Raw genomic sequence first — 1,153,433 nt, 5'->3', positions numbered from 1 at the left:
GATTCTGTGAACGATTAGGTGTAACCACATTTTAAACATATTATTTTCCCAAGGGCTCAAGGGCTCACACTCAGTGAATGACAGGATACAGCTCATAACTTAGGTTTCCTGAACTTCTGCTTTCTATTCAAACATTGTGTCAATATAGCTACTTTCTCTTCATACATGTGGTCAGAGAAATTGGACTATAGGATAACCTCTGGAGGAATTTCACATCAATCTACTCTACAACTTATAAATTGTGCCTTTAAATCATATGCCTTTATGCTTTAAAATCATTTTAAAATGACTTTTGGATTACACATGTCTGCCTTAGCTCTGTAGTTGCATGAGTATCTTATAACTAGCTCTTAAAGAGCAAATGCTCCTTTCTCTTTTTAATTTCCTTGGCCATCAAATTTCAGTGTTCTTTCTTGTACATGAATAATCCATGAATGAACTTCACATGAGGCCTGACTCCTGACCCCATAGTGCTCCATGCTCATCTGGAAGAAATGCTTGGTGAACATTCTCCACCATTAATTTTGTGGCCTTACCTTTTTGCATGGAAAATATTATGTCCAACTCTTAACATTTCAAGTAAAAGAAGCGACTCTGATTTTATCTTTGGTTAAAGTCTGGGGAGAGTAATTTGATAATACACATGTTAAAAATCATTGCTTTATTTTTCTTTGCTCAGATAGAAACTATTTCTGTTTGGTTTAAGAGCAGGTTGAACCTCACCCTTCAAAGGAAAAATAAACATATTATTTTGTTCTCCATTTTAATTGATTTTCAAAACCTGGGCTAAATAAAATCACAGAGAAAATGAGATAAAGTGTTCTCAGCAGCTCTACTGCAATACTGAAGTGTCTCTAAAAGTTGCTGTTTTCAGACCAGCTCATCACTTTCTATCAAAGGTTAAGAAATAATTGTTTGAGAACTGAATAAATGGATAAGAAACACAAGTAAAGGAGAACAAAACAAGATTGAAATGTCTAAATCCTATGTTATTTCTAAAGGTTAGGAAATAATGCATATTTTCTTTCTAAATGTCAATTTAATCTGAATGGCAGTGAACCTCGAATAACATTTGAATTTAATGTAGAACTTTTGAAAATGAAGCAATTGCCTAGCTAACTGCCTGTTTGCTTTGGGGTGAACTTCACGTTTGGCTAGCTGAAGTATCATTTCCATTTGGAAGTATAAACATAATAGTTAGCTATTATAAGAAAGGAAGAGAGGATCTTTATTTGTTAGCTAGCAATCAATCTGGGATTGCTGAGGCTCAACAGGCAGGATAAGGAATGCAGCTATGCAGTTCATCTGACTGATGCCTATTTAGGATTAGAATGGACCAGGCATTGAACATTATTCTGGACACTCAGTATTTCCAAATCCCAACTCTATTTTTTTGTCTACAAAAATAAATGCTTCTTTCAAGGTAAGTTTCAGAGAGAAGCTAAGTACAACTGACCCTTGAAAAGCATGGGTTTGAATTGCACAGGTCCACTTACACACAGATTTTCTTCCACCTCTGCCAGCCCTTAGATAGCAAGACTAACCCCTCCATTTCCTCCTCCTCCTCAGCCTACTCAACATGAAGACCACAGGTGAAGTCCTTTATGATGGTCCACTTCCACTTAATAAATAGTAAATACATTTTCTCTTCCTTGTGACTTTCTTAACATTTTCTTTTCTCCAGCTTACTTTATCATAAGACTACCATATGTAATACATATAACATGTACAATATGTGTTAAATGGCTGTTCATGTTATTGGTAAGGCTTCCAGCCAACTCTAGACTATTAGTACTTAATTTCCTGGGGAGTCAAAAGCTGTATTTGGATTGAAAAATACACAGAAGATCAGTCTCTGCTAATCTCTGTGTTGTTTAAGGGACAACTGTATATTACAGAATTCTTCATAGGCCATGCATAAGTGTGAAGAGTTTGGTTAGCCTAGGAAGAGGACAATAGACTGTAGGACAGTAACTGCCTGTTAATCCTAGGAATTAGTTAAATATTAATAGCTTTTTTTTTTCAGATTTTTTTTTTTTACCTTGACCAACCTATCAACTGAAGGGATCTGGGCTTAGGATTATACAAATTGGGGTCTGGAAAGTCGGTCATTAGGAACATTGGCGGTCAGAGAGAGAAGTTTGAGGTCATAAGTGAAAGAACATAAAACCAAACAGGCACTATCCCCACAGATAGGGGGAGGCAGAATATGACAATTCCCTCTTCATTCTCACTGACCAATTATTATTTCTGTGTACCATCCCTCTGATTCACCACTAAACTCTCCACAAGGCCTGTCCAATTTTTTCCTCTTCTAGTGGAATTTACTGGTTTCTATTTTTTCATATTAGTCTTTCTGAAAATTGTAGGCACTATCGCTAATAAAATTTCTGCTGGAACAACATTTCAAAGCTCATAGGCATATGGACATTCTTTTGACTCTTAATTGTTAAACAAGTTTGGAGGAGCAGCCTTCTTTCTCCTTATCAGAAAATGATGGCACAGAATTGAATTCCCAAGGTCCTTTAGGGTTCTAACATTCTGGAAATACAATTGTTCAATATCTTAGAAAATCCAGAACATAAAAAACATTGATTTCAAAAGTCTATACACTTCTAGATAAGCAGCCTTTCTAATAAACATGCAGAGCCAAAATGTTTAGTGAGATTAACTTATTTTGACATGATATTAACAAGTTCTCCCTTTAATTGGTGACTTTTTTCTACCTTAGATAATACTTTTTATCAATAGTTTCTTCAATTCCCTTAGCTCTAACAATTCCAAACAGGCTGTTCATAGTTTATGCATCTGGTATCAAATAAAAATTGGAAAGAGAGTTATGGGGAGTAAATGGCCTATAAAGTACATTGATATTAATGCTGTTCTCAAGAGCTAGTTATCTTTTAGTCTAATTGCCCTTTTAGTGAAGGAAGAGAAAGTATACAGCCGATTTCAGGCCCTATAAAGAAAACTAAACACTATAGTTAAGTGCAGAATCTTTGGCCATATCAATGTAAAGATGCTAGAATAAACAGCCACTTCACACTCCCCTACCTACTATAGAGTAAAAGTCTCCAAACTGCCCTAGGTCAGATCTTTCTAACTACAAATTCAGAGAAAAATGAGAGTCACATAATAAGGCATTATGTTATTATGGCAAAACTTTTGTAGTTAATTATCAAGACTACTTCATATATTCTTTATTAGATATGTATCAATGACAATGTACATAGTCGATAGACCTTCAAATGAATTCAGCACATTGTTCATCCTTATATCTTTTGATATTATCATTTCTCATCAATGCCCTATCTTTTCTATGTACTGATGCATTAATAACTTACCAAAGATGATTAAATTGTATAATTTTCTTCTCTCTGAGTTCTCCTAATTCCATATCCCATTTCTTCCCCACCAAGAGGAGAAAAATATTCTGGGGCTTAGTCTGATTTACTCTTCGAGATCGCTGGTTTTCCCAGTGTGCTTGTAAAAGGAAGGTGTCTGTGGATTCAGATTGGAATGGATAGCCATGCAATTGATATTCTCCTCCTTGATATCAATTGTCGTCTACTTTGCGCAACTCTGCTTGCCATGGTTACATTTTCAGCAAGTCTCTTGTCATAAAGCTGTTGCTGGTCTTCTCACCTTAGTGAAAAAATGGTGCAGAATAAAGATTAGGATTAGACTGGTTCTCTAATCTCCTAATTCCCCTATTCCCTGGTATTCAAATGGACTTAGTGATCAAGGGTTTCTTTTGAACTAGTGCTGGCAGTATCTACTGTTGGTTCCTCTTTGATTCTTGTAAAAAGTAAAACATGGCCGGGCGCGGTGGCTCAAGCCTGTAACCCCAGCACTTTGGGAGGCTGAGATGGGCGGATCACGAGGTCAGGAGATCGAGACCATCCTGGCTAACACGGTGAAACCCCGTCTCTACTAAGAAATACAAAAAAAAAACTAGCCGGGCGAGGTGGCGGGCGCCTGTAGTCCCAGCTACTCGGGAGGCTGAGGCCGGAGAATGGCGTGAACCCGGGAGGCGGAGCTTGCAGTGAGCTGATATCCGGCCACTGCACTCCAGCCTGGGCGACAGAGCCAGACTCTGTCTCAAAAAAAAAAAAAAAAAGTAAAACATGCCTGGATTCTGCCTGCCCATGAATGACATTCCTAAAGTTGCTGATTAGCTATAATCCAACAAAATTCTTGGAAAGAATTCAAAAGAATTTGTAGCAGATTATCTAGATCTTGCTTGTTCTAGAATACAACTTTATGTTTTGATTGTGTGCCCAGTTACCAAAGTTTTCATGGCCTTTAGCACTTTCATGAGTGCATTAGTCCATTCTCACACTGCTGATAAAAACATACCTGAGACTGGGTAATTTATAAAGAAAAGGAGGTTTAATGGACTTACAGTTCCACATGACGGGGGAGGCCTCACAATTGTGCCTGACGGCAAAAGTACTTCTTATACGGTGGTGGCAAGAGAGAATGAGAACCAAGCCAAAATGGTTTCCCCGATAAAACCATTAGATCTCATGAGACTAATTCACTACCACGTGAACGAGAAGGGGGAAACCACCCCAGTGATTCCATTATCTTTCCCGGCGTCCCTCCCACAACTGATGGGAATTATGGGAGCTACAATTCAAGAGGAGATTTCGGTGAGGACAGAGCCAAGTCATATCAATGACCTGGGCTGTCACCACACTACTTCTTAAGTTCAGTCCCTGGTAAATGTAATTCTAATGACACAGGCATTTTACTTGGGGGTATAGCTCTGACTGAACAGACCCAGCAGACTATTAAGATGAACAAGCCATTATAAAACCTTCAACTCTCAACTCGTAGTTGAGTTTTTTCCACATTTTTCTCAAATCTACCATCCAATAGTTGATACTGTTCAATCAGAAAACCAATGCAATGGGAAGACAATTATTTCAATTAAAATACAAAACCTTAGTCATCTAAAGGTTATAGAGCTAGATAGATAAATGTAGCAAGAAGATCCCAGACTGATAGTTTCAGGAGATCTGAGTCCTAGACCAGTTCTGTCACCAATTAGCTTCACAAAAGTTCTTCAAAGCAAGGAACTAAAGGCCCAGAGACTTAAGCCTTTTGCCCCAAATCGTATTGCAAGTGCTTTGACAATACATACAATTAGCATGATGACCTGGAAAAAGCATACTTAAAGTTAATCAAAATTATAATCACTCCATGTACTGTTCGGTCTACTTTCCCTAATAGCAAAAGTAAATACTCTCCACACGCTGCTTTTGACAACATGTCAAACAGCAGCTACACCCATCTGGCTCTAGCTCTGACAGTCAGGCTTTCTGCATTTTATAGCCTCCATTCAGTTACTTGGGTATGACACTGCCTCCTCCTTTCTTCCCTCCAATCTAGGATAGCTTCCTGATGCCCTGAATCTCTGGGCTGATTCATTGCCTTCTTTCTGTCTTTTTGCTACCTGTGTGATCCACTCCTTGCGTTGGGTAACCTGTTTTTGTTTTCCTAGTGGGACCATGCTTGGTACATTAATTGTGATTTTGAGCAAGTTACTCAAGATTATGGCTCAGTCTTTTCTTCCCTCCTCACTTTACAAATGGAACTAAAATAGCTCCTGCAATGGACTGAATGTTTGTGTTCCCACAAAATTCATATGTTGGAATCCTGATTCCCAAGGTGATAGTATTAGGAGGTGGCACCTTTGGGGATAATAAGGTCATGTGGGTGAAGCCTTCATGAATGAGGTTAGGGCCCTTATAGAAAGGAAACCAGGGAGCTCTTTTGATTTATTTCTGCCATGTGAGGATGCAGTAAGTCAGCAGTCTGAAATCTGGAAAAGGGTCCTCACCAGAACTGGACCAAGCTGGGAACTTCATCTCAGACTTCCAGCCTGCAGGACTATGAGAAATAAATATCTGCTGTTTATAAGTTACCCGGATTATGGTATTTTGTTATAGCAGCCTGAAATAAGACAACCGCCTATGTGCCTGCTGTAAAGATGAAAGATAACTTTCTCCGATACCTACAAAATTGGAGCTTAAAAACATATAACTGTTCTGTGACTGGTAACTGTGTTGGTATTAGTTTTGTTAGCTATATATACTGTTGTTAATAAGAATGAAAATTAAGACTCTTAACTCTCTAAGTAATGTGTTTTCCCCCTGCCACACCACTGTTCAATCCAAAGTAGCAAGACTTTTCTCTCAAACATGTTGTCATTTGAAAGCTCAGTGAACAAATAATGCAGGAGGACAGGCTTGTTTATGTTCTTCAACCAGTGAAATCATCTATGGATCTTAAATATTTGAGAACATTTAGTTGTAAATAATTTGGGCTTGTAAGAAACATAACCTAACTCATGTATATGTTATGCACAGAAAAACCCAATAGACATCTGTCATGAGTGGGGAGGAATGCGGAATTCCATGAGAAGGACTAAATAGTATCTTTTCTTTCCAATTCAATATTGGTTATATTACCATATAACAGTATATTTACATATTATATGATATTTTACAGATTTTTTTTTTCCAGTCTGCTCTGTTTACTACCAACATGAAAAACTGCTGCTTTATTTCTCTGGAAGGATTAACTTTTTCCTGAAGGATTTTAAGTGCTTAAATGTCAGTATCTAAGGTGAGTAAAAAATCCAGGACACACGGTGTCAAAATACCTATTGCTGAGTGTCCTAGGATAGTGTAACCCCTGCACATGATCAAGCTACTAGAAAACCACATTTTTCCAACTGTGGTCTGAAATCACTTCCATTTTCTTGGTGAATTTGAGTAGACAGGCAAACTTTTCAGCAGAATGATAATGTAAAAAGGTCAAAGAAGTTAAAGCCAAGAAAGTCTGGATTCTAAAAGCTGTTGCGCTACTTCCTGGCCATGTGACTTTGTGCAATTCACCTAATTTCCCTGGGCATCAGTTTCCTCATTTGTTAAAAGGCTCTAATAATAGCTGCTGCAAGACCCATGTAGTGGTGACAATGACATGTCTTAGGAATATAGAAAAAAAAAATAAACTTACTGAGAGTTAAGTAATGAGAACAACTCACATTTACACAAATGTTAAGATCTCAGGCTCTGAAAACGGATAGAGCCAGATTCTTATCCTTACTCCTCTACATAATCCTTGATGTTCGTGAGGAGGTTATGCAAATTCTTCAAGACTTTGTTTCCTTTATGTATAACACGGATGAACAAAAAGTATCTATCTCAAGAGTTTTTGTGAAAATTAATTTTTAATAAGAAAAATATGTATGTTGGTACAAAAGTAATTGTGGTTTCTGTCATTACTTTTAAATGGCAAAAACCTCAATTACTTTTGCACCATGTAATATTTCATACAAAATATTTTGTAACTATGATAAATGCCAGCTCATGTTGTAATGGTTTACAATAGAGATATTCAGAATTGACTGCCTTAAGGAGATTCCTGGCCAGCAAAATGTGAGGATAAACTGAAGATATTGTCATACCAGAAGAAGGACTCACCATAAGGTGAGTAGATCATCACTGAAGGGATAAATATAGAAGTGAGTGACAAAGTAAAGCATTGGCAATGAATATTCAAACTGGCCAGCGGGAGAGGCTGCCCTTATCAGACTGAAGTTATTAGGTGGGCTGCCTGTCAAGCCCATTAGAATCCAATGCCATTAATTATACAGTGCATATTGTAATTCCATTTTTCCTTTATTTAATTTTGATCACCAAAAACACTTTTGACACTACTTTGGCCTTTATGTAACTAGCTTACAGGAAGACAGTCCTAGTTAAACTGACATTATTGTTGATTCACGCAGAATATTGCATATCTCATGGAAAATTAGCTAACGTTGACTCTGGTTTGACATGTTGATTTGTTTTTGGTTTGGTTAGCACGAGCCAGCATCTCTGAATCTAAGCCACTCTAGTACTCCAACGAGGTTATCGGTAGACGCAGCTAGACTTAAGAACCAGCAGCATGAACCACCTGGGCTCTGATGCTTACGAACTCTTTAGCACTTGTCAGGTTAATAGAACTCTTATCACAAGTTGCTGTAAAAATTAACTGCTTCAAAACGCATAGCATAATACACAGTATTAATTATATGCTATTTAATAACAATAACAACACAATTATGATAAAGTACTTGAACTTTACGAAATAAAGATGCTCTCTGCATTGGGATGGGGGACATGACAATGTATTTGGTGTATACCTTTCCATTTTTAAAAGTTTTTTTTAAAAAAAACTCTACAGATAAGTAACAGGGTCACTGCCAAAACACAATATATGGTAAGCTTTTCATCCCCAAGCAGAAATGTCACTGTGCTGATCCTGTCAAACTTTCTCTTTAAATCAACTCAATACTAATAATACAAATTCAGTTTTTAATTTATTAAGTTAGTCAATCCATCATCAAATATGTAATTCCTTCCATTTATTACTCAGTGAGTACACATTAGATGAGAAGTAATATCCTAGGACACTGAGAATATAAAAATAATAATATAGTTCCCCTCTACTAATCAACCTAGAAGAGGAGAAATATGAAGTAAAACTTCTATAAAATAGAAATATAAAAAAGAAAATTATAACACAGTAGAATTGATAATGTACTGGAAGAATACATTTAGTATTGCTAAAAACTAAAAGGCAGCAATACAAAGTGACAGTCGTACAGACACTAAAACTGAGTAGTGGGCAGCCATAGGAAGAATATTCCAGGGAATGTAAGCGGCATATATGTAGGCAGAGAGTTCTAAAAGGGCACTTCCTGTTTGGAGGGTAGAAAGATAGATGACATGGTTTACATAGGCATTTCAACGCCATGCGTGCCAGAAGTTGAACTTTTGCCCCCCAGGTTGTGGTGTACCAAAAAATGCTTTAAAAATATTTTCTATATAACTTTCTTTCCTATATTGTATATATGTTACAGCTGGTCTTGCAGAAGCATACATAAGAGAAGAAACAGAGGTTTTGTTTTAGTTAAATTTTTCTTTTTATTTCTCAAACTGCAATCATATTGATTATAAGGTGATAGGAGCAGAAGAAATTTTAAAAAGATAAGAGAAAGTAGAACAAATTAAATGAAAGAAAATAATAAAAATTACAGCCAAAATCAATGCCGTGGAAAACAAACTATAAAGTACAGAAAATAAATATAAGATTAGGAGTTAAAGCAGGGATATAACTGTCAATGTTATTGGCATTATAATGAGTATATAGCTCAAAAGTTGTGAAGAACTGACATATTGAAAATATTGAGTATTTTTATGAACAAGAAATATCTCTCTATTCAGATCTCCTTTGATTTATTTTACAAGAAGTTTGTCATTACCCTAATATAGATTAAGTATGTATTTTCTTTGATTTATACTTAAATATTCTTTGGAGGGAAGAAGTAATGTACATGGTATGGTATTTTAAAATTCAAATTTCAATATTTCATTGCTGGTACAAAGAAAAGCAACTAACTTTCATATATTAATCTTGCATCCTGCAAACTTCTTATGATTACTTACTAATTCTAAGAGGTTTTTTTAGTTGATTATTTGGAATTTTGCACATAGACGAGCATGGCATCTAAGAAAAAGTTTATTTTATTTTTCCCTCCTTATCTGTAAAATTTTCCTTTCTTTTTCTTGTCTTATTGCATTAGCTAGGACTTCCAGTATAATGGTAAGTGTGGGCACCCTTGTCTAGTCCTTTGCAGGAAAAAAACTAATTTCTTACCGTTAACTATGATTTTAATTATAGGTTTTTTTTGTAGATGTTCTCTATCAAGCTTAAGAAGTTTTCTTTTATTTCTAGTGTGCTGAGTGTTTTTATCATGAATGAATGTTGTATTTTGTCATTTTTAAATGAATCTATTGATATGATCATGTAATTTGCTTTTCTTTAGCCCACTGATGTGGTAGACCATATTAATTAATATTGGAATGTTGAACCAGCTTTGCATTACTGAGATAATTAACACCTGCTCATGGTGTATACTTATTTTGCTAATACTTTTTTAAAAATCACATTTGCATCTATGTTTATAAGATATATTGTCCTATAACTTTCTTTTCTTGTAACGTATTTGATTTCAGTATTAAGGTAATGTTGGCCTTAAAGGAAGTGACATTTTTGTTTGTTTTTCTGGAGCAGACTGTAAAGAATTGATATCAATTCTTCTTTTAATATTTGGTAGAATTCACCAGTGAACCCACTTGAACCTGAAACATTTTGTTTTGGAAGACTAATAATTAGTGATTCAATTTATTTAATAGATATGGGCTTATTCCAATTATGTACTTCTCTTTGTGTGAGTTTTGGAACACTGTGTCTTTCAAAAATTTGGTCTATTTCATTTAGATATTGAAATATTGGGGCATAGAATTGCTCAAAACACTATCTTATTATCTTTATAATGTCCATGGCATCAGTAGTAGTGGTCCCTCTTTAATTTCTGTTGTTACTAATTTGTGTCTGCTCTCACTCTCTTTTTTGTTTTATTGGCATTTTGTTCATTTGTTACCTAACTAGAGGTTTTCCAATCTTATTATTTCTTCAAAGAACTAGCCTTTGGTCTCATTGATTTTCTCTATTAATTTTCTGTCATTGATTTCATTAATTTCTGATCTAATTTTATTATTTCTCATTTACCTGACTTTGGATTTAATTTCCTCATTGTTTTCTCATTTTTCAGGTTAACGCTTAGATTACATATTTGGATCATTCTTCTTTTCTAACATTTAAATTCAATGCTCTAAATTTCTCGCTAAGCACTGCTTTAACTACATCTCACAAATTTTAATTTATATTTTCATTTTCATTTAATTCAAAATATTTTCTTTTAATTTCTCTTGAGACTTTTTCTTTTAGCCATGTGTTATTTACAATTGTATCATTTATTCTCTAATTATTTTGGGACCCTACATTTATCTACTATTGATTTCTAGTTTATTGTGGTTTGAGAAGATGCCTTGTATGATTTATTTAATTTGTCAGCGTGTTTTATGACCTAGATAGTGTTCTATCTTGGCAAATTTCATAAAACCTTGAGAAGATGTATTTTGCCATTGTCAAATGAAATTTCTATAAATGCTAATTATGTCCAATTAATTGAGTACTGTTTAGGTAACTCTATCCTTACTGATTTTATGCCTGCTAGGTCTGTCAATTACTGTTAGATGAGTGTTGAAGATACCAACTATAATAGTGGATTTATCTATTTCTTCTTGTAGTTCTATCAGTTTCTGCCTCTTGTATTTTGATTGTTTTTATGCATATACATATTTAAGATAGCTTTCTTGGAGAATTGACACTTTTTTATTATGAAATTTCCCTCTTTATCCCTGATAATTTCTCTTGCTCTAAAGTCTACATTGTCTGAAATTGATGTTGGTTACCTCAGCTTTCTTTTCATTTCTGCTAAAATGATACATCTTTCTACATATCATTCCTTTAATCTGTCTTTATCATTACATTTAAAGTGTATCTCCTTTAGACAACATATAATTGGGCCTTGTTTTTCTTTTTAATCAACTCTTATTGTCTTAGCATTTTAATTGATCATATTTATACCATTAATATACAGTGATTATTGATGCAAATGATTTAAATTTACCATGTTGATAACTGTTTTGTATTAGTTGTTCATTTTTTTCTACCTTTTTTCTGCTTTCTCCAGTTTTAAACGCATATCTTTTATGATTCTATTTTCTTTTCTTTCTTAATACATATAAATTATACTGGTTTTTATACAATTTTTGGAAGCTTCCCTAGAGTTTGTGCAGGTACTTTGGGTAGTGCAGTTACCTTGTAACAGAATTCCTAATTCCTCCCTCCAATTCCTCATTACATTTATGTCATCATTTCATTTATCTGTAAGCTATAATCACTGACCACATTGTTGACATTATTTTGTTGAACAAGTTGTTACCTGTTAGCTCAATTAACAATAAGGAAAAGAAAAGATTTTAGTTTACCTTCATTTATTCCTTCTCTAATACTCTTTTTTTCTTTATGACTATCTAAGTTTCTGACCTATATAATTTTTCTTCCCTCTGAAGAAGATCTTTTAACATGTCTTGCAAGGCAGGTCTAATGGTGAGAAATTCCCTCAATTTTTATTTGTCTAAGAAGTTGTTTATTTCTCTTTCACTTTGGAAAGGTTTCTGGATACAGAACTTTATGTTGGTAGATTCTGTCTTCCAAAACTTTAAATATTTCACTCTATTCTCTTCTTGCTTGCACAGCTTCTGAAGATAAGTCCAATGTAACTCTTATCTTTGTTCCTCTATATGTAATGTGCATTTTATTCTCTAAATTCTTTCTAGATTTTCTCTTTATCTTTGATTTTCTGCAGTTTGAATATATGCCTGCATATATATATATATATGTATATATGCCTGTGTGTGTATATGTGTATATGTGTAAAGGTATATATGCCTGTGTGTGTATATGTGTATAGGAGGAGAGATATATATATATCTAAAATTAGATCAGATTATATATATAGATATCTCCTCCTATACACATATACACATATACACACACAGGCATATATACATATATAATTTTAGAACCTATACACATAATTTTAGATCAGATTATATGGTTTTGGTTTGGAGGCAGAGGGAAAGGAGTCTGCAGAGAGAGACTAGGAAGGGGCTTGCATGCCTGGAGATAAATATATATAATATATATATAAAATATCACACAGGAGATATATATATATATAATCTCCTGATTGGTATATATATATATGTGTGTATACATATGTGCATATATATGTATTTATGCCTGTGTGTGTATATGTGTATATACATATATGTATATGTGTATGTATATGTGTATATATTACTAATATACATATACACACACACACACACAGGAGATATATATATTACACATATACACACACACACAGGAGATATATATATATAATCTCCTGATTGGTGTTCTCAGGGATTTCTGGTTCTGTGGGCTGGTGTCTGTCTTAATTTTGGAAAATTGTTTGTGATTTTTACTTTAAATGGTTTTTCTGTTCCTTTTTTATTGTCTTTATGATATTTCAATTATGTGCACATTATGTTTTGTTTTAAATTGTCCTTCAATTCTTGGATATTGTGTTCCTTTTTTTTTCTGTTCTCTTTTTCTTCAAGATCATTAATATTTTTCCCTCAGCTATATCCAGTTTATTCATTAATTCATAAAAGTCATTCATTATTTCTCTCAAAGTGTTTTGTATTTCTAGCATTTTCTTTGATTCTGTCTTACAGTTTCCTATCTCTGTTTACATTAGTCATCTATTATTGCACGATATCCACTTTTTCCATTAGATGTCTCAGCATATTAGTCATAGTTGTTTTGTATTCCCAGTCTCATAATGTCAAAATATCTGCTATATCTGATTCTGGTTGTGATGCTTGCTTTGTTTCTTCAGACTGTGTGTATGTGTGTTTACCTATCAGCATGCCTTATAATTTTTTCTTAGATGCTGGAAGTAATGTATTGGGTTAAATAAACTATAGTAAATAGGCCTATTGTGTGTCTTTTTATATTTTTCCAGGTAGGAGTTGTGCTGTGTTTACCGTTTGCTATAACTGTGATACAAGAGACTAAAATTATTCTAGTGTTCTTGTTTTTGTCTCTTTTATTGTCTTTGGTCTAAGCCTTGGAGTTCTTTCAGTTGCAGTACTTTGTTACTGTACAGGAGCCCTATTGATATGGTGGCAAGTAGTGGGAAAGAGAAGCATTCTATAATCCTATGAATAACTTTGCTGTATCCCTGGGCTGTGACCTTTATAAGTGCTTATTATTTCTTTTTCTCCCCCTTTGGTGAGACAGGAAGACTAGAAGTTGCTAGAAGTGCATTTTTTTTCCAAGGTTTATGGGCCTCTGGTAAAATAGTTTCCCTTGAGGACAGGCTTTTGTTAAGGAGAAAATAATGTTCTAGGTATATTTTAAATTGATTACTGTTTCCCCTCTTCTTGTGAAAAGCAAGAGAGGATTTTTCTTTTATCTTTACTCAAGGAACTTGGTGGGCTTGGAAGTAAAACTCATGATAGTGTGGAAGTTCCTCAGGAAATAAAACTCCTCAAAGTGTGGGTGTTCCCCAAAGATGGCTCCTCACTCCCACCTGGAATTTAACTCTTGAGCTACTCCACAATTTCCTCTAGAAATTTATCAGTCACAGTTTTGGTCCTACCAGTACTTGCTCTAGTAGCGGGCATCTTCTACATCCAGAAAGCTCTTGTTCTCGGTATGTACCTCTCTTCAGTTTTTTCAGGACAGCAGTTTTCCCTGTGTCCTCATTCTTCTAAAAAATATAAGCAAAGTTGATGATTTTTAATGTGTTCAGATTTTCTTCCTCTGAGAATGAGAGTGATGACTTCCAGGCTCTTTACTTATATGACTAGAAACTAGAAGTCATAACATTTTGATGATAAGAAACTGTCATGAACAATTTTAGGCCAATAAATTTTACAACCTAGATAAAGTGAGGGACATGTCCCTCGAAAGACATGAACTACCAAGGACTACTCAAGAATAAATAGATAATATTAACTGACTTATATTCATTATATGAAGGACTTTACCTCCCATTCTGGAGAAGGAATTAGTGCATTTTAAGTTGCATGCAAGATAGTTATATCATATTAGATGGAATTACGACCTTGTTATTGTCTTTATTTTGATATTAGATATTATTTAAGGTAATGCATATGGATAGCAAGATAACAAGAAGTGGACTTTTGATGGTTAATTTTATATGTCCACTTGACTGAGAAAAGAGATGCTAGTAAAATATTATTTCTGAATGTGTCTACGAAGGTATCTCTGGAAGAGACTAACATTTGAGTTAGTAGACTGAATAAAAAAATTTGCCTTCACCATATGGGTGGACATCTCCAATTTGCTGAGGGCATGAATAGAACAAAAAGGTGGAGGAATGGCAAATTTCATCTCTCTGCTTAAGCAGGGACCTCTATCTCCTCCTGCTGTCAGACATTAACACTCCTAGTTGTTTGGCTTTTGGACTTAGATCAGGACTTATACTGTTAGAGCCCTGATTCTCAGACTTCTGTGTCTGGGATAAGTTATGCCCCTGGTTTTCATGGTTTTTCAGCTTGTACATAGCAATATGTGGTACTTCCTCGCCTCTATAACCATGTGAACTATTTCATATAAAATATATACATACACATGGTTACATATGCATATATATACTTATATATTATATAGTATGTATGCATATATATTCATATATGTATTTGTATATTATATGTGTACATATATGTGTGTATTGATTGTATTTCTCTGGAGAACCTAATACACTAATGTCAAACAAAATAGACTTTAAATCACAAAATGTTTATAAGAGACACAAAGGACATTAAAACAATATATTAATAAAAGCTTCAATTCAGCAATAAATGTTGAAAATATAAAGATTTACATAATTAAGAACAGATTAACATTATATAAAGCAAAAACTGAAAGAATGCAAAAGAGAAACAGTTTTACAATAATAATTGGAGATTTTGATACTCAACTCTCAATAATGAATAGAACAGTCAGATAGAAGGTAAGTAAGGAAATAGAAGACTTAAAGAAAGCAATAACCCAACTAGATTTTACAGACACATGCACAACATCTTACTCTAAAGCAACAGCATACACATTGTTGTCAAGTATACATGGGACATTTTCCAGGATAGACCACATATTTTTTTAAGCCAGAAATTAGGTCTCACTATATTTGAAAGGAAAGATATCATACAAATTATCTTCTCTGGTCACAGTAGAATGAAGTTAGAAATTAATAACATAAGTAAAACTCGGAAAATTCATAAAACCGTGGAAATTATACAAGACTATTAAACAAACAATGGCTAAAGAAAGAATTAACAAGGGAAATTAGAAAATACTTAAAGATGAATGAAAATATAAATATGACATATTAAAACTTATGGGACACAGTGAAAGGATTACTAAGGGGGAAATTTATAGCTATAAGTGTTTATGCATTTTTAAAAAACAAGAAATATCTCAAAACGACAAAACTCTTTACAACTTAAAAAACTAGAAAAGAACAAACTAAACCCAAAGGTATATAGCATAAGGAATGAAATAATAAAGAGTAGAGCAGGGGTAAATAATATAGAAAATAGAAAAATAATATAGAAAATCAGCAAAATCAAGAGTTGGCTCTTTAAAAAGGTAAACAAAATTGAAATAATTTTAGCTAAATGGACTAAGATAAAAAGAGAATACTCAAGTTACTAAAATTAGTAATGAAAGTGGAGACATTACTGCTTTCTACAGAAATAAAGATTATGAGTACTGTGAATAATTGTACAACAAATATTTGGACAAAGTACATGAAATGAACAAATTCTGAGGAATACAAAGCCTCCCAAGATTAAGTTATAAAAAATAGAAAATATGAATAAATCTATAACTAGTAAAGAGATTGAGTCAATAAAGAAAAATTCCCAGTGAAGAACAGTTCTGGACCTGATGGCTTTATGGGTGAATTCTACCAAAGATTTAAAGAACTAACACAAATTTTTCTCAAACTTTTCCAAAAAATTTAGCTGTGTGGGCACACTTTTTAACTTCTTCTATGAGGTCAGCATTACCATAATACCAAAGCCAGACGAAGACACCACAAGAGGAGAAAACTACAGATCAAATACCCCTTAGGAATACTAATGCAAAACCCTGAACAATATACTAGCAAACTGAATTCAGCATATGTTAGAACAACTATACACCATGACCAAATGGGATATTTATCCTTGGGTTTCAAGAATGATGTAACACATGAAAACCAGTGTACTATCACATTAACAGAATAAATTTTAAAAAAGCATAGCCTTGATTGGTGCAGAAAAGTCCTTTGGCAAAATTCAACACCATTTCAGGGTAAAAAAAAAAAAACTCAACAAACTACAAATCAAAACAAACTATGTCAACATAACCTTTGGTTCAAAATTAAAAGCTTTTTTTTTCTAAAATCAATAACAAGAGAAAGATGGCCATTTTGCCACTTCTATTTCTAGTCAACATAGTACTGGAAGTCCTACACATAGCAATTATGCAAGAAAAAGAAATAATAGACATCTAAATTGGAAAGGAAGAAATAAGATTATCTCTGTTTGCAGATAGTATGACCTTATATGTATTTATATAAATTTAGAAAATTAGCAGGATATACAGTTCACACCCAAAAATCAGTTGCATTTCTGTGCACTAACAATGAACAACCAGAAAAGAAAATGACAAAAGCAATTCAATGTACAACATCCTTAAGAAAAATAAAAATTTTAGGAATTAACTTAACCAAGGAAGTAAAAGACTTGTAGAAGAAAAACTATAAAACATTACTGAAAGAAATTAAAGATGTAAATAAATAAAAACTCATCCCATATTAATGGATTGGAAGAATGAATAATGTTAAGATGTCTATACTACAAAAAAAATCTATAAATTCAATGCCATACCTAACAAAATTCCAAAGATATTTTAAAATTTTGTATTAATAGAAAAACCCATCCAAAAATTTATATGGAATTGCAGGAGACTCTAAATAGCTAAACAATCTTGAAAAAGAGAAACAAAGTTGGGGGGACCCACACATCCTAATTTCAAAACTACAAAGCTACAGTTATCAAAACTGTGTAATCTAGCATCAAGACAGACATATGCATCAATGGAATGGAATAAGGAATTCAGAAATAAACTCTCACATACATGGTTGAATGATTTTGGACAAGGGGGCCAAGATCAATAATGGGGAAAGGATAGTCTTTTCAACAAATGGTCTGGGAAACTGGATATCCATATGCAAAATAATGAAGTTGGACTCTTGCCTAACACCATATGCAAAAAATTAATCAAAATGAATTAATGACTTAAATGTAAGACCTAAAAATATAAAATTCTTAAATGAGAACATAGGGCAAAGTCTTCACAACACTGAATTTGACAATGATTTTTAGGGTACAGCACTAAAGGCATAGGTAAAAAAAAGAAAAAATAAACAAATTGAAGTTCATGAATTATTTTAAATTGTGCATCCTAAGACACTATCAACAGAGTAAAAAGGCAACACAGATAATAGGAGAAAATATTTTCAAATCATATATCTAATAAAAGAATAATATCCAGAATGCATATAAAGAATATCTAAATGTCAAAAATGTAATATAATGCTATAGTAATCAAGACAGAGTGGTATTGACTAAATAATAAAATATAAATCATTGTAAGCTATGGTTCTGTTGTTGTTTTAAAAAAACGTAATCAATGGGACAGAATAGAAAATCTTGAAGTAAAACTGTAAATATATTTAATCAACTATTTTTTAAACAAATGCTCAGGTAGTTAATCAAGGAAAGGCTAGTCTTCAACAAATGGTGCTAGAATAATTAAATAAGTTGCAATTACAATTGCAAAGACTTTTGCGAAAACATTCAATAAACCATGTCCTATGGCTTATATCATATATAAAAATTAACTATAATTACATTATAAACCTAAATATAAAACCAAAACTGATAAATCCTTCAGAAGGAAACATGGTATAATGTCTCTGTGACTTTGGTTTATGCAGATATGACTTAGATGAGACAAAAATGGCAAGAATCATGAGAGAAAACAACTTGGTAAGTTAGACTTCATCAAAATTAAAACTGTTCTTTGAAAACCAGTATCAAAAAATTGAAAATACAACCCCAAAGCTTGGAGAATACATCTTAAAATGCATATCCAATAAACATCATTATCCAGAGCATATTAAAAACACAGCTCAATAATTGTAAAAAGTACAATTTAAAATGGGTAAAACATAGTTAACTATAGAGAACCATGGTCATACACTAGTGCTTCTGACTCTTAAATGCACATTGAATCACTAGAAGTACTGTTAAAATATGCACTCTGATTCAGTCTTGGGAGAGAGCCTAGAATTCTGTTTTCCAACAATCTCTACTGTTATTGGTTCATGAACCACACATTGTGTGTAAGCCCTTTGACATTATGCAGTTTCTAACTAAGTTTCTCATAGATGGAAAATAAAACTCATAGAATAAGCAACAGCCACTGAGTGAGAAAGCAAGCACCAACGCCTTGAGCTTCTGATTCCTGGTGAGATGTGTTTGGCTGATGTAAGGATAAGTACAAGTTAAAAATGAGAAGCTTAATTCTCCCTCTGGAAAATAAGGGAAGAGCCTTCACCCCACTCACTTTTCTTAGAGCATTTACTTTAGAAGACTTGTAATTGTAAGCTCTATGTCTCTTTGAAATGCATGGAAATCTTTCTATAGACTAAGTAAGCCTCTCACCAGCTTTAGGGTCCAGGAATATCTTTCTCAAGAATCTGGGAACCACATCTTTCAAATGTAATCATCAAAGAAGATAGTGCCTCTACCTCTTAGTTTGTGGGAGGGCAGTAGCCTAACTTCAGGGGCCAGGTGTCCTTCTATAAAACAACTTCCTGTCATAATGATATGAGAATTTTACTTCTCCTTTAGATAAAGCCAATTAGCTAACACAGATGGCCACCCCAATTACCAAGCGAATCTAGAATACACTATGTGTGACAAATGGTGCTGTCAAGTCCTCTTCCTTGAGAACTAGTGATTGTTTATCTTGAGAACACGTATGTAATGTGTTCTGTCTGATTGGCTGTATAATACTGAGATTTATTTCTGCATTTGCAATCTCTTCAGTGGATTGCCTGTGATGCACATCACATTTTTGGTTTAATGCTTATTCAATAATAAAATTATTTTTTGTTCTTGTGGAAAACCATATGTGGAGAAGTTATTTTAGATTGGGAGGATATTTTGCTTTTAATCATATTTTCCCAACACTGACTATATCCATGTAGTTTGTTAATGAGATGAACAGTTATTTAGTAGTTGAGGATATCTCCCCTTGAAAGAGAAGACTACATGCTTAAAAAGAAGAGATGTGAACGAAAAAAAGAGAAAAAAATCAGAAAATGCACCTAGTCACCTCTACTAAATAAATGGATACCTGAATGCACAAAATATGAACAAGCAGATAAATAAACAAATACATACATACATACAAGACAAAATCAGTATGGGCAGAGAAAAAATAGCCCCTTTACTTTGTAAGAGCACTCAGTCAACAGAACAGCTCTCTGAAGTAGGTGTATTTTTCTAAGAATAATCTTATTTTTTAATCCCTGCAGTGGGTGGGGTGGGGGTGGGAAGAGTGGTAAGGGAGAATGACTCACTGAGTTTCTGTAACATTCACCTGATGCTTCCTAAAGCCAAGGCCAAATATACTGCAAAAATAAATGCGCACTGATTTCCAAGACTCTCCATTTGGGAAAGCAGGTGGTTTTGCTTTAAAAAGGATTGCTCATCATCACTCACCATCAGAGAAATGCAAATCAAAACCACAATGAGATACCATCTCACACCAGTTAGAATGGCAATCATTAAAAAATCAGGAAACAACAGGTGCTGGAGAGGATGTGGAGAAATAGGAACACTTTTACACTGTTGGTGGGACTGTAAACTAGTTCAACCATTGTGGAAAACAGTGTGGCGATTCCTCAAGGATCTGGAACTAGAAATACCATTTGACCCAGCCATCCAATTACTGGGGATATACCCACAGGATTATAAGTCATGCTGCTATAAAGACACATGCACACGTATGTTTTTTGCGGCACTATTCACAATAGCAAAGACTTGGAATCAACCCAAATGTCCATCAGTGACAGACTGGATTAAGAAAATGTGGCACATATACACCATGGAATACTACGTAGCCATAAAAAAGATGAGTTCGTGTCCTTTGTACGGACACGGATGCAGCTGGAAACCATCATTCTCAGCAAACTATCGCAAGAACAGAAAACCAAATACCGCATGTTCTCACTCATAGGCGGGAATTGAACAATGAGATCACTTGGACACAGGAAGGGGAACATCACACACCGGGTCCTATTGTGGGGAGGGGGTGGGGGGAAGGATAGCATTAGGAGATATACCTAATGTAAATGACGAGTTAATGGGTGCAGCACACCAACAAGGCACATGTATACATATGTAACAAACCTGCATGTTGTGCATGTGTACCCTAGAACGTGAAGTATTTAAAAAAAAAAAGGATCTTTAAGGGCATTTGATTTTTTTTTTTCTTCATAGTGCTTCATAGTGCTTCCAGAGGGTCTTATTAGTGCAGTTTATCATTGGACAGTGTGGGCTTTGGTTATTGTATATTGAAATATGGATTAGATTGTGTTCTGAGAGGGAATTCCAATACGAAGCTAATAAAGTTCATGTGGCTATTTTCTACACAATATCCTTTTAGGATATATTGAGAAAGTTTACTTCTGGAGAAAAAAAAAAAAAAAAAACCCAAAGCATGACAAATCAATTCAAACTGCAAAAGAATACAGCTCATGGAGAAATTCTGGAAAATAGGAAATAAGATGATAACTCAATGAAAATATTTATTTTATTTATTTATTTTTTTTGAGATGGAGTCTCACTCTGTCACCCAGGCTAGAGTACAGTGGTGGAATCTCAGCTCACTGCAACCTCCGCCTCCCGGGTTCAAGCGATTCTCCTGCCTCAGTCTCCCGAGTAGCTGGGATTACAGGTGCCCACCACCATGCCCAGCTAATTTTTGTATTTTTAGTAGGAACGGGGTTTCTCCATGTTGGCCAGGTTGGTCCCCAACTCCTGACCTCAGGTGATCTGCCTGCCTCAGCCTCCCAAAGTGCTGGGATTACAGGTGTGAGCCACTGCCCCAGGCCGAATATACTTTAAAAATTTTTCCAGGACAGAAATTCTAGATTAATTCTCTAAAAAGTTAACACACTAAGATGGATATTATCAGTCCTATCTCAGATTTGGACCAACTCCAAATTAAAAGAGCAAAGATCTATAACAAAGCTGCAAACTTGCAGAAATATAATAAAGTTAACACACAAATCAACAGCTTATTAAAGAAAGAATACCAAATTACCAGAAACATTTCAAACACAAGTAGATTAATTAGGAGACTTATCTAAGATTAAAGAGTACCCATGAAATAGACACTCTAACATCAAATAATTATATTCTGATAACTGTGGTACACAATTGACTAGGGTGAAGTTCAGGCTGCTGCTTCTTTTTTTTTCGTTTCTTTCTTTTTTTTTTTTTTTTTGAGACAGTCTCCCTCTGTTGCCCACGCTGGAGTGTTGGCTCACTGCAACTTCCACATCCTAGGTTCAACTGATTTTTCTGCCTCAGCCTCCCAAGTAACTGGGACTACAGTGCATGTCACCACACCTAGCTAATTTTTGTGTTTTTAGTAGAGGTGGGTTTCACCATGATGGCCAGGTTGACCTTGAACTCCTGACCTCAAAAGATAATCCCGCCTCGGCCTCCCAAAGTGCTGGAATTACAGGCATGAGCCACCTTCTTGGGCTGTCCACAGGTTCCCCCACAACCTAGCCTAATATTTCTGTCCAGCCTTGTCCCCACTTAGCATACAGGACCATGTCACAGCACTTTCTTCCCATCATTTATTCATTGCACAATCACCTCCCCAACTTAGGAAAGAAGAAACAACTAGATCAGTGTTTCTCAAATTTAAAAGCAAATAAATCTGTGGATTTGTTAAAATACAGATTTGGATTCAATAATCCTTAGACTAACACCTAAGATTCTAAATTTCTAACTTCCAGTTGATGCCATGTTGCTGGTCTGCAGACATTTCCGGCAGTAAGTTCCTTAACTTGATATTTCTTCTTAATTTCAGTATATTTCATTTATTTGTTGCATCTTTCATCATAATATAACTAACATTGAGGAAAGGTTCCCATAACCAAGGCCATTGGAAATGGTGTCTGGATCTCAAATGGACTTTCTATTCCACATGTTTGAATTGCATTTATATTCTTGTCTCACCTTGCTTTTGTGTCATGGGAGTATAAACACTTTATGTTCTGCCTCTCTTCATCTGATCCATTGCTTCACATATCTACCCTGAAATCAGTGATTTCAAATGTTCATTTTTTAACAGATATATCGCTATTTTTACCCTTTTCGATATAAAAGATTTATCGTTCAGTAAGTCCTACTTAACTTTCCTATAAAAATAAGTATTTGAGTTTTCCTTTGTCTTTGTTCTCTGAGAAGTTCTACCAATTATTATGCAAGATATCTTCCATTTGTCCCTCTAGATCCACTTTCTTACCATTTTCATCCTGCTCTGTGTCCTGAGTTTACCTACATGGACAGCATCAACATGGTACTGTCCTTACCCTTGAACTTGAATCAAGAGAAAAAGAAGAATGAAAAATTAAGGGGTGTGGCTGGAGGAAATTGAGTTCCAGGAATCTATTACCCAGCTCCTTCTCTGGCAGATTGCTGTTAAGCAATCCTCTACCTCTCATTAAGCAGCAAGAGTTCAGGTCTTTGCTTCTTTCCCTTGCTTTTTCAGGTATAAAGGTGTTCATGCCTACCTAGCTGATACTAGCCCAGGGCTACTGCGCTATTCCTTGTTAGCTTCCTTAAACACTGCTCATACCTTTATACATTAGTCTTTTATTAAACTTTTCTTAAATTACCCCCATTTGAAACTGTAATCAGTTTCATGCTGAAATTGTGAATATTATAATCAGTAACATCTTTTCATTGAATTTTTGGATGGCATATTATAGGCAAAACTCACCAAGCACTAGGCAGTGGTAAGACAGTCTTCAAAATACACTGAGAAAACTGTTTTAGGGTAAAGAAAGAACCTTTCATATCATCTGGGACAGGATAAGGTTCCAGCACACCTATTCTAATCAACATGATTAACATCATTTTTATGAATTCAATTATGAACATGAAGATTAAAATTATTATTATGCATCAGACAGAGGGCCTACAGTCTCAGCATTGAACAAAACAGAATTGACTGTGGGACTACTGATCTTTGGAACTCAAATGTCTAATAAACACTAAATCCTGATGGGGACTAGAAATAAGAATTAATGGGTTAAGATTCCAGTTAGGGCTTATTTAGGATATTAGAAATACCTACCAGTTCCTAATTTAGACAAACCTAATTCCTCACTCCTAAACTGGGGAGGAAGAGGGAATGTCTTCCAATGCCAACTTCTTCCATTTCTGCCAATCAAGCTTTCAGGTAGTCTACTACCTAGTCATAAGATTTTCTTTAGTTCTTATTATATGTAACAATTCCAAAGACTCAATTTCCACCACCCAAAAATGGAAAAAAAATAAGTAATGCTATAAATGTGATATTTAGAATGGACAATAGTTAAGTGCAGAGTTTATCATGAAAGAATCAGAGAGGAAAAAAAATAAAAGGATAAAGTCGTCAAGAAAAACTGAGGGGAAATAGCATTTTATAATAGCAGCACACTTTAAAAGCAGAGTCCAATCTAGTCATTTGTTAGGTATGAGATTTGATCTGAGAGTTAATGAATCACTTTATATACATACATAGCACTTGACACTCTGCAGGATTTCAGCACAGGGCAGCCTTTTCTTCCTAAGTGGGTACTATTATGCCAAAAATGTAGAAAGAACCAAATTATGATGCTAAGCATTATATATAAGCTTATATGGTTATATTTCATTTAGTCTGATTTCTAATAATTGAGGAATGGTCTCTGTTCTCCAAAATTGTCAGCTAAAGTTGAAAATGGCTCTATTGAGGACACATCTTTCAGATCCAAAATAATAACACTTACTCTAGGATACATTTATCAAGGGTTTATGATATGCTCAGCTTTTCACATTTTTCAACTTTGTTTTTCCTCACATGTTAATTAGGTAGGGACCATTATATGGTCAATTTATGGATCAGGAATCTGAGATTAGAGAATTAAAGTGACTTGTAAACCTTAGAGCTAAGACAGAAGATAAGACTTTCTGGCCTTTGAAAACTGCTCACTTCACCAGAAAAAGCAATGTACGTAAATATCTATTTAAGTGGCCTTATACTTGGCTTCTAATATTGGTACAATCCAGCTATTCCTCAAAAAAATGTGGTATAGGAAAATTTTCTTCTAGCTAAACCATTCTGTAAAATGCCCATGCACATTTTCAAGGCCCTGTGATTTGTGTGCTCTGGAAATCAGATCCATGTAACAAATTGAAGCTCCCGATCTGCAGAAGAATGCCTGTGGAATGTTTTAATGCCTGTGAAGAAAAAAATGTAGTCTTTCTTGCTAAAAGTAACCTAAAGCTCTAGGTGGCTGATAACATAGAGTGTAGCAGGGCACTCTGTGCTAAAGATACAAATGCTCTCCAGACATTCTTTGAAATTGAGCTCCTTTCTAGTTTGGTAAAACTATTTCCAGCAGGTTCAAGGCCTCAGCAAGTCTCACTGTGTTATGAAGAAGTACTAAAGGTTGTGTTTAATAAGTCAACCTTCTCCCCTGAGCCTTAGTTATAACTTTTTAAAGAGTCTTGGAGGAACAGTTGAGCTTTTCCCAAATGGGGGAGTCTCAACTCATGTTTACCAAATAGAAAAGTGAAAGGAGCTAATTTTGCATTTCCATTCAAAGTTAGTGTGGTAGAGGAAGGTCCTCCCTCAGTCAGGTTGTTTTTCCTATAATGGGTAGAATTATCCAGAGATACATTTAAAAAAAATATCAAATGCATACATTGACTGTGCTTTGACTTAGAATATCATAAAAATTAAGAATGCAATTGAACTTGTTGAGTCTTGGCATGAGTTATCTACTCAATGCTGCTGCATGATAAGTGACCACAATATATCAATGCATAAAATAATAGGCATTTCTTTCTTAGTTTGGTATCTGTGAATCATCTGGATTTTGGTTTACCTAGGATAGGCTCAGCTTGACTTGGCCCCAGGTTCTGAGTTGAGTCCAGTTCCAGTTCTTCTTCACATACCTTCATTCTCTTTGGACCAGCAGATACTCAAAGCATGTTCTTCTTATGGTGAAAATGCAGGAGTGAAAGACAAGGGTAGAAGAAAAGTACCATGTTTCTTAAGTCTCCCATTAAGAATTGTAAACTCACTTTTCTCTATATTCCTTTACCTAAAGTCAGTCCTATTGCCAAGTTCAACATTTTTTGGATGGGGAAGCGTAATCTTCCATTAATAGTTGAAGGAAAGGATAAATATTTGCTCATTAGTAATCTAACCTTTCATAGTCTTTAAGTTATTATTTTCAGTAACGCTCTATCAGTCTACCACCATTCAAACTTTAAGGATAGAATTCACTTGTTTTTCTCCTCTTGTCAAATAAATGATTCAACATATTCAGTAGAGTTTCACTACTTGGTCTTTCCATTCTCTAAGCATCATTATATATGTGACCACCAATGAATCACAGCTATCAGTGACCTGGGAAAGGAAAAGTGAGTCATGTAAATAGTGAACAAAGAACTAGTATTTTGGAATCACAGAATGCTAAATATTTTAAATAAAGAGATTGTATTCAATAAATACTATAAAAGAGGACTAGAGAACAATAGAGTTTAACCCACTTATCCAAGTTACCCAGCTAGTTAATAGCATAGCCATAACCCAGTTTATTATCTTCACTATCACGCTACACTTCCATGGCCTTTTATAAACTTTCTGTTTAGTTTTACACACACACACACACACACACACACACACACACACACACACACACACATCAAGGTATTACAAAGGAACTAGATAAAACTGCTTCTGAATCGCAGTGATATTTTTGGGGATTCTATATTTTCTTTTTAATTTATTTTTTAACTGACAAGTAAAATGGTTTATATTTATGGTATTTATGGTGTACGCCATGATGCTTAGTTATATGTATACATTGTGAAATGGCTGTATCAAGCTATTTAATGTCTGCATGGTTTCACATTTTTTTGTATGTGATAAGAACACAAAATCTCTTTTTGCAGGCTTCATATACATTATACATTGTTATCAATTGTAGTCACCAAGACGAGCAACACATCTCTTGAACTAATTTTTCCTTTCTAAAAAATTTATGTCCTTTGACCAACATCTTTCCAATCTCCTCCCTTAAGCCGACCTTTGGGAACCACCATTTTACTCTCTCTTTGCATACTAACATTTTTACACTTCACGTATAAATGAGATCATCTTCCCGTGGCTGGTTTAGTTTGCTTAAGATAGTGTCCTCTAAGTTCTTCCATGTTGTTGCAAATAATGGGATATTCTTTTTTCTTTTTTAAGGGTAATACCTATTGTGTATATATACCATATTTTCTTTTTTTTTTTTTAAGTTCTGGGGTACATGTGCAGAATGTGCAGGTTTGTTACATTTGTAAAAGTATGCCATGGTGGTTTGCTGCACCTATCAACCCATCACCTAGGTTTTAAGCCCCGCATGCATTAGCTCTTTCTCCTAATGCTCCCCTGACCCTTTCCTGTCAGGCCCCAGTGTGTGTTGTTGCCCTCCCTATGCCCGTGTGTTTTCATTGTTCAGATCCCACTTATAAGTGAGAACATGCGGTGTTTGTTTTCTGATCTTGTTTTAGTTTGCTGAGGATGATTGCTCCAAGCTCCATCCATATCTTTGTAAAGTACACGATCTCATTTCTTTTTATGGCTGCATAGTATTCCATGGCATATACGTACCACATTTTCTTTATCCAGTCTATCACTGATGGGAATTTGGGTTGATTCCATGTCTTTGCTATTGTGAATAGTGCTGCAATGAATATATGCATGCACATATCTTATACCACATTTTCTTGATCCATGCGTCTGTCAATGGACACTTAGCTTGAGTCCGTATCTTGGCTATTGTTAATAATGCTGCAATGAACATAGGAGAGCAAATATCTGTTCGACATACTGATCTCATATCCTTTGCATATGTGCCCAGTAGTGGCATTGCTGGATCGTATGGTAATCCATTTCTAATTTTTTGAGGAACATTCATATTATTTTCCATAGTGGTTGAACCTTTCACAATCCCATTAACAGTGCATAAGGGTTCTAATTTCTCACATCCTCATCAACACTAATTTTTTTCATTTTAGTTAGTAGCCAACCTAATGGGTATGAGGTGATATCTCATTGTACTGAATTTACTCCCTAGGATACTGTATCTTCTATAACTTATGTGTAGTCTGCATTAGTCTGGATTCTGTATTCTGCATTAGTCTGGATTAAATGGGAAGGCATATGGAAGCATATGAAACATAAAAACAGAAATATCATCTGTATGATAGATAATACTGGTTGTGAAATTTGGCTTAGGTCTGAGGGACAAATTGGCTTTCAAAAGCTTCTTCCTCTCCTGAGCTTGATCTCCAACAGGTGGGGAACAGGCCACACCTCTTCCCCTATCTATCTTTGGGGCAATCCATCTCAGGAAAAATTTTCAGAGCAGATCTCAAATAAGTATCCTTCAATGGCCCAGATAAGAGATGGAAGAAAAGAGACTGAATCTTCACTGCCTTATAATAAATTATCTCTTCCCAACTGAGAAAAGCGTACCCACAATATTGTGTAACCCACAATAAGTAGCCATGCGTGGAGAGTGAGTTAGGAGTGAAATTCTAGGCCATGTGTGCAGGTTTGTTACATTTGTAAAAGTAACAAGTTGCTCTTGGAATATTCCTGCACATGGAAACATTAGTTCAGAGCACAAAAACACTCTCCCAACACTGACTGAGAATTTTTCCTTTCACTGATTTTTGCCTTTGAAGAATTTCAATAGAACATATGTGTCTGTCAATGTTGAAACTACAATAAAAGCCACTTGGTAACACTTAGGTGATTGTAGCGCTATGATTCCTATGCCATTTTGATTAGTAATGCATATTGATCTCCAGGACCAGGCTGAACACGGATCGAATGACATATGCACAATAGCACAGGACTGCGCTCATTTAGCAACAAATTGCCTTTGGAAAGTCCCTTTATGTTTATTCTCCTCATTTTGGTTCCATTTGATGCTTCCCTTTTGTTGATTGTCTTTTGATCACTGTAGGCAACAAAGCCCCAAGGGAGAGTTCTAAAGAGCTTTGTAAGGAGAGGATAGTTTTCTGAATATGAGAATTGGAGTGATACATCAGAAATTGTGGGTCCTCTGGATCAACCTGCTAGTAAATGGAGGCATTCCATTTGTCATCACTGTGCATTTAGAGCAGATACAGCATTCGAGGGGAAACAGAATCATTTGGCAGACCTCATGTATTTGTTTACTGATTTTATGTTTTCATTTTCTCTCTGTACTATCCCTTCTGGGGAAATCTGCTTATGAGCTTTCTTCTTCCAAGAACTAGAGTTAGATTCAGTGTACATACTTGAACGTACTGAAATCTTTTTCACTTGCTTTCACTTGAACAATTATACAAAATAATTAATGGTAAGGTATTGCTGCTCTAATGCAACTGGACAGAGCCAATGAATTATTTTTCAGCCTGAAGTCAAAGATAGTATTGTTCAATAGAGAATTTTGATATTCAAAATTCTATTCCAATCCTAATGAAATTTCTCTCTTCTTCCCAAGCCTCAAATCTAGAGATTTCATGGTTTACTTCTGAATTTTAAGAAGACTGGGGGCCATATTGAAAAACTTTTCAGGTTGAAGGAGGAAAACATCTAATTTTAGCCTCGTGCTTGGCTGGCAAGGTGTTACTTGTAACATCTCCAGACATCTCATTAAACGTCATTCCAGATTCCTTGGCATGGGCTTCAGTGCCCTTCATAACTAGATTTCTTCCTTCCTTTTCGTACTCAATTTTTTTCTATTCATTCAGTGGATAGACTTGCCACTCCCCAAACACAGCAGGTTACTTCACTTGCCAGTGTCTTTATGCATGTACCACTCTATCTCAGGAAAATCTGCACCTCCTTCACTTTACCTGTCTCATGTCCACTTGGCAAACTCCTACATAATCTTAAATAACCTCAAACTCCTACATAACTTTAAATAACCTATCTCAGTGTTAATTTTCTTCTGCAATACACCCATTTTCCCTTATCTTCAGACACATTTGATTTATTCTATAGTTGGAGTTTCTGGGATTTATCATCTATTTAATTATAATTTTTCTTATAATATAGGAATTTTCACATGTCTAATTCTTTCATTAGACTGTGGGTTCTGCAAGGACAGAAACAATGTCTTAATCTCTCATCCCCAGAGCAAAGAAGAGCTACTGATGTACAGAATATATTCAATACAGGTTTGTTGAATTAAATAGAACACAAAAGTAATAATGTCATATAAAAAGGATGCATGGACAGATGAATAATCACTGCTGAGATGCATAAATTTTTAAATCACAAGAGGGTCAGTCACTTCACGGAGGCTACTTGGCAAAGTACTATATCAATCAGGGCCCCATTTTCAATTGCATGGTGACAGGTTTACTTTCTGGCTATAAGGATATGAAATATGTTGTATGTATAATTTATTGTGTTTCATAAAAAAATGTGAAGCCCAAATTCCCTGACAACAAGAGATACATTCACAGAGCATAAAATTGGCTAATATGAAAGATGCTTACAATGAAATATTTTAGTACAGATAATGTTATTGAGAAGTTCTTGTTTTTTGAGAAATGCTAAAGCTAACATAAATACACTTTTAGATTTGCCCAGACTTTTAGAGGAGACACTATGTGTTGCAATGAGGGCTGGATAAAGAGCAATTGTACTGTACATCAAGAAAATAAAATCCAGGTTTCCCTATGGCACACTCAAAATATCAAAGTTCCCATTGTCCAGAGGGGACAATTAGTAAATTTTTTTTTTCTCAAAGAGAAATAATGAGGAAACTGCGTATATATGAGTGTATCCACGTCTTACATGCCCCTCCCTTGCCTGAACCTCCAAGTCACCCACAGTTTCTCCTGTAAGTACAGTTTTGAGAGTTCTTGGTGGGCACTTGCTTATGCTAGAGTTTTTCCCTCCTTTCTAGCGACACAGCCTGGAATTTAGTTCCATTTTGCTAGTTTATATAGCAAGGTTTAAAAAATATTCACCCACACATAAACACAAAGATAATGTAAATTGTCAACTAATAACAACTCACACTCTTTCTCTACGATACTGTTGTTCAAATATATTAGTCTCTTTAGGGTAAATTAGTTTTAGGTTTTAAGAGTTCCTCTTCATTCCATTGTTCTTCTAAAGATGGTATCTGGATGTTTGAGGGTAGGATGTATGGAGCTGCTTTACTTTAGAAACCAAGTGAAGAGACCTGTAAGTTTTCCTCTTCCTAGGTGTTGCTAGTCTAACCTGAGTTGTAGGTGGATTTGCAAAGGGACAATTGGCCCTAACTGTCTCTTCGGTGCATTGAATTAGTACCCATTGTGGAATTTCATTGTCATGATCATGTCGACTCTCTGGGAAGATCTATGTTTATCTCAGACCTCTGTTGGTTCACCTGTGTTCTTAGTACTTCCCCAAACCTTCTCTGGGCCACCAAGTCATTTCTGGATGCTTTATACACATATGGAGGTCGCAGAAAACCAACAGCTTGAACTCAGGGCTGTTGACATAGAGCACTGTGCCTGGACACACAAACACCACTCAAATCAATGTCCTCAATAGAGATGCCCTCTGATTACTCTATTAGGCAAATATTTAACATTTATGTAGATTAGTGACACAAATGGAAATACATTCAACATTACGTATTGGTAGATTTTAAAACTCTTCATATCTCACCAGATGCCCTCTTTCCATTCTGCTACCCCACTCAACAAACACTTTTAATGTTTCATGTTTTAAGAAGAAAGAGTTGTAACTCAGAAGGACAAGGAAGAGATGGAGAAATCTGATACCTCTCTAGTGGAGTGTGATGATATATCTTCAGGGGCATCATTTTAAAAGTTTTCCTGGTGCAAGCAGAGCAACGAGATTGGGAACAGGAGAAGATTTTAATTGTCTACTCTCATGCTGACATTCAATTTCAATAGGGCAACTAATTAGCAAATTCCATTTGCAGAAGTCGTTTTAAAAGAACTACCGTCAGTGACAGGAAAAACCCTAGTCTATTAAACACTTTCTGTGCACCAGTTCAGATCGTCTCAAATGCCCCTCTTATTCCAGACACTATTTCTGCAACCAGTTTTATGTAGAATTTAATCAGATTTCTTCAGGTTAAAGACTACAGACTTCCAGAGTGTCTCACCTGGTGTCTCTTCTGTTTGCCTCTGTTTTCACCAATGGTTTCTTTGACACTGTACCATGGGGCTCTTATGAGAACTCTTCCAGCACTCAGATACGTGTCACTCAGAAGCATAAGAAAAATGGTAATTGGGGAGCCAATCTTCAACCAATGTAAACCATTGGATGAATGTTTCTCTCTCTTGTTCCCTGAGTGGAAAGTTCTAAAATACATTTTATAAACCTGTTCAGAATGTTTTGGAAGAAGAAGCAATAGTTGCCAATAGTGGTAACAAATGGAGTAACATATTTCTATCTTGGCTTTCCATCTTTCCAGTGTAACTTCTGTCTCTTGCTCCCGCTACCCAGTTTCAATCCCTCCTCCTCCAAGGAGAAAACATATTTGCCTGTAAATCTCTGGCTCAGGTTTAGCTTTGGGGGAATCTGGGGTAAGACACCTATGTAACAGTTGACTTGAAATAATTTTTTATTATTTTAACGTTTGTATTGTTTTTATATCTTGTGAGGTGCTTCCCTTGAACCTGTTATTAACCTGTTCAGGGAGATGTTCTCTCGCCCGTCTGCCTTTCTTTTTTCTCTTTCTTTCTTTCTTTCTCTTTCTTTCTTTCTTTCTTTCTTTCTTTCTTTCTTTCTTTCTTTCTTTCTTTCTTTCTTTTTCTTTCTTTCTCTTTCTCTCTTTTTCTTTCTAATATAGCAGCAATTGTTTTTTCATTGTCATGGTTGTCTGCATTTTTATTTTATTTTATTTATTTATTTTTTAGTATACTTTAAGTTCTAGGGTACATGTTGCACAACGTGCAGGTTTGTTACATATGTATACATATCTTAAGGGTGAGGAAGAGGCAGGTACTGCAGGTACTGCATCATCCACAACCAGGGGGCACCCAGAGTCCTTTCCTTTAGGGGGCTGAGATAAGGCATACTGTTTAAATACTGAGCTCCCCTAACCTTAAAAAAATATGTTATTTACTAATGTTTCAGGTTCTGGTTCAAATAGGCCAATTTTAACATAAAAGATGAGAATGGAGTTTTGTGTCAAGGCATACAATTGTGTAACTGGGAATATTAAGGTGGGTTGAAGAACAAAGTTTTCAGGGAATGAGTTTTTAGTTAGGAGTGGGGAATTGAAGAGACTGAGCTAGGATGACTGGGACTCTACAAAGGTTTGATTAGATAATCCAGAATAGAACCACTGTGGGGGACTGGATTTTGGTGCAGGCTGGAAGGAACATCACTTTTAAATGGACAAGTCCCAGGAATGTGAAATGGAGATGGAGGATCTCCATTCTTATGGATAACATTATGTGAAATTGATGTTCAATATAAATACTGAAATTAATGTCACAGAACTGATTCTGTTTTCTCAACAATCTTCTTCATGTCAAGAACTGTGATAGGCACTGTAAACATAGCATCCCTGATGCTCTTAACAATGCTCTCTTACTTTATAAATGAGAAAATTCAGGCTTAAGAAAGCCTTCTGACCCCCAGCTAGTAAGTACTACTGGCATTAACTGAAAGTAAATTCCTTTTGAGTTAAAGTCCATACTTTTTATACTATGTCATAGTGGATTTCCTATTCATATGGATGGCATAGAACAGGGACCTTAAATAATGGACTATTAAAGAAAGGTATTATGAAGAGCATAAAAAAGGCCTGTATCGGTCAAGAATATTGGGATATATTGCCGGAGAACATTTTATTGAGAATTATTACTAGGCTCAGGCATTTTAAGAAACTCTGAATAGAACAAAATAGTACCAGAATAGATAGGATTATCAATGAGAAAAAATATACATAAAATCATATGTGGTTATTATCAATGGCTACTTATTGCATTTTCAATTAAGATGGCCTTATTAGGTTTAAATGAGGTGTAATTTGGTATTATAAAATGTAAAAGCGTCTTCTTAGAGCTGTCCGTCTCTCACCATGATGGAGCAACTGATACCAGACTAACCCTGCCACTGTAAACAAAAATAAATTGGATGATATATATGAGGCTTACTCTAATGACTCTTTTTTAATATTTAACTGGAGGCCTCAGCCATTTTAGTAGAGTAAGAAAAAAAATAGTAAATGGCATAATGAGTAGAAAGTAAGAACTTGTAAAACTCTCTAGGTATAGATAATATGATTTTATGCATAGAAAATTTTAGAAAATATAAAAACCTACGAGAACCAATAAATGATTTAGCCAAGTTGCAGGATATAAAGTCATTATAAAAATTAATTGAATTTTGATATATTAACAACAAATGATTAGAGCATAATACTTAAAAATATTAGAAGTTAAATCAATAAAACACAAACTATTTAGGTATAAATTGAATCAAAGATGGGCAAACTACAAAAGAATAATGATAAAAGTTAAAATAAACTAAATAAATGAAGTGATATATAAGTTTGTGGACAGAAAAACAATGGGGTTATTATTTTCATTCTCTCTAAATTAATCTATAGTTTCAACACAGTCCCATACATAATTAGAGCAGATCTTTTATAAGAAATTGACAAGTTGTTCCTAATATTCATATGAAAATTCAAAGGACCTAGAATAGCCAAAACAAGTTTGAAAATAAAGGACTAATTTAGAGGAGGTACACTACTGATTTTATGTCTTACTACAAAGCTACAATAATAAACATAAAGTGGTACTGAAATAAGGAATCTAGAAATAGACTTACACATACATGGTCAAGGTAAGTCAATAGGGAAATATACCACTTTCATAAATAGTCCTGGACTATCCACACCAGAAGAAAGAAGCAAACCCTCCACTTCTAATTCATAGCATATGCAAAAATATTTGAAGTGCATCATAAACTTCAATGTAAAAAATAAAACTATAAAACATATAGGAGAACATAAAAGAACATCTCTGTAATCAAAATGAAATGATTTTTAAATGTAGAAATGTTCTTCCTGTTTTTTCTAGTAAATAAGAGTAGTAAAAAGTTTTAGATAATATAATTTACTTCTAAGTAAAATTTCAGAAACATACTTTCCTTTTCTAAGATAATTTAGTTGCTACAAGACAAAGAGTAAGATAAGTGGTTTTGCATTACAATGCCTATAATTTTCTGGTGAAAATGCGATATATTTTACTCTCATTCTGACTTTGCCTCTATCTAACTGTGACTTTGGATAAATTACTTAAACCCTCTCAGATTCAGCTTCCCAATTCTAAAAATGGATACAGTATTATTATCTAACTCTTTATGGGGTTTGGATAAGATAATATATGTAAAACCTATAGAATTGTGCCTGGACATGTTGACATATAGTATATACTCAGTGCTGCTGCTACTGTTTTACTGATGATTATGCTAATATTAGTTATCATTCCATTATTTCATTAGATGAAAGGCTATATTATATTGTGATTAACAGCACATTCTCTAAAGCCAGAGTATCTGTGTTCAAATTCCAGGTTTGCCACTCATTAGCTATGTGAGTTTAGACAAGCCACTTTGTTTATGTCTCAGTTTCTTCATATGTTAAATGGGAATAATGATCATGATCTATGAAAGCTTTTAAGAGGTCAAAATAAGTTCACATTTAAAAAGCACATAGGAAAAACTTTCTGACATTGTAAGTGCTATATGGTTTGCCACTATTATTCTCATAACATCACTGTCTTCTCTCTAATGGAAGATTAATTCTGAGAGAGGAAGCCATTCCACTGCCACCAATGGCACGTCCCTTCCCCATATGTGTGCTGTTTTGGAGGCGATTATGTAAACTGATACATTTTTCTGGACTAGGTTAAGAATTTGACACTCCGAACTCTTGTCCTAGAGCTAACTTTAACTGCTCAATCATCTTTAACCAATAACATAGAACCAAAGGAAATTTTCATAAGTCATTAAGATAAGCCATTTGTTGACACTTGTTGACTCAGGGAATCAGTGACATTATATTCATTAGCTTGTTAACCTTTTCCTGTTGAATGTTTTCTTAGGGTGGATTCCCTGGAAATAGATCCTGGGGTATGAATTTCATGTAAGTGAAACATCAAGAAACAGTTCCCAGCCTGGTGACAGAGCAAGACTCCATCTAAAAAAAAAAAAAAAAAAAAAAAAGAAAAAAAAAAAGAGGAAAAGAAACAGTTCTCCAGGAGAAAAGAGTAAGAGGGATAGAAGTGGAATAGGAAAAATGAAGAAACCAAGCAAATGTATGATTTCAGGCCAACAGTCCACTTTAGAATTTCTCCCTGCCTTGAACAAGGTATCTGGGGTCTCATAACTCTGGTAGTTCTTCTACCAGAATGTAAGCCAAATAAGCACAGAGAATATATCAGTCTCATTCATCTCTGCACTCCCTGTGACTGAAATATTGCCTGCCTAATGAATATTTTTTGAATAGCTTCAAGGAAAGAAATTTGCTGTAAAATACTAAAAAACACATATTAATTGGATAAGTAATAACTTGTAGATCTTTCTGAATGAATCTCTCCATTTGGTAAGACAAAGCTTGAGGCATGAAATACATTCCATCGTCAGATATCTGTATAGCCCCAGGAGTCTTTAGTTGGCTATGAACACATTCTCTCTTAGAATACACAAGTTTCTACCTATTCCACAGATTAAGGGAGTAAGGAAAGTTTAGAGAAAGGGAATATAACAACTAAACAGGAATTAAAAAAGAAGACAGGGCCAGGCATGGTGGCTCACGCCTGTAATCCCAACACTTTGCGGGGCCAATGTGGACAGATTACCTGAGGTCAGGAGTTCAAGACCAGCCTGACCAACATGGTGAAACCCCGTTTCTACTAAAAATACAGAAATTAGCTGGACACGGTGGCACATGCCTGTAGTCCCAGCTACTCAGGAGGCTGAGGCAGGAGAATCATGTGAACCTGGGAGTTGGAGGTTGCAGTGAGCTTAGCACACCACTGCACTCCAGCCTGGGCAACAGAGTGAGACTCTATCTCAAAAAGAAAAATGAAAGACAAAGGAAATGGGGAGACTAAAAGGAGAAGAACAAAACGCAAAAAAATCACATTTCTATAATCTTCAACATCAAAATAATAATTCAGGTTTATTGAGGGCTTACCCACTGCTACAAGTTTTTATTTTTAAAAATTTGACAGATAACATTGTATGTATTTACATATTGTAATGAAAATGTACATATACCGTAGAACATAATCATGTACAACTTAATGTTTCCAGCATATATATACATTGTGGAATAGTTAACTCTACTAAATTAAGAAATGCATTACCTCACATGGTTATCATTTGTGTGGTGGGAACACTCAACATTCACTTTCTTTGCTGTCTCTTAAACTTATTCCTCCTATCTAACTGTAATTGTGTATCTTTTGACCAACCTCTACCCATCTCTCCTCACCTCCCTGCCCCAGCCTCTGATAGCCAGTCTTGTGCTCTCTTCTTCTGCAAGATCAACTTGTTTTTAGATTCCACATATGAGTGAAATAATATAGAGCCAAAGGAAATTAAGATCATGTGTTTTCTTTCTGGGCCTTGCTTATTTCACTTAACATAATATCTTCCAGGTTCATCTATGTTGTTGCAAATTCTATGTTGAAACAAAGAATTTCCTTCTTTGTTTAGCTGAATAGTGTCCCACTGTGTGCATATATATTTGTATAACATTTTCTTCATCCATTGAATCATTTAGGTTGATTCCGTATCTTGGTTATTGTGAATAATGCTGCAAGAAACATGAGAGTGCAGATATCTCTTCAACATGCTGATTTCATTTTCTTTGGATGTATATACCTGTTAATGGAAATGCTGAATTATATGGTAGTTCTATTTTTAATTTTTTGAGGAACCACCATATTGTTTTCCATAATAGCTGCACTAATTTACATGTGTTTAAATATTTTAATCAGAGATTATTTTGAATCCACTCCATGATGTTAATAAGTATGGACTATTATTATTTATATTATAAATATGTGAAAACTGAGAAAATTGCTCAAATCATATTGTTTCTAAGCAATACAGTTTGGCTTTGAACCCATGAGGTTTGATGGTAGATCTTAACAGAATTTAACATTGCACTTTGCTGTTTTTTGTACTTTCTGTCTTGCAAAGAGCTTTCATGTACATTTTTAAATGCATTCAGATTTTACTCTTTACAGATAAGACAAACAAAGCTAAATGAGGCAAGTTAATTAGCCCAAAGTCACAAACCTAGTAAATGATAAGCCTCAATATAAATCCAAGTATTTGTACTTCATGGGACTTCACAGCTCACATTCTTTCTAGTTTATGGAAAGAAGTTAGAGAGAAATAGAGAAAAAGAAGCCTCCTTTTCTTCCTGTACTCAAATGTGAATGAATCTCACCTTGTGTTACACAGAGGCAATGGTCCCTTCCCTGAGGAAATTAGCTCCAAAGCCCCAAAGCTTTTCCTCCATGCAGTGACCAATATAAGGTGATATTCTTGGGGATTAAAAGACTTCCTGGCTTTTTCTTTTAGTACTAAGTATAGTGATTTTTTTTTTCAGGTTGAAATAAAAATGGTTGGCATGGATTCATAAACCCTGTTAAAAGTTATTTCTGTTTGCATTGCATCCTAGATATCAGTACATGGATTTTTTTTCAGAGGTATTAAAATAGCCTTTTGAGTATAATGCCTATTGTGTCTTAATCACAGGTTGCAGTTCATCCTCAGTCCTATTTGCTAGGAAACTGTAAAGATGAAATTTTGACCACCGTCTCATTCTCTATAAATGTAATCAAATGAAATGCACTGGGATTTCTGTCACTTAGAACAAGAAAGAACAGAAATCCTCTTAATTTTTCAGTTTCTGTATTTAGTCTTCTCTTTCTCTGAGATTTAGGTCATTTTGTGGGATTCTGAAAAAAAATGTGGTAATTGTTTCAAGTGTAATGACAGCTATTAAATCCAATGAGCTACCTGTTACTGCTAGTTGCTGCAAAACAGATTTACAAATTTAAAGCTTCTCTAAATATTACAGGCAGAAGCAACTTCCATTCTAGTAACAAATTTCTCATACAAGCTAAGTTTAAATATGAGATCTAAAGGACATGAGGCTTCATGGTACACTTTTGTGTTATAACATGACACACCAGCTAATGTACACGCACAATGCCGATGGGTTCCCTTTCTCTATCTAGACAGAGGCCGTTGTCTTAGAAACTGAACCATGGTTTCGTTAGGTTTCAGTGGTTGCATTTTCCTCTACATTTAAGTCCATTTTCATAATGCTTTGAATCTATATAAGAAAATCTGATCAAGCTCTCAAATTTCAGTGCTAGTCTGTGTTCATAGGTACACTGAAGCTTCCATGAATACTCAATTTATTCCTGACAGGAGATTTATTCAGTGTCATCAACTAAAACCGAAGACATTTTGCCAGCCTTACCCAATTACGTCAGTAATACTCCACTCCATGCACCGAACAAATCTATTTTCTGATTTTGTAGAAAGGCATATGTCACTTAGAGACAAAAATTCATAAAATGCTCAACTTTCTGAATCCAATTCAGTGTTTCTTTAAATTGCATTTGGGGCAGTCTCATGAGGAATGCATAAGTGTAAAAACAGACTTTGGAAATAGGCAGAGATTTTATGTGCCCTTTCTATCATTATGTTCTTTCTGTCATGATTTCCTTGGATTTTTTTCCCCCATTTCTATTCCCTGAATAATGTCTCCCAATTTGGAATTCCGGAAGAATACGCATGCATAGCTGGTGACTCTCAAAAGTGCAGTCTCTAAAAAAGATCAAGTTATAGATTGTTAGAGTTTAACAGTGCCCTGGAGCCTACTTGATCCATCCCTGCCATCTCTTAGATGGGGAAACAAAGTTCTGGAGAAATGGAGAGAGTTATCTAACCAATATTGCAAAGATAAAAGCAGAGCTGATATAAAAATCAGAGTAGCACCCTAATAAAGATAATGATGTTAAAGGTAATATTTGCCAGGGACTATGATAACCATGTTAAATGTAAAATCATTAAATGCTATAGTCCAGCTTTGTTATTACTATTGTTATTTCATTTTAAATATCACAATAACCATATGGGATAGATACTATAAATGTACCATGTGTACAGATGCAAAATAAAATTCTGGAACTTAGTTATAAAATGCGTCTGAAGCCATAAAAGTAGAGTGATGGGGCAGGCAGTGAAGCTCCAGCTGCATTCTTCCAAAGTCTGAGCCCTTCATCACTCCACCTGTTTCCTCCTTCTCTGCTCTATTTTTTTCTTTCCCTTTGTTTCCCCATTAAATACCTCAAAAACATTTTCCAAAAACCATTACCGAGCAATGGCAAAGCCAAGCTTGATTATGTTCCCCAGCTTGGTTCCCTCCCTCTTTGCTCCCCATCTGTGTTGAATAACTCTTCAAAATGCAGGATGTTTTCTGAATGAACTCAAAGTTGGTCAACATTACACTGTGTGGGATGGAAGTCTCCTGCCTTCCTCTAGGGCCCACCAAGTACCTTGTTGCCTTATAAGCTAGTCCAGACTTGGTCCAAGGAACCCCAGAAATCCAAAGCTCATAATGTCACAACAAACTAAATTTAGGAATAAACCAGGACAAGGAGCTTGGTGGCATCACAGCAAACTCACCCTCATGCCTAGAGAATAAGCCATATTGTGGAAGAAGTTAATATGAGGATAGATTTTCTTGGCTGGAATTGAGCTTAACTTCTTCTTTTATATCCTGTTTGCTTTCCTGTTTTGCCTGATTCACAGTACAGGAAGGCATAGGGGCACTGAGATGCTGAAATAAATGGAACCTTTTCCTGTTGATTCAATTAGTCAGAGTAAGACTGTATCTGGTTTGTGGTATTGGCATTGTGGAAGGTAGCATCACAGAGAAACCAGTGTTTATTGAATTTACAAAATGAAGAATAAAAACTCAATTAGTTGAGTTTCTCATATCTTAATTTAAAGAGTGCATGTGGGAATAAAAAGGCATACCTATATTTATTCTTTGAAAAGACGAATATTTTAAAAATTTTAAATCATATATGATGATGACTTTATCTTTCAAGGTTTTCTTCTTCTGACTATATGAAAAGAAATATACATTTTTTTCCCTTTCAAATTACAGGGGATAAACTTCTCCCTGTCATTTTGAATCATGCAAAAGCTCAGTGCTATTCTCTTAGAAGTAATTAATCTTTGACATTCTCTTTTGAAAATTCACAATATTTCAGATTTATGATTCCACATGGATCTCTACAGTAGGTTACAGAAAAGAAAATCTATTTTTATGTTTGACAACAAAAATTCATCTGCCCAACAAATGTTAACTTCTATAATATTGTGAGGTTGCTGAGTGTGCTAATTCCTACTCCTATGAGACTTTCGATCTCATAAGCTGAATCAAATAGCTCACATTAGCTTCAGATAAGGTGTTGAAACTTGTACCAACGTCCCCAGATTCCCAAGGACTGTCCATCACTCGTTTTAAAGCACTCATCACTTACAGTGAGTTGGGTTCATTTAAAGGGTAAATGCATTTGTTATCATGCACATGTTACCCAATGAAGTCAGAGGGGAGTTTTACTTCAAAAATGTTAAAGTCACTAAGTTTTCAACAATCGTGATATGAACTATGAAAGAAATGAAATATGCAGGACCCATAGACACAGTGTATTAATTTTCCCTCTTTTTTATTCTTGTTAAGTGTTTCCTTGGGGGATTTTTGTTTTCTCTATCTAATGTAGGAGATCAATCAGCTTCATCCAAAGTGGTGTAAAACTACTGTGCAAAACTTTATTTTTATGTCTCTTTAAATGAAGCTTGAACCAAATGCTAATGCTGAAGTCATTTTGATACGTACAAATCTATTATCAGCTAAGAGCCCCCCATTTCCCTCACCCTTTATGTAAGTGATCTAGATTGTAAGATAAATGTGATTCTGTCACTATTGTCCTAGTCATAACTCAATCAACCCTTTAAGTATCTATAAGGGCTCATTTAGCAAGTTTAAAGTCAACAGGAATGCCTCTGTAATATAAATTATGATTATGGTAAAAATTGCTTAATATATAAAAGTTCCCTGTCTCTATCTGCTGAAATAGAACTTAAAATGTAAAATAATAATTTAAATAATTTCCTGGATGGGCAACAAATGTAAAAATAGATAAGTGTGATTACATTAAACTAAAAAGCTTCTGCACAACACAGGAAACCATCAACGAAATGAAAAGACAACCTACAGAATAGGAGAAAATATTTGTACACAATATATCTGATAAGGGGTTAACAACTCAATAGCAAGAAATCAAATTACTCAATTAAAAAATGGGCAAAGGCCTTGAATAGACATTTTTCAAAAGAAGACATACAAAAGGCCAAAGGTATGTGAAAAAATGTTCAACATCACTAATCATTAGGGAGATGCAAATCAAAACCACAATGATATCATTTCACTCCTATTAGGATGGCTATCATAAAAAATGCAAGAGATAAGTGTTGGGGAGGATGTGGAGAAATGACAACACTTACACACTATTGGTGGGAATTTAAATGAATCAAGCTATTACGAAAAACAGTATGAAGGTTTCACAAAAAATTAAAAATAGAACCTCCTAACATATGATCCAGCAATCCTGGGTGTATATCCAAAGGAAATGAAATCAATATGTTGAAGAGATATCTGCACTCTTATGTTTATTGCAGTGCTATTCAGAATAGCCAAGATATGGATTCAATTTAAGAGTCCATCAATGAATGAATGGATAAAGAAATGTAGTATATAATCATAGTGGAACAATATTTAGCCATAAAAAGAATGAAATTCTTTTATTCTTTTGTTTGCAACAACTTGAATAAATCTGCAGAATATTGTGTTAAGCTAAATAAGCAAGGCACAGAAAGACAAATACTGCATGACCTCACTCATATGTGGAATCTTAAAAGTTGATCTCATAGAAATGGACAATGTGGAATCTTAAAAGTTGATCTCATAGAAATGGACAACACAGTGGTGGCTTACCAGAGACTGGGTGGTTAGCAGGGATGGGAGATAGGGGTTATATTGGTCAAAAATACGTATTAATAGATAGGAGAAATAAGTTCAAGAGATCTGTGGTGACTGTAGTTAATGTTGATATACTGTATTCTTGTAAAATGCTAAAACGATGGATGTTAAGGGTCTCATCACAAAAATGGTAACCATGGGAGGTGATGCATTGGTTAATCAGCTAGGGGTAACCATTCCACAATGTATATATACTTATAAACATCATGTTGCATATGATTAATACATAATATTTTTATATGTCAACTTGAAAACTAAGTAAATATTAATAAGACAGTCCTCAAAGTAATAGAGAATTGGAGTACAAAAAAAAGATGAATCTATAAGGGAGAGAAAGAAGATAAATTACCTGACTGTGCTTTTCATATCTTTTCTTATGAAAGCCATACAGAAACAGCAAGCCTTTACTCTCCTCATTTTCTCAGAAGGCCCAGTGACTCTCCTACCCTTTCCTCAGCTCCCTGTGCATACTTCTGCCCATAATGTCATCACACCATTGCGCAATATGCACTTGTCTATCTTTCCAAACAGATTCCCAGGGAGACTAGAATTTATTCAACTCTGGATTTCCAGAGTGTAGCATAATATTTAGCATGGAGTATAAACTTGGTAAATACTGGGAAGAAGGACAGAGAAAGAAAGAGAAAATAAAGGATATAGGAAAGAAAAATAGAAAGAGAAGAAAAGAGAGAGAAAGTTCGTGGATCATTTATTTAGAAAACAAATTCTAGTTTTTCAGAAGAAAATTAAAAACACCAAAGTATATTGTTATAGTACACTGATTTGAGAAGGATTATTTAATATCTAAAAACACATTTTCATGATCACAGAATAAAAGATTTGGGCTGACTCTAACACTTTCTTTTAAAAATATTTATTTTATTTTAAGTTCTGGGATACATGTGCAGGATGTGCAGCTTTGTTACATAGATAATTGGGTGCCATGGTGGTTTGCTGCACCTATCAACCCATCACCTAGGTATTAAGCACTGCATGCATTGGCTATTTGCCTGATGCTCTCCCTTCACCCACCATTCACCCTCTGCATGGCAGGCAACAGTGTGTGTTGTTCCCCTTTCTGTGTCCATGTGTTCTCATTGTTCAGCTCCCACTTATGAGTGAAATCATGTGGTATTTGGTTTTCTGTTTCTGTGTTAGTTTGCTGAGGATAATGGCTTCCAGCTACATCCATGTCCCTGCAAAGAACATGATCTCATTCCTTTTTATGGCTGCATAGTGTTCCACATTGTATATGTGCCACATTTTCTTTATCCAGTCTATTATTGATGGGCATTTGGGTTGATTCCATTTCTTTGCTATTGTGAATAGTGCTGCAGTGAACATACGTGTGCATGTATCTTTATAACAGAATGATTTATATCCCTTTGGGTATATACTCAGTAATGAGATTGCTAAGTCAAGTGGTATTTCTGGTTCTAGGTCTTTGAGGAATGGCAACACTACCTTCCACAATGGTTGAACTAATTTACGTTCCTATCAACAGTGTAAAAGTATTTCTATTTCTCCACAGCCTTGGCAGCATCTGTTGTTTTTTGACTTTTTAATAATCATCATTCTGACTGGCATCAGATGGTACTTCATTGTGGTTTTGATTTACATTTATCTAATGATCAGTGATGTTCAGCTTTTCTCTGTATGATACGCTTTGAGAAGTGTCTGTTCATGTCCTTTGCCCACTTTTTAATAGGGTTGTTCTTGTAAATTTGTTTAAGTTCCTTGTAGAATCTGGACATCAGACCTTTGTCAGATGGATAGATTGCAAAAATTTTCTCCCATTCTCTAATATGTCTGTTCACTCCGATGATAGTTTATTTTGCTGTGCAGAAGCTGCTTAGTTTAATTAGATCTCATTTGTCAATTTTTGCTTTTGTTATAATTGCTTTTGATGTTTTCTTCATGAAATTTTTGCCCCTGCCTGTGTCCTGAATACTATTGCCTAGATTTTCTTCTAGAATTTTTAGAGTTTTGAATTTTACATTTTAAGTCTTTAATTGACTGGAGTTATTTTTTAATATAAGGCATAAGGAAGGGGTCCAGTTTCAATTTTCTGCATATGGCTAGCCAGTTTTTCCAGTACCATATATTAAATAGGGGGTCCTTTCCCCATTGCTTTTTGTTTTGTTTTTCGTTTTTTGTCAGGTTTGTAGAAGATCAGATGATTGTAGACGTGCGGTCTTATTTCTGAGATCTGTATTCTGTTCCATTGGTCTATGTGTCTGTTTTTGTACCAGTACCATCCTGTCTTGGTTACTGTAGCCTTGTAGTGTAGTTTAAGTCAGGTAGCATTATGCCTCCAGCTTTGCTTAAGATTGTCTTAGCTATACAGGCTCTTTTTTTGGGCTCCATACGAATTTTAAAGTATTTTTTTCTAATTCTGTGAAGAATGTCAGTGGTAGTTTAATGGAAATAGCATTGAATCTATAAATTACTTTGGAAAGTACAGCCATTTTCACGGCATTGATTATTCCTATCCATGAGCATGGAATGTTTTTCCATTTGTTTGTATCCTCTCTGACTTCCTTAAGCAGTGGTTTGTAGTTCCCCTTGAATAGGTCCTTCACTTTTCTTGTTACCTGTATTCCTAGGTATTTTATTCTCTTTGTGCAATTGTGATTGGGAGTTCATTCATGATTTGGCCTTCTGCTTGTCTATTGTTGATGTATAGGAATGCTTATGATTTTTGCACATTAATTTTGTATACTGAGACTTTGTTCAAGTTGCTAATCAGCTTAAGAAAATTTGGGGTTGAGATGGAGTTTTCACTTATATAATTACACAATATTTCATGATCAATGTAAGAAAACAGAAAATATGATAGGCAAATAGAAGAAAAACAATACTCACAGGCTCAGAACAGTAACAAAGTCACTCTTAATGTTTTGCTGCAGAACTTCCCAGATGTTTGTTTCTCTGCATATATAAATGTGTTTATTCAGAAAACTTTAAAGAATATCGTATATTTCATATATTTTTGAGACAACTTTTTTCAATTAATAATATACTGTTATCAAGAAAAATAGGCCGGGCGCGGTGGCTCAAGCCTGTAATCCCAGCACTTTGGGAGGCCGAGACGGGCAGATCACGAGGTCAGGAGATCGAGACCATCCTGGCTAACACAGTGAAACCCCGTCTCTACTAAAAAATACAAAAAACTAGCCGGGCGTGGTGGCGGGCGCCTGTAGTCCCAGCTACTCGGGAGGCTGAGGCAGGAGAATGGCGTAAACCCGGGAGGCGGAGCTTGCAATGAGCTGAGATCCGGCCACTGCACTCCAGTCTGGGTGACAGAGAGAGACTCCGTCTCAAAAAAAAAAAAAAAAAAAAAAAAAAAAAAAAAAAAAAAGAAAAAGAAATCTCTGACTTCTAATAATAGTGGAATAGTTCTATCACTCTAAGCCTTACACAGATAACAGTTATATAATGTAGCAAAACATTCATAGGACTATTTTTTCAGGCACCGGAGAATAACAAGTATGAGACAGAAACTGGATGGAGACTACCTGTCTTAGTCTGCTTCAGCTACCATAACAAAATCCCAAAGACTGAGTGGCTTAAAAATAGACTTTCATTTCTCACAGTACTGGAGGCTGAAAAGCCCAAGTTCAAGGTAGATTTTATTCTGAGGCTTCTTCTTTCGGCTTGTAGGCAGCCACCGTCTTGCTGTGTGTTCACATGATCTCTTCTTTGTGCACTTTGGAGAAGAAAGTTAGCTCTGATAAAAAGTTGCCTCATCTTATAAAGACACTGATTACATCACAAGGGTTCCACTTTCATGAGCCTATCTAAACATAATTGCTTCTGAAAGTCCTCTCCTCCAAATAGCATTACATTGGGATTTGGGGCTCCAACATACATATTTTGGGGAAATACAAACATTCAGTCCGTAGCACTATCCCTGCAAGACAGGATTGTACCTGTCGAGACAGTTCCGAAAATGTATGTGGCTCAGGGCAGCTATTGGCCTGAGGTTTCACAGGACAGAGTTCAGTGATAAAAGCTGGCAGACAAAAGTTAGTGGAGAAATTCAGGAAAAGGGGGAAACACAGAGGGAGTGTATATAAAATCTGTTCAAATTGGACAGCTGAGCAACACAGGTGTCAGCAAGACCCCAGTAGGTCAATTGAGAAAAGCTATGCAGAGATTTTAGTGGCAGCCCACAGACCAGGGGACAGAGTATGAAGTTAAAGTTCAGTCACATGAATTTCCTTCTAGAACAAAAACCACTCTTCAAAGTAATCTAACAGTAGCCAGAGTCTCTGGAGCTGCAGTGGCTTCGTACAAGTCAATTTAACTAAGCTGAGATTACATTTTCAGAATTCCCTTCGCTACGTAGCTCTGAGTTAGTGTTGGCCACAAGAGCAATGTGCATGGAATTTGGAAGGCATGCGTGAAGAAGTAGATGTGTTTTATGCTATGAAGGTCACTAAAGGCAGGTACTATTACAGATCACACATTTTCACTAATCTACTGCTTACCTTGTAAAATGAGGCAGTTGATGGGCCCAAAGTTCAACCAGCTTCCACTCTATTTTGTTAGCTTCTCTGAATCCCAGGACAAATGTGTGTACATCTCTGTGGTGAAGGGCACCTGTTTATAGAAGGTGAGAAACATACACAGTTCTCATGGTTTCAGACTTGTCCCTGGCATCTGTCACTTTGTGTCCATCTTCCTTTCCTGACTACTAGCCTTACTGACTTCAGTTCCATAGAAAATAGTCTTAAATAGACTGCTTAATCAACTACCACAAATGGAGTTACATTTAAACTCTTTAATTATCTAGTTTCTCATTGACAAAATAGGAAAATTGTGTCTGTGCTAACTGATTTATAGGGTTGTTGTAAGAATACAGTTAAATTAAACAATGTTTCCAATTATGTGGCATGTTTTCCTAGGTACTTTTGCAGCTACACTTTTGTCACCCATCTTCTAATTACAGTGGAACACTCATCATTACCTGCATATAGATTGAACTACCATTTCTTATGCCTTTGACATTCCAAGATATGAGAGATGGCATTCCAGGCAGGTAGAGAGGGCTAATCAATGAGCCCTTTTAAAGTTGATTTCAAATACCAAACTTCTCCAAGATATTTCCTTGAATGCCTCTTGTTCATAATCAATCATTTATTTTCCTGTAACTGCCTAGGATTCTTGTCAAAACGTCAAACTAAGCATCCCATACAAGACTAACTACCATAAAGAGCCTGTATTGTGTCTCCCTTTGCCCCTAGATTGTGTGCTTCTTAAAGACAAAGACTTCAATCCCTGTAGCTCACTGCATGGTCTAGCACAGTATCTTTATAATCACTGGCACTCAAGATGTGTATCTTGGCTTGAACTGAGTCAATTATAAGCACAGAATTATTCCAAATATATAAGACACACCTAAAAGCAAGCCTATTTTGGAACCTTTTACTTTGTTGTTAGTTTTGCCAATTATGCAGGATATATCAATGTAATGATTTTTAATAAGATTCCTGATGTAACTATTTGACAGTAAAATTGGGGCAGTCAAATACCAAGTGTTTTATGCCTCAAGATTGAAAAACATGAATATTTATATTACAAGGAGGAAATTGTATGGAAATTGTTAGACAAAGGACCACAATTTATGTCAACTTACATGGAAACTTGAGTTCCTTCCATTCTCCGACAAAGACAACCTTCATTATAGGAACTTGAATTGTTAAATATGAATTCTTGACAACCCAATCAATTTTCCTTTGTTAAGAAGCAGATAGGCACTCTCACCTTGACTGATATTATTATCACTATCATCTGCATGAAATCCTCCAAAAAGCCACGCTATGTTCCTTCTCATTCATCTTAGTAGAATCAGAATTTAAGGGGGGTGTGTATGTGTGTGTGTGTAACATTAAGCACTTATTGCATCAGCCAATTCCTCTCTTAGATTTGTGATGTTGACAGGATTGTTCTATAATCTTTGAGTATACAAATAGTAAGCTAAGGCTCGTACTGTTGTTCTCTGCTACTTGCAGTGAATTTTGCCTCACATGGTAATTCAGAAAGCAGTAACAGTGGTAAAACTTAAAAGTTTAAAAAAGTACTTAAAGATAACCTCTCATTATCTTTTGCTCAATCTAAAGAAGCCCTTAATGCACTCAATAACAACATGATTATATGTAAATTTGGTATCCACAGATTTTCCTAAAAGCCTGAAAAACATCACCTAGCACTCTATCTCTCTTTTTTCTTAATCTGTCAACCCAGATGCAGTGAAAGCGTTCATTAATTACTGTTTTTAATGCACAAACATGAAATGCATGAAAGACATTTTGCCTTGCTGTAAATGTAGAAACTAATAATCCTCCACTTCTTACACATTTTGGAGTATAACTAACTATAAGGCAAGATGCAGCCCTTTTTTCCATCACTTGCCTAAGCTGCGTTTACTCCACCAATAATTTTAAATATGCTCAGTGTTCACTTACAGTAGATTCACCATGGTACCACTGCAACTGGAAATAATTACTTTCATTTCAGCAATTCTAGAAAAGAGTAGTTTATCCTACCATGCAAGTACACTTTTGACACAACCTTAACTATGCCATTTCGAGACATGATAACAACCCACCCACAAAAGGATGCTTTTAAGGAAGGAGCCTGTGCGTAATGGTTAGAGGAATGAAGAGACCTGAAAGCAAAAGCAGAGTTTGAATCAAATGGAACTAAGTAAACAATCTGGGGTAATGTAAAATAAAAACAATTTAAAACAAGAGCTTTAACTGAATTTTACAGAAGCAAACTGAATAAAGTACTTAGGAAAATGGATATGGTGTTTAGCAAAAAAAAAAAAAAAAGGATATTGGCACAGATAAATTAGGCTTGTCACATGTAGTTTCAATTTTTCATCTCTTGCTTAAAGAGATGAGCTATGCTTTGTTTTATTCACAAGTTCAGAGATAAGCAGACCAGTGTCTTGATTTTATTTGCCTAAATAGTTGGTCATTAAAGGAAGCAGGTATCTTTTAAATCCATTGGCATCGTGATAGTGGAAAGTACTTAAAATGTTAGAGAACAATCTTTACCATGTAAGAAGACCTCTAAAGTTTAAAGTAACAATTCTCTCTAGTTCCCTGTTCTGGCATTGCCCTTCTAAATCTGCAGTACCAGAACTGACAATATTTGAACGTTAATGTAAGATAAACCAACAAGAGACTGATTGTCATCAGTTTACTTTGATTGGGAATGAAATGTGAAATCAGGGGGTTTCTCCCTACGTGGCCCAGATTCTCTTCATCTATCAAGAATATGTTCATTTTACTTATGTCTTATTCCTTTTAATTGTCTTGCCCAAAATAATTTTTGAATATCACTTGCTTAAGAGTTGGGCACAATAGGTACTATGGGATCTTATAAAACTATTTATCTCATATATGTGATTTCATTTATGGGAAGGAGGAAGGAGAGAGAGGGAAAGAAGTGACAGGGAAAGAGAGAAAGAGAGAGAAAGAGTCTTTCAATAGTTTAGAAGACACTTTCTGCTGTTTCCCCCAGTGAGTGTCTGAGTTGGAGCAGTGATTAGCCACATGCTGTGTCTTCTGTTGATCAGCAGCATCACCATCACCCAGGAGATGAAATGCAAATTCTCAGGACCCACCCGACACCCACCAATTCAGAAATTTTGTGGATGGAGTTCACTAATCTGGTTTGCAACAAGCCCTCCACAATGATTCTGACCCACACATAGCTATCTCTCTCGGTGCCATTATGGGGTGAGTCTAATGCCATTTTCACATCATATCCCATAAAATATTAATATCTTCATGAATATTCTCTTTTTCCAGTTAAATATCTTCCATTTAAAATTAACAGTTTTCAAAGGCCTTCTCTCTTCTGGCTACTAACTTAAAACATAAGCAATTGCCTTCTCTCTCTTAAAAAAAAAAAAAAAAAGACATCCAAAACTAAAACAGTTCTGGAAGTATGTTCTATCCAGTAGAATTGGAAAAAAAACATTACTTTCCTCATACTTCCATTTAATAAAGTTTAAAGTTACATTATTATTATTATCATCATCATTTTTTGGCAGCCACTGTTTCCTGATTATTTCTGTGAGCTCACTGTTCTTACAAATTCATCATTGATAGAAACTCCTAAATACATACAGTCCGTGACTTATGATGCCTTGATATACAGTCTTTCAATTTTACAATGGTCCAAAGTGATATCCATTCAGTAGAAACTACTTTGAATATCCATAGTATCATTCTGTTTTTTTGTTTCCATATAATGTTCAATAAATTACATGAGATATTCAATACTCTATCAGAAAATAGACTTTGTGTTAGATGATTTTTCCCAACTATAGGTTAATGTAAATTTCTGAGCATGCTTAAGGTAGGCCATGTCAAGCTATAGCGTTTGGTAGGTTGCATATATTAAATGCATTTTTAACTTATGATATTTTCAAGTTACAAAGGATTTATTGGGGGTGTAATCCCATTGTAGTTAAGGAACATTTGCATGCATCAAATATTCCACTAAGACAGACTAAATCAATCCTGGTTCCTGTTTTCTTTTGCCCAGTTTTCCCTTTAGCTCAGTTTTTCTTCCATATTTATATGTGTATGCTTTTCATATGTTCATGTTTCCAACAAAATCAATGTACTCTTGACTCATATAGGTATAAATACAATTTTGTAACTATCTTAGCACTAGAACAGGGTGGAACACATTGACAAGCATATATGAAGGCAACTATATGCACCTTTTATGATATATATATTTTTTGTTTCCTTAAGTGATGAACTAATTTCTAATTCTCAAAAAGTTGACACAAATCTCCCAAACTTTTCATCAAAACATGCCCAACTTTGGAAGTTTCAATCAGTCTCTAAAACCAGGTGGGTTTTAAAAAACTCTCCTAATTAACAGTTCCAGGAACCATGTCATTAAATGTATTTATAAGCAGAAAGCTTTTTCTCATGATGTGAACCAGGATGAGAAGAGATGAAGCCCTGGTGTCTATTTCTGTCTCTGTCACTGACTCACCCTTCATTGCAGTGGAAAGCCAATTAACCTCCCCCAGTTTCTCCATTTGTGAAATTTTAAAAACATCACTGGAAGGCTGAGAAAATGGAAACTTTAAATATGTGTAGATAAATATGTGTAGATAAATATGTGTAGATAAATTTTAAGTATGTGTAGATAAATATGTGTTAGTAAAGTATTAACATAAATTCTAATATTTAAAACAATAGAAGTAGACTAAATTTGGGTAGGAATTACATATAACTCTCCAAACCATCTAATCAGCACTAGTATTTGTTTGGACTTCTATTAAACCTTTAACCTGAAAATCTTCAAACAAGTTGTATGTAAGTAATCACGTACCTAACTCTTGCTTAACTCTTTAATGAAATGATGAAACTGTGGTAAAAATGTATTGAGCATGACTAGTAGGTGATGTCACAGCATAAAGCTTAAAACTTGGTGAAATTCAGATTGGAATACTTTATTAGCCATGCCTTAATTTACTGAATTCAAAATCATGAGTGTGCTGACAATGAACTGGCAATTCAACTCACTTAGCATACATTAAAAGGATATTAAGATCAAAATATCATCAGAAGACACGGATAGAGCTGTTTGTGTCACAAAATTTGGTTAAATCTCTGTCTCGCATTTTGTTCTTACTAGAGTTACATTTTCAAGACGTCTTTGTAGCCTTAGGCCAACGTAGATTCTCTCACAGCATTCGATTTCATTATTTTAGTTATTTTCAGGATCTGTATGCTTTAATATCTAGATTTATATACATTGACTAAGTAATCAAGTCCTCCTCAAGGATATCTTCTTTCTGAATGTTTCTTCACCCTTTCAAAAATGAGAACTCTTGGACACAGGAAGGGGAATATCACACACCAGGGCCTGTCTTGGGGTGGGTGGAGGGGGAGGGATAGCATTAGTAGATACACCTAATGTAAATGATGAGTTAATGGATGCAGCACACCAACATGGCACATGTATACACATGTAACAAACCGCACATAACACATGTGCCCTAGAACTTAAAGTATAATAAACAAACAAACAAACAAACAAATACTACAGGCAAGTGTAAAAAATAAAAATAAAAAAATAAACTAAACAAACTCTTTGATCCCTTTATTTCAGGTCAGAGTGATTCTGTGCAAGAATGTGTCTCTTTCAAACACTAAACAACCAGTTAAAATGTTCACCTGCCTCTAAACTGAAGAAAAAAGTTATAAAATCAAATTCTATGAATAAATAAACTGTAAAGTGGTAAACTAAAAGATTTATCTAAGACCATTAATATAGTAATTTTTTTTTAAATGAGTCTTTTCAGTTCTAGGGTTTTTGTGTAGCTTCACATAAAAGTTCTAATAAGCTCAATGATATTAGCTTAGCCAATTTCTAAAGGAAAACTACTGCAAACTTATGATAGCTCCTTCTCTTACTGAAAGCAGATTTTTAAAAATACCAGATGTAATCAATAACATATGATTAAATAAATTTCTCCTGGGTCAACACTCATTTCTCTCTTTCTCTGACACTCACTCCCTCTCTCCCACTCACACAGGCACACACAGCTAGAAATGAAAAGTCTAGACAAATCCTGGGAATAAAAGTCACAGCATGTATTAAACCCAAAGCAATAGCTAATTGAAAATAGATATTACTTAATCCTTTGCTCTGAATAAACTGAATTAGAATAGTTTAAGGATTCAGATCCAAATGCCTAGGAACACTTCCCAATGCAGGAAACCCAATTTCAGGCTTGTCTCTTTGAAAGCTCACACAATGGTCTACCAACTCTGGGAAGATTTTCTTGATCAATTTAGCATGCGAGTATTAATAGAATTTGCATCATATTGACTCATAAGTAACCACTATCACCAAACACTACAAAACAAGAAGCTCATCTGAACATTGAATAGTCATGCTTTCTGAGCACGTAAACTTTTTTTAAAAAAATTATGTATGTCTTTCAGGTAGAGTGTAGAATAGCACCGTATACATTTTAGAAACATTGTAGATGCTTCCTGTCACAACTTATTTAAACTTTAATTTTAACTTTCATGAGTCATAGGAATTCTACTCTCATCCAAGATAAGCAACGCATAGGTGAATACTGTTAAGGTAAGCCAGAGAGATGACAGTATGTGTTGGGTTTTTTGTTTCTGCTTTTAATTTGTTTGGTTTGTTTTTGGATTTGGAATGAGCAGGAACGATGGCAGGATGAAGGGGAAAGGGATTTGAAAGTAAGAAGCAGTTGGACTGATGGATTATTCAGACTCTAGGTTGAGTCTGAAATTAAGTGAGGCAGAGATTAAGATATTGGAATGACATAGTAAAAAATGAAAAGTTAGGAAAGTATGCTGCAATTTTTTAAAATAAAGGAGCTAGGTGGTTAAATGCTAGAAGAGTTAGAGATCCTTGTTTTTGCTGAGACTGACACACACTTAAAATCCTTCTTTGAAGAGTATTCCAGGCAACCACATCTGATTGATACAAGTGTGCAATTGAAATGAAAAAATCTACTTGGTTTCCATGTTTTGATTTAGATCCTTGGATGGCTAAGTCTCCTGCCTTTGAAGGCAATCTGTTGAGTCATTTCTCAGCAATGCATGTCAAGCAGTGGCATATAAGAGCTTGAGTGATTATATCTGTATCAACTGCCTTATATGAGAGAAAACAATCTCACTATGAGATCAGCGAAAATCAAGACCGTGGCATTTAAGGAGCAGCAGGAACCTACGAGTTTGTGACAACATTTTATTTTGCTGACAAGAACATGCCTAGTTGTGTGTCTTAGGCACTTAAATGCTAGCTTATTTATCTTCCTGAAGAAAAAAAAATGTTTCAGGCTGATGATTTGAGGAGACATCTATGTTATTGTATCCCACCTTAGTTGTGTCAGCTAAGATGACATGGTTTTCTACAACACAGCATGGGTCACCATCAGCCCCACAAACTACAAATAAAATGCCAGTGCTAATTAGAAACAGGTGCTGCTGTCATAGCATGTGGAACCTCTTATCTGCATAGGTTGGCTGGCATGCTTTCATTTGGGGCCACCCTTCACATAGTGCTCCTCCAAAATGATAATTTCTGGTGTGGCAGGATTATGTACTAGGGTAATATTTCGATGCCTTCATTCAACAAATATTTCTTGTTTATCATGTGACTATCCAAGCTAGAAGCTAATATAAGAGACTAAAAGACAAAGCACATAAAGTTCTTGCCTGAACAAAGTCTATCAGAGGAAATACTTGTATTGATCCATCCTTCATATCTCAATAAAAACATGATTTCTTTAAGACTAGTTTCCTTATTAGTTATCATACGCATTTGTTGCTCTGAGAACTTTTGACAGTAGGAATATCTCCCTCCCACTGGCTCTTGAAACTTATGTGGCTATACTCTCAGTCTCTTTGTTTCACCATTATAACCTGAAACCTAGTAGAGGCTCCATAAGTAATTTTGAATAAGTAAAATCATTACAGAAAGATAAGTATTTATACTCATCATGTTGGCACAATTCAATGTGCCATTGAAGTTGGAGAAGAAAGGAGTTGTTTCTGACTGCATAGATCATAAAAATTTTTATGAAACATTTTCAAAACATTTATTTAGGTAGAACTGCTATACAAAGAACTGTACATGTTTGATGTGTACAATTTGGAGAGTTTGGACATACGAAGACGTCTCTGATTCTATCACCAGAGTCAAGGTAATATCTAACCAAGTGTTGAATATGCTGTGAAGCATTTTAATTGGGTTTTAAAGGTACAGGTCATGAGATGACATGGTATGACAGAAACTGGTGAACAGTGGGTGCAAAGGCAGAAAGAAGGCAAAGGCACAATTGTATCCATCTGTCTGTCATCTATCTATCTATCTATTTATCTATCATCTATCTGTTTGAATACAGGCCGAATAAGGCTAATGGAGGTAGAAACATGGAAATGTGTATTGGGTCCAGGACATGAAAATATGTGGTAGAATGATCAAATAAAAATTTTGGGCCTAGGAGAAGACATAGTCAGAGCTATGCTTTAGTTGCATTAACCATAGATAGTGTCTAATAGGTGAAGACCCTAAAGACAATGAAATCAGGTAGAAAGCTATTGCAATATAGACAATAGGTAACTGTCAATGGCAATAGGGAGAAAGAAATCACCAGTTCAAAAGATACTGTGGAGGGACTTTGAATTAGTTTAATATGGAAGTGGTGATATAAGGAACAGGTAGGTCTTTAAAAGTATTGGTATTTTCTTTCTTTTTTTTAAAAAAAATGAGCAGTTACTATTTGGCAAACAACACAGATTTTAAGCCAGAGCAATGATGTTTATGGTGAAGCATTTATAGTAATGGAATACAATAGGCTTAGGAGTGAGTTTTGTAACGGAGACCATAACTTTAAGATGATGAGGGAGCATTCCAATTGAGACATCACCTGAAAAGGTAGAAAGGGATGCCAGGAGAGGCCAGAACTAGACAAACTGAAGTGTTGGAGATAAATTAGTTGTTAGGGAAAATAGACAAATAATGAGACATGTTTAAAGACAAAAGAGGCAACAGAACAGGATTCAGTGAAAAGATAGGAGTTGAGACAGTGACAAACTGATTTTCAGGTTCAAAAGAACTACCAGAATGGAGGCTCACATTAGGCTGAACTGGAGTTCAACAGAGCAGTGGGACAAAGATATGGTCATTGTTACAGAACATCTGTTACAGAGGAATGTATAGAATCTAAGAAGAGAAGTCAAGAAAGACATACTCCAGAGGATCACTGCCATTTGAAAAAAATACAACAAAGGGGAATGTGGAGAGGTAAATGTGATGGGCTATTCCAAAAAGTGAGGTAACAAAGAGAAAAAATGCATGTTCAAGCAAAAGGAGATAATTTCAAGAAAAAATAAGTTGTCATCAAAAGCTTTATTTGATATTTGTTTGGTATTTGCCATAATAATGTCTACTAAACTAAGGGCTCTTCAGTTTCCATTTTAATTGGAGAGTCAAAAGGTCATTGGTATCCTTAGAAGACCATTTTTTTAAGGGGTTGTTATTAGCTAATTTTTTGCCATTTCTTTTTTTTTTTTATTATTTTAATTGAAAAATCATAATTGTATATGTTTTATGAGGTACAATGTGATATTTTGACTATAGTCACCCTGTTATGCAATAGATCTCAAAACTTACACTCCTTGTATCTACCTGAAACTTGGTATCCTTTGACCAATAACTGCTCATTCACTTCCTTTACCACCACCCTTTCTTAATAGAGCTTTTGCTGACTAGACCCATGATCTTGGGTTTAGGAGAAAGAAGTCACTTTAAAAAAAATTTAAAGGCTAGTGTTTCTTTATTGAGTGTGGTCATGATGGAAAAACTGATGGCCAGATCGGAAAAGATTGTGTTTCCTTAGAGCAAGAGTTCACTTTTTTTTTTTTTTTTTTTTGAGACGGAGTCTCACGCTGTTGCCCAGGCTGGAGTGCAGTGGCGCGATCTCGGCTCACTGCAAGCTCCGCCTCCCGGGTTCCCGCCATTCTCCTGCCTCAGCCTCCTGAGTAGCTGGGACTACAGGCGCCCGCCACCGCGCCCGGCTAATTTTTTTTTTGTATTTTTTAGTAGAGACGGGGTTTCACTGTGGTCTCGATCTCCTGACCTTGTGATCTGCCCGCCTCGGCCTCCCAAAGTGCTGGGATTACAGGCTTGAGCCACCGCGCCCGGCCAAGAGTTCACTTTTAATGATGAGGAAAATTAGTCATAACAGAGGGAGAAGTAAGAGCACTGGGGGTAGGCAGGGAGAGAGAGACTGAGAGAGAGAACAGTGGCTAATGATGTAAAAAGATGTCTGGAAAGTAAAAATCACTGGCCTCAAGACAGTGGTAAGAGAATTATTTGGAAGGACTTCTATTTCTGTCTGTACTCAACTGTATTTCCTTCATTATTGTCTTCAGAAAGAAAAAATGCACATCCCAGAGTTTTTAATCCAAGCTTTCAATTTCCTTTGTTAGGAAAAGATAATGTGGTCTGCTGGAGAAGAGGCCTGAGGAAACAGAAAGGTTCGAAATAACTTGTCATCTAAAATGTATGTTAGTGCAGTGGTTCAGAGCATGAGCCTCTGGATAATGAAGAGAAAGAGCTCCTCCTTCAACTCCAACATACTGCTTACTTGCTATGAAGTCCTTGGAAAGTTACTTCACAAACTAAAGCAGTTCCATTTACAAAACGGGTAATAATCACACCATGGAATATGGTTTCTGTGAGAATTCACTGAATTAAGAGTTAAACTTTATTGAGTAATTTCAATATTTCAGATTGTATGGCAATATCTTTAAATGTATTTTCATTTATATTTCCATATTTTAATTTCTTAACTTGATTTTAAGCATCTGTAAAGGTAGGTACTGTACCTTATATCTCCTTGTATACTTAATTGTGCTCAGCATGGAGTACTGCACAGAACATATGCTTTAAATATAAATTCATAGTAACTTTGAAAATATATCTTTCAGTCAGTCTATGAGTTAGTAATACCAAGGAATTCTTATCATAAGAAAGAGACCAGAGTTGAACAACATATCCAATGACTATATTTATTTTTAAAGCAATGTCAAAAAATGCTAACTTATCTTTGTCATCTATAGCGGTTTTATCATGAGCTTATAAATAGTTTAAACTTATGTTACCTCTGCAAAATTTGTAAGGCTTAAAGGCATGTATTTCTACTTAATTTTTATCTGCATAAGATACGTATCTTATTTGCCTTGAATCTAAGCTTCTTTGTTTCTATACTTCAACTGTCCTCTTTCTATTAATCCTTTTCCTAATTTTATGAATTCTAATCTTACTCACTCTTGGTTGAAATATATAAACTTGGGTATCCTAACCACTTTAGTCTATCCCCTATGGAATATACTCCATTCGCTTGGATGATTTTTAGCTACTCTCTCCTAGGTAAGGAAATGAATCATAACTTATGTTGCAATCACAAGAATCGGAGTTGTCCTCCCTCAGAATCCACTGACATTTCTAACAATAAGTTTTTAAAAATAAGTAAGAATTCAGATCCAAATGGCATATGATTCAGTTCTATGGTTTTCTGGGATATTTTCATGTCAAACACAATTAGAATTAGAAGTCTTTGGGTCTCGTGGGAGATATATACTTTCATTTCTCTTCTAATTTATATATTGAAACATAGCCTACCAAACATATTATAGATGGAGAAGGCCAAAGAGAGCCTCTTTCCCAGTGATTTTTAAAACATTTTAAATAAAATACAACATATAGGCAAGTGAAACATTGGTGGAATCTCAACAAATAAGTCAAAGCAATTCCTCCTTCATCTGTTATAAGTGGGGGTCATGTTCCTTCCTTTTTAGATTCTCCTTACTCACATTTCCATGGGGAACACTCCGTATTTCTGCAGAACTTCAGATGTGAAGAACATAGTTTGAAATCCCCTATCTTTTCCAACCTTTTAAATTTTATAGATGAATTAACAGGCCCTGAAAAAGGACTGATTTTGATGTGCTAGCTCTTGAAATAGTTGAGACCAAAATCCAAATATCCTAACATCTATGTCAGTGTTTATTCCATCTTATCACATGATTCATTGGCTTGGTCATCCCCAGTGGCCTCTTCTGGTTTGGCTTAAGCACTGGACTCCTATGAACCAACCCAAGTTTTTGTTACCAATGAAGGAGGAAACAGGCAAAGATGTTGAGCAGACAATTGGCTATGTCTGCAATGAAAAACCCAGAACCCAGAGATGAATCACTCTTGCTTTAATCCATCATTCCAATATTTTATTATTTTACAGCATTTTAAGATTCTCTTCAGTTAAAATACACCTAAATAGCCTAATTGTTCAATTATAATATATGCAAACTAAGTAAAATTTGGTAGAGGTTTCTGAGAAAACTTTTGCACTCCTAAGCAAAGGGTATGAAAGCACTGCTGTTTTCTCCCGTACTTCTATCTTAAATATGTATAGGATGGCTATCACCATCACAGGTCTCCTGCAAATACCCTTGCAAACATAAAGGAGTAGAAAAATAGAATATGTCTTGGTCTTTGACATTATTGACTGACATAAGTAAATAATCCTCCTAGTCATTTAAACTGTGATAATCCAAGTTTTAATTTTTATTGTTGTTATTTGGATCACTGACAAGTAGCATGAATTCTACTAAATTTTCATTTTTCCAAAGGAAACCTGTACTATAAAAAGATGTTTTTGAATTATCGATTCCTTTCACACTAGTACGTTCTCTATTTAAAAAAAGAAAAAGAAATAACGCGATGTATATTCCCTTCTATTATATTGAATTAAAACTTGGTACAAGCCAGATATGGTAGGTCATGCCTGTAATCTAAGCATTTGGAAGGCTGAGGCAGGAGGATCACTTGAGCTCAGGAATTATAGATCAGTGAAGGCAACATAGTGGTACCCCAACTCTACAAACATAAAAACACTCTGGTACCCCAACTCTACCAACATAAAGATACTCCAGCTACTCCGGAGACTGAAGCAGGAGGATCACTTGACTCTTGGCATTCTAGGCTGCAATGAGCCGTAATTGCACCACTGTACTCCAGTCTGGGCAAGAGAGCAATACCTTGTCTCTAAAAACAAACAGCAAAATAAAACTTGGCATGTCATACATTTGTAACTTGCATCAACGCTGACAACTTCTTGGATTGAAAACACGTATGTATTCATTCCAGTATTTTCGAGTATTCTCTGATCCAGAATCTAGGATATGTGCTGGGAACTTGTTACTTTGGTCAAGGGGGTCATGATCTAGCAAACAATAGATAGAGAAAGACACTCAAAATATATTTGCGTATTAGCTACAATCTTTGGGAAAATCTACAAACAGTTTTTCAAAGAATAAACTTTAAAACTATAAATGCTAAATAAATATGTAGAGATGAAATAATTCATACTCCTGTATTTTAATTGGTAAGTTAGTACCACCAAATTTTCTGTACTTCATTGTCTTTGTCCATACATAGGTATTCCTAATTGTATCTAGATTGAGTATATAAATTTTGCATATGTATGGTTTATTAAACTTTTCTTATCAGATAGAGATTTTTGGATCAATTGCAGATGTCTGCAATGGGAGCCTGGAAATTTATGTCTGTAACATCTCTTGGCCAAGTCATCCTATTGTAAACCCATAAAATTATAACAAACTCTTTATGCATATTCTTCTTTCATTGTATCTAGGAGGTTTGTTATTAATCTATCTTCCTCTCTTAAAAAGTGTTCCTCAGGCACATTTCTGATTAAGAAAAATTTGAGCACTTACTGAGTCAATTGTATTTCTATTCCCCATTAATCCATGATTAATATATAACAAGTAAAGTACTTTATTTGTTCAAGTGCTAATTTTGATATGGATGGCTCCCTATAGTCTACATACTTTTGCTAGTAGAAAGTCCAAAGCAAAAATAATTTAGCAATAATGAAGATAAACTATAAGTAGTTGTCTCAAAACTGACTGAATAAGGCTAACGGAAGAAAAATTATACATTTTTAACTTATTTATCTGATAGTGACTTCCTCTTCTAAAGAATCATGCACAGACATATTGTTATGAATATTCAAAAGGATTTTTAATGGCTTAATAATTTTTCTTCCTTTGTTTATAGGAAAAGTAGTCATAACACACACTGAAATAGAGTATTACACTTGTCAGAAGCAGATAAAATAATGTATCATTTGACATGTCTATCTTTCTTAGCATTGACTAAGGCAGACCAGCCATCAAAGAAAAGCATTACTCCCATCTGGATTTTCATATAGAAATATCATAGAACTTGCATAATATGGACTCCCCTGATTACAGTTAGAATGTCCCAACTATAAATGTCACTTACCAGGAGTCATCACTATCAAAAGCTTGTCTTAAATCTATTTGAAATAGATAATATATTAGCTCCAGATTTTCCCAGCATGATGTTAATATTCACTTATATTCTCTGAGTATATAGACATAGGTAGTTGACAAAGTTACCTGGAGGAAAGAGGAAAAAGCTGATTTTTCTCATTTTATTTTTGCTTCACATGTAACAAAGTGATCCTTTCTCCTCTCTGACACACCCTCTGGTCTTTTCCTGCTCTGTGCTCTAGAGTGCTGACCCCTATAGACATCATTTGGAATTTTTTCCTTGCATTTGGCCAATGGGAGACACCGGCAGGAATTGGAAGGCAGGAGACTGAGATTGGGGTATTTATTTCCTCTCCTTCTTTCTGCGTCATCTACAGCTTTTGGTGGATGCGCTCAACATTTACAGCTTCTAGAGGATGCTTCCTCTTCTATAGTTCAACATTTTCTGAAGGCTCCTGTTGTACAGTTCCCTCCTCTCCTTTCATCAGACTAGGGATGGAAATGACTTTCCTTTGTTGCTAGTCCCTAGATGTATCACCATTTCCTGTGGTTTAATTAACCTTATCTACATCTCTGTAAAGTTCTCTTAATAGAGAACATTAGAACCAGGAAATCAGTAAGGGTTCCAGGAGGAAGCAGAAAATTCTAAAGGTTCAGCTAAATAGCCCCAAGAAAACTTTCAGGCCTCTTAATTTTTTTTTTTTTTTTTTTTTTTTTAAGATGCAGTGCACTGTTTCCCTGGAAAGAAACATTGAAAGGATTTATTACTAAACTAATTATCTTCCCTTTTGAATGTGCAGAAAGCAGAAATATTACATACATTTAAATTATTTGTAGCCATTTTTTCTTGCAATGACATACACCTTACATAACTGTCACATGTTCAATTCAGAACTATACACTAGATAAGGATAATATTTACACAAATTAAGGATTTGCACTTTCCTTTCCTGCTTAAAAAATGATATCATAAAGCAAATGTGTGAGAATAGGGTTGTCATAGGTACAACCTTGACACTCTACTTCTTTATTTTTAAAGAAAAGCATTTTCAAAGTTTATTAGCAGTGTCCTGTGATTTTCAAAACACCACAGATTCTCTTGGTCACACATACCACAGCAAAGAACAACTTTTCTAGAGACACAGAGGGAAAGATCACTTTTATTCCAAGAACTTCTACTGGGGGATGAGTGACAAATTGTCTTACTGCTTCCACTTGTTAAAATAGTCCCTTAATTCCAAGTTAAAGAAATGTGAATTCAGCAACATTGACATGAAAGCAACTATGGTAGCCTTTTCAAAACTATTTTTGAACTATGTTGAGATGATTTAGTTACCTGGAATTAAATTGAACTTCAGAAATCATAAATATTGTTAGTTATTTAAGAAGGCAAAAAAAAAAAAAAAAAGTAGAAGTGATGTCTTTTTAACCAATCACCCTAAGATTCACCTCTGTAGATATTGATAGCTATCATAACATTCTTTAGTGTTTGTTGATCATCTACTAAAGCCAGGTTCAGAGTAAAATATGCATTCTAATGAGCAACTCATTAATGATAGCCAGCAAATAATCCAAAGATAAATCATCATTCTCTAAACAGGAGTTTTGGTTCTTAGTCAAGAAATAAGAAAATAAATTTGATTAGTATTATCTTTGTTAGTGAACACCCTCATAAATACAGTCACGTGCCACATAATGACATTTTAGTCAATGACAGACCACATATGGAATGGTGGTCCCATAAGACTACAATGGAGCTGAAAAATTCCTGTCACCTAGTAATGTAGCTGGCATAACATTGTAGTACAAAGCATTACTCACGTTTGTGGTGATGCTGGCATAAATAAATCTACTGTGCTCCCAGTCATATAAAAGTATAACACTTATAATTAGGTTGAGTATTTAGTATTTGATAATAACGAATTACTACATTAGTGATTTATTTTTACCATACTACACTTTTTATCATTATTTTAGATGTGATTGTTATATACAAAAAAGAACTATAAGAAAGCCTCAGGAAGGTATGTCAGAAGGTATTGTCGAAGAAGGCATTGCTATCATAGGAGATAATAGCTCCATGCATATTCTTGCCCTGGAAGGCCTTCTAGTGGGATAAGAGATGGAGGTTGGGAGACTGTGACATGGGTGACTCTGACCTTGTGTAGGCCTAAGCTAATATGTTTGTGTCTTAGTTTTTAACAAAAAAGTTTAAAAAGTTAAAAAAATATATTTAAAGTAGAAAAACTTACAGAAGAGGGATACAAAGAAAGAAAATATTTTTGTATACTTGTAAAATATATTTGTGTTTTAAGCTAAGGGTTATTATAAAACAGCTAAAAAATTTCAAAAATTTAAAACCTTATAAAGTAAAAAAGTTATCGTAAGTTAAGGTTAATATATTATTGATGAATGAATAATTATTTTTTATAAATTTAGTATAGCCTAAGTGTACAATGTTTATAAACTCTACAGGAGTGTACAGTTATGTCTCAGGTCTTCACATTCACTCATCATTTACTCACTAACTCACCCCAAGCAACTTCGTTTTCCTGCAAGCTCTATTCATGGTAAGTCATATAAAAGTGTATCATTTAAAAAAAAATCTTTTATACAATTTTTGCTGTACCCTTTCCATGTTTAGATACGTTTAGACAAATAAATACTTACCGTTGTGTTACAATTGGCTAAAGTATTCAGCACAGTAACATGCTGTACAGTTTTGTAACACAGGAGCAATAGGCTACGCCTTATAGCCTAGGTGTATAGTAATCTATAACATCTAGGTTTGTGTCAGGACACTCTCAATGTTTCCACAACACTGAAATCACCTTAAGACACATTTCTCAGAATGTATCTCCATTGTTAAGCAACTCATGACTGTATATTGTAATTTTTATATTTCAATGTCATATGATATTTCTTTTCTTGATATCACAATACTCTGACATATTCACCAATGGAACTGTACTTACATCTTTATATCCTTAAAGGGTTCACATATAGCTCAAGGTAACCGTACATACTTGCACACATTTTTCCCCCACAAATTTAAATTTCACCATCTGTTAACCATATTAAGACTAATTAGCAAAACTCACTGCATGCTACATCTTCAGCAATAGGAGACACCATAGAGACATTCAGAGCTATTTTAAAGAATCAGCTCTGCAAATCAGGCTTTAATGTGAAGGAATGCATTTATTAGAAAGTTTTACACACTACTCATAGTTTCAATGTTTCTTGTTTGCTCCTACTTTAGAGAAAAGTGAACGATTTTATGGAAAAATAAGTTGGATTGAATCTTCATTTTTCCCTGCATGTTTTCCTCAACATATAAGGCAAAGGAACTCAAACAAATCCCAACATCATAAATGCTATAAAACAACCACTTTAAATAAAAGGTATTATTATTAATTAACCCCATTTTCAGATAAAGCAGCTGATGTTTCAAAAGTTTTTGTCTAGCTTGTTCATTTACCAAGCTAGTAAGCGAGAGAGTCAGGATTTTGAACACCAAATTCAATTCCCAATCTCCTTCAACTGTACTAGAAGCAACCCATCCAACATTACGTAAAAAAAGAAAAAAACTTTTGACCAATTAAAGTTTTATTTTTTTATTTTTTTATTTTTATTTTTATTTTTTATTTTGAACAAAGAATGATTCATCAATTGGGCAGCCCTCAAAACCAGAAGAGGTTGAAAGAGCTTCTCTCTGCAAGGTGGGCAGACAGTATTTATAGATATAAAAGGAAGTGAGGTGCAAAAAATAGCATGGTCTGATCAGTTGGCAGCCTGTGATTGGCTGAGACTCAACTATTTTTATTTTAAAAAACTCCTAAATTAGGCTTTCAGTCTGTGTACATACCAAGTTAGGTTGCAGTTCCTTGAGCAGGGACTCAAGCTATGGAGGCAGCCTCAGGCCAAATTCAGTTTAACAATTATACAAGCAAAGACATGGCAGCATTGAGAGCACTGGCAAATCCTAAAATTGATTTAATAGTCAGCATAACTATATGTTCAGAATAAAATGGGTTAAGGTATGATTTATTTTAGCCCCAGATAACTTCTTTGCTAATGTTAGTCAGCAAAATAATCACAAAAGAGGAATGCATATTAAATGCAGGTTAAAGGCAGATTTCTTCACACCTTTCCCCAAGAATCTGATTAAATGAGTCCAAAATGCAGTCTAAGAAACAGTTTTTAGTAATCACACTGGACAATAGCATGCAAGAGCTCAGAGACAACTTTGAGAAATATTGACATAGAAAATGAAAGGGTATATCCTCAGATTTCCTATTGATCACCTAAATAATCACAGTATTTCCAATTCAAACAAATCAGATAGCTCAATAAAAAATTATCACTGATAATGTTTATTAAATCTAATCCTAAAATTATTCAATATAAAAATCATTAAATTAAGAAGAGATTGGGGGCTATTAAGAGATTTGCAGATTTAATAACCTGGTATTATAAATAAAGAATCTTAGATTTGTTACTAACTGAAGATATTACCAGTGAATATTGTCAAGATGATAAAGGAGTGCCAGTGTCTGGCAGAATGCTCCAGAATTCAATGAAAGAAAATTTCTTGTTTAACAAATTAGACACACACTCCAAACTAATCTCTCACTTAAAGAAAAAGTAGATAAAGGAAACTCAAAGAGGGTGGAAAACGTTCTTTGGGTTTCTTTTATCCTTATAAGCTGCAATTACAAATTTCAATAAGTAATCTTCCTGATCCCAGTGATAGTTCCAAAAAGACAGCAGCAGGATTTCCAATATTCTGCACCCCCCACCTCCCCACAGGTGCCATCTGGGGTTACTCCCCAAGGGCAGAGGTTCTTCAGGCAATTACTTACTGCCTGTGGCTAGTAGCATAACTAGGAGAAGCTGATCTCATGTACATTACTTTTTATCTAGAAGTCTCTTGAACTACAAAAGAGATCACTAACACACACTAATTTCAGTTACTTTATTCTCCTGACTTTAAGGACAGGTCATGAAATGCAGGTTATCACAGGATATGGAGGTTAAATAATGGAACTAAGTGATTTATAAAAAGAAAACTCCTCAGCTTATAATGTCTATAATCTCAGCACTTTGGGGGCAGTAACAGGTGGATCGCTTGAGGCCAGGAGTTTGAAACCAGCCTGGGCAACATGGTGAAACCTGCTCTCTAAGAAAAATACAAAAAATAGCCAAGCATGATGGTGTGTACCTATAGTCCCAGCTACTTGGGAGGCTGAGGTGGGAGGATCACCTGAGTCCTAGAGGTTGAGTCTGTGGTGAGCCATGATTCCACCACTGGGCAACAGAGCAAGACAGTGTCTCAAAAAAACAAAGAAGAAGGGCCAGGTGTGGTGGCTCATGTCCATAATCCCAGCACTTTTGGAGGCTGAGGTGGGCTCATCACCTGAGATTGGGATTTCAAGACCAGCCTGACCAATATGGAGAAACCCTGTCTCTACTAAAAATGCAAAATTAGCTGGGTGTGGTGGTGCAAACCTGTAATCCCAGCTACTCGGGAGGCTGAGGCAGGAGAATTGCTTGAACCCAGGAGACAGAGGTTGTGGTGAGTCAAGATTGCGCCATTGCACTCCAACTTTAATAGAGATTAATAGAGATATATGTAATCTGTGTCTATACATGTGTATCATGATGGGGCGGGGGCAGTGACTGGTGCATGCTGCTGACTTAAGGTATTATGAAATGAAACCTATATCATTTGAGGATCCTCAATTTGTAGGTTTGGTCTGAAAAATATTATTTAGCTATATAGAGCATGAAGAGTAAGTTCAGTAAGGCAAAATCCAAATAAATCTGTAAAATCTGTAAAGTTAGGGACTATTGTCTCAGGATTCAAATTGAGTTTGATACTCATTCTAGTGTTGCTGAAAGAGGACAGTTACAGCTGAACTCTCTTTCTCACTAAAAAGCTCCCAGCCTTCAGTAACATCATCAAATCATCTAGAAACTTTTAATCTATGAAGTTTTGATAATCTAGACTATTTGATGTATAGTCTATTTCCTTACTCAATAAAGAATTTAAATTATAGATAGGGATCTCACCAAAACTTGACCTTAAAAAGTTAAAAGCCCCTTATTCAACCAGTTTGTTTTAGTTTCTGGCAATGTTATCCATACACAGGTAAGATGAGTTTTAAAAAGTTTAAAAAGGCTTTACTTTAGTGATCAGTCTTTTCCTCATGCACATTCACATTATATCTGAATGAATTTCTAAGTGATACTACTTTGATTTATTGTTACAAAATAAAAGCCCACATAGAGGGCTGGCCATAAATATAAGGTAGAAACACTACACCTTATTTTTCAGTCCTGTAAAGAGAGTCAAGTTGTTTCACCTCTATGCTGTCACAGTACCTTAAATCCCAGTATATCTCTACCTTGTCACAGTGCCATGAAATGCCCCCAGTTATCATACTTAGGACATCTTCTCCAAAGCTCCAGGATAGAAACGCACATATGAATGGTAACTTATCCAGCTAGGAGCACCCAGTACTCCGTACTGGGAGTAAACAATCAGACTGGGATCCAGCAAAAGTGAATTCTGATTGACAGAATATAAGGAGGAAGAACAACGAAAGTAGGGATGATCAGAAGCTGGAGTAGAGCAGCCTGAATGGCACACCAGAGCAATATCCTGTGCTGCAGGACAGACAATAAAATGGTCCTGTTGATGAGGACATGGTGTGCAGAGAAAGGGGCCCAGAAAGAACAGAAGGTAAGAGATGGAACCAGAAGTACATACAAGTATAATGCAGAATGTTATAGGCAGCCAAATCATGTTGAAGAAGAACATCTAATAATGTGGGCTTGTAATTAAAATATATCAACTGCAGAAAGCTAGTACAAATGAAAATGTAGAGTCTGATTTTATATTTGTATACAATAATTATTAAGCAAATTTCTAGGAGATCTTTGGCCAATTAGAATAACAAGTAATTGGATGAGTACGTGGCTTTAGATTGAATTAGAAATACATACATACATATACGTGTGTGTGTGTGTGTGTGTGTGTGTGTGTGTGTGTGTATGTATACTCTCATTCTGTTAATTTCTGAATATCTTTCTGGTTCTGATCCCACCATTTAGAAAATAACAAGAAAGTAAGAGTGCAATAGTAGGGTTTAATAATTTACTACTGCTGCAAAGACAATGAGAGCACTAGCTCTCAAAAGCAGTGTTGAATTCTGAATGATCATTCAGATCCCAAGGTATTTTTCAGGCTCTTAGAGGCTTTTGATGTCTATTTTCCTGACATTGAAGCATTTCTTGTATTCTTGTATGGCTGAACCATAGTGCTCAGGGTTCTTAAGTTTACATAAACCCTCAAATGCCTTTTACCACATATTTCCAATTTTTGATTTCCTGGGTAAATCCCTATTTCATGCACCACAAATTTTAATATAGGTGTGGAATCAGGTATAAATTCTCTTGTTATAGATAGACAGATGTAGTTTAAAAATTAATATACAAATAGAGATATAGACCTATAGATCTATAGATATTTAAATAGATATCATATCTCTCTATATCTATCTATATGTATTATCAGGTAGATAAGTAAATAGATGTAAGGCAATTAAATAGCTCCAAATGTTGATAAAGATATAATGCAATGAGAACTATTACATGAATAAATCTAAATCAGTACAAGGACTTTGAGAAATAATATAGCATATTTTATAAAGTTGAAAAAGCACATTCTCACCAATCATTATTTTCACTCTTAGGTATCTACACTCTGAACAAATTCTTGCATCACTGCACCAAAAGACACAAAAAAATGTTTGTAGCAGCATTCCTTATAATAGTTAAAATCTGAAAACAAACTAAATGTTCACTGACAGGAGAAGGGATAATAAATTTTGATACAGCTTTGGAAATGAATGAGCTACCTGTATCAACATGAATGAATCACATCAACGATGTTGCTTCATAAAGTAAAGTCACAGAATAAACCCAGTCTAACCCCATTTATATAAATTTCAAAACATATAAAACTAAAGAGCACAGTGGCCTTCTCTTATCCACAATTTTGCATTTTGCAGTTTCAGTTACCCGTGGTATAATGCAATAACCTACTGTATACTAGAGAGAAAGACCTCACTCACATAATTTTTATTGCTGTACATCATTATTATAATTGCTCTGTTTCATTAGTTATTAATGAAACAGTATAGTTAGTATACTGTGCCTAATTTATAAATTAACATTTATCATATGTATGTGTGTGTAGGAAAAAACATAGTATATATAGAGTTCATTCAGTACTATCAGTGTTTTCAGGCACCCACTGGGGATCTTGGAAGCATGCCTCATGCCCCATATGGGAATACTCGCCTATTTTATAATTATTCTTTAAATAAAAGAATGATCATCATACACCCCATATAGTGGTTATCCTGATTGGGAAGGAAGGGAGGATGTGATCAGGGAAAAACACAATCTTCAATAGTGTTCTGTTTTATAAGCTGTGTGGTTGTTTAAAAAAAAAAATAGACAAATTAAATTTAGCCAAGTTTATTTGAGCAAAGAAATGATTCATGAATCAGGCAGCAGTCCTGACCAAAAATGGTTTGTAACGATCCATCCCACCCACCACATGTGCAGGTTATATTTATAGCCCAAGAAAAGGTAGTGACATACAGAAATAATCTAAATGGTTACAGTCGGCATTTGTCTTATATGGTAATGTTTCGTTAGCCTTCAGCCTCTGATTGGCTGGGGGCTTAGTGGCTATGATTAGCTGAGACTTGGCTACTTGTTAGAAGAGTCTACTTTCATGTTGTGTTACAGTCTGTTTATATATCAAGTTCACTACCTACAAGTTCACAGTTCACCTACAGAGAAACCTTTACGCCAAACTTAAAATATGTATGAAAGCAGGTTTAGGTCAAATATATTTCAATTTAACAGTGGTGAAGCATATTTGACCATTTTATTACATTTTATAACATATATATTTCATTTATATATTGAATAGTTCAGAATAAACAGATTTAAGACATTATAAAATGATTTTAAACTGAGCCAGAAATCTCTGTGCCTTCAAGAGAAAAAAATACTATATAATGTGAATACTCATATGTATGACATTTGATTAGGAGAAAAATGGTACTATTGACAGATAAAAGTAGAAACTACTTAATATTGCTTATAATAATATGATATAATAATAAGATATATGTCAAATAATCATAGTTAATTGTTAATCTCTTAATGTGCCTAATTTATAAATTAACCTTTATCTTATGTATGTGTGTATAGGAAAAAACATAGTATTTTGAATAATTAATATATATTAACTATTCTCTTCTTGTTCATCATCACAAAATAAACATTTGGCTTTTGAAATAATAATTATGAGGCCATAGAGCATAGTGATTAAGAGAGAGAGAGAGAGAGAGTGTGTGTGTGTGTGTTACAGAACCTGGGTTTGAATCTCAGCTCCAGGTCACTAGCTATGTGACTTTTGCTAATTTTCTGCTATGTGACTCAGTTTCTTTATTTTTAAAATTGACATAATAAGAAATCTTAGTGTGTTTGTGAAGGGTAAATGAGATAAAATGAGGCAAATAACATTTATTTAATAATTTGTATTTGCCAGGTACTGTGTTGACTCTTCATATAAAATAACACAAATATCAAATTGAAAGCCTGACTAGTTTCCTGGATTTTTCTACTCATGTTCATAAGCAGCTGATCAAGGCATTAAACTCTGATAGGAAAATTGTAAAATCACTGCATCTAATATAAGTGGCTCTGTGTCTTGAACTCTTGATTCCAGGCTTTAAAACAAAGCAAAATATACTTAAACCTAAAAGGTATTCACAATATTTTCATATAATCTAAGCAAGTTTTATCAGCTCCTTATCTCTAATTTTGATGTCATATTTCAGTCACTCTGGTTCTTGGTATAGTTGCTTTGATTCACTAAGGCAAATGCTTTTTTTATGTTTACCAAGAGAAATATGTTAAAGTCACTTTTTAATATTGTAGCTTTTGCTTCAATATTTATAAGTTTGTTATGAGGCATGTGACAATATATTAGATATATAAGAATTGATATGAAGCATGTGGCAATTTAGAATTGATATATTATTTTTGTGAACTGTACATTTTATTGTTATGGCATGCCTCTTAATCTATAGGAATACTTCTTACCTTGAAATCGGCCTTGTCTTTGGTCAGTGTTTGAATGGTATGTTTTTTTCTTTTTCCATACATTTTATTTCAGAACATTTCTGGCTTTTAATTAATGATGTCTTTTGTAAGCATCATATTGTTGAGTTTCATATTTTATGTAGTCTAATGATTTTCTTTTTGGTAAAATAGTTTGTGTACATGTTATGTAATTATCGATCTATTTGGTTACATATCTACCATTTATTACTTTTTATGTGTTTCATTATTTTTCCCTTTTTGTCTCCTTTCTTGTCTCATATTAGATTAATGAAGTATTTTTCTTGCTAATCCATTATCTTTTCTGTTTGCATATTATTTATATTTTTAAAAAGTTTCCTTCAAAAATACCCCAGAAATTATATCATGCTTCCCCAAGTGGAAACCTAAACTTTATTATTTTATTACCTCTGGCAATACTGGGATACTAAAATATTTTTATTTCCTTTCACCATCACCTGTGGTGTTCTTGTGACGTATTTTATTTTTATGTATATTTTAAACTTGATCAGACAGTAAGAGTATTTTGTACAGTCAACATTAATTTAGATTTACTTCATGTGGTGATAAATAGATACTAATCATAATATCCAAGGCAGCCACTAATAATTAAAGATATGAACAAAAGAAACAATGAGATAATTTAACGTAATTATTGATAAATTAGGATTCATGTCTTCCAATTTCCAATTGTTTTCTATATGTCCTGCTTTTTTTGTTTCTCCATTTCTACACTACTGAATTTTTAAATGTCAACTAGGTATGTTCTAGTGTACTATTGGGGGAACCTGCCCCTGACAGCTAACATGGGTTTTTTTCTATTTCCCTAAGCATCGGCTGGTCTGAGAAATAAAGGGAAAGAGTACAAAAGAGAGGAATTTTAAAGCTGGGTGTCCAGGGGAGACATCACATGCCCGCAGGTTCCGTGATTCCCCCTGAGCCGTAAAACCAGCAAGTTTTTGTTAGCAATTTTCAAAAGGGAGGGAGTGTACAAATAGGGTGTGGGTCACAGAGCTCACGTGCTTCAAGGGCAACAAAAGATCACAAAGTAGGATGTCAGGGTGAGATCACAAGGTCAGGGTGAAACTAGAATCACTAATGAACTTCCATGTCCAACTGTGCATGCATTGTCATTGATAAACAAGGTTCAAGAGCAGAGAACCGGTCTGACTAGAATTTGCCAGGCTGGAATTTCCTGACCCTAGCAAGCCTGAGGGCACTGCAGTAGACTAGGGCGTGTTTCATCCCTGTCTACATCTGCATAAAGGCAGACACTCCCAGGGCAGCCATTCAGAGCCTTCCTCTGGGAATGCGTTCTTTTCCCAGGGCTGTTAATAATTAATATTCCTTACTGGGGAAAGAATTCAGCGATATTTATCTTACCCGTTTTTGGTAATAAGAGAAATATGGCTCTGTTCCGCCTGGCCCACAGACAATCAGACTTTAAAGTTATCTCCCTTGTTCCCTGAAAATCATTGTTATCCTGTTCTTACGGTGCCCAGATTTCATATTGTTCAAATACACCTGCTCTACAAACAATTTGTGCAGTTAACACAATCATCACAAGGTCCTGAGGCGACATTCATCTTCAGCTTACGAAGATGATGGGATTAAGAGATTAAAGTAAACACGGGCATAGGAAATCACAAGAGTATTGATTGGGGAAGGGATAAATGTCCATGAACTCTTCACAATTTATGTTCTTCTGCCAGGGCCTCAGCCAGTCCCTCTGTTCAAGGTCCCTTACTTCCCAACAGTGTACCATTTTAATTATGTTGTTTCTTTTATTCTGTATATTTTAGTTATTTTCCTAGTTGTTGCCTTGGGTATTACAATTAGCATCTTAACAAAAAAAATCTAGTTTTATTACTAACTTAATTTCAGCAGTATACGGAATTTTTTCCATATAGCCCCATTCCTTTTAATTTCCTTAGGCTGTTTTTGTAATACATATTGCAACTTTATACAGTAGAAACTCAACATAGTTTTATAGTTATTGCTTTATACAGCTACCTTTTAAATCAGACAGAAGCGTTACAAATATATGTTTATACTTACTCTCCTTTATATTTACCTATATTTACCTGCAAGAAATTGCCACAAACTTGGTGGCCTAAAACAACACACATTTGTTCTATCGCATTTCTGGAGATCAGAACTTGAAGTCAATTTCCCTGGCCAAAGCACATTTGTTGGCCGGGCCAGTTCTTTCTAGTGGCTCTGAGGTGAGAATCTTTTCCTTGAGTTTGTCAGCTTCTAGTGGCCCACCCTATTTCTTGGCTTGTGGCCTCTTCCTTTGTCTTCGCAGCGCATCATTCCAATCCATTTTCCATCATTGCATTGCCTTCTCAGCCTATGTGGTTGAGTCCTCCTCTTCTTCCCTCTTATAAAAATACTCGTAATTATAGCCTACCTAGTAATCTAGTATACTTTTTCCATCTCAAGATTCTTTATTTAAACACATCTGCAAAGTCCTTTCGTCAAATACAGCAACATCTACAGGTTCTAGGGGTTAAGAAATTGGTATCTTTAGGGGCTATTATTCAGCCTGCCACACTGATATGTTTAATTTTTATCATTTGGATTCAAGCATATTTTCATGTTGGCTTGAATCCATTAGTATTTGAATCCATTAGTATCTCCTGTAGGGAATATCTGTTAGTGGCAGGAATGTCATTATTTCTGTTTCATTTTTCAAGGATAATTTTCTGTTTCATTTTCCCAAGGATAATAGCTGAGTACAGAATTCCTGATTTTTGACATTTTTCTTCAGCATTTTAAATGTTTTCCCACTTCCTTACAGCCTTCATGGTTTCTGGTTATAAATACCTGCTAATCATGTTAAGGATCTCTTGTATGTGATGAGTCTCCACTCTTGCTGCTTTCAAAATCCTTTGTAATTTGTCTTTGGACAGTGGTGATTACGATGTGTCATATTATTCTGTTATAATTCATTTTATTTTTATAAGATTGGTAATGCCCCATTTTTCAAGAACGCATATTTGGTTCTTTTACAAATTTCTGTCTCTTAACAAGATTCTCTTTTTGGTGAGACATCATTGTCACATTTTAGGCAATGTTTTCTTAGCTCTTCAAACATATTTATAAGCATCATATGTAAAGTCTTGTATACTAAGTCCAACATCTGGATGCCTGCTGGGACAGTGTCTACTGATTTTGTTTTTAATTTCCTGAGTTGTGAAAATTTTGATTTTGACAATGTTGCCAGAAATTTAATTGCTTTATGAGGAGCTGATTTTTGAAGATTTTCATTCCACCATTCCAGAAGTTTTGCACTAGGGCCTCATAACTTTTATATGTGATTCTGAACTATATCAAATTTGGGACATTTTGCATATGCAAACCAAATTTTTGATGCCTGAAGATGTTTCTGGAGATAAATACACTAAGCAATCTCATTGTAACAATTACTCAAAGTAGAAAAGGGAACTGGATTTAAAGGATGCTTCAATCTGTCCATTGTTAAGGAACTTAAGGGGTAACTATATGAAGCTCGAGGTTGATAATATCATCTATCATGATGAGGTTTGAATGTTTCTTCCCTTTTCTCTAATCAGTAATTGCTTTGATTTTACTGAAAATAAGGGTTGGATCTCTGTTCTGCCAACTTAATTTTTTTAAAAAAAGAAAAAATTCATAGAGAATTTTAAAGAAAGAACCATCAGAATGATTGGATGCATATTCCTGAAATTAAACAATCTGATAAAATGTCAGGCTAAATTTGGCTTGCGATATGTTAGAACAAGATTATTATAAGGCCAGCTTAAAGTCCACATATTCTTTGCATCTTCAAAGTAGTATCTTTTATCTCAAATAGGCCTCAGATATATTCTTGTGTAAAAAACAGACCTAATGTCAAGTTCAAAGAGGAATGGCAGGCATAAAAGTTTCCTACCAGTCAGATTTTGTTTTCTCAAGTAAATATGGTAACAAGTACCATCTTTGTTTAGCATTTCAATAATGTAACCATTTCAATGATAACTTCTGGGAACTGGTGATTAAGTAAACTAATAATTGAAGCAACACATAATTGTGATATCATTGCGGGTAGTTTTCTTACATTCTTAGCTTGGGTGCAATATATCTTGCCACCTATTCAGAAAAAGAAAGGGGGAAAAATAAACATGCTACAAAACAGCAAATAGACATAAAAGGTTTCCACTTTTTAATAAGTTTTGCCGTTTGACTTTCACATTGACCTGGATATTACCACAACAATATGGTATATACGACTTTTTAAGTGAGGAAATTTTCACCAAAGTTCTACTGGAATACAGCATAGCTTGAGTGATCAGGCATGTCTCACAGCAGCTTAACATAGATTCACTTATCAAGGGCATCATTTTATGCATTTCCCGTGTCCACAGCCATAAAGACCCAGGGCGAAAAAGTCGAACACGTAACAAAATAAATAAAGAAATAAAATAAACAGAAAATAGCACCAGCCTTACTTTGTTTTAAAACTTGTACATTTGCTCCTTGAAGGGAAAATAGAATTGATATTTGATTATAAATTAGGAATAACTTATAACCTGTGAGTGACATATATATGCATTGTATGTACTGATTGTATTGATGCCTAGGTCCCAGAAGAAATAATCTATTTGCATACCAAAGATACTTGTCTCCCAGTCCCTACTTGGTCATTAAGGAGACTCAGTTACTGCTGTTACATCACCTAATAGCCCTAGTTGGTTTTGATTTCTGGTTAGAGTTCTTTTCTGGCATGGTATCCATATGTCCACTCTGGTGGGAACAAAAGTAGCATTAGTAATCAAGCCTGAAAGAACCAGACACACAGAAGCTCCTATTTGACTCAACTCTCAACTCAGATAAAACACTATTCCATTAAGTACAGCATCTAGTTTCCACACTCATATGCAGAGAGGCCCGGTGACACAACTCGGAAACGCAGGAATTTAAAGCCCTGTGGACAATTTGTGAGAGAAATGGAAGAAGAGAGCCGCAAAAGTATCCTGCTACTTCTCCTCAGCAGATTCTTCAATGTATGGTAGTTGTCTGTTCCAAGTCAGCTCACGTGACTGAGTGAACCACTATGGTCTAATGTGTACATTTTAATTTTCACTCTGTGAAGACCCTGATTAAGGCAGACCCAGAACCCTGTGTGTAGCATATTAGTTTGTGCACAATTTTTGTTTCTTGGGCCAGTTTTGATTTTAGCCCCAACTGTGGTAGATAGTTTCATGCATATTGAAAGACTTCCATTTCAAATGATGAAAATGTCTCTCTCCTTTTCAACCTCAGAGAATTTTCCTAAAATTGAGAAACTGGTTCAGTTTACATATTTTTTTCAGTCCTAAAATGCAGAGGAGTTAATGCTTCCAGAAGCAACTCTCAGTAGGCGGGTGCTCTCATGCTTATTGGACATACAATAGTGGGAGGTATTTTGTATGCTTCTCGGAAGGGCCGGTAGAATTGAGTCCCTGTTACCCTCAGACCTACTTTGAATACTCGTCCTTAATTTAAATTTTTCTTTTTCATTCTCTCTCTCAACTATTTTATAGTTCCCCTCACAAATTTTCTTTCAAGCTCTATAATTGAGCATGCCTAAACAAAGACAGTTGTCCCAGAAGTGGTCCTAAAAAACATATTCTTAAGGTGGGATTTTGGAACTGGATCTCTCACTGCTCAGATATCACTTCTTACTGGCAATAAACAGAATGATGATAACCTCTGATGTGTGAGGCAATATCACAACCACCAATAGCCTCACCTATGATGGACTAAAATTAAATACAATTGAAAGAAGACATATTAACTTATTCATTAGTTCCAGCCCTTGAATGGTGTGGGACAATGGTAATAAAAATTAGGAGGTGGGTGGTTTTTGTTAAATTTCTTGAAAGACTTTAAGAAAGAGAATGACAAAGTCTCTCAAGTATCAGAACATGACATAAAAGCCTGAAGATCTTCTTGGCATTGTTAGAGGCCTTTCCGTGAAGTCAGTGCTGTGCTGAAAATTAGGCTGAGAATTTAATTGCTAGCAGAATAGCCAAGTAAATAATGTAAAACCTCGACAGGCAGTCCAGGGTAAAGTCTGGACCTTTATTTGGGACCCTCGGTTTTGTGAGTAATGTAGAAATGCCTGGGTGATTTCTTGGGAACTGCCTAGGTTGCAAGAACTCTTGCTTGGTTCAGGGTGACTATCCTCTGTACCGCAGGGTTGGTGGTGAGAGAGTTTCCTTGGAGCTTAGTTCCCTAGTATTAATGGAAGTAACAGACACCATGTGGTGAAACTCAACTATAAGAGGCAAAGTGGATAGTTTTCTTCTAATGACAGCAAGACTAAAGCAACAACCAAGGTACCTTTTAATGCAGTAGTCTGTGTTAATGGCTAAGAAAACATGGGTTTCTTGGGTAAGATAGAGAAGCAGCTGGTGAGGGTATTGCTTGACTTATAAAAACAGAAAAATGACAGAGCTTGTGAGAAGGCTGATGTTAGCAGTCTTAATAGAAAAGTATTTCCATCCCCAGTTTTCAAATACAGATCCTGCCATTTGGATGGGAGGCCAATTTCTACTTGGCTAGTAGGGACCATGAAGTGCCATTGAAAGTCAATACAACAATCAACCTGCCAATCCTTCTGCAAGGATTCTTCTGCAACTCTTAATCAGATAACTTATGAGAGGTGACAGATACAGAGTTTGAGCTGACATTGATGCCAGGAGACTCAAAACACCATTACAGAGCTCTGATTTTGTGGGAGCTTATAAAATAGCAGGTGATAAATACAGTCATGGTGAACTTCCATCTAACAGTGTGTGCAAAGGCCCCTCAGCTACACTCTATGGTTTTTTCTCCCCTACTTGACTAAAAAATTATAATTGAAGAAGTATTTTATTGAATTTTTAGTAACATTTTTGTATTGTTCTTTTAGCAGATATCCAAGATGTGTATATTTGTCTTATTATTGCTTACTTTTTATTAGTATATTTACCACTTCTACAACAATGCAAGGAACTTTAAAAGTTTAATTCTACCCCCTCCTGATTTTGTGGTTTTGCTATCATATAGTTTCCTTCTATATCTCTTACACAAGGCATAGCTATTATTATTGTTTTATACAGTTAGTGTTCTTTCATATTTACTCACATCGTTTTTAAATTTCACTTTACGACCTGGGATACATGATGTGCAGAACACGCAGGTTTGTTACATAGGTATACATGTCCCATGGTGGTTTGCTGCACCTATAAACCAGTTATCTATTGTTTAAGCCCCACATGCATTAGGTATGTGTCCTAATGCTATCTCTCCTTTGTGTCCCACCCCACAACAGGCCCAGGTATGTGATGTTCCCCTCCCTGTGTCCATGTGTTCTCATTGTTAAACTCCCACTTATGAGTGAGAACACGTGGTGTTTGGTTTTCTGTTCCTCTGTTCATCTGCTGAGAATGATGGCTTCCAGCTTCATTTATGTCCCTGCAAAGGACATGAACTCATTCTTTCCTATGGCTGCATAGTATTCCATGGTGTAATGTGCCACATTTTCTTTATCCAGTCTATCATTGATGGGCATTTGGGTTGGTTCCAAGTCTTTTCTATTGAAAATAGTGCTGCAGTAAACATATGTGTGCCTGTGTCTTTATAGTAGAATGAATTATAATCCTTTGGGTATATGCCCAGTAATGGGATTGCTGGGTCAAATGGTATTTCTGGTTATAGATCCCTGAGGAATCACCACACTGTCTTCCACAATGGTTGAACTAATTTACACTCCCACCAACAATGTAAATGCTTTCCTATTTCTCCACAGCCTCACCAGTATCTGTTGTTTCCTGACTTTTTAATAATTGCCACTTTAACTGGCATGAGATGGTATCTCATTGTGGGTTTGATTTGAATTTCTCTAATGACCAGTGCTGTTGAGCTTTTTTTCATGTTTTTTGGCCACATAAATGTCTTCTTTTGAGAATTGTCTGTTCATATCCTTCAGCTACTTTTTGATGGGGTTGTTTTTTTCTTGTAAATGTGTTTAAGTTCCTTGTAGATTCTGCATGTTAGACCTTTGTCAGATGGGTAACTTGCAAAAATTTTATCCCGTTCTGTTCACTCTGATGATAGTTTCTTTTGCTGTGCAGAAGCTGTTTAGTTTGATTAGATACCATTTATCAATTTTTGCTTTTGTGGCAATTGCTTTTGGTGTTTTAGTCATGAAGTCTTTGTCACAACTTTATTCTTTCTGGAATCCTTCATTCTTTCATGTAGTTCAAAAAAAAAATTATTTTCTTTCAGCCTGAAAAACTTTCTTTAGGATTTCACTTATTTTATGCAGCATGGATCTTCTGATGATCAATTTTCTCAGTTTTTGTTTGTCTGAAAAAGTCTTCATTTTGACTTCATTGTTGAAGACTATTTTCACCAGGTATGGAGTTTAAGATTAGAGTTCTTTTTTGGTTCAATGCTTTAAAAAATGTCATTTTATTGTTTTCAGATTCCATAGTTTCTGTTGAAAAGCCAGACACCGGTTTTATTGTTGCTTCTCTGAAGATAATGTATCTATTTTCTCTAGCCCCCTTAAGGTTTTCTTTAACTATGATGTTTAGCAATTTGGCTATGATCTGTCTAAGTGGGATTTTTCTTTGTATTTCTCCTGTTTTGGTTCCACTGATCTTCTGCAATGTGTGGGTTGAGATTTTTTGTCAATTTTAGTGTATTTTTGGTCATTACCTCTTCAAATATTGCTTATTCCTCATTCCCTCTCTCTTCCCTTTATAGGATGCCAATTATACACGTTAGGTCTTTGACTATGTATCACATATACCTTTTACACTCTGTTCTATTCTTTACATTTTATTTTTCTCTGTGCTTCAGTCTAGATATGTTTCTATTGATCTGTCACTGAATTCACAAATCCTGTTTTCTACTGTGCCCAGACTTTTAAACTATCCATTCAATGGGCCTTTGGTTCTGCATATATGTTTTAAATTCTAAATCAGAGTTTTTTTGTTATCCTCAATTATGATAACCTTTTCCTCTATTTTAATATATTTTAATAGTTCAAATTATGCTTTAACTCTAATATCTAAACAACTCGTTATTGAGTCATTTTAATTGCTTTTCTTAGTTTTAAAATAACTAATCCCTTTCAAAAATAATCATACTTCAGCATTTTTGATTGAATGCCAGTAATGCACAAAATCTAGAGTCCATGACAGATGACTCTTTCTTCTCTGTCCACTAAGACTGCACCATATTGTTTGGGGGTAAAGTAGGGAATCCCCTTAAACAGAAAGGTAGGTAAGTATGAAGCTTACCTAGTGCATCTCTTTTTCCAAGAATCATTTTCCTCAGATTTCTTTCTGCTTTGATTCTTCTCCAGTGTCTTCAAATACTTTTTAAATATTTTGTGCAGTACAGATAGAAGCTTAATTGGCATTGATTTTTTAGCAGCTGCCAGGATTCTCACATTGGTTTCATGATCCCCATATTAATATTACGGTAGGTAGGGCCAACCTCATTCTGACAGCGAAATCTGAAGGATTATGGTACCCCATAATCCATTACATGTTGTAGATGAACACCATTTTCAAAAATTTAAAGAAAGTATAACCCTTGCAAAAACTAGAGGATGGTTTTGGATGACTAGTAATTACTATGTACACTTAATTAACTTATATTCTATTTTCTGATATAGAGGTGTTTTAACTTTTCTGATAGAGGTGATTTATTTTTTGGAATACATCAACAATTTGGTATGGAATTGTTTGCCTGATAGTATGGTCTTTTCGAACCCCATCAATAAGGAGGATACAATTCAGTTTGCTTTTATGTGGTGGAAAAGATAGAAATGTACACTCAGTTGACTCAGGGCTACAGTAAGTCTTCTGACGTCCATCATAATGTAGACACAGGAATGTTAATCATCTTCACATTCTATAGAACACTGTATTTGAACTCTTTATTGATAACATTATGCTACTAAGTAGCAATCTATCATATGATGAAAACAATACATTTAGAATCATACACAAGCAGGTCTAGAGAGTAAAAGTCAGTTTCATGAACACATAAATCAGACAGCCATACTGCTTAAGTAGGTTGCACCAGTGGTCTTGGCCATGGTCTTGTGCAGCATTCCTTATAACCAGGTGAATAAGAAGAAAAAATTCAGGCTTGCTGTGTGATGCTTTGTCTAACTATATCAGGGCAAGCTAACAATGTTATTCTGCCCCTCTACAGCTTGTTCCAGAAGTGGCCCCAAATAACATTAACTGTTCTTAGTGGACAACTTTAAAAGTACATTTTTTTTTCTTTTTTGCCAATGTTGTTTGGTAAGATAATTGATATGAAGTTGGGATGTATACAGACTCCTGAAAAATTGCAAAGAGCCTGGCTGTGGTCAGTGGACTGAAAAAAAAATATGCGAACATCCTATCTAAGGAGCTTTGGGTAGATGTCTATGCATGAATTTATGCAGATGGGCATAAAATGTTTGGGATATTTGTGTATCATATAAATAAACATCAGAGAAATCCCACTGCAAAGAAGGCGCCCAATAGCAGGTATACAGAATTACTCATTCAATGGACTCTAGCCAGCTTTTGTGTTCTGTCACTCTATTGCTTGTGCAATAGGCTTACAAAAGGTATATTTATCTTGAATGAAGTAAATGTATGGTTCCAAGAGCAAAGGCTCCTTCTAAGTAAGTTGATCCAGCTACAGAAATGGCTGGACACCAGGCATAGCAACAGCACTATCCAAGTCTGAGACTTTGATGTGGTAAAATCCCTTGAGGAGACTAACTTGATACTTTATGTGAAGCTGATATTAGATCCTTTGGCAATTATGGTTCCTTATTAGACTTGACACTTACTCTAAGCATAGGTTTTCTTCTCAAAGAGCCTTTTATAAAAGCAGCATGATTACAGTATTTACAGAATATTTGGTAATTGACATGGAATATTGTATAACAAGGGTCCACAACTCCTAGGGGACATCATATGGATGGGTACCTGTCCATGGCCTGTTAGAAACAAGGCTTCATAGAAGAAGGTGAGCAGCGGGCAAGTGAGCAAAGCTTCATCTGTATTTACAGTTATCCTTATGGCTTGCATTACCACCTGAGCTCCACCTCCTATCAGATCAGCAGTATCATTAGATTCCCATAGGAGTGCAAACCCTATTGTGAACTATGCATGTGAGGGATCTAGGTTACACACTCCTTATGAGAATCTAATGCCTGCTGATCTATCACTGTCTCCTTTCACCCCCAGATGGGACTATCTAGTTGCAGGAAAACAAGCTCAGGGCTCCCACTGATTCTACACTATAGTAAGTTGTATAATTATTTTGTTATATATTATGGTATAATAATAATAGAAATAAAGTGCACAGTAAATGTAATGTGCTTAAATCATCCTGAAACCAGCCCCCCAACTCCATGCCCAATCCGTGGAAAAATTGCCTTCCATGAAACTAGTCCTTGGTGCCAAAAGGGTTGAAGACTGCTGTTGTATAACATCATGTCAGACTAATTGGCCAAGTTTAAAGTAAAGAAAAAAATAACAATTATTGCATGATCACATAACTCACTTATCTTACCATACGCCACCTTACGTGAAATTAGTCTAAAAGAATGTTAGAGAGGCCAATTAAAAGCTCCCCTAAGGTTCAAGGATAGCATCCTACAGATTTGGGTTTCTGTCTTCTAGAATACAATATATGCAAAAAATAGTAACCAATATATGATGCTGAGTCTCCAGTAGCTAGAATATATATAAAATAAACAGGTCTGGTGGTCAAGTTTTGGAAGAAAAATTGATCTTTCTCACCATTACTCCTAGTGAGCCACTTTCAACATTTGTATTTATCATCCTCTTTTAGATTAGAGGCCTTGGTAGCCAATAGAGAGAGGGAGAGAGAGGGAGAGAGAGAGAGAGTTGGGAGTGGGAGGTGCTTCCAAAGGAGAATACAACAAATTTTCCTTTAAACCTGTAATTATAGCTGCATTCTGATCACCTTGGGCTATTCATACTGTTTTATTTTTCCTTGCTTTTCATAAGAGCAAGGGTTGCTGCTTCATAATGGGGGGCAGGATAAAACATCTTTAGGACTCAAGAAGTTCACTGGGGAATTTTCTTGATGCTTTGTGTCAGCAACTACAGACAATCAAAGTCAAGGCAGCCTGGTGCTTGGATCTCTCAGGGATGAGAGCTGAGTCACCTCAGCATGCAAGTAATACAGCACAGCTGAAGGGCTGGCAAAATTGTACTGACTGTACAATCAGTGGAAACAGGAAAAGGAGGAGTTTACACGGTTTCAGCACTGTAACAGTAGGGTCTGTAGCATGTGCCAGGAATCCTTCCTTATTTAAACTTATTATAGAGGTTGTGTCTGGCCCCACGTGCAACAGTCAATAAGAAATGTACATAATGTTGAACAAAAGTGAACCTGAGCCATGAAATAATGGGACTATAGCAGATGTTTTTTATGTTCCTTATCCTTTTTGGTTGACCCAACTCTAATTTTTGATGCCATGGTGGTGAACATTTCCACACCTACTGTGTGTCTTTCTCTGCTTTTGTGCTTCCGGGCCTCCTCAAAAGCCACAGAATTCCAGTCTTCCTAAGTGAAAACACAACACAGATCTAAAAGTTAATGTTCTCAGAAGTGCTGGGGCACAGAGAATGATACACTCAAAGTATGGTGCCTTGGCATGCTGAGCACTGTTGAATTGAAGGAAATCGGAAGGTCTTAGAAGCTGTCTCAGAAACAAGGACTTTCTAACCTTGTCTTGCTTGTCTTCCCGAGGTGCAGGGAGGGGAGCTGTCTGAATGTTCCCTTATCTAAGAAAAATTTCTTCTAAAAAAAAAAGCAATTGTCTTAAGACTCTCTCCCTAGGAATCTCATCAAATAACCAGGAAATATTAACTATAGCAGAAAAGACTAAAACACATTATGCCCCACATACTTTTCATCTATTCTGAGAGCAGCTTCAAGAGATTACCTGTGAGACTTTATCTGTGTAATAAGATAATTTTGTTCACAGTGAAGTTCTTCCCCTCGCCTTCTCACCACCTCCCCTAGAGTTCAGAAAAATTTTATTTCAGGCCTGTCTGTTTAGGCCCATTCATTTTCCCCTAAAAATCATTTGCTACCCCTCACAAGTGCCCACCTCTCCCATATCCATCTTCCCTTTTAATGAAGATATTTAAGCCTCAACCATCTGACTTTTCTCTGAATCTCACATTTGTCAGACTTCCAGGTTCATGTTCATGTTTATAAATTTGTATGACTTTTCTTCTGGTAATTTGTCTATTGCTAGTTTATTTCAGCAGAAGGACTCAATCATTAAACTGTCAGAGTGAAAGTTTAAACTTCCCCTACAAGAATCCACCTTTCATCATTGGGGTATGGGAGCCAGTGAACAATTCTGGGAGGCTGTTGCTAATGTTTCTTAGAAATCCCAGAAGAATCAAGCCCTTATTATCAGCAGCAGTAACCCACAATGACACACCATTATATTGTTTTTTTTTTTTTTTTTTCTGCCTCACTTCCCCTACTCCCTCACTCTGGGTTCTTGGGATGACTTCCCAAATAAACCGTCTGCAAATATGTCCTTGTCTCTAACTTTTCTTTTCATGGGAACTTAACCTAAGAAAATACACCATTTGAGAACTGAGCCTAACTGCATGCAAAATCAGCAGTTTACAATCTCAGGTTTATAGTAACCATTTCGCTGCATTCTACAAACACAGTTATTTTAATCTCAAGCCTTCATCTACTAGGATTGGGAAAATGGAGTTTGATGGGAAAATTGAACCACAGTCTTTTTAGAGTGCTTCTGGTATTTCAAATGACTTGAATATGTACTGCAAAGGAATTGACAAATGTGAATTTTTATTTTTCTCGTCATTGGTCTGCACAGATTGATGGTGCTCTGCTGGCAAAATTTGTCTATCAGTTCTCTCTAATGTTTCCCTGCCAATGTTGGTTTAATAGGATTATCTCTACTGCAACTAGGACACACCAGGTATATAGGAATTTCCCGAAGCCTTTCTGTGGTTCAATCTGCCTTATATTACAGGACACACTTTTCAAGAGCTGTGCATGAGAAAGGCAAAGAGCTGCTTTTCCTTTAATACATCAGTGTCTTTCCTTATGTTACTTTTCTGCCTGCTTCATTGGCTAAGCAAATCTGTTTTTCATCTAAAACGGCAAGGCCCTTTATACTCTATGTTTCTCTCCATCATTTCACAGAGGTTCTGAAGGCTTTGTTTCTGAAAGGGTTTATAGACTTTTAGAAACCAAAGCCGGGGGATCTGTACATTTTCTATTTTCTATCATTCCTCTGAGGCAATAAATAAAAAATAGTAAGAAGCGAGAAAAAGAAAGAGGAGAAATAATGGGAAAAATACATACAAACATAGGTAAAAATCTAAAAGAATGTACATGAAACACTCATTAGTGTTTTATTTGTTGTATCTTTATTGGAACCCAATCAGAGAGAAAACAAAAAGGTAATTATTCACTATTTCTACAAACCTGTCTGTCACTATTCCAAATACAAGTATATTCCAGTTAAAAAAAAAAAAAAAAAGTTGTGTGCCTTTGCATGGGCATGCATAAGTACGTGCAAACTTTGTATCCGTGCTGAGAAGGAAAGTGAAGCATGCCTTTCATATATAGCCTTTCAGGCTCAGTCTATATAATCACAAAGCAACCTATTGATTCAGAGAAACCATCAGACAATTTTGTGTTTATTCCAATATATGTTCTGTAATACCCAGTTACCTTTATTTTTACTTTTCAAACTTCTTTTAGAATGATGTAGACAAATTACCTTTTCTTTATTTTATCTTCTATCTAGCACTTATTTTCCTCTCTGCCAAATTTTCTTTGCACCTGAAAAATCTATTTTCATCACAAGATGAATCCTGGTAGATGCCTGAAAAATAAATTCCAGCTTTTGTAGAATTCCAGGTAGTTCTCTTTTGTGGAACTGTAAGATGGGATCTCCAATGATTTTGTCTATTTTTACATTCATCTTTATGTGTTTTTTAGATGGCTGACCTCACCATTTATTTAGCTGCCTTGGAGCATTGTAGTATGATCTACATGTGACATTTTTAATGAGCTTTGATGAAAAAATAAACAATGCAAATCTTACAACCTCTGAAGGTAAAAGAAACCCCGAGAGGAAATTTAACTGTGCTATTACTCCTGCTGTACTCCTTACCAAAGGCCAAATTATGAGTGTAGGAAAGATGAAAAGAAACAGTACCCAATCAATGTTAACACACAAATATCTCATTACATATAGGACCTTAACAATCATAATGGCAAGAGTATGAAAAAGGTCCAGGTAATTATTACTAAATTCAAAATAATTTAAAACATTAAGTGTACCTTGAAGAGCATTGATACAATTAGATGAGAAATCATAGTGATATAACAATTAGCACTACTTCAACATTACTCTGTATGGTAGGTGTTCAAAGTAAATATAGGGTTGTTTGGCTTTGCATTATTTTGTTGTTTTTCTGAATGAAAGCAGTTTGCTGCACAGAAGAAAAAAATGAATGCTATTTGAATTGCAAATTTCTGCTGCAACCATTAGTTTCCCCCTAATATTTTCTAGGGTAACTTAAAATTTGGACTGTTTAATCATTTCCAGTTGAAATACGCTGTTCTTAGTCATCCCCAGGAAACACAGTAAACAAGATCTTCATAATCTCTGCTCTAGAGTATGTAGTAACCAAATATGGGGCAGGGAAGAGTAGAAAATTATTGCTAGATTTTATTACTGAATACTCTTTTGCCACCATCTACTATTTCTCTCCTTAATATATGTATACCTAAATACATAATACATCTGGCCAGTTGTCATTCTGCTTTTACCATTGGGTTAGGATCTGTGAAGCGGAACAGAACCTAGTGCAGTCTATAAGCCTGGTATTTTCAGGAACAAGTTTTCCAAAAGGTACTGCATTCTTTCTACTAAATAAAAAAAAATAAGGATATAACATAAATATTATCAGTCTAATAAACTATTTACCATGTTATCCAACTGAGTGTTTGGTCACCAGAAAGAGCATTATCTTCTTTTGCCTGAAATAATGAAACAGAATTAAAATGGGAATTAATTGAAGTCCAATGAATGGTTGAGGAAAACAATTTGCATTCACTTACTTTTAGATTATTCATCTGTGTTCTCAACAGCTGTATAAAATATCAGCATTTCTTTAACAATTATAGGAAACTTCCACACATACTGGGAAAAGTAGCAGCTTGAGTGAAGGACATACTGCCTTTTAATTACATAGTAATTTAATAAAGCTTCAAGGTATACACATGGTAAATATATTGTAATTATATATTCCTGCTGATAGAAATTGCTGCCCTGCAATTTCATTTCATACTGTATGTTGGCTGGACAGCATGGAACATATTGAATGACCTGTCAAAGTAAATGTTCATTTATATACGGCCAGTTAGGGACATCTATTGACTTCTAAAATAATACAATATCCAAAGCACAAATGTTTAAGTTTTCCCTACATCCACTTTGGTGGATAAAAGGAGAGAGTTTTCTCTTTGTTTGATCATGGATAGTGGGAGGAAAAGGGCACTGCAATGTTTTGGAAAATGATCAGGACTCTAGAATTACCTCCCAGGCATCCATGATATTTCCATTTGTAATAAAAATGATGCTTTTCACTTATAGATTTCTTTCAACCTGGAAATCTCAAAACGCTTCACAGATATTTTCTCATCCTTGCAGCTTCACTGTCAGGTATAGGGAAACAGACAGAACATGCCATCTGGACTTTTTCTTTATAAGACAAGTCACCTGGGGTAGGACACAATAGGTCAGACCCTGATGGAGACAGTGTCTTTTCACCACTGCTGAATTAACCAGGTGATGTAGAATTTTTTAAACGGTTATTTTTGGATCAACATTTCAGTAACCCGATTCAAGTCACTGAAAACAGAATAATAAAGCATCCATCCAAAGTTATGTGAAATTTTATTTGTATAGAGTCACAGTGTTCTTAGGTATAGCCAGAGAGTATTCAAAACTCTTGAGAAACATTTAAGTATTTTTGGAAAACTGCTTGTTTATCAAACTTTTTGGGAATAAAATATTACTAAAAAAAATAAATAACCTGATGACAAAGGCAACAGCTTGCTATTAAAGTCCCTCTCTAAGTAGCTTGGAACAATAAAGGGAAGTCAAATTTTTTTATTGATAGAAAATAAGACTTAGGATAGTGGTAATAATTTTAAACACTTGGTATATTTTCCAACGTGAATTTTATTAATTTTATAACACCAAGATGTCTTATTCCTATTAGATGGAATAATTACACACTCAGCATTTCAAAGTAATAGATATCAAAATATTACTACATCAATTTTAAAGAAACTATAGTCCCTAGTTAGCTCCTGGGACCTCATGCAAAAGAAGTCACATCAGACAATAGGAAATACATCCTATATTGCTTTGCTGCAGGGATTGCCTACTCAGGATGCAAATGAAGCAATACAGACTAATACTCATTATGAAAACTGTGTGAAAGGCGATCAAATGCTAGAATGTAAAGACCATGAAAGTAATATCAAAGACACCAGGGTCATTTAAAGGGCACACAATTCATTAATTAATTAATTTAAAAATGTGGTTTCTACTGTCATGGTTCATTGGTGATTGGCCCAATTATATTGTATGAAGTAAAGTGCTGGTTGGCTTTCTTATTTTACACCACATTACTGATAGACTTCCTACTGTTTCCACTGAGAATACACAATTTGTAGGCACTAAGTTAATCAATAAGATAGCATGGCAAACTTATTAAGACTCTCTTTATTGGTAGATCTAAATATTTCATCCTTATCTACTTATTTGTTCCATTATATCTTCACTTTTAATTATCTCATTTCTAATTCAAATCTTCTCTCAGATTAACACTTTTATTTATCTATGCAGGTCAACCCTTCACAATCTTTTTTTTTTTTTTTAAAGCTTCTTAATCCTTTAGTATTTAAAATACATACAAGATCACAGAAAATGGGAAAATGCAGAATCTTTTAATGTGCACAAATAGAAAGATTTTTGTTACATCTTAGACACCTTCTGCTAAGCACACATCTAACTGAAATAACTGGATTTTCTCATTATATGAATATTTGTGAGTCATTTTAAACTTGAGATAAAAGCAATTGGATGAAATTTGGAGTAATATGCACCACACTTCTAGTATTAAATATTCGGTAAATGAGTTATGTGTACCCATCTAGTTTGCATTTTTATTCATCATCTTTGGATACCAATGCACCAATTTTGATAATTTCTGCCTAAAGATTATAAAGATGTGGCAATGCACAGAGATACACTGATGATTTCCCAATGACTTAGAATCTACTGGGGCTTTGAGTGAGCTATAAATATGAGAGAACAGTATATTTTTTGTGCTCCAACTCCTTTCTCAGGCTATGAAAGTGTCAGTAAAGAGACCAGTTAGAATAATTGCCAGTAGCCATTATTGATTTTAGACACATGATATGGATGAGATACAAACCTTGGTTCTATCTGTCCAAAGACAGGAATAGGAAAATCTAGGGAACTGAGCAAAGCCGTATTGGAACATTAAGAAAATCATGCAGGGGAGGGGCCAAGATGGCTGACTAGAAACAGCTGTGGTAGAGGCGCCCACAGAAAAGTATCAAAATCTTAAGTGAATCCTGCACCGGCAACTGAGGTATCCAGGTTCTCTTGTTAGGAATGACTAGTCAGTTGGCACGACCTATGGAGAGCAAAGAAAAGCAGGGTGGTGCAACCACCCATCTGAGATCCACAGAGGGAAAGGGGAGCTCCTACCCCCAGCCAAGGGAGGCAGTGAGCGATTGTGCTACCCTGCCAGAGAAGCCATGTTTTTTCCATACAGCTGTACAACCTGTGGATTAGGAGATTTCCCTTGTGAGTCCACACTACCAGGGCCTTGGGTCCCAAGCACAAAGCTGTGCTGATTTCCAGTAGCCACTCCTCTGGACACTCCCTAAGGCTACTGCGTCCCCAGGGGAGAAGCGTGTCTGCCATCACTATGGCTGCCTGGTGCCTAAGATGACTGAGTTCCTAGGGAGAGGGGCAGCAGCCATCACTGTATCTCCAGTCTGCCATGTTTTCCCTGCAGGTGCCAGGGGGATTGGATGGTTTGAACCCAGGGGGAATTCCCCACAAGTGCAGCACAGCAGCTGTGGGAGATCATGGCCATACTGCATTCTTAGGCTAGACTCTGACCCATCCCTCCTCACTGGACAGGGCCTCCCTGCAGGGATTTCAGCAACTCCAGCCAGGGACAAAATCTGATCTCCCTGGGACTGAGCCCCTCAAGGGAAGGACAGCCATGGTCTCTACAGATCAGCAGACTTAGTCTTTCCCCCTGCTGGATCTGAGGAATCTGGGCAGCCCAGATGAGTGGAATTCCTCCCAGAACAGCACAACTCATCCACCAAGAGGCAGCCAGAGTGCTTCATTAAGTGAGTCCTGAATATCATGCCCCTTAACTAGGTGAGAACCCCCAATGTACCTTATACAGTAGTGTTACCACTGACATCAGGTCAGGGCTCTGTGTGGACAGAGATCCCAGAGGAAGGAGCAGGCAGACATCTGTGCTGTTCTGCAGCTTCCATGCATGACACCTTCAGGTGCAGGAAGGACCAGGTGAATAGAGTCTGGAATAGAACCCCAGCCAACAGCAGCAGCCTTACAGAAGAGGGGCCTGACTGTTAAAAAATGCTGAGAACCCAAAAAACCAGAGTGCCTCTTCTCCTCCAAATGATTGAAATACCTCTCCAGCAAGGGCACAGAACAGGACAGAGGCTGAAATGACTGAATTGACAGAAATAGGCTTCAGAAGGTGGGTAATAACAAACTTTGCTGAGCTAAAGGTGCATGTTCTAACCCAATGCAAAGAAGCCAAGAACCATGATAAGACATTACAGGAGCTGTTACCATAATAGCCAGTTTAGAAAGGAAGTGATGGCCTGATGGAGCTGAAAAACACAACACAAGAACTTCACAATGCAAACACATGTATCAATAACTAAATAGACCAAGTAGAGGGAAGAATTTCAGAGCTTGAAGACTACCTTGCTGAAATGACAGGCAGACAAGATTAGAGAAAAAAATAATGAAAAGGAGTAAAAAAAACCTCCAAGAACTATGGGATTATGTAAAAAGACCAAACCTATGACTGATTTGGGTACCTGAAAGAGATGGAGAGAATGGAATCAAGTTGGAAAACATACCAGGATATCACCCAGGAGAACTTCCCCAACCTAACAAGAGAGGCCAATATTCAAATTCAGGAAATTCAGAGAGAACCCTAGTAAGACAGTCCATGAGAAGATCAACCCCAAGACACATAATCATCAGATTCTCCAAGGTTGAGATTAAGGAAAATAAAGTTAAGGGCAGCAAAGGAGAAAGACCAGGGCACCTACAAAGGGAAGCCCATCAGACTAACAATGGACTTCTCAGCAGAAACCCTGTAAGCCAGAAGAGATTGGGGGCCAATATTCAACATTCTTAAAGAAAATAATTTCCAACCCAGAATTGCATATCCAGCAAAACAAAGCTTCATAAACAAGGAATAGGTAAAATCCTTTTCAACAAGCAAATGCTGAGGGAATCTTCACCACCAGGCCTGCCTTGCAAGACCTCCTGAAAGAAGCACTAAATATGGAAGGGAAAAACCATTACCAGCCACTGCAAAAACACACTGAAGTATGAAAACCAATAACACAACATCAACAAGTCTGCAAAATAACCAGCAAGCATCATGATGACAGGACAAAATTCACACATAACAATATTAACCTTACATGTAAATGGGTTAAATGCCCCAGTTAAAAGACACAGAATCACAAGCTGGATAAGGAGTCAAGACCCATTGGTATGCTGTATTCAAGAGACCCATCTCATGTGCAAGATACATATAGGCTTAAAACAAAGGGATAGAGGAAAATTTACCAAGCAAATGGAAAGCAGAAAAAAAGCAGAGGTTGCAATCTTAGTGTTGGACAAAACAGACTTTAAGCCAACAAAGATCAAAAAAGACAAAGAAGGGCATTACTTAATGGTAAAGGGATCAATTCAACAGGAAGAGTACCCATCCTAAATCTATATACTCCCAATACAGGAGCACCCAGATTTATATAAACAAGTTCTTAGAGACCTACAAAGAGACTTAGACTCTCACACAATAATAGTGGGAGACTTTAACACTTCACTGTCAATATTAGACAGATCAACAAGAAAGAAAATTAACAAGAATATTCACCACTTGAACATAGCTCTGGATCAAGTGGACCTGATAGATATCCACAGAACTCTCCACCCAAAACCAACAGAATATACATTCTTCTCAGGACCACATGGCACTTATTCTAAAATCAATCACATAATTGGAAGTAAAACACTTCTCAGCAAATGCAAAAGAACTGAAATTGTAATAATCTCTCAGACCACAGTGCAATTGAATTAGAACTCAAGATCAAGAAAGTCACTCAAAACCATACAACTACATGGAAATTGAACAACCTACTCCTAAAAGATTTCCGTGTAAATAATGAAATTAAGGCAGAAATCAAAAAGTTATTTGAAACCAAAAAGAACAAAGAAACAACATACCAGAATCTCTGGGATGCAGCTAAAGCAGTGTTAAGAGGAAAATTTATAGCACTAAATGCCCGCATCAAAAAACTAGAAATATCTCAAATTAACATCATAACATCACAACTAAAAGAACCAGAAATCCCAAAGCAAACAACTCCAAAAACTAGCAGAAGACAAGAAATAACTAAGATCACAGTAGAACTGAAGGAGACAGAGACACACACAAAAAATCCTTCAAAAACTCAATGAATCCAGGAGGTGGTGTTTTGAAAAAAATTAATAAAATAAATACACTGCTAGCTAGACTAATAAAGAAGAAAAGAGAGAGGAATCAAATAGACACAATAAAAATGATAAAGGGGGTATCACTATTGACCCCACAGAAATACAAACAACCATCTGAGAATACTGTAAACAGCTCTATGCAAATAAGCTAGAAAATCTAAAATAAATGGATACATTCCTGGACACATACACCCTCCCAAGACTAAACCAGGAAGAAGTTGAATCCCTGAATAGACCAATAACAAGTTCTGAAATTTAGGCAGTAAAAAATAGCCTACCAACCATAAAAAGACCAGGACCAGACATTTACAGCTGAATTCTACTAGAGGTACAAAGAGGAGCTGGTACCATTTCTTCTGAAACTGTTACAAACAATTGAAAAGGAGGGACTTCTCCCTGTCTCATGTTATGAGGCCAGCATCTTCCTGATACCAAAACCTGGCAGAGATACAACAAAAAAAGAAAACTTCAGGCCAATATCCCTGATGAATATCTATGGAGAAATCCACAATAAAATACTGGCAAACCAAATACAGCAGCACATCAAAAAGCTTATCCAGCACCATCAAGTTGGCTTTATCCCCAGGATGAAAGCCTGGTTCAACATATGCAAATGAATAAGTGTAATTCATCACATAAACAGAACTAAAGACAAAAACCACACAATTATCTCAATAGATCCAGAAAAGGTTTTGATAAAATTCAACATCCCTCTATGTGAAAAACTGTCAATAAATTAGGTATTGATGAAACATATCTCAAACTATTAAGAGCCATTTATGACAAACCTGCAGCAGATATCATACTGAAATGGGCAAAAGATGGAAGCATTCCCCTTGAAAACTGCCACAAGAGAAGGATGCCGTGTCTCACCAGTTTTATTCAACACAGTATTGGAATTTCTGGCCATGGAAATTAGGCAAGAGAAAGAAACAAAGAGTATTCAAATAGGATGAGAGAAAGTCAAATTATTTATTTGCAGACTACATGATCCTATATCTAGAAAACCCCATTGTCTCAGTCCAGAAGCTCCTTAAGCTGATAAGCAAATTCAACAAAGTCCCATGATACAAAATCAATGTACAAAAGTCCCAAGCATTCCTATACACCAACAATGGACAAGCAGAGAGGCAAATCATGAATGAACTGTCATTCACAATTGCTACAAAGAGAATAACATACCTAGGAATACAGCTCACAAAGGAAGTGAAGGACCTCTTCAAGGAGAACTACAAACCACTGCTCAAGGAAATCAGAGAGAACATAAACAAATGGAAAAATATCCCGTGCTTATGGATAGGAAGAATCAATACTGTGAAAATGGCCATATGGCCCAAAGTAATTTATAGATTCAATGTTATTCCCATCAAACTACCATTCACAGTCTTCATAGAATTAGAAAACAAAAAAAAAAACTACTTTAAAATTCACATGGAACAAAAAAGTGCCCATAGAACCAACGCAATCCGAAGCCAAAAGAACAAAGCTAGAGGCATCTTGCTACTCAACATCAACCTATGCTACAAGGCTATTGTAACCAAAACAGCATGGAACTGGTACAAAAACAAACATATAGACCAATGGAACAGAAAAGAGATCTCAGAAATAAGACTGCACATCTGCAGCCATCTGATCTTTGACAAACCTGATAAAAACAAGCAATGAGGAAAAGGATTCCCTATTTAATAAATGGTGCTGGGAAAACAGGTGAGCTATATGCAGAAAACTGAAACTGGATCCCTTCCTCACACCTTATACAAAAATTAACTCAACATGGATTAAAGACTTAAATGTAAAACTCAAACTATAAAAACCCTAGAAGAAAATCTAGGCAATACTATTCAATACATAGGCACAGGCAAAGATTTCATGATGAAAACATCCAAAGCAATTGCAACAAAAGAAAAATTTGACAAACAGGATCTAATTAAACAAAAACCTTCTGCACAGCAAAAGAAACCATTGTCAGAGTGAACAGACATCCTACAGAATGGGAGAAAATTTTTGCAATCTATTCATCTGACAAAAGTCTAATATCCAGAATCTACAAGGAACTTAAACAAATTTACAAGAAACAAACAATCAAATCAAAAAATGGGCAAAGAACATGAACAGACAGTTCTCTAAAAAAGACATTTATGCGGCCAACAAACATGAAAAAAAAGCTCAACATCACTGATCATTAGAGAAATGCAAATCAAAACCACAATCAGATGACATCGGATGCCATTCAGAATGACTATTATTAAAAAGTCAAGAAACAACAGATGCTGGCGAGGCTGTGGAGAAATACGAATGCTTTTACACTGTTGGTGGTAATGTAAATTAGTTCAACCATTGTGGAAGTCTGTGTGGCAATTCCTTAGAGAGCTGGAACCAGAAATACCATTTGACCCAGCAATCCCATTACTGGGTATATACCCAAAGGAATGTAAATCATTCTATTATAAAGATACACACATATGTTATGTTCATTGCAACACTTTTACAATAGCAAAGACATAGAATCAACCCAAATGCCCATTGAAGATAGACTGGATAAAAAAAATGTGGTACATAGATACTATGGAATACTATGCAGCCATAAAAAGGAACAAGATCATGTCCTTTGCAGGGATATGGATGGAGCTGGGAGCCATTATCCTCAGCAAGCTAACACAGGAACAGAAAACCAAACACCACATGTTTTCACTCATAAGTGGGAGCTGAACAATGAGAACACATGGACACAGGGAGGGGAACAATACACACTGGGACCTGTCAGTGGGGCAGGGAGAGGGAAAACATCAGGATAAATAGCTAATGCAGCTGGGCTTAATACCTAAATGCCCGCATCAAACTTGTATAGTATATTGTACTTGTATAGTATATTATACTTGTATAGTATATATCACCTAATACCTAGGTGATAAGTTGATAGGTGCAGCAAACCATGACACAGATTTACCTATATAACAAACTTGCATGTCCTGCACATCTATCCTGGAACTTAAAATGAAATAAATAAAATTTTAAAAAAAGAATGCAGATACATAAAGGGTCTGAGAAATGAGGAGCCATGGAAAACAACAAGTGGCAAAGAGATCAAATACAGTGTTCATCTACTCAGATTTGTGTGAGGACTAGAGGGGGCATAATAATTACTTTAATATGATTCACATGAAAAATATAAAAATTAGATATTTTAAAAATAAAATATGGATAGTGCATTAGTCCATTCTCCTACTGCTATAAAGAACTACTTGAGACTGGGTAATTTATGAAGAAAAGAACTTTACTTGACTCGCAGTTCCACGGGTTGTACAGGAAGCCTGGTTGTGAGGCCTTAGGAAATGTACAATCATGGCGGAAGGCAAAGAGGAATTATGCATGTTTTATCACAGTGGAGCAGAAGAGAGAAAGAAAACTGGGAGGTGCCACACTTCTAAACAACCAGATCTCCTGAGGACTCGCTCACTGTCAGAAGAACAGCAAGGGGGAAATTTACCCCCATGATCCAGTCACCTCCCACCAATACTTTCCTCCAATTTGACATGAGATTTGGGTGAACACACAAATCCCAACCATATCAGGTGGGTAGTAGGGAGTATTTGAAACAACAGTCTGGGCTGCACAAGAAGGATCCAGGTCCGGGTGCAGTGGCTCACGCCTACAATCCCAAGCACTTTGGGAAGCCGAAGTGGGAGGATCAGTGGAACTCATTTGTTTCAGAACATCCTGGGCAACATAGAAGGACCTCATGTCTACTGAAAATAAAATAACTAGCTAGGAATAGTCATTCCTGCCTGTGGTCCCAGCTACTTGGGAGGCTGATGTGGGTGGACACTTAATGGGGTGCAGCCCATTAAGTAGAGGCTGCAGTGGGTGATGATAGTCACACTGCACTCCAGCCTGGGTGACAGAGGAGACTCTGTCTCAAAGGAAAAATGATCCACCTTTACATAATCAGTTAGGATTGACTCTGTGTCTACGTGCATTTTTTTCTGTCTACATCCGAGGTAATCCTTTCCATCATACCAAGGTAATCCTTCCCATCATAATCCCACATTTCAGAGGGCTTCCTGATCAGCCCTGTTTAGCCTGGACTCACCTACATGGGAATAAACCAGAGAACAACCCAACAAGCCACCAAAAACCTGTGGTTCCATCCAGGAATGACAATAGGTTCCATCCAGCATTCTATACAAGTATGGGATTCCTGGCCATGCGTGCTGTTGCTGCCTCTGTACTTTTTGTGGCTTATGTGTTAAAAGGTCCAGCCTAGTGTCTCCCACCTCATGGATGGAGGCAGACCCGAGGCTTCCAACCTGAGAGGCAAAGACTACCACATTGACACTCTCTGTAAATGACAGAAACTTTCTTTCTAGACTTCTTGATTGTCAGCTGCACAAAGGACATTCATAATGTGGTGAAATACAATGTCATCTGACCTTCCAAAGAGGCACCATCATTACTGACACTATTTTGTCACTGCTAGTCATGTCCAAATGGCCAGCATTGTCTGCACTGTCCAACACAGAGGCTGAATTGCTGGGAAGTCAATTGTGTGGTATGTCAGGACAAGCAGTACTTATACATCTCTCAATTCATGCCAGAATGTTGACATTTATTTAAAGTTTAAAAATTTATAAAGCAACTCCAAGTGTGTTCCTCTTTATAGTCATAAAATCCCTAACAGATAGGGTGGGAACAACTGTTTTGCTTCAAAATCCAAGTTTTTATCATTACACAGAACATGTGGAAACATATCTGATCCTGCAGAATGTATTCTTTTACTCTCCATTTAGGCTGCACGTATCATGAAAACGATAATTATCCTTTTTCTTTTAATTTTACTCTATATCATTCCATCAAACAGCTGTCCAAACAGTAATTCTGGCTGATATTCAGTCTTGTATAAATTATATTTCTGCTTGTTTTATCTTCATGTATGTTTTTTCAAAATAAGTCATTATTTACCTGGAAAGCCCTTTGATCCCAGTCCTAAATCACATTTGCAAGCTCACCTTCTACCTTATTCCTAGCATCTATTCCTAATACCCCCTCAGATCCACTCAGAATCTTAATTTGCCTCCTTCAATACCATATTGATTGGAACTCAGATCACCTACCCCTGTCTACCATCTAGAAGTGCTATTTATGTGGCCTTCTCTGTCCTTCACAAGACCATGAACATCCAGAGGTCAGGGAATTTAATGTTTGAGTCCCAGAGTCTAGCCAATAGCTGATATATAGTAGATGCTCAATAAATTTTGGATGAATCAAATTCATGCCACTTTGTCATTATTTTGAAAAAGTATCATAAATCAAAGAAAGAATTATTTACTAGATCATGATCCCCTTAAGGTAAAAAACCACTTTTCTTTTCTTTTCTTTTTTGTTGTTGTTGTTTGTTTTTTAAGACGGAGTCTCAGTCTGTAGCACTGGTTGGAGTGCAGTGGCACAATCTCGGCTCACTGCAACCTCCACCTCGTGGGTTCAAGTGATTCTCCTGCCTCAGCCTCCCAAGTAGCTGAGATTACACCACCACACCCAGCTAATTTTTGTATTTTTAGTAGAGATGGGGTTTTGCCATATTGGCCAGTCTGGTCTGGAATTCCTGACCTCAAATGATCTGCCCGCCTCAGTCTCCCAAAGTGCTGGGACTATAGCTTATAGATAGGTCTCATTAAATGTATTAATTATATAACTACAGATGCACTGCAAACTTTTCATGATGTTTAAATTCCTATATAACCAGGTGAGTATATCTGTATATCTGCTCATTTAAAAAATAATATTGATGTTATATACTAAATAAAAGGGACAGGATCGAGGAGTTATCACCAAGGAAGAACTGTGACCATGCAGAAAAATACCACCGTTTTTAAAAATGCCCTTTCTCATTGTCTCTCAGAAACGACATCATTGATAAAAACTACCTTGATAACTCAGCCTTCAAAATAAATTGCACTGCTCACTGCATCTATTGTTAGTCAACAATGCCTACCTCATGCTCATTGGAAAACTTGTAATTATTTGAGCAGTAACAAGTTTAGGTAATACCAGGGGAGTCATAAATAGTATTTAGAGGTTTCTATAAAAGCTTTTTAATTTGTTACTCCACAGCTCATTTACCTTGTATACTATGTGTCACAGAAAATACTCTTCTAAGATACAGGGACTGGAGAGAAAACATTATGCACATCGTGGTGTGTGTTATAAAAATGTACTTTTTCATCCTCACTAAGGCTGCTATAGAAAGTAAGAATCTAAAGACGTTAAAGCCACAGTACACAATTCAGAAATATGTGCAGCTCTTCTGGGACTGTGGGTTGCCTACATGTGTTTTAGACAGTATGCAAGAGGTGTGGTACTAGGCTTCAGTGACTAATGGAAACAATTCCATAGGCTCTGGTGAACATGAAAATTGGTTGTACTCTAACTGAAAAAAAAAAAAAAAAACTACAGCTTTTTCTTTCCTTTTTCAAATCCCAATGAGAGAATAATTAGTTTTGTGTTCTTAAGATCATGTTTTCCTTAGGGGACCACTCATGTTCCAACTTCCGTAGTGGGAAAATAGAAACATAACAAAACAAAACTCTATGTAAGATATCTTTGTAAATCAGTGGGGCTTTTTGTTAATGGCTGTATGGATTGCTGGATGCTTTGATTATACCAACCTGCAGGGTAAAAAGATTGTGAATCTTAAAGCCAAAGAGCTTTTTTGTCGATGTGTAAGAAGCATTGTTTTCAAACTCTCCAATTTACAGATTCTAAAAAATCCCACACTCTTTCTTTAAATCCATCATTCAATGTATAACAGTCTTTCAATGGTTTGACCTTAACTCACTTGCCTTACAATCTAAGCTCCATGTTCTTTTCACTAGTATCTAATTATGCCAGTGGTTCCTTTATTCCATTCATTGTCTCATATATCATTATTTTTAGGTTAAAATCTAAGTAGTTCCTGAAGATTGGACTCAATTCCATGGCATGTATAAAGTTTTGAGAGTCTACTGAAAAGGTAGTTTGACCCTTTGTGTCTAAAACTACCTGCTTGTTAATATATGCTTACTACTTGGATCCTAATTTTGCATATTTCTTAACATTGCTAACAATAGCTTGATTTAGAAATGTTTCTTTTCCAATCTAAAATGATTACAAATCTGATACTTTGGTGAAAGATACTTAGAATATAGTGACAATTATATACAAGGATGTAATTAGAAGAGTGATTGGTAAATTCTTAAAAATTGCAATTGTAACTCATACTTCAGCTACGTCGGATTTTAAGCATGTTTATTTACATTCATCAAGCATTTAAGATTTCAGACATGGCTTAAGAGTTCTCAGAAAGTTTGGAGAGAGATTTCTACAGCCCTAACAGGAGATTTACTGAAAAATTACCAAATGTATGACTCAATTTGTTCCAAAAAGTTGATAGCAAACAGAGTCATTTAAGTATATGTTTTTCCTTTTAGCGCAGCTCTAAAAATCAGGGTTCAGATACTGGAAGTCTGTTTACTATTCCCCCACATCACATAAATAGCATAGTATTATATATTTTAATTAGCATTCTTTTATTTTCAGTTAAAACTAAACATTACAAGGTTACATATATTCTGTTTTCGTGTGTGTGTGTGTGTGTGTGTGTGTGTGTGTGTGTGTGTGTACATGAACTGGATGCCCTCAGTGAGCGAAGTTCCTAGAACCATGGGTCTAGTGAATTTTGCACTAAAGATTTGTCTTTTTTTTCTAATAAATATTCCCTTAGCAAAAATTATTCAACAGTCAAAGGCAGCGATAGGAAACATAAGGCCTCCAGGCCAAATCTGGCCATCCACCTGTTTCAGTACATAAAGTTTTGTCAGGCCAGCTGTGGTGGCTCGCGCCTGTAATCCCAGAATTTTGGGAGGCCGAGGTGGGCGGATCACCTGAAGTCAAGGGATCGAGACCCGTCTCTACTAAAAATACAAAAAACTTAGCTGGCGTGGTAGTGGGTACCTGTAATCCCAGCTACTCAGGAGGCTGAGGCAGGGAGAATTGTTTGGATCTAGGAAGCAGAGGTTGCAGTGATCCAAGATCACACCACTGCACTCCAGCTTAGGTGACAGAGCAAGATACATCTAAAAAAAAAAAAAAAAAATTATTGGAACACAGCCATGTTTATTTGCTTGCATATTATCTATGGAAGCTTTTACCCTATAATGGCAACGTTACATAGCTGCAACAAAAACTGTATGGTCCACACAGCATAAAATATTTACTATCTGGCTTCATCTAGAAAGTTTGCCAACTCCTGGCTTAATTTCATCTAAAGTAGGAGCACCTGTCTCCAAAAGTACCGTTTTTTGTTTTTTTTTTTTGGGTCAAATATTTATAAATGCCACCAAAGTCTTCAGATGGTGGGTGCTGGATAATGGGGTACACTCTGCTCCTCTTCTGATCATCTTCTCATACTTCCCAGTGCCGAGTGAAAGGGAAGAGGAAGGGAATTCTGAGAAAGAAGTAGGATAAAGAGTAGAGGATCAGTCAGTCTTTTCTTGGCCGCCTTAAAATCAGACAATTTTTTTCTTTTATTTTTTGCCACTGTAGCTTTTCAAACATATACATTTCCAGAACGGTCTTCAGACTAATTGCAGGGAGTAGCTTTCCCTCACAATTATTTTACTAAAAATGTATAGGAATTCTGTGTTTTACACTGGCATTTGCAATTAACCCCTGACCCTCAAAAGGTATAACAGCATCTGTTCAAGAATCATGTGATACTTGTGAAACCACATTCCTTTCTTCCCCCTCTGGACTTGTTAATTTCCAAGAAGACAGACACTGTCTTCACCTGAATTTATTCTTGTTTCAAAGTATGTGATTCCAAGTATACCAAAAGTCTTTCTTTTTAGGAATCCAATTACATAAAATGCGTGCTTTTCAACCCTGTCTTTTTTCCAAGTTGAAAATTGTGTTGGACGTGAAACATTTTAACATAGAGACTAGCTCACTCACTTCCATTCATGAAGTTTGATGATATAAGATAAAGATAGTTGACATTCTATGCATCACTGTTTTATTTTCTTACATCAGAGTGAATTAATTTCTACGTGTAAAAAATGCAAGAATGAAAGCCTCGTAATAAAGATGTAATTCCTCTGATTCCATGTGCAAACTGATTCAGTCATGTTCCCTTTGACCTCCCCCTCCTATGAGGGTTGCTGATGAGCTTGATGCTACATCTGTGGAGTCAGCTGCTCATAATAAAAATTACAGCCATTAATGTAATGGTTTTAAAATAAAAATTGTTCACAGAAGAGGAACATTTTAGTAAAAATATCCTAAGTCTGGAAATGTGTCCTTTTATTTCTTTCAACAATTATACATTAGAATATAATTAGAATTTCATTGTATTATGTTTAATGGTCTCATCATTGAACATACAACATAAAAATATAGTAAAAGTTACAAATCCAGAAGCCTGTTAGGATAATCAAGAAAATGAGACAAAAACTAAGGAGATTAAAGAGATTGGGCCAGATAGATCATTACATTAAGAGCCTCCCACTATTACTGTCCTAAACAAACCATATATTTTGGTTAAAATTAATTGGTTCACATTCTCTGAGATTTGGTTCTTCTTTGAACATTTTGTTCCTATCTCCAGTTTCATTCAAAAGGATTTTAGCATCATGTCTGTCCTAATAAACAAAACTGTATGCAGTAACTTTCTTTTCTGAAACCCTATAGTTGTCCATTTCTTTCACATGAAAATTTATATATACATGTATAATATATCTCAAACTTAATATCCATGTGAAATATCTATATCTATCCCAGCTTGTTGGGCTTCCATGCTAGAGACCATCATTCTCATAATACCTTATGCACACACACCACATCCTAAGTATCTGGGGTTCATTCCTTTCCTTTGATTTTTGTCCTTGATACTTTACTCATTAATCCTAACTGATAAAAATAAGAATCTCCTCTTCAGCATGCAGTGTCTAGGCCATAAGGCAGTTTGAATGAAGCAATGCCAGAACCAGCAGAACCATTAAATTCATTCATATATCTTCTCTCTGACAGCATTTTTCCTAAGCACATCCAAGACTCTCTTCATCAGGACTCGCAGCCTGATGCCCTGCTCCCTCCCCAGGTTGTATTCAGTAGACATGAGGAGGTGGAGTTCAAGCACAGCAGGCATTGGGAGGGCAGGCATCAGTAATTCCAGGTCATCTTTCAATCCTCAGCACAGCGGAGGAATTGCTCTCAGGAATTAGTACAGCCCCAGTGGTCCTTAATGCTCATAGTTACTTGGACATATGGAAAGCAGATGCAATAGAGGCATGGGTTCCAGAAAAACATAGATTTTAGATCTGTGAATAGGCATCTAGAACATTTTTTTGAGACACGGTCTTACTCTGTCACCCAGGCTAGAACGTAGTGGCATGATCTTCCTTCATTGAAGCCTTGACCTCCTGGGCTCAAGTTATCCTCCTGCCTCAGACTCCAGAATAGCTGGAACTACAGGCACACATCACCCAGCTAATTTTCATATATATATATATATATATATATATATATATATATATATATATATATATATATATATATTTTAGAGGTGGGGTCTTGTGATGTTGTCCAGGCTGATCTCAAACTCCTGGCCTCAAGTGATCCTCCTGCCTTAGCCTCCCAAAGTGCTGGGTTTATAGGTGTGAGCCACAACACCCAGCCAAGAACTTTCACTACCCTGAAGAAAACTGTCAGGTTTATGCAAATTGAAAATTAATGTGCCATAGTCCTAGGCCTGAATGCACAGTAGGTACTTAGCAACAAGGAGTTAAACTAGTGACTGGAAACAAAAACTCAGAATGACTGTTCAGGGCACCTAAGTCGGGATTCAGCAAGGATGAATAAACATTCATGGAAAATACATTCACTCTTTCATTTCCAAATATATATTGAAAATATACTATGTCTCTGATACTCTTCTTGGGCAGCTTGCAAAGCAATGAACAAAATGAAAAGGGTCTTCATCCACAGACAGCTTACATTCTAATAGAAAAGACAACTACAATAAATAATTGAAAAAATACATCAGATAATTTTAGATACTGATGAATACAAGGAAGATAATGAAGCCATGGGCTGGGGGAGTGACTGGGGAGGGGCTACATAGGTAAGGTGTTCAGAAAAGGCTTGGTTCATCAGGGAGTGATATTGGAAATGAAACCTGTCTAATGAGGAGCCCGAGATTTGAAGAGCCAGTGGAAGGGGCACCTATCCTAAGCACGAAGGAGAGAATGAGTTGGCGTTATTAAAGATGTAGACTACCAAAGCTGCATGAGGCCAGGCCTTAGATGAGGGCCAGTTCATGTTGTCTTCTCAAAGGTGAGGATTTGGGAATTTATTCTAGGAGTTGTAGGAATCCAGTGACAAGTTATCAAAGGGGAATGACACAATCAGATTTTCATTTTCAAAATATCCCTCTGTGACTGCAGGGTGTCCTGATTTGGGAAGGTTAAGAGAGGAAAACTGCTGACCAGGTAAAAGGCCACTACTACAAATCAGGTGAGAACTGAGAGTGATATGTGGCAGTGACAGTGGAGGTGAAGAAATGGGAACAAATTAAAGGCATATTTGAGGGACAGAACTGACCAGGTTCTCTGAGAAAATGAAAAATAAAGGGCAGAAAGCAGTTAAGTATAACTGTCTATGTTTTGGAGTAAATAAAGAGGGCAGACTGTAGCTCCATTTATGTAGACAGGAGAGAGTAGAGTAAGATGTTTCTGTGGGAAATCGGGGAACATATCAAATTTGAGATTTTTAATGTGTATCTTGCTTAGTTCTTCAATCTTCATTTTGATTTCTAAATCCAAGCTTAAGGGAGAGTACATGACTTTAAATTCAAATCTGAGAGTCATCAGAGTATTTCCAGCTCTGGAACTGAATGAGATACTTAAAGACATATATATGTCTGTCTATAAATATATATATAAATGAGGTACTTAAAGACATATATGTATACATATATATAAAGACATATGTATACATATATATAAAGACATATATGCCTTTACATATATGTGTGTACATAAAAAGTTGAGTCTTATATAAAGACATATGTATATGTAAGACACATATGTGTGTATATGTGTGTACATGTGTATATATATGTCTTTATATAAGAAGACTCACCTTCCCACTATTCAAAGAGCAAGTTAAGAAGGAGCAGCTGTGAAAAGATACTGAAAAGCAAGAGATACCTAAGAACTAAGTGAGCGTGATCTCCTACAATCTAAGAAAAGTTTTAGAAGAGAGAGCGAGCAAGAGACAGAAGGACAGTGAGTCAAATGCCACAGAAAACTGTTTAAAATGTTGCTGCTGAGACTTAAAGCAAGATAAATACAGTAGGAAATGACCATTTCATTTGACCATTGAAAGGAGCAGTTTAGATGGGAGTTGGAACAGAATGGAGCAAATTAAAGAGCGGATGGAAAATAAAGAAGATGTATCACAAATAGTATAGACTTGTTAGAAGATGTCAACTCTTTATAGATCATTTTCACAGAGTCAAAAAAATTAATTTATATCTTACCCCTCCTCAGCCAAAAAGAAAAAAAAGCAAGCAAGCTCAGGAAAAGAAAAACCATAAATGTTAGAGCTGATGTTTAAATTCATGTTCTTAAGGCATGTGGGTGGTGTCTGGGACCACTAAACCCTTCTTGATTGGGGGCTAAAGGATAAACAGTATGTTAGAGGAGGAGACTTAATATGATAATATATGAATTTTTCTTGTAACAGTGCAATATCTTATTGATAATCCAAAGAGGCCCTTGCCTTTGCCACTTATGGAAAGCTATTTAGAACTGTATACAGTCAATGATGGACACAAGATAAAGTCTTGAACGTTACATTCAAGAGAAAAATCATGGAGGGTGAAATTAAATAATCCTTAACAAAAATGTCTTTGTCCAAATGAACAACAGAATACGCGTAAGTGAGGGTAGCAGATTTCAAAAGCACCTGTTCAGTTGTTTTATACCTTATTTTGTTGAAGCAACAGTGTAAGACTCAACTTGAGAAAGTCTCTACAATCAGACTTTTAGTTTTATAGAAGCAACACAGTTTACCACTGCCTTATCTTTATAATGCAAAAACCCCTTTGTAGACACATAACGATATAGTTAGACTACTGCTACAAACATTATGGGTGTGAGAGTCAAAGAACGGCAATTCAAGAAGATGTAAACTGACAAATTTAGGTACTGCAAAAAGTAGGGAAGAATCAAAGGAATTATTGACAATGACTGTAATGTGCAGTAATACATTTTACTATACCGGATTCTGCCAAGGGAGATTCGTATGTGAAACCAGCAAATTGCCTGCAGAAGACTTGAGTAGAGCTTTTAAGTAGATTAGGACTAAATCTGAATTCTAGAGAGAAGAATAAATTTAGTTTAAAAAGTATCTGGATCACAAAATGTATGTGAGAAATAAACAGAATTTATGAACTTGTTTAGTATGGAAGGCTATTTTTCATATAATAGGTGCAATAAAAAGACTAATTTTACAAAATATTCCTTAGGCATTTATTATTTTCTGGGTCTTTTAAGGAGGGTAAATCTGCTTTGTGTCTGTTAAGGAATTATAAATCAGTATATACATTATCTTCTCACAAATCATCAATCTATTCCACAAGTATAGCCTTTGATTTGGTGTTACGGATTGAGAAGCTGATTAGAACCATAGAGAACACTGAAGAATCTATTGGTGAGGCTGCCTCTGTGATCAACAGAGAGGACAGGGGTGCTATTTCTCTGCTGATTGGAGCACATGTTTTTAAATACTTCTTTACGCCTTTATTGATCATGAATATGATACTTGCTGATAAAGATTATGATAATGGTATTGAACTGCTCTCCTTTCCAAAAGGAAAAGATTAACTCCAGATTGATTTAAAATAATATATTCTTGCAGGAAATCTTATCTTTGACTTAAAACACACTAAAATTTACTGTGTTGCTACATTTTTTTCCCCAGATGAGCCTTTTGATAGAACTTTCTATAGAGAAATCAACAAGTTCATTTGGAGAAACATTCTTAACATAGTCACAATAATACTGGTAGGTGTCATGTCAATAGGTAACAATTTCTGATCATTTCCTCTGTTCCTCTATGCATGTGCATAAACTTCCTTAGTCTTTACAAGTACCACATGAAATGTGTGCCTTTTTTAGTCTTAATTTACACTTGAGTACACTGAGGTTTAAGTGGATTCAGCAATGAACCCAAATACATACAACTAATACAGAGCAGAACCCACAATTTGGGACACTTTTTTACTTGAGAGCTTATACTTTTAAACTAATTTGTATACTGTGTAGCCATAACTGGACATTCAGGTTTTGGATTAAGATTGTGTGTATTTGAATCCCAATTTAACCTTTTACTGCTTCTGTGACTTTGAACAAAGTAACTAATCTTCTTGTCATGTAAGTCTTCTTATTGGTAGAGAATAATAAAAAGGAGTAACATTCCATTAATCTCATAACTTTGGAGATGATTACATGAAATAATATATGTAAAATAAGTAATACATAAAAATATATGTAAAATATTAAATAATGTATGTAAAATAGTAAATGAAATAATATATGTAAAATATTTCCTGGTACTTTAAGAAATGCCTGATGCACCATAGGTTTTAACCACAACAATAGTGCTAACACTACCACATAATTTGGAAACATGCCTCAATCATCATAAAATGAGGGTAAATTGGCAGAGACAATCATAAAAAGACATTTACAGATTTGGGAGTCAGTCAATAATATTAAATATGAAGCTCTAATTGGAACTATTTTGTATGGATCTACTCATTAGTCAGCTAAAATAATTTTTAAGGTACAGAAGAGTTTCCCAAATTAAATGTCATCACCATAGGCCTTTCTAGCTTGTAAGTGATTTCAGCCGAAACCTTTCTGTAAGGATTATACTTGTCAGAGGCAAAACATGAAGAGTAACAATTCTCTGAACACATTTTGAAATGGAAAAACGTTTGAAATTCTATGAAAGTAAAGTAAGTCTCCATTCAAACTCAGCCTTAATCCAAATTAGTTAATTTGTTTGACCATGAAACCATATAAAATTCCAACCCATTCTTTCTCTATAACCATAGTCTGACAAATTCTTTTAATTCTTACAAATTTACACTGTCAACAAGCATTAAATGAGTGAAGAAAAATTCAGGTTGTCTTTTTTCCTCTCATGCCCATCGAAAGTTTGAAGGTAACTGTCATCTGTCAAATTGATTTTGACTCATCTGTACAGAACATGCTCACACAGTGAACTATTCAGCAGTAACAAGAGAGGAAGAATTCTCCACAGACACTTTATCAACTCACTATCAACTTTGGAAAGCAGAGGAGGATTAGACTTGGGGGTCAATTTCACAGGCTAGATTTCGTTATCTAGAAAACAATGATTAAAAAAGTATATTGCTAAAGAGTCACGCCAGACAAAGTACTAAACTCTCTACAGAAGTTCCTAATAGAAATAGATTTAATCATGTATTTATCTAGTGTTGATGTATTACCTACTATGCTAATCAATTGTAGTGAGTGAATTTGGAAAGTAAAAAGAGAGATAAGGACCCCCACAAAATATGAAATATAACAAAATATAATTGCCCACATTGTGAAATACTCACACAAAGAAATTTTTAGAGGGAAACTGTTAAAATGTACCAAGTAGTTTTATGGACAACAAGTTGAAAGTCTGCATATTATAGGTCCCTCTTGAAATTTCATGATGGACAATGGCAAAATGTTCTTGATAGGTCCAAAATTAAAATAATCTATTTAATTTTTTAAAATACAGCCATTTCAAAATTGAGTTACCATGGAATCAGTTTTTTTTTTTTCTTTCCACATGACCTAGATTAACATTCCGTGAAATGTGAATTTTGTAAAATGTGTTTTAGGAAATGAGGTTGGTCAACAAAGACATTAAGGCAAGAAGATAGGGAGATACACAAATAACACCTCTGCTGCTTGCATTTATTGCCATAGGAAAGTGTGAAAAGGCACTCAACGTGCCATTGAAGAAGGATTGCAATTTTGATGAGAGAAAGTGACAGGGCTGGGAGAAAGGATTTTCTTTCCAGATGAAGAGAACAGTGCAAGTTAGGAAGAGTTAGGAGTGAGAGAAATAAGCATAGAGCATAATATGAAAACTACCAATCTTCCATTTTGTTTTGCATGCAGAATACTTGTTCATGACTACTGAATGGTTGGGCTAGAAAGGTAGGTTGGCAGGGGAGTAGATATAAAATGAAATAGACCAAAAGAGTTATAGCTAAATTATGAAATAAAATAGTAATAGCAAAAATAAGTATTATACTTATGAAAATAAAATCTGTTCAAAGGAGCTTTAAAAAATAAAACATAATAACCACTGAAAGATTATTTAAAACAATTTATTGTTATTTTCTCTTTCAAAAGTTATAAAATACAGGCCGGGCACAGTGACTCATGCCTGTACACTCCGCGCTTTGGGAGGCTGAGGCAGAAGAATTGCTTGAACCTGGGAGGCAGAGGTTGTAGTGAACAGAGATCATGCCACTGCACTCCAGCCTGGGTGACAGAGCAAGAACCTTTCTAAAAAAAAAAAAAAAAAGGTATAAAATATAAAACCATAGAGATAGAGAATTATAAAATATCCTGCAGTCTTTCTCAGATGTACATAATTTATTCATTGATATATTCTACAAATATTTTGAGCACTTATTAAGTACCACACATTCTTAGATATGGGTGATACAACAACAACTAAGACAAATTTTCCAACTCTCATGGAATTTATATTCTAGTTGGAGAGAGAGGTAGTAAACAAACATGTTAACAAATAAGTATATAATGTGAAGTAGTGAAGTATATAAAATGAACAGCAAAGAATCCACACATGTATTAGATTGTGGTGGGGGAGAACAGCAGGAGAGAAGCCAATAATGCAATCTAGTGTCATATCATAATGAGAACTATTAGGAGCAATAAAATAGGATAAGGAGATTGAAGGAGATTGGGGTTGAGGGAGAAGATTGAATTATTTTTAATATGGTGGCCAGGAAAGGCCTTTCTAAAGAGGCTGCATTTTCAGGTCAGAGACACGAATAAAGTGAGGGAGCAAACTGTTCACTCCTCTGTTGATGAAAATTTAGGTTAATTTTAATCTTTTGCTACTATAAAATGATATAGTAGTCAACAGTTTTTGTCTCTCGTATACACATTGAAACGTTTCTTTAGGGTGTATGATGAGGAACAGGATTGCAGGGCTGTCCATCTTCAAGTTTGCTAGACACTGCATTGCATATTGACCTCCAAAATGATTGTACATCTATCTAGGAGCATATAAACTTTGAAGGAGGAAAATCTTCCTCTCTAACCAGAGGATTTGTGGTCCCAAGAGTGTGCAGAAAACTCCAGTTATATATATTTTTTCTCTTTCTCTGTCTTTGCATAGGCCAGAAAGCTGGAGCTTCAATTACTATGATCTTTGCTACCCCTAATGTTGACATGGTTGTGGGTAGTATATGGCAGCATAGAGTAACTATGCTCTATGCTCCAGCTTTCTGGCCAGAGGACAAAAAATGAAAGCACTAGGGAATTGGAAAATACCTGGAAGACTTTAGGGAGGAGCTCAGGAATATAAATACATAAAGTCATTTATAAACCAATGGGCTCTAAATGATCTAAATATACTAACTAAAAAAGTGAGATGGACAACATAGATTTTTTTAAAATGGATTCAGCCAAGTGCTATCTATGAGAAACTCATGCCAAATGCAATGATAGAGTTAGATTAAAATTAAAGGGATGGAAAAACATTTCCCATACAAATGCTAATCAAAAGAAAGTTAGAATAGCTATATTAATATCAGACAAAGTAGATTTCAGAGCAAAGAAAATTATCAGAATCGATACATTACATAACAATAAAAGGGTAAATCCACCAAGAAGTCATAACAACCCTACATGTACATGAATATAACAAAAGAGCCTCAGAACATGAAGGAAAACCTGAAAGAACTGAATGGAGAAGTAAAAAAATCCACAATTATATCTGTGGATGTATTTATCAGTCATAGATAAACTAGTAGGCAGAATATTGGAAAATATATAAAGGGACCAAATGCCACTGACAATCAACAGGTTCTAATTGATACTTATGTAATTATCCATCCAAGCAGGAAAATACTTATTATTTTCAAGTGTATACCCAACACTCACCAAATAAGGATATCCTGATTCATAAAACAGATCTTAACAAAATAAAAGAATTGATGTTATACAAAATATGTTCTCTAATTGCTGTGGTTTTCCCACCCAAACTCATGCTGAAATTTGATTCTCGGTGTGGTGGTGGTGGGAGTTGGGGCCTAGTGGGAGGTGTTTGAGTCTCAGAGGTGATCCTTCATGAGTTGATTCATGCCCTCCTATGGGAGTGAAATTTTGCTTTCTCAGGATTGGATTAGTTATCAGAGAGTGAACTGTTACAAAAGCAAGTTGGACTTCCTAGACTCTCTCTTCCTCCTGTGCCAAGTGACCTCTTTGCCCATGCCAGTTTCTGACCCAACATGTGGCCCTATGCTCTTGAGTTTCCCAGCCTGTAGAATCCTGTGCTAAATAAATGCGTATAGAAAACAAACTACCAAGTCTCAGGTATTCTGTTATAGACACACTAAACAGACTAACACACTGACCATAACTGAATTAAACTATAAATAAACAATAGAAAGATAGGTAAATTTCCAAACTCTTGGAAATTAAACAACACATTTTCAAATAGTCCATGGGTCAAAGAGAAGATCCTAAGAGAAATTGGAAAATATTTTCAAGAGAAATAAAATGAAAATACACATATCAAAATTTGTGGGATGTTGCTGGAGCAGTGTTTAGTGGAAAATGTATAGGATTAAATGTTTATTTTAGAAAGAATAAAAATAATACAGTCATTTTGGAACAGAGTTTGTCAGTTTCCGGTCAAGTTAAACAGAGACTCTATTGCCCAGAAATTCCACCCCACCCAAAAGAAACAAAGCATGTGCATACAAAGACTGAATGCAAATGTATATAGCAGCTGTATTAATAATAGTCAAACCTGGAAACATTTATATGGTTCATTCAACAATATAAATAAAACAATATAAGCATTCAGCTGGTGAATGTATAATCTATTATGCTATATCCACACAATTAACTAGTACTCAGCAACAAAGGCGGTGAACTATTGATACATGAAACAATGTGGATGAATCTCAAAAGCATTATGCTAAATGAAAGAAGCCAGATACAAAAAGTGAGATCATACATATCCTTGTCTACTTCCTAAAATCAGAGGACACTATTCAATACTTATTTAACCATGAAGACTTATGCTATCTGATGCCTTTGTGTTGAAACTCTTTATCAGATTGAGAAGGTTTTCTTCTGCTTCAAGTACGTTGAGAATATTTATTATATGTGTTTAATTATATTAAATTTCCTTTTTCCCATTGAGAAAATCATTATTACTAATAGATTTTAATATTAAATTCTCTTACCTGGGATGAACGCCATTTGGTTATATTATATTATATCCCCAAATCCAAATCCCTTTACTATCTCCAAATCAAAATCTCTTTAATATTCCTCATTACAGTAATGCAAGTGTTTCCAAAATTCGTTGCTTCACAGAACATTTAATTTTTCTGTTAAGACATTTTTCAGGCTTTGTGTTCCACAGAACTATTTATAAATCACTGACATAAATAAGTTAATTAAAACCTGAAGTATATAGTTAGCAATCATTAATTTCTTTCATCTTTACCCATGTACTCACCAATGACTTCTAACATTTTGAAATGAAAGACACAAGAATTGCAGTTACTCTTACACTTACAAATGATCACTTTAAAGCATAATTTCAAAGAACAGGCTGCATATTCAAGTGGGAACAACTTGTGCATAAATCTTAAGATATTATTTGCTACATATTGATATAATAGTTGTAGAAAATGTTTTACTCTGTGGATGGTAGACTCACTGAAAAGCTCTTCCAACTATATATTGATTCCTTAATGCAGTCATTTCCTTGAAATATATTCACTTGTCTTGATCTGGCTCTTTACAGTAAGAATTTAATCACAGTTTTTCACTGGTTAACCACTTTGCAGTCCTTTAAAATTTCAAGAAGTTCTGGCTACCATCTGAAATTAAATAAGTTAACCGTTGACCTTGGAAGTTACATAAAAAACTTTTTTAAATTGGAGATTGCTTTTTTCTGTAGTCAGAGTTACTATTTTCCCAGGGATACTAAGAAACATTAATCTATGAAGATAGGTGGCTTTTCCCTTTGCACCTTCACACACACACACCCCCCACACACGTGCATGTGCGCGCGCCAATAGATACTTGAATTAGATACTTTTATTTGGAGATATTGGGATTCTTGAACACCTGGGCTCAAGAAATCCATTTGCTTCAGCCTCCCAAAGTGCTGAGATTATAGGAGTGAACCACCATGCCTGGCCAAAAAATATTTTTTAAGCAGTGGCTTAGGTATCCAATATAAAATGAAAAGTATTTTATAAACTGGACTAGAAGATTTAGTAAACTTTTTTTTTTTTTTTTGGAGACAGGGTCTCGTTCTGTTACCTGGGCTAGAATACAGTGGGAGGCTCATAGCTCAGTGCAGCCTTGAACTCCTGGGCTCAAGCCATGCTCTTACCTCAGCTCCCAAGTAGCTGGTCTAACAGGCATGTGTCAGCATGCCTGGCTAATTTTTTTTTTTTTTTTTTTTTTAAAGAGACGGGGTCTCACTTTGTTGCCCAGGCTGATCTCCAACTCCTGGCTTAAAGTGATCTTTCCAGTGTGTCCTCCCAAAATGCCGGGATTACAGGCATGTGGCGCCATGCCCAATCTAGTAAACTTATTTTTAAGGTAGCTTGGCTTAAATAGTGAAGTGCTATAGGCAGGAGAGACTTGACATTCTGTATTTGTCTGGGACTATCCAAACCTAAAACTTAGACCTTACCTTATGACGTGAAGGAAGGACTAGGACAAAGGTAATACTCAGAGACCCAAACCAAGACAGAAAGTTTGCTCATGATAATATTAAGGGAGATCACCTAGACATCTTCTCCAGCCTGGCTGCTGGGGTAGATTCTAGAGGGGAGAGAGGAGGAAAAAGATGCCTGGCTTTTATCTTTGGTGAGTGAAGAATATTGTACTTTACTTACCATATTCTTTTTACTGAAGGGAGAGAAGAAAGGTAAAATATGGGTGGGCTTTCTCCATTTCGAAAGGGAGAAAAAGAAGACCATGGAAATGATGAATTTTCCCTTCTATTAAGAAGAAAGGGGAAATATTGGGAATAGGAGAGAGTAACATACTGGGAATTCTTCCTTTGGAGCTCAGTACTATTTTAATACTCTCCACATCACCCCCACTTTTTTGGACACAGAACTTATTTCAAACAAAGTAAAGTAAGCACTGAACTGTAAATCTATGAATGTGGTCCTCAGTTTTCTTCATATGTAAAGTGAGAAGTCTGGGCTAGTCTCTGAGATGTCTTCTATCCACATGTACCTGAAATGACCCAAGCTGCAGACACTGTTCAACACACCTCGTCACTACTGGACTGGATGGCCAGGTGAATATTCTGGCTTGCTCATTCTGCTCGCAACAGCTGGGGCTGAAACAGCTGAGATTTGCCATCTCAGGCTACAGAAGGCCTGGTCAAGGACTTACTTGCTGAGCACTTCTTCCTCTCCCTCTTGCTCAGTTTGGTAACAGTATCAAGGGCATAGAAACTGCAAGTTCCCCAGGATCAGAAAATGCATTTTGCTCTTTAGGCTTCTCCTCCTGGTGCCCTGCTGCCCTTTCTTCTCAGAAACCCCACTGGTGCTCACACTGGGGCATTTAACAGCTCCTTTCAGTCACTTTTGTGTCCAAGGGCTGATGCCCATGCAGAGCCTGCTGGCTATTGACTAAAGGTTGGTGGTGGCCAGCAGAGCATGAGGTTTGAGTATCTCGGGAGAAAGCTCTGGGACAATGCCCTCCTTGATGTCAGTGTGTGGGGTCTTGTTGAAGATTTGCCAGGCAGCCAAGAGAAACTGTTCCACACATAGAACAGGGGGAGACTTGAATCCCAGAGAAAACAAAACAAAACCTAACAAAACAGAAATGACTCTTGATGAACCTCTTGCTCTGGACTGGTGCCCTAGAAGTGAACGAAATTGTTTTAAAGATTACCAAGAAGATATAACATATCAAATGCAGCATTAATATGTGAGTATTATATTTTACTTTATTCTTAGTGTGGCATAACACATGTAAAATTTATCATCTTAGCTCTGTTTAAGTGCACAGTTGAGTAGTGTTAAGTGTATTCACATTGTTGTACAATCTCCAGAACTCTTTTCATCTTGAAAAACTGAAACTCTGTGCCTATTAAACAACAATTTCTATTCTTCCCTTTCCTGGATTCCTGGGAACCACCCTACTACTTTTGTTTTTAATAAATGTGACTACTCTATGTATCTCATATAAATAATACAGTATTTGTGTTTTTGTGACAGGTTTATGTCACATAGATAATGTCCTCAAAGTCCATCCATGATGTAGCTATGTCACAATTTCCTTCCTTTATAAGGTTAGGTAAAATTTCCTTGTATGTGTATACCACATTTTGTTTATCCATTCACCTGCTTATAGACACTTGAGGTACTTTCACCTTTTTGCTATTGTGAATAATTATGTTATGATAAAGGGTATACAAATATCTCTTTAGGATCCTGCTTTCCATCTTGGGAGGTATACATGCAGGCATGGAATTTCTAGATCATACAGTAATTCTATTTTTAATTTTCTGAGGGATCACAAAAATATAAGTGCTATTGTCTGAATATGTATGTCTCCACAAAATTCATATGTTGAAATCCTAACCCCCAATATGGTGGTATTAGGAGGTGGAACCTTTGGGAGGTGATTAAGTCACATGGGTGTAGCCCTCACGAATGAGATTAGTCCCCTTATAATAAAGAACCCAGAGACCTCTCTGTTTTTGGTGATTGACATCATTTCCTCTATGGAAGTGAATATAAAAAGAGACACTGTAGAGGACCCTGAGATAATATATGGCTAATGATGAGACCCTTGCAGGTGGTATAGAAGCCTCTGGTTTGCCAGGGCAGATTCATATCTAGGATCAAAAGGACGACCCTAGTTGCTTAACAGGAAATAGGGTTTCATGAGAATGCAACAGTTTATTATAATTTATAATTATTATATCATAATAATTACAGGAAAAGTTTATTATAATTTATAATTATTATATTAATTTATAATATGTATAACTTACAATTTATAATTATGTTATTATAAGTTATAACTTATAATTTTAAAATATCTTTAATTGTATACCAAAGTCATTTATATTATATATATAATACGTATATAAAATACATGTATATGAATATTTCTGCAAACAAATCTTTCAAATGTAAAACCAGGAAAGAAGCTGACATTCAAACTCTCAGTTCTACTTCCTTGTCCAGCAAAGATGATATCAAGCAGAGTATATTGGAAATAACCTCATAAAACCTCAAGCACTAGCATACCCTATACCTAGCCCTAATGTCAACAAATAAACGCGCTGCTTGATAGAAGCCCACCAAACAAGTTCCTACATAGCCGACTTTCATTACCTTTCCAGGATGACGAGGAGAAAAAGAGATATCATTAGCTCTAAGATGGATACTTTAGAAGGAACAGTTCTTTCAATGATTCCAGATATCTTATCTGGCTTAACATATCTTCTGATATTTCACAGAGAACCTGTTACTATTTTGCATACGTTTCTTCTGGACCTATGTCTTATTTCTGCCTGCCACACAAATCCAGAGTACCTATGATTTAGCATACTATATTATTTTCCCAGTTGCCATAATATATTCAAACAGATCAAGAATGTGAGATGGGCTCTAACTAGACTCAGAATAAAATCTCTCCAGCTCTTTATTAATCCCATTTCCTTGAAAAGCAAACAAAACCCTACCTGAGGTATAATACAAAACACTTGCTTTGCTATTACTATGGCTATCCTATTTCTTCTATTTCTTCAGGAGTGCTGTTGTCAAAAATGATTCTTCTGATTTTGGTGGTTGTACCCTACATCATCATTTAGAGCTCACACATATGAGAAAGCAATTGAGATGACACTTGTTTTACTGAAGTATTAGTTAACCTGTTGTTTACCTGTGCTACAGCCCTACGCTTATAGGCATAGGAATTTCGATCCATGTCTAGCCTGTCTCTGATCTCTGTAGGCAGAAGCAGAGATTATTTCTCGAAAAATAATCCAGGTAATAAAGGATTTGCTTCAACCTTTGTACAGTATTTTCTCAAGACTAAATCCCATTAACAATTATATCTACAAATGGATACCACATTTGTTTCTAACCACAATTTCAATGACTTCTACATCATCTTAGTGATAATAACGTAGGACAGAATGTTTGTGTCTCCTGATGGAAATCATCACAGATTTTGATAATCCCATGCAGATTGTTTTACAAGGTCCTGGAGAAAACATTAAGACCATTAGAACAGCGTCTATGAAATGAATGCAGTGGAGCTAGTGGCAAGGCTAGGGTCTAGGAAATAGTCGACTCACCCCAAATTTGCTGATTTGTGCCATTCAGTTGACTCTGCCCTTGCCCTTGGCTTGCTCCTTGGTCATATGTTCCTGGACTAAGGCTTTAACATGCCTATAGGAAAGAACTGCCAACATTTCTAGTAGGATATCCAGTACTAGGATCCAAGGCAAAATGCAGGCCACTGAAGAAGCTCATAGCTTCTAACAAAGCTCAATTACGTATTTGTTGATGAGAGAAAGCCCCAAGGTGAAAGACAGAATGTTGACTTAATTTCTTAAAGGAAAAACCTAATGGAAATAGATTCAATCAGATCCTTAACTTACCGTAGAAAATATATTATGATAGAACTACAATTTCAGATGAGACTGAGAAACCAGCTGCTTTCAGCATCTTCTGTGACTGATTTACTCTAAACCAGGAATGAGATCTGCAAACCACCAGGTCCTACTCAACCACCCTTTATTTCCTGCTTTCTTGTGGAACCATGAAAGCTTAGGGAGACCTGTTAGGCTTGGACTTGTGAACTACAGTTCTCCAACAGCAAATGTGTCATGCATTCCCTGGGCAGAAGGGTCCATGATCACAGGCTGTGTTATCAACCTGTCTCCAAGAGCAATCAAAGAATGTGTGGGATGTCTGAGAAGGACACTAAGCGAGCTAACAGCTGGACTGGGAGAAAAAAAAAAACTTTCCATGGCATGTTTAAAAATTATGTGGTACCCTCAGAACATGCAAATAAACAATTATAGATATGTGTGGATATAAGATGGCTACAAACATCTACACGCACTGAAAATAAAATCTGCATCCATAATCAACAAAACTCTGGACTGGGTTCATATTCTTAAACATAAAATGCAACTTATGAAGAAATTCTTAAGTTTTATTCCTCCCTCCCAAAGAAAATCTTCACAACACTATAATCTCTTCATAGATTTTGAAACACTTTTATGAACAAAAATTATAATTTTGTTTTTAGTCAAAATATTGTTTAAGATGTGTTATCAGTACAATTTTCCAAATGACTAATTTCTAACAATAAAGTCCAATTTCCCCTCAACAACTAGGTGTCATGTTTTTTCATCTGCTGAAAGTCAAGCAGGTCCTCTGGTTTGCAGATTACAAGACAATGTTTAGATGAGGTGTCAGGCTGTACTTGCATATGCGTCTTCTAATGTGGTCTTATCATTATCAAAGTAGTGTTTTTGAATTTTGAAATTGTGGCCTGTTTTTACACAACATAATTCACATAACTCCACATAGATATTGAGATTTATGTAGTAGGATGTATTTGTCTAAGCCAATTCCATGTAGGAATAGCATAGGAAACAATATGCCATACTTGCATGCCTGGGTTGCTGGTCCTAGGTTTGGTGAAGTTGACATTGTGGGTTAAGAATTTTCAGATCATTTTCCAGGGAGTACAGCAAGTTTTGGTATATGGGTTGATAAAATTTAAAAGGTGCTTTCAAGGACTTCTGCATTGAGACAGTACAATCAAAAGGCAAAAGTCTGTAGCTTCTAGCTTTACCTGTTTCAACCCTGAAAAATGTTCAGCCTGGACCCTAGTAAGCACAACTATTTGAAATTTTGGAATAGAGTGAAAAGGTCATACCTCAGGACCTCAAAATGTAAAAAAAAAAATACATGAGTCATTTTCACACAACATTGCTCAAATGTTGCATGGAGATTGATCATAGAATATTTGGAAACCATTCTATGAACATTTGTAGGCAATGGCTTTCATTCAGATGTGTTCTGAATTTAGTAAGAAACAGAGACTAGATTTTTTTGATATTATTGAAATATTCAGTAACCACTACTCTTTTGAATGTTAATAGCGTTAAATTTGTATTTGTACTTTGCCAAGGCACTCTCCATTACCTTACCCATATTGATATAACTTTGCTTCTCGTAATATATAAAAATGACCCTTAAATCTGTAGTAACAATGGTCCAAGAATGTAAATAACTGAGTATATGTGAATGAACACATGGATGGACAGATGGATGAATGAAAAATAAAAATAAATAAATGCAGAAACAAACGAATGAATAAAGCCAGTAGAAAGTCAATATAGTTAGTACCTGGGGAGGGACGTGTTCAACTTTTGATAGGGAAGTCAGAGAAAGGGTCTCTGACATGATAATATGAGTGAAGTAAGATCTCACCAAAGGAGCTGAGAATGTAAGCCTCGTGCATTCTTTGAAGAAGAATGTTTCAGACAGAGGAAAGAGAATAAAGATCTAGAGGCAGAAACACATCTGACATGATTGAAGAACAAAGAGGCCGGTGTGGTAGCAGAATGACTGAAGGGGAGAGATGTAGGATATGGGTTATTCCAGGGGAGCCAGATTGTATGGGCTTTTAGAGGCCCCTATAAATATCTTGGCATTTATACGCAATAAATACAAATGTTTACTTAAAAAATTATAATAGGAAATGAAATTTAAGTTCAGCTTTTCTGCATCACTCATAATTTGTCAGGTATTGTTTTTCTAGTAGTGGATGAGTGTTGAAATATACAATTTCTCATCTTATCCTTTTTGTTGTCAATAGTCTTACTTATTGAGACGTGAGGCTTATAGCTGTGTAATAAAAGAAAATTAATTTTAATTGTTAGATTTAGTACCAAACACTAATATCCTTCATTAATGTGTTTCTTCAATGAAGATCTCTAAGAAATTTCTACGTGCTCAGTACTGTGCTAGGAAATAATTGCAAACTCCAGGAGGATTGGGCATGATTGCTTCAAACTGCTCCTTTTCAGGATTAGCACAGCTCAATAACACATGCTCAATAATATGTCCAGAATAAAGAAGTTACTAATACATGAGGATACAACGGTGAAGAGTATATAGTTGGTGTCTGATTTCATGGAACATACAGTCAAATGAAAGAGTGATTTAAAAATAAGCAACTGCAGTACAGTTATGCACCAAACAACAACGTTTTGGTGAAGAACAGACCACATATACGATGTTGGTTCCATAACATTACTATGGAGCTGAAAAATTTTTATCACCTGATATCTTAATCGTCTTGATCCTTTGTAGGTCTAGGCTAATATATGTGTTTGTGTCTTCATTTTTAACAAAAAAAGTTTTAAAGTAAAATATATAAATTTGCAATAGAAAAAGGCTTATAGAATAATGATATAATGAAAGAAAATATTTTTGTACAGCTATACAGTGTGTTTGTGTTTTGAACCAGAAGTTATTACAAGAATCAAAAAGTTAAAAAAATTAAAAGCTTATAAAGTAAAAAATTACAGTTAAGGTTAATTTATTATTTAAAACTATTTGTTTATAAATGTACTGTAGCCTGATTATATAGTGTTTATGAAGTTTCCAGTAGTGTTCAGCAACGTCCTAGGCCTTCACATTCACTCACTACTCACTCACTCATTCGCCCAGAGCAATAGTCAGTCCTGCAAGCTTCGGCCACAGGAAGTACCTTACATAGGGGTACCTTTTTTTTTCTTTAAATCTTTTACATTCTATAATGTTTAGACAATGACAAAATCACCTAAGGAATACTTTTTTCAGAACATATTCCCACTGTTAAGCGACTCATGACTGTGATGAAGGAATGATAGTTTCAGCGTGATAGTGATTAATCATTGCAGAATTCAGTAACAAAGTAACTATTACCTAAAATATCAACACTAAGAAAAGTCATTGAAATACTGACCAGTGTTATTGGAGAAAATTGGAAGAAAAAGACTAAGCATACAAATTGCAGATATTTATTTCTTGTTTAGAATATGATTAGGCTGAATGGTGAAATGCACCTAACAAAATTAAGTCAACTTTATAAATGGTGCCAGGGTGTTTATTAGATTTGCTTGAAAATTTCTCAAAAAATTATCCAAGACTTTGGCAATTTACTACAAAGCCAATTCTATGAATATAATCACTCAAAAAAAAATCTATTGCCTCAGCATCTTCACTAAGAACAAGAGTAGGCACAAAAACTCAAAAGCAATTTCAAAGCATGTTGATTTCTCCCATATTCTTCTTATAGATAATTCATTAAAGCCATGCAAATGTCAATTCACAAATCAAAGACACATTTGCATCTTCACGTTCTTACGTGTAAAAAGAGAAACCATGCACGTTTATGTAAGATATGTCATTTCAGTGTATAATTACCTGTCAGCTTTCAGGAAAAATGAATATTCAGGGACACAGGAAGAATCACCGTACATCAAAAAGGAAAACGTCATTGATTGTTCTGGAAGTCATTAGCTAAATTGTCTATTTACAAACCTTAGCATGAGTCTAAAATTACCTAATGCGTTTCTTGTAGAAAATAAAAAAGAAATCGTATCTAACAAACAGAATCTTGATTATTAGAAGGGATTTTTACAGTTTCCAAAGCAGCAGTTGGCAAACCTTTTCTATAAAGGGTCAGACCAAATATTTCAAGCTGTGCAGGCCAAACATTCTCTGTCACTGCTACTCAGCTCTGCCACTGTAGTTGAAAGCAGGCTTTGTGAACAAATGAGCATGGTTGATAAAACTATTTACAAAAGCAGGCAGCATACCAGATGTGGCTCAGGGGTTACCGTTTGCGGACCCCCATTCTCGAAGATTTTCAGATTAAAGAAGCTCTAGGGGTGCTTAGTATTTACCTGACCACAACCAGATACATTCCAAAGTCGTGAGTGCTATGGTATCTCAGGTGGTATCAAGCCTGGTGAACAAATCCTATTTATGTAAGTCAACTGAAAAAACAAATGGAAAACTTTACCTGAGCTTGCCTGCAGTTGCTACATTCTGGGAGAAATGAAAAATACATTTTTTAATGACAGAAATTAACCCATAAAAAGATGTTTGAGCAAGAAGGATGTGTGAATCAAGTGTGTTCAATCTTTTTCAGCAGAACCACCTGAAATTCACAAAAGCCAAAAATAGATTAAGCTAGACATCAAGATGTCTGGATTCTATTATGGGCTTTGCTAGTAAGAGCTCATATGACCTCTACACTTCAATTTCCCTAACTCTAAAAAAAAAAAGTATGTGAACTTGATGAACTTCGAAATTATTTCAGACTAGAAAAGTTAATGGTATTATGAATGAAATGAACATTTTGATAATATTGCCAATAGGAAAAACCATGGCTGAGAGAGCCAGTGGTGACTAAGAGGACAGGTGTCCCACCAGGCAGATCTGCTATGAGCATTCAACATTTGAGTTGCCAGGGACTTTTTAATGACAATGAAATCAAAATGATGGAATGTCTCATAGAATACATGCCATAAGTTTCACCCAGATAACCAGTAGACAAATGTACACTGTGCAAAAGGTAGAAAGAGACTAGCTGCCAGTAAGCCAAAGCATTCATTGCTTGCAAAGTAGAAGCAAATGTTGCTCACATCAGAGCATATGAAGCAAGGCCTCCTATTTCGGTGTGTGTTGGTATCCATACATTTCTTTTAAAAAAAGGTCAATTTATACTTGGTTATATTTGATTATTAAAGGCTAAGATGCTGCATTTGACTGTGAATCTGGAAAACTCTCAATCCAAGAAATTCTCAAGAAAGGTAATCTCAGATTCCTAGGAGCTCAGGTTTCAAAATTCATCAGAAAGAAAGTACTGGTGGAGGACTGCTTGGAGGATATGCTACCTCTTGATGACACTGGATTCTTTAAAATCTATCCTTCCATTGAGTCAGACCATCAGAGAAACAAACTTCTAAGATGTCTCATATTGTCCAATCTATCCCCCCTACCTGCTCACCACAGAATTGCTTTTACAGAATCAGAGTTTGCTGCAATGCTATAAACATACACTGATGATACTTACTTACAGCATAGCCACACGTTCTGGGGTGCCTGGGACAATCCTAGTTTATGCCTATGGTCCTAACATAATGACTGATAAATGCTTTTCCAAGAACCACTTTTCTCTAAATGAAGGCAACTTAAACAATTCAATCATTTATTTTTTTTTAATCACAAGGAAAAGGAAACAAACAAACAAACATGATTTAGTGGACCCTCTTATTTTTCCTAAATCAAGTGGGGAGAAAGAGAAGCATTCTCAACCAATGGATTTTCACCATTCTAGAGCAGGTATGGCAAATACTGACACTGAAAAAGGAAAATTAATTAACATCTTACTGCTTCTTTGTCACCAAGGAAAGTGGATCTTGACTTGAATCACAAGTGGCACAGTGTTTCTGTGATCAGGGTTCAGCAAATAGATGACAATTGTATGAACTGATACATGCCGGCTCTCTTGCCTCTGGTTGCCCTGGAGAAATGACGAAAGGGCCATAGGTCCCTTACTTTTTGAGGACCACGTTTCACTGCAAGCAGCCAAGCATCTAGCACCCAGAAAGATTAGATAAAAACAACTCACCAATCCTTTTCAAATATATCACTTCCCTTTAAAGTACAGCGATTTGTTCCTGGATTCAATTAGCTACACAATATTCTAGCTATAGCAGTTCACTATACTTTTAATATACCCAAATTTTAACTAATTAGTGGGACACCAAAACGATCAAGTGGAGAGTGCAACATTTGTTTTGGAGGAACCAGACTCTAAAATATTATCATCTACATCCTTTTATTTTCTTTAGTTTGCATTGATTATAGCTTGTCATTTTAAATCATTGTTGGAACAAGGCAGTTTATAAATAAAGAATAGAAAAGTATGAATTAAATAGTGAGATGACATGATATTTCCCAGGGTTCCTGAAATCATACTGAGACTTTCCAAGAGAAGAATGATCCTTGTTTATTTAACAATCAACAAATAGCAATGTGCACTACGTTAGGAAAGATAACACTATATCACCCCCTGAATATTCTATGTAGCTTTAGGTGGTCTTACTATTTCCTTTCCTTCTCTAGTAATAGAGGGCAGTTGCACACAATGAGCATCTCTCCGATGTGCAGCTCTTTTAATGAACAGGTCATATATTTGCTTGAAAGATAGGTCTGTGGAAATATACGGCAATGGAAGATTTTGTTCTGCCCACTAATTTATTTAAAAATCCTTTGGATTGAGTGGAAAGACCATTTTAATGGTCTCTTTTGCATCCTACAAGAAATATAATAATCAACAGCTAACCCAAACATAACTTTTGAAGGAATCATAGCTAAAAAAGAAAATGGGAAGGTAGTGCTGTGGGTTAACTTGTGTCCTCCATAAAGACAAACTGAAGTCCTAAACCCCAGTACCTATAAATGTGACTGAATTTAGAATTAGGGCCTTTATAGACATAACTAGCTAAGATAACGTCATACTAGGTACAGTAAGCCCTATATCCAATGACTGACACCTTTATGGAAGCCCATGTGAAGACACAGAGACACATAGGGAAGAAGGCCACATAACAACTGAATTAGATATTAGGATGATAAACTACAGTTCAAAGAACAGCAAGAACACCAGTAATCACCAGAAGCTGGAAAAGACACAAAAGCATTCTTAAGTAGAGTCCTTAGAGGGAGCAGGAGCCTGTTGACACCTTGATTTCAGGTTTCTAGCCTCCAGAACTATGAGAGAATACATTTCTGTCCTTTTAAGCCATACATTAAGCAGTACTTGGTTACAGCAGCCCTAGGAGACTACAGCAAGGGACAAACGCCCTTTGTTAGGATCCCCTTGTCACTTCCTTTCCAACTTCCTACTCTCCAGGGTAATATGCATTTTATTGAGATTCTATATTTTAAGTTAAATGATGACAGTATAGTTTGCCAGTAAACAGCGTGAGCTTTGGAGAAAGAAAGATCTGAATGTAAATCTGGCTTTACCATTTGTTAATGAAGCATCTTGGCCAAGTCACTTGATCTCTCTAATATTCAGTTCCATTATAATTAAAGTGGGAATAATTACAATGTTTACTTAGAAATGTGATCATATAAGTAAACAATGAGCATTGATCTTACACAGAGGATAAAAGACACAGAAATAAGAGACATTAAAGTCATAAAAAAGAAGTTAAATTGTTTGCAGATGCCATGATATTACATATAGAAAACCCTAAAGACCACCAAAAAACTGATGGAACTAAGAAAGGAATTCAATAACATTTCAGGATACAAAATCAACATACAAAAATCAGTTGTTTTCTATGCACTAACAAAAACTATCTGAAATCTGTAAGATATTGAATAAAGAAATTGAAGAAGACATAAATAAATGAAAAACTATTCTGTGGATTGGATTGGAAGAATTAATATTGTTAAAATGTTCATACTACCCAAAGAGGTCTATATGCCTAATGCAATCCTTATCAAAATTCCAGTGACATTTTTCACAGAAATAGAAAAAAAAATCTAAATTTGGATGTAACCATTACATAGCCCAAATAACCAAAGCAATTCTTAAGAAAGAACAAAAAAGCTGGAGGCATCACAGTCCCTCATTTTAAAATATATTACAAAGCTATTGTAATCAAAACATCACAGTACTGGCACAAACAGACAAATGCATTCATGGACAGGAATAGAGAGCCCAGAAATGAACCCATACATATATGATTAATTACACTTTGACAAGACTGCCAAGAATACACAACAGGGAAAAGATAGTCTCTTCAGTAGAGGGTGATGGGAAAACTGGATATCTATGTGTAAAAGAATGAAATTGGACCCTTCTTATATACCATATTAAAAAAATTAACTCGACATAAAGATTTCGACGTAAGACCAGAATCCATAAAAGTCCTAGAAGAAAATAGGGGAAAACTCCATAATATTGGTCTTGGCAATCACTTTTTGGATATGACACCAAAAGCATAGACAGTAAAAGCAGAAATAAACAAGTGGGACTACATAAAATTAAAACAAAAAACAAAAAACAAAAAAACAAAAAAACTTCTGCATAGAAAAGAAAACAATCCTCTGGGCATGATGTCAAATGCCTGTAATTCCAGCACTTTGGGAGGCTGAGGCAGGAAGATGCCTTTAGCCCAGTCGTTCGAGACCAGTCTCAGCAACATAGTGAGACCACATTTCTGCATTTTTTTTTTTTTTAATTAGCTGGGCATGGTGATGCATGCCTCTAGTCACAACTACCTGTGAGGCTGAGGTGGGAGGACTGCTTGAGCCTGAGAGGTTCAGGCTGCAGTGAGCTATATTCATGCCACTGCACTGCAACCTGTGACAGAGCAAGGCCCTATCTCAACAAAAAAGAAAAAAACATCAACAAAATGAAAAGGCAACCTACAGAGTGGGGAAAATATTTGCAAATCATATATCTGACAAGGTATATGGAAATATATATGGTATATGGAAATATATAAGGAATCCAAGTAACTCAATATATATGGCAATATAAAAATACAAATAAACCTGATTTAAAAATGAACAAAAAACCTGAATAGACATTTTTCTAAAGAAGACATACAAATGACCAATAGGTATATGAAAAAGGTGTTCAACATTACAAACCATCAAGGAAATTCAAATCAAAACCATAGTGAGATATTGCCTCACTCTTCTTAGGATGGCTATTTTCAAAAAGACAAGAGATAACAAGTGTTGGCCAGGGTATGGAGAAAGGAAACCCTTGTACACCATCAGTGGGAATGTAATTTGGCACAGGCATTATGGAAAATAGTATAGAGGTTCCTCAAAAAATTAAAAATAGAATTATTATATGTTCCAGCAATATATACTTCTGGGGATATATCCTGATAACTTGAAATCAGTATAGTGAAGAGATATCTGCACCACATGTTGATTGCATCATTATTCAGAATAGCCAATGGCTACACATAATCCAAGTGTCCATTAATGGATGCCACATGTATCATGGAATATTTATCAGCCATAAAAATAAGGACATTCTGCCATTTGCTATATCATGATAAACCTGGAGGACATTAGGCTAAGTGAAATAAACCAGACAGAGAAAGACAAATACTAGTTAATCTTGCTTGTGTGTGGAATCTACAAAAGTAAAACTCATAGAAACAGAGAGTAGAACAGTGGTTGTCAGGGACTGAAGGGTGGAGGAAGTGGAGAGATATTGTTCACATGGTAAAAACTTTTAATTATTGTTCAGTTTTATTGATATAACTGACAAATATAAATCATATATATGTATGAGCAATGTAATTTTTTGATATGTGTTGTGAAATGTTTAAATCAAGCTAATTAGCATAGTCATCACTTCACGTACTTATTTCTTTGTGTTGAGAACATCTAAGATCTACTTGCTCAGCATGTTTCAGGTATACAATACATTACTATTAATTGTAGTCACCATTCAATCAGACTAAAACTTTGTAAAAAGGGTAATGACTTTGTTGTAAGATGGATATGTTCTGAGGACTAATGTATAGCATGGTGACTATAGTTAATAATACTGAATGGTAACAGTGGATTTTAAATGTCTTCAGCCCCCTATACACACAAATGATTAATATGGCTGATGATGGATGTGATAATTTGATTGTGGTAACATTACACAGTCTACACATGTATCAAGCCATTGCATTGTCCATCTTAAAGATATACTATGTTGTCAATTAAATATTTAAAATAAGAAAAATAATAAAAAACCATTGTGCTGATTAGGTATCCACTAGTTCTCCAGTTTAGGATTTAGGTGCATGCCAGCCAGGAGTATGATTACAACAGATATGAGGTAGAACTGAAATGGACAGCATATGGAAGTCTTTTCTAGCTATGGGGTCTGATGAACCACTTAATACGGCAGTGGTGGCTATAAGGATTCCTGCAGATTTGACAGAAAACTCAGCAGGATGTTGAGACTCTGCTAGAAGCAAGAAACCCTGTTTTTCTTTATACCCCCACCAATCTGTCAAGATTTAGGGTTTGGATTAGAAATTAAGACAAAGATGGTAGCAAAAGAAAGCGCAATGTAATTTTTCATCAAAGGGCCTCAGCTAAACTGCTCTTAAAGACTCAAACTGGAATATGTCACCCAAACTCTCATTCTGTTCTATTTTTAATTTCTCAGCCATCGCAGATGTTGGGGTGTGTGTGTGTGTGTGTGTGTGTGTGTGTGTGTGTGTGTGTGAACTACTTAATTTTATTTTGCATTATGGCACTGCAGCTCTTGTTTTGGCTATATTTCTCCTGTAAGTCAAGAAAAAATAAGCAGAAAACAAAACAGCAAAGTCACACATATAATTACCACTCCTCTAACATTTATCTAAATCAATATTTAGATAAAGGAGTAAAAAGCAAAGAATAAACCAGAAACTGTGGTGTTTCTGAACCTTTCTATTACTACTTCTTACATCCTCTGGTACCTGCTAGAGTTTAGACTTGTGGTCATGGATTTGAGAAAGCAAAGGACATATCCATACATGCAAAAATGACAATGAAGTTCACATCCATGAGATACTATCTTCCACAGTTATTTAGCTGACCATGGAGAAAAAAAAGAAGTCTTAGCTAGATGAACAGGGGCAAGGAGGAAGTGGAAAATAATTTTGCATTAAGGCTCTACAGTGTATGCACCCCACATTATTTCTCTTTTAAACATGAAATTCAAAGCACATAAATCATTAAGATATAGCAAAAACCCATGCTTTACTGGAATTTAGGGAAAATAAATGTTTAAATACCAAGCATTAGTATTCTTCCTTCAGATGATTTATATTTTGAAGTAATCAAAGTAGTAAACGTGCATTCCTTCTCTCCTAGGAATAATTTTCCAAATAACCCTGTCATATTGATTTCTACTTTCTCACACAAATACATATATATACACACACACACAAAACACAAGTAATCACAGAAGTTGATGTCACAGAAATGTGTTATATATTTTGTTCTTTATTTAATGATCATCTGCCATAACTTATTAAAAATTGTATATATTCAAGGTGTACAACATGATTTGATACATGTATACAGATAGTTCCCAACTTATGCTGGTTCAATTTATGTTTTTTCAACTTTACAATGGTGCAGAAGTGATATGCATTCATACAGTACTCATAAAACTATTATGTTTTTCACTTTCAGTAAATCACATGAGATATTCAACACTTTATTATAAAACAGGCTTTGTGTTACATGATTTTCAAACGACGTTATTTTCAAATTGCGATGGATTTATTGGGATGTAGCCCCACCGCAAGCCAAAGAGCATCTGTGCATTGTGTAATGATTATCAAAATCAAATTAAATTATCACTCCAAATACCACCAATGCTGCACATTAGATTGCCAGACCTTGTTCATTTTATAATTAAAAGTTTGTACCATTTGATCAGCATGTCCCCATTTTCCCCAATCCCCAGTTCCCGGGTGACCACAGTTCTACTCTCCATTCCTGTGAGTTAGACCTTTTAGATTTCACATATAAGAGAGACCATACAATATTTTTCTTTCATTTCACTTAGCATAATATCCTCCAGGTGCCATGACTCCTTAAGTAAACTGTGTGTTTCTTGGTGGCAGATGCTCTTTCCTTCTTTTATGTCCCCAATAGTTTCGAAACCAAGACTGCACAGAAGTGCTGCAGGAGTGCTACCAGCGATAGAAGCCATAGTTCCAGTTTCTGGTATTTATTTATTGTGGGTACCACAAAATGTAGATCAAGGATTTATAAAAGAAAATATTAATTCTTGACTTTTAGTGGCTAGTTTTCATCTGACCCCATATATTGAAGGAAACCGTAAATCCAGGATGGAGTAGAGTCTCACAGCATGATATAATCTCAGCAAGGCTATGGGCTCTTCTGAAACTAAACACACAGGCAGCAGTCAAACACAGTGATGATTTGGGGATGTTAGGATTCAGGACATTTTATATTCTGGTTCTGTAATCTAGGCAAAATGCTAAAGATACGTTTTGATTGCTTGGAGAAACAGAACGAATAGAAAGGGCAAGTATCATGAAAACTGAAAGTTTCTAAAAGCTTTCTTCAAATGCAGGAAGGACTCTCACATGGAAATGGACATGCTATTTCATACAGAGCCAAAAAAGACAAAACAGCAATAGAAGTAACCATGAAATGTATTATAATAACTAAATAACTTTATTAATAAAAATATGCTCAAAAGAAAAGGTGGCCTTCAGATATAGCTTACGTTTATTAGAATCAGTGAAATAAAATCTTGATTGAGTACTGGCCAAGGACACACAGGGATTTCAAGTGTGTGTGTGTCTGTGTGTGTGTGTGTTTGTGTGACCTAAGTTACTGTCCAATTCTATGATTTTATGAAATGTAGCCACCCATTGCAATCAAAGGAAAATTTTAAGTGACTTAACAGAGATTAGACACAGGCTCATAGACCATTAAGATATCATCATAAATCTCCAAAGAAAGGAGATAAGTTAACATTAAAAAGATGCTTTGATTTTTTGACCCTATGTCACTTTAAAATTGCAGAGATCCTAAAAGAAACCAAGATCAAAATTCAGGCTATAGACTCTTTCCCGGTGACTACTTACATCTAGACAGTGAAATGTTTCCTGATAAAACACAGTGATTTATGTTTGTCTTTTAATTTTGAAAAATGAAGACAACCCTGGATTTAATTCTGGAAAATCAGTATATATTTGGTCATGCCCAGGTACCCACATCTATATACTATTCATGCTCTGCCATGTTTTACAGTGCTCAAGCCCAACTGGTTTATGGTAACTGGGCCTAGCTCTTCATGGTAGCCTGGAAAAAGATGAAGTGAGACCATTAAACATGGAGAAGAACACTTACTAAGAAATCAAAAATGTATTATAATACAAGTATATTAAAGCTATCCTCTCATTGTGGCCCAACATGACTATCTCGGTTCATCTGATACTATACATACTTTTATCTAAGAAACTTATGCTGGACATGATGATATTAAAGGGAAGGAAAACAGAAAAGTAAGCTTTCCTCTCCAAGTCTTCTTTCATAGCCGGAGATTCTAGACTCTGCGGATTAAGTTGCTCTATATTTTTTCTCTGTTCTAGATTATTGGCCTAAGAAACTTCTAAAGAAGAGTGGGGAATAGGGAAGCTTCTTTGAGATTCCTCAGAGAAAAAAAAATGTTCCTCATATAGCTCCCCAGGTCCTAAGAACCAAGGTCATAACATTCTACTCTCCACCAATACTCAGATGATAGATAAAACCAGAATGATAAAACTTCAGATCCTTTAATATTACCATGATATAAACTCTGTGAGGCCAATGATTATTGTCTAATTTTTCTATAACTCTTTTTTAGGGCATGGGACAGTGCCTATCACATAGAAAGCATTCAATAAATGTTTGTTGAATAAATGAATGAATAACAAATCAATGTGTCATTAAATTAAGTTTGATAACAGCATCAAATTATAGAGAAAGTATTTGCAAATCCCTACACTCAAGAAAAGAAAACATTTTATGCATTAACATGATCACTGAGAAATTGATGTTTTAAAATTAGGCTCCTGCAGAGTTCCATTTTACTTCAAATATATATCTATATACCTCCAGAAAATCAAACATTATCATTGTTTACATGTTATTGATTTAGCTCTCTGGACTACATTTCAGAGCTGATCCTGCACCATCTCACATTCAGGGCTCTTTGCAGGTACAGGTGCAGGTGCAGGTGCAGGTGCAGGAACTGCTCCAAGAACTCCAGAAACAAAGCTGCTTCTTTGGAGCAGGTTTTCATGCTCACATTAAGAATGTGGGAACTTGTCAGATCTTTCCTTCCCACTGTGTTTCATTTGTTTATTTGTCTTTAACTAGCAAAAGTGAGAAACTCTTTATAGGTCAATGGTTATGAGCAAGGCCCCTGAAGTCAGACTGCCTGCGTTTACCATTCACATCACTTAAAATCTGTGTTATTTCACCTTTCTGAGGCTTAATTTCTCCATCTATATAATGGACCCAAAGTAATACCTAACTCACAGATTTATTTTGAAGATTGAGTTTGGAGGTGGAAGTTCACAGCACAGTGCCCGGTATACAGTAAGTGTTTAATGATTGTTAGATTAATAGGTAGTAAGCATGGTGATAACTGTATCCCACCCTTTCTTTTTGCATTCCCTGCTATGTACTATTCTGCTACCCCTGTACTGCCGCCTTACACGAGAATCCCCTGAAAACTTGCTGCTATTTGAAAATTCTGCATTCCAATGAAGGGTGTGCGCATGGAGGATCCTGATGGTACCTGACTATGTGCAGATGCAGCAGCCCAAACTCTGTCTCTGACCCTACTTCTGTATCTTAAGCCCAGTGGATCCCTTGCAACTATATGATTCCTCTGTTAGCAGTTGGTAATAATGGTGCCAGAGAGGGCAGAATTGTTTCAGAATTCAGAGAGAGGATGGCATGTTAAAATTAGAGTAAATATTCTAGATCAAGACCCTTATTCAGTAAATGAGGACAATGAAAGCAGAGAAGCAGTGTGCCCGACCCAGGTCTGGCTTACTGAAATTCCTGGCTGATGTCTCTGTGCCCCTATTCCTGCCCACCCCTCCCACCTCCCGAGAATGTTTAGTCATGACAACCAGAAGAGATTTGTTAATCAGGGGACCCACTCTGGGGAAAGGAGATGATTCTGTATCATTAACGGATTAAATAAAACAAATTCCAGTATAACATTTACTTTTCTTTCTGCCCCCCCTTGGAGGAAAATTTCAAGAAGAAACAAAACTAACTAGCAAACTACATGTTAAGCATTCCAAGATTCTGTTTTTAACAAAATATTTTAGTATTTTAAGGAAAAGAATATGAGGACTTTAAAGTGGGGGTCCAATTTGTCTTTGTTATTTTAACTTTTGATGAGCCACATTGTTCTAGCTATATTAATTTGAATCCATCTGGCTCGCACAGAGAGACATTTCAAGTGCTTTCAATAATATCAGGAAGGAACGATCTCATAAGGAAAGGATTTTTTCATGCTGCTGGATTCTTGGAGGTTTTTGCTGAGAATCATCATGTAGGGTGGGGTGGAGCATCATGCATTTATTTAACAAATATGTATTGAGTAGGTGCCGTCCCAGGCACCGTGTCAACTACTAGGTTTATGAAAGTGAGATTCAGATCTTATTCTCAAGGAGCATAGAATCTAGTAGGAAATACTAGTATGTTAATTAATTACTAATAAAAGTCACAGTAAATGTCATGCTAGCGTATATTCAGTGTGCCCTACTAGTCTTAGAAGTGGCCCCTAGATCATGCTGGGACTAAAATAAGAGATCTCTGAGGAGCTGACTCTTGATGGACAAACTGGGAAAGAAAAACTCTTTGAATTAAAGAACAATGGGAGTCCAAAAGTTTTTATTTTAACTTAGCAGATAACTAGCAAAATCTAATCCAGTCTCACCTCCCTTTCCATTGAAGAATTTATTAAAATCATACAAATTATCACACTCTGGGAATACTCATTAAACACCTGTAAGATTCTATGGGAAATTTTCATGAATCAAAGCCCAGATGTGACCCTATGGTCAAATATTTACAGACTATTTGAAAGAAGGCTGATTTTTCCTTATATCAGTTACCTGCTCCTATCTAGTAACAAGGTTTCTGTCTGTGAGGAAAAGCAAGAACACTGGATATGTTTGTGGCTCTGAGTGGACCTTTCTAATAGTGCTGGCTTTCATCCTATCTTCTGCCCAGGTTGTGACCTTAGTAACTAGCACATTAACCAGCCTCTGCATGTGAACTCCCCTTTCCTCTTTATGGGTATGTTAAAATAATAATCTAACTGCCTGACACTTAAGCAATGGGATATTTTTTAATCCAAAGGGCAGTTGTTTCATTAGAAAGAGCGTAAATCTTAGCAAAGTTAAGGTTTTAAGCAGTGGTGAGTTTCACAAATAGTCGTAGTCCCACAGAGCACCCTCATTCTTGCCATTACTTTACATTCATGGCAGGTTTAGAACATTCTCTGGGTTTCAGTTAGGAAAGGGGCCTCAGGGGCTAGAGCTCTGATTGGAAATTAATATGTGGAATGTCAGACTTTGATTACAAATGTCACAATTATTTCCTTGGTTAGGTCAGTTTCACAGCTTCATGTCATTGTTCAATTTTATTAAATATCCACTTTATGCCAGGCACTGTTCTATATGCTAGAACTTACCAGTAAATAAAAAGCTAGGGGTACCTACACACTGTGATTTCTGTAGAACTTGGAAACTGTCCATCATAATGGCACATGTCAGTCCAATTGCTTGCCAGTTCTATCACTGCTTGTAAGTGATAGTAAATTCAACTTTTCTTTGACTCTCAAGAAATAGAAAACCTTTAAATTGGTAATTTTATTACAACAATGACTAGTGTAGCAAGGAGCTAATAGAAGAGGAAAGTTAACATAACCAGAAGATGTAAATCTTAAATATAGGGCATGCTTGTTTATAAATATTCAGTATAAGTAGCTTTTGCTACCTATACTTAAAACTTCTCTCTCTCTCTCTCTCTATATATATATATATAATATATATAATATAAATATATGTTTATATATTTTTATATATCATACAATAAGTCTACAGATCATAAGTGCACATTCCTTGATTAACAGCTCGTTTTAATTTTTTTTAAATTTTATTTTTGGATTACAAAATAATAAAAATTCCCAATATTCGTAAGACTCAGCTGATGTGTACATCCCCAGCTTCATATATAGAAATTGATAAATATCAGTTTAAGATAATGAATTTTAGATTAAAATATAAAAGGCAAATGGCACAAAAATTCCAGGGCCTAAAATAGTGATCTCTGCAAAAAAAGTGATAATACTTTACAGTTCAGCTTAGGATGTAGGTAGTGGTCAATTCTATACATGCTGCTGCATTTCTAAAATCTTACCTTTTTTACTAGAAAAACTAGAAGGGAAATTGACCACATAAATGCATGTGCACACACACACACATATCAACCCTCCTCAATTCAAAAGGGAATAGAGAAAATTCTGTTCATCTGGTATTTCTCCAGAACCTGAGATGTAAAACTAAAATAAAATATCCCCCATAGAATCCAAAATTGGGATCCAAATTTACACCACACATGGTGCATAAATTATGTGATGAGAACTTATTGTTAAAATAGGTCTAGGCTTATTAAGTTTTCCAAGCTCCTGGAAGAAACCGAACTCCAGATTTCATCAATTAAACAGAAACTACTATAACCCAACATGAGCAAAACTCTCATGGAGAAATAATTCTTGCCAATGATAACCTCATATCAAAAGTCACCCAATACATGAAGAAATGATTCTACCTAATAGGCAGTTTATTGGCACAACACAAAATAACATCACAGAACTTGATATAATGGTACAATCTGAAATAGGTTCTTAAATAAGTATAAAAATGAGATTAAAAGGATCGAAGATAAAATATAGAAAACAAACCATAAAAAGAAGCCATGAATAAACAGAAGAGATTTTGAGAAACAGAATTTCTATAAATGAAGACTAGTCATTTAAATTTAAAATGTAGAAGATGATAAATAGCAAATCAGACATGGCTAATCTGTAAACTGAGGATAAATTTGAAGAAATCATCTGAATCCAGCACAGAGATATAAGAACTAGAGCAGTAAATCTCAAAGTGTAGTCCTCGCATCAGAATTTCAGCATCACTGAAAACTTGTTAGAAATGAAATTCTTTTTTTTTTTAAATTTATTTATTATTATTATACTTTAAGTTGTAGGGTACATGTGCATAACGTGCAGGTTTGTTACATATGTATACTTGTGCCATGTTGGTGTGCTGCACCCATCAACTCGTCATTTACATCAGGTATAACTCCCAATGCAATCCCTCCCCCCTCCCCCCTCCCCATGATAGGCCCCTGTGTGTGATGTTCCCCTTCCTGAGTCCAAGTGATCTCATTGTTCAGTTCCCACCTATGAGTGAGAACATGCGGTGTTTGGTTTTCTGAAATTCTTAAGCTCTATCTTAGATGTGTGGAATCAGAGATTCTAAGGATAGGGGTCAGTAATCTCTCTGATACATGCAAAATTGAGAACTGTACTAGAGAATATAAAAGAGAGGTTAAGAGATATAGAAACATAGAAATTGTACAATGTACTTTAAGTATTCTAGGGGAAATTAAATAGGACACATTTAAAATGAAGCAATGTTATAAACTATATGGCTGAGAATACCACCAAAATGAAAAAGGAGAGAGCTTTCAGATTGAGAAATAAAATGAGCCACCAACATAATAAATGAAAGCAAGTCCAATTATATATATTAGAGTAAGCCTGCAGAGTATCAAAGGCAACCATGTTATTTTAAGGGCAACCAGAGGAATTTACTGTCAAAACAGCGGTGTAAAGAATATAGTGAACCATGTTCCCAGTCGAAAATAAAAATCATTTAGTGAATGAATTTTTTTTTTAACTAACCATGCAAAGTCTTTGGAAATTGTCATCTGGGTATATAGTAAATGAACAACTGTTTATTCAAGAAAATCTACTAAATGTATGTAAGAACAGTCAAAATATGTGGCACTTAAGCCACAGCTCATTACCATTTCTATCCTGCCCCTCCTAGATCTGTGTGATGAAAACACTAGTTCAGTCATTTGAAGACATGGGGCTTCCTCCCTACCTCACTCTCACCAAGGGTTACAGTTTTATTCCAGGAACAGCATGAACATGTCATTCCACTCCATCTCTGAATTGTAGAATCTCTATTCTGGGTACCATGAGTGGGAACACTGATCTCCTTTACCTTCCCCAACACCCACTCCAATTGTTGAAGTTATGCCCCAAGCAAAACACATCAAGGAAACTGGAATCTAAACAGCGCTGCCCAACTTGCTTAGGGTAGAGGTTCAATGTCAAAAAGGACAAGTTCAAAAGTTCAGGCTCCCTTTCCCTGCCCAGAGGACCGCTTGTTGAGCAGAGGTGTCACCCTAAAAGAAGTGGACCACTGTCTTCGCCCTCAGCCCAGCTAAAGTCACACAGAAGTTCTATTCAGAGGAGAGGCAGACAATAAGAATGAAGAGCTCAAATCTCTTCCTAAATGAGTTTACTTAATTTGGAAGAAACTGTGAGTTCGTGACTGAGGGCATTGTTGAACCCAATGGAGATCATGAAATGAGCAATGAAGAGGAGACTTGTAGCTCTCTGACACCCATAACAAAAAGCAAAATTGTAGATGAGATAGATATTTAATAGAGAAAACCAGAGAATAAGATAAGAGCCTTCATGGATTCGGAGCAGCCTTCAAGACTGGAAAGATTCTCCCCCTGCAAAGGGGCCTTACTTTTAACTGGATCACTCTGTGGAACAATTTATGCCTCAAAGCATTGTTTCAAAACAATAGAAGAATTAGAAAGCAATTTGTGGATGCTAAAAGCTAGGTGTGATATTAATAGAAGCAGACTTTCCCAGGTGCTCAGAGAGACTCTGCATGCCAAGTCTGCACATTCTGAGAAGCAACATCAGATGCTGTACACTACTGGGGAAATAGAATTCACTGAAGTAGTCCAGTCATCTCACATTACTAAACAAATAGACACACAAACAAGAACAAGAGTGCCAAAAGGAGTGAGAAAGATAAGAATTCAGAGTTGCTACAGTATATGAAGTAAAATATCTAGTTTTCAATTCAAAATCATGAGACATACAAAGAAACCGGAAAGTGTGAGCCATATACAGGAATGTTATCTGCTTTGAGGCAGACAATAGAATCTGCCTCTGAGAAGGCCCAGATGTCAGATTTAACAGAAAAAAAAAGAACTGAGTCAAAGTATCCCTTATAAATATATCAAAAAACTAAAGGGAACTATGCTTAAATATGTTGAAAGAAGCTATGAAGACAATGTTTTAGCTGAGATTATAAACATAGCCACATGTAAATTCTGGAGTGAAAAGTTCTGTCATCAAAATATAAAATCCACTAGAGAGGCTCAACAGTATATTTGATACAGTTAGCATACTTGAAGATAAATTGATAGAGATTATGTGATCCAAAAAAACAGAGAGTAAATCAAATTTCTAAAAATGTATAGAATCTCAGAGAAATGTGGACACCATTAAGCATACCAACATGTACATAAAGGGTGTACCCGAAAAAGAGAAGAGAAAGGAGCGGAAAAAAATATTTTAAGAATAATGAGTGAAAACTAAAAATTGATGAAAAAATAATCTGCATATCAAAGAATCCCAAGTAGGATGAATGCAAAAAGATTTACCCAGGCATATCAGAGTAAGAATGCTGAAATCTAAAGACACAGAAAATACTGCAAGCAGCAAGTGGAAAATGACTTTGCTTGGATACAGAAACCTTAGTGAGATTAAGATCTTCTCATCAGAAACAATGGAGACCAGGAAAGAGTGGGGTGACATATTCAAAGTACTGAAAGAAGAAATAAAAAACAAAAAAAACTGTCAACCAAGAATCATACATCCAGCAAAACTATCTGTATAAATGAAGATGAAATAAATATAGTCTCAGATAACAGAAGCACTGAGAAAATATATTGTTAGCAAACTCATCTTACAAAAATACTTAGAAATTTTGCCAGGCTGAAAGTAAGTGATCCCAGAGAGTAATTCAAATCTGCATGAAAAAAGAATGATTACTGGTAATGGTAAGTATGTAATTTTAAAAGATAGTATAAATGCATGTTTTGTCTCATTTCTACTCTCAACAGACTGATAAAATAATTGTCTAACACAATTTGTATATAGTTGTACTTTTTATATTGGGCATATACCATGCAGAAATCTGGTACACAGACAGTTTCTAACTTTTGATGGTTTGACTTACGATTTTTAGACATTATGATGGGTTTACATGGACAAAACCCCATCCTAAGTTGGGCAGCATCTGGACTTAGGATGGTTTGATTTATAAATTTTTAATTCTATAATGAGTTTATAAAGATATTAAATGCATGTTTGACTTACAATGGGTTTATGGTACATCCCATTGTAATGGAGGAGCATATGTGTTTGATAATAACAGCACAGAGGGGTCAGGTGGGACCAAAGCTGTTTTGAAGTATAAAATGCCATCAGTTGTCCTTTGAATCCATAGGAACAAAAGAAGACAATCAGAAACAGAAAATAAGAATAATAATATAGCAAACTTTATAAATACTTCATCTTTTTTTCCTGTTTTTAATACATATAAAATTATATGAAATATCATTTATAATAATATTTTATATTATAACATATAAATGTAATATGTAAAATGATAATAGCATGAAAGGAAGAAGATGGAATTGAGATATATAGGATTAATATTTTATATTTCATTATAATTAAGTTAGTATAAATCTGAAGTAGATTCTGATAACAAACATATGGTAAGCCTAGACCAATGACTAAGAGAATAAAAACGTGAAAACAAATGTAAAGTAATTAAAACATTACATCAGAAAATCTTGGCTTAACACAAAAAAAGTCAGTAAAAGAGGAATAAAATAGGAGGAAAACACATGAGACATATAAAACACAAAGAGAAAAATGGCAGACTTAAACCCAACTGTATCAATAACAACATTACCTGCAAATGCATTAAGGGCAGGGTTTTTTAGACTTTATGTATTAAAAAAAAATTCTGACAATATTCTGTTCTCAGGATGGAAAAATAATTTGTATCTTTAGATTCAAATATAGGAACAGGTTGACTGTAAGAGGAAGAAGACAAATATAGCAGGCACACAGCAATCATTTAAAAAAACTGACCTATACTGACACCACGCAAAATAGATTTTTGAAACAAAAATATCAATAGAAGGATATTTTATAATGGTAACAACATCAATAAATCCAGAAGGAATAACAATTATACATAAATATACACGTAAAAACACAGCCCCAAAACTCATAAAGTGTATAAGAGTTGAAGGAGAAAGGGACAATTCAACAATAGTTAGATATTTTAATATTCTACTTCAATAATGGATAGAACTAGAGAGAATAACAAAGATATAGATACTCTGAACAACACTGAACCAACTAAAACTAACAAATATTTATACAGCACTTCACTCAGAATACACATTCTTCTCTGGTACTATGTAATATTTTCAAAATAGACAATATGCTAGACTATAAATCAAACTTCAGTAAATTTAAACACATTAAAATCATAAACCATGTTTCCTGATCACACTGATATTAAATTAGAAATCAATAACAAAAATAAATTTGGGAAATTCACAAATATATGGAAATTAAATGACACACTCCTAAATAACCAGAGTCAAGGAAGAAATCACAAGATAAATTAGAAAATTCTGAGATAAATGGAAACAAAAATACAACACACTAAAACTTAAACGTATAAGTGGAAACTAAAATATTGCTGACAGAGACATTTATAGCTTTAGACATCTATATTGAAAAAAAGAAAGATATCAAAGTGATAACCTATTGTCATAAGTAATTGGAAAAGGAAGAGCAAGCTCAACACAAAGCAAGCATAAGACAGGGAATAAGTATGTGAACAAATGAAATAAACATAGAGAAATCAACAAAACATACTCTGGTTCTTTGAAAATATTACCTAACTGACAAAAATTTAGGATAAGAAAAAATGATAAAAAATTCAAATTTCTAAATCTAAAGACTCAAATGTGTTTGGAACTGAAGCTCTGATTGGCATATAGTTGCAATACTCTTTCCTTATTATTCCTTTATTTCTGTGTGTTTGGTACTGACATTCTCTTAATCAGTACCAAACACACATAATTTGAAAGAAATTAACAAATAAAGTTTATTTTATGCTTTATACAAATAAAAAGTAAACATAAAAAGGAGATTAAATTAATAATTTCAATACTTTTCACAAAGAAGAGCTTAAGATTCAGAGGGCCCTCTTGGTAATTTCTACCAAACATTTGAAGAACAGTTAATACTAGATCTTCACAAACTCTTTAAAAAGGAAGAAATTGTCTGTGAGATCAGTATTACCTTGATATTAAAACCAAAGACATCACAAGAAAAGAAATCTACAGGCCAATACTTGTTATGAATATAGATACATAGACACAAAAAATATTGAAAAAATATTCGCAAACCAAATCCAATAACACATAAAATGATTATACTCTATAACCAAGTGGGCTTTATCCCAGGGTTGTAAAGCTGGTTTAATATCCAAATATCAATAAATATAAAACACCATATTAATATAATAAAGGGAAAAAAACTATACCGTCATCTCACTAGATACATAAAGGTGAGTTCGTGTCCTTTGTAGGGACATGGATGCAGCTGGAAAACATCATTCTGAGCAAACTATCGCAAGAACAGAAAACCAAACACCGCATGTTCTCACTCATAGGTGGGAATTGAACAATGAGATCACTTGGACACAGGAAGGGGAATATCACACACCGGGGCCTATTGTGGGGAGAGGGGAGGGGGAAGGGATAGCATTAGGAGATATACCTAATGTAAATGACAAGTTAATGGGTGCAGCACACCAACATGGCACATGTATACATATGTAACAAACCTGCACGTTGTGCATATGTACCCTAGAACTTAAAGTATAATAAAAATATATATATAAAATAAATAAAAATAGAAAAGAAATCCAATCTCGTTTCACAGTTAGAAAAAAAAAACAACAAACCACTCAACAAGATAGGGAAAAAAGATAACTTGCTCAACCTGATAAAGGACATCTATCAAAACTCTCAGTTAATCTCATACATGAGGGTGAAAGATTGGATGCTTTCTCCTAAGATCAGGAATAATACAAAAAGTCAACTGACATTATAATAAATGAGAACAAGGACACAGACCTTACTTCAAAATGATATGGTTGACCCTAGAAATGAAAGAAAATTAACTTTAAAACTTTAAAACAATGAAGATATAATAGTGAGAATATAATATATACAAAGCTCTTAGCTTTTTATATTCCAAAACTCTTCATCATAAAACAAAGTCTAGAACCAAAATCAGGAAACTATAGAAATTCATCATAAAATGTGTAAAAAGTTCGAATAAATGTAGGAATAGATCAGCCATCTGGTGGGAAGAAGTAAATATATCTAATATTTTCAAAATTCTGCAAATAATATATATGTACCAAACATATTTGAAATCCTGATGACATTTTTTACAAAGTTATCTTACAGTTTACCTTAAAAATTTCACCTATGAACTTTAAAAGATTTGAAAAGAAATACTGAGGGAGTATTTGCTTTAAATATTAACACTATTGTATAGCTTTTATGACATTATGCCTAATAGAAACATCACTAGACTGTATGTTGGCATCTTCATTTATTCAGTGAATAGAGCCAAACATTTCAGAGTACACACTGAGACTGACAAGTCACCTTGAATTCCCTTGTCATCTTCCTTGAGAGGGTAATTGCAAGGGGCTAGTCCTCACTGTCTGGAGAGATGTGTATAAGATGTCCTATGTTTGGGGGATTAAGTGGTTCAGGTAAGGTAGGGAGTGGTTCTTGGCCTGTAGCAGGCTTGGTGCCCAGTCCATAAGGTCACCGCAATGTCAAGGCTGGTTTGCACCTAAGAAGTGACTGTGTAATGGCTAAGACCTCAAAAAGTACGGATCTTGTAACTAAGCAAGATACTGAAATATCTTATTCCTTTAAAGAGCCACTCTGAAGAACTTCCATCAGTAACAAAGGTAGCAGGCACAAAAAAAGACCTGTACTTTGCCACATCATCATAACCTCACCTTTCAAGACTGTTTTCCTGGTAAGGTCACAGTTTATCCCCTTCTAGCTCAAGTCTTCTATGAATAAGATTTCTCTTCATACATGGAGAGAACATGCATGCTATCTCCATGTTTCTCTCCATGCATCTCTTCATGTTTGGGAAGTTCTTGTTTTCTACCAGGGAACCTCAAATGTACTACATTTTATACTTTCTCATACCCAGTGGGCTATGCCTTGATGTCCAACTGAACCAGGGCACCATAGCCAGAACTCTACCATCTTGTTTCCATGAGATAACAGAGACTGTGCTATTCTGTCTAAAACAAACAAACAAACAAACAAACAAAAAACCTCAGTAAGTGTCAATAAACCCATTGAAATGTTCATTTAGAAAAGCCTGGCCTTTATGGCTAGGAACCTTAGCTGCTGAGGGAGATGATTCCATTTTAGCATCCATAGCTGGGACATGACCAGAACTTGATTCATCTACTGTACTTTGAACAGGATATGCCAAGGAGTTTTTTAAACCACAATTCAAGGCAGAGAAAACCTGAACACTCCCATTCCAAGAACTCGTAAACACTATAGAACCCCTGACTAAATAACCAAAGATTAAAATCTTGGGGTGGATGATTTTCTGAACTGTAGACTATTACTATCAAGTTAGAGGTTTTTAGAATTTGTACATTCCTATCATACACCTATAAAAGCATGTCTTCTGAGTAAAATGGGGAACCAGTGTTTATATGACATACCTTTAGTATGTGTATTCTCATTTAATCTTATAACATTTCTGTATTGACAACTTAAATTTTAACTTTCTCTTTTGGTCATATTGGCCTTCAGGTTTAGGAATGCTATTCTTAAATGCTATTTTGCACCTGCATCAATTTCAGTCCTAATATACACACTTCTCGTTTTAGAAAAAAAAATATGTTTTCAAAGAAATTAAAGCCAATAACTTTGTCCTGCAATTCATAAATTCTGAGAACTTCAGTGAAATTTCCTTGTTTGCAGATCTCCGTAAAAATGTTTGTCAAATGCTCCAGAAATTCCTTCCTCACTTCCAAAGTCCCAAATAAATAAAATGAATATTGGCAATAAACATAAAAAAAGCTTTCCCCCCGAGGTTTTGTATCCTCACCTAGTTATTTGGTTCAGCGTGAGGTGGATGCCCAACATCTCTGGGGGTAGAGGTCTCTGACCACAGTCATTGGAAAGGACCAGATTAGACCTTTTACTTTTGCACTGCTTTCAGTGGTAGAAAGTTTTCCTTTGTCTTGTGTTGAAATTAACTTCCTTGTTCTTCTTTGTATGAATGTGTCCTCTGGAGTGCTATTGAATGAACTGATAAAGTTTCTTGCCTCTGAGTTGCTGTAGTTGCCTTCTATCCCAGTCTTGCATATTACATGTCTTTTGTATAGTGACATTTTGAATCTTTCCCTGCGACATTTCTCCCATACCATTGGCCCAGATTTGGTCACGTTACTACACCCTACCTGTGGCATCAGATGATAGGGTACAACTCATAAAACGAGGTGATGCTTTGGGGGTTTTTGTAAATGTATCATCAAGTCGTAGACATGGCCAATAACCAATTCAAGCTATTTCCCTCTTCACCTTTCCTGCCTGTGTACTTAATCGACTACTATAGCCTGAAATATTCATGATTTCTTATTCATAGAATCATCCATCACATGTGATTTCCCGCAAAAACAAGCAGGTTTAAAGGAGCAGCTTTGTGCCAAAAGTTTGCAGAGTAAAGACTATTTTTTCAGTCATTTCACAATACCCTGAGTTATTGCTGTGGTTTATTAATTCTAACTCTGTTTGTTTGACTTCATGTTTCAGTATAAGTTACTATGAGTCGGTTTCTGCAAGGTAGCGATATGTTCTCAACTGCTAGTTATTTTCCAGGAATGTCTTTTCTTGTCATGTGTTCAATTAGTCATTTTAAAAAACACATTTATCACTACAAAGCAAGGCTAGGATTAATGCTGATCTGCTTCTTTTTCCTGGATTAGTGCATTTTCCAACTGTTTGTGCCTCAGCATATGGCCTCTATGTTCTTTTATTAAGAAAAAAAGAAAAACATTTACATTGGCCATCTTCACTGCATTTTGTTAAATGTCATCTAAAAATTCTATGTGTGCTCTGACCATCACTTGTTCATATTTGAAGTGCCCATGATATTATTTACTGAGACATTTACTACAGCATTTGGGATCCTTTTGATCTAAACACCCTCACATATTTTGAAATGTGTTTCATCTTTTTAATTTAGTTGGTTCTGGGACTCAGGTTTTGGAATGCTATTCTTAAATAAATCACAGTTGATGATAAGAAGTCAAAGTTACTTCCTGAATTTGTTTCAGAGCTTTGGAATATGGAAAGCAGAATGCATGCTATATTTAGGGTAGACTATAATGTTTTTCTGTGGATTCAAGTTATTTCGTTCCTCTTGTGAGGAACAAAATTGAACAGTCTCATAGATGGCAGAATGGTCCATGTGTGGTGTAGTTCTGTTGCTACAAAAAAAAAAAACCTGCTTGAGTCTATACTAACAATATCCTATTCATTTCAATCTTATGTGCAACGGCTGAGAGATAACAGCTGTTTCAGTGAATATCAAATCTTGCCCAGAGGAACACATGCATTGCTCTGTCTGTCTATATAGAAACTTATCTTGGCTTTTCTGCCCGTGCACATCTGCTGGTGTGCCATGGCTCAAAAGGCAGCAACCACTCTCACTGAGCACCAAGGGGAAGTGAAGTTGGTCTTGGTACTATTTGGCGTAGAGTCATTGGTCTAGGCTAAAGACAAAAGGATAGACTTCCTAAGATGCTCCTGCTAAGGAAAATCAGATGATAATAACTATATATTTGTAAACCACCTTATAGCTATACTATGCAGAGAATATTCACAAATATCATTTCATTCTTGTTTCACTGCAATCGTATGAAGTCAAGTAGTAGAATTTTTTATTTTTATTTTTATTTTTATTTTTATTTATTTATTTTTTTTTTTTTTGAGACGGAGTCTTGCTCTGTCACCCAGGCTGGAGTGCAGTGGCCGGATCTCAGCTCACTGCAAGCTCCGCCTCCCGGGTTTACGCCGTTCTCCTGCCTCAGCCTCCCGAGTAGCTGGGACTACAGGCGCCCGCCACCTCGCCCGGCTAGTTTTTTTGTATTTTTTAGTAGAGACGGGGTTTCACCGTGTTAGCCGGGATCGTCTCTCGATCTCCTGGCCTCGTGATCCGCCCGTCTCGGCCTCCCAAAGTGCTGGGATTACAGGCTTGAGCCACCGCGCCCGGCCTATTTTTATTTTTTTGAGATGGAGTTTCGCTCTTGTCACCCAGGCTGGAGTGTGATGGTGCTATCTCGGCTCACTGCAACCTCCACCTACCCGGTTCAAGTGATTCTCCTGCCTCAATCTCCCGAATAGCTGGGATTATAGGCATGTGCCACCATGCCTGGCTAATTGCTGTATTTTTAGTAGAGACTGGGTTTCACCATGTTGGCCAGGCTGGTCTTAAACACCTGACCTCAAGTGATGCTTCTGCCTTGGCCTCCCAAAGTGCTGGGATTACAGGCGTGAGCAACCACACCCAGCCGACATTTTTTATTACCTGTTCACCACCTTCCCAGGTGTTTACCCTTTCCAACAGCTTCAACTTCTGCTTGGGAATCTCTATAGGTTCAAAGAAGCTGCTTCCTTTACCCACTCTAGGCTGAAACTCATAACTGAATCTAAGCTAATCCACTTGTTTAATTTCCCTGGTCACAGTGATTGGGACAGGCATGGTCATGGAACATATGCTGATCCAGTCAGGGTGAATCTCAGGAAATTTTCTAAGCACCCTGGAATGAAGACATCACGTTGTTCACATCTCACATAAATGACAATGCATCTTACTGTGGAAGCTTCTGGAATACATTTTGGGATCATGAGGGATAGCAACTATAGGATAAAGCTGGTATATTAGAAGGCTAAGCAAGGTGGTGGAGAGAAATCAAATCTTTGGAATACTGGCACTTTAGTAAAAGTGCAGGAATAAATATTTTCTCTGGGACTTTTAACTGTGTGAATCAAATAAATTTCTTTATCATAACAATCCATTTAAATTTGGTTTTAAGTTATTTACCTCTGAAAGTGAATTCATTAAAAGGGCTGTCTTTGATGAACTCTCCTACAGACAGAGCCTGAGTCAAAGGTTTGGGTGCACATAGATAATTTATGGTAAAATTTAACAGGATGATGCCAGTGGAGAAAGAAATTCAGAGCAGGAGAAAAGCCAGTAAAGGAGGTGTTAGGGTAAGGAATCGCAGTAGGAGTGCTACAGTAGGCAGAGCAGGAATGAGTAACATTTTTCATTTCAATGTGTTTCAGAGAGGTTAAATAAATATCTTCAAATCCAAAGACTATAGGCAGTGGTTATGTCACAACAGTGCTAAAACCTGAGATTTACTGAACATTCACTGTAAGAGGATTATGCTAAGTTCTTATCGTGCACTATCTCATTTAATCTTTAAAATAATCTCTGGAGATAGTTATTATAATGCTTAATTTATTTAAAAAATGAAATTGTGGGTAGAGGAAATTGTGTAATTTGCTCAAAGCCACATGTCAAGCATGTCAGAGTTATATCCCAAATTCAGGTCATTCGGACCCCAACACTCCATGCAACACTGCCTTCTACCCAGCCACGACAGGTAAGCCAGCAGGGGAGGTAGTAGTCACCAACATAAGGAAACACTACTATTATTGAAAGAAACACATCTCTAAATGTCCTAGGTGAATTTATAATCTTATTTAATTTAAAAACAAAGATGTCCTACTTTCTCAAAGATTCAATTTTATCTTTCAGTAAGATGAAAGGGTTCAACCACAGTATCTCTAAGAGCCCTAATAATTCTTAGATTATATAATGGTCTGATACAAGCTTTTCAAATGCGAATATAAGTGAGTTTTAAAACATTGTCCATATGTAAGTGCATCTGAGAATACATTTTATTTAATAAGTAAAATTGCAATGTGTATTTGGGTGTTTTCAAGACTTGAGGGTAAACAAGGGCTGTGTGTGGAACAATCAGATGTAAACACAGATTAATACCATTCAGTCTTTCAGGGACATTTATTGAGTATCCTCTTTAGGTCAGGTACTATGCAGCCATTGAAATATCAGTCCCTGGAAGCAAATAAAAACAAAAAGACACCTAAGAGTCATTGGCAACCAATTTCATGCCACCAAACGAAGTTTCTTTTCTTAAGTAGGATGAAGGTAGTGCAGGCCGAGAACAGAAAAGATAAAACAAATAATCTAATTCTAATTTGCACACACGCACACACACATAGAGGCATCTATAATATGGCAGCATCTCAATATGGTTCTCTCTAAGGAGGCAGCATTCACTGGTAGAAAGAACAATGATTCGGGAAATAGGCAGATTTGGAAATAAACCTTCCCTCAACCATTTTCTAGCTGGGTAATATCACTTTACCTCTCTGAGTGTTTCTGTCTTTTGAATGACTTGTTTTAACTACAAATTTTTCAGCTAGGTTGATGTATACATAGTTCCTGACCTAGGTACTCAAATAGATTAATAATAATAAGAAGAAATAGCTACTATTCATTGAGGTATTTTAAAAATCATTTAAAGTATGGGTTTTGAGAAACTGTTTCCTTGAAAAATAAAATCCCCACAGCCTAAATCACAAAGGAAATTAACAGTTTTAAATGTCACAAATGATTGTACATAATTAATGACCACTGGCAAGATTTAAAAAAGAAAATCTAATGTGAGTGAGTGATTCTCCCTGGGATCCAAAAATTAATTTTAAAAATATTGGTACTCAAGCTAAATTAACTTAAGTATAGAGACCATTTTTCTATTTTAGCATCTTTTTTTCCTTTGCTTTAATCAAATAAACATATAAAAAGAAAGGACTTAGAAAGCATATTTTTCCAAGTTATCAAACATAGCCATTACAGTTTTAAATTGCTGAGCACAAAGGCTGAAGCTTACATTTTGGAAAACCATAAATACTAAAGCAAAGTTTCGATATGCCTATATCATTTACCTTAGCTGGTGTTAGTTCTTATTACCAGAGTTCAAACAGTTGTATAAAAGTGTGTCCAAGAAATTGATATGATATGAATTATCTATTTTTTCCTTTTAATGTCGATGATAAACTCCATTTACAGGTATGTGATTTGTCTCTCTGTAACTCTTCATGTATTATGTTGTAAAAATTTTGTTGTATTGTTAATGCTTGTATTAAACCTAACTTTTTAATGTATTTATATCTTTTCTCCTCAATAAGATTATAATATTATTTGTAAAAGATTCTGTGTCATGCTGTTCCCCTTTGTAGCCTCTGAGGTCAGGTAGCACATATTCTTTGTGTACAGCAGGAGCCCAATGTATAACACATTTAGTGCTGGGCTGAAATTTCGCTCATCTCTATATTCATATTCATCTCTTTATGCTGATTTGTTTCTGCTTTATAACTCCTGTTCCTCCATTTGACTTCTCTATCATAGTCTCTGTTTTATCAAATTCCCTCCTCATTTTAAATCAAATCAAATCCTTCTGTTTACTTTCCACTTACATTACCGCCTGCAAGTGTCTATCAGGTATACTTATACCTAGATTATTTATGCTGGGGCTGTAATGCTTTTCACAATACCATATGCATCAAAGATGCTTCCCAAAGCAAAACTCCCATTTTATTGCATCTAGTCAATTTTGCAAGCCCATAACTCCTCCCAGTTGTCATTTTCACAATAATACAAGGGAGGACATTGTTTGTATGAAAATTTTACAAAATGCCTCTCTCTGTCTAGCCCAATTTTTAGTTAATCAAATTTTTATTTTATTTTATTTTGCTGGTTCCAGGTAATTATTACCCACTTCACATTCTTCTGTATTTGAAATTTCTACAGGCTCCACCTCCTTTCATTCAAATTCGGTTCATTTTATACATGAGCTTCCCCTCATGGACATTTTAATCAGCTGCTCCATGTACCAAGAAAATGCTTTGAAACATAAGCAGACTGCATCTCTAATAGAATCATTAGTAGAATGTAGAATTTGTTGCCAATTTATCTCTACCTAAGTAAAAGGCAGAGATGTGGATTGTAACAAATCTGTTACCTTACTCTAACCTGTCATAGTGGCAACCAGTTACAGTATGACTCGCTTTTCTTTTATATACATAAAGGGGTTGGTGATGGGCGAGAAGATCTCTAATATTCTTATTTGTAGGCACTACCCAGTGTGTACTTAGCAATTGCATGATATAGAAAATATATCATTTTCTCTACTGAAAACCTCTTTATTTTATAATTTATTTAATGGTAAGGAAAGAGGCTTTATAAAATTCTGACTGAAAAACTAGAATGTAGAGCTATGGAACTATTTTTGGAGGATGCTTTCTCTGATTTTTAAGAGTTCAATTTCAAAGGAAGTGTCTCAAGCAAAGGGCATATCTCTTTCCTGAGACAGCTTCTAAGAAAGGCAGTGAAAGCTGATAGGGAGGACATGTTCCTAGGATCTAGCTGCCAGAGACTTATCTTTGTGCATCTACTGGCCAATGAATAGGACATCTCCCAGGGCCAAGATTGAACTTAAAAAAGGACTGAACATCTGTTGTCATGTTGCTAACAGATTCCATGTACACTTGGTTGAGAAGGAAATCAAGACTGTCTTTAATATTAACTATTTTTGAATTTTAAAACATTGGGTCTGGGGACAGTGGCTCACGCCTGTAATCCCAGAACTTTGGGAGGCCGTGGAGGGTGGATCACAGGTCAGGAGACCAAGACCATCCTGATCAACATGGTGAAACGCTGTCTCTATTAAGAATACAAAAATTAGCCGGGTATGGTGGTGGGCACCCGTAGTGACAGCTACTCTGGAGGCTGAGGCAGGAGAATTGCTGGAACCCGGGAGGTGGAGTTGGCAGTGAGCTGAGGTCACACCACTGGACTCCAGCCTGGGTGACATAGCAACACTCCGTCTCAAAAAAAAAAAAAAAAAAAAGGAAGATGTTCTCTAGAAATATGAATATCCAGATATGGTTATTAGAATAGCCCATTTAAAATTATTTTTGTCCAAAAAAACTGGGGACATATGGTCACTGCAATCACAGCACACCAGTTCTCTCCGTAAACTCCATCCTCTGGGCTGTGCATGTGTACTTCCTAAGAAGAAATACTGAATAGAGGTGCCTCAAGACTAATCAGATTTAGTAGGGACAATCTGCTTTCCTGTTCATACTGAGAACAAAATCAGACCTAAATTGACTGATCCAGAATTAAGGACTTTACAAATTTACAATATAAACAGTGACATCTTGTTAGGGATCTATGTGATACATTTAACCATACTAGTTTTCCAAACAGCATTTGTGAATTCACTTTGTTTTTTGGGAAGGCTGTTAACAATGAAGGTTGGTTGAGGAAGATTTCTATTTTTATGTATCTTTATTAAAAAGGCTTGAATTTAGACATATCTAGAGAGTGCCACCTTGTGGGTAAAAGGCAGTAAAGTTAGATGGAGAAAAACATACCACGTGTGCATTTTCACTATTTCTAACTGATTGTTGTCTTTATATTTAACTAAGCCTGACAATCCAAATATTTCTTCAGTCATCCAGAGAGAAAATTATATAAGAAGAAGTGATACAAATTAACCTAAAGATTACAGAGAAATATTTTTCTGCTTCGATATTATTACACAAGAAAAATATAGTGTTGCAAAAATATATGTATATATACTGTCATATATGTGTCTGTGTATGTGTGTGTGTATGCTTTTGCTGGTGGTGTTCATAAAATATACCAATACAAAAAAATCAGCAAACCATCTTGAAGATACAAATATTAAATCTAGCTTCATATTTTGATTTGTTGGCTCATCCTCAATTCTACACAATTATTAATTCTCAGGCACATGGACTAAAAATCTCAGCATAAAAATTGATTTCTTGATATTGAAGAAAAACATGGTTATGGAAAAAATATGGTACTGCAGCATTGCATTGATGGCAACCTCTTATTCTATACACCATGTTAACATTATGCAGCTTTAATGTGGAAATGGAACACATCTCATTTCTGAGGATACCTCGTTAGAGCCAGGTTTTTATACTCTGCAAATCATGTATTGTCATTGATTCTAGAATGATAAGCCAAAAAGAGATCAAAGACAAATAATTTCAAATAAATATCACCATTGATGTTTATGTCTGTAGTTGTTTAAAATTTGTCTCATTTGAAGAGCTAAAGTTCAATTCCTTGACTGCATTGAATTGTTCAGAAGAAAGAAGATTTGGATACAAGGACCTTTTAGTAATTATTATAAAGAAATCAATTTCTTCGTGATTTACCAACTATTTTTGAATCTTGATGAAAGAGATAGTGAATATGCCAGCTGAACTCTATTTCTAACTTCAGATGAAACTAACTGTTCATATATAAAGCTGATTTGTCCCATAAAACTTTTGGTTTAGTTCTTTATTTTCAAAATGTCTATGTTCATGTCCTTTCCTGCCTCATACCCTGACTCTGAGCCGTTGCACATCCATGTCTCCATCTGTCCCAGACAAGTCTCAGAGGTATATGTCACAAGGGAAAAAGAGCAGGTGGTTTAGTTAGGAAACACCTTCCAGTTCTCTTGCTATTTCTCTTGTTTCTTTCCATCTTGTCCATGAAGCCATTCTTGACTTTTTCTTCCTCTCCAATCTCCCTCCACTTAAGTCTCCTGTAAATCTTCACCACACAATTAAACCCTTAATTATATAATGTTATGTGTGTCCTCGAATTGTTTTACAAGTGTTTGTCTTGTTTTTGCACTATATTGTGAGCAGCTTGGGAACAGGAACTATATATTTTACTTCTTCTAAATCCTGCACAGCATTCATCAGAGTGCAGCCCTCCATAAATATTTTAAAATAAAATTAATTTGGAGGATGACAGGGCCTTGGCCTTGTCCTGTTTAATATTTGGGGAAATGACTTAGAGGGCCTAAAAGAAATGCTTTTCGAATTTGCAGATATCCTAAGGTTGGGAGTGAGAACTCAGGCCCTAGTGGGAAAGACAGATATGCATTCATTTAGATTACCATGCATTATCAAATGTTAGACTAAATACTGTCAGAAAAATTAAATGGAACTTCCTGGAGGAGTCAATAGATACTGAGAAGCAGGTTTTGAGCAAGTGAAAGGGTATTCTGGACAAAGATGGCATGCACAAAACAACAGACTAGAGAATGAGGTGGAATTGCTTGAAGAATGATGTGCTCATGGAGGCAGAAATGCATGTGGGTAGGTGAGATTTGTAATCCATTATTGCATGAGTTATAAATTAAGTACAGGTTGTAAAGAACATTATGTACCTTGCAAAATGGCTATGATTTAGATACATGGTTTTTTTATATTTCAGTATTTCTCTCCTTTCTATTCCCAATGCTGCAACTCTAAAGTTTCTCTTTCTATCTTTAAGGAAATAATATAATAACCCCCTAATTAGTCTCCCCATCCCTAGATTCCTTCTAAATAAATCAGTCTTCCACACAGTTGAGTAATATCATACCTTTACATGAAAACCATTTGTAATTTTCCAGTTTCCACCAAATTGAAAAGAACCTCCCTGTAACAAACTAACCTTGGCAATAGAACCTTGACTTAAGTACCCTACATTCTCTATATTATTCCTTATGACACAGTAAGATGTAAATTATCTTGCTCCCAGAGATATACCCATCTTGGAAATTATCCATACTTTCCAGTTACTCATGCTTTGCATTTGCTTCAAGTACCCTATTATCTGCCTACAAAATTCTATCTCCTTCAGGTCCCATCATGAGGGACAAATCCTTCATCAGTCATCCTCGGAAACCCACTAAACCATATGATTTCGATCTCCTTTGAATCTCTTAAGTCTTTGCTTATACCATGAGAACCTGAAACATCTTCTGTCCTATAACTATATAGTTATTTGTGTTCTTGTCACCACATAATCACCATATCTATCTCACCTTGTTGTCTCCTTGACAAAAAAAAATTTTAAAAAGATGTGGAATATAGCAATCTTTGCAGACCCCAAAGCAGTAGGCATTAAGAAGACCTTGCTCATACCAATTTTTAGCACTGTTTGCTCTTTGGTGACCTGCTAACACTAAGAATGTATTACAGAATCTGACACTCTATGTCCTCTACAGAGTCCACAATGTAGAGGGAGAGAGCTTACTAGGTACATACATAATAAAACAAGGTGGAAAAATGAATTGGGGAATATAATGGAATTCCTAAGTATGAATTCAGTATGGAAGTGGCAAGATTCCAGCATTCAAATTGAAATAACGTGGTCAGGTGCAGACTTTGAATCTTATCTCAGATGTATGGTAAGTGGACTAAAGTAACTTCCTGGGCAGTCACATGTAGAAGAATAAATTTCATGAAAAGGGATGAGGGCATCCTAGACTTCCAGGGATGGGTGGGTCCAGTGACATTCCTTACCAGGATCCATAGGCTGGATAAATGGACTGCTGAGGCCCTCTTTAAGAGCAGAGCAGTTATGGATTGTTTTTATGTATTTCTTATAGAATATTTGGAAAGTAGAATTTTGAATACTTGCCTTTTAAACAAATTTATAAGCGTATTATTTGAGATTATATTACATCATGTTTGAATACTGACTTTTTTCCCTACCAAACAATAGATTTGAAAGATTTCTCCTATGTCGTTATAGAGTCTTTAAAAAGAACAGATGCCAGTGCTACACTATATCTTTGCATCATAATTTATATAAATAGTTGAGTGGGACCACTTTTAAATACATCTAGGTTTGCATCAAAGGGTATACAATTAGCTATATTTTTTAAATTAGATTAAGTAGTGGACAACAGCGGTTGGGGAAAACTACTACTACCGCAACTACTTAGTTCCATCATCTGTCGACCTCAAGTTATTTTAATGTTATTTCTGCCTAATGTTCCTCCCCTTCTATTCTGTAACATCACCAAACACAACACATAATTGGGACCTAGGTTGATAGAATGTGTCCTCTTCTGTAGTGAGACAACTTCATTAATTCATTTACTTTCAAAGACGAATAACTCAAAGCAGAGATTTCCCTGAAAAGAGATAACACCTCCTTTCAGTACAAAGGGCCAGCTGCTTTATTAAGGTGGACTTCAGATAGGAAAGCAAAGGAGCAATTCCCAAGGAAGTCACCGGGAAAGTGTCCATTTGTTCTTAAAGGCATCAACCCCTCTGCTCCGAGCTTTTATTCTCCAGAAGGAAGCACAGAAGAGGGGCATGGAGTGGGCCCCGAGTCATGCAGGACTGGGGTCTGCTTCATGAGCAGATTCTTTCGTCTCTGTCTAGATCTTATTTTACAAATGCAGCTGTTATTAATTTTAAATAATTAATGTGGGGTTTGAAAATAAATAATAACAGCAAAAACAACAATAAATCACCCTTAAAACTGATGAGGAAACAATATTCTTGCACAAAGACTGCAAGAGGCAGGTATGTTCTATAGAATGAAATGCAAGTTCTATCTACATGTGGATACTAAGGGAGCCTATTTTTAGATGGAAGGGGGTCAATGAAAGAATGAAAGACTGTGTCTACTGATAGACACAACCTCAAACCTACCTTAATCATGGATTTTATGATTCCTTTAAAGTCCTAAGATATAATCTCATATATGTCAGATAAAGATATATAAACTTAGGCGTAGAGGTATATATAGACATAAGGACATATACACATGCATAAAAAATTTAGTACTTAGCCAGGAACCCAAAAAAGTGCTAAGTACTTTACGTACATTATGTTATTTAATTTAGTAACTCAAAAAATCTATTATATCCCTCATTCTTTAATGAAGAAAATGAGTCTCAGATTTGCCATTGATCTTACACCTAGCCTTTTAAACCAGAAGACCATATTCTCACCATACTACCAGCACTGCAGCTGCTACTTTTTTTTTTTTTTTTTTTTTTTTTTTGAGACTGAGCCTCACACTGTTGCCCAGGCTGGAGTGCAGGGCCGTGATCTCACTCACTTTCTGCAACCCCCACATTCCGGGTTCAAGCGATTCTCCTTGCCTCAGCCTCCCGAGTAGCTAGGATTACAGGCACTTGCTACCGCACCCAGCAGCTGCTATTTTTAATAGCACTGATATTATATTTCTCCCATGCCACTTTATTATCATTCATTACATTATTAGCATCTATTTACTGAGTGTTTGAACTACATACTAAGCTAAGCAATTGATATATGTTATCTCCTTTAAACTCTGTGGTACCCTGTGATTAACGTCTAGTGAATAAGTAGAGATCTTGATTATTGTTGTTTACTTGATTGTTTTTCTTTTCTTCAGGAAATTCCTCTTCCCTATTCTTTTGGCGCTGCCAATGAAACAGACTTGCTCTTCTAGATATAGGGACAGACAGGAGAACAAATTAGCACAACCAGATTCTCTGTCCCAAAAATATGAATCTTAAAAAAATACAAAGGAATGGCCAGGTATGGTGGCTCACGCCTGTAACCCCAGCACTTTGGGAGGCTGAGGCAGGTGGATCACTTGTGGTCAGGAGTTCAAGACCAGTCTGGCCAACATGGTGAAACCCCATCTCTATTAAAAATACAAAAAATAGCCAGGCACGGTGGTGCACACCTGCAATCCCAGTTACTCGAGAGAGTGAGGTAGGAGAATCGCTTGAACCCTGGAGGCAGAGGTTGCAGTGAGCTTAGATCGTGCCACTGTAATCTAGCCTGGGTGAGACAGAGAGACTCTGTCTCAAAGAAATAAAATAAAATAAAATACAAAGGGAGATGAAACATAGTTGAAGCCCAGCTATCTGTTCAGAAACACCCAGTTTTGCTGTGGTTTTTACTCTTCCCGACAATGCTTCATTGCTCAATTCTTCCTTTCATGCTGTGAACTACAGTAAATTCTTTTTCATTGTAACCTAAAAAAAATTGTTTTTCAAATATCAGTCACTTTGATTCCTCTTGCTTGCATTCCAATTACTACCCTCTGACTCACAGATAAGGCTACTGAAGTTCAGAGACAAAACATGATAGCAATGTTTGGAGAGGACAACTGCAGAAACTCATCCAACTGGCAAGTAAAATTTAAATGCATTTCAGGCTGACCCCCAAGCCTGTATTGTGTTGTGCAGGTTTGCCTCTTAACAGGGCTTCTAGTTCTTCTCATGGAATCTAAGCCATTCTCAAAGTGAGGGAAGACTTGACAGTACTATAAAGATACCCCTCCCCTCTTTTTTATTAGAAGCAGGAGTGCTATTCCTAATCTTCAAAACTTGGTCAGGCAGTCACAACAGCTCTCATCCACAGTGTTGAAACAGAGGTCGACAGACCACCTGTGGGGCCAGATACAAACTTGCATCCTGAAAATCAAGTGTTCTGAGCCAAGGTGGCCTGGGCAGCTGGGGAAACTAGGGGGCTCAGGGCATGGCTATTTACCAGCTGATATGGAAATAGTTCTGCTGTGTTTTTAATAAACAAAAAGACCAGACATAGCCAATCTAGTACACATGGTCTGAATATCAGACCTGAATGGAAGGTGATCTTTGAAGGGATATTTGTGAAGAGAATCGTAGTAAAACACATCAGCATGAAAAACAGCAAAATCGGCTCCACCTGTGGCTTCCAGTGTGTATAGGCGGATCTGAAGATTTCTTTACCTTGCCCCCCAATACTGTCATGGGCACAGATGAGAGGCAACCTGGTGGGTGTTCTGAACATATTTTCACTCTTCTTTCTACACCTAGACTGGAATGGTATGGAATATTTATAATTATTTGAGGAAAAATTTGAAAGCCATCTACATAGTGAAACAAATGAGGGGAAAAGTTGAGAAAAAAAGAAAGAAAATGTTCCAGAGATTGGCAGTGACTAATTGGAAAACATAACCAACCTACTGGCGGGCATGTCTGTGCTCCCACTGGCCTGCAGCCAAGGTCTCTGCTGTCCAAGAGGTGGGGAATGAGGAAAGCCATTTCCTCCAGACGGAATAGATGCAAGGGAGCCTCCCTTAAGACTTCTGCCTCTTAGGCTGAACTTGTAGAAAGGAAGAGGCTGTTGAAGGTGTGCAGAAGCTCAAACTATCCACCCCAGAGGCAATTTCCCGCCTAAGGCTTTGTCTGAAGAAACAGTGCTCTCTGTCCTGTTTGAGATCATATTTCTATAGGAATACACATACCCTTTATGCTACACTGATCTCTGGCAAAATAGATTGTCTCTATAGGTTTACATTTATGTATATATTTTTTAATACAAAGTGCTGTCCAATGTCCACATAGAGGGCTCGTGTTGCACAGGCTGAAACTCCCATGCTTCATTAGGCCTATTTAAAATACACAGTTATTGCATGAAACAGAGAAAGCAGACTTAAGCCCTGTTTCCTTTCCTCATTCATTTCTCTCTTGGAAATAACAAATAGCTTGTTCCTTCGTGCGGCTCTGCATGAATTCCCACTATTCTATGTGATTTTCCTACATAAAACTGTTAACTGGAGTCAGAAACTAAAGCAGATGAATTGGACCTGAGGGGATAGCATACAATGTGTTGTGCTCCCAGACAACTTCATTACTTTAATTACCTAAAAAGTATAAATAGTTTGGCAGGGTACGAATCTCATTTCTCAGCCTAAACGATAATAGTTAGCTGGGAGAGATTGTCCCAAATCCTGCTGCTTATAGATTGCCCTATTTTTTTTTTTTTTCCTAAAAGCAGATCCATTGACCTTTATGTGTATGCAGTCTTTGCCCTTCAAAGTGGCTGAGAGATTGACTTTTGAACACACAGGGAGTTGAGAATGGATATTTGGATATTTACTAAAGGCCTATTATGTGCCATTCTTCGAATCAATGAATAATTATGATGTAGCTCCATACCAGGTACTGTTCTGGGCACAAGTAATACAACAGTGAAAGGTAGTTGAGGTTCTTGCTCTCATGAAGTTTATATTCTAACTAAAGTAGGAGGAGCAGGAGAAAATAATCAGAAACAAATACACGGATACACTATTTCTAGATGTCAAAAAGAGGAAAAGGTGAAGATCAGGAGAAAGAACATTCCAAGGATATAAAAGCAAAAGTAAAAATGCCCTAAAGTGGACATCAGCTTGGCATGTTGAAGGCTGAAAAGTAAGTCTGGGCTGAAAAGATGGGGCTGGCATCACATCTGATAGCTTAGCTCTGCCACTTAGTTTTCATTTTCTACTTAAAAGAGTTATGCTCATCTCTCACCTTATGTTTCCATATCATTATATGTGGCTTACAATGCTTCCACTACAAGGTTTTCTAAGGATAAATTACAGAACGTACACTGACCACTTAGTGCTTGGCAAATATTAAAATAAGAATATTAGTTGTCACTGATATTGTTATTAATTTGTAATATCTTGCCTGTCTTCCACAGTATACCATACTCCAAACTGAATCATTATTCTAACTATTATTATTATTATTAGCAGTATTAATATTATTTTGTAGAGGAGGTTCTTGCTTTCTTTCCCAGGGTTGTCTTTAACTCCTGGGCTCAACTGAACCTCTGACCTCAGCCTTCCAAAGTGCTGGGATTACAGGCTTGAGCCATCAGGCCCAGCCTAAATGATTCATTATTCTATAAATGTGATGTTTCATTTTTCAGAAGTGCCACGCCTCATCCTGAACTCCATGCACTGAAACATTCATCACTACCCTCACCATCTTTTCTATCAGCTCGTTCAAAAGTTCCATCTTTCCGGATGGCTCTTGAATGACTCTGTCTTCACATTTGACCATATGTTAATTGATTCAATATATGCCTGTATTACAGATCCAAGCTAAGTCTGTATTGTCTTCACCAGTGTTCAGATACACCTAGGTAGGTATTTGGTAGGGTTGGGACTCCTGAGGTCTATTTACATGGGGCTATATCAGGAAAGTGAAACCCATTCCAGGTAGCCAACTAGTAAGGTTTTAAAATAGAAAACTAACTACAAACATGTGGGAGGAACTGAAATACCAAAAAGTTGATAAAAAGGTAACCCCCAAATTAGCAAAAGCAGAAAGTTGCTATCACCCTTAGGCTATAAGAATAAGGGAGGGAATGGAATTTCCAGAGTCCGAGAGACTGGTTACCTTGGTGGGGTAGAAATGGTAGGAGGTGAGGTCAAGGGGAGATGTCCAACAAGAACAGGAACCATAGGAGACGTGCAGTCCTCTCTAAGAACACTGCCAAAAACAGAGAAAATGGCAACTAACCCAGGTTTTTCTTTTCTCCTTCTGTTCAAGCTCTTGTGAGTGTTCACTGTTGGCGAGATCTAGCTGGAAGTCAGGAGAGGGAGTCCTGGGAAACAGTGTTTGCAGGTGTCAATCCCCTGTGATATGAAACCAAGCAGGGGAAAGGCAGGAAAGGCACCTGAACACAGACAAATGAAACAGACAGCACAGGAACAGACACCAGGACTGCCAAAACACACAATGAACATGCCCGCCTGAACACTCTGATGTGATATTTGTGCAGCACACACAGGCAACTTGGGAATGATCAGACACCTAGGAAAAATTTTGTCTTTGAGTAAGAGTCAGACATTCGTATTTTCCTGAGAAAGGGGACACTGTGTGATAAGCACACATTGCCAGTCACTTAAATTCTCTCTCCAGCCTGAGCTCAAGGACAGTCTGCAAACCAAACCCAAAAGAGCTGTGTAACTAATACATTCAAGTATAAGGAGTCCCAAGCTGAACTGCCTTGAGTTGTGGGCAACAGAGATGATACAAAGGTATAGCCAAAAGATCTCCCACGTTAGCAGAAATTAGACTGACTTTTGTCATAATAAGCTCAAATCACTCTTGTAGTAACAAGCCTTCATGCTCTCCATAGTTACCTTGATGCACCAGAATTTGACTGCTAGACACCCCAGTTCAGGTATCAGCAGACAGCAACAACAACAACAACACAGCAAGAAGTCTTGCTGGGGCCCTGCTATAAAGCCCACATCATGGTGCCTGGACCTAAACATTGGCTCACCACACTGAACTGGATCAAGAAGGAATTGAAAGATAGAAATATTAACATTGCTGATGTGATTGTCTGTGAGCCCATGATACATATCATTTATTGTTGTATAAATTTGTGCTTTATATAATTCTCTCTTTCATCACATCTGAGACATTGTGGATTCTAAATCACATCCCAATTTCAAAGATGCTGAAATAGAAAAAATGCACTTCAGAGCCAATGAAATATACGATACATATAACTATACACATATTTATAATACATAACAATGGATCACTTATTTTACATCAGGCACTGGACCAAATATTCTTATTCTCATTAATCTTTATAACAAATATGTGGGGGAAGTGCTTTGTTTATCTTCATTTTACAAATGGTGAAACTGTGATTAGGAAACTTGTCTATGGTCGCAAAACTATTAAGCTGTGTAGTCTGGATTCAAATTGCAAGCTCATGCTCACATCCATTTTTTTACACTGCTTCTATGTGAATCACTTCTTGAGAGCTTTCAAAAAAGTAATATCTTAGGAAAGATACTAAAAAGAGGATATAGAATATATCTGACAATGTTAAGTAGGAGACAGGAGAATTTAGGCTTTTTGTTTTGTTACTGTGAATCAATAACTACATCCATTGCACACATACACATAGACACGCACACACAAAAACACACATCTCACACATACATACACAGTGGCATGACCTAAAGCAAGCTGGATTACATGTAGGTGCTTAATCATAATGATATCTGGGTTTTGTGGGTGGACCAGGACTACGTATGTCTTATCACTATATACCCCATCGCATCTGTTTCAGTGATTTTCATGTGAATACTCAACATGTATTTTCTTAGTGAGTGAATAAATTAATATATTAAGCATTGTGTGTGTACAGGTTATATGGGTACAGTGATGCTGGGTAAAGAGGGTCTAAGAGACTGTTCCTAGCTTGATTAGGGCTTAGCTAATCAATGTCATCTAGGTATAAGCAGAAAAAGATGCCAATTGAAAGGTTAGATCTCTTTTAATTATACTGGGGAAATTGCAAAAAAGGGGCTGTCTCATAAATGTTTCACTAGCTAAAATGATAAAATATTGATTCAGAACTCACAATTAATCCTCATATGTAGACGAGGCTTTTAATAATTCAGAGATGTCTCTCCACAGTCTTGTTTGTTCCGTACCCATGGCTGGGTAGAAGCTGCTTTCTGAAAAGATGGAGACCATTATTACCCAACAGCATCAGCTCAGATTCCTGTGATTATAGCACAGCATGGTAAATATTAACTAACTCTTAAGTACTTGGCCTCATTCCCCGATCACTTTCTAAAGCAGAAACACAGGTCATTCTCCTTCCATGCGTGCCTACTTGAAATCTGTTTTCTTTTAGATGTTCAATTGGATACTTTCTTCTTTTGACTTCCAATTAACTCTGACACTCTTTGAGTTATAAAACACACTACAGCTTTGAGAATGTAGATATAAAAATGACATGTGGACAGCTTCTCAAAGGGTTGCATACAGGGTGACTGGAGACTTGAAGCCCTGGCTCTGTCATCAACCTGCTTTGAGAAAGCATGGCACCGTACCAGGCATCAGTTTTCTTATTTGGAAAATGTTGGTCCCTCAAGCCCTCTTTTGACTTAACTAACTCTCTTGAGCCAAAGTACTACTATTCTACGCGTACAGGTACTTTTGGTTCACATAAATCCTGTAGAGTACACTTAGTAATAGGGGCAATTTTTTTTTTTTTAAATTGAGATAGAGTCTCGCTCTGTTGCCCAGGCTGGAGTGCAGTGGTCCGATCTCAGCTTACTGCAACCTCTGCCTCCCGGGTTAAAGTGATTCTCCTTCCTCAGCCTCCCAAGTAGCTGGGACTACAGGCACGTGCCACCATGCCCAGCTAATTTTTTGTATTTTTAGTAGAGAGAAGGTTTCTCCATGTTAGCCAGGCTGGTCTCAATCTCCTGATCTTGTGATCCACCTGCCTCAGCCTCCCAAAATGCTGGGATTACAGGCATGAACCACTGCACCCAGCCAAGGGGGGGCAACATCTTAGTCAAAAAAAGAATTTCCTGTTTTAGTAGAAAAGATGCCAGATGTGAGACTCTTCTATTCCTGATGGTTTAAGGGTTTCTATGATATTGTTTTTGGTCCATCTCCAAGGTAAAAAAATTCCCATTTAAACCATGTTCTCTGATGCTGTAATCCAGATGTTATTTTTTCTTTTGTTTCTATATTCTGAAAATCTTAGTTGGCAGACATATCTTGGACCCACAGGGGAAGAACACATATTATAATATCATTTTTATGTTTGTAATTCATATCGAATTAGGGCAATTGCAGAGATACAGTGTTGGAGAGAAGAAGAGGTATACATTTCAAGTAAGGTCTCTATATACAGAAGTACAAAAATGTGTATTTTGATCAAGCAGATGGAATCCTCTGGCTCTGTTTCCTAATTTTCTCTAAACTTCTGCAGTTTCTTCTCTTATTTTCCCTAAAAATATAATTTGTTCCTATTCTTTGGTTTTTGTTTTCTACTTTGAAAACAAACTTTCAATTCCAAGTGACAAGGCAAAGTCACTAGGTAAAGACACTTAAATTTGAGACACTTTAGCTATAAAGAAGTTGAGAAGCAAGTTGAGGTCCAACTATTTAATTGCCATATATTCTTTATTATCTTCTAGAAGTCTGCATTCTTACTTTCTCTTATGGCTTGACCTACTACATTCACCAATGAGTCTGATACTTTTTGCTTTCTTTTCTTATATAAATATAAAATCTATCTTGCTATAGATAGCTTCTTCATCCCTTCTGCCATGTGAGGACACAGTGAGAAGATGGACAACTATGAATCAGGAAGCGGGCCCTCACCAGACACTAAGTCTTCCAGCGCCTTGATCTTGAACTTTCTGGCCTCCCGAAATGTAAAAAAATACATGTATGTTGTTTATAATCACCTAGTTTGCAGTATTCTGTTATAGCAGCCCAAATAGACTAAGACACTAGGTTTTTAACTGTTGATCTTATATTCTTTTCCTCGTTCAACTCTTTATAAATTGTGGTCCACTGGAGATAATATTCTGTAATATATTGATCATGTTCCTCATTGTATCTCTCCTTGCAAAACTAATACAAGAGATAAACTTGCTAAAAATTATATAACTCAACATTCTCATAAATCCTATCCAACTCCTCCCCATGTAGGAACCCCCTTGCCCCAACCATACACACACACTCACACACAAAGAACACTCGGTAACATCTTAACAGGAATGTTAGTATTCTAAGAATACAGTTGGAGGAAGTCACATTGACCATGGCCAGAACACTATGAATTATAGGATAGTAGTTGTAGTACCCATCGTTTTCTGGAGTGCTGACCTGCCTGCCAGTCCTTGATTCAAAAGTCATACTTCTGTTATATATGTCTGGTCAACTCATTCTGGTACGTTACTTAAAATCAAAGCCTGCTTCTTTGTTAGTAAAATGAGTATAATAAAAACCTTATATGGTTGTTTTCAAAATTAAATGGAAGAATACACATAAATAGCCTGACATAGAGTAATAAACTCTATTGGTAATTGTTGTTATTGCTACAACTATTGTTATTGCCATCTGCTGCTGGCCTCTGACACAATGCCATGCGGATGTAGGTATTGCTGCTCTCTGCTGGAATTGTTTCAGCCTCTTTTGCCTCCTAAGACAAATGAAGGTCATTGATCTTTTCACAAAACCTCCCAAATTCTTGTCAGCCCTTCACCCAGTACTGACCTTCTTAGCGGTTGATGCACTGACCTTGCAAATGCTAAGAGGTAGATAATTAGCCATGCTCTTAACTCATACAGATCGTCATACCAGTCACTTTAATGTGGGGTGATAAAATTTGTAATTTTTATGAGGCTTACCCTGCAGATCTAAACTATAAAATATGCCATGGAAAGATAGTGGATAGCTGGGGGAAGTGCTACCTGAGGTTTAAAATATGACCCTAACAAATTCATCTCAATTCCACCAACCAGGCTTCAGAATTCAAGATAATAGGTACCTGCAACAACAAAAGCATCCGCAGAAAGACGTCTCTTCTTCCTTTCTATCTCTTTATTTTTATTTGTGGTTTAAGACACTTCTAAAAGTAGTTTCACATAAGCAATTACAAATGCCATTTAGATACCTCACTTCACATTGGGCCAAACAGACCGCATATTTAATGAGTTACTTGCCGAAGCCATTCTCTCCCATTAATAACGGACAGATGGACCACTAACTCAAATCAGTTTTAATGAGTGTGGGCTAAGGCATAGGCCTAAAATATCCAGACTCCCGTATTTATGTTTTCCTGATATTTTCACCCTCGACATCATAGAGCTTTTTCTTTTTCCTTTTTCTCCCAGAGTAGATTTTTTCCACCTGTCTGCTCACAATTAAATTGTAAACACTCACCAGCTTAATCTGTCCCATTTCCTCTCTTCATATCACCTGAGGATTTAAACGTGCCTTATTGATTCTCAATCATGCAAATCTTTCCTATAAACAAATCTATTCATTCAGCTCTGATCAGCAGCTCTTAGTAAGCAAGACACATTGGTAAGGTAAACTAAACACTGGAGATGAGTTAGGAAAAAAATCACTGATGTGCTTATCCAAATTCTGTGTGGCATGTGAAAATGTTTTTCCCTTACTTTTTTTCCATGATGACAGCTGTATAAGTGCCTAAGTTTCTAAGAAAAGATTAAGATGAAAAAAAAAAAAAAAGATTAAGATGCTGGTGACTTAAAACACAAGATGACTTGGAGCCCAGAAATGGAGCCCAGAAGATTTTTATGATTTCAGATTCCTTTTGAGTTGACAAAACAAAACAAATATTTATATTTAAGTTGATTTCTCAACTACAAATTGATTCTGAAGCTAAGTTCTGCTTATTTATGGGCTAACACAAAGAACTCAAGACAATTCCTGGGAACTAAAAGTTACAACATAACCTCAAAGATCACCCAACCAATCCAATTACCCACTGTCTGGCAAAGGGACTGTCTTTCCAGAAGAAACCCACTCCTCTTCTTGGTCTTGCACTGAGTTTTAATTCCTGGGTCCTGATGATGTCAGAAAATGATTCTCAGCTACGTCTACACACTGGAAACACCTGGCCCTTCCTCATATTAATTCAACCAGAATTTTGTCGAGTTTTTGTTGTTCAGGTCAGTACCTCAAATCAGAAGCATCAGTATCATCTGAGAGGTTATTAGAAATTCAGAATCTCAAGCCCATCTCCAGACTTAATGAATCAGAATCTGCATTTTAAGAGGATTTCCAGGCAATCTGCATGCACATTAAAAAATACAGATGCTTGAGTTCCCTCCTCTCAGAGATTCCCATTGAATTATTTTGAGATGAGGCCTAGGCAGTGGTTCATCACCATCATCACCTGGGGAGGTGTTAAATGCAAATTTTATGTGAAGGAGTACGTATGTTAATTACTCAGTTTAGCTATTTTATAATGTATACACGTTTTATAATGGCATGTTGCATACAATAAACATATGCAATAAGAGAAAAATATATAAATAATTGGATCTCATACCAGCTGAAGCAGAAATTCTGGACATCGGGCCCAGGAATCTGTATTTTAACAAACAATACAGGTGATTCTTACGATGCTAAAGTTTGAAGACTCTTGCTCAGGGGAATATGCCAAATTTATCAATATATTCACAATCTATTTCTGACAGTTTTGGGTCAGGGATGGGCTCATAACCCAGACCTCCACCATTATAACTATCAGGGATAGATATGAAACTGAATGTGGTAAATTTATTGAAACAAACATTTCTTTTGTCTAAATATGAACCAAGATGCATGCAACTCAAGATCAATGCCAACCTACAGTCAACATGAGGAAAGCCAACCTGAGAAATGAAACTTAACCTCTGGTGTCAAGGGTAGATAACCCTCTGGGTCTAAACTATTCCTGAAGCTTGCCCTATCTCCTGACTTCCATTTACATAAGCTAATGAATTCCTTTGTAAGTTAAGCTGGTTTGAGTAGGCTTGGAACATAGAAAATATCGGTGTTAAAGAATTTCACATATCCAATGGAAAAACTGGGAAAGAATAATGCCTCTGATGAGAGGTTGCATAGCATGTTTTAAAATCTTCAGTGATTAGAAATTCATCTATTTCAATGACAATCCATTCTAATGTAGAAGATGATTGTGAAAAATTATCTACTTATATCAAGCTGAACCCTGAAAAAGTTATATTTTGTAATCACTCCAAATGCATATTTCCTCCACTGCACAAATATTCTCTTCTTTAAATACATATCCGGCTTTTTCATTATAAAATGATGTTGTGCCTTCACCATCCTAATTGCTTGACCCTGAGTAACAGGCACTTTATCAATTTATCTTAATTAGTGCCTTGCAAATAAATGATGTATTAAAAGTAGAGAACAGACCATGCAGAAACAGACCAAACATTCTCTTTCTTAGAATACTAAATTGAAGTGAGCATAATAGAAGTCCCCCTTCCATGTTGCTGTCAACAATTGTTTGTCAAACAGTGATTCTCAAATGGGTAAGTAGAGAGGTTACCAAAATCTCAAGTTTTATCCTCCCCTCTCCAAATTGCATACAGATCTCCCGCCTCTCAAGATTACTATTTTCTATAGAAAATCAAGGAAGTTTCCCTCTGTCTTATAACTATATCTGACACTATCACTCTTTTGGATAAATTGTTTCATTGACTATTCTCTTTTTGGTTATTTGCAACTTCATAGCAAATAACCAATACAAACTTCTCAAATTATTTTTAGGTATTCTACTTCCCTAAGGCTTAGGTTTTGCATTTATAGTGTGTGGATAAAACCACCTATATCTTAGGGATAGTGCAAGGATTGAATGAGATATATATATGTGTGTGTGTGTGTATATATATGTATGTATATATGTGTGTATATATGTGTATATATATGTGTGCATATATATAAAAATTGATTAGTTTCAGGGTCTGTCATCTGTTCAGTGCTCAATAAATCTTGGCCTAAAGATAATGACATGCAAGGCTTTCATGAACTTTTATCCACTTTACCTATCTTATGAGCCTTCCTTCAGCTTTTGTATCATGAACTCCAACCATTCTCAATAGGTATCATTTCTATAACACACATATTTGATCTCCAATGACTTAGTTTAGAGCCAAATAGAACACTGGCCTTTTCACATATAATTCTATGCTACAATATCTCTCTATTATGCATTTGGGCTCTAGTTTCTGTGAACCAAAAGATAATACTTTACAATTATCAAAATTTCACCTCATCAGACAAAGTTCAGGATTTCAGTATTTTCTAATGTTGTTTATTTTAACTCTCTCATTTAATATATTAATGATGTGTTTTTCCACCATCAACATTTAACCCCTAAGTAAGTAGAAGATTAATGGAATAAAGCAGGAGTATCCAATCTTTTGCCTTTCCTGGGTCACATTGGAAGAAGAATTGTCTTGGGCCACACATAAAATACATGAACACTAATGATAGCTGATGAGCTAAAAAAAAAATGCAAATAAAAACTCATGATGTTTTAAGAAAGTTCACAAATTTGTGTTGGGCTGCATTAAAAGCCATGCTGGGCTACATTTGGCCCTTGGACTGCAGGTAAGACAAGCTTGAAACAAAGTTTCTGATATTAAGAAGCATATATTCCAAGTAAAAAAGACAATCCCATCCAAGAATAATGGCAAAATAACATATTAGCAAGTTAGAACATATACATACAACAATGATTAGGTATGTACTAAATGTAAATCTAGGTAAAGAAATTTTCAGAGTAGGAAAATCTTGAACAGTAACTTGGAGGAAACTAATTTTGAGGTAGAACTTAAAGTAACCACTGAATATAAACTAATACAAAGGAGCGGAGAAGAGGAAAGTTTGCATGGAAATATGTGAGTAAATGGTCAGAAGTAGGGGTAAGCAAGGCTTATATGACAGAAGGAAAGTTGATACCAGCTTTCCAAGCTTTATTTCCCTAAGGTAAGTAAATATTTTCCTTTAGGTTCTCTACTTACGTTTATCTAAAATCATCAGTGAGTTTGAATACATATCACAAATTTACAGGTAAACCTTCAGCTTATGTTTACCATTTTAGAGATGTCTGGCCTGAATAATTATAGGATTGGTCCACACTATGAATTTGCATTGCAAATAAAAATACTTCCAATGTGGAAAAATATTTTATCCAAATCTTTGGAGGTGGAGAAAGGAGAGTATTAAAGTCATGATTTAAAAAGACACTTACATGTTTTGCTCTTTTAATTAATCTTCTCTGTATTGTATGAATAACCACAATATGCAATGTACCATCTGGAAAACCAAACATTGGAAAGCTGGAGGGCTAGTGTTTTATAAATCTCCTGATTCCAATATTCTCTGGTCTCTAAAGTATTATAAAAAGATATAGAACCAGAGGACTGCCTTCTCTTTTCCCACTTTCTAACTCATGAACTAGTTTCTGTTATGAAACTGGGACTATATCTGCAATTCCCCAAAACACCCATATTGAAATCTTTTAAGGAATTACTTTAACATGGTGTAAAAAGGATAAAAGATCTTTTGATATTCAATATTTTTCTTATGAAAAAATAGATGTCATGTGCAAAGTTCGACTAACTGGGAGTTTATAATGTATTAAGAATCCTAAAACTCATAACACCTATCAAAATTACATGGCAGTATTAGATATGAGAAAATAAATTTAATTTCCAATCACTGTAATTAAGAAAATCATTAGGGAAAATGTGGAATTTAAACAAGGACTAGGTAGAAAAAATATTTGGTATGGGGAGGACTTGCCAGGAAGTGAAAATTGTAGAAGTAAAAAGACATTGTTACCTGCAAAGATTTTTCACAGATTCCTAGCAAAATAAATTTATATAAGTTTGGTAGTCTTCCAGATAACAGCCAGTCAGAATTGCCAACTACAGACTTGTTATTTTAGGATTTTGGATTTACAGCATGTGATGGTTAATGTTATGTATCAACTTGCCTGCGCTAAAGAATGCCCAGATAGCTGTGCCTGGTAAAGTATTATTTCTAGATGTATCTGTGAGGATAGTTCCTGGAGATACCAGCATTTGAATGAGAAGGCTGAGAAGATCTAGCCTCATCATTGTTAGTGGGCATCATCCAATCTATCGAGAGCCCATACAGAACAAAAAGAGAAAAGCTGACTTTCTCTCTCTCTTTCTTTCTCTCTCTCTCTCTCTTTGAGCTAGATCATCTATTTTCTCCCATCCTTAGACATCACAACTCTTATTTCTTGGGCCTTTGGCCTGTGGGACTTACACCACTGACACTCACCCCTTGTTTTCCTAACTTTGGAATAAGAATGGTAGTTGTACTATTGACTTTTCTGGTCCTTGGGCCTTCAGACTTGGACTGAATGACACCACTGTCTTTGATAGTTCCTCAGTTTGCATAATCTCTCAATAGTTAGATAGATATTGGAGGTATCTATCTATATAAAGAGAGAGAGAAGGAGAGAGAAAAAAAGAGAAGGAGAGAGAGGGAGAGCCCTAACAAATACAGAGGATAAGTTTTGTTTGGCAGCACATTTTGATTGTTTGTATTTATTTATTTGCTTTTGGTTATATTCAAGAACTTTAATTTTTTTTTTGTCTTGAGTTCCAAATGGATGCATCTCTTTTTTCCCCCAAGCTTTACTAAGGTATAATTGACAAATAAAAATTGTATTATTTACTGTGTACAATGTGATATTTTGATATGTATAAACATTGTGATTACCACAATCAAGCTAATTAACATGTCTGCCAGCTCACATAGTTACCATTTTGTTTTTTGTGGTAGATATATTTAAGATCTACTTTCCTAACAAATTTCATGAATACACTATTTTACTATTTGCTATAGTCACCATGCTGTACTTTAGGTCTCTAGAACTTACTCCTCTTAAAGCTGAAAGCTTGTACTTTTTACTAACATCTTTCCATTTCTTACGCCTCACCTGGTCCTCTATCACTGGTAGCATTTTTCTTTCTCTGAGTCTCTGAGAGTACATTCCACATGTAAGTGAGACAATTAAATAATTACATTTCTGCCTCTGGTTTATTTCACTTAGGATGATGTCTTCCAGATTCTTCTATGTTGTCACAAATGTCAGGTTTCCTTATTTTTAAAAAATGAATAATATTCCAGTGTATGTGGCTATCATATTTTAAAAATCCATTTAACAATGAACAAGTACTTAAGTGACTTTCATATCTTGACTATTGTGGATAATGCTGCAATAAACATAGGGATGAGGAGAACTTTACCAAATAGTGATCTCACTTTCTTTGAAAATATACCCAGAAGTGGGATTGCTGAATCATGCAATAGTTCTATTTTTAATTTTTTTTTTTGAGGAACAAACATACTGTTTTCCATAATTGCTGTATTAATTTATATTTCCACAAACAATATACAAAGGTTCCCTTTTCTTCAAATCCTCCTAACACTTTTCTCTTGTCCTTTTGATACAGCCATCCTAAGAGGTGAGAGAGATCTCATTATGGTCTTGATTGTATTTTCCTGATGACTAATGCTGTTGAGCACTTGTTCTTGTACCTGTTGGCCATTTGCCGACAGACATTTATTTTAGAATAGCAGGAATTTGTAGTTTTCTTTCTTGCCCTCATAAACTCTCTTATACCAATAATACTATAAAATCAGATTAAGTACAGATATCTGTAAACAAATTAACAAAGAAATTATCATTTACAATAAAATAGTAAAATCTTTACTAAATAGCTAAGAACAAGAATATGGATTACTAAATATTAAAAATTCTAATAACATATGACATATAGATTTCATTCAACTTCCTCAGAGGCTACAAAACCATTTTAGGTTAAGATGTATAAAATTGACTATGTACCCCTAATATAGAAAAAAGTGTTGATATAGAAACTCAATGAGATAAGACTCAGGGGAAGCACACTTCCCAATTCAGACTTTCTTTTTTCTGAATTAAACTTGGACAGATCTATTGCCAAAACTGTCAAATAAGTTTTTAAAATAATTATATTAATATTAGTTAATGAATTCATAGGTATACAATGATCATAAGGAGCTAAACTGGTAACTGATCTCTATGCACAGAAGGTTTGACAGTAGGTCAGTCTCACAGGAATCTGGTTCTGTATGTATGAGTGGACACCTTCTCTTTTTGCAAGGTTCAGGTACCCAAACTGAGTACAGAATCTGACTTCAGGATGTTAACAGAACATTGTTGTTATATTTTTTTTAAAGATTAAATAATGTTTTTTAAAGTTTTCCTTTGTTGTTCTTTATTCTTATTTCAAAGTATTCGCTCTTTACAATGAACAATTATGTATTTTTCTCTATGTAACTGTAATACTGTGACTTCTCCCTCTTCAATTCCAACTTATTGATATAATTGTTTAATATTATACCTATCCATTCATAATAGTTTTCTATATACATATAAATGCAGGTGTTTTTCCTTTATTATTTTCTTCTCTTTTTGATAAGGTTAACTTACATGTTAACTTCGTTATGGTGAATAATCATGGAGTTTACTATCCAAGGATAGTAAATGGTTGTTTAAATTTACACTCATATCGTCTATGAGAATGCAGCTATTCCTAAGCTTTTTTTTTTTAGCACCAACTGAAAATAATCATTTCCATTTCTCCAATAGAAAAAAATGGCATATTTTTGTTTTAATTTGCAGTTACCTATCTACTAGTGAAGTTGGATGTCTTTTCATGGGCTTATTTGATGTTTGCATTTAATTTCTTGTGAATTTCCTACTGAAATTTAGTGTCAATGTTCCTTCTGCTGTTCTTTTTAAAAACAATTTATAGATCTTTTTATATTAAAGAAATTAACATTTTGTCCATTTTTTGTGATATCAATATTTTCTTTTTTTTTCTTTTTTTTTTTTTTTTGAGATGGAGTCTCTCTCTGTCATCCAGGCTGGAGTGCAGTGGTGAGATCTCAGCTCACTGAAAGCTTCGCCTCCCGAGTTCAAGTGATTCTCCTGCCTCAGCCTCCCGAGTAGCTGGGACTACAGGTGCCTGCCACCAAGCCCAGCTAATTTTTTTTTATTTTTATTTTTAAGAGAGATGGGGTTTCACCATGTTAGCCAGGATGGTCTCGATCTCCTGACCTCGTGATCCGCCCGCCTCGGCCTCCCAAAGTGCTGAGATTACAGGCGTGAGCCCAAATTGAGCCATATAAAAATTTTAAGTACAGTGTCATCTAATCTGTCGGGGTTGTTTGTTTGTTTTACTTATTACTTTATGGCTTCTTGGCTTTTTTGCTCCTCTCCACAAAATTACACAAATATTTTCTTCAAAAGTTTTGTCTTTTATATATTATATTTAAAGCTATAACTCCTCTAGTGTGTGTGTGTGTGTGGTGCATGTGATATGAGATGAGGTATACTTTTATGTTCTTCTCATGGAATATTTATATCAATCAGGATCCGGGTATGAAAAATACCAAACAGGGTAAAAGTAGACAACTTAATAAAGGGATAATTTATAAGGGAGAGGGCAAGGTTGAGGGAAACCAAGAAATAGTGAAGCATCCTTCTCCTTCATTAGATTTGGAGAGGTAAGAGGAGGATAGATGTGTTATCAGGACCTTGCAGGAGATGGCCACCTAAATGAATTTATTGCCCCAGGAGAGCAATGAAACAAACTCCCAGTCCAACAGAGAGGTATATGGAGGAATACATACACAACATCACTCTCCTTTTATTCTCTAAGTTCATCTATTTGATGTCTGTCCTTGACTGAATTTAATAAGAAACCAGATAACAAGGGGACTGATCAGTGTAGTCCACAGCTTTGCTCTCAGTGAATGGTGAGGGTTAGAGACAGGATCCAATATGGCAGGCATTAGTTACAGGCAACTTCTGAGTATTTGAAATGTGGCCAGTCTGGAGATGTTCTGTATGTAGGAAATAAGTACTGGAGTTCAAAGAATTAGTAGGAAAAACAAAGAAAATGAATATGCAATACTCACTTATAATTGTTTCTATTCATTGCACTGAAATGGTAATATATTAGATTAAATGAAATATATTAAAATTAATTTCATCTGTCTCTTTTTACTTACAATTGTGGCTACCGGTTTGAAATTACATACGTGACTTATAGCAGCAATATAGAGGGATAAATGGAAAGTATCTAATTATTCTTTAATTATTAAATAATCTATCCCCTTTCCACTAATTTTAATGGCCATCTTTTACATACATTAAATTAGTTTATTAAATAAAAATGTTTCCTGAACTGTTTTCTTCTGCTTATCCACTTCCCTATCCTTATTCTAATCACACACTGTTAACATGAAAGGAACTTTCTAATGTGAGGTAGATACAAATGGTTTATCACTATTGACCACATTTTTGTTCCTTTTCTTGTTTCCATATATTTATTCTTCTATGTGTAATTACATGTGGGCCTACATTTTCTTCTCTTTGCAAAAAATGTCAGCTGGTGATATGATTCAAAGTATATTTTTTAAAGTATAATTAAATAACCTAATGTTAATATATTTAATAGGAAATGTCATTTTCATGTTAATTCATACCATGTAGTAAAATGATCTGTTATTCTACTTATCAAGATCTTATTTTATGCTCTTCTATAGCATTTTTTAGATTGATTTATATTAGGTGCCATATATATATATGTGTATATATATGTGTGTGTGTGTATATCTATCTTAATAAATTCATTTTTAAGTATTTTATATTTTTGTGCTCATTATTATAAATACTCTTTCATTTTCATTCTTGATATTATTTTTGAATAAAGAAAACTTTTTGGATTTCTAGATTTATAATCAAACATCCAATTAACTTATTAATTCCTATATATTGGATTCACTTGGATTTTTCTAAAATACAAATATGTAATCAATTCTTCTAAGCTAATTGTATTTTTTCATGTTATGAAATATTTTGAATTATGTTAATTGGATAAACATCTGTTAAAGTACTGATTAATAGTGACGATATCTATAGTGTTAGGATCCAGATTTCAGTGAAAATGACTTTAACATATAGCTTTTTAAGATGATGCTTGCTATTAGTTTGGGGTTGATAAATAGGATCATATATGGGTAGTTTCCTATTATTTGTATTTTACTTTCATTGAATTTTACTTAGATTGTATTTTTGTTCTTTTACGTTAATCTATGTCTCATTTAATATTTTGTGGATGTTACTTTTTACTTTAATTTAAAGACAGTGTTCACATTTTGATAGATTAACACTGAATATTTTTGGCTCTCCTAGAGTAACCCCAACTTGATGAGAAGTGTCTTATTCTGACATATGATTTGATACTTTATCTTGGATTTTCACACCTATATTTATAAATTAGTTTTGTCTATAGTGTTTGCACTATCTATTTTAGGTTTTGTTAAGAAAATTTATGCTAACCCATAAAATTAATTGGATTTTTATTTGGTATGGACCTATAAGAATCATAAATCAGCTTTAACTAAATTTTTATGTAACTCCTGCGGAACTAACAAACTTTTTGCACTTTTTTTTTTTTTTTTTTGAGAAGGAATTTCACTCTTGTCACCCAGGCTGGAGTGCAATGGCGTGATCTTGGCTCACTGCAACCTCCACCTCCCAAGTTCAAGCAATTCTCCTGCCTCAGCCTCCCCAGTAGCTGGGATTACGGGCACCCGCCACCACACCTAGCTAATTTTTGTATTTTTGGTAGAGACAGGGTTTCTCTATGCTGGCCAAGCGGGTCTAGAACTCCTGACCTCAGGTGATCCACCCACCTCGGCCTCCCAAAGTGCTGGGATTACAGGTGCGAGCCACCGTGCCCGGCCTTGGCACCTTTTAAGTTACATTTATGTAGGCCAGGCATCGTGGCCCATGCCTGTAATCCTAGCATTTTGGGAGGCCCAGGTGGGCAGATCACTCATGGCCAAGAGTTTGAGACCAGTCTGGCCAACATGGTGAAACCCTGTGTGTACTAAAATACAAAATATTAGCTGGGCATGGTGGCAGGTGCCTGTAGTTCCAGCTGCTGGGAAGGCTGAGGCATGAGAATTGCTTGAACCCGGGAGGCGGAGGTTGCAATGAGCCAAGATGCCGCCATTGCATTCCAGACTGGGTAACGGAGTGAGAGTCGGTCTCAAAATAAATAAATAAAATTAAGTTACATTTATTTAACAAATTTCTAAAACTTTCCTTTGATTATTTTTCTGTTAGAGCTTTATAACTTTCTCAAAGTATTATTTATATTTTGTTACAAAATTATCTACTTTTTATGGTTTAAACATATTTTCAAAGAGTTCTACACAAGGGTATTTTGTAACTTTCTATAATTTTTACAGAAATCAGGTTAATACTTTTCATTCTTAATTTTGGATGCATTTATTTCTTTTCTTTAATCAAACCAACCAATGTTTTGAAAAGTAGGTATTTATTGGCTTAGATGTAATTTCTCTACTTCCTTATTTCATTGATTTCTATTTTTATCTTTATTAAAACATTGCTCTCAATATTTTGGTTCATTTTTAGTTTTACTAGGATCTGGAAAGAAATAATTTATTCACAGGTTTATTTGTTAAATTTAAAAATATTTAGAGGTATAAACGTTTCTGAGTGTAGCTTTAGCCTAAATTCATATTTTGCTATTATTTGTTACTTTGTTTCACATCTAGATAATTTATAATTCTGGGTTTAACATCACTTGAATTAGGAAATGTTTATAATATTGTTTCTTACCTTTGAAAGTGTAAAATTTTGTTTTCTTGATATTTTGAGGTTATATGTTTGTTTCTTTGTTGTTATATAATCTGATTTGACTATGATAAAAGAATTTGTCCTATCAAGTACCCAATATTTGGAAGTTTAGATTCTCTGTTACTATTAGTGGGCTTTTCAGTGAATATTTCATCAATTTAAGAAAACAGTATGTATACATGTGATGATCTCTGTGAAAATCCTTGATTGTATTTCAAATTTTGATTTTTGACTACTGGATGTATCAAATTCTGTAAAATACCTTCCTTTATGTATTTCCCTGCTTTGAGGTTTGGTACAAGAAGGCAATGACTAGTATATTCCTATAGATTGTATATATTGGAAAAGAAAGCTATTCCTTTATTATTAAATAATGGAGTTATCATTGAATGAAACATTGTTATTAATAAAGCCAGTTTCTATTTTTGCATTTACATAATATATTACCATATTTATAGTAAATACAAAATATATATTATAAATGAATGCATACATATAAATTTCCTTTATTTTAAATACATGTTTAATTAAAACATAACATTCTTAAGGGGTAAAAATAAAATCATAGTTGGCTAAAATGTTATGAAGTGACCATCCTGCTGTAACCACCACCCAAAAGAAATGCCATATATTCAGTTTAAAAAAAACCTCCTTGTGCCCCATTTCAGTAATTTCCCACTATACAACTTTGTATACATAGATGGCAGACAGACTTTTAGGGGCTTCCCCCAAAACCCTACTAATATGGTTTGGCTGTGCCCCACCAAAATCTCAACTTGAATTGTATCTTCCAGAATTCCCATGTGTTGTGGGAGGAACCCAAGGGGAGGTAATTGAATCATGGGCACCGGTCTTTCTCGTACTAGTCTCATGATAATGAATAAGTTTCACAGGATCTGATGGGTTTATCAGGGGTTTCTGCTTTTGCTTCTTCTTCCTCATTCTCTCTTGCTGCTGCCATGTAGGAAGTGCCTTTTGCCATCCGCCATGATTCTGAGGCCTCCCCAGCCATGTGGAACTGTAAGTCTAATTCAACCTTTTTTTCTTCCCAGTCTTGGGTATGTCTTTATCAGTAGTGTGAAAACGGACTAATAGACCTACCAATAACACTCCCTTTTTGTATTCATGCCTTTGTAGAAACCCATCCTACTGAGTATGGGTAGGACTTGTGATTTGCTTCTAACCAAAAGAACACAATAAAGGTGATGAGATGTCACTCATGCTTAAATTATATTATATATGACTGCATTTGCTAGAAAATTGGCTCTACAGACACTTATTGACTTGATGATGTAAGTGATCATGTTGAGGAAACCACATGGTCAGGAATTAAGGGCAGGAACTGCAGGAAGCCTCTAGGATCTGCGGGCAGCTTCAGGTTAACAGTCAGCAAGAATTGGGATATCTCAATCCTACAATGCCAAGGAAATGAATTCTGCCAACAACCTGGGTGCCTTTGGAAAGAAATTCTCAGCCAGACCTCCACGTGACAACTCAACTGAGCAGACACCTTGATTGCTGCTTTGTGAGATCCTACACAGAGGACCCAGCTAAACCATGCCTGACCTCCTAACCCACAGAAATCATGAAATAATAAATGTGTTGTTTTAAGCCTCTAAATTTGTCATAATGTATTATGCAGTGATACACAAGTAATACACCCCTATTATGAATTCTATCACCATAAATTTGCCTATTTAGAATTTTATATTAATAGAATCATTAAGTGTATGGTCATATGTATTTGGCTTAACTCAATATTATGTGCTCCTGAAGGTTTTTGATGTCTTAATATAAAATTTAAACTTCATCTTTTTTTTTTCCTTTCTTTTTTTTTTTTTTTGAGACAGGGTCTCACTCTGTTGCCCAGGCTGGAGTGCAGTGGGCCAATCACAGCTCACTGCAGACTTGACCTCTTGGGCTCAAGTGATTCTCCCACCTCAGCCTCCCAAGTAGCTCAGACTACAGGTGTGGGCCACCATGCCTGGCCAATTTTCGTATTTTTTGTCGAGACGTGGTATCACCTGTTGCTCAGACTGGTTTCAAACTCCTAGGCTCCAAGTGAGCTGCCTGCCTGGGCTTCCCAAAGTGATGGGATTACAGGTATGAGCCACCACGCTTGGCCTCCATTTGTTTTTATGAGTGTTTTGACCTGTATGTCTGGTACTCCACTAGGCAACTACAGCCAGTTCTAATTATTTTAGGAGTTCAAGTGTCAAGTAGGAAGATGACAAAAGTGCAGATGAGAAACACGTATTTAATCACCCATCTTTCCCAATTCTCCTCCGTTCCATTTTATTACTAAATTATACTAAATAACAAATTATTCCTTTTATTTCAAATTTTGTGTTTAACTTTGAAATTACACAGATAGACTTATCTTTAATTTAATTCACAATTCAATATTTTCTTCAGTTATTTTGGGTGAATGCTACTTACTAAATCCTGGTGATAAAAGAGTTTTATTTTGCCACTAGCTAATATGGAGTGTTCTCATAGAGCTATAAATAAGCTCAATATTCATTATGCAAATGAATAGAACCAGACAAAATTAAATGGGTTCAGCTTGGTGGCATCATTTCAGAGATCTAATTTGGGGGTTTCAGTCCTCTAGGCTGAGAGAGCTGTGGGAGCCACATTAAGTTGCTCTTAATAAATAATAAACCATATCAAGCAGAAATTGCATTGAGAGGGGTATGACCTTAGGTAGTTCAGAGGAAGAGTTACAGGGAGATGACAGTAGGTCTGATGATAACTTCATCATACACTGCTCCACGCCTGAAGGTGACTTACTGCGATCAACTCTTAGCTTTAAGGATGAAACATCTATTTTTACTAGCTTCTTTCTGATAATCTAGGAGGCATATAATCTCATCTATTTAACATTTCAAAAGATAGGCAGAGATCAACAAGAAAATTTACCCAATGTGTTGACCTCGAAACTAAATCTAGCTACTATTCTTGGCTCTGCCAAACACACATACTTGCACGCACATGCACATACACACACACAAACACACACATACACACACCTGTATATCTTTGAGTAGATAACTTCAACTTCATGAGTTTTTATTTCCTTGTTGATTAAAACATAATAATAAGGGTGTGGAGGATGGACCAGATAATCTGATAGGGACAACAAAAATGATAGGCAATGTAATTCACAGTCCTTATTTACAGAAGGGTTAAACTGATGCTAGGTAAGAAAATATAGGAACTCATTAGTGAGTAGGTCTCAGCTTTTTAAATTCAATTTCTGATTTTTATTGTTTTTTTTTTACAATGACACTAATTTCTAAGTACATTTGAGCTACAAAAAGTATATACACGATTTCACATTCTTGTCTAGACAACATCAGAGTGTCCATAGAATCTGTAAGATAATTGCCAGCTATGTTGGAAAATACAGCTGAGACTGCTGTGGTGAGAAAAATAATCTCATCGATGAATAACTACTTTCGATTATAGATGATATGCAGATAAATCTATATATTCTGTAGTCTTATTCAACAATGTTAAACCATGAAGAGGGACATCAACCCCTGGCACAAAGAAAAGTGGAAGGATAAATTGTAACAATGTGGTCTAATTATGTTAGAGTCAATTCTCATTGAGAAACCTAAATATGGTCTAACAAAACAGATTTCACAATAAAAGTTGACTCTAACATACTAAGACCACATTGTTACAATTTGTCCTTCCATTTTTCTTTGGGGCAGGGGTTGATGTCTCTCTTCATGGTTCAACATTGTTGAATAAGAATACAGAATGTATAGACCATATTTAGGGTCTAACAAAACAAAGTTTTCACAATGATGATTGACTCCTGGCCAGCTTCAGAAAAAGAAACAAATTCATAATTTTTACCAACTATATTTTGCATTTAAGAAACAAATGAATAGGTAAGAACAATAATAAAATTAGGCTTTATTTGATGGTTAAGAAAATGCTTTATATATGTAATTTGAATCTTCACTGATCATCCCATGAGAAGTAGATATTATTGCCACTGCCAGATACAACAATTCACCTGCATTTTTCAGGTAGAAAATTTGACTTGAATTTTGTAGTATAACCAAGAAAAATAGGGGAGCCCTATAATTGGCTCAGAACATCTAAATAAGCCCAATTCTTCAAAGAGTGCTGTAATTACTTTGATGAAGTTATCTAAACATCCAGCCATCCTGTCTTTGAAGGATTAGATTCAGAAGAAGCAGATATTTCTCTAATACTTTCTGCTAATCTCAAATAAATATTTTCAAATGGGAGGGAAACGTTCAAATTTTTTTCTTAGAAGCTGCTTTTAAAGCATTATTATAAAATAATTTCAATTTCCAACTAATCAAAGATACGTTTAGGTGCTCAGATAATTTTATATGCAACTCATACTTTCTATCACCAGCCTCACGTGTATAATTTCCCAAAACCTATCTGGAAAAAAAAATCCCTTTTTCTGCTGGGCACTGAGATTCTGAAATAAAACCCACAAAGCCATTGCTGGCTTAAACCAGTGGCAGGTCACTGAGGAAGGTCTTCATCTGCCGGGTAAGACTCAATCTCTCCCCCTTAGATCTCACTCCTGGTATTCTTCTAACAAATAGCCATTTTCTCTATGCTATGTCTTGTACAGCACCTTCAACAGTCTTGATGCTTACTTGAAGCTGAGTGTTATAGTCATAAGACAGCAGTATCATTTTAATGAGACATTTCCACTCCACCCAAACCTTAATGACTACTTTCAGGTATCTTCTATGAGAATCCTGGGCAGATGTTTTGAAGATCACATCCAAGAAAATAAAGGTACTATAAGTCAGAGCAGAGTTTGATGGGTTATTGGGATGGATGTCTTATTTTCTTGGGATAAGGAGAAGAAACTAGTGACTAGTGAAGGCTGCAAATTTTCAAGAATAAAAAACAATCCATTTCGAAATAGGAAGAATAGATAATACTTCTGGTATTAATTTTCATCTTATAGGCAATAGAACAGGCTAATAATATTGTCTAATTAGAGTATTATAAATAAATTATTGTCATTTATTTTATAGCAAATGATTCTAAATTCTAAAAAGATAAATGATTTGTTCAAGCCCACATAACAAACCTTGAGGATCACTCCTACTTAAAAAGATCTTGGGCCGGGCACGGTTGCTCACACCTATAATCCCAGCACTTTGGGGAGGCTGAGACGTGCGGATCACTTGAGGTCAAGAGTTTGAGACCAGCCTGGACAACATAGTGAAACCCCATCTCTACTAAAAGTACAAAAATTAGCCGGGCATGGTGGCGCATGCCTGTAGTCCCAGCTACTCAAGAGGCTGAGACAGGAGAATTGCTTGAACCCTGGAGGCAGAGGTTGTAGTGTGCCGAGATCATGCCACTGCACTCCAGACTGGGGGACAGGGTAAGACTCTATCTCAAAAAAATAAATAAATAAATAAAAAATAAAAAAGATCTTAGAGCAGAATAGCATGGAGCAGAATTGCTGCCACGCTGTCTTATAGTCCACTAGTCCACACCCCCTATAATTCCTGCCGAGCACCTGAAGTTCAACTTTTCTTCCTCCGCTCTTTGCTCTGTGACTTCCTAACATGGCAATGCAGCAAAACTTGATCTTGGCAATACTTCCTTCCTGGATCCTCCTTTATCGAGGCCCAACATCTCATTAGCCTATCAGGATGGTTTCTTCCCTTCGATGATTAAGGTGTTTTTTCCTTTTACTCTAAAGAAATAACAAACAGCTCCTTATCTGCACTTCTTATGAAAAGGCTTTTGCTTAAACACCAGCTTGCTGTATGTGAAGTGTATGTATTTTTGAACCTGAGAGTTAATCATCACCCAATTATCATCTTAGGTATTACTTGAGAACTTTGTTTTTCTTGTTTTCTGTGCACCTGATATATCACGAAGAACAAGTTTCTGTAGGGGAATCAAGGAAGTAGTTGCCATCTATTTATCAGGATAATTAAAAACAGTATCCAAATGGAATCAGGTAATGAATACAAAACAGGCAGATGCTAAATTGATTTCGAAAATAAACTTGAATCTTTGGATCTCTTGAGGTATGGAGTCTCAGGAAAAGAAGACACGCTAAATGTCGAAATACCTGATCCCTCAGTCACTCTATGCTTAAAAATGCTAATGATGGGAAACTTACTATTGACAAAGGTAATCCATTCCATTTTTAAGTACCTCTGACTCTCAACTTGTTTTTGTTATATTTTGTTTTGTTTCTTATATATATGTGCATATACATGTATACATATATGAAATGTATAGTCACAGCAAAATTGAGCAGAAAGTACAAAGAGTTCCTGTGTATTTCCCCCTCCTCTACTCCACCAGCCTTTCCTACCATCAACATCTCCCATGAGAGTGGTACATTTGTTACAGTTGGTGAGCCTGCAATGACATATAATTATCATATATAGTCTATAGTTGACACTAGGATTCCATGTTGGTGTTTTATATTCTATGAGTTTTGACAAATGTATAATGGCATGCATCCACTATTATAGTGTCATAAAGAATAGTTTCAGTGCTCTAAAAAATCTCTAAGCTCTGCTTATTTATCTCTCCATCCACCTCCCCAACCTCTGGCAACTACAGATCTTTTCACTGTTTTGCCTTCTACTGAATGTCTTATCATTGGAACTCTACAGTATGTCTCCCTTAAATGTATATCTACTGGTCCCAGTTCTCTCATTTGGAGCTATACAGAAAGACAGAATAGTTCTTCCTTAGCCCTTCAGCTATTTAAGAAGAGCTACCCAGTCCTTTTAGAGTTTATGATTTTTCAGGTCCAAACCTTGTCATTCTACTGATTATCTTAGGATATGCATCTGTGATTCATCTTAAAACCATGAAAGAAAAGTAGTAAGAGGTAATTACTATGAATGACTTGAGTGAAGTAAATGTAAATAAGCTACTAAGTTGGAGACAAAAACCCATTCAGCTTTCAAGGAAAAATCTAAGGGGCACTTCTTCCAGGAAGCCATCCATGGTCATCTCAGCCAGCAGAGCCCAGACAATTCCCTATGGAATGCCAAGTGGTGTCAGTTCAGATGCTTACACCTTTATAGAATGGTTGGGATTGATTCCTTCTTCTAGGACGATACCATAGAAAGGAAATCCTGGTGGATCCACAGATTTGGATGCATTCTAGCACACCCTCCATGTAATCTGGGGAAATAATCTCCTTTTAACTTGTTAGCTCAACCATGAACAAGGAATTTGTAATACAACAATAACAATTACCATTATTAAATATCTAATATGCTTTGAAGATATTTTCTTGATATTACAAAAACCTTTTCTTGATATTACAATAACCTATACAAGAAGCAACAATTCAGAGACGTTAAGCCACATGCCCAACGTCACCAAACTGGTAATGTGATTTTAAACTCTTCGGTCTGAAGCTAAAATGACAAAACACTATTGATAAAATTATTAAATTATTAAAATATATAGTAGATATCTCAGTTTACACTCCCACAAAAGCAGAAACAAAGCAAAATCTTACTGAGTTGCTTTGTTATTTTGGAGTGCAATCCCAAGGAGCAGGAGTGAGGGACTAGGATTGCAGAGCAGGAAAGGAGGGTCAGCCTGTGACAAGGATGTGCTATAGAGCTCACAGCTCCAAAGGGCAAGTGATTGCTCCGTCTTGTGATCATCCTCCAAGATGTCATGTAAACTATGTCTGATTGTATGCTCTTCATTTTATCCCGCTCCAATACTGCAGGATGAAATTCCCATTTGTAGTAGGGACAGCATGCTTTGTTTTTCCTTGAAAGGTGAATTACAAACCCCATCTGTCATAGAATCCTATTCAAGGTAAGAACAGACACGATATCTGAAAATATGTAAGCCTAGAAGGCTAGTGAAAAAGCTACCATCCACACTGCTACAGTTTGCGCCAAGACTATCTTTGGTATTTATCATATCTGGTTCCATCATCTATTCTCAATTTCCCTCACTTTTGGTTAGCACTTCAGTTTATCTGGATGGCTTATCTGGTGGGGTGACCCAGGCACTTATCCCTTCCATATCTGTGTTTTCAATGGTTTTACTTTTTTTAAAGTCAAGGTTTATCAAGAGTTTATTCTTATCACGGGTACAGAAACACAAGGTGCCACAGTGAACCCTGTGCATTCAAAACAAACCTTCTTCTCATCCCCAACTATGTAGAACCAACCTTAGCTCATCGTGGGAATCAGGGTGTGCTACTCCCAAGTCTAGTAACACTTTTTTTTTTTAAACACCTATTCACTAACTTAAGAATCCCAAAGCAACCAGAAAGTAGCTAAAGCCTAAAATTCAACAGAAACGTTAGTGCCTCTAAGAGAAGTATTTTTTCTCTCAGGATCTATGACCACTGACTTGGCAAAGCCTACAGTCAGGGGGACAGAAAATACAAATTCCACAAGCAGATCATTGGGGTAAGGTAAGAAAAGCCAGCCCTACTTCTACTCCTCGGTTCCCAGGCTTATGTATACCAGTTATTGTGAGCACTTTTGGTCCAGCACAGACTGTGTTCTGGTGAGTAGTACCTCAGTGTCTCAGGATGTTGTTCCCTCCCTACCTTTTTAGCTAATCCTTTAACAATGCATTCTACTGCTTCTTCTGGTTGATGGGTTTATGGTAAGAACAATGCATCTGTTATCATGCAACATTTTTCATAGCTCCTTTGCTGTACAAGAATCCTTTGTTTCAAAATAATGTGTGGGCTACCATGACAATAGGTCAGGCATTTTTAAGTCCTTAAGCTGTGATGGTGAAAACACAGCGGGTAGGGAAGGAAGACCCATATTTGGAGTAGGTGTTGATTCCCATAAGAAGGAATGCTTTGCCTTCTTAGTGGAAGGGATCCAAATTAATTGACCTGCCACCATGGGACTGGCCGGTCTTCTGGAGGAAGGATGCTGCGTGGAGGGGTCACTCTTAGAGTGAGCCTGGCTTTCAGTGCATTCTGTGCTACGGCTTCAGAAGATGAAAGTATCCTTCATAGCTGTCCCAGAGGCTCTTTGGCTTTATAGTATGCTTAGAGTTAGCAGTTGGCTGCCTGAAGCCTATCATGTTCTCATTTCAAGTTTTCCAAAAAAGAATAGAACAAAATCACATTTCTTATGATTATCATTTCCCCCACATCATCCAAACCCTCAGCCACTGCAAAACCAGTGGTTCACCTTCTACCTGCCCTTTGTTCTGATTATTCACAATTGAAAACCTTGATGGTTTTAACCACCCCAATTATCACCAGCAATGATCTTATTGTCACCAGATCAAAGAGTCATCAAGTTCCAAATTTTCATCTTGTTTCTAGAGCTCTTCCACCTCCCCCGCCCCATACCAACTGTCTTAATCTGCCTTCTGCTAGAAAGCAGAGTACAATGCAAAGATGTATAATGTATAGCTTTATTCAGGAATGGCATCCCAGAGAGCAGGATAAAGGTCAGGAAAGTGAAGAAGGAAGCAGGTTTCACTATTATAGTCACAGAGGAATGTCCACCACATGCAAAGCCCCGTGTCAACACAGAAGAACCGGGGCGGGAGGCAAGAAGTACATGGCACAGGTATGAGGCAGACACTGGCAGGTTGAGCCTGAGTGAAGCTGGTCAGAATCCTTTCAGAGTGCATCACTGCAGCCTCTGCCGAAGTAAGACTCAGGTAAAACTGAGAGGCTATGCAGTGGTGCATGAACAGTGCCTGATGCAGTGAATAAGATTGGGAACAAGTTAATGCATTTATGACATACTATGTTCTCCCTAATCACTGAAATCATTTGTCTTACTCACCCAAACTATTTTATATTACTCCCCCTAATCAAAGGATTGAATGTGCCCCAGCCTTCCTGGTGAATGAGAAAGGCCATGAGATCAGCTCTAAAGTCTTCGATTTGTAAGCAGAGTTTCTTCTCCATCTGATTTGTATATGCAGGCATCTCTCCTGTTTATTGCCTGGATGGAAGTGCAAACACAGCAGAGAAACATAATGAATGCCTTATTTTGATTGTCCAAGCTGAAAGTAATGAAAAAGCCAAACTGATAGAAATTAGGAAATATAAATCCAATTTACAAAATTCTGCCAGGGCTAATAAAACAAGGTATAACATCAGTTGCACAACCAAAAGACTGCTATTTTATGGTCATTTTTATGGCGTATGATTTTGACATTGACAACATTCTTTTTTATTTTCTAGTGATATGAATATTCTACTCAATGTTTAAATTTAAAAAGCTGCAGAAACAACGCAAAGAGCATAGCTCTCAAGGACCAGAAAACTGAGGCACTAAATTATAAAGTATGTACAAACAATGATGTATAAAACAAAGAATTTCAGAGGCCATAGAACTACTCCGAACTGCAGCTCAGATATCCTCCTTTCACACTCCCCAGTGCCTTCCACTTCCACCTGGCATCCTATGCATGCCCTAGAATATGCCTTTTACACACTGCTGAAAAGAATGGCACAAAAAATTTTCCCACAGTCTCAATCTAAACAAATAATATGGGCAGTCATAAAGTCAATTATTGTGATAAATACATACATGTTTAAAGATTACTATGTACCAAGTCCTGATCACAAGCAACATAATATTGAATTAAACTGACAAAAATGCCTGCCCACATGAAGATTACATGTTAGATGTGGAAATATGTACTAAACACAGGAGCAAGTAAAACAGAGTATATGGTATGCTGGTTGATGATAAATGCTGTAGATGTGATAAATTAGGGAATGCCAGTAGGGAATGAAGGAAAAAGGAAGAGCATTTGCAATTTTAAAAGTGGTGATCAGCTGGGCATGGTGGCTCACGCCTGTAATCCCAGCACTTTGGGAGGCCGAGGCGGGCAGAACATGAGGTCAAGAGATTAAGACCGTCCTGGCCAACATAGTGAAACCTTGTCTCTGCTAAAAATACAAAAATTAGCTGGGCATGGGGGTGAGCACCTGTAGTCCCAGGTACCCGGAAGGCTAAGGCAGGAGAATCGCTTGAAACAGGGAAGCGGAAGTTGCAGTGAACCAGGACTGAGCCACTGCCCTCCAGCCTGGCAACAGAGTGAGACTTCATTTCAAAAAAAAAAAAAAAAAAAAAAAAGTGGGGGTGTAGTCAAGGTACTCCTAAGAAAGTAACATTTAAAAAACAGACTTGATTGGGAGAGAGGAAGGGAGAGGAAGACGGAGGAGATATTCAGCGATTCAAATGGAAACTATGCTAAAGGGAAGAGACAGCAAGCGTAAAGGCCTGAGCCAAAAGTTAGTTCGTGCTTTCCAGGTTCAGAAAGAAGGCCAGTGTGGTTAAAGCCCAGTGAGTGAGAGGAAAAGTAGGTGGAGATGAGGTCAGAGAAGAAACAGTGGCCTCATCCTATAAGCCACATAGCCCATCCTAAGAACTTTGAAAGTTCTGAAGAAAATAGGAAGCCTTTGAAAGGCGCTAAGCAGCAGAGTAAAATTCTGACTTGCTGTCATTGAAAATAGAACAGATTAAACTCAGCATTTATTGAACATTTAAATGTATAAATCACAGTGCTAAAAAATGCCAGTCATTCAGGACCTTAAGACTCAAGTTCTTGAAAAGCACAGTCTGATGTCTCACTCACTAAATAGAAAAATAAGACAGAGAACGAGAAGGAGAACGAGAGAGAGAGATTTCCTAGACATTAAATAATTCAGAAAAGACTCCAACTCTATCATTTATCACTTTTCTAGAAATTCTCTCACCTCCAAGTACAACATGGTTGAGGTAAGCACAGTTGGATACATACTTTTGCCCCTTGGTCATGAATGTATAATTCGTAGTTAAGTTCTTGGCCCAAAGTGCATAAACGGAAACTTCTTTTAAGCCTTTCTTCCATTCCAAACATTTTCCTGCACATGGGCCAATACAAAAAGAGAAACTTGTCTATAATATGAAAGGGGAATACAACAGGTCAAAATGAAACAAGAACAAGAGATGGAAATAGAGAAATTCTGCTTCCCTACAACTACATGATACATGATTCCAAACTCTGCCTAAAGTCCAGATATTGTGAGACAGGTAGCTTCTTGTCTACTAATTATTGTTTATAGTTTAACTTAAATTTAATAGGACTCTCTTACAAGACAATAAGATTCCTAAAAATCTATTTACGACACATGGCTAAAGTTTATCTCCCAGAAAACTCTAAACTTTGGCCTTTTGAATGGTATAATATGTTTGGAGCTATTCAATGCAGCTTTCCAGAATGAGCTTGTTTCCATGTTAGCACAGTGTAGGACAAATTTTAAGGTGGTCTTCATGGTTCCTGACTCCTATCATTCATACCTTTGTGAAATGTCTTACCTTGAGTTGGGGGTGGGATCTAGGACTTGCTTCTAATCTTAGTGTGGCAAAGATTATGGTGATTACATAAGTCTCTAGTACCTGTCTAGGTATTGCTAAAGTCTCTTCTTCTCTGTTTCTTGCCTTGAAAAAGTAAGCTACCATGTTATAGGAGGGCCTGTAGGGAGGGTAATGTGACAGATTTGCAATTGGCCTCTTATAGATGACAGCAACCCCTGGACAACAGTCAGCAAGAAGCCAAGAACATACACCTTTTAGCCTCAAGGAAATGCATTCTGCCACTGACCTGAGTAGGCTTAGAAGCAGACTCCTCTTCAATCCAGCCTCCAGATCAGAATCCAGCTTGGATGCACTTTAGTTACAGAGTTACAAGACCCTGAGCAGAGAATCTAGCTAAGCTTTACCAAGACTCCTAACTCACAGAACTGTGAGATAATGAATGTGTGTTGTTTTATGCTTCTAAGTGTTTGGTAACTTGTTATGCAGTAATAGAAGACTAATACATATAAGAATAAACCATTCAAATTATAATATCAGAATATTATAATTTGTGATCTGAGTCATTGCATTGCAGAGGGGTATGATAAACAGTACTAGGGTTAATGGGAGGCAGAGGTTGCAGTGAGCCAAGATCACACCATTGCACTCCAGCCTGGGCAACAGAGCGAAACTCCGTCTCAAGAAGAAAAAGAAAAAAAAAAAAAAAAAAAAAAAAAAAAAAAAGATTACTAGGTTAAGATCCTCCCTCATTATGTTTTCTTGAGTCACTCCTTATGGAAAACACCAATGTGTTACCTCTTTAAGGCAGACAGTTAGAACTACAAGTAAGTTCTTTAAAAAGGAGATATTTGTTCATCATAACCCTGAAGCTTTTTTTTGTGGATTCCTCTGAATCTGGGGGGGGAAAAAAAAAAAAACAAAAACTGTGCTTCCTAGAGTTTAGATCAATAACTAATTTGAAAACTAAATCTCTAGGCCTGGTTAGATGGTTTGTAAATGACTGCAGTGACTAAGTGACAAAAGAAATAAATTGTCCAGCTAAGTGTCCACTCACTCAATTGATTCCATTGATGTCACATTTGATTTGTCATGGACTTATTACAGAAGATACACCCTAAACCTTTATGACTTATTAAAGTGAGCACAATAAAAATAGCAGTTCACTTTTTCTAGGAGACTTCATTGTGCTAGTAGATAAAATTACACAATTGATGCCTCTATGTGCTTCTTACTAGAAGTGGTACTGAAGTCCTATTGATGGGTTCCAATTTCAGCTTTGTCCTTTATTAACTTTGGAAAACTGGATGAACTATAAAAGCCTCTTAAGCACCTAAAAAAGCTAGTTGAATACCGATCATCTGGCAAAGGTTAACAGTAAGGATACACATTGGTTAGGATCAGGACTTTTGACATCAGACAAACCTATGTTTGATTGAGAGCTCTATCTTTTGTTTGTGTCTATGTGACCATCTTAACCTCATAAAACCTCAACTTCTTATGTGTAACAAGAGCATTCTAATTCCTATCCCATTCATTTGTTATGACAATTAAGTAACATAATATGCAAAAATTAGATCTAGGGGATGATACATAGTAAATGTTCAATAAATGTTTTCTATTATTATGACTTTTTCTATTATTACTATTATTATTTAATATTACTACATAAAATACCTAGCATCTCATATAGTCAACATTTAGTTGCTTTTTCCATATACTTTTTATCACCCTTCCCTGTGTCTCACTCCTATGCTGCAATTTAAAAATAATTCTAGGAAGTCCTGGGACTATTTTCTTAAAATAGTTTACTGATTCAAAAAATATAACTATTCTGAGAAAATGTCTCAAATGATATCTCAAATATCACACTATCCCATGGCTGCTATGGTTCTCAAATTGAATATATAGACACAAAAATAGGAGAGCGTGAAAAGGAAGAAACCTTCCAGGAAGAGAGACATGTTCTGTGTCTGGGGTTTTGTCCTTGGAGCAGGTAGAAAGCTATTCCTTGGGTAGCACATTGTAGTGAGTCAGAATATTGTTTGTGTGAAAAGACTCTCTGGGTTCAAATCTTTCCTCTGCTGCTCGTGACATGTATGACCCACCGGCAGATTGCCTGAATCAGTTGCCTCACCTGTAAAATAGGACTAATGTTATTTATCGGTATGGTATAGTCATTGTGAGGACTGAATCAGTTATCTACAGGAATCACTTTGGGCTAGAGGGTTTCCACTAGCCTCCATGGGTTTACACTCCACTTTTCTCCCCTCATTTTGGTGCCTGGGGGGCAGGCTTGTGTATTCTGCTGTGATAAAGTCTCCTTCTCTTCTGGCTTCCCAACAGGTTCAGCAAATGCAAGACACTGCAGGAAATCGGAGGGCAGGAGGAAAATGAGGTCTCTGTACTTTTCCCTATGGGCCAGCTCCCTGACAGGCCACAGATAGAGAGTGCTGCAGTTGTCTACCAAAACTGAAGTACTGAGTGGCAGACACTGAGTGGCATTCTTCCACATCTACAGTTTTGCCAAGTGCTGTTAACCTCTGCCACCTTTTGCTCCTTCTAGTTTAAAGGTACCTCACCACCTTCTATTGGTTTACCTTAATCCTGCCCATGTTTTTGTGAATAGCCCCTTAATTAAACTCCCAAATACTCCTTTTTGAATAGGCCATCTCTTTTTTTTTGGGTTCCCACACACTTAGAACAGTGTCCATCAGGCAGTATCTATTAAATAAATGTTATCTATTATTAAATAAATTGTGGAGGTAAAAGTGGTGTTTTTTTCTAAATACAACAATCACCATAATAAAAATAAACATAAATTTTTATAGAGCAAAATAGGGATTCAGAGATTTCAGAGGGCCAGAACTACTACTACTTCATTCTAGAAGCAGTCCTCAGGAAGACTGCTGTTCGTAAAAGGCAAGACAAGTAACAATGATTAAGATATGCAGGAAACGAAGATAAAAAAACCTGTATCCGGCCGGGCGTGGTGGCTCAAGCCTGTAATCCCAGCACTTTGGGAGGCCGAGACGGGCAGATCACGAGGTCAGGAGATCGAGACCATCCTGGCTAACACGGTGAAACCCTGTCTCTACTAAAAAATACAAAAAAACTAGCCGGGTGAGGTGGCGGGCGCCTGTAGTCCCAGCTACTCAGGAGGCTGAGGCAGGAGAATGGCGTGAACCCGGGAGGCGGAGCTTGCAGTGAGCTGAGATCCGGCCACAGCACTCCAGCCTGGGTGACAGAGGGAGACTCCGTCTCAAAAAAAAAAAAAAAAAAAAAAAAAAAAAAAAAAAACCTGTATCCCACTACACTTTTATTTAAATAAAATATACAATACATGGGAAACAAAATATAGAATATCTAAGGGTGAAATTAAAAATTGTTTTTTAAAATGAGCTAAATTAGAAAATAGGCATACTGGAGTAGGGTTAGTTCTTTTTATTTTATTATTTTACTACCCTAACAAACATTATTATTGCGATATATCCAGCTAAATAACTCTGCAGTCATATTAGGGGAAATACCATAATACTGAGTAGGTTTGAAATTGAGTCTGATCACAAGGTGAAAACATCATGCCAACTAACTTAGAGAGCTTATCAAGAAAAAGATTATGTACATAAGTGGTTGCAGAGTTTTTCATCTTTCTTATTTGTGAATTGGAGAAAGGTTGGCACAGTGAATAATAACATCGCAATTTGTGAAGAACAACAAAAGCGATCATAAAAATATTGACAATATGCATTCACGCTTCATCTTATATCCCATATATTTAAATGGCTAATCCATAGCATAGGATTGTATAAACTTTAGAAGGTTTATTTACTAGAATTTTTTCTTTCTTTACAAGCAAAGAGGATGCAAGTCCTTTAAAAGTCTTGCCATCTATTTTAATAAGCTGTACTGAATGTTATCAGCAACTTACTTTAGGGACAGTTCCTATAAGTAGAAATAAATGCTAGACCAAACATCACTGCTGGTTTGTTCTTGTAAGTCTGCCAACAGGATAATATATTTACAAATAGAATGTGTTCTCTTATTAGTTTTTTTAGTATTACTGCAGAATTGCAATGATTTTCCATTTAATAGGGGAAAAAATACTTCACATTCCTAGGAAATTGTTTCTTAAGGGGAAAAGAGGGGGGGGGAAGACTATGCCCTTCTCAGCAGAAATCATTGCCAGGCCGTGAAGGTAATATATTTCATCTCCCAGTCTATTATAATTTTAAAGGTTTTATTTTTTTCCTTATCCTCACTTCTCTTTTCAGCTGCAAGTTGTCTCATCAGCCCTCTGAGCTGATCTGATGTCATGGTTATTTTTCTCTCCCGTTAAAGGTGAGGGATGCTTCTAGGATTTGCCTTTGCTCTTTATATTTGTAGCAAAGGAAATATAAGCAGCTTCTCTTTAATCAAATCGAGTTTAAAGCAAAATAGGAACACAGTTCTACATGCATAGGCAATCGGGATAAGCCAAAAGGGATAGATTGAAGGTAGCATTTAAACTTACAGAGACCTGTTTGGCCTGTTTTTATTAGGGCTGTTCAATGAACTGGTAAGCCATCTATGTGCTAAGAATTCTGTGAACTAAAGTAGCCTTTTTATGTTATGCACAATGGGAGGAAAATAACTATATATTCAATGCTAATACAATTTTTATCTGTAAATTGCTAAAATTATGCATTGGATGCCAATGGGAAAAAAATCTGGAACCATTCCAATTAGTCAAGCTATTTTAATAAAACAGGAGGAAGGAGCTGTTAGCAAGACACTCATTGAGAAACCATGCTTATTTGTAGGGGCCTGCTCAGTTCTTCTCTGTAACCAATCTCTACTCTATTAGATTCAGATCATTCTCTCAGTGTTTGATATTGAAACTGAGCTTAGACTCAGCATAATGAAGTGAAGAAGGAGATGAACTTCGAGTCTTCCTCCATGAAGGCAGGATAATATTTCCTATACAAACACTTGTAATGAAAAATGACAAGAAAGATCACAGCATTAATCAGAAGGCTTCAGTTAGAACAATTTGCAGGAACAGGCGGAGATAAAGGGTTTGATAATAGATTGGGGGCATCTTAAAATGAGGAAACTAGTGATTAAGAATTCTATTTGGTTTTAAGCACATTACTTTTTTATCTTATCAGCATGTGAAGTGGTATAGTTGCTGTGAGTCAATCTAGCCATAGTTTAGTGGTTTATACTATGCACTACAGATTTTCAATGTCATCAGGTTATGGAGCTTTTCCGTATTTGTGACCAACACATTCCCACATTTTCTCCTGCTCATACCTCCAGGGCAGAAGGAATTCTCTTTTGTTGAAGCCCTGGTGCAGTGAAAGACCTTCAGAAGGAGCCAGTGTTCTACCTCATATAAGATTACTATCTCTTATAGATCTAAAGACCCTGTAAGAGCTTTAGGATGAGAGAATAAAAGGCTATTAATGGTGATCTAAACTTGAGGGGCACTGAAAAAGTCATGGTATCTGTCAATATTTTTGCTTTTGACTAAATTTCCAACATAAGAAGTCCAATTTCAGGGGAAATACAACTTCACCTGTGAAAGAATTATCTTAATTTGATAAGAGCTTGTAGTTAATTGGAGCAGATATCTGAAAACATGAGCTATGAGACAGGCATAGAGTGGAATGGGAAATGGGAAATAGGGAACAGAAAGAAGAAAAGCATGCATTCATTCAACACCCAACATGCACATACTGAGCAGCTCATATATCAAGCTCTCTGCTGGACAATGAGATAGAGAACAGACATTCACCAACATACACAGGTTCCTCACTCTGGGAGCTTTCATTTTAGTGAGAAAGTACATACAGTAAACGCATAGATGGTAAATAAAGGAGATAAGGTCTGATAGTGATAATTGGTAATAAGGGAATAAAATAAGATGGTCAAAAGTACTGAGGGTAGGGGAGAAGGAGAGATACTTGAGACGGAATGCTCAGATATAACCTCTCTGATGAGAAGGCATTTAAAATGAGACTTGAATAAAGAGAAGAAGCTGTGCAAACTGTCAGGGAAACAGAGTTCCAGATCAACAAGCTTCACGTGTAAGGATCTTGATAACTACTTTTTTTCCCAACAAACTTTGTCTGTCAAAGGAATTCAAGTCCCTGTGGATGGCATGTAGTAGGAGCAAAGAGCAGGAGATAAGTTTGGAAAAGTGGAAAGGCCAGATACAGGGTTTCAGAGGTCATGTTAAGAAGACTCAATTTTATTCGGAACTAAAAGGGGAGTGATAGAGACTTTTAAGAAGGTTTTTACATTGGCTAAGGCTGCCACAACAGAATATCACAGTCTGGGTGACTTATACAACCAAATTTTTTTTCCCCCACAGTTCTGGAGGCTGGGAAGTCCAAGATCAAGGTGGCAGCACGACTGGTTTCTGGTGAGGCCTCTCCCCCTGCCTTGCAGATGACTGCCTTATGGCTGCATCCTCACCTGGCCTTTCCTCTGTGCATGCACACTCCTGGTGTCTCTTCCTCTTCTTATAAGGAATCCTATTAGGTTAGGATGCCTCCTAATGACTTCATTTAACTTTGATTACTTTTGGAAAGGCCTGTCTTTAAATATAGACATCAGACACTAGAACTTCAACATGTAAATTTGGGGAAACACAACTCAGTCCATTACACAAGTCTAGACGGTATTTATAAAATGCCCCTTTGGCTGCCATGTGGTGCTTGGATTTGGGGTGGGGTTATGATGATGTAGAAAGAGCAGAGACAATGTTCCTTTTCTGTACTTTATGCTAATGTCTTCCCTGAAATTTCGTCAGTGTTAGATGCATGTAAACAGACATTGAATAGCTAATTCGCTAGGTCAGGGTTCAGTCCAAATAAAAGAATCTTGGATGTGCTAAAAAAACAAACAAACAACAACAACAACAACAAAAACATAACATTTTTTGTCAGTTTCTATTCTTCCTGTTTTAAAGATTGCAAGGTCATGGGTTTTTCTGTCTATAAATTCCAAGAAAGACACTGTTGTAACATCTGTAGCAACATCAACATAGTAAAAGTCTCATAGATCATAAAGGTCCTGCCTCCCACACAAGGCAGCTGGCCACTGTTGTTATATGAAACCAGAACAAGTGATTTGTTGGCTGTGCCCCACTTACCAAGGTCTTTTCAGAACTTGGATAATAGCCCTAGACATGTTGAAACAGAAAATTCTTTCCCTTACCTCCATCCAACTGGAGCAGAAAGTAAGAAAAATGGGGATATAATGATGCCTACAAATTTTGAGCCTATAACACATGCCAACTAAGTGCTTTTAAACAGCATTTTCTTTTGAATAGAGAACAAATACATGAGATGGGTATTTTTAACTCAATTTTAGAAATGAAGAAATGAGGCTCAGGAAGAAGCAACTTGTCCATGCTCTTACTTACATGGTAAGTAAGTGCAGAGCCAAGTTCTGACCCTGCTGACCTTCATAAGCCTTGATTCTAAGCTAAGCGCCATGACACATATCTCTGCACACCGGTGGGGCTTCACTTTTGAAGTTATGCAACACAACAAGCATTAGCAAAATTCTCCTAGATTGCAACAATCAAAACCTCATCCAGATGTACATTGTACAAAAGTTCTTGTCCATTCTGATAAAAGATATAATAATCCTTAAGATATGCACACTTTGCATCCTAATCAACAATAGTCCTCCCTTTATGCCTGCTAAGTTTGGACTATACACAGCTTGCCACAATAGAACAATGCAGAGGAGTGCAGGTTACAGAATAAGACAGTACTCTTTGAATGCCTGGTTCCCCAACGACCTCTTTTGTGAGCTTGATTCTCAATGAATAGCAAGGTTTGAGTGAGAGACAGGGGGAAAGAAATTCAATTGTTTTCTTGTTGTATGTGGAGTCTCATTTGATCAATCTATGAAACTGCACACACATACACTTAAATAAAATTAGGAGCATACCATGCCTCCTATTCTGTATTATGTCATGCAAATACTTCCATGTTAATGTACAATCAACTGCAAGGTAATGCTGTTGTTGTCCCTATTTCTTTCTGCAAAAGCAGGAGGGCAGGTAGGACCAGCAAATGTCTTGCTAACTAGTACTAATGCAATCTGTCAGTTGTTTCCTCTGAACCAGGTATATTTTCGGCTAACTCTTTCTTCTCTGTGGTACTTTGTAAGTTCTTCAGAAACATCTACTCCTGAAGATTTCTTCAGAAACAATTACAGTTCTATTGACTCATAGAAATGTGACTCTACCAGTGGGCAGTTTCAGATTTCCCTTCACCCTCTGGCATTTGGTGGCAACACTTTTAGCACAGGTTTCCTTGCTCCTTTAGGCAGCTCTCTCCAACAATGCCGGAGCTGGTCTTTCTCACACGTGGTTCATATCTAGCCAAATGAAAACATGCACAGTTGATCTCTCATCCACAGAAATGAAATTGCTTCACAGATACAACCTCTCCTTTGCTGCCCCAGAACTCTTCATGGGAAAAAATTCGATGCCCTCTTTTAGAGGAGGCTTGAAGTGAGGGAAAAGAACACGCTGACCAAGGCATGCATGGATAGAACCCACAGCACCAACAATTCTCTCCAAATAAATCCTTTATCTAAACTTCAGCATCTTCTTTTTTGGTTTCCTCAGACTTAAAGGATGGAAATGAGTGGCCAATAGCAGAAATTTTATTTCCTTGCTCTTAATCAACTCTTATAAGTTCTCTATAGTTGGTCTATAGACTCACTTTAAAATGTAGAGTTATTGACATTTGGGGCCACAAAAGAATCTGAGAGCATTTATAGTCATATAACCATATCAGCAAGAATAGATAGCTTGCTATGAACAGTAGTTACATCTAGAGAGTTGATTTAGATAAAAGAAACCTTCTGTACTATTTGCATTTCTTCTCATTAAATATTACTTTATAATTATAAAATAAGATGTTTTTATGAAAAAAAGCTTCTACCTTATGAATTGCTGTGAGCACTTATAGAAAGGTTTGGAACAGATTAAATTCTGGTTGAATGTAGCTATTATTGCTATAATTATTATTATAGTATAACATGCATTCAGTAGATACTTAGTGAGCATTTCTTTTATGTAAAACACTGCAATTTTCTAGGCATGTAATAGCAAACAAGACAAACCTCTTTTCAGCCTTAATGTCTGTTAAAGAAGACAAAGTTAAGTAAACGAGTAAATACAAACAAATTATTACAAATTGTAATTAGTGATAAGGAAACAAGAAACAATGAGAGACAGAGAAAGAACTAAAATGATTAAAGTGGTCATCCACTTGTCTTAGCATGGTCATGCGAGGCCTCTCTGGGAATGGAAATTTAGATTGAGACCCAAAAGATGAAATAGCTTTCAAGAGAAAAGCCAGTAGAGGGAAATTACCAATAGAGAGAAGAGCATTTCCCAAGGCAAAAAGGAACTTGGTATGTTTGAGGAACTAAAAAGCAAGACCAGAATTGTTGGAATATAACAAGCAAGGGAGACTGTGGTATAAACTTGATGGTGAAAGATAGCAAGGGTCTCCAAATTCATAGCCTTGCAAGCTGCGGCCTGGACTGGATTTCATTAAATACGTTATGATTGTCTTGCATGGTCCATTATAGCATGTCACACAACATAAACCTGGAGAAAGAGGAGTGACCCACTGAAAGATTTCCTTTGCTTTAAAATCATAAAGATTTATGTTCCTTGTCCTTTAACCAATAAACCCTGTGAAGATAAAGATGGTGACTGTCCTGTTTACTATTGTATATTCAGCGCTTAGAAAACGATCTGGCACAAGACAAGCTAAATTAAATATTTTCCAGATGAATGAATACATGACGTCAATATTACACAGCAGCTAAATGCTTGAGCGTGGAATCTGACAGACCTGTATTTGAATCCTTACTTTCTAAATGTATTGGCTCTATGGCCTTGCACAAATACATTAAATACTTGAGTTAAGGGCTAACTCAGGGAGCCCCTGAAAGATGAGTTTCCTGAAGGATGGCCTCCCAGCAAAACAGTTGGTCTCCTACAGAACAAGGCCATTTGAGAATTGAAAACCGCTCACTGGAAACTGGCCACACCTGGGAGTTTCAGGCAATCAGTCTCTGAGGCAGCAGTGGACTACACTGAAGTTATATCATGTAGTGGAGGGACTTGGGCCTCTCAATAATAATTTGTTGAGGTTTGGGCAAGACAGAAACATTTCAACAACCCAGCTGCAACCAGTGCATGAATTCTTGCTCCTATTTATGCCAGGAGAGTCACTAGTGCTCCACCAACGCTGGATGTCAAGGCACAAGAACAGGGCTTGGAGGCTACTAGTCCACCACATTATAACAAGCCAGCTTCATTTTCATGAAGGAGATCAGTACTGCCCCTAACTTTGCAGCTGGAAAGCCAAAAACCCTTAGCCATGGATCCTTTCTGCGTCTGCCATCTAGTCCCACCTAGATTCCTGTGCACTGCTCAGGGCACAATGGACATTAGGTGATACCTATGTCTATCTCTGAACTTCCAGCAAATGCTCTTCCAAACCTGGGGCTGCAAACTGTCAGGTGATTTGCTCTCTTTTTGTTCTTCATGACTCTAAGCCTCAGGTTTATACTTTTTCTTCTGTTTAAGAATTTTTTAATCACATTTTTCTAGAGAGTGGGTCTCCCCACATTGCCCAGGCTGGTCTTGAATTCCTGAGCTTAAGCAATCCTCCCACCTCAGTCTCCCAAAGCACTAGGATTATAGGCACAAGCCACCATGCTGGGCCTCAGGTTTCTTATCAGTAAAATATGGATAACAATTATACCAACTCTATATGGATGTTTGGGATATTAAACCAGACAATGTAAGCAAAGAGTTTTGTACCTTACTATTAAACCTGCTTTATTTAATAATCTGATATTTTTTCACCATGAAATATTTTGTCTTAATTATGATTTTTTAAAAATACAGCTTTAAAATGTTATTAATTTTGATTACTGACTTTGGCACGTTCCTAAATTTTGCTTCTGAAGTGAGTACCTCCCTTGTTTCACCCTAGTCCCATCCCTGTCTTACCTAATAGATACTAAAACACTAATATTATACATTATTTCTATTATTGTTACTCTTATTATACACACTCTCTTCTCATTCTCTCCTCCTTCATACACATGCATACATGCACATACACATATGCACACCTAAAAAGGCTACTACTATAACTGCGTAGTTATTTATTGATATAGAGCTTGCTTTCTAAAAAGTAAAAAAATACAGTGCATGTATATAATATAGCCTTTTAATTTTTAATACTTCCTATCATAACACCCAGCATGCATTGTTTTAGAAAGGATTCTATACTGGAATTGCTGTGTAATGTGGGCTTAAAATGTTCTGCTGTTCTACAAGACTCTCTCATCTAATTGGATCAACAGTTTTCACAATTCTAGAATTGTGCCTCAGGAAACAGCAGCCGATTTAGAGTGCAGCACTATTTCTTACAATGCCCAGCAAGAGAAAGTAGCCAAGGATAGGTCTGATCCCCACGGGCCTTTTTAACGTTCTCCTACTCCACTGAAGTAGGACAGTGACCAAATTAGAGAAATACACATTAGAGAAGGAGCTACAAACAGCCTCTCTATGCGATATCAAAAGTGTACACATAGCTAAGGAAATGGCCATCTACTTATTACTGTGATATTAATTTTTTTATATTCTAAAAAATATACAGGCCAGGTGCAGTGGCTCACATCTGTAATTCCAGCACTTTGGGAGGCCAGGGCAGTAGGATCTTTTGAGCCAAGGAATTCTCGACCAACCTGGGCAACACAGTGAGACCCTGTCTCTACAACAGATAAAAACAATACAGCTGGGTGTGGTGGTGCATGTCTGTAGTCCTGGCTACTCAGGAGGCTGAGGTGGGAGGATCATTTGAGCCCAGGAGGTGGAGGCTGCAGTGAGCCATGATCATGCCACTGCATTCCAGTCTGGGCAACAGGATGAGACCCCGTATGAAACACACATACATACATACACATACACATACACATACACATACACATACACATACACACACACATACACATACACACAGACACACACACACACACACACACACACCCCAAAACAAAACAAAACAAAATAAAAAATAATAGCAATATATGATTTTCACAGCTATGAGGTTTACCTTTCATTCACCTCGCAATTGCATGCTAATATTTTCAATATGTGCCGTACTTAACTCTTGACAACATGGCCATTGTAAGAAGAACAGAGAATGGTGAAAAGCTGGAGGAGAAAGTAAGAGGAGTAGAATAGAAGGACAGAGTAATATGGAGGCAGAAATAGATGCTTCCAAATAACAGAGCATTTGAGTGGGAACTCTAAATTCTGAAAATCAGTTTTCATCTTACAGAGTACAAAGCAAGTCTTAATAATAATAATAAAAAATTTGAACATCATAGTAAAAATTGTAAGGAAAATGAAACATAAAATCTACATTATAAATGTGAGTTTTCCTAGATTTTCATACTTCCTGCCCTTCCTGCCAACAAAAGGCTTGTTCCATGATTGATGACAGAATCTGACTATTAACTGAGATCTGATTTAAAAAAAAAAATACAAAGTTTGGGAATAATTAGGCTAAAGAAACAAAAGACAAGTGGAATCACTTTCAGCCAAATGACCTTCAAAGAGCAAGAATGAGGAGTCATGTATACACCAGCAAAACATCCTGATCATCTTCAAGTAGGTGCTGTCTTGAGAGTGTGTGGAATTAATGAAGTCCCTTGCTGGATGCTTTAAAAATATATCTTTCTATTATCAGCTTCTATAGAATTGGAAAGTGCCAGATGGGAGAGAGGCTTTCATGAATGATTAAATAATCAAAGAAAATAAAATGAAGATGAGTTGCAAGCAAACCCTGGAGGGTCATATTATGGGCATAATAAAAGTGACTTGATATAAAATTCTTGGGAGTATTTTCCATTTGGGTTTCCAGATAAGCAGGGAGAAGAATTTATGCGATTCTTTTAGTAACTAACTTTCTCTGGACTTTGCATATGGGCAATCTCTTTGCAGACAGTTCTCTCTTTGTATGTATAGAGTCTATCCAGAATAGAACCCTCTTTGTTCGGTGTACTATAAGTCACTGTAATGAGTCAGACCATATTTCTCTAGTGAAGGAAATATTTGTAGTTTCATTTTAGGAAAATGCTAAGCACCAGGTTGATTTTTAAAAGTAGGAGGAGGGTCAAAGGGGATTTCACTGCTGTTAAGGAGCGATGTTTTTGCTTCACATTTGTCATCCATAATCTGCATCTTTCTCCCCTGACTCCAAAGTCACAAACTATGCATTATTTCCTTGCTAATAACTGACAGGCATCCTGCATTCTAGCAGACTTGTAATGAAAAATAATTGTTTATGGATGGAAAAACACCTTAGACAAATATTTTAATAGAAAATTAATTCTAGCAATTTGGATAGTGTTACTTACAATTTTAGATTCAATGTTCTGGTAAAAGAAATAGCTAGCTAATGCTAGAACATTTCGTCTTTTTTAATATTGAGAGGCACAATATTTTACAGCAAATTAAGTGTCTTGCATAGCCTACATTCTTCGGATATTCTGTGTTACAAATCTTGTGAGATCTAAAAACTCTCCAAATTTGCTGGTGAATAATTCCAAAGAAAATATTCTAGCATATGCCACTTCTAAGTTATTGTTGAAAGTATAATAGTAAAAGAACCATTAATGGTTCTTATATAGGCTTCCCATAAAACATGCATAATAACGTAGTCCCTGAATCTAGTACCCAGCTATCAGTAAGACAATAAGGAGCCACTTCCGTATTTGTCATGTAAGTGAGAAAGAATAACCACTTTTATTTTGGTGTGGTTTTGAGTGAACCTGTAGAGTCTTACAAAGTAACTTAGTTAATGGAAGACATAAATTCAATAGTAAAAAAAAAAATACAAAGACAATCGAGGCTTCAAGATTAGGAGGAAAATGCTCTAGGCTTGATATTAGAAGGTAGGATCACACGGTCATTTGGAGAAGGACCTATTGTGAACAGTATTATGGAATTACTGCCTGCAAAGACAGATGTTCATTGCAGAGCAGGTTTTCTTCATCCAGGTCAACAAACATGTTCTTGGGGAATCAAAACCAAATTGTTTCCCTTATAAAAGTACCCAAAACACAGTGGCATTTGGGTATCATTTTGATGGAATAGTTCCAAAAAGACACGCAAATGAGGAGCTGTTGTTATTTTTGTCCTTTATTTCGTGAGACCTTCAGATGCCAGTGAAAAGGTATTGGTGAAACAACAGCCCACACTGACTCTTGTAGCCTCAGATCCCCCAGAGGATTTTTCTAGGTAACAGAGAGAGCCCATGTTGCGCTGGGACAGGTTTTAGGGTACAGAAGAAGGCAAAATGCAAGCAGCTTTAATAGCATTTATTTATGTCTGTCTAAGAGGTTGTGTCTGAGACTCTGTTTCATGGACACATACTTATTAATTTGATACATGGAGACAAAGAGAGCAACGCAATAACACAGGAAGCGATGTTTATCAGAGCTCACTTAACATGAAGAGTGGTGTGCCGTGGCTTAACCAAAGAGTAGGAACAGAGAAGCCTGCCATTCTGTCAAAATATCTTAGGACACTGGGTCCAACATATTCGTGGGAGATGTGGGTGGGGAGGAGGACTGTTAAAAAGTAAACTGAGGCACAATAAAATTTAAAAGAGTTTATTTGAGCAAACAGCAATTCATGATTCAGGCAACTCCAAGCCAGAAGTTGTTCAGATGCTCCATCAAGGAAATACAACAAAAAGGCTGGTTTGTTTGTTTGTTTGGACAAACATGGAAGTAAAGCAAGGAAAATATTTTGATTAGTTATAGTTCTATAGTTGCCTTATTTGATGCGCCCAGTTAGAAAGTCTCTAGTTACATAATTATACATTTGTGGCTGCTTCTAATTGGTAGAGCTTAAGTTCTGTTTTCCTTTAATAAAGGAATTTACAAGAAATGGCCCAGGTTAAGTTTCACTTAACCTTAAGGTTAAAGTCACTTATGAGGCTTAATTGGCCTTGTCTGCTCAGGGATTCTTCAAGCCTGGTCTCCGTTTTTATTTACTTTAACAGGAGCCAGAAATAAACCAATAGAATTAGCATAGAAAATCCAACTTTGCAAAAAAGCCAGGCACCACAATTAAGACTTTCTTCCTCTAGATTTCAAGGTTTTTTGGTGATGATAACCAAGGATTTCAGTCAATCTGAAAATGATGGAAAAATCAAACTTTCCAAAGTACAACTGTGAGGACATCACTGCTTCACTCATAGACTTTCCACATTGGATCCTCTGCCACTTTGCGTTAGTCTAAAATAATTGGCCTGGTATTCAAAGCCTAGAAAAACTGATTTTAACTTACATCTCCACTCTAAGTTATCTCTTGACTATATCATAAGCTTCAATCTTATTGTTCATTCTACATCACTTGGCTTTTTACTCTCTCTCTATTCATATTGCATTTTGACTTACAGCCAATTCTGCCCCTCCTTGCCACATGTCCTAATATCACACAGCTTAAATGCTACCTCTTCCATAAAACTCCACATGATTTCACCCATTGGGAAGCACTGCTTCCTTCTTCGCTGCTTCTCTGTTCTTTGTGCGCTCTAGGACAGGCCACATAACAGAGAAGGAGAAATACAGGCTATAGATCTAGAATGAACTGGGTTGGAGAGGATGCCTCAAGGACATTTTTATCTTGCTGCATATCAAATTTCTCATTGCAACGATGGGAATCACAAGAAGATGTGGTAAGGGTGCTAACACTGTGCATTCCTTTCATCCATCCTCTTTTCTCCTTCCCTTATGGAACCCCCTTCAGAATGATAGCTGGTAAAGCTTTACCCCTGTAAATTCATTTCCTCTTTATGTTAAATCTCTGCCTCCATCCTTAGTTTCAATCCAAAATTTTCCTATCTCTGGTGAACCTCACAATCATTATGTTCCAAATGAAACCCCACCACCTCTCTGTTGCTGTCCTCCATATCTATTTGTCATCTTGCATGCCTATTTCCCAGGGTCTGACCAAAAGAATCACAGGTTATCAGTCAACTAACAGATAAGAAAACTGAACCACAGAGAGGGAATGTAACCTGTGACGTGCATACAGTGAGTACAACCAGAAACTGTTGAGTGTCTGCTCATTGAAGGCAAAGACCCGATTTTTCTTGTTAAGTGTTATATCTCTTAGAGTCGGCATAGGGCCTAGGTACTCAATAAATGTTTTAAAATAAATAAATGGAGAGAAGAAGGAGTATAGAGCCCTTTATTTTTGGCATTTTTTTTCATTATATTATGCCATTAGACTTCTCAGAAGCTATTATATTATATGGATATTTATTGTTATATATTTTTAAAAACAGGGCTTCTCTGGAAAGACGAGGGCAGGAGTTGGCACCATTCTTAAGACATCCTTTCCATCATGAAGTCTGCTGTCTCTCAGTGCCTTCTTGCAATACCAGCATTCTGACATGCTCACTTTTTTACCGGTCATACATCAGTGGGTTTAATTAGCTTTTTAAAATAACACTAAATTTTGCTTCCCCAGGACAGAGCATGGACTCTGTTGGCCCACAGCAGAATCAATGTATATGCCTGGATCTGTTGTGAAATATATAGCCCCGTACTTTGTCTTTCGGCAAGTGATGTAAATGACTTTCTTTGGGTCTTTAATCATCTCCGGATGATGGCATCTCTTAATCTAGCTATCGCTGAGTTCCCTAGAACTCTGCTAACTATAGAAACTGGTTGTGCAAAAAATTTTTCCCCCATGGGGTAATGACAAAACTTCTTTATATTAGAAAGACAAAATACAGTAGCTGTACAGTGAGGGCGTACCAATTATTTAGTGCATATTCTCATACCAAATAATCTGATATTAAGGATTTCAAATTTATAATAAAAATATGTTATCTTGGTAACATCTATTATCCCAGGCAAGGTGGCAAACCTCCCAAAAGTAGACGTATTTGTAAATCCACAATGAGGTGCTTCCAATGTGCCTACGTGCCTTCCTGTCATCTAAAGTCACCACAAGAAATGTGCTCTATCCTTCCTTTTTTTTTTTTCCTTAATTTATTTATTATTATTATACTTTAAGTTGTAGGGTACATGTGCATAACGTGCAGGTTTGTTACATATGTATACTTGTGCCATGTTGGTGTGCTGCACCCATCAACTCGTCATTTACATCAGGTATAACTCCCAGTGCAATCCCTCCCCCCTCCCCCCTCCCCATGATAGGCCCCGGTGTGTGATGTTCCCCTTCCTGAGTCCAAGTGATCTCATTGTTCAGTTCCCACCTATGAGTGAGAACATGCGGTGTTTGGTTTTCTGTTCTTGTGATAGTTTGCTAAGAATGATGGTTTCCAGCTGCATCCATGTCCCTACAAAGGACGCAAACTCATCCTTTTTTATGGCTGCATAGTATTCCATGGTGTATATGTGCCACATTTGCTTAATCCAGTCTGTCACTGATGGACATTTGGGTTGATTCCAAGTCTTTGCTATTGTGAATAGTGCTGCAATAAACATACGTGTGCATGTGTCTTTATAGCAGCATAATTTATAATCCTTCGGGTATATACCCAGTAATGGGATGGCTGGGTCATATGGTACATCTAGTTCTAGATCCTTGAGGAATCGCCATACTGTTTTCCATAATGGTTGAACTAGTTTACAATCCCACCAACAGTGTAAAAGTGTTCCTATTTCTCCACATCCTCTCCAGCACCTGTTGTTTCCTGACTTTTTAATGATCGCCATTCTAACTGGTGTGAGATGGTATCTCATTGTGGTTTTGATTTGCATTTCTCTGATGGCCAGTGATGATGAGCATTTTTTCATGTGTCTGTTGGCTGTATGAATGTCTTCTTTTGAGAAATGTCTGTTCATATCCTTTGCCCACTTTTTGATGGGGTTGTTTGCTTTTTTCTTGTAAATTTGTTTGAGTTCTTTGTAGGTTCTGGATATTAGCCCTTTGTCAGATGAGTAGATTGCAAAAATTTTCTCCCATTCTGTAGGTTGCCTGTTCACTCTGATGGTAGTTTCTTTTGCTGTGCAGAAGCTCTTTAGTTTAATGAGATCCCATTTGTCAATTTTGGCTTTTGCTGCCGTTGCTTTTGGTGTTTTAGACATGAAGTCTTTGCCCATGCCTATGTCCTGAATGGTACTACCTAGGTTTTCCTCTAGGATTTTTATGGTATTAGGTCTAACATTTAAGTCTCTAATCCATCTTGAATTAATTTTCGTATAAGGAGTAAGGAAAGGATCCAGTTTCAGCTTTCTACTTATGGCTAGCCAATTTTCCCAGCACCATTTATTAAATAGGGAATCCTTTCCCCATTTCTTGTTTCTCTCAGGTTTGTCAAAGATCAAATGGCTGTAGATGTGTGGTATTATTTCTGAGGACTCTGTTCTGTTCCATTGGTCTATATCTCTGTTTTGGTACCAGTACTATGCTGTTTTGGTTACTGTAGCCTTGTAGTATAGTTTGAAGTCAGGTAGCGTGATGCCTCCAGCTTTGTTCTTTTGACTTAGGATTGTCTTGGAGATGTGGGCTCTTTTTTGGTTCCATATGAACTTTAAAGCAGTTTTTTCCAATTCTGTGAAGAAACTCATTGGTAGCTTGATGGGGATGGCATTGAATCTATAAATTACCTTGGGCAGTATGGCCATTTTCACGATATTGATTCTTCCTATCCATGAGCATGGTATGTTCTTCCATTTGTTTGTGTCCTCTTTTATTTCACTGAGCAGTGGTTTGTAGTTCTCCTTGAAGAGGTCCTTTACATCCCTTGTAAGTTGGATTCCTAGGTATTTGATTCTCTTTGAAGCAATTGTGAATGGAAGTTCATTCCTGATTTGGCTCTCTGTTTGTCTGTTACTGGTGTATAAGAATGCTTGTGATTTTTGCACATTAATTTTGTATCCTGAGACTTTGCTGAAGTTGCTTATCAGCTTAAGGAGATTTTGGGCTGAGACAATGGGGTTTTCTAAATATACAATCATGTCATCTGCAAACAGGGACAATTTGACTTCTTCTTTTCCTAACTGAATACCCTTGATTTCTTTCTCTTGCCTAATTGCCCTAGCCAGAACTTCCAACACTATGTTGAATAGGAGTGGTGAGAGAGGGCATCCCTGTCTTGTGCCAGTTTTCAAAGGGAATTTTTCCAGTTTTTGCCCATTCAGTATGATATTGGCTGTCGGTTTGTCATAAATAGCTCTTATTATTTTGAGGTACGTTCCATCAATACCGAATTTATTGAGCGTTTTTAGCATGAAGGGCTGTTGAATTTTGTCAAAAGCCTTTTCTGCATCTATTGAGATAATCATGTGGTTCTTGTCTTTGGTTCTGTTTATATGCTGGATTATGTTTATTGATTTGCGAATGTTGAACCAGCTTTGCATCCCAGGGATGAAGCCCACTTGATCATGGTGGATAAGCTTTTTGATGTGTTGTTGAATCCAGTTTGCCAGTATTTTATTGAGGATTTTTGCATCGATGTTCATCAGGGATATTGGTCTAAAATTCTCTTTTTTTGTTGTGTCTCTGCCAGGCTTTGGTATCAGGATGATGTTGGCCTCATAAAATGAGTTAGGGAGGATTCCCTCTTTTTCTATTGATTGGAATAGTTTCAGAAGGAATGGTACCAACTCCTCCTTGTACCTCTGGTAGAATTCAGCTGTGAATCCATCTGGTCCTGGACTTTTTTTGGTTGGTAGGCTATTAATTGTTGCCTCAATTTCAGAGCCTGCTATTGGTCTATTCAGGGATTCAACTTCTTCCTGGTTTAGTCTTGGAAGAGTGTAAGTGTCCAGGAAATTACCCATTTCTTCTAGATTTTCCAGTTTATTTGCGTAGAGGTGTTTATAGTATTCTCTGATGGTAGTTTGTATTTCTGTGGGGTCGGTGGTGATATCCCCTTTATCATTTTTAATTGCGTCGATTTGATTCTTCTCTCTTTTCTTCTTTATTAGTCTGGCTAGTGGTCTGTCAATTTTGTTGATCTTTTCAAAAAACCAACTCCTGGATTCATTGATTTTTTGGAGGGTTTTTTGTGTCTCTATCTCCTTCAGTTCTGCTCTGATCTTAGTTATTTCTTGCCTTCTGCTAGCTTTCGAATGTGTTTGCTCTTGCTTCTCTAGTTCTTTTAATTGCGATGTTAGAGTGTCAATTTTAGATCTTTCCTGCTTTCTCTTGTGGGCATTTAGCGCTATAAATTTCCCTCTACACACTGCTTTAAATGTGTCCCAGAGATTCTGGTATGTTGTATCTTTGTTCTCATTGGTTTAAAGAACATCTTTATTTCTGCCTTCATTTCGTTATGTACCCAGTAGTCATTCAGGAGCAGGTTGTTCAGTTTCCATGTAGTTGAGCGGTTTTGATTGAGTTTCTTAGTCCTGAGTTCTAGTTTGATTGCACTGTGGTCTGAGAGACAGTTTGTTATAATTTCTGTTCTTGTACATTTGCTGAGGAGTGCTTTACTTCCAATTACGTGGTCAATTTTGGAGTAAGTACGATGTGGTGCTGAGAAGAATGTATATTCTGTTGATTTGGGGTGGAGAGTTCTATAGATGTCTATTAGGTCTGCTTGCTGCAGAGATGAGTTCAATTCCTGGCTATCCTTGTTAACTTTCTGTCTCGTTGATCTGTCTAATGTTGACAGTGGAGTGTTGAAGTCTCCCATTATTATTGTATGGGAGTCTAAGTCTCTTTGTAAGTCTCTAAGGACTTGCTTGATGAATCTGGGTGCTCCTGTATTGGGTGCATATATATTTAGGATAGTTAGCTCTTCCTGTTGAATTGATCCCTTTACCATTATGTAATGGCCTTCTTTGTCTCTTTTGATCTTTGATGGTTTAAAGTCTGTTTTATCAGAGACTAGTATTGCAACCCCTGCTTTTTTTTGTTCTCCATTTGCTTGGTAAATCTTCCTCCATCCCTTTATTTTGAGCCTATGTATGTCTCTGCGTGTGAGATGGGTCTCCTGAATACAGCAGACTGATGGGTCTTGACTCTTTATCCAGTTTGCCAGTCTGTGTCTTTTAATTGGAGCATTTAGTCCATTTACATTTAAGGTTAAGATTGTTATGTGTGAACTTGATCCTGCCATTATGATATTAACTGGTTATTTTGCTCGTTAGTTGATGCAGTTTCTTCCTAGCCTTGATGGTCTTTACATTTTGGCATGTTTTTGCAGTGGCTGGTACCGGTTGTTCCTTTCCATGTTTAGTGCTTCCTTCAGGGTCTCTTGTAAGGCAGGCCTAGTGGTGACAAAATCTCTAAGCATTTGCTTATCTGTAAAGGATTTTATTTCTCCTTCACTTATGAAACTTAGTTTGGCTGGATATGAAATTCTGGGTTGAAAATTCTTTTCTTTAAGAATGTTGAATATTGGCCCCCACTCTCTTCTGGCTTGGAGAGTTTCTGCCGAGAGATCTGCTGTTAGTCTGATGGGCTTCCCTTTGTGGGTAACCCAACCTTTCTCTCTGGCTGCCCTTAAGATTTTTTCCTTCATTTCAACTTTGGTGAATCTGGCAATTATGTGTCTTGGAGTTGCTCTTCTCGAGGAGTATCTTTGTGGCGTTCTCTGTATTTCCTGGATTTGAATGTTGGCCTGCCCTACTAGGTTGGGGAAGTTCTCCTGGATGATATCCTGAAGAGTGTTTTCCAACTTGGTTCCATCTTCCCCCTCACTTTCAGGCACCCCAATCAGACGTAGATTTGGTCTTTTTACATAATCCCATACTTCTTGCAGGCTTTGTTCATTTCTTTTGCTTCTTTTTTCTTTTGGTTTCTCTTCTCGCTTCATTTCATTCATTTGATCCTCAATCGCTGATACTCTTTCTTCCAGTTGATCGAGTCGGTTACTGAAGCTTGTGCATTTGTCACGTATTTCTCGTGTCATGGTTTTCATCTCTTTCATTTCGTTTATGACCTTCTCTGCATTAATTACTCTAGCCATCAATTCTTCCACTTTTTTTTCAAGATTCTTAATTTCTTTGCGCTGGGTACGTAATTCCTCCTTCAGCTCTGAGAAATTTGATGGACTGAAGCCTTCTTCTCTCATCTCGTCAAAGTCATTCTCCGTCCAGCTTTGATCCATTGCTGGCGATGAGCTGCGCTCCTTTGCCGGGGGAGATGCGCTCTTATTTTTGGAATTTCCAGCTTTTCTGCCCTGCTTTTTCCCCATCTTTGTGGTTTTATCTGCCTCTGGTCTTTGATGATGGTGATGTACTGATGGGGTTTTGGTGTAGGTGTCCTTCCTGTTTGATAGTTTTCCTTCTAACAGTCAGGACCCTCAGCTGTAGGTCTGTTGGAGATTGCTTGAGGTCCACTCCAGACCCTGTTTGCCTGGGTATCAGCAGCAGAGGCTGCAGAAGATAGAATATTTCTGAACAGCGAGTGTACCTGTCTGATTCTTGCTTTGGAAGCTTCCTCTCAGGGGTGTACTCCACCCTGTGAGGTGTGGGGTGTCAGACTGCCCCTAGTGGGGGATGTCTCCCAGTTAGGCTACTCAGGGGTCAGGGACCCACTTGAGCAGGGAGTCTGTCCCTTCTCAGATCTCAACCTCTGTGTTGGGAGATCCACTGCTCTCTTCAAAGCTGTCAGACAGAGTCGTTTGCGTCTGCAGAGGTTTCGGCTGAGTTTGTTATTGTTTACTGTGCCCTGTCCCCAGAGGTGGAGTCTACAGAGACAGGCAGGTTTCCTTGAGCTGCTGTGAGCTCCACCCAGTTCGAGCTTCCCAGCTGCTTTGGTTACCTACTTAAGCCTCAGCAATCGCGGGCGCCCCTCCCCTAGCCTCGCTACTGCCGTGTTGGTAGATCACAGACTGCTGTGCTAGCAATGAGGGAGGCTCCGTGGGTGTGGGACCCTCCCGGCCAGGTGTGGGATATGATCTCCTGGTGTGCCTGTTTGCTTAAAGCGCAGTATTGGGGTGGGAGTTACCTGATTTTCCAGGTGTTGTGTGTCTCAGTTCCCCTGGCTAGGAAAAGGGATTCCCTTCCCCCTTGCGCTTCCCAGGTGAGGCAATGCCTCGCCCTGCTTCAGCTCTCGCTGGTCGGGCTGCAGCAGCTGACCAGCACCGATCGTCCGGCACTCCCCAGTGAGATGAACCCAGTACCTCAGTTGAAAATGCAGAAATCACTGGTCTTCTGTGTCGCTCGCGCTGGGAGTTGGAGACTGGAGCTGTTCCTATTCAGCCATCTTGCTCCGCCCCCCTATCCTTCCTTCTTTAAAATTCTGTTTAATTGGCTGCTTGGAGAAGTCTCACAGGTGCCTCTACTAATCATGATATGACCAATGTCTGTGCCAAGAGTGCTATATTGTATGTTTCCAGAGTTTGTAATCCTAGTGTCATGAGATCGACATCAGGTTTCATGCACACGATGAAAAATTGGCCTCATTACGCATAAGCATAACCAACCTAATATACAGGAAAACCCTGTTTAATAGCTCTCATATTAGCTTCAATTTACAGAGATTGAACTGGGGACCAGAAAAACTTTCCAAAGTCACACAGTTAATAAAGTGTTAGAACATAGGTAATATCCCAAGTGACTGGTACTTTGTAAATGGTATCATCTAAATAATATTACTTGCCAGCTATGGTGGTATCCACCTGTAGTCCCAGCTACTTATGAGGCTGAGAATGGAAGGATAGCTTGAGGCCTGCAGTTCGAGGCTGCAGTGCACTATGATCACGCCTGTGAGTAGCCACTGCACTCCAGCCTGGGTAACATAGAAAGACCTCGTTTCTAAAACTAAGCAAACAAACGAAACTACTGGGTTAAAATCATCTTCTAACTTAAATGATATTCCTGAAAACACATGACATTTGCATCTATCCTCACACACACATTTTTCATTTTTCATACTGTAAGTATAACCATCAAATTTGAGTTTCAATTAATTAGACTCTGGGTCAATGAATAGGGGAGAGAGGGACAAAGAGGAGAGACAGAGGAAAAACAAAGAGAGAATAGAATACATAAATTACAATGACTTTAAGTTTATAAAATACCTTCTTGAATCTTTTGCAACCAGATTTTTTTTCAACAGTAGAGAAGGCCCTGAACATGTGGCCAGAAAAATCTGGGTGGTAGCCCTGGCTCTAGATCAGTGTGGTTTAAATCTAGACAAGCCAAAATTAGTTTTGCCTTTAGTTCTTTCGTCTGTAGTGGAAAGAAGGGGACATATACTTTTTCTGGTTCCTTATTATAGTGACATTCTATGATGTTATAGGTAATAAAATCGGTAAAATATACATACATATTTATATCACACATACATTCATATATATATTTTCTTTATCAACACTTCTGGTTGAGGGAAATAGGTATGCTTTTAAGTGCTGAGTAATTTCTTGAAAAACTAATATTACTGATTTAAAAGGTGTAATTAGGTGCTTACACAATAGTTGGAAGGGCAGAGTGGTGCAAGTCATCCTCCATCTTATTACATTTAGGAACATTTTTCTGTAGTTACAACCGTGAGGTTAGCAAGTTGCTGCAGCTCCCGCCTTAAAGGCCTCTCACCACTACAATTCTGAAAACTAAACACTGGAGCAAGACATTCAGCTAGTGTAAATACTTACTAGCAGGCATCAAGAAGCGCAGAATGATAGATTCTGGAAGGAACGACTCATAGATTTGCACACATTCTGCTAATAGCTTTACCTGATTCATAACTGGACCCAGCTCCCAGGGAGTGTGGAAAGTGTAGTTTTCAGTTTTCAGCCTCTCTAAAGAGAAAATGGATAGAAAGAACGCCAAGAGAGCCAATGCACATGATTTACCACATCTGGTGATTGGGTTCAACAATTATAGGATAACCTGAAAATTGCTTCAAATGAACACTACCCTTGAGTGTCCTATAAGTTCCACTGAATGACCAGTATTGTATTATCCCTCCCTAAATTGAATATAGCCACATTTACTGCTAGTTTGGATAAAACTGTTGTATTCCAGTTTTGTGATTGGCTTATGTTAAAGACAAGGGCTTTCCAATCATTACAGTCATAGTAAGGGAAACAGAATGCTGAGGCATACAGAGAACAGAGAGCACAGATGTCCCAATGCCCAAGAAGTGAAATACCAAAAAAAAAAAAAAAAAAAAAAAATTGAAAAAATAGCCTAAATCTATGTTCTTAAGAAAATAAAAAGCACTTTTATTCTTTGCTTGTATAGTTGTATTTGCATATGCTTAATGCTCATGTTGTACAATCTCAGCGAACCTATTGTGTATTACGTAGATTTGGTACTATGGTCAGCACTGTGAACATTATCCATATGTGAAAAACAGGGATCCTAACTTCAAGGAGCTAGCATGTGACTTAAAGAGCAAGCATGTTTACATACATGCAAGCTAGAACGAGCTAAGTAAAAGACACAAACAGAAGAGCATTCAGAGAGTTCACAGATCAGAGAAGAGGCCCTCTTGACTGAGAGAAGTTAGCATCTGAGACAAACAAATGAGAGAATATATGAAGATACACAGCTTTTGCTTCTCTGGATGCAAATAATCTGGTTTCTGTCACTATAACAAAATCTGTCTTCTTGACCTTCCCCTTAAGAGTCCGTGGTAACAGGTTTTTCTGATATTCATTTGGTCAAATATTTAGTCAGTTATAATTTTCCTAGTTGTAGCAATTTGAGATATTAGTTTGGTTAAAGCATTTTTCACTTCTTCCCTGTTGTGCCCCTCATCCATGCCATGCCAGTCTTAGTGTTTCCTTGTCTCAGGAATTTTATAGGAGTAAATCAAAAGCTTCAAAGTGAAATGTTTCCTTCATGTCTTTAGTAAAAGTTTAAAATCAGGGAAGAGAACATTCTTGGATTACTAGAGAAAAAGAAGGAGAGTATATTAGCCCATGTTCATGCTGCTGATAAAGACATACCTGAGACTGGATAATATATAAAGAAAAAGAGGTTTAATGAACTCACAGTTCCGCGTTCCATGTGGCTGGGGAGGCCTCACAATCATGGCAGAAGGCAAAAGGCATGTCTTACATGGTGGCAGCAAAAGAGAAATGAGAGGCCAGCAAAAGAGGTTTCCCCTTTTAAAACCATCAGATCTTGTGAAACTTATTCACACCACAAGAACAGTATGGGGGAAACTGCCCCCATGATTCAGTTATCTCAAACAACATGTGGGAACTATGGGAGCTACAATTTGAGTGGAGCACAGCCAAACCATATCAGAGAGTCTCTACCTTTGTAGATTATAAGAGGAGAAAAAGAGATTCCTCCCCCAAAATGAGTAGGAGTTGGAGGTCTCTGGGTTTTGCAGGCAGTAGGAACACATTCTCCACTTCCAGACATCACTTCAGCATGCTGGTGAACCACGCAGAGGTTGAAGTTTGGCATGCTTAGGGAGGCCAGCCCCTGGCCCCTGACTCCTGGCTACTCCTGCTTTAGTGAAGAATCATATGCCATCATGTGTCATGGAACCCCAGAGCTTCCAGTCTTCCAGGAAACACATGGACTTGAACAATAAGGCCAGCAGCAACAACCGTGACAGGATGGAGACTAGAATTTGCTGGATTTCCCTAAAAGCACGGACATCTCCCATAAATGAGTTAAGTATTAATAGAATTCCTACCCTCCCCACACCCCCGCAGTGTTCTTTAGCGCACCTGAGTTTGGTAACTACATCACATCCATCACATGTATCTCTCATGTATGTGTGTGTGTGTGTGTGTGTGTGTGTGTGTATATATATATAGATAGATATAGATATATAGATATAGATTTGCAGGTCTGTGAAAGAGAACAAAATATTTGTGAAGAGAGTTGTATGGACTTAGAGATGAGGAAAATAAAATTCTGCTGACAGATTTATCTCCAGCTGGTGCCCAGCAGAATGCACTGGACCTGGCCACTTCAGGAAGCAGGCACCTTCTCATCTCATTTTATCTCCAGCCAGTTGTCAGACATCATTTCATTTCTACCGAAATGGGTAGACTTTTATCTGTGACTGTAAAGTTTCCCTCTAGCCATTCTGCTTTAATCAGAACCATAGCATAGAGAGAAAGGTCAGAGAATGATTGGATCTATGAAGTCCAGCCAGCCCAATGCACAGAGGCGTGATTTTAAGTAACAATCCCACTTTAGAAATGTGTATGCAGTTCTGAAGCACTGCCGTGAATAGTTTTTAAAAAGTCCAGTGGATTTTTGGCATTCTCCTCTAAAGTAAAAAACACGCAAGGAACATAGTATATATAAAGCAGTTTCTTAAATCATTTTGTACATTAAAGAACTCTTTGGGGAATGCACATTAGACTGAAGAGATCTCAAACAATAATAGTATTGATGACTAAAAATTTGTGGGACAGAAAACTTTAAAAAGAGACTAAAAGTTTTAGATTGGTAATTATTCTTTATAGCTGTGAATGTTAAATACTTCTTAATCAGCAAACTACAAAGCAGTTGCAGACTACTGGATCTCATCACTGTATATGTAGCAAAACATCACTGTACACCTCATGAATATATACAATTATTATTTGTCATGTAAAAATAAAACTTTCTTAAATGTTAAAAAATTTTAAAACCCAGTATAGTAAGTTGTTCCATCATTCAACCAAATTTTTCTATTTTAAGATGAAATTTTTAAAAGGATTTAAAAAATGGTGTTACCTATTTGCAATTTAGTACCATGTCTAAGAATACAAATTTTAGGGACAGCCCCATCAGCAGATTCAAAAGTACCATGTATCAAATAATTTAGAAGAAAATAAAGATGATATGCTCCAACAACTGTGTTAGAGGATCCAAAACGTGACTGTAATAATGAAAACACTGATGGCAAAGGTGATTTAAAGAATTTAAATAGCATTGTTTAATGAAATATGTGAAAATTGTATTACATGTAGATGTTAACATGCATTGGTAACCAAATTAATTAGTAAGTTAAAATCTACTGTAAGAGTTTAAATAATCAAGTATGTAAAACAAAGAAAACCCCTTGAAGAATCTTCTCCACTGAGAAATAGCTTATATTTGATGATTTTACATACATAAAAATATATATACATATTATATGCTGTATATTTATATTTACATATAAATAAAGCTAAACTAAAATATATAGCATTGATATATAAACTGTTATTCTATTCTTACAGGACAACATTATAGAGTAAAAATAGTGGCTACCATCACTTGATTTCCTTTTTAATTTTTACTTTTTGAAATAGCTTTAGATGAAGAAAAGCTGCAAAAGTAGTACCTTTATATCCTTTACTTAGCTTCCCCTAATATATACATCTAACATAGTCACACTAAAGTTATAGAAGCCAGGAAATTAACATTTCGCTGTCTTTCATGGCCCTGACACTTTTAACAGTGATTGTTTCCTGTAAAATGTCCTTCAATGAGGTTTGATGTCTTCTCATTTTTAGAATGAGGTTATACAGTTTCAACAAGAGTAACAGAGGTGGTGTGTCTTTCTCAATGCATCCTATCAGGATATACATTTGTATGTCTTATTACTAATAGTGTTAACCTTGATGACTTGATTAGAGTGCTATCTGCAAGCTTCCTCCATTATAAAGTTGCTATTTTTCCTTTGTAATTAATAAGTATATAGTATAGAGTCAATTTGAGCTATGCAAATTTTCTATTTCTCACTGTACTTTCCCCCACTAATTTTATCATTCATCAGTGTTTTTTGCCTGAAATAATTATTTTGATGGTGTTTTATCAATAGTGACTTTCTTTATTAGTTCTATTTTATTATGTAGCTTTTCTTCTTTAGAGATTCTGTGAATATTATTAATCATTATTATTCATTCTCTGCCTTTTATTTCTCCTACTTTGTCTTCTATCATTTTTAAACTCTTTATTTTCTTTCTCTTGGGTGATTCTCTGACATTCTTCAAAAACTTGTGTGTTAGTTCGTTCTCACATTGCTATAAAGAAATACCTGAGGGGACGGGCGCGGTGACTCCTGCCTGTAATCTGATCACTTTGGGAGGCCAAGGCAGGTGGATCACCTGAGGTCAGGAGTTCGAGACCAACCTAGCTAACATGGTGAAACTCTGTTTCTACTAAAAATACAAAAAATTAGCCAGCTGTGGTGGTGTGTGCCTGTAATCCCAGCTACTCGGGAGGCTGAGGCAGGAGAATCGCTTGAACCTGGGAGGTGGAGGTTGCAGTGAGCTGAGATCGCACCATTGCACTCCAGCTTGGGCAACAAGAGTGAAACTCTGTCTCAAAAAAAAAAAAAAAAAAAAAAAGGCGGGGGAAAGAAAGAAAAGAAAAAAACAAGAGGATGGGCAATTTATAAGAATAAAGGTTTAACTGGCTCATGGTTCTGTAGGTTGTACAGGAAGCATAGTAAGTGGCATCTGCTTATGGGAAGGCCTAGAAAGCTTCCAGTCATGGCAGCAGGCAAAATGGGAGCAGGCACATCGCATGGTGAAAGCAGGTGCAAGAGAGCAAGTGAGAGGGTGCTATACAATTTAAAAGACCTGATCTCATGAGAACTCACTCACTATCACAAGGACAGTACCAAGAGGAGCAGTGCTAACCCATTCATGACAAATCTGCCCCCACGATCCAATCAGCTTCCACCTGGCCCCACCTCCAACACTAGGGATTACATTACAATGTAAGATTTAGGCGGGGACACACACCCAAACTATATCACCTGGTGTTGAATTTTTATTTCAGTCTCTTCTCTCTTGTAATTTATTTTTCATCCTGAAAATAATTTTGTCTTTTCTTCATTTTTTCTTGAATCCAATCAAGTCTCCTTTTATTTCTCTCTACTTTTTGTCTATTTTGATGTTTAATTTTTGAATTTCTCATTCAATATGGTTTTCATATCCTCAAATGCTTATTTCGGTATATTTAATTCTGTTTGGAGTGTTGGCTTGCAGTTTTCTCTGCTTCCTGGATAATTTTTCGCAGCTTGGAATTTTGTTTTCTGAATTTTTACAATAGCCCTATATGCTTTTGTTAATTTTCCTTTTGTGAATTTTTGTGGTACTGAGGTATTTTACAGGATTTTTAGAGGTACCCTATTCTGTCCACGTAGATAGTAATGGATTTTGTTGTCTATTCTTGTGGTAGGGGAGGATTTAAAATTCTTAGATTCTGTAGCTTGCAGATCCTAAGTTTTATCTTAAAGAGTGAAGTTTATCTTTTTTCTTCTTTCCCCCTCATAATCCAACAAAGGGGCTTGTTTCTTACTTTTATTCCCTTTTCCTCCTTCAGAAACTATGCATATCAAAACTGCTGTTCTAAATTATGCATACTTTTAAGTTTCTCCTAACAGTCTATTGTCTGATCTACCTTGACACTTTTTCAGTTTTTTCACACTAAAGGCTGTGTCTTCACATTAAACTTAGGCCTCATAGGTAACTGTGCCTTCTCTCTTCAAAATTATTTTCCATCTGTCTTTCTTTGTTACAAAGTTTTGCAGGGGGCAGGGGTAGAGGGAGAGCATGAGAGAGTATAGAGCTAGGATCTGGTGACTTTTCTTCTTTTACTTTTGAAAGTATTATTTTGAAAATTGAACATGTTATGGTTTTTGAATTATCCAGAGCAATACACACACACACACACACACACACACACGTTGTATATACATATATAATGTTTTATATATGTAAAATATGTTATATATTTATAATATGTTTTTTATATGTATGTAATTCCTCTTTTTACTGTTCTGAATTGTTTTGAGAGGAAATATTGGGTAGGTGGGTCGTCTTCAGCCACCTAGAAAGCTTTCTAGAAGTATTATCTTTTTGTTCCTTTGTTTTCTTTCTAATCTTGTCTCTCTTATTCTTAACTTCCTCCTTCAGGCTATGTGATTAAAATATAAGCTTTAATATTTATGATAGAAATATTTATGCTTGAATTCTTCTTTTCAAAAGAGACAAAATAATTGTGCTATGAAAAAGAATAGAATAGTAGGTTTTCTAATCCACGTGGCGGCCACCTCAGCAAACAGCTGCTCAGGGTTCCAGCATGATGAAACCAAAGTTAAGGCTACAGAGCTAACCAAGGTCAGAGAGAAAACAAGTTGGGAGACAGGAATACACAGAACAGCAGAGCTCTCTGGAGGCAACAACTGCCAGGATTCCTCAGATGAATCGTGACATCACATCCTTTCCAGTCCAGCCAGGAGCTTCTTTTACTGTTTCTAACTATATAATGAACGCATTTTTCAGACAGGAATGGTAAAGAGGTTTCAACTTGTACGGTAACTTTAATCCATCAGCTGTGAATCATGGAACTTATGAGTTGACGAACAGTCTATCCCATTTTGCCTAGGATGTTACTGCCATTTCAGACATTTTATTGAAGCATATTAATAGATTTCACTTTGACTCGCAGGAGGGTACTATTTTCAATCATCAATTACATTGTCACCTCACCTATGAGAAAGACCCTCAGTCTTCCTAAGATTCCATAGAAATATTTTTGATTGATTTGTGATGTTTCCTCAGAGTTACGAATCATTTAAAACCTGATAGAGATGGCTGCAGAGCTTATATACCTCATGTTTGTCATGTCCATATTAATGTATGAGTCCATTGCAAATATTTTGTTTAGCTAGGAGAGTAAAGGAAGCAGATAAATGGGAGAGTATAACTTGACAATATATTCTATATTGGCATATGTAGCTCACATTAATGACAGTGATGATAGTTAGATTTATCAGTTGATGAGGGTAAGTGCTTTATAAAAGTTTTATATCATTGTCTTATTTCCTTGAAAGATGCATATTTTTTCATATTTTATCATTGCTAAATTCAGGAAAAGTCCCATAATTGATGTAGTTTAATTACCAGGATATTCTCTTTTAGTGTCACATAAAACAGTAGTGTGTTGTACAAGCCTTGATTTACTTTCTTTTCCAGTTGTACCTCCATCTCTTTAGGAGGTCTGTCTTTGGACTATAAGAGCTGAAGAGTCTTAGAATTTACCTCTCACTGGAGCAACCCTTATTTCTTAAGGGTTATTCTTAGAGTTATTTCTTAATTCTAAAGTGGATCTATATTCTGAAGTATTTCTACAGGACTTCTCCTGAGATCATATCCTAGATTTGCTTCCTTCTTGTTGGAGGCAGAATGAGACCTCCCCACAAAAGTTTTCATATCCTAATCCTCAGAACTTGTGAATAAGTATGTTATATGGAAAAAATAATTAAGTTCGTAGATAAGATTATGATTGTTAAATTGTTAATAAACTGACCTTAGATAGGGAGATTATCCTCAGTTATCCGGGTGGGTCCATTATAATCACACACATTCTTAAAAGTGGAGGAAGTCAGAGTGATGAAAAGTGAAGACTGCACTCACTATTACTGGCTTTGAAGGAGAGGGAAGGGGCCATGAACCAAGACATGTGGGTTGCCTCCGAGGCCAGAAAAGGCAAGGAAATGGATTCTTCTAGAGCTTCCACAAAGGAACACAGTTCTACCAACACCTTGATTTTAGCCCTGGGAGACTTGTGTTGGACCTCTGATATAGAGAATTCTAAGATCCTAGATCTGTGCTGTTTTAAGCCACTATGTTTATGCTAGTTGATTACAACAGTGATAGAAAACAAATGCACTCTCATTTCCTGAACTGCTTAAAGTCATTTGGTGACTTGCTATTGCACTCAAGGGTTATCTAACATTCCCAATTTAGCTTACAAGGTGCTATATGATCAACTTTGTGCCTACATCTGTCAACTGTCTTCTTTCTACAAACTCCTTTCCTGTTCACAGCTTTTGCACAATTTTTTCTTCTCCCTGAGCCACTCTTTCCACCTCTTTTCTCCTGACCAACTTCCCCTCTTCTTTCAAGTTCTGTTTAGTATTTTTTTAAAGGGAATCTATAATGATTTTCAGACTTCTAAGCATTTCATTAAAATTTGGTAAACATTTAAGTAAATAATCATTATGCATGATTTAATATTTTACTTTTCTCTCCCCTGCTACATGGTAAATTCCCTGCAAGCCTAGATGCTCATCTTGTTCAGGCTTATGAACCAAGACCTAGTACAAAATCTGGCATAAATTATTTCCTGATTGAATGATCAATTTTATGTTACAAACACAGATGAGATAAACTTGAGAATCAAAGAAAATAATAAATTGCCCAAGGTAACATGGCTGGTAAAAGGCAGATGTAGAATTCACATTAAGGTCTTTTTGGTGTGAAAGTTTGAAGACTTATTATAGAATACTCTCTTATATTGCCTCTTATGGACTTTTAAAAATTAACTTCAGAGTACAATATATAAAATTTAAGGTAGGACTAGGTTTGTAAAAGAAGATATTGAATATGTAAGCAGATAATGCACAAAAAAGATAGTTGGGGGACATGTGTGCAAATACATAAAATGAAGTTGAGCCGGCAACTGAATAAAGTGGGCAAAGCACTATCATGAAAGAATGACACTCTGCTCTCATCTGAAATGCCAGAATTTTAATCATGAGGAAGCCATTGTTGATTAGGCTTCTGATTGTTTCTCTGATTTTAAGATGTGTCTCAATATAAACAATAACATCAATGATGTGTTGACCCAGCTTTGCAGGTCCCATGGCCCACTGTGATTGTATTAAATGCTATTGGGAAAGTTAATTTCCCTAAATTATTTCAGTTCAACTTCAGTCCCTGAAAACAAAGTTATCCTCCCTAACCACTAATAAATTGGCGGAATGTTAAATAGCACTTTAATTTTGTTTCATTAATGTTCATTAAAAAACCAGAAAAGGAAGGAAGTTGATTATGTCAAGCTCACAATTTTTAATTAAAATGGAAAGAAGCTGGAGCTCCTAATTTGCAAACACAGAGCTCCAGACAGCAAACAGATAAAGTTTATTGTGCACTGTGAGAAGAAAAAAAAATTACTAGTTAATTAAAACTTTAGTAGTTTAAAATGTCTCTACTTTAGACATAAATTGCTACTTTGCATCTTCCTATAAACCTTCAAACTCCATGGAAAGCATCATATACAAAATCTTAAATATTGATGATGCATTTTCTCATACCTTGAATCACATGTGCTTGAATACTTCATTAGGGAGCACATAGTGGAAACAAGGCTTGCTAGGAGTCAGAAAATATGGTTCTAGTTCCAACTTGAGTTTTATCTGATTCATGGCATGATTTGAAATGTGTCACTAAATCATCATGTGCCTCAGTTTGCTTCATCAGTGAAATGAAATAATACGTGCTCAATAATTTTTATTGTTTGTCTTGTCATTATTTGTTCATTTGTGTATTGTTACACTAGGTGCTTGGGCTGCATTAAAACTGGGTCCCCAGTTCAATTCAGCATCAGGAAAGAATATTCATAGAGTGGCTTACTTTGTCAGCTTGACCCTTGGGAAATTTGATTCAGATTCAAGGTGGCAACATGTCAACTCAAAGTCTGTCTAAAAACCAGACTTCTTTTCATCTTTAGTGTCTGAAAAGAAAAATGAAATACCCAAACCTATCCATTCTGTTTCCTCCAGCCAAGGAAAGGGAGAAAACTTATGATTCCCTGATAAGTAAATACAAGTGAAATTCACCTTACGTTACATATGTGTTCACAGGGAGAAAAAATATGCAATTTGAATCCTATTTCAAATGTATTTGTAGAACTTGTAATTTAAGAAAACCTGGCAAGGAACATGAAAATAGAAAGCTCCATATATATGTATGTATACCACATAGTCATTTTCACTTTACTTAAAAAATCTTGTCTGTACCTTAGGTACACAGAATTAAATTATTCATTCCCACTCTCCTGACTCACCCTTACAAAGCTCCCTTTTATTTCGTTACTTTTCCCTTCATTCTCTTTCCTACTGAGATTCTCCCTCTTCTGAAAGATATTCACACTAGTGTATTTAATATATATTGTTTTTGTTTGTTTGTGACAGTGTCTCACTCTGTCACCCAGGTTGGTGTGCAGTGGCAAGATCTTGGTTACTGCAACTTCCGCCTCCCAGGCTCAAGTGATCCTCCTACTTCAGCCTCCCCAGTAGCTGGAACTACAGGCGGCACCACCACGCCCGACTAATTTTTTGTTAAGATGGGGCTTCACCATGTTGCCCAAGCTGGTCTCGAACTCCTGGACTTAAGCAATCCCCAAACCTTGGCTTCCCGAAGTCCTAGGGTTACATATTTTTACAATGTCCCCTCTTTATACCTATTTAGATATGTGTGTATCCTTAAAAAAATACATGGTGTTGTTTAGCACCTGTGTTTTTAATTTGCATAAATGGGGCTATAAATTTTATTCTCACTACCTTTTGTTATATAACAACATGTTGGTGAGATGTAGCCTATTTACATATATAAATCTGGCTTTTGGCTTCTGACTCTGCATCATATTTTATCTTATGCATACACTATATTTTACTTACCTATTTTCCTGAGAATGGACATATAGATTACTTCCAACTACTAAATTCCAGCATCAAATAAAAATATTGCTATAAAAATTTTGTTTATGTCTCGTAATGAACATATGCAGGCTTCCTCTGGATATAGACCTTGAAATGATGTTTCTTGGTCTTTATGAAATGATATAAACATATATGTGAGGCACTAATAGTGTGTTCCCCACAATGAATGAACAGTTTAATCACATGCTAGTAATAAGCAAGGGTTGATAATATTCTCTTAAGTACATTAATATTTGAAAACGTAATTTTGCCAGTTTCTGTAAAGAAATTATCATTTTTAAATTGTTTATTCTTATCATAAAATCATGAGGAACTTTATATTTCTTCATATTTTGAGATATTTACATACATTTTCACCATGTAGTCTATTATTACCTACAGTTATATTTTCCAATGTTAAAACATAGTTGCATTTCTGGAATAAACCAATTGATTTGTGATAAATTATTTTTAACACATTTTTACTAGCTCTGTTAGATTTATTTTATTTAGAATTGCCACATCTATAAGTGAAATTGGCCTGTGACTTCTCTTCTTGCATTATCCTTAACTTGTTTGGATATCAACATTATAATTAATTTTGTAAAAATTGTAATTTTGTAAAACAAACTGAATAATTTCACTTTGATTTGATTTGATTCCCAAAATTTCTTATATAAAATTTAGATTATATGCTTCCTGAAAAATTAGCAGAACTCACCTTTGAACACTGCCTGGAATTTTTTGGTAGGAATGAACTTAGAGGTATCATTATGAATTAAATTTGTTGTTGTAGTGTTTTTCAAATTTTTATTCCTTATTTTGCCAATTTTGAGATTTTTTTGTTTCTAGAAATGCAGGTTCATATAGATTTTCATATTTACTGATATGTAAATTACTAATACATTTTTTAAAAGATGTAACACATATAATTATTTACAAACAGAAGAAAATACAAATAAGCAAATAGAAAAAACAGAAAAGAATGAGAAAATGTATATGCCACGTTTGTTGACTAAAGTTCTATCTGGATCATCATTTTCAAATTGCCTATATATTTTCTTTTTTGTGTTTGCTTAACATCTTACTTTCAGGAAAGAGTATTTTGCATTACTGAACTATGATTGTTTATTTTTTTCTCATATAGTTCTGTCAACTATTAATTATGAATTTTAAAATATTTTCAACAAATATATGTTAACCATCACTTGTATCTTTTTGATACATTTTCCCTTTCATCTACTCTTATAGTAAATTTGGTTTGATTTTGAATGTCTTAACCTGCATTTCTTTTAGATTGTACATTTTTTTCCAAACAAAAATAATCATTTTATACGCATCTTTCCTATAATAATATTAGAGGTTCTTGATTTTTATTCACCTTGACCATTATTTGAACAATGAGTTTAGCCTATTTACATGTATTATAACAATTCATGTATTAGGATTCATTTCTGAATCTTACTTTTTGTGTTTTCTACTTGCCATATTTACCTTTTGTATTCTTCAGTTGGTTCCTTGTATGTACAGATCACAGTAAAAATGTTCCCTATTATCTTCCTAAACTTGAGAATATTTCTGCCTCCAAATTATAGGCACAAATAAGAATCCAACATAATCTCCCCTTCAGTCTCTTTTACCCCTAATATCGTCTACCTACACCACCATATGTAGAATTTTGGGTTGAATTTTGTCCCCCAGTTAGTATCAGCCCTACCAATTATTAAGTATTGAACTTCAACTTCACACAAGAAAATGAAATGTTCCCATGCTGAGTTTCCTCATTAGTAAAAGGGACCATTTTACTAACACACTCACCTCACACAACTTCTTGATGAATCATATAATTCTAAAGAAAGGAAGAGGTTCATGCATAGTGATGTACCATGTATTAAGACACGTACATTTTAATGCCTGGGGTCATATGTTTCCTAGTGATGTGGAAATATGGCTGATTAGCTTCTGAAAGAAGACAGCAAGCACTTGATAAACAGAGCAAAGATCTATTTTATAATCATTTACTACTTTCAACCTCTGGTACTGCCTAAGAAGGGAAGTATTGGTGTGGCTTATCACAGTTGTGGAAAGCATGTAGCACTCTGAATTTGGGGGAGCACCAAAAGAAAAACTTCACCTAGTTCATATTTTTCTGTAACCAATATACTAGTTTCTCATTGTATCTTAATCATATCATTAAAACAAAAACATGATGTATGAGCAGCTCTTAGTCTTGACTTACCACATTTTATGAAATCAGGTAAATTCAAACAGACTGCTCCTGACATTTGGAGAACTAGGAACAGAAGTATACATGGATAACTCCTACCTTCTCACTTCACTCCAACCACCACCCACTGCCGCAGACCTAGCTGGTATGTGTATGGACATCCATCCAAACATCCACACTTCATACCCACAGGCCCCAGGGCCAGCAGCAATTCTCCTTAAAGGGTTAGGGTGCCTTCAGCAGGATTGATTTTGGGAAAAGGTTCTCATAGACCCTGAAACAAACTTAAAGCAGGTTGAGCAGAGAAACTTCTGGGTTCCAGATGCCTAAAATGTGTCTGAAAGAGAACATAAATACATATCCCAGTTGTTGACATATTTCATTGGCTCCAGTGGAATCCTTGTTCTGGAGAAGGGATGGGCACAGCTGGGAACAGCAAGAGCAGACTTTTGAAAAGCATGGCATCTGGGACAGGGGTCCCAATAGCTCGCATATAAGGATATTATGCATCCCAGATTTCTCCAGAGTCGTATTAGTTGGTAACACCAAGAGGAATCTTCTCCAAAACCATTAAGCCAAGTTTGTCCAACCCACGGCCCACGGGCCACATGCAGCCCAGGACGCCTTTGAATACAGCCCAACACAAATTTGTAAACTTTCTTAAACATTATGAGGTTTTGTTTTTGTTTTTGTTTTTTGTTTTTTTTGCGATTTTCTTTTTTCAGCTCATCAGCTGTCATTAGTGTTGGTGTATTTATGTGTGGCCCAAGACAATTCTTCTTCCAATGTGGCCCAGGAAAGTCAAAGAATTGGACACCCCTGCACTAAACTTTTATTTTATTGCCTCCTGGGGTAGCTTAGTGAAGAGATTTCCATGTGTAGTATAACAGAATAACCCTATGTATTTTGTTAGTTTTTGTTTTTAGACATCATGCGTGGAAATTTTGATCCATTAATTCTAAAGTAGATCTGAGAATATCTATCTTTAAGAATCTCATCTGCCTTTTTTTCTTTCTTTTCAGTGTGAGGAGTCATTAGTTAACTAGATTTTTTTCTAATGGAGATGCTAAAAATCTCTGTTCTTATAAGATGTATGACTACCCTAAGGGATAATTCAGAGATCAACAATGTTCAATATGATTATAAGTGATCAGAAATTTAGTGTACTTTGTTGAACACAGCACCTATCAGAACACAGCCTTAAAACTTGTAAGTTGTCAGGAAATGTATGATGTCATATAAGTTTAAAAGGGGCCATTGAGTTAATGGTTAAAAAACAAACAAACAAAAATATTAAACCAAGGGTCAGAAGAGTTGAAATATCTAAATTGTAGTCCTAAACCTACCACTAATTGTTCCTTTTCTGGACGGCTCACTTCCCTTCCTGAACCAAGTTCCTTCTGCAAAATGTTAGGTTTCAACCAAATAATAATTAAGTCTTCCCCTTATCCCTGAAAGTCCATTAATATTTAGACATGTAGTAGTGGAATGAACAGAAGTCTGCAATTTTGTGTTTCCATCCTGCCAATTGCCACAGCCTTGGTAAGAATTACAGCAAAAAAAAAAAAAAAAAAAAAAAAAAAAAAAAAAAGGCGGGGGGGGGCTTCAGTTTAGAATTAGAAAGGAAGATTATTGGTTGCTATCAACAAATCAGTCTCAAAGGTAAAATTATGCCTGGGAGAAAGTCTAATTATATTTTAATTGTTCTTTCAACCAATTCAATTATACGCATTTAAAGTCAATAGCTATCAAGAGCCACCGATTAATGAATTTTAGCATGTTTTTCCTCTCCAAAACTTTTGGTTAGAATTCCATTAGAATTTTGAATTGAATTTTGGATTTTGCTAAAGGCAATTGAGGGAATGGTTTTAAGTGGAAATAGGATGAAAAACAAGAAAAGATGGAGTAAAAGGAACACCAGTGAATCAGGAGCCTAAATTCTCATCCTCCTCTTCATTGCTCAGTGAACAAAGGAAGTTGTTTACCCTGTCTAGGCTTTTGGGTCCTCATCTTTTGAGAAGGGTAAGGTCACTCTATTTGTAAGCAAAGACTTTTTCAGGGAAGATATAATGAGAAATAAAGATAAACAGTTTTGCATTTTTTTGACAGCGCTGTTGACATTTATGCACTAATGATGACGTTCTTAAATTCTTAAAATCTGGAAACGGTGGTACTTTAAACCTTTCTATCCTCTTTGAGGAAGGTTAGGCATGTACATGCAGTGAAGTGGAGTGGAGAGAGAAGACAGACAATAAAATGGCACTCATTAGAGTCATTAGGATCACAGTAGTTAAAAAAAAAAGAAAAAAAAGAAAAAAAAAAGTCACTGTGAGAGAATAGAAGCATAGGATCAGGTCCATGGCTGTTTTCATTTTCCTAAGACATTCCTGCCATGGTTTTTACCTTTTTCAATGATCAGACATGATTCTTGCTGTCCTATTATTTCTTCAAAGCTATGCTCTGATAGGAGCTACTGAATGGGTAAAGCAAACGTATCCATGTTGGTATGTATTTCTAGAAAATATTAACCCGACCGGACACGGCAGCTCACGCCTGTCATCCCAGCACTTTGGGAAGCAGAGGTGGGCGGATCACCTGAGGTTGGGAGTTTAAGACCAGCCTGGCCAACATGGTGAAACCCTGTCTCTACTAAAAGTACAAAAATTAGCCTGGTGTGGTGGCACATGCCTGTAATCCCAGCTACTCAGGAAGGTGAGGCAGGAGAATCACTTGAACCTGGGAGGTAGAGGTTGAGGTGAGCTGAGATTGTGCGGTTGCACTCCAACCTGGGCAACAGAGTGAGACTCCATCTCAAAAAAAAAAAAAAAAAAGAAAAGAAAATATTAACCCATGTTGTTGGGCGTATTGATGTATCTAGATATATATCTATATACACACACATCTGTCTCTGTATATAGATATATATCTAGATATATACAGATATATCCATATCTAGATATATACATACATCTATATACACATACATATCCATATACACACACATATATATACACACACATCTATATACACACACATATATCTGTATACACACACATCTATATACACACATATATATCTGTATATACACACATATATATCTATATATACACACATATCTATATACACATATATCTATATATACACACATATATCTATATACATACATATATCTATATATGCACATATATCTATATGTATACACATATCTATATAAACACATCTATATACACACATATATCTATATATACATGCACATATATCTACATACACACATATATCTGCATACACACATATATCTATATATACACAGATATATCTATATACACACATATATCTACACACATATCTATAGGTACACACACATATATACACACATATGTATATATAGAGAGATTTATCTATATGCACATAATGCACATCGCATGAAATCAAAAATGAATCTGGGTCATATGAAAGTGAAGTTCTGACAAAAGAAAATTAAAGGTATAGAACAGGCATGTGATTTAAATATAAATGTGATATGAGGGATGAAAGAATAAAAACACTTTTTATTAAGCATTTGTGGTATGATGACTACTGTAGTGGACATGTTTATATATTATTTCATTTTACCCTTCCTATATATTTATAAATCACGATTATGAGACATGCCTAAGGCCATGGAACTATTCCAGTAAACGATGCTAGAACAGAAATTTGACCTAACTCCATCTGCAGTTGAGGACCAGACATTTTTGTCTAGCTATGCTGCCTTCTGAAAGCTATGCTAGTTATCTTCAGTTATGTCCGTGCTGTCTCCCTTTTCCTTTTCCCCAACTATCTCCAAGAAGAAAAAGGTATTGGAGGAGGGTGCTGTCCATTTCAGTTACTTTTCTCTACTCATATTTTATTTTGACCCTTTAATTCAGTATGATGTTTATCAACACAGACAAGTGATTTGCCCATGTTTCTGCCTCTTGTCAACCCAAGCAGAAAACTTTTGTGACAATTAGGACATTTAGCCACTGAACTCTCATCCCTTGTGAATCATACATTAATTAGTGTCAGATAGGATACAGATTGTCAAAATACCCCAGATGCATTGCACAGATACCCGCGCTAATCAACACCTTATTTTACTTTCAGTCTATTGAACTATAAGGTTAACCACTTTCCATGAGAAATGTACTAATTTAATGTAGCTAATGAACTCACCATACTATGTACCAAAGAAAGGTATATTTACCCTATTATTTTCAAAAATATTTACATTTGTTTCAGCCAAACTAGCAATAGGGGTACTTCCTCTGTCTCTTTCATATCAGACACAATTCATGCAGTTATCTTTCAGTGCTTTGAGTATTTTATTGAAGTATTTCTCTGTTCTTATGGTTATGAGTATATAGATCATATGTTCTATTTCTATTATATATCAGGGCCATTAGGTGTATGAATTGTTTCTGAAATTATGAAAATAGTAAAAAAAAATACTTCATTAACCATTGTAAAACCACATTTTTTACAAAAGTAAAAAGCAGTGCAACCCTTAAAATGTATTATTCTTTCTCTTTCAATAATCTAACAAATACAAATCAGATAATTGATTTTTAGATAAATGTATAAATTTAAATCATATATCAAATTATCGTAAACAGAAATACAGATAACAACTGTGAACAATTATGCAGTTTCCTTGCAATTATGTCTCCAAGTGAGGGATACATATTAGAAACTGGCAGCAGGAATTTTTCTTGGAAGCAATGAGATTGGACTGATTTGCATTAGAGGTAATTGCATAAAATGCAGATTTAGAGAAAATCCTTCTACTACTCCAACTGTCAAAACAGTATGGCAATATGAGATAGCCACTTCCCACATTTTCACATTTGGGGTGACAGCTGATTTCAAGTACAGATGGCAACAATTTTTTTTCATATATTAAAGTCAGCAGCCACTCCAGCTAGAAGGAAGGCACCTGCCATCTTTTCTGCCAACATCTGACACTGACTTCGCCATATGCTGCAGGAAAGAATTCATAGACTCTCCTCATGTGGTCCAATGGCTCTCATGCCAGATGAAGGGAGAGAAGTGAAGTAGCTGATGTTGTCTCCCTGCCCTCACCCTCCCCCACCCAGCCATGCACAGTTTGGTGTCATCATAAGGAGGACTGGCAGTGGAGGAGCCGGGAGAGCCAATGGAAGCATTACTTGGCATCAGGAGAGAGCAGTTATCTCTTTTTCCCTACTCACTTATTCCCTATATCAACATTTGTCAAAATGTGTTTTATGGACTAATAGTTCTAGAAGATACTCAATTTCAAAGAGGATTCCGTGAATATGTACATTTGGGAAACACTCAAAATGTTAACTCTCTTTAAACCTATTTGGGACCCTAGGCTATTAAAAGTACCAAGAACTCATGAATTTCTATGTATCTATATATTTAAAAGTCTATAAAATTTTTTTCCACCAAAGATGCTTAAAGAAATATTATCCTGGTCAGGTGCAGTGGCTCATGCCTATAATCCCAGCACTTTGGAAGGCTGAGGAGGGTGGATTGCCTGAGGTTAGGAGTTTGAGACTAGCCTGGCTAACATGGTGAAACCCCGTCTCTACTAAAAATGCAAAAAGTAGCCAGGCATGATGGTACACTCCTGTAGTCTGAGCTATTTGGGAGGCTGAGGCAAGAGAATTGCTTGAACCTGGGAGATGGAGGTTGCAGTGGACTGAGATCACACCACTGCCTGGGCAACAGAGCAAGACTTTGTCAAAAAAAAAAAAAAAAAAAAAAAAAGAAAAAGAAAAAAAGAAAAGAAAGAAAGAAAGAAAGATTATTCTATAAAACTCAAGTATGCATTATTTCTAAATACAAATCTCAGGTTACTCATCCAGGGGAATTTGATTCTTCCTTTCACTTTAATTATATAAAGAGATACTTTGCTTCAGATAAGCTCTATGTGAATAGGGATTTGTTTTGCTATTATATCCCCCACTGTTTATTGTAGCTGTAATGTCTAAAGGAGACTCCAACACATAGTGGTCACTTCACAAGTATTTGTTGAATAAGTTATAAGCTCTTCTATTGGCCTTGGTTCCTTATTTATTCTCATCCCTTTTATCTTCCCCATCAGCACTTATAGCTCTCTTGGTCCATGTCAGTTTGCCTGGCTGTGAGCTCTCCTGCATGTTTGATTTTGGGGTCTTCCTTGTTGTAAGTCGTCAAACTAAATCCTGATCCTCTGTCATGAATCTATTCAGCATCTGTTTTGTCTGATTCGTATTCTGCTCTGACCTCTGATACCCATAAGACCTTTCTGTACTCTGCTTCTTGTTTTCCAGTTCTGACTTTTGTCCTGACAACCCCAATCACCTATGAAAACATATGCCACCATGAGAGAACAAGAATAAAGCCCATCCAAGGAAGACAGACCAGTTAGACATAGTGACACATTTAGACATACTGTGAATCATAAGTTTTCTAAACAGCATACAATCTGGAAGCACCAATGGGACATATTTTTAAACAATGGGTCAAACGCCAGAAGTAAATCAGTACCAATGTGCAAATTAGGGAAGCTTGCTATAGAATAAGATAAAAATAAGAAATCAGCAATCCAGAAAAAAAATAATTTCAACTCACACAAAAGTTAGCATTTACCTATCATATACAAAATTGTCAGAAGAGCCAACGTGAGTAAAAAAGAGGCACAGGCAGGGCACGGTGGCTCCTGCCTGTAATCCTGGCACTTTGGGAAGCTGAGGTGGAAGGATAGCTTGAGATCAAGAGTTGGAGACAGCCTGGGCAACATAGTGAGACCCTTCCTCTACAATAAGCAAACAAATAAATAGCCAGAAGTGGTGGCTATCACCTGTAGTCTCAGCTACTCAAGAGGCTGAGACAGGAGGATTGCTTGAGCCTAGGAGTTTGAGGTTACAGTGAGCTATTACCATGCCACTGCACTTCAGCCTGAATGATAGAGTGAAATTGTCATTAAAAAAAAAAAAGGCAATGATATTGAGATAACTAAATGACTTAGGTTTGACAGTGTCTTAGATGCTTACTGCTTTCTGGAACAGGAACACTCTCTTATCAGGCATCAACTTTTTGGCCTTGATGTATAACTACAGCACCTTGACTCAATTAATTAGAGAAACGTAACAGGTATGCTTTCTGTTATTTTAATTTCTCAGATTTTTCAGCTGTTGGTCAAAGGATATATAATCACAATTAGACAGGTGAAATAAATTCTGAGAGGCCTTTTTGCAGCAAGGTGACTATAGTTAATGAGGATACATTATATTCTTGAAAAATGTAAGGAGAATGGATTTATTATGTTGCTCTCAGCACACACACAAAAGATAGCTATGGAAAGTAAAGAATTAATTAGCTGGATTTAACTATGCCATAATATATATGCACTTCAAAACATCATATTATTGACAAAATCTTATCATGCTATCTGTCCATTTAAAATTAAATAAAGAAAATGCATGGACCAGAAATCCAGAGAGGCCACACTTTATTCCCCAATGCACCCACAGAGACTCTCAGCATCAGACATTGACAAACGCCAGCACAGACTACAGTCAGTAAACAATACTCTGGACAGCGTCTGTGGGAAGGACGCACGGGCAGAGTGAGACAGAGCCTTGAAAGCTTTTCTTTTCTTATATAATTCAGGCGAACTACATGGTGAAACATAATTAAAGTTCAGCCTCATTTCCGTTCCCTTACAGAACCAAGCTGCAATGAGAGACATGGAAACAAGAATAGAAAGGATGATTGGTACCCTTAGGTGGCATGAATATAATGAATTAATTTCCCTACAGCATTCCTATGATTGAACATGCTGTGCTGAATGTGGTGAGTCTGCGACCAAGTGCCAGTCATTCCGTGACTGCCCTAGCTTTTCAGTGTATTTAAAATAGAGTGACTCCTATGCGCATAAAGACACGTGTACTAGGATGTTTAGTGTTTCATTTGTTTCAGTAGCAAAGGACCACAAACACACAACCTAAATATATATAAAAAAATAAGAGATGGGGTAAATAAATAGTACATAAATAAAATACTCTGCAATATTAAAAACAGTTTAACATATTTAAGTGTGATATGGGAGGAAAAGGAAAGCATAGAACAGTCTGAAAAATATGTAAACATTTTTGTGTTTTTTTTTTTTGGTTTTTTTTTTTTTTGAGACGGAGTCTCGCTCTGTCGCCCAGCCCAGGCTGGAGTGCAGTGGCGCGATCTCGGCTCACTGCAAGCTCCGCCTCCCGGGTTCACGCCATTCTCCTGCCTCAGCCTCCCGAGTAGCTGGGACTACAGGCGCCCACAACCGCGCCCGGCTAATTTTTTGTAATTTTTAGTAGAGACGGGGTTTCACCGTGTTAGCCAGGATGGTCTCGATCTCCTGACCTTGTGATCCGCCCGCCTCGGCCTCCCAAAGTGCTGGGATTACAGGCGTGATCCACCGCGCCCGGCCGACATTTTTGTGTTTTTAGCATGTGTGCATATGAAATATATGCTTATGTATACATAATTATCTTACAAAGAAACTGGTAATAACTTTAATCTCTGGGACAGAGGAAATATTCACTGCATAACCTTTCCTACCATTGGTAAATTTTGAATGCACTTATATTAAGAAAAATACTACCCCTCACACATACATCTAGACACTAAAATCTATATTTCCTCTCAAAACAAAGAAGGGGAGGAAGGAGGTACAGACCATAAATCACAATTTCATTTTAAAATGTCTAAGATGTATTACCTTTACAATTATTCCAATTTATAATCCACATGGTACTTTCCTCAGCCTGCTATCTAGGTTTATAAAGGATTCATAAAAATTGAATAAAACATTTGAGTATATCTGCGTATATCCATTTTCCTTAGGACAGAGTTCATAGCTTCCATCACATTCACAAAAGAATCTAAGAACTAAAAAGTGTTAAGAAATACTGTTCAGTTTAGGCCGACTTTATAGACAGCTTTTACTAAATTTTGTAAATTTAGATTACATATGATATTATTTGATAAAATAGCCATGTGACATGGTTTGCTTGGCAGGGTAATAAATATTCATCATTTTTAGTGAATACTATGGTATGTAATCTGATCTCAGTTGGGTGATATAAATTTACAGCAATGATACCTTACTCTGTGCTTTTCAAATGAGAAAACGTTGACTTCTATGCTACTTTCCAGCTGACTAGAGATTCCTTGAGGCACAGAAAAAATGGAGCACACTTTTTGGGAGTACTCAAGTTACTCAGGAATTGTAAAACTTGATTTTATAGTAGAACAAAGTTAGATTGATTATGCAATATTTAAACTTATTTTTGAGACCACATTTGAGATTTTAAAAATTGTGTGCTCCAATAAAGGATACAATTCTTGGTTATAGGCCCCATAGTCCTAGAATTTGCATTTTCTCTCTGCATACTTTGGTAGAAATATTTGAAAATACCTGCCTTATATTAATACTTTACAAATTACAATGCATTTATACTTTCTTTTACTCCTTTATTCATTCAATATTTGAAGGATCAGTAGGTATTAAAAATCAACATATATATTTCTTGCCCTTTTGGAGCTTATAATCTAATTCAGATACATCATTTCCTTATAACACAGACAGGTATGTAGGTGTAATTCTCTGGTAAAATAACTTACTTCACCTGAACACTAAATGACAAGCAATCAAAAGACAAAACCAGGTCAATTTTTACCATTTGTAGCCTAATAAGGCCTGCTATTATTTGCATATACTGAACTTTATTATTTCCTAATGTTTGCTTTTATGGTTGTTCATTCTTCTTCCCTCAAAAAGAAAAATGACATCAAAACGTAGAAATAGGCTTAGAGGCTGGCATATAAGAAGCTTTAGGGTCTGCCCTTACAAGTAAAAACTGACCAAAGTGAAAAATCATCTCTTCTTGGATTCATCAGAGAAATGAGATAATAGGGCAAACCACTGCCCCCAAATTAGAGACAGACAAGTGAATACAGAGAACCACAACCTTCCAACTAGAAATCTGTGAGCAGAAATCTCTATGGGAACCAGGACTGGAACAGAAAAACCTGAGCTGTAATTGATGAATTGCTGGAAGTTCAGCATGGACATTTCTAAGATTTAAAAACTTCATGGAGAACAAAGTCATAGGGACACTCCACAATATTGTGAGATCTACCTGCAGAAGGTCAACCAGATTCTCACAGTGAATATCAGAGAAAAATCCTCCAGTGTTTCAGGCAGGAGGAGGGGGAAAGTAACCGTTTTGGAATATATCACAATTTTCTGTTCTTAACAAAGCCAGACCTCAAGAGAAACTATTTTACCAGAGTCCAAAGAAAAGAAGAGCTTAGGAAAATGAATAAGTGAAGGTAAAATAAAAACTTTTATTTTTATTACTCTTTGTTGATCTGACAGTTAACAGTTTGTTCAAATACCAATAGCAACAATGTGTTGCAGTTTACATATATTTCAAATATATATTTACATGCTTATAGGTAAGTGAAATAAATGACAGGAATGACACAGAAATGAGAGGAAAGAATGAGAACTATTTTATTATGATAAAATACTACTGATGAAACAGGATATTTCTGTTCAAAAGTGGACTTGGATTGGTTGTAAATGTATCAGGTGGGTGCCATTACTTTTAATGGCAAAAAACACAATTATGTTTGCACTAACCTGATATATTGAAAACTCCAGGGCAAGCACTAAAATGGTTTTTAAAAGGTATAATTGATATGCTAAGAAAAGAGAGAATATAGGAACATATACAATGCTTAATTAAAATCACAAGAGGCAATACAAAAGTATGAAGATAAAAATAGGAAAAATGAATGACAGTGGCAAATAGAAAACAGTAACAAATATGGTCAATATTAATCCACCTATATCAATAAACATCTTAAACTTCAATAGTCTAAATACACAAATCAAAAGACAAAGATTATCAAAGTATATAAAAAGATGACTTGATTATATATTGTTTACAAATACAAAGACACAAATAGAATAAAATAAAGGGATGGATAAAGGTACGCCATGTTAACATGAGTCAAAAGAAAGCAGGAGTAGCTTTGTTATCTTCAGACAAGGGAAGTTATCAGGGAAAAGTGGAGCATTACATAATGATAAAGGCTCAACTATCCAAGGAGACATAATATTCCTTATGTGGATGTGCCTAACAACAAAGTATCAAAACATGTGAAGCAAAAAGAGAATATTATCGCAAGAAGTGATAAATGGATCCACTATTATAGTTGGAGACCTTAACACCCCCCTATCGAAAATAGATTAATCAGACAGAAAATTTGTAAGGATACAGTTGAAATTAACAGCACCATCAATCCACTGAATACAGTTGACATCTATACACTACTTCATCCAGCAATAGCAGATTACACAGTCTTCTCAAACTCACATTGAACATTCATCAAGATAGATCACATTCTAGGCCATAAAGTACACCTCATCAAATTTAAAATAATAGAAATCATACAACATCTCTTAGATAATAAACTAGACATCAATAACATAAATACAGCTGGAAAATTCCAAACTATTTGAAGATTAAACAGCAAGCTCCTAAATGACACATAGGTCAAAGAAGAAATCTCAAGAAAAATTTTAAAAATATACTGAACTAAATGAAAATAAAAATACAACTTATTAAAACTTGTGGGATATAGTAAATGTAGTGCTTACAGAAAAATTTATAGTATTAAATACATATATTAGTAAAGAAGAAAAATAGAAAATCAATAATATAAGATTCTACCTAAAGAAACTAGAAAAAGAGGAGCAAATTAAATCCAAAGTAATCAGAAGCAAAATATAATAAACATTAAAGCAGAAATCAGTAACACTGAAAACAGAAATTCATATAGAAAATTGACAAAACCAAAAGCTGGTTCTTTGAAAAGACTAATTAAATTGATAAGCCTTTAGCCAGACTAAGAAAAAAATTAACAGAATTACTGATAATCTCAAGTGAAAGAGGGACCACCACTAAAGATCCCATGGAAATTAAAATGATAATAAAGAAATATTACAAATAACCCTATGTTCACTAATTAGATAACTTAGTTGAAATGAACCAATTCCTTGAAAGACACAATCTGCCAAAAATCACATATGAAAAAAAAACAATTTAATAGGACTATACCTATTAAGAAATTTGATCAATAGTTCATAGCCTCCCAAAAAAAGAAAAGCATTAAACCCAGATAGTTTCACTGAGGAATTCTACCCAGAAGATAGAAGTCGAGGGACTACTTCCTAATTTGTTATCTCAGGCCAGCCTTATCCTAATTCTAAAACTATATAAAGACATTGCAAGAAAGGAAAACCACAGATTAGTATCTCTCACAAACATAGATGCAAAAATCATTACAAAAATTCACAAATTGAATCCAATAATGAATAAAAAGAATAAGACACAATAACCAAGTGAGATTGATTCCAAATATACAAGGCTGGTTCAACAATTGAAAATCAATTAATGCAATCCACCCCATCAAGAAGCCAAAGGAGAAAAAGCACATGATTATGTCAATAGATGAAGAAAAAGCATTTGGCAAAATTCAACAGCCATTCATGATAAAAAAAACTTTCAGCAAACTAGGAATAGAGGGAAACTTCCTCAGCTTGATAAAAAACATGTACCCCCCAAAAAAAATAAAACAGAAGTACAGCTAACACAATTCTTAATGATGAGAAACTGAAGATTTTCTGCTAAGATCAGGAATAAGGCAAGAATGTCAGCTCTCACCATTACTTTTCAACATTGTACTGAAATTCCTAGATAATGCAATAAGAAAAGAAAAGGAAATAAAGTGTATAAAAATTGGGAAGGAATAAAACTTTTTGTTTATATATGACATGATTACATAGAAAATCTGAAATAATTAAAAACTTCTGGAACTAACAAGTGAATATAACAAGATTTCAAGACACAAGATTAATATATAAAAGGTAATTATTTTCCTATATACAAGCAATGAACAAACAGAATTTGAAATTAAAAACTCATTATTATTTACATTAGCACCCTCAAAAATGAAATACTTGAGTATAAACATTCAAAAAGTACAAGATCTATATGAGGGAATCTACAAAACTCTGATTAAAGATATCAAATAAGAACTAAGTAAATGAATAGATATTTCATGTTTATGGATAGAATGATTCACTACTGGCAAGATTTCAGTATTTTCCAGCTTGATCAATATATTAAACACAATGCCAATCAAAGTCTCAGCAAGTTATTTTGTGGTTATTGATAAGCCGATTACAAAATTTATGTGAACAGGCAATAGACCTACCTAGAATAGTCAACTCAATATGGAAGAAAAAGAACAGAGTACTGACACTCCCTGACTTTTTAAGAGTTACTGTAAATCTACAGTAATGATGGGAGTGTGGTACTGGCAAAAAGAAAAGACAAGGAGATCAATGGAACAGAATAGAGAGACCAGAAATTAATATAAATATAACCAAGTGATCTTTGACAAGGCACAATACAATGGAACAAAGATAATTATTTCAACGAATGGTACCAGAACTACTGGACACACACTTGCAAACCAAAGAATCTAAACACATACTTTACACCCTTGACAAACATTAACTCAAAATGGATCACAGATCTAAATGTAAGATGCAAACCTATAAAACTCTTGAACAATAACAGGAGAAACCTAGGTGACCTTGGTTTTGGTGAAAACTTTTTAGATGCAACACCAAAGGTGAATATAATCACTGAAAGAAATAACTGATAAGGTGGACTTCATTAAAATTAAAATTTTCTGCTTTGTGTAAAACAATGACAAGCAAAAAAGACAAGTCACAGTCTCTTGGAGAAAGTATTTTCAAAAGACTTATCTCATACAGGACTGTTATCCAAAATATGCAAAGAATTTTTAACACCTAACAGCAAGACAATGAGCCACCTAATTTAAAAATAGAAAAATGATCTGGAAACCTCCAAAGAAGAAGACATACAGATATGAAGTAAGAATATGAAAAGATGTTCAACATCGTATGTCATTAGGGAATTGCACATTGAAATAAGGATAGCATTACATACCTATTAGAATGGCCAAAATCCAAAATACTGATATCACCAAATGCTGATGAGAATGTGACACCACAGGAAATCTCATTCACTGCTGTTGGGAATGCAGAACAGTACAAACACTTTGAAAGACAATTTGGCAGTTTCTTACAAAACTAGACTCTTACTATATGATCCAGAAATCTTGCTCCTTGATATTTACCCAGATGAATTGAAACCTTTACAGATATTTATCTGTAAATAGCAGTTTTATTCATAATTGACAAACCTTGGAAACAACGAAGTTATCCTTCAGTAGATGAGGGCATAAACTGTGGCACATCCTGAAAATGAAATAGTGCTTAATGCTAAAAAGAAATCAGCTATCAGGCCATGAAAAGACATGGAAGAGACTTAAATATTTCTAAATGAACAATGCCCATCCATAAAAGCTACAACATATTGCACAGTGCTAACTATATAACATCCTGGACAAGGCAAAAAGATTTATGGTTGCCAGGGGTAGGTGGGGAGGGAGGGATGAATAGACAGAGCATAGAGGATTTTTATGGCAACTAAACTAGTATGTATGATACTATAATGAGAGATACATGCAATTATATTTTTGTCAAAACCCATAGAATATACACCACCAATGTAAACTCTAATGTCAACTGTTGACTGGGGGTTATAATGAAGTGTCAATGTAGGTTCAGAGATTGTAACAAATGTACTACTCTGGTGTGGAATACTGATGGTGGGAGAAACTGTGTTTATCAGGAACATGGAGAATATGGGAACTTTCTGTACTTTCCTCTGAATTTTGGGGTGAATCTAAAATTTCTCTAAGTTTATTAATTTTATTAAAAAGTAATATGAAAATTTCTCTCAATAAATAAAGACTCCAATCCATTTTTCTATGGGTGTGTGTTTTTTAATCGATAAAAACTTTCATACTTTCAATCAAAGAGTTTCTAGTGAAACAAAAGCATTTGGTTAACCACATAGAACTTGGTGGAAATGGATCTATTGATACAAAGTTTTTACTGCTTGCTATAAACAGAGAATCTAGCTAATTATATGCAAATAAGGCTCACTAACAAACACCTAAATAACTCAGCCTTGTCTTCATTAAGCTACAAGATATAGCACATTTCTCAGGGAATTAGACAAGGAGTATTAATCAAAGATGCTTGTAAATCCTAATGAGTTTATTGATTGTTGGCCTCAATGCTACCATCAGCCGCAGCAAACCAAATGACAAGCGTTATTCGAGTAAGCAAATGGTAATCTTCAACATTTAGAATAAAGTTCATTGGTTCATTTTTTAGATATTCTGCTCAAAGCTTCTTTTATGAAACTTCTTTTGTAGAAAGACAGCCTATATGTAAAGCTATCTCTCATTGTCTGCTAAATACCAAGAGTCATGAGCATTTTCTATTTTGCAGCAATCTGGAGAGCATTTGTGGCTGGGAGAGCTGAAAGTTACTCTTTGAAGTAAGGGGGGAGATAAACGGCAGACAACAAATAAAAAGGCAAAAGACTGAAAAGCAAAACTGATTTTTTTTTTTTTTTTTTTTTTTTACTAATGGCTGACCTTGAAGCTGATTTCTCCCTTTACTCCCATATTCTCAGATTTCAATAGGTTCTTTTCACTTCCCCTTGGCTAAAGTGACCACTGAGTATATACAGTTGTTAATTGGTCTTAATGTTACCTAAGAGCTTTCCACTCCATCAGGACCCCCTGAAACATGGCAGCTTTCTGTACAATAGTTTCTTGGTTACTTTTCTGTAATAAAATACCCCATTCTCTACTGGCTGATGATTCGATCAAAAATTTTAAAGTGTAATTTAGCCCTTGTTATTTTCCATTTTAAACTTCTTCAGTTGGGCATTTATCTCATTCCTTGATACCAGTGATTTATTTCAATTAAGATTCCCCATCTTCAAGCATCACAATTAGCTACCATCATTATTGATTCCCATCCCCAGGGATTTGTTCATGGTCTCAAAGTTGACCAATGACAGTTTAGCACTAGTCCATTGAGATTAAATGAAAAGTGAAAGTAGCAGGACTCTTCTAGCAAAGAACTTCCTTACAATAGCAATAATAATAAGTACAGATATAGTACTTATGATGTAGTAATGTTATATAAATTTTAAAATTTTATATATTTTAATATTTACTCTTTTAATTCTTACAACAATCCAATAAAGTGGTGCTTTTATTATCTTCATATTGCAGATTAAGGAGCTGTGAAGCACAAAGGTTATTTCCCAATTTGATAGTAAGTGATAGAGCCAGGATCTAAACCAACACAATCCGGCTTTAGATTCTATGTCCTTCACCAGTACAATCTACAGTCCAAATAACTGATATTATTGAATGAGTGATAATACTTTCATTAATACTAGCTGCCTATTCTGATAAAAAAAAAAAAAAAATCTTCCATCTTTGGTCTCTCTTGGCTCTATAATTCTGTGATTCTTGATTTGTTCCAAGCTTTGAAAACGAACTGAGTGATAATAATCATACATCTAGCTAATGGGTAAATCAGAACCAGAACTTGGGTTCCTTTGATTTTTACTCAACATTCTTTCTGTCACTCTTACTAGGGATGTAGAGGTTGAACCATTCTGATAAATTACTATTTTTGTTTCCCACAACAGTAGTTTTCTTATGGTTCAATCTAATGTGGGAGAATGACAGTAGCTCTTTCTTCTGATAAAGAGATTACATTCTCTGGATAAAATTGATAGAGGCAGGAGGCAGAAAAATTCTAAGGAGGCAGGGGCGATCTTCAGTGAAACTCCACCTTCAAACTAAAGTAGCCTGAAACATGAGGTCCAAAATGAGAACTTCTATTCCTATTTGTCCACTCTCTCCCAGTTGTTTTTTCCTGAATGCCTTTTTACCAATCAAATGTTGCCTTTTCCGAAACTACCTACCACCCTGTCCCAATCCTGTGCCTATAAGACCCCAGACTCAGTTGGTAGAGAGGAGAGAGATGGCTTGACTTCAGGGAAGGGATGGCCTGACTTTGGGGAGAAGACGACCTGACCTCAGGGAAGCCTACCTGCCCTTCCTGTCCCCTCTCCAGCTCCCCACTCCACTGAGAGACATTTCCACCACTCAATACAATTCTCTGCCTTCACCATCCTTCAAGTGTCTGTGGAACTTCATTATTCTCGGATGATGGACAAGAGCTTGAGACCCAAAAAGGCTGTTGCACTGGCCTTTTGCACTCACTGGCAGCAGGCAGCCCCCATGCAACAAGGTAAGGGGCCAATTGAGCTGTTAACACACAGCCGTCTATGGATGGTGGACCTAAGACAGCACTGTGAAACTTCCTTTGGGGTTTTGGGGTCACAGGCACCTTCACCTGGGTGCCGCTGTGGGCACCGCATGGAGCTTGCTCCCACCAGCACCCAGAGCAGCTGGCCATGACCCAGGCTTGCATGCCTACATGCTGCATCATGCAACAAGTTCAGTGTGGTGGGCCGAGTAAACAGTCACCCCTGCTGGGAGTTCGACAAAAGAGGCCAAGAAAAATCCTGCATCATCTCTGGGCTTGCCAGGGATTCTCACCTCAGGAGGGTGAGTAAATGCAGGTGTGACTCTTCACCATTTTTTTTTTCCAAGACTTCTTGTCCTCAGACTTTCTTCTGAAGGCAGATGAAGCATCGATCGAACCTTTGAGTGGCCAGTTAAGGGCAAATGACACAGCTACAGAGGACAGGATGCAGCCCTGCCAGTTATCTCTTTATTTTGGGTAAAAGGAATGTTGTTGTTGGTTTGTTTCACTTCATGGAGGTCTAGCCATCATGTGGGACTGGAATCATGTCCTGTAGCAACTGAGGTCATCTGGCTGAGGCCACTCCTCAGCATTGCTGGAAGGCCCCTAGACTTGGCTCCCTCCCCAACCACCCCTTGGGGCATCAGCCCAGACCCCCAGACTATTTTTATAGTATTTTTCCTTCCTTCTTTCATGGTTTAAAATGGCTTCTACCTCTTCTTTTATAATGTTAAGGATGTTACTCCAAACTGTGAAACATTACTAGGTGGAATGAGCATTTGGCCACACCATCAGATACGCAGTACAGAATAAAGCAATTTCCATCTGTTCTTAGAGGCAAGGAGGGTACAATGATTAAGAGTCCTTCCCCTGTTGAAGGAACCCATGTGCACAGAGGAAGATGTTTTGTTTTCTCCATCAACTTTCCCCAAACCCCCTACACTTAAGCTGTGTTTTTTTTGTTTTGTTTTGTTTTGTTTTTTTTCTTTTCTCCACCATGTCAGGAGTTTACATAGCCCTGCAAATACAGGGACTTTTTCTATGTGAGAGGGTTTTCTTTCCTACCTTAGCAGTCTGCTTATGATAGAGAAGCAACAGAGGAGCAACCCCCACAGTTGCCGGCAGCAAATTTGGCGAGGACCATCTGGGATTTAATTTAAATGAATCTATGCACCCTTGAGAGACCTTTTTGTCCCAAACTCAATTCCAAGCTTTGGGTTGAAGCCCTAGAAAGGAAAACTAGAGGCTGGGCATAGTGGCTCACACCCATAATCCCAGCACTTTGGAGGCCAAGGAGGGTGGATCACAAGGTCAGGAGCTCGAGACCATCCTGGTCAATATGGTGAAACCCCGTCTCTACTAAAAATATAAAAATTAGCTGGTGTGGTGATGCATGCCTGTAATCCCAGCTACTCAGGAGGCTGGGGCACGAGAATTGCTTGAACCCAAGAGGTAGAAGTTGCAGTGAGCTGAGATCACACCACTGCACTCCAGCCTGGCAACAGAGCGAGACTCCATCTCAAAGGAAAAAAAACAGAAGAAGAAAGGAAAATTAGATCTGAGGGATCCAGAGGCAGATGACCATGGAAGCAAAGGGATACAGCATAGGTGGGCAGGAGTAATTTCTGCTGCTTAAGCCCTCATTTCATGGATAGAGGTCATGTTAGTATCTATGGAATAAATGAAGTCTAGGGAACTCATAGCTTATTGACAGTAGGGAGGATAGAAAGCATAGGTAAGTGAGAATAATCTGCCTTCTAGGCTTCATGCTTCATGGTTGCAGATCCTATTGGCACCCATGGGTGGCATCTGTCTATGTCGCTGGAACTCAGGGATAAAAAGATGGAAGGAAAAAGGGGACACCCTTTTTTTTCTCCCTCACACACCCCAGATTTTCACTCAAAGAGAGAAAGGAACTAAGGGATGCCTAGTTCCCTCTCTTTCAGATGGGTAACCAACCATCTTCAGTCTACATTCCTCTGGAGTGTATCCTAAACAACTAGGACAGCTTTGGCCCTCAGACTCTGGAGAAAGGATGTCTCATAGCCCTTTACACAAAGGTCTGACCAAAGTATGATTTGCAGGAAGGACTTGCTTTGCCTCAGGAAGGAACCATTCATTTCAACACCATCCTGCAGCTGGATCTTTTCTTTAAACATGAGGGCAGATGGTCCAAGGCCCCATATGTGCAGGCTTTCTTTACCTTGCAGGGTAATATAGATCTTTGCCAACATTGTAGGATTGATCCAACCCTCCTGTTGGCCACCTCAGGCAAGGCTGCAAGGGACAATCCCAGAAAACTAAAGAAACAAAGCCTAGAGGCATCTCCAGCAGGAGAACAAGCTCCCTCCAGCCCTGCTCCTCTGGATCCACCCCAGAGGAGTTTCTCCTCTAGCGTGCCCCCTCCTAGAAATCCCCACTCTAGACAGGCCCCAGTCTCACTTCCGCCCCAATGACAGATGCCTAGTGAATATGGCCCCAGTAACGTCCAGGTCCCCTTCTCTCTACAGGACTTAAGGCAAATTAAGGGGAATCTTGGCAAATTTTCAGATGACCTTGACAGGTATACAGAGGCTTTCTAGAACTTAAACCAAGTGTTTGAACTCTCCTGGGAAGATGTTATGTTACTTTTGAATCAAACCCTGATTAACACTGAGAAGCAGGATGCTCTGCAAGTGACAGAAAGATTTGGGGATGAGCTTTGTATCTCATATAGTATCAGGAAAGGAGATGAGCCTTATCCAATTGGAAGAGAAGCAGTACCATTGGATGACCCTAAATGGGGTCCCAATAATGAAATGGGAGAATGGAAGGGGAAATACTTTCAGGTGTGCCTACTGAAGGGCTTACATAGGACTAGATCTAGGCCTCTCAACTACTCCAAACTATCCATGATAAACCAGGAATTTGATGGGAATCCCACTGCCTTCCTGGAAAGGCTAAGGGGGGCTTTGGTAAATCACATGTCTCTATCTCCTGATTCAGTCAGGGGACAATTAATTATTACTCAGGGAGGCCCTGATTATCAGGAGGAAGCTGCAGAAGCAGGTCATGGGACAAGACAGTGCTCTACAGAACTTCCTGAAAGTGGCAACCAAGGACTTTTACAATAAAGAGAAGGCCCAGGAGAGAGAGGAGACACAAGAAAAAGGCAGAGGTTTTAATGGCCTCCTTTCATGCCCACAAGCTCCAGAATTCCTGGAATGTACCTACCAAGTGCTACAAGTGTGGCAAGCCATGGCATTTTAGGAAAGACTGTACTGACAGCATGAGGGAGCCACCTCGACCCTGTCCAATCTGTAATGGGGACAACGGAAGGGCCGACTGTCCCTGGAGATGCAGGTCACCAGGTCCAGAGCCAGTCTTACAAATGGTCCAGCAAGACCAACAGGTTCCAGGACTCCTCTCCCTGTCTCCAATGGTCCAGATGACCATTACCATACAGGCACCCCCAGGTGATTCTGGTAATTGAAGAGAGGAAGGTGGGCCTCATCCTGGACACCAGAGTGGACCTTTCAGTTCTCCTTCTCCAACCAAGGTCCCCCATCTTCTCTTAGCACAACCATGAGGCACGTCTCAGGGAAGTTGTTAACCTGATATTTTTCCCAAATCCCTTAGCTGTAGATGGGAAAACCTCTTTTTCACCCATGGCTTTCTAATCATGCCTGAAAGCCCAGCTCCTCTGTTGACCAGGGATATTCTGGCCCATATGGGGACCACATCTTGATGGCCCCAGGACAAACTATTTGTCTCCCCCTAGTGGAGAACGATATTAACCCAGAAGTTTGGGCAATTCAAGGTAAAGTTGGCAAAGCTATAACCACCATACTGGTCCAGATCCACTTAAAGGATCCCACCTCCTTTCCACCAGAGGCAATATCCCCTGAAACCAGAAGTTAGGAAAGGGCTTGAAACCATCATTGATAACTTGAAGATGCAGGGCCTCCTCAAATCCCACAATAGCCCTTGTAATACCCTGATATTGGGGGTACAAAAACCCAATAGGGAATGGAGTCTGGTCCAGAACTTCTGCCTTGTTAATGAGACTGTGGATCCAATTCACCCAGTGGTTCCCAATCCGAATACCCTGATAACTCAAATACCTGAGGGAACTAAATGGTTCACAGTCCTGGACATAAAGGATGCCTTTTTCTGCATACCATTACACGCTGACTCCAAGTATTTGCATTTGAAGATCCCTCCAACCAGACCACCCAGCTAACCTGGACAGTGTTACCTCAGGGACTCTAAGACAGCCCCCACCTGTTTGGGCAGGCATTGTCCAAAGACCTCTCTGAGTTCCTTTATCCTCAGGTTAAAGTTTCACAATAAGTAGATGATATTCTCCTCTGTGTCCCAACTGAGGAACTCTCTCAGGAGGTCAGTAAGGCTCTTCTTAACTTTCCAGCTAACAGAGGATATATGGTTTCAAAATTTAAAGTTCAGCTCTGTCAGACTTCAGTGAAGTACCTAGGTCTGGTCTTGTCAGAGGGGACCAGAGCATTGGACAAAAAAAGGATTAAGCCCATCTCCTCCTTTACCCTCCCCCAAACCCTTAAGCAACTGAGGGAATTCTTGGGCATTACAGGATTCTGCAGACTATGGATACCTGGGTACAGTGATATAACTCATCCCTTATATCACCTAATAAAGGACACTCAGGCATCTAAAACTCATTCCCTATCTTGGGAACCAGAGGCTTAAAAGGGCTTTGACCAATTAATACAAGCCTTGCTTGAGGCACCAGCCCTTAGTCTTTCCATAGGGAAGACATTTAATCTTTATGTGTCAGAAAGAAAGGGAATGACCCTGGGAGTTCTAATCCAGGCCTGAGGTCCAGTTCAGCAGCCCGTAGGCTAAGTAAGGAGCTTGATTTAGTAGCTAAAGGATGGCTGGCCTGCCTCCAGGCAGTTGCAGTGGTAGCCTTGCTGGTACCAGAGGCTACTAAGTTAATTATGGAGAATAACTTAAGTGTTTATACCCCACATAATGTGGCAGGACTGCTGTCTTCTAAGGGGAGTCTCTGGCTAATGGATAGCTGCTTCCTCAGATATCAAGCTCCAGTATTAGAGGTGTCTGCAGTCCAACTAAGAACGTGTCCCTCCCTAAATCCAGCCACCTTCCTCCCAGAGTAAGCTGGGGAGCTTGAACATAACTGCAAACAGATAGTAGTACAAACCTATGTGGCCAGAGAGGACCTTAAGGAAACCCCCTTAGAGAACCCAGACTGGATTCTCCTTACTGATGGAAGTTCTTTTGTAGAACAAGGGATCCATAGAGCAGGGTATACAATAGTTATGCTGAATGTTATTGTTGAGAGCACATCTCCTTCCTTGAGTACAAGCGCTCAATTAGCCGAACTAATTGCCCAAACAAGAGTGATCAAGTTAAGCAAAAGGAAATAAGTTAACATTTGTACTGATTCTAAGTGCGCTTTCCTAGTCCTCCATACCCATGCCACTATCTGGAAAGAGAGGAACTTCCTCACAGCTAATGGGTCTCCCATTAAATACCATCAGGAAATTAATAGACGATTATCCTTGGTTTTCTTCCCACAGGAAATGCAAGTAATACATTGTAAAAGCCACTGAAAGGTGGCCGATGAAATAGCCAAGGGAAATAGGTTGGCAGACCAAGAAGCGAGAGGGCCCCAGATTTCTAATCCACTTGAAGCCCTTCTAACTGGGAGGGCTCCATAAGAGAAATAAAACCTCAATATTTCTCTCGCAGAAATAGAATCTCTTGGGGATACATCTTTCAGTCCTCAGGATGGCTGCAATTGGAGGATGGCAAGCTTCAGCTACCAGCCAATGGAAATTTCTTAAAATCCTTCGACTCAGGTACACAGGTCCTGACATTCACAGACTGCGTGCAGTATGTTTTGTAAGAAGATTGGCAAGGAGTAGTACTGCTTTGCCAAAACTGTTTTTGGAAAATTATTTAGATAAAGGGAACCCTTGGTAATTGAATGTTAACATTATCTAATTATTTAGATAAAGTTTTGATGAACATGGAAGTGATAATTAACATGGAAGTAATAGTGAACGTGGAAGTCAGTCAATCAAAGGAAACTTTGGATTCTCTTCTGGGTTCACTGACACAACTATCTCAGTTTCTCAGACCCATACTACAGTACAATGAATCCCAGAATCTATTCCAGTGGCCTTTCTTGCCATAGGAGTAGAAAGAACTTAGTACAGTGTAAGGTACTAACCAGGACTTCCACTTTGGTAAGGATAAAACCCTTCAATTGTCCTAGAGATGGTTCTCAGGTGAAAATCTGCTATAGTCAACAGGTCATTAATGCTTGCAAGATTTCCCTCAAAAATAATCCCCTCAATGGATGGCTTCTTTCCCCCAGAATCCAAAGGACAAGGTGTTATCTGGGAGAAAACTGGCAAATGGATTTTACCCATATGCCAAAGACGAGAGGCATGCAGTACCTCCTAGTATTGGTAGATACCTTCACTAACTGGGTAGAAGCGTTTCTTTCCATGTCGGTCAGAGAAAGCCTCTGAGTTGATAAAAGTATTAATTAATGAGATAGCTCCTCACTTTGGATTCCCCACGTACCTCCAGAGCAATAGTAGCCCCTCATTCAAGGTGGCTGTGACCCAAAGAGTCTCAAAGACACCAGGCACACAATACCATCTTCATTGTGCTTGGCGACCACAATCCTCAGGAAAGGTAGGAAAGACAAATGATATTATCAAAAGGCACATCAGGAAACTGTCTCAGGAGACTCATCTCCCCTAGACTACCTTTCTTCCCATAACCCTAATACATTTTAGAAACACCCCTTCAAAGCTAGATTTAAGTCCTTTGAAATGATGTATGAATGGCCTTTTCTCACCAATGATTTCTTGCTAGACCAAGAAACCTCTGATTCAATAAACATATAACTTCTTTGGCGCATTTCTAATAGGAACTGAAACAACTGTCAGAGGCCCATTCCTGTGAACTAGGGCCACCTCTATTCAATGCAGGGGACCTTATCCTGAAGGTACTTCCTTCCCTTTCTCCCTCTATAGGCCCAGATTGGAAGGCACCTTACACTGTACTAACTTCTTTCTACTCCTATGGCAGGAAAGGCCACTGGAATAGATTCTGGGATTCATTATACCCTAGTAAGGGTCAGAGAAACTGAGAGAGTTGCGTCAGTCAACCCAGAAGAGGACCCAAAAATTTCCTTTGATTGACTGACTTCTGTTATGCCCAGACTGTTTGTTCCCCAAAGAAGACCACGAGAGTCCAGAGTCAAAGCCAAGCGGCAAGGATCTTTACTACAAGTTCGAACTTGGTCCCTCCTTTACACAGTATACAAGAGGGCCCTTAACAATGCGAGCGTTTGCTTTTTATAGCCCGAAAGTTGTAGGGGAACAAAGAAATTATTTTGGCTCCTGCGCTTTCAGTAACCTTGAACGGCTGTCCCCTTATCGGAGACTTTCCAGGTGGTGTTTATACTGGGCTCAGGGAGTTTGAGAGATATATGGTGGTGGGATGGGAGGATGGGATGTGTTTGTGCTAGGCTCAGGGAGTTTTGAGCCCGGGGCTGAGGAATGTGCCCAGCTCCTTTCACTTCCACGTTCACTATCACGTCCATGTTCATCAAACTTTATCTAAATAATCAGATAATATTAACATTCAATTATCAAGGGTTCCCTTTATCTAAGTAATTTTCCAAAAACGGTTTTGGCAAAGCAGTACTACTCCTTGCCAATCTTCTTACAAAACGTACTGCACGCAGTCTGTGAATGCCAGGACCTGTGTACCTGAGTGTGCTCATGCAATTCAAACCTGGAACACACCTGTCCAGAGAAAGTTTTGCTGCTTGAAGGCCTACTTTTATAAATTCTTTCTTTTTCACATATTCCCACTGGGTGACCAACTAATCATCTGGTTGTTTCATGTAATTTGCTCATAGTTGCCAACACATGTAACGAAGCTATTCACAGACATATCTGTGTGCCATAGCTCAACCAACTCTTATCATAAACATGGGATACAGCTTCATGTAGGCGGCACCCATCTTCTCAACTTAAAACCAGTTGTTACTCTGATTTCTTAGTGACATATATTATCACTCCTCCTATCATCACATAACACTTCCCTGTTACCCTCATAACTTGTCTCTTGGGCTCTTGCACCACTTGTCTAAACTACTCCGAATACCCCATCTCTTCAATGCACCCATCACACTGTTGCCATAGTAAGGTTCATGACACATTCTCTTTGTTATTTTTCTATTCAGAAAAGATTGACAGTGAGTCTCTGCTGCTAACCAATGAAAATGTTCTGCTTCGCATTCAAGGCCATCTATTCTCATTCACAACATACTTCCCACTTGTATTTTCCCTCCTCTCTTACATGGGTCAGACCTCTTACTGCAACCCTGGTACGTCTATGTTTGCTCACCTCTATGCTTTTGCTTCAACTCTTGCCCTAACCTATTACCGTTATATTCACTTGTCAAGGCTTCAGTCAGACGTCACTTGCTATTACATAAATAAAGCTGTACCTGATCTCTTATTTCAGAATGATGACTCCTACTCCGAAATCAGTGCATTCTGTGCCTTTCCTAAGGCACTTCCCACATTTTTACATCCTAAAAATCTCTGTAAGTTTCTTGCAATAGGAAACTATGTCATTAATCTTTGAACCCTGACAAGTAAAAAAAAAAATAGTTTACACATGTTTAATAGCAGTAAATAGTAGTAGAATGAATGGGTGATAGTCACGTCAATAAACTTTCAAGTCTTCTTTAAGAACTCCTATCCCATGGGCCTTTCTTTCTGAATCTCCCAAAGTTCTCATAACAGCTCCTATATGACATGTGATTTTGCTATCTTTCATATACGGTGAAGAGAAATCCATAGTAATTGAATGTTAACGTTAGAGATTGGGCCCAATGCAATAAATATCTGTTTTTTAGTTTCTTCTCCAATACTGTTGACCATCATTTATTTTACATAGTATCTACCTGTGGTTATCTGAAAAATCAAACTGTCTCTGTCCTCTTAGCCTGTATGCAATGCTGCTACTTATTCCCAGAATGTCTTTTCTCTACTGGACCCTCAGAATAGATTTCAAAACCCAGTTCCAACTTCTCCTCTACAAAATCCACTCTGAGAATTTACTTCCATGTTCATTATTACTTTAGTAATAAACTTCCACGTTTATTATTACTTCCATGTTCATTATTAGCCCTTCATTGTGGCTCTTATCACATGGTATTATGAAAACCATTATTTTATTGTCTTTGTTTCCCACCATACTATGATTATTTTAGATTAAGAGACAGCTTTGTTTTATTTCTCTATCTGTAATGTCAGCCCAGAAAAGTTTATATATATATATGTGTGTGTGTGTGTGTATATATATGTGTATATATATATCTCTAATGTCAGCCCAGAAAAGTGTATTGGATATAATTTATCCATTATATATCCATGGATATATATATCTCCAAATGAAAACTAGTTAGTACCAAAGTGAGAAATCAAATTCAAGGGGGGAAACACTGACCAGTCCCATTCTCAAAGCAAGTCGCTATACCAAGAAGAGGGAAGGGCTTTAATTTGAATAATATGTTACATTTGCACTTGGACTAACTTGAACGTTTTTATAACCAAATGTGACCATAGGTTTGCAGAGGAAACCTATGCAATCTGCCCAAAATATTGAAAAGATGATTCCATAGAACGTGACTAAGAGATACTATGGGAGTGAAATTGCCTGATGTATGTCATCAAACTCATATCTTTCCAAAAATTCACAATATTAAGATACTTTTATCAAATATGTTAAAAAAAACTTACACATAATTTCTGAGAGCTATTAATCTGCCTAGTTTATAAATGACACAATGTAAGTCATTCTCAGGACACACTTAAGAGCAACTGTGGGGATCTTTCCCACAGATGCAAACACAGAATAACTTTTTGTCTTTCCTAATTTGTAATTTAACTTGCTAAGGAGAACTAAATACATAATTGCTCCTTGAAAGTCTATGCTATGAATAATAATTTATAACATCACTTGGTGGAAGTGCTACAGAACAGATTTTATAAAAGGTGTTTTTAAACCATAAGTTCTTTTTTTAATGCTTTTCAGCTCTGTTTAAAATGTTTGCAACAGCTTTACAAACCTTTAGATAGTCTTCTGTTTACAATATAAGTGGTTGCTATTCAGAAGATCAAAAATACACTGGAATTTGAGACTGCTTTGTACGAAGACCTTTTTGGATTTATGGGAGTGTTTTGCATTTATTTATTTATTGCTATGTTGCTTTCTCATGTCCTTTAAAAATATCTTTAGAATTCAAGCCAAAAGGCTATTGGTAAGTACAGGCCTGAGAGAGAGTGGTGATGGCTATAATTTGGTTCTTCAAAAGAGTGAATAACAAACTACCTTAATACTCTCTTCATCAGGTAATCATCCATCAGAAACGATACACAGAGCTTAGGAATTATAGGCCCATATTTACAAATTGTGGACTTTTAATAATAAATCTCCAAATATGTTTATTATTCTTAAGTCCCAAATGCTTAGATGTTTAATACATAAATCCAGAATTTTTTTACTGATTTGAACTTGGCTGTATTTTTATTTTTGAATTTCATAAATTATACAGGAATAGATTAAGAGGTCAAAAACCTAGAGATCAAAAATCAAGATTGTTCCACTTGTCTTTGTGAATAGAGTACAGTTACCAGTTAACCTCCTCTAGTTAGGAGGACAGAATCCAGGGTCCGATTAAGGCTATGTTCAAGTCCTAGTCATCTACCTTAATTAAGCTGAGAGCTGAGCAAATTGCCTAAATGTCCCGAGCCTGTTTTCCACTTTTGTAAAATGAGGATAATATCAGTATCTGACCCACGCTGAGCATAAAGACTATGATATAACCCATGTAAAGGGTTTAGCATAGTACCCAGAGTAAAATAGATTATCAACAGATGCCAACAACTGTTATATTTCTGACACTAGGTCAATTTGGAGAAATTAGATGGAGCTGGTCAATTTGCTCAACTCCATCTAATTTCTCCCCAGAGTTGTGCCCCAGTTACATAACAGCCAATATTGAAAATGAATATTACATGAAATAACATACATTTTGTTGTGGCTGTTTATCAGTTGTGGGTAACTCAGAATTTGGAGTCCAATACCAGATTGAGAGAATGGTTGTTTTAAGAAAAGGCAGCTACTTTATGAAGAGATCCTATTGCTTAGTATGCTGCTATGTGATGATTCAGAGAAATATACAAAAAGCTAAATTTCTAAACCAGTGTTGCAATACGGTGCTTTCTGTAAGTAGCAAATTAGAAGACTGGCTGTCAGCCCACTTGTAACATGGAGAAATTTATGAAAAAATCTGCCTGTTATTGGGGATGGGTAGTCCTGATTCAAAGCGTGGGGAAAGACTAAAAGTAAGTATTATCGTTAAGGGACTGACTCCCTCTGCTGGGTACTAGTTGGTTCTTGTTTTATGTCTCTAGTGTTTAAATGGTGACGGTTTCCTTGTGCTATGACTCTGTTATTAGCCTCTCTCTGTGGGATTGATATGGTTTGGCTCTGTGTCCCCACCAATTTCATATTGAATTGTAATTCCTAATGTTGGGGGAGGAACCTGGTGGGAGGTGATTGGATCATGGGGGCCGACTTTCCCCTTGCTGTTCTGGTGATATTACATGAGTTTTCAGGAGATCTGGTTGTTGAAAAGTGTGTAGCACTTCCCCCTTCACTCTCTCTCTCTCCTGCCACCATGTAAGGATGTGCCTGCTTCCCCTTCACCCTCTGACCATGACTGTAAGTTTCCTGAGGTCTCCCCAGCCATGCCTAACTGTGAGTCAATGAAACCTCTTTTCTTCATAAATTATCTAGTCTCAGGTAGTTCTCAGGTAGTTCTTTATAGCAATGTGAGAACGGACTAATATAGGGATGTAAAGTAAGTTACATTTAAGAAAAATATCACTCCTGTGTACACATGTCCCCCCACATGGAAGACAGAAACTTAGGGGTCTGGATGATTTCAGCCTGGTCTCTTCACTACTGGAGAACACTTAATGGGTCCTGACATGGCGAGACCCCATCACTCGGGTGGGAAATAAGATGTGTCATACCCTCGTGGAGATCTGACAAGCTGAGAAAGTGGAAGCCCAGGGCAAAATCAGAGACTTTGGCAAACATTTGGTAGCAGAACTCTACTATGTTCATGGGGTGATGGAGGGCAGGGGGATTTGTCTTAAGCCTTATCACATAGATCCTTCTCAGATTCAGACTTCTGGTCTTAGCGTCATGAGAGATTATAAATACACCCATTAGAAACTTATAAAAAGTGCCAATTTCTAATGGAAATGTTAAGTGGAAAATCTAAAGTGTCAATATGTTAAGTAGATTTTTACAAAATTTCACAATTTGTGCAACCATTTTTTATTTGATAATGGAATGAGAAACAGAAAGTGAAAGGTGTGTACCATGGTCTCTCTTGACTCTGAGAGACTACGATTATAGGATCAGCAGATGTTCTTTAGAAACTTGTTTCGGTTCTGTTTGTATTTTCTGTTAGTGTTTTTCTCAGTAGTGAATAAAATTCTTTTAAAATGCCAGTGTCTCAGCTTTTCTAAAGAGAACTGGCTAAAAGATTTCCATTCAGACTTAGGCAGGGGAGGCAGGTATGGTGCTGGTGAGAGGGAGAGCTGAAGACCTAAGGCAGGCAAAAGGGTGATAGTGAGTCTCAATCATTAGGACGCCCCTAATACTACTTTTGCCCATTCAAATTTAGGCGACTTTGCATTTCAGTTTTCAAAAGGAAAGCTGCTACTGTACAGCATCCTTCATCTTCTGAGGGCTCTGCTTAGACAAGATCAAATCCAGTTATTTCATTTGGCAGAGATGGGACTGCATCTAAACTGTCTCTGCTTCTGCGTAACCACAGGGAGCGCAAATCAGTATTCCTTCTTACTCTGCCTTTCTTTGTCAATACCCTGTCTCAATTCAAAGGCAATCAGTAAAAATGGCTATTTTCTGTTCCTTCTTTTCGCCTATAACAGAACCATGGTACTGGAACAGACCAAATCTGCATAATATTACATATGTGATTTAGTTCTTCCAAAGGAAGTTTGGAGTGAGCCGTAGAGTCCATTGCTAGTTGTATTGCAACAAGCGTTTCTTTCAGAGGACTGCTAAAAGGTACATGCTAATTGAAATCTGGAGGATGGGGACTGGGTGTCAGTCAACAGATGCAGTCTGGCTTTGGGGAGGCATTTGTCACAGATAACATTGCTGGAAACAAAGCTTACATACTGATCCTAGAACAAGCTGAGCACGGAGAAGCTCCCTGTCTCCACGGATACACCAAGGGCTGCTTTCCGCCATAAAGCACTTGGGCTCCAGCTGCTGCAGGATAAAGCAGATCAGATGCTAATGCTTCTTGTCTGTGTAGGATGAGTCTGAACTTGTTGCCATGGAAGGACGACAGCTTTCAGCTTCGAGAAATCCAGCTTTATCTTCTCGGCTACAGAGTGTCATTAAATGAGTGCCCTTGTTGAAGGTACAAAGGAGGAAGAGTGAGAAGGGAGGGTAGAAGGAGAGACAAACTGATGAATAAAACCTGTGTTTTCAGACTCAGTGCACAGCATCTGCATACGGTCAGATAAGATTTTAAAAGTAGGTAGAAAGGTAGCTGCCCCCAGGATAAGTTCCTCACAAGGGAAAGCGCAAGGTATCTCACTAAATTTTATATCCCCAGACTATGAGAGTGAGAGTCAAAAGACCCTCAGATATATATTTGAAAGGAATTTGAGCTAAACTGTTTAATGTTTGTTGAGGGACTGCAGGGATTACTCAAGTCAGTTGCCTTTAAAATCAATGTGCTCAAAATGTGTGCCTTTAACTGAGCGTCTCCATCAGCATCACCTAGACCCCAACTCAGCTCTACTAATCATAATTTCTGGATAAGCAACCCTGCAACACCCAACCCACCTCAGCCCCACCTAATGCCACAGGCCTAGGTGAATAATAAACATGTCAATATTTGAGAGATGCATTACCTAGAATTTCCAGAATGGATTTATCACTGAAAAATCAATTTGAACTACCCTTCATCTGAAGCTTCCCTGTCGCACCATGCATTTACTCCCAGTTTGTTATCATCTGGTATTGTTTTCATAATTTCTGTATTTTAAAATTGCTTGTTTGCCAAAAAAACACATTAAAATGGACAATAGACAGCAATAGGCACTCCTCAAAAGAAGATATGTATGCATCTAACAAATATATGAAACAATGCTCAACATCACTAATCACTAGAGAAAGGCAAGTCAAAACCACAATGAGATACTATCTTACACCAGTCAGAATGATTATTACTAAAAAGCTGAAAAACAACAGATATAGGCGAGGTTGTGGAGAAAAGGGAAAGCTTATACACCGTTGGTATGAATGTAAAGCAGTTCAGTCACTGTGGAAAGCATTTTGGAGATTTCTTAAAGAATTTAAAACAGAACTACCATTTGATCCAGCAGTACCTTTACTAAGAATATACTTAAAGGAAAATAAATTGCTCTACCAAAAAGACACAAATAAATTGTTCTACCAAAAGACACTTTTATGTGCATCACAATACTATTCACAATAGCAAAGACACAGAATCAACCTAGATGCCTATTAACATTGGACTGCATAAAGAAAATATGGTACATATACATCATGGAATCCTATGTAACCATACAAAAGCATGAAATTATGTATTTTGCAGCAACATGGATGCAGTTAGAAGCCATTATCCTAAACAAATTAAAGCAGAACAGGAAACCAAATACCACATATTCTCACTTACAAATGGGATCTTAACATTGAGTACACATGGACAAAAAGATGAAAACAACAGACACTGGAGACTAATAGAGGGGTATATTAGTCCTTTTTCATGTTGCTGATAAAGACATACCCAAGACTGGGCAATATACAAAAGAAAGAGGTTTATTGTTCTTACACTTCCACATGGCTGGGGAAGCCTCATAATCATGGTGGAAGGCAAGGAGGAGCAAGTCACATCTTATGTGGATGGCAGGAGGCAAAAAGAGCTTGTGCAGAGAAAACCCTATTTTTAAAACCATTAGATCTCATGAGACCCATTCACCACCATGAGAATAGCAGGGGAAAGAATGCCCCCATGATTCAATCATCTCCCACTGGGTCCCTCCCACAACACGTGCAAACTATGGGAGCTACAAGATGAGATTTGGGTCAGGACAGAGAGCCAAACCAGCTCAAGGGGGAAGATTGGAGGGAGACAACGGTTGGAAAGCTAACTATCCGGTATTATGCCCACTAACTGGGTGACGGGATCATTCATACAACAATTAAAAGCAATCTCATGCAACAATTTGTATGCAAATTTACTCATGTAACAAACCTGCACATTTACCCTCGCAACTAAAAGTCAAATGATATATATTATTTGACTTTTAGTATAATCTCTATATATCTGTATATACATTTGACTTTTAGTTTTGGGGGTACAATATTTATAACAATATAAATACTTAAATTTATAATGATATTGCTTTATATACATACAACAATATAACAATAAATAAATATATAATTTCTTGTTTAGATATGGGTATTCTTTCCTGAACTGCTTTCTGCCCTGTTATTACAATTGTGTTCTCCAGCTCTAAGACTAGTCTGTGAATTTCAGTTGTGTCCTTTTGGTGCCCAAGTCACACTCAGTGCTCTCAATAGGACTCTCTTTAAAGCCTGCCCTGACTTATTACTATTATTCCTCTAAGTCTTAAAAGATTTTTTAGTATTAAAGAGTAACTCTACTCTCATTAGAAAGATATCCTCATTACTGGTGAGCAATTTAGCAATATGAATTAAGCAAGATTTTTAACCATACTTATCCAGTAAATAAACAATGATATAGACTAAAAGAGAATGATAAATATTAATTATGGGGTTATTCAACATATAATGGTAAAATTTGGAAGCAATGTAAATGTCTGTGAAATAAGTTTTACACGCTACATGAAGAAAACTATTAATAATATTAAAATGTCCTGGCCATGTAATATGAACAAAAATATTTAAAACAGTATTAAATCAGATCATTCAGTATGATCTCAATAGATTTTGTCCCTAAAGACTACTTATGCCATTCAAAATTTAAAGTAACCAGAAAAAAAAAGAAAGAAAAGAAATGGAAGAAAATAAAATTGAGAGTGAGCTGGACTGGGGGAAAAAAGAGAGAGAGAAAGGGAATAAATGAGGAAATAAAATCATTAAAAAGACAAAATAGGAAGAACATGATTATAAAGAGTGCACTAAGCAAGGTGAAACCCAGCCTTAGCCTGCTGTCTCCATAGTATTCTCACCAGGTTTAATTTATCAGGGACTCAGTGAAGTCACTGGCACAATTGCTGGCCAAGATAAGAGCTCTAAAATTGTATGAATGTTGCCAAAGGCAGTGGAGTTTTGGAAAAGGAACGTCCCCAAATAAGGAAAAATGCAAGGGAAAAAAAGCAGTTTTGGTTCTTGCCAGATGAAAGCTACCTTTTCCCTGACAAGACACCCTAGTATGATCTTACATATGGGGGAAGCATTAGATAAATAACAGTAGACAATTCAAGTGTAATGAGAATGAATTTTAGGCCACAAACTGAGAGATGCAATGAATCAAAATTCTTTAATTTTTTATTTTGCAACTATATTTCTATTTTAATCCCTTCCGCTGCAAAGGTATTGGAATATTTGATCTATTTCAGTTTATCTACACTTCACAGATTTTTCTCCCTATGCTGACTCTGAATATCAAGGCATGAGAGCTCATCATGCTGTTAGTTCAGCTTTTCATTGTTCAGTCACTCTTTGTGCCCATCCACAAAGCCCCATTCTATTAACCACCTCTTTCTATTAACTTTGTGTCACTTATGGCTACAAAGGAGTCTTCCTGATACTTCTGTGCCTTGCAGAGCCACTGGAAATATCTAATATCTGCAAGACTGCCTAAGGCCTCATTTTTCTAGACACATCATACAGCCACTTCCTCTTTATGGAGCCTTACTACCTTTCCACAAATTCTTTTCTTCCCTGTGTCCATGCATATGCAATGTGACTGACTTAGTTTTTCAATTCCTTGAATACGGCCTTGTAATTTGTTTTAGCCAATGCACATGTACCAACCAAGGTATAAGCAGAAACTTGAAACGTGCCAGCATACTTTTCTCTTACTGGATTGGAAAACTTGATACCATCCTGAAAACGTGAATAAGCCTGAGCTAGCCTTTGGTCACCTTAACTCTTTACTCCAAATCAGAGGCTGGTGGGATTTTAGTCCCCTCACTAGACTGCATAAGACGGAGGGTTTTTTAATTTAATTTTTACATTGTAAATTGTACAGGATAGTTGTGTACTGAGTCACAAAGGTGCAGTACACATGGAAAAAGTGATGATGTTAGAGAAACCAGACATAATAGCAGGAAGTCCTCGAGAAAACAAGCAGCAATGGGGCTTAGAGCCTGAGTGTAAGATCCAGTTAGTAACAGGGGCAGGGATGTCACAATAGCAGTGAGAAAGAATGCTCAAAGTGTGAGTCCAGTTGCACACAGGTTGATAGATTCAATGGTGAAGGAGAATTTTTCTTACTTCCATGAGTTTTTCACTGAGAGTAAAGGTGGTCTGGAGAGAATATGGAGTTTGAAAGAATAACTAAAGTGAGTTCACTAGACAAATGTAGAAGGGTGTCTGGGCACTTCTGAGTGGTCCTGGGTACTCACTTAAAATTTGCTGTTATAAATTAAAATGGAGCCCTAGTGGTAAGGCTGTGTGATTCCTCCAGACACTGGGAGCAGAGGGAGAAAAGCAGGGAGGAAGTTAGGTTTGGGTAGTGCTGGAGTTTTGTGAGACTGTCTGCGGGTGTCAGGGGAAGTTGGAAGGAATTGAAAGTACATTAAACAACTTACTACAATGATGGACCCATGAACCCTAAGTTGGTTAAGAGGGAAAATGAGTACATAAGCCAGGAGAAAGTGGAAAAATTGTAGTCTAAGTGGGTTGGAAGTTCAAATGGAGTTAAATTGTTGTCATGGATGGAATGGAGTAAATGAGCATAAAATATAGAAAATAGTGATCAGAGAGATTTGAAATTTAGGCTTTGGAAAGATGGTATAGCCAGTGCTGATAATGACTAAGCAATTAAGAGAGAATTGGGTAAGGTAAAGTGGTAAAAATATGAGAGCCGTTTACAACGAATTATCCCCATGACTGTTACTGCCCCCAAGAAAGATTACAAGTTAAGGATAAAAAAAGTGACTACAGTGCTAAAATTGGAAGAGTAGTAAACAATAACAATGAGAAGGGTGATATGGTTTGGCTGTATCCCACCCAATCTCATCTTGAACTGTAGCTCCCATAATTCCCACGTCATGGGAGGGACCCAGTGGGCGATAACTGAATCATGGGAACGGGTCTTTCCCGTGCTGTTCTCATGATAGTGAAGAAGTCTCACGAGATCTTATAAAGGGGAGTTCCGCTACCCCAGCTCTCTTGCCTGCTGCTGTGTACGACGTAACTTTGCTCATTCGCCTTCAGCCATGATTGTGAGGACTCCCCAGCCATGTGGAACTGTGAGTCGATTAAACCTCTTTCCTTAATTACCCAGTCTCGGGTATGTTTTTATTAGCAGCATGAGAACAGACTAATACAAAGGGAGAGAAAGTGGCCATGTACGACATCAAATAGCAGGGGTTTTTGAGGGAGAAAAGAAGCAACAGCCACATCAAGAAACAATTTTATTTATGGGACTTGTGTTGTAATGATTATGAGCATCAAATATAGTGGTGACTTCACAGAGCCTCCAGGGAAGCAATGAATTCAGTAGAGATGCAGTGTTCTAATCACGGCAAGGAGAAGAAATAATAACTGAAAAGGTTAAAGAGACAGAGAATTTTTGTGTTGCTAGATTATAAGATTTTAAGGATTCTGAGAGTTTTGGGGGACTAATGAACAGTATAAATCCAATTACAGGATGTACATATTCACACTGGGGGAAATCCATCTAGGTGTAGAAACAAGGAATTTTAGACTTGTGATGATGATTGACATAAGCAAGGACATAGGGAATGATTGGTTCTTTCCAAACTATCTAACAGGGAAAGATAAATTATAAAAATATATTCTCCTTGAGATTGGTTGAAGTGGTGAATTGCAGTCCTTATGATATTGTTTATCAAGGAGAAGAGCTAGGTAAACACATTGTTTCTTACTACATTGTATTTTATAGCCAAGAAGAACATGTGGAGACTTTAAAACTAGACTTTATTCTAGTTCTAAAGAAAGCAAAAAAAAAAAAAAAAAAAAAAAAAAGGATCATGTTCAAAGCAACCTTACAAGAAAACTTACACGAGGGGAAAGGAACTGGACTTTAGTTCTAGAGTTGCCACATGTTCTTCTTGGCTTTTAAATAGCATGTAGTGTAAATTCAGAATGTATTTATTGTTAATAGAGCTTGAAATGCTAGCCCTTCAGAAATGAATATATGGCCATTGTATTTACAAAACTGTCTTAGACTTTGTCAGAGCTCTCAGAATCTTGATGACAGAGATCAGTTCCTTAATTGGAAATGGCTGAGCTTTACTCTTCCCCACTTGGGACGAGTCTAGTTTCTTGCATTAAGATAATGCAAAAGGAACCAACCTGGCAATAGCAGGGTGTTTCAGCAAAATGCCTGTGATGTACTTAGTGCAGTCTATGAAATTTTAAAAGGACCTAGGGATGTAGAAGCCTTACATCTCCTTCCCCTCCTACCTAACACATTCATTTTCAAATGTCGATGTTAATACTTTTCCACCTGAACTTGCTAAAATGGTGCAGAATGATTATAACCTTATCAATAAAGTCAGAATTTTTTAAATGGACGGCAAGATTTAATTTTCAGATCCCATGAATTTCTATTGATTTGGGAGTACACAGCCAGGAGTAGTGAGAAAGTAATCTGCAATTTGTATCAAGGATGCCTATTTCAAATGCCTTTGTGTTCCAAAGTTGTTACACTGCAGAAAAATAGGTAACACTGCTGATGAGAAAAACTCATGAAAATCTTCCTAGATATTACATTTTCCTAAATTCAGTTTTAAATGTGAGAAAAAGAGATCATGGTAACCTACTAAATATGTGAACTTACATACCTTAAGCTGTAAAAAAGGATCACATTCAAAATGACCTTAGAAGGAAATTTACATGAGGGGAAAGGTTTCTATTGTACTTTTGTCTTAGAATTTGTCTTTTCACTTTAAAATGCATGATTATGAGAACAAAATGAGAACTAAAAAAATGAACTATATGAAAAAAGAAATTTGCCTACAGTTATGTCATTGAATATTTCCATGTGTGCCTAATTTTTCACGTTCAACTAGAATAAAAGTATGAGTAAACTTAGAAAAATAAAAAAGTATTATACAAATATTTCTTCAAAGATGGCAATTATTTGGTTTCCTCTACAATGTCTAATTCAGGTGTCTTTAATTCTAGATCAAGGGCAAAATGAAATGAGTGGAAGCACCGTGAATAGTGATGCTTTCTTACCAGATTTACACAACTAGAGGAATACATAGGCAGCAAAATTATGGTCTATGCCAACAGAGAACTTACTCTGAATTTGCAGACAGAACATTTATTAAATGGTACACATAGAAATCTAAACATTGCTCATAAGAGTTCCTACAGTTCAACATTGGCCAAGGTAAATTGGAGAAGGCCATGGGCTAAAAGGGAGGTTGCCTTAAATGAGTAAAGAGACACGATCTAGAGAGGAGATGGTTTTGAGTGCACGAACATGAACAAAGCAGACTTAGTCAAATACAAACTTCAATACACAAGGATATATCATTATTTTTCCTCAAATTATACATTGTAATATGCCTGGATTTGACAAAATATAAACATTTTTTCATTGATTATGTTATTTTGGAAATGCATTTTTTTCATTTCAGTTTCCAGATCACATTAGGAAAATCAACATTTCTCTGCAATCTCTTTTTTAAAAAGCAGTAATGTCTCTGTGTTTTATTTTATACTCTCGATATATTGAATCCTTTGACCTCCAGAATGCAAAAACACAAACAACTAATATCGATTTTGTATATAGTTCTGGGTAACTATGGATTTACTAAATCACTCCTGGACTTATATACCAGGTTAAAAATTTTTATATTGCTACTCTATAATACATATTTTCTACAATAAAATAAAATATTCACAGTGAAATGGACAGATTCGTCTCCCTGGGAATTAACATGTTTGTTTTTGTGAAGAGAGATCTACATTAACATATTGTCTTTCCTTCCAGTAGCTTTCAAATTTTTATGGAGAATATGAGACATAAATTGACAGAATATGTTTAAACTTGCATATGTCCATCACCTAGCTTCAACAATGAACTCATGGTGAATCATATTAAATCTATGACCATTCACTGTTTTTCTCAATTATTTTGAAAAATATTATATACTTATATACCATGTAATTTTCTTCATAAATATTTCAATATGCATCTCTAAAAGACAAGGGCTTTGTTAGACATAAAAACAATAGCATTATCACACCAAAAATAATTTAAAAATCATTTTCAATATAATCAAATTTGCAGCTAGTATTCAAATTTCCATTGTCTTACGGAGTTATTTTTAACATTTATTTGAATTAGGATTTAAATACTGCCCCGACATTGGGATTGTTCGATATATGTTCGAAGTCTCTTTTAATCTATATAATCTTTCTGTTTTTTGCTCTGTACCTCTCGCAATTTATTAGCCAAATAAACAGGGTAATTTTGTTTGTGGACTATTACAAAATGAATATTTTGTTGATTGAATCTCCATAGTAGAATTTAACATGCTCCTCTGTCCTCTGTACTTACTATAAAATGGAAATTAGATATAGAAGCTGATCTGATTCAGGTCAGATTTTCTTTTTTCAATACTATTTTATAAATGATGTTTTTTTCATTAGGAGGCAAAAAATATCTAGCAATCTCTATCTTTATGACATACTCAGCCTTTGTTGCTGAATGTCTAGACTTATTTCTTCAGTGGAGATTGAAAATGATTTAACCCCCTTTCCTCACCAAAGTTCCAGTAAACTTTCCAGGGCAGACAGATAGAAAAAAAAAAAAAAATCTCCTAAAGTGCATAATTCTTTAATACCAGACCTCCCCACCCCATCAAAAAAAAAAAAAAAAATTGAATTATACACCTATCAGTCCATTATGGCTCCAGGAATGTAAAAAACCTAATGCCATGAATCACTCTATGAGGAACAGGTGAGGGATAATTTCAAGTTCACTTTATTTGAAATCTATGAAGGATAATTAATCAGGTGTTTGTTTCAATAGCTTCTTGATTCTTTAATGTTTGCTAACATTTGCTAAAATCCCATCAGTGCTGGAGACTGGTCAGACATTTGCATATCCCAAGCAAGAGCGAATTGGATGCTTTTCAGTACCCAGTTAAGTTGCTTTTTCCATTGTTTTCCAAGCAAGTTGATTGATCACAGGATCCTCTAGGATCAGAGTCATGCCTGAGTGCATTCTGAGTCATGCTGGTTCTGCTACTGATGTTCCCTATGACCTTATCTTTGGTTTTTGGTTTTGTGTAGATGCTCATTCAATGTTAATCTCCAAGTTGAGACCTTTCTTTTTTCTTAGACGGAGTCTTGCTGTCGCCCCAGGCTGGAGTACAATGGTGCAATCTCAGCTCACTGCAACCTCTGCCTCCCGGATTAAAATGATTCTTCTGCCTCAGCCTACTGAGTAGCTGGGACTACAGGCATGTGCCACCACGCCCAGCTAATTTTTTTTTTTTTTTGAGATGAAGTCTTGCTGTTACCCAGGCTGGAGTGCAGTGGCGCGATCTCGGCTCACTGCAAGCTCCACCTCCTGGGTTCACGTCATTCTGTTGCCTCAGCCTCCTAAGTAGCTGAGACTACAGGTGTCTGCCACCATGCCCAGCTAATTTTTTGTATTTTTAGTAGAGACGGGGGTTTCACTGTGTTAGCCAGGATGGTCTCGATCTCTTGACCTCATGATCCTCCTGCCTCGGCCTCCCAAAGTGCTGGAATTACAGGCGTGAGCCATCACGCCCAGCCTAATTTTTGTACATTTAGTAGAGATGGGGTTTCACCATGTTAGCCAGGATGGTCTAGATCTCCTGACCTCATGATCCACCTGCCTCAGACTCCCAAAATGCTGAGATTACAGGCATGAGCCACCACACCCTGCCTGAGACCTTTCTTAATTCAGACATTTCCACTTCCGAGATTCTCTTAATGGAACACAGAGAAAAGTATATTAGGGAGGAGCCAATGTTAATGGGCTCGTTTACAACCACAGTACACGATCTGCTTTGCACGATACCTACTACTGGTAGTAAATCATTACTCATTTAGGAAACAAATGAATGAAAATTTTAGCCTGTCTGCCCCTTTTAAAATATACTTTCTAGCAAAATAGATAATCCACGGGATTTTTGTTTTCCAAAACCCATGGGAATTTGTTATAATTACACAAAACAATTTTCCTTCCCTAATCCCTTCTCCCAGTTACCGCATGAACTGGACACATTAAACAATATGCAGTTCCCAGAGATTATCTGATGTTCTTAAATATCTATACCTTTGCAAATTCTGTCATCCTTTGAAAACTTCTCCTAACCTACCTTTTTTCCTGCCCACCTAATTTTTTAGACATGCAGCTAAACAAGCATTTATTAAACGGGCACAGGCACAGTGAGACACAGACGAGAACAGGTTGGACCCCTCAAAAAATTTGTAGCTAAATCAGGGAAACAGACACGTAGACAAAACATGTAATGTGTTGTGATGCGCACAATCTAGAGATTGTTCAGTGGTGAAATGAAGGGGGCAAATTTTAGCTTCTGAGGCTCAGGAAAGGTTTTTTTGTTTGTTTGTTTTTTGTTTTTTGTTTTTTTTTAAAGAAAGAAGGACTAGGTATCTACTAGGCAGATCGTTGTTGGAGAAAGAGAATTATAGTCACAGGCAACAGCATGTGTGAAGGCACAGAGGCTTGAAATAGTATGGCACAATGGAGAATTCAAAGTAGGTTGCTATGACTGAAGAACTAACAGGCATTTTAAAAAAATTTATTTCTAACAAATATCCACAGATGGGCAGAGGCTAGGACAGGGGATACCTTACATACTATACTAAAGAGTTTGAAATTTATCCTACAGATAAGGGACTAATGAAGTTTTTTTTTAATGTCAGATATGACACTGCTAGATTTGGATTTTAGAATGATCATTTGGTGACAATACATATACTAGAAGTAAATTAAATAGGACTTTCTGAAATTAATTGGAAAACAATACAGATAATATACTAGAAGTAAATTAAATAGGAGTTTTTGAAATTAATTGGAAAACTATATGGGAGTAACTAGTTTACCTTCATTTTAAAAGGCTTTTTCTCATCTCCTAGCATAGGTTGAGTAAGGTAGTCATATAACTTATAATCGCAACCAGGATTCTTTGCAGGGTGAAATTGGCTGCCAATAATAATTACTGAAGGGCATTTGAAGTAAACCAGAATTCTCCCAAGTATAGAGTGATCTTAAGCTTAGGGTCCCTTGAGTGCTCCAATGGCCCACTTGTTGAATGTTCATATTCCTGTGTTTTGCAGTTGTTGTTCTCTTGCCTATTTTTCCAAATAAACTGTATGGTTTCTGAAGACAGAGCTGTCTCTCACTTTATTTCTAGTCCCTTAGGTTGTACCAGCTAACGGGAGGCTCCCAATAAATGTTTCTTAATTGAGTTTGACTGTGAATGAATTGAAATCCAATTCAAATTCAAATTAGGAGAGTTGGTATTGGATTGCATCCCACTAAAAGAGAATTTTTAATGTCAGGATGTTTGCATTCTTGCCCTTGGTTACAGCACATCTCTTCACTAAATGGCCTCAACTTCTCCAAGACCTCAGTTTCCCATCTTTAAAACGGTAGTAGATATTGCTGACTTTCCATATAATACAGAACATCAGATAGGAAAAGAATGTTGTGTAGATATGAGGGTTAATGAATTTTTTCCATCCACTAGGTTCCTAGAACTTTGTTTCAGTTTTATTCTCCATAGCCATTTGTACAAATGTAGCAATGCCTTCTGAATATTAAAAATCAAAAAAGCCTTGGGGAAATGTTTTTTTCTGAATTTTGTCCTCCAGCTCCCTACCAATTTTGTATTTTGCTAACATGGCCAGAATGCCTTACATTTTCTTACAACTTTGAAAAACATGAATTCTAAAAACTCCAGGAGCTAAGCTTTTTTTTTTATTTCATCGACACGTATTCAACCAAAACTACAAATTAATAGCGTCATTACTGCTTTTCTCTGGCAGAACCAGAGTTCTGCATACTGTTCTGCTTCACAAATAAAGCATTTGACTTGCAAGGAAGACTACAAGTGCTGATCCCTGCCCTGCTGTGTTCTCAGACTTTGAGAAACAAAGGTCCCTTTTCAAACCAACTAGTTATTTCTGCTTTTAGATAACATTTTTTAGTACTAGTTTGGGGCTGGGTTTCATAATATCCTAAGGTAGCTTAAATTTGATGGGCCTGATGAGGTTAGTTTGAATGTTAAAAGTATTCCAGATAGACATGAGGAAAAAAGTGTGTATTCACTTAAAGCATGACATCTATATAGAGAATAGAGGACATTTAAAATGGTTATTTTGGCTAACATGGTTTGGCTGTATGTCCCCACCCAATATGGTTTGGCTGTATGTCCCCACCCAAATCTCATGTCAAATTATAATCCTCAGTGTTGGAGGAGGGGTCTGGTGGGAGGTGATTGGATCATGGGGGCAGACTTCCCCTTTGCTGTTCTTGTGATAGTGAGTTCTCATGAAATCTGGTTGTTTAAAAGTGTGTAGCACTTCCCCCTTAATTCTCTTTTCCCTGCTCCTGCCATGTAGGATGTGCCTCCTTCCTCTTCATCTTCCGCCATGATTGTAAGTTGCCTGAGACCTCCCCAGCCATACTTTCTGTACAGCCTGCAGAACTGCGAGTCAACTAAACCTCTTTTCTTTATATATTACCCAGTCTCAGGTAGTTATTTACAGCAATGGGAGAACAGACTAATACAATCCCCATTTGATATTTTAGTGTGACCTAACATCATATGAGCCAATAGTTTTTCCCACCATATTTTCCAACCTTCAGTTTCGATCTGTTAAAAGATAAACTTTGGCACAATAAAAATGTAAAGAGTTTATTTGGGCATTTGGTGATTCATGAATTGGGCCACACCAATTCAAATGCAAGTGATTCAGCATTCCCCTGGAGATGAGGGGCAGAGAGGGCAAGAAAGTAAACTCGTATAAGGTGTTTGCAGAAGCAAGACAAAAAGAAATTTGATTGGTTAAAGTGGAATATCCTAAGTTAGAGGTTAGTTGGAAGTCTCTGATTAAAGTTAAGTTTCATTTTGTTTTACTGTTTACATTGAGCTTCAGTTTGCTTACATAGGAACCAAGATGCCTAATGGTCTCCCAATTAATTTTTTTAACAGATCCTTTGCTTATCTTTGGTGATTAAACGTATGTAGATAGCCATAACTTCATGTTATGAGTCAACAAATATTGATTGCACAGAAATCCTGGAAATTAAAGCAATAAAATATATCTTATATGGTGTTGGTTTATTTTGTTTGTTTTTTTTTGTTTCCAATAATAGCTTTTCTGTTTTCTTAGATTTTGGCATCTCTTCATACTTAGGAACTGAACCACTTTTCTTTCCCATTTGGCCAGCTGAAAATGATGCCATAAGAATCTTCTATCTATCTGTTTCTCTTCCTTACAATGTTTACTCCTGTGTGGTGATGATAGTCGTCACCCTCTGAAACTGGCAAAGAAAGGACTGGTCAGCAATAGTACAGCAAATTATTATTTACTAAAAAGGAGGTTGGGTTGGAGATCTCATCCAACCTTAAAATACATCAAAATTGTTCTGATGTTATTGCCAATTAGGTAGCCAGTTCTAAGCATCTAAGGACTTTGCTTACCTGCAGATCTATTACTTATTAAGGACAAAAGGTTTTGACTCAAAAAATCCTTATAAACTTCAAATACAAGATTGATCTTCGCTTCGTTGTTTTTGTGGCACTTAAGAAGAGGATTAAGTCCTTAAACCCTTCCCCTCTCACAGAACTAAAGATGTGTAAAAGCATAAAAATTCTATCTTACATTTCACAGCAGGAGCAGGGAGAGGAGAAAAGAAAGGAGGAATTTTAAAGGCATCCTTTTAAAAGTATATTTGTATTCACGTGCTCAGATATTCCCTGCCCAGTGCCATAATTTTTTCACATTATCTTATAGGCATGGGTACAGAGGAGAGTGTTAGATATCACAGTCTTCATGACCTTATGCTTTTCCCCACTAACCAGCAATTGCTTAACACTTATATTGAGGAAAGATTTGCACCGCCTAGGAAAAAAATCCCATGAAATTAAACATTCAGTCCCTACTTCATAAAACTTATGATCATTTGGAGAATGTACACATACACACTTCAGATGCTTTTAAAAACTTGTGTTAAAGATAATTCTTAATCAGGTTGTCTTCTAAATTATTTGCATTAAATTGATGTGTAAGTGCTGAAAATCAGTACTTTTCAGCCAATGGAATCACTAAGACAAAGAAGAATATTGAGACCCATAAAGTCTTGATTCTAGCTTCCTTGGCTCTGTCCCAAAATAGCTGTGAGACCTCGGGCCAAGCCATTTCTCTTCCATGGCCTCAGATTGTTATCTAGAGGAGCATGGGTTGCATTTTTGCTTTCTTTGAATTCTAAAAGTTTATGGTACCAGAGGAAAGATTAATGGTATCAGAGAACAATGGGTATTATCAGTCAATGTCCAGGCTACCACTAAGCATTAAGGTCTTTTTAGGTCACTGATGAGCTCCTTCCCCAAAAGTAGGACTGGTTATAAGAGATTAACTATTCCTTCACATTTTGGATGTACTTAGGATTTTCTTGCATTCCACAGTATTTCTAGGTGCTTACATTTCAGTTGGTATTAATAAGTAAAATTTCTGACCTCAAAATAACTGGACAAATATTTTAGAACTTAGTCTACATTATTTCTCAGGGGAAGCAAAGACAGGGTCCCATGGGAGAGCTGACCTTGAAATTCATCTTGAAACTAGGCCTCATAAAACTTAGAAACTAGGCCTCACATAGAAAAAAGTTAACACCAGGTGGCTCTGGATAGGGTCCCACCCTGATAGGGTCCCACCCTGCCAATTCCGGGAAACAACCCCATGGGGTCCCACCCTGCCAATTCCAGGGGTCCCACCCTGCCTCGAAGTTCCCGGAATCAGCAACTCCAAGAAAAAACCTCATAAGGTCCTGCTCTAACCAATTAGAACAAAACACCTTGCTCAGGCCATAGCTAGACCCAATTACCACGCGCCTAAAGCTTTGTTTGAATTTCGCGCCTTAAGCTGTGTTTGAACTTGTGTTTGCCTATATAAACAACCTGTAACAAGCACTCGGGGTCCCAGGGCCAACTTAGAGCTTGGGACCCTAGCGCGCTAGTAATAAATAACTCTCTGCTGTGAATCTTGTGTCGGTGGTCCTTCGCGGCGACCCCTGCCCAGGAGGGAATCAACAGTTCGGTTCCAACAATCTCTGCTTAGACAACATTTCAATATTTTAAATAGATCCAAAATGCAAGCAGAAGGAATATTTTCATCTTCCTTTACCATGTGTAAAACCAGACACCTCTTTAAAAAGAAAAAAACTACTTTGAAATCCTGTTTGCTGGCTGTGGATGCTGATTAGCTCTCTGTGGAAGAAACTTTGCTTCAAGTATATGAAAAAAGTGCTTATAGTCACTAATAAGAACTCACAGAAGGGAATGATAAACATCCCCGTTATATTCTGTCCACAGGCTGCCGAGAGCCCAGGCTGTGTCTTCTGAAGTCAGAGTCTGATATTCCAGACTGAAGCCTGTAGTAATTTAGACCAAGTGTTGGAAATGATCTCAGCCATTCTAATACAAATGAGTTTAATTGAAGCATTTGGTTATGGGGTGAACGCAAATCAAATATTGTGAGATGTTTCAATTATAGTTATTGGTTCTCTTGAAAGAAAGGTTTCACATGCAATAATTTTATCCTGTGTTCCATTTGCTTCTCTGCGCTCTTGGGAATGCTGATTCAATGTCAAGTTTCCTTACTATCACAAGGGCTAATTAAGGCTTACTTAATGGTAGTGTAGATGACATGCACTATTTCAGTGCAGTAAGTGATTAACTGAGTTATACATGGGGGCAATGGACCAAGCTTTTATCTCTGGTGGTGGTCCTCAACCTGGGAAGCACAAGACAGTTCACTAGTATAAAGGAAGAAAATATTAAAACTAATATATTTGTATTTATGTTTACTTTTTAAAAAACATAAGCTTTACTCATATATACATTGCTTCTGTGGTTATTGTTGTGGTTATTGTTGTTGTGGTTATTTATCATAGTCAATAAAAGATGTTTTGATAGGAAAAGTGACTTTAAAACTCAGAGTTTAATAACTGACACTTCAGTGATACAAGATGATTAGATTCTAGAGATCTGTACAGCATCATGGCAAAGTTAACAATTCTGTACTGCACATAAAAATTATGTAAGTGGGTAGATCTCCCGTTAAGTGTTCTTAACACAGTAATAATAATTAAAAAGAATAAGTTAGGCAGCCTTACGGGAGCATTAGTGAATACACTAGTGGATCATCACAAATAATAAACTAGTGACTCAAACATAAAAGAAACCCATACATGCATTGGTTACACAAACAAAAAATTAAATTTCAAATGGTTTCTTACTCAAAACTGTTACCCACATATTTTTAGATAAACGTATTGTACAATATGTGCTTACATATAATTTTTAACAATTTGAATTTAATATATGAAAACATGTTCAATAAAAGAAAGCCAAGGTAATCATTTCTCAGCCTTTTGGCTAAGATCAAGTGTAAAAGAAATTCAAGTGTTTTTTTTGTTTTTTTTTTTTTAAAGAGAATTATTAAGAATATCCTAAAATTATTTTCAACTTTCTACAATTTACATGTATTCCATTTATGTGTCTAGTTAAGACAACTGAGAGAAAATATATACTCGTTTTACTAACCTTCACAGAATGTCTGCAAAGCTTAAAAAATTAAGAGATAGGCACCATGGATTGAAGAAAATATTCCTACTACAAGCAAAAGTAGACAATAAAAAAATGACTAAACTTGTCATAGGTGAGTCCTTCAACAGCTATTGCATAGAAAGAGTATCAGTTAAGTTAGCAGACACTTACAGAAATGATATTTTAATAATGTCATTTTAAAAATAAAAATAATTGGCCTGTAATCCCAGCATTTTGGGAGGCCCAGGTGGGCAGATCACTTGTGGTCAGGAGTTTGAGACCAGCCTGGCCAACATGGTGAAACCCCGTCTCTACTAAAAATACAAAAATTAGCTGGGTGTGGTTGTGCACGTCTGTAATCCCAGCGACTTAGGAGGCTGAGGCAGGAGGATCACTTGAACCTGTGAGGTGGAGGTTGCAGTGAGACAATATCATGCCACTGCACTCCAACCTGGGCAATGCAGCAAGACTCCATCTCAAAATAAATAAATAAATACAAATAAAAATAATTATTGAAATTATAGTATTGAATTTCTCTAAAAGTGTTCTGTTGAGAGAGCATTTTGAACAGGGATTTTACAAATATTTTTATTTGATAATTTTGTTGCAAAAATTAATGTATGTCACTGACAAAATTCCTCTCACCAGTGCATTCTTTCTTAAAAGGTAGAAAACAACCTAATCTACTTAAAAATATCCAAAACATATTTAATGTATTTCAATCATTTGCTTAAAATAATTTGTATTAGTTTACTAATAATTAATAGGAATGAATTACTAGGAACCACCAGAGAAAGTGAAAATTTACTAAATTTTGAGAAAAACACATAATTGGTGATTGAGACTAAAAATTGAGAAGCATTTCTTTTAAATGTAAGTTTCAGGGGTCCAAGAGGTATAATTGATTTTTTAATGTCTGTATTCTTAGGACCTAGGACCAATCATAAATCCTGCAGGTACTATTAAGTTTAGACTCACTCTGCATCTTTGCATATTTTAAGTTCAGCCTAAAAATTTCTCCGTACCTAGTAAATCACAACCTAACTGGATATGTAAACAGACTATAAATTACTCTTGTGCCAATCACTGAGTTTCAGCCAATTAAAGTCAGTCCACTATCACACTGTGCTAAAATAAGGCAATGCCAAGTTGTAGCCAATCTGGTTATTTCTGTACCTCACTTCCATTTTCTGTATGTCACTTATCTTTTTCTATCCTTAAATCTTCTTTCACTATGTGACTGTGCTGGAGTCTCTCTGAATCGATTCTGGTTTGGGGGCTGCCCGACTCACAAATCATTCTTTGCTCAGTTAATCTCTGTTAAATATATTTTATCTAAGATTTTTATTTTAACAATACTCAATAAATATTTGCGAAATGAATGACTATCGCTACACTGGCTAAGTAAAATATAGGACACCCAGTTAAAGTTGAACTTCAGATAAACACCAAGTTGTTGTTGTTGTTGTTGTTTTTAGTATATGCCCTATGCAATATTTGAGACATACTTACATGTTAAAAACAATTATTTTTCTGAAATTTAGATTTTATTTTGTGTCCCATATTCTTATTTGCTGAATCCAACAATGCCATCTCAGAAATTTTTGAAGTTGTATGGGGTGTTTAAAATAATCTAATGTTACAATTCGACGTGAGATTTGGGTGGGGACACAGAACCAAACCATATGAAAGGGTATCAAGTTAGTTCCATTTGTATAGACAGTTTGAAATTTCTAAACAGATATATTTGTGAAGTCAGCCTTGAAGCACCACCAATCCCTAAATCCCTAAGAATTTGTCACTCTGATAAACAATACTCTTTTGTTTTCAGTTTTGCTTAGTACCACTCTTAAAACAAAACATCAATGTTACTATCACAAAAGAGGAAAAGAAGTTAACTTTTAATTTCCATCTTTAAATAATGTAAAAACTCGGCCGGGCGCGGTGGCTCAAGCCTGTAATCCCAGCACTTTGGGAGGCCGAGACGGGCGGATCATGAGGTCAGGAGATCGAGACCATCCTGGTTAACACGGTGAAACCCCGTCTCTACTAAAAAATACAAAAAACTAGCCGGGCGCGGTGGTGGGCGCCTGTAGTCCCAGCTACTCGGGAGGCTGAGGCAGGAGAATGGCGTGAACCCGGGAGGCGGAGCTTGCAGTGAGCTGAGATCCGGCCACTGCACTCCAGCCCGGGCGACAGAGCGAGACTCTGTCTCAAAAAAAAAAAAAAAAAAATGTAAAAACTCGAAGCAGACCATGCTACTCTGAGCAACTGGATAAAATATGAAGCATATGTAAGAGCATCAAGTTCAGCTATACAGGAAAAAATGCTTCATGTACACATGAGATGAAATTGTGACTTCCTAGGCATAGCGCTTGGCACACAGTTGGATATTCATAATCAAAGTTGGACCCTCAAAAGAAAGGGATTAATATTTTGCCTTAAGATATCCCCAAACCTAATACATTATGATACAACCAAAGGTTAAATTATCAATGAACAACAATGATCCCTAGGCTAGTAGGCTATCAGGTCATTCTCAGATTCTTTCAAAAGAAACCATTACCTCTTTTGTCCTTGGACCTGAAGTCTGAAAAAAAAGTATTTCACCCTAGTCTGTATCATCCCATATATAAATTTTCTTTGATGTTCACTTCAAGTGCCATCTTGTCCATGATATCTGAGCTGAAGCTAGAGCAGTGACCATCATGCTCATTCCTTTGCAATATGTATGACCTTATGATAGTTGTTCTTCTGTTATTTAACCTTAAGTGTTTGTGTCTTCTCTCTTCAATTGTGCCATGGAGGATATAAGCTTTGTGTAATCCAACAGAGAACTTTTTGTCCAATAGAACTTTCTGCAATGAAGAAAACAGTTTAAATCTACACTGTCCTATACTTTTTAATGTAAAATGTTTACTATTAAAATTTTTATTTTACTTTATTTAAAACAGTCTAAGTCTAAATATACTCCTGTGCCTAATAGGTATCATATTGGTCAGTCCAGCTCTAGAACATCTGACATAGCTTCCTGAGTATAGTATTTATCTTCTTATTTGTCTTCAAAGACACAGACTCATTCAATTATTCTTCAAGTCTCAATGATGCTCTATTTTACAGTTGGATGCCACTTACTAGTGAATACATTTCCTTACTTGAAAGCTGGTTGGCTGCCAAGGCACTGATCACTTTAGAAGCAAGAAGTCTTACTTTGTCAGGAATATTCTATCATTTTTAGCTCTAAATTTTTCACTATATAGATGACTTAAGGGGAAATGTTTAATTCTAGGTTCTCTTTTGACTCATAATCCTGACTTTCCCCCTCATTTGTTGACCTTGCAAAAACATTTTAATATCGACCACATCAGAAACTTTTAATTAAAAATTAAAATATGGAGCAGCTACATACACACACATTTATATTACAGAGTAAATTTTTTTAAAGACGTGACTCAGTGCAGAATACCTGGACCTTTTTCAGGATAATAATGATAGCTACATTGATATTCCCATACCAATTGTCTGTTACCAAAACAAGTTCACATACCAGTGAAACTGGAGAAAGGTGAGAAGGTGCCAAAAGCAAGACAGGGTAAAATGGCATTTAATATTCATCATTTTAATTTTCCAAAAGGAGAAAACACACAGATATAGATATTGGCATAGGAAAACTTTGAATATACAAGCATGAATATTTTAACAGTAGTTTTATCTAGATGTTAACATTTCTACTGGTTCTTTTAACATGTTCATGAATTTTAAGTGAACTACATTATAAAAATTGAATATACTTTTTGTACAATGAAAACATTCATAAAAATAATGAATTTATCTCTATGTGTTCCAAAAGATTTGGATATTCTGATTTTTTCATTTCACTGATGCTCTGATTTCAAACATTAACACCTTTGACATGTACCTCAAAGAAGCTCATATAGTTTCTGATCATTTGTCTTTAGCAAAGCTTGTCTACTCCTGTGCCTTAGAATCCATCATTTCACCCAATACTGTCAACTGTTTGACCTTTTTCTGTTCTTCATCTCACACTTATGACCATTCCCTGAATTTCCAGGGAGGATAGAAAGAGGATAATATCCCAAATGAAACTCACAGTGAACTAGAACAGGAAAAAATACAAGGAATTAGGGATTCTGAGTACTGGTAATAGCTATGGCATTAAAAAATACATTAGTCAGTTTACTCACTAAATTACAGAGTGCATGAAAAGTATCCCACATATACTAGGTATCCATGCTGTGATGGTAAGGGGAAAAGACAGTCCCCTGTCACATTGTTTGACCATGAGTAAGTCATTTTACTTTTCTCAACTTTGGCTCTCTCTTCTGTTATTTGAAGGGGTTGGGAGGTTCTCAATGGCCCTCTTTAGCTATACATCTGGGGATTTACAGCTTTTTCCTCTCTGTTAACTTGGAAAGGGGAGAATCTTTCTGTACCCACCCTAAAGCAATCAAACAAAAAAAGATTTTGGAGAAAAGAGAAGGGGAAGAAGAATTAACTGAGAGTTTTTCAGTACTGCTGTGTGCCCTGTGTGAGCTCACCACCATCTCTAGGAATAAATGCAGCAATGGTAATGATATTATTCGGTTAATAACCTCATAAATATATTTACTATTTCTTGGAATCCTAGCTATTATTGGATCAATGTATTTTTAAGTATCCCATGCTATTTGGTGTCGGGCTAGGAAAATGGCCAATGATATCTAGGAATGGGACTATGTACCGCATACTGCTTTTGTGCAACTGTCCTTGTATTCCAAGATACAATGGCTTCAGTGACATATACATGTCTCTAAAATCCTGTGTCTTTTGTTCACACACTTTCACATGATCTTCCACTTTTATTGCTCAGAATGTCCATGTGATTGAAAGCATGGTTCCCATACAGGTCATTAAATGAGTTTTTCCCTGCTGATAACATTATTAACAGAGCCAGATTTTTTTGTATTGCAGTTTTAAGAGTTCATGGTTATAAACACATGTCCCAAGGGATCAAGTCAATGGTGTGAGACGTTAGGATGTTGAGCAAGGTAGGGATTGAGGGGATAGAGTAACACACAAGAAAACAAGTGAGATACTGAAGAGTCTGGTAACCTAGTCCCATTATAAAGGAACTATAGTAAGTACACAATCCTAAAATGTAAAAGAAAATGCAATGAGAAAGATCTTCTCATGCCTCTTCATAGTTAAGGGTTATACAGTGTTCATACAGCACTAAAAGGATTAAGGAACCTGCCATCTTTAAGGAATGTTATAAGTAGATCCTTATGTGCAGACTGCCGACTTTAGTTAATAGAGTTGTGCCTTGCAAGACAGCTGTTTCATGGTGGGCAATACTTCAGGGAACTTACTGCATAGAGACAACTTTCAGGACATTTTGGTTTGTGCTGTGTGGTGTAATTTCCCTTAGAAGCCCAGTTAAAAATCTTCAGTAAAGATGTACATGATTTTTTTCAAAGCTTTCAGAGTTGCTATGTACTCCTTTGTATCACTGTGCTGATACCAGATCATTTCTATGATGAGAGCAAAGCTAGCCAGTTTTATTCAGATTATCCATTAATTTTGGTGAAGTGGAACAATGTAGTAGTTTTCAGTACTGACTAAGTTTAATGTGCAAAGCTTATAAAATATCTTGCCTATTACTCTCAGAGCAGCAGTGATTCTTGATCTGAAATTATATGCAATCAATTCAGAAAACTGATTTTATTATTACCATCTGTTCCTGGGGTGTATTGGAGACTGCTTCTGCGCCCCAAATCTAATGATTTCAAATAATTCTGGACCAGCTTACATATTTCTGTCCACCCTGGGGCACAGAGGGCCAAAGCATCATTATTTATTAAGTTTAATAGTATAAAATTAAATAATGTAAAATAATAATTAAGAATATTTCATTTCAAGAGAAAGCATACTTTTGTGCTTTTCAATTTGGGTAAAATAGTTTTGACCTTTGAGGTTATTCATCCAGTTTAGAGGATCTAAAACACACTTTGTCACTTTGCCATTTTGGACTTTTCTTCTATACTAAGTAAGTACACCAGTACTTTTGGGAGCCCTTTATTTGGCTCATTGAAGATACATCTTTGCTTATTTTTGGAAGTGAATTTTATAGCCAAGATTTGATATTCTGTGTGTTGTTTTTTTTTTTCCACCAAATGTCTTAACTATCCGAAAAGTTCTGACACATTTTCCTTAAAACTTTTGTCTTAGGAAGCCATGACAGTGGAAAGATCTCACAGGGGCTTTGGGGTTTTACAGACCCGAGTTGAAATTCTGATTTTAATTTTAAAATATCAGTCGAATTGTTTATTTTCTAAATTATAAAATTGAAGTATATTACTTCACTTCTGTAAGGCTCAGTTTTCTTGTAAAACAATGTTTCTTATAAAACTATTTTTAAAATCTTTATTTTGTGGTACAGAGTAGGTATATACATATATATATATATAGGTATATACATATATATATATATATGGGGTACATGAGGTATTTGAAACCATGCATTTCATAAGAATATTAAATACACAAATAGTTGCTTGAGGTACATGTGTGTTTATGTGTGTATATCTCAAGAAATGATGTTTCAAGAAACTATGCATATGTTTTGATTGTAAGATCAAATTTTTTAAATTCCAAATACTTCTCATACTGTTTACAAAAGATAAAATGTTGGTTTGCTGTTTATTTGATTATATGGCAGTAAAACTAATAAAATTATCACCTTTACAGTCTGGGGGGTATTTCTCTTTCAGTTAAGAATAATTCGGGGATTCTTTTTCCTTTTGGTAAAAAATTACTCTTCTCCTGAAAAGAAGTTGCACAGATGTCTAATGATCCTGTACTTTATACTTGTCAATATACACTATTAGCAGCAGAGATACCCTCTATTTTTTGGGGCCAGAATTGATGTATCCTTCCTGAAGTTTTGTGAGACCACTATATACTGCAAAATAAAAATATATATATTTATTACTTGTGTGCACGTGAGGCTATGGGCATGATTCTGATCTAATCCTCTGATGGGGCATTTAATAATATTATTACTTCACTGATCCAGACCAACATGTACCATGGTCAATAAATTAAATGAGGTAAAAATGTCTGCTCCTCTAGTACCTGGTCAGGTTCCTAGTCTGTAATAATCTAGACCTGAGTAACCAGTTGTCCAAATTAGGACAGGGTTGGGAGAAGGAGCCTAGAGGTGAGTGAGGCATTAAGAGTATGAAAACGAAGGTAACTAATGATGTGTCCAAAGGTAAGGGACAGACAGTTGGGAAGCAAGGACTGGAAGAAGCAGAGAATTGGACTAACTCCCTGAAGCAAACATTCAGATATTCATGATGGCTTTATTTCATAGGTGTCTATGGAGTCTTGGGGGAAAAGTTAAAGAACCTGCACTAAGCAGACACAGACACTACGCAAGCTTAGTAAAGGGGTCTCATCCAATTCTTCATGCTATTCATCTAAGCAAGCATTAATTCAGAGTCTACATAAGGCCCATGGCTACAGATTTCTGCCTTTAGGAAAGCCAGATCCAACAACACAAATATATTTTATATTTATTTCACCAGTGTATAAAGGGAAATCACTGATGATTTGAAGGAGAAGCCACAGATCTTCCATCTTGGCTTGCCTACAAACAACCTCGTATGTACCTTTTTTAGTGGTCTCACACTGACTCCTCTAATGTCTTTTCACCATATTCCTACCTACTGAAAAATCCCATGGACTGTGGGACCATGTGCTCAAGTGTAGCAGTTATTTTCTTTTCTTCTGGAGGGATTAAGGGGTAGAGTTTTAAAAGGCAAATAATTAAACAAAAAAATGTAATATTATGGTCTGTATTTAAGGAACAACAGTGATGTTCATTTTATAAATTAGAGAAAATAAAATGTAACAAAATCTGTGTAGCTGGGGGAAAGGCAGAGTTTTAGTTGTTCCTGGTAAGTGATGGATGATTACTATATTGGAATCTGGAGAAAGGCTGCATTCTAGCTAAGGTTGAGTTACAATTGGATTAGAAAAATAATCCTGTTAGGATACAAGAAGAGGAAACAGAATGTTTGCTGGCAGTTTAGTAATCCAACAATAAATGTGCATGCCTCAAGAAAGTACAAATGTTTGTCTTGTGAAGATATAGCCCCCAGGCCCCATCATTAAATCAAAATCCCAATCAGGGCATCACTTGTGCCACCATCTTGTGATGCTTTAGTTAGTTGGTTGACCATTCTTTTTCCCCAAAATGAATTGCCTCTGATAAGAAGGGCCAAAGGCAGTTTTTAAACTGTCAAAAAGTGATTTTTAGTCACTATAAATGTTTTGCTTTAGAATTTAAGAAACCCTTCCCTACTGGCATTAATATACCTAGGCTTGTAGAATCAATGGTGCTAAGGGACGGAAGATGTGCTTTGGGATTCTCTACATCTGGGTTTTAAACCCAGACTCTCCACTATTTCAACCACTGCCAGTTAACTAATGACGTCACCCTGGGCATAGTACTCACATTCTATTGCCTTATTGTTCTTCTGTAAAATGAAGATAAGAATGCCTACCTCAAAAAAATTTAATCATACATGTGATAATAAATGTAACATTGTCCACCTAAAAGAAGGCCTGAAACATACCAGCAGCTCAATAATGTGCTCTCTGATACGGATCTTAAACAATTCTTGGAGGCTAAAAATACTTCATTGGGTTTTAAGGAAACCTATGTGGACAAGCAATGCTAATGAAAAATATATTGAGATTAACTCTTCCTGGAAAAAAGCAATGATAGCACTTTTCATCATTTTTTGTTGATTTATTTAAAATTCCATGAAAAAGAACAAATAAAAGCATCTTTTCGAGTCTTAGGTGACAATACATTTTAGAAAGATTCTGTGATAAATTTTGGAAAGAGAAAGAAAACTCTCAGGCTAGGGGAAATGCAATAGAAATTAGGAGAACAAATAAACAGAGAAATGGAAACTGAACAATTTTGTAAAAAGGAAGAGAGAGAAGACAAAAAAGCAAAAAAGGGAATAAATGGCAAAGCTAAAATACAAGGTTTAATATCTTTATCAAGCATTAAAAAACAACCTGTGAGTTATAACAACAAATACTCACCTAAAATTCTGGGACCTTTTCCAAGCTACTCTAAAATTAAGAACTTACGGAATTTTGCTCATTACACTCCCTTTGTAAGTCATTAGTAAGGAAAAATAATATGTTACTATTATTTTTTAATCTCAAAATGAATCATTTAAAAGTGAGTCTCTGAAAATAGATTCTGCTGTCTCAAATTAAACAAGCTACTGAAAATTATTATTTTGAAACCTACTTATGCCCTTGTACCAACTGTTCTGTTATATAAAAAAAATTTAAATTTAGGATAAAATAATTTTGGGGTCTTCTTTGGTTTTTTGAAACCAGGTGGCTCATAGTGTAAAAAATAACATCCATGTCCAAAGCTCCTTTGAGAATTGCATAAAAGAACCATAGGATGTTAGTGCGAAAGGGATCTGAGGCACTTGTGTTTTATGGATTAGGTCACTGAAGCCCAAAAAGGCCAACCGTTCTTTCATGTGGGTGCTCTGGTCAAAAAATGTAGCAAAGAGCAGCTATTCAAGGAGGAAAAAAAAAAATCCAAATCTGAATCATAGAAAGTAACTTTATCGGAATTATCAACACAATCAGCCTTTGGAAGAACTGTATCTATGCAAATATGTGTCTGAGTATGGGCAGCAGGCATTGTAGATTGAGTGAAAACATTTGCTTCTCTGCATGACTCTGAGTAGAAATAAAGGAAACACTGATTTTTTTTTCCTCCATAAATGTAGAAAATGCTTGACTAATCTCTGATTGCTATTTTGCCCCCATAGTCTTGCCTATTATTAGGTTTCTTAGCAAATCAGATTCTTTCATTTGCAGTGGCTATAATCACATGAATTACAGGTTTCATTTAGACTCATCTCACCTCTCCCAGTGGGAAGTATCCTTCTATCACTTTCAGCAGAGAAAAATAACAGCTGCCAATATGAATGAGGAATCAAGAATGTTCAATTACACAGCTGATCTCTGTTATTTGTGAACATTCAAGGACCTTGTACCTTGCTCAGAGCTGTGTCCTGCTGAAAAAAATTCACTGTGACTGTTTGATTTCTAGAATGTCCTTTTGGGTAATCTGCATGCTGATAGTTATCAAGCCCTGTTATAACCTGCATTCTGTCTGTTATCAGAAACTACACCTTTGCTTCTCTAGGCTATTAATCTTCATGAGACCTTAGAATTTCTGAACACTATTGAAACTTGAAACCAGCCTATAGTGTTTAATGAAGTTTCATTTCCAGTGTATTTCGACAATTCCATTTCAATTCTGCATTCTAAATGTTTACACAAGAAGCTTAAGAAAACACTTTTAGAATCTAACCATAAAGGTGGACAACATGGAGAAATCACATCTGTACATATATAGGCCATACTCATTAAATTGTTTCGAGGATCAAGGGAAAGAGGAGAGAGGCAAAGGAACATTGATCTGTAAAATATATGGCAAGATGGGACTCACCGGTCCTATCTTGACAGTTGAAGAACTTGATTAAGTAACTTAGGGCACAACCTACGCATCATCTTCTCCAAAATACTGTCCCAAATACCTTCTACTCCAAGCTTTAAACTAGGTTAGGTGTGTCTATTGTTACTGTTCTTTCTTAACAACAATAGTAATAATAATTGTCAGGGAAATAAATAATGAATGTTTCAGGGCTTACTCTATGGTGAGCTCTGTAATTAGCATATCCCATGTATCATCTTATTTGGAGCACCCTCTAGAAGTGATGTTGTTTTCAACAAGTTACAGATAAGAAAACTGAGGTGTCGGGAAGTTAAGTAATGTCCCAAAATTACAAAAGTGGTAACTGGCTAAACTTGGAATTCAAATTCAATTTTAGCCTGGAACAAGTCCTCTTGCCTAATCCTCTCTGATCTCTACATTACACATTCTTTAGAAGAAGAACCCTCTTCCCATTTATTTTTGTATTATTCAAAGTCTGTGAAATGCTTGGCTCATGTGTACTTAATGTTTGCTGAAAGAATAAACAGAATAATTAGAGCAATCTGAAATGCTAACCAAGTCTGTCTTATGCCAGTTTTTCACACTACACACCCTCTAAAATCAATTTTAAAACAGACTTTAAAAAGGGTACATGCTATTCAAATATAAGGTATTAGTAGAAGTTAGAACATTCACATAAAAGGATGCTTCTGAGTTTGGTTATGATTGGATCTTTTCCTCTCTATATTGAGTTAGGGGTTACTTTAGCAAGTTGGATTCTCAACCGTTCTTAGGGGGACAGAACTAAGCGTGGCTGCTCCATATGCATAAATTTGGACTGAAAGATTTAGAGAAAGGTTGTGGTGGAAGATAAAGTATAAGAAAAAAATGAGAAAATATGAATGAGGTGGGTTGTTTTCCTCTTGTAAACTGCTACTTGTTTTATTAAGCATAGGTCTTCTGCAATATGAAATAGTTCACAAAAGTTTTTAAATAGCCTAAAAATTTAAACATTTAATGATAGATAATTGTTAACCTAAGCCATAATCTAAAACCAAAGAGAAAGGTTCCTTTAGCTTCTAAGACTTTGGAAGCTTTGAGAGCTGAACCCTATGGGACAGTAAAGAGATTCACATTTTATATCTGCATTTTTACAGATATCCTTAAGGCATGAAAGTTTATCCTTTCACCAGAGACTACAATTAATATTTCAAGGCTGAATTAGATCTGCTTACCTAAAATGGAACAGAAGACCCAAGGAAAACATTGTCAGGAGAAGGGTATGTAAAAAGACAAGTTACTGCCTAAAAATGTACCCTTAAAAAGTATGAAAACCTTCAACTAGAAAGGATAACACTGCTGACTTTTACCTTAAAAAATGTAATAGAAATTCCTGTCAGGTCTCTTCTGCCTGTGGTGAATATTTAAAATCTAGATACAATATATTCCTTTTGGAGATGGACTATCAAATCACTTGAGAGTCTTTGAATATAAAACACAGAAGCAAACAAATCCAAAGCATAATTTAAGACAGTCTTCCACTATAGCTCAGGTTAGTCTTTCCACATCATCAACTTTACCGAAGGCCCTGGTCCGTAGAAAACAAATCAGATATTTAAATATTGTTCATGAGGAAAAAAATAAAAGAATTTCCCTCCACTCTCCCCTGTAGATAGTAGATTACTAAATGGGGTTCGTATATTTAAGAAACATTTCAGAAATAGTTACAGATAGAGAAAGCTCCAGTTATAACCTTGCTATCAAAGAACTAGGCTAAACCATTTTCAATTGACTATATTGAAACTAAAGTAACCTTTATTGCTATAGTTTAGGTATCTGTCCCCTCCAATTCTTACGTTAAAATTTAATCACTAGTGTGGCAGTATTGGGAGGTAGGACATAGTGGGAGATGTTTGGATCCTGGAGGTTGAACCCTCATGAATAGATTAATGCCCTCCTGGTGGGGTGAGTGAGTTTTCGTTATGTTAGTTTCCATGAGAACTGTCTGCTGAAAAGAGCATGGCACTTCTCTCCAACTCGCTCTGCTCTGTTGCTTCCTTTCTTGCTAGGTGGTCTCTGCACAAACTGGTTCCCCTTTACCCCAAGAGTGGAAGCAGCCTGACGTTTTCACCAGATACCCGATCTTCTAACCAGATCATGAGCTGAATAAACCTTTTTTCTTGACAAATTACCGAGTCTCAGGTATTCCTTTATAGCAACACAAAATGAACTAAGACATCTAGGCCTTTTTATAATTGGAATCAACGTAGTCAGCTATCTGAGCTGGTACTACATCTGTGACTGGTGTTGGTAATCCAAGACCAACGGGCCAAATCTGGCTTGGTAATTGGATATGGCCCTTGAGCAAAGAATTATTTTTTTTTTTTTGGTTAAATTGCTAAAACGTATTCAAAAAAAGAATATTTTATGTTTAAAAATTATGTGAAATTCAAATTTCAGGGCTCTTAAAGTTATGTTGGAACACAGTCATGCCCATTCATTTATGTACTGTCTATGGCTGCTTTCACTCTACAACAGTCAAGCTGAGTAGATAGAATGGTGTTTGGCCCATGGTGCCTAAAATACTTACTACAGTCTTTTTCAGAAAAAGTTTGTGGATCCTCAGTTTATGACATTCCTGATTTTGGAGACAACACCAGTTTCACATATTATCATCTATTATGAGTATATGTGTCCTAATCATTTGAAAAACCTGTTCTCTAACTAGAAATCCCCATCTGAATAGTATAAAATGATTCAACTCTTAAAATAATCAAGTCCATGGAATGAAATAGGCACTTGAAACCGGAATGTATTGCTCTTCATTTTTTTTTCTTTATTGTTTATTTCTTTTGCTCTCCCAGTTCTTGTTTCTCATTCACAGCCCAGTGAAGAGTCCAGATTTTGGCCGTATTTATTTAATACTTGATGATCATAGGATCCTTCACGGTAGAACACCCTTAGGAATAACACGTGGTTCAGCTTATTGGATATGAGCCAGCAGCTGTGCTGAGAATGTCATCGAGGTTCTCTCATGCACATGGGGCTCTGGCAATCCAAACAAAAACGAGACACAATCCCTGCCCTTCCAACGTATAGAAGAACATCACCAAAGCTGGGAAAGCACAAGATGTGTTTGCTAAGTAATCTGCTCCTGCAGTTTCTACACCATTATCGTAGTTATCCATAGGTTCTTGGCAATATATTAAAAAAAGAACAAAATCATTAGTGTTTTATAAAGACAAATTGGTTCATTTTAAAAACAATTATTTTTTCCACATTTGTAATCTACGTTTTAAGTTAAAGCCATATTTATTTCATCAGTGATGACACAGTTATAGCAGACGACACTTGTAGATATTTTAATCCTTTATTGACCTTATTAAGGATATGTCCAAAGCACAGAGCAATAATAATAATAATAATGTGCAAGAAATTCCAAAGTCTGGAAACTGGTTGACTAGACCAAGTAGTGGAATAATGGTTGGAAGAGTTCAAAGGTGAGGTTAGTGTGTTCAAATCACCCAGAGTCATGATTACTAAGTGAAAGAATTTAAATTTAATTTATGAGTCAAAGGGGAGTCATTAAAAGTTTTTGAGCTAGAGAATGACATAATTAAAGCTGTGCTTCAGGAAGATTAATCTGGCAGCAGGAAGGATTGGCTGAGGAAGAGACTGAAATCAGGGAGCACATTTTGAAGACTGTTACTTCCAAATGAGATGTGTAATGAAGTCCTGAAACCAGGAACTGTCACAGTGGGAATGCGGGGAAAAAAAGAAAAAAAAAAAAGAACAGATGGGAGACACACATGTGGGGTCAGACTTGATGGGACGCTGTGACTAATTGGATAAGAGAGGTTAGAGAGCAAAAAGAGTCAAAGAAGCCTCCATGCTTAAGTGCTAGGTGACTGGACCAACTTGGGTTCCATCAACAGAAATAGGAGATGGGGAGAAGGAACACATTTGAGAGTGATTGCAAGATGCAATATTAATTCTAAAATAAAAAGCAAAAGCTAATTGCAAGATGCAATATTAATTCTAAAATAAAAAGCAAAAGCTAATCTAGATTTAAGTCACAGTGTATAGCCACTGAAAACAGGAATTTGACTAGGTAAGTGCTTTAACACTTCATGTCATTTTCACTACACTGCTTAGAGCTATGCCTGCCTACGGCACATACAACAGAAATCTATAGATCTATATTTCCAGAGGACTATAAGTTCACCGTATTTTGCAAATCTAAGCAAGCAGATACAGTGAAGGTTAGTCCCCCTTAACCAACAAAGCAACACAGAGGAAAACTACATTGAAACATCTAACATTCTTACAGATTCCTTAGTTTCAAGACACAAAATTTCATGGGTCTCCAAAATTTCATAGGAAACCTACATTGTTTATGTACATTTCCTGAATCCATCAGCTACTAACTTGGCTCAGAAAAACAGCCAGTATGCTACATTGTAAAATTATCACTGCAACTACCTTAGTTACCAGCACCTAGGACCATGGATCATAAATAATTCTAACAATACTAACCTTCAAGAATGTAATGAATTATGAGCTTTTCATCAGAAGACATGAGGATCAATAGAAGCAGAGGGTTTCTAGATAAGCACATTCTATAATTACTGCTTAGGATTGAATAAATCAATTTAATATCACACTTCAGAAAAGTTTTCAAAATGTATTTTCCCCCAGATTTATTAGAGTAATGGTGTGTGTTGGTTCATGGTTCCATCCCATCTCCTTTTTAATATAACCTTTTAAGGAAATTTAATTTCTACTTCAAAAGGAGTTACATAAAACATCAATTTTCTATAACTGTATTTGACACATTTATGTTTTCTTTTTTTTCCCTGGCAGAGATGAATCAATCATTCAGTTACTTCTCAATTTATCTTATTTTTTTCAGTGAGCCAGCAACTTAAATTTATCAGGCTTCTTTAGCAATTAGATAACAAATAGGTATTTAACTGTTCTTTACTTGCAATCTAACAGTTCAGGTAATGAGGCTGAAATAGACTGCATGATGCATGTCAAGCTGGCCATTTCTTTCCAATTTAATATTCCTTTTGCAGAATAATTAAAAACACACACTTGCTGATCACCTACACAGTCCAGAAAATTGTAAATAATTGAACACATCAATGCTAAATGCCAATAACTATTAAAAAAATTCATTTTGATTATCTCTGTTGTAAAAAGCAAATTAAAAATTAACACAGGCCATAACACAAATGCTTGTATTTGTTTTGAGGCCTGTGTGTATTAATATAAATGATTAAAAATTTGCTGGTCTTTGAAAAAATTGTTTGCAATGGAAATAAGAGGAATGCTTACAGCTCAACATTGTAAACGCCTCAAATATTTAATAACTGATGATGTTTTGAATGTGAATAAAGAATCTTGATAAAACTAATGTCGTCTAGCTCTTCAAATCTTTCTTAGTGTTCCCGTCAACAAGGTATTGTACTCATGACTTTAAAAACATGTGTTACATATTCTATAAGAAAAAAAATAAGAGATGTGTGAATGTACAACAGAAAAAAAATTAGGCATATAAGAGGAAGCTCTTACAGAAGGCGGACTATTCGATGTTAAAGGAAGTTACTCTTTAAAGTTCATAGAACTTCTTTTGCTATTGAATTAAGCTGTATTACCCAAATAGCTTCAAGAACTCAAAGTCAAAAGGGAAATAGCAGACCTTGGTGGTCCTGCAAACTTTTCACCCAAAGACTTGAAAAGAGAAGCAAGTCCCTCTCCCTTCCTCTCTTAGTTCAGAGTGCCCCATGGAGGCACAACGTCCTGAAGCCAGGGTCCCGAGGGCACATCATTATAACTCAACCCCAAGAGTAATCAGGATATTCAGAAGTCAATGAAGGATTTTTTTTCAGGGGAAGATAATCAATAATTACAAAAACAGCACTTTTAGAATTCATTTTCAATCAGGGATAATTTTTAAATGAGATGTTGAAGGAAAAATTTAGAGAGATTACCATGCATCTTGATATCATAAAATTTTTCATCCCTGGCATCTTGTGAATCAGTTTCCCTGTCTTCATTTTTTAATCTTTTAAATTCAGCCAAGTAATTTTCAGAAGACAACATTTCTGTTTTTTAAATATTGGTGATTTAAAAATACCTTTCCTTTTGTTTTTAATCGTATACTTAATGTATAGGGAGCCTGAAAATGGAATGGTGACTGGTCATCTTTTATGAAGTGTTTCTAATAAATTGAGGATTTTATATCAAGAATAGTTTTCCCTATTCCTTGAGCAAAGCAAAGTTACAGAATGAGACTCCAGTCTAACCTTGTAAGCATTAACCAGCATTCTGAATTTTTGCTTGATGCCAAAAGTGTCTGATTCCCCAAATCATTATAATTTGACTTCAGAAATTAAGAACTTGCATTAAACTACTGATAATTCATACAAGTTCTAGCCCCTAAGTAGCACATATATACACAGTACAGTATTATCTCCTTTACTATTGAATATTGGATGTGACAATTGTATTAATCTCTGAAAAGGATGCTTAGCAAAGCAACTGAAGCTATCCAAATATAGAGATGGCTTTGAATTATCAGTGTCCTAGTGATTACAGTTGTGACTAGAGTTAATAACCAATTTCTACCTTGAAACATGTGCTAAAATTGTTTTCTTGTCTTGAAAATTCTTCTAAGCATAATTTATAACTGGGGATCTTTTTCAGATACTCAGTTCAAAATTGCCTATCCGTCCCCTTGTCTGGGCCCTTCTACCAATTGCATAGTTACTTCATGGCAACTTTTCTGCCAATGTTACAAGTGCAACTAATCCTACCAAAGGGAAGATTTGTGTTAAACCTTTTCAGTAAATCAAGTTTCTGTGCCTGCAACATCCCTCTCAGCTACAGTAAACAATCTTCCCAGGGAGAGGGAGGGTGGAGAGAGAAATAGGAAGTTCTTAGCAGATAGTTCCTGCACTCCAGACACACTGATCCCTTATTGCATGGCTGCTTTTGACTTTATTTTAATCCCTCCAGAGGATCCAGGATGATGTAGGCATCTAGCTTAGTACATAACCCAGCCAGTTCAGTAACGAAAAGCTCCTGAATAGCAAACATGAAAATCTTTATAAGTAGTAAACATAGACAGAGACTAGCAGGAGGACAGTAAGTGCTTGATCTCAGACACCATGAAAAATTGCCTCTAGATCAAGAGTGGAATCACACCCCTTTGGAGCACAGACTTAATAACTAAAATAAGTATCCTTTGCTTTTGGAAGGTACATCAACACTAGCCACAGTTATTTAAAAAAGAGAGAGAGAGAGAAAGGAAGAAAATCAAGAGGAAATAAGAAAATGAGAAAGAAAGAAAATGGCAGGTAGATCCTGGAAAAGGCACATTGGTCAAAAAAATTGCAAATAATATTTGTCATTAATACACAGGATATCCTTTTCAGCAGGCTTTAGGATACTCTCAATGGGAAAACTCCAACCTGTCTATAATGACACCCAGTTGTATTTTATCTTGCACTCAATATGGAATTGAATCTCAGTCTCTACAAAAAAAAAGGTTAAATGAATCCCAATTGTTCTAATTATTTTACAGAAATAAGTATGAGCTATATGATCTTGTTTCATAATGTTGAACATATAATGTTTTTGTATTCCTTTTCTACATAGTCTTATCACTATTATAGTAAGCAAAATATATAGTGCAGTAATTAAAACCACTGGTTTAAAGGTCAGAAAAACAGTTTGGTGCTAAAATCACCTATAAGTTATGATCTTAGGACGGCAATTTGGCTTTTTTATGTCTTAGTTTCTTATTTGTAAAATGATGGTAAAAGTATCTATCTATAAGATATTTGTGGGTATTAAGTGAGATAATATAGATAGCTCCTGGAATACATATAATTCAATATAACTCATTATGATGATGGCAATGATAAGATTGTTAGCATTGTTGTTGAAAATCATTTATTATTTCACAAAGTAAGTTGACTCTGCTCCCTGGGCTACTTAAAGAATATAGATACATACTTAGCTTCAGGCTTGTATACCATGACTAGCTTAATATTTTTCTCTTCCATCTTGGAAAATAATATTCATGGCTTGGGGGAGTGAATTTCCGTACTATGCCTTTTTCTTATCTGCATCAGAGCACTTTTAATTATCTCTTGCATTGAAATGGAAGAATAAAATGAAGATATACAGCTCAAATTCATCTGGAACAGGATTAGTGAAAAACACTCATTCTAAGTGATAGAGACTAAAAAAATGTAGGTGGCAACTTGACCTTCCTGAGACGGGGTATATTAGGCAGAAAAACAAAAAGCACTGTAAAATTTTGATAAGTAGTCTCTTTTCAAACTTAGTGTATTATTACTAGGACACCAAGAAATATTTTATTCCTAATAAAAATGCCCCATAAAAACCAAAATCCTTGAGCATGAGAAGGTCTTTGTCCAACTCTGAAAGGACATTCAGAATAAATCAATGCCTGTTCTTACAATTTTATTCAAATTGCAAATTCAAATCCCTCGTCACTGGTTTTTCTTTTTTTTTTTTTTCTGTTTGTTAATATTATCCTTGTTCTAGAAGAATTCATGAGTCAAAAAGCTCTACATGACAAGTAGACAGAGCTCCCCAGAGATTACTTGCAACAGGGCCAGTGCAAAATAAATCTGGAAACAATCTATTTGTTGGAAAGATTTGGAGAACCATCTAAAGATTTAGTGTTTGCATGTGCAGGCTCAGATCATTTTTGTTTCACAGTGTGCCTTTGATTGGCAGTAAGGCCACCTCTAAACATGTTCATCTCAAGAAAGAGTAAGTCAGCACAAGGAATTTATCAAGGTAGCAGTTACTTTTAACACCACAGAACTGGAGACCTGAGCAACTTCAAACAGTAAATCCTAAGTGCTGAGAAAGAAACTCTAGACAGTCAAGTCCAATGCTGCAGAGTCAAGAGAATCTATAACCTGTCACAGACCCTGACAGCTTTAATTTCTCACTAACCTCATTTGATAGATTAGGAAAAAGCAGACAGAAATGGACCACAAAGGAGTTCTTGATGATATACAGAAAGAGTAATTGAAATATAGTAATTCAGTCATTCATCCAACTATCTGACATTTATTGAAGACCTACAAAACGTATGGCATCCACTGAGATAACTGACTTGTGGAACAGACTTGTAAACGTGTAGTTATCATGTAAGAAGATTTTTGTAAGTATAGTTTTTTTTCCACTTTGTTCATCACAAAACTGTCTTTTTCCCCACATTGGTACATGGAAAAAAATTAATTTTTTAATCTTTTTTTTTAATACTTTAAGTTCTGGGATACATGTACAGAATGTGTAGGTTACATAGGTATACATGTACCACAGTGGTTTGCTGCACCCATCAACCTATCATCTATATTAGGTATTTCTCCTAATGCTATCCCTACCCTAGCACCGCCCCCACCCCGACAGGCCCCGGTATGTGATGTTCCCCTCCTTGTGTCCATGTGTTCTCATTGTTAAACTCTGAGTGAGAACATATGGTGTTATTTTTCTTCTGTTTAGTTTGCTGAGATTGATGGTTTCCTGCAAAGGACCTGAACTCATCCTTTTTCATGGCTGCATAGTATTCCATGGTGTATATTAGCCAGATTTTCTTTATCCAGTCTATCATTGATGGGCATTTGGGTTGGTTCCAACTCTTTGCTATTGTGAATAGTGCTGTAATAAACATACACGTACATGTGTCTTTATTGAATGATTTATAATCCTTTGGGTATATACCTAGTAATGGGATTGCTGGGTCAAATGGTATTTCTGGTTCTAGATCCAAGACACTTACGCGGCCAACAAACATGAAAAAAAGCTCATCATCCCTTGTCACTAGAGAAATGCAAATCAAAACCACAATGAGATACCATCTCACGCCAGTTAGAATGGCAATCATTAAAAGGTCAGGAAACACCAGATGCTGGAGAGGATGTGGAGAAATAGAAACACTTTTACACTGTTGGTGGGAGTGTAAATTAGTTCAACCATTGTGGAAGACAGTGTGGCAAGTCCTCAAGGATGTAAGTGTAGTTATTAATTGATTACTGCCTAGGGTTATGACTTCTATTTTAAAAAATCACATTCACAATAACATTAAAAATAATAAAATTAAGATACACAGAAAAAGAAAAAGTGCACAAAGCTTTACAGAGAAAATTATAAAATAATATTGATGGACATAAAGCCATTAATAAAGGTGGAGATACAGTGCAGAGTAAGTACTCACTTAACATCCTCAATAGGTCCTTGGAAACTGACTGTTAAGGGAAACAATGTATAAAACAAAACCAATTTTACCATAGACTAACTGATACAAATAATAATTAAGTTTCTATGGCATATTTCTGGTCATAAAATCACCAAAATTCTAAATAAAGACCCAAAACACTTCTAATATTTATCACTGATATTAATATGAGTTATATGTATATTTAAGAAAGGTTAAGAAAAACAAGGTAATTATTTACTCAAGCTGAATGCTTTCATGGCACAGTGTTTATTGTCATGCATTTGCATGATTATCTTTACGGAAATTTACTTTCACAATAATTAACATTCATTCATTCACCTTCCAATCTGCTTATTCAAGTTAAGGGAGCCCATCCTGGGAGGCTGTCCCAGCAGCTCAGGGCACAGGGCAGGAGCCCACCCTGGATGGGATACCATCCCATTGCATGTTCACACACCCCTTCCCCCAACTCGCTCAGACTGGGACCACGTTCATATGCCAGTTCATTTCACGTGCACATCATTGGGATGTGTAAGGCAAGTGGAGTACCCAGAGAAAATCCACACAGACATGGAGTGAACATGCAAGCCACACAGTCAGGGGCCAGTGCTGGAAATCATTCCTATTTTTCTCGTCAATGTTATAATGAAAGATGTTGAACAAAGTCATGCTATTCAAGGACCTGCTATAATCCTAGAATCATGGATAAGAAGATGAAATATTATAAAGTTACCAGTGTTTTCCTAATTAAAATATTAAACTAAGCTAATGCAAGTTGCATTAAAATTGTAGTAGTGTTTTTCAGGAAACTTTGAGCATCTATCTATTACTACAAGATCAAGAGCAGTAAAGAAAATTTTAAAGAATACGAATGAAGGGAGAAATCTTACCTACTATATGCCAAAATTTATGACATTATAATTAAAATAGTATAACTGGCACATAGACAAATTGACCAGTAATCAGAATAGTAAGTGCAGAAAAACAGATTCATGAATGTCTTAAAACTTGATAATGATGGGAACGGCAGGACATCTGGTGTGGCCACTGCCATCACTCAACTGCAGCGGGGAGGTGTGGGTGCTGGCTGTAGGAGCAGCAGTGGTGGTGGTGGGACCCCTGTGCCCCACATCCCCGATGCAGCTGACTGTATCACTTCCACCCTCGCACAGCTGGGCAGGACCTTCTCCCAAACCCAGAGGCTCCACCATGGCGGGATGAGGGGGTTGCCGGCTCCACCATGGCGGGATGAGGGGGTTGCCGGCTCCACCATGGCGGGATGAGGGGGTTGCCGGCTGGGCCTGGTCCTGCACACTGGGAACTTGCTGTGCTTCTCCGGGCCTACCATGGCCACCCATGGAACAACAGGCATGCACTTTCTCCCCTGAGGCCCATAAAAGCCCTGGACTCAGCCAGACTTGGAGATAACAGGACAGCCAGCTGCAGAGAGGAGCTACTCTCTCTGCTAAGAGCTAAACACTTGTTGGGACATCTTGGCTATGAAGAAGAGCTACCCACTGTGGGTCTCCTCTGAGGTGTTCTATTATTCAGTAAAGCTCCTCTTCATCTTGCTAACCCTCCAGTTGTCTATGTACCTCATTCTTCCTGGACACAAGACAACAACTCGGGACCCACCAAATGGCAGGGCTAAAAGAGCTGTAACACAAACAAGGCCAAAACACGCCCCTTGTACATCACCTTGCAGGTGACAAGAAAGAGAGAAGAGAAGAGCTGCAGCCCTTTGGGGAGCTCAGACCTAGGAGCTCCCTGAGTGAGGGCTGTGACACCCTCTTTAGGGCTCTGTGGTTCCTGGGATGTCCAGGCTTCCAGGTGCCACCACATTCTGCAGTGTCAACGGAAGCTGTTCATGGTAAGTCTGGTCCAGCCACAGCCTCAGAGGGAGCTGACACCCATGTTGGTGCCTGGAGCTGCCCGCCCCACCACAGCCGGTGTGTCTGGCTGTGTGCAGTGGACAGAGCCCATGCTTGTTCACATACCCCTTGCTGCTCTGCACCTGGCTTGCCCTTGGCAGGCACGGGATCTAGGCTGGTACTGTGAGCTGAGCACAACCTGCTAGCCCAAGTGGGCAGAATGAGCCCAGCATGCCAGAGCAAAACTCGAGCAAAGGTGCCACTGGCCACAGAGGTTTCCATCTGGTGAGAAGACACCTCAAGGATCCCCCAACAATAACATACCAGAGGTAAAATTAATTAATAATGCTGAAATAATTTGTAATTTATATGCACGTGTACTTTATATGGTACCCAAAAATAATCTACACACATATTAAGTATCTAATTATAAAAAGCAAACTTTTAAAAACATGTTTCTAAATATATAACAATTTAAATGACCAGAACATTGAGAACAAATTAGACAGTAAAAGCATAAAATATAAGAACAAAGATGGATTTATTGAAATTGTTATGTAAAAGCAAAACATTTATATAATACACAGATAAGTAATAAATAAAAGACTGCAAGTAATATTAAAAGTGAAAATAATAGCAATGCACAACACTGTCGATATTTTGTGTTCGAAGTATATAAATCTCTTTCTCCCCTACATCCTATAAACCAATAGGAAATACATACAATAAACGGACAGAGATTATGAACAGACAATTCACAGAAGAGAAAACACAAATAGAAAATAAAAAATGGACATACGCTCAATTTCACTTGAAATATAAAAAATGAAAATATAAACAATAATTTATCACATCATGCTGATGTGTCCTTTTCTATGTTTGAAAATAGAGAGAAACTGGAACTCACTTTACTGTGGAGAGGGTAAATTGGTATAGCTCTTATTAATGAGTACTATGGTAATATCTTCTAGAGCAGAAGATGTATAACTTCCTTCCACCAAGCAATTCTATTATTCCTAAAAAGCTCAGAAAAGTGAGCAAGGAGTTATATCAAGGAATATTTTTCACATCATGGTTTGTAATGGTGGAAAATTGGAAACGTCTCAATATTCATGATAGGAGAATGGATAAATATACTGTGGTTAAGGCCACACGGTGGATTGCCATAAAGCAGCAATGTAAATGACAGAGCTACAGAGCTACATTCATATCTACACCTAGGTCATTATCTATTGAGCTAGATAAATCTGAAAAAAAAGCGATGTTAAATAAATAAACAAAGTTGCAGATGGAAAATATAGTGTGATATTACTCATATAAAATGCAATATGGAGATTATATAATAGAGTATGGTATATTGTATATAATATTCATGCATATAGTTTGCTTCTTACAGCTGCATGTATATCACTGACTAGGGTTAAAAAATATTTATGAGGACAGTAAGCACATCCAAAATAGTGGTTACCTTTGGAGTAAAGGATGGAATGAGATTGGGAAAGTATCAAAGGCATAACCAGCTGTAGCTATGAAGAGAGCAATAATAGGAGAAAAAAAATGTAATCTAAATATAAAACAGAAAATATAAGATTTGTTTAAATTAGATGGCAGATACAGATGTTAGTAATATTCTCCACATTTTCCTTATATTTAAACTAAAATTATGCAAATGTTAAGTTTACTCAAATTAAGAATTTCTAGCCTAAAACGTTTAAGTTTGAACCACTCAACAGGGAGTCCTTGAATGTTCTGAAATCATACAGTAGTAAAATAAAAACCACTTTCTTCAGCTTAGCAGCAAGAAAACCTCACTGACTGCAAATAAATATAATCAACGTTGACCTATTTCTGAAACTCAGATGTATAACCGTCTTTTTACATGTCTACTTGGATGTCCCAGATGGTTTCCGTAAACTTCCTTCTTAAATGTGCTATGCCTGCAGTCTTCCCATTCTCAGATAACAATTCCATCTATCCAGTTGGCTTATAAACTTTGGAGTCAGCCATGTCATTTTTGTTCACTTGCCATATCCAGTTATCTCTAGATCTTACTGGCTCTATATTGAAATATATTCATGTTTTACCATTTCTCACCACCTCCATTGCTACCATCTCCATCCAAATCACCATTTCTCTTGCGTTACTAAAATGGCCCCTAATGGGGTCCCACTGTTTCTATTTGTGATACCCTACATATTCATACAGAAGCCAGAATAATGCTTATGAGACAAGGTAATTTCAACATTTACTTGAAAATTCCCAATACCTCCCTATAGTGAATGCAATAAGGTGTCACTCAGATATCGTCTAAAGTAAAAGAATACCCATTCCCTAGTCGTTTTGGCTGCTAATAACTGGGTCCCTTTCTAATAATTTTCTTTGGCTGAAGGAAATTGCCTCATCCAAGTTTGTACTTTCTTCCTAGAGGCAGGTCTCACCCAGTGACTGGCCAGTGCCGTGGTACAAAGGTCCAGGCCACTTTAGACAATCTCTGATGGGTCATCTCAACTCTAAAGCTTCCCATGTGATTTTCGGAGCTTCTGTTGCAACTACATTACAGTCGAACCACTAACACTCTGAGAAAGTAGGAATTGATGCCCACATGGGGAAAAAAAAGTAAGTAAAATTTAAGTAATCATAGATCCCTAAATGGGATTCTGCACTTTAGGTAAGGTAAATTTTTATAATAAAGAATCTCCCCTTACCTCCCCGGACAGGAAGAGTGACTTAGTGGAGGTGATTTTTTTTAAGGCCAAGATTAAAGCCATGGGGACAAGGATTGAAAAAAAGGGTAGCAGAAGCTTCAAAGTTGTAAAAGTGTAATGAAAGCAAAGATCCAACCTTTGCACAGCATCTCCTTATTAATGCATTGCCTACAGGCCACAAGGTCATCAAAACCTACATTGCTTGCTCAGTGTTGATTTATGTATTCCTTGCAAGAAAAAAAAATTCTTCTCTAGAGTCTCTTTGATAAGAAGCTATTATAATATTCTGCATTTTGAATACATTTAACGCATGTTCATACCAATTTTATTATCTAACACCTAACGTAATCTTCACACAAAGCCACTAGCGAAATCAGTAGGATCAGCATTATTCCCAGATGGCATGAAAGGACACTCAAACACAAAGGCTTTGCTAAATACCTAAGATCACACTAAATTCATCAAGGAGTTTGAATCTTTTTGCTAAATATAATCACGCTTTTCTGTTTCCTGCAAGAAACTGCTGTGCTGTGAAAAGGGGACTAAGAAGCTTCAGTGGATAATAACGAAATCTGAGATCAAAAGTGTTTTCAAGTTTTTGTTAGAAACAAATCTGTTAAGAAAATGCAAACTGTAAAGGCACTAAAGTAACACACAGATAAAACATAAGCTCATAGTAAGAAGGAAAAAAAATACAAAAACCCTTATTTAAAAGAAGATAATTTAGTACAAGTGACATTGTAGTTTATTGCACATCGACAAAGCATATTTCCTTTGTTTCCCTTTTAAATTATGAGGAACATCAATCACTCAGGAGAAAAGAAGCATGTCAGAATATTATAAATCTCGGAAGTTCAATAAAAGCCTTAATTGTCTTGATTCAGAAAACCCTCCTCTGGGATTTCTTAAAATCTTGTTTCATTATAATTGAAATTTAATCAATATGCAGTTCTGATTACTTATACCCATGAAGGAGTTATTAAGACTCTGCATACAGAATGCCATGACTAGTTGATTAAGGGGAAAGAAAGTCAAACTCACTGTTAGTAGTGCAGAGAAGAAATAACAGTGGATTCACTTAGAATTCCATTTTCAATAATTGTGTAGGTAGAATTTAAGTCATTTCACAGTTATATTCACTCATCTGCTTAAGATACGGAACGCTGTAATTTCTTTGTCACAAATGCACTCAACAAATTGAGTTTAAGTTTTCAAGGTATTCTGCAGTGTGAGCCAGGTTGACGGCAAAAGGTCCTCTAATACTTCACCAAATGGTCCATGATTGTTATTTTGTAAGGATTGTATAGGAAAGTGTACAGCAAACTTTCATAAAACTTTGTGGCAAAATAAAAACAATGAAAAATTGAGGAACACTCCTTACAGTGTGCCCTGGAGATATATGTATAGGTCATGGATATCCTGTGAAAGATAAAACAAACATTGTCAAGAGAGGAGAAAAATCTATGATGGGCAAGAAAACACTGGATTGTAGCTGTGTTATTGTGGTAAGTCCAGGCCAACAATTCTTGGCCAGTTAGAAGAATTAGTATACAAATGGGTATAATTTGTATACTAATTATGCTGCCATAATTCAGTCACCTCCCACCGGGTTCCCCCCATGATACATGGAATTCTGGGAGTTACAATTTGGGTGGGGACACAGCCAAACCATATCACTATGTCTTTGCTATTGTGAATAGTGTTGCAGTGAACATCTGTATGCATGTATGTTTGTAATAGAATGATTTGTATTCCTTTGTGTATATACCCAGTTATGGGATTGCTGGGTCAAATAGTATTTCTGGTTCTAGATCTTGAGGAATTCCTACACTGTTTTCACAATGGTTGAACTAATTTACATCCCCACCAACAGTGTAAAAGTGTTGCTACTTCTCTGTAACTTTGCCAGCATCAGTTGTTTCTTGTCTTTTTAATTATAGCCATTCTGACTGGCATGAGATGGTATTTCATTGTGGTTTTGATTTGCATTTTCTCTAATGATCAGTGATGTTTAACTTTTTTCATATGTTTGCTGACTGCATGAATGTCTTCTTTTGAGAAGTGTCTGTTCATGTCCTTTGCCTGCTTTTTGATAGGGCTGTTTGCTTTTTACTTGTAAATTTAAGTTCCTTGTAGATTCTGGATATTAGACCTTTGTTAGATGGATAGGTTGCAAAAATTTTCTCCCACTCTGTAGGTTGTATGTTCACTCTGATTATAGTTTCTTTTGCTGTGCAGAAGCTCTTTAGTTTAATTATATCCCATTTGTCAATTTTTGCTTTTGTTGCAATTGCTTTTGGTGATTTCATCATGAAATATTTCCCAATGACTATGTCTTGAATGGTGTTGCCTAGATTTTCTTCTAGGGTTGTTACAGTTTTGGGTTTTACATTTAAGTCTTTAATCTGTCTTGAGTTATTTTTTGTATAAGGTGTAAGGAAGGGGCCCAGTTTCAATTTTCTGCATATGACTAGCCAGTTCTCCCAGTAACATTTATTAAATAGTGAATTCTTTTCCTATTGATTGTTTTTGTCAGGTTTATTGAAGATCAGACAGTTGTAGATGTGCAGTCTTATTTCTGAGTTCCCTGTTCCGTTCCATTGGTCTGTGTGTCTGTTTTTGTATCAGCACCATCCTATTTTAATTACTGTAGCCTTGTAGTATAGTTTGGAGTCTGGTAGCACGATGCCTCTAGCTTTGTTCCTTTTGATTAGGATTGTCTTGGATATGTGAGCTCTTTTTTGGTTCCATATGAATTTTAGAAGTTTCTTCTAATTCTGTGAAGAATGTCCATTGCATATTTAATCCTTACAACATTCCTGTAAGTCTTAATTATTAGCCCCATTTTGCAGATGAAAAAACTGAAGCTCAGAAAAATAATCTAAAATTTTCCAAAGCTTTTAATGTTAACTTCTACTTTCTTTCTGAGAACTCGTTTAACTAAATGTCAGCTGTACATCTTCACTTGGAAGTTCCAAATATCTTAAATTCAATATGGCCATAATTGAACACAATCTTTCTTTCCATATATATTTCTTATTTGGTATTGTGTAGTTCAACCTGCAGCCATCTTAGGTGCTACATAGACAGAAGCTACTTTTCAGTAAGACAAGGAAATATTGGCCTAATACTAAGCCTAAATATTAAACCTAATCTGCATGATGCCAGATATATTCCAAACTTCTTGGGTACATGAGCCATGAAATTATATTTTCTTGAAGCTAACTCAAATTGGGCTTATTTGTAATTTTAGATTACTTTTCTGAACTTCAGGTTTTTCATCCACAAAATGGGGTTAATAATTAAGTTTATTTGTCTTAAATTTCAAAGATCACAATATGGGCAGATTTTAATTTTTCAGATTCTGTGTATATTCTAGCAACTAGGTTAGAGTCCCAGGCAAACGGAGGCTGAGTTACAGTCCCAGGTTTCTCTGTCAAGAACAGACACTGGTTTAGAGTTCAAGACTCCTGTGTTCAAAAGACGTAGAGGCTGTGTTAGAGTTCTGCACTTTTTTGCTTGCAAAATATGGTAAGAATGTGGGAGCTTCTCAATTGACTGAAATCTCTCAATACCTTTCAGAACCCCCTAATGTCTATATGCTCTGCTACTATGTCACTAATTTTTTCTGCTTCCTCTCTTACTGGCATGATTTCACTAAGGATAATTTGTAAACATGAATGTCTTCCCTGAACAGGCTCCTTTAAGAGCTCTCCCTTCCATTACTTCTGTTCCTCCTTCCTCCTTTTACCATCTTACCATCTTCAGTCTTTCCTTAAGTCTCTTTAATCCTTTGATCTGCCCCCCTTCAAACATCTACCTCTTCTAATCCTCTGTTTATCCCCTGGAGACTTTCTGCTACACATTCCAGCCCCTCAACTCTCTATGGTCACTTGAACTTTAGGCTCCTGTCCCCATTGGGGGTTCTCAAGGAACTCATGGACCCCCAAAATAAACTATATAGCAGGACAAAATACCTTAAAACTCCTCCACAAACATTGATAAAAATAATTATTTTTAATATTGAACACGTTAACTTTAATTTGTCCCATTTGTCAGAAAGAATTAGGATAAAAATAGGAACTGGGGCAAAGACGAGAGCCAACTATTTTATATAAGCCACTGAGTTTCATATTACTCATTTTACCTTATTCATGGCTATAAGATTTCTGCATCTATCTATATGTTTACATGGGTATGTAAATTTTATGTATATGTGGTATTTTTCTACCTCCAAATGTTATTACCACATAAGTTTATAACATCCTGTAAAGGATCTCTTTTCTGATTGGTTTCAAGATCAATAAGAACTTATGTAAGTTAAATATTTTTTAAATTCCACAAAACATAGAAACTAACCTAAATACTTTTCAAATTTATGTAATTTGGGTAAATCTTTGGCCTCTAAGACTAGTTTGATATTTTTTTTTAAATTATGACAACTAATTTGGGGCACAGACTTCTTATGGAGTTGCTTATACAACTTTGAGTCAATACTGTTGAACTGATGTAAGAATTTTCAAAACTCTAGTAGAAAAACTAAGAGGTTCTTGAAACTACTAAACCAAGATCAAGGAGAACAAGAATTAATTACATAAGACTGAATGAACTAATAAAAATGACTTCTTTGTAATGGATTTTTACGGGGACCATTGCTAGTTTTCTAATTTTTACTTTCTGGATATAAGGGACCCCTTTCTCTTTTCTCTTATTGTATTTGTGTGTGTGTGTGTGTGTGTGTGTGTGTGTGAGACAAAGCCTCACTCTGTTGCCCAGGCTGGAGTGCAGTGGCGTGATCTCATGCCTCAGCCTCCCGAGTAGCTAGGATTACATGTGCCCACCACCACTCCCAGCTAATTTTTGTATTTTTAGTGGAGATGGGGTTTCACCATGTTGGCCAGGCTGGTCTCAAACTCCTGACCTCAGGTGATCCATCCACCTCGGCCTCTCAAAGTGTTGGGATTACAGGCATGAGCTACTGCACCTGGCCTCTCTTTTATCTATCGATTATTCACAGCAATTAGATTATACTTTTATAAAGAGAAATAAAACATTATTTTTCTCCCCTACTGATCTATCTAGAATTCAGAAACTCATATTCAGTGTTCTCATTTTCATGGCAATATAATTATTTGCACAAGAATCTGTCCTCCTTCTAACAAGTCGTAATTGGAAAAACTGGCTATATAACCAAGTATTTGACAAAGTTGTGTTTGAGAATTCCGATGCATTGAATCAGATATAACCAGGCAGTTTTAAAGAACTGAGGTTGAATTTATGAAACCAACACTTATGAAGCTTTATTAGGCAAACCAGCATTGTACCTTCCTATTCCTATCTAACAGGCGAGTAAACAGGGTGACTTCCTGGCAGGCACAGAAATCTTAGGATATTTTGGGGACATAAAGAAGAGGAATTTACCCAAATCTGTAGGTACTGTTGATGAAGTCTCGTAATGAGTGCCATGGCTTGGCCTCCTAACCGTGAGAGACTTTTAAAAGTCTAATCTGAGATTGCTTACGAAATGTTCCAGTAAAGCAAACTTAACAAGGCCTATATTGCCAATTACCATTTTTGATACACTTATGTAAATGATCAGGCCAAATCTATTAAGACCAGATTTGTTTAATAAATGAAAAAATCTCACATTGTTATCTTTAATTAAAAAGAAGAGTGACTATAGAGAGAAATGTTTTGTTTCAGTAGAAAACTATATAGCACACCTTTGTGGGTTGTTAAGATTTAGTTCTGTTCATAGTCTTTGAGCTGTTTTACACCTCCTGTTAAGCTACATTTTGTTTATTCTTTATCTACCTTAAATTAGACTGGGTCCTGCTGTTGTGCACATTTTGTCAGTTCTAACCAAATTCTCAATTTTGTATTTTTCTTCAATATTTTTCTACAACACTCCAAGTTACCATTTCCAATTTGTCTCCCACTCTCCTGATTTAGATCTCTGAGAACTAAACCCTGACTGCCCAGAACTTTACTGGGACTCTAAGTTGTCTTGCAGTTGACCTTTCTCCCAAAGATCTAAAGAAACCTTTGAAGGTGAAGCTGCACAGCTTAATATAAGCTTTAAGAGCTCATTACTACAACAGGTTGGGCAAATTTCATGCCTGCTATTGTGCAGGCTGCTCAGGAAATTCACCAAACACCTGCACTTTCCATGCTCTTCTCCCAGAAATAACCACTCTGTCACTGATGTCTATGACATGAAAGACATTCAAACTTCCAACCAAGAAATCTGTTACGTTGCTACCACTGTCCTCACCTGACCACTTAAAGAAGCTTTGGGTCTGAAATCCAGACATCTTCACCAGCTGCTCTCCAGAATCAGAAACTGGGTTTGTGGTTGGCTACAATCATTCATTTTTGTTTTTATTTTGTTGTCATAGAAATGCCTCTCATTGAATACCTGATGGCTCACACCATCCAGCAAATATCCTCTAATACCAAGTCTCAACAGAGAGTTCAGCTGTTCCTTAATAGATAAGAGAGGACCAAACGGGCCAGGTGCAGGCACTCATGCCTGTAATCCCAGCATTTTGGGAGACCGAGGTGGACAGGTCACCTGAGCCCAGGAGTTTGAGACCAGAGTGGGCAACGTGGCAAAACTCGAGTCTACAAAAAATACAAAAATTAGCTCAGCTCAGTGACATGCAGCTGTAGTCCCAGATACTTGGGAGGCTAAAGCAGGAGAATTGCTTGAATCCAGGAGGCAGAGGTTGCAGTGAGTCAAAATTGTGCCATTGCATTCCAGCCTGAGCAACACAGTCAGACCCTTTCTCAAAAAAAAAAAGAAAAAGAAAAAGAAAAAAGTAGACTTATACTGTTCAGAGGAAGACTGTCTCTTGAACAAGCATCTTGTCCTTACTCAAGCATTAGTCAGGCTCCACTGACCCCTCTTTTCAACTAGGCCTTGACCTTGGCCCTGTCCTCTCTTTGGATGCCCTAACCTAGCCTCAGCAAGAAACCTGCTAAGACAATTTAGTGAGGATCTCCTTACCCTTGAAATCTGAGGAAGTTGCTCATTCCCCGCCTTAAATTCCCTACCTTTAAGTCCTTGGCTTGCATTCAGCAAGAATCTTGTTAGGTGAGGTTAACAAGAACCTTCTACCCTTAATGTCTCATATTAGTGATTTGCTATTCACTGACTCCCTCACCCTGCTCCTTAGCCATAAATCCCCAGCTGTCTTTACTGTATTCAGAGTTGAGTCCATTCTCTCTCCCCTATTGCAATAGCTTTATTGCAATAGGTTGAAGAAAGTCCTCTTTTCCATTTTAAAAAATGTCAGAATAGCTCTTTCTTTAACAAAGCAAGCCCCTACCTATAGAATTCAACAGCTTGCTAAGAAGAATTAAGAAATGGGTAACATGTATTTTAAGTAAACCACAGAAGAGACAATTTAAATATCCCACATAATTGTTTCTCACTGACAAATGGAAACTATTTAATCCTGTTATAAGAACTACGTACCACAGTTACATAAGTTTAAGACCATAAGTTTTGGATACAATTTTTTTTTTTTGTTTCAATCCTGGTTTTGCCACTTACTAACTGTAGGACTTTGGGAAATTAAAGAGAAACTCTAATCTTCACTACCCCATGAGGTTGTTGTATTGGAAGTTTATAGTTAATATGTGTAAAGCATTTACAAAACTACCTGGCACAAAATAAATTTTAACAAGTGTTTGTTTGTTATTTTATTCTTGTCACATCCCTACACAAGTAAGGGTTTCGTATCAAAGGGACATTTGATAACTTTCTAATTTTTTTTTATTGTTACATAAAATCCTGCTCAATCCCAGACTGATTGGGTTAACAATTGGGTTAACCCAATTAGACTGAGTTAGGATAGAAAATATTTCATTGGAATAGGCCTCTAGCATGCTATGCTTGGGATAATACAAGAAAGATTTTTAGATCCTCATGGTAACAAAATAATAGGACTATTACCATAAATACCCCCAAAAACAGCTCAAGATACTTTATCCCACTTCTCATCATCCATGAGCATTACTGATGCATTCTCTGGTGCTCCAAAAATTATCGATGATGTTTTACACTTCTGAAGGGCCAATTATTTCAGGGCATGGCTAAGAAAAGTATGCTTATAACCAATTTTTGACTTTATTTAGTATAAACACAATGCTGCTTTTTTCAGTAAGTATTCCCATAAAGAAAACCAGATTTCAGTAAAGAAAACTTAGTTCAAATCATTATATTAAGGTAACTATCCTTTAAAACATTTCAAAGTACATTTTAGCTTTTGGTAATGTTGCTTAATTTTCTAACCAGAATTGCAGTTTGCAAGCTTCAAAATCCCTGTCAATTATGGGTGAGAAGAAAATTTGCCACATAATTACCACTGAACATGAAATAATTTAGTTCACACAAATAAGCATCTTTTATGTATTTTCCCCTTGTCAGTAACAGTCATACGAATAGAAGTTGTAAAGGTCAAGAAGAAAATTATTTCTACCCACAAAGCTCCCAGACCATTATCTGAAATTCTACAATAGATTATATCCATGTTGTTGAGGGAAAGAGGGTGTCAGAAGTTTGTCAAGCTTCTGTGGTCACTGAACCACACAGAAGCATGACACATTCTATTGTTTTGGTGGTCAGAGACCTCTCATGATGCCCAGATGTGCAGAGAGGTATTTGAACCACACTTGGTATTTTTTTGAGCAAATAACAAAGCGCTGTTTTCCAAGGGACCTGTTCCTACTTTCTTATGAGGTTCAACAAAGAGAATATATTTGTTTCATTAAAAAAAAAATTGTAGGTAACCAATACCACAAGTTTGTATAAGGAGCATTAAGCTCTCTCTGACTCATATTATGATATAAAGATGCATGTTTACTCCTCTATTTGTCTTTGCTCTTTTCCAACCTCAAACTAATCTCTCAGATGACAAAAATCACCTACCCTTTATCTTTGCATCTCTCACACTATCAAAGCCTGATTCTTTGTGACCACCGGCAGTAAATTTTTTTTTTTTTTATTTAGTTGACTATTGTTCATTTCTAAAACCAGAAGTTGTGTGTTTACTTAGGGTGAAATGGGCTTTAATGACTTATTTTTTGATTAAAAATAAGCTATTTTACCATCCTAATTGCCCTGGACTTGAGAATAGTTTCACAGAGGTGACTTTAACATAATTAAAGACAAGAAATAATTGTTTCCTCATTCCCAAATGCCAACATTTTGCAAATTATGTCACAAAACTCACCATAGAAACATGTTTGTTTTCCAAGGGTAATACAGAGGAGGAAGAATACTGTTCAGTTTCTATAATGAAAGTGGGTAGAATTTGTCCTTAAAAGTCATGATGAAATTGTTTTTAAGGTTTGTGTGACTGTAATTACCCTGGGGCTGAATGTAGTAAATGCCATCTATAAAACAAAAAAAAGGCAATACAATTAGCTTCACTCCTTAAATGGTTATGCCTTCTGACTATGGGATGGGGGAGAAGGCATGATTTTTAAAAATCAATTCCTCTTGAATTGTTGAATAGACTAGCCCATTGGAAGGCCTTCTGCTAAAAAGAAATATGTAAATCTTCTGATGACTTCCTAAAGAAAATAAAATTATTAAAAATAAATATTTAAGTGGATTTGTAAATGCTATTCAGAGAAGTAGAATTGGTGTGTCTATGTTCTGATGTGTTTTCTATGATGTTTAAGATTTACCCTATATCCAAATGATTTCTTCTGGTTAAGACGTTATGTAGGCTGAGCACGGTGCCTCACGCCCGTAATCCCAGCACTTTGGGAGGCCAAGGCGGGCAGATCATGAGGTCAAAAGATCTAGACCATCCTGGTCAACATGGTTAAACCCCGTCTCTACTAAAAATACAAAAATTAGCTCATTGTGGTGGCGTTTGCCTTTAGTCCCAGCTACATGGGGGGCTAAGGCAGGAGAACTGCTTGAACCTGGGTGGCGGAGGTTGCAGCGAGCCGAAATCATGCCACTGCACTCCAGCCTGGTGACAAAGCAAGACTCAGTCTCAAAAAAAAAAACCAAAAAACCACAACTTTATGCAACTATATTTGTACCATAAACTATCAACAATAAACATGCCCTTTGTGCTACAGTCGGACAATGCGATAGAAACCATAGACTCTTCTGAGCTAGCCAAAGAGCTTACCAGTTATCAATCTCTGCCTTATAGGAGATCATCTTCATGAGTCTGAGCCATCCTGACCTATTCAAAATTGAGCTGATTTGGGGGTATACTATTGTAGCATACAAATGCACTAAGTCACAGATACTCATGGAAACAAGGAGGCCTTTTTCCTCTTAAATACAGAGATGAGAAACTACAGTCTGTACTACCAGCCGTGGATGAGGGTGAACCAGCCTCACGACACTAAAAGATCTTGGAACTATCAGCACATGTTACTAAGAGGGAAAAATTATTGGTGCGGAAATGATGAAGGAAATAGAGTATTGTTTCCATTGCAACTAATAAGGGGGTATTTTTCTTCATTACAAAGCCTTGACTTCCTTAGCAATGAACTTGTCTCTTAAGCTAACTCTCACCAAGTCAGTAGTATACAATGAGTTAAAAATATGTCTTAACAGTAATGATTCTAAAATCTATTGTCCAAGGAAACTTAGCCAAAACCCATAGTCCTCGACCCCTCCCACTTCTATAGAACCAAGTATCCAGACTTTCTCTGTTCTATTGGTTCATCATTTTGTAAATACTGGGCACCAACTCTTGAGCAGGCACTATGTGTGACACAGGGAATAAAATGATCATTACTCTCTTGTTGCTCAGAATCTTATAGTACACACACCTAAGAAAAATAATTTTAACAATAGAGTATTGTTATAAGAGTCACACAGCAGGAGGTGTTGATTCTTGGTTGGACATCCAAGGAAAACTTCAACAACAGGAAGATACTATGGCATTACAATAAAGTATAAAAAAAGAGGAAAGGGTGGTTCATTAAGTTCAATAGTTTAACCCCAGCTTAAAACTATCCACAACTCTGTATTGCTCTTAAAATAAACTTTAAAGTCCTTATTGACAAGGTCTTTATGGTCTACATGAGTTGACTTCTGATTAACTGTCCAGCATTATCATTGGATTTTGTCCACTAGATTTTCAGAATGTGCATTTTTAAAGTATTGACTATATTTCTACCATGAACCAAGCATTGTGCTAGGCCCTGGGAACACAGTTGTAATGGCAATTAAAGTCCACATGGGTGAGAAAGACAATAAATTAATAACCAAATAAAATTATGGTATGTAGTAAGAACGATGAAATAAAGAAAGAAGGTGTGGTAACAGAAGGATGATGTAGGAGTTAGTCTGGGGTGGGTTTAGGGCTTACTGAACAAGTGATAGTTAAGAATAGATCTGAAGTTAAAGAAAGAACCCGCCTTATCAAAAGCCTGGAAAAAATGCGTAGGTCAAGTTAGTGATTGGAGACAGGAGGGCGGGGTCCCTGGCAAGGGTTCCACCTTCAAGTCTGGGCCTGCAGCCCTAAATGAGAACAGCCACTTCTGTTTTCATGCCTGAATGTTGCCCTTTCCAAGACCACTCTGGCCCACCACACCCCCTATCCTGCGCCTGTAAGAACTCCAAACCCCAGGCTCCATGAGCAGAGGAACTGCAGAGTGGCAGAGCAGCAGAGCGGCAGGGCAGAGAAGGAGAGAAGAGACAAGCAGCTGAATATTGAGAGGAGAAGAGGTAACTGAGTGTGGGAGATTACAGATAGACGCGGCTTAACTTCAGACAGCGCGACTTTGGAGAGGAGCGGCTGGGCTTCAGGGAATGATCGCCTTCTTCCCACTCCTTCCCCTTTCCAGCTCTCCGTCCATCCCACTGAGAGCCACTTCCATCACTCAGTAAAACCTCTGCATTCACCATCCTTCAAGTCCATGTGACCGGATTCTTCCTGGACACCGGACAAGGACCCGAGTACCAAGAGGGCAGGGTTTAAGATTTCTCACCTTGACTCTCCACTGAGCTGGTTAACACATAGCCATCTGCAGATGGCAACTGCTAAAAGAGCATTAATTGTAACACACCCGTAGACACTATCGTGGGGCTGGAGCCAAAGCTCACCCCAGCCACCGCACCTGCTCGCCTGGGTGCTTCCCCTCCCACGAGGGGTTTGAGCGCAGTGGCTGAGTAAGCAAGCCACAACCCTGAAGCAAGTCCGGTGAAGGGGTCCAGGGAACTCCTCCGTCTTACTAGGATTCTCCAGAGGGACAGAACTAATAGGATATATTTATATACGAAAGGGAGTTCATTAAGAAGAATTGACTCACATGACCACAAGGTGAAGTCCCAGAAGCGTCTGCAAGTTTAGGAGCAAGGAAGCCAGTGGTGCCTCAATCCGAGTTCCAAAAGTAAGGAAGCTGACAGTTTAGCCTGCAGTCTGTGGCCAAAGGCCTAATAGCCCCCCCAAAAGCCGAAAAACCTGGAGTCTTGTTGTTCGAGAGCAGGAAGTAGACAGCATGGGATACATACGAAGGCCGGTAGATACAGCAAGTCAGCTTCTACCTTCTTCTACCTTTTTGAAGCCACCGTGGCAGCTGATTGGATGGTGCCCACCTTGTGGGTGGGTCTTCCAGAGGGTAGGTCTTCCTCCCCCAGTCCACTGACTCAAATGTTAATCTCTGCTGGTAACACCCAGAAACAGTCAGGTACAATCCCAACAAGTTGTCGCTTAATATTAACCATCACAGATCATGAAATGGAAAGTAGAGTGATATCACGTCAGGAGGGACGGAGGGGCTTGATGATCCGAGACTTTGCAGGCCCCTTTAAGGGTCTGGATTTTATTCAAGGCACATATAAAATGCATTGAGCTCTTTTTTCACCTCAAGCTTTTGCACATGTGGTCCCTTTTGCCTGATTAACGCTCCTTCTACCTTTTGCACCTGGCTAATTGTTAATCCTATCAGAAAAAAAGTCTGAATTCACTTTTGCATCCTCAAGGATGGCTTCTGTTAGGTGTTTGATGATTGGAGAAAGGAATGAAAATATAGAGACTTTGTTTGCTTAATAAGACATTGATACATTGTGAAATAATCTCTCCTCCATTTCAATGACAAATAGCAAATAAAATTAAGATCTGGTGGAATAGGAGAGAATTAATCTTTAAGTTTGAGGAAAGAATCTACTTGCCTCCACTGAAGAGTACATACAAAGTATTGTATGTAATTCTTTACACTGTGTACTCAGAATTCTAAAAGCCATATTTTGGTCTTAATTTGTCGTGTGTGTGTGTGTGTGTGTGTGTGTGTGTGTGTGTGTGTGTGTGTGTGTGTGTTTGGCTTTTTATTCCGCTTTACACAACTGGTGCTATTTGCATTGAGGGAGGATGATAATTCTGCTAATCAATTGTGACTGGAAACTAGCCCCTATGAATAGATCTCCTTGCAGGTGAGAAATTCCTCAATAACTAAGAGATAGATAGATAGATAGATAGATAGATAGATAGATAGATAGATAGATAGATAGATAGATAGATGTGTGTATATATATATCTTATGTATATACATATCTTACACACACACATCCCAGCTCTCATACAATTACATAGTATGGGCCAGGCATGGGGCTAATGCCAATAATCCCAGCACTTTGGGAGGCTCAGGCGGGAGGATCACCTGAGGTCAGGAGTTTGAGACCAGCCTGGCCAATATGATGAAACCCCATATCTACTAAAAATACAAAAGTTAGCTGGGTGCCTGTAATCCCAGCTGCTCGGGAGACTGATACAGGAGAATTTCTTGAACCCAGGAGGTGGAGATTGCAGTGAGCCAAGATGGTGCCACTGCACTCTAGCCTGGGCGACAGAGTGAGACTCCATCTCAAAACAAACAAACAAGCAAACAAAAAAATACATAGTATGAGGGATGGGAAATGCATATATATCCTAGGAGGAACTTCTATGTGGATATAAACACAGTGTTCATACAATTGTGCAAACACACACACAAAAGCAGGTGTGAAAGAAATTAGTACATATGTGTATAGCCACATACAGAAAAATGCATATATTCATAATGTTAAAAAATGAACAGTTTTGTATTAGGTCGCCAAGGATATTGAAAAATAAAGAACACCAAGGATGATGCAGGTACAGAGAACACTCAGACTGTCTCTCCTTTGGGAAGACAACTGTCTTTTAACAGAGCTATTGATATATGGAGTGTAGCTTACAGGAAGCATGTTGCTAGAACTTTCTAACGATTCTGCCATGGTACTTTCTCACAAGGGGAATGTGGCTATCACTGCTGCTGTTGTCAAGGATATGCTTAACACATCCCATGAATAATTTCTCAGCTGCAAGGGGATCTATTCACAGGGCTAGTTTCCAGTAACAATTGGTTACCAGAAGCATCATCCTCTCTCAATGCAAATAGCTCCAGTTGTGTAAAGGAAAGAAAAAAAGAGCCAGTTGCTGTGAGTAATGACTAATTAGGAAACTTTTGACAAGGGTGTAATTTTAGTTGGTGATTCGCAGCACTGAGATAATTTCATGCTTTGTGAAAATCATTTGGTGAAAAGTTAATTTGAACCTAAACTTTATTTTTGTAGGAATCCAGTCAAATTGATTTGACATTGGCTAATAGTTTTATAACAAGCAATCAGAATGAAAGGACTTTAGGAAAAAATTTAAAAGCCTCTCTTTTTTGCCATGTGATATCTAAATAGCATCAGAAAGACTCCAGCAGCTATCAATAAACACCAAAAATGTGTAATTCAGTTTTGGCTAGGTGGGAATGGGAGAGAGAAGTCTGTATATTTATTTAACCATAATAATATAATTTAGGTAACTGGTGATCTCACTGTTCCAAATGCAAAATACTGGCAAATATTTATTTGGCTCAATTTATCTATTTTACAAATCTGTAAACATTTCAGGGCCGGGCGCGGTGGCTCAAGCCTGTAATCCCAGCACTTTGGGAGGCCGAGGTGGGCGGATCACGAGGTCAGGAGATCGAGACCATCCTGGCTAACACAATGAAACCCCGTCTCCACTAAAAATACAAAAAAATTAGCCGGGCGTGGTGGCGGCGCCTGTAGTCCCAGCTACTCGGGAGGCTGAGGCAGGAGAATGGCGGGAACCCGGGAGGCGGAGCTTGCAGTGAGCCGAGATCGCGCCACTGCACTCCAGCCTGGGCGACAGAGCGAGACTCCGCCTCAAAAAAAAAAAAAAAAAAAAAAAATTTCAGTATGCCACATTCAACACAGTCTTTGAAATTCTTAAGTATGAGATGGATGGACCCTTATAGAATTTGACATCCAAAAGTAACACCAAAGCCTATAAAAGTTATCCATTTCTTCAGATTTCTGAAGGGAATCATAATTTTTACAATACAGCTGGCTAATGTAATTATTATTTCCTTTGTAGTAACTATTTCTCAGTGGTAAACATATCTTTCTAAATCCTTTAATGCTCTGAGGATTTTTATGAATATTTTAAAAATTCACAATCCCACAATGTAATTCATTTTCTATGCTGTAAAATATCCAGAAAGAAGTGTTCTAATCAACAGACTAAATGAATATTATAGGATTAGTTTATGTACCAATAGAGCAGAGATTGACAAACTTTTTCTGTAAAAAGCCAGATAATAAATATTAGACTTGTGAGCCATGTATTCTCTATCACAGCTACTCAACATTGCTATTATAATTAAAAAGCAGTTATAGATAAAATATGTAAAGGGAGTATATCTGTGTTCTAATTAACCCTTCTTTTAAAAAGCAAGTCATGAGCTAAATTTGGGGCATAGTCTATAATTTCTCAATCTCTTCTATAGAGGAATAAGAAACAGTTGATATTGAATATGCATTTTGAAGATAATGCCTTTATCATTGTGTTGAAGCCATCAGCTTTTATATAAGCTACATCAAGGACCAAAAATAACTAAATAATTGCACCCACCACCTCGTCCGGCTAGTTTTTTGTATTTTTTTTAGTAGAGACGGGGTTTCACCGTGTTAGCCAGGATAGTCTCGATCTCCTGACCTCATGATCTGCCCGTCTCGGCCTCCCAAAGTGCTGGGATTACAGGCTTGAGCCACCGCGCCTGGCCCAAATTACTATATAATTTTATAATATTTATTTATAAATATATATTATTTTCCATACAACTGTAAAAATTTAAATAATATGTAAGTAACTATATGTGCATTTCTATAAATACACACATATACCTACACATATACACACACATATAGTTAATTATATTATGATTATGATAAAACATATAACTGAACATTATGGACCATCGTTTCCTCTGTTTTTATACTTTATACACACACACACACACACACAAAAGCAGGAGTGAAAGAAATTAGTACTACTTTGTAGCTACTTCTATTAACTCAGTAAAGTATTACTTTAAAATTTTTATAGATTTGAGAAAATTAATAATTCAGATTGTTCCTTATGTACAACGGCCCGAATGGATAGCCAAGTCTCATGCATTCTACTTTCTTGTCTCTCAAATCTGTTTACTTCTCTATATTCCCACAACTGGCCACGTCATCAGTATCATCTCCTTTCTTGACCACAGCAATAGTTTCCTAACTTATGTCCTAAAGTCAATTATCCATCATGTCTTGCAAGCACGTCCACAAATCTCCATTCTGTTTGCGAAAGATCAGTAATAAAGGAAACTCTAATCATGCTCATTTTCTCTCTTGTTTGAGGCTTCCAAAGCTTCTATGTTTAAGGTAAAGTCTAATGTTTATGTGGCCTACAAAGTCTTGACTTGCTCTTGCCTACACACTTAGGCACCACTATTCTTTCTTTCCATTTATTGGGGTTTGGGGGGTTTTGTTTGTTTTGCTTATAGACATTTGCACCTACTATTCACTAGAATTCTTTAATTAATAATTGTCTCCCTACCAAGTTTCATGAGGGCAGGTAATATACATTTCAGTATCTAGTCTAGTGTTAACATATAGTAGATGATAGATATAGTAAGTGCTCAATAAGCACATGGAAAGCATAAATGAATCAATGAACAAACGAATGGTATCTTAGAAACTATATTTAGACATTTATTGAAAATGTTATGCTTTCATGATGGAAATTGGGCAAAACCATTCATATTACTCTTAACAGTGATTAACTGTATGTATTTCCTCGTTTCCTAGCCTATAACTTTTTCTGTAAAACTTTTCAAGAGCCTCTCCCCCTCCCCTCGCCCATGTAGCATTTCAGTCAGTTTTCATTAAATCCAACTGATCAGGTCTTATGTTTTTTTCAGATTAGTAACACTAATTATCAAGTAAGAGCTTTCATTCCCCTTAAAGCATTCCTAATCTGGGACCCTAGGAGGGACTTCAGAGTAATGGAAAGCTGGAAATGTTCCCAGGTTTTAGATCCAACCTGCTGACAGCTTCTGGTTATAAACTATTCAGAGGAGCAAAGCTGTTAGATCAATTTGTCTTGTAGAAGTTCTAAGACAGCTTGCTCACGCACACTTTCTTTCTGATATGTTCAGCAGTCTACAGCTCTTTTGCTGAGCTGTCAGAAGATGTGACTTTCCAGCTGTTAAAACAGCTGTCATCTTCATCCTTAAGGGAGCACAGCAATTGATAAAGTTTTGGGGATTTTTTTTTTCTTCTGGATAGAATTTGCAAAATGCTTGAAACTTTGTCCTGTGAGAGCTGATCTTCATCATTCGATGTTGCTACAAAACCTCCTGTATATCCATGAGACGTGCAGGTGGAGGAGGAATTGTGGAGCAAGGGAGAAAGTCATAAATGGACTCAGCATACAATTTGTAGAGAGAATGTTATTTCTAGATTTGGTGGGCTAAATGGTATCTTTGTTCCAAAATTCAGTTAATTGGCTCAATATTGAAAGAAGCCTTGCTAGAAAGAAATATGAAAGTACCAGAAAGATACTGACATGTGTTAGTCCAAACTGCACCATTTTGTAAGCGCCCTGCTATTTTGCAGACCTTAGTCAAACTGAAACATTTCACGGGGGTTCGGGCCATGAGAAACGTCCTGCCTAACCACCTGAACACAAGGCAGACAAAGGCCCAACTGAAGAAACATGCCTATCGTTTCTTGCTGGACAAAGATCCAAGGAACACCACGAAGACATCACGCTGGAACGAGGGCCAGAACCGCCTCATCATGGGAACATCTTATCAGTATCCTGCTGGGCAGCAAGTCATACTGCCCAGATCCCTCCCGCCCATACCTCTAAGTACCCCCAGCCTATAAGCAGCAGTGGGCTCTGGCATTAGGCTGGTCCCCCACTTCTGCAGGTTTTATGCTGGGCAGAAAGCCTGCATTTGCTGTTGAGTCACCCTCTTTCTGTGTGAGTGTCTTTCTTTAACCCTCACCTTCCCTTCCAAACCTAACATTATGTATCAGGAGCTAAATGTTTCCCCAAATCCCTATGAATGTCTGAATACGTGCAATCATATAAATTCAATATTCTTGATTAGAAATCTAAGTTCTTGCTAATTTTTCATGATTTTAATGTTATATTTGTGATTGTAATAGGGAGGAAAATTGATGTAAATAGATCATATGTATATAATACCATGCATTTCCCAAACTTTTTGGAGAAAATGGAAATCATTTAATCAAAATACATCACTTTGCAGATAAGGAAACTTAAATCAAAGCAACAAAGTTTCAATAACTTGCCCAATATCCCAGAAATAGTGAGAGTTTAAGCCAGCATTCAGATATCCTGACTTGTTTTCAAAAGTACTTTCTCTTACATCACACATAATTGTATTACTAAAAAACTCAATTTTATCTGTCATTCTACAAATAAACTTTTTAGTTTAATTAAGATGTATGATTTTATTTTTTAACCATGCTTTAAAATTCACAACTCTAAATTTTATACAAATGAGACTTTTTCCCTCTTGTCTTAAAAAGTGGAATAAGATTCACACATCAGCTTATACTAATTAGGTGCATTTGACATCCAAAGGAATAGAAGCTTTCAAGAAATTAAAAAAAAAAAAAAGAAAAGCAAAAGGTTATGCATATTTAATGAACTCTCACATTTTTTTCAGAAGAAATTATTTTTGTGTGCTAAATTCGAGTGAACACATTGCAAAATAAAGGCCCTGCTTCCACTAGATTTTTATCTTCAAATGCAGTTTTAGTCACCCCTCCATTCTGCTCTCCCCAAATCAGAGCAGCTTACTTGCAGTAAACCCAGGTTATCTCCTGAAGGCCCAACTCTTTAATTACTAGTATAAAGTGAACATACATTTCTCCCTTAAGTTTTTTTTCTGTGAAGATACAATGACATAAATGTATGTAAGTTTCATCTCCATAAAGAAGAGGTTTCCATATAACAAGTGATTGATATAATTAGCTATTGTGCTAGCAACTATTAGCTACTGTGATAATAATAACACTAGTACTACTGGTAATAGTTTCTACAATTTTTCCCTTTTTGCCCTAATCAGAAAGAAGCTTTGATGTGCCTATTTGTCATGTGACTCCTGTCCATTAAAACAGATAAAGAGGTTTATTGATCTAAAGGATACTTTGTCACACAATCATACAGTTATCTACTGATTCAAATCCTGAGCCAAAAGAAGTTATCTGCAGACAGGACTCTAGCTTTGCGATCTCCTGGGATAAGAATTCAGCCCCAGCCAGACACGGTGGCTCACGCCTGTAATCCCAGTACTTTGGGAGGCCAAGGCGGGCGGATTGCCAGGTCAGGAGGTCGAGACCAGCCTGGCCAACATGGTGAAACCTCGTCTCTACTAAAAATACAAAAATTAGCCAGGCACAGTTGTGGGCACCTGTAATCTCAGCTACTCGGGAGGCTGAGGCAGGAGAATCGCTTGAACCCGGGGAAGTAGAAGTTGCAGTGAGCTGAGATCATGCCATTGCGCTCCAGCCTGGGCAACAGAGTGAGACTCCATCTCAAACAAACAAACAAACAAACAAACAAACCCTCAACCCCAAAGGACATTCAACATTACATACTGAGCCATTAAGCCCATCAGAAGCTCTGTCTTAGGGTAGCTGAAGGCAAGATTACATAAATGCAAAAAAAATGCATGACACAGTAGCTGGTATAAGGTGTGTACTAATAAGTGAAATGAGTATTAGAAATTGCTATACAAGTAGACTGGGAAGTGCAGAAGCACAGAAAACCTGAGTAATGAGAATAGGCCAGGCATGGTGGCTCACGCCTGTAATTCCAGCACTTAGGGAGGCCAAGGTGGGTGGATCACGAGGTCAGGAGTTCGAAACCCTGTCTACCAAAAATACAAAAATTAGCTGGACGTGGTGGCACACGCCTGTAATCCCAGCTACTCAGGAGGCTGAGGCAGGAGAATCATTTGAACCCGGGAGGTGGAAGATGCAGTGAGCTGAGATCGCATCATTGCACTCCAGCATGGGCAATAGAGTGATACTCCGTCACAAAAAAAAAAAAAAAAAAAAAAAAAAAGCTGGGTGTGGTGGTGCATGCCTGCAATCGCAGCTACTGAGGAGGTTGAGGCATGAGAATCACTTGAACCCAGGAGGCGGAGGTTGCATTGAGCAGAGATCAGACCACTGCACTCCAGCCTAGCGACAGAGTGAGACTCTGCCTCAAAAAAAAATAAAATAAAATAAAATAAAGAAAAGAAAAGAAAAAGACACATTGTTAGAATTGCTATAGCTTTTGGACTACAAGGGTAGTCTGTATGAATTTTTATTTCTCCATAAAAAATCACCAAAAGGTTATTGACATGGCTTTCTGAGCATCCTGACTTCCTCTTATATCCTCAAAATTGATCCCATTCCCTTAGTCAATCTCTATTCTCACCACTTGAAATAGCCTAACTCTATCAAAGTGGCTACCACACATTAGGCACTTTGTATATTTTGTCATACGTAATGGAAGCCATTTAATATGTTTGGGCAGAGGGAACAGTGTCACATTGTCAGCATTTTGTCACCTAACCTTGCTTAGTGAACATGTTAATCACTTTGATGTAACAGAGGCAAATGAATTTCTCTTCATAAATTTCTAGTATTCAGAGGAATGCCTTAATTTCAGGAGGCAATTCAACCTCATGTGCTACACTTCCAATGTGTCTGAATCACCAAGGGATACTTTGAGATGAATGAAAGACTTAAAAAAATCTTAAGAAAACTCAAAACCTAAGAATTAAGTATTGATGGGTCTTTTAAGGATGGACATAGAAATTATTACTGCATCGTTTTTCTTTTCTTTTAGTATTTGTGAACAAAGCTGAAAGAAATAATTAGATACGGTCAAACATCAACATATGCCAATACTTTATGTAATTGAGAAGAAAAGAACAATGCCACTTGGAGGCAAAACTGTAGTGTAAAATGTATCCAAACTGCAGCATGTTGAGATGGTATCAGTGAAGCATACCATATTACCAGGAAGTAGCTCTTACTTCCTGAAAATAGTTACAAAAGTTTATCTCCTTGCTTTTTGTTTTGAAAAAGCAAGAGTTGAACTAGAAGAGATGCAGGAAAGTAAAACCATCCATAAATATGTATACGACACTTAAAATGAAGAGATTTCAAATAGAAATTGTAAGAGAGAAAAGAGCTCGTCCAGGCTTAAAGGATTTAAACTCATGAAAGGCATATAGCAAAATGGCCTCTGTGTGTTTACTCCCCCTCTTTATTTCTCTCTGCATGATTCTAGAAAACTTGAACTGAACATTACTTTTTCAACTCAAAGACCTAACATTCAGGGAAGTTAAAATAAAAAATTTCTGTAAGCAATGTACATTTCAAAGTTAGTACTGGTAGGTGACCTTGGGCCATGGTAGATATCCAGTGAGTATTTACTGATTTGTAACACTTAATTTTAGAGCCTAAAGGAACTTTAGACTACTATCATTTATTGAGTACATATGATAAGCCAGGTCTTTTGTTTAGATTATCTCACTTTATCCTCACATCAACCCCTGAGGAGGGACTCTTCTTATCACTATTTTAAAGTTAGGATAAATGAGGGTTGGAGAGGCCAAGTGACTTACCCAAGGTAAGAAGATCTACCCACAAATGGTGAAGCTGAACTTCACATTCAGGGGCGAGAGCCTGTATTTTAGCCTTTGCCTCTGAGTGTCACTTGTTCTAACCCCCATTCCTTCAACAAGAAAAAGAAAAGAAAAGGAAAAAAAAAAACCCAGATTTTTGAGAGATTAAATATCTAGACTAAGGTCACATGACAAGTCTACACATGGATGGACTTGGAAATGGTCTCAGTGCTATTGGTTCAGAGCACTGACCTTCCTGCCATTCTATGTTCTGGGTTGCTTTTCAGTTTATAGGGGACTGATCTAAAAGTCATGTGGGATTTGTCTTCAGCCCACTAGGTGATTTTCGGCAAGCTATTTTCGCTTTTCTGGCTTCTATTTTCTTCATATTTAATATTTGAAGTTTAGGCTATCAATCAAGATTCTTTCCATTTCTAAAATATGACAATTCTATCTTTCTGTGACCTATGACTCTACTGGCAAACTATATGGCAAATACCACAGCTATGATCCCAACTTTTGATCAAGCTGATCAGTATAGTATAATTTTCAGAACTGGAATCATGGTCTTAGGAATCAGAAAACCTAGATTCAAATCTCAGCACTATTTCCTAGTGGAGAGACTTTGGGAAATGTATCTAATAGTTCTCCATCTCAGATCTCTCATCTGCAAAATGAAATTAAATATTGCCCCTACTTTAGAAGGTGGTAAGGATTAAGTGACATGTCTTACATAAAATCTGAAGAACTGGCAGGGTTGAGCACTCAGCAAGTGTTAGATGATGATGACTGTGATGATTAGGATGGTGATGGCATAATAATGGTGATATTGTGAGATATCCTGTGATTATACGATATAAATTTGCTCTCTGCTATTAAATACAATATAAATTTGTTCTAATAATAATCTTTGATAATGATGTACCATACAGACTAAAATAGAAAAACATAGAAGAAAATGAATTATTGCATTTATACTAAAGGCTGATAGAGTCAGAACTTACACAACTAATGACTAGTGCCTTCCTCTCTCATTCCCCACTCCCTTCCTTCCCAACCCTCCTCACCTTCTCTCTTTTCTACCTTTTCTCTTCTTCTTCCTCTCCCCTAATAAATGTAATTTAAATAGATAATTTCCCTAGCAAGACAATGACAGTGGTTTTATAAGCATATACAATTGCATAAAGGGTTTGATGCCAATTTGGTAGAAAATATAAATTAATATATTTAAATTATGTACTTATGCATGAACATATACATATAAGTATGCAAGTATGTTTTATATGAAAATTTCCCTACATGTTAATATATCTGGATTGTGTGGAATTCTTCGTGATTTTTACTTCCTTCTTTATACATTTCTGCCTTTCATAAATAAGTGTATTACTTGTAGTATAAGAGTGTGAGCCTTTTTAGGTCAAAATCATAGCAAAAATGTTATAAGTAAACATAGTCCATCAGAATCTTATCAATGGTTATTTCTAGGTAGTAGGATTAAAGATAGTATCAGTTTAACTCTTTATCAGCTACTGTCTTCCCAGTTTCCTAATTAAGTATGCACTAATTTTATAATGTGTTTAAGGATTATTTTAAACCATGTACCAATACTCTAAAATATGGTAGAGAGAGTTATGCCTACTATTTAACCATTTGACTTATGGGCTTAAACAGCTCCACCTGTGAGACAGCTATACCCTCACACTTCAAAAGGTCATAATTCTTTTCATATTGAGCAAGTCCTTTAATTTATACCTCATTTTCTTCTTCCAGATAATGAAAGATAAGTATTTCCCTTGCAGAGTTATCATGAAGATTAAATTGGAAAATGTACATGGAGAGTCTATAACAATGCTTGGCACTTAATCGACCCCAAACTACCATCACCCGCCACCAATCCAACATTGTCTTTTATTTTTACTAATGTCTGCAGGGTAAAAAAGATGGAGGCCTCTTGGCCAACAAATTGCTTCTTAATTCTACCTTCCCTTGAGTTCCTAGTATATCTTCACAGTCCCATCCCATTGTAATCTGTTAAGAGTTCTGCCAAAGATCATAACCATTAGGATGGCACCACATAATCAAAAATTACTGCCTAATTTAACAAACCCTGTATGAACGTCCAAAGGAGCAAATAGCAAGTTGAATTATGACCCCGAAGCAAAGAACTGTTCACTACAGTGCTTGTTCATTAGCTAAAATGCAAGACACTTTGTCTACTCAGAGTAGTCTCAATGCACAGTTGTTATCATCAGTACTGGTGCCCTTCTGAAATGATGTGGCTTTGAGTGGAATTGCTTTGGATAAAAAAAAGTCACTTCAATTCACTGTGCATTTGAATTTCATGCTGCTCACCCGTGGTATCTGCCTCACAAACTCTACAACACTGTGTTTACTGACAAGCCAAAAGAGCAGAATAAACTTCAAGGAGACATTTAGATCTGAATCCTCAATGAGAGAAAGTCCTGAGATTTGGTGATCATTTATGGTCTTATGGTATATGCCAGTGTCTGTCAGATCTGAGAAGATGAAAGATGATGGATCACTAACTCCTAGCTAAAAAGGATGGTGTTACTAAATAAGGAAGTACAGCAACTCTTGTGTTAGGTCAAAGGCAAAGCAGACATTTTCCCCATGGATGTTTATCATGAGCTTCATCAGAGGGTCTGGCACATTGTAGGCATTTTATAAATGTTTATTCCAATAAATTGGTTAATAATAATAATAATTTATGTTAACTTTTTATCTGCATTCTAGCTTCCTATCGTATACATATCTGTTAGGAATCAGTCTGCTTTATTGAATATCGGAGCTTGATCTTTTAAAATTCATAGCTTCTATTTGTGTGGTAGTGAGACTAGATGCATGGGTACTATAGAGAAGCCGTAAAAGGAATATAGAACCTGGTTACAATGAACAAAAGTAGAATTAAATTATCACTTTCAGGAAATGTGTATGAATAGCTATAATTTACTGCTTATGATAGATCAGGCATTGTAGCATTTTATTTATGATTTTGTTTAGTCTTCCCAACACAGTTGTATCACATTGATTAATATTGTTTCTCTTTTGTAGATGGCAGAACAGTTTTATTATTGCTGTTGCTAAGCAAACTATCCCCAAAATGTAGTAACTTAAAACTACAAACATTTTATTATGTATTTCATATGTTATAATTTGTGGGGATGACTTTTCTTGGTTCTCCAAAGTCTGAAATCATGTCTGGGAAGGCTTGAAGGCTAGGGTCACTCAAGGATTGAAGGAAGGAATCACCTGTGATCTCCTTTGCTCTCACATTGGGCATCAAGTCAGAAAAGACTTGGAAACCAAGACTGCTGAGTGGATTGCCTTCCTTGCAGTATGCCCACCTCAGTGTTGTCAGACTTCTGACCTGGTGGCTCAGAGACCCAGGTACAAGTGTTCCAGAGACCACGGCAGAAACTTCATCATCTTCTATGACCATACCTACTTCTGCTGCCCCTATTTTTTTCCAGCTTTACTAAGGATAATTGACAAATAAAAATTATATATATTCAAGGTATAAGACCTGATGATGTGATAGATGTGTACATGTAATGGTTACCACAATCAAATTAATCAACATCAGACATAAAAAGGGAGGAAAACCTGCCATTTGTGACAATATGGATGAACCTGGAGGATGCTATGCTAAATGAAATCTGTCATACTCTATTGATTGAAGAGTCCCAAGCCACCCAGTCTCTTCCCACCACTTGATGGGAAGAGGATCAACAAATTTGGGGTAGATGAGACAAAGAAATTAAGAGGTCGGGTGCGGTGGTTCATGCCTGTAGTCACAGCACTTTGGGAGACTGAGGTGAGTGGATCACCTCAGGTTGGGAGTTCGAGACCAGCCTGACCAACATTGGAGAAACCCCGTCTCTACTAAAAATACAAAATTAGCCAGGTATGGTGGCTCATGCCTGTAATCCCAGCTACTCGGGAGGCTGAGGCAGGAGAATTGCTTGAACCCAGGAGGCGGAGGTTGCGATGAGCCAAGATCGCGCCATTGCACTGCAGCCTGGCCAACAAGAGCAAAACTCCGTCTCGGAAAAAAAAAAAAAAAAAAAAAAGAGAGAGAGAGAAAAATTAAGAAACCTGATGAACTTTCAATCCTGCAGTTGGGACCCAGATCTTTTCAATCTAAATAACAGGCCATTAAGTCTTTAATTCAAATGGCAAACTGAGGTTTTCATGGGGAAAATTTTTTGGAATCTGTTTTAACGGCAAACAGAAAATTTTGGGGGAAACATTGTCATTACCAACTTAATTCATATTTTAAGGAGGTTCAGTTGGTAGGGTAAAATGCTTCCCCATAACCATTTTTTCACTATGTACATCTTCAACAAATCCTTTTTTTAAAAAAAGCAATAATGGTATATTGTAGTCCAGTCTGCCTGAATTGTGGGAAATTTCAAGTTAATGAAGTCTGAACTAATCAAGTTGAATGAAGCAATAATTGTGCAGTCCCAGTGAGGGAAAGAAGAATGGTTATTTAGGGTCTATTTTGCTTTAGAAGAAGAGTCTGTGGCTTTTAAGGTACTTGCTAATTGTTCATTCAAGTGCACATACAAATCCCTCAACCCAGTGTTTGTCAAGAACACAAATGTGTCATATTCTGGAAGTCTTTCCTTTATAAATTGCATAATAGACTCCAGCTCTAATTAACATTGGAATGTACTCTTACACTTTGGATTGTTTTAGCTGACGTAAGAGATCATCCAGTCCAGTAGTTATCAAACTCTATAAGGGACAGAGGGAAAAATATTTGTCTTTGCAAGCCATTCAGTCTCTGTTGTAACTACCTAACTGCTATGGTAGCCCAAAAATGGCCATGGGCAATACATAAACAAATAGACATGACTACATTTAACAAAAATGTATTTATAAACACTGACAACAGGTCAGGTTTGGTCCTTAGGCTGTAGTTTTCTCATCTCTGTCCAAACCTTTTATTTTGCAAATGAGAAAACTGAGGCCCAAAGAGAATAGTATATTTTATTTTTCCATGTGAACCTAAAAGCAATGGCTAGAATTATCTAGATCTAGAAAAAATCCAACAATAAAGACATGTATGCTTGATTTCATGAGTTTTAAACCGTCTTCTGATTCTTAGCATCATTAATATTTATTGACTGCCTCCCTGAGTCTCTAAGTTATGTATACTGCATTTGGCTTGCAAAGTATCCATTTAGCTGAGTTACATTGATTATACTGTTTCCTCATTATTCTTACCAAAGCTATTTAGAGCCCTTCTGATTTCATAAGTTTTCAACATGCAACTCTGAATGTGCTTAATTTTCTTTTATTGGAGCTTCTAATATTCTTTGCATCTCTTCATTTATCCTTCATTGAGGATCCAGACAACAAAGGATAGTGCCCTGTTAATGATGCCATACCTCCTCGCTAATGGCAGTTAGTATTTTTATACTCATATCAAGCATCAGATCTCCCTGTGTGAGCACCCACCAGAGAGAAATGTCTGCAAATGTTCATAGAACAACCTTCTTTCCCCCTTCTCCTGCCTACCTCTATTCTCCTGACAACCAAGATCTGAAAACACAGCAATTTTAAAGTTTCACTGAGATGTTCCTCTCAGATGCACTTGACCTTGTAGAGCATGAAGTGTCGTTTTGCTTTGCAGGGATTCATCGGATCAAACAATAAAGAAAGACTTTTACTCCAGCTATGTGTGAAGAAAAATTAATATACAAAAGGTGTAGCTGTTTAGAATAGTTCATCTTTTTCATGTTTGGGGCTATGTTGCCTCTCACAATAGCAATTTCAGTTGCACAGAGAAAAAATTTGTTCTTAAGACATAGTTGAATAAATACTTAACTCACATTTTGCATACTCAGGGTTCAAAGAGGTCTTATGTGTCCTTTTGTAGCAGATTACTTGCTGAAACATCTGATAACCTATTTATTTCCCATCCGTTGAACAAAGAAAATAACCAAAACTCCTTAGATGGCATTCAAGGTGCCCAACACTCATGCTTCATTCTTCCTTTTCAGCTCTATTGTGCAGAATTTTCCTCTTACAATTTTATATTTATTATGGATTTTCCCCAGTGTTTTATGCTTCCATCTTCAGTGTACCATTGCTCTTGCCTATAGTCTCTTCGTCCTTGCCTAATATCCCTTAATCCCCTTAATTTCGTACCTCTTCTTGGAGGAGCATCCCAAATGCCTATTTCCTCATGGAGTTTTTCTTGATCATGAACCTAGCAATTTCTTGAATATTCAACTCAGAAAACTTGTTATTGCTACCTTTATTATGACACTTAGCACATATTCATTTGTATTTTAACTATTTGTATCTTTCTTCTTCTTTAAGGTTATTTTACTCATCTCTGCATCTTATTCAAACACAAATAGGTTCTTTTACTCCTCATTAAGGGCATTTAGTATTTGTTTAAGGATGAGAGGATGGTTGGATGAATATATTTTTTAAATTGAAATTTTGCATCATTATATTTTGTAATGATGAGAAAATCTTCATATAGGCTATATGGTATAGATCATGCTGGAAAGATACATGAAATTTAATTAATATATATTTTGCAAAATACCTGAACATACTGCTATCATTTAAAAACATAATGAGATCACCTCTCTTAGAAATGAGCTATGTCCTGAAGCACCTACAGAATAAAAGAATTTATATGAAACCTGAAACTATTTAACTTAATGCTATAATATATTATATGCACTATAAAAACATGCTCGGCTCTGCCTAATGAGTGAAAAAATCATAGAAATTAAATTTTAATGAATTTCTTCTTTCTCCTTTTTCATATATCATCTCATTTGCTTTTTCTTTTATCCACTTTAAATATACTGAAATTCCTCAAGAAGTTGGCTAATATATAGTGAATAATAATATTTCTGTCACTATTTTGGAATAATAGTCTAAAAAGTGGATGCTTTAAACCTTTCTCTATAGAACAAATGCATGTTAATTAAAGCCAACAAAATATTTCCCAAAATGGCTGGATTTCAAGTAGATGTTTCCTTGTCCTCAATTGAAACTAAGCCCTTGTCCTCTTTAGCTTAGGATATTCTCAAAATGTCTAGCAATTTTAATGATGATACAGAAGGAATTTTAATTATGATACAACATTTAAGTTCTCCTTTCTCTACTGGTCCACAGGGAAGTTTAAGATAAGAGTTTTATTGTTGTTTATTTATTTAATAATCAAAAGAAAGTTAAGTGAGAATATAGAGAATAAGGATCATAAGAATCATAAATATTTTAGATCAAGGAAAATTAAACAACTTCAAAAATAAGAATAGGAGAAGACAAATGCAAGGAACTTTAGATACAAAGTTCTTGCTAAAGAAGCTTCAATTCCAAGTGCAGTTTTATCTGAATGATATACAGTACTGCATGTAGCTGACTGTTTTTCACGAAACTAGAGAATACTCCTTGTACTAAATAACTGGGGAAATGGACTGGTTCTTAGATTGCCTGCAGAGCCATAGCCCCTTTCTGCATGAAACTGTTTCACCCATAGCCCTCATTTGTTGTTTGCAAAACCCTACGCAAATCCTACACCCTTGCCCTATCCCCAAGGAATAATAGGATTTAGGGGGACAATGATAACCCCAAAAGAAAATTTTCAGGCTGGTCAGCAACAGTTGAAATGCTAAATCCTGAAAAATAAATCATGGGCTGGGTCAAGTAGATTCTCAGGAATTTAAGCTAAAAAAAAACAAACAAAACCAGAAAATTAGGCCATTATCAAAAAGAGGGATGATCAAAAAATACCTTGAAACAGAAATTAATCCATGACAGCTCCTAATATATAAAATTGTGAGTAAACCAAGCTTATGGAAAAGGAGCATCATTGGGGGGGGACTGTCAATTTATAGAATGTGTCAAATAACAAAACAAGGCCAGGTGCAGTGACTCATGCCTATAATCCCAGCACTTTGGGAGACTAAGGCAGGCGGATCACTAGGTCAGAAGATCGAGACCATCTTGGCTAACATGGTGAAAATCCATCTCTACTAAAAATACAAACAGTTAGCAGGCACCATGCCAGTAGTCTCAGCTACTTCGGAGAATCGCTTGAACCCAGGAGGCGGACGTTGCAGTGAGCTGAAATCGAGCTGCTGCACTCCAGCCTGGGTGAGAGAGCAAGACTCCGTCTCAAAAAGCACTGAAACTTTTCAATAGCCCTGGGATCTCCAGTGATTCTTCCCTCCTGTTGATCTGTCTCATCAGTTGCATTACATTTTACCCAAAATGAATAAAGTTATCATTTCCCTTAAAAATCCTTTGGGAGAATGGCAATATAGACACAAATACTATTTTTTTTCTCCTAGTTTTGCACTAGTTCGTGGTTTCTTTCATTGAGTACTAGATGAAGTGGCTATCTTCTTTTGTAAGAAATTTCATGTGAAAAAAAAATATGTATGCTTCTTTAAACTCTGTAATCCCCCAGGATTTCATGTGATGTTTTCACTAGGAGAGAGAATGACCAAGGAAATAGCAAATTCCCATTTCCCAGCTGACAGTTACTTCTGGAATATGCTAATTGAGTGTGGAATAGTCACAGAAATGTCTCATGCATTTCAAATGTTTCACCTCTCCTCATAGAAAAGCCAATAAAATGGAATTTGCACAAATTAAATGTGCCTGTCTCAGAATGTGCCCTGAATCTTTATACATGTGCATCTTCTTAAATAATCACCGATGCTTTAAGTGAAATAAGAAAGCATTAGTCTTTTGCAACCCAAAGAATCTAAATAGACTGGAAAAATCTGAAAAGTGTGCTTTATCACTTTGTTTACAGAGAAATTGGAAAGACAATTGGAAAGTACTAAAATTAGCTCTGTTCAAAAATTATCAAAGAGAATTGTAGAGCATGCAGCTCACAAAAATGTTATATGTCAGAGCTGAAAAATCAATGGACTAACTCATGGTTTTATTAAAAATGACCCATGTTTTTCAAGATGGTCCTTCCCATTATAGACTAATTACCTCACTTTTGTTTGCCTTGTCATTCTCTATTGAATATGCCATGTGCCTTCCCTTCTCCAAACTCTCAACCCACCTTGTCTTCCAAACATTTCTGCAGCAACCAACTTCATACAGGTGTAACTACAAAACTTCTTACCTCAGTGGCAGCATTTTCTATGGCTTTCTGCCCCTGTGCCTCTCTGGGTGTGCAGTGGTAGTGTTGAAGAGCTGCTGGAAACCACCCAGCACTCACACATGCTCAAACTAGAAGTGAGAAGGAGTTAGTATGCCAAAGAGTAACCCTTGATCAGTTTGGTGGCATGAAGGGAGATGTCCGCAGATACATTCTTCTGTCCCTCTGCTGGCTAATCCTGTGGCACATTCAATTTGCTACTCAGACCACAGGTGATCACTACAAAAATAGACCATAAAGCACACCTATACACAAGCTTTTCTTCTTTCCCTGATTCCCTCTCTTCAGTCCCTTACTTCTGTTCCCTGGGATCATGTTCCAAAATAAACTACCTGCATGCAAACTCTTCCGAAAATTCTGTTATCCAAGACTCAAATTATCCAAGTGATACTTGAATTATAACATACCCCAAAGTATGGAAAAGAATTACGAAAGCAACTAATATTTATTGGACATAAGCTATGTACCTGGTGATCAGCATATGCTACCTTGTTTAATCTTCATCCCGGGCTTTTGTCGGCGATTTTGATCCCCTTGTTCCACATTAGATATCTGAGGTTCTTAAAGATAATGAACTAGGCAAAGGTTACCAGCTAATAAGAAATCAAATAGGGATTTCAAATCCTGATTGTCTGATTCCAAACCCACCTTCTTTTCACCATACCACAGGGCCTCCCTTTTATAGAAAAGAGCCAAAGTTGCCAGAAAAGAGCCAAACTTTTGCCAGAAAAGAGCCAAAGTTGCTCTTTTGCCAAAAGAGCAAAAGAGCCAGATCTTCACATCTGGATGAGACCCATTAGCTTAAAAGCTCTCTGGCTCCAAACCCGAATTTTGCATGTCCAGTTGTTTCAACACGGCCATAATAAGCAGATTTTTTTTAGCCCTTTAGAGCCTGCTTGTTTTGCATACCCCACAAAACTGTGCCAACATCTGCTAGTCATAGGTAAGGTAAGCCCCTGCTCTATACATACCCCATGACACAGATGCCTTTTGCAGCTCTCTGACCCAGAGTCACCCATGCTGTTGAGGGATATCACGGAGACAGGCGCTCCCTTTCTGATCTGTCTTTCCTTTAGGAGTTCTTTGCCTTCCTGCCTTTCTGGGTGGCACCCCTGTCACGCCCCCTAAACGCAAATTTGTCAAAGGGTCACCTAAAAAAAGCTTGAATTTTCTACTGCCACCTCTTGGCCACGTCTTTTTTCTTGCTCAGACTCAAAATCCCTGGAACCCCCTACACTCCCACTCTAGTTTGACTGCTCTTGTAGTCTGTTTATCTGGCTAGCATGATAAAAATTTCCCTTAAACATAAAGAGAGCAAAATTGAAGACTAATAAACACAAGACTTGTTGGATAGAACAGGGAATAAATCTATAAAATGCATGACCACAAGAGGTGACCCAGCATGAAAATATAAATTGATGCCAAGAAAATTCAGATAAATTCAAAAATGTCAAGGTCATACCGGCTTTTTAAGATTTTGAGTGTCACATGAACTTAATCTTGCAGATTATGGTCAAAGAAGTTAAAAATTTGAAAGAAGAGAACTTTTTTGATTATATAGTTATTCTCCATGGCTACTTAGCATATTTCTTAGTAACTAAAATAGTATGTTTTGGATGTTTATGAAAGTAAAAGCAATGCTTTTTTTACATCCCATCCTTCAGTGTTACTATTATAAGGGTGATCTTCAGCTGAAGACCTCATGAAGCGGAACCAAGGAGATGATTTTAAAGAATTTTTGGCCAATTGTGCTCCAAATATTTAGTATCTGACTCTATTCTAGCTAATGTATTTTATTAATTTGTATAAAGTGCCTGTGCTACCAAAGATAAGACTCACTTGATTCAAGACCACAAGTTGGGAAATTTAAACACTGAACTTTACTAATTTTTGACATTTCTATGGCCATAAATTAATATTTCCAAAATAGTCTCAAATGTTCCTAAGTTTTATAACCTGGCATGTCACAGTCATCCCCAAATTACATATTACAAAGAGAACAATTACTGTATGGCTTTAGAATGAGGCAGTAAAGAAACTGAAATATGATTTAAGTTGTTACAATGAATGAAGCATATGACTGGAAACTAGTAGCTGGGTATTTTAAACATCCAAAATGAGTAAAGAAGTTTTATCCAGTAAAGACTTTCGCCACACACGACATGACTTTCGAGTACCTCTTGCTTGCAAAGACTTCTTGTTACTTTATTTCTTCATTTCTATATTTTAAAATTTATCCTGGCATGCTTTTCCTATTGCACAAAGCATTATCTTTCCTTCTTGTGTTATTCTCAAGTAAGTCCAGTTGGCTAATAGTAAATCTAACATTAGGTTTTATTCGAGCACCTTCTTGTTTAAATTCTACTAACTTCTTGAGATTATTGTATGAATAAGCTTCTGGATTTTTACAAATAAATGTATTTATTATAAGTGGGTTTATTTATTATTATTGTACCTAATATAATCATGCAAAAGTATTCAATATATAAACACATATTATGTCATTATTTTCCTCTTATTCCTCCTTCCTCTTATTTTTCCTCCATATTACATACAAGGTTTTATATTGATTTGCTTGATTTTTATATTTAATTAGGTTATACTTTTATGAATATCATTTTGTGAGTAAGTGGAGTATAAAAATATTGTAGGCCGGGCGCGGTGGCTCAAGCCTGTAATCCCAGCACTTTGGGAGGCCGAGATGGGCGGATCACGAGGTCAGGAGATCGAGACCATCCTGGCTAACACGGTGAAACCCCGTCTCTACTAAAAAATACAAAAAACTAGCCGGGCGAGGTGGTGGGCGCCTGTAGTCCCAGCTACTGGGGAGGCTGAGGCAGGAGAATGGCGTGAACCCGGGAGGCGGAGCTTGCAGTGAGCCGAGATCTCGCCACTGCACTCCAGCCTGGGTGACAGAGCCAGACTCCGTCTCAAAAAAAATAAAAAATAAAAATAAAAAAATAAAAATATTGTAACAAAAAGAAGGCTGTTAGACCTGATGGTTATAAAAACTACTTTTTAGACTTTATTAAGAAAGGGTTGTCTTACCTCTCACTGGCTTTGTAGCCTCTAAAAATTAAGTTTTATCACTTAACCTCAGACTTCTCAGGTGTGAACAGAGAATCATAGTACTTGCCTCATAGGAATAGGTTGAGGCTAAAAATGAGATGATGCATGCCAGAGTGCCAGGCTCATATAGATAGTCCTCCATACTCTTATTTATAGTTTGAAATTATACATTAAAAACAGGTGTTCCCTCAAAATCCAGAACACAAACCACCCACATTTTGAAATAGGCAGAAGATCTATACAGTTAATTAAAGAAAATATACAGGTGGGAAATAAGCATACAGGAAGATGTTCAAAACTCATCATTAGAGAAATACAAATTAAAACAACAATAAGGTATTATTACATACCTATTAGAGTGGCTCAAATCCAAAAATCTGACAATACCGACTGCTGGGGAGGATGTGGAGCAATAGGAACTCTTAGTCATTGCTGGTGGAAATACAAAATAGTATATCCACTTTGGAAGACAGTTTTGCAGCATCTTAAAAGCTAAACATAGTCCTACCATATGATCCAGCAGTTGCCTTTCTAAGTATTTAACCAACTAATTTGAAAACTCATCCAAACAAAAACCTGTACATGAAAACTTGTAGCAGTGTTATCCAAAATCATGCAAAACGGGAAGCAACCAAGATGTTATTCAACAGGTGAATGGATAAACATACTGTAAGATACTGTCCAATGAAATATTATTATTCAGTGGAATACTCATCAGTAGAATAGTATTAACGTTTAATGATAAAAAGAAATATGCTATCAAGCCACTAAAAACACAGACGGATCTTAAACGTCATTGTTAAATAAAATAAGCTAGCCTGAAGTGTTACATACTGGATGAATTGATTTAAGTGACATTCTAGAAAATACAAAATTATAGAAATAGTAAGCAGATAAGTTGCTGACAGGTGGTGAGTAGGTGAAGGTTTGAAGAGATGAGGCATAAGGTATTACACGTTGGCTGCCAACTGTCCCTCCTCAATATATGTGGCTTAAAAGTGATGTTATCATGAAGTGTAGAGAAAATGCTTACTCATGAGATGTTCATCGGATCACTTAAGAGTAAAGATGAAATTATACCTTAATTCCAAACTTACTAAAGCACTGTTATTACCCAGTAAGTTGGTATTAATCATCAGTGTATCTCACACAGATCTTCTCATCTATATCAAAACCTCAAAACAATAGTGTAGGCTTTACTGTTTAAACCCACAGCCTATCTTGATATTAGGTCAGACATGCTTCAACTAATCTATTAGGAATCTTATTCTTTAATTTTATCCCTGGCCATCCACATGAGTTCCATTAGAAGGAATTGTCTAATATGAAAGCCACATAAAATCATCATGAGTCTACATACTTTTGTTTCTCATATGAGAGGGCTAACTTTTAACCTGTAACATTTTAAACCTTTGGAGTCTCCAAAATATATACCGTGGATGCCTCTAAATGTATAACAACAATGTTGTAACCAAACAAAAGTGTGTAAAGGATGAGTGCTAGAGACTATAGCTTTCCTTTTGCCCACTAAGAAGAATTTTGGCGTGACTCTCAATATCCTTTCCATCCCTCCTCATCTCTTGCATGTCAAGGATGGGTGTAGAAAAAACAAGAAAGAAAAAAAGAATGGGCGTAGGAAAGAAGACAGGAGGATTCTGGGAGAGGATTTAGGAAATTATTGGTGTGATGTACTATTATGACCCTCATGTGGTTCCAAAATGCAAGGAAGAAACTTGAGCCACATTCATGTAATCCTGGGTCCTATTGTCTTATTTTGAAATGCAACCTTCACTGAAGAGGGAGCTAAGTTCACAAGATCAGACGTTTACTGAGTAGCACAGTCAGGTCTCAGTTCCAGTTTATACTGGTTACAAAATCTGCCCTACTTCCACTATGCCAAAGATTCATGGTCGGCTTAGATTTTAATTCACCTGCCTGGATTCAACTCTCAGCTCCTACATGGCCTGGATTTGAATCCCAATTGTCTGTCCTGTGGCTAAATTGCCTAACATCTCATGGTCTCACATTCCTCATCTGTAAACTGGCAATGGTAATAATGCACATTTGATAGGACTAATTGTGAGGAATAAACTGTATAATCTGTGTAGAGACATACAAATATAAATTGGCACATAGTAAGCATATAATAAATGTTAACCAAGACTGAGTTTTCCTTTGTATCACTTCTCAGCAACTATGTGAATTGTGTTGTTTTGCTAAATTTTTAAGGAAACAAAATATTTACATTAAATAAATATATTTCCTTTGTCATTAATCCCCATTTATTAGGACAGCAAAATCTTGAAAATCTAGTTAAGATGTTTTAAGAGGTTCTATTGATTATGTTCTTTCCTGCTCATTGCTGGCTCCATAGATGATACATTTTGTATTAATTTGAAACCTAAAAGAACTTATTTCCTGAGGACTGCAATTTTCAGGGATACTTCTTAATTTAAATAAAGTTTTTCCCAAGTCTCCTTGATTTAAAGAAATAATGATATCCATCAAACTGAACACTTGTCTACGTTGCTTACTCTTTCCCATGTGGGTTTGTCATTGACACAAAAAGAAAATCAGTTTAAATGGAGCTATCACAGATAGCTCACCCAGACAGCAAGGATACTTTATAAGCTGAAAAATCATCCAATAGGAAAAACACACGAACAACAATGAAAAGGTGTCTTATAATGCAGATATTATTATTATTATTATTATTAACTTTACAGGAGCAGTTGAACCACATTTTGCATGCAGTCACTAACTTTTTTTCAACCGTATTGAGAATCCTTTCCCCCTACAATCTGCTTTTGCATCCTAATGCTTTTGGGAACCAGTAGACTAAAAACAATATTATTTATGTTAATTGTGCTGTGAACTGCATTAATAAAAAGGCTTAGAAAACATTTGTGATATTATGCTTTTAAAGTCTGTCTATATCTTCACCCTTCGGTGACAACAGCATTTGCACAAATGGTGAAAGATTGAAAATAAATTCATATTTTGTGACAAGCTTGCAAATGTGAAGGCAAATATTAATGGCAAAGCATGAACAAATGGAAAGCACTGGATTTTGCAAAAGAGAATTTCAAGTACACCACTGCATCCAAGAATAAGGTTTAAGGGTAAAGCAGGTAAATCATCTACAAGAATTCCTATAACTTAGACTGGAATAATACACCTGCCACAGGTAAAATGAAGGGCCACACTGTGAGTGTTTCAACAAAGACATTAACAAACATCTATTCTTAACTCAGACAGAAAATCAGGAACTCTGACTGGAGAATCTGTCCACATCAGATGTATTAGTGATAGTGGGTCACAGAGAATGGAGGAGAGCTCGTTTGTACCATGTTGATACTCTCACTTGAATAGCTAGGATTCTACTGTTGGCAATAGAGTCCATGCATAATATGTGAAAGCACTGTACAAGTGTAAACTTGGTTGTTGAATTACAGTGATCTCAATTTAGTCTTATCGCAATCTCCATATACAAAGGACAAATATTATCCCTCTACAGATGAGAAAAAATCTAAAACCAGGGAAGTTGTGATTTGCCCAAAACAACAGGCAACTATTCTTCTACATTAATACAATTGACTCTGTGAGAACACATTGTTTCAGAAAAATGCATGGATTTCCCTAAACCAAGTTTCCCAGGCTGATTTCCGTTTCTCCTGTATTGACCATCCAATAAACATCTTACCCACTGAGTGGTGATACTTCTTGCTCTGCACAGTGTGATTTTGGCATCAGAATCTGTTATTCATCTAGCGTTGCACAACAATATAACCACACACTTAGAAGCTTAACAATCATGTGTTCATTGTCTCACAGTGTCCATGGCTCAGGAATCTGCAAAAAAGGGATAATTTATCTTGGTTGCAGTATTATCTGAGGCTCAAGTGAAGAAGTTTCTGCTTTTCAACTTACTCATATAGTTGGCAGGATTCTATCTCCTGCAGTGGTAGTAAAGAGAACTTCAGTTTCTTGCTGACTGTTTCCTGGAGGTTACCCTCAACTCCTAGAGGCCACCTACAATTCCTTACAACACAAGGTTTTCCAACATGGTCACTTGCTTCCTCGAAGTGAGTGAGGGAGAGACTCCAGCAAGTCCAGCACTGCAATGTTATGTAAATTAACCATATAATTGTAGACAAATAATGATGTACATCCTGTCACTTTTGTTGTTATATTGCTTAGAAGCAAATCACAGGTGTCACCCACACTCAGGGGTAGGGATCACATAACAGCATGAACACCAAGAAGCAGGAATCATTAAAGCTCCTGTCTGCCATTGCATGAAATTGATCTGTGCAAAAATTTAACTGCAAGTGGCCATAGTCACTATTAACTTATACAATCATATTAATAATTTGCTGTATTTCGCCATTCTTATGAAAAGATTAAAAAATTTAAAACTGTGCCAATGCTAGCAATAACAATTATTAGGCTCACCAATTCAATACAAAACTAGAAATTGTTACATAAATATTCAGTCTCTGTCCGGTGTTATGATAACCTGAAGTTAAAAAAAAAAAAAAAAAGGAAATTAAGGAACATATAAACAGTCTAAATATATATTGATAATGGCCATATCTAAAAGACAATTGTGGGCTTTATACTTGGTTGTGGCTCTGTTAAAACATTTCTTATAAAGTGTAAGGGCACAACTAAATTTTTGCACAGATCAGTTTCATGCAATGGCAGATGCATTCACTGTGTGTGAAACTAAGCACCACCTCTGGTTAATAAGTGGTCAGTTGGGAGGCCGAGGTGTACAGATTGCTTGAGCCCAGGAATTCAAGACCAGGCTGGACAACATGGTGAAACATGGTCTCTACTAAAAGAAATGCCATTTTTTTTTTAAAGGAAAAAAGTCGGGCATGGTGGCTCATACTTGTAATCCCAGAAATTTGAGAAGCGGGTGGATTGCCCGTGCTCAGGAGTTTGAGGCCAGCTTGGGCAACTTAGTGAAACCCTGTATATACACAAAAATACAAAAATTAGCAGGGGGCATGGTGGCACATGCTTGTAGTCCCAGCTACTACGGAAGTTGAAGTGGGAGGATCGTTTGAACCCAGGAAGTCGAGGTTGCAGCGAACTGAGATTGCACCACTGCACTCCAGCACTCCAGACTGAGTGACAGAGCAAGACCCTGTCTCAAAAAAATAAATAAATAAAAATAAAAATAAAAATAAAGGGGTCAATAACTCAAAAGGAGATTCTTTATTTGTATTAAACTTTTCAAGTTTAACCGTCAGAGATTAAATCTCACTATGGCAATGTCTGCTTAAAATCCTCCAATGCATTTCATTGCACATAAAATAGTCCAAAAAATCATTAACATGGCCTGCAAGGCAGTGTGATCTGATTTCTGCTCACTCTTCCCAACACTCTCTCCCCATACTCTTATCTCCACTACACAATGCTTGTGTTAGCTTCTCAGACAACCTGCACTCCTCTGTACATAGAGCTGTGGCTGCTCTCCATGTTCTTTCACCATTCGTTGACTCTCTTTTCTATTTATTACTAATATTGCAAGTATTTTTTCCTCAGAGAAGACAAACTGTTTTGTAAGCACCTTGTTGAAGATGGAATTTATCTCAGCTTATAATTGCATACTCATTAAAAAATATATACATTAGTATTTGATGAGTAACTTTCTATTAGACCAAAAGTGAAATCCAATTATGCATATGCTATATGTATAATATCAAAATATGGTATATATTGCTCAGCACCATGCTTGGGACATAGTAGATTTCAATAAATGTGTTTAAAGATGAATCAATTAACCAAAAAACAAGTCAGCCAGAAACGATTACCAGTGTTTCTACACAAGAACTTTCATCTCCCCTTTCCTAATTCAATCTCACATCATTTGCCTCACTTTCATTTTTTATTTTTGTTTTTATTTTATTTTTTATTTGTTAGTGATGGGTTCTCTCCCTCTCACCTAGGCTGGAGTGCAGTGGCATGACCATAGCTCACTGCAGCCTTGACCTCCTGGGCTCAAGCAATCCTCCCACCTCAGCCTCCTGAGTAGCTGGGACTATAGATGCAAGCTATTGTGCCTCACTCTAACTCATTGACTGTTCTATGTACTTGTAGAAGTAAAATGTAATCCATTTCAACAAGTTAAATTAAATGAGATTTTTGCTTTAGTTTGGATATAGGAATATAATTAACACATTGAGAATAAAGAATGTAGTACTTTAGGAAAATTATTTTTGCCTTATTTTCAAAGATGAACATGGTGTTAAGATTCTGGAGGGAATGAAGGCTTTTATTTTCTTTACAGACAAGTGGGGCCCAATCTTCTCTCTTTTGTAGCTTGTGAGTACTTGGTATATAATTTAATGTGTGTTTAGGTGTCCATTGAAATCACACACACATACATAACTTTGATCCTGCAACCTCCTATTTAAGAATCAGTCATAGAGAAGAAATATTAGAAGACACATATATGTAGATAGTTGCTGAGCATTGTTATAAAATCAAATCAGAACTGTCACAAGTGGTGTTTATTAGTAGGAATATGTTTAAATAAAATATGTTATATCCAAAGTATGGAACTATAGTATATACAAATTATTAAAAGAATGGATTCACTGTTTATGGAAAGATGATAATATGTGTTGTAAAATGTCATGCAGTTAAAGAGATGGAGAAGACAATATTTCTTTACAGAGATGCTTCTCGACTTATAACGGGATTATGTCCTGATAAAACCATATTAAGTAGAAAATATCATAATGTAATTCTTACATTACAGGAAAGTTTGAAAAATTAAAAGAAAACAAATTTTGAACTACAGTCTCAAGTATAATCAGCAATTATGTTCAAATTCAGGAGGAAGAAAGAGATTCAAAATGATTCTGAAATAAGTCTTCATGATTTGTCCATTGTTATTTCATTCCAGCCTTGACATGGAGTTAATCTGCTGTAATTGTGTTAGAATTAATAAATGCTGATTGTACATAGATTTGGGGTGATCTTTTTCCCCCTCCTGCTTCAGCTAAAAATTTTTCCATTTGCTGGCTCTATAAGGGAACTCCATGGGCTCTGCCACTGCATGTTGTTTTGTTGACTGGTCTTCAATAAATGTTTGTTAAAATCAAATGAAGATATCACATGGATCCTTTTGGATACTCCCTTTAATGTCTAAGGAACTTCTGCAGAGAAAGCTTGGTTCAACTATATCTATTCGCCCCAAGGTGGATGTTGTGATCAATATTACAAAGAGTGAGCACATCTGCTATTTTAAAGGAGCAGTGGTACATGGAGTATCTGGAGTCAGCCACCCTTTTTCCTACTTCTGCACAGTGGTGGTGGAGTGAGGCTAGTTAGAGCAAGACACCCCATCACCACTACCAAACATTAATGGTATACTCAATCCAAAGAAAGCAAGCTCTTGAAACTTTAAGTCAAACTGCTTGTAACATTGTTTCCTCTACACAAATCATCTCTGCTGAATTTTCCCTATTGTGACAAGCCATCTGAGTCCTCAAATCATTTCTTTCCTATAGTTCAAATCTTAGATCATTAATATTATTTGAAGCAAAAATCTGCACTTTAGTAAAACATTGCAATTATGGCTGAGGTTTATAATGTTTTTGTAAGTAGGTTGAGTTTAGAGCAATCTGGATGTTTTCATAAGGAGGCTTTGTCTTCATTTGTAAGGGCATCAATAAAGCAGACATTTCAAGTTGCCTCTAGTCATGCAACAGAAAGCAGCGTGAAGGCCATTTATCCAGGGCATTCATTCCATGCTGGTTCAACCAAGCTCAAAGCACCTGTTTTCTTTATTAGCACACACACTGCTTGAGTTACCCTGATTATTGCCTAAACTCTTCCTTTTACTTTGCCTTTGGGGACAGTCTGCCAACATCCAGGTCTTCAACCAAGAACGACAAGAACCCACAGGAGGCTGCATTTCACTCTTGCAAACAGAGGGAATAACTGGAGCAGAAATACGAGCTAGTCGCCAGATTTTCCCACTTGATTTCGGTGCTTATCTGTCCTTCTAAAAATACCCATAGGCATTTTTTTTTATCAGTGTATTATAGATCAAACCACATCATTCACTTCAACTGCCCTCTAAGGCTGCTGTATTTTTTAATGGCATCCAAATATCCAAGCAAATGAGAATTTGCTGGATCAAAATTAACAAGTCTATCAATAAGGTAATGTCAGTTTCAGGATGGAAAAGCTCATTTGAGTTTTAATGAGACATTTATCTTCTGATTATTTTTTGTTAGATTCTAAAAAGAAAAAAAGTGGATTATCTTCCTGAGAAATCTATGAGCTGAAAACTACGTAGCTCAACAACATCACTTTCATTGATACAGGCAAGTAGCTAAAAGAGAGCCCACTGTATCCAAGGCATGATTGGGTTGAGGACAGGTCATAAAGACAGAAAAAAATTTGACCTACCCCTGACCCTTTCTCCACTCCAGGAGAATATAATTTAATTAGGAAAGGAAGAGCTCAACTAAAATTACTAAGTAAGGGATTAAGCCAAAAGAAGAAGAAAGAAAAAAGTCTTAAAAGGAGAGCATGGAAAGTGATTTATTATCTGAAGAGAAAGAAACATATTTTTGCCTGTGTCAAGGGGCAAAATAAGAAATCAGGAAGATGTCAGAGGAATGAGTGCATATTTGAAGACTAGATTAGAAAGAAATGGAAAGGGGATGTGTCACAAGCAAAGTCTTCAAAAAATCTAGGGTGTCTTTGAACATGATCATCTTTGCTCAGTTATAGTATCAAATAAGTATGTGTTTTCAAAGACTTTACTCAAACAGGGAAGTGGGGATTCCCAAAGATTGTCCAATGCCAATATAACAAGCATCTGTACACAAGAATAGAGTGATTACCAGACCATAAAATCTGAGGAAAGAGTAAACAGAAAGAAGATAACACAAGAAAGAACAAATGCCCAATCTCCAAAAAACTAATGTATCTGTTATCTTACTCTGTGTAACAAGCTATCACTAAACCTAGCAGTTTCAAACAACACACAATTATTATCTCACAGTGTCAGGAGTCGGGGCATAGCATAAATGGGTTTTCTGCTCAGAATCTTACAAGACTGCAATCAAAGTGTCAGCCAGCCTGTGATCATTTTTGGAGTTGGGCATCATCTTCCAAGCTCATACAGTTGTTGGCAGAATTTAATTCTTTGTGGATGGTAGGACTGAGGCTCTCCTAGAGGCTGTCCCGGTTCCTTGCCATGTAGTCCTCTCCAGAGACTGTTCATAACACAACAGCTTGCTTCTTCAAGACTAGCAGGGAGGTTCATTCTCTCCAGCTTCCTAAGAAGGAATCTTTTACAATATAAGCATCTCATCCTTTTGCCATATAACGTTACCTGATCAAGACAGTAATTTCCAAATACATTTGCAAAAGGCTAACAGTTAGAATTAAGACATGGATCCCATTCATACTCAAGAAAAGGAGAGTATGCAAGGGTGTGGCCATTGGGAGTCACCTTAGAGTGTGTCCATCACACACAGAAACAAATATAAATGTGTTATTTAGGCTGGCATAATATTGTTCCAAATATGAACTGGACATTTCTATTTGTGTAACTACAAATTATAACGAATTTTTCTTTTCTTTATGTTTACAAAGGAATAAATCTTACACACAGTATCAACCTTAGATCTGGGCAACTAGACTGCTGTCACTGGCCCTGTACTATAGAGGTCCCTGCTATAGCACTCTCCCAGCTGTGTCTCTCCATATAAAGCAAGAAGTAAGTGAGGCTCAGGAAATAACTAAACTAGAGTGCTTCTCTGGATTGAATGTTTCTGTCTCCCCACTCCACAAATATGTATGTTGAAACTTTAATCCCCAAAGTGATGATATTTGTAGGTGGAGGCTCTGGGAAATAATTAGGGTTAGATTAGGTAATGAGTATGGGACACTCTTTCTCTCTTTCTCTCTCTGTCCCCCCCCTCCGTGTGTGTGTGTGTGTGTGTGTGTGTGTGTGTGTGTGTGTATACACACCAAGGAAAGACCATGTGAGAACATAACCAAGAAAAGAGTTTTAACCAAGAACCCAACCATGCTGGCATCTCAGACTTCAAGCCTCCAGAACCACGAGACTTGTGTGCTGTTTAAGCCACCCAGTGTATGGTATTTTAATGTAGCAGCCTGCAATGATCAAGACAAATTCATATACCTCCACTTTTATGCTGCCCTCTGGGTACTCAAGTCTGCAGAACTCTCCGCCCAAATAGCCCCATATTTGCTGACAGAAGCATGGAGCCCTCTCCCTCAGTCTGTCCTCCCAAAAGCAGAGCATGCCATCATGATGTATGTACCCTTATATCCTGGGAGTAGTTCAAGGGCCAGCTCTTTAAAGAAGGCGTTAGTTGTCAGAGATGGGACTTGTAGTTTGAGGTGTCCACAAACACGCTTCAGGCTGGAACCAGGGAAAGGAATTTCAGAGTTAGACATTTGACCAAGTATTCCTCACCCATCCTCTTTTCCCAAGTCACACAAATGTTAGAGCTGGGCCTGTTTACATCTAGAAACTCGAAATCCCACTTTGAGCAGATAATTTCATTCATTTTCATGGTCTCAAGTGACAACTCACTCAAATGTTTGCCCTCTTTGCTGAGTGAGGAACAGCGTCTAGAGAAGTCAGAATGCAAAACGCTACCTCATTATAAAAGCAAACAAATTTTTAAAAAATTGACAACCATTCAGGAAAACAGATAGTTATCTGAAGGATAATTGTGACATAACATACCTGATACACAGACGTTTTAAACCACACATTTTTAAGGGCATAAAAAGGTGTGTGAGAAGCAGTTTGTACTCTCATCATGTAATGCATGAGAGATATAATAAAATGTTGGCTGTAAAACTCCAAAGAGCCACTGCGGAAAAAGAAATGAAATTTTTCATACACACAAAATCATTAACTGAAAGTATTGTTCAGAAGATGAGAAGAAGACATTTCTGACTTGAGGTTTTAGTGTTGAGCACAAGCACTTTTGTGCACACTCTATTACCAAAAGATCATAAGAGAATCAGGTATTAATACTACCCCTTGGAGGCTGTCCTGTCTGTTTACAATATGGCATTAGAGAGGTTTTGGAACTCAATAGCTTTCTTCCAAGTTTTCATTTTCCAACTTCACGGCCATTGCAGATAAACATCTGTGCTTCATATCGTGTGCTGGGCACATTGCTACTGAACTGATATCAAATGGCTTTTCCTCCATCTGTTGCCTGCTGAGGTAACACTGGGTTAAAATTTTTCAAAAAGCAATTCAGTCAGACCTCAACTTCCACTGTGTTTGACCCTTAAAAGGAAAAAAAAAAAAATCTGGGTAAAAACTCAGTTAACATTAATAGCAAAATGAATTTGCATAGATGGGGCTTTTTGTGGGTTGTTAAATTTAAGTGTCTTTAGAGGTATGTATCATAACAGATCACAGGTTTCCCCTTGTATATGCATAGTAATGTCTGTAACTTCAGTGGCAGAAATTCATTTAACATAAAGCCCACAAGAGTGTGGGTGTGTATGGATAATGTTCCAGAAATTTCTGCCCCCTCTTTGATCTAGGCCTTACTTGCCAGTGACACCTTCTTATACATAATATGCCTAGGTCATACCAAAGTACTGTGATGGTCAAGAAGATAAAATCAAACAAGGCTGAATTTACTACTTTAGTCCCATCAGCACTGACTTAACTGCCAATGCTGTTTGCCAAATAGATTTTTTAATAATAAAATAGAAAAAGGATAGTAATTTCCCTCATTGTGTCAATAACTACATGGCATTTACTAAGTACTCTTTAAAATGACTATTGTTTGTTACAAAAGCATATGTAATTGCCATTCAACATTACTCATCTGCATGAAATCATTACTGGTTATTGGAGTAAGTTGGTCTATGTCAAGGCAAGGCAAAAACAAAAAACATTGGTCTTTCGGTGGTCTGAATCTCAGATTTTGAAGTACAGTGTTTTTAAGAGACTATCAACTCTTACTGATCTTGGACCAAAGGTTACGAAGAGCTACTCTTATGAGAGGCGGAGTTTTCATCACACCACTGGAAAATAAGAAAAATTAAACAACGTAGTAGATCTCACATTAAATTGAGCACGTTCATGTTAAGGTATCTTTTATTCTGAAATTATGTTCTTTGCACTGAGTTTTTTAAGTATCATTTTTCCCTGCAAAATAATGCTGAAACTGAGAGAGCAGGAGCACTGTCATCTTGGACAAGCACGGCCACTTTCAATTTCCAGCTCCGTTTCTAGCCTCATGCATCTCAAGAAGATCACTTCTCTTCTAACTACTAGCAGCCAGAAAGAGCAGACAGAAAGACACAGATAAAACAGCTCAGGCACAGAGGAAGGTCGGGGGGAAAGTCTCTTAAGTAACTGCCAAACTTTACCCTCATATCATGGGCCCCAGTAAAACAGTGGGCCTTAAGAAGCACATTCCTTTCCCTTCAGGTGCACTAAGAAAGGAAAGCTAGAAACAGACTCTGGGAATATGCTGGCAGCTGCAAAAAGATGTATGGAAGCAGACACACAAATCTCCCTCCCAGATAAGCACAAGAAAAAGACACAGAAGCAGCCCCAGCCTCTGATAAACTCTCCCACCCCAAATCCTTCAAAACTCTTAGTCTGTAAGAAAATGTGCCTCTGACCTAACTTGGCCAGAAGATGCCACTCAGGTTCGTTTTCTCTAAAATAAATCTATCCTGACTGGAGAGCCACCTTTTCGTGTTTCTTTCCTTTTTGTTTAATTCTTATGAAACTAAATCCATTTTTTTTTTGGTATGATTAATGTTTTTACTTGGGTAAATGAAAACAAGCACCTTAATTGACACCTAAAAATTATTTTGAAATTTTAATAGTCTTTGAAATCTAAACATCTGAGGAAGAGTGCTGTATCATTAAAAGGTGCTTTTTGGACTTTGTGGAGAATGTCTGAGGTTTTTTTTCTGGAAAACATGTTCTTAGCATGTCAAATATTCAAGATCTTTACAGTGCTTTTTGTTAAGAATAGTGAAGAGTGGCATTTGGCAGCCAAGGCTCAGTTTCTTACTTGAAATCTATAAAGAAATGAAAGTCAAAGCAAAGCAAAGCAAACCTCACACCAGGATAACAAAGAAAGAAAGATCAAATGAAATAAGTTTCCTCATATTCAGATTATTCTTCCACACAACTCCACTTCTATGTCTTCATTTCAACATCTGGGAGGTATCCCAGATTCTGCATTGCATGTGCATGCTAATCATGTAGATTTCCTTTTATGGATTTAATAGATTTCTATGGAGCATCTGCTATGGAAAGATATTGCTCTAAGCAGCAGAAATATAATGGTCAACATAATGAACAAATTTCATGGCACTAATATTCTTATGGGATATATGTTTCCTCCTGAATTGTTTTCTTGGCAAAAGAATCCTTGCTAAGACCCTTTGGTTATCATCAAAGAAGTCAGAGTTAAACAGAGGTCCATTGAAAGGGTATAAAGGCTGGCTACGCTGGCTCACGCCTGTAACCCTAGCAATTTGGGAGGCTGAGGTGGGCAGATCGCTTGAGTCCAGGAGTTTAAGACCAGCCCAGCTAACATAGTGAAACACCATCTCTACTGAATATACAAAAGTTAGTCGGGCATGGTGGCAGGTGTCTGTAGTGCCAGCTACTTGGGAGGCTGAGGTGCAAAAATCACTTAAACCCAGGAGGCAGGCATTGCAGTGAGCTCGGATTGTGCCACTGCACTCCAGCCTGGGTGACAGTGTGAGATGTTATCTCCAAAAAAGTGGGGTAGGGGGCTTAAGGTATCCATATAATCCAACTGCAAGAACAAAATACCCGAAAATAATCCTATCTACTTTCCCTGGAACTGCACAGATTTTAGTTTCTGCTCTTCACTGCTCCACAGAAACTAAGAACTCCACAAGCTCTTTGTTTTGTTGTCTTTTAATGTCAATATTCTTGTGGTGTTTTCTTTATTTTTTTAACAGGGAGATTTCCTTTACTTTTAAAATTGTGGTAATATATACACAACATAAAATTTACTATTAACCATTTTTAAGTATTCAGGTCAGTGATGTTAAGTATATTTACATTGGTGGGCAACCATCTCCACCGTTCATCTCTAGAGCTTATTACTATATTCCCAAACTGACACTTTGTAGCCATTTAAGTTACAATTTTCCATTCCCTCCTTCCCCCCACCCCTGGTAACTGATATTCCACTTTCTGTCTTTATGAATTTAACTACTCCTGATAACTCATATAAGTGGAATCATGACAATATTTGTCCTTTTGTGACTGGCTTATTTCACTTCACATAATGTCTTCAAGGTTCATCTATGTTGTGGCATGTGTCAACATTTCCTTCCTCTTCAAGGCCGAATAATATTCATTTTCATAAGACTAATTCTAGTCTCACTCCAGATAATTTTTTTGATTTCTATGCCCACCAACTACTGCTTGATCATAGCCTTTAGTCTTCACTCAAATTTTCAATAGGCAATTTAATCAACCAATCCATCAATGGATGCCAAGCCTGAGTCAGCCATTCATCCATGTTCCAATTAACAGTGGCAACTGAGGGCAAGAGCAAGTGCTGCAAAGATATCCCTTGAATGCAATTATTTGTAAAGCAATTTGCAAAACACATGTGTAGAATGCAAATAAGTATGGATGTAATAATCACTGCTTTGTAAGTAAATACAATTATATTCTGAAACCATAACTTAAATTATGCTTCCAGAGGATACAGTAATGCAAAAGGTGCTGGCAATGTTCTTTATTTAAAAATGTGCTGTGTGAATAGAACTGCTTCATTGCACACAGCAAGGAGGATTTCTGTAGAACACATTAGGACAGACAGGATCTCCACTCCACTCCACTCCACTCCACTCAACTCCAAAGGGACACATAGCTTCATATCTTTTTCATCCTCGTTCCAGAAGTATGTAGTTGATAAGAAAAATAAAAAGCAAATAACATTTGAAAATCCCATAGCAGTTGCAGACACTACTTTTACCACATGGTATGATGTAGTGTTAGCCTTTCAGTACTTAGACACTACTTATTTCTCATGGTTAAAGTATATAGAAGTGCATACGGTGAAGGAATGGGCAGGAAAAAAACATCAAAAGAAGATCCAAAAGAATGGTATTTGCTGTATAGCCTTTTGGAAGACAGAATTTATAAGCTACTTTGTAAAAGTAGGATATGTTCACCTATAATTAGAGAAATGCCCAGTCACATACTAAAAGATAATCTATTAACAACAAAATACTATAAATATGAATACAAAATATGCAGTGAATTTCCTGGCATACAGATTGCACCATGTTCCTCAGTATGGGCAACATTATCCACAGGAAGTGAAAACTGGTTTTTGGGAGGTGAAAAAAATGTAGAAATTAGGATGGGTTGTAGCATTCCAAAGGACAGAGTATATAATCAGTTATACAGTATATCAATGACATTAAAAATAATGTTGGGATGCTAATTAGCAAAAAATGTCTACAAATTCTCCTTATAGGAGGATGGTCAATAATTAAAAAAAAAAAAACAGTGAGAAACACTGTCTTATATTCAACACACAGCAGTTATTGTGGCAAAAGTGATAATGTTTCTAACAATAGCACAAGGGAAAGCAACCAGTGTGCAGCTAAATGAAGAGAAAAAGTATAGCAAATACATTTTCCAGGTCAACGTGACATGCTAAATGCTAGTGTACTTGTGGAAGTATTAGGACAAAATATAAATATGGATGTTGAATCTATGAGAAAAATAAAAGAAATAGACAAGCTTTTCTCTTAAAAAGTAGATTATATGCAAATTTTAAAATGGTCTTCCACATGATCATTATCCCATATTATGAACTTAGATGAAATTGAAAAATTTTTTCACGTAATGTTGAAGCAAGATCAGAGGAAGATAGTAGGAATCCTTTCCATGTAGCTTTTCTGAAGAGTGGTCAAAAGTTGGCAAAATATATGGAAGAGGATCAGACAAAACCCACCAATACACTCCAACATGGAAGGAGGAAGGTAAGAGAGCACCACGGACAAGACAAGGAACACATATGTAGAAACTCACATACCGTGACCGATCAGCATTGTGTAAAAGCATCTGCAATGGAAGGACGGAGGCTGCATGAAGTAAAAAGCCAAGCAGGAGGGAGAATGTATCCTGATCCAGCAGGAATCTTTTCCAAAGTATCTGCTTCAAGAAACTGGACAGAATCATACGGCAGGCAACAATAGGAACCAGATAGGGAGCACACTTGGTGTGATCTCCTGATATGGGTGCCTGCAACACTAGCTGCTTCTTCATCTCCAACCAGCTGGGCCTTCAGATCGCTGAGTGGACAGTAAAACTTACATCAACTCTCCATCTATCTCTAACTGCACACATTTGAACAATAGGGAAATTAAGGAGAATATAAAAAAAGACTGCAAAGTAAAGAACTCCATAAATTTTTACTCAATCAATCATAAATAAGCAGGCAGAAATATATGAAGGAATGAATGAAACATTCTGCAGCAGAAAAACAAAAGCAAAAAAAAAAAAGACCCTTAAAATCCAAAGGAAAGATAACTTGGAATAAAGACATATCACAGAAATAAAAAAAAAAATTAAGAAAAAAATCATGTTAGAATCAATAACAGTGCTTTAAAGTGATGTTAGTATGATGATTATATACTAATAGTTTTTATACCTGCCTTCAGTGATATGTTAAAAACATGTATACACGCACCCACACACGTGCGCGCACACACACACACACACAGAAAAAATGTCATTTACAAAATCACTGATATAAAATAACTGGGAACAAATTTTAAAAGTAAGTGCACAATGCCTATGAAATAGCATATTTATCAAAATCCATATGGAAAACTGAATAAATATTTAGGCAAAACAAGGTCATTTTGAAATAGAATAATTATAAAAAGCTTCTTATGCTTTCAAATATTAAAATAGTAATAATAATGTTAACCAGATTAGTGGAAGAAATTTAACATTTCCCAAAGAGAAGTTAGCATATGACAAAATGGTACTTTTTTAAGTGGGGGAAGGAAGGTTGTTTGTATTCATTGGTGTTTCTAGGACACTGTTAATTTGAAAGGTCCTAAGACCTTGTCTTTTTTGAGCAAAATTTTTTTTTATTTTTCTTCTCAGTTGACTGAATTTTGTTTTCATCTTAATTTTTTGTGTGTGTGACTAAAATAGTTATTGCAACAGAGGCTACTCTTGGGTTTTTAAGGGCTTTTAAGGAAGAGTGTAGTTTAATTTTATGTTTAATTTGGCTCACATAAAAATAAAAGCATCTCCCTCTAGCACCACCAGACTTTTTCTGTCTGTACCTTATGCTGTAAATTTTGCTATTTGACTTTCACTTGAGTTGTTTCCCTTAATGTGCAAATTTAAGACTATTTAGCTGACAACTGCCTAGGGTTGTGAAACAGGTTATCAAGAATCTGAAAGTCTAAGACAGGGAAAAAAAAATCTATAAAATGTATTTCCACCATCATGCCTAGTATGTCTTTATATGTATTTACATGTTGTGTACACAGTCTTTCACTACTAAAAATATATTAAAGAGCTCTAATTAATTGGCTTAAAGAAAAATAAAAGCATTTAAATCAGATACTATAAAAGAAAAGACTAGTCAAATGCTTTTTCAACTTTAAGTAAAATCTTTAATAAATAAACTAGCTGTAAAAATTATTGGTAAAGTAATATTAGAAATATCTTAAGAGTTGCCAGCATATATTTTTGTTTGCATTTATTAATCAAGAGTTGCCGGCATACATTTTTGTTTGCATTTATTAATCAAGCAATTTCATACTTTTCCCTGCCATATACCATGAGGTGTCAAAATTTGGCGTAGGGATTACAAAACTCTAAACCCATCCCAACTCAGAATTATCTTTGTTTTTGTCGTTTATAATAAATAAGATGTTGATGTATTTTTATTCTTTTCTTGATTTTTTGGTTAGAAAATCTGTATATATATTTTTTGTTTTGTTTTGTTTTGTTTTATTTTGAGATGGAGTCTCACTGTGTTGCCCAGGCTGGACTGCAGTGGCACGATCTTGGCTCACTGCAAACTCCGCCTCCCGTGTTCACACCATCCTCCTGCCTCAGCCTCCCGAGTAGCTGGGACTACAGGTGCCCGCCACCATGCCCGGCTCATTTTTTGTATTTTTTAGTAGAGACGGGGTTTCACCGTGTTAGGCAGGATGGTCCCCATCTCCTGACCTCGTGATCCGCCGCTTTGGCCTCCCAAAGTGCTGTGATTACAGGCGTGAGCCACCATGCCCGGCCGAAAAACTGTATACATTTTTAAATTAAGTAGATAAATGTACATCTATGTGTTCTCCAATTATTTTAGCTTCATAGTTTACATTTAATATTTTTAATCCATTTTTTATGTATATCATATTATGAACCCCCAAAATTTGAGACAGGTCTAATTTAATTTCGAAAGTTTATTTTGCCAAGGTTGAGAATGCACCCATGACACAGCCTCAGGAAGTTCTGAGGACATGTGCCCAAGATGGTCGGGGCACAGCTTGGTTTAAACATCTTAGGGAGACGTGAGACATCAATCAATATATGTATGAAGTACGTTAGTTCTGTCCAGAAAGATGGAGACAACTGATTTCTAAGGATTAGGAAAACTGATTATTTGTAATTGCAGTTCCTTAGAAATTTTCCTTACGGAAACACTCAGAGGTGGGAGGAAAATTATGTGTAAGATGTTCACTGTAGCACTATTTATAACATCAGAAAATTTTAAATTGTATAAATTTCCAACAATAAAGGACATTTAAAACAAATAATGACACAGCTATACAAAATAAAAGTGCAGTCATATTTTATAAATATTTTTAAAAGGAATAATTTAGCATATATTATTTAAAAAGATTATCAACAATATGTACAATACAAATTAAAATAAATAATTTATGCATTAAAAAAGCTTCACAGAACCCTCATCATTATGTTAATTGACATAATCTTTGGGTGACCTGATTATCACTAATTTCTTTGTTTTTTTTTAAATTCCTATTTACCAAATGTTTAACAGTGATGTGTGAGTTTATATTTCTTTCTAAAATTAAAATAACAATAATAACAGCTTACTATGCACTTATAAACATGGAGAAAGGAGGTTTTAATAAGATATAAATAAGACATTATGAATCAGTAAAATATGTATTACCTTCAATCATTAAAATATGTATACATGTAAAAGATAAATATACACACATATGATTTGTGTGACCTCACCTTTATCTAACCATGTAATCTTGGTTAAGACATTTTGTCATCAGGACCTTAATCCCCTCATCTATTACCATGGAATAGTCTAATCTTCGTATGAATGTTGTAAGCTATTTTAATGTAAGCATACTTAGTTAGATGCATCCAACACATCATATTTGCTAACTGTGCAGCACAGTGCCCTACTGAGTTTTCCCTCATTGAGCTTACAGGCTGATGGAAGCAGAATACATGGAGAAATACAATTTAAAGAAAACAACCACTGAGACCAAATCATTCATTGGCTTCTCAACCCAGCAAACAATGCATGAGATCAAATATTTCTGCCACTCTGCCCACTGAAACATTATGTTCCATGCATACTAATGCACTAATTCCTAAATTTTTCTAGCTATAGAATCTTTGCATTTGCTGTTCTCTATGCCTGAAACTCTTTTTTCCTCAACTTTTTGTGCAGCTGGTCCCCATCTTTTGTATCTGAGTTTAAATATCATATTCTCAGAAAAGCCTTCCCAGACAACCCTGTCTAAAATATCACTCCCCTACATTTATGCACCAATACATAGCACATACCATAAGCAATAATTGCTTTATTTGTATGTGTATTATCTGCTGCACCTCTGGAGCATAACTTTATGTGTGTTTTTTACTAACAATTTTATCCCTACATTTAGAACCATGTTTGCTGCATTATAGGACATATTAGTTATCTATTGCTGCAGTACATTAGTATCACAAATGCAATAGCTTAAAACAGCACACACTATTATCTCACAGTTTCTGTGGGTAAGGAATCCAGACAAACCTTAGCTGGGTCATCTGCTTAGGGTTTCACAAGCTTTTAATCAAGGTATAGGCCAGGGCAGCAGCTTCATTTGAGGCTCAATAGGGAAGGATCTATTTCCTAGCTCACTCATGTTGTTGGCAGAGGACACAGTTTCTTGAGGCTGTAAGAAAGAGGGCTTCATTTTCTTGCTGACTGTTAGCTGGAAGTCCCCTTCAGTTCTAGGGGCTGCCCACGGTTCCTTCCCATGTGAGATTCCCCACTTGCTTCCTCAGAGCCAGCCAGCCAGAGAGAGAGGGGGGTGGTTATAGCAAGATGGACATTACCATCTTATGAGACATAAACACATGATCACACAATCACATACATCCCATCACCTTTGCCATATCTATTGAATAAAAGCAAGTTACAGGTTCTTCCTACCCTCAAGAGGAAGGGATCACATAAGGTCATGAACAGGAAGTAAAACTTATGGGGCTCACCTTAATGTCTGTTCCATAGAGGCAGAGTAAATGTTTATTTATTTATTTATGAGACAGAGTCTTGCTCTGTCACCCAGGCTGGAGTGCAGTGGCATGTAGCACTACCTTGGCTCACTGCAACCTCCACCTCCCACGTTCAAGCAATTCTCCTGCCTCAACCTCCTGAGTAGCTGGGATTACAGGCACCTGCCACCATGCCTGGGTTATTTTTGTATTTTTAGTTGAGACGGGGTTTCACCATGTTGGCCAGGCTGGTCTCGAACTCCTGACCTCAAGTGGTCTGCCCGCCTTGGCCTCCCAAAGTTAGCCATCTTGCCCAGCCATATTTATTGAATACATTGAATTAATGTTTCCATAAAAAACTCTGGCATTAAGCAATTTTTCCTTAAACAGAAAAGTGAAATAGAGTGAGAAGTTTTCTATTCATTCCACACAAGTCTGGGAAGGAAGGATAGAGTGTAGAGGCATTAAATAAAACATATTAGAACTTTGGTTTAACTGATAAAAAATATATTTTCTAATATATTTTTCCACATTATTTTTATTACTTAATCCTAAGAGAAACAATTGAAAGTGAAAGACTGAGTAACCAAGGTAGTTTATACGGGCTTCTGAGGATTTGCTTCAGTTCCCATTATCTCTGAGCACATCTGTCAACATTTTTTATTTCTTTTAGATGAGGTAGAAAGACCTCTGACATTTCAAATGTATCATGCTATTCAGATTCCTATTCTTTGGAATGATTTCAGAGAATGTATTTCAGGAATAAGAAAAGTCATGAAAGTCTAACATTTCAAGCACAATAGACCGACTTGTAGGGAGGGAATCAAGAGGCCAGTTTTAGATCAGGTGGCTTTAAGTTCTTCATGATACAGGTGGGAAATTGTCCATTTATTTTTTGGAGCAAAAGAAAGCATAAATCTAGTCAGGCATTTAGCATCAGGTCTTTGAGTGACATTTTTCAGTTTTTGCCATGTTTTAATGACAAGTCCAGAATTGTCCGGGGCAAAGGAGAAAGAAGTTTTATGCATAAAACCTTTCATTGGCCAGAATATATTCTATGTGTCTGCATATCTTTCCAGACTCCAAATTGTCGTGTTCAAGTGATTCCACTTGAGGTATTTAGGCTGAGGATTTCTAGTTTATGGAGCGTGTGACTTTAGGAAAATTTTTAAAACTCCTTTAGACCCTAATTTCACTCAGTGTAAAGTGAGAACACAGGAACATGTCTCTTATTTCCACAATGAGTCCACTGGTCTGTCAGGCTCTTTAGAGTCATTAATTGGGAAGCTTGTATAAAAATACAGATTTCCTGATCCCTCTCCCTGAAGATTCTGATAGAGCAGTCTGGGATGGTCTGGGACCATGCATTTTAAAAATTTTCCCAGGAGATTACAAAGTATATTTCGAAACTGCTGATTATTAAGCATATTTTGTATCCAACACTCTATGTTTATCCTATCAGAAGAGTTTCAGGTCTTCTAGGTCTTAGGGAGAGATGCTAATCATGACAGCTTGAGCACTAGGTTAATTCTATCTGGACAAGCAAGTCAAGAGGGAGAATCTGACAATATTTCTAGCTGAAACAGGCTTGGCCTCAACTTTCAATTGTCTCTTTTTTTAGACAGGATCTCACTCTGTCCCTGAGGCTGGAGTGCAGTGGCAGGCTCACAGCTCACTGTAGCCTTTACCACCTGGGCTCAAGCAATCCTCCCACCTCAGCCTCCCTAGTAACTAGGACTACAGGTGTGCACTACCACACCTGGCTAATTTTTGAATTTTTTGTGGATATGGGGTTTCATCCACCCTCCTCGGTTTCCAACAGTGCTAGGGTTATAGGCATGAGCCACTGCGCCCAGCTAACTTTCAACTCTTGTCACATATCATGTGTTGTGGTTGCTCTGATTTCTTTACCCATTTCACTGCCTTAACCTCTGGCCAGTCACCACCATCATTTTTATGGAGGGATGTTTCCTGTGAGCTTCTGCTTTACCCCATGGCTGCATGTTCCTTGTGAGTTAGAGCTAATACTTTTATTCCAGGTCTGCTCCTGAGTATTCTAACCCTGGTTTATTTATCTTCAACATTGGTTTAGATGACATGAACAAAGAGGATGTCAAGACTCCCATTAGAAAATTTGTCAACGGTAGGATCCTAGTTGCAGTGTAAGTAGCACAGGTGCTGAATGATAGTCCCAGGTGCTGAAGAATTGAGCAGATGAAGCAGGAAAGTCAGATCAAAAGGAAAAATAGAAATAAATTTGAAGGTTAGTAAAATGATGGAAACACTTTATTGTGTGTGATGATGATGATGGTGGTGATGATGATCTGAGTTGCTTTATGAAACTGGTTCCTCTTCAACAGCTCCTTCTTCCCTAGAGAAGTAGGGAAAATACCTGTATGCAGTGATTCATATTACTCTGCATGTAGCCAATCTATCTGTGGTTGGCAGAATCATGTCTTCCGCCCCAAAGATATTCACATCATAATTCCATAACCCGTAAATATGTTACTTAATATGGCAAAAGGGATTTCATTTATGTGATTGAGTTAAATACCTTGAGATAGGGAGAATTTCTGGATTATTTGTGTATGCAAATCTACTAAAATCAGTTCTTAAAATCAGAATACCTTTGCTGGAAAAAAAGAACCAGAGAGATACAGCATACGAAGGACTACACCTGTTGTTTCTGGCTTTTAAAATGAAGAAAGAGAGCCCTGAGCCAAGGAATGAAACTTGTCTCTAGAAGCCGCAAAAGGGAAAGAAACAGCTTCTTCACTAGAGCCCCAGGGAGAAACACAGAGCTGCCAATGGCTTGATTTTAGCCCAACGAGGGCTTCCAAACCACATAACCATAGGAATATACATTTGTGCTGTTTTAAGCCTTATGTGTGTGGTCATTTGTTAGGGCAGCAATAGACAAGAAATGCAACATCCAAAAAATGTTTATCATTTTCCCTGGACCTTTTTCTCCAGCTGAACTTGTTCACAGACTATACCTCCTTTATATTTTTGCTTTCTAGAATTTTTTGCTTTTGTTCACCATTTTACCACTGGTGAAATTTTCACTCTCCCTTTCTTTCATGTGATCCTACATTTCCTTTAAAGTCCAGGCAACATTCTACCTTCTCTGTTCAGCTTGTTAATGTCACACTAAAAGTTGTGTATATTTTACCCAAACTTTCATAGTATTGTACTCACCATTCATTTACAAGCTTATAGTATTAGTATTTTTTCAGTATTTAACTCTTCAAGCGATACACTGTTTAAATGCAAACATTATTTTACAACAATATAAAATCCCAATTATGTCCTGAAGGGAAATAGTAGCTCTGTATTGTAATTATATATACAACTGCACAGGAATATAATAAAGAAGCAATGTTTAAATATTTTTAAAAAGAGAGACAATATTTTATGACAGCTACTTCCCCAGAAAGGGGAAGGGATCTCTACTGTCTATAATGTTCTAGTCACAGAAGGGAAGTGTAATGGTTAAAGGACTGCTTGCGAGATAGTAAAGGAAATAGCAAGATCTTGACTGGAAATTTTTATCTCCCACAGAGCAACGGAACCAAGTAAGACAGTGGTTCTCAACCAGGATGATTTTCTCACTAACAGGACATTTGACAATATCTGGAGGCATTGTCCTCACTGGGAAATGGTCCTACTGGCATTTAGTGGATATAACCCATGGATGCTGCTATTAAGCATCCTACAGTGTATGGGAATGCACCCCACAACAGAAGTTATCCAGCCCCAAATTCAATCATGCTGAAGTTGAGAAACTCTGCTCAAGGGAAACTCTAACTCCAGCCAAAATAGAATATTGATTAATGCAATAAAAGTGAGAGAACTTCTTAATGGATTTTGAAATGAAAATTGTGAATAAAATTAACAGTATTACTTATTAAGATCTGCTATCTAAAGATGTGAAGTCTGTCTATCAAATGACCAGCATAAACTTTTAGTAGGTAAATTTTAAATATTCAGGTCATAGGAGTGATTCCCTGGCAGATCACACTGAAAGGAAGATGGCTGGAATTATGAATTGTGATTCATAATTGATTGTAAGGTTGTAAGAAATGTAATTTTGACCTTGCAATTGTGAAATACATCAGTGAGGCAAAAAACAGAAACCAGCGTTGTTGCATAAAAAAATTTTCAGGCCAGGCGCGGCGACTCACACCTGTAATCCCAACACTTTGGGAGGCCAAGGCAGGCGGATCACAAGGTCAGGAGTTCAAGACCAGCCTGGCCAACATAGTGAAACCCCGTCTGTACTAAAAATACAAAAAATTAACCGGACATGATGGCAGGCGCCTGTAATCCCAGTTACTCAGGAGGCTGAAGCAGGAGAGTCGCTTGAACCCGGGAGCCAGAGGTTACAGTGAGCTAAGATTGCATCATTGCACTCCAGCCTGGGTGACACTGTGAGACTCCGTTCTCGGGGAAAAAAAAAAAAAAATTCAATCAGCCCAAATGAGTGAGGAAATATAGAGAGTGTATGAAAAACGAAATTATGATAAATCATAATGATCCCTGTCAGCAAAATTAAAGTGGCTTTGTACAAAGTACTAAAGAAACGAGAATTCCACAAAGATTCTCTTGTTGTAATGCTGTTATTGACAGATACTAACTTAGGCTATTCAACCCCCACATTTTCTGCTTTCTTTGATGAACAAAAAATGATATGCAATTAATTATGGTAAATGATTACAGAATTCCGGCTGGGTGCAGTGGATCATGCCTGTAATCCCAGCACTTTCGGAGGCCGAGGCAGGCAGATCACAAGGTCAGGAGTTTGAGACCAGTCTGGCTAACATGGTGAAACCCTGTCTCTACTAAAAACACAAAAATTAGCTGGGCGTGATGGCGTGCGCCTGTAATCCCAGCTACTCGGGAGGCTGAGGCAGGAGAATCACTTGAGCCTGGGAGGCGAAGGTTGCAGTGAACCGAGATGGTGCCACTGCACTGCAGCCTGGGTGACAGAACAAGAAGACTCTGTCTCAAAAAAAATAAAAATTAAAATTAAAAATTAAAAAAATTACAGAATTCCAATATGAATGAAAAACTGAGACAGAGTATAACAACTCCAGGTTCAACCTGCATACTGGGATGCTGAGGGAAATTAGTTATCTGAGTCGTATCCATCTTCTCGGAAGAATCAGATAGAATGGGAATGATACAAAGACATTAAATATGGGCAAATAAAGGTCTTTTCTAGTCTCAGTATGTAGAAGGCAGATTTTACTAACTTCTGACTGGCAAGTTTTGTGTAGGAAGGCTTCTAGAATGATGTTGCAATGGAGTGATTTGTGGGTTTTAAGAGGATGAAATAGGTTTGCTAAAAACATGAGTAATTTAAAATGGGCAGTATCAAGTGAGTCACATTCCATTTTTGTAGAGTTGAAAGATGGCTAAGTCAGACTGATATACACATGATTTAGTAGGATTGCAGTAAGGCATTTGAAAATCCTTTCCCGATAACTGTATATAAAGTATTAAAATAAGTTTAAGACACTAGTAAAATTCAGTAGATTCAGAATTGATTGAAGTACCCTGCCCAAAGAGGAGCAACTAATGAATTGATTCCCTGCAGGGTTTGGTCCCTAGTCTATCTTGATCAATATTTTTGTCAGTGACTTTGGTGAAGGTGTTAGAGGCACTGTTTTTCAAATTTGCAGCGACATAAACCTGAAAGTATTATTGAATAAAATATATAAAAGAATCAGGAACTTAACTCTGAGATCGTAGGGAAAACCCAATAAATATTCATAGATTTATAGTGTATTAGAGTTGCAGGAAATTTTAGTCCAAATCTTCATTTTAAAGGCAAGGAGGCTAGGGGACAGGGTGGTAACTTACACAGCTCACAGATGGGTTTACAGGAAAGTTGCAAACTTATGGGCTTACAGGAAGACTAATATAAAGTTACATGCTGATTATCTCAAGCAATGATCTGAATATTAATAAATTGTAGCACTGGCAAAAAGAAAGAAATAAACAAAACAAATTATCAAAAAGCCATCTCATTCTGAATTAATAAAGCTGTAGTTGTTGATGACAAGGAGGTAATAGGTTCCAGATTTCTTTCCTCTTACTTTCAGTGTCTTTAAAAAGTATTATACAACTACTTATAGACACTAAAAAGAGAAATCAGTTTTCTCTCCATGCTGAAATTTCGTGTCTGAAAAATGTCCTACATGGGACTGACTAAATGTATAAAGAATGCCTTTATAAGGTAAACTGATGTGCTAAGAAAACAAAACAAGAAAAATGAAATTTCAGAGGCTGCAATATTCATTATAGAAATACAAACATATGTGCAATTCAGAGTTTCTGTATAATGTCAATTAGCCTATGCACTGGCATAAGAACTTGCTGTTACCGTCATATAAAGTCAGATCAGATGAGGGTATTAATTTATTTTTCTAAATATGTGTCACACTGCTTTAAAATGCAAAAAAAAAAAAAAAAAAAGTCATATGATGTCATTGTAAGGACAAGGGAAAGTATTGATTATGGCCTCACTCAAAGGAATGACTGACACTTTCATGGCTATCCCAGGGAATCTCAAACCAAAGAAAACTCAATCTACAAACCTATTAAGGTTGGAAAATACAGTTCCTATTACCAGCTCACAGAACTAGGGTTGAGTGGAATTGAATATTAAGGACAGGGGTGATTATATCTATTAATATAATAAAATATTCATTGCAATTACATGGATATCAAAGTTGATGAAATTAATTAAATCATTCATGTATTCCTTCCTGTCTTCATTGAACAAATTTCACTGAATGTTTTATCACATGTCAAGCACAGTGATAAGAGCTGGAGATACAAAGATAAATGAAATTCAGCCATTGCACTCAAGAATTTAGTGTTTAGGAGACACATAAATCTCCACCAACATTTTGCAATGAAGCATAATATACGCTATGAGAATCAATTCTATTAGGTAAATGGTGATCTCATGGAGAAGGGGATAAACAGATTAATGGAGTAAAGAAAGTTTACTAATGAAAAGAGAATACAAAACTGGCCATTAATACTCTCAGAAACTTGTTCAGAAACTTGAGTTTTATAGAAATCTCTTCTTAGAATAGAAGAGCTGAGTTGACGTTTTTCCAGGTACAGTGGGCCCTCTCTATTTGTGAGTTCAGTATCCAGGCAATCAACCCACTGCAGATCAAAAATATTTGTAAAAACATGGTTTCATACTAAACATTCACAGAATGTTTTTCCTCATTATTCTCTAAACAGTACTGTATAACAGCTATTTACATAGCATTTAGATTTTATTAGGTATTATAAGTAATCTAGAGATGATTTAAAGTTTATAGGAGGATGTGCACAGGTTATATGCAAATACCATGTCATTTTATATCAGAGACTTGAGTATCCAGGAATTGGGGTGTCCTAGGGAGGTCCTAGAACTAATCACCCATGGTTACTGGGATGACTGCACTGGAATATTAGTTATTAATCTGTAACTGACTTTCTATTAGGTGGAGCAATAGCCAGAAAATCTAGAAATACTCAAGTCCTATTTCAGAATACATCTCCACCCCCAACTTTCTTAAGAGAACAATATAATCAAGAAATAATGGTACCACAAAGTAGAATAGCAGTGTATCATGATCCCCAAATCATACACTGAAACATGAGTCTCAGAAATTACTGCACTCTAGCTAAACACTGGATATACAACCATAGAAGGAGAAAGATAATGGAGAATAAAATCAGATCCACTCCTGGACTGGATCATCTTACCACTCGGGCAACATGGAATACAGAGTGTGAGAAAGCCAGCTACATCTATGCACAATAATTACAGCCATGCAAAAATCAGACAAATCCATAGCAATTTTTCCTTGTGTAGTTTTGGTGGGGATGAAGACAAGTGAGAAACCAAAGAAACTATTCCTGGAAACCCTTCTCTTAAGGGGAACAGTGACCAACTGAGGATGACATGCCAAGTTGTCAATTAAGAATGCATCTTGAAAGTACACTTTCCTTATCCTTTGTCTTACATTGTACATGCATAATACAGTCTACAGAGTAGAAATACAAAGAATTCCATACCTCTTTCTAGATTCCTGATCATTAAGAACAGCACTTTGTAAACAGCAGTTCCTAGTGTTATGTCATTACCAGAATAGACTTTAAAAAATTTAATGGCACTCAAAGTTGTTTGCTTTAACAAACAAGTTACGGCATTAATAAAACATTAACAGTAATAATAACAACCTCTACCAAGTACCATCTCGATATTTCATAAAAGAAGTAATCATTTTAAAGCCAAAAATATAGGAAGGGGAAATATTATAGAACAACCTTTTAAAATGAATAACAATAGCATTAGGAAGAACAGAAAGCGTTCTTATTGTGGTACAGACCACTGAAACTGCAACTGTACACTTGTACTGGTCCAAAGATGGGTATGTGGAGAAAATTGCTCTACAAACTTTATACTCACTTACTTATACTATTTAGAATGAGCACCTTGAGAATTTTGGAAATTGCCACCCCTTAACCTATTGGACATAAGACACATTGGTACATTATCCTTTCTTTGGCAGAGGGAATTATTTATTAAAACCCACTACTATTGCTCAAATTGTATGTATTTCAAACATTTCTTGGGTTCATAGATTTACCTCTGCTCATACAAGTCTTCTAAATCTCTTCAAACCTTACCTCCCCAGTCCTCAATGTGAGTGACCATGGTCGGCAGGCAAGGACATAGAGTGTCTGAGGGAGATTTGGGAGAGTGAGCCTGCCTTCAAAGTCCATTAGAACTATTTCAGCTATCAGGGATTGTTTTAATGTTGTCAATATTGAAAATTTTTCCATACTATGAGAATAGTAAACTACAAATACTACCTACAAAATTTGGGGTTTTGCTCAGAATAATGAACCTCAAAACAGTGTTAAAGTCATTAGAAAGAAGTTTTATACATACATGGCACAGAGCTGTCAGATTGAAAATAACTTCTGAAATAAAAAATAAAAGGAAAATAGTTGCTTTAAGAGTTTTATGGCAAATTGCATAATTTAAAGCAAGGCTTTCAAAAGCCACTGTTCCCAGTGAAAGTATTAGCTGAATTAGCTTCCTAGTCACAGCATCCCATTGGGAATTCACTTCATCAGCATGACTTTATGTGTAACTAAAACAAGGTGGCTTATGAACAAACATTTAAAGAAAGGGTCTAGTTATGAACTTCAACCAGAAAGGTATTTCCTCTGCCCATTCAATCTCCATTCCTGTGCAAGGCTGGCCTTTATTCAGAGTTATGTGGACAGAGCAGATGTTATTTCATAAATGTTTCTCTCCTAAAGAAAAGGAAACAGGATTCTCTCTAGAGAAGTCCCTGTCACATATTCTCTTCAGGCTAAGTTCTAAATATATTTGCTATGTGCAAAAAGGGAATAATTAGATTTAACCACTAAGCACAACATTATGGCCCTAATCACACAACACTGACTTGGTAAAAAGAATCAACTAAGTCTCATTTGAATGTAAAACTTCAAATTGCTGTTCATCACTTGAAATTAATTAAGGCTGGACTGAGTTATGCATTACAGTTTCAGCCTTCACGCTCAGTATGTGTGTCTTAATGAGTCATCTCTCTTTATAATAGACCTTCAGTATTCTTTGCCGCACTTTTTAATATGCAGGTGGATTTTAGAATTGTTAAGGTCTAAATACCTACTTCGCATAACTAGACAATGCTATCTCAATTCTGTACTTACGCAACACTTTTTGTTTCCCACACACACAAAAAATCACATTTATTCCTATTACAACATGCTAGAGTCATTAACTAATATTCATTAACTCAATGCCTTGTACTCAAATCACTTGGATAACTTGTCCTCATGACTAGATAGAAGATTCCTTGGGCTGGCCGTGGTGACTCACGCCTGTCATCTCAGCACTTTGGGAGGCTGAGGTGGGTGCAGTGGCTCATGCCTATAATCCCAGCACTTTGAGAGGACAAGGCGGGCAGATCACTTGAGGTCAGTAGTTCAAGATCAGCCTGACCAATATGGTGAAATGCTGTCTCTACCAAAACAAAACAAACAAACAAAAATTAGCCAGGGATGGTGGTGCACGCCTGTAGTACCAGCTACTCCGGAGGCTGTGGTGGGAGAATCCCCTGAACCCAGGAGGTGGAGGGAGGCTGTAGTGAGCCCAGATCACACCACTGCACCCCAGCCTGGGTGATAGGGTGAGATTCCATCTCATTTAAAAAAAAAAAAAAAAAAAAAAAAAAGTTTAGAGTGCTGAGTTACCCCCTCCTCTCATTCTCTGCCCTGATCTCTGCCTGGAAGGCTTAAGAGAAAGAACTGCATCCCTCCAGCTCCCCTACCCTCTGCCTGCCCGTTGGATTTGGCCAGTCATGGTGCAAAAGGGGTTGAGGGAGCCGTTAGTAAGAGAAGGAGAGTGATATGAAAGCATGTGTCCCCCCCACCCTGCTCTCTGCCTGCCTGACTGTGGTTCTAAGCACGGCTTACTTAGTTTCTCAGGTGATCACTGCCACGACAATGACTTTCACTCTGCTCTAATCGCTCTATTTCCTTTTTTGCCTGGGGTACTCGTGGCATCTGAGGAGTTCAGCTTCTGGTTAAAACCCTGCATGTGCTTTTTCAGGCCTGCCCCTAGGCAATGACAAAGGTTTTACCTGAGAGGCCTCACGTGGGACAGCTGGTCTCCCCATGGGCTTGGTGCACAGCCAGTGCAGTGCCATCTCTAGGAGGAGCTGCAGCCAAGGACTCGGGCCTCTCTGGCCAGTCACACTGTAACACAGGTTTGCATTCCCAGCCTCAGCAGCTTCAGTACTAGGTTAGTGTCTCAGGCCTTGGGCAGAGGTCTTCTTCAGGTGCTCCGACAAGAGCTTCTTATGTGGGGAGACTCGGGAAATCCTGAAGATATTTTTCCACACTCTGATACAGTATCTAATACTTTTCCACTCCTAGCCCTTCTTCACCACTCTACTCCCTACGCAATCAGGGTTCATCAACGGTCAGAATCTTTAGTTTGGGGCTCCCTCAACAGTGTGAATCTGCCCAAATCAGTGCTGATCCACCTGGCCCTTTCCTGGTGCTCTTTTCCATGGGGAAAAATGGAACAGTAGGAGTCGGTGATTTCTGTGGTTTCAGACTCCTGCTTTTATTATTGCAGTAAGTGATTAAAGTCTTAACTTTCTGATTTTCGGCTTGTTTTAATTGGCTACACTGACACCTGGCAGTTTAGTTCTCCCTTTCCCAGCTCAGCTGAGTTCCTAACAGCATTTCGCTGCCTGTAGCTCTAGATGCTTCGCCATCCTTTATTGGTTCCCATAACCCTGCCCACATCTCTATAAGTAGTAACTTTACAAAATTCTCATCATTTATTCTTGAGTATGCTATTGTGTTCTGAGAACCTGTATGATACACTGCCTGAAGAGTTCTAATATGCAGGCAATGTTGAATAGTGTTGATAGCAACCTTATGTGTCGTTAGAAGGAAGAAGCACTTGGTTTTTGCATTAGTTTCTTAAGGCTTCTCTAATAAAATACCACAAATATATTGTCTAGATAACATAGATATATCATCTTACAGTCCTGGAGGCTAAAAGTCTAAAATTCTAGGTGTCAGCAGTGCCATGCTCCCTCTGAAAGTACAAAGAAAGGATCTGATGCTGTCCTCTCTCCTAGCTCCTGGTAGTTCCTTGGCTTGTGACAGCCTAACTCCAATCTTCCCGTGGCATTTTCCGTGTCTGTGTGTATGTGTGTGTGTGTGTGTGTGTATGTCCAAATTTTCCCTTTTTATAAGGACATTATTAATACTGCAGTGTTATCTGCAGTAACACTACTTCCAAATAAGGTCACATTCTACGGTTTGAGGAGTTAGGAGCTCAACATATAAATTTTAGGGAGACACATTTTAACTCAAAACAACCTTGTAAGGGAAGGATTTCATAATGAATTTCTGTGCTTTTTAATTTTGGCTGTTGTTATTTTATATCTTTTTCTTTGGGAAACGATCCTCCCATACTCGGGAGATGCGGTTTAGGTGGTGCTGACACCACTCACTGGCTCCGGGTAGAACACATGACCCAGATCTGGTTAATCAGAATCCTCCATCTAATTGGCCACATTGATGATAGTTCAGGGATAGGCCAAGAGAAGCCAATGTGAGTAGCCCCCATCCCTGTAATTTGACTGAGGCTAATATGATAAAGGTCTATGAAAATTATGCAAGTCTAGGGCTGCCAGTGCCCCTTTTCAAATAGAGAGAAACCGCCTAACGAGAAAACAACCTGAGAACAGACCCAGGAGCTGCACTGAAACAATGTCTTGATGATGTAATCTGAGATCTAGTGTATGAGCTGCCCATTTTGACTTCTTAGGTAAAAAAGCCAATAAAAATCTGGATTTAAATTAATTTGAATTAAGTTCCTGACACACACAAACAACATGATCTTAATATATAAGCCAGTGTGGCATAAATAGGTCCAGACTCTAGGGCAGTGGTTCTCAAGCCTTAGCGGGTATCAGAGTCACCCGGCAGGCTTGATAAAATACAGATTGCTGGACCCCATCCTTGGAGTTTCTCATTCATTACATTTTGGGTGCAGCTTAAGAATTTCATTTTTAACATGTTCACAGGTGATGCCAAAGGGCTGGTGCTGCTGGTCTGGGAACCACACTTTGAGAACTACTATTTTATTTTTACTTTTTAATTTATAAACTTTTTTTTTATTTGCCAGGAAGACATGGGGAGAACTACTATTTTAGAGAGATCAGTGAGGTGGCAGTTTGGTGACTGAAGTAATTCTAGCAAGCAGAACTGAAAATTACATTACCTTTGTTGTTCTTATCAGTTTAAAAATTACAACTGACGGAATGAAAATGCTATTTGGTCTCTGGCATCTTATAAGTACTTTTCTTTTTCAATGACGTCCAAAACAAAGCCAGTTCCCAGGTTCCAGGGCTTCATCTAATTTCCATGCGAATGACCAGATCTGTGGGTTGTTTTCACAATATCAGAAATAATTTGCACACCTCTTTTAGAGAAGCACTTCGTTGCCATTAGACTGATGAAATTGTCCATGGTAGAACTCAAGCTGCAACAATCCCTTGAGGCTAAAGGAATTTATTATTACCGAGCATCAACCACCACCGAAAAATGTAATCACACGCTGCCTGTTCATGTATGATGGATCGATTTTGACACCAAGCACTCACCTACGACCCTTTTAATGTGAAACTATTTCTCCAGGAATGTTCATTTGGATAATAACCTCTCTTGAACCTTGATCAGGTCAAAGTATTTGCTCAGTCAGTGAATGCATTTCTGGATTCAAAGTGAACAGGCTGTCAGGGGTGACAGAGGAGATAGTCTAAATGGCAAAAATTCCAAATTCTCATAGCCACGACAGTCAGTGGCATGGTCTAAAGGGTCTACAGTCTAGAGGCACAATACAGGTCTGTGAATCTAGAGACATTGGCTTTAGTCGCCTGGTGTTGGCAAAACTGGTATGAACAACCTTGAAAAGTTATTTAACTTCTCCGAGCTTATCTGAAAAGATCATGGATTAAACTAATTGAACTCTACATTTTATTTCAGCTCCCTGTCTACTGTGCATGTGTGGCTTTGATTTCAACTGAAGAAATGACGTTCTGACTTGGAATTCCATCAGATGAAGGGAAAGCACTGTGAGAAAATTCAGAGAAAATCAAACTAGCACTGGATTCAGACACAACTGGCTATGAATCCTGGCTCTGCCACAACATAGTTGTATAGCCCTAGATAGATTTAGTAAATCACTTCAAGTTACAAATTCCTCATCAGTAAAATTTAAGTAAAAATACTTACCTTGAGTGTTCTTATGAGGATTAGAGTTAATATATGCAAAGCATCATGCATCAGTTCTCAATCAAGGGTGGTATAAATCACTTGATGTTTAAAGAATCTCTGAAAGTAAAAGCTGCTGAACGTGGAACAGATTCAAATAACAAGTAAAAATAAAAGCAGCCAGCATCAGGCCCAGCCCAACAGAGTTCTCTCTCAGTGCCCTTTCTTTGCTCCCAATGAAACATCTGATATGTGCTGGGTTTTGACCCTCATTGGCCTTCAAGCTCCTGCTTCTGTACTGCCCTGAATTACTCTTCAGCTGTGGTTTTACCTTGGCTTTGTTCTGATGTCTCTGTTTTGGCACCTGCTTATCACCTGGCTATCCTCTACTCTCTCCAGCTCTGGACTTGTTCAAGTGAGTGTGTTGATGCCTGCTTCTGGCTTATGACATGGTTGCCATATCCCTGTATTCTGTATTTTGCCTTAATTCTAGTATGCTTATACTGATAAGAGTTTACACAACCAGTATTTCTATAAAAATTAACTAAAATGAAACCTTTTGTTTGCAACTTACTTACTCTTGGTACCACTATGAATGTAAATGAGCAACAGCACTGCTATGACAGCAATAGGAGATAATGGAAAATATTGAAAAAGTCCAAGACTGAAAGGGAGTTTTAAAGACAGAGGCACTGGAGCCAACACAAGACAGCATTTTGAGCAATTCTCTATTTCCAAATTGAACAGTAGACACAGAGGCACAGATCTCAGGGGAAAACATTATTGCCGTAATAAATAATAAGAGACCAACATTACCACACCCTGGTAACCAAGACAAGAACGGATTCTGTAAAATAATTCCAGAGCTGGTAAAACTGTGAATATCTGAATAGAACAGTCACTCTGGAATCACCAGACCTAATGTTGCATCCCTGATAGCTATAAACAAATTAGATTTATTCAGCGGGGCAGTCCAAATGCCTGAGCCACTCCTAAATCGGCCTAGAGGTAGAAGGATGATCTTAATGATGTATGACAAGACTTGCATTACAAAATAATTTCAATTACTGGATGTGTTAAAAAGCCACTTTGCAGCTGTTTGAAACATTTACAAATAGACTTTAAATACATTGAATGCAAACCAGGCTTTAACTTTCCTGTTTCAATTCTAATTTCACTCTAACCTGTGGAAACCAGCTTACAGGGAATGGATACAGGGACGAGGACAGAATGCTCCCAAGGAAATTTGGATGCAATGAAGCAAAGAAAGCCTTTTTCCAGTTTAGAGGAATCTTCCTTATCAGAGTGTCATCATGGAAGAAGATGCCTCGTTACTTATGTTATTTCAAATTACACCAAAATTCCGACTCAAAAACCTCACTATGTGGGCAACTAGAAGATTGCCTTGAAGACCCCTCTCGAGCATTCTCACCAGGTTCCTCAGGCCAGCTTCGGAGGTTCTCTGTCAACTGGTACCACTTAGCCTGTGCAACTCTCAAAAGCACAAACTCTGTAGTAAGATCTGTGGTCCATTTTCCTCATCATTGTACCACCTACAAGCTGAGTAATGCGGGCAAGTTATGTAACTGTACAATACCTCAACTTTCTGAACCATAAACTAAAAATAAGGCCTTCTCATGTAAATTTTGTTTTAGATTCCACTAAATCATATTCTGAAAATGACTTACCTGCCATAGTGTAATAAGAATAGCTTGTATTATTAAGGAACATCCACTGTTCCAATCACCTTGTTTTCCAAAGGCAACAAAATTTTGCTATTTGCCTCTCACCAAAAATAGTCTCTGGAATCCTCTCCAACTACACTGAGCCTGCCTATCCCTTAAGGTTTAATTCAATTCCCCATTACTCCATGAATTCTTCTATGGATACCCCAAACCATAGTCATCTATCCCTTTATCAAACTATTAAATTCAATGTTACCTCCCATTTTCACAATTATAGAAAGCTATTTCCCAATTCAACTGCTTCAATATAAGCAATCCTGTCCTTCCAGTCAGAAATGTAAGTTGGAGACAAGAAGACCTGGTTTTTAAACCTTTTTGTTACTCACAGTAAGCCCAATGCCATGACATCCACAAAGTACTGTGCAAAGATAATTATCAATAATATATCCATATTAATAAGTATTTTTGATGTTCAGTGCTCAGAAATATAGTCTGACATGGCCATAGTACCATAAGACAGCCATAAATAAAAACTGGAGATTAATACAAGTCTACATAACTGTGCCTTCAAAATCAGGAGTACAGTAAATCTGTTTTCCTGGATCCCAACCTACAAGGCAAGGCAGAAAGGATGACCACACACACACACATACACACACACACTCTCTCAGAAAACAGGAAACTGAGCCATAAGTTGAATATCTCTCAAGAAGCACTTTCAACACCAAATAACAGAAAATATGACTCAAAATGGAAACGTATTTGTTTACATAACTAAGAAAGCCAGGAATGGGGCCAACTGTAAGTCTACTCTGATTGCTCTGTGTCCCCTGGGCCTGATACTCACACTCTCTTTGGGGTAGCAATATGGTCTAGCACAGGTGTCCCCAATCCCTGGGCCATGGACCAGTATCCGTCTGTGGCCTGTTAGGAACAAGGCCACATGGCAGGAGGTGAGAGGCAGGCAAGCACATGAAGCTTCATCTGTATTTACAGTCCCTCACCATTACTCACATTACCACCCAAGCTCCGCCTCCTGCCAGATCAGCAGAGGCATTAGATTATCATAGAAGCGCAAACCCTATTGTGAACTCCATGGGCACGGGATCTAGGTTTCACAATCCTTATGAGGACCAAATACCTGCTAATCTATCACTGTCTCCCATCACCCCCAAATGGGACCGTCTAGTTGCAGGAAAGCAAGCTCAAGGCTCCCACTGATTCTACATTATGGTGAGTTGTATAATTATTTCATTATATATTACAATATAATAATAGTAGAAATAAAGTGCACAATAAATGTAACGCATTCGATTCATCCTGAGACCATTCGCCTCCCGCTGTCTGTGGAAAAATTGTCTTCCACGAAACCGGTCCCTCATACCAAAAAAGTTGGAGACCTCTGGCCTAGCAGATCTAAGTCCCCATTCTGTCATGATAAGGGAAGGAGAAACAGAAAAGAGTGTTTTTCTGTCAGCAATCCCAACAACAGTCCCATTTCATTGTATTGACTCTGATTATCTGCCTGTCAGTGAACCAATTACCACAGCCAGGGGCATGAGATATTCTGATTGACCAGGCTAAGAAGCATGTCTGCTCCTGGAGTGGTGGCTTAGCTGACTCCACAGAAAACCTGTAAGCTGAAAGTAGGAGAAAGAGGGGTTCCCCCAGGAGAAGCTGAACTGCCATTATCAGGAAAAGGGTGAATAATTTCTAGACAATATAAACAGCACAAACATTTGTGTTCCTGGTAAAAATGACTAGTTGGTTGATATTTAAATCCATAGACATGGAAATCATCTAACTTTTCCACCTCTACACATGTCTTTTTAATTCCTGAAGAATATATCCACGAGTGCAATGTGTAAAACTAAGAGCAACTCTTTGGAGAACTATAGTTCACTGAGTCTCCTCATTACATAGCCTGTTGATTTCCACAGATTATTCAGTGGTAAAAAGTCTCTTCGCCTAGGCTACTATTAAGGTCATGCATGATATAAAAGGACAAAGTGCTTGTCTAGTTTCAATCTTCCTGTAAAGAACCTACCACAGGCCGGGAGTGGTGGCTCATGCCTGTAATCCCAGCACTTTGGGAGGCTGAAGCGGGGAGATCACTTGAGTTCAGGAGTTTGAGACCAGCCTGGCCAACATGATGAAACCCCATCTCTACTAAAAATATAAAAATTAGCCAGGTGTGGTGGCAGATGCCTGTAATTGCAGCTACTCGGGAGGCTGAGGCAGGAGAATCACTTGAACCTGGGAGGTGGAGGTTGCACTGAGCCAAGATCACATCACTGCACTCCAACCTGGGCAACAGAGCAAGAGTCTGTCTTAAAGAAAAAAAAAAAAAAATCCTACCACAGAGCTTTGGAGGTTTACGGACAGTAAAGAGTAAAGATAATCAGACAGTATAATTTTTTTTTCTTTTTCACAAAATGTAAAAACAGGATCCAAAGAACTACGATCATTATAGATTCTCATTCCCACCCCACGTTCTCAAAAGCAGATTTATTCCATTCTGGTTAATTGCATGCTGCCTCCAGAAATATGCAATTTAGGGTTCAGTTTGCTCCTTGCTTTATTTTTAATTGCACTTCTGTATTGTGTCTTAATTACTATAATTCAAATCAAATTGGATGTTGTTCTTTTACTTATTTAGAGCACAAAATAAAATAAGTAAATCCCTGCCCTACAAAACGTCAAAGGCTTTGTGCAAAAACAGCAACAACAAGTATTTATCAAGCACTTGCAGATATAAGACAGGTTCTGTTTCAGTCTCAGGAGATAAGTGCTCTGTGGGTGATGAAAACAGGGCAACATGATAGAAAAGGATTGCATGGTCAGAGGAGGCTTGTTTTAAAAGACAGTAGTAAAGTTGAAATGTGAATTACAAGAAAGGTACCCAAGCAAAAATAAAGTATGTTTCAGTACGCTAGTGCAAAGACCCTGAAAGGGACTGACTATTTATGTACCCTCCGAATTACACATGTCGAACCCCTACTCCCCAGTGTGATATATTTAGAGGTGACAATGGTGGGAGGTTATTAGGTTTAGATAAGGTTCCAGGGTGGAGCCCTCAAAATGGAAAAATGCTTTTATAAGAAGATAACAGAGAGTTAACCCCACCCTGTTATGTAAAAATCCAACAAGCTGGCCATCTGAAAACCAGGAGAGGGTTCTCATCAGACACAGAATCTATCAGCACCTCAGTGATGGACCTCCCAGACTGTAAAACTGTGAGAAACATATTTAAACCACCCAGTCTACAGGATTTTTGTATAGGGACCCAAGCTGACTGAGACACACCCTGAAGTGTGAGCAAGCTTGGTGTGTTGGGAACGGAAAGAAGCCACTACACATATGTTCAGTGTGGTATATTTGTGTGTGTATTAGGGGTGGGAGGTAGGGGGACTGGTGATTTTATTTTGTTTTTCTTGATTACAATAAATTCAGGAAAATCTGGTATAAATAATGAGGTCAGAGAACAGGTCACAGGCCTGGTCATATAAAATTTTATAAATCAGAGTAAGCAGTTAGATTAAAATCTAAGTTCCACTGGAGGGTTTTATTTCCAGCAGGGGGAGCCAAGTTATTGACTTCAACTTCTTAAAAATTTAACATAAAAGGCATATGGACAAAGGGTTCTATTGACAGAAATTGAAAGCCAAGTATTTGTTAAAGACATCCAGGCAAGTTAGGGTGGTGATTTGAATGACAGCAGTAGGAGCAGAGAGACAGAGAAGTGGGTACATATTTGATGCATTTCGGAAGCAGAGGCAAGAAGAATGTGGTAGTGGATCTTATATGGTAAGAGGAGGGGAAAATAAGGTTAAAGATTGCTCTTAGCTTATTGACATTTGCAACTGAGTGAGTGGTTTTACCATTCACTGGAATGGGAAAGAATATAGGAAGAGTTGAGTTAAAATAAGTGGCAGTCAATAATTCTAGTTTATGTACTACATTTTCTTTATCCATTCATCTGTTGATGGATACTTAGATTGCTTCCAAATTTTGGCTATTATGGAATACTCTTCAGCAATAAAAAAGCATGAGATTCTGTCATTTGCATTATATTAAATGAAGTAAGCTAGGCACAGACAGACAAACATCACATGTTATTTGTGACTTTATTCTCACTTATTTGTGGGATCTAAAAATTTAAACAATTGAACTCATGGAGATAGAAAGTAGAAGGATGGTTACCACAGGCTGGGAAGGGTAGTTGGGGTGGGGGAGTAGGTAGGGTTAATGGTTACAAAAATATAGAAAGAATAAGACCTAGTATTTGCTAGCACAACTGGGTGATTATAGTCAAAATAATTTAATTGCACATTAAAAAAATCACTAAAAGTATAAATTAAAAAATAACTAAATAAAATTAAATTAACTAAAATTAAAAATCAAATTAAAAATAACTAAATTTAAAAATTATATATAAATTTAAAAATAACTAGAAGAGTATGGATTGTTTGTGATGTAAAGGATAGATGCTTGAGGTGATGGGTAATCACCCATTTACCCTGGTGATTATTATGCATTGCATGATACATCTCATGTAACCTATACATATATATACCTACTATGTACTCACAAAAATTAAAATAAATAGCTCTAGTTCAGATCTCTTAAGTCTATGATATCTATGAAAAATCTAAACACGTGGTAAGTAGGTAGTTACATATACTGGTGCAGAGTTGTGGGAAGAGGTCATGTTGTGAGTAGTGAACTGCAAGGCGAAGGGCATATGCATGGTATTTATAGGCAGGAGGCTGAGTGAGTTCACCTAAGAAGAGTAAGTACTTAGGGAAGAGAAGGGGGTCTAGGACTGAGCCATGGAGCAATGCAATATTTAAAAGCTGAATAGAGGAGAAGCAGTTAGCAAAGTAGGCCAAGAAGCAGCCTCAAAGGAGCCTCAAAGTAGGAGAAAAGCCAGGGAAGTCTGCTGTCCACAGAAGTCAAGAAAACAGAATGTGAATAGTCATGGAATAAACAGCCACAATCAGTGCTTTTGACCTGAGTTTAAGATAGTTTAATAGTTTAAGACAGTTTAAGAAAAGAATAGAGACATAATCACTGTGCTGGCAACGTGAATGTCATCGATATGAAAAGAGAATAGTCTCAGTGGAGTGGCAGGGACTGAAGTACAATTATAGTGGGTTGATAAGAGAATGCAAGATGATAAGGCGGGAACAGCAACTGCAGACCACATTTAAAGAATCTTACAGGAGAATAGGGGAAAAAAAGTGTTGGCAGTGTAGTCAACAGAATGTACTTTAAGATAGGAAATATTGAGATATCAACAGGGGATACAGTGATAGTGGAATTGTTCAACAGAGAAGGAGAAATTGATTATTCTAGAAAAATAATTCTGTGTACAGTAGACATGAGGTCCTTGAACAGAAGAGGATAGATTCAGGAGACTAAAAGGGGAGGGTTGGTCTCATCTAGGAGCAAGAATACATTCAGCCATGGTAAGAGAAGGACAGTCAGAGTAAGTATGTTACATAAATGCAGGTGGGTTAACAAATATGATGTTGAAAAGATAAATAAGTACCTTTAAATTATGCCCCCCTAAAAAGAAAAAGGTTGAAATTACATGTCTAGAAAGAGAGGCCTTTCTGTGCACTTGCTTTGATTCTTGAGAGCTTTACAGTACCAGGTTTCAAACTACCCTTGGACTTCACTCTACTTCCCAACATACGGTTCTAGGAGAAAGTCCTATATCCTTATAATGAGGTCTGCTCTCTTACCTAAGCATTGGGCCTTTTGTAATTTTGAAACACAGAAATTCCCAAGTCTTAAAGTTAACATTGTGTAAATATATAAACAGTGTCAAGAATCTTCTCAAAATCAAAATCACTTATTTCAGTTTATGTAATTATTCATATAACCAAACAATACCTGTTGCCCCAAAAACCTATTGAAATAAAAAAATTTTAAAAAAAGCTAAAAAACAAAACAAAAAAGAAACTTCTGAAACTCATAAGATGATATGAGGAAAGAATAGTTCAGTGTTGACTGCCATGTGCTTGCTCATAGGATATGAGGAAGAAAGTAAGTATAAAGTGAGGTTCTATCAAAACACGGACTCTTTTCTCAGCTCTACTCAGCTAAGCACTTTTACCAGCTCTTAATTAAAAAGAAAAATGCATAGTGGCATCCCTCTGTGTAACATTGAAAGTTGCCATATTAAACCATGTTAATATAGATTATTATCTATATTATGCTAATATAGATTCTGTTGACTCCACTGCCAACACTTTTTTTTTTCCTATTCTCCTGTAAGATTCTTTAAATGTGGTCTGTAGTTGCTGTTCCCACCTTATCATCTTGCATTCTCTTATCAACCCACTATAATTGTACTTCAGTCCCTGCCACTCCACTGAGACTATTCTCTTTTCATATCGATGACATTCACGTTGCCAGCACAGTGATTATGTCTCTATTCTTTTCTTAAACTGTCTTAAACTATTAAACTATCTTAAACTCAGGTCAACAGCTCTGATTGTGGCTGTTTATTCCATGACTATTCACATTCTGTTTTCTTGGCTTCTGTGGACAGCAGACTTCCCTGGCTTTTCTCCTACTTTGAGGCTCCTTTGAGGCTGCTTCTTGGCCTACTTTGCTAACTGCTTCTCCTCTATTCAGCTTTTAAATATTGCATTGCTCCATGGCTCAGTCTTAGACCCCGTTCTCTTCCCTAAGTACTCACAAAGTGTATATGCTTATTCTATAGCATGGCCTCAATCAGTCTCAATTCATCTTTCTGTTATTTTCATAAATTTCCAAACCTAAGATCCCTTCCAGATAAATTAAAGATAAATAACACAACTGAACTGACACCCTGCCTGGCTATTTCAGACAAGATTCGTGTACTCAGTGTGGATTAAAAGACGTAAACAATACATCTGAAAAAAAAATACGCTGTTTTAACCATACTTATATCCATCCAGGTGCATAACAAGTTGAATTATAATTAAATATTATGATGAACTATGGCACCCTGGAAGAGCAGTGGGGAGAAAGGACCAAAGGGACTGTCATTGCTGCCAAGTTCTACTATTAATTGAAATTTGCTCTTTGATGTCAGCCTGGATGCCTTGAGGAATGTGTAAAGATTCACAGTATTTTCATCACTAGGTCTCCTGCCAGTTAGCATGCCACCTTCCCAGGTGAGAACAAAAGACAAGACAGACTTATGGAAAAACTCCAGAACAAGTATGAGGAAAAAAAAAATACTTTTTTATTCCAGCATTTCCAATACTTCATCGTTTTGGCTTGTATTCCACTAAGCATCTGTAATAACTTGGAAAAATTTGTCACTTGTTCTTAGTCTAAGTTTAGTGTATTCATCTCTATGTGGATTTAGCTAGTTAATCTTTAATATGTATTTGTGCTTTTATAATTTCTGGCATTAAAAATCAATATAGACTTTTAATTTCCTTAACTCAAAGTTGGGAATAAAAATATTTACTCTATATCTACCTCAAAGAGTTGTTACATATGAAAGCTATCAGATTGGCACGGTTATATAAGGATTGGCATTTAACTGAAAGCAGAGAGCTAAGCCTGTATTTCTATTTTAACTATTTTAATGCTTTGTATGAGCCTGCAAATATGGCCTGTTTAATCATTTAGTCAATTTAAAAATCTATACAAGTAAATGAATAATAAATGCCAAGGGCACCATATTGATTCAATTCAATTTGACAAACATTTATTGAGTAATTATTATATGCTGATTCCTGCAATAGGTCCTGACTGTGATATGGTCCCAGATCTTGAGGTGTTCACAACCTTGCAGAAAGAGAGAGTTTTATAAGAAAGGCATATTAAGAGAATGCTGTGGATACTTCAAATAGTAAATTAATATGTATATGCATGTGTGCATTTGTGTGTATTCATATATAATTTCAGATGAAGATAAAGAATGACTAAAAGTAGGTGGATAATGGGCAAAGGAGGTGGAAGTTCTAGCTAGGTGAGTCATATGAGGATTCTCTGAGGTGGTGACATTTGAAAAAGTAAATAAAGTAAGAGGGGTGAGTGAAATGAAGATGTAGGGGAATAGTATTCCAGGTAGAGGGACAGCATGCTGCTGGTCGGGAATAAAGTTGATGTGGACAAGAATCCACAGGAAAGCCAGTGTGGCTGAAGCAATGAGAGAGAAAAGAAGGGTGGAAGAAGATTGGGTCAAAGAGGTGACAAATAAGAAACAGCCTTTTTCAGTCACAGTAAGGATTTCATTCTGAATATGATGGAAACTCATTGAACAGTTCTGAGCAGATCAGTAGCATGCTCTGATGTGCATTTTTAAAATGTCACCCTGGATGCTGTGTGGAGAATTGATGTGAGAAAGGCAAGGAAAGAAACAGGGAAACCAGATCAGAGATCAGCATCACTGGCCAGCCCAGAAAGGACGGCAGCTTGGAGTAGGATGGAAAGTAGAAGTGGTCAGATTGGGGATATGTTTTGAAAATAAAGCTGAGAGAATTTGTTGATTACATATAAGGTATAAAAGAAAGAGGAGGATGGAGGAAAACTCACTATTTATTTTTTATTTCAACAATTCATTTAAAAGTAGTGCTTGCAATTATCCAGAAAGAGGAATTCTTTTAATTCCTGCCTGTCTGTGGGGCAGGTATCAGAAGTTCTGCTTGGGGCATGTCACTCTTGCCATGCCTATTAGATGCTCAATAGACGTCAAGAGGGCACCTGGATTTTCATGTGGGCAGCTCAAGAGAGAGGCCAGGGCTAGAGATAAAGCTGGGGCTTCATCAGCAATACATGGTATTTAAAGCCATCAGTCCGAATTAAATCACCTAGTGTGTGAGGGAAGAATGAACATAAAGAACAATAAGTAATGAAGGCTAAGTGACATCATAGATATAAAGCAGAGTTCGTAGAAGCTCAGTCAAAGATGACTTTAGGAACCTTCCCAGAGACAAAAATATGTCTCATGAGGTTTAATAATATTAGAGATCATGGAAGGTACACACATATGCATATTCACAAACACAAGCAAACACACACACCAAAAATTCCCCAGAACCTTACCAGTACAAAACAGTGATCACTTTTTGTACTGTCCTTTGCTATCTTTTTTCATATACCTTTATTTTTTTCAGAATTATAGTAATATTTTAACCTTGTAGTACTCAAATATACATCATAAGCATATGATAGGTAACTGCAGATGTGACATGCTGAGTGGCAGACATGAGAGAAGGGATCGCCGAACAGTGTAATCCCCATGTGATGGAAGGTACCACAGAGAAGGACACAATAAATATTTGCCGAACGAAGTAGTGAGTGAATATCTGTATTCCATAGCTAGCCTCCAAGTCATAAAAATATATTTGTGGATCACTCAGGGGAAAAATGTCAAAATTGGCCCTATGCTCATTTAAGATCCTTAGGAATATTATTGGGGTGATGCTTCCTCTTTCCTTGGGCAAACGAGCCACAAAGTCACATAAAGACAAAAAGATTGTGCATTTTCCTATTAGGTTCCTCATGACACACTTCATTAAATGAAAGCATAGCATTATAATGAGACTTCTCCAATCTTTTGTTGTTTGACACTGAATTTTCAAAAATTAGACCAAATATCAACCAGCTATAAATGATGAAAATGTACATTCCTTGCATTCTTGCTGCTTTCAAAAGGATCATTCTGTGAAAGAAATTAAAAACTGGAAAGTCTTAGGAGGAAAGGATGGGCTTACTCGTTAGTGTTAATGATGGTTGCCTGCTGACAAAATTCTGTTTTATCCACAGCTGATTCAATTTCTGTTTCTTATTTCTGTAGAAGAATAAAGTTATACTGAATACCAGGTACTCTAACCAAGACAGTCAGACGGAAACTCCCTTTACTAATGATATAATGGCAGCTGCCATTTTAAAAGGCTAGGTTTTCAGTAGGTTTAATGCAATATCTTATTTGATCCACATGGCAACCCGATGATATAGGTAAATTATTATCATTGTGCATGTATATGTGCATGTATGCACATACACACAAGGTCATAAAACTTAAAAGAGCTGGTGCCTGAACTAAGATCTGTCTGATGTCAAAGTTGCAATCTTAAACACTATGCTACAAAAAGGTCCCAGAGACTTCCTGTAGTGGTGATTGGCAGAGAAAGTAATGTAGTATAATGTGGATGGGTCTCAGAATTATGTAATTCTCAATTCATATATCAGTTAGCAAATTTCTCAGAGCCTTTTATTGTTCATGTATAGAAAGTGAAATAATTTGCTTCTCTTGGGACTACTATGAGAATTAAGTAAGAAAATTTATGATAAGTCATGTAGTATTGTATCTGTTATTACTGAATTCCAATCCCCTTGAAAATATGTATTTTATTGTATTGCAAACTCCTAGCACTGTATATGTGGAAAAAGCTAAATATATATATGGTGAATAAATAGCATACAATAGGCACTGCTACAAAAACAACTGCCTAATTGCCTTGGGATACTGCAAAACAAAGTCAGTGGGTTATATCTTTACTCTGTAGAAAAGAGATAAAGAAGACAGAGTTTACTGCTGTAGCTCTGAAAGAACAAGCCTCCTAAATCAGATATTTTACTTTGTGCCCAGCTCGCTGGGTACATCCTAAGGAGACCACAGTGTCCCAGAGTAGTGGAGATCAGCCTGTTTTGGTCTGAGCATTTTCTGGGCAGCAAATTAACATATTTGGCACATAGCCCCACTAAATATTGCTTATTGTAAGTTGCTTTTATGAGGAAAAATTAAATGGGAGTCTCCTGGGAACATTATTTTAGGGAAGGATATCCCAAGTCATGAGAATACTTAAAAGAAATCCATGGTGCTGCCTCTGACTGATGTCATCCCATTTTCACAACAGATAATTTTCTCTGTGAACCCAGAGGAGAAAAGTGTGTGTGTGTGTGTGTGTGTGTGTGTGTGTGTGTGTGTGTGTGTAACAACTGGTACCAACCAAATGAATGAGAATCAAGGATTGCAATTGTAACACTCAACTGCCTTCCCAAATTAATGGAACTCCATATCTGACATTAATCTCCAACAAAGTAGAAGAATCATAGGGTTACCCACTGAATATAGATAAATAAGGAATGAATCAGGACAATAATGAACATAACACAAGGGGCTTGCCATCCATAACATGTATTGGGAGAGGTTCTGTATACAGAGGCAATAACAAGAAAAGTCAAACCATAGTAGACCAGATAAAGGCCAATATTTTCCTGTTGGTGGGAATTTAGCACAACCTCTATGGAAAACGTTATGGAGATTTTTCACAGAGTTAAAGTAAATCTACCATTCAATTCAGCAATTCCACAACTGGGTATCTACCCAAAGGAAATAAGTCAGTATATGAAAAAGACACATGCACATGTATGTTTATTGTAGCACAATTCACAATTGCAAAGATATGGAAACAACTGAAGTGCCCATCATTCAATGAATGGATTTTTTAAAATATGCTATACATATACGATGCGATAGTTTGGCTGTGTCCCCACCCATATCTCATCTTTAATTGTATCTCCCAGAATTCTCATGTGTTGTGGGAGGAACTCAGGGAGGTAATTGAATCACGGGGACTGGTGTTTCTGGTGCTATCCTCATGATAGTGAATAAGTCCCACAAGATCTGATGGGTTTATCAAGGGCTTCCGCTTATGCTTCTTCCTCATTTTATCTTGTAGCTGCCATGTAAGAAGTACCTTTTGCCTCCCGCCATGATTCTGAGGCCTCCCCAGACAATGTAGAACTGTAGGTCCAATTAAACCTCTTTTTCTTCCCTGTCTTGAGTATGTCTTTGTTACCAGCATGAAAATGGACTAATACACCATGGAATACTACTTGGCCATAAAAAAGAACAAAAATGTCTTTTGCATCAACTTTAATGAAACTGAAGGCCATTATCTTTTTTTTTTTTTTTTTTTGAGACAGAGTCTTCTTGTTCTGTCACCCAGGCTGGAGTGCAGTGGTGAGATCTCGGCTCACTGCAAGCTCTGCCTCCCAGGTTCAAGCCATTCTCCTGCCTCAGCCTCCCAAGTAGCTGGGACTATAGGTGCCCGCCACCACACCCGGCTAATTTTTTTGTATTTTTAGTAGAGACGGGGTTTCAACGTGTTCGCCAGGATGGTCTCGATCTCCTGACCTCGTGATCCGCCCACCTTAGCCTCCCTTAGTAGAGACGGGGTTTCACCGTGTTAGCCAGGATGGTCTTGATCTCCTGACCTTGTGATCCACCTGCCTCGGCCTCCCAAAGTGCTGAGATTACAGGCATGAGTCACCACACCCAGCCCTGAAGGTAATTATCTTTAGTGAAGTAACTCAGGAACAGAAAACCAAATGGTATATGTTCTCAATACTGTATGTTTAAGTGAGAGCTAAGCTATGAGTACAATACAGAGTGGTATAATTGATATTGGAGATTCCAAAGGTGGAGGAGGGTCTGGAGAGAGGGATGAAAAATTACCTATTGGTATTGGGTACAATGTACGCTATTTGGATGACAGGCACACTAAAATCCCAGACTTCACCACCATACAATTATTTCATGTAACCAAAAGCTACTTGTACCCCTAAAGCTATTGAATTTTTTTTTAAAGGCCAACATTTTCAGTTTGGTCTTACTAATGTAGGCTATGGAAATCAAGCAGACCTGGGTTTGAGTTCAGCTCTGTCATTTGCTAGTGGAGTGATCTTAGGCAAGTAATTTCTATTCTAAGCTTCAGTTTTGTCATCTATAAGAGGGAACAGTAACAGTACCTATTTTACAGGCTGTTAAAAGGTTTAAAAGGAGAATGCTAACATAAATGCTTTACATTTATTAAACACCCAATAAACATTGATGGAGGTTGTGGTAGTAGTTAGTTCTCAAAAAATATTAGTCTTAATATGGATAAAAAACTGGGCTAAATGCATTGAATTCTTGTAATAACCCTATAAAATAACTGCAATTATTTTCCTCCTGCAACAAATGAAAAGACAGAAGCAGAGAAGATGATGGAGAAACATGACTGTGAATATACAGCTGGTATGTGGTAGGAATACAACTGAAACCAAAGCAACGGCTGTAGTATCTGGGCTCTTACCAGCAATGACAGTAGAAACAGAGGTGGTAATAGCAACACTGTAGAAGTGTAGTAGTATAATTAAAAGTATTAATGTCATCCTTCTTCAATAAATCATTTGGCAATTCATTTATTTATTCATAAAATATGAAATGAGTATTTGCTTCTTGCCAGGTAGTCTGTGACATTTAGAAAGCAGTGACTACTTTCCAGAGAGGCTGAGGAAATGTGTACAGTGTACTCTGAGGTATCAGTCTACCCCACTAGTGTTATGTGACATGGGGAATGTTGCCTAATTTTCTGAGCTTCTTTGGCAAAACTTCATGGGATTCCCATGAAGATTAAAAAGGATAATCATGTAATGCACCCAGAATGTCATGTAGCATTTGATAAATGTTAAACCTGCAGCCTTCTCTTCCCTTAAAGTAATTGGGTAGATTTGTATTTACATTTACAAAGTTAAACAAGTAAAAAAAAAAAAGGAGATCAGTGACACTACAATATGTTTCAATATCAAATATGCAGGCAATATCAAATTCCTTTCTTTCTTTCTGTCTACCATTCCTCCTTCTTGTCTTCCTTCTTTCCATCATGTACCGTGTACTGTATACCCACTAGAGGTTAAAAACCATCTCCAGGTCTCAGCTTAAATTTCTGTAAAATTCACTACAAGCCATTCCTTAATAAAAATGAACCAGACAGTAAACATATGATTAAATGCGATATTTAGCCTTCCAGGGCGATGACTCTGCTGAAGTGATTAGGAACAGTCTCCCACAGAAGATAAAACCTGAGCTGGCCCTTGAGGATGGAGTATCTGGATAGGAAATAATAACCTAGGAAGGGGCAGAAGCAAAAGGTGAGAAGCTAGAATGTGAGAGATGCTTGGTTTCCAGTAAAGGATGCCATTTGGCTCAATACACTGTTCACAGAGAACAGCCATCTTAATTCCATCACATTTATAGAAACTTTGGTTTTGTTTTCTTTTTTAAGACAAGGTCTTGCTCTGTCACCCAGGCTGGAGTGCAGTGGTATGACCGTACCTCACTGCAGCCTTGACCTCCTGGAAATCAAGCAATCCTTCTATGTCAGACTCCGGAGTAGCTGGCCACAGGCACATGCCACCATACCTGGCTAATTTTTTTAAAAAAAGAAATTTCAGAGATGGGGATCTTCCTGTGTTGCCCAGACTGGTCTCAAACTCCTGAGCCCAAGCAATCATCCTGCCTCAGCCTCCCAAAGTGCCAGGAATACAGGCATGAGCCACCATGTCAGCCTATAGAAACTTTTTTTAAAAAAACAATAACCTTGCAGTGAAATCCAATGCATATGCCAGATAAACTGGAGGCACTCTGATTGAAGCTGGAGAAGAAAATCCAGAGATCTTCCCACTAGCTTGCCTTTTGCCCAAGAGGATCTGCAGAGAATCCTAGCATCTTTGGAGAAAGAAACATAAAATAAATAAAAACAAGAGCTCCTTTAAAAGAGTAGTGAAAGTTTAAATATTGATCTGGAAGCAGCCTCAGGAGAATTTTGAATACAAGTCTAAGTAAGCCTGTACACAACGGAAATTGAATGAGAAATTAGAGCCAAAAAAATAACATAATTAAAGTTATGTTACGAAAAAATAATCTGACTTAGATGGAGTCTGATTTGGCAGATTAAAATATTGCCTACACGGTGATTAAATGAATGTAACTAGAGTCCAGTTGTAGTGCCCCACAAAGATTCTTATCGGGAAACCAAGATTATGTGAATGGCAGTAAAGATCTAACCACAAATACGGATGTACCTCTGAGTGTTCCCTTCCAAAGAGAAGGAAATGGAGCTCTACTACCTTTTATCAATTTTAGAAGTTTGAATGCTTTTGTATATGAAATCAAATACACATAACTGTTCTTCCTTAGTTATTTTCACAAATCCATGACAAAGTGAACCTACATAAATTGTTTATATCTTTCACAGTAGTCCAAAATCCCAAACAAAGGCAAAATTATACCTGTAAAATAGCATTTGATTTGACTCAAAACATGTCTCACTAAACAATCTTAATATGTTGCATTAGATGAATGGTGCTGATAGACTTACCTCTTGAGGAATGCTCCTAAATAAAACTTCTGAAATGTTTTCCCAAATTTTTTTCTTTCTATTCTCTGTATAGACCATGTGGTAGGTAGAATAATGGACTCCCAAAGATTTCCATGTCTTTTTTTTTTTTTTCTTTTTTGAGATGGAGTCTTGTTCTGTCCCCCAGGCTGGAGTGCAGTGGCGCGATCTCAGCTCAATGCCACCTCTGCCTCCGGGTTCAAGCGATTCCCCTGCCTCAGCCTCCGCAGTAGCTGGAATTACAGGTGTACGCCACCACACCCAGCTAAGTTTTGTATTTTTAGTAGAGATGGGGTTTCACCTTGTTGGCCAGGCTGGTGTCGAACTCCTGACCTCATGTGATCCACCTGCCTCAGTCCCCTAAATTGCTGGGATTATAGGTGTGAGCCACCATGCCCAGCTGATATCCATGTCTTAATCCCTGGGACCTCTGAATGTGATCTTACATAGCAAAATAGATCTATAAATGTAATTAAGCTAAAGATCTTGAAACAAGAGAGTTTCCTGGATTATCTGGGTGGTGGTATGTAATGCTGAGAGTCCTTATAAATGAAAGAGATAGGAAGAGTCACAGAAGGAGATGTGATGACAAAAGTATAGTCAGAGCGCTGCTATGTGAGAAACATTCCACTGGCCATTGCTGTTTTTGAAGATGGAAGCGGGGTCATGAGCCAAAGAGTGTGGGCAACCTCTGGAAGCTAGAAAAACCAAGGAGACAGACTCTTTTCTGGAGACCCTACAAGGAATACAGCTCTCTTAACACTTCGATATCAGCTTAGTGAAACCCATTTTGTTCTTTTGACCTTTAGAAATTTAAGATCATAAACTTCTGTTGTTTTAAGCCACCAAGTTTTTTTGGTCATTTGTTTTGCAGCAATAGAAAACTAATACAGAACCATTCCAATGATTTGAATGATAGTTTAACTAAGAGGGCATCTTGGAGGTCAAAGAAGTTCATCAACTCATTCACAGAGTAAATTCTTAGAACATTTTTTCTATTGGCCACATCACTCCTCTAAAATTTCGCAAGGACTCTCTACGCCCTCACATTCTCAAATTATCTTGAAAATGCTACTTTAAGACATGAATCAGTTGTGTATTCATGGAAGGTTAAAAAATCATCCCGAGGTCTCAGTTTAAATTTCTGTAAAACAAGATCAATAAAAACACCAATTTTATGGTTTGCTTTTTTGAAGAAGGAAGTGGAAGAGTTAAGCAAAAATCGTATAGTTTAATATGTGTACTTATTTAAAAAAACTGTGTTTGCAAGAAGGATAACTGCTCTGTACTGTGCATTTTGTTAAACTCTCAAGATAAAGACATGGCCTCTACCTTCAAAGAGTTTACAGTCTTATACACTTGGTGCTCAGTACAAATTGACTCTACAACGTTGGCACATAGTAAACTCTCAATAATAATGACTTGTAGTAAGTTCTTATGGTGTTCCCATACAGTAAATGTCAGTAAAGATTTATCAACATTGCTTGTAAAGATACGTTTAGCTAATAAGACATGGTGGGCTACTCAATACTTTTAAGCTGTATTAAATATGTTATATGCATGCAATGATGGTATACAAATATGTATACATTTTCTCCATAACTATATGTAACTTGCTTGATCAGTTATTGGAAATTTGCAACAATATGGCCTGTGAAATATGTCAATTGATAGTAAACCCTAGCATGGTTGTAATTGTCTGCTTAAACCGTCTTGGAAATACTCCTATGTAGTTGTGATGTACTTACGAATTGTCTTTTCTGGTAGCTGATGTTAGGGAGAGGCCTGAATATATAAATATTGCACTAAACCTAAAGCTAATGATCTGTGACACCCTGTCCTATGTGTCAAATTAACATGAGAAATTTAGCAAATGCAGGAAAGTTTCCAAGCAAAGAGCAGATTCCTTACTTTTCTCACTTTTGATTTTTCCAATGTCCATGTCTGCCCAGCAACAGCAACATGCATCATTTAGAAGCTGCCAAATGAAAAAAGGAATACAAATAGAGTGGCACACTGTCACTTAAGTAAATCACACCAGCCTTGAATCCCAGGGAAGGTGACAGGGCAAGCTGAACTTTCTTGAAGACAAGATTAAAGCACAGTTCAGGGAAAAGTCACTGAAATGAATGCTTCATATTCGAAGGCAACATATATTTACAGAAAATGAAATCTTGGTTAAAACATTTTTGAATCATGTCTAAGTGTTCCCTATAAACTAGAAAGATTTTGCTTGATTTACTTGGTTCAATTTCTAGGCTTTTTCCCCCTCTGTGCTAATGGCAAGCTATCAATCATCAAAGCTGCAATCAGATTTTGCAGAAGGCCACCAGCATCATTTTCAATCATTTACACTTTGCCAGCCTGGCTCCCTTCTTTATGAATCACAGAGATTAATGTGAAAGGGTTTTTAAATGCATTTTAGGAAAATTAACAAATTATGATTGTTTCTTCTTTAACTCACAGCTCACCATTTTACCAAACAATATGCATAGTCTTTGTTGTGGCCGCTAACAGTTTTATTACTCTGAGGAAGAAAAATAGTAAAGGCATCCTATACTTAACACTGAGATGGCTCTTTGGATAGATAATACATATATTCAAAATAGAAATCTTTAGGGAAAGGTGTTTTGGGGAATATGTATTTTACCCCCCGTTATTTTCCCAGATAAATAGCTTCCAAATAAGGCTTTGGTTCAAAGAGCAACACAAAAATATGACAAGAATTTTGTCTTCAGGTTGATCTGGTCTTGTCTTCAGGCTGGACACATGGTCACACAAAGGGGTGTGTGTGTGTGTGTGTGTGTGTGTGTGTAAGTTTGTCATTTAAGATATATTCAACTGTAAAACAGAAGATTCTGAGTGAGCTAGCTAAAGCAATATAGTAAATTAATTCTTTCAAATAGAAAGAAGTTAAGAAGTAAAGTGGTATCATAATTGACTAATTCAGAATCAATACTCTTTCATCTGCTCTCCTCAGTGTGTACAATTGACCCTACTCATGGTCACACAATGTTGCTATGGCTCCAAATGATGCACACATGCGTGACAGCAATCAACAGGAGGAATATTCTCTCTCACTTTCTCAATTCAGTGAGAAAACTCTTTCCAAGAAGCTCCAGGAGACTTCCTTTATTTCCCCTTAGCCTACGACTTGCTGAAGAGGTAAGATGGAACCATCATGCTCAGCCTAAACCAATTACTATTTATTCCCTGAGTTAGGAATGGAATTATTTTCTTTAATTCCATGACCATGCAGAAGTGAGTGGATATCTCAATAAACTCACATTTACATTAGAATGTGTGGGGCTTGGAGGCTGCAAATGGACAGGGTATTTGTGAATGGACGTTGGTTAGAGCAGGCATTCCCCAAGCCCACAGTACTGGTCTGTGGCCTGCTAGAAACCAAACTGTACAGCAGGAGGTGAGTGGTGGGTGAGTGAGCATTACCGCCTGAGCTCTGCCTCGGATCAGCAGCAGCATTATATTCTCACAGGAGCACAAACCCTATTGTGAACTGCACATGCGAGGGATCCAGAGTGGAACAGTTTCATCCCAAAACCATCTCCCTACCCCCATTCATGGGAAAATTTGTCTTACGTGAAACCAGTCCATGATGCCAAAAAGTTTGGGGACCACTGAGTTAGAGCACTAAAAGTGTCTGCTATATGAGCAATTGATCATTTTCCAAAATGGAATTGTACTATATATTTTTTCAATTAAAAATATATACCATACTTCAATTAAGTCTCACAATATTTAATTATATGAATAGAAAACATTAGCTATTTTGTGCATTTGAAAAGTAACCCCATTTCAAAATATTCATTTCCATTGTCCAGAATATATATATATATATATATGTTTAAATACTGATGCTTTTTTAATTAAAATATATTTTTTCAATTAAAAATATATGCCAGACTTCAATTAAGTCTCACAATATTTAATTATGTGAATAGATAACATTAGCTATTTTGTGCATTTGAAAAGTATCCTCTTTTCAAAATATCCATTTCCATTGTTTAGAATATTGATATATATATATCTTTAAATACTGATGCTTTTTTAAATTAAAACATATTTTTTCAATTAAAAATATATACCAAACTTCAATTAAGTCTCACAATATTTAATTATATGAATATACAACATTAGCTATTTTGTGCATTTAAAAAGTATCCCCTTTTCAAAATATTCATTTCCATTGTTTAGAATATATATATATATATATATATATATATATATATATATATATTTAAATACCGATGCTTTTATTTGTTTACAATGAAATATATTTGTAGTAGTGAAAACTTTAGGTTAAAAGACATGTAATTTTGGAAACAACAAAGGTATTACCAGATCATTTCTCTAAAATGCTGTAACATTTCTATCCTGCCAAGAATATTTAAAACTACTTTTTTCCTCTGTACTACTACCAGAAAAATAAATTTTCACTCTTTGTTTTGCCAACTGGATGGGTGAGCAACTTGTTACTTCAGTTATATTTTAACTTCCACTAACAAAAATAAGTAACTGTTCATGTGTTTTATGACTATTTGGATTATTACTTTTATAAACCCTCATTGCTTATTTTTAAATAGTTTCCAGACCCACGCCTAAAATCCCTAGCTTGTCATTTATTACCATAAAAATATTAATAATAGCTATTTCGAAAGCAGTATTTGATCATTTCAATATTTGGATTTCCTATCTGCCTGACTTTACTATTTATTTTTTGGCTTGGTTTTTAGTCAGATCTTACCTTCTTATTCATATGATGTCACCAAATAGGAGACAGGGCTAACGTGCAGCTCCTACTTGGATGGATAGAACAGTGTATGGAGATTCACACCATAAACTTTTGCTCCAAGAACTACCACAGGAACATAATAGGAAAACCAAAAGTATTCACAGATCATTTGAAAGCAGCAGCACACTGCTGAAAATTTCACAAGGTTACAGCAGGGGAAGCTTATGCCCTACAGCAAGGTCTGAACGGAGCACTGCAGGAGTGAGACTGGCCTCACCAACTGCGTGGGAGCTAGTGAGATCTTTCACTGCCAGCTATCCCCCACTTACCTGGTGAACTATATGACAAAGTAGAGGCAGCCATAATCCCCTCTGGAACATAATTCCATTGACCTAAGAACCACCCCCAGTCCCCAATGGTAGCTGTGGCAAACAACACCCAGGGAGAGTCTGAGCGCAGACCCACCTAACCCTGCCTCCACCTGACGGTATTTCTTTCCCTGTCCTGGTAGCAGAAAGCAAAGGACATAAACTCTTGGGAACTTTATGGCCCTGCCCATCACGTGAGAAATCTGAACACCTACCCTGGCCAACTTAGGGCAAGCTTAGACCCCCTACTACTAACCCATCTGGTGCTCACTTGAAAGCACCACCTTCTGGCTGGAGGCCAACCAACTCAGGCCATTATAGCAACTAATGACAGAATAACCCTGTTCCCAGGAAAGAGAAAACAATAGCTAATCCCACTGCCTTCAACGTCCTAGCTAACCAGTGGTCCTGAGTCTGTGGACCTCATAGCAACATTACTGCTGGCATAACCAGCTTGAGAAAGCCAGCACACTAAACATATCTACAACCAAGGACTCTCACAGAGTCTCCTTCACTCCCCTACCACCTCCACCAGAACAGGTACTGGTGTCTGCTGCTGGGAGTCGGAGTCGTAAAGAAGGATCACATCACAGGACTCTTTGCAGACATTCCCCAGCACCAGCCCAGAGCCTGGTAGCCCCACTAGGTGGCTACACCCCAAAGGACATTAACATCCACTGCAGTCTGACTCTCAGAAAGCCCCATCCTTAGTGGGAAGGGGAGAACAGCACATCGAGGCATCACCCTGTGGGACAAAAGAATCTGAACAGCAGGTCTTGAGTTCCAAACTTCCACTGAAATAGTCTACCCAAATGAGAAGGAACCAGAAAAGTAACTCTGGAAATATGACAAAACAAGGTTCTATACCACCTCCAAAAGATCGCACTAACTTTCCAGCAATAGATCCAAACCAAGAAGAAATTTCTGAGTTGCTGGATAAAGAATTAAGAATATTTATTATTAAGTTACTCAAGGAGATACCGGAGAAAAGTGTTAACCAACTTAAAGAAATTTAAAAAACAACACAGGATATGGATGAAAAATTCTCCAGAGAAATAAACATCATAAAGTAAAAACAATCCCAACTTCTGGAAATAAAAGACAGATTTAGAGAAATACAAACTGCACTGCAAAATTTCAAAAATATACTAGAACAAGCACAAAAAAAGAACTTGAGATTTTGAAGACAAGGCTTTCAAATGAACCCAATTGGACAAAAACAAAGAGAAAGTAACTCGAAAAAATGAACAAAGTCTCCAAGAAATGTGGGGTTATGTAAAATGGTTGAGCCTAAGAATAACTGGTATTTCTGAGGAAGAAGAGGAATCTAAATGTTTGGAAAACTTATTTGAGGAAATAATTGAGGAAAACTTCCCTGGTCTTGCTAGAGATCTAGACATCCAAATACAAGAAGCTCAAAGAACACATGGGAAATTCGTTGCAAAAAGATCGTCTCCTAAGCATAGAGTCATTAGGTTATCTAAAGAAGGAAAACATCCTAAGAGCTGTGAGACAAAAGCATCAGGTAATCTACAAAGGAAAACCTATCAGATTAACAGCAGATTACTTAGCAGAAACTTTACAAGCCAGAATGGTTTGGGGTCCTATCTTTAGCATCCTTAAACAAAATAATTATCAGTCAAGAATTTTGCATCAACCAAAACTAAGCTTCATAAGTGAAGGAGAAATAAAGTTTTTTACAGATAAACAAATGCTGAGATAATTCACCACTACTAAGCCAGCACTGCTAGAAATGCTAAAAGGAGTCTTAAATCTTGAAAAAAAAACCTCTAAATACACCAAAATAGAACCTTTTTAAAGCACAAATCTCTCAGGGCTTATAAAACAATAACACAATGATAAACAAGATATTTAGGGAACAACTAGTATGATGAATAGAACAGTACCTTACATGTGAATGCAAACATTGAATATAGATGGCATAAATGCTCCACTTAAGAGATACAAAATGGGCTCATCCCTGTAATCCCAGCACTTTGGGAGGCAGAGGTCGGCAGATCACCTGAGGTCAGGAGTTCGAGACCAGCCTAGCCAACATGGTGAAACCCCGTCTCTACTAAAAAGATAAAAATTAGCTAGGCATGATGGTGGGCACCTGTAATTCCAGCTACTGAGGGGCTGAGGCAGGAGACTCACTTGAATCTGCGAGGTGGTGGTTACAGTGAGTCAAGATCACACCACTCCAGCCTGGGTGACAGAGCAAGATTCCATCTCAAAATAAATAAATAAGTAAATAAATAAATAAAACAGAATGGCAAAATGGATAAAAAACCACCAACCAAGTATCTTAAGCCAAGTATCTTCTGTCTTCAAGAACTCACTTAACACATAAGGACTCACATAAACTTAAGGTAAAGGAATGGAAAAAGATAATCCACTCAAATGGAAACCAAAAGTGTATTAGTCCATAACAAAATACTAGCTATAAAGAACTACCTGAGACTGGGTAATTTATGAAGAAAAAGGTTTAATTGACTCACAGTTCCAAAGGCTGTACAGGAAGCATGACTGGGAAGCCTCAAGAAACTAACAATCATGGTGGAAGGCAAAGGGGAAGCAAGGACATCTTACCATGGTAGAGCAGGAGAGACAGAGTGTGAAGGGGGAAGTGCTACACATTTTCAAACAACCAGGTCTCATGAGAACTCTGTCTAGAGACAGCACTAAGGGGATGGTGCTAAATCATTAGAAACCACCCTCATGATTCAGTCACCTCCCACCAGGTCCCTGCCCCAATATTGGAAATTATAATTCAACATGAGATTTGGGTAGGAATACAGGGTCAAACCATACCAAAAACCAAGCAGGAGTAGTTATTCTTATATAAGATAAAACAGATGTTAAAGCAATCACAGGGGAAAACAAGACAAAGAGGGGCATTAGGATGACATGATACAATAATAAAAGGACTAATCCAACAGAAAAATACCAGAATCCTAAATATATATACACTTAATACTAGAGCTTCCACATTTATAAAACTATTACTACTAGACCTAAGAAATGAGATAGATGGCAACACAATAATAGTGGGGGAGGTCAATGCCCCACACACAGCTCTAGACAGGTCATCAAGACAGAAAGTCAACAAAGAAACAATGGACTTAAACTATACCCGAGAACAAAAGGACTTAACATATATTTACAGAACATTCTACCCCAAAACTGCAGAATACACATTCTTTTCATCAGCACATGGAACATTTTCCAAGATAGACCATATGATAGGTCACAAAACAAGTCTTAGTAAAATTTAAGAAAATTAAAATTATGTCAATTGAATATATAATTGTAGAAAACACAATCCTAAAATTCCTATGGAATACACACACAAAAGCCTGCATAGCCAAAGCAAGACTAAGTAAAAAGAACAAATCTGGAGGCATCACACTTCAAACTATACTCAAGGCTATAGCTACCAAAGCAGTATGGTACTGGCATAAAAATAGGCACATAGACCAATGGAACAGCATAGAAAACCCAGAAATAAAGCCAAATACTTACATCCAACTGATCTTTGACGAAGCAAACTAAAACGTAAAGTGTGGAAAGGACGACCTATTCAACAAATGGTGCTGGGATAATTGGCAAACCACATGTAGAAGAATAAAACTGAATCCTCATCTCTCACCTTATAGAAAAAACTCAAGATTGATCAGACTTAAATCTAAGACCTGAAACCATAAAAATTCTAGAAGATACCATTAGAAAAACTCTTCTAGACATCAGCTTAGGCAAAGAGTTCATGTCTAAGGACACAAAGGCAAATGAAACAAAAACAAAAATAGATAGGCCCTAATTAAACTTAAAAGCTTCTGCACAGCAAAACAAAAACAAACAAACAAAAAACCAGCAGAGTTAGACAACCCAAAGAGTGGGAGAAAGTATTCAAAAACTATGTATCAAAAAAAGAACTAATATCCAGAATCTACAAGGAACTCAAAGAAATCAGCAAGAAAAAAAACAAATAATCCCATCAAAAAGTGGACAACGAACATGAATAGACAATTCCCAAAACAAGATATATAAATGGCCAACTAATATATGAAAAAATGCTCAACATCCCTAATTACCAGGGAAATGCAAATTAAAACCGCAATGGGATACTACGCAAGAGTGGCCATAACAAAATAAAAAATTTAAAATAATAGATGTTGGTATAGATGTGGTGAAAAGGGAACACTTTTACACTGCTGGTGGGAATGTAAACTAGAATAACCACTATGGAAAACAGCATGGAGATTCCTTAAAGATGTAAAAGTAAAACTACCATTTGGTCCAGTAATCCCACTACTGGTTATCTACCCAGAGAAAAAGAAGTCAATGTGTGAAGAAGACACTTGCAAACTCGTGTTCATAGCAGCAAAAATATGGAACCAGCCTAAATGCCCATCAACCAACAAGTGAATAAAGAAAATGTGATATATGTAGATATATACAGATATATGCAATGAAATATTACTAAATCATAAAACAGAATGAAATAATAGCATTTGCAGCAACCTGAATGGAGCTGGAGACCATTATGCTAAGTGAAGTAAATCAGAAACGGAAAACTGAATATTGTATGTTCTCACTTATAAGTAGGGGCTGAGCTATGAAGCCACAGATGCAAGAGAATAATAAAATGGACTTTGGTGTCTTGCGGGGAAGGGTGGGAGGAAGGTGAGGGATAAAAGGGATACAAGACTACACGTTGGGTACAGTGTACACTGCTTGGGTGACAGGTGTACCAAAATCTCAGAAATCACCACTAAAGAAGTTATCCATGTAACCAAAAACCACCTGTTCCCCCAAAACTATTGAAATAAAAATTAAAAAGAAAAAAATAAAAGATAAGTAAATTTGTAATTAATTTTATATCATAATATAATTGCATATAATTTTACTAAATTAGTATCCATATCTGTACCTTATACTCACAAATCAAGCAAAAATCTCCTCCTCATCCCATTTTTTAACAGAGCATATTTAATGATAACCTGCCTGTGAAATATTTAATGATAACCTGCCTGTGCTAGGGAAATGATAAACATAACAGTCACAGTTCCTGACCTGGTGGAACTTAAAACCTAGTGAGAGAGCCACAAATCATGCAAATATTTCCCTAAACATTTAAAAACAGAATTGTAGGAAGGATGGGAGGAGTACAAAAATATAGTTAGAAAAAATGAATTACTATTTGATAGCACAATAGGGTGACTGTAGTTAATAACAATTTAATTGTACATCTTAAAATAATTAAAAGAGTATAACTGGATTGTTTGTAACATAAAAGGTAAATGCTTGAAGGGACAGATAACCTGTTCTCCATGGTGTGACTATTATGCATTGCATGCATGTATCAAAACATATGGTGTACCTCATAAATACATACACTTCCTACACCTCTATGGCAAGTGTTGGAAAGAATAACACCATTTTAAAGCTAAAAGAGAAAGAGAGAAAAAGTTTTAATGGATTATGAGAAAAAGGTAAATACTCTGCTCATCACAGGCAGAAAGCAGTGATGAAAACTAAAAGTAACATCAACATTCTGTTTTTGTACAAGTAGCAAAAAATGCTCATTTGTTATGAATACTCTAACTAAATGCTTTTCACATTTAATGTGATGACGTGAAAGATCTACCTAAGGATGGTTTTGTAGAAACAGAAAAATCATTCCTACCAATGCTCTAATCTCCCACTCTCTTAATGTTTTCTGCTATTACTATTATAAATTGCCAGGATTACTATTATAAACTTCTTTCCTCAGACAATACCTGCTCTAAAACAATCTTTCCATATGAAGTGGAAAATGCATAACCTTTATTCATATTTTAACCAGTTGGTTCCTTTCACATATTTGCCATCTCCTGACTAATATCCTCTCTAGATTTGCAGAGCTGTCTTCTGAAACACTAGTTCTAGAGGACCATGACTTTAACTTGCCAAAATTTCTGCACAGCACCTAGATAAACCTTATGTACTAAAGGGTTTTTCATTTGTTGTTTTCTCAGACTCAAAAGGCTCTTCAAAGGGCATTTTAAATTTGATGTTAGAATGAAGCATGCCTTTGAAAAATTAACTTTTATACACAGATGTACCATTTGTTCTTGTTCTGAAGCAATATTGTATAAGCATAAAATAATCTTCACTGAATTCTATTAAGACTATATAACATTCTAGACAACTGAAAAGGCTTTTTCCTGGAATTAGATATGGAACATTAAGAGCATTTTTGTCTCCTTGGTTGCAGGGATACATTATATGTTAGGGCCAACACATTTATATCTCAAGAAAGTCGTGAACCAAATCATATGGAGTTCACAAAGTTGTCTAAACATGTCAGAGAAGGAATACATTGTAGGCAAAATGTATTTTTTTGTGTGAAGGTTAGCATGCAGGAGCTCATCTATGACATTGGTAGTCTCCAGTGTTCATTTGTTTTAAAGATAAATCTAATGTATTACAAATTGAAATTCAATCCCTTTAGCAGAGTAGATGCTGACAATCTAAAACTAAGTGAAACAAACCAACTCCGATAAATTCATCAGTCAATGATCATTATTCTTTCATTTTATCATTATATTCCCAGATACACAGTTAATATTAATTCATGGAACAGCAGGAATCTGATGTTAAAAGAATAAAACCAGAAAGAACCTGATTTTGCAGGATATATTATTCACCATAATAAAATGATGAAATGTTCAATACCCAAACCATGAACATGAGCTCAAAACTGGTCACTTGATGCAATTTAAAAGAAAAAAAAAAAAGAGAAATAGTCTCTTTGTTCACATATTTGCTATTTCAGTAGGAAAAAAAGGAGAGAAAATATTGGCAAAGTATTTTAACGTACTGTTTTAGGTCATTTGTTTTTTTATTTGGAGAGTATATTTTGAAAGCTTGGATCCAATTGATTGAAGCTTTGGAGTCACAAGGAATTCTTACATTTTTAATCTGGAAAAGTTCCTCACAAAGGAAAGGATTTAATATGGGCTTTGGAGTTCATATATGCTTGGACCAGAAGGAGTTTTCTAAAATGTTCATTTTGTTTACTTGTCAAAATGCCAAATTATCTCCCTATTACTACAAGTCAGATAGTAATCCCAAATGAATTCAGTTTCTTCAATTTCTTCTTCAGCTTCCCCCAATTAAAATTAGCATATCCAAACATCAAAATTATTTTTAAAATTTCATCAGAAGTTAGATTTTTTGGTAATTTATCAGCCTTATGATAAGCTAGAGTCAGAAATGGGCCCCTAATGTCATTTATGCAACCGCACTGTTTTGCTTATGAAGAAACTGAAACCCTCAGGCATTTGAAGTCATACAATTAGTCAGTGATCCAATTGGATGGAACCTATGGTTCTCTTATTCTTAGAGCGGGACTTTTTCCATCCTAGCACACATGTTCTCTAGCTCAAACTAGACAAAAATAAAAAATTTCATGCTGAGCCTTCCGGTCTACATTTCTCAGGCTCAAGTTTGATCGGCTTTTGAGAAACTATGCTGTTTTGAGATTTTCATGGGCAAAGATAGAAACAGATTAAGTAATTTTGCCTTATAGTCGTATATGATATTTCTCTTAAAACTTGATCTTTATATCTATGTCCCCATTAAATTCTAATAGAGTCGATTTTTAGAAATTAGTTGTTTGAAGATCTTCTGAGTCAAGACAATGGATTGGGATTCAGAGGACTCATGGTACTATCCTGCATTGGTAACCTCTTCGTTCATAGTACTTACATAAGTAAGTACTTACATAAGCACTTACATAAGTGAGTACTTACATAAGTACATAGTACTTACATAAGCACTTACATAAGTAAGTACATAGTGATGTACTTACATCGCTGAATCATAATGACTTTTCCAATATACCAAAAAATAGCTAATCATTTCATGTGACATGTCAGCAGATGTTTGAGGGTGGAGGATAGGATATGACTATGACCTAAGAAATGTTCACAGGCTTATGTTATATTCTTGGAAAAGATGTACTTTACTATCTCTATCTATTTTCATTCATAGAGTGCTTAATTTTACTGGAGGCAAAAAAAAAGACAATGTGAGAAGAAGAGTTTAGCCATGCATTACTTTTAAAAAGAGAAACTCTGGAAGATTTTTAAGAATAAGATGGCATGAATATTCCTGCTCTATGAAAGCAACAGAACCATTTTCTCTATGACCTCTTATCTAAATTTTACCAGAAGCTTCTGAGGTTAAAGTCAAACTTTATAATTCATTATTTCTTGTCCTTAATTGAAGAAATATTTCTAAAATCTTGAGTCCAAGGCCATAATTTGGAAGTGTGCAAATGTAGCCCACCCTCATTTAAAGTTGATAAGAAAAAATTGAGTTAAAAAAATAGAGATATCCCAAATGACTACAGTTCATTCCTCAATATTAAATAATAGACATATCCTCACCACTCTACTACAGTTTTGTTGGCTATGGGTGATTAATTCATTAAAATAAACAAATATATATTGTGTCTTTGCCATGGCCCAGGCATGGTTCTCCTGATATTGTAGTGGAAAAGACAGAAATAATGAAATACATGTATCATATTTCAGGTGATGATAAGAGAAGAAGAAAAATTAAGCAGGAAAAAGAATATAGGGAAATAACTGTCTAATAGGGTAATGTTTGAGCAGAGATTGGAAAAAAAAAAATGAACCATGTATATCCCTGGAAGAAGAGCATTCCAAGAAAGGAAAAGAAAAGCTCAAAGCTCATGAGGTGAGAGTGTGGTTAGCATGTTAAAAGAACAACAAAGGAGGCCAGGGTAGCTGAAGAAGAATGATTGACAGGGAAAGTGGTAGGAATTGAGGTAGGAAAGATGATAGCAGTTACATCAAATTGGACTTTGGTTTTTACTCTAAGTGGAAAACCATTGGAGAGTTTTGACCAGAGGGTTAACAAATATTTGCTGCTGTATGCAGGATGGACTGCACAGGGACAAAAAGTAAAAACAGGGAAACAAGAGTCTGCCGAAATGACCCACATGAGAAATATGGCAGCTTGGTCCAGGTGGTAGCTGATGAATGTGTGGTCTTTTTTTTCTTCAGCTCTTGAACATTTTCAGTGGGTTCTTTCTAACCTCATAGATACTACCTACTCAGGCAGCCTTCTCTCTACTGAATCTAGCTAGCATCAAAAGATCACATAATATCTCATAAACATATAACTATTATTTGTTAATTAAATATAATAGAGATTTTTTAAATTAACAATTAAAAAAGACCTTCTGGAGCTGGCCATATTCTCTTTCTAGCTTCTGGCTAGGTTGATGAGCGTTGTTGCAGATCTACTGATTCTCAACTTTGTGTTCAAATACACGGAGGCTTCCCTAGGGAGGCTGGTGAGGGCAAACTATTAAATTCTTTCTCTTCTCACTATGCAACACATTTCCCATTTAACTCTGCTTGGGCCTCACATTGTAAGGTAGGGGTCTAGGTGGAAAAATTTCTCCCAGAGTGTGAGGGAAAGCCACTCATTCCCAGAGAGGTAGCTAAGGGTATATGTGGAGCAATCCTTCATACTGCTTTCTCCTCTCTTCCATCATTTTAATCCACACTGGGTTAAAAAGGGTTGGCTTCTTTTAACAGCCTTTGTGTCGTATTGTTCTAGTATTTAGCAGCAAGACTTTGCCTGCATGTAATAGGCAAAAGAACTTTGGAGAAGTCTCTCTGATTACCAAACTGATTGTCTTGCTAAAGAAGTCAAGTAACTACTTTTCCTTATTTGAGGCAAAAAAAAAAAAAAAAAAAAAAAAAAAAAAACAAAAAAACTTGGGAGTTAGGCCTTGGAGATGGAAAGCTACAAGTAAACATGATTTAAGATTAAAATACATCAGTTTGTCATTTGCTAAACATTATCCCTGGAATAGCTATGATAAATGCTGAATATTAGATCAGTGAAGAAAATGATAAATTGTTCAATAAATGGTATATATTAGCTTCCTAGTGCTTCTATAGCAATTTATTTTTTTAAAAAACCTTATGGCTTAAAACAACATAAATTTATTCCATTACAGTTCTACAGGTTAAACATCCACAACTAGTCTCAGTAAGCTAAACTCAAGTGTCCATATGTCAGTGTCCATTTTGGAGGTGCTAGGTTTCCTTTTCCTTGACTTTCACAGCTTTTAGAAATGGGTGGCATTCCTGGGCTCGTAGCTCCTTTACTATCTTCAAAGTACATGACTCCAACTTCTGCTTCTGTTACAGAACAACCTTCTCTGACTTTGCCCCTCTTGCCTCCCTATTATAAAGACCATGATTACATTGAGCAAAGCCAAATAATTTAGAGTAATGTCCCATCTCAAGGTCCTTAGCTTAATCACATCTGCAAAATTCCTTTTGCCACACAAGGCAACATATTCACAAGTTCAGGAGATTAGGGTCTAGACATCTTTGGGTGGGTTCTATTCATCACATGATGCAAGATAAATTGCCCAACTTTCTTTCTCTCTCTTTCTCTCTTTTAACAGTCTCTGTGTCATATCATCTAATTGAAATTGATCCATCAATTGAAGTGTGAAGAATTGAAATTGATCCATCAATTGAAGTGTGAAGAATTGTCATCAATTCTTCAGATTGCCATTGATCCATCAATTTCAATTCTATGAATTTCTCAAACTAATTTTTTAAATGCACAAATATATATTGAAGCTAATTTACTGCCATGATTGGTTGCTAATGATTGCTAATGATCGTGATTAGTGTGAGAAGTCTATAGATCTGATAGCTATGATTCTCTAAATTTATATTACTGTATACATTAAATATAGTGTGTGTATGTCTATAGAGACAGCAATATCTATATGTAGCAAAATATAGAAATATATCTATATATACACACTATAGATATAGCTCTCTCTATATCTATAGCTCTCTCTATATCTATAGTGTGTATATCTATATATACACACACTCAAACACACCTTATTTAAACTTCACACTTATACCTCAGTAAATTATACAGAGATTAAAATTTGAATGTTAATTATGAGAGCATCATTTATAAAATTTTTCTTCCAGGAAGGGTCATGACAGATAGAGTCAAAACATGACAGAAGGCTCTAGAACAATATAACAACCCATGTTGGTTAATGTTGTGTGTCAATTTTCCTGGGCCATGATACCCAGATATGTAGTCAAACATTGCATTGAATATTTTTGTTACATTATTTTTGAATGAGATTAACTTTAAATTGGTGGAATTTTAATAAAGTAGATAGCCGTCTATGATGCGGGTGGGTTTCATCCAATCAACAAAGGACTGAATACAACAAAAGACTGACCTCCCTGCTAACAAGAGGCAACTCTGCCAGCTGATATTCTTCACACTTGGGCTGCAACATCAGCTCTTCCTGATCTCTATCCTGCCAGTCCTCCCTACAGATTTTGGAATTGCCAGTCTCCTTAATCAAGTAAGCTAATTCCTTAAAATAAATCTCTTTCTATATATACGTCCTATTGGTTCTGTTTCTCTGAAGAATCCAAAACTAGCATACAACCTTAAAGGCCAAACAAACTATATGTATAGAAAAAAAGGGTAAATATCCTAAATATATAAAAATTTTTTGCATATTAATAGGGAAAAAATAACCCCAAATGTTACAGGAAAATGAATAGAAAAATATTGGGGAAAAAATAAATCTAAAAGAAAGCAACGGATAAAAATAATTACAGGTGCTCTAGTTTTCAAAGAATTATTGTTTAATAAAGTAAAACAGAAAGATTGGCAAAGATTGAAAAAAGTGGGAACACCCAGTATTGTTTAAAAGGGAAATCAGTATTCACAGCCTATTGATTAGAATATAAATTGCTATGCTATTTTCTAGGAACATACTAGAAATTTAGTTGCACATATCAAGGGTCTAATAAAAGACATTAAATCCATCAATTTCAATTCTATAAATTTCTCAAGGTAAATTTTCAAATATGCAAACATATATTGAAGCTAATTTACTGCCATAATTGGTTATGAACGGTTGCTAATGATTGGGATTAGTGTGGGTCATCTATAGATCTGATAGCTGTGATTCTTTAAATCATAGGAATATAAATGGAATAATACACAACCATTAAAAATGTAAGAATATGTGACATATAGAATATATTTTCTATTAAAAACAAAATAATGAGTTACAGTATAATGTTAGCCGATAAAAATAAGTCTCAATCTATTTAAATGATTGAAGTCATGTAGCGTATGCTCTGCTACCATAACAGAATAAACTTAGAAGTGAATAATGTAAAAAAAGTTTGAAAATTCAGGAAAATGTGGAAGTTAACACACTCCTAAGTAAGCAAGGGGTCCAAAAAGAGATCACAACAAAATCAGAAAACTTATGATAATGAAAACAAAAACACAAAATACTAAAACTTTTTGGATCCAACAAAGACAGTCCTTGAGAAATTTATAAGAAAAAATATAGTAATAAAAATTATAAGAGAAAATTATAGTCATAAACACCACATTTAAAAATAAAGTTCTCAAATCAATAACCTATTCCTTCATTTTATGAAACTAGAAAAAGAAAAGTAGACTAATACCCAAAGCAAATAGAGGTAGAAAGTAATAAATATTAGAGAGAAAATAAATAAAACAAGAAATTGAAAAACTAGAGATAACTGACATAACAAAATATTTTAAATAAATTGGCAGAACTGACAAAACTTTTAGCTAGAATAACCAAGAAAATAAGAGAGAATCAAAATTAGAAATGAAAGAGGAGATATTACTATTGACCTTAGAGAAAAAAGAAAGGATTTTAAAGAATTATGTCTTTTTTTATGTCATCAATTAGATAACAGATGAAATGGATAAATTCCTATACATACACAAACTACTAAAACTGATTTTTAACAGTTGAAATTCTGGATAGACATGTAACAAGAGATTGAATTAGTAATTAAAAAAAACAACAACAAAAATTTCCCACAAGTAAAGGTCCAGTACCAAATTCACTGGTAAATTCTGCCATACATTTAAAGAAAAATCAGCACAAAGTCTGCCAACAATTAGACCAGAAGAAAACACTTTTCAACTGATATTATGAGGCCACTGTTACTCTGATGGGAGACATCAAAGATTTCAAAAGAAAAAAACAGATTAATATTTCTCATGAATATTGATACAAAATCCTCAACAAACAAACTAAATCAAGAAACACATAACATATACCATAACCATGTGGAATTCATCTCAGAAATCCAGGGTTTAGTCCACATATGAAAGTCAACTAATACAATACATCATGTTAAAAAAAATAAAGGACAAAATCTACATTATTAATAAAAGTCAAATACACACATCTCAAAAGGCACAGAAAAATCATTTGATGGAATCTAACATATTTTCATGAGAAAAGCACTAAAAAAAACTAGAAATAGGACATGATAAAGTTTTCTCTGAAAACACACAACTATTAGCCAGGCATGGTGGTGTGTGCCTATAGTCCCAACTACTCAGGAGGTTGAGGCAGGAGAATTGCTTGAACCCAGGAGGCAGAGGTTGCAGTGAGCCGAGATCACACCACTGCACTCCAGCCTGGGTGATACAGTGAGACTCTTGTCTCAAAACAAACAAACAAACAAAGAAAAGAAAACACACAACTGACTTCATACTAAATGGTGAAATACTGAAAACTCTGTTCCTGATCCTCCAAGATCGAGAACGAGGCATAAATGTCCTTCCTCAATGCTTCTATTAATATTGTCGCTGGAGTATCTAGTCAGGAAATTAGGCAAGAAAAAGACATAAAAGATATTCATATTGGAAAGGAAAAAAGAAAATTATCTGTATTTGCAAATGGCATAAACTTATATGTACAAAATCCTGAGGAATCCACCAAAAAAATTTTAGAGTTATTGATCAAGTTTGGCAAGTTAGAAAATACAAGATGAATATTGAAAATTCTGTTGTAAAAAGCGATTCTTTTACAAAACAGAAAAAAACCTCATTTGTATTTCTAAACACTAGCAACTCATAATCCTAAAATTAAATTAAGAAGATAATTTCACATACAATAGCACTAGAAAGAACAAAGTAGAAATACACTTATCAAGATAAGTGCATGGCGTATACACTGAAAACTGCAAGTATTGCCTAAAGGAAATAAATGAATATGGAAATAAGTGTTTTCATGACTTAGGAGACTTAATATTGTTAAAATAGCAATATGCCCAACATTGATCTACAGATTTAATGCAATCCCTAATAAAATTCCAACTTCATTTTTGGATGAAACTCACTAGTTGATCCTAAAATTCATTTGGAAATGCAATGGACCCAAAATAGCCAAAACAATCTTGAAAAAGAAAAAGAACAAGGAGTCACTCTTCCCAATTTCAAAACTTACTACAAAGCTACAGTACTCCGTAAAGCAGTAGTACTGGGATAAGGAGAGATGTACAGATCAATTGAATAAAATTAAGTCCCAAAGGTGTGTGTGTGTGTGTGTGTGTGTGTGTGTGTAGATAGAGAAATCTTCACATACTCATTTTCTCACATACCGCTTACATGTATGTGCTAATAATGTGTATCACTGTCAATGTTTTAAAAATGTTATTTTACTATTTTTGAAACAGTTATTTAGGCTATGACTGAGGAACAATGGCCATCTGGTAGAAGTATATTTAAATTTCAATGTTACTCATTTTGTATAAAAGGAAAGCAGCCCTGTGAGAGGCTATAAGTACTTCTATGCAATTGGTAAAAAAATCAACCTAGATCCTGATCCAAATAGAATTCTTGATGAAATTACATTTTTTCCTGTCTTGATATCAATGGACACTTTTAAGTATTTTTGTTAGCTTTTATATAGTTCCCAGATTATAATAGAAAATAAAATTAGTAGTATCCTAGTAAATATATAAAGAAACAATTACATTACTTTTTAAGAGCAGTGAAACAGGAAAATATTATTGGACAGAGAAAGCAATGAATACTGTCTTTCTAACAGCTGGACTATGTGTATGAAATAATGCAGAGCTTCTTCTTTAGCAACCAATGTGCTTAATTGAATTCCACATCATGTGGGATGCACCCTTTTTTCTATTCACTGATTTGGATTATCTTATATCATTGTCCTATTACAAAGATGGAGGTACCTTCCTTGAGCTCTAACAGCTGAACAGTGAATAACAAGGTGGATAAATTATCAAGCCCCAGAAGCCCAGCTTCTATAATAAAACCCTTTGTTACCTTTCTAAAGTGATCCTTGAGAAATGCAGATGGGAAACAATACTTTCATTGATGAGAAATGAAGATTACTCTCTTTTCTCCATGTTGAAAATTTATGAGAACAAATAGCAAAAAGATAGCATAATGTCAAAGTGTTACAGTGAGAGCAGGTAAGAATATAACAGAAAACTTTATTTCCACACTGCTCCCCTCCCCCAACCTTTGGTTTCTGGTAGGAATGAGTGAAAGTTCTCCCTTTTATTAGACTCCACTGTCAAGTCAGAGGATCATATATTGTTGCAGATTTCAATTGCAATTTTTCTTAATTACCTGGTTCAGATAAGCAAATGCCAGCTAGGCAAACTTTTTCATTTAAAAGCCTCCAGGGGGTCTCTGCTTATATTAGTCTTCTATTGCTACATAATAAATTACCACAAAATCAGTGACTTTAAACAAAACACATCTATTTTCTCACACTCTGTGGAAGTCAGAAGTCTAGATGTGGCTTAACTCAGCCTTCTGCTTTTGGTCTTACAAGGCTACAATCAATAAGTCAGTTGAGCTGTATTCTCATCTGAAGACTTGACTGCAGAAGCATCAGCTTCTAAGTTTTTTCAGGTTGTTGGCAAATTAATTGTGGTTGTATGACTGATGGGCTCAAGCTTTTTGTTGGCTCTTTGGCTGGAGATTATCCTCAACTCCTAGAGGCCACACAGTTCCTAGAGGCCCCCTGCAATTCCTGGACACATGAGCTTTTCCAACATGACTACTGACTTCATGAACCCCACAGAGTTTCAGTCTGCTTAGGTGGAATCTTATGCAACATGAGGTAAATGGGAGTAATAGCTCATCATCTTTGCTATGTAACATAAACCAACCAGGGGAGTGATACTCATCACCTTTGTCATATGCTATTGTTTTAGTTTAGAAGAAAACTACAGGTCCTGCCTACACTCAAGGAACAGGGATCACATAAGGGTATGTACACTAAAAGCAGGGGCTGGGGGTAATGGGAAGTAGTCCTAGTGACTGTCTTTGATCCCTAGTACATGCAGTTGTTGATCGCACCTACGTTCAATATTCTAGCTCCACACGGACTTTAGCAAGGTGTTATTTAATTCATGCTTATAGGACATACCAATAACCAATTCCATGACACCATTTCCACCATCCCACAAAACCACAATAAAAATTCCGCCAAACCCCCCCACCCCCATCTCTGACCTTCATCCAAAACCCACTTTTGCCAAACCCCAAAAACAAAAGCCTCAACTTGCCCGGCCAGAGCTTATATTTTCATCTTTTAGGTGTGCACGACTCCAACTGCCATCCCCTCAACTAATAAATATTTACTTCACCAAACACTCTTGACATCAACCCACGACCCCCCCCAACCCCAAAGAAACCACCCCACAATCACACCCACACCCCCGTTTATGTAGCTTAAACCCGCCTAAAGCAAGACACTGAAAATGCCTAGATGGGCTTGCACACCCCATAAACAAATAGGTTTGGTCCTGGCCTTTCTATTGGCTCTTAGCAAGATTACACATGCAAGCATCCCCGCCCCGGTGAAGACGCCCTATAAATCACCATGATCAAGAGGAGCAAGTATCAAGCACGCACACGCAGCTCAAAACACTTTGCCTAGCCACACCCCCACGGGAGACAGCAGTGACAAGTATTTAGCAATAAACGAAAGTTTAACTAAGCTATGCTATATCAAGGGCTGGTCAATTTTGTGCCAGCCACCGCGGTCATACGATTAACCCTAGCCAATAGAGATCGGCGTAGAGGGTGTTTAAGATCTGATGCAATAAAGCTAAACTCCATCTAAACTGTAAAACCCTAGCTGATGTAAAATAAACTGCGAAAGTGGCTTTAAAACTTCTGAACACACAATAGCCAAGGCCCAAACTGGGATTAGACACCCCACTATGCTTGGCCTTAAACCTCAATAGTTAAATAACAAAACTACTCGCCAGAATACTACAAGCAACAGCTTAAAACTCAAAGGACTTGACGGTGCTTTACATCCCCCTAGAGGAGCCTGTTTCATAATCGATAAACCCCGATCCACCCCACCCCCTCTTGCTCAGCCTATATACCGCCATCTTCAGCAAACCCTGATGAAGGTTACGAAGTGAGCGCAATTGCCCTCCACCGCAAAAACGTTAGGTCAAGGTGTAGCCCATGAGACGGTAAAAAATGGGCTACATTTTCCACCTCAGAAAACCCCACGATAACTCTTATGAAACCTAAGAGTCCAAGGAGGATTTAGCAGTAAATTAAGAATAGAGTGCTTAATTGAACTAGTCCATAAAGCACGCACACACCGCCCGTCACTCCCCTCAAATATACTTAAGGAACATCTTAACTAAACACCCTAATATTTATATAGAGGGGATAAGTCGTAACACGGTAAGTGTACTGGAAGGTGCACTTGGATAAATCAAGGTATAGCTTAATACAAAGCATCTGGCTTACATCCAGAAGATCTCAATATCACTCGATTGCCTTGAGCTAACACTAGCCCTAAGCATAACCAACACTAATACCAAACCAACACACACTAAACCATTCACCTACATAAAGTATAGGCGATAGAAATTTTAATCTGGCGCTATAGATATAGTACCGTAAGGGAAAGATAGAAAACCACCCAAGCACAAAACAGCAAGGATTAACTCCTGTACCTTTCCCATAATGAATTAGCTAGAAATAATTTCACAAAGAGAACTACAAGCCAAATTCCCCGAAACCAGACGAGCTACCCAAAAACAGCTAAAAGAGCGCACCCGTCTATGTGGCAAAATAGTGGGAAGATTTCTGGGTAGAGGTGACAAGCCTACCGAGCCTGGTGATAGCTGGTTATCCAAGATAGAATCTTAGTTCGACCTTAAGCTTACCTACAGAACCACTTAATCCTCCTGTAAGCTTAATTGTTAGTCTAAAGAGGGACAGCTCTTTAGACACTAGGAAAAAACCTTGCGGAGAGAGTAAAAACCCCAATTACCATAGTTGGCCTAAAAGCAGCCACCAATTAAGAAAGCGTTCAAGCTCAACATCAACCACCCAAAAAATCCCAAACACATAACTGAACTCCTCACACCACATTGGATTAATCTATTACCCTATAGAAGCAATAATGCTAGTATAAGTAACATGAATACTTTCTCCACTGCATAAGCCTAAATCAGACCGAAAGCCTCACCGATACTTAACAGCCAGGCATAGCAAGCACAAACAAACCCATGCTACCTTCACTGTTAATCCAACACAGGCATGCTTTTAAGGAAAGGTTAAAAAAAGTAAAAGGAACTCGGCAAACTTAACCCCCGCCTGTTTACCAAAAACATCACTGCTCTTTGGCTATTTTTGCACTCAGCAACTCACAGACAACACTTTAAAGTTTAGAAACATATCCTTGAAATAAGACAGACATTTTCTGGGGCTCGTTTTGTGCTGCAATAATTAAAGGGCATTGTTTCCTTCAAGAATATCACTGCAATAATAACCAGACAATTGGGACTGAAAGGCTGGAGCTCTACAAGCAAGTTCATCATCAACACCCCATTGGTTATATCCATAAATATCACATCAAAAGCCCTTGCAACAGGAATACAAATGCAACCCTAGACAGAGGCCAATTTTAAAGAGACCAAGCACAAGCTGCATTATAATCTCCCATTAAAGGGGGTTGTATGCATCCTTACACCTTGTATTCTGAGACATAACTTTATTTTGTTTCTAAAACTAGTAGGTTCAGCCTTTGGTTCCTTGAGGACTCAATTAATTGAAGGCCAAAGCACAGATTTTCCTCTTTATTTTTTTTCAACTGCAATTGCCTGAAGTTAAAAACTCATGTATCTGTGGTATTCTAGAGATGAGTGGCCCTGTGTTTGTCAACTGCACATACCTGTAAGGAGACAACAGTTCCCTTCACGTTCTTGGCTCACTTAAAAAAAAAAAAAAATAGATACTTTGTTTTCTTTTATTTTGAGAGAATAAATTATGCGTCACACTCAGGTCTCAAATTGATGACAGAATGATTAAAAAGTAAGAGTTTGTTCCTGCTTTTGACCTAGAATTTAATCACTTCCAACGACAACTCTCAATTCTGGAAAAAGTGATCAATTATTAGGAAAGAAAGCACATGGGTCTCCAGTGAAATAATGGCAGTTGTGGATTAAGGGAACAAGTGAGCTTGGGTTGCCAGGAAACAGGCAACATGATTCATAAGTATTTATTTTTCCTTTTAGTTCTTAAAACTACCTTCCATGGTGACCTATTTTAGGCATGCTCAAAGAATTAATTCCCACTACTATGTAAGCCCAGGGAATTAGTTATCTTAGTAACATAAAGCAGTTTTAAAGACTTTGTAAGCTACTTTGCTCATTGAGAAGATAAATAGGATGGTGGAATGAATCATGCTGTAAACACCTCACCACCCATTATCCCTGCCCCGGAGGCCTTCCCAGGTGAACTAATTCCAATAGGCATTTCCATAAAAGACAAACTCATAAAAACTAAGCGGGAAAAAATTCATGCCAGCAAAAAGAAAGTATCTCCTGGCTTGGGTGGGAGGTGGAGTGGGGTAAGAGAAGGCAAAGGAAATGACTTGAATTAGGGGCCACAGAGAGACATTTCCAATAATTTTCATGGATTGAATTTAAAAGGATATCTATGCAATAGTTCTCAATTCTGTCTGAACACTAGTATCACTTTGGGAGCTTTTAAGAATGCGGATACCAGGGCCTAGTCTAGACTAATTATATGAGCATCTCTAGAGGAGAGGCCTGGCATGCATTTAATTTGAAAGCATCCCAGCCAGGTGTTTGTAATGTGCAGCTATGGTTGGAAACCTTTGCCTAAAGCCAGAAAATGACAACTTTTTATGAATGCAAATGCCCACCTCAGTGTTCTTTTGACTACATTTGCAAATTGTGAGACACATCCACAAACCAGCATCAAGCCCTCTGGGACAGTGCTCTGAATTACTTAAGTCCTCAAAATGATTATGACGCAGCCCCTTTAGCTGATCCATGGTCCATAGGCTTTTAGGAACCCCTGCTCTAGGCTGGTGATTTTGCCTCTTCCTTCTTGTCACTCACTAATGATTGGGGTTTTAGGAGGTTCCACTGTGTGTTGGGAAAGTTACTGATTGTTTACTAGATTCACTAACATTTATATTGCTTCTACTTTGGACTTTTATATACAGAGATATATAATCTTCAGTCCTTGTCCACATTTTGCCAACAGTCACGAAAGTTGCACATTTATTAATAAGAGCTGTTCCTACAGGGATTCAAAAAACGAAGAAATCATGGGGAGCTTGTGAAGGCAGAGAGAACTTCATGGAGTCTGCACACATTAAGGGTAGCTAGAATGAGAATTACCGGTGAAAGAAGTGAGTATGGAGTGAGATATTTCTAGGACTGACATAAACAGAGAAATAAAAGGCTAGGACATGTTTAAGAAATAGTAAACATGGTTTATGGTGAGGAATAGAATGAGATGATACTGAAAATAGAGACCAAGAGAGGATTGAATGCGAGCTTTTAGGGTTTTGTCCTAGAGGCAATAGATCATGGTGTCACATAACAAATTAATGAAGACATTTCGATGTTCATTAAGGCGGAAAAAAACAACTCTAACCACAAATAGGCACATTTTGTGATCACTTACTGACAGAGGTATTAGCCAATGGTTAAATGAATATTACACGTAATAGACTCTGTGTAAGTAAACCTGACAATTACTCAGAGTCCAGGGTTTGTTCATTTACAGCATTTTTCATCTGCTTCCCCTGTCATATTTTGGCAAAGTAAATACGCACATATACATACACATACACATAATATCATACATATGCAAAGACACACATAATCACTCATTTGAAGTGGGAAAAACAATTTTCTGTATGTTACTTGTTCTCTAAAGGGATCATGCAAAGAGGGTGCAATAAAGATATTCAAAACTCAACAGAAACATTGGAGATTTTGTGGAAAGATGAGTGGATTTTTAGATTGCTTTTGCTACTAATTAACAGTGTGAGCATGGGAAAATCACTTCCAACTCAGGGAGTAAATATCTCCAGTGACAGAGAGACAACTAGAGCAAGCCAGTGATTGAGACAGAGAATTAAGTCCTTAATATTTCCAGGACTATACAGCATGCAGTGTGTGTTTTTAATAAATTAGTAAATGTAGTTGAGAATTTTTCAATAATAAACTTACTTCCTCTCAACAGTAAAGTAGTAAAATATCTACTATAAAGCAAATTATTTGAGTACAAAATGTGGGATCATCTGGCTGACATCATGATTATTCATAGTTTGCCAAAAATTCAACCTTTGCTCTCACTGTGGTCATATTTTCTCTAACACTCTTGCAAAACACTAAGAGGTGCAGGAAAAAAAGGGGAAAGAAGAAATAAATACCATCTGGTCAGAATTGGTCATAACACATTTTCCTAAAGCAAGTTGCACACTACCAAATTAAGACCAAACCATTTTCACAACAGTAGGGGTTTCTATAGATTTACTTGGAATTTAAGCAGCATTTACTGCTATCTTTTAAAAATTGTATGAAGCAATAATTAAAATGATTGCTTAGCACAGAGAAATTTTTCAGAGAAAGATTTTTATTCCACATACAGACAGATATATATATATATATATATAAACATATCTAAGTATTGGTGAATAAGAAAGAGAACATTAATAGAAACCAAAAATAATTGATGTCTGTTTTTAAAGAAAGATTTTAAGGCTCATTTATAAACAAAAACTCTTTTTGCATCCCTTTCCATGAACTTATTCAGTGGATTATAAATTGGTAGGCAGACCAGGACTATGGATGATTATGGGACAAAAATGTTTTCAATGCAATGGTTTATAAGTAGTCAAATCAAACATTTTCCAGCGACTGAACTTCCCTTTGCCCTCATAAATTATTCTAAATGTGAGAAATACACTTATTTCTAGACATCTGAAACCATTTAGGATATAAGCTTCCTCAACATTGGATAAACTTAAGAGTAAAATTCAGAATGTATTTGCACTACATTCCTTGCAACTCACAACAGTGACTTTTAATTTATACCTAGTAATTCTTTCAATTTCTTCCACATATTGTTTCTCAAACTTAAAAAATAAAAAACCTGTTTTGGTTAAAACATTTGAAATATATACAGAAGTAGAGAGAATATATAATAAACTACCAATACCCATTACCTACTTCCAATAATTACTAACACATGGCTAATCTGCTATGGGCGTCCTGGGTTCTTGCAATCTCCCGGAACAAAAACCAGGAAAGGTCTCCAGACATAGCAGCAAAGAAAAAGAGAAAGATTGATTTAGTTTGTGCACAAGGGAAGTCAGCAACAGGAAAGGAAAAAGGTGAACTCCTCTCCGAGGACAGTGTGGGTTAGTTTTATAAAACTTTCCTATAGGAAGGGATAATGTCGGGGCATGTACAGAAGGGATTTCTCTAGCATTTTCATAGTGGCTTTACATGCTTCAACACACACTGCATGTAACATTAGCATTTTAAATTTCTATGCCTCGGCGTGGTTTTTGTTATTAAAATAAGGAAAAGTTCACTATGAGTTGAAACTTAAGCCTAGCTGCACATCTAGGGCCTCATGGACGTCTCTAGCCCCCTAAAGCAGATACATGTGGTTAATAATTTCTTGGGGCCGGGCACAGTGGCTCACGCCTGTAATACTAGCACTTTGGGAGGCCCAGGCCAACGGATCACTTGAGGTCAGGAGTTCAAAACCAGCCTGGCCAACATGGCGAAACCCCGTCTCTACTAAAATACAAAAAAAAAAAAAAAAAAAAAAAAAATAGCTGGGCGTGATGGCAGGCGCCTATAATCCCAGCTACTCAGGAGGCTGAGGCAGATGAATCACTTGAACCCGGGAGCCAGAGGTTGCAGTGAGCAGAGATCATGCCATCGCACTCCAGCCTGGGTGACAGAGCAAGACTCTGTCTCCAAAAAAGAAAGAAAGAAAAAAATAGCTTCTTGGGCCTTTGATGCTAATTATCTGGAGATTAAATAAGCTACAGTTTGAGTAAGGGGCTTTTGTTCTTTTTCTCCAGACCACATTCAAACAGGAAATCAGCCAACTTGTTTGTCTCATTCCCCCCTTGAGAGATTTTATGCTCCTTATTGTTAAGGAGTGAAGATCTTTTCCTCTGGAGCTACTTTCTGCTGAGCAAGGACGTAGTCCCTGTATCTGTTTCTAGGCGGAGTAGAAATTTCTTGTGGCTGAATGGAATGGGCTATATGACTCTTGGATGGCAGTTTCTGGAACAGGCTGGAAGCCTTGCATGACCATTCGCTTGGCATAAAACTGTTTCAGTCCAGAAGACATGAATTTTACCAGAAAGTTAAACCAGCATGGTTCAAAGATTAAAAGAAGAAAGACAACTAATACAGGCCCTAAGAAAGGAAGGAACCAACTTATAAAGGGTAAGGCTGATTTGACAGCATTCCTCACTGAGTCAGCTCTTGGGTCCCCTTTACCAAAAGAGTATAACTACATTGCCTGATTATACATTGCCTGAGTGTCAATCTCTACTTGTCCTGTAGTATTTATTTAGGTGGATCAGGCGGTAAATAAAAGATAATATATACATGACTAGTACTTAAGGCAAAATGTAGGTGGAATCCGTATGTAACCATTTACCAAAAAAAGCATCCTTTCAATACGGCATGTTATAAAATTTAGTCCACCCAGGTATTTGGGAGTGGAGAGTGTAGGGGTTGGGGACTATAGGATGAATGGGAACAACTGAGACATTTACTGCCTTAAGGTCTTCAACAAAGCAGTATTCCACAGGCAGGATTGGAGTATTACAAGGGGATTGGCAGGGCTGAATTAGCTCATGCTGTAGAAATTTTTCCAGGAAGGGCCATATCCTCTGTTGGGCTTCTGGCCTGCAAAGATATTGGAGTTTGCATGGGTAGCATATGGCTGGCTTGAGTTTTATTTTAACAGGCTTTGCACTGATGGCCTTTCTGGAGAACTGGTGTCCCATACAGACTTTGTCACTTTAGTATTTTCTCTAGGACAGGGGATGGATGCTGACTTTGGGGAGGCAAAAGGGCCAGTAAAAGATGGATTTCTTTCTCAGGGGATACTGAGACTTGGATGTCTTTCTGTTGGAGAGAGACTGAAGCTTCCAACTTGCATAAAAAAGTCATGACCCATTAAAGGAATGGAGCACTCAGAGACATATGGGAAAGAAGGAATGATAGCCTTAGATCCAGTTTCACAAGTCAAAGGAAAGGCCAACATTTTACATTACTATGTTATATTTGTTATCATTAATGAACCAACATTGATATTTTATTATTAGCTAGAATTTACATTTATTTAAATATCCTTAGAGTTTTTCGTAGTATCTTTTACTGTCCCAGAATTTTACTCAAAATACATCATTACATGTAGTCATCATACCTCCTTAGGTTTCTCTGGGCTGTGACCATTTTACAAATTGTCTTGTTATTGATGACCTTGACAGTTTTGAGGAATACCAGTCAGGTATTTTGTAGAATGTCCCTTTGCTAGAATGGTCTAATGTTTTCTTATAATTAGATTGAGTTGTGGATATTTAAGGGAAAATCCCAGAGATGAGTGATGAAAGGTATCATGTTTATCATGTCATATCAAAGTTACATCTCTATACAGCTTATCACTATTAATATTAACCTTGATCACCTTGCTGAGGTTGTGTTTGTCAGTTTTCTCCATCTTAACATTATTTTTTTCCTCTTTTTCCATACTTTTTCTTTTGGAAGGAAATCAGCATGTACAGCCCAGACTTAAGGAGTGGATAATCACACTTTCCCTTCTTAAGAAGTGGATAATCATGCTTTACCTTCTTGAATGCAGAGGATCCACAAAGCTAATTTGGAATTTTTGCATGGAAAATGTGTCATTACTCCCCCACTTACATATTCATTCCATTATTTACTTTTATCAGCATAGACTTATATTTATTTTATACTTTGGGTTATATTCCAGTATACTCTGTTTTGTATTTACAATCCAATACAACTTCATTTTGCTTTTCTAACTGTTTCAGCTGTAGCCCTTGGGAGCTCTTTCAGTAGGCTCTGTGCCCCTTTGATATATACCTTCATCACTGTATTTTATTTTGTTTTTGAGTATTTCCTTACCTTTTAGCACAACAAGATACTCCAACCTCATCTTGTTATTTTCTGCCACAGAAAATCCACGATTTCTCCAAGTATTTCTTGTTCCTTTATTGGAGAATGGTATTAAAAACTAAGCTACTGGGTGTCATTTCTTTTATGCCTTCTTAGCTGACAGAGCAAAGAAACATATATGCATATATTAAATGCTCTGAATTCACATATCTATAAACATATTTATATGTAACCATCCATATCTATATTAAGCCAAACATAAATTTATACTGATGTCTCTAACTCAAATTTATTACCACATAAGTCATTCTAGGCACCTCCCCTTTCTCATCTGTAAACTCCCACTTCAACAGTGACAAACCTGGCTCACACCATCTGCCATCCATTTAATTGTTCAATTCCAGGGTACATGTATAATAAAATTAGATATGTTACCTCATATCTCTATGGAAAACAATTTTTTCAACCAGCATATAGTATTTATGCATAGTTTATTTTGCTTTATTTTTATAGACCCCACTAAGTTCCAAAGTTACTTAATCAGCACCTTTTCCACAAATCCTTCAGTGAGCAGTTTCATATATTTATAATGCAGTTATACATTTTGCCAAATTCTACATTTTATCATGGGCTTCCACCAGCTTCCTAAGTTATTTTTTTAAATTTGCATACATTAAGTTTTATTCTTTGTGCTATAAAGTTCAATGGGTTTTGACAAATGCATACTATCATATATCAACAATTATAGTACACAGAATAGTTTAATAAACCTAAAAAGAAATGCTGTATCACCAAGTCAACCCTCCTTCCTTCCCAAATTTTCTGACAAGCCTTGATCTTTTTAATGTCTCTATAGTTTTATCTTTTCCAGATGTTATATAAGTGGAATCATATAGTATGTAACCTTTTCAGGCAGACTTCTTTCACTTAGAAATGTGAATCTAATATTTTCCCATGGAAAATATTTGCAAACTACCCATCTGATGAGAGATTAATCACCAGAATACATAAGGAGCTCAAACAACCGTATAGGAAAAAAATCTAATAAATTAATCAAAAATGGACAAAAGATCTGAATAGACATTTCTCAAAACAAGGCATACAAATAGAAAGCAGGCATACGAAAATGTGCTCAACATCACTCATCATCAAAGAAATGCAAGTCAAAACTACAATGAGATCGCATCTCACCCCAGTTAAAATGACTTATATCTGAAAAAAACAAAAACAAACAAACAAACAAATAAAAAACAGGCAATAACCAATGCTGACAAGGATGTAGAGAAAAAGGAACCCTCATATACTGTTGGTGGGGATGTAAGTTAGTCCAACCACTGTGGAGAACAGTTTAGAGGTTCCTCAAAAATTTAAAAATTGAATGGCTGTATGATCCAGCAATTCCACTGCTTGGCTTATACCCCGAAGAAAAGAAATTTGTATACTGAAGAGACATGTGCTCGCCTATGTTTGTTGCAGCACTGTTCACATAGCCAAGAATTGGAAGCAACCTCAGGGTCCATCCACAGGTGCACGGATAAACAAAAAGCGGTACATGTACACAATTAAGTGCTATTCAGTCATAAAAAAGAATGAGATTCAGTCATTTGCAACAATATGGATGGAACTGGAGATCATTATGTTCAGTTAAATAAGTCAGGCACAGAAAGGCAAACATCACATGTTCTCACTTATTGTGGGATCTAAAAATCAAAATAATTAAACTCATGGACATGGAGAGTAGAAAGATGGTTACTAGAGTCTGGGAAGGGTAGTAGAGTGATGGAGGGGAGGTGGGGATGGTTAATGGATATAAAAAAACAGGAAGAATGAATAAGATCATCTATATGGTTGCACAACAGGGTGACTATAATCAATAATAAATGTGCAACTTTATTTGTACATTTGCAGAACTTGGCAAAAAATATAACTGCATTATAAATATATGAAACAATTCACTGAATGATATAGTCATAAATGTACAACTTAATTGTACGTTTTAAAATAACTATAATTGGATTACTTGTAACACAAAGGATAAATGCTTGAGGGAACGGATACCCCCATTGTCCATGATGTGATTATTATGCATTGCATGCCTGTATCAAAACATTTCAAGTATCCCGTATATATATACACCTACTATGTACCCACAAAAATTAAAAATTAAATATTTTTTAAAAATAAAATTTAATTTTGAAAATTCAGGAAAAATAAACCTAACAATAAAACCTAACATAGTAGAAACAAAAAAAGATTTGTTCATGTCATTCCACGGCTTAAGAGCTCATTGATCTTTATCATTGAACAATATTGTATGCATGTACCACTGTTTGGTTATGCATTCACTTATTTAAGTACATCTTTCAGTTTGGGATGATTTATGAGTAAAACTGTTATAAGCATTGTTTGCAGGTTTATATGTGCACATAAGTTTTCAAATCAGCTGGGTAAATACCAAGGAGCACAATCACTGCATCATATATGAAGACTTTATTTAGCTTTGTAAGAAAGTGATGAACTGTCTTCCAAAGTGCATGTGTAAAAACAGTTGGAAATTCACCAATTACATTCAGTGGAATAAGCCAGGCACAGAAAGACAAATACTTAATGATCTCATTGATATGTGGAATTTTAAAAAGTTGAACTCATAGAAATAGTGAGTAGAATGGTAATTACTAGGAACTAGGGGGTGGGGTGGGGTGGGGAGATCCTGTTAAAAGGATAAAACATTTCAATTAGGAAGAATAAGAGATCTATTCACAGTCAATAACAATGTACTATATTCTTGAAAATTGCTGAGAGTAAGTTTTAAGTGTTCTCACTGGATATGGTTTGGATATTTTCCCCCTCCAAATCTCATGCTGAAGTGTGATTCCCAGCGTTAGAGGTGGGGCGTGGTAAGGGGGTGACTGAATCATGGGGGTGGATCTCTCACAAATGGCTTAGCACCATCTTCTTGATGATAACTGAGTTCAGACTCAGTTAATTAACTTAAGACCTGGTTGTAAAAAAAGACTCTGAGATCTCGCCTTCTCTCTCTTGCTCCTGCTCTCACCATGTGACTAATCAGCTCCCCCTTCACCTTCCACAATGAGTAAAACTTTTCTGAGGTCCTGGCTAGACACGCATGCTGGCACCACACTTACTGTACAGCCTGCAGAACTGCTAGCCAATTCAACCTTTTTTCTTTATAAATTACACAGTCTTAGGTATTACTTTATAGTAACACAAGCAGACTAATATATCACCACAAAAGATAAGTATATGTGAGATGACATATAGGTTAATTAGCTTGATTTAGTCATTCCATAATGTACACATATTTCAAAACATTATGTTTTACATGATAAGTATATTTAATTTTTAAGTCGATTTAAGGAAAGAAAAGGAAGAAAGGAGGTACAGAAGGAATAAAGGAAGGCAGGAAGGAGGGGACGGGAGGGGAAGGGAGGGGAGTGGAGTGGAGGGGAGGGAATTCCTGTTGCTTCATATGCTCACCAGCAATTGGTGTTTTACTTTTTTTTTTTTTTTTTTTTTTTTGAGACGGAGTCTTACTCTGTCACTAGGCTAGAGTGCAGTGGTGCAATCTCAGCTCACTGCAACCTCCACCTCCCAGGTTCAAATGATTCTCCTGCCTCAGCCTCCCGAGTAGCTGGAACTACAGGCACCCACCACCATACCTAACTACTTTTTGTATTTTTAGTAGAGATGGGGTTTCACCATGTTGCCCAGGATGGTCTTGATCTCTTGACCTCGTGATCCGCCCACCTAGGCCTCCCAAAGTGCTGGGATTACAGCCCTGGGCCACTGCACCCAGCCTCCCTCTTGTCTTTTACTCTATATGTCCCTTTTGTTCCTCTTTTTTTCTTTTCTTGTAGTTAATATTTTAAAGAAACTGAATCTTTGTTTTCTAGACATTTCTATTTTCTTCATTTTTCTGATTTTCCTTCCTGTTTCTCTGTCCCCCATATTGTTTGTATCTGAAAGTTAAATCTAGAAGCATGATCAGATTTAGGTTTAATATTTCAAGATTCAATTTTTTAGACAGGAACACTTTATAGGTGATTTAGTATGTTACCCATTGCATCCCATCCAGGAGCACCTAATTTCTAGTTCCCGCTTTTTGTGATCTTAAGTCTGATAGGTAGGCTTAGGTGTGGTCAGTCTGATGCATCACTTACAATGGTGCCTATCAGCTTGTCTTCTAATGGAAGATCTATTCATAGGATTGTCCCTTCTAACTGGTGCCCCAGTGGAAATAACTCATCTTCTGTACCTTCTTACCTGTTCTTAGGACTTGTCCAGTTTATTTTGCTATTACAAAGCAATAGCTTTGTTAACAATTATTAAAGTTTATTATTTATTTATTTATTTGTTTATTTTGAGAAAGAGTCTCACCCTGTTGCCCAGGCTGGAGTGCAGTGGCATGACCTCAGCTCACTGCAACTTCTGCCTCCCAGGTTTAAGTGATTCGCCTGTCTCAGCCTCCCAAGTAGCTGGGATTACAGGTGTGTACCACCACACCCAGCTAATTTTTATGTTTTTAGTAGAGATGGCGTTTCACATTGGCTAGGCTGGTCTTGAACTCCTGACCAGCCTCAGGTGATCCAACTGTCTTGGCCTCCCAGACTGCTGGGATTACAGGCGTGAGCTACCATGCCTGGCCCCAAGTATTAATTTTTAAATATAAAATAATTGTTTTCAAACTATAGGCTCCTCGTTAGATTCTGATGACAACCTAGATATGCTCCACTATCACCTGATAATTCAATTTCTTCCACCAATTTTACCCAATCTATACTCTAAATAATTTTGCCATTTTATGCTCTTACTTTATCCCTTCTTGACCACATTTATGCCTGACAGAACTCTGTATACACTCTGTCTTACATCATAAATCAATACCTGAAGCTCTTTAATCATTTTCTTTTCTAAACAGTCTCTGATTTATTCATTTGGCATCTTTTGAGCAATATGTTATCCCAAACCCAAAGTCATATTGTGAAGCAATCATTAGAGCTGACATCGATCTCAAATGGCTGTTCTAAGACTAAAGGAAATAACATACATAAAGCCCTATCACATTTTGTCACATAATAAATACTTAAACATTACTCATTCTTAACTCCAATTTTATGTCCTATCCCAGGGGATTTCTAGTGGTGTGCATAAACATTTTATTTTTTCAGGGGGTTGATTAATGCTGAATTGTATTTTCATTGTAGAAACTTGGAAAACTCATTATAAAAAAAGAATATAATGGTCACTTATAATCCTAACATGCAGTAATAATGATTGTTATAATTTTAACATATCTCTTTAATCTTTTATGAATATTTTTACATAGTTGAGCAAATGCTATAATATACAGTTTCACATGTTTTCATTTAATGCATCCCATAATTTTATGTCTTTTGAAATACTTGGTGAATATTATGCTTAATGCTACACTATCTTTCATGCAATGCTGTGGATGAACTTTTTCTCAATTGAAATTCTTTACCTTTCTGATTCTATTTCATCTTTCCCCTGATACAACCCTCTAAGTCCCACCAACGTAAGTCATATTCTTCCAAACTTAAAAACCTCTTTCCAGTCCAACACTTTGGAAGCCCTAGGCAGGTGGATCACAAAGTCAGGAAATCGAGATTATCCTGGTCAACATGGTGAAACCCCACCTCTACTAAAATACAAAAAAATTAGCCAGGTGTGGTGGCATGAGCCTGTAGTCCCAGCTACTCGGGAGGCTAAGGCAGGGGAATCACTTGAACCGGGGAGGCGGAGGTTTCTTTGAGCTGAGATGGCGCCACTACATCCAGCCTGGCGACAGAGCAAGACTCCATCTCAAAAAATAATAATTAAAAAAAATTAAACAAACAGCCTCTTTCCTCTTTTTTGGACCAAATCTTCTCAAGGCAATATCACTTAAGGATTAAATATAGTTAGCCCTCAATTAATGTCGTGCATAGGTTCTTGCAAGACTTGAAGCAAAATAACATTAGATTAAACCAATTTTACCACAGGCTAACGGATATAAACAAGAATTAAGTTCCTATAGCACATTTCTGGTCACAAAGACATCACCAAACTTCTAAATCAAGAAAGACACAAGACAATTCTAATATCAAACATTAAAATAAATGCAAGTGAAGGAATCTACCAAATTTTTGCTCAGTGAGTGATGGCAATTGTAGTGGTGGTGGGTTAAATCAAGGAACAAATGCTTGCAAAGCAAAAATTGGAAGGAACCTCTTCTACCATGCAGTTCCATAACAAACAAGAATAAATATGGCAGCCTTGCTGAGTGCCTTCATACCATATTTTTTATTGTTATGCGTCAGTATAAATGTCATATACTTCAAGAAACTTTATTCTAAAATAGTTTTTATTAATTAAACCATTCATCTGCCACTCTGCTTATTCTAGGTAAGGTTAGCAGGAACCTGTCCCAACAGCTCAGGGCCATGGCGGGAATCAGCCTTCGACAGGACATTATCCTACTCTAGGACGTACTCACACACACACACTTTAACTCAGACTGGGACCATTTAGACATGCCAGGTTACCTAAGGGGCCCAGCTGTGGGATGTGGGAGAAAACTGGACTGCCCAGAAAAAAACCCACACTGAAATGGGGAGAAAGTGCAAACTCCAGCAGACCGTGGCCCTGGCCAGGAATTGTGTTTTTCCCCCTTATTAATGTTATAATGAAATGACCTTGAACAAAACAAAACAACATCACTCAAGGATCTCCTGTATACCCTAAAACTGGAAAACGTCCTTATAAGAAAATTCTCTTTAAAAAAATAGGGGAATACAAAACAGCAGAGAGCCTTCTAAAGCAAAATGCAGTATCTGCAGCTAAATTAAAGTCCAGGGTGAAATTGTTTTTCTTAATTTTAGCTACTAGATTGTTCACCTTCAAATTCTATCACCTTCCTACTTCTTATTTATTTTTTCAAGTAAGAGAAAAATGGCCACAGTGTGCTAGTCTCATTGGCATGCATTAATGTCTTATGTTTTTCATTCTTCTAAACTGATAAAAGTTTCTAGCAACAAAATTGTCTCTTTGAGACCTCAAATGAGTTATTAAAATTCAGCTTTACTTTAAATCTAAATGGATCGGAATAGCTTACTCCTCTTCAAACTAGGTATTTTGCTGTTGATTCTTTACTGTTTGAGACCTTAAGTAGTTTTCAAACCACAAGGTGCTATTCATTTTCCAGAAAATTTGAATTGATGTAAATTTCACTAGAGACTATAACATATAATAAAATAAAAACATATTACAATCACTTCCTTTCCATAGTCTATTAATCTGGTAATCCTATCAAAAAGCTGTTAAACTCCATCTGTCACAATTTTTTTCTTTATATACCAATTCTATTCATTGTTCATGATTTTGTTACCTTTGAGAGGCTTTACAGGTTCTTTTTTTAATAGTTGTTCCATTACTGAAGGATTTAAGTTACATTCACTGAACCATAATTACCATGATAGCGGTTCTTTCTATTCTGGAAAATTGATACAATATTGGCATTCCATCCTATCATTTCCCAGTTCTCAGTAAATTTTCATAAATAACCATCAGCAGTAGTTCAGTAAGTTTTTCAACAAAACCCATTAACACCTTAGATGGTAAATCATTCAGACCCTGCATGCTTATTTTGCCCAAGTGTACCCTTACCCGCTTTTAATCAACAGCTATTTTTGAAAGTATTATGTTACACTGAAATCCTAGAGTGAAAATAATGATTTCGGGTAAAACAATTTCTTTCTGTGAAATACAATTCCTATATTCACACCGTACAATAAAGTAGCAATATTCTAAGAAGACAAACATATGCGTCAGTAACACACAGCGTGAAATCTGTGTTCAGAGACTATCTCCTCCCTTACTATGAGCGCTCCAACTTGTACCTCTTCCTTTTGGTTGCATAGGAGAGACATCCTGTTCAGGTCCTGGGACATCTTCTATGGCTTCTGAATGTGAAAATGAATCACACTTACCTAAGTAAATAATAGACTTTGTAGTTGGTTGAATAGTGCATACTTCACACCCCTCGCCCCCAGCCATAAGAAAAAGATGTCCATGTCCTAACCTCCAAAACCTGTGAATGTGATCTTGTTTGAGAAAAGTATCCTTGCAGATATTAGTAAGTTAAGGATCTCAAGATGAGATCACCCTGATGTAGAGGTCCTTGTAAGAGAAAGCCAGAGGGAAACTTATGCATAAAGACACACAGAGGGGAAAATCATGCAAAGATGGGAATAGAGATTAGAGTTATGCTGCTACCAACAAAGAAATGCCAAGGATTGCAGGCCACCAGAAGCTAAGAAAAGAGAATAGAACAGGCATCCCTGAGAACCTCCAGGAGGAACTAATCCTGCTTACATGTTGATCCTGAAGTCTGTCCTCCAACATTATGAGAGAACACATGTCTGTGGTTCTAAGATACCCAACTTGCGGCCATCTCTTACAGAAGCCATAGGAAATTGGCTCTTGGAGTGGATATGCAAAACTGTAGACAATAATATTTAAATATAAAAATTCTCTACTCTTTCATTCTTTTATAATCAAGTAAAGGAAAAGTGTGAAGTTATCTTTTAATTAGAATCTGCAGAAAGCTATTATTGTTTGTGATGATAGCTTTTAATTTCTTTCAAAGGCAGAGTCCTATCTACAGTGCAATAGTTTTACCTAGAGAATGAGTTGGAAAAATGGATTTTTCCCTAGAACTGGCTAACATTACCAGTGCTCAGAGTCAATTACTTTAACCATTGAAAAGTAAGATTAGTGAGGGATTTATAAGTTTAGCTATTTGTTCCTCTCACTAGATATTGGCATAATTCTGATTACTAGCCAATAGACTTCAATAGAGGTTGACTACAAATGAAGAAAATACTTGTAAAACTTTAAAAGTGATGTGATGAAGAAAAAATAAAGGTCTTAGTTGAATGTAATTGCTCTATGAAGAAACTAAAATATTCATAGGTCATGAGTGGCACGTTTTACGGCAAAATCATAAAGCAACTCATCCAAAACTATTCTTCCAAGCCTTTAAAACATGGTGAATACAATCCCTTCTAAGATCTGCCCTTGATTTATCACAGTTCATTCGGAGCACCACGACAGATAAAGTCATCTAACTACTTCAAAGTCAAGGCACTTTGTCTGAGCAAACACTTCCTATTCTTTCTTATGGGTGAGGAATCCAATAAACCATGTTCAAACTAATATAGAATATTAAGTAAACCAAAAATGACAATATTCAGAGATGGTGAGGGCACTAGGAAACAGGCTTCCAGGGTAAGTGAAGGAAACAGAAGGAGATCTCTACAGATACCCAATAAAAATTACCATAAATTTTAAAGTGATTAATGGTAGTGATGTCCATCATAACATATCAACGTACTAAAAATACAGATATAGAAAAACATAGTACAATACTTTACATGGAATTAAGTTTGTATAGGTAACAGAAAACCTAAAATAATAGTGTTTTAAACAAAATAAAATCTATCTAGTTGGCAATTCAGGCCTGCAATATGATTTGTTTTACAAAGTCTTTAGAGACCCACATTCCTCTAGTTTTGCACTCCTCTGTCATAAAGGAGTGGCATTCATTCTTATAAGATAGAGTTCCAGCAATTATATTCAAATTCCAAATTGTAGAATGAAAAGACTGAGGGAAACAGGCCAAGAATATCTCATATATATCTCTTAAGAAATTCCTAGAAATTGAAAGATGACATGCTTATATCCCATTGACCAGAAGTGTATCATATAACTGTATTTAGGCTGAACATAGTATCTTTATTCTAAGAGATTGTAGGCCAATCAAAAAGTTATATTACAAAAGGGAATAATGGACAAATAGTCATCTCTGCCAAATATATAAATCCTGATATAAGAGAAAATATTTTTTAAGCATCTATGAAACATTTACTAAAAATGACAACATATTTCTTTAAAATACTGATATATTTTCCAAAATGGAAATAAAAATTATATTCTCTGAATGATATTCAGTACAATTAAAACATGATATCAAATGATCAAGTATCAGATAATAGAACTTCTAACTTTAAATCAAAATTTTAACTGCAGTAATGGAAACACAATTTCACTGACCAGCTAAAGCAAAGTTTATTGAAAATAGTGTAGCTTTAAATACTTATATTGTTGAATGAATAATAAGAAATACTTTTTGAAATAGTAAAATATAAAACAAGGAGATAGCTGGAGTGGCTACATTAATATCAGGCAAAGCAGATTTAAAACAGATCTTAAATTACTGATTTAAGAAACCTTTTTGCTAATTGATTTGAGAACTTTTCTAATATGAATTTTAGTGCTATAAATGCCCCCCACCCTGCATACACTGCTCAAGCATCTCATAAAATTTTACGTGGTATTTTCATATTTCTTCAGTTAAAAATATTTTCTAATTTCCCTCAAGACTTTCTCATTGGCCCACAGGTTATTTAAAAATATGTTGCTTGATTTCCAAGTGTTTGCAGATTTTCTTTTTATCTTTTAGTAATTGATTCCTAGATTAATTCTATTATTGTCAGAAAACATATTTTGCATGATTTCAAAACTTGACAAAACTTGATTTTGTTAAGGTTCAGTTTAAGGCCCAGAATATGATTTATCTTGGTGAATGTTTCATTTGCTCTTGGAAAGAATATGTATTCTACTATTGGTTGGAGAATCCTACGTGTCAATTAAATCCAATTGGTTGATGTCATTGTTCCATTCTTCTATATACTTAATGATTTTCTATGTACTAACTCTATTAATTATACTGGCAGAGAAGTATCAATGTCCAACTATAATTATGAATTTGTCTTTTTTCATCTTCTTTTATGGTTTAAACAAAAAACATTTAGGCGTGACTCCAAAAGAATGATGCATTGAACTACTAAATATTGATAAGGCACACTTCCAAAGAATTAAATTTTTTTGCTCTGCAGAAAGATACTGTTAAGAAAATGAAATTACAAATAATTTTTTTTGAGAGAGATAAGAGAATCTCACTCTGTTGCCCAGGCTGGAGTGCAGTGGCACGATCTTGGCTCACTGCAACCTCTGCTCCCGAGTTCAAGCAATTCACCTGCCTCAGCCTCCTGAGTAGCAGGGACTACAGGCGCCTGCCACCACGCCCAGCTAATTTCTTGTATTTTTAGTAAAGACGGGGTTTCACTGTGTTAGCTGGGATGGTCTTGATCTCCTGACCTCATGATCCGCCCACCTTGGCCTCCCAAAGTGTTGGAATTACAGACACGAGCCACCGTGCCCGGCAATAATAGATTTTTTAAAAAATTATAAATCACTCAAAAGAGATTAAAAAAAAAAACCCAGTTAAATAATCAGCAAAATACTTGAACAAACACTTCACCAAAGAGAATATATGGAGAATAAGCACAAGAAAGAATACTCAATACAATTAGTCATTACAAAAATGAAAATTAAAACCATCCTGAGATATGACTACAAATCTATCAGAATGTCTAAAATAAAAAATACGGACAAGACTAAGTGCTGAGAGGATATGATGAAGCAACTGGAATTCTCAAAGATTACTAGTGGGAATCAACCTTTAAGAGAAGCTTTCCAGTTTCTTATAGATTATACATTTACCATGTGGCCTCTGAAGTTTAACTCCTAGGTTTTTAACCTTTGGAAATTAAAACTTAAATTCACACAAAACCTCTGTATAAATCTTTATAGCAGCTCTGTTCCTAATTATCTGGAAATTAGACCAAACTGGAAATAAGCCAAATTGCCTTTAATGAGTGAATTGAGAAACAAACTGTGAAATATCTATGTAGTGGAATATTACTCAGGAATGAAAAGTAAACTGTTGATAGATGCAACAACTTGAATACATCTCAAAGGCATTGTGTTCAGCAAAAGAAGACAGTGTCCAAAGGTTATAGTCTGTTTGATTCCCCTTAGATGACATTCTTAAAAAGATAAAACTATAGTAATTATTTGATCAGTGCTTGCCAGATGAAGAAACTGATCTTTCTACTGACTGTGGTTGTGTTAACACAAAAATATTTGCATGCTAAAATTCATAAAACTGTACATCAATATAAACTAAATTTTATTCTATATTAATTTAAAAATAAAATAAACAGTTTAACAGAACAAACACAACAGACACACGTTCATATATGCATATAAACTTTCTGGAAAGGTGCACAAAATGTGCTAACTAATTGAGTTTTTTGGAAGGGTTAAAGTTTACATTTGTATTGTGTGTACTTTTAAATTATTTTCATATATTAGTACATGTGTATAATTATTTCAATAAAAGTAAAATTTAGGAAACAATATTTGGGTTTGGGTCAAAAGATAAAATAAGATTTATAAAATTGTGCAGAAATCTACACATGATGGGTTCTAGATCACTGATACTGTTTCCCATAGTCTCTTCCTCCAGTTCACACTGAAGTTCTTATCACCCAAAACAGGCAAGATAAAAGAATCAGCCTGCATAAAATGTTCTGAAACTGCATATGATCACCAACAAATGTAAACTGGTTGTCCTTGGCTGGATAAGGTCAAGTTAAGAGCTTTGGAAGCATTTGTGAAACAAAAAAAATCAATAGTTTTGTGTATTAAATGTCTCCACTGCAAGCAAAGTCAGAGAAGAAAAACAATACCACTTTGTATGTAGTGTTCTACAACCCAGGAGATAAATCCTTTCAAATGATCTGAGTTGGAGGTATACATTATCTGAGAACTGGCAATTTAGCACGAGGTGATAAATCATTTCATTTGACCTAAAAAGTGTGGAGAAGATATGATAAAATGGCACCCAGTGCACGCTCTCTTGGCATGCATATTTTACATGGGTGACTGAGGACTTTTTTCACTCCTTTTCTGTATCATAAATCGAATGTACTATTTCAGATATGGGAATCAGAAGTATTTTATTCACGATTCAGCCACACTGAAAGTCTTAAATGTCAACAAGTTGCTTATTTTCTCTTTCATTTTGTAACAGCAATGCATTTCCAATGTAGTTGTCAAATATCCAAGTAATGCCCAGTCACTTCAGGACTTACTTTTTCACATGCAAGTATAGATCTAAACTATTTCAGCAATCAGTATAATCCACAAATTCTAATATACCATCCCTTTACAATATAACTCAAATTTGTGATGTTCTTTATGCCTAACCTTGGTACCTTAATTTGGGTCCTAGACATACTTGCCCTATTCTAGTAAGTGCTTTTTAAGGAATATTTCTAGACGTTATTTTTCAACTCCAGTTTACTATATATATAAATTGCAAAGTTTTCTTTCTAAATCACTGTTCTATTAGCACCAGTCCTTCAAAATTAACGGTTCTCTATTTTTTCAATCAATCATACACACAAAAACATAACACTTAAAAACCTGCCCCAAGCCTGTTCCATATAAACGTATACCCTAAATCTGGCCACACTGGACTCTTTACCATTTCCTGAAGATATATAGTATATTTGCATATGTTGCTCCTATAGTTGTAAAGTTCTCTCCCTTTTAATTTAATCCATATTATTTAGAGCCTTCCATTTCTTAAGGCAAACTTCATATGCCATCTTCTTCTATGAAGCCTGCTCTGATTATTTCATAGATGAAGATGATCTTTCAGGTCTCGGAATACTTACCATTTAAGTTCTGTGGTAACCACTGGTCAAATACCACACAGAGTCAAATTCTTGTCCATTTCTTATTTCCCTTAGCAATTAGAAAGGACACAGTCTCCTTCCTAGAATCTGTAGTACTTAGCCCAGCCCTGGCACACAGAAAATATTCAATAAAAACATGTCAAATTATGGAATATAAGATTTACGATTTGTGGCTATAACATAGGGTTTGTATACGAGAAAACAAAGTGAATTAATTAAATATAAAGACCCACATTAGAGTGTCTGTGCAGAGGACTTAGGCTCTAGCTGTGGCTACAACATAGGGTTTTTAATCCGTGAAATCAGATTTATAGTATATATCATTTCTTTCCTAACACCTAAAATTCTTCCATTTGATAACGTTTGTTTTAGTACCTTTTTCTCACACATAGAAAAGCATTTTAACGTACAGATATCTCTCGCAGGGATGAAAGATTAACTTTCTTATATATTACATTGATCAAATTCCTGTCTTTTCACAAAAATTCAGGGTCCCCTATTAGGAGACTAGCTTTGACTTGCATGAAAGGGAGGAGGTTTGACTCAAAGTAGAGGGCAGGCTCCGAAGACAAATGTCTCCTGATTTCAACACTCATGAGAACTGTGGTGAGCAACAAAAAATGGTAATAATTATATAAATTGGATGGGGAGAGGTACGGAGGGATGGAATGTTAATCGATGGAGAAAGGTAACAAAAGTAAGCCTTGAATTCTATGAATGGTCCACTGAGTGAGCATCCAGCCAAAAATGGCTGTGGAGCCTTGAAACAAAAAAGGTCTTTCCAAGAGATATTAGGGAAATGGAAGGAAGTTAAAGAAAGCTAATGTTTACCAAGTTCAAATTATATACTTACATCCATGATCTTCTTTGGTCACCATTTTGAACATCAAAAGTAGATAGTGTGCCCGCCTTGTGTAGAGACAGTGATGTGTATGTACTTTTAAAATCACACACACTTAGAAATCGTGTAGCAAGGATTTGAAGATGATTCTGTCTGATATTAATCACATGCTGATTTCAGTACAACATATTGCTCTATCAGAGGTTAGTTTGTCAGGGTATTTTACTTTAGGTGTGATGAACTGTTGGTGCATTACAGTTTCCCTCTCCTCATTTTAGCAGACATCAGCAGTTGATTGCAGTACTCTTTGAGCCTAGATTCTATGGTAGCACCTTCCTAACATAGTGGTCTGAGAGGCCTCTAGAAATCAGAGTTCTTTGTCTGAGTTGAAACTTATTAGAAATGCCTAATACCACTGACTTTTATTTGTTAATTCATTTTAGATTTGGGGATACATGTGCAGGTTTGTTACATGGATATATTGTATAATGGTGAAGTTTGGGCTTCCGGTTAATCCATTATCCAAACACTGAACAATGTACCTAAAAGGTAAAAGCTTCAACCCTCACTCCCCTCCTACCCTCCCTCCAATGAAGTCCCGAGGAACTATTATTTCTATCTTTATGTCCATGTGTGTCCATTGTTTAGCTCCCACTTACAATGAGAACACGCAGTATTTGATTGCTGTTTCTGAGTTATTTCACTTAGGATAATGGCCTCCAGTTCCATCCATGTTGCTACAAAGGACATGATTTCTTTCTTTTTTATGGCTTCATAGTTTTCCATGATGTATATATACCAAATATACTTTATCCAGTCAACCAATGATAGACACTTACATTGGTTCCATGACTGCTACTATGAATAGTACTGCAATAAACATACAAGTGCAGGGGCCTTTTTGATAAACCAATTTCTGTTCCTTTGGATAGATACCTAGTTGTGGGATGCTGAGTTGAATTGGTAGTTCTAGTTTTAGTTCTTTGAGAAATCTCCACACTGTTTACCACAGTTTAACTAATTTACATTCCCACCAACAGTGCATAAGCTTTTCCTATTCTCCACATCCTCACCATCTGTTACTTTTTGACATTTTAGTAATAGCCATTCCTACTGATGTGAGATATCCCATTGTAGTTTTAATTTGCATTTCTCTCATGATTAGTGATGATTGTTTTTCCATGTTTGTAGGCCTCTTGTATGAACTATTTTGGAAAATGGCTATTCATGTCCTTTGCCCACTTGTTAATGGGCTTGTTTTTTCTTATTGATTTGAGTTCCTTATAGATTCTGAATATTAGTCGTTTGTCAGATGCTAGTTTGCAAGTATTTTCTCCCATTGCATATGTTGTCTGCTTACTCTGTTGACTGTTTCTTTTGCTGTGCAGAGCTCTTTAGTTTGATTAAAATCAATTTATCCATTTATGTTTATGTTGCATTTGCCTTTGAGATCTTAGTCATAAATTCTTTGCCTAGGCTAATATCCAGAAGAGTTTTTCCTAGGTTTTCTTCTAGAGTTTTCATATTTTAAGGTCTTACATTTAAGTCTAATAAATTGTAAGTTAATTTTTGTATATGGTGAAATGGGGTCCCGTTTTATTTTTATGCATATGAATAGCCAGATTTCCCAGCACCATTTAAAATAGGGTGTCCTTCCCGCATGGTTTATTTTTTTCAACTTTGTTGATGCTTAGTTGGCTGTAGGTATGTGGCTTTATTATTGGGTTCTCTATTTTGTCCATGGACCTATGTGTCTATTTTTGTACCAGTATCATACTGTTTTGTTATGATAATCTTGTAGTATAGTTTGGAGTCAGGTAACATGTTGTTTTGCTTTGTTCTTTTTGCTTGGGATGCTCTGGCTATTCAAGCTCCAATTTTTGGTTCCATGTGAATTTTAGAATACTTTTTTCTAATTTTGTGAAAAAATTATGTTGGTAATTTGATAGGAATTACATTGAATCTGTATATAGCTTGGGCAATATGGTCATTTTAACAATATTGATTTTCCCCACCCATAAGCATGAAATGTTTTTCCATTTGTTTGTGTCATCTACAATTTTCTTGATCAGTACTTTGTAGTTCTTCTTATAGAGGCCTTTTACCTCCTTGGTTAAATGTATTCCTAGATATTTTGTTTTTTGTGTCTTTATTGTAAATGGGATTGAGTTCTTGATTTGGTTGTCAGCTTGGGTGTTGTTGGTGCATAGACATACAACTGAATTTTGTATGTTAATTTTGTAGCCTAAAACCTTACAGAAACCATTTATCAAGTCTATGAGACTTTTGGAAGAATCTTTAGGGATTTTTAGGTATAAGATCATGCCATCAATGAACAGAGATAATTTGACTTCTCTCTTCCTGTTTGGATGTCTTTTATTTCTTTCCCTTGACTGACTGTGCTGGCTAGGACTTCTAGCACTACACTGAATAGAAGTGGTAAGAGTATATATCTTTATGTTGTTCCAGTTCTTATGGGGAATGCCTTCAACTTTTCCCTGTTCAGCATGATCTTGGCTGTTGGTTTGTCATATATGGCTCCTATTTTGTGATATGTTCCTTCGATGCCTAGTTTGTTGAGAAATTTTATCATGAAGGAATGCTGGATTTTACTGAATGCTTTTTCTGCATCTATTGAGATAATATGGTTTCTGTTTTTAATTATGCTTCTTTGGTAAATCACACTTACAATTTGCATATGTTGAATGATCCTTGCATCCCTGAAATAAAACCACTTGATCATGATGGATTATCTTTTTGATGTGCTGTTGGATTTGGTTTGCTAGTATTTTGTGGAAGATTTTTGCATCTATATTGGTTAGGAATATTGTCTGGTAGTTTGCTTTTGTTCTTGTGTCCTTGACAGATTTTGATATCAGGATAATACTGGTTTTATAGAACGAGTTAAAGAGGAATCCACCCTTCTTGAATTTCTGAAATAGTTTCAGTAAGATTGCTACCAGCTCTTCTTTGTAAATCTGGTACAATTTGACTGTGAATCTGTCTGGTCTGGGGCTTTTTTTGCTGATAGATTTTTTCTTACTTATTCAATTTTATTACTAGTTATTGGTCTGATTAAGATTTCTACTTCTTTCTGGTTCAATCATGAGAGATTCTATGTTTCCAGGAATTTATCCATTTCCTATAGGTTTTCTAGTTTGTGTGTTAGAGATGTTCATGGTAGTCTCTGATGACCTTTTGTACTTCTATGGTAATGGTAATGTCCCCTTTATCATTTCTGATTGTGCTTATTTGAATCTCCTCTCTTATATTCTTGGTTAACCTAGCTAGTAGACTGTCAATTTTGTTTATTCTTATAAAAAATAAAAAAAAACTTTTTTTTAATTGAACCTTTGTATACATTTTTTTTGTTTTAATTCCATTTAGTTCTGCTCTGATCTTTCTTATTTCTTTTCTTTGTCTAGCTTAGATTTGGTTTGTTGTTGTTTCTCTAGTTCCTTGAAATGTGACATTATCTTGTTAATTTGAGATCTTTCTTTTTGATGTAGGCATTTATAATTGTAAACTTTCCTATTAACCCTGCTTTTGCTAGTTCCCTGAGGCTTGGCATGTTGTGTCTCTATTTCTATTTCTTTCCATTTTTATTTTTATTTCTGTCTTGTCATTTGCTCAAAAGTCATTCATGAGTAAGTTGTTTAGTTTCTGTGTACTTGGGTGGTTTTGAGAGTTCCTTTTGGTATTGATTTCAAATTTTCAAAACCACTGACCTCTGAACTCATTATAAGAATTCATAATAATAATCACTACCAATTTACGTAGCACATTTGAAGTGCTGAGCATAATACAAAACTTTAAAATATATACCTAATAAAATTGAGTGCGTTTGTTTGTAATATTTGCTACTCCTTGATTTCCAGATGAGCACACTTTCGTTTTTTTTAATTCTTTTTATTTTTTTGAGACGGAGTCTCCTTCTGTCACCCAGGCTGGAATGCAGTGGTGCAATCTCGGCTCACTGTAACCTCTGCCTCCTGCGTTCAAGCAATTCTCCTGCCTCAACCTCCTGAGTAGCTGGGATTACAGGCACACGCCACCAGGCCCAGCTAATCTTCACATTTTTAGTAAAGACAGGGTTTCGCCATGTTGGCCAGGCTGATCTTGAACTCCTGACCTCAGGCGATCCACTCACTCAACCTCCCAAAGTGCTGGGATTACAGGTGTGAGCCACCATGTAGCAGGGTTCCTTTGACAGATCGTTCTGATTACAAAAGTGTTCCTGTCTCCTCAATTTGTTTCCCTGTGTTTTTTTCCAAATCTACACATTTGTTTGAAGAAGAGGTGCTTTCCAAATGGAGAAGAATTATTTGGCCAAAGCTACCCGTCATACACCTGAAACTCCAATAAAGCTTCTTCAAGTTTATTTTTAAGAAATCAAACTAGAGGTCCCATAACAGTCTGTGTAGTACCTGGACCAGCTAAGGTTCCATCCCAGAATAGACCATTATTTGGCAATGACAGAATATATGGCAACTGAAAACTGGGCCCATTAGTTGACCGATCATTTTCCTCTTTATCTTTGTTTTCCTAGGAGTATAGATCACATTTATCAATTCATGTTCCTTAAAATATTTCAATGGATTCCTATTTCTCTTAGAACATCCAAAAAACAAAATGTTTTCCTGATCTAGCATCCCTCCCACTTCTTCCATATGTCTTTCACCTTTTTGTCACCATTCTTCCCATTGCTCGCACTGGCTTTTCACTTTATCATTTAATCTCTGCTGCCATCCCTCTTGCTGTGAGCCTTCACTTCTCTCTGTCACCTAGGCCAGAGTGCAGTGGTGTGATTTTAGTTCATGGCAAACTCCGCGTCCCAGGTTCAAGCAATTCTCCTGCCTCAGCCTCCCGAGTCACTAGGATTACAGGCATGCGCCACTGCACCTGGCTAATTTTTGTATTTTTTTAGTAGAGACAGGCTCTTGCCATGTTGGCCAGGCTGGTCTTGAACTCCTGACCTCAGGTGATCCACCTGCCTCGCCCTCCCAAAGTGCTGGGATTACAGGTGTGAGTCACAGTGCCTGAACGAGTCTTCACTTCTTATTCTTTCTGCCTGGAATGTTGTTTCCTTATTGCTGCTCAGGTATGGTTTATTCTTCTCCGTTTAGGTCTCAACTCAAATGACAACACCCCTGCCGACTGGTGGTTCTACCTCATTAACGTGTACATCAACTTCAGAGAGGGTTTCACAATTTCTATTTTTAATTGGTTTGTTTACCAGTTTAGAGAATTTTTCTCAAAATACTAACCTATTGTAATTCTTTTACAATGAGAATTTCTTCATTTCTTCCTTTCCCTATTTCATTAAATATTTATTGAGTACCTTTGAACATACAGGAGTGAACACAAAGTCCTTGCTCTCATAAGTTTATTTTTTATCAGAGGAAAATAAAGAAATAGAAAAACCAGCTATAATCAGTTCTCATAATTTGTGGTAGTTATGTTCTATAAAGGCATCCCAAACACTGAATTAGTGAATACTAGATCATCACTCCTAAGGGAAATATACATTAGTTTCCTGTAGGCCTCTGGTCACAAAATTTTCATCAAGCAATCAATAAATAACTTTGTTTTAAAGTGTGTTTCTGTTTAAAGGCATATTATTTAATATGTATTGTTGATTTATTAACATTGAACTCATGGCCAGTAGCACTTTAACTCATGCCTGATGAAGCTTGTCTAACACACATAGTTTCTCTGGAAGGCATACCACAGCCTTCTTGCACTTAGAAACACTGGACAGTACTTTAGCACCATGTTTGTGGAGGCCCTTTTTAACAGCAAAATCAAGAAGAAAAAGCACAAAGATGGTAAAAATGGGGCACTAAATAGACTGAAAAGGACATTTGTTTGCAGTATGGGAGCTGAAAAAAGAAAGCAGAATGTCTCCTTGTTAGACCTCAGCTGAAAATGTACACTTTAGCCTACTCAAATTTTTCACCACTGCCCTTGTCTGTGAATAATGATGAAAGTGCCATGATTATTGATTTTGGGGTTACAAATAAATTTTAGCAAGTAAGAAAATTCACAAATATTGAATCCTCAAATAATGAGAATCAACTGTAATGACAGATAACTAGAAGTATAAGACACACTATGAAGAAAAACTTAAAGACAGAATAGGGAGGGTGGATGTATTATTCTACATGGCTTGGTCAGGGAAGGTCACTCTGATAAAGTGAAATTTAAATAGAGTGTCAAATAAAAGGAAAGAGTCTTGCAGGTATATGAAGAAAAGAACATACCAAGCAAAGCAAAGACCACATGCAAAATCTGGGGGAGAAAATGTGCCTGAAATGAAAGGAGTTTGACTGGAAAGCAGGAAATAATACAGAGTTGGGGACTAGGGGACTGATATGTACAGACCATTCTGAGCCTTGAAGTTCATTCTTATGGTGTAGTTTTTAAATCTAGAATGGGATAGAAAATCACTGGAAGGTTTTGAGTAGAAGAGTATCAAGAGCTAACATTTTTTAAAAGGTCCTTCTGGCTGCTCTATGGAAAATAGAATGTATGGGTCAGTATTGGAAGCTAAGAGACCAGCTGGAAGTGATCACAATATTCCAGGTAAGAAAACATGGTAGCTTAGATAGGGTAACAGTGGAGATAATATTTAGGAGTCATGGAATTTGGGTTATGTTTCATGGTTGCCATTAAGAAAATTTGGTATAGATTGTATATTAATATATCAAAGTGCAAGAGACAGATGGCAGAGGAGGTATAGGGATAAAAAGAGAGATTATAGATGACTGTAAGATTTTCTGCCAGATTGACTGGAAGAATGAAGTTAGCATTTTGGGTAGAAGGATAGAGAAAGAATAGATTCTCAGAGACGTGGGTGGTGAGAGGAGAATGAGTTCCGTTTGGGACAGTTAACTGGAGGTACAAAATAATCATCTCAGTGAAAATGTCAATTAGGGAATTAGATATATGATTATGAAATTCAAGGGATAAGTCATAACTAAAGTTAACTGGGGAGCCATTTTTAGGGTTTTGATTTTTATCTAGAATGAGATCAAGAAAATCATTGATATTAAGCTATGAGACAGATGAGCTCAACTAGGGAGTAACTAGAAGTAATGCTGTGAAGAGATCTGAGGACAATAGAATGCACGTTTCAAGAGAGCAGGAATTAGGTGGGGCATGGTGGCTCATGCCTGTAATCCCAGCACTTTGGGAGGCAGTGGCTCAGGCCTGTAATCCCAGCACTTTGGGAGGACGAAGTGGGTGAATCACTTAAGCTTAGGAGTTTGAGACCAGCCTGGCCAACAGGGTGAAACCCCATCTGTACTAAAAATACAAAAATTAGCTAGGCGTGGTGGCACACGCCCGCAATCCCAGCTACTCAGGAGGCTGAGGTAGAAGAATTGCTTGAACCTGGGAGGTGGAGGTTGCAGTGAGCCAAGATCATGCCACTGATCTCCAGCCTGGTTGACAGAGCAAGACACATCTAAAAAAGAAAGAAAGAAAGAAAAAAAAAGCAGGAGAGCAAGAATAATATCATTTTTAATGTCTGTTCAATGATATCCATAGTAAATAACATTGAATTATTTTGAAGAGAACATTAAAATTTGTATATGGATGAAAATGTGTACTGGGGATTTGTTTTCCTTCTTTTACAATTAACTTTTAAATATATATTTCATGTGTCTATGGAGCCAGAAAGAATAATTTTTTAATAGCTAAGTACTTTGAATTAGATTTGAGTTTTCCTTTATTTCATTTTATTCAAACAGAATTCTTACCTTATTGGAACTTGCTTGTGATTTTTCAGAGAGAGATTGTTTCTGCAAATCTGAGCTGATGATTAGGGTAAAGAAGAATTGCTCCCAAAATGTCAATCAAACAGAGGAAGTTTATTCTCCAGTTTGACTTTCCACACCCACTTTGAGACTCACAACTTTCTAAAATAACAATGATAATTACTGTTGTTGTTACCAATGTTGTGAGCTGGTACAGAACAATTTTTAAATGTTAATTCCTGTGTTGGGTCGTCAGCATTTCATCTTTCTCTTTCAAAGCTTGCCGTAACACCTAATTGAGCCGCCAACTCAGGAAAATGAGCCCAACTGACTGACTATGCTATAGTCTCAGAGACATTCAAAGGAGAAATGAAAGAGACAAGGCCACACATGGCCCCGTTGTAAGCTTTCCCCTATTGCATTGTGCACATCAGATAACCAAATTTGCAAAAATAAAAATAGGTGATGTAGGCCAGGTGCAGTGACTCACGCCTGTAATCCCAGGACTTTGGGAGGCTGAGGCAGGCAGGTCACCTGAAGTCAGGAGTTCGAGACCAAACTTACCAACATGGAGAAACCCCATCTCTACTAAAAATGCAAAATTACCCAGGCATTGTGGTGCATGCCTGTAATCCCAGCTCCTCGGGAGGCTGAGGCAGGAAAATCACTTGAACCCAGAAGGCAGAGGTTGCAGTGAGCCACAATTGCCCCATTGCACTCCAGCCTGGATGATTAGAGCAAAACTCCATCCCCCAAAAAATAAATAAATAAAATAATAAAAATAGGTGTTGTCTTGAAGATTTTGAAACCAAATTTAAATTATAGATCTCCCTCATCTCTACATTTGTTTGAGCATTTGGGGACTTTATAGGATAATACATACTTTCATTTAATAACTGTATTTCCAAATCAGATCTCCTAACACCATTGAATTATTTCTCTAGGCCCCCTCACTTTGAAGAAAGGTCCCTGTTCAGTACTGGAGACACATGCCAAAGGTTTACTAGTTTCTATATAGCTGCAGAAATACAGACTCCTTTTGTTTTAATCAAATGTGCTCATTACTGTATTATGTGAACTTTGTCTACTTATAAGCTCTTAGTGGACAACAATATTTTGCTCTTCTACCTCTAAAGCTCATGAAAGAACTTCTGAAATGTCAAATAAATAGCTTCAAATCATCTATATCATAATGTCACTTTGACAGTTTTGAGTTCTTGGGGGAAAAGCGAGTAGCCTAGTTACTATTGTCCAGTAATCCTTGGTTAATAGACCAGCTCTGAAGGTATCATGGGAGATCAGCTAACAACTTGAGAAAGATAGGAGATGATGTTTACATGCTATTTCAATGAGTATTTAAATCGCACCTTGGAGTCACTTCCAAGATGGCCGAATAGGAACAGCTCCGGTCTGCAGCTCCCAGCGAGATCAACACAGAAGATGGGTGATTTCTGCATTTCCAACTGAGGTACCTGGTTCATCTCACTGGGACTGGTTGGACAGTGGGTGCAGTCCATGGAGGGCAAGTCGAAGCAGGGCGGGGAGTCACCTCACCCAGGAAGTACAAGGGGTCAGGGAATTTCCCTCTCCTAGCCAAGGGAAGCTGTAAGTGACTGTACCTGGAGGAACAGTACACCTCTGCCCAAATACTGCACTTTTCCCATGGTTTCAGCAATCAGGAGACCAGGAGATTCCCTCCCATGCCTGGCTCAGTGGGTCCCACGCACATGGATCCTTGCTCACTGCTAGCACAGCCATCTGAGATAAACCTGGGACACTGGAGCTTGGCAGGGGGAGGGGCATCTGACATTGCTGAGGCTTGAGTAGGCAGTTCTGTGCTCACAGTGTAAACCAAGCAGCAGGGAAGCTTGCAATGGGTGGAGCCCACCACAGCTCAGCAAGGCTACTGCTTCTCTAGATTCTACCTGTGGGGGCAGAGCATATCTGAACAAAAGGCAGCATACAGCTTCTGCAGACTTAAACATCCCTGCCTGACAGCGCTGAAGAGGGCAGTGGTTCTCCCAGCATGGCATTCGAGCTCCGATAATGGACAGACTGCCTCCTCAAGTGGGTTCCTGACCCCCATGTAACCTGACTAGGAGACACCTCCCAGTAGGGGCTGACAGACACCTCATACAGGTGTGTGTTCCTCTGGGACGAAGCTTCCATAGGAAGGATCAGGCAGCAATATTTGCTGCTCTGAAGCCTCCGCTGGTGATACCCAGGCAAACAGGGTCTGGAGTGGACCTACAGCAAACTCCAACAGACCTGCAGCTGAGGGTACTGTCTGTTAGAAGGAAAACTAACAAACAGAAAGGAATAGCATCAACATAAACAAAAAGGACATCCACACCACAATCCCATCCATAGGTCACCAATATCAAAGACCAAAGGTAGATAAAACCACAAAGATAGGGAGACACCACAGCAGAAAGGCTGACAATTCTAATACCAGAGCACCTCTTCTCTTCCAAAGGAACATAACTCCTTGCCAGCAAGGGAACAAAACTGGACAGAGAATGAGTTTGACAAGTTGACAGAAGTAGGCTTCAGAAGGTCGGTAATAACAAACATCTCTGAGCTAAAAAAGCATGTTGTAACCCATTGCAAGGAAGCTAAAAACCTTGAGAAAAAGGTTAGATAAATGGCTAACTGGTATAACTAGTGCAGAGGAGAGCTTACATGATCTGATGGAGCTGAAAACCACAGTGCGAGAACTTCGTGAAGCATACACAAGCTTCAATAGCCAATTTAATTAAACGGAAGAAAGGATATCAATGATTGAAGATCAAATTAACAAAATAAAGTGAGAAGACAAGATTAGAGAAAAAAGAGTGAAAAGAAATGAACAAAGCTTCCAAGAAATATGGGACTATGTGAAAAGACCAAATCTATGTTTGATTGTTGTACCTGAAAGTAATGAAGAGAATGGAACCAAGTTAGAAAACACTCCTCAGGATATTATCCAGGAGAACTCCCGAATTCCCCCAACCTAGCAAGGCAGGCCAACATTCAAATTCAGAAAATACAGAGAACACCACAAAGATACTCCTCAAGAAGAGCAACCCCAAAGCACATAATTGTCAGATTCACAAAGGTTGAAATAAAGGAAAAAATGTTACGGGCAGCCAGAGAGAAAGGTCGGGTTACCCACAAAGGGAAGCCCATCAGACTAACAGTGGATCTCTTTGCAGAAACCCTAACAGCTAGAAGAGAGTGGGGGCCAATAGTCAACATTCTTAAAGAAAAGAATTTTCAACCCAGAATTTCATATCCAGCCAAACTAAGCTTCATAAGTGAAAGAAAAATCAAATCCTTTACAGACAAGCAAATGCTAAGAGATTTTATCACCACCAGGCCTGCCTTACAAGAGCTCCTGAAGGACACACTAGACATGGAAAGGAACACCCGGTACCAGCCACTGCAAAAACATGCCAAATTGTAAAGACCACTGATGCTATGAAGAAACTGAATCAATTAACAGGCAAAATAACCAGCTAGCATCATAATGACAGGATCAAATTCACACATAACAATATTAACCTTAAATGTAAATGGGCTAAATGCCCCAATTAAAAGACACATACTGGCAAATTGGATAAAGAGTCAAGGCCCATCAGTGTGCTGTATTTAGGAGACTCATCTCGAGTACAAAACAACACATAGGCTCAAAATAAAGGGAGGGAGGAAGATCTACCAAGCAAATGGAAAGCAAAAAAATCAGGGGTTGCAATCCTGGTTGCTGATAAAACAGACTTTAAACCAACAATTATCGAAAGAGACAAAGAAGGCCATTACATAATGGTAAATGGATCAATTCAACAAGAAGAGTTAGTTATCCTAAATATATATGCACCCAATACAGGAGCACACACATTCATAAAGCAAGTTCTTAGAGACCTACAAAGAGGCTTAGACTCCCACACAATAATAATGGGAGACTTTAACACCACAATGTCAATATTAGACAGATCAAAAAGACAGAAAATTAACAAGGATATCCAGGACTTGAACTCAGCTCTGGACCGAGCAGATCTAATAGACATCTACAAAATTCCCCACCTCAAATCAATAGAATATACATTCTTCTCAGCAGCACATCACACTTTTTCTAAAATTGACCACAAAACTGGAAGTAAAACACTCCTCAGCTAATAAACAGAAATCACAACAAACTGTCTCTCAGACCACAGTGCAATCAAATTAGAACTCAGGATTAAGAAACTCACTCAAAAACCGCACAACTACGTGGAAACTGAACAAACTGCTCCTGAATGACTTTTGGGTAAGTAACAAAATGAAGACAGAAATAAAGATGTTCTTTGAAACCAGTGAGAACAAAGACATCTCTGGGACACATTTAAAGCAGTGTGTAGAGGGAAATTTATAGCACTAAATGCCCACAGAAGAAAGCAGGAAAGATCTAAAATCGACACCCTAACATCACAATTAAAAGAACTAGAGAAGCAAGAGCAAACAAATTCAAAAGCTAGGAGAGGACAAGAAATAACTAAGATCAGAGCAGAACTAAAGGAGATAGAGACACAAAAGACCCTTCAAAAAATCGATGAATCCAGGAGCTAGTTTTATGAAAATATCAACAAATTAGATAGACTGCTAGCAAGACTAACAAAGAAAAAAAAGAGAGAATAATCAAGTGATAAAGGGGATATCACCACCGACCCCACAGAAATACAAACTACCATCAGAGAATACTATAAACACCTCTATGCAAATAAACTAGAAAATCTAGAAAAAAAACGGATAAATTCCTGGACACATACACCCTCCCAAGACTAAACCAGGAAGAAATTGAATCTCTGAGTACACCAATAACAGGTTCTGAAATTGAGGCAATAATTAGTAGCCTGCCAACCAAAAAAAGTCCAGGACTAGACGGATTTACAGCCGATTTCTACCAGACATACAAAGAGGAACTGGTACCATTCCTTCTGAAACTATTCCAATCAATAGAAAAAGAGAAATCCTCCCTAACGCCTTTTATGAGGCCAGCATCATCCTGATAGCAAAGCCTGGCAGAGACACAACAAAAAAAGAGAACTTTAGGCCAATATCCCTGATGAACATCAATGTGAAAATCCTCAATATAATACTGGCAAACTGAATCCAGCAGTCTATTAAAAAGCTTATCCACCATGATCAAGTCAGGTTCATCCCTGTGATGTAAGGCTGGTTCAACATACACAAATCAATAAACGTAATTCATCACATAAACAGAACCAAGGACAAAAACCACATGATTATCTCAACAGATGCAATAAAGGCCTTTGACAAAATTTGACAGCCTTTCATGCTAAAAACTCTCAATAAACTAGTATTGATGGAATGTATCTCAAAATAATAAGAGCTATTTATGACAAACCCACAGCCAATATCATGCTGAATGGGAAAAAACTGGAACCATTCATTTTGAAAACCAGCACAAGACAAGGATGCCCTCTCTCACCACTCCTGTTCAGTACTGAAAGTTCTGGCAAAGACAATCAGGCAAGAGAAAGAAATAAAAGGTATTCAATTAGGAAAAGAAGAAGCCAAATTGTCTCTGTTTGCAGAGGACATGACTGTATATTTAGAAAACCCCATTGTCTCAGCCCAAAATCTTCTTAAGCTGATAAGCAAATTCAGCAAAATCTCAGAATACAAAATCAATGTGCAAAAATCACAAGCATTCCTATACACCAAGAACAGACAAACAAAGAGCCAAATCATGAATGAACTCCCATTCACAATTACTACAAAGAGAATAAAATACCTAGGAATTCAACTTACAAGGGATGTGAAGGACCTCTTCAAGCAGAACTACAAACCGCTGCTCAACGAAATAAAAGAGGACACAAACAAACGGAATAACATTCCATACACATGGATAGGAACAATCAGTATCGTGAAAATGGTCATACTGCCCAAGTTATAAATATAAAACTAATTTATTGTTTCAATGCTATCCCCATCAAGCTACCAATGACTTTCTTCACAGATTGGAAAAAAAACTACCTTAAATTTCATATGGAACCAAAACAGAGCCCACATAGCTAAGACAATCCTAAGCAAAAAAGAACAAAACTGGAGGCATCACGCTACTTGACTTCAAACTATACTACAAGGCTACAGTAACCAAAACATCACGGTACTGGTACCAAAACAGATACATAGACCAATGGAACAGAATAGAGGCCTCAGAAATAACACCATACATCTACAACCATCTGATCTTTGACAAACCTGACAAAAACAAGAAATGGGGAAAGGATTCCCTATTTGATAAATGGTGCTGGAAAAACTGGCTAGCCATATGTAGAAAGCTGAAACTGGATCCTTTCCTTACACCTTATACAAAAATTAACTCAAGATGGATTAAAGACTTAAATGCAAAACCTAAAACCATAAAAACCCTAGAAGAAAACCTAGGCAATACCATTCAGGACATAGGCATGGGCAAAGACTTCATGACTAAAACACCAAAAACAATGGCAACAAAAGCCAAAATTGACAAATGGGATCTAATTCAACTAAAGAGCTTCTGCACAGCAAAGAAACTATCATCAGAGTGAACAGGCAACCTATAGAATGGGAGAAAACTTTTGCAATCTATCCATCTGACAAAGGGCTAATATCCAGAATCTACAAAGAAGTTAAACAAATTTACAAGAAAAAAACAAACAACCCCATCAAAAAGTGGGCGAAGGATATGAACAGACAGTTCTCAAAAGAAGACATTTATGCAGCCAACAGACACATGAAGAAATGCTGATCATCACTGGTCATAGGAGAAATGCAAATCAAAACCACAATAAGATACCATCTCACACCAGTTAGAATGGTGATCATTAAAAAGTCAGGAAACAACAGATGCTGGAGAAGGTGTAGAGAAATAGGAATGCTTTTACACTGTTGGTGGGAGTGTAAATTAGTTCAACCATTTTGGAACACAGTGTGGTGATTCCTTAAGGATCTAGAACTAGAAATACCATCTGACCCAGCAATCCCATTACTGGGTATATAGCCAAAGGATTATAAATCATGTTACTATAAAGACACATGTACTCATATGGTTATTGTGGCACTATTCACAATAGCAAAGACTTGGAACCAACCCAAATATCCATCAATAATAGATTGGATAAAGAAAATGTGGCACATATACACCATGGAATACTATATAGCCATAAAAAAGGATGAGTTCATGTCATTTGCAGGGACATGGATGAAGCTGGAAACCATCATTCCCAGCAAAATATCACAAGGACAGAAAACCAAACACCTCATGTTCTCACTCATAAGTGGGAGCTGAACAATGACAACACATGGAGACAGGGAGGGGAATATCACACACTGGGGCCTGTTGGAGGGTTGGGGACTGGGGGAGGGATAGTGTTAGGAGAAATACCTAATGTAAATGATGAGTTGATGGGTGCAGCAAACCAACATGGCACATGCATACCTATGTAACAACCCTGCACATTGTGCACATGTATCCTAGAACTTAAAGTATAATAAAAATAAATACATAAATAAAAATAAAATAGCACCTTGGCTATTTTTCGACATTAGACATTTTTTCCCATGTCAAATATAAGATCTGGAATGATATATCACTTTTCCTAGACATAAGTATCCTGAGACAAGAATGTTTTGAGTGACTCGCAATTACTGAATTTCATTATCTAGTTTTCAACAAATATCTATTGAGTATCATGGATAAGCCTGGGATGTTATGTGTGCAAGTGCTTTGTCATAGGTATTATTATTTTATGGAGAAGGTATCTCTAACCTTTGGTGCTATCTTTATGAAGGATTCAACAAAGGTTGCTTTCTGCGTAAATACAGGGTTGGCTTATTTGAGATATTAGTATGTCCTTTAAAATCAGCTAAGCATAAGAACGCTCCTTTGAGTAGGAAACCCAAAGGGAGCTGAAGAAGGTCAAGTAGTCAGTAGAGTTAAGATTAGATGTTTATGCTCAAATTAGTTAGAAGTAAAATGAACAACTGACAAACTTTTATGTGGCAGGAAATAAAGTGGACCAGTCTCACAGGGAAATTCTTTGCCAGGAGGGAAAATAATCCAAGAATGGCCCTATAAAGATGTCCTAAGTTCAAAGGCTACATTGCATTTACAGTAGAAGCAGGACCTTCATACTGTATAAGCTTAACTAATTGTATGACTTCCTCATTTTATATCTTTCCCATTGTTACTTAGCATTAAAAATATTTCATTTTGAAAACAGCAGCCTCTTGTGAATGTGGTAGTAGTAGGACAGAAAAGAGCAGGGCATGATGATGGAAATAAAAATCAAAGAGCAAAAAACCCCATACCTACCTGGGTGGCATGTTACAAATTCATATTCCTAGGCCTCTCTGCAGACATACTAAATCAGAATTCATGGAGACAACCCAGAAATTATTATTTTTAAAAAGCATGCTGAGAGATTCTTGAAGTCACTAAATGTTGATCCTTCTGCCTAAGGGGACAATGATGACATCTTCATCATCTTCCCTTTCCATTCAGAGTGTCATTACACTAGACATATAACTCTGCCAAGTACTCTAGATTCAATGTTTTCATTACAAAAATATATTTGTTTCCTCCTGTGAGTTTTTCAATGAACTTTAATTTCACCACATTCTTTTAATTAGTAAGGAGAGGTCATTCAAAACATCAGAAAAATAAATTTGTACAACTCTTTATTTAGCCCACATATACTTACCTTTTGACATTCAGTTCAGTTATCAACTTTTCCTGGAATCTTTCCCTTATATCGCAGCCCAGTCCAGTCTAAATTAGGTGTTCTTCCTCTATATATTAGAATACCTTACATTTAACACTGAGACACTGTGGTGGAATTATCTATTTACATGTCTGTTTCCTAAGCCAAACCTTGTTCAAATCAGATTTTGCATTAATTGTCATCATGTTTTTCCAGCATCTTAACCAGGACTTGGAATATGATAAGTGCTCAATATATTTTGGTTGAAAACAAACATGTATGCATGAATAAATGCATGAAAATATGGTTCTGAAAGGAGCATTGAACCAAGCAAACCTGAAACTACAATTTTAGGAACTAAAGTTTCGTAGTTTAGTTGACACTTAAGGACATAGACAGACTTATCTGGGAAACAGTTCAGATTACCTAGTTGTAGAACTTTGAGAAAATGAAACCTAATACTTATCTTGCCACCACATCTATTTCCCAGAGCAGTTGAAGGGAATAGCTAAACCTATTATTTTTTGCGTTGGTTGTAAGGTGACTAATGTCTTCAGCATTTTACCAACCTCAGCAACTAACAGATGTGTTTTCACTAAATAGGTTTACTATTTGCCATGCAATGTACAGACTGAAAATATAATTAACCAACCTGAAAACTATAGAGAAATGAAAGAACCCAAGAATTGGGGGAAGAAACAGAATTATTAGTCTTTCAAAGGCTATTTGTGCTCTTGGAGCATGATGTCTTGCCAAGTAAGATGGAAAGAAATTTTCCTATCAAGGTGAAAAATATATATATATATATGTGTGTATAATATATATGTATATAATATATATATTATTATATATAATATATATATTTTATATAATATATTAATATATATTATTATATAATATATGTATATAATATATATAATATATACATATATATAATATATACACACATATATACATATATCTCACCTGATATATGATATATATACACACATATATATATTATGTATATAGCAGTACATTTAACTATACATAACACATATATTTAAGAAAAACAAAATATTTTCCCCAGTGCTGAGTTTATTATGTTTGTTTTTACATGTGTTAGATTGTGCTGCGAGAGAACAAGTTTGCAATGAAAGGGCAACTTTTTCAGCTCATTTCCAATGGGTGGCCTCAGAGTCACCAGCTTAGCCACTAAAAAGCTCTAGTCTAGTTGTTTTTCCACAAATCACCAATTCAAAGAAGGCTCTCATTGGTCTAAGTACAACAGAAGAAAATAAATCAGATTTCCCAGCACCAATATGCTGAAATAAGTGAGATATAGATCGGCTCACAGTGGTTCCTTGAATAAATTCATAAATAAAGACTGTTTGTGAAGGATCAAAATGAGAACAACTTATGTTAGCCACCTAGGTAAGGATTGACCTTGAAAGAGTCTAGTTTTTCTGTTTCTATTTTGTGTGTATGTGTGTGTATGTGTTGGGGGGAGGGTGTACACACAATTTAAACACTTTCAATCTACACATAGTGTCTCTAGTGTTTCTAGAAAATTGCTTAACAGAAACAATCCAAGGCTTAAGGGAATCTCCCTTTTTCTGCAACTCTAGGTTGAAGAACCAAAATTAACTTATACACTATTAGCTTTAAAACATGTATCCTTCTTCCGAGATTTCCTCCTTAAATTGAAAACTTTTACCCTAGCATGAAATGGGATTGCAGCTCCCCATTGGAGCCAACCTGTAGACCTTGGGGTCAGGAAACCTCCTGTTAGTGAAGAGTCTCAGGAGGCCTTCTCTAAACTTTTCTAAACCGATAATGTGAAAATGGGTGCTCTGATATGAATCCATGCCATTAAAAGACCAGGAAGCCATGGAAGTAAGCTAACTTCGCCATACCTGTAAACCACACCATGCAAAGTGTGGTTAATCATACCCCCAAGCAACTCTGACAGCATCATTGATGAGCCCAATGCCTCCTTCTTCCATAAACATCCCTTTCTTTAACATTCAATAGTTAAAGATGACTTTATTAATAATAGTAATAATAATTGTAGGGCTTTTTAACTGTCAGGCATAAGGCTAACTTTTATGTATTATTTCATTTAATCTTCTCAAACTATACAACCGAAACTAGTTTTACTCTCCTGGGTTTTTTTTTTTTTCATTTTTTACTTTATTTTTAATTGAAAAAATAATACATGCAAATGATAAAATTTCAAATACAACAAAGAGGAATACAATAAAATATGATGTTTCTTACTCTGTGTTTTCCCACATGACTTCCACAGAGGAACCATTATAACCAATTTCTTGGTCATTCTTTCAGAAATAATCTACATATATAAATCTGCAAGAAAATACATCATTTTTCAAGGCAATGTGTAGATATTATGCACTATCTTATACAACTCTTGTTTTATACTTAACTGTTCATATTGGACTTATTGGACATTTTGCCTTATCGACACATGAAGCCTTACCAGATTCACTTTAATGGTATCATAGAATAGATATACCATGATTTATTTAATCGTCTCCTCTTGATGAATACCCAGCACAGTAATAATTCATGAATAGAAACAACCTAAGTTTTCTGTGTATTAGCTGGTTTAATCTTCATAATTAGCTCAATGAGATAAGTGTTTTTATTAACTTCATTTTATAGATTGGGGAGCAGAGACTTAAAAGAGGTTGGCCACGTACTGACAGAGCTACGGTTTAGAACCTGTGTACTTAGCAATAATGCTGACCAACCTTTGATTTGCTTATTTGTTTATTTTGCTTATTTTCTCTCTGTCTCTCCTCTTCTTTATTCTTTTTATCACTTCTACCCATGGCCTCCCAACCGCATACAAATACTTCCAGATATTTTCTCTTCGTTCTCCCTTGCTTATTGGTCAAGGACACTGGCAGAGCCCAGTTACATTAAGCTCAGAGTGAATGGACTCACAAATCTCAAAGCAAAAGCTCCTCCTTGAAATGAAATTGTGGTGGTAAAGTTTCCATCACACCTTCCTGAGAAATTATGCTGACGTACTGTGTTCGCAATGGAAGGAACTGCCTGAATCTACATGGCTGATTTCCACACACACTCCTCTTTCTCCTCCTCTTCTTTTCTCTCCTTCTCCTATTTTCTTCCCTCTTGTTTTTCTTTTATATTCGTCTTCTTGTAACTGTCTTTGGTTCTGGTCAATACTACGTAACAAATAGATATCTTTGATTCATGTAAAAATAAGATACGCAACCACGTAAGCATCTTATCAGTATATGTTCAACTTCTCCTTCATTCCTAATCAAACCATTAAGTTGTTTGTATTGTGTTTTGTTGTTTTGTTTCATTTGTTGGTTAGTTTGTTTTTTCTGAAGATGTCAGGCCCAGTCTGTTCATATCCAAAGCCTTTGCTTTTTACTCTGCCCTGTCATGTCACCATCCTAGCACTACCTGCGACTGGCTGATAACTGGTTTCAATGCTTCCAGAATGGCCCTGCTCTATACACACAGCTGTAAAAAATCTGTGCATCCCATTCTGCATTACACCTCTGATTTTCCTGTCTGTGACCTATAGAACAATGCGCTCTCATCAAAGGAGCCAGACTGGACAAGAAGAGTCTGAGTAGAAATCTGGAAATGTGATTAAAGCTTAGTATTAACAGCAATAAGAAGGACAGATAGGCCAGGGGCGGTGGCTCAGGCCTGTAATCCCAGCACTTTGGGAAGCTGAGGTAAGCGGATCACGTGAGGTTGGGAGTCTGAGACCAGCCTAACCAACATGGAGAAATCCCATCTCTACAAAAAATACAAAATTAGCTGGGTGTGGTGGTGCATGACTGTAATCCCAGCTACTCGGGAGGCTGAGGCAGGAGAATCACTTGAACCCAGGAGGCGGAGGTTGCTGTGAACCAAGATCATGCCACTCTACTCCAGCCTGGGCAATGAGAGCAAGACTTCATCTAAGAAAGAAAGAAAAGAAAGAAAGAAAGAAAGAAAGAAAGAAAGAAAGAAAGAAAGAAAGAAAGAAAGAAAGAAAGAAAGAAAGAAAGAAAGAAAGAGAGAGAGAGAGAGAGAGAGAGAGAGAGGGAGGGAGGGAGGGAGGGAGGGAGGGAGGGAGGGAGGGAGGGAGGGAGGGAGGGAGGGAAGGAAGGAAGGAAGGAAGGAAGGAAGGAAGGAAGGAAGGAAGGAAGGAAGGAAGGAAGGAAGGAAAGAGAGAGAGAGAGAGAGAGAAAGAAAGAAAGAAAGAAAGAAAGAAAGAAAGAAAGAAAGAAAGAAAGAAAGAAAGAAAGAAAGAAAGAAAGAAAGAAAGAAAGAAAGAAAGACTGATAATGTTACCCATTTGCTATGTGCTGGAGTATTTACGTGAATGTATTAGTTTGCTAGAGATGTCATAACAAAGTGCTATAAACTAGGTGGCCAAACAGCACAAATTCACTGTCTCACAGTTCTAGAGGCTAGAAGTCTAAGATCAATGTGTGGGCAGGGTGGGTTCTTTTGAGAGCTGGTAGGAGCAACGTTACCATTTTTCTGTCCTGGCTTTTAGGGGTTTAATGGCAATCTGTAGCATCCCTTGGCTTATGAATACATTACCCTGATCTCTGCCTTCATGTTCATATGTTCCCCCTGTATACCTTTCTCTGTGTCCAAATTTTTCCTTTTTACAAGAACACCAGTTATATTGGATCAGAGTCTGCCTTAATAACTCACTTTAATTTATTACTTCTGTAAATACTCTATTTCCAAATACAGTCACATTCTGAGGTGTCAGTCTGTTAGGGCTTCAATATCTCTTTTTTCTGGCACACAATTCAATCCATAACAGTGTATTACCTCATTTAATTTTCATCACTGCTGGTCACTATCATGAACTATCACCCAGACTTAAAAAAAAAAAAAAAAAAAAAAAAAAAGAATATTGAGGCTAAGAGAGTTATATAATTTACTCACATTTGAATCTACAGCCTGAGTCCCTAACCGCCATGCTCTATTGTCTCTATGTATAATTGTTTTATTTAAAGCAGGTCCCCAAACCCCAGGCCACAGACTGGCACCCATCCATGGTTTGTTAGGAACTGGGTTGCACAGCAGGAGGTGAGTAGCAGGCAAGTGAGTGAAGCATCATCTGTATTTAGAGTTGCTCCCCATCCCTTGCCCGCCTTACTACCTGAGCTCTGCCTCCCATCAGATCAGCAGTGGCATTAGAGTCTCGTAGGAACATGAACCCTATTGTGAACTGTGCATGCAAGGGATCTAGGTTGCACATTCGTTGTGAGATTCTAATGCCTGATGATCTATCACTGTTTCCCACTACCCCCAGATGGGACCATCCAGTTATAGGATAACATGCTCAGGGCTCCCACTGATTCTAGATCTTGGTGAGTTGTATTATTATGTCATTATATATTACAATGTAGTAATAATAGAAATAAAGTGCACAATAATTGAAATGTGCTTGAATGATCCCAAAACCCCCAACCTGGTCCGTGGAAAAATTATTTCCCAAGAAACTGGTCCCTGATGCCACAAAGGTTGAGGACCGCTGCTTTAAAGCATGGCTTTGGCAGTGCTAATGAATAGTTTCTATTACAGCATCACCAGTACAAGCAATGATGTCTCTACACCAACTGCATAAATCTCCAGCTAACATACACACCATGCATTCATCTTATCTATTTATTTCAGAGATAAGATTGTGAGTGATTGCTGCAAAAGGGCATTTGCTCTTATCTACCACAACAGGAGGAAGAATTATGCCTTTTTCTCTAAATGCAAACTGACTTGATGAGCAAAACATTTCACCACTCAATACTGTTTTGTGGCAATTGTGTGTCATCTTTGATATGGGTGAGTCTAACGAAAAGCTTCTTGCCAACCTTCTCTTTATTTTTAGGACAAAGTCTCAGGTCCTAAATATGACATCCAAAAATTGGCTTCATTTTCCAGACTCATCTCCAGCACCTAATAATATGTGTGATCTCCATAAATATAATACGTCCTTTTAACATGGCATTGCCAGAATCGTTCTCCCACCCTATAATGTCTTCTGTATCCTTTGAATAGCCCAACTCCTAGCTAAAACCCAATCATTTCAGATGGGTCTCTGGGGTTACCTCTTCCAGAATGAATTTCCTGACCATCCCCACACTCCTAAAGCTAGAGTGGATGCCCTTCCTCAGAACCTACTCTGAGCACCTCTCACAGTTTATTGACCAGATTCAGGTATCCATCAGTTTTTTGTTTTGTTTTGTTTTGTTTTTTTGCATCTTTTACTTAGTTAAAAGGATCTTGAGGGCAGGATTCATGTTTGGATCTGAGGACCAGGTGTTCTGTATGTAGTAGGAGATCAGTGCTAAATAAATAGTATAAAAACTAGACTGAATTTAAGTTCCTATTGATCCTAGCACCTCCAAAAATGTAAGAATGATTTTACCTTCAAGACGGCAAAAAATACTTGTTGTCTAATCAAGGGAAGTGGAAGGTGACTTGACTCCAGTTACAGATTTAGCAAAGGCAAATTTGAGAACAGGAAGAAATGGGGGGATAATTTATGGCAGCTAATCTTAAACTTTATTGTGCATAAAATTCAGATTCCTCATTTTACTGTAGTAGTTCTGAGGTGGAAAAAGAATTTTGTCATCTTAATAGGCATCAGGTGTGACTCCTAGGAACACTAAAATCTGAGAATAAGTTCTGTAGGTCTTACAATAAAATCAATAACATGAAAATGTAACGAAATTAATGCCCGGCTTTTTTTTTTCACCACTTTTCAAGACATAGTGTTATTATTTATTTATTTATTTTGAGATGGCATTTCACTTTTGTTGCCCAGGCTGGAGTGCAATGGCGCAACCTCAGCTCACCGCAACCTCCGCCTCCTGGGTTCAAAGGATTCTCCTGCCTCAGTTTCCCAAGTAGCTGGGACTACAGGCACGTGCCACCACGCCTGGCTAATTTTATATTTTTAGTAGAGATGGGGTTTTACCATGTTGGTCAGGCTGATCTTGAAGTCCTGACCTCAGGCAATCCACCCATCTTGGCCTTCCAAAGTGCTGGGATTACAGGCGTGAGCCACTGTGCCCGGTTATAGTGTTATAATTTAAAACAAGGGCAAATTCATAAGTCATTGCATCTCCCCAGCTGTCTCTCTGTCACAGGTCTTTACTTTTCTTTGATTAGAGCCCGGTTAAGTCATTTCTTCCATTTCATACTCAGTACAAAGCCCTCCCTAAAAATTTGAGTTTCATTATCTAATTACATGTCATGGGGATGTGACTGAGAAACTCATCTCAGGTCACCTTATTAAGGCTTTTGAAAATAAAGAAGAGCTATAGCTGAAGTCATGAAGTTTGTGACAAAGCAGGAAATTCATGACAGCAACACTCCCCGTCTCTAAATACCCCCGTTTCTAAGTTTGCACTTAAAAAAGGAAATTTTAGATTTTCCTTTTTAAAATGTAAACTTATTCTCAACCTTGACTGAAAAGTATCATAAGAAAAGATATAAGAGCATTTGTTTAGATAGCACCATGAAAAAAAAAAAAAAGAAATCTGACCTTGTGATGGCCAAACTAAGTTTCCATATCTTAAATACCCTACAAATTCTCTATCTTTCCAGAGCATGAAAATAATCGAATTTATGCCCCGGATGAGAGAGATGGCCATAAAGTGAAAGTGCTGTGTGAAATTTCAGGCCTCAGGGGGCTGCCTGTCTTTTGTGGTGTATTAGTTTTATCATGTTAACAAATCACCTAGTACTTACTCCAGGTTGATGATATTGTCTGAGAGGAATTTCACATCCATAGAATTTAAGAGAATTTGGAGCTCTAACAACCTTCCTGGCTATATGTCTAAAGTAAAATGAGTGAGCTTTCAGGAGCTGAAAACATCTTTGGCAATGAATATAACCCTGATGAAAGATTAAAGTCTACCTAAAAAAATGTTGGCCCCATACCCACAGACTTCATAACGACTCCAAGAACTTCTGTCAAAACTCCGGCTCAGCAAGCTGGCTCTGCTCACCCTCTCAAAGCCATGTATTTATCCCTTGATACAGGATGCTGGGGAGCTCTCCATGGTAGATTTGTGGACTCCTACCCACTTAAGACTGAATGAAATATCATCAAGATTACTAAGACTTATGCCTTGATAGTTGCAGTAGTTCTAAAGAACTGAATGTAACCTATACAAAGCAAAAATCAAAACGATGAACATCTGAGTTAGCTGAGTGTAGCAAACAAAGAGAATTCTTAGTAATAAACTACAGGAACAGATCCATTTGCTGATTTTGAGCATTTCCTATGTGCCAGACCCTTCCTTTATATGCATTACTCTCTTAACCCTTGGAGGGACCCTAGGAGTGGGCATTTTCACCAGCCTCCTTTGGCTTCAAGGCTCAACCTGCCGAGCATCACACTAGCAGCAAAACTGTGCATCCTGCCTCTGGTGGGTGCCTCCTTTGCCCCATCTTCTCCACAGTAAAAGAACAGTGGAAAGTGAGTCTTGATCATCATGAGATCACTGATGGAAGTTACGAACTGTCCATTCTATTTACAAAACACCCTGAATGAGCTTGAGTTAGGAATGGAGGTGGGAGGAAAAAGAACAAATGCTGTCAGAGTCAGTGTAATCTATTTTGAGCTTTAAAATCATTTGCACTCTTAAAGCTTTTCCTTGCTTCCTATATTCAGAGCAGATACTTTAGTTGTGAGTTTTGACAGAAGCCCAATGAGCCAAAATCCTGTTACAGCAGTGACTCTGGAGCCATTTCTACACTGACTGGAACCAGGAGGCACTGAACACAACCTATTCATAAGCAGTGAAAATTGAGCTGTTTATTGTTTAAAATCACCGTGATACCTTATCAAAATTTGCCATTGTGACACATATGAATGGTATATTTCTAGGTTCCTTAAATTTGATTCCTTGAATTAAAATTTACTAGAGCCTATTCCAAATGCTAATAGTGGGTAGTGAATTGTTTTTTTTAAGTACAATTATTTAAAAAAGAGTAAATGTTCATTATTCTCATCATGTGAGGCAAAGAATGCTAATACCCTCTACATTTCACATTTTTAATGATGGATAGGTTCATCAAATTGCGACTGTTTCCTTTAAAAATCTGGTATAGGAACTACTCCTAAAGAATTGAAAGGTTTCTCTGTCCATTCTAGTACTGAATAAATGAAACCCAAAGCTTGCTGATATCTATCAGTTTTTCAAATTACAATCAGCAGCAGATAGCTTAAGTCCATCTTAAATAAATATTTTATTTTATAATAATTTAAATGGATCTAATTGACTTTTAATTGTTCATTATAGTTTTTGGGAATACTTTGCTCACTAACATTAAGGAGCTATTAAATTTATGTGTAGCCTTCCACTTCCACCAAACATACGTTCCTTCACAGAATTAAAAACTGCATCGTTGTAGTTTGTTTCAGAAAGTATATTGGGAGATTCCAGATTTAAAGACATATGGCTGATTCTCTACAATATATTTGGGTAGAGTAAATCAGAATTTTAAAACTTAAAGAAACATGAAAATGCATCTAATTCAGAGGTAATCAGATCATGTTCAGTGGAATTCTGGTTGTTTTGTGGAGTGGCCTCAAGTACAAAGCTAATTTACTGAGAAGTGAAGAACCAAATAATGGAAAGAACCTGAATCTTTAATGTCATGGAATTTGCCTTAGGATCACCCCATCTCTTTATTTATTTATTTAATTTACTTATTTATTTTGAGACAGTCTTGCTCTGTTGCCCAGGTTGGAGTGCAGTGGCACAATCTCAGCTCATTGAAACCTCCTCCTCCCGGGTTCAAATGATTCTCCAGCCTCAGCCTCCCAAGTAGCTGGGATTATAGGTGCTTGCCACCATGCCCAGCTAATTTTATTTTATTTTATTTTATTTTATTTTATTTTATTTTTTACTTTTACTTTATTTATTGATTGCATTTTTAGTAGAGACGGAGTTTCACCCTGTTAGCCGGGAGGGTCTCGATCTCCTGACTTTGTTATCCACCCACCTGGGCCTGGAATTACAAAGTGCTGGAATTACAGGCATGAGCCATCGCGCCTAGCCTCTGTATTTATTTCTTCTCCATTTTGAGTTTCTTCAGTGACCTCATCAAAAGCATTCTAATTGAGATGCCTTCTAAACCTGCGTTGTACAATATGGTAGCCACATTCCCCAGATATAAGATGCATTGACCAAAGCTGAAGACATACTTAAACCTAAACCAAAAAAAGCTCCACTTTTCCCTGAAGTGCAGCAGCAAGTCCCAACACACACACACACACACACACACACACACACCAAATTTGACTCTTTCCTCCTCTCCCTTGCTGAGAGGTTAAATAAAATTTTATAGGAAAAGACACCAATTATCATTTGAGTTCTGAACCTCAATATAAAGACTGTCAAATTAAAAAACAGAAAATGGAAGCAGAGTAAAGTTTTCCCCAATATATTCCTCAGGCTGATACAAGGATTGGTTATTAGTTCTCTTAACTTGCAATTCAACGTCAATGTCATACAATGTTTTGTCTTTTCTTTGTCCTAGATCTCTAGTGTGTGTGGGTGGGGGGGAGCCAGGGGGTTCCTTGGGGTTTTTTTTGTTTGTTTTGGTTTTTTTTTTTTTTACATTTTCAACATAAATCTGGTAAAAGCAGGAGCTTCTATATACATTCTCTACTGACATTATATCTAAGAATGCATATCCCTTTGACCCCTCAGTGAAGTCTTGGAATTTTATTATGAATCCAGTTTCTTTGTAATTATATTTTAACCAGTAATTATACCAGGGCATCATTTAGCTTGCATCAAAATGGCACATCTTTATGAGACAAATTCCAACTCGTACTACTTGTTCTAGTGAAATCTGCCTTCAGAAAGATTAAGAGTGTGTGTTTGTCTGTGCTAAACTACATCTTGCCATAAGCAAGCATGTAGAAACTTATGCTAAGATCACTGGTTTCTGGTCAAAAAAAAGTTCAACAAATTGGTTGAAACCACATAAATCTAGGAAGTTTTATTTATTACTTTGAGTCTTGCATACTCATTCTCTTTTGGCCCCATTTGCTAAGACTCTTATGCCCAGAACCTTCTGCTTTTAGACAGGGGTCCACATTCAAAATCCCACTCAATTCAATGCCTGCAATGTGCTTTAAATAATACTAGTTAATGGTCAGACTTCACTTTAGTTTTCGAAAAGTTTTTCTATGCACTTTGACATTTACAAGTTGTATCTGAGAAGTTATACATGTCAACAAGAAGTGACAGGATTTTTTTCCCCCTGCTTTTAGTCCTCTAACAATGCAGAATATTCTCTGAATCAGTGTTAAAATGATCCAAAGCACTTACCTTCAGATTTTCTTCCTATTCTATCCTACTGACTTTTTAAAGCACATTCTATTGTCTTCTTGAAGAGACTGGACAGGCAAATGATCAGTTAGTATATTTAGGCTAAGTAATAGACAATCCAATTCAAAGTATCCTTAATATTAAGGACAATAACTCACAAGAAATCCCGAGTTAGGGTAGCTCCAAAGTGATTAGCTTTTATCAGCTCAACAACATCATGGACCCATTGTATGTTAGTCTGGGCTCTCCAGAGAAACAGAACCAACACGATATATTAAAAGATAAATAGAAAGAGATTTATTGTAAAGGATGAGCTCAGATGATTATGGAACTTGTGAGGTCCCATGATCTGCCATCTGCAAGCTGGAGGTCCAGGAAAATCCATGGTGTAATTCCAGTCCAAGCTCAAAGGCCCAAGAATCAGGGATGCCAATGGTCTAAGTACAGGTTCAAGTCCAAAGGCCTGAAAACCAGGAGCTCCAATGTTTAAATGTAAGAGAAGATGGAATTTTTTTTTTTTTTTTTTTTAGGTGGAGTCTCACTCTGTCACCCAGGCTGGAATGTTTGGCATGATCTTGGCTCACTGCAATCTCCACCTCCTGGGTTCAAGTGATTCTCCTGCCTCAACCTCCTGAGTAGCTGGGATTACAGGTGCACGTCACCATACCCGGCTAATTTTCGTATTTTTAGTAGAGACGGGGTTTTACCATGTTGGCCAGGCTGATCTTGAACCCCTGACTTCAGGCGATCCACCCACCTCCGCCTCCCAAAGTGCTAGGATTACAGCCATGAGCCACTGCACCTGGCCGAGAAGATGGATTTTTTTTAGCTCAAGCAGAGAGAAAGCTAATTTACCCCTTTTCTGTGTTTTTCTTCTATTCAAGCCCTCAAGATTGGATGATGATTGGTGAGGGAAATCTTTACGAAGTCTACTGATTCAAATGCTAATCTCTTCTGGAAAAGCCCTCACTCAAACACCAGAAATAACATTACAGCAGCTATCCAGGCATCCGGCATCCCTTAGCCCAGTCAGCTGATGCAAAATTAACCATCATATGTCTGTGATATTGGTCCTTCCTCTTAGCCATTTTCAGCTTGTTAGCTTACCCTTGTGGTCACAAAAAAAAGGCTTCCACAATTCTAGATATAACTTTCAGATGTAAAAATTTCCAAAAGAGGAAGGACAATTTCTTAGTATATTTAGGGAAAGCTTTCTTAGAAGTCTCCCTGAGAAATTTTTCCCTTGCCTGCATTTGGCCAGAATTATATTGTAAACCAATTCACAAACCATTCACAGAAAGAAGGGGATGAGATTCCTGGGACTGGCTTAGTGAAAAATTGTCCATGCTTAAGAGAGTGGATTGCCCAAACAAAAGTAGTTCTTTTAGACTCTATTTGTAGGCAACTTGCTGTGTCTATATGTCTGTTGTATTACAGGAGAGTGAAGCTGGACACTGTGCTTTCACTAGATAGCACAGGATTCATGTTTCATTGAGAACTTCAGTAAAAACCACAAAAAATGAAAAAGTCCCCACACAAACAAACAACTAAACAAAACAAACAAACAAAAAAAGCCCAGCAACAATGAATGAATCTACCAAGTTTTAAAATCTCACAGAAGAAACAGTTCTGTTTTAATTACTGGAAGATCTGGACAGTCTAAGAAAAATGGGATAAGGTAATTCATTTTAGATCTTGCAGGGTTGTGGTCAATATTTTCTTAACACTGCTGTGAGTGAATTCTGGAAAAGATGCCAAGAGCCCAGAATTTCTCAGAGGAAGAGTCAACAGGCAACATTTTCCCCCATTACCCAAAGATTATTGTATGTCTCCTTTAGAGCAAGCACAGTCTCTAAGGTGCTGACCATCAGGAAGTCAAGATTCCTGAAAAGAAATGCAATTATGACATCTGTAAACCTAAGTAGTGTCAGGTTGAGAAATGGACCTCACCCCTTATCTTATACCTATCTAACATTTAATGTGCCCAGCTCCTGAATTTTCAATATAATTTTTGATCCAATAATAGGTTGGTGTAAAATTAATTGCAGGCTTACCCACAATTAATTTTGCACCAGCCTAATACTAAAGTACAAGGGGAAAAATGTGGCTTTCATAAATGTTATAGAACCATTTAAAGAATATTTGCGGCCAGCTGCAGTGGCTCATGCCTGTAATCTCAGCACTTTGTGAGGCCAAGGTGGTGGGATAGCTTGAGCTCAGGAGTTCAACACTAGCCTGGGCAACATAGTAACATTTTGTCTCCAGTTATTAAAAAAAAAAAAAATTAAAAAAACAAAGAACATTTGGGGTGTCAGAGTTTATTAGTTCTTTGGCATTGCAAGATTTTTATGAATATGGAAAATTAAAACAAAGCACAAATATGACTATCATCTCGTGGAGTTACTTTCTACCCCCCTACTTACATATTGTATAGATACCTAATACTCCTCTTAGTTTTATCAGGTTATGCCTAGGGCTACCCAGTGATTATGGGAAAATAAAGGGGTACAAAGATAATGTAACGTACTTTTCTTCTTTCCTAATGTGATTTTCCTTGTTTAAAAGAAAGGGAAATGTAATAACCTATAAGCAATCTGTTACATAAAAGAAGCATTTCATAGCCTTTCAATTTGTCTTCTGACTTATCAGAAACAGAAATTCTTTTAAAAATTTGTGAGTTAGTTGAGCAATTGTGGGAGGTCCAAATTCTTTAGAGGTTGCAGTACAAGAATTATGATATTGTTTATAATCTAGGTGGTCTTCATGGGCCAGGAGCAAGAACTGGCTACAGTTGAACAACCCCTCTAGAGTTGATGCTGTGGTTCATTTACTTATGAGTCCAAAGTCCTATCTGAGGAGCATAGTGTGACTCAGGCAAAATCCATCCTCAATTTGTTATTTATCATTCTCAAGGCAAACCTCAGACAAGCTCAGAAGCACATATTTTTTTGGTTTCAAATCTCATTTGTAATCTAAATGCTATTGACTTTCCTACTCTTTGCTAAACCAGATCTTGTTTCATTAAGTGATTTTTAGGGGAGGGGGCAACTCTGAGGCACTTGGTCCTAAATCTCCCTAACTGAAAATTTCAACTAAATCTCTGTAGCATCTGGTCTCATAACTGTTACAAGCTTATTACTTAGATACAATTAGAGTCCCTTTTATTTTAGAAACAGTGACCACCAGAATCCTTTACTTTAAGTCAGATAAATGTTGCCCAACATTTATCCAATGAGATATTATTAAATGTTGTTGATATATAGGTGACTTCACTCATTTTAAGGTTGTGGAGGTCTAATATTAATGTCCAGACAAGAGGTCCCAAGCCATGACGTAACCATTTACTTATCCATTACTACTTATTTATTATTTTTACACACAGCAGCTTGGGGAACTTGGGCAAATTGCTTAATGCTTGGGGGCTTTTACTTCATCTATAAAATAAGGGAGTTGCACTAAGTAATCCCAAAGTTCTCTTCTGCCTCTGAAATTTGATGATCATATGATTAAATGATGAACAATAATTGTGTCTACTAATCAAATGAGTCAAAAATTGTTTTAAAAATGATAATGGAAATGATTTAGAATAGTGGGAATAAAAGAAATATCAAAATATATCCTCAGGCAGGTCTCTGTATTTGACATCCTCTGAGCCCTCAGAAACTGTAATCACTTAAACACATATACTGTGGGCAGAAAGAATAATAAATTTTACAGGCTGCTTTATAGCTTTACTAAGTGCTTCTATGTCTATTACATTGATGGACTTTTACAATAAACCTCTAGATGATTATTATTATTCCCATTTTACAGATGAGTAAACTTGGCTCAGCTAAAATAAATCATTGACTCGGGGATTGAAGCTAGTAACTTGAAACCAGGTTTGAGATTTTGCTATTTCAACACATTCATAACATCAAGGTTTTTCCTTAACCTTATTGTGGTGTTAGAGACTACATATGGTCCTTTACCTGGACTGATCTCTCATGTTTCTCTAAACCCCCTTTGTTTGTTAAGTCATTACACAATTTGAAGGATTTGACATTGTACAATGTCATCTACCCATCAAATAATGCAACCTTGTCTCCATTTTTTAATTGTTTTGTCTCTCAATAGAGTTTTAATTTTTCTCCATGTAGGTAGAGTTTTAATTTTTCTCCACAATATATTAATTTATATTTAAACTTTTTAAAAAGCATTATGGGTTTTTCTCTTATAGTTTCTAATTCATTACAAATATTTGAAAGACCCATGTGTTTTGTTTATTCATATATAATTGGTTATTTCAATTAAACATCTTTTTGTTTTATGTTTAATTTACTTCATTATGGTTAACTTTTTAAAATTTTGTTTGGCCTTAGTTTATTCTACTCTTTAATTGAAAAACAGAATAAAACAAATTTCTTGTCTTGTTGTAAATAATTGCATGCTCTTATTAAAAAATACAAATGCTGCAATCAAACAACAAAATAAAAGAATAAAAGCAAATTTAAATCCCACCAGTCAGAAAGAGATAAGCTTGAAAAGCATTGTGGTACATTATAATATAAATTTCTTCACTTTCAAAAAATATTGTTTAGAGACAGGGTGGTCTTACTCTGTTGCCCAGGCTGGAGTGCAGTGGTATGATCATGGCTCACTGTGGCTTCAAACTCCTGGGCTCAAAGAAACCGCCACCCCCGCCACCTCAGCTTACCAAGCAGCTGGGACCACACGTGTGTGCCATCATACTCTGCTAGTTGTTTTGTTGTGTTGGTTATTTTATTTTATTTTATTTTATTTTATTTTATTTTATTTTATTGGTAGCAATGGAGGTCACACTATGTTTCTAGGCTGGTTCCAAACTGCTGATGTTATGCCCAGACCGTTTATTCCCCGAAGAAGACCACCAGAGTCCAGAGTCAAAGCTAAGCAGCAAGGATCTTTACTACAGGTTCGAACCTGGAGCTCTCACTTGCTCGTGAAACGAGACGGGCAGGAGAGCTCCCCCACTGAGCTCCGAACAATGTTATATAGTCTAAGGAAAGTAGGCATAGAATCATTATACAAATTAGAGGTATGATTGGCTGGAGTTTGAACAAAGCGATTTGGCAAACTATGATTGGTTCCCGCCATTTCTGATATTTCAGTACAACCCTTGAGGCAGAAGAGCAGTTTTACACAAAGGCAGTTAATTATATTGCATCAGGTTGCACGACCAGTTTATGGCTATCTTGCTTAAACACACCTTGTGACCTGGCTATCTTACTTAAACATTCCTTGTGACCTGGCCTCAGAAAGAAAAACATGTACTTACAGAACTTACGAAACCTCTGGTACGTGCAGAGATTAGAAAGCAGAACAAAGAGTTTGGCAACATCGGGGGGGGGGGGGGAAGGGAGGGTACGCATTTTTGTATCTTTGTGTCCTTTCACTGACCTCAAGCAATCCTCTCACTGTGACCTTCCAAATGTGCTGGGATTACAGGTGTAAGCCACCATGCCTGGCCTTTGTCCTCTTCAAAAAAATCTCTGTTTTATAGTTTGAATGTCTCCCCCAAACATTCATGTATTGAAAACAACCCCCAGTGCAAGTGTTGAGAGGTAAGGCCTCTCAACACAATGAGGCGATTAGGTCATGAGGACTCTATTCTCATGAATGGGTTAATGTCTACCTTTATCTTGGGAGCTGGTTAGTTATCACAAGAATGGGCCTGTTATAAAAATGAGTTCAGTCCCATCTTGCTCCTTTATGGTCTAGTGCTCTCTTGCCCTATTCCCTCCCACTATAGGATGAGACAGAAGGCCCTCATCAGGTGTGGACCCCTTAACATTGGACTTTCCAGCCTTTAGAACTGTAAGAAATAATTTTGTTTTCTTTATAAATTACCCAATCTGTGGTATGCTGGATAGCAACACACAATGGACTAAGATGGGGTGCTCATGAGGTGTTTGTATTTTCTTTTTTTTCCTTTAATTTCTTCTTGCAAAATTGGAATAGTTTAGCTTATACAACTATATCTTCCTATGTTTATCATTTTTCCATGACACTCAAATGTAACTTTAATGGCTACATATTTTAGCATATGTATTTACCAAAACACAATAGCTAGAGTGAGTTGAATGGTGACCATGACAAACAATATTTCTAGCTGAGTCCCTGAAACCTGTGAACATTGCCTTATTTGGAAAAAGGGCCTTTACAGATGTAATTAAGTTCAGGATCTTGTGAGAAGAAGATTATCATGGGTCCTAACTCTAAGAGATGTCCTTATAAAAGGCACACAGAGGAGACAAACAGAGATGAGGAGAAGACAACGAGACCTCAGAGCCAGAGACTGGAATGATGTGGCCACAAAAGTGTGAACAGTTTGAGATGATTTTCAGGGAAGTTGTAGTAATTGTATTTCCAAAAGCCTATGATGAACCCACCCTTCCACTGTCATCTTGCCCAAAGCATGTATAACAATCTATATAAATGTATAACAATATAATTTTATAGACTTGATAGGAGACAAACACCTTGATATTTGAATTTGGAATATATAGATTAGTGACATATTTGAACAGAGTTTCATAAGCTTATCAATTATATTTCTTTTTTGAAATTTTCTTTAAATATACAATTTTTCTTTTGGGTTGTTTATGCAAGAGCTCTTTATTTATTAGTGTACCTTGCCTTTAAAAATTTTACAAATTTGCTTTGCTGGTATTTCATTTGCCTTTCCATTTTATCCATTTTATCACAATTTGTAATGCATAAATTTTATTTTCCTTCTTAATGTTGTCAAATATTATGTTTCCCCATTACATATATAAAATTATATTTCCCCATTTTACATATATAATTATATTTCCTCATTATATATTTACATATTATATATTTCATATATATTATATGATATGTAAATATATATATAAATATATATAATATATATTTAATAATAATAATTTAAGAGTAATGTATAAATATATTTTATATATAAATTATATATTATATAAATATACAAATATATTTAATTTAATAATATAAAACTATATTATTGTTTTTTTTTTTTTTTTTTTTTTTTTTTTTTTGAGACGGAGTCTCGCTCTGTCGCCCAGGCTGGAGTGCAGTGGCGCGATCTCGGCTCACTGCAAGCTCCGCCTCCCGGGTTCACGCCATTCTCCTGCCTCAGCCTCCCGAGTAGCTGGGACTACAGGCGCCCACAACCGCGCCCGGCTAATTTTTTGTATTTTTAGTAGAGACGGGGTTTCACCGTGGTCTCGATCTCCTGACCTTGTGATCCGCCCTCCTGGGCCTCCCAAAGTGCTGGGATTACAGGCGTGAGCCACCGCGCCCGGCTATTGTTATATTTATAATTATAATTATAATAATTATATTCCCCTATTATATATTAAATGTTATATATTTGATATATTACATATTAAATATATATAACATAAATATATATTTCATATGTACTATATAATATGTATTTCATATGTTTCATATATTATATTAAATATATAATTTATTATATTAAATATATAATTATTAAATATATACTAAATATATATTAAATATCTTAAATTTATAATATCTACTATAATATATTATAAATTTAATATATTTGATATAATTATATATTTAATATATAATGGGGGAATATAATTATATAATTTATATATTATATAAATGTTATATAATATATATACACACACAGATATATATTTTACTTGTTACTATCACATCTTGCTGTTACACATATCTTGATCCCAAAAAGTGAGATTGAAACATAACAGGCAAATATATTAATATAGTAATAGGCTGAAAAATTATACATTTGCATAATAAGCTGGTTTTGGCTGAAAAAGAGGGGAGGAAGTTTATAGGTACTAGGAAGCGGTATGGCAAACCAAATGAGACAGCATATTGTTCACCTTATTCCCAGTCTAATCATGAGCCCTGTTAAAGGAAGAGTTGCAGCCAACAGCCAGAATTTCTGTTTACATGTAGGTCTTATATTGAGATATGCAAACACAAGTGAAATAGCCTGTGGAAAAGAGATGGTTCTCCATTTGCAGCATGGAAATTTGCAGCCTCTGGCACCTTGAGAGCCAACTGCTTGGGCACATCAGAAGACAGGTCTCCAGATAGATATGTTGGCATTCTCTAGGATACTGTAGAAATAGTAGCCCTGCCGTGCCATGTTCCAGTGAGTTCTTGGTTATTAGGGATCATTTGGGGACAAGGGAACACTGACTGACATCAGAAAGGGAGACAGGAAGATGCCCTGTGAGATATGTGTTGACAAGCCCTCATCAATACGTGTCTATGATTTTCAAACATGTCTGTGTGGGATTTTCTAGGAAGCCTGAGTTCCTATGGAGACAGGGAGAGGCAAGAGCGAACAAAATTTGAGTCAGTATATCCCCATATGAACCCACAAGCTGGTGAGCCCCTAGGAAAACTTGGCCTACATGAACATCATTGTTCCATGGAGTCCTTTCAAACCCCACTGATATGAGGAAAATAGAAGTTTCTCCTGTATTGGCGTATACCCTGTAACACTGTCCTAACAAAAGGTGAGGGGTTGGTATTGAACTACTAATATCTCTAACTCCCCCATCCAAAAATAAAGGAAGGACTATAAAAGATCCAGGTATAGAAATCTGAGGTCCTGATACAAATACTTACACAGAAAAATGAGTGTTATACCAACTCGTTGAATTTTGGTGGGAGGACAGATAATTCCATATATCAAGGCTTATCTCTCTATACTTTCTTACATGCTTCCTACATTTTACTCAAATTTTATTCAAAAAGGACTAATTTCCTCATGGACCACCTGTGGTAGGCAGAATTCTAAAGAAGTCTTCCCACTCCCACCAAGATTCCTGCCCGCTATTTATTCAAACACTAATTAGGTACCTCTGTGAAAAAACTGCAGATGAAATGACAATTACTAGTCATCTGATTTAAAAATAGGGAGATGAGGCCGGGCGCGGTGGCTCAAGCCTGTAATCCCAGCACTTTGGGAGGTCGAGACGGGCGGATCACGAGGTCAGGAGATCGAGACCATCCTGGATAACACGGTGAAACCCCGTCTCTACTAAAAAAATACAAAAAACTAGCCGGGCGAGGTGGCGGGTGCCTGTAGTCCCAGCTACTTGGGAGGCTGAGGCAGGAGAATGGCGTAAACCCGGGAGGCGAAGCTTGCAGTGAGCTGAGATCCGGCCACTGCACTCCAGCCTGGGCAACAGAGCGAGACTCCGTCTCAAAAAAAAAAAAAAAAATAGGGAGATGACCCTGGTTTATCCAGATGAACATAATGTAATCACAGGAGCCCTTAAAAGCGGAATGGGAGGTAAAAGAGGAAGATTCAACACATGAAGCGGACTGAACTCACCAACCCACCACTGCCGGAGGGAGACCATATGACAAGTATGAGATTGCTATTGGAAAGGGGTCCCAATCCAGACCCCAAGAGAGGGTTCTTGGATCTCATGTAAGAAAGAATTCAAGGCAAATCCGTAAAGTGAAAGCAAGTTTATCAAGAAAGGAAATGAATAAAAGAATGGCTACTCCACAGGCAGAGCAGCACCCTGGGCCACTGGTTGCCCATTTTTACGGTTATTTCTTGATTATATGCTAAACAAGGGGTGGGTTATTTATGAGTTTCCTAGGAAAGGGTTGGACAGTTTCCAGAACTGGGGGTTCCTTCTCGTTTTAGACCATATAGGGTAACTTCCTGAGGTTGCCATGGCATTTGTAAACTGTCATGGTGCTGATGGGAGTGTCTCTTAGCATGCTAATGCATATAATTAGTGTATAGTGAGCAGTGAGGAGAACTAGAGATCACTCTCATTGCCATCTTGGTTTTGGTGGGTTTTGACCAGCTTCTTTATGACACAGACTGTTTTATCAGCAAGGTCTCTACGACCTGCATCTTGTATTGATCTCCTCTCTCATCCTGTGACTAGGAATGCCTTAACCTCCTGAGAATGCAGCCCAGTAGGTCTCAGACAGTCCCTATTCAAGATGGAGTTGCTCTGGTTCAGACACCTCTGACAAGAGGAATGCAGGCAGCCGCCAAGTGTAAAAACTGGGCCACACCAGTGTCAGTGTATTAGTCTGTTTTCATGCTGCTGATAAAGACATACCCAAGACTGGGCAATTTACAGAAGAAAGAGGTTTAATTGAACTTACAGTTCTTGTGGCTGGGGAAGCCTCACAATCATGCCAAAAGGCAAGGAGGAGCAAGTCACATCTTACACAGATGGTGACAGGCAAAGAATGAGAAAGCTTGTGCAGGGGAACGCCTCTGTTTAAAACCATCAGTTCTCATGAAATTTATTTACAATCAAGAGAAGAGCATGGGAAAGACTTGTCCCCATGATTCAATTACCCCCCACTGGGTCCCTCCCATAACACATAGGAATTCAAGATGAGATTTGGGTGGGGACACAGCCAAACCATACCACTCAGCAAGGGAAGAGCAGCCTCGGTCTTACAACTGCAAGTAACTGAATCTGGGCAACAACCTGAATGAGGCCTGAAGTGGATACAAGCCCAGATCCTCCAGAAAAGAACACACCCCTGCTGACACCTTGCCATTGGCTTTGTAAGACTGTAAGCAGAGTGCCCAGATGCTAAGCTAAGTGATGCTGCATCCAGATTTCTGACCTAACAATTGTGAGGTGATAAACAGGTATTGTTTTAAGCCACTAAATTTGTGGTAAGTCGTTATGGCAACAATAGGAATTGAATAGATCGCTCTCATTTATACACTGCTTTATTATTCTTGGTGTATTTTGCTTTGTAAAGCTGGGATACTTCTGCATCTTTCCCTTGCCCCTCCACAGTCTGAGATGGAATAAAAGTGGGACACAACCCCTTTTTCTTTTTTCTTCTTCTCATGTCCCCCTGATCACAAAACCCACACCACTACCTTACTGATGCTGTAGCCGCTCACACCGAGGCTTTAGTCATACATACAAAGAAAAATAGCCGTTCTTCAGTGTTCTTATAGTGTTTTACTTAAACATTTCCAGAAACCGGCCTCAGGAGATTCAAATATGGAACCAAGTTACGGAGTGTCCCACATCCAACAGATGTGCTGAACAATTCATTGGCAGCCTTATTGCCTCCAGTCGGACCACCAGGTTGCCCATTACCCAATATGACCATGGCAACCAGATATGCAAACCTGCATACTCCACCCCTAATGTCAATTCCTGCACTTTGCCTCATATAAAAAGCCCTACATGCTCTTTCTGGGGAGCCAGCCAGAGAATCCTTCCATCTCTGCCATCTCCCGTGCACTCGAGCACAAGCCCCAAAATAAAGACTTGTCTGGGAAACCTTCTTGGCCTCTTGTTAATTTCAGTCACATGGGAAGCCTAAGAGCCTGTGGTCGGTGACAAATTTACTCAAAGCTCACCTTCCCTTCAAGGCAACACCATTCCTACCACTCTCATAAAGTCTTTATAAACCTGAGAGCTCTCACCTCCGCCATGTCCCCTCCTCCCTAAAATACTTTATACTTCTCTCAAAACACTTACTCTATTTAATGAGTAATATAGTTATTTAAGCACAAACTATTATGTCCCCTCTAAATTAAAACTTATGGAAGGCAGCCTTAATTTCCGTGTTAGCCCGTTTTTTCTGTGTCACAAAAAATTCCAATATCTTAGTGGCTTATAACATTCAAAGCATTTATTCTTCTGCTCTTGCTCTGCAGGTTAAGCACAAATTAACTGATCTAGTTTGAGCTCTGCTGGGCAGATGTGCCACAGCATGCCCATCCAGCTGTGCTTGGATGCAATCTAAGGGTTGGGCTTAGATGTGCTCCATGTATCTTCCTATTTGGGCAGAAAGGGAAGTACGTAGGCAACCTGCTTTACATGGCAGATCAAGAAATAAAAGAGGGGACTAACCACGGAAGCACATTGTAAGCTTTTGCTTCTATCACATTCATTAACAACGTATTTGCCAAAGGAAGTCTCATGGCCCAGACCAAAGTGAAGGAAGGATACATTCACCCACCACAGATCATAGCAATAGGGTAGACTTATAACTCTGTTACAAGAAAGTGAAAAATTGGAAACTATAATTCAATTCACCTAGGTATTCTTCATGATGATATTCTTATCCTCCCCTTATCTAATATAAACAAAATGTTTAGCACATTGTCTTCTGTGTGTTAGGTGGTTGTCATGACATTGATTTACCGTCCCTCCTTGGCCATACTACAAGAGAGTTGTTCCCTTCCTGGTCATTCAAACACATGTTCCCTTTTATCATTCTCATAAATGCACTTGCCTATGTTCAATTTAGCAGTTGGTTCATTTATCATTTTTTAAACATTATTTTCCACATGTATTTTTTAGCTCCCTGGATAAGTCATGAATTCCTCAAGGAGAAACTACTTCATTTACTTACTCTAAGGCTCCTACACAGTGTTTAGTTGAGGGCTGAATAAAGTAAATGCGCAATAAATGCCAGATGACTGCTATTTCCCATTAAAAATGATAAGACTTCTTCTTTGGGAATTTTCAGAATGTGATGCCCATCTTTCTATACAGAAAACATCAATGGTACTCAGCTTATTACAAACCTGAGTGCCAGCCTTAGTTACATTTTATTTAAAGAGGAATAATGGTACATAAATTCTCTCACAGAGCATTGAGAAGCTGATGTATGACATTTTCTGTCAATCTGGGCTTGTTCTATCAGGGTAACTGACACTGTTCTTGAAATTCCTGTGGATAAAGTGCACATCTGTGCTGTTGGGGGAATTGAAGGAATTCCTCTTTGTTTGTAACAAGTTATTGTTGATAATCTAAAGCTACTATTTGTGTGGTTGCTGGATACTGGTGTTGAGTGTTTAGAGGAATACAAGGCATGAAGAAGGCTTTGAGGTAGAAAGAGTGCCACTGCTGTACTGGATCACATTCTATAGGATAAAACTGCGGGCAGAGAAAGCTCTTCAATATACTCTTTTAGCTGTAAGGTAATATCACCTCCTTGACTTCATTATTATTCATAGATGTACCTCTGACAGGTTAACAAACCATTCTAAAAAACTTTGGCATTGTAAGTCATGCTATTAAGAAGAACCATGACATTAGAAATTAGAACGAACAAGTTTCCTAAGAATTTCCAGCTGGTTTTATCCCAGAGCAGTTACAGGAGACTCTGAGGCATGCTCTGGCTTCATCATAAGATCAGTTGACACCAGAGTCATTGGCAAAAATAATCACTTTGGCATGTATACAAAAAACAAATGATTGTCTGTGAACCAGAGGAGCAGAATCACATGGGCTTAATGCTCTCAACGATACTTAAATGCCTCGTGCTCAAACTAACTTAAGGAGACCCTAACACTGTAACATCACTATACAGTCCTGCAGCTACTACAGAAACAGAAAGAGAGAGACTTTTAATGAATGACTGCCTGCCTACCAAAGTAAAGACTTCAACATGGCTGAAATTCCATAGCATCATTATTTTTGCAGATTCTAGAAATCATGCTAGAAAGTGTACACAGCCGAAACTGCCTTTGCAAAATTATGACACTAAAAGAAATCTGACATAGTCGACTCCATTTTGCTTCTAACTTCTAAGCTGTCCCTGGTCATTCCTGGGTGTAGAACAAGCTAACTTTGAGAGGAGAAATTTAGTTTATAGTTTAACCTTAATGCAATGATGCTAATAACCTTACCCAAAACTAAACTTCCTGTATAAAACCTATGAAAGGCCACAGGTTAGAATTATGAGAGGGGCCTGAATTCTGCTAAGGTATAGGCATAAAGGATAGCCAGCCATTGTTCTGCAGGTCACAAAATTTGTAACGTTCCCAATTATTCCTGTAGATAACATCATTATTGTAAAACCTAAGATTGGCCTTTTGAGATGTCTTTTTAGACTTCTGCATTTCTGAAGATCAGCTGACTCTACTCTGGCTGCAACTCCTGACTCAACATGTCCTGTGGCCTCCATCCAGAGGCAGAAGCATTGCACGAGGACCATTTTCCGCACTGCCTACAATTTCATTCCCAATCAATCAGCATTTCCCACTCCCTAGCCCCCTGCCCATCAAACTATCCTTGAAAAACCCTAACCTCTGTGCCTTTGGGGGGGCTGGTTTAAGTGGTAACTCCATCACCCACAAGGCCAGACTTGCATCAGTTAAACTCTTTACTACAAAGCCACAATCTCAGTGAATTGATTTTGTCTATGTAATGGTCAGGAAGAACTCATCAGGTGATTACAGGACTTTATATCACAAATATTCCATTTAAGTCATGGCAGTACACTGACTTTGGGCAAATCAGTTTATCTTTTGAGGCCTTCATTGTCTCACCTATAAAATGTAAACAAATTTTACCTACCCTCTTTATTTGCTAAAGTAGTTGTGAGGGTTGCGTGGTATCATATTTTGAAATGGTCCTGTAATTTAGAAATAATCATATAGAAAGAGATCAATGATTAATATGCTGCATTTATAGGGGAGGCAACAGGGGTTCAGAGAACCTAACTGACTTTCCGAAAGCAATGAGTTATTACCGATCAGTACTTATGGGATAATGAACATAACAATAGCAATAAACATAGCTAGTACTTACTGAGAATTTACTGTGTGATAACCACTATTTCAAGCATTCTGTATGTTTATATATGTAGTCCTTTCTGAAACAAACTATGAAGTAGCTACTCATTTTTTCAGGTGAGCAATATCAGAGAGAGATTTAACTAACTTGTCTGAGGTTATACAATTAGCAAATGGTAGGGCCAGTATTTCAACCCAGGAGTCTAGGTTCAGAGTCTATATTTACAGAACAAGTTACAATCATATATATGTTTTTTGCAGATATGAAAGATCTGCTTTCAATCAATTCCCTAGTTAATTGAGCCTCAGTGATGAACATTACGATAATACTTGCCACTTTCTGAAAGCCTCATAAGTAAATGTAATCATTTTCTAATCTTGAGGAAGTTGTTCTTTTTTGTCTAGGTCTTCGCATGTAGATATGGTGATGGTATTGGTGTTTTACTTTGTTTTATTCTATTTCCTTTATGGTTCTGTCCACCAATTTGTTGTGTATTATATCTGAGCCCCTTGATCTGTGAATCAGCCCAGCTGAACTCTTATGTCTTGCGCCATAACACACTTTAGAAATGAAATCTCACCCCATGGCTTACATTTCAGTCCTGACTTTAAGTTAACTATCAGGCTAAACTTAGTAACAGTTCTAGCAATTACCCTCATTAAATATATGTATGGGCTTTCTAAGCAAGTCTTGATAATCTGCCCTCGGTGAAAATCATTGTTAGTCTTTTAAAAATGAAAAACTCTGTCTCTCTTTCTGTCTCTTTTTCTCTTTCCCTCTCTTTCTCTCTCACACACACAAATATACATGCTCACACAGAGAAAATGTCTAAAGTGTCTTGCCTTTTGATTATAAAAAAATGGACTTTGTCCTACAGACCAAAGTCTAACTTAGTTACTAAACATTTAAAATACCATATTCTTGGTATTGAATGAAAAGCTCCCAAAATTTAGTCCATGATAGTTCATTGCCAAAATAAAGAAGAGAAAAGGTAAAGCCAGAGTGAAACAGTTCTGCACAGTTGCTTAAAAGCTGAAGATTATCTGGGGATCATTATAGGATTTAGTGTCTGTTTTATCTACACACATATGGATTACACAATTACACATGGATTACAAAAAGTCAACTGTATAGTAGTTAATTCCTCTGATGCTGTATTGTTAGGGTTGGTAGTTAGGTAGACATGAGCAGTGTGGGAGACGGTCTCCCCCACCAGAAATGTCAGGCAACCATCAGGTGATGGCCAGTTAAACTGTCTCTCTAAAATAACTGGTTCCCTGTCAGTGTCAGGGAAAAGAAGTCTCCCAATGGATAGAAAACAGCTGAAGCTGGTGATCAGCAGCTTCCCAACAAGATCTCAGGATTTGGGCAAGTGGGCTCAAGTATGCACACTAAGACGCAAAACGGTGGAGTTTAACTGGTATATGCCCTTCCTCTAGGAACACTTGACTGGTAAGGGAAAAACACCTCAAAGGAGTATGCACACAACTTCAGTAAACACACTGTGAATGGGACCCCTCTCAAGTGCAGACCACTTGCTCCAAGGAAAAATCAAGGGAGGAGAGATGCAAAATCCTGAAATCATACCAATATCTAAAACTCCTAGTCAAAGGTCAAACAGGGCACTTGGATCTCTCAACTTGCCCCACTGGCCCCTTTCCAAGTGTATTTTGCTTCCTTTTTCCTGCTCCAAAACTTAATAAACTCTTATTCCTGTTCAAAAACTTGCCTCGGTCTCTCACTCTGCCTTACGCCCCTCAGATGAATTCTTTCCTCTGAAGAGGCGAGAATCAAGTTGCTGCAGACCCATATGAATTCATTGGTGCCAACAGTATCACAGGCTGGGCTCCTGATACCTATGTTATGTAACTATATAGAGAGAATTATGTTATATAAATATGACTGCTAATATTTTGTTTGACAAATGGTGGAAACATGTGTATCAAAGTGACACCAAATGGCTACTTTGCAGATTAGCCGCAAGAATCCTTTGCATAGGGGCACCATTGTACAGGTACACAAATCTGTAATTTCCTTAGTTTTTTTTTTTAAGTTTTTGTAGAAAGCCCACATATGCCAAGCTTGCTACTATGCCTAGCAAGCTTGGCATATGTGGGCTTTCTACAGAAACTGTAGTAAACTGCTGACTTTACAAAGCCAACTTATTTCCCCTTCCTTTTTGCTACAAGATTATAGCTTTTATTTGAGGAATCACCTCTCCCCAGTTGTATGTGGTTTTGGTGCAACTTCTAGCCAGGTTGACTTTCATGTATTTTGGTGACATGCGTCAGGTCAGGCTGACTCTTTTTCTCTGAAATTTGTCTCTTCAGAAGAATAATACAAGCACGGCAAATGTGTAGAGTTGATCAGTCCCAGCTGTGGAGATCTCAGTGTACTTTCCATTTTAAGGCTTGTTACCTCTACCTAGATTTTGTGCTTTCTAAAAATAAAAACAAGTATTTCATTAACTATCTTATCTCACATGTTTTTGTTAAATTAAAAAAAAATCCAGATTTAGTAAGGAGAGACTTTATTCAAAATGTTTATTGCAGTGAAGGATAGAGGAAGAGAAAGGGTTAATGTAATATGAGGAGGGGCTCTGTTGCAATAAAGAGAAGGCTCTGACCAAAAGATCTGCAAGAATTCTCAAAGGTTAGGAAAAAAGAGTTTTTCTTTTAAATGGAGGAGTAAACAAGGTTAAACAACCCAGATAAGGGAAAGTAGGGTGAGAGGGTGGCTTGATGAAGAGTAGAAGAGAGAATGTTTTGCCCTGAGGCTAGCCTATTCTTAGAGGTCTATTAAGGAGTTGTTTGCTGCCTTAGGCTGACAATAGGACGAACTTCAGGGGGCCTAGGGGAAAGAGACAAACTCAACCAAAGTTTGGTTAACAAACATGTTGTTGAAATTGATCAGTGGGAACAGTTGGTTCAGCTAATTATTTATGAAAGTAAAAAAAAAAAAAAGAAGAAGGAATTTGTAGGTCTATAAAAGGTCTTACCATAGGTAAACAAAGGGGGTGTCCATGAATCATATTTAAGTCATGTGGTGAAGGGTGGTTCCTTGAAGCTGTCTCCCAGAACACAAAAGATTTGGAGGATTTCTTAAACATTGTCGTGTTCAGGATCCCAGGGTTACAGTAAAGTTTAACATTGACCATTTATATTGTTGGCAACAAAAGAATATGAAATAATGTACCACTTCATTCCCCAAATGGTGTGATCTGAAGCTGCTTTTAACATTATATGTCATCTGATGCACGATGCAAGTAAAAGAAGAAAGAGAGGGAGGAAGGGAGAGTGGAAGGAAGTAAGGAAAAGAGAAAGACAAACAAGCTAACTCTATCCATATCATGAGAACTGGAGAGAATAGCAAGTCCACCGAAAACTCATACAAGAAAAGGGCATACTGCTCATAATCTAAAAACATGCAAACCTGGGTTAAATAGGGTCACAAATGACTGCTCGACATGTTTTATCCTCCCTGTGAAATCTTTGGAGATGTTTTCCCACCTCCCTACTGCATCACAGAGAAAGCCACTAAAGCCTGCCTTGCACACTAAATCTGGTGCAAGAACTGCATACACATGATGTAATGCATTGTCTCAAATGCCTCATCCTCCAAGATAAGAAAAAAAAAAAAAACATGAAATGTGAGCTAGATTAATAATAAAAAGAATTTTTTTTTTTTGTATTTTCTAGTCTTTGCTGTGAAGATTTTCACAGAGTTACCGCAAATTTCTCAGCATCATTTCAAATGTGAGGGCATGCTAGATAACCTCAAAGAATTCCTGATGGGCACACTGCATAATAATCCATAATCACTCCAGGAACAAAACAAAGTCCACTTAAAATGTCCTCTTATTTGAAGTAAAATGTATCACAGTACAACATATTCATTGCAAAAGACAAGAATACGTAAATCTCTTCCCCGTCCCTTTGACCATCATGGTTGATGCCCTTATTACAGCAATTGGTCAGCAAAGAGAAAACTTGGTAGTAATACGCAAAGAACCAACATTTAATACTGTTTTTTAACCGAAAGGAAAATACTGATACTTGACTTGAAATGCCTATAAGTTCCTCATTAGGATCTCAAAAATACGTTACAAATTGTCATTTTTCTTCTAGGACATGATTCAGTTGTTTCTGAATTGTAACTGATCATCACCCCTTTATGCCTATTTTATGGAGTGCCCTCATGAACAGCAATCTGCTTCTCTTAATAGCACCTTCTTTATAGAGCACATCGTTTCCATGTACCTGCTCTTGGACTGTGTGTTAAATCCAACTAAATCAATTTTAACAAGCCCCTTCTTCAATTGTGAAGAGGCAATTAGCACCCAGTGATGTCACCCAAATTCCCGTAATTATGAAGCAAATGTCTTCCATCTTTCTTTATAGTTTTAAAATTCTGACAACTTGGCATTGTTACTGATCCATTCGTGAATAGAATTTAATTTGTCTTTTTTTAAAACAGTCCCGTTTCCCCTAAGTTGCCTGAGTTATATAAGAAAATATCCTGACACCCAGAGAAATATCTATGAAATACCTCAGTTTTTATGATGCTCCTGTCTCAGAGGAATTCTCTATTAAGAAAGGGGTTGATTCTAAGAGAATATGGTGTCTAGTTGACAGAAATTTTCTGCTCCTTCTCTCATATTCTACCCTGATCTGTCTGCCTAAGTGTAAAATCTTCTCACTAGTTTCTTTTTTGGCTTTCTGGTTCTTTAATTTTGGTCTCATTACATTATGCTAATCTTCATCTTGCTGAATTTGTTGCCTATTAGACCACATGCTGAAATAATCAAAATCCCTCTGTGTTACAGAGTCACGATCTTTTTATTTCTCTCTTTGCTGAATGCCTCCTAGATCATTTCAGGATGCAGATCTTTCCAGTGACTAGAAGTCTCTCTTCCCATCCCAGCCTCTTCTATACCAAATACCTTAAGAATGGCAGTGAGCTGTTTGAAAATTTGATGCCTTTGATTATTTAAAAGAGACCTGTTCTCAAAGGTCCCCTTATTTCATAGAGGAGACAAAGTTGGTTTCAGTTTGGAAATGGATTTAAAGTTGTCTCAATTCTATGTCCAGGGAAAAAGGCCTATGTTATAAAAGCAGATCCATATATTTGTATATATGGTAATTTCACTGGAAGCTTCCATTTTTTTAATCATAGATAAATGACAACATGCCATGGCTTGCTTTCTATGTTTATTTTTATTATTTTCTTTTTTCTTTTCTTCTTTCCATTTTTTAAATAATAATAATAATAATTATTATTATTATTGAGACAGAGTCTCACTCTGTTGCCCAGGCTGGAGTACAGGGGCACAATCTTGGCTCACTGCAACCTCCGCCTCCCAGATTCAAGTGATTCTCCTGCCTCACCCTCCTGAGTAATTGGGATTACAGGCATGTGCCACCACACTTGGCTAATTTTTGTATTTTTAGTAGAGATGAGGTTTCACCATGCTGGCCAGGCTGGTCTCGAACTCCTGACCTCAGGTGATCCACCTATCTTGGCCTCCCAAAGTGCTGGGATTACAGGTGTGAGCCAACATGTCCAGCCTCTTTCTATTTTTAGAATGAGGAATGAAAGCTATCCTTTCTTTTCTTTGAAAAGCAATACTAAAAATATTTAAAATACTTTGATGCTTAGAAGAAAAGTAGAGAAAATGGTATTGCACATTTAAACATTATTAGACACTGAACACTTATTGTCATATATAAGCTGCAAGATGGAGGGAGGAGTAAAAAAAAAAAGAGTAAGATGACTTAACACTGTCCTACCTTCAATGATACAAATGATCTCATGGGAGAAAAAGAGAAAAACTTAAGAAACAGCATAGAGGTCCTTTTGAAAAACTTAAGAATGTTTAGAAATTCCTTGGGTTAACTAATGAAAGGCAAGGGCAGCTAGCTTGTGAACAATTTCCTGAGCAATGTTGTTCCGTGTGTTTACTAGGCTTCCAAACCTGAAATTGTCTTTCTTCTATACCACCTGAATGTGTTCATTTATCCTCAAACCATCTGAAGTTGCATTAATTAAACGAATTGTGTTAAATAAAAATGGTTCTTAAAAAATAGAAGTGCTATTGGGAGTGTTATCATTCTATCAGTAGCTCTGAATCTTGTGTGAATTATTCAGTTTGCATTTATTTTACAAATAGATAAGATCAGAAGTACCAAGGAGATGGGACATGAAAGAAGGGTGTACTCATGGTGCATGAGACATGGTGGGGTGGAAGATAGGCAAGAGTGGGCCATCAAAGTGGGAGGTTTAGGAACACATAAAAGCCTAGATGACAAGTAGAAGGTAAAAGAAGTAGAAAGACAAAGGAGGCTCCCAAAATAAACCTTCTTCTTCAGTTTGCCTAGAGTCAGCCATCTCCTCTGGAATGGGGAAGAAATGGTGCTACTTTCTTTTTAGACCCTCACACCTTCTTATTCTTTGTTTTTCTTTTCACCTTATCTTTCACTTTCACTTCATCTTCTCCTCTTACTCTTTATCGTCTCTCCATCTTTTGATTATGTGATTCAAAAATTCAACGACCACACCAGTATGATATATATTCAGTTGCATTACATGTTAAATCAGTTTGGGGATCCTGGTCTGACAAAGGAATTATCATTCTAAAATAAATGTGTTAAGAATTTGCAACAACCAAGTTACACCACATTTTGGAACAAAAACAGCGTGTAAATCAGGTCCAGAATACCATCAGCATGCACATTAAGGCACGGATTACACTGCTTCTGGTTATACTGATCCTTACTGATTTCCCAAGCATAGCCAACTCTGGATGGTGTGGGCCTGCTTCCAGCTCAGATTTGTGACAAACGTGCTGGGAAATGATAGAAACACAGAAGATAAAACTTTTCTTCCCTTCCCCAAAATGACATTTTGTGTGTGTGTGTGTGTGAGACAGGTTCTGCTCTGTCACTCAGACTACTGGAGTGCAGTAATACCATCTCAGCTCACTGCAGCCTCAACCTCCTGGGCTCAAGGGATCCTGCCACCTCAGCCTCCTGAGTAGCTGGGACTACAGGTGTGTGCCACCATACCCGGCTAATTTTTAAATGTTTTTATAGAGATAGGGGTCTCTCTATGTTGCCCAGGTTGGTCTTAAACCCTTGGGCTCAAGCAGTTCTTCCACCTTGGCCTTGCAAAGTGCTGGGATTACAGCCTGAGCCACCGCACCCAGCCTGCCACAGCTTTGACTGTGCTCCTGTTGGTTATATCCATTCAGAAAGAATCATATTAGTATCACTGTACCATAAATGCTTCCTTGCTTTCATTTCATTGAATATTTTTGGAATCCATCCAACCTACTTTCTATTCTTGATCACTTCATTAAAACCACGAAACAATATGTTGAGGGTTTAAATGTTGTGCCCTGAGATTTTTTTGTATGAATCCTATGTCCCCATAGTCTGACCAGAGTTGATAGAAATAGATCTTTCCTTTACAGGGAAGGAAATTTTAGTGGACTAGGTCTTTCTTTCTGAATGTAACATTTTCACATGTTGTTTGTTAATTCACAGATGCATAGCTATTCTTGAGTTTACCATGCGATGTTGGTTAAATCATAACTGAAATCTATTCTCTAGTTTACCAAGGGTCAAAGTCTATTTCATTTAAGCCATGCTTGTACTCATCATATATGGCAAGGTATAAAAAGCCAAAAACTCCAGAATTCAGAAATGTTCTATACTTCTATACACTCATGGATTGATAGATAATTACAGGTGTGGTTCCTTTTGGTAAAGCTACCATCTCCATTACAGATCCACCATTAGGCCAATTCCCGATATCCATAGCATGTTTTCTCTCATCCTCATTCAGTGTTTCTATCTTCAATTGCAGAGAAAGTCCATCTAAATTCATGATTTCATTTCAGTCACTTATAATTGCCTATTTTGATTCCCATGAGAACCTGGCATTAAATGATTAAACAGTAGACAGAAGGTGGCATTACTCAAAAAGAGGCCTTAGTAACACAAGAAAATAATGAAACTATGTCTATGGTTTAGTAAATAGAGTCAATATGGTAAATTTTAGTGTTGACTTAACATATGAAACAAAATAAACGCACCACCATTTAAGAATAAAATCAGTCCTCCAGAGAGCTAGCAGATGGTTAAGCTTGGATTTAGAGGTCTTAGAATTGTCTTGTTACTTCTATGACCTTCATGATACCCTCTTACCTTCTCATTAGGTGTGTAAGATGCATCCCACCCAAAATATGTGCTTGCAAGTAATGCTTTACAGAGTAACATGAACTTAGACTAGCCTATGGGCCATCTGAATTCAGAATCTTCTTTTAACTGTGGCTACAGAGGTCTATTTACCTCCAATCTCTGGCAGTCTACTAGAATTAACTCATCCCATTAAGCTGTACCAAAATTATTACAACTCTTCAAATGAAAAAAAAAAAAAAGCATTCTGTTTTTGGAGTTCTACCTCTGACGTGTTCTTCCTACTTCACTCTCACAAATTCAGGGCACATTAACTGTTTCTCACCAGGCTAGCTCAGCTTCTATGATGTACTCTCATAGTATGCTAGTATGCTCTTTGTTTCTCTGGTAACATCCACACACACTGTAATAAACTCAGTTTGTGTAACAGTACAATGAGTTTAGAGATGAGACGATATAAGGTTGGCATCTAGAATGAAACAACTTCCCTCAGAGGTCCTCTGAATTCCCTGGGAGTGGCAGCCTGTCAAGCAGCACTGTCTTGGTACATTCTGTGGCCATTGCGAAGTTCCCCAAACATTCTGTAACAAAGGTTATAAGATGGTCCTTGATTGGCAAGTGTCAATGGAGAACTTTGCAAAAGAATTTTATGCAAAATTGGAGTTGAGTTCCAGGGTAGCCTGGGTACACTAAGGGACCTCAGCCTTGCTGTATAGAAACAATGGAAAAACCCCACGTGGAAAGTCGCTGATTTAACAGCATTGAGGCAGGTTGGATCCCAGGGCCAGAAGAGGAAAGTGATTAAAATAAGATAGGAGATGGTGTCTCCCCATTTCCTTACTAAGACTCTATTTGTATCACCTAAAATTCCTCGGATATACGCTTCCTGGTAAAGTGACTCATTCCTTCTCATGACTCTTTCATGCAGAACACATACTATCTTAGGTAAAGGTAGTAAATATATTTTTAGGTCTGTCACAGAGGGCTGCCATTTTTGCCCTTTGTCACGTATGGTATCATCTCGTAGGTACCAAATTAATTGTTTTTGTTCTCTTTTTTTTTTTTTGAGATGGAGTTTTGCTCTTACTGCCCAGGCTAGAGTACAATGGCACAATCTCGGCTCACCGCAACCTCCATCTCCTGGGTTCAAGTGATTCTCCTGCCTCAGCCTCCCAAGTAGCTGGAATTACAGGCATGCATCACCATGCCCAGCTAATTTTTTGTAGTTTTAGTAGAGACGGGTTTCTCCATGTTGGTCAGGTGATCCACCCACCTCGGCCTCCCAAAGTGCTGGGATTACAGGCGTGGAGCCACCACTCCCAGCCTTTTCTTCTCATCTTTTAGGAATTTACTGGCCACTAAATAATCATGCCAACCAGGCTGTTTTCAACTGGAGGCTTAGGGAAACACCGTGCCAGGAGGAAACAGTCCCAAACTCCTTTTGCTGTAATTTCAATCTTGTTCTTGTTTTATGTGGCTTTCTCTTAATTGTTAGATACTCATATTTCTGGTAGGATCTTTTTCTTCTTCCTTTCTTCTCTACTGCTATTCCAATGACTTAAATTTCCAGTCAAGTACCTCCTAACCCCACATTTCTTTATGGATTAATCTTACAGTATAATCACACATTTTTTTAGGAAGCCTTTCTACTAAATAATAACTAACATTTGTTGAACTTTTACTATAGACTTGGCACCATTTTAAGCACTTTGTATGTTATTCACGCTTTTGATCTTTATAGTAACTCTGTGGAGAAAGGTACTCTGTATGCTCCATAAATGAAGCAATTGAGACACAAACATAACTAGTAAATGACAGACTGGGATTCAAACCCAAAGAGTCTAGCTTCAGAGCCCAAATTCTTAGCTCTATCACTTTAATACAATTCAAGTGTCATCAATGGGGTTAAATATATGCCAGTCCCATCACAAGATACAGCAAAATAATAGCAAGCACTTCATATAAGGCTAAGATCCAGATTAAAAGTTTGTGTTGAAATCACTAAATTAGCAATTTAAACTGCTGAAACATAAATTGGATTTTAATAGATATCAATGGGAAGTCTTTGTTTAATCTGGGAAAATAATTATAGTCACCAATGGTATGGCACCTGCTATAAATAGCAAAAAGCAGCAGCACAGATCTATTGATGACTGGTACTATCGTATTACTTTGGGAGATATGGATTTAATCTTGGATCCAAAGCTGATTTTTAAAGGTCTGACCTTTAAAAACCTACTTTTCTAAGGCTCCTTTTCCTCATGTGAAAATGGTGCTGGGAAAAAACATTTTGCTATAAGTCTACTACATGATAAGCTCTCTGTTGATGATGTGCATGCATTACTTCATTTAATAGTCTAATAGGTGTTTAGCATCATATCCAATACATAGGTTGAGAACTTGAAGGTCAAAGAAGTTAAATAACGTGACCAGAGACAATAGCTATTCAGTGACACAGCTAGAATTTGAATCTAGTTCTACTTGACTTTAATATCTCTCGAATTTCAGCTGCACCACACTGGCTTCTAGAGATAATATACTTGCTTGTAGAGGTAATACACTAGGACAGAATTCTGAGTTTTGAATGTAGAAATATAAAAGAAAAATAACTAATGTTATGACATAGGTGGTAAGCATTCAATGTTAGCTTAGCAGGGAGACAAACTTGACTTTACAAAGTTTCCAAATTTTATATATTGGTTCTCCAAAGCAGAGACATGGTATCATAATCAGCTAAAAAATATTTATTAGTCACATTAAACAGCTTTCAGGATATCTCAGCATCAGAAGAATTGATATGTTATTTTAATTGAGGGGTTCTATGCCAATGATATAATTTACCTAATACCTAATAAAGCCTACATGTCCAGCTGTATAGAAGAAGACACTGTCAGGCCCTATAACATGTCACCCAACTCTTCTATTTCAGTGTACATGGACTAGAATTTCAACTGCTGGCACATGGATACCTTTGCCATTCATGTCTGTGTTGGGACTCTAGAGCCTCTCTGTCTCTCTTCCCTACAGCATGAAGTATCAGGGAATTAATGCCCATTAAGAGCAGCCCCCAAATAATGACTGAAGACAATTGGTGTATATATGACCCAATTTCATCATCTCCCCATTAGTATAACTCTGGGTCCAAGTTTCACACCATTTTTTAGAGTTCCCCAGCTAAACTCACAACGAGTTACCCTAGTTGTTTACCATGGAAAGTAGCTTAATAACACATTCTTTATTTACCTCCTACCCTTTTCCATCTTCTTCCCTGATTTCTTTACTAATCTACTTGCAATCAAATATTTGTCTCAGAATCTGCCTCTGTGGGACTGTAGAATATGACAGATTACTTCAGACAATCACATTGATGGAATGTGAGGACACCAAATAAAAACTCCTCTCTTCCTACAGAGTTCTGTATTAATTAAAAGTTGTTGTAAGGGAATAAACCATGTAGAGACGAGAAATATCTTTATTACTTATAAATCTGTTAAGTATTTGTGGGCAAATGACCATCCTAACAATGACCTTCATAACAATGCAATAGCCCCTTCAGTATCAGGTATCCCTGGACAGGGTATCTCCTGTCCCTTCCGGGTGAGAGGCAGCACCCCTTAGGAAATATGGCAGAGAGAGTAGAAGCAAATCATAAGTCTTTGAGTATATTACCCTGATAGAAGGAAGAGAAAGGGGCTGGGTTACACATACCAAGTTTTCTTCTAACCTCACCAATAAGATACCTCTCCATCTCTCTGGGGCAGAGTAAAAATGCAAAGAGAAATGAGAAATACTGTACTAGTTGGTATTAATCCACATGAAAAGAAACATCAAGAGTAGAGAAAACATGCTTCTAATATGTATTCAAACAATTTGAGCTCATTTATATGTAAGACAATACTTTGAACTTTGATGCTAAGATTTCCTTTTTTCAAAAAAAAAAAGCTAGATTAGAACTTTTACTATATTATTATTATTTTTATTTTTGAGATGGAGTTTCATGCTGTCACCTAGGCTGGAGTGCAGTGGTGCAATCTTGGCTCACTGCAACCTTCACCTTCCGGGTTCAAGTGATTTTCCTGCCTCAGCCTCCGAAGTAGCTGGGATAATAGATGTCTGCCATCGTACCTGGCTAATTATTGTAGTAGTAGTAGTAGTAGTAGTAGTAGTAGTAGTAGTAGTAGTAGTAGAGATGGGGTTTCACCATGTTAGATAGGCTGGTCTCGAACTCCTGAAATCAGTGATCCACCCACCTTGGCCTTCCAAAATGCTGGGATTACAAGTGTGAGCCACCATGCTCAGCCTAGATTAGAACTTTTAATCTAATGTCATTCATAAGGAGCAACTAGTTTTAAGTACAATTTTTTCATCATTAAACATTCCTGCATTTCTTTAATATCACTGAGAAAATGAGTAAGAACAAAGGAAGATTGTTTGTACTGTTACCTAGCCTCTTGTCAGCCTTAGATTCTATAGATAATAGCTAGACCGAGTTTTATAATCTTAGTAAAAATCCTAAATCAGTAATGTTTCTATGAAATTTAATTTAGAATTTAATGTTCCTAAATTCTTCCTATTAAAAAAAAAATTGTCAAAGTCAGAAATGGGCAAAACATCACATTTACAGGTTACATTACAATACAAAATATTTCTCTATATCATATTAGATATAGATTATCATTATTAATATCATATTTTAAAACTTGAAAGTATTATATCATTTAAAAGCAAGCTTATAGCCTTAGCAAAAAAAAAATTAAGAATATTTTAATAATGATTTGTAACTTTACAATTATAAAGTTAGAAAATTTCAAAGTGTTCCAAGATATTGGACTTGGGTAAATTATAGTGAAACAGATGACCTTAATATTATAACAAAAAAAATCACTGTATTTAGTAGTCATTCTCCAAAAAATCAATGACCAATGATAAAAAAAAATTTAATTTTATATCTGTTTAGTATTGGAAATCTAATTGTGATCTAAATCACGCTAATAGGCACCATATATTTTGGAAGTCTCAACGTTTCTATTGCAGATCAAACAGCTCTCATTGTATGCTACACAACTTGCCTCTGCCCACTGGCAAACTCTTACGGCTATTTTTGCCTAATTCATTTACCTATTGCCTCCGAACCCCAAGCCAGCCACCAAAGTCTGTTGAACTACAGTCATTATTGCATTTAACAAACTCTATTATGTTCCTCTACCATATTTTCAGGTTTCTGATGACAGATGCTATGTGTTATGTCTCACCTGTCCCAAGCACCCTACTCAGAGCCAGACGAGTAATAGACAATCTATAATTTTTTTCAACGACCATTTGACATGAGACATCTATATAGTTCAGGCCATGAGTGTGAAACACGTACCATTAATATTGTCATATAAAAACTATCTTTCCTATATTAAACAGCACAAAAATCTATAGTCTCAACTAAATAATTTATCCAGGAAAGTGTAAACTTAATCCCTTTGACTCTCTTATTCCTTTATTTAATCAATAAAGACTAGAAGAGAATATATGAATAAAAATTAAACTTATTCCACCTATACATGTAATACTCTAAAGCATGAATATCTCTCTTTAATCAAAATGGAAGGATAGAAGGCACTTGGGACACTCATCAGATATGTGTATCACAAATTGCCTGTGATACTTTCCTTGCCTAGCATTTAGCCCAGCACATAGGGAAATAACATCCATTATTAGGTCTTCTATTTCTCCACTGAGTTATGATACAATGCTTTAAGATAATCACTCTATTATTTAAATACTATTTATATGTCTTGGGAGAGATATAGGCAAAGAAATTGTTACCTATTGAACTTTACATGGGAATTAATACAATAGTAAATCCAAAAGTATAAGACATTATTAATTTGAAACACCAGTAGTGCAGAATTCGTAACAGCTATGATAAGAAGTTGATTTGTATTTTTTTTACAAACCATATATAATCACACATAGGTACACATACACAAACACACACACAAAAGGATAATTTATGTCAAAATTATAGAATTAGAATTAGGTTGTGCTAGGCCAAATCGACTCCTTTAGAATTTTTTAAAACCTGATTTTTTTTTCTAACAACACAAATAAAACATATCTGTGGTAGAAAACTAGGAAATGTAAGAGATGTCACCCATATTTACCTTCAGGCAGGTTTGACTATTGACATTTTAGTTTATGTCCTGAGCTTGAGTCTTTTAAGCCATTTCAGATTTCCTAATAGATTTTCTTTCCTTTTATTTCTTGTATTCCACACTTTTTATTTATTAAGCAAGCAATGATGTAATTACTCTGAAGAGCTTTGGAAGTATGAGGTAAGATATGGCATTTCAATATAGGTGACTGGACATGATTTTTAAAAACACATAAAATGGTGTTAAGTTAGCAAGAAAGGATATTATTAATTAACACAGATAGTAAAGTCAATGATCTATTGAGAGAAGAGAACCCAAGAAGACTTCTTGGAGGAGACAGCATAGGCTTCCCTCGCCTATTTTATTGTTAATTATACAGAGTAAAGAAAAATCTCTTCATGAATTCTTCTCAGGGAAAAAATAGCCTAGACTCACTATAAGAAAACAAAAAGGCAACCAGAGTCCAATGGTTTAAATCTATGTGAACCAAGTATCATTGCACCATGAACATTTATTGAGGTTCTACTATTTGGACACTACTGGAATTTATACAAGACTAAAAAAAACCTTAATATTTATCTGTCTTTGTTGATCCCACTTTTCAGTGGGAGAGGCAGATGACTAAAAAATAGTAATGTCAATTATAATTATGCAACAATGTAGTGAAGGCCATGGTCAAAGTACATTTGAGTACTATGAAATTACCAGGTGGCGAAGGCTTTGCTCTGCCCAAGGACTAAAAGGGGCTTTGTTTTACAAAGGAAGCCAAGAAAACCCATGGGTTAATACATTTCAAAGACTGGTGGATTTTGGAAATTAGTTGTTTGTGTTTGTTTGGCATCCATTTACCCATATACCAGTAACTGCAATAGCTACATCCTGATTTTTCAAAGGGAACCCATCCGTCTTCTACTTTCATCCCAAATTTTGGCCCATGCCTAGCCAATTAGATGCATGTTAGGCAATCCAGTTAGAGTAACTGATTCAAAGATGGGCCTAGGACCCCAGCCATTGAAATACATGTATGGGGATTGTTTGTTTTGTTCAGCTGATAGGTAAAAACCCAGAGCTGTGTATACCATAAGAAGGTAGAAACATGCTTAGAATACAACCCAAGGATAGGACAGAAGTTACGTAGAGAGAAACAGACTAAGCTCTAATGATATTACTTGAGGTCCTGAGCATAGCTATGCATAGAGCAAACTTCAATACCAGGCTTTATAATAATATGACTTTGAGAAAGGGAGGTGTGCAAAAAAATTCCTATATCTTAACACCCTTGGAATTAGTTTGCATTCATTTGAAGAGTAGGGAATGCTAAGTATTCTAAGGAGTTAATGATGAGCATCTTAATCTCAATGCAGTGCAAAATATAAGGAGATAATGATAGCACCAAGTGAACAAAGAATAACATTTTTTCTCTAAGAAACAACCTATATTTATAAAATGTTGTCCCCCCAACACCTGTCATGTGACAGGATATTCTGCTTTTATAACACCCCTACCAAGAATAAGAGCCTCTTTATTCCTACTTCTATGAGGCATGATCACCAAACTGCTAGTGTTTGTGCTGATAAAAACCATCCTAGGAACCCTGAATTCTTTGTTTGTTTTGTTTCAGACACAGATTTCCACCCACCTGCAATTTCTTTTATTGGCATGCCAGCAGTGTTAGAGACAGATTGGTGTGATTCCGTTCATTGTTACCTTCTGAAATGAAAGCTGCCACATAATAATTACTGGTGAGAAGGTGCCTGGTTGTGGTGTCACTAGTTGCAGCAAAATAGAGACTGGTTTATTTAATCTCCGCCTCTACAGCAGGCTATTTGTCTCATTATGGAATAGGGAAGCTACCTTTTTTTTTTTTTTTTTTAAGGGGACAGGATAAAGACACAGCTAAGTAAAGATCTGCATGTTTTGAGTGATCGTACAATGGGAAATTGCTCCTGAACTGGAAAGCTACCAGAAATGAACAATACTGATTAAAAAAAAAAAAAAAAAGAATGGAAAAGATAATAGAAGGTGTTTGCTGCTGTCAAACAGAATGTTTTTCTTTAACTCGATAATAAATCCTCCTTGTGAAGTATAAGAGTGTCTTTAACTACCAACACAAATCTGGTTAATTCAATTAAGCAATTGATGACATTTAAATTAACTAGATCAACGGCCACCGTTAAAATAAAACTGGTACAAGACATGATTATAGTAGGTTATGCAGACAACCATGTTGACATTATTCACTTAAAGAATAATTTTTCAGAAAGGCCAGAGAAGGAAGCAGAATTGAGTATAACTGAAGAAAGCATCAGCTTAATTATCACAGTTGAGAAATGTTCTCACTGTACAGGAGGACTAGAGAGAATTACAGGCTAAAAATACTAAGTAACAATGCCAGCTGAGTATCCCAACAATTGATTACTAACTAGCTTTGTGAAACTAATTGTGTAGGAAGACATTCCCTGGCTCTGTGTGTGTGTGTGTGTGTGTGTGTGTGTGTGTGTGTTTGCTTTGTTTTGGCGAAGGTTTCTTTTGCTGGGAGGATATGGGGCTGTAGTCACAGAACAATGGTGGATTTAGTTCAATCATTCTAAACAGTGGTCATCACAAGCAGCACCATCCTACAGCCTACTTAACCAGAATCTGTTTTTAGCTGCCATTACATTTCTTAGGCTAGCTGAATGTGCAGGACAAAGCTTAGGAAAAATTGTAGCTTTCCCCAAACAACAACAAAAAAACCCACTAATTTCTCAATGAGATAGGAAGGTGAGATGCAGAAGATTGGGCCACCCAGACATTTTGAGAGGAGTGCATTCCAAAGCCTGTAGTTTTCTAAACTGCTACAGTGATATTAGCAGGCATTTGTTTAGAGAAATTGGCAAGCATGTTGTAGGGAGTCTTGGGTTGTCTGAGACAAAAAATCAAAACAAACATTAAAAATAAAAGAAACATCATCAGAAGATGGTATACGCCTTGGATAAAGAGCCTGCGGTTTTCTAGCAGCTGTAATGGGTCTGGGAGTTTCTTGCTTCCCACTCCTTGCACAGACACACCCTCCCCTCCCCCAAACCTCCACCCCCGCCTTCCCCTTGGTGATCCTAAGGCAGCGGCCCATCAAGTATATGGAATTCCTATTGGGACAAGGACTGACTAGGGAAGTTCTATCTCCTGTAATGATGCTTCCTAGAAGTTGGATTCGAGAAACTCTCAAGAAACTGGAACTTGGAGTCCACTGGTGGATCATATAATTAGTGTGTTAGCAAAACAAAGGCATGCTCTTTGCAGGTTTAAATCCAACCCTAAGATCAACCCAAGCCCTTTTCCTTTCCCCAATCATCTCTTTATGATCATCTCTCCTTTCTCTAAATGTTTTTAACATGTAATGTTCATGTTCAAAGCCCTCCCCATTCCAGAACAAACAACAAAATCACATCTTCTGCCAGCAATTCTGATGTTTACTAGTACCAGCATTCCTCAGGCTACTCGGGCTTAAAAAAATGTAGTGGCCTTTGATTCATATTTCTCACTATTGCTTACTTTTATCTAACCATTTGCTAAGCATTATCAGTTCTACTATTGCAATTTTTCATATATTTTTCTATTATTTGCAACCTTATGTACTACTTCAAGAGCTTTCTCACTTACCTCTTTTTAGTCTCTGCTACTGTAATATGGCATAGGTCACACACTTAAAAAAAATATATGGATGTACAAATACTCATCTTAGAAACTTTTTCTGGTTCACAATGACCCTCAACAATTGCTCCCCATTCATTTAACCTTCTCTCATTTCTACCATTTCTTATGAAACTTTTAATTGACAGTAATTTTTGGAGTACATCACTGATGAGCCCACTATTCCCTAGGAAAAACTACAGAGAGCTATGTGGGCTTTTTGCACATTTTCTCATTTGAATTTTTTATGATTGATTGTTTTGACTTCTTCAAATGTTTAATGTTCATTCTCCTTGAGTAAATTTTTAAAAGCATATAAAATGTATTAACCATGAGATGAGAAAACAGAAAAAAGAAAACAGATCTGCATTACTATGAAATGCAGATCTCATCGAAGAGGTGTTGAGTAAAACTTGCTTAAGTGGTGATAGGTTGAAAAAAATCTTACCCTAAACATAGTAGTTAGAATAGATTAGGGATTTGCTGGAGTGAATTAGGCTTCATGCACAATCAAGTATATGCCTTATCATTTGCTTTGCTGTGACCAAATCTTGAGTCAACAAGAAAGGAAGAGGTAGTTTCTGCACAGAAATTTGTTCATGGCTTTTACGGTTATCCAGTTTCTTAAAATACAGATTCCTCCTTTTTATTCCAACTCCCGGGCACTGAGAATCCCATTTGGTTTTGATTAACTCCCACATCTCCACCTGCCTGCAAGATGGTTCTGTTCTGAATACCTCCAATTGAACACAGTCAAATTAAATTTACCACATCTTCACCATAAATCATCTTGTCCTTGAGAATTCCCAAGTTTTGTGCATGGGTCCTGCCATTGCTCAAAGCTTTCTGTGGCTCCATTTGCAAAGGTATTAGGTCTAAGTTAAATAATGTGTGAACAGGTTTATTAAACAATATACAAGTATGGCATTGACAGACTCATCACCACCTTTGACTTATTTCCAAGTTTTGGCATGTTTCTTAAAATCAGTTATGAATATAAGATGCACATACATCTATAATCACCTTCTAGGGCTATGTTAAACTAGGCAAAGCAAAAAATATAATAATAATTTAAATAAAGAAAAATACTTGACTTTATATGGAACCATAATAATTCCTAACAATTACATACTACTTGCACTTTGCCAGGTCGTTGCTCCAAGAGGCTTACCTATATGAACTCATTTAATCATTCCAACAGCTCTATGTAATGAGTGTAATAAAAGAAAAATACCACAGTTTCCACCCTTTTTAATATATCCACCACTGTCAGATTAATTTTTCCAAATCATAGCTCAGAGCATAGCACTTATCTCTTATAACTTTAAATATGTTTCTACTGATTTATAAATAAGTTCAACTGCCCAAACCTGAAATTCACAGTCCTGCATGTTCTCACTCTAACTTTCCTGCCTGTCACCTTCGACTCCACTACTATAACTCCATGCTGCTGGCTTCTATCTATAAACATATCCAGTGCTTTCCAACTTCCACATTTTTCCCCATACTTTTCCTTCTGTTTCTCCTAGATCTGCAAAATGAAATTATACATAGACTTTAGCTACCAGTTTCTGTTACCAGTTTTTTTCCTGAAGATTTTAATTAACCCACCTGCATATGACCTCCCCATCTATGAAACCTAATATATTGTTGCAAATCTCTTTGCATTTACCATATTCCCACTTGAAATGCAGCAATTTATGACTATATTTTTCTACACTATGGTGAAAATTCATTGAAGAAGAGTATTTGCCACTTTTATCCTTTTTTCAGAACAGAATGAAATAAGTTGATGAATAAAAAATGATTAGAACAGTCTCTCACACATGATAAATGCTCAATGAATAAAAGGCACTATTAGCTAGAGAAACTATTGAATTTTCATGAGAAATCCAGCAGCACCATGGTCTTTGACTTAAGTGTCATTATTCCCATTTTAGAAGTGAAGAAGCTGCATCTCAGGCAGGTTAAATGACATTTCCGTACTTTTATATGGCATATAGTGGTAGTACAAGCAAGGTGTTGAACAACATCTTTTTGATCATAAGACTAATGCTTTCTTTAGTATATTTTGCCATCTTTAAACACAGTGGTTCTCATTTATTAAATTCATTACTGGATTCTGAGACTAAAATAAGTATTAATGCGTTGCTAACTGAAATTGTTAACGTCAGGTCAAGTCTGGCTTAGTGCATCTGGTTGTAAATAAAGTTTTATTGAGATACAATCCTATCCATTTGTCTACATACTGTGTATGTTTGTTTGCATTTATGGCAGAGTAGCTGTGACAGAGACCCGCATAGACTAAAATATTTCCCATTTGGTCATTTATAGAAAAAAATTTCTGATCTTTGGTCTATGCCCACGATTCTTAACTCTGATAGACATTTAAAATCACCTACTGTGGAGTCCCGCCTCTTGAGTGCTTATTAAATTGATACGGAATGGGAACCTGTGCATTTGTGTTTTTTTAAAAACCTTGCAGTTGATTCTAATGTGCAGTCAGGCTTAAACATCACTGGCAGGGAAATGCCTTTACAAACTGATTGTGATGACAATTGATGCCACTGGATACAAATTTAGAAAATATGGCCAACTCGCAATTCAGCATGATTTACTCAGTGACTGTGTGAGGCTTACGATGTGTAAGCACTAATTTTCTGGATTTGATAACAAAGCCTTTGAAAAGAGGAGAGATTGGCCTCCTGATAAAGGCTGGGATGATTCTAACACCTACTTCATTTCCCTAAACAAAACTACATTTTGTTTCAGAGGATCAAACAAAGGCAGTTAATTAGAAGATTATTTGTGCCTTTATTAGAAGCCTCACTTGCTGAAAAATACAGAATGCCACTTATATTAAACACAATTGAAACAAGTGGAATACAACTTATATGCACTTGTGTTGTCAATTATATACTTAATCAGCTTATAATTGTCACCACTGTTGTCATGACTGTCTCATAATTATCCCTGAATAAGTGTACATATACGATCTCCATCCCACATTTAGGTAGGAATGTTTATAAATCATGCCATCACAATTTTTTGGCTGTGTGTGTGTGTGAACAACAGAGGAGAACTATCTAAACACTACTAAGATTAAGTCGTGTAGCTTGCATCCTTCTAATTTTATGGCAATGTGATGGTCTCTGTGAATTATGAAAAGAAAGTCAAAAGAGGGCAAAATCTGTAAAAGGAATGTCTCTAGAGTTTTTATACTCACCTAACTCACTAAAAGTACTTCCACCCAATCCTTCCTACAGGGTTTGTGGAGTTCCTAGGGAGGTAGACTACTAGGAAGAATATTCAGAGTATGGAATAACCAGGGTTCAGAGTTTAATATCTGGTGTCATTAGAATGAGTTATGAAAGCCAGAGAGGAATAATGCTAAAGTTATCACCACTGCTTTTCTAACTCAACTCTATGAGTTAGAAACTAAGCCTGTGCTATAAGATCCTCACAGAGAGCTGAATCTTGTGTCACTGAAAAGAGAGGCCACAATAATAATGTGGAAAATAATGTTAATAGAAATCATTACTTTGCCTCCAGTTTCTGCCAACCTGTATAGGAGGAACTTCTGTATCTCAGCGGTAATGGAAAGAAAGAATCTACCCCTGGTTGCCTGTCTTGGTAGCTTCCTCCCTTTGGAGGGAGTATTAGAGTTCTAATATTATCATCACACGAATGATTTCTCTGGTTGTTGAGGCTGCCAAAGTACAACTGTCATTGATCTTTATTTCTCTCTTGGGGAGGACTAATATGTTAAAGGCTCAATGTGCCACTTGGCTGGCCTTTCTGCACTTGATAAGCTATGAGGTCAGCTACTATCTTCCATGCAGTCAGCTGGTTAAGTGTGTGCTCTGCAGATCTTGTCTTCTCGCTTGAATTTTAGACTTGGAGAGGCAAGAAGAATGTTTTATTAGGAAGCCTATTCTAAGTTCTCATTCCTGCTATGTTCTTTCATCAAAACAGGCAGAAATGAAGTCTCCTCCACTGATTCAGAATTTGGACAGGAGATACATGTGATTAACAGTTTCAAACCCTCAACAGTAGTTTCTGGCATATTTACCATACTTCATATGATTCAAAGCACAGCCCCTTCATAGTAGCCCTGCAAGGTCACTGAAATTGGTACTTGTTTCAAATCTCTTTTGAAAGTCTCTGACTCTCTCTCCTCCTATTGCACTCATAGTGCTGTAAAAGAATCTACTGCAATTTATTTTTCCATCTGTCCATCCTTCCACCAGATTTGTCCCTTTTGGCAACACACAGGAGTGCCCCAAAATTTAGGCGTTCCTTCCTTAACAAGCTCCAACAGTCGAATTATCATCCCCAAGAAGTCTTCAATTCCTTAACTAATCATAAAAGTCACAAACCTGATGGTATGGGCACACCTAGATAAAGAGAGTAAAAGAAAGTGGGACTGCCAACCTCGTTCTCTAAATAAAAAGTATTGACCTGGTACCATGTGTTAGGCACTGGAGATACAACAGCAAAACAGCAGTAGTCTCTACTTTCAGAGAATTTACAGTTCCATGGACAAAGTTTACTGGTACATTATCTTGATTAGCCACTGGATACTCTACAAGCCCCACTTTTATGCATTTGTTTCTTAGTTCTAGTGCTGCCCCAAACCTGTACCATGAAAAGAAGGATACATACTCATAATAATACAGCTACAGGGAAGAAATGACAAAGCTATGAAAAGGCATTTGGGCAATCATCACTAGAGGGCCTGTTTCTCATTCCTACTCTTCTCAGTTTTGTTTTAAACAAGAACGTAAAAGGGATTTTGTGAAACTGGATCCTCTTCTTTCCCAAATCACAAAACCAGAAAACTACGCATCATACGTAAAACAGCAGCTCATTCATCCCCATGGCACCTCATGATAAAAACAGACTTTTTAATTTAAGGTAGAAATACAGTAGTAGGAATAAACTTTTAAAAGTAAAAATTATGTTTCCATTTAACTGACTTATGGAAGAATTATCAGGGAAAAAAAGATAATGAAAATAAGACAGAGAAAACGGCCAGAATTATTTCAAAACATTATAGAACATTTTTAAAGAGATAGCCCAGAATCATCAAAGACTGTTTAAGATTCAGCAATTAAACAAACACAATTTGTACAACACTCTGAATTATTATTATCTCAGTAATGAGGAACATTTTTCAGAGATTTGTTCTGCATTAATATACTGGAAAACAGATGGTCATAATAATTTTAAGAACATCAAGAGTTAATTTTGACCTCGGCTTGCTTCATACATCACAAATCACAGATCCTTAAAATTGGAGTTTGATTGCAAATTCTTTTTATGTTCTTTCCTTTAAAAAAAAAAAAAAAAAGCTCCAAGATTTCCTTCTTGAAAGAATTCATCACTCTCTTATAGTTTGGAGATACAGAAGGAAAATCGGAAGAATTCTAATCAGTTTGGGTATTAAATAATTGCAATGAATATTGCAGTCTTTGCTAACTTAGTCATTATCACTGGTTTGCTTTTCAAACTAAACCAAAACGCAGGTATCAAATTATATAGTTCATAGTATACTGGTATGTTAACAATATATTAGTGCAGTTTTTGTATTTTGGGTGGTTGTTTCCTGCATCTAACTTTTATCATGGTGTTCTTCTTATAGTTTCTGAAACCGAAGGTCTGAAACCAATAATGTTCCACTTCAAAGAGCATGCAAACGAGAAAGCCCTCCTATTTCTCAGCTGAAAGTCCTTGAAAATGTTACTTAACTTTGCCGAAGATTTCCCATCTATAAAATAAGTACAAAAGTACCTACCTAAGGCCGGGCGCGGTGGCTCACGCCTGTAATCCCAGCACTTTGGGAGGCTGAAGCGGGTGGATCATGAGGTCAGGAGATTGAGACCATCCTGGCTAACATGGTGAAACCCTGTCTCTAGTAAAAATACAAAAAATTAGCTGAGCATGGTGGCGGGTGCCTGTAGTCCCAGCTACTCGGGAGGCTGAGGCAGGAGAATGGCGTGAACCCGGGAGGCGGAGCCCAGAGCTTGCAGTGAGCTGAGATCTTGCCACTGCACTCCAGCCTGCGCTACTCCATATCAAACACACACACACACACACACACACACACACACACACAAGTACCTACCTAAAAGTTTAACAAAAAATGAAATAATTTTACAATATTTGTTTTCACTTCTCCAAACAACCCACGTCAACTTAGTCATAGCAATGATTCTCATATTCACCATTTTCCCAATTACTCTTTTCTGACATGTATATTAATCTTTATATAAAGAAAGATAATTTTGCTAAAAGGTATTTGGATCCTGAAAAAAATGCTAGAAACAAAATTATCCATGGTTCTGACACTGAGTTCAGGTTTGGACGTGAGATGTGAGTTTTGGCACCAGGTGTGACAATGGTTAATGGCTGCCAAGAAACTGCTGCTGCACTCTAAAAATATTACCATTCGCCCATGTGAATTATCTCCTCATGTTTGTTGAGAGAACAGTGCTTACCTGAAATGCTGCAGTATCATAAAATCATTCTTCAAAAATACATTCTGGTTGAAGGGGAGATATTTCAGTCAGACAAGATTCTCAGGCTGTAAGGTTTAAGTAATTAAGTCAAGTAATCAATGGGTTTTATAGCTCATAATGGATGAATTCATCTTTCACTTAAATAACCTGAGTAGCTAAAAGCTTTTGATAATTTTCTCATTATAAGATTCAGTTGTTTAAAGACAAACTGTTTTCTACAATCGACCAAGCAAATTCTGTAAATCAAGTTTCTGGCACCTTGCTATTACAACCTCATATAAATATCTTCCTTTCTGAAGAAGATTTTGGGTTCGTAGACTATTCATTGTGTGCCTGGACACTCTATCAAGCAAAAAAAAAAAATTATACATGATTAAATAGAATATATTATTCTGTCTTATTTGCATAATAAATCAGATCTACACTGTGGGTCACTGAGTACTAGTTACAGCATCTAAGAAGTTGTACCTTAAACCTAACCCTCAATTTTCAAATAGAAATAATTGTAAAGGGATATAAAGTCTTTACATTGTGAAATTACAGATGGATCTTCAAGAGTATGTAGCCTCTTTTAATATAACTGTTGCAGCTATGTGCTGTCATAGCAAATAATTCTATCAATTAAACCATGTGGGGTTTGACCCACTACACAATGGCTGATATACCTGCTTTTGAGATTACTAAATATTGTGTTAGGAAATTATAGATAAAAACTTTTCTTGCAACCTAACCTCAAATAACAGCAATAGTATGTCTTTGCTTACCCCACTCTGTTTTCTCCCCATTTGCTGTTTGGATAAGAAGATATTAACTGCCCTATCCTCAATGCAGATGTATACCAAGATAACTAGAACCAAATCAATAGTCACCATTAAATATTTAAATTATTAAAGTATTAAAATGGAAAGTAACAATAATCCAAATTTGATTCCCATTGTGATCACTGTAATTAACCATTAAGTGCATAATGATATATGAAAAAAACGCGGCCGGGCACAGTGACTCACACCTGTAATCCCAGCATTCTGGGAGGCCAAGACAGGTGGATCACCTGAGGTCAGGAGCTCGAGATTAGCATGACCAACATGGCAAGACCCCATCTCTACTAAAAATACAAAAATTAGCTGGGCATGGTGGTGCGCATCTGTAATCCCAGCTACTTGGGAGGCTGAGGTAGGAGAATCACTTAAACCCAGGAGGCAGAGGTTGCAGTGAGCTGAGCTCATGCCATTGCACTCCAGCCTGGGCAACAACAGTGAAACTTCATCTCAAATAATAACAATATATGAAAAGAACACCATTCAGGCCCTCTGTGAGAATATTACAATTGAAATTTACATGCAGACATGTGTACACAATGGAAAAATAAATTGAATGTAAAATACATGCACTAATAATGATGCATCTACATAGTAAAGTGAATGCTCCCAAGTTGGAAAGCTAAACTATGCTCTTCCATTATTTCAGATACATCTGAAGACAGGTGATTCAGGGCCTCCAGAAGCCTATTTATATAATAGATCTGGTGGCCTTCTGAGAAATAACTCATCTCAAGAGAAAAGGAAGATGAGGAACACTGAGTTGGTACCTGGACAATAGAACAATGAAGAGGAAGGTCAATCTTGAGTGGAGAAGAGTATTCATCACCCACAGCTGTATCATCCCATCTTTATAAATTTAGATCTGACAGTTAAGTCCATTAGTTAGAACTTTTTTTAAAAATAAAATCAGTAAAAATAAAAGAGCTGCCTTTACAGAACTTTTTTAAAGCATTGAGGAAATGAGGTAGTTCTATTATGCAAGCTAGGTAATAGAATAAATCAAAAGTAAGGGAGTGAAATATCATCTTTCTTGGCATCATGTATTGGAAAATGTGAAATATGTAAGTTAGTGTGAGCAAAGAGCTAGACCAGAGAAAGAAGGAAATGGCATAGCATATCGAGAAGTCTTTGATGGTCTCAGCAGAAGACACTACAACAGTGGAGGAGAAAAACAAATAAAAACAAGCAAGAGTTCGTGAGCATGTGTCATTCTTACGCCTTTGCGTCCTCACAGCTTAGCTCCCACATATTGGGTGACTGGTTCACCAGGATCTCACAAATCACCACTAAAGAACATACTCATGTAACCAAATACCATCTGTGCCCCAATAAACTACAGAAAAATAACAAAAATGATAAAAAGTAAATACATAAAATAAAAAATATACTTCATAAAGAGAAAAAAGAGTTCAGGAGCATGTAAGATGCCCCTTGGAGACTTCAATAACTATTTGGATTGAGCTACATTTTTGTAACTTTTTAGTCTGATAGTATAAGTGATACATACAGTATAGAAAAAATAGAAAAGGCACAAATTAAGGCAAATATAATTCATGTGCGCCCTCATCAAAATAAGGAAGAATTAGAGGAAAGTGGAGTTCTTGCAGGTGAGCACAGCAAACAACTATAACCATAACAAAATTATGTTATTACTACTATTGTGATCTCAGCTTACCCCTGAACAAGTCTTGTTAATTTTATAAGATCACGTTAGTATACCATATATATGAATGTATACCATACATATGGATACATAGGGATGTCTTATGACTCCTTTATTAAATAAGCCATTTTCTCCTAATTCCTACAAGTCAACTTTTCCTGTTACTTGTATATTTGCAAATCTGGGTAATGATATCCCTAGAAACAAGGAATCATCAGGCCAGCAAAATATCTAGACAGCATCAGATGTATTTGCTCTTCTCTTAGTTGAGTGCTAATAACTCTTGGCTTACTTTCTGTTTCCTGGAATTTCTTTAATAAATACTATAGCAGTTTACCTCCTTCAGAAACAACCAACACAGTGATTAATATTGACCTATGGGATACAGTTTCATATCATTAACAGAGTGAAATCAACATCAGTAGCAAAATGATGCATATTTTAAGCACAACTCAGCCCCATTTTGACAGTATTTAGTATACTATTATAACTGAAGTTTTATCTTTTTTTCAGAAAATTGAATGTTCTAGAGTGATACTGCCTCCATTTATTATTGCTTTACCTAATATTCATGTCTACAATGCCATCAGATGGTATCCTAACTGTTGTACGATGACAGTATAATACAACTGAGAAAAGCTTGATGCCATGGTATTAAAGGCAAAATTGATTATAAGACATTACAAAAGAAAGTGTTCTTTATTCAAAAATTTTGAGTACAAATTGATTAGAGATTTGAGTTTAACATTCTGTGACAGAGTCAGCTCCAGATCCTTAATCAGTTTCTGAACATTTGAATCTTAACAAATTGCATATTCCCTGACACATGATAGATATTCAAGAAATGCGTATTGAATAAATGACTGAATGAATCCTCCAGTTTTGAGAATGCAATAGAGCTGCAAATATCTACTTTCCCCAACCTCTGTAAGATGAGCCGTGAATAGAATCAGATTACTGGAAGTTATTAGGTAACTGCTCTGTTGCTAACATTGGTCACATGGGATCTGTCCAGGTGGCCTTCCCGTTCATTCTGTATCTCTCTGTTCAACCTACATATTTAGTCATCATTCTCACCATCTCACTTCTGACTCCTGTTCCCAATGCTCTTCATTCTTACTGTAAGACCTGTGGATTTCCATTTCTTATCCTGATTTTCAAGAGTTTTCATGATCTATGGCCTACTGAAGCTCATTCCCTATTGTTCTCTTTCCCTCATCTTTATCCTGTTTCTGCTGGAAATACTCATGGTTTCCCAATCCATCAACATTCAACCATCATTTCCACCTCTGTGATTTATGCCATCAAGTTCTCCATGCTGCAAATATTCTTTGCTCCCTTCTTCCCTTTCTAATTCCACTCAGTCTTTGATATCTAGACTCAGGCCCTGTTATGGTTTGAATATGTCCCCTCAAAAGCATGTGTTGAAAACTTAGTCCCCAGTGCAACAGTGTTGGAAGATGCTGTCTAATGGGAGGGATCAGGTCATAAAGACTCCACCCTCATGAATAGATTATTGACAATTATCAAAGGGCTTGGTGCTATGAGTTCGATCTCTTGCTCTCTCACTCTCTCTTGCCTTTCTGCCATGAGATGAAGCGAGAAGAAGGCCCTTGCCAGTTGCTGGTACCTTGATATTAGACATTCCAGCCTCCAGAACTGTGACAATTTTCTTTATAAATTACCACGTCTTTGGAATTCTCTTATAGCAACACAAAACAAAGACAGAAATCTGGTACCAGAAATGGGACGGTTGCTATCATAAACACCTGAAAATGTGGAAGCAGCTTTGGAACTTGACAATGGGTAATTTGCAGAAGCAGGTTATAAAAAGCCTATACTGTCATGGATAGAGCTGTAAGGGCTATTCTGGTGAGGGTTCAGAAGAGATGAGTTGTAGAAACTCTGAAATTTCTTAAAGATTACTTAAGTGATTGGGGTCAGAATATTGGTAGAAATACAGATAGTAAGGCCATTCTGATGAGGTCTCAGAAATGAGAAATAAGATATTGGAAACTGGAATAAAGGCCATCCTTGTTATACAGTTGCAAAGAACTTGGAGGAATTGTGTCCACATCCAAGGACTCTGTGAAATGCAGAACTCAACAGTGATGAACTAGAAGAAATATCTAAGCGGCAAAGCATCTAAGATACTGCATGGCTTCTTTGGCTGCTTACAGAAAAATGTGAGAAAATAGAAATGCCTTAAAGATGGAATTTATAAGGGAAGCAGAGATGAAAGATTTGGAAAATTTGCAGCCTAGTTATATAAATAATAAAATGATGTGTTTAGGAGAACAAACTATGAGTGTGGTCAAACAAGTTTGCTAAGGAGATTAGGATGGATAGAAGAAAGCTAGATTCCATTCATCAAGAAAACAAGAGAATAACCCTGATAACCCTTCAGAGATTTTTGAGGCAAGCCAGAATCTTGAAGGTCAGACTTCCAGAGAGGTGCCAGCAGAACCTCAGCATTTGCTGCCCCTGCACCTTCTCGTCTCTATTTCCTGCATTCCAGCACAGTGCTTTTCAGCCACCCCAGCCTTGGCTCAATGGGCCTAGATATGGCTTGTGCCACTACTCTAGAAGCAAATCCTTAAACCACGGCAGCATCCACATGGTGCTCACTCTGCAGATGTACTGAATGTACAACCTGTGGGGTAATAGCTGCCTCCATCTGGATTTCAAAAGTCACTGACAGCCTGGGGGCCCCAGGCAAAAATTTGTCACAGGGGCAGAGCCACTGCCCAAAGGATCTCACTGACAGTCTGAGGGCCCAGGCAAAGACTTGTCACAGAAGCAGAGCCACTGCAAAGATCTCCTACTTGGGTAATGCTGAGCAAAAACGTGTGGCCAAGCTGCTACACAAATTCACCACTAATGTAATGCCTAGTAGAGCCATGACAGCAAAGCCTATTTTTCTTGTTGGGTTGTGGACTTACTTGGGATCAGTTATCCCTTTCTTCTTACCTATTTATCACTTTTAGAATGGGAATATCTATCCTATGACTGTCCTGCCATTGTATTTTGGAAGCACACAACTTGTTTTGATTTCACAGGCTCACAGATGAAGAAAATTTGCCTCAGGATGAATCCTGCCTTGAGGCTTCCCCATATCTGACTTATATGAGACTTTGGACTTTTGAGTGGGCACTGAAATGAGTTAAGACTTTGGGGCTATTGGGATGGAATGAACGTATTTTGCATGTGAGAAGAACATACATTTTGGGTGTCAGGGAAAGAATGCTATGGCTTGAATTACTCAGAAAAGCATGTCAGAAACATAATCCTCAATGCAACTCTAATGGGAGGATTTAGGTCTTGAGGGGTTCACCCTCATAAATAGATTACTACCAATGATAAAAGGGCTTGAGGCTACAAGTTTGATCTCTTGCTTTCTCATTCTGTTTTGCCTTTCTGCCTTCCACCGTGGGATGACGCACCAAGAAGGCCCTCACCAGATGCCTGTACACCGATATTGGATGTCCCAACCCTCAGAACTGTGAAACTAATCCTTTTTCTTTATACATTACCCAGTCTGTCTTACTCTGTTATAGCAACACAAAATGGAATAGGACAGGTCTTGTGTGAACTCTTTTCGAACTACTGATCTTTTATTGATCTCTTATTCATTCACTCACTATTAACTTACTATGTGCAAGATACAAAGTCACTAGTCAGAGATGCAAATATTAGTATGACATAGGTCTGGGTTTTTAAATTCTTATATTTCAGAAGAAAAGGTCAACATGTAAATAATTACAATGTGAGGAGATAAGCACAAACCTGAGTGTGTACAGACCACTATGGAAATACATTTATAACTCTTATAGTCTTTATCTCATACTTGAGAATGCACTGTACATTTATTGTCTTTATCATTTTTAGATGTTGTGTAAGTATTCAACACATTTCAGTTTTTCAGCTTTTTCTTAAATGTACACAGAACTGAACACATTGCGGAATTTCCATTCCTTGATTACAAAACCGAAGGTCAAACCTTATGATTTCAGTGGCCTTTCAGCCTGTGTGTCTCCCAATTGCAGATGTATTCTCACTTCACTCAGCAAACAAATCCATATTTCTAATCCATAGGCCTCCAAAGACTTTAATATTTATGAAAAATGCATCATTTCTGTATCAGTACAAACCAATTAGTAAACAACTTGTTTTTGAAAGGATTATAGCATTATAAAAGCTTACAACCTAAACAGACATAGATTGATATAAAGAGAGAATATACATCTCTATGGACCTTTACCTGTTTAATCTCACTCCATGCTTTCTTCCCCTGGGCTTTGACTTTGACTTTCTTTATGTGAAGAAGACTGTCTCAAAGAGTGGACAGAATTGGGATCCCCTTTGGTCCCAGTCTTACTTCTTTCACTAACTTGGCAAAAGTGGCATCCAGAAGCCACATAATCATTCACTATTTCTATTTCTTCCCTTTAGAAGGAGATGAATTGGATATATCTTGTTGACTTCAGTGAAGATCATGTATGACTTTTACATGTGATAATAAATATGCAGTGCTTGGTACATAGCTATCATTTAAGTGATAAGTATCATTTTTATTAGTACATTGTACATTTTACACTTATGTATTTTTATTCTCTAGTAACTTAGTCTTACTCATTAATCATGTCTTTCTGAATCATCTCTAAGGTCTTAGAGGGCAAGAAAAACAAAAATATGTAAAAATATTTTTATCCTGCAAATGTCTGGGTGCATATTAATAAATACTAAACACATGCTAAGTTAATGAATAAATATACGAATAAATACAGTGCTTGCTCTGGGTCCCACTTAAATAATGAATAGGTAACACCGAACCTCATGAATCTTATGGGTTAATGGTTCTATAACCATGGATTCTGACTTAATATGAAAATAATAAATTTTATAGAAATCCCTAAGAAAGCCCGGGCGCGGTGGCTCAAGCCTGTCATCCCAGCACTTTGGGAGGCCGAGACGGGCGGATCACGAGGTCAGGAGATCGAGACCATCCTGGCTAACACGGTGAAACCCCGTCTCTAATAAAAAATGCAAAAAACTAGCCGGGCGGGGTGGCGGGTGCCTGTAGTCCCAGCTACTCGGGAGGCTGAGGCAGGAGAATGGCGTAAACCCGGGAGGCGGAGCTTGCAGTGAGCTGAGATCCGGCCACTGCACTCCAGCCTGGGCGACAGAGCGAGACTCCGTCTCAAAAAAAAACAAGGAAAGAAAGAAATCCTTAAGAAAATAATTTGTTTATTATTAAAGCTAAAATGGAAAGAAATAAGCCAAATAATATTAAGAATTTACTCATTTCACAAAGATTGGATGCTTCTTGATGTTGGAATAAAAGACTTTCGCTGATAGAACCCTTTATTAAATATTGTTTCTGAACTATCAGATTTAGACAAGGTGTTTGAAATTAAGTTTGGTGTGGAAATAAGAGGAAGTACATTAACCTAGTTAAGTCTTTTTCAATTTTATGCTAGAAGAATACAAATTATTTTCAGCAAAATTAATGTTCATAGTACTGGGTCTTTGCTGTCAGTGTCAGTTCAGCTGCCCTCCCAAAGCAGAAAGTCAGTGCAGTGGCTTAGAGGTTTGTATTTCCCATTCAATTATCTCTAACAAAGATATATAAAGACATATTTGCATAAGTCTAAGATATATTTACATGAGTGTATTTCGCTAAGGAAGATATATAAAGATATATTTGCATGAGTCTAAGACACCAGATCAAGGGAAAGAAACTGAGGGTCATCTGCTTGTGAACAATGGGCTTTATTTCATATATGATTCTAGTGGGCAATAGGCTTTAGAATGGCAGCTAATTTCTCATTCTAGTCCGCAGGGCACACTTGCTATTAAATGAAAACGGTAAACTGGCATATAAGAAGTATTCAGTGAATCACAGGTAATGTCTTATCTAACCTTAGAATCAGACCTATTTAAGCAGGTGTTATTCTTATTTTGCAGATAATGGAATGAAGACTCATATACATCTTATAAATCTGGGGTCATATAGACCTAGATTCGAAACATGGCTTTGCCAATTTCTAACTGTATCTTTGGGTAAAGTGTGTCCTCTCTTTACTACACCATCTGTGCATTCTCCCCTCCAACAGCTAACTTCGGTGGAACTCATATTTTGTGGAACTTCCTCATTCTTGATCTGATCTTTATTCTTGGACTATACAGGCTGGATGTTGATTAGTACTGAGCTTTCTTCAGGTTTACTGCTTTCGTATCAGATGCATTCAGACGCATAGCCTAGCTCTCGCATTTTTTTTTTTTTTTTTTTTTTTTTTTAAGACAGAGTCTTGCTCTGTCACCCATGCTGGAGTGCAGTGGCGCGATCTCGGTTCACTGCAAGCTCCGCCTCCCGGGTTCGCAACATTCTCCTGCCTCAGCCTCCCGAGTAGCTGGGACTACAGGCGCCCGCCACCGCGCCCGGCTAATTTTTTTGTATTTTTAGTAGAGACGGCGTTTCACCGTGTTACCCAGGATGGTCTCGATCTGCTGACCTCGTGATCCGCCTGCCTCTGCCTCCCAATGTGCTGGGATTACAGGCGTGAGCCACCGCGCCTGGCCGCCCTCACATTGTTAGTGCCAAGAAAGGAATTTAGAGCTTATTGTTTTGCTTATGCATGGTTTAAACTCGTGAGCCAGGGAAGTATTCTAACTTTTCATAAATGATTTGTCTTTTTGATAAAATTTCACTTGGTAATTCAGAAAACTACAGGACACCTTCAGTAGATCAGAGCCCAACACTACACAAACTTTTTTACAGTCTTTTCAGATCATCAGGCTGAATAATAAATCTGAAGTTTCCTGATGTCTTTTTTGCCTTGAAGTTTAAATTAGATGTGATATCCCTTGGGTACCATTCAAAAGAGTTCTAATGACAGTGTAAAAATATTGAAAGAAGCTAAATGAGATTCTCTTATTTAAATATACATAACTATATATGTACTACCTTAACTTCATTGAAATGAAAAGGAAAGAGGTAACTTCAATGTTAATATCATTCTCTCACTGCCTGACTTTATATATAAATGCCAATAATTTGAAGGTTTTGCAAGATAGATATTTATAATTACTGCGGATTTCATTAGCTAAAAAGCCAACATTAGAAGGCAAAAATTAGATTTTAATGAACGATTAAAAGGATGTCATGAATTGGTATCTGGAGAATATAATTATGACTTAAAAATCAAGTATATTAAATGAGTCCAGGAAAGGACTAGATAGAATAAAGCTTAAAATAACTTCAAAGGTAGGCCTCTCTTGAACCACTCTTCCCAACCCCTGGGGGAAAATAAAGTAGAAAGAAAAGAAATAAGAAAGAATAATAAATGTGTGTTTTAAAAATGTAATTTGTATTTTAATGCTTTATAGTTAATGGGAAATACTTGAGTTGACAATTTTTACAGTTGTGATTTAACACAGTAAATTAAAGGCTTTGGTAGCAAGTAAATAGATTCACAGTGATGGCTGCTGAAATTCAATGGCCTTCCACAGGTTGTTGTCCAAACTCTGCCTTGTCAGACTTCATGAATCCAGTGCCATCTTCGGAGCAGTTAATGACCAAGATAAATGGAAGGCATGAGTTTTCCAATGCAGCCTGGGAAGAGATCTGCCACTGATGATGATAGAAATAATAAGAACAAGTAACATTGCTTTTATAGCCAAATGCATAGAGCAGTTTTCCATGCCATGCAGTGTGCTAAACATTCTATATACATAAAATGTGTTTACTTGAAGAGATGATTTAGCAGGCAGGTTTAAGAGCCAAAATATAAGAAAAACCTTCCCTCACAGTCTTAGTTTATTTCTAGCAAGTATTGTGTATTGTGTCATAATAGCTTCACATCAGTTCAACCTGCGGGTTCATTTATATTTTTAAAATAATAATTTTAAAAATAAGTAAAAGGAAAAGAATGACCTACCTCTACTTAGTAGTAATCATTAAGTATTAGCATTTTATTGTGGAAGCTAACACTTATAAGAAGTTCTGAAATCACTAGGTTTATCTAAGAGTATTGTGCATGCAATAGATCACAGAGAGCTAGTGTTAGTCTTGCAGGGGAGAAAGAATCATAATTCAGTCTACGTAGCAGTCCAGTAATTCTCAGTTGACACTTGTGGTCATCCATAACCCCTTCCTTTTGGCTAAAATTTACCTTCCTTTCTATGGTCTCATTCTGAAATATCTCTATCTCCTATGATTTTTATTTTATAAATAAAACAAGGATAATTTTTATAGCTCTTTCTTTGTTTACAATTCTGTTGTAGGGGCAACAATAGGAAACATTTCAAAAATGGACTCTGCTCAATTGCTAGAGCATTTTGGTCCTTCTGAAAACTTCATACTAGTTTGGTCTTATTGTTTTTATGAGAATGCCAATTGTGCATATGTGTGTGTGAGAGAAAGAGAAATGATGATTAAGGAATGGACTCATATAATTATAACAGGGAGACCCAGAGAACACACTCACAGGCACATTTAAGGCCTCAGATACCTTTCTATCTTCTTTTTCTCTCTATTTCTCCACAAATCCTAATTGTAGAATAACAAGGCTATTGCCTGTATTTGCTAAAGTATTGTCTATCCTGCCACAAAATATTTGCTAATACTGACTCTTTACTACCTCCATCTCTGTCTGTTGAAATATATCCTATTTTTTAGAAGTTAGTTGAAATGCCACCATGTTTGTGAAGTCATCCACTATCAAGCTAATCATAATCCCCCCTCTTCTATCAAAAGCCTTAGAAATATCCTATGGAAACCTTTTATATATTGTGATGCTATGTTAGTTATTCATTTTCTCTCTTACTACTTGAAAAACGCTTGAAGACAAGGTCCGTGACTTCTGTCTTTATCCTCATTACTGCTCCTTGTTGAGAATTTGGCATTTTGAACAAATTCAATAAATGCTATTGAATGGTATGTACCTGAAATGAAATTTAGGTCCTATAGAATTTTCTCCTTCAAGATCTCATTTAAAAATAGTTCTTGCAAATAAAAAGAATTCATTACTTGAGTATATATACCTTAGGATTATCTTTTCTTTTTTTTTTTCCGACCAACTCACTTCAAAGAATATAAACTCTAGGATTAAATGCAAACACTTTGCAACCAGATTACCTAGGTTCAAATCTCAATTCCACTGCTAAATAACAGCTTGGGTAAGTTACTTAACTTCCCTTTCCCTCAGTTTCTTCATCTGTAAAATGGACTTGATTATACTAATACTGATTATTATTACCAATCTTCTAGGGGCATTGGGATGCTTAAATATAAGCACACGTAATATAAATATATGTAAAGTGCTTTAAAAGTACCTACTAGCAAGAGTATATGTTGTGTAAATAAATAGTAACTGTATTACTCTCTGTTAGATAGATGAGAGATTTCAAACTGACATCCACAGGCTGAACCTATTCTACAATTATGTTGTGTTCAGCCTAACACTGTTGGCATACACAATACTTTTGAATTTGTTGTCAATATTTACAGAGGGATATTTCACATAAAATCCAGATTTTCTAGATTCTCTCAGGAAAAAAAATGGATAAAACAGAGGTCTTTGTTTCTCAACAGAAAAAAAGTTAGCTGGAAGCAAGCAAATGATGCCTGCCTCGTTTAGACAGGGCATGTGTTCTCTGGTGTTCTGGGATCCACAACTGCTTGCTGCCTCCCTAATCCAGAGCCCAAATGCCACATGCTGTTCCTCACATCACAGCTTATCTAACACATTCATCCAAGCTGTCTAGGTGGATGAGTCTTCTACTGAATGTAGAAATTAAATGTAGAAATTTTTTAAAAAATAAATTAAATTAAACAAATAATAATTCATGAGTATATGATAAGCCTCACCTATAACAAAAGCATACCTAGCCTGTATGGTAGGTGGACGAGTCTTCTACTGAAAGTTACAAATTATGTTAGTGCTATATTAATTAAAAATATTTTTTCAAGATATATTAAATATAGATAAACTGGATACTGCTTAGAAAAAAATGAAAAAATTAAAATATTGCAGAGAAATCTCTTAGAAACATTCTACTGAATGTAGAAGGCTCTAAAATTAAAAAAATATATATTAATTCATGAGTATATGATAAGGCTCACCTATAACAAAAGAATACCTAACCTAATGGTAAAGTCACTATTGCAATGACTATGATCTTGACCACCTCTGTTACTATTAGCCAATGTTTACTGAGTAAACAGTATTTACCAGATGCTATAATAAGCACTTTATATAAATTATTTCTAGTACTTAATGAGAAATTTACAAGCAGGTATTGTCAATTTAGGTATTTTACAAGTGAGGAAACAGAGGTTCAGAGAAATATAGCTACTTGTGCTGGGGTCTGTCCTGCAGACCCCAGCTGTACGATGGTTGAATAACGTACTCAGACACTGATAGTCAATGAAAGAGCGGGCTAGGGGGCCAGGCTGCCGCCCGAAAGAGTTGTAGCACATGTCCTTTGTACAGACATGGATGAAGCTGGAAACCATCATTCTCAGCAAACTATCGCAAGGACAAAATACCAAACACCATATGTTCTCACTCATAGGTGGGAACTGAACCATGAGAACACTTTGACATAGTAAGGGGAACATCACACATCCACACTGGGGTCTGTCCTGGGGTTGGGGGAGGGGAGAGGAATAGCATTAGGAGAAATACCTAATGTAAATGATGAGTTAATGGGTGCAGCACACCAACATGGCACATGTATACATATGTAACAAACCTGCACATTGTGCACATGTACCCTAGAACTTAAAATATAATAATAATAATAATAATAATAATAATAATAAAGAGTTGTGGCAGCCACTGCCCAGAATAGCTGGCCCTGCCGGCATTTATTCAGCACACATTAAATGACAAAGGCTTTGAGTTAACACCACTAGAGGGTAATTAACAAAAGATCAAAGTTTAGTCTTAGGATCACATGAGTAAACAAGCTATTTAGATAAACTCCCTTACATTCCTTTGTACCTACTTTAAGCTATTTACTCAAGGTAAAGATTAGGCTGCCTTCAGCTAGATGTATTACTGAAGCTTATACAACACCCTTGGCTTTCCAAGAAGGTTTGTGACTATTTCTCATAACTATCTTTAAAATGTTTCCCACCAGCCTGCCTGAACTCCCACATACTTGCCCAAAGTCAGTGCTGGTGTCAGCAAGAAAACCTAGTACTATCTGGCTCCACACCCAAAGTTTTTCCATTATGTTGGCTGATCTCCTTGTCAACCTTTCTGGCTTCTCTTACACAATGCATATCCACATATAGGAGAAAACTGAAAGGGGGTGATTTTAGCTCCATTTTACATATGAGGAATTGAGTATAGACAGACCCCTAAGAAAGAAAATGACAGAGGTGAGGAAGCAAAGTCCTGAAACAAATGCAGACCTTGCTTATCTATTAGAAATATTATGAAAACATAATTCAGAAAAAAAGATATTGCCCTCATCTATACTACAGACTGCTCTATTCACAGCTTCTGAAGTGAGACAAAGGCCTTGAAAGATATAATTTTCCAGCTATTGATGCTCAGCTCTCTTTTAGAATATATAAAAACTTATTGTTTGAAAGCTTAACAACCCCTTTCTAATGAGGCAGAGAAACAGTGCAGTTCCATTAACATACAAACTGGTAAGTATATTTCAAGCAAGGGAAAACTCACTGTATGTATATAAATAGTGAATTACGTACCCATTATTTATTCTCATTAAGACACATAACAAACATTTTCATAATTTTCTAAGAATTATCTTGCAGTTGCTTGTTAATTTTTGTTTATATTTTTATTGAGCTCTTTGGAATGCAAAATACTATTGTTTTGCTGAATCATTTATAATACTGCTAGAAATTATACTTTTTGATGTCTTTTGGGGATGGAGGATCCATTTTTGTAAATCCTGATTATCTTTTCTGATTCTCCAGGAAGCAAAAAATTTAATGCAATACTTCAGTTTCAGAATAAATTACTCTGGATGCCCTGAAATTCTGTCTTCTCTCTTTCTTTCTCCAGAAAAAAATAGAAAAGCCATAAATTGCCATAATAATTGTCAGTTTGTTTTGATAGCCAGTGATAAATTGTTAGTGCTATATTAATTAAAAATGTTTTAAGAGATATTAAATATAAACTGGATATTGCTTAGAAAGAAAAGAAACAAAAAATTAAAATATTGCAGAGAAATCTCTTAGAAACCAATTCATCTAAGCCCTAGAATTAAATCCAGAGAATGTATAAGCTCTTAAATGTTCACGATCACTCCACTATGGCAGCCACTATGTAAGTTTACCAAAATTATTTAAAAGAAAATGAGCTGTTACCTCAGAAAAGGGGAAAAACTTGTCTCAAAATCCTTTATATTTGTTCAAATTTTTACACTTGCTAGGCTCCAAGCAAGCATTAAGGGCAGAAGGAAGGGAGAAGAATCCTAATAAATAACATATGGGGGAAGAATCTCTTTATCTCAATTTACATTACAATGAGTATTGACAGCCATAAGCAAAGTGACCAAATGACCAATCGCTGGGCTCTATTGGAATTCACCTGAATCTTATTTAGATTTACCAACCCATTCTGTAGTAATTAAGATGTCACAAAAATAATGCCTTCCTTACTGTAATATGAAATTAGCAATTACTGTAAATAAGGAATAATCAAATTCAACTATTTTAACAGTGAACCGTCACTATGTTGTTTTTAATCTATATATATAAAATAATTCATCATTTATATAGCACCCAATCCCTTGAATATGTCAACACATCAATCTGGCTTTCTGTCTCCTGCAAGTTCTCAATCATCTTTACATGAGCAAACAGTCACATTGTAAGGCGAGCAAACATCCTAATATATTCATGCTATTATTGTTCCTTGGAAAAGATCCAGAGCCTCAATAAGGCAGTGATTGGAAATGCACAAAGTATTTTAATATCCTAATTATTTTGATTTAACTTCCTCTAATAGTTTAAATTGATACTGAATTTATTTAGAACCCATTAGAGGTGTTTTTTTTTTTTTCAACAGATTATAAACATAGGCTGAACTTAATCTCAAGACAAAATTAATTATTCACGCTTCAAATTGCCAATACACTTTTCCAAAAACCTGCCACCCCCTTCTACATTCAGGCTTTTATTTTAATTCCCTTTCCATTTTAGGGAAGTAATTACTGGCAATGTGTATGTCATACTGAAGAGCAGTGAGACCTTTTACCCACTGATCCTAACACAAAACAGACACTCGGAGCTACAGGGAAAGAAGCTGGCAGGCATCATCAATGCAGTATCACCACCACAGGATACCATTCCCTCGCAGCTGAGCTACCAGGGTGAAAAGGACAGAAAGTCACAAGAACCATCTCTCTTGCATTAATGACAAGAGAACCAATCACTAAATTGTCTCCCACACACACAGAAAACTCAAGGCTGTCTTCAAAGAACACAATGCACTTCTTTGTAAGTTAACACTTGCCTTTTTAGTCATTTTACTGAGCGTAAATGGTCGTTTTCCAGAGGAATGGGTTTTTGACCAAATGGAAACATTACATATTCAAACTTGTTAGTAACGCACTGTGGCAATGCAAGACCTTTTGATTCTTAGGTTCCCAAACCTGAGTAGGGTTGCAGAATAACAGTGACGATTAATCAAAAACCTACCAATGCCATAAATGGTGCTAAGCATGTCACATGTATTAATCCAGTTCAAGTTTCAGAGAGGCTTATAAGTTCTATCTTAATTAATTTTATAAATTAGAAAGATGAAGCAATTTACCCCAAATCCTGGAGATGGTAAACAACAGACAGGTCTGTATATTGCACCCCGCCCCCTACTTTTTTTTTTTTTTTTTTGAGATAGACTCTTGCTCTGGCTCCCAGACTGGAGTGCAGTGGCGCAATCTTGGCTCACTGCAGCCTTTGCTCCTGGGTTCAAGTGATTCTCCTGCCTCAGCCTCTTGAGTAGCTATAACAATAGGCACATACCACCACACCCAGCTAATTTTTGTATTTTTAGAAGACATGGGGTTCCACCATGTTGGCCAGGCTGGTCTGGATATCCTGACCTCAAGTGATCTGCCAGCCCTAGCCTCCTAAAGTGCTGGGATTACAGGCAGGAGCCACTGCACCCATCCTGGTCTGTTTATCTCTTAACCTAAGGTTCTTCACCACCATGATGCTACCACTCAGCACCAGTGGCATATGTATATTTATTCCTTCAGCACATAAATCAGAACATTGTTGAATAGGGCCTCAGTTTGTGTTTGAGGCTGTAAAAAATACTAAGATGGTTAAGACATGATCCCAATACTCAAGAAACTTCTAATGTAAGAGGATAGATATATTTAACAAATAAACATTTTGATTATAAAGAATGAAAGCAGCAATTATGATGAAAATTTAATTTTCCTTCAATAAGAGATACCCAAGAATGTATTAAATAAATGGGAATAAAATAGCAAGGATGAATACCTTCTAGGTCAATCAGGTAGAATCTGGAAGACCCGCAGTGCAGCTTAGATCTATCACTAAGTTTGCCTTGGCAAAATCTTTGACTGTCTTTTCCAAGATCCCCCATCTGTGAAGAGGAGGATAGATTATCAGATCAAACACAAAAATAAAATATACCAAAAGTCAATAGAAAATCATACAGAACTATTTAAATGTAAGATGATATTTTCTCCAGTTTCAGACAGACATTTCATCTCTGTCTTCTGATGTCAGGTGACCCACCCGCCTCGGCCTCCCAAAGTGCTGGGATTACACGCCTGAGCCACCGCGCCCGGCCGTCTTTGTCTTTTTCTTCTCTCCAGGCTGATTTTCTTGAGGTGGGAAGGTTTGATTAGTGATGTTACCCAGAACCTTGGGCAGAGGAAATTATGAGATAAAAAACAAATGAGAGGATGGTTCAAGAGGTTTCCCTTTCTTTCATTTTAGTTGAAGGGGCAGATGGAGAGTAGCTCCATAAGTCATCTGTCCCAATAAGGGATGTAATCTATTTCTCCGGTTCCAGGACACAGTATTCCAAACAACCACTGTTCAGTCTTCCTATGTCACACTACCAGCCTGCCAATTAATAATCTCAGTAGATATAATGGCCAAATACATGACAAATTTCTAAACCATAGAGTACTCTGCTCCTTCCCCTTACTCCCTCCAGTGATTTGCCCTTCTTTTTCATACTCATCTACTCAAACTGCAAAGAATCTTTGTTTCATTTCCATACCCTCAATACGGACTTCCTCGGTGAATGCTTGGCAGTTTAATGAAAACCCGTGAAATTGACTTCTGGCTTCAATACTTCATAGCTGTATGAGTTTGATCTAGTTACTTAAAAACTTACCAAGGGGTTGGGCGCAGTGGCTCATATCTGTAATCCCAGAATTTTGGGAGGCTGATGTAGGAGGATCACTTGAGCCCAGGAGTTCAAGACCAGCCTAGGCAACATTGCAAAACCCCGTCTCTACAAAAAGCAGAAAAATTAGTAGTGGTGTGTGCCTGTCCCAGCTATTCCGGAAGCTCAGGTGGGAGGATGGCTTGAGCCTGGGAGATAGAGGCTCCATGAGCCATGATAGTGCCATTGTACTCCAGCCTGGGCAAAACAGCAAGATCCTGTTTCAAAAAAGAAAACAAACATAGAAACAAACCCCAAAAGTTTACTAAGGTTTAGCCTACTATAGGAATTTAAATAAGCTAATGGATGTAAAACATTCAGCACAGTGCTTGGCACATAATAAGTGAATGAGAAATGTTAACTTGTATTGCAATTCATAATCCCCAAAGTCTTAATAAACTCTCTCTCTTCAGTGTGGAAATTTTACAACATTTTTTTTTTCTGTGCCGCTCATTATTTGGTCATTAGCATAAACTTTTTTTGTTTTGGGGAGCCCCTCTTTTAGAATTTTTTTAGGTGTGGCTTTCTAATTCAATTTTGGGGAAAAGAATGCATGAGCTATTTGTTTCTGTGTTTTCCATAGCATCTAGCAGAATGCATTGATATGATGGGCACTCGGTCATATTTGTTGTGTGAAAAAATGAATAAATGGGTGACTCACTTGGCTCCTGGAGTGTGGCCTCTGGATATTTCACTTGTTTGTTCTCTGCCCTGACAAGAGTCTGATATTTGCATTATCTCCCAGTCTGTGGACAGCTCCTGCTTTTTTCATATTCTGCTGCATATTCTAGGCAGCCAGCTTTCAGTTCTACACTCCACTGTGGCTTATTAAGAAAGAATAAAACTCACACTGGCAGTGCTGAAGGCAGTTAGACTCCAGGGCACCCAAGCAGAATAGGAGCCTGAATATTTTGTTGATGGACAAGAAAACACATTAAAAATTCAAGAGCAGCTTTGAAGCCAAGTGTGCAAAAACGCACTCACCAGATGGGTACGGTGGCTCATGCCTGTAATCCCAGCACTTTGGGAAGCGAGACGGGTGGATCACTTGAGGTCAGGAGTTCGAGATCAGCCTGGCCCACATGGTAAAACCCAGTCTCTACTAAAAATACAAAAATTAGCTGGGCATGGTGGTGCGTGCCTGTAATCCCAGCTACTCAGGAGGCTGAGGCAGCAGACTCTCTTGAACCCGGGAAGCGTAGATTGCAGTGAGCCGAGATAACACCATTGCACTCCAGCCTGGGCAACAGAGTGAGACTCCGCCTCAAAAAGAAAGAAAAGAAAGAAAAGAAAGAAAAGAAAGAAAAGAAAAGAAAAGAAAAGAAAAGAAAAGAAAAGAAAAGAAAGAAAGAAAGAGAAAGAAAGAGAGAGAGAGAGAAAGAAAGAAAGAAAGAAAGAAAGAGAAAGAAAGAGAGAGAAAGAAAGAAAGAAAGAAAGAAAGAAAGAAAGAAAGAAAGAAAGAGAAAGAAAGAAAGAAAGAGAGAAAGAAAGAAAGAAAGAGAAAGAAAGAGAAAGAAAGAAAGAAAGAGAGAGAGAAAGAAAGAAAGAAAAAGAAAGAAAAGAAAAGAAAGAAAAGAAAAGAAAAGAAAAGAAAGAAAGAGAAAGAAAGAGAGAGAGAGAAAGAAAGAAAGAAAAAGAAAGAAAGAAAGAAAGAGAGAAAGAAAGAAAGAAAGAAAGAAAGAGAAAGAAAGAAAGAAAGAGAGAAAGAAAGAAAGAAAGAGAAAGAAAGAAAGAGAGAGAGAGAGAAAGAAAGAAAAGAAAAGAAAAGAAAAGAAAAGAAAAGAAAAGAAAAGAAAAAGAAAAGAAAGAAAGAAAGAAGCACTCACCATTCAAGACATTCTTTCCAGAGAGAACACAGGTGGGTCTTCACTTGAAAACAGACCCCATGTCTACTACCTGAGACAGAAGAGCGACACCGAAAATATCTGGGCCTAAAGTGAAAACAGGAAGGATCAGATTCCTATCAGTCACTCTCTACATCAGTTTGGGTAAGCAACTTGCCTATGAACCTCAGTTTCCCTTGTGCAAAAGAGAAGGAACCAGATGTCTTCTCACATTCTTTCAAAATGTACAGTTATGTGAATATACAATGTGTCATACATGGAATGAGACATAGCATGGTAAACCAGACCAGCATGAAGGAGTTTGCTTGAAAATAGGAGAAGCATTTTGATGTTCAGTTTAAGAAAATTGAAGCCCCATTTTAGTGGAGCAGGCACATGTAATTCAGCCAACATTTGGCATTATTCAAGATAATCACTTGATTTGGAGTCAGACTATAGACAATAGAGGGAAAGAAGCTAGGTGCCCTGTGATACAACTCAGAACCCCTCCTAGAGCAGTGCTCAATGTAAACAAAAAGCAAGTTATCTTATTTCTGGATTTTTTAAAATGAGTTTGCCTTAAAGTGCATGTTGTTATGAAGCAAAGAGTACACTTTATTTATTTAATTGCATCTTTTAAAAAGTGTGACCCAAGTGAGAGAGACACTATACAATGTGTCTTTCCGAGTTCTTGGAGAGAGCAAGTTATGAAAACAGGTGAGGTGTTCTTTTTGTTTGTTCGTTTGTTTTTTTTTTTCCCCATCTTTTCTGTTCCAAGGGAATGTGAATTCAAGGACAGGTGTCTGAATTTAAGGAATTCCTTTTCCTGCAATTCTTAAGATATGCAGATTAGAGACCAAGTGCAGTGGCTCATGCCTGGAATCTTGGCACTTTGGGAGGCAGAGGCAGGCAGATCACTTGGGCCCAGAGTTCGAGACCAGCTTGTGCAATATAGTGAGACTCCGCCTCAGTGGGAAACAAAAAAGAATGCAAATTAGAAAAAAATCTAAAAATTTCCTACAATCATCCCATGTTCCTCTGACACCTATCATCCCTACACACACACACACACACACACACACACACGGAGAGAGACAGAGAGAGAGAGAGAGAGAGAGAGAGAGAGAGAGAGAGAGAGATCCAGTATCAGTGTCTCTCCCAGAGGAGACACTATGGGGGAAAGGGGAGGAAAACAGAAGGTGGTGGAAGAAGTTGTGTGCCATTTCTAACTATTTTCCAACAACCCACAAATGTTCCAAGTTGCTTGGCAAGCATGCTACACATAAAATTAAATCAGAAGTGCTAATTTGGCACAATTTTTTATTCATAACATCAATTCTCAACATTAATTTTGACTTTTTTTTTTAAGATTTCCAACTGGAAGTGAAAAATTACTTGGCAAAGTAGTATTCGGTGAGAAATATGATGGCGTTCCTGCTTCTGGCTACAGGTGACTAGTGTTCTTTGGCCTTGCTTGGTAGATGGGAGCTATTTCCTTGCTGGGCCTAGTAGCCAGCTTTTACTCCAACTCTGTGCTATTGACTCTGGAGAGCTAATAAATAGAATTTATTTCCCCACTCATGACTTGGTTTGTAAGCTCATAAATCACAGCAAGCTCTCTGAAATCCATTTGCTCGAGCCTCCTCTTGATAAACATGAGACACCTGCTAGAGGTCAGGGGCTCAGCTCAGAGATCTGGGCTCTATACCTACCTACGCTGTTCGGGTCACTAGTAAGTCATTGCCATTATTAAAATACTGGCCAGTTGGAACATTTGCCATTGGAGGTATAGATGTGTGCATGTCTGTTGTCATAACCAGGAAGGAGGTGAGGGTTGTTTGTGCCTGCAACTGAGTGAGGGGAAGTGAGGTGCAGGGTGGCTGTCTAACATGCCACTGAAAATCACAGTGCTTAAGTTTAGGTAATAAATCTTACTAGCATGTGTCTTAAAGTCGTTTTCACCACCCACAAAATTCAGGCATTTCCATATAATCCTGTGATTTTTGCCACATCTGTGTGCTCATATATTAATGAAAATTTTTATTTACCTTGCTTTATCTTCAAGCCAATATCCATCTTAAATTTTGTCTTAAAAATATAATCCATAAAACTGTAAGATGTATTTTCTGCTCATGTAGTTTATGATGCATAGTAAAATAAACCCAGAAGTATTAACAATTTTAAAAAATTATCTCTGTAGCATCTGAAAAAGTGTTTTCATTGTCAGGAAATTGTATAACATACCTAAAAGTCCTGCTCTATAAGATTCACCATCAGTGATATTAAAGGTCAGTGCACTCGTGCAAAAAAAAAAGCCAATTTCTTGATGAGAATGTTTTTGCCTATTGTACTTTTCAGATGAAACCAAGCACAGCTGGGGTATGTTGCAGAATTCAGGCTTGTAAGGGAACACTAAAAACCTAAAGTCCACTTGGGAAACCACCTCCATCTATATAAGATAACCAGAGTACATTCGTTAATCCAAAAGAAAATGCTTTATGATTGGAAAGATAATATACAACACAGAGCAATGCTATCAATTAATGCTTTTAGACTATTGAGAGAACAAAGCTCAGCCAAAGTCCTTTTCCCTTTGAGGAAGAGAGAGAAACCTAAATGTAGCAATAATCCTGCAAACAAATCTTGGACCAAAATTAACTGTGAAGAACTTTCTAGTAAACCACACTCTATTTAATACATTTAGTTAATCATAAAATTTATCACTTAAATGATAAAGGTAGAGTTTGGTTTACCATCACAGATTTTTTTCAGAGTTAAAGGTACAGCAGAAAGGATCAGGCTCTAATGCTATACTTGGATGTCAGATGTAAGCATTAAGAACTGTGGCTGTCTGGGTAAGTAGGAGCTCCTGAGCTCTAATGATTTGCCTTGTCAATTGTACAGGGCATGGAGGGAGACCAAAGTCCTGGGCAGGCAAGCAGGCACCTTGATCATGCCCTGTTGGTCCATATGATAACTAGCCTTATATATTAATATAAATGTCAACTTTATCAAAAGCAGAACAGAGAGTAAAATGTAGATAGCTCAGCCCAATTTAGCTTTAATCCTAGGAAAAGTTAGAACTCTTGCTCTAGGATCAGACAGTAAAATGAAGAAATTTTGCTCCTGAAAGACATAGAGGCCACTAGAACATATTACAAATTTTACTACAAATACTTGAATGGGCTTTGGCTGTGTGTGTGTGTATATATATAATATATATAATATATATATATTTTATGCTTTTGTTGCTTATGCTTCTGGGGCCATAACTACAAATTATTTGTCCAGACCAATGCCATGGACATTTTCCCTTATGTTTTCTTCTGGTTTCAGAGTTTCATGTTTTCTGTTTACATCTCTAATCCATTTTTGAGTTGATTTTATATGTGAGATAAGGGTCTAATTTTACTTTTCTGCATGTGGCTATCCATTTCTCCAATACCATTTATTGAAGAAACTGGTTCTTCCCTTATTGTGCATTCTTAGCACCTTTGTCTAAAATCAGTTGGCTATAAATGCATACATTTATTTCTGGGATCTCTTTTCTTTTCCATTGGTCTGAATTTCTGTTTTAGGCCAATATCATCCTGTTTCTGTTATTACAGCCATTTTGTTAATTGTTTTCTAGCTGTTCTGTAAATCCTTTGTTCTTTCTTCCTCTCTTGCTGTCTTTGCTTATGGCTAAGTGATTTTTCTCTACTAATATGTTTTGATTCCTTGCTTTTTATTTTCTTGCTCTTGGTTTTTGCTTTGTCATTACCATGAGGCCTGCAAAAAATATCTCATAGTTAGAACAATTTTAAGCTAGTAATGAAGTTGACTGGAAAAAATTCTCTATAATTTTACTCCACCTCTCCCCAAATTTTGAATTTGTGTTGTCAAAATTTACACCTTTTTATATTGCATATCCTTTAACAAATTATTGCAGTTAATACTATTTTTAATATTTTTGTCTTTTAACCTTCATAATAAAGATATAAGTGATTTACATACCACCATTACAGTATTCTTAATTTGACTGTGTACTTATTTTTATCAGTGGGTTTTATACTTTCAGATGTTTCTTCCACTTTATCTCATCTCTTCGTGACTGGTTGCTATAAAGTTTGCAGAAGCATCCAAAATATAAAAATGTATAAGCCTTACAATAATATTCTTTCTTCCGGTCCTTTGGGCTATTCTTATCATCCTGCATTTTTTAACATACATTTTAAAACCCACAATCAATTGTTACTTTTGTGTTAAGCAGTTTATTTTTTAAGACACCTAAAAATGAGGAAAAATGTCTTTTATATTTAGCATTGGTAATTATCTTCATTTATTTATGTAAATCAAAGTGTCCTTCTGTCGTCACTTCCTTCTACCCGAAGAACTTTTGAAATATTCTCATCGTACAAGTCGGCTGCCAGAAAATTATTTTAGCACTTGCCTGAAAAGTTTTCTTTTAATTTAATTTTCAAAGAACTTTTCTCCTGGGTATAGAATTCTAGATTATCAGATTTTTCCCCACGAGCACTTTAAACTTTTGCTCCATTATCTTCTGGCTTGCATAGTTTATGAGATTTCTTTTAATTTTTTTTTATTCTTGTTCCTCTTCATTTGGTGTGTTCTTTTTCTCTGTCATCATTCTTAGCTTTGCTTCTCGGTATTTGATGTGTCTTTTATCTCTCAAAGCTTTTACGATTTTTTGGTTACAGATTTTTATCTTTTTGATTATAATGTGCTTTTTTGTGGATTTCTGTAATGTGTGTGTCTATTATTTTCATCAAATTTGAGAAAATGTACTCGTTTATTCAAATATTTTTCTGTCACTTCCCTTTTTTTCTGGGACTCAGATTGTATGTATGCATATTAGATCAATTGATACTATTTTATAGGTCACTTAGGCAGTACTCTTCTAGTTAGTTTTGTTTTTTGTCTTTTTGCTCAGTTTGGATACATTTATTGCTTAGTGTTCAAGTTTGATTATATTTTCTTCTGATATTTATCATCTCTATTCATTTCATGCTTAAGTGTTTAAATTTGGGTTTTTAAAAAATTTTTAATTTCTACGTGCTCGTTCCACTGGTTATGTATTTTTCCTTCTCTCATGTTAATCTTTTAAAACTTTTTCATACTTATAAAAGCTGTTTTAACATCCTTCTGGACTAGTTCTATTATCTCCATCATTTCTGGTTATGGGTTTTCTTTGTTTGTTGTTGTTTTCTCTCTCGAGACAGAGTCTCACTCTGTTGCCCAGGCTGGAGTGCAGTGGCACGATCTCGGCTTACTGCAGCCTCTGCCTCCCAGGTTCAAGTGATTCCCATGCCTCAGTCTACCTAGTAGCTGGGACTACAGACACGTGCCACCACGCCTAGCTAATTTTTGTATTTTTAGTAGAGATGAGGTTTCATTGTGTTGGCCAGGCTGGTCTCAAACTCCTGACCTCAGGTGATTCACTCACCTTGGCCTCCCAAAGTTCTGGGATTACAGGCATGAGCTACCACGCCTAGCCACTGGTTGTGTTTTTAATGACTTATCTTTCTGCTGGTTATAAAGTGCATTTACCTGCTTCTTGGCATGTCTGGTAACAGCTCCTTATTGTGAATGTCACATTGTTGAGTGCCTAGATTGTGTTGTCTTCCTTTAAAGAACACCGAGCTTTGTTCTGTCAGGCAGTTAAATTATGTATGATCCTTTTGCCATTTGTTTTTAAGCTTTTCTTAAGTGCATCTAAACTAGAGTAACCATTTCAGGATAGTTCGGCCTCACTCTTGAAGTATCAAATTTCTGGGAAATTTACTAATTACCGTGACAGATCACTGAGGACGACTCAGACTGGTTGAAGTTTCAACCTCTCTTTACTTTCTGTGAGCTTTGGGTCTTGCTCAGCTTATTATTCTGTGATTTTTACTTTTTCATCCTTGTAAAGTTTCACCCTTTCAAGAACCTTACGCAGATATTTAGATATCTTTTTCTACATTGCTTTCTGTTTTCCAGTGTTCTAGCTACACTTGTAGATACTTCAGTCTCCTTGAACTTTGATCTCCATTTTTTCCATTTAGCAAGATCTCCGGGCCCTTTTTGTTTTTCCCTTTCCTGTACCAATGGTTCGAAAACTGTCCTTAGGTAGAGAGTCAGGAAAATTGTAGTATTAACTTCATTTATTTTTCATCTCTCAGGTATCATATTCTGGCAATTCCTAGTATCTGAAGTCTGAATACTGATAGTCAATCTATTTTGCCAGGCTTTATAGTTGTTTATGGTGGTTTTTCACGCTCTTTTATGTATAAAAATGGAAGGAAACCCTATACTTTCCGTGTGTATTTTAAATTTTTATAAAGTATACTACGATTGAGCATTTTCACAAGACACTTTGAATTTTCAACTTTCTGAATCTCATATAAAATTCTGAATTTTGTATTTCTGTCATGCCAAATAGCTAATAAATCATAGTCTTTCACTTTTTCGTAGAGCAATTCCATTGTAGGAAAGAATAAAGGAGACTTTAAAGTTAATCCTTGTATGATGTCTGAACAACCTACAAAATATATACAAATTGGGTATACGTTTTGTCACTCTCCCAAATCAGGATCCATATAGAGCTCATTTTATTAGCTCCCAAAACTTATTGTCATGGGCCAAATTATTAGGAATCTCCAGGTTCCCAAGACTCTTGAATCTTTGAACATTAAAATGGGACGGGAGTGAGGCAAATTATTCACATTATGTAAACTCAGTGAAAACCTAACATAGCTCAAGTTGCAGATGGGAATTATTCTTACTGAGTTGTAAATTAGTGACAGAGCAGTTAATGTGCATGAGTGGCTTTTACTAGATCCCTTTACACTCCTTAGAGTAGATAGTGGATGTTGATAATGCATCTAGAGACAATATGGTCTGTAGTCACTAAATCAGCACCCAGGCTGTGTTGACATGTGCTTGAGTAGAATAAAACAGTGCTGGATACTGCCTTGTCTCTGGTCTGTGTGGCCCCTCCAAAGCCAATCTCTAAACAACCCTTGAGTCCCACTGCTCTTCTTGCAGTTTTTTTAATCCCCGTTGTCTCTCTTTTTCTTCAACCCTCCTCCATCCAAAATATCTAGGTTCCAAATTCGAAAGTTTGTCTTCTATTTTATATTCTTTCAAAAATCTCTTATCTATGCTAAGTTATTCTTATTTCCTTGAGTACTCTTTTTGGTTTTATTTCTGCTATGCCGTCTTATAATGGTGAAGAATGATTTGCTGTCTGGGGGAAAAGGTAAAAGGTAGAAAAAATGTAATGCTTTCAATAAAAAAAATACAGCTGACTCACAATAAGTCTATGAAAAGATGCTCAACATGACTAATCATTGGGGAAATGCAAATGAAAACTACAGTGAATGATCACTTCACACTTCTCAGGATGACCACTATAAAAACAAAAAACCCCCACAAACTTCCGTTCATGGTGGCTCACATCTGTGATATCAGCACTTTGGAAGGCTGAGGCAAGGAGGATTATCTGAGCTCAGGCATTTGAGACCAGCCTGGGCAACATGGCGAAATCCCATCTCTACAAAAAGTTAGCCTGGCATGGTGATTCACACCTGTGATCCTGTCAACTCAGGAGGCCAAAGCAAGAGGATCACCTGAGCCCAAGAGGTGAAGACTGCAGTCAGCAGTGATTACACTGCAGCACTCCAGGCTAGGTGACAGAGCAAGACCCTGTCTCAACAAACAAACAGCAATAACAACAACAGAAAATAAGAAGGGTTCACAAACATGTGGAGAAATTGTAAGACTTGTGCACTGTTTGTGGGAATACAATGGTTCAGCTACTACGGAAAACTGTATAGAGCTTGCTGAGAAAATTAAAAATAGAATTACCATATGATCTAGCAATGATCTGTTGCACAATGACATGCATATGGCTAACTTAAAAATGGCTAAGATGGTAAATCTTATGTCGTGTACTTCTTACCACAATAAAAACAAATACAGTGGATACATGTAATAAAGGCATTTGATCTTTTTTTTACAAGATAGTGCTGAAGGCAAAGAAGGAAGCTCCTGCCCCTCCTAAAGCCAAAGCTTTGAAGTGAAGGCTTTGAAGGCCAAGAAGGCAGTGCTGAAAGGTGTCCACAGCCATAAGAAAAAAGATCTGCAGGTCACCCATCTTCTGACGGCCCAAGACACTGTGACTCCCAAAGCACCCTAAGTATCTTCAAAAGACTCTGCCCCCAGGAGAAACAAGCTTGACCACTGTGCTATCATCAAGTTTCCACTGCCCACTAAGTCTACCATCAAGAAGATATAAGACAACAACACACTTGTGTTCATTGTGGATGTTAAAGCCAACAAGCACCAGATCAAACAGGCTGTGAAGAAGCTCTATGACCCTGATGTGGCCAAGGTCAACACCCTCATCAGGCCTTGTATTAGTCAGGGTTCTCTAGAAGGACAGAACTAATAGGATAGGTGTATATATGAAAGGAAGTTTGTTAAGGAGTATTGACTCACACGATCACAAGGTGATGGTCCCTCAATAGGCCGTCTGCAAGCTGAGGAACAAGGAAGCCAGTCCAAGTCCCAAAACCTCAAAAGTAGGAAGCTGACAGTGCAGCCTTCAGTAGGTGGCTGAAGGCCCAAGAGCCCCTGGAAAATCATTGGTATAAGTCCAAGAGTCCAAAAGTTGAAGAACTTGGAGTCTGATGTTTAAGGGCAGAAAGCATCCAGCGAGGGAGAAAGATGAAGCCTGGAAGACTCAGCAAGTCAAGTCCTTCCACATTTGTCTGCCTGCTTTATTCTAGCCATGCTGGAAGCTGATTAGATAGTGCCCACTTAGGTTGAGGGTAGGTCTGCCTCTCTCAGTCCGCTGACTCAAATGTTAATCTCCTTTGGCAACACTCTCACAGACACACCGAAGAACAATACTTTGCATCCTTCGATCCAGTCAAGTTGACACTCAATATTAACCATCACAGGCCTGATGAAGAGAAGAAGGCATATATGTTCAACTGGCTCCTGACGACAGTGCTTTGGATGTTGTCACCAAAATTGGAATCATCTAAACTGAGTCTGGCTGGCTAATTCTAAATATATATAGCTTTTCACCAGAAAAGAAAAGAAGAGAGAGGGAGAGAGAGGGGAAGGAAGGAAGGAAGGAAGGAAGGAAGGAAGGAAGGAAGGAAGGAAGGAAGGAAGGAAGGAAGGAAGGAAGGAAGGAACGAACAAGGAAAGCGGGAAGGAAGGCAGTTGAAACAGTAAGCAAAATTGAAGGTTTCTCCTAGAGCTCATGCGGATATTTTAATTCTATTGATGCCAGTGCTAGATTTTCCCACCAATGAATATGTCTTAAATAAAATCTCTTTTTCAGAGTGGGAGGCAGAGGGAATAAAAAGAGGGGTTATAGTAACCATAGTAGGGGCTCTAGAAATGAAGCTACAATTTAGCCACCAAACTAAGGCAGCTAGGTCTGCAGAACCAAAAATGCAAGTTGTACTATTGCAACTACAGTAGCCAGTGCTTTACAAGTTTGAACATTAGATTAAAGTCAACACCTTGACTTGGACTTGGAAACTGACCAAGAGCCAGTGTAAATTAAAAAGCTAATGTCCTGAGCTGGAAGTCACCCAACTGGCTTCAGAAGAAGCTACACGTTAAATTCAGGCAAAGGAATGCTTCCATGTTCTCCACAAAGTGAGCTGTACCTTGTGAGGTTAATGTTGCTGTGACAAGTCTAAAAGTCACTAAGTATGGCCACACACACACACACACACACACACACACACACACACACACACGGTTCTATAGTCACATGAGAGGGTTCTGTGGTTTCTGCCCATATGGCATACATTTCTCCCTCATCTCATAAGAGCATCTGATTTTCATGTTGGGGAATCACCAGACCTAGTTAAAGTGGTTGGGATGGCCTTTTCAGAGAATTTCTTCCTGCTAGTCACAGAGATGGATTATCAATTGCACATAATCCAAGCCAGGCTTACTTGTGTTATTTATAACTAGGGTTTAGAGAAAGTCCTTTTCATTTTAGCACCAGTGACTAGTAGGGCGGGTAGGAAAATGGACAGTCCATTTAGGAAGGGAATTACTGAGAAAGACACCCTTCTTCTGCTGCAGTTACTAAGCTAAAAGAACTAAGTTTCTAGAAGCCATTCTAGAGTCACAGAGTGAAATAGAACCAAGGGACAGAATTACTTTCCAGATGATACTTTGCAAAATCCTGGATGCAGATGTGCTCATAAAAACCCTTTGGGCCTAAGTCGGTTTGAATTGGTATTCTATTATTTACAACAGGAAAAAGTCTGAAAATAACACTGTACCTAGTTAAATAATTCTATAGACATTTTCTCTTCTTACTATATGTCTATATCTGATATTCTCACCTAATTTGTAAGTTCCCTGAGGCCCCTTCGAAGGACTCAATCTCCTTTGTTATTTATCATAACATGTAGCACTATCCCTGGGACATAATAGATTCTCAATAAATAATTGGTGATTAAGTCCTCTTTCCCTCAACCATCTTCTACCATTGGTGATTAAGTCCTCTCTCCCTCAACCATCCTCTACCATTTCAACATTTGGGACTCCAAGGTTCTAAGTGGAGTATATACTAGTGGGTGCATCCAGTAGTTTGTTTGTTTCCTTTTTCATGAAACTGAGTGTGTGTTTTTAGAAAGTGTATGAAGTTTTTGTTTTGTATTAAAACCAACCCTCCGCTCCCAGACACACAGATACACAAGAAAAAAAGCAACCTCTTCAGACATCTCTATATCTCAGTACGCTCATTAGGAGTGTTTAATTATAAGCTGCTGGGGTTTGAATTACCACTCATTAGCTATGTGACTTGAGTAAAGCATGTCACCTCCCTGTGACTTAGTTTCCTTATATGTAAAGTGGATTAATAACAGACTTTACTTCATCACATTATTGTGATGAAATAATACTTCACATTATTATTGTGACAGTCAAGTGAGTAAATACAGATGAAATATTTAAAACAGTCCACAGAGTAGGTTCTCAACAAATGCCAAATTTACATTGTGGATAAACGTAAGGATGAGTGAAGACTTTTCTTCATAGGGAAAGAAAATCCCTCCAAATGGTAGATGTATAGAACAAACAAGCAAAACACAACAACAAATGAAAACATTCTCATTTTCACTCACAGGTGCCATGTTTATTTTTCTCTGATGATTACTTAAAGGAATCGTAGAAGCCATTATTGGTGGAAACTGAATACATTTTTCTCATTGATGAGGTAGCAAAATGGTACTCACAAGGGTTTAGAGAATGTCCTTTTCATTTTAATATGAGTGACTATCAGGACTGGTAAGAAAATGCACATCTCATTTAGTCCAGATAGTTACGCCATGAGCGCCAGCTCCATGGCTGGCAAAAGACTAGGGAAGAGTCTGTGCCACTCTGAACCTTACTTGGCTCAATCTTGGGCATTGATCATCTATTGCATGGAGCTTTGCTGCTGCAACTCATTAAGAAGGAACCACTAAGAAGGAACCAACCTGCCTTTTCCTGAATTGATCCCATCATCATCACTGTCTCTTTCCATTTGACCCCTAAACTTATACTTTCCTTTTTGCTGTCTCCCTACTTGTTTCCAAGGCCACTGCCTACATTTCAATTTCTCTACTGCTCCCCCATTTGTTTTAACAGGAAGAAACCATTTAAAAATTGGAGAAAGAATGAAAGATTTTTCCAAGAGCGACCATAGAATAGGCAGTAGTGTTCAAACTTAAAAATGGACCACTTATTTTTAAAGGGGAGAAAAAGCTTTCCAAATCTCAGAGAAAATATTTTATATCCTAAAATAAGAATCATTGATTGGTAGGGAAAACTTGGGGACATAAGATTCTTCCAGTTAAAATTATGGCTTTGCTCATTACTTGAGGTACAGCTTTGGGAGAGTGACGTAGCTTCCCTGAGCCTCAAACTCTTGGTTTGTAAAATGAGGATATAGTAAGGACTGCCTGAGAGGATGGTTGTGGTGATCAAATGTGTTAGCATGTGAAGAGGATATGAGTTGCTAGACAAGCAGCAATTTTCTTTTCCCCTCTTTCCTTACACACGTTCTCCTTAGTAAAATATAGTAATTTACCTAAGAATAAATCTGATTAACTTCAAACTCTGCATTCCATCCTAGAATTCTCCAGAACTTCTAAATGATTTTTTTAAATTTGCACACATTAAGGTTCATTTTTTGTGTAGTTAACTTCAGTGGGTTTGGAAAATTGCATAATGTTATTTATTCACAGTTATAGTGTCACAGAATAGTTCCACTGTCCTATTCAGCTCTTCCTCTGTTTCTTCAGAACCCCTTGCAATCAGTTTTTGATGACAGTGAAATAAACTACTATAAACATTTGTATGCAGGTTTTTGTGAGGACATCAGCTTTCAAATCATGATTGAAATACCTAACAGTATGATTTTCAGACACATGGCAAGACTGTGTAGAGCTTTGTAAGAAACTGACATTCTTCCAAATTGCTGTCTTATCTAGTGGACCCTCCAAGGAGTATATGATTCCATAGGAGTCTGAGTCTTTGAATGACTTTGGCTGCGTGACAGACAGACTCTAAGGTATATCACAATAGTGTATACCTCTGGTATTCATGTGCATGTGTAATTTTTTCCCCTTGAGTAATCATGGATCTGTGACTTTCTTCTACTCTCATCAACAGAATATAACCAAATTGGTGGGATATCACTTCCATAATTACTTCATGTTACATACATCTGCATCTTGCTAGCAGCCTTGCTCTAGAGGATCTCCTTTCAGGATTAATGAAGTAAGTGATCATATAATTAAAACTCACATGGGAAGGAATGGGGATCAGCCTACAGGAACTTCAGGTGACCTTTTGGAGCTAAGGACAGCCTCTAGCTGACAGCGAACAAGAAGCAAGGTCCTCAGTTCTACAAGTATAGGAAGATAATTCTGCTGACAATCTGAGCTTAGAAGTAGGTTCCTCTCTGGTTGATCCTCTATGTGATAACCTAGCCCTAGTTCAACACTTTGATTGCAGCCTGTTAAGACAACTACACAGAGGAACTAATTATGCCCATATGTCTGGCCCAAGGAAACTGTAAGTGCAATTTTCATTGTCATCTGTCTTAACATCTTAGTGGTTTACTCGTTAATTAATGAGTTAAGTAAAATATTTGACACTTGTTAATTTGATGTTGTATTAGGATTCTCCAAAGGAACAGAACTGATAAGATGTGTATAAATATGGAGGGAGGTTTATTATAAGGGATTGGCTCCTACAACTATAAAGCCTGGAGAGTTGAAAATCTGCAGTGTTGGCCAGCAGCCAGAGACCCAGGAGAGCCAGAGGTGCAGTTCCTGTCTGAAGGTAGTCTGCTGGATAATTCCCTCTTGCTCAGATATGCCAGTCCTTTTATTCTAGCCAGGCCTTCAACAGATTGAATGAGGGCTGCCCACATTTTGGAGGAGAACCTACTTACTGAAATTCATGAATTTAAGTGTTAACTTCATTCCAAAACACTCCGCAAGTTGACACATAAAATTAACCGTGACAGATATTTATATGAGTCTGAGGATTTTTTCAATAAATTATCTTTTAACAGAAGGGTAAGAAGTGTTAGCAACCATGTTGAAGTGCTGCCATTTCAGAAGACTTCACTGAGATATAAGTAAGAGGACAAGCCCTGTGGAAAATCAGAACATTACAGGAAGAGGTACCAGTGAGTGCAGGGGCCTGGTGTAAGAGTGCACTTCTCTAAAAACAGGCAGGAGGCAAGTGTGGCTGGCACAGTGAGAGCACAGGACAGAGGAGCAAGGAAGGAGGTTGGAGCTATAATGGAGTGACAGATCATAGGCCACTGAAAAGATGCAGGATGTGGGGTTGTAACTTAGAGTGAAATGGTGAGCCATTTCATGGTATGAACAGAGAAATAATTGCAATATGTTTTTTTGATATTATTTCAATTCAAATAGGCCTTAATGGCAAAAAGTCAGGTACTATTTCAGGCATGCCCAAGATGCCATTTAAACTGCAGTTCAAAGTATTTACGTGAATTATTGAAGATCACAAAGGTAGCAAGTGAAGGAGACAGATCCGTTTCTCTTTTCCCTATGATATGCTGACATCCCGGTCACCCTCAGCAGGAATCATCAAATTAGTCTAGGCAGGAAAAGACCCAACTCCTCTTTTCTTTTCATTGAGCTCAGGACTAGGATTTGTGTGCAGTGATGAAAGCCACTTCTGCCTCCTACTAATGCTCTTTGGCTTAAAAATGTCAGCTTGTTCATTTTCCCAGATTTCAATCTACTCAGTGATATAACGAAACATGCTTTTTCCCCCTTTCCTCCAGTCAAGAGGATAAGAAATATTTCCCAGGATGATGCTGTTACAATATTCAACAGCAGCTCTCCGGAGAGAAAGGATAATTCAAAATCTTAAATAAGATATTCAATTTGAGATTAGTTAAGTGGTTATTTGGCTGAAAGGGATTTGACAAACAAGAAGCCCTTGTTATCTGTCTTCAGGTAAAGGAAATATTCAGTTGGATTTAATTAGCAGTGGGATTTTTAAAAATGAGGATTCTAAGATCAAGTGCAAAATACGGGTCTGTGAGTCCCAAGTATATTTTCTCAGAGATCATAGTTAATATACAGACTGTAGTCATGCATTTTATTAACAGTTATGGTCTCGATCAATTCATTTTAAAATCACACAGCTTTCAAGTCTGGTAATTTTAGGCTTGGAAGAACATATATCATGAATAAATGTTGGCACTGAGTTTCTTTAGAATTCCCCAGTAAGCATATTCGGCCCTGCCATGGCAGAAATACTTGCCGGTTAAAGTAAGCCCTTGTCTTTGGATTGTTTTTGTAAGGATTTCTTCATGGGGCCTGGTGGCTGAAAAACAAGGATACCATTGACCAAAATCTCAATGATGATGAAACAAATATACAAGTTCTAGCAGTGGGAGACAGTGAGTAGCTAGTTTTGCACTGTGAATTTTTCACATGTTCTAAGTGTGGGAAGACCTAGGCTACTTCCTCATTTTTCCTTTTGTCCCCCACTATTCTTATCCCTGGTGTGGAAGAAGGCTTTAAGCATGACATATCAAAATTCTACTCTGAAAGACTGTGGGTATTAGAAAGTAAGAGGCTTGCTTGTTTTTGCAATACTTCATCCATGAAGAATGTGAGCATTTAATGCAAAAGATGCGTAATGGAAAAATGTAGCAGCTGTGAGGTAAAGTCATCCCCAAGGAAAAAGCGATAGAAAGGAAGAGAGAGACAAAAGAAGGGAAATGTGAACTCTGGATTGCTATGTGAACCCCAGGTGTCCTTGTAACATTGATGGGAGAGGCAAGAGGATAAGACAAAAAAAAGATTTTCTCTGGCTTCTGAAAATTATGGGGTTTATGGAAAGCTTTCTGAGATGCTATCATGCTTTTCCACATTTATAGGACATAAGTGTATGTTAACATGTTTATTTTTTGTTGTTGTTGCTTTTTGAGATGGAGTCTCACTCTGTTGCCCGAGCTGGAGTGCTGTGGCATGATCTCAGCTCAATTCAACCTCTGCCTCCTGGGTTCAAGTGATTCTCCTGCCTCAGCCTCTCAAGTAGCTGGGATTACAGGTTCCCACCACCATGCCTGCCTAATTTTTGTATTTTTAGTAGAGATGAGGTTTTACCATGTTGGCCAGACTGGTCTCAAACCTCTGACCTCAGGTGATCACCTGCCTTGGCCTCCCAAAGTGCTGGGATTGCTGGCGTGAGCCACTGTGCCAGGCCCATATTTTTTTAAGTTCAAAAGAATGCCTTACATATAATATAAGGCTTAGAAGATGAATATATGCATTTATCTTTCAATTATTCCAGTGATGTACTGTAGCCAGCGCATAAAGGTTTGTGAAAACTGATGACTGAGTTTTTCTGGAACTTGTGAGGCAATTATTAACCACAGGTAGCTTGAAATTGGCCAGGGTAGAAATATTTACACACTGGAATCCAGCAAATGGTACACATCAGGGTTTCCACCCACTCACCCGCATGGAGAGCCAGCTGTTAAGACCTTTCTCAGCACACTACTGAGGTTTTCCTCTGCTCAACTCCATGTCATGTGTTTTTCTTCACTCCCCATCCTGCTTATAACCTTCCCCTAGATATCACAGACAGCACAATCTCTGAACACACTTATCCTCACCCAGTCCAGCTCCTTCCTGACCTCTCACAGCATTTGGCACTGCAAACTGACCTCATCTTCCCTTTCCTCCTGCTATCATGTCGCGTGCAATTCTAAACTATTTTCTTGATTCCTTTCAAAAGTTCTGTTTTTTCCTCCTTCTTGTAAATGTATCCATTTTTCAAGAGGCTAAACCAAAACATCTTCACTCCTTCCCCTTTGGCCAAGCCATTCCTTGCCTAGTTTATATTATTGCTCACCCCCTATTTTTCATGGGTTCAGTTCCAGGTTAATATTTCAACAGCCTGCTAAGTGTTTGCATATGGGAGGCCCACTGATAGTACAAAGTCAATCTTTCCAGAAGCAAACACATTATCTCTCTGTGTCTCCTCAACATGTCCTCTAACTTCTTTATTCTTGCCAATGACGTCATCATCTGACCAGTCCCATCTACCCTATCTGATGACAGATAATTTAAAAATAAGAAAATTTTGAATAGTTCTTAACATCTAATTTACTGAAAGTCTTGCTAAAAACAATCCTCATAATTTACCCTCATATATGTTGCTCCTGACATTCCTCTTGTTCAACACATTGCCTTAGCTGAGGTCTGCTTGTTTGGCCTCTTTACCACTGCACCAGACTTTTGTTTTCCTGCCACAAATATCTGTTGGAATGGAAGGCATCAGAGGTAAGATAAAAATCTCTAAGACATTCCAATGATAAATCATCTATATTGGTCTTATTAATAATTCATGTCCCTAAATTCTTTGCTATCTCCCACTGCAAAAGTTGGAGCCCAATTCCTTCCTCTGACTCCCGCCCCTGTCCATGTTTGAGAGTGGGCGGGACTTAGCGATCCATTTTTTTTTTTTCTTTTTTTCCCCTTGAGACCGAGTCGTAGTCTCACTCTGTTGCCTAGGCTGGAGTGCAGTGGGTGATCTCGGCTCACTGCAACCTCCGCCTCCCGGGTTCAAGCGATTCTTCTGCCTCAGCCCCCTGAGTAGCTGGACTACAGGTGCGCACCATCACGCCTGGCTAATTTTTTGTATTTTTAGTAGAGACAGGGTTTCGCTGTGATAGCCAGGATGGTCTCAATCTCCTGACCTTATGATCTGCCCGCCTTGGCCTCCCAAACTGCTGGGACTACAGGCCTGAGCCACCACTCCCAGTCAGTGGCCCATTTCTAATAATAGAGCAGAAGTGACAGCGTGCAACTTCAGGGACTAGGTCATTAAAAGCACGAGGCTTCCTCCTCATTCACTTTCTCTTGGAATGCTCTAGGGGAAGCTATGTCATGAAATGTCGTGAAGACAATTAGGCAGCCTGTAGAAAAGCCCATGTGGGGAGGAACTAAATGTTCCAGTAAAAGTCATGAGATTGCGCTATCTTGGGGGATGCTGCAGCCCACTCAAGTCCGCCTATGATTGTAGTACTAGCCGACAGTTTGACCACAGCCTCATAAACTCTGAGTCAGAATCACCTAGTTTACTCACTCCTGGATTTTTACCTCTTTGAAATTGCAGAAATAACAATGTTGTTTTAAGCTGCAAAATTCTGGGGCAATATCTTATGCAGTGATAGATAACTAATACACCATCCATCTTACAATCTGCTCCAAAGTAAACTTTAAAAGCGGAGTTCTGAGTATACCACTTCACTGCTAAAAACTAGTTCTAAAGGCTTTGGAATTGAATTTTCTTCTCAATAAAGACCTATCTTTTTAGTCTGTTAAGGCCTTCCATGATCTATCACCAACCCATCTCTTCAGCTTTATATCCCAGAATACTCTCTATTGCCATTGCTGTTTCAGCCAATCTGAAAGATGATCTATTCTCTGTTTAATATGCTCTTTCCTATCTTAATCCTGTTCCTAAAAGAAATGTAGTCAATTTTTTCATGATGATCACAGAGGCTTTTATCTTCATCATAATTTAAAACCTTTTTCCTTAAGGAAATACAGACATGAATGCTTCTCTTAAGTACAGCAGAAGGATAGAGACTTAGGATGAAAGATGAAGATAAGAATATATTTTGGGTCAATGAGGCACAGTGGCTCACACCTATAATCACAGCACTTTGGGAGGCTGAGGCAGGTGGATCACTTGAGGTCCGGAGTTTGGGACCAGGCTGGTCAACATGGCGAAACCCCGTCTCTACTAAAAATACAAAAAATTAGCTGGGCGTGGCGGTGCATACCTGTAATCCCAGCTACTCAGGAGGCTGAGGCAGGAGAATCGCTCGAACCCAGGAGGTGGACGATGCTGTGAGGCGAGATCATGTGCCACTGCTCTCCAGCCTTTGCAGTAGAGTGAGACTCCATCTCAGAAAAAAAGAATATGTTTTGGGTCATCTGGTATTTCTGCAGATGAGTACACTGGAATAACTGTTTTGGTTGGTCAGGAGTGCGACTCTGTCCTCTTTTCTGCTCTCTCTATTGACTTTGGGCCCACTTCTTCCAGAGCTGCTATTTCTGAACTGTGTCAGGGTGTCCACCACTCTGGCTCTGCTTGACCAGGATGTATATGGAACCTCCCTGATATTAAAAAAATTGTTCTCTATGGCATTCATCACCTGGCTAGAGAAATTTATCTCTAATCCTTTTCTTTATTCTCCTTTATCTGTTTATCTCTTTTATCTGTTATATGTGTAAGTGCTGTTCTTCATGCTTTTACTTTGAGGAAAGTGTACTTATGCAAAAACAGTTAACATTTTGAATTTTACTAAAAAAAAAAAAACACACAAAAAACAACTCTATCTCAGTCCTTAGGCACTAGTAGCTGCTTTGGCAAAGGCAGAATTTTGATTTCTCCTGCCTGGTGCTTTTGGGTTTACAATGGGGGCATCTCAAGTCCTGTTACACTCTGTCCATTTAATCTTAATTTAGTCATGTGAATAAATTGAGGCCTGTTCTTGATAGACTCTCCCATGGGAACAGAATAGTTAGGCCTGAGTCAGCCATCTGATATGCCTTTAAAGTAGGCAGTGACTTATAAATGCTTCCATCCTCCTAAGGTGCCAAACATCATTTGATTTTTTTAAATCTGGAAGATAAAATAGTTATATTTTCTTCTTCAAGACTGTCACATAATTGTGTGACATTTCTTAGAAAATGACAATCTACCAGCTTTCCTATGTGAAAAAAGGTCTATAGTCTGGGGTACCGATGACGTGTGCTGGGTAATTTTGTGTGCCTACTTGACTGGGCAATAGTGCCCAGTTGTTTGGTCGAACACAGTCTAGATGTTGCCATGACAGCATATTTTTTTTGTTTTGTTTTGTTTTGTTTTGTTTATTTTAGATCTGAATATCATTTAAATCAGTAGACTTTGAGTAAAGCAGATTACCCTCCATACTGTGGGTAAGCCTCACCCAGTTAAACACCTTAAGAGAAAAGACTGTGCTCCCAGGAGGAAGAATGAATTGTCTTAGGAATCAAGACTGCAACATCAACTCTTGTTGGGATTTGTAGCCTGCCAGCCTGTCCTGTGGATTCCAGTCTAAGGCCCCATTATCATGTGAGCCAATTATTTAAAATAAATCTCTCTCTATATGTATATATCCTATTGGTCCTGTTTCTCTGAAGAACCCGAACTAATACATGACAATACTGCATTTATGCCATGTTTATCGTCTATTAACTTAAACAACCAGGTATAAACACTTGTACTGTTGTACTGCTACTAGTATTGCTTACTACTGCAATGGCTCCTAACCAGCATTCATTGAGTGCTTAGTACATACCAGACCCTTCACTAAATATTTTCTGTAGATTATATATTTTAAACCACACATGAACCATTTGAAATTGCTGTATATTACATTTTATATAATTGGGTTGAAGGAGAAAAAGAAAAATTTTTTAAAAAAAAGAGAGAAGAGGAAGGGCCAGGAAAGAAAAGAAAGAAAAGAAAACCTTGTTGGCCTACAACAATCAGCAAGAGGAAGATCTAGGACATTAATTCAGATCCAACTCCAAAAGGCACATTGGTACCAGTCCCCTGACCTTCGGTGCAGGACAATCCATTAGTAACTTGCGAATTGAGGCTCTGCCATTAGAGACCCCGTGCACATTGATAAAAATCTCCTTTTGTAATTTCATTCACTAGCCTTACTAGAGCAATTTCTAAGTAGCTGGCCATGGTGAGAAATGAGTTAATCCTGAACTGAACAAATAAGAATGGCTAGTTATTACCAAAAGGCAGTCTAGGAATCACATCTCCAGAATGGCCTGCTTCTTTAGAATAATTGAAATGTAGAAGAGTCGCACTCCATTTAGTTTATTTATGTGGCATCATTGGGCCGTTAAGAGTTTTACAAAAATAAGGCTTTTTTTTTTTTCATTTAAAAATAACTGAAGCATTTCACTTTAAATGCCAAAAGCAGTTTAATAATTGTCAATGGATCTTTAGAAAATATACTATACTCATGGCCCCTCCCCAACCAAGAAAAAAAGACTCAACACAATTCAAATGATCTTTCTGAAGTAGAACCACCATTATGACTATATACCTTTTGTTCATAGAGACACCTTCTAGGACTGCTTACATATTTAAGACTTTTTTATTCCTTCATTAAAGTGCCTTTGATGTCTGGGATTTTATATATTTCTCTGCCTCTTGTAACTTTTATTTTTTTGAAACCCAGTTTTACTCTGTCATCCAGGCTAGAGTGCAATGTCGCGATCTAGGCTTACTGCAAGCTCTGTCTTCCAGCTTCAAGAGATTCTTGCTTTAAGAATCCTGCCTTAGCCTCCCAAGTACCTGAAACTACATGCACATGCCACCACACCTGGCTAATTTTTGTATTTTTAGTAGAGACAAGGTTTTGCTATGTTGGCCAGGCTGGTCTCGAACTCCTGACCTCAAGTGATCCACCTGCCTTGGCCTCCCAAAGTGCTGGGATTACAGGCATCAGCCACTACTCCCAGGCCTCTTACAACATTTTGATTACCTTATGCCATCTGCTGGTACCTCTCACCAATGTTATCAGCAGTCCTTATTGCTTCTGTGCAATGTATTTCAATCCAAAACCATTATGTTTACCAACATCTTCTTTTCAAAGAGAATTGTTATACTTCCGACTCCAAATCTCACATTTAACTCCTCTTTATTTCTGGTTTCTCGTGTTTAACATATTACCAAATTTTCCTGATGTCACTTTCTCCAATTATTATTTTTTCAAAGTTTTATTTTGTTTTGACATGTAATTGTACGCAATTTAATTAATTCTTATGTGACATATTCATACATACAATTTTCAGACAAGATTTATTAAAGTGTAAGCATTCCCCTCTCTTCCCTTCATCTAGTTGTTTAAAAGGAACCTTTTGGAATGAAGAATCAGGTGAATGGGTAGAGACTAGACCAGAGATTAGATTTAAGCAGCAATCTAAACTGATTTACACAATAAAGAACCCAGGGAGGTGAGTGCAGGCCTAAGTGGAAGATAAAGAAAAAGCTGGAGGAGTGCAGGTTTGACTGAGAGACTCCCAAGCAGTTGTGAGGGGAAAATTGGGAGGTGTAAAAAAAGGTGCTTTTCAGAATTGTTGCTGGAGTTATGAGTCATGTCCCTAGCAATATTCCTTGAAAGATGCAAGTGAGGGTTAGAGATTTTTTTTTTTAATTACTAGTTGATGACTAGATTGCTACTTTTAAAGTTATACGCTTCAGAGACTGTCGTGTGATTCAGTATTCAGATTGTGTTTGTTGGATGAGTGAATGAATAGACTAATAAACAAACGCTTTCTTTTTCTTTTTCTCTTCCTTTTCATTGATGTATTTATTTTTGAGACAGGGTCTCACTTTGTCACCCAGGCTGGAGTGCAGTGGAGCAATCACAGGTCACTACAGCCTCAGCCTCCCCTGGCTCAGGTGATCCTCCCACCTCAGCCTTCTGAATAGCTCAGACTACAGGCGTGCACCATCACACCTGGCTAACTTTTTCCCAAGACAGGGTTTCGCCAGGTTGCCCAGGCTGGTCTTGAACTCCTGGGCTCAAGCAATCCGCCTTCCTCAGCCTCCCAAAGGGCTAGGATTACAGGCATGAACCACCATGCCTGGCCTCAAAAGCTTTATTTTTCATGGGTTAAGAGAGACATCTCATGGCTTCAAACCATGGATTTTGTGGAAGTTATTTTTCCCACAGTTCTTGAATTTTTTTCTACTCATTCTAAGAATCTTGGCTGCGTTCTGCATAGATGGGGATAGAGGAAGGTGCCATGGAGAAAAGAACCAAGATTAGCAATGTGGGTTAGGAAAGAAGATGCAGGAATCTTTGCTTTGCTGTTAACTTATGTGTTCATGAAGAAATTGTTGAAACTTGATCATATGAGGTGTTGGTCAAGTCGATGGTCTAGCATGATGCATAGCACATAATCAGCACCCAAAAATACCTAGAGAATTACTTCTAATTTCCCTTTGGGCTCTAGAATTCTGTGCATCTATGATTCTACCGAAGCAGTGCTGACTTGATTCTTAATATAGATATCCCCTGAGCTCTGAAAATTTAAACTCACGCTGAATTACTTTCTGCCTCTGCTTCCCAGGAGTGAATGGCAGTCCATTTGTAATACCTCTGAAATTATGCAGAGTGGGCTATTGTAATATGCTTAATAAACCATCCTGGCATCACTTTTGTTTTGTTCCTAGAAACTGCCTACCACACATTCTACCAAAAAGAGCACATCTGCATATACACAAAGTACACAAACCTGCTGGGTTCACCAAAAAGTTTCGTCTGCAAAAGAGTTCAAGGCAAGTTGGTTACATGTTCACTCACTTTATTTATTGTCCCCTAAAACTATGCAAAGCTAGGACCAAGTCAATATTGATAACAAAGAAAAAAAGATAATGTGGAGAATGTGGAGGGAAAGAAAGTATAGACAAAATTTCATTTGAACCTGATAACAAATGGGTGGTTGCTTTTATTTAGGTGGCCCTTCTTCATGCCAGTTTTGAGGGACTGTCAAGGAAGCTCTGAAACTACTAGATAATCAATCCCCAGAGAATCTGGAGGAACTGGAATCCACTGTGTCCCAGAACCAGTGCCACCAAGGATTAAAGCATGTTCGGAGTCACCAGTTCAATCTGGGAGGTTAGGATGCTTTTAGATGTGGGTCTGGTATGCCTGAGATTAGCTCTGAACACATATTTTTGGTGAATCTCAGCTATTACTTTGTCTTCACTGCATGGCTTAGACATGCAGACCTGACACCTGGCCTTCGCCTCAGTTTTTTGCTGAGACTCCAGATACCTGACAATGACCCCTTGAACCCAGATGCCCTGATTTGTCTCTGCCACCTTCTGTCCTACAGAGTTAGCCTTTGCCTACCTCCCATCCCAGGTCTCTTATTCATAACAGACTGATATTGATTATTGTGGATACCCAGGGACCACCTGGCTTACAACCACCAGCTAGATTGCTGACATAATCACTGATTGGAACCTTGAGGTGTTTCGCCTATGGGCTTGGGCGCAGCACAGCCCATGTTTTGTATGCCTCTTCAGACACTACATTAAATTCAAGAAGCAGTCTCTCTGATGGGTCAGTCCTGCCCCACCAGTCCTCTCCTGTCTTGCTTTCTTATTCCTTCCCACTTGAGTTTCAAAATGCCTCATGACTCACCAGGACATCCCAGACCAGTTCTTTGCTATTTGCAATAATACTGTGGGTTCTCATCAGTTAACAAAAACAAAAACAAATATACATATATGAACAAAACCAACCAAACCAAAAAAAAAAAAAAAAAGCTTAGTAAAATGTTTTCAAATATAATAGAGCCATGAGGCTTCATTCTGTATTAAAGAAATTTTCCAGTCATGGACCAAAGTGGAGAAGGAAGTTCTTGCCCTACAATGAGGTCACTGAAGACAAACTTCATGCATGAGCATGGGAATTACGTAGCGGATCCCATCTCTAATAGGTTAAGCCATATCTATATATATGGCTTATATGTAGCACTCTGGGTGCTGTATGAGCTGCTGGGTTTCAGATGACTTAGTGTTGGTATTTGGAGAATACTTACTCTATATCCGCTTGTTTACTGAAGTGAGTAGCAAATATCAGTTCTTTAGTTCAAGAGAGCTTAGATGGCCCACTTCCCCTGTGTACCATATCAACTAAGGTCGAAAGGAATAAGTCTCTATTTGTGTAATTCAAAGTAGGGCTGAGGCAGAATCTGGTATATGCATTTAGACAAATAGCTCTTTTCCTCATGTAAACTCTTTCCAACAACCACATTTGGAGCACAGAACTGCATGAGCATGCAGTTTTGTTGTTTTGAACCACCTCTTATTTGCAGTTTACCTGTAGGAAGACTGGAGGAGTGTATGGGTAGAGTGAAAGAGGATTGGGAATCATGGGTTGAAATTCTGACTTTCCTACTTTACTGGCCATGTGATCTTGGACAAGTGAATTGAACTTTCCAGACTGATGCTTCCACATTATAAAATAACATACCTACCTTAAAGTGTTTGCAGGTTTTAAATCATGTATTCCTTTATTACTTACAACATAGTGAATGTACCACAAATCACCAACTTTAACTCTTCTCCTTTCCTATAGCCCATTGCCCTCTACTATGAATCAAACTATTCATTCTTCTGTCTGTCTCAACACTGTTTAGACTATATTTGTGTAAATTCAAGAGGCTAAAAAGAAGATATATTTATAGTACCTTTGGAAATAACATCTAGAATGATGCACTAAACAAAGTAACTTTCTGATTTGCCTGCCATATTAAAACAAACCAAATCTGCCCTCCTAGATATCCTAGCAGCAATGTCAGACTATTTCTATAGAAAAATCCCATCTCAGGTTAATTATTTCTCATGTGCTTGCCAGTGTAGTACTTTAACCAGAGAGAGATTTTATCAACTTACATCTACCCTCCCTCTCCAGATACCCAGATTTGCTTCCATAAATCCCTAGGGACATCTATTAAATCCCAACCAGGAGAAAAGTTCCGCAGAGCAAGAAGGAAGAATTGAATCTTTTCTGGGCATTCTTCCAGACAGAAACTTGGCCATGCATGTCACTAAGGACGACTGTGTCTGCCTTGCTTTTGTGCCATCTGAAATGCAGCACACTGAAGAATTCGGAAAACAGTCTATGTTGTATTGAGCAGTTTTCTGATTTAATCGAGCACGTACGTGGGCTTTGATATGGAACAGATCCAGTGGGGTTTCTAAGTTTCCCAAGCTTCAGGCCCACCTAGTTTTCAAGTCTTCTTGACCCACTCTTTGAATTAGCCCAATCCTTCAATTATTATATACCCTAAAGATGAGATTGACATATTATTCATCTTTTAGGAAAAAATACAGCACTGAAGAAAAGTGAGCATTTTGGTGTCACACAGACCTGCTACTCCATGATCATGATGAACAACTGAATCATTTCAGTTCTCCAAGCTCCACTTTCACCAATGTAAAAGAAGAAAACCATTCCTACTTCGAGAGTTTGTGTGGATTAAATGAGATAATGGGTACACAGATGACACATTATGTTCAAAATGGTAGCTGCTTTACCTTTACTATTTTTGCATCAATACATTTTTCTTTTTTTTTTTTTTTTTGAGACAGAGTCTTACTCTGTCACTCAGGCTTGCTCACTGCAAGCTCCGCCTCCCGAGTTCACACCATTCTCCTGCCTCAGCCTCCCAAGTAGCTGGAACTACAGGCACCTGCTACTACACCTGGCTATTTTTTTTTTGTATTTTTAGTAGAGACGGGGTTTCACCGTGTTCACCAGGATGATCTCGATCTCCTCACCTTGTGATCTTCCCGCCTCAGCCTCCCAAACTGCTGGGATTACAGGCATGAGCCACTGCGCCTGGCCTCACATCAATATAGTTTTCATTCACAACTTCCTCATTCTACACTTTTGCTTCATCACATCTTTCATTTTTAGGTAACTTTGAACTGTGTGCTTGGGAATTAAAATCTTGGTAGCTTTTGCCCCTTTGCACTTAGTAGTCACATGTGCTCACACCAGTGTTTGGCCCTGGACTTTTCACTGAGACTTTGGTTCACTCACAACCTCACTATCAGCATTGCTTCTGTGCCCCAGCCTTGGCCAAAGAGAACCTCCTGCCTCCAGTTATTCAGCAGACACTTGGTGAGGCTAGTCCCTGTCATTAGTCAAGTATGTATGTATATATGTATGTATGTATGTGCATATGAGTATTATATCTTGGTGCCATTACTAACTAAGGTTGGCATTCTTCTTGTGGCTGAAAGGTGTTAAGGAAAGTGAGTGACTGCTGGTTGGGCAATTAAGAAGGCAATTAAGAAGGCTGCTAGTTAAAGCAAAAGGGTATCTTCCAGCAGGTTCGCATCTTCTCCCCTAGAAATAACTCTTCTGCCTTCACTTCTCTTGCTTACCCCAGTCATGATTACTGAGGAACAACAACATCTTCAGACAGTATTGGTTTGCAATACTCAACACACAGTCAAGCAATGGGTCTAGGCCCATTAATAGCACATGTTTCTGTATGTTTATGACCCATAGCTAACTACCATTACCATATTGCTGTTTTATATCTATGCAAGAGTGTTCACTTCTGTGTGTATGTGCCCATATCTAAATAATGTTTAGGCTGGGTGTGGTGGTTCACACCTGTAATCCCAGCACTTTGGGAGGCTGAGGCGGGCGGATCACCTAAGGTCGGGAGTTCAAGACCAGCCTGAACAACATGGAGAAACTCCGTCTCTACTAAAAATACAAAATTAGCCAGGCGTGGTAGTGCATGCCTGTAATCCCAGCTACTTGGGAGGCTGAGGCAGGAGAATCACTTGAACCCGGGAGGCGGAGGTTGCAGTGAGCTGAGATCGCCCCATTGCACTCCAGCCTGGGCAACAAGAACAAAATTCCATCTCAAAAATAAATAAATAAAATAAAATAATGTATAAACATGTATGTACACATACTTACCTTACATTTATACCATAAAATTGTATTAATTACATAAATGTATATATATGTCTGCATATATATGTGTGTGTGTACATGTATATACATATATACACATGGATCACAGAGTTAAACAGTTTAAAAATTTTAAACATCTGAAATTTCATGAGTTAAACTGCAGGTGCCATAATTGCAAAAAATATTTGTATCTCGATATGAATTTAAATTGATAAACATAAGGTAAAAAATTGTCTTTAGAATCTAGAGAAGTTGTTTTTAACTTATTAAAGTAATTTAAGTATATGCTGTCAATAATTATGAATTTTCCTATAACTTTTATATATTATTTACAATAATTACATAATTAACTTAATTAGCAAATATTAGAATATCTTAGAAAATATATAAACAAAGATGAAGGGAATTAAAACACCAATAGTTTTACAAGTTGGAAATAACTTGTGTTACTATTTTTCATCTCGTTCTGTCCTTATTTTCTGTACAAACTATGATACTACGTAAAGTCTTAAATTCTGCTTTCTCTTAATATCACATGAAAAATTTCTCAAGTCCTTATTCTTTAGAAAAGAGTTTTAACAAAATTATATTTTATTATATGCATATATATTGTTTGTTAACTAGTTTATACATAGTGCTTACTGAATCCTTTTTCTGCATCTACAAGTTGTTATTAATATTTACAGAAACAGAAAGATGTTATGAAGATAAATATAAATGCATATATTGAAATATTTTACTTAGTGTTGTTTATAAAGTGTTTTATGATTATCTAGAGGCCTTGAGTTTATTTTTAAACATTTCAAATCTTCAGCTGTTTTACTTTTCTTCAAATACTTCATAAATGTCTTTTTCACACCATGTTTTTTGTTGGTTTGTTTTTGGAGACAGTCTTGCTCTGTTGCTCAGGCTGGAGGGCAGTGGTGCAATCTTGGCTCACTGCAACCACCAACTGCCAGGCTCAAGCACTTCTCATGCCTCAGCCTCCTGAATAGCTGGGATTACAGGTGTGTATCACCACACCCAGCTATTTTTTGTATTTTTATTAGAGAAGGGGTTTCCGCATGTTGCTCAGGTTGGTCTCAAACTCCTCGACCTCCCAAAGTTCTAGGATTACAGGTGTCAGTCACTGTGCCCGGCCAGCCTTGTTTTTCTTTAACAAGGGGTTCTGACCACAACTTAACATTCCTTAAAAGCCTGTTTCTAAATATTTGTTGCTGGGGTAGGTGGAAATTGGATGATGTTTTAAAGTCTGTGTAAATTAATAGGGCTGCCGATCCCTACACCGAAAGGTCTTAGTCTGAGATGACAATTTTAATGAGGATTGGCACGATTTCCTTATCTTTTTCCTGTGCTGTCAAGTAGGGTTTCTTCCCTCCACCCGTACTTTTAAACTACCACCGAAATTATAGTCAGTTCTGCTATCAAGCAGTTTTGAAAATATAAATTTGTTCTACTGTAATTGATATATTAAGGAAGAATTTGAGGATAATTCAAATGCTGTGTTTGCTTATGCATGATTTTGTCAATGAGAAAAATTAGATGAATGCAGAAAACTGCCCCCAGCTGAAACCAGCTGTGTAAAAGTACGTAGAACGCGCGCACACGCACACACCCACCCCTCAAACATCTACCAGCCCCGTCCACTTGCCTTGTGTATTACAGCTACATTATCTGTATCTGGTGTTGCACATTTCCGTCAGATTTCAGGTAACTTCCCTCCTACCACTTCACAACAACTCACGTGCTGTAAACATTCCAACGCCCACTCTCATAAGCAAACTTCAAGTGTTTTTCAAGGTAAGCATTTTGTGTATTTCTTAACTATTCATTGTGTGTAAAACTATGCTACCATTTTTATTCGGTTTGTACCTTTTTAAAAATGTGTCCGGAGACACATTACACTGAGATATGACAAAGTTTTTGTGTGTTGTGCCCCAGCCTTTTCCCCTAAGCTTTATGGGCTTTATTATGCCATTTGGCATAGAGTGGTAATTTTGGAAACACGTATGTTACATGATAGTACAACTGACTGTACAGATCATCTCTGGGAAAGACCCTGCTTGTGTGCAATGGAAAAGCTATTTTCCCTTAAACTCAAACATTTCTAATCGTTGTTTAGGTTCAAAATTGTTTGTTTTCTGGGCGCGGTTGTTCTAAGGTGGCTTTTGAACATATTGGGACAATGCATTTGTCTAAGTGGCTGTTTCCTTTTTAGCCTTCAGATCCTGAAGAGGTTTTCGTACAGCATCCAGACATTTGTGTTTCCGAGGACCAACTCTCCCCATCTCCCACCCCCACCCCTAGTCACTTTGGCCGCCCTGTCACCTATCATGTTTTATTTTTACATTTTGATAGATTGAAATTCTCCTGTATGTTTGACGGCATTGCATATGTTACATTAAATTATATTATTTGTTCATTGTTCCTACTCAGATATTCATAAATGCAGACATGTCATCTACCTTGTTCACAGAAGATTCTCACTGCTTAAAACAGTGTCCACCACATACTGATCAATAAATATCTCTATGCTGTAAAACACGGGTCCCTTTTCATGTGTTTAACATGAAACTTGTAACAGCCATTTGCTTGTATTTGTCCATCTGGAATTTTTTTGGACTTCCCTACTATACAAGCCCCAGACTAACATGCATTTTCATAGTACTGTTAACTCCTTGGGGAATAGGTAATCAAATCCAGAAATCAAACTTAGACCTTTGTTTTTTATGCTAGTTTCTAGCCTTTTTTTTTTTTCTTCTTCCTAACCTGCAATTATTTCACTTAATGTCTAAGAATACCTCCGGGAATACAGCAGCTTGAGTGGTAACAGAGATGGGCAGGGATATGTTGATTCTTGACAAACACCAACTGAACATGTAATTAGAGGTGCTAGCTGGGTTAGAGGAATCGGACTGTGAAGCCACCTCAGAGATCATCACTGAATAAAATGGACTTGCTCACAACACTAAGCTGAAAATCAAGGGCTGAATTCCAGCAAACATTTATCTAGTGCCCCCTAATGGCAATGCCCAGTCCTAAGTGCTGAAATAATAAAATGAAAAAAATAAAGATGCTTCTTTAAATGAGTGTAGAATTTGGTGAGAAAGGCATAAGTGCCACACATAAACATACAGCCAAGTTCTAAATACGTGATGTTTAAAGAAAAATATGTGAACATAGTCATAGAGAAAGAAGCACCTACTATTTATTATTATTATTATTATTTGAGACAGTCTCACTTTGTCGCCCAGGCTGGAGTGCAGTGGCGCAATCCTGGCTCACTGCAACCTCTGCCTCTCGGGTTCAAGTGATTCTTGTGCCTCAGCTTCCAGAGTAGCTAGGATTACAGGCATGCACCACCACGCCCAGCTAATTTTTGTATTTTTAGTAGAGACAGGGTTTCACCATGTTAGCCAGTCTGGTCTCCAACTCCTAGCCTCATGTGATCTGCCCGCCTCAGCCTCCTAAAGTGCTGGGATTACATATTATTTTTCAGACACAAGGTCCTGCTCTGCTGTCCAGGCTAGAGTGCAGTGGCATGATCGTAGCTCACTGCAGACTGGAACTCCTGGGCTCAAGCAATCTCCCCCAACCCCTCACCTTGGCCTCCCAAAGCTCTGGGATTACAGGTGTGAGTTACAGTACCTGGTGCATTTGGGTTGGGGGAGATATATTGGTTATGATAAGGGCTGGCCATGTAAGGGGTGCTGTGCCAGTCACCTGCCTGTGTTCTCTCAAATCCATTTCCCACTCCCTCCCAGTTCACTTTGTATTCCAGAAAACAACATTTCCCAGGCTCCACTGCCCACTGGCTTGTGGCTGGGTTTGTGCAGTTAAAAGGGTCGGCAACAGAGCAAGGGAAAAAGCAAGCTACTTCTCCCTACCCCTCTGCTTGGGCAGCATCACAGGACAGGCGGTAGTCACGTCTCCTCCATGGCTCCAGCTCCTGCCAGACAAGTCCTCCACGACTGCAGCTTCAACCTGGTAGTCCTGGCTCCAGGGAACTGGTAATATCGGGCTCTCTCTAGCACAGGGAAGTGAGAGGCTTCCTATTGAGGCTGATCTTAGGGTTGCCTCACCTGTTCCTATTTGGTATTTTTGTTCGTCCATTAACCCAGCACACATTTTGTGCATTAACTCCCCTCTGTTTGACATGTATAGGGATGCTTGCTGATTGCCTGACACAGGTGATACATTGCTCCTGATAGGCAGGAGGTGCATGGGCTCTAGCCTGGAAAGGAATAAAGATTCAGGAATTTAGTCTGTGGAAATGGAAAGGTTTAGGGCCACCTAAAGTAACAGGAAGTTTCACACATGCCGACATTGAGCTAATGAGGCAACACCACTCTGTGTCTGGGCCTTCGGGAAGGCTAGGGAGGGTTTTATGCCTGTACAAATGTTTCAGCCAAATATCAACACCCAATGATGTCCACGGAGAAATGCCACTTACATAGGTGAGCCACAGGGCTGAAAAGATGGATCCAGTCTATGACGTTATTTCCTGCTAACTTTAAATCAAATAGTTGGGACTCTTGGGGAATGACTCACCCATAGTATTTGGAAAGGCAGAGCTGGAAGGGATCTTCTTCCAAATTATATGCATGAGAGCACTAAAGCTCTTATCTGTTAAAATGATTTGCTCAAGGTCACACAGCTGGCATAGCCAGAGGCGAACTCCTCGTTCCTGATTCCAGGTTCACAGCTGTTTTTACTCATCTGCTGTTTTTTACCACTCCCCATGTTTCAGTTCATTCCATGCAGGTTTGGTCTTTTGTTAATCACAAGGTTTTGAACAAATTTGAATGAGTTTATGAGTTTGTTCCCCATCCATAATTTCTAATTCTGAACTAATAATAATGAGCATGTACTCATTCTAAAATAACCAGTTTGGACTAATTTTTAAATCAAAGTAATTTAATAAACAGACATTATATAGTTAATTGAAATGCAGGTAGAATTCAGGTAGTACATACATTCTGCCTTGTTAGTGAAAAAAAAAAAAACAGCAAAAAACCTCAAGCCTGTGGTGTTTACTATTTCTTATGCAATTAGCCTCTATGAAATCCTATACATGCAACACTTCTATATTTAGAATGAACACCAAGGGTTTAGGATTAAAAAAAAAATACCTGAGGCAAAGACTTTAGAGACATTATCTGTTTAATAAATATGATTGTAAAAGCAATAAACAAGAGCAATTATACATTACACTACATAGTATTTAACCAAAAATACATCAAAAAAGTCATTTTAAAATTAGAAGTAGTTCCAATACTATAAGAAAACTTTTTTTTTTTTTTTAAATTGGCTTCCTATAAAAATAAGTCGGCAAATGAGAGATTTCAATGCTCAGTTGGATTCCTGGAAAACACAGAACAGCTGCCAAGCACCCCATTGCTCTCAAAGTTGCTGTTTGGAACTTCTGAAAAAAAGCAAAGCAAACCTCTGCATTTTGGACAGTGAATCCAATTAAAAATAAGGCAAGGGAGAAAGTGTTGCGTGGGTGGTTCAGGGTAGAACATGCACAGTTTGCCTTCTGGGATTTTGGAAAACGTTGCAGTATCGGATTTTTAGCTTGCCCTGAATCTTAGCTTCCACATACATTCCTCCCTACACATTCCTCTGACCTTAAGCCCACCAAACTCCTTGTGTGTTTGCACCTGCGATTAGTGAGTAGGTAGGCACTTAGGTCCCTCCCATTTGTAGGCCCTCATTACTGCCTTCTCTTTGTGAGTCAGCCGGAATGGCCTAGTACAATGGTTCTCAAACTTTAGTATGTATCACAATCACTGGGAGGGCTCGTTAAAATAGATGGCTGGGCCCACTATCACTTAGCAATAGAGAACACCACTACTCATCCCCTAGAGTTTCTAATTCAGTAGGTATGGAGTATGGATCCAGAATCTGGATCTCTAACAAGCCCAAGTGATGGTGATATTGCTGATTCAGGTACCACACTTTGAGAACAACTGGCCAAGGTCATAAGAACAATGAGGTCCTCCTCTCTGAGCAGCACCTTGCCTCACTAATCTCCTACAGATGGGAGGAAGCTTTGAGGAGAGGCACATGAGGATCCTGGAGATGCTAGATCTCTAGCTGGCCATCTTTGGTCACTTTCCAAAATGCCAGGCATCTCATGTCTACCTCTATTTTTAATTAGGATTTACAGCCCATTCTTCCCTATGTCTTTCCATTCATTTATTTCTTCAACAAGTAATTTTCATACTACTACTCTAGGCAAGGCACTGTGCTAGAATAAGAGTGTTATTCCTTTTTCATACTTTTCTAATTAAAATGAATTGAACTGCAACTCTGAGGACTCCCTGTGCTGGTCTGAGTGAGCCTCTTTTGGTTTTCCAACACTTTGTCTTCCAGATTAAATTTGGGAGGCTCCAACTGAAGAGGATCAATGAGGATGTTTCCTATGAGATAGGAAGCCTGGCAGGTTGGGGATCAATTGAGTTCTACAAATAGGTGGCTGCCTCAGGCCTAGCCCATTTCTCAGATTCATATGGGGTATCCTCAACCATAAACATCTCTGCCTGATAAACTTCTGACAGCAGCTTTGCTATTCTTTCTGTGCCTGAACTACATGAAGTCATGGACATCAGGATCTTTAGGACACCCTCATTATCACCAGGGCCTGGGTTATACACTGTTGGCTTAGGGACATAGCAAAGAAGGAGGCTGAGCATACTAAGAGGTTTATCAGAACTTCTTTCTCCTATAGTTTATAGTGGTCTCTGCCCAGTCGTAATACTAAAGGGGCCTCTGCTGAACAGGCTTTTGTCTCCCTCTTTCTCTGGGCCTTCTTTCATGATTACCCTGGGGAAAACTGGGGTTTCTTCATGCTTTGCGCCAATCTTTTTTGACAATCAGCTAACTTTTCTCCTTTATACAGACATAAATCTTTCCTTTAATGATATTACGATACTCAGAGGTCAGAGAGCACACATGAAATCACTGGGATCATCCTAAATAATCAAACTCTCACCCTAACGTAAGATAATTCCCCCATTTATTGTCTCAGACTGTTTGACACTCTTAAACACAAAGTCCATTAACCTGTTTCTCCTTCTAGTTAAAATCAGTTTTATTTCACAAACATTTCTATTCTATTGTGAGAGTGGAAATACCGGGTAACAGCAACCATCACAGGAGGAAACTGCCCTGCAAAACTGTCACACATTCAAAACATTTCTCACAAGAATCTTCTGGAATCAGATTGCACGAGATTTTCGTTAAGGTGTGAGAACACCACAATTCATCTCTATGCTTTCTTTTCCAAAGTACATGGCCAGGTTTGAATTGCTTTGCATATATCAACTCTTTCACATACAGTTTGCAGGTGGGAAAAGGCGGGGATATTTGAAAAAGGCAGGTTCTAGAGGAAAAGACAAAGATACATGAAACTGAACCCTGCTATGCAGGATGCAGTAAGGTCCATGGGCACAGAAGCTGGCATGCTTGGGAATGTACAAAACTGACAAAGGGCTAAGAAACTTGCGAGTGGTGGAGGCAGGGGCGGCAGAGGCCAGGCCAGTATTTAGGAAACATCAGGGTTAATGTCCAGAATCTAGCAATATGTTTGGGAAGAAAAATTAAGAACAGTTGAAGGACAACTTACTTGGGGTTTGGAAGGAAGACATTCAAAGATATCAACAGATCAGGGTCACACATGGATGACAAACAAATGTGAAGACAGGACAATGGGTAACTAATGGGATTCCATTTCCTACTGCAGTTGGGGCAGGAGTAGGGAAAGCTGCAAGGGGAGGCAATCATGGTGGAAAGAGGTGAACAGGAAACCAAGGTCCGTTTCTGACATGCTTTGCCTCCCTGCCTTCCTTATTCTACCGGCACAAAGGGATCTTCAACTCGCATCTTTGTTCCTGTGGCCACAGAGAGTGCAGAAAGCAGCCTCGTGGCCACTGCTGACCAACAGAGCTACCAAAGCTAACTTAGAAGGGAAATGACAATATGGAAAGTGGAACAGAGAAACAGCTCAGGGTTTCAAACTCCTGTGCATATCTTTGTGTCTTATGAAAGGAGCTGGGGTAGCTAATCCACCCATCAGCCTTTAATGCTAAAATAGCTGATAATCTGGAGCCAAGAATATTTCCAAAAATACATGCAGATTTCCTTGGCCTATATATGTTATGAATTTTCTACAAACACGACCGATCAGAAAAAAGAGAGAGGAGAAGAAGAAAGAGGGAGAGGGGAGTGTTTTCCATTAAAATAGAGCACCTGTACACTGCCCCTCCAGACATGTTCTCAGAGTATCATCCACATGCACAGGCTTAAAGCTAAAAACCCTTGTTGTCTGTGTCTGAAGAATTAAAAAGTCCCGATGCAGTGAGTGTTTGTTTGTTTGTTTGGATTTTGATTGTTTATATTTTATGTTTTGTTTTTGTTTTGTTTTTTTTACTGGCGTCCTCCATTCAAACATTTACATAGGTAGGGATTTCTTTTGTGCTTTGATTCTCAGCAACTATGGAAATACTTCCTGGCAAAACAGGAAACAGAACAACAAAGGAAAGAAAAGAAACACAAAGTTAGTGGTCATGAAGGATGATGTACTTGACAAGAGCGAAATTCTTTCCTGATCAGCAGGTCGCCTGTAGCCTTTGGGGGTTTTCCTTAAATTGCATACTGTGCCCCAGCAGATCCCCGCTTTGGCGTTGAAGGCGGAGTGGCGTGTCTTGCTCTTTGCAATCGGAGAGATGAGTCACCAGGTTGAGTAGAAGGGGAGGGAGGGGAGGGTAAAGCTACTCTCCTAAGAGAAAACGTGTAACACTTACTCATTTAATGACACTGGAAAGGGAAAGGTGTCAGAGACTTTGCAATGTGCTGCGATATCTTCCTGGTGAAGGAGGAATTACTACTTTAATAAAGCAAGTAGAGGCTGTGCTTCATACCCTACGGAAATGCAGCTGAGAACCAAATGATCCCAAAACATGCACTTAGAAGCTTTAGGAATGAGTAGACAGGGTGAATGCCTCTCTGGACTTGAAGACAGAAAAGGCTTTTATTCTTTTTAACCCCAAGCAATTACACATTTATTACCTTGTCTCCTCAAATAAAAGAAAGTGCACTGTGAAAATTGGACACCAGATGTGACTGCAGTTATCATTATCTATGATAGGAACCAGTCACTGCATTTAAATTTCCCCTTAACACAGCCACAGACCTTTCCCATATTCATTTAAAGAGGGTTATGTTTCCATTTACATACTCATTGTTTTCCAAGTAAGATTAAAAATTGTATGTAAAGGTCTTCTAGGTCTTTATCACATTAGAGTGGAGCATGAATGGTTATATAATAATTTATTCACTGTTGCTAGCAATGCAGGATCTAAATGTAAACATATAAGGCTTCAACTCCTAACACCAACAGACAGGAGGAACCAAAGAGAGAAATGGATCAGCAATAGTGGCTTCATGGGTTTGCCTAGCTTCCTGGAAAATTTCTTCTGCAACAAATAGCAGAATTTAGCAAGTGAACGTCAGATTCTCTATACCTCATTGTTGGATTCCCGTGCCTACTTCACAGGCAGAGAGAGCACCAATGAAATATGACAAAGTCCATTTGACAACTTCTGGTAAGGGACAGTCAAAAAAGAGGAAGAAATTTGCTAATCTGCTCTGTAATAGTCTCACCCACCAGTGGTCTCTCTCAGGATTGCTCCACTCCCTGGATGTCTGCAAACTTTATGCCTCTTGTCCTCAATCTTAGGTTCCAAATCTCCTGAGGGAAAGTTCCTAGACTACCAATAGATGTAAAAAAAAAAATTCCCCGGATGATCAGGCTGGCCACTCTCATTATGTCACTCCTCTACCGGTGTTCCGGAGCAGTCTGCCCTCCTTAGGGCTGTATCCAGTTGAGGTTACCACGTTTCATTCTAGTCAATACATATCGTGTCCTGCAACCCTGCCCTGCCCTCTGGTCCACCAGCCCTAGCCTCTGAGGCCTCTCCTTCTTATACACTATTAAAGCAAATGCTTTTCTGTTTGCCCATAAACATATAACATTTTAACATTTTAAGCCCAATATTTTAGGGAGGGTTTTGCAAAAGGAGGAATAAACTAATGAGAGAAAAAAACTAGATAGAAGCAAGAGGTTTGTTTGTTTTTCCCCCATCCCAATGAGAGGAAGCAGGGAAAAAGCCATCTTAGCTGTTTCTCTCAGGGCTGTTAGAGCAGAAGAAAGTGGTTATGTCAAGCCAGAAAGGGGTTAGAGAGAGAGTCAGCCATTGCCTACTCAGCTGAACAGCTGGTGGCTACTGGGAATCATTTACCTATGAGCTGGGATTCCACCTTCTCATCTATAAGCTGGCCAGGCCTCCTTAGTTCAGTCTGAGGGACATTGGGCCTGCTTTCAGAGTGACTGACTGGACTGATCATCTCTTGTTCTTTCTCATTCTGCATCTGGGCATAAACATTAATCCCCGGGATCTTCCTAAAATATTAATAGAAACCATCACTGCTGTGCACATCACTGTAACACATGCTTCTGAACCTGTCAGGGAGAAGGAAGAGGTCAGGGGTGGGGGGACGTGGAGGGAGGGACACGCACCTTTTAAACTTGTAGATGACGAACACCGCCAGCCCCACAAACACCACTGAGAGCAGCATCAGCATGGCAGATCCACTGTGGGTTGGAGTGAGGTCCACCAGGGGGGCTGGGGACGGGAAACAGAGCAGAGAAAAATGAGTAGAGAACTGGGCAGGTGAGACACTATGAGAGGTTCAAATGGTTCACACGCAAGCATGGTAAGTCCCGGAAAACCATGTGAGGTATACACACAAGAAGCACGTCACATGACTGACATGGGATGCATCTAAGCCCACCCCTACTCCCACCCCAAATGTTCCTGCTCTGCAGCAAAGCAATGAAAACTACAGACCCCAGGGCCAGGCTGTCTGTATTCAAGTCCCACTCTAAGTAGCTATGTGGTCTTGGGCAAGTTGCTTCACCTTAATGTACCTTATGTGGTAAAATAATAACAATGGTATATACTTCACTGGGTTCTTATGAGGATTAAGTGAGCTAATGTATGTCAAGCAGTGAGAAAAGTGCGAAGCACATAGTAAGTCACGTAATTACTAGATTTCATTTCTACTGCTGCTAGTATTATTATCAATTAATATTTATAACAATATAATAATTGTATTTTATTATACTCTGAGTGTAAACTTTTTCCACAAAGCAAAACAGATTGCCACTAAAACCACCTGCAGGAATATATTTGTGAATTCAACCACCCCCTCACCCCTACTCCAGTAGTTGTCATGTGAGAAAAATAATTGGAAAGTTGTCATATGTGAGAGAAAGAAAAGCAAAGTGATGGAGCATGCTTGTATTTCTGTACACAGGAAACCGATGGCCAAGTGAATATTTCACAAGGCCAGCCGCTGACATGCTGAAGGAGGGATATGCCACCTGGCTGTCTCAACAATTTCCCAAAAGCTCTGACAGCCCTCACCAAGATGCTCCAGCCTCTCAAATACAGTGAGTTTTTCTCCCAGACAAAACAGAAGCCTCTGCCTCCATAAAAGAGTCTCCCTCCCTGAGTTTCGCCTTAAAGCGCAGTCTGGAAAACGCTTCTCTCCACCTGTACACCGTCTGCCATCTCACAGTCAAACCTGTTGTACCTGTAGACTTTGCAATTAATTTCTATCCTCTTAAAAGCTGACATTTTGCAAACGTAGCGTAGCTCACGCATAAAAGACAAGCCACATGTACTCCAGGGAAGCCTTGGTGCTGACCTTTACCTTCCATCAACTTAAGCAAACCCTGATACCCAGAAATACAGGTGACCTTTAATCGCCATTTTCTGTGGTTTTCTCTGGTGTGAGCTGAGAGGGCAATGTTCTAGTCACCCAGGTAAAAAAGTTCAACAATAAGTGACTATAACACTGATGGTCTCAGACAAGATTCTCAGTTGCTTCTGCTCTATTTTTTTCAGGATTACATCTCAGCCACTCTGTATTGATACTGGAAAGCATATTGCATCTAATCACATAGTTTTGGTGAAAAATGAAAATAGTCATTTCAGGAGAGTTGGCTTTCAGGAGGCACTGAATATAAGGAACCCCCCACTATTTCCTCTCCCCTGTAAGTCAAGCATCACCTCAGTTTTGAAATGGGAGTATGTGAGTTTGTGTGTAAAGATGAGGTGGGGGGGTGTCCCACTGACGTGAAACATCCAAGGCAAATTTTCTTTTGGTTCAAAATTAGGAAAGAAAGCTCTCAGTACCATTGGTAGAGACGTCCAGAAATCCTTTAGAACTCACCGTGCAACTGGTAGGATGTCATCAGGGGAAGAGAACACCTTCCATTTGTCATAGACATTATCACAATTGATTTTCACAAATGGAAGGCAGTGATTATGATCCCATTAAACAGATAGCAATGAAGTTCTCATTGGTTAGCATTGTTTTAAAAGGACTTAGAACTTACTAGTAAACGGAAGAACTAAGACTTGAACCCGAATCATCATATAAGCACGTGCACACACACACACACACACACACAGACATTTTCTATATACTCAATCCTGGGCTAATTTCAGTAAAATATATATTTCTGAGGATGGGGATTAGGACTAAGACTATACCACAAGAAGCAAATTAACAACTGGCACAAGTTAAAATATTAAGTTTTAAAAGGAGCAGTAGGGATAATAAATCATGTACTCTTAAGTTTGGAAGACAGGTATATGTACACATATATGCATACGTGTGTATATGTGTATGGATATGTGTGCATGCAACCACACACACACACACACACACACACACACACACACAGAATACAGAAATGAAGCCTCTTGTACCTACCACCCAGCTTCAACAACCATCAACCGACAGCCAATCTTATTTTATCCAGTTCCCACAACCTCCAACCACTGGATTATTTTGAAGTAAATCTTGGAAAACGTATAATTTAACCACCTGTAACTCTAAAAGATTTCTCTCTCTCTCTCTCTCTCTCTCTCTCTCTCTCTCTCTCATTATTATCACAATACCATCATCACATCAAGGAAATTATATTAGGAAGATGTTTTAAAGGCAATCTTCTAACACAAATCCTTCATTTTTCAGGGAACAATGGAGGCTCAAAGAGGGGCCACAGATGATTGGAATGGTTAGAGGTTGAAATAAAGCTAAACTTTTCACTCCCAGCTAAATGCTCTTTCAGCATAACCAGAATACCAGTGATATGAAGCAACTAAGAATACTGAGCTTGCTTGAAAAGGTTGACATTTGAAATAAATGGAAAACTAAGAGAGAAAATTACTTTGTCCAAGCTGTCAGCAACACAGAAAGCAAACTCGCATATGCATGCATGCGTGCGCGCGCGCACACACACACACACACAAATGAACCTCTTCCCTTCTCTTTCCTTCCTCCTATCTCTCCCCATCCCCAGGTTAAGTCTTTCAATTCTAAATCATTTACACTTAAATCATCATTCTTCAACAAGCAGCATTAACACTGTTAAGTAATTAGCATATTATTCTGGGAAAATGAACTTCCGTATCCCAGTTCTAAAATGTGTGTTATCCTTTCGCCCTCCCCATCTCTGCATCAGTCAGTCACTTCTCAGAGGCAGGAAGCAGGAAGCAGGAAGCAGTCAGCAGCAGTGGCCAGAGACTGACTACCACTGCCCTCTGTGTTCTGTGGGTGGCTTCTGTTTGCTGATCTGTGCCTGACTATAAACAGACCTATTATTGCTCCACACAACAGCAGCTGCATTTCTTAGTTTGCCCAACACTTCGGTGCATTTGTGTGTGTTTTGCTGAGGAATGGAAACTTGTGATAAATGGGCTTTAGCTTGTTGTGTGGAATTAGCATACATTAATCCCTTTCCAGTTGCAGCTTGAACAAGGTAGACGTGTAGGAAAAGTGCTGAGCAGTTTTTTGCCATTATTCATGCACAAAGTAAAACATGGATACAAGCAGTTCTCCAAGTGACTCAACATTTCTAAGCCTGCGTACTTGCACATATCATTTCTAAAATCCTTTGAGGAGTTTGGAAATGCATTGAATTTTTATATTTTATTCACGAGGACCTGGGATGATAATAACGGGAACACTTACAATAATAACAATTTTCTTGTGAAAAGTGATTGCCATGTAGTAAGTGCTAAATAAGTGGTTAGAGTAGTAGTTATGAGAACAAATTCAAAATTCCACCTTTGGGGTTCAGAAATGATATGATCCCTTTTCAGAATCAGACCTGGCTCCGTCACTTATAGATTAAGTGACTTATATTAAATCTCAGTTTCCTCATCTGCAAAATGGAGATGAAACTAGTGTTTGGTCTAGAAAGTCGTGAGATTAAAATGAGATGGAATTTATAAAGCACTGTCATAGTATTTGGGACAGACTGCATGCCCAATATTTCTAACCTTGTCATTTTAATGCTATCGTATTTCTGAAAGTGTATTCTTCTACAGAAAAAAAATCCTGAAAACTGATGACAGTTCTATGGTGAGATAATTTGGGGCAATGATACATACAGCATTCCTCATGTGGAGATTCACAATGTACGTCAGTATCTTAAAGGGTCACAGCAGCCCTTGCAGAAAAGAACACATTTAACTTTACCATAGTCTTTCATAAACTCATTTGACCACAGACCCTTTGCAGAACTAGGTTCCATGTAACACTCTAGGAAATGCCTCTCCCCAGGCACTGCTTTCCCTGTTGCTGCAGTTTTTTCGTTTTATTTTGTTTTTAGATGAAATCTTGCTTTGTCACCCAGACTGGAGTGCAGTGGCATGATCTCGATTCACTGCAACCTTCTCCTGTGTTCAATCAATTCTCCTGCCTCAGCCTCTCAAGTAGCTGAGATTTCAGGCACCCGCCAACACGCATGGCTAATATTTTTTTTTTTTTGTACTTTTAGTAGAGTTTGGGTTTCACCATGTTGGCCAGCCCGGTCTTGAACCCTAACCTTGAGCGATCCACCTGCTTTGGCCTCCCAAAGTGCTGGGATTACAGGTGTGAGCCATCACACCCTGCCCTCCTTGCTGCAGTTTTGCCCTTTGCTTGGTTTATCTCCAAGTTTTAAGGTCAATAACATGGTAGCATCACCCAGTGAAGCCACGCAGAATAATCTTATTGTTGTCCAGTGTTCACTTTCATTCTATCAAAAGGACCTTCCTGGAGAACTGCTACTTGCACTATGACCCCGAAACTTTCAACTCTAATTCTAATCCAAGAGAGTTAGTGTTGTCAGGATGTTGCAGAAGTAATTTACCATACCTTGATTTTCTTTTTTCCTCTCCTGACCCCAAAGTAGATCAATTCAGGTTTGAGTTACATGCCTTGAATATCACGAAATCCATGTGGTCTGAAATATTTTTTAAGAATTACAGTGATGGGGGCGGAGCAAGATGGCCGAACAGGAACAGCTCCAGTCTCCAACTCCCAGCGCGAGCGACACAGAAGACCGGTGATTTCTGCATTTTCAACTGAGGTACTGGGTTCATCTCACTGGGGAGTGCCGGACGATGGGTGCTGGTCAGCTGCTGCAGCCCGACCAGCGAGAGCTGAAGCAGGGCGAGGCATCGCCTCACCTGGGAAGCGCAAGGGGGAAGGGAATCCCTTTTCCTAGCCAGGGGAACTGAGACACACAACACCTGGAAAATCGGGTAACTCCCACCCCAATACTGCGCTTTAAGCAATCAGGCACACCAGGAGATCATATCCCACACCTGGCCGGGAGGGTCCCACGCCCACGGAGCCTCCCTCATTGCTAGCACAGCAGTCTGCAATATCGCGGCAAGGCAGCAACGAGGCTGGGGGAGGGGCGCCCGCCATTGCTGAGGCTTAAGTAGGTAAACAAAGCTACTGGGAAGCTCGAACTGGGTGGAGCTCACAGCAGCTCAAGGAAACCTGCCTGTCTCTGTAGACTCCACCTCTGGGGACAGGGCACAGTAAAAATAAAAAAAACAGCAGAAACCTCTGCAGACGCAAACGACTCTGTCTGACAGCTTTGAAGAGAGCAGTGGATCTCCCAACATGGAGGTTGAGATCTGAGAAGGGACAGACTCCCTGCTCAAGTGGGTCCCTGACCCCTGAGTAGCCTAACTGGGAGACATCCCCCACTAGGGGCAGTCTGACACCCCACACCTCACAGGGTGGAGTACACCCCTGAGAGGAAGCTTCCAAAGCAAGAATCAGACAGGTACACTCGCTGTTCAGAAATATTCTATCTTCTGCAGCCTCTGCTGCTGATACCCAGGCAAACAGGGTCTGGAGTGGACCTCAAGCAATCTCCAACAGACCTACAGCTGAGGGTCCTGACTGTTAGAAGGAAAACTATCAAACAGGAAGGACACCTACACCAAAACCCCATCAGTACATCACCATCATCAAAGACCAGAGGCAGATAAAACCACAAAGATGGGGAAAAAGCAGGGCAGAAAAGCTGGAAATTCAAAAAATAAGAGCGCATCTCCCCCGGCAAAGGAGCGCAGCTCATCGCCAGCAACGGATCAAAGCTGGACAGAGAATGACTTTGACGAGATGAGAGAAGAAGGCTTCAGTCCATCAAACTTCTCAGAGCTAAAGGAGGAATTACGTACCCAGTGCAAAGAAACTAAAAATCTTGAAAAAAAAGTGGAAGAATTGATGGCTAGAGTAATTAATGCAGAGAAGGTCATAAACGAAATGAAAGAGATGAAAACCATGACACGAGAAATACGTGACAAATGCACAAGCTTCAGTAACCGACTCGATCAACTGGAAGAAAGAGTATCAGCGATTGAGAATCAAATGAATGAAATGAAGCGAGAAGAGAAACCAAAAGAAAAAAGAAGAAAAAGAAATGAACAAAGCCTGCAAGAAGTATGGGATTATGTAAAAAGACCAAATCTACGTCTGATTGGGGTGCCTGAAAGTGAGGGGGAAGATGGAACCAAGTTGGAAAACACTCTTCAGGATATCATCCAGGAGAACTTCCCCAACCTAGTAGGGCAGGCCAACATTCAAATCCAGGAAATACAGAGAACGCCACAAAGATACTCCTCGAGAAGAGTAACTCCAAGACACATAATTGCCAGATTCACCAAAGTTGAAATGAAGGAAAAAATCTTAAGGGCAGCCAGAGAGAAAGGTCGGGTTACCCACAAAGGGAAGCCCATCAGACTAACAGCAGATCTCTCGGCAGAAACTCTCCAAGCCAGAAGAGAGTGGGGGCCAATATTCAACATTCTTAAAGAAAAGAATTTTAAACCCAGAATTTCATATCCAGCCAAACTAAGTTTCGTAAGTGAAGGAGAAATAAAATCCTTTACAGATAAGCAAATGCTTAGAGATTTTGTCACCACTAGGCCTGCCTTACAAGAGACCCTGAAGGAAGCACTAAACATGGAAAGGAACAACCGGTACCATCCATTGCAAAAACATGCCAAAATGTAAAGACCATCGAGGCTAGGAAGAAACTGCATCAACTAACGAGCAAAATAACCAGTTAATATCATAATGGCAGGATCAAGTTCACACATAACAATATTAACCTTAAATGTAAATGGACTAAATGCTCCAATTAAAAGACATAGACTGGCAAACTGGATAAAGAGTTAAGACCCATCAGTCTGCTGTATTCAGGAGACCCATCTCACATGCAGAGACATACATAGGCTCAAAATAAAGGGATGGAGGAAGATTTACCAAGCAAATGGAGAACAAAAAAAAGCAGGGGTTGCAATACTAGTCTCTGATAAAAGAAATGGATAATTTCCTGGACACTTACACTCTTCCAAGACTAAACCAGGAAGAAGTTGAATCCCTGAATAGACCAATAGCAGGCTATGAAATTGAGGCAACAATTAATAGCCTACCAACCAAAAAAAGTCCAGGACCAGATGGATTCACAGCTGAATTCTACCAGAGGTACAAGGAGGAGTTGGTACCATTCCTTCTGAAACTATTCCAATCAATAGAAAAAGAGGGAATCCTCCCTAACTCATTTTATGAGGCCAACATCATCCTGATACCAAAGCCTGGCAGGGACACAACAAAAAAAGAGAATTTTAGACCAATATCCCTGATGAACATCGATGCAAAAATCCTCAATAAAATACTGGCAAAGCAGATTCAGCAACACATCAAAAAGCTTATCCACCATGATCAAGTGGGCTTCATCCCTGGGATGCAAGGCTGGTTCAACATTCGCAAATCAATAAACATAATCCAGCATATAAACAGAACCAAAGACAAGAACCACATGATTATCTCAATTGATGCAGAAAAGGCTTTTGACAAAATTCAACAGCCCTTCATGCTAAAAACGCTCAAGAAATTCGGTATTGATGGAACGTACCTCAAAATAATAAGAGCTATTTATGACAAACCCACAGCCAATATCATACTGAATGGGCAGAAACTGGAAAAATTCCCTTTGAAAACTGGCACAAGACAGGGATGCCCTCTCTCACCACTCCTATTCAACATAGTGTTGGAAGTTCTGGCTAGGGCAATTAGGCAAGAGAAAGAAATCAAGGGTATTCAGTTAGGAAAAGAAGAAGTCAAATTGTCCCTGTTTGCAGATGACATGATTGTATATTTAGAAAACCCCATTGTCTCAGCCCAAAATCTCCTTAAGCTGATAAGCAACTTCAGCAAAGTCTCAGGATACAAAATTAATGTGCAAAAATCACAAGCATTCTTATACACCAGTAACAGACAAACAGAGAGCCAAATCAGGAATGAACTTCCATTCACAATTGCTTCAAAGAGAATCAAATACCTAGGAATCCAACTTACAAGGGATGTAAAGGACCTCTTCAAGGAGAACCACAAACCACTGCTCAGTGAAATAAAAGAGGACACAAACAAATGGAAGAACATACCATGCTCATGGATAGGAAGAATCAATATCGTGAAAATGGCCATACTGCCCAAGGTAATTTATAGATTCAATGCCATCCCCATCAAGCTACCAATGAGTTTCTTCCCAGAATTGGAAAAAACTGCTTTAAAGTTCATATGGAACCAAAAAAGAGCCCGCATCTCCAAGGCAATCCTAAGTCAAAAGAACAAAGCTGGAGGCATCACGCTACCTGACTTCAAACTATACTACAAGGCTACAGTAACCAAAACAGCATGGTACTGGTACCAAAACAGAGATATAGACCAATGGAACAGAACAGAGTCCTCAGAAATAATACCACACATCTACAGCCATCTGATCTTTGACGAACCTGAGAGAAACAAGAAATGGGGAAAGGATTCCCTATTTAATAAATGGTGCTGCGAAAATTGGCTAGCCATAAGTAGAAAGCTAAAACTGGATCCTTTCCTTACTCCTTATACGAAAATTAATTCAAGATGGATTAGAAACTTAAATGTTAGACCTAATACCATAAAAATCCTAGAGGAAAACCTAGGTAGTACCATTCAGGACATAGGCATGGGAAAAGACTTCATGTCTAAAACACCAAAAGCAACGGCAGCAAAAGCCAAAATTGACAAATGGGATCTCATTAAACTAAAGAGCTTCTGCACAGCAAAAGAAACTATCATCAGAGTGAACAGGCAACCTATAGAATGGGAGAAAATTTTTGCAATCTACTCATCTGACAAAGGGCTAATATCCAGAACCTACAAAGAACTCAAACAAATTTACAAGAAAAAAACAAACAACCCCATCAAAAAGTGGGCAAAGGATATGAACATTTCTCAAAAGAAGACATTCATACAGCCAACAGACACATGAAAAAATGCTCATCATCACTGGCCATCAGAGAAATGCAAATCAAAACCACAATGAGATACCATCTCACACCAGTTAGAATGACGATCATTAAAAAGTCAGGAAACAACAGGTGCTGGAGAGGATGTGGAGAAATAGGAACACTTTTACACTGTTGGTGGGATTGTAAACTAGTTCAACCATTATGGAAAACAGTATGGCGATTCCTCAAGGATCTAGAACTAGATGTACCATATGACCCAGCCATCCCATTACTGGGTATATACCCAAAGGATTATAAATTATGCTGCTATAAAGACACATGCACACGTATGTTTATTGCGGCACTATTCACAATAGCAAAGACTTGGAGTCAACCCAAATGTCCATCAGTGACAGACTGGATTAAGAAAATGTGGCACATATACACCATGGAATACTATGCAGCCATCAAAAAGGATGAGTTTGTGTCCTTTGTAGGGACATGGATGCAGCTGGAAACCATCATTCTTAGCAAACTATCACAAGAACAGAAAACCAAACACCGCATGTTCTCACTCATAGGTGGGAACTGAACAATGAGATCACCTGGACTCGGGAAGGGGAACATCACACACCGGGGCCTATCATGGGGAGTGGGGAGGGGGGAGGGATTGCATTGGGAGTTATACCTGATGTAAATGACGAGTTGATGGGTGCTGACGAGTTGATGGGTGCAGCACACCAACATGGCACAAGTATACATATGTGACAAACCTGCACGTTATGCACATGTACCCTAGAACTTAAAGTGTAATAATAATAAATAAATTAAAAAAAAAAAAAGAATTACAGTGATATGGGAATAGCACAGAGAAAGTTTATGCAGAATGCAGAATGGGCAGAAAGGCTTCTATTTACAGAGAACTCTCGGTTGTCCAATGGGCCTTTCCTCCATTTAGAAACAAATCCAATCATGAGAGTCTTAAAGTTTGCTACGTTATTGGTATAAAGCCACAAGACTGCAGAACAGACTAGGTGGGAATTTCCAGGGAAGTCTCTTGTTAAAGTAGCCAATTGGGAGGCCATTAGACTGAGGCAGCTCTGGAGTCCTGGGTTCCTATGTAAGCAAACCAAAATCCAAGTAAACAGTCATATTCTAGGAAAACGAAACTTAAGCTTAATCAATTAGAAACCACTAACTAAAATGTAATGAGGGACTTTCTACTAGAATGATCCAAAGAAGGCTATTGCTCTGTTTTAACCAATCAAATATTTTCTTTGCCTAGCTTTCATCTTCACCCCATAAAAGCTTCATGCCTTTTAGGGAGCCTTAAATCAACTGTGGTCTGGTGCTAACTGATTAATGAATCATTATTTGCTCAAATAAACTCTTCAACATTTTAATGCATCTCAGTTTATCCTTTAGTAGCTCTAATGACTAGTGAAGCATTGTTTCTGAATTTAATCTGAGGGTGAGTCTTCACCTTCAGAATTTAATCTGAGGGTGAGTATCCAGTGACAGGGAGTTGAGGTCACTTAGCCAAGTAATGACAAACATCAGTAACTCCAAGAGCAAGCATCATCATAATAGACAAGAAGAGAAGAATGACTTTTGGTTTTCTAGGGTTGGAAGGTGATGATTCCTGGCTATTATGTGAAATATTCCTCAAAGTGTAGTTTACGGACTACCTGAATCAGAATTACTTGGAACACTTGTGAGAATATTGCTTCCTAGGCTTCACTTGAAAAAAATATGTATAGTCCAAAAAAAATTAGCCGGGTGTGGTGGCGGGCACCTGTAGTCCCAGCTATTCAGGAGGCTGAGGCAGGAGAATAGCATGAACCCGGGAGGCAGAGCTTGCAGTGAGCCGAGATTGCGCCACTGCACTCGAGCCTGAGGGACACAGCGAGAATCTGTCTCAAAAAAAAGAAAAAAAGATGTATAGTCTTTGAGAGTAGGTCTCCAAAATCCATATATGTGACAAGGTACACGGGTAATTATTATGTATAACAGTTTGAGAATACTGCATAGCAGGCCCTGTTATTCTCACTTATAAAACTTCCAGTCCTATCTTTAGGGCATGCCTGACTTTTATATTCTCTGGATCACTAAAACAAAGCAAAAATACCGTCCCCCCGCCACACACACACAAATGTGCCCCTTTGCTGTTGATAGTAGCTCAATCTGGAGATGACTCCAGAAGAAAGTTTTTTAAACTACCTAAAAGCATCTCAAATCTCCCCTAAGTGAGCAGTCAGCCTCATGTAGATATGGATTACATTGCTGGCTCAATCTTCTACCCTTCTCTGTGTCTAAGCCTTGTGCAATGAGTTTGAAACTTGTCTCACCAAGAGGTAAAATCTGTTTCTTCATGCCTTGAATCTGAGCTATCATTATAATCTGCATGTGGCAATGGAATGCAATGGAAGCAATGGTGTGCCTCTGCTTTTTCTCTTGGAATTCTACCATTGCCATGTGTGAGCAAGCCTAGAACAGTCAAACGATGAAAGGCCATGTAGAAGCCAGGTTAATTATTCTAACCAAGGCATGCTAGAGCGGCCTGCAGGCAGCTGACCCATAACATGTGAGACAGACCAGCCAAGATCAGCAGAGCTCCCTAACCAACAACCCATAGCTAATTGCAGACAGACTAGTGAACATAGGTAAGACTAGATGCATAAGCAATAATAAATGTTTACTATTAAGCCACTGAACTTCTAGGTGGTTTGTTACATAGCAACAGCTTATTTACTTTCCTCAAAAGTCTCTTTCAATTGGCTAAACATTCAATTGCCAATTATTACCTTTGGGCTCCACATTAGCCAATTTTTGGTATAGACTTCTATCCCTACTCTCAGGGTGGCAGAGTAAAAGTAAGAAGACCATACGTATTATTTTCGAAGATAAGACACTTTAAGAATGAAAGGGGAGGCCGGGCGCGGTGGCTCAAGCCTGTAATCCCAGCACTTTGGGAGGCCGAGACGGGCGGATCACGAGGTCAGGAGATCGAGACCATCCTGGCTAACACAGTGAAACCCCGTCTCTACTAAAAATACAAAAACTTAGCTGGGCGAGGTGGCAGGCGCCTGTAGTCCCAGCTACTCGGGAGGCTGAGGCAGGAGAATGGCATGAACCCGGGAGGCGGAGCTTGCAGTGAGCTGAGATCCGGCCACTGCACTCCAGCCTGGGTGACAGAGCGAGACTCCGTCTTAAAAAAAAAAAAAAAAAAAAGAATGAAAGGGGGTGCTATTAAAGCTTACGCTGATACAGCATAGATAACCCAGGACAGTCCTGATCACTCTAGGTATAAGACATTTGGTGTCTAAAGGGTAGCTTGTCCTATGTTCTGGCATCTTCCCTGTATTTTACATGTGTTATGCTTCCCCTTTCTTTCACTTTTTTTTCTTTTAACTGATTTCTCTTGACTATCTGCCTTGCCTTCCCCTGGGAAACCATTTCTGATGCATGTTTGTGCCCGTTTCTGTTCATCTGACTGTTCCTTGCTGACCATTCTCTGACCAAGAGTTTCCATACATATCCTCTAGCCTGGCTAACTCAGTCTAGTTACCCTATGGTAATTTCAGCCCCTTTTATGGTCTCCCGTAATCTCAGAAGAAAAAAAAATAGTGAAGAAATAATTTATTAGAAGCTAGACCAGGCATGGTGGCTCATGCCTGCAATCTCAATGCTTTGGGAGGCTGAAGTGGGTGAATCTCCTGAGGCCAAGAGTTTGAGATCAACCTGGTCAACATAGCAACACCCTGTCTCTACAGAAAATAAAAATATTAATTGGGTGTGGTGGTGCGTGCCTGTAGTCCTAGCTACTCTAGAGGCTGAGGCAGGCAGATCTCTTGAGCCCAGGAGTTTAAGGCTGTAGTGAGCTATGATGTGCCATTGCTCTCCAGACTGGATCACAGAACTAGATCCTGTGTCTAAAAAAAGCCAACGAGTAACCTCATTGCTGCACCCTGATAGGTAGATGAAAATATCACATTTAATCATATTGTGGGGAGGGATATATTTAGATATATACCTACATGATAAATCCTAACACCATAATGATTAAATAACTATGAAAAGTCACTGGGTCTATGTATCTGTGAAACTACCCAATTACTTGAAGATAAAAAAATATATTTATTTTGGGGGAAAAATAAAAGGAAGAAAACTATTGGTACCACGGCTTTACTTAAAGAAGACTTGTAAATGATTACTATGTAGATAATACGGTGACCAGAAATTAAAGAGACAGATAAACTTCTTGGCTGTGGAAGAATTTCACCAGTACTAATTTCATCCCTAAATGGAAAATGTTATTGCAACAATTTACTTCTCTTTACAGTTCAGAGTTCCACAACTCCTATTTGGCATCTGCATCCATAATGTTGTGGCTTAGATTATACTGTAGGTTTCTAAAGCTTCTTGACGAATGGTAATTCTCCCTTCAAGTGGAAAGTCTTTTTCTCAATGTGAAACTGTAGTGCAGAATTCATAATGTATCACGACCTAGGTTGAAATTTGAAGTTTCTTATTCCCTCCCAAATTTACTCATAACACATCCAGTGGTAGCAACCGAAGCCTGGAAATATTAATTCTCTAATATCTCTGTGATAACATCTTTTTATTACACCTGCAAAAGAAATTAAACCAGTCAGCAGCAGCCATAGAGGCCAAGATAACACAAGATAACAGTTTTATTAAAAAACCCACACATACCCTTGACAAAGGACAGTTTTCCTAAACTGAGCAGCTTAAATAAGGCAACTGATAGACAGACAGGAGGGGATGGAAGCAATGTTCCTGTGTATCATTTTTGTCATGCTTTTTATTTAACTTGAGGTTTGAGGCTCTTCCTTTGATAAATATTAACCCTTTACCATTTTTTTCACATGTATCCAGAACTCCAGATGAACAGTGACCAAACTGGAAAGCCCAGGATACGGCAACCTCTGAATTCTGAAATATGTACAGAAATATAGTGAAATGTAGCTATATCATTTTATGCTCACACTGGCCCATGCACAGCATCTAGATAATATTATTTGTTTAACTCTCATAAAACTCATGGCTGTTCAATTACATCTGCCATTAAGATTCCAGTTCACACTTTAATCATGTTTCAAATGCTTCATGGCCACAGCTCTTGGCTGGCCTTTGTCATTCATCTAGATTATGGATTTAATATGCCCCAGATTCAGGGGTATGTTTCATTTTCTCCCCCTTACTCACTGTCATTTGCCCATTCTGCCAATTAGGTAAGCTCCAAATATTCCAAGAAATTAGATTTTAATGTTTATTACTAATTTCCTCATGTACTTAATATCACAGGCTCTTCTTGTTTAATTCATGCTTCTGTTTTAGTGGATGCCTTGAGTTGTAAATCAGATTTATTACTGGAGATAGTCGTTCACCTTTCCTTGTTATGCAGATGGATTTCTGTCTGTGAAAGGCTGGTGAACAGTGGTTGCTGAGACTGGTGATGAGGCCACCATCATAAGCATCATTAGGGGGAGCTTGCTAAAAATGAAGATTCCTGGCTCCTTGGGATTCTTCACTCTGTGTGGTGAGGCTTGGAAAATCTCTATTTTTATAAAACATCCTAAGTTAATTGCAATGTAAAGTCACGTTTGAGAACAACTGCTATTTATAGCAGATATCTCCCATCCTGAGTTGGAAAGAGTTTTCTAACTATGGGGTGAGGTTTCACGTATCTCAAATGCTTTGAGGGAACTAGTCAGCTCCCTGACTTTGTACTTGGAGCAGAAGTCCCACCACCCAAATTGCATTTCATTTGCCCAGTACGTAACTCTTACGAAGTGCAAATAATCCCTAAAGGGTTGTTATTTGCTATTCAGGAAGTATCCATCTAGTTAGGCTTTTGCCTTCCCAAATAAAAGGTCAGTGTTGCCCCTTGCTTACCCTCTTTTTACTTTCTGTTCTCATGGAAAACCTTACCTATTCTGCCTTAGAAGAGTCAACAGGTTTTCAGGTCATTCCCCACTCCCTCCTTCTCCCCACCAAATAAAAGGACTAAATTGACTCATGACCCAGGGTTCTCATGAGAACAAAGATACAGGGTTTGATAGAGCTTGAAATATTTCAACCAGCAATTAAGGCTTTAACGTATCACCTGTCTGTAGATTCCCCTCACCTGATTATCTGCTATGACATGGTAAACTAAAGCTCATAGTTGAATGTATATTCTGGTCCTGGTCTTCTCACCTGAGTTTCCACTCCCCATTTCCAGCTTCCTGCTGGGGTTTTTCACTTATATGTTTGAGGACATCCAACCTAACATGAACCACCAGATTTATCTTCTTTGACAACCAAAAAAAAAAAAAAAAAAAAAAGCTCCTCCTTCCAGGTCTCTATCTCAACTAAATAAAATTACCATATCTTGCAACTTGAGTTGTAAATTTCTGTGTGTTAAAAAGAGAAATGATAATGGAGTTTTACCCAAACCTATTATTAAAGGAAAAAAAAAAACACCAAAATCCTTCTAGCAGCCTTTTTTTTTTCATTTTCCAAATTCATTATACCTTATAATCTCAAATTTGCATTGATAAAACTTCTTTTTTTTTTCTTTTTCTATTTGAGATGGAGTCTCGCTCTGTCGCCCAGGCTAGAGTGCACTGGCGCAATCTCCGCTCACTGCAAGCTCCGCCTCCTGGGTTCATGCCATTCTCCTGCCTCAGCCTCCTGAGTAGCTAGGACTACAGGCACCGTCCACCACGCCTGGCTAATTTTTTTTTGTATTTTTAGTAGATACGGGTTTTCACCGTGATCGCCAGGATGGTCCCGAATTCCTGACCTCGTGATCCACCCGCCTCAGCCTCCCAAAGTGCTGGGATTACAGGCGTGAGCCACAACACCCAGCATAAAATTTCTTCATTAGCACACAATGGATGATGGAAAACAAAGTTTATAATATACCAGCATATTATTTTTCCTGAATTGTATCCCTCTCCCTCTGCTCATAATTTTACCCTCAGTAAATATACTAATTATGAATATTTGAGGGTACATATCTAGAAGCCCCAATCCATGTCAGACAACACATAATTTTATACAGAAACCATATAATCCCACCTTTTTGTGCCTTTGTGCCACCTGGCCTCTCAACCTGCAATGCTTATTTGCTCTCTTTTTGGTGAATTCCTATTCAACCTTAAAGACTCGACTTTATTGAATCTTCTGCATAGAATATCTTTTCATTCTCCTCATGTAGAATTTAGTAAAGTCTCATGCAACTAGTATTTGTGCCTCAGGTCTAGCTAGCTCGGTGTGAGTGAGGGCCCTCACTCATCTCATATCCCCTGATAAACTATAGGTTTAAAGGAATAATTGCAATGTAAGGCATAGAGTCATGTGAAGAATAAGATGATAAATCTGAAATGGATCCTGCCCTTGAGTAAATTTCAAGTTACTAGAGGCAATGAGAAAACTACTGGCATTTTAGGGATATTTTGTTAACAGCTCAGGTTTGTTTTTCCACAAGTAACTCTATGGATCAAATGGTTTGCGATGGATTCAGAGCCTTCCAGATTCTTGCTAGAAAACCTCTCTCTAAAATGTCATCATAGCTGTTTTATGTTTTTGTTTCTGTTTTGAGATGGAGTCTCAATCTGTTGCCCAGGCTGGAGTGCAGTGGCACGATCTCAGCTCACTGCGACCTCTGCCTCCTAGGTTGAAGTGATTCTTGTGCCTCAGCCTCCCGAGTAGCTGGGACTACAGCTGCATGCCACCATGCCTGGCGAATTTTTGTAATTTTGACATAGATGGGATTTCACCATGTTGGTCAGGCTAGTCTCGAACTCCTGACCTCAGGTGATCCACCCACCTCATGCTCCCAAAGTGCTGGTATTACAGGCATGAGCCAGTGCACTCAGCCCATTATTGTTTTTAAGACATATGATACATAAGGCCAGGGCAATTGCATACATGAGAGATGGAGAGGACAAGGGAGGCATCACAAAAGATGTGAAGAAGGTTTAGCTGGTTTGTTAAGGTGAAGAGGGTGTAGTCCAAGGTGTGTGACCACGAGCTATGACATGAAGTGAAGCTGCTCTGATACTGAAACCTTGTCTTCCAGCAGCCACAGCAATAAGATAAGGACCAGTGATTCAGTCTCTCCTGGTAACAGTCTCCTGCCAGTCCTTCTCCCATTCTCTCTCAGATCTCTCATTCTGGGACATAGAACCCCAGGAAGGATGGGCCCAATTTTCTTTCAGCTGCCCACTCCCCACAATGTGTATATAAACAATTACAATGTGTATTTAAAGAACACCTGCCGGGGCCGGGCGCAGTGGCTAGCCTGTAATCCTAGCACTTTGGGAGGCTGAGGTGGGTGGATCACAAGGTCAGGAGATGGAGACCATGGTGAAACCCAGTCTCTACTGAAAATACATAACATTAGTTGGGCGTGGTGGCAGACTCCTCTAGTCCCAGCTACTCGGGAGGCTGAGGCAGGAGAATGGCGTGAACCCAGAAGGTAGAGTTTGCAGTGAGCTGAGATCGCACCACTGCACTCCAGCCTGGGCGACAGAGTGAGACTCTGTCTCAAAAAAAAAAAAAAAAAAAACAAAAACAAAAAAACAGAGATTCCCTAGATTCCCTAGATGCTTATTGTATAAATGAATGCAAATCTCCACTCACCGGTTATTTGAAAAGAAGTAGCATGTCTTGGAGACAGGTTCACAAATGAATAAACTGAATAAACTGGATCTGAAGGTTAACTGCAGGAATGGGATTTTAAATATATCTCTGCAAGCTATAAATTATGCATATAATTATTTATAAAAACAATATTTGTTAAGCACTTGATATGTGTAAGTTATTTGCTAGGTATAAGGATGAAGATGATATAAAGATATATGAAGAAGATGATATAAAGATGTGATCACAAGAAATTAAATAGGAGTGATTCAAAAGGTGATGGTAATGATCATTATCATCATCAGACAGATAGAGATCTAAAAATCCATGTGATTTCAGACAAGGGAAAGATGTTGTCTAGGCAAATGTCTCTGGAAAGATGTCATGCAAATGTTGGCATTGAGCTGAGCCTTTTTAAAGTACAGGTAGACAAGGGGAAATAGGTGAAGAAGTGGGGAGAAATATTCCAATCCGGGGCCGGGCGCGGTGGCTCACGCCTGTAATCCCAGCACTTTGGGAGGCCGAGGCGGGCGGATCACAAGGTCAGGAGATCGAGACCACGGTGAAACCCCGTCTCTACTAAAAATACAAAAAATTAGCCGGGCGCGGTTGTGGGCGCCTGTAGTCCCAGCTACTCGGGAGGCTGAGGCAGGAGAATGGCGTGAACCCGGGAGGCGGAGCTTACAGTGAGCCGAGATCGCGCCACTGCACTCCAGCCTGGGAGACAGAGCGAGACTCCGTCTCAAAAAAAAAAAAAAAGAAATATTCCAATCCGGAACATCATGAATAGAGGTACCCTTTGGTCAAGACAGCAGTGCTTCCAGTCTAACACTAGCTTGATTGCTTTCTATTCCCTTTTCCACCTCTTTGTATTGTTTTTGCAACATCATAGCCTTTGTTTGCTAAACATGGATGCCAGCTGCCATCAGGTACTAAAAGTCAAAGGGAGCCACTCAGGCCATAACCCTCCCTCAACCTTCTGGATAACATGCTTTTCGTTTTCCCTTATTCTCATACGGGGTTAAGTCTCTCCTTTCTGCAAAGAGAATTTCAGAAACATACCTGTCAGGAGTGGTTAGACCCTTAAGAAAAACTGCCTGAAAACCAAGAAGCATAGGAATGGCTAGGAACAAAACGAGGACTACATTCAAAATTTAGCTCAGCTTAGATGCCACAGTTAATGAATTCCCAAATGGAACATGTTGGTGGGTGGGGAGCAAACACACTCCAGTCTCTAATGACATTCAGGTATCTGCAAATGCTTTCCTTGTGTTCCCATAAAAGCAAATAGGGAACTGAATTTGAAAACCAAAATTAGGCTAGCAAATTCTTGAAAAGAGACAGTTCTTTTTCCTTGGAGACAAACCAAATTATGCATTTGCTTCTCTCACCAACAACATACTCTGGCTCAAACATTTTTAAAAGAAGGCTGCTGAACATCTGCTGAGCAATTAATGGGATGCAGCAGCATGTTGTAATGGTCCCTGGGAAGGTATTAGCAATCCTGCTTATGAGACATGAAATGTTGCTAACAATGGTTCTTCCTTTTTTTTTTTCCTTTGAATTTTTATTTTCCCCGGCCTACAGGGGGAATGAGAGAAAGAGAAATAGAGCTGAGGCGGAAGTTCTGCATCTAATACTCCTCCCCACTGTTTCTCTCTCTCTTTTTTTTTTTCAGGCTTCCTTCTCCTTCTCTTCCTAGCCACCCAAATATTCATGTGTTAATTTCAACCTAATAAAAGCAACTGTGGTGGCTCATGCCTGTAATCCCAGCACTTTGGGAGGCTGAGGCAGACAGATCACTTGAGCTCAGGAGTTCGAGACCAGCCTGGGCAACATGGTGAAACCCTGTCTTTACCAAAAACACAAAAAATCTTAGCCAGGCATCGTGGCGTGAATCTACGGTCCCAGCTACTTGGGAGGCTGAGGAGGGAGGATGGCTTGAGCCCAGGGGACAGACGTTGCAGTGAGCCGAGATCACACCACTGCACTCCAGCCTGGGGGACTGGGTTAGACCCCATCTCAAAAAAAAAAAAAAAAGAAACAAAACTGTGGTAAGTGTCTCAGCCCACTGATACCCTACCAAAGTGCCAAGCTTTCCATGAGTGAAAGGGGAATCCCCTGCACTGTTTTTTTGTATATGTAGGGTCTACTACCCTATTCAAATAGTTTTTTTGCTTTTTTTCTTTTAATCAGGTAGCTAGAGGTAACTTAGGAGCAATCACCAACAGGAAACAGATCCCAGATCCCTCACATATTTTACTTCCTTATCACAATTGTTGTTGCAGTTGACAGGTGTGTCTTTTGCATATGAAAATCGAGCCCTGAGTGACTGTGTTCCTGTAGACCCTGACAGCTCTAATGCGTTATGACCAGCATAGCCAAACTTAGTATACCAACAGTTTCCAAGACAAAGTTTCCAGTTTTTCCATTAACCCAGGAAATTATCTTTGTTTACTTACCAAACTGGAGCTAATTTTCCACATATACATCTATATCTACTCCAGTTGCTGAACTAGCCAGGACAGCAAACTCAATAATGCCAGTGGATCAGGTTTGGAATTACATAGCCGAAAGACCCTACTATCAAAACTAACAGGAAAGATTTCTACGATGGTTGGAAGTCAAATAATTTTCTCACTCTCTCGAAATTGGTCCAGGCTAAGATTGGGCTTTTACTTGGAAATGGACTTTTTTTTTTTTTTCCTTTGGTGACTTTGTGTTACACACACCTATATTGCAAGGGGTTCTTCATATCTCAGTGTGCATATCTGGGTCCCCAAATTATACCTCCCTTTTGCCAGTCCTTCTTCTCAGGAATCTCAGTCCTGCTTCCGAAACTCCTAGTTATATAATAAACTACAAACATGAATTGAAAACATTTTTCAGTTCTTCCAACTTTGCATTATCTTTTGCAATCTGGAGTTTTTACCAGTGGGATTAACGTCTCATGGTTATCAGGAATTGACTTCCTTTCCCACAGGGAGCTATAAATCCAAGGACCTTTGGATGCCTTTGCTGTATTCAGTTTTTCTGGCCAAGCCTACTGGCCAAACCAGTCTCAGCTAATTACCCACTTTTTGATCTCAATATTTCAGCTTGATCCCAGCTCTAAACCATTTGTCACTGAAGAAAGTGTTCTTAAGTAACATTTAAAATAAGATTTCCTTTTTTTTTTTTTTACAACCCACTTCTCCCTAAAGTTAAATATGGTAACATATCAATCTTTTAAATTGTTTTAAATTCGCACATAACAATTATACATATTCATGGGGTACATAGTGATGCTGAGATACATAAGCATAGTGATCAGATCGGGGTAATTAACACATCCATCATCTCAATCATTTATCATTTCTTTGTGGCGGGAACATTCACTATCTTCCAAAAACGATCTGAACCATCATTAGAGCATAATGCAATAATCGTTAAATAAAAACCAGACACAGATGGAAGAGAAGTATGGAAGGAAGAAAAAGAGTGAAATGTGAGTGGCCTCCAGAATTGAAGAATGGGAGAAGTAGGGTTAGTTCCAGGCCTAGCTTGACCTCCAATGCTCTCCTGTTCAACAGAGGGAGGCACTGTTTTCTGATACATCAAGCCTAAAGATAGTGTTCATTCAAAGGCTGCTTATGCTGTAAAAGCAAATTTTGCATCACGAAGGATAGAAAAGTTGGCCACATCCCTTCAAACCCAGACCTCAGTATGGCTTAGTTGTTTTAATTTCTAAACTCAAAGGGAACAAGTAGTGGCTGATGAAGTTCAGTCAGCTACCTAAACAGGCTCGATGGTCTGATTAGATTAAATAAATCAGTGAATCTTTTTAAACCGATGTTCAATGGTTACTTTCTATTCAGTTGACAACATTTGTCAGTGGCTCGGCTATCAGGATGACTATAACTCTTGTTTCTGGAATCATTCTCCCATACAACTAGTCACGTGTGCCTCTGCCATGTGCTAACCCCACTCACCAAACACCAAAGCTCAACATTCTGGGTAGGAAAGGGCCAGTCAAGACCACCAAATGCCCTAAGTTGGTCTTTTCTTCAGATAATTTTCACCAGCATATGATTCAGAAAGCGGCTTTGACCAACAATAGTAGTTTATGAGGGCAGAGACTCTATCCCCAGTGTTGACAACATTGCTTGGCCCAGTGTAGGCAGGCACTCAGTAAGTGTCTGTTCAATGGATGTGTTAGGATGACAAGATGCAGAATAGGAATTGAGCCCTACTCAATCCTCCTGCTCCTTACAGTCATCTTTTTCAAGGGATGCTCTGAATCATACTTCTGTTCAAAGGTCTCGATGGCTTCCCAGACCTTTGATGGCTTACTCGCTAAAGTAAGTAAAAACGGTGCACCCTGGCACGTTTTCACCCTCCACACCTCCATATCCCATGCTGAGTAACAGTGACTTTAAATAGTGGGATTGAAAAAACAACAAGAACAATAAAATCTTCCATGAAATCCAATAAAGAAAAAATATAAAATCCAAGAGGGTGAGAGGTCAGTGGTCAGCCTGCTTGGCCTTCCGCTAGACCTAGCAGTGCCTCGTGAAATCTCCAGGAAACCAGAGTATGGTGCTGGTAATAGCTACTTTTTATCCTCATTTATTTATTCAGCATGCCCAGAGCCCTTTAGGCTTTACTTCCTTGGTGCTTAGAATGACCTCCTGCATTTAATCCTATCCATCCTTTAAGGTTCTTCCTCGAAACCACTACTCCATGAAACAATACGGTATCATTTTGACAGGATATAACTCATCTCTGCTTTAAATTTCTTATACAGCTTTAGTTGCTAATAACAATAAAAATGAATTTTAAAGCTATCTTTCAGACACTATGCTAAGTGCGTTACCTGAATTAACTTAGTCTTCACACAATCCCACTGGCAGAGATGCTATTACCATCTCTGAGACACACAGAAGTTAAATGTCTTTCCCAGGATTACATAGTCAGTAACAAAGCCAAGATTGAAACCAATGTTCTGACTGGAAAAAAAGAATCCAAGTGCTTAAATATGTTACATAGTCTCTCTCTATATAAGCATGTATGCAGTTTGCTCATTGACTACTCTCCGCTGCCTGTTCTTCCCATCCCACAGTACCACTGCCATTGCTACACCGAACTTCCCCACACCACAACCAGGTTATAAGTTCTATGAAGACGAAGACCACTTTTCACAGGTGTTTGTACTCCATGGAGCACCAGCATGGTACTCTGCAAAAAAAAGTACTCAATAAACATTGTTAATTTATTATTAATATATCACAACAATATCTGTTCCTAAGTGCTTGTGTTATCATTGAAAACTATTCTAAGCTACTTGTGTTATCATCTATTCTAAGTTACTTGTGTTGTCATTGAAACTCTCTATCAGCTTAGAAGGAGGATCCGCCATCCTCACCACCACCTTTTCAGGTGAAGAGATGGAAGCTCAATGACATTAAGTAAATTGTAAGATCCTGACCAATTCCAGGTTCAGTTCCTGGGTATGGCCCTGTACCACTCCTAAGTTCCTGCTATCTCTACTGTGTTACATTATCCCTGAAACTTAAAGAAAGCAAATGATTTGTAATATGAATATGTTGAAAATAAGACTTTGCAGAAAGACCCCCACAAATGTATTTGTTAATGTTATTTTCAAGATTTCTGATGAGATAAATGAAGCATGCTTTCATGTGAGATGTATCTAAGCGGTTCTCTGACAGTTTTTGCCAGAGACTAAGTATAAAATACTACCTTCTCACTGGGTCACCCAAGTTGGAGTGCAGTGGCGTGATCTCGGCTCACTGCAGCCTCTGCCTCCCAGGTTCAAGCGATTCTCCTGCCTCAGCCTCTCAAGGAGCTGGGACTACAGGCATGTGCCACCACGCCTGGCTATATTTTGTATTTTTAGTACAGATGGGTTTTTACCATGTTGATCAGACTGATCTCAAACACCTGACCTCAAGTGATTCACCCACCTCAGTCTCCCAAAGTGCTGGGATCACAGGCGTGAGCCACTGAGCCCAGCCAAAAGTGTCACCTTTTTCTGTTTTTTAACTGGTTCTCCATTGAGGCAGAAACACCAAGCAAGACAACGTTCAAGATCTGATGACTGATCTGATTTCTGACTAGCACTGTTACCATCTAGCCTTTTTATGAGGAAGGAAGCACAGACTGGGATTCCCTTTGCCAGAGCCACCAGCCAGAACCCAGGGACATGGACACTGACCTGCTGTTAAGTGAGCAGCATGGACGAAGACTCGGACTCCTGGCTTCAGCTCGAAGTGTACTGAGTTTTGGTTGAGCTTGTGGATCAGCAATTCTGATATCTGAAAAAAGAAGCATAGTTAGTGCCACCAAAAGTGTTACACAGATTACAAACCAATAAGCTTAGAAATATTTACTATTTTCACTAAGGCATCACAATATTATACCCATGAGTTATATAAATAAGGTTTATATTAATTCCAGAATATGCAGATACAATTATTTTTAAGCATGACCTGTCTTTACGTGCTAATTGCTACAAAATAGGAGAAACTGTTAGTGAATGAAAATAATTATACTCTTTAAAAATTATTCTGAATGATCTTAGAAAATTTACCCCTAGTCTTTTGAGAGAACATTTGTTATGCATAAGGACTTAAAAGAAGTATATACAATTTACACATTCTGATAAGATTCATATATATTCATTTTACTTCCATTCTATTTCCCAAACCATGTGATTTTCACAAAACACTTTATGAATATTTATTGTATGGTAAATATAGTTCTGCTAAAATGTACAATTGAAACAAAGTACAGCTATAATGTAAGTAACAAATTGGCTAACCTTTATTTCATGCTTATAAATATTATCTAAACTGTACCTCAGGCTGATACACGGGTACTGGGCAGACCCATGGAAGTCTGGACTATGAAATATTTATCCCCAAGCATGGGACAAATAACTTCATTTGGGTAGAAATAGTGTAAGGTAAGGTTTTATGGATGAGGTAAACCTGTTCGTCTGTTTAGAGTAGAAAACCTAGCTCCATTTGCTGTTTCCTTTATAATTTTGAGGAATTTCTGAAAAGTTACGGGGATAACAACATCCCTATTATTTTATTATTATTATTATTTGAGACAGAGTCTCACTCTGTCACCAGGCTAGAGTGCAGTGGCACAATCTGGGCTCACTGCAACCTCTGCCTCCCGGGTTCAAGTGATTCTCCTGCCTCAGCCTCCTGAGTAGCTGGGACTACAGGCGTAAGCCAACACACCCAGATAATTTTTGTATTTTTAGTAGAGACGGGATTTCACCATGTTGGCCAGGATGGTCTTGATCTCTTGACCTTGTGATTAGCCCGCCTCAGCCTCCCAAAGTGCTAGGATTACAGGTGTGAGCCACCGCGCCCGGCCCACTCCTACTATTTTTATCTGGTCTGCTAGCCTTATTTTTAATATTCTAATAATCAATTTACTATTTTACTTAACATGTTATTTAAGTCTAATTAGATGCTTTCTGACCATCATTCTGCTAATTAAATTAATTTTTTCCCTTTTCTATTTGTTGAGTTTTATTTACTCCAGTGAGTTGCCAAAATAACACCTTTAATCCCTTTATTTGTTAAGCAGGGCCTGATGGCTTAGTTTGGAAGCAGAGAGTCACCTGCAGAAGCCCCTGATTGGTGATAGAACTGAACTGCCCCACAGATAAGCTTCTCTCCTGAACAACAGGAACAGAGGATGACCATCACTGCCCAGTTGTTGAGCATCTGGGATCCAGTGCAAACCCAGCCTTTCAAATGTCATAATTTAGCAAACAATGCAGAAAAACAAGATTGTGAAAAAAGTATGCTGAAAACAAAAACAACTTTATTCTGTATATTAGGCTACTTCCTTTCTTGGGTGCTGGGAATCATCCAGAACGATCCAGGTGTACAGAAGTGGATTTCTGGCTGGGCACGGTGGCTCACTTTGGGAGGCTGAGGTGAGTGGATCACTTGTGTTCAGCAGTTCGAGACCAGCATAGGCAACATGGTGAAACCCCGTCTCTACTAAAACTACAAAAAATTAGCCAGGCATGGTGGTGCACACCTGTACTCCCAGTTACTCGGGAGGCTGAAGCCAGAAAATCACTTGAACCCAGGAGGCAGACGTTGTAGTGAGCCAAGATCATGCCACTGCACTCCAGCCTGGGAGACGGAGTAAAACTCTGACTCAAAAAAAAAAAAAAAAAAAAAAAAAAAAAAAAAAAAAAAAAAGAGGAGGGGAGGAGGATGAGGAGGAGGAGGAAGGGGAAGAGAAGGAGGGGGAGTGGGAGGGGGAAGGAGAGAGGGAAGGAGAAGCAGAAGGAGAAGTGGAAAAGTGGATTTCTAACACAGATTGCATAGAATGGTTTTCCTCTCTGTTCTTACCTTTTAATTGGCAGAGTCTTTGTCGGAATCAGACAGTGGAATTTTTAGAGGTCTATCACAAAGGTTTTAGCTATGAAATACACACACATACATGCACACACACAGATACAGAATTGCAGAAAAATATTTTTTTATTCAAATATGAAAGACCTGTCAAAAGTAATTAAGGAATTAGACTGTTTTGCCAAATCTATCATATGGACTAAAGGGAAGTGGGAGAAAGACTCTCCACTTTCCACTTTCAACTAGGTGCAGCCATATTTGTTTTTTTTTTCTTTTCTTTTTTTTTTTTTGAGATGAAGTCGGAGTCTGGCTGTTGTCGCCCAGGCTGGAGTGCAATGGCGCAATCTCGGCTCACTGCAACCTCTGCCTCCTGGGTTCAAGTGATTCTCCTGCCTCAGCCTCCTGAGTAGCTGGGATTATGGGCGCCTGCCACTATGCCCAGCTACATTTTTTTTTTTTTTTTTTTGTATTTTTAGTAGATGTGGTGTTTCACCACGTTGGCCAGGCTGGTCTCTAACTCCTGACCTCATGTGATCCTGATCTGCCCGCCTTGGCCTCCCAAAGTGCTGGGATTACAGGTGTGAGCCACCACACCTGGCCGCAATATTTGTTTCTTATCACTGAGAATGTTTTCTCTTCAAGTGAGAGATACAAATAGCTAAACCAGAAAATGGAGTTTATCAAAATACCATATTTTTATTTATAATCTCCAGGAAAGATCCTTGTGAAAATAATTAACTACTTGGTTTTTTTTGGTTTATAACATTGTTTTATTGGCTCTATCTGTATCACTTACAAAATTTTAAGAAGGAAATTTAAATTTAAAAATTATCTGGTAACAGAAAGTACGTTTCATATATTTAACTTGCATCAAAGGACATTCAACAATGAACACATGCTTTGTGAGAAAAAATTTGCATAAGAAACAAAACTAAATGAAATTTACATTGCATATAAGAATAATCTCAATTAGAACCATGTGCTTTTCTACTGAAATAAATGAGTATGAAACTGTTGACAGATTTTGACAATATTATGTTTTCCACACCACTTGTACAAGTGTTTATCCTGTGTTTTTTCAAACGATTACAAGTTGTTACGTATATTCTAAAGTGTATTATATATGCTGTGAACACTATTTTGGTAAAGTTGCTTATTTCTTACTATCTTTTCTAGCAGAGTACATCTTAGGTGTCAGTGCTGGCATCTTCAATGGAAAGGAACATGGAGCTTAAAGGAAATACCAAAGTTTATTCAGTTAATATTTGAAGAGTTGAGACTAGACTTTAGCTTTGTTTGACTCCTAATCCTAAAGTATCTCCATTAAAAATATTTTCCTTGAACAAGCTGACAGACTTCTCTTGGAGAGACGTCTGGCAAGACAGGTTTACAAGATGAGAAAATACAGCACTTTTATTAATTATGCTGCCTTCTCTCATTCATCTGTGAAGTACCCGAAGTTAAAACATCAGTTCCAATATCCAGTGACTGATACGGGCTACAGGAGTGGGAATTTCCTAACACCATCCTCAGAGGGGCCACTTTCTGTTCACCAGTTGCATAACTGGGTAACGTTTGGGAGAGTCTTCGGCTATGGAAAGGAGTAGAATACACTGCATTCTACTGAAAAGTATGGCAATAGCCTAAACAAGAAGAAAAACACTTGCCCGAGAGAGACTCAAGTGAAACACCGTGTGATTTCTAGGAGGAAGACTGAACCTGCTAAAGCAAATTGAATTTATTTCTTTTTCTTTTTCTGTCTGGTGAAAAGCGTGTTGTCTTAACAAATTTCATTTATCCTGTACACAGTCATCCCTCTTCTGCTGCTTTCCAGCACAGTCCATTTTCTATTCCACATCAGCTAAACAATCACCACCATAGAAACAACACATTATTCTTGGTATCTGCCTATTTGGTGAAATATGCCTATTATTCAAGTGCAACCTACATTTCATTTAGAGTACCCCTCAAAAGGACGGTGGAGGCTCAATTTGAATTTTACGAAAGCTACCATCAAAAGGATGTCTTGGGAGGGACCTGCCACAGGGAAAACACCAATGTTCCTCATTGTCTTCTTCACAAAAGATGAAGATTGAATGCAACACTCAGAATCAACTAGATATGGCTGTGGTCAGGGCCTTCAATCAAGAAAAGACAATTTTTTGCTCACACATTGTATTCATGGCAGCTACGCAGTGGTGTTGGGCTCACTGTAGTCACACAGGGACACTGGCTGGTGGAGCGGCCATCGCAAATATTTCCATTCACTACATACAGCACAAGAGGGAAAAGGAGCTAGCAAAATTCTACAATGTGCATTTGAACAATTTGGCTTGGAAGTGGCACATATCACTTCTGCTCCCACAGTCCTGAGGCTCTGCCCCAGCAGAAGAGACTCATGGGTACAGCCCCATCATGTACCCCGAAAGCAGTGGGCTGGAAATATTTAGCCACACAGTGATGACTAACACACAAAGAACATATTCGGCCGGGCGCAGTGGCTCATGCCTGTAATCCCAGCACTTTGGGAGGCCGAGGCAGGCGGATCATGAGGTCAGGAGATCAAGACCATCCTGGCTAACACGGTGAAATCCTATCTCTACTAAAAAATACAAAAACTAGCCGGGCAAGGGGCGGGCGCCTGTAGTCCCAGCTACTTGGGAGGCTGAGGCAGGAGAATGGCGTAAACCCGGCAGGCGGAGCTTGCAGTGAGCGGAGATCGCGCCACTGCACTCCAGCCTGGGTGACACAGCGAGACTCCGTCTCAAAAAAAAAAAAAAAAAAAAAAAAAAAAAAAAAACAAAGAACATATTCAATGCCTAAACAATTTACAATGAAACCAGGAGGGAGAAACACTGCCAGATGATCAGAAGCAAAGTGGCAATTCTTGAAACATGAAAAAATAAAAGTTTTAAGGACAGTAGAGTAGTTTATAAATTCATAGGACATGTAACCCAAATAAGTGGTACAAGGTAAAAATACAGATGCAAATGTGCTTAGACAAATTTATTAATGGCAGAGCGACACTGGACCAAAATACTAATATTTATTCTGAAGGTGGTAGGAGGAATGCAAATCTTACTGAACATAATAGCATTCTGTTGCCATGTTTGGAGAGGGTATTGCCTGGGATGACCTGGGAGCTGGCTCAGTTGGTCAATCTTGATTCCATCACACTATTAAAGTCTCTTCAAGTAGCAGTTGAGGAATACTCCTTTTGTGTTAAGCAGAGGAAGATCTTTCCCAATTCATACACTTTTTGCATTGAATGACAGGGAAGCAATGGAGCTAAATACTAAATTCTAATTAACAGTAGCTCAGTTTCATTCCTTCATAACACACAAACACACACACACAAATTTAGCCTGATTAAAGTGCCTAAGAGGTCTCCTGGATAATGGTGCATGAAGAAACAAATCAGTCATAAATATGTGTTTCCTTTGGATTTCCCATCGCCCACTTTAAGCTTCTCTCTACCTCTTCCTGACACATTGGCTCTCGTCCACCTCTTACCTGCTCCACTTTTGATTATAGCTCTCCTACTTCAGTGGCCTTCCTTGTAAATTCCAGAGTACTTTTATAATTCGACTCCCCATGCTAAAAAGATCTAGACTGCTAAGCAAAATGTGTGGATATGCAGAAAATAGAGATTATTAGTTCCATTTCATAATACATTTCTAATTTCTTAAAAGCTGTCACCCCGCTTCCTGTTCAAATCTGCCTTTCCTTTCTTCCTTAGGTTTCAGGTTCTGCATCTGCCAACCGTGTAGAGTAATAAAAACAGCCAAGGAAGAAATATATATATATGTATTTGTGGTGGACATTTTTTCCACATCTTTTTTGTTCTTTTTAGATGTTCTAATGTCCTTTAAGGATCCTGAAAGAAAACACACCTAGGCTCCTTATCTCCCCAGCACAGCATCACAAACAATTGCGATAGAGCATGGTGGTCTTTCCTCCCTACAGGAGAGACAGAAACAAATTTGTTCACCCCTGAGGACGCCGAGGGGAGCAAGGAAATGGGGTGCTTGAGGGGCAGGGCTTGCTCCACATCTGAGCGGCTGGCCTCAGGACAGCAGCATGTGCTACCCTTGATGAGACCCCCAGCTCAGAGCATGAAAGCCTTTTCTCACTCACTCCAGAGATCCTAAATAAAAGCTGGTGGAACCCTCCCAGACAGAGGTCACTTGATTAACCCAGCCCATCTCACCCTGATAACAGGGTCAAGTACTTCTCACTGTGAAGAATTTTCAATTTATTTCACAGACAAGATAGCTCGATCCAAGTCTGCATTGCTGCTCCCCAGGAAGGCTCTCAGAAGAAGCTAAGGAAGGAGGACTGCGAGTCCTTTGCTGGGGCCCTGCCCTCCTATTCTTTAGGACACATCTGCCTAGGATCCCAGTTCTTTCACTGCAGGGGGATCTGCACTGCACCTTTACAAGAAAGGGGCCAAGGCGTGAAATGAGGGCATAAGGACAGCCCGTCTCAAGTTTCAGCTGAGATTTAGAGTACAGCCTTCAAAGCAGGGGGTTCATTTCTGTTGTTTGGGTTTGCTTTGCATTTGTCTTAAATTTCTGTATAATTTATGACACCGGAAGTCAGTTGCATTTGCCTCCCAGCATTCCCTCTCCCTTCCCCACATTGTTCTTTGAGGAATCCATGTCCTTGTCTAATCCTGGTCCATTTGGTTCAGGGAGGGTATAAAACATCTGAGTTGTCACTGACAGCACATTATCCCCATGACTGCAGGGACTAGCTAAGAGATGCCCACTTTAAACAGGTCAGACCAGTGCAAATTGTGAACCTGGAGCTCTCACTGTTGCAATCAGATCAGAGGTACTGTCTTTGGGGTTGATAAACTGGTAAATAGAAGTTGGGGATGCCTGTGGCCATTCTTGCTTTCCTATGTGTTGGTTTCATTCTCAGGTCAACTTCCCATATGGTAGCCAGGAAAACAGATGGAGACAGAGGAAGAGAGGGAAGTAATTTGGTGACACTTTTGAGTGGCTCTGAATTCATCTGTCTCAACTGTATCTCTGGACTTCTCAATTAAATGAATTCAAAAACTCAGTTTTTTTACCCATAAAGTTAAGTGACTAAGTCAGAGCAGACAATGAAAGGACCCCTCCTGGATTGAAAACTATGGGTCCCCAGGAGATGCCCCTGTCTCACAGGGTCTAGACATGTGCCTTGGTGTAATAAGTTCATTTCATGTGCATTTTTCCATCAGGGTAATAATGTCCTCCACAACTAAGACACTAATTTCTAATGTGCTATGTTTGGCATTTGTAAAGTCACTGTGTCTACTTTGCTTTGAGTCCTGGAATAGGCTGATACACTGGCAATTTCCTTAAACAAATTTACAGTCTCTAGCTTGGTACTTTACTTTCTTTTCATGCTATAAATCTGCATAATTCGCATGAGCTCATGCCATTCAGATACATTCTTTCCTTATTGTCCTTGTTTTTCTCCATTTTGAGTAATTGCATTCATTAATCTGTTTTCTCTTATTCCCACCATCCTCTCTTCCAATACATGCCCTTGACTATACCAGTCTATTTAATACGCCTAAACTTTTTTTTTCATTTTCCACATATCTTCTTATCATATAATGAGCATGAATGTAACCATTATCTCTATACTGCCAGTGAACATTTATAAGGCCAAGTACTTTGCTATATCATTTCTTTAATCCTCTCAGACACCCCATGAGATAAGTGTGACTTTGGCTCAATTATTCAACTTCTCTTGTCCTCACCTTCCTCATCTGTAAAATGGACATAATAAATATCAGAGGTGAAACTAGAAACTGGTTGATATTTATGTAAACCTGTGTTCTAACAAAATAGACTCCTCTACATGTGTGCCAATTCTAGGTCACACAGCCTTCAAGCAAGCTAGTTAGTTTCAGATCTCTGATGACATGGTTCACCGATGACTGACACAGGCTGCCTTGAGGGCCACACTCAGCTCTCTGAGAATGCTTTTTGCAGGAAACACACAGAAGAGATGGAGAATGAAGGGAAACAAGAAGTCTAGAGAAAGCAGATAGTCAAAGCAAGACACATCTGTACATAAATATAAGAAGTTTCACAGAATGGACCCCTCTTCTTTCCAAATTTCCCCTCTAAGAATGAAGTAGAAAATAAAACACTTTTAGAAGAAAATATGGAAAGTGTGAGAAATAAAAGTGCACAGACAATGTGGTAACTAGGAAAAAAGGTGACTCTAAATCTGTACCCTCTTCCATACTTGAAAAGATTAAAATCTGGATTTCATGAAAAACGAGTAAGATTTAGAGGAGGTACAACTGCAAATATTCCTATCTAAAGGCTTTGGATAGGGATCTGCTTTCCCTCTAGGTTCTTGGCAATGCTGTGATAAGAACTAATCTATTCTTTCTCCCACCAAAATGCAGTGCAGATAATAATTTGTAGAGTATGATGGGAAGCTGAGGTGGGGAGTGAGGTTAGATGCAAATCTGAGGGGTTACCAGCAGTCCACCCTTCAACTCCACTTCACTAGGAAATGGGGTTCAACAGGGCTTTCTGTGAGAGCTCTGCTCTTCATTACTTGCACACAGAGAAAATTATGCAGGTGAACCTTCTGCCAAGTTAGAAAGTGGCAGCTGAAAAGAGGGTGTGTGCTAGGAGGTAGGCCATGCCATAATTTGGGGTTGTTTTTAACAAGACTATTACAGAAGGTTCTCAAGTCATCCTGGAAGACTAGAGATCATGGGGCTAGAGTATGGGTTTAGTAAACAGAAAATCTCCAAGTACTGGAAGGGAAACAGCCAATATTTACTGAGGAGCTGAGAAGAATCTTATTTTTAATCTATTTACCTGGAAGAACTGAGAAATCGAAATCATTTGGTTTCTAACAGGGCAACTAGACCAAGACTGATCATTTTAACTGAATGGACAAAGAAGAATAACAACAACATAATAATCCCCACTACAGAGATGGGAGAGTCTTTTAAAGTTAAAAGGAGGAAAGGGAAGAAAAAAGAAGACTAAAGGGGAAAAGAGAAAAAGAGAATCTCACACACACACACACACACACACACACACACACACACACACTCAAATGCTCCAGAAGGTAGTGGAGATGAGGAGGAGGTGAACCCCACAGGGCAGTAGAGCTGCTCTGGAGCCAATGTTATTCATTACAAACACAAATTAGATCATAAAAGGATTCGTTATTTGTATAAAAGTTGTAGCTGTTAAACAAGATATACATATCATGTCATTTGATTCTCATGGCACTCTTGTGACAAGTAAGATATTGTTTAGCAACTTGCCTTTTTTTCCACTTGATATCATGGACAATTTTTTGTGTCAGTATACATAGATTAATCTACTTCATTGTAAACTCCACAGAGTATTCCACACAGTAAATAATTTAGCCATTCCCTGCTGATATGGTTTGGCTGTGCTCTCACCCACATCTCATCTTGAACTGCAGTTCCCATAATCCCCACTTGTCATGGGAAGGACCCAGTGGGAGGTAACTGAATCATGGGGGCAGTTACCTCCATGTTGTTCTTGTGATAGTGAGTTCTCACGAGATCTGATGGTTTTATATGGGGCTTTCCCTGCTTCACTGTACACTTCTCCTTGCTGCCACCATGTGAAGAAGGACAGGTTTGTTTCCCCTTCTGCCATGATTGTAAGTTTCCTGAGGCCTCCCTAGCTATGCTGAACTGTAAGTCAATTAAACCTCCTTTATAAATTACCCAGTCTTGGGTATGTCTTTATTAGCAGTGTGAAAACAGACTAATACACCTACCATGAATGCTCTTGCATGTGCTTTTGGTGAAGCTGTAGTTAGGATCACCAGTTTATGGGTCAGAAATGGAGGCTCACAAAGTTGAAGACTCCACAAACAGTTGGTGCCCTCACTCTTAAGCCCCAGTTCTCCAGAGACCCCTCAGACTGGCAGTGGGTATGGCTTTGACTGCAGAGAGAAGCTGAAAACGCCTCCTTTTTCAAGGGACTCACCTGCTCCAGGTCGTCAGCTGACCTTTTGTTTTCTCCCGCTGGATCCTGATAGGGTAGGACAAAGAGTTCAGCAGTGGTGGGTAAGCCGGGAAGCACCGCCACCAGGATGTGTTGGCCTGGAACCCCTGTGGCCTAAGGGACAGACACCGGGGCTCACATTAGTGCTGCAGACAAGAAAGCTGAGAAGGGACCAAGTATTTGGTGGAGGGATCAGGGGTAGGCAGAAGACACAATAAGGGGCCTGAAAGCAGAGGTCTGGGTGTATCAGGCAGAGGATGTGAGAGGCAGCACTGGGCTATAGGTCCAGGCTCCAGAGTCAGGCTGTCTGTGATTTAATCCCAGCTTCAACACCATGAGACCTTAAGCTCATTGCTCATGTTCTCTATGCCTACATTCCTTTAAATAGAAGATAGGACAGTTGCAGTACTTGCCTTGTGCATGGGTGATTTTGAGGATTAAATGAGTTACACATGAAGCGTTTATGGTAGAGCCTGGGGATTCAAATGTTAGCTCTTCTTCCTAGAGAGCACCTCCAAGGTGGGGACCACACCAGTGAAAAGACCTTCACTTTATCATCTGCCCCTCATGCCTTAGTCCTTTCTAACCTAGCTTCCTCCTTCATCATCCCACTGAAGTTACTCTTCAAGTAGACCCAATCACATCCTAACCACCTAACCTAAGAGGACACCCTCATATCACAACCCTCAGGAGGGCCCTGTTGACTTTTCTGCAGCATCAGACCTGATGAGCAACCCTGTTCCCTGAAGCACCCTGAGTCTTCCACTTGGCCACACTGATTCTTCTGTTAAAATTACAGATATCACTCAAGGACTTCTTGTTTATCCTAGCTCACTGTTCTCTCTCTTGAGCTTATACCCCAGGGTTTCCCCTGAATTCTCTCTCTAGATGCTTCTAGAATCAATAGCTATAATCCTAGCTTCTCTCTCCAGCAGTCCAATTCAGATCATGTTCCCTTGTCCAAAATGCTTGCAAGAATTCCCATTGCTAACAGGATTAAGGACATATTCAAGGCCTTCTGCAATATGGTCCCACGCTTCCTTTCCAAACTAATTAGCCACAACTCTTATGCTCTTGCCAAATGGGATGATGTACAATTTCTCAATATTTCAGCCTTTTCCTGCAAATGTTTCTGTGCATGTTATCTCCACCAGAATGTCTTTTCTCTGCCTTTGCTACTTATCCTTCATGAGTCATCTTAAAGCTTATTTATTTCATTATTTCACAATTAGGTGATTCTTAGTTTTTGAACTCCACTGTGTTGCATTTCTTTGAAGTAGCAAGAAATTCCAGGTATTAGGTCCTCACCTAATGTTGTAAGTTACTTAGCACAATGCCAGGTACTTTCTGGGTATATTGTGCTAAGTAACTTATATTATTTTATGCGACCTCCAACAACGTTATTATGATAAGTAACTTATAATATTATTTTATGCAACCTCCAACAACCCTTGGAAGCAAATAGGATTATACCTCACTTTGCAGTGAGGACATATCACATGCTGGGGTCCTCAGGAAGCTGACCCTGAGTTTAGAATGCAGGATGCTTATTAAGAAGTGCTCTTGGGAACAACACCTATGGGAGCAAACAGAAGGAAACAAACATGGACAAGGGAAACATTGAGCTGCCACGTAGGCCCATGACGACCTCAAGAGATCCCAAGGGGAGACAGAATGGCCCTTCAGAGTTGTCTTAAATTGGGCTGAGATGTCCAGGACTTTATATAACTGCACCAGCCTGTCATCAGACATGAATCACCCCAAGAAGTGACATGACTTGGAACCAGGCTGGTGAAGACTGCCCATAGCTCTTCCAGAAAAGACAGTAAGTGTCTCCCTGAACAGAGATATGGGTGGTGCATCTTAATTTCCACTCCAGGAAAGATGGTGGCTGTAGGAAGATTAGACAGTGGCTCAAGGCCATCTAGGAAGTGACTGTTGATGCTTTTGAAGCCTGGTCTGACTGTGAAGCCTGTGTTGGGACCCAGTGCTCTGTACCTCCCTTCTCCAGACACTGACAATGGCTCCTATTATAGCAAACCCCATACTGTTTTATGGCCTTACTAGACTGTAAACTCAGAGATTGTGCCTGAACAATCTTCATTGTACACAAAAATGTTTATAATGACATTCAATTAAAGATTTCATTGTGAAATGTCAGTAGCAAAAGTCATTTTGATGAAGAAAAGGCAAACAATTTAATACTAAATTTTGTTTCATAATGAATAGGAAGAAAACTGCAAATTAGCTGACTCTCAGTTGTACCTCTTATAGGGTTTATTAGTGTACACTTGGCAATGTGGTCCCTTGGGACTTAAGAAAGTGGTCAAGTGCAATTACTGATCTCAAAGTCAGTGTAAATTGCTAGGAACCAAGCTCTGCATCAGCTGCCTCTTGGGATCAGGTAAGTAGGGAGCCTTGGAAACTGGAAGGTATTAATACCAGCACCACTGCTGATATAACCCTGCCCTGAGGGATATTGAGTCAATCTGTTTATTCTGCATATTCCTGATTATGCTGCACAGCAGGCTAGAAATATTGATGAGCAGTAATTTCTAGCCTAATGGACAGCTGGTAGAAAGGTGGAGGTACAGGGCGTCTGATCTCTAGGTAATAAGTGTGAAGAGAAATCAGCCTGGAAGGCTAAACATTGCTGAGCTAATGCTTGGCTGATAAGTCACCTGGGGGAGGACCTATGGGGACACATGTCCCTAGAATGCTGCAGATGAGAAGAGATGGGCAGTGGGTTGATTAAAGAGCATAAGTCATCCTTCTTGGACAGCAGAGGACAAAAACCAGTTGTTACCCTAGAGACAGATGGCTCAGGGCAGAAAGGCCTATTCCTTTTAGGGTTGTAGTCCGGTAGTTGTGCCTTCTGGTGGTGATAATGTGTAAGCACCGATCACGTCACAGATGCTGAGAGCCACAGAGACAGAGGTGGGTGGCATTGTCCAGAGGCACATGAAGATACCCCTTCTTTACCCTAGTATTCCATCTATCCCTGTTTCTCCTTGGAACAAGGGAAAGGATAGCCCTAGAGTGGATTGGTTAGGAAACCACAAAATCAAGATTCAGGCCTTGATGGTTTGACTCCAGAAGCTGATCTTTAAGTGCATGACCTTGGATGAGTAACCTAATATCTCTAAGTTTCATTTCTTCACCTACAGAATGCGAATAATCACAGGTTCAACATCATAAGCTTATCTGGTGGATTAAATGTGTTAAAATAATGCAAAGCACTGAAAAGAGTACCCAGAATGCTTTAAGTGCTAACTAAATATTAACAAAGGTAATGAAGACGGGGAAGACCAGCTCCTTGCAAGAGGCTGAATGTAAGATCTGTTTTCTGAGCAGGGGTTATCTGAATGCCTTTATTTCATCATCTTTTTGTGTCCTGTGGCACCATGTGTTGGGAGCAGGAAAGAATGTTCAGGAAACCTAAATTGATTTTCATTCTGAGCTAACAATATACCCTGGGAGTAGATAACTCACTTCTGATTTTCCGCGTTTGCACAATAAGCTCAAGCTGCCCCATGAGCGGCTATCCCATTCCTCTGCTCACTCATGAAAGTAGAATAAGGGGCCGGGCGTGGTGGCTCATGCCTGTAATCCCAACACTTTGGGAGGCCGGGGCAGGTGGATCACTTGAGGTCAGGAGTTCAAGACCAGCCTGGCCAATATGGTGAAACCCCATCTTTACTAAAATTACGAAAAAAATAGGCATGGTGGCAAGCGCCTGTAATCCCAGTTACTCGGAGGCTGAGGTGGGAGAATCGCTTGAACCTTGAAGGCAGAGGTTGCAATGAGACGAGATTGAGCCACTGCACTTCAGCCTGGGTGACAGAGTGAGACTACATCTCATTAAAAAAAAAAAAAAAAAAAGTAGAACAAGGAGGGGGAGATGTGCCTAAAAGAAGGTGTCTTCTCTAATTGCCGGTGACATTTGCTCAGGGAGGGATAAACCACAACCACCCTGTTGTTCTCTGAGAAACCTTAGGAAGCTTTCTCAAATACACAAAAGCCCAGACATTGGACTCAGGCCCTAAATTTTCATTTTGCAGCTTCATCCTCTATTAGATGTGAGAGTTTAGGCAAGGGACTTAATCTCTCTAAACCTCAGTTGCCTCATCTACAAAGTGTGGGTAATAATTCCTTTTTGGGGCTGTTACAGTAGAGAAATGTCTTTAAAAACTGGGGAAATAGAAATATGACTAAGTGTCATATGCTGAATGCTCACTGCACTGTTATGCTCACAGTAGTGGAAGCTGGAACCTGGGACCACTTTTACTAATTGTATTCACCTGAGGACACTTACATGCTGAGTCCCTTCACTGGCATGGACAGTAGCTGGTTTTATACTCGTCCTAATGGCCTAACTGTGAACTGTGCTACAGAAATGTAGACAAGGGAGTCTAGGATGTCATTGTCCTCCTTCTCTAAGCAGAATAAGCGTCTCAGGGGGCAAGGACCCCATGTTTGTCCATGGTTCCATAGTTGCATCCCCTTTAGTGCCTTTGATGTGTCTACATGTGTGGGGCTCAGCTATGCAGACATCAGGCCAGTAAACTGAACTTCCCATGGGCTCTAGCTTCTTCCTGCTGGGTTTTTGTTTGTTTGTTTTTTGTACAAAATTCCCCTTTCCGTGAAATTATTCAAGGAGAGAAAAGGTACCCAGGCAAGAGGAGAAACTGTGTGCACTCACTTCCACCAGGGATTTTTTGATGACTCGGCCGATGTCCCTCCTCCACTCAGGGATGTCTGGGTTGTAGTCATCCAGGTTTGGAGAAAAGGACAAGCGAAGAGACCGGAATTCCTCTGCGGATATAACAGTTGATAGATTACTATAAGTCAAATAGTCCTGTCAAGACGTTTGTTAGACTTTTTATTTTATACAAAATGGAGGGTCCTTCCCCTTCACACTTACCATAGAGACCTTTTTAGAAGGCAAGTCATTACCCTGTACATATCTCACCAGCCCCTTCTTTTCTTTTTTGTTTTTTTGTTTTAAGGAGCAGAGAGTTTAACAGGCAAGAAACAAGGCAGAAGAAAGAAGGAAGAAGCTCCTCTGTACAGAGACAGAGGGAGGGGGCTCCAAAGTTGAGAGAGGAGAGCCCCCCAATCCCCCTTTTCCCTCTTCCCCCACTTTCCCCCTTCCTCTCCTTTCCCCTCTCTCCCCCTTTCCCTCTTCCTTCCCTTCCCTCTTCTCCTTTCCCCACCTTTCCCACCTCTCCCCCTCCTCTTCCCCTTGCACTCCCCCACCACAGGCGGTGTGGTCTTGGATACCAGCCAGTTATATGAGGAGGCAGTGTCTGATTTGCATAGGGCTCAGGGGATTGGTTTGACCAGGCATGTCATTCATGATGTAGACCGGGAAAAAACTGGCCCTCCCAGCCTAGCCTTTTAATATGCAAATACAGGGTGCCAGGTTGTCCTACACATGTAGGGATGTGTGGGGGCAACCATGTTGCCAGCCACATGTGAGGGCAAGGGCAAGAAGAGGGCAGGGAAGTGCCATGTTTGGTTAGAACCAGTTTCTGATGGCCAGCATTTGCATATCAAAGGTTGCCAGCCAGCTCTAAGAGCTGGCAGCCCTTTATTTTCTAAAACAAACTCCTAACTTTGTACCATGCCTAACTTTGCAGGCTTTGCCCATTATTCCTAGTTCTAGGTTCTGTACTCCTGGATAATAAATGATCTGGAGCAACCTGAATGCATGGCAGGTTTATGACCCTGGGCCTTTGCATACACTGTTATTCTGCCTAGAATGCCCCATTCTCCCCACTGTCCATGAACAAAATATTCAAGCTCTAGTTCAAGCACTCCCTGGCTCACTATCCTCCCCCATCATATTTTAATTTCCCTTTTTATGGCACTACTCTGTTTTGTACATACTTTTATTATTATTATAGGATTATGGAATAATTATTATGATGATTAGATATTTATAATTATCACTGTAATCATTCTATTGCTATATTTTGTTTGCATGGAAGTTTCATTTAATGGAATTTTATGTTATTCAGGGATTTTCTTCATTGTCTCTGTAGCACCTGAGTTAGTTTGGTTCTCTAGGAAGTAAGATGGTGATTACACAGGCAAGGATTACATGAGGGAAATTCTCTGTGCGAGAAAGTGGGCAGGGAGCCACAGGAGTCAGGGAGAACCATCAGACCACCGTGCATGCATACAGGAAAGTCAAAGAGAGGAAGAAAGAGTGGGTGACTACTCAGCAGTCTGAGGAAGGTTCAGTAAGCTGTTCAGGCGTCTTGGAGCCAAAGTCAGCTGGCAGAGGAGTCCCCTGCGTCCCAGGAATGGTTCAGCCTTAGTATCCCTGCTATACTCTGTCATTGGCAGGGGTAAGTCCCTGGAAGGTGGAGCCCTAGCCCTAGCTTGGTGATAAGCTTCAGAGGACAGCACTGGTGGCCTTGGTCAATTACACTCTCCAGAGCTGGATGTCTGTGAAGCCCATTCTTGTGGCCTTGACACCCCTAACCCAGCATAGTGTTTGGCACATAATAGATTCAGATCATATGGCTCCCCTAAAACCTGCCAGTGCCTCCACATTGCATTTAGAATAAAATTTAGATTCTTACCACAGCCTTCCTGCCCCCACATAACCTGGTGGGGACTTCCTTTCTTTCCTCCTGTCCTAACTGGCTTTCCTGCACTCTCTGTGCTCCAGGACCTGTACTTCCCTGTGCTCCTCAATTCTGCTGGCTCTGTCCATACCAGCTTTCTCTACTTCACTGGACTGTAGCAAACTCCCCTCTCATCATTCAGTCTCACCCCAAGAGGTCTTTCCAACCACCCAACCTCAGGTAGCCTCCCTTTCACCATCCCATGCTCCCCTCATCACTGGACGCTCTGTGTCTTTTTCATACTCAGTGCTATTTAAATTATTTTGTTTTCATTGTTATGTCCTTCAAACTAGAATATAAGCTCAATCAGGATGATGGCTCTGTGTTCCTGGCCCTTGGGACAGTGTCTAGCACATGGCAGGTTTTCAGTTACTATCTGAGTCATTTATAATTAATAAACATTTGTTGAATAAATGTATACTTAACTTATGGTGGAGGTTCCTGGAAATTAATGCATTTATTTATTTAATAAACATTTTTTATGTTAAGCACGCCCTTTTGTTTCATTAGGAGCGCTTAGAAGCGACGTTAGGGATGCCAGTTTACCTTCAGGAAGCATAAAAGCTCACTTGGACATTTCCTAACAATGCTAAGAAGTTATCAAACACATGTTTTGAAGACTCTGACATTATAAGTTATGTTTTCATGGCAGTTAATATATTCCAAAGAGGTATTGTTCAAAGCTTGATTATTTTATGAGTCACTGATAGCCTATGTGAATATTACCTGATGGAGAACAATGAAATGTACATTAATTAAATAGTGTGGTAAACAGCAGTGCCAAAGAATCACCCATTAAGTCCTCACTTTTTGCTATGAAGATACAAGTTTATGTCATTCTCACTTTCTCTGTACCTCTTACCAAACTGCAGAGACTTCATCTACAAGGGAGAATGTTTATCTTAGTAAAAGGACGCAAATGAGAAAATGATGCAGCTCCGTCGGTAATTACTTAGCATACTAAACAGCATGGCAGGGAGGGGGCAGGGAAACGTTGTACTTAAGTTGATTCAAGAAATAGGGGATGGGTGTGGGAGGACTGAAAAGGGTAAACACCAATAATATATATTTTTTTGCAGCTGTTGAGAGAGATGCTATACATTTGCATATTTTAATTTACAAGCAAACCTGTGCCCTGGAGCAAATTAGAAGAAACAATGCAAACTAGATTTTCTTTCTTTTAATTGATTGTGTCGCTTTGGGTAGACAAACCTTCCCCTGTCAATTTCTCAAATGTGATGCTTTTTTCAGTCCTATCATGACAAGTCTTCATGTTCCTGTCAATCTCACTAAACTTCAAACAAGTTTCTGTTTCTTCCTGACTGTAAGCTCCTGGACACGCTTTTCTTCAGAGTATTCTGGAAAACTTACAATTGTAAATTCCTTCTCTGTCCCTTGAGATGTAAATCTTCTACAACTCATGAATGTCCTTCTCAAGGATCTGGGAACCATTCCTTTGAAATGACATCAAGAAAGATAGCACCCCTCCCTATCTCCCTGTCTGTGCTGGAGAGTAGGAGACTGACTTCCTTAAGCAGCGATTAACTCACACAGATGGTCTAATCACACTGAAAACCCACATGCTTCCTAAAGTCCTCCAGTATTTTCCCACTAGCTAACCCCAGTGTTTACAAATCTTCCTGCCTTTTCTTTTAGTTGGGTTCAATCTTTCCTGTTTAACTTTGCCTGGTGCAACTTTTATTTAAGGAGTCACACCTGTCATTAAAACTTTCCGATCATGGAGCCAGGTGTGGTGACTCATGCCTGTAATCTCAGTACTTTGGGAGGTTGAAGAGGGAGGATCGCTTGAGGCCAGGAGTTTGAGACCAGCCTGGGAAACATAGGGAGACCCAATAACTTTCTGATTATGTATATGAATCTCTGGATAACTCATCTGGCCGAAGACAAATTAAGGATGGCTGATGGTGCAGGAATTTGCTTAGAAGAGGAAGACAACCTTGTCCAATCTCTTAATGAAGAGACATATGATAACCTATTTTTATAAAGACGGATTCACCCTTGGGTGATACCTTTAAAGAAATTGTAGAAAGAGGAAGAAGCAAACATAGCAAGGGATGGGAGGTGCTTACAAACATACCCTCTGGATTCAGAATTCTTAGCTTTGTTTATTATACTTATCTCATGTTTTCTCATCTGTAAAATGCATAATTATAGAATATTTCTCATAAATCTGAGCAGACTTAATAAAGCAGATCAAACCAAGTGCTTAGAACAGATGCCAGTGGCTAGTAAAGTCTTCATCAATGTTAATTGCTATCACCACCACCATTGTTATTATCATTATCTGTCACCAAACAGCAGAATGACTTTAATCCAGTAATTCCCTATATCTGGGCCATAATTTCCTATCTATAAAATGTGGGCTGGATGAGATAAGGCCAAGATTTAAGGTTATCTCCATGATTCTAATGACATCACCAACATGCATTACCAAGAGGACATCTGTTGGGCTAATAGGTCAGTGCCCATTAGAGCAACCTGTGACATCCAAGAGGGAGAGAAAGGAAAAAAAAAAAAAAATCCAGTGAAAATAAATGAGAGTCAGTTAAGTAGGATAGTTTCAATGCATAGGCCCTGAGTCTAGATGGGTTGGGTTGCAAACCCAGTTGTACCACTTGCTAGCTGGGGCAAGTTATTCACCACTCTGAAAAAATGGGGGTCATAATATCACCTGCTTTACGCTTCATAACAACTAGGGTTGTTATGAAGAATAAATGCATTCCCAGCACACAGAAAGGAGATGGAGAAGGGAAGAAAGGCAGACTTTGCCGCACTCTACACAGTCACTGTTCGACTGCCTCGTACCTCCCTAATGGGACATTGGTAGGAAAATCACAGCCCTGGTTTATTTCTTATTATCTGGGCTGATCAAGCCTTTCAGGAGGCGGGGAGAGAGAATAAATTATAAAATCTAACACCCAGCCATGAAAGGAATAGTGTTAAGGCCTTTTGATCCTTAGATGTGTTCAAAGTTGCTTACAAATTATTTTCTGATTTTGAACGTCAAGTTCGCAAGATGAGCACATTAACAGAACCTGACTCCTCACAGGACAATCCAGTTCCAAATTATCTCATCAAAATCAATTGATTCTGGAACTGGGCAATTGATATTATTTGGACCATAAGCTAGGCTGTCTGTCTCTCTCTTGCTCTCTCTCTCTCTCTTTCTGTTTTTCTTTCGAGATGGAGTTTCTCTCTTGTTGCCCAGGTTAGAGGGCAATGGCGCAATCTTGGTTCAGTGCAGCCTCCGCCTCCCGGGTTCAAGTGATTCTCCCGCCTCAGCCTCCTGAGTAGCTGGGATTACAGGAATGTGCCACCATGCCTGGCTACATTTTATATTTTTAGTAGTGATGGGGTTTCACCACGTTGGTCAGACTGGTCTCGAACTCCTGACCTCAGGTGATCCATCGCCTCGGCCTCCCAGTGCTGGGATTACAGACGTGAGCCACCACGCCCAGCCTCTCTTGCTCTCTTTCTCATCCTCCTTCCCTCCTCCCTCCTTCTGCCTCCTCCTCTCTCTGCACAGCATTTCCTTTTCCTATGTAATTTCTACTTCTTAGATTTCAAAAACTAATTTTTCAGGATTCATATGTACCATTTCCATATTAATCATAAACATTTTTGCCATGTACTAGTAACACTTAGTGCATATCTATATGACTATCTTTCTATGCAGAAAGAGATTTACCAAAATGAAATCAATCCATCAAGTGTTTTTTTCTTTCCAGTTTTCAATCAATGACTCCATCTTTTCATTTCAGTACATTTTCATTCCATCTAACACTGTGACCATATTCAATTTCCCCAACTGATCACAAAATTGTTCCGTAGAGCCGTTTGTCCAAATATCCAGTCTGTGGCTATGCACGGCATCTAATTGTTATGACTCCTCCATCACTCTCAACGTAGCAGAGAATTTTTTTTATGATACAGATTTGTGGAAGAGATTTTTAAAGTATTTAGACAACGGCAGATTTCCCTTATTAATTGAGAATTTTAAAGTTGAACTTAAGAAAAAGAGATTCAACATTAGCTGTTTTATTTTGTAACTGGTATTCAAATATAAATACCATTCTAAGTGAAATGAGTTAGGCTTACACATCCTAAAATCCACTTTACCCTATGAGTGAGTGAATAGTCACTCTACCTCTAAGAAAACCATTTCTGGATCCCGTCACTGTTTTACCAGTGATTCGAATTTCCCTGCAGGAGGAGATGAGACTTGCCTCAGTTCTTTCTCAACTACTGCCCTCCATTCTCCAGGTAAATGTCACAGCTGAGGGATGGTCTCGGGAATCATGGTACAAGAGAACCTCCTCTGAGCATGAAGACAGCAGCAGATCCACCGAGATGGGCACTCACCATATACTGCGATGGTCTTTGTGTCTTGTAGGATGGCATTCCCAGCTGAGACCTGCACTGTGATGGTATTCATTCCTTCCGAAGTAAATCTGAAAGATATGCTTCCCTCCAAGGTGATCAAAGGCTAAAAAACAAGGGCCCAGAGTGAAGGGAAAGCTCTTTAGTTTAGTTGAGACAGCCGCTAACTCTGAGCCAACAATGGGCTGTCTAACCCAGTGGAGGCTCTTCCTGATGGGAATGGCACTGGGTCCCTCTATGCCTCCCCATCATCTCTAGTCCAAAACAGAAAAGAGGCTATCGGAGCAATGACTTCAAGCAAGTCTGCCTATTCATTGTGAATTCCTGATATCACCCTGATTCAGGGCTGGGGAGATGGATAGGTCTTGCTTGCTGGTGGGATATATGTCTCTCTTTATGCATGACCTACTCATATCAAGCAGATCCCTAATACAAGGAAACGATCAAAGCAAATGAGAATGGGGGCTCATATTAATCCAGATGAAAGCAGCAGTCACTGAAAATCTATAAGCTGCCATGTGTTCATCTCCAGGGTGTACGATTTCTGTAGAATTACAATGGAACATGAATCCGGTACACCAAAACCATACACTAGTTAAACAGCAGTGGCCTTGTGTCCTGGCCCCCTCTGAGAAGCCTCATCAGCAGTTTCCTGGAAGTAGCTGCTGTGGAAACAAGCACTAATTGGATAGTGGTTTGAGGATTCAAAACAGAAAAAAAAGAAAAAAAATTTGGAGTGGTGCCTGCAATACAATCAAATGCTGGGGTCCTAAAGGAGAATATATTAGCCTACTGACCTCCCTCGACACACTCCTCACAAACATTTATTTTCCATCTTTTCTTAATTAATTTAAAAATCAAAATTCATTTAGTTCCCTGTATGGCAGAAAGAAGACTAAAGCCCAGCATGAGAAGCCTTTTCAATGCAGTCTCTGGAGAATCTGGTTTTCTTTTTAAAGGAAAAATTTAAAAAATAAAAAAAAATAGGAGGTACAAAAGAAAGTTGTTCAGTACATTCACCTTCTAGTACTAGTTTTCAAGGAGATGACATAGATTCCTCCTCTTCCACTATGGATAGAGGGCCCACTATGGGCTGAATTTACATGCATAGTTTCAGATGAAATTAAAAAGGGTCTCTTTTCAGTTTAGTTATGTTTGCAGTAGAGGTGAGAGGTTCTTTCCACTGTTTAGGTTCCTCCTGGGCCTGTGCAAAATTACGTCTCCAGCTGAAGCCAACTTTCAGCTCCAGAGTAGAAAAATGTTTTTATTAAAATAAGAGACATCATATTTGAAGAGCAAAGTCACCAAGTGAAAGAAGCTCTGCTAGAAGAAGATGGAAGGTTTCAGCCCAGAGCAGTTCATCCCAGTGTCCTTTGGGGCCTCAGCTCTATTGCCTTACATTTGGAAGCACTTCAATTTCTGAGAATGGAATGAGTTCAAAACTGAAATAGACCATGCAGCCTGGTGCAGAGGCAAGAAAAATTAATGGAGGCATCAGAAGGCCTTAAATTTGGCCTCTTATGAAGCAGCTGGAAGAGATCAAAGCAAACCACTCCAGCTGCATCACCCTCACTTTTCTCATGTGCAAAATGAAAGACTTAGAGTAAATGAGGTGTTAGGTCTCTACTAGATTTAAAATTGCCACTGACTTTTGGGCATAGGGAACATTTGGAAAAACACATAAAAGTTAAAGCTGACCTAAATACATAAGAGTTTGTATTTAGGGGGAGGAGGCCGTCGGGGGTGGGTTGTAATGGAAATCTATTGCTTGCACCTGTCCAGCATCCAGTTGCTTTGTTTTCTTTTGGTAATCACTTCTCCCCTTCTGCAGTTCATGCGCTTCCGAGGAGACTGACTTCCTCACCTCTCTCTCCACCCCCAGCACTGTGATCAAGGCTTGGCCAGTAAGACTCAATTTCAGGACTGCTGTTAGAACTTTCAGGAAATAGAGTTTAATTTCTCTGCTAAGCTAGGGCTGCTAAGAGTCACTGCAAAGACAAGGGCAGCTGGAGAAAAACGTAAACATAGAGGAAGGCAGAGATGAAACGCAGGTGAAGAGGGGACAGAGAGAGAGAGAGAGAGAGAGAGACAGAACATAATGATGAGATACTTAAGCACCAAGGGAGCTTGTTGTCCTTGAAGCTATGACTGCTTCTACCCTCTTGGGTTCATAAGCCATTTCATTCCCTTCTTTGCTTCAGGCAGCATAATTTGAACTTCTGTCCCTAGATCGCACGTGGAACATGTGGAAGGTGAACCCACCTCCGTGTTATTTCCGTACCACCACACATAGGTGAGGGTGCCCACTTGGCTGGGCCACAGCACCGCTGTTGCATTGACCTCTTTGTTCTTTGTGGTGACAAAGGGAAGAGACAGGTGCACGTGCTCCAAGGGACCTAAGGCACAAGAGAAAGAGAGGCCATGGAGGGGGAAGAGCTTCCTCTGCTCTGTCCTCCCTGCTCTGAAGAGAACATACATTTACTCCTGAAGCCCCCAAAACCTGGCTGCCATATTCCCCAAAAGAAGTGTTCAGATGCTTTCCCCACTTTGGAGAAAGAATACATTGAGCACAATTGCACCTTGATATTTTGCACTTACCAATCTTTCTACCAGTTCTAAAGCCTGAGTTAGGTGTGTGTAAAAGTTAAAAAAAATTACAGGTAATTTATGAAGTCCTTAAGAACAGGCATCATTTGAGATTTCACAAGGCGATGCAGTCTTTCCAAGAGGTTGTATCCTTGGGGGTGAACCAGAGTCGTGAAGACCTCATAGAATCCATGTTGGTGAAGGGTGGGTGGACAAATCTTCAAACCACTCTCCATGTAATTACCCTTTATTGTTTATCGGGTTTTAAAGGTCTGTATGTGAATGTGTTTGTGCATGTGTCTGCAAAGCTGTCTAGTTAGGTAAGCATGGCGCACATACTGTTTGCGGTTGAATTAAGTTCAGCAAGGACAGAGGTGTGTGTGTGAGTAGATAGAGAGCTCTATGGTTCTCAGAAGATGCTCACTTACAATATAGAATGATTTTATCTACAGAGGCCTATAAAAACTGGAAACCTTAATTAGATGTACCAACCTCACAAAGATATGAATGCCCTCTTCATAAAGAAGCACTAGGACCTTTCCTTTGACCCTCAATCTTCTCTTTGAGTCACTGTTTGCAAGCAAAATGCAGCTTCCTATGCATTTGCCATCCCCATCTTGGTCCCGCGAGATGGAGGAGAGAGAGAAATACCTTGGTCCTATTCACTTGGTTTATTACCTCCTCTTCTGCTTGCCCTTTAAATGTGTTTCCCAGAGTCCTGTGTTGAGACTTTTTCACTCTCTGCGCACTTTTCTACTAGGCAACACCATCCGTACCTTAACCTTCAAATGTCAAATGCATGTGAAGGGCTTGAACACCCCTTTCTGGGCTCTAGACTCCTTCTCGGGGGGTCTAGACTTCTTTGGCTCCAGCAGTCAAATGTTCTCAAGGACCCTGTTATTTCCCTCTCCTGTATTCTCTACAGTTTGGTGATTAACGTTGATATTCATCCAGGAGCCCACTACAGAAACAGAAAGTCAATTTCAATTTCTTTTTTGTCATTCACGTCCATTTAGGAAACCGACGATTTGGTTCCATAAATATCTCTAAGATATTTATCTCACCCTCCCCAATCTGGCACCCTGGTTCATACTCTAAGCACTTTCTCATTTCTCTTCCAGATTTTCCTGCCTCTAACCTTTCACCACCTGAATCCATCCTCCAAATGGCCACAACAGTAATTTTTCTAGAAAGCCAAGCTGATCATGTTATTCATACTTGTTCAAAATTAAGATTCCCATGATCCGGCTGGGTGCAGTGGCTCATGCCCATAATCCCAACACTTTGGAAGGGCGAGGCAGGTGGATCACAAGGTCAAGAGGTCGAAACTATCCTGGCCAATATGGTGAAACCCCATCTCTACTAAAAATACAAAAATTAGTTGGGCGTGGTGGCGTGTGCCTGTAGTCCCAGCTACTTGGGAGGCTGAGGCAGGAGAATTGCTTGAATGCAGGAGGCAGAGGTTATGGTAAGCCAAGATCACACCACTGCACTCCAGCCTGGTGACAGAGCGAGATTCTGTCTCAAAAAAAAAAAAAAAAAAAAGAAGATTCCCATGATCCATTTATAATAACGATAGCTAACACATACTGATTTAAAATTTGTGAGACAGAAGACAGAGGCTGAAAACTTCTTGAGGGTAAGAATTCTTCATATTTATCTTCATACGCAAAGACTAGCAGAGTTTCTAAGACATAATAGATGCTCAAGTATTCACTAGGTAAAACAAATGATATAACTTCCCATGTCTGCCTTTGTTCACACTACTCCCTCTTTAGAGAATGAAAAGTCTGGTGATCAGCATACAGAATCAAACTGATCTTCTGGTTCATAAAGCATATGTTGAGAAGCAGTTGATTATAAGCCAGAACAGTTCAATGAAATAATAAAAGGGTATCATTTACTGAGTGATGACTACAACTAAATGTTCTGCTAAGGACTCTGTTTTTCTTATTCTATCCTCATGAAACAATCTTATGAAGTAGGCACTCATATCCTCCCCGTTTAGAGATGAACAAAGTAAGGTGACTTTCCCTAGGTCATACAGCTAGGAAACATCAATTCTAGGGTATGAACCAAAGCAGTTTGGTTTCAGATCCCTTGTTCTGGCCAGAGGACAAGTGTTTGAAAGAACCTTTCCAGTCAAACGAAATAGCTATTAAGAGTTGCTGCTTCCTGATCAGGTAAATATGTCCCAGGCATTGGAAAATGCACTTTCCACCTGGTTTCATTTATTGCACAAGTCTTGCTGTTTCCCCATCAAATGGTTTGTTCCAGCAAGCCACGTCCTGGTCCACCCCAGGGCCTTTGATTCTATACACCTTTCTTATGGCACCTGTCAGTCTTCAAGTCTCAGTTCTAGCATCCCCTCCTCTGTGAAATTCTTCCTGAGTCCCTGGATCTGAGTTAAATGAATCCATTAGAATACAATGACTAGATAACCTATGCTAGAAATGCTAGTTCCATTCTAAAGAGGTTCACTTCGTCTCTCACATTTTTTTTTTTTTTTTTTTTTTTTGAGACAGAGTCTCTGTCACCTAGGCTGGAGTGCAGTGGCATGATCTCGGCTCATTGCAACCTCTGCCTCCCAGGTTCAAGCAATCCTCCTGCCTCAGCCTCCTGAGTAGCTGGTACTACATACACACGCCACCATGCCTGGCTAATTTTTGTATTTTTAGTAGAGACAGGGTTTCACCATGTTGGCCAGGCTGGTCTCGAACTCCTGACCTTGTGATCTGCCCACCTCGGCCTCCCAAAGTGCTGGGATTACAGGCGTGAGCCACTGTGCCCAGCTGAGCATTTTTTAAAAGTCATAAACCAGAGTAAGAACAATACCTATATGTCATTGTCTCAATGAAAAAATTCAAATCTTGTTAGTAAAACATGGTAATTCATTCACTCAGTCTTTTTGTTTGTGTTTTTTGTTGTTGTTTTTGAGACAGAGTCTCCCTCTGTTGCCTAGGCTGGAGTGCAGTGGCACGACCTTGGCTCACTGCAACCTCCCCCTCTTGGGTTCAAGCAATTCTCCTGCCTCAGCATCCCAAGTAGTTGGGATTACAGGGATGTCCCACCAAATCCGGCTAATTTTTGACACCCGGCTAATTTTTGTATTTTTAGTAGATACGGGCTTTCACCATGTTGGCCAGGCTGGTCTTGAACTCCTGACCTCAAGTGATCTGCCCACCTCGGCCTCCCAAAGTGCTGGGATTATAGGCGTGAGTCACCGTGCCTGGCCCTCACTCAATAGTTTTTGAGTCCTGTGATCTGTTGGGTACTATTCTAGGTGCTGGGGATACCTGGCATTTGGTGGAGCTTAGGTATTTCTGAGGGAGGAGGGTGCTGGACGCATAAAGCAGAGGTAGGTGATAGGGTGCTATTTTTGAAAGTGTGTTCATGGAAGGCCTCTCAGAGGAAATGGCATTTGAGCAGTGACCTGAATAAAGTGAAAGACAGCACCAAGGATCTATTTGGAAAGTTCCAGGGTGAGGGTAGAGTAAGGGAAAAGACCACGAGGAAGAGGGGTGCCTGCCATGTTTGAGAAATGTTCTTTTTTCCTTTTATTTTCACATAACCTCGTTTTGGTCAGTGACCATTTTTATTTTTTATTTTTATTTTTAGAGATGGAGTTCAGTGGCACGATCTTGGCTCACTGCAACCTCTGCCTCCCAGGTTCAAGTGATACCCCTGCCTCAGCCTCGCGAGTAGCTGGGATTACAAGGACCTGCTATCATGCCCGGCTAATTTTTGTATTTTTAGTAGAGGTGGGGTTTCACCATGTTGGCCAGGCTGGTCTCGAATTCCCAACCTCAGGTGATCTGCCTGACTCAGCCTCCCAAAGTGCTGGGATTACAGGCATGGGCTACCGTGCCCGGCCAGTGATGAATTTTGTAAGAGAAATTCAAGACACACAGTATGTTGGCCTTGTAGGCCCTGAAATACGTATGTGTGTGTTTGTATAAGTTCGCATTTACATGCATATATGTTATATATGTATACACATATGAAATTTATCTTTCAGATTCCCACAGCATCTTTTATTCATTTACTTTTCACGGGTTTAAAATACCTGGTTTCTGCTATCCAAAAGCCTATTCTTTGACCATTTCTGTTCATCATCCATTAGGCAGTATACCCTAATGGAGCCACAGAGGTGAAACTCCAGACCCTGGAGGCTCCCAGCAGGCTGCCTGCATTAAGTAGGGAGCTGAACGGGCAGATATGGCTCCTTCAGACAGGTGCCTGCGATGCACAAAAGGGACAGTAGGTGGCGCTGCATCATTCCATATGAATCTTTCTGGAAAGGTGGTTGCAAGAATTGGGGAATTGTGTGAATTGGGTTTCCCTTCTCTTTTCTTGTTTATAGCCCTTCTGTGCGGCAGGAAACAACTGACTCCTGAGGCTGCACATTGCGTGCGTGTGTGTGTGTGTGTGTGTGTGCGTGTGTGTGTGTACCGGCTGCTCTGGCCTGCCTGCAGCATTTATGTTCCGGAGACCTTTGGCCACCTAATTAAATATTGTGCACATATCATATTGCTATTTGTCTGCAATGTTTAAAAAAGCTACTAGAAGAAATAAGAGTGATTCAAACCATAAAGTTGAGATCCTAAAACAGAGTTTCTCAAACTCCAGTGTACATAAAAATCATACTAATCTGTTCAAAGCAGATTATGATGTCATACTTCCAGGAATCCTAATTCAGTGGGTCTGGGATAAGACCCAGAACACTACATTTTTATCGTTTAATTTGGGGGTAGGTGGCTCATTAAGTCACACTTTACAAAATCCTAGTCTGACATTTGCTGGTCAATAAAATGATGGTGTGAACAGTTGAAAAACTACATGGGTTTTCAAGCTACACAGATAATTTTACTCTAAGATGGGGCCAGAAAGTCTTCTGCACATGGCTCCTACATAACGGAACAGCTAAGGGAAGTGGTTTAGGAAGGACTAGAAGATCCACCTTATCTTTTTTTTTTTTTTTCCACTTCCTGTTCTGCAAGTTTGCAGTCTTCACTGATTTCTTTTTCTGCAAGACTGGCTGCGACAGGGCAGCTTTCTGAGCAGAAATCTGCATGCTCTGTAAATCCTCTGCCCCATCCGACTGAAGGCAACACTGGCTGCAGCACGTGTCTCATTAGTTTGCAAACTAGCAGAGCACAGTGAATACTATCCCCAAGGAATTACCAACTGTCAGGCTACAACAGATTACCAGGCACCCAGCAAGACCGGGTCCACTCCTGAAACACTAGGCAGGAACATCGGCTCCATTTGTTTCAGATGACCTTTGCAAACCCATCTTTTTTTTTCAAACCCTCTGGTCTGGAATCAAATCACCTTTCTGCACTGGAGAGTGGTCAGAATATGTATGTGAGACAGGCAATGGGCTTTCAGGATTGCCCCCAGGGTAGGAATGGGGGAGGGGCAGAGGACAGGCTTGGTGAGCTAAGAGTTGCTGCTAATTCTACTCTCCTTCACAATCCACTAAGTCCAAATGTATATGCTACTTTATGATGATAGAAAAATCAAGTTTTACTAGGTGCCAGGGTACTATATATTTTGCTTGATGGGACTTTTGGGAATGAGATGCGCATCTGCTTGACAGAGGAGAACATCGAGGCTCAGAGAGACGGAGTGACTTCTCCAGGAGTTTGAACCAAAATCTGGACCTAGTCAGAATGCCCGACTCAGTCCAATGCTTTTTTCCCCCTATAAAGCCACCTCTGCACTTTGGCACCTACAGTCACTCATGACACCCTCCAGCTTTAAGATGCTTGAGAGTGTGACTCAGTCATGTTCTTGTTCTGACTTGCTTTGAGCGTAAAGTGATGCCAGAGTCACAGTGCTTCTCCAATCCTTGATTTCTCCATCTGAAAGACAAGGCCAGAAGTCTATTACGGTATAGATGTGAAGATGAGCAAAATGAGTTTGTGTGCATAGCAAAGCGCCCTGGATCCTTTAGGAGGGAGGTACTAACCGGGCATGTCAGAATCTGCTGAAACAGTTATGACATGAGTTTATATGTATGTGAGTTAGCAAACAGCTTCAAACATGACGTTGTTTTTAACACAATTAGTACCAAAGAGCCAGGCTTAGAAAAAAGTTCCATTATGTGAGGCATGCTTATCCAACCACTTAACCCAAGATGAGTCTACAAAATCAAAATCAGAACACGAAACATTCCATTACAAATTATCTTCCTCTAAGATTAAGGTCAAATATTTTATCCAATCAACTAGGCTAATGAAATGAAAGTATTGCAAGTGAATAAAACACTAGTTTCTTTTAGAAGGGTTTCGGCAGTCCTTAATCTTGAGCAGAGACAATCTCTGTGTGTGTTGTTTTCCTCTCCAGGATTTTGTTAACTAGGGAGGAGTCTTGCAGGGGAGCAGTAGACACCTCAAGGGGTATGATCACACACATAGGAATGAGAAAAAGCCTACAGAGTGACAAAGAGGTGAAGCTATGGAAGATTCAATGGGAGACCCAGAAAATTTAGATCAGAAGCTGATACTGGCTTTTAAATCAGTATTTACATATGATTGGACTATGGTAGATGTATAACAAATTTGTGGTGTACAGAACACAATTGTAATTTGTAAGGAAGATAGTTCTCTAGCAAAATTACCCCTTATAGAATAAGCTATGAGATATGATATGATCTAGGTAGGAGCCATTCTCGTCAAATGTGCTGTCATTTTTATTGCAAGTTATTTTTGTTACTAATCATTAATGTTTGTGATGTATTGTTAAATATTTTACCATGACCATTTCTACGATACCATTGCTATCATTTCCCTACATACTAACATATAGGGGGGTATTATGTCTTAGTGAGTGGCAAGTCCTGAATGTCTATATAGGACGAGTCAGGGATGGCAGTTAGATGGAAGGCAGCCCCCGTGGTGAGTCCTGAACTATGTAGTTGTGTAACAAGCACACTGCTTCTATCCAAAATGTTTGTTTCTTCAAGATGATCTGTAAAGAGTAGGAGGTAGATGGTAAAAGCTATGGAGACAGCTCCTCCAATCCCAAGCCACTCTTGGCGCTGACACTGACCTTAGTTAGCAAGAGCTAGGATCCTTGCGGCAGGTGGACCTGAGTCTGAAGCATGGTTCTGCTAGATAGTAGGTTGGCCACTTCAAGCAAGTAACTTAAGCTCTCTGAACCTCGACACTTTTTGTAAATAGGGTTACTAATAGTGCATATTTCATAGGACTGTTTTGAGAAGTGAGATAATATACATTAAGAGCCTGTTTAGCACAAAGTCTGGAACATACTGTAAACTGTAGCCAAAAATAGACACACTGAGTTGGCACACTGAGAATCATGTGTAACTTTGTCTAGACCCCAATAAAGGAGTGCATGTTTCTTTGAAGCACCTCTGCCATGACAGTACAGGAAACAGAGATCAGAATTACTGACATGTTAGGAAGATTCAACAACCAAAACATCTCTTGGTCATTGCTTAATAGTCTTGCTCTCTCACTGGACCACAGCAGCTAAAAAAGAAAATGTTCTAATAGATACTTTCTGTATTCAATTTTGTTCCATGGGCAAGGTGCAGAGGAGAGGCATGGAGTAATGATGCCTGCCTTCAGACTCTTGACTAAAACTTGATATTTGAACGAGGTCATTCATATAAAGGAGCTACTTTCATTTAAAGGAAACAATTTCATTAGTAATCAACATAAGTCCTATGACTGGGAAACCCCTTACACCTAACATATGAATGACACATGAGCACACATAACTTAGAAGTTATTATTGTCTCATCGTACTTACTCACATCTTTAGAATCCTCAATGAGGGAAAAGCTTTAGCATTTCTTGGAACTATTTTCTACCATAGTTTCCTTAACATTGTTTTTATACTCTTTCTCTCTATACCACCTTCTCTCTAACACCAAGTCATCCCAGATAGAAGCCCAGGAAACACATTTTTTTTTTAGAAAAGAAGCAAAACTCTAAAAGGATTATTAATAGCAACATATTATGATAAGATGGAAATAATCAGATGGTGAGAAACTTATTTACTTGGGCTAATTCTCAATGCATTAGATTGAGTGGTGCATGTGGATTGTTTACAACAATTTCCGACCCGCCCAAAACCAAATTTCTTTGTTTCAACCAAATAGCTCTGCAAGTTGCTCAGGCCCAGCCTCCAGATTCAAGTGTCGCATCTTCAAGGCAGCCGGGGTAGGCAGGGGAAATGCAATGAGAATTTGAAGCAATCCAGAGAGTCCAGGATTATTCAAATTCTCTTTGATTGTCTTCTTACTCTTTCCTTATTTTGGTCTCTTAATCATTTCTTCCCCATTCCCCTTCTGCTAAAAGATAACTAGTGCACTTCTTCTAGATACAAAATTGTGAATTCGATTTGAAAGGACACAATGTTTAAGATAGGTCATAAACCAACAACAGTAATAACATACAAGTTACATGTAAGTACAGGACGGCGCTGTCAGAACCCAGACTGTTGTCCACCTGCACGGTCACACGGAAAATGCCCACGTTCTGATAGACGTGTTTGATCCCATCTTCCGTGGAGCTGAGATTGACGTAAGACACTGCGATACCATCGCCGAAGTCCACTTGGATGAGTGTCCGCTGAACATCACCCTGAAAAACAGCCCAACATTAGAGGGAAGAAGTCAGTGTTCAGTTGCTCCTGCCTAGGGGACTGGGGACTATGGCTTGTCCTAGTCCCTGGCTCAGGCATGACAGCAGCCCTGGCTCACTCCTACAGCTAGGAGCATCTGCCTGCCTTTGACAGAATCCCTGTGACATTCCCTGGCAGGCAAGAGTTTGCTATGATGGATACACTCCAAATCTGAAGGACACCAACTACTATGTTTCAGGGATTTGAAAATTAATAGTGCTTCATTATCAGCTGCAATGTGATATTCAGTTCCTCCAAAGGCTTTGGTAATAGTCTTAGCATCCACAAGGATAAAAGTGTACACACACAGCTTAAAAAATTTAGCTTACTGGGTCAGGCGCAGTGGCTCATGCCTGTAATCCCAGCACTTTGGGAGGCTAAGGCAGGCAGATCACAAGGTCAAGAGATCAAGACCATCCTGGCCAATATGGTGAAACCCCGTCTCTACTAAAAATACAAAAATTAGCTGGGCATGGTGGCACATGCCTATAGTCCCAGCTACTCGGGGAGTTGAGGCAGGAGAATTGCTTGAATCTGGCAGGCAGAGGTTGCAGTGTGACAAGATCGAGCCACTGCACTCCAACCTGATGATGGAGTGAGACTCCATCTCAAAAAAAAAAAAAAAAAAAATTTTAGCCTTCCTGACTGACATGGTAATGGACCACTCCACTTCCTGTGTCTTCAGGACCACCCCTCAACCCGAATTCCCCTCGTTATTTCTCGTTCCCTAATTGTATCATAGGAAGGATGGAAGACACTTTGCCTGATATCTGATATGACACTGGACTCAGCACTGTTATTATTTGAGATAATAATGGTTAATTTTTTTATGCTTCAGCATTTCAAACTATCAAAATGATCTCATGTTATTCTTCACAGATTCTTAGTCTAGTCTGGAGAGAGGAGTAGGCAATCTTTTTTACAGATCTACTTTACAGATGAAGAAGCTGAAGTCAAAAAAGATGTCATCACTTGTTCAAGGTTAACACAGCTAGTCAGTGGCGATCCTGGGATTCTAACCCACCTTTCTGCACTTCCAGGTCACTCATTATAGAGAGAATATAGCACTGTGGGCAATCAAGGCTCTCCTGGGCATGAATTCTCATGTGCCATTAACAAGCTGGAAGACTTCATGCAAGTCATTCAGTCTCCTTCAGTCTCAGTGACAAATCTATGAACTGGGTATAATAATACCTTACTGTCTTAAAGAGCTGTTGTAAAAATTATGCAGGAAATTAATTACAGATTAATTAGTCATCTGTAAAATGCTACATAAAAATGACTGTAAATCAATGTAGCTGTAAAAGACCTACTATTGTCCCTTTAAAGCTTAATTGAAATTGTGTGGTTCCAAATTTCCCATGGGTAGGCAGAAGAAGATAAATTCTGCATTATAAAATCCCAGACCTGTAAAAAAAAGAAATGGCCTTTTGGAACAACAGTTTAGATTCTTAAGGAAAAATGTTGCTTAGACCCCATTGACAAAAACCAGCTTCCTTCACACACAGTCCATCCTTTAACAAATTTTGTTGTTGCTGTTAGCCTTTCCCACTTTCAGGAAAGAAAAAAACAAAAACCTTTGAACTAGAAATGTATTTTCGATTAAGTAAGGTTCATATGGTATCATATTTTTTGAAAAGGCCAAGTTTAAAATGTTGACATTTAAAAGATTAATTCACAGGGAAAAGAAAAGTAGTTCAAATCCTATGAATCTGTGTGACCTACTCCTCTGCTCTATGCCCAGCCAAGCATTGTGTGTGGGACTCACAGCAGTGGACTCTCAATAAGTACACAGGCACAAATTCTACCCTAGGGTAAAAAGAGAAATTCCATTCAAAACTACAAAATAAATATCCACAAGCCCAGACATTGTGCACTTACTTGAATTCCCTTCACTAATAAATATAAATGTCAACTATTCTTGTTGATGTGTCCTTCATTTAAACAACCAAAGTGGACTGATCAATTTCTCATTCTGTTTCCAGTTAGTTTCCACTCCTAGTTTTTAACAGACCTGCCAGGAAGACAGCCCTAGGTGTGGGCATGGGGAGAGAGCCCACTTTTGAAGCAAGTATCTGAGGGAAATAGCAAGGATATCTGGGGTTATCCACGGAATAAAACAAGGAATGCAGTTTCCACTAGAGAGGGGGAGGACATGAGGGAAGAGGGAGACAGACAAGTTTAATGTACTTTGTGGCAACAGAGTGAGCATCAGGCAGGGGCCATCATTTGCAAAAGGACAGAGGGGAGATTCACACCTTCAGTCAACTCTACTTCAGCCTCCACTGAGAGAGAGCAGACACACAGGTGGGAAGAATACAACTTTGGCTGCCATTGCTTGAGTCTACCTTGCCTTGCCCTTTCTGTCTGGTCTTCATCACTTCCCTTTTGTTGTCCTGCATCAAGACCAGTTACACAAAAGCCCTTCAATTTCTATCTCTCTTGATGTCTACTGTCTGTCTTGCTGCGTTTTGTTTCATGATAGGATTCTTCATTCTCCATTCATGGAATGTTCTCTGCCTATATAACAGGTGAAAGGATGGAGCTACTCAAAGTTTGGACTAGTGCATTAGTAAGGTTTCCTTTAGAGTCAGGCTATTAGGGTGTTAGGTCAGGTATTTTACATATAATTATATAACAGATCATACTTTAGATGATAGAATCAGGTATTAAGTTTAACATGCACTTGACAGCCCCTGAAGACAAAGGCATGGAATTCTCCAACCAAATGTGAAGTCCCCAGGACCTCCTGATGTTGGGACAGACCTCTGGGCTTGGACTCTGCACTAAGAGATAAGAATGTCAAGGGGCCGTGTATGACAGCAGAAAGCAGCAAATTATATTCCTGTTGTCACTTTCCACTAAAGGTGGACAAACTAGATTCCATGCCTTTTCCTTCAGGAGCTCTCAGGTGAGTGGTAAGACTAATACCACTGTAACAGCTTCATACTGGGGCTCATCTCTCATTAGATTCTGGTGTTCCTGGGCTCAAATGACTGCTGGAAGCAAGGATGCCAGCCACTTTCAGAGAAAAAGAAACCGAGCAAAGGGATGACAGCCCAAGTCCTAATAACTATTGACTAGGCATACTCACCCTACCAACTCTCTGGTCATTCGTTCACCCAACTGTCAGATATTTATTGAGTGTCTATCTCATGTCAGTCACCAAATGGAAAATGTTATTAAGCAAGCAATAGCCAAACAAACAAAACAAATATGGCCTGGGCTTTCATGAGCTTACAGACCACTAGTGAAACACATGTACTTTAATTAACTAATTATGCAAATAAAAATTATTGCAGGGTGACATGAAGGAAAGGTACATGGAGTTGTAAGTTTTTGCAATATGCAGGACTAGAGAGCTGATCTGATTGGGAATTTCAAAGTAGGCTTCCAAAAGGAAGTGATATCTGAGCTGAGAATACCTGAAAGAAGCAGGTAAATTAACCAAATGGAGGAGATGAATGAATGAGGTACAACTGAGAGAGTGTAGGCCAGGGAACAGAGGGAACAGATGTGCAAAGGCCCTGTGGTAGAGGGAGATAGTACAGTTGAATAAATTAAAAAAGAAGGAGGAAAAAGAGAAAGAGAACAAGAACATTTAACCAAATGAGGTTAAAGCAGAGAAAAATACCTTTTCGGACTTGTGAGTCAAATTCCTGATTTTATCTTTCTCCTAAGAGCAATGAGAAGCCATTGAAGTGTTTTAATTTTTTTAATGTTTGTAAAATTTTAATTGATAATAGTCACATATATTTATGGGGGTATATGTGATATTTCAATACATGTATATAATGTGTAGTGATCAAATCAGGGTAACTGTGACATCTATAACCTTGAACCATTTTTATTTCTTTGTGTTGGAAACATTCAAATTCCTTTCCTCTAGCTATTTTGAAATATATGATAAATTATTGTTAATGATAGTTAACACTGTACTGTGCTATAGAATATTAGAACTTATTCCTCCTGTCTAACTGTGATTTTGGACCCATTAACCAATCTCTCCCTACCCAGCCTCTTGTAGCTACCATTCTACTCTCCTATTCTGTGAGATCAACTTAATGATTCAAGTGTTCTAAGTAGGGGTTTAAGGGAAGATGGCATGATGATATTTTTAATTAAAAATGATCACTCTGGCTATGATATGGAGATGAACTGGAAGGGGATCCAAGTGTGCCGGAAAGCCAATTTGGAGGTATTCTAGGATAGATGATAGTAGATTAAACAAAAAAACAAACAAACAAACAAGCTCCAGCAGAAAATTATATGCACCTTTCTGTCAAAATTAATTCTCATAGTTTATTGGTTTTGAAATCAGTAATTCTGAGCCTTTGATATCAACCTCTCTTTTAGGAGTTTTATTTCTTAATCTTATTTCTTAATCTTGATGTCCAACTACTACCCAAGATCCAGCACTGTTTTGAGGCCTCTGAGAGGATGCCCAGTCCTGCTGCAGTCTGAGGTCTGCAGCCGATGCTGGGCTGTAGCAAAGGCTGAGGTCCTCTCATTCTGATTGTTGAATATTAGGTCTTCTTGTGGTCAGATTCATCTGAAGATGAACACTACAGCACAAGTTGATGCTATTCTTACTTGGTTTTAATATGATGAAAAAGCTTTACCAGGATGCTTTAGGATTGTAAATACTAAGGTTGTAATAAGGCTGGGAATGGAAAGACTAAACTCATTGTTCGTGGACTGGAGCATAATCACAAACAAAAGTGTCATAATACATATGCAGACAAGATTAGTAAACTTCGCTAGAAAAATGAGTTGCTGGGTGGTACTAGGGTAGACTGTGTGAACTCCACGGGTCTGAGAAGTGTCTGGTTAATGGCTGTATCTTCAGTGCCTTAATGCAACGCCTGCAAATGATCCTTTTTAGTTCCATATAATTTGAAAATTGCACATTTCTATTGTGTTTGTCAAAATTCTTTCTTATATATTATCTCATGTGGATGCTAGGACCCTAGGAGATAGAAAGGACAGATGTTATTTATGTTTGATACACCAGAAAATCTGGAGTACAGAGGGGTTAAGTAAGATGTATAAAGTCACGCAGCTAGTTAGAGACCTACAAAAGGGTTTAAGAAGATCTGTGCTTTGACTTGACCTATTCAGTTCAGTTCTCTTTGAGTTTCTTTAATTGAAATTCCTTGCAATATTTCTCTCAGATCAAGAGGAAGGTGGTAACAAAGATAAAGTATTATTTTCTTTTCTTGTTTGACTGCATTCCTGGCTTTGACTCTTCCTCTCTAACAATGATAGGTTGGCATTTACTCAACACTCTGCTTCTGTTTACCCGCTAGTAAAACAGTATCATGTTTAAGCCATAAAGAAGATAGAGAATATGACAAACAATTGGTATTCATAATCAGTAGTCAGTAAAGTCATGTGTATAATTAAGTGAAAAATACTTCAATCTAATAAATCAAAAGAAATCATTTCTGAAACTAAATCCAGGCTGGCAAACATCTAGACTATTATAAAATTCTTTAGATCTAATGCTCTTTAGTCACATGTCCTAATACAGACACAGAATTGAGAAGACTAGTTCAAAAGAAGTTCCTGAGAAAGGCACAAAACCCACATGAAGTCCACGTGATGATTCTATTCTCCAAGGGCATTGCTGACTTCTAGAATAGAAAAACAAATATATCAAATGGCCACCAGGAAGCCAATATTAACCTGAGCAATGAAAGGTGTGTGAACCTATCAGTTCCTGTAACACAGATTCACAGAAGAATGGGAAAATAAATGCTATGGAAACTCAACACGGACAGCCTCAGTCCAGAAATGAGACTCCAAGATGTCCCTTAAGGCATCAGAGACCCATTGTAGACAGATACCAGGCTCGTATATCAGAACCTGGTCCATGCAAGCACAGCAGTGGCCCTGACTCAAGCTTTGTATGAGCAAATTACATTGCAGAAAAATCACTAGTATAACCCATTTTTAATTTAAAAAAAGCAACAAATAACACAGTAAATGTAATAAATCTGTGTGTGTTTGTGTGAGTACGGAGAAAGGTGATAGCAAAGGTAGCCCAGACTGTTAATATTGATTACCCTGGAAGTGGAGTGAAGTGAGGGGCAGGAAGGGATCAGCAGGATTAAAAGAAAGGAGTGAATGAGGGGAAATACCTATTTCTCCAAATTTAAAAGCGGGTAGAGGACTGTATAACACAAGAAACATTACAAAATACAACATTATACCTCTATTACTACTGTAAATATTTTAGTATGGATTTACATACATTGGAAATAACCAATGTAACACAGACTTTGTTTTGACTGATGATGGAATATAACCAGCTGAATTTATGTTGTTATTTTTGTGTTCTTTTGACCACAAAGTAAGATTTTTCACACATCATCAAGCAGCATTGAGTGACAGAAAGGAAATCAGATTATTTCAGCCATTTCTTTATATGACTAAGGATATTTAGGCAGAGTAGAGCATATGAAATAAAAGTAACTCACCATTATCCTGCACACCCTACTCTAAGGAGGTAGACTCAGGTTAGCAAGTCTCAATAAGTGGAAAAGGAAATAACATTTCAATGTACCCTGGTATTCAAAGAAGAGATTTCATCAGCCAGTGTAGTAAATACATGGAGAGAAAAGCTATCCTCCTGTGTTTATTCAGAACAGTGAACTATGGCATGTGACTTTGTACACAAAGTGAGAGTGCAAGTAAGATTGATCTAGTTGGGTGCAGTGGCTTATGACTGTAATCTCACTACTTTGGGAGGCTGACGTGAGAGGACCACTTGAGTCCAGGAAGTCAAGGCTGTAGTGAGCCATGATTGCACCACTGCACTCCAGCCTGGATAACAGAGTGAAACACTCTCTCATTAAAGAAAAAAAATAGAAAAGGAAAATAATTGCTCTATAAGATCCCCTGGGTGGTCACTAAGGGAGAAGAGAGAAAACATTTCTTGAAAGTTTACTGTATCAGAAATAATAGCAACTACTTTCTATATATTATCTTCTTTAATCTTTGTATCAGTCTGTTTTCACACTGCTATAAAGAACTGCCTGAGACTGGGTAGTTTATAAAGTAAAGAGGTTTAATTGACTCACAGCTCCACCTGGCTAGGGAAGGCCTCAGGAAACTTACAATCATAGTGTAAGGGAGAGCAGGCATGTCTTGTGTGCTGGCATGTGAGAGACAGCGTGTGTAGGAGGAACTATCAAATACTTATAAAACCATCAGGTCTCTGAGAACTCACTCACTATCATGAAAACAGCATGGAGGAAACCACCCCTATGATCCAATCACCTCCCACCAGGTCCTTCCCTCAACACTGGGGATTATGAGGATTACATTTCAAGATGAGATTTGGGTGGGGACACAGAGTCAAACCACATCAATCTTCAACCCTGAAAGAACTCAGACCTGTTCAAATTTGCCTAGAGTCACAAGACTAGTTTGAATCAGGCTGTTCTTAACTCTGAGTCCAGCACTCTTACAACTCGTTCACAGAAAACACTCAAACTACTCTGGTGCTCATTCCCAGATGGGTGCTAAAGAATGAATTCACTGATGTGTGAAACCAAAGAACTTTGTAAGCTTCGCTAACTACAACCCTTTAGAGGAAGGCCAAAGTGATGTAAGATGATCCCAGTGTAATATGCCAGGCTCTATAAAATACCCCAGAAGCTTCAAAATGTGTTTGTGAGGGTTCCTGGTGGTGTGAGTGTTTGACAAAGTCTAACATGACTAATCAGGAAACAAATGTTGTAATTGTGTTGGACCTTCTCATGTGACATTTTATAATAGTAAACTGAGCTTTTATAGAACAAGAAAAAACCAGTCTAGGATAAAAGGCAGCTACACACAACCTATCTTCTGTTCCCAAGCAAGTTATTTGTCCTCTCTGACTTCTCTTCCAAGAGGTGCTGCCACTGCTGAAAGCCAAAGTTTCCACACCAGAGCAGCTGGGACAGAGTGCTCCCAGGATGTCTGGTTTGAATCATACCCTATAGGTGTTTCTTCAGTTTCAAAACTGAGCTCTGGACAGTGACTTCAAGATGTTCAAATCCCTGCATAATTACAGAGTATTGTCAGCCTTTTCCTCTTGTCTGTTCAAAGATGGTTTTCTAAAGCACATGTCTTTCTCCAAATGTGCACGCCTCCTGAGCTTCTCTGCAAGCAAAACCTACAGTGAATTTGGATGCTCTGACCTGGGAGATGAAGAGTCACCACTGCGAAGAGGATAGTGCAGAAGGTTTTACATTTTTTCTAGAGAACTCAGATCTGTCAAGGCCAGGAATTCCAGAGACAGCACACTTTGAACACACCAAATCATTTGCCTAGATTTATGACATTTCACTTTCTCTCAGATGAAATGAAGATGGCTGTTTTTCGGGCCCTTCTGTGAGGTCTCAGATCCTTGGGACTTGACTAACTAAAAACCCAAATACTTCTGGATCTAATGCCCAGATCAAGACATTCCAATAGCAACATCACAAAGTGGTTTAATCCTTCCCTTGGAAATGGGTGGTAGTACCATGTATTTCACTGAATCCCAAATTTCCCTTTTGTGTGTTCTGTAGTTGGTGTCTGGTTTAAAATGGAACAGAATATATAAGGCAGGAGGAATACTTAGCGTGTGTAAGCAGATAATGACTATGAGCTGGGGCCTCTGTACTCTATCTAGATATTGTGGTATAGAGAGGTTCAGAATCTTGACCCATTGCAGTTTGGAAGCACTTTTTAGATAATAAGGGGCACTGCTATACTGTTACCACTGCACAGTGGCTGTAGGAATTACATCAGCAGGCTCTGGCTGGAAAACTAGGGGGCTGCCAAATGACATAAATCTTATAAATGTTTTTGAATGACTTTTGAAATTCACTCATAAAGTAAAAACATTCAGCTATGTAATTAGAACAAAATTATATATACTTTAAAAATAGGAGGAAGTTTCCTTTAGGAATAAATCTCTAGAGAACCAGGTTTTCCTAGTAGTAAAATATGTAACAGAAATATGTCAGCATGGTTAGAAGAAATTTAAAAAAAAGAGAAAAAAAGGCATGGTATATTCATTGGTAAAATATAGAAATACATAAAATGATGACAAAGAAAATTAAAATCACCCATAATTATATCACCCACAGATTACCTTGTTAACATATTGGTGAATACCATTTTAATCAATGAGAATGCACATGGACACAGATACCATTCCTATAACGCTGGAATCACTATACTGTTTTTAGCATTATGCGGTCAACATGTTTAAATAGCTTAAATTTTTATACCTAGTATCACTTGGTGGTCTTAACCAAGTCATAAGACCTCTTCTATGAAATGGATATATGATTTCTTGCCCTGGAAGTCACTTCATCCCCCTTCTAAATTATTAGGTTGTTGTGAAATTCATTTTAAAGAGGTGCTGCATGTGAAAGACGTGCCCTACAAAAGTTAGGTGGCAACCTGGGAATTAGAAGACCTAGTTTTATGTCCTTCAAAAAACATTGTTTATTTGGACCTCAATTTCGCTACCTGTAAATTAAACATGGGAAGAGCCGATGATCCTAATTGTCACTTCCAAGTCAGATAATCTGTGATTTTTACAATTCTATTATTCTTGTTATTAGCATTATTGTGAATCAACACATACATATTCTAACATCAATTTGTGCTGCTGAGATAAGCTCAGATCTCAGGTAAAGATGCAGAACTTACTCAAGTGCTGCTGTCATAAGGTGGAGACTTTCCACTGCACATTAATGGTAGACCAGCTTGAGGACTGAGCAGCTGAGCAGAGGGTCATAGAGTAACAAATGGCAAAGTGCAAAGCCAGAAGCCTGAGGAAGTTACTCACTCAGATGAGGATTGCATGGTGTGATGAAACCTTGATTCAGGGCTGGTGACCACCCAGGTGGATGAAGTGGGACATTAGTATTGTCAGGGCCTAAAGTAGGCAGACTAGAAGATTGAAAATTCAAACTGAAGACTATTTCATGAATCCAGCCTTGGGATGTTTGCTGAACTGGAACTGTCAGTAATGAGCCAGGTATACAAGTCAGACTAAAGTTCTTAGCAAACATCTTTTCATTGAGATCCTAAAGAACAGCAATACTCCAATATAGTTGCATTTGTTTTCAGGGGAGAGAAAAGTGGAGCCTTAGAAAGGGTTGCTGACCAATCCAACTTGAACTTCAGACATTAGGCTTCTAGCTAAAGACAACCCATATTGCCTGCCTCATTTCCTTCAACAACACCAAGTGAGAAGAAATTAAGTGGCTCAATTTCCTTGTTAGAGTCAAAGAGAATAATGCTGAATGGAGAAAGGAGTAACACACGAGAAAACCTCAAGTCTTCAAGGCTCACTGAAATCAGCTTCCACTCCTTTGTATGGAAGAAGAAACCAGTTGAGGTGTCTATGTCAGAACTAAGCTGACTTAGAAACTGATATCTGCCTCATAGGGTCAGGAGATCGAGACCATCTTGGCCAACATGGTGAAACCCTGTCTCTACTAAAAATACAAAAATTAGCTGGGCGTGGTGGTGCGTGCCTGTTATCCCAGCTACTCGTGAGGTTGAGGGAGGAGAATCACTTGAACGCAGGAGGCGGAGGTTGCAGTGAGCTGAGATCACACCGTTGCACTCTAGCCTGGCAACAGGGTGTGTCTGAAAAAAAAAAAAGAAAGAAAAGAAACTGATGCCTGCCTCAACATAACACTGCTTATTAACCCTTTGTGCCACCACTAAAGGCTCCAAATAACCTTTTCTCCAGATGAGAAAGTAGGTCAAATTGTCATGAATTCAGACGAGTGAGTATCTCGTAGAAATTTTTATCAACAGCCATCTTCTCTACCATCTGATGGTTGACAGCATCCCGCAATATTTATGAAGTGTTATTACACTGTGGGTACTTTAATGCTCCCCTAAGTCTTTCAATGTATATGAAATTATGAATCATTGAAATCTGTCTAACGAGGACACAGTCCTCACGTTTTGGAGTTAAATCTCACAAAAGTGATAATCATGAATTTTCCTTATTAAGTTTCAGTCTTTGTATGTAAATTGAAGTATTAAGACAATGAGATACAGATCAAAGTTTTAATTTTCATCCCTTGCCTTAGATTTAAAAATCTTAAATTATGCAGAGAATTGCATCTCTTTACTCTTACAGCTGTTTAAAACAGATTTAATTATCTTCCTTAACACGCAGATACTACTTCTGCCTACCAGTTCTCTCAAACAAATGCCTCCCAAATCAGTTTTGTTGAGTTCTTCAGACTGATTAGGGCCTTTGCCATCTATCCTGTGCCTTCAGGTCCTTGCATTGGATTTCTCTGGGAAGCTGAGTTATTGTGTTGAAAGTCTATAGGCTCATTAGGTTCTCATTAGTGGTCCAGAGGACATCCATCTTGAGTGAGTCTCCAAGCACAGAGATGCCACCTCTCACTGCCTGCTTGAATCTCAGTGCAAAACACCTTCGATCAGTTTCCTAAAAGTCAGGTATAGTTTGAAAATGTTCAGCATCTTAGACTCAACTTTATGGACTTCTCTACTCCTCTTCCAGTCGGTTCTTGGATTAACTGTTCTTTATTTTTAAGGCAATAATGATGCCTAAATGTATTGTGTGTGCTTGTGTGTGTGCGCACGTGTGTTCTTCTTTCATCTGCCACAGTGAGTCTGGGATGGAAGTACGACTGCTCCTTTGCCTTGTGCTGCTAATGAAGGTTCTGTCATGAGAGTACACTTGGAGAGGACCCTAAAAGCAGCAGGAAATGAGGCAGGTGGTATTGATGACATTGGAATTTTTCATCAACCTCAGAATAGCTATGTGGCTTTCTGAGTAACACATCAGGTGAGCCAAGTTGTGGGATTCTGGAGGAATTGTGTTATGGAAGCATTTCTGTAATCTAGGTTTTGAGGGTGACCTCATATGCTATTTGCAGGAAAGAACCCATTTCTTGCATATATTAAATCTGTAATTTTCTGGCTTGAGCATATACTACTGTATATGAAGTTGCAAACTAGTATCAGTGTACCTAGCCTTTAATTATTTTCTGTCAATAAGAAGTTATCTTTGCTCTGGTTTTAGCAATGTTTTCATTGATATTCTTATGCTAGAATTAGGATATGCACTAGGAAAGGATTAAGGAAGAGATTTAGATTTCAGATGAAGATTTTACCATGTTTTGACTGGTTTTCAAATGTTAAGAGTCTTTTCCTTTTAAGTTTCAGTTTTATCTCTATGCTTCTTGGGGAAGCCTATCCAAATCCAGATACATTTATTGAATTTCTATCAATATGTTAGGTACATTGTACAGAGATGTGGGAACTGCAATCAGGAGTGACATGATTCTTACTTTAAACTATACCCCCAGTATAGTTTACTGGGGGATGCCAAAAATATTATTACAAAATAATGCAATAAATTACTGCATTATAATTTATTATATTTAGATAATTTATTATTAATCTTTTTTATTTCCAATAGATATAAGGTATTGGGCACTTTCTACTTCATGTCATTAGATTTTCATTTAAAACTCAATATAACAGAGGTCCTAGTCAAACCAAAACATATATTCCCACAAACTAAAGTAAGTCCATTAATGAATGAAAAGTACATGATATAAAATTGGCACTTAGTAAAATATTCATCAAAGGACAAATAAACAAACACAAATATCTAACTATTTGCTGAGACAGTTGATGCCTCAGGTCTCTGATGGTTTAGATGAAATGCAAAGGAGATGGAAATTACAAGGAGGGGTTTGTATGCAAGTAACTGGGGCAAAGAAAAGAGGCTTAGATCAGTCCCTAACCCAACCTAGCCCCATAAACGAAAGACAAGACTGTGGGAGAAAGTTGAACCATGATATAAGATGGATAGAGGCACAAGCTTTGGTACTCACATGAAAATAAAAATACTGTAACAACTTGGGGAGGTGAATCTTTTGCATTAATCACACTGTGATGTCCTATCAGAACCTAGCAGAGACCTCTAGGTTTCTTTGGTACCTGGAAGACTTGCTTTTTACAGGCATCAGAAGCATGACTTTAAGATCCCTGTTTTTATAAAGAGTTGGTACCAGAAATGGGGCAAGAGTCAGGCACTATTTTCAAAGTAAATTCAGAAGGATCAAATTTAAATAAGAAATGCACTCATAGTGATTTTGAGGAGAATAAAGACACCATGTATTGCCAGTAGGGGCACATGCCAGGGATTGTTTGTTTTTGTTTTGGATTTAATTAAAAAATATTATAGCCTAATTTATACCCAAGCCTGTAAAGAAATACATGTATTCTAAATTCCTTGGGTGCTGCATTCATATCCTATGTTTTTGCAATATTCTTTAGAATAGATAAACAGTGTCAGGCACACTAGGCATTCAACGAAGGCATCATTTTCCAAAGAGGGGGAACCCAGAGAGGATTTCACATCTCTCTTTGCTGAAGTGTTCTTCCACAAATGGATCCCAAGCCATTAGTATTCTCAGAGAAGCCAGGGGGAAAATTTTGGTACATTTATTGATTAGTGTCTAAGAATGAATATAAGAGCCACAGGCTAAACTGGCTTGGTCATTGATGATTTGGCCTTTTCTTTCTACTCCTTGATCTTTGTGACTACTGATAATCCCAGCCATGGGTTTCTACAGAGGCTTAGGAGCTACATGAAGTTCTTCTTAGAAAATGGTTCCTTCACCATAAAGAAGCAGTAGAAAGACAAGATATCACAGATCCTGGATTAGACCCTAGGCTCTAATAGTCAGCAGTTGTGTGATCTCAGGTAAGTTACTTGCCTTTCTGTGCCTCAGCTGTGCCATCTATAAAATGACAATAATGGTAACACCTACTTGCATAGAGTTGCTGTCAGATCTACATAAGATAATTCATGAAAAGCCTCACAAACTGGAACAGTGGGGCTCAATGAATGTTGGATAACCACATTATTATTAATGTGTCAAGTGTCAATTCTCCTCAACTTTTGAGACACTCTGTGTCTCTTCATTCTGCATTGCTAATCACGTGCATCTCCCATGCCTACATATATAATCCAGAGGGTCACAGAGAAACTGAGGGTCTTTTTCTGCGAGAAGGAGTCTGAATCATCAGCACAGCATCTCACAATCACATGTGAGGTCCCCAGGGTCTCCTGATATGAAGAATGTGCTGTTGGCTTGGTGCTCTGCACCAGGAGAACAGAGCGTCAAGGAGCCAGATCTGACAGCTGGAGGCAGCAGATTTCATCCCTGCTGTTGAAGCTTTGCCCACTCAAGTGGAATGAACTGACTTGTTATCTTTTTTCCTTCTTGTGCCCAGAAGGCACGAATTCACATATCTTCGAACCAGACTCCCCAATCTGTTCCCACATCACTCAACCCAGTGTGAGATGCCTGATGATGATCTTTGTTACATGGAAAGCAGAGTTGAACAGATGAGAACCAGGCCTCTGTCCCTGAAGTGTGTTCTCTATCATTTGCACGAAGGCTGGAGCTAATCAGAAGTGAAAGTTCTTGTTTCAGATCTTGCTATATTGTGTTCTTAGAAACGGAAAAGCTCTCTGAACTCTGCCTTAGTATAAACATCTGCTGCTTCAAAAGATGACACTCCTCTGGGTACCAGGATCAGGTGCCTCACGTCTCTGGGAAGAGAACCTTCACATTCACCGTGCACACAGGGAGGAAGTTTGGCCCTAAGCGTACCAGAAAGGTTTTTCTTATTTTTCCTTTTTTTTGCCCAAAGACGTAAATAGAAAGTACTGTATTTTAAATGGATTTCCAAAATGACTTTTAAGTAAGCTTTTTGTTGAGTAAAAGGTACTTAACATTGTACATTACTCAAATTGTACATTAATGTAATGTACTCATTGTACATTAAAAATGTACAAATCACTGAATATACAACTTGAATTTTGCAAAGTGAATGCATCCATTAACTGCTACCCAGATGAACCAGCTGAAAACTGTCAGTACACCCAAAGTTCTCCAATCACCCTGCCTCCAAAGTTAACAGTAATTCTCCCTTCTATTACATGAATTATTATTATTGAGACGGAGTCTAGCTCTGTCACCCAGGCTGGAGTACAGTTTTGTGATCTCAGCTCACTGCAACCTCCGTCTCCTAGGTTCAAGCGATTCTCCTGCCTCAGCCTCCCAAGTAGCTGGGATTACAGGTGCCCACCATCACGCCCAGCTAATTTTTGTACTTTTAGTAGACATGGGGTTTCACTGTGATGGCTAGGCTGGTCTCGAACTCCTGACCTTGTGATCTGCCCGCCTCGGCCTCCCAAAGTGCTGGGATTACAAGTGTGAGGCACCACACCTGGCCACCATAAATTATTAATAGCTTTGACTATTTTTGCATTTTAATTAAATGGAATAATGCAACATATATTCTTTTTAGTCTGACTTCTTTAGCTCAATAATGGATATGACATTTATCCAAGTTTTTTGCATATAGCTTTAGTTTGTTCTTTTTCATTGCTGAATGACATTCCATTCTGTAAATATACTATAGTTTATGTATTCTACTATTCATGGATGTTTAGATTGTTTCCAGTTAGGGCTCTTACATATACTTTTGCTATGCATATTATCTTACATACATTCTGGTGCATATGTGTATGCATTTCTGATAAGTATATACTTAAAAGTGGAAACACCAGGTCATAGATGGTATACATGTTCAGCTAGAGCAGTTAATGTCAAACAAGTCCCAAATGGCAGTATGTATCTACACTCCAAATAGCATTATATGAATGACCAGCTGCTCCACATTCTCAATAACATCTGATATTATTAGTCTTTTGTTTTTGTTTTTGTTTTTGTTTGTTTTGAGAGGGAGTTTCACTTTGTCACCCAGGCTGGAGTGTAGTGGTGCAATCTCAGCTTACTGCAGCCTCCACCTCCTGGGTTCAGATGATTCTCCTGCCTCACCTTCCCAAGTAGCTGGGACTACAGGCACGTGCCACCATGCCCAGCTCATTTTTTGTTGTTGTTGTTTTATTTTTGTTTGTTTGTATTTTTAGTAGAGATGGGGTTTCGTCATGTTGGCCAGGCTGGTCTTGAACTCCTGACTTCAAGTGATCTGCCCACCTTGGCCTCCCAAAGTGCTGGGATTACAGTTGTAAGTCACCACAGCCAGCCTATTATTAGTCTTTTTAAATATACATCTTCTGATGGTGCACAGTAATATATTATTATAAATTAAGTTGCATTATACAGGGATGCTCAGAATTTTTTCATATGCTTATTGGCTATTTGGTTACCCTGAGTTATCTGTGCATTTTCTTTTTTCTTTTTTTTTTTTTTTTTTTTTGAGATGGGGTCTTGCTCTGTTGCCCAGGCTGGAGTGCAGTGGCACGATCTCAGCTCACTGCAAGCTGCAAGCTCCACCTACCGGGTTTACGCCATTCTCCTGCCTCAGCCTTCCAAGTAGCTGGGACTACAGGTGCCCGCCACCACGCCCGGCTAATTTTTTGTATTTTTTTTAGTAGAGATGGGGTTTCACCGTGTTAGCCAGGATGGTCTCGATCTCCTGACCTTGTGATCTGCCTGCCTCGGCCTCCCAAAGTGCTGGGATTACAGGCGTGAGCCACCACACCCAGCCCCATTTGTACATTTTCTATTGAGTTACCAGTATTTCCCTTATTAATTTGTAGAATTTATTTATACTCTCCTAATTATGATTCCCTCCTTGAAATTGTTTTATTTTGCATAATAAAAATAAACAATAAAAAACAAATAAAACAATTTTATTATTTTATTACCGTAATAATACCTTTTCAGTAAGGTATTATTACAAATACTTTTTTCCCTCTAGGGCTTAATTTAATAATAATAGCTTATTGAACAGGTATTATTACAGATATCTTTTTCCCCTCTAGGACTTAATTTTTATTTTCAAAATAATGCCTTAAATAACAGAAATTCTTAATTTTAATGTAGTCCTATTTAAAATTAGTATAATTAGGCTGGGCGTGATGGCTCATGCCTGTAAATCCCAGCACTTTGGGAAGCTTAGGTGGGCAGTTCAATTGAGGTCAGGAGTTCAAGACCAGCCTAACCAACATGGTGAAACCTTGTCTCTACAAAAAGTACAAAAAAATAGATGGTTGTGGTAGCTGGCACCTGTAATCCCAGCTACTCAGGAGAGTGAGGCAGGAGAATCGCTTGAACCTGGGAGGTGGAGGTTGCGGTGAGCCAAGATCATGCCACTTGCACTTCAGTCTGGGTGACAAAGGTAGACATCATCTCAAACAAATAACAATAAAAATAAAATTATGAAAAAGTATAATTATAAAGAAAGTATAAAGAATTTCTTAGTATAATTTCTTTATACTTAATGGGTTTTCTTTGCTGTTTTAAAAAAAATCTTTGCATAACACAAGGTCATGAAGATACTCTTCTGTGCTTTCTTTTAGAAATGTTAGTATTGCCGGGCATAGTGGCTCATGCCTGTTATCCCAGCACTTTGGGAGGCTGAGGTGGGCGGATCACTTGAGTTCAGGAGTTTGAAACGAGCCTGACCAGCGTGGTGAAACCCTGTCTCTACTAAAAATACAAAAATTAGCTGGGCATGGTGGCATATGCCTGTAGTCCCAGCTACTTGGGAGGCTGAGGCAGGAGAATTGTTTGAACCCGGGAGGCGGAGATTGCAGTTGAGCCGAGATCTCGCCACTGCACTCCAGCCTGGGCAACAGAGTGAGACTCAAAAAAAAAAAAAAAAAAAAAATTTAGTATTAGCTTTCAAATTTTGATTGACAATACAGTTATAATTATGTTTGTATATTATGTGAGATAAAGATTCATGTATTCCCATATGGATATTCAAAATTGTAGCACCCATGTATTGAAAATATTATAATTTCTCCACTGTACTACAGTGTCTCATTTGTCATAAAGTAGATATGTGTCTATATATATATAATACATGCATGTATATATGTTTCTTGACTCTCCTTGTTCAGCTTGTGAATGATATACATATATGTATATATTGATATACATCCATATATGTGTGTATATGTGTGTGTGTATATATATATATGGTAATGTTAGTCATCCAAGTTTGTGAGTCACCTTCAAAAGTATCTTTGCTATTCTTTAGGTCTTGACATTTTGTGTAAATGTTATGATCATATTGTCAATTTTAATACACGAAACATGCCAGAGATTTTTATTCAGACTGCTTTTAATTCAAGTCAATATGAAGAAAATTGATGTTTTTTTATAATATTGAGTCTTCCAATCCATGATCAGGGTGTATCCCTCCATTCATTTAGGTTTTTTCCAAAATTCATTTCCAAATTTGTATTGTTTTCTGGGTAGTGCTATTGAAAATAAGTTTTTAGATTTGAGTGTAAATATTTGTTGTATTTTGATGCTATTATAAATTTTACACACACACACATAATTTTCTACTTGTGTAGAGGATTTACATGTCCAGGCATCAAGACTCACCCTACCTCTAGTGAAAATATAATGTGTTTGAAATTAGTAATTAACATAGGGTTTGAAATTCACACCAAGGGAACAGAATAGAGTGCCTAGAAATGGAACCACAAATAGACAGTCAGTTAATTTATGACAAAGGCTTATAGCAATTCAATGTGAAATGAATAGTCTGTCAAGGGTATTGGGACAATTGGATATGTGTGTGGATGAAATATAGAAACTTGAAACAGTTTTATTCAAGATAAATCATATACATTAATGTGAAACCTAAAGAGAAATCTTGTGGTATGACTGTTTTCACAATGTTGGTTTAGATAAAGACTTCTTAAGCCTGACAAAAAGCACTGAAGTGACAAAAACCACTAATTTTCAAAATGTAATTATTGATACTATTTGAGGATATATCTACCATTTTTAAATTTTAATTTTAATGTGTTTGAGACAGGGTCTCACTCTATCAGCCAGGCTGGAGTGCAGTGATGTAATTATGGTTGACTGCAGCTTTGAACTCCTGGACTCAAGTGATTCTCTCACCTTAGCCTCCCAAGTAGCTGGGACCACAGACACACGACACCATGCCTGGCTATTTTTTTTCATTATTATTTTTTTTTTCTGGTAGTTGTCCAAGCTGGTCTCAAACTCCTGGACTCAAATGATCCTCCCACCTTGGTCTCTCAAAATGTTGGGATTCACCACACCATGCCTATATCTACCATTTTAGTAGATGTTTTCTATTTGTCTCAACTGTATTATGTTCTTTTTTTCTCTTTTACTTGCCTTACTTTGGATTAATGAAACCATTTTAAAGTTACTGTAATTCCCCTGTCAGTAGCTTGATGATAAGATTCTCTTACTACTTCTTCAGTTGTTACTCTAGGTATTGAAGCACACATTCTGGATATGTTGGAGTCTAATATAAATTAGTACTTTTATCTCTTTATAGATGTATCATGAACTTTAAACTACTTTAACTCTATTTAATTCGCTCCACATACTGTGTTATTATTCTAATGTATTTTAATTCTACATATATTTTAAATCCCACAGCTGATTATCATTCTTGGTCTGCACAGTTATTATTAACTTCAATTTACCCCTTTCTTGCTCTTCATTCCTTCCATTATATTGTGCGTATTTGTGTGTGTGCCTCTGTCTGGGTCATTTTCTTTATGTGTGAATAATTATTTTTAGTATTTCTTTTTATAGGCAGTGGTTTTTATGAGATATTGCTATGGAAGGAAGTGTTGGGAAGGGAAGGGAATGGTCCCTTTAAATGATACGGAAGGGGGGAAGGGTGTGGTCCCTGGCTAGGGCTCCACCCCTGGGCCTGTGCCTTGGGACCTAGGTGAGGACAGGCACTCCTGCCTTTGCACCCAAATGTTGTGTTTCCCAAGACCACCCTAGCCTGCCATGCTCCCATCCTGTGCCTATAAAAACCCCCAACACCCTAGCAAGCAGACACACAGGCAGATGGACGTCAAGAGGAATGCACCGACAGGCACCAGCATGCCAGCAGGCCACCGACCAGCAGAACTACACGGAATTTAGCTGGAGCAGTTGGAGGAGAGCCCAGGCCACTGAGCGGCCCGACTCCAGTGGAAAACCTTCCCACTCCATCCCCTTCTGGCTTCCTCCATCTGCTGAGAGCTACCTCCGCTGAATAAAACTTTGCACTCACTCTTCAAGCCCAGGTGTGATGGATTCTTCCAGTGCACCAAGGTAAGAACCCAGGATACACAAAGCAGTCTCTCCTTGCGACAAGGCAGAGGGCCTAATTGAGCTGGTTAAGACAAGCTGTCTATAGACCGCAAAACAGAGAGAGCATACGGTAGCAAACGCCCACTGGGGCTTCAGGACCTGTAAACATTCACGCCTAAACTCTGCCGTGGGGTCAAAGCCCCACAGCCTGCTCCTGTGTGCTCCCCTAGAGATTTCAGTAGTGGGGCGCTGAAGAAGCGAGCCACACCCCCATCACACGCCTGCGAGGGGGACAAGGGAACATTTCTCGTTTTGGTATCTCCATTATTGTTTATCTAAAAAACCATTTGTGTTTTCTACAGCGCTTCAAAGATGTCATTCCATTTTCTTCTGGACTTTTTAAACACCTCTGTCTGATTTGAGATTTCAGCAGTTTGAATGTAATAGCTCAGTGATTTTTCTTTGCACATATTCTTCTTGAGTTTGCTGATTCTGTTAAATCTATGGGTTAATATGTTGATATCTTTCATCAGGCTTGGAAAATTCTCAGCCCTTATCTTTACAAAAATGATTCTTGTTCCTTATCTCTCTCCTCTCCTTCTGGGGCTACAGTTGCATCTGTGTTAGACCTTTTTTTTTTTTTTATCATTTTCCATTTGTCTCTTATTATTTTTTCTCTATATTCTATTTCTTTCTTTTTTGCTCTGGATGGTATATTTCCTGCTGTCCTTTCTTCCATTTAACCTCTATTCCTATGGGTTCAATTTGCTGTAAACCTAAGTTCTTAATATCAGTTATTATATCTTTATTTTTACAATTTCTATTTGGTATTTCTTATTGATTACTGCCCTGGGGTTCAATTTTCCACCTTTTCTCACATTCGTGAACATATTAATCACTGTTATTTTACAGGATATCTTAAATAAACACTATATCTCATCCAACTGTTGTTCTTTTCTGTTTATCCCTCCGTTGGTCCTGTATCTTGACATATTTGATTTTTTCTAAATGCTCAACATTTTATATGAAAAAATATTGGGTAAACCTGTGGTTTATGTTATTTTCCATTAAAGAAGGTTTACTTTGGTTTCTAATAATCATTTTAGAGTTGAAGAGAATCACTCTAATTGATTCAGAGACTGAAGTGATTTCAGACTGGATTTCTGAGTACAGAGGGGCTGTTCTAATTCAGGTTTGCCTTTACTCCTAGGACAGAGATTTCCAGAAGTTCCAAGAACCAAGTCTTAGATAGTTCACCAGGGTCCTCCTCCTTGATAGGTCTTGAATTCAAATTTTTATCTCCCCAAAGAGCAATACTTCTAAAAACTTTGTTTAACTTCTCAGCCTCTGACTACTTTCTATGTTTCCTGTGTTACTTAGGTATCATGAAATACCTCACGGAGGAAAAAGGCCCTGGGTATGTGCTGCTTCCCTGTGCTTTCCTTCTCCCTGGGATATGACCTTATCACTTCCAACTTTGGAATGTCCTCATAGTCCAATTTTTATCTCCCAAGCCTTGAGAGTCTATTAACACCTGTTTAGCCAACACTTTCTACTTGGCCTTTTACTGGAAATCTGAAATCTGTACCTCCTCTATAGTGTGGCATATGAATTGGTAAAGTTCTCGAAAGGAAAATATAGCATAAAATGTTGGACTCACTGCAGAGAATTTCCCATTTTTTAAGAAAGGAATTTTAGCTTCTCAATCCTCTTCATAGTTGTCTCAGCTCCTAGTCCTCCTTTCCTCCTCTTCATTTTTCTTCTTCTTCTCTCTCTGTCTCTGTCCCTCTTGCTCTAAATATATATGCATATATTTGGTTTACTGCATGCTAATCTGCCATAGTCTCAAGCAGAAATCCCCAAAGAATTTATGTGAAAAATGAGCAACTCCAATTTGCCTAAATTGGCCTGTATTTTTCTAGTTCCAACTGAAGAATTTTTGGCACTTTAGTATTTAGAAGATTGAATACAATTGAAAGGCACTCATTAAGGAGATAATCAGGAAAGGAGTATTGGGTTACACAGTGGTTCTGTAAATGGCCCTTGGACCAGAGATATGCACATCATTTGAGCTAGAGTTTCAAACTCGTTATTTCACAGTTATTTTTCCTATGAGAATTAAAATACTACAAATTTTCATCAAACCTGACAAAGCAATCATAAATGCTTCATCTTTCCATCTTCATGTCACACTCCGGAACCTCTGACTTCTCTATACCCCTAGCCTTGCCATGGTTTTTGTTTTTCTTGAGCACAATGCACAACCTGTGAACTTGTTAGAAATATATATTCTTGGGCCCGACTCCAACCTACTGAATCAGAATCTTTAAGGATGTGGCCAAGAGAACTGTGTTTTCACATGCTCTCCAGGTGATTTTCTTATGCCTGGCAAAAACTGAGGGTCCCTGGACTATCAGCAGAGGAAGCTGTAACTCAATGTTATATATTTTAATTCTGGTGTCATTGTTAGCCCTTAAAATCCCTTTGTATTTACAGGGCTTTACATAATGGTAACCATAATTAGGTACCCAGAAAACGTGACTGAGGATAGGACTGCTTGGTTTAATAATTGAGATGATTTAATGTCAGTACTTATCCTTTAGAGACCGTCTTCCTCATTTACAAGATGACAGAATTCCTGTGTATATTCTAAAATATATAAGACAAATTTCATCTTATCCACCATATAAATAGACATTTCAGACAACCACAATCTGGCAAATAATAATGCATGCTTTTAATGATATCCCTGAGGTGCCACACAATACAAACTCTTAACTGCCAGATAAATTACACTCAATTATGTTTAGATTGGCCTCAGTGCTATATGCATGACCATCATGTTGCCCTTGGAAAAGAAAACCCTGCAGGCTGAGAGGGGATGAAAGTATTAGCATCTCTCAGGTTAGTTTAGTATGTGTATGTATTAAATTATTTCAGGAATATTATTTATGTATTCTGAGAAAATGGATTTTGCTAAAATTGCCAAGAAGGCAAGATTAAATCTGACAGATTCTCCAAAAGTAAGAGATTAAGTATGAGTGAAGAACAACTTGCGGTGAAATGTAAGTAATTAAAGAAATAGATCAGGGAAGGTGAAGTGATAACAAAAACCAAGGAACTAAAAGTAAAATAAAAATTTTTAAATAGCATCTAAAATGGAGAAAGTTGAAAAAGATATGGAAACAAAACCATGGTTTATTAAGAAAAATCACTGGCCATAGAAAGTAGCAAGGAGATAGGAATCAGCCCTACCTCTTCTAATTGCACCATGAGAGTGACGTTGTGTCCTTGCTCCGCTGTCAGCTTTCCATCAGCTGTGACTATCCGCAGCCCCCGCGGGGCTTTCCCTGGGCACTTCTGTGGTTTAGCAGTGTACTGTTCCCTTACTCCATCAGTGCAATTATTGGAAACCACCTTCCTGTACCTAAATGGAAAGAAGCTCAAGTTGTAAGGCAGCTCATTATAATGTGAATCATTCCCATGTTTCTAAATTAGACATAGTGCCTAGCCCGGAGGACCATCAGTAAGCATGTAACCATCTTTCATGCTACTATGAGGAGTAGGGTTAATTCATATAAAGCACCCAACAGAGAGAGAATCACGGTCACACGCTGTATCTATTACTAGCATTGTAACTGAGTTTTATTCATCTCTTAAATTAATGAATCACTTCATTGTGGAGTTGTGGGAAATGCGCAGAAATAGAAGATATAGCCCCTACTCTCACTAAGTTTATAAGCTAGTTGGAGAGACATAGATGGCTAATCTAGGAGATAATTCAAAGGCTATATAATTAAGAACTAGAATGAGTAATAAATACTGCAAAGCAATTTACAATTCAGAGAAAGAATAGATTATATGGATATGTGATTCGACATTCATAGATCGCATACAGACTGCTACAGTTATGGCATAGCACAGACAACAATGGCTAAATTTGATATTTCTACTCAATATTTCATGAGAGGTTATACTGGTTAAACGATCAAACTTCACATTAAAGAGACTTCAGTTTTTGCAGATTGATGCTCTTTTGCTTATTTCTTGTTTTAGCTATAATGGGAAAAAATTTATTCTATAAAATTAACTATATAATTTATCAGATTCATAGTAAATTAAAATTTGCAATTTTAGGATGACAAACCTTTAAGATTTTTGAGGTTCAGTGTTATCTAGCCATTATCGTTTTATACTGTTGGGTCCATAGCAACCCCTTTATGTATGTATATATTTGATTTCCCAAGTTTAAGTGCCTAGAGTTAGTGGTAGAGCCCAAATGAGAAGCAATCAAAGCTTACTTTCCACTCTTCTAGACCAGAGGTCAGCAAACTTTTTACAGAAAGAGCCAGATAGTCAATGTTTCAGTTTTGCAGGTTGTGTAGACTTTGTCACAACTACTTAACTCTGCACTTACTGTATGAAGGCGAACACAGACAACACATGAAAGAATGTGTGCAGCTGGATTCCAGAAAACCTTTATTTGCAAAACTGGCATAGTTTTCCAATGTGTTTAAGTCCAGTGAACGCCCTTTCCTCTGCGAGAAAGTCAAACGAGATCCTGTCTGGAAAAGTACTTTGAACACTACGGATCACTACAATGAGTTAATGCTTAACTCATTTCATATGTTAAATGTAAGAATTAAATGGGTTAATAATGTACACAGAGTACTTAAAAGTACGCTAATACTCTGCAAATGCTCATAAAATATGACCAATTATTTATGTTTAATATTATTACTATTTCTCTTCTCTGTTCAAAACCTTCATGGACTTCATATGACCTTAGGATAAGCTGTAAATTCTGTAATCCTGGGCATGAAGCCCTCCACTAGCTAATTTTATTCTACTTTCCTGGACTCTTTCTCCCTCATAAGCCCACGTCCATTCTCCTTTTAATTTTCTTGAGAGTACGTGTTTTTTCTCCTTTTCTGCTTCAATGTCCTCCTGCATGTCCTATCATCTGCCTAAAACGCGCCCACCTTTAAGGTACAGCTTACTTCTTGTCTTCTTTAAGACAATTTCTCTGAATATAAGAGTAAAATGGCAGGAATTTCATATTTAGAGTGCTTACTATGTCCTAGTTATTGTGCTAAGTTCTTTACATAAATTAACTCATTTATCTTTGAAAGTATCCATAATAAGATACTGTAACTATTCCCAATAAACAGATGGAGGAATTGAGATTCATAGGTGCCAACCAGTTTTCTCAAGATCAAATAGCCAGGACCCTAGACAATTTGTAGCACACATCCCCTCTTTACTACTGCACTGCTGCTTTAAATGGAGTGAGATTATCCCTCCTCTAAACCCTTAAAAGAATCCTTATGATTTACTTGATAGGAATTCTTTATACCTTGTATGATTTTCTTCCTGGTGTGGCTGTGTGAACTTCAAGCTCGTTGAGGGCCTCCTTGTGTTCCAAACATTCAAAGCTGGTATTTAGGAGGGCCATACCAGTAACTGTACCAGTTTAAATGTGGAAATATCTGCATATTAATTGGTTATTACCACATCCCCAAACCCTCCAAGCATCTCACTCACCAACCCAGCTATGCTGATCCCTGTCCTTAGAGTCCTTGCTTCTCACAATTCAGCAACTTATGGGTTAACACCTAGCCCATGAGGGGTTCACCGAAACTCTGCTCCAGACATAAGATCACTGCCCATGCTGGTTGGTCATTGTTACATCTAAGCAATTTGAACATCATTCCATCTGATTTTTTTTTTTTATACAGTCTCGCTCTGTTGCCCAGGCTTTACTTGGCTCACTGCAGCTTTATCGTGGCTCACTGCTGCTTCCACCTCCTGGGTTCCAGCTATTCTCTGGCTCAGCCACCCAAGTAGCTGGGATTACAGGCATGTGCCACCACAAATGGCTAATTTTTGTATTTTTAGTAGAGATGGGGTTTCACCATATTAACCAGGCTGGACTCAAACTCCTGGCTCCAAGTGATCCGCTCGCCTCAGCCTCCCAAAGTGCTGGGATTAAAGACATGAGCCATCACACCTGGCCTCATCTGATATATTTTTTAAAAACTCCTTTGTAGTTGCTTATGAGTATATGTATATTAAAAGAGAAAATAAGGGCAGGTGAGAGAGAGAAGGAAATAAAACACAAAATGCATACACTGGTGTATGATAGCATCCTGGTACCAGCAATAGTAGCAAGAAAGTGACCAGTGATGCCACCCAGGTTAAGTTTGGTATCTCAGTGAGTTTCACCATGCATCAGAGACTGCCTACAGGTTTCAGAGGTGAGGCACTGTACAAACTGAAGTCAGGTTATGATTTTTAATCACTCAGCATCCATGTGACCCTCTCTTGGTGTGCAGCTATAGAAACATGGGTTCACCATCACCACTAGTATCATCAGCTAGAGAACATGCTTTTGTTTGTCACTGTTCTGATCAATCGTTACCTTAGGCTTTCCTGAATCCTGCAATAACAGGAGTTCTGCTCAAATCCAAAGCACGAATCCATCCCCCTGGGACTATGCCACAGAGAAGGCTGTTGGTAATTTTTTTAAATGCTCATTAAAAACCATTCTGAAACCATTTTATTTCCTGTATGAAAATGGCATCACATTAGCCCTACCAGACCTGTCCCTGAAATTTAGAAGAAAATTGTGCCGTAATACAGAGTTCATTTACTCAAGTAAGCACACACCTGCTTTCTGCATTACAGAATGGTTCTATTTTCATCCCAGCAGCTGTCCCTGGGTCTGAGTTATATAAATGAATAATGCATTTAATATGTTATTAAATGGGGCTGCTACCTCCGTAATAACAAGGCAACTTATGATTATGTTGGACCTGCGCTCTGAATATTACTGGGATGCATTTAGTTGGTAAAGCATTCTTCAATCTGCCAAGAAGAAAAGTGCTTTGTAATGGCAAGGGAGTCTTTGTACAATTACTGAAAAGGAAACATTCTGCAAATGTGCCTTTGATATTACCGATGGTTCATCAGTAGATAGGATTTTATTACTCCAACAACCCCAGTTTCAGCTATTCTCTTCCTCCCTATCTTGATATGCCTCTGTCACATTTTCCTTTTTGCCCCTACCCTCTTTGATTTTGCTTCTTTGCTACCTGGAAGTCTTAAAAAAGATGAAGGCAATAGGCCGGGCGTGGTGGCTCATGCCTGTAATCCCAGCACTTTGGGAGGCTGAGGCAGGCAGATCACGAGGTCAGGAGATTGAGAACATCCTGGCTAACATGGGGAAACCCAATCTCTACTAAAAATGCAAAACAAAATTAGCTGGGCGTGGTGGCGGGTGCCTGTAGTCCCAGCTACTCCGGAGGCTGAGGTGGGAGAACGGCGTGAACCTGGGAGGCGGAGCTTGCAGTGAGCTGAGATCGTACCACTGCACTCCACAGCGAGACTCTGTCTCGAAAGAAAAAAGAAGGAGGCAATATTTTTGTGAAAGTAAAACTGGAAGAAAGCATTAAAAGTCTTTGTAGCCTGTGACTTTTCTATTTAGTAGGTTTTTTTCCTGACATTTTGAGGTGGTGATGGCAAAATACAGATGTTTTTGAGTATTCAATGTATATTAAGGTAACAGTATATTCTAGCTTAGTAGATCTCAACCCTCTCTACCCTTTGGAATTAGCTGGAGGTACCTTTAAAATAGATGGATACCCAGGCTCTGCAACCAGAAATGTTGATTTGAGAATTATGGGCATCAGTTTGTTTTTGTTTTTAAGTTCCCCTGGTGATGCTAGTTTGCAGCCAATGTTAAAGACTACAAATTTAAGAAGGCAAAAACCAATAGATGTCGGTGTGGATGTGGTGTAAAGGGAGCGCTTATATATGGCTGGTAGGAATGTAAATTAGTACAAATTAGTACCATGTCTATGGAAAACAGAATGGAAATTTCTTAAAGAACTAAAATTAAATTTACCATTCAATCCAGTAATCCCACTACTGGGTATCTACCAAAAGGAAAAGAAGTTATTATATCAAAAAGACATGTGTACATGTATGTTTATCGCAGCACAATTCACAATTGCAAAGATATGGAACCAACTTAAGTGCCTATCAGCTGATGAGTGGATAAAGGAAATGTGGTGTATAAACACAATGGGATACTACTCAGTCATAAAAAAGAATGAAATAATGTCCTTTGAAGCAACTTGGATGGAGCTGGAGGCCATTATTCTATATGAAGTAACTCAGGAATGGAAAATCTAATACCACATGTTCTTACGTATAAGTGGGAGCTAAGCTATGGGTACAAAAAGACATAGAGAGTGGTATAATAAACTTTGGAGACTCAGAATGGGTGAGGGAAGAAGGAGGGTGAGAGAAAAAAACTACATATTGGGTACAATGTATGCTACTCAGATGACAGATGCACTAAAATCTCAGACTTCATCACTACACAATCCATCCATGTAACCAAAAACCACCTGTACTCCAAAAGCTATTGAAATAATATATATATAATAAATATATATATCCCAAAAATATATAACACTATATATGTGTGTGTGTGTGTATTTTTTTTCAAGAAAATAAAACACTACTGACCTGAAGGTTAAAACTAGTGTTGTGGAACCAAATTGTCTGAGTTTAAATTCATTCTCTTATTCCATGAATTTAGGCAATTTACCCATCCTCTCTCAAATCTTTGATTCTTTGCCTACAAATTAGGGATAATTATGGAATCTTTTCCTAAAGTTCTTGGGAAGATTAAATGAGACAATGCATTGAAAAGGGCTTGGCATAGATTTTGGCACATTTAGAACTTAATAAATATTAAAATAACAGAAGTTAGAAAAAAGTATTTAAGTATCAAATATTAACTCGCTATGATAGTTCAAGTTCCCCCAAAATAAAACTGATGTACTTATTGCCAAGGTCATCTTAAGATCAAATCCAATTATGTCAATTCCTTTCTTAAAATCATTCAAAATTTCCCATAGGCTTATTCTAAAGAGTAACATTCAGGTTTAAAGTAAAGATCCATGACCTGACCTCAATGCATTTTTCTTGCATCAGCTCATTCCATGGCCTGACATGCTCTCTTAGCCAAGTCATTCTGTATACTAAATGCCTTCTTTTGCCTGTGCTGTTCCATTCTGCCCAGGATGCTTCTTCCTACTGACAAACTTCTACTCATCCTTTAAAAAAAAATCAGCTTCAAAATCATGCTTTTTGTGAAACCTCCTCTTCCCTTTTGTCACAGTAGTTATCACATGCAACCAAGGTGAAACTGGAACTCTAGGTCTTCTTGTACCCCAGGGGGTGTTACTGTCATTGAGCAACGGTGTTCCTCATTTGCACTCACAATAAAAAAAAAAAAACATAAATAGTTTAATTTCTTGGCTTGTGCTATATGCATTTGCTTTCAAGGGAAAATACTGCCTTGTTACAATGACACTAGACTTAATGAAGCAGGAAATGAAGGAAGCCTTGGGGATGGAGAAGGGGGCTAGTTCTGGGTAGAGTATATGGCTAAGACTTAAAATCTTCCAAATCTACCACCTTAGTAATGTGGGTGTGCAATGACAAAACAGTTATTTGTGTATGTTCATGTGTGTAAATTAACAGAGCTGTGTAACTATAGATCTCTGACATGAAGACACAGGGCTGTGATGGCATGGCTTAACAATTAGGGTAGAGAGAGATTCTTCTACCCCTGCATCCAGAGAAACTGTTTCTGAAAAAGTAGTAGTGGTGGCAGCCTAGATTTCCTGATCTCCAGTGAATAAGGATTATTTATACCAGACTTCCAGGCTGACAGATCTCATTGATGGCTGTATATTAATCATTGTGACTCTTCATCAATAGATACAGGCATCCCCAAAATGGCCATTTATTCTTTAACTGCGATCCCATGTGACAAGGTATGCTCAGGGGTGGCAATGTGTCCACATATCAACAATAATCTTATGTAGCAGCCATGGCATCAGCAATCAGGAATAGAGTTCCATGGTTGGCTAAGCAGGCTTTCCAAGTTTCTCTCCTCAAGGCAACAGGTCTTTGGACTATTCCCCTCAACGGAGTAAACAGACCTTGGGATTAAGGGACAGGCATAAGACAGAAGACCAGGTAGAAAGAAGAAAGCTTCTCTTGTATTAAGCAGGATGGAAACACACGTCATTTAATTTGAATAGTAATGGGTATGTGACTTCATTTTGAAGATGAGCTTGATGAAATGGTGAAATGGGACATATGGCCACACACGCTTCACTAAATCACTTAATATCGATAATCATACTGATTGAGAATGCCTCACAGAATCCACTGTCTGAGCCCACCAGCTGTACAACTAAGTTATATGAATTTGTCTTCTATCTTTTGAGCACCTACAGTCCAAGGAATTCTAATATTGAATCCTTTCAATTGGTCATGTAAATGTTAAAGCTTGAAGGGGTCTCTAAGATCACCCAATACTATCCTTTTGTTTTTCACATAAGGAAAAGGAAACACAGTTTAGAGAGTTGCACCTCACACAGGGGACGAGTAGCACGTCTGGGACTCTGGACTAAGTTTGGTGTTCTCTTGCCACTGTACCATAGCACCTGAGTAAGAATTGTTAATGCCAAGGCCATTGATGTGGGCAAGAATCGCCATGTGAGAAAGCAAGTCTCCATGTACAGTGATATTCACCTTTTCCTTCATTTCCCAATCCCAATGTCATCCATGAAAAGATGGAAAACCTCATTTAAGAAAGGTACTCTGAAGAGTCAACTCTGTAGCAACCAACAATTACTGAGTGTGTGCAGTGAGGCTGTATGGTTCCTGGCTAGAAAACAGCTACAGAGGCCCCTGCAGCGATGAGTCTGTAAATAATGCAAGTGATTGCCTTTTGTGTGGACTTTAAATACATGCACCAGTTTTAGGGCCAATTATTCTCCTTGATGCACACTGAAAAATATCCTTGAGAGGAGATCAGACCAAACATCAAAACCCCCACAAGGCAACCAAAACAGAATCATCTGGAAAAGACCAAAGCCCCCAAAGACACTGGAAATAGCAAATCCAGGAAATGGCAGGTTAGCAGAATTTAAGTGTTTTATGGCTTATGTAGAGAGGAAGTTTCCAAGATTTTATTTTTAATTGACACATTAATTATACATATTTATAAGGTACAGTGTGATATTTTGATACATATATACATTGTGTAATGATTAAATCCAACATATCCATCACCTCAAACATTTATCCTTTGTGGTGAGAATATTCAAACTTCTCTCTTCTGGCTATTTTGAAATATACAACATAATATTATTAACTATAGTCACTCTACTGTGAAATAAAACACCAAAAGTTATTTATATAAAGCATATTTTAAAACATTCCAAATGTATGTTGATAGTATAAAGGTAACTATTTTGCTAGAATTTATGTGTGTATTTTTTCTTGGACCCACTATATATTTATAAATAGATACAGAACTTTAACTTTTAAAAATGTATTTATTGTATAAATATACCCATTGGAATCTCTTGAACATGGGAGGCGGAGGTTGCAGTAGCTGAGATCACACCATTGCACTCCAGACTGGCCAACAGAGTGAGCCTCTATCTCAAAAAAAAAAAAAAAAAAAGAAAAAGAAGTCCCCATTGCATATTGAGAAACTAACCCTGAAGAGCAGTAAGAACTGTCTTTGTATCTTCTTCCATGAAGAATTAATGGACCCTATAAAGAAACTCTACAGATAGAAATTGCTATACATACTTTTTAAAGCACATCTAGAAATATCTCAGCTTAATAGCAAGAAGAAATCTTTCCCTTGAGAAGATTATCTCGATTTCTTAGAATAAACCAATCCAATGCCCACTTTATTTTATGTTTACAGAATCTTTTACCACTGGCATGAAACAAGCAACATGCTAGTTAATTTGGCAACTTAAATTTTGCAGTATGCTCCCTGGTTCCAAAACAGTATAAACAAGATTTAACCATATATAAGTATCACTAAATGAGCTTGTGCTTGTGGATGTGCATACTGAGATATTTATAGATACTGAAAGAGAAACAAAGAGGAATAAATTTTGGGTTCTTTCAGCACTAACATGAAATAAAATAAAAATGAATACTGATTTCATTTTATTTGAGCAAAAGAAATTCGTTCAGTAATCAGCTAAACACATTATCTGACCCGACTGGAATAAAGGGACAGACATGTTTTGGTATACACTGCTTTCATCACTTTCTCATTATGTAACTTTATGAGCCGATGTAGGTTCTTATTTTTGTTTTACAAATGAGAAAACAGAGACTCACATTAAATATGTCCCAGATATTAGTACTGCAGTGACAATTAAACATCAAATACATGTCTGGACTGTGGATTCATAATACAAATAAGTTTTTTCCCTTCTTTCTTTTTTTTTTTTTTTTTTTTTTTGAGACGGAGTCTTGCTCTGTCACCCAGGCTGGAGTGCAGTGGCCGGATCTCAGCTCACTGCAAGCTCCGCCTCCCGGGTTTACGCCATTCTCCTGCCTCAGCCTCCCGAGTAGCTGGGACTACAGGTGCCCGCCACCGTGCCCGGCTAGTTTTTTGTATTTTTAGTAGAGACGGGGTTTCACCGTGTTAGCCAGGATGGTCTCAATCTCCTGACCTCGTGATCCGCCCGCCTCGGCCTCCCAAAGTGCTGGGATTACAGGCTTGAGCCACCGCGCCCGGCCCTTCTTTCTTTACTCTAGAGGAGTCTTCAGACAATAGTTATTGGTGATGGTACACATTTTATAAGGTGATGACTATGTGCTAGGCATTGTGCTACATGCTTTACATACAGCGTCACATTTAATCAAATTCTGAAGGCAAATAAGAAAATGTTATAGGTTAAGGAACTAAGGTCAAGGAAACAAAGTCACTTGCAAAACATAACAGTAAATGGCAGAGGTTAGATTGAACATCCTTAATTGTTTCATTCCAATTACTCCCTTTTTCACCAAACAAAACATCCCCACTTGTATTTCACTCTCAATCCATAACAGGCTGAGGCCCCAGTGCCAGCCTCCTTACTTTCCACCTTCATGTAAAATGACACGTAGAAGCTGTGAGGGCAGAGGTTGAAGAGAGGCAGGGAGCCCACTGTGGAGAACACAGCAAGCTCTACTGTTCCACTGTGTGGGTATGAGAAACCCTGATGCCACTGAACCAAGGAGCAGGACTGGTGGTTACAGCCACCTGGAGGGACATTCTGCACTGAGTTCACTTCTTATTCCATCCATCCTTTCTAAGTCCTAGCCAACCTCTAAAACAAAAATTGTGCAACCATTCACTTCTACGTAGTGAAGCTGCTAAATACAATAATAACCGATGCCAGGATTTCCCCGTCATGGAGAAGTGGGTAAACCTGAGAACACTGCTATATACACAGGGTAATAAGCTGACAGTGAAAGTAACCATAGACATTTATAAAGTGAGGTATTTAAGAACTTTTTTTAATAAAAGGAAAGTTTTCCTGCATGCTTCCAAGTAAACTCTCAGAAAGGTGATGCGGGGAGGTTTTGTCATTCACCCCACTCAATTCACTTTCCCACTGCATGTCTGTGCCATGAGCTATGCTGTAAGAAAAGGGTGAGACAAGTGAGGTGCCCAGGGAGCAACATTTATGAAGGCACTCACTCTCTGGCCAACCCTACACTTGGGATTCCTTTGTGCTTCATCCCAGCCCTGAGGCTAATACAGATTCTGCATTGACTGAGCATGAGGTGACCATGGATGGCTTAAAATGGCACTGGACACAGGGTTCCCAGTGGCTGTTTAACTCTTTAAGCACGCAGGCATTGGCATCTGGGCTTGTCCTGGAGAAAACTACCACTGTGGCCCTTCCCCAGGATCATCTCTTGTTCTCTTTGCAAGAAATGACCTTCCTCACCTTATTAATTTAGCTAAATCCTACTTCTTCTTCCCCTCAGTTTTCCTTTACAGAATTCACTAGCATCTGAATTTTAAAGGAGGATGGCACTTAATACAAATGAATCTCTAATATGTGGGACTCACAAGCAGTCCGTGAGCAGGAAGCTAGTGTTTTAACCCTTACAAGGGAGAAACGTGGCAATGCCTGATACTCAGGTCTGAGACAGAACCAGTTGGCTGAGTGGAATTTGCATTATGAGCTAACAGAAACACCTCCAATTGCCAAAAGAGACTTAATTCTCTTTGTATTATCTGTATAACAAGTATTATAGGATGAGAATATTAACTGCAGCATTATTTATAGTGGCAGAAAAAGCAAAATAACCCAAATGTCCATGGAAGAAGGATGACCGATAATACTATAATAATACTTAATACTATGGAATTAAATAAATGAGAAAGTATCCTTATATATTCTGACTTAGAAAGATGTTTAAGTCATATTTTTGAATGAAAAAGGAAAACAGAAGAACAATGTGTCTAGTAGGAAATCACATATAAAAACAACCTCCCAAATTAATTTGTGTATTTTCTCTTGGGACCAGTATTTGCTAGCAAATGCAAAGAAAAGTTTTAGAAGCATGCATATCAAACAGATCACAATTGTGAGGGGAAAGGGGGCCAGGATTGGGTAATGATGTAAATTGGCTTTTAAACATATAAAACATACACATTTATTTTGTGACTAAATATTTGTAAGTAAAAATCTAAATGTATAGTGGCAGCATTATTAGTGGCTACAACATTATATACTGAATCTGCTTATAAAATACCACTGAATCAACACATAGCCAAATGACATCTGTGGTGAGGGGCTGGAGTAACATTAAGGGAGACAAAGTTTTTTTCCAAGTTCACCGATATTTTACCTCTTACCAACTCTTGAGTTGGCTACAGACAATGCAAATAGGAATTCAGTGGTGTGAGGCCTTCTTTGTAGATGATTTCAGGCCTCTGTCCCAGCTAAGGGTCTTCGTGTTCCTAATGCAAAATGTGTAGTTGAGACAACATGCTGATCAGTGGGGTTATTATTGACAACCATTCCCTTGACTTTAGTGTGTAAGGCCCTATTTGCATATTCACTCCTCCACCTATGAGCATCTTACTTATGAGAGCAGAACATTTACCATACCCGCTGATGGCGGGTATTTATCATATGTTCTCTTTACAAACCAGCTTGCTCACCAATGCTGATGCTTTTCTGCAAAATGTTTAACTGGAACAGGCAAAACTGGTGGATGTGGCAACTTAACAAAAATCATTTGGGGTCAGATGCTATCGTGTAATACCCACTGAAATGAACAAGCCCCTGAGAACGAAGGTGGAGTCCTAGAAGGTAGAGTTGTAATTTTGTGACTACTAAACATAACAACTGCATTGACCAACATTTATATATGGACGCTTATTGCTAAGTCACATTTAATTGACATTATATTTTTAATTTTATGTGGCATAGATGGTATTCCTTTTGAATATAAAATTACTTAATCATCACTGACGTTTTATTTGATGTTAGTCAGGATTTATAAGATCTCAATGGGCCAGGTGCAGTGGCTCATGCTTATATGCAAATATTGCCCTTTACAGTGTCTAAACATGCTAGTACCTGCAAGTAATAAAACTCCTGTCTTTTGCATTCCTTCCCCATTAAGTTTAGTTATTTTACCAACCTTTTCATTTTTTTCCCCCATGGTACCATGCTAAGACCTCACTGACCCATTGCTATAAAAATGTTACTTGTATTTCCTTGGATGTTGTGTTATCATTCAAAAAAATCATAGCTTATTCCTTTATTCAAAGGTTCTAGGAATCCCTAACATCAGAAATAGGAATCATTGCAGTCCTTTTCTATGCCTTTCCCTCCTTGAAAAGAATAGTATCTATTATTTTGATAATCTTAAAAAAATATATATATTTAACATTTCAAATACAGAGTACATAAATGGAAGTCTCACCTCCTCAAGTGGATTCTCTGTACTGTGGCTGGCTTGAGAAAGGAGAAGGGGCTTTATCAAGTAGAAATGGCGGATTGGTAAGGCTCCTACCTCCTTATTTCTCCTTTCTCCTTCCTCCTTCCCTTTCTCTCTCTCTCTCTCTCTTCTTTTTCTTTTTCTTTTTTCTTTTGTAGAGATGGGGGTTTCCCTATGTTATCCAGGGTTTTCTTGAACTCCCGGACTCAAACAATCTTTCCACTTCAGCCTCCTGAGTAGCAGGGACTACAGGCACGTGCTACCACACCGGCTTCTTTTCTAACTTTTTATTATCAGAATTTTCAAATATGTATGAAGAAAAGTATTGTAATCAATTCCCATATGCTCATTACCCATCTCCAAAAAATTATCAGTGCTTACCTGTTTTTTAACACTTTAAAACAAAACTCACACAAATATGTATCTCTAAAACCAAAGCTGTTTTCTTAGTCTAGCCAAAATGTCTTTATCATGCCTAAATATATAATTCTTTAATATTACTTATGATGGTTAACTTAATATGTCAACTTGACTGGGCCATAGTATGCCCAGATATTTGGTCAAATGTTACACTTCTGTGTGTTTTTAAATGAGATTAACATTTAAGTCAGTAGACTGAGTAAAGCAGATTGACTTCTCTAGTGAGGGTGGGCCTCATCCAATCAGCTGAAGGCTTAAATTCAACCGGCTGACAGTTCCCAAAGTAAGAGAGAATTCCTTCCCCCTGATGGCATTCAAATTGGAACACTGGCTTCTTTTCCTGCCTTCGGTCTTGAACTGAAAGGCTCTTCTGGGTCTCGGTCTGCTGGCCTTTGGACTAGAACTACAACATTGGCTCTTTGATTTCAGGCCTTCAGACTTGAACTAGAACTACACTGTCAGCTCTCCTGGGTCTCCAGCTTGCTGACTTACCCTGCAGATCTTGGGACCCACCTACCTCCATAATCAAATGAGCCAATTCCTTACAATAAATCTCTCTTTTTTTTTTTTTTTTTTTTTTTTTGAAACGGAGTCTTACTCGGTCGCCCAGGCTGGAGTGTGGTGGTGCAATTCCGGCTCACTGCAACCTCTGCCTCCTGGGTGCAAGTGATTCTCCTGCCTCAGCCTCCTGAGTGTCTGGGACTACAGGCGCACACCACCATGTGTGGCTAATTTTTTTTTTTTTTTTTGTATTTTTAGTAGAGATGGGGTTTCACCATCTTGGCCAGGCTGGTCTCAAATTCCTGACCTCAAGTGATCTGCCCTCCTCAGCCTCCCAAAGTGCAGTGCTGGGACTACAGGCGTGAGCCACCACGCCTGGCCAAAAAATATCTTTCTAAATAAATATACATCCTACTGGTTTTGTTTCTCTGGAAAGCCCTAACTAATACATTACCCGAATTAGTGTATGTTCAATTTTCCTCGAGGCTCAAATGTGTCTTTTTACAGATCATTTATTTGAATCAGAATTTAAATAGGTTCCATACACTATTTTAAAGTTTATAGATACCAACTACATTTGAGACAAATTTACGAATTTTTTTTCCTTTTTATAGTATTTCTTAAATAATACTGCATAAACCCCATGACACAGAATATTAAACACCAAATTTTAGAATGTGATTCCGGATTTACAAAGGTCAGAATGCATGTTTAAATGTGTCAAGACTGAACATAAAGAGAAAGCAAGATACATTCGTATTAGCACTACTATACTTTTGAAAAGTCAGTGAGTTCCTTTTGTGATTCCAGGTTCCACATCTATAAAACAGGAAACGCAAATATGAAATATCTATTTGGCCTTCCTCATCATGGATATAATAAGGGTAAAGGGTAACTTCACAGGATTAAATAACTTGAAAACAAAGTGTCGAGAAAATGAAGACATTTTTATTTCAATATTGTCATCGTGATCTTCATCCAATAAACATTTCTCTTTTTTAAATTTGCAATTGGGATCTTATTCTCACATGAAACTTGCACTATTAGTGCAAAGTTGTGCTTCATTGCTAAAATGAACAAAAGCAATTACATCGTGCTGTAAGGAAATATGCCTGGTCTTTGATCAGAAGTAATTCTGTCAGTATAACACATGCTGAAAGGCAGCAAAGGTTGGCCTCTCAAGGTCACTACTCCAGATACTTACCCAGTACTATTGAGGTAACTCTGTCCCAAGCTGCAATCCTTTGACAGAGAGGATGGATTGAACCAAAATGCCGGCAGGCACTGGCCATTGCTGTGTCGCTCATAACCATAGTCGCTGTTAGGAAAGAGCCGAGAAAAACCTTTCAGTAGGTGGCAAAATTACTGAAAACAATTCCATGTCAGTCCACAGCCAAGTGCTACACTAATCAATTAGTCAAAACAAACAAAAACAAGACAAAACACACACACACACACACACACACACACAAGCATTCCCTGAATCAATGACTTCTCAAAAATAGAAATTTTTTTATAGACTATCAATTATTCAGGAAAATATCCTATATAACTGGTCATTCCATTTAAATACTCTTAAGTTGAGCGAGTAGATTGTGTTCTCATTAGAAGGATACACAATACAGATGGCTGGACCCAGAGAAAGCTGTAATGAGAAAACAGGCAGTGGTGGGGCTCAACCCTTGGTGAGAAATTCATCGCAGAGTTTAACATGGTCACATGTGGCACAGTCCTCATTACTGGTGATGTCTTTGGGATGCTCTTCCAAGACATCTGGATCTACGAAGTAGAGCTGAGCCAGGTCTCTCTGTGTACACTCCATATGCTTCAAAGTTACAGCCAAAAAGGAAATGTCCTTCAGGAGTATCTCGAGCATTTCCCCTAAGGAAATGTTTCATACTAGGCAGTTAGCACTGCCAGTTGGAACTAACTGCTTTAAATCCTCTCTCTACTTTGGAAATAGTCAAAGACTTCCCTCTCAGCCTCCTCTCATTCATGCTTCCAGAGGCCTCTGAGTTGCCTGATATTCTTGGCTTCTGGCAAATGAACCTGGGCACAGAGAATGACAACAAATTGCACCTCCACATGCACAGACAAATCGCAGGCAGCAATCGGCAAGCATTAGTATGAACTGGCCCATCTGTGTAATGGAGGTGAGATGCTGGCACACAAGGGTCAGGAAGGGAGAAATAGGCTCAGCTCAGAGGCCTGTCACCAGGCAGCTGGTACTTAGAATTTTGCACATACCAGCAGGATTTGGTGCTGGTTCAACGCAGCACGGGTAGGAAGACTTCAGAATTGCTGCCTATAGGACAACCAGTGTTCACTTTGGGGAGTTACTTTACAAATGCTGGAGAGGGACAGGCAAGGTCATTTGGGGAACTGTCCAGGAGAAAGCCAAACCAAAGAGAAACACTCAGGGACAATCACCTTTCATTACACTACAGCCAGGTGTAATCACTGAAACTCCAGCTGCTGGTAGAAACCCAACAAGGTCGTGATGAGCCTTCCCAAATATTATCAGAAATCATGCAGTTACGGAAATCCCACTGGATCAGAAAACCTTACAATGGCCTCCTTCGTGATTAATTTCCCACTTCTCAGAATGCATTTCAGCTGGTGGGATGAGTAGCCGATCCAATCACAAACGAATGCAGGGATTGGGCCAAGACTGAGGGGCACAAGGGATGTGGGAGAGGAGAAATCTAATTGCTTTCCTTATCTGGTATTCCTTTCAGTCTGGACTAGCTTACAATTGAAAAAGAAAAACAACAACAACAGCAAAAGACTGGCTTCCTTTGAAGCCTGTAGAAAAGATTCCCAGAGAAGCAAATGTTTCGAGGAGAAATCAGGACATTGGGACATCTCATCTCATTTTTTTTTTCTCTTTGGTTTTCTTTTTTATTTATTTATTTATTATTATTATTATACTTTAAGTTCTAGGGTACATGTGCATAACGTGCAGGTTTGTTACATATGTATACTTGTGCCATGTTGGTGTGCTGCACCCATCAACTCGTCAGCACCCATCAACTCGTCATTTACATCAGGTATAACTCCCAATGCAATCCCTCCCCCCTCCCCCCTCCCCATGATAGGCCCCGATGTGTGATGTTCCCCTTCCCGAGTCCAAGTGATCTCATTGTTCAGTTCCCACCTACGAGTGAGAACATGCGGTGTTTGGTTTTCTGTTCTTGTGATAGTTTGCTAAGAATGATGGTTTCCAGCTGCATCCATGTCCCTACAAAGGACACAAACTCATCCTTTTTTATGGCTGCATAGTATTCCATGGTGTATATGTGCCACATTTTCTTAATCCAGTCTGTCACTGATGGACATTTGGGTTGATTCCAAGTCTTTGCTATTGTGAATAGTGCCGCAATAAACATACGTGTGCATGTGTCTTTATAGCAGCATGATTTATAATCCTTTGGGGATATACCCAGTAATGGGATGGCTGGGTCCAGAGAATAAATTTGCCTCCTGCTAAAGAATGGCTGTTTCTTAAGGCAAAAGCTAAACCACTAATGTAAGATGCTAACTTCCTTTGCAAATCTTCCTTGAACAGGATAGAAGAAGAAGAAGCAGTTGCTTCAGAAAGAGGGATGTGACAAATGACTTAAAAATCTCATGGCAGTTTTCCCTGTGAATGCATTTCAGGGTGTGAGTCCTGAAGGGCAGTACAAAGATAAAATATATTTGTCATTGTGATAATACTGCTCTAACTAAAACAGAAGTCACAACTGGGGAGGCCCCTGAAGATTTCATTTTGAGCTTCAATGTAACTGAAACTCTGTTGCCCTCTGGCTGAGCCCAAAGAGATATTTCATTGGCTCTTGGCTTGGCGTCCTCACCAACAAGGGGTACAGCTGTGGGTTACTGGTCTGACTGCTGGCTGCCACTCTTGTCAGACCTTCTTAGTGCTAGAATATCTCCAGATGTCTACCACAAGAGAAGGTTTAACTTTTCTAAGATATGTGATGAGTATGTACACAGTATCTCAGTCCAATCACTGATATTTTAATGATTCTCAGTATGCAACCTGAGATTGCAATACAGCTAGAAATAAATTGTTAAAAAATGACTTTAGTTCTTATGTCGGTCAAGTTTGGTAACACATATGTATACATTTAGTGATTGCGTTCTCTAAATTAAAAACAAACAAATAAAGGAAAAGCAAAAAGAAGAGGGAAGAAAACAATGGAAAATGAGATGGAAAATACCAAGGGAGTTACCACCTACTTGTCCTCAATAATGTGTAAGCCTTACCTGAACAATTAACACTGACAACAAGCCAAGGGCTTCACTGTGCCCACAAGCTAGCTTTCTGCTGAGTAAATGTCTCAAGAAGGACTCTATGGCACTCTATGGCACATTTAGAGTTTAACCTCTAAATGTCTCCGTACTTCTCCAGTTTAAATTAGCTTAATCCTGGTAAAGCAAGAAGTCTCCTTTATCGCTAGGTTCACTGAGTTACAGATTTGCAATGCCATTGAATCCATCCTTGCTCTGAGTTCGAGAATGTCTTCCATGAATCTCATAAGCTGTGGTCAGCTAACTACGACTTGAAAACTTGCAGGGACAGAAAATTTACTGCCCTTAAAGGCTATTATTCTACTACAGGCAATCCTAGATTCTAGAAAGCTTTCATCTAGAACACAAATACGTTTGTTTTGTTTGCTCCCTAAAAAATACACTTACTGTTTCTTACTGTTTCCAGTGTTGCTGTTTGAAGCAGCACAGAAAGAATCTGCCTTTTTTTTTTTTTTAAGAGATAGTCTCCCTCTGACACCCATGTTGGAGGGCAGTGGCGCAATCTTGGCTCACTACAACCTCTACCTCCCGGGTTCAAGCGATTCTCCTGCCTTAGCCTCCTGAGTAGTTGGGATTACAGGTGCCTGCCACCATGCCCAGCTAATTTTTGTATTTTTAGTAGGGATGGGGTTTTACCCAGGCTGGTCTCCAACTCCTGACCTCAAGTGATCCACCCCCCTCAGCCTCCCGAAGTGCTGGGATTACAGGCATGAGCCATCACGCCCGGCCAAATCTGCTCTCCTTTGGTCCTAGGAATCTAGCAATTATATGAAGATAATTACCAGCCATCTTCTGAGTCCTCTTTCAGTCTAAAGAAACTCTTGATTATCCCACATACACATGTACATAGCTAGTAAACTATGAGGTAATTTTATAAGAATATGAAGCTTGCCACTTAGCCCTATGTATGTTACTATTATTTCAATTCTAAGGTTTCATTCAGGCCCATGTGGATTTGATACACCGAATGGCTCCAGGAGATAACTGCACAAGCTCACCAATCAAAATCAGCCTCAGTGCAGACACAGGGTTCAGATTCCATAGCTCCTGCATATTTTCCTTGCATACACTTCCGCTCTGATTTTCGCTTCTTATATATCCTTTTTGCTCCCATGATACACGCTTCCCCCTGTAAGCAGAGGAGGATCACAAATACTTGGGCACACAGTTTGGACTTTCCCTGCTCCAAATGAGTGACGTTTAGGGAGACATTTGCAAATCTTAGTGTAATGTGAACTTTGGTAGCCCTCTTTGTGCTAACAACATTTTCCTTTTGTGGTCTAGAGCCCTCTTATACAACCTGACTATAAAGGCAATCCTAACAATCACTGAGGATTATTAAATAACATCCTTAATTTTGTGTGCACTTACCAAACCTTTATTTGGCAAAGTGCTGGGTGCAGTGCTATGAAGGACACACAGTTAAGTAAGACTCAGTCTGCACCTAGTGCATTGCCAACAAATCTGTAGTAATTAAGTTCAATTCCCCTATAATAAAAGATTTACACAGTTGATCATTTATGAGAGCATGAAAGAGGAGCATTGCTAAGAAATATAAAGATCCATTTTGCCTCGATTTATTATGCCTCTGCCCACACAACTTTATAGCACAGATTTTAATGCTCCTCTACCAGACAAGCGAGAGAGCTAAATTCAGTGTTTTCCCACAAAATAAATAAAAGCTTTGAATATCACAATGACTGTGCATCCCAAAGGAGAAAATATCAGCAATGTAAATGAGCGATTTTATTGTTTAGCCTCTGAATAGGGTGGGTGTTTCCAGATAACGCAGGGCCCACTCTCAGACACACTCCTCCTCTTGTGTTTCTGAAAGATCAGAGTAGAATTTTGCTTAATCTACTGAACACTGTCTTTCTTGAGCAAACTCACTTTAACTGGCTTCATTACACATCTACATTTAAATATATTACTTAGTCTAGGTTTGAGGTATATGACGTTTTTCTGCCTGAATATGGTGATGGCTTTGCAGCAGGTACTTCTACCATATCCTTTGAGAGATCCGCGGAACGACTTGTACCTTGGGAAATCAAGGGAGAGACACTTCAATCCAAGCATTTTGATATAAGCTGAATAGGTGAGAGGCCAGGACAAATGGAAGTTGCCTATTAATAATTCTGCATTCTCATACCAGGAGTACCTGGCAAGGAGGCAAAAAGTACTATATAGTTCCAAGGAATCAAGGCAAATGGGAAGAAGGATTTATCTGGCAACACTCACCCAGCATAATTTTGTTATTTTATGTCTCTGTTTGCACTGCTAGATAACATTGAAGATCTCTTCCTTATCCCCTCCCCCACCATGCAACCATATGACATTCTTAGATGAATTATGTTTGGATCTCAGTGCTGAATTGGTATTTCATTTTGAGTTGTAAGTCTAAGCCAAGCACATTTGAATTTTATCTCATTATATTTTAGCACAATAAAAACAGAAATGACTTCACAACAAGCTATAAATGGTGAGCTTGTTCACTGCTGTGGAACACAAAATGTGTAAGTAAACAGTAGATGGACATTTTGGCCTAGATCATCCTAGTTCCTATACCTTAGCAACCAGCTTTCCCCCAACACCACTCATGCTTCCTGCCCACGCCTTAGTCTCAGTTCTTTTCCTCCTACCTGGCTGTGCAGCTGCCAGGGTCTGTAGTCCTCTTCGGCACACCGTCTATCAAAAATGGACTTGTAGTCTACTTTGACCAGCTGCCATTCAGAGCGGTGGCTGAAGTGTCCAAACACTCTACAGAGTTCATGGTGATAAAAATAATCACAATGATAATAATGCCATGAGTAATAACTACAGAGAGCATTTGTGGAGTGTTCACCCTGAGCTAAGCACATTACATGAATCACATCATTTAATCCTCAAAACACATTCATGAAGAGGGTACTTTTTATTTTATTTATTTATTTATTTATTTATTTATTTTTTAGACAGAGTCTTGCTCTGTCACCATGCTGCAGGGCAGTGGTGCAATCTCGGCTCACTACAATCTCCAACTCCCTGGTTCAAGTGATTCTCCTGCCTCAGCCTCCCGAGTAGCTGGGATTAGAGGCATGCACCACTATACCCAGCTAATTTTTTTTTATTTTTAGTAGAGATGGGGTTCCACCATGTTGGCCAGGATGGTCTCGATCTCCTGACCTCGTGATCTGCCCGCCTTGGTCTCCCAAAATGCTGGGATTACAGGTGTGAGCTACTGCACCTGGCCGAGGAGGGTACTATTACTGGATCCACTTCACAGATAGATAACATGAGGTTCAATGAGTTTTGTTAACATTGCAAAAAACAAAATCAAGTCATAATAACAGGTAGAACCAGACCCAGAGTGTTTAATTCAAGAGCCCACTTGTACATATTGTGCCACAAGATTGGTTGGGAAAATATGGTTGAGAAAAACAATCATAAATGCTGTATTCTATGTGGTCCAAGATTAGACTTCTAGGTTATCTTGCTCATGTACATAGTTCCCATGGTTTCCATGCTATTTTACCTTCCCACCAGCCCCTAGCGAAAGTGATCAGCAGAGCCAAGTACTAATAATGGTTTCCTACATTGCACATTCTATTCTCTTTACTCAGAGAGACTTAAGTATTTACTGAGATGTTTGAATTACCAATCAGAGGTTTGAAGAAAAGCCATGAAGTGGCCTGTTGGGTCAGTTTTTAAAAATCTCTGTTTTGAAAATATAAAAATTGAAGAAAGACAAATTATGGAACGCATTGCTAATTTAGCTATGTTTCCCATTAAGAAAAGTGTAGCTATTAGTCATATTAGATTTTTATTATTGTTTTCCGCCATTAAAAAGTAGTAGTGGTAGGCCGGGCGCGGTGGCTCATGCCTGTAATTCCAGCACTTTGGGAGGCCAAGGCGGGTGGATCACGAGGTCAGGAGATCGAGACCATCCTGGCTAACACGGTGAAACCTTGTCTCTTCTAAAAAAAAAAATTAAAAAAATTAGCTGGCCATGGTGGTGGGTGCCTGTAATCCTAGCTACTCGGAAGACTGAGGCAGGAGAATGGTGTGAACCCAGGAGGCGGAGCTTGTAGTGAGCTGAGATCATGACACTGCACTCCAGCCTGGGCAACAGAGTGCGACTCTGTCTCAAAAAAAAAAAAAAAAAAAAAAGGAGTAGTGGTAGGGGAGAGAATTGGAAAGCTTACCAAATATTGACTTTGGCTTGAAAGTTTTCATTGATGACAGATCAACTACTTTACAACCATCCCTATTTTCCATGTCCAATTTTCCAAAGGAATGAATTATTACAGTTTCATACTTGAAATTCAAAGTCCATGTACTGAAGTTCATAGGCAGGGTCATTAATCTTTTGCAAATTAATGATCATCACATTCCAGACAAAAATGAGTATAAATGCAATTTCACAAGAACAGACTGTTCTCACGGTTTTCCTCATATGCCTCACAATTGGGTTAGGTAAAGAGCCAGGGAAAAATACAATGCTTTGTGGGATTTTGATGAAACTCTATGTTCTGACTTAAAGCGAAATCATTCCTATATGCCTGAGATTTTCTACATATGCAGGTTCTTTATTATTAAAGTTTTAAATGTATAGATTTATTTCCTATTGAAATTGTCACTTCTAATTTCTCTAAGCGCCTCAGTTTGGGTCTCCTAAAACTATCAAAGAACCAAGAAAATAGCTGCCCACATTTTTCTTCCCTATTTTCTGTACGCTCTTGCAGTAAGATGCAACAACCTTAACCTAACAGCTACAAATCAAACAGGCTTAGCTATAAAACATTTTTGTAGATTACTCTTTTCTATGAAGGCTGGACCACATCATAGTTTCAACTTACGTCATGATGAGAGTCTCTTCTCCAGGCTCACCCAGAACCCCATCCACAAAAAGTGGAATAGATGTGAAACTGTATTTGCTCCAAGATCTCCCTTCATCAAAACTCAACCTAATGATATAAAAAATATCAGTTATCAGATCTCCGAAGGAAAAAAAAAAAGTCATTTCAAAGGGAAGACACTCTCAACCCAGAGATAATACATTTTAAAAGTAGCTGAGACATTGTCAAAATGAGCCTTTCATATAAATAAGTATTCTTAATTATATCGGAAAATAGAAATACAGTTAGCCAAGCCATGGGGACACAGATGTATTAAAACATCAATAAAGGAACAGCTACATTAAATGGGAATTAACTATAAGTCTTTTATAAAATTTTTGAAAGTTTGGATATTTTTTTATTTCTTAGACCTCAAGCTCTTGACCCTGTCCAAAACCTCTCTACTGTCTAACAAGTCTCACAGGTGATACTGAAGAGTGATGACCTTGTAAGACTTACTTAGATTTCAATCAACTCATCTCTAAGTGACCAAGTCCTCAGTGTGCCCTTCTTACAACTATAAATCCTGGTTGACCTCACTGAATGAATGAGTACAGGATAGGCTCTTGAAAGCAAGAGAAGATAATTCTTCAGTCCTGATGGTCACTGGAATGGTCTAAATGCTTGTGTCCTCTCTAAAATTCAAATGTTGAACATCTAATCACCAATGTGATGATATTAGAAGGTGGAAACCTTAGGAGGTGATTAAATCATAAGGGCGGACCACCCATGAAAGGAATTAGTCATCTTATAAAAGAGGCCTCAGAGAACTGCCTTGCCCTTCCACCATGTGAGGACATAGCAAAATGGTGCCATCTATAAACCCAAAAGTGGAGCCTCCATCAGACACTGAATCTGCCAGCACTTTGATCCTGGATATCTCAACCTCCAGAACTACGAGAAATTAGTTTCTGTTGTTTATAAGCCACCCAGTTGACGGTATTTTGTTATAGCAGCCCAAATGAACTAAGATGGTCACCCAGGACCCTTTCTTTTGCTCTGCGTTTCTTTATGAATGCCCTTGCTCAAGCTTAGCCTGTTTTTCTTTTCTCTTTTGCAGCTTTCCCTTCTGTCATCAAAATAACTAACAGTAGAAGGAAAACTGGGCTTTTGATTTTGGACAAACTCATATATGGAGAGAACCACTTTCAAAAACACGGATGAAAGAGCCTATCGATAAGTCCTCTGGAAGTTAGTCCTTATACATCCATCTGTGGGACATGCACAGGCAGAATTGTGGAATATCACCTCAAAAAAGAAAAACAAGAAAGCAAGATCAGGAGAAATGAGACTGGAGCAGAACTGTGATGAGTTGATCATCTCTGTGTGGAATGCAAAAATGGATATGGATATTAAACTCCAGGAGATGTTATTTGGGAAAGGTGACTGCAAGAAGTCAAGCTATTCAGAGACTATACCTGATCGTGAACATTGTTCTACCTGTAATCTTGTTGAGAGAACAATATACTGGTGAGGGAGTGAGGGTGAAAGTATCATAACATTTGCAAAGTATAATGCAATTTCTCTCTCAGGGAGTAAAACACTCTCACACTCTCTTTCTCTCTCTCTCTCTCTCTCTCTCTCTCTCTCTCTTCCCCCCCCCCAGTCACGCCCTCCCCACCCCCCGTCTGTGTCTCTTTCTCTTTCCTACCACCACTGCTCTAGTAGACCTTGACATTCTGAAACTGGCCCAACTGTCCTATAGAACCAATGTTTACGGTTTCTTTGAATAAACATAGAAATTGATCCTCCCTGTCTTAAAACTTGAGAAAGTTACATTTGTCTTATCTGAGTTCTTTTCTCAGGAAACCAACCATCAGGCCTCCCAGGTAGTATCAAGGAGCTGAAACTTACCAGATAAAGGCATCTGACAATGAGAAGCCAGACAACTTACCCATCATGACTGTCTAATTGCCAACTTGCTTCCTGTGGACCACTTCCTCTTCCTCACCTCCTCTTCTTTATCCTTCCCTAATTCCTGTTTTCCCACACCTGGTTACGTTTCTTCCCTCTATATAAACCCCTAATTTTAGTCATCAGAGAGATGGACTTGGGACTGATTGCCCATATCCTTGGCTACAGCACCCAATTAAAGCTTTCTTTCCTGGCAACATTTGTTGTCTCAGTGGATGAGCCTTTTGTGTGGAGAGTAAGAGGACCTGAACCAAACCTCGGCATTTTGGTAACAGATTTACTGCAAAAACAGACACAGTTCGATAGCCTGACTCCTAGACTGATCTTAGCAGTGCAGGGCCATCAGGTGCACATCACACAGGCAGCAGGTGCCCTTACCAAAGATGTCGAATTGGGAGAGATGTGTGTTTCATAGCAACCAGTACTCCACCTTGATCCAGGTACAAAACACTGTGCTCTTCTTCAAAGATCTGGATGAGGAAAACACATACATGGACACACATCCACATCCACACATACCCAGCCTTCAAAGAATAAGTCTTCATATGAGAACAAAAATCCTTCCCATGATATAAATAGGTTTCCCTAAATCTTTGGGAAAATAAAGTTATAGAACAATTCTCCCCAACATAGGCTATTGTACCATTGGTGTTACACAAAATAATTTTAGGTGTGTATAAAATAAATTTGAACAATGAATATTTATGGGTTCATGCTTAGATTCCTTCATTTTCATGATAATTTCTATTGATTCCCAGTTATGATGATGTCAGAATATTGGTTAACTGTCATATATTATACATCTCTAGACAGAGGGAACCTTAGAAATCATTTACTCCAACAGTCTCATGTTCATAAATAAGGAATCTAAGGTTTAGAGAGATGTGGTAACTTGCCTGAGATCATGCATACAGTAATGGACGGAACTTGGACTTGCTGCATTACAGTGCCCTTTCCAGATCTTATTACTCTGAAGTTTCCGACTGTTATCAAAAACTGTTCTTGTTTAATTAATAGATGTTCCACCAAAATCATGGTGAGTTCTGTTGTCATCTTTGGGTACATGTGTCATTGGGTCTTTCTCCAAATGTAGAGAAACAAATTTGAAGTCAAATGGAGACACAATGGAAACAATCTCTAGATCCTTTCTGTATAAGATGCATACTGTTCTCTCAGATTATTAGTATAGGCTTGCCTGGAGTTACATTACAGACACTCTTCTTCCAATTTGTTTATTTCTTATACCCAAGATGCACCCCAAGACTACAGAAGTAAAGACTTCTCTGCCTTGTTTGGGGTGTTGGAAAGAAGAAAATGGGATCCTAGGTCTCTGTTCTCCAAAGGAAGTTTACTTAGGATAGTCCAAGTTTCTACATACCTCCAGGATCAATTGCTATGGGGTTTCTTATGCAAATTTCTTCCCTTCCTCCTCCGCTCAAAATATCAGAATCCCACTGAGGATCTATAAAGAGTCTGAAGCTAAGAAATGGCAATTGGAACATAATGTGGACACCTCTATCTAAAATGTAAAGCAGAGTGCTCTCCTTGCTAAGTGTGATTACCTATGCATTAGATTTCAATTTACAGCTAGTTATTGTATGATAATTAAACATCGGTAGGTTATTAAAACATATTTATTGAGGTATAACCACCACGCATTAGGTGCATGTCTTGTTAAGATTGCTAAACCTCATTAAATGCCTGTTTTATAAGCTATGGGTACCTAATTTTCATTCAGAAGAAAGGCATGAAGCACTTAAGCTAAATACACTGGTTTAAAGTATTCCATTTCTACTTTCTCTAACATATGCATCCTGATGGTTATTACTCTGTCTTTTGCACATGAGATTTAAACATCTCAGAACACCACCTGGGTAATGGCCATTTCTATATCTGCATTCCTTCCTATTCTGACTTCAAGGCAAGGGGAATTTATGGAGCCAACTCAGCATTAGATATGTAATCTACCCTTAAGGCTGCATATTCCCTATATGATAAACCCTTAGGTATTCTGGTTTTCATCTACAGGAAAAAATTTAGTCAGACTTAATTTGGTTTTGTTGTGACTTATAAATGTCCTTACATACAAGCTCTGAATAAGGAACATCTTTATTAAATGATAAAAAATCTAATTCTATAAATATTTGCTAAATTCCAAGATTTAAGACTTTTATTAAAAAAGGAAAAACAAACATATTCACAGTCGTTAGCATTTATGTGTAGCACTGCTGAAAAAGTTCCCAGATTTGAACCAAGCTGGGCAATTTTTATGTTACTTAAACTTCAGTGATTTGACCCAGGGTATTTTCTTACCTGTCTCCAGGTGTTTCCTGCATCTGAAGAGACAAACATGCTGATGTCAGTGTCTGACAATTCAGAACCTATATTACCTAGAAAGAGAATGATGACATTAGTGGAAAGAACTTTCTGCAAAAGCAACAATGGACTATATTGGCAGGTGCATTGCCTGAGAAAGATTTTGACTGCAAGCATTCTGTCTGTGCAGGAGTTTTCTGCAGACTTGCTTCAGGGCCAATGGCTTAGGTGCCTTTCAAAAATATTTTTAGCTTGCTCATTAAGTTCCAAGTACAGATATCTAGCTTCTTAAAATAAACACTATTTACCACAGCCAGCAAACCAGGCAGGCTTCTTACCTGATGCCACTATGATGCTTGGAGCTGTGTCTTTGCTGGCAATGATCCCTGACGTGTAGGGATTCTCAGAGACCTTCAGGTGAAGGTGTAGTGAGCAATAGGGCTGAAAAGAGAAATAATAAGTGCCACAAAATCACATAATCAAAATGGTCATTTGAAGCTCAGAATTAGATCATCCATCCATCCATCCATCCATCCATCTAACCAACCATCCCATTTACCATACATCCATGCACCACTCCAACCACCCACTGTACCTATACCTACCCATCATCTTTCATCCCCCAAATATCTAGTGTCCACTAAGTGTAAAACAATCTTCAAGTTAGTAAAGGAAAGATCACCTTCATTTTAGGTATAATCTAATTTGGTCTTTGTCATTACAGAGCTTACAGTTTATATAGAGGGCATGAGATCCTTCTATTAATTACCATAAAAGAGAATATTTTAACAGCCATAAAAAATGTAGAGACAAAATAGTATGAGATTGTAGAAGGTAGAGATACTATGCTGAAGTTTGAATCACGAATGACTCCAAAAAGAAAACAGTGCCTGAAGCAAAGATGGATAGGTTATGAACAGTAGGTAGATGTTCAAGAGGTTAAAGAATATTTCAGGCCTGAGTAATAGCAACAACAAAGAAAAAGAAGCAGAAAAGGTGAGTAGCACAGTATGTCATCAGGAAAGACTGAAGAGGAGAAATGGGATACGAAGCCAGGAGAGAAGGTCAAGTCGGGTGGGAGGATTTTAAAAAAGTAGGTTGGCATCTCTTAGTCATCCTCCATTTGAGACCTTGGTCTCAGTTGTATAGAAAAAGTATATGAAACTATCCAAACACCCGCCAAACAACTGACCCAGCATCTCTACCAGGATATTATCAGAATCAGAATCATTCAATATAAAAGTCATACTTGTAAACAAAATGCACTAGTAGTAAAAATTTAAATGAAAATGTAAGGGACTTGTTTATCTGTGCAGAAACCTCAGTCAAATTATCTGATTGAGATATCAACAGTTTTCAATAAAAAATGGATAATAAATCTTATATGAATTTTGTTTAAAATAGTTCTTGTACTGAGTTGTCAAAAAATACAAGTTTGTGTTTGAACCCACATTTCTTTTCATCTCTCAGGAAGATTACTTTCTAATCTTATCAACTGGAGTTTTTGGAATCACCAATGTATCTCTGTTATTACTTTTATTCTGCTCTGTAAGTTTCAGCCAGCAGACATTCAGACACCTACAGATGCAATGATTAAATTTATATAGGATGGAGTAAATGACAAAGTGAAAATGAAACTCAGGAATAAAAGCAGCCACAACGCTGGTGAAATAAAACAGCAGATCACAATTTTCTTTACTGCCAACAAAGTAAAACTCTCAAGGTAGAACAATAGTAAGAAATGATTGGTTTTGCATAAAAAATTTCATGTAAATCTTTCAAAAAAAGGAGTTTCCATTTTATAATCTTCTACAAGAGTAAAAAAGACAGCCCCTATTAGAAGAAATATTAGGCCCAGACGCTTGGCTTTTATTTGTCCATGAGGAAGACTAGAACAGATATAATTAAATGCGGTGGATGTTCCAGAACAGCATAGTACAACACTCAGATGATGTAAGACAGGATAAACCAGGAGTGCAAAACCAGTTTTCCATGAAAGTCTTCCTGATAACTGCAGCCTATCAGGGTCTCCCCTCCTCTAATCTACAACAATTTATTTCACTAGGCACAATCTTGTATTATCTATTTCAGGTATATACAATTATATCCCTCTAAGAATATACTCTATAAATAAAGATAACTCATTACGTAGTGCTTTGCATCTTTTGTGAAACCTAGCATAGAATCTAAACAAGATAATAAATAGAAGCTTGCAATATCAAGTAATGCTTTTTTGTTAGGACATGAAAGATATCACTTTACTATTTTACTCAGAGCAATGCCAGAAGTATGTGGGCAGGAATATAAACCACATAATCTGAATAATGTTGTGAGCATCTGTATGGCATTCCAAGAAGTAGACTACTGCTTGGGGATTATCCCTAGACATATGAGCTTAACAGAGGACATTTTGCATCACCAAGGACTTTTTGCAACAGGTGCACCTGGCTCTCCTAGCCAGGAGAGCACCCAACTTGCAATCTTAAGCCAGTTGCTTGCCACGGCTGGAAGATTTTGAAAGTTATTTTCCACCTGACCTAAGGATTATTTGGTAAGGGGCATTTGCCATTACAAAGGAAAAATGTCAAGCCATGCATAGTGGCTCAGGCCTATAATTCCAGCACTTCGGGAGGCAGAGGTGGGTGGATCACTTGAGGTCAGGAGTTCAAGACCAACCTGGCCAACATGGTGAAACCCTGTCTCTACTAAAAATACAAAAATTAGCCAGGGATGGTGGCAGGCACCTGTAGTCCCAGCTACTCGGGAGGCTGAGGCAGGAGAATCCCTTGAACCCGGGAGGCGGAGGTTGCAGTTAGCCGAGATCACACCACTGCACTCTAGCTTGGGTGACAGAGCGAGACTCCATCTCTAATACAAAACCAAACCACACCAAAACGAAACAAAACAACAACAATAAAAACCAAAACCAAAAACAAAGGAAAGATGTCATTTTCCATTGGCTACCTCAGCATGCCTCTGTTGCTATCGCTTTCAGAGGACTGAAATCGATTAATCTGAGAAAGAAAGACACCAGTTCACGCAGTAACAGCAACATAAGAAATTATCTTTTGGTGCACTTTTTTCTCCACTCTCACATTTGTAGTACTGGATTGCCCCCAGCTGGTACAAGGAGAATATTCTGTGGCTTTTTTTCTTTCATTTTCTTCAAGGCAGTTATAGTCTACACAAATGTTTAAGGAAAAAACAGTGTGAAGTGATTCATCTTCACTTTTTTCAACTTAAGCTGCTGTACTGACCAGTTTTGGACATTTGTCCAAGTCAAGTCGTAAACAATTAATATAGTTTATATTAGTATATTTTATTATAATGCTTATCAAACCCCTCCAAGTTCCTGGAGGACACAGGACAAAGCTCTCCAGTTCTTATGCACATTTTGCCAAGGCTGGGGGCACATCATAGGCCCCTCTCTTCCTTTCTCTTGTCTTCCTGCCTTCTTTCACCTCATTAGCAAATATGTGCTGACTACCTACACAGGCTAATAGTCGCAATAGTTGCTTTTTTCTTTCCAGGGTTATCTCCAAGTCAATAGAGTCAAAGCAGTTCCAAAGGCAGTTCTCTATTTTCCTGACTTTTCCACATTCAGAAAATATAGAAATGTACACCCAAACCACCAATGCCAGCAGCTGACCTACAGAGGATAGAATGACCAGCACACATTATTAGAAGCTGCCCTTTGCAACCTTACATATAGTCACAGGCCATGGCATATCAATTATCTATGGCATACCAATTCTAGGAGCAACTAGATCGTTAGTCTGTAATCTTTTCTGGGTCAGGTACAAACTTTGGGCATCTGATGCAAACTAAAGACCAAGAAAAAGTGCACACAGACAAGTACACAGAGTCTTGCACTTAATTTCAGGGAGTCTGCAAACCCGTGAAACCATAAGTGGACCTCTAGTTACTAGTTACCTTTCTTTGCCTGATTCTTTTATTTTAACCAACAAAATACTTTGGCTATTGCAAGTGTTCAATAAATGTCTGCTGAATCTAACTGATCCATTATTATTTTATACTTCAAATATTTATCATTTATTCCTCCTGTCTAACTTAAACATTGTACCCTTTGCCCAATATCTCCCTATTTCCTCCGACTTCTAGCCTCCAGTGACTACCATTCTGTCTCCACTTCTATAAATTTGATTGTTTTAGGTTCCAAGTAGAAGAAACACAGACTTGGTTTTTCTGTGCCTGGCTTATTTCACGTAGCATAATGTTCTCCAGGTGATCCATAAATTATTTCTAGCATTGTAGATCCCACTGGGGAATTACCATACAATGGAAGACATTTCCCCATCATGTAATAAGTCAACTTTAAAAGCTGTTATATTACTTAAGGGTCAACCAGCTTCAAATCCCAATTCTTTCTCCTCAGGCTCTGTATCAACTGCCTTTAGTTTCTTCATGGTACCTTTATCTCCATGGTATCTAATCTGAATACTGTACTGAAAAGACACATCAGAGCTTTTGTAAAGAACAAGCTCCCAAATAGTATCCCTAACACTCTCCCTCCCGAAATACATACTCATTTGTATAATTTCTTTCTCTGACTTGAAATTCGAATTTATTACATCTTCAATAAAGAGTCAATGGCAAAGAGGAAGGAGGCCCCTGGATCAACTGGCTGGGTATGGGGAATTCAGCTCCAGCCCAAATCAGCAAAATATATGGAGTCAGAGACAATGGAAGAAAGGTGAAAAACAGATTCTCCTGGGGCAGCTGCCAGATCAGTTCCAATAGTAAACTGCCAGATCGGTTCCAATAGAAAACTGCGCGGTGGTTCACACCTGTAATCCCAGTACTTTGGGAGGCCAAGGTGGGTGGATCACAAGGTCAAGAGATTGAGACCATCCCGGCCAACCAACATGGTGAAACCCTGTCTCTACTGAAAATACAAAAATTAGCTGGGCGTAGTGGCACATGCCTGTAATCCCAGCTACTCGGGAGGCCGAGGCAGGAGAATCGCTTGAACCCGGGAGGCGGAGGTTGCAGTGAGCCAAGATCGCGCCACTGCACTCCAGCCAGGGCAACAGAGTGAGACCCTGTCTCAAAAAAAAAAAAAAAAGAAAAAAAAAAAAGAAAAAAAAAAAAGAAAAGAAAAGAAAACTGCCAGACGAATCCACAAAGTCAGCGCCTCTTTCCACGAAACAGTGTGCTTTCCCTAAGGGCCCAAGGATTTGTCACAGGCTCAGTTCAGCTCACATCTTGCCTCTTGGGAGCCCAATCCTGAGGCTTTGGAGACAGGTGGACTGTGACCTGTAATATTCTATCTAATTGTACAATTCTGTCTTCAGAGGAAAGAAATCCCAGCTGGGCCTTCCAGGCAATCAGTCTAAAAGTCCTAAAAATACAGCCCAAATTACCCTAGATGTCTTATTTCTATAGCATAGATTTTTGCCAGGAACATTGCATTCGGGCTGTAATTCTGAACTTATTCCACATCTGTAACAGTCCTGCTGGAAAAATCTCTTTTCTAATCACTAGGCTGTGCTTTCAGTGACACTGTCACTTTCCAAGTACTCACAATCTAAAATCACTTTTTATCTCATCTTTGCCACCAGCTCCCAAGCCTAAAGAAGGTTTTTAACAGTCTTCGTCTCCTGTAGCTCAAAAATTTCCTTTTCTATTTAGTGCCTTTGGCAGATTTTTGTAAAGTGATTTTGGTCTCTCCTCCCGGCTTCCCTTTGTCATTTTCCCCTTCTCACCTGCAGCCTGCTTTCTAAAGCTCAGGTTAAAACTACATTAAACAACAGGGTTAACAAAGAAGGAAGGCTGGAAGACTCCTGAGCTCCCTACATCTGTATCCCAATAATCCATCTTCCTTTCATCTTAATGAGCTTCCTGCTTTTGTTAACTTTGGGTTCCACTTGAGCCCATGAGCTTCAGAAGGTAGACAATGTGACAAATCCTCCAGTGGACTCTCAGAGGGAATGAACGGCTTCCATTAAAATCCAAATGTGAAACTGTCACAACACCTTTCGATGGAGTGCATACTCCAGACATGGCACCCCTCATGTTGAGCCCCTACCACGTGGCAGGTATGATTCCTGGAGCTGATTCTTTGGAATGGTCAAAAAGAGAGGCACCGTCCCTAGGCTCATGAAGCTCACACTTCAGAAGATAAGATGGACAAGAAAATTAAGCAGTACACCTGCTGATTTCAGATAACAGTAAGGACCATGAAGAAAATAAAAAGAGTTAAGACAAATACAACTTTAGGGGATGCTCAAGAAAGTTCTCTAAAATTAAGATAATGAAGCAATGATCTGAATGCCAAGAACAAGCCAGACAAAGAGAAGGACATTTTAAGAGAAATAATAACAAATGCAAAGACCCTCAGACATACATGAACATGATGAGTTCACGGTATGGAAAGAAAAACCCCTCCTCCACCTTGGCTTACATATAAGGAAGAAAGGGAGAGAGGAGAGGCTGGAGACCAGGGAGGAGAACTACACAGAGGCCAGATCACGTGAAGTCTCATTAGTCATGATAAAGTATTTTTACTTATTCTACATGTATTAGAAGCCATTAGAAGGTTTAAGGAAAGAAGCGATATGATCTGATTTTTCAAAAGTTCAAGTTGATACCATTTACACACAATTTTAAAAAACAACAATCTATTATACAGGAAAATAAAGTAGATCATTGGTTGTGCTGGGCTGAGAGTGTGGGTTCTAACTGCAAAGAGGCACAAAGAGGTATTTTTTAGGGCAACAGAAATGTTCTGTCTTGATTGTAGTAATGGTTATATGGGTATATACATCTGTCAAAATTTACTGAACTATACTCTTAAAATTGCAGGTATGTGTATTTTACCTCAAAACAAAGTTGATTTTTTAAAAAATGGTCCCATTGGCTGCTGTCTAGAGAAGGGATTGCCAAGTAAAAGTGGGAGGACCAGTTAGAAGCCTGTCACTGTGGATCAGGTGAGCAACGATGCTGGCTTGGATTGGGGCAGTCCCAGTAGTGACAGGGAAGTAAGTTGATACTACATTTATATTTTGGAAGTACAACAATAAGAGTTTCTGACACTGGGTTAGGGGTGAAGCAGGGAATACCTTGCTAAGAGCTTAAAAGCCATTTTTAGTGGTTCATTTATGATGCCAGAGTCCCCAGGCAAGCCCATTTAGGTGACATGGTTAATTCTCTCTCATAATTCTCTCTCATAGGTGTTTAATCTCCAAATTGTGGAGTAGAGACCAGCTTAAGGAACTGGCATATCCCACGCATCTTTGGTTAAGCAGCACTATGCTCCAACTTGCTAAAGCTGAACTAGGAAGGTGATCCTGTTTTTTTAAAATGCCACTGAACTGTGCCTTGCATAGAGTAGGTATTCAATAATAGTTGCTACATTTACTTACTCTGTCACTGCCATTACTATAACAACTGGCCTTTTCCCCCTGTAAGTTGCCAGTAATAAGGATAGAAGCTGAGTGGGAAGCTGAATTTTAGACTGCTTCCCTGATGCACAGTGACAACTGTGATATTCTCTGCAACTAATAAGGTCAAGCTATGGCTGCTGGCATCTTCTCAACTAGGAGGGTGACCCGCCTACAGCTGTGAGAGATGAACCTGCAAAGTGACTGTCCAGACTTTACAGGATGGAAGGAAGCAAGCTGAGTGCAGATAACATCAAAGTCAGAACTGCATGAAGAGTGTGAACAACTATATACGTGTAATTCATACACACACACCCCCATCCCCTACAAGCCCTTCTTACTCAGATGAAGTGGTCCTCCCTCTAGGCTTACACAATCATCTCTCCTTTTTCTAAATTTAGACACAACTTCTGAAGTGTTTTACAGACACCGATAGTATTAATAATGGTTGCAATTTACAATTTGTCTCTTCCTCACCTCCTTCTGCATTCACTCAGTACTTATCTGTGTGTCAAAATTGGAGCAGGCTACTAAGAGGAATCAGAGCTACTAAGAGGAATGAGATGTGACTCTGCAGTCTTCCATTTATTAATCTAGTCACATTCAAGTAGCCAAGTAGACTGCAAACTCCTTGAAAGCAAGATTCATCTTTGATCCTCCTTTTGGATGCCATCATATATCAAATATATAAATAAATTCCTACGAATCTATACACTGCCCAAATGTAAGGCAACTAAAAGGAAGCCATACTTTAAAGTAGGGGTCAGCAAACCCTTGTAAAGGGCCAGGTAATAAATATCAGGCTTTTTTCATGATACAGAAAATAAACACATTGGCCTTTGTTCACCAAACAGTCTCTCTCATGACTACTCAATTCTGCCTTTGTACAGTGAAAGCAGCCATCGACAATACGTGAATGAATAAGCATGACTGCGTTCTAATAAAACCCTATTTAGAAAAACAAGTGGTGGGCCATATTTTTCCCACAGGCTATAGTTTGCCAACTTCAGCTTTACAGAATAAGACAAAAATGAACAGAACATATTGTAAAGAATACCAATAAGGGTATAAATCAGTGGTTCTTACCTTTTTTGAGTCATAAACTCCTCTGAAAATATGATTAAACATCTCCACAGGAAAATACACCTACACGACTCTGCATTCAGTTCATCAACTCTACAGCTGAATTTATGTATCATTAGTTCTGTAACAGGTTACTCATGAGCAAGTAGGTTGTTCGGGGTATATCATCACCAGGGATAGAAACTGTCCTATTCTCCCTCAAACTACCATTTGAGGCCCTCATCAGAACTTGGGCAGGAACCAAGGATCCTGGAAGGGCACAAGAAACTGCCCACGTTCTCCTATCTCTCTGGCACATCACACTAGGCAGTGCTGTGAGTTTTCTATACCCTTTGCCTTCACGCCCCTCCCCACTCCCTTTTGTTCATGAACTGAGCAAAAGTCCCAGAACTATCCTCATCCTCTGTTAAATATCCATTTCTGTCCCTCTACTGTGTGAGGCATTCTGCTTCAATATGAAGACTCACCAGCAAGCAGTGCACGGGGTCCCCCCTTAGATCTGTGTCCGGTGCCTGCAGCAAACGCCAGTCTCTGCCTTTGTTGTATGTGATGAAAGTCTTCACTTGGTTGTCAATCTTCTTGTTAGCCAAGAACATTCCCTTTATCCCTGCTACCTGGGAAAAATTGACATGGCTGAAAAATACATCAATTTGAGAAGCGATATATTTGTTTACTTAAAAAAAAAGAAGGCTGTCAAAGTCAGCTGAGAGCACTTATCTTGGAGGAAAGAAAGGTTGGCGATGGGGGAAGGAGGTGACACTCAAGGTATAATGACTTCCCAGGCTACTGGACAAACAACAACAGATTGGTGATCCTTATCATATGGGGGTGACAATAAGAGTTTGATAGCAGCTTCTTATTACCCCTAACATAGGCTGACAGGAGCCTGCAGTTGCCAGGAGATAAATTCTCATGGTTTCAGCTCTGTTGCTTGGTAAGTAATAATAAATAAATAGGGGTTACTTTTATTGTATGCTAGGGTAGCACCCAGAGTCTCAAATACTTGATCTCACTTAATCCTTAAAACAGTCCTCCTTGGTATCGTTTATTCTATTTCACAGATGAAGAAAGCTCAGGCTCATCCAAATAAAGTGACTTGCCTAAGGTCACACTGCCCAAGGGCACACAGTAAGTATCAGACTCAGGATTATCACCTCACAACTCTATGGCTTCACAGCTTATGCTCTTAATGCCTACCTCAATTATCAAGCTATCTGCAGGCTAGGGCAATTGAAAGAGGTCAGTTAAAGCTCCTGATCCAATTACTGTTGCTTTATTTCTGTGTAAGATCTCTCTGTTAAGCCACCAGAATGCACTGAATATAAGAGGACAGCTTTTAAATTTAAATAAATGGTGGTTTTCCTAAATCATCAAATACTCCCTACTTTGTTTTTAAAATACCGTTGTTCTCAGCCTAAACAGATGCTCTTAATTATTTGCCTCTGAAAATGATTGTCTCTTCTCTTCTATATGTTAGGTAAGAAGTAATCATTAGTAAGTTGTCAAAATCTTGCAAAAGCAAATAATTGTGCATTATATTTTTCTTGTGTTTTGGAGTTTATCAAACACATTCATGCACATTTTACCCTGCTTGAAATTGTAACAACCCAGGAGAACAGGACAGTGAGGAAAAGGACTGAAACATGTTGAGTAATGCATTCCAACGCTGCATGTACATTACCTCATTTAATACTCAGAATAACCATGGAATAATTATCATTAGCCACATTTTGAAGATGAGGAAATAGACACTTTGACTTGGTGGCTTTCTGGAACACACCTAGGGAGTAAGTGAGCAGGCTAACAAGCATATTTAAACCTACTTAACTTGGGCCCTTTACAACATGAAAAATTTTTAAGCAGAATAGTGAGGCAATAGCTGTCACCTCTTCAGACCTCGCCAAACGCCAAGCACTATGTCCAGTATTTTATTTATAAAACCTCTAATACTTACTACAAACCTGCACCTGCAGCTTTTACCCCAATTCTACAGATGAAGAAACTGAGATCACACAAAGTTGAGATTCACACCCAAATCTGCCTGACTTCAAATACAGCTTGAATCTGTCAATTCTAAGAGGTTGGGTTTCAATCGATAGAAGACACACATTTTTCCTTTGCTTTTGACAGTCAGACCTCATTAGTGTGTACCCGCTGATCTGGCATCTGGGATAATTTACAGTTGGGCCACATTTGTACTCTTTTGAAACAACAAGTATGTTAAACAACTAAATGGTATAAATGAGTTGTGGAGAGGAATACTTTGAACTATTACACTCAGGAAACACGGTGCATTCTGGGCAATCAATAGCAGCCAGAACAATTTCTTGTGCATTGTCTAACCTCAACAAATGTGGAAGGCATAAACTCCAGGAGCACTCTACCTCCCAACAGCAGTGTGTTAATTACAAATAATATTTAGTAATTCACTGCACCAGCTCCGCAAGGGCTGCCCACCAGGGAACTCCATATTGGTTTTGCATATGTTCAAGAAGCTGTTACATACTTAAATATGAATATACTGCCAGTTCTTTAAAAAATTAAATTACGTAAATCACAATTTCACAAAGTCATACTGGTCTTTCCTCTATACCATTCCCAGGAATGAGAAATGACCCTGTCTTAACCATTCAGCACTCAAGAGGGTGACAATAAGTGCAGACGGAATAAAAATGTTACCTATTCCAGTAGTTTCATTGCCCATTTTCCTTCCTGCCCTCTCCCTCTTCTGGCAAGGGTGCCAGCACAGGGTTATGCATGTTTGGGAGCTGGTTCATTTGATTTGCAGAAGTGGCGACTTTATTGGCCCCCAACTGCTTGGCATTATCAAATGCCACTTGAGCAAAGAGCTGTGCTTTGTAATTCATCTCTGGCAGCTTGGCCTTCAGGTTTATCTTGAGGAATAAAAACTTGGCAAAGTAAAGGGAATGTGTATCAACACAGGATAGAGCTGGAGAGGGTCTGCTTATCGCTTATTTTCCTTTTGCAGCCAAGGCACTTTATCCATTTAAGGTAGGGGTTTTTTTGTTTTGTTTTGTTGTTTTCTTTTGCTGGTTTGGCCTGGTCTGCAAAGGTAGTCAGCCCTAGTCTTAGGTTTTTGTGCTATTCACTGTTCCTTTCACTCTGAGCTTGAGAAATCCATCTTTCTGTGTGTCTCATGGAAACCCCTAGGCATGCACGAGCCACTTTCTTCCAGTGCTCTATTCTAAGGTCTCATCCTATGTTTCCTGGAACCTCTATCCTCTCACTGTAGGACTTTGGATATCAAGGGGACTAATACCAAGCATGAGTGCCCCAAATGTGGAATGTGCGTGGGTGTACATGTGTGTACCTGCCTATGCATGTAGTATATGTCTCTCTCTGTGTGAGTGTAGGATCTGAGGTTCCACTGAGGATGAGGGGACATGTTTATGTTTCTAGATAACCTCTCCGTATCCACACTGCATGCATATTTATGGAATAGAGTGGAGCTGAGGGATGGGGTAGGGTGGGGTAAAGCAGTATTTCCTACGAAGCCATGTCTTCCCATAGACACAGAATTTCTGATGACAAAACTCCCATGGGAATGGTACATCCCACTGCTGGAAGTCTGTCCTCCTTTGGGAAAAGAATTGTTGCCTTTACTGCCCGTCTGAATTCTGCATAAAGAACTTTAAGAATTCTGAGTGTGCTGGAAAGCTACTTTAGTCTTTGCTTCTCATATAGAGAAATGTGCTACCAGATATCTCAAAAGTAATTAACAGTTATTTCTTATTTAATATAAGTCAAGATATCATTTTAATTAGACTTTAAACGTGAAGTGTTACAGCTCAAACCTTAAGTCTAACACAAAGTACATTGGTGCATTTCCTGTTGCCAACATGATGGTCTCAGAACACTTTCTTCCCTTCTCTTATCTGACTCTCTTTGTTCACAAAGGTTACCCCCAACTCCCTTGGACAGCCTCCTGATATGCCTCTACCTATTCATCCCTCAAGATTCAGCTCATAAACCTTTTCCAGAAACCAGAATCTCTTTTCATCCTGATTATCCTCACACTTATTCTCTGTTCTTTAGTTTGTCTCTCATACAGATGGTACCTGTATCTTGGCTGTCAACAACTGTGGGATCTTCCTATGGGACTCAATCTTCCCGTAAACATCTCTAGTACTCCTTATACTCTTTATCATATATTAATCCCAATTTTGTCATCCCCTGTGACCTCTCACATTATGGTCTCCTACTCTAACACAACCTTCAGATTGTCATTCACTCTACCAAGCTACTCTTTAAAATTAATAATAGTAAAGTAACTTTATACAAAGAACCCTGTTTTTTTTTGTTTGTTTGAAACAGGGTCTCTCCCTGGCACCTAAGCTGGAGAGCAGTGGTGTGACCACAGCTCACTGCAGCCACGACCTCCTGGGCTCAAGCGATCCTCCCACCTGAGCCTTCCAAGTAGCTGGGACAACAGTTGCACACCACCATGCCCAGTTAATTTTTGGGGTTTTGTTTGTTTGTTTGTTTTGTTTTGTTTTGTTTTGTTTTGGGTAGAGATAGGGTTTTATCACATTGCCCAGGCTGGTCTCAAACTCCTGGGCTCAAGCAAGCCACCTGCCCCGGCCTCCCAAAGTGCTGGGATTACAGGTGTGAGCCACCGCGCCAGCCCCTGTCTTTGTTCCTACTGAAATAGGCAGTGAGCGTTCTGCATTAGAAGGTGCGACACCCAAGCCTCTGGTAACCATGACCGGGGAGAAGATGCGAGGAGGAGAAACGGGGAGTGACTACTAATGGTTGTGGAGCTTCTGTACTGGATGATGAAAATGGCCTAAAATTGTGGTGGTGGCCGCACAGCTCTATGAACATACTAGAAACCATTGGATTTTACATTTTAAGTGGATAAATTGTACGATATGTGAATTATATTTTAATAAAGCTGTTTTGGAGGAAAGATATCACAATAATGGCAACCCAAATGTATTGATTATTAAATTTCAGGTACCAGAGGTTGAACATCCCTAATCTAAAAATCCAAAATGCTCCAAAACTTAGAGTGTTTTAGCACTGACATGATGCCATAAGTGAAACATTCTACACCTAATCATATGTGATGGGTCACAGGCAAAACACAATCAAAACTCTAAAGAAAAGAAAAATATTTAAGGTGATGAATAATCTCAAGTACACTAATATGTTATTTACTAATTATATAAATTACATTATTATATATACCCTGAAAATGTGTGCCTATTATGTACCAATAAAACATAAAAAATAAATTTCTAGAATACAAAAACTTTCACGCACAAAATTATTAAACATATTATTTAAAATTAACTTCAGGCTATGTGATAAGGTGTGTATGGAACATAAATGAATCCTGTGTGTATACTTGGGTCCCAGTTCCAATATATCTCATTATATATATGTGAATATTCCAAAATCCAAAAATATCTAAAATCTGAAACCCTACTGGTCCCAAGCATTTCAGATAAGGTATCCTCAACCTGTACATGAAAGGCTTTGCAAACAGGAACTTGTGAATATCTGCATGCATTAGAGTTCATATTATCCTCATTTACAGATGAGAAAACTGAAGTTCAGATGTGGCTAATCACTTGCCTAAGGTCATCCCCCTGGAGAATCTTAGATCTGGACTCCGAGTCAGTCTGTCTAACTACAGAGTCTATCTACACCCTTAGGCCTGTGGCTATACTGCCTCTTCGAACTTCTCCTTTTATCCTAGAGAAATATCGCCTGAGAGAAATATCGCATCAGAATGTTCTACTCAAATAAATTGTATTTTATTCAGTCATTAGTACATTTACTCTAGTCATTCAGTAAATATTTTCTGAGCATCTACTAAGTATCATACGATCTTCTAGGCACTTGCAGATATAATACGTAGAATATCTCAACAACTACATTTTTTTGAGAGTTAGAATGTGCTAGGTGCTGGGAATTTCTCCCGTGTTTTTTAGGTTTACTTTCTGGATGGTTCTGTCCTGTTCTTAAGGGAATCAGGAATCTTCTTATAGACATCTCTAGTACTCCTTATACTCTTTATCATAAATTAATTCAAAGGAACTCATGTATTTGTGTAAGAAAACCCTCTGTAAGCTCCATGCAGAGGCTAAGTTGGGAAGACTCCTGTGCAGGTGTTTTTGCTTATTTCTGCCTTGAATGCTGACTAAAAGATGAATACTGCCACCCTCTCAGTCTCAGATTTAAATTACAAATCCTAAGTGCCAAAATTTGAAAAAAAAAAAATTAAAAAGATGAAACAACAACTGTGGCAAGAAAGAGAACATATTCATGGCCACAATTTCTTTGGGCTTTGTGGATGGGATATTTTTCTCTTCTCAAGAGAGGATAGCAGGAAGGAGAGACATGAGGCCGGGGGTGCCTTCACAATCAGGGAAACCATTGGCCAAGAAAAACCTAAATGTTCTTTCCTTCTCTGTTGCCCCAACCAAAGAGCACTCTCCTCCTCAAACAGCACTCTCCTCCTCAAGAGACAGTAGCCTGAAATAATAGTACATTCTTTTATTTTATTATTATTATTATTACTATTATTATTTTTTTTTTTGAGGAGGAGTCTCGCTCTGTCGCCCAGGCTGGCACCATCTCGGCTCACTGGAACCTCCACCTCAAGGGTTTCAAGTGATTCTCCTGCCTCAGCCTCCCAAGTAGCTGGGACTTCACCACACTCAGCTAATTTCTGTATCTTTAGTAGAGACAGGGTTTTGCCATGTTGACTAGGCTGGTCTCACACTCTTAGCCTCTGGTGATCCTTCTGCCTCCGCCTCCTAAAGTGCTGGGATTACAGGCGTGAGCCACTGCACCTGGCCAATAGTACATTCAATATCCTGTAATAAATGTATCTTCAATAGGAGAGCATTTTTCTTTCCTACCTCCTAAACTAGATTGTAAGAGGCAGTCTTTCTCCAAGAAATCAAGGTGTATGCTATATTATCATAACCGTTGAGTTTTCTCTTTTAAAGAGAGGATACAGAAGACACTGTGTGTAACAGAACATGCCCTGGTCACTGGCTGTCCTTCATGACACCCACCAGGGCTCACTCATGTATGCACACATTCTTGTGTATTCTGAATTTGTCAGCCAAGTGGCTTCACTCCCAACACAACCCTTTGCACTCAGCTGGGGTGAACTGTCATTATCTATTAAGCCAAAGTGCTCTTCATCATCATTAATTAATATTCCCTTCCCAAAGGAGAGAAGGTGTCATCCAAACCTGTCAGGCTCCCTCTTATCATCCACACTACACAAATACATCAGGCATCACTCTTCTCAGATACACTCAGCACATTTCTTTTGCTCTGGCCACCACCAGATATGCAGTCTTCTGTTCCCCAACCCACACGATGCCACTGGAACATTCATTCTATTCAGGTGTGATGGAGTTTTAGGACACTTGTTTCCAGGCTTTTCTTACACAAATACATCCACCCGACAAGACTGCGAGCCATGTGTCAATATGGCCTGAACTTAGCTGTAACTCAGCACTTGGTACTAAAGGCGCTGCATAGATAGGTCTCAGGCAATCAAACTTCTGATTCTCTTTACATTGACTTTCATCATTTTCTTCTTCCAGTCTTCTGTTTTCAACTGGTATGCAAAGTCTAACTCTATTTACCCTGCCCTTCTATGTTCTTCAGTCTTAATGCTCGTATCACAACCAAATACGAGCCCAGATGCGGATCCTTCAGGGGAAACATGACAGTCTACAGTTGAGAGTTTGCATACTCTAGGGTTTAGGTCCTAACTCTGCCACTTACCATCTTTGGGGGCTTGCAAAAGTTGCTGTATTCTCTCTGCCTGCATTTACTTATATTTGAAGTGAAAGTGACAACAGTTCCTACATCATAAAGTTAATGTATGCATTGAATGAGATCGTTACGGAAGGTTTTTTACACCATGCCTGGCACAAAGTGGCCCAAAATATTTGACATTATTAATATCAACAAAATCCATTTCTAGTATTTTTGCTCTGAGGCCAACTTTCTTGTCTCTTATTTCTTGGCTCTCTTGAATGGAGTCCAATTCACACTGATGGAAAATTCTGGTATTTCAATAACTAAACCATATAAGGCTGTACCCCCAACACTTTGTCTCTAGCATTTCTCTCTCTCATTCCATATACACACATAGTTCTAGGGTAAAGAACACAGAATCTGTATCCAGGTTCCAACATATGTGCAAACAAAATGCTTAATTTTAACAAGCACAGTGCTTCCTTCTGCATTTTTTACAAAGACCCATCAGCAGTGCACATCCGTGACGCACAGACCCATCTACATGTTTATACATTATACAGTTCACCTCTGCTAAAATAGCCAGAAGAGCTCACAAATGCAGGAATAGCACATAATTGGCATGCAAAAGCAAACAAAGAACAAAGGCCATCCTCCTCAGTCACCCCAAATGTGAGCAGGCATGCACTCCATGTATGCTGTCTCTGTAACCCCCACCTCATGTGTTGCTCATCCTTGCTCCTTAGTAATTCATTTATGGATTTTCTTACTTCTCATTTATCTCTAAGCTCTCATCATTCATTACAATTCTACTGGGAAATTCATGCTGGATGGCTTTCAGCTTCCTGCTAGCCAGAACAATCAGATTTAAGGGAACATTTGTGCCAGGCTCCGTGTCAGCCAATATTCTTTCTATCTAGGTAATCAGCAGATACGGCACTGCCATTCTGATCACATCAATTTCAATTCAAGTTGCCGTGAACTGTCAGGCTAATAAAACAAAGACTCCTCTCTCCCAGCCCCAGGATGCAGAGCACCTTTACACAATACAGTCACACCACTGCCCAAAATGATGATAATAAGAGCCAGCAGTTTCCCTACAGATAGTCAACTGCAAAAGAGGCACAAAGGGGAAGCACAAGATTAACAAAGCCATGTTTGGCATGTCCAGAGGTCGCCTTGTTTCCTCTTTTCATTCCATACCTGTTACTGATGTTTGAATTCAGAAAACTAGTCATGAAAAGAGTTGCAAATAACAAGACATTGCAAAGTCATTCCTGTCTAAACTTGTCATTTTTTCGTCATCAAGGGACCAATTAAAATGGTTTTTATTTCTGGCAGGAAACAAAATTTATCCAGAGAATCAATTCCATATTGACTCAAAAAGAGGGAAGAGGATAATCAGGAAGGGGAAGATGGAACCTGAAAGTCAGAACATGTTTTTGGGAGATCAAGGATAGAATGAGGGCCAGGCAAGAAAACTGGGTGATTAAGCTTGGGCAGTTGCTTTGACTTCATGCCAGTGAATGCGCAGAGCATGCTCAGTGTTGAGTCAAGGCAAGAAAATGCATGACATTTCAACAAAACACACTTCAAGTTAAAATGTTTATAGTCTATTGTTTATAGTCTATTTACCAATGAAAAAGAAATGTGGTAATTTACACTTGTTTATAAGAAGACAACTACTGTAATCCCAGCACTTTGGGAGGCCAAGGCAGGCGGATCACAAGGTCAGGAGTTTGAGACCAGCCTGGCCAATATGGTGAAACCCTGTCTCTACTAAAAATACAAAAATTAGCTGGGCGTGGTGGTGGGAGTCCCAGCTACTCAGGAGGCTGAGGCAGGAGAATAGCTTGAACCCAGGAGGCAGAGGTTGCAGTGAGCCGAGATCGTGTCACTGTACTCCAGCCTGGGTGACAGAGCGAGACTCCATATCAAAAGAAAAGAAAAAAAAAGACAACTACTTGATATGAAGAATGTCATATGGCTGCACTAATTGCAATATGGGAAGATGTAGGAATCCGAAATAATAAAAATGTTTTGGGCATTTAAATAATGTGGGTAGATGTTAAGGCTATGAGAGTAGAACACTGCAGTGGTGCTTGAACACACTGGAACATAATATTAATGATGCTATCTATAATTTGTTGAGCATTATTGTATTTTAAGCACTGTGCTCCGTGCTTTGAAAGGATTAATTCATTTAATCCTCAGAAAAATCACATCTAGTAGGTATCATATTTATCTCCATATTTTAAGCAAGGAAACTGTGGCTCAGAAGTTACTGGATTTGTCTCAAGAATACATACAAGTGGCATTGCTAGGATTTAAGCTTAGGCAACCTAAATCCAAAATCTGTACTCTAAATTAAATTTTATTCAACATGAAGTTGAAACTAAATCATCACAATATGTAAATTTCTTCTAGAATACAGTTTGAGGTTGTCATACATGATACTGTATTTATCTGAAACATGGGCAGAAGAAGAAGTGGAAAAACTTGTGAAAGTATGAAAAAGTTTGCAGTAGAATTTTCTAAACATATACATATAAACTAGACCCTATGCTAGTCTGCCATAATTTCTATTACAAATACCTGGGCTCTAACTTTGGCATACAGTTTACTAATATGCTTTTATACATACATAAAAGTTTAGATACTAGAAAAAAATCACTAAGAACCTCTGAAGGAGGAGGAAGATAGAACACATTGAAAGGGATTACAATGACAGGTTAAAATTTCTTAAGTGAAGTTAGTTTCTTTCATACTAGATATATCCTTACTTCTTAGACAAGCAACCTCTTGACTCACTGTGCTTATTCTTGACTAAATGATAGTGTCATTATGACTGTACATATCTGAATCCATTTTAGATTTTTTTTTTTCAGATAGAATATAGGTATATTGTTGCACTTCCCAAATTCTGAATGTTTCCAAATGGCTTATTATAACCTATTATAAATCTTTCGTAGTGCATGATAAGACTGACGAATGGATAAAATCCATCCCAAGGCAGTAGTTTTCTTTCTAGCTAACTGTGCCTTCAATGGCAATTAAAGCATTGGTATTTATCATGAAAGCTAACCAATCCAACATACATGATTTTCTTTTGAATCTTAGCCATCTTGAGAAACAAAGAGTCTGCTAAGCTCTGTTCTTGTTGTAGTAGCTGTTTATTTTATTTTTCTGGATTTAGGAGACAGACACCTGCTAATCTTATCTCACTCTCTGGCCCTGTGAGAAAAAGGCCATTAGCCAAGGGAGCTTATTTAACCAGAAAGGTCTTCAAGTCCAAATGAAGCTTCTTCTGACTGGATGCAGGAGACCTGATCCCCTTCATTCTTTCTTCTGAGAGACAAGGGAGTGCCATCCACCATCCCTTTACTCATGGCCCGGCCCTGTCTGCCTTTCAAAACTATGTCCAAACATTGCATGCAGGCCACTCTCGTCACACCCTGTAATTGGCTGCCTCCCCAGACATTCCGAAAGTCCGCTAAGCCTTCATGTCCTGTGGAGTTTGTCAAAAAAGAAACTCTCCCAGAATCCCTCCCAGAGATGTTCTGTGGATTGCAAATTAACTTATAAAAATGTTCTGCAAATCTCTCCATTTCCCAAGAGAAATGAGGCCACATAAGGAACTGTATTAAAATGACCAGGAAAAGAGTCCATGCGGGGCTTCCATCAGCCAGCTGGGCATTGCTGTGGCTTAGGACCACATATGCCTCGTGACATACCTCATAGAGGTCGATCATGATGTTGCCCTCAGGGCCTCTGCTGCTCTGGACATTCTCCAAGGCCAGGGTGAAGTAGACACCACGTGTGTCTGAGATGTAGAGGTTGTACGTGTCATTCTGGTTCCATTCTTGGACCGCTGCGAACACCTGATTCTCATCGGTGCTGATAACATGCATGTCCTGTGAAAAGACACAAGGTCGTGAAGAGGGAAGAAGAGTTTTACACGTTAACCTGGCAGGCATCCAAAGAGTGTGGCATCAAATGAGGAATACCAGAATGAGCACTTTAATAGAACGTAGCTTCCTTTTGCATATATGAGAAATAATAATTAGTTAAGCATTAATCATATATTTCCTTTGTCACTTGTGGGGTTAGGCAATAAGGTCATTAAAAAATAGGATGGAGGGGTGTTTGATAGATCAGTTTTAAATGCCTCATTACATAATTTGAAAAATACTTTCTTAAATATGTATGATTTGGAGAATCAAGCATCCTGATATTTTTGCCAAGCACAAATATGATACTTGCTCAGAAGGCATATATGGGGCAGACATGAGGAAAAGCTGGAGGGACAGAGAGAAAATAGACAAACGCTGCATCTCTCAGCGTGGCTCATGGACCAGCAGCAAGGACATCACCTGTAAGCTTGTTAAACACACAGAACCTTGGGCCTCACCTGGTGAATGGAAATCTGCATTTTAGTAAGATTGCTAAATAATTACCATGCATATTAAAGTTTGAAAAGCACTGCCCTAAGGTTCAGCAACCCCCAGCCAGTCTCCTCTACCCTCAGCCCTAAGAAAATATTCACCAGAGAAACCCAAAGTACTAATCCTCATGTTAATGTGTTCAAAGACTTAGCTGCTTATCAAAACCTAAACTGAGAGGTTCTGCAGGAATCCTCCAGTGAAAAAGGGCAAAAGATAGTCTGCACAACTGACGATGTTTTCAGACCCTGATGGTCCTGGAAGACAGAATTAAAGCAAAGGTAGCATGGAGGCAGTGAGCAAATGCCCCTGGGGTGGGAATTTCAAATTCTTTTTCCCCCATTTGTAACTCTAGAGAAGAACAATGGAAGCTACCACAGTCTGAAGCTTGCTGACTCAGACCAAAGCCTGCTTTCTTCTTTAGGGGATGTCTGTTAATATGTTCTTGGCTGCATTTTACCCTTTGCCCAAGAGAGTAGACATAAAACAACTTCCAAAAACCAAAAATTAAAGCTAAGTAACCAAAACAAAACAAACAAAAACAAAGACTGCATATAACCACAAAGGTAGAAGAACAACGTAGAACAATTCTTGTTTTTGGCATTGCTTAGTACTCTAATCTTTCCAGATGCACCACACTCTATTTTTGAAAAGCTTTAGGAGATCTGGCAATCTTCCTGTTAACAATTCCAGTGCGGGGAAATTCTACCTAACTACTAACCTAAATTTCTCATTGTCATATATGCTCATGTTCTCAATCAAGCAGCATTTCAGCTCTGACTCTGCTCTAGACGTGTAGGCACAAGACTCCCTCTCCTCTTTACCCTTTATCACAGTAAACTCGATTCCAGAGGGAGAAGTCCATAGCCAAAGGGCTTTATATTCCTCACCTCTACTCAGGCTCAATATGACACACCCGAGTTTGGTAACATTTTTGTAGAAAGAACCCCAACTGGAGAGGCCAAAAAATGAATCCTGCCCATTAATTTAATGTGTGCTTCTATCCATTGAATGTCTATTTACATTTCTCCTGGTAATTACTGCTCTCTCTAGGTATCTGCAGGGGGATTGGTTCCACGACTGTCCTCAGATACCAAAATCCACAGAAGTTGAAATTCCTTATATAAAGTGGTATAAGATTTGCATGTAATCTATGCACATCCTCCTGTACACTTTAAATCATCTCTGGATTACTTACAATACCTAATACGATGTAAAGGCTATGTAAATAGTTGCATCATTTATTTAATTCGTATTACTTTTTATTGTATATTTTAAAATATTTTCAATCTGATGCAGAACCTGAGGAGACACAGGTCCAACTGCACGGATTGATGTGTTTTGAAAAACAGCCGCATTCCTCTCAGATATATTTCTATATTTCATCTAAACTTTTTTCTGCTTTCTTCTACCAGCAGCACAACAAATGAGCTTTTGGAACTGGCATTCAGAATATTCCATTTCTCGGCAACAGCAACTGAATAGGTGATGGGCAGGTGACCCACATAAAGTCAATATGACATGTTTCTAGAATGATTGCGGAGTCATTAGGGAGAGACAAAATTAGTCTCTCACTATTGGTTTGTAAGCAGTAAGAATAAAAGAGAAAAGTCCACATCTGCTGGAGACATATCTTGGAGGTAAAGGATGAAACCAATCCTTATGAAAACAGGGTCAGAGGATGGAGAGAGAGGGCCCAATCCTGTGACATTTTTTGGTCCCTAAATGTGGACATTTAAGCAGCTGATCCCACTGCCAGACTTTTCAGTTAAAGAAGACAGTCTAGCAAAGTGACTGAAGAATGGACTTTCGAGTAAAACTACTTGAGTTCAGATCTTGGCTGTATATCTTAGCCACATGAACTTGGACACTCTGTATCTCATAATTTCAACCTGCAAAATAGAGACAAGGATAGTAGGTTCCCCATAGAGTGGCGAGGATGAAATCCATTAATAAGTGTTAAGCACTTCTAATAGTGTCTGGCACTTAGCATATGCTCTAGCTATGTTAGCTACTCTCAGTTAAGTGAGCCCTTATATCCCTTTTGTTGATTAATCCAGGCTCATTTGGCCTTTCTGTTTACTGCAAATACTCAAGTCCTAACTACATACACGAGAAGAAGTGGTTCACCCAAGTGTCTTTGTTGTTGTTTAAAATAAAATTTAAAATTCTTTGAACCGGGAGAAGCTACACCCAAGTGTTTGGTTTCTTTCTAACGGAGAGACTTGTCTGTGGAAATTAGCTCCAGAGCTGTTCCTGCATTGATGACCAAACCTTCCATGGCTCTCCATCCTATAGGGCAAAGACCTAAATCCTTACCTTGACATTGAGAAGCATCAAACAACTGTTCCCAATTCATCTTCCCTTCCTTGTCAGTAAGATGCAGCATAATCCCTGAAGCCAAGTTAAAATATTTCAACAATAACCTGACAGCATAGCTAATTCTCACTTCTGTGATTTACAGTGAATTTCTGCACTGGTGAACCTCTGAGTTTCTCACAATAGATATTTGATTAAATAATCCTACACTGGAAGAGTAAAGTGCATCACCTGTACCGGTCACTTCTCCCAAGCTTTTATTTTGTAGATTTGGAAAGGAAAACACAGATGCATCAAATATTGTGGTCTAGGTCACTTAGAGAACTAATCACACAATGATAACAGATTAAAATGACCATCTCTAGATATGGGCTGAGTTCCAATCCTTCCTTTGTTTCATATAATTATGTTGAACAGCCATTTTCAAATGATATTGGTCTTAAATATTTTAATTGAAAAGTTTAAAATATTTATATACCATCTTTTTTCTCCTTCCCTAAACCCTGTTTCTATTGGGAAAAATGTGCTTTTTCTCCCAATGTGGCACTTTATGTTGAATGCTTTAACCAAATCACAGAATTTGAGAGCAACTGTGATCTTACAGATTTTGTATTGAAGCATTTCTAAAGTCTGTTCCGTAGGACAACAATGTTGTAGGCCGGGCGCGGTGGCTCAAGCCTGTAATCCCAGCACTTTGGGAGGCCAAGACGGGTGGATCACGAGGTCAGGAGATCGAGACCATCCTGGCTAACACGGTGAAACCCCGTCTCTACTAAAACAATACAAAAAACTAGCCGGGCGAGGTGGCGAGCGCCTGTAGTCCCAGCTACTCGGGAGGCTGAGGCAGGAGAATGGCGTAAACCTGGGAGGCGGAGCTTGCAGTGAGCAGAGATCCGGCCACCGCACTCCAGCCTGGGTGACAGAGCGAGACTCCGTCTCAAAAAAAAAAAAAACAATGTTAGGATTTTAGAAGACTTGAAAATTTTCAAGTTTCAAGTTTGGAAAACTTGAAAAATGTTTTACCACTTTAAAACGGTAAAACATTTTAATTAACGGTGAATTAAAGAGCTTTCTTGCTCATTGGACATTCTAAACCTTCAACATACCAGCGAGCTACTGTTACTCTCTAGGCAAGAAACACAGAATGGAGTTTCTTTCTTTTTTCAGACATATTTGACCACACCGCCAAATTCTCAGGAAGGATTACTAAGGACATTTTATTCTAAGTAACACACATGAGAAAATATTGTTGTGAATCTAAGCTCCTTATTTTAAAAAAAAAAAAAAAAATGAAGAAAAGAGGCATTGACAAACCAGCCCAAGGTTTCAAAGCAAGTTAGTGACAGATCTGGGTCCCTAATCCAGGTCTCCTGCTGCAAATAAAGCAGCCTTCACATCACCTGCATCTTGGTCCACATAGATCTTCCACCATGGAGACAACTAGATCCATACTAATAATAATATTACCTTGCTTTTATAGAGTATCTGTCCTCCAAAATGCTCAAAGCACTTTCATATGTATTGCCTCATTTATCTCACTTGAGTAGCTCAGAATGGGTTCCGAGCAAGTTAAGGAAGACTGTCACTACATTTGCCTGTCTGGAGGGCCACGTGCTCTTAACGGCAACGGCAATATTAAAATCTCCCTACCGCTTATCATTCTTTACTATTATATTATTAAACATTTTTTTGAGCACAGCTCACTGTGACTATGATCTTTCAGGAGCTGATACAATGGTAGTGGGTGATAAAAGAAAATTGAGCATAAAAGTGCTGGTTTGTCTCGATTCCTTTGGTCGGCATGAAGCGTTGTTCATTTCCAGTTGCACCAGCCCTGACTCTGACAGAAGGCCATGAAATACATGCACCTTTGTCGCAGACCACTCCACCCAAGCTGGGGTTTCTTTTCGAAGGTATAATGGGATTATAATAAAGAATCTCATTGCCTTAAATAATAAACATCCACCTGGATCAAATAATACATTCGTTTGCTGTACTAGCCCCTATTTTTTCTGGTAACAAGCTAAATTAATCACTGCATTCTACCCTCAGAACCCAGATGAGACTGAGTAATGGAACATGATCTTCTGGGAGAACAGGAGGAAGAAGACAGATGTAAACTCGGGTTCAAAGTAAAACGTTTTCCTTCCATATTGGCTAGATGCCACTGGGGGCAACTGTCAGCAATGATCTGTGAGATGGCTATGAACAAGCAATGCAAAGTATCTGTTTCCCCAACCTCCAGCAATGACTCTACAAACGTTTCTTTGATTTTAAAGTATGATTTCTGGGGCTCCTTAAGTCAATGGGATTTTCTTCTTAATGCCCCTGACAGTATATGGAATTTTGAGGAGGTGATGATGCTATGTTTTAATAACAGAAGCTATAAATTTACCTTCAAGGTAAGAAAGTATAATATAAAAAATACACTACCTTGAGCGTCAGGAGACTTGAGTTCTAGCCTCAGTTATGCTACAAATAGCATTTGATTTCGATCGAAATTTATGTCACTTAAAGAGTTTATACCCCGCTAGGCGCGGTGGCTCACACCTGTAATCCCAGCACTTTGGGAGGCTGAGGCAGGTGGATCATAAGGTCAGGAGTTCAAGACCAGCCTGATCAATATGGTGAAACCCTGTCTCTACTAAAAATACAAAAATTAGCCAGGCTTGGTGGCATGCGCCTGTAGTCCCAGCTACTTGGGAGGCTGAAGCAGGAGAATCGCTTGAACCTAGGAGGCAGAGGTTGCAGTGAGCCAAGATTATGCCACTGCACTCCAGCCTGGGTGACACAGTGAGATTCCATCTCAAAACAAACAAACAAACAAACAAACAAACAAACAAAAAACAGTTTATTCCCAAGAGTGCACATAAGATGAGGATATGGTCTCCATTTCCACATCCCTCTTGAACAGCAGCAGCATGTCATTGCGTTGAGGATAATTCTTTTTTTTAAGGTGCAAATCCTGCAAGTCAACTACTTCATTTATTAGTCAATCAAAGAAACAACAATTTATTTCAACGCTCAAGAGGAAAAGAAAAAAGAAAAACCCGGCTCTGTTGTATTTATTGAGTTAACATGTTCATTTCTCTGACAAACCTTCCTAAGAGATTATCAGGGGTAATTTGAACAACACTCAGTTTTCCTTTTACATAGTGATGTTATCCAATTCTTATCTAAGGCACAACTTCAATGTTGTAAATTCGTGTTTTATTAGAAAAAAAAGAAAAACACTTAAGCCAAATCAAGAACAAGAACTTAAATGTATCCAGACACAGACATACATACAGTTCCAGATAATTACCACAGTCATCAATCTCTCAGCAGCTGAAAATAACAACTACAAGCATAGCTATAGTTCTTTGGAGTTAATAGTGCAACTCAATGTGTGTTATTACTTCTAATGGACTGAGGCTTACAGCCCACCTTTCACTATGTTAGGGTTAGGGTAGGGTGGTAGCCAAGAGAGAGAATTCAGCCTGGAGAAGCCAGAACAATCTGTTACCACTAGCTCTCCCGGGAGAGGAGGTCTGCTATGCCCTTGTGTTATGTCTATTATATGACTTCCTGGGCAGCTATCTGGTGTTGGTTCAAGTCAACATACTACAAAGTCATGGATGAAAATTATAAGAGACAGAGGCATGGAAACTCAATTAAAAAAAAAAAAAAGTTATGTATGTTCTTTGTACAACCCAAAGTCTTCCAAGTTGAGCTAGAACTCTATTTAAACCTGCAGAGTCCCTTTCTTATAGCCACATACATCTCCCTTGCTCTAAGATTAAGGCACAATACATTTACAGTTCCTAGTCACTTCAAATACATCACAATGGCAGCAAGATCGCAAACACACAGCTTTGAGCTCCCAAGTCAGTTTGACCTCCACTAGGTGGCGCTCCATATTAACGCAGTTCTTCAGCACCTTCTGGAAACACAGCCTGGGGCTGTCAACAGTTGAGGGTCTTTAACTTTTGCTTGTCTCTGTCTTCCAAAGGGTATGCCTTTGGGAAAGTCTAAAAAATTAGCTGCGCCTCAGAACTCTGAAGACAACCAGTCACATAAGTTTACAGAGAGCTGATTGGCTGAGAGAGAAAGCAAAGGCTGGTGACACGTCACAGCATCGCCGCTCAGTAAACAACTGATAATCAAACCAGACAGAAATGGATTGCAGCTGTTGCACTGATACATAACACATCTAAAAAATATTTTCTGTCTTGTTAGAAAACCAATACATACGGCTTGAAAATCTTTACTACTGAAAATCAAATCAATTATTAAAATTCTTATGAATGTTCCTATAGCAACAATCCCAGAGAGAGAGAGAGAAGAGAAAAAGAGAAAGTAAGATGAAAGAGAGAGAAAAAGAAAGAGAAAAGGAGAAAGATGAAAGAAAAGAAAGAATGAGAAAGGAAACAAAGAAAGAAAAAGAAAAGAGAAGAGAAAAGAAAAAAGAAAAAGAAAAGAGAGAGAGAGAGAAAGGAAGGGAGGGAGGAAATAAGAGAAGGATAATAAGAATGGTCAAAAAGACAGTAGGCAGAGCAAACTTGGGAAACAGAGATGAGAGATGTAAATAAAACATGACTATGAGAGGTTGAAAGAGTCCTTGGGAAAGGGATGGAGGCTGACTTCTGTGAATGAGAGTCAAGAGTGAAATGAAGAAAGTGATCTAGGCCATACCTTGGGCAAAGCATATTTCGGAAGCTTCATTTGGGCAAACGCATTCCTTCGGTAAGACACGTAGTAATGTGGCCGCCCTCCTGATGTCAGCTGGATCATAAAAACAAGATTGTAAGAAGCTCAAGCTACGATGACAGACACAGGTCACAGAACAGCGACCTGAATGGAAGGAGGTAGTTTCCAACACAACAAATGGCATTAATGTCTACTGCAGACACATGTAAAGAATTGGCATTCAGTTCAAACACAACTTATAAAGAGTATGTGAGCTGGTCAGAGGCCCAAACTGAACCTACTGGACAAAAATACAATTCTTAAATTTGCACTGTGGCTCAGATGCCAGAAAACATTTTGAGTTATTTTTTTCAAATGATACTAACCTTGGGGTACACTGGCTGATTGCCATCACCAGCCCAGGTCTCTAGACCCAAGTCTATGACCCTACAAGTAGGTAGGTCCCTGTGCCATATCAGAATGAAACGGCCCAAGTCAAACAGTGGCAGAGCTGGAGGCTCACATTTCTGGGCACTGAATTCCAGTTTGATGGTGTTACACTGATGATTATGGGCACATGGCACAGACAGGAGTGCTGGTGTATCAGACACAAAACCAGGCTAGGATTGTCATCCAAATTCAATGTAGGTCTCTTCTATTTAATTTTATTTATTTATTTATTTATTTGAGATTAAGTTTCACTGCTGTTACCCAGGCTGGAGTGCAATGGCACCATCTCAGTTCACTGTAACCTTCACCTCCCAGGTTCAAGTGATTTTCCTGCCTCAGCCTCCTGAGTATCTGGGATTGATTACAAGCCCTTGCCACCACATCCGGCTATGTTTGTATTCTTTTAGTAGAGATGGAGGGTTTCACCACGTTGCCCAAGCTGGTCTCGAACTCCTGACCTCAGGTGATCGACCCACCTCGGCCTCCCAAAGTGCTGGGATTACAGGCATGAGCCACTGCGCCCAGCCTTTTAAAAATTTTTTTAAAGCTAAATCTCACTGTATTGCCCAGGGCTAGAGTGCAGTGGCACAATCATAGCTCACTGCACCCTTCAACTCCTGGGCTCAAGCAGTCCTCCCCAGGAACTGAGACTAAAAGCAGGTGCCACCACAGCCAGCTCCCCTCCAATTTTGTCCAAAGCATGCAGCTCAATGAATCCTGGTGGGTGTGAGAGAAGGCAGGAAGGGGTGTGGTCTCCAGCCCAGCATATGAGCAACCTGCAGGGCACAGTGTCAAGGGCACCACCACCAGTCTCTCTCGCTCTTTCGCAGCCACCCTTAAACTCTTTAAATGCCTGGAGTTTCAATGACAGCTGGAGTTTGCATACCCAGAAGGTCGACAAATGTGCATGTTCATCACATTAGGAATGTGACTTGGAAAGTGATCATCTTCACTATCATGTGGCCAGATCACCTCTTAGGTCTAGTGAGGGGCTATAGGATGTTCATGGTGGCATGGGTAAAGACTGTCTGAAATTCCAAATGCAGAATTGATTCTCATTTGTAAGTCATAGATGTGGATCACAAACTGTTATTAGAAACCAGAAAAGGTTCCTGGGAGCGGCACTGATAACAGAAATGAATTATTATAGACAGAACCAATACGTGTAACTATTCGAATGTCCCTTGACAACTTGATGCTGAAATTGTCCGAGTATTAATTACTAATTTTCCTGAAGAATAAAGAAATGGGGTGTGTGTGTGTGTGTCTGTGTGAGATCACATGTGAAACATGTTAAAAGTACACAGGCCAATGGGCACTTAAACAAATGGCCTCCTCGAAGCATGTAATTAAATATTCTAAATTCCAATTTCTTGTCGAAATAAATGTATTACTGTCTAGAATGGGTCTTTATGTATAATTTTATATATACATATAAGCTATTTAGTAATTGTACCTTTGTCATTTTTAACATGGAAGGCGGTAACTGAGTTTTTAAATGCATTGTCCAAACAAGCTTAAATTTCTCCTTGAATGCTGAAAAGCAGTGCAGCATATTTGCTTCTTGTCTCTACTAACAACTCAGGAAACTTCAGCTTCTTAAACTGTTCTCCACTCTCCTGGGGGTGAAAACCCTGGCTGAATATATCTGCTCTGAAGTGTCTTTATTCTAATCACAGTTGGTGCATGACAATAAAAGCTGATTACTCACCCCCTGGCCTCTGCCTCCCACTATCTCCAGCCACCCCACAGCTTCCCTTCCCATTCCTGCTTCTCCACTTTTAAAGTGGGTATTGGGGAGGGGGCTGATTGGCTGACCCTTCCCCAGATAGAAAGAGACTGACATATTTGTTCAGTCCCTTTGATAACTGGAAGCTTCTTTGGAATGCAGGTGTGGGGGACAGATCATACTGTGCATCATCCTAGAGACAATCTCACTCCTCTCTGTGATGCCTTCATGACCCCATATGGATAAGATCCTCCGGACACAGCCCAAAGAAACTCATTACTATTCTGTTACTATAGAAGATTCCACATTCAGTAATTATCCTTTTGTTGAAAAGATAGTGATTTTCCCCTCTCTTCCTACCTCCTTCCCTCCCTCCCTTCCTCTCTTTTTGACTCTTAATGGAGTGTAAAGCAGGCAAAAGGGATTGCAATAGGGACAGAAACAAGGAAAATAAAGGTTTCTGAGACAATCAACAGAAGTGGATTTTTCATACCTGAACAAACACATAATGATCCTGAACAATCAAAGAGTCTGGGTCAATGTAGCCTGGAAAAGGTTGATTCCTGTTGGCCTCTGTACAGTTCTGCATTCGGCAAGTTAGATAATGTGAATCTGAAAATAAACAAATAAATAAAAAACATGGGGTTAAGGGGGATATACAGATAGAGCTTTAGAGTCAGGGTGGACGTTTGCTATTTCCCTTACCATTTCCAATTCTTTTTTTTTTTTTTTTCTTTTTGAGACTGAGTCTCGCTCTGTCGCCCAGGCTGGAGTGCAGTGGTGCCATTTTGGCTCACTGCAAGCTCTGCCTCCCGGATTCACACTATTCTCCTGCCTCAGCCTCCCAAGTAGCTGGGATTACAGGCTACCACCACCATGCCTGGCTAATCTTTTGTATTTTTAGTAGAGACGGGGTTTCACCGTGTTAGCTAGGATGGTCTTGATCTCCTGACCTCGAATTCGCCCGCCTTGGCCTCCCCTCCCAAAGTGCTGGGATTACAGGCATGAGCCACCGCGTCCCGCCACCATTTCCAATTCTCTAAACAAGTCTCATAATCTTTGTGAAATACATTATTGTCATTGTTATTATTATTTAAATTATTATCATTATTATTTTACTCACTTGCTCTCAATACCACCTACAACATCTCCTGGTGCTTCCATCAAGTCTTGATATCCTAGAATACTAAATTCTTGCTAATTATTTTTTTCCCTCCCAAACCCAAATGAAAATATTTTCAAAAAACTGGCAATAATACTTGCGATTTCATGGTCAATTTTTTTTTCATTAGTAGGTTTCACCTTCACACTTTGATCTTTGACAAACAGGAAAACACACATACATTTGATCATTCATCATCTAATGATAAAATGATGTTGTTATAAGATTCTAGGTTAAGATAAGGGTTTTTCTTTCATAATTCATTCGAAGTAAAACAGAGCTGGGCACTGTGGCTCATGCCTATAATCCCAGCACTTTGGGAGGCCAAAGCAGGCGGATCATGAGGTCTGAAGCTCACAACCAGCCTGGTCAAGATGGTGAAACCCCGTTTCTACTAAAAATACAAAATTAGCTGGGCGCGGTGGCAGGCGCCTGTAATCCCAGCTACTTGGGAAGTTGAGGCAGAAGAATCACTTGAACCCAGGGGACGGAGGTTGCAGTGGGCCAAGATCACGCCACTGCACTCCAGCCTGGATGACAGAGTAAGAGTCCGTCTCAAAAAAAAAAAAAAAAGCAAAACTGAATTGGGAGGAGTTCCTTGAGTCAAGACTTTGTTTTTATTTTACAATTGGATCGATTAAGACCTTGGATCTCACCCGATCATCTGATGATAAATACAATATCAGTAATGAGAACTCTTACATCAGTTTGATCTCTATTACTGGAAATATATTTTATGAAGGAGGCTATTCCTGTTTTTTGAGCACACTATCCTGGTCTCTATCTAATCAGATTATGTTACTCCCTTACGTAAAATGCCTTTTGCCTCATTGCCTTGAGAATAAATTCAAACTCTCCACCACCCACCACGCCAACCCTCCAACCTCCCCCACTTCTCACCATGCTCTCTTCTTCTCTCTCTGTAATTCTTCTAATCCACCCTACTTTATGTTCAGGAAGTTGGCCAAACCTTCTACCACTTTAAAGACTCTTTATTTGTATTCCCTCTGCCTAAAATGCTTCTCCCCAGGCTGTTCTCAAAGCAGGTTCTAGATTTTTGGCTAGCTCACTGTTATATCTGAGGATCTTCCATGATTATTCTTTATCACGCACCATCCCATTAATTCTCTCTATGGAATTTATCACAATATAAAATTACCTTGTTATTTCTTTCTTACTGAGCCCTGCTCCCATTAGAATGTAATCTTCATAAAGACAAATGCCTTTTTTGTTTTGGTTGTTGCTGTTATTCACTGTCGTGCCCACCAGATCCTAATATTGTTGCCGGCACACAGTAGCCAATAAATGAATATTTGTCGGAACATGCCACTTATTGAAATATATCCTTTAGAGTATAAAAAAGAAGTTATTTTACTTGTTTTTGATGCTTAATGAGTAGGTGGGTTTGATTTTAAGATACCAGAGACTTATGCAGAAATCCACTTTTCCAAATTAAAATATCAGAAGATGATTATTTACGTGAAATTGAGGTGGGGAATAGTATGTCGAGAGACAGATAAGCTAGATATAAGGATTCAGTAAAGATTTCTCTTAAGAAAACTAGGAAGGCGAAGTTGTCCAGGACCACCTTTACTTAAGGAACTTGTGTGTAACTGTATTCTGCAAAGAGTGCCACTAGGGGTCGGCATATATTCTTGCTCCCTCTGACCAATGACTGATGGGGTTTCTGATAAACTCTCAGGAGACAGTGGAGAGCCTTACACACCATCTTCCTTCACCCCACTGCCATTTCCCAAGATGGGGATAGCTCTCAAGCGCTTTAACCTGTCTAGTCCTGGTGTGAAGCCACCTCCAAAATTAAATTAGAGTCCTCTATTCTTCCTTCCTCATCTCCTTTTTCAGGCATTCCTGTAATTTCATGTTAGAGCAGAACACAGGATCTTTTTAAAGACAGTTTCTGGGACTCATCCCTTCCCAGAACGATCCTCCCTCTAGCACACAAAATCTTTACCTCACAATTTTACACTCTGCCAGACCATTTTACAGCTTTTAAGTGACTTCTGTTTTCCAAAATGTAGCTTGGGGGTCATAGAAACAACGGAGATTTATGACAATAAGAACTGGGCTTGAATTCTGGTGTGGTTTATTTATTAGCTGTGTAGTTCATAGGAAACCCTTTCATCTTCCCGAGCCTTGCTGTTACTGCAGTGCTAACCAATGTTCCGTCTTGGTTTATCTGTTCGTGGTACAGAAAGCTAATCACTGAGACAATGAGTATTGCTAAGGAAGAAGACCTGAATTAGGTGCCACAGCTGAGGAAACGGAAGATCAGTCTCAAATCTATCTTCCTGACAAACTAAAATTAGGAGTTTATATAGCAGGGAAGAAATGTAACCATGTGTGGGAAAATAGGAATTAAGGGGTGTAAGGAAGAAGAGCTGGTCAACAGCAAGCAAGTTGTCAGTTAGGCAATCAGGATGGGTGAGGGATCTGGTGTCTTATTGTCTAGATGCAGTGATCTGGTAAGCTTAAGTTCCTTGATGATATCTGGGAGGCCTGATGGTTGGTTTCCTGATAAAGCAACTCAGATGAGAACTCGGATAAAACAAATGTAACTTTCTCAAGTTTGAAGACTGGGAGGATCAATTTCTGTGTTCATTCAAAAGAAAGCATAAACATCATGTTCTATGGGACAACTGGGCCAGTTTCACTGCTTCCTTCATCTATTAAAGGAGGATGCCAATATCAATTATCTTGTACTTTAGCTGTAAGAATTAAAATAACATATATGCTCAATGTTTTGAAACTCAAACTCATACAGATGTTAGTTGTTATGATTAAGAATGATAATACTTCTGTTTTCTGTTTTGCTACCTTTCATAATGATGAGAGCTTTGGGAACACGCTTAAAAAGACTAGTTAAGCCAAATTTAAATATTCCAGTTGTATTTCTGAATCAGGTACTTTGGCGAGCTGCTGAACACCCATTTTTCTCTGCCTTTTTGCTGAAATATCCAATATTGGATCTGTCAGCTCTTCTTTTCTCCATGTGACTCAGAAGTTCCCATATGCAGGAATGAATGTTGTCACTCTAAACCCACTCAAGCCTTCCTTCTCCACTTGCCATTGGTTGTTTTAGAAGGGGGCATTTAAACCTAGTATTGGTACATGAGAAGTGAGGAGAGAGCTTTTAAGGGGAAGCTGAGAGATATCAGGAGATACAGCAGAAGATCTTCTGCCTCTGTAAACACTGTGTCTCAATGTGAATGGCTCTAGGCTTCTGGTTGCCCAAAGGAGCCAGTCTTACAGTCAAGCTTACACAATGAGTATGACAACTAGATGGAAAGTACCCATTCCCTAATGACATCATTGAGCTGTTGATGGTACTGAGCCTCAAGCTGCCCAACCTCTGTGCCTCTTGTTATGTGAGATAATGAACAAAAAACAATGGCTAAACACAATATGAACTTGTTAGGAGGTCTTGAGCTTCTAATTACAAATACAATTTCCAACTAGAACTTCTAAGACTGACACCTAATGAGGACTTGATGCATACATAATTCTTGTTTTATTTGTATTAATGTCTGATGGCTCTTTTCTTTTCCTTAAGACCTAAATCTCCTCTTCAGAGGTCCCTGTACAAACATAAGATGGAAAATAATAACATACTCCTTTCATGTTTCTAACTCATCTATATAGACATTATTATCTAAGGGATTTTAGGGAGAAAACAAAGATGGAATCTAACATTTGTTAATCATCTATGAGCCAGGCAGTCTGAAACATGTTCACATAGCTATAGTACATTTAATATTCACAACACTACAGAGTATATCAACTGATTTTGCAGATAAAGAGAATGAAGCTAAAAATTAGTGATTTGTAGAAATGGCAGTATGTGGTTGCAACATGGTTAGACTGACTCCAACTTTGGTTTATTTCTACTATACTATGTTACATGAAAAATCCCAGTGAGTTTGGGGCCAATCTTTGTTAAGTCTGGCTTCTATCTAAGGTTCAAACAGATACCCCTAGATACAAAACATGAACACCTTAACATTTTTGAATGGCAATTTGGCAATATGAATCAAGATACTTAAAAATGTGGGACCAGCCTGACCAACATAGTGAAACTCCATCTCTACTAAAAAAAAACCCACAACAATTAGCCAGACATGGTGGCATGTGCCTGTAATCCCAGCTACTTGGCTGGGAGTCTGAGGCAGCAGAATCACTTGAACTCAGGAGGTGGAGGTTGCAGTAAGCCGCGATCATGGCACTGCACTCCTGCCTGGCAACAAGAGTGAACTCTGTCAAAAAAAAAAAAAAAGAGATACCCTTTGACCTAGGGTTTATTTCTGAGAATTCTATGTAAGGAAAAAGTCAAAGATCAATGCAAAGATTTAACAACTAAGATATTTATTAGTGTTATGTATAATAAAAAATTATGGAGAAAACATAATGGGCAACAATAGAAAAAGAACTTAATAAACTATGGAACATTTAGAGTTTGCTATTAAAATCTTGCTTTTATGAGGGAATGCTGAATATATTTTATATTATAGAAGTAGGTTACCAATTAGTAATATTATTCCAATGTTAATTTCCTAGCTTTGGAAAATATACCATGGTTACGTAAAACGTTAATGTTAGAGGAAGCTGGGTATAAAGTACATGTATTCTGTACTATCTTGGGTACCTTTTCTGTGTATCTAAAATTATTCCAAAATAAAAGTTTTTAAAAAGTAGGTTACCAAAATATGTGCATTATGGACCTGAGGTTTTTTGGCAGGTTGTATATATAGATATCTATAAATGTATGTTTGCACAGGAAAAATGAATAAAAGATATATATGAGATGTCAACAACAGCGGAGAGGCACTAATGTGAAAGAGTTGGCAATCTGTACAACAAATCCCTAGTCCAGCCCCTCTATAGCCGGGCAAGTAGGGGAGGGGGGAGTCAAGATGGGCTGTGAGATCAACTGTCTCTCTCTGCTTGTTCTTTCTCTACTTCCCATGCCGCATATTGCTGTTGAGCTGTGCAATACGGCTACCTTTGGTCTGAGAATTACCAAGTGTAAAAGTAGGGACACAAGAAAAGCCCCGGAAGAGGTCTTCAAACCACTTCTTCCTCTGAGTGGCTCAAAGTGAAATTTGCAAGCTGAAGGGGAAATGATCCATTTTGAACAGTCTGCCCGTGGTAAAGTGTTCCTGGTTTGTTCCCTTTCTCCTCCTAATGGAAACAGAAAGAAATTGGCTGCACTTCATAATGAGGGACCAATCACTCTTATTCCCCCTGGGGCTTGCTGTAATAGCATTAAGTATGATGAACTCTTTCCATATTCAATTCTGGTGAGTGTATGATGTGATTCCATAGGAAGTATCTTGTAATCTGGCATTAATTAATGTCAATTAATGCATGCAACTGCTAGACATTAGAATTAATTTCATTACTTTTCCTACACAGATGTTTTCCTTGCCATAGGTAATTAGGACACTGTGCTGTTCTTTTCAAGCATCTTCACTCTCCGCAACAGCTGCTGCTTAGAATAATGCAATCCCCATCCACCCAAAACCTGTGCTGTTCTAGAAAAGGGAAGCTGCTTTTAAAAAGGTAGGCTTTGAACAGAGGATCAGAGGTTTAAATGCAGGCTCAAGGCCTGCTAGCTTAGTAAATCACTCCACATCTCCAAACTCTGATCTACAAAATGAGAATAAACAATATCCGTCTTGCCAGAAGTTATGACATTTGATTGCCTTAGTCCTGAAATGTGTTGAGTCTAGCACCAGGTTAGACTGTACTCACATAATAGTAGCTGTTGTTGGTATTTAAGTCCTCTCTCTTCAATCACCAATACTGCTCACTGTCTCAAGCTAACCACCTGTAAAGTACTAAGCATATTTCTACCTGAGGCAGCTCCTCTCCTCTCCTCTCCCCTCCCCTCCCCTCCCCTGCCTTCCCCTCCTTTCCTTTCCTTTCTTGACAGAGTCTCACCCTGTCACCCAGGCTGGAATACAGTGACAGCAATCTCGGGTCACTGCAACCCCCCGAGTTCAAGCGATTCTCCTGCCCCAGCCTCCCAAGTAGCTGGGACTACCATGCCCAGCTAATTTTTGTATTTCTAGTAGAGATGGGGTTTCACCATGTTGGTCAGGCTGGTCTCGAACTCCTGACCTCATTTTCATCTGCCTTGACCTCCTGGGATTACAGGAGTGAGCCACCACACCTGGCCACTTCTTTCTTTTTATATTCAATTTTAATTTGGGTTAAAGATTTTTTTCTTTTAAGTATGTTTTTAAAAACACCATGAAAAAATATTCTCCTTCTATAATAATTAATATAAATACAAATCTGCATAGGCAGTACAGTGTGTGGTAGTGGTTAGCAGACAGCACTGCAAAATAAGTAGGGCTACAAGGAGAATGTGGAAGTCACCTCTGCACCCAACACACAGGGCCAATCGGTGGGTATGGCAGGTGTTTCGTCTTCCTGTTGGAGGGATCTTCTGGGTCCTAGTTCCATCTCCAGCATGGCGTGTGACTCTGAGAAGGTCATTGACCAAGCTCGGTTTTAGACTATTTCTTTCCATAATGAGAGTTATTAGAAGCTTAGAAACAAAAAGGATGCTACAAATCAGACTATGACTTTAAGATCCAATAAATCTTTACCATAAATTATCCACTGAAACCTGTTTCCTTCCCACTGCTGCCAAAACAAAACAAAGCTCTGTGATGTTGCTGGCAAGTCTGTGTCTTGAGGGCTTCTGCTATTTCTAAACGGCATGCTTATTCCTGGCTGACTCCCTATGTTCATTCAGAGAGTTCTGCTGGTTTCAACTGTCTTTTCCTTTCCTGTTATTCAGTCCAAATACTTCCTGGACCTTCTTCTGTGAAGTTTTTCCTGGGGCTTAGACAAACCTTTCCATCCCCAGAATGTCACTGATAACAGCAGCAGCAGCATTAACCTCCAAAATAACCAGAGCAACCTCTCCTCGGGGTCAGGAACTGTGCTAAGTGGATCACATGATTTTTTCTCTCTTAAACTTTGTTTAAAATCCAGGCTGGGCTCGGTGGTTCACACTTGTAATCCCCAAACTTTGGGAGGCCGAGGCAGGTGGATCACTTGAGGTCAGGAGTTCGAGACCAGCCTGACCAACAGAGCAAAAAAATATATTACAGATCTCTGGGACCCTATCCACCCATTCTATCATTCAACACATATTTATTTAGCACCAAATACTTTAATTTTCCCTAATATTGCAGAAGTTTAATTATAAACAAAGCTAGAAACGATGGAAGCAAGCATAAGCACTTTAAAACTCACCTCTTCCTCATTGTTTCCACTTGGAAACAATTTAAATCAGCAATTTAAGCAATCTGTTTAGAAGCAGAACAGATTGTAAAGCCCATACAGGTGCATATAACTTCTCCTTTTGTTCTACTGCTCTATTACTTGTTTTGAAACTTTTGTATTAAATGTACTCATCTCACACACACACACACACACACACACACACAACACTCTGCTGTTCATATACATTTAATTCCTATCATTATTCTAGTGCCCTCTGTCACACGTACCTGCTAGAAATTGAGAATGTCAAAAGTGAGATTCTAGTCTTGGCTCCAGAAAGTTTACACAGAGGACAAGCTACTTCTGTAAAAATTATAAACTGACATCAGATGTTCTAGCTTGGCATGATGAGTTTGTGATTTAGCATTGCTTTCTTCTATGAAATTTCTTGATTTGGTACCAGTGTAATTGACTAAACATTGTATTTTATTGTTGGCCTTTAGGCATTCAGGAGGCCATGACTACTACAGGGAAAATTCTGGGATCATCAAATTTAGCCAAGCGTGAAACTAAAAACTGGGAACATGAGAGAGAAAATGAAAAGCATACTATTAGGTTGGTGCAAAGAGTCACTGTGGTAATTGCCAAAAACCGCAATTACCTTTGCACCAATTTGATAATATAAATACAGAAAGTTCCCTGTCCAATTACAGTGCAGCATGATGAGTGCATCCTAGGAGGAATGGAAGTGCTATGGGCTTGCTGGTGAGACATTCAGGCCTCCTACCTCTGCACAGATGTTTTGCTCTGTCCTAGAAACTTTTCCTGTGACTCTGAATTTATTTCACTTTGTATCACACAGAGCTGTGGACTTGTTATTCCTCCATGGCCTATTTAGTCCTCGTTAGGCTAGAGACTATTTTACTATTCAGTCTATGTTATAGAGGGAATTACTTTTGTCAGGGATGGGGACATTATGGAAGAGCTGAGGGAAAGCCTAGAAGGCTGCCTGGAATGATGACAAGGATAACTCATCATTCTAGAAAGAAGGAGCACTGGGCAGGAGCACAGAGGCATGAGAGAATGTGAGATGTGTTTGGGGAACACTGGCTGTGTGTTTTGCAAGAAAGTCCTACTGGAAACCCACACTAGAACCTAGTTCAGTTGGATAAAGACAGAAAATTACACACAAGGTCACACTCAATCATGGAGAACTGAGAAGCATATCACATAACTTTCCAAATTAAGTTTACAAAGACAGTAGGGGGCAAGGGAAGGAGTTAAAGAGAGACAGAGAGAGAAGGATAAAAAGTAGGGAAAAAAGAAGAAAGCAAGCAGGAATGAAAGTAGAAAGCGGGCAGGAAGAAATGAGACTGTTTAGCTCATGGAGGAGAAAGCATACAGTTTCCAGTTTCTTCTCCAGGTGTTTTATTTTTATTTTTAGAAGGGGGAGAGAGGGGAGAGGGTGTGCACATTTATTTACATGTGTCTACATGCTATAAGATTAATTTCAGAACAGAGAGACACTGCCTCTAAGACATGTGGACACATTCAATCAACAATTTCTTTTTTTCTTTCTTTTTTTTTGTTTTTTGTTTTGTTTTGTTTTTTTGTTTTAGATAGAGTCTCTCTCTGTCGCCAGGCTGGAATGCAGTGGCACCATCTCGGCTTACTGCAACGTCTATCTCCCAGGTTCAAGCGATTCTACCTCAGTCTCCCAAGTAGCTGGGACTATAGACAAGTACCACCACGCCCAGCTAATTTTTGTATTTTTAGTAGAGACGGAGTTTCACCATGTTGGCCAGGATGGTCTCGATCTCTTGACCTCGTGATCCAGCAGCTTCAGCCTTCCAAAGTGCTGGGATTACAGGCGTGAACCACCGCGCCCGGCCTCAGTGAACAATTTCTTAGTTATTTTTATCATCCTCCATACCAGCTATCATACCTGAAACACAGGAGATGCTCAACAAAGAACAGTATGGCACAGTCCTTGTCTCAGTGGAATAAAGACAGATGACACGTTTGCCCGCCCCTCCCTCTATTCCAGCCACCTGGCCTTCTGTTATGCCTCAGCCATGCTAAGTATGCTCATATCCATACCCTTTGCATGTACTCTTCCCTCTGTCTGAATGCTCTTCCAGCAGGCAGACACACAGCTCTCTCCCATATTTCCATATAGACTTGGCTTAAATACCAAATGCCACCTTATCTGAGATTTCTTCCTTGATGGCCCTCTTTCTCTGATCACTCTCTATTCTCCCCATTCTGTTTTTCTCATACATTTGTCGCTCCACTTCTCATACAAATGCTTCATATATTTTTTATAACATCTCCCCTAACTAGAAGGTAAACTTTATGAGAGCAGAGCCTTTGCATCCACTCCTAATCATCCCTTATTCATGCCTAGAAGAGCATCTGATGTGGTGTAGATGTCCAACAATATTTTTTGAATGAATGAATAATAGGTCCAGAGTAAAACGGACCTGGCTTTAAATCCTAACTCTGAAACAATGGAAAAAAACACTTAAATATTTGTAAGCCCCATTTCCCCATCATTAAAATGAGGAAAATAAGAATAGTATCTACCTCCAAGGGTTGTTATAAGTAAGGCAGCTGAAAAGTACCTAGTGTGCTCACACCAAATAAGTAATAGGAATATAATGCATGATCCTAGCATCACTGTTGCTTGAGCATTTAGAGGACAAAGGAAGAAAATATGTGAGTAAATGCCAGGGTCTTTATGATGCTACTTTTTTTAAGCAGGAGTCAGAAACATTAGAAATTTTTCAACACTTGGGGATTGCCACATCTGCATCTTATATGGAGTGCTGCTATAGTATTCCGAGGGATCCCAAGGACCCAATAGACGCCTAGATCTTTGTCCTAAAGTTAAGGTCTGTGAGTGAAAAGTTTTTTGTGCACCTTTGTTCTCTCAGCCTCAGCATGGAATATAAGGGCACAGACCTTCATGCAGGTGGGTGGGCACCTGGGAAGCAGAGGAAGTGGCATATAATGGCTACAAAGAACCCAATTTGAAAGCTGCCCAGCAGAGCCGGTTGTTGTACTGTCACTATCAGGCTTTTCAATGCTGTGCTAGGAGGCCCATGTTATCTTATTTCATGCTTTTCTGGTTGGTTGTTAGGGCTGTCTTCAGGTTACTAAATCAGAGAGGTCAAGTGGATGTCACTAGTCATTGAAATCAAGAGCCTTTTGCAATATGAAATATGGGGTCAGAGTAACACTGCTAGAAAAAAAAAAAAAAGCATAGTACTAGATTCTGGCTATACCAGCTAAACCTTGTTGCTTTATTTGGGGATAGAAGAGAGGTGAGAATGTGCATTTTCTCAGCATGCTGGGAAGTGGTAAGGATCTGTCAGAATCTGAAGCTGACCAGAAATGGAAACGTCTAACCTCTTCCAAGCTCTACCTTGGAAGTTATTAATAAATTGACTAAAAAAAGAAGATAAAGGAAGACTATGAAATGCGAGGTCTAATAATGGTAACTGTTGTGCTAGCGTTGGAACTTTGGCCAAAGTGGGGGGTGCCAGTTTGATATTTTTAAATGTGTATATCAGTGCCAAAGGTTTCATATTTTCTATTCAAGAGATTTGATTTTTTTAAAGTTCACTGAAGAAGAAATAAAGGTAGCGAAGAAAAACAAAAAAAATTCTCAACCTCACTCCTAATTAAATAAATACAGATTAAAACAATAAGGAGATGCCTTTTTAAAATTTGCTCTCAGATGGGTTATATTTGAAAAGTCTTCAATAATGTCCAAGATTGTTGAGGGCTTGCAAACACAGGCATTCTCATACTGAGAGTCTATTCATTGTTGCAAATATTTCAGGAGGCAATTTGACAATGTCTACAAAAATTTGAAATATATATACTCTCTGACCCAGGTATTTTCCTTCATCAAATTCTCTTTCAGTAGTGTTTGCTGCTTACGCGAGCTTGAATGCTTACTAACCAAATAAATAATATGTGTGTATATGTATATATTCACATTGTTTGAAATAGCCAGAAGTCTCTATATCTACAAAGGTCTCTATAATTTAGTAATTACTAAATATAGTTGACTTTATAATGGGGTTCTATATATCAATTAACCATGAAGTTGCTAAATGTATATGTGCTGATATGAAAAGATTTTTAAGTTGCATTTGTATTCACAAACACTAAATTTGCCACAATTGTTCAACAAGAACACTCGTGTAAGTATATGTGTGTGTATACATATACATAATCATCTGTATAAGCCTAAACAATTTCTGGAGAAATATAGCATATATATATATGCTGTATTTCATATATGTTATATATGTATATACACATACATATATAACCTCTTGGCTTTTTATTGTTATCATTGCTATTTTTGTTGGTATAAAAGTAATCTATTTTCATAGTAAAACCACTCTATAGCTAAGATATTGAAGACTTTGAGAACTGAGGTCTCTATTACCTCCCCAGAGCATTTCAGCAGCACTTACCTTATCCAAATTTTGACACACTTACTGTTCAATATGGAAACTAGGTTGGAAAGCTGGTGGATAGGATGTAGAAAATGAGATTTCCAGTTCTCACCCAAGACCAGAATTAGTGGGATGCATAGTTATATAAAGTTGTGAGTTTCTTTTATTTTATTTCTGCCTGTTAAAATGCTAGTTTGAGGCTCATTTCACAGAGTTCTCGGGCAGTCATTTTCACAGCTGGTTAAAGGGCCAAGGTTTGTTGTTCCCCAGTGTATAAGATTAGTCCTTGGGAAACTTGTTATGAGGTTACTCACTCATGCAAATAAACATTGGGACCAATAATTGTCCCCTGTCCCCTGTTCCTGCTGGCACAGATCACCACCAGTACAAAAACATTTGGGCCTTTTATTTCAGAAGTAAAAGGGAGAAGCAATAATGCCAAAGATGGTACTGCAGGTTCTCTTACAGATGACCATAATATACAACTATATATCCATGTGAAATTGCCATGTGAAAAATTCTGATAAAAGTTATGTTATTTTCCTCCAAAATCAAATATGCATAAAATGTGGCACCCAGTTTCAGGGAGTTAGTAAGTCTCTTGCATTCATCTGTTAGTGCTACAGGGCTCCACAGACCCAGTAGTTAAAGATCCTTCTTTCAGTAGATATACCTAAATAGTGACACACTAATATATTTATTAATTCAACAAATATTAAATGTTTCATCTGGGGGTGGTGGCTCATGCCTATCCCAGCACTTTGGGAGGTCAAGGCAGGAGGATCACTTGAGCCCAGGAGTTTAAGACCAGCCTGGGCAACATGGTGAGACCTTATCTCTAGTAAAAAAGTAAAATAAAATAAAAATAAAAATAAATGTTTCAGGCTCTAAGTTATATTTTGGACATAGAATGGAGATTAAATAAGATACAACTTTTCACACAGCTTTCAATTTAACAGTTTGGTCAATGTTTTCTCTTTAACTACATGCATGACACACACACATACACAAATGCACCTATGTTAGGTAAATCAATAGAATGTAGGTTTCCTTTTTAGTATTTTAATGTACTGGGCTCCTACAATGTACACACACACACACACACAGAATATTTAAACAATAAAGTATTTGCTTCCTGGATGAGAACCTGTCAATTTGTCCTCTTTGAACTCAGGCCAACAATAAATGCCACATCCAATAAATATGTTCAAAACTTTCAATACATCCTGTGATTGACTGTAGTTGAGCCTGCTCTTTTCAGCTCACCTCCCAAGGCAGAAAGTAATACCAGAGAGAATAACATCCTTGTCACAGATGTAAACTACAAGATATCTACATATAAGAGGCTAGCTGGTAAGAAACATCAGTGCCAACCATAGACTCTCACAGTACAAAAGCTTTCTAGAGGATCTAAGATAATGTACTAGTTTATATAAATAACCACACATTCCTATCCAGACACTTGTTTTGGGGGCAAAGTTTCAGAATCTGTGCCATGGACCCCATCAGCAATCTGAGAAAGCCTGTGGACTCATTTTTTCAGAATTTTTTTAATGTATAAAATAAATTACCCAGAATAAACAAAAAAACTAATTCAATTAAATTTAAATAAAGTTATTAAAAGATTAAAAAACAAGTATTTAATACCCTTGTATGTACTTTTTAAATTAATATATTATATATCAAGATCTACTGGCAGGTCTGATAACTACTACAATTTTGAGGAAAGAATGAGTATAAGTAATATTTTCAGATATAATGACTGTATTATTATATAAAAATTTCTGCGATTTCTATTGCGACAAAGTCGCTTATATTACTAATACTACCACAGTTTATTTCCAACCGTTATAATTGAAAGTAATCTTGTAAGTTATAAGGTTTGTAAAAATAAATATATAATTTTTTTTTCTCATGTAAAAACTAAAGCTTTCCAGAGCTCACCTCCCCTCAAATATGGGAACTTCAGTGGAAACAGAAATTATGTATAACATGTAATCTAGGGACATCTGAAATAGACCAAGAGTAAATTTTGAATAACGAACCCAGATAAGGATTCACAACACACTGCATGGGGAAGAGCCAAACTGGCAAGTGAGGGATTTTTCCTGTGTCAAATGTCTCAGTGTCTTGACTACAGAATATGTGAACACACTAAGGTCAGAAAATAACTTCTTGTTCAAAGTCAAAAACATGATGGCCAGGTGTGGTGGCTCATGCCTGTAATCTCAGCACTTTGGGAGGCCAACGTGGGTGGATCACTTGAGGTCAGGTGTTTGAGATCAGTCTGATCAACATGGCGAAAACCCATCTCTACCAAAACTACAAAAATCAGCCGGGCGTGGTGGTAGGTGCCTGTAATCCTAGCTACTGGAGAGTCTGAGGCAGGAGAATCGCTTGAATCCAGGAGGCAGAGGTTGCAGTGAGCTGAGATCTCACCACTGTACTCCAGGCTGGGCAACAGAATGAGCCTTCATCTCAACAAAACAAAACAAAACAAAACAAAAAAAACATTACATTATTGTAGAGTATATTTGGCATATACTCTACAAGATGTACAACCTAGAATAAAAACAATGGGTTCCATATATGTAAACAATGAATGGGGTCTAGCACAGTGGCTCATGTCTGTAATCACAGCACTTTGAAGGGCCAAGGTAGGTGGATCACTTGAGGTCAGGAGTTCCAGACCAGCCCAACCAACATAGTAAAACACCGTCTCTGCTAAAAATGCAAAAAATCAGCCGGACGTGGTGGCGGGCACCTATAATCCCAGCTACTCAGGAGGCTAAGGCAGGAGAATCACTTGAACCCGGGAGGCGGAGGTTGCAGTGAGCTGAGACCACGCCATTACACTCCAGCCTGGACAACAAGAGCAAAACTCCATCACACATACACACAAAAACTAATGATGATGATGATAATAATAATAATAATAATAAATGGATGGAGAATAAAAGAGGATTTCAATCAGGAAATGAGAAAGAGGCCGGCCATGGTGGCTCACGCTTGTAATCCCAGCACTTCGGGAGGCAGAGGCAAGCGGATCGCTTGAGGTCAGGAGTTCGAGACCAGTTTAGCCAACATGGCAAAACCCCATCTCTGCCAAAAATACAAAAATTAGCCTGGCATGGTGGCGCATGCCTGCAGTCCCAGCTCCTCAGGAGGCTGAGGCAGGAGGATGACTTGAACCTGGGGGGCAGAGGTTTCAGTGAGCCGAGATGGCGCCACTGTACTCCAGACTGGGTGACAGAGTGAGACTCTGTCTCAGGAAAAAAAAAAAAAAAAGGAAATGAGAAAGAGATAACAGAGATACGGATTTCTTAGCGCAGCTGATGAGACTGTAACCTGATTTTGATAAACACACTGTCAAATTGTGGCCGCCACATTTGCTAACACCTGGCTACCCTGACCTCTCTGTGCTATTTACTTCCAACCTCCTCCTCTCTGTTTGTTGTTGTTGTTTTAACTGGAGCCTTGGTTATTGAGACAATCTCTTTCTCTTTTTCTCTCTCTCTCTCTTTTTTTTTTTTTTTTTTTTTTTTTTAACACCATGACAGGTCAGGTGTTATGCTTAGACCCTTTAAATCAATTGGTAGGTTTTTTTTTTTTTTTTTTCTGTTTGGTTTTGACAGGGCTAACTTTTCAAATTAAATCCTTTTATTGAATTTTCACCCTTGGATAGTTTCTGAAGATGCTGCCTTTGCAAAAAAAAAAAATAAAATAAAGTAAAATAAATAAAATTAGAACTGATATATTTCATGCCTTGTGAAAGCTAAGCCTGAGATGACAGTTTGGCATTATCAACTGCCATGCCTTCAGGGAGCACAGGAATAATGCTGGGTGTATGAAAATGTGCAGATCACAAAGAGTGATGGCCTCATTGTTTTTAGGATACAGTGTCATGTGCATTGGATGCCACAAGCCAGAAAGCAGCAGCATATGCCCAAAAGCTTGAAAATGAAAGCAATCCGGGATGCTACCAATTCCATCCAGAGTTTCCTAAACTAGGGGTGCGATCATGGGAGACAGACCCTCAAGCTCTTTCACTACTTTTCTTAAAATTAGTGAAAAGTTGTGGAACTTTGCTACTCAAGCATGTTTCACAGACCCGCAGCATGGATATCACCAGGAGCTTGTGAGAAATGCAGACTCTCAGGCCCCTACTGAATCACAATGCAGATCTCAACAAGGTCCCTGGGTGGGTAGCATACATGCTAAGGTTTAAGATGCGAGGCTCTAACATTTTCAGACAACTTGGTAAGTGAGGTGAGATAGCCAACTGGTAGCCCTGACAACTGGTCAGTCAGGTCTGCGGTCACTCAACATACGCTTAGTGAGATCTCTCTATATGTAGATGCCGTGGCATGTGCTGGAGACATAGTGTTTTTGTTTTGAGATGGGATCTCACTGTGTTGCCCAGGCTGGAGTGAAGCTGCTATTCACAGGTGTGTTCATAGTGCCCTACAGTCTTGAACTCCTGGGCTCAAATGATCCTCCTGCCTCAGCCTCCTCAGTAACTGGGACTACAGATGTGTGCTACCATTCTTGGCTCTGGAGATACAATATTGAATATGACATACATGGTCCCTGCTCTCATAAAACTTACAGACTGGTGGGGAGAAACCGTTGTGATCGAATAATTATGTAAATAGAAAGTATAATTTCAAACAGAGAAGAACGTGATAAAAAAAAAAAACTTGGTTGTATAAAAGCAATCAAAATAAAAAACTCATTTAGATTCAGAGTTTACGAAAGGCTTTTCTAAGAAATAGGTGAGTAACCTGAGGTCTGAACCATCCACAGTGATCAATTATGCTTGATTGGTCAGGGTACGGGCAAGAGAGCAGGATATTCCAGATAGAGAAAACAGCAAGTATCAAGGCTTTATGGCAAGACACATACCCCTGTATGTTCCAAGAATTGAAAACACGCCTAAAGGCCTGCAGACAAGGAGCGAGGAAAGGGCAGATTAAAATTAGGCTAAGGGAATGGGCAGGCACAGGTTATGTTGGAGCTATAGGTCAAGATAAGAATTTAGCTCTGTATGATCAAAGCAATGGGAAGTCAGCAAGACCTTTTTTTTTTTTTTTGAGATGGAGTCTTGCTCTGTCGCCAAGCTGGAGTGCAGTGGCGCAATCTCAGCTCACTGCACACTGCAACCTCCGCCCTCCGCGTTTGTGTGAGTCTCCTGCTTCCGCCTCCCAAGTTGCTGGGACAACAGGTGTGTACCACCACAGCCAGCTAATTTTTGTATTTTTAGTAGACATAGGGTCTCATCATGTTGGCCAGGATGGTCTCTATCTCTAGTAAGCAAGACTTTTAAACAATGATGCATTTACTTTTGCATTAATAAAATATTGGTCTCTGTTATGTAGTAAGAACTGGACCTTGGAGTCCAAGATAACATCATCTGCTCCAGGGAAACGGAGAGATCACCACCAGAGTGAGCCCACTGAGGAGGTGGGAAAGCCGCTCTGACCTGTTGAGCTCATTCTGTGTCAGGCACAGTGCTGGGCATGTCACACATGGCAGCTTTGCCTGGGTTACAGAGGAGGATGGTCAGCCTTGACCCCTGACCTGTGCCCCTACTGGCGCTGTCAAAAAATATATTCACTCCCCCCAAAAAGGTAAACAAAACCGTTAGAGATGAGAAATCTCATGGTACATGCATAGTAATAAAAAAAAAATGTGTGGTTTCTGGGGAGCTTGGGTTGTAGGGGTGACCTGCTTTGTTTGGCTGTAAGCTGGTAAAGTGCAGGATCTTCTGCCTTTGTGTTCAGAAGAGCTAAGGACTGGTAGACAGGCACAAATGGCAGTGATTAGGGTGCTTTTGAATTGTGAGGGATATTTTAGAAACTGGGAATGTCTTGGAAATGAGATGATCCCTCTTTGGGCCAGCGCTGGGCAGCCTACACCAGCCTCATTACTCTGTGGTAATTGTGGATAGTCCATTCTCCTCCTCTCCTCTACATCTGAGACCTCTTTCTTTCTCCCTATCTTTTCTTCCCCCACCCTCTTCTATCTACAGTTTCCCCCTTTTCTCATTTTCTTTTACCCCTCTCACCTGGAGTTCTCTATCCTAGGTCTAGCGGTACCCTCTCAAATGCTTAGCCCTTCTGAGGATCCTCCGTGCCAGAGAAGGGGAAGGAAACATTCATCACTGGTGTTAGTAGGTCAGGCACTGTGTGAAGTATTTTATGTGCATGGATTTCTCGAATTCTCACCTGGATGGGCTTTGTGAGATAGACATCACTGTCGTCTACTTATTTACCATAGGAGCTTACGTATATTAAACTTAAGCTTTCTATGCCTTTGTTTCCTCATATGTGAAATGAAGAAAACAACCTACAACATTGTCATGAGGCCAAGAGGTGTAGTCCTGTCCTTCACTGCAGCATAACCACCCGGAGTTGATGAGAACTACTTACGGGTGAGCAATTCACTCAACTGACTCTCCTCCTGCTGCCTCTGATAGGGACACACAGAAAAATTCTCTCTCTCTCTCTTTTTCAAAATTCTTTCCAAGTGTTTTGTGAATCTCCGAACAAGACAGTGAGGGATGGCCTGGATGGTATCTGACAAAATAAGGAGACTGAAGAAACAATTCAACACAAAACAGTAGCAGCAGCAACAACAACAAAACACTTCAGGAATCAAGAGTTTGGAGGTATTCTCTTTACCTGGAAAGATACTTTGATTGGATGAGAGGGCTGTGCTGGTGTCACCACTATCCAAATATACATGTTTCTGGATAACGTATATATTTATAAACATATATGAAAATATATCTTTATGAAAAACTATTAAGACTATTTTGCATTACTGAAGACAGGAGATGTCTTCATGCCCAAATCACATGATTATTGCCACTGTGCCCCTGTACCTACCTACCTATCCTTAGCTCTTCTAAACAAAGGATACCTGCACTTTACTAGCTTAGAGTCAAAAGAAGCAGGTCACCCCTGCAACCCCAGATCCCCAGAAACCACACATCCACTATTACTCTGCATACACCATGAGATTATCACACAGACTCAGTTCATGACAGAGTCATGGAACTAATATTACTAAGAATATTGTGGCAAAGTTGATTTACTTACGACCATCCACAGTTCTGGCCTCAAGATGCACAAGGTCTGGTTCTTTATTTGACCCCATCACAGACCTAAAAAATGGGGAAACATGAAAAGAAACATCCATATTAACGACTTCACATGTGCCTTCGAGGAACTCGGCAGAGCCCCAGACTACTAATATCCACAGGCATCTAAACCCACAATCTTTAGAATATATCTACTCAATTTATTTATACAGCCTGACAGTAAAATTTCCACTTAAAATAAAAATGATAATGAAAACTTCACTTGATGAAAGGCAGCCTGCGTTCTAGCAAGGATGTTGTGTGTTATTAGCTGGGACTTGCATACAGGTCCTACACATGCTGCGTGTGTACTCTAGCAACAACCCCAGTGACAGTGTATTAAACTTTCAAACCTTATGAGGCAGATGCTTCAGCTGGGTGACTTGAACAGTGATTTCCATAGTACACTGATCTAATTAATTTTTTCACTGAAATTTGCCAAACCACCTACTACTGCCCTGTGAACAAACCCTGTGACGCAACCCATGCAGCAGCAGTTACAGCAGTGATGATTCTCTGTATTGTCGAACCCGTGTGAAGAGAAATAGATGCACCTCACTTTCTGAAACGTGCCTGAAACTGTACGTGTAAGCAAAATAAAAGCTTATTTAAAACGCCTTGGAGACACATATTATTTTGTGTAATCTTGCAGTAAGCTATATTAAATAGAAAATAATTATTATTCTGTAACATAAATAATATGGGCAATCACGCTTTATCTCTAGGATTTTTATACAATGAGATTAATTAGACTTGGGAACATCTGCACTTTTTTAAAAAAAATCAGGCTTTGCAGAACTTTAATTCATTCCATTTCCACACAGAAAACAGCAAAATGCCTCCAAACTGGTCCCCAGCCACACAGCCCAGCCACTCAATCAAGGCTAGAAAATGCAAATGTTAAAACTACTTATCCAGGGCTGGGCCAAGCGTGGTGACTCATGCCTATGATCCCAGCACTTTGGGAGGCCGAGGCGGGTGGATCACGAGGTCAGATGATTGAGACCATCCTGGCTAACACGGGGAAATCCCATCTCTACTAAAAATACAAACAATTAGCCAGGTGTAGTGGCGGGCACCTGTAGTCCCAGCTACCCTGGAGGCTGAGGCAGGAGAATGGCATGAACCCGGGAGGTGGAGCTTGCAGTGAGCCGAGATCGCACCACTGCACTCCAGCCTGGGCGACCGAGTGAGACTCCGTCTCCAAAACAAAACAAAACAAAAGCACTTATCCCTCCAGAGCTTAGTGTGGTATCCATGACCCTACACAGACTGGGTCCATCTCACTTTTGCTGCCTTATCTCCTGCCACACTGAAAGATGCTGCCATTGCCTGAAAGTACCACATTCAATTCCTCCCCCCAACCCCGTGAGCCTCTGTAAGCTTCTGCCTTCAGCTTGAGATGCTCTTGTCCAGCTTCACCTAACCCCTGAATCGTAGTTTAAGACACAACTGAAAATTCACTTGCTCTGTTAAATATGCCTCATTTACAACAGGGAAAGCCTTTTCCTCCTGTCAGCAAGTGTTTGTTATAAATCCTATAAGATCTTTATCAGAGTTTGTTATAAAGAATTATTTTTGTGTTTTTCCAATGTGAAGGCATCCCCTTCCCCCAAGAAAGACACACAAACACCCAAATACAAAAGAACACACACAGAGATACTCAGTGAAGCTACTGGAAGGTCTTCTCTTTACACACTTTCTATTCATAGTATAGTTCCTGGTATATAACAGACAGTCAAATGTGAAATGAAAGAAGGAAGGAATGAAGGAAAGACTAAAGAAACGGAAAGAAGTTAGGAGGAAAGGCAGGAAGGACAAGAGGGAGGAGATAAAGAGAAAGAAAGCAAAGGAGCTATAAAGGTCTGTGGGTTTTCTGAAGTAAGTACATTAATCATTGTCCTAGGGGCATTCCCAGAACTCTGCTTATTTAAACTCATTTTCCCAACTCAAAGAATCTGAGGGCTACCTGGCTTAATCACGCTTCATCTGGAGAAAAGAAGTCTCCTTAAGGCCCTGTTACTGCTGTCAATAAGTTTTCTCTGATTGATACATGGCCTGAAATTCAGAGCCTATACTTGGAACATTAAATCCTACTTTCTTCTTCCACTAGGAAGCAGATATTTCCTAAAAAGGGTTTCATAACTTCCCTCATATAGACGTGGGATGTGCATTTGGACATTTTAATCAAGAGAATCTGCTTGAATCCAGGCAGAAAGTGACCCTTTCATCAGCATTTCAGTTAAGTACTGCAGCGACTACTAGGCTTTGGGTGGTGACTCTCCCCACACTGAAGCATTAACTGGATCCACAGGTGACCTCTTCTGACAAGACCAGTCACGAGCATTAAAAAAGAAAATGAGTTGCTTGACAAGCCTAAATCCAGAAAGCTCAGCAGTTAACTGTTTTATTTCAAAATGGGCCATTACATGTTGTTCAACTGTCCACCTTGTTTTAAGTTTCATCCTTGAAATGACTACCACCATTTATTCCCAGGAGAAACCCAGCACCCCAGAAACACAGGGTTAAAACTAGCATGCAAACCTATCTGCTCGGCTTATGGCTAGTGTCAATGGGAGGCAAAATAATTACCCTGGATTCAGTGTAGCTTTCCACGTGCTTATGGCCTCAAATAAATGGTAGCAGTTTTTTTGTTTAATCTTGTATTATCTTTAATGGCAAAGCTGTTGTTTCCAGTGACATCCCCTACTGCCTTATCAACAAACAAAAAAAGATGCAAGGTCGGGTGCGGTGGTTCATGCCTGTAAACCCAGCACCTTGTGAGCCTAAGGCAGGCGGATAATAAGTCAAGTGATTGAGACCACCCTGGCCAACACGGTGAAACCCCGTCTCTACTAAAAATACAGAAATTAGCTGGGTGTGGTGGTGGGTGCTTGTAGTTCCAGCTACTCGGGAGGCTAAGGCAGGAAAATCCCTTGAACCTGGGAGGCAGAGGTTGCAGTGAGCCAAGATCACACTACTGCACTCTAGCCTGGGCAACAAAGTGAGACTCCATCTCAAAAAAAAAAAAAAAAAAAGAAAAAAGAAAAAAGAGCAAAACAAAGTTCTTTGTTCTCCCCAAATCTACTGTGGCTAACAAATCTCCTTATTCTGCCTACATGTTTTCTCATCTAAAGGAAAACAATTACAAACTACAAAACAAAACTTTACATATGAAAGTCAAACCACAGTGTTTCCAATAATTTTTATCTGATGATGTCCTCATTCCTAGACCTGTGGTCCAAGAGTATCTCTAGCAGTCACAGATGATAAAGAATTATTGCTGCTTTTACTTTATGGCCCTAGTGAGTTCTTAATTGCTGAGGCCAATCAATGCTAAATGTCTGTGTAAGTGCTGATTTTAACAGTCCTGTCATTGACCAGATACCTTGGAAAAGCATATCATTGCAGTTGACCCAAATGATATTACTCTAGCCTACATATGCTCCTAAATTTTAGCTGGAGCTATGGAGTTAGGAGGTATTCTGTGTGTTTTGAGACCAACTACGGGTGTCATCATCATCCTCATCATTAAACATCACCATCATCATCATTATAATCATCAAAGAAAAACAGCATCAACATAGAATTTAATACAAAATGAACTCTTCATGTTCTTACTTGCGGAATGAGATCTTGAGAGTGATACTCAAGCATCTCTATCCAAAGACATTGGCAAATCTGACTTCTAGTATTAAGCATAAGAGATTGGGCACCTTTGCTTTATGCCTCTAGGTTATCCAGCACATATCACTGTCATAGTTCATAATGATTTGCTACATGTCTGCATAAATGACTCTCTTACTACACTGGACTCCCAAAGGCAAATGTTCTGTCTTTTATCACTGAACTCTCTATGCTTACCAAAGTACAGAGAAGCAAGTTTTCTCAGTAAATATAATACAACATTTTTGTACCAGTCAGCATTTACTAATGTCCAATATAGGATGTTATTCATTTCTGGGACTCAGAACCTCTCTATAAATATACGATAAAAATTTTGTCTAGGATATTTTAATTATAAAAAAAGGTAATAGGTAGATGTATCTTGTATACCTTTATATTGCCTTTATGTTGAACCAGGAAAATGAACTCCCTTCTTGAACTGAATTTTATGGAAGGGAAAGGGAGTCTTTCTGTGCACATCCTGGTGTCTGCCTGGGATCTCCTCTCATCCTTCTTCTGCCTTCATAACTCTTACTGCTGTGGCTCAGCTGCAGATGACTGAAGTTGAAAATAGGCTTCTCAGCAGGGGTGCCACTTAAGCCAAGTTGGTTATCCTTTCTGAGACTTTCAGAATGATGAACATACTTTTGCACAGAAAAAATTAGGCCATGTTACAATTGGTGAGTCCTTTGTCAATCTCCTTTATTGACAGACAGACTCAAACCTTTCTGCATCTCTGTGCTAGCACCTGCACGCCACAGACAGATTATCACAAAGCATTAACTGAATGGTTTTTGAGAAAAGAGAAGTGCACAAACCAGCCATATCAGCATGTATTCATTTATCTGTATATGTAACTTTCGTTAAGTTAGTTAACATCTGTGCTGTCACTTTTTTAGTCTTTAAAATAAGTTAACATAATTTTTCCTATATTTTTCCTATAATATACATCTTTAAGTACCTAGAAGATTACTGGCACACAGCTAGGGCTCAGGAAAAATAGTTTATTTATTCTCTTTTTCCCCCTTTTTATTTCAAGAAATGGGTGGGGGAATATTAATACCTAAGAAATTAAAATTTATGTTGGTATTAAACAATTCTTGGCCAGGCGCAGTGGCTCACACCTGTAATCCGCGGATCACCTGAGGTCAGGAGTTTGAGACCAGACTGGCCAACATGGTGAAACCCTGTCTCTACTAAAAGTACAAAAATTAGCTGGTTGTGGTGGCGGGCGCCTGTAATCCCAGCTACTCAGGAGGCTGAAGCAGGAGAATCGCTTGAACCCAGGAGGTGGAGGTTGCAGTAAGCCGAGATCGTGCCACTGCACTCCAGCCTGGGCAACAAGAGCAAGAGTCTGTCTGAAAAAAAAAAAAAAAAAAAAAAAAAAAATTCTTGACATATCATGGATGTCTAACAGAAATGATTTATCAAAATTATTTATTGTCATAAGTCAATAGACAGAAAATGAGTCAGTGGTTCAGAGATCAATTATATGAATATATAAAATTTAATTATTCATTCATTTATTTAGTCAGTGAAACATTCCAAACCCCTACTATGGAATAAGAATGAGAGCTCCATAATGACTGCATTTAAGAGCTTTAGAACTACAGAAGAGGCAGTAACCCAATGAAGCAAGGGTTCTAACATTCAAGGTGCTATTTGAAGACACAGGAGGAATGACCTTTCACTTGCATATGGAAACCCAGAGGAAAAGCAAGGTCCAGGAACCCTTTGGAGTAAATGAATCAAATCTTCAAGTATATGCAGCAATAGGATCAATGGACAGAAGGGGTGAACAGCATTCTAATTACAGGAAAATAGCAGGTACTGGGGCCCTAGTTCAAAGAGAGGATGACCCATATAGGCATCTATTGTAAGTCAATAGGCTGGATCCAGTGTTCCCAAAGTAGGTTAGTAAAAGAAAACTGGAAAGATACCAGGGTTCCAATCAAAAAGCACCTTTTGCATAATGCTAAGGTTTTGTATTTGATCCTTTAGTGCCATGAGATGGCACTAAAGAAAGGTAAGCATATACATTTATAAACAGGTGAAAAGAACTTCAGTCCTGGTCTACGTGTGGTCCTCGCTATTGAGGGAGTATGAGGTGAAGTTGCACAGTTCATCTAGCTGAGTTTTGTTGATGACAAGAAGACAAAGCCCATTGAGACCTCCTGCATCTATGCTTCCAGTATCTTAAGTAGGTGTTCACATTTAGGAGCTATTTTGAAACAAAGCCTAAAGATCACTGAAGACAAGAATATGAAGAAAAATAAATCACACCCTGAAATAGTATACCTGTGATGTGAGCAGTGCAACATCAGCCTTCTGAAATACAATCGGCCAAATGCAGCCTGTGTAGACATTTTCTACAGAGAAACTCAGAAATGTCACTAGTTTATCATTTGCCTGGCATTTTGTCCAAGTTTATACCAGCTTAATAGAGTGCCTAATAAATGCTGCAGAGCCACAAAATGTCCTGATGTAGATAACTGCAGAGCAAGTATTACAAAATAAATATCATGATATGATAGCACCTATTTATTCAGATTCAGAATTGCAGTTAATAGTATATGGGAAGGAATGAGGAGGGACCTGCAGAGGAACAGGAGCTGGAAGGATAGAGACCCCTGCCTTCCTCTTCATGTTCCCACAGCCCCTCTTCATAAACAAAGCCCATGAGGGCAAGAGGTCCTGTCTGCTACCAAAGTGCCTGGCAGGTATTGGCAGTGAGATACCTTGGTTTCCTCTCCTACAGTCAAGGTTTCCCCATCACCTGCCACCATAATTAGCCCTCAGACAAACATCTTCAAGATAATCCTGGTTAAGGCCACAGCTTTTGTCTTTGAATACAGCATCTTAGCCTGTGGTCTCATCTGCTGTCCAACAAGCGCAAATGGGCCAGATAATCTACAAAGCAGCCTAAGGTGCCATTTAACCTCCCCCTTAAGCCAAAGAAACATGTCTGCTTTCTGCTTTTATTCCCCTGGCCCCCCCACACTGTCACATTGGTTCCCCAGAACCAAAGGTACCTACTAAAAATAACAAATACATAGATCAATAAATAAACAGACAGATAAAAGTGATGCTTAATCTCCTCAATGCATCATGGCCTACTGAGAATCAGCATTGCCAGCATCCTGAAGCCCTCTATATGCTACATTTTGTCGTCTTTACTGCCCAAAGCAGAAGCCCAAGTGTTTATTTCTATGATGTCTGCAGCAAAGTGTGTGTGTGTGTGTGTGTGTGTGTGTGTGTGTGTGTGCATGTGAGTGTGTGTGTGTAGGTGTAGGGGAGCAAAGTGAGGCATGCAAGTCTGACCTGGAATGAAGAAATACATAAAGCTCAGGAGGGCAGTGAGGAGGTGAACATGTTTATTGAGCAAAGGGCTTGGTAAATAGGACTAAAAGTTTAAACAACAATGACTTTGCTTTTTCCATCAGTGTTTGCATTTTTGTGTTTCCTTCTTATTTCTCCACTTTTATGCTTCCCTCTCTTTGTTGTTTCTTAAAAATATATATATATATATCTATATATATATATATATAGATATATATATATATATATTTTTTTTTTTTTTTAAAGAGGAGGATGGTGCAGCCATGGTGGCTTACACACTTTAGGAGGCCGAGGCAGGTGGATCACTTGAGGTTGGAAGTTCGAGATGAGCCTGGCCAACATGATGAAACTCCATCTCTACTAAAAATACAAAAATTAGCCAGGTATGGTGGCACATGTCTGTAATCCCAGCTACTCAGGAGGCTGAGGCAGGTGGATCGCTTGAACCCTGAACCCGGGAGGTGGAGGTTGCAGTGAGCTGAAATCATGCCACTGGACTCAAGAAAAAAAAAAGGATAAAAGTATGTGGGGGTCCAGAGAGGGACCATGCCCAGATCAGTGCTCCTGATCCCCACACAAAAATCACAGTGCCAATGAGATACAGAGAAATGCATTTCAACTGATCAAAGAGCATGAGATTAAGGTAAAGGAAAAGCTTAAAATATTTTTAATAAGGTTTCTTTTTATCTTTTTAAACTTTAGTGGTATCATACCCTGCGTATTTTTAGCAACTTGTTAAATGTACTCAATAATATATCTTAGAGATGGTTCCATACCAGAACATAAAATTAATGAGATAAATCTCTATTTTATTGCAACCTATTAAATGAAAATATCCAATTTATTCATTGTCTATTGATGGACTCGAAGAAAAAATATACATAAATGGGAAAAATAACTGGAGATACACATTAAAAATTCATAATTGTAGTCACTTTTGGTAGAGTTTGGGGGTTGTGGGTAATAGTCAAAGGGATCCTTATCCTTATCAGTAATTTAAGAATTTTTATAAGGAAGATGTATATATGCAATACTCTAATAATTAATACATCTGTACTATTAATAAAAAGAAAATATTCTCCATCTGGAAAATAAAGTCTAAGTGGGTAGTAAATGTGCACAAATCACAAAGGGAGAGAAAAAAGGATGAGTGGCATTTCCATAGGGAGGAGACCTGGGATTTTCTTAAATCTTGAATACTTACAAGTCTGACACCATCTTAGCAAGAGGGCCAGGAAGGTGAAAGCCTGGAAGAGTTCTGGTCAGAGAAGCAGTGCTAAGGACCTCCTGGAGGGGCATGCTTGTGTTGATGTTAAATTAAGCGGAAGAAAGGAGGCTGGAGACCCTGCGTGGGGCCAGAGGGGCCACAGTAACAGAAGACAGGGAGAAGAGAGAACCTCTCCACTTCCCCTCTCTTTATCCATTTCTGTTAAGGACAAAGAACTTCAGACTACAGGGTAGAGCAAATATAAGTTTAAAGGAATTGATCAGTGCAGTGGCTCACATCTGTAATCCCTGTATTTTGGGAGGCTGAGATGGGAGGATTGCTTGAGTCCAGGAGTCTGAGACCAGCCTGGGCAACAAAATCAGACCCCATCTCTATTAAAAAGGTTTTAAAAGTCCAGGCACAGTGGCTCACGTCTGTAATCCCAGGATCTCACTATACTGCCTCAGCTGGTCTTGAACTCCTGGACTCAAGCAGTGCTCCCACTTTGGCCTCCCAAAGTACTGAGATTACAGGTGTGAGCTGCTGTGGCCAGTCAGGGACTGTTTTAAAAGGCAAGGTTAGTGGACTAGGTATTTGAACTATACACTCACTATGGATGACCAAAAAGGTTGGGTAAATATTTAAAGTAATAAGAGATCTACCAAGGAAATAAAAGAATTATGAGGCCAAAAACTGAGAGAAGATGGAAATTCAGAGAAGGAAGTCCAGAGTTTGGCCCACTTTTCCCCTGGGGAAAACTGCCATTATCTTGGCTACGCATGGTGGCTCACGCCTGTAATCCCAGCACTTTGGGAGTCCAGGGCAGGCAGATCACTTGAGGTCAGTCTGGCCAACATGGTGAAACCTCGTCTCACTAAAAATACAAAAGCTATCCTGGCATGGTGGCACATACCTGCAATCCCAGCTACTCGGGAGGCTGAGGAAGGAGAATCGCTTGAACCCGGGAGGCAGAGGCTGCAGCGAGCCAAGACTGCACTACTGCACTCCAGTCTGGGAGACAGAGAGACACTCTGTCTCAAAAAAAAAAAAAAAAAAAAAAAAGGAATTGAAAATTTAAACAAGGCCGGGAGTGGTGGCTCAAGCCTGTAATCCCAGCACTTTGGGAGGCCGAGGCGGGTGGATCATGAGGTCAGAAGACCGAGACCATCCTGGCTAAGACGGTGAAACCCCGTCTCTACTAAAAATACAAAAACAAAATTAGCCGGGAATAGTGTCGGGCGCCTGTAGTCCCAGCTACTCGGGAGGCTGAGGCAGGAGAATGGCGTCAACCCGGGAGGCGGAGCTTGCAGTGAGCCGTGAACGCGCCATTGAGCTCCAATTGGGCAACAGAGCCCGACTCCGCCTCAAAAATAAATAAATAAAAAGAAAATTTAAACCTGAGCATTTTGCTGCTGGAGATAACCTGACCCCATGGAAATAATATTCCGTAAGAGAATTCCAGAACAGCTATCTCCACACGTTTTGTTTGAACACCTCAAGCAAGGGGGGGAAAGTAGGCACACCCACTACATGATGGTTTCTTAGATGTAAGTTGTGGAAATGCAGTACAGTACTTACATACTAACTTTAGAAAATATACACAAAATAGAAACTAAAATAGTAGCAAAGAATAATCAGAAAGTATCTTTTTCCCACACCTCAGTAAATCACCAATTACCCCGCTAGGGTACGGGTGCAGGTAAGTCACCATGGAGACTATTGCTCTAAACTGAGGATTCCTGGGATATCCTTAATATTTAACACCAGGCATGGCAGATGGTTGATTCTGAATTAATTTTTTAATGAATAAATGAATAAATTTTTGAATATGTTTACTGAGTAACTACAAATGCTAGATGTAGTTCTAGGCATTAGGGGTTTAGCACTGAATAAAACAGAACAATCCCTGTACCTCATGAAGCTTACAATTCAATAGGAAAGACAGGGAAATTAAAAATAAACATGTCAGGTGATGCTCACAATACTTCTCGAAAGCTGTGTTAGGAAAAATATATAAAATACAAAGCATTTCGCTATATCAGAAAAAAACAAAAAAAAAAACAAAAACAAACATTGTTCCATGGTGTCAATCAATGGCTGGTTTCCATCTATTAAGTGTGAGATTGATGTCACATAGGGCTGCAAGGCTGTGCTCTTGTCGGTGTCCTGCTCATCAATTGTCAACAACTTGGATGAAAATACATGTTGTATGCCTAGAAAATTCACACATGACACAAATTCAGGAAAAATAATGACAAGATAAGAGAAAGACAGTATTATCTCTGAAAGTAATTTACTTGCCTAAGGGCATATGGCTAATAAAAGATACAATCAGACTGGAACCTAGGCATTCTAATTTCTCTAAGGCTCCATATGCCGCCTGTAAAAAGGGTAGAGATAATAGTACTGAATAATACGATTGTCGTGAAGGTAAAAGACAAAATATGTGTAGCTACTACTGCTGTCAACAGTATGAATTAAGGAATCCTTTAGAGACAGAAAGTCTGTTAGAGAGTAACTAGTTCAAACACCTCCTGTAAGAAAGCCCAGGCTTCCAGAGAGCAAATACCATGTCCAAAGTCATACCACTCAGAGTGTATCAAGGTTGGAATTACTAACCCAGGTCCTTAACTCATCTCAATAATTCTTTTCATGGAAAAAAAAATTACCCTTTAGTGTCTGAGGCAAGACGGTGTTAACTAGGAAGGTAATGTGCCTCTCTTACACACTAAAAAGATAAGGAGAAGCTGGACATGGTGACTCACATCTGTAATTCTAGCACTTTGAGAGGCTAAGGCAGGTGGACTGCTTGAAGCCAGGAGTTCAAGACCAGCCTGGTCAACATGGCGAAACCTTGTCTCTATTAAAAATACAAAAATTAGCTGGGCATGGTGGCATGCACCTGTAATCCCAGCTACTTGAGAGGGTGAGGCAGGAGAATCACCTGAACCCAGGAAGCAGAGAGGTTGCAGTAAACCAAGATCGTGTCACAGCAATCCTGCCTGGGCGACAGAGTGAGACTCTTTGTCTCAAAAAAAAAAATATTATTTGTATACATATGTGTATGTCTGTCTCTCTCTCTCTCTCTCTCTCTCTCTCTCTCTCTCTCTCTCTCTCTCTATATATATATATATATATATATGGAGAAATAATGGAAAATACTGACATTTCAACATCCTGCAAGCGTTATATGTATTGGAAGTCATGAGCCTGGACATATTTGAGGGGTCCCATGTCCCAGAGATGGGAAACAGACTAGATATTAATTTCTTCAGCTTAGACGTTAAATAGCAGTGTTTCTAAGTTTGAAGGTGGCTTTTTTGCAGTCACTTGCAAAATGACTAATAAATTCTTTCCCTTCTCAGAAAACACAGTGTCATTTTTTACATGGACAGTCAGTGCCTGGCCTGTAGGTAAGGCTGGTTTAGCTATCCTTATAGTTGCTTTTCCATACTTCATCAGATTATTATGACACAAAGCCTTCTCTTGCTTTATTGTTGGGTATTGGTACTTCTGCAAAAATACACTAAGAGGCTATTGCTCTCAAATTCTTCAACTGAGAAGGAAAAGAGATCCAGTCAGTAAAGCTTGGAAGGGAGTAAGAATAGAATTGGGTTAGATATAGGAGGAAATTAGATTGATCTTCATCACAGAGGCAATTTCTGGGGTGTGAAATGGCAGCTGCTCTCCTTAGTAGAGGTTGAGCATCCCTTATCTGAAGTACTTGGGACCAGAAGGTTTCAGATTTTGGGTTTTATTTTTCAGATTTTAGAATGTCTGCATATACATACTGAGATATCTTAGGGATGGAACCCAAGTCTAAACACAAAATCCATTTATGTTTTATAACACCTTGTACGTATAACCAGAAGATAATTTTATACCTTTTTTTTTTGAGATGGAGTCTAGCTCTGTCTCCCAGGCTGGAGTGCAGTGGCACAATCTCGGCTCACTGCAGCCTCTGTCTTCTGGGTTCAAGTGATTCTCATGCCTCAGCCTCCCAAGTGGCTGTGACTATAGGCGCATGTCACCACACTCGGCTAATTTTTGTATTTTTAGTGGAAATGAGGTTTCACCATGTTGGCCGGGTTGGTCTCAAACTCCTGACCTCAAGTGATCCGCCCGCCTCAGCCTCCCAAAGTGCTGGGATTACAGGTGTGAGTCACCATGCCTGGCCAATTTTATACAATATGTTTAGTAGTTTTGTGCATAAAACCAAGTTGTGACTGCATTTCGACCAGAACCTATGGCACGAAGTATGGTATGAAATTTCCCACTTCTGACATTATGTTGTCACTCAAAAAGTGTCAGATTTTGGAGCATTTAGGGTTGGGATTTTCAAATTAGGGATATACTACCTGTACTTTGTTTGTTGATGAATAATTCCTGGAGTTCTGAGTACAAGGTGTGAAGGGATTTGGGCCTGGGCAAACACAGGGAAGCTATTTTGTGAAAATACTTTGAAGGCTGTGCCAGTTTGCTTTTGAACTCATATTAATTGCTTGGCCAAGGAAACCAGTGTGATGACAAAAAATGAAAAACATACCTTTTCATTTATCTCATTTTTGGGTCTGTTTTAAAATCAGTAGTCCACTATGAATTCCTAAAGCTGGTTTTGAAAATACCTCAATGAGACAAAGAAAAGAGAGAAGGGGAGGAGGGAAAGGGAAGGAGAGGGAGTAAAAGAGAACATGGAAAACAGAGGATAGGAGAAGGAGAAGAGCAAATGAAGGCATTGGAGATGGAATGAGGATAGGAAGGGAGGAAAGAGAAGCCAGAGAGAGGAGACTTTCTTTGCTGTGACTATTCCACAGGGGTCACCATGCCCTCCTGCTGCCTGGCTGCTACCAATCCCACCACAGCACCATCCATCTGGAAACCATCCATCTGGAAATATGATTGACTGCTTTATTATTATCATTATTTGTTTATTTTATTTTACTTTACTTTACTTTACTATTTTATTTTATTTTATTTTATTTTATTTTATCGAGAAGAAGTCTCATTCTGTCATCTAGACTGGAGTGCAGAGTGCAATGGTGCGATCTCAGCTCACTGCAACCTCTGCCTCCCAGGTCAAGCGATTCTCCTGCCTCAGTCTCCTGAGTAGCTGGAACTACAGGCGTGCACCACCATGCCCGGCTAATTTTTGTATTTTTAGTGGAGATGGTGTTTCACCATGTTGGTCAGACTGATCTTGAACTCCTGACCTCAAGTGATCCACCCATCTTGGCCTCCTAAAGTGCTGGGATGATAGGTGTAAGCCACCGCACCTGGCCTGTGTAATTTATTTAAATAGCATGCTTTAAAAATAACACCGCTTTGAAAAATCTGACTGCAAAAGGAATATATATTCATTGAAAATATAATATTAAGTATACAGAAGTATAAAAAGGAAAGTAAAACATTCTTACAATCCCTCCATCTAGAATTAACCACCTTTAATATTTTGCTGTTGATCCTTCAGTACTTTTTCAGTGTTTGTGTAGGCACTCCTTTTTCTTTTTAAGACTTTTGCATCATATCATGAACAGAGCATAACACATAATGTAATATTAGAATGCATTGTTTTGCCAGCTGTACAATATTATATAGTTGACTTAGTTTTCTGATCACAGAGTATTGGTAATATCTATCGTGTTTCATTTATTTATTTATTTATTTGAGATGGAGTCTCACTCTGTCGCCCAGGTTGGAGTGCAGTGGCACGATCTCTGCTTACTGCAAGCTCCGCCTCCCAGATTCATGCCATTCTCCTGCCTCAGCCTCCCGAGTAGCTGGGACTACAGGCACCTGCCACCATGCCCGGTTAATTTTTTGTATTTTTAGTAGAGACGGGGTTTCACCATGTTAGCCAGGATGGTCTCAGTCTCCAGACCTCGTGATCTGCCTGCCACTGCCTCCCAAAGTGCTGGTATTACAGGCTTGAGCCACCGTGCCCGGCCATTGTTTTACTTTTAGACATGATGCTGCACTGATGATCTTTGTAGGTAAATATCTGTATGTGTCTCTAATCTCTCTCGTTTTTCAACAGGAAGAACTGTTATAGGAGGAAATATTGCAATCTTCCCTTATCCATAAGGTTTAAGTCCATAAGGTATAAGAGTGCTTAAAATGTTTAGAATATTTACCTTATTACTATACTGTATTTTTCATGTATTTTTTAATCTGTCAATTTAGAACCTTCATTCTTTGTTTTGGGAATTAAAATGACTTAAACACGAGGTTAGTACCCTTCTTACAGGTCTGTTTTGTTTCTCGGGAGCAGCCAGGCTTGCTTTTTTCCTTGGCTAAGACAGAGGAGAGACAGGAAAAGGTAAAATAGAGTGTGACTGTGAGTGTGTGCGTGCGTGTGTGTGTGTGTATGTGTATAACATCTTCCTTTTGGAAAAGATGTGTGAGTTGGCCAACTGAACAGACAGGAGAGCTCAGAACTATTGGGAGAGAACCCCACCTCCATGGTCAACCAAGAAAATCAGTCACAGAGAAAGTGCATTTTCTTCTGACACCTCCGTTTCAGGTCAGACTCTAAAACGCTCCTTAAAAAAAGACAAACATTGGGAGTTATACCTGATGTAAATGACGAGTTGATGGGTGCTGACGAGTTGATGGGTACAGCACAGCAACATGGCACAAGTATACATATGTAACAAACCTGCACGTTATGCACATGTACCCTAGAACTTAAAGTATAATAATAAAAAATAATTAAAAAAAAAAAAGACAAACAAAAACTTTATTAACCCAAAAGTCTTGCCCTTAATTAGTAGGTCAACAGGGATCCTCTGGACAACGGCTCAGAGCCAGGGCAGAGGGACACCTAAAGTGAGAAAGGGACATTAGTAACAACAAAGGCCAGGTACGGTAGCTCACGCTGTAATCCCAGCACTTTGGGAGGCCGAGGCAGGCAGATCACGAAGTCAGGAGATCAAGACCATCCTGGCTAACACGGTGAAACCCCATCTTTACTAAAAATACAAAAATTAGCCAGGCATGGTGGCGGCCACCTGTAGTCCCAGCTACTTGGGAGGCTGAGGCAGGAGAATGGCGTGAACCCGGGAGGTGGAGCTTGCAGCGAGCTGAGATCGCGCCACTGTACTCCAGCCTGGGAGACAGGGCGAGACTCCATCTCAAAAAAGAAAAAGAGAGAGAAAAAAAAGAAAGAAACAACAAAACACAATCCAGAATTGAGCTTATTCACCATTTTTGTTGGTCTCTTCATTGACTGAGCAACTGAACAAAGGTATAATAAATAAAAGGTCAAGGAGGAACAATTATTCCTTCCAGAACAATTCCAGTTAGTAGAAAGAAATGATAAAAATAAAGACAAACTTCATTAGCACACTATAGTAATAATTGCTGTAGGCAAGATTGGCGAATACTAAAGTTAGTGGCCAAACGCATGTTCACAAAGTATCTCTCCAAAATCTTAATCAATTTTCTGGTTATATTAACATACGTTCACACACTTTTTGATACGTATCCTGCCAGGAGTTAGAGCTTAATTCTCCTTCCCTTGAGTGTGGGCTGAACTTAGTTACTTGCTTCCAACAGAGTATGGGACAAGAAAAAGAGTAACTTTCCAATGGAGAAATCTGGGAGTTTCCAACAAATAAGAATATGGGACAACAGCACACCAACATGGCACAAGTATACATATGTAACAAACCTGCACGTTATGCACATGTACCCTACAACTTAAAGTATAATAATAATAAATTAATTTAAAAAAAAAGAAAAAGAAAAAGAAAAAGAGTAACTTTGCAATGGAGAAACCTGGGAGATGCCACCTTCACCACGTGATCAAAGTTAATATCATCAGTAATAAGACATATTGTTATCTTGTACTCCTTGATATGAGGTGATGACAAGGGTACATCATTTCTGTGATATTCTTCCCAACAATCTATAACCCTGTAATCATGAGAAAATATCAGACTAACCCAATTTCAGAGGCATTCTACAAAATACCTGACTAGTACTTTTCAAAACTGGCCAGGTCATCAGAGACAAGGAAAGACGGAGGAACTCCCATGGATTTGAAGAGACTAAAAAGACATGAAAAATAAATGCAATTTGGGATTCTGGATTGTATCCTGGGTCAGGAAAAAAGAAAAGCTGGGGGTGGGGGGTGGTATTAGTAGAAAACCTGGAGAAATCCAGACAGTCTCTATTTTAGTTCATTGTTTTCTACCAATGTTAATTTTTTAATGGTGAACACTGCACCATGGTAATGTAAGATGTTAACATTAGGTAAAGCTGGGTGAATAGCATATGGGAACTCTCTGTATTATCTTTGTAATTGTTTTGTAATTCTAAAATTATTTTTAAATAAAAGAGGAAAAAAATCCTATGCCCAAATCTTATTAAGGGCATGAATTAGAGCAAAGCCACAATTTCCTTCAGAGAGGAGAGTAATCTGTTTAGTAAGTCAGCCTCATCACATGGAATGGACTGGGTATGCTGTCATTAAAGCAGGTAAACAACTGTATCACTTCAGCTGTCCTATATTTATGATTCAGGCATTTCAACAATCACAAAAAAATAAAGCTACTTCATTTTTCAAAAAAAGGTTAAGGTTGTTATAGTGGCTCTTATTTCTGGGATGTTCTTATTTTTCATTTATTCATAAGTAGAAAACAATGCTGACACCCATAGTTCTTATTTATTCTAGGGCTTCCCTGGTTACCACAGAAAGAACCTGATAGCAGATGACAACCTAAAGATGTTGGGTCCAGGAGCTGCTGAAATGTGAGGTCAAATGTGAGGCTTATGCCTGATGTGGTTGTCTGCTATGTCTCTTTTGGATTCCTCTCTCTCAGGCATCTTGCTTTCCTTGGCTACTGAATTACTCAGGAAGGCCAACTGATCATAGAAGGCAATGGAAGAGCTGGTTTGTTCTCTCGGATGGTGAAGCAGAAGCTATCCCAGGCGCATAAATATTCTAACAAGTTTCATCTGTCACAATAGAGTCATAAAGTTGCTCTGCTGAGCACATGATAATGGCTTTGTAATTCAATTATTGGTAGTTATTTGTCTTCTAGGATTTATCTGCCTTAAACTTCAGCACTCATGTAAAACCCTTTACCATAAATCTCATAAATGCATGTTCTATCCCCCACCCCAGGGCACATCTTGCTATGCCTGTGAAAACCTTGACAGCTTTCTCTAAATTATGTAATTGTTCTCTTTAGAGGTGTTGATGTTTTAAGTGCCAAAGTCAACGATAAAAAATAGTGGGACAGATCCATTTCCTCTAGTGTAGAGGAAGAGATTCTTTAGAGGAAGAGAATCCTGACAGACCAAGTTCCATTCTCAAACTAAAACGATATTTTCATCCATTTCTCTAGCATTTTTTAGAAGAGATTCCTGCAAGTCATAGGAGGTCAGATGAGATGTCTTCTAAGTTCTATTTGATCCTGAGATTCCGATGCCTAAATACATCAGGGCTTGTCACCTACATAGGTTCACTAGTCTTACAGTTGGTTTTAGAATTTTCCTTTGTCTACTCTGCCTTTCTTTTCTGCTCAGTCAAGTAAGTCAACCTTCAGTTTTTGGGTCTTCTCTACTCTTCTGTCTTGAATTTAGCATTCCATATCTCAGTAGTTATCTACTATGACAACTCTATTTAACCTTCAATTTGAAAATGTACTTAAAGATACAAAATGACACCTAGATAGGAAGAATAAGTGCTCTTGTTCTGTAGCACAACAGGATGACTACAGTTAACAATATATATTTTCAAACAGCAAGAGAGGATATAGAGTGATCCCAGCCTAAAGAAATAAATGTTTAAGAAGATGGATATGCTAATCACTCTGATCTGATAACTATACATTATATGTATCCCATAAATATGTACTATTCTGTGTCAATTGAAATATTAAAATAAATAAAATGAATAAATAATGCTACCTCATCCCCATTATCTGTCCTACATTTTTCACTCACTCAGAAAATATTTATTGAGCACCTCTTCCATCCATTCCAAAATGCTATTTTTTCTCATTTTAACATCTTGTACATCAGCAGGTATCTTATGATTGCTAAAATGTTTTACAGGCATACTTGCATACTTTCATTACACTTCATGTTATTGCTCTTCACAGATATTGAGGTTTTTTTTTTTGGTTGGTTTGTTTGTTTTTACAAATTGAAGGTTTGTGGCAACCCTTCATGCAGCAATTCTATCAGTGCCATTTTTCCAAAAGTACGTGCTCATTTCATATCTCCATGCCACATTTTGGTAATTTTTGCAATATTGCATACTTTTTCACTATTATAACACCTGCTACGGTGATGTGTGATCAGCGATCTTTGATGTGACTATTGTGATTGTTTTGGAGTGCTACAAACAACAACCATGTAAGACTGTGAACTTAATTGATAAATGGCATGTGTGTTCTAATGACTCCACAGATCACAGATGCCCCCATCTCTCTCCCTCTCCTCAGGCCTCCCTATTCCCTGAGATGCAAGAATATTGCACCATTCACTTCTTTGTGGAATGGAACTCACAATATATCTTAGATATACTTATAGTGTAATCGGCAGCATTTTTTTTTTTTGCTGATACATAAAATAATTCATCTTCATTTGATGAATATTTAGACTTTATGATACACAGTACTTGCCACCACTGTTCTAGGGACTTTGCTGTCTCCGCTCTGTGGTCAATTTCTTCTTACATATGTGTGTGTGTGTGAGTGTGTGTGTGTGTAAGAATCCTTTCCTTTTGTCTTCTTCTCCCACATTTACCTATGTTTTCTGCAAAACATATGTCAATATTGATTATATTGATTAATCCTACATCTCAGTATTTTGCTTTCAGGATATAGAAAGGGGAAGCATGATTCAACGAGAGGAGGAATATTACCCAAATATACGTAATGTGGCATACCCAACTGTTCTCATTTTGAGGGAAGTTATTTATCACATTTAAGTTATGAAGGAGCAGAAATGCCATCATGCTAGGTAGAAGCATAATTTTGCTTTTGTTTTTATATGGGAGTTATACATGGTTTCAAAATACCTGCACAGGTGACAAGTTTTCAAAGGGTAGACTGTGATTTACTTCTGCCTGAACTATATTTCTCAGAGTCTCTGTGTGATTTCATATTAGAATTCGCCAAAAGGAAATATGATATTTGGAAGGCAGGAAAGGAGCAGCATTCAATTCCTTCCAAGACACATTTTAGTTAGAGGTAGTGAGAGGCAGATGCAGATGTCCCGACAGGTTCTAGTTTGTCCTTGTTCTTCTCTTCCCAATTCCATGCCCAGTTTTACTTGAGACTGCCCGCCTGTGACCTCAGGTCCCAAACCTGCTTGGCTGCAAAGTCACTGAGCAGTAGCGATGCAGGGGAAATATCCTTCCGTATGGCATTCTCTTTGTAGTCCTACCTAAGCAGCTGCAAGCCCCTTTGTAGAAGGGACTGTGTTTCCTACATCTTTGCGGACAGAATTTGGCTTGTAAAATCACTCCATTGATATTAATTAAATGAGTTGGATAATATAAAATTGAGAAGCTACAGGGCCGGGCGCGGTGGCTCATGTCTGTAATCTCAGCACTTTGGGAGGCTGAGGAGGGTGGATCATGAGATCAGGAGATCGAGACCATCCTGGCTAACACGGTGAAACCCCATCTCTACTAAAAATACAAAAAAATTAGCCGGGCGTGGTGGCAGGTGCCTGTAGGCCTAGCTACTCAGGAGGCTGAGGCAGGAGAATGGCGTGAACCCGGGAGGTGGAGCTTGCAGTGAGCAGAGATCATGCCACTGCACTCCAGCCTGGGTAACAGAGCAAGACTCCATCTCAAAAAAAAAAAAAAAAAAAAAAAAAAAAAAAAAAAAAAAAAATTTGAGAAGCTACAAATAAAACCTTCGGCTGATTTTCTATCCATGGTTCCTGATTCTGGGCAACAAAGAAGTAAAATACATGCACACATTAAAAATTCCCATTGAAAATATAAATTATTCAATCGAATCAAAATGCGATTGCCACATTTCAGAAACACATTAATACCCAACTCTTCCCTATTCCTCTTTTTAGTAGCAGTTAGCATTTACTCATCATATATGTAACCAACCTGAATGATCTCATTTTAATCCTTACAATGAGTATACGAGGAAGACACTCTTATGAGGACCATTTTACTGATGAATACTGTAATGGTTAAAGAAGTTAATTAAAGAGCTCAATGTCAGGCCCCTTGAAAACAGGATTCTGCCAAAGGTACTCTGACTCCAGAACTCTCATTTTTACACATTAAACACCATCTCCTATGGACTAAAGGCAACATTCAAAGTTGATGATTGAATGAACAAGGATAACCATACAAAGATAGGATGCAAACCTAGAGGCCCTTAATTTGAAAGCTAAGTGAGGTGTGATCACTAGGGCCAAGTCAATTCCTTCTAATAAAATTCTAAATTAAGAAGACACAATTATGAGGATATTTTTTCCCTCTTACCCTCATTCATGGCAATCACTCGCATTCTGCCATCATAATAATTCTTAGTGAAGTCTCGAGAAGTGACTGAATCTCTATTGTTCAAAGATAGAGAAGCTGCAGTCTGTGGGGACAGGCATCATCAAGATAAGGATGACAGGAATCAATGATGGCCATTAGTGAATGAAGGTCACATGAAAAGTGATGGGCTCACACTGCAGCAGGGGAAATTTATCTTAATTTGAAGGGAAAACTTGCTAATCACAGGAAAAGATTGAGAAGTGGAGGAGGGGCCTGGTGCAGTGGCTCACGCCTGTAATCCCAGCACTTTGGGAGGCCAAGGTGGGCAGATCACAAGGTCAGGAGATCAAGACCATCCTGGCTAACATGGTGAAACCCTGTCTCTACTAAAAATACAAAAAATTACCGGGCATGGTGGTGGGCGCCTGTGGTCCCAGCTACTCGGGAGGCTGAGGCAGGAGAATGGTGTGAACCTGGGTGGTGGAGCTTTCAGTGAGCTGAGATTGCGCCACTGCACTTCAGCCTGGTGACAGAACGGAGTAACAGTAACAAGAAAAAAAAAAGTGTTGAGGAGGTGCAAAAGGGTTAGCAAACAGCATTCATGTGGAGATCATCAACAATAAAAAAAAAAGAAGAAGAAATACCACGCCTCTCAAGGTAATAAAAATTTTCTTAGCTAGCACTAATAGTGCAGGCACTAGAAATGCCTCAGTACAGACCTTGGGAAGGGATCTCAGGGAAGGTTCTCTGCCACTTCTCCCTGCTCCTTATCCAAACCATACAAGATTCTACTGAGAGGGCAGGGGCTCAGAATCAGGAGAGACTGCCTGGGAGAATAAGGGAAAGTGTAAAAGAAGAGTGAATAAAGTCCATTCTCAAAGAAAAGGGCTTTCTGAGTTCTTCCCCTGAACTCCACATTCTGAAATGTATCAAGACCTGTCAACATCAGCAGTAAAGGACAGGCTCACACTGTGAGAGCAGTCTAGGATGAGTCTTTCTGGTTTTGCTTGAATTTCTCTGGTTACAGGGATCTGATTACTCCATAGGACAGCCTAAGGAGTTAATAAATAACCTAGTGCATAGAAAAGTGTGACTTTTATGGATCTAAAATTTTCCTTCCTTCAATATATACTTCAGTGATTTAGAATTCTGGCATTTTCATGCTAGAGGGAAATACAGAGGTTACCTATTATGGCTCTCTAATTTAACTAATGAGGTCTACTCAAGATATTTCAGTCTGTGTGTTGATGGATTTATATGTGTGCACGTACAAGCATGTGTAAATCTGATGAGTTTTAGTACCCTGTATGTGTGTATGCACAAGTTTCTGCTGCTCTATTTACTGTAGTACACAAGATAGAAATATGCTAATGGCAGAGTCTTGAACCTTAAAAAACTTATCTTCTAGAAGGAAATGAAAAGAAGACAATAAAGAAATATATATGGAGAACACACTAAGTGCTAAGTTACTTAATGGTAATAATGATAATATGTCATTTTTAATTCTAAAATCAAGACTTCGTAGCAGGAAATTGAAGCTTGGGCAGGTGAAATTGTTTCTTGGAATCACCTAGTTAGTTAATAGTAAAGCTGGATATTTACACCTGAATATGTTCATCCTAAATCCGTGCTTTTCCTACCAATCACATATATAGACCTGCAATCTAGTACATGGTATGATATATTACATTTTATCTGTGACATCATCACATTTAAATTCAGAGAAGAAAGAGATTTATTTTGCCCCCCAAAGCAGGAAGAACCAAAGGCGGCTCCATGGCAGAGGTGGGCTTTGGTATAAGGCCATAAAGATCCACTGTGATCCTAATAATAACAAAAATCCTCAGACAGCACCTTTGTATTCAAAGACTAAAACTGTCCTGGCTCATAATAGGTGCTAAAAATTAATCATTGCTAAAATAAATAAGGACAGATCTAAGAAGTATTGACAGATCCATAGACTTACTAGTGCTTACTATTACTTACCTGGCCTCCTAGAATTTAGCATACAGAACTGGAGTGGGTAGTAGGTCAGATAAAGGACATTTGAGCCCACATTGGCAAGAACCTAGTTAGATTCTTCCTCTTCAATTTATGTTGCAAACAATGAGGAATGAGACAAATATTTGATTGGGTAGACAAGAGAGTCCTTAGGCAGTGATATAGGAAGATGAATGGAGAGGCTTTTTCATTATTTCTCGGTAGGGTATTGGTGGTGGAGCTAAACCAGGGTAATGCTAAAGGAGAATGGGAGAGGAAGTGGGCAGGGATAATATTATGAGGGAAGAACTGATGCAACTTGGAAATCCACATTTTTAAGAAGAGGTAAGAGAGCACAGAAAAATATGACCCAAAAGTGGTTAGGCTGCGATATGAGGAATAAGGAAATATGGAAGCCTATTTTTAAAAAGCTGATTCTAAATGGTAAGATATTCCACTGCAACCTCAACATAAAATTGAAAGTAAGTGATGGTATTCATTTCGAAGTTTTCTGCAGACAGTGCCCTGCTTCATAGCTTTGAGTAAGAGATGAGGTAGAGTATCTTGGAGACAAAAAAAAAAAAAAATTGCCATACCCCCTTCCTAATATATTATCGGTATATCTGGTCATTTTTATCTAACAGAGTTTTACGGTCTTTCTCTCCGTTTTTTGTAACCTTATTAGACTTCATCCCATTTCCAGTTTGCAGAACCTGGAGAAGGAAAAATGCAGAGCCTCAGTCTCTTGTTACTGAATCCACTAAATTCACTGCAGGGTGGGAAGAGGAAAGAGTTACAGCCATCTCGCGCCACATTCTCTAAACCTCTTTGGTGTGGGTGGCTTATAGAAGTCTTGGGGGTGCTGTGCGGAATGACTGGTATATATGAAGGAGGAAGAGAAATGGCCATGGTGACCTCGTGCATATAAACCAAACTATCAAACCACAATAAGAGGGATAAAAATCTGAAGTTGACTTGGCGGCAATATTCAACAAGGCCTTGAGAATGAATGGTAATGATATGAGTCAGAATCAGAGAGAGAGAGAGGCTATTTTATATTCTGGAGTGTTTTCTGATCATGGACAGGTATGTCAGCAAAAGTTTATGAAGCTGCCTCTTTTGTGTCAGCCTTGATACTCAAGGTTAGAGGAGAAAATTTGGGGCAGCGATAATAGGACAGGTATACACACAAAAAAAGTCACTTCGAGGACTAGCAGTGAGGCCCGGTGGATGTGGATAAAGTATCTGCCAACGTAGGAGTTTCACGTAAGAAGAGAACTCAAGCTTAAGCCAGACTTTACTGGTCCATGGCACAGTGGGGGCCATGAAGATACCCTGGAGGTAGATTATAGCATGGTGTGCAGATAACACAGGCTCTCTAGCCAGACATACCTGGGTTTAAATTTCATTACTATTGTCTACTAGTGTGAGACATTAGGCAAAATTATATAAGATAGTGTTTATTTATTTATTTATTTACCTTATTTATTTCTCATCTGAAAAAGAGGACTGAAACATCTCTGGATAATGGATACCTCTTGTTGATGCCTTCCCATTATCCTCCCCACTTCTTTTGATAAAAGCACCTTAGTCTCTTCCCGGGCATCATATTCCTTATTTTCTGTCCATGTGGTTTAGTAAAGTTGATTCTAGCCCCAGGTCTATCTATGGCCATTTTACCGATTCAGATCCCATAAGATTTAATCCTAGGAGTTTTTCTGGAACAAGCAAGAAGTACTTTTCTTTTACATTAGAGTGAACTGGGAAGATAGAAGCTTCTAGAGACCACTGCAAAGAGAAATTTTGCCCAAGTGAAGCTAAAACAGAGGAAAGGAGAGTGGAGTGATGGGGAGATATCAAGATCTGATGCATTCAAGAAGCCTATGGATGTAGTGGAGTCTAATAAAGTTCCTTCTGACTTCCCAGATCCATAAGCCAATATCTCTTTAAAAATTTTTTTCTTCTTAAAACAGGATGCATTTTTCTATCACGTATCTAGAAAGAGTCTTGATCAATAAACTATTTCACATAAATTATTTGAGGACTGACTTAAACAATATGTGCAAAAGACTTAGCACAAGTCTTGGCACACAGTAAATGCTCAACAAATGGGACTTGTTGAAAAAGATGTAGAATGGGAAGTCATTCACATTGACTGGTATGGAACCGTGGGGAAGAATGCTAATGGGTATACATGCTGAAATGCACTGAGTATAGCAGAAGGATAAATGTTTAAATAATACAGATGTCATATAAGCCCCAGAGGGACATCACTGAAACATAGCTGGCATTCCAAAATAACAAAGGTTCATTGCTGAGCCAACTCTTGATTTTCCATGTGTGAATTAGTCACAGAAAATATGTATCACTGTTCAGCTGTCCCTATGTCAAGTCAGCTGTCTGTATGTCAGAGTAACATAATCAATAAGATAAGGCTGAACCTATTTTTAATTAAGTGAAACAGCCCCGAGATTGCCTTGTCTTTTGCATAATTAATAGATTGCTGAAGAGTTTCTAATGAGAAATGCCTTCCACTGCTTTATACTAAACTTGACTCAGATCCTAACAAACCACATTCACTGTCCTTGAGTAGAGAATTTAGCTTTTGGCAGGAGCTTTCCTTATTTAAGGCATTTGGATGCCACTGATCGTCCATAACCATGTTCTTTGTTCAGTGTCAAATGCAGCACCTTAGCTTTTACCTACTAAAGTGCTAAACTAAAATCAACTAAAATAAAATTTTAGAATTTAAAGTTTTTTCTCCTGTCTTTTATTGGAGGATGAGAAGGGAATAAGTCTTGAATTTGAGCTGATCTTTCAAAACCTGGCTGTAACAAATTATGTGCTATGTTGGATAAACTACATCACTTCACTTTTCTGTTTCATCAAAATGGGGATAATAACCACTACCATATAATCTTGTTAAGAGGATCAAATAGCATGATTATCATGTGGCTACACCAATGTAGTTACTCAGCAAATACAAATCCCCTGATAGAATTTTATCCTTATGACACTCAGTTCTCCCATCTATATATATTTTCCCTAATAAGAAAACCCATCTTCCCTTACAGTAGCATAATCTTTTTTTTTTTTTTTTTTTTTGTCCTTCTATTCCCTTTTTAGGAATTACATTTCCTTCAACCTTGAACCATGCAGTTTGATTAGGTCTCAACCGCAGACCGTATTTCAGTTATCGGGGTAGATATGTGTCTGATCTACATGAGTAATGAATCATCTTGTATGTCCTTGATCCAAGCCAGGCCTCTCAGATTCAATCCTTGGAAACAGAGAAAAAGAGACAGACTGGCTTGATGGGATTTCCAAGCTGTTAAAATGTAAGCCTAGGTCGGGCGCGGTGGCTCACACCTGTAATCCTAGCACTTTGGGAGGCTGAGGCAGGTGGACTGCCTGAACTCAGGAGTTCAAGACCAGCCTGGGCAACACGGTGAAACTCCGTCTCTACTAAAATACAAAATATTAGCCAGGTGTGGTGGCATGCGCCTGTAGTCCCAGATACTCAGGGAAGCTGAGGCAGGAGAATCTCTTGATCCCAGGAGACAGAGGTTACAGTGAGCCGAGATCACGCCACTGCACTCCAGCCTAGGTGACAGAATGAGACAATGTCAAAAAAAAAAAAAAAAAAAAAAAAAAAAAGTAAGCCTAAAGCTGCTAGTGTCCACTGCTGTCACAAAATGGGAAAAGCAAACCTGATAATGAAGACAACACAAAGAAAAACAAAATTAATAGAGAGAGAAAGGTGGCTATTATGAATAATATTAACACTGTTGGCCAGTAGGCATTCAAGATGATTCTTAGGCACAAGGCATGTAACCAACTCACAAGAATCATCTCATTTGATGAAGTAGGTATTAATTATTTTACAGGGGGAAAAAAACTGAGTTACACAGAAATTATGTAACTTCCCCATGAATTTTTTTTTACTTAGTAAATGGCAAAGCTAGAAATTAAACCTCAGTGTCCTTGAACCCCTTGACCTGCAAGTTGTACTGCCTCCCAATATAATTGGTTTCCAGCATAGGAAAGAACAAGACCACTGTTGCTGTCAGTTAAATTAAAAGGACACCTATTCTATTAATGGTAATATTATTCTGTCTCTTACATGATGTTCTATATATGTAAATAAGTTTTAGAAATAATCTGAACTCCTTGGAGGAAAGTTTATATTTATGGTTGCTATGGTAGTATTAATAAAACCAGCTCAATACTCCAATACACTGTTCTTTTAGATAAACATAGAAATTGACCCTTCTGCTGTTAAAGCTTGAAACCTGTATTTGTTTTATCTGAGTTCCTTCCTCAGGAAAGGATCTTCAAGCCTCTCAAAAAAAAAAGTATTAAAGAATTGAAACTCATCAGACCATGAACCAGATGCCTCCTTGCCCCTCCCCAGTTCCTGTTTTACACCCTGTTACATTGATTTCCTGCCAAAAAAAAAAAAAAAAAAATACCCATACTTTTAGTCAGGGAGATGGATTTGAGATTGAGTCCCCATCTCCTTGGCTGCAGCACCTGATTAAAGCCTTCTTCCTTGGCAATACTTGCTGTCTCAGTGACTGGCTTTTTGTGCAGTAGGGTCTTGACCAAACTTCTAGTGCTTTGGTAACATTATCAGAAACCACTGAGATAACATAAGAATAAGTTGTTACAGGCTGGGCATGGTGGCTCACGCCTATGATCCCAGCACTTTGGGAGGCTGAGGCGGGTGGATCACAAGGTCAAGAGATCGAGACCATTCTGGCCAACACGGTGAAACCCTGTCTGTACTAAAAAAAAGAAAAAAAAAAAAGAAAGAAAGAATAAGCTGTTACATGCCATAATTATTTAACAATTGCTATTTATTACTTCCAGGGGTGGCATGACCATTGCTACCAGAAATAAAAATAATTATCAATGTGTTCGGTGATGAGGAAACAATATGAATTGGTCTTCATTTCTTCTTTAGGGAAATTCTATGTTATTACCCATGGTAACTTAACAATTTGATTTAACACTAGTGAAATCTCCCTCAGTCCCATACACATCCCCAATAGCCAGGTTCCAAGCAGAAATGATTAAAGGAGGTTTATTTTAACTATACTTTGCTGAATTATCCTAGATAGCCCCATAGTTCCTGTATAATTTGAAGTAACTGGTTTCCAGAAGTGAATCTAATAAATATTGCTTTGACTGACAACTTTTCTGTCAGCTTAAGGTAGTTGCTCAGAGTTAGAAAATACAGACTATGTGGGCAGAGACCGATATTTTCATCAACAGTCATGGTACTATGCAATTTACGAGTTCCCATGCCTTCTCTAGAAAAATCAACCAAGCTTAAGGAACCCATGTGAGCCATTTGACAAGCACAGTTGGCACTGTGGTCAAAAGAACTCTGGGTTCTCACCATTCATATGTCTGAGGCGGCTAGATTTCCAGGGCTCACAGTCCCAGACAAGAACATAAGGCTAAGAGGCAGAGACAATAGCATTTGTTGATTTAGTAGAGCACAGACTTCAGTGACAGACAGCCTTCACTCAAATTCTGGCTCTGGCACTTTCCAGCTGTGTGACTTTACCCAAATTACTTACCTTCTCTATACCATAGGTTCCCTATCTGTTAATGATGATAATCAAAAGCTTACTTCAGAAGCTTGTTATGAGGATTAAATAGCTTAAGTTTAAGTAGTGCTTGTTGCACTATTAAGACTTGAATGGGCAAGATGTGTCTCTGTTTTCAAAAACAAAAGAAGGAGGTTTTATTTCTTTTACTTAACAGATCAATTAGAATTCATATACAATAATGTATAATGTTTTTATAAAGATAATTTTATGGCTTTTGATTAGAAGAGCTTTGCTAATCAAGCTTTCACAGAGAAGATTCCTTCTTTAAGGAATAGGCAAGAAAATATTGCAATTAGCACTGGTGGAAGCAGTGGTGAGGTCTGTTCAGGTTATAATAATGCATAAATAAGACCTCTGGTGACATAGAAAACACTGTATATATGTACCACTTCATCTCAGTTCCTTTTTCTTGCCCATCCTGTCAATATTTTTCATTGTTTCTTTTGGTAGGAACCAACTTCTGCCAAGTCCTCTGAATGGCTACTTCCTACCGTATAGTTCTAGGCACCATGAGCAGATATTTGCAGTCATTTGAAAGTAGGACTTGAGAAAAGATTTGTCCTTCATGCTTTTTCATTAGCAAAGCAGCAACTGCATTTCCAGGATAAACGAGGAGGACAACATTCATTTATTTCAGTCCTTTATTTGCTTATTTTCTGAGGCCTTTCTATGTACCCCAAAAGGGAGAGAATGAAAGAAAAAGACATGAACCTTCTCTTCCATAAACTAACTTTATACTTTATGGACAAAACACACAGAGATGAAGGTTTCTCATGAGTACGATACAAAATTAGTAAGAGAGGGAGAAAAAAACGCTGACCAGAGAAAGGAGATTCAGTAAGAGACAGAGTTGAGTTCCTGGAGACAGGAGATGTCAATTTGAACTTTAGAAGCAAGGCTTACACCATCCTGAACAAGAGCACCAGAGGGAGAGAGGTAAATAAGCTTCTGTGCAACAAAAACCTCCTTTAGTTACAAATGTCTCGTTTTGATAGGGGAAAAAGTGGTATCTTGCCATATAGAAGTCCTTGTGTTATTATCTCAGAGCCAGTTTGTTTGCAAATGGCCTAACTTTTTCAGGCAGTTTTGCTAGCTTTTTAAGAGATTTCTCTAATGTAGTTCTCTGGCTTTCAACTCCCACAGGGGTTTTAGGGTAGTGTTTGAAAATGAGAAAGATAAAAATGCATTCCTCTTAGAAGTTCATATAAAAGCGAAAGAATTGGAGTGGAGGTGGGAAGCTATTATGTACCTTGGTGATCTATTCTGCCTGTAACTCTAAAGGCTGATGAGAGGCAGTGTGATTTCAAGAGGAATCAAGAGGAGATACTTTCACTGCCCTCATTGCAGGGAGCTCATTGGCTCCTAAAAGGTCACTGTCACAGTGATTCTGAATGACATGAATAAAGGATATTTAAACTCCTGTCTGAGTTAGTTCCTTGTTACACAGTTTATAGTAGTAAAAATCTTGAAACAACCTGAATGTCTTTTCCACAGGCAGATTAGAGAAATTAGGGTAAGGTAGAATCACATCTTTTGGCAGGAGGTAGGATGTATATTCAAAGGTGTTGATAAATATTAACACCAAAATCACACTAGAATGTTCTGTGCTTTGTTCTTACTTTGCGAGAATCTAAGACCTTGGAAACTTAAAAGCCAAAGTTAACTTCTGATATTTTCCTTGTTTTCAATTTTACTCACCCATTCCCACGGACAGAGCCACGTCTAGTTTAACTAGGGGGATGAACTGAGGTGGTTAAAGAAAGGAATGCTATTTCCTTTGTCCCTTTCTTTTTCTTGCTGCCTCCTTCTCTCTTTCTCTTCATGTATTTCTCTTTTCCCATACATATATCCCACTAACATATATAGTTTATGTTTTGCATTAATTAGGCATAAGATTTACCTCCAATCTATAGTCTTAGAGCAAAATGATATGTAGTCAACTAAAAATAATGATGTATGCATAATAAACTGCATCCCCGCAAAAAAAAAAAAAAAAACAAAACAAAAAACAAAAAACAAAAAACAAGGTATAGAACAGTGTGCACAGCTACCATTTATGTAAATGTGGGTATCTCTATCTATATATATTAGGGACTGAATATTTTTGTCTCCTCAAAATTCATATGTTGAAACCCTAACCCACAATGATGTGATGGTATTTGCAAATAGGGTCTTTAAGAAGTGATTAGGTTTAACTTAGGTCATGAGGATAGGGTCCTCATGATGGGATTAATGCCCTGATTAAAAAAAAGGAAGAGGTGTGGTGGCTTACACCTGTAATCCCAGCACTTTGGGAGGCTGAGGCTGGGGGATCATGAGGTCAGGAGAGTGAGATCATCCTGGCTAGCACGGTGAAACCCCCTCTCTACTAAAAACACAAAAAATTAGCCAGGTGTGGTGGGCACCTATAGTCCCAGCTACCGGGGAGGCTGAGGCAGGCATCTCAAAAAAAAAAAAAAAAAAAAAAAAAAGAGGAAGAGAGATCAGAGCTCTCTCTTTCTACCATGTATGGACACAGACAGAAGGGAGCCATCTGTAAGCCAGGAAGGGAGTCTTCAGCAGGAACCAAATCTGCCAGCACCTTGAACTCCCCAGCCTGGAACAACGAAGAATAAATATCTGTTGTTTAAGCTACCCAGTCTATGGTATTCTGTTACTGCAGCCCAAGCAAAGTAAGACTACACACACACACACACACACACACACACACACACACACACACCACACACACGTTTGGCAATTCACAGAACATTTCTAAAAAGATAATTGAGAAACTAGTAATAGCAACTGTGTCCCACATGACAAGGAGAAGGCTGGCCAGGCACGGTGACTCAAGCCTATAATCCCAGCACTGTGGGAGGCCGAGGTGGGCAGATCACTTGAGGTCAGGAGTTCAAGACCAGCCTGGCCAGCATGGTGAAACCCCATCTCTACTAAAAATCCAAAAAGTAGCCAGCCATGATGGCATGCACCTGTAGTCCAAGCTACTGGGAAGACTAAAGCAGGAGAATTGTTTGAATCCAGCAGGCGGAAGTTGCAGTGAGCTGAGACCACACCACTGCACTACAGCCTGGGCGATAGAGTGAGACTGTCTAAAATAAATAAATAAATAATTAAATAAATAAATGACAAGGAGAAGGCTTACAAGATCTAAAATCAGGAATGAGAGGAAGATCTACTTTTAGACTAAATAAAACCTACTTCTTTAGACTGAAAATCTTCATTTGAATATGTGATATATGTGTATATAAGGCTTTTAATAATAAAAAGTCACTATTAGATTTTTTTAAATGTCTCTCTCCACGGTTCCACCAAAATATAACAAAGCAATTCTCATAAAGCCCTTGCAGTTCACTAACCTCCATAATCCATTTGGGGTTTCTCAAAAAGACTGTGATAGATTTTTTAACATTCTCTTAAAGTGTTTCTTACTCTAATGTCACATCCTGCCCTGAGGGGATGTGGGCATGCCCCAATAAGAACAGACCTTATGTGAGAGCACTGGTGAGAACAAGATTCCAATGGTCATTTACTAGGTCATATCTGACTAGATCATATCTTAATGTGCTACAAGATAAAGTGAGACTTACCAGTAGAACCTGTTTGGTACAACCCCTTCTTGGATAAGCTGCCACCTTCTCCCAAATTCAGCAGAGCTGTATAACTGTAAAGAACAGAAGTTACTCAACACTATGGTTCTATAGTACATCACATACACAAGCATCAGTTCATTGGATCAATAGTAATAATAATACCTAACATTTATTGAACACCTGCCATACACAAGGTGAGTGCTCCACATGTACCACCTCCATTCCTTATACAAGCTCTGCAAGGCAGATTAATATCTTCATTTTATAGTTGAGGAAACTGAAGCTGAGAAGGATTAACTGACTTGTTAGAAATTACATGTCAAGTTAGTAGTTGAATGAACTGGAATGCACACCGTGTTCTGCCTGTCGATAAAGTCAGCTGTGCCACTTGACCTAGCATGTGCCGAGAATTGTGGGGAATGCAAAGAAGTGCAAAATCTAGACAAGGTTCTGGAAGAGCACGCAATGTAACCAGAACCTGGCTCACATAATGAGAAATGCACGAGGCAGCCAGTGATAAAACAATGCAGAAGACAGGAGCCAATTTAGGGATGCTTCCCAGATGCTGTGGTGAAACAGCTGGGACCTGAATGAATGACAGCATTCAAATGGCTAAAAATAGCATTATTCACAAAGGAACAGCATGAGTCAAAGTGGTAAGATAGACAGGGACAACATATAAATAAGCCAACTTATCTATGTAAGCTTATTTAAGTAATAATTACACATTATTCAGGCATCCAGTCAAGGAGAATCTGTACCTTTTTCTTTCTTTTTTATTATTCTTTTGTTTTTGCTTTTGTTTTTTTGAGATGGAGTCTCACTCTGTTGCCCAGGCTGGAGTGCAGTGGTGTGATCTCGGCTCACTGCAAGCTCCACCTCCTGGGTTCACACCATTCTCCTGCCTCAGCCTCCCAAGCAGCTGGAACTACAGGTGCCTGCCACCACCCCCGGCTATTTTTTTTTTACTATGATTTTTAGTAGAGATGGGGTTTCACTGCGTTAGTCAGGATGGTCTCAATCTCCTGACCTTGTGATCTGCCCATCCCAGCCTCCCAAAGTGCTGGGATTACAGGTGTGAGCCACCACGCCCAGCCTATTATTCATTCTTTGGCCACGCCTGAGGGAGACTGGTTTCTGGGGTACATTTCATGTTTGATATATTTTATAAGTGCCAAGGAGAGGTGGGTGACAACTCCTCTCATAGAGATAACAGAAGATGGGACAGGTCACACTGTCTTAACTGAGAACCCAAACAGGCAGTGTATGCATGGCCTGCTTCTTGTTCCCAGCATGTCCTGAACACCTGGTATTTCACCACAGAGAATTGTACAACAGCAACAGGCACCCAACCCGAGAATATCCACTTCTCTCTCTCTCCCCTTTGTCTTCTTTTCTTTCTTTTTTTTTAAGCCTAGAGCTCTACTTCTTTCTATAAGTTTAAAGGGAGCAGAGTTCATACCATTGTGGTGTGCCTATGTCAAACAGATATATCTATATTTAGTAACATACAAAGATAAATGCAAATGTAAAAGTATCAGGACAGTTCAAAATAATATGTCTGGGTAACAGGCTGAACTCATATACATGCTGCAAGAATAATACATAAACTCTGTGTGCTCCTACGGCTACACCAAAGGATTGCTATTCCCGTTCCCACAGAGAATTCATCTCTATGAGGAATTGTTGGGCACCAGCATTTGTGGTTCTTTTTTTCTGTTTGTAAATTTATCCCCTAAGCTTGAATCTGGAGCCTGTGGACCACTCAGGTATGTCCCAAGACATTTGTTTATATCTTCAAAGAGCAACTTCATTATTTGTGAGCATGTAGAGGCCCCTCAAGCAGTGGGTATACAAAACAATCCAATAAACCAAGCCTCTCTCATTCAGCTCAGTGAGATTCTTTCAATTTACTCTCTCCAAAGGTAACTTTTGGTCCTGGTGGGCTGGCCCTGTCACCTTCCCTCACGCGCCTTGCTGTGCCTTCACTGAGGCTGCCCACTCTGGCAAAAGTGGCTTCAAGACTTTCCTTCTTCAACACCAGTCTTGTTTTCAGAGCCAGATGAAAGGCCACCTCCTCTATGAACCCTCCTCTACCTACTAAGATTCCTACCGGTCTCATCTCCAAAGAACTGTGGAACAACAGCAGATGCTATCAAACTACCAGCCACATATTTATATTTAATTCTCTTAACAGCCTTTCAAGAGAATCTTTCATGAATGCAAGGCAGAAATTCCTTTCTATCTAAAATTACTCTAAAATTTCTAAGGCCACTTCCTGCCTCTTTAATGAGATTGCGAAGCTTTTAGATGTTGGAAATCCTATCCTTCTACATGTACAGGTGCCTCAAACAGTAGATGATAAATGAAAAAGATAATGATTTGGCACCACGTGAATTTCCTAGTCATGTTTCTACCTAATAAAGCACCAAGGTTTCACAATTGGTGGACAAAGAAAATTTATCAGAGGAATATATTTTAGTTCCATGGATTTATAATTAGAGGCATATACCTAAAAACAAACAAAACACACATCCACAAAACCCTATAAATATCAGTGTATTTGCAACTCCCAAGGATTTGAAAGCAGAGTCTTGAATACTCACCTTTAGACAAAACTGCTCTGTATTCTCCACCTACTACTTCAGACATTTTCTCCCTAAAAAGTTAGTTGTCCAGTCTGGTGTTATACTGACTAAAAAGAAAACAACAACTCAGCCATTCAAGTTAACGTGTTAATTAAACCTACAGAGTCTGGCAGCAAAGTGCTCCTCCACAAAGAAGGGAATGGTATCAAAGCATTTTACCCAATGACTGTCTCAGCCACCAGTGGAAGGCTTTCCCTGTAGAATGAGTCAATGTCCTTTAATAAAATTCATAGTGTTGGCAGCACCTAAATAAGATTTATTTCCCTGCCTGTCTGTCTCTGGCTCCAAGGTTTGACCGTCAGAACACAGAACTGAGAACTATCATTACTATCTGTCACATCAGAGAAAGCAGCAGCAGCTTTCTCTAGCTATGCCAAGCTTAGAGAAAGACAAAAAGATTAAGAAGAGGATGGAAGAGTACTTAATCTAGTTTTAGGAGGCCATTGTGCCTCTACTAGTGCCGTGTCATGAACTTAAAATTGCCATTCTTAGAGGGTTTGATTTTGTTTAGCTAACATTACTATAAATGTTGAAAAAGAACTGAAGGAGCAGAAATGTTAGAGAACAAGGAAAGATTCTAGTTATATCTGCAATAAGAATGCAACACAGAAAATCCTGTCTAAAATCATTCTAAAGTATCTGTGACTACATCCTTGTATTAGTAAATACAACTTAATGAGCACAAACCCAACACTCACCTGTGCTCAAGATCTATCAGCAGCCTTAAGGCCTAACCCTCCAGACTGTCATTATGCTGGTCTGGAGCTATTAGCATTTCTCTCTCTTTCCTGACATGTTCCTCTCCTGAAAGGTTTTTGTTTTTTTTTTTAAAGACATCTTTCACATTGGCTTCTTTCCTTGCCATCTGTCTTTGTTTGCTTTAAGAAGAATGCAGATAAAAATACACTTAATTCCACAGGATGAAATCACCAGGGTTAGTTTCATTGACAGCTTTGAGCCAACTCTTAGGCATCTCTGGCGCCTTCCTCTGGATGTCTTTGGAGCTGCAAGTTGTATGGTGGGCACCGGCTATAAGGAATGATAAAGAGGGATGCCACAGCAGGACAAAATAAACTGGGGGAGGGAAAGAATGGGATGCACTGGTTTTGCTCAAGATTCCTAGTCTACAGCAGATAAAGATGGGATGAGAGAAGGGGAGCAGCCATTTCCAACTTTCATTTCCACCTTAACAGTCACATTTTGGTTAAATCCCTAGAAGAGTGACAACTTGCTACTAGATAAGAAACTCAGCTCCTTGTGGTGATACACAAGCTTGCAACTGTCAGTGTCCTTAAAAAGTCTTTTCAATATTTCTAAATCGGATCAACGTATCCTCTCTTTGCAGATTGTTAGACATGTGCACGTGATGGAATTCTCTTCTGCAGCTGGGAAATGTGTGAAAGAGCATTCATTCCACAGAAATTTGTGCTAGGAGAATTCCATAGAAGCTAAGAGTTGTGATAACGTTTTAAGTCTTTGGTTCATGGGATCAGATGTTGTTCACCACAAAGCTTCCCACGGCGGCTTCCCCGGTCAGGGGGCAGTTTCCTGGGGCTTCTCCACACAGGCTCCTTAGAAGGCGTCTGCGTTGGCGGAAAACATCCTGCTGTCGGCTCTTTTCAAGGTTGCCTGCCCACTCCTCTTTCCTTCTCTCCTCTTAACATTTTGGAAGCAGGGGGCCTGCGAATTGTACTTCTTGAAAAGGCTGACAGAAAATGCTGCCAGTTCTATTTTATTTGCCTCATCCTAATATTGCCCTGGGGATGGCCTGGGTACAAAGCACTCATCCACCTCATGACTCTCTGATTCTCACTGCTCTTCCTGCATCCTTTTTAGCAAGAAAGAGATGGTACCTTAAGGACTTCATATAAATTCCTAATGCCAGGCCTGAGGCATCACAAATATCAAGTTCTTTTTCCCATCACCCTCAATAAGAAGAAAGAGATTCAGTCCAGAGAAAAACGCTGTCCTCAGAAGTATGTTCTGATGCTCTCGTTCCACGGCATAGGAGGGGGCCAGAACCCACACTAAGGGGAACCAAAATCTGCAACACTTAAAAGGATTCTGCAAACTTCACTAAGAGCTGATATGAGTCTTTACCTTGGCTGTTCAGTACAGAGAGCAGATAGTGAGAGAGCCATGATGCCCAATCCAGACCTCACACCCAACCCTGCCCCCATAAAGTTTCTCAAAGAAAATGTTAGTGTATTAGTGGTATTACAACCTACAGTAATGTCTAATATTTTGTGTACAGTGTTGTAGTGGCCTGTGTTGTAGTGGCCTATGTTTTAGAGGAAAAGTTTAGAATTTGCAAAATAATTCATAGTGGGCTTTGTAGTACAATTAACATGTCTTAGAATGAAGATATGCAGAAACAGTGTTCCAGGAGAATGGGTCAGTCTGTGCAAATAAACAGAGCAGCAAAACTCAGGGTGTTGTTCTCACATTTCTTTGGTCAATAGCAAGAGACCCAGTTTGGCTGGGATGCATAACAGAGTGAAGTGGAAGCTGGGGCTATAAAGAGAGCCTGGAACCAGGCTGGGTAGATGCAATCTTACCATTACTTGTGGGGAACTGATGTAGACTGGATCCAAATGTCATTAAAGTCAAAAGATAAGAGTATCAAAGCTGAGCAGTCAGGCTTTGCTGATGAAGGCTGGGAATGATGGCCTATTGCTGGTTCCATCAATCTCTCCTGCAGTTGGATTTATCAGATTTGTCACTGTCCACTCCCTAGACGTCACTGAAGTCTGTCACAAGCACTACAGTTGAGGGTGGTGCTCTGAAGCTTAGAAGATTAGACTACGGAACTGGAGCCGGTTGGGAAGGGCGGGTCAATATACGACTGTGGGCGAGTTTGATTTGTGAACACCTCCTGTGCATCCAGGTCTGGAGGTATATAGGAACATGATAAGATAAAATCTTGGCCTTAAAGATTCTTATTTATTTATTTATTTTTATTTATTTTTTTGAGACAGAGTCTCACTCTGTTGTTCAGGTTGGAGTACAGTGACGCCATCTCGGCTCACTGCAACCTCTGCCTCCAGGGTTCAAGCGATTCCCCTGCCTCAGCCTCCCCATTAGCTAGGATCACAGGCATACACCACCACACCCAGCCAATTTTTGTATTTTTAGTAGAGCCGGGGGGTGGGGGTGGTAGGTGTCACCATGTTGGCCAGGCTGGTCTTGAACTCATGACCTCAAATGATCTGCTCGCCTCGGCCTCCTAAAGTGCTGAGATTACAGGCATGAGCCACCACGCCTGGCCCCTTAAACGTTCTTAAAGCCAAGTGTTGGTGGCATAGAACAGATGAAGAACTAGCTAAAAATTTGGACATACAAATACCTCTCTTTCAAAGCCTACAAAACTATCAAATAGCACAATTGTGCCTGTTCACATCTTAAACCCAATTGTTTGTTTTAAAATGTTCATTTCTCCTTATTCTTGGAGCTCTGTGTTTTTTTTTTTTTCCAAATCATTAGAAACAGGCAGATCAAAGGTAGCAATTGAAAAATAATGATACAACCTGTTTAAACATGGTATCTAAGGTGAACGCAGGCCTTCCTTGTTTGCATAGGATGGCATTTCAGCTTGAGAATTTGTTTTATAAACAAGTGTTGGGGTTGACATTTAGCGAGCTCCCTGGTTTCCACTCTAATTGCCAGTTTTGTACTTGGATACTTAAATTACTTACATATTCATGAGATTAGAAATCAGCTCTGACACTGGGAAATTTCAAGCACATGAAAATCCTGCCAAACCAGCATGGTATATACTGCTCAACATATTTCTTATAAAAAACTGAGTGCCTTTTAACTTAATGCAGTGCCTTGGGGAAACATGATGATATTAGGTAGATATCAGTTTCCTAAGTGTTTGTGCTTGTGCAGAAATCATTTGAATATCCCCAGGGGGTTGAATTTCAAGGATCAATTTGTCTTTATCTCAACTCGCCCTTTTGACATTAAGGGGCTGCTAGGTCTATTCAAAAGCAAATAGAGTTAGTGTAAAGATAAATACTTTAATATTTAATGGTGTTCTATTATTATAATCAATAATATTTCTAAGTACCGTATATCCATCTGTCCTGTTCCATTCATTCTGCTTTCACAGGACCTTCTAGTGATTGTCTAAAAAGGCATTTAAATTAAATTGATTAAAGTGCCTGTAGCTCTATGTACTGGAAAGACACTGGGATAAGACAGCCTCTGACTAAGACAGGCTTTCTCTAATTCCAGCTGCACCACACTGGAAGTGCTATTTTTCAGGTCTTTGGATAATACAGTGGCTGGTATCTATGCCGTTTTTGCTATGTGCCAGGCTCTGTGTTTATATTTTGCATGCGTTATCTCAGTATCATCAAATAGCCCCAGGAGCCAGATACTCTTATTATTATTTCCACTTTACAGTTGGAGAAACTACATTTAAATGACCTGTTGAAGGTCACAGAGCAGGGGTAGGACCTGACAGAGGAGACAGCTGATCCTCTTACCAGCTCACTCTACTGTCAGTCAGTGGTGAGAAACCTAAATATGACTGAGATTTTGAAAGCACTGGCATCTGTTTTCTTATTAAGTCGTCATTATTTCCCAGGGAATGTTCGCCATTCAAAGCAGCCATGATAAGTATCTCCCTTCCGTGAGGGCTCACTCAGGAAAAGAAAGGAACGATTGGCTGGGTGCAGTGGCTCACGCTTGTAATCCCAGCACTTTGGGAGGCTGAGGCAGGCAGATCACAAAGTCAGGAGTTCGAGACCAGCCTGGTCAAGACAGTGAAGCCGCGCCTCTACTAAAAAATACAAAAATTAGCCAGGCGTGGTGACACGTGCCTGTTATCTCAGCTACTCGGGAGGCTGAGGCAGGAGAATCGCTTGAACCCAGAAGGTGGAGGTTGCAGTGAGCTGAGATCGCACCATTGCACTCCAGCCTGGGTGATAGAGCTAGACTCTGTCTCAAAAAAAAAAAAAAAAAAAAAAAAAGAAAGAAAAAAAAAAGAAAGGAATGATTAAAAGGAATAAAGAGAAGATTTTTTTGTTTATAGATATGTTTCTAGATATACATGTAGAATAGATATGAAACTTTAAAAACATTGCAGGACTGGTAGAGAGAGAGAAGGCAGAGAACTAAAATTAGTTCTTTTTAAATAAAATTCACTTTTATGCATGTTACTAAAATTCTGTCATTGGCTGTTCATCACATTGGCAGTCCATTTTTCCTTTTCTATCAACATATGATTTTAACTGAAAGTCAGTTTTCATTTATGGAGAGAATGCTGACTGTTAATATTTAAGGTTTCCAGCTGGGCACAGGGCTCACGCCTGTAATCTCAGCATTTTGGGAGGCCAAGGCAGATCACTTGAGGTCAGGAGTTCAAGACCAGCCTGGCCAACATGGTCAAACCGCGTTTCTACTAAAAAAATACAAAAATTAGCCAGGCATGGTGGAAGGTGCCTGTAATCCCAGCTATTCGGGAAGTTGAGGCAGGAGAATCGCTGGAACCCGGGAGGTAGAGGTTGCAGTGAGCCAAGATCACATCACTGCACTCCAGCCTGGGTAAGACAGCAAGACTATGTCCCCAAAAAAAGAAAAAAAAAATAGATTTTCCATTATTTGTAAACAGAATCTCCCTATCAAAGCCTATTTTCCGCCTTTAAAAGAATGTTTTGGTGTCTGACACGTATGTACCTAAAAATGTTGAAGGGAAGGCCAACATACAGGCCTTAGGATTTTCTGTTTATTTCATAAACTGTGATCCTTTGGAATTTAAAGAAGATCAGGAATGAAGCAAGTTTTCTACATGTTCTTACTTGGAATGTGGACTCACAGAGCTCCAAAATAAGCGAGTCAATATAAACTTACAAATATTCTAGAACTGCCACAAAATAAAGGGTGGCCCACCAAACTGTCCTAAAGATTTTATTCTCCCTCGATAAAACCAATCATTTATTTGAATGTACTTTTTTCAAAAAATTGCAAAAAAAAAAAATAATAATAATAACATCTTCTCAAATAAAATCAAAAGGGAAAGCCATGAACAAAGTAAAACAAAGATAATGGGAAAGAAGAAAGGACAACCACAGGGCAGCAGATGAGGTTTATTCGTCCTATGCAGTGCTTCTTTTGAAATTTTTGAGGTCATTGTTACACATATAAAAATAAGAAAATTTCACATTGAAAACAAAGCAGAATTACTTCTCTCAAAAAAAGAAAGAATTCTGAAGGTCTGGTGACATTGGACCCACCTTCCTACATGGCAAGAAGAGCAGGCTAGAGCTTGATAGCCTCCCTCCCTCCTTCTAAATGAACGCCTGCTCTCCAACTTCCCACAGTCTGGACCCAGCCTGTTTTGTTCAATTGTACTTCTTGCCTGTTTGTGTAGGAACTGCGTTCATGCTCTAGGTGGTCTTGGACGTCCACGAGGGTGGGGACTGCACAGGACAGAAGAACAGGCCTTCCTGCTCTTGGTCAGGGGCAGCAGCCCTTCTCTGGAGCTACCTGAAGAAGAGGTCTGGATAAGGACAGCAAGGGGCCTCTGCTCTCCAGCCGCTCAGCAGCCAGAGTCCTGACCGTGTTCATGCTGGTTTCACAATATGGCAATCCACTTTACAAATACTTCTCCATTGCAAATCCTAACAGAGGCACCAAGAGCCCTTTCCCCGGCATAGACAGCAAAGCTGAAGTATACACAGATTCTTATACTTCTCTCCTGTTTTATTTTATTTTTTCAATTTCCTTACAGTCACATCTGCTCTTTGTTTTCTCTCCTTTCAAATGTTTCCCAACACATCATGTTTAGTGAGGTGTTTAAGACAGACTGAGAGATGCCGTTGGAGGCAATGTTTTATAGCACAGTTTGTACACTAGTTTATTGCCAAATTAAAATAAAGATGTAATCTGGCAGACTCAGCCTTCTGCTAAGCCTTCCTTGGGTGGTTTCCTGTATTGAGGCAAGAAAGTCAGCTAGCAATGAAGTAAAGGATTATATCTCCTTTCTCTTATCAGCTCAGTTTCCAAATACAAAGAAATTTTTTTAAATAGGTAGAATGCTTGGTTTGCCTACTGTTTTATAGAAATAAAAAATAAGTTAATAAAAGAAAGCAAGATTTTGGTGCTCCTATAATAAATGCCATAGAATTCTTCATACTTTCCACAAGGATTCATTGTTTTAAAACTGCGAGGGGTGGGATTTTATACACCAAGTAGCCTCCTGTCCATTTGAAACCGAATCTCTAGAATTGTATCTATAATGTTCCTTTTTCTGAAAATTTCAGGGCTTTCCAAAGGCACATCCTCACATAGGCCCTTCAGAGGCCAAGTCCAGCTCCTATATCTTTACTCGGTAAGTCTCAGGGCAGGGTTTCCTATGTACCCAGACTATTTATTTAAGAATTACAATGGGTAAAAGGCTCCACACCTTTTCCTTTCAGTCATTCTAGTGGTGCCTGGATAGCCACATCCCCAGACAAGATAGCATTTACCTCTTGGCAACTATGGTGATGGTTAATTTTATGTGTCAACTTGACTTGGCTAAGTGATGCCCAAAGAGCTGATAAAACTTATCTGGGTGTATCTGTAAGGGATTTTCTAGAAGACATTAGTGTCTGAATCAGTAGGCTGAGAAAATCCACCCTCTCCAGTGTGGGCCAGCATCATCCAATCCTTGGAGGTGTTGAATAGAAAAGGCAGAGGGAGGGTGAATTCCCCTTTTCTTTTTGAGCTGGGATATCCATCTGTCTCCCCTGGCCCTCGGACATCAGAGTTCCTGGTTCTCAGGACTTTGGACTTGGACCAGGACTTACACCATTGGTTCCACCCCCACCCAATTCTCAGGGCTTCCAACTTGGACTGAATTATACCACTGGCATTCTTGGTTGTCCAGCTTGCAGAAGGCAGATCTTGGGACTTAGGCGCCTCCATAATTGCATGAGTAAATTCCATAATCAATCAATCTCTCTCTCTCTCTCCCCCCACCCCAATCTCTCTCTCTCCCTCTTTCTTTCTCTCTCCCCTCCCCTTATTGCTTCTGTTTCTTTGGAGAACCCTGAATAATACAACCACCTAGATGTTGAATATCACACACAGATTTCTCTAAGTGAAAAGAAAAAATATCAAAAACCTTGGTTTTGTGAATTCTGAGGACATTTGGCCATACATATTTTTCCCTGATTAAAACCACCTTTTTAAATCTTAATATGACTTTCCATAGAACTGATATGCAGTAAAATTCTATCTTGGGCCAGAAAGGAACGTCTGTTCAACAAAACTCTTTGAGTCCCTTATAATGTCCACATCAAAAAGCCTCCACTGGGATTCAGGCACCCAAGATGAAACACAGTCAGAGCAGGGTATCACAGCTCATTTCGGGTCTATCCTGCAGGCCGGAGCTCCAAACTGTCCTTAGGAGCTTAAAAGTTGCATTCACTGAAGGAGAGAAGCAGCAATTTCAGGGAGATAAAGGAAAAATAAATGCGGCTATGTGTTCAAAAGACAGAGAGTATGCCTTAAATAAACAAAGAAGCCAGCAAATAAAGAAAAAGAGAAAAGAGGAAGACCCTGTTCATAGGAGTTGCCACCTCAATAAGGCATTTTCTTTCTTTTTTTTTTTTTTTTTTTTTGAGACGGAGTCTCGCTCTGTCGCCCAGCCTGGAGTGCAGTGGCGTGATCTCGGCTCACTGCAAGCTCCGCCCCCCGGGTTCGCGCCATTCTCCTGCCTCGGCCTCCCGTGTAGCTGGGACTACAGGCGCCGCCACCACGCCCGGCTAATTTTTTTTTTTTTTTTTTTTTTTTTTTTTTGTAGTTTTTTTAGTACAGACGGGGTTTCACCGTGTTAGTCAGGATGGTCTGGATCTCCTGACCTCGTGATCCGCCCGTCTTGGCTTCCCAAAGTGCTGGGATTACAGGCGTAAGCCACTGCGCCTGGCCACTAAGGCATTTTCTAAGGGATTGTTCACCACAATTTGATGTAAAACAGCATCCAGCAGAGAGAATACTGACTAAGATCCTAGCTGGGAGATCTGCAGCAGGGACATTAGCAGCTGTCACAGAAAAACTGATGGGCAATACTTACTTGAAAGAATAAATGTTCCTGTTTCCCGGACAAGTGCAATCACTGGCCAGCCAACACCAGCACATGGTCCTCCTTGCTGCCACATCTCATCAGTGCTAAAAGCTCCATGACCCATGGGTGACTGTCAGCTTTTATTTCCATATCACTGACCCACCTGAGTGGCCACAGACCCTCTCAACTTGACTTCCAGCCGATACCATCAGCTAACAGCTGCAGCTCTCTCCCTTCCAGCGAATGCCCCACTCCCTATTCTGTGATTCAAGCCTTGAGAGATGGAGGTCTTCTCTGATTCCTACTTGTATAGCTGGCTATCCACAATGTGTCTTTTCCAGTATGATTTATCCTTCATCCTTTCTTAAAGAAACAGAGGAGGCCGGGCGCGGTGGCTCAAGCCTGTAATCCCAGCACTTTGGGAGGCCGAGACGGGCGGATCACGAGGTCAGGAGATCGAGACCATCCTGGCTAACACAATGAAACCCCGTCTCCACTAAAAATACAAAAAAATTAGCCGGGCGTGGTGGCGGCGCCTGTAGTCCCAGCTACTCGGGAGGCTGAGGCAGGAGAATGGCGGGAACCCGGGAGGCGGAGCTTGCAGTGAGCCGAGATCGCGCCACTGCACTCCAGCCTGGGCGACAGAGCGAGACTCCGCCTCAAAAAAAAAAAAAAAAAAAAAAAAAAGAAACAGAGAAGTCAGTAGAAAGGCTGGCTTTTACCCATCTGTTCATCTCAAAATATCACCTTCAAAAATGAGAACCCTGGTCAGGCGTGGTGGCTCATGCCTGTAATCCCAGCATTTTGGGAGGCCGAGGCGGGCAGATCACAAGGTCGGGAGTTCGAGACCACTCTGGCGAACAAGGCGAAACCCTGTCTCTACTAAAGATACAAAAAATTAGCCAGGCGTGGTGGCACACACCTGTAATCCCAGCCACTCGGAAGGTTAAGGCAGGAGAATTGCCTGAACCCTGGAGGCGGAGGTTGCAGTGAGCCCAGATTGCACCACTGCACTCCAGCCTGGGTGACAGGGTGAGACTGCATCTCAAAAAAAAAAAAAAAAAAAAAAAGAATGAGAACCCTATCAAATGTCAGGTAGCCCCTTACCCCAATTGTAGAATATCCACATGTGATGTTAATTAGTGATTTTTCTCTTTGAGAAAATTTGTTAACCTCTTAGATATTTAGATTCTTAGCCTCATACAGAAAAAACCTAGTGACAACAAACAGATGAAGACTGCATCCAACTCTAAAATGACAGGATTCATTGGGTCTGTGGTCACAAAGGATACCTTTTGGTTCTTACCCTGAGCATCTGATGCCAGGACTGCTGTAATATCATCCCAACCGGTCTTGTTTTTGACCTCATATTACCACAGTTTATACTCATAATTACTACCGATTAACCCTTGAAAGCTATAGCTCTAAATATATCATTCTCTGGACCCAAATTTCTGAAGGCTCCTAAGTAAGGAAACAAAAATTAGTTTTCCTAAAAATCAAACAGCCAAAACAGTGAAAAATAGTAAAGATTAGGTTCCAAAGTGTGTGTGTGTGTGTGTGTGTGTGTGTATGTGTGTAAATTATAACTAGCTGTAACAAATTTTAGTTTCAGCCAAATAGAAAATTTTGCAATTTTGTACACATGATTTTTACAATTTCATGTATGTGACATTCCTTTTGTAAAAAATTGGCCTCCCCTACTATCACAACAGAAATCCAACATACCCATTAAAGTCCAGCTGAAGTCATTTTGTAAGACCTCTGGAGTAGATAGATCACCAGAGCTCCATCCCCTGAACTTTGGGCTACCAATTTAATGTAATTCATCCAGTCACTTGTATATAACATTCAGTGACAGCACTGCCTTTGTGGCCTCTCTTAAACTATTGACCAACTCATATGTGTTAATCATCTATCTCCAGATGGACAGAATATTGTTATTTTATATCAACACTATATCATGCATGGCACTTAAAAGAGATGTGGCATCTAATATTGGTTTCTTTTTAAATCACTTTGGAAGGGTACCTACAATTATAATTATCAATACAAACACATTTTAATGCAAAGGAAACCAACGCTAAATACTGTTGACCTTGGGTTGAAGTCACAGCCCAGGCGTCCTGACTGGTCTCATATCATCCACTCTGCCACAGTGACCACGGGAGGCACTCTTTGAAGTGCTGGGACCGAAAGAGTTACATATTTGGGCATCTCCTCCAGCACAATTGCAAAGATGCAGAGTTTTTACTTAGGCAGGTCTGGCCCTCGTTGTGCCTCTGGCATCAGGGGGGAAAAATTAACCAACTGTCGAATAAAATATAACAACCCTGTGGATTAAATGACTAATACTCTGTCTGAGCTGGTCAGGCTTTGCCTCTGTTAACTGCACCATCCTGGACGAAATGCACTGTGGCTTGACTCCAGAAACAAAATTGTACATTCTGCTGAAAGGGTAGCCAGGCTGCTCAAGAGGAAAAAAAAACAATGAATTGTAAATTCTTTCTATTTTTAGGCTTAATGTGCATTTTATTTGGCAGTAGGGGCAGTATGAATAAAACTCCAATCTTAAGAATTTTAATTTGCTTCCTTTAAAATGCTCCTGTCAGTAGAGACCTTGGGAAGTTGCTTGTACCATGCTCCTACCTTCAAAAATGCCACATCTATGTAAACCCAGACAAATAAAACCCCAGAATATTCCCCTCACTTAGTTAAGTCCAGTATTTCTTTAAATATATGTAATTTCTAACTCATGATTCCTCTAAGGAGAATTCTCAGAATGACTTCACTGAATAATGCATTTCACAAGGAGTATTCTAGTATTTCACCAATTATCCCTCTGGCTTTTATGGCCAGAGTTTCTCTCACATTTGCCTGTGTAAATGCTACTCCTTTTTCATTTTAATTTAATTTTATTAGCTATCGCTAGCCTTTTATTCTACCCGAGAATACAAGTTTCCTTAAAGGCAGGGACCATATGTATGTTATAGTATATATGCCGTATAGAATACATAATATATATTATAGGATGACATTTTATGGGATGTATGCACACATACACACATCTAATATCATGAGCTCATTTAATCCTTTCTCACGAAGTGACTTCTCCTTCAACCTTACCACCAAGTGAAGAAAAGTTCTGAGATGACTAGGTTCTGCATAAGGTTACCTACATACATCATTATTTTTCCTCTGGCCATTTCTCTCAGTGTTTCAGCAAAACCTTACTTCCTGTTCTTAACCTTTTCAGGGTTATGCTTCCCTTTAAGAGTCTGAGAAAAGCCATGGGTCCTTTGCCAAGAGAAATGATCACCAATCCACTAAGACACTGTCTCCTACTCAATGGGGGTCAGAGACTCCTGACTGTCTTAAGCATCTATGCTAAGAACTGCTTCTCCACCGCGTCTTACTTAGTACACCTAATCTTTATTTGGTAAGTGGTTTCAGATATTTACATGATTTAAACAAGCAACCTGAGACTCTCCTTGCTTTCCCTTGTCCCATTAGCACAGAGGTCAGGCTACTGCTCAGAACAAAAATGATCATTGAGGTGAAATGAAGAGATAATTAAATTAGCACTATTTTCCCCGGAGAACCGTGCTTCACTGTCTCAAACAAGGTAAGCATGCTCACCTTTTGGTCTTGACTGTATGCCAGAATCCAGTCTTCTTGCTTGGGATGGAAAAGCAAGCTTTGAATGTAGAAGTTCAGCCGGTACTTTTGATAAGTTGCGCCTTCATCTGAGCTGATCAGTAAGCTGCTCTCAATCTCCGGGTCTGTGAGTAACATTATCTGCAGCAAAGAATTGTTGGAGAAAGAAAAATTAGGTTTACAAATTTGCAAAACTTGAAAATTAGCTAAATTTTGACACGGGAAGGACAGGGGCAGGTAAATAATGCTTGGCCAAACAGGGACCTTGACTCTGTCAGGCTTATTCTTCCATCTTGGATCAGTGCTACAAAAATATTTCTACAAAGAAATGAAGGGAGTAGGAGAAGCTGAAAGAATGAGGGATGAAATAGGTAACTGTATACTCTTCTCTTTTAGGGGACTCCTTGTTTTATTTCCAAGGTTGTTTCCTAAACCCGGCACACTTACCCTTCTTCCCTTCTTCCTACTGTGCCTTATGTACTTTCCATTTTGGGGGACTAAAAGACTGGTTATAGTCTGTTGTGAGAAAGGTGGAAGAGAAAGAGGATGGAGTCCATTGTTTTTCTTCCCTGCCTCAAATCCTTTCATTCCACTTCAATGATATCCTATGTCATCCTAACTTAGCCTGATTTTCTGAGTCTTAAGTCAAAGTGTAGGCTCTGAAGCTTTCTCTAGGAATTTAACAAAGGCTATTTTACCCCACCACCCTCATCACTTCTAGCCTACTACATAATTTACTTATTTATTTTGTTTCTTATCTACATATCCTCTACTAAAAAATAAACCCTGTGAGAACAAAGACAGCTGTCTGTAGAGTTCACAGACGTATTTCCAGCAGCTAGACTAAGGTCCGGTATGTATGGTACACTGATAAATATTTGTCAAATAAATGAATGAATAGATGAGTACATAGAAAGATGCCCAGAATACTCTGAGATATGGATGGAAGCTTCACAACTTCTAAGTCCACATGAGTCTCTAAAACTCTCTGCAAGAAAAGTTGGTTGCTCTTCACAACCTGCACCACAGAAGAAGCTACAAATATGTAAACATTCACAGCTTCAGATGTTTTACACTGTCTCACTGGGATGCCCAATTTTGTCCAGAGGAATGGGATCAATCATAATAGCAGCAAGACGGAGGAGCTGCCCTCAAAACTACCTTAAATCCTCTCGTTTTATGCCTCCAGGAATCTGTGATAAATTACTTCATTCCCAACTCTCTGTGGGTCTCCTTTCACTCACACAAAGTGTGCACCTAGTGTCTCCAGACAGGTGGCCTTAATGCTACCCATTGACCTCTTCCCCATCAACTTATTAATTGGCACTTTCTGAATTTGGTTCAGGGAAGCATGAAATATGTGCTTAATATGTTGCTGTATGAAGAGAAATCACTGCAGCCCAGGGTTTAAAGATTACAAGCTGAGGATGCTGCACTTCCAAGAAAGAGAGGGGGGGGGGGGGAATAGAGTCATATCGTAAAAGAGCAGAGTGCCAGGCAAACACATGAAGCTTTCTCAAGCATTTGGAGGCAATCATATTAAAGCCTCTGAACAGTTAGTGTCATCTTTGAAAGTGCTGTCCTGTCGCTGTAAATGACACAAAAGGATCGCATGTCAGACACTCTGCCCAAACTCTGTTTATGTTATCCAGTACGAATTTAAGGTTCCTTGCTGTTCTTTCAACATCCCCTTCTTGAAGAGGAGAAAAGGGATGTAATGGGGTGAAGGCAATGCTGTTGCTGTCAGCCACACTCCCGACAAGATGAAAAGTGCACACAAAATTGAAGACTAATTGCCTCTTGTACCATGTTCCAGGAAAGCCACTGCTCACCAACCATAAATTCTGACAAAGTTATGGATTTCTCTGACTCACGTTCACCAAGCAGACAGCGTTCCCTCATCAGATGGCTGACAAGGAGCCATCAGGTAATCTACTAAGTACAAACTCATATGGCTTCATTAAAATCTAGTGTATGCATTAAGCAAGTATATTTAGATGGCTCCTAATTCACAGGAATATTTCCAGATGAGTTCATATTTATGGGCACATAAAAGCTGTCATTTTTTGAATAACAAATAAGCCATCAAATGATCATATTGCTTTGTGTCTCTAACCACAATTAACAATAATGTAAAACAACCTTTTTGCACTACTGCCAAAAAGTCATTTCCATGATAATATGAAGAGGCTCAATTTTATAGAACATCTACTGTCTCAGGCAAGGTGATTCCCTCCCCTACTCTGATTTTCTAGTTCCCTGTTAGCCAGAATATGCTTTCCTCTTTTTCCATGAGAACAGATCTCCCCACCTGCTTCTCCTGGCAGAATACTTAATCAAAATAAAATTAAACACAATTATAAACTAGGCCTACAGAATATTCCCAAAGCAAGCTGATTTTTATCAATCACTTTAAAATATTGTTGATACTCATTTATACTCCACATGATCAGACTGCATAAGGCATCCTACATCAGGTAATCTTGGGTGCGAGTGGCAGAGTAATGCACATATTTCCCAACAGATGGAAACTTAATGTTATAAAAATAAAGCGACTCATATCCTTGGCTTTTTTTCTGGATATTGAAAATAGGCAGACCAAAATCCCACCTTCTCCCTGCAGCCCTCAGCTAAAACTCTCCATTTGAGAATTTGACATTTTGGAAATAATGGGAAATAGTGAGAAATTTCCCAGTGAGCTTTATAGGTATGTCTGTACTACAGAAACATTCCAGTGGTTTCTCTCTCAAATTTCTGCTCAATTCTACCCAAAATGAACAGGTCAATCTGGATCCATTTTTCATTAGTTATTTTTCTTATTGCAGAAACAACTCCATAAGACCTCTAGTAGAATTCAAAAGGAAAAAAAAAATTATGACCCTATGTTTGTATTTCTTTCTACTTCTTTATCCACATCTCTATATCCTATTGTTGATTGAGAATTGATGATTTTTTCTTTTTTCTTTTTAAGTTTGACATTATGACCCAATTTTTTTTCTTTTATTTTTTGAGACAGAGTATCCCTCTGTCACCCAGGCTGTAATGCAGTGACACAATCTTGGCTCCCTGCCACCTCTGCCCTCTGCCTCCTGGCTAAATTTTGTATTTTTAGTAGAGTTGGGGTTTGCCATGTTGGCCAGGCTGGTCTTGAACTCCTGACCTCAAGGGATCCACCCACCTCGGCCTCCCAAAGTGATGGGATTACAGGTGTAAGACACTGTGCCCAGACCCCCAAATATTCATTTGTAACTGAGTCATAAACACACAAATGCACACACATTAACACGCATGACTGTAAAATCTACTCCAATTAATCACAACCTTCAAATTAATTAAATTATGATTGTTGTAATGGCTGAAACATAGTATGTACCTAATTATTAATTGAATAAGTAAAACCTTATTTAGTCTTAAATTCAAATTCTTTAATAATTTTGCTTCAAGTGAATTGATGTTTGTCCTATCATTTTATCAGTCATAAAATATAAATAAGCTAATAAGTAAAAAATTTAATGAGATCTAAATAAAAAAGGCTTAACATACTTGAGAAACAAATACTGTAAATAAGAAATGTGATCCAGTCTTTAGACATAGATGATATTTTTCATAAATGAATAAGTCATATCTTCTCACAAGATTTTCTACTTGGAAATATTTTCAAAATAGTAAGTTCAAATTAGCAAATACTCCTCAAAAACAATAGATTACATTTCTTAAAGATGCCTAACATTCCTATTTTTGCTAGTTTAGAATGACTCTTTATCCCCTTCTGACTCTTCATGTAACTTTGAACAAATAATGTTTTGTTGTGTTTACTTCCCTGTATTCTGGAGTATGTTCTGGACAACAGAATTTTAGGAGGCCCTTCTAAAAGGCAGGAATCCAAGCTTTGCAGATTCCTAAAGTAAGCTCTCTAAAAAAGAGAGGTCATTGTTTGCCTGGAACAAAGCTTGTTCCATAGTAGGTCCACATATCACTGTAAATGAATAAAGGAATGGACTAATGAATGAATGAGTCCTTTTCATTCCTGCCTTCTGCTGCCTGGAGGCCAGGGACCCCTGTCACATTGGGAGTTCCAGTCCCGTTGAGCAAATCCTCGCTGTTCTACTTGAGGCAAGGAGGGTGAAGATAAGAGAAAGAGACTGCCTTTAACAGGAAAGTAATTATTCTCTGTTCAGATCCACCCATGAGTGATTACAGTCCGTTTACTTATGCCTTGCAGGGTGTGCCGACGCTGCACTGACTGCACCTGCAGATGAATTGTTTCCACAGAAGGTCAATAATGGCAATACAGGATCCTGCCATCCAACTCCAAGCAATCATTCATCACCCACTTCAGGAGGAGGAAGAAACTTTATTTGCTTTTCCTAGAGCAGACAAATGAACATGAAATGCAATTTATAGATTTCAAATACGTCACTTCTCTCTTTTTTTTTTTGGTATTAGTCCTTCTGACAGCTCGGTGCCATCAAAAATTAAACGCACTTTCACTGTCTTTGACTTGCGCCAGATTCAACATATGGCTACAGGAAGTAATTTTACAAAAGGTTGGCAGGCAGCTTTCTGATCCTTCCAAGTTGTTGTCTACTGTGGACCTTCTTCCCAGAGGAATGCTGCTACTATCTAGTTTTCCAAATTCTTTTCCTAGATATGTTGTTCTTGGAATTCACCATTTACTGGTTTATGTGGCATGGAGTTAATAAAGAGTTCTTCAGTACCTCTGGGCATATACTTTTTCGTATCATTTCTTTGGTCCTAATGGAAAAAGTATTTATTTTGTGTGTTGTTCATTATTTGTTTGCTCATTTGACTACTCCTTATCATAAATGGGCTGGAATCAAGCAGAGGTAATGGGCTGCTGTGTGGATATCTCTCTTGCTTTACTCAGAGCTTAATTCAGCTCCAGATGCCCATATCACAGGTGCATAATAAATGCTTTTCATAATGATAATGACAACAGCAAAGCAGAACAGCAACAGCAGCAATTAGGCACTCCAGTTATCTACTGCTACCCACTTTACTCAAACAGAAATATTTCTCTCTATAAACAGCATGGAAGTCTATTTGCAAACTTCTGACCTCAAAACTGAAAACAAATTAAGCAAAATGTAATCAGAGAAAGTAAGTCATCTGCTGACCAATGAGGGTGGAAAAGCTACCTATTCTCAATGCGGGCTGAGCACTTATCCTTTCCAGATGAGCTGAGGGAAAGAGCAGTAAGTGCTTATCAACTGGCAACTATTTGGAGGACAGTGTTAGGGAAAGTTGAACAGGATCCCAGAATGATCCGTGGAAAGAAAATCACAGAAATACAAACAATGAAGGAAGGGGAGGAAGAGGATTAAAAGGAAAAAAAGCTCAAATCAAGCACACACTGATAGAAATGAGTCTGGTAAGAAGATGGAAATGCCAAACCAATTTTCCTAAATCCTACCCTTCCAAACTTAGTGAAGCTTACCTATGTACTATCTTTGTTTATTAGCACAAAATCGCATCATTCAATACTAAGAGATGAACAGAACATTTGGGCAACAGACCGTCTACTTGTGACCTGCAAAGTGATTCAGTGAAATGACTGGGAAACTATGGCATTGTATTTTAAAGAGTTTATTCTGTCCTTTTGCTTTCAAGCTGGTTTTCTAGTGAGGATCCACAGACTTAGATTTTTTTTAAGGGAAAAAAAACAAGCATAAAACAATTTTTTTAAGACAAGATCTTGCTCTGTTGCCCAGGCTGGAGTGCAGCTGTATGATCACAGCCTCAAACTCCTAGGCTTAAGGGATCCTCCCATGTCGGCCTCCCAAAACACTCAGATTATAGGCATTAGCCACCATGCAAAGATGGGAAGAAACATTTTTTTAAGGAGCATGTAATTTCAGTCCTTTATATGTGTGTTAATTGCCTTGCCAGGAGACCCAACCCATTAATGATTATTTGTAACAATAATGAGGAGTCATTCAGTACCTCTTGCCCAATTCCATAGAGTACATAGGAGATGAGTAAGGTTTACCAGAAATGACAACATGTGAGTTATAGTCCTTGGAAGATGATTCAAAAAAGAAAACGTATAGGACATCTCTTCTTATTTCACTTGGGACTACTGAACAGTCTTCTCCTTTGAGACAATTTAGAGAAACCCAAACTTACAAACACTATTTTACTGTGAGAATCTGCTTCCACCACTGTGAATGGCACTGAACTTCTATAAGGAAATATCTGTCCATGCATATATTTCCATGGAGGGCTGATCTGCAGGGCTGAGCATGGGGCTGGTGCACCACTGACTTGTGTTCCACAGGGAGAGCCATAACCTAATCCTAAACTTGGCTCTAGTCAATGTCTCCATGAATGTGTACTTTTCCTCACAAAAGAGAAAAGAAGGGAGTGTGCTTAGTGAAGGTTATTCACACCATGAGAAGAAGGGTACAGTACAATCACAAGAAATAGCAGGGGGTCTGGGTTTAAAAGCTTGGATTTGAATTTCTTCTCTGCCATTATCAGTTGTGCCACTTTGAATGCCTTATAGCTCATTTAATCCTTTTTTGAGTCTCAGTTTCCTCATTGAAGATAGTAGTGATACCATAAACAAGTTGCCAATTATTGAGCTGTTGTGTATCAGGCTCTCTGCTAAAGCTTTAAACTAAATTATTCCATTAAACTGTTTATGAAAACTACTTGAGGTAGATATCATTATGTCCATTTGATATCGGGCTTAGAGAGATGAGGCAATTTGCTCAAGGTTGCACAGCTAGTCAGTGATAAGGTTATCTATGTCATGCCCTGCATAGATTTGGGTGAAGATCAAATAAGATTCTCTGTGCAAAAACACTGTTAGGTTTTGTGCAAATATTACTACGTTTACCCCACAAAGGATGGCATATTTAGTACTTTGTGTTCTGCTAAAATATGATAGTTGAATGCCAAAAAAGAGAGGGAGAGACATATAAATCTGGCATTGCAAATATCTCAAAAAATATTGCCTAGATTAAAAAAAAAAGAGGCAGCAAGAAGAAATGGGGTGCAAGATAATGGAGAATTTCAGTAACAAGTGTTACTAATACACTACATTCTTGAATAAACAAAAATAATTTATTGGTTTTAAATATACAGTCAGAAGATCAAAATAGCCAGTCATGATTCATACCCCAGATTTTTCACAATGGCTCTGACTTCCTTTACCTTGTCCTTCCAGCATGATTCTCCCATAGGTTGGATTTTATGCTTTATCATAAAAATGGATGGGAAAAGAATAATAGAAACGGTCAAAAATCTCTGATGTAATGTTCTTATTGGTGGAGAAACAAACATTTTCCCACATGCTAGTTCCCAAATAATTGTATGCTAAAGCAAATAAGAACTATTACAGTGTAACTGTTTTCCTAATAAATGCATCCCATGCTTAATTGTCACTTTAAAAAAACAGACTCATTTTGCTGGAGAAATAGCTATTATTAATATCACACTGAGGTGATAGTGGGGAATATGGAATGTTAACTAATGCTTAGCATTGGGTCATCTGGTTTAAAAAACTAAACATGGGGCCGGGTGCAGTGGCTCACGCCTGTAATCCCAGCACTTTGGGAGGCTGAGGCGGGTGGATCATGAGGTCAGGAGATCGGACCATCCTGGCTAACACAGTGAAACCCCATCTCTACTAAAAATACAAACAGTTAGCCAGGTGTGGTGGCGGGCACCTGTAGTCCTAGCTGCTCGGGGGGCTGCGGCAGGAGAATGGCATGAACCCGGGAGGCAGAGCGTGCAGTGAGCTGAGATCACGCCACTGCACTCCAGCTTAGGTGACGGAGCGAGACTCCGTCTCAAAACAAACAAACAAACAAAGAAACAAACAAACTAAACTAAACATGGTATTTCAGAAGGAAAGAATGATGTACACATTCAAAGAATCTTTTTATTATTGCAGTCACTATGAGAACGGATTAAATACCTTGAGAATATTTGAGCCACCTTAAAAATCTCATCATTATCCCCTAGCCTCTGCTCCAACCCAATCAAAACACACTTCCATCGCCATTGCAAGTCCCAAAGTAACTTCTCTTTTAAATCCCCAAAGATCTATAAATGCCAAAAGGTTACATCATTTTTAAATGTTAGCTGCTATCAGAAGGAGCCATGATGCTAAGAGAAATGGACATTCATCTTCTTTGCTCATGGGAAACTTTACAAGAAATGATGTTCATTTAATGATAAGAAATCTCTTTATTCTGATAAGAAATCTCTTTATTCCACAAGAAATGATAAAGAAACTCAAGTGAGAAGGAAGAGAGAGCAGGAAAGAGAAGCTATCAGTATACTTTAACATTGATTTAAGTGAGGGAAATCCATTTTTCGTAAAATCTAAAAGTTGTGTACTTGATTTTAGAGTCTGAATAAGTGTCAAGTTGAAAGTCAGGAAAGTAAAATGAAAAATCCATAGACATTAATCCACTCTAAAAATCAGTGAACAGGATTCACCCACATTCTTCATCCCTTGCTGTATTTGTATCATCATCCTAATGAAGGAGTTCAGGAAATGCCACCCCAAAAGATGCTGCTTTGGTATACTTATTACTTCAAACTGAGGGCACTTGGGGAACAGAGAAAGCTCAGAGGAGCTTTTTATCTATCCTTATCTATCTAAAGACTGATCCTCCTAAAATAACTCAATTGTCATAAATTCCTTCCCCAGGAATCTCATCAACCAAAGATGAACTCAGATTACAGAAGAGACTAGAAGTTGACATTACACCCAGACTGGCTATCACCTGTTCTTCTGAGGGCCAACTGGTCTTTCCCAAAACTCATTTACTTTTCCCTAAATTGCCTACATCCCTCCTCTCCTCCTTCCTATGAAGTGGGCACATAAGCCTTTAGATCTCACTGGGTTTTTGGTATTCACTTTTCTTTCATGCGACGCCCCTGTACATGTAATACATTTGTTTACCTTTTCTCTTATTAATCTGTCCAGTGATGGTTGATGGTTTATTTCATGGACTCAATTATAAAGCACTCAGAGGGTAAAGGGAAATTTTTCCCTTTCCTACACTAACAAGTATGTTTTAATTTTACTTACTTATATTAATGCTTCACGATAGACTGGCAAATATACTAGGGTATACTGGGGAAGATTAATGAAATCTCAGCCGCAAGAGACCTTGCTAATGTATTTGACTATTAAAGCTTTCCTGAAAAGACTATGGAGACTACGAGGGATTTCTCTTATACAGGATTTGCAGATTAGTGAAGTAAGAAGAGCCTGGTGCAGCTCTACTGCAGAGCTCTTTGGAAGATGGGCCTAGAGCGGGTCATCTAGGAAGAAGTCTCTCATGTTAACAACGAAGTCCATTTCATGTAATATTTTCCTTCCTTCTTCAGTTATTTAATAACAAACATTGATCATCTCAAGTTGTTGTTCAGAGGTGGAAAAGGGTCAATGTGCTTAATTGACATGCCAGAGCATAATTACATCATCTGCTGCTTTCCTCTCTCTCTTTTGATTTCAGTCACAGCAGGAAAGATAGTAGTGTGGTGTTTTACGCAGATGATTTTTTTCATGACTGCATATTCTAGGTTTAATTCCATCTTAATATACATACCTCAGAAGCAGTAGAACTGACATAGTATATTAAAGAGAAAAGGAGTTTTGTTCCACTTATGTATTGTAGAACAATCTATCTCAGAACAGTGGCTTCAAACAAGCATTTTGTTTTAAGATTTTGTGGGGCAGGACTTTTGGAAAAGCTGAGCTAAGTAGGTAGTCTCAAATCCACATGATGTCAACTGTGGTGGCCAGAGTTAGATATTTCACTTCCAAGATGGCTCCTTCATTCCTGTATCTGGATTAGCCTCTCTCGTTCTCCCTGCATGGCTTCTCATCCTCCAGGACTCGCCATGTGGCTGAATATCACATAACATGGCAGTTTCATAATAGTTGAATTTCTTATATAGCAGTGGTTTCCTTCAGTGTGAATGTCCCAAGATCAAGTGTTCCAAAGGGCTAAAGTGGAAGGTGCAAAGCTTTGCATGACCCATCCTTAGATGACCCAGAACATCAACTTTGCCATGTGTTATTGGTCAAAGAATTCTGAGTCAGATTTAATGTGAGGAAAAAATAGACTTCACCTCTTAAGGGAAGAAAAGCATGTACACGCACACACATGCAAACATAAACACATACACACAGAAGGCAAGCCGTATTGAAGATATGTAACCACAACTATCTTCTGTAAAACTTGTCACTTATAATTTTTAAAAGTATATGTTTTATATATATGATATAATAGATACGATAAAGAGTTGTAATTATTATGTTCAATATGAATTAAAAAGTCCTCATAATCATAGTATTCCTGCAATATAGATATCTTGAAGTTGCCAGATTTTTCATTGGGTTTTAGCTATGAAATAGCTCTTACCTTAAACTTTTGAAGACTGAAAATTTCTAATCTGTTATCAGTTTAAGGTGAGTATATTTATCGAAGACCAAGTGAATTGCATTGTTTAGTCCCTCTCAGGGACATTAAGGGACCCAAGGTTGAATAATTTCGGTGTGCGAATTTTCAGGGTACATAAATTATCCATATTAACTTATAGATGAATAGACAAGTTCAATGTTCATTAAAGTGTGTATAAGTAAGTCTAATAAGAGAATCTACATCTAGGCATTATAATCCCCTATTTAATTAAGGATCTGATACCATGAAATATGGGTTTCTTAAAAGCAAAATAGTCCTTGTTCCTGTATGCTCACAGGAAAAGCACAAATATCATTTACAACATAAATCGGAAACTGAAAATAGGATACTTAGTGTTCCCTTCAGTTTGAAAAATGGATCTTAAAATAAACCTACTGATTTTTAGGTAGCCTTGGGCTAACAACAACAAAAGGCCATTTAGGTCTGAAAGTGAATGGTAAATGTATTCTAGAAACACACAGAAAGTTCAATTTTTATCGTGCCCAGGCCCACATAAAACCATCTAAAATTTTTATTTTATATTTTTTAAAATTGTATTTGCATCCTGCTGCATAGCTCAATTCCTACTGCTGCTATGCCAACCCTATAAAACATTCATCTGCTCCAAGTTATTACCAACAGGGAATCCACACTTTAAGAAAATAACCACAAAATCAGCTCTCTTGACTTCAGTGGTATTTCTCAACACCCCAAAAGTATTTTGTATTCAAAGGGAACAAAAATGTTGCCTTCTTTAAATCTTTTCAAAAAACACGATCTTTTTATGGATATGGGCTAGTAACTTTTATACAGCTAGTCACCACAATTGCTTATAGGTTAGGATCCTCATCAATCAGAATAATTCCTAATCAAGGGGCTACCATGAAGTCCAATTATAAAAGCTCCAATTCTGTTTTGTGACTATACAGAAGCCATTTTCAGACCCAGGTTCACATTCATGATAAGTTGAATAAGCTCATGAAGATATTATCATTTTAAAAGTTGGCTGATCTTGATTCAAGAGCTGCCTTGATCATATGAAATACAGTTCATAGGTAGTTTGACTTTCTTTGAATATGTCATGAATAGGGTGAACATACATTACATGTTAACTTTGAAAGTCGTGGCTTATTCCTATGGCACCATCATAAATATTATTACTGACATTCAGATATGACTTGGATGATAAATTAACTCATCAAAAAGTTATAAAACCAACAGATCTCATGAGAACTCATTCACTATCATGAGAACAGCATGAGGGGAACCACCCTCATGATCAAGGTCTCTCTCTCAACACCTGGGGATCACAATTCAAGATAAGATTTGGGTAGAGGACATAAAGCCTAACCACATCATTCCACCCCTGGCCCCTCACAAATCTCATGTCTTTTCATATTTAGTAACCAATCATACCTTCCAAACAGTCCCCCAAAGTCTCAACTCATTTCAGCATTAACTTGAAAATCCACAGTCCAAAGTCTCATCTGAGACAAGGTAAGTCCCTTCCACCTCTGAGTCTGTAAAATCAAAAGCAACTTAGATACTTCCAAAATACAATGGAGGTACAGGTATTGGGTAAATGCTCCTACCAAATGGGAGAAATTGGCCAAAACAAAGGGGCTACAGGCCTCACACAAGTCTGAAGTCCTGCGGGGCAATCATTAAATCTTTTTTTTTTTTTTTTGAGACGGAGTCTCGCTCTGTCACCAGGCTGGAGTGCAGTGGCCGGATCTCACCTCATTGCAAGCTCCGCCTCCTGGGTTTATGCCATTCTCCTGCCTCAGTTTCCCGAGTAGCTGGGACTACAGGCACCCGCCACCTCGCCCGGTTAGTTTTTTGTATTTTTTTAGTAGAGACGGGGTTTCACTGTGTTAGCCAGGATGGTCTCGATCTCCTGACCTCGTGATCTGTCTGTCTCGGCCTCCCAAAGTGCTGGGATTACAGGCTTGAGCCACCGCGCCCGGCCCAATCATTAAATCTTAAAGCTCCAAAATGATCTCCTTTGACTCTCTGTCTCAAATCCAGGTCATACTGATGCAGGACGTGGGCTCCCATAGTCTTGGGCAGCTCTCTTGCTATGGCTTTGGAGGGTACAGTACCCCCTTCCACACCAGCTGCTTTCTTGGGCTGGTGTTGAGTGTCTGTGGCTTTTCCAGGGGAACAGTGCAAGCTATCAGTGGATCTACCACTTTGGGGTCTGGAGGATGGTGGCCCTCTTCTTACAGCTACACTAGGCAGTGCCCCAGTGGGCACTCTGTGTGGGGGCACTGACCCATTTCCCTTCTGCACTGCCCTAGTAGAGGTTCTCCATGAGGCCTCCGCCCCTGCCTCAAACTTCTGCCAAGACATCCAGTCATTTCCATACATCCTCTAAAATCTAGGTGGAGGTTCCCAAACCTCAACTCTTGACTTTGTGCACCTGCAGGCCCAACACCATGTGAAAGCCACCAAGACTTGGGGCTTGCACCCTCCAAAGCAATGGCCTGAGCTGTATGGTGGTCCCTTATAGCCATGCCTGTGACAGGGGGCACCAAGTCCCTAGGCTGCACAGAGCAGCAGCAGTGTCCTGGGCCTGGCCCACAAAACCATTTTTCCCTGCTATGCCTCCAAGTGTCTGATGAGAGGGACAGCTGTGAAGGTCTCTGACATTTGGAGACTGGAGACATTTTCCCCATTGTCTTGGCAATTAACATTTGGCTCCATGCTACTTAGGCAAATTTCTACAGGCAGCTTGAATTCCTCACAGAAAATGGGTTTTTCTTTTCTATTGCATTGTCAGACTGCAAATTTTTCAAATTTATGCTCTGCTTCCTCCTGAATGCTTTGCTGCTTAGAAATTTCTTCAGCCAGATAACGTAAATCATCTCTCTCAAGTTCAAAGTTCCAAGATCTCTAGGGCAGGGGCAAAATGCCACCAGTCTCTTTGCTACAGCATAGCAAAAGTGATCTTTGCTCCAGTCCCCAACAAATTCCTCATTTCTATCTGAGACCACCTCAGCCTGGACTTCACTGTCTATATCACTAATCAGAATTTTGGTCAAAACCATTCACCAATCTCTAGGAAGTTCCAAACTTTCCCACATCTTCCTGTCTTCTGATTCCTCCAAACTGTTCTAACCTCTGCCTGTTATGCAGTTTCAATTTATATCAGTACTCCACTCTCTGCAGTACCAATTCACTGTATTAGTCTGTTCTCACACTGCTCTAAAGAACCGCCCAAGATTAGGTAATTTATAAAGCAAAGAAGTTTAATTGACTCACAGTTCTACATGGCTGGGGAGGCCACAGGAAACTGACAATGATGGCAGAAGGCACCTCTTCACAGAGTGGCAGGAGAGAGAAAAGGTGAGCAAGAGAGGAACTACCAAACACAAAACCATCAGATCTCTTGAGAACTCACTCACTATAATGAGAACAGTTTGAGGGGGGGCAGGGACCATCCCCATGATCCAGATCTCTCCCTCAACACCTGAGGATAACAATTCAAGATGAGATTTGGGTGGGGACACAAAGCCTAACCACATCATGGTGTCTCCTCAATTCATAAACAATTGGTACTAGACTTAATTCCTTCAATTTGTTACTGTAACACCAGAGGTTTGGTCTAGGTCCTGATACTCACCACACAGAAAGCCAATCACTGAGATGATGAGTATTACCAACGAAAAAGGCTTTAATCAGGTGTTGCAGCCAATGAGCTGGGAGTTCAGCCTCAAATCCATCTCCCTGACTGACTGAAACTAGGGGTTTATATAGCAGGGAAGACATGTAATCGTGTGTAAGAAAACAGAAACTAAGGAAGGGCAAGGAAGGGCAAGGAAGCAATCAAAGTGAAAGAAGCAATCAAAGGTAGTCTGGTGAGTTTCAGTTATTTGATACATTTTTTTTTTTTGAGAGGCTTGAAGGCCCTTTCCTAAGGAAGGAACTCTGATAAAACAAATGTAAGCTTCAAGCTTGAATTGACCAGAAAGGTCAATTTCTATGTTTATCCAAAAGGACAGTCTATGGGACTATTGGGTTGGCTTCAAATTCAGAATAAAAGAATGAAGACACAGTGCTCCTAGTGATGTCAGGACAGGTTTTTAAGCTACTTGTCCGATGTCTAGCTCTTGCTAGGTATGAATCTTTGTGTCAAAGATACAATAATTTTGTTTCTTTTTTAGTTATATTATTTGCTTTAAAGTTTAGGTATTGTGTTCAAATATGAACAAGAAAAAATATTAATTACAGACATTTTTGAAAAATGTCCCCAAAAACATACTCAGAATAAAAGAACAATCACTTAAGCCTCACTATGCAGAGATTATTGTCACTGACACTTTGATATTTGTTTTCACAATCTTTGTTTTATGCATATATAGATATACGTACATATACATAAATGTTTGTGGGTGTCAGAAAGAGACACAAAGTGAGAGAAAGGGAAATTTATATAGCAAGAGGGTGTCACATGACACTTTCTGCTTTTTAACCTGCTTTTCCCACTTTAAAGCCATACTGCAAAGATTTTCTACGGTATTCAATATTCTTCCGTGTTATCATTTTTATTGGTAATATAGTATTGATTACACAAATATACCACTATGTAATTAATCTATTATTTACAAGGTTTCCAGTTTTCACTGATATTATGATTAATGTAGATTAATATTTCTGTATGTCAATTACTATTTCCTCAAGTAATTTCCTAGTAGTAAAATTTATGAATAAAGAATATGAATTTTGGGCTGGGCACGGTGGCTCATGCTTGTAATCCCAGAACTTTGGGAAGCCAAGGCAGGCAGATGGATCATGAGGTCAAAAGATTGAGACCATCCTGGCCAACACTGTGAAACTGTCTCTATTAAAAATACAAAATTAGCTGGGCGTGGTGGTGCATGTCTGTAGTCCTAGCTACTTGGGAGGCTGAGGCAGGAGAATTGCTTGAACCCAGGAGGCGGAGGTTTCAGTGAGCTGAGGTCACGCCACTGGACTCCAGCCTGGCGACAGAGTGAGACACCATCTTAACAACAACAACAACAAAAAAGAGAATATGACTTTTGTAACCACTTTTGATACATACTACCAAATGTTTTTCAGAAGAGTATACCAATTTATAGTTCCTTGGTTGGGACATTGTAAATGCCTATCACAACACTAGGTTTGTCTGTCTTTTTATATTGTTTTCTAAGAAGACTGGAGAAAAAGATGTCTTTTGTGTCAATACATACCACTTTCATTCCTAATGACAGTGAGTTTTTTCATTGCTTTTTCTCTCCCTTTATCCTTTTGTCATTTATGTTTACTCACTTGAAGTCCTCATTTGATATACTGGTCATATTTTTCTCCATTTAAAATTATGGGTATGTCTCTTTTTCTTATTGATTTATATACATTGTTATTCTTACTTCATAGTCTGTTTACAAGTCTGCCTAGGCACACTTTCTATCTTCATCTACATTTCTGGAAAAAGACAATACAGTAGCATTCTGCACATATTATAACACATAGACATGCGTGATCCCAAGTGCATATTTCAAGCTCGAAGACAATTAAGAAATTAGAAATGCTAAACTGCATATTTCAGTAATTGTGTTCCCTAAATAAAGGAGCTGTAGAAAAACATTATTTCTCCTTTTTTTACTATGTCATCAATTCCCAGCCAAACCTTTCTGGTTATCCTTTTATCATAAATTATAAGATGTTAAGAAATAGCTCACTGCACGAGAAACTCAAATTTGTTAAACTGCTATTTTAAAAGATTTTATACTCACATGATGTTTTTCATTTAAGCATCACACAGCACTTCACAAATGTTAATTAGGATATTCCAACTGGAAATTGAAGCAAACCTCAAGAGAGCGAAATTAGGCATGGAGAGGCACAATCATTCCTCCAAGATTATTCTAGAGCATCCTTGGCATTTCCATGGCTCACACCCAAGTACCCGGTTTCCCAGGCCTGCATTTTAACCATTAGAGTACATAATAAGCAGGTCTTCTGAAGGGTAAGCATGGGCTTATTGAGTAGCTAACCAACATTTTAAAATTTGTCTAAAACATAAGTGAAAATGTGAAATAATAGAAAGTGTCTCTTTGACACACATTACACTCAATTCATAAGTGATACACTAAATGGAACCTTATAATTTGCCTTGTCTATAAAATATTTTAATGAATATATATAAATACTCAAAAACATTAAAATTATTAGAATTCTGTTTTAGGCTTTTCAAGAACAAATAGAAAAAGAAGACTTTTGGAAAAACATGACTTTTTTGAGAGGAAACTTTCATTCTTTGTGGGATGAGCAGATGTTCGTCATTCAACCATTCATTTCATTTTTTTTTAATCTAATTTAAGAAGTTTCTGGAACCAAGTGACAGTCCCTGTGCTTAAGACTTAGGATTAAATTATGAAAAAGACACTAAACACCTTATTACAACAGAGAACACAAAAATAACAGATAAATGAAAGCACAGTTGCAAAGCTATTGACATACAAAATTTTACTAGAACACGGAAAAGCATCTTTTTTTTTTTTTTTCTGTTGCTGGAATAAGAGATGGAACCACAGAATATCTGACACTAAAATTAGTTTTGAAGGAAGTACAGGTGTTTAATAGAATGAGTAGGAAAGATTCATGGCAGGGGAATCATGTATGCAAAAACAGAGGAATGCAGGCATGCATTACATGTTTTGGTAATGGCAAGTTCCTCAGTTTGGCGAAAGTTAGGCAAAGCAGTCTACAGCCAAGTTGAAAGAGCCTTACTTCCCAAGAAAGGGGTTTTGACTTAAATAGCAATAGAACCTATTTATTCTAGGACATACATACAGAATTAAGATTTTTAAACAGGGGAATAGAAAGAGTATAGCTCATTCAGAATGATCACTTTGGAGGTAATACAGAGATTGTGTTAAAGACAAGAAAATGGGGGGGCAGGAAGTTCAAGCTAAGAGGTTATTACATTGGTTCAGCTGAGAGGAGTGTTTCAGAAACACACAATAACAGTGTTAGGCAAAATAAAAATACTCTCAAATCCAGGCAGATGACCAGTTAAGCATTACCTAAAATATGTCCACCGGGATTCCAAGCATACTTTATTGTTATTTCCAGCCAAATGTGTAAGTACTGGCAATTCTGAAAATACTTTTCTGAAACACACTACTTACAAAGCTACTGCTGAGCCTGACAACCAATCCTCTTTAAGGATCTAACAGGAAGAGAGAATAAACAAAACATATGTCTCCCCAATTTAACAGTTGCCAACAATGTAAATGAGCACATGTGCCTTTTCAATGTTCAACAAATTCCTCAAGCCACAGAATGTAGAACTGCCACAAAGGAAACTATCAGGCTACAAAGAATGATTTCAGTGAGAGACTTTTTTTCTTTGGCAAGTAGCATAGTGAAATGCAAACATTAGAACCTCATAGTCCACAGACTGACTCTGATCAGCACCCAAGTTCTGTTTGATGTAGATAATATTGGCCCAAAGAGCACTGTTTAACAGATTTTCCAACAATGTTCAGATGTCCTGGACATTATTCCCATATGGCCATATTCTACAAGAGCTCTAGAACTGCTATCCCCTATAGAGAGGTCATAAGCTTTCCAGGTTACCACCGCCTACATCATCTTTTGTTATCTTGTTAAAACTAAAAGCAGGTCTCTGTTGGCATTTCTTACTGATACAAGGGAAAAAAGCATACATTCTTAGCCAAAACAAAGTACTGTATCCTTCTGGCTGTTCAAACAGAACAACAAACAGATTTAGCGGGCAAGAGCACATTAAACACTGGAAATATTCCTCACTTCCTACAACGTCCTATGCTCACTCTCATTGTTTCCTTTTCTTTTCTTATTTTTTTTTGAGAGGAAGTCTCGCACTATGGCCACAGCCGCAGTGCAGTGGTGCGATCTCGGCTCACTGCAAGCTCCGCCTCCGGGTTCACGCCATTCTCCTGCCTCAGCCTCCCGAGTAGCTGGGACTACAGGCACACACCACCACTCCCAGCTAATTTTTTTAAATTTTATTTTAGTAGAGATGGGGTGTCACCATGTTAGCCGGGATGGTCTCAATCTCCTGACCTCGTGACCCACCCATCTCTGCCTCCCAAAGTGCTAGGATTACAGGGGTGAGCCACCGCGCCCGGTCCTCATTGTTTCCTTTTCTTAAAATAAAGTTTCTGTATTCATAGAATCCCTAGTCACTCCATTCATCTACAATGACCTGTGCAAGTCAATAGGTATTTGAGTTGAGCCTCCTGTAGGAGCTAAGATCAAATAAACTTAACCAGGGGTACCAATTCTGCTCATTCACATGACCTTAGAAATCACTTATTATGTCTGATCCTTTACTTCTGTAGCTATGAGACGAGGCTAACAATACCCAATTCACAGAATGGGTGTTCATTATGATTTGATGGAGCTAACACAATGAATGTAGCATTTTCTAAGTGAAATTAAAAGTTATAACACCATAAGAATTCAACAGTCATGTAAATTTGAGGGATATCAGAATACAGAAAACAAAACAGGTTCCTTTGGTTTATTAAAGTCTTTGGAAAGTGCATCCTGCAGCAAGAAGAGTCGAAGATAATTTGCCAAATGTATTCAAAGATATAATCTAGTTTCCTCCCCCCCCAAGGAAGCTTCTAGAGAACTAAGGTTCTGAGAAACATACTTTGGGATACTAGTGATTGGTTAGTATCCTTTTTTGGCACATAGCAGATACTTAAGAGTTACTAATTCATTATTAGAACTGGATCTAGAATTTCTGTAAGGTTTAGATCAAATGCAGTTTTTTCAAGTTTATCTTTGAAAACAAGATGCAAAACAGTAACACTAGGAACACTGAGGACTAGACCACGTGATGTGGGGTTGCTGGCTAAAAGAGGGGTAAGAAGCTCTGGCTATAATGATCCTTCCTTTTTCGGGAGATATCAAATCCACATCATTGTGAGCCATTAGAATAATGGGTGTTCGTGTGATAGTTGGTATTTATAGGGATCAAGGTATTTGCTACATATTCTGAAGTTATCCAATATAATGAAGGAAATTTGCTACAACTCTTGAATTAAAAGAGATTCAATGGGAACATTCTGTAAAGGTGGGTCAACCTCTAAGAGACAGCAGGGGGAGGCAGTGTGCCGTGGAATGAGATACGGGGTCCATCTCTGCCACTGCCTAGTTCTAAGACACTGGGAGAAAACCAGCTAACATCTGTGAGCCCAAATTTCATCATCGTCAAATGCTGAGTTAGAAGAGAAAGTTTCTAGTGATCCTCCAGTTCAAACATCATGTGGTTTTTCTGGGGTGAGAGATACATGCTAGAGAGGTTATGAGCAAATCAAATTTTAGTGAATCCAATCTTATATACCTATACATTGACATTAAATTTTCCAAAAATGCCATTTCTCACCATTAATTGATCTTGTGGCACTGGATCTTAGCATTTGAGTCTTAAGTTTTGCCCTTGTTTAGCAAAACGTACAAGGACTGCCTGCTATTTTTTAAAATGTCTGAGCTGCTTCTTTGTGTAAAGTGAAGAATTTCTACATTTACATGTTGATAGTTCAGATTTTCTAAAATCAAGGTAAACCCAGGGTGCCAAGGACACAGCAGACAGAAAGTCTGTGCTAAATGGAAGCTTTAAATTATAGAACTTCAGCATGTTTCTAAATCTAAGATCAGAAATTTTTAAGAAGATGTAGATCTTCTTGACATACAACGTTTCTCACCAGTCCCTTTATCAAATTTGTTTTTTTCCCTGAAGGTAAATTCTTCCAGTGCTGCATTATACTCATAAGTCCCATCCCAGCAAGCCTCACTTGCCAATGATACTTATAAGATTATATTTACTTCTTTGAGCTAAAATGTAAAGGTCATTTTCTGTATTAAAGATTAGCCTTTAGGCTAAATATCTTTCTTCCCTTTTCCTGGGAAAGAGTGAGAGAGACAAAGATTGACAGGGACAGAGACATTCGGGGGTGGGGAGAAAGAGAGCAAGCAGAGTTTGGGAAATAGAAACTTTTACTAATGGATTTGAAACTGGTTCCCTGGATCCTAACCAAATTTAATTTGTCTCATCCATAGTTTAACTAGAGTTTCCACTCAAACCAAAAGTAAATCTTACCTAGAAAAGAATGTACCTGGCCGGGTGCAGTGGCTCACGCCTATAATCCCAGTATTTTGGGAGGCCGAGGCGGGTGGATCACGAGGTCAGGAGATTGAGACCATCCTGGCCAACATGGTGAAACCCCGTCTCTACTAAAAATACAAAAATTAGCCGGGTGTGGTAGTGTGTGCCTGTGGTCCCAGCCACTGGGGAGGCTGACGTAGGAGAATCACTTGAACCTGGGAGGCAGAGGTTGCAGTGAGCCGAGATCACGCCACTGCACTCTGGCATGGGCGACAGAGCAAGACTCAGTCTCAAGAAAATAACAACAACAAAACTAAAAGAATGTACCTTTCTCAGACAGGATAACAACCACTTTTTTACTTATCTTTCATCTTTATTCTAAGAGATTCAGTACGATTCTTTACTGGGAAAAACATTGTTATTTTGCTCTGGCTCTTTTTATCTGCATCAAAGTGTTTCAAAAATCTCTGAGCATTTTGGAATTCCTAGACAATGGCATTTAACCCAAATATCTAATTTTCTTTTTTCGAATATATCATTTGGCTAAATTTCTCTAAGACTGAAAACTAAACTACATGATGCTGTTAATTCTTGGAAATCTTGACCCCAACATCTATACTTAGGTGATTTTCATGAAAACCACATAGATTTTCTTCTAAACTCTGAATACAATCCCTTTCCAATTTAGACTCTTGCTGAGGAGTTTTTTAGCTGTGCCAGAATACGTGAAAAACAGAGGGTAGAAACAACCAACCAGGTGCATTCATGAATTTTTAAACCAAGTCTGCCGAAAAACATGCAAAACAAAACCTCTCCAAGCACCCTTGGGGTAAAACATCAATCTGAATATTATCCAGTATCATCTCTGTGTCTATACCAGCCCCAGCAGACGGCCAATTTGCTTTTACCACCTTCAGTCCCTGCAGCCAGATGCTCCCAGATGATGGCTTTTTCAGACTGCATCTCTGATTGTGCAGTCCAGGCGCCCAGGGAGCAGGGCAACCCCAGAGTGGCACACAGATGTAAAAAGTAAAAATAACCACGTAATCCTCTAAAATATGTTTTTAAAACTACCAGTAGGCAGAGATGGACTAACATATAAAGCAATCTGACACAGAAAGTTTACTGGACCTTTCCTTGAAATATGAGGTACCATTTCTTATGGGTCCTGATATGGTTTGGCTGTGTCCCCACCCAAATCTCATCTTGAATTCCCACATATTGTGGGAGGGACCTGGTAGAAGGTAATTGAATCCTGGGGAGCAGATCTTTTCCATGCTGTTCTTGTGATAGTGAATAAGTCTCACGAGATCTGATGGCTTTATAAAGCAGAGTTTCCCTTCATAAGCTCTGTTCTCTTATCTGCAGCCATGGGAGACATGCCTTTCACCTTCTGCCATGACTGTGAGGCCTCCCCAGCCCCGTGGAATTTTAAGTCCATTAAACATCTTTCTTTTGTAAACTGCCCAGTCTGGAGTATGTCTTTATCAGCAGCATGAAAACGGACTAAAACAGGTCCTTAGAGGGCAATTGCCTTCTGTCACTTTATTCTTCAATTTCCTGCAAGAAGCCTAGAATGCCTAGATTCAGAAGTGACTGAAAGCAGAACTATTATATGCATTGCCACAAACGTAAGATTTGGTTATAAAGATCAAACAGGACCTATTACGGGGGTCAGAATTGTCTGCCTGCCCTATTCTTCTACAACTTAGACCAGGCTCTTGATTTTGATGCATTGTTACAACTGGATATGTTGTCTCATTTATAATTGACCTATAGAGGGTGATACCTTCTAACACTAGCTCTAATCTCTCAAGAAAAAAAAAATCTATTAATAAATAATTAAATGCACCAGTAGGACTCACCCATCATGTAAAGTAATTGGTCATGTCCATTAATCATTTTGAAAAATAAAATAGTATATGCTAAATGATACTTACATAAAATCTACATATGACTGTAATACTTCCTAAGGGTTGATACCTCTGTTTAACAGAACACTTCTAGGATTGTGTACAATACTATATACAAAGGATTTCTGTGTCTGTGTGTTATAGTTCACCAACATACCATCAACAGCAGAGATTGAGGGGCCAAAAGATACATAGGTTCTAGTTAAATATTTTATTTTATTTTATTTTACTTTATTTATTTTTTGAGATGGAGTGAGTCTGGCTCTGTCACCCAGGCTGGAGTGCAGCGGTGTGATCTTGTCTCACTGCAAGCTCTGCCTCCCGGGTTCACGCCATTCTCCTGCCCCAGCCTCCCCAGCAGCTGGGACCAGCTAATTTCTTTTCTTTTCTTTTCTTTTTTTTTTTTTTTTTTTTTTTTAGTAGAGACGGGGTTTCACCATGTTAGCCAGGATGGTCTCGATCTCCTGACCTTGTGATCCGCCTGCCTCGGCCTCCCAAAGTGCTGGGATTGCAGGCATGAGCCACCGCACCTAGCCGGTTCTAGGTGAATCTTAAAAAGAAACAGAGAGTCTCCTAGGCCTTCAGTGGGCTGGATTAGGTGACCTTCCTCTGTCCTTCAAAAGCACCCTGGGGTTGATGCTAACCCCAAATCAATTCTACTTTGTCGTTATTTCCTTATTTGTGTATCTCCTCTTCCAGACTGGACTATCAATACCACAATACATCGTATTTTGTTCAGTATCTCTAGGGTCTCTATATAGTAAGTTGTTAATCAATATCTGATGATTGAATGGACAAAATATTTTTTAAATTTTATAATATTTATTCATAAACTAACTCATTATTTATATGAACATCTAATTTTCACATACTGTCATATTAAATATGTACTATTTATAATTTTAAGGAAAGTAGGAGGGACAAGAGAATAAACAGAAAGAAGAAAACAGGGAAGGAATAAAGGAAAGAGAAGGAAGGAGAAAGTTTCTAAATAGTATGGTTTGGGGAATTAAGAAAAATTTCTAAATGTGCTTTATATATTAACTATAATTGGTCTATTTTTAAAAATAATTTATAAAACATCACAATAATAGCAAACACTTAAGAGCCCTTACTACGTGCTAGGCTCATTTTAAGGGATTTGCACATATTAACTCATGTAAACCCACAAATCTATTGGGCAGGAACTATTAGTATAGCCTTTTTTTTTTTTTTTTTTTTTTGAGACAGAGTCTGGCTCTATCGCCCAGGCTGGAGTGCAGTGGTGCGATCTCGGCTTACTGCAAGCTCCACCTCCTGGGTTCATACCATTCTCCTGCCTCAGCCTCCCAAGTAGCTGGGACTATAGGTGCCCGCCACCACGCCCGGCTAATTTTTTGTATTTTTAGTAGAGACGGGGTTTCACCGTGTTAGCCAGGATGGTCTTGATCTCCTGACCTTATGATCCATCCATCTCGGCCTCCCAAAGTGCTGGGATTACAGGCGTGAGCCACCACACCCAGCTAGTATAGCCATTTTACAGATTAATACACTGAGACACAGAAAAGTTTCATGACTAGCCCAAGATCACATAGATGATAAATGGCCAAATCAGGACTGAATGTAGTTAGTTTAGCTCTAGTGTCAATGTTTTCATCCATTATGCTATGCGGCTCCCTCTTGAATTTGCAAGCATTTATTGAGCACTTTCCTTCTCAAAGTTCATGCCATTTGGTCAGGCACAGGAGGGATATACATGTCTAAGCCACTGCTTTATATTATCAGTTTCTTTACCAAGTACATGTCATGTCTTCTAAGATAGAAAGTAGCATATGGAGAGTAAAGACCGAGTCCCAAAAAGAGCATACATACTGTAGGAGTACAGAGTCAGAAGAAATGTTTAAGGATGATAGAGTCATAGAAAGTATTATGAGGGCGATAAGGTGAACTTGGCTTCAGGGAAGATTTGCATACACAGAAGGCAGAGAAACATATGTACAATGGGCTGCTTAGCGAAATTTGACTTTACACTTTTTTTCTTTTTTTTTTTGAGACAGAGTCTCACTCTGTCACCCAGGCTGGAGTGCAGTGACACGATCACAGCTCACTGCAACCTCTGTCTCCTGGGTTCAAGCAATTCTTCTGCCTGAGCCTCTGGAGTAGCCAGGATTACAGGCACGAGTCACTAAACCTGGCTAATTTTTTTTTTTTTTTTTTTTTTTTTTTTTTTTTTTTTTTTTTGAGACGGAGTTTACCTCTTTTTGCCCAGGCTGGAGTGCAGTGGCATGATTTTGGTTCACTGTAATCTCTGCCACCCGAGTTTAAGTGATTCTCCTGCCTCAGCCTCCCACGTAGCTGGGGTTACAGGCACACCTCACCATGCCTGGCTAATTTTTGTATTTTTAGTAGATACGGGGTTTTACCATGTTGGCCAGGCTGGTTTCGAACTCCTGACATCTGGTGATCTGCCCGCCTCAGCCTCCCAAAGTGCTGGAATTACAGGCATGAGCCACTGTGCCCAGCCTAATTTTTGTATTTTTAGTAGAGACAGGGTTTCACCATGTTGGCTAGGCTGGTCTCAAACTCCTGACCTCAGGTGATCCTCCCGCCTCAGCCTCCCAAAAGGGATTACAGGCGTCAGCCACCATGACCGGCCTGACTTTACACTATTTTTAAAAACTTCATTAAAATGCTGGTTTAATGCAAATTATGACAGAAAGGAAAGAACTATCCTTTAATCAGGAATGATCTTCTCCCTTCTGATTAGGGAGACTGGGTTACTTCTCTTTCAGTTGATCACATGTGATGGTCTCAATAGTCTGTCACATATGTTGACACGACACCAACCTAGAACGCAGACCTTGGGCCCAAAGCCCTGCTCACTAGACCAAAATCAGCCAGCTTGCAATATTTGTAAGAAGCTTAACCAATGTACCAATAAATGAAAACGGTGGTTCAAGGATGAGGGTAGTATCCTTGATGAAACAGATTTATCATAACACAATTATTCATCTAAATACCCATATCTTTACAAAGAAGTATATTTTGCATTACAAAAGGGACACACACTTATATGGAAAACATACCAGGGCACCTAACCACACTTACGAGAGTATTTATTGTAAAAGGCTAGTTTTTATCGAATCATTCACCTACGCAGAAGCTTTGATGCCCAGCACTAGTTTTCATTCTCACAATACTTTGTACATTTGAGTGATTAGATTCTGTCCTCTCGATAGCATGGCTCAAGCTTGTTGGTCAGACTCCAATCTGTTCTGGGTACTGGTCATACTCAGTATCTTCTCTCCAACATCTATCAACATTTTAGGTCTCGTTATCTCAGTGACACATTTTGGTATCTCTCCAGCTTATATATTGTTTGTTGACTGATGCAAATAGTGTAGGGAGAGTAGAACATTCTTTGAAAGTTATGAACAACTGATAAAAGAGTTTCTGAATGTAGTGTCTGTCAGAATTGTTACAGCCAGGGATGCAATGAGATAGATTACTGTGCATCTTCTCCCTGGCTCCCAATCTAGGCTTGCAGCAGAGAATTGCTGGGAACCATTTCCTATTACAGTTGATTTCTGCAAGGACATTTTTCATATTAAAATCTCCAAACATCTATTTTTTCATATCAAAATCTCCAAACATCTACTGTACAGACGACTCATGTGAACAAAAGTGACATGTGACCATTTAACCATCAGCCTATTTTACAGGTTAAATTCCAGGAGAACATGGGGCCAATTTTCGGGGACAACACCTGAAAAAGAAAGGAATTTCAAAACTTGAGTGTTTCATTAGAAAGAGGAAGTCAGTTGGGCAAGCCACAGGTGATCTAAACAAATTGATGGGAGTGAAAAAGTACTCATCGTAATTATTGTATCAAAGAAAATCTCTTTATTATCAAAAATGAGGACAGTGTGCTTGGGGACAAATTTGGCTACTTGCCATATCAGCTGCAGCTTGGAAACATAATTAACAACTGTGTATGGAAATAATTAATCTTGTGCTCTTGGGGAAAATTTATAGTGAAATGTTGTTTTTCAGAACAGACAACTGAGGATTATGTTGTGGAATTTGGACATCTGTAAACATTGGTTGGGAGGGAGAAACTTCTAGGTTAGCAATATCATGAATCCGGTTTGCATATTTCTTGGGTGTCTTCTTGGACAAGAGATGGACAAATGTATTCTAGCAACACACATCCAAACACCATGAAAGAACTCCGTACTAAAAAGCAAAACAGGCCAGGCACGGTGGCTTACACCTCTAATCTCAGCACTTTGGGAAGCCGAGGCGTGTGGATCACAAGGTCAGGAGTTCAAGATCAGCCTGGCCAAGATGGTGAAATCCCGTCTCTACTAAAAATACAAAAATTAGCTGGGCATGGTAGCTGGCACTTGTAATCCCAGCTATTCAGGAGGCTGAGGCAGAGAATTGCTTGAACCCCGGAGGTGGAGGTTGCTGTGAGCTGAGATCGTACCACTGCACTCAGCTTGGGCAAAAGAGCAAGACTCTGTCTCAAAAAAAAAAAAAAAAAAAAAAAAAAAAAGAAAAAGAAAAAGAAAAAAAGAAAAAGCGAAACATCCAGAGAGATCCCTGAAATCCCTCTGAAACCTAAGGTCAAGTAATATTATTCTTAAATGTAGAGGACTTTGGGTTTAAATCACCAAAGCCAAATCCTTTCACAGAAGTCTCGGAGTAAACTTCAGGTATTTTAAGAGTTTTATCAATGGGAAGAAGGGTGCTTACCTCAATCTCTACATAGCAACTTAGGAATGTGGGAATTCTTTAAATTCTTGGGTGTAGATTCCATCTGCTCTTAGCATCTTACACCAGGACATTACTGATATGAAAAATTTGTTATTTTATTTTTTATTTTCATAAACTTTAAATTTTCATATTTTAATATGCTTGACTTATGCTTTTTTTTTTTTTTTTTTTTTTTTTTTTTTTGAGACGGAGTCTCGCTCTGTCGCCCAGGCTGGAGTGCGGTGGCCGGATCTCAGCTCACTGCAAGCTCCGCCTCCCGGGTTCACGCCATTCTCCTGCCTCAGCCTCCGGAGTAGCTGGGACTACAGGCGCTGCCACCTCGCCCGGCTATTTTTTGTATTTCTTAGTAGAGACGGGGTTTCACCGTGTTAGCCAGGATGGTCTCGATCTCCTGACCTCGTGATCCGCCCATCTCGGCCTCCCAAAGTGCTGGGATTACAGGCTTGAGCCACCGCGCCCGGCCGTTTTTTTTTTTTTTTTTTTTTTTTTGAGACGGAGTCTCACTCTGTCATCCAGGCTGGAGTGCAGAGGCGTGATCTTGGCTCACTGCAGCCTCCGCCTCCCAGGTTCCAGCGATTCTCCTGCTTCAGCCTCCTGAGTAGCTGGGATTACAGGTGCACACCACCACACCTGGCTAAGTTTTGTATTTTTAGTAGAGTCGGGTTTCACCATGTTGGCCAGGCTGGTCTCCAACTCCTGACCTCAGGTAACCCGCCTGTCTCTGCCTCCCAAAGTGCTGGGATTATGGGCATTAGCTATCACGTCGGACTTGACGTATACTTTCTGATCAACTCTCTTGTTTCAACCCTACAACTTCCATTACAGATATGTCTTTGTGTCTCATTCATGATGAATGATGTAGATCTTATGTTTCTACTAGGTAGTAGGTTTCCTTTGCCAATTTATTTCACTCAAAGTCAGCTGCCTGGTAAATAGAAATGTATCCTCTCTTTCAGAGGTTGCTGCATCAGGCTCCCAAATACTTGCACTGCCTCCACTCCTGCTCCTCTCTGACTTTCCAAAATGGACATTTAGTTCATTTTCTGCTTAAGATTTCCAATGCATTCCAGTCTTTTTCAGCATAATATTCAAACCCCTCAGCAGGCTGGTACACAAAATCTTTTATGATCTTACTCCTGCCTCCCTCCTCAGCTACTCATAACTCTACTTCTTATATCCACAACTCCAGGTTCCCTGCTCATGAACAGTCTGTGAGCCTGTGGATTCTCTTTCTCATTGCTGTTTGCTCAGCCAGACATACTATTTTATCCCCCTCTGAAAACAGCTGAATTCTTCTTTATTTTCTTAATCTTATCCAGAGATTATTCCCCTTGGAATCTTTCCCAACTGTCGGTCTATCTCAAATCTGGGCCAGGAACTTGTCTCATGGGCTTTTAAGGAACCCTTTCTCTTACTTGTCATAACCCCTGGAAGTTAAACATTTACCACATAATATGCATTTTCCTCTATATTGAAAACTATAGAGAAGATGTATCTGTCCATCTTACCCCATACCTAGGATACTGTCTCACATACAGTAGATATTCCATAAGTGCTGGTTGAATCAATTAAAGAGCATGACCTTGTTGGAGACAGAGCTGGGAGCTCAGCACAAGACCATACAATTTTGGTAAATATTGTTGAGTGGCCTGAAAGTAATCTGAAAACGCACGATGTAATTTGATCCCCTCTTCAGATATATTTTGTATTGCTCTTTGAAGTCCTTTTACTCCCATCCCAGAGTGAAAACCACAAGTCACCTGGTGCATTGTCACTGGTGCAGGGATGGGATGTGAGATTAGGTCATGTTCCTTCTCCAACAGAAAACTCTTATCCAGCCCAGGAATGACACACTGATAGAGGCAAGGTCCATCGCTGTGAGGCTCTGCCATTCACTTTGGAGGTAAAGGTGGGGATGAAAGTAGGCACAGGAAGATGGTTCCTTGTCTCTTTTTTAAATCAGAAGTGAGAAGGTACCTATTTATTTTCTCTGCTTCAGGTATATTGAGCTACTGTCCTCTGAAGATCCAATATGGAACTTCAAATATAGAAACTACTCTGGCAATTTCTGCATCCTAGAAATTTGGGTATATCAAGCTACAGTTTCACAGGTGAGGCAACAGGTGTGGAGCAATACCACCATCCGAAAGTGTTATGAGATGGGAGTCAAAAGCAAGGCAGGAAAAATGTACAGCATTTAATAAGAATGACCCTCCTTAATACAGAGAAGCTGCAGGTGTGGATGGAAGGCACTTGTTTAGAGGTCCACAGAATTATTTCACTTTAATCAGAGGCCAATTCAAAATGTAATTGTTTCAGATTAAGTATTTATAAAACATTTGTTTCTAACTTCAGATTTTAAAATTCCTTGTTAAAAGTACCAAAATGAGGCTAGGCATGAAGGCTCACACCAACCTAGAACACAGACCTTGGGCCCAAACCTCTGCTCACCAAACCAGAATCAGCCAGCTTGCAATATTTATAAGAAGCTTAACCAATGTACCAATAAATGAAAATCATGGTTCAAGAATGACAGTATTATTCTTGATGTAATGCCAGCACTTTGAAAGGCCAAGGTAGGAGGATCACTTGAGTTCAGGGGTTTGAAACCAGCCGGGGCCACATTCTGTTTCTACAAAAAAATTTTAAAAAATTAGCCAGGCATGGTGGTGTGCACTTGTGGCTCCAGCTACTTGGGAGGATGAGGTGGGAGATCACTTGAGCCTGGAAAGTCAAGGCTGCAGTGATCCATGATTGCACCACTGCACTCTAGACTGGCTACAGAGTGAAACTCCACCTCCGAAGAGAAAATAAATAAAATAAAATAAACCTAACAAATTGAAAATCTTCACAATTTAGTTATAAGAATAATCCTTCTACATGGTAAACAGAAGCAAGAAATATCACTTAACCACAACGAAAAATAAAACAAACACACACAAATTCAATGAATAAAGTAAAAAGAAGTGATAAATATATACCAGAACCATTACAAAGAACAAAAACATATTTAAAATTCATAAAAGAAATGCCAAATATAAGATACTTGAAAAAGGAAGGTGAGAATGTAATCTAATTTTGAAATATTTTTAAGTAGAAGATAAGCTTCAGTTATCTAGGCAATCCACTTAAATTGAGCATAGAAATTTCCTAGCTTGGTGCACTCACAAGCGATAGCGAAATATATGGACCTCTTAATGAACATATATGACAGCAACCCCTGGTACAGAAGTGTACTCAGAATTAAAGCAGTTGGTCCCAGAAAGAATATCATTGTTCCTAAAGATAGATAACCCATTACATAGGATATAAGTGCACTAAGAAAATGGTATTCATTTATATTTACTTTTGCAAACTAGCTCCTGGTTATTCAATATTTTCAGCATGACCATTCACTGATGCCCTAAGATTACATGCAAACTATAAATATGAGAAAGTGAATTTCAAAACCATTTGTATCAACCTTAGAACCCAATTGTCATAACCTTTGAAGCCTTCCTGAGCACTACAGATTTATCACTCCCCAGGCCTTCCAAAGGATTTGAAAAGGTATTTTATCTCAATATACAGCAGTTAAGTTCATTCACTGTAATCACTTGCTAATGGACATCAGAGCTGCAAATTAAACTAAAATGGTGTTTAGAGATAACAAATCAATGAGTCAGATTAAAGGATATGATCAAACAAGTAGCAGAGAACCTGATAAGGATGGTAAGAAACTAACTAGGGAGATTTGAAAGGATTAACTTACTCCTTGAAGAGATACCTCTGATGTTGTGAGGCTTGGAATCTATTACCTTTGGGGCCCCTGTGCAGAAAGCCAGCAGCTGCATATTACTACTTAGTTTTACAAAGTAAAGGTCAAGTAAAGAGAGCAGACTGCAGTAGACATCAAAGGAACTACAATATGTTAAGTAGAAAGGACCTCATGACATTTATAGGAGATCTTAAGGTTACTATCCATTTAACTCATTTAAAAAAGATCCTATGATGCTAAGTGCTTTATTCCCAATGCCAGGAAGATTAGACAAGTTGTCCAAGGCCACCCTGCCTGTTGACTCACTTGCCATCTATAGCTTCCAATACTGAGCTCATGCCATGAGAGAAATGATTTATTTGCCTATAAGGTATCTGAATGTGACATTTATTAATTTTTTTCTGGATATATACATATACATCATAATGATCTAAAGGAAATAGGTTTAAAAAAAAAATCATAGAGGTCGGACGCAGTGGCTCACGCCTGTAATCCCAGCACATTGGGAGGCTGAGGCGGGCGGATCACAAGGTCAGGAGATCAAGACCATGGTGAAACCCCATCTCTACTAAAAATACAAAAAAATTAGCCGGGTGCGGTGGCGGGCGCCTGTAGTCCCAGCTACTCAGGAGGCCGAGGCAGGAGAATGGCGTGAACCCAGGAGGCGGAGCTTGCAGTGAGTCGACATCGCGCCACTGCACTCCAGCCTGGGGGACAGAGCAAGAGACTCCCTCTCAAAAAAAAAAAAAAAAAAAAAAAAAAAAAAAAAAAAAAGTCATAGAGTAGGCCGGGCGCAGTAGCTCATACCTGTAATCCCAGCACTTTGGGAGGCTGAGGTGGGTGGATCACGAGGTCAAGAGATCAAGGCCATCCTGGCCAACACGGTGAAACCCTGTCTCTACTAAAAGTACAAAAATTAGCCAGGCGTGGTGGCGGGCACCTATAGTCCCAGCTACTCAGGAGGCTGAGGCAGGAGAATCGCTTGAACCTTGGAGGCAGAGGTTGCAGTGAGCTGAGATCGCGCTATTGTACTCCAGCCTGGAGACAGAGCGAGACTCTGTCTCAAAAAAAAAAAAAAAAAAAAAAAATCATGGAGTAGCCTCTGCCCATGGGTATCAATTCTGAGGGACTACAGCCCATCTGATGAGAGAGGAAGCCTTTCCATTTTTCTTTTTTTTTTTAAGTTGGAGTCTCGCTCTGTCGTCCATGCTGCAGTGCAGTGGCGTGACCTTCGCTCACTGCAAGCTCCTCCTCCCAGGTTCACGCCATTCTCCTGCCTCAGCCTCCGGAGTAGCTGGGACTACAGGCGCCCGCCACCACGCCCAACTATTTCTTGTATATGTGTGTGTGTGTATTTTTAGTGGAGATGGGGTTTCACCGTGTTAGCCAGCATGGTCTTGATCTCCTGACTTCGTGATCCGCCCGCCTCGGCCTCCCAAAGTGCTGGGATTACAGGTGTGAGCCACCGCGCCCGGCAGAGAGGAAGCCTTTCAAATAAAGAAAACTCCACCTTCCCTATTATTCATGACAAATGCATAATTGCTTGGCTCTTTTCAACATCCTGCCTTACTCACATACTATCATGCTATAAGTGGAGCTGAGATTGTGTATTTTAATTCCCATAGTCCTGACACAATATCAATAAAGGCATGGGGAAAAAAAGCACATATGTTCACCATCCTACTTCTCGTCATAATTTAGTATAAGATTAATTCAGGGAAACCCAACTAGTTTTCCCTTTCTTTGTCTTCCTCTTTAGATTACTTCTCGAAATACTTAGCTTGTACTGCAGTGTTGGTCAATGACACTATCAAACGTTTTCTGCCAACATAACAATCTGCTCTGAAGAAGGGAGGGAGGGATGGAGGGAGGCAGGGAAGGAGGGAGGAAGGGAGGGAGGGAGGGAGAGAAGCAGAGAGAGGGAATCTCAGTCGGAGAATGCAAGGACTGCAGATAAAGAACTTTCTCCTCCTAATGTTTGTGTTTAGACAGAGACAACATAGCAGCACTGAATGATAAACTGTCTTTTTTGAAACTTTAAACTTCTGTTTAAATGGCATTTAAGACATGATAAAACAAATTGTTTCATTCACTAAGCACGGGAACTCCCGATTACATCTCTCCTGGAAGAGCCCCAAGGCCCTATTGCCTGCCTCTGCTTTTTGAGCTCAGATGTTTGTAGATCCATGCAAGAAAAGTAATTTCTCTTGGTTGGTGATTTCTGGCTGTGGTTTTGCAGGTTTTTCACTGAGATGTAAAACAAAGGCCCTGACTACTCAGTCATTTAAGGAAGACTCCCTGGAAATTTTCTGCAAAAGGTAGTAATATTAACAGCAATTGCCCTGGCCAGAATCCATTCCAAGTAATTGCATTCCACCAGGTAGTTCGTAACAAAAGCCTCTTCCCATGCAGTCTTCTGCATCTTTGCCAAGAATACAGCAGCAGCTAAGCTCTAACTATGTTTGGGTCAAAACTGTTTCTGGAGTGAAGTCATTTAAAGAATACATACAGTGGGCCCCAACTGCAATAGGCTCCTTTGTCATCTGCAATGATTGCTGTATTAGTTTGCAGTGTCAGTGCATTCTTTACACCTTCCCATTTGCCAAGATTCAGCCCAAATCTCTCTTCCAAAGAGTCCTTCAAAAGACTCTCAGATTGAGAGCAATTGCACCCTTTTCTGAGTTTCTTCTTCTTTGTTTTTTTCTTTTTTTTTTTTTTTAAGACGGAGCCTCGCTCTGTCGCCCAAGCTGTAGTGCAGTGGCATGATATCGGCTCACTGCAAGCTCCACCTCCCGGGTTCACGCCATTCTCCTGCCTCGTCTCCCGAGTAGCTGGGACTACAGCCACCCGCCACCACATCCGGCTAATTTTTTGTATTTTTAGTAGAGACGGGGTTTCACCATGTTAGCCAGGATGGTCTCGATCTCCTGACCCGTGATCTACCTGCCTCGGCCTCCCAAAGTGCTGGGATTACAGGCATAAGCCACCGTACCCGGCCCGAGTTTCTTCTTCTTCTTCTTCTTCACTAATACTAATAAAGGTATTAGTGCCTTTATTTTTTTATTTTATTTTTTATTTTTGATGGAGATTCGCTCTTGTTGCCCAGGCTGGAGTGCCATGGCATGATCTCGGCTCACCACAACCTCTGCTCCTGGGTTCAAGCAATTTTCCTGCCTCAGCCTCCCGAGTAGTTGGGATTACAGGCATGCACCACCACGCCCGGCTAATTTTGTATTTTTAGTAGAGATGGGGTTTCTCCATGTTGGTCAGGCGGGTCTCGAACTCCTGACCTCAGGTGATCCGCTCAATAAATGCACATCCTTTTGTGTTTGTGACCTCCTGGCCCTCACTCCCATGCAATGAGCTAACAGAATATGTATTATTGTCAGTATTTGTAGATAAAGAAAGAATGGCACCCAAAGCTGTGTGGTTTTGTGTGCATAACAGAATAGAGTATATTTAAAGCAAAGTGACTGAATGTCTTTTGTTAGCTGGAGCGGTAATCAAAACCAGAGGACTCCACTGCCTTCATCCCATGTAGAGATCTTTGTTCTCATTCTGAAACGCCCTCCACTCTAGAGGTGGCAATTTCTTTGCATGTGTTTGAATAAACCAAGTCAAAATAATAACTTCAAGGTATAAGCCTCCAGGAATCAGGAAGCAGTTGTCTCTTTAACCGCCAGTTGTAAAGTAAACAAGACATGGGACTCAAGCCAAGTCATCAGACTCAGATTCAGTCTTTGCATGATGATTTTATTTTTTCTTCTTTTTTTGTTTTGTTTTGTTTTGCTTTTGTTTTTGTGGTTGTGGGGGGAGGGATGAGAATGGGGAGTAATAGGTATACAGTTAAAAAAAAAAAAGAAAAAAACCTCCCAGACTAAAAGTCTCCAAGTTCTCAGACACTGGAAACGAAGTTGACCTTGGGCTTGGCACAGGGAGAGAAGATGCCAGGGATGGAGGAGCTCACTCTTCTCTTGGCTTAGATGCTCTGCAGCCAGGCTGCCCTTTTGAGAAGATGGCATGATCCAATCTGTACTGGACTCCCAAGAAGGCTCTCTCATCATGCCAGCATCCCCCTGCTAGCCCTGTACAATTCCACTCCTCACGGCAGGATCTTGAAAGACATGACAGCCGAAATGCAAAATGGAGATGAGTGACAGCCCAGCTTCGGCAGCACTGGGCAGAGGAAGGCTGAGCTCCTGAGTACAAAGGAAGGGGCTAGGAAAGGGGACATCTGGTGGTATCTGGACCATCTATTCTTCCATAGTTCTACAGCCTTCATAGACTCCCCTTCACTATACATATATATATATATATATACACACATACATATTTTATATATATATAAAATTTCCAGAATCTGTTTGTAAGCTGATATGAGCACCTGGCGCTCTATTAAATGAGCACCTGGCGCTCTATTAAAATGAAAGAACCCTCTTCTGTGTATTTGTGTCTGTCTCTTTTCAAACAACAGTCCTCTCCTTCCCTTGTGTTTTGTTATTTCACTTTAAGGCACATCTATTGTTTGTGGATGGCAGAAGGGAGGCACTACACTTATGGAATGAAACATGTCTGTGATTAATAGCATCTTTCTGTGGGGAGGTGAAAAATGTTTAAGTTAGCCGAGAACAGTGGCCCACGCCTGTAATCCCAGCACTTCAGAAGGTAGAAGCGGGCAGTTCACCTGCGGTCAGGAGTTCAAGACCAGCCTGGCCAACATGGCAAAAGCCCATCTCTACTACAAATACAAAAATTAGCGGGGTGTGGTGGTGCCTGCCTGTAATCCCAACTACCTGGGAGGCTGAGGCAGGCGAATTACTTGAACCTGGGAGGCAGAGGTTGCAGTGAGCCGAGATCATGCCACTACATTCCAGCCTGGGTGACACAATGAGACTCCGTCTCGAAAGAAAAGAAAAAAAAAATGTTTAAGTTCAGTTACAGGCAATAGCCCACTAGTCCAAGCTGTCTTAAAACTACACCGGTCCAAACTGAAAGCAATGATAACCCCCTCTTCACTCATCTTGCAGGCAATGACACATGTTAGAATTTTTTCCCAAATTTGTTTTTAAAAAAATACCTGCAATGTTTTAAAAAATGTTTTGCTTTCAAGGACTCTTTGAACAGCAGTTTGTATCTAATAAGCCTGTGTGGGATGCCTGTGTTTCATACCAAGACAGAGTCACTTGCTGTGCTAACGAATAAAGTTAGAACTCTGGAATAATGGAGTGGAACTTTCGAAAAACAAAATTCCAAGAAGCTCCCCTCCCTGGGCTTAACAAATGTCTTTGAATGCACCATAAAAGTGGCCTCCCAGGGCTTTGGAAAGTTCAATTGCTAGTAAGCATTCTACACCATGAAGTAACTAAGAATTATGAATTCCAGTCCCTACTTCATTCCTAGGTGGAAGAGCAGAGGGGAAAGGGCTACCTGCTCACTGTGCTCTCCTAATGCACTCCTAAAAATTGTGGCTACCCAGTTCCTTAAATTTCAAAGATGATCTGAGCATGTCTACGTACTCTCTTTCACCCATCCAGCAGCCAAATGCAAAATACAGCTGTCTTTCTAGGAGAGAAATCATGAGGCCAGTTTTTATGTAAAATGGACAAATGGAGAAAAAGGGTATAATTTCTTTCTTTTTTCCTTTTTTTTTTTGAGATGGAGTCTCACTCTGCCACCCAGGCTGGAGTGCAGTGGTACGATCTCGTCTCACAGCAACCTCCACCTCCGGGGTTCAAGCAATTGTCTGCCTCAGCCTCCTGAATAGCTGGGATTACAGGTGCCAGCTACCATGTCCAGCTAATTTTTGTATTTTTAGTAGAGAGAGGGTTTCACCATCTTGGTCAGGCTGGTCTTGATCTCCTGACCTCGTGATCCACCTGCCTTGGCCTCCCAAAGTGCTGGGATTACAGGCGTGAGCCACCAGAAGTTTTCAAATCAAAACTTCCACTGTCCAGTAGAGGACAACTAGTTTCAAATACATACCTTCAATATTTTATCTTTGCATCACCAATATCAAGAGCCTTTTCGTAAAGAAAGAATGTAACCAAGAGTTTCACTGAATAATAATACCTTCCTGTTGGCACAGCTCACCTCTGTTTAGTAAAGTGTAGTACTTGATCTATGTGCAACAGAACTGTAGAGAGATGGAAAAGTGGCACATGCTTGTTAAAATGCATATTCTCAGAACTAATAACCTAGAATTTCTGAGAAATAGGCCCCCAGATCTGCAGTTTAACAAGTTCCCTAGATGATTTTCATATATGCGGAGGTTTAAGAACCTCAGTAGTAATTTAGCCACTTCATCCCACTAATCCCTTGAAAGGCAACTGGCCATATCTTTAGGATTTTCATTTACATTGGGAAAAGCAAAAGATATCAAAACATTCAAGCAGCAGCACTCTGCTATAAATGGCTAAGAAACAGAAATTACTGTTACTGCTTGCTTCATTGAGCAGTTGCTATTAACTCCCATGCACCCTTGGGGAAATAATTGTGGCCCTAGGGAGATTATACTCTTTAGTTACTATGTGGAGAATGTGAAAGTTAACCAAAAAGCTGGAGAAGATCTCCAGGTTGCCATATCCTTGCATGGTTACCAGCTACATGAACTGGACAATCCACTCATTGAACCTTCATTTCCTCAACTTGAAAATGGAGTTTATCGCACTTATCTTGATGGTTTCAGAGTTTTGTTTTGTTTCTGCATCCACTACCACCATACGTGGGAATGTTCTCAGTACATTTCACATATGCATGTCTTAGAGCTTACAGTTTATTATAATCACTGATTAGAGAAGCCAGAACCATTGCTGTTCTATTTCTTCTTTAAAACGTGTGAGTGTGGGTTACTTTAAATACCACTTAGCTCAAAAGGCAAAGGCAGATTTCTAGTTCCATTTTAGGTCTAGTTGTAAACAGCTTTCTTTCTAATATTTTTCTTTATATCTCTCCCTGTGGTAGTTTTATTAGTTTCTTTTATAAATCTGATACAGAAAAAGTGCCTGTCACTGAAAAAGTAGGGGAGGGTTATTCATTAGGGTTCATGTGTTCAATGTTTAATAGAGCAAATGCAACATATATGTATGCATGTATGTGTATTATGTATATGTTAATAGCTATTTATACTACAGAGGAAATTTCATGGAAGAATAGGATCTCTCTTTTCTAGGGAGCTGAGAAAGACTAGTAGTTCCTAAAGAAAAAGCAAGTGCCTGCAGATTTCATGGTAGTATATCTCAAAGGTTAAAGGTAACAATAGAGCCACAAGATTTGATCAGAGCCCATGAATAAAGCTGTACAAGGGAAAGAACAAGCTCTGCTCAGCATGCACATGCAATAATGTAATAACCATTTCTCAGCTGTGGCTTCTCCAAGGAGCATCATTTAGGGCAATGGAATCGAAGCAGATCCTTGCACCAAACATCAGCAAATTGTATTGTCCCTCATGACACTGGCCATAGATAAGTGAGTAGGATAGGCACATTTCTTTGTTTCTTTCTTTCTTTCTTTTTTTTTTTTTTTTGAGATGGAGTCTTGCACTGTCACCCTGGCTGGAGTGCAATAGTGAGATCTTGGCTCACTGTAACGCCCGCCTCCCAGGTTCAAGCGATTCTCCTGCCTCAGCCTCCTGAGTAGCTGAAATTACAGGCACCCGCCCCAATGCCCGACTAATTTTTTGTATTTTTAGTAGAGACAGGGTCTCGCTATGTTGGCCAGGCTGGTCTCGAACTGCTGACCTCGTGGTACTACCTACTTCGGCCTCCCAAAGAACTGGGATTACAGATGTGAGCCACCACACCCGGCCTGACAGGCGCGTTTCTGAAACGCATTCCCTCCAACAGAGAAAAGAAACCCAGAGTAAATGAATGTACATTGTGAGTAAAGAGAGGCAGCTGCAGGCCACCAGGAAATCTTAAAGTTAGAACAAGAAATATTGTCTTGTTACAGAAATGGCATGACATCGCCCTGCCATTGAAAATCTATCTTGATTATTGTTGGCAACTCTAATCTTAGAAATATCAAGGGCCAGGCGGAGTGGGCTTGCGCCTGCAATCCCAAAGCTTTGGGAGGCTAAGGCAGGAGCCCAGGAGTTTGAGACCAGCCTGGGCGACATAGGGAGACCATGTTCCTACAAAAAAAAAATTTTTTTAATTAGCTGGTAGAGGGAACAGTGGGTAGTGTCATGTGCCTGTCATCCCTACTTACAGTGGAGGCTGCAGTGGGAGGATTGCTTGAGCCCAGGAATTCAAGGCTGCAGTGAGCTATGATCACACCACCTGCACTCCAGCTGAGGCTACAGAGTGAGACCTTGTCTCAAAACAAAAACAAAAGAAATACCAAGGAGAAAATCCATCAACTTCCTTTTATCTATTATATTCATTCATCCATGCATGTATTTACTCATTGACTTATTGGCAAGTATTTACTGAGTCCTTCCTAGAAACCAGTACTGAGACCTGGAGTTACAAGGTTTTCTTGGGATCCTCGATATAGAATCCTTTTCAGCCTTCTAAAAGCATCAAACTTATTCTATAAATCTGTCAAGGCTGTTATCCAGAAATGACAAGCAGGAGGCTGAATTATTTTACATAAGGCAACTTAAAAATATGACATATGGTTTGCCTTTACATTTTCTCTGTGCTTTGTATTTTATCTGAGATTATATAATTCATATTTAAAACGTGAAATTTATTGAAGATCTACAGAGGAATCAGCCTGAAGAACACTAGTAAAAACTAACCTTCCAGACAAGAAAACTAGAGCAATGTTTGGAAAACAGTAAACTATGACAGAAGAACATAGACCAGAAATGCAAAGATTGGGGTTCCAGTTAAAGGCAACCAGTCACTAACTAGGCCTCACATATAAAGCAGCACTGCCTTAACCTCTCCTACCCACCTCATGGTATTTTTATAAGGATGCAATGATTACACATTCACACACATGGTTCTGTAATAATTCTGAAAATATACTATGTTGTAAATACACAAGGTGGTCTTATATTCTGTCCTTTTATGTAAGTTTTATTTTTTGAGATGGAGTCTCACTCTGTTGCCTAAGCTGGAGTGCAGTGGTGCGACCTCGGCTCCCTGCAACCTCCACCTCCCGGGTTCAAGCAATTCTCCTGCCTCAGCCTCCCAAGTAGCTGGGATTACAGGTACGTGCCACCAGACGCAGCTAATTTTTGTATTTTTAGTAGAGATGGGGTTTCTCCATGTTGGTCAGGCTGGTCTCGATCTCCTGACCTCATGATCTGCCCACCTCGGCCTCCCAAAGTGCTAAGGTTACAGGCGTGAGCCACCCTGCCTGGCCTCTGTCCTTCAAATAAATGATACTTGGAAAAGAAAAAAGTAAGGAATAAAGGGAGGGAGAGAGGGAAGAATATAAATGATAGAAGCAACAAACTAAGCAGTTGTAGATAGGTAATATCCAATTTCAACAAGGCCTTCTCCTACGTATTTCAGTGTTTTTTGTAACTCCCCCGAGTTAGGTATGTATGGGAGGAACCTAACGAACAATGGGTAAAACTTTGTATTTGTAATAATTGAAGCCAAATGGTTTGGGTTTGATAATCTTCTGGGCTTTATCAAATGAGCTTGATCAGTTTCCATTGGTACCTGGGTAAGAGAATGCTGACTTGGGTCTCCAGGAAGCCAGGTGGCCTCCTACTCATCATATTATACTCCCAGTCTATACCATGAAGGCCTACGGGGTGGGTTAAGTGAGATGCTATGGCTCTTGGGAATTTTTAAGCCCTCATGCAAGTATAATCTTCACAAGTCTATAAAATTTCAAATAGTAAATAGAGGGGAAGAGAAGGGAAATATAACTGCAGAAACCACTTCCTCCGCAGATCAAATAATTAATTGCATTTTCTGCATGTGGTTGTTAGCACTAAAAATGCAAGGAGGAAGTGGGAGGAAGAGGCTATCTCTACAAGAAGTGGCCAGTTCTTTCTGTCAAGCTTTAACTTGCTTAGATCTGGAATTTTAAATCAAACAGGGAAAGGCAAATTTCAAGCTCCATTTACTTTTTAGCAAATCGGGACTTCTTGTCTCAATCTGAGTATATTCAGACTTCTTTCTGGGCCACTGTGTTTATATTGTGGCCATTTCTACCAAAATAACTTGGTTGGTAGAATTTGGCTTCGAATCCCATTAAAATGTCAGCAGCATCACACCCGTAGCACAACAGAAGGTAGCGGAAATAGGAAAGTGAAAAAAGTTACAACGGGAATTATAAATGTTTCAATACTTTTCCATTTTTATTTCTCTAAATTAGCATATCTTTAAGGCTACTGGTCAGTCAGAGCTATCACTCTTGCTACAATGAACATCTGTGATTTCAGACAAACTAGTTCTGGCTCTAAATGCCCTAATCCTAAATTTGATTCTAGGAAGAAACTTATGTTTACCTAAGAGGCTACCAGCCTAGCAGTGTGTTGGTAACTCATATTATTTGACAGGTAGAGGGCTCAGTGCCTGATGTCCCACATGCTGGGACTTTGGTCTCTATGTCAGCTTGCCATAGAGCATACCCAGCTATGCCTAGGGCAGAATAGCCCTGCAATTAGCAACAAATCATCATCAGGAAGTAATTAGAGAGCTCTGCTGTTTTTTGAAGCTGGGATAATCCCACAGGCAACTTCCCAATTTTTTCCTAATTATTTTATTTATTTAGGGTCATTATTTATGTTGAGACAAAAGGTCATTTAATTGAAAATGATTGGTAATTCTGGTGGTCTGACCCTTCTTTTAAAGAAAGCATACATTTTCATTTGCAGGTCTCTCTCTTCTTGTTTGAAAAAAAATAACAATAATAAAAAGAAGACTAAAATGAATGCATCCCACCAGTTGCACTGGGCATCGAGCCAGAATTACAGCAAGCACTGGCACTGCAGGGGTAAGAAGCAATGGATTTTAATTGGTGCCTAGGGGCAAAGGTCAGCTCTCTTGGAACAATGGGCATCTATGGTAGTAATTGACTGAGTCCTCTGTGGGAGTCTGTAAATGTCAGCAATGTACTTCCAAATAGAAGCACAAAGGGCTTGGGCCCAAGGAACAAAGACAGTATTAGCCAGTGGAGAAAATATGTAAATCAGCTGGTTAAATAATGCACTAATAAAGTAAAAGTGGTAGACGCACACAAACACACATCACAGAGATTCAAAAGAAAGCAGACTACTTTAATATCAAATACATGCCTTCCTGTAAGATCCAGTCTGTCTTTCCCCAGCACAGGTTCAGCTGTTTTCCTGGACAGCCTTGAATCCAAACACTTTAATTATTTGCGTCAAGTTGGATGGGTTTGGCTCCTAAGAAAAGTTACATCCATCCCAGTGAAATCTGGATGCTGATGGGGATAGCATCTGCATTTAAAGTTGTAGTTATTCTTGTTCAAGGGAATTTGGGCCCTTTTTAGAAAGTAGTAGAGAAAAAGATGAGGTACTAATCATTGGAACACCACGTCCCTCCTGCTTCCCCACAAATGCTCGGCTGTTTCTTTTATTGCTATGTTTTACTCCATTTTTCTCATTTCCTCATCGTTCCCAATATTCACCCACTCCCGTGATCCAGGCCACCTCCTCAGGGTCCAATAAGTTTAGAGAGACTGTATTCTCCACATCAACAATTTACATAAACGATCCATCAAAGGAACATTTTATAAGCTTTAGGAGGCAAAAGAGGAGAATGTGTAACATATGACTTCAAATTCTTAAGATTCTAGAAAATGAAAGATATAGTACCTTTACCAGTATAAACTTGATGCTCATTTCCAACTACATACTTCTCCCTTCCTTCTGTGAGCTCTCTGCAGACAGGGCCCTGTGTTATGCATGTTTGTATCCCCACTGCCTGGCAGTCAATAAATATTAGTTCAACTAAAGGGTATTTTTCTGTTGTGAATGTCATGACTTTGTGTTACGCTGATCCGCTTCATTGGTCCGCTTAAGCCCTTTTATGCTGCTTCCCTGACTATGTGAGATTACAGCCCTCTCTAAACTCTTAAAGCCTTTGTCATCTGTATGACCCACTCTACTACCTTATGTTATTTAATTGCATCCCTGAACTGGGATGGTAAACTCTGTAAGAGCATAGCAAGGTTCATGCTTCTTTTATATTCACCTTCATTTTGGCAGAGAGCAAGGCACAACCCAGGTGTTCAATAAAATACGTCAATTAATTTCTTCTTAATATTATACCTCCAAATTTCATCAATAGTTCTGACTGGCCAATAGTACTTAAGATACATGCTGAATATGTCAAATCTATAATAAGGTGAATTTTAGTTCTATTAATTCAATATTAATAACATCACCACTGCCCAAATATTGATTTTATAAGCAAGACAGGAAGAAAATTTATTGCAACTGAAAATAAATTACACTATTATATAAAAACTGTAATTCAAATGGGTCATGAGGATTTTTGTTTTGTTTTGTTTTTTGAGATGGGGTCTCACTCTGTCACCAGGCTGGAGTGCAGTGGCAAGATCTTGGCTCACTGCAACCTCTGCCTCCTGGGTTCAAGCGATCCTCCTGCCTCAGCCTCCCGAGTAGCTTGGACTACAGGCATGCACCACCACGCCCAGCAAACTTTTGTATTTTTAGTGGAGCTGGGGTTTCACCACATTGGCCAGGATGTTCTCCATCTCTTGACCTGTGATCCACCAGCCTCGCCTCCCACAGTGCTGGGATTACAGGCGTGAGCCACCGCCCCCAGCCGGACATTTTAAGCATTTAATTAGTATAGTCAGATATCAGTGGAAATCAACATGTTTTAAGAATCAAAATAGACACTCTTAATCATTTAAATCTGAAAACTATTCCAAGATATGCATTGTGCGCTTGTACTATGAGAAACTATAGTTTCCCATACACTGGGAGTACATACACTGAAAGAGTGTTTTCATTTTCCTTTCCCCTTCTCCTTTGACAAATATTTGCATCTCTGTGAAACTTTCCTGGTCTCCAAAGATAGAGTTCTATGTACATAGCTATCATGATACGTAAGTACTGTGCTGTAAGAGATTGTTTATACATTCATCTCCTCTACCAGACTGTGCAATCATTAAGAGGAAGAACAATGTCTTATATTTCTATTTCCCAGTTCTTAAAAAAGATCTGGAACAAAATAGGCATTTAATACCTTCTGGATGAGTTGACAAAAGACAGCATAAAGGCATGGCCATATAATTTCAAACAGTTAAGAAGAGTAACAATGAGACTAACATTTGTTGAATGCTTGCTAGGTCTCAGGCACTGTTCTTTGCTAGTTTTGACTCTTTATTTCCCATAACTACCTTAGGATGTTGACACAATCATTATATTTTAGTTTGGAGAGGAGGAAACTGTGTCATGGACGGTTTTACAACAAACCAACCAACAAATAACATGTTGTCTAAGGGCACAGAATTAGTACGTAGCTTAGCTGGAATTTAAGGCCAGGCCACCTGGCTCCAGGGTCCATCATATTAAACATTGTTCCACAACTAAGGATGCCCCTGAGCAAAAATTCATAATGACCACTTTCAAATAACGAAGTGTAGCTCCACAGTGAGAGGAAATACGTGCTGAGTTGGTATACATGAGGAGTACAGAAAATACAAGGTATACATATAAATACAAGAGATCAATGCACAGTGGTATGAGGGAGTAGCTAAGAGAAAGAGCAATAAAAGGACAAAAATTCATTAAGTGTAGGCAGCAGCGATGATATTTAAATCTGCTGCAGGGGAGCTAGGGAACCTAGATCTAGGCCTGCCACACCCCCACACTTGAGTCATAATTGTGTTTTCTTTCCTGGCAAAACCAATTTCAACCACAGCCATCAACATCTTTTACCCCTTTGAAACCACTCAGGAAGAACAGAAAGATAAGGGTAAATTGTACTCCCTCTGAAAGCCTTAATAAGTTTCTGGTAAATTAGCTCTCCTCTCTCTGAGAGATCTCAAGAGATTCTTAAACTTCTACTGCTGAAAATATTTACAATTTTATTGTTTCTTTTTCTTCTACCCTCTGTGTTCATTGTGCTCGTTGTATTAGCATTCTCTCATTACTCTGGTTACTTTAAATTCTTCATAGTAATCTGTCATCCTCCATTTCTTGGCTTTACTTCTATATCCTTCCTTCTATGCCTCTTATCTGTGAGAGGCTGTGTATTCCAGATGTTTTCTTTTTACATATCTTTTGTTTTTTGGATTCATCCACATGGTCATTTTCTCCACTACAAGCATGTTCATTTTCTGGTGCCAGATGTTGTCAATCAAGGTAACGCTTAGTATTCTACTCTCCAAACACTGCCCCAAGCAGTCAGGAAAAGATTTTTCTCTCCCAGTTCTTGCATCGTATATATCCCATACAGCAGGACTTTTCACCTATGAGCATCTAAGGCTACTTGTTACCTACGAGCTATAGTTTTTGTTCTGCAAAACTTAATTTAAGTAGTTGACTTGAAAGGTTATAAAACAAGATGCACATTAGAGGTCAAGGACCCGGTAAAATAGGGAAGCGATGCTTTGAGGAACAAAAGGACAAAACTATGAAAAGAAGATCTGGTCAAGGGAAAGGTCGGTCAGCAAAAGAAACATTTGAATAGAAACAATTTAGCTCTTGAGGCTGGTGGTGTACTCTTAATTTCTCCAGGGGAGAAATAGTGGTTTTATTAAAGATGCATCCACATTGACTTTGTTTTCATGACAGCACTAGGAGAAAGCTTGGGTCATTTCTGACACATTGGAATGAAACATCTCCACCCTAGTAAATATGGCAAATTTCCTGTAGCGGCCAGCATTCATCTCCATCCATCATAAGAGCAGCACAGACTATTCACTAGAAACAAATGTTCTAGATACAGTATGTCAAACACAAGATGATGGAAACCCCTGAGAAACCACAGGGAGTGTGCTGGAAGCAAACTGATCAGAATGTTGAAAAGACCTCTGACCATTTTCCACAGTAGAGCATAACTTGGAACCAATGAGAAATAATGCATTTGACTTTCATGAAAGAGTAATGGATGGGCACTTAATATTTGGCCAGCCAGACCTCAGAAAACATGAGCTCTAATAAGGACAGATGATGAGACAAAAATAAATAAATAAGTAGATAGATAACTTTAAAAACAAATTGTTTTCAAAGAAGATTACACAGATAGTCTATTATGCTTACTTTGAAGAATGGTCAGCTTCCAAAAGGTTTCCTTTTGTATTTGAGAATTTCTGATCACTTGGCCACAGAGGCAACCTATTTTCCAAGAACCACTCGGTCATATAAAAAATGTGCAGTTTCCAGATCAATGTTCATAATATTTAGAGAGTAATTCAGGCTATTACTACCTTAATTTCATTTGTCAAAAAGGTATAAAACCAAAAGATAGAGTTCTACTTTTTAATGAAAAAAAGCATTATCTAAACTTAGAAGAGATTTATAGGTGGACCTATCTATTACCTTTCTACCTAGTTATTTATTGAGCTAGCTAACTACCTGTATCTTTTAAAAATACATAAATGTAGCTAATACAATTTTGAATTAAAATGCCAATAACATATAAACTTGATCATCATACAGATATAACTTAGTTTTTAAAGTCACCAATTCATGATTAATATGTAATGTATTAGATTCTTCTTATATGTGATAGACATAACACCTTACAAATGAAGAATAACAAATGTGTTATGTTAATTAAGCAGGAAGCTTCTTTCTATCAGAAAAGTACTTCGTACTAGGCCAGGCGCGGTGACTCACGCCTGCAATCCCAGCACTTTGGGAGACCGAGGTAGGCGGATCATGAGGTCAGGAGATCGAGACCATGCTGGCTAACACTGTGAAACCCCGTCTCTACTAAAAATACAAAAAAATTAGCCGAGTGTGGTGGCAGGCGCATGTAGTCCCAGCAACTTGAGAGGCTGAGGCAGGAGAATGGGGTGAACCCAGGAGGCAGAGCGTGCAGTGAGCCGAGATTGCGCTACCGCACTCCAGCCTGGGCAACAGGGCGAGATCTCATGTCAAAAAAAAAAAAAAAAAAAGTACTTAGTACTACTTAATGCTGAATAAAGTAAAACAGTAAATCACCAGTTAACCTGATCAGTTCTGAGAACCAGGCAAATTAGCAGATATGGGGAACAAGAAAAGACACGAGGAAGGAAAAAGTAAGTTTTGGAATGTATGCATTGATCAGAATTTATTGCCTGAACCTGATTTATCATTAATTTATTTGTTTTTTTTATAACATCAGTGTTAGAGAGACACAGATAATATCCCAGAAAAAGCAACTAGGTACTTACTGTGTACTGTAACATATTGTATTAAAATTTAAGAGTTAGTTTTATCAGCATGTTTAAATTTATGAATGTTATAGTAGGTGCTTTGATTTATATAAACTAATACAGGATATACGGCAATTTCAGGTACAGGTCAGTGTACAGAGAGAAGAGTGTCTTAGATCAGTGTTGTTTTTCTCTATGTTCCAAAGAGCCCACGAGTGACAAGGGGTTGTCTAGTGGGCACTGCTCCTGGCACTCCAACCCTGTTTCAAAGAGAGCATTCTGCCCTTGTTATTCTGTAGCTCGTTTGAAACCCAGGGGATAACTGTTGGAAAATCACTCCGAGTAAAAAGACAGATGCAGCATGCTTTCTTGGATTTTATATTTTTAATGCTCAAGAAGGAAACAGAACAATGCTTCATGGACTGAAACAGTATAAACACTCAGCTGTACCCAAAAAGGATCAAAGGAGAGGACCTTTCCCTTTGGCCATCATTCCTCAGGTTAAGTGTAGGGAAGTAAGGATTTATTTACTACAAGTCACTTTTATTGAAGTTTGGAAAATGCCACTTCCACTATGTCTCTAAATTCATGCGTGGCTTTTTTTTTTTTTTTTTTTTTTTTGCCGGGTCTCACTCTGTCGCACCCAAGCTGGAGGGCAGTGGTAGGATCTCGGCTCACTGTAACCTCTGCCTCCCGGGTTCAAGGGATTCTCCCACCTCAGTCTCCCAAGTAGCTGGGATTACAGGCACCTGCCACCACACCTGGCTAATTTCTTGTATTTTTAGTAGAGACAGTTTCAGCATAGTGGCCAGACTGGTCTCAAAGTCCTGACCTCAGGTGATCCACCCACCTCGGCCTCTCAAAGTGGTGGGATTACAGGTGTGAGCCACAGCACCTGGTCCATTTCTTTATCAATGAAACATACATTCTTTTTAAAAAGATTAGAGGCAAATGGATGATCTTGTGTACAAAGGGACAGATGAAAGGGTTAGGGTGGAATAAGCAAGTGTTGCTTGTCCGCCAAGGGAATGTCACGTACCCGCTTTGATGTATTATACAATACGCTAGCTCCTTTTGGCCTCGCTAGATAATGTCAAGTGAGTGCTATGCAAAGTCCTGGTATTTTAAATATTAATCATGTTCTTCTTGGTTAGAACAGACAAAATTATACATTATGACCTAGAAATGACTAAAACCTACAGAGGTTCTTTACTGTTCTTGTTTACTCACTTGAAATAATTAAATTTATAGTTAGAGAAAATAAATGAGTTAAAGCTGATTTCACAGAGCATTTCATTTAAGTTTCAGCCTAGGAGTCCAAAAGCAAACCAAAGTTCAACTCAAACACTCAGTCATGTTTTGGACACCTACTGTATACCAAAATCCTATGCTCAGCACATTAAAGAATACATAGCTGATTAAGGCACTTTATGCCATCTAGGACCTTGCATTCTAAAGGAAGGATTAGACATGGTCAAGAACTATAATCAGAAGTGAGAGTAAAGTGCTAGAAAAAAGAAAACAGGTGTCTTGGAGATAAGAGGGAGTGAGCAAGTCTCATCAGGGAAACTGATTAAATTTTATGGAAGATGTGGCATTTAAGATTTACTTTCAAGGTCTAATGATCTTGGCTTATCATTCCCCAGCTGCATGTAACTTCAGACAAGTCATTAAACTCTCTGGGACTCAGTTTCCATATCTGTTAAAGAAAAGAGTAGACTTTTAATATCCCCAAAATCTTTTAGGTTCAGATTTAATGAGTATAAATACATGATTCTTCCTAAGAGAAGGTGGTGGATCCTATCAACTATTCATTCCTCTTTGTCCTCAAAAGTTACACACATGGGACTGGCGTGGTGGCTCATGCTTGTAATCCCAGCACTTTGGGAGGCCGAGGAGGGTGGATCACCTCAGGTCAGGAGTTCGAGACCAGCCTGGCTAACATGGTGAAACCCTGTCTCTACCAAAAATACAAAAATTAGCTTGGTGTGGTGGTGCATGCCTTTAGTCCCAGCTACTCAGGAGGCTGAGGCAGGAGGATCGCTTCAACCCAGGAGGCGGAGGTTGCAGTCGTGCCACTACACTCCAGCCTGGGCAACAGAGCAAGACTCCATCTCAAAAAAAAAAAAAAAAAGGCCAGGCGTGGTGGCTCATGCCTATAATCCCAGCACTTTGGGAGGCTGAGGCGGGTGGATCACGAGGTCAGGAATTCAAGATCAGCCTGACCAAGATGGTGAAATCCCATCTCTACTAAAAATATGAAAATTAGCTGGGTGTGGTGGTAGATGCCTGTAATCCCAGCTGCTCGGGAGGCTGAGGCAGAAAATTGCTTGAACCCAGGAGGCTGGGTTCAAGGTTGCAGTGAGCGAAGATTGTGCCACTGCACTCCAGCCTGGGCAACAGAGTGAGACTCCATCTCAAAAAAAAAAAAAAAAAAGTCACTTACAGGATACACAAAACACTCAACCAAATGACAAGAGGAATTAAACATGCTCAGATTTAAAGAGACAAGAAGTCAATAATCAAATCCTCATTTAGAAAGTGTCACATACAATAGGGTAACTAAAACTTAAACATCTGGAGAAAACGCAAACAATGTTTAATGCTGGTATGTACCAAGAGACGCGTAGGAATGGCCAATGTGTTCTGAGGAGCTAGGGTCCTCTTTATAGAATGAAAGTCTTGGAAGAGTCTCTCAGCAGGAATGATGTAAATTAAGTGGTGATAACACAGAAATGAGAAAAAATGGAGTGTGAAGGGGGTGCAGAAACATAAAGAACAAATACTGTCTATGTTTTTTCTTTGCTAGAATATAACTGTGCTGAGACCACAAGGATAAAACAACTAAAAGAATTGGCTTTTCCAAGTAAAAAACCAAAACAAAACACTTCTTTTTTTCCTTTCATTCCCTAGTGAATTCTACTAGTGGTTTTATATTCTTTAATCCTTGAAGATGTTACACGATCCCTTGTGAAAGGAGAACAGCTCAGGTTGGTTGGCGGTGATGGGAAAGGTATGGCTGATAAAGACACACAGAGTCTATAGACGTTTTCTTTTTAGGCAGAATACATGTCAACTCAGAGAGAATTTGAGAATAAAACAGAGATTTCAATTTTTTTTTTTTTTGAGACGGAGCCTCACTCTGTCGCCAAGGCTGGTGTGCAGGGTCGCGATCTCAGCTCACTGCAAGCTCTGCGTCCCAGGTTTACGCCATTCTCCTGCCTCAGCTTCCTGAGTAGCTGGGACTACAGGCACCCACCACCACGCCCAGCTACTTTTTTGTATTTTTAGTAGAGATGGGGTTTCACCGTGTTAGCCAGTATGGTCTCAATCTCCTGCCCTCGTGATCCTCCTGCCTCAGCCTTCCAAAGTGCTGGGATTACCGGCGTGAGTCACCGTGCCCAACCAACTTTTTTTTTTGTTTTTTTCTTTGCTACATTTGTATTAGTTCTTCCCATCACCTTCTGCATCCCAGCTGTTCCTTTCCGGTACAGGTTAAATCATCTTTTCTTATAGCAGACTGTAGGTGACCAATAAACCTCTGCTGACACAAACAAGCCTTGGGATTTATCATGAATGGGGTGGGGGAAACTGTTCTCCCTCTGAGACATGGTGACAGCCAGCCTGCCTTTCCTCTGGCACTAGGACCACTCAGCCTTTTCTTTTGGACCAACCTCATATATCAGCGGCCAGATGCAGGTCTCCTTTAAAAGAGAGTATGCACGATCTAGGCTAATACCTAGGACCCCTCTTTCTATCTCTTAGTCAAGATTTCTTACACTGATGTATGTTGAGATTACAGTTTTTACTGTAACAGACCTAGCCAAGAAAAGCTGCTGTAATTTACAGCAGGCTTGCAGGGAAACAGCCAATGGATGATCATTAATTTAAACTGTAAATAAGATCCTGCTTTATTCTGGACTCTGATCTCCGGTAGTGCCCCTAACAAGCTGCCTGCAAAGCCAAGGCATGAAGCCTGCTGTTTCCAACATGATGATTGAAGAACTGCTCTTGTCCACACAAACAGCTAAAAATAGCTATAAGAATGTGAAGGCAAAAAACAGGTTTCGGGGAATGCAGAGAGTTACCCTGATGTTGTCAGTTTTATTCCAGTTGCTCCCACTAGTGTGAAAAGCAGAGAGAAGTATCTGGTACAAAAGATTTTTACTTGCTAGATAGCACCCTGGAGATCTGAGAGAATTAATACAACTTTTTAAAGGAGTCTGCCCTTATCACTGGAGGATAGCATAAGTCCTAGAAGAATTGGAGCACATTTGAGCACTGCCTTTGTTCTGCATAATTAACAGAGCCTGAAATTTCTTTTTTCTTTTTGTTTTAACATAAATTCTCATTGACTGGAGAAGATATATTCGCACTTTAAAATGTTGTGCAAGTACTATCTGTTTGATTCCAATATGTCCTTTGGGTGGGCGGAATACATATTTCATGGTAATAAATTCACCTCATAAGTAGAAAAACTGTGCACAAATATACTGCTATGTCAACTTTATTGATTTGTGTACCATTGTTAAGACCTTCATCATCCTCCAATATTTTTTAAATCTACTGGCATCTCAGAAAGTGACTATAGGGGCCTCATTTATCTACAGAGGAAAAGATCCCTTCCTTTAGGTTCATTCATAACATTGTGATTTAAACAGCTCAGGACCACCTCTGATCTGAAGGGTAACAGTCCCAGAGAAAGCCATTCCCTCATAGTCGTGCACAGGGACTTCTCTTTTTCTAGAACTAGGGAGCGTCAAGTCTTAAGATCAGTAAAATGCCCATGGCTAACTGCCCCTTTAAACATCCTTCAGGTAACTATGGACTAATTACGCAGCCTGATTCATGGTATATTGACGTGAGTGGATTCGATGGTTGGGCTTGTTGCTGTATTATTACCTCTCTGTTTCCCTTCCAGTCTTAGCAGCTACATCTGGACTTGAGCATCTCACTCCTTAAGTCCTGCTCCTGAAAACAATCCTGGAGTTTCTGGATCATCATCATATATTCTGCAGCTACAGAAAAGCCTATAGTCAGATTCGGTATTTGGCATCTTTTTTTTTCCCTCATGTTTTTCTCTAACAGCATCAATGAAACAGAGAGTATCATTGATTATTCTGAGGTCTCTTCCAGGCATAAAGTTATTCTGTTTTCCTATATTTCTTTACAAATGGAGAAAATGTAAATGATTCACCCAGAGCCACCTGTTAGGTGGAAGTAGATTCAAGACAGGGACTTAGATTCCTGAATCTTAGTTCAGGGATCTTTAAATTACAAAACGTCATGCCACATCCAGTACTAGAACATAGGACCTCTGAGGATGAGTTGCTGGCTTATTTCTCTTTATATCCTACAGTGCATAGCACATTGCCTAACATACAGTTTGCTGATTGTTAAAATTAAATTTGCTAAAAATATGAACTGAAGAAAAATCAATAGAGATTACAAAAATCGATACAAAGCCAACAAACAACTAAATCTCATCATAAAAATAAAAGATATAAGTTCAGTTCTTCAATTTGGGATTGCATACAGCAGATCAAAATTGTTTAGACGTAATTGTTAATGAAGTAACCAGCCAGTAAAGGGAGGATAGGAATGTTTGGGGTATAGTTCTAATTTGTGAGGTTGACATTATTGGTTGTGTGGTACTGTGGCCATCAGCCACACATGGCTATATCAATTTAAATTAATTAAAATTAAATGAAATTTAAAATCCAATTACTCAGTTACACTAGCCATATTTCAAATACTCAACAGCTATAAATTGTTAATGTCTAAAGTACAGAAGAGCTTAGAAGAAAATTTCTATCATCACAGAAAGTTCTGCTGGACACTGCAGGAAGGAAAAAGAATGAAATGCAGAGAAAACATTAATTAAGCTTTTACTATTCTGTGCTAAGCATTTGAAATGCCTAATTTCATATAATCCTCAAAACTTCCCACATGAGGTAGGTACTATAACTGTCCCCCTTTTAAACTGAATCCCACTGTGCTTGGAGAGATTAAGTAAATCACCATGCTTATATACTTGGTAATCGGTTTAGCCGGGTTTTCTCTCTTCTTCTTACTCCAGAGTCTATGCTCAACTGAAAAGTTATGTTGTCTCTACTGAAGAACTTGAAATGCTTACAGCCAGAGTGAACATTACACTTTATATTAGTAGTTCTTAATCCTAGATACCTATCAGAAGCATCTGGGGAGCTTTACCAAGATATAGTTACCTAAACCCTAATCCAGAGCAACAGTGGTGGTGAGAGGTGACAACGTGCTAGCAGCCCTAGCTTGGTCTCTGCACCTCCTCAGCCTTGGCACACACTCTGGCCGTGCTTAAGGAGCCCTTCAGCCTGCCGCTGCACTGTGGGAGTCCCTCTCTGGGCTGAACGAGGCTAGAGCCGGCTCCCTCTGCTTGCCAGAGGTGTGGAGGGAGAGGCACGGGTGGGAACTGGGCCAGCACGGATTCCAGGTGGATGCAGGCTTGGTGGTCTCTGCACTCAGAGCAGCTGGCCAGCACGGCCAGCCCTGAGCAATGAGGGGCTTAGCACCGGGGCCAGCAGCTGGGAAGGATAGGCTAGGTCCACCAGCACTGCCGGCCCGCCTGCGCTGTGCTGGAATTCTGGTCAGGCCTCAGCCACCTCCCTGCGGGGCAGGGCTCGGGACCTGCAGCCCACCATGCCTGACCGCGCCTCCTGCCTCGATGGGCTCCCACGTGGCCCAAGCCTCCCCCATGGGCGCCACCCCCTGCTCTGCAGCGCCCAGTCCCATCCACCGCCCAAGGGCTGAGGAGTGCAGGTGTGCAGCCCGGGACTGGTGGGCAGTTCTGCCCAGGGCCAGACACAGGATCTACTAGGCAAAGCCAGCTGGGCTCCTGAGTTGGGTGGAGACTAGGAGAACTTTTCTGTCTAAAGGATTGTAAATGCACCAATTATCACTCTGTGTCTAGCTCAAGTTTTGTAAATGCACCTATCAGCACCCTGTCAAAATGGACCAATCAGCTCTCCGTAAAATGGACCAATCAGCAGGATGTCGGTGGGGTCAGATAAGAGAATAAAAGCAAGCTGCTGGAGCCAGCAGTGGCAACCCGCTCGGGTCCCCTTCCGTGCTGTGGAAGCTTTGTTCTTTCGCTCTTTACAATAAATCTTGCTGCTGCTCACTCTTTGGGTCCGTGCCATCTTTATGAGCTGTAACACTCACCACGAAGGTCTGCAGCTTCACTCCTGAAGCCAGCAAGACCACAAACCTACCAGGAGGGATGAACAACTCCGGACAGGAGGAACGAACAACTCCAGACGCATCACCTTAAGAGCTGTAACACTCACTGCGAAGGTCTGCAGCTTCACTCCTGAAGCAGGTGAGACCACGAACCCACTAGAAGGAAGAAACTCTGGACACATCTGAACATTTGAAGGAACAAACTCCGGACACACCATCTTTAAGAACTGTAACACCGTGAGGGTCCATGGCTTCATTCTGGAAGTCAGCGAGAACAAGAACCCACCAATTCCAAACACGTTTTGGTGACCATGAAGGGACTATTGCCTATCACCAAGCAGTGAGACCATTGCCTATCACCAAGCAGTGAGTACCACTGGATCCTTTTCACTTGCTATTCTGTCCTATTTTTCCTTAGAATTCAGGGGCTAAATACTGGGCACCTGTTGGCCAGTTAAAAGCAACTAGTGTGGCCACTGAACTAAAGACATGGGTGTCAGGCTTTCTGGGAAAGGGCTCTCTAACAACCCCCAACTCTTTGGAGTTGGGAGTATTGGTTTGCCTGGAACCAGTTTCCACTTTTCCTCTACTTCTGGGCTGAGCCGAGGGTCGACACAAAGGAAAGCCATTGAGCTCTGGGGTCCCGACAACAAGTTGGTTGACCCTGCAGCCATGAGGGGAACTCTCAAAGTCATGTCGCCCAAGCAAGACTCCCCCATCTATTCTACCTACCCTGACCCTTGTCTCCTGGATCCTAATGCCTGTCAGACAAACTTCCTCTTGCCTCTCTTCTCTGAGGCTAGTCCTTCTTCTAAGAATTGCTCCCAGTCTCTGGTGCTTTACTAGTTTCTCCCATAAGAATGATTTCTAGTATAAACTCCAGGACTCTGTTACCTTCTCTAGGCACCTGGGCTCACCAATCAGAAAGACATAATTTTTGCCCAAAGTCCCATGGTAGGGGGTACTATCTGGAATTTTAGGATCCCACCTCAGACTAGCAGGCTTAACAAAAGCTATTCCTGAAGCTACAATATGGGGAGTCTCAGAAATTGTATCCTTCCTATTCCTATAAGTGAGGACAAAAGGTGTCACTCTTCCAACTCAAGATCCCTTCCCTCCCTCAGGGCATGGTCCTCCACTTCATTTCTGGGGCATAACATCTTTACAGGACATGGGCAAGGTCCCAATACTAACAGGAGAATGCTTAGGACTCTAACAGGTTTTCGAGAATGCGTCGGTAAGGGTCACTAAATCCGATCTTCCTCGGTCCTCCTTGTGGTCTGGGAGGAAAACTAGTGTTTCTGCTGCTGTGTCAGTGAGCGCAACTATTCCAATCAGCAGGGTCCAGGGACCGCTGCGGATTCTTGGGCAGGGGGAGAAACAAAACAAACCAAAACCGCGGGCAGTTTTGTCTTTCAGATGGGAAACACTCAGGCATCAACAGGCTCACCCTTGAAATGCATCCTAAGCCATTGGGACCAGTCTGACCCACAAACCCTGAAAAAGAGGCAGCTCATTTTTTTCTGCACTCAGGCTTGGCCCCAATATTCTCTCTCTGATGGGAAAAAATGGCCACCTGAGGGAAGTACAAATTACAATACTATTCTGCAGCTTGACCTTTTCTGTAAGAGGGAAGGCAAATGGAGTGAAATACCTTATGTCCAAGCTTTCTTTTCATTGAAGGAGAATACACAGCTAGGCAAAGCTTGCAATTTACATCCCACAGGAGGAACTTTCAGCTTACCCCCAAATCCTAGCTTCCCTATAGCACCCCTTCCTATTAATGATAATCCCTCTCTAATCTCCCCTGCCCAGAAGAAAATAAGCAAAGAAATCTCTAAAGCACCAAAAACCACCAGGCTATTGGTTATGTCCCCTTCAAGCTGTAGGGGGAGGATAATTTGGCCCAACCCAGGTACATGTCCCTTTCTCTCTCTTTCTGATTTGAAGCAGATCAAGGTAGACCTGGGGAAGTTTTCAGATGATCCTCATAGGTACACAGATGTCCTACAGGGCTTAGGGCAAACCTTCAACCTCGCTTGGAGAGATATCATGTTACTGTTAGATCAAACCCTGGCCTTTAATGAAAAGAATGCGGCTTTAGCTGCAGCCCGAGAGTTTGGAGATACTTGGTATGTTAGTCACGTAAAGGATAGAATGATAATGGAAAAAAGGGACAAATTCCCTACTGGTCAGCAAGCCGTCCCTAGTATGGATCTCCACTGGGACCTCGACTCAGATCATGGGGACTGGAGTCATAAACATCTGTTGACCTGTGTTCTAGAAGGACTAAAGAGAATTAGGAAAAAGCCCATGAATTATTCAATGATGTCTACCATAACTCAGGGAAAGGAAGAAAATCCTTCTGCCTTCCTCAAGCGGCTATGGGAGGTCTTAAGAAAATATACTCCCCTGTCACCTGAATCACTCGAGGGTCAACTGTTCTAAAAGATAAGTTTATTACCCAATCAGCCACAGATATCAGGAGAAAACTCCAAAAGCAAGCCCTTGGGCCCTGAACAAAATGTGGAGGAGTTATTAAACCTGGCAGCCTCGGTGTTCTATAATAGGGACCAAGAGGAACAAGTCCAAAAGGAAAAGTGAGATCAGAGAAAGGCCGCAGCCTTAGTCATGGCCCCCAGACAAACAAATCTTGGTGGTTCAGAGAGGACAGAAAATGGAGCAGGCCAATCACCCGGTAGGGCTTGTTATCAGTGTGGTTTACAAGGACACTTTAAAAAAGACTGTCCAGTGAGAAATGAGCTGCCCCCTCGTCCATGTCCACTATGCCAAGGCAATCACTGGAAGGTGCACTGCCCCACAGGATTAAGGTTCTCTGGGACAGAAGCCCCCAACCAGATGATCCAACAACAGGACTGACAGTGCCTGGGACAAACACCAGCTCATGTCATTACCCTTACTGAGCCCTGGGTATGCTTAACCATTGAGGGCCAGGAAATTGACTTCCTCCTGGACACTGGCGCAACCTTCTCAGTGTTGATCTCCTTTCCTGGACGACTGTCCCCAAAGTCTGTTACCATCCGAGAAATTATGGGACAGCCTGTAACCAGGTATTTCTCCTACCTCCTCAGTTGTAATTGGGAGACTTTGCTCTTTTCACATGTCTTTCTTGTTATGCCTGAAAGTCCCACACCCTTATTAGGGAGGGATATATTAGCCAAAGCTGGAGCTATTATCTACATGAATATGGGGAACAAGTTACCCATTTGTTGTCCCCTACTTGAAGAGGAAATCAACCTTCAAGTCTGGGCATTGGAAGGACAATTTGGAAGGGCAAAAAATGCCCACCCAGTCCAAATCAGGTTAAAGGATCCCACCACTTTTCCTTATCGAAGGCAATATCCCTTAAGGCCTGAAGCTCATAAAGGTTTACAGGATATTGTTAAACATTTAAAAGCTCAAGGCTTAGTAAGGAAATGCAGCAGTCCCTGCAACACCCCAAATCTAGAAGTATAAAAACCGAATGGTCAGTGTAGACTAGTGCAAGACCTTAGGCTCATCAATGAGGCAGTAACTCCTCTATATCCAGTTGTACCCAACCCCTATACTCTGCTATCTCAAATACCAGAGGAAGCAGAATGGCGCACAGTTCTGGACCTCAAGGATGCCTTCTTCTATATTCCCCTGAACTCTGACTCCCAGTTTCTCTTTGTCTTTGAGGATCCCACAGACCACACATTCCAACTTATGTGGACGGTCTTGCCCCAGGGGTTTAGGGATAGCCCTCATCTGTTTGGTCAGGCACTGGCCCAAGATCTAGAGCCATACAACTAATGCCCCTACTTATAGGGTTAGGAATGGCTACTGCTATAGGAACCGGAATAGCCAGTTTATCTACTTCATTATCCTACTACCACACACTCTCAAATGATTTCTCAGACAGTTTGCAAGAGATAACAAAATCTATCCTTACTCTACAATCCCAAATAGACTCTTTGGCAGCAGTGACTCTCCAGAACCACCGAGGCCTGGACCTCCTCACTGTGGAGAAAGGAGGACTCTACACCTTCTTAGGGGAGGAGTGTTGTTTTTATACTAACCAGTCAGCAATAGTAGGAGATGCTGCCCAGCATTTACAGGAAACGGCTTCTGAAATCAGGCAACGCCTTTCAAATTCTTATACCAACCTCTGGAGTTGGGCAACATGGCTTCTCCCCTTTCTAGGTCCCATGGCAGCCATCTTGCTGTTACTCGCTTTTGGACCCTGTATTTTTAACCTCCTTGTTAAACTTGTTTCCTCTAGAATCCAGGCCATCAAGCTACAGATGGTCTTACAAATGGAACCCCAAATGAGTTCAACTAACAACTTCTACTGAGGACCCCTGGACTGATCTGCTGGCCCTTTCACTGGCCTAAAGAGTTCCCCTCTGGAGAACACTACAACCACAGGGCCCCTTCATCGCCCCTATCCAGCAGGAAGTAGCTAGAGCAGTCATTGGCCAAATTCCCAACAGTAGTTGGGGTGTCCTGTTTAGAGGGGGGATTGAGAGGTGACAATGTGCTAGCAGCCCTTGCTCACTCTCAGCGCCTCCTTGGCTTCGGCATCCACTCTAGCCGCACTTGAGGAGCCCTTCAGCCTACCACTGCACTGTGGGAACCCCTCTCTGGACTTGCCAAAGCCAGAGCTGGCTCCCTCTACTTGTGGGGAGGTGTGGAGGGAGAGGCGCAGATGGAAACTGGGGCTGCCTGTGGTGCTCTCAGGCCAGTGCGAGCTCCAGGTGGGTGTGGGCTTGGCGGGCCGCATTCAGAGTGGCTGGCCAGCGCCTCCGGCCCTGGGCATAGAGGGGCTTAGCACCCAGGCCAGCCACTGCGAAGGGTGCGGCCCGCCCATGCAGCACTCAAATTCTTGCAGGGCCTCAGCCACCTCCCCGCGGGCCATGCCTGAGCCCCTCCCCCACCCTAGTGGGCTCCCACGTGGCACAAGCCTCCCTGACGAGCACCACCCTCTGCTCCATGGGGCTGAGGAATGTAGGCGCGCAGTGCGGGACTGGCAGGCAGCTCCTCCCCCAGCCCCGGCACAGGATCCACTAGGTAAAGCCAGCTGGGCTCCTGGATCAGGTGGGGATTTGGAGAACTTTTATGTCTAGCTAAAGGATCCTAAATGCACCATTCAGCACTGTGTCTAGCTCAAGGTTTGTAAACGCACCAATCAGCACCCTGTCAAAAGAGACTAATCAGCTCTCTGTAAAATGGACCCATCAGCTCTCTGTAAAATGGACCAATCAGCAGGCTGTGGGTGGGATCAGATAAGGGCATAAAAGCAGGCTGCCCGAATCAGCTGTGGCAACCTGCTCGGGTCTCCTTCCCTGCTGTGGAAGCTTTGTTCTTTCGCTCTTCGCAATAAACCTTGCTGCTGCTCACTCTTTGGGTCTGCGCTGCCTTTGTGAGCTGTAACACTCTCCGTGAAGGTCTGCAGCTTCACTCCTGAAGCCGGCGAGACCACGAACCCACTAGAAGGAAGAATCTCCAGACACATCTGAACATCTGAAGGAAAAACTCTGGACACACCATCTTTAAGAACTGTAACACTCACCGTGAGGGTCCGTGGCTTCATTCTTGAAGTCAGCGAGACCAAGAACCCACCAATTCCGGACACAGTGGGGCTAAGGCTTGCAAATTTGGGGACCACTTTTGACATGCAGCCAGAATTGAGAGTGCACCTTTTGACATGCAGCCAGAATCAAGAGTGATTGCTTAAGAGATATTTTCATCACCTTCCATAGTCCAGTTGGCAAAATGCAGACCCTACCCAAGGTCACTAACAGTAGCTAATGAAAAATCTGAGATGCGAACATAGACATCAAGTGCTACCTTCATAACACATTATGGTTTAGGGTATGTTAATGAATGACACGTTTCTATTTCCTGATTAATACTATTAGTTCATGTAACCTATGTACTACTTATCAATTGTATGTCAGAATTCAGAATTTGATAATGCAAGTTTATAAAAACAAAGGTACAGATGTAGTACCACTCTCCTTCTGAGACAAATAAATGTCTTTCTCATTTAAAAGCAATATTTTCTTCCTAAAAAATGACATATCCAAGCAGTAGATAAGCTCTCTTAATAGGAGACGTATGACATAGTGGAACAAGTATGACTGCTAACCAAGACACCTTAATTCTAGTCCTAATCATGGCCATAACTCTGCAATGGGCACAATCTATTTCTTTCCTCTGAATCTCAGTTTTCTTATCTGTAAAATAAGGGTGTTGTATATGATGATCTCCAAGGCTTCTTGCAGCTAAGATCCATGCTCAGAAGGGACTAATCTTATCACTCTTTCCAAGCTACTCTATTCTGCTAAATGCATTGCATTCATCCTGACATTTGTGTGCAGACTGAACAAACTTTAAAAATTAAACTTCATATCTGCTGTAGGACAATGCATTCACTTACATTCTAGTTAATCTATTTGTTCCATGTCGAGGAAAAACTGGGCCATCAGATGAAAATCCATCTTTTCTGCTGTCTTGTCAAGACTCATTCGGATTCTTGTGATTGACTGGTCAGAACTCTTACTAGAGAGTCAGCAGCATCCACCCAACAAGACTCATTCTTTGTAGCTGCCTTTCAGAAATGGTAATGATCTACCTACCCCCCTCGCCCTTTTACATTCACAGCTGCTGATCTGAAAATTATGATGTGTCACACATTTTACAACCTTAACATCCATCAACTCATCTTTACATTTCTAATCCCAGCTTAACTATAATGGATTTTTAGGTAGCTAGAGATGTTAGCCAATCAAGACAGAAGTCACATCATGAAGGAGTAGCATACTGAATATACATTTCTTACCTTACGCTTGTTGGTAGGACACACATAGAGATAGCTCAAAATGGTTTTCAAACCAACTTTATCATTCAGCTTCTCATAGGTTGTTCCATAATCGGTTGACCTGTAATTCAAAAAGAGCATTAATGAGGACAGAAGTAGACGTCATTTGACTGCTTGTCAGTATAATGCATGTTTTACATAGTAGAATGGCTCTCAGGAGATTTCTCAATGATTCATGTAGTATATAATGATGCTTAATGATGTACACAGTAGCATCATGTGAGTGGTTAAAATCTGCATTTAAATTGAATTGGTAAAAATTAAAACTCCATCTCTCTACTGCTCCTTAATGTATGCACATTGCATAAAGAATGTGGTTAATTTAAAAATAATAAGAGATGAGAGTGCCCCTTGATTTGACCAAATAATTAAAGAGTTTTTAGTTAGATATGACATTTCCAAACTTTTACTTTATGTGTGGCGCAGTAGAAAAGCAGGTTCTCGTGATTTATCTACAAATTGTGTTTTCTTTCATGAGTCAGGGAATATATGGTGGATCAGTCCCTTCAAAGGTCAGTCAGTCTTATTATTTAAGGGCAAGAAAATATCTCAATAATAAGTGAGATTTCACTAATTTCTTACTCCATGGCCTTTTCCAGTGTTAAGCAATCTGAAGTCAGGAGGACATGACTTCTCGACACTGACTCTGTTTTTCCTATAGAGCCTCTCAACTTTAGCCATTGGTCAACAAATTATTCACGCAGATTAAATAAATTGCTTTTAATTACCTTCTCTATGAAGGTCTACTCTATTTCAGAATTTTAATCTTATTATATCATCATGACAGCTATGTACAGCAGGGATTATTATTTGTATTTGATGACAATGGCTGAGAGAACTTCAGTAACTTGTTCGAAGAAATTTAAAAATTTTCCTGATAAATGGGCAGCTAGAAATTGAATTCAGGTATTTTAGCCTAAGCCCCATGTTGCTTTCATTATACCTCAACTTTTTTTTTTCCCCTTTTTTCTTTTCTTTTCTTTTTTTTTTTTTTTTAATTTAAAGAAGATAGGGCTGAGCACAGTGGCTCACGCCTGTAATCCCAGCACTTTGGGAAACCAAGATGGATCAATCACTTGAGGTCAGGAATTAGAGACTAGCCTGGCCAACATGGTGAAACTCATTCTCTACCAAAAATACAAAAATCAGCCTGGTGTGATGGCACACACCTGTAGTCCGAGCTACTTGGGAGGCTGAGGCACAAGAATCACTTGAAACCAGGAGGCAGAGGTTGTAGTGAGCCAAGATCACACCACTGCACTCCAGCCTGGGCCAAGGGGCAAGACTCTATCTCAAAACAAAAAAAAAGGCCAGGCGTGGTGGCTTACACCTGTAATCCCAGCACTTTGGGAGGCTGAGGTGGGCAGTTCATGAGGTCAGGAGTTTGAGACCAGCCTGGCCAACATGGTGAAACCCTGTCTCTACTAAAAATACAAAAATTAGCCAAGCGTGGTGACAGGTGCCTATAATCCCAGCTACTCAGGGGGCAAAGGCAGGAGAATTGATTGAACCCGGGAGGTGGAGGTTTTGCAGTGAGCCAAGATAGTGCCACTGCACTCCAGACTGGGTAGAGTCTTGTCCAGAGCAAGACTCCATCTCAAAAAAAAAAAAAAAAAAAGAAGAAGAAGATAGATATAAAATGATATAAAATTTCCTTTCAGCTTTCTTACTTAGGAGATTGTTGATAAAATTCATTCATTCATTCACATTTTGTAGTGCTCCTAAGGCATACCAGTGTTGCTAAGTGCAAGGACACAGCACACAGCCTCTACTATCAAGTATGTCACACTTTTATTTGAAAGAAATATAAACAAATATTTAGAATATGTTAAGTGCAAAGACAGAGATATGAGTTAACAATGCTTAGAAATTAAAGTTGATTTAATTAGAAAAACACAAAAATTGTAAGCATCTTAATTAATTTCTGATACTGGTAAAAGTTACAAATTCTTACAGGCCACAACGACTAAGTAGAAGTGTGTGTTAACAACTTCACTACAGTCCGTTCAGTATATATGGTGGACCAAACACTGGAGCAAGAAAGCTGTATAAAAGTGATCCTGGAGCTAGGAATTTAGGATTTATTCTGGCTGGAGATTCAAGATATTTCTTCCTAAAATTTATACATAGATGGCAAACAGAAAAAGGGTCAACAATTTAGAGGATTGAGATGCCATTCCTAATCGCTGAGGAATAAAGTACTATGCAAAACTTCTTGAAATAACTATGAACCTCAAAAACGGGTAAGTTTAGAAAACAAAATTAGAGCATCACAGACTAGATGTTACCTTTGTAACAAAAATATATACCTGGCTTATTTCAGGACCAGTCTCTGCACTATTATAATCAAACACACATTAGCTTAATAGCCAAGAATATTTGAGGAGCATTCCAGAACTATTTCACAGGATATCTTATTAATGAATCACAACAAAACTTCTTAAAATCTTCCTTTCAAATCTTTTTCTCAAAAATTCATAGCTTATTTGAGGGAATTTTCTGGTATTCTCTAAGAAATGTCTAAGATTTCTTCCCTAGCCCAGTCCACTCTTTTTTTTTTTTTTCTTTTTTGAGATGGAGTCTCACTTTGTCACCCAGGCTGGAGTGCAGTGGGGTGATCTCGGCTCACGGCAACCTCTACCTTCTGGGTTCAAATGATTCTCCTGCCTCAGCCTCCTGAGTAGCTGGGATTACAGGCACACATCACCACACCCGGCTAATTTTTGTATTTTTAGTAGAGATGGGGTTTCACCAAGTTGGTCAGGCTGGCCTTGAACTCCTAACCTTAGGTGATCCACCCACCTCAGTCTCCCAAAGTGTTGGGATTACTGGCGTGAGTCAAGGCACTCAGCCCCTAGTCCACTCTTGGTGTTTTGTCTTTTTTTCCATTCTTATCTTATCCTCCTGAGTCAACATTTTCTTTCGAGAAGGTCTTGTGTGTGTCTCACATGTTGCTAGCCTTATTCTACCTCCTTTTATTGTACAGTGTTTTTTCTATTCATTATTCTGAACAATACTCCCAAGTTCCAGAACCAAAAAAAAAAAAAAAAAAACAGATGCAAAATCTACCCTGGGGGGTGGTGGGAAAAGAATGAAATGTGTAAATACTGCTACATTAATAAATTTAGCCTGATGATAGGTGGAAATCAGTAAGACTACATTAAAGACGAGAGAATGGTTCAATTTTCCTAGTGGAATAATGAGAAAAAGAGACTACAAAAGTAGGAACTAGTCTATATAGAGTGTGACGAGTTTCTTATAATTTCTATTAACTTGATCCTTGAGCTATTCGACGAATACTTTTACATTTAAAAAAACAAGGCATAGAAAGGCAAATGAGGATTATAAGGATGCTACATACAATCATCCTTATTTGCATGTGTGTGTGTCTGTGTGGGTGGGTGAGTGGGTGCGTATTAAACTCTAATCCTAATGTGACAAGATGACAATTGAGTGACTTAGTCAGATTTACATTAGCAACTTTTTTTTTTCAGGAAGCTTACACTACGTTATTGGACATTTTTATCTTATTGTAACATAATTCATCCGGCAATCCAGATGCTTCAAGGTATCCATCATTTTTTGGTGCCATCTCTTGTTTCTTGATTTTACAAAGCATAAAAGTTAACCCAAATTTTGATAATTCTCCACTCGAGCAGAACTGCATATTTAAACATCATGGCTTTGTAATAAGCAATTGATAGAAAATGATGCATTTTCACATATCCAAGTGGTATAGATTAGCGGTTGTCCAAGGGTGTCCCACAGAACTAGAATTAGATAGTGTTGATAAGTTTCATTGGCAGAACCAACAATCAGCTGGCGTACATTGGTATGGCAGTACAAAAGTAAAAATAGTAAATACTTTCAAACCAGTTGATAAATAGTTACTGCACCAAGTTCTCTGAGTAGTTTTTCCTGTGAGCCTTTTCACCATGCCACTCAGGGGCCTTTCAAGTTTCCTCACAGTATAGCAAACAAAAGATTGAGGCCTGGCACAGCAGAGATCCTCAACAAACTTGCTCCAGCACAGACACCTGTGCTGATCTGTCAAGGCCTTTGCCAATCAGGCTGCACCCCAGTGGGGGACTCAGTGACCTTGGGTTGGCATTGCCATCATGGAAGGCAATTTCTAGTGCCCATCTGTAAGCCCTGATTCACAGCTAAGAGATGCTTCCAGCTCTACTCGCACATCTATGGGAGCTGTAGTCACCTATGGACATGAGCTCCAAAAGAGCAGAGGATGCCTTTTACCTAACAAAGAGTTGAGTCGATGTGCTGGTTAAATATTTTCACTATCAACCCTAGGTATGGAAGAGGAGGACATTTTCCAAGAACAAAAAATATTGAGAAATGTGTGATTAGGCAACATTTAATATTCCTTTACTTCATAACGTTTCACAAACTATATTATTCTAATATACATTGAACCTCTTAAGAGCATATTTCATACAACATTTTCTAAACATATTTGATGATAGGATCCATTCTTGAGGGATATCTAATGAGATTAGTGTTCTGAGCAACACACTTTGGGAAGCATAAGATCAAAGATAAAGAAAGGAAAAGAAAGGTATGGATCTTAATTTCGTAAGAAAGAGGAACTATAAAAGTATCTCAAATGAAAATTGCAAACAGAAATGCCAGCCTGTACTAATCATAAAGTGACTACTATTATAATAGAAAAACAAAAAAACAAAAAAAAGGAAAGGAGCTTAAAATGTGTATCTTAAACACTCATAATTAAGATGCGACATATGCAGCCTTGAATTCTTCGCTTGTACCATTTAAAAAAAATCATTTCAAAGCAAGCATTTTTATTTTCAGGCTTTGTTTACAGGTTGACTTATCTATAAATGAAAAAGAGAGCTTCTGTCAACACTTATACTGTGCCAGAAGAGGCTAAAAGCTTAACAAAATAAGCATTCCATGAAAATAAATATGCAAGTGAATAAATTAAGGTTCACTTTCTTCTGCTTTTGATCTTTAATCTTCACACTACTGTTTTTACAAATATATCTTAGTGGCTTTTAGAACATTTGAAAGTATGTCTCTATTTAATTATTTACTATGTACATAGAGCTGAAATAAGTTGCTCTGTGGCATTCAGAAACCACCATCTGAGGCATCCCACCCACCTTCCAAGAGGTTATGATCTTTTTGAGGTGGCAAAATCTCCTATCACGCTTGAAAAAAAGGATCAGCATAGGATACAGCTAGTTTTGATAGGAGTTGCTGAAATGCAATGTGTGACTGGATTTCCTTCACTATAATCTTATGCCATCAAATGGGATACTAAATAAACACAGAATCATTGTAATTTAAATTAACCCATAAGCACAATGATTGGCACATAAGTAAACTATAAATGATAGCTTTTGTTACTCATTTTCTAACATTTTTTTCTTGATTGTTTTTGGTGTTCTTTGCTCAATACTTACTAAAAACCTATAACATAAACCCTCAAGGAAAACCCCAATCACTAAACATAATTTTGACTTAGGTTGCTTAGAAGAAAGGATATTCATAAAGCAATCACAACATTTTAAAAATGTAGCATAATTTAGTCTATCATGTCTTGAAGGATATGTGCTAGTAGTTTTACTTGGTGCTTGGATCACAGAGTTAATGGTAAGAACTGGAATATAAGAATTAAAGATTCCACACTCTGCTTTTATAATAATTATGTCAGAATTCCATTGGTGAATAGACCATTATGCTTAAAAATCCTAACAGAAGTGGGGCGTGATGGCTCATGTCTGTAAACCCAGCACTTTGGGAGGCCAAGGAGCGTGGATCACCTGAGGTCGGGAGTTCGAGACAAACCTGACCAACATGGAGAAGTCCCATCTCTACTAAAAATACAAAGTTAGTCGGACGTGGTGGCTCACGCCTGTAATCCCAGTTACTCAGGGGGCTGAGGCAGGAGAATTGCTTGAACCCAGAAGGCGGAGGTTGCGGTGAGTTGAGATCGCGCCATTGCACATTAGCCTGGGCAACAAGAGTGAAACTCTGTCTTGAAAAAAAAAAAAAAAATTCTAACAGATAACATAAAAATGAATACTCCTTGGGTACATACAATGTTATCTGAGTTCTTCACATGCAGAATCCCATGAGATGGACACTGATATTAATATCATATGTTACAAATAAGGAAGACTAAAAAGTGTAACCAGTCTGCTTAAAACTAAAGAACTTGGGAGGTACGCCAGGCGCGGTGGCTCATGCCTGTAATCCCAGCACTTTGGGAGGCCGAGGCGGGCGGATCACGAGGTCAGGAAATCGAGACCATCCTGGCCAACACGGTGAAACCCCATCTCTACTAAGAATACAAAAAATTAGCCAGGCGTGGTGGCGGGCACCTGTAGTCCCAGCTACTCGGGAGGCCGAGGCAGCAGAATGGCGTGCAACTGGGAGGCAGAGCTGTCAGTGAGCCGAGACTGCATCACTGCACTCCAGCCTGGGCGACAGAGCGAGACTCCGTCCAAAAAAAAAAAAAAAAAAAAAACATGGGAGGTGCTGAGTGCGCACTGGCCGGCAACCTTGACTCCATACTGCTGTGCGTCTATCAAAAGCCACCAGGAGACATTTGCAGTTAAGGAGATGTATTCAGAAAATTTAGTTGAGCATTCTTTAGTGGAAAAAAACCATTAACTAAAACTCTTTGAGGTTGTATATGGTGTGGACCAAAGTCTGGCTTTTCTTTATACCTACTAAAGGGCAGGCCTGCCAGGGAAAATTGATTTTTTTTTAAAACAAGTATAAGCAGAAACTCTCACAAGGATCTATGAGGAAAAGACGGTATATCCTTTATCTGATCCAGCCTGGCTCCTGTGAAAGCTGAAACCATGCACAAAGTGATTGGGGCCAACCAGTTAATGACTTGATGATGCCTCATTAAGATTAGCAAGATGTCTCAGTCTAATAGAAAAAGCAAGTTCTTAAAGCAAAACACAACTGGAATCAGTCACTCACTGTTACACCCATTGCAGTGCCTACACGACTTAGTTGGACTCCTAGCCCACTTATGTTGCCCAGTGCAATGCCAATATGTCAAAACTAGATTCCTATTCAGCTTTAATTCTGCTGATTTTTAGCAAACAGGATGTCTGTGGTCAGAAGTTTCTTCTTAGAAATAAACCAGCTGAAGTTAGCAAAATCCACAACTTCAACTTACTCAACCTCTGAAGAACTTCTAGCTTCATTATAATCCAATTTCCATGCTGAATGACACTCCCACCAGTACCATGACAGTTGACAGTCACCATGACAATGACTGGAGGAGACCAAGAAAAAACAGAAAAGATGCAGCTCCTTGATTCCAGGAAAGTCTCAGTCCCTTCAAAAGAAAAGCAAAATATTCCTCCCCTTGCTCTTCAACCCAACCCCCTACGTTAAAGACACCCTGTATTTGTAACTGCCTGGTTCTCAGGAGCCGAGAAATTAATTTGTGAGCTATGTTCCCACTTCTCCAATTCCATGATTATTGAATAAAGTGTTGCTTGACACTCGCTTTCAGTTTTGTGTATTGGCTTTGCAACACCAAACAGGAAAAAGCCCCCTTTGGGGTAACTGAGACCCCCCAATAACATCACTATCTAGTAGGCAATCAGTGCCCTGGTTTCTACAACAAATAAATTTCTCAGTACTCCACAGAATTTCATGTATAATTTGCATTCCAATTGTCACCTAATAGGATTGCAATATAATTTTGAGCTGCCTGATACCCAATCCCTCTCTTTTCTCTGCCTCCTCCCCACTCTACTCCCATACCAGCCTTGTCCCTTCACTTGGAAAGCTCTTTTCCCAGATACCTAATAGATAACTGTCTTACTGCTTTCTGAACAATGCTCATGTTATATGAAGTAACAGCCTCCCTCACCCACCCCTCAGCACACTCTGCACTTCCTAGGTGCTTTTATTTTCTGTTCACAGTATTTATCCCCATAGGATAGATTTTTACTTATTTTTACCGTGTCTTTCTCCATGGGAACAGGGCTGATGTCTGTTTTGTTCACAGACGTCTTCCTAGCACTTAGAACAGCAACCTGGGCACAGTAGGCACTATTTGTTTTTGACTACTTGCTAGCCTGATGGATGCTTGCTTTTCTTGTGTTACCTAGTGGACTTCCATGAAGTAAAAATTGAGAAGCTCATATGGTTTGGCGAGGACTTTCGGCCACAATAGCCCCTGCTGTTAGAAGATACAATCAGCTGTGCGGAAAGAAGGCAGACTAGGGTGGTGACTAGGTTCTATGCCCTCTGCCTTTTAAAAATTAATAACCTTGATTTTTAGAGCAGTTTCAGGTCCACAGCAAAACAGAGTGGAAAATAAGTAGTTCTCATATAGCCCACCCCCACACATGCATAGCTTCCCCCATTAGCAGTATCCTCCTTCAGAGTGTTACATTTGTTACAATCAAAGAACCTACAACAAAGCATAATTGTCAATCAAAGTCCACAGTTTACATTAGGGTATACTCTTGGTGTTACCCATTCCATGGGTTCTGACAAATGCATAATGACATGTATCCACCACTTGATATCATAGAGAATAGTTTCACTATATCAAGAATGCTTGGTCCTCTTCCTATCCCCCTAACCCATAATAACCATGGATCTATTTATCCTCTCCATAGTTTTGCCCTTTCTAGAATGTCATATATAGGCATACCCTGTTTTATTGCACTTCACTTTATTTCACTTTGCAAATATTACATTTTTTACAAATTGGAATTTTGTGGCATCCTGCAGGGAGCAAGTCTGTTGGTGCCATTTTTCCAACAGCACGTGCTCACTCTCTGTGCCACGTTTTGGTAATTCTTGCAATATTTCAAACTTTTCCATTATTATTACATCTGTTATGGTGATCTGTGATCAGTGATCTTTGATGTTTCTATTATAATAATTTTGCGGTGCCCTGAACCGTGCCCATGTAAGATGGCAAACTTAATAAATATTATGTATGTCTTGACTGCTCCACCCACCAGCCATTCCCTACGCCCTTTTCCCTCGTTTTCTTTCCTCCCACCCCTCAGGCCTCCCTGTTGCCTGAGATAAATGATATTGAAATTAGGCCAGTGAATAACTCTACAGTGTCTTCTAAGTGTTCAAGTGAAAGGGGGAGCTGCACATCGCTCACATTAAATAAAAAGCTAGAAATGATTAAATTTGGTGAGGAAGGCATGTCAAAAGGCAAGACGGCAAAAGCTGGGCCTCTTGTGCCAAACAGTTAGTCAAGCTGTGACTGCAAAGGAAAAGTTGTTGAAGAAAATTAAAGGTGTTACTCCACTGAATACAAGAATAAGAAAGTCAAACAGGTTTATTGTTTATATAGCGAAAGTTTTAGGGGTCTGGCTAGAAGATCAAACCAGCTACAACATTTCCTTAAGCCAAAACATAATCCAGAGCAAGGCCATAATTTTCCTCAACTCTATGAAGGCCAACAGCTGAAGAAGCTGTGGAAGAAAAGTTTCAAGCTAGCAGAATTTGGTTCACTGAGGTTTAAGGAAAAAAGTCTTCTCTATAACGTGTAAGTGCAAAGTGAAGCAGCAAGTGCCGATACAGACGCTGTATACAGAAAATCTAGCTAAGATCATTGATGAAGGTGGCTACAGTAAACCACAAATGCTCAATGTAGAGGAAACAACATTCAATCAAAAGATGATTCCATATAGAATTTCAAAGCCAGAGAAAAGTAATCAATGCTGGCTTCAGAGCTTTGAGGGACAAGCTGACTTTCTTGTTGGGGGCTAATGCAATTGGTGACTTTCAGTTGAAGTCAATGCTCTTTTATCTTTCTGAAAATCGTGGAGTCCATAAGAATTATCCTAAGTCTATTATCCTTATGCTCTATACATGCAACAATGAAGTCTGAATGACAGCACATCTGTTTACAGCATGGCTTACTGGATATTTTAAGCCCATTATTGAGACCTATTGCTCGGATAAAAAGATTCCTTTCAAAGTATTACTGCTCACTGATAATGTACCTAGTCATCCATGAACTCTGATGGAGATGTACAAGGAAACGGATGTTGCTTTCATGCCTGCTAACACAACATCTATTCTGTAGTCTATGGATCAAGGAGCCATTTTAATTTTTAAGTATTATTATTTAAGAAATACACTTTGTAAGCCCACAACTTCCATAGATAGAGATTCATCTGACAGATCTGGGGGCAAAATAACTGAAAATCTTTTGGAAGGGATTCACCATTCTAGAAGCCATTAAGAACATTCATGATTTATGGGAGGAGATGAAAATACCAACATTCACAGGAATTTGGAACAAGTTAATTCCAATACTTGTGGATGACTTTGAGGGGTTTGAGACTTAAGTGGAGAAAGTAACTGGACATGTGGTGACCATAACAAAAAAATTAGAAGTGGAGCTTGAAGATGTGAGTGAATTGCTGAAATCTCACGATCAAACTTGAACCAATGAGGAGTTGCTTCTGATGGATAAGCAAAGAATGTGATTTCCTGAGATGGAATATACTCCTGGGGAATGTGGTGTAAACATTGTTGAAATGATAATGAAGAGTTTAGAATATTAAATACACTTAGTTGATAAAGTAATAGCAGGATGTGAGAGAATGAACTCCAATTTTCAAAGAAGTCCTACCATGTGTACAATGATATCGAAACAGTATTGCATGCCACAGAGAAATTTTTCATGAAAGGAAGAGTCAATTCATGTAGGACTCTGTATTATTATCTTATTTTAAGAAATTGCCAGAGCCACCTTAATCTTTGGCAAACATCATAGTGATTAGTCAGTAGCCATCAACATCAAGGCAAGACCCTCCAGCAGCAAAAGGATTATAATTCATTGAAGGCTCAGATAATTATTCACATTTTTTAAGTTTTATATATATATATATATTTGGACGGAGTCTTGCTCTGTTGCCAGGCTGGAGTGCAGTGGCATGATCTCGGCTCACTGCAACCTTCAGCTTCCAGGTTCAAGCAATTCCCCTACCTCAGCCTCCAAAGTAGCTGGGACTATAGGTGCACGCCACCACGCCCCGCTATTTTTTTTGCATTTTAATAGAGGCGGGGTTTCACCACGTTGGCCAAGATGGTCTAGATCTTCTGACCTCATGATCCGCCTGCCTTGGCCTCCAAAAGTGCTGGGATTACAGGCATGAGCCACCACGCCCGGCCATAAAATATTTTTAAGATATGTACATTGGTGGTCAGGCGCAGTGGCTCATGCCTGTAATGCCAGCACTTTGGGAGGCTGAGGAGGGCGGATCACTTGAGGTCAGGAGTTTGAGACCAGCCTGGCCGACATGGTAAAACCCCATATATACACACACATACACACACATTGTTTTTCTAGACATAATGCTATTACACACTTAATAGACTGTAGTGTACTATAAACATAACTTTTATATACACTGAGAAACCAAAATTTCATTCACTTGCTTTATTGTGATATCCGGTTTATTGTAGTTGTCTGGAATCAAATCCAGAGTATCTGAGGTATGCCTGTAGTTGAAATGATGCAGCATCTAACCTGTTCAGACTGGCTTCTTTCATTTAGTGATATACATCTCAGATTCCTCCATGCCTTTTCATGGCTTGATAGCTTTTTTTCTAAGTGCTGAATAATGTCCCATTGTCTGGGTGCACCACAGTTTCCAGTCACCTACTGATCTCAGTAAATCTCAGTTGCTTCCAAGTTTCGATAATTATAAATAAAACTTCTATAAACATCCATGTACAGAATTTTGTGTAAACATGTTTTCAACTCCTTTGTGTAAATAACAAGGCATGTGATTCCTGGATTGTATATTGAGTGTATTTGTTCTATAAGAAACTGCCAAACTGTCTCCCAAAGTGACTGTATCATTTTGCATTCTGACCAGCAATGAATCAGAGTTCCTGTTGCTTCACATCCTTCTTGGCATTTGGTGTTCTCAGTGTTCTAGATTTTGCCCATTTTAATAGGTGTATAGCAGTGTATCATTTTTTAAAAATTTGTAATTCCCTAAAGACATATGAGGTTTAACATATTTTATATGCGCCCTGGACATCTGTATATGTTATTTTATTAATTTATTTTTGTTTTTTGAGACAGTCTCACCTTGTCACCCAGGTTGGAATGCAATGGCATGACCTTGGCTCACTGCAACCGCCACTTCCCAGGTTCAAGTGATTCTCCTACCTCAGGCTCCCGAGTAGCTGGGAGTACCCTTGTGCACCACCAGGCCCAGCTAATTTTTGTATTTTTAGTAAAGACAAGGTTTCGCCATGTTGGCCAGGCTGGTCTCGAACTTCTGACTTCAGGTGATCTGCCCACCTCGGCCTCTCAAAGTGCTGGAATTATAGGCGTGAGCCATCGTATCTGGCCTATTCTTTCATGAGATGTCTGTTCAGGCTCTTTGTCATTTTTTTTAAAATGGCTTTAAATATAAATTTCTTTACATTAAGTTTTGTTTTGTTTTTGAGATGGAGTTTTGCTCTTGTTTCCCAGGCTGGAGTGCAATGGTGCGACCTCAGCTCACTGCAACCTCTGCCTCCCAGTTTCAAGCGATTCTCCTTCCTCTGCTTCCTGAGTAGCTGGGATTACAGGAATGTGTCACCATGCCCAGGGATTATTCTGTATTTTAAGTAGAGATGGGTTTTCACCATGTAGGCCAGGCTGGTCTTGAACTCCTGATCTCAGGTGATCTGCCCACCTCGGCCTTCCAAAGTGCTGGGATCACAGGCATGAGCCACTGCGCCTGGCCCTTACTGTTGAGTTTTAAGAGTTATGTGCCTCTGTGTGTGTGTGTGTGTGTGTGTATTTCCCCAATTTACTAATATGATTGACAAATGTAATTGTATTTAAGGTATACAACATAATGTTTTCATATAGGTATACATTTTGAAATAATTACCACAATCTGCTTAATTATATGTCTATTACCTCAAACATTAACTGTCTGTCTGTATATGCAGTGAGAACACTTGAGTTCTCTAGCAGCGTATTTCAAATATGCATTGCATTAACTAGAGTTACCATGTTGTAAATGAAGTATCCTGAACTTATTCATCCAATAATGAAAAGCTTTTATGCTTTGACTCATATTTCCACTTTCTCCCAACCCCCAGCCACTAGTAAGCACCACTCTACTCTCTGTTACTATGAGTCTGGCTCTTTTATAGATTCCACATGTAAGTGAGATCATGCATCATTTGTCTTCCTATGTCTGGCTTATTTCACTTAGCATAATGTTTTCCAAGTTAATTCATGTTGTGGTAAAAGGCAGGATTTCCTTTTTCTTTTTTGAGACGGAGTCTTGCTCTGTTGCCCAGGCTGGAGTGCAGTGGTGTGATCTTGGCTCACTGTAAGCTCCGCCCCCCAGGTTCATGCCATTCTCTCACCTCAGCCTCCCAAGTAGCTGGGACTACAGGCATCCACCACCACCCCAGCTAATTGTTTTTGTATTTTAGTAGAGACAGGATTTCACCATTAGCCAGGATGGTCTCCATCTCCTGACCTCATGATCTGCCCACCTCGGCCTCCCAAAGTGCTGTGATTACAGGTGTGAGCCACTGCGCCCGGCCAGGATTTCCTCTTTTTAAGGTTAAATCATATTCCACTGTATATATAATACATTTTCTTTATCTATTGATTTCTCAAACACCTAGGTTGTTTCCATAACTTGGCTATTGTGAATAAATGTTGCAATGAACACAGAAGTACAGCTATCTCAAGATAGTGATTTTATTTCCTTTGGATATGCATCCAGGAATAAAATTGCTGGATCTATATGGAGCATGTTTAATTTTTTAGGAACCACCATATTGTTTTCCATAGTGGCTACCTATTTACATTCCCACCAAAAGTGTACAAGGGTTCCCTTTTCTCCACATTACTTCTTATCTTTTGACATTTTGATAAAAACCATCCTAACCATTGTAAGGTGATATTTCATTGTGGTTTTAAATTGCATTTCCCTGATTATTAGTGATGTTGAACATCTTTTCATATACTATTGACTTTTTGTATGCCAGCTTTGTATGCCATTCAGGTCCTTTGCCCATTTTTAATCAGGTTTTTTGTTTAATTTTGCTATTTACTTGTATAAGTTTCTTATATACTGTGATGATTGCTTCCTTTGCTGTGCAGAAACGTTTTTGATTAATATATTCCCACATTTTGCTTTTGGTGTCTATGCCTTTGGTGTCAAATTAAAATAAAATCATTTCTAAGACCAATAATGAGTAGCTTTTCTTCCATGTTTTCTTCTAGCAGTTTCATGGTTTCAGGTCTTATGTTTAAGTTTTTAATCAATTTTAATTGATTTTCATGTATGATATAAAATAAGGATACAATTTCATTCTTTTGCAAGTGAATGTCCAGTTTCACCAATGCCATTTGCTGTATGTCTTTGTGTGTGTGTGTGTGTGTGTGCGCGTGCATATATATATATATATATATATTTTTTTTTTTTTTTTTTTTTTTTGAGACAGAGTCTCGCTCTGTTGCCCAGGCTGGAGTGCAGTGGTGCGATCTTGGCTCACTGCAAGCTCCGCCTCCCATGTTCACGCCATTCTCCTGCCTCAGCCTCCTGAGTAGCTGGGACTAGAGGCGCCCACCACCATGCCTGGCTAATTTTTTTTGTATTTTTAGTAGAGAAGGGGTTTCACCGTGTTAGCCAGGATGATCTCGATCTCCTGACCTCATGATCCACCTGCCTTGGCCTCCCAAAGTGCTGGGATTACAGGTGTGAGCCACCACGCCCGGCCCTCTTTGTATATTTTATATGACAGGACTTCATCAGATAGGTCTTTTATAATTTTTTGCCAGTCTGTGGCTTGTCTTCTCGTTTTATTGGTATTGTCATTCTCAGAGTTTTAAAATTTAATGAAGTCTGGATTATCCATTTTTTTCCATAGATTGTGACTTTGGTCTTGTATGTAAAAAGTCATCACCATATCCAAGGTCATGTAGGTTTTCTTCTAGTTATCTTTAGGCGTTTCATAGTTCTGCAATTTACATTTAAGTCTGTGATACATTTTGAATTAATTTTTGTGAGGGCTGTAAGGTCTGTGTTCCAACTTCCTTTTATTTATATTTATTTATTTTTGCCTGTAGGTGTCCAGTTGTTTCAGCACCATTTGTTGAAAAGACTTTCTTTTTCTCATTGTATGGGCTTTGGTCTTTTGTCAAAGATCAGTTGACTATATTTATATTGTTCTATGTCTGGGCTCTCTACTCTGTTCCATTGATCCATTTGTCTATTCCTTCACACAATAACAAACTGTCTTGATTACTACAGGTTTACAGTAAGTCTGGAAGTCAGGTAGTGAGTGCTCCAATTTTGTTTCCTTCCCTTGCTACTCATTTGACTATTCTGGGTCTCCTACATCTCAATATAAACTTTACAATTATTTGTTATCATCCACAAAATAACTTGCTACATTTTAATTGAGATTGTGTTGAATCTATAGATCAAGTTTAAAAGAACTTACATCTTGGCAATATTGAGTCTTTCTGTCCATGGATATGGAATATCTTTTCATTTACTTAGCTTTTTAATATCTTTTATCAGAGTTTCATAGTTTTCCTCATACAGATCTTGTGTGCATATGTTGTTAAATTTATGTCTATTTTCTTTTTTGGTGTGTTAATGTAAATGGTAATGTGTTTTTAATTTCAAATTCTGCTTGTTCATTACTAGTATATAATACTTTTTTATATTAACTACAATCTTGCTACAATTACTTACTAGTTTTTTTCATTGTTGTTGATTCTCTAAGATTTTATACATAGGTGCTTATGTCTCTGCAACAAAGACAGTTTTATTTCTTCCTTTTCAATCTGTATAACTTTTATTACCTTTTCTTGTCTTATTGTATTAGCTAGGACTTCCAGCTGAAAAACAGTGGTGAGGAGATATTCTTGCCTTGTTCTGATCTTAGTAGAAAAACTTTGAGTTTCTCACCACTAAGTAAGATGATAGCTGAAGGTATTTTGTAGATGTTTCTCGTCAATTTAAGAAAGTTCCCTTGGCCGGGTGCAGCGGCTCACACCTGTAATCCCAGCACTTTGGGAGGCCGAGGCAGGTGGATCACAAGGTCAAGAGGTTGAGACCATCCTGGTCAACATGGTGAAACCCCGTCTCTACTGAAAATACAAACATTAGCTGGGAGTGGTGTTGCGCGCCTGTAGTCCCAGCTACTCATGAGGCTGAGGCAGGAGAATCACTGGAATCTGGGAGGTGGAGTTTGCAGTGAGCCGAGATTGCACCACTGCACTCCAGTCTGGGGACAGAGCGAGACTTTGTCAAAAAAAAAAAAAAAAAAAAAAAAAAGAGAGAGACAGAAAAAGAAAGTTTCCTCTATTCCTAGGTTGCTGAGAGTTTTTACCATGAATTGGTATCAAGTTTTGTTATTTTCCCTCATCTATTGGTATATTATGTGATCTTTTTTAGCCTGTTGATGTGATAATTACATTAATTGTTTTTTGAATATTAAACCAGCTTTACATACCTTGGATAAACCCCACTTGGTCATGACGCACAATTTTTTTCAAACACTATTGGATTGAGGGGTTTTGCATCTTTGTTCATGAGAGATAATTGTCTGTAAGTTTGCCTTTTCCTCCTAATGTCATTGTCTGGTTTTTGATATTGGAATAATACCAGCATCATAAAATGAGCTGAGAAGTATTCCCTCTGCTTCTGTATTGTGCAACAGTTTGTAGAAAATTGGCATAATTTATTTCTGAAATGTATGGGAGAATTCACCAGTGAACTGATTGTGCCTGGTGCTTTATGTTTTGGAAGATTTTTAATTATTGATTCAATTTCTTTAATAGTTACAAGCCTATTCAGATTTCTACATCTTCTTATATGAGTTTTGACAGATTGTGTCTTTCAAGAAATTGGTCCACTTCATCTATGTTATTAAATTTATGAGTAGAAGTGTTTATAATAGTCCTTTATTATCCTTTTAGTATCCATAGCATCTGTAGTGTTCTCTCCTCTTTCATTTCTGACATTAGTAATTTGTGCCCCCTCTCTTTTTTCTTAGCCTGGCTCGAGGCTTATCCATTTTGCTGTGTTTTTTTTTTCCCCAAAAAACCAGGTTTTGGTTTTGTTGATTATCTCTTTTCAGTTTTGTTGATTTATGCTCTTTTTAATTATTTCTTTTCTTCTGCTTATTATAAATTTAATTTGCTCATTTTTCCTTAATTTTCTGAGGTGGGAGTTTAAATGATTGATTTTATATTTTTCTTTTTAAATATATACTTTCAACATTGTAAATTCCCTTCTAAGCATGGCTTTTACAGCATCCCACAAACTTCAATATTTTCATCTTCCTTTACTTCAAATTATAGTTTAATTTCTCTTGAGATTTTTTCTTTGATCTATGTGATATTTAAGAAACATGTTGTTTAATCTCCACTTATTTTGAAAATTTTCAGCTATTTCTTTTATTGATTTCCAGTTTAATTTCATTGTGGTTGAAGAACAGACATTGAATTTCTATTTGTTTCAGTTTGTTAAGGTGTGTTTTATGGTTCAGAAAGTGGTCTGTCTTATTAAATGTTCCATGTGAGCTTGAGAAGAATGGGTGATCTATTGGTGCCAGGTGATACTGTCTAGAGATATCAATTTTACCCTGTTGGTTGATGGTGTTGTCGAGTTCAAATACGTCCTTATAATTTTTGTCTAGTAGATCTGTCCATTTTTGAAACATGACGTTAAGGTCTCCAACTATAATAATGAATTCATCTTTACGCTTGCAGTTCTAATCAGTTTTTGCCTCATGTATTTGGACACACTCATGTTAAGCATGTGTATATTAAGGACTTATATGTCTTCTTGGCATATTGACTCCCCTTTATCATTATGTAATGCCCCTCTTTACCTTGATAATTTTCTTTGCTCTAAAATCTGCCCTGTGTAAAATTAATATAAAGACTCCAAAGACCTTTTAATTAGTGTTAGTATGGTATACCATTTTGTATCCATTTACTTTTAATTTGAATATATCTTTATATTTGAAGTGAGTTTCTTGTAGACAACATATAGCTAGGGCTTGTTTTTCTGATCCACTCCATCAATCTATGTCTTAATTGGTATATTTAGACCACTGACATTTAAAGTGATTATTAACATAGTTGGATTATTACCTATCACATTTTTACTATTTTCTCTTTGTTTCCTTTATTCTTTGTTCCTATTATCTTTCACATGTTTTCTGCCTTTATTCTTTGTTCCTATTATCTTTCACATCTTTCACATGTGATTTTAATTGAGCATTCTATATGAATTTATTTTCTCCCCTTTCTTAGCCTATTTTTTTTTTCTTTTCTGACTCTTTTTAGTGCTTGCTGTAGAGTTTGCAATACATATTTACTACTAATGAAGTTCACTTCTAATAAAAACACACTACTTCATGCGTAGTGCAAGTACTCTGTCATAACAACATATTCCTAATTCTCCTCCCCAATCCTTGTATTATTGATGTCATTCATTTCACCTGTACATAAGCATACCTAAGTGTGTGTGTGTATATATATTGTGCATGTGTGTGTGTATATATATGTATATATATATGAGCATACATAATTGAATACATTGTTGCTATTATTTTGAACAAAGTAGTATCTTTGAGATTATTACTTAGAAGAATAAAGGTTTTTGTGGTACATTCACTTATTCATTCTGATGCTCTTCTTTTCCTTACATTGACTTGAGTTTCTGTCCTATATTGTTTTCCTTCTCTCTGAAGAACTTCTTTTAACATTTATTTCAAAGCAGGTATACCAGTAACAAATTTCCTCAACTTTTGTCCATCTGAGAAAAGTCTTTATGTCTCCTTCACTTTTTAAAATTTATTTATTATTATTATACTTTAAGTTGTAGGGTACATGTGCATAACGTGCAGGTTTGTTACATATGTATACTTGTGCCATGTTGGTGTGCTGCACATCTCCTTCACTTTTGAAAGATAATTTTGCAGGGTACAGAATTCTTGGTGTTTCCCATTATTTTTTCCTCTCAACACTTTAAATATTTCATCCCGCTCTCTTCTTGCCTGTATAGATCTGAGAAGTCAGATGTGTTTTTCATCTTTGCTTCTTTACAGGTAGGTGTTCCTCCTTCTGCCTTAAAAACAGTTTTTTAAAAAAATCTTTGATTGTCTGAATTTTGAATATGATATACCTAGGTGTGGTTATGGTGGGCTTTGTGGTTGTTGTTTTGTTTTTTGACATTTATCCTGATTAGTGTTCTCTGAGTTTTCTAGATCTGAGGTTTGGGACATTATTTTGCAGAAATTCTCAGTTATCATTGCTTCATATATTGCTTGTTTCTTTCTCTCTTTCTTTTCCTTCCGTTATGTCCATTATAATTTTATATTACACTTTTGTAGTTGCCCCAGTTGTTGTTCTGTATTTGCACTTTGATGGTCTTTTTTTAAGTTTTGGAAGTTTCTGTTGAGGTATCGTCAGTTTCAGAGATTCTTTTCTCAGTCATGTCCAGTCTACTAATGAGCTCATCGAAGGCATTCTTCATTTCTATTACATGGTTTTGATCCCTAGCATTTCTTCTTGATCTTTTCTTAGAATTTCCATCTCTCTGATGACATTATCCATCTGTTCTTCCATGTTGTCTGCTTTTATTGTTAAAGCCCTTAGCATGTTGATCACACATTTATAAAAATTATCGGTTTTTCTAATTCCAACATTCCTATCATATATGACTCTGGTTCTGATGCTTGTTTAATCTTTAGAAACTGGATTGTTTGGCCGGGCGCGGTGGCTCAAGCCTGTAATCCCAGCACTTTGGGAGGCCGAGACGGGCGGATCACAAGGTCAGGAGATCGAGACCATCCTGGCTAACCCGGTGAAACCCCGTCTCTACTAAAAAATACAAAAAACTAGCCGGGCGAGGTGGCGGGCGCCTGTAGTCCCAGCTACTCCGGAGGCTGAGGCAGGAGAATGGCGTGAACCCGGGAGGCGGAGCTTGCAGTGAGCTGAAATCCGGCCACTGCACTCCAGCCTGGGTGACAGAGCGAGACTCCGTCTCAAAAAAAAAAAAAAAAGAAACTGGATTGTTTGCCTCTTAGAATGCCTGAACAGCTGATATGAGGTACTAGGTAAAAGGAACCACAGTCAATAGGCCTTTAGTTGTGTGGTGGTAATACGGGGAAGGTGATAGAGGGAGGCCCTGTCTGGAGTGCAGTGGCGTGATCTCGGCTCACTGCAACCTCAGCCTCCCTGGTTCAAGTCATTCTCCAGCCTCAGCCTCCCGAGTAGCTGGGATTACAGGCATGTGCCACCGCGTCCAGCTAATTTTTGTACTTTCAGTAGAGACAGGGTTTCATCATATTGGCCAGGCTGATTTCAAACTCCTGATTTCAGGTGATCTGCCCACCTCGGCCTCCCAAAGTGCTGGGATTACAGGCGTGAGCCACCCCGCCCAGCCAGGCAAAACACTCTTTAGTTCTATGATAAACTCTCAGATTTTTGGGGAGCCTTTGCCCCTGGAATGTGAACTTTACCAGTGCTTCTCAGATTTCTTCCCTGCTTAGGTGGAACATAATAGCTAGAAGAAGTTGCAGGTGCTTACTTCCCTTCCCCCTAGTCAGTTATGGTCTGATAGATCCCCAGCAGGTGAGGTTCTGTTAACTAGTTTCTCCTGAGAGCAGATCTTGTTAAGACAGAATGCTCTGGCGTATTTCAAAATGGTTACTTTTGCCCCCTCCCTGCTGGAAGTAGAAAGGTAAGTTCCCCCACCAATTATCACTGTGGGGAGCTGGTAAAGCTCCTGGAGGTAGAACTCACAAAAGTATGAGGGCCCCTCTGACTAGGTCCCGGCGAAGTTCTTAACTCTCAGACGTATCCACACTGAGCCTCCAGCAAACCATCAACTACTGTTTAAGTTTTTGTAACTTGGCACTGGTTGCTGTGGAAGTTGCTGCTTGTGAGTTTCTCTCAGGTAAACTGTGATTTTCTGTGTCTGCCTGTTGGTCTTTCCAATTCGGGGGACAGCATTTGTCCCGTGATCGGAACAGAGTTGTCAATTGTTCAGTTTCTACAGCTTTTAACTTGCTAGGAAAATGGACAAACTGTGAACTTCTTACATGCTGGACCAGAAACCAGGAGTTCCCCTCTCTTCCTTTTAATTAGAAAATCTCTGCCTGGCACCCATTTCCTGATTACTCTAAGTGCCCTGAAAGCAGTCAACATACCTTTGTTCACCGCCAGATCCCCAGTCCCCGGGACAGTACTGGCACAATCAGGTGCCTTCTCCACATGAAGGGTGAATGAATGCCTAACGGGCACATACTGAACCAGGGATGAGCCAAGCTGCTCCTTCAGTAAGGCTTTAGAAAGCATACAAATATCCTGACCATCTCCTTCCCTACCCAAAACCCCACAGAGGGAAGATTCCTTGTTTCAGACACACAGAGCCATCCTGCCAAGGTCACAAAGCAAAGACTCAGGCTATAGAGGGAAGCTTGGGCACAGGAAGCATCAGGGCATTACTCAAATCACTGCCAATGAGATGTCCTGAAAGCGGAACAGTGTTCACCTCTAAATCAAGCAGCTGCTGCGTCTGTGTTTTGTTTCTTTCCTAAAATCATTAAGAGCAGCCACTTTCATTGCTCCTAGTGCATTTGGCGGCATAAAAATAGCTCTGAAAGCCAAGGGCGCATTGGCTGCATCACAGACTCTGTTCCTTAATAACTTAGGATGCATGAGGTTAAAGCAGTGAGAATAATTTAGGGTTTGGAAAATGTTTGCGAGTGAGTCGACATTTAAATAACTTCATTATCATTCATTGACAGATTATTTTTAACCTGTCAGTGCAATTGATATTTCTATTACCATGTTATAACAAACCCCTGCACATTTTAAATACAGTCACTGGATTCCATTCGTCTACCCACTGACAAGAAAGTATCTTCAAATCCATTTTTCATAATACCTCAAGAATATAATAGGCAATCTACATCAAACGATGACGTGGAGCTGAAGGAAACTGTCTCTTGCTTTCTAAGGATTCTGCCCTGAAATACGTTTGCCTGTCAGCCTAAACATATAATTTAAATATGCTGCTGAGACATTATGGTGCATCCTGAGCTGAATGAGCTTCTCTCTCTTTCCTGGATTCCCTGAACCTTTCAGGTTAACTTGTAGAATTAGCTAAGGGAATTAAATAGGAGGTTAAGGGGAAGTCATGTAAAATTGACATAAAAATATTTCTATTCTGTCATATGTCACAGAATTTTTAATATCACATCGAAAGCTTTTATTGTTTAAATATAAGTTACTTTTGTGTTAGTAAGTGATAGAAGTTCTCATCTATCTAGCAGTCTGTTCCATTTTTCTTCTCCTAATTATATCTTTATTCTGTGTTCTTGATGTTTCTAGTCATACAGAGGCGGTGAGATAAGAAATTTGGGTGCATTTGGCTGGGGCGCGGTGGCTCACGTCTGTAATCCCAGCACTTTGGGAGGCTGAGGCGGGAGGATCACAAGGTCAGGAGATCGAGACCATCCTGGCTAACACGGTGAAACCCTGTCTCTACTAAAAATACAAAAAATTAGCTGGGTGTGAACCTGGGAGGCGGAGCTTGCAGTGAGCCGAGATCGCGCCACTGCACTCCAGTCTGGGCAACAGAACAACACTCCTTCTCAAAAAAAAAAGAAAAAAGAAATTTCAGTGCATTTGATTGGGGTTGTGTGCAGACAGTGACTTTTCTGCTGTAGGTTACCCTTACCACTTACACTGCTGGTTTATTTTTGAGTATAAAAGTAACCTACATTGGCCCTGATACCTGGATCTCTATTTTGCATAAGAAAGAAAGGGCAAAGTAATTTAAGCAGAGGTCTCCTGTTCATCTTTTTAGGAGCAAATCGGAGTACTATCCTTCATTAGATAATGTCCATGACATCCTTCTTATACAAACACACAATTGTCTGTGCCCAGTGTATCCAATATGTACCCTCCACTCTAGTTCTACTGCCATTCCTAGGGCAGGCCATTACTATTTGTGCCATGGCTAGAACTTGTTGCAGTAGTCCAGGTAAATTTACTAGCAGCTCCCTCTCAGAGATGCGACCTCTCTCATACCTCCATGTCTTTGCAAATGCTATATCCACTGCTAAGCAGACAAGCTGGTACTGGTGAGGAGGGCAGAGGGCACGTATTCCTTCTCATCTTTTAACATTCTGCTCCACAGTTTTCTTCCAAGGGATGCCACTCCTGACCATGCCAATCAACTAGCAGTCAGCCTTTGTTCTTTCTTCCATGACGCCCCAGATTCCCTGGCATTGTATCATCATCGTCAATGCTCACAGCTGTCTGTGCTAATAGATCGCATTTTCTAAAGGCAGGGATAGATAATATTTATCCATTCCCTCTTCTTTCAGTTGATCACAATTCATTCATATACTTCAAGGCTGGACTCAAATATCCCTTTTTTTGAGACGGGATCTCGCTCTGTCTCCAGGCTGGAGTGCAGTGGCACGATGTTGGCTCACTGCAACCTCTGCCTCCCGGGTTCAAGCGATTCTCCTGCCTCAGTTCCCAGAGTAGCTAGGACTACAGGCACATGCCACCATGCCCAGGTAATTTTTGTATTTTTAGTAGAGACGGGTTTTACCATCTTGGCCAGGCTGGTCTTGAACTTCTGGTCTCAACTGATCTGCCCGCTTCAGCCTCCCAAAGTGCTGGGATTACAGGCATGAGCCACTGTGCCTGGCCAATATCCCTTCTTTCATTGAACCTTTTCACATCCCTCTGCTGAATGGAATGCCTCTCCCCTTCATACCACATGTGATTCTTTGAATCTCTCCTTATTGGCCTTTATATGCTGCCATGTATTACATTTACATGGGTCTGATCTCAGTTACCAGATGGCCATCTACTAGGAGCAAAATGCATTTATGCTTACTCTTCTGCATCTCTCTCCACCATTTAGCTGCTTCTTACAATCCAGAAGGTGCTCAGTGTTGCTACGTTGAACTGAACACACTATCCTGTAAAGTTCTCCTTTATCACCAGAAAATTTAGTTTGAAAAATTTCACATTTGGGTTTTGCATTTCTTTTTGGAGGGTTTGGGAGCAAGAAAACTTCAGGGCTTCCAACTGAGTTTGTGTTGGGTAGGAATAATTATGAGACATAAATATAAGAGAGATTAGTGACTCACTAAGGAAGAACTCAAACAAATGCACATGCAAAATGTATTATATATCAGTTTGTTTAAATGTCTATAAATATAGCTATGGAAAATAAAATATCCATTTGTCAGTTATAGGGGTAAAGATAAATTAGGAAGGAGAGGACCATATCTTTTCAGCTTTGTGACATGTTCTATCTTTTGATACAACCCCAATCTCCAGGTAATTCTAGTCTGACAGGTAGAACATCCTTCATCACACTGGGGTCAAATCTTCATAGGCTGCATTACCCTACACTCCTAAATTATGTGGTTTATGAATAATAGTGAATATTTATTGAATGCTTAAGATACCACACACTGGGCTAAGCACTTCACAAGGATTACCTCACTGAATTCTCTAACATCGCACAAGTACTGGTATGATCCACATTTTACAGATGAGGAGACCAAGACTTAAGGAAGATGATCAGCTTGTACGGTGCCACATAGGCCATATTCATCAATATGGCCTAGCTTCAAACTCAGGCAGTTAGGCTCCAAAGTCAGTATGTTTAATACAGAGATATGGTGACTTGTCCATTTAGATATGGTACTGTTCATAGAATGATGGTAGTGTGTCTGAAAAAGAATAGATTTTTCCCAGTGGCGCTCCCAGAACTCACATCACCTGCCTTCCAAACAAGAAACCACTGCTGTTTGTAATCTTGGTGAGTTGTCATCCTCAATTCAATTTTTTATTAGAATGAGGATCCCTAATCCAAGCTTCTAGTAAACTAGGATTTCAACTGTATTGAAGGTAACAGGGATTACTGCAGACTTCTCCCCCAGTTGTGAATGCACCGTACTTGAAATGAAATGGCATACATATACATGTCTTTTATCTTAAAGCTCTTGTTAGAAAATGAATTGGAGCTCCAACTGCCCATTATCATGTGCTGTTTCTGCCAGCGTGTTTCACTCTCCTCTCACGTGGTACTCGGTTGGCTGAAGATACAGTGTTATTGTCCTGCCTTAAGAATATGCAAAAATAGGTTGAGTGCAGTGGCTCACACCTGTAATCCTAGCACTTTGGGAGGCCGAGGTGGGCAGATTGCCTGAGCACAGGAGTTCACAACCAGCCTAGGCAACAAAGTGAAACCGTGTCTCTACTAAAATACAAAAAAATTAGCCAGGCGTGGTGGCGTGCACGTGTAGTCCCAGCTACTTGGGAGGCTGAGGAAGGAGAACTGTTTGAACCCGGGAGGCAGGTTTCAGTGAGCCAAGATTGCACCACTGCAATCTAGCCTGGGCAACAGAGTGAGACTGTGTCTAAAAAAAAAAAAAAAAAAAAAAAAAAAAAAAAAAAAAAAAAAAAAAAAAAAAAAAAAGAAAAGAATATGCAAAAATAAAGAAAATACTTACCAAATGAAGTCAGCGTTACTTGGCTCTCCTAGCTTTTCCATCAAATTCCATCAAAACATACATATGCAAATTATGAAAAATGTATTCTAGAAGGACAAGCTACTAAACATATAGCAGTGACAATGGAATTTACTTGATCCCTTAAATTTAAAATGATTTAAAAATCCTCAATTGACTGGGCACGGTGGCTCATGCCTGTAATCCCAGCACTTTGGGATGCCAAGGCAGGTGGATCATGAGGTCAAGAGATCAAGACTATCCTGGCCAACATGGTGAAACCTCATCTCTATTAAACTATAAAAATTAGCCAGGCGTGGTGGCAAGCACCTGTAGTCCCAGCTACTTGGGAGGCTGAGGCAGGAGAATCACTTGAACTGGGGAGGTGGAGGTTGCAGTGAGCCGAGATCATGCCACTGCACTCCAGCCTGGGCAACAGAGTGAGGCTCCATCTCAAAAAAAGTGTAAGCTATTCTCTAGTTGTCATAGTCTAAGGTCAACTTGTTAGTTTTCTTTTTTTTTTTTTTTCACCATAGATGATGGGATTTTCAGTCTCATAAGATACATGTTTAACTGAGCTTTTGCTACCTTTAGTTCTCTAGAGGTTGAATGCGATGAAAAGTGAGTAAATCGCTTCCTCATCTGTAATTGGAGATGACTAGACCAGCTGATCTCTAGCTTTGACTCTAGCATTTAAGAAATTCAGTATCAGGGAGTTTTAGGGAACTGAACATCTATAGTGAAACCTATTACACACGTGAGAAGTTAAGCTTATGGATAAATATCATCCCCAAATCACTGGAGATATTCAGGGTCAGAGTGTCAAGGTGGACGTACATCTTTTTTTGTGTATTACATCCTGTTTGTTTTCTGCTTAATTTCTTGAAGGGTGAAATAATTGATGCTATCCAGAAAACATGGTTTGCCTATTTGTGCATATCATTACAATGTCTTTTAATATCACCATTTATTTTGCCCCTACCCATTACTTTGAGGAAACCTAAAAATCCTAGAAAATTACAGCTTCAATGATGTTTTAGAAATAATCTCATCTCTCTTCAATGTTCTTTTTTTTTTTAAAGTGGCAGAAGTGTTTAAACACAAGTCTAGTCCTCATTAAAACACTTGTTCTCCATTTCACCCCCACACCAACACACACAGTTTACCTTCTTTATTAACTGTTTAACACTTTCATACCATTTCATAGGATCAGTAAAATACAGTTTTCATATAATAAGTTTCAGCATTCTGAAGTAGCTGAGATTAGATTAAAGCAAGTCAAGCATTTAGTTAAGACCAAAGTCATGAACAGAATCCAGGTTTTCTGATTCTCATGGTAAGGTATTTCTTAGAACTATACATTATCAAATATGCAAAGGCAACTTCAACTCATCATTTTAAAAATTTTTGTAAAGTTTATCCATTTTAGAATTAGCTAATGCTGTAAGAAAAAATGTGATAATATTTCTGTAGAAGCTGATTTCCCACAAAACAAACAAACAAAACAGAAACAAACAAAGAAGTCTACAAGTGTAAAAAACTGTGTCCTGCTATACTTCAGAATCACACCCAACTGAAAATTGTAGTTACATTTGGGAAAGAGGCAAGGTCTAAGAGGATATTAAAAATAAAATATTATATAAAATGCTTACAGAGGGCTGGGCACAGTGACTCATGCCTGTAATCCCAGCACTTTGGGATGCCAAGGCGGAGGGGGGGGGGGATCGGGGGGCGGATCCCTTGAGGTCAGGAGTTCGAGACCAGCCTGGCCAACATGGTGAAACCCTGTCTCTAGTAAAAGTACAAAAATTAGCCAGGTGTGGTGGTACGCACCTGTAATCCCAGCTACTCGGGAGGCTGAGGCAGGAGAATCGCCTGAACCCAAGAGGCAGAGGTTGTAGTGAGCTGAGATCGCACCACTGCACTCCAGCTTGGGCTACAGAGCATGACTCCATTTAAAAAAAAAAAAAAAAACTTACAGAGAATGCATTCCAGCATCCCTCATGAAATAGAGATTTTTTTTTTTTTTTTTTTTTTTTTGCCAAGATACCCTTCAGTGACTGATCTCTATTCCTCCAGTCTGCATGCAGTGATTCCCAACTAACTCACAGGCAGTATTTGTTTCACAAAATCTGGATGGTACAGCTGACAGGGGGTGGAGCTCTAACATGCACCATCACACTAGACACACTGACATTTGCCCACAAGCCCCAGGAGGACTGCCAGATTCCCACTGCCTTCAGATTTTCCAAAAAAAGGCAAAGTAATACAGGTAAAGCTGCCAGGCCCATCTCACAATCTTTCCAGAGTCCCTTCCCTGGATTCTTAAATGCTTTGAGATGAACACAGTGTAGACAAAAACACTCAGATTCTTCTCGGCTTGGGTTCTTTCTGCGGCAAAGGCAAGACCTTTGAATAGCCAGTAACAGATGCTGCAAAATGTTCACACAAAGCCCAAGACTTTGATTCTTCACAACCAGCACAATATGTAGCCTGTGGGAAGTTAATCCAATTATTAGAAACTTAGTATAGAAAAAAATCAAAAGTTGTCCCACTAGAAGCAGCTAGCGTGCCTGGCTGTCATGGAGAAAAATGAAAGTAGTGAGTAAATACAACATCTTCAACTGAAACAACCAGGTGCTCACATTGAGACTAATCAAGAAAACAACTCGACCCACGGAGAACAGAGAAAAAAGCAAGGCAGAATGACGGCCCACTGGGGAGCAACACAAAGCCAGGGTAACCTCCCCCACTCAGGGAAGCAGTGAGTGAATGTGTGGCTCTGGGAACCCACGCGTCTCCTGTGGATATCTGCAACCCTCGAGTCAGGAGATCCCCATGTGAACCCACTCCACCATGGCCTTTAGTCTAACACAGAAAGCTAAGTGGAGGCTTGGCAGAGCAGCCACTCGGGCACATGCAGAGATGCAGGAGCTTAGATACTCGGGCTTTCTGAACTTCCTGGAAAAAGCAGCTGAAACTCTGGCAAGGCAGGAGGTTAGACCCTCGTATACACTCTTAGGAAAAGGCTGAATCCAGGGGAATGAGTAGCATCCGTTTGCAGGCCCCACTCCCACAACACCTCAGGATAAGACCTGCTGATGTGGAACTCCAGCCAGCCACTGGTAGCAACAATTGCACCTCACTGAGCGGGAGCTCCTAGGGTTGGGGGATGGGGGTAGGGGGTGCCCTGTCGGCTGTTTGGCAGACTTAGCTTTTTCAGCCTTCGGGCTTTGGAAAGACCTAGGTAACCAGGGGCTGAAGTGGACCTCCAGAACAGCACGACTGCTCTATGAAAACGTGACTAGACTGCTTTTTAAAAAAGGTCCCTGATCAGGTATAACTCCCAATGCATCGATGGGTGCAGCACACCAACATGGCACAAGTATACATATGTAACAAACCTGCACGTTATGCACATGTACCCTACAACTTAAAGTATAATAATAATAAATAAATTTAAAAAAAAAAAAAAAAAAAAAAAGGTCCCTGATCCTGTTCCTCCTCACTGGGTGGGACCTCGCAAACCAGGATCTGCAGCCACCCTCAATGGTGTTCACTGGCCAACAGAGTTTTCAAACCTCCCTGAGACAGCTCCCAGACGGAGGGGTGGGCCACCAACCTTGCTGTTTTGGTGACTTAGCTGTCCTGCCCTTTGGGCTTTGGAGAGACATAGGTGACCAAGGGCTGAAGCAGACCCCTGGGCACAGCACAGCTGCTATACAAAAACATGGCCAGACTGCTTTTGAAGCGGGTCCCTGATGCAGTTCCTCTCCACTGTGTGGGGCCTCCCAACCTGGATCTCCAGCTACCTGCTACAGGCACATTTGAGCTGGCAATGGGGCCATAACTTCCTGGGACAGAGCTCCCAGAGGGAGGGGCAGGCATCCATGTTTGCTGTTTCACAGGCTTCACTGTTGATCCCTCCAGGTACTGGAAAACCCATGGTGACTAGGAACTGAAGCAGACCCCCAACATACCAGAGCAGCCCTATTAAAAAGTGGCCAAACTGGGCCGGGCACGGTGGCTTATGCCTGTAATCCTAGCACTTTGGGAGGCCTAGATGGGTGAATTGCCTGAGCTCAGGAGTTCAAGACCAGCCTGGAGAACAAGGTGAAACCCCATCTCTACTAAAAATACAAAAAATCAGCCAGACTTGGCAGCGGGCGTCTGTAATCCCAGCTACTTGGGAGACTGAGGCAGGAAAACTGCTTGAACCTGGGAGGCGGAGGTTGCAGTGAGCCAAGATTGCGCCATTTCACTCCAGCCTGGGCAAGAGAGTGAGATTCCACCTCAAAAATAAATAATAAATAAAATAAAATAAAATAAATAAATAAAAAGTGGCCAGACTGGGCGGCCCAGGCAGGCAGATCACCTGAGGCCAGGAGTTCAAGACCAGCCTGGCCAATGTGGTGAAACCCCGTCTCTACTAAAAATACAAACATTGGCCAGGCATGGTGGCACGCACCTATAATCCCAGCTACTCGGGAGGCTGAGGCAGGAGAATTGCTTGAACCTGGAAGGCGGAAGTTGCAGTGAGCCAAGATCATACCACTGCACTCCAACCGGGGTGACAGAATAAGACTCTGTCTCCAAAAAAAAAAAAAAAAAAAAAGTGGCCAGATTATGTGGATGCCTCTTCCCATATCTCCTCACTGGGTCCTCTAGCCACCCCCCACTAGAGCTATTGAGCCAAGAGCAGCTCTGTAACTTCCTGGACAGAGCCCCCAGGGGTAACTGAAAGCCTCTCTGCCACTGACTCTGCAGTGGAACTGCCCTTGCTACCCTCCAACAAACAAAAGAGCAAAGACCCTAAGTGCCTTTTCCATACCTCCAACAAGCTGCAGTCAACCCAAGAAGAGGAGGTCACTCCATCTCCCATGGATCCCTTCCAACCCCAATCATTACCAGACAGGGAACCTCCAGCTTGGGCCCATAGCACAGACCCTCCATCCAGGGCTGATTACACTGAGTGACTGCTGACATGCATCTCTCTGGGGTGGAGTCCCCAGGAGACATGCAAAAGACCTTTGGCCACACCACTACTAAGGTCTCTTCCTCTGCTATCTCCAAGTTGGGGAAGAAATATAAACATTGAGATTTCCCCAGAGCTGCAGTGGGCAGCCCAAGAGTGCCAAGCGGCGATCTATAGCCAGAACTCAAGGGGGAGAAAAGCCCACACTCTCAGAGCACTGAGAGGCAACAAGTGCAACTGAGAGGAAACATGGGGGAGCCACACAACTGAGCAAGGATCTACCAACTGACAAATACACCTAACCACCACCCACTGGATCATACCTCAAAGCCTCAGCACCAAAAATATCTTGCTAAAAACCCCACGTGAAACCAAAAACAAGAAGTCAGCTTCAAATAAAAACACTGCAGAAAACCTCAACCCTGTGAGAGCATTTAGAAAAGGCATCTATTGACTGTACTTAATCTACACTGCAGTTAAACGAACACCCACATGCAGAGATGAGAAAAAACCAATGCAAAACCTCTGGTAACTCAAATGGCCAGAGTGTCATATGTCCTACAAATGACCACACCACTTCTCCTACAAATGACCACACCAGTGCTCCAACAAGAGTTCTTAACCAGGCTGAGTTAGCTGAAATGGCAGAAATAGAATTCAGAATATAAACAGAAATGATCATTGAGATTCAGGAGAAAGACAAAACCCAATCCAAGGAAACCAAGAATCACTATAAAACAATACAGGAGCTAAAGGAGGGAACAGCTGATACAAAAATACCCTAATATATCTGACACAGCTGAAAAACAAAATACAAGAATTTTACAATGCAATCACAAGTATTAACAGCAGAATAGAACAAGCTGAGGAAAGAATCTCGGAACTTGAAGACTGGTTATCTGCAATATGACAGTAAGACAAAAAGAAAAAATAATGAAGAAGATTATTAAAAAAAAAAAAAACAACAAACACTCCAAGAAATGTGGGATTATGTAAAGAGGACAAATCTATGAATCACTGGCATCTCTGAAGGGGAGAGGGGGAAAGCAAGCAATTTGAAAAACATAGTTCAGGTTATTGTCCATGAAAACTTCCCCAACTTTGCTAGAGAGGCCAATAGTCAAATTCAGGAAATGCAGAGAATCCCTGCAAGATTCTACACAAGAAGGTCATGCACAAAACACATAATCATCCGATTTTCCAAGGTCGAAATATAAAAAAAAGAATGTTAAAGGCAGCCAGAGAAAAAGGGTAGGTCACCTACAAAGGGAATCCCATGAGGCTAACAGCAGACCTCTCAGTTAAAACCTTGTAAGCTAGGACAGATTGGAAGCTCATATTCAACATTCTTAAAGAAACAAAAAGTCTTTATCAAAGATTTCATATCTGGCTGTACTAACTTCCTCAGTAAAGGAGAAATAAGTTCCTTTTCAAATAAGTAAATGTTGAGTGAGTAATTGGACACTAAGTATAGAAAGGAAAGACCACTACCAGCTAATACAAAAACACACTTAAATACACAGACCAGTAGCAGTATAAAGCAACCACAAAAACACCAGCATAATAACCAGCTAACAACACAAAATGACAGGATGAAATCCACACATATCCGTACTAACCTTGAATGTAAACTGGCTAAATGCCCCACTTTAAAGTCACAGAGTGTCAAGTTAGATGAAAAAGCAAGATCTAATGAAATGCTGTCTTCAAGAGACCCATCTCACATGTAATGACACCTATAGGCTCAAAATAAAGAAATGGAGGAAAATCAAATAGAAAAGAGAAAAAAGCAGATGTTGCCATCGTAATTTCAGAAAAATAGATTTTAAATCAACAAAGATCAAAAAAAGACAAAGAAGGACATTACATCATGGTAAAGGGTTCAATTGAATAAGAAGACGTAACTATCCTAAATATATACACACCTAACACAGGAGCACCCAGATTTATAAAGCAAGTTCTTAGAGATCTACAAAGAAACATAGACTCCCACATAATAATAGTGGGAGACTTCAACCCTCCACTGACAGTAGTAGATCATTGAGGGAGAAAATTAACAAGGATATGCAGAACCCGAACTCAATATTGGACCAAATCAATCTGAAAGACTGCTACAGAACTCTCTACCCAAAAACAACAGAATATACATTCTTCTCATTGTCATATGGCACATAACTCTAAAATCGACCACATAATTGGACATAAAACAATCCCTGGCAAATGGGAAAGCACCAAATTCATACCAAACGCACTCTCAGGCCACAGTGCAATAAATGTTGCAGACTAAGAAAATTGCTCAAAACCATGAAATTACTTGGAAATTATGCAACATGCTCCTGAATCACTTTGGGGTAAATAATGAAATTAAGGCAGAAATGAAGATGTTCTTTGAACATCATACAACAGAGAACAAAGATACAACATACCAGAATCTTTGTTATACAGCTAGGGTAGTGTTAAGAAAGACATTAATTTCTGTATTAAATGCCCACATCAAAAACTTAGAAAGATCTCTAACATCACAACTGAAAGAGAAGCAAGAACAAATCAACTATAAAGCTAGCAGAAGGCAAGAAATAACCAAAATCAGAGCTGAACCAAAGACAATCAAGACATGAAAAACTTCAAAAGATCAATTAGTCCAGGAGTTTGTGTTTTGAAAACATTAATAAGACAGATATGCCACTAGCTCGACTAATAGAGATGAAAGGAGAGAAAGATCCAAATATACAAAATGAGAAATGATGAGGGAGGTGCTACCACTGACCCCACAGAAATAAAAGTAACGATCAGAAACTACTATAACCGCCTCTATGTATACAAACTAGAAATCCTAGAAGAGATGGATAAATTTGTGGACACATACACCCTCCTAAGACTGAACCAGAAAGAAATTGATTCCCTGAACAGAGCAATAATGAGCTCTGATACTGAATCAGTAATAAACAGCCTACCAACCAATAAAAGCCTAGGAACAGATGGATCCACAACCAAATTCTACCACATACAAAGTAAGAGCTGGTACCATTCCTACTGAAACATCTCCAAAAAACTGAGGAGAAGGGACTGCTTCCCAACTCATTCCATGAGACTAACATCATCCTGATACCAAAACCTAGCAGAGACACCCACACACAAAAGAAAATTTCAGACCAATATCTTTGATGAATATCAATGGAAAAATCCTCAACAAAATACCTGCAAACTGAATCCAGCAGCACATCAAAAAGCTAATCCATCATGATCAAGTAGGCTTCATGCCCAGGATACAAAGTTGGTTCAACATAGGCAAATCAATAAACGTGATTCGTGACATAAACAGAACTAAAGACAAAAACCACAGGATTATCTCAATAGATGCAGAAAAGGCTTTTGGTAAGATTCAACATCCTCTATGTTAAAAACTCTCAATAAACTAGGTATTGAAGGAACATACCTCAAAATAATAAGAGCTATGTATGAAAAACCCATAATCAACATCATACTGAATGGGGAACAGCTGAAAATATTCCCCTTGTAAACCAGCACAAGACAAGGATGCCCTCTCTCACTGTTCTTATTCAACATGTTATTGGATGTCCTAGCCAGAGAAATCAGGCAATGGAAAGAAACAGAGGGCATCCAAATAGGAAAAGAGGGAGCCAAACTATCCCTGTTTGCAGATGACAGATTCTGTATGTAGAAAACACCATAATTTTGGCCCCAAAACTCCTTCAGCTGATAAACAACTTCACCAAAGTTTCAGGATACAAAATCAATGTACAAAAATCACTAGCATTCCTATACACTAACAACAACCAAGCCGAGAGCCAAATCAGGAACACAATTCAATTCACAACTGCCACAAAAATAATAAAATACCTAGAAATACAGCTAATGAAGGAGGTGAAAGATTTCTAGAATAAGAATTACAAAATACTACCCAAAGAAATCAGAAAAGACACAAACAAATGGAAAAACATCCCTTACTCATGGATAGGAAGAATCAACATCTTTGAAATGGCCATGCTGGCCAAAGCAACCTACAGATTCAATGTTATTCCTATCAAACTACCAAAGATATTCTTCATAGAAAAAACTATTTTAAAATTCATATGGAACCAAAAAAGGGGCTCAAATAGCCAAGGCAATCTTAAGCAAAAAGAACAAAGCTGGAGGCACCACATTTCCTGGCTTCAAACTATACCACAGGGCTACAGTAACCAAAACAGTGTGGTACTGGTACAAAAACAGGCACATAGACCAATGGAAAAGAATAGAGGACCCGGAAATAAAGCTACACACCTATGACCATCTGATCCTCAACAAAGTTGACTAAAACAAACAATGGGGAAAAGACTTTGTATTCAATAAATGGTGCTGGAATAACTGGCTAGCCATATGCAGAAGATTGAAGCTGAACCCCTTCCTTATACCGTATATAAAAATCAACTCTAGATGGATTAAAGACTTATATGAACAACCCGAAGCTATAAAAATCCTGAAAGACGACCTAGGCAATACCATCCTAGACATAGGAACAGGCAACAATTGCATGACAAAGATACCAAAACTATTGCAACCAAAGCAAACATTGACAAATTGAATCTAATCATACTCAAGAACTTCTTCACAGCAAAAAAGAAAAGAAAGAAAAAAACTATCAATAGAATAAACAGGTAACCTACAGAATGGGAGAACATATTTGCAAACTATGCTTCTGACAAAGATCTAATATCCATTATCTACAAGAAACTTAAGTGTATAAGAGAAAAACAACCCCATTAAAAAGTGGGCAAAGGACATGAATGGACACTTCTCAAAAGAAGACATACATGTAGCCAATAAGCATATGGAGAAAGATCAATATCATTGATCATTAGAAAAATACAAATCAAAACCACAATGAGATACCATCTCACACCAGTTAGAATGGCTATTATGAAAAAGTCAACAAATAACAGATGCTGGCAATGTTGCAAAAACAAGGGAACACTTACACACTACTGATGGTAGTGTAAACTAGTTCAACCATGTGGAAAGCAGTATGGCAATTCCTCAAAGAGCTAAAAATAGAACTACCATTCCACTTATCCTCAAGGAGCTAAAAACAGAACTACCATTCCACCCAGCAATCCCATTACTGGTAATACCATTACTGGAGGAATATAAATCATTCTACCATAAAGACATATGCATGTGAATGTTCATTACAGTACAATTCGCAATAGCAAAGACATGGAATCAACCTAAATGCCCACCAACTACAGACTGGATAAAGAAAATGTGGTACATATACATCATTAAATGCTATAGAGCCATCAAAAAGGATAAGATCGTGTCTTTTAGGGGAACATGAATAGAGATGGAGGCTATCATTCTCAGGGAAGTAACACAAAAACAGAAAACCAAATACCCCATGTTCCCATTCATAAGTGGGAGCTAAATGATGAGCACTCATGAACACCAACAAGGGAATAATAGACTCTGGGGTCTACTTGAAGGTGGAGTGTGGGATGAGGGAGAGGAACAGAAAAAACAACTATTGCCTATTTGGCTTAATATCTGGGTGATGAAATAATCTGTACAACAAACCCCCATGACATGAGTTTACGTATGCAACAAAGCTTCACATGTATCCCCCAACCTAAAATTACAGTATAAAAAAAAAAAAAAAAAAAAAAAAAAAAAACTTGGTGTAGCAATGTGGTGTGATAGTTCATTTATTTATTCAACAATTATTTATGGAGAGTCTCCCATGTTCCATGACTTGTTCTGGCCACTGACAATAAAACAAATAAAGAAAATAAAATACAAAATTGATGTCCTCATGGAACTTAAATTATAGTGGAAATAGAGTATGAACAATAAGCAAACGTATAAATAATTTTTAAAGGGATGGTACATACCATGAAGAAAAAGAAAGCAGTTATGGAAAATAGATAGTTAAATCGGAATGTACTACTTTATACAGCATAGCCAAAGAAGGCCTTCCTGAAATGGCATTTGAGGATAAATCTGAATGACATAATTGGGCCAGGTGCATGTGTTCAGGAAGTATATAACAGGCAGAGAGAAGATCAAGTTCAAGGACACCAAGTCAGACCAAACTCAGGATATCTGACTTATGACCAGGTGGTGAGCATATTTGAGGCAAAGTCTGCAGGTGAGGAAGAGAGTTGTAGCAAAGATGATTGTTCACCACGATAACTGTGCCTAAACCACAATAAGCCTTGCAGACCATGTGAAGTCACTGGAGGGTTCTGAGAAAGGGGAGAAGAAGATTTTACTAAGATTTTAATAGAATAATGGCTCTGGAGTTACACTTGGGAGCTCTGCTCCCAAATGCAAAATAGGGATAGGCATGCCTATTCTCATAAGAATGTTGGAAAAGTTAAATGAGATACTCCCTAGAAAGTTTTCAGCATGTAGTAAGCATTTACCAAAATAAGCAGCTACCACTGTGGTTGCAATGGTTGGTCATAATAATTTGCTTCCAGGGAACAAAGAAGATATAATCTGAGGTACCAAAAGACAAAATTGGGTAGGACAGAGATGTATCACTATCTTGAATCTATTTATCTGAAATCTCAAGGGAAGAAACAAACATAAAGAAAAAAAGAAAGGAATGGAAAGTAAAGATGCATCATGTTTTCTTAAAATTAACATAATTTCCTTGGCCAGGTGCAGTGGCTCATGCATGTAATCCCAGCACATTGGGAGGCTGAGGTGGGCAGATCACAATATCAGGAGTTTGAGACCAGCCTGGCCAATATGGTGAAACCCCGTCTCTACTAAAAATACAAAAAAATTAGCCGGGCATGGTGGTGGGTGGCTGTAGTTCCAGCTACTTGGGAGGCTGAGGCAGAAGGTCACTTGAACCTAGGAGGCAGAGGTTGCAATGAGCCGAGATTGCACCACTGCACCACTGCACTCCAGCCTGGGCAACAGAGTGAGACGCAATCTTAAAAAAAAAAAAAAAAAAAAAAAAAAAAAAAAAAAAAGGCCTGGTGTGGTGGCTCATGCCTGTAATCTCAGCACTTTGGGAGGCCGAGGCAGGCAGATCATCTGACGTTGGGAGTTCGAGACCAGCCTGACCAACATGGAGAAACCCCATCTCTACTAAAAATACAAAATTAGCTGGGTGTGATGGCGCATGCCTGTAATCCCAGCTACTCAGGAAGGCTGAGGCAGAAGAACGGCTTGAATCCGGGAGTCGGAGGTTGTGGTGAGCCGAGATCGCACCACTGCACTCCAGCCTGGGCAACAAGAGCAAAACTCGTCTCAAAAAAAAAAAAAAAAAAAAAAAAAAAAAAGGATAATTTCCTTGATATATATATTCCTACAGGATATTTAGCAGGACATGAAACTAATAGTAGGGCCTATGTAATTTGCATGTTGGGCTTCAAGGACTGAAATACTCCATACTTGAAACCAGTTATCATTTTCACAAAACTTCAGAAAACACTGCTTGAGGAAGGTGAATTGGTGGCATATAATGTTAGAGAACAGACTTTCTGATACCATGGCCTACATAAACTTTTCCTAAACCATTTTGGCCCTATGACTTATTTATTACCCCTGCCAAAGTCACCTACTTTAATTTTCTACATACGTTCCTGCTTTTTGGATTCCTATTTTTCAAACTATATTTCTCTAATTCTCTTAAAAAATAATATATCCTCCAATTCACCTCCATTAGGCAGCATTTTCAATTTTCAATAGCTGGCTCCAATTTCTAATTGCACCAATAACTCCTTCACTTCAAGGCCTTTGTACTTCTCTCACTTTAGAACATTTAGTGTTTATATGCCTACCTTACAAGAAAAGTGATTAGGGGTCACCCTTCCAAAGAGAGTCAGTGCCAGGGCTTGTCACAGTAATGGGCTCTGAAGTCGCCAGTGCTGGTTTTGCCAATGACCTGCTGAGTGACATTGGGCAAGCTGCCCAACCTCTCTGGGCTGTGCTTTAAAAATGATGATTGACCTCACAAGGTTGCTGGGAGGAATTACTACTAATCAACCTGATTGTGAAACATTTAGTCAATATAGAGTACTTTAAAAATATTTAATAATATACAATGAGGTCATTGCATCTAAGAGCCAGGAGATTTGCATAGCCACAGAAAACTCTGTCCAGACCCCACAATAACAATCAACACTGTGCCTGAAATTTTTTTTAAATCTTATATATTATCAGCATTCTGGGATGATTTCGGTTTCTTATCCTACGTGAGGAGAATGAATTAGATCAGGGAAGCTTTAGAAGTCACTTACAAGTCAAAGAAAATAATGATTCTAGTCCATTAAAGTGGCATAATTATAAGCAGAAAAGAAATTATTATGACACTCATAATAAAGTGTGTGTACAACTGAGCTTATCACTCAACAAACCAAGTGAACTAAGGACAATATACCACAGACACTGTTTTGGTTACTTCAGATAAAATACTCAATAAAATAAGCAAGGATCCTACTCTTCAAGAGCTTGCAATTTAGCATAAGAGATGATCAATCCAACCAATCTATTGACATTTTCTTGTTTACGTAAGTAATCAGATGAAAACAAAACCGTGTTGCAGTAAGAAGTGACAGTGCTTTACACTGGATGACCTTGGAAAACTTCTCCTAGCAGATGACATAAGCTGGGAGGCACATGGCTGTGCACTAGAAACAGAACAAACTACAAGTGCAAATGCCTTTAAGATGTATTAGAGGAACCACGACAGAGTCATATGCTCATAGTTCAGAGGGTGATGAATAGAAAGAGGCAGGCAGTTGCTAGATCATGTATGGCCTTTATTGGAGTATAAGATAAGACATTTAGATTTTATTATGTGTAAAGTAAGAAGTCATATGAGGGATTTCAGCAAAGACATGTCATGAACTGACAACATTTTTGTGTTTTATCTGCTTGTTTTGCTTTGTTTGTATTTTTTAATGTATTATTTTATTTAAATAGCTTTTAGGGTAAAAGTGATTTTTGGTTACATGGATGAATTACATAGTGGTGAATTCTGAGATTTTAGTGCACCCATCACCTGGGTAGTGTACACTGTAGCCAATATGTAGTTTTTATCCCACATCCCCCTTCTACTCTCCTCCTCCTGAGTCTCCAAAGTCCATTATGTCACTGTGTGTCTTTGCTTACTCATAGTTCAGCTCCCACTTCTAAGTGAGAACAAATGGTATTTGATTTTCCATTCCTGAGTTGTTTCACTTAGAATAATGGCTTCCAGCTCTATTCAAGTTGCCACAAAAGATACTGCTTCCTTCCTTTTTATGGCTGAATGGTATCCCAGGATGTATATATACATTTTCTTTATCCATTCATTGGTCAATGGGCACTTACGTTGGTTCCGTATCTTTGCAATTGTGAATTGGGCTGCAATAAACACATATGTTCAGGTGTCTTTTTCATATAATGACTTATTTTCCTTTGGGTAGATACTCAGTAGTGGGATTGCTGGATTGAATGGTAGATTTACTCTCAGTTCTTTAAGGAATCTCCATACTGTTTTCCATAGAGGTTGTATTAATTTACATTCCCACCAGCAGTGTATAAGTGTTCCCCTTTCGCCATATTCACACTAACATCTATTGTTTTTTGACTTTTTAATACTGGCCATTGTTGCAGGAGTAAGGTGGTATCTGACTGTGGCTGTAATTTGCGTTTGCCTGATGATTAGTGATGTTGAGCATTTCCTCATATGTTTATTGGCTATTTGTATATCTTCTTTTGAGAAATGTCTGTCCATGTCATTTGCCCACTTTTTGATGGGATTATTTCTGACAACATTTTTGAAGGATAATTTTGGCTGCTGAATAAAATACAGAGTGACAGAAGTAGAAAAAATAGGGAGGCCAGTTAAGTGACATTGATGGCTTGGACTAGGAACTTATGCTAGGAGTCATTTCTGGGCTTTATTCTTCAGTTACGAATATAGACTATGATCAGTTATCATTTGCCTCAAAATGTCATTTATAATTAGTTTGATTTATAAATCAAAATAATTTGTATTTATTATTTATATGATTTTTTAGCTATGACTTTTAATATTTCTTCAATTTAAGCTCTTCTTCAGCATAATTCTGACTCAGTGCCTGAACCTTCCTTTTCACTTAGAACCAGGCAATTCCTGAAGCATTCTGGTTAAAGATACACTGCAAGGAATGCAGCTTCTCTGACATTGAGGGTGCGGTTTTTATAATCAACATGAATAATTCAGCAGTGCATTATTTGTGCTTTATTATCGTTTACTTCAACTTGAAGTTATGGACTTTTTTTTAATCAGCAGAAGCTCATCCATCACTCTGCATCCCTTGCATCTACCAGGTTATAAAATTCGCTATTTATAGCAACAATTGAGACGTGAAATGAGAATCAGTATTTTGTTCCTCTGACATCTAACCTTAGGTCAAGCACAGGATCTAGAGATGGATTTTTACAGGAAGTGAAATGAAAGCACATTGCTGGAGATTAATGCCAGTCTGGGTGCTCAAGGGAATGCCCTCTCTGGCTGCTTCCCAGAAGAAAAATGGTAAGTAATGTGGATTGTGTGTCAAATCTACAGACTGGGTGGCAGTGGAATGACGGACAGGACGCCCGAGTGGTCTGGCATCAGAGTGCATGAGGCTAATTTTCTCAAAATGAGTTATGATCTCCTAAAATCCTGTTCAGAGACTGCTTGGGAAAGAAGTCTCCAGGACTCATTACTTACTTCGTTCAGTCTTCAGCTCTTTATTATATCATTTATGTGGTTAGCTCTGCTTTAAAATTCTTTCACATGTCACAATATAACTTTTTGTGTCTCTTGCAAATACTACCAACATGAACAACCACTTTAATCAGTCCTCCTCTTCTGACAACTGAAAATGTGGCATTCTCATGTCATTAAGAGGTTTTTCCAGAATAAGCTTCTGGAGGACAAAGACTGTGCCTATACTGTTTCCTTTGTAAAGTGCCTAGCATAAAGTCTTTACTAATTAGACATTTACCTAATGATTCTGATAATTATGAAGCTAATGAGAATCACCGGCTATTTTTATACCGCAGAAAACATTTCAACTCTTTTGTGCTTTCAAATGTTTGAAAATCTTTGGAGAGAACTTTTCTTTTGCCACAGCTTGATTTTTATACAAATTATGAATAATACAAAATCTTCTCAAAAATTCAGGGATCAAACTCAGGCTGGTTAATGGGCTGTAAGAGAAAATTCAAGTATCAGTCTACTTTTGAACAAGTAGAATTCTATTCAAAGAATAAAATGGGGATGGATGCAATAGCTCATGCCTATATTCCTAGCAGTTTGGGAGGTCGAGGAGAGAGGATTGCTTGAGGCTAGGAGTTCCAGACCAACCTGCACAACATAGAAAGACCCTGTTTCTATAAAAAATTTAAAAAAAAAATTAGTTGGGCATGGTGGTGCATGCCTGTAGTTCCAGTTTCTCAGTGAGTTATGACTGTGTCACTTCACTCCAGTCAGGGTGACAGAGTGAGTCCATCTCAAAACAAAACAAAACAAAAACTGAATATAGGCCTAGCAGAACCATGGGTAATGTTTGGTGACAGGTGGGAAATAAAATGAATATTTGATCTATGTATCTAGGATTTGTGGGATTCAAATTCTAGATTAGAACTTGGGAATACGCAGGTCCTGGCAGAATCCAGTCCCTCTGGGAAGCCACACTCAGTGTGCAGCTTCAGTGAGGAATTACTCCCAGAGATGAATCACCTTTGAAATGCAGAACCGTGTTCTGGTTCTGTGGTGCAGAGAAGAGAGGCAATGGGAGGAGACATGCCACAAAAAAGCAGGAAGATTCTCCCATAATACCTGGCAGAGTATTCTTACAGACATAGTGTCCTACTTTTCAGAGGGTGGAAACAACCTCAGAGTAGTAAGGGGGGTTCCAAATGTCAGTGTGTCTGACTCCAAGTCCTTAGTCATAATCTCTACCCGATACTATCTCTCTAACATCCTATCCAAGAGTGAACTGGATATTGCTGGTTTCCCTACTCCTACTCCTAGTCTATGAATGTCCCCACGGTATAAATGGCCAGGTCACACCATACATGACTTCAGGTCTCTGTTTCTGGCAAGGTAGTAAATTTTTAGGAGCAGACCAAGAGCAGACAAGGCTTGCTTTTTTTTTTTTTTTTTTTAAATCCAGATACTACAAAATTCCCTCACCTTGCCACTGTTTCTCAGCTGGGGCACCACTGTCTTCTGGGGGACTCCTTGTGGGAGATTATAAACTTGTCACAGTAATTAGGGATATATACCGCAGGGGGCCTGGGGATATGCTATGTTCTGAATGTTTGTGTTCCCTCTAAAATTCATATGTTGAAACCTAATTACCAATATAATGGTATCAGGAGCTGGAGGCCTTGGGGAGGTGATTAGGTTATAAGGGCAGAGACCTCATTACTGGGATTAACACCCTTATTAAGCGGCTGCCTTGCCCCTTTCTGCCATGTGAGGACATCATCTATGAACCCCAAAAGGAGCCTTTGCCAGACACCAAATCTGCCAGTGCCGTGATCTTAAACTTCCCAGCCTCCAAAACTGAGAAATAAATTTGCTTTTTATAAACTACCTAGTGTATGTATATATATATATATTTTTTATAGCAGCCTGAATGGACTAAGACAGGAAGTTGATGTCATCACACATAATTTTTATATGTCCCTCTAGCTTTTTGTGTAATTTTGTGTAAAATTTATATGTAATTTTACATATAAAATTCTTCAGGTTTTTTTGCATTTTTTACATATACTAATATTTACAGAATGTGACTCCCATGAAAGTGAGGTAATACTTGTATTCTTTTTTCAAAAATTTCCCTGGGCACAGTGGCTCATACCTGTAACCCCAGCACTTTGGGAGGCTGAGGCTGGCAGATCACAAGGTCAGGAGATCGAGAACATCCTGGCTAACACGGTGAAACCCTGTCTCTACTAAAAATACAAAAAAAAAAAAAAAAAATTAGCCGGGCATGGTGGCGGGCACCTGTAGTCCCAACTACTCAGGAGGCTGAGGCAGGAGAATGGTGTGAACCCGGGAAGCAGAGCATACAGTGAACCAAGATGACGCCACTGCACTCCAGCCTGGGCGACAGAGTGAGACTCCGTCAAAAAAAAAAAAAAAAAAAAAATTCATTGATAACTTATCAAGAGTGAGCAATGGTGAGCAAGTCATTTATGAAAGTCACATAACTATCCCAGAACTTTGGGAAGCCGAGGCGGGTGGATCACGAGGTCAGGAGATCAAGATCATCCTGGCTAACATGGTGAAACCCCATCTCTACTAAAAATACAAAAAATTAGCCGGGCGTGGTGGCGGGTGCCTGTAGTCCCGGCTACTAGGAGGCTGAGGCAGGAGAATGGCGTGAACCTGACAGGTGGAGCTTGCAGTGAGCTGAGATCCGGCCACTGCACTCCAGCCTGGGCGACAGAGCGAGGCTCCGTCTCAAAAAAAACAAAAACAAAAACAAACAACAAAGAAAGTCACATAACTGATGACCATACTGCTCACGGATGTTGCCAACCCAACTCACTTGTATCAGTTGTCACAGCTCTTCTGACAACTTTATTACTTTTGGCAGTGTAATGTCTAAACACTCACATTCTAAAATACATTTTTAATCCATTCAGTTATTATATATTACACTCCTTTTATCTCTACATTGTATTACAATTAGGGGATTATTTGGTTATTTTTAATCACATGTGTAGGTGAGTGTAACTAGGCAGAATTTTCCCTCCTCCTCCTCCCCTGAAGATGTTCTTCCCTAATGAATATGTTAAGATGACATGACAAAAGGGACTTTGTAGATGTAAGTGTGGTTACTGATCAGTTGTCCTTAAAATCAGGAGATTATCCTAGATTATCCAGGCAGACCTGATATAATCTCATGTGCTCCTAAAGGGAGAAGAAAAAGAGAGATTTAAAGTGTGAGAAGGACAGCTCCTGCCATTGCTGAAGATGGAGAGGGCCGAGTGAGGAGAGCTGTGGGTGGTGCGCAGGAGCAGAGAACAAGCCTTAGCTGTCAGTCAGCAAAGGCACAGTGAACTCAGACCTACAGCCTTAGGACCTGGATGTGCCAATAATCGGAATGAGCACAGAAGAGAATGCCTCCCCAGAGCTCCAGATGGGAGTCCAGCCAGCTGATACCTTAACATCAGCCTTGTGAAACCCTAAGCAGTGAGCAAGCTGAGCTCATCTGGACTTCTGATCTGCAGAATTGTGTGAGGTAATACACGGATACACTTTTAAGATGTTAAATTTATGGTAATTTGTTAGGAAGCAATAGAAACCTAATATAGTTTCATGTGAGATATTAGTTCTGATAAAGCTAATAATGACAGCACAAGGTGGTTGGTGGCTAAGGTGGCTGGAATGCAAAGTGTTCACAGTATCATTATTTGGTACCTGGGACAGATATTGATCAGGCTCCAGTAATAGTTCAAAATGAAGTCTTTAGGTATGAGAGTTCCATTTTACTTGTTGAATAAGCATGCTCTGTTCTTCCTGATAGTCAAAGGCATAAAAAGAATTGTTGCACCTCAGTCTTATTACATTTAAAGATACTATGAAATAAAGACTAGCTTTGGTGCTAAAAAACTATAAAATCATCTTTTTTGTGTTAAAAGAAAAAATACCTAGAACATACTTAGGAAAACAAAATTTTTCAGTTGAAGAGTTCCTAAATATGTCTCTGAAGGACACTAAAGGGCCAATTTTCTAAAGGACAGTCTGACATTTATGAAGCGGGGAGAAGGATGCAGTCTGTTAAAAATTCAGATTCATGGGTTTCTTTCCCAAAGCTTCTAAGCCAACAGGTCCTGGAAGTGCTCAGAAATCTATATATAGTTCAATAAGCTTCCTAGAATTAGTATAGTCTACTTCGAGAAAAGGTTTAGGTAAGGGAATTATATGAAGAGTGTTTGAAACTCCATAGGATAAACAAATAGGCTAAAAATAACCTAACAAACAATGAAGTAGAAGAGAAATGGAACAAGAATATCAATATACCTGTTTGTGCAAACTCAGCTACTACCCTAAGAAACAAGCAGTAGGCCCAGTTTCAAAAGCACAATAAGCTGGGTGCGGTGGCTCACGCCTGTAATCCCAACACTTTGGGAGGCTGAGGCAGGTGGTCATGAGGTTGGGAGATCAAGACCATCCTGGTTGACACGGTGAAACACCCGTCTCTACTAAAAATACAAAAAAATTAGCTGGGCATGGTGGTGGGCCCCTGTAGTCCCAGCTACTCAGGAGAATGGCGTGAACCTGGGAGGTGGAGCTTCTGGTGAGCCGAGATTGCACCACTGCACTCCAGCCTGGGCGACAGAGCAAGACTCTCAAAAAAAAAAAAAAAAAAAAAAAAAAAAGCAGAATAAATCTACTCAAAAGACATGACAAAGAGGAGCAATGACTTTTGAACAGAAAGGCTATGCGGTCCAGTAAAATGACTTTGGGCTTTAGGGACGGCTAGACCTTTGTTAACATCCTTACTGGTTCACTCACAAGGTAACTACACAAGGAATTTCTCTATCTTTTTGTGTCCTCCTCTGCAAAATAGGAACAGCAGTGCCTAATCCTTAAGTAAGTGTTGAAGATTAAAATAACTATTGTCATTTTGGCAAACTATAGCTATTTAATAAATATCTATTCTTTTGTCTGCTCTCTGTTAGAAACAAAAGCTCCAAAGGTGATAAATATATTCCAAATTGACTAGTCCCACTCCTGGTCTTTAACCTTTTCAGAGAAAAAAGCTTGCATCCCATTATGTTTTAAAGGCCAGAAAAGGAAATTCATTAACATCTCTTAGTCATTTGTTCCAGTAACATCATTTATACCAGAAACGCCTTCTTCAAATCCCACCTAATAAAACTCGAACCTATTATCTATCTACAACATGTATTCATGAAGTAGAGAAGAAATTAAAATGAGACAGCTAATGTCGCTAGAGACCAATGGGCTTAACAGCAAAAGCTGAGAAGATTCAAATTTGTTGCCACCTTACTAAGCCACCATTTTTAGAATAGATTTCTTACCCAGTATCCTATTTATCTCCTGGGAATTGGTAATAATTATGGTAACAATCCCCCTTTGATATGCTTGTATTTATTCAACCAACATGTACTGAACATTCTATTGTATGCCATAGGCCCTGCAAAATACTGTGGGCACAGAAATGAATAGAAGTTGGTTGGTTGTTCCCTAGGATCTCTGAGGGCAAGCTTAGCTAAAGTGAAATCTAAGTTACTACCTCTTTCAGATGCTCCAGAGAGGCAATAAATACCTAAGTTCTCTGCCTCTGGATTTAGTACAGTTGCTTCTGAGTTATTTAGTTGTCATTCCCAGCTTCACCCAAGATACTTGGAGAATGAACTGCAATTCCCCTGGTTCCACCATTATGCTGTGAATCTGAGCATACTATTGGGAATATGATCTACCAGGGGTGTCCAATCTTTTGGCTTCCCTGGGCCACATTGGACGAAGAAGAATTGTCTTGGGCCACACATAAAATACACTAACACTAACGATAGCTGATGAGCTAAAAAAAAAAAAAAAAAAAAAAATCACCAAAAACTCTCATGTTTTAAGAAAGTTTATGAATTTGTGTTGGGCTGCATTCAAAACTGTTCTGGGTTGTGAGTTGGACAAGCTTGGTCTAGGTCAACATCTGGCAAACTTTTTTCTGTAAAGGTCCAGGCACTACATATTCTTGGCTTTGTGGGTCATAGAGTCTCATTTGCAATTTTTCAACTCTCCCATTAGAATATGGACAATATGTAAACAGATAGGTGCAGCTGTGCTCCAATAAAACTTTATTTATAATCAAGTGGTAGGCAGATTTGGCTGTTGTTGACCCTATTTTTTTTTTTTTTTTTTTTTTTTTTTGAGACTGAGTCTCACTCTATCGCCCAGGCTGGAGTGCAGCCGCACGATCTTGGCTCACTACAAGCTCTGCCTCCTGGGTTCACGCCATTTTCCCGCCTCAGCCTCCTGCGTAGCTGGGACTACAGGCACCCGCCAGCCGGCTAATTTTGTTGTTATATTCTTAGTAGAGAAGGGGTTTCACCATGTTAGCCAGGATGGTCTCGATCTCCTGACCTCCTGATCCGCCCACCTCAGCCTCCCAGAGTGCAGGGATTACAGACATGAGCCACCGCATCTGGCCTGCAAATATATTAACCAATGGTCCTAGTTGTATATCTATTGCCAGCTCTACTCATTTCTTTGACTTAAGCTTCTCTGACTCACCAGGAAAAAGAAAACGATAATGTTTCTGATCCTGCACAGGTAAGTTGACCTTTCATACAGTGTCACAGCAGGAAGAACCTGGCTTGTTCACTATTTTTATATGCTGGCATCTGCAGTCCAGTACAGAGTTGCTCAAAATTCATAATGCATCCATAGCTGGAGTTCTGAGCCACTAGATTGTTATTTATTATTTTTTTTTTTTTTGCTGAGAACACAAGTCATATCTCAAGCCATAATATACATCTACAACCTTGCTTCCTCTCCCTAATTCTGTAAAACTACTTAGCATTTAGAAAAGTTGTAAAAACTTACTCTGTCCTCTCTTATTTCCTCTTTTCCTCTCTCCTTCTTTCTTTCTCTCATTTGAACTATATTCATGTCACTCTTACAATGTGCTGTGAGAGCTAAGGCTCTTGGATTCCAGTGATATGAAAATTTAAATTCCTTTTTATAAGATTTTGAATGGTCTAGCCAAAGCCTGTGGTGGAAAAAACAACTTCCCCTCAAATAGAGTGCTGAGATAATGTAAGATTATCTAAGCTATAACCACCTTTCTCTGGAAGCATCAAAGATTGTCTTTTGTCTTATATTCTGGAAACGCTTTCCCACTCAGCAGATGAGGCACCTTAACCTTCACATTCTATTTTTTTTTTCTTTTAAATTTATAGATACCATTTAGGGAGATTTCAATTCCCATTAATAATATGTGCAATTGATCTACATTTAAGAGAATTTAATCATGTCTTGGTGACAAATTTAGCTTAAAGCAGAGCTTCACTTAGAACTTCCAAGTAAATTTCCATTGAAAAGGTCAATTTCTAACATTTGTCAGTTAAAGCCCATACCAGACAAATTAAATTTTCCTCCACTTGTCTGCAGCATGGACACTTTCAATGTTGAATATCACCAGTGGTTGTCAATTAGGAAAACTGCCACCCTGCCCAAAAAAACATCATAATTGAGAAGTTTTTAAAAGAAGACCTGAATATTTATTTATCTAAGAGTTAGAATATTTTTTCTTACTAAAAAGTGATCTATCTCATGGTGGCAATGAGAAAATAAAATAAAACACTGTCTTACTGGATACTCAAAATCAGTTCAATGGTATAAGTATGTGAACATCTACTACTGAGGAAAGAAGTCAGGGCAGGGCCTAAACCTTTACTGAAGTTTATGAGTTTCACTGGGATACAAAAGCACCTGAGCAATTAGAAATTAACATGTAATCATCAAGGATAAAGCTTGATAAAATCATGAATCCCTTGTTATACTGAAGACAGTCTATGATTTTAGATAGTAGAAAAGCTATGTTGTTTAGAATTTCTGTGGAAGGCTTTATAAAACAAGAAGGATATTGTAAATAGCCAATTTAGACAGATAAATAGAGACTAAGAGCTACGACAATCATATAATTTTTTTCCTCTTGCTTCTCTGTATTTTCTTATTTTCAACCATATGTATTATTTTTTATTAGAAATATAATAAAGTTTTTAAGGAGAAAGTTGGGTGGGGGGGGGAAACTGAAGAAAAGTAAAAAAAAAAAATTGATTTTCAATTTCCTCTAGTTGCCCTCAGATCAAATAGAACTGAATGTTCTGGTTTTTCTCCCTTTTGGATCTCAATTATTGAGTGCTTCAAAATTTAGTCTGAAGAAAAGAATTCATGGCCAAATATCTAAAAATGGTTTTTGCCCATGAAGTCAGCCGCAAAGGAAAGAGATTTGGCAGGTCTTACAAGAACGCTTCTTTCATTGTTGCAGGAAATGTGAGCAACTAACAAGGCTATCTGGAGGACAGTGAAGGAACACGCAGCCTCAGAGTAGGGGAAGCAAGGATGCTCACTGTATAATTTTCATGCTTATCTTCTGACATAGTGGAAGAAAAGGTAATGGTAGCCATGTGATATGGTTTGGCTGTGTCCCCACCCAAATCTCATCTTGAATTGTAGCTCCTATAATTCCCATGTCTTATGGGAGGGACCAGGTGGGAGATTAACTGAATGATGGGAATGGTTTCCCCCATACTGTTCTCGTGGTAGTGAGTAAGTCTCATGAGAACTGACGGCTTTATAAGAGGAAAGGGGTTTTGCTTGGCTCTCATTCCCTTTTTGCCTGTCACCACATAAGACGTGCCTTTCACCTTCCCCCATGATTGTGAGGCCTCTCTAGCCATGTGGAACTGTGAGTCCATTAAACCTCTTTTTCTTGGCCAGGTGCATTGGCTCACTCCTGTAATCCCGGCACTCTGGGAGGCCGAGGCGGGCGGATCATCTGAGGCCAGGAGTTCCAGACCAGCCTGGTCAACATGGCAAAACCCCATCTCTACTAAAAGTACAAAAATTAGCCTGGTGTGGTGGCAGGCACCTGTAATCCCAGCTACTCAGGAGGCTGAGGCAGGAGAATTGCTTGAACCTGGGAGGTGGAGGTTGCAGTGAGCCGAGATCACAGCACTGCACTCCAGCCTGGGCGACAAGAGTGAGACTCCGTTTCAAAACAACTACAATAACAACAACAAAACCCAAAACTGTCTTTTTCTGTATTGATTACCCAGTCTCGAGTATGTTTTATCAGCAGCAAAAAATGGACTAATACACCATGGTGAATTATTTTCTACATTTTTTTTGTGGATTTTTTCTTAGTAATTCTTTGAATCAAACATCACACACACACACACACACACACACACACACACACACACAGTCTGTCATCTTGGGTTGAGTGACAACGCTAACTAAGCTGTCCCAAGATTACAGAGGAGGCTGTCTTTTCCAAGTACCCTGTGATTACTATTGATCTGTTCAGCTCATTGCAACTCAACCTTACCAGGCTGGTCATGAAAGAAGGAAGAGAGATGGATGTTATTAAAGATTCTGAATACCTACTCTGCAGGTATCATTCATTAGAAGTAAACTAAATGTACCAACATTCATGCATACAGAAAAATTATGCAGCAGATCCATTCTCTTTCTAGAATCCAGACCCTATAATGACATAAAATTCAGACAGATATAAGTGGAAGTTTCTACTGTGAAAGTGTAATATGGAAGCTCAAATGTATTAGATGATACAAATAACTGAGCAAAGCGAAGGCTAGAGTAGTTGTCTTCAGCAACCAGCAGTTATTTATTAAGTTATCATGTGCCCAGGACTATGCCAGGCACTAAGCAGAGAATGTTTAGAAAAAGATGACCAGGGACCTAGAGACTGTGACCTTGAAAATACAATGGACTTCATAAATGAGAGTTGATGGCCTTCTGAAACAGAGTAGAAATATCAGTTATAACAAGTCTCACCAACAGATTCACAAACACCAACAGAGTACCAATGAAAGCACACATCAGTCACATGAGACACTATTCATATATTATTACTAATTAACATTAATATATTGTTTAACAACTGGCCATAATTGTGCCTATTTCAATACATGTAATAACATTCAACGAATTGTTAAAACTAAGCAACTGTTGATACATTAAAATGAAAATGACATTTAAAATATGTTAATGAATACTATTTTGAAATAATATCACTATTTGAATTTAGCAATAATTCACATCATCTTTATAATATCTTGGGTGAAAAAACAGAGAGCAAGATGGCAAAATCTTGCCTGACATTCAGTAATCTTAGATGGATTAGAGAGTTATCAGAAAATGAAAAATGTTATTACTTTGGCACAGAGACTATAAATTTAAATATAACCTTGGGAGGCTGAGGCGGGAGAATCATTTCAACCCAGGAGGCAGAGGTTGCAGTGAGCCGAGATCACATCACTGTACTCCAGCCTACACGATGGAGCAAGACTCCATCTCAAAAATAGATAAATAAATATAACCTCCCAATAAAGAAGCACATATATAGTGCTTAGAAAATAGCTTTTCAGGCCGGGCGCGGTGGCTCAAGCCTGTAATCCCAGCACTTTGGGAGGCCGAGACGGGCGGATCACGAGGTCAGGAGATCGAGACCATCCTGGCTAACACGGTGAAACCCCGTCTCTACTAAAAAATACAAAAAAAACTAGCCGGGCGAGGTGGCGGGTGCCTGTAGTCCCAGCTACTCGGGAGGCTGAGACAGGAGAATGGCTAAACTCGGGAGGCGGAGCTTGCAGGGAGCTGCGATCCGGCCACTGCACTCCAGCCTGGGTGACAGAGCGAGACTCTGTCTCAAAAAAAAAAAATAAAAAATAAAAAAAGAAAATAGCTTTTCAATAAGTGGTAATTATTAGCAGTAAGACAAATAATTAACTTAAAACATACTCATGGTCTAACAGTTAGAGAATCACTCTTAAAAGGATCTAGTATTAAAGACTTTGGAGATTTGCTTTCTTAAACTACATTCTATAATGTCTACATGACTATTATTTTTCATTACAAATGCATTGTTTTCTAACATATGGGCAACATATTGATATACGTCATATCCTGTATTCTTTCTGTTGCATACACATACACTCTAACTAAAGATGGAGTGGTTACATAGACAAAGCTGCAAACTGCATGCTCACCTGGACAGGTTTTTACTCTTGCCTCTATCATTGACTTAATGTGTAACATGAAGCAAATTCCCAATTCCCAACTCCTTGGGCCTTAGTCTTGCCAACTATATAAATGGGGATAGTGCTGGCTCCTCTCTGCGATCGATGGTGTCATACAGATAAGTGAAATAGAATCTGAGAATGTTCTTTGGGTTTTTATAGAAAAATATGGAACACAAACTATTCTTCCATTCTTCAGAAGCTGGTTTGAGGTAGTAGACAGTTTATAGAATAGATGGAAAAGAAAAAAAAAGTAAAATATCATTGGCCAAATACAGAAGTTAAGTCTCAGGCCTTCTAACTTCATAGTCTCCTTAGTAAGATCAAACTGACCGAGGCTGCTCAACAATTGGAAGGTACTGGTGCCTGTACATTATGGAGGTTAGTGCCTTTAAAAAATTTTTCATGGTAGAAACAGCACTGGAAAAGAAGAAAATATCAAGACTATCATCAACATAAGCAAAAGAACTAAGACAGCCCTATTTACCACAAAAGTAGGGTCAGTATTTTGCTAAGTACCTGGAAACCATAGATGACCATAAATATTTCTTGAATGAAAGTCTTCAATCCTGGTTTTACTAGTGGGAAATCAATTAGCCTTGGTTACATTACATAAAATGAGGGTAGTAATAATGTGCCTTGTTGGCTTCACAAGTTTCCATTCCATGACCAATTTAAGTGTCACTTCGACGACCATCTCAAATGGAAATAACCTACTCTCCGACTGGACTGAATATCCTACTTGCATGTCAAAAGATAAATATAACCAACAATGCAAAGCATGAAATGATATCTTATATCCTCAAATAGATTGTAAGCTGGTAAGAGTAGCAGAATCTATGTCCTAGACCTTGCTCCAAACATTGTGCCAGCCACTGCAGAAATGGAACAGAGCTTACACTGGATAAACTAATTAACCACAGATGTGAAAGCATCTGTAAAATGTGAAAGTATTTAAAATCACAAGTGCGGTTTTAGAAAGGTTTATGTGATACAAAAAAGTACTGGGAATAAAGATTTGAAAAACATCAAGGTCATTCCAATAAATACTGTTTTACAATAGGAGGTAAAATTTTTTGTAGAAAGAATACTTGTCTTTACTCAAAAGTATTCAGAAATTAGAAACAATTTTCTATAGTTTCAGAGAAACATGGGGAAAGGCAAGTTGTTACTTTTTGAGATACTAGGTTAAGCATCCTCTTCTCTGGTTCCCCAGGCAGCCAGAAGCTTGGCAGAAAGCCCAATATCCTTGCCTCAAGACACTTAGTACCCTAATGGACAGACAACCCAGCGACTGCCCCTGCCAACTCTCTTTTCAGCACAGCACCAAGGAACCAAGAAAAACACACAGCAGTTATAGGGCTTTACCACCCCAAATGTGTCCCACTGCCCAGCAACAATGGCGTCACCCAGGAGCGCGTTAGGAGTATAGACTCTCACACCATACACCATCCATAAGAAAAGAGAGCCCCAGGTAATGTGTGTGTCCATTAAGGTATAAAAAGCACATCCTGGCCGGGCACGGTGGCTCACACCTGTAATCCCAGCACTTTGGGAGGATGAGGCAGGTGGATCACGAGGTCAGATCAAGACCATCCCGGCTAATACAGGTGAAACCCTGTCTCTACTAAAAACACACACAAAAAATTAGCCGGGCGTGGTGGCAGGTGCCTGTAGTCCCAGGTACTCGGGAGGCTGAGGCAGGAGAATGGCGTGAACCCAGGAGGCGGAGCTTTCAATGAGCCGAGATAGCGCCACTGCACTCCAGCCTGGGCGACAGAACGATACTGAGTCTCAAAAAAATTAAAAATTAAAAATTAAAAAAAAAAAGCACTTCCCTAGACCCAGCTTGATATTAGGACATCCTGCTCTTCTGATGACTCTTCTGATCACTACTGTTTCTCGAAGTGCAGCAGGCAATGGAACAAACTAAGGGTAAATTATCTGGGGTGTTTGTAAAAATACAGACTTCTGGGTTCTACCACATACCTACTAAAGTTACTGGGATGGCGAGCAGAAGTCTGCATTTTAAATAATCACTCAAGGTGATTCTGATGCACAATTAATTTTGTGCACTATTCTTCGTTAGTGATTGAAAACCCTTGGCTATTTCCCTCGCATTTCCCTTTCTCACTTGGAGCTCTGAGATTTCAGGTTGTCTTTCTCTCCCTCTCCCCACTCACCATTTACACAGATTGAACCTTTTTTTTCTATCTCTAAATAATCTAGGAATTGTTTTCCTCTAATAAAATGGCTACACTCTTGATTAAGGAATGCGATAAGCCTGCCATCAATTACCTTAATTGATCTGACAACCTGATTATACCTAGAAAGGGGAAAATTTCCTCAGTGAAGCCTTATTAAAAAGGAGAAAACAAAACAAAGGTCTGTGTAATTAAAATGTGATCGCTGGCGATGAGTATGTAAAATCAGCCCTGAGAGGCATTAGTGATGAGAAAACTTCTCTAAATGACATCTTAGGAAGACAAAGGAACACAAATGGGTCAAATAAATCAGTGGGCTACTAGGGGAGAATGCTGAATAGAAACACAAGGGACTCTTCTCAATTCTTAAGTTATCAGAAGTTCTGAAATTAACAAATCCACTGTTGGTTTATGATGTAGAGAGCCCTAATGCTGGCCCTGTTTGTACCTCTATGAACCAAAGTAGAATGTCAGTTATTGGCACCATTTGTGGTTTTACATTTATATACATATTTTTTTTTTCTGGAAAATCATGCTAAAAGTAAAAGCTTGAGACCACATCTCAATAGGAATTGAATAAATAATCCTATGAAGCAGAGTTCAGAGCACCGATTCTACTTTATAGTAACCATGACAGCTCCAGCAAAAAGAGCAGCACTCAACATGTGTTCCTGATTCAAGGATAATTTCTCTAGTAGTCTTTATGATACATTTTCTTCTCTGACTCATTCTTAGTGGAACATATCTTCTGAATTTATCCTGTACTTGAGTAACCCCCAGGCCTTCAAGAACAGGAAAGCAATATGGTTCCCTTATTACTTTACATAGCAAAAATATCTAGGTCCTAAAAGTGCTAACAAACAGATATTATTAATTAGGATGAAGTGTCACACTGGAGTGCTTGATTAAATTAATTAAGTTGATGATTGGTCTGGAGGTGATAGGAAGCTGTTTTCATAGTGCACCTGTAAATTGTGCTAATAACCGGTGGCCCCTTAGAAATCTAAAGAAAAGATATTTTTAGATGAATAAGTTAGCAAAAAGTTGATAGAGTGATCAGAATGTATGAAAATGCCTCTTGTACAGTAAGTATCAAGTAGGTATCAAATATATGAATGAATGGACAGATTTGAGTTTCCTGCTCTCTTGACCTATATCAAGACAACAAAATAATCAGAAGTTTCAATTGGAATTCTTTGTTTTTTTGAGACAAGACCTTGCTCTGTTGCCCTGGCTGAAGTGCAGTGGCATCACCATAGCTCACTATAACCTCGAATTCCTGGGCTCAAGTGATCCTCCTACTTTGGCCTTCTAAGTCACTGAGATTACAGGCATGAGCCATGGCGCCCTGCCAGGGATCCTCTTTAAACTGAGTATAACAGTCCTCTTTGAAAATTACAAAGAATAAAGATTAAAACAGACCAAAGGGAATCAACATCAAAGAAGATTTTTGTCTTAATTTAGGGCTTCAACTAAACTAATCCATTTTTCCTTTATTAAAGACATACAGGAGAATTAATAGGTCTGTAGTTTTGACAATCTACTCACATGCCTAAACCACTTAAGCAATGTACTGTTCTTTCATTTTGTGTGAGGGTCCAGGGTTGGGGAGCAGGAGGTAAACCATTCCTTCTACTACCACAGTGTTCTCAATGGGGTAAGCAGCAAAATGGCTTTAATTCTGACCAATTCACTCCAAATGTAACATTCTACGCCAGACTACATTTGCATGTGACCCTGAATATGCTTCACACAAAGCCTTCTCCATGTGTCAGAGCAAAGGTTCCTGGCATTTTATAACCTACATGAGTTTGCTACCAGGCTGATCTGCAGATGTGAAATTGAATGAAATGGACCAAGATTTCCCTTGAAGGCAAATCAAATGGGAACATGTGTCAACAAGTCACCAACACTCCTTGGTGACCCTAGAGTTAAACAACAGTTCAAATAGGATTCAACTGCAATCTACTTCTCTTATTCGTAAACAACCTTTTATTCTAAGTCACCTGGAGTTTGACTTAGTTTAAACAGATGTGGTTATTTACCTACTTCAAATAGTCTCTGGACAATGCCTTCCATCACAGCATATTAACCGGAAAGCTCAGCGACTGTGTAGTTTTTATGCTCCACAGAACACCTAGCACATTTCACAAGTGCAGGCACTTACCAAATTTTTTTCACAGTTCAAAGCTTTAAATTTGAATAACAAAGTTGTACATAAATATATTGGGACTTTATCAAGACTCCATGATTTATCCACCCATTTATTCATTCATTTATGCACTCATTCTACTTATTTCACAATTTTTCATGGAGTCTTCTTTATGCAAGAAATAAATATAAATGAGGATAGTTCAACCCTGCCAGAGTTCATAGTGTGTAGGATTATTGGCCAAATAAAGAAGTCAAGTCTCCAGCCTTCTAACCTTTACATGTCTCCAGATAAATTAAACTCCATTTACCAAAATAGATTATCTAAGAACTACACATTTCAAATGAAAAACTTTAACTGTATTTTTTTATAGTGTCTAAAACTCACTCAATAAAATCACAGGAAAAAAAAGGGGCATTTTGAAAGCATTTTTTTTTTTTTCTTGAGATGGAGTTTTGCTTTTTCTGCCCAGACTAGAGTGCAATGGCATGATCTCAGGTCACTGCCACCTCCGCCTCCCTGGTTCAAGCAATTCTCCTGCCTCAGCCTCCCGAGTAGCTGGGATTACATGTGCCTGCCACCACGCCCAGCTAGTTTTTTGTACTTTTTTTTTTAAGTAGAGATGGGATTTCACCATGTTGGCCAGGCTGGTCTCAAACTCCTGACCTCAGGTGATCCACCCACCTCAGCCTCCCAAAGTGCTGGGAATACAGGTGTGAGCCGCCGCACCTAGCCTTGAAAACTTTTATCAATTGCCATTCCCCTATCATCACCAAAGCATAGGGTTTTTGGTCACCTTCAATAAATACTTTCAAAAATAATAATGGATGAAGCCAACAAAAGGAATGAGAAACATTTGTTTTGATCTAAAACATTTAGTTTAGCTCAGATTTTATAACAACACATACATTTAACTATATTTATTTTTTATTGTTTTTTCCCTATTAGCCTATAAGCTCCCTGAAGGCAGGGGCTACATACTTCTGATAATTCATGTATTATCTGCACCTAGCACAATGCCTGGCATATATTACATGCAATAATTATGGAATAAATAAGTTAATGATGAAATAAATCAATGCAGTATAATTTTACACACTGAAAATTATAAACATCTCTAAATAGCTTTCAAATTAAAACATGATGTTGCCACATGTTGCATGCAAAAACATTATTAGAAGATTATTGCAGATCATTTCAGTGCACCAGGAAAGGTAATTTCCTTTTTTCTTTTGTAGAAGATTCACAGGAAAAAAAAATGCAAGTGGAAAAAAAAATAGGAGAAAGAGTGGAGTTCAGCTCAAATGACAAACTAAACATTTTTATTCAATACTTCATAGCCTTCAAAAATGGATAATTATCTCTCCAGCTCTTCGGGCCAGCAGCATGAGGTTGAATACATCATCAGTCCTGATATTAAAACATGAGTTTGCAAGTAAACAGGAAGTTTATCTTATAAAATGGAGCTTTTTATTTGCACAGAAGTTTTTCATTAATAACAGAGATGGACTTTCAGCTACTTACTACAGCTGTGGCTCTCTCCCTGACATATGGAGCTTCTTAAAAGAAAAAAAAACACACAAATTAGGAGGATTTTTCAGCAAATTCAATTCCTTTTCTCTCCCAGAGGGGTGGGTGGAAGCAGCAGGTGGCAAATTCATTTTTATCTAATAACATTTGATCATGTGACATTTTATTTCCACAGTTGATGTAACTTAATGAAGAGCAAATTGGGAAAATCCGTCAGCATGTAGCAAGTTAGCGGGGCATGTGTGCATGCGTGTGTGTGTGTGTGTGTGTGTGTAGGGAGAATAGAAAGGCCTCTTTGGTGGAGATAAGGGGAAAAGATTGCTGTTACATGTTCTGGGTAGAAAACTTTTTTTTTCTTCTTTTTAAGACATTAGTTCCAATCAATGTTGACAGCAGTCTAAAGGAATTATAAGGGCTGGAGAGACCATCTTTATTAAATGAGATCTGGTGATCTCAGGCAGGTCCTAAAAGAAGTAGATATACAAAAATAAGCCCCAAGACTGACAGCAGAAATGCTGGAGACCTCCATGGTAGAGTTACAAGTGCTATGTGAAATAAACCTGTGTAGCCAATGAAGGAAGATGAGGAACTGAGGGAGCCATCAATCTGACAGTTTCCACTAAGAAAAGCAGATGCTCATGAGTTTCAACCAAAGTTATACTTAGCTTTAGGTACATGTAATACCAGAAAAACAGCCTTTCTAAGCAGGTAAAATAAAAGAAAGGCTTGTTATTTTATCACATTACTGACATTGTCAAGGAGCCTAAGTTCTAGAAGAAAGCCAGGAGTTCTGGCTAGTTCAGAAACACTCAATATAATCTTGAGTAAACAGTTTTGTCACAAGCCTTGGCTTTCTCAACTGATGGAATGGGGAAAATGAGAGTACATATCTTATTTGACATTTGAGAGGATTACATGAGTCTATTTTTGTAAGTACCCCAACCTATTAGCTTTTTTCATGATTGATATAAACCAGATGTCAACTGGGAGAATTCCTGATGAAGAAAACCAGGTAAATTTGGCCTGGTCAAGCTTTCATACTGTACTCACCCTACTTCATTTGTCAGATCAGTGTTAAGACCTCAAAGTTAGATGATTTCCTGCTCACCTTCCTCAAGTCCGTTTTGTGCTTTCTCTGTCCCTTCCCTTTGTAGCAGGGGTTTTGAAACATCTGGAATTCTCAGGAAATGATATTAAACAGCTGTGTTAGAGGTCCTCACTTACCCTAGACCCTCATTAATTCTGTGCATGACCTGTGACTTTTAGGTTTTGTTTAAAAGGTAAAAATAAATTGGAGATGACCAGGTGCAGTGGCTCATGCCTATAATCCCAGCACTTTGGGAGGCCGAGGTGGGCAGATCACCTGAAGTCAGGAGTTCAAGACCAGCCTGACAAACATGGTGAAACCCCATCTCTACTAAACACACAAAAACTAGCCAGGCATGGTGGTGTGCACCTGTAGTCCTAGCTACTCGGGAGGCTGAGGCAGATGAATCACTTGAACCTGGGAGGCAGAGGTTGCAGTGAGCTGAGATTGTACCACTGCACTCCAGCCTGGGAGACAGAGTCTTCCAGAGACTCTGTCTCAATAATAATAATGATGATGATGATAATAATAATAATAATAATAATAAATTGGAGAGGATGTGGAAAACTGGAACACTTGCATAATGTTGGTGGGATTACAAAATGGTACAACCACTATGGAAAATGGTATGGAGGTTCCTTTAAAAATTAAAAATAGAATTGCCATTTGATCCAGTAATCCCCCTCTTCGGTGTATGTCCAAACCGGGTCTCAAAGGGATATTTGCACACCCATGTTTATAACAACACTATTCACAATAGCCAACAATAGCAACCCAACTGCTCACTGATTAATGGACAAAATGTTATCATACATATATATATACACAAACATATATATATACACACACACATATGCCTACACACATATAATACTTAGCCTTAAAAATGAAGAAAATTCTGAAACATGTTAGAACATAGATGGAACTTGGGGACATTATGCTAAGTGAAATAAACCAGTTATAGAAAGACAAACACTGTGTGATTCTACTTCTATGAGGTATCTAAAGTAGTTAAACTCATAGAAATGAAAAAGTAGAGGCCAGGTGCAGTGGCTCAAGCCTTTAATTCCAGCACTTTGGGAGGCCAAGGTGGGTGGGATCACCTGAGGTCAGGAGTTTGAGACCAGCCTGACCAACATGGTGAAACCTCATCTCTACTAAAAATACAAAAATTAGCTCAGTGTGGTGGCAGGTGCCTGTAATCCTAGCTACTTGGGAGGCTGAGGTACGAGAATTGCTTGAACCCAGGAGGCTGGGGTTGCAGTGAGCCGAGATCATGCCACTGCACTCCAGCCTGGGTGACAGAATGAGTCTTCGTCTCAAAAAAAACAAAAAACAAACAAACAAAAACAAAACAAACAAACAAAAAAAACAACGAAAAGTAGAACAGTGGCTACCAGGGGGATGGGGATAGGGGAGAAAACACAGTTGCTTAATGTATACAGAGTTTGAAATTTACAAGATGAAAATTTTTTGAAGATCTGCTTCAAAACATTGTGAATATATGTAACACTAGTGAATTGTACAGTTAGAAATAGATAAGATGAAAATAAGATGCTTAATTTTAGGTTATATGTTTTTTACATTTTTTTACAAAACAGATTAAAATGAACTTTGAAAACACACTAGATCCACTCTCCCTGGAAACTTCCCCCAACTAAAGCACAAACTCATAACATATTACAAATATTAACAGTTTATATAACTGAAGCTCAGTGTTAGAGTTCATAGGGAGAGATGAAATGACTCAAGGTCACAAGTTCAGATGTTCTTACACATTACTCACTCTATTTCCATAATCTATGACCCAAATACTGTTTTTGTTTGTTTTTTAAAGGCAGGGTCTTGCTCTGTTGCCCAGGCTGGAGTGCAGTGGTGTCATCATAGTTCACTAGGCTCAAGCAATCCCCCTGCCTCAGCCTCCCAAAGTGCTGCGATTACAGGCATAAGCCACCATACCTGGCCCCCAAAACTGTTTAATTTATGTGCATTGGTCCAGATATGACAAAGGTTTTTAGAATTTATTGTCCATGATCAATTTGCTGTTGCTGTTTATGATCCTCTATCTTTTCAGTTTATCCTTAATGTATGTCCTACATTAAAAAAAGATATACCTTTTCTATTCACTTCTCCTTGTCCTAAAATCTTAATATTTTACAATCTCATCATAAAAACATCAGCTTTTGTGGTTGGGTTTTCCCAAAACCTCCATACCATTCCCACATTGGAAATTCGCCTGTGTGTGTGTACTGTATGTGTGCTTGTGTATACAACTCAAAACTCATTATTCCTTCCCAACATTCAAGTTTCCTTTCAGGAAATTCACCTCTCTATCACTAAAAAAAAATATCATGAATAGGATGGTTAAAAGCAGGGGTCGGAACTAAAGGGGCCAAAATCCTTGTCCTTCCACTATGCGGAGTCACAGAGTGAGACTGTAACCAATGCTTAGTCAGTGGGATATATGAGCTCAGGACTTTGAACTTCGAGAAACATAAGAATGGAACAAACATTCGGCGTTTGGGCATTTGCTAAACAGCAACCTGACTTGTTAAGTTTCCTATTTTTCAGTCCTCTGGTGCAGCCTTGGCCACTGGTCATTCCTTCACTGGGACCCACGGCGATTCTGTGAACACCAGTTATCCTGCACATACATTCCCCTTCAGTGAAAACAGTCACAGGTGGTTGTTTTTGCTTTCAACTAGAAAACATTGCCTGACAATGTTTATTTCCACAGCTCTTTCAAAAAAGCAATGCCATGGTTGTAATCTCAAGCTCCTAGGGCAATGTGAAATATCCCTATTCTCCTGGTTCTATACGGAAAGGTTTTGAAAATATCTCCATGTTTCTAATTCCAGTCTTGTCATTTTGCTCTTCAGATTTCTTTAACTCCATGCTGATCAGATACTGTTCTGCCCAATGATGTCCTAAAATCATCTATTAAAATAAACCCACTTACAGCAGAGCCTGCTAATCACCCTCCCACCTAATTAGATATCTGACAGCCAACTTCAGCAGGATTGCTGTCCTTCTGCTGAGCTTTCTATGCACGAGTTTTACAGGTACATTAGGAACCAGTTAACCACCTACATCATAATCTTCTTCCTCTGCTTACTCATGAAAAGACAACCATTTCAACCATTCCAAAATGAGCATGGCACTGGAAACCTCCCAGCCTCAAACAAATGGCCACTGTCACTGATCAAAAGATAATTTTTGCGTAGGGGGTCGGGGGTAGCTGTCAGGGTGCAAATCTAGGATACACTGCTGAGAAGATGTAGGTGGTGTGGCTGACAGCAGTCGGAGCCAGACTTGTGGGGGAGTGGAAGACACGGGGCTGCCAGCCTGATTACATCATTCTTCTTATTCCCTCTTGGGTTTTCCTTATTTTTTGCCAAAGAAATGGCTCCTAATTGTAATGATCAATTGTGACGGTTCTTCTTCCGTTCTAAGCCATTCATTGTTGCCTTTATCTTTATTATCACCTTTTCCCACAAACCCAAAGCCCCATTTATTTATACTCTATCCCCAGCTCCTAAGTAAAGGAACTCACTGCCTGGTCTTGACTTCTTTGGTCAGAATAGTGCTGGGTTTTGGCCTAATTTCTTTCTCTAGTTTACAGATTAATTGATTTTAGATTTACACGGTCCTTAGTGGTTTACCAGGAGGATTCTTACTCCATAAATCATTCATTTCTCACAGTAATCTTTCCAGGTAGTGAAGGACCCATTCCAAAGTCCTACTGGTAGAATGTGGTACCGCTGAGAACACAGAACCAAGTCATATTTTTTCTGTAACAGCTATAAGCCAACCCTATTCTAAAACATTTGCTCTTCCTGTCAGTCTACACATGAACCCAAGTGGCAGGCATGAAGTTCCCTCTCTGAGTTCCTCACTACGCTCTGGGGATTTAACAATATGGGTTTGGCAAGAAAAGTAAAAATTCTCTATGTAGACTGAAAACTAAACTAGGCATTAACAGAAGAAGAATGAGGGAAGGAATGGTGGATCCTAAAGAAAGATAAATAAGCAACATCCTGCCCTATTACATGTCCCAGTCCTCTCCCCTCAAAACCAGCCAACTCTCTCTCCAGCACCCCGTGTGGACGAGCTGCAGGAGTACGAAGTCAGTTGTCTAGTCTGAAGTTCTAAAAATCACCCAGGGCTGCGCCATCTCACTCACTTCCTTTTCATTCCACCTGTTTACTATTACTTGAATCCATTCTGCCTCCAGGGCTTCCTTTTTTTTTTTTTTTGCCAAAATTTTTACAGTAGCCTCTGAACTGGTCTCTGTGCTTCCAGGGTTGCATTTCCAAAAGTACCTTCCAAATGTCACTTGAAGATCTTACTGTGTAGAGTCTTTTAATGACTCCCAAGGGCTTTCAAGATAGATTCAAAATCCCTTAACTTCCTTCATAAGGTCCTGGCACCAGCATGGATCTTTAGATTCAACAATTAGCCACTTGCCCAAATGAATGCTTCCTTCCAAGTATATAGGGTTACATGTAAATAGCAGAATAAGCCATGTTATTTCACTATTCCATCCTTTTGCACTCTTCCTCTCTATATAATATATACGTATATGTATATGTGGATCTACACACAAACACACACACATATTTCTTTTTCCCCATGAGATATCCACCTCTTCCTTCTCTGTAAGGCTATCACCTACTCCTCAAACCTCAAAGAAGAAGCTCAAGGGACATCTCTCTTGGAACCATCCTTCCCAAACCGCACACTAAATAGGCATATTTTCCGGCATGAATTCTCATGATTGCTCTTCCTATGAATTTTCATCACATCCTGTTTTTGCATTTGAAACAGTGTGCACTTACCACAATGTTGGCTTACTCCTCTGTTTGTAAAAACAAAACTATGAGCGACTTGAGTTCAGAGCCCATGTCTCAGTCATTATATCCCCGGTACCTTTCCCTGTGTCTGGTAACAATGCCTGATGAATAGAATTGAAATCAAAAGCTATATTGCTTTTGATTATACAATATACAATATCCACTTATATCCTATTAATAGCCCTACTGCTCTCTGTGGCTCTTCTCTAGTTGCAAGAGTCTCCCTCCCCCTTCAGTGATAACAGAGTCAGGCAGTACATGCAGGTGAATTAACACTCACTGTAGCAGTCCTCGACCAATGGCCAAAAAGAGGTTATATAAATACATCCCTCATATAGGATAACTCAGAAGTGTGCCCTACACTGACTCCTACACTCTCCCAGTGAGATGAAGCTTCAGTCATCCCCAGTGGTGAATGGCTCCGATGGCTCCGTAACATTGGCTGACTTTCCATCCCTAACTTCCCCATTCTCCAAACTTTATTTTCAGGGGTTGTATTGCAAATAAATGACTTATACCAGAATCCTACCTTCAGAATCTGTTTCTGGTTGAACTCAACTAAGACAGTATCCAATACTATGTTTTTAAGTTTAGAAACCATTATATAAGTCAGTGAAGTAGGAATTCATATCATCCTTATTACACAGATGAGGAAGCTGAGGAACAGAGAGGTTAAAGTTCGGTAAATTTAGAGCATGTCATTGAAGGGACAATCTATCACAAACGGGTCTGCACATTTTGGTTTTGGTTTGTGCGTGTGGGTGTGCTTTTTCCCCACCAACTTTCTTCTTCTGATCTCTTTAGCATCGTTAATGAAAATGCTCACATACCAGTGGCTGATGGTGCCCCTGATTCAAAAGGCAGCCCTCTGGAGAAGGATTATAGCCCAGCACCTAAAATAGCGGAGCCTGACAACTCAGTAGAGTGGTAAACTAAACCTCTCCCTAAAATAACACAGAGATCACCCAAGGGAGTCACAGGAACAGGGTTGCCATTGTGATTACCCAGGATAGGAGGGATTAATTCACAGGTATTAGAAAGCAGCCCAATGCACAAAGCAAAAGTACATTTCTAGAGTTTTGTTTTGTTTTGTTTTGAGATGGAGTCTCAATCTGTTGCTCAGGCTGGCATGCAGTGGTGCGACCTCCGCTCACTGCAAGCTCTGCCTACCGGGTTCACGCCACCTCCTGCCTCAGTCTCCCGAGTAGCTGGGACTATAGACACCCACCACCACGTCCGGCTAATTTTTTGTAATTTTTTTTTTTTTTTTTTAGTAGAGACGGGGTTTCACCGTGTTAGCCAGGATGGTCTCGATCTCCTGACCTCATGATCCGCCCGCCTCGGCCTCCCAAAGTGCTGGAATTACAGCACTGGAATTACTGGAGCCACCGCATCCAGCCTTGTTTTGTAATTTTTATGCAAACCAGACATGGTAGAAAGCTATGTAAGAGACAAAAATTTATCTACAACATAAATAATGGAGAGGAAAACACATCAAAGTGTTCAACTTCATAAAAATTAAGTTATACAGCTTTTTGGTTTTGTTTTTGAGACAAAGTCTCACTTTGTCACCCAGGCTGGAGTGGAGTGGCATGATCTTGGCTTACTGCTGCTTCAAAACTACTGGGTTCAAATGATCCTCCTGCCTCAGCCTCCCAAAGTACCTGAGACTACAGGCATGTACCACCATACCTGGCTAATTGTTTTGTATTTTTTGTAGAGATGGAGTTTCACCATGTTCCCCAGGCTGGTCTCTGACTCCTGAGCTCAAGCGATCTGCTCACCTTGGCCTCCGAAAGTGGTAGGATTACAGGTATGAGCCACTTTCCTTGGCCACAAAGTTTAAAAAATTAGATAATACTGGCCAGGCGCGGTGGCTTACACCTGTAATCCCAGCACTTTGGGAGGCCGAGGTGGGTGGGTCACAGGGTCAGGAGATCGAGACCATCTTGGCTAACACGGTGAAACCCCATCTCTACTAAATATACAAAAAATTAGCAGAGCGTGGTGGCGGGCCCCTGTAGTTCCAGCTACTCGGGAGGCTGAGGCAGGAGAATGGCGTGAACCCGGGAGGCAGAGCTTGCGGTGAGCCGAGATTGCGCCACTGCACTCCAGCCCGGGCCACAGAGTGAGACTCTGTCTCAAAAAAAAAAAAAAGAATTAGATTTTACTATTCTGTCACAATCTTAGCAAAGATTAAAAGTGATAAGGTACAATGCTCATGTAATTAGTTAAATAGGCACTCTGGTATAATATCAATGAGAATATAAATTGGTGAAATCTATTTGAAAATGCATTTGGCATTTTATAATAGATTTCTTGATACAGACCCTAAACTTGACCTAGCAATTTTTAAAATAGTCCCTAAGCTTCAGTCCAGTATTTTGTCCCCATGGATTTGCCTTAAGAATACAACTCACACCCTGCTGGGCGTGATGGCTCAGGCCTGTAATCCCAGCACTTTGGGAGGCCAAGGTGGGCGGATCACGAGGTCAGGAGATCGAGACCATCCTGGCTAACACGGTGAAAACCCGTCTCTACTAAAAATACAACAAATTAGCCAGGCGTGGTGGCGGGTGCCTGTAGTCCCAGGTACTAGGGAGGCTGAGGCAGGAGAATGGCGTGAACCCAGAAGGCAGAGCTTGCAGTGAGATTGCGCCATTGCAATCCAGCCTGGGAGACAGAGCGAGACTCCATCTCGAAAAAAAAAAAAAAAAAGAAGACAACTCACACCCATGTATACTTACATACAACAAAAATTTGTCTTGAAAATCATCAATTATTTGTAATAGCTAATTAAAAAGAAATCACCTACATGCCCACTGAGAAAAAGAAATAAATGATTTAACCATATATTAGAATACTTAAAGTTTGAGATTTTGAAAACCATAAAATGGCATGAGAAAATAATATAGAGAGCATAAAAAATGCAAGGCTTATAATTTCATATATGGGATGAACTTATTTTAAATGTTAATAAATCAAGATAAAAGAAAATCACATGAAGAGATTCATAGTTATAACTGGTGGTGGTCTTATGGGTTACTTTTTAATTTACATTTATAAAATAATGCATGAATTTTTTTATATTTATATGAAGTCATTTTAAAATATGAATTTGCTATACTTAGGAAGTAAACCTATAGGTGGTTATTCCTGCATAAAAAGACACCAGGGATTAAATTAAAATTACTGGGCAGGGCACAATGGCTCATACCTATAATCCCAGCACTTTGGGAGGCCGAGGCGGGTGGGTCACAAGGTCAGGAGATTGAGACCATCCTGGCTAACACGGTGAAACCGCTCCTCTATTAAAAATACAGAAAATTATCCGGGTGTGGTGGCAGGCACCTATAATCCCAGCTACTGAGGAGGCTGAGTTAGGATAATCGCTTGAACTCAGGAGGTGGAGGTTGCAGTGAGTGGAGATCGCACCACTGCACTCCAGCCTGGGTGAGAGAGCAAGATTGTGTCTCAAAAAAAAAAAAAAAATAATAATAATAATAATAATAAAATAACTAGCTGATAAAACAAAATAATTCATGTAGTGCTCTCTTTGCCTAATTCATTCTCCAAATCTGGAGGGTTCATGTTTCCTTTCTCCTTCCATTTTAATGTTTCCAACCATAACATCTACCATTGGAGAATCTTGTGGTCGATGGGCATGCGCTAATTCTAAGGGTTCATGGACTCTATGAAAGCATTTGTTTTTGCCGTTTCCATTAAGGTGGCAATTGACAAGTATACAAAGCAGTAAAGCCAAGGCCATACATCTGGTAATGAATTGCTTTCCTCACTGAGAAAAAAGAGGTTTACTGTGAGTGCCAGTTGCTTCTTGTCCTCTCCAAGAGTTGCAGCAGAACAAACGTTACAGAATATAAAACCACAAGACAATCCTGTTGTTACTTGGCTCTGTGTTAATTTCCAATACCATCATCTCTCCATAATCAACAAATTTGCCTGAAATCTTGTAAATTAACGAACATTGTTTGTTTTGGAAGATCAAACTGACTCAGCAGGACTTTTTCAGAGAAAAGAAAGAGTGAAGATTTTGAAGGGAAAGCAACAATAAACCAAATGTATTTTTAATTACCTTTAAATTACATTAATAACAACATTCTCAGTAGGATAAAGGGATGAAATTCTACTTACTATGAGATTTTGCATTAGCTTGGGAAAAGGTTTTCTTTCTGCTTTGGTTGGTTCTGCTTTAGGGACTACTCTATAGATATCTGCAAATCTCATAATTTATATCCATGCTTGTATGCATGGGACAAAATAGTTGTATTTGCCTGTTTATTATGGTCTCTCTAAAACAAATGATGGGTTGCATCATTACCATTGCTTTCCTTACAACAACTTAGAAAAATCATCCTTCCCTCAATCCTCATTTAGAATCCAGTAATCAGAACTCTTACCTCTCGAAAAACACAGCTATTTTTGTGCTTATAGATGAAACAGATAAACTAATTGGCATTGCCTAAATTTATGAAGTTGCTACTGAAATCATAGATATAATCCAGCTCCTTTAAATTTCTCTCCAGAATACTTTCAGTAGTAGATACCAGGGAAATCCTCAGTATACAGATCTATTATCACTACCTATCTTATAGGTGGCCATGGAATTTGCCAAATTAAGCAGATTCATACCAAATTTAAAAGTTAGACTTGGTCTAAACGTTTATTTAACAAACCTTTATTTAGTGCTTATTATGGTCATGGTATATCCTCAGCTCTAATCAAGACACATAAGGGCCTTCTAGAAATTTACCTTCTAATGGAGAAAAGGAAATAAACATATCAAGGCTCAGCCCCAACAAGAGGAAAAACAAAAAGTGCCACAGAGAGGAATGCATGTAAGTACCATGGGCGTTAACTGATGGGGAAAAAAAATCACAGCTCTGGGTGTGTGAGGATTGGAGAGGATTGCTGAGGAGAGCAAGCCTGGTGCCTAAACTGAGACTTGGAATAGATCATTAACCGTCAGGGCATCCAGATCTCCATCTCATACTTTGGACAAACCCACAAAGTCATAAAAAGATGCACAGCCATGGGGCATAATGCAGCTAAACTATCTAAGTAAGATTTTAGCTAAACTATGCCATGTTTAGAAAATTCTTACCTAATTATCCCACAAATGGATCCAACTGATAGATCTGTTTTGACCCATTTCTATTGAGATATTCCATCTAGACTAAGAGGAAAAGTTGGGACCGAGGACTTCTGTACTGAGCAATGTTAATTTGCTAACTTCAAGAAGTAAAATTACATAATTAACACATTTTAAATAAAAACAATGTTATACTCAGAACTCAAAAATGCCCTACAAAAAGTATTGAGTGAAAGAGGAAATAACTGCAATTATAGACTAATTAGAAAATAATGAAAAGGCAAACACTGTTGTCAAAAACGGAATATAACACAACTCTACTGTGTAGATGAATAAATGTTTAACTTTAAATACTTCCATAATTAAACAAAGTTAAAAAGTAAGTATTTAATTGAAGAAAGTAGAGAAATAACTGCAATTCTAAAATAGCAGGAGGAAGGAAATAAAAGTAAAGGCAGAAAAGGTTGACTTAGAAAAGGAAAAATAAAAAAAAAAATTAAATTGCTCAATATATCCAAGGGTTGTTTCTTAGGAAGACATAATTAGTATATTATATTAAGCATTAACGTATGAACCTGGTGAATTTATTTAGAAAATTAAGTTGGAGAAGGAAAGATAAACACACAATCTTTAAATTAGAAATAGATTCCTCTTTCCAATTCCATGTCGATATATTTGGAAATCTAGGTGGAATAAATACATTTCTAAGAAAATAGATATTATCAAAATAAAGAAAAAGTTTTAAATGTTACCAGAATTATGGAGCAAGATTATAAAACTATTCTTATCCCATAATTAGAAAACTATTCTTTCCTCCTTCCTACATCGCCCTGTTCAAGAAAAGTTTGTAGCGGATGGCTATTTTGCAAGTGATTTAAACATATATAAATCTAATTTTCACTCCAGGTAATTTTCTAATTAAAATAGTTATAATGGAAAAGAAAACATATTTGCAAAACAAACTGAGAGGGTTAGGGCTGTTTTTCCAACACTACATCATTTGGCTTTGGTCAAATCTGCACTTCTGTGAGTCTCACCTTCTCCATCAATAGCACAGGCTATTGTCTAGATGGAATATCTCAATACAAATAGAGGGTGTATGTTTACACACGTGTGCCTGTACGCATTTGTGTGTATATCAGAATGATGTCAGATTATTTGTGTGTATATCAAAATGATGTCAGAGTATCAGATGATAAATGTTATTGCATGTCTTGCATGTCTGCTAACTCTATCAAACATTGAAACACTGAATTTTAGAATTAAAAGGCTCTAATTAGCTTTAAAACAATCCCACAATGTATTATCAGTCTCTCCAATAATCTGTAAACTTTTTATACTATCTGAGGTCATAACTCACTTAATTTCTATCCTCTTATAACTAAATCTCATCTACCTCACATCAACACTGTTCTCCACTTTGGGAAAACTTTTAGGTTTAACCACTTGTATAACTTCATTTTCATGCTGCTAATAAAGACATGCCCCAGACTGGGAAGAAAAGGGAAAAAGAGGTTTTTGTTTATTTGTTTGAGACAGAGTCTCATTCTGTTGCCCAGGCTAGAGTACACTGGCATGCTCTCGGCTCACTGCAACCTCAGCCACCTGGGTTCAAGCAATTCTCCTGCCTCAGCCTCCCGAGTAGCTGGGATTACAGGTGCCCACCACGATGTCTGGCTAATTTTTGTATTTTTAGAAGAGACAGGATTGTGCCATGTTGGTCAGGCTGGTCTTGAACTCCTGACCTCAGGTGATCTGCCCGCCTTGGCCTCCCAAAATGCTGGGATTACAGGTGTGAGCCACCGTGGCTGGCCAGAAAAAGAGGTTTAATTAGACTTACAGTTCCACATGACTGAGGAGGCCTCAGTCAGAATCATGGTAGGAGGTGAAAGGCACTTCTTACATGGCAGCAGCAAGAGAAAATGAGGAAGAAGCAAAAGCAGAAACACCTAATAAACCCATCAGATCTCATGAGACTTATCCACTATCACCAGAATATCACAGGAAAGACTGGCCCCCATGATTACCTCCCCTTGGGTCCCTCCCACAACATGTGGGAATTCTGGGAGTTACAAATCAAGTTGAGATTTGGGTGGGGACACAGCCAAACCATATCATGACTATAACTTAATTAGAATAATAACAGTTAAGTCTGGTTTCAAATACAAACCTGAGAATCCAGACACATAAATTCAATGTCCTACTTGGATCCCAAAGTACCTGTCATCAATAAAGTACGGGATGTTCAGCTGTAACACTCAGGGGAAGGGGCTGAGTACTTGGTTGAGGAAATGTGCCATGGACTAAGCTGCCGTAATATCAAAGAATCAGCATCCAGACACAATAAAGGTATTATAGACCTAAAACAATGCTATTTCACCGTGCTTTTTCTTCCAAGCTAACATATTGACAAAGATTGAAAAAGAATGATAATACCCATTGCTGCCAAGTGTGTGGGGAAACAGGCACCCAAATAACTTGCCAGATGCATATTTAGTGCGACTGTTCTAGAGAGTAACTGTGTAAATAATTTTGCTTGAATCTTTGCAAGATTTTCTTATTACTTCCTAGCAGTGACTTTGCTAGGTCAATGGGTTTTATTCCAGTATTACATACAATAATAACACACTGGAAAGACTCTAATACCTAATTATAGGAAAACCAATAAATATTGTATGACATATCCATTAAATATTGTGACATATTAAAATAATATAGATTCATATTGACTGACATAAAAATATGATTAGTACACACTGAAAGAAGAAATAAAGGACATGGTTGAAATATATTGTCATTAAACTAGCTATTTGTGTCCATACATACAGAAAAAAAGAAGTATATATACCTAATAAAGATGAACAGTTTTTAATCTGAAGGTGCTAAGATTATAGTGAATTTTATGTTATTTCAATTATTTTAATATTGAAATCTTAAAACTAATTAAATATTACTCTGATAATCAGCAAAATAGTAAATATGTTCTTATTTTGATAACAAAAATGAGTATCCATGAATAAGGTTAAAAAATTACATCATGGCTGGGAGCAGTGGCTCATGCCTGTAATCCCAACACTTTGGGAGGCCGAGGCGGGTGGATCGCCAGAAGTCAGGAGTTCGAGATCAGCCCGACCAATATGGGGAAACCCCGTCTCTACTAAAAATACAAAAATTAGCCAGGCATGGTGGCGTGCACCAGGTAGTCCAGCTACTCAGGAGGCTGAGGCAGGAGAATCACTTGAACCTGGGAGGTGGAGGTTGCAGTGAGCTGAGATCACACCACTGCACTCAAAAAAAAAAAAAAAAAAAAAAAAAAATTATGTCACATACACAGAAACTCTATTAATATGGAAATTACAGTCCTATTTCCAAATTTCTTGGGAGAGTTTTATTAACAGCCACAGACCATGATGCTTTCTCTGACGTCTTAAAAGTATCCATCATTTGGCCGGGCGTGGTGGCTCACGCCTGTAATCCCAGCACTTTGGGAGGCTGAGGCAGGCGAATCACGAGGTCAAGAGATGGAGACCAATCTGGCTAACACTATGAAACTCCGTCTCCACTAAAAAAAAAAAAAAAAAAAAAAATGAGCCAGGCGTGGTGGCGGACACCTGTAGTCCCAGCTACTCAGGAGGCTGGGGCAGGAAAATGGTGTGAACCTGGGAGGTGGAGCTTGCAGTGAGCCGAGATCGTGCCACTGCACTCCAGCCTGGGTGACAGAGTGATACTCCATCTCAAAAAAAAAAAAAAAGTATCCATCATTTGCCACTCAGCATATGTTGCCTTAAGTTCTTACTGACCATTTTTCTGGGTAGAGGTCTCTCTATACAGGTCAGGACTATACGTCATTATTTATATGTATGTATTTATATGTCCGTCTATGTATTTGAATCCCTGGCTTCTAAATGGTAGTTGAGATAGCGTCACACTCAAGTATTTTCATTTTTTCCCCTAATGTTGTCGGGTAACAGTTCCACAGGTTATGAGCTGTGGGCATATGCCAGCATCCCTTGTCCTAACTTCCTAACTGGCATATGTCTTAAATACGGGTTAGGAGTTTTTATTATTGAGCTGTACTAAGAAGTTTCATGAGCACATAATTATGTAGAATATAGATGTCAAACTTGAAGCTGATGTAATCGCCTATCAACACTGATGGTTTCCAGGAGCCTTCCACCGAATCCTCTTTTATTCTAATGAGCATTTATGTCCCTTCTCTGGGCTGGAATGAATGACTTCTGTCCCCTCTCTGGGCTGGTGTGGATGACAGAACCTTCTCTGATTCAGCCACAGCTGAAGAGAGCTATGGCTGAAGCTCTGCTTGGGCGGATGTGTCCCCTGCAAGGCCCAAGCTGGATGCATCTTCAGTGGGATTCATTATCCATTCTGTCCATTCTTTCCCAAGAGCCTAGTAGCCCTTACACACAGCATGCCCTGAACAACAGAGGAAGCCTGCCACAGAATGGTGCTCTTTGAGGCAATGGAAACTACCCGAGGTAAGCAGGTTGCACAGCTCCGCTTTTCCCAGTCAGCCGCTGAGCAGTTCATTTGTGACTTCAAGAACGACACCAACCTACATCTAGGGAAGACATTAAAATCTGCCCTAGGCATCTTCAGCCTCCACCACCCAATTTCTGTTTCTTCAGCCATCTTTAAACTGTCCATTTAATCCATTTTTTATCTTCATGGTACTTGTATCTGCCCTGTCTTCTCTGCTTCTTCAGACGCTTTGGAAGAAATGTTTGCCTATCTTCCAAGGTCAGCTCTTTCTTCAGATGCACACCTCAGCTAACCACACAACAGCCACTAGGCAGGCAAGCAGTGCCTTGCCCTTCCCACCCTTTTCCTTCACTGGGTGCGGTATCCCAGGCTCCCTGATGTTTGGGAGAGAGGTTCTGACACAGGCTTTTGAAAATACACAGGACATATGGTCTTTGAGGACTACATTCAATTTCTCCCGGCTGCCTGGCCGCCTTGCTTGCCCTCAATATATTGCTCTCATGCTGAGGACCCTTGCTGATTTCACTGGGGTGAAAAGAATGCATTTCCTTTTGTCACAAGTCACCATCTTTTCCTTGCAAAGTAGCTATAGGTATAGAGTGGAAGGAGAATACAAATGACAGAGAGAAAGAGAGAGACAGAGAGAGAAGAATATACTCAGGAATAGAAATTGAGAGGTAGAAATGCAGATTCACACCCAGATGGTTACAGAGAGAGGGATTCTTTGCCCCCAGACCATGCATCAGACCAACTCTAAAATTCACATTCTCATTTCTCTACTTAACCTCTGCAAAACAGCATATGGGCATGCCTTTCCTAGTTACTATGCATTACTGTCTAAGTAGGGGGTGGTGGTGTGTGCTTATCTATCCAGTTGACAGCTTAAAATCCCTTCATCCCACATCCTTCCCAAGAGTTTTGTGCATTCTGTGAATGATTAATTTTTAAAATTATTTTTGGCTCCAACCTGGTTTCTCCATCTCTTTTACAAATCACCTCCAGTGGACCTCCACTGTCCATGAAATTTATTCTCCTTTCCTTAATATCTATGCACATACACACACACATATATATGCACTGACCAAATGATACATATCCACCCAATATGATTGCAAGTATTGCTATGCATGTGGTTGCTGATGTGGGGGGAATGGTTAAGTCTCCAGAGCTGGTCACAGTGGGGAAGAATCCATGTTGTATATCATGGCAAGAAAAATGACTTTAAAAGCTGTCTAGCAATTTTCACTGACTCTTACCTACATACTAGAATTTTTTTAATAGCCATGCCTCTGTTTCAGCAAGGCAAAATAACTTATCTAAATATATAATGCAAAGCAATTCTATTTTCTGTGGCTTCTACCTCTAAACTAATACCTGATTTTGCTCCCCTTGGCAATGTAACAAGTTTTAAATATAGTTGAGGTGGAAGAAAGTAGTTGATAATTGGGCTCTAGATACAAGAAGCCTGATTTCCTACTGATGTGAAATTTAGGGTATTCTACTTAACAATTCTGTGCCTCCATCTCTTTACATTAAGTGTATATGTGTGTGTGTGTGTATATCTATATATACATATACATACATATATATATATAGAGAGAGAGAGAGCTCACAAGTGAGAGAGAGCGTGCCACATTTCATATAGTTAATGACAGTATCATATTATGGGGTTGCATGAAGCTTAAATGAGAGGAAAACGTGCTCATCTGGCACAGAGTTAATCCTCTTAAATGTTTGCCTTAGACAGGGGGTCATGCAAGAGGTCTCATCCCATCGGTCACTGAAGAAGTGTATAGTATACAGATAGATTATTACCAATGATATCAGTTAATATAACCGTCTCTCACAGAAGGCAAAAACAGCTCTAGTAATTTGACAGTTGTTTTTCAATAGCACAGTTTTCCTCCACTGAACATATCAAATTATTATCCACTGAACAAAGATACACATACAATGATGATGTGACCAGAGCAGTATTGCCGAACCATGATCCTTCGGTGTGCTGCCAGCAGGATTCTACCTGATCCTGGACCATGGCATGTGCTATTGTTCACTTTTTATTTTTTTTTCTTTAAATCAATGATATTTCTTTGTTCTAAGAAATAACTATGACATCATAGGTCTAATGAGCTGTTAATCATTGCTTAATGTGCATAAGTAGCAATAACTAACATTTTAAATCTGTCTATCCACGTTTCAACTAGGATAATTACCTGGATTTGGAAGCAGAATAGTAAGACTTGAATTACCATCCCATCTAGATCTTATATGTTTCTGATGCCTGTTCTTGGATAAATCACTTAAACTCTCTAAGCTCCAGGTACTTCATTTGGTCCAGTTCACAGATCTCTTGTAAATATCAAGGAAGAAAATGCATGTCAAAGTATTTTGTAAACTGTAAAGCACTGGGCAAGTGCATGGTGTTAATTTTCAGTAAATGTCCACGAACTCTTTGTTGCAGCTGATGACACCAGTAGATTAGCTTTCAACAACAGAAAAGCTGGCTTTTCAAAGGGAAGTGAACGTCCTTTATTCATAAGCTCCCTGGTTGATGTGTCTCACTCAGGATTTATAGCAGAGTGTACCACCATCCGGTGACACATTGGGACTCCCTTCTGTAGTAGCAGTGGGGTCACTGCCGGTACAGATAACACCACCCTCGTGTCCATTGAGGAGAACAAAACCTGCAAATGTCCTTTTCTTCTCTTAAATTTTGTTTTCTTCAGTCACACAGCCTCAGCCCTATCCTATTTATAGATTAGCTGCATGCATCAGTACCACAGAGCCAGGATCACGAACTCAGTATTGGGCAGTGTAGTCCCCACAGGCGATGCCACTGACCCTACTAAATACTGTCAGCACCTGTAGTCACAGCATCGGCATTTGGCATTTCTCGGCTGGTCCAAGAACTCCTGTGGCTTTGCAGAGTACTTACACCAGTGGTTCTCAATACTGGTTGTCCATTAGAGTCACATGGGGAGATTTTTTTCAATGTCAATAACTGGGAACCATCCCAAACCAATTTAATTAGGATCTGCTGGTAGAAGTGGGGAACTCAGGCATCAGTTTATATTAAAAGCTGCTCAGAAGTAAAGGCTTCTGCTGCTGCTTTAGGTTAACTGTGGCCAGACGGTAAGGCTGCACCTACTGAGCATGGAGAAAAGTAAGAATGAAATCGAATTATAGTGCTTAGTTTGGCCAAATCCTGTAAGTCAGAATAACCGAACATGAAACAAAACAAAACGAAGCAAAACACAATAGTGCCCACCCGACAGTCCACCTGTACCGCTTTTTCTTATGAAATGATCCTTTTATTTCTCACATGGGAAGATCTTGTTAAAGTGTGAATTTCTGATTCTCACTCCCAACCTAAAGGAATCAGAATCTCTGTTTGCCAGGGAATTTGCATTTCAATAGGTACCCCAGAGGACCTAAGCCCATAAAAGTTTCAGACCACTGCTTTCTAAGTGATTGCATTAAGGATCCTTGTATAATCCTTCTGGGGTTTTCTGCCCTGGTTGCAAAACAAGAAGAAATATAAAATACAGATTCCTGGTTCTACTCCACGCATTCTGATGTAGTACCTGCATTACTGTTTTTGTTTGTTTGTTTGTTTGTTTTAATGGAGTCTCGCTCTGTCGCCCAGGCTGGAGTGCATTGGTGCAATCTTGGCTCACTGCAAGCTCTGCCTCCTGGGTTCCAGTGAGTCTCCTGCCTCAGCCTCCCGAGTAGCTGGGACTACAGGCGCACACCACCGCACCCAACTAATTTTTGTATTTTTTAGTAGAGATGGGGGTTTTACCATATTGGCCAGGCTGGTCTCAAACTCCTGACCTCGTGATCCACCAGCCTCAGCCTCCCAAAATGCTGGGATTACAGGTGTGAGCCACTGCGCCCGACCGGGCATCGCTGAATTTTTTTAAAGATTCATATAGAGTTCTGATTAAAAGCCGGATTGTGAGCCTGTGTGATAATGGCAACGCCACTGGACTGTAAAGAAAAAAAAATGCAAGGCTTACATTGCTAAAGTGTCTTTTCTTTGACCAGGTGTCATTTCCAAAACAAACTCCTCCATGTCAATTATCTTCAGAGTAAGAAAAAGTCTCTTTCTTGTCCATTTGCCTTTTGCACACAGAAAGGGACACAAATTTAGGAAGTATTTAAAGCAGTGGGCACTTCGAATGTTCATTATTCAATGCCGGAACCAAAAGCTCCCCAGGCATTATTAAACACACTGATGAACACTGTGGCTGGATTTAGAGAGAAGAAAGATGCTGCTGGAACTGCAATACACCAATTCTTCATTTAAATGTCTTGTAAGTAAAGACCCAGGAACTGACTTCATGGATTTTCATGTGGAGGCGATAGTATTTACATCTCAAAAGCCTACTCTACAGCTTTCTCAGTTATGCTGGCTATTGGGGCTGCCTGAATGAGCACAGGATGAAATGCAACATAATTCTATCTATTAAGGAGAGAGGGGTTTAGTAGCTGGGTGCTGTGTATGGTGAGGAGGTTATTATGGCATGAACAAATGCAAACTCAAGCCAATTATGGCTTCAACTGCCTGGTGTGCTTTTCAGTAGGACTTTAAGGCATGCAAAATGGAGTACTAGTTCTTGTCTCAGTTCATAACTTCACACAGAAAGATCATTTTTCCTGTAAATGTTGAAGGCAGAGTGAAGCCCCCAGAGCAGGCCACTCAAATCTTACTCAGTAGGTGGCCATTGGAACTGGGCATCTGAGGGATAGAAGCTTAAGAAATGTCCTTGAGTTGCCACATTCTTTTAGGAGGCAAAAGGGAAAAATAAGAGCCACCTGCCACTCACAGAGAAAAGAAAATACAAGTTGAGTCCCTTATGTTCGTGGAGGTCCTCCCCAAACCAAACCAAACCAACCAATACACACATCCAGCCAGTGGGAAGATGGCTGTGAAGCTCCCGTCTCTCCCAAGTCTGTGATTGACTTCAAAACACTGTCGTCAATCATCCTAATAAGCACTTAAAAAGTAAATCAAAGGCTATTAAAACACTTTTGACATTGAGCTTGCTTCCTCAAGCAAACCATAAACCCCCAGAATTTACAACATTTGCTGAAGGGAGGGAGGACGATGCTGGGTTTTAAAAACAAATTTATTAGCTTGTTTCTTATGCTGTTTTTTTTTTCTCCTTTCTCCCCTTGGGACAGTGATAAACTAAAACTGCTAGATGTTGTTACAGACTGTTAAATTCATAGTTAAGGTTCATATCATTATCCAAGCTATCCTGGATTTCTGGGGGGTGATTTATAAGTATGTGCTATCAAAAAGCCACAAAACACTGTCTCTTTTAACTAAAGGGGTCTGGGGCTATATGACCAACATCTATATACAAAGTGCCAGGCAGTAAAATAATACTGTATGTCACTCCCCTCACATTCAAAATACTGGACAGAACCAAGTAAGACTGTGAAATAAACTGAGATCAATGGCGGCCATGCTCTGGCATTATTGTGCATGGTGACTCTGTATAAGTCATTTATCCTCTCTGGACCTCAATTTCAACTGAAAAAGGCATGGATTGACCAACTTTTAAAGTCCTATCCAAGCTACAGTCCTATTATCAAATTATCCAGTTAGCTGATCAGCAAGCACAACATCAATCGGTTACCTCAGGGCTTACATGAATGACTAGTGTGGGACCTTAATTCTCATCTCTCCAAATTATGGCAGGTGGAAGTGGTGCCCCCTCATGCTGACAAATCTGATTTCTAGCCTTTCACTTTCTCCTTTCAACACATGCTCAACACTGATCTTGGATTTATACTCCCATTGGCTCCTTGCTCAGTTTCCAATCAGTCGTGCTGACAGCAGGATGTACCCATTTCAAGCATGTGGAGTAACAGATAAGAGACTGACTGGGGCAAGACAACATCCACTAACAGAGGGATGAGCATCAGCTTTTCATTAAGCAGGAGCACAGTGGTTGCTTATTTTCAGCTCAGTTCCAGACCTGCATTTGGTAACTACACTTAAGTGTCTCAAACTGACCTCAAAGTCAACTTTTCTAACTTGAACTTGTGATATTCTCCTCCAAAATGGGTCCTGTTCTAGAGTTTCCTCTCTCAGTGAATGGTACCACTATCTGTCCTGTTAGGCGTGCTAGGCACCTGGCCGTCATCTTTCACACCTCTATCCCTTTCATTGGTTCATCCCCAAGCCCTATCATTTACTCCCTGAGAATTTCTTAAATAGAAACAAACCAGTGCATTTCTACCAATGCCATCTTAGCTTATGCATTATCCCTCCACTATTTCTATAATATTTTCCTACATGATTTGGCAGCACTTCCTCTTCGACCTTTCAAAATACGTATTTGGCCACTCCTTCCCCACCCCATACCACTCCACTGCCATCCTGCCCACCTCCCTCCTCATCCTCCCTACCCCTGTGGTCTCATTTCACACTCCATGCTCCCAGGCCCACTCTACTCTAGTCACATTGGAGGCATTTCCATTCCTCTTTCTTGTCGTGCTTCTTGGATCCACATGGCGATTTCCCAGAGAACTTGATATGCATGATATATTTGGGGAACATAGTGGACTCACACTGAAAAAAAGCTGAAAACTGAGGCTGCGTGGCTAACTTTTTTAAGTGAGGAAGAGTGGCTTCATTACAGATGTCTGACTTCCAATACTTTATCGCCCCCTTCCAGTTTGCTGCACTCCCAGAGTGTTTCGGGACACACGGACCAAGTGAGAGCCACGAAGTGCGAAGAGTGAGCCATAACCTATTTTGAAGAGACCTGGCTCCAAATCCTCCTCCAGGAGGAGTAAGGGAAACTTCTAGGAGAAAGCCAATTGATAAGAAAGTTGCAGGAAAAGATTGCTTGCAATGAAAGGTATCCTAAAAACCTCGATGCCTCTATCAAGAGGTTAGAAGGTTCCTTCTAACCTGCTTCACCTGGTCAATGTCTACACATCTCTTGCTCATTACTTTGCTGAAAAAAATCTTCCCTGTCACTCTTGCCTAGGTAGAATCCTCTACCATAGGCTTTCATAAAGATAAAGATCTGCACATCCCAGCACTTAACTCTGTGAATACTTTATTCAATTAATTATTTTTTTTAGTTTAGTGCATTCCCTTTCATTAAAATGTAAACATTCTAAAAGCTGAAATCATTTCTGCTTTTGGTCACTAATATGTTTCCAAGATCTAGTGCATCAAAGGCACTCAAACTATTTATTTAATGAATGAATGAAGTAGAAAGTTAACTGATGGCAATACATTTTTTTTTCGTTATACTATTTGCTATTCCAGGTCCAATTTTTTTGTTTCTAATTGTGTAGGGGTGTGTGTGTATACACATACACACGATTATAAATATATGATTATATATTATGTATATATGTATTATGTATATTAAAAACATATAATTATGTACATAATTATGTATTACATATAATTGTTTGTATATGTACACACACACACATATGCACAATTAGAAATGAGAAATTGGACCTGGAAAAAATATATACACAATAATAAATTGTATAAATATATATATATACATATTCCCATTAGCGATATCTTCTACATAAAGTTGCTTATATCAGTTAAACAAAGAAGAGTGTTTACTTTCCAGTTTTTCTTTTATGTTTTTGAGACAGAGTCCCACTCTGTCGGCCAGGCTGGAGTGCAGTGGCATGATCTCAGCTCACTGCAACCTCCATCTCCCAGGCTCAAGCAATTCTCCTTCTCAGCCTCCCAAGTATCTGGGATTACAGGCATATGCCACCACACATTTTTGTATTTTTAGTAGAGACAGCGTTTCACCATGTTGGCCAGGATGGTCTCAAACTCCTTACCTCAGGTAATCTGCCTACCTCAGCCTCCCAAAGTGCTGGGATTACAGGTGTGAGCCACCGCACTCAGCCTACTTTCCAATTTTTCTTTTTTATCCTGTCATTTTTCACCTGGCCAGCTCTTTCTCAGCTGAAGTATGATGTTCTTGGAGAGGTGTTCCCAGACCATCCAATCTAACAAAACTGTTAATCTCTCTCAGGACAGCTCTAATTTTCCATTCCAAATATGATTACCCCAAGATACAGCAAATTTTGTGCTTCTCTTTTTAACATTTGTGTTTCTTGATAAACTCTAAGCTTCTTGAGGATAGGCACTACATCTATTTTGCTATAATTGTAATTAATACTGAAATGTTGCAGAGTTCCTGGTACATAGTTGGTGCTCAGTAAGTACTGTTGGCTGAAAAATTACTTCCACTAAATGGCCTATAGCTTTGGTATCCTCTGCATCCAGACTCTATATCTCTTGAGGAAAGACATGATATGTTTGCTTGTTTAGTATGCCCCTTGGTACTAAACCCACAGTTAGATTAGGGCCAGGGATTAATCCTGGAGGACAGACGATTGTTTTTCATGCAGTACATGCCCCGTGTACTACAGCATGTTTAGCAATATCCCTGGCCTCCAGATGCCAGTAGCATCTCCCACACCCTATTGTGACAACCAAAAATGTTTCCAGACACTGCCAAATACCCTATGTGGGCAAAATCTGCCCCTGACACCCTGCTGAGAAGCAGTGGATTAAGTGATTAATTTAATCAATGTTGGTGAATAGACTGCAATGTGGCTTGGCAATCTCTGGGTTCTAAAGAGTCCCTCAGACTCTGAGACGAATTGTTCCACTACAGCCAAGGTATAGAACAAATATCTAAAAATATCTGTCAGCTCCTATGAGTGGTGCTCACTTCAAGTGCTTGAAACAGATGCCAATTTGGCCAGGAGCCTATGCTAACTTCTTCCTTAGTAATTGTTTTCTCAATAGCTACAGCTCATTTTGAACATCCTTGGAACAGTACATAAATTTTTATCTTATTTACTATCACTTGAACTCACCAATTAAATTTCCATCATTGTAACTTAAAAAAAATCTTCCCGTCCAGGACATCCTCCTGAGAGTAAGAATATGCACCTGTTTCACTGCAGTGCCTTCTGCCAGACAGCAGAGAACCCAAGCAAAGACGTTTCTTTTCTTTTTTCTTTTTTTTTTTTTTTTTTGAGATGGAGTCTTGCTCTGTCACCCAGGCTGGAGTGCAGTGGTGTGATCTTGGTTCACTGCAAGCTCCGCCTTCTGGGTTCACGCCATTCTCCTGCCTCAGCTTCCCAAGTAGCTGGGACTACAGGCACCCGCCACCACGCTCGGCTAATTTTTTTTGTATTTTTAGTTGAGACAGGGTTTCACCGTGTTAGCCAGGATGGTCTTGATCTCCTGACCTCATGATCCGCCTGCCTCGGCCTCCCAAAGTGCTGGGATTACGTGTGTGAGACACTGCGCCTGGCCAAAGATGTTTCTTAATAGCGAATATTCTGGTTGAACTTTGTCATTTGCTACATACTCTCACATACAATGTCTCACTGAACAGTATGCATACTGAAGAGAGGGGAGACAGGGAGAGGGGCAAGAGGAAAAGAGGGAGAGGAGGAGAGGGAGAAAGGGGAGAAGGGGAGAGAGAGATGGGGGAGTATTCAGTGGTCAAAAAAGTGAAAAACAAGCAATTATCTCAACCCCAGAAGTTTCAACATCTGGGCTCAGATGAACAGAATAGGCAAGGCTGAAAAAGTTTTATACTTAATTTTACTGAAAAATTAACTACCAGGAGCTTTCATAATATCTTCCTGTTGTATAATTGCAAAATAATTGAAAATTGTATAGCATATTATACTTTTTCTTTTTTCTTGAGACAGTCTCGTTCTGTTGCTCAGGCTGGAGTGCAGTGGCATGATCTCGGCTCACTGCAGTCTTGACCTCCTGGGATCAAGCAATCCTCCTGCCTCAGCCTCCCAAGTCGTTGGGACCACAGATGTGCACCATCACACCCAGCTAATTTTTGTATTTTTTTGTAGAGATGGAGTTTGCCACATCGCCCAGGCTGGTCTTGAACTCCTGGTCTCAAATGACCCACCAACCTTGGCCTCTCATAGTGATGGAATTATTGGCATGAACCACTATGCCTGGTCTCCACGGTGTACATTTTAATGTCTTCTACAGTATTGACCACTTAAACACTTCTATATAAAGAGGTGATGGTATGATAGCTATGCCCTTTTCACTGAAGAAAGGTAAAATATTTGCCAAACGTCACCCAATATCAGTGTGAGGTACTTAAACCCAGGTCTTCTGATTTTAAATCATATGGGGTTTTTCCCCCTTTTGATCCCAGTGACTCTTAAATGGAAAACATCTAATACTACTGATTTCCCATTTTCTATCCTGCGAGTTGTAGTCTTTCTCTCTCTCTTACTCTGGAATGTGGTCTGCCTGGGAAGAGGATGTTTACTGGGACCCCTGTCCAGGAACATGTAAGGATTCCTGAAAAGATACACATTGCTTCATTATCAGATACCTTGGTTTAAGTGTCTTGGCTGGATTCTGATAGGTATGTGTGTAACCCACAATACCACAGAGCATGAAGTGAAAAAAATGGAAATTCCCTGAGTTACTAGGTTCAGGGGATACCTAATGGTACTACGTAGTAAATGTCATGAAGCTACCGAAAAGCAGGGTATGTTTTTAGTTCTCACTTCTAGCAAAAAAAATAAAAATACATAAATAAAGTCATGCTTTTTTCTATAGATTGGGAGCAACAGAATATGAGTGGAGTGACCATGTATGTCCTGATTTGCTCAGGACAATTCTAATTTATTCCCATTGTTTCAATATGAATATTTATAATACCCATTCTTAAAAAGAATTCTAGTTTGATCAAGATAAATGATACTATGCTAAATATGGCTTGAGTTTCACAACATACCTGATTGGTTTAACATATTATCAGGTTTCAGGTTTAGTCACTTTTAAAGGGGGTATGCTTCCTCCTCAGAGGTTGTTGATGATGTTAGAAAGGTTTTAGGGAGTAGGTGGTAAATGCCTCCTCCTTTCAAAGTTATATTATCACTTCCCAAAACAAGCAGCTTTGGACAGCCACCACTGTTACCCCCGGTCACCACTTAATGCCAGAACAATGACCCCAGCAAAGAGAAAAGCAGACAGTGGGCAAGAGCTGCAGGGAGCCACCACCCAGCCACTAGGACTCAAGGCCAACATCCACATCCAAACCTGTGTCTGTAACCACAGTGGTAAGCAAACATGACTAGTGACTTAAAGCATGGTCTTGGTTTCTTTTTTTGTGTGTGTGAGATGGAGTCTCGCTCTGTCCCCAAGGCTGGAGTGCAGTGGCACAATCTCAGCTCACTGCAAGCTCTGCCTCCCGGCTTCACGCCATTCTCCTGCCTCAGCCTCCCGAGTAGCTGGGACTACAGGCGCCCGCCACCACGCCTGGCTACTTTTTTGCATTTTTAGTAGATACGGGGTTTCACCGTGTTAGCCAGGATGGTCTCGATCTGACCTCGTGATCCGCCCACCTCAGCCTCTCAAAGTGCTGGGATTGCAGGCGTGAGCCACCATGCCCAGCCGTTTCTTTCTTTATGTTTTATTCTTCGGGAGCAATCTCCCCTGCTCCTGCATATAATCTCTGGCAGGCCCCCGGGCTTTCTATTTATTCTTTTATAAAAGATAGTCCCAGAGTCACTTTAAATCACACGCACAGTCTTAATTCCATAAATAAAATGTCTGGCTGAAGATAGTCATCAAAATCCAGTATACAACTGTATTAAAGCCACCCCTTCTCCCTCCCATGTCCTCATCCACACACCCATCCTGTCCCTGAATTCCCCCGCCTTTTCAGGCTGACACCTGCACTGCAGAAAGGGTATGTGGACATCTGCTCTTTAAGGAGCCTAATGGAGTTTCTTGACTCAACTCTCTACCTTGCTCCAGGAAAGTAGGAGAGAAAAGCGTGTAGGAAGTGAGCGCTGTTCTTTTGTGGCTGGGTAGTTTCCAGCACTCTGGGCCTGGCAGATGGTGAAAGTGACTCTTTTTGTTTGGCATGCTCTTTAGAATCTCTTGCTGGATCTCTGCCTTGTGGTCTTATGACCTGGATGGATGCATCTCCAGTCCAAATAGTGCATGGAGACACTCTCCTCACCTGCTTTGTCACCTGGCAGCTCAACTCCAGCCCTTTTCACCGTGAGGCCTACTCATCCCTCCAGAGAAGTCTGCTGAACAAGACCTAAGAGGACCCCAGCAACATTCTCCATTGTATGCTCCTGGGAAAACACTCCCATTTTTCCAGCTCCAAGGCACCATGGCAAGAACATCATCTAGCTCATCATCTTGCAGGTGGTCAGCTTTTGACTTTCCCTCTCGATTTCCCTGGCAGGCATCAGATCTCAATCTACAAACCATTTTGATGATCTCAGTCAAGTGTTATGTTCCAGTTTTTATAGCCCCAAATTTGGAGAGATACAGGTGAAGCTCTCTTGAAGCCCATACATTCATGTGGCTCAAAGTGAGGGGAAGACTCCTCCTACCCCTATGTCGTGGGGAAAGAAAATAGCCCAGAACTCTGATGACTCTTTCTCAAGAAGTTCACTTCACTCAGCTCCTTACATACAAGACCTACAGAATGCCTCTGCTTCCCTGATCCTTATCAGGCTCCACTGATGCCACTGGAACCAAATTCCTGAAATAGGGAAAATGGAGTTCAGAGCATAACTTCATCTGGATATATCAGACTTCGAATATTCTCTCACCTTCTCCTCTCTTGATCCATTTCAATATTCTTTATCTGACTCCTCTATTTGACTGAAGAGTGCAAATGTTATTAAACAGGTTCCATTTGCCTAATAAATATAAGGCATTTTTCCATTGCCTAAAAAATAATCATTTGCCTAATAAATCAGCGCAAGGGACACGGGGAGTGGTGAGGACGGAGAAAGTCTATCTCACACACGCCTTGGAACCATGACATCCATTGCATTGCTACCCCTGTAGAAACTATAAGGACTCAGTAAAAACAATAAGAAACTATAAACCCTCTGTGGGTATTAATGCTAAGGGTCTGGTGCTCCAAAAGGCAAAACCAGGTAAGCAAGCAGACATCTATCCTCCTCCTATTGCAAATTCAATCTGAACAATGCTTATTTCTTTACTATGTTGCCTGTGTTTCCAGAAAAGCCCTCTCTAGGGTCTGACCTCATTTAATTCACGCACCTTATTCCCATAAGGGAAATCTAAGAAATTGCTTTCCATTGTGCTGCATCTCATACTGAGTTGAGAAATCCCCTCTGATCTGCTGAACTTTTGAAGTCCCAGAAGTAGGAAAACATTAAGAAATATAAGAAAGGTCAAAACTCTGAAAATGCCACTTGTAAATGGACAGTCTTATTGAGTAGACAGGTCTTCTCAGGTGGTGAACAAAGCTTACATTAGAGTTTAGGAAAGAATGAAAGGGATAAGTTTCTTTCAGCACTTTAATTTTGAGCCAAGGACAAAGTTATGAATTTCAGAGGGGGGTTCCAGGTGACATACGCTAAACATACAACTACCACTGAGCACTATTACATAGAACCTCAACAGAGTAAGAAATTACAGGGTTGCCTTGCTAGGGATGTGGGAGATAAGACCAGCTGACTTCTCAACATGAAGACTACAGCAGACTCTGGCGCCTGGATAGATCTTCTGTCATCCCCTGAAGGGCTTCCAACAATAAACAAACAATGCAAATAGACAAAGAAAAAAAAAAAGCCTGTTGATAATAAAGTCAAAACTTTGATACCATCAAATAACAAACTATTCAAAGACATTTGGGGCGTTTTTTTATTAGGCTTTTTTTAAGGGTAGCTTTAGGTTCACAGCAAATTTAAGCGAAAGTACAGAGAGTTCCCATATGATTCCTATCCCCCTCCCTGTACACACACAGCCTCCCCTGCTATCAACATCTACCCCAGAGTGGTACATTTGTTGCAACTGATGAAGCAACACTGACAAATTACTATGGCCCAAATCTACAGTTTACATTAGGGTTCATCCTAGATGTATACATTCTACAAGTCTGGACTAATGTATAATAACAATGTGTCCACCATTTTAGTATCATATAGAATAGTTTCACTACCCTGGAAGTCCTCTGTGTTTGATCTATTCATCTCTCCCTTCTTGCAACGCATGACAACCAGGCAGTCTGATTTTTTTTTTTAATTTTTTTTAATTTTTTTTTTTTTTTTTTTTTTTGAGACGAGGTCTCACTCTCCACCAGGCTGGAGCGCGGTGGCACGATCTCGGCTCCCTCAAACCTCCACATCCTGGGTTCAAGCAATCCACTGCTTCAGCCTCCTGAGTAGCTGGGATTACAGGTGCACACGCCACCATACCCAGCTAATGTTTGTACTTTTAGTAGAGACGGGGCTTCACCATGTTGGCCAGGATGGTCTTGATCTCTTGACCTCATGATCCGCCTGCCTCGGCCTCCCAAAGTGCTGGGATTACAGGCGTGAGCCACTATGCCCAGCCAAATGATGGATATTTTTAAGATGTCAGAGAAAGGATAATGGTCTGTGGCTCAAGATACAGTATCTAAACCTGACATGAAAGCCCTGTAAGAAATTAGCTAGGCCCAGCCGGGCGCAGTGACTCATGCCTGTAATCCCAGCACTTTGGGAGGCTGAGGTGTGTGCTTAGTAATATGCATTTTACTCTACGTCTTTTTATGGCTTAATAGCTCATTTCTTTTTAGCTGAATAATATTCCATTGTATGGATATACCAAAATCCATTCACTTACTAAAGGACATCTTAGGTGCATTCAGGTTTTGAATGAACTTTGTGTGAATATATGTTTTCATCAATTCAGTTGGGTAAAGGCAGCTTGATTGTTGGATCTTAAGGTAAGATTATGCTTAGTTTTATAAGAAACTATGAAACTGTTTTCCAAAGTGGCTGATCCACTCAGCATTTCCACCAGTAATGAGAATGAGAGTTGCTGTTGCTCCACAGCCTCACCAGCATTTGGTGGTGTCAGTGTCTTGGATTTTAGCCATCCTAATAAGTGTTAGTGGCATATCGTCGTTTTCATTTGCAATTCTCTTACATGGTGTTGAACATCTTTCCTCACGTTTATTTGTCATCTGCATATCTTCTTCGGCCAGTTATCTGTTCAGATCTTCTGCCCATTTTTGTTTGTTTGCATGTTTGTTTGTGTTTGTTTTTAAAGAGAGCTCTTTTTATTATTGAGTTGTAACAGTGCTTGTACAGTGTGGATAACAGTTCTCTATCAGATATGTCTTTTGCAAATATTTTCTCCCAACCTGTGCACTGTCTTCTCATTCTTTTGACAAATGACTTTAAAATAATAATCTGCCGGGAGCAGTGGCTCATGTCTGTAATTCCAGCACTTTGGGAGGCTGAGATGGGCAGATCACCTGAGGTCGGGAGTTCGAGACCAGCCTGACCAACATGGAGAAATCCCATCTCTACTAAAAATACAAAATTTGCCAGGCATGGAGGTGCATGCCTGTAATCCCAACTACTTGAGAGGCTGAGACAGAAGAATCACTTGATCCGGGAGGTGGAGGTTGCAGTGAGGCGAAATCGCGCCACTGTATTCCAGCCTGGGCAACAAGAGCAAAACTCCATCTCAAAAAAAAAAAAAAAAAAAAAAAAAAAATTTACTTTTTAATTAAAAACAAGTTGCTTTAGTGAGAAATGCATGATAATGACAGTGTCTGAGGAATTGTTCAGTGATGGAAAGGAACATTTTATTGTATTAGATAAATGATATGGTAAAAATAAAGCAAAGCAAAATTAAAACAAGCAAATAAAATTTTGACAATTTTTAGTAGTATGAAAATTCCACAGTTATCTCTCTATCTATCTATCTATCTATCTATCTATCTATCTATCTATCTATCTATCTGCCTATCTAATTTGCATTGGGCAGGAGCTACTCCAAAACATACAGAGGCAAAAGGCAAAAGAGGAAATTGGAAAGAAAAGAAGCGTAAGAACAAGAGGATAGGTGGTATGGAAGGACTTTGTCAAAAATAACTTTCCACCATCCTCACTTTCTATTTTTACAGATGTTGGTGCTGCTGCTAGTGAGCCTGGAGAAACAGATTAACAGGGATTCCCCAAGGCTTTTTTTTTTTACTTTTAATTTTTACATTTAACTGCATGGATTTGTTTTGTTTTTATGTTAAGGCAACCTGATTGCAGTGTGAATTAATGCTTTTTATTTTGACAAGAACGGAAAAGCAAGATGTATTCCTTGTGTAACTTTCATAAGTGTCTCGGGTTTATATATTTTCATTGTTTTCAACAAACTTCAGATGTTCTGATCTATGCAAAATGACAATTCTTTTCTTTTCCTCACTCACAAGATATATTCACATTAAAGAAACACATGCTTTCTAAACCATATCTACTTCAATTTTTTTTTTTTTGAGACGGAGTCTCGCTTTGTCACCCAGGCTGGAGTGCAGTGGTGCAATCTCGGCTCACTGCAAGCTCCGCCTCCCGGGTTCCTGCCATTCTCCTGGCTCGGCCTCCCGAGTAGCTGGGACTACAGGCGCCCACAACCTCGCCCGGCTAATTTTTTTTTTATACTTTTAGTAGAGACGGGGTTTCACCGTGGTCTCGATCTCCTGACCTTGTGATCCACCCGCCTCAGCCTCCCAAAGTGCTGGGATTACAGGCACGAGCCACCGCGCCCGGCCAAAAATTATTTTTAAAATAGTACTTTTATATGCTATATTATATATCATATCTTATGTACTTAAAAATCATTTTGTAATGATTATTTGCAAATTAAAATATCAAAGCTCTGGCAGTATTGCTCATTTGGAGAAGAGGAAGACTCACAATTCTGCATAAGTGATTGTCTTCTCTATTTTTTTTTTTTTTTTTTTGGTACAGCAGAAAGGCCCTTTCCCCTATCCTATCTACCTCTGCCAGGGGCCAGAGCAGCCTCAGATTTTCCTCCAGGGCCCTTTGTGGGCCAGCACTCAGGCTGCCCTCTCTGCATGATTAGTGCTGCACAAGGTATAGCATTCACTCCATGCTTCTGGATTCCTGGATGGGACCCACACTTCACTGGCTGTCCCTGCAGCAGAAACTTATCCAAATTATACTGGTTCCCTGCTTAGCATGAAATTAGTTTGAAATACAGAGGCTAAGAGGCACCCCCTCCTGATGGCCTCAAGCTTGCTTACTGATACGTAACCTCTTCATATCCCAAGACAAAGTCAGATTGAGTGTCTCCAACCCCAGCAGCAATCTCTTCCCTCATTGTTCCCTCCACTTAACAACTGCTTTGGAGAAGTGAGAATATTTTAGCTCAAACAACAAGTTTTTATTTTTGTATCTAGATAATCTAAAATTTGTTCATGCAGCATTTTACATATAGTTGCTTCAAGTGTATTTCTGTGTTTTTATGATGAAATTGTACCTTCCCAGCAAAACAACACAATAGAGAACAATTGCACTGTATATTTGATGGTAACACTAGAGCCCAAGGGAGGGTCCATTCCATGGAGAGGTAAAGGCAATGATTTTGGTAAGACTTGGTAAGGGGCTGCAATGAAAGGTTTATTGGGCTCTCTATGTGTTCCTGGACAACTGTGTATAAACAATCTACGAAAAATAAATAATGTTTTATAGACTTTACCAGAAATTTGATATTTAAACAATTCTAAATATTGACTACATTGGAACTATAAAATGGCAATTTTATGTGCCTCATCCTAATAACAGTAAATGTTCAATAAAAGGTAACTTTAAAATAGGCTAAGGACTTCAAGGGTATTATCTCATTTAATTCTCACAGCAGCCCATTCATAATTACTTTTTTAAATCCCCACTTTTCAGATGAGATAGTTGAGGCTCAGGAAGATAAAGAGATGAGTTCAGTATTAAATAGCTGGTTAGGAAGCAAGCTACTATTAAAACTCGGTTATTTTTGATCTTAGTCTTTTTATTCAAGGCACACAATTATTTAAAAAGCACATTCTAAAATAAGACGCTTTGAAAGAAAAAAACAGACTGAAAAATAATTTCCTAGATGGTAAATCACGAGACATATACCAAATATTACCCATCAATGCACAACACAGGAGCAGATCAAGATACTGCAAGTGCATTCAATCCCAGCTAAAACATAGAGCTATTTGTATCCTTAGAGTTATGTCTATCACAGCATTCTTTGTTGTAATGGAAGAACAGAAACAACCTAAATGATAATCAGGGGTTTAATATTTTTAAGATAAAAATAAAGTAAATCCATATGAGCCATTATGCAGCCATTAAGAACATGTGCTTTTTAAATAAATACCCCACAAAAGCAAAGCCACATGTAAGCATGCAACCTCACATCTCACATAGACTATGGGCAGAGGTGTCCCATTCTCCTGGGAAGGGAGAAAGAGAAGTAGGAAAAAGAAAGGCTAAAAGGTGTCTCAAAAGGGGAAAGGGAATTAACAGCTTCTGAACACCTACCCAATACCTATTTTTTATCTATCTATTTTTTGCCTTTTAGCAAATAAATTTTCCATAGTTTTCTAATTTTTCAGTGAAAATATGTATACCTATACACATACATTCACTGAATTATAAAATTAAAGTTAAATATATAATTTTATAGGAAAAAAGAACAAATCTTTTTAAAATTGCAGTTACATGCAATTAAAGCATACTGATGGTGAGACATATGAAATCATCCATAAGAAATGCACAGGCTCTCATAGGTATGAAAGCAATGGCTCCTTCTATGTCACTTTGTCCCCATGAATATGCTTCAGTAGTTAAAAACTGCTTCATGTTCAAGGGTGGCTTAGCCTTAGAGAAGAGACTTAGAAGGGGATTATACTTTTAGATCAGAAGAGAATGAATTTTTCCCCCAGAACAAATGATTTCTAAAACCCTTAGAAATTGTGCATTATTCATCCTTTTTCCATCTTCTTTCCACTATACATTTTATGTGGGTACCCCTGTGGCAGTTAATAGAAAAATTCAAATCACAAAAGGAAAGAAAGAAAGAAGAAAAAAGACCTGGGGTATCAGAATTAAAGAGAGATGTGAATTGGCCCATTAGAGAAAACTGAGATCTACAGAGATATGGCTTATGTTTACTTTCCCTCCCTACTAACATGGACTTTCATAAAAAGAAAAGCTCTGTCTCTTTTCTTTTTCCCTCTCTAACAATGAAGCCACACTGAGACAGATTAGAGTGCTAATCAGCTTCTGGAAAAGCAGATCAACCAAAAAAGCCTACATTGCAGGCTTTCTGGTTCATTTTCCCTCCATTGTTTTAGTAGCCTGAGTTTATGGGAAATCAAACTTTGTCAACTTAAGCTGCTGTTCCTGGCTGAATTTTGGAGTAGTCAGCAAGGTTCCTATAACAAACAAATGACCACACACAACTGTGAGGGCACACGCATGCGCATGTGTGTGCACGCACACGCACACACACACACACACGCAAGTATTAATCAGAGCACTCAGTTGCTGAGATCCCAGCAAGAAAGAAATGGAGTATGGTCATTAAAATTCCTCAACTAATATTTTGAATACGGCATAAAATGAATGACTGCTAACAGAGAAGGGATGGAAGGACCTCTTTTGCTTAAGAAAATTAATTAATTAAAGGGTTAAGACAGATTGGTTACAAAATCACCAGGAAAGGTCACTCATAACAGAGTCATTATGCTTAGGGTAAACAGTCATCAGCTACCCTGCAAAATAAGTGGCAGGGCTGCTGTATATAAATACAAATTATTTGCAGAACCCTCAGCTATCCTTGCTTCATTTTGCTACTGGGGATACATGGAAGCTGGCATTGTATGTTCATGTGTATATTTATGTATTTGAGCATCTCATTATAAATTATTATCTTCACATTAAAGAAAATAGCCAGCTCACAGGCACAACACCAACAAAGGAGGGCTTTACATCACATGGTTGAATGAATTTTGTTTCATCTTGCTTTGTTCTGGTTTTTTCTTCAGAATCTGGAAAGATATGATGGTTCTTAGGACTCCTTCCTTCCTTCCTCCCTCCCTCCCTTCCTTCCTTCCTTCCTTCTTGTTTAATATGGTTAGTCAGATAAGGTTTCTAGGTGAAACTTCCATCAAACATCCAGGGAACCTAGTGTTCTAATGCTTCCCCAACTAACTCCTTTGGAAACCACATCTGCTCAAAGCCTTCTCAATCAAGACATGGGGAATCTGCCCTTCCAAGAAAAGGTAATTTCAGCAGATCTCAGGGGATTTCTGCAAGCAGAGTTTCATAAGATACAACTGTGGTGGAACTGGCTATGAAATATATTAATGCAGATACTGTGGTTTTATAATCCCCACCAATTACCACAAATTATAGCTGTGTGATTCTGGAAAAGCCACATGCTGTGGAGTTAAATCCTGGAAAAATACATACTGGTTGTCTAATTTCCTTCCTAATTTTAAGAAGACTCATAAAAATCCTTGCCCTATCCTTCTTCTCCTAGAAGACTCTCAGGGAGCAAAAATACTTGAGAGGTGTTTGTACTTAAATCCTATGTAGGGAGCTCCAGAAATAATTTTTTTGGCTGTTAATTAATGAATCTAATGGTGATAAGCCTACTTAACGTACACTCCAGTAAACTAGTGACATAAAAAGAAACGTGGTCCTACCATCAAGGGGTTTACAGTAGCAGTGGGACAGAAAAGTGATGAAATATAGTCAACACAATGGAGCTAAAAAAACAACTGCAAGAGCAGAATCTCAGAAGGCAGAACCTACTGAGAAGAGCATGGAAGCGGGTAGGGAGAATAATTGGTAATAAGAACAGAAAACTGTTTCACCACGCTGGCCTTCAGTGTAAAGTCCTCTGAAAGCTGGCAGTCTCCCCAAGTGCACAAATACAGATGTTTGCTCGTTTGTAACTCCTGAACTGGAGAGCCACTAGCTCAGAGGCATCATCATGGGAAACCCCCTGCAGTTTTCAGAGCTGGTGCCTTATGAATAATGGAAACTTTCAAGAATGATTTTGGTTTAAGAACAAGGATAAGTCCTTTTTTTAGGGTTGGGTATGTCAGCACTCTGCCCTGGTAAATTATTTGCAGACAGCATAGTCTATCAAAATGAACTCACTGCTGCTCATTTTTCCTGCCTGCCATGCTGTTTATTAACTACCATCCATTATTTTAAAAAACATTTCTGGAATCAAAGGTAAGAGCAAAAAGAAAAACAAAAGGGTGATAGGAGATAAATGCACTGCAGATGCTGGTCGTATGTGCTAGTAAGATAGGAAAAATATCTCATGGGGAAAAACAAAAGCCAATTTTTTCATAACAGCAATATTCACAGGCTTGCATGCTTCCAGGAAGCTTAGGAAAGCACCGGGTTTGGGGATGTTGACAGCTATACCCTGGGGATGTTCTCATGGGGAAAGGTTGTGTCAAGCAGATTAGTCAATCTGATGCCCCATTTACAAAGCACTGATGTTATGTGAATTTTCACCCCCTTCCATACACACTGGTAGAAGCATACTAAAGTATTAATATAGTCTACAAATATATTATTGAGAATTATATGATTTTTTTTTGATATATTTGAGTATATCCTGAAATTTTGTAAAAAACAAAGTAGAAAGCATTGTCTTGAGTAAAAATAACTTCATATCTGGCTGCTGATAGCTCCCCTGATACTATTCATTTGGCATCCAATCCTCCTTTCCTGAAGCCGCTCATAGCACTGCTGTCACTTGTGTTCTTACTGGAATCTTAAGTTGTTATTTAACTTTGTCACTGGTGACAAGGCAAAGGTATACGTTGCTGCCTTAGGGTCATAGTGATCTTTCTCCCCAGTTCCCAACACGTGTGTATGCCTGTCTCCAGCACAACTTATGCTTGCTTCTTGGACAAAATGACACCTCAGCAAGACTCAGGAAAAGGAAAATGTTAACTATCCCAGAGAAGCAAAGCACCATAATTCCAAGAAATGTAGACGAAGTTTTGTTCTAAGGACACCCCTAAAAAACACGCAAAGTGAGCTTGTCTCCTCTGCCTTCTGTAGAATCAGAAGCACCTTCAAGGTGAGCACTCCCCTCGCAGCAATGGCAAATTTTAGCTGGTTTGTGCCAACACAGTTGCAAGCTAAATCCTTAAGTGGGGATTAGACTCCAATTCAAACCACTTTCCAGGCACTGCCTCCTCACTTTATAATGTTATAGAATGATAACCAATAGCTGTGATTCCAAAACTAATCTGAGATCTGGGCCTCTGCAATTTAAAGCATATCAGTGATCTTTGTCAACATTCATTTTCCCCATCCTAATTTACGTTTCTTTCACGCCACAAAGGGATCTAAGTGTATGATTTACATGGACAGCACGATTGTGTTCAGGTCTAAATGCAAAGGAGATTACATGTGCATGATGAATTAGCATCCTTGTAAATGCAGAATATTTTAGCCATGACGAATGGCAAGATGGGAGAAGATGTTCACTGAAACTAGGAAGCCCGGAAGTAAGGTATCAGCCACATTAATGAACAGGACAGTCAAGCAAACCCCAGAAAAATAACAAGCCAAAGTTCGTCAGTTCCATGTATTTTCCAGATTAAAATCACCTGGGTAGCTTTTAAACTACCTGTGTCCTGGGCTCAGTCCTAGAGATTCTGATTCAATTGGTCTTGGGTGGGGCCACATATACACTATTTTAAAATATTCCCCAGAAGATTTTAACGTTTACAGGATTGACAGCCACTGAGTATAAAATGTATTTAGCATATTTCCAGGCTTAGGATCAATAGAATGGTAGCTAAAATATAATCAATGATCTATTAATTCATTGATTTATTAAACAACTAGTTAATGAGTACCCACTATATGTGGTAACTCTGGTGCTACAAGGCCAAGAAGTTGCAAACTGAACACTTACTCTCAAGGAGTCCAATAGCGAAACACAATGATATCTGAACAGACAGTTGTATCCAGGATGCCCCCCCCACCCCCAGCTATGGCAGAGGAAAGCACAAAGTCCAAGTTTTACCTGCTCCAGCTCCCATGTAAGGATAGCTAACATCCACAGAGTACTCTACAACTTGTAGAGCACACGGACCATCATTAACTTTACCAGGTATTAATAGCAACTTCGACTATGAAAAACATTTTTGGATGGGAGTGGCTCATGCTTGTAATCCTAGTACTTTGGGAGGCCAAGGCAGATGGATCACCTGAGGTCAGGAGTTCAAGATCAGCCTGGCCAACATGGCGAAACCGCATTTCTATTAAAAATACAAAAATTAGCCAAGCATTGTGATGCACGCCTGTAATCCCAGCTACTTGGGAGGCTGAGGCAGAAGAATCACTTAAACCCAGGAGGCAGAGGTTGCAGTGAGTCGAGATCACACCACTGCACTCCCACCTGGTTAATAGAGTGAGACTCCATCTCAAAAAAAAAAAATTGAAAGCCAAAATATAATAGACATTGGCGTGGATGTGGTGAAAAGGAAATGTCTATACACTGCTTATGGGAACGTAAATTAGTACAACCTCTTGGGAAAACAGTATGGAGATTTTTTATTTTTTATTTTGTTTATTTATTTATTTATTTATTTAGACAGAGTCTCGCACTGTTGCCCAGACTGGAGTCCAGTGGCGCCATCTCGGCTCACTGCAAGCTCGGCCTCCTGGGTTCACGCCATTCACCTGCCTTAGCCTCCTGTGTAGTTGGGACTACAGGCGCCCACCACCACGCTTGGCTAATTTTTTTTTTGTTTTAAATTTTTAGTAGAGACGGGGTTTCACCATGTTAGTCAGGATGGTCTGTATCTCCTGACTTCATGATCCGCCCACCTCGGCCTCCCCAAGTGCTGGGATTACAGGTGTGAGCCACCGCGCCCAGTCATTATGGAGATTTTTTTAAAGAACTAAAAGTAGATTTACCATTCAATCCAGGAACCCACTACTGGGTATCCCAATTCACAATTGCAAAGATATGAAACCAACCTAAATACCCATCAACCATTGAGTGGATAAAGAAAATGTGGTATATATACACCATAGAATACTACTCAGCCATAAAAAAGAACAAAACAATGTCTTTCGCAGCAACTTGGATGGTGCTGGAAGCCATTATTTTAAGTGAAGTAACTCAGGAATGGAAAACCAATTACCATATGTTCTCACTTAATAAGCAGGAGCTAAGCTATGGATACATAAAGGCATACAGAGTGAACATAATGGACACTGGAAACTCAGAAAAGGGAGGGTGAAAGGGGGAGTAAGGGATACAAAATGACATACTGGGTACAATGTACACTACTTAGGTGATGGGTGCACTAAAATCTCAGACTTCATCACTATACAATTCATCCATGTAATCAAAAACCACATGTACCCCCAAAACTATTGAAATTTAAAAATATTTACAAATAAAAAAAGAAAAGAATTCTTGGAATACCCACTTACAAATGAGGAAACTGAGACTCAGAAGCATTTAGGTATTTTATAGTTAGTTCTTCCCAGTTTGCTTTTACAATCAGAAGACCTGAATTTCAGTTGTGTTTCTACCTCTTAGAATGTGCCTAGCGAGTCCTTAAAATATTTTATTTACTCTTCACTGTAACCTAATTGATTAAATTATTATTTTCCCTAATACAGAATATAGAAATAAACGTCCAAAGAGATATGGAAACTTGGTGGAGATAATATTCTAATATTTACCATTTTAAGTCCTCTAATTTAGTAGTCATGAAATACCTGGCTTCCTACCTGCAAAACGATAGTGGGTTGACCTGTCTGGGTCTACCAGTAGTCAACCAATAATGAGTTATAATGGATACATTTTTTTAAAAAATTCCTAGAAGAAATAGGAGTAGCAATGTTTTATCGTTAGCATTCTAAAATACACAAGGACACCTGCTGTAAACAAGGCAAATAGTTTGGGCAGCAATTATTAGAAATATAGAATGTTAGAACTGGGTTGAAAATCAGTCTGTCTAGTACGAAGTTTCTGTCTTAAAAATGAGAAGACCAAGATTCTATGAAATAAAACAATTTGCCCAAGATCACACAATTAGTGGCAGTGCTAAGTTTAGAACACAGGACATGCTCACACCTACTCTCAATATGCACAGAACATACTATTTACTTTTCACAGCATTCATCAAAGTGATAATGTCACTTTTTACTGTTTTGATTGTCTGCAAAAGTTTGAGGGAAATTCAAGTAGGTGAAGCTATTTCAATTTGCATTTAGAATTTCTAACATTTCTAGAAAGTACTTTGAAACTTGAGAATTAAATTTAAGAACTGGTAGCCTGTAAACTCAAATTACCCCTATTATCATCTGATTGGAGCATATCTGAATGCTAACTATTCTTTACTGCCTCCTGAAAATCTGCAAGAGTGATCTTTGCAGTATGATGCAGGAAGCTATCTATTCTTAAATACTGACTAATTGTTGGAAATCTCACTTCCCCTTTTCTCTAATTTTTGACTTGGCCTCAAGCCATCAGTTGGGCTTAGACTTTGGGACACAGCCCTTCACCAATCTTTTTCCTTCCTGTTTCCATTTACATCCTGACCAGTATCTCATGGGCACTCACTTGCATAATCTTCTAAGGCAAGCAACAAGATGGTTGCTAACTATTCCACGGAATCCTGTTCCCAGAAACAGCACAAAACTGAGACGAAATCCAGTGAAGAGCTACTCAAGTCCAAGACAGGAACATAGATTTGGTTAGACAATCTCAGAGCAGGCTTTTTCTTAACCCTAGTGCATCTTTCAGTGGACCAACACCAATACTTTCTGGCATCAAGAAGAGAAGAATGTATGGAACATGCCACTAATGGAGGGAACTCACATTTAATGAGATTCTACTATTCATCTGGAGTTTCAAATATCTTCTTCCTTGCAATAAGTCTATATGAGACATAGATGAGAGGGAATAAGTTTTTGTGAATGCTGGGAAGCTGGAAGCAGAGCTACTGTTCAGGAATTTCCTGAACTCTGATTTCCTCCAAAGATCAGGTATGGCCTTGATGATGAGAAGTTTGGCATAAAGCCCTAAGAAAAGTTGTATCTTCATTCCCCTAAGAGGAAGCATCAACTGCAAACACTGTTCTTGAATATAATGCAAGGTTCAACTCTAAAGGGATAATGGAAAACAAAATAGTTGACTTTTCAGATATGGTAGGAAACTATTCTTCAAGGACAAAATTACTAGCAATTCTTGGTGACCACTCTACTTCTGATAAATTTATGCTGTGGTTAAATACTATAAACTCAACCTAATCTTAAACTAGCATATATGTGTCCACTCCAGTCTAAAATGCGGGAGTACTAATAACCTCATTTACCAGATGATATGGTTTGGCTGTGTCCATACCCAAATCTCATCTTGAATTGCAGCTCCCATAATCCCATGTGTCATGCGAAGGACTCATTGGGAGGTAACTGAATCATGGGGGTGAGTTTTTCTCATTGCTCTTCTCATTACAGTGAATAAGTCTCACAAGATCTGATTTTTTTTTTTTTTTTTTTTTTTTGAGATAGAGTCTCGCTCTGTTGCCCAGGCTTGGATGCAGTGACACAGTCTCAGTTTACTGCAACCTCCGCCTCCCAGGTTCAAGCGATTCTCCTGCCTCAGCCTCCTGAGTAGCTGGGAATTACAGGTGCCCACCACCATGCTCAGCTACTTTTTTTTGATTTTTGGTTTTTTTTAGTAGTAGGAGAGGGTTTCACCATGTTGGCTAGAGTGGTTTTGAACTCCTGATCTCAAGTGATCTGCCCTTGAGGGCCTCCCAAAGTGCTAGAATTACAGGCATGAGTCACCGTGCCTGGCAGATCTGATGGTTTTTATAAAGGGCAGTTCCCTTGCACATGCTCTCTTGCCTGCTGCCATGTAAGACATGCCTTTGCTCCTCCTTCACCTTCTGCCATGATTGTGAAGCCTCCCCAGCCATGTGGAACTGTGAGTCCATTAAACCTCTTTTTCTTTATAAATTACCCAGTCTCAGGCATTTCTTCATAGCAGTATGAAAATGACCTAGGCTGGGCACGGTGGCTCACGCCTGTAATCCCAGCACTTTGGGAGGCCACGGCGGGCGGATGACCTGAGGTCAGGAGTTCATGACCAGATTGGCCAACATGGTGAAATCCTGTCTCTACTAAAAATACAAAAATTAGCTGAACATGGTGGCAGGCGCCTGTAATCCCCACTACTTGGGAGGCTGAGGCAGGAGAATTGCTTGACCTCGGTAGGCAGAGGTTGCAGTGAGCCAAGATCAAGCCACTACACACCAGCCTGAGCAACAGAGCAAGTCTCTTGTCTAAAAAAAAAAAAAAAAAAAAAAAAAAAGGAAATGGTCTAATATACCAGATGAGGAAAATGAGGTCCAGAGAGTGCATCATTAACCCTAGCTTGGACAGGTTAAGTATCCATCTCAACTCTATCTTCTTTACAAGGATAAATAATTCAGAAGAGAAGAGGATATAGAAACTAGGGCCTGGCAAGGAGTGTCAAATCAATGAAGAAAGCAGGCCCAGGAAGTAGAGAGAAAAGGAATCAAATTTCACAGTCCCAATCTGCTCTAGTGTATAGGCCTATTTCAGGAACGTAGCACATCAGGTTGATGTTTGTCATTACACACCAGCTTCATACCTGTACCTTGATCTTTGCCCTACTACAATGAGTCTAATAAGAAAAATAGCCTGAAGATATTTTCGGTCTGATGACATCCTGTAGAGTTTTATGTTCGGAGAGATGGGGAACATGGATGAATTAGTTCCCAAGAGCAGAAGTGGCAAATTGATGGACCTCAGGCCACCACGCTAGCTAGTAAAGCTAAGCTAATCAGGACCAGCATGGATACAGCCATTGCAGATGCACCCTGCGTCCTAAACTCCAGACAGTAGCTGATCTCACTATTCGTTCCTCCTTCCCACATGCTTCCTGGTGACATGAGGAGCGATTGTATCATGTGCTTAGACGGCCCAAAGAATAAGTAGGCAGCAACCCCATTTTAAGTAACAGTCTTGCCGTTCTGCAGATTCTGTAAAGCTACTCAAATAAACAAACAAAGTGGTTATTCTTAGCAGAGTCCACAAATTCCTATGTCATATCTGCATCAGAACATCAACCTCTGACCTCTGGGGAGCTGCCAAAATGGGAACTCAGAGGCCAGACCTCTATTAATAGTGCAGCACTTGGTGTCAGCAAAACTGACTGCAGAGGTTACTGTAGGCTGGGACCTCCTGCTGCCTAGCAAAAGTACAGCCTCCATGTTGTAACATTAATTTGTTAAGTTTTGAAGAGACAGATTGTTGGGACTGTTTTTTTGTAACCCTAAAGAGAAAATGTCCCATGTAATGTAGAAAGAAGAGAATAGTGTAAATTCTGACTCTTTTTTGAGGTTGGAAGTGATAAATTCCTAATTGGGAGAAGGGCAATACCAAATTTAAGAAAAATGAGCTAGGAAATTGACAGATGATGGCAAAATAAGAAAGAAAACTGACATCACAATAAATACCAATCGAGTTCCAAAGATTTCTGGACCACATTTTCCTTGCCCCAGCAAAGAGAACGTATTCATCAACCTGCAGGCATGGCTAATTCAAGTCTTTGATTATTTCAAAGGGTATATGTTTGGAATAATGCAATGAGTATAAATTTCCCAATTAATTTGTTTGAGGGTTGGAGATGGGAAAGACAAACTTGTGAAGTCATCTTATTTCTTTCAAACTCAGATAGTTAAAGCGAAGTTCACACTGGCCTGACTCAATGTTCTCATTTGAAAGGGGCGATGACGCAGGACATTCAAAGATAAATTCCTTTCAAAAGTCTTTTTAAAGTTTTGGTCCCCAGAAGTGATGGCAGAAATAAATATACATTTCTGAAAGAAAACGCAGTCCTGTGCCTTTCAGGAATTGATTGCGTCTCCTGCTTCTGCAAGCTAAGAAGTCATAATCCTCTGCAATCACAGATTGTTTGAAGCCAATAAACCAAAGGTGATGACCTTGCTAATATATCCCAGCAGGAGAAAGAAATAAAGCTGTGCTGAGGAATAACTCTTCAGCACACCATTTCCCTTTGGAAGGAGGAGAAGCATTGAAAGCGCCCCAGCCTGATTTATGGATGAGCAGTACTGTATTTCGGAAACTTCACCTGAAATAAGAAACAGGTTCTTCTAAAGGTCTCTAGTACTGTTGCGCTCATCCTCCTTGTCCTACGATATACTGAACAATGCCCCCTGAGCCATGGATACTCGCTTCAGTGTCACACATAGCTCTAGTGGCCTTTGCTCAAAGTTGAGGCAGGTCCATAGTGGGGTCCTGTGTCCTGTTTCCTAAAGTGAATTGTCGGGAGACAGCACAAGGTGCAGCCCTTGGAACTGGGAATTCAATGGGCCAGACGTTACATTTGTATCTGAAAAAACGTACCTCCGCATTACCATTAGATTAGCTACAGCACTCATGAAGCATCATTACAGACATTCAGCATAGCAGTGTCAAGTTACATGCTGAAATTAGATTAATATCTGTCACCTCCCTCAAATGCAATTACAATAGATTAGAGCAAAACATGACATTTGAGTAAACTATCTTCTGTTAACCATTGATTACTTGTGCTACATAATATGGGACACGCTTTATATGAATTAAACCCACAGATGACACAGATAATATATGTTTTTAAAAATCTCCTCTCCTCATTACATTTAACCTGTTGCTTCTTGTTACTGAACATACTACTATGCACTAAGGTCTGTACTTGGTGTTGGGTATGCAAAAATGAAGAAGGTAGCATATGTCCTTCAAAATGTTCCTGGTAAAGGTAAGAGATTAATAGAAAGTGCTTACAACTTAAATCAATACATTCAAAAGGAAAAATATGTACAACAGAAAGAGCACATGAGCAGTAATTTATTCTCTGTGTGGGTCGGGCGTGGTGGCTCATGTCTGTAATCCCAGCACTTTGGGAGGCTGAGGCAGGCGGATCACCTGAGGTCAGGAGTTCAAGACCAACCTGGCCAACATGATGAAACCCCATCTCAACTAAAAATACAAAAATTAGCTGGATGTGGTGGCACATGCCTGTAATCCCAGCTACAGGGGGGACTGAAGCAGGAGAATTGCTTGAACCCGAGAGGTGGTGGTTGCAGTGAGCTTAAATTGTTCCACTGTACTCCAGCCTGGGTGACAAGAACAAAATTCCACCTGAAAAAATAATAATAAAAAAATTATTCTCTGTGTGGATAGAGATGGCTAGGGAAGGATTCTACAAAAGATGGTCCTTGTGGGGTTCAAAGCCTGGGCTCTGGAGCTAGACTGGATTCAGATCTCTTCTCTACTGCTTAGTATCCTAATTACCCTGTTTGGGTTACCGCCCTATGCCTCAGTTTCCACGTCTACAAAAAGGGTGTAACGATAGTATCAATCTCATAAAATTATTTTGGGAATTTGCTTAGTCAATACATATAAAGCACTTGAAGGCATGCCTGGCATATAGTAAAATGTCAGTATAAATGGCTAGCAGAATTATTTTTTAGGCAAATTGAATAGAAGGGGAAAGGCATTTCCAGCAAAGACCAAAGAAGTACAAAATCCAAGATTTGTGTTTGTCTGTTATTGTTGTATTATTAATGTATGTTTATTAGGTGACCCACACTCAACATCAGTGTCACCACAAGCCTATTAGATAAGTATACTTTTTCTGATGAGGAAATGAAGCAGAGAGACTTAAAAAAATCTCCCACAGTCTCAGAGCTAGTAAATGGACAGAGCCAGGATTCCTGCCCAGACAGCCCAAGGTCAAAGCCCACGTGCTGACCCATGACATGGATGGCCTTCCAAGAGCACATGTTGCCTTGGCAGAACCTATAAGTAGTTCACCATGGCTAGAACACACAATACCCTTTCTTTATTGAGAATTTTAGTAAGTGAAATGAACGATACCAAGGAATGCGGCTCCCAGTAGGAGAGGGATTGGAGAAGCCAAAGTAAAGTCAACTTAGACTCCAGAAAACTAAACTCTAAAAAATACATTTTTAAATATAAAAGGAAAGGAAATTTTGGAATGGGCTTCAGAGTAAGTAGTAGGGTGAAAAATGGTGACTAGCAAGAAAATCAGTATTACTTCAATCTCACATCTGAGCGACTCGCTCTGTGTTGACAATGGTATCACAGGGACTGCCAGTTGTGGTTAATCTATAAGTCTTAGTTCTGGGAATAGAGAGCTGCCTGGAGAAAATCTCCCATAGAGAAGGCTTCTTAGTGTTCCCCAAAGGTGTGGAGGTGGGTTGTCACTCACAAATAACTCAGGGATGTGGGGGGAATTGACAAGTAGATCTAGTTGTTCCATATACATGCAGAAAAATAACAGCTCCTTCTCCTAGAGAGTTGAGTGGATTTCTTAAGAGTAGCTTTTATAAAAGGCTTTTCTGATTAACTCCACCTGCTCTGACCAGTTCCCATTCACGGAGTTCCCTGGGGACAAGATATGTTCCAAGTTTTATAACACAAAAATTCACACTCCTCTGGGTAATATTTTTTTTTTAAGTGTTCTTTAGGCTCTTAAATATGAATAGATCGGAGGTCCTACTGTTTCACTGTTTGTCCTCCTCCCACCTCCGGTTTCCCTTTCTTCTTTCTCTATTTAGTCGAGACCTCTTATCTACCACTCAAGCCCATCAGCTCCCCCAACCTCTTGTCTTTCCTCCTGGAATCATAAACAAATGCCTTCTTGTGTGTTACACAAGGCTCACTGGAACAAAAGCACAGCCATGTTGACCCCAGAGTGTAGCCTCATCTGGATCTCAGCATTATTCAGTGCAGTGCGAGCCAGCCCCTGAGCTGTCCCTCTCCTGTATTCTCAGTGGCTCTTCCAAAATGTCAAGTCCCATCTCACGTCCATCTCCCACTCAACATACAACCAAATGGCAGGACACCCCCCAACCCACATCGCTCAGGAAAGCTGATTTGTGGGAGTCCCTATCCTGGTCTCCTTGCCTCCTTGCTTGGTGAAAGGAAAGCTCCCCTCGGTCCACCCCTTGCCCTCCCTGATGTACTATGGCTGGATAATTCCTCCACCTGACCTTGGATTCCATACCTTCTCTACCACTCAATTCTCTAACAGTTCTCTATCAGTTCTATTCTCCACTATTTTTTTTTTTTTATATATTTTCAATCTCTTTTCACTGATTTCTCCCTGGAAAATGCAAACATGGCCAGGTTTGTTCTCATTTAAAGAAAGGAAAATGTTCCTTTTGTCTGTCACCTCCTTTCTGCAAACTCACGTCTCTTCCTTTTATTTCCCTTCACAGCTCCTTCTTGAGAGAGCTGTCTTCATATCCTGTCCCCATTCCCTGACTGCTCGTCCACTAGTCAGAGGTGCTCAGTAGGCATCACCAGGATAGATAGATGCACCTTCTCAGCCCCTTGTAACCCAACTTTCCCTCCCCCACTTCTGTTGAGCCAATGTCTTCCGAACTGACAAATTTGGTGGCTATTTCACACATATTTTTCTTACTTATCTGTGATGTTTAATGTTCTTCTCACTTGTTCCTCTGCCTAATTTTTCTTCCAACTTTCAAGCAGCAACTCCTCCAACTCCTCCTCAGACTTCTGTTTGTCTAGGAACTGGGGATCTTCTCAGTTTTTCTCTGATTTTCTTCTGCACACTCTCCCTAGGCTCCTATGAACACAGCTTCTACTGCTCAAGTTCATGCCTTCCAAATATGTCTTCGCATCAGTCCTTCTGTCTGGACTCCAAGGCCATGTATACTTTAATTAGCTGAAAATTTCCATTTGAGTTGTCTAACTACCTCAACCTCAATCTGTTAAAAAGTAAATTAATAAGCCGGGTGCAGTGTCTCATGCTGTAATCCCAGCACTTTGGGAGGCTGAGGTGGGCGGATCATGAGGTCAGGAGATCGAGACCATCCTGGCAAACACAGTGAAACCCCGTCTGTACTAGAAACACACAAAAAAGTTAGCCGGACATGGTGGCAGGCGCCTATAGTCCCAGCTACTTGGGAGGCTGAGGCAGGAGAATGGCGTGAACTCAGGAGGTGGAGCTTGCAGTGAGCCAAGATCATGCCACTGGACTCCAGCCTGGGCAACAGAGCGAGACTCCATCTCAAAAAAAATAAAAAATAAAATTAATTAATTAATTAATATTCTCTTCACCTCATCCCCATCTCCCATTCTAAAATTGTCTTCCTCCATCTTCTCCTAGAAAATAATCTCACCATCCTCTGGAATGTCCAAGACAAAACTGAGAAAGTCATTGCAGATATGTCTCTCTCTTTCACCTTCTTACTCACCAAACAACTGGTCCTGTTCACCTTTCCCTTACAAAATCTATTGAAATCACCCCTACCCTCTATATATTGAACTCCATTTTTTCACTCTCTGAAAAGGTTGGCCCCTTCTCATCTCTTACTTCTCACTTCATTGACTACTTTGTTCATGGTCACCAATTTTGTTCTTTGCCAGGTGAATCCACAACATGACACCAAGGTAATTTTTTTTGGGAAATTCACATCTCATCAACCGTTTTACTTGCCCCAGACCTTTCCGAGATGCATTACTTCCTCTGGGATAAATGTCAGAATACTTAGCAAAGAACTGACCCATTGCACACACAGACTGTATTGTGATTTGGTGCAATTTCCTCAATATGCCATGCTGCCAGCACCTAGAGGTGCCTGAAATATGGGAGGTACTCACTAAATAATCAGCCTCCCTTACTAGTCTAATTCCTACTCCTTCTTTGAGATTCAGTTCAGGTCTCTTCTCCTCCAGGAAGCTCTTCCTTCCCCATCCAGAGAACCTATAGTACTTCTACTATGGCACTTGACATACATACTGATGTAATCTCTCATTTATCTACCTGTCTCCCCAACAGACTGCAAATTGCTTAAGGACAACAATCTGACCTTATTTTTATCTGGATTTATACCAGTTAGCATGGGTCCATGTATGTAGGTATTTACATATTCAATTAATTTGCCAAATCTCACTTGAATACCTTTGTGCTAGGCAATTTCCTAGACACCGAAAATAAGACAGACAAGGTCTCTGCCCTTAGGGAGCTTATATTTTAATGGTGGCATCAGACAATAGACAAGTAATAAATAAAATCATTCTAGATCATGATACATGTAGTGAATGAAAAAAACAAAGAGCTATGGTAGAAAGAAGCAAGAGCCTTTTTTTTTTTTTTTTTTTTTTGAGATGGAGTCTCACTGTGTCACTCAGGCTGACGTACAGTGCTGTGATCTTGGCTCACTGCAATCTCTGCCTCCAGGGTCCAAGCAATTCTCCTGCCTCAACCTCCCGAGTGGCTGGGATTACAGGCTCCAGCCACCACACCCAGCTAATTTTTAGTAGAGACAAGGTTTCACCATGTTGGCCAGGCTGGTCTCGAACTTCTGGCCTCAAGTGATCCACTCGCCTTGGCCTCCCAAAATGCTGGGATTACAGGAGTGAGCCACCATGTCCACCCAAGTCTACTTTTAATAGTATAGATACTAATGGCTTCTTAAAAAGAAGTTGGTATTTGGACTATGACCTGAAAAACATGGAGGATCTAGTCATGCTGAAGGAATAAAGAGACTCTGTCTTCCTAGAAGGTATGAAATTGTGTTCTGAGGATCTTCTGACTTTCTTTGTGCCCAATACAGGACACTATACTCAAATAGCACTTAATTTCCATTGTTTGATTGCTTATTAATAAGCTTAAATGTTAACATAAAAGGATAATCCAAAACAGTGAATACATAGGAAAGCCTTCTGAGGAACTGTGAGGATGTGGAAGGTAACTGGATGGTGGTGATCTGTATCTCAAGGGACTTCACAGATGTAGAATTTTACCATGTGGTGTTCATATCAATGTACTAAAATGGGAATTAATATTCTAAATACTTCCAGAAATATATAAACAGGTTTGATAGCAGAATGTAAGTTGCTTTGTTTTCTCTAGTAAAATTTTTTGCCTTTGCTTTCTCAGCTTATATTGGCAAAGTTATTAGGACCTCAGGACAGTGTTGCTTTACTGTGTATTTCATCTATTACTTGCTAAAAGGAGAAGTGGGGAACTCAGCAGGGTGTCAATCACTGAGGCAAACAAGGAGAGCAGGGGTGCAAGCTGAGACCAGACTCACAGACAGTCTCACAGATCTCAGGAAGGTCTACAGCATCTTTTGGATGAATACATGTAGATCCTTGTAGAACCAGCTTTTATGTGGTGAGTTCTAACATTTTGTTAAAATCAAGGGGGCTGAACAGGAATGCCTAGAGTTCTATGGAAATAACAGATTCCTGACTTGAATCGCTGGGCTTTTCCCACTTGGCACTGGTTATGCTCTTCTTCTCTGACTGCAATGTCATGGAATTTCACGAGGTCATGTAGCACATTATTCAGAACTGTATCGCCTACACATAAGACAGTAGGTTAAAAATTTAGGATAGAAATAAGTATATGATGTAGGCCTGGCTTTCAGTGACACTAAATCATTTCATAACATACTGCTTCAAAGCAAAAAGCATTTAATGATGCTTAATAAGACCAGTTCTATTTTGGGTGTGAACCAAATGAAAATAAGACATGGTCATAGTCTTTGGAATTCCAGGTTAGTATGAGATATGGCTTGGCTGTGTCTCTACCCAAATCTCATCTTGAATTTTAGCTCCCATAATTCCCACATATCAAGGGAAGGACTTGGTGGGAGGTAACTGAGTCATGGGGGCGGGTCTTCCTCTATACTGTTTTCGTGTTAGTGTGCAAGTCTCACGAGATCTGATGGTTTTGTAAATGGGAGTTCCCCTGCACAAACTCTCTTGCCTGTTGCCATATAAGACATGGCTTTGCTCTTCCATCATTTTACACTATGACTGTGGGGCCTCCCCAGCACTGTGGAACTGTGAGTCAATTAAACCTCTTTCCTTTATAAATTACCCAGTATCGGGTATGTCTTTATTAGCAGCATGGGAACAGACTAACACAGTATGGAAACAGACAAACATCACAATAACTTATGCATACATTTTACCCTGCATTTAGCACACTTCTGTAACTATGCACTGAAAGTCTGCTCTTCACTAGATTTGGGGTTTCTATAGCACAGGAACAATTATTTATTTATATGCTTATTCCCACTGACTACCTGGTACATTGCTTGGCATGGCATACAGGTGGGTCTAAGATATGTTTGTTGAACAAAATAAATATACATCTGATAACCATTGTAAATCAAAGATACATAATTCACTACAAGATTAATGAGGAAGAAGCAATTATTTTTGCCGGAGGAGTGAGGGAAAAAGAGAGGTCCACAGTGCCACAGACCAATACACATATGAAAAGATGCTCACTATCACTTGTGGTCAGGAAAATACCCATTAAAATACACGGAGATCAAGACATCATTTTCATCCAAAAGACTGATTTAAAAGTTATGCATTGAAAATTCCAGTCCTGATGAAAGCCTGGGGAAATCCACAAACTATTATTGCTTGCACGTGTATGATTTGTTGCAGCCTTCTTGGAATGTAATCTCGAATATCATTTACAATATAAATGCATTCATTTTTGATACAACAATATCATCTTAAGAATTCTATTGTACTTTATAAAGGTAAAATTACCAAAGTAAAAGGATATGTTTATAGATATGTCTGTCAGAGCACTATGTGTAATAACAACTCTTGAGGAAATGAACTAAAGATCCATCAGAAAGGTAATGGAGAAGCAGTGTAGCACAGGCATTCAGAGAATACTCAGGAGTCAGCTCTACCTGACTAGCTGGCTCTCAGACCATTGAGCATGCTACTAAATCTTTCTAAGTCTTACTTCTCTCATCTAGAAACTGGAGCTACAGGCTGGGTGTGGTGGCTCATGCCTGTAATCCCAGCACTTTGGGAGGCCAAGGCGGGCGGATCACCTGAGGAGTTCGAGACTAGCCTGGCCAACGGGGTGAAACCCTGTATCTACTAAAAATGCAAAAAGATTAGCTGGGTATGGTGGCAGGCACCTGCAATCCCAGCTACTCAGGAGGCTGAGGCAGGAGAATTGCTTGAACCAGAGAGAGGCAGAGGTTGCAGTGAGTCGAGAACATGCCATCACTCTTCACGAATGGAACTCCATCTCAAAAAAAAAAAAAAAAGAAAGAAACTAGAGCTACAAACAGTGCCTATTTTGTGGGGTTGTTAAAAGGATGAAAGCACTGAAAACACTTCTTGGCATGTAGAAAGCAATACATAAGTTAATTAAGCATGCAGTTGTTTAATTCAATATACTGTACAATATGCATACTCTGGGATGCTTATAAGCCTGGACCATTTTTTTCAATGCATTAATCTGGACAAACACCCAAGAGTCATTGTTAAGGGAAATAAATCAGGTTGTCATAGTCGAGTGAATAGTATACTTCTGTTTTCTTAAACAAATGAAAAAGTAGACCTACGGTATGTATATATCTGTTGGCACTTTTTAGTTGAGTCATAAAGATATGAAGAGAAAAAAACAATAACTCAACATCACAGATATCAGGAAAACTCGATCTAGGTGGTATGTAAGAAACTATTCACAGTTTTTAAAAAATATATATATCTGTATTTTTTTCTGGCTCATTGTAATGAGCACACATTTGTGATTTTTTAAAAAATAACAAGGTTTACTAAAATAAATGTCGGCAGGGTGGAGTGACTCACACCTGTAATCCCAGTGCTTTAGGAGGCTGAGTTAAGGGGATTGCTTAAAGCCAGGGGTCCAAGACCAATCTGGGCAACAAATTGAGGCCTCGTCTCTACAAAAAAATTTAAAAATTAATCTGGCGCAGTGGTATGTACCTGTAGCACCAGCTACTTGGGAGGCTGAGGCTGGAGGATTGCTTGTGGCTGCAGTGAGCTATGATTGTTCCATTGCCTGAGTGCCAGAGCAAGACCCTGTTTCTTTAAAACATAAAAAAAAAATTAACTGTAGGCCGAGCACAGTGGTTTACGCCTGTAATCCCAACACTTTGGGAGGCTGAGACAGGCAGATCATAAGGTCAGGAGATTGAGACCATCCTGGCTAACACGGTGAAACCCCATCTCTACTAAAAATACAAAAAATATATTAGCCAGGCGTGGTGGCGGGCGCCTGTAGTCCCAGCTACTCAGGAGGCTGAAGCAGGAGAATGGCGTGAACCCGGGAGGCAGAGCTTGCAGTGAGCTCAGATCGCGCCACTGCACTCCACCCTGGGCGACAGAGCAAGACTCCATCTCAAAAAAAAAAAAAAAAAAAAAAAATTAATTGTATAAGTTCAGGAACCACAAGCAACTCCAAGTGACACAAATATGGAATGGTAGTTACAAAACACAAAAGAATCGAGAATCCAAAGAGCCACAATCCAGAACACTTCCGGATCCTGCCTGGGAGCTTGACTAGCTCCCTTGGACCTTGGAGAGGTACTAAACATTTGTACGCACAGGTGTGAATTGCATCATTAAATCTGTGTGGCATCAAGACTTCTCTTGCTTGGAAGTTATCACACTCTGGTTTTATTATTATTATTATTATTAATATTAATATTTCAGGATGTGCATATAGCCTTGTGTTTATAGCAGAGTGAAACCTGGATTTGGTAGCAAAACATCCTTCAAAGCAGGGACTAACAATCTGACCCAAGCCACCCACTCTTCTTCCCCTGGATGTGGTGTGGGAGTAGAAGGGAGGCGTTGGGACTCACCCACAGGGCCGGCAGAGGGCTCACAGCACACAGATGAGTTCCCTTCAGCCTGAACCCAAGGAGTTCTTCAGAGAGCACAGGCTGCCCTCATCCCCACACAGTCTCTGCTTCAAGGCTATTATTCACAAACACTACTGGGGAACTTCTCTTGATAATCACGATGTGTAATGCCCAAGAAAATGTGTCCCCTGAGAAAATGGGACAGGGTTGGCTGCCAATACAGAATCACATCAAAAGCCTAACACATTCTCTGTCCTTAAACTGCACTTGCTTTGTGCCCCTCCAAAAGCAGGTTCTGCTGTTTGAGAAGTGCATACTTTTGGAGACCCAGTTAGAAGCCTGCTTGTGTCCCATGTGGATCTGAGAATAGGACACTGCATTTGAGATGTCAGCCATGTCAGGCAAACTCTAAGACAGACAGGTACTGCAGGCTGAGTGCTGCTTTAAGAGAGTAGACTTTCAGCTCCTTCCAGAATTGCCTAGGGCTTTCTCACAAGCTAAGCCTCTCTCAACAGACTGCTGATTGCCCCAGTATAACAGGAAAAAAAGATGAATATATTTCTTCTCAGAAGTACTATATTCAAGATTTTGACATTTTATTTTTCTCAACCTTTAAGCTTATCTTGCGTCAATATGGTAAAACCACCACGCTCTCCAATTTCGCAAAGCTTAATCTACTATAAAGTGAAGACAATTTTAAGGTGCAGTTGATTGTTCTGCATCAAATCATCCCCTCTTCCTCTCGGTTTGACTCCTCGAGTGAAGAACAACACAAAATGAAACAGAAATCACCAACTTGCTCCAAGATTAAGGTGTAATCAATGACAAGACCAACTGGGAGCAAAAGCTCATTAATTTGGTACAGTGATGTCTCGCTCTGTCTTCCCTGGTTTGTTAATATCCAGCAAGGCTTACAGCCCTAGGACATCACTGTAAGGTCAACAGCCTCTTGGCCTCTTGCTTACCCTACCACCTCAAGGGCATTTGCCAGTTGCCCCTTTCTGACTCTTTAGCTGCTAAAACTTGTAAAGAATAAGGGCTCAATTGAAAACTGCATGCATCTATTTGTTGGACAAGAAGCCATTTCACTGTCGCCCAGTATTTTCAGGAGTAAGGCAACTGCTGCTCAGAATGTTACAGCATATAGAAAACCCTATTCGCTCTGTATATAGTGTTTGTGTGTGTGTGTGTGTGTGTCTGTGTGTGTGTATACACAACACATATATAGATAATATATAATAATATACACATATATTTCTATAAAATATTCTGTTGATTTGTTTGGGTATAGAAAGATCCACCAGAAGGCAGAGCTCTGGAAGACAGATAAGCAATGAACGGATGGAGTTCAGTAACATGTCTGTAAGTCTGTAGGCTACTATTTCCTAGTTGTGTGACCTTGGGCACACCATAAAAATGAATTAAGAGGATCTAATAACACATGTCTAACACTCAGCATCATGTCTGACACATAGTGAATACCCAGTAAAAGTTTTCAGTATTGTCATTATTACCATTATCATCATTACCACTAAACCAGAAGGTGCTGGGTTCAAGGACTCAAAGATGAGTTAAGAAGAGAAAATATCTACATGAGCAAAGTAAAGAAGCAACACTTATCTCATATTCTTATTACAACACTTACAGTTGTGTGAGAGTCTGTCTATTTACATTATATCTATCTTATTCTGGGATCTGGCATTTCTGGGTGGCTGCTTCAATAACTTATTCTATACAATTACATAAGGAGGGATACATGCAAGTGTATTTTCCTCTCACCTTGACTGTCCACAGATCTTTGTCCCCCTCTAAAAAGGAACGCCTGGAAGACAGAGCCTATCTGCTGTTGATCTAGGCACACACATACCTTCCCCTTGCTGGACCAGATCATTCCAAGGCATAAAGGAGTTAATCAATATAACACTGTTGAATAAAAGAAATAAAATACAATATAATAAAATAATATTTGGATGACCATTCAGTTTGTTGTGTTCACTGCTCTGTTTAAAAACAGAGTTACTGAGTACTAGCTTATATGCTAACTCCTGTACTCAGGGCCATGGGTACCTTGCAGATGTCTAAGACTTGCCTGAGGTCATAGTCCCCAATTTTTGGCATAGGCAGGTTTTCTGAACATAAAGTACTGAAACCACCCCAATAGTCCCATACACATTTCTTTTGGATAAAAATAGGAATTGGCCCTTCCTGTCTTAAAGCTTGAAACTTAACATTTGTTTCATCTGAGTTCCTTCCTCAGGAAAGGCCCTGGAAGCCTCTCAAAAAGTATCAAAGAACTAAAACTCACCAGCTCATCGCATTCAGACAATGAGATGCCAGGCCCCTCATTTCATTTCCTTACCTTTCCCTAGTTCCTGAGTTCCAACACACTGTTACATTTCTATCCCACTATATTAAACCCCTAAGTTTAGTGAGTCAGGGAGATGGATTTGAGACTGATCGCCCATCTCCTCAGCTCCACCACCTGATTAAAGCCTTCTTCCTTGGCAATAATTGTCGTCTCGGTGATTGGCTTTCTGTGCAGTGAGCAGCAGGGCTGAGACTGGATCCTTGGTGTTTTGGTAACAGTATGAGCTGGTGCAGGAGAAAGTCAGTTCGTGCTAGGCCATCTAGTTTCCCTCAAGAAAGTATGTGCTAGACAACTCAGAACCATAAGGCTTTCTCTTCCTGACCCCTGTCGTCTACCCACCCAGGCCTGTCCCACTCCTCCTCTGTATTAGCGTAACTACGGAGGTTCCCTAAACTCTGAGTATGGGCACCGTGAGCTGTTCTAAAGTCCTACTGAGGTTTTATATATGACATATTATATATTATAATATGAAGTATTATACATATTTTCCACCTTATTCTCTCTTTTCTAAATTATATTTTCAGTAAGGTACGTGCCATTCCTATTAAAGTACTAAAATGACTAGGCGTGGTGGCTCATGCCTGTAATCCTGAAAGTTTGGGAGGCTAAGGTGGGAGAGTTACTCGAACCCAGGAGCTCAAGACCAATTTGAGTAACAAAATGGGACCCTGTCTCTATAAAAATAATTTTTAAAAATTAGCCTAGGGTAGTGGCAAATACTTGTAGTCCCAGCTACTTAGGAGGTGGAGGTGGGAAGATCGCTTTTATCTGGGTGTTTGAGGCTGCAGTAAGCTGTGATCATGCCCCTGCACTCCAGCGTAGGTGACAGGGTGAGACTCTTTCTCAAATAATAATAATAATAATAATTTAAAATAAATAAAATTACCAGCTTCTAATATATCACATACCTGCAGTAGTCACACCAGTATATGACATATGGCAAATGACTATTGGGGTATATTTTAAAAATATATTATGTATCTATGGGTATAGTGTGTGGGCGTATACACATGGTCATCTCACTGTATCTGGAGGAGATTGTTTCCAGAACCCCCCATGAATACTAAAATCCACAGATGCTCAAATTCCTGATAGAAGATGGTGTAGTATTTGCATATGATGTACTGATCTTCTCCCTAGTATATTTAAAATCATTCCCAGATTACTTGTAACACTAAATACAATATAAATATTATGTAAATAGTTGTTATGCTGTATTTTTTACTTGTTTTAGTGCTAGTGTTGTTTTTTAATTTTTTCCCCCAACAGTTTTGATCCAAGATGGGTTGAATTAACAGATCTAAAACTCACAGAGAGAGAACGCTGACTATATGTGTATCTACAGTCATGTATCACTTAATGAGGTGGATACATTCTGAGAAACATGACCTTAGGTGAGTTTCTCATCGTGTGAACATCATACAGTATACTTACACAAACCTAGAGGGTGTAGCGTACTACATATCTAGGCTGTAAGGTATGCCCTATTGTTCCAAGACTGCAAATTCATACAGCATGTTACTGTACTGAACACTGTGGGCAATTGTAACATCATGGTATTTGTGTACCTAAACATACCTAAACAAAAGAGGTACAGGAAAAATACAGTATAATTTTATGGGACCACTGTTTTATACGGTGTCGTTGACTAAAACGTCATTATGCAGTGCATGACAGTATACATCCTTCAGTGAAATTCATCTTAAGATTCAGAAGCCAGCAGGCCATTCTTGCCACACTTTCCCAGACTTCACCCAAGTAGACTGCTCCTTCAGAAGGGAAGCCTGATACTAATGGAATGTGATGCCATTTTTTAAATTAACCTTTTCCACCAAGTTTAAAAAGGACATTCTTCCTAGACTGAGCCGTCGGTAACAATGCCCCATCATGGAGAGAAAAGCACACTGAACCTGAGCTTCTACAGTTTGGGGCGACCAGCTCCTCAGGCCCTGCAAGCATGCTCTTTCCACTATGCAGGTGGAGAGTTACGACTGCTGAAAGCCTCTGTCCCAGTGAGACAAAACTGCATTATCTATTAAATTTCTAATATGCAGACTATGTTTTATATGGCAGATACACTGCAGAAAAAAACGCTGGCTTTTACTCTTATACATGGAGATCCATTAGAGAAATCTATCAGGGAAGTACGAAGTTGATCAGAGTCACAGAGATTCTGATGAAGGGTTACAGAATTGAGGCAATATAGTAGATGCTGGCTCCTTAAAGCACTAAAAAATTATACTTTTTATTAAGGCCCCTACCAAACTTCGCACACTTTCAGTTACATCCCTGTAACTAGGAACTATACCCAAAAGTGGCCCCTTGGTTTCCAGGCTTCAGGCTGTCTTATGGCTTGAAGGTTGGGTTTCACTGGGTGCTTGCCCCTATCTGCCTAGGAATCTGTCTGCCTTCTACCACTATCACAATAATTTTTCAAATGAATAGGTACAAATCCCTTAGCATAGAGGAGCTCCTTGAATACCAGCATGACTGGGCAGTTGGGCTACCAAGGATCCAAAATCATGGTTGGGAAACTCCTCCAAGACCCAATATGTTTTCTTCTTTCTACCTACAGCTTGCACCTCCCCCATTTTGAGCCTATAAAAACCCTGGCCTCAGCCGCACTTTGGGACTACCCGCCTTCTGGTAGGGACTACACGCTTTGGGTCTCCTCTCCACTGGGAGCTGTTCCATCACTCAATAAAACTCTTCTCTGCCTGCATCACTCTCCAGTTGTCCGTATAACCTCATTCTTCTTGGATGCAGGACACGAACCTGGGACCCACCAAACAGCGAGTGAGAAAGGAGTTGTAACACTGTAGCCTTCCTGTCCTCTGTTGGTGCCAGGCAGCTGCCCCACACCACAGGGAGTAGCAGTGGGGCCGGGCCAGCCTAGGAGCCATGGGCTAGAGCAGAGCAGTGGGACTGAACAAGCCGTAACACGAACGAGCTAAAAACCACCCCCACCCCATTTGCTGCACTGTGGCTGGTGAGAAGGAGAGAAGAGCTGTCACCCTTCTGGGGACCCAGACCTCAGCTCCCCAAGCCAGGGCTGTGTGCCATGCTGTAACACCCCCTTTGGAGTTTTGTGATTGCTGGTGTCTCCGAGTTTTTAGGGCGCCACCGCATTCCCCTCATCCAGACACCAGCGCCCAAGGCAGAAGCCCCTTGCCGTACACCTAGTCCAGCCACAGCCTTGCACAGAGCCAATGCCTGGAGCTGCCCACCCCACCACAGCAGCTGGCGCGCCTGGCTTGCCCTTGGCGGGCATGAGATATAGACCAGTTGTATGAGCTGAGTGCAGCCTGATGGGCCAAGTGGGCAGAGCAAGCCCTGTGGGTACAAGCAAAACTCAATCAGAGGCACTGCCGGCTGCAGAGGTCTCTGGCTGGCAAACAGGCACTGAAAAAATCCTGTATCATTTCCACACTCTACATGTGTGAAGTAATACAGTGTGTATCCTAAGGATAAGGGTGTGCATGAGTGTGGGTAGGTATGCCTGTGCTGCTGGTGAGCTGCAGGACCGTCATGGAAGGGAAGTTAGTAAAAGAATGTTGCTCTGGGCTGGGCACAGCGGCTCATGTCTGTAATCCCAGCACTTTGGGAGGCCGAGGCTGGCAGATCACCTGAGGTCAGAAGTTCAAGAGCAGCCTGACCAACATGGAGAAACCCAGTCTTTACCAAAAATAGAAAAAATTAGCCAGGTGTGGTGGTGCATGCCTGTAATCCCAACTACTCAGGAGGCTGAGACAGGAGAATCGCTTGAACCCGGGAGGTAGAGATTGCGCTGAGCCGAGACCGTGCCATTGAACTCCAGCCTGGGCAACAAGAGCAAAACTCCTTCTCAAAAAAATAAAAAAAAGTTTCCCTGGTAGAGAGCCTCATTCTACAGACCAAGAGGCTGTGCTGAGTCCTTCTGCAAAGAGACTTCCACTCTCACTTCTGATCCAATAAACTTAAAGGTCAGTGAGATGGTGCATAAACACAACCCATTGTACAGGTTAGCAAAAGAATCTGACTGACTAAAAGAAGGGATCTATAAAGAAGGTAAAGCTCTGGACTGCCTGGAGATAAACCCCAGCGCATCACTAAAGAGAGAAAGCAAGGAGTACACATTACCAGGAACCATCCTGCCAGGAAAAAGTGAGTGGGACAGCAGTAGCAGGCATCATGCTTAAATAACAAGGTAATTATTAGCTCCATTTATCTACATACCTCCAAAGTGAGCTCTCGGTGATGCTCCCCAGGTTATAGTCATAGAGCTTTGTCAAAATGAGAATCACCTGAAGGCAAAAGAAGAAATCATGGTTAGTCTCAAACAATTACAATCTCTTAGAACTGAAATGGCCCAAGGGAGGGCTTAGGATTCCTTTAATAGGCGCTTAGCATAATTGAATGAATTGTTACAGCATTTGCGGCACTGACTGGGAAAGGGTTGGCGTGCCTTTCTGCCTTTCCACTGAACTGCTTAGGCCTATCCTCTCCCTACCTTTCTCCCTGTCACCCTGCAGCAAGGGTTAACTGCTCCTCCAGGCATTTCTTTCCCTAGTGGGTTTAATGCTTTTAGGGAAGGCTGGCAGAACTGCCAAATATGAACACACTTCAGGTACTCACTGAGCAGATGCCTGGGAGAAAGGAATGTCAATGATTAGTTTCCAGCCCTAGTAGCTGGGCATTGAGGTGGCTGGATAACCTCAATGTGCCCAGCTACCATCTTTTTGGGAGAGAGCAAAGAATTCTTTGAAAGTCAGTATGCCCATTTATTCAGGGGGATGAAGAGTAATGCTATCTCCCAAAAAGAATTGCTGTTTGAAGTTAAATTAGGAAATAAATACAAATTACATATCAATTAGCATGGTGGTTTGTCTTTTTTGTTGTTTTTTTTTTTTTTTTTGGAGATGGAGTTTTGCTCATATCGCCCGCGTTGGAGTGCAATGGCACAATCTCGGCCCACTGCAACCTCCGCTTCCCAGGTTCAAGCGATTTTCCTGCCTCAGCCTCCCAAGTAGCTGGGATTACAGGAACCCGCCACCATGCCTGGCTAATTTTTTGCATTTTTAGAGATCGGGTTTTGCCACGTTGGTCTGGCTGGTCTCGAACACCTGACCTCAGGTGATCCACTAGCCTTGGCCTCCCAAAGTGCCGGGATTACAGGCATGAACCACTGCGCCTGGCCTAGCATGGGATTCTTAAATGTTAGTTCCTTCCCTTTGCCCTGTGTGAGCTTGGTTTTAACTTTCTTCTGACTTCCAATTTCTAGGAAAGCCATAAAATAGCAGCCACATTGGCAGGGCTAAACAACAGCATTTTAACAGGAGCAAATCTATTTCATGGGGTCCAGATGATTACTGTGTAATCTGTTTCTTATGGAACCCTCCATAAGAAACAGATAAAATCAAAAATTAGGAACAGGTCTCAAGAAAGAAGCCGTAGAATTGCAGAAGGCTAAATTTAAGCTATATTCGCTTCGCAGCAAATCCTCCTCTGACATCGAAAGCAGCACTATTTTCAACTTTACCCAGAGGAACCTAAAAACCATTTCATTCTTTCAGAATTCAACAAACATATATTAAACGTTTATTAGGAGCCCAGGATTTTGTCTGATGCCAGAAGAGAACACAAAGAAAAACAGATTCAGCCTACGAGTCCGTGATCCGGTTAGGACAGAAGCGCTCATGAAAGAAAAGGGAAGTTGATGAAGAGCTATATACCCCTTATCAGTCACACCGCAACTCTTCCCATCACAGCTGCTCCAGAAGACGGCTTCTCTTGGTGTCTACAGCAATGAACACAGTCCACTTGGTTACTTGAAATACATGAGCCCAAGGACACTTGAGAAGATTCCACAGAGCAGTGTGTGTTCCTAACCACTGATTTCTCCACTTGACTTGCTCTTCTTACGTGAGGGAAAAACATTATGGGTTTGCTCAGTTTTCTGTCGAAGTTCGTATTTTCCTCCTGGTACTCATAACCTAGAACATTTGGCTCAGCCCAGCTGTTTCCAACTCAGCAGAAACACGTTGACATTGATTTCCTGAATTCTTCTCTGAAGGCCAAGGGATCAGTTCTAGCCACAGTGAGCAGAGAACATTCCAACCTTAAATTCCGGGCCTGCAAGCTGCTGAGGAATGCTGAATCCAAGTTCCACTCTACTAGCACAGCGTTTGATTTACTGAAGGCACAAGCATCAGTGAACACATTCTTAACTTTTTAAATTTCACAGCAAGCAAACTGGAACTCCCTGACCTTAGGTTTGTCAGGGAGTAAAAAAAAATTACAATAACTTAAAAACAGGCAGAGATCCCTGAGTACCTGTCATCTAAGGCCACCCCTCTCCTGAACTACAGCACAGCTTCCTTCCTTCCAGGTCCTGTTCAAAACTTGCTTCTTTAGCAAAACGTGAGCATGTGTGAGGTGCGGGACACCCTATGGGCACATCAGATGGCATGCCTGTGGTGGGGGCATATGCTTAACAGATCCATGTGCCAATTAAGTCGCGCTCAGTGCTAAATTTCAATCACTGCCATCCCAGGAACACTGATCAGTGGCAGCAGGGTGGCTGTTTGTTTGAAGACACAGAATGATGTTGCTACTCCACCTCAGTACAATTTTGCCGAATAAGCCTATAAATCCCCCACCAAGAAAATAGGGGTGTGGGCATAAAGCATTTCTAGGTAGTTGCTCTCCTGATACAATACCGCAGTAAACTAAATAATGAAGTTCAGCTGGTCACAGGCTGTGTCTCCCATCCATGTGATGAGGGAATTCAAAGGTGCCCCGGAAAAGGAACCCTTTAACCCAGCATGTAATGGTGTGGAGCCACTCGCACAAGCACACACAGAAATTGTTTAAGCAATCCCAGGGCAGGCAGGCAGGGAGGTAGAAACCGCTCCCTGCCTCTTCTTGCAGGGCTAGTAAAACTGAAATGCCAGTGATACACTCAGGCAGTTTATCAATACAGCACCAGAAGAGGAGTCCTTTATGGCATTTGAAAGCATATCTGCTTGAATCAATCTATTTAATCTTTCTGTTTTCATAACGAGAGCAAGAAAGAAGGGAGAACTGCTAACCTTTAGTTATGTTTTCAATCGATTATTTGAGATTTCTTTTTATTTTTTCCCTTTACTGCCTCTCTGCATTATTTACCATCTTATTCCTGAACAATGATGCATCCTTATGTTAGGTATGTTTTGTTGTTTGTTTGTTTGCTTTTCTGTTATGCCAATACTATTTAACAAAGCAGTTTCTGTTAAGGGAACCAGAGCCAAAACCACTACATTTAAATGAGAAAATGTCAAAAAATGCAATTGCCTCGCTACTCTGGTCTTATTCTCTGTTGTTTTTGTGTATTTTTCAAACTCAAAATGGAACACAATGGAGCTGTTTTGTTTGCTTTCATTTTTGTTTGGAGATGGGAGTTCTGCTCTATTGCTCAGGCTGGTCTCACTACTGGGCTTAAGGGATCCTCCCACTTTAACCTCCCTAGTAGCTGGGAGTGAGGTGCAGGACGGACACTGCATCCAGCTTTCAGTGGAAGTTTTTAATTAAGTGAAATGTTGTATGTGCTTAAATAATATACACATAATTTATTTTTATTCATTCAGCACACAATCTTCATGTATAGAAAAACTCTAAGTGTATAGCATTCAATTATAACTTCAATCAAAAAGCAAGGCTATTTTGATGAACACATATACATCTCAAAATGCATATGAACACATATACCCCCACACAAAGTGGCATATCCATCAGCATCCCATTTATTTCTGTGTCTTATTTTCATTATATAGTGTTAAAACATCCCCGATTCAAGTGGTCACCATATGGTACTAGCTTTTTAAGGTTCCTCTGTAAATCTTAGGATATTATCTTTAAATAGCTATAACCCAAATTATCTAAGACTTGATAACCTCCACCTGTGCTGTACCAGGACCTCAGCATCCAATTATTTCTGGGACTTTCCACAGTAACATGTTTCAAGTATGCCCCTCGCCAGTCTAGGACTTGCTGTCACCATATGACATCTGCACTTCATCTTCCACTGCGTGATTCCTTCTTGCCACATCTATCGCTTACAAAACTTTTGGGAGGAACTTCACTTGGTCCATACGTTTTTTCTTCTTTTTTTTTTTCTTTTTTTTTTTTTTCTTTTTTAGATGGAGTCTCGCTCTGTCGCCAGGCTAGAGTGCAGTGGCGCAATCTCGGCTCACTGCAAGCTCTGCCTCCTGGGTTCAAGCGATTCTCCTGCCTCAGCCTCCTGAGTAGCTGGGACTACAGGCACGCACCACCACAGCCAGCTAATTTTTGTACTTTTAGTAGAGACAGGTTTCACCATGTTGGCCAGAATGGTCTCGATCTCCTGACCTCGTGATCCACCTGCCTCGGCCTCCCAAAGTGTTGGGATTACAGGCATGAGCCACCGCACCCGGCTGGTACATAGAGGATGCCGGTGCCCACTCGCCAAGCTACTGTTCTCAAATCACCCATTCCTTGGAGGGTAGAAGGGTGCCAGAAACAGTAACAGGTCAGGTTCTGTGCAGGAATGGGAGAGGGTCCAAGGGAGTGAGCAAGGGCTTCTCCCACAGCACTGAGCCACATTTTCATAACCTGGGCTCCCAAACGATTAGTGACCCTTTGATCAGGCCCTTACAAAGCTCCTACTGAATAATTCCATCAAGTCTAGCCCTCACTCCCTCTGGACGAGGAGTTGAGAAACCATCACAAAGGACTCTGTGAGAGGAAAATGTCAATTCATTCCTCCCTTCTGGCCCCAACCTCTTTCTGCACTGGGTTACAGAACAAAAACATTCACAAACAGATGCTGGTATGTGGATGACTAATAAGACTGTTCTACTATAAATTACCAAAAGTCAGTGAAAAATATTCTGTTATATCAAAACGTTAGGGCAAGCTTATTTACAGGTATGCACTGAAATGAATTAACCTGCCAGGAGCATAAGACAGGCCATCTCTACCATGCCAATTATCAGTCATGTAACACCTTTGACTATGACAGCATGGTTTTTATTATTAACATAACATATAATTTAGAAATGAAACCCCAAACATTTAAGGAACCTGAGAACACCTTCCTGGTAATCTGGTTCTACACACAGCAACTTTTGAAAACTTGTGCATTAACTAAGTAGTAGATTGTAGAGAACCAAAATTTTTCTATGCTTTTCTAAATAGAAGCATAGGAATTTTCCATTTCTTTTCTTAAAAACAAAAACATAGTATCTTCCTCCTTTTATTTACTAAAGAATTCACCCCACAGAAAGTGGGATGGAAGTGAGGCAGGAGACTGGAGGAACTTATTTCCTGGTCTCGGCAGGGTGAAATGAAGAAACCTGCAGAACTAGCAGATGGCACCAAAGGCAATCTCTAGTTGCCCTCGCTGCTCCTCAGGGTAAGACACTCCCACCAGTGCCATGACAGTTGAGAAATTCCAGAGCAACACCTGGAAGTTACCACTCCTTTCCTAGAGATTTGTGAAGAGCCCACCCCCTAATTTGCATGTAATTAAAAGTGGTTATAAATATTGCTAGCAAACAGCCCATACGCTGCTACTCTGGGCACACTGCCTATGGGTTACTCCCGCTCTGGAAGGAGTAGCCACTCTGCTATACATTGCCACTTAATAAACCTGCTTTCTTCTACCATCAGCTCACTCTTGAATTCTTTCCTGAGTGAAGAACCCTCCCAGGCTAAGCCCCAATTGTGGGGTTCACCTGCTCTGCATCAGGAAGTTGGGGGGGTGTCAGTGGATTTGTAAGGATACTTCACCTGGCTACTGCTCACCTCAAGGACATCTTAGAAAATGGGGACATATCAGGGCTGGGCTCAGTGGCTCATGCCTATAATCCCAGCACTTTGGGAGGCCGAGGTGGGAGGATCACCTGAGGTCGGGAGTTGGAGACAAGCCTGACCAACATGGAGAAACCCTATCTCTGTTAAAAATACAAAATTAACTGGGTGTGGTGGCACATGCCTGTAATCCCAGCTACTTGGGAGGCTGAGGCAGGAGAATTGCTTGAACCCAGGAGGTGGAGGTTCCGGTGAGCCAAGATCACGAAATTGCACTCCAGCCTGGGTAACGAGCAAAACACCATCTCAAAAAAAAAAACAAAGAAAGGAAAAGAAAAGAAAAAGGAAAAAGAAAAAAGAAGAGAAGAGGAAGAAAAAGAAAAAGGGGACATATCTCTTCACTCTTCAATTAATAATAATTTGCATTCCTGTTTTCCTCTATGTCCAACTGTGAAAGCAGTATCGAATCTCAAAAGAAACAAAAGTATGGGCTTAGGATTAGGGTACAAGATCCTAAAATTTCTTTCATTCCTTATGGTCTCTATTTCCAAATCCTGAATAATGTAGACGACGACTAGGTCCTAGTCTATAAAACAACACTATTTATTTTGCATTCCTCTCAACCACTGGTGATTCAGGGATGGCATGGGCAGGTGCTTCTTGTAACACATGGGAAGACTCGACAGTGCTTAGCCATACTAATGGTCATAATTGCTCTTGCCTGGGGTGGGCCATAGTCTGGCTTGGGTGAGCAAGGGAACAACCATATTGAAGATGCCAGCAGGTTGGGCGGTGCTGATGCTGGCTACCTTTGTCCTGTCCCCACCATCTTCCAGTAGGCCTTAGTGTTTTTTCATGGTCCAAGCTCAGAGAGCCACCTCTCTGCTTATTTCAGCAGCTTGCTAGAGATCATTTGTTTAGATGTATTTACAGATCCTGATGAAAGCAAATATGGGGGAAGAGAATAATAAGGAGCCTGAAGAGATCTGCAGTAATCTTTCATGAGAATCAAAGAGTTGGATAAAATAAGAGGGGAGTGTTCAATGGCCAGAGATTTGTTTTTGATTGTTTTCTTTGCACTCCAATTATAGGGAAAAGAAGCCAACTCACACTAGTTTTCCTTAAGATATGCATGTTCCAGATTGTGCATCTTTGACTCAGTAAGCATTTATTTGACTTTCCAACTTAAACAGAGGTTCTCATTCTTATGGGGATCCAAGAATCCTTTAAGAATATTATCTGATACAATTTATGGGCATAAAACAATAAATACAACTTTAATAATATTACTCATCTCTTGAATCCTGGGGGGAGGGGTCATACATCCAAGAATAAGAACCTCCATAATTCTCAGAAAATAAGAGCTTTCTTTAGAAGAACTTTCAGCTACAAAATTCTACAGATTTAATTTAATAAACATTTATTAAGCTGTGTTAAAAGGCAATAATTTTTAAATACATGTTGTGAGGATACAAAGAAAGGAATGATATTTGATATGAGTCTCTAAAAGCTCAGTCTTGTGGTGGAGAGGCAGACCTGTACACAGATACTTACGAAATATGAGGAGAAAAGATGTGAAGCAGGAGGAAAGTGTTTCTTTTCTTTTCTTTTTTTTTTCGAGGCGGAGTCTTGCTCTGTCGCCCAGGCTGGAGTGCAGTGGTGCTATCTTGGCTCACTGCAAACTCCGCCTCCTAGGTTCACACCATTCTCCTGCCTCAGCCTTCTGACTAGCTGTGACTGCAGTCACCTGCCATGACGCCTGGCTAATTTTTTGTATTTTTAGTAGAGACGGGGTTTCACCGTGTTAGCCAGGATGGTCTCGATCTCCTGACCTTGTGATCCACCCGCCTCAGCTTCCCAAAGTGCTGGGATTACAGGCGTGAGCCACCGCGCCCGGCCAAGTATTTCTATCTTTCAAGGAGCAAGTAAGAGAGGTATAATCAGGAGACGATTCTTAGAAAAGGATGCATTTAAGACAAATCCCAGATGAGTGTGATTCTGATGAAGATGAGAGGTATACAAAGGGTACTGTAAGGAAAGGAACTGAGGCAGAAAGCTCAGAAAGCATTAAGAAAAGGTCAAGTCTTCTGGTTTACCTAAAGTTTAGAGTATGAGTAAGGACCCACACAATATCAGAATACAGAGATAGGCTTTGGCACTATTGTGGAGGACCTTAAATATTAGGCTGGTAGTGTGCTCTGCTCAAAACAGAAAAGGCTTCGGAACCAGAAGATGACCAGATTTTGATTTTTAATTAATTTATTTTTTTACAGGCAAGGTCTTACTCTGTCACCCAGGCTACAGTGCAGTGATGCAGTCATAGCTCACTGCAGCCTTGAACTCCTGAGCTCAAGTGATCCTCCTGCCTCAGTTTCCTGGGTACATGGCACTACAGGCATACACCACTATGCCTGGCTATTTTATTTTATTTTATTTTATTTTATTTTATTTTATTTTTTTGAGATGGAGTCTCACCCTGTCGCCCAGGCTGGAGTGCAGTGGCGTGATCTCGGCTCACTGCAACCTCTGCCTCCCGGGTTCACGCCATTCTCCTGCCTCAGCCTCCTGAGTAGCTGGGACTACAGGTGCCCGCCACCATGCCTGGCTAATTTTTTGCTTTTTTTTTTTTTTTTTTTTTTTTGAAACGGAGTCTTGCTCTGTCGCCCAGGCTGGAGTGCAGTGGCACGATCTCAGCTCACTGCAAGCTCCGCCTCCTAAGTTCATGCCGTTCTGACTCGCATCCCGAGTAACTGGGACTACAGTCGCCTGCCACCACAGCTGGCTATTTTTTTGTATTTTTAGTAGAGACGCGGTTTCACCGTGTTAGCCAGGATGGTCTTGATCTCCTGACCTCGTGATCCACCCACCTCAGCCTCCCAAAGTGCTGGGATTACAGGCGCGAGCCATGGCGCCCGGCCAGATATAGGGTCTTGCTATGTTGCCCAGGTTGGACTCTGACTCCTGGCCTGAAGTGATCCTCATGCCTCAGCCCCACAAAGTGCTAAGATTACAGGTGTGAGCCACCATGCCAAGACCAGAGAGTCTTGGTTTAGCCACCAGATCTATGAGAATGCTGTTTGCAGCAAAAACCAGAATGCTAATAGTGACTCAAGCAATAAGTGGTTCAATATGTCATATAGCAGGAAGCAGAGTTTATGCAGTTCCAGGACTAATTTAGCCCAACAATGTCATCAAGGACCCAAGCAATGTCCATGTGTCCTCTCTGACACATGTGGTACTTACCCTCATGTTTGCAAAGCGATCATAACACTTCTTTTCATCACCTGAAGATGTGGTTATATTCAGCAGAGTAAAGAAGGGCCTCTGGTGTATACATGGGTTTTTGTTGTTTTTTTCTACTTAGGGAAGAAACTCTTTCTCAAAAGCCCTGCCAGTAAACTCCCTTTACCCTCACCAACCAGGATTCTGCCACATGCCCACCTGCGGTTGCAATAAAGATGGAGAAAACAAGGAACTGGTATTTCCACTTGACATTTACTATGATCAGAGGTGGGTTCTGCCAGGAAAGAAAGAGTGGGGAACAGCCGCTGAGTAGCCAATACGAGGGTGTACCACTGTGTGATTTTCAGTAAGTCACCTGAATCCTGAACTAACATCTAGCGTTTATTTGATGTCTACTCTGTGTGCCAGATATCATAATTAAGAAATGTCAATTATCTCATTGTTTTCTGATGATGAAATTGAGCCAGAGAGAAGCTAAGTAAGTTAAATTACTGAGCTAGTAATTTGAAGTCTAACTCACATCACATATGGAATCCTAATCACTGTGCTAAACTTTCCTCTCTGGTATCCTGTCTAACATGGGTATGATGATGACTAGAGGCAAGGCAGAACCAGTGAAATGCCCTCACTTTCCGTTCATTTCAAAAACATTTATTGAAGCCCTGTTACCTGTCAGACATGGTACTAGGTCACAAACCCTTCTCTCACTCTGCCTTCTTCTAGACATTGCTGGAATATATTTTCCTGATCACAGACATGCTTGAGTTTTTACTCTTTACTGACCTCAAGTCAATGGCATTTTGGGGTCATTTTAAAATTTAATTATTACATTTTTAAAGTTTTGAACCCTGGTAAAATCCTCTTTAGGAATTGATCCTTCCATTTAAATTACTGGAGAACTTGGCTGCTGCCAGATCAGGGGTTCCTGACAGCGAATGCCAACGCAGCTAACTGCAGATTTCCACAGATGGTTTTACAGTATCATCATTTAGATTTAAGTGAATGCATAATTACACTCTTTTTGAGTTAACAAAGGGGAAAGAAATCAATAATGGCTAAGCTGGATCATGGTGCTCCAGAGGAGAGTTGAAAGGCTGATGGAGATACATGTGCACGCACGCACCACACACACTCACACACATGAACATCTGAAGTCATCAGACAAAAGTAATCTGGTATAGACAAACATACTTGAGGAAATGAAAAAACAGTAAGAACAGTGGACTAATTTGGGGTACAAGAAAGCATCCAGAAAGCAGTTAGTATATTTTTGCCTCTGAAAAGTATTTAATCCCCAAATGCCCTTTATATTTTGTAGCAGCCCACACAAAATTTAATGTCATGTTTGTTTATGTAAAATCCTCTGTATGGCACTGAAATTCAGTGAGTGAAACAGCCACTGCATCCCCCCTGGGGAAATTAAAAGGCAAGCCAACCAACAGTGATGCAGACAAAGTTAGGGACATACAGATAACGGAATCGACATTAGACACAGCAAATTGTAGCACGTGGAGAGCCGTCCTGAAGAGCAAAAAACTTTTTGGTAAATTTGGTATATCCCCCTGACTCAGTTTCCCCACAGAGCCAGAGGTCATTTGTAGCTAAGACATAAAATCTGCACCTGAGTTGCAGGAGTCTTCCTGTCCCAGGAGCTGCCATGTGAGAAATACTGCAGCTGTCACTCAAGGGAACTCACGTGTTTTCTCCCTTTGCTGAAAGCTAAGTTCCTTCCTGTTAGTAACAAGCAAAAAACAAAAAACAAAAAACAAAAAACAAAAACAAACAAAAAAAAAACCACCTTATAATAAGGCTAAACTATCAGACTCTAGTCATAGAGCCAGGTCTTTATATTTAGTAAACAAAACTAAACTTGTCAAATCCACTAGACTTAAGTTGCTTTTTGATGCAAATCTTGAAAACACAATCTTTAACCTTTGACAGGTTCTTCTATTTCCCAAGTTCAGAGATGATATCCACTGAAACAAACAAACAAAAAATGCACTCCCTCCAAAATCTATTAATTTCACATTGCCAGACCAGAGAGACTGAGGACACTTGTCCTGTTTCCTCCTCTGCCACCTCCTTCTCCTGTTCATTTTTATTTTGAATAATAAAAAGAGGATAATTCTCAAAATACATATCCATATACAGTACCTAGTTGACCACTGCATATTCTTCTTCCTCTTGGTAAATTATTCTGCCCCAAATGATTTTAACTTTCTTTTACACTAAACCAGGAAAATAAGGGAGATGCTAAATTAAATATTTTTTCTAGAAAAAAACCAAATAGCTGTACCAATGTAATCCCAAAAGAGTACCAAGATGAGATAATTATACAAAATGTGAGGAAAATGCATATTCAAGACAAGATCTTTCTACATATGGATAGTAAAATAGAAAAATGAAACAGACCTAGAGACCAAAAGCCAAAGCTTCAAGACCTGACATTAACTGGGGGCTAGGGAATAGGGGGAGAAGCTGGCAACTTAGTGTGGTTGCCTCCAGAGCTGCAGTTGGAGGAAAGCACCTAGCATATCTTGTGCAAGCCCATTGCTTTATAGCTAAAGAAACAAACTATAAACCCTGTTCTCATTCCCCTCCAATGCTTAGAAGGGAAGAGAGATTATAACCAACCTTCTTCAAGCTAGTATCTACTCAAATTAGCTCACTGATACACAGCTGCACAAACACAGACAATGCACAGAATTCTCAGTTTACAGCTGTAAAACAATAAGAAAACATGTACTGTATTATCTTCTCTCTGAAAGTCTATTAAAAAAAAAAAAAGAAAAAAAAGAGAAAAGATGTACCAGGTACTTAAGAGGGATACAAGCCAGGTTTTGTAGGAGCGAGATGGAAGGGAAGTAAGGGCTAGAGAAATTCTCTTCCAAATTCCCTGAGGTGATGATCTGAGAAAGACAGATTTCCATGCTCTCAAATCAGTATCTGTCTGAATTACAGACACTCTCTAAATATTAAGATTCTTCCTATGTGAGAACCCGCACACAAAGTGAACACACCATTAAGCAGCAAACTGTGTGTTAACGATGAGGGGCCCTTCTGTTCCTAAGCCTTTATATATTTAGCTTCAATAGGAAGAAATGAAGCAAGTCTTTCCATTTCCACTTCACCATCTTGTTTTTTTATGCTGTTTATTCACAGGTCTGAAGAAGTCAACTCAACTCTAAAAAGTATTATTTTTCAAGGTTAACACAAGACACTTGCAGGAAGCTATTAAATAATGCGATGCATATTACTGCATTCCAAGTGTCAGAACACAAACCTCAATAAGAAACTGGAATAAAAACTGAAAAGAATGCAAGCTTTTAACTTTTTTTCTCATTGTCTCCTCTCATTTACCATAAAGTACAACTAACAAAAGCAACAAGAATAAAACACCAGAGATAGTCAACAAGCAAGTGTCAGATCTTATCTTTTACTATGGGAAAGTCTTAATGTAGGCAAGGGAGGAAGAAAAACATTTTACTCTCTTAAGAAATTATATGGCTCAAGCCTGTAATCCCAGCACTTTGGGAGGCCGAGACGGGCGGATCACGAGGTCAGGAGATCAAGACCATCCTGGCTAACTCGGTGAAACCCCGTCTCTACTAAAAATACAAAAAATTAGCCGGGCGTGGTGGCGGGCGCCTGTAGTCCCAGCTACTCGGAGGCTGAGGCGGGAGAATGGCGTGAACCCGGGAGGCGGAGCTTGCAGTGAGCTGAGATCGCGCCACTGCACTCCAGCCTGGGAGACACAGCGAGACTCCGTCTCAAAAAAACAAAAAAAAACAAAAACAAACAAACAAAAAAAAAAAACAAACAAAAAAAAGAAATTATAATCAATCAACAATAACAACTAACTTGTCTATTAGCAGATCTTTTGTTTGCCTTGTCTGAGTGCTAAGGTGTGGTGAGACACAATTTGCCTAAAAGGAAATTCAAAGCTTAAAAAAATCTGGCTTGAAACTAAAATTTAAGTAACATCTTAAAATTCCAAGTAAAATGTGTTAATAAATAACAAGACTTTCTGTTAGGGAAAAATCCCACAGAGGTTAAGTGATTTTTATATATTCCTTGTCTTTTAGTCACAGAACCAAAATGTTTCCATGTGATTCTAGTTCTAATTCTTTACAATGGCATGGCTAGTGGGTGGGTATAAAAATTTAGAATTTTGTTATTCTTTTAAAAGAAACTTAAAATTGGAAGGGACTGGAAAGATTATCTAACTCCAACCACCTCATTTCACAAATAGTGTAGGTTATACTTTTAGAAGAACCAGTTCTTGAATAAGGAATATCTGAGAGCAAAAAATAATCTTAATATACCATTTGCTGATTTTGTCCCTGAAGCAGGCCTAGCTAGGTACAGAAGGAAGGACTGGATTGGGCCAGTTCTGAGATGGAAGAGTTGGGAGAAGTAGATCCAGGATCAGGACTAGACCCAGGTTTTGTGGGGATGAAAGTTATCTAATGTTGAGTTTCTCTTTATGAAAAATAATACAAAGTCATAAATAAAATGAGATCTAAAACTTCATATTTTCTAGGCCAAGAAATTAGATCACAAGAAATTAATAGTGCTTTAGAGATAGATATACTTTTGTTCTGAGATGCCTTCAGGTGGTTCAGCAGAAATAAGTATACAGAAATGCTGATTGCACCCTGGCTTCCTCTCTCCGCCTGGAACAACTGACAACTCCCCAAACTCCCAGCATTCATAGCAGCCAGTGCCCATGAAGGCCCTGAATCTTAAGCTTCATTAGCTTCACTGTAAATTCATCTTTGGATAGGATTCCCCATTAGATGCTCATTAAGTCTTTTCAATGAAACTATCCATTTTAGCAGTCCTAGGCTATGAATCAGGAGATATGGACCTGAGCCCACGCTCTGCTGCCAATACTCTGTGACACTAAGAAAGTCAATATACTCTACGGCCATACCACCCTGAACGCACCCGTTCTCGTCTGATCTCGGAAGCTAAGCAGGGTCGGGCCTGGTTAGTTCTTGGATGGGAGAAAGTCAACATACTTCTTTGGGCTTCTGTTTCCTCCATGGCTGCACTACATGTTTGCCAGGGTCTCTTCCGATTACAATACCATTCAATGCGGAATACCTTGGCCTACTCTATTTCTAGTGTTGCCAGTCTTAGTAAGTACTATTGTCATGGTTCAAACTAACAATTCTGAGTCTCCCTTGACTCTATTATCTCCTTCTTCCCTCTAAATGTAACCAATCTCTCTTTTGTTTTTTGGAGACAGAGTTTCACTCTTGTCTCCCAGGCTGGAGTGCAATGGCGTGATCCCTCCCCACTGCAACTTCTGCCTTCTGGGTTCAAGTGATTCTCCTGCCTCAGCCTCCTGAGTAGCTGGGATTACAGATGTGTGCCACCACACCCAGTTTATTTTTTAAATTTTAGTAGAGATGACAGAGTTTCACCTTGTTGGCCAGGCTGGTCTTGGAATCCTGATCTCAGGTGATCTGCCTGCCTTGGCCTCCCAAAGTGCTGGGATGACAAGCATAAGCCACCACACCCGACCAATCTCTAAGTTTTATATGCCTCTACCATCTAACCTCACCTCAATTGACCTAGGCTACATCAACCAGAAGACCACAATGCTTCCAACAACTTTTCTTTTATTCTTTTCTTTCTTTTTTTTTTTTGAGACTGAGTTTCGCTCTTATTGCCCAGGCTGGAGTGCAATGGCGTGATCCCAGCTCACTGTAGCCTCCACCTCCCGGGTTCAAGCAATTCTCCTGCCTCAGCCTCCCAAGTAGCTGGGATTACAGGCCCTCGCCACCATGCCCAGATAATTTTTCAATTTTTTTAATTTTTTTTTTTTTTTAATTTTCAGTAGAAATGGGGTTTCACCATGTTGGCCAGGCTCATGTCAAACTCCTGACCTCAGGTGGTCTACCTGTCTCGGTCTCCCAAAGTGCCGGGATTACAGGTGTGAGCCACCAAGACCAGCCTGCTTCCAACAATTTTTACAGCGTCTCATCTTGCTTTCCTCAGGTCACCCTTTACACTGTTGCCACCACAATAGTTTAAAAAATAGCAGTCTAAACAACTTTCCTCACTCCTTAAAACACGTCTGTGGCTTTCACTGATCTTAAAGTTTAAATTTCAAAATATGATCTCTAAGAATGGCCTGGCTCCTGTGCTCATATTCAAATCAGCATCACGCCAGTGCCCCATATCCTCTCACAATTCCATGTGAACTAATACGTAATATCCTCTCACTGACCTAAGGAATGTCAGCATTTGTTGATCATCTGACTGAATGACTGTGGTTATATTGATGATGGGCTTTTCCAGGCATTAACAACATGTTTCAGTTACATGAGCAATTATTGTAACTAGCCTCTTGAGTTGAGTCACATCACAATACCCTGAGAAACTGCAATCTACCAGCATTGCCATTTTATCAAATTCCAATTTTAGGAATGACATTGCAAATACTTTGGATTTCCTCTTGAAAGCTTAGGCTGATTAAAGGATTAAATGTTACACATAATTCAATGCTGTGTAACTCTTTTGTGAGGGCTGAGTAGTTGTAAAACATGTCTATGATCTAATCCAAAGGTTTATTGATTTTCCTGTCCTTTCATTCAAGAGTGTTAGCTTTCATGCACAGCTCTGTGGGATTTTTGAAGGTTGGCCAGGACACTGCAGAGATCCACTTCCCATTCTGTCAGTTTCTTCTATCTAGGAAAAGACAGCCCTGGGTCAGTGCAGATATAACAGAGTGCAGATTTTGAATCAAAGTCTGAATTCCAGATTTTTCAACTATTTCCTTTGAGACTCTCAAAGTCTCTTCTTCTGTGTAACAGGAGCAAGGCCAAATAGAGTATGTATGGTGGCAGGGCGAGGGCTAATGCAAGAGGTTGAAAGGGCCGGATTCTGGTTACAGGGCCAATCCTAACACCTTGTATGACTTTAGTTAATTCATTTAACCTCTTATTATTATTAAAGGGGAATGATAAAATTAGAATTCCCCAGGCTGGGTGCAGGGGCTCATGCCTGTAATCAATCACGCCTATAATCCCAGCACTTTGGGAGGCTGAGGCAGGTGGATCACCAGAGGTCAGGAGTTCGAGACCAGCCTGACCAATATGGTGAAACCCCATCTGTACTAAAAATACAAAAATTAGCCAGGCATGGTGGTGTGCACCTGCAATCCCAGCTACTCAGGAGGCTGAGGCAGGAGAATCACTTGAACCCAGGAGGCAGATGTTGCAGTGAGCTGAGATTGCACCACTGCACTCCAGCCTGGGTGACAGAGTGAGACTCTGTCTAAAAAAAAAAAAAAAACATTAGAATTCCCCTTCTAACTGGATTATCACTGACTTTATTTTTTATTTGTGTCATTCTCCTAAGCATTTTGAATAACATAATCTATACACCTTCTCAACTATCCTTTAAAGCAATATTTCTTACCTTTCTTCTTTTTTCTTGACCATAAAGTTTGAGTGACTTGCCCAAGATCAGCTAGGTGTGTGGGCTGAGATTTGAACCTGAACAATCTGAGTCCAAAGCTCAGTGCTGTAGACAAGAGTAAACAGATGCCGGCTCTCTTTACCCCTCATAGCTGTGTAGTGACATACTGAGCTGACAGGTTTGAGTTGAATGCTTTAGAGATGAATTACTATGGGAATAAAGAGGAGGGGACAATCTCTAGCTACATGCAGGTAGGGACCTTATCAAGCTCTTACATCCAGCTAGGCGCTTTACACACAGTATGTCATTTAATCCATCCTACAGCACTGGGGAGATTTTTTGTTGTTGTTGTTGCTCTCTTACAGAAGATAAAAATTGGCTGGGGCTTGAGTAGTACATATTTAATCCTGGATCTTCTTGGCTTCTGATCTGGAAGTAGGGCCTTGAAGGATGGCTTGTGCCAGCTCTTCTACCATTGGGGCTGAGGGGTCATCTTTGTATCACATTCACTGAGATCTTGGTGGATTCCACAGGCAGAGAGCACAAGCCCTTGCTCACCCCTCAGCAGGTATAAAACGTGAAGGGGTCATGTTCAGAAAAGAAGAGTGAAGCTTCCCAAGAATTTACAACAAGACCATCTGTCTTCTCCTCTGCTAAGAGAAGACTTTCCTAAACTGAAAATCACTCCAATGTCCGCAGTTCAAAGAGAGGAGATTTCTAGTAAAGACGGTTAAGGAAGGCTAGAAACAAATGATACCTCTATTCCAAGCTGAAAAACAGTTGCAGGGATGGGTAAGTACATCCCTGTTGCTTCTTTCACTTTATAATCCCTTAATCTGAAATCAAGACACCAGTGAAATTTAGAAACCCAACATCCTGTCTGCCCCAGAAAATGCAAATCTTCCAGGAAAGAACCCACTTGTTTCCTGCCCTTGTGACAGGGCTTGGGGCCACTGTGAATCACTCTTTGCAAAGAAAAAGAGTCACTGTTCACAACATGGAATAAGAGGGCAAGGGGGTCTTGCAGGTAACTCACAGAGCCCCTGGGGACAGGAGAGACAAGCATGTCTGCTAGAACTGCTGCTGCTGGCGGCTCTAGAAAAAAAAAATTCTATTTTCTTGAAAATGGAACCTCTTCTTTAGGTTTCCTTCAACTTTTTCCCTCCTTAAATCGTCCAAGATTAATGTGGCAAAAATAAAATGCCCCACAGGCTGCTTATTTTGACGCTTACTACATCACATAAACGTGAAGAATTAGCATGGAATGAATAATTTATTTAGTGTTTTATGTTGTTTTAAACAAATCACTTCCATGAAAGCAATGTGTATTCAAGCAATAAATCACTGTTTAGCACTCTGTCAGGAGGAAAGATACCACTTGGCAGAATTATTGAATGGTAGTGCCTGGCAGGGAGGCAGGCACAATAAAGATAAAGGTGATGTCCTTGCATAACAGGAATTTGTTTGGATCTGGAGTACGATAGGTTGGAGTGAGAGTCAGTCATGAGGCTTTTTCTTCCAAGGGTTAAATGAGCATCTACTTGTGCTACTACATTTGATGTTATGACTAGCACAGAGTAACTTGCTATGACATCATAGCTATTGTTATTTATTTTATGATTGCAATTACTGTGGGCCAAACATGGGTACTAAGTGATGGGGATAATCCACTGCAACAACACAATGAGTTCTATGCTCTTAAATTGATCTTTGGGGTCTTCAGACAACTTTATATAATGTGATAAGTATTATGATAGAAGTGTATGCAAAATGCCTAGTAGGGGGATGGGAATCTGGAAAGTTTTATAAAAACGGTTTCACTGTATCCAGGTCTATTTAGCCGAAGTGCTGGAAAATGTGAAGCACGTTCAATACAGAAGTCTTTGTGAGACCAGAGGAACGCAAATGTGAAGCCCAGAGATGTTTGGGTGGAGAGTGAGTATGGTATGTGGTACAACTCAGTGACGGTGAGGACAGCAATGAGAGAAGGGTGGCAGAAGCTTAACGAGAGATCCACAAGGATGCAGGGTGACCTTCACAGGCTCTAGAGACCATGGCCCCTGGATAAATCGGCCTTAGACACCAGAAGCCAAAACCAGACTCGGTCTCCAAACCAAGGTTTTGAAGCTGTTATTTACCAGCCTTGCTAATTACCGTCTGTCTGCAGCAGAACTACAGTAGGAGAAACTGGTTCAGGTTAAAAGAAAGAAGGATCCTGGTGCTCTTCTTAAAATCAAGTCAAAGGGAGAGCCGCTCTATTACCCCAGCTTCACGCAGTTTTGAGAATGAAAATGCAATCCAAGGTTTTGTTGAGGACGGAAACAAAACCGTTCCTTGGGAGTTCAACTACCTCAAATGACAAATTTCAAAATGTCTCTTCTTTTTAAATTGTCAATGCCACAAAGAAAACCTGAGGTCGAACACTCACATCAGCAACGCCTGCAGCCCTCCATCACTCCTGGCAGCTCCTGACAATTAGTACAGGCTGATAATTCCTACCGCTTACAACACAGAAGGCCAAAGGCTTGGGTTTTACACATCTGGAGGAAAAGCAAAACCCTCCCATTCTATCAACTGCTTCAGGGAGTTTCTCGATTATCTCATTTCCCTCTGATTTAAATAATAATAGTAACTGCATGTCTCCCTCAGAGTTTGGAGACCCACCATTTCCCAACCTTACCTTATAAGCGGTTTAAATGAGAACACACTTCCAGTTTCTTTTAGGTAGTTTCAACTTTGCTAACATTTTGCTGAAAGCTGAAAACAACACTTCTGGCTACTAGAATGAAGGTGACAGGCACTGAGAAATGTCATGAATCTGATGCTTCTCATCACCTTAACAATATTTGCTGCTTTTTTAAAAACTATGTTGGTGTCAGCACTTTATCGGGCTCAGAGAAAACTCAAAATGTTGTTGGCTACCAGCCAGCCAGAAATGCCTCACCCTCAGGAAGAAATTAATAAACAACTATCTACTGAAGGTTTACTATGTTCAAGGAAGAGCTGGCAGACCCCGTGGGAGAAAAAGAAATGTACAAAATGTAATTTCTGCCACGCAGGAATTTACAATCTAGGTAGAATCTGATTGCCTCTCTCCTCTTCAGAAACACTGAAGGTTTTTATTATTTCTGGTTTCTAGATCCTTGAGGAATCACCACACTGTCTTCCACAATGGGTGAGATAATTTACACTCCCACCAACAGTGTAAACGCATTCCTATTTCTCCACAGCCTTGTTAGCATCTATTGTCTCTTGACTTTTCAATAATCACCATTCTAACTGGCATGAGATGGTATCTCATCGTGGTTTGGATTCGCATTTCTCTAATGATCCGTGATGATGAGCTTTTTTTCATATGTTTATTGGCCACATAAATGTCTTCTTTTGAGAAGCGTCTGCTCATATCCTTTGCCCACTTTTTGATGGTGTTGTTTTATTCTTGTAAATTTGTTTAAGTTCCTTATAGATTCGGGATATTAGACTTTTGTCAGATGGGTAGATTACAAAAATTTTCTCCCATTCTGTAGGTTGTCTGTTCATCAGAGTGAATAGACAATCATCTGTGCTTCTTTAGTATCATGTTTCTATTATGACTGAAGCAAATTACTTTCATTATTTGTTTAACCTGTGTCATTCATTGGATTGTGAATTTGTTCCTGTTGAATTTTGTTTTGTTTTGATAATTTCTTGTGCAAGGACAGAACCTGACATAAAGAAAGCACCAGTATATTGTCAGTGAATAATTATACAATATACAAATATGCATCTTTTACATATGAGCCAATATGGGACAAATGAGATTATTTGTGCTGAAACACCAGCAATCTTGACACATAGTAGGGTTTCGATAATAACTTGTTTAATCCAAATCATAAATGTCCACTGAATATCATAAAGACTGTCGAACAGCAAATTACTTTGCAGAATGGTAGCACATTCTCAAAATGTCAGAGTTCAAGTGAGCATGATATGTTTGTGGTTCATCGTTTTCTTTTTTGGAGACGGAGTTCTGCTCTTGTTGCCAAAACTGGAGTGCAATGGCACGATCTCCGCTCACTACAACCTCTTTTATTGTTTTGTATTTTTAGTAGAGACAGCGTTTCACCATGTTAGCCAGGACGGTGGCGAACCCCTGCCCTCAGGTTATCCACCCGCCTCGACCTCCCACAGTGCTGGAATTACAGGCATGAGCCACCATGCCTGACCTGTGGTTAAACATTTTAACCAGCCAGGATGGAGATCAGAATGATGTTAGAAAATATGACTGAAAAGATACAAGATGGCCTTTGTGAATGGTCTCTAATTCCAGACTAAGTAATCCCTAGGAGTCTTTATGTGTATAATAAAGTATGGAAAATGATTATAAATTTTTGAGCACAGAGGTGATACATACAGTACTAGAAATAGAAAGTTTAATCTGACAGCTATGTAAGGAATGGATTAGCAGGTATTAAAGTTTTTCTTAAAAGACTAAATAGTGGCTGGGCATGGTGGCTCACACCTGTAATCCAAGCACTTTGGGAGGCTGAGACAGGCAGATCATGAGGTCAGGAGTTCGAGACCAGCCTGACCAACATGGTGTAACTCCATCTATGCTAAAAATACAAAAATTAGCCGGGCATGGTGGTGTGCACCTGTAATCCCAGCTACTCAGGAGGCTGAGGCAGGAGAATCGCTTGAACCCAGGAGGTGGAGGTAGCAGTGAACAGAAATAGTGTCACTGTACTCCAGCCTAGGCGACAGAGCAAGACTCCATCTTAAAAAAAAAAATAAAAAAAAGACTAAATAGTAAGTATTTTTGGTTTGTGGACCACAAAATGTCATAACTACTCAATGCTGCAGTTGTATCACAAAAGCAGCAATAGACAATATGTCAACAAATGGGCATGGCTGTATTCCAATAAAACTTTATTTACAAAACAGGCAATAAGCCAGTTTTGTCTCTCAGGCTGTAGTTTGCCAACTCCTGGTCTAGAAAAATAAGTGGTAGAGAAGACATTTAAGAGTCTATTCAAATGTACTGGTATAAAATTTTGGAGGTTTGGCTCAGGGTGGTGGGAGTTGAAATGGAGCCAAAAAACAAAAGATGTTCCAGGGAAAAAGAGGGTGAATAATTGCATACTTTATGGGAAAACATACAATATCTTTTCATGGTTTTAAACAAAGAGAACTGGGAGCGTAAAGATACCTTTGACAGGCAAAGTCTTCTTAGTTACCCACTCCAGAAAAACTTCCTTAGGAAGTTTGGAAGACAGCAATTTGAAAAGATATGCATGTGGAACCCAGAGTCAAGATAATCACAGAATTCTAGAGAATTTTGGTGCTACAGGGGGATTTAGAGATTATTTAGTTCATTTTATATTGTATCAGATGACCTGACCAGCAAACAACAGTGGCCTCAAATCATGTTTGGTTGGTCCTACACAGTATTAGCCCTCAGTATGTTTGTAAAACAAAGTGGCTCAGTTCTCAGCATTGAAAAATACCAGACTGGAGTTTTTGCTTCTCTTAAAAAAGCACACAAACAAACAAAAACCTGGAAGATCTGGAAGTACTGGGCTTATGTTCCCACATAACAAAATTAGTTGGAAGAGTGTAACAGCTAATTGCTGCTTGAAGGATGTGGGCTCTCCATTCAGTCACCGGAGCCCTCTACCATCACTCATGTGGCCCTCTCAGGCATTTAAGTTTGCATAGGCTGATTTCAATGCACAGGCTGTGGAGTCAGACTGCCAGGATGGTACCCTGACCCTGCCACCGTGGGAGGTAACTTAACCTCTAGATGCTCTGGTTTCCTCATCATGAAGGTATAGAATATTATCAGCTCCTACCTGATAGGATGATGATGATAATCAAGTGAAATACTGTATGTGAAGCCTGGCCATTCAAATGTAAGATATTGTGATTATCATCATTATGGTGAATGAAAGCTTTTAAAAAGTTAAATAAATTGCCCAAGTCCACATTGACAGTTGGTGGCAGAACCACTGACTCTAGAGCAATTTCCAAAACCCTGAGCACATTCCACCACAAATACATTGAGGATTATTTGTAGGATCTAACAAACGCATGCCCTGAACCAAGAAGGGAAACAAAAAACAAGCAAATCAGAGATGATGCTGGGCCAAAGGGTCTAACCATTTCCATGGGTTATGTCCAAATGCAGCACATTGGAACAAACATATAATAATTGTACGTCTGTGAGCTACTTTTTTTGCCAAAGCCACATAAAGGAATTACAAACATTTATTCTACCATTGGTAACAGAAAGTAAAAACCAGGCCACATGTTAAACCAAGTTTGGCGACTTTTAGTTACATTCTATTCTGGAGAACAATAGTAGCTAGAAACACTGGCAAAAACACCCCGGAGCAACTCTGTCCTGTTTATAAATTCTCAGTCCCTGCCTGTTTCAAAAGTGGAGGAGAAAAAGTGCAAAGTCAACCAACTTTTGCTAATTAGTTCTTTCTATTTGGTGACTGTAAATCAATGACAAGCAAACTGCTCATACCTTCACCCTGGCTGAGAAATTTTCTGCCACTCACCATCTATCACTCTGCCTGTAATGGCCTTGCTGAGCTCTGTCTAAATAGTATCCAGTGCTCCTGTTATACATATTCCCTCTTTTCCGCAGTCTACATGAAAATATGCTGGTGGTAGCTGTTTGTAATAAGCTGAAAGCTTCACAAGACCAACTGTAATGCAAAGGTCATATTTTCTAAGCTTCATAGATTGAAATTTGTAAGGTTATAATGTCACATGCTGTCAATAATTCAAAGTGGAGAATTACAACTGTTAACAGGTCATCAATTCTTCATTCTTCTCCTTCAACACTCATCCCCAGAGGGCTTTAATTTATTTCATTTAAGCTTGATTCCTTGAACTTTGAACTGAAGGTTTCATCTGTTTATGAGGAAAACAAACAACTGGGTGACACAATGCAAGCAATTCCTTAAGTTTCAAGGGATCTGAACCAGTAAAAAGATCACAATTTAGGTAGGAATGACTCAGAAAGTCTATTTTCCAGGAGTGTAGTGTTCTAGAAAATGTGTTTAGGTTGTCAGTATGCAAGAGGCTTAACACTGACCCCTCCCTCCAGATAAATAAATAAATAAATAAATAAAACAGGAAGGAAATGTTGCTGAAAACACTGAATACTGAAAGCTGAAGGAGTTTCAATCTGTTTGCAAGAATGCATTTGTGGTAATTGTGTGCCACCAGGAGTCTGTCCAAATGCTTTCTTTGGGAGAGTAATTAAATCTGAATTCCAGCGCAATTGTGAGTGCGGAGCTTGTTGCACCTGGCTCTTTTTTGAGGTTAAAAACTTTTTTGAGTGCCTGATGAGAGCTATGGATGCGACATACACCTCTTCTAATAAACACCAACTACAAACAAAATGCTGGGACAACCTTCTGAAGTTCATTTATTTAACTCTAGGTAAAGAACTTCAATTATAGAGATGCAGATGATCTTTCTCATACAACCAACATTCTTTCAAAATAGAGCACCGAGGTAGATGATGTAATCACTTCCCCTGGGTACTTATATTCTCAGAGGACTCAAAAGAATAGCTGCATTTTTCATCTTTAAGAGTTTTCTTTCTCATCTCCAACAATAGCCTGAGGCATACTAAAAAATGGCCGCGCTCAGGAAAATAACCAATATCCAAAAGAAAAAAGCAGGACAAGGCTCCTCATCACATTGCCAAGGAGCATATAACAGACTGTTTTGTTGTTTATCTTCCTGTCCCTCTTTCCTGTGAATGCCCTCCCAACTACTCGATGCTTCTGGTGTCTATTAGGGTTTGAAGTTTTCATGGATCTCCTATGAGAAACCCACGAAATGGTTTAAGGACAAAACATCCAATGTGGGTTCCTGAGTTTCTGACCCCAAGACCCATTGAAACGTATTGACTTTCATTGTTTTTGTGGAGTTCCAAGTTCCAGGTCACCAAGAATCAGGCATCAATACATTAGCCGAGGCACAGTAATTATTTCTGTTAAGGATTTGGTACCTAGGAGTTCTCAGGTATAATTTTAAAAATTGGAACATAGTCTTCGATGAGATTGTGTAGAAAAGGTTCAATTAGATCCTTTAACCACAAGAAAGGCCATTACTGAAACCTAGTCAAAGAAAATATAATCTTTAGACTCAACCAAGACTTGATGCCTGTGATTTTCACTGTGCCGACTTGTAAGGATAATATTAATTTGTATGTGTGTATATATACATATAGCTAAGTAAATATTGACATAGAGAAATTGCTAACAAAATTGTACTTCTGCCTTCCATGGTAAGGATCATACTTTTTCAACATACTGTATATTCATTAGCCAAGACAGCTTAGCTTGAGATTTCACAGTATGTTAGTCCGTGAAATGCAGAAATGTAAACAGAGAACTGTGCCCAGTTTCAAGGATGACAAGCTGATTTAGATTTTAAGGGGGAGAAGGGGTACACATCTTTCATCAAACTATTACCATTTCCAGAAATGTATTTGAACTCAACATTTAAGAACAGTATCTTTTCAAGGCATTCAACTGTTAAGACAAACTCTCTGTTGCCTTTCTTATGGATTATGGATTTGCCCTCAGTTTCTTAAAGGGATCAGTATCACAGGCAAAAGATACAGCCAGGATAATTAAATATTCTAGAAACAACAAAGCTTTGGCTTGCTGATTGCAGTTTACTAAAACTGCATTCCAAAATTATCAGAATATTATCAGTTTAAAATTCACCCATTAATATGTTGCTCCTCTAGTGTTAATTTCTAAGAATAGGAAAATAACCAAATAAAGAACATTTGATTAGTCCTGAAGGCAGCCTATTGAGAGCTTTTTGATACCAGAGATCTTATTATATTCACATTATATCACAAGTGCCTAGTTTCCTGGAACAGAGATTTAATAACTGTTGATCAAACGAGTGAAATACCAAAGGTGCAAAAAAAAAAAAAAAAAAAAAAAGACATGCAAATGAGTGATTTTTAAATATTTATTTTGGCATCAATATACAGTTTATATCCTCATTATCTCAGAGGAGGTTATATATATATTTCTCTATACAAATAAATATACATAAGTATTTCTATTCTTAGAAATTAACACTAGGGGAGCAACATATTAATGGGTGACTTTTAAACTGATAATATTCTGATATATATATAGTTGATTGTATTATTTAGAGTTACACTCTAGTATGATTTTCTTATATACTGTACCTCATAGGTAGTAGACAACCTAATGTGTAGAATTCTAAAATCAGAGGAAATGGTTCTTCTCTTTCCATAGGCCAGTGAGGACCCTATCAGCATTGCTTTTATTCTGTGATACAATAATTGAAGAGTCAGCTATCTAAGTAAGAAGTACTACCTATTTCCCAAGGAGCTATTTGTCTTTGCTTCACTACTAGAGGTCCCGTAAGCAACACTGCCCATGGTCTCTGAAACCAGATTTTGCCCCTATTCATAACCATTCTAGGAATAGTGTTCCCTGGTAAAGATTTAAGTTCATACATACGTTGCCATCTCTGCGTCTGATTTTACTACAAAACACTAAATTGAAGAACTTAACACAGAACAGCAGCAACAGCAAAACTGAAGCCTAAATCACCTAAACCATAGCAATTGCAGGCAATTTTCTAGCAGGAGGACCAAAGACTATAATTCTTGTTACCTTTAAGTTGTCTAGGGCCTTAATAGCAGCTTGTAAAGGTCATATCTAACTTGGTATTCATAAGTAGGGTGATAATTAATAAGAAAGCTGGTGAAATATTTTAAAGAAAAGCCAGTTATTAAAAAATTGTAAATGTAGGAACTAATGGCTTTTATCAATTCCTGGGTTAATGGAAATTAACAATACACATTATGTATCACAGGACTTGGACCACATATTTTAATAGGTTGACGTATTTTAGTCAATTATAAAAGGGAACCATAAAGACAAGGACGTACTACTGAAGTTTATCTCGATAATCAGAAAGTCATATTTTAGGAACATAGCATGGCATCTTATAGGTAAGACTGATTAATTTATATTTTTTTACATATTTCTCCCAGGGACACGAGCTTATTCACTAACTCACATGTAAATTGCCCAACAGATATCAAAAGCATTTCTGATACCTTTGCAAGACTTTAGACAGAGCTAAACTTAATTTCTCAGAAATTAAATAGTGATTACCATTCTTAATTGTAAAAGTTACTATTATCACCATCGTTCATGTAGTAGTAAAGGGCATGAAATTTTCTCTTTATAGACACACATTTATATATTTATTTCACAGTTGATTTCAATCTTGAAACCTCATAGACACAGGAATATGATGAAACATTAGTAAACATGAACCACCTTCTCATTAAGTTGTTGAAAAACATAGGGCAAGCAGGCCGGGTGCCATGGCTCACGCCTGTAATCCCAGCACTTTGGGAGGCCAAGGTGGCCGGATCACCTGAGGTCAGAAGTTCGAGACCAGCCTGACCAACATGGTGAAACCCCGTCTCTACTAAAATTACAAAGTTAGCTGGACATGGTGGTGCACACCTGTAATCCCAGCTACTCAGGAGGCTGAGGCAGGAGAATCGCTCAAACCTGGAAGGTGGAGGTTGCAGTGAGCCAAGATCGTGTCATTGCTCTCCAGCCGGGGCAAGACTGAAACTCCATCTCAATAAATAAATAAATAGGGCAAGCAAATCATGTAGTCATAGTTCTATGAGTGTCATGCATGTCCTCCAATGACTTGTGAGTGTAAACATTACATAAAATACGTTATAAATCAAGTTGAAGGTATCAGAGGCCTTTGATTTGAAATTGCGAAGTGTATTTTTTCTCTTATAAAACATATCCTTATGTCTTATGCTACATAGAAAACCCAGAATTATGCTAAAAAGCACTCTAAATGCCTTGAAGAATGGAAAGAGGAAAGGAAATGAATGTCTACAGACTGTCACCTATGTTCAAGACAACACATGAAGTCTGTTCATGTATTATTATTTCACTTAAGCTTTTTTTTTGAAAGGGAGTCTCGCCCTGTCACCAGGCTGGAGTGCAGTGGCACGATCTTGGCTCACTGCAACCTCTTACTCCCAGGTTCAGGCGATTCTCCTGCCTCAGCTTCCTGAGTAGCTGGGATTACAGGCATGCACCACCACACCCAGCTAATTTTTGTATTTTTAGAGACAGGGTTTCACCATGTTGGCCAGGATGGTCTCCATCTCCTGAAATTGTGATCCTCCTGCCTTGGTCTCCCAAAGTGCTGGGATTACAGGCGTGAGCCACCACGCCTCGACTCATTTAAGCTTTCACAACAACCCTATGGTTATTGGCAATCTTACAGAGGATGAATATGTGACACAGAGTGCCCCTTTCCCCAAGGGTTCAGTCATTAAGCATAAGACACAGGACCCAATCCTTGTCTATCTCTTCATAAATCTAGTAAGCTCCTTCCATATGCTTGTGTTCTAGTGGTGATCATGATGTAACAATTTAAAGAATCAACCTCATATCAGGTAATAGTTATGTCTAAAATGAATTTTGAAACAATACTGTGTTTTAGCAGTTTGATTATGATATGGCTAAATGTGAGTTCCTTTACATCTATCTTAAATGCGTACATTTTTAAAAAACAAATTTGGAACTTTTAACATATACATGATATATACATACATATAGCATGTATATTCATACATGTATAACCTATACACATACATATGCAGAGCAAATATATATACAAACACACATGTAAAAATACATGCTAAAAATCTCCAAATTTGGTTTTAAAAACTTACATATTTAAGAAGCTCAACAAACCCAAAGTAGGCTAGATATAAAGGAAACCATACTTAGCCATATCATAATCAAACTGCTAAAAAAAAGTATTCATTATTTCCATAATTTATTTTAGACAAGACTGTTACCTAATATGAAGTTGATTCTTAAGAATATACATACAACGGTGTGTGTGTGTGCGCGCGCGTGTGTGTGTATGTGTGTGTGTAACTTTTTTATACCCCATCTCTCTTTCCTCTCTGGTACTCTATGTACACAGATTGTAAATTGCTTGATATTTTCTCAAAGGTACTAAAGCTCTGGTTGTTTATTTTTTGAGACTTATTCTTTCTCTTTGTTCCTCAGATTGGATAATTTCTATTCATCTATCTTCAAGTTTAATGACCTTTCCTTACACAGTCTCCACTCTGCAAATTCAATACATCTTTTCATTTTAGATAGTATGTTTTCATTTCTGGAATTTTTATTTTGCTTTTTTCATGATAGTTGCCACTTCTCTTCTGTGACCCCCGTCTGTTCTCTCAATCTTTTTCTTTAAGCCCTTAAACATATTTGCAATAGTTGCTTTAAGTCTTTGTTGTTAGCTCTAACAACTGGGATATCTTCAGGTTGGTTTCTCTCGGTTGCTTTTTTCCTTGATAATGGGTAACATTTTCCACTTTCTCTGTATGACTAGTAATTTCTGATTGTTCATCGAACCTTATGGTTGATGTTGCAGGAACCGGATCTTATCTTCTTCTGAAGAATTTTTCACTCCTAATAGGCTTTTAAAAAATTACTGGCTGATAAACTGGAACATGTAGAGGCTTAGCTTTACATTTTCTTTGGATGAGACTCTTTGGATTTTCACTTAGGCTTCTGGAAAATTCCTTTATTCTGGTACATAGTCTTTATTTGTAAGGTGTGTTTTCATGAAAGGTTCAGCTACTTACTAAGCTCCTTGAAGATGGCAGAATTCAAACTCCAAAGTCTGTTTCCCCCACACAGACCAGAAACTGAAATCCTTTCTCAGTTCTTTCAGTCTTAACAGCAGTTTCTATTTGCTCCTTGGAATTCAGGAATCAGCAAGTATTTGACACAGATTTTGGGACTCTAACTTCCGTGGCTTCTTCATTCTTGGAACTTCTCCACAATCTCTAGCTACTCTGGAAGCCCCAAGTTCTACCCACGGACACCTTGTGTGCAGCACTCTCTTCTTGGCACATAGCCAGCCAATGCCTTATGGACTGGGTGGTGTCCTCAGGGAATAAACTGTATAAACATAGCTCCCGCCTACTGAGGTTGTCCTCTTTCATGGGTTAAAACCCATTCACAGTTTCTGTCTGTTGTTGATCCCTCTCCAGTGCCCTCAAACATTTTTTCTTCTTCTTCCTCAGAATTTATAATTATTATCTGCAGAAAACCTAGTAATAAGCTGTTCCACGATCACTCTGGGGCTCCTTCTTAAAATAACAACCCCGTCTTTTTCAAGTGCTGTCTACTTTCTTAACCCTATTTTAAATAAGATAATAATTGTTATTATATTACAAAATCACTTGTTCACTTATGTTCTACGAAGATTTTTATTTTCTTTTCTGAATTTATCCAAGGTGAATTCCCTCAGGGCCAACTTTAACAAAAAGTGATAAAAACAGAAATATACTGATCCTGTTATAGTAAAGGCCATTTCACCAGACTCATCTTCCTCTCTCTCACTATATTACAGAAGAATATGGGAAGCTATCAATCTGCCATTTCTTTCCATGCCCTGTGACTTTTCTGTATTGTGTCCAATTAAGCCATCAACAGAGGTAGGGGGAAAGGCAGACGTTGATCTCTAGCTCACCTGCCAACTTTGGACAGCACCTTTATTCTATAAATTAAGAGTCATACCATACTTACTTTCACCCAGGGAACAAAGGAATGTAGCCACTTACTTCCAAGTTCTAAAATGGTGGTGCTTTAAAATTGTTATTTTTTTCAGATGCATAACCAGAGCAAGGGCAGCATTCATATCTCAGCTGATAAGAAGGCTGGTAGATGAAAAATATATTATCTCTGACTACCACTGGCTAAGGTAAGACTGCTTAACATTAGTTGGAATTAGAGGTTTGAGAATTACACCAGTCTGTCAGTTGGACATCTTAGCATCTGAAAAAAATCTGCTTCCTTCTGGAGAGAATCCCTTATCTAGGAAGCTACTGGGTCAAAAAGTGAGTAAATAATCTTACTGTTTTTTTTTTTTTTTTTTTTTTTTTTTAGAATTCTGCAAGAAGGTCACCTTTTAAGGCTAATGTGGGACAGCTCCTAGAAATCTTTTGACTGCCTCTCCAGAATTATACACTTGCAGGATGCCTGGGAATTGGTAGACTAGGAAAAATGCATTAATATTTAACACTCATATAGCACTATAAATGGTTGCAATGCTCTACAATAAATAAAAAATCAGGTCTCAAAATGTGCCTTTTTAACACAATTGTAACACTGAAATATCTTCAGAATTTGTAATAACCTCCCAGGAGAAATAGCCAGAAGTCCCATCACTTAAAACTACAATATACTAAGCAAAGTGGTGGAGAATATTCTATAAAGTAGAATCTCATACTGATGAGACAAGGATCAAACGTCCCTAGGAGGGGCTTTTTTCCTCTAATGTAAATGGTGTTAGAATACTGCAAGTGCCTGCCGGGCATGGTGGCTTACGCCTGTAATCCCAGCACTTTGGGAGGCTGAGGCAGGTGGATCACAAGGTCAGGAGTTTGAGACCAGCTTGACCAACATAGTGAAACCCTGCCTCTGCTAAAGTACACACACACACACAAAAATTTCAGCTGGTCGTGGTGGCAGGCACCTGTAATCTCAGCTACTCAGGAGGCTGAGGCAGGAGAATCGCTTGAACCTGGGAGGCAGAAGATGCAGTGAGCTGAGATTGTGCCACCACACTCCTGCCTGGACATCAGTGCAAGACTCCATCTGGGGAAAGAAAAAAAAAAGAATACTGCAAGTGCCTTCCCTAAAATTTCCTTAGAGGCTATCTATATCCCTTGGCAGTACCCTGATTCTGCCAGGTCCACTAACAGCAGTAATCTTGATGTATGGGAACTTAACTCTGACTCCTTTTCTCTACTACCCATCTTCAAGCATGATCTGTTCCTTGTTTCCATTCAGCAGGGCACTTTTGACATTTTAAGGCCCACTCAGAATGTAATTTTCCCAGGAGTCTTTCTACTTTCTAATCCTCATCCTCTCCCCCTTCTTGCATAGGGCTTTCTGGTTGTAGCAAGAGGCACTGTGCCCCTTCATTTATATAACCGTTCCAAAGCAAAACTTCTCTTTATATACTCATGTTTTCTTTTTTTTTTTTTTTTTTTTTCTTGAAACGGAGACTTGCTCTGTCGCCCAGGCTGGAGTGCAGTGGTGCCATCTCGGCTCACTGCAAGCTCCGCCTCCTGGGTTCACGCCATTCTTCTGCCTCAGCCTCCCAAGTGGCTGGGAATACAGGGGCCCACCACCACGCCCAGCTAATTTTTTGTATTTTTAGTAGAGACAGGGTTTCACCATGTTGGCCAGGCTGGTCTCGAACTCCTGACCTCAAGTGATCTGCCTCCCTCAGCCTCCCAAAGTGCTGGGATTACAGGCGTGAGCCACCACACCCAGCCAAGTTTTTCTTTCTTCAGAATGAATGCTGCTCCTTTTGTCATGATGTATGATAGTACAAATTACAAGGGCAAATGGGGACCAAACATTAGTAATTAAGAATGACAGGACTTAAGGAGATCAGAGAAAATGTAGACCTTCATCTACTATTTTCCATTTCTACCTGCATCTCATTTATTTAGTTAATGCATACGGTCTACTTCTGAAAAATTGTGAGTACACTGTTAAATAGACAAAAACCACCAATTAAAATAAAATCTCATTAAAAGAGGTTGTAACTTAAGAAACTGTATAAACACTTCTTTTAATTGAGGCACAGTATCCTTTTGCAAAATGAATAATGACTTAAAATTTGTGCTTTTCACAGTTAGGACAGTGGCTAAAATAATCTTGCTTAAAGGGACCCTCATGCCTAGCCATTGGTTACTGGAGCTCAGTTCTTCTACATCATGTTGAAAAGAAAGCTGCCACTTTTTTGCCTGTTCAGTATTCCATGAGACTAACTAATCTGACTTATGCTTATGTTCACCCACTTGTCAAATACCAGGTACAGCATAGCACTTTATGTTCCATTGCCTTTGACTTACATTTTATATTTGACATGGAAGGCCCTCGGGATACAGGAGAGTTTCCCATCCACACCAATGCCTGTTCGGCACGTGTTCTAGCAGCCAGAGTGTTATTTCAGCTTTCATGTTTTCTGGTTGCAGAAGTCAAATGGCTCAATAATTCTCCCCACAGTGACATGTTTCACAAGCTGGACAGGAAGATGACACCCACATCCTGGCCTTTCTATTCCTCAAATAAATGAAACTAAAACATACAACAATGAGAACACTTCTAGTTGGATTTAACTGGTGATCTGGGCTGAGATGTTTGAAAGTGCACAGATCTAAATTATAGTGGGCAATTCTTACTTGAAAATTGATTTTCTCTGAACAGATCTTCTCCACGTGAGTCCTCTACTTGTGCCTGTCAGTTTCACTGACAAAAGTAGTTATGCCTTTTGAAATGGAGTCAACAGAACCAAGAATAGGTAAATCCATGATTTTTGGCTTTGAATATCACTAATAATTATCTATTTTTGATTCAAAAAGTATTACTCCTGGAGCAGAGCTGGATTTTAACTCCTAGGTACATTACAAAAATCACTAGAAGGGGGAAAGGGAAAAGAATAGGGAGAAAGAGAGTAAAAAGACAGATAGGGAAAGAGGAGAGACAAGAAGAGGGAGGACGAAGCTGAAGTTGTATAAAGTCATTTTTGCATTTTTCTTTTGTAGCTTCATTTTAAAACTATGTAAACGTCTCATTAATTTCTACATTTAGAATCTGATTCTGAGAGTAAAAGTAAATTACTCTTTTGGGTCTTTTTTATCTCCACTTCCACCTGTGACAGATCTGAAAAAGATGAAATGTTTCATGCAATTAAACTTTGCATGTTATAATGTGACTCATTGTGAATATTGCTTCAAAACCTTAGCAGTGAAGAGAGATATAGAAAATAAAAAGGTGAAGACTGAGCAATCAACACAGGATCACAGTGGACAGGCTGTTGGATGCTTGTGTGTATTTACTTCTCGGTACACACCACTCTCAAGCAGTGTTTGGCATGAGTTTAAAAGCACAGGCATGGACAAAGGAGCCCCTGACTTCTGTATATTCAATCCCAATAGTCGCAGTGCTCAGACTTCCTCTCCTGGTCATGATAATGAGGAATTGGAGTGGTCTTCTGGATAAGCTCAAGCCAGGAAAATAGAGGCTGATTTTGGACTTAAAAGCAATAGATCATGATAGAGTACAAAAATACCATACATTTACTAAAATTTTTTCCAAGATGGACAACCTATAGGTAGTTCCTAATGATCTGTATTGCAGACCTATTGCAGACCACCCTTTTCTAGTCGACTCTAAAATCCAGCTAATTCCTTTTCTTTTCTTTTAGGAGATGGAGTCTTGCTCTGTTGCCTAACATACTGGAGTGCAGTGGCACAATCACAGCTCACTGCAGCCTTGAACTTCTGGGCGCCAGTGTTCCTCCCACCTAAACTTCCCTAGTAGCTGAGACTATAGGTGTACACCACCACACCTGGCTAATTAAAAAAAAAAGAAAAAGAAAAAAAAATGTAGAGATGGGATCTTGCTATGATGGCCAGGTTGGTCTGGAACTCTTGACTTCAAGCAATCCTCCATCTCAGCTTCTCAAAGTGCTGACATTACAGGTATGCACCACTGCACCGGGTCTAGCTAATTTCTTTTCTTTTTTTCTTTTTTTTTTGAGACAAAGTCTCACTGTGTTGCCAGGCTGAAGTGCAGTGGCGTGATCTAGGCTCACTGCAACTTCCGCCTCCCTGGTTCAAGCAATTCTCCTGCCTCAACCTCCCGAGTAGCTAGGATTACAGGCATAAGTCACCACGTACAGCTAATTTTTGTATTTTTAGTAGAGACGGGGTTTCACCATGTTGGCCAGGATGGTCTCGATCTCCTGAGCTCATGATCTGCCCACCTCAGCCTCCCAAAGTGCTGGGATTACAGGCATGAGTCACTGCGCCCAGCTGGGCCTAGCTAATTTCTTACAGGGCTTTCATGTCAGGTTTAGATACTGTATCTTGAGCCAACATTCTAAGCACCTCTTTAGATGCCCAAGTAGGGCTGGAAACCCTACCCATACATGTCTTTTCAGGAAACCTTTGTGCATGGTCCCTGACAGTAGACTCCTCACTTGCTTCAGTTTGTGACATCAGCTTTACACAAAGCTGCACTGGTGGTTTTTATTACATCTCAGTGCAAACTATACTCACACTTGAATACTACTCTCAAAGCAGCCGTTACTTTTCTCAGTCCCGTTTTACAGGTGAGAAAATTGAGGCGCACAGAGATAAATGACTTAACTCTCAAGGACACAAAAGAAATGATAGAGGCTAACCTCTGAATTAGAATTTTTGACTTCTAGAGGAGTATGCAGGAATTTCTTTTTAAAAAGATATTTTCTTAAAGTTAAAAACTGGGCCGGGTGTGGTGGCTCACGCCTGTAATCCCAGCACTTTGGGAGTCTGAGGCAGGTGGATCACAAGGTCGGGAGATCGACCCCATCCTGGCTAACATGGTGAAACCCTGTCTCTACTAAAAATACAAAAAAAAAATTAGCCGGGCATGGTGGCAGGTGCCTGTAGTCCCAGCTACTCGGGAGGCTGAGGAAGGAGAATGGCATGAACCCGGGAGGCGGAGCTTGCAGCGAGCCGAGATTGCACCACTGCACTCCAGCCTGGGTGACAGAGTGAGACTCTGTCTTAAAAAAAAAAAAAAAAAAAAAAAGCTAAGAACTGGATAGTACTTTATTCATTCTATAACAAGTATTAGCTCAAATCTGGCACAGTATCATGACCCAATGTTCACAGTTGAAACTGTTAACACTTTGTTTGAATGTACATATAAGGAAAAAAAAATACTCCTTTAAAAGTTGAAAAGCAACTAAGTAAATTTTATTTTTCCAAGGTTGTAACATAAAGAAGGGAAATTTTCATATGTAGAAGGGAAAATGAGGCCAGGAGCGGTAGTTCACGCCTGTAATCCCAACACTTTGGGAGGCTGAGGTGGGGGGATTGATTGAACTCAGGAGTTTGAGATCAGCCTGGACAACACGGTGAAACCCCATCTCTACCAAAAGTGGCAAAAATTAGCCAGGCAATGTGGCACATGCCTGTAGCCCCAGTTACGTGGGAGGATCACTTGAGCCTGGGAGGTGGAGACTGCAGTGAGCCAAGAGTGTGCCACTGCACTCCAGCCTGGGTGACAGAGCAGGACCTCATCTCAAAAAAAAAAAAAAAAAAAAGAGAGAGAAAATGAGAAGCAAATTCGTAATTCATAGTCTTAGTGAAAACGATAAACCCATTTTGCTATTAATACAAGCCCATTAAAACTAATTAGATCTAGTCCCAAGGACTTTCAGGAAACCTGCATGATACTGAAATTCTCCTACCTACAAAATTGATTTTTGGGGGGTCAGCTCTTTATGTAAAATGACTACAGCATGACAAAAATCTGTCTGGAATATGCTGAATGTCTTAAAAATTAAGAGTCAAAGAAAGTAATATAATCAGGTATCCGTTTCTCTACCAGTATATGTTACTATTCAGTATGTAATTCAGTGCTAAGTAATCTGGGAATTAAAAAAATAGGATTATACCATAGAAGTATCAAATAAGGATGGCACAGATACAGTTATAGCAATTGACCCATATTTCAGCCAACAGACAGTTTGGAAAAGGACTCTGAAACCATTTTTTTTCTTGAAAATGCTATCAATGTAAATGGCAATTTTGATTTTAGCAGCTGATTAAAACTATTTCAGACAGAAGTATATGCCACTGAGCTGTTTTTGCCCTGAAGTAAAAGTAATGGTTCAGATTCAATTTACATTTTGCTGGCAAACGTGCTATTTAGCATTACTTGAAAGTGAAAATACTGGTGAAGGTTTAACAACTCAGGATATAACATTCTGAAATGGTGCTGAATATTTTTGAAGAGAAGGAGAAGATGAAGAGGCAATAACTCATTGACAGCAAACCGGCTTAAGAGCTGACATTTCCTAGAGGCAGGCACCAAAATGTATTTTGCCCTTGCTGTCCACCCTTTCTGCATAGAAAGCAAAGTGAATCTATCCGTTTCTCTCATAAAAGTTAAATGGAAACCTTCTCAACAGAATGACTATTAGCAATAACTGGAAGAAGGAAAATAAAACACATATAGGACAGTGGACATTAGCAGTTAAAAAGTAAGAACAGCCGACTGGGCGTGGTGGCTCACACCTGTAATCCCAGCACTTTGGGAGGCCAAGGTGGGCGGATCACGAGGTCAGGAGATCGAGACCATCCTGGCCAACATGGTGAAACCCTGTCTCTACTAAAAAAAAAAAATACAAAAAATTAGCTGGGAGTGATGGCAGGTGCCTGTAGTCCCAGCTACTGGGGAGGCTGAGGCAGGAGAATGGCGTGAACCCGGGAGGCGGAGCTTGCAGTGAGCGGCGATGGCGCCACTGCACTCCAGCCTGGGTGACAGAGCAAGGCTCCGTCTCAAAAAAAAAAAAAAAAAAAAAAAAAGTAAGAACAGGGTAACAGAGAATAGAAGAACAGCCTTAGAAATGAGTTTGAATCAAAAGGTACTGCATCTGTCTGTACGGGCAGGAAAACCAACAGGATTTGTTCAGCAGGTTGTATTGCTTTGTTTTTTCTGCTATGCTCTGGCATGGATTATCAAAGTGAAGCTACTACCAGGTTATCCTACAAGTTGGGAAGGTATGGGGAAAAAAAAAGTACGGTGTGGGTGTGGAATTTCGCCTTCACTTCACTGGATGAGATATATGTTCATAAATGGTATCTGAAGTGTTGCTTTTCTAACGCATCAAATTGCTCTTTTCTTCCTTCCTAAGTTAGGGCTACATAGGAAGTTGAGCACTGATATTGCTCAAAAAATATTAGTCATGGTAGAAACAGTAAGCAATTGCAGCAGCAGTGGTAGTGACAGTAACAGCAACAATAATACAATGCTAAGCGATAATTTTCAAAAAAAAAGGCAAAATCATCATTTTCATACATGCATAAAAAGGATATGGGTTGAAGATTTTACTCTACTTATAACAAGGGAACCTGGCAAATGTTATGACCAGTCAAAGGAGAAGTTCAAAAAGCACCACTTTTTACAGATTAAAAGAACGTAGAAATGAGGCCAGGTACGGTGGCTCATGCCTGTAATCCCAGCACTTTGGGAGGCCGAAGTGGGTAGATCATGACCACTCTGTGATCGTGTTCAAGTTCAAGACCAGCCTGGCCAAGATGGTGAAACCCTGTCTCTACTAAAAATACAAAAATTTGTTGGATGTGGTGGCCTGTAATCCCAACTACTGGAAAGGCTGAGGCAGAGAACTGCTCGAACCAGGGAGGCTGCAGTGAGCCAAGATTGCGCCACTACACTCCAGCCTGGGCGACAGAGCAAAACACTGTATCAAAAACAAACAAACAAACAAACAAACAAAAAAACAGAATGTAGAATTGAATGCACAAATGCTGGCAAAACTACTTGGGGTCAGGGGAGTCAACTGAGCCTCTATACAACAGAACAGAATTTGCTTGTCTATAGCTAACAATTTTGCACTGCTATCATTCATCTACAATTTAAATAATTATAAAATAGCTTTCATAGAATCAGATAACTACCAGAAGGGTATACTAAAGACAAAATGCGTATTTTTCTGCCGAGGCACATTTTTCTCCCTATACCAGTGAATTATTTGAGCTCAACCTTGGCCACTAGGATCCTTAGAAATCAGTTACAACCCCACATGAAAGTCACATGCACAAGTTCTCTCAGACATTATCCTGACCACCGCTTGCCTTTCGCTGTACGAAAAAAATCAGAAGCATATTGTTTTTAGCCCTACAATTTTCCCATTTGCAAATGAGGCATCCCAGTGAAACCACAGCAGGCATGAAAAGTGCTGATCGTTCTGGATGATATGACCAGAGTGTGTCGCCTGCATAATGTGATTAGTGCTGGTACTCTTTGGAAGGATGAGAAAGCCCAATTTGTAAGGGACTTAAACTCAATGTTTCCAATACTCAGGAAACCTTGCTTAGTGCCTATCTTGCAGTTATAAAGTAATATCCATGTTTTTTCTAAAAATGAAAGGAAATATGTTTAAAATCACAAGAGAAACATATGGGACTCAATTTCCATTGCTATTTTTTTCTTGGATTTTCTTTTCATTTAGGGAAAAGGAAAGAGGTAGGAGGAATGCATAACATTCTCTTTTACATCCTTTTTTTTTTTTTTTTTCTCTTTATAAAGCTGCACCAGATTAGCCTGTTCCTTTAAGCCCTTACATATAGCACTGCCATTGCAAGGCAGGTAGCACATTAAACTATTCTGATATTCTTTCTCCTGGTAATTTTAACTCCCCTGAAGGCAAGAACTATCCATTACTTACCTTTAGACTCAGCACCTTGTCCGGCCCACAGTGGGTGTCTTATAAATAGCTGATGAACTTCGCCTGTCCCCTGAGCCACTCACTACGTGCCTGCCCTCACCCCTGTGTCTCTGCTCGATCCCTGACTGTCACTGCCTCTGAACTTACAACTCATTTTTCCACGCTTGCAGCTTTGATAAGCTTCTAACACTTCACTGCTGCCACAGATTCTGTTATTTTGACCAACTGCTTTTCTCTTTGACTACATCTAGACTATACTAAATGACTTATGCTGCCACAGAATAATTCTCCCCAACTCAGCCCCAGTAAAATACTGCCCAATTCATCTCATCTCTAAGCATGTTACACTCATCCACACAGAAGTCATGTTCCAAGTCATCTGTAGGAAAACTACAAACAAGAGAAGACAGAGAGCTTCCTTTACTTAGGAAACCTGTCAAAGTGGCATCATAAATGAGAGAAATATATATTCCTCTACTAATGGCTTTCCTGAAATAAACATGTTTACACAGACACGGTGGTTTAAAGGGTAAGAGTATAACCTCGCCATTTTGCAGAACAACAACTACAAAAAAAGACAGTAAATAAATTCAAAACCATGCTTCTCCTTGGTGAACCACCTCTCTCCCACATACTAAGCAGCATTCTTTCTCCGCTGTCTCCCAAGCTCCTTCTCCACTACCTCCCAGGAACCGCCCTCTCAAATGGCCACTTCCCCTGGTGGGAAGTGCATGGGTCGGGAGGGGAAAGAGGAAAGACTTTGCATTCGTGACCATATATTCTGGTTGCCTCTCAGATTCAGCAGATATGTTCACTGTCTACTTCTAATTAAGAAGATCTCAGTTAAACGCAACAGATGAGTAGCCTTGCAAATAGAAGAACAGACGCTTAATGTACAAAGCCTCTTTATGTGAATGTCAGGCCTCATAATTTCATCAACATATCCTAATACATACATTCACATGTTTATATCCGCTGCTTTTACATAATTCGTTGGCCTCTTATTTAAAAGTGACTGAGCTAAGGCTAGTGTGGAACTATTCATGCAAAACAATAGCTACAAGAATAAGCTCAGCTTCTGAAAGTCCATGCCTTTGCAGCGTCAAAGGAACAGCACTCATAAAGCTGGCTTGGTTACCTGAACTACTGGGGTCATTCACGATGGCCTTTCTTGTCATCAGGATTCCCAACCTCTGACTTCTTTCATGTTTTTAAATAATTAAGAAACACGTTTTGTTTCTGCAAGGAGACCTGGGTAGGGGTGGGATAATGGAGCAAATGGCACAATTTCATCTCACACTCCTTTTATTCTTAAAGGTGCACTTTAATATGACAGCCAGTCTTAAACTATTTTAAAGATAACTTGACCTGGAACAAAAATAAGCTGTATTAGATACTTTCAGATATACAGTTAATGCGAAACCACTATTATCTTTTTTTTACATTGAGAAGGGCAGAATGCTATCCCCTTTCATTTCTCCAGTAAATCAAACTGAATTATTCATCAGCACGAAATGTTTCCAATCCACCCCCTACAACATACACACACCATTACCTCATTTTAAATAACTGGTGGTTTTATCTCTTCTAAAAATAACCTCTCTGATACACTGAGCTCCAAAAGTTTAGGACTTTGCAAAGATTAATTTCTGTGGTCAGTAAAGCTAACAGTCTCTAGAGTAGAATCAGACTGCAAAGACAATAAAGGAGCAATTAAGAAGTATGTCCTTGTATTATTTTTGAGTTCTCCCATTTGTTGCTGACTATAGAAGTTTGGTGCTGAATAATTCTTGGAATCTGAGGTTGGTTAGAGGTGACTCTAAGTAAATTCTTCAGAAATAAGCAGTAAGAAAACGTCTAAAGTACCACATTTTGTAAAATGAAGACAGGTCCTAAAATGCTTTTCCAAGAGCCTGCATTAAAATTTAGATTTACATAATTCGGGTTTAACGGAAAAAAAAAAAAAAAAAAAAAAACAGGTAATGCCCAGCACTTCTAACCACTAAACACACACACACACACACACACACACACACACACACACACACACACACAATCATACACACACATAAACTGGCAAATATGCACACACACACCACTGCCACCACCAAACATACATACACACACAGACACGCACACACACAAATAGGCAAACATCATTAGTCTTCTCTAAGATCAGATCTCTAGGCACTGAAGTCTGTATTTCACGTGGAATTCCATTTTCCGTCTTCTACTCTGACAATTTTGCATCTGCTGTGTCCTGTTTCATTAACAGGAGCTCATCAGAGCCACATCAAAAAGTGAAGATGCATGGTTTCTATTACCATTTATAGCACCATTTGTTTCATTTAAGAAAATGTACTTAGTCCCTGGCCTTAAATTACACAGAAGAAACAGGATTCTGGAGTTCAGGGTACATATTTATTCTCTCATCTCTTCACTTTGTCAGAGAAATCACTTTGAGTTGACTTACAAGACAAACTGTTTCCATTTGCACGAGCAGAAGCTTGGCTCTGGCAAACAATAATTTAGCTTCAGGGACTTCTGAGCCATTCTTGTTTCCAAATCAGGCACTAGCCTCCAGATTATACCTGCTTAATTCAGGCTTTACAAATTCAGCCAAGGGCTGAGCTCAAATTTACTTCCTCATGATGAAAATGGGATTTCTCAAGTGTAATAGCATAGGGGGAAATTTTATTATCTTAACTGATACCAAAATTCTTCTTAAGAGTAACATTGGATTTGGTTGAAAATATACCTGGATCATGGTTTGTTATTTGGAAAAAAAAAAAAAAATCTCAGCAGATGTCAGCTGGGCCAGGCATCACAGGAGACAAAGTATGGGGTTTCTAGGGGCAAGCTAGAAAGAAGCAGGTGAGGAGGGAAGCAGAGAAGGGGAGAAAGGGGAAAAGCCACTTATGACAGGGCAGAAAACTGTACTCCCAGTGACACCACAGCACCCTCTTCCCATCAGCAATTAAGTCTGCAGAATTAACAATGATTTGAAATAAGTTTTAAAAATGTTGTTATTGTAAAAAACAGAGAAAAGTTTGTACCTTCTTGTGTGCAATGCACACCCAGCAGTTGATGTCAAAGTGGTCCTGAGAACATGTTCCCATCTTTCCCCCACAAACCAACTGAAATGTTGGGAAGATCTTTAGGTATAAGAGTCCATTTGGCTGGGCGCAATGACTCATGCCCGTAATCCTAGCACTTTGGGAGTCTGAGGCGGGTGCATCACGAGGTCAAGAGTTTGAGATCATCCTGGCCAACATGGTGAAACCCCGTCTCTACTAAAAGACACACACACATTATGCAGGCATGGTGGCGGGCGCCTGTAGTCCCAGCTACTCAGGAGGCTGAGGCAGGGGAATCGCTTGAACCTGGGAGGCAGAGGTTGCAGTGAGCCAAGATTGTGCTAATGCACTCCAGCCTGGCAACAGAGCGAGACTCCATCTCAAAAAAAATAGTCAATTTTACCTCAAACCTGAATTTCTGTATGCTTCAAGCTAACACCTGGCTTACACAAAATAAAGGTTTCAATTAGTTTGTACAGGCAAGAAGACTGAACAAATACATACAAGATAATAAGTTATATTCATATATCTAAGATACTCTTCAACACATGGGCTCAAATACATATAATATGATGCCAAGTATGAAGTGTGAGACTAGGGGTGAGGGGAAGGGGCAATGCCAGTTGAGGGAAGGGTAGGAAAGGAAGATATCAGTGATTATTTTGAGAGAATATTAGAAGATGGATGTTATTTGTAGAAGCCACAATAGTGGGAGATGGAATAGATCATGTTATTAAGAGTTTTTTTGTACAAATTTCTTGACATCTTGCCACATTGGATTGAAAGATAATAAAAATGTTTTCCTAATGACTACCCATCTAGTCTCTGGAGTGACTAGCCCAAGTCTTGAACACAGGAGATCCTTAATGTTTAATTGAATCCCAAAATGAAGCTCAGCATAAAAACAGGCAGAGAGGCAGGAAGGGGCAGAGTGTAGACAAGGCATTTTTAAACATGTAGTTTGCCTGGAATTTAAGATGTGTGACGGGGAATGTTGCAAAGGAAATATGGTTATGTTGGGCTGGTGCCAGATGTAAAGGTCTCTAAAATGAAACGTCATTACCTCTTTAGGCAGTGGGGAGCGCAATGGGAGGACTCTTGGCCAGGGAAATGTAAGATGAGGCACATTTCAGACCAATTACTTCAACATCACATACAGAACAGAGGGGGGTCAAATTTGCTGATGTAGAAGCCTGGTAGAAGCCTTTTTAGTAATCTACTTATAAGCAAAGACATTGGGGTTCAATCTGGAATAGGAGTAATAGGAAGGAAAGAAGTAGGACATTGTAAGAGATGGAAATAAACAATTTATTTATTTTATTTTTATTTTTTTGAGATGGAGGCTCCCTCTGTCGCCCAGCCTGGAGTGCAGCGGTATGATTTTAGCTCACTGCAACCTCCGTCTCCTGGGTTCAAGTGATTCTCCTGCCTCAGCCTCCCATGTAGCTGGGATTACAGGCACGTGCCACCACACCCGACTAATTTTTGTATTTTTAGCAGAGACAGGGTTTCACCATGTTGGTCAGGCTGGTCTAGAACTGCTGACCTCAGGTGATCTGCCCGCCTTAACCTCCCAAAGTGCTGGGATTGCAGGGGTAAGCCACTGTACCGGCTGAAATAAACTGTTTATAAGCAGGTATTTGCTTCAAGTCAGCTTAACAGCTACGTATTAAGAATCTCCTATGTTCTCTGGCAAAGGCAGTTAAACCTGGCTCTAAAAGGATTCACACCAGTCTGTTATTATTGGTTATATGTGAGATTTGAATTGAAAGAGAAGGAATTTATTAACTTTTCTTTCTTCATGTACTTTCTTTTCCTTTGTCTTCTTACAGTAGTAATGTGTCACGTTTATGATTCTAAAGGGAAAAAATCCAAGAATATATAAATTTAAAAAAACGTGTTACACAGCAAAGGAACACAGTGAAGACCACTGAATTTGTATGCCTAGGACAAGAACAGCCCTGAGCAAATTAAAAATCTTCCTAATCTCATCATTAAAGCACGCCCAGGAGCATCACCACAAAAGGTGTTAAGCTATTAGTTTGTGGTTTTGAATATAGCCCCAAGTAATAAAGCCATGTTTCAATTTAAAATGTTACATTTTTCATGCTTCTCATTAAGCCAAACTAATATCTCTCTCAATAATTCTGAATTAGTAAGGTCAGACCATATTGGAACTAAAAATAATTATGGAATGAGTGACTCTTCCCAGTCTCCTTTAATTACTGTGTCAGACCAGGAGCCTGGGAAGGCTCCTACCTGAGACTAATTTAGGAAGCTTTGAGAAACAGCCACTCTTTTGGGCTATTAGATGCCTTGTCTCTCTCACTGTGAACAACTGTCTCCAGCCCACATAGCACGTAGTGAAGCAGAAACTATAGCTAATGAGTTCTCATTTCTATAGCTCCAAAAACCTGGGAGAATGTAAGAAAACAGCATAGCTTTCCTGAATATGCTATATTACATGAATTGTATGTTTGCTGGAATTGCATACTCGCAAACTAAGATAATTATGCCTAGAAAATCCAGGCTGCATTCCATACAGAGAATGTCATCTGTGTCTACCAAGAGGCAAGCAGGAGGTTCCACAATTGTCTCTTCATAATGGAACAAGTCTGATTTTAAAACCTAGAGGAGATAACTAGGGTTATTTTTAAACACAGGTGTAAAAGTGCCAAATACCTTTTGTCCTACTAATTGCTGACATGCATCATTCAAGGCGGGGATTGTTACTGAGATTCCATTAGGGGACTGACAGTCTTATAGAAATCAGCTTTGGTTTGTAGCACTGGGCTCACTCATTACTATAAAAAGTTGTTCTACACAGGGCGTGGTGGCTCATACCTGTAATCCCAGCACTTTGGGAGACCAAGGCAGGCAGATCACCTGCGGTCAGGAGGTCGAGACCAGCCTGGACAACATGGTGAAAGCTGTCTCTACTAAAAATACAAAAATTAGCCAGGCATTTTTGTATTTTTTTTTGTATGGTGGGGGCCTGTAATCCTGGCTACCTGTGAGGCTGAGGCAGAAGAATCACCTGAACCTGGGAGGCGGAGGTTACAGTAAGCCGAGCTCACGCCACTGCATTCCAGCCTAGGCCACAGAGCAAGACTCCATCTCAAAAAAAAAAAAAAAAAAAAAGTTGTTCTACAATAGGTACTTAGCAGCATAAGTAATACATTTGCAGCTAATATCAGCATCCTTCCAATGGGATAGCAATATAAGAATATGACGTATATTTATGTATAGCCAAAGTATGCATGTGTTGTGTATACAGACAGAATAACAAATTCTCATAAGAGTGTGTGTGTGTATGTGTGTGTGTAGAAATCCAGAGACTCACTTCCTCTTAGCTATCTCATACAACAAGAATATTAATCTTTTAAATAAATGCCCAAGGCAGAATATTAGATCTAATGCATTCTTAGTGTCTATTTCAGATTTAAAAATCTAGCCATAAAAATGCACCATCATGTTGTACTGTAATCCTTAGGGTAATGACATTATCTGCAGTGTCGGTCTAATTCTGGATAGAGTCTCTGGCCTTGCGAAGGAGGCTGCCTGAGATGAAGGCATCTCACAGAGAAGATCCTACCTCTGGCTCAGGACTAGTGTGCCTCTCATTACATAATTAACATGGTCCTGAATAGCTGGGAAGAAGGAAGGGGGTAGGGAATATTATAACAGAAACTCATAATTCAAAAGCAATCCATAGCAAGTCCCTTTTTAAAGCAGAGACTACTGACATTGTATGTAATAACTCCCGATATCCAAGTTTGGATTTTTAAACAGGTCTCTACAATCATTTTTCAGTTCCCTTCTTTGGTAAGTCCTGTATTAGTCTGTTATCCCACTGATAACGAAGACATACTCAAGACTGGGTGACTTATAAAGAAAAAGTGGTTCATGGACTCACAGTTCCACATGGTGGAGAAGGCCTCATAATCATGGCGGAGACAAAAAGAGCAAAAGGACGTCTTCCATGGTGGCAGACGAGAGAGCTTGTGCAGGGGAACTCCCATTTATAAAACCACCAGGTCTCATGAGACTTATTCACGATGATGAGAACAGTATGGGGGAAACCACCCCCAGGAGTCAATTACCTCCGCTTGACCCCACCTTTGACTTGTGGGGATTATTGTAATTTAAGGTGAGATTTGGGTGGGGACACAGCCAAACTATATCATTTCCTGATTAAACTTCATGATTTACCAGAAGTGGCTCCTCTTCTGGGAAGCCCTCCTTACAATACTCTTCTATAGGTCCATACTTTGGGTTGCAGGCTGGCATCATTAAAAATATAAAACTTTTCATCTGTACTGTGGTTGGGACATTTTTAAAGGACAAAATTGTAAATTCCCATAAATATGCCGGTATGTGTGTGGGTGGGCCTGTGCGTGTATGTGAAAGTGAATTTCTAAAGATAGCCAAAGCAGTGACCCAACAAAACAAAACAAAAACAGCAAGTCATCCGGTCCTGATTAAAGTTTCTCCAGTTGCCTGCCAATATGGAAAGACATTTTAATACAAACCACTGAAAAGCAATATGCCTATACAGAGTAAGAGCCCTGAGATGGTCACAGCTAAGAAAATTCCAGCTACAGCAATCAATTCTAAGGAACTAATTGAGATATGGTCAAAGATCTCTGCATAAGGGAATCCTATCACGGCATTATTTATAATAGAAAATGAAAAGCCAAGACAGGTGTGGTTGCTCACACCTATAATCCAGGCACTTTGGGAGGCTGGGGTGAGAGATCACTTGAGCCCAAGAGTTTGAAGCTGCAGTGAGCTATGATTGCGCCACTGTATTCCAGGCTTGGTGAGACAGAATGAGACTTTGTCTCTTTCGGCAGGGGGTGGAGAAAAAGCTGAACACCATGTAAACTTTAAAAACTAGAGATTGCTCTAAATACAGAAATTTTAAATGTGGAATAATATAGATACGATAAATTATGGTATTTGTGAAAACTATTTCACTAATAAAGGCTGAAGATAAAAATTTAACTGAAAGACATAGGAATTTTTTTAAAACTGCATAGGCATTATGTTCTAAAAATTGTATTTCCTCCTTTTTTCCATATGAATACCTACATATTATGTATGCTTTATAATAAATGTTAACATAATTATCTCTTGGTAAAATTCAGCACAGTTTATTTTCCTTTTTCGTACTTTTCTGTACCCTATGTATTTTCTACAATAAGATTATTTTACCGTTGTAATCCTGGGGAAATTGTATTTAATGAGTGGGACCATACAATATTTTAAAATGACAAAAATAGGCATATGATTCTCACATATTTTCTGACATTAAAATTACATGAAGATTTCGGTCCCATTTTTATTCAAGTTTGTTAACACCTAACTATAACCATCTAAATGAGGACCTAGAATGATTTGGAATCAATAAATATTTCAATTTCTATACCACGATGATGGAAAATTATATCAATTGCCCAATCTTGATTTTGTGGTAATTTGTTCAGGGCTGAGGCATGTCATCTTTAGGCTGCACTTTAACCTACCTCCCCTTCATATTTCCCTGCATTGTCCAATTTAATACTTAGCACAGCAGCTTTAATTATTTCTCTATTAGATTTTGAGTTATTTGAAGACTGAACTCTCATTCTCGTACTCAACACATACTTATTGACACCCTGATACCATAAACCCTATTCTAGGTCCTCCTAGTAGAACAATGCAGCAGGGGGGAGGGAGGTGTGGAGGACAAAAAGCTCTTAACTTATATCCTTGTATGTCTGTATCCCAGCTAGCCCTGTGCTTAGCACCTGGCAGGTACTAGAAAAGCAGCTCTTCAATGAAAGAAAGGAGGAAGACAGGGAGGAAAAACAGGTGTATTAAATCAGAGCAACAAAAGAATAAATGGCACAGGGAGACACTATTTAATATAAGTAATGAACAAGTGAAAAAAACCCAGGAGGGTAAAAAGTAGGAACTCAGAACTGTTTCTTTCTGGAAGGCAAAAGAAATTGGACTTTGAAAGAAAAGAACATGAAAATAGTAACTTTTGGCCGGGTGCAGTGGCTCACGCCTGTAATCCAAGCACTTTGGGAGGCCAAGGCAGGCAGATCACAAAGTCAGGAGTTCGAGACCATCCTGGCTAATGCAGTGAAACTCCATCTCTACTAAAAATACAAAAAATTAGCCGGATGTGGTGGCGGGTGCCTGTAGTCCCAGCTACTTGGGAGGCCGAGGCAGGAGAATGGCATGAACCCAGGTGGCAGAGCTTGCAGTGAGCCAAGATTGCATCACTGCACTTCACCCTGGGTGGCAGAGCAAGACTCTGTCTCAAACTTACATACTCAAATGCACTTAGAGCAAATCTTAACATTCCAGAGATAAAGTGTTAATTTTTTCGAGGTTAAGTCATTTTCCTTGTATCTCCATGTCCCGACTAGATCTATGCTTAGCATCTAGTTTATTCTCAATTTTGTAGTAGTTTTTGTGTTAACCTTGGTCTAAAACTTCCTGGCAATCCCTGTGTAACCATTTGAAATTTCTTCAAAAGGTTCATTGACCATGAAGGTGGTAACTGTGTGTGGTGACCAAGACAATCACACATTCTTTGGCCTCCTCCCAAGGCAGAGGGGGGTCTTTGTCTTGTCCCTTTGAACTGGTGCAGGATCTTGTTTTGACAGTGGACCATAGCAGAAGTGACACTGTGCCATTTTCCAGATTAGGCATTAACTGTTAGCTTCCACTTCTGTCTTCTGGAACACTCTGCCTTAAAACCGAGATGCCATGCTGTGAGGAAGCCCAAGGAACCCTTTAGAGAGACCCTAATGGAGCAGAAAGAAGTCCCCTGGCTGAGTTTCCAGGCAACAGCCAGCACCATCTTACCAGTCATGTGGGTAAGCCATCTTGAAAACAAATCCTCCAGCCCCCGTTGACCCTCTCGAGTTCACTCCTCATACAACTGCCACTGGCAAGTCCTGCCCAAAGTGAAGATTCATGACCAAAATAAAGAAATGTTGGGGTTGTAGGCCATAAAGTTTTAGGGTGGTTGGTAACACAGAAATAGGTAAGTAGAACATTCTGGATGAATCTTTAGAAAACATTGTAAAAACTCAGACCTGTGTTTGTCCTTCACACATGAGCCTTCTGGTAGAGAATACACCAGCTACACTTCAGCAGCTCTGTGCCACATCCCACTGAATACCATGCAAGGCTCAGGCCCACATTACACTTACTTGATAGCTGTGCAATAACGAATATGGCCAGGCATGGTGGCTCACGCCTGTAATCCCAGCACTTTGGGAGGCCGAGGCGGGCAGATCACGAGGTCAGCGGATTGAGACCATCCTGGCTAACACAGTGAAACCCCATCTCTACTAAAAATAGAAAAAAGTAGTCGGGCGCGGTGGCTGGCGACTGTAGTCCCAGCTTCTCTGGAGGCTGAGGCAAGAGAATGGCGTGAACCTGGGAGGCAGAGCTTGCAGTGAGCCGAGATCACGCCACTGCACTCCAGCCTGGGCGACAGAGCAAGATTCCATCTCAAAAAAAAATGAATATACAACATATACTTCACTCTCTCTTCGTCAAAAGGCCAAGAAGTGATGAATATACACAACGTATTCTTGTAGAATTTCAGTGCTGATCTAAATTTTAGCTCCTCCCATGATAATATTAGAAAGTGCTTTGTACGTTATCTAAAATTAAGATTTATTTGTTTGTTTATTGTAGGTTAAGTAATTATCCACAGTAGAAATGTAGTATTAGTTTTATAAATTTTTTTAATAAAAAAGGCTGTGATAACATCAATTAGATTCAAAATGAGAGTTTTTTCTATACTAACATCATATATGATTCTTCATCTAGTTCCAGTGACAACTTCAACAGTATATAAAATAGTAGTGTTGCCAGTATTTTTCATAAAGCCACTCAAAAAGACAGTACAATTTCATTGGTTTCCATTTTTAAGGTGATATAAGTCCAAGCCCTCAATGTAATTTATGCAGTATGATTTTGCAAAATAGTGTTCCAGCCAAGTCACAAGGTCATTTTTATATAAAACACAAATACACATTCTAAATTTTCTCTGGGACAACTAAACATGTAAATGTTATTTAAAAGAGCATGCAAAGATAAGTCAAATACGTTGATTAAAATGCAGTTGTAGCATTTAAGATAAATTGCTTCATAACATGAAAGATGTTCCCACAACAGACAAAAAGTTAATGCCTCTAATATTGTCATTGCAATAAGTAGATTGAAGAATAGGTTGTGTTAAACGGTACAATTAGAAACAATATTTGATAATGTAATTCAGAGATGGAGTTAAGAAAGTACATTCTGCATACTGGATAAATTTGCTTAAGTCTGGGTTATATGAGATCATCTGAATTCAGTAGCACTTAAAAATGGTTATTATGTGGGCCGGGTATGGTGGCTCATGCCTGTAATCCCAGCACTTTGGGAGGCCGAGGTGGGTGGATCAAGAGGTCAAGAGATCGAGATCATCCTAGCCAACATGGTGAAACCCCATCTCTCCTAAAAATACAAAAAATCAGCTGGGTGTAGTGGCGAGTGCCTGTAGTCCCAGTTATTCAGGCCGCTGAGGCAGGGGAATCACTTGAACCTGAGAGGTAGAGGCTGCAGTGAGACAAGATTGCGCCACTGCACTCCAGCCTGGCGACAGAGCGAGACCCCATCTCGAAAAAACAAAACAAAACAAATGGTTATTTTAACTCTCTATTTTGTTTGCTTTGGTAAGTTGTGGTTATACAGCGATACCAGAAAGATTTGTTGTTTGGTTAAATTATTCCACATTGATACAAAAAGAAATCTGAAGGGTCTGGATCAGTTTTTTTAAATATATGATCAAGTACGGCAAAAATGCAATGACACCTGTGTACAGACGTTGAAAAAGCAACAATAGGAAAAACTGTAAAATGTTGTGACCCTTGTAAAAGCTATTCCCCAAATATTATCAGGTTGTTTTTGTGTGTTGCATGGAGTAGCACCACTTTTTCAGATGCCATCTTCAATTACAGTTGCTTAGATAATACAATGTATACTGTTCATAAATTACAGACATTTCAGACTTATTTGGGCAGAGAGTTCCAGATTTTTATTTTTTAACGGAAGTGATCAGCTCTTCTGATCAACACAAAGGGCAAGTATAGATGTTTAAATTGAGAAGAGAAATTACTACTTTTTTATTTCTCCCTAATAGAATACAGTTTTTAGTACACAAAATAAGCATAACACAGGACACAATGTTATTGAGTTTAGGACTATGGATAAAGTGACTGGAATGACATCCAAAGTCAAGTTTGTACTCAACCTATAAAGCAAAATAAATTCTTCTGTTTCATGTACTTGCTGAGATAGGCACCAAAATATGCAAGATTTAAATATATATATATGATTGAAAATATCACCATCTCATAATATGCACAAAAGTATTTTCTGATGCAAATGTTAGACTTACTAAGAACCTGTTTTTTGACTTCCTTTAAATTGCTATTTCACCTACTGAGAGATGCAAATAATTATTATCAGAGCGACAAAGAATAGATGCATAGGGAGACACTATGTAATGTAAATAATGAAGTAAAAGAAACCCAGGAGGGTCACAAGTAGGAACTCAGAAGTGTATGTGGTACTGATTCAGTATCAAAAGAAGACTAGTAGAAAAGCTGAAGTATATCTTAAGATTGAAATTTGAACTGTTGAAAAACTTGTGATGTGGAACTATGTATGGAAGCCAGTATAGTCTCAATTCTGAAAAAAGAATCTAATCACTGCATCAAACATATTTCTAAAATTAGTAACATTCATCCACAACATTTTCAAATGTTTGTTCATCAAAATAACTTCAATATCTGAGGCTATGGAGTTTGTAAGCACATGAACTTATACATTTGTTAAATGAAATGCTGTTTTAATCTTTTCTGAAGGATGGAATAGGGGAGATTTCACAAAAGATTTCATTTATAAAATTGGTTCCCTGCTAAATAAGTTTGAAAACCCACTGGGCCAGAAAATTTTTCAAACAGTTGCTCTGCAGGACAGAATATGAAAGAAAATCCCAGCCATGCTTAATCATGCTCCACTGAGTTGAGGCCTAGTTACTTGCTCACAAGGCATAACACTTTTTTTTTTTTTTCATAGTTTCTCTGAATGAGTTCTTCCATTTTATGGGAAAGAAAATGCCATTCAGTTAAACACCCTGTGTCGGTGAACATCCGTCACTCAGTTCATCTCCCCTGCTGATGTGTTTCTCCACAGCTTTGTGACGTCAAGCTGTATCAGGCTTTTGCCTTATCCACAAAGCACAAAACTTAGACCATCGGCCCAACTCAGGAAAGTTAAGTAGGAGCTGATAGAATAACTGAGCTAGCCATGGGGGCTGTGGTCATTTTGAGATGTCACAGATCTCTGAATAAGTTGGCTGTCCCCTTCCTTTTGTAAGACAGAGTTCATAAGCAGCTTCCAATGGAGATAATGGGCAATCGCAGTGTCTATTGGCAGAGCTGTCCTGCATGGCTTCTTTTCCGCTATAGTGAACGTGTCCTGCAGATAATTTTAGTTTCTCTCACGGAGCTTTCAAACCAGGTATCACCCCAATGAGACTGGAAGACGATGATTTTTTCACATGCCCCACCAGAAAATGCATAAGTCAACTGAACCACATGGAGCTAAGCCTTGTGATTCTTCAACATGCTGTAAGATCTGCCTAGACAGATGAGGGCAATTCCCTCAGACTGGGATGAGGAGGAGGACAGGAACCTCAGGAGGAAAGAAAAGAATAATAATTTTTCCCTAATCACCAAGTAATGCTGACAGGTGACTGATAAATAATAGCTTCCTTTATGGACCTCTTAACTTTTTGGCTGTGGAGAAAATAAAGCCCTCTTTCTTGGGTCTGTTTTAGACCCACTCTCCCTTTCACAGAGCATTATCCACAGCATGAAAAACTTGTCAGTTCATATTTCTCAAACCACTCTTCACTTCTTATGCCAATGCCGCCTCCTATGGGGGAGTAATTGAAAGTCTGCAATGGAATGTAGTGATTAAACTCATCAAGAGCAGATGATCAGAAACAAGACCTTCCACATAGAAGGGAGAAAAGCATGTTTGTCTCCTTAGTACACATTCATGCAAGCCTCAGACAATTGCTCTCCTTCTATTGTAAATGCTATGTCTTTGCTTCTGCCCTGCAAGTTACCCAGTGACCACTCCATGAGATGCTACATGGACTCTTGTTCAATCGTTGTAGCCACAAGGTTTACCTCATGGCTATCCACAATTCCTTGCAGAATTCCAATGCTCCAAAGAACTTGACAAGGTACCTCTTGCAAAACTGGAGACCAATGAGATGCCTAGAGATTTGTCAGATAATACAGGAGAACAGACAGAATGTTTCACCTTCTCCTTAAAAATCTCCTACTTATTTTTAACTTCCCCAAACACCAAAAGCCACTGACTGTATGCGGGGTTCTCTATCCCCAGGCTGTTTTACTGTATGCCATGGAGGTCCTAAGTAAAGAACCAGCTACGCCATACCTGGAATATTCTGGGTTATAAAGCACTGGATCACAAGGTTGTCTGTTTAAATATTGAGATATCACAATTTTATATTTACAAGACTGGTGAAATAAGGAGATCTTCATTTCTAAAAGAAAAGAAAAGCCCACAAATATGTTTACTGTTGTATCGTTTTTTAGTAATTTTTAACATCAGAAGCAGTTCTCTGAAGATAGCTTGTTTAAATGTGCCCAGACAACAGGTAGAATCAACTATTATTGCAGCAGATTTCGATTTCGTGAGTTCCTCCGAGACTTTGTCTAAGACTGAAATGTGGACATTTTTGCTTAGTTGCAATTTCACGCTTTCCTTCCATTTTTCCAAGTTGTGGTTTAGCCTCAAGGAATAGCCTTGGGTATCAATCCAGTCTCATCCCTCGTACCCTCTTCCCATCTTTATGGCTGGACATTTGAGATATGTCAGCAGAGGCTTGCAGAACTGCAGTGTAGTATTAACAATTAAAAGCCAAAGTCCTAGAGTTGAACGGGCTTGAGAAAAAAAATTCAAACAGGGATGCTCACAGCTCATAGGGTTTTGGTGGGAATAATGGAGATGATACATAAGTGTTTGATAATAACAAATAATGATAGCTAGTATTCACTTAGCTTTTATTATGCTAGCACTTTCTATATATTTAACTTCTTTTGTTTTCACCATAGCTATGAGTAAGATAGTATCATCATCCTCATTTTACAGGTGACGATTGAGACATGACGAGGTTAAGGAACCTGCATAGAGAGGTTAAGTTACTTGTCCAGTGTCATAGAACTAGTTCATGGAACAATCAAAATTGGAACTCAGGTAATCTGCCTGTAGTGTCCACATGCTCCACCACTACTTTATAAACAGAACCTGGTACAGAAAGACTTAACTCACTGTGACCCTTTTCCTCCATTGCTTTCTTAATCCTATAGTTCCCCACAGATACCATGGGATTTATCATCTTTATACTTTTATTTATAACATTGTGCATGTTTTGGCAAGCTCCTCTCTTCCCCCCTTTCCTTAACTAACTCTTATCAAATATGAAGGATGCATCCTAAGCTATCAGCTCCACTGAGATGCCTGCACCTGTCTCTTCCAGGCTGAGTTGCTTGTTTCTCTTCTATACCTCCTTAATGCCACTTCATGTCTTGGCCTCCTATTATCCGTCAATGTGTCCAATTTTCCCCCTTGATCGAGTTCCTTAAGGTCGGGGAAATAGCATTCAATTCCATATCCCTAGGGGCTTGTAGAGTACCTGGTACACAGTTGGTAGCTAATTAATGTTGAATAAATAAACAAATAGAAGTCTGAACACTGCCCCTTGGCTTTTGGCAGGCTCTCTTCACAAAATTAAAATTCACCTGCCTTAAGTGTATTTGGAAGAGGTAGGGCAAGGGATCAAACTACTAGGAAAAGTTGGGTAATGTGGGTCACATTTGACTGAGTCCAGGTTTTACTGAAATACAGCAAGAAATCTTGCAGAAGTTAAAGTAAATGGCGTGGAAAGGTTTCAGATCTAGCCAGGAACTCCACTGAGCACTGAGATGGAACCTGCCACCAACTAGAAGGTAATCAGATCTGGGTTAACCTGGAGTCACACACAGCCAGCCAGCAGGAGACTCACTTTTTCTTTGAGTAAGCTAATAAGAGGCCATTATCCATCGTATTTTATTTCATTACTATTCTCTCCCTTCCTGCAGTATCAATAGGATTAACATCAATAATGGGGCTGTCTTTGTATTTACACATTGTAATTAAGCCTAGATGAAACATAAAGAGCTCTTTAGGGATATTTATTAGCATGCAGAACCACCTCAGCTTGTAGGCTACCTTTGGCCAGTGGTTGGAAGACAGAATTAAATAAAACATCCACTATGCAATGACTTCATAAATTTCCTCCAGGACTCCTCCTGCCAGCATGCCTGACCTCCTCATACTACAAGGATACAGAACTAGGTTGCTGAAGATTTTCTTTCTAACAAGCTTATCACGGTTTAAAAGTCTGTAAAAATGAATCACCCATGTGACTCTTGACCCTAGTCCTCTAGATTGCCACAGAGAAGGCCCATCCAGTTATTTCTGGCTACCCTTGGAGGTGGCTTAAAAAGAGAGAAAAAAGGCCAGGCACAGTTGCTCATGCCTGTAATCCCAGGACTCTGGGAGGCTGAGGCAAGCAGATAACAAGGACAAGAGATCGAGACCATCCTGGCCAACATGGTGAAACCCCGTCTCTACTAAAAATACAAAAATTAGCTGGGTGTGGTGGCGCATGCCTGTGGTCCCAGATACTTGGGAGGCTGAGGCAGGAGAATTGCTTGAACCTGGAGGCAGAGGTTGCGGTGAGCCAAGATCATGCCACTGCACTCCAGCCTGGACGACAGAGGGAGACTCTGTCGCAAAAAAAAAAAAAAAAAAAAGAGAGAGAGAGAGAAGAAAGAAACAAAATAGGGGAGGAGGAAGAAAACATCTTGCAGCATTTCTGTGGCCTTTGCTTAGTGTTGCAGGGCATCAGTCCTCTTGTGGAGGCCACTGACCATTTTCGTGGATACTTTAGAGCTGTTTAAATGTTTCAAGGTGTCAAAAGTTTGCAAAGTTTTCTGTGGCAAAATGAGAAACTAGGAATTGCCAAAATGCTTCTTTCCTCCTATAGGTCACAGCCAAAATGGAACTGAAGTCCCTTGCTTTCTGTTATCTTATAGCAGCAGTTCTCAAATTGTGGCCCCTGGACCTACAGCATCTGCACAACCTGGGAACCTGTTAGAATTGCAAATTGTCTGGTCCAATAACAAAATTTTAAAATACTGGAGGTGGAGCCCAGCAGTCTGTGTTTTAACAAGCCCTCCAAGTAATTCTGATAGACATTCAAGTTTGAAGATATTTTACAGAATTTCTAGAGAATAAACAAGTTTTACTTTTTTAAATTTACCTTTTCACCACATAAACTTATTGCATACAATTTGATGAGTTTGGATATGCACATATTCTTAAACCACATTCTTTTCTCCCTGTGAGGATGCTGATACGAATTCCTAAAGGAAGGAATAGCCAATTGTGGTTGGAATATTGTCAAGATCACCTTCCCTTGCAACTACTAAGAGAATATATTACTGAATCAATATCCTATGCTTAGGGTCAGGATGCATTCTTTGCAAGGAGGTTCCTCAGACCCTCATGAACACTAACTTCTCTAGGGCAGCTACACCCTTTTGCCAGAGTGTACCCTATGTCTAAATCACAGGTAGAGGCAGATTACACTTAACCCTATGACTTCATGAAGGTAATCATTCATTCAACGCATTCTACAAATATGTGTTGAGCACCTACTGTGTACAAGGTACTGTTCTTCCCTGGGGATATGTTAGCCAACAAAGCCAAGACCTCTGCTGTTGTGGAGAGACAGAAAATAGATGGGCCTTACTCAGTAAGTACATTGTATGGTATGTCAGAAGGTGACTTGTGTTACTGCCATCACACACACACACACACACAAATAGAGCAGGGCAAGGAGGTTTAAAGTGATGTTCTTAGGTCTCCTTCAGAAGGTGGTATTTGAGCAAAGAGCTGACAAAGGTGAGGGAGTTAGGCATGCCAGTAACTGAGGGAAAAGCATTCAAGGCATCAGGACAGTGAGTACAAAGGCTCAAAAGCAGAAACATCCTGGTCTTGGACAGTGGCAGTTCTTCTGGAATTAAAATACTGAGAATTGATGTGCTGTATATGAAAACAATATCCATACTCACAAATAATTTCAAAATGGAAACTATAATAATACAATATCATGTAACACATGGCCTCCTGGCTCTCTCAATGATCTGTAGTCTTCAACAACGAGGACAGATGTTTTGTGAGGAATCTTTCCCCATTATTTCCTTGAGAACATTTCATGAATTAGAAGAGTTTATTTGTATAATTTTGAGTAAAGGTGACAGATCTGTAAAGGTCTCAAAGGAGCCACTTTCGAATAGAAAATACCTAAGTCAAAATAGACTATTAACATAAGAACTACATATTGGGTGTAATGTAAATGACTTGGATGATGGGGACACTAACATCTCTGACTTTATCACTATGCATTTCACCTGTGTAATCAAAAGCCACTTATACCACAAACCTACTGAAATAAAACAAATGTTTAAAAATAGACAATTAGCAATCAATTATAAATTAGCATGAAAAGACAATTGGCCAACCAGGTTTAAGACTGTCGTAAATAATAAAAATTTGAGAGAGTTACACTACCAGATATGAATATTTTTAATCTATAAGATAGTATGGAAGAAGAGACAAATTGACAAACATGGAAGAACAGAGAATTCAGAAATAGGCGCACAAGATACAGGTGTATAATATATGACAAAGGTTGCACTGCAGAATAGTCAGAAAAGATGGCCTTTTCTATAAATGGCACTGGGTCAACTGGATACGTCCATACGGGAAAACAAAAAATGAATCCTGACCCTTAAGTTACACTACACACAAAAATCAATTCAATTAGCTGGGTGCAGTGCTGCACACCTGTAATCCCCACTACTCGGGGTGCTAAGGCATGAGAATCACTTGAAGGCGGGAGGCGGAGGCTGCAGTGAGATAAGATCGTGCCACTGCACTCCAGCCTGGGCAACAAAATGAGACTCTGTCTCAAAAAAAGAAAAAAAAAATCAATTCTAGGTGGATATTTAATTGTATAAGGCAACAAAATGAGATTTCTAGAAGATCATATAAAAGAAAATCTTTGTGACCTTGGAGTAAACAAGAAGTTAATAGGACACTTAAGCACTAACCATAAAAGCAAAAGCAAAGCAAATTGACTATTTTAAAATTGGAAACCATTACCCATCAAAAAAAACCACTATCAGAGTGAAAATGGAAGGTGTCCAGTAGGAGAAGATATCTGCAATCCATATAAATAATAAATGACTCATACCATAAACATATAAAGAATTCTCCAATCCAAAGAAAATATAGTCTAACAGTAAAAAAAAGAGGGAGAACACGAACAAGAAATTCACAGAAGAGGAGAGCTAAACAGCTAATAATCATTTTTTAAATGTTTAATTTCATTATTCTTTAGGAAAACACAAATGAAAATCACAGTGATATTCTATACATACCCGTGAGACTAGCAAAGAATAGAAAGACATGAAAATATTGACTTGGTGAAATGTGGAGCCACTGGAACTCCCCTACACAGCTGATGGAAGTGTAAATTGCATTAACTACTTTGCAAAAGTGTTTGACAGAGTCTATCAACAGTAAGCCATGCTTACTCTACAACCCAGAAATTCCACTTCTAGATATAACCAGCAAAAATGCATATATTTGAGCCTAAAACACATGCAAGAATGTTTGTATCAGCAATATTTGCAGCAAGTAAAAACTGGAAACAATTCACATGCCCATAAACCATGAAACTGATAAATTAACTCAGGAATATTTATACAATAGAAATTACAAAACAATGAAATGAGCAAACTACTGCTACATGAAATAAACAATATAAATAAATCTCAGAATCACAAGTCTGTGCAAATAAAACAAAAAATGGACACAAAATAATAGTGTGTATAATTCTATTTACAAATGGAACAAAAACAGGCAACATCAACATATGGAGTTGAAGTCAGGAGTGTAGTTAGCTTTGACAGAAAAGGCAGTGATGAGGTTCAGGATTCACTACTCCAAAATATGGTACCTTGACATTTGAGGAAACAATAAAAGCAGGAAGTCACTCTCTAATCTTCTATTGCCTTCTTCCCCAAAGCAGACCACAGAATAATTGTTTTTAAGTTTTAAATTTTTAATTTTTACATAGTTTTTGAGACAGCATCTCACTCTGTTACCCAGGCTGGAGTGCATTAGCACAATCTCAGCTCACTGCAACCTCCACTTCCCTGGGTCAGACGATTCTCCTGCCTCAGCCTCCTGCGTAGCTGGGATTACAAGTGCGCAAGTGCGTGCCACCATGCCCAGCTATTTTTTTGTTTTTGTTTTTTCGGTTTTTTTGTGTTTGTTTTTTTTTAGTAGAGAAGATGTTTCACTATGTTAGTCAGGCTGGTCTTGAACTGATCTCAAGTGATCCACCAGCCTTGACCTCCCAAAGTGCTGGGATTACAGACGTGAGCCACCATGCCCTGGCACAAAAAAATGTTCTGACCTTCCTCTGAAGCAGGTCAAAAGGCTCTCATGAGACAGGTGCCCACCCTATACTCAGAGGAAAGGCATGTCCTTATCTCTAAAGACACAGGGGCACAGAGAAGAAACTGAACAGACTGGTCTTGCTAAATTCTCCCTAGTTGATTTCCATTAGATCACATGTCCTTTGTCCAAGCACACTTCTCCACAACTCCATTCTTAATTAAACCTAAGCATAAAAATACAAAGGGTTCCCTGTTTCTCTGAGTTTTCATTGCTGAAGGCTCCTATGTCATATAAAACTTACATTAAACTTGTATGCTTTTCATCTGTTAATCAATTTTTTGTTATAAGTGCCTCAGCCACGAACCTAGCAATAGGTAAAGAAGAAAAAACAAAACAAAACTTTCCTCTCCAACAGCAGGCAGCAGGACAAGATTTTCTGGAGTTCTAGGAAGTTCTGCCTCTTGATAGCGATGATGGTTTTATAGAAATGTTTCTTTTATAATAAATAACTTGTTGAACAGTGACTTCATGATTTGTGCATTTTTCTGTATGTACATTACAGTTTAATAAGAAAGAATATTTTTAAAACCAAAAGAAAAACAATCCAGGCTTTTAACAGTGCAGTTTGGTGGAAGCAACACTAAACCAAGTAACTTGAAGTTCCAGCTTCTAGGCTCAGCTCTGCTATTCAATAGCCATATAATTTTAGGAACTCACTTTACCAATCTAAGTCTCGCTTTTTTGCATCTGTGAGGAAGATCCCAGCTCATATCTCAGCTGTAAATATTAAATGAGATTACAATTGTGAACTGTTTTGTAAACTCCTCAGCATCACATAAATATATGATGCAGACTAGTGGGTAAATTGTATTTGTAGATTGTAGATCTAGTCTGTAGCCATTATGTATGGCCTGTATTTTTTTTTTTAAATAAACATTTTTGAAAAATCAGATTTGTCATAAATATTAGTTTTCAAATTACTATTAAATATTAGACAATCATGCAGTCTTTGGCTCAAATTCCTGATGGCAATAGCTGAGTAAAGGTTGAGTAGTATCTATTTTTCAACGGACCATGTACTCTGGCTCACTGTAGTCCCTATCATTCATTTTTATTGACAGAATGATTACTACAGAAGTATGAGTTTGGGATCCACAGAAAATGTTATTGCTAGGATTTTTGAAAACTTGTCTAAATTAGAAAACTCAATCAGATCGCAAAGTTCCAGACTAAACCTTTGGTTCAGGATCTGTTGAGAGAGAGAGAGAGCCCATTCACTCTGCCATTTCTTTCCTGTGATGCATAGTCCAGTCTCCGCGGGCTCCTTCTAGCAGGCAACCCATTTAATGCCCTAACCATCCAAGCAGAGGAAATGCCATTCAATCAAAATGTATAACTAGAATTTCAGAAATGCCAAAGGCATGCTCAGATGGGCTGTGCATTTATTTCCAACAGCAGGTATCTGTCAGACATGCACTTCGTGAGGTGTGCTGTACTGAGCCCACTGGGGCATGACTATCTCTGCCCTTTTGAAACTTACAATCTACTTAGGGAGGCGGCTACTGCACAGAAGTCTGTTAGATAGACAAGGAAAGTAAATGCCAGAACAAAAGCTGCAAACAGAGTGACTGCTCTGGGGCCCCAAGGAAGGAACAATCATTGTGAGCTACAGAAAATCTGACGAGGCATTTTAGAAGCAATGAAATCATTAAACATATGGACCTAAAATTCAATGAACCAAGGCCATCCCACTCCCTCTTCCTAGGCAATGACCACAAAGGCAATGACCACTGAGATGAAGTCAATTTGGGATAAGTGCTTTTACCTCAAATTATCCAAGTTACTCTGCCCACACAAGAATGATAAAAACAAGATATGAATAGGACAAATGTCTTTACCTTTTATGCTAACCAAATGCACAGCCTCTAATCTTAGGACTTCACTAATGGCCTTTAAAATAAAAAATGTTCCTTTCTTTAGAATTGCATGTAGTAAATGGACTGCAGTATAGAATCAGAACAAACTCAAAATCAGTAGGCTTGTAGGATTCTGTTCAAATCTGATACCCAGAAGTGTTATCTGGAATATGTCCTCTTACAGTGCTTGGGGAAGGAAGAAGAAGGAATGCTGGTATCCATAAGTTTGAAGACTTTAACTTTTGTTCGTATAGATGTTAGCATACTAAAGACACAAAACAAAGCTTTAGGGAAGAAAATCTGCTTAATTTGGCATTTCTAAATGTTTTTTTGATTAAATATAATCTATTAACAGTGATCAATATGCCTCAAAAGGTGCTCTCAGGGAATTCTGTTTGGGGATTTATTTTTCTGAACCTAAGCCCTCAGGCAGTGTGGGAAAATAAATGAGCTGAATTTGTGTGTCCTGTTTTTCTTCCTGTTATAGCTTCCCCTACTCATCAAGAAACAGACCTTTCTAAAGAATTCTGGAGGCTATGAAAAACTTCAGACTTGATTGGGTGGTTTATTCAGAGGATGTTATTTTGAGGAATTTTGGACAACACAGAGCAGCAATCCCTAAACTTTCTAAGCAAAATATATTTTTTTTTCCAGAGCACTAAATTCTCAACTTAATCAACTTCACTTTTCCTATCTCTACATACATTATACACACTTATAAGATATAGAGCATTCATTTCGGTAATTGAAGTTTCTTCACTTTTTTTTTTTTAATAAAGAAGGAAGTAATTTTAAAAAGGGAGAAAGTCTTGCTATTTATTGAATGTCAATTTTATTCCAGATATTTCGCATACAGACAGGCATAGGGTTTGGGTGCACACATGAATATACTACATGAAGCAACAGCCTTGCATTTGAGATCATAGTATAAATGCAAACTGTGTGTGTGTGTGTGTGTGTGTGTCCCTACAGTAGCTACACCTGGGAAGGAAGACTGGCTATGTGGAAAAACTGTTTGTGAATTTAAGAATACACATATTTATCCCAATTCCTCCTCCCAAATGCAGGGCAGTTTTAGAGATTTCACGTTTCTTTGTGACCTTCTTGATCTAAAAATTGATTAAGAGTAAGTATATTAGAGTCAGGTAGGCTTGGCCTTGACACCTAATTCTATCATTTCAAACTGTTATAGGCAATTGATAAAGTATCTTCCCTAAGAGTTAAAATATCTTTCAGTGAAATTTCACGAACTTTTTCACTAGCCTGATCAATTATTTACATGGCTTCCTGAAGTTCCATATTAACCACCTTTCGCTTTGGTTTAAGCAAATATCATCTTCTATTCTACTTTATGTGATTGGCGAAACTGTTTCTTATAAATATTTTATATTAAGATTTTTTAATAAGATGTAGTGATTTAACAAGCAGAGAAATGATATTGTCGCAAACATGGAATCAGAATAGCTCTGCCAACTCCCACTTGTGGAGATCACTTTGATCTCCAATATTGAGCAATTAACATTTGAGTTGTCTTTCCATGAGAAGTTTTGATGAAATTTTAATGGCCCTCTCCCTCACTTCCAGGACGGAGGAGGACTGCAGAGGCTCAAGGGAAGGAATACGGAGGTTTCAGAACCCACAAGCAAGTGGTTCTTGGCATACCCTCTGCCATATGCAAATTTTGGGCATCTCTTCTCTCTTTTGTTTAGGATGTTCACTTCTTCCAAAGAACTTTGGTGAAGGCTGGGTTAATTAACTTGCATTCTCATTAGAATAACACAAATGATGATACACACTGGTCCAGAGTCCAGACCAATCTTAAATCAAGACTTTAAGTGGAACCATGACTGAGGTCCAGCGGCAGCTGTAAAGGATAAGTGAAAGATTATTTAGCAGAATTTCCGAATGTTAGCTTTAGAAACAACCCTTAATTAATGATCATTGAGGTCCCTTATATGCTAGGTCCCATATGCTGGACATAAGAGATCCTTAAGGCCAGCTCCTTGGACTCAAGGAGTTTACAAAGTAGTGAGCTCAAAGATCTCCTATAGTCATTAGCATGTCTAACACCTCCACTGACACAATAAGGCAGTGGACACAGGTGATAGAGCAGTACCAAACAAGTGACTTAACTCTGTAGTCAAGGTTAAACACTGGTGATTAGATAGTTCAACTCCACCTTCATTTTGCCTGTGGGTTAACTGTGGTCTATAGAAATGCATAGTAAATTGACCAGTCAGAACAACAACACAGCAGTGGTTTAGGGTTTAGGGTAAAGAAAGCACTTGAATCACTTTTTAAAGTGTGGATTTCTAGGTCTTACCTCCAAGATTTTGATTCAAGGTGTAGGATGGGAGGAGCTGAAACGCAGCAGGTAATCCTCCCTCTGGTACAGCACAACACACTTGAGGCACTTTTCAGTAGAGTAAAACCCCAGTAATGAAAGGCTTTGGCTGCAGGGTGGGAGGCCTGGATCTGAATCCTGATGTGACGCATGTTCAGAGAGGATAAGTGGTCAGTCCAAGTTCACAGTGCAGTGTGTGTTCAGTAGAAAGGGAGTCATAATAACTACTTGCAGTGCTATTGTGAGAGTTACATCAGATAATTCACGTAAATTGCTGAGTCCAGAGCCTGGACATATGTAATTCTAGCATCATTAGCTGCTGGCCATATGGTGCGCTATCGCAGAATCAGGACCCGGGTAAACCCCAGGTCTTTTGATTCTCAGTACACTGCTCTTTCACCGCCACATGAGGATTTCCAGGAAACACTGACCTTCCTGCATCAAACTGAAATGATCAAGTCCTCTCCCTCTCAGGCTAATAATTTTTCTTTCGTTTTCTGCCACTCTGTCCCCAAACCACTTCTCTGGGGATTTTAATTGGTTGTATTCATTTTAGCACTTCATAATTTTAGGCAATATATACCCTTATTTTTCATGCACCAACTTTAACCCCATAAACATGTGCTAGAGGATGCAGGTACCCAAAAAACACAAAGCATAGCTTGTGACATGAGAATTTTTATACTCTTAGAAAAATAACACAAATTCAAACTAATAATTCAAGATAGTACATGATTATATATTAATACATAGTAGAGACCAGAAGGACTAATGAAGTTTAAAACAAGGAGAGGTCAATTTGTCCTAAAATGGGAGGAAAAGACCTCAAAAAGGTCATGGAACCTCAGTCAAGAAAGGAAAAATAGAGGAATTTGCTGTTATTTTGAAAAATTTCAAATATTTACAAATTAATAGAAACTAATTCTTACTTCCTAAAGCTTTCAAATGTGTGGTCAGAGATCAGTCACATCAGTGTCACCTGGAATGTCTTAGTTCATTTGTGTTGAAGGAAAGGAAAGGAAAAAGGAAAGGGAAAAGAAAAAAGAAAAGAAATAAAAAATAAAACCTAAGGCTGGGTGACTCATAAAGAGGAGAGGTTTATTTGGCCCATGGTTCTGAAGGCTGTGCAGGAAGTATGGCACCAGCATCTTCATCTGATAAGAGAATCAGGCTGCTCTCATTCATGGCAGAAGGGTAAGGGCTGGTGTGTGCAGATCCCATGGCAAGACAGGGGGCGAGAGAGTGAGAGGAGAGTTACCGGGCTGTTTTTAACAACCAGATCTCACGGAAACTAATGATTGAGGACTCATTATTACCAAGATGGCATCAAGACATTCATGAGGAATCTGCCCCCATGATCCAGATATGTCCCATTAGGTCCCACTTCCAACACTGGGGGTCAAATATCCAAACTGCAGCATGGGAATTTGGTAGAAATACAGAATTCCATGCCAACTCTAGATTTCTGTAACAGGAATCTACATTTTAATAAGATCACATGATTTGTGTGTAGGCTTTGAGAGGTAGTAGCATAATGAGCACAAAAGTACCTATCACCCAATTTGAACAATTACCAATACCCGGTCAATCTTGTAATATTTGTACCTCTGCCCATTTTCTCCCTTTATTTTTGGATTATTTTAAAGGAAATCCCATATACTCTATCACTTCATTGGTAACTGTTTCACAGAGTACATCTTTAAAAGTCCTTTAAAAAAAATGACTGCAAAACATTTACTGCACCTAAATATAGTAATTCAGGACTATTATTAAATACTATGGAAAGATTTAGACAGGTAAGGGAGAAGATACTCTATTTTGGAAGAACCAGCAAGATTTAACTAGCTGGCTTGGGGCTAAGGGTTAGTATTGTCAGTACTAGAGTGTTGTGAAGTTGAATAATCAACCACAAAGTCACCTGATGTGAAACACAGTGTGTTATCAGTAATATTAATTATGTCCAATGACTTCTGTCAGGTGTTATATCAAGGGTCACACATGAAAATCTAAAAAAAATGAAAGGCACAGTCTTATAAATAGGTTGCTTAGGGAGTAAAAGGTACTGAAAATGTTAAAACCTTTAACCCTGCAAATGGTTCGTCTATAAAGAAAAATAAATTTCTAACACTCCTGCTGAAAGTTCTAGCTAAAACAGAATTAGAACTGTAAGCCTGTCAAAGTCTAAAAGAAGGAATCAACCCCAATAAATGCTAGCTTGGGTATAAACAGTTCTTAAAGGCTCAAGCAGACTCCAGCTAAACCTTGTAACCTCTGTGGGCTTTCATGGATAGTGTCTCTCTTTTGAATCAGGTGACTGAAATTACAATGGAAGCCTGGACATGAAATAAACTATCCTGGAAGCTATTTGGGGGCATTAAAGGAGGGCCAGGTGTGGTGGTATTGTTTCATGATGTTTAGTGTATTTGCATATAGAGAAGATGAAGCAAAGCAGATACATTGGATACAAGACCCAAAACAAAATAACTGATTCCAGGGTAAAATAAAATGGTCAATTTCTGTTTCAAGGGTACTCCAAGGAGAATTTTAAAACTTTGACATGTTTCAGGAAGATAAATCCAGATGATCAGGCAAAGGTTAATTTCTAGAGGACCCTTGATGTCAGGCTGAGGGGCTGGAACTTAATTCCACGGGCAGGAGGAACCACGGGAGTCTTTGATGGGATAAAAGCAGCCCTTCAGGAAGGTGCATCTGACAACAGCAGTCAGCAAGCGTGAGAGCCCACAGGTGGGAGGACCAGCAAAGGGATTGCTGAAATAATCTTGGCATGAAGAGATAAGCCCTGGAATGGTTGAAGAAGGTCAATTGAATGTCAGCCTTGAGAGTAACATCAGCCTGTCTTCACACAACACAAAAGCTCTTGTCTCTCCCATCCAGGACCCCACGAATTCCAACCTGAAAATCCACCATATGTTGTAGGATTGAGACTCCCCCAACACACGTCAAAAGGAAATCACAGGCATGGAGGTAAGAAATAAATGACCCAAATCTGCAGACTTTCAAATGAGTTTGGGTTAAATTTCCTTTACACACTGGAATGTTTCAGACAGTTTAAGTATAACAAGATGGAGAAAAAATGTTGTTCACCTGGATTTCTTTAGGTGAGCAGAATAAATCATTTATTTACAGGAATAAATTTATTTGAAAGAGATGCCCTGATTAAAGATCATGGTAGAGGCTACTCCTAAAAGAAAGTTTTTGGGTTTTGTTAAAGAGAAAGAGACACGGAGAAAGACAGAAGAAGAAAAAAGAGGAGAGCAAGTGTCATGGGGGAAGAGGAGCTGTGCTGAGTGTGATGTGACACCCTGCCATGCCATGACCCTTCACATTGACAGTAAAGCCACCAAATTATAAGATAATTGACATGGGTCAACTTGTACATCTCTGGGTATAAACCAATTAAAGAGCTGATTGTTAACAAACCTGAAACCTAGCCTACATGTGCAATTAAATTTCTGTAAGTCAAATATGAGAGCATTTCTTTAAGGAACTCTCTAATGAGTCTTTAAAAATATGAATAAATCATGACTCAATTTATCTAGCTGGTAATTAAGGTGCTTGACTATCAGGTTTTATATATATATAAAATAGAGTGGTCCTGTAACTCCTCTCTGAAGGCATGACAAGAAAGAGAAAGCCTGGTTATGTGATTTGTAAAATATTCACTGGTTAAAATAGAGTCAGGGGATGAGATAGGGAAGGAAGATTTGGAAGCCTTCCAGGATCTGGCTGAGTGATGTGTCTCCTCTCACCTGGATAATGATGTTGTTAGGGGCTGACTGAGGGATGAGTGGGGTGATGGTGGCTCTCCATTCCTCACTAATGTCCCCATCCGAGCATCCATTTTCTCATTTATGATCTCCTTGACACCGACTCTATTTACATGACATGGGGATTAATCAGCCAGGAGTTTTTTAGCTGCAGGAATCAGGCAATCCGTGTAACTCAGCGTGGCAGCGTGACATTATCACCAGCTAAGCAATATTCGTTCTGTATGATCACCATCTCCAGGGAACTTGCTGTGTGATAGGACTTCAGGTGCTGAAGTCATAAACCATTACACTCATCCCCGAGCAGCTGTATGACACCTTTCCTCAAGGACAGCCACGGAAAGCCACACTCTGGATCCAGCCTGATTTATTATCAGGATCAGCAAGGGCACTGCAGAAGTTTCAGTCACCAACTGCTGCAGGGAAAGATACCCTTTCTCCACTTCTGTGGCAGGTCCATATATACAGAATTACTTGAGACTCCAAACACAAACCATTATCTCTGTGGCAAATGGATTTCTGTCAAGGTACCCCTAGCATCGCATCACAATTACTCGTTGGCCTGCCTGTCAGCCCCCAGTGAGAATGTGAACACTTTGATAGGAAGAACAGTATTCACAGTTCTCTACCTGGTGTCCGGCACAAGAGAAGTCCTCAAAATATGTATGGTGAGTGAGTGAAAGAATGAATGAGTGAGTTTTGGTGAATGAGATAATGGTAATTTTATCAAAGAAAGAAAACAGAAGTTGGTGTTAAATTTGCTTCTCTTCTTATTTTCTCTCTCATGAATTGAACTAATGAACAGCTCTTAATAGGAAGGAGGTGCTTTCTAGATTGACTTCTGCCTGGTAAATCAGAGGCCACTGTATCTTAAGGCTACTCAGATGGTTCAAGAGAATTCATTCCAGGGTTTACGCTAACATATATTGGAAGAAAGCATTAAATAGTTTCTCATAAGACTACCCTTAAATGCTCAATTCCCCATCCTTCTCCTCATGTGAAACAGGCTCAGGGAAGAGAAAGAGGCTTATATGCAAACACACGGGTTAGACTCCCATCTGCACCACTTCCTATTTCTGTAACCTTGGCAGATTTGGTTTCCCAAGAGCCTCCGTTGCCTTATCTGTAAAACCAGAGTAGTAATCTAGACCACATGCAATATTAGTCACTACAATTCAGTGTAAGTGAAATGCTGAGTGTAAAGTTTCTAACATATTTCCTGGGACTTCATAGTTGCTCATTAGTAAGAAGACATCACTTTAATCAATCAATTCTCTTTAGAGAGATTAGCAATATTTGGTTTGTGTGAGTAATGGGTTATATTTGTTAAATCCTCAGGAACCCCTTCATAATTCAATCAGGCACTGTTGTAGAAACCAACCAACAATCCAACCATGGAAACAGTGTTTTAATTATGTGTTACATCTGCTGGTGTACCCCAAGGTTTTCATCTGTAAGCAATTTATTCTCTCATTTTCTCTCTCTTTTTCACTGAAGGGCAACATAGATTGCATATGCTTACTTCTAAATCAAGGAAGAAGGAAGTAGATGTGTGACTCCTGCAAGCCACTTAACCTCACTTGACTTCTCTTTGTTCATCATGAAGATGAATCAGATGGACTAGACAATCTCTCAGGTCTTTTGACTCAATGGTTTGTGATTATAGGAAATGAGCACTCATAGTTCCTAGATACCAAATCAATTAAGTCAGTCCAGTTAAAAAATATTAAACCAACTGAAGCCAAATAATTTTCTTAACTTTGCTTTAGTGGGAAGATTACTATATAGTAATCCCATAGCATGTATTGATACTTTGCTAGATGCTCTTACGAAATGTCAATCAATAGTTATATTTTCTTTTAAGCAAATTCCTAGACAAACCTGACTTTATGTTTGTTTTTATGAGAGGATGTTTTGGTCATTCACTGGCAAACCAGCATCATTCTGTAACACCGGGAGGATACCATAAAGGCATTTGCATGATGGCCAATATTCTCTTTCCCTAGTCAGAAGAATGGGTTTACCTGTTTTGGAGCACATTCGTCAGAAGAATTCCCACTAAATCTACTTATGTGGGAGCTCATATCCTCCTCACCATACACTTCTCATTCACGCATTCAACTGCAAATATCAGTCTTGGTATTCCTTTTCCTGCAATTCTCCATAACCATAGTATGTAGCAAACATTCCGTAAAATGTTAGCTCTCTCCCTTCCAGCAAAATTCTAAAAGTGAAAGAAGAGCCACTTCATTTTAAGCCTATTGCCTGAATTCTCAATGCATCATTCAATTAATCCAACAGATATATATTGAAACTTTATTTTGGTAAGAATTAAGTAATCTAGATATGGGAGAAGGTAAAAAAAAAAAAAATTAGGCCCATTGATACTTTAGACCTTACAATTAAGAATGGGGAACAGACACTAACCAAATACACCCACACATACCTGCATGTATATATGCATAAAAACTCATTCTATTTTCTCACTCCTATCCAAGTTTTAGGTTGGCAGCCAGGCCCTTTTTCTTGTATTAGGGACTTACTAGTGTTGAAAACAAAAGCCACATTCTAGGTAGAGGGAACAGCTTACTTGACATCTCTGAGTTAGCAAGGAACATCACAGTAATGAAAGAGTTGATGGAAGATGTGTTTGGAAAGCAGGGAGTGGAAAGTAGAGGAGCCTAAAGTGAGCCTTGGAGGGACACACACATGCAGCAAGCAGTGCCATGTCGCACAATAATTTAGAAGTTCTAAAAGTATTTTAACCATTTTTCTACTTGAAAAAAATTAAAGACATCGAGAGTGGTCTACTCCGTGTTGCCTTTTTTTTTTTTTTTTTTTTTTTTTTTTTTTAGTTTTAAGAACGTCTCTTTTGTTGGGTCAAGTGCCAATCTCCACATTCAATACTTAAGTACCAGGTGACCGCAGAGAAGCATAATAATAGCACTATTAAAAGTAATGGCTATCATTTATTGAGAATGCCTAAAGTTCTGAGCTAAGTACTCTATATCCATCAAATAATACTCATCTTCTATCTACACCCTGAGGTAGGCATTATTTTTGTCCCTAAGTGACAGAAAAGAAAATGCAGTTAAATATCTTGCCTGCGGTCAATTTGTAAACCCCAATTTGTACGATTCTAACTTCTCTTTGCTTTTGCCTGTGTCCCACACTTTGTGTCTCAGTTCTCCACACCCATAGTTCCACTGTCTGGACAAAGGAAAATCACAAATACAACATGTGTAGGCACATATTCATAAGAGGTCTTAAAGCTGAATTTCACAGAAGTAAAAAAGCAATTTAATTTGGTGTTTTCTTTATTTGGAGGCATATTGAAAAGTTAATGTAAAAACACAGTAGTGGCAAAACTCACTTGATTTTGAATGGGAATAAAACTTTTCTCAATTAATACAAGTCATCATTTTAAAGGCAGACCTCATTTTTACATTATGCTGAGTTTAAAACTGAAAAGATTTTTTAAAAACCAAAGAAAGGGAGATGGAAATAAAGGGGAAAGCTATACAAGAAGGACAAATGATTGGATGACAACTAAGAAAATGACAAAATCACAAGGACAAAAAAGGAACAGGACAAACAGCAGAAGAATGAATGAAAAGGGTCACACTGTAGAGGGTGCAAGAGATGCCAAATCTTCTGCAATTCACCCAAATCTCAGAATTTCCTGCTTCCCATTACTGTTCTTAGAGAAACAATTAGACTAAAAACTACTGCTCACAGTTCTCAAACTGTTCTTTTCTCAGAAACTGGTTTGTTTTTGAAGGGACAGCTCAGCTTATGTGGAGGGTATTCATGCAGACAGAAGCAGAGGTCTAAACATAAAATTAGACAAAAAAGTCAGAAGTTTCTCATCTCGGTTTGAAAATATTGATAGAACAACCTCTTTTTTTCTAACCCCTGGACCATGAGAATTATTAAATGTGTCAATAGTTTCTTCTTTCATTTATAGCTAAGCTAGTTCATTTGGTTTCATCAAAAAGTAACTTTCCAGTGATCCTTTTCAACCCTTGCCAGATTTTTTTTTTTTTCCATTTCTAATGCATTTTTTTTCTAGCCATGGCCCATAATAATCATCAAATTAGCAATCCGAAAGCAATTGATCATGCCTATAGTCATTTCAAGAATCAATGCCTAGGGCTTGGAGGCACAGAGTAACATCACTTGGCAAACTGCCTTGAATGACTTTATTTCCATTCTTATTGAAAAAAGACTGACTTTTCTGCAAGGTTTCTGTGACGTTAGTAGAAAAGAAAAACATTGCATTAATAGCCTCAAAATGTGAATGACAACCAATTTGTATCTCTTTTTTTTTTGGTGGGGGGGAACAGGGTCTCACTTTGTCACCCAGGCTGGAGTGTAGCAACACAATCATAGTGCACTATAGGCTGGAACTCCTGAACTTAAACAGTCCTCCCTCCTCACCCTCCCAATGTACTGGGATTACAGGCGTAAGCCACCATGCCTGGCCAAAATGACATCCTCTCTGAGCTTACCTCTAACATTTCAAACCATATTTGTGTTCCACACTAAACTCAGCATCTTATATGCTTCTCTTTAGCTCCCATTCCCAATTTTTCTTCACTAGGACCCTGTGTTTCTGTTTTCCAAAGCCAGAAATCTGAACTAACATTGACATGTTATTCTTCTCCCTATGTTATTCCATCATGTTTAGAATCCCAGACATATGCATAGTCCGGTGTATCCATGGAGTGAAAAGAGTATCCATAGGAATCAGTGGTAGCATTTGCAACCTTTTGATAGAGCCAAGAATGGAGAGCCTTGCTGCTTCTCTGTGGGACTAAGATTCTGAAGGACTGCAGTTTGAATTGGATCTGTTGCCCTAAGCTGCATTCTATATATATAAACAAACATAAGCACGTAGACACACATGTTCATTAGTAAGAACTCTTGCTGCAACAATTAACAGGCATCAGCTGGGACCAATTTAAGCAAGAAACGACAAATAAAGGGAAAGTTATTACATTTCTAAAGAAGCATGGCATGGATCAAAAGCCTTGAGGGCTGAAATTAGGACATAAAAACCATCAAGATCCCTGTAGTGCTCATTGTCCATGTTTTTCCTTGATTTCTCTCTGCTTATCTGCAATTTTTCCTTTCTTTCACTCTTCAGTTCACATTCTGGGTAGACCATGTCCACCCTAGAACTCCTAGAGTTTCTGTTTTCTGTCCATTACAGAAACGGCCGCTGCCCCTCAATTCAACCTCTAGTTTCCTGGAATGGGAAATTTGATATCAACCAGCAAAGAGTTAGGAGAGCTGAATCACTTATTATAAATAAGCCTGCTGGGAACCTCCCCTTGTTGCCCTATGGATATGTGCAGATGTCTCCAGAAAAGAGGGGTCTTGTGAGTTGGATGGTTCTCCACAGCATCTAACGCCACAGGGGGAATGACAACAGAGCTGTTATTGCTGAAACTGTTCACTGAGAGAGGCAATCATTCAGGGCTGAAACAACACAATTAAGGCTCCTTCCCACCCTCTTCTCTTTACTCAGCACACCTTAAACTACATGATACCCTCACACTTACTGCTGCAGTCATCAACCTAGAAACAAGAATTGACTACTGGAAGGATTTTTGCCACAATCACCACTGAACCTGTCCACCCTGAAATCTGCCTGTACAACAAGCTCACCATCTTCTTTTTTAAAGGAAGGCATATGTATTTAGTCTGTTCTCACACTGCTATAAAGAACTACCTGAGACTAGATAATTCGTGAAGAAAAGAGGCTTCATTGACTCACAGTTCTGCAGGTTATACAGGAGGGCTGGTTGGTGAGGCCTCAGGAAACTTACAATCACAGTGGAAGGCAAAGGAAAAACAAGCACATATTCTCACGACCAGCAGGAAAGAGAATGTGCGCAGAGGGAAAGTGCCACACCCTTTTAAATCAGCAGATCTCTTGAGAACTCACTCACCATCCGGAGAACAGCAAGGGGAAAACCCACCCCCATGATCCAATCACCTCCCATCGGGCCCCTCCTCCAACACTGAGGATCACAACTCGAAATGAGATTTGAGTGAGGACGCAGAGCCAAACCATATCAGCATGTTTCTAAAAACCAGTATAATGCTTTCCCTATCTTATTTTTCATAAAGCCTCAGTCTCGCAGCTACAAAAAGACAATAGTATGATTCTTGGCAGGGGCATAGCATAGGCTGAGCAAAGTGTCTGATCTCTATAGCAAACAGGTGATGATAAAGAACTTGAACAAAAACACATTCACCTAAAAGCAAACACCAATTTCTATATGCCAACAACTATGCTAAGCTCTTACTCCAATTAAGTTAGCAAATTACCACATAACAGTTCAATAAGATAGAGATTCTCTCATTTTACAGACTACAGATCAGAGAGATTAAATACTCCCATTAACAGTATAAAGAAAGTCACTAGAGTTTAGCTAGCTAGTTGTTTTCCCCTCCTGGAGGCTTATCGAAGTTTCTGCTGCTTTTCTTAAATCCTCACCCCTATTCTCTTATTTTCACAATTCTGCAATCTCTAGCACAAGTAAGTGGGTTTCTGCTTCCAGGAGAACTTTCCAGCCATGTGGGATGAGGGAGCCTGGAGCCGGTGAGCCTCCAGATAAAGAAATACAGAGTTAAGCAAGGCAGCTGCATGTGGCACATTAATCACTCCTGATGCCTTGGGAGAAGTAAGATACAATTATAAGCCAGTTAATCCCCTAGTTCATTGGTAGTGGGGTGGGAAAACTGTTAATCAGTATCACAAACACATTTGGAAAGAGGTTTCCAAGAGACAGCTTGGAGAGAACAGACATAGGCAGATCAATTCAACAGGAAAATCTCTTATTTGTCACATCTGGAAGCACCCTGGTTAAGTCTTAATTAGATTGTGTAGTAAAGAAGATCTCATAAACAGAAATGGTGTGGAGGGGTAGAGAGGGAGCTGCAGGCTAGCAAGTCAATACAGTTGACCATGCTCCAAGTATCAGAAAAGAGCCCAGAGTCAGGAGCACACACACTGCTTCATCAGGGAAGTGTGGATGAGAGGCATTTGTGCGCTTTCCACCTTTCTTTGTTTTATACATCAATTAAAAATAACACTAATAGGCCGGGCATCATGGCTCACACCTGTAATCCCAGCACTTCGGGAGGCCGAGGCGGGCAGATCACCTGAGGCCAGGAGTTTGAAACCAGCCTGGCCAACATGGTGAAACACCGTCTCTATTAAAAATACAAAAATTAGCCCGGTGTGGTGGCAGGAGCCTGTCATTCCAGCTACTTGGGAGGCTGAGGCAGGAGAATTGCTTGAACCCGGGAGGCACAAATTGCACTGAGCCGAGATCTCGCCATTGCACTCCAGCCTGGGAAACATGAGTGAAACTCCATCTCAAAAAAAACAAAACAAAACAAAACAAAAAAACAAAAAAACAATGTTCATAAAAGAAACAAAGCCTCTCTGCAGCTCCATCTAAAACCTAAAGAATGAAAGAACCATCTCCCCCAGCAGGATGAGTTAGTTGGACATTGACTCCCAGCCTTTTCCACCAGAACTCCTTTTACAAGTTTTCTCCATAAACAGCATGTTTAATTTTTGTACTCAAATATAAAATAATTTAATCTATTCACTCATTTTTAACTAAATTATACAAGAATGCTAACCTGATCTCTGGATCATGGTGATATAATCAATGTAATCATCATCCAGCTGAAGAAATATATCTAAAAGCTGGAATGACTTCACTATTCTGTATAATCAAGAACACAAATGCATGTACAATTTTAATTGGGCATCTGTAACATTTAAAAAGCTTAGTATATTCATTACCACCTTTTTTTTTTTAATCCCAAGCAATTTCTAGATTAGATGGAATACACTGACCCAGATCCAGATGATTTCCAGGCCCCCAACATCTTTTTAGATGTGGAGACTTACATTGTGAGCCAGCGTTTTTCTAAGGCAACTTAGAGCATTTGGTCCAGTGAATCGTCAAAAAAAAAAAAAAAAAAAAAAAAAAAAAAAAAACACTAAAACTTCACATGTAACATTATGCATGGTTCTCTTTGGAGGAAAGCATGGTGAGTCAGGTGCTGTGCTTCTCATCAAGAATGTCTCTTCCCATTACATGATTAAATGAGAGTACCTTCACCTGAACCCAGCAGCTTAGCGCCCTACCATTCAAGCAACACCATACCAGCAGAACCATGCTTTTGCAGAATGGAGAGAAAAGAATCTCATATTTATCATTAGTAATATATTAAAAGTTAATCAGGGAACTATGCATAGTGTTAAATCATCTGGAGCTCCACGGTCAATCAGATTTTCTACAGTTGAGGCACAGGGCTCACTGATTGATTGCAAACATCACCTACAATTTGTGCTTTTCCTCTTCTAACTTGCCTTGCCTATCAATGGAAAAGCTCATATCTCCCTTAAAAGCTATTTCACATTTGAGGATCATTAAATCACTAATGTGTTTTAGAACAGACTAATAGGTAAAGGGACAGCACTTCTAGAATACTTACACTCTTAAGTGCTTTACTTGGTTGGTCTCCTTTAATCCTCACAAATATCTTATAAAATCAACCTTATAAGTATAGATCTCCCATTTTATGTCTCAATATTATATATTACAAACAATATATAAAATATATATTATATGTTTATAACATATATTATATATAATATAGTTTGTAAATAATACATATATTGCTTATAAGTGCAGAATCAGGATTTGAACCCAGACAGTGTGATTCTTGAGCCTACATATTTCCAGTATCCCGTAACGTTATATTTGCTAGGAGTAGAGTGAAATTAAAAGCCCATCTGTATGTATAGTTTCATTTAATCTAGCCTGCATGAAGAGGGAAATGTTTAATACTTAATACTTTGGTCATAAGAAAGAAATGCCGAATTATTAGATCCTTTCATTTTGATACACCAATAAAAATATGAATAAAAATAGTATAACAACTATTGTCATAGAATTTACATTGTAGTAGGCATTCTAAGTAATCTACAGATAATTTGATGTAATGTGCGTAGGTTTTACGCAAATAGTACAGCATTTATATAAGGACTTGAGCATCTGCAGATTTTGGTATTCATGGAGTCCAGGAACCAATCTCTCATGGATACTGAGGGACAATTGCATTCATGAGGTAGAAATGAGGAGACTTGAACCAGTGCCAGTATTCTCTATGTTCCCAGACACATATAATACAGACCTATAACACATTGAGGAGAGAGTTGATGACACTGGCATAAGTGAACTTAAGTCCTCTGCCCACCAAGCCCAGAGGTGACCTCATCAAGCTATTTGGGTTGACTGGCTCAAAGAGTCATTGCATCTCCTTGAGCTGGCTCCATGGGACTGTTCTTAATGGAGATTTCAACACGTGAGAGCTATACCTGATAGCTACTACCTGAGATCCAAAGCACTGAGACCTCTTTAAGCAGCGCTTCCTTCTCATCCTGCATCTCATGAATGTGCTCTGTGAAAATATCTGTACCCAGACCACCACCCAACTCTCATTTGAGTGAAGGAAATCTCGTGGTTAAGAAAATGCCAAATTCTGAAACATTTAATTGAGTGCTATAATCATCCTCCTTATCGTTCAGGCTTCTATTTATAAAGAAGCCTCCATTCTTGCCGGTTTTCTATGTGATCATTTATGTTTTAAATTAGGAACCAGGCTGGGTGCGGTGGCTCATGCCTGTAATTACAACACTTTGGGAGGCCGAGACAGGTGGATCATTTGAGGTTGGGAGTTTGAGACCAGCCTGGCCAACATGGTGAAACCCCTACTCTATTAAAAATACAAAAATTAGCTGGGCGCAGTGGAACACACCTGTAATCCCAGCTATTCAAGAAGTTAAGGTGGGAGAATTGCTTTAACCTGGGAGGCAGAGGTTGCAGTGAGTTGAGATTATGCCACTGCACTCCAGCCTGGGCAACAGACTGAGACTGTCTCAAGAAACAAAACAAAACATTAGGAACCAAATATATGAAGTCAGTCTACCAAAAGGCTCAGTGATGGTGAGATGCTTCCATGGTTACACAAGTTATGTAACTGGCTGTGAAGTGCGTGAGGGCAGGCTACCGCAAGCTCCTGGGGAGAAGCAATAGGCCAATGTACTCATTTCAGAACTGCATACAGCCCTGATAGCTCAATAAGAACCAAACAACCATAATATGTTTGCATTTCTATGTGGCTCCCGGACTCAAAGAAACTTGAATAAATATTGGCACATTTTATAAATGAGCTGTGGGAGTGGGGAAACCCAGCATCTTTCTCATATAAAATCAGTTTCAGGCAAAATCATGGAGAAACTTGGTGCAATTTTTAGAATAATGAACATTATATTGTTTTTCCTGCAAATGACTCATCCAATTCTTATAATATCCCTTTGAGGTAAACACCAGAAAAGGATCATTAGTCCCAGTTGCTTCAGCTAGAGAGGCTAATAGGAGAAACTTGCTCATTAAGAGCCAAACCAAATTTCAAAGGGAGAAACTTTCTATGTGCTTTGTTTTGAGGTCACTTTATTGATTTTTATTTATTTATTTTCAGACAAGGACTCACTCTGTTGCCCAGGCTGGAGTGTAGTGGCATGATCTTGGCTCACTGCAGCCTCTGCCTCCCAGGTTCAAGCGATTCTTGTGCCTCAGCCCTCTGAGTAGCTGGGATCACAGGCGTGCACCACCAGGCCCTGCTAATTTTTGTATTTTTAGTAGAGACAGGGTTTCACCATTTTAGGCTGGTCGCAAACTCCTGGCCTCAGGTGACCCACCCGCCTCAGCCTCCCAGTGTGCTAGGATTACAGGCGTGAGCCACGGCACCCGGCCCTTTATTTAATTTCTCCATTTAGTTATTTACAGCCAGGTGTCACCAAACAAAGCTATAGAGGAAAAACGGGGAGATTCATCAAAGCCTGAATTGAAACTTCATAAGCTTCCCTAGATGGGGAAAACAAAAAGGAAAAGAAAAACAAATTTCTCCTACAGCTGTAGAAAACGTGTAGGAAAAAATGTAGGGAGAAGAAGCTGAGAAGGAAAAGCAAGCAAGCACTTAGCCATGTAATGTACAGGAGTCCTAAAATCAGACAGAGGTGACTTCCAGCTCTGAATCGGCTGCCTAGTAGCTATATGGTCTCAGGCAAACTGCTTAAATTCTCTTTGTTTTAAACTGGTAAAATGGGGATAAAGAGGAAAGTAGACACCGTCCACCCCACCCCCACCCCACCACGAGGGGGAGGTAGTGAGGATTAAATGAGATAATACACATTGAATATTCAATATTATACCCTGTCTTTTAATCCCTGCTTATAGGTCAGCAACAATTAGTTATTTTTTGGAGACTAACAGAAAAGTTACCAAAACCGAACTTTAACCAAAGCTTAAGGCATGACAGTCTTTCAATACTGAATGCTAATAAAAATGCCAAAGAAACGCCTTTAGAGTTAATGCAAAATAAAGAGGAGTCATTTACAAAGCAAAACATAAACAAACTACTAAGCACAATTAAGCTAAATAATATGAACGTAATCTAAAAAGTGTAAAATAAAAAAAGGATCACTTTTTTTGTTCCAGGTAAACAAAAAGAAAAAAGAAATCACGACTGTTTCCCAGCACTTTGGGAGGTCGAAGTGGGCGGATCACAAGGTCAGGAGATCGAGAACATCCTGGCTAATAAGGTGAAACCCCGTCTCTACTAAAAATACAAAAAATTAGCCAGGCATGGTGGCGGGTGCCTGTAATCCCAGCTGCTTGGGAGGCTGAGGCATGAACTGGGGAGGCAGAGTTTGCAGTGAGCCTAGATGGTGCTACTGCACTCCAGCCTGGGCAACAGAGCGAGACTCTGTCTGAAAAAAAAAAAAAAATGACAAACTTCTGAAAAAGTATGCCAAACTAACTGAAAATTCTGGCCCTATATAATGCTGTCCTCTTGTTTGTCCTGTAGAAACTTCTAAAATGTAAATGTGCCAAGAATATTTTAATATTCTTTAGCATGAGCCAAAGTCACTTAAATGTCTGGTCTGATTCTTTCCTGCTTCTCAGAATAACTGAGCTCAGCCCAATCTTTCTGGAAAAGCAGCAGGAAGAAGCATCCTTCTTTCCTCTCTGGCTCCCCTGCAGGTTCAGCTGGAAGGGATGGGGGGCCTCTCAGTCTCAGCAGTCACCAATTAACCACCTCCTAAGAGCTCAGCAGCTGATCTGTTTTTTAAAGAGACTAGACATCGTCCACCACTGCAATCTATGTTAAATAGAACTAGACATCTGACCACAACAACTGAAAGTTAAATAAACACATTTCTTCACAGGATATAGTAAAATCAGGCTACTAACTAACAACTAAGGCCCCAGAACAGTGGCTCACATCTATAATCTCAACACTTTGGGAGGCTGAGGTGGGAGGATCACTTGAGGCCAGGAGTCCAAGACCAGTCTGGGCAATGTAGTGAGGCCCCATTTCTACCTAAAAAGAAAAAATTAGCCAGGCTCCTGCTTAAGTCCAGGAGTTGAGGTTGCCATGAGGCAGAATCACAACACTGCAGTCTAGCCTGGGTGACAGGGTGAGACCCCATCTCTAAAAAATATAAACAAGTAACCACTAAACCTATTAAGCCAGTGGCAAAGTGATAACATTTATATCCTTCCAGGATTCCCAAGTCACTGCTATCACCACACTAACCATGCTACACAATAGCCAATGACTCCAAAGAGAAACACCCTACTCTACGATACGAGTGTTACTTTAACTAATGGCCCAGGGTTTTGGGGACTTTTTCAGTTTTCTCCTTGTCATGTTAATTTTCTCTGGGGTCTTATGCTCAGATCAGTAGGAACTTTAGCAGCAATTTTCTCTTATTGACTTTGGGTTGCACTCCACATTTAATTATGCCAGCTAATAACTGCAGAAATACTATATGCAATCCAAATCACATATCCAGAACCCAGGGACAGAACATTTGTGAACTCACCCCTTAATCATATTTGGCCCAAGACTCAAGGACAAATTTCTTCACTGAGCAGCTGGGATGTCACAAGTAAAATACCCTCTAACTTTAGTATGTAAAGCCAATCTTTAGTTTATAAAGACAAGAAAAGCACCTTTCTGAATTTAGGCCAGTGACAAGAACTCTCTAAGCCTCAATGTCCCCTTCTGCAAAATGATCATGATAATATCAGCATGTATCTCATAAAGAAACCTGATTAGGGTTGTTGTAAGGATTACATAAGATGATGTAGATAGAACACTTAGCATAGTACATGGCAGAGCAGCCAAAAGGATTTGGTAGCACCAGTAGCATCATTAGCATTTAAAAACCTAATGAGACTGGTGAAACTCTCTGAAAGTTAGATGGTATTTACCAGTGTTGGAAATGCCAAAACCTTTTAACCCAGCAAATCTATCTCCTGGTATCTATCCTAGAGTAAGAATCTCATACACAGTCCAAGGAGCATGTAAAAGGCCGTTAATAGAATACATTGTTTGCTACAACACAACAACAACAAAAAAATCCTCAAACAACTTAAATGCCCATTATTGGCAAAATCATTAAATAATATTTTATCTGTACAATGTAATACTATGCAATAAGAATAAGGCAGATTTACACATACTGACACATACAAAAATCTCTAAGATGTATTATCGCTAAGCAGGAAGAAAAATACAAGTTCAGAACAAATGTGTAATAGGAAATAATTTGAATTTAGGGGGAAAAAACAGTAAAATACAATGTATTTTACCACATATATTCCCACATAGTGATTTACCCAGGACAGCACATTGGAAACAGGGGCTGTCTTGCTGCCGCAGGTAAGCATTTCATGATGTTGTCTATCTCTGCCACTTTCTGAAACGTCTTGGCCAAGAATGAAATATATTTAGATAAACGTTGAGTTGGAAAGCAAGAAAGGACAACTTCTAAAGGGGATTTAAAAAAAAAAAAGAAAGAAAAGTGAGAAAGGAGATTTCTGATAACTTCAGCATTAGGATCCAAGGGGGCCTGAAGCTAGGTCTGTCAGCTTGACATATTAGTTACAGGAGCAATAATTCCTCTAGTTATAGAGTCAGTTTTAGTCCCACACGTGATTTTTAACTTGCAATTGAAATACACTCAAACTCCCAGCTTTTTTTCCTTCCCCTACACCCATGGTTTTTAAACATTTTTGTTCCTATATTCAATAGAATTTTATATAGAAGCCCAGTATGTAAATCCAGCTATCTAGCGAAAGGTGAGGAAGTGAGAACACAGACCTCAGAACCCTTAGATTGGTCCAACGGAGGGGATAAGGCACTACGTTTCAAACAAGGCTTTCAGATCATGTGTCTCTGTTTCCTAGACAAAGCAATTAGTGTTAAAGTGCCTCGATTTCTCTATCCCAAATGAGAATAATAATATGTTCCCTATCGATCGTTTAGGCTTTGATAACATGAAAAGCACAGAGCTTAAGGCATTTTGGAAAAATGCAAATCTTTCTGAAATTAAAAATTCTTGTTCCAGTTTCAAATCTGAGTCCATAATAAAAGATTTCATTAACCTTAAAATGCACTATTTTAAGCAAAGAGATGGTAGCCTTCAACACAGTGCTGTCAACCCTAAAGTACGGCAAACTCTTAAGCACATCTCCTGTAATTATGCTTGAAATAATCACAGTAAATAAAAGCTGATGACAAATCAGACAGCCACGCATCTCCTGTTGTGATTTAGAACTTGTATCTATCAATTTCATTCTGTGAAGCCGGTGTAATCATTTCTGGCATTGTAGAATTATCCAGCAGCTTAACAAAAACAAGAACTATGGAACGACAGTAATAACAATGAATAGCTCTACCCTGGCAGGAAAGGGCCCGGCATTTACCAAATTCTAAAACAGAAATCTCAGAGAGTCACATCATCTGGAGTTATAAAGATCTTTGGAGAGCATCTAGAATCAGGCTGGTAAATAAGTTTTCTCTCTTATGCTAACTCGGATCTGTTGGGTGGTGACTACTTTTTAAGGCCATCCTACTTCCACATGAATGTGTTGTGACAGATGGGCAGTATCTTCCTTTCACATGGAAAAATAGAGGGGTGGTTCTCATGCTGTGTACAGGGAACCCCTGATTTAGCTCAGGCTTCCATTTTACCAGCGGGGAAGTGAACTTTTTTTTTTTTTTCCCCAGACAGAGTTTCCTCTTGTTGCCAAGGCAGGAGTGCAGAGGTGCAATCTCAGCTCACTGCAACCTCCACCTCCTGGATTCTAGCAATTCTCCTGCCTCAGCCTCCCAAGTAGCTGGGATTGCAGGTGTCTGCCACCACACCTGGCTAATGTTTGTATTTTTAGTAGAGATGAGGTTTCACCATGTTGACCAGGCTGGTCTGGAACTCCTGACCTTAAGTGATCCACCTGCTTCAGCCTCCCAATGTGCTGGGATTACAGGTGTGAGCCACCACGCCTGGCCAGAAGTGAACTGTTAAACACCGACACAGTTTTATGGGCAAGAAGGCCACGTTGGAGCTTCTGTGGCTATCCCAAGAATAAATTTATTTGTTAAGATATTTAAACTAGATTTCTCAATTTATCCCAAAGATCCCAGGCTTCTAATTCATTCTTTTTCATGCTCTGTCACCCTTCAAACACACTATTAAATTAAGCTAAAAAAAATTTGTCAGAAGGAAAAAATAATAAAAGAGAATTCTGTAAGACAAACCTTTTTAATCGTAAGAAACTATTTCCAGGGAAACGTTAAGATCTCTCTCTGGATCCTCAGTCATTAAGATCTAGGCTGGGTAAAAAACCGGAAAGCATCTAAGGAAAAAGAAAACCCCTGTTTACCCCATGTCTTCAGAAGGGAGGACGCAGCAATGGGAATTTTAACAAGACTTTTCCGTCACGGGTTTTCATTCAACCTGCAGGTTTTCTGTTGGAAGGTAAGTCTTACAATGCTGATTCTGCCAATTGAATGATTCATGTTCTCCCTTGCCAGATAAAACGATGCTCTTTTCATGGAGACATAAGGGAAACACACAATAACCGCATTGAGTTTCAGGAAGAACAGCTCTCCAGCAAACAAAGCAATACAGGTTTTCTGATTTTCTTTAACATTATTTAACAAGTTAACGAGTCTTGGTACTCATTGTGGTGGGCTCCTTCCCTTCCTGTCAAGCTTGCTAAGTGTCTAATTTCTCTATTGTCTTCAGCCGTTCAAGGTCATTGTGGCCCCCAAGCCACTCTCCTCCCTGACACAATCTGGCCCTGTCCTATCCCTTCAGCCTCACGTTTCACCACCACCAGCCCCTTCTGCCAGCCCTTCCACAGGAAACTGTCTATGATACCTACTAAAGTTGGCAATGGAGTGTTTAATTGTGGGATTTCATGATTAATTCCTGTCTACCCCACTAAGATAAAAAGCTTCATAAAGGAAGATCCGTGTCTATGTTCAATAAATAGTCATTGAATTGAACCAAATCATCTTTTCAAAAGCCCTGCTCACTTCACGTCTAGGTCTTTGGTAACGTTCCATACAAGGAGGACTTCCACAGCTTGTCCACACTGATATTCTCCGGGCGGGGTCTGACTTTCCTTGAGGGTGTTCCCATTCTTGTTCCCATTCTTGTTCACACGAACAACAGGTCGCCTACAACCATCAATGTCAATTCTTTTCTAATTTTTCTCTTCTTTATCCTGCTGGAAACAACAACAAAAGCCTGTGATGGAGAACTATGTATAATGACATCAGGAGATCTTTCTTTTTAACCATTTGTTTTCAATATTTTTCTGGTGATCTTCACCCTGATTCTCAATCTCAACCTTATCTAACCAAATAAATACCTAGTCATCTCCTCATTAAACAATAAAACAAGGAAAAAGAAAAGAAAGAAGTCAAGATATCCTGCATGACTAACACTGGCCAAATTCTGTGTTTAGCCTTAAGGATTCAAAATATAAGTAAATACATAGGGCCAGGCGCGGTGGCTCACACCTGTGATCCCAGCACTTTGGGAGGCCGAGGCGGGTGGATCACGAGGTTGGGAGATCAAGACCATCCTGGCTAATACGGTGAAACCCCATCTCTACTATACAAAAAATTAGCCGGCATGACAGGTACCTGTAGTCCTAGCTACTCAGGAGGCTGAGGCAGGAGAATGGCGTGAACCCGGGAGGCAGAGCTTGCAGTGAACCAAGATTGCGCCACTGCACTCCAGCCTGGGCGACAGAGCGAGACTCTGTTTCAAAAAATAAATAAATACATACATACATACATACATAAACACATAAATACATAAACACACACACATGCTTTCCCCCACAAAAGAAAACTCACAAATAAATAAGAAATGTGGCCTAATTTAAAAAAACAAGCATTGTAATTTATGAAATAAACAAATAAATAAGAAATAGGTCCTGAATTTAAAAAATGATTATTTTGATTTGTAAAAGAAAAAAAAAAAGTCAGCTTTTTTTTCCAGCCGGTGGATCACAAGGTCAGGAGTTCAAGACCAGACTGGCTAATATGGTGAAACCCCATCTCTACTGAAAATACAAAAAATTAGCCGGGTGTTGTGGCAGGCATCTGTAGTCCCAGCGACTTGGGAGGCTGAGGCAGGAGAATGGCATGAAGCCGGGAGGCGGAGGTTGCAGTGCGCCAAGATGGCGCCATTGCATTCCAGCCTGGGAGACAGAGCGAGACTGTGTCTCAAAAAAAAAAAAAAAAAAAAGTGACAGCTAAACAAATGCAATGATGTATTATAGGTGCTGTATCAGATAGATGGAAAGGGGGGTCAGTTTTATATCGAAGGGCTAACACACGCTGCAGGAGATGGATGGCATTTGATATAAGGCGTATGAAACTGATAGTGCCCTGAAAGATCGGGAGTTTAGGCCAAAAGAGAGGGATGAGCATTTGAGTAAGTTCAGATCCTTCAGTCTGGGGTATCAGGCCTTGAGAGACCAGGACCGTATTACGAAGGACCATTAATGCCAGAGTTGGGCTTTATTCTGCAATGGGGAACTGCTAAAGGGGAGCAATCCAATCAGATTTTTGTTTTAGGACAATGGCTATAAGCTTAAGTGTGCGTAAGATTTACATACATCAAACACTGAGATTCTGATTCAAAATACTTGATTTCATTATAAGGGTCCTAGGAAGCTGAATTTTAATGAACCCTGGTGGTTTTCATGTAAGTACTCTGAGGTCCATACTTTTCCTAAATTTGCTGCAAATAGGAAATTGCAGCTGCCAATATTGACCAGAATGAAAAGGTCAGTAAAATGAATCTGACCTTTCCCAATGTTCCTACTGTGCAACTGGGAGGTCTTTTCAGGGTGTGTAATATCTGACTTGAACTTCATATTTGTAGAGTGTTATAGGGCATGGACAACTTGGGCCCAGCCATGCATTCTGGTTTTCAATTCAGCTCATCACCAATTCTCCACAGAAAGGGAAAAGGGTCAACCTACCCATTAGGCAGAGTTTTCAGAATGCCTAAGACACACAATAGTTTTAAGGGGCCATGCCAATGTTTTAATTTATTTTAAAGTCAGGAAAAAAACTTTTGAGAAAAATGTTTAAACAAATAACATGTATATATATTCGTGTGTGTGTGTGTGTGTGTGTGTGTGTGTGTGTGTGTGTGTATTCTGTGTATATATATCTTCCCTTTTTTTTTTTTTTTCCAGTTGGGGTCTTACTCTGTCACCCAGGCTGGAATACAGTGACATGATAACAGCTCATTAAAACTTTGAACTCCTGAACTTAAGCAATCCTTCCCACCTCAGTTTCCCGAGTAGGTGGGACTACAGGTGGTTGCCACCATCCCTGGCTAATTTTTTTTTTTTTTTTTTTTTGAGACGGAGTCTTGCTCTGTCATCAGGCTGGAGTGCAGTGGTGTGATCTCAGCTCACTGCAACCTCTGCCTCCCAGGTTCAAGTGATTCTCTTGTCTCAGTCTCCTGAGTAGCTGGGACTACAGGCATGTGCCACCACATCCAGCTAATTTTTGTATTTTTAGTAGAGACAGGGTTTCACCATGTTGGCCAGATGGTCTCGATCTCTTGAATTTGTGATCTTCCCAACTCGGCCTCCCAGAGTGCTGGAGTTACAGGTGTGAGCCACCGTGCCTGGCCACCTGGCTAATGTTTAAGTTTTTTGACTCATTATTTTGCACAGATTGGTCTTGAACTCCTGGCCTGAAGCAATCCTCCTGCCTTGGCCTCTAAAAGTACTGAGATTACAGGCATGAGTGACTGCATCTGGCCACATTAATATATTTATCGATAAACATATTTAACATATTTATGTTTATCGATAAATATATTTAATATATATTTCTATACTACTAAAAATATATCTATATAAATATAATCAAAATATATTTTTATGGATAAAGAGACCTCAAAGGCAAAAGTGTCTAAGGTCTACACAAATCAACAGACAACCCAGAATGGATGGGTGAGAAAATGCAGACGTTTAAAAACTCTTTACACATTGGGCAGTGACATGAGCCCCATGTATGTCAGAGGGTGGGAAAAGAAGCATATTTTTGATATAAACAGGAAGCAAAGAATCTGAAAGGAGGAAGGGCTTTGATTCCAAACAAGAGATTATTTGGCTTTCTAAATTCCTGTGTTAGTTGCTGAAATCTAAACACCTCCCAGAAAAATGCAATCTTGAATTAGGATAAGCCTCTCATGAGGACCCAAAACACTCTGGGTCTACCAGTTAGAGTAGAAGGCATGAAACAGCATAAAGCAAAGAAGGCTTGATATTTCATAAACAGTCCCTCTATCATGATGGTAGCTACATATTTGGATTTCATAAAGTTTCCAGGAAAGGATCATCTGACATTCTGTTTTGTTTTGTTGTATTTTATTTTATTTATTTATTTTTTGAGATAGAGTCTCGCTCTATTGTCCAGGCCAGAGTGCAGTGGCACGATCTCAGCTCACCACAACCTCTGCCTCCCGGGTTCAAGCCATTCTCCTCCTCAGCCTCCCAAGTAGCTGGGATTACAGGTATGCACCACCACACCTGGCTAATTTTTGTACTTTTAGTAGAGACAGGGTTTCACCATGTTGGCCAGCCTGGTCTTGAACTCCTGACCTCAAGTGATCTGCCCACCTCAGCCTCCCAAAGTGCTGGGATTCCAGGCATGAGACACCATGCCCAGCCAGCATTCTGTTTTATTTTAGATAAAGTCCAGGTGTCAGTAGAATAAATCATTAAAAACAAAACTACCACAGTGGATGCCCATAAGCCCATATGACATTGTGCAACCCTTTCCACTTTAAGATTGTCTATACAGCCCTGATAGGTTATTATTTTGTTACTGTAGCTTTAACTCACTTTTCTACCAGAAATCGTATTATTAGGCATGGTATCTATTTTACGTAATGAAAATGGGTTCTGATTATCAGAAAAAGTACTTTACATATTTTTGTTAAAGTTGCTCTTATATTCAAACTTCTCACTTTGGCATTCAAAGGCCTTCAACACTTGGCTACAAGCTAACTTCACACTCTGTTCTCTCAATAGTATCCTGCTTTTACTGCACGCTAGCCAAAATGGACCATTTGTTACTGCCATGCATTGCCAATATTTTCCCAATGTTATGTCCTTGCGCCAGTTGTTCCCTAAGAATGAAGTTCCATCTTTACCCAAGCCCATCTCTCATGCCCCTGTTTAGGACACTTGCCAGGTGCGCTGGCTCACACCTATAATCCCAGCACTTTGGGAGGCAGAGGCGGGCAGATTGCCTAAACTCAGGAGTTCAAGACCAGTCTGGGCAATGTGGCGAAACCCTGTCTCTTAAAAAAATACAAAAAATAACCAGGTGTAGTGGCGCATGTCTGTAGTCCCAGCTACTCAGGAGGCAGAGGTGGGAGGATCACCTGAGCCCACAAAGTCAAGGCTGCAGTCAGCTGAGCTGCGATCATGCCACTGCACTCTTAGGCGACAGAATGAGACCATGTCTCCAACAACAACAATAACAACAACAAAAAGCCTTTACTCTCTGGCTACCTGGATGGGGTCTTTCCTTCTTTCTAAGTCTTTTGATACTGTTTTGTACTTTTCTTATTGCCTCAATCATTTTGACATTGTATTTTATTTAGGATTAGGTATTTTCTATCTTGATTATCGGACTGAAAGACAGTGCATTACAGAGAGTGAGCTGTAGTATACAGCACTACATATAAGCGGTGCTCAGTAATGCCTGACAAGGTCTTTGTAACAACATAAATTACCTTAGCATATCATCTCACTGTCTTTCTACTCACTTAGCCTCATTTTTCGTTATGGTACTTAACACTACTTTAAATCCTATACTCTACATTCATTTGTTAATTTGTCTTTCAATTAGGGTATTAGTTCCATGAAAGTAGGAGGGCATTGTTTTGTTCACTGCTGTAGCCCCAATGCCTAGAACTTTCCAGGGATGTGATATTTGCAAAGTAAATATTTTTCAATGAATTATTTAATAATATCTAATAAGTACTTATAAATAAATATTTTATGGAGTATGTGAAGATGGAAAATATCTCATGACCTTCAGAGTTGAGCTATCTCCTCTATGGAAGCTTACCTTAAGTGTAACTTTTCACACCCATTCACATCGTAAGTGACAACATTTTTGGGATGAAGTAGAAAAGCAACCTGTATTCAGCCCAAAGGAAAAACCATAGAAGGGACAGAACCAGAAACAGAAGGATGGCTTTTATGAAGGAGTTATTTTGACACAGTCACATGACACTAAGGCCATGTTTAATGACAGTAGCAGTAACTGTGTGTTTCGGAAACCCATACTAAGGACCCTTTAAAAGGAGAATAGCAACACATCAAGGGCAAAAGAGTGTGTCTGAGAGAGAAGCAGACGATATACACCCCAGGGCAAGTGGTGAGCTCTGCTGGCTGAACCCAAAATTTCAGCCATCTAAGAAAATATTTTGTCTGCTACATGCTTGGGTTGAGGCCTGTCACAAGTTTAAGTGCTAAAACTTACTCATTGTTACATTTCTATTACTAGGAAACTCCAGCTTCTTTAAATAAGAGAACTTTCCCTTTTGTTTTTCACTTAGCATTGAAGTTTATCTTTAATGTATTATTCAGGTTTGGGCAATGATTAATTAATCAGAACCCTTTTGTACTGGGAGAACAGAACTAGGCTCTTGGCTAAATAACACCAGATGCTCCAAATTAGATTCTGTCAAGTGGATTAGTGTGTCAAACATTATTGTTAATTATGCAGTAAAAATTACAAGAGGCTAAAGATGAATTTGGATTTTTAGGAATAAAAATTTTCCTGGTGTCTTGGGTATAAGTACAACGCTACCAAAATTCCACCTTTGGCTAATGTCTTGTGTGAAGAGAGAATAATCAATAAATAAAATGTAATATATCTCAGCTTAGAATTTTGGCTTCAAGCCCATTTAATGAGGGATACCGTGTATAAAATTAGTTTTTCCACAACTGTACACGCATATCCCAAGTGTTTCAAGGAATCTGGCCCACTAAAACATGACCCTGTGAGAAAAGGTCTAATCAATCAGAAACCTTAACCCTTAACTTTAAAAATTAGCCTAAGGGGGAGAGTCAGTCAAAACAGATATATTTGTTAGTTGTATTTCTGAATCTTAGGTATTAGCGGATTCAGTTTAATAGCTGATGCTTACATATAATGGTTAGATTTCTTTCTCTCTCTCTCTCTCTCTTTTTTTTTTTTCCTGCAACTTAACTATCTAGGGCTGACAGGTTTTTGCAGAAAATGGTCACTTTTAAACACTTGACAGAGAAAAATCACATGTGAGAAATGAATCAATCAAAGAACAGGAGTGTATGCTTCAGACATAAGGAAAATTCCTTTTCCACAATCAGAAGCAGTTGACTCCTGTGAGAAGAATCTAAGACATTGCTTTCTGATTCTGAAGGATGTATTTTGATTGTAGAACACCGCAATAGAAACCCCGGCGAGAATAATGGCACTCTATTTAGGCTTTATTTCCAGAACCTTCTAGTCCTGCTAAAAGTAGGCACAAAATGGCTTTAGTGGCACCTCTCCTCAAAACAGAATTCTTTATAGAATTTAATATGCCAGAAGTCCATCTTGTCAGCAGTTGAACCAAAGCTCCTGTGTACTTCCAAGAAATGGATCAATGGACACTTCAGTCCATTTTCTTTTTAGAACCAAAAGTATCAATCAGAACTTCTTAAGTATATATATGGTTTTGCAGGCTAGAGAGTGAAGCTCTCTACTGTGTCAAAGAAGAGCGGGCTGAATTTTCCCATTGCTCAGGCATCATCCCTCCCTCCACATCTTTACAACAATCTAGATGAGTCTTCCTTATTCTTTCATATATCCTTTCAGTCTTTTATTCATTAAATCCTTTAATATATAGTATGAGCCAGGTTCTGTGTGACATGAAGTTCCTTTCTTCCTTCTTTTCTTCCTTTTTCTCTCCCTCCTTCCTTCCCTCCCTTCCTTCAACAATTAAAAATTGAGCACCTACAATGGATCAGGCACTCTTTTAAGTATTAGGCATATAGCAGTAAGCAAGAAAGTCTAGAATATTGTTCTCAAGGAGCTTATAGTTTAGTGGATGGCAGCACACAAGTAAATAGAAACAACAAATGAGAACATTTCAAATTTCAGATAGCCATGTGCTATCAGGATAAGAAAACAAGGCACTGGGATAGAGAGTGCCTAAAGTTGATGTAATACTTTAGATCTTTCCAAAGAGCTGAAATCTTACCAGCCATAAAAATATGTAGTAGATGAGCAATTGTCCAGGCTCTGAGTTGAGAGTCGTTTTGTCAAGTCCATAGTACAGAAAGCTCAGTATGTGTCTAGAATATTGAATTGGAACTTGAAAGATGTTTACAATCCAGTGCAGAGGTTCATGTTTCTAGTTGTCAACACCAATGGATATATGAAGAAAGTTTAGCCACTTTCTCCAGAAAAACGCCCATCCATGCTTCTAGGCACACACTAAGTATTTAGTATATTATCTCAGAGGGTTCATGGATCTTTTGAAGACCATTTGTATAAGCCCTGGAGATTCATGGACTCTTGTCAGAGTGGTAGCATGATTTTTGGTGTTACGATGCTGCTCTCAAAATAAGATTGAACTAATTCATACTGGGTTGCAAGTCTGTGCCAAGCATTTTCAGATACATTAATAATTTAACATTTATAAAATGAAACCAAGAATTCCAGAGATGCAGTGAGTTACTTCAGACATGCTAATTCATGAAAGGGCTGGTATTTGAACCCAACTTTTTCGATGCTAATCGTACCTTGCCGATATCCTCTTCCTGACTTAGGGACCAAGAAAATTGTTGGCACAGACTTTTCAGTGACATAAATCATCTCTTATGTCCTACCCTACCTTGGTCTTCTGGACTACTGGTGTTGCACAGAACTGCTTTACAAAGTCACCCTAAATGGACTTTTACAGTCTAGCCTCAGTCTAGCCTTGGATCTTTTGTTATTCATGCTTCAATTGCTGCTACCCACACCTAAGAATTTAGAATTCAGTGTCATCTGCAGGTTTCATTAGCAAGCTGCTTATTACAGCTCTTCCAGGTCATTAATGAAGCTGCTAAGTATGTCTGGTTCTGGACCTCCCTGTGGAGGCCTGCTGGCTACTTACAAGAGACTCATTTATCATTTCTCAGCACTGGGAATCTATGGACAGCCTCAGACTTGGGGATGACACTCCAGTCCAAATCAAGGATCATTTTCAGATTTCAAGATCTGTCTAATCAACTTGCATCTCAGGTAACTGAACCTTGAGAGGTATCACTCACTGCTTCTAAGAAAAGTAACCATACAAATTATCAACCTACTGGGATTTTTTTAAAGTTAAAGGGGGTATAATTACTCAAGACAACAAATGTGATGAAACCCTACAGGATAAATCAGGCTGAATGTCACCTTAGTTCTCTACATCTTCAGATTGAAGTATTCTTTACTGAGCACCTACTACTTGGTAAGCACATTTATAAGTATCAGCATTTTAAAGGATAATGCAAAGACATAAGTTAAATTCCAGCCTCCATGGTCACAGAAACACTTTCAGAATAACAACATTACAGAAATCTTAAATCTGCTTCTGGACTCCTAAGGATTTATTTTCCTCTTCTCATATATCTCTGTGAATTTTTATTCTGTTACCTGTCAACTTCTGTTCTATAATGGGATTTTTTTTCATTGAAATTTGTAAATTATATTCTAGTAAAATAGGCCCTTAATAGAACATTAGTGATAGAAAAAGGCCTGAAATCAGTATTTGTAGAAGATGATCCTTTCTTTCTCATTGAATTCTACAGAAGATTCACAGCAATCAAAGGAACTCTTCTCTCTTTCCTGTCACCATTTTTACTGAAAGCCATGTGGCTCGCTATTATTTTAAGGATGTAATCCATACAAATCAAATATCAGCTACTTTCTGAATATGGCAAAACCATGAGGCAATGATACATCTAACTTCGGAATACATTTTCTATCTGTAAATCAAAAGCCTACAGGCAAAAATCATGCTTTTCCCTCAATCATAGCCACTCAATTATTTCACTCCACTGCCTAAGAAACCCTGTCCCAAGCCAAATTCTCCTGTTTAAACTCTTTAATTGTGATTTCCACTAGCAGAGTACTGATGCATTAGTCGCTCCAAATATGTACCCCCCACTTAAACTTTAAAATGCATACCTCCAGGGAAATCCACTTTACACATTTATGATTTATTATATTGAAATAAGAACAGCTTTTAGCAGGCTTTTTGCCATTACTGGAAGCCTTTAAAATCTTTAGTTTGAAACAAAAACAATCCACAGGTCACAATTTGCCACAAGTAAATGATGATAGACAGGCAAAGATTAGGTAGGTAGTTGTATATAAACTACAGAGTGAGCCAAACATGAATATTTATTCTTTACCAGTTGTATATTTTTTCTCCAATTAGAATTTTTTGTCAATTGAAAAAAAAGTCTCCAACTGGAAAAGAGGGTTGACTTGTATCTTTGAAGAGCTACAGTATTTGAAACTCACATATGGATAGCAATACAAATTTTTCACATTGAGTTCACTGAAAATGCTTGCAAAAACCTGCCTGGGGCAAAAGAAGAGGTAAATCAAATGATTCAGAAGCAAAATAGGTTTCATTATAAATACAAATAAGCAGAAGCCCTGGTGTCTTGTAAAGATTTTGCTTTCTTACCTTCACTGCTAGGGGTTTCCAAGAGCTCCTTCAATCATATAGTTTACCTCCTACTGCACATACCTTGTCTGCATTTCTGGAATGCACACACCCGTCTGGCAAACAGCATTGGTTTCTATACAGAGTCCCTATGGGGGTACAATCACCATTGAAGTCAGTAGTTCTCAACCTTTGTTGCATACTTTAGAATCCTCTATGGGAATAAAAAACTGCTGATACCTGGAACCCATCCCAAACAGATTCCGATTTAATTGATCAGTACGACCCAACTACAAGAATTTTTAAAAGCTCTCCAGGTGAATCTAATATGTATCAAGTGTTGAAGTTTACTGATTTAGATGAAATTTATTTTTAAATGACTCGACAACAAGTGGTTGAAAACGAATATGCAATATGATTCAGAGAGGGGAAGCTAGAAGTAAAAATCTTCGCAACAGAGGTGATGCAAGTGAAAATGTGAACAACAATGCAAATCTTTTTAACATTTTTACTGTGATAGGTTGGTGAGGCAGACCATGGAACAATGGAGAATTCTAACTGTAATAACTTTTTTTTTAAAAAAAAAAAAAAGGTATATGTAATAATTGGGAGCTTTTGTTGGCAGCGGGGCGGCGGGGGGCGGGTGGGGGGGTGGTGGTGGTGGGTTTCCTGAGGAAGCTTCAGCTGAGATCTAAAGAATGGGAAAAAAATGGACCAGGTAAAGAGAGAAAAAGTCCAAGCAGAGAGATTTCCCATGTATATATCACCTATATCACAGAAAAGAGCTGGACACGTTTGGTGGACAGAAAGAAGGAAAGTCTGGAACTGAGTGCAAAAGGGTTAGAATTTTAACAGGGAGTCAAGGATAACCAGGAAAATGTCACATTCAGAGCCTTGCTGAAAGTCTAACTTGACAGTCTGGGGCAGGAAGTGAACTGGGTCATCCAAATGCTGTGAACTCTACTCCCTGGGACATCCATTAATCAATAGCCAAGCAGCGAATCACAAGGCATGAGCTATGCTAGTCAACAACCGGAGTTGTCTGAGTTGTGAAATTCAGCCCCAACATCTATTTTGATCTGACTGGAACAAATTATTTACCATCTCTTTGCTGCATCTGTATAATGCAATTAATAGTGAACTTTCCTCCTCAGGCTTACTAGGTAAAGATAAAGTGATATCACATTTGTTAAGCCCTTGTCAATACGACATGCCTAATAAGTGTTAGCCACTCTTATTAGAACTTAGGAGAGCCCATCAGATAGAGACACAGACATGAACACAGATACTTCTGAACCAACAGAGAATGTGCTGAGGACCATGGGGAACTGAAATATAATGCTGGAAGAGCGCAGAGTGGAAGGGATTAATTTTGAATCATGGGACCAGGGAGGCCTTCATGGGGAGAGAAGGAGGTGTCTGAGAGAAGCCTTGAAAAGCATACCACATCATCTTCCTAGTTTCTTCTGGTTTATTTTGCCTACATCAACAACTCTTTTATCCCTGTTACTTTCTGTGTTCTAAACAGCATCAAACTCAACATCAAATTACTAGTAATCTCTCATGTTAAGCCAGAATTTAGAAGTGAAGCAGAGATCTGGCACAGGGGAAAGAGGCATTGATGTAAAGGAGTAGATAGTGAGTTTAAGTTACATAGGCAGGACTTAATACATGTCCAGAGATTTCCTAGGTTACTTGCAATGAAGATGACTTTGGTACATTTGTATATCTTATAGAAAAATAATTTTAAAAACCACTTTTAAAAAACAAAGCCAGTCTTGTATTTTTACCCTTCACAGTGGGCAGAAAATATTGCTCCGAGCATATGAGTGCTGTTGTAAGTGTGCTCTGCAGGATCTGAGCAGGTGATGGAACTCGTCCATTAATATACAAAGTTCTGCACATTTTTTCCTACCAGGCAGCAGCAATAGCCATTTGATTCAAAGGGAAGGGAGACCCATCAGAGTGACGGGAGACTAGAAAAATAATACAGCTGAATGTTTCTAATTAACACCTGGAGTTACCTTGTGGTTTCTTCAGAAACAGAGATGAGATCAGGATATACCAGGCACCAGTCTGCTAAGAGCACAGACTAGCTCAGCATGAGCCATGTCAAGACAGAAACAAGGAGACATATTCTGTTCAAGGGAGTTTCTATCAGAGCCAGTCCATAACTACCTTTTTTTCTTCTGAAGACTGAAGTCACCTAAGGGGATTGCTTTGAGAGATTGCCCTTCTTTACAGACCCTCCTTTGACAATTTGAGCTCCAGCCATGAAGAAACAAAGTTATTTAATTTCAGAACCCAGTAGTTTCTTTATGACATTTGGCAGAAAAAAAAGTGACAAGTTGTGGAATGAGCTGCTTGTAGACACTGGTTGTTACAGGGTAAAGTATCGGGGGGGCTTTGATCACAATAAACATCCCATCAACCATTATAAATAATGTGCTCAGGAATGAGAAAGGACCTCCTAAAGGAGCCTAGATGAAGCAATGTACTTTTATGGTTTAGTAAGCTGAGCAATAGGCCAGGACTCTGGAGATTCTAAACTATCACTATGTCCTGAAAGAACAAGTCACTTACTGAACTCTGCTCTCTTGCCTCATTGGGAAAGCACGAAGCACGATCACTGCCCCACCTTGCAGGGTGATGCAGAAGGAGAGCTAGGAGCCATCCATCTGCAAGACATAGATATAACATCCTTCTCTTGCCACTGAGTTTTCCTTTTAATTGTTCTCTGCCAATTTCTGAGAAAGAGAATGATGTGCCATGTATTCTGGAGGCACAGAAACTTGGCTTTGCAGAAGGCAGCAACTTATGAGGACAAGGGAAAACTGTCTCTTATATAATTAGCACATAACCATCGATAGCTAATTCAAAGACTTATGGAAAGCAAAATCACATTTCTCTTTCTCACTCAACCATTTATAAGCGATAAAAAGCAAGAGGACAAGAAACGGGGAGATAAGTTAATTCAATTTGCAGACGCAATGGTAAAACGTGTTCTCTGCTCACCCAAACTTCTTCCAGGACAGAGAAAGTCAGAGTTCTGTGTCTAACTTTACTATAGTTTTACAGTAAATAACCCTAACCCAACAATGTAGGAGAGTCTTATGTCACCAAAAAGCCAGATAATTGATATATTTCAAACAAGACAATTTAAGCTGAGTTTATGTTTATTTCCTCTTTATGCCTATCCCCCTTTCAGCATGCGGGGGGTGGCTTTCTTGTCACCATGTGCATGGGGACTTTCCTGATTGGCTTTAGCATCCAGTTCCCGCTTTTACTTATTTATTTTTATTATACTTTAAGTTCTAGGGTACATGTGCACAACGTGCAGGTTTGTTACATATGTATACATGTGCCATGTTGGTGTGCTGCACCCATTAACTTGTCATTTACATTAGGTATATCTCCTAATGCTATATCTCCTCCTCCCCCCACCCCATGACAGGCCCCATTGTGTGATGTTCCCCTTCCTGCGTCCAAGTGTTCTCATTGTTCAATTCCCACCTATGAGTGAGAACATGCAGTATTTGGTTTTCTGTCCTTGCGATAGTTTGCTGAGAATGATGGTTTCCAACTGCATCCATGTCCCCACAAAGGACATGAACTCATCCTTTTTTATGGCTGCATAGTATCATGGTGTATATGTGCCACATTTTCTTAATCCAGTCTGTCATTGATGGACATTTGGGTTGGTTCCAAGTCTTTGCTATTGTGAATAGTGCCGCAATAAACATACATGTGCATGTGCCTTTATAGCAGCATGACTTATAATCCTTTGGGTATATACCCAGTAATGGGATAGCTGGGTCAAATGGTATTTCTAGTTCTAGATCCTTGAGGAATCGCCACACTGTCTTCCACAATGGTTAAACTAGTTTCTCCACATCCTCTCCAGCACTTGTTGTTTCTGCTTTCTAAATCCTCAATCGCTTGACCACTGACTTTCCCTGTCCTGAGTGTTATCACTAAAACCTCAAAGAGCATGACTAGGACACACAAAGAAGTAAAAAACACACCACTAGAGCATGAAAGACTAGAAAAGAATGAAATCAAGACTGTTGATTCTTAAATCATCAGTGGATAAACACTTTATGAGAGATCCATGCCCAGAAAAAACTTATTCATAGAATGAGTTTCTTGAACACAAATCTTACTTACAAGGGGTCATCACTATAAATTCAGAAAATGTATTATTTCTTATACACACAGAAACACACAGCTCAATATCTAGGCTTAGTTCTCAGAGAAAGGAATTTATTAAGATAAAGCCCTGTTCTTTCTATACCTGGCATTATAAAATGCTATCAGTCTCTGTCTCTTGGGAGTCATATCCTCAAACCTGGAGATCACTTTTCCCAATTTGTACCTCTGCAAACAAGGGCCCAATTGCATTCAACTCCAAAGCCAAACCAAGTAATTCTTTCTTATGTTAAACTGAGCCAGATACAGAGTTTCCACACATGAGCTGTCATTGGGTGTCCTCTCTCTTCTGCCCTCTCTCCTTTTCTCTCCCTCTTTCCTGCCCTTTCTAAATCTGGCTTCTAACAATGTCTAATAGAACTGCATTATTTTATTTGCTGAGCATTTTTGTTGCTGTTGATGGAAAAAGAACACATACATCCTTTTCACAATGCAACTATCAAAGGACAGAAATAACAACCTTCCTATAGTGGAAATATGTCCATGGACCTTGTGTTTTGTTTGCTTGTTTAGAGAGGAGTCTCACCATTCTCCCCAGGCTGGAGTGCAGTGGCTATTCACAGGCATGGCCACCGCACTTCATAGCCTCAAATTCCCGGCTTCAAACAATCCTCCAGCTGCAGCCTCCCAAGAAACTGGGACTACAGACATGAGTCACTGTGCCTGGCCTTACTGGCCTTGTTTTAAAGTTATCTAAGAGACCTAAAATCAACTTTTATTCAACATGACAGAGAACTAGGGATTTCTGGTTAATATACATTCTGGCTAATATATAATTTTTATTTAAATAGCCAACATGGATTGTCATTCAAAAAAAAAAAACAGAACGTGTTAGTATATTATTAACAATGAAATTACCTTGACTATAATTTTCTTCGATGATTCAGAAGGCACTCCAGGCTGTCTTACTGTCTCAGGAAGTAGGAACTCCCAGTGCAGAATGGCTGAGTTGGAATCCCAGCCCTGTCACCCACCTGTATGATCCTGAGCAAGTTACTCACCACTTTTATGCTTCAGTTTCCTTATCAGTAAAATGGGACAATAATACTTATCTCATAGGGTGGTGAGTTAGAATATAGACCTATGCCCGTCACATGGAATCCAAAAAATAAATGTTAGCAATCACAAATACTAGAATTACTAAATACCATTATATGAAAGTACCGGCTGACATAAAATTTTGGTTCATAGTTCCAGTTACTTAAGATTTTATTTTCAAAACATACAACTTAAAGCATTTCAAATTTTACTCTGTTTGAATATCAAATGGCAATAAGGTAAACATAATTTTGCAACTTTTTCGAGAAAACTAGGGACATCACCAACTAAAGAAGCACATTGCTAATAGCGCTGCACTGGGTTTTGATCATGCGCCAAAACTCTTCCCTATAATGCATATAGTGATGGAAAACCAATAGGCAATTTTTATATTTTCACTGATCTGAATTTGTTTCTATGATTAGTATTCATATAAAAATGCCTTAGCATAATCTAAATCATCTCTAACACAAGACATAAAAACCTGTCTTTGTTGTTTTCTCATTGGAACCTAGGGTTACAAGCAGGCCAGCCAACAAGCTCAAAACAAGGGACTTCACTCCACAGAACCAGAATGAGGGCCAAAAGCAAATCCCACGCACACATTATAAAGACACTCTTTCAGCAAAAGTGACAAATGCAAGCAGTCTAGTTTCGCTGAAACTGTGACATGATATGGCTATAGTTTCCTACACAATCTTATTTTTCAATGTTCTCTATTTCAAGATAAGGACCTTAAAACAAAAGCAATTACTTTGCTTTGTTTTACACTGTTTAAAGGCATTATCTCTGGTTGAGACAAAGGCTCTGTGCTGCCTGGTAACTGCTCAGATAACAGAAGAGATGCACAAAATCCCAGTAAAACAAGAAGCCCAGATTTCCTGTGAGGTCATAAGTGACAACAAAAGAAAAAGCCACTGAAACGCTGTGGATGTCAGGTTCAAGGACCTGCAGCTCTGCTCTTGTAAAGAATCCAAGAGATTCTGTATAAAGGATGGGCCTGTTTAGGGCTTTGACTATGAGCTTTATTATGAAAGAACCTTTGGAGCAATAGGAGATGAGACAGTAATGAATTCTGTAAAATGAAAGGGACCTCAGAAGTCCGTCTGGCCCATCCTACCATCAAGCAGGCTTACGATCCACAATCCAGACAGTAGAGACCCTACTTTATTTTACACTGTTGGGTGTTAAAAACAAAAGCAGATTAAAAAAAAAAAAAAACCCTCAGTAATCTACTCACAGACTTGAGAGTAGACATTCTACTAAATGAAATAAAATTGAGTTACAAAGTACATTAGAATGCCAGAGATTTGATTATTATGAAGGTCAAAGAACACTTCTGACGGATGACACAGTGATCTTTAATCTACCATTTGTCCTCATACACAGAATCCTTATCATTGATAGCACATAGCTGTACTCTAACTGACAAATCTCCTGCCAGACCTCATCACACACACACACACACACACACACACACAGTATCCCATATCAGATATGTACACATGCACACTGGAATATTAAAATGTAGACAGAAGGATGGAAATGACATTAAGGATCAGAAGTTTACATGCTGTCTTCAGAATGTTTTATCCATCTGATTTTCAATCATTTATAACACATCCGATAATCTGTTTTCCCCTCATCTGTAAAAGTGGGGTACTAGTACTGAGGAGGGTTCTTGTGAGGTTAAAATTCATTAATAGATGGGAAAGTCATTTGAGGACAGCAAAATGTACACTAAGGCAAATTTCTTTGCTATATTTTCTTTTATTATCATGTACTTAATGAAGTCTCAGACATAGCAAACCTAAAAATGGAAGCTTCCAGACCTTCTCTGCCCTCCGCTCAGATAGGATAGTTCAGTCTTCATATTTCCCAACATCCCCTCAGGCCTCAAGGACCCTCCTTGGGATCAAAGGCATTTTTCTGTTATCAGGAAGAGGAGCTGCCCAGTCTATATCTTTGCCAACAACCCTTTTCCTTTACTTTGTGATATTTGTGACCATGAGTCCCCGGCTCACAGGTTTCTCCTCTGTTGACATTTGCAGTCATGTTTACTCTTAGACAATATCTTTTTACATAAAAAGAAGTATTAAATGTAACTCATTTGAGCACTTCCTTCATTATCTCATATCATATCTTTCTTTTCAATGAGATTTTTAAGGAGCTTTAAATACCATATTTTAGTTAATGTTATTGAATCACAAGCTTCTAAACTAATGTCTTAAAAATTCTCAATCAATGTGTACTGAATGAAGTCCTCACATTTTCAAATATCTTTTCCCTTTCTCTTTCCAAGTTAAATAAAAAAATTATCTTCTGTTTCCACTTCAGCCAGATATATCTATGAGCAAAAAAAACAGTAATTTTGCCTGACAAGTATAAAAGCCATGCTCATGATGTATTCCATCAAGAAAAAGGAAAGACAATTTTAAAGAAAATTAGACACAAAAATGAACCAGTTCACTCTCTGCAAAGTAATCTGATGGTGTTTAACAAGAATTTTTGCCATTTCTTATCATCTGTATCAGGGAAGAACATATACAAATAAAAGATAAAGGATAAAAGAAAAATAACTTGTTCAAAAACATCCATAATGACTACTTATAACATGAAAACTAAAAGGAATAAATTCCCAAGCAAACATTAGTATGGCATCATAACAAAAAACAACCTATCTCATTAAAATGCTTATTTTCAGTGTATGAAAGAAAAAAATGACTATTTTCCTAGTAATAGTTTAAAAAATTTAGAACACACTATTTTTTAGTAAAGTGAAGGTACCATCCGACAGGTTTTTTGGCATCTCTTATGTAAAGGCCAACGCAATACATCCCATTTATACTACAGTACAAGAGAAAAAACCCCTACATTTAAAAAGCCAACATTCTTCCCCTTTTAAGATGATAGTAAAAGCTCCATAACTCGTTGTTTTTTTTCTTTTTGCCTTTTGTGAACAAGTCAGAACAAAATGTAAGGCTCCAATATAATAGATCTTGAGTTCCGGTCTAATTATTCTTTCACTCCTTTCATTATTTGCTTGCTTTATTTCTCACATAACTTCTGGCTTCATTTTATCTCTCTCACATAAGGTTAAAATAACTTAAAATTATTTTGGAAATAAGCAGGGCATACTAAAAACATGACTCATTAAAAATTGCAAATATGCTGATTACATGGCAATAGAGAAATACATTAATAGAACAAGGTTAAGTGAATAATGTATGTGAAATAAATATTAGAAGCTAATCTGAGTGTACATATTGGTAGCTAGCCTTTATTGAGATTTTACTCTGCATTAGACACTGTTAAATGTATGTCACACTTTATTATATCAATTAATCTTCACAGCTACCCTTGGGGGTAGGTATTGGCACCCCACGCCTAAGTACCTCATCTTTAGATGAGGAAACACACAAAGAAGTTCAGTGATCTTTCCAAATTCATGCAGCTAGCAAGCTACCTGTATAAAATTTTAATATGTAGAGTTTATTTTCTTAACGTAAAAGAGCTTAAATGTAGAGCAATAATCATTATTTATAAGGAGAATTGACATTGAATTTAATCTCTTCTAAATTTCATGGAAAAATACAAGCTATCCCTTTGATCTTCAGCATATTTTGCTAACATTAACATTTTTAATTTATTAATATTTCAATAGTATTGTTTTCTAGTATTTCAACCACAACATGGCAGAGGAATGAGTGGATGAAATTAGTTTGGGTGGTGGCACATTTAGGTTATAATTACAGTTACTTTAATTATAATTATAATTATAAGCATAATTATAATTAAGGCACCTTTTTAATTAAAATACTCATGAAAACAGAAGGAGATGTAATGTTAAATAACCACAGGAAGCTAGAACTCTTGATCACCCACCTACCATAGCTAATGATAATTAATGCAGCCTAGCTGGGACATGAGGTCAGAATTTCAGAGCCAAGAAACTAGAAGTTAGCTGCTCAAACACCCCAGAGAGACTTTGCCACAAAGAGAGAATGCAACTGCTCTATTGTGATCGGATGTGCAAAGCATCTGGGTTTATGACATGCCTTTATCACCTCCTTTCCTCTTACATCAGTATCTCTTTTCTCTCCAATTCCCATAACTCAACAAGATCAAGGATACTGCATCCTGAAATGTGAAGTCAGTGGTAAGGATGTGTGAAGACGCAGGTGTTTTTTACAGTGGTTCAGTCTGCTGTTTTGTTTTTGTTTCTTCAAATAATTCTTTATGCCAAGGGGAAAAATCCATATTGTCTATTTCAAATTACCCAGGAATAAATATGCTTCTATAAAGCCAATCAGCTAGGGGAAGGTTATGACCTTTCCTTGACTCATAAGAACCGTACTAGGCTCTGTGAGAGGTTCTGTGATGAATGACTGTGAGACACCACAAAGTTAGCTAAGAGAGGAATATGTGCTAGTATAATTATATTCCTACATACATGCTTATTCACATCTGTAAAATATGCATAAATAAATATAAATGTAAATGGGTATGGGCAGGTAAGGAAAAGCATCAACATACAAGGAGTTACTTCTGATTAGTGGAATATGGGATCTTTGTTTTCTTCTGTAGTTGATTTTCCATTTTCATATTTTCTAAAATAGATAGTAGTTTTAAAATAAAACTTTTAGAAAAAGTTTCAGAAGAAATGAGGATACTTGAATACTTGCATATTACTATTTCTATCAGAGAAGAACACTCCAAGCTTATGGACAGCTGACAAAGTTCTGCACAACAAATCATTTAAAATCATTTAAAAGCTGGTGGCTTTTTCCATTCTGGTTAATAAAAAGTAACCATGTGTACACTATCCAGAAAATCAATTCTCAAGCACTAGGATGTCTGACACTAGAAGATGTTTAATACAATTTAATATCCTATTTGATAATTTGAAAGGCAATTCAAAATCTCATGGTTCCTCATTGTCATCATAATAAACACAAATTGTCACTGACTATGAGTCTAAGATAAGCCTGTTTATTTGAGTTTTCATTTTTGTGTTCTTCCTGAAAGGGACTTAGCTTTATATGTTTATCAGTTTTATAAGCACATGTGGGAGCAGATGGTAAGATTGTGACATCAATCCTTAGCTGTCTTATACCAAAGTTACATAGCTGAATGAATTTGCAACTTCTTCCTCATTCCTCCATATTCCCAATGAGAAATGGAGAGTTCATGACAGTAACTCTCTGGCTGCATTGAAAGCTGAGTGCATTTTAAAATACTTGAAATGAATGTAGAATGGGAAGAACAGTAAAGGTATCTGACTTAAAATGTTCAGTAGAATTCAACTCTTTCTAGGACTCATTATGTCGAAAGACATTAACCAACCATCTTCATTATTTATACCCCTATTCTATCCCCACTCCTTTCACTAATAGTTTTTGTTCACAAATCTTTAAAATCCTTTTAGACAGCAATCTGTGGTTTTCCATTCTCCTTTCAAAAGGGGTTGAAGTCATTTCTACTTTAACATTTAGACATTTTTTCTTGGCCAGGGATAGAAAAGATTGAATACTATACCAGCAGCTGGGCCTTACCTTTTTAGAATCCTAAACTCTGATCTGGAAGGGACATTAGAAATGATTTACCCTTATTTGTCCCACCCTTGTCTCCTCCCACACCCACAATCAATTAATGCATTTGGCTTGATTAATTCTAAGTCTTCAACAACCTGACACTCAAAGATGTACTTTTCCTACCTGGGAGAAATGGTGAGGAGAAGCAATTCCACTCCAGCTCACAGTTCCAGCTGTTCCCAAGGGAACACTGTTTGGGGGCCAGAGGTGATAGCCAGTAAAGTGACTGCTCTACAAAGCCTTTGCTCTAGTCTGCTTCCCATCATGCTCCAGTTAATGCAGGCAATCTTGTATACTGACCTGCATTTATATGCTGGAGTTTTATTCATACTTAATCCTCTGAAGGTGTATTTTCGAACATCTATCCAGAAGTAAGATCTACTAAATTCTTTCCTTCTCTTCTCTTGCAGACAACAACCTGTTTTGGTGGTGATACACTGTATTATATTTTTGTGTAATTATACCATCTCTGTAAGCTCTACAAGACTTTATTATACATGCCTAGTGGTCCTGGAACAGATTAAAAGAAGTAACTATCTTTGCAAATAGCTTCCATCTCTATGATCTCCACACATCTTCCAGAAAACCACTAAGGGTCAGTTACTGTGGTTCTTATTTAATAGAGGAAGAAAGTGAATTTCAGGGTTTGTGTAAGGACACAATCTAAATAGTGGCAGAGTAGAGAACCTGAAGGAAGGCAACTCCGGTCTCCAAGCACTGTTTCCCTGGGAATAGCTGGAACTGTGAGCTCGAGTGGATTTGCTTCTCCTCACCATTTCCCTCAGGTAGGAAAAGTATATCATTGACTGACAGGTTGTTGAAGACTGGGAATTAATCAAGCCAAATACATTAATTGATTGAGGGTAGCGGGAGGCAAGGATGGGACGGATAACAGTAAATCATTTCTAATATCTCTTCCAGTTCAGAAATCCAAGAAATGTCTGTAACATGAATGAGCATTCACTTTCCCTACCAACCCCACAGAGCCTAAGAGAGCTCTGCACACACTCGGTATCCCTAAGTAATGTTTTGGCTCAGTCAAGAGAATGCAGCAAATCACACTTAATAAAAAGAGCCATGGTTAACACTGAGTGCTTCAAAACTTCTAATATTATGCTGAACATTGTCTTTCTTTCTCCCTCCCTCCCTCCTTCCCTCCCTTCTTCCTCCCTCCTTCCTTCCTTCCTTCTTCCTCCCTCCTTCCTTCCTTCCCTCCCTCCTTCCGTCCTTCCTTCCTTCCTTCCTTCCTTACTTCTTTCCTTCCTTCCTTCCTTCCTTCCTTCCTTCCTTCCTTCCTTCCTTCCTTCCTTCCTTCCTTCCTTCCTTCCTTCCTTCCTTTCTTCCTTCCTTCCTCCCTTCCTTTCTCTTCTTTTTCCTTTTTTTATTTTTTCAGGGTCTGGCTCTGTCACCCAGGCTACAGTGCAGTGGCTTAATCTCAACTCACTGCAACTTTCGCCTCCAGGGCTCAAGCGATCCTCCCACCTCAGCTCCCCAAGTAGCTGGGACTATAAGTGCACCACCATACCCAGATAATTGGGTTTTTTTTGTTTGCTTGCTTTGCTTTTGTTTTGTATTTTTTTGTAGAGATGGGGTTTCTCTATGTTGCTCAGGCTGGTCTCGAATGCCTGAGCTCAAGAGATTCACTGGCCTCCGTCTCCCAAAGTGCTGAGACTACAGGCATGAGCCACCACTCCCAGCCCTATGCTGAACATTTCATCAATAATCCCATTGAATCCTGCCAGAAATGCTATGGATGAGTACTATAATTTCCCTCATTTTATAGATTAAAAAGTTGAGGCTCAAACTCCCAAGTTCAGTGAGTAGCAAGAGACAGGATTCAAACCCAGCCTGTTTGATTCTAGCACCAATGGCTTAACCAATACCTTCTCATTCTAATAAAAACATATTTCTAAATCTTCATAAAGTAAGCGCTCGGTCTCTACAGAGACTGAATCTTTGAAGAGAGGTGGAACTCTTAATGGTCACTAATGTTTTTATGACTTTTTCAAGTGTTAAGTTTGCATCAAATTAATCTACCTGACTCCTTTTCTCATTTGGTCTGGAACAGAGAGGGCAGTTGTAGCTCTGAGTCCATGCTTGGGGTTCCAGGCATCATGACCACTTTCTATTACCATTTATTCATGAAATATCTTCTACATTTAACCCTGGAGTTGTCACTGTACTTTGATCCAAGAGCCTCTAATCCCTTCAGGCAGAAAACTACTCTGTGAGCTGCTACCATGTTCATTATCCTTCAACTGCTTTACCAAATAAAAATGTTTTTGAGTGAAATGGGGATGTGTTATGCAAGCCGAAAGGAAATCTAGAAATATTACTTAGTATCTTTAGTCTTCCTTTTCAAATATGGTATCTATCTGAAAGTGAAAAGCCAGCCATCTGCTACAAGGCTCTACAAACGAGTCTATTGCACTAGACACTGGAAACCCAAGGCTAGTGAGGAACGAAGTACAATGATCAAGAATCATTTAGTTAATTATTGTTAAGCTTTGATTTAAATGCCTACTTTGTTGTTGTAATTTCATCATTCCTATCATTATTTTTTTAACACTGTCCAAATCCTTTTAGGAAAAACTCAAAATGGGACTGAGTTCTCTAAAAAAGGATTGAGAGCTATAAAAGGAGGGAGAATAAATAGTGTGTTCCCAACCATATAAATGGAAGGAAAGGAGAATTGACAACTGTTGACTGGTCATCTTGGGATATGGAAAATCATCTCTCTGGCCATAGTTGGGCCCTCTGTAGTATAATCTTGCTTACCTAATTAGTCAACCCTAATACTAGAGGTGGTATTATCATAGAGAAGTTCTAGCCCTATTGTGACAATCACAGCTCTTTGCTAGTTGCGAAACAACTCAGAGATTTAAAAAATGGGGAATGTGGGAGGGGTACAGTAAAACCACAAAGAGTTTATTTGTAGGGTAGCATTGTTTCATGGGAGCTGGCTGAAACTCAAACTCATATTGGAGATGAAGCAGCTCCAGAGATTTCAGTTGTGGGATTCTGATGTCATTTTTCCTGAGTTCTGGCATTCACGGACTCACCTGCTTTCTAAATGTGTACTATCACTTCTCCTTACTCTACTTACTGACATATTAATAGTTTCCCTGGATTCAAATCCAAACGTTAGGAAAAAGAGTAGCTAGTTAGTTCAACTTTACTTTTTTTTTTCTCACAGGTTGCTGGGCAGTTTGCAGACACTTCTCTGGGTAACCATCTCCTAATCCTTGCGTGTATCTGGTAAAAGATCACATTGGCCTCAAAGATCATATTGGCAAAACTGCAGGCAGGAACAGTGCCTTCGAAATGGAAAATAAATTAGTCCAGAACTCCAAAACATCCCGGTGTAATTTTTGTATGCATATAACTATACTGATAAGATACATGGGATGCTGTGTGCTTTTTAGGAAGAGTAGGCGTGAAATTCAGCCCATAAATACAGCTTTTTAGAAACTGCTACTTTCATGATTTTATATGAAAAGATTTAATTTATCATTAAGAGAGGCATGCAACAGCATGTAAAAGCAACTGGAATCGGACTGAGTTCAAATACCTGTTTTTACTATTATTAACTGTGGGATCTTGAATTACTCACTTTACCTCTCTGATTCTCATTTAGTTTCCTCATTAGTGAAATGGAGATGATAAACAGTACCAACCTCACATGAATTTTTGTCAGGATTACATATTTGTTAAATAAATAAATATATGCTAGTACTCAGAAAGTGCCTGGCACATTAAGAGTGCTATCTCAAGTGTTACCATTAATGATGATGATGACTCAAAGCTCCTATCTCACAAAAGTGTCAAGAGGAACAAGAAAGAAAAATAAAAAGAAACGCTGCTTCCATGGCAAGCTTGGTAGAGAATAGTTTTGTTAAGACTCCCTCTCTCATTCTTTCTCCAAGGTTTTGCTTGCCCCTACCAAAAAGATGTTACTGAGAGGCATGAGAGTTGCTTTCAGTAATCATCATCCTCCTTTCCCTCCCTAGTTTGGAGGAATTCTTTCTAATCTGCTTTGGGGAAACCTTTTACTACAAATCTGGAATCAACTCAAGATCTGGACTTTTGGAAAGAAAGCCTTGAAAGATCTGTCAATGACAACCACTGTTTTTCTTACCAATTTCCTCACTGAGGCAACTGAACTCACAGCACACTACCTGCTGGTATTTGGTGAAGCAGTGGATGATAACAAGGGGAAACAACAGATTAACTCCTCAGGATATTATGGAGCCACACATGCCTTATACCAGTTAAACCTTACGACAAATCACCAGGAACCAGGTACTAAACATGATTAGTCTTTTTCTGAAGGTTAAGTAACCAGTAAGTATTTGAACTAACATTATTTCAGGCATAAGTCGGCCTGACTCTAAACCTCAAGAATTATAATCCATTTCAGAAAGTTCCCCATGATCTGGCTGGGTGTGGTGGCTCATGCCTGTAATCTCAGCACTTTGGGAGGCCAAGGCAGGCGGATCACGAGATCAGGAGATTGAGACCATCCTGGCTAATACGGTGAAACCCCATCTCTACTAAAAATACAAAAACAAAATTAGCTGGGCGTGGTGGGCCTGGTGGCGGGTGCCTGTAGTCCCAGATACTCGGGAGGCTGAGGCAGAAGAATGGCATGAACCTGGGAGGCGGAGCTTTCAGTAAGCTAAGATAGCGCCACTGCACTCCAGCCTGGGCAACAGAGCAAGACTCTGTCTCAAAAAAAAAAAAAAAAAACAGAAAAGAAAGCTCACCATGATCTTTTTTTTCTTGGGGCAGAAGGTGGCATCACCCAAGTACAATAAGCAATTATATATGAAACCTAACTCGTGAGAGACAGCACATCACTGAAAGATTCCCAATCGTGCCTCAACACATACTTGCTATTTTGTTGTTGCAGTTGGTTATTTAATCCATCTTTCTGACTATAAACTGAGTTCTCAATCCAAAAGGTGTCTTGAATTTATTCTGAAATTAAGGGTATACTGTTGATTGAATAAGCACTTCCAGAGGAGTGCAGCATCCTCCAGCTAAGGTGGTCATCCACTACATGCACTGAGAGATCTATGACCCAGAGAAGAGGGGATGTGATCACAAAACTGACATCTGTGCTGACCCTATCAGCACCTCTAGAGCTGAATTCACCTCTATTATTTCCATATTTCTGAAATTCTATTGCAGACTAAATTTTAAAAATCACAAGCCTATTTTCTTTTCTTTTTCTTTTCTTTTTTTTTTTTATAGATAGTTTCACTCTTGTTGCCCAAGCTGGAGTGCAGTGGTGCCACGTCGGCTCACTGCAACCTCTGCCTCCCATGTTCAAGCGATTCTCCCCACTCAGCCTCCCAAGTAGCTGGGATTACAGGCGCCCACCACCACGCCTGGTTAATTTTTGTATTTTTAGTAGAGATGGAGTTTCACTATGTTGGCCATGCTGGTCTCGACCTCCGGACCTCAGGTGATCCACCTGCCTCGGCCTCCAAAAGTGCTGGGATTACAAGCGTGAGCCACCTCGCCCGGCCCATGTGCCTATTTTTAAAAACCACCTTTGAATTAGATAAATTAGTCTTTGAAAGAATTAGTACAGAATCCAAACAATGTCTTCTGAAATGATTATCACCTTCAATGCCAAGAATGAATATTTACCAGCTGCCTCTTTAAAAAATAAGATATAATTCACGTATCCTAATGTTACTATGTAAAAGCATGCAATTCAGTGCTTTTTAGCATATTCAAAGATTTGTGTGACCATCATCACAATCTAACTGCAAAACATTTTCATCAACCCAAAAGAAACCCCATAGTAGTAACTTCCCACTGTCCTAATTCCTCAGCCCCTGAAAACCATTAATCTACTTTCTGTCTGTATTATTTGCGGAAGTGTCTACTCAGAACATTTCATATAAATGGAATCATATAATATGTGACTTCGTGCCTGACTTCTTTCATTTAGCACAATGTGTTCAAGGTTTATTCATGCTGTAGTGTGTATCAATACCTCATTTTTATGGCTGAGTAATATCCCATTATCAGTTTATTTATTCTCAGGTTGTTTCCACATTTTTCCTAGTGCAAATAATGCTGCTATGACCGTTCGTAAACAGTGTTTTTGTGTGTGGATATATGTTTTCAGTTCTTTGGTGTATATAGCTAGGAGTAAAATTATTGGGTAATATGTTAACTCTATGCTTAATTTTTTGCTATCAAATTGTTTTTCACAGTAGCTGCATAGTTTTACACTTCCGCTTACTGGCCTCTTTCTGCACTCTGAGAGAAAAAGAGTTAATGAAAAATAACAGAACAAAATTGCAGAATTTAAAAGCTAAGTGTCACGCACTTATCCTCCATTTAAAGCATCTTTCCCTAGGCCTCCTACTATGATTTGGTGGCTACAAAATCAGAGTTCCAAGAAAGACAAATAATTTACTTTCATCATTTAAAAAAATCCATTTCTTTTATTCTTTAAATCCACTCTGCTGGCTCTCATAGAACACAAGTAATACAGACAAATAATACCTCATTTGTGATTGAACTGCAGCGAAATTTCACAATAAAATTTCAAAAAGCAAAAATTTCAAAACAAAAGTTGTGATTATCACTTACTGAATGACTATGTTACTGAATATTCTTTTGGAGAATCTAATTCATGTACACAGACACACACATACATATATAATTTTCCTATGAATAGCAATGCTATATAAAGAGATTTGTATAAATCTCTCTCCCAATAATTATTGTAATAGAAGGTAAGATATGTTAAAAAAAAAAAAAAAAAAAAAGGTCCCATAAACAAGGCTTGCTACTGACCTAAGTCAGTAACCAGGAAGCTTTCATGTGGCATCTACTAGGTGCTTGACGCTATAATGCAAAATGCAAAATGTAAACATTTGCTTTGGCTATATCCAGTCTGAGGCTGGGCACACGGCAATGACCAGCAGGAGTCAGGGTCACAGCCCATCTGCCTCGGAGTCAAGTTGCCAAAAGGAGCATGGACCTTGGCAGAGAAAACTGGTTGTCCTCCGCAGCACCAGCCTTTACAGCAGAAAAAATGCTGGTATTTTTTTAAGTGGTTATTTTTATTTATGTTCACTCTCCAAATAATTCTCAAGCCTTTTCTTCTTTTTCTATCCATCTATATTTCCTTTCCTACCATAACAGGGTTGAAGTTTTTATGGGCCCGGGCTCCACTGAAAACTTAACAAAAAGAAAACTTCTCTTTTGAAAAGTGTCTGTGTACTCAACTTTTACACAGAGTTGTGAGAGCTTATGTGAATCCCCTGAAGCCAACCTATGAACCTCTTCAAGGACACCTGCCTGCATTACGGTGAGTCATTTCACCCCTGGAGCCCTTGCAATGTGAACGAGGATGGATGTCCTCCTACAGGTGTTCTGATGATAAATGTGATCTTTTCTTTGTTGAATTGTCACTGGGGGCACCATATCCCTGGAAAATCATCCCTCTAGATTAATCCACTTCCTTGGATCTAAGAACTTTACTTAGGAAAGCACCCCTCAATTAGCTTTCTGCCAGTTGGCACTATTAACAAAGACAGGTCCTAACACTCACACGAGTCAGTGTAGTCAGCGGACAGAAAACACGTCACTTACTTAAACAGAGAGAATTTAAATGGAAGAATTGTTACCTATTATACTGTTGTTAACTAGATAATTGAAGATGTAAAAAGGGAACTTGAAGATACTACAGAGGAAGCAACTGCAGAAAGCAGCTATCCCAGGGCTGAGGGAAAAATGGAAAGAGGGTGGCAATATGAAAACTCAGAAATACAGAGGAGAGACCCAATGAGTTAAAACTCTGAAAATGGGATGCAGCATGTCTCCTCTGGCATCTCTGGTGGAACACCATGCAATTTGTTCCTGGAGTGTTGGAAAAATTGCAAACTGGATGCAGCTGCAGCTACAGGAAAGAACTCCTGCGGCCCAAGTGAAGATGCATTGCCGGGATGAAGCTCAGGGTAACAGGAAGGAGACAGGGAGCAAAGCAGGAACCAGCCCTGACCCCCTCCTCCAACCCTGCAGTCTTCCTGAAGCACCCTGTGCTTGCAGAGCTTAACACGGAGCCTGCAGGCAAAGCAGGAAGGCTGCAGAGGCCTCTCCAGCTTCCCAAAGCAGAGTGCAGAGGGGTAGGTTTGGAGCTAATAATAACTGGCACGCAAATTATCTCAATGAAAAGTCTCTAGATTTTGTTAAATTCTGAAATCAGCAATTGAAAAAGTTCCATCTACATAATAGACGCCTTGGAACGGCTAATAACACTGCCACCTGCACTGAGCACTCTCTATGTTCCAGAGTGTAACGATTTAGTTAATATAATCTGTAGTTTCACTTAATCTTCATAACACAAATTCCCTGCTCTCTGAATATACACACATACATGTATGTATACATATATCTATATATATTTATATACACACACACACACATATATGCACACATATATAGACATATGGTGAGAGGGAGAGAACGAGAACACTTGCATTATTTGGGTTAACTCTAGAGATCTAGTGTAATATTTATTCCTAAACAGAACAAAATAAACAAACAAACAAAAAAAGGAACCACCAAAATAACAAGATTGGGAATGTTTGAATAATTGCCCAGAACCTATATGCAATCTGACCTCCAACCCTGTGCTCTTAACTGCTCTATATTACTATGCACAGCCAGCTCGGGACACCAGATCTCCTTCTAAAAGGCCACTTTCCTAGTAGGGCACTCAGTGATATTCAATGACACTGAAACAAAGGCCCCTTATGCCCTAACGCTGCAGGGTTACTAGAGTTCACTGGGCTAGGAAAGCACCAGGACACTGCCTGGGTGATGTCTGCTGTGTTCCTATTAAAACCCATTCACTGTCTGGTCTCAATTACTTTGAATTACAATGAGCTACAGCTTCAATTGCATATAGCACAGATATTCTCATATAATTCTTTCCTAATGATACTACTTTAAACATAGAAAAGGATTTGGAGAGATGGGATCAGCCAAGGTGGAAAGACCATGAATAAAAGCATAAAGAGATGCAACTAATTTTCTAAGGGGCATTCAGCTGACTTTTACAATTCTTTAAAAACACTTTTTAAAAATGCAGCAAAATTCTATGAGAAAAATCTCCATAGGCAATCATTTAATGCATTTCTTCAATAAAAATATTTATCCAGCACCTATAATTTGCCAAATAGAGGGGATTCAGATATGGCCACTGCCCTCAAGGATTCTGCCCTCTAATTAAGGGGATTCTACCCTCTAATTGAGTTTACCCTCAATTAGTCATGAATTCAATAACAACTACTAAGTATTGAATACTAATGCTGGCCAGTCACTGTTCAAAATGTCTGATATGTATTAAATTACTAAATGCTCACAACAATCTATAAGGCAGAAAAGTCTTAGTATCCCTATTTTACAGATAAAGAAAGTGAGGCTCAGAGAATTTAAGCTATTTTACCCAAGTCACATAGCTAATAAATGCTGGAGGCAGAATTTAATTCCAGGTACTCTGACTCCCAATCCTCTGTGTTTACCTAGGCCATGTTGCCTCCCATAAAAACAACAAAGAAATGCTAAATGTCATGTAGCACTGTGGACACCAGTACTGTATGGTTGGGAAATCAAAGAAGGTTACTTTGAGAAAATGACATTTCACCTGAGCTTGGATTTCTTTTTAACACAGACTTTATTTTTCAGAGCAGTTTTAGGTTGAACGGAAGCTACAGAGATTTCCTACATATTCCCTGCTCCCACACATTTACAGCTTCCTCTATTATCAATATCTCACACCAGAATGGTACATTCATTACAACTGATGAACCCACATCGACACATCATCATCACCCAGAGTACAAAGTTTACCTTGAGGTTCATTCTTGGTCTTGTCCATTCTATGCATTTGGACAAATTTATAATGACATGTATCCATCATTATAATATATGAAGTAGTTTCACTGCTCTAAGAACCATCTGTGCTCCTCCTATTCATCTCCTGCACTCCTCCAACACCTGGCAACCACTCATCTTTCTACTGTCTCCATAGTTTGGTATTTTCCAGGATGTCATACGTATTTGGAATCACACATTATGTAGCCTTTTCAGATTGGCTGTCTTCATTTAGTAATATGTGTTTAAATTTACTCCATGTCTCTTCATGACTTGATAGCTCATTTCTGATTAGGGCTGAACAATACTCCATTTTCTGGATGGTGTCACAGTTTCTTTGTCCATTCACCTACCAAAAGGCATTTTGGTTGCTTTTAAGTTTCAGCAATTATAAACAAAGCTGCTATAAACAGCGGTGTGCAAGTTTTCATGTGGACATAAGTTTTCAACTCCTGTGGATAAATTCCAAGGAGTGCAATTGTTGGATCATTTGGTAAGAGTATGATTCGTCTGTGAGAAACCACCAAACTGTTTTCCAAAGTGGCTGTACTATTTTCCATTCCTAATAGCAATGAAGAAGAGTTCTTGTTGCTCCACATCCTTGTCAACTTTTGGTGTTGTCAGTGTTCTCAATTTTGGCCGTTTTCATAGATGTGTAGTGGTATCTTATTGTTGTTTTAATTTGCATTTCCCGAATGAAATATGATGTGGAGCATTTTTTCATATCCTTATTTGTCATCTGTATAACTTCTTTGGTGACATGTCTGTTAAGTTCTTATTGTTAAGTTTTAAGAGTTCTTTGTAAACGTTTTTTAAATAAAGTATATTATCTGACTGTTTTCATCGATAACAGTAACTCACCTTTATTGAAAAGTGTTTATTGTTTGTTAGATAGTAGATATTCAAGGCACATCTATCCAAAGTGGGATGATCTACATCTCCATCAATCAGCCTTACTGATTTGACATTTCAATAAGTACATTTGCAAGGAATAAACTTCAACATATTCTTTGGGAATTTTGTAAACTGGGCAGTTTGGTTTTGTAACTAATCAGAATTTATCGAATTTGAATTTTATATGTTAAAATTGAGAACTTGAGGTAGTGATAGCACAAGCAAGAAATGGTGGCTCCATAATTAATCCCAATTTAAAAAGTCCTTTGCTTATTAGAAAACAGCATGATGCAGTGAAGAGAGTTTGGAATTAGTCTGACTTTGCTTTCCAACTTTTGTATGATGAAAGGGATTGAAAGCAAAGCTTAATGAAAGCAAAGGTCTTGTATGACGCAGTTTAAGTGCCTTCTGAATCGTGTTTCCTCATCTGTGAAGTTGACATCAATGCTTTCTTTAGAATAAATGTTCTAGGCACAGAAGATGGCAGAGGGTATTTGATAAACATTATCCTATAGAAGCAGAGTTGTTGGTACTGTCACAGAAAAAATCATGAAGACTATCGGGAATTCCCAAATTCACAAACACAGAAATATATCTTCGGGCTCCTGAATTTCTCCATTCATATGCTTCTAAAGTTACACATTTCCTATGCATAGATTCACAGAGAAACTGTCTAACTTTGTACCTTTCAATAAATTTTTAAAAATACATATATGGGTAGCAACTTTTGCAGTAGCTGGGGAACTCAGTGAAATCTATTCTTCAATCATTCTTTCTTGTTTCCATACAAATTACATGGTGGGTGTGTTCCCATCAAGAAAAGCTACAGCTGAATTCAATTTTCTGCTCTTTAATATATCTACACTTTCCATTTTCAGGCAACGATTTTCTTAGGGAGCTTCACATTCATTTTATTATTGTCACCAGCCATATCAGCTGACTTTCTTCTGAGGTCCTTTTGCGAAAAGAAACAAAACTTTGTTACTTCAAAAGGGTGACACCATAAAAAAAAAATCGAAAATATAGGGAATAGCTACTAATTAAGTGACTTTCTGCACAGTGCTTGAAATTCAAACACTAACTTTGACAAAATTGCCAATTATCTCAGATCATGGACTTCTGAGATCCAGCTGCCCACAAGTTAGTGACACTGTGAATACTAAAGTCTGTTGCTAGGTTTTCAGCACCGTATTTGCTAGAACATTAGTACTGTAAGATTGTATCTAGATACTTATGCTATAGTGAAATAAACTTAGCAATATAGCCTTCTTGGTGATTCATAGAGCATATTAGCATATTAAAGTCTCCAAAGTCCTACAGTCAAGGAATCTACTTAATATTGCATAAGCCAGCATAGCCCAAACATATTTGACTTTGGAAGCTTTTTTAACATTTTGGTTAACACCTATTAATATTTTGCAGCACTGGTATTTCTCATAGTAATCTCTTCTAAACTATACGTACAATACACCAGGGAGCACAAAACAGTAACACGCAATATTTGAACAAAACTATAACACACAATGTTTAAACAAATTTTAATTAATTCATCCAACAAACATTTCCTAGTAATTACTAATATATGAAAGCAAGTTGTTTATTCACATGGTTCATAAGCATAATTCACTGGCCTGCTGTGAATCAACATTTAATGAGCCCAGGGATGGGCTTTTGAGAGAACAACACGTAGCTCTTTGTGGGTAAATTAAGGTACATATTTTATTTTAGCTCCCACTGAGGTGAACATCACGGTGAGGTGGACTCTCCTAGGTGTTCCCTGGAGTTTACTTTTCTGAGGTTCTGATGGTGGCTGTTATTCCACTATATCCCCGAAGCCATATTTTACAATGTTGTAGGTGGAGTCTGGGACATTGGAATGAATAAAACATTTTTATCATGAGAACAGTTAGCGTGTTGATTCAATACATTTAACTCCCTTGTGAAAAATCTTATATTGCAGTGCTCACATTTGATATGTACACTTTACCTGTTATACTTTTTCAAGATGAAAGCAGCTTGATTATTTGCATGTGTTACTTCTAATGACTCTACCTCTGAGGGATCTGCTCTATTTTTTCACAACCAATCATTTTTATCTTCCTTCATACTTTCAGACTGTTTCTATTGACCTAAAGTTTCACATGTTTCTATTTTATTTTTCCCCTCTAATGTGTTACTAGCTTTTCTCCTGTGGTGTCTCTGAGGTCTTCTACATAGTTTAGCCATTTTTCTTGTTCTGAAAGTAATTATTTAATTAAGAAATCAAATCCTCAATATTGAATACCATTTAATAACTATTTTCAGTCCAATTAGGTGACATATTTAAGGCTACCTGTTGTATACATTCTAAACTCAGTCTCAAAAATGCTTAAGAAATACATACTGTAAACTCTTGCTATTCTTATAAAACTGCTACTACTTATCTACCACCAGTTATTTTCAAATTCATAAATTTAAAGGCACAATTTTTCTGTGTTTTTTCAGATGTTTACATAGAACAAGTGTAGGATGAAACTTAGGAAAACATACATATTTTATACAGACAGTTAATAATTAGTGATGTCTATTTAATATTTGTTATATAGTAAACCCTGTATTAAGCATTTCACATACTGGATCTCATTTAATCCTCATAAGAATCTCTTACATTCATTTGACAGTTAAAAGAACTGAAATGCAGAGTTGAGTACCTGGATCAAGGCCATTCTGCTGTGAAACACAGAAGCAGGTCTCAACACTGGATCTCTCTGACTCCAGAGCTTTCCCTATTAACCACTATGCTTTGCTGCCTCCAGAAAAGGACAATCTACTCTAAATATGCTACATATAGCAATGCAAAAGAAGAGATTTAGATGAGAATGTGATAATTAGAAGAGAAAGGAGCATTTAGGAAGAAAGTTAGGCAAGTGTTTAGGAAGAGAATTAGGGTGAGAATTTTAAAAATCAGGAAAATCCTTTTCACTGATTTTGCAATTCCAAACCATCATTTAATGTCTGGGAAATTCGTGGTCCTCATCTGTTAAATGGAATTGTTATTTCCTAATCACTTACAATGAATATACAGTGTTAGGTGAGTAAAGAGAAATTAGAAAATTTTAAAGAACACTCAATATTAGTTTCAAAGTGTCTTTCCAAGGTAATGTACAACATTAAATACTGTGTAAAATACTTTGGGACAGTGGGTCTATTTTCAGTAATTCACGAATAAAAATATTTTACTATAGCAATTTAAAATGTTCTAAGACCATTGTGTTAAATTACTTATACTGAGTAAAAGGAGGTTCCATGCTGGAGTGGTAGAAGTGTTTGGGACAAAAACATAAAATAAAATAAATATATTACTCATTCAATTTAGCCTAGTTCTAGCTCAGCTTCCAGATAATTCACAATAAGATTAGAAATGAGAAGCTAATTTATCATTCAAGGGACAGGAGCTTGTTTGTGGACACTGAATTATGGGATAGGGATTTTGCACGTGAACGCCTTAGACATAGCTTCTTGCCCAGATCTCAGGCTGAAGTATTCTCTCGTGATGAAAACAATTCCAAAAACAATGAATGCCTTTGTTCTGGACACACCTCTTCCATTCAGTTGTGTTCTCTATCATTCCCTCAGTATCAGGTCTTCTCTTCATTTTTCTCCCATTTATGCCCAGGGACTCTTCATATTTTGAATTACCTAAAGCTTTGTACTTGATCATTTCTTCAGAACCATCACTGAACTTGACTTACCAACACCCCTCTCCTCTTCTGAGAAAACTACATCCCATATTTCCTAATTTAGCACTTAACAATATTAAGGCCACTTACAGTTTCACTGTGGTTGTATTTGTGTAAAGTACTCTGCAACTAGCTTGAAATCCTCTGAGGTCAGCTGTCATATTTTATCTTACTGTATTTTTCAAATTATACAAAACATACTCAAGGAGTTAACTGCTTAAAAATGGTGTTGAGATCGGCCAGGCATGGTGGCTCACGCCTGTAATCCCAGCACTTTGGGAGGCCGAGGCAGGCAGATCACAAGGTCAGGAGATCGAGACCGTCCTGGCTAACACAGTGAAACCACGTCTCTACTAAAAATCCAAAAAAATTAGCCGGGCATGGTGGTGTACAACTGTAGTCCCAGCTACTTGGGAAGCTGAGGCAGGAGAATGACGTGAACCTGGGAAGCAGAGCTTGCAGTGAGCTGAGATCACGCCACTGCACTCCAGCCTGGGCAATAGAGCAAGACTCCATTTCAAAAAAAAAAAAAAATGGTGTTGAGATCATAAAGAAAGACTCTGAAAGACATGATCCCTCTCACTAAATGCAGGAATTTTACCATTCGTTGGAAGAGTTCCATGGATGCGCCAATACAGACCCTTTCAGGAATTAGGCCATTATTGTTAAGTGACTACACACTACACATGTTTAAAATGGCCACATTCTACATCGTTTGTAATAGTGGAGGGTTGGTATTGGTGCTTCCCCTGATCCCAGTACTGATTCCTGAAGAAGATAGGAAAGAAGAGAACAAGCACCACTTGCTCTAGGAACCACCACTGCTAACAATTTTTTGCTACATCTTGCCAGTGTAAGGCAAAGAGCCAGAACACAGAAAGGCTGCTAGAGGCTGGGATATCAGCTAATTAACCCTTGGAAGAAACTTTGCACCCCGATTCCAAAAAATGGGTGATAAAAATTTGAGGCCACAGATACTTCAGAAGCAAACCAGGATGGCCCAGGGTGAGAAACCTCAATCAACCTGACTAGAACCCTAGAAAACTGACAGCTCTGTGGAAGTCAGTACACCTGCCACAGAAACATCACTAAAAGGAGAACTTCAAGCTAACACAGAAGCCAGGATTTACTGGCCAATAATTAAGGTATCTTGGATGGACCCCAGCTCTTGCCTTTGGCTGGCTTACGACTTTCCTCATGAGCAGCTCCCGCCTAAAAGATTAACAAAATAAAATGTATGATAAAAAAAACAAGAGAGATTTAGCTTTCAAATTGTAACATAATTATGCTCATGCAATCCAAATAATGCTCAGCAGTCTGAAATTCCTCAGAGACCCAACTGAATATATTACAAACACTCTGGTCATAAAGCTCATGTTTCCCAGCAATAAAATTGCTGCAATAAACATTTGGGTTCTTTTCCATTTTTAGGATCATTTTGAACAACCTGCTTCTAATGTATTTTATTAGCTTCCTCAAAGTCTTCCAATGAATGACGAAACCTCCAGTGCTTTGTCTGAGTGGCTGACATTAAGCCATAATGTTGTTTTGCAGTGTGTAGTCTTCTCACTGCCAAGCAAGGGTTTTCTGTTATGTTCCCCTGCATTAAATCTCTCCCAGAAATACTGTCTGCAACCTCTAGGCAACTAGTAAAATGAGATTATCTCCCTTGACCCCAAGTCATTCCAGCATTAGCCAGAAGGGACTGTGAATACTAATAATACTTTCAATTTAAAGACATTTTTTTTTTCCTTAGGTTAAAAAAAATCATGTAGTTTAGTCTTTGAACAACCACCCACAAACTCTTCTCTGAGTCACTGTGTGATCTAGTAACAACATATTTATTGATAAGGTTTTCCGCTGAGTAATCAGTGCATCATTTTATAAAGAGCGTTGTATGTGAAAGGCCTTCAGCAGTTCTGTAACCAACACATTAAGAAAGTATTGTACTTCCATCAGAGGCATTTTACATACAAGAGCTAAAAGTTGCTCCACTGCTATGATATTTCAAAAAGCAATTTTTAACAAGTTCTGTTCTTTTTCATCCTTAAAACCCAGTTATTAAAACTATAATAACAATCTCTTAAATGAATTTTAACCTCATGTTGTCAACTGATCTCAATAAAATCTTATAGGAAACTCAAAATGTATGTATTGTTCCCAGAGTGTCAGTCCTCACCAGGACCCTTCTTTCTATTCTGCATTTTCTGTCTTTAGTGATTATAACTAATATATTTCTTAAGAGTTACTGTGTTAAGTATATTACATTTATCATAACACTTAGTCACACAACCATAAAAAGATATATCATTGCTACTCCCATTTTATACATGAGTCAACAGAAGTTCAGAGAAGTCAACCAACTTGGTCATAAGCTAGTGAGTACCATAACTACAGTTCAGTTTCAGATCCAATCCTAAAAGCTGTACCTCTAAACACTCTGCTGAACTATCTCTTTAATCTTTCCCTATCTGTACTAGAAGAATCCAAACTCATCAAGCTTTACAACTCAATGGATAATGGTAAAATAAGAAGACATCTGAAAATTTTTCCTGAAGTACATCTCAGGTCACCACACCACAGGCTAACCCCAAATAAAATTATCTAATAGAAATCCACCATGTATTTCTTCACAGGGAATGTTCCATAATTCATTGAAATAGAATAAAGTTGACTTGATTGCTTTTTATACATGATGTGAACATATCTATCACTATACTACACCATTGTTACATAGACCCACAAGACTTTCCATTTAGAGAACTGTTCTCAACCACCCCTCAAGTCTGCCTCCTGTGGGTGAGAGACTTGAGAACTTAGACCTTTGAATGCTGCTTTCTTTCTTTGCATTCCATAGCAATTAATTCTCTCCTTTTTCTGAAAAAGGTACTAATAGTTCATGTATTGTTGCTTATGGCTATCACTTAGTCTATTTATAAATGCAGCAGATTTTTGAGACAATAAATATACAAAGACACAAAGAAAAAGAGTGAAAAAAAAGTATGATCAGAAGAAAAACAGAATAAGGAAGTAACTGCATGAATAGCATCAACCGTAAATGCAAGAACAACTCAAAGATCATTGGCCCTTCCTGTGGCTATCTCAGTCATAAGTTATTAGCATGAACCAGAAAACCACAGAGAAGAATTCACAAAGGAAACCATTGCTGTGAGCTACATGAACTAGCGGGAAAGTGCTAGAAAAATCCTCTCTTTGTCTTTGGACTCACAGCAAAGATAACATGCAGAATATTGTGTTTGTATGTCTGGGTAGAAAGAAAATCACTATAAAACTGATAAAAGAGACTTCCCCCAAAGAGACAGTGGCAGTTTCCCGTTTGGCATGTTTGAAGCAATAGTGCCATTTCTTAATTGTCCAATTTGTTGTGAATAGCCTAGTTTTCCTTCCATTTAATTTCAGGGTTTGTTTGATTTTTAATCACTTCTGCACTTTTGGAAACTCTCATAGCAAAGATTTTTCCGTCCTCAAGGCATGGTTTCCCACCTGTCAGAACAGGGCCTTGTCTGCCCTCAGAGGCCCTGAGGTGGAAATGAAATGGCCTCAAATGTTTGGAACTTTGCTTTCCCTACTCTTTAAGAGATTTTTGTTTGGTTGGGTTTCATTTTATTTTGTTTTGCTTTTAAAGTTTTTTGTTATTGTTGTTTATACTACTTTTTTATATATGATGTATATATACTATATATACACTACATATATACAACATATATACACATATACACACATATATACATCATATATATGTATATATATGGCATATATATACTACTTAATTATCATTTTAATTCACACACAGTGCTGTCCAAAGGTGAAGACTTTTGTTTTATTTTGTTTACTACCCCAAAGAAGTGGTGTTTCTTTTTTGTTTTTTTTTAGAGACAGAGTCACACTCTGTCACACAAACTGGAGTGCAGTGGTGCGATCTCAGCTCACTGCAACTTCCGCCTCCTGGGTTTAAGCAATTCTGCCTCACTCAGCCTCCGAAGGAGCTGGGATTATGGGTGTGTGCCACCACGGCTGGCTACTTTTTGTATTTTTGGTAGATACAGGTTTTCACCACATTGGCCAGTCTCGAACTCCTGAGCTCAGGTGATTTGCTCACCTTGGCCTCCCAAAGTTCTGGAATTACAGGTGTGAGCCAGCGCGCCTGGCCTGGTGTTTCATTTTGTTTTGTTTTTACAAATAAGTCCTTTAAGTCCAAAGTCCAAGAGCCAGATTTCTTGATGTGAGAAGAAATCTGTGAAAGCCAACTGCTTGGTGGATCACGAGGTCAGGAGATTGAGACCATTCTGGCCAACACGGTGAAACCCCGTCTCTACTAAAAATACAAAAAAAATTAACTGGGCGTGGTGGTGGGCGCCTGTAGTCCCAGCTACTCAGGAGGCTGAGGCAGGAGAATGGTGTGAACTTGGAAGGCAGAGCTTGCAGTGAGCTGAGATCGCACCACTGCACTCCAGCCTGGGAGACAGAGCCAGACTCCGTCTCAAAAAAAAAAAAAAAAAAAAAAAAAAAAGTCTACTGCTTGAATACAGTATTTGAAAGGGTTTATTATTATTACCAAAGGAAAGGTAACAACATGAAGATAGAGGTTTTCTCTCCTGGCTCATTGCCTCTGACTCTGAGGAGAACTAGGAACTGTGGTAAGCAGATTTGAAAAGAAGAATACTTAAATCTAAAGCAACATCCTATGTGGTAAAAGCATTGCATACTGTCAATCTTATAGCTCATATATTTCAAATTAGACTTCTGGTTGTGTTTTATTTCAATTTTTTCCATTTGATTTTCAAATGATTTTGATTGTTGGTATTGTTTTTCATATTATTATTCCAATCCCATTTAACTAAACATGTTTTTAAGTTAAAACCCTTGATGACTAAGACACAACCACTTAAAGGATAAGACTGTCATGGGTCATACTTTTTTCTTTATCTTTAGAAAGCTAAAGTGTGGCAATTAGTACTTTGTGAACCCAAGGAATTCTTCAGACCAATTACTTCCACAATTCTAAGAAATGAGACACTACATCTTCAGAAGATTCTTAACCTACTCCTAGCCTTATAGGTGAGCAGAGCTATTCTAAGTGAAAACCTTTCTTCTTCACAAAGAACTCACAGCTTTAAAGGAAAGAGGGCAGGAGGATGAGGGCTGCATATGAGCACTCTAAAAGGAGGCCCTTGAGGGGAGTGGGATGACTCATGCCAATCTATTAAAATTCTGACTGGAATGGGGTTATATGAAGGGTTTGAACATGACACCAAGGCTTTAGCATGGGCCTCTCAACCTGCTGTTAAGGTGAAATGTATGGAATGCTGTTGGATATTCACTCAGGCTTGGATGACTATGACATATCCTTCCATTTTCTACCTAACATAACTTTCTCAATTGTATTCATCTAAAACTAACAGAATATTACCTAGAGCTGATGTGAATGTCCACAGTAGGGGAAAAGGTGTGTTTTTTTGTTTGGTTGGTTGGTTGGTTTTGTTTGTTTGGTTTTTATGAGATGGAGTCTTGCTCTGTCACCCAGGCTGGAGTGCAGAGGCACGATCTCAGTTCACTGCAAGCTCCACCTCCTGGGTTCATGCCATTCTCCTGCCTCAGCCTCCCAAGTAGCTGGGACTACAGGCACCCGCCACCACACCTGGCTAATTTTTTTGTTTTTTTGTATTTTTAGTAGAGACAGGGTTTCACCATAGCCAAGGTGGTCTCGATATGCTGACCTCGTGATCCGCCCATCTTGGCCTCCCAAAGTGCTGGGATTACAGGCGTGAGCCACCGTGCCCTGCCGAGAAACGGTTTTAAATGGACAAGGACTATACTATTTCTTAGTCTCAGAAGACAAATCTCTGTTTAAGCCTCAGTATGTATAAAGACCACAGATGTGTTTGTGTATGTATATGTGTGGGAAGAGAAAAGAGGGGAGAGAGAAGAGAGAATACTGAATTTCCCAGCATTAAAAAAATAGAACATGAAAAAATAAAATGTAATTTTATTTTTATTTATTTATGAATGCTTAATAATAGTCCACAATAGTTACAGATGCAAGCTAATCAAATCCACACTTTGACTTCTCCATCTGAAAGGTAGAGGTACAGTAATGCATTCCTTGATGCATTTCTCAACTAACTCCTGACCCATAATGAGACGAAGTAAATTCTACAAAACCACAAGTAAAATTATTCAAAAGTTACTGTGAGTTTGTTTTAAAAAACTACAGCTTTCAAGATTATCTGAGGCTCTAATCTATCCCATTTCCTGAAAAACACTAGAATCAATCGTTCATGAGACTCTGATTACAAGCTTACTAAAACATTGATGATCCACCAGATATAAACTCTAGGGCATGCAAAATTTCAGAAGCACAGCTTCTGAAACCAGTATCTGGTCTCGATGAGCATTCACAGTAGTGTGAAGCCCTCAAAGCTTTTGTTTTATTGAAGAGATCTTGGGTTCCAGATTCATAAAATCTTAAAAGCACAAGTACCTTAGCCTATACACAATGGAAGAGAAAGAGACGGAGAGACAGAGAAAGACAGAGATAGATGCAGATAGACAGAGATGTCACTAAATATTTCTTCTGCCTCTAGGTTTCTCTAAATCATTCTGTCTCGAGGACTCTGAAAACTACATTGTCTTTTTAGAAAAGCCTGATTTGTCCTTTGGTAATAGCATTTAAACACAACAAACAAAAATTGGCCAGAGTATCAACATATAATATCTCTACTGACTTAACATGTCTCTCCTCAAATTGGGGTGACTTATCATTAAGACTGAAAATGGTTAGTTTTATGTAAATACATGTGAAATCTACTTCCAAAACAGAAGAACATGATTAAAGCTCATTTTGCAGCTTGCCTTTTATGGACAATCATGATGTGCTTTATTTTATTAAACCCTTAAATAATTTATTTACTATCAAATAACATCCTCGTTAAAAGCTACAATAAGGGAGATAGATGTCACTCTGAAGACATATGGGATAAACAAAATGCCAAGGGCAGTTTTGAAGAGAATTGGGTAAGTAAAACAAGTTTCTGAGAGCATTTACTCCAGCTCAGAAAATACAGAAGTTTGTTGACACCCAAACATATGTGACACATTGAAGATGGATGTTTAAAAATCCTACTTGGCTGAACACTGTAGAATTATATGAAGAATACTTTTTAACAACCACACAATGTTTTTCTCAAGAAGACTAGACAATGAGCATTTTGTATTATGCCAAGGCAACTGCCTTAAAGACACTAGCTCTATATTCTACAATCACTCACAAAGCAATTGGAATTTGACAATAAAACAAACCAAGGCCTTTTCCCCATTACCAAACAAATTTCCAAGCCGTATTGTTGAAAAGAATGCAGTTGAATAAAGAAGTCCAATGCCTGGAAGTGACTTGAGGTTTAAAGCACTTCATAAATGCTGTCAAAATAAGGATTTTCAAAGCTAGTTTTCACAGTGAAGAGAATTCGGGCAATGGAGAAGCATCTGTGTAATCTCATCTAAGCACACTACCTAGAGGGCTCATTGCTTTCCAGAGACATGGAATCATTTAATAGGTTCACAATTCAAACAGAAGTCCTAATCCATTGTATATTATAGTAAAACCCAGCTAAGACTACAAAAAATGTGAACATACAGATGCAAAATTAATCCACTTCTCAAAGCTTGGAAGTGAGCAGATGATGAATTTTATGACACAGGTGGATTATTTTGGGAGGTTAGGGGCAGATACTTAACCTCATTTAAAGACCAGTTTTTAATAACTAAGGGAAGTTACTACACAACAGCTTAAAATATTGAAATATCCTAAAATTATCCTATATTGTTTATACTTCAAATAATAAATTTATCAAACTATAAATAATATGGCATATTGGAAAGACCATGAATTATGAGTCAAGTAGGTCTAGATTCAACATTTTCAATATTTTCACTTTGCCACTTATAGCTGTGGACTTTAGGTACATCTGAATTATCCCTTGGGTTATATGGTTCTCTTTTTTTAAAGCAATTGGAAGAACACATACATCATATAGTCATTAATTGTATTAAGCGACCTACCAGCATGGTTTGGGAACACAGCATTCTGTTAGTCACACTATTTAACTCCACCTAGAAAATATTACCAGACACAGGCTGTACACAGTGGCTCACACCTGTAATCCCAGCACTTTGGGAGGCCAAGGCAGGCGGATCACAAGGTCAGGAGATCAAGACCATCCTGGCTAACACAGTGAAACCCCATCTCTACCAAAAATACAAAAAATTAGCCCGGAATTGTGGTGGGCACCTGGAGTCCCAGCTACTCAGGAGGCTGTGGCAGGAGAATGGAGTGAACCTGGGAGGCGGAGCTTGCAGTGAGCCAAGATCACACCACTGCACTCCAGCCTGGGCGACAGAGAGAGACTCTGTCTCATAAAATAATAATAATAACAATACACATACACACACACACACACACACACACCCACACACATAGAAATAACACTAGATTGAGGATTTCAATTTTAGATTTTATTTTTATTCTTCTGTGGCTTCATCTCTTTTACTTTAAGTCAGTCTTGGGGTTGTCTTTGGTGAGATGAAATAATTGTCCCCTACAAAATAGAAGAAACTCACTACATTTCACCTGCCACCACTTGGCTTGGCTGTCCCCTCAAACATGAAGCCTTATTGGGGGGTAAAACAATCCTTCTTGCTTTTTTTCCTGTAAATCATGGTATTGCACAGTGGCTCTAGCCAGTCCAGTCTTACTAAGTAGCTTCATCCTTGATCCATATGTCTAGTTTTCCTGGAGAAACATGTTTTCATTTAATAAATAAAAGACAATGTAATATAATGGAAAGTTCCTGATACATCTATGTTGATTGGTTCTATTACTTCCCAGCAGTAATATTACACAGTTTTAACCTATCGGAATAGTCACTAACTCCTCTCTAAATAATACCAATATCTTGAGTCATTGTAAAGACTGAATAAGAATGTATGTAACATACCAAGTCAATTTCCTACCACCTGGTCAATGCTCAATACACAGCAATAGTGAAGATAAAGAAGGTGACAAGTAGCACAAGATTAACTGGAAAGCTTCTAGAACCTTATATTGGGATGGCCATGAGAAGTCAAGCGTTTGAAGAACAAAGGTAACATGTATTATGAAGATATGGCAAAGATGGAATTAATAGTAAAGGAGGGAAAATAAATATCGTCTTAGGCCTCCTAACTCTCTGCAGAAACCTTCCCATAGCCCCTGCCTGTTTCCCTTTTGTTTGATAGAGTTTCTCAATTGCTGTGGGTTGGGTAATTTAACCAGCTGATATTTTATCTTATCTTATCTTATCTTATCTTATCTTATCTTATCTTATCTTATCTTATCTTATCTTATCTTTGAGACAAAGTCATCCAGCCTGGAGTGCAGTGGTGCAGTCTCAGCTCACTGCAAGCTCCGTTTCCCGGGTTCACACCATTCTCCTGCCTCAGCCTCCTCAGCAGCTGGGACTACAGGCACCTGCCACCACGCCCAGCTAACTTTTTGTATTTTTACTAGAGACGGGGTTTCACCATGTTAGCCAGGATGGTCTCGATCTCCTGACCTCGTGATCCACCCGCCTCGGCCTCCCAAAATGCTGGGATTACAGGCGTGAGCCACCGCGCCCGGCATGAATTTATTTTTTTAAAAGGCTTGATTTCGTTGTTGTTGTTGTTGTTGTTCCCACCCTTTCCCCTGAATACTCTACACAGTTACACTAGAAGTAGTTAAATTCACCATTTTATCCATAGATCTCAGAATTGTGAGACAAAATTAAGATAAACATTAGGGAGGCAAGCACCTCACCCAGGAAATGCAATGACTGACAAGCAGCTTTTACTCAATGCATTGCATCTGGAGGCAGCCCCTGCCTGGTTGGGACTGTGGGATTTCCCTGATTGGGTGGGGCATGGCAGGCACTCTGTCTGTCTGATGTCTGTGACTGGTTTTCGTATTCTAGAGTTATCTCCAGTTCACCGGGGAAGTAATGCAAACAGATATGGCAGGCCCACGATGTAACAAAGTAGGCATATTGTTCAATTCTTCCACCCACCTTTTCTCAGGGTCAGCTCTGACAGCTACTGCTGGATAATCAGCAGATTTTTGCCTTTACTCTCTGAGCACAGATCACTGGAAGAGACATGGACAACTGAACCAAACTGGGACAGTTAGCATGTGTCTCCTACTCATCTGTAATTTAGATGCAGAGTGTGACTTACATAAATGGTCGGGCCTTACAATAAAATTTCACGAACTTCTATTGTAGCCCCTGAAATTGTCATGGTTCCTCCATTTCCCAGGAACTTCCTGTTCAGCTTTTCCTAGAATTTTAAGTATCTGTGTACTTTCCAGTCAGTGTCTCCTCTAAGCTAATTTCAACAAGTTATTATTTCTTATTACTATTATTTATATTATTAATTCTATTACTAATATTAACAGATACCTTAATCTAATTCAGATTGCCATTACCATCTGACTTAGTATCTTGTGATATACAAAAGACATTCACGGAAAATAGACTGGATCGATCAACTGCTAACCTCTAAAACATCAATAATAATCACCCAAAGCCAAATTCCTTTATTTTTCATTTAGGTATATGAGAAATCTTTTTTTTTTTTTTTTTTTAGAATTTTACTTTTTAATTTTGTTTTGCTGGTGTCCTTGTTAAGGCAAACTAAAAGTTAAAGCCAATGTTTTCATAAAATTAACAAATATTAGTAGTAAAGCTGATATTATTTGACATGAACTAAAAAATGTTTATTGGGGTAAACAAAAAGCGGTATAGATATTCTAGTTATTATGTGATTCCCATCCAACACATATGAGTAGTGTACATAGCCTATCTTTCTGACCTTCAGAAAAGACAAGTTTAAATTATCCTAGACACCTGAAAATCTATCTTGTCTTTAAAAATTTGCAGAAATTAAAACATCTTTTCCACGTGCTTTAATATCATCTAACAGATACTATTTCTGGGGAGTCAGAAAATATCTTTCTTTCTCACTGCTGTATCCTCATCACTTAGCACAGAGCCAAACCTTGAACAGGGGACTCAAACTAGTTCTTACATAAATAAATTAGTGAAGGAATACACAAATGAAAAAGAGGTAAAATAACTCAATAAAAAGACAAAAGGATTTAAGTCTGATGCTGTCAGACAAAGGCAAACAAGTTATTCCAGGTGTAAAATGAATACAATGATATTTGTCACATCTATATTTTCCCAAACCCCATCTTTAACCACAGAAAGCACTGAACTCAAGAAAAATGGCACAAAACTAGATTCAAGTTACTGTAAGTTCTTAAAGTCTTAAAATGAACCCACCCATGTCTAGCAATACTTATTCCATCCATCGTTACAATTTTTAAAAGGGCTGTCAGATTGCTGCAGCTGTTTTCAGACTTAATTGTGAAGAGGGCAGTAGGAAGAATGACCCATTGACCCACCAAATCCCTTAAGCCTGTGTTTATTTCACTTTGCAACTCACCCAACAATGACATAGAGGCATTATAGAATGAAAGAATGTGGAGAGCCTGATGGTTTCCACGCAGAGAGGCTCAGGTCTCTCTCTGGGATGAATAAGCCCTTCTTAATCTCTTCCCACTCACTTGCAATTCCTTGTACAGGGGGCAGGAATATTGTGAGCACTTTCCCCAACAGTGCTCTGTCCTAGTTTACGCATCCCTAAAGAGAACCCTGGAGAAGCATGGGCCTAATTGGACACCATGAGAGAGGAAGTAAAAGACAAAGGAAAATGGAATGGGACATGGCAGCCTCCAGTTACCATGTAAGTTGTGGAGGAATCAAATGTTTCCCTTACATGACTAATTATTTTTAGCATTGTTCCTGTAGGAAGAGAGCACAGAGTAGTTTGGACTTGTAATTTGGGTTGGGTCATTGCTTCATGAACATTACCTTTCTCATGAGTAAAATAATGATAGTACTAATGATGACAATTATGACTGATAACAATAAAAATCATTTCTATCTTCCAATATTTTTGGAGATATTAAATGACAGAAGGTAATTACGTTGTAAAATTTAAAGCTACAGATAGATGTTAGCTATTATTTTTCAACTGTGCAGAACCTTCCAACACTAAGCCTAGATGCTTAGCTGGGGTTGGGAGATTCTGGGCATGGTAGAGATGGTAAAATTAGAAATAACAGCCTCATTGACTGCACACATAATTTGAACCAAAGCCCTTATTTTGATAAACAGAGTTCTGGAAGGGTTAGACAGTAAGATTCTGAGCTGGGATGTAGAACTCAGGTTATTTCCAGTGGAAGTGATATGGAAAGAGACACTGTCAGAAGCAACACTGGATCTAGAATGTACTGTCCAAAACAATACGTCCAGGTATCTATTCTAAAATACGTACGTACGTACACACACATACACACACACACACACACACGTATACACACAATTGGTGAGTGAAATGAAAGAAAAGATAGCCAGTGACCTAGAAGAGAGTAAACACATGGGAAAGAAAAGCTCTATCTCCATGAGGTGTCTGGAGGAAAAAGTAAAAGCAAGGGAGACCCAAGCCCTCTGTTATGGTTCATCATGGGAAAATACCAACAAAGCAGTTAATGCAGCATCCTTTACCACATTTTGTCACAAATCTCATCACGCAGCTGCTGCTGACATGACTCTTCTACTAATCCCTTCCTGCGTATGTCACAGAGCTGGTGAGTAGCCCCATTTGAGCCTTCCCTGATAAATCCCATAATCCTCACCACCTGCTTATGAGTTCCCCAGCGTCGGTGACAACTGACGCCTTAGGATTCAAAGCAAATGCTGCTGTTCTCTCTCCCTTTTCTATGAGTCAGCCTTCTGATGATAACAATCCATTGTTTCATCATTTAATGTGGTCATATAAATAGGAGGAGGATGGCTGAGATTAAGATGGGACATTAATTTCCATTTCCTGGAGGATAACTCTTCTGATGTTTCTAAACTTGTGCCTCTGGCCTCCTGACAGTCCCATAAACTTGGGAAGATGAATGGAGTGTCTGTTTTAAAGTCATCTTTAACATTTTATGCATGGGCATGAACTTCAAACTCCAGAGACTGAGTTCATTTGCTGCTACATTAAGGATCCAGGTAGAGGAGAATAAGTCACTGAGATTCAATCGTCTTCTCAAATATTGCTTACCTGAGAGTAGTCCCTTCAAGATATAGTAACTGCTGGAGACCCCCATGTGCGTCTAACAGCTGGACTTTGGTCCTTCAAAGCCTAAATGATCCATTTGGCTACATTTTATTTTCTTCAACTCATTTCACTCTTTCAGATGGTAAAATGCAAAAATCTTAATATTCCACAATGGCCAAGTAGCTGCCACACAGTTTCATGACCCATCACTCACTTTCTGATTATCCTGTCTTTCCTGTCTTTACGTATGAATGAGCTCCTACATAATGCGATCAGAGCACACGACAATACACATCAGTACCTATCAGAGTACCTACAGGACCAAAAGAGGCCAGTAAATCTAAGAGATTTCCAAGAAGAGCTGCATAGGTGATTTAAGAATATTGAAAGTTGATTTATGAAGGAAGATAAAAAGATCTCTTGCTTAAGCCAACTATGAAAATGTGGTAAAGCAGGTACATCCATACATCTGAAGTTCAGAAATGCTTCTAAGCAGGAGGATTGGAAGCCATACTAAAGGCAACCGCAAAATTGGAGCTCGGGAAAGAGAGAAACTCTCAAACTGCATGATACACTCTCTGTGTGATTCTAAGATGCCAAGAACGCTTCAAGAGCTGATGTTACGGAAGACTGACATGAGCTCTTTCTGCAGTGAAAACCAGGATGAGAGACAAGAATTCTTCAGGAGATCGTCGTTTATGGTTATGGAAGCTGAGTAGTATTGAGAGATAATATCATCCATATTGCATGGTGAGAGGCAATGCAAGCATAGGGCTTGGCACACACTTAAGTGCTGAATGCATGACAGCTAGTGCTGCTCTACTCTCAATAGTATCATTCTCCCTGCCTTGCACATGACAAGGCTGCAGTCCAATATGCCTGCCAGTCAGACGCTAGGCTCCTTCATTCTTCTTACTGAGCTCCCCATTCAGGAATCAAACACGTACTACAGATTAGCAAAGAACAGGCTTAAGAACTAAGCAACCTGCTGTGAGAGAGCTATCACAACTTTATTTTTACACCCTTTTCTCAATAACCATAAGATGCCAAGTATATCTTGTGGCTTTTCACTGGAAAACCAAGTGCAGGACTTGAGAAACAGAAGGCTTTATATTTTACTTCTAAGTACCTATGCCAGACAAATCCTGAAAGCACTTTCAGCTTTTTGGAAAATATTCCCAGGTTCACGGGCTAAAAGAAGACCATGAAAAAAAAAAAAAAACCCTAACTGCTTCATGATTCCAACTTTTCTCAAGTTCAGTAAGAAAAGAAACCATGGCAATAATGATGCCAGGTAATGATTTAAGTTTTATGAGCTAAGGAGCTTTCTTTGGTACTTTTCAGTCATTTCTCATTTAATCCTTACAAAAGCCTCATGCAGCTTATGCTTTAGTGGAATTCTTCAAGATTCCATTGCTAGTAAGTGCTCAAACTACAATTTGAACTCAAGCCACCTGACTGCAGAGCCATGATTTTTTTTTAACCATGATGCAGTACTAGTTCCCAAAACATATGACTGATTTCCACATACATACCCAACACATACACACGCCCTCCAACCAACAGTGCTGCATCCCTGGTCTGAAACATTTCTATCACTTGCTTCCATTTCTGAAATAGCGTCCTGAATGGCATCTCCTCATTATACCCTTTCCTCTTCAATCTATTCTCAACTAGAGCAACTGACTTACAAAGTGAGTCTTTCGGCCAGGCACAGAGGCTCCAGGCTGTAACCCCAGCACTTTGTGAGGCCGAGGTAGGTGGATCATGAGGTCATGAGATAGGAACCATCCTGGCCAACACGGTGAAACCCCATCTCTACTAAAAAATACAAAAATTATCTGGGCGTGGTGGCAGGTGCCTGTAGCCCCAGCAACTCAGGATGCTGAGGCAGGAGAATTGCTTGAATCCAGGAGGAGGAGGTTGCAGGGAGCCGAGATCACATCACTGCACTCCAGCCTGGGCGACAGAGCAAGACTCCGTCTCAAAAAAAAAAAAAAAAAAAAAAAGGGGAGTCTTTCATATCACTCCCTGTTTAAAATCTCCCTCAGAATAAAAGCCACATTCCCTGTGATGGATGGAAAAGCCTTACATAACCTGCCTATCACTTCCTCTTCCACCATGATCTCTCTGGCCTCATCCCTTTAGGTTCTCTGCCTCCTTCACTCTGCTCCAGCTCTTGTAACTTTATGTTCTTGCTGTTTCTTGAACGCAGCGGGGTCATTTCAGCCTCAGGAACTTTTTAGTCACCATTCCTACGCCTGGACCACTATTCCTCAGAAGCAGACATAGCTCACTCCTTCGCTACCTCAAGATTTTCCAATTCTTATCACTCTATTTAAAACCTCAAAAACCCCACTTCTCCCAGACTTTCTAACATTCTCCCTTACTTTATTTTCTCCATAACAGTGACGATCATATCATGCCCTTCATATTTCACTAATGTATACATTTTCTCTTTTTTTAATCAAGGACATAAGATCTATGAGGGCAAACATTTTAGTTTTTTTTTTTTTTTTTTTTTTTTATTCTCTGCTACATCCCCAGCACTCAGTGTCATATGGTAATTATCATATGAATGTATAATATATCGTCTTTAATATTCTAAGAAACATCCTTCAATCAAATAGAGAACCTAAAATCACAGGGAAATCCTTTCTGTTAAGTATTCTTCCAAACTGACATTAAGAAACTCCAATTTATTACTGCAGTTGAAAAACATTTCTAAACATTACTGAAATCATATTTTTGCTTCATGATATATTTCCTTAAGCACTTTGTTCTCACTAATAGGCTACGAAGGTGAGGTATATAATTTCAAAAAAGGGGGAACGACAGATATAAACTATAGGATAAAAATTATTCACCTGTAACTTTCAAAAAATGGTTTTCATTCAAGGTCACAGATCCTACAACAGATTTAGAGCCCAAGACATTTTGATTGGCAATAATTAGATACAAGAAATAGAAATGGCTTTTGTTTAGAATTTTTTTTTTAAAGGCTCCATATATCAGTAGTTGGTAGTATCAGAGAGGACAATATGTGTTGAATAGGGAATGATAAGGATATAGTTTGCCAGACCAAAAGAAAGAGTAGCACTTGACTTGGTGGGAGGACCCCTAAGAACAAGAGGAGCAATATGGTTCGATGTAAGCATGGTCCCTGACACAGCCAGCCCCTTCACTCTTCGCAGTGGAAACCTGTGTTTGGGAAAGTAATAGAAGCGTCATAGACAGGTTTGATGATCTGTCGGCAAGGGAAACTCATTGCATGATCTTCTGGAACATGAGAGAAGGCAGTCTTGCAGAGTGTCTCTCACCAACCTGTGATAGCTCTACGCTGCTAACAAGATGTGAAAATTCCCCCTGGCCTAGTGTAGGACACAGATACACTGGCTGGTCATTAAGGCAAGAGGTAAAGTGACTGTGGAGGAGAAAGAGTTAGGGTAAATGGCCCAAGCTAGGAATTAAGTGGCAGTCACAGCTAGTCTTGGGAAAAAATAGAGCACCCGCAAGCATTATGTTGGGGATTTAGTCTATCAGAGGGCTGATGCCAATGCATAATACAGACAAGGAAACAGAAGGCAATCTGTCTCATTTGCAGTTGCATCAGACACAGAGTCAATATGAAAGGCCAAGGGGCAACATTCTTTAGTGGGAGCCTGCAACAACTGAAGGGTACACATTGACCTGATGCCACTTCCCCACCTCATCATGCCACATGTAGCTATGAAACTCATAGTCTCCCTGAACCCAAGCAAAGAAGAAAGAGCAGAGGGAAAAAACCGCTCAAAGTTTAAGTGTCTGTTCTAAAGAGTTGGATTTACCCAAAAGGTGATGGATTTTAACTGGAAGTCAGTAAGATAAATTCAAGTGGCATGTAAGTATTCCTTCCTTAAGCAGAAATGGGTGCTGGTGAGCAAGCAGTATTCAGTTATGAAGAAATAAAGTTATATTTCTACCCACCTCAGTCACAGTGTATAAATTTTAAATCCACTCTATATGTAAGGGCCAGTGATTTATCAGTGCTGAGTTTTACAGTAAAATAAAAATTTAAAAAGTTACCAATGGCTAAGTATAGGGCAGAAATCACAACGAATATTAAAAAACAAAAGTTACCTCCCATCCAAGAAGAAACACGGTAAAAGGTGATTCAGCTAAAATACTGTAAAGCCAAATACGAAAAATATTTTATGCCCTGCTTACAATAAACCTATAATATAGCCTCAACACAGTTATTTCCAATTGGTGAGTGGAATTCAATTTGCATTAAAAAAAAACCAAGAATAAAGGTACACTTTACAACTTATCCAGGAATTTTCCTCTTGTATATATGAAACCCTCCCTGTCTGTTCTCTATTTCCATCCAGCTGGAAACAACCATATCCATTATAAAATATACAGCACTAAGTTGACATGGTTACTCACGGTTTGCTAATAGATGAATTGCATTTTATCCAGTGTTTGCAGTCACCATAAATGCAGATAATGTATGGCTAAGTTATTGTTGCAAGAAGCAAGAAAAAGTCGAAGATATGTTTGACCGGCATTCAATAAATGAGGAATAAGATGTTGAAGCCTTTGTGCTTTGCTTTAACAAGTTTTAAAAGGTAAAAGGGACTGGCTATGAGGTAAATGGATTACTAGATTTGAAATCATGTTTTACCACATACTATTGATATGACTTTCAACTTCTTTCAGCTTGAAAAGGTTAAGCAGTTACCTGTAGGGAACACAGAGATCATGTACATGAAGACTTTGCTTCAGCAAAACAACTTACCATATCATATGCCCTCAGTAAAGCTTTGCTATACCTATCAATATTTTTATTATTTTATTTATTTATTTTGAGACGAAGTGTCTTTCTGTCACCAGGCTGGAGTGCATCTCGGCTCACTGCAAGCTCCGCCTCCCAGGTTCAAGTGATTGTCCTGCCCCAGCCTCCTGAGTAGTTGGGACTACAGACACCCGCCACCACACCCGGCTAATTTTTGTATTTTTAGTAGAGACGAGGTTTCACCATGTTGGCCAGGCTGGTCTCGAACTCCTGACCTCAGGTGATCTGCCCGCCTCAGCCTCCCAAAGTGCTGGGATTACAGGTGTGAGCCACCACGTCCGGCCCTATCAATATTGTTAAAGGCCAAATTCCTAACAAAACGGATCATCAACTCATTCTTTACCCAAGATTTTCTCCAGAAGCTCCTTTTTCCTAGTTTCCATTTAGATTGACCATCTCATTTCCCCTATTCACTTCTCTATGCTATTCCAACACTAGTTTTCTCCAATCTTCAATTGTTTTTAACAACAGTTAATGTGCTTTAAGGAGAATAACCTCTGTCAGTATTGAGATCTTTTCGCAAAGTCACAGAAACACACACACTCACTTTTGCCATGTCCAATTGTGATGAATGCAAGGTTCTGGGAAACGTCTGGCCAGTGTTAGGACACAGTTTTCAATAAAGGAACTGAATAAAAACCTCTGTGCTCAGGGAATGAAATCCAGGAGCACAGCCCAATTTGTGATTTATTTTTAACAAGTGAATGAGAAATGAAGAAATTAAAAGACACATTTTTGGAATCAGAAATCTTTCGTATGATTTCTTTGTAGCATGCCTTTAAGCAAATTATTTATTTGTTCTGGGCCTCAATTTCCCTATTTGTAAAATAAAGGCAACAAAACTGGCTGGATCATTTCCATTTGCCTTCCAGGTCCTTCCCTACTTTCCGTCTCCCTACTGTGTGTCATAGGATGCCAATTTTGGTGCTATAACAACTGGGCCTGCAAGGTGTCCATTTGAGTTCATGGGAGCAACTGGCTAGGGTTCCAAAGCTGGAATAAGAGAAAGACCAAAGTCTTTATACTCTATTCCACCATCCCACTCCACCCCTAGCCCCAGCCTCTCTGCCAGGCCACACACTAGCAGGGGCCATATTCTTCTTACCTGTGCCTGCAGCTCTCCTCATCTATGCCCTCCCTGCTCTTATGGTTCCCTCTCAATTCTGCTTACCAAACTCTCAGCCTCTTTAGGACTAGAGGTGATAGTTGCACACCGGCTAGTGCCTGGGTGCTTTCTTATTGCTTATAGGTTTCCTTTAGTTCTGACTTTTAAATAGTCCCTTCGTTACGTTATCTTTAATTTCTAATTTCCATCTGAGTGTGCCATCTCTTTTCTGCCAGAATCCTAACTCACACAAAAATCTACATCCTTGAGCTATTATAAAAACATGAGACAATGTAATATAGGTAAAAATGCCCCATTTTATGCCTGTTATACAGTAAGGTGATTGATGAATATCTGGTAATTCTTACTTATAAAACAGTTACTTTTTGCAAAGCACTATTGTGAGAAGCATTCTCCTTGTGCAGGTCATGTCTTAGTCATATGTAGACAATCATTAGGTAAGCTGCAGAGCAGCCAAGTTTTGTAATATCTGGTTTTTGTTGTTGTTTATGTCAGGCATAATATCCAGGTTGCCATATATTACTAGGCTATCATGATGTTTCTCAGTATGTCTTTCTTTACCAACTTATCTATATTTAGGTCTTTTATCTTTCCTCCCAAGTGAATCTAACTTAGCTCTTTAGTCTCACACCTCTTTGGCGAACATCTAGCACATCACTAAGTAGACAATAAGAGGTCCAGAAACAACTATTGTTTCTGAGGGCTACTTGCCATAGTGAAGAAGTAGTCAGTTTTCCTAATGCAGACTGGTGAGCTGTCTCTATCATCTAAATCAATAATTATATTGTCTAAATCAATAATTTTGTTTTGTTTTGTTTTGTTTTCCCCCACCATTCAGCATTTAGGCTATCTCCATAAAAGATCTGGTGAGTGCATATGTATAACGTGTCAGTTATGCATATCAAATTGAGAATTTACTGTTTTCTGTCTGGGCTCAGCCAACACCTCGTTGTTAAAGATGACACTATTTTATAAGGGAAGAGGAAATTTAATTAATGCCTTTGTGGCATAACTTCTAATAATTTTGGAATGACTTCTTTCTGGAATTGAAATTAGTTCCTTGAAGATATTGCTCTAAAGCTCCATACTGACAATAATTAGATTTATTTTTGGTAATCTTTACACATGCATGACTTCTCCCATGTGGCTCTCATGCATTACTCTTGGAAAACACATATTAATATTCCCATTTTAAGAATAAGAAAACTGTAACTTAGAGGTGTTAAATTCCAGGCACAAGGTCACTAGGCAAATAGCAGACACAGGACTAGAACGCAAATCTTTGGACCCCAAATTTCATTCTTCACTCAATAACTCTTCATGAACAACCAACAATGTGTACAGTACTGAATTAGTCCCACGACGAGCTTCTGCACAAAAGTAAGATATAGTGTCCATTAATTAAGGAAGTTTTAGTTGCTCTGTAAACAATCTATAGTGAAGGCATATATAGTGTTAAAGGTATTGACAAAATTCTACGGCATTCCAGAGGATGTAAAGAAGAAACAATTCTGAGTAGTAAAGTTGGGTTCAGTCTTGACTGGCAGATAAAAGTTTTTCAGGGCAGCTTGATAACAGGATATTTTCTTTCTCTATTAACTGCATAATATATAATTCTCTTTATGTTAACTCAAATTCAATTCTCATGGACTCTTGATTGAGAAGATTTTTGAGTGTAAGACCACCAGAAAATACAAGAAGTCTACATGTCCATCTCTTAATATGTGAGCCTTCCAATGAGCATTTCCAAATACTGACCTAATCAACAGTTAAACAAGATTCCCTAAAGGAGTGGTCTATGTGCTATGCACAGACCTTTAGCCGTTAGCCACATATAAATATGTAAATGTAAATTAAATCAAATTAAAATTAAATTAAATTTAAAATTCAGATTCTCAGTCATACTAATCACACTTAATAGTCTATTAATAGTCTCACGTGGCTGGTGGCTACAATATTGAACAAAGCAGGTATTCCATCACTGCAGAAGTGTGTATTAAACAATGCTTGTATGCATTTGAAATTTGTTTCCTTAAAATTACTGAACCAAGGAACTATAGGTTCATCTAATAAAACCATAAAGAAGACAATAAAATATTACAAGTAAAAGTGATCTAAATTCACTCTTTCATTTGTTTTGTATGGATTTAGCACGTACATATTAAGTGCCTACTATGTGCCAGGCATTGTACTTGAAGTAAGAGATTAATTAGCAAAATATACATGATTTCTGACCTCATTGATCTTAAAACCTGGAGGGAATACAGATAACATAACATGTAGTTTCAACAGAATGTGATTATTTGCTATTACCTCTAATTTTGTCACAATCACAATACGTGGAGACTCTTTTACATTTGCACATGCAGAAAGGAGCAGACACGTCTGTCCCTGAGAAGCTACAATCTTTCTGGGTCACATAAACCATCATGCTAACTAAAGGAAAGTTTCCTTCCAGAAATTTCCGTAGGTTTTTGAGACGTGAATTTAACAGCCAGCATTTAAATGTTTTCACCTCACATATATTCAAGTATGAGGTTTTCAAACATGAGAACATTTTGTAAATTGTAATAAGTAAGTAAATAGGCTGGGTGCGGTGGCTCACACCTGTAATCTCAGCACTTTGGGAGGCCCAGGCAGGCAGATCACGAGGTCAGGAGATCAACACCATCCTGGCTAACACGGTGAAACCCCATCTCTACTAAAATCACAAAAAAATTAGCTGGGCGTGGTGGTGGGTGCCTGTAGTCCCAGCTGTTGGGGAGGCTGAGGCAGGAGAATGGCATGAACCTGGTGGGTGGAGCTTGCAGTGAGCTGAGATCTCACCACTGCACTCCAGCCTGGGCAACAGAGTGAGACTCAGCCTCGGGGAAAAAAAAAAAAAAGTAAGTAAATAGTATTTTAGGCAGCCTTTATGAAACAGTCAAAGCTATCTTGTGTCTAGGGACTTCAGAGAAAAGATCAGGTATTGAAAATCTCAAAGAAAGAGCTTGAAAATCAGCCTTTGGTTGGGTAAGTTTGAAAGTTGGTGGGAGAATAGTTCTTATCTTCAGCTGTTTGAGCTGAACAATCCTCAGAGGAGGGAGCACCAGTTCTAACCAAGGACTCTGGTGGTTAGTGGGCTGGATCTTGATTACTCTCTCCTGACATTATTTTAAGATCTAACTCCTACAGACGGTTCGGGAGAAAGAACAAGGGAATACCCACATAAAAGCAAAAGTTTATCTGTCAAGATTCTTAATGTTACTTTAAACTTCTCCCTTTTTAAGAAAATAATAATTCTTTCTGCTGAGAAATAATGGACATGTATTTTTAAAATTATTTTTCTAGAGACAGGGTCTTGCTCTGCAACCCAGGCTACAGAACAGTGATGCAACCATATAGCTCACTATAACTTGGAACTCCTGGACTCAAGAGATCCTCCCTCCTCAGCCTCCTGAGTAGTTAGGAGTACAGGCATGCACCACCACACTTAGCTTTTTTAATTTTTTATTTATTTTATTTATTTATTTATTTATTTATTTATTTATTTATTTTTATTTATTTATTTTTTTTGAGACGGAGTCTCGCTCTGTCGCCCAGGCTGGAGTGCAGTGGCGCCATCTCGGCTCACTGCAAGCTCCGCCTCCTGGGTTTACGCCATTCTCCTGCCTCAGCCTCCTGAGTAGCTGGGACTACAGGCGCCCGCCACCGCGCCCGGCTAATTTTTTGTATTTTTAGTAGAGACGGGGTTTCACCGTGGTCTCGATCTCCTGACCTTGTGATCCGCCCGCCTCGGCCTCCCAAAGTGCTGGGATTACAGGCGTGAGCCACCGGGCCCGGCCTATTTTATTTATTTTTTTGAGACCAAGTTTTACTCTTGTTGCCCAGGCTGGAGTGCAATGGCGCCATCTCGGCTCACTGCAACCTCCACCTCCCGGGCTCAAGCAATTCTCTGCCTCTGCCTCCCAAGTAGCTGGGATTACAGGAGCCCACCACCACACCTGGCTGACAGTTTATATTTTTAGTAGAGATGGGGTTTCACCATGTTGACCAGGCTGCTCTTGAAGTCCTGACCTTCAGGTGATCCACCCACCTTGGCCTCCCAAAGTGCTGGGATTACAGGCGTGAGCCACCGTGCCCTGTCAACTTTTTTATATTTTGTAGAAACATGGTCTCACTATGTTACAACCAATGAACCAACACTGACATGTCTATATCAACCAAAATCCATAGTTTACATTAAGGTTCACTGTGTTTAAACTCTATGGGTTTTGACAAATGTATGATGTCACGTAACTACCATTATAGGCTCATACAGAATAGTTTCCCTAAAGTAAAATTCCCCTGTACTTCACCTAGGCAGCCCTCCCTCCTGGTCTCAAATTCCTGTCCTAAAGTGATCTTCCCATCTTGGTCTCTCAAACTGCTGGCACTATAGGAATGAGCCAATGCACCAGGGCTGAATATGCTTGAATAAAAAATAGTAACCTAAAATTTAAGTATGTTAACATTTCCAGACACAAGTCTTCCATGGGCTAATTTTGTGTGTGTGTGTGTGTGTGTGTGTGTGTGTGTGTGTGTGTTTCTGTTTGGGGAGAGTTGACTCAATATTCTTTATAATAAAAATAACTGAAATGTCTTTAAGTATGACATTTTTCAGTTAGCTATAAATTCTATCATGCTTTATCAACTCTCATTTGGCCCAGTTACATTTGTATCTATATGTAACCTGCATGGCCCATTTAGTCTTTCAGTTTGCAATCTCTGATCTATAATGATTCTGCCTATCACCTTAGTTTATTTCTATAGAATATTCAGTGTGTGTTTTCAGTATGGCCTGGATCAAAGATAAGGGAGTTTTCTAGACCTTATGAAACAATATCTACTTGGTCATCATTTCCCCCTAATGACTAGCATAATGCAATACATAATATGTATTTGCTACATCAATAAGTGAAGAATGAACAAATGCATGTTTAGTAATAGTCATTGCATTTTAAGCACTTGTCATTATCGCACCTTCATTATTTAATCTGATTATTCATTTAGACACTGTGGAGCTGGTTCTGATGTAGAGGGTTTGAAGTACAGAAAGGAAAACGTATGGCCCTTCTCATGCAAGTCAAGCTGTATGGCTCACTGTCCTGAAGCTGGATTTGAGAAGACCTCTGGATATAGGGAAGTCATGCGAAATGTCATGGTGTTGGGATCTGGATCAGGATATACAGAACAAACAGGTGTTACCAAGTGAAGACTGGTTTCCAGCAGTGGCAAGATATTGGATGGTCAGTGGTTGACATTTTTAATGGCATCAATTCTTTGAGTTACATATAAAAAGGGAATCTAACTAGGATTTGTTAAAGGTGCTTTATTTTGTTTCCTGCACTCAGTGGGCAATTAGTTAGCATTTTATTTAAGCACTACAAAGAAGAAAGGAGGAAAAAGCCTTACAAAACCAGAAGACTCTGAGCATCTACGTCTTAGATGCAAAGCTATAAACTGTGGTTCTTCAGCTTAACTCAGCCTTTTCTATTCTGATAACTAAATAGGCTAAAAATGCACACACAATTAGAAGGGCAGGTATTTTAAAGAGTATATGTTATAATATATTATAAAATATAATGTAAAAATCTTTACATTTTGTGAACAGAAAAATGTCCTACAATCCCTGTCCACAATATTTTATTAACATTATGCTTACCCTACTGAGGAGTCACAAAAATTGCTGTAATATTGCTTCCAATTGCTTGCTATCAATCTTCCCTCTTCAGTGAAATAGCACCAAAATAATGCAGATAACGTTTTCTGCCTTTCTAATTCGTTCTACCCCCATACCTTTCTCCTTACAACACTCCTGCCCGAGTAGTTGCCCATAGTCACAATAAACTAAGAAGAATATGACCAGAAAGCATGGTGTAATTTTTATAAATTTTTGAATTATTACACCTTGACATAGTTTCATAATTTAGACTTGGGCATTTTTATTTAAACGGATCACAAGCAGAGAAAGAGTTGGATCTGCTCTGCAATTAATCATCTCTGCATTACATTTCCCACAAAACAATATAAGAAACAAAGGAACACAAGCCACAGCTAACCCAGTCCTTGATGTGCAAAGAATTGGCCTGGCCTGGCTTTTGTCATTGTAGATGGCAGTGGCCCTGACTAAGGTTTATTAATATATGCTCTCTAGACAAACAGAACATTGGAAGTCCTGCCCATCCCCAAGCCCTGTGAAATTCACAAAGCAGGACTCAGCTTTTCTTGCTCATTGCTTTTCAATGCAGCTTCCTCAACATAAGATCTCTTTGTCCAAAAATACTGATTTTGATCTTTCTACTTTTAAATACTGTAGAGTGCCTAAGGCTTGAAAACTACACATTTCTTTGCTCTTGGTTCAATATGCTCAGTGGGAGAAATTTATCATCGGAGTTGTTGCTGTTGGAGAAATACAGAGATCTCCTTTCCCCTCAGTCCCCAAAGCATCTGTTGCCTGGACTTTTGTTTGTATTAATGAAATATGCCATCTGCATTGTGCAGGCATTTACATTTCAGTAGGAAGCAGAGAAGGGAATCCCAAAGAGGAATCTAGTAGCCATTATAAAACCCCTTTGTGCTCCTTCATGTAAAACTCAAAGACCAAATCCTCCTAAGCACCCGTGGCCACTGCCATGGGATCCATTTTAGAGCCAGGAAATGTCAAATTATAACAGACCATCATTTTACTGTGAGTTGCCTCAAAGGCCACTCTTCTATTTGGACAAAAGATTGCACGCATCATTTTTCTCCTGCCTTAATGGATTGCAGATTTGACAGAACCTTTTTGGACACAAATGATAGAAACCCAACTGTATGAAACTTCAACAACAAAGAGAATGTACTGCCAGTGCAACTAAGAAATTTAAGGAATTGTACTGGAAATTCAAGGAAATGTACTGCCATTGCAACTGAGAAATTCAAGGAATGAATCCCCAGGTCTGACTGCCTCAGGGTGCTAAGTGATACTGTTAGGAATTAGTCTCTCCCTACCTCTCAGATCAGCTTTCCATGCTTTGGGTATATTCAAGCACATTCTCACCAAGTTTAATCCTCTTCCACTCAATTTTACCTCTCCTGCTTTGCAGCCCTAGTTTGAAAGAAGTTCCTATTATCCAATAGTTTCAAAAGAAGTTTGGAAACTGAATATATTTGGCTTGAAAGGTCTGGCTTTGGTCACCTTCCTTCTCCTGAAACAGTGTTTCTAGCCAAGGTAAATAGTATGGCCTCACTGGCAGACAAGGGCCACCTGTAACCTCAGAATCTGGAGTGTGGGAACCACTCTACTGTACACACATGGACTGAGACTGGAGAACAGTAAAGGAACATAAGTGTGATGTTCCCAGGAGAAAAAAAGAAGCATGACTACCAGGCCAGGGCCAGAGATGTCCATTCCAGAGAGGAATGGCTGAAAGACCTTCCAGGATTTGGCCATTTGGAAAAGTACTTAGTCTCACATGATCCTAGTATGAAAGAGTTCCCTTTTTTGCTCTGCCATCCTTTACCAAATTCCCTAAGGAGTGCAGGAAAGTTATGTCTAAATCCACATGTACTGCTTATCTTTTTCAGAGACATGTGAGGTTCTAAGTTATAGGAAAGAACAGGTCAGGAGTTTATTGCCAGAGCTAAGAAACAAAGAACTGGCAAGTGTGAAACAGCCTTAGTTGTGTGGGAGATAGGATCTGAAAGAGATGAACTAGAGGAGCCAAGAGTGACCTGACTGCCTGTGGTATATTCAGAAGAATCAGCAGGAAAAAAAAAAAAACACTGGCCAGAAACTCTAATTTTATTTCTCAATAATCAACATATATTTGAAAAGTGCATGATAATTGTAATACTGATAATACTGATACTGATCATAACACTCAAACAGTTAACATGTATTTAGCGAGTAGTGAGTTAATAACTGTGTTTAGCACTTAACATATCTTGCCTAAATGAGGAAATGAGTTCTGGGGGCGAACACAGATGTGGCTCCAATGAACTGTCTGGAGGGTCAGGAGAGCCTTAGGACAGAACATGGTGTCTCATTAAGAACTAAAGGGCAAGTAGAAGTCAGAGTGTAAGGAAGGCTGATCTACAGGCAACAGAGTGTATCAGGGTTCTCCATAGGGACAGAACTAATAGGCTAGATATATATATGAAGGAAGTTTATTAAGGAGTATTGACTCACACAATCACAAGGTGAAATCCCACAACAGGCCCTCTGGAAGCTGAGGAGCAAGGAAGCTAGTCCCAGTCCCAAAATATCAGAAATCGAGAAGCCAACAGTGCAGCCTTCAGTCTGTGGCTGAAAGCCAGAGAGCCCCTGGCAAATCACTGGTGTAAGTCCAAGAGTCCAAAAGCTGAAGAACTCGGAGTTTGATGTTCGAGGGCAGGATACACCCAGCATGGGAGAAAGATGGAGGCCGGAAGACTCAGCCAGTCTACTCCTTCCATGTTCTCTGCCTGCTTTTATCCTAGCCACACTGGCAGCTGATTAGATGGTGCCCACCCAGATTGAGGGTGGGTCTGCCTCTCTCATCCACTGACTCAAATGTTAATCTCCATTGGCAACACCCTCACAGACACACCCAGGAACAATACTTTGCATCTTTCAATCCAATCAAGTTGACACTCAATATTAATCATCACACAGAGCATACACAAAGTTCTTGTGGTAGGTCTGAGAATGTAGTGATTAGGAAGGAAAGGGTAATTCTTGATGGCTGAAGCACCACATGAGAAGGGTGCAAAGAGGGGAGAGAAGCACAAAAAAGAGTTCAGGAAGTTAGAAAGGCAGAAAACACATTCATAAGCTAGACCGGATCCGGACTTCCGTGGACCTCCCAGAGCCGATCAAAGGAAGACATGGTTATGTCTCTGCTGGTTATGTGCAGAAAATGAGAAATTTGGATGACGATCTCCTTGTCAAATATTCTCAAAAGTCTGAATACTAGGTACATTCAGATGATATAAATGAGACTCACTCTTCAGATAGTATTATACTGAAAAGATTTGACCATCATTCCACATTTGGCAAAAGCAAGATGCTTTTCCCCAATAGTAATCATGCAATAAGTTAATCAATTTAGCTACAGGATGAGTACCTCATTCTGGTATTTCCCAAATGTAGAACAGTGCCAGCATATCACAAGCTCACTACATGTTTGTTAAATAGATGTTATAAACAGATGAGTATTAAATGCCTATTACTTTGGGTCAAACCAGACTTGACAACTACCTATTTATTCTGCATTTATTTATCTCCTGAAGAAGTGCTTTTCTTCTACAAACTATATATCTAAATATTGAATTGCATTATAACAAAAAACTATTATATCTATTAAATATCTTTGGGGATGGCTTTTATAGAATCACCAAGGGAAAAAAAAATCACACTCAGCTCTCAGTATCAGGAATAAAGATTCTCCTTTTTAACCACATTTTCAGTCAAATTAAAATTATCAATCCTAGGAATATATGTGTACTATATAGACTGAATGTTTACCCTCCCCTCCAAAATTCATATGTTTAAGCCTTATACCTGGCATGATGGTGTTTAGAGGCAGGGCCTTGAGGAGGTCATCAGGTCTTGAGGGCAGAACCCTCGTAAATGGGATTAGTATCCTGACAAAAGAAGCCCCAGAGATCTCTCTCATCCCTTCTGCCATGTGAGGATACAAAGAGAAAATGGCCATTTATGTACAAGGACACAGGCCCTCACCAGATACCTAATTACTAGTGAAGCAATTTGGGACTCAAGATTCCAGTCTCCAGAACTTCGAGAAATAAATTTTTGTTGTTTAAAAGCCACTCAGTTATGGCATTCTGTTATAGTAGCCCGAACAGACTAAGATAGGAAATTGGTACCCAGAACTAGGAGTGCTGCTATCCCAAACACCTAACAATGTCCAAGTGACTTTGAAACTGGGCAATGGGTAGAGGCTAGAAGTGTTTTGAAGTGTCTGCTAGAAAAAATCTACATTGCTGTAAAGAACCTTTAAAAGTGATTCTGTGTAGGTCTCAGAAAAAAAGTAGAGATGCAGAGAAAGCCTCAATCTTAGAAAATACCTATGTAACCCTGAAATTAGGAATATGAATGGCAAAGGTCATTCTGATGAGGTCTCAGACAGAAATAAGGAACATGTTAGTAGACAGTGGAGGAAGGTAATATTTGTTATAAAGTGGCAGATAACTTGGATGAACTGTTTTTGTGTTTCAGTGCTTTGTGGAAGGTAGAATTTGTGAGCAAGGCAATTGGATACTAGGCTGAGGAAATCTTTAAACAAAGCACTGAAGGAGTGGCTTAGTTCCTCCTGACTGTTTATAGTTAAGTGTGAAAGAAATGAGGTAACATCAGCAAAATAGTGGGATAAGAGCTCATCTAATTGTATCTCCCACAGCAACAATAATTTTTCAGCCATCCATAGACAAAATAGCCTTTGTAAGAGCCTTGGATTAATTTAGGAGGTTGTGAAATTCCAGGGGAGCCCAATATTTAGTAGGGCCATTTTGAGAGGGTCGACTCATGCTCAGATGGCAGACTTGCAGACCATGGTCCTGTCTGCAGACCTGGAAATAGCTTTGTCCTCTTGTGGACTCAGCTATGGCCCCATTTTGTCTTGATCTGATTATAACAATCATCAGCAAAGAGGCCAGAAAAATTCACGCACACTAGTATGTTGGCTGACAGGCCAGCCAAAGTTTTGTCTGGATGTAGACCCTGAAACAGCTCTGAAACTCAGTTTTAGACACTCTTAGCTGTGGACTGAGAGTAGGCCTTCTCAACTGGGAACCCAGACGGAGAAATGCCTGCCTGAGTCTCCTGGGTTAGCTTGCCAAACTCAGCCCTACAGCAGATACTGAAATTCAGCTACAACCTCTCTGAGCTGTAGCCTGTGAGCAATCCTACATGCCCAGGCATCTGGAGGGAAACACACTTATCTATGATCCTAGAGACAGGACTGCAGACTTTAGTCTCAGTTGTATATCCTGAAGCATCCTTGTGTGTATTGGGCTGTTCTTACATTCCTATGAAGAAGTACCTGAGACTGGATAATTTAGAAAAGATGTTTAATCGGCTCACTGTTCTGCAGGCTTTGCAGAAAGCATGGTGATGGCATCTGCTTGGATTCTGGTGAAGCCTCAAGGAGCTTTCAATCATGGTAGAAGGCAAAGGAGGAACATGCATATCACATGGCAAAGGGAAGAGCAATCAAGAGAGTAGTGGGGAGGTGCCAAACACTTTTAAATGACCAGATCTCAAAAGAACTCACTTATTACCATGAAGACAGCACTAAGCCATGAAGAATCTACCCTTACGACTCAAATACCTCCCACCAGGCCCCACCTCAAACATTGGGGATTACAATTCAACATGAGATTTGGGCCCGAAAAATAATCCCCACACTATATCATTCCACCCCAGTCCCTCTCAAATCTCATGTCCTTCTCATATTGCAAAATATGATCATGCCTTCATAACAGTCCCCCTGTCTTAACTCATTCTAGCATCAACTCAAAAGTCCAAAACCCAAACTCTTATCTGAGACAAAGGAAATCCCTTCTACCTATGAGTTGGTAAAATAATAATAAAAAAAAATTAGTTACTTCCAAGATTCAATGAGCATATAGGCATTGGATAAACATTCCCATTCCAAAAGGGAGAAGTCAGCCAAAAGAAAGGGGCTACAGGCTTTATGCAAGTTTGAAACCAACACGGCAGCCATTAAATCTTAAAGCTCCAAAATAATCTACTTTCACTCCATGTCTCACATCCACGGGGGTGATGGTGCAACTGGTGAGCTTCCAAAACCTTGGGCAGCTCTGCCCTTGTGGCTTTGCAGGGTTCAGCACGAGACTGCTCTCACAGTGTGTTGAGTGCCTGAGACTTTTCCAGGTGCATGGTGCAAGCTGCCAGTGGATCAAACATTCTGGGGTCTGGTAGGTGGTAGGCCCTTATCACAGATCCACTAGGCAGTGCCACAGTGAGGACCCTGTGTGGGGCCTCTAACCACAGATTTCCCCTCTGTGCTGCCCTAGTAGTGGTTCTCTGTGAGGGTTATACCCCTGCAGCAGGCTTCAACATGGGCACCTAGGCTTTCTCATACATCCTCTGAAACCTAGACGGAGGCCAAGCCTCCTTTACTCATACACTCTGAATCTGTAGGCTTAACACTACATGGAAGCTACCGAGGCTTATGACTTGCACGCTTTGAAGCAGTAGCCTGAGCTACATCTGGGGCCCTTTGAGCCAAGGTTGGAGCCAGAGGGGCTGGGATGTGGGGAGCAGCATCCCAAGGCTATAGAGGGCAGTGAGGCCCTGGGCCCTGCCCCTGAAACCATTCTTTCTGCTTAGACCTCTGGGCCTATGATGAGAGGGGCTGCCACAAAGGTCTCTGAAATACCTTTCCTCCATTCTCTGGGATATTAACACTTGGCTCCCTTTTAGTTATGCAAGTTTCTCTAGCAAGTGGTTGCTACACAGCCTGCTTGAATTCCTCTCCTGAGAAAGCTTTTCCTTTCTCTGTCACATGGCTAGGCTGCAGATTTTCTAAACTTTTACATTCTGTGTCCTGCTTAAATATAACATCCAAGTTTAAGTCATTTATTTGCACCTGCATCTGATAAGTAGGCCGTTAAAAGCAGCCGGGACATATCTTGAACACTTTGCTGCTTAGAAATTTCTTCTGCCAGATATCCTAGGTCATCACCCTCAATTCCAAACTTCCATAGATCTTTAGGACATAGATCACAATATAACCAAATTCTTTGACAAGGTATAACAAGAGTTCAGTTTATTTGCTCCAATTCCCAATAAGCTCCTAATTTCCATATGAGACCTCAGCAGCCTGAACTTCACTGTCCATATCACTATCAGCATTTTGTTTACAACCATTTAAATAGTCTGTAGGAAGTTCCAAAATTTCCTTCATCTTTCTTTTTTATTCTAAGCCCTCAAAATTCTTTCAATCTCTGCTAGTTACCCAGTTTCAAAGTTGCTTCTAGATTTTCAGGTATCTTTATAGCAATACCCAACTCTGTAGTACCAATTTTCTATATTAGGCCATTTTTACATTGCTATAAAGAAATATCTGAGACTGGGTAATTTATAAATAAAAAAAGGTTTAATTTTCTCACAGTTCTTCACACTTAATAGAAAGTATGGTGCAGGCATTTGCTCAGTTTCTGGTGAAGCCTCAGGGAGTTTTCAATCATGGTGGAAGACAAAGAGGGAATAGGCGTGTCACATGGCAAACACGAGAGCAAGCTAGAGAGTTGGAGAGGAGGGGCCACACACTTTTAAATGACTAGATCTCATAAGAACTGACTCATTATCACAAAGATAGCATCAAGTCATGAAGGATCCACCCTCATAACCAAAACCTCCTAGCAACTCCTCCCACCCCCACCACCACTGCATTGGGGATTACAATTCAACATGAGGTTTCAATGGGGACAAATATCTAAACTATATCAAATGTGGCTTGGTTTTAGTCCCTTTAAGCCATGGTTAGGGCCAGGACTGCCTACCCAGGTATATATTCAGTGACGTAGTAGGAGCCCTCCCAGGGACCTGGAGGAAGTCGCTCCTATTTGTGCAACTGGTAACAGGCCTGCTATCTGCATACCTTCAAGCAATTCTTCATCTCAGTGCAAGCTCTACTGGACAAGGTACTAATGGTGTTTGGTCCACCAAGAGGTCAGACAAAAGCCATGCCTACTAGAGACACTGGTAACAGGCCTGTCAACTGTGGGTCCCCTCATGGACTCATGTGATTCAGCTCAATTGCCACAAGACTGCAATCCTATAGGCAATCCCATCAGCTCAGAGACTCAACATGAGAAGGCTTTTCCTGCCAAAACTAGTCTGTAAAGATTAGAAGTGGTATTTGCTCCTTCAAATGCATAGCCATCAATGCAAGGCTACAGAGATAACAACAAATCAGGCAAACATGATACCACCAAAGGAAACTATGAACATTCTATAATTGACTCCAAAGAAATGGAGATCTAGAGATTTCCTAAAAAAAAGAATAAAAAATAATCATCTTAAAGAAGCTCAGTGAAATATAAGAAAACACAATTTGATGAAATTAGAACAATGCATGAACAAAATAAAAAGTTTAATAAAGAAATATAAACCATAATAAAGAACCAACAGAAATCCTAAAGCTGAAGGATAAAGTGACAACATTAAAAAATTCAATAGACAACTTTAACAGCAAACTACACCATGCAGAAGAAATAATTACTGAATTCAAAGACAGACCATTTGAAATTAGTCAAGTCCAGGACCAAAAAGATAAAAGATTTTTAAAAATTGAAGAAAGCATTAGGAACCTATGGGACAAAAATCAACTGTACAAATATATAAACTGTGCAATTTCTGGAAAGAGAAAGGAGAGAGAGTAAGGGACAGAGAATTATTTAAAGAAACACTGGCTGAAAACTATCCAGACCTTTGGAGAAATATGAGTATTCAGATTCATGAAGTTTAAAGGATCCCAACTAAGATCAACCTAAAGAAGAAACTCCAGGACACATTATAAATGAATTATTAAAAGTCAAAGACAAAGAAAATCCTGAAAGCAGCAAGAGAAAAGAGACGTGTCACATATAAGAAAATCCACATAAGGTTAACAGTAGACATCTCAACAGAAGCCTTTCAGGTCAAAATGGAATAAGGTAATATACTCAAAGTGTCAAAAGAAAAACTGCCAACTAACAATACTATACTCAGCAACTGTAATGCTAAAGGGATTCTTTCAATTTGAAAGAAAAGAGTTATTTTTGTTTCATGTAACAACATGAAAACATATTAAAGCATAAAGCTTACTGGCAAACTTAAGTATGTAGCTAAATTTGGAATATTCTAATATTATAATGGTGGCTTGCAAATCACTTTTAATTCCAGTATAAAGGTTAAAAAGCATAAAAAAACTATAGCTATAATAATTTGCTAATGAACACATAATATAAAAGATGAAATTGTGCTATCAATATAAAAATGGGAAAGGGGCAGTAAAAATGTAGAGTTCTTGTATGCAAAAGAAGGTAATTTGTTATCAGCTAAATTATAATATTATAATTTTAGGATGTTTTATGTATGCTCTATGGTAAAGTAACCGCAAAAGAAAAAATCTCCAGTAGATACACAAACCATAAAAAGAAAGAAAACAAAGCATACCAATATAAAAATTCAACAAATCACAAAGGAAAACAGCAAGAGTGGAAGAAAGAAACAAAGGAACTACAAAATTGTAAACAATTAACAAAATGTCAATAGTAAATCCTTATCAACAATAACTTTAATTGTAAATGAATGTAACTCTCTAAAGATAAAGAGTGGGCGAATGGGTTAAAAAAAAATATATATATATATCTCTCAACAATATGCTACCTAAACTAGACTTGCTTAAGCCTTAAGGGCAAACATAGACTGAAAGTAAAAAAAAATAATAAAAGGTATCCTATGAAAAATGGCAACCAAAAGAGAGCATGGGTGCCTATACTTATATCAGACAAAATAGATTTTCGGTCAAAATCTGTTAGAAGAGACAAAAAAGGTAGTTACACGATAACAATTGTAAATATGTATGCACTCAACATTGAAACACCTAAACATATATAAGGCAAATATTTCAGAAATGAAGGGAGAAATAGACAGCAATCAAATAATAATAGGGGACTTCAATACCCCATTTGCAACAATGGACAGATCATCCAGACAGAAAATTAATAAAGAAACAGCAGGCTTGAACAGCACTATAAACCAAATGGACTTACCAGACTTACAGCAAACATTCCAACCAACAGCAACAGCTACACATTCTTCTAAAATGCACATGGAACTTTCTCCATGATAGATTACATTTTGGGCCACAAAACAATTCTTAACAAATTTAAGAAGACTAAGATCAACCCACGTATATTTTCTGACCACAATGGTACAAAACTATAAATTAATATGAGAAAAATTATGAAAAACTCACCAATATGTGGAAATTAAACAACATACTGTTGAACAATCAATGGTTCAAAGAAAAAAATCAAAATAGAAATGAAAAGCATTTGAGACAAGTGAAAGTAAAATATAACATACCAAAATTTCTGAGATACAGCAAAACCAGTGCTGAGAGAACTGTATAGTGATAAATGCCTACATCAAACTGAAGAAAGAGGCCGGGCGCAGTAGCTCACGTCTGTAATCCCAGGACTTTGGGAGGCTGAGGCGGATGGATCACAAGGTCAAAAGATAGAGACCATCCTGGCCAACATGGTGAAATCCTATCTCTACTAAAAATACAAAAATTAGCCGAGTGTGTTGGCGTGCGCCTGTAGTACCAGCTACTTGGGAGGCTGAGGCAGGAGTATCACTTGAACCCAGGAGGCGGAGGTTACAGTGAGCCAAGATTGCACCACTGCACTTCAGCCTGGGTGACAGAGCAAGACTTTGTCTCAGAAAAAAAAAAAAAAAGAAGAAGAAAGAACTCAAACAACCTATTGTTACACCTCAAGGAACTAGGAAAATAATAAACTAGGTCCAAAGTCAGCAGAAATAAAGACATAGTAAAGACCAGAGCTGAAATAAATGAAATAGAGACTAAGAAGAAGAGATCAACAAAACTAAGAGTTTTTTTTTTTTTTTTTGAAAAGCTATAAATAGACAAAGCTTTAACTAGGTTAATCAGAAAATAAAGAGAGCTCAAATAAATAAAACTAAAATTATAAAGGAGACTTAAAACTGACAATACAAAAATACAAAGGATCAAAAGAGACTACTTGAGTACAATTATTCACCAACAAATTGGATAACTTAGAGGAAATAAATAAATTCCTAGAAACATGCAAGCTACTAAGATGAATCATGAAAAACTAGGTAATCTGAATAGACAAATAACAAGTGAGAAGATTGAATCAGTAATCAAAAACCTCCAAACAAAAAAATTTCAGGATCAATTATACCAAACGTTTAAATAATTAATGCCCATCCTTCTCAAAGTCTTTCAAAAAATTAAAGAGAAGAAGACATCTTTGAACTAATTTTATGAGGCCAGCATAACCTTCAAACCAAAACCAGGTAAGGATAATACCAGAAAATAAATTACAGGCCAGAAACCTTGATGAACAAAGAGAGATGCAAAAATCCTCAACAAAATACTAGTGAAACAAACTCAGTAGCGCATTAAAAGGATCATACACCATGTCAAGTTGGAAGAATGATTCAACATATGCAAATCAATAAATGTGACGCACTACTTTAAAAGAACAAAGGACAACAATCATATGATAGTCTCAATATATGCAGAAAAAGCATCTGACAAAATTCAATGATCACTATAAAAACTCTCAACAAATTAGATATAGAAGGAATTTACTTCAACATGTTAAAGGCCATACATGACAGGCTTCTGGGTAGTATAATACTCAATGGTGAAAAAATTTAAAGCTTTTCCTCAAGATCAGGAATAAGACAAGCATACACACTCTCATCACTTATACTCAACGTAGTATTGGAAGTCCTAGCCAGAAACATTGTGTGATAATAAGAAAATGCATTCACATTGGAAATGAAACAGTTAAACTGTCTCTGTTTGCAGAAGTCATAATAATATATACAGAAAAACTTAAACATTCTACCAGAAACCTGTCAGAACTAATAAATAAATTCAGTGAAGTTGCAGGAAATAATATCGACATACACATGTCAGTTGCATTTCTATCACCTAACAAAGAACTATATCCAAATTGAGATATAGAAATTGAGATTCAATTTACAACAGCATCAAAAATAAGACACCTAAGATAAATTTGGTGAAGCCGGTGAAAGATACTTACACTAAAAACTATAAAACACTGATGAAGGATATCAAAGAAGGCATAAACTAATAAAAACATATCCTGTGTTTATGGATTGAAGAATTAATATTGTTTAAATGTCCATATTGCCAAAAGTGATCTACAAAGTCAGTGCGATCTCTCTCAACATTCCAATGACATTTTTCATGAAAATTAAAAAAAAAATCCTAAAGTTCATATAGAACTACAAAAGACCTGAAATAGTCAAAGCAATTTTGAAGAAAAAGAACAAAGCTAGAAGCATCACACTGCCTGATTTTAAAGTATATTACAAAGTCATGTTATCAAAACTGTATGGTATTGGCATAAAAACAGAGACACTGACCAATGGAACAAAATAGAGATTGCAGAAATAAGCACACACATATGTCATCAACTAATCTTTGATGAGAGTGCCAAGAATATACAGTAGGGAAAAAAATCACTTCAATAAATGATGCTTGGAAAACAATATCCATAAGCAGAAAAACAGAATTCTTTCAGTTACACCATACATAAAAATTAACTCAAAATGGATTAAAGTCTTCAACGTAAGATCTGAAACTGTAAAACTCATAGAAGAAAACATAGTTTAAAAGCTCTCTGACATTGGCTTTGGCAATGATTTTTTGGATATGATAACAAAAGAACAGGCAATAAAAGCAAACACAAACAAATGGGAGTACATAAAACCAAAAAGCTTCTGCACAACAAAGAAAATAACCTACATAGTGAAAAGGCAGCCCATGGAATGAGAGAGAATGTTTGCAAGCTATCTGTATAATGATGGGTTAATATCCAAAATGTTTAAGAAACTCATACAGCTCAATAGCAAAAAAGGCAAATCCCTGATTAAAAAATGTACAAAGGGCCTAAGTAGACATTTTTATTCAAAGAAAACATATAAATGGCTATTTGTATGTTTTCTTTGAAAAATATGAATAGGTGCTCAACATCACTATTAATCAGAGAAATGAAAAATGAAACCACAATGAGATGCCACTTCATACATATTAGGATGGCCATTATCAAAAAGACAAAAGGGAATTATTGGTGAAGGTGGGAAAAAATGAAATGCTTGTCCACTGTTGATTGGAATGTAAATTGGTATAGTCATCATATAAAATAGTAGGAAGGCTCTTAAAAAATTAAACGTAGAACATTATATGATCCAGCAATTTCACCCTGGGACTATCTCCAAAGGAAATGAAGTAAGTGTCTTAAAGAGATACCAGAATCTCCATGTTCATTGCAGCATTACTCATAACAACTAAGACATGGAATTAATCAAAGTGTCCATTGCTGGAAAAATGGATAAGAAAATTATATATACACATACATACATATACATAATGCATTATATATAATATACACACATACGTACATACACGAGCAATGGAATATTATACAGCTTTAAAAAGGAAATCCTGCCATATATAAAAACACAGATGAACTTGGAGGACATTATGCTAAGTGAAGTAAGCCAGACACATAAGGGCAAATACTGTATAATTTCACTTACATGTAGAATCACACTCATAGAAACAGGAAGTTACCAGGGACTAGGGGATGCAATAAAGTGGGAAATGTTGATCTAAGGGTACTAAATGTCAATTTGAAGATGAACAAATTCCAGGGATCAAATTTACAGCATGGGTGGTAATGGGTTTAATTAATTAATGTGGTATAATCATTACACAGAGTATACACATATCAAATCTTCACGTTGTACATATTGAGTACATATGATTTTTATTTGCCAATTAACTATTTAAAATATAAAAAGAAATAATCTTGCTATCAACAGATTAACTGCCTTGGTTTAATTTTATTCCAAGAGCTTGGTGTTAATGAATAATCATAGAAACTATATATAAACTGATACACTACAGAGTAACACAATTATTGTTGATATCCAAATTTGTCAGAATTAAAATTCAATTTTCAGTATAAAAAAGAAAATGAGAGAAATTAGTTAAACAGGGAATTGTTAAGCAGAAGGGAAGGATAACTTAAAGATTTGAAAAATTCTTAGCCTATCCCTATTGCAAAAAGTGAAAAAGCGTGGTCAACTGCCTATTTGAAAAAGAAGATTAATATGGGTGTGAACTATGAACTTAATCCACCATCCAAATAGGAAAACTGCCAGTTAGAACTGAAAAGAAAAGAAACAAAAAGTAATGAAGGAAAGCTATCAGCCTTTCTTGTTTTTGCAGCATGGAGCCAGAGAGTTATATTATCTGAGAACAGACATTATTCTTCAAGACAAGAACAATGATCCTGGGAGGCAATTCAGAGACCCTCAGGCCTGCTTTCTCAGTTTCAAAATGGAGGATCATTGCTTTGCTTTCAACAGGCCAGAAAGCCTCTCTCAAAGCTGTGAGATCAGGCCCCCCAGAACTGTGAGGGCATGAGTACCCAGGAAAGCGCTGCGGGTGAGAACCCTGCAGAGTAGAGTTGCAAGTACAGGACTTCTTCCTTGGTGGGCCTAGAAGGTGAAATATTAGCTCCAGTGGGCTTGGAGGCACAGCATGGAGCCATAGCATGTAGCCACAGTTCTTGAGCCTTAATTCCCTCCCATCTCAAGATCTCATGAAGTTTGCCTTGTAGTTTCAACTTACTTGGCTTCTGTTACTCCCTTTCTTCTTTCTTATTTCTCCCTTTTGAAATGAAAATGTCTAGCCTATGCCTGTCACACGATTGTATTTTGGAAGCACATAATATGTTTTGTTTCAAAGGTTCACAGCTTTAGAGGATTTTGCCTCACAATGACTCATACCTCGAGTCTCACACATACCTAATTTAGAAGAGAGTTAGAAGAGACTTGGGACTTACAGACTTTACAGTTGATGCTAGGATGAATTAAGATATTTGTGGCTAATGGAATGGAATGAATGTATTTTGCATGTAAGAAAGACATGAATTTCGAGGGGCTATGGGCAGAATGCTATAGACTGAATGTTTATGTCCCCCCAAAATTCATATGTTGAAACCTTATCCCCAGTGCAATTATATTTAAAGGTGGGGCCTACAGGAGGTGTATAGGTCATGAGGGCAGGACCTCATGAATGGGATTAGTGTCCTTAAGAAAGAGACTCTATAGATACGATTCCTTCTACCTTCTACCATGTGAGGACACAGCCATCTATGAACCAGGAAGTGGGCTCTCGCCAGACACCATATCTGTTGATGCCTTGATCTTGGACTTCCCAGCCTTCAAAACGGTGAGAAATAAATTTCTGTTGTTTATAAGCCACCCAGGTTATGGTATTGTTAGAGCAGCCAAAACTGACTAAGACAATGTGTTTGTGTTTTCTTTAGCTACTAGAAAGTTTGCAGTAAATCTGGGGAAAAATCCATCAGTTGAATGGGACCATATCATATGCATATGCCAATAACACATTTATCCTTGGGCTTCATTATTTCCTCCACTTTTTTATCTAACGTTCAATGTCCTTTGATTTAAAAATTAACTCTATCTCATTTCACAAGTCTGTGAGGGACTTTGCAAAAAATTATATGAAAGGATAAACAGATCAACAGGTACATGCCGATGAAATGATATCTAGGTAAATAATATCTATTCAGGTCTTTGCAACCTTATCCATTTCCACTTCCTTTTAGTCTTTGAGGATATCTGTAGTAGTGACCACATTTTTTTCTTGTCAAAATAACCATATACTATGTCAGCATTTTGGTTGTCTCTTCTATTTCTTGGTACCATGAAATAACATATAACTATATCTGAGCAATGGATACAGACAAGACATGACACGTGTAACTTTCAGGTCAGAATACTTACAATGTGAGGTCCTCCACGGCTCTCTTTTCCAATCTCAAGAACCAGCAATGCCACAATTGGTGGACTCTTTAACACTTGGGTCCCTGAGTGATAATGATGCAGATGAGAGCTCCCACATGACTCACACTGGTCATGTTGTTCTTTGCTGCAGCATCAGCTAATCTATCCTGACTGCTATATACCACAATGAAATGAGTACAGAGCCAGTGAAATGGAAGTGGTGGACAAGCCTCCAAAGTAGCTGAATTGGTAGTATAGGAAGTGAAAGGAAAAGGCAAAATATCAAAATTTAATGGCAGATTTTGAAGTACACTTTCAAAACTGCAAAAGAATTGGTAAGGGTTTAGAGATGAATCATGAAAGTGACTAGGATAGACATAGATACAGCAAAGAAATATTAAATGTGCTTTTATTATTTACCTACAGAATGGTGGTACTTTGTACATTTCATGCACTCAGCTGAGGTACTGCAACTAGTTTTAAAGAAAGGCTATGGTTTATATATAAGGGTTGCATTTCAAGAGTCTCTAGCAGTAATCCAATTTAACCCTTCAAGGGAATAATAAAAACATGTGTTTGATTTTTCAGAAATACCTTACTGTGGCTGAGGCTTTGAAAATATTACTTTGCTTTGCTTGGCCTTGATTTTTATTACAAAAATGGAGATTATTACACCTATATACGGTGTTGATTAGATAATCATATTAAATAATCCAAGAAAATCTTTGGCGAGGGAAAAAGTTCAATTATTGTTAGAAGCCTTCTAACATTTTATTTTACAGTAGGAAGTCTAATCCACAGAGAGATTAACCTAGTTGTCCATGTCAAGGAGCTAAGAAAAATGTCTTCCAACCTATAGAATTTGGGTATTTTTCATATCTCCTGAGGACTAAACAAGTAGATAGGTCACAAGCTAAGTCAAAATTAATTTCAGATAGATGAAAGAGTGAGTGTATTTATCATCCAAAAAATGGAATGGTAGAAAATGAAGGAGGCCTGAGAGTCTCTATCTGTACAGCTATCCATTTACAGCCAAAGACTGATCACAGCTAACTGCAAACCTGCCCTCACTTAGAAAATCAGTCCACGGTTTCTTCCAGTTAATTCCTGTATGTATTAATATCTTTTCAGAGCACAAAGCACATGACATCTAGGATGACTACCAGGCTTTCCAGCATGGCCTGCCTTATAATATATCTCCTGTGTTATTATCATTATTACTGTTTATTAGACTTCAAATTGGTTTTACCTTTGCAAGTGAATATACTTAATGTCAGAAATAATTAGAAGTCAAGATTTTTTAGGGTAAGTATTGAATGAATGTTAACTACTTGGCACCTTCATATATCATATATAAATGTATCATACATTATACATCAATACAGCATAAAGCATCTCTTACAGTGCTATGCACATAGCGGGCAGGTAATTTGTATTTGCTGAATGAATAAATAAATACATGAATAAAGAAAGTAATAAAAAAATTCACTGCCTGTTGGAAAGTACCTGGAAGACATGATTGTACAGTATGATATTATTCTATTCTCTGATGGCAAGAGCTGGATTTAGAGTAGAGAATTCAAAACAAGTAAGAGGACATTGAGACTAAGCAAATCACAGCAGTGATACTTATTAGTTCATAGACAGAGACCAAAGACTTATAAGATGGGTCACTTTAAATAAGGATAAAGCAAAGAGCCAGGAAATTCACAGAAGTAGGCAATCTCATGCACAGGATAACCTAATAGATCTTTCAACCTGTTATTCCTCTAAGGGAGGAATCTTTCCATGAAACCAAAGATGACTAACTTGAGAGGCAAAGCACAATTGCTTAAACCAGTCATGCATCACTGGTACCAAATTACTACAACTGAAAATGCAGAAAGCAGGCTATCCACATTCAAGCAAACCCATTTAATTTCCATACAACATCCCTTCTTGTAACATGCTTCTCATAGAGGAGACCACAGTGGGGAATCCCTAGGTTCTACGTTTCAGGTCTCAACTGAAAAAAAGCAAGAAAAAATGGTCTATGCTAAGGAGAAGAGAGAGATGGGGATATGAAGGCTTTGCTTAGGGTCTATATGCCAAAATGCAGAGGATAAAGAGAAAAGTGACCAGCACTTCGAAAGTGAGATTCATGTTAGAAGGTAACATGGCACAGTGAAAATCACAGGTGTCTTTGGAGCTGAAGTCTTTACATTTATAACATGCTACTTAGTGTCTACAATCTTAAGCAGTTTGTTTCATTTTTCTGAGCTTCAGTTTCCCTTATGGATTGCGGACAGTACCACCTGTTTCTCAGGGTTGCCATAGGATGCCATGTGATTATTCATGAGATTGTCTGGAATACAGTAGCTCAGTAAAATATAATCTCTCTCTGTCAATCCTGAGAGCCATTTTTGACAAAACAAAAATGTTCAGAATGTCTAGAGGATCCATAAAATGCATGGACCCAGGCAAAGCAGGAGCTCAGAGCTAGAGCTGGTTATATGAGCAGAAGCAGCATCCCCACTGCTCTCAATCAAAGACTTGGGTTCTTTCTCCAGGACAAAATTCATACAATGACATCTTTGGGACCATCCCTTCTAGCTTTTAAGTTGTTTAAAGGAAAGTACAACAAAGGCTAGATGGTGCCTGTTATCACATTATTGTTAAGACTTGTAGCATTAAATGTAAAATGGCTAACTGTGATTTAACAACATTATCAAACACAATTCTACAGAAAAAAAAAATCACAGGGTATTAAGTAACATCATATCAATTCCCCAGGGAATGTTATTTAGAGAAAAGATAAAACTGGCATAACAATACATACAGTTATACAGTTGGAGAATTGTTATGATAAGGGACAAAAACATTATTTTCTTGTGTATGCATCTCTACACATAACAAATAAAAAATATCTGAAAGAAATACATACTGGTTCCTTTTGACACAAGGACTATCTGTGCTTTAGGCATGGGGAGAAGGGCTATCAAAGGAAACCAGTATTTTTATCTACTATTTTCACCTTTTAATACAAAAATGTATTTATTGTATAATAATAAAAATGAAGAAAAAGAAAAAAAGGAGGCAAGCACATCTACCTCCAAAAATTAGTTTGGTGGACAGGGAGTGCCCCAAGAGAAAAAGCATCAGTCACATCATCAGCTGTGAATGTAGATGTAACCCTCCGTACTTAGTGCCAGTCTTGAGAAGTGCTAGGAACACTGGTTTTGGTTTTATCTATTCCAGAGGGCACGAAGAGGTCACCTCATAAGGGAAAATATCCTTTCAAATGACATTCTTATTTCTGTCTCTCTGTTCTCACAACTAAGCACAATACAAGCAAGTGCCTGCCATTCCTGACCTTGGTCAACCCTGGTATTTCTTTCATGTACTATTTATTCCATGTACTTTTCCTTCAAGTAAAACCATTGGAAGTCTGATTTTCATTTCCTTCCTTCTTTTCCCATTCAAAAGAGAAGTGCTGAGGAGTAAGTAGGAAGAGTTCCACTCCAGCATCAGGGTTCTGTGGCTCTTGCCTCTCTGATCACTTAACCAGGAAAGGTAAGGAAGAAGCTACTCAAACTAATTATAGATAAAAATAGCATGGCATTTGAGTGTCTGTGCTTTTATCTGAAGAAGGAAATAAGGTAAGACTCTAATCTTAAATTATGCATATACGAATAGCTGTAGCATTTAGTTATTTTTATGGATAAAATAGCTTTTTACGTTAATTTTCTTTAACTTTGACACCGATGGCACAATAGCATGATGGCACCTCTGTGTCATTATAAAATATCTATCATCTCCTTATGGACTAAAAGCAGGAAAGAAAAAAATAGTCCTGTTTCAGGCTCCAAAGTGAGGCACCAATTTAGCACTTGTCTTCTCTTCTGAATTTGCAGCTGGAGATAAGCTAAGAATTGGGCATGAAGAGGAAAAGGAAGGAAAACTCAAGTTGAAATAATGACAAGCAAATGCTCAGAGTTGTTGATGTCATCCTAGACATTGTTAGAGAAGCAAAGACAATATCAGTCATTTTGACAAGCCCCTTCTGTTCACTGTTACTGCTTTCCCAGGGAGGTTTTCTTTCACATGTAAGATGAGAAATCATATTCCTCTCCACCCACAATTTCCCCTTTCTTTTTTTCACTTTGTTGAAACATCTAAAAATCATGAGGCAAAGACAAACTGGCCAAAAATAAAAAAAAGAAAGAAAGAAAGAAAAGGAAGAAAACGAACAAACACAACAAAACTGAATGAAGCCCAAAAGGTCTCAAGAGCCAAAGCGGCTCCCAACTTACAAGGGGGTATGTGGTAAATAAACATGCTTATGTTGATTATGTTATGTTTATTATGTTTATTATGTTTATGTTATGTTTATGTAAATAAACATAAACGTTGCATGTCCCCAGTAAATAATAAAATAATTGGTACTTGTATTCACAGTTTTACCCACATCTGATATTGAAAGCTTAGACTAGATGAACTAATATGCATATGTAATGAAGCAATATAGAAGACAACCATACTGTTCAATAAACAGTAAAAGAAGCTAAAATGTACTGGAAATATTTGAATGTTAATTCCTGAAAGTAAGCTCAATTACAGAACCTTGCAGTGGATAGATGGGAAGTCACAAGGCAGAAGCCTTTGAAAGCAGGGAATGTGTCAAAATTAGCCCAGTACTTAGCACAAGAGAGAAACACAATAAATATAATGTATTATAAGTTAACGCTGCAAATATAAACAAGAAACTGAGATGTGTCCAGAGTTGAAGATGATACACTGGATAATTTTTAGCACGCTTAATTTAACTCAAAATGTGAGGATTTTCTTTTACCTACATGATATAGCTTAGTGTTTAAATTTGCAGGCCCTGGAGACAGAAAATACCAATCTAACTATGCTTTGTCATTTACTAGCTAGGGGACTTGAAGGTATTACCTACTGGAAGCTTCAGTTAGCTCACTTGAAAATGGAGACGATGTTGCCAGGCGCAGTGGCTCATGCCTGTAATCCCAGCACTTTGGGAGGCCCAGACTGGCGGATCAGGAGGTCAGGAGATCGAGACCATCCTGGTTAACACGGTGAAACCCCGTGTCTACTAAAAATAAAAAAAAAAAAAAAATTAGCCAGGCATGGTGGCAGGTGCCTGTAGTCCCAGCTACTCATGAGGCTGAGGCAGGAGAATGGCATGAACCCAGGAGGTGGAGCTTGCAGTGAGATCGTGCCACTGCATTCCACCCTGGGCAACAGAGCGAGACTCCATCTCAAAAAAAAAAAAAAAAAAAAGAAAAGAAAAGAAAAAGAAAATGGAGACAATGCAGCCTGTGAAGGTTAGAGTGAGAATTAAATAACACATGAAAACTTTTTGTACCATGCTTCAGTGCTAGTGTGTTTATAGCTATGCGCTGTCATTGTTCTTGCTGAGCACAGGAGCCCAGGAACAGAGAGGTGTTCAGCTGGCCTCCAAGTTCATGACTCGTTCCAAAATTAGGTCCTAATTTTGACCACTGCCTGCAATTGAGATAAATCCATCTGAAATGTATTTAAGGCTTGTTCCCTTTGCAATCCTGGTTCCAACGTTAGAATTAGGTATGTAATTAGAAACCTGTCAGATAGGTAACATAAAATGGAATCAGGACCAGTCAGGTTTTAATTTTTCCTGTTTTCCCCCCAAACCGGTGACTATGAATACTAGCTCCAAAATGCTCTTAACTGAGCACAGAAAACTGAAAAGCAAGGTAAACGAACCATTAAGGGCATCAATTCTTCCCTGCAAACTTTCCTGGGAACTGGTGGTCGATGTGATGTGAGCACTAGTGGAGCAGCACAAAAAAAAAGATAAAAGAAAAACAGGTAATCTGAGTCTATGAGTCAGTGATCCATCAACTTGAGGACTCATATAAGAACAAAATCAAAAGTGAAAAACAAACAAAACGAAAAACAGAAAACCCGCCAAACCTGATAAATAAGCGACCGTGTATGAAACGTGTAATTTTCTCTTTACAAAACTCACAGAGCAGACAGCATCTCTCCAATTTGATCAAGGAAGTGTCAGCAAAATGCAATTGTGGAAAGCTGAATTCTACTTCACTGCCCACTCTGCTCAACTTTCTTTCCTTTCTTTCTTTCTTTTTTTTTTTTTTTTTTTCTTCAGATGGAGTCTTGCTCTGTTGCCAGGCTGGAGTGCAGTGGTGCAATCTCAGCTCACTGCAACCCCTGCCTCCCAGGTTCAAGTGATTCCCCTGCCTCAGCCTCCCATGTAGCTGGGACTACAGGCATGCACTAACATGCCCAGCTAATTTTTATATTTTTAGTAGAGATGAGGTTTCACCATGTTCGCCAGGATGGTCTCAATCTCCTGATCTGCACGCCTCAGCCTCACAAAGTGCTGGGATTACAGGCATGAGCCACTGTGCCCGGCCCCGCTCAGCTTTCTTAAAACAAAAATGCCCATTTTCTTTATTTCAGAAAGGCCTGGAAGCTTCACAAATTTGCTGAGCTAGACATTTTCAAGGATTGTAATGATATTTGACTACTTCAACATGAAAACTGCTTTGGATTTACCATTGGAAGTTGGGAACAGCTTAAAGCATTCTGCCTGGATGTGCTTGGTCTGACCAGGAAGGCTTAGAAAAGTCAGGAGCGAGGATATTCACTCAGTCACTACTCACTCATCTTATTAGTGGTGGCTATATAATTTTTGCATACAGAAGACATTGCTTCATGCATTTGCATATGGGAAAAATTTCTGAAAGTGTGGCTTTTGGGATGGCATCAGAAGGCCGGGAAGCAAATAATGAAGGTGAAATAAGGGGGAAAACAGGTTTTTAGCCAACTTGAAAATCAGTATTTCTTGGTCATAACAGGAAAACTAATTCAGTACCACCAACACCTGGTGGTTTGTATTTTAATTGAATCATTCAGGTCTTTTTTTCCCCCTCTGCTACTAATAATGGAAGTTTAATAGGATTTTAACATTTCCAGCAAACTGGCACATATCCCTAGCTCTCTCAGAAGAGGTAATTGACCACAATTGTATTAAACCATCATAATGGGAAATGCTTCAGGTCCCAGAAGAAATGCTACCAATGCTTGTAAATTGGAATGTTCTTCCTTCCTTTGTCCCTAAGGTGATTTTCCAGTAAGCTAACATGTTGGGCAAATGTCTGTAACACGTGATTAAACACAATTCAATCTAATTAAATACTTATTTAAGGTCACATTTATCTCTGCTTGACTTTATTACCTCCTTTTTGACCTTGTTCCTTTTCTTTCCTTCCTGAATAAGACTTTGCTTTGGAAGAGTCCCTTGAGTGACAACAGTCCTTTTCATTTTAGGCTCACTTTAAGCCTAACCTCTTCTAAGAAAACCAACAATCACTTCATCCTATCTAAAACAAACAAACAAACAACAACACAGTCTCCAATGTCTGCTCCTAATTTTTAAAGTTACAATTAAACACTTAGATCACCAGCCTAGAAAAATGTGACTTACCAAGAGTTCCAAGACATACAGTCAGCATCTTCGAAAACTGGCCTGCACCACCCAGAAAACTGTGATTCATAAATAAGAAAAACATCTTTGATAGACAGGTATCTACATTATTAAAATTCTTAGATTTAAATTGATTAATTTTAATGAAAAATAAAAATAATCTGGCTTCCTGTTGACCTTTAAACGAGAAGACCCTTGTGATATTCTGTATTCCATTAAGTTAATCTAAACCATTTCCAGCCTTTGGGATGAAGTCAGAAATCCTCATTAGGGACCTTCCTCTGCATATTTGTGAAGAGCCTGTCTCCATGTCATCAGCTCATTATGAAACACTAAGGAGAGGGGACACAACAGTTCTGCTCATTGCAGAGGCACTTCTTTTGATGGATGTGGATTTTATCTCCTTTAATTGTGGGCATTTCCCTGCATCCCAGTTGAGAGGGAGGATCTGTGACCTCAACAAAATTGTATTAATGAATCAGTTCCAAGCAGAAGGGACACAGTCTGTCCATGACAGAAAAATGAGCCTAAAAGATATGTTAGGAACTAATGAGTAAATTGGGAGAATACTTGCAAGCACTCTGCTTGCCATAAATAGCAACAGCAAGGGAACAGCATACAACTTAGCGCCACAGGCAAGTAGCCTTTCCACCCCAGCCCACTCACTTGAGCCCAGCAGTGGTTAACGTGATTTACAGATCTTTGATGGCTTTGGAAGTAAATGAGATGCCAACCCCAATCTTGTTTGTGGCAGGCTGATTATTCAAAGATATGTAATTGCAAAAAAAAAAAAATGCTCATGTTACGTTGGCTTTTCAAGGAGGTTTGCTGATAAAGAGCCAGATCTTGCCATTAGGTAAGAGAAATTCTAGATGAAAACTAATTGATTCAGGATTCTATGCTGCCATTTGGAGCATTTCTTATTCTTATGTGGCTGGAACCAATGAATGCACTTCTGCTTGAACATAGCTCCCTTACTTTCAGCACCATAGTTGAAATTCTAATTTTCCAGGATATATCTGTTCAGACTTCCATAGGTCTGGACTCTTCCACTACTTTGATTTCCTTAGAAAACAGGTTGTGCATAGGGGATTCTATGTCATTGGCATGTCTTCCCATTCATTTTCTTAAGTATTTTTGCATCCTTTTTGTGCATCTTCCCCACAGGCATAACTTTGTCTATGATTTGGTTAATTCTTAGGACAGTAGGGAAATGGGATCATGTTCCTGAAGACAGCAGACGAGCTTAAACAAACAATTGGCTCTAGTCAAGTCCTCTGTGTGCATCTCATGCCTTTTCTGATTTTGCATCACCTCATTTGTGCTTCTGTCCTGTATAGACAGCTTTCCCCTTCCGCCCTCCTGCTCAAAGGCTGCCTTTCCATCTGGCTCTGTTCAGAGGCATACGGCCTTACCAGATTTCTTCCACCTGGTAGGTAGGGCCCACCTCCACCTCTGAATGTGAGGCACACTGAAAGAGTGGGGTGAATGTGGCAATAAAGGCTGGTTTTGGAGTCAGGCATACCTGGCTTTAAATCTTGTCTCTTTCATTTACTAGCTGTGTGAACTTTGGCCAGTAACATATCATCTTGGAACCTCAGATTCTTCATTGTAAATTGGTCACACTAATAGTGATTTCAGCTATTTCATAGATAGAATACAAGTATTTCTGCAAAATAGCTATGAAAGGGACTGGAACTCAGGAGGATCTCAACACATTATTTTATTTTCCTTCCAGTATTTCTACTTACTACTTGTACACTCTTCAAGATAAGTATAAGGTCTTACAATCTTCATAGGCAGGAAACAAATTCCATAGCGCTTCCATTTCTCCTTAGGAAATTTAAGTCATCCTTTTCTCCAGATAAATATAAGCCCTACTTCCAGATAGAAATAAACTAAGCCTAAATCATGTTCTTCATGAGAAAGAATCTACACAAAAGAAACAAGAGATTAAAGTGTCCTTTGGGTGAACACAACAATGTGTTGCATGAAGTCCCATCTTACTCTCACAGTTAGGGAAGTTGCAAATCTCAAGAGTGACCTTTCACAGTCACCAGGCAAGGAAGAAAGGCAGAAGGGGCAACGGAGTCTAGATTATGAAATCATCATTCCTGTTAAGCGTTTGACTCCATCACTGTCATTTACGAGCTGTTGGCTTTGGATAAGTGTCTGAACTTTTTTTCTCGTTTCTAAAATGGAAGTAACAACAGTACTTTGTGATGATTAAATATAAGGAAACAAATCCATGGAATGTGCTTAGCAAAAACACACACACACACATCTGAACCACAGCATAGGGAACTGCTGAAGAACTGCTACCATTAGTTTCTTAAGGAACATTTTCCTAGCTGGGACTTCATTAATTCTAATACCCCTGTATCGTAGAGATAGAGCATTTCTTCTATTTTCTCCTTGCTTCATAATGCTGATGCGTGATGTGGAGTAACATTAGTTCTTTGGCATTTCTCCCCACTGCCCTTTAGCTATGATCTCAATCTCCAATAAGGTGTCCTGGGTCTTATACTCCCAGGTCGTGCCACTATTCCTGGTGATGAGACTCTGATAAAAATACATTAAATTCTGCAAACTTCTTAATAACAGGGCTGCCTAAAAACATATAATGCTCATCTGAAGTCCTTTTAAACCAATAAATTATTTGCAAAAAGATGCTCTTTCTCAACAACAGTCTCTGAGCACGAACTCATACAAATATCACAGCAATAACAAAAGTTTCCGTTCAGATTCAAGACACCAAGTACAAGTCTTGCTGGAGCAGGCTTCTTCAGCTGGTTGCTATTGACAGCAGACTGGGTGAAACGGTTCTGAAGTACCACATGCATGATAATAGCTGTCTAGATACAGCAAATAGATATAAGCAAATGAATGGTCTTGGAACTGTCTGCTGTCATTCATTTAAAAGAGAATCTCTTGGAGGCTGACTACCTTTGTTCAAAAATAAATTTAACTAGAATTTAGTTGCCGTGGGACGAAAGAACATAGAATAAATCCATCAGGCTCAAGCGAGAGCTGCCAGTTCCTTCAACGTTAAGAGAAATACAATGATTGGGTTCAATTGCTCACTGGCATAAAAAGAAGGGCGAAAAAAGAATGTACAAATAACTCTGTTGTTATCAAAGGCTGCACATGAGCCTGAACAATAACATAATTGCCTTTGTTCATTAGGGAGAAACCAGGTGGAGACGGTTTAATGTATTAATTAGGAAAATATTTCAACACGAGCATAATTTAAGTTTTAAATTTTACCCACACTTTCCACTTTGTCATTTAACTTGAAAATGGGAGTATGTTCTTGCCATCTTACATTCCAAAGGCTTCTTCGAAACAAACCTCTTCAAAGGAAGATCTTTAAGACCCTTTCCAACTGCTCTTCTAATTCTCCTTTCTCACTGCCCCTAATAACCTCTTTGATGGCTTGGATGAAATCTCTTTTTACTTATTGATTTTAGTTACCCCATCACTCACTATATTGCTATTGTTGGATTCTATGTGAGAGACCATTGATCATTTCTTTAACTTCACAAAAGCTTTGCTTTGCTCAAGAGGGAGTTTCTGTGCTTGTTGATGTCCGTTTATCCATTAGGAATGAAATCATGTTGCTCTGCATTACAGAGGAGGATTCACCTCATCTAACTTGAGCAGACTTAATAATGTCTTCAGCATGTCCAAATGTTCTATATATTCTAGAGAAAAAGAACAAACTATCAAGGAAGAAAAAATGTTTCACATGCGATAAAGGACCATCCAACTGGAGGGAATCACTGTTTTCCAATCCTAATTTTGAGACTTCATTGTAAGTTAAGAGAACCCAAACTTTCTCAGTCAAACCACCAATAATGAGAAAATCTGGATAACCTAGTCACTCAAGCATCCTTATGTAGAAGCAGAGAAAAATTTCTTAAAAAATAAGTTTCTCATCTTATGGCGACTTTTATTTGCATAAGGAACAAGGGGACTCTGCTATACAATTACAAACTGCAGAGCAACAAATAATCAGCATTTCTCAAAATCAAGCTTCATACTTACAATAGTTTTAAAGTAGAAAACATATTACAAAAGCAGTAACAGATGTTAAATAATTTTGAGAGGTAAACGAGGTATTAAATGATTAATCAAAAACTTTCCCAAATCTACCCGTAAGAGCAAAGGTTGGGAGCAACTTACTTAGAGTTGTAAGAGGAGTTCAACATCATAATAACGGCCTCATATAGCTGACAAGAACTTTAGTGCAGCAGACAGGCAATGGATGGGAGCACAAAAATGTGAAGTCTTTCGACTTAGAATCTCTCTAACATCTTTTGCTCCCACTTTGGCCCTTATCCTACCTGAAGGTGAACAGATTTCCCTATGGACCCTGGGCCCCAGAGCTCCTTCCTCGCAGAAAGTAATTTTTTTTAAATCCTAGATTAAAGGCTAGGTTACTCTTTCAATTGGAATTTAAAAATACAAAAATGAAATTAACTATCTTAACCATTTTTCAATGTACAATCCAGTGGTGGTAAGTACCTTCAAAATGTTGTGCAACCATCACCACCATCTATTTCCAGAATGTTTCCATCATCCCCAAACAGAAACCCTGGAGTTAAGCAATAACTCCACGTTCCTGCCTCCCAGTCCCCCAGCAACTTCTAGTCTACTTTCTTCTGTCTTTACAAATTTGCCTATTCTGTGTAACTCGTATAAGTGATAAAGGCTAGAATTTGAACTCACTTTTCAAAGCCTCCTTGTTGCAAACACCACGTGTAGGTGTCCAGGCCCTATATACACTCTCCTGCTCTTTATACTACCTGTCCTTAGCTCTGAGCATTCTTGCATTTGGGCTTCTTTTGTATTTCTCTTAATGTTTGTCCCCTGGTGTTGACACAGACATTATTATTGGCATATCTTCTTCCCAGGTCTCTGACTTATATCTTTCACATCACATTTCTGCCTTATCCTCTTACCCAACTCCTGCTCCTCCAAGTCTTACCTCTTTTCTTTTTTTTGTTTTTTTTTTTGAGACTGAGTCTGGCTCTGTCGCCCAGGCTGGAGTGCAGTGGCCGGATCTCAGCTCACTGCAAGCTCCGCCTCCCGGGTTTACGCCATTCTCCTGCCTCAGCCTCCGGAGTAGCTGGGACCACAGGCGCCCGCCACCTCGCCCGGCTAGTTTTTTGTATTTTTTAGTAGAGACGGGGTTTCACCGTGTTAGCCAGGATGGTCTCGATCTCCTGACCTTGTGATCCGCCCGTCTCAGCCTCCCAAAGTGCTGGGATTACAGGCTTGAGCCACCGCGCCCAGCTTTACCTCTTTTCTTAAAACAAATCTATCAACTATAGAGGCTCCCTCAAAAACTGCTGCTCCCATAGTCTAGCTGCAGACCATCTCTTGGATGTTGCAGCATTTTGGATGAAAGTCTCTCTCTTTCAGCCCGATGCAGTGCCTCATGCCTTTAATCCCAGCACTTTGGGAGGCCAAGGCAGGCGGATTACCTGAGGTGAGGAATTTGAGACCAGACTAGCCAACATGGTAAAACCCCCCCATCTCTACTAAAAATACAAAAATTAGCATGGTGTGGTGGCAGGTGCCTGTAGTTCCAGCTACTCAAGAGGCACAAGAATCTCCTGAACCCAGGAGGTAGAAGTTGCAGTAGGCCTAGATCACAGTATGGCACTCCAGCCTGGGCCACAAAGCAAGACTGTCTCATAAACAAAAGTCCCTTTCTTTTACACTTTAGGATAATGCTAGGAAGAGCCTGTTACACAGAGGATGCTATCATGGAAATCCTCTGTGACTGAGTTATTGTCAATCCACTTTACAGACTTAGCAGCCGAGGCACAATGATAAGTGGGAAAAATTGTATCTTCCTTGTCCACTTCCTTCTTGTCCACTGCCCTCAGCCTCCTTCCACCATGAACCACTGCTATTGGTTGAAAAATAGAAAATTTGTTTTCCATCAATGTTTCCTTCTTTGAGAAGAAAGTAGCAAAGAAAAACCTAGAAAGTTAAACTTCTCAGACTCAACTAAGAACTTGTGATAATTCTCTTTTGCCTAGCATTTAAAGGCATCCAATACAGGTCAATTTCCCTCTCTCTCACCCTCCCTCCCTTTCTCTATCTCTCCCCTTTCCCTCTTCTTTCTCCTCTCTCTCATCTTTCCCACCCATTATCCTTATCTCCTCAAGACATTCAAGTTTTACAAACTCCAGGTAATCCCATTATTTATTCCTATACCCAAGCTTTACCTACGAATAGACAACTGCACATTTTTCCTATCCAAACCCACCTATTCTTAAAAATTCAGTGAGAGCCCCTTTTGTTTAGCACAATCCCACCCACTCTGCTCTTAATTCCGGTGCCACATATTAATTTACACAACATAGCACTTAATTTTCAAATTAGTAGTTTCTTAGTTCTAGACTCAAGCTCCTTGAAAACTGGAGTTATGATATTTTTTATACCATGTACCCATCATGGTGGCGAGCAACTTTTAGCACACTAACAGTAGACAACAAATACTTGTTGCTTGATTCGATAATTCAGTCACAGCTGGGCTGAAGTTTATCTCCATACTGTCAATGAAATAAAGGGCTGGCTAAGCAAATTAATACTGTAAACATAGAGAATTTGGCCTACTTTATGTGAAAATCAACACACTATTTTAAGCAGCACTTCCGTGCCTACTTCCATTCAAAGAATCAATGTGCTGATTGTGATTATTGTCTGTTTGTTAAAGCATTAACCAGATTCACTAAGATTACCACGTTCAACAGCCCCGTTGTTACTCTATGTGTATAACCATATTTCAAGAATAAAATCAAGAAAAATGAGACTGTGCACAACTAACTCAACATACACACAAGGTTTTCCCTCCCTTTGAAACAACAATCACACTTTTGGAAGAGTCAGAGCAATTTTGTTTTATCCCTCTTATCAGTGTGGGGACAAAGGGACCTTTCCTTTGTCCCTTTGCACTGAAGGGACTGAAGGTTCAATCTCTGGAATAAACTAGACAGGAGAAAAGACATACAAATGTATTACGTTCATATTCACGGAGTCCAACAAAATATGAGACTCAAAGAAAGGCCAGATTGGCTGAATCTTAAATAGCACTTTGAACTACAGAAATAAATAGGGGCTTGAAGGTTCCTGCAGACAAACAATGAGAAGGTGAGGGGAGGAACTGCACTGTGAACAAAGGTTGCCTTATCTGGCGGATATGGTTTTTCAGGCAGCAGTCTTCAGAAGAACAGGATCCATGGACCTTTGGTCTCCTTTCCAGTGAGCTATTCTTTTGTTTGATATTATAGGGAGGGGGCTCAAGACAACTGCATTCCTTCTGGAGAAACTTCCCTTACTCAGATAAGGGAACTTCAGAGACAGCCCCTCCCTGTGTTTCAGGAGGGAAGGGTAAAGTGCCAGAGAAGGTCAGAGAGACCTTGATTCTGAGGCTATTTCTGAAGCCTTTCAACATCCTTTATTTCAGAGTACTCAGTGTGCTGAAGCAGTACATTTGGGGATATAATTTTCTGAGTCCCAATATCAGGTACAAAAGATGTTTTTATAGGAGTTAGAAACCTAGGCTGCTGGAAGGCTTTTGTGGGAAGAACCCACAACTCAGCCTCGTTGCATTTCTTATTTTCTTCCCTTGTGTCTCTTTCACCAGCCTTGGTGCGTATGTAACTGTTGGCACTTGGAGACAACTGTTGCAGTTTTCTAACATTCAGAACTTCAGAAATTTGCCAACCAAAAACAAATCTAGCTATATCCGTGAAATGAATGGAAGCCCAACAGATCCCCAGCTTTCAACTTTAGATTTTCTTGTCCTTTCTGTCTCTCTAACAAACATAAATAGCTTAAGCCTAAAGCAATCCTTTACACTGTGTCAAAAGACTGCTGAACGAAGAAACCATATGCAGAACTATAGCTTCCAACAAACTTTGCCACAAATTGCTGACATTTTGTATGAGTCAGAATTCCCTCCCTATGCACTGCTACTGTTGCTATTACTACTACTACTAGTAGTAGCAGTACTGATAGTACTGGTGACAATAAAGGAGTCAGAGGGTCTTCCTGGCCCTCGGAAAAGTAACTGGCATACTTTCACTCTAATGGATTGGGGACCAGGGAGAGTTAGAAACTGACATCAGGAAGGAAAAAAGGAATTGTGTGGCCAAATTAATTCCATGAAGAAGTAACTATCACTTTACTACAAATATTTCACAACTCTTTAAACTTTACACTTTTAACTCCTACTGACCAGCCTCCTGTCTTTCCACTTCTGACTAAAGTGAATAATTTAAGACTTACATTCCATCGGCCAGGTGCGATGGCTCACGCCTGTAATCCCAGAACTTTGGGAGGCTGAGCCAGTGGATCACGAAGTCAGGAGATTGAGACCATCCTGGCCAACACGGTGAAACCCCGTCTCTACTAAAAATACAAAAAAAATTAGCCGGACATGGTGGCACACGCCTATAGTCCCAGTTACTTGGGAGGCTGAGGCAGGAGAATGGCTTAAACCTGGGAGGTGGAGGTTGCAGTGAGCCGAGATCGCGCCACTGCACTCCAGCCTGGGCATCAGAGCGAGACTCCATCCCTCCCCACAAAAAAGACTTACATTCCATCATTCCACAGTAGCTTAGTATAACTAGACCACAATGTAAGGGTTGGGGCGGGATGAGAAATGGGACAAGTCAGCAGAGGAAAAGTCGTTATTGTTCCTAGATACACTATAGGGAACCCTGAAGGATTTTAAGCAGAGTAACACAACCGAATGCATATTTCAGAAACTTAACTCTAGTTGTTCAGATGATGTCTTGGGCCCTTAGTTGAGTGACCATGGCTTTGCCTGTGATAAGAAACACACAAGGAAGAGATTTGGAAAGGAGAAAAAGGTGCTGTGGAAATCATATTCATGCTTTTCTGCAGATAACTATGTACAAATACATCTTTCCCCAAAACTCCACGTGGGTGAGGATCTGTCCTGTTTACCACTGTAAACCCAGGGCTGAACACAGGGCCTAACACATAATAGGAGCTCCCTATATGTTTGTGAATTGAATTCAAATAGTCAAAAGGGGACTGTGGGAAAGAACTAATATACGGGTAATTATTTGTTATGGTAAATAATTTATTATGGTAAGATCATTAGTTTCTTTTAATGATTTTATGTCCTTTCTACAACAATTGGAAAATTATTTGCATTATTCACATATGTGCCTCTCTCCCCTATTGAAATATGAAGTCCAGAAGGCTGAAGACTATTTTTACTTTCCCACATGGCACTGAGCACAGTGCTTTGCACATAGTACATGCAAAATTAAATGCACTGAAGTATAAAAATGGCCGATATCCTCTTCTCATTAAGCATTAAAGAGGCAAAAGTATCACATACACACAGATCAGAATTCCCTTTAACAAATAAAAAATATACCCAGACAATTATGTCACCAAACGTAACTTTAATTGTATCAAATAAACACAAGTTTCTGGAAAAATCATGAAAGGGCATTTATCAAGCTATCCTCCTTAACCAGCACCTGCCAGTCCAGAAGGGTGCTCCTTATAGAAGCTCTGATATAGAATATACATTTGAAGTTTCCTAATGGCTCCAACTATCAGTGTATCTGATTAACACTGTATTGTCCAGAGAGCAATTATGTCCAAGCATTATACTCTACAGTTTCGTAGAAGAGAATATTATAATGAAACGACATATATTAAATACCCAGTAAAGTGCCTGGTCAGTAGGAGACCCACAATGCCAGACAGCCATTGTTGCATTTATGTTTCTTTTTTAAAGTATTATTAAAATCACATGTCCTTTCATAAAATAATCCCAGGTGATTTCTAGAATCAAAAGCCAGAAGACAGATTAGAGAAGCTACTAAAAGCAAAGAGGGAAGAAAATACAGATATTACATATGGTTGTTATAGCAACTGAAAGCAGCCCCTGATCTCTCTCTCATTCTTTCCCACCCCTCACCATGATCCTATTTTCAAATAAATAACCCCTGGTTTTTCGTTTAAGTTGTTCATCAAGATGAAAGGAAAAGGTGGCCCTTGTTTAGTAGTAAAGACTGCAGTTATAGAAAAAGAAATTTAGCAAGAAACAAAAAAAGGATGAAAAGAAAAGATAACTTAAAATCAAGGAGGCAACATCGAGAAATTCATTTACGCAAAACTTCGGAGGACATTTTTCATCAGACTTTTCACAGGAGTGACTCTGGAACCCAAACACAGGGGAGAGGACAAAAGTCCAGGCTTGCTTCATACAAGTGATCTGCTGAAATCTTAAAAACCAGAAAGAATGAGACAATGGAGCTCAGACAAGAAGTCTTTATTTTTCTGAGTCAAATTAGGGGTTCCACATAGCCTGCAACAAAAACAAAATGCATCACGTTCAGATTGCATGCCATCAAAGCCTGAAAGCAGCGGGTTTTGCTAGACCACTTTGGGTCTATAATTGTCAATGCTGGGAGCACACAAAACATCTTTGTGTACTGAGCTGTGCGATCAAATCGTTTAGTTTTGGGGAATCATAAATGTTGCAGTAGTCAAGGGTCTTGGAGACCTCAGAGTTTCAGTGCAGAAAAAAAAATGAGGCTTAGAGAGGGAAAATGACTCGTCCAAAGTCATAACTGGTAAGTGAGGGGCCCAGTTAACAATAATATCCAACACTTACAAGGTGCTTAGGTACAGCAGATGCTGTTTTAACTGCCTCACATATATCATTAGATCTTCATAAACACATTGATTATTAAGTGCAGGTTAAATATGAGAACGGAGGCACAGGGAGGTGAAACATCATGGCCAGATCACCCAGCTAGTAAGCAGGAGCACCAGGTTTCAAGCACACGCTATGTGACCTCTGGTTTCATATTCGTAGCTAATTCGGTCTACATCAACAGCCTCCCTGCACTCCACCAAAACTCCCCTCCGTGTCCTGCTTCCTTTTGCAAATTTGAGAGGACCAGTCAGCTCCACCTAACTCTATCTGGGAACAAATTATCTTCAAATCACTCTAACTTAGACAGGTATAAGACCACAGTCTAGCCCCTACTCTAGATAAAATCTTGCCCAGTGTTCCATTTTGGAAAGGGAATGTTTCACCAACTTAAGAATCTGGGACTCTGTGGTCAGAAGGCTCCCCAAAGGCCCTTTAACTCTTGGTTCCCATAAGGGTATCCCTTATGTAGTTACCAGCCTGGAGACACAGCCATCATTCCTCCAGCCTGGAAGCCAGGCACCAGAGAATGCTGAGAGGTAGGAATGGCAGAGTATGAAGCAGACCTTGGGTGTTACGTAGACACTGGATGACACAGGTGCCAGAGCATTCCGAGGCCAACTGTACTGATCCCACTGGGTCCCAGCCTTTTTTGACCTAGAGGAACACTTTAATCCAATCTCATCCTGTCCTGGATGTCGGCATACAGCATTCCATTCTTTCTGACCAGACTCTGCACCCCCTACCCCCCACCAACTCAAATTTCAACTCCTTGAAATTTTTTTACTGCCCTGTCAGATTAGGTTAAATCCCCTTGATGTGTACTAGAATGTATCAAAAGTGCTGCAATACTGTCAGTTATAAGAATATTCATAGCAAAAATATCTGGCCCAAAACTGAAAACAACTCAAGTATGCACCACTGGGAGAATGAGGCCAGGCGTGGTGGCTCATACCTGTAATCTCAGCACTTTGGGAGGCCGAGGTGGGCAGATCACCTGAGGTTGGGAGTTCAAGACCAGTCTGACCAACATGGAGAAACCCCATCTCTACTAAAAATACAAAATCAGCTGGGCGTGGTGACGTATGCCTGTAATCCCAGCTACTTGGGAGGCTGAAGCAGCAGAATTGCTTGAACCCAGGAGGTAGAGGTTGCAGCGAGCCAAGATCACACCATTGCACTCCAGCCTGGGCAACAAGAGCAAAACTCCGTCTCCAAAAAAAAAGAAAATTAATACTGTTATTATTTTATAACCTTTTTTACCTACTAAATTCCAAGTTCCATGAAGGCAGAAGCCATGTGTATTCTGTTCATTACAGGATCTCTGACACCTATTATTATGTTCCTGAAATATAATAAGCCTTCTATATGTGTTAAATAACTTACTGAGTGCATAAATTTCCATTATTATCACAATAATCATAGTCAAAATAATTTCTCTTATAGTTTCATTTCTGCAAATGGTATGGTGACTAGCACATAGTAGGTGGTCAATTAATATTTTTTAAAATAAAACAATGAATCCTCTATCTCCTAAATGATCTCTCCACCCCTCAAATCCTTTCTGAATTTCATGACTAACCATTCTTATTTTCATGTGACTTTCCTTAGTTCATTCTTTACTTGAAATATTTACTGGCTCCCCACTTGTCCGTAAGAGAAAGACAATAGTTAATGACTAGGATCCAAACTATCTTTGCAGATTCATTGTTTATTATTCTTTATGAGGGTCCATCTGTCCAAAGAGAATTGTTTTCTTACTGCATCCTTTTCATACACAGTTTTTCCCATCCTATTTTTCCTTGCTTGCTCCAATCCTCAGTAATCCTATCTTCTGGTAAACTGTGCCCAGGGTTGATGGTCTACACCACTCATCAATCTTTTACCCATTCTTCTTTTAAGACAGGCAGACAGAGACATCAGTTCGTATTTTCATTTTATCTATCATGTAAATTATCCACACTTTGAGGACAAAATATCTTCTATCAGGCTTAGAAATTATTTTTAAGAGTAAAGATTTTCAGGGCAATTTAATTGTTCATAAGTGCACATCAACATGTGCAGAGCACATCTTAAAATTTTGGGAGATTTCTCACTGAAGCCAAATAACATATTTTGAGGAAAAAAATGTATGTGCCAGGCCCCTGGGTAAGTGAAGCCTCAGTGCCTCTATGGGGTCCATACTTTCTGCTGTCTCTCCCTGCAGACTGACCCCCATGAGCAGGCTGGAACAAGCATTCGTTGCTTCAAGATTTCATCCTGGGGACAAACATATTCCTTTCCTAGACTTTTCACTCTTTTCCTCTTCTCTAGCCACATAAGATGGAGTTTTGTGTGAGAAATTCCTCTGGTGCCAACCAAATGAGGGTAAACAAAATCCATCTCCCCTGGCAAAGTTTCTCCAATCTAATTTGTGTAATTACCTATCTCCCTAATGATGTGCTTGTTTACAGATTAAAGCTATGAATCTAAGCACGAAAATAAGATTAAATCTGATGAATTAAATTCCCATTTGCTTAAATCATCTGTATATTCTTTCTTTAAAAAGAAATTCCAGGTAGAAAAGAAGATAAGTCACTAGTCTCAGAAAGCCAGAAACACACTTTTTAAAAACAGGAACGAAGCTAGTAATAGGCAGAGTTATGCACTTAGTTTTAGCCATGCTGATATAAGATTGGCTTATTTGGAAAATCTGAAGAAAAAAAAGTCAAGACAAAATGCAATTTCTATTACTATTTATCTGTCTAAAATCTTTCTAAATGAAATAAAGACACTGCCACCTAGACCCTGTGATCTGGTCCTGCAATCAATTGGTGACTGCAGCGAGCGCCTAGCAAATCCTAGGGGATGCCAGGGAGATTGGGAAGAGAGAGGGGGAGAGAAAGAGAAAAGGAAAGACAGAGGGAAAAAAACAGAGAGTAGATTCTTAAAGGTATAGTCAGGCCCTGACACATATACACAATCAGCAGAGATTGGTGACGCCCGTATACATGAGGCAGTTTCATCACCAAATGGCTGCTATGATGCTCCCCATATTTCACAAGACAGAATGTAGCCAAACCATATCATCTAGCCTTTTGGCAAGCTCTTCACTGAACTATTTATAGTGATTGCACAGTCCTTTCCGAGAAACCTGGTGTGACCAACACATAATAATAATAACCCAGACATAGCTAATAACTGGCTCACATTCAGCAGCTCCATGCACCTGGCCAAGAACTAAGTGCTTCACGTATGTCCTCACCACACTCCTATGGAGTTGCTATCATCAGTCCCATTTTGCATTTGGTGAAATTGAGATCTAGAGTGTTTAAGTAATTTCTTTGAAGTCACCTGGCTAGTAAAAAGTGGAGAAAGACTCAAACCCAGGTTCATGGGCCTCCAGTGATTCTCTAAAGCATGACATTCCACGCCTCCACCAGAGCAAAGCTAATACTACAACAGCATTCAAATTAAATCCAGTAATAAAATAATCTCCATCTTGACCTCACAGCCAGTCATGTTTTTCTGTTATCTACCATTCAAAAAGAAAATATATGTGTGTCTATGTTTATATAATGTGTGTTTATGTGAACATACATTAAATATCTCAAGTTTCAGCTATCAAACTTTCCTTGCAGAATCTATGACGTTGAGTTTACCACAACATCACAATTATTCTTACATACTGATTCCAGCAATACAGGGCTTCAAAAACTTCTAAAAGTATGCTATGTTAAAAGTTGTTAAAATTCAAACTTCTAATTTCATGACATATGCAGTTTTACTGTCAGCAATAATTCCACAATATCATTTTTGTGGTTTGCTTCTTTGTGACTGACTTGTAAATGTTGAGTTTTTAAACAAATGAACAAACATTTGTTCTAATTGGCCCATGTTGTCACAGACTGAGCTAAAATTCCACATGTTTACTGTGAATGCCTATAACGTTTTTTAAGTGAAATGCATTCTACAACCTGCCTTTGGTAGAAGATTCTTAGATTATGAAGGCCAGCTGTCTTACCAACCATTGTGATAAATAATAATATATATATGTATCCTTGCATACACCTATACATAGTCCCATAAGAAATTGCTTTCAAGGCATCTATAGCTATATTGTCTCAAGACATCATTCGATATCCCAACATATGACACACATGGTAATTTTGGCTGAGCATTGGACAAAACGCTTTACAAGAATGAACTCTTGTCATACTCAGGTTGACCCTATTAGTTGTTACAATATTAGTTTCATTTTATGAATGATGAAATGATCTTGGAAAAATTAAATGACTCATCAAATATTTCCCAACTAGTAAATGGCAGAACCAGGAATTCAAACCCAGTCTTCAACCATCACATTACACTGCCAGTGTTTTGAACCCTTTATGAAAAGCAAGGGCATCTACACTCTGAAGTCCTTCACAGCATATTTAGTTCAGTCTCTATAGTCCTCAGATTTCTCATCTGTAAAATGAGGACACTGGAGAAAATGACCTCAGAGATCTTTCTTCTTCATAAGCGACCCAAGTTAACTACACTCAATTACCAAAATCAGACTGGTGGAAACGCAAGGAATGAAAGGTGTCTGGCAAAATCCCATGTGCACTCAAGTGGAGTTCACAAGATTCTGGACTAAGCAACCCCTTGGGCCAAGTTTTATCTTGGCCACTTTTGTAGAGAGGAGCTCCATGGTGGGGAGGGGCACACACACGTTATTTAATATTGAAATCAATTAAAATTATTATTGTTTCCTCCATCTAATAACATAAACTTCAGCATTTCCTTCCAGAGCCTATTGTTAACATTGTTCATACTCTCCAAGCTGAGGAAGTATGCAGTGAGCCCAGTGGGGATTACTGGACTATTTTTCTTTTTCTTTTTTTTTTTTTTTTTTTGAGACGGAGTCTCGCTTTGTCGCCCAGGCTGGAGTGCAGTGGCCGGATCTCAGCTCACTGCAAGCTCCGCCTCCCGGGTTTATGCCATTCTCCTGCCTCAGCCTCCCGAGTAGCTGGGACTACAGGCGCCCACCTCGCCCGGCTAGTTTTTTGTATTTTTAGTAGAGACGGGGTTTCACCATATTAGCCAGGATGGTCTCGATCTCCTGACCTCGTGATCCGCCCGTCTCGGCCTCCCAAAGTGCTGGGATTACAGGCTTGAGCCACCGCGCCCGGCCATGGACTATTTTTCAAAAAGGTGGTAGTTATGTAACACAGACTTGCTCTGGGGCAGTGCTCAGATCACTGGCTCAAAATTGTTCCTGGCTCATTATCATGTAATAAAAAGAAGTTATTATTACTGTTCCTAGTCTGTGTGTATGCAGAAGTCCCACGCAGACGGCAGTGGTATCGGGCATGGGGCAGAGGAATCCCTTGGGTTTCCAGTTAAGGCCCTAATTGGGTCTATTTTAAAGGCTGCCTGTAACAACGAGTTTTTGCCTTTGATCATGACTCCCCAGATGCCTGGCTTCGTGTTGCACTCAGGAGCTTCCCCCAGCACAGTCCCAGCAGCAGGTCCTGCACCCAGGGAACTATGCTGAGGCAGCAGAGTGATTTTCTGTCTGTGGCACCAGCCCTCCACTTCACTGAATATTGCACAATCAAAAGCACCAGCATTCACCTTCTTGTAAAATAGTCTCATTCCTTCACCTATACTTGCACTGCTATGGGAAAGCAGTTCTTGGCAGCTTAAAACACACCTGAATCTCCTTCATTCTAAGGAGTGGGAAGATAAAGTGGAGGAGGAAAAGAGATTGGGGCACCCTGAATTATCCTCCCCAACCAATGTAATCACTTTAATCTCCCATGGCTTTCCTATTCAATTCTAGGGAAATGGACCCTGGGTTGGCCCCCTCATTTGCTACTTCCCAGGGGCCATTCTCTATTTACTTGTGGTTTCCAAGTGCAGCCTTTGGCAGAGGTTTGGGAGGAGGAAATGATATTAAAATGTGTGCCCAGGAGATGCAGATTCTAGCAGAGTTTCTACTAGTGATTGATTTTTACGAACACCAGCTTGTGGTGGGAAGCTTGGATTTTGTGGCACAGAGAACCCGTGCTGCAAGAAGCTGCTGAAACCACAAGTGCTCTTCTTGCCTAAGTGTTCAGCTACACTCAAAAGTGTTTTAAATCCTCTTCGTTAAGTGACATTTCTCAAATACTAGCGGGAGAAAGGCACTGTGTTAGGCATAGTGATGAAGAAAGTAGATGTCCTCTATTCCTTAAAGCTACTTAGTATTCACTTTGGATATTTATTAAACATCACCCGTATGCTCAGAAGATTTATCCACAGCCTAAATTTATATATTTTATTTGTGCACTAGTCTATATTAAAATGTCTTAGTATGGCTCAAATGCATACTTTCTATTCCTAGAAAGTCCTCTCAATCATTAGTACTTCAGTCTAATGTCCAGTTTCACCTGTGGTTCTTCTCCCAGCTCTTCTTCAATGCCATCATCACTAGGTCATAGGTAGGGTGACACTGACAGGGTTTTGGAACAGATAAGGCCTTGGTTATTGTCCAGTCTGACATTTTCATTTTGGAATGAAGGAAATAATCCAGCGAACTAAAATTACTATCATTAGATACACAGGAAATTTGTGGTGCAACTGGGGCCAAGACCAAGGTGTACTGACTCCTAGCACAGGCATCCCTGTATCTAGCTTCCAAAATTGCTAAGGTCACATATGTTATACATCCAAAAGCAAAGGATGAAGTAGTATAAAACAGAAAAAGGATATCACCCTTGATCATACATATTTTGTGACAGACTGTGTGCACTGGCCCTGCCCTCTATAGTGTTATCTTGAGAAAGTAGGCGTAAAAATCACAAGCACCATCAATATCCATGGTCAGGCACTCACACAATGCCCTGAAAATGAGTTCAATGGATGAATGACTCCTACAAGTAGCTTTGCAACTGGTCTCGCTTTTTCCTGTGTTTCACCCATCCAATTTATTTTTGCTATACATGTTTTTCTTCCCAACTAAAATGCTGATTATGTCACGCCTTAATACCTTCACAATAAAGTCCAAGCTCTTGTTTTGTTTTGTTGTTTTTGTTTTTGAGTCAGGGTCTGGCTCTGTCGCACAGGCTGGACTGCAGTGGCACGATGTTGGCTCACTGCAACTTACACCTCCAGGACTCAAGCCATCCTCCCACCTCAGCCTCCTGAGTAGCTGGGACTACAGATGCACACCACCACACCCAACTAATTCTTCTTTTCTTTTCTTTTGAAATGGAGTCTCCCTCTGTCACCCAGGCTGGAGTGCAGTAGTTTGATCTCTGCTCACTGGGTTCAAGTGATTCTCCTGCCTCAGCCTCCTGAGTGGCTGGGATTACAGGCACGCACCACCATGCCAGGCTAATTTTTTTTTTATTTTTTTATTTTTAGTAGAGATGGTCAGGCTGGTCTCAACCTCCTGACCTCATGATCTGCCTGCCTCAGCCTCCCAAAGTGCTGGGATTACGGGCATGAGCCACTGCACCCGGCCTAATTTTTCTATTTTTTGTAGAGATGGGGCTTCACTATATTACCCAGGCTGCTGGTCTCAAGCGATCCACCCACCTCACCATCCTAACATGCTGGAATTACAGGTATGAGCTCACCGCACCCAGCCCCAAACTCTTTCAATCTAGTTTGCAAGGCCCTTTTTGATGTGATGCCAGTTTTTTTCTCCAGCCTCATCTCCCATCCCATCTTCCACTCTGTATTCTCCCTTCCTTTCATGGGCTGTTTCCTTTTGTGCTCTGAGGGGCCTCACATGCTTATCCTTCCCCTTAGAGCTTGCTTTTCTCATGTTTTCATCTGGAAAATCCTATTTATCTTTTATGTGATATCTTCTTCAAAATCTTTGCTGATACCCTCCCCTTACTCCACTCTTATTTGGCTAGATTCTCCTCCTCTGTACATACCTGTGTATTGCACATACCAAATTATATTTCAACTATTTATTTCTCCTCTTAGACTTTGAACTACTTGAGAAGAGGACTATCTCTGTGTTCTTAGCCCTGCCAGAAAGTTAAGCACATGATAGGGTTAATAATACTAAAACAAAGAGGAAGAGTTAGTAAACAAAACTCAAAACTGTTGGGTGCATGTGTCCATATTTTTAACCATTACTATCTTCTTCCTCCTATAACTCTTTGCTGACCACAGATGATGTGCCTGAGTATCAAAATGGCCATCCAGAGAGCTAGGCACACAACTCCTCCATCTCATCATATACAAGGCATATCCCTGTGGAACATCACCTGCGTTTAAAGAAAAAGCATGACTCTGCAGCTAGCTGGCCTCTGCCAAACAAACAAGAGCCCACAGCCTTGCCATATTGGGTACTCGGTAGTGAGCAGCTGAGCCCCAACTGAAAAGTCAGGTTCAGCACTGTCTCATAGGGAACAGCTCCACCTGCTGAACTCCTTGACATTCCTCTCTGCCTTCAGCACAGCTTTGCTAGAACCTATCTATATAAGAGCGGTCACAATTTTGAGAAATGACAGCATCATGGTAGGGTCAAAAAGACATTTTGCATTTCATCACTTAGCTGCATTTTTTACAGGATTATAAGGATATATGTGTGACAAATCTCCACATCATGCTGTTAAAAGGGGGTGAGGGGGAAGGGGGAGGAATAGTTATGTCAATACATCAAGGCTTTCTGCAGTGTCTCCTTTAAAGAATTAAGCCATCAGGATGCATGGTGCTATTTAATCTATCTCCCTTTTCAACAAGGTGGCAATAATCTCTATCTTCCAGTGGATGCAGGGGGAGGTGTAAAAGCATTTACATTTCTCTGCTCATATCCATCAGCAAACAATGTGATAAACACCCAGGTGGGTGGTAGTGGGATATGAGATGGGGCAAGCAATGAATAAAGCAGAGTGTTTGGTAGGAAAGTCTTAGGCAAACATATTTGGTATTTCCTGATGGTACAAGTTAGTTAAACTACCAGGAATTCTGGAAAAAGCAAATGTGACTGAATTAAATGACCAAAAGAAGAAAATGAGGAGCCTGGAGAAAGGCCAGAGACCAGCAACTTCTGGGAAGGAAACATTTCATCAGTCATCCCAGACTGGCAGATTACAAAAATGGTTTTGTCTAAAATATGCAAAAACCATTTATTATCCTGGTTTTCTTTCTTGATGGTGTTCCAAATACTGCACTTTAAGAACATCTGTCCTACTCTAAATCACTGTGCAGGAAATTTACCCGCATGCACAAAGTGTTTTAACAAAGAAATAAAATAAAATTACAAACTCATGATTTTGAAAACAATTGAGCATAAATAAAATTTAAGCAGATCTAAACATAATAAAGTCCATTAAAAATACAAACAAGTTGGCTACAGGGAAGTTTTAATAATAAATCAAGGTCAGACCATTCAAATTTGTTCTGATTGAATTCAGGCAACTTAAATGTTAGGGTGAAATATAGCAAGTGAGCAAATGAACACACACAATCTAACTAAAACAGTTTCTGATTTGGGAGAAAAAAGGACAACTTTTAAACAGAGAAGCATTTTCCAGGTGAGAGAAGAAATTATTATAAAAAGAAAGGACCCCAAATTATTTACAAAATGACTATCATTTTAGCTCTATTTTTAAGTCAGTGCCTTCTTTCACTATTATTGAACTTTAAACAATTTCACCATTTTGTCATGTTCACATAAATTGTTTGTTTAATCATACCACAGAAGCAAGCATCCTGGTTTTCACAGGGAAGTAGCTCTACAGTTTTATTGCATCTTTATATAACAGAATTTGCCTCAGAATTTGAAGACAAAGCAGAGACACTGAATGAAATTATCCAGTTTCAGGTATAAGTATAGCTTATAATATAGGTGTAGAAGCAGAAGCAGAGACATGTGTGTCTGCATAAATGTCCATCACATACACCCACACACACAAATACTAACTCACCAATGTCCATGATAAGAACCCTAAGTGTTTGTCCCTTTATAGATTTCTGTAAATGCATTTTTACAGTATTTAAACCATGACAACCACCACTCCACCTATTGCCTAAAAATGTTCATCTCATTTCAAAAAATGTTTCCTCTAAATGTTTTCAATTAACTCCTAATGAATGAGTTAGCTTTGAGAGTTTTGAAATGTCTACTTCCCGAAAAGAATCCTGGATCATAATGTCTCAAAGCCTACAGAGCGTAAGTGGATGCCCCATGCTCTCACCTTATGGAGGATGGAGGCTATGACTGGTTTTGATCATGAATAAATCCCAAGCACCTGGTGTACGCCTGCCATACAACAGGTATCCAATTAACAATCACTAAACACGGGAAAAACTTGAGGCTATTTGAAGATGATCTGTTATAGTGTTCTAAATGCAGTAGAATATAGTGGTTAAGGGTTGAGCTTTTCAGACCCCAACTGCATGGGGTCTAAACTGTCTGGTGTTTTTAGACCCCAACTTCACAACTCCCAATTCTACCATCTGCCTTCTATGTGACCTTGGGTGAGTTATTTAATCTCTCATCCTATGTTAAGTAGCTTAACCTAGACTTTAATTTAGAGAACAATGATTGTGACTACTTCCTGTTGTACTGGGAATAGTACAATTCCTTGTACTCATGTCTAGGAAATCATAACAGTACCTACTTCCTATTGTTGCAGATATGTGTTTCCCCTCAAATAGTGCCTGGCACATAGTAAAAACCCAGTGTTAGTTATTATTATATTAACTATCACCCAAGCCCTAAGTCCTTACCTACCTTTAATTGAAATTCTATTATACCCAAACTCACTTGATAAACCCAGCAACTCAATTTACCCCTTCAGGTAAATGTGCCTGAAAGAAAATGTAAGTTTAACCTGCAATTCTTTTTCTTATTGTCATAGTGCTCTCAGTTTAGTCCATTATTACAAATGCAATTTTATCTTTCTCATAATGCAATACGTCCTCATCGTTTTTCAAACATTCTTGCGTGGCTGAGACTTTGCATCATGGGTGCTGGTTCTCAGTTCAGCTCCTTAAACAAAGAGCATGAAGCTATGTTCTCCCTCAGACCTTTGGCAGTCCTAGCACTGACTAGACAGCCATCAGCCCATCCTATCCACTGGAGCAGCATGCTTTATCAAAGTTCCCCCCTGTCCTTCCTGCCACAAGGGAGCTGTGGCCTCCAATGCATCTGATTTGATCTGAATCTATGCTTCTTTCTCTTTCTCTCTCTCTCTCTCTCTCTCACTGTCTCTCTTTCTCTCTCCCCTCTCTCTCTTCCTGTGTCTCATTTTTGGCCACTTTTGTAGAACAATTTGGATGAAACAACTCAGAGAGTTGATACTTCAAGAATCAGGACAGTGAAAACTATCCAGGCAGCCATTCTTTATGGTATATCAATGCTGAACAATTATCTTCTATACCAAGAGAGGTAAATAAAAAGATTCTATATTGCTTTAGTGTCCTGAAAAAAACATGCTTATTGCAAACCATCTATGTGCCAAATACTGGCGTATTAAAATGAATGAAATGAAGTCTTGCCCTTGAGAAACTCACTATTAATTGGAGCACACACTACGTGATGCTTAGTGCTTGGAGGGAGGCATAGAGAAAGTGACCTGGCACATAAGAGCAGATCTTTTCTTCATGATATTCAGGCTTCCATTCTTCTTGAAAGTGTTGGAGAAATCCTCAGAAAGGAGGTGATATCCAAATGAGGACTTAAATAATGGAAAGGATTTAAGTGGACACAGACATGGCAGATTGAGTTTTTAAAGAGAGGCAGCAAAGTTTTAGGCAGCTTGAGCAAAAGGGCAGGGACGGAAAAGAAATGATCCCTTTTGTGACTGGAAGTCTGCAATGGTTAGGAGTGTGTATGCCTTTGAGGCAGGAAAACCAAGGGTCCAAAAAACACTCTCAGGTTGGCATGCAGATGACAACCACAGGACCTTTGCTGTGCCTCACTGCTTACATTCTCTCCAGTCTCCTAAATCAGGCCTTGGCAAACCTTCCTTCCTATAAAGGGTCAGAGAGTAAATATTTTAGGTTTGTGAGCTATACACTTTCTGTCACAACTATTCAACTTTGTTGTTGTAGCAGGAAAGCAGCCATAGACAATATGTCAATGAATGAGTGTGGCCATCATCCAATAAAATTTTATATCAAATAATTTCCACGTCATGAAATATCATTCTTCTCTAGATTTTCCAGTCATTTAAAAGTGCAGTAACTGTCTTTAGCTTGCAGTCTATACAAAACAGGTGGCAGGACAGATATAGCCCATGGGCTATAATTTGGCAACCCCTATGTTAAACTACATCAAATCTTACCTGCAACAAAATATAAATTATATCTTTCCCTCTAATGGGGAATGCAAGCATTTCTTTAAAGATATTTTCAACACCTGGAATTAAGTTGAGTAAGAGGTACTAGGGTACTTATAAAGTTGGTGAGTTTTCAGGGCAAATATAATTTTCCCTTCTCCCTGCCCTAAGATTTTAATCTAAATTAAATGAATGTCAAGGAGACTTTCATAGAGGGTGTTAAACCAAGGATTAGGTGATTGGAAGGGAGCTAATTCCTACTCTCTGGGGATAGTCATTTATTTGTCTCAGGGCATATTTGGGACTGCTGAAAATCTCTTTCTTAACTAATTTTTGTCTTAAAATGATGAAACTCCTAAAATTGATTCTCTACTACCTAGCAATGCTAGGCAAAAATTTCTAAAGTCACAACACCCTAAAGCCAGATCGGGACCTTGTAACATCATCTCAACCAACAGACTGCTGAGACTTACGTGCAAGGAAAGGAGGGAACTGAAAGACCACAAAGGTACCTCTTCAACTACTCACTGGATGGTAAGCCAGCTCTGAGAGCACATACTCCCTCTGTCTCTGACTATACATACATTTCCTCCCCAGCTTCATCCTTTCTGTTCTTTTTTTTTTTCTTTTATTTAGAAGGTAGACAAGAAGAACGGAAAGGGCCAACCAATTAAAAGCTAACTTCACTTTCTGGGACTTTTCCATGTGTTTAGTGTACATACACTGTCTCCAGTTGGCAAGGCATAACTAAGTATGGCTAACACTGGAGTGGAATATTCTACTGTATTTTCTTACTGCTGTAAAAAAAATCATGCTTTAATCATAAGTGTTAACCATCCGATTCATCCCAATATACTCGTCTCTAATACTGATTTGGGCAGTATGTTCAAGAACATACCAAAAACAACCACTTTTAAGTCTTTAAAAGCAGAAGTATACAGAATAACCAATAAAAAATCCCATCACCATTGTGCTAATCAGATTTAACTGTGAAGAGAGAAAATGGCGATGCTTTAAAATGGTTTTGTGTATGTGCACATGCATGTACACTCTTGATTGTGTGTTGGTTGGGTGAAGATTTAGGGGAGCAATTTATCTCTGAGAAAATCAGATTCCTTTGTCCAGTTTGACGACAAGAACAGGACATTCTAAGATGTGGATCTAATCTGATATTTTAAAACACTGTTAGCCTTGCTTCCAAATATCTTAGACATTGAGACGATGAAGGAAGTTTATTCCAGTCACAGCTTGGTGATTGTGCTAACAACCTAAGATCAACCCAAGACCCAAGATATGGAGAGTTAAAAACAGGCACAAATGACCTTTTCTCCTACCCTGCCCTATTCCGTCTGCAAAATTCTTAATCTTCTATAAAGACCTAGCTTAAATGTCACTTCCCTTTAAAACCTTGCCTCCCACTCTCAGGCAAAATTAGCTGTCCCCCACTCATCTTTGCTCCCATAGCACTTTGCACAAAACTCTATTACGGCTATTATGCACTTATCACAGTAAATTGCAATTTATCTGTTTATGGGTCTATTTCCACCAAAATATGCACCCTTAAGGGTAAAGATCAGATCTTATTCATCTTTGTACTTCCAGTGCTCAGCACAGTGCTGACACAACAGCCACTTAAAACATGTTTTAGTATTTTTATTATTAAAGAAATGCATGCCCATGTTAAAAATTCAGAACAGCATAACTGGTATAAAAGGAAAGGTTAAAAGTTGTCTTTCCAACATTCAGAACATCAGTCCCACTTCCAAAACAAAATCACTCGTAAAAGATTCTTAATGCATAAACACTACATGAACCCCTTCCACTCACACCCATCTGACCAACATATGGCTTCAAAGCCATCACACATGCAGGAGTTGCTGCCTGTGCTAACCATCTGACATGGTTGGGTGCAAAATCACTCAAAGCAAGAGGCAAGTGAAGTACTGTGCTTTTGGAAGGGCAGTCTTCTTAGGACCCAAGTTCTTCTATGCCCTTGATTTGATTATAAGTTCTTCTCACTCACTGATATGGTTTGGCTGTGTCTCCACCCAAATCTCATCTTAAATTGTAGTTCCCATAATCCCCACGTGCCGTGGGAGGGACCTGGTGGGAGAAAACTGAACCATGGCAGCAGTTACCTCCATGCTGTTCTCGTGATAGTGAGTGAGTTCTCACAAGAGCTGATGGTTTTACAAGAGGTTTTTCCCCGTCTTCACTCTACACCTTTCTCTTCTGCTGCCATGTGAAGAAGGAGGTGTTTGCAACCCCTTCTGCCATGATTGTAAGTTTCCTGAGGCCTCCCCAGTCATGCTGAGCTGTGAGTCAATTAAACCTCTTTCCTTTATATATTACCCAGTCCCAGGAATATCTTTATTAGCAGCATGAGAATGAACCGATACAGTAAATTAGTACTGAGGAGTGGGGCACTGCTGTAAAGATACCCAAAAATGTGGAAACAACTTTGGAACTGGGTAGCAGGCAGTAGTTGGAACAGTTTGGAGGGCTCAGAAGAAGACAGGAAGATGTTAGAAAGTCTGGAACTTCCTAGAGAACTGGAGGGCTCAGAATAAGAAAGGAAAATCTGGGAAAGTTTGGAGCTTCCTAGAGAATTGGAGGGCTCAGAGACAGGATGGTGTGGGAAAATTTGGAACTTCCTAGAAACTAGTTGAATGGCTTTAACTAAAATGCTGATAGTTACATGGACAATTAAGTCCAGTCTGAGGTGGTCTTAGATAGAGATGAGAAACTTGTTGCAAACTGGAGTAAAGGCAGCTCTTTATTAGTTTGTTTTCATGCTGCTGATAAAGACATACCTGAGACTGGGAAGAAAAAGAGGTTTAATTGGACTTACAGTTCCACATGGCTGGGGAGATCTCAGAACTGTGGTGGGAGGTAAAAGGCACTTTTGGTGGCAGCAAGAGAAAATGAGGAAGAAGCAAAAGTGGAAACCCCTGATAAACCCATCAGATTTCATGAGACTTATTAACTATGATGAGAAAAGCACAGGAAAGACTGACCCCCATGATTCCATTGCCCCGCCCTGGGTCCCTCCCACAATAATTGGGAATTCTGGGAGATCCAATTCAAGTGGAGATTTCAATGGAGACACATATCATTCTTGCTATGCAAAGAGACTGGCAGCATTTTGCTCCTGCCCCAGACATCTGTGAAACTCTGAACTTGAGATAAATGATTTAGGATATCTGGTGGAAGAAATTTCTAAGTGGCAAAGCATTCAAGGGGAAGCAGAGAAATTTTGGGGGGAGAAATTCAAGCTTGCTGGAGAAATTGGCATAAGTAACAAGGAGCCAAACGTTAATCACAAAGACAATGGGGAAAATGTCTCCAGGGCATCTCAGAGACCTTCACGACAGGCCCTTCCATCACAGACCCACAGGCCTAGGAGGGAAAAATGCTTTAGTGGACCCAGTCCACAACCCACTGCTCTGTGCAGCCTCGGGATATGGTGCCCTGCATGCATCCCAGCTGCTTCAGCTCCAGCTGCGGCTAAAAGGAGCCAATGTACAGCTCAGGCCATTGCTTCAGAGAGTGCAAACCCTAAGCCTTGGCAGCTTTCATGTGGTGTTAGCCCTGTGGGTATGCAGAAGACAAGAACTGAGGTTTGTGAACCTCCGCCTAGATTTCAGAGGATGCATGGAAATGCCTGGATGTCCAGGCAGAAGTTTGCTGCAGGGGTGGAGCCCTCATGGAGAGCCTCTGCTAGGACAGAGCAGAAGGGAAATGTGGGGTTGGGGTCCCCACACAGAGTCCCCATGGGGCACTGTCTAGTGGAGCTATGAGAAGAGAACCACTATCCTCCATATCCCAGAATGGTAGATCCACTGACAGCTTGTACCATGCATTTGGAAAAGCTACAGACACTCAATGCTAGCCAAGGTAAGCAGCCTGGACGGGGGCCCCACACATGGGACTTACTGGGAGGTAACTGAATCATGGGAGTGGTTACCTCCATGCTGGTCTCATAATAGTGAGTGAGCTCTCACGAGATCTGATGGTTTTATAAGGGGCTTTCCCTACCCTTCACTCTGCACCCCTCTCTTCTGTTGTCATGTGAAGAAATCTGTTTGCTTCCCCTTCTGCCATGATTGTAAAATTCTGGAGGCCTCCCTGTCCATGCTGAACTGTGAGTCAATTAAACCTCTTTCCTTTAAAAATCACCCAGTCATGTGTATGTCTTTATTAGCAGTGTGAGAATGGACTAATACACTTACTAACATTTTTGCCTTTTATTTTCACTTCTTACTCTCTTGTTGTGATTCTCCTGCTTTGTTTACATGCTTCCATCAGCTCTTTCTTTGTCTCCCAATATGACTTTCTTTGCCTGTGGTCTCTCCGTGTCTCTTTGTCTCTCATCTTTCCTCTTTCCTCCTCTTCTCAATCTGCCTCTGCTTTCTGGCTTTCCTTCTGTCTCTCTCTGCCTTTGTCATGCACTTATGTTCTTTCTCTTCCCATCTCCCTCCCTCTCCCTGCTTCATTTTCTCCCTTTCTCTTTTTTTCTCTCTCTTATTCATTTTCTGTCTTCCATATATGTGTTATTGACATCTCTCTGTCTCCTTCTCTCTGTTTTTTTTTTTTCATCTCTCCTTGTTCTAGAGCTCTCTTTCCAGTCAGCATTCACAATCAGTAAACATCCTTACTGTGGCCTTATGATACTAATATTTCATTTTTAAGAGTGGAGACTTAAATGTTGTACATTGGTGCTTATGTTGCTGTGAATGTATACAGACATACAAGAGTGCACATATTTATTATGTATATATTTATATGTACTTACATGACATGGAGATGGATAGCAAAATCACGACAGAGATTGAGATTTTAAACTGAAATATATGTTGTTTTATTGGGTGAATGGAGGTCACTGGAATTTCTGGGATATATAATCAGGTTGATGAAACTACCATGAATCATTCTCTCTGGAATCAACAAAGGTGATGATAAACAAGAGGCCTGGTAGCACATGCTGCTGCATACCCAGGAGACAGACACAGAGTGATCTTGCTCTTTTGCAAAAAGCCTGGACACCAGACTGTCTCCCAACAATAGTGATTAAAAGGGAAACAGGCAACTTGAATGTGAGCTCTTGTACAGTTGTTGCCTGGAATTCAGTTTTAATGAGGCCAAGTTCACAAACTCGTTTGCTCTCTCTTTCATTTATTTTCATTTAAAAATAACTTTTAAAAATAACTCAAGCAATACACATTTATTGAGAAATGACAAAAAGAATGAACAAACACAAGAAACTTGCATAGAATCCTAACATTCATCATAATCACTGGCAAACATTTTGAGTCGTATCTTTCCTGCTTTTTTTCCACAAAAGTTTAATTTTACAGTACATAATAATTGGGAAAAAAAAAAAAAAACGGTCTCAAACCCTTACTATTTCCAGGTGTTTTTTTTTTTTTTTTTTGAGATGGAGTCTTGCTCTGTCACCTAGGCTGGAGTGCAGTGGCACCGTCTTAGCTCACTACAACCTCCACCTCCCAGGTTCAAGCAATTCTCCTGCCTCAGCCTCCCAAGTAGCTGGGATTATAGGCATCTGCCACCACGCCTGGCTAATTTCTGTATTTTAATAGAGATGGGGTTTTTCCATGTTGGCCAGGCTGGTCTCGAACTCCTGATCTCAAGTGATCTGTCTGCCTCAGCCTCCCAAAGTGTTAGGATTATAGGCATTAGTCACCATGCCTGGCCTCCAGGTATATTTCTGGGGACTTGGGATATATGAGAGAAAAACACAGACAAAAAACTCTGACTTAATGGGTTTATGTTTGTACTATTTTGTAATATTTTATTCTGATATTTTGTGGACAGTTTTCCAATTAAAAATATATATTTACATAATCAACCTTTTAATAACTTCATTATTCCATAACACACAGGTACAAAGTTACAGGTCATCCATAACACATGGAAAAAAAAAAAAACTTTCCCAAGGAAATAGCAAATAAAATTGCAAATATTTAGTAAGCAAGTATTAAGTAGAAACAGCTAGAGATGCTGAGAGGGATGCTAAAAGGATTAGGACAGTGCCCTAATCTTCAATATAAGGAAATAGAACTGGAGCGAGAGAACCTACATGCAGAAACAGAAACAACATCACGAATGTCATATTACAACCATATTTTAATAGGCCATACTGGAGCACTATTAATATCAATGAAACTGTAATAACAGCTAACCCTTATTGATGATTTGGTATATGCCAGATATTCCGTTAAGAAGTTATATTATCTCTGTTAACCATCAAGCCACCATATAAGAAATATACCATTAGTATCCTCATTTTACAGATGTGGGAACTAAGGACAGAGATAAAGTTAATTGCACAAGTTCATACATCTAGTGGATAGTAGAGTCGGCAATTAACCCAATAAATTATATTTTAAATCATGTGTACTTTTTGCCATTTAAGACATATTTTGCCCGTGGTTACGTGGACAGCCATGGAAGATAGTTTTTTAGTATACACTGAATGACAGAAATTTCACCTGGGCGGCACTGTACTGTCCCGTGTGATTTACAGAGCCTTCCATCCCACATGTCTTTGTTGCACATGGTTTCCATTGAGAAGCTGATAAACACTGTGGGCTGCATCTCTCCATGGGAAAAAGTAAAGCATATTAACACAAAATTATGCAGACAATGGAAGAAGTCCACAGACTCTTAAACTCATGTGTAAATCTTAAGGAAATGATTTTCAAACTTGAGTGTTCCCAAGAATCTCCTGGGGAGTTCGTAAAATATACAGATTCCTGGTCCCTTCTCCCCATCAGGGCATTCAAAAGCAGGACCCATGAGGACAGTACTTTGAGAAATGCTGCCCCAGGCACCTATGAGTGAGCCCATGCCTGCCCAGTTAAGAGTTCTTCTATCGTTTCAGCAAAATGCAAGTCAGGGCAAGCAGGGCTGCAGACGATAAATTTCTAAACCAGGGTGCTGAATGTGCCTAAAATAGCCTTTCTCCCTTTAATGATTATAATCAAGAATGTACAGTGGGAATTGCTGAGGTAAGGATAAAATCTTTCACTTTTAATCTGCCCCCCCAGCCACCCACCACCCAGCCCCAAACCACCAAAGGCCCTGGAGCAGAAGGATTGATAGCCCATGATTTTGTGTCTCAACAGCTCCCATTACTCTGGTTAGGGAAAGATGACTAGAGGCATCAATCTATTGGTTCCAGGGCACAACATGATTAGTTGGTTGTCTGATAACATGATTCTTATCAGCGCTTTCTTTAAAAAGTGTACACGTTGTACACACTGTCACTGTAGGGTCATTAGTCAGCAGGGAGAAACCAAACAGCCCATCCCAAACATCCTTCCAGGATAACAAGATGACACACATTAATAACCCCCAGAAGCCACTTGTGGGGATGGACAGAGGTGAGGGTTTCAACCCAAACTGCATCATGGAGCGAGTTATTGCCAAGTCAAGTGTCACTGACCTGACAGTGGGGTGAAGTGAAACGGAGACCCCCAAGAAAAGTCATTCATATCAAGAGTTCCCCTATCACCCCATCTGCACTGAATTGTGGAGTTCTTTAAAAATTAGCTGGGCATGGTGGCGGGCACCTGTAGTCCCAGCTACTTGGGAGGCTGAGGCAAGAGAATGGCGTGAGCCCAGGAGGCAGAGCTTGCAGTGAGCAGAGATCGCACCACTACACTCCAGCCTGTGTGACAGAGCAAGATTCTGTCTCAAAAAAAAAAAAAAAGAAAAAAAAGAAAAAGAAACTCAAAAATAAACCCATTCAAAAATGAATTTATATAAAAATAAACCCATACAAAGCATGATTTAGCAGAAGGAGCTTTGGTGCCAGAAAGGGCAAAAATCAAATCCCAGCTCTGCCACCTGCTAGCTGGGTAACCTTTGGCAAGTTGTTTATGCTTGACTTCTACAGCTTTAGAATGAGGACAACAATATGTAGTTCATAAAGGTGTTGTGAGAATCAAGAGAAATCATGTGGTGATGTTCCAGATCATATTTCTGGGGAAGCTATTCACTAAATTGGTGGTTATTCATATTAATATTGTTAAAGGAGACATCTGTTATAATCAATATGTCTTATGTAGATAGAGTTATCCCTGATGTTCAGCAAACTTTCCTTTGCTCTCTTCTTCCACTCTCACCCCAAAAGTTAGAAGTAGAAAAAGCTATAGCTGGTAACTCAATTATAATCCTTGAGCAAGTAAAACCCATTAGCATCAACAGGCAGTCCTTCAGCTTGACTACTGCTGCTCCAAAATGTTGATTAATACTCTAGGTTTCCTATACGGGAAGACGTAGTGAGACCACCTTTAATATTATTTTTAACTAGCTTTTATCTGCATACGAAAATTAAACAGAGGAAGAGATAGCTGTACCTCCTTTCTACCCCAAGCCACTATTGCAATAAACCCAGTCATAAGTAGTCTCATCTCTGAAGTTCATTAGCAGTGGAATATATATGGCAGACAGGTTATTACTAGGAACCTCACTTCCAGAAGGTCCCATCATCACTCTTCCAGAAGGTCCCATTATCACTCTTTAAGGGAACTTCAGAGGTTTAAACAATGCCAAGAGCATGACTTTTCATGAGGCTACTTGTTTTAAAGCCCAAGACAAACAACTTGAAAAGCTGAACCTAGAACTCAGGAGCTCTGCGGCCATTATTCACTCTCCTTCCCACAATGGAAAACCTTATGGACACAGGTGCATAGGCTTCAGACAAACCACAAAGCTAGGGTGCAGCTGTGTTCTAACTCTTGCCTGTGGCAAGCCAGCAGTGGGCCAAACCAAGAATCACTCCTACAGTGTGACCAAATGTTATTTGACCTTCTTCTTCCACTAACTGACCTACTTAATAGGAACATCTTGGTTTCTTTATCTGAGAGTGTAGATGACATTTGTCTTTCCTATCTTATAGAATTGTGGTGAGAAAAAATACCTTAAGTAATGGAAGTAATGTGTTGATCTTCGAAAACTGAATCATTTTGCAAAGAGAAAAAAGGGCTATAACTGATCTAAAGTGGTATAAAAACATTCAGGAGTGCTATAGAAATAGACACAATATCTTTCATATGTGTGTAAAATCTCACATAGGATTTCCGACAGAACATCCACATCCTTTTTTTATTCCTATCTACATTCTAGGATAAGCTCTGTTCTTTCATTCTAAACGTTGCACAGTAAGATTCCACCTTTGCTTCTTGCCAACTGTTTGCTTACTCCATCCATACAATCGGAGCAGAGTTTGAGCTCCTTAACAGGAACCACTGCACTTTTATGGAGCCTGGGCTCACCTCTCAATGAGCACATCTCTTCTCTGCCATCCCCTTTAGTCACTGCAGAGACGCTGTTTGGCAGTTTTCCCTCCAGGAGACACAAGTGCCTTCTCTACACCTTTGAGCCACAAAATAAGGGACAGTAATTGAGACATACCCAAAAACAGGACAAATATTTTACATACATTTAGTGACTGAATATAAGCTGGCAGGGAGCCAAATCAATTTATCCTCAAGGCAGCCTGAACAGTGATCTCTCTCATCAGCAACTTAAACAAAAGAAAGTCCTTTTGTGAAAACTGTGTGTGGAAAATGTCAAGGTAAAAATGAAATGATGATGACTCCAGCTAAGATTTAATGTGCAAATAAGGGCAGTCATGTCTCTCAGTGACCATAAAGGTTTTTATTTTCCTACTGGGCTTGGAATGTACCCAAATTTACTACAAGATTGATGTGTATATTTTTTGCTTAATTCATATTTTTCAGTCATTCCTAAGGTTAAACTTTAGTTAAACATAGTTTTTAAATAAAGTAATTTAAATTCCTGGATATAAAGAGGAAGGTTTACATCTCTCAACCTTTAGTCATGACATCCATTCAGCTAAAAATATCCTTGTAATAATCTCCAGCTGTTACTTTCAATCTTCTCTACATTTCAAGGTTTGTCTGAAGTACATACTCTACAATCCAGTTTGAAGGCCACCCCAGCCAGAAGATGTCCAACTCTCCTCTGACCTCCTACAGCATGTTCTGTCCTCAGAAAATGCACATCCCCTGCTGTCTCTTAAGAAGTTTCTTTGTGTACAAGACCAAGAGCTCATTGAGGGCAGGAATTATTTCTTTTCATCTTGTGTAGCACTTCACAAATATCAGTATGCCAGTGAATGATAAATATTAGGAACTCAATAAATACTTGTTGAATTAAAACTAAATATAACAATTTGTATAAGCCTCTTAGCATAATGCTGACACATAGCAATTACTCCTAAATGGGAGCAATCATTACTCTTATATATAAATGTGATTGGTGTATCTGCTTTCTTGCCCTATCCTATGAATTTCTAAGGCGTCTCTTTTAAAAAATGTGGATATAGTTCTGACAGTCAACATTCATGTCAATGATTGCTAGAAAATCCCATTCAATAACTAAGAGATTTTTACTTTCCAATTTCACATTAGGGCATTTTTTGGCGGGATGGGGAGGTCCAAAGATAGCAAGTTCCTTAACATGAAGATGTAATACAACAAACCTAATAAACTATGTTTTGCTGCAAACCATGTGCCCAGATTGAAATGAAGGCCTGCTGGGATCTCAAATTACTTGATTTTCCTTAAATAGATATGCATATGAACTGAGGAAAAAGGAAGAACCTTGTGAAATAAAAGGTTTGTTCCCTTACAGGTCAAGGGTATAGGTCTTTGTGTCATTTCTGCATCCCCAACACTCCTAGTGCACTTTACTTAGGAAATGCGGTAGGTACACAGTATCTGTATGAACGAACTATTAAATTAGTTTTGACCTGTAAAGGATTTTAGTCTATTAGCGCCATTTTACAGAGGATGAAATTGAGGCCACAACATTTCAACATGCTATGACTACATATATAATTTTTGTATACAGCCAGGATTATAACCAACAATTCTTAATTCCCAGTAGAGAACTCTTTCTTCCCATAAGAAAAGTAAGTAGCATTTATTGAGCATTTACTATGAACAAAGCACTTTGTATCCACGATGTCGCCTCTTTAGCAAAAAGCCTCCAGAAGATATACTATCCTCATATTTTAGATGGGGAGACTGAGGCTCGAAGAATTTAAGTGACTTACTCAAGGCAATGTGCTGATTTAGTAGGACAACTAAGATTCAAACTCAAATCTGTCTGATTTTAAACCCACTGCCTTCCAAATCACACCACATTAGCATTCATATAGCATTAAGTACTGAGAGAAGGAATTATGTAGGCTTGCTAGATAATGCTAAAATCTTTTATCATTTTACTTTTTAAAAGGTCAGCACCCCTCCCACCAAAAAAAAAAAAACTGTATCAAAATGTATAGCCAAGTCAAGCATTCATAGCCAACATGCCTATAATATCAGATTTGTCATTAAATTAGAAAAGGAATCTATTCCCGAAGAACAACTGAGCTGCAAGACGAAAGATCGCAGGTTACCTCTTGCTCACTGAATCACCAGGTGCAGATTCCACATCTCACTGAAGATGAAGAGGTGGGTGGATGAGAGAACAACCAAATCACTACTTAAGGTAAAGAGTGCAATGTGACAGGCACGTGTTAATGTCCTCGCTTTTCTACAAGAAGATGGAGCTTCCAGCTAAGAGTACATCCTCCTCCACCATCATCAGAAATCAACTCAAGATAGGATTATCTAAAATATAGATTCCAAAAGGTCTGAGTTTTTCTGTTCTATTTTAAAGTCCATTGTACAAGCGACCTCTGTGCAGTTTGGGCACAGGATCACCCTGGGTGACAGTCTCTGTTCTGCCATTGACCCCCTGTGTCTATTTGGCAATTCATTTAGCCTTCTGGAACCTCAGTTTCTTCCTGTATGTAATGACAATAATAACACCTACTCATGACATTTCTGTGAAAAATTAAGTGAGATGATGAATGTAAGGCATCTATCCCAGAAGTTGGCCCAGATTGGGACTCAATTTATTCACTAATGTTGGAGGGTAAATGTCAAATCCCAGAACAACTAGAAGCAAAGAGGTACACAGAAATCAAGCAGTCCATCACGTGCTATGAGAAATGTAACATTAAAGATGTCATCATGGCAAAATAGAAGTCAAGTAAAACCCTCTGTTAACACATCTTGTAATATAATTGCCAGTGAGAAAGGGGCAGAGTGGTGAATTGAAATACTAAACTTAACTCTGGCATAAAAACATGAAAAAGAGATATTAACACTCATCATCTACTTACTACCTACAAAGAATTTTATAAAGATTAATGCTACAGCACTTTAAAATCCCTTAGAAATAAGGAATAAACACATACACCATTATGCATACATATAAAGGCAAATATATATTTTAACACTCTAAGGATTACTATATAAATTTAGATCAGGGCACAGCATGCCTGGGATGAGTAGGGTGGGAACAATATGTTCTTGCTTACGACACCAAGCTCATGACAAATGATTCATACCCAGCACCTTTCATGCCAGAAGATCCCCCCAGGTGTTCCACCAACTCTAGCAACAGTTTCCATCAATCGAGACTGCAGTACAGAGGAATCACATCACACCCACAGACGAGGCAAAACAGACATGTCTTTATACAACTGCTCAAGTCCAACAGCTGAGGGGGCAGGAAAGAGAAGGGAAGGAGGTGAGTGAACCATCCAGAATTCTTCACCAGATTGACAGGCAGCCTATAATTACCATGCATTTGCACCTTGAATGCAGGTGTTGTCATAATCAGAGAATCTTCTTAGCAAAGGCTTTTTGCTAAAGGTGAGAGGGCTTCACAGGATGTGTGTTGCCTGTGGCCCTGAATGGGTTTGGAGGCAGATTTATAGTGGAGGACACCTAAATGTGAAAAGATAAAGAGTCCCCCATGCCCCCCACCACTCCAATCTGGCCCTCGGGTTTAAATTAGTGGATTTCCCACTCTGGGGTAAAGTGAAGTGCTGTTCAGAGTCCCAAACAAGTGTATGATGCTTTAAAGTCACGCTGCCCTCTTAGGTACAGCCTGGCTCCTAATTCTCTCTAGTTAATCTGACTGGCATAGCCTCCACTTTAGAGATGGAAAAATCCACAATTTGCCTCAGTCTAACCACAAATAAGCAGAACTAGAATTCAGGTCTCCACTCTGCTTTGCATTCTACAAAACTGCCAAAAAAAAAAAAAAAGTTTATTTATGCTTTCTTTCCTTTAAAAAATATTTTAAACTTTCTCTGAGTCTGGTCCAGATACGTAGGACTAGCTTTGTTTTGGAGGACACAGATAAAGACTATTTCTCTTTCTCCACTATCTGTATGTCTACACTTACAAAAGAAAAAGAAGAAACACCATTGTGTGTGATGACCAGAGCAGGGACTGGGTCAGAAGAGGTCTTTATGGAATAAGAGACTTCAGAGGGCAGAAATCTCACCTCATTAGTTAACATGATTTGAGTGATCAAAACTTTAACACTTATCACCTTATTTCCTACATTATCTCAGACTTGCCTGCATGTTCAATGCCCTGACCCTAACAAGCCCTACTAGAATTATAAGCAGCATTTATTATTATTTTTTAATGCTGGCAGTGCTTGGCACCATTTCCTAAATGGAGGTTAAAAATTTGCCAAAGATGTATTCTACTTTTCTCTTTCTTTCCAAGATCTTTCAAGAGATGAGCTTAAAAAAAAAAAAAAAAAAAAAAAAAGAGGTCTAATGGGTGAGTGATATTTTACAGCTTGAATTACATTAAAAGCCAGAAACATTTTGAGTCCAAGGTCTTTTACTTCTTAATACAACAAGAGCTAACATGTTTGATGTGTTTAAAATCTCCCCTCAAAGCCAGAAGCTTTGAGTTTATCACTTAAAGCAGTGTGAAAGTTATTCAATCAGTTTAAGAAGATTTGAGTTCAAATTAGAGGATTAATTTTAGTGGCTATGATATGAAAGATAAAATAGTTAAGGTAAGGGATGAGGGCAAGGGTCTCCAGAACTTGAATGGAAAGAATTTCAGCTTCATTTATTTGATCAAACCACTCCTGAGAACCATATAAAACCACAGCCTCTGTCATGAAGGAGGAATTGTAGGGAAAACCCTGCTACCGCTCTCAGGACAGATACATCAATCAATACTAAATATTATCTATCATGATTTGCCTTAATACAATTTATATCTAAGTACCCAAGGAATTCATGATGACAGACTAGCATTTTAAAATGTTCACAACTCTCATTTAAAAGCTGACAATGAGCACAACTCACTAAAGTGGCACTTCTCTGGGAAGGTTTCTGGGAATTACATCACAACGGAAAACGTTCTGAAAGGTACCAGAATGTGTAGATTGTGCATATTACAAACACTACAATCTCAATTACCTGGTTGAAGCTGTAAAACTTGAAAATTTTTTCCCCCATTTTACCCATCCTTGGTTTTTATGTTCTTGTCTATGCCTGGAGAAGTTTCCACACTTTAAAATCATTGTTAGTTATTAGAATCAAAGCTGGTTCTTTATTATTTCTACTCACTGAAGTTTCCAGGTTCAATTTCATTGGGAATAGCTCCCTCAGATTGCAGACAAGCAAGCTTTTCTGAAAATCTAAAACCTTTCCTGATATGACCAAAGCTCATGGACTTGCATCCTAAGTCCCCTGGAATCCAGCCTCCTGGAATTGAGCAATCCCTTTCCTGCCTTCATAAAGGGTATGTTAAGTCTTTATTTGTGCTCTTCATTAGAGGAGGTCAGGCAATGGGGGAGAACAGGGAGTTGTTGTCACTGGGATATATCTGATTTTCCTGAGACTGACCATGCCAGAGAACAACCGCTCATTCACAGACTGGAAAGCCCCAGTTCTCAAAACACACTCGCTTAGTGCTGTTAGAAGATGCTGGAGAGTTCCTGTCCTGAAACTTGCATCCACTTGGTCCCCTAAAGCAGAGGATACACTAAAGAACACCCTATACTCTCCACTGCAGTTCTCCCTTGTGGGGAAGAAGGGGTTAGGAGCTCTGCATGAAATTAAATGGAAATAAAATAAAACGCCTACATACATGGGTCTTCTTAATCTTCCTTGAGCCAGTACATAAGTCTGGCAAGTAAAGGGAAAGTCACTTGAGGGGATGTCAGCCTGCCTGGAAATTTAACCCTTTCGTCTCTGTATCAGGAGAACTTTAACCCCTCTGTTTGTCTGGTCTTCAGTTTCACACACCAGTGCGACCAAGGCAACAAGAAATAGGGATTTGACTCCTCAGTTTGAAACTGTGGCATTTGGAGAGGACTCTGATGGTGTTGGTGGGAGAGATGGGGAGGCTAGTCTCCTAGCAGGTGTTGTTAACTCTTGGGGGAAGTGGGCAAAGACCAGTTTGCAGCATCTCCCAAGTCCAGAAACCCTATTTCCCCTCAATTCTCCACCAGATCACACAGCCGACTTTAACCCTTTCCATCTTTCCACCCCTTTGCCCTTAGTCCCATTCTACTCACGCTGCTGTTGTGGCCAGACCAGTGGACCATGGCTTGGTTGTGTGCTGAGTCTCCCGTCAGAGCAAACGTGGTGCTGGTCAGCCTCAGCTCCTCCATCCGGAAGCGGGTGGCTTTGTCCGGGTCCCGCTCCCGAGTACCAGGCTCCTGCTGCCCTCCATCTCTTAGCACTCCCCGGGGGCTCCGACTCGCGCCCTCTCCCCGTTCTGCCTTCTCCTGATCCGCACCGCTCCGTCTCCTCCGGCCGGAGCGTGCATTAACCGCCACGGATGCTCCAGTGCCCCGAGCCCGCTCCAGGGACAGCGCTCGGTTCCCGGGGGCCACTGAGAACAGGGGGCGCACTACGAGGGGCAGGGGCGTGGCAGGAGCCCTGCCTGGCGGCCCCTGGTGAGAAAAGCCCCTAGGGGTCGAGGCCGAGCGTGGGGCCGAGCTGGGGTGCGGCGGGGGGCAGCAAGAGCCGCCGCCGAAGACGCCCGGGACGCAGAGGACCAAGAGCCCCGCGCCGGCTAGGAGCGCGCTCAGCCGGGCTTGGAAGCCGCCGCCGGCGCCAACTTTTCCCATCGCGGGAGCGAAGAGCAGCGGAGAGAGGGTCCCGGACCGAAGGTGGCGGCGCGGAGCTCGGCGCTGGCGGCTGTGGGGGGCCGGCGCTCAGGACCCCAACTCCATCCAAGTTGGGCCGCGGTGGGGGCGGGCGGAGGCGGCGCCAGGCAGGTGGCGGCCGCTCGCCCGGGCTGGGCTTGTGCCGAGCGCGCGTCCGGACGGAGCGAGCCGCCGCCGCGCGGGGGTGGAGCTGAGCTGAAGTCACTGGCGGAGCGGGCGCGGGCGCTGGCGGGCAACGCGGGAGGGAGGGCGGGCGCTGCCGGGGCTCCGGGCGCCGCGTCCCGCGGCCGAGCTGCGCTGCGCACCGGGTCTCCGGGCGCTGGAGGCGCCTCCGGCGACCTCCCCTCGGCCTCGCAGGCGCTGCCGCCGCCTCTACCGCCGCCCACTCTGCGCCCCCGCGGCCGCGGGTCCCACCGCTGAGTCCGCGCACCCTGCCCGCGGGGGCTGTCGACCTCCCGGAGCAGTCGCTGTGTCGGGAGCTTCCTATTCCTGCTTTATTGTTTCTATCAGTCTGTGTTGCTGTTTCCTTTTTTCTCCGTCTTTCTCGCCTTTGCTAGTTGAGGAGATACAGATGGGTGGGCTTCTGCTCGTCCCCTCTCTTATGCTTCCTGAGTTGGCATCTTGACCTTACCCGGAGCACAGGCTGTGTGTCCCAGCCTGGGGGAGATCTCGGAAAGGCAGCAGCAGAGAGTGATGTAATTAAATGATCGTGTGTGTGTGTGTGTGTGTGTGTGTGTGTGTGTGTGTGTGTGTGTTTTAGTTTGGGGGATTTTTTTCCCATCAATTACAACGCTTAGATTTCTCTCCTAACCTTCTAAAGCATTCATTGAATTTGAACCCAATCTTCGTGCATGCAATCATATTTAAGAAAACGTTTTCCACTAGGCGTTTTTTAAGCAGATATATCTTGGTTTCCCTAAGAGACTGCAAACTCACTGAGGACAGGAAGATCAAATTTAGAGCAACTTGGAGGAAGTGATCTGGTTTTTATTTATCATTTTCCTCAGTACATGGCACAGTATCCTACATGGGAGGAAATCTGCCAGTCATTAGTTCAATAAATGTGTATTGTGAGTCTAACGCATATCTGCATAACAAATAAATACAGGAAAGGAGGCACAGTACTTATAGTTATTCTGTGTCATTCGGTGCCTGATCCAGTGCTACTGTCACATGCTTTGCGATCCCTATTAGAAAGTCTGTGATGGTGCTCTGCCAGTGGTTTGCTTTGGGACCTCAGACAAATCACAGTCTCTTAGCTTCCTAAGCTTTAAAATTAAATGGTCACATTAGATGACCTTTAAAATCCCTACTGCTCCTAAAATTCTATAATTGTATGATTATAGTATGTGCCCAGCCTAGCACCTCTGCTACTGTTCATAAGTTCAGATGAAGATTTATAGCAGGTGAATGGGCTTTGAAAATGGCAAAGAATTTCTCAAAATCCAATCCTTTTTAAAGTAGACAGTTTGCTTCTAAGGGTTGAAATGGTTTCAGAATTCTTTGCAGTCTTCATATACGTAATATTCTCTTATGTACATGGTAGTTATTACATTATTTAATGAATATTTACTGATTGAATGAATGAATGACACAAGAAAATAGTACCAATTCCAGTTTCTAGTTAACATTTTTGTTCATTTTCACACTTTGAATGATAACCTCACTGAAAAATCTGTATACTGTGTTTGCGATGAGGCCAAGTTCAAAGTAATACAGAGGGATAATTACTCTTCAATTAATTAAATTATTTCTAATGTCCAAGAAAATGTCTGTTATACCAATCCAGAGAGGTGTTGTAAAATATCGACCTAAGTTATTGTTCTTATGACCAGGGCAGGAAAACTGCAAATGCAAGGAGGGCAGGCTTCTCAGCCATTAAACTTGAGTACCTAAAACGACAAAAGAATGTTCCATTTGTCGTTACAGAAGAAATACAAGCAAAAACACCTTTATGCCTAGATCTTCTAAAACAGAAAGGCTGTCTGGCAGGCTATGGCCTCTAGATGGAGGAGAGGAGAACCAGAGGTCCTCTCTCCTCCCCGAATTGCAAATGTTCTTTGTCAAAACCCAGAGTGGTCGTTTTTTCTTTCCTCAGAAAGGTTTTTAGAGCTTTGCAGGATCATTTACTTAATGACTTCTTTCTATGCCCTGCTAACCTCCTTTCCAGTCTGGATAAGTACATGGGAATTCCTCCAAGAAAGGAAAACCAGATTAAAGAATCAGAACCCAAATAAATTCTCATCCAAATATAGGCTGGAAGAAGCAAAATGGAAAAGAAGACATTAGTAGATTCAGATTTCCTGGCCTTAGTCTATTATTGCCCTACCAAAATTTATGTTATTTTGGTTTCAAAATGGAAGAGCATCCTGAAGAATGCTGGTACAAGTAGAGTTGATTTTTCCTTCCCAGAATTTACAACCTCTTTTCAAACACACCTGTCAGAATGATCCCTTTAAAGTGAAAGCATTTGCAGTCCATTTGCTGGGAGTTCATAGAGAGCAGGCAAGTTTTTAATGCCTGATTTTAATTATTCATTTGAGACAGAAGTTACACAAGTGTGGATGAAATTGGCTGCAAGTTGTATTGTTCTTATGTAGATAGATAGATTCATTTTATTTTTTATGGCTCTGCTCCCCATTTACTTCTGCCAACAAATAGAAGAGGAAAGTACCAGTAATTTCCTAAATTATTCCCCTTTTCCAGAAGACTACAATAAATAGGCTAATCATGGAGGGAAGTCTATTTCAAGATGTTTTCAATCCAACAACCCACTAAGCAATCCAATAGATTTTTAATAATATAATATAATATAATAAGAATGAGTCACTTGTTAGGAAAGTAATTGATATCAAAGGCTAGTAGAGAACATAAATCTGTAATTCCAATAAGGAGTCTTTTCATAGTGAACGTGACAAATACGCCACGACGTAGTCTAAGTTATCATCATTTCTCATCTGGACTACCACAACAGCCTCTTCCTGCTCACTCTACTCCATAATTGCACTATTCCATTCCTTCTCTCCAATAGTCATCTCCAAAGATGGCATCAGTACAAAGGCACAAGCACACATAGATGATCCATTTTTGTGTACAATGAAAATAATAATTTGGTGATATATTTAGTTTTAATCAGAAGGATTAAAATTTTGCTAAAATATTTATTGATGAATATACCTATGTTATATATAGCTTTATATACAATATAAACATGTATATGTATGCATATATATGTATAAAGAGAGAGACAGAGGCAGATAGAGAAAGAAGCAGAGGCAGAAAGACAATGAATATGAACATTTAGTCATTGTATACTGATTGGTATGCACAATCAAAAAAGTGTGGACACTCTGACCTACAAAGCAGCAAAAGTAGTCTTTCAAAAGTATCAAAAATATAATTTATTATAACTGCTTAATACTTCCTGCCAGCTTACCATCACAAACAGAATAATATCCAAACTCCTTACCGTGGCTGACCAAGTACTCACTTCTCAATCACACTTGCAGGATTCTTTACCCTCATTCTAAAACGCCAACCATTAGGGGCTATCCTTTCCTCTGATGTGCACGGTTTTTTCCAGTTCGTGACTTTGCCCATGCTGTTCCGCCTGCCTAGAACATCCACCCTCCAACCGACTTCACAAGGCTGACTCCTCTCCTTTGAGACCTTCACTTTAAATATACAACCTTAGAGAGACCTTTCCTGAACCTCTGCCTAAAGAAGAAATTTATTCTACATTTTCTGTATCAGTCTCTTGCCAGATCTTTCTAAGTGTGTATTACAGCATTTAATAATTTTACTTAAACCTGTTTTTTGTTAATAACTTCCAAAAAATCTACATGTGGATAAAGGCCATATCCTCCTTATTAACCTCATTTCAACATTTCTTTCACTGACTAACTTATTAAGTGCCCAGGAAATAATGGCTGGCTAGCTGGGCGGTACCAGTATAACAAGCCTAGGAGCACAACTCTTAGTAACTAGTATTTCATAAATCAGATATATACTCTCTGCCAGAAACTATGCTATGGAGTTTAAATGTACCAGCTCATGCCTTTTTTGTTACAAAGCTTATCTCAGATAAGTACTATCATTTCCCCCACTTCACAGATGATATTAAGTAACTATCTAGGGTCACACAGCAATTAGTGCAGAGACAAGGCTTCTGCAATAGGCATTCTTATTCCTCGTATGTTCTTAGTTTTATGAAATACTGTTTTACTCCAAATCCAACTAATAACAGATAACACTTATTGATGATATTCTATGTGTCAGGCTCTCTAATTAGCTTGAATCATTTTTAGTAATGTTAAGCAAGCAATTTTGGGAACAAGTGAACACTTTTTTTAGGCTGAGGGGAATGTATATATACTCGCCATTTCTATTTGCTTTTATTTTGTGTGCGGAGAGTAATGTTAAAGAGAGTGATATAACCACTCCCCACATAATCTTACGGCATAAGCTACAGGTTAACTGTCTCACTGGTTTTTTGTCTTCCCTCTCTCCTAAGTCTCTTGATTTCTGATGGCTACTTTGGCTTCAGTTTGCACTAAATCACATTATACACCTCATCATTGGAACAATGTCTTTTAATAGTTCTCAAAATACTTGGCTCCCCTTGGATACAATTGAGACAAGGTGTCTTGTCTTGCATTTCAGATCAATTTCATGAAGAACCACAGAAAGAAAACTGGGAAGAATAATATGCAGGCTATTCTCATTGCCTGCCAACAGAATGATGGGATTTTTTAAAATCTGCTCCTTAAAATACTTTCAGATATCAACAAATACAGACCTAGCTCTGAATCCAATAATTGTATCCCTTCTCATACACCCAATGTAAGTGGTGCTAGTAGGAGAACATAAGCCCTCCTATCTTTAAAAATAGGGCTAAGATTATCTACCTAACTCATAAGGATGTTATGAAAGTTAATTCTACGTTAGACACCCCTTGGAGATAACAAAACTGTCTTGGATTTGTGTACCCTCTATCTCATCACACCTCTAAACAGCTTTTGTTTTGCCTTTTTCCCCCTAGTTTAATAAATCTTGCAGCAGCTCCAAAAGATAGATAGGGGGCAGTTTTTGCCTGTATCTTACAGAATACAAAGAAATTTATCTAAGGTCACAGACTTAGAGACAAGACTTAGAACAGATTGTCTTTTTATCCTTTTCCCCCCTATTTTGTCCAATTCTGTTCCCAATTTGTATATTCAGGAATTAAAATTCCACATTATTTTTATGTAGCTATTATGCAGTGCTTATACAATCATTTCAGGTTTCAAAGGATAGTTTGCATAATTAAATAGGAAAAGAGAAGCATGAAATAATATCACTGTCATCATGTAAACTCACATATGCATATATATTTTTCCAATTTTAATATTCATACTTAAAGTGAAATAGATAAAAATATACTATGATTAAATAAGTTTATTTAAAGATTGTATTATTAGATTTTTGAAAATATACCTTTACCAAAAAGTCTGAGAATGCATTAACATAACTTTATTATAGTCTTAAAATGATCTGAAAAGTGTATAATGTAACTTCTGTGATTTCTTTTCTGTCTTTCTCTAGTCTGTAAGTCTAACATAAAAAGACTTTGATGTACTAAATCACGAAACCAACTTCATAACACGTTTTCTGGTCCAACTTCCCTAGAAATACAAATAGGAAAAATAAACTCAGTTTATTTTAAACTAAAGTTGGAGCTACATTTTGCTTTTGTTGCTTCAGGAATACTGACTGGAGGAGAGAGGACAAAGGAAACAGAACGCTACCTCAAAAAACTCTTTAAAGGCCAATGATTACACAACCAAAAGCTTCTATATGATAAGAAGTCTTTGGTTATTTTTGTCCCCTTTAACAAGAACCTATCCAAAGATGAACGAGGTTAATATAAAGTCAAATTCAGTAGACTTCTGGGGCATAATATCCCAGCAGAATACAACTCTATAAAATGTACAGTAGCCACTGACAAACAAGATCTTTGGGACTGTCACTCAGAGCAAAGAGTGTCTTGCAGAAGAAGGAGAAAACAAACCAAAGAATCAGTAGCACAGTTGAACAGACATTAACTATTTTATGCTGCTTTGCATTTCTCTGTTTGATCTAGACCAAGAGCAGGCCTCCAGTCTAGATATTCCCAACAGTATGCTAAGCTCTGGTAGTGGCACAGAGGGACACCAAAGAGGAAAAGAAGAGAGGCGGTCAAAGGCACAAAGTCTGTTGTGTCTGTCTGTCTCGTGCTGAGAAGCAGAACAGTGTGTGGCTTAAAATCCTAAACTTGGAAGTCAAAATCCTGCTTTTAAATCCCGTGCATGTCACTCACTGACTGTACATTATCATTTGACTTTTGGAATCCCTGTTCCTTAATCTGCAAAATGTAGGTTATATCACCTTCCTCATGTAAGACTAATTTACCTGAGACAGAGTGAACACTCAATACATGGTAGCTGTTAAAGTTGCTTCATACTTAAAATACCAACTTCAGTTTGACACTGTTCTTCAACATGCTTCTCTAGATGGGAGATAAGGAGTTAAAATCTATTCAGTTTTTTTTTTTTTAAAAATCAACTTATTTCCAGTTAGGGTAAAAATACAATTTAAAAACCATCATATCCCAGAAGATATAAAAAGAAGAGTAGAGAACAGGTGTTGGAACGCAGAAGTTTCACTCTGGAAGCAAATTGAAAGAATGGGATAAACTACTGCCTTC

The 1,153,433-nt window shown here is 38.5% G+C and overlaps 1 protein-coding gene and 2 long non-coding RNA genes across 6 annotated transcripts; 2 read left to right on the top strand and 1 right to left on the bottom strand.

The window, feature by feature from the left end:
* The first annotated feature begins 263,174 nt into the window (after positions 1-263,174).
* LOC105478293 (uncharacterized) lies at positions 263,175-288,560 on the top strand. Its single transcript, XR_985229.3, has 3 exons — positions 263,175-263,346; positions 287,530-287,652; positions 288,442-288,560. It is a non-coding gene; the product is annotated as an uncharacterized lncRNA (long non-coding RNA).
* A 101,292-nt stretch (positions 288,561-389,852) lies between these two features.
* Positions 389,853-415,210, top strand: LOC105478291 (uncharacterized). The gene is made up of 3 exons (XR_985225.3): positions 389,853-389,919; positions 408,006-408,060; positions 415,193-415,210. It is a non-coding gene; the product is annotated as an uncharacterized lncRNA (long non-coding RNA).
* Positions 415,211-550,716: 135,506 nt separating this feature from the next.
* Positions 550,717-1,146,850, bottom strand: LOC105478290 (sortilin related VPS10 domain containing receptor 1). Of its 4 annotated transcripts, none has more exons than XM_071069161.1 (27): positions 1,146,113-1,146,850; positions 940,351-940,418; positions 821,381-821,480; positions 760,048-760,206; positions 744,700-744,773; positions 712,787-712,851; positions 693,283-693,401; positions 690,617-690,706; positions 682,916-683,095; positions 671,894-672,040; positions 663,279-663,381; positions 662,938-663,014; positions 661,003-661,094; positions 658,672-658,779; positions 656,476-656,593; positions 654,835-654,965; positions 650,727-650,840; positions 636,002-636,173; positions 612,391-612,577; positions 603,636-603,769; positions 601,356-601,479; positions 595,037-595,149; positions 590,317-590,448; positions 580,141-580,240; positions 556,154-556,259; positions 555,876-556,036; positions 550,717-554,353 (listed from the first exon to the last, which is right to left on the bottom strand). In XM_071069161.1, exons 1-27 carry the CDS (start codon positions 1,146,668-1,146,670, stop codon positions 554,346-554,348), a joined length of 3,540 nt encoding a protein of 1,179 aa, XP_070925262.1. In that variant the 5' UTR covers positions 1,146,671-1,146,850; the 3' UTR covers positions 550,717-554,345. The 4 variants fall into 4 exon arrangements, with proteins under 4 accessions (XP_070925262.1, XP_070925261.1, XP_070925263.1 ...); XM_071069160.1 differs by having other exon boundaries at positions 550,717-554,083; XM_071069162.1 differs by lacking the exon at positions 555,876-556,036.
* Between the last annotated feature and the right edge of the window lie 6,583 nt (positions 1,146,851-1,153,433).

Source organism: Macaca nemestrina, chromosome 9, assembly GCF_043159975.1.
Source record: "Macaca nemestrina isolate mMacNem1 chromosome 9, mMacNem.hap1, whole genome shotgun sequence".
In the NCBI taxonomy this organism is placed as follows: Eukaryota; Metazoa; Chordata; class Mammalia; order Primates; family Cercopithecidae; genus Macaca; species Macaca nemestrina.
The sequence above is the reverse complement of the archived record's forward strand: the minus strand, read 5'-3'. Positions and strand labels throughout refer to the sequence as shown.

Coding starts and splice junctions, on each gene's coding strand:
- LOC105478290 (XM_071069160.1), bottom strand. CDS start 1,146,670: ATGGGAAAAGTTGGCGCCGGCGGCGGCTTCCAAGCCCGGCTGAGCGCG. Junction 693,402..712,786: donor GGCCAGAACTGTGGATGGTC/GTAAGTAAATCA, acceptor GTTTATTTTCAG/ATTCACATTATCTAACTTGC. Junction 672,041..682,915: donor TCATGATCGACCTCTATGAG/GTATGTCACGAG, acceptor AATTTTTCCCAG/GTAGCAGGGATAAAGGGAAT.